At 35.2% G+C, this 1,153,433-nt stretch overlaps 1 protein-coding gene and 1 pseudogene across 4 annotated transcripts; both read right to left on the minus strand.

The window, feature by feature from the left end:
- Positions 1-571: 571 nt before the first annotated feature.
- LOC124989191 (mitochondrial fission regulator 1-like) lies at positions 572-3,801 on the minus strand (annotated as a pseudogene).
- Positions 3,802-8,002: 4,201 nt separating this feature from the next.
- On the minus strand, positions 8,003-965,497 carry Nkain2 (sodium/potassium transporting ATPase interacting 2). Of its 4 annotated transcripts, none has more exons than XM_047559155.1 (8): positions 965,294-965,497; positions 964,502-964,693; positions 530,850-530,987; positions 457,629-457,709; positions 169,283-169,483; positions 34,620-34,680; positions 13,442-13,523; positions 12,770-12,837 (listed from the first exon to the last, which is right to left on the minus strand). In XM_047559155.1, exons 2-8 carry the CDS (start codon positions 964,553-964,555, stop codon positions 12,813-12,815), a joined length of 642 nt encoding a protein of 213 aa, XP_047415111.1. In that variant the 5' UTR covers positions 964,556-964,693; positions 965,294-965,497; the 3' UTR covers positions 12,770-12,812. The 4 variants fall into 4 exon arrangements, with proteins under 4 accessions (XP_047415112.1, XP_047415111.1, XP_047415109.1 ...); XM_047559153.1 differs by lacking the exon at positions 965,294-965,497 and adding an exon at positions 964,776-965,167; XM_047559156.1 differs by lacking the exons at positions 12,770-12,837; positions 965,294-965,497 and adding an exon at positions 8,003-9,146 and having other exon boundaries at positions 964,502-965,157.
- Positions 965,498-1,153,433: the final 187,936 nt, after the last annotated feature.

Consider the following 1,153,433-nt stretch of genomic DNA (forward strand, 5'->3'; position numbering starts at 1 on the left):
TTGAAGATGACTGCAACACTGCAATGCGAATATCCACAGTCTTACAAATAGAAATTAAACCTACATAATGTAGCAGGAGACAGAAAATAATTCCATCATCATATGAAGCTTCAGATATACAAATTATTATGAGGAAGAAAACTTATTAATATTATGAAATTATTTTTCTTTTTTGTCTTTCATTAATAATTTTTAAACTTTTATATCCAAATATATGTATACAAAACATTTGTGCAGATAAATTAGTGTTGAGAATTTAAGAATGCGTAGTAAAATGCACAAATGTCCTTTCAATGTGTTGAAATCTTACAAATGTTTTCAATATTGGAAGCCTCACCATCTTGGCTATATGTGAAAAACGTGTCAGAATTCATGTTAAAGGAAGTTCTGGAACTGACCATCTCAAGCAAAACAAAGTTATGGTGCTTCTATCATTACTCAGTCCTCTAGGTTAAAAAGGAGACTACTGAATACTAAAGTCAGGTATTTACTAAATAGTGTTGATTTCTACTAGCAAAATTCAGCCCTCACAAACTAGCTGAATCAGGAGTCTTTCTCAGTTCATTGTCCATTAGGAGTTTGAAACATTTTCAGGTAGAGCCTTCATCTTTCCTATAGACTTCAACATACATGGCCCAAACAATACTGTCTCTGAGGTGGCCTCTGATTCAGATTTTGGAGCTCTCTTTTCGATTTTACCTTGGCTAGTTATTGCTTCAATATCAATAAGCACATTTCTTTTTCAGAGTTTCTGCTATGAGGGCAGCAGGGTAGGTAGCATCCACTGACTTGGGCTTTACATCTTGCTCTGACCTCTTGACTAACTGAAGTTTTACAGTGTTCATGTCTTTCAGGATCTCTAGCATATTTAGCATGTCAGGTTTCTTTGGATTGTTCTTAACCAGTCTTTCCAGCATTGGCTGTTTGCTTTCTTCGCTCCCCAAGTAGATCAATAGCGGATTTACTTTGGTGGAACCTTAGTGGAGAGGTGGATGGGGAGGTGGTGATGGTGGTGAGGGAGGAATAGATGTGGTAGAATCCAAGTCACCTACTGCAGTGAGATTCTGTTGCTCTTGGAGGGTCACCATTTTGGCAATCTGAGGTCTGAGTGTAGAAATTTCATTTTCAAGTGCATGGAACTTCTGCAGAGCGTCCTCGTTGCCCCGTGCTGCTTTCTTCAGTGGAGGCTCTTTTTGAGACAAGTTTGCTAAGGAAATATGTCTGCTTGGGGTGTCTCAAAGAAAAGAAATTCATCTTGAAGGGGCGGCTTTGACCTTACCTCTGTCTTAGTCTTGTTGAGCACTCTCCTTCTTCTGTAGCTATCCATCCAACATCAGCAAAAGAGACCATTGCGTCCTTTCCTGGATTATTGGGACTCTATTCTGTTGCATGGCTGCTAAGTTCAAATTGAACTCTTGGATATTGAATCAGAGTTAAATTAGTAACAATTTTCCTTATGATATTTTGAAATGAACCCATATGGTTTTTCAGACCTAAGTACTGATCTCATGCTTACTCCACCTTGTTTATTGGGTACTTAATCTAGCCAAGCATTTAGATGGTAAAGTTGTCCCAAATTTGCATTTCAAATACTTTAGGCATACAAAGCAGCACATGGTCCATTAAAGCACACTGACTCCCACTCCTCAGCAGTCACTTTCAGTGACTCAACAAATTATGAGAAATGTCAGAAAAAACACTAATATCCCACTGATTTTTATTTGAAATTGAATTTAAACTTAAAATCAGAGTTTTAATTAAGTTTCATTAAAATACAGATAATTAAAAATTTCAAAATAATTTAAATATTGAAAATTAAAATTTTAACTTTAATTTTAAATGATTTAATACAAAGCAGTGATAATAAAATGATTAAATTTTTATCTGAATTTTAATGACTGATATTTATGAAGAATTAAATCCTTTTAGGAGAAGTCTTCCATGAATCATCAGGGATAGATGACTAAAATTTATATTCAAAATTATTGGAATTATTTTCAAAATAATTTATCAGATATTTGTCCCAATATTGTCACAGTCTATAAAACATTTTAACAGCTCCAGTAACAGTAGTATGCACAGAAAGATACTTCTCAAAATTAAAAATAATAAAAAATCAATTGTGTTGCATTTGTCAGGAGTAGTTTAAATCAACTTCAGTTACACTGATTGAAAATTAACTGTCTAAAAGTGTACATTTTGATGACTTATTAATAAGATAAGTCAGAAAAATCTTTCAGAAAAATACATCAGAAAAATCTTATGATCAATCAAGATATTCCATTAACAAAATATTATAATTATTTTATTATATAAAATTATGATACTCAAACATGCTTTTGTATAATTTATAATTCTATGTTGTTATTCATGCATTAGCATTAGCATGATTATGCTTTATAAATAATAAAATACTGTTTAAGAAAAATGTGTTATATTTTTACTACCTTTAGCATTACTTCTTTCTTACTCCTTGAATGAGGGGACCTCACATTCTTATTTTTTACTGAGTCATGTGAACTATGTAACCATCCTTGATAGCAAGATTTAGCAATGAATTTCCTCTCTAGTTATTTTCTTCTTGAATACTATTATTTAAAGTTAATTGGTTTTTTAATTAACAAGAATTGTGTATATCTATGGTACACAGCAATATAGTTTGCTCTATGCAATGGCTAATACTACATAATTAATATATCCATCACCACACATACTTATTATATTTACGTGGTGAGAACATTTAGACTTTATTTTCTTAGCAACTTCCAAGAATAGAACACATTGTTATTAAAATCATTGGTATCATAGTTCTTACAGCTGACTGCTGTCACTATGTTGTATCATAGATCTCCTGAACATAATCCATTCTAACTGGGATTTTGAATCCGTTAACCAACATCTCTTCAATTCTCCCTACCTCCCAGCCCCTGGTAACCACCATTCCACTTTCTGCTTTTGTAAATTCTACTTTTTAAAGTTCTACATGTAAGTGAGATTATGCAATTTATCTTTTCTTTGCCTGCTTATTTCACTTAACATAATGTCCTCCAGGTTTGTCCATGTCATCACAAATGACAGAATTTCCTTTTCTTTTAAAGCTGAATATTATTCATATATATATATATATATATATATATATATCACATTTTCTTCATCCTTCCATCTGTTTGATGGACACTTGGCTTCCACATCTAGTCTATAATGTAAATATAAGTACAGTTATCTCTTCAACACATCGATTTCTTTTCCTTTGGATATGTATCCAGAAATGGGATTGCTGGATTACACAGTACTTCTATTTTTTTTTTTTTTTTTTTTTTTTTTGTGGTGCTGGGGATTGAACTCCGGGCCTTATGCTTGCAAGGCAAGCACTCTACCAACTGAGCTATCTCCCCAGCCCTCTATTTTTAATTATAAAAGTATTCCCATAATGACTGTACTCATCTACATTCCCACCAACAACATACAAAGTTTTCTTTTGTCTTTTTGATAATAGCCATTCTAACAGATGTGTGGTAGAATCCTTCATCTCTGTGAACATTCTAACGGGTGTGTGGTAGAATCCTTCATCTCCGTGAACTAAACTGACAGATGATTTGGCCCATTGCAATTAGAAACCTTTCATGTTTAAGAATATTTGTTTGTTGATATCTAACACAACACAATCAATGAATATGTTCTGTTTTACCACCAACTATTAGCATAGGTCCCAGCTTCTGAGCTGTCTCTCTGTACCTGTCTGTTTTTGGGGTTATTCATAGTGAGGTCAGTTTCACAGAGTGGAGCACGAGGTGATGACATTTTTATGAATGAAAGATTTCTTGTAGCCTTTACTCAATTTGATACTTCCCCATCAATTTACCACTTGTAAGTCAGTGTCCGTTTGTTTGACTTCATCCTGAGATTGTCTTGGTCAGCTTGAGAAAACAATAACATGAGGCTCAGGTGTTTTGGTGGCCTCTAGTTTGAAGCTTGGAAGATTTATGTCTGGACAGCTGTGTGCAAAACCTTCTGCACATGGAGATCAGCATATCCCCCAAAGATATAATGAGTAAAGCTAGAAGAGTAATGAAGAAAAATGACAGGTGCTTGAAAGGGAATAACTAGGGTATGCCTCTGGTAAATAACTCCCTGAAGGACTCTTAGAAAAGACTTACTGATTAATTGAATCAATCCATCATTCTTGGGGTGACAGCATCAATTTGCCATCTTTTTTGGTAGTTGTTTTATTCCTTTGCTGTTAGAACTTAAATTCATATGAGGGTAGAAGGCATAGTTAAAAATATAACTGTTTTATTATCAAGGTGCCACACTATTAAGGCACTCTCATAGAAAAGCTTGACATTAATTTTAGTAACAATTTAGCCTGTGCAAAAGCATCAACCTGTGGCTTGAAAAGGGATTTTTCCTCTCTGAATTTATCTTACCAATATCACATTTCATTATCCATCAAAAAACTTAAGCTCATTGCTTCTAAATTCCATAATGTTTAAATATTTTTAAAATGATCTTTTTTATCATTCTAGAGAATATAAAATATACCTGCTTTTATCCATTTTAAGACAGACTCACCTTCATTTTCTGTGTTGTCAGTGGCAACCGTAACTCATAATACTTACACAGATTTCATTTGCAAATGTAATCCTTGAAGGTATTAATCTAGTTTAAATTTTTGCTGAATGAAAAGGCATAGAATTCACAAATGTATCTGAGATTTTTCTCTCATCTTTATAAAAAAGCGATTGTTTCAATATACTAATTTGTTGTAAATTATATATAACATCCATCACTGATTTTGTTCTTTCTTTCTTTTTTTGGATGTGGGTGAAAGGCAGATGTCATAAAATGAAATGAGAATTAGACAGAGATCCTAAGCAAAGATTCACATGTGATGGAAATAATTTGAGACTTTATATTTTAAAATGTAAGAATCTTAATAAGCAAGGCTTCCTGAATATAAGTCTTGAGTGTTGAAATTTTAGTAAAGACAGATAAAATGTATGAAGGAAGAATTTTCTTGATAAGTAGAGAAAGCATTCAAGATGAGACTGTTTAAATAATTCTAACATTAGTTATTCGTAAGTATACTATAAAAGAAATAACAGAAAATTTTCTGTCCCTGTAACTGAACATAACTCAATAAGATCATATCATATTCACATATTTACATATGGGTAGGGATTGTTGGTTTTTAAAAGAATATATAATAAAATATGTTTTAATTTTTAAACTGTACTGAACATAATGCATATAATTCAAAAGTATTTTATGATTTAATAATGTCTTAAGGTCTTCCTTATTATGGTTCATTTCAATTTACAAAGTCTAAGGTCAGTTGGTAGTGTCTAGGATTTCATTTGTTCTATTCTGACCAGAGTGCACACAAGAATTTGCTGTGGAATGTGAGTTAATTTGCATTTTCAGAATACATGCTCATCTTGTGTAATTTCTTAACCTCCCTGGGCCTTAGTTTACTGTCTGTACAATGAATGGATTTTGGATCTCAAAGGTTTTGTTCTCACCGTGACCTTTTCAAAAAATGGGTTTATGTTTCTGAAAGAAAAGGGTTCGTTCATTCTATCACAGTGAAATGTTGGGCATTGGCTTCACTGTATCAGAGGATTTATTTTTTGGTCTTTTTTTTTTTTTCGTACTTACCAAATGCAGACCTTAGTTCTGCCTGCCATGTGTATCAAGCTCATGACCTATTTAACTGAGACCTGCAGAAGAAGGAATCTTTTCTTTAGGGTAAATACATATGTATATTTATGGTTGACCTATTGATTTTGTCCCTTTTTATGCAGCTGCGATGTCGTGTGCCTTTGACTGCACGGTAGTCATCCACGTCACTTCAATGAACACCGTCACAGCAGACTTTTCACACAGGGAACAAAAGTAAAATAAGTCTTGATCATTTACAAGGCTCTCCCCATGCACCTGACCATCAAGGACTGCGAGTTGGTCTTCGACTCCTTGACATGCTGCCTCAAAGCTGTCTTTGTTTTCAGCCCACTTGGGTATTTTGACTTCTGGGGGTTGCAGTGTGTCTGCATGCAGCGGGGGAAGGACACAGCCTCAGTGGCAGCCTAAGACTGAAGCAGGTCACCCAGGGGCTCTCTCTCCTTTTAGTGTCTACAGGGAAGCTTGGTTGAAATTAAGGGCTCCATTAGTATCCAGGGCTTAATCTTTTCTATTTATCTCTCCTACCCTCAAATATGGTTTTACAATTGTCTTCTGTAGAGACAGAATATCAATTTTCTAATAACAACACAATTGATTATGTCATCAAAGGGACAATACGTATTTGAAATTATTTCATTGAAAAAAAAATTCAATAAAAAAACAAAAAACCCTACCTATAATTTAACCCAAGGTTTTTAAAATACAGTGTTCTAACACCTCCATCAATTATTAGTTTGATGCTAACTCTACATCTGAAAGAAAGTTCTCCAAAAGATGGCAGGTCCTTTGCAGGCCATCTCCTGAAGTCAAGGCCTCAATGTCAGGAGGTAATGCAAGTACGTGTCACCTGTGACAGAGCTGGATGGTGCCACAACCGGGCAGTTTCTTTGCATTGCAGACACATCCAGCACTGCAGAGAGAGCAGCAGTGCCTTCATGTAAATTTGATAGGGTTTCCCTGTCAATGACATAATCAAATACACTGTGAGAAGCAGCAGGGGCTTTCAGGGATGGCTCAGAAACTTAATTGTTTTTCCATTTATTTTTAAAATGCAAATTACACTAGTAAGTCAAAAAAATCACTCTGTTAAAAATACATTCAGAATTAACAAATGCAAAAAAAAAAAAAAAAAAAAGACACATCAGGATTGTAACTCTTGCCTTCAGAATATTAGGTTTATAACAAAAGCTCAGCCTAGAAAAATAGCATTCTTCACCGGATTTTGAGGAGGATACAGCTGTACAACTTAGATGTTTTCCCAGATAGAATCACACCACTGTGCTTACTGCTCCTTAAAAAGGCCTGTCAACTGATTACTTTTTAGTAGTCAACAACTGTTTTTGAAAATTTTGGTGGAGGTGATAGTAGTGATTTGGTGGTAAGCTGGCTGTAACTTAAAATGGGAATATGAGGGCTCATTGTCTGTATCCATATACATGTACTATAAGGTGGAATCTCCTCACAGCATGAATGTGCAGTGAAACCTCATTTTAGTAGTTACATTAATAGTCACATTAGAATAGTTTCTGGCATGTATAGTATTTATATTTTAGGAGTCAAAAGACAGTACATTGGTAAATATTTTTCTCATACATTAAACATGCATGTCACTATAAAAGCATCATATGAGGTTTCACTGACATGTTTGCAATTGTATATTTTATACATGTATATATGGACAAACATATGCAAGCCACCAAGAAAATCCAAGCACATGTTCTGGAATGTATGATTGTGGTTTATGTTCCAATGATCATCTTTTGTTCCTTTATTATTTTCAAATGTATATGCCTGTGTACATTTCAAACATTCATGCAAACACAGTAATGGGACTGTTTTATGTAGATCTGAATGAGCTAAGGTCCAAAGGAGGTTTACCCAATAACTGAAACTTCATCAGAATCAAAGAAAAACGTTGCTCCATGACAATTTATAAATTTCCCGGTCTGAATTTCACTGTACTTAAAGATGGCGTTAGTTTAAAGAAAGTTGATTTTAGTGTCTCAAGTGGATCCAAGAAAAACATGACTCATCTGAGTTACTGATAAGCCTGAGCTAATTATGTTTTCCACTAATGAAAACCAAATAATGCTTGATAATATAAAACAAAATTTCCTAGGAGTTCAGAATATTCCATAAACACATTGACCTACTATTAAGTTTCCAAAGGCATCTTGTTTGCCAACTACGTAACAGCACAGTTTTTCTGCCACGATAATACAGGAGGATTGAAATACACTCTAACACACAACAGATCCCCCAAATACCACAAAGAGATCTCAAATATTTCACCAAGGTAACTATTGCTCCCCCCCACCCACCCAAAAAATAATCTTGTATGCCGAAGTTAGAAAAGAAAGTTCACCTACATTGGGTCTTCCATTTGAATTAGATATAAAAGAGTAAACATAGCTAATACATAGTCAGTTGGCCTCTGTTGATAGAAATCCACAGCTGTTTTCTGTGTTAGTAAAAGACATTTGTAGATACTTATAAAAGCACCTAGAGTGCAATAAATAAAATCAGTGAGTTAAGCCATTTCTGCTTTCTGCTTCCAGTAGATTAATGAGTTAGTAGATTAATAAATTTTACTTTGTCCTACCCCAACCCCATCAGAAGACCATACCTAAGAATTATAAAGATGACTATTATTGTTGTTGTTATTGGTACTTGTCTCTTTTTGGCCACCAGGGAGGTTCAACGTTACATAATGCACTTTGCTGACAGCTGGCAGTTTTCTTACACAGACACACTGGAGCTGCTGAGTTATTCAGTCTTGTTTCTTGACATGAAACACACAGACTCGAACTCATTCGGAATGAATAGCAGTGTGTTAGCCTAAAGGAAGTGACTCAGGGATGTCTGCACTGAGATTCTCGGGCACACAACGCAGGTGGGTTAAGGCAAGTATGTACGGTACAGCCTTTAGGGCAAACGACCTGCCATTTCAAAATTCAGTTACAAGGTCATCGTGGCATGTTTTTGTTTGTTTTTGCAATTACATTGCCTAAGTAGCTGTGGTGCTATCAAGATGTGTGGAGTGCAGAAAACGGGGCTCTCAAACTAATGTGCCCCCACGACTTCGCAGCTCATAGAGGCTGACTTGACTGGCAGGGCTGCAGAGGAGTTAATAGTGGCCAGCAGGGGGCACCAACGCGTCTCCTTTTGAACTTTAAAGGCCTGGGAGAAAGGAGCCTGCTTTCAGGAAATCCAGAATGGGCGTGTCCTGCATATTTGTCTGTTTCATTTAGAAAGAGGTCAAGTGGAATTGATTTGTGCGTGGTTTTGTGTGTGTGTGTGTGTGTGTGTGTGTGTGTGTGTGTGTATGTGTCTGTCCTGTTAATATGTATAGATATTTAATTCATCTGCTTCTTGCTCTTCATCAAATGCAGGAGGCCACTGCGAAACAAGTTCTTAGAGAGGTCCATGGGCTGATAGACTGAAGTCATCTGTATTACTTTGACCTAAGAGAGAGAAAAGATGTTTTTAATCAAATGGGAGAGTGCTGGATGCCTGTCCCTTGCCACCTTTTCTACCTCTCCAAGCACAAGTGCAAACAAAGAAAGAAAGAAAGAAAAAAGAAGCAGCCCAAATTGGGTTTTAACTAGATAAATTTCCTCTCCTTTTCTTTTTTCTTAGTGCAACTTCCTGGATAGAGAGGCCACTTGTGGTCATTCAAAATCTATTTCTGGGGAAAAATGAAATGAAGATGTATTACTACAGTTGAGCTGCCCAACATAATGCACTATTTTCACATGCTGCCTAATACTCCACAGGATTATCTCACCGGGTGGGAGCATGATCAGATCTATGCTTGCTTGGCACCCTGGATTGTGGCAGTCAATGCAATTGCATTGCTAGAAAATTAATCTGTGGACATCTGAATTCTTTGGGTTGTAACTTCATAGTATCAGTTTGTCCCAAAAAAGGTTTATCAAAGTATAATGGAAAAAGTAAAAGCCTTTCCTTATAGATGGATTATAGATAATCTGAAAAATTACAAAGCAAGAACACTTACAAAACTTAATTAAAAATAAAGAGGACTGTGTATTTATTGGCCACAGGCACTGAAACCGGGCTGTGACTTGCAGTCAGTATTGGCAGTGACTTCACAGCTTTGTCCAGGGTCCTGGCCACAGATGGTTTGCTGGTTAGAATGGAAATCCCACAGCTAAAACTTCACATTACTTTTTAGCATTTGCTTTCTTTCAAAAGAACAGTTTTTATTTCCAGTTGCTATATAATATTGTTAGGGTGCATGAACTGGCCCATGATGTTAAATTACTCTTACTTTACAAGACATATTTATGGCAAGTTGACAAGGGAAGGCACACTCCAAATGACAAAGACAGAGGAGATGCTCAGGTCTCTGCCTCTCTGCAGGGAACAAGGTTTATAGGTGAATCAGTTTTGATTTTTCACAGGATTTGAATAGGCAGTCTCTCTCAGATGATTGGTTTTGAGGGTTACAAAGTTGAAAAGGCCCTTCATTCAGTATCGCCTAGTGTAAAATCAAAAGGGAATAAATGGAATGTACAAAAAGGGGAAGGTGCAGCCTCATATGGAAATATGGCAGCTAAGTCAGTGTAAGCTACACCAATAGGAAAATAAAATCAGGAATGTAATATGAAGTTGAACTCACAGTCCACCTAAGAATTTAGAGACTACTGAACTAAGGGGTCAGGGGAAGAGGTTGATAATCCTGGCTGCATGACCAACAAGTTGTGAAGATTGTTGTTTTCCTGTCTCTTAACTCAGTTTCCTCATCTGCAAAATAAAATCTTAGTATTCTAGGATCCGAGGTTTCCTGTGGGATGTTGTATGGAAGGGGTGGTAGTAGGAGTTTGGTTTTAATGTTTTATGTACTCTAAGTTTCCTGACTTTCTAGATTTGAATTCCATTAAACTTGTAACTTATTTCCTAAGCAACAAAACCTGAAGTCTGTCATATAATTTTACCATTCATAGGTAGTAAAGAGGAAAAACAATATTTTTTTTACTTTTACTTGGCATTTAGACTATTTTACTTAACAAAATTATGAGAAGTTAAACACTGACAAAGATATTGATCTTTGTAAAGTCCCTGTTTAAAGATCAACATTAGAATCATAAATGCCTGGTCTGAAACAATATGCTTGATTATGCATAATTAGCATTATGTATAATTAGCATCCTCATGTTATTATCATAACTTATTGTTAGATGAGTGGTTACACTTAATTTATTATGGCTTGATCATTTTTATTGATCATTTATATTGACCAACAAAATAAAATTTTATACGATATTGTCAGAATCAAGGAATTGCAAGCCTTGTAAATATTTTGGTCTACTCTTTTAAGTACAATATATTGTTATTTGTTATATGAGCTGATATTATGTCATATACTATATATAGAGGAGATCTTTGGGAATGAGATTTGGTATATGTTGATTTCTGACTTGATGAAAGCTTTTTGTGATGATGTTGGTTGACATATCATTATTTCCACTGTTAAAAAATTATGTTTATTAAGTACTTACTATGTGACATGTCCTAAGTCTTGTTTGTTTTCCCTATATTATTTCACATAATTTCAGAACAATTATATGAAGTACCTGTGTTGTCATTTCTATTTTGCAGGTGAGGAAACTTAGGCTTGGTGAGATTAAAGCTAATCAAACAAAGTTATATGTTAAAGGTTATAATGAATTTAATCTCAGGCAGTGTGTCTTCAGAGTATTCATTTATCTGAACCACTACTCCTGATTGCTTTGCCTCTTAAAAATGGAACACTTTACAGAAGGTTACTCCAAAATATTGAGAATAATGGTAAAGGATTTAAAAGATGTATAATTTTGTATTTTTGTTCTGGAGATTGCATGGAGGTGTACTTTACACTGAGCAACATCCCCAGTTCAGCCTATTTTTTAAATTTTGAGACAGGGTCTCTCTGAGATTGCAGAGGCTGACCTTGAATTTGCAATACTCCTGCTTCAACCTTTCAAGTCTCTGGGATTACAGGCGTGCACCACTTCATCTGGCTTAATTTTATTTTTTGTTGTAGCTATCAGATCTTTCTGAGAGGTTAGGGAAGGTACAGTATAAGGAGTAAACAATGATAGCATATTGCAAAAAAAAAAAAAAAGAAAAAAGAGTGAAGTATTAGAAGAAAATAAGTTTAAGAAATGTCTTATATAGGAAATATATTTTAAAATAAAATTTAAAAGACAGTAAGGCTTCAAAGAGTAAAATTTGGGGAAAATATGAGCTCTAGTGTCAAAAGAATAGCTTGGAGATTTGGAAATACCTGTGCCCTTTTTGGAGAAGGCAAGAGTTGAGTTTGGCTGGGAACAAAATGACTGAGGGGAGATATTAGACTATTTATGACTTCACTGGATCAAGAGCATAGGAGGATAGTTCAGTTCTCAAATGAATTCCCATTACAATTCCCCTAGTGACTCCCAGCATCATCTGCATTTGGTTGGGACTCAAACATTAGTAGGAGTGGAAGAGAAATTATTTCAATAAAATATCGAGCCCAGGTCAGGCTAGACTTGTAGGAGTTTGGACTCTGTTCAGTAGGTAACAGGGAGCGCCTGATGGCTCTTGGGCAGGGAGGTAAAATTGTTAGAATAGTACTATGGGAAGATTAATTTGGCAGTCATGTGGAGGATGGAATGAAGGTTCTGAAATAAGAAAGAAGCTGGAGTTAGGGTAGTAGTGGTGGGTATGTAAAGAAAGGCTTACAGACGCAATGCTCTGAATGACATATAGTCTTCACTGATTTCTGAACCAATAAAGTCTCTTCTAACAGTGATGATAGCAAATGCTTTGCAGAGAGCTACCAGGACGCAAATAAAAAGGCAGGCACAATGCATGGATCATTCTCTTTTTAGAGAGAAGCTTAAAAGGATTGTCTAAAGATTACTTTAATCTCTTTGGAGGACAAATACCCCCAGATCCATTTATTATCCTAGACACTCAAGATATTAAAAGGTAAATGATTTAATGGTGGAGGACAAGGACAACAAACACATATCTTCAAAGAGAGAAGTTCACATTTTAAAACGAATTGGAATCTTACTTTCTATTTTGATCTTCGCTTGCAATTCAGCATATCACTTGATGCTGATATATAGAATTTGTTATCAGTTGTTATCCAAGGGAATTTGCCTAAACACAGATATAAAAATCAGGCTCTGATTATATGTCTGCTCTCTTGAGTGCTAGAGTTCAGGGTTTGATAAGTTTCAGTGTTACTGTCCAAGTTTCATTTGCACTTTCACATTAGAAAAATGATAGAGAAGGAGTATTGCTGTTTTCAAAAAATTTTTGAACACTATGCATAACCATGGTGAACTACCATTAATCATTTAAATGAGAACTCTTTTGAAGGTAATATGGAAAGCTGATAATTATACCAGGACAACCAGAAAATATGATTTATGTATAGTTTATATACAATTGTATATAATGTTATATCATTTTCAAAATATATACTTTGTGGTAATTCAACTCTTGGAATATAACATAGAGGCTTTTGAGCCATGTAGGTGATACTTATGTAGGACTAAATGCAGAGATGGCATTTTTGTTAAATTAAATTTTTTAAAAAATCATGAAGAAAATGTTATCAGAATTATCCCAGTCAAAACAATATTAATAGTGAAAATATATAACTGAAGGAGAGCTTCATGCCATCTGTTTTGTGCCATGATACATTTACTTGACCATCTTTTGATATCCCAGAAAAATACCTCCAAAGTAAGGTACTTACATGTACATAGGCTGCAGTTGTAAGTGAGATGTCTTCTGAGGCCCTTGGTAGCCATAAGAGTCAAAGCCACCTATGAAATCAACTGAAAAGGGACAATTTCCTTCATTAGTTAACTTCGCATAAGAACCCACTCATGGTCAAGGTCCACATAGATTAAAACATAAACCTTTTAATAATCGTTAAACTAAAAATGAATAATTGTGGAGAAAAAGTAAAAAAAAAAAATTCTTCAAGATAGTGATTTTCACTCCTTCAATGGTGAAATGCAATTATTGTCTTACAAGACTCTATTCACTTGGGAGAAGAAATGATGTACTTTTCTCCAGCAATCAAGACCTAATCAGAGTAATACAATTCAGTTGCATATTAAAAATGTTACATGACTTTTTGGCTAGTATGGAGATTTTCTGTGTCATGTTAAAAATGTTATGGCATAAAAATAATGATTGCTCAAGTGCATGTATCTATCGTCAGTTGCAGCACAAGCAATGACATGTACTTGATTGTTGAGTACAAGGTGCTGTGGTAGAGCTCAGTAAATTAACATGACAAGGATGTCCCTGCCCTGGTGTGTTTTACGATCTGAAACAATCAGAGGTAGAGATATGGAGTAAAGTATTCAAATGCCATACAGACCCAAATATCTAAGATACAATAAGATATAACAAGAGTAACTGTGGTAGATGATGTTTTACAAAATGACTGCAGTGCCCACATGTTTTCACAGCATGACCTTTAAACCCCTACCATCTAGTGGGTTGAGCCTGTGTCCTTTCCTCTTGAACATGGGCACACATTTGTGGTGGTTTGGATATAGTAGAAATGATGCTGTGTGACTTCCAGGGCCAGATCAAAAAGGTGTCATACACTTCTCTTACTCTTTTGGGCAACACAGCCACTCTCCCATGAGGAAAGCCCAACTAATCCACATGGAGAGAGCAATAGAGAACCACTGATAGAGGCTTAAGCCGACAGGATAGCTGAGGTCTCCATAGCCAGCATCCACACCCAGACATATGAGAGAAAATGCCTCTAAGTGATGCCAGACCCCAACTTTTGAGTCAGTTCTGTCTTGAAGTCTTACCAGCTCAGATTCCTGACATCAGCGAAGAGAGAAAATCCATCCCTCTCTGTTTGACTTATTAACATACAGAATCTATGAGCATAATAAATGATTGTCTTATACCCCTAAGTTCTGACAGAAACAGTAATGGAGACAGTAAATAGTAATAGTGCCATGAAAAAGTTTTTATTTTTCATCTGAATTTCTGGATATAGAGGTTGTGTGGTGGAGATAAAAGGCAAAACAACAGAAGGCTGATAAGCTAGATTATAGGAAAGAGAAACACAGGGAAACAGAGGTTGAGTTAGGATGCACTAAGACACCTTTACCTTTTCTTGTATCATATTCTATTGACTTACTTTGTCTAGTTTTTGTTCTCTTGTTAACATCCTAGGGTACTACATATGGAAACCGAAGCAAGGGCAATGTAACATGAAGTCTATGATATCTGTGCAGTGAGGAAGTCCCTCCCTATTTCAAAAAAAGGACCATAATTTTTAGAGCATTTCAGGTTCACAGCAAAATTTAGCAAAAGGTACAGAGATTCCCCAGATGGCCCCTGCTTTATACATGCATGGCCTCTGCCACTATCAACATCCCCATCAGAGAGCTACGTTAGAACAAGTGATGAGCCTACATTGACATATGATTATCACCCCAAGCCCGTAGTTTACATTGGGGTTCACTCTTGGTATTGCACATTCTATTGGTTTTGGAAAGAGTGTGGCATGTATCCAGTTTTATACTATCAAAATACTTAAAAATACTCTGTGTTCTATCTAACCATCTCTCCCTCCCCATTATCCTTTGGTAATCACTTTCTTGCACTGTCTCCATAATTTTATCTTTCACAAAGTGTCATAGAGTTTGAATCATATATATATATATGATTTATATATATATATATATATATATATATATATATATATATATATATATATAAAAATCACTTGGTAATATGTATTTAAGTTTCCTCCAAGTCTTTTATTTATTTTTATTTTTTGGTACTGGGGATTAAACCCAGGGGTGCTTTTTACCACTGAGCCATATTCCCAGGTTTTTTGCTTTTTATTTTGAGACAGAGTCTCTTTAAGTTGCTGAGGGTCTTGCTAAGTTGCTCAGACTTGCCTCAAACTTGGAATCCTCCTGCCTCAGCCTCCTGAGTTGCTGGGATTACAGGCATGAGCCACTGGGCCCAGATACTCCATGTCTTTTAATGACATGATAGCTGTTTTTTTTCTATCATGAAAAACCCTTTTTGTGAGGTAGAGTCTCTCTCCTCATCAGAAGTGGAATGGTATAGTGACTAAGGAGCACCCTAATGTTAGAAGGACTGGTGTTGAAGTACTACTAGGTCCACCTGCTGGCTGTGTTATCTTAGGCAGGCTACGAATTCTAAATTGGTGACAACTTTGAAACTCAGTCAAGTATTTTATGGAAGAAAACATAAAAAGTGAACTTCTATTGTTTTCTAAGTTGTTCCTATTTGTATCTTAGCTAATATAGATAATACCAGAAGAGCTGTATAATAATTAAATGGCAACCATATTGAAATTTTATATTTTGAGAAATTTTTCAAGACTAGTGCTTTAGTGCCTCAATTTCCATTTTTAGGGTGGGCTCTTGCCAACAATGAAACTTAATTATGAATAATTTTCTAAGAAGTATTCAAAGGGTTAGAGCTTCATGACTGAGGTTCCCTGTTACTAGGACCGTTAACTCCGTGATGCTGGAGTAGGCCAGAGTAGATGGAGGGCAGGAATAAGCAGTAAGGTGTCCAATGAAATTGAGATCCATGTTTATTGTGTTGTTGTTATTGTTATTGTTTTGAGATATTTCATTATCTTGTTTCCGGAGACTGCAGGTAAGTTAGATGATGATTATGAATCAAAGGTTTTGGAATGCACCAAGGGACCTGAAGAAAACAAGGTAAACCTTCAGTTCCAAAGATAGCATTAGGACCAAAAATGGGGCATAAAGTTGAGTGAGGTGCAAGGCAGACCTCCCTAAAACACAGGGAGAGGTCAGGAAGGACTTACAATGTGTCCTGAGCATGTGCCATGAATGCGGTTTGAGTCCTCTGGAGCTTGCTCTTGCCATGATTTGTATGTTGGGAACTGGCTTATAGCTACCCAATTGGGGAGGAGAATGCAAACTCCCAAGAAAAGAGTCTAATTTTCCTGATTATTCTGAGTCTTCAGCTAGACCAGGCCATGTCCCAACAGAGAGAGATCCATGATGAAGATGAGTAAAGAAGAGCTCTGAATATAACCAGAGTGGATTTTTACTATTTCACTCATGAGTGGACATTCAAATTTAAGCCAGTAGCACAGGGCATATTATCTATAGTTTACATGAAATACATGCCTGAGTTCACAGCATAGGAAATTGTGCATGACCAATTTCTATATCAATTTGTTCTTGGTAATTGTTTGAATGTCTTTCTAAGTGACATGAGGGAGGAATAGAAATCAGCTGTATCCAGTTGACCACCATTAAGATCAAAGTGATCAGCATAGGTAAACCTGATCTCTGACCCCTTTTACAGAGAGTCTTTGAAACCGTTATGGAATGCTTTAGGATGCCACATGGGTGGTGAGCAGAGGTGGATGAAATGGTCTTAATACTCTCAAAAAATTGAACTACTGGGGTTAGCTTATATTTTAAAGATATCTTTAATACCACTTTAGTCTGTTCTCAATTTCTTTTATATATTTCTTCAGGCTCTATAGGAACTACTGCTTACTGTAAAACTTTTCTGAGCAATAGGGATTATGAAACAGCTGACAGATCCTTCTCTAGATAATTATAATAGGAGTTACATGTTGGGTCATAGCTCACCTCGGCATTATTTTGAAAAAGAGTACCTTTTATCATTGAAGATCTCTTTAATTCCTGAAAATAAAAATAAAATAAATTCCCAACAATTGTAAAATGTTTAATAGTGCCTAAGGCTCTTTCAGGAGAAAACATTTATCTTTACAATATTACTGTCAGGTGGGTAGGAATAATTATCTTCATTTGACAAATGAATACAGGTTTATTGCTGGAGGCAGAAAACAGCAGACCATGGGACTGGAAATCAGGTATTTTCTTTCAAGTATATCTGCTTTTCACTCTTACCATTCTAGTAAATTCCTGAAAGTTTTTCAAAACTGATCAAAGGTTTCAAGTCACACTTCGGATTAAACCTAAAATGTTTAGGATTTTGTTTTCTTTCCATATTATTCATGAAAAGTTCTGAGTGCTTGCTTTGTGTTCTCTGTAGATTATAGGTGTCTTCTTTTGTTATTGATTCTCCAGCATTGCTATTTTGTCTTCCTGGAAAGTTTTGCTCTTTTTGTCTTCTTCTCATCCCCAATCTAATATTCTAGAAATATTCTGATGTGAAGAGTGACTGATGTAGTTGCCACTGGCCTGCATTCACCAATGACAGTCACTAAGGTGGTGCTGCGGTGCTCTGTAACTTGTCTCTCACGGTGATGAGGCAGGCACAACTCAAGCCTTAGTTCATTGGCTTTTGTCTGATAACTGGTGCAGGCCACCACATAAGCACTTAAGCAGTCCTTCCTTCTGAAAAGTATTCATATTATCAGCACCATCTTGCATGACTCTGATTATAGTGAGGTTTTTCCAAGTAATGGGGGATGTTTTCTTTATTTTAATGTGGCATATTGTCTATGTTACTCTAATACTTAATGGAAAATGTGAAAGGGAAATGGCTGAAGACCTGAGTTAGAATTAGGAGAATGAGAAAGAGGTCAATGAATGCAAGATAAATGGACACAAAGGTCAAACACGTGGGATATAGTGAGTGTTTGAACATGAGGAAGGGGAGGAGAAGGAAAGAGTCAAGGTTGGTTCTGGGAAGTTTATCGTTTAGGGTCATGTTGCCTCCTTCAATAGAACAAAAAAGAATGTCAGGAAGAAGCTGGTGGCTGGCTTCCTTTTGGAAATGCAGTTTTTAAGTGATAAGTGACATACCCAAGTGGCAATATCCAGGAAAAGGAAAAAATAACTGTAATTGGTCCAAGGTGAATTGGGGACTTGCTGGGATTTTAGAGATGAATTTCTGTCTCCTCACTCAGCTTTATTTTGCTTCATCACAACCCATCTCCACCTGACATATTATAAATCTATTTGTTTGTCGATTGCCTCTGCCACTATTGTGTAAGCTGCATGAGATTTACTGTTCTTTATTGTTTATGACAGTGGCCTGGGAGCTCAGAACAATATTTGGCTCATGGATGACACTCAATTCATATTTACTGAACGAACTCTGTAGACCCTTTAGGCTGCAAAAGAAAATAAGGCACTTCATCAGTGAATGGAAGATGCTAGCGAAATTTCCAGATGAAATTGGACTGAGTGCTTTTATCCTTTCCTCCACAAGGTCTTGAACAGTAATAAAAGAGAAGACCTTTTACAGAAGATCTATAGTGTTAGTTGTCACCTAGGTGCTGTGAGATAAACAAAAGAATCTTTTTGGATGCCAATGGTAAAGAAGCCACCAGTGCAACCTCTCTGATCAAGAACAGTGGAAGGAAAGAGGTTAGGATATGCTTTAGCATCAACATGGTTAGGTTGAGAAGGTCATTCATTCATGAGTGCCATGGAGCATCACAGATGTTGATCATTGGTAGGAAATATATTATTCTCTTTCTGGAGAGTTCATGGCATCCTAAGCAGAGGCTTACAACTAGGCAGAAGGTGACAAAATAATAGAGCTTGCATTTGTTGAATAATTGCCTCACTGGAAAGATTTATCTTTGGTCCTTGGAGGACAACTCAGGATTTTTTAAAAAGTAGCTTTATTGAGGTATAATTGGTACATGAAATCCAGACATACTTCATATATACAGTTTGAGGAATTTGGACATTTGCATACCTATGAAACCATCACCACAATCAAGGTACCAGACATATCAATCATCTCCAAAAGACAACTCAGGAATGTTATCATTTTCTTTTCAAGAGTTGCTGTAGTGTTTTTTTCTCAGCCTTAGTTTTCCTGTCTGCAATATGGGTATGTTTATATCTACCAACTTATGGAGGTACAGGGAAATCCAATTATTTTAAATTAGTAAAGTGCCATATTAGTTTAATAGCTATGACTTAATCACATTAATAATAGTGGAATTTGGAAATAATACAGTAAGAGAAAAATGCTTCTTGAACAAATATTCTTTGATAAAATATATTCCCTGTGGTGAATCTCTCTTTTATTTAAACTTTTAAATCATGAACACTGAGTTCAGCAAACCTAAAACTCCCTTTTTAAATGCATGTTGGCAGTGAGGTATTGTAATATAAAATTGTCCCTTGGTTATTAATGACAAAGCCAGCAGTCCACACGCTTTTGGAGACAAGGTTGAAAAAAAACCTTTAGGGGAAAATTTAAAAGGCAGTTCACAGAAAACTAAGCCAAATATTTAGAAGAACTCATTGAGAGACATTAAAACATTTGTGTGGGTCTGTGAAAATAGAGTGTCTATCCTTTCACTCTGCAGGTATGAATGTTAAGGGTACTTACTCCACTTGTACAAAAGGAATTGAAAACATAACTAACTGTAGGCAAAATGGAAAAGAATGGCCTCCCTCCCACGCAGACATGGTAGCAGCAATTCAAGCTGACTGTGTGAGCTTGGGGTTTTCAGTCTGGCCTAAAATCTCCCACTGGACAGTGAGGTTTTTGTTTTTGTTTTTGTTTTTTCCTGGATTAGGAAAACACAGTCCTTTGCAGGAGTACTTAATCTTGTCGTTGCCTGAAAGATCACTAAAGTATTAAGCTACTAAGGGTTTCTAGCAGGCAAAACACATGTTGAATGAAATGAGACTGATTAACTAAATCCTGCAGAAGCTTCGCTTCCTAATCTTGTTCATCAGATATGATTTTTCAGGATTCTATTTTCCATGTTTCCCTCTTAGTTGTCTCAGAATCAGATCTTTAATATTGTAAACCTGGTTAGATGTACACACATGTTAAAAAAACAAAGGCCAAAAGCAGTAGCTTACAAGGGTATCATAGTAAATAAAATATTTATTCAGTCAAAAGGTCTTTGAATAATCTCTTTAAGCTTTTGGTTCCAAAGACCTAGTAAAAAGGAAATATAATTTCCACCCAATAAAAAAAGATTTTGTCAGGTTGTTCTTGTCTATTTCTGCCAATTCTTAGGAAGGGCAATACCTTGGGACTGTAAGAAGTACATGAAAGTTTTTTGCTGAGGACAGGATCTTGATATCAGATTGTCTTCTAATAATCTAACATTACCACTGGTTATATCTCAGGGAAGCTGTGAGGTAACATAGAAATTGGAGGCTTTGGAGTCAGTTATCAAGAATACAAATAACAATAAATGTTGGTGAGGATGTGTGGAAAAAGGTTCACTCATACATTGCTGGTGGGACTGCAAATTGGTGCAACCACTCTGGAAAGCAGTTGGAGTTCCTCAGAAAACTTGGAATGGAAACACCATTTGATTCAGTTATCCCACTCCTTGGTATATACCCAAAGGACTTAAAAATCATCATGTACACAGCCACATCAATGTTTACAGCAGCTCAATTCACAATAGCTAAACTATGGAACCAAATTAGAAACCCTTCAACAGATGAATGGATAAAGAAAATGTGGTATATATACACAAAGGAATATTACTCAGCCATAAAGAAGATTGAAATTATGGCATTTGCTGGTAAATGGATGGAACTGGAGACTATCATGCTAAGTGAAATAAGCCAATCCCAAAAAACCAAAGGCCAAATGTTCTCTCTGATATGTGGATGCTAACACACAATAAGGGATTGAGAAGGAAGAATAGAAGTTCATAGGATTAGACAAAGGAGAATGAAGGGAAGGGAGGGTGGATGGGAATAGGAAAGAGAGTAGAATGAATTGGACATAACTTTCCTATGCTTATATATGAATACACAACCAGTGAAACTTCCACATCATGTACAACCACAAGAATGGGATCTTAAGTAGAATAAGTTATACTCCATGTATATGCAAGGTATCAAAATAGAATCTATTGTCCTGTGTATATAAAAAGAACAAATAAAAACATTATGTATAGATTTGTGGTTCCATCTTTTTTGGAAAAGGATTTATATAAGATAATTGATTGAAATTTTGATTTAAAATGTGTATTTAGGCTCTTTACTGATGTGATTAGAGTTATGCAGTCCAGGAGACTAGATGGAGAAAAACTCAAAGACAAGAACTCTGTGCTACTAGAATTTTATATGTGGTGTAAGAGTGGAAGTCATTAGCAGAAGTTGAGGAGAACCAAGGTCTATGGAGACTCTTCAGGCTCTACTTAGTTGGTTAACTGCAGTCTGACAAGCAATAGAAATAGCCTATGTGGCCTAATGTAGGGAAACAGGAAAATATTTTATACTAAAAACCCAACTACATAGAACTGAGTTTCCATATTTCAAATGTTTTTGGAAATCAACTTGCACATTATCAGAAAGAACTGAGAGAAGCAGGACCAGTCTGAGGTTTGGTCCTTGAAGCTTTAGCAAATATATAAACAAAGGAAACTATCCAAAGGAGTGGTTGAGAATAAGGACACTGAAAGCCCTGCATCCTGTTTTAGGCAGAAGGTCAAGTTCAGTGGATGGATTACTTTGCAGAGGAAAATCTTACTATTCCTCTCAGATTTGGGCACAGTTTCAAAGAGGTAAAAAAAAAAATTGTCATTGTAGAGAAGTATTGAGGTTCTGGAGGGGAAATTGAAGGAGTTTGTGTTTGATAGCAATGAATTTCTCAGATTTGAGTATTTGGTTTAAGGAGCCTGGAAAAGTTAGGAACAGGTCCCATGGAGAATGTAACACGTTGTGAGCAGAAGAGTGGAAAGCCCTGTTAGGCAGGAACAGCGTCCAGCTCGGTGAAGTGAGCACATACAGGCAGCTAAGCAGAGTGACGCTCCAGAACTGGGAAGCTACCAGGATGGGAAGTGGAGAAATGGAATCTGAGCCTCCTCAGGCACCGATATTGAATAGGCAAGCGCGGCAGTAGCGTTATGGGAGCCCCAACACTTTTGCCAATCCTGGGGACAGATGAAGAGTAGGAAGATGGGAAGCATGAGAGAGCCCTGGGTTCTAGGGCAGGGAAGCTCCCAAATAAGGGTGAAGACACCTCTTCCAGGGAGGATCAGAAGAATGAAAAGGAAGAAAAGATAGGAGTCCACAGTTGGGCATGGAATTTCAAGAACTGGTGGCCTTAGACAAGCCTCCTACCACCAAACTGAAGGTGATCCAAGTGTATCCTTCCGTGATGAAGAAAGTGAAGGGGGTGGATGAAGTGAGTGGTATGAAGCGGGTAAGAGCTGAAAAGGTGAAGAAATTATAAAGTGAGAGTTGGAAAATTGCATATCCAGATATCTTTGATACTTTCCATAAATGTGGAGAATCATGCAGAACAGGAAGAAATAACTAAGCCAGCTTCACTTTCAATATGCCTGGGTTCACTCTGTGCCACACCATTGGGATAGATTGGATTCACCAATCTCTCCATTGCTCTACCCTGGTAGAATTACTTCCAATTATATATGACACACCTTTCGGACAAAATTGGAAGGAGCAGTTATTACAGTTATAGGTGAGCTAGTTAGACAGGACTTGGCATGTCTTCTCAGCTAACATCCAGGATAAATTTAGAATGCACAGTCCATTTAAATGTAGCAGTTTTAGTTAGGATTGTGGTCACATTAACATATGTATATATTTAGGGAAATAAAAAATAAACATGCATGCTATAATCACCCATTAGAAAAATATTTCTCATCTTATAATTTTTTCTGACATCATCTTTGTATCATTTTTCAGTCTCCAGAATGGAAAAATCACAAAACTCCTGAACCTAAATCAATCATCTTATTAGAACAACAGTAAGAGTTTCAGGAAAGCAAATGCCCAGTGGTTACTCTTAGCATTCTATTGATATATGGGCAGATTGAAACTAGATTTGCTGTTTAGAGTTCATTAAAAACATTTAAAATTGTACTTGTGTGAATAATGGTGTACCTTTGATCAACATGGACCCAAACAGAGTAAAAAAGTAGTTGTCTCTTAAAAAGATGTGCATACTTTCTAAATATCTATATGTCTTTCTGACTTGTCCTTCAGTTTTATCTGAATGTCTTTCAGGAAAGAATGTCCTTTTCTTCTAAGCTACATGAGATTCTCTTGCAGTTCTCAGGGAACCTGGTATTCTTTGCACTCCCGTTTTGTTTTGTTGTTCCTCTTTCTCTTGAATCATGTGCTATGCCACAGTCACCATTAAGGTGAAGAGTGTATCTATTTGGTTCTCTGCTTCATCCCAGATGACTGCCACAGAGTGGTTGCTAAATAAATATTTGTTGAAAGAATCTATCTGGATATCCAAACAAAGTATAGAGGAAGGTCTCCTAATAATTCTGAGAGTTAAATCCTGCCACTTCTGTCTCTAACGGTTGTTTGACTTTGAGTAAGACAACTCCAGTGTCCTGTTCCTCACTTGTAAAATTATGGAACGAAAGTAAGAGATTGCCAGGATTGTTCATCGCTCTATGATTTTGCAAATTCCATATTTCTAGAATTGGTTTACATATCAATGGTAGCAATAAACTCTTTAAAATGAGCATATCTGTGAAAACATAGTGAATGGAAAAAATTCGTGCAAAGGAGTTATTTCCATCTGGCTGTTACTATCATGCATTGATTTTACTATGCAAATTTTCTGGGAGTTAAGCTGCTGAATAGAAGATATGTATACAGGCAGTTCTCCAGATCCAAGAGTTCTACATTCATGGATATTACCAATCACGAATTGAAAATTTTGGGAGAAAAAGATGTGTCCATACTGAACATGTACAGACTTGTTTTCTTGTCATTATGTACTAAACAATATAATATAGCCACTATTAACACAGCATTTACATTTTATTAGGTATTATAAGTATTCTAAAGATTATTTAAATACACTAGAGGATGTGTGTAGGTTATAGGCAAATGCTATGCCATTTTATATAAGGAACTGTACATCCATAGATTTTGGTGGCCCTGGGGGCATGGGTGTCCTGAAAGCAATCCTGCATGGATACATATGAATGAGTGCATATGGCATTTGGAACCTGAGGCATGACAATTCCCAGTGGGAAAACAGTGATTAAACAAAATGTCAGACTGGGAGAGGAGAGTAGGATTGACAGGTTTGGAGCCCTCAGAAGTACTGTCCCCCATTTGATTTAATTCAGTGATGATGGGGTGTGACTGTGGGCCTGTGTGCTTCTCTTTGCAGGTCTACTCTAGGGGATTCCTTTAACATCAACTTCATTAGTTACAAAGGCAGCAATCCATATCCAATTTTCTTCTTGTGTCAGAACTGTTCATGTATAAACTAGACTCCTTTGTTGGAAACATTTGCAATTAATCCTATAAACAAACAAATAAACAAATGCAAATTTTACACTGCCTGCCCCAGCCAACCCTCCTGGCTCTCAGGTCTGGCTACCACCTATTATATAAAAAAATGAATTGAAATTCCTACTCTGGACCTAACCTAATTTTCATGTGATAATAGGCATGGATTCCCAGAAGTGCTGTATGCCTCTTGATAGTAACATCCTAATTTCCTTTCCTGGTAAATGTTTTAAATAAGATTTTTGCACCAAAGGAAATTAACCTTTAAATTAATCGTAATTATAAAATGCCATCACTGATTTTTGTCTTCAGCCTAATTACTTTCTATTATTTAAACAAATCGCACCTCCTGTGAGCTTTAAGTTTGTTTCTCTTTCTTTCTCTGCCACAGGATGCCACCCAATCACAGCAGAGGCCTTCCTGTGTACCCTCTACTGGAGTGGCCTCATTGAAATGTCACACCGGCTTGAGAGTTTGCCCCAGCTTGCTGTTGACCAGTCTTGCTTTCAGTGTCTGCATGTAAGGCTAAGGTGTTTTTATTCTGAATACTTGGGGGCAGAATTTGGAGATTGTGTTTCTCCATCCTCCAGGTATTAAGAAGGAGATGGCTAAGCCCAGCTTTCTGTTTCTCTTAGATGACAATTTCCAAACTGAAGCAAACCTGGGTGCAATGAAGTGGGCACCAGTCACCATCATTTATCAAAAGACTGATGTCATCTTCTCAGCACCTTTCTGATCCAGAGGGCTTTTAGAGAGCATTGTGCTTCCTGGGCCACTTTTGTCTTGTTTGCATTTTTTTCTTTGGAGAGGAGACTAAGGGATCTCAGTGAATTTATTTCATGAGCATGTTTATCAACATTCTGATGCTACCAAAAAACAAAATACTATTTTTCTGTAACTTGACTACTTTCTTCCCTGTGTCATTATCTGTGTGAGTGTAGAGAGAGTTGGTGAGGTGACAAGCACAGAATAACCACCACGGGTGGGTAGTGTCTGCACAATTGTAGGAAGTGGGATGATTGAAATGGAAGATTTTTCTATCAATCATTTCTGTAAATGGCACCAATTCTTCTCTTTCCATTCATAGACTATTGAGGCTGATATTGAATATTTTTCATCTACAGGATAATTTCAGTTCACCCTGAAGGTATTTTCTGCATAAAATACACCTCTTTCATACAGCTCAGTTAAAAATCCTCCTTTGCTTATCTGATTATTGTCACCTCAGCACTGATTCTTTAGAAGCCAAACCCTAATTATTCTAAATCAACAGAGAATGAATCAGCTTCTTTTCCTTCATATTTTTGACTTGGAAATATTAGATTTATCTAAAGATTAATATGGTATGCATGTTGTATGTTTATGTGTGGGTTTGTGTGAGTGAAAGCAATATAGTATAATGGAGGAGATATTCTGAAAAAAGAGAAAACAAGAAATAGTTGTTGAAGAATCACCCTCAACTTTTAACTTGAATGAACAAATTTAGACATGGAGCGAATGCATTTTAAGGGACCACAAGAGGGAGCAATTTGATAGAAGGCTGAAAAAGAGACTAGTGCTAGTTAATTTTGGAGACAATATAAAAATGATGTTTCACTGTGAGAGAACACTGTTGTCACTAATAGGAACTTGCATGTGATTGCCAGGAGGCATATGTATATGTAGCCATCTGAAGCACATATTTTTCCCTCTTTCCTTGCATTTGTTCAGAAAATGAAAAAAAGTGCTTTATTCTAATAAGTTGTTCATTTACTTTGGAATAAGCTGATCTAAGGAGAAGTCACATTTTTTTTTTGTCAGTTTCCATACAGTCCAAGAAATGTTTGTGGAGAGTCAATTGATTAAATCACTGTGTCCTAAAAACTTACTGTGTCTTCCTCCAGGTTGGAGATGTGCCAGATACTGAGGATACAGCAGCGAACAAGACAGGTGTGGATCCTAATGCTATCCCTAATACTCATTTATCCCAAGGGAGCAGGATATCCCTAATACTCATTTATCCCAAGGGAGTACTATGGGATGTCAAAAGTTCACAAATGAGCTCAGTGACTTTGGGAAAATCATTTCATCTTTATGGATCTATAAAATTAAGACTTTGAAACAGAGTAGAAAGCCATAGTTTTCCATCATTTTAAACCCTGAAGAATTCATAGTTCAGGAGAAATCTTAGGCAGAACTAAAGAATATAAAATTAAATGCAGAACTTCAATGGAATAGGGGAATGGAAAAGAAAGATGGTGACATTTTCTTTCACTGTGACCCCACTGGGATTCTGCAGAGAGAATCTAGAGGTTAGTGGCATCCAAAGTCTGGACCACTGGGCTTTAATATTATGTGATCTTTTTCAGAGGTGAGGAAAGAAATGACAAATTTGGCTTTGATGGGAAGTTAGTGGATATGGACAAGATTAGTTCACTCAGTCACCTTCAAATTCCTAAATCAGTTGTTGTAAAGAGATATAAAACAATAATATAAAAACAATATATTACTCTTTCATTTGATTGCTTGAGCATGAGACTCAATAAGTGAAATAAACACATCATTCTTACAACTCTACCTGTTGACAGGCACATGAGAATTTGGCACCTTTTACAAGCTGCTAATTGCCACCTCTTAGGTTAAGAGGTGAAGAGTGATTTATAAATAACCAGAAAGCAAGCTCAGGTTACCAAATAGAATGCAATAGTCCTGACAACCAGATAGGAAGAATGACAGGTGATAAATAGAAAGGAAAGTAGGAAGGCAGCTAATCAAAAACAGGAGACATCAGGACTCAATGGGGTCATCTTTATTTCCCTGCACCCTTTGTTTTATCTTTGTTTTCTATATCTCTGCATTCAACCTACATTACTTTATAAGCAGGAAGAAAGAGTATTTTTACACGGAGGTACGTATCTCCTTACTCTCCTGCGCATCCTTTCCATCGGGAGTGGTTAGTGACTGTTCAAAGAATAGCATTCAAATTCAGTGATTCTAACTGGAAAAAATGATCAGATCATACAGAATGAAGTTCAATAAGTAGATGTGTTGGCCAGCAGGTTCTAGAAGAAAAATCAAACAAAAATAACTGAAAATTCTTATCCCAAGAGTAGTGAATACTTTTCTGTGGTTTTCTTTTCAAATGGAAGATTCTATAAATTGATTGTGACTTTTATCCCTAGGCCACTTGGTTTCAGATAACCCAGGACAATGCGTGGTTTGTGGTTACATGCATGTATTTAGCTCCAAGTCTAAAGATCCAGAATTCGTTTTTCTTCAATATGCTTTCAAAATAATTCCCATGGTACATATTTTTAAATGATATTTCATGTCTTTTTCCGGATGATTTCAATAATTAATAACATTTGCAAATATGCTGAATCTTTTCAGAAAAGATAGTGACTATCATCCTCTCAGTATCCGTGGAACATTGGTTCCAGGACCCTCCTGTGGATACCAAAATCCATGGATGTTCAAGTCCCTTAGATAAAATGTGAGAGTATATAACCTACACAAACTTGCTGTATACTTTGTCATTTCTAGATTACTTGTACTGTCTAATACAGTGTAAATACGACATAAAGGCTTATTATACTGTGTTGTCTGGGGAATTCAGCACAGATGGAGTTTTTTTTCCCTCAAATATTTTTGATCTGTGGTTGGTTGAAACCATGGATATGGAAGACAGACTGTACTTAGGAAACAGAATTCATTTGCAAGAGGATCAACATTTAGTTTGAGTTTATTAAGAACAAGTTTGCTAAGGAAACATAACAGTTGAGAAAGAATATGATGATGGATTTTTTTTTTCTATCATGAATTAGTGACATTTTCCATGGCTGTGTGGCTTTCTTTTAAATATTAGCAATGCTAATGAAGTGGAAAGATAAGTCCTCAGTTCTGTCACTGAAGTGGATATTCCACTGGTGCACAGAGGAGCTGAGGACTGAGACAGAAGAAGTACACATATGAGAAAAAGCATACCAGACCAGGAGTCTCTGAAAAATTCTTTTTCCAAAATACTGTAGAAGGGAACAAGTAGAGGGGAATAGAAAGGACTGGGGAACGCAAGGAAAACTCGTCATGTCCAGTGACAGATGGTGTGGTGAAGAGCTCTGCCACAAAGGCAGCAGAGCATGGTTCCTGGAGGAAGCTTTTCCTCCCAAGATGGATTGCTGCTTTATCATGAACAAATATATAAAAGAGTGTTGCAGAGTTGCCCTGCTCAAATGAGGTTCACTGGTTAAGGCACCCACTCCAGAGCAGGGGTCCTAGCTCTTTTTCTGGTGAGTAACTACTCATCTGAAGGCAAAGCACCCCACAGCTGAAGGTGTTAGCTGGGGGCTCCTGCCTGGCAGCTGTGGGCATGCAGCCGCTGAGGCAGCATTAGAGCTCTGAAGCCCTGACCCATTGGCATTTGATAGGTCAGCAAAGTGAGGCTAGCTCTACAGATATCTTCATGTGTCCAGGAACCACCTGGGGAGTGTGTGTGTGTGTGTATGTGTGTGTGTGTGTGTGTGTGTGTGTGTGTGTTTGGTGAGTGCTTGGATGTGGTGCTTTCTGGATTGCATTATGTGCCCTGCTCAGTTCATAAATTGAAGACCCAGATCCCCATATGGACTGTATTTAGAGACAGAAACTTTGGAGAGGTAATTGAAGTTAAATAAGGTCACAAGGATGGGGCTCCATTCCAGTTGGACTGGAGTCTTTACAAGACAAGGGAGAGATGCACAGAGAAAAGACCATGTGAGGACTCAGGCCGTGAGAAGGTACAGTCTGCCAGCCAAGAAAAGAGGCTCAGGAAAAGAAAACCTGCCAAGACCCTGATCTTGAATTTTGAGCTTCCAGAACTGCAAGAAAACTGAGTTGCTGTTATTCAAACCCCTCAGACTGTAGTGTGCTGTTATGGCCGCTTTACTGATAATTAGCGAGGCAGTGTGGAGGTGGTGTCCCTTTCTATTTGGAATCTCTGCTATGAGGGTGGGCGTGATATTCTGGTAGGTACAGCAGATGGCAGTGGTGTTCCGTGAGTTTGCACAGCTTGCCCGCCGTGGCTCTGGTTTAGATATCTAAAGGGTCAGAGATGGAAACATCAAGGTCTAGTCTTTCTCATAGGAAGAAAAAAATTACCTTAAAGTTGTCTACTATGATCTAAATGTTTGTGTTCCCCTAAAATTTGTATGTTGAAATCTGATTACCAATGTGATGGTGCTTTAGGAGGTGATTAGGTCAGAAGGGTTCATGAATAGGATTAGTGTCCTTAGAAAAGAGGCCCCAGAGAAGTCCCTTTCCACAGTTTGAGGACATGGCAAGAAGGTGTGATCCTGTGAGCCAGGAAACAATACCTCACAAGACACCACCAAATGTGTAGGCGCCTTGAGCTTGGACTTTTAGTCTCCAGAACTGTGAACAAAACATTTCTTTTGTTTATTAGCCACCCTGTTCATGGTATTTTATTATAACAGCTGATGTGGACTAATATAGTATCTATATAAATGGAAATTAAACTGGGCTCTAGGAAGTTAAATAAGAGACTGTTTAAGACTGTTAAGAGAAGTAAGGATTCTCAGGCATCTGTGTGACTGTGGTCTAACTCCCTCTATTCAACAGTGATTTATTGCTATTTTCAAGTCTAAACTTGAATCTTTGCTCCATGGTTCCTTCAAGTTTTCTCTTTCTCTGAGGCTTCTGGGTGCATTTGCTGCTGTAAGCCTGGATATCAGAACTAAGGACAGGACATAGCAGGTTAGCCTCAGATGGCTCCAAGGTTGTTATTCATATACTTGCCATAACTGGCCCTTATCTCTACAGCCCATTCTCAGCACAAGGTACAAAACCCAAACTACCCTCTGTTCCTCTTGAGGTGCTTAGGAATGGAAACTTAGCTCATTTGGCGAGTAGATAGCTGGCACCTACTCTTGCCACTCTACTCTATCGGGATGCCTCATTGTGAATGCATAGCATGTAAAAATAGACACATAGAATAGACCCCCCCTCACCAGCATTTACACATACACCAGACATCTCTCATACTTCAGGAATTGCTTTCTGAGAGCACAATTTTTTTGTTTACTTTCACTAACATTTTTATGGGTCAAAATAATATAACTACCAAAAGTCAGACAGAAATTTCTAACTTTTTAAGAGCATCGGAAGTCAGATGTCTAGGCAATGCCTGGAGGGGAACACGGTCTAGGGAACATGATGAGAATAATATATGGTATATGGGAAATATAACCCAGAGCATGGTACTCAACAAATACCCTGATTGTCTGTCTCTGTACAAATGACCACAAGTAAATTAACCTAATTATTAGTCACCAAAAGTTATAGGACTGTAACTGCCAGGCTGTTCACTAGTCCCATGAACTTTGAAGGTACATGTAAGTCTACTTGGATAAAAAATTTAAAAAAATTCACATCTTGCCTGCCAATCAGTAAGACTAACATTAGAAAACTTGTCTATGTGAAGTTTTCTTTTGTTTTGGATTAATAAGGACAGATAAGGGATTATTGCCAAATTATGTAAAAAGACATATACATTATTTTTTGGAATTTTTTGGAAGTTTCTTAAACACCTGTGATAGAACTGATCTTCAAAAAGATATTGATGACTTCTGATTTCCCTGGATTTACATGGTTTTTGCTAAAATTTGACCCAGGGAAGAATCCTTTAAGATGCAAACCTAGAAATTCTAATTTTGTGGATTATTTAGATTTTTAATGAAAGGGCTCTGTATTTAAATACCTGGGAGACTTGTATTCACCAGGTTTTTAATTTCTGTAAATTGAAGCTGTAACATCTAGCCAAAGATAACTGTTTCCAAGTATCCTGGCTTACTCTAAATCATCTGGAAACCTTAGACAGCTCTAAACTTTATGCTTTAATCATCACAGGGAATATGAATTTCACAGGGGCACCACTTTCAAATGCAGCTGGTGGATCCTTCATCTGCCTACCATGCTGTGCCCATCCCTTCTTGCAGGAACCATGATAAAAGTTCCACCCTCACTCTCAGAGTCAAGGCTGCTTGCTCCTTCCCCTGGGTGGCCCTGCCTGTGTTCCCTCCAGATAACTGTGGGTATAATAAAACCGTGAAACTCCTGGTTTCTCTCTTTGATCTGTGTCTGGCCTTACTCCTCTGCCTCACTTACGGTAATAATGGTTGAAAACATTGGAACTTTTTCTTTTTGGTATTGGGGATTGAACCCAGGTGTGCTTAACCACTGAGCATTATCCCATTATCCCATCCCTTTTTATTTTTGATTTTGAGACAAGGTCTTGCAAGTTACCTAGGTCCTTGCTAATTTGCTGAGGCTGGCCTTGAACTTGTGATCCTCCTGCTTCAGCCTCCTGAGTCTCTGGGATAACAGGTGTGTGCCACAATGCCTGGCTGGAACACTTCTTTAATGCACTACTTTCAAAGATGTATATATATATATAAAAGGCTTTTAAATTTTCAGTGTCAATCTTACTTGACTTTAGAATTTATTTATTTTGGGGAGTATATCTTATGCAACTGGAATTTCTGGGATCCCCTTTGAGAGGTGCTGTTCTGGAATTCTGGAGAGATGCTGTTTATCTGTGTAAGGAACATGATGAGTCAGTAATTGTTGTCTGAAGAAATGCACTAGCATCATTGTGAAGTGTAGGCAAAAATTATAGTCCAAGGAAAGCCCAACTTCCAATTGAACACTGATCTGTAGACTTTTCCTTCTCTAGGGATTTGGTAAATAGACACCGAAGAGTGATATCCGAATGAACTTACCTAGTTGTGGAGCCCATACATTTTAACATCCATGCATCTTTTAACCTTTCTAATCTTTAAATAATTTTTTAGTGCAACAGATGAATGCTCTGAGATGTCTTCTCTTAGGCACGTCAAATACAACCTGCCCACAGTGGACAAATTATCTTATCCCCACTCTGCTTTCTACAAGTGACATTTCCATCTACCCATTCATTCACACCAGATATCCATCTAGGAATTCATCAATCTCCTACTTTTTCCTTACCACGCTCCCCTACCATACCCTACCACATCACCTTAGCATGTGCCTTTTGTATTTATCATCATGTAGTTCCTCTCCATCTTCAATACTTAGTCCAGATCCTCATCATCTCACATCTCAGTCAATTTAATTATGTCTTAACTAGTTTTCATTTTCTTCATATTTCTCCCTCCCAGTCTCTTCCCTACACTGATACCAGTGCAATTTCTCTAAAGTCCATTCCTTCTTATGTTATTCTGTTCTTATGTACTACCTGCTGATAGATTTGCCATTGTACTATATGAAACAAAGTTCAAATTTCTTAATCTTTCATAATTGCTTTTCTATTTTCCCATTCATGTTTGTTTTCCAATTTTCTCTTGTGTCCACTTCTAGCACAGGATAAAATTTACTCACATTAATCTTGCTGTGATGTGCCTGAGTGCTTTTCCAACCTTTTTCCTGGGATTACTTTATTTATACATCAGCTACCCAACATGTATCTCTCTCAAGATGAAGTTCAAGAGTGTCCTCATTTATGAAAACTGTCTTGATATTTTTCCTTTCTTCCCCTACTATATGGAGTTTATTATATTTATTTGTTCACAGGTTTGCTTTTCCCTACTAAATGGTGAGATCTTCGAGGTAAAAGATTATTACTCATCTTAAAATCTCCTAAGATTGAGATAATACTTGTTACATCAAGGAGAATTTTATAAGTGCTTATTTAGTGAAAGGACCATCATTTCCTTTTGCACACAAAATAATATAAACTATGTGCTGTATAAACATCATATCTGAGAATGATTGAAAAATTGCCTCCTGTAAGTTAATCATCTCACACTCCCTCTTCCTTTTGGTATGATTGGAAAGTGAAGAAGCAATAGATTTCTCTTTGGATGTTTCCCTCAAATCATCGTCTGAGAAAGAAGTGAATTCTCATCCTCCCTGCCCCCTATGTTTCCCACTCCCAACTCTGATTTTTCCTCAGAGGGAATATGGCTGCATGGGCAGTTACCCATGATAGGACCCAGAGAGCCTAGGAATACCTTTCTCATGTCCTTCTAATTCAGATCCTCGGGGGCCCTACCACTTACCATGTTTGGAAGAGGAGAGGACAATGGAGACACACTATAAGGCTTGTGTGAGGAGACCACTACCTCAACTCTGGACCAAGCAATCAGGCTCAATGATGAGATTCTGATATAAAGTTCTAGTCATTTGTGTCAATTTGTAGAAATAAAAAGAATATATGAACTTTAGAATTCCCAGAGACAATTACCTGAATTACCTGAATTAATGTGGAGTCAATTCTTGTAAGAATTTTAGTAACTGTTGCATATTTGATTGTTGACAATTGTAGTCTTGGGTGAAACTAACAAGTTATTAATATCTAATAAGTGGTTTATTAAACAGAAGACAGTCAAATTAACCACATTAAAAGTTCACTTCCATTCCCAAGCTCCCCTCTGTACTCCCTAATAGAATTGTTATAAGAATAGATGTTTAAAATACCTTTCAATGAAAAGAAAAAAGTATGTTTGCAAAATGAGGAATTCTCCATTTGTTCAATATGCTGATTTCTTTATAAAAATCTTTTAGCCTGGTAGGCACCAAAAGCTCATTCTATTTTCTAATGGTGTGTTGAGGATATTTTCTGAAGAACAGGAAGGCTAGGTCAGAAGCAGAAAATAGGTTTTGAACTTGAAAGAAACAGAATAGAGCTTTAGTACTTACAGCTGTCTTCTTCTTCAGTTATACATTTCACAACATAGCAGGCGTAGATGAACCCTGCCAGCTGAAACAAAACAGACATGCTTTAGAAATTAGGCAACGGCATGGTTCAGGACCATAGCACTGGGGGAATCCAGCTATTTACAACCACATTCAGGGTTCTAAAATGGTTCACCAGGCTGAATCTTGACTCCAGTGTGGATTCTTGATTCCAGAGATGTCCATCTGCCGTACAAATCAATATATTGCTCTATTTTACTACTGGTGTTTAACTGTAAGATTTGTTAATTGCCAGGCAATCTAAAACAAATTGCTTCAGGTGCAAAAAAAAAAAATCACTGTTCATTAATGTACTTAATATGTACATTTGTGCTGGTCATCTTTGACTTTACTTTTCCTTGGGACAGGGCCCAAGATTCTAAACTGCTCTCTCTCTTGACCATCAGAAAAATACTTAAGGGAAAAATATTAAGGAGACTCTGTGGTATGTGCATATACTTTTCATAAGCAAGAAAAACTCTTATTTAGACCTGTAACAAGAACCAGGGCATATTGAGCATAATCAAGATGACATGTTAAAGGGAAGTAATGAGATGGACACCTGTAAGGAATGAATATTGTAGCAGCGCACTGAATTTGGGATTGCACATATGACATCATCCTTTCAAAACACACTGCAAAAAGGCCCCAGGGGTCAGAAAAACCCTTGCTCTCTGATATTGTTGCCTTGAAGGAGTGCAGCAATGTCATTTGGTATCTGACCCATCAGGTCAAGTTGTTTCATATTGTTATGATTTGGATGTGGCAACCCCCACAAGCTCACGTGTGAGACAATGCAGGAAGGTTCGGAGGAGAAATGATTGGACTACAGCCTTAATTTAATCAGTGAATTAATCCCCGATAGCATTAACTGAGTGGTAACTGGAGGCAGGTGGGGTGTGGCTGGAGGAAGTGGTTCGTTGGGGGCATGGGTATGGGGTATATATTTGTATCTGCCAAGTGGAGACCTCTCTTTTTGGTTTCTGATCATCAAGTGGTGGCACACTCTTCCGCCATGATGTTCTGCCCCACCTGGAGCCCTGAGGAATGGAGTAGCCTTCTATGGACCAAGACCTCTGAAACTGCAAGCCACAAATAAACTTTTCTTCCCTAAAATTGTTCTGGTCAGGTCCTTTAGTCACAGCAATGAGAAAAGCTGACTAAAACACATATTCTGTCATATTAGGAGTATCTTTAATCTAATTCTGAAACTCTAGTAAAAGTAAACTAATGAATATGATTTTCTAATAAGTAGAAAGGAAGAAAACATTTTTAAACAAAAGTAATTCAGTTTGGGCAAATTCTTAAAGGAATATCTTTAGTTATGATTATGTTTTAGCCAGGCATTGTCTGCTGAATACTGACCCCACATGATCATATTTAGTGTGGGGAATAGGACATTATGAAAGACTGCAGTCTTCAATCAGGGGTTCAAGCACTGGGAAAAGGAGCTGCCACCATAAGCCTAATGAAGTTGTTTCCCACTAGCTGACAGAGATGATCTGTGGGATGTGAGTGGAACATTTGAATTCAGAGGTGATCTAGTAGGTATTTAATGGCTGCAGGACTATTTGGAGCCAAAGAAGGGTCCACTTAATAACTGTGTTAGAAAAATCTTCAATTTGGATTTGAGGGAGAGAGCATGTTCTGGAAGATTTCGTCTTCCAAAGAGAACTGGCATGGGATAAAACAGTGGGGGTCATCCTGGGAGAGAAGAGGAAGCAGCTTTGACCATGCTTAGGAGAAACACCTGGGGAAGAAGGCCTACAACATGGCTTTCCTTTAGTTTTGGATTTTGGAAGAGAGGGCCTGTATATCTCCTGTCCTGATATCCCCAGTGTGATGTTAGAACCAGCACACAGAACAGAGATCTAGAGAACCACTGATGCTGTATGAGCAGAATTCATTTTCTTTTTTAAAAATACTTTAGAAAGTTCATCAGATCAGCATGTTTCTTTCTAAATTTAGAGTTGCTATTGGCAATAACATGATAAAGGAAAGAACTACTTTCTTATAAAATAGAATAATCAGAATCTACATTTTTAACAGGACACTTTTTTAGAATATAGGATACTAGTTAAAAACTAGGGTCCTCTATTTTGCTTTGACAAAGATTTTAATTGCATTAATCAGAACTGCCTGGTGATTTGAGCATTTTCATAGAGACTACACTAATATTTCTTAATATTTTATCTTAATCATTTATCTTTTATCAGGAAACACCCAAAACATTGGGTGACCAGTTACATGGGTACTTTGTCATTAGTGCTTGCATCTGGCTGGGGGTAGGTAAAGAGGATTTGGGTTTAGATGAATCCCTTGAGTAGTACTACCTGTAACTCTGCTTCTTTCTCCACATTAAATTCTTACTATATGTGGCTCAGTGTTACCAGTTAATCAATAGGTTCTCTCTTCTTTTCAGTTTTAAGTACTTGTTGGAGTATTTGTAATTTTTTCTAATCACAAATTTTTCTTTTGGCTCTTACTCATTACTTCATTACTTTGAAATGAAAATCTAGGTAACAAGTATTGATAAATTCTGAGATGCAGGGCCAATAAGTTTAAACTCCTCATTAAAGTGTCGCTAGTCTCTAGATTATTAAGTGTTCTCTCCCTGAATACAGCTAAGGAACTGCACTCTGCTTATCAGTGATCTTTTAATTGTATTCAGTTGCATTCTTTAACTACCAGGGGAGCTCCTTTGATATAAAAGTAAGTCCCGCTGCATTTCATTACAAAAGCTTGCTGATTAAGAGAACTTTAGCTTTTAAATTGGTCACCTCTAAATAGAAGTGGAAATTTGTTTTTCCCCAAATTAATCAAGATTCATAAACTCTTCTACCTTACATTTTTTCCTACACCATGCATATTTCTAATTTGGTTTCAACTTCCCAACAGTAAATTATAAAATCTACCTATACAAAGGAATTTCATTTCTAACAATTTTGAATGCTTCCTATAAGGTGCTATGCTAATTGCTAGTTGGGTGACAATGATGAACTAAACTATGATTCTAAACCTTGGCACCATTGACATTTTGGGTTGGGTCAATTCTTTGAAGAGGCTGCTGTGTTTTAGTATGTGTAGCCAATAACTCCCTATGATCAAGACAATAAATAATTGAGATGATCAAAAATATCTCCAGATATCACTATCTGTCCCTTAATGGGCAAAATTGCCCCCATGAGAGTCATTGTTTCAGATAGAGTCCTTGTCTTAAGGAATTTTCCATCTTGCAGCAGGGACACACATAATTGTAGATTTATGTAAGTTGGAGGAAGAAAGAAGATTGTATGGCTACAAGTGACAAAAGGTAAACTGGATGCATTCAGGTACTGGTTAATTAATCCCCTCACCACCCTTGGAAGAACATGATGAGTATTTTTCCAGACAAGAGGTACAATGCAACTTGCTTTTCCAGAATAAGATTATCAAGCAGGAAAACCGTGGGCTATGTTCAGGTAAGGGATAGTATTTTGATCTAATGAAAGTTTGTGAACTTCATGCTAGAAAACTGGAAATTGAACCTATGAGGGCAGATTAGGGCCATCACCAGTGAGCTTTGAGTGTGTATTGAATTGCAAATCGGAGTATAACATTTTTCTACATAATATATTTAAGGAGCACCCCCTGCAAAAGCGTATTTTTCACAGAATACAAATCCTTCCTGAAGTGATGCTCAGCTTCTTTTCTTTCCTCATTTCCCACCAATCCTTGTCAGAACTGGTGCCAGTAGTGAGTTGTTGCTAGTTTGTTGACAAATACAAAGTGGTTTCTCTCCCTTGTTCCTTCACTCATTTCCCCTTGCTGAAACAAAGGATGCTAGTATCCTGTATCTCCTCCTTCCTGGCCCTGCTCAGTCTAGTAACTCAATCTTTAATGAATTAATGAATTTGGGTATTGCTCACTCCAAGAACCAGCAATCCTTTCCCAGAGTAGATTGCAGGTTAGCACTTCTGTGACAGAATCCAAGAGACAGGAGGACTTTGTGAAGGAACAGAGAGGACAAAGGGGAGGTGGACAGGATATGTTCTAAGCAGAGTTCAGGAAAGAGCTGGACAATGTAGATTTGTTTAGGCAAGGGTTTTTAAGAAAGTAATGGGTATAAGGCAGAGAATAGCAACTATTCAGAGAATACAGTAGTATTGTCATTGGGGGTCTGAGTTCCTACAATTAAAGTGAAATGGTTAATTTTGCTCCTTCTTTAAAGATAGCTAGAAAAATTATGGAAGGTACATGGGACAAAATACTAGGCAAACAAACAATTAATCACTAAGTGAAAAAAATATTCCAGTGGTTTTAGTTCTTTGTATTTGTTATGGTTTAGATCTGACATGTCCACCAAAAGCTCATGTGTTGAAGGTTTGGTCCCCAGTACAACAATGTCCAGAGTTGAGTCTTTTGGGAAGGGATTGGGTTACAAGTGCTCTAACCTCATCAGTGGATTAATCCATTTGATGTGTTAATTCGAATGGACTACTAGGTAGTAACTGTAAGCAGACAGCAATAAAGCTGGCCAACCATGGACTGAGACTTCTAATACCATGAGCCAAAATAAATATTCCCTCCTCCAAGTGGTTTGTGTCAGATATTTTGGTCTCAGCAATGAAAAGCTGACTAACTCAGCATTTAAAGAAAAGCTAAGTCTAAATTTTTTAATTTTTATTCATCTTTTCACCTTCATACATTTAGTATGATTTGTTCACTTCTAATTCACCTGGTGGGGAATTGCATATCAATCTTGATATCATTTCTCTCTCTAACTAAATCAGATTAAAATTCTTTCTTGTGCCCACAAACCAAATTATGATTGTATGTTCTAGAAATTCACTAAGCAGTTAATAGGTAAAAGGAAATAAAAGACTTTTGGTAAGTATTTAAAAAGATCCAATAGTTATAGTTGAAGATGTAACATCATTAGTGTTTAAAATATTATATATATATATTTTTTTATTTATTTATTTTTTTTACGTTTACATAGGGTAATGATGTTTATTTTATTTTTCCCCTCCCCCCCACCCCTCCCACCCCTCCCACTCCTCCCACCCCTCTTTTCCCTCTACACAGTCCTTCTTTCCTTCATTCTTACCGCTCTCCTTAGCCTAACTCTAAACCTAACCCTAAACCTAATGCTAGCCCGTCCCACCCCCCATTATATGTCCTCATCCGCTTATCAGCGAGATCATTCGTCCTTTAGTTTTTTGAGATTGGCTTATCTCACTTAGCATGATATTCTCCAATTTCGACCATTTGCCTACAAATGCCATAATTTTATCATTCTTCATTGCGGAGTAATATTCCATTGTATAAATATGCCACAGTTTCTTTATCCATTCATCAACTGAAGGGCATCTAGGTTGGTTCCACAATCTGGCTATGGTGAATTGAGCAGCAATGAACATTGATGTGGCTGTATCTCTGTAGTATGCTGATTTTAAGTCCTTTGGGTATAGGCCAAGGAGTGGGATATATTTTGAGAAGGGAGAAGAAAAGAGTGGAGGAAGGGGATTGAGAGGGAGGGAAGAGAGGAGGGCATAGAGAAATACTAGAGAATAAAATCTACCAAATTAAGCTAGGTTTGTGTATAAATATATTACAGTGAGTCCTGTTTATTTATGTGACTATAATGTACTAAAATAATAATAATAATAACAACAATAATAATGATAATAGAAGGAAGATCAGTGGAGTATAGCAAGTGGATCAGGGAAAGAGAGAAGGCGAGGGAAAGGAAAGTATTGGGCAATGAGACTTATCACATTATGTCATGTGTATGTTCAATATGGCATAATGAATCTTACTGCTAAGTATAATTATAATGCATCATTAAAATTATGAAAATAAAACAGGAAAATTATATTTTGGACTTCTGTTACCCAGAAGTTGGTATACAGGGGGGGATTCTTTTCCCTATCTCTTTTACTTAGTACAACTCAAAAGCTTAGGCTTTATATATGTAACAAACATACAAAGACTCTGAAAAGTGGAAAGAAGGCAGAACTGCTGGGGACCTGGAGACCCAAGAAGGACATGAGAATGAATTCTGTCTCTTTTCTCCTCCTCCTTCTTCTTTTGGTGGTTTTGTATATACTAGACTTGGTGCTGAGAAACTCACAATCCAGAAATGCCAATGGGAACAACTTTTTAAAAATTCTCAACAAAAGCCTATTCTCTCTAGCCAAAGGACGAGGAAAAGGGCACTTAGAAAGACAGAAAAGTTAAAAAATCTCTTTTTTAGCCAGCACCACCTGAAAACCAAACAAAATTATAGCCCCTTTGCTTAAATATAACAAAGACTAGGGAGCTAATACTTCTTTCTTGGTCAGGCTGTGGTTTCTGCAAAGTCACACAGGAATCTGGGACTTTCATTCCAGCTAGGGAGTAGGAAGATCCCAAATTACTAATAGTCTGTTTTCCTGTTAACTGTATTGCTTGCTGTAATAAGTGAGAGGCTGTATGTGGATGACCTCATGCCCCCAGCTACTGAATCCATTTATCACATAGTCCCAATCTCTGAGGGGCGAGGGAGTCCAGACTGGCTCTGTCTGGTCCAGATGCCAAGTTGCCAGATGACCTTTAGCTTGTTATAATGGTAAATATCATGCCTCCCAATGCCATGACATATTTGACCATGCCCAAATTAAGGAAGAAAAGAGGCAGCACCCTGATCATTAGAAATCTCTTCCCCTTCTGTGAAAAGCTCTGATGACAGTATGTCTGTCTCACCCTTTTATAACTCACTCCAAGTATAAGCCTAGACCCTAGACCTGCTCAGAGAAAAGGTGTATATACAGCATGAGCTTCCCATCTCCACTCATTGTCTACTGAATCAAATTTCTTGCTTGCTCCCAGAACTGTTTGATTATTTATGAACAGTACTGAGTAGGAATAGATAATCCAAATTCAGTAATCTCCTCATCTCTGCACCCCACCACGGTCAGCAAAAACCCATAGGGGATCTAGACTTTTAGCTTCACGCAGGAGTGATGAGGCATCTCCCTCCTCCCACCCAGGTAGTGTCACTGGAGCCCAGTAAAGAATCACAACTTTTACCAATGCTCAGCAGCAGTAATGAGACCAATCTTCTGTCTTGTGGCATCAGTGGAAGCCATCAGTGAAAGCCACCTGGGAGCAGTAACAAGGCACTCTTATCCCTCCCAGCCATGGTGATATCAGTGAGGGTTAGTGGAGAGAAGGAACTTCATTTTTTCTCGGGTTTAATGAAAAGCACTTCCCACCTCAAGTCTCAATGGAGGCCAAGTGAGGGGCTTCAGCTTCTACCCCTACTCCTCAGGAAGGAGTCAATATCTCTCCTTCTCCTGCCAAAGCAGTATCATAGAAATCATCTAAAGTAGAACATTTAATTAAGATCAAAATCTCATAACATAATGCCCCAAATTTCCATGTTTCAATTAGAAAGTACTCATCAATCTAAAAATAAGAAGAATCTCAAATTGAATAAAAATATAATCAATAGAAACTAATACAGTGGTGACAGAGATATTGGAATTATATGACAAATATTTTAAATTGGCTACCATAAAAATTCTTCAACAAGTAATTTTAAAGGCACTTGAAATGAATGCAAAAGTAAGTGTCTCAGCAAATAAATAGAAAGCATAAGGAAGAACAAAAGTAAAAATTTATAACTTAAAAAATGCAATTATTAAAATTTAAAAATTCCACTGATGAATGGGAGATTGAGGAAAGAATTTGCAAATTTGAAGATAAAACAATAGAAATGACCTAACATAGACAACAGAGAATACATATAGTGCACTTAGGAAGTCAGCAGATAATAGCAGAGGATCTACCATTTGTAGCTTGAATTCCAAAAGGAAAGAAGAAAGAGAATAGCACTGAAAAAGTGCTTTATAAAATAGTGTCTAAACACTTCCTAATTTGAACAAAAGACATAAGCTCATAAATTCAAGATGCTGAGTGATTTCAAACAGGAAAAACCTAAAGAAATTTATACCAAGATATATTATATTCAAACTTTGGAAAACCAAAGACAAAACTCTTGAAAGCAGAAATGGAAACATTTTTGTATAGCCATTCTGTGAAACAGAAAGTTTCTTAAGAAACTAAACATATAATTACCACATGATCCAACCATTGCAGCCCTGGACATTCATTTCAAGGAAATGAAGACATGTGCACATAAAAAACTCGTACACTACTGTTTATAACAACTTTATTAATAATAATCAGAACTGGACATGACCCATATGTAGGTAGTTATGGTACCTCTGTTAATATGGAAGGGACTGCTGATACAGGTAAAAACTTGAATGAGTTTCCATAGAGTTGTAGTAATTGGAAAAAGTCAATCCTAAAATTTTGTATATCAATTAATTTCAATTATATGATTTTCTTGACATGATAAAATTATATTAGTGGAGTACATGATTGGTGGTTGCCAGGGACAGTGGAGGAGTGAGAGTCAGAAGGAAGAGGATGTGGCCCAAAAAAGACAAGATGCAGGACCCTTGCACTGATGGAAATTTCCCTTATCTTGACTGAGTCATATCAATATCGATAGCCCAGAAGTGATAATATACTGTTTTGCAGTATGTTACTATTTGGGAAAACCAGGTAAAGGGCACACAGGTTACCTTGTTTCATATAGTTGCATGCGATGTACAATTATCGCACAAAAAAGGGTGTAATAGAAAATACTATATTTTAGGGCAAGATTATTTATGATTTTTGGTAGCATAATTTCTAAATTACAAATATGTTTAAATAGAGTAGATATGCTTGATTTTTTTTATAAGTACAAAAGACTTATTTTAAGTTTGAACCTTTAAACCAGTGTGGAGGTCTGTAATAATTTTGATGTTGATACAGTATGGAATCAATATTCAACGTTCTTTTCTGAGTGAGGATGGAGACGGGAGTTGGCAAAACTACTTCTTTTTCTACAATTATCTCATATTCTAAATAAATAAGTTCTATGTTTCATTTAAATTAAATAATCCAGTTTTGTTCTAAATTCATAATTCATCTGCTCTGAGCCCATGGATTTTGTAGAAGGAATTTGAACAGAAGGATATTATGCACTCACAAAGTACACTTTTAAGTTGCAGATAATTTTTACTTGCTCTTTTTCATCTTACTCTGTTTACATAATTTGAGATTGCTTCAGCAAAGGGATTCTATTGTGATCATATCAGTGTTATTAATGAAGTTCCTTCATGAAATATTTATTATGAGGGCTTGTATATCATCTTGGTTATCCATAAAATGATTCTTATCCCATTCTATTCCACTAGCTGGACTACTAGGGAGCATGTTGCAAATTTTCTTTGCTACGAATAATCTAGGTGCAGCTATCAACCTACAATAACTCATGGCAGATTGCCTTTAGGGCTATTGTGAATGTTCACAGCCTACTGGGTCAGAAAAGCTTTTCAGAGGATCAGAAACATATCTTAATACCAGCCTTTAGGTATTGTGTCACATCACCAAGCATGACTGTATTCAACACCTTTTAAAAGATTGAATACAACTAGACGTACATGCAAACTTGTATTATCTTCTACTTAAGATTGGGAAATGGACTGACAAAATGCTAACACTGGTTTAACCAATCACTCCCATTTAACTTGATCTTTGGAGACTGGTATATTTCTTCAGTCCAAACTTACCAAAATTACTCAATTTCAAATGAATCTAATATATTAGAACAGTTTGGCAGAGCAGAAAATATTCAGGAAAGGTGAATGATGGCTAATAAGATTCAATTTCATCATGGCTAGCACTTCATTCAGAGTTGAAATATCAGATTAATTTAAAAAACTATTGAGCAATAGTTCAAACATTCTATACATGTGCCAATTGGTAGGTGGTCAAAGAATTGGCTCTGCCACAATATGGTAGGAGCCAAAGGGAAGTCTTGACCAAAACTATTAATTGAAAGTAATTGGGAAATATAAAAATCAACCAGGCACAACACCTACTGTTTTAATAGTAAAGCTAAGTTTTTATTTTGTTAGTAATGTGCAAGGGGCACCCTGATTTACTCCTAATGAACCATCTGAGGCAGAAAGCACAATTTCAAAATCTTCTCTTCTATAAAATGTGAAAGAATCAACACTACACTGCAGAATTCCTGGACAAAATCAGTACGTAATTCCTTTAGAAAAAAATGGTACTAGTAGCATTTTTTTCCCTCAGAGATAACAGCAAAACTACAGCAAAATTAATTGGATAAAAAGTAAGACATTTGTGAAAATATATTAGTACAGGTTGGGTATGCTTACATTAATGAAAGGCTAAAAATGATCAGAGCATTTCATTGGCATGAGTGTGCTGTTTCAGAGATGACAATTGGGGTATTAGGCCAAATTTCTCCTAAGGGATTAGGAGAGCAGAGTATTTGTATTATAATACAGGCTACAAATATAATGCTTTAAATATGTGCCTTGGAGTGGGGGAAAGATGCTAACACTATATCCACTTTACTTTTTCTTTTTTAGAGGTGCTAGATTTGGGCATAAGGAAAATATAGAATATGTAATGTATTTGGGACCTCAACATATATCACACTGGTATATTTCAAGAAACTAAATTAGATGACTTCATGAGAATATAGTGCAGAGACTACACTAAATCTATGCCTGATTAAATACATAGGCTCTGAAAAACGCCTGAAAAAAAGCATTGATGCAGAGATCAATTTTGAACTGAATGGTAGTTTCCACAGGAATCCTTGGGTGTCTCACCCTATGTCCTGTCCTTTATGACATTTCAAAATTCTTGATGATAAAATTTGATAATTGTATGGAGGATCCTAAACAAGCAATGTAGTCCTGAAAAAATAATTACTTTACCTAGAAGAAAGGAGGTGAAATGCCTCACTTTCTTCTGGTCTTGCCCGTCTAAGCCTGCAGAAATGTGCTCAATGCTGCTACTGCATTTGAAGAGACACTCAACAGAATTGTGACCACACTGTGAAAGGAGGTAGAGAGCATGCTATTATGAGTGCAGTTCCTGGCTCACAAGAGTGTTCTCAACAAACACTGGAATAATGATGATGGTGCTAGTTGTTGGTTGACGGATTCTTGGGAACAAGATTAAAAACCAGATGACCTCTTTGCTCACTTCATCTTAGTGATTCTTATAATAAGTAAAGAGTAAATTATCATTGTTGAGTAATAAAAATTTGGAAATCACAATTCTGTTCAGATGTTTTCTATGCAATAAAATGTTAAAAAATATTTTTAAAGGACAAAGTGAGCACCTCTTCGTGATAAATAAATATACTTCCATTTGTCTATATTAAAATAACTGTGATAAAATACAGTAGCTTATTTTGTATTTGGGTGATGGTAAATAGGACATTGACTTGGTCTCTAAGATTCAACACCTCTGGGGAAATTTAGAACCATCTAATATCCCTAGAATAAGACAGATGCACATATGTGTGTACAAGGCCTTTGTCTAAACATAAGTTGTTCTTCCAATTTGATCTGCGGACACCAAGGAGGCTATATATCCCTAGAAAGCTTTCTGAAATAGGTCAGTTGTCACCTTCCAGACTAGAAGTTGACTTCAGTTTAGTGTTTATTAAAAATAAACAAACACACAAAAAAACAGGAGCTAAAAAAAATTGAGCTTAAAATTAGAAATTTTATTAGGCAAACTACACAACTGACCTCATACGTTCTTGCTCACTCTATATGGTTGCTTAGGCAAGGCAGGCGGGGATGTTCCTGTGACTTAGAAGCTCATGCCAACTTCTCATAACCCAGTACTCTTGACCTAAGCTGATTGACTTTACGGTGGAATGTAAAGAAAGCATTAATGTTACCCAACTTGAGTGAAGCATCATAAGGCATTTTTCCTTTTGGCAAGAAAATGAGTGTCAGAAGAGGTGTTAAATGATATATTCACAATTATGAAAAATAATTTGTTAGATAAAATGTACATTATTTATTAATTTTATGAAAATGGTGCCAATATGAATAAAGCTCTCACTGCACAAAACACGAAGTTAAAAAGGAAATATCCAGAGATACCAGCTAGAGAGAAAAGTTGCTTCAAAATGATACAGTATTATTGGGGTTTTGAAACTATATTTAAGTAGTAACCTTACAGCAAATTGGTCCCTTTACCATGACATCTGTGGGAATAAGTTTTTTGCTCTATGAAAAGGTATTTTATGTGGCATTCAATGAAGCTTGCTTCTGAAGCAAACCACTGGCTGCAATTTGTAGCCAAGGAAGATGAATGGGAGTGAAGGTGGTAACAGAAATAAGAACTCTCAGCGGGAATAAGATGTGAATTGGGGAAGACATATATTTGAAGACCAGTGTTTTTTTTTTCCCAAAGAAATTTTAAAAGGCACAACACTGACTCGAGGGGCCACTTACACAGCCTGCCAACATTGACCATGTGTACCAGTATAATCTAGTTGTGCTGAATAACTTTGGAGTTGGAACTTGGCGATGACTGGTATTCATCACTGTCCCTTTCCCATCTAAGCTTCCTTTTTTCCCCCATATACGTCTTAGATTATTTTCTTTCTGCATAAACCATAGCCAATATGAGGGTGAAAGAAATTGGGTGAACTACCTCAGAATGAAGGGATTTCAATAATTGCTGGTGACATAAGGCATGATTAAAACCATTTAGAAAAAAATATAAACTAGGAAAATCTGCAACTTATTTGTGTGTTTTACATTTATTTATTCATCTTTTTGGTGGTGCTGGTGATTGAACCAGGATATTGAGAATGCTTGGAAAGTGCCCTACCACCATTTTTTAATGGTTGAAACCATTCAAAACCAGCTGATCATGTAGTCAATTATTCATATCCTGGTTATAGATGGGAGGTAGAAAAAGATAGGGAAATGATTACTATTAAAAATAATAGCTGTCATTATTGAAATGTTCACTATATTCTTGGAGGTGCTAGTATCTTTAAAGCTACTGGCCTATGAATTCATTCCAAAACTTAAAAAAGAGCTTTTGTCATTATTCATGATTTGTGAATAATACATCTGAGGCCCAGAAAAATTATGGGGATGTCTCAAGATAGTAAGAAGACCTGAACCCATTTCTATAGATCCAAGGCACTGTTTTTCTGCTCTTATACAGTACTGTTAACTTATCCATCAGGAGAAACCGATGGTGTACTCAAGGGAAGGAGACCTAAGATTATAAAAATCAGAATGAATTCACATTAGATTTTTTACAAACTAAAATTACATTCTCCTCGTTTTCCACCTTGGAAACTTGAATATAGAAGATAGTATTGAGCTTTGTATTAAGAGAGCTTAGAAACCAGCAAAATTTTTAGCAGGATACAAAACCAACATACAATTTTTCTATCCACTAATAGTGCCTGAGAGAAAAATCAGGAATGCAATCCCATTCACAGTAGCCACTGTAAAAATAAAATATCAAGGAACTAAACTAAGTGTGTGAGATAAACCCAACTAAGTGTGTGAAAGACTTGTGCAATGAAAATTACAAAGCACTGAAAAGAAATTGCAGAAGACTCTGAAAAAAATGGGAAGAGTGCCTGTGTTCATGGATTGTGAGAATTAAAATCTTTAAAATGGTTGTATTTCCCAAAGTGATCTAAAGATTCAATGCAGTACCCACCAAAGTACCTATGATGTTCTTCACAGAAATAGAAAGAATGATCTTGAAGTTCATATGAAAGAACAAAAGACCTGAATACCCAAAGCAATCCTGAGCAAAAAGAGCAATACTGGAAACATCATGATCCTAATTTCAAAACATACTACAGATTCATACTATCAAAAACAGCATAGTACTGGTAGAAAACAGATGTGTAGACCAATGGAACAGAATAGAAGACCCAGAAATAAGCCATGCATTCTCAGTCAACTGATTCTCAACAAAGGTGCCACAAATATACACTGGAGAAAGGACCACCTTTTCAACACGTATCCCCATGTAGAAGATAAAAACTGGACCCCTATCTCTCAATTGGTATTAAAATGGACTCAACATGGATCCAAAAAATTAAAAAGTTTCCACACAGCAAGAAAACAACAGGCAAATGGATGAAATTGAAGAATATCATACTAAGTGAGATAAGCCAATCTCAAAAAAACAAAGGACGAATGATCTTGCTGATAAGCAGATGATGATACATAATGGGGGTGGGAGGGAGGCAAGAATGGAGGAAGGAGGGACTGTATAGAGGGAAAAGAGAGGTGGGAGGGGTGGGGGGAAGGAAAAAAATAACAGAATGAATCAAACACCATTACCCTATGTAAATGTATAATTACACAAATGGTATGCCTCTACTTCATGTACAAACGGAGAAACAAGATGTATCCCATTTGTTTACAATAAAATAAATTTAAAAAAAAAGAGAAAACAACAGGGTTAAGAGACAACTTACAGAATGAAAGAAAATCTTTGCCAGTTATTCTTCTGACAGAGAATAAATATGCAGAATATGTAAATAACTCAAATTAATAAAAAATCAATCCATCAAAACTGAGCAAATGAATAGACACTTTTCAAAAGAAGAAATACCAGTCGTCAATAAATATATGAAAAAATGTTTACTGTCTTTAGCCATAAGGGAAAGGTCAATGAAAACTGCAATGAGATTCCATGTCACCCTAGTAAGAATGGCTATTTCAAAAAGAATAAAATAAATAACAAATGCTTCTGAGAATGTAGAAAAATGATGCCCTTAGAAAACTGTTGGTGGGACTGTAAATTAGAACAGCCAGTAGGAAATCATCATGGTGGTTCCTCAAAAAACTGAAACTAAAACACCACGTGATCCAGCAATGCCACTGCTGTATATGTATCTGAAGGAAATGAAGTAAGCATACAAAAGAGAAACCTGAATATAGATGTTTATTGCAGCATTGTTCACAATAGCTAAGATATGCAATCAGCCTATGTGTCCATCAACAGACAAATGGATAAAGAAAATATGGTACATATACACAATAGAGTATTGTTTGGTCATAGAGGAATATAATTCTGTTATTTGTAGGAAAATGGATAAACTGGAGGACATCATATTAAGCAAAATATACCAAATAAGGAAACATAGTAATGCATGTTTGATATGTGGAAACTAAGAAGAAAAGGATGATCCGAAAGTAGAAGAGGGACTATTAGGATATTAGTGACTGGGAAAGGGGGCTGGGAAAGGTGGGAGTGAGCAGAAGGAGGGAGATGGTAGAAGAAGGGTGAATGGACATGATCAATGCATAATGCATAACATATGCATTTATGGAAATATCATAGCAAATCCCATTAACTTTACACTTAGTATTTGTAAATAATAATACTAATAATAAAAATAAGAAAAAAAAACAGCAAGAAGTAACTTGGTCAGCAACCAGACAAACCACAGAGGAGTTTAATGCCACTTGTGGGAAACCTGGGGAGGACTAGAGTGATCTCCCACACATTTAATTACCATTTCAGACCTCTTTCAGTGTTTCTGACTCATTATGATTTTATAGTCCTCCTCTGAATTTTTACATATGCTTCTGCACACCAGAGTAGGCTTCTTACACTAGAAATATATTGGTGAGGTACAAATTACCTCCAGCTTACTGCTGGTGAGCAAAGTGAGCCTCCCCTCAGGTTGTTAGTCATATGGTGGTATGATTTGAAGAGCCTGAAAATCTTATAGATTGCTCTCTTTGGTAGTAATACAAAGAACTTATAACAAAGGACACACATAATTGGGCTCAAGACTACCCTTCCAGTCCCAACACTTGTGGTTCCCCTTTGCTTTCCATATTGAATCTTCAGCAATTTTCCCAAACAACACGCCATTTGGCTTAATACATTCATGTTTTTGAATATGGTATTTCCCTCTCCCCAAAAAGAGACATAATATCACTAGGTGAGTTCCTACATGAAATATGAGCTATTTCCAAGCTACTTCTCAAGGAGGTATCTACTAAATGCCAAAAGGTATACAGACTTGTATGTACTCCACACTCTGTGCTCACATAGTACCCTATTCTCATACAACTTAATTCATTTTATTGCAATTCATTTTTATATATCGATTCTTTAATTGGGCCGTGAGCATGCTCGAGTACCCAAAAATATATATTTTTTTAATCTCAGAAAACTCCCTCTTGACTCTCTCCTGTCACATTCCCCTAAAGCCCACACCACTCACCAGGCATCTACTTCCATTTCGATAACCACAGGATAACTTCATTGACCCTTGAATCTATACAAATAGCTCTTAAATCTATACAAATAGATGTTCTGTGTCTGGCATCTTTCATTGAGCCTGTATTTTTGAAATTAACCCATGATATTGCCTGTATCAGTAATGCATTGCTTTATTTCAACTGGCATTCCATATTATGAATATACATGTATTAATTAACAATTTCTATATACGAAATCACACCAAAACTTAGTGGTTTGAAACAACAGCCATTCATTTTTTTCTCATTGTCCTGTGGGTGAGCAATTTGGACTGAGTTCAGTTGGACAGTTCTTTCGGTAGCCTTTGTTGGTTGACAGTGAATCAGTTAGGCAGTGCTTTTTCTGGGGGGGTGGCCAATTGTTAAGTAGGGTTATGAGGCTAAGTGAACCACGACTTTGTCTTCTCAGATATTAATCCTCCATCAGCACAGTCTGGGTTTGCACACCCTGATGTGCCAGGTTCAAGGAACAGCAATCTTCTAGGCTACGCTTTTCAAGTCTCTGCATTGAGTTTGCTACCATCACAATGTCAAAATCAGTTGGGGGCCATGACAGCAAAAATCTCCCATGATGCCAGTTTATTTATTTATTTATCTCTCCTTTGTTGAAGGACATTAAGATCAGTTTGAGTTATTATGAATAAAGCAGCTGTAATGTTTGCTCTAAACATTATTTTATGAATCTTTGTGTGAAAATATATTTTCACTGCTCTTAAATACCTACGAGTGGAATTTCTGGGTTAGGTTCTCAAGGATTAAATGATTCCTTAAGTCTGGTTAGTTCCAATCATGTAACCTGGACTATCTAATTTAAATCATTATGTTTTTAGGATTTCATGATTAAATAGTGATAGAAAGACAAGTCTCATGTAGTCCCAGGGTAAAGATAAATGAAGTCATTACTATAACGGCACTTTCAGCTCCTAGGAAAAACAACCAGGTGCTCGTTCTCCTCATCTCTAAATGTTTGTCACATTCTTCCTCTGTTCAGTCCTCTCCTCAAGAAGGAAGGTGGATTTTGATTTCCTTTTGGTCCCCAGTGTGTATTGATTGACTCAAATAGTTTCTGTTGCTCTTTTCCATTAAATATAGAGAACTTGAGAAATGTTAGCTAATTTAGCAACGTTTATGAAAACATTTTTTAAAAGAGAAGTTTTAGCATTGGATTTATTTTTCTTACCCTCCCCCCCAATTTTAAGTCCTTTGAAAATATCCATTCTTTATTAGAAAATAATGTTCATATTTCTAAGTTCTCATTTTTCTTATGTTTCTGTCAAACTAATTCCATCTAGATTATCAGTTCTGTTTTTCTCCTATTTATTATGTTGCTAAGGTTTTCTCATTATATGCTTGTCAAAAAAATCTCTGGAGAGTACACATTGATTGATTCCATTAGAGAAAGAAAAGAGGAAAGCAAAAGAGAAAGAAAAGGATTTGATAATTTGTAGAGATATGAGAGACAGAGACACTGCTGAGAATGATCCCTGTGCAGGGATTTCAAAAAACAATATTTAAAAATGGCAGTCAAGATGCTGCAAGACCATGTTTTCATTATTTTTTCAAAGCAGGAGCAGTTATTTATTTATTTTTTATTTAATTATGGTACTGCTGGGAATTGAACCCAGGGCCTTGTGCATGCTAGGCAAGAGCTCTGCCAACAGATCTACATCCCCAGTCCCAGTGTAGCATATTAGTATCTACACTGACTTACAGTTTTCATGTTCCAACTGCAGGAAAGCATGTTTCAATTCCATTCCATTTCTAATTATATTTGAAAAGATACAAAGGAACAAGCTCTTTATAACCACAGGATTAGAAAACTCTCAGGGACAGAGAGCTGTCTACATTTTTTTCTTGACTTTGAAGATGTCATCATTATAGTTGTTCTCCCAGAAAAGTGAGTCTTGATGACAATCTAGCTCCTCACTTTACCCTAATGACTTCAGAACGGTTGAAACCTCATTACTGAATGTCATTGCATGGTGTGTGTGCGTGTGTGTGTGTGTGTGTGTGTGTGTGTGTGAATGAGGGTTTTAATAAAGCGAGAAATACTGAGAAAGAAAATGACATTCTGCTGATTTTCGTGGTTTTTATGAAGGATGGCTGAGCTCTTCTAAAATTAGTCCCTGTCTGATTCTGCAGATCAATTTTCTAAAATCAGACAGTTTAAGAGATATTTTTTCATATCTCACTTTTCCCCTCCACTCTAAAAGTCCACATTTAGAATTTGTTTGTGACTAAGTGTGATTCCTTCTAGATCACTTCCTTCAGAGAGCTGCTACGATTCCCAGTTACTTATAACATCACTTTTCCCAGTGTAGGCCATGTTTAGCCTTAGCAGTTTCACAAAAAGCAGGAACACTTTACTGCTCTGATGACTGTTTCCAATCTGAGAGTATTAGTGAATAATTAACATTTATGTAATACTAATTTTGTGCCAGGTACTATTCATTCATACACTCAGGTCGTCACAGTCTCCTTATGACAGGGCATTGTTATTATACCCTCCTTGTAGGTGAGAAAGTGGGGGCTTAGAGAAGTCTAAAAGCTTCTTCACAGCAAAGGAAACGATCAAAAATGTGAAGAAAGAGTCTGCAGAATGGGATAAAATTTTTGCCCCCTCACCTTAAATAGAGCATTAATCTCCAGGATATATAAAGAGCTCAAAAACTTAGCACCCAAACCCCACAAAAAACCCAATCAATAAATGGGCAAAGGAACTGAGCAGACACTTCACAGAAGAAATAAGAATGGTCAAAAAAAAAATGTTCATCTCTAGCAATTGGCAAAATGCAAATCAAAACTACACTGAAATTCCATTTTACTCCTGTCAGCATGGCAATTATCAAGAATACAAGTAACAATAAATGTTGGCAAAGAGGTTGGAAAATAGGTACACTTATACTTTGCTGGTGGGACTGAAAACTGGTACAACCACTCTGGAAAGCAGCATGATAATTTCTCAGAAAACTTGGAATGGAAACACCTTTTGATCCAGTTATCCCACTCCTCAGTATATAACCAAAGGACTTAAAATCATCTTACTACAGTGACACAGCCAGATCAATGTTTATAGCAGCTCAATTCACAATACCTCAGCTATGGAACCAAACTAGGTGCCCTTCAACAGATGGATGGATAAAGAGAAGGTTGTATGGAATATTACTCAGCATTAAAAAGAATGACTTTTGCCAGGAATTAAGTGGAGTTGGAGACTTGCATTAAGCAAAACAAGCCAATCCCTAACACCAAAGGCTGAATATTCTCTCTGATATGTGAATGCTAACCCACAATAAGGGAGGGAGGAGAAGAATAGAAGTTCAGTGGATTAGACAAAGGGGAATAAAAGGAAGGGAGAATGAACTGGAAAGACAGTGAACATCACTTGCCTGTGTTCGTATATGAATACACTACCGTGAATCTCCACATCATGTACAACCACAAGAATGGGATCCTAATTAGAATAAGTTATACTCCATGTATTTAAATTATGTTTAAATGCACTCTACTGTCATGTATATCTATAAAGAACAACAACAACAAAAGTCTTCCCCAAAGTTACTGCTAACAAGTGCTAGAGCTGGGACTCCAACCCAGGCTGGCTGGCTCCAGGACCCACGCTCTTAACCACTACACCAGGCTACAGAACAGCTTGGGCTGCAAAAGAGGGCATTCTCCCTCACACTGTGGCTGTATAGAACATTCCTCTCCTCCACTGAAACTGCAAACACAGCTGGGTAGAAAACGTACATAAATATACACAAGTGTAACTTTTCTTCTGAGACTTACCATTATTAATTTAATAAACATTAATTATAAAGAGTAAATGTCTCACATTTAAATCTTTTTTTTTCCCACACTCAAATCTTGAAAAACAAAACTAAGAAAAACCCTGAACGCATGACAATTTTCTTTATTATATTTTATTTATCAGAGGTAAAAATTTCAGGCTCATATCAACTATTTTTATTTATTGTTGACAGTTAATGGAACAACTCTGCCTTAAAATTGAAGTTTCTACACATAAAGTAAACTATAACTAAGGTAAAATATAGGCATCAGGCAGTACAAAAACTTTACTAAAGGTAAAGTAATTGAGAAAAGACTATGTGGCACCAAAGTATGTGAATAATGGCCAATCTAGAGTGCATATAATTTGAAGTTTGTACTTTTGCTATTGTTGAAGACATAAAAAGTGGAAAACACAGTTTTATCTCCTAGAAACACAATATAATAGAAATATGTAATATAATTAGCATGCATAATAACATAGTATACACTATATTAAGGTAGAAACATAGAGGAATACAAGGTTCATCAGGAACAAAATGCATCACCCTAATCCTAAAGAGGGTTAGCTATTTGGAAGGCAGGAGAACCTCTCTTTGTACCCCTAAACACACACACACATCACATACCACTTAATCAGGTAGAATAAAAACTATATTGAGTCATGAGAGGGAGAATGATAAGAGGTGAAATGATTCACTTCCTAATTCAGTTCTTCTAGCTTAGAGTTTCTGCTCTTTTTAAAATTTAAAATTCAGTTCTGAACATGGTATCATCAGCAAAAAGCTAGTGGAGGGTACAGTTAACCCAAGATGGCCCAGTGCTATAGTGTCAGGAAGTAAAGTGTAGTCCATAAAATCAGCATACTATAGTGATGCAGCCACATCAATGTTTATAGCATCTCAATTCACAATAGCTAAACTAGGAACCAACTGAGGTGCCCTTCAAAAGACATATGGATAAAGAAAATATGGTACATATACACAATGGAATATTACTCAGTCATAAAGCAGAATGAAATTATGGCATTTGCTGGTAAATGGGTGGAACTGAAGACTAACATGCTAAGTGAAATAAGCCAATCCCTCCAAATCAAAGACTGAATGTTCTCTCTGCTATGCAGATACTGACTCACAATAAGGGTTGGGGGAAAGAATAGAAGTTCATTGAATTAGATAAAGAAGAATGAAGGGAAGGGTGGGAGTTGGGAATAGGAAAGACAGTAGAATGAATTGGACTTAACTTTCCTATATTCTTATATGAATACATGACAATGTAACTCCATTGAAATGGGAAGTTATAGTCCATATATGTATGACTGTCAAAATACATTCTACTGTCATGTATAACTCAAAAGAATGAATAAAAAAATTAAAAACGAAGTAATATGAAGGGTTGGGGTTGTAGCTCAGTGATAGAGCACTTGCCTAGCCTGTATGAGGCACTGGGTTTGATTCTCAGAACCCCATATAAATAAATAAAAAAAAAAGGTCCATCAACAACTAAAAACATTTTTAAATAAGTAATGTGAAGTCCATAGTTGTTTAAAAAAATACCTATGGAGGCTTAATGAGCTATTAAGCTAAGTTAGGCTCAATCATTTTGCACAAGATGGACTGAGTATGAATAGAGGTTTTCTATTTCAAAACATAAGATCCCCCGAACCCAAAGTGCAAGTGGCTTTGGTGGCCATGAGGCTGGGTCTCTTTTCTGCTAGCAATGTCAGTCTCACTTAAAAGGAGCAGAGCGTTAATGCTGGCACAGAAGTGGGACATTTTCACATTCCTGAATCATCTTACCTTAGATCACTTCAAGCTTCTTTTTGATAAGTTTGGCCCCTATTCTTTGGATAATATCAGTATTACAACTGCTTGACTTCTCTAAAAGAACATAAATGTACAAGATATTATAAGAAAAAAGTCTTTATTTCAATTAAAACAATGTCAAGATGGTTTTGAGTTTTCCCAGTGCAATAACCCTGACTGACCAGTTTCGTTCCTTGAAGCATTATCATAGCTAATAAATTGGTAGAAATGGTCATTGATCAAATTGAATGAAAGATTGATGGGCATTTTTCCATTTAACAGATAATGTTTCCTTTTGCTTGTATGGAGTAATGATTTTTTTTCATGATAAATTGCAAAGTCTTACCTGTGTACATTCTATTCAGTGTTTTGAGGAGTAAATGATAAGGAATTAAGCAAGCAGAAATAATGGTGTGTTCTGGGGAGGGGGAGTTCTGAAAGTTTCCTAAATGACTCAGGATTTGAATATATTATTTGGAGAATATCTCAACATAAAATGTAAGATTCTTATTTTTTTTTAAAAGTGAATCCATATCAACTTCTTAGGTAAAACCATTAATCCAATGAATGAAAACAGAAGTTCCTCTGGGAAGATTAAAGGTTGTCTTCATCCCAAGACAGCTGCTAAAGAAGACTCAGAATAGCTTGGCCACATCAGCCTGCTAGGAAAGTGGCAGATGCAGAATTCACTTCTGAGTTCCATTTCTGCCTGTTGCAAAAAATTGATCAAATGTCTGCTTTTGCTTTATTTGCAGATCTGTTGACGGCTCAGTATTCCAAAGGCCTGTCTTTAGAAGAGGTGGAGTATTTTCCCCTCATGGAAGTAAACAATATTCTGGAATTATTGCATGCTGACAGTGCCCTTTCTACATACTATACCCAAATGTTATAGGAACACAAAAGGTTGAGGGGTCAAGAAATAAAACCTTTCTCTTCTGTTGTCTTTAGAATTAGAAAGTTTATTTAAAAAAAAAAAATCAGAAAACTCCTGGATGGTATCTTTGGCTCTCACACTGGTGTGTCCAACTGCCCACCTGACACGTGTCATCTCAAGTTCATGGTGTCCCAACTAAACTTGTGCTCTTCCCCTACTACCTGTCTCTACTGACTGTACCCACAAGCTTTCCTTTTCAGGTGATGATAATATTATCCTTCCAGGTTTAAAATCCCAAGCTTGCATACTCATCCTTGATTCTTCTTTTTCTCACACCATAGAACCAACCTGTGGGGAAATATCTCAGGCTTCACTTTCGAAGTACATACAGAACCTGACCAGACTTAATCTTCCCTCCTGCTGTCTCCCAGATTCAAGGTGCCATTTCTCACCTGGATGCTGCAATCCCTCTGAGTCTACTGGCAGTACATAACCAGCCTGATCATTTGAAAATGTAAGGTTCTGTCCTTCCTTTGTTCAGAACCTTGCATGGCTCCCCAGTCTAATCAGGGTTAAGGGTGACGTCATTACAATGGCTTCCAAATGTGACATAATCTGCCCTGCTATTACTTCTATGGCCTGATCCTGTCTTCTTGTTCCCCTAGCTCTCTCTTTTTCTAACTGTGAAATTCCTTGATATTCCTAGAAGATACAGTTTTTAGGTGCTGGATTTCAGTCTGTTTTCCAATGTCTCCTTCTCAGTAAGGCTTACCTTGATCGCCCTATTTTTAAATTGCACCTTTCTGGGCACTCAAATATTTCCACCCCTGCTCCATTATTTTTTTATAGTACTTTAATCAGACACATCAACCAGGCCTTTTTATTCTATTTTTAAGCTTAACTGTGTGGTTGATCTGAGTTATTTTGGCACTGATCAACTGAACAGAAATGCTAGGTCTGGTTCCTCTTCAGGAAACTGAATACAAATTGAAATTTGGTGTGGGTATTCTACTTAGAGAAATTTCCCCTAAATTTCTCACAAATTACCTCCATCCCTTTCTAGCCTAAGGGCCTGTGATCCCTTTCAAGTGGAGTCTTCACCCTCAGGGCCAGAGCTGATTTCTCTCTTTATCAATTACCTCAATTGTCATATTCTTATGGTTCTTTTCCCCTCAGGGAAAAAAACCAAATCTTGAAAAAACTTTCTCCCTCTATCTGTCTCTCTTCTCTTCCCTTCTCAAGCAGAGTCTTTTAAGGATTATTCTATACTTGCTCTTCACATTTCTTTTATTCCACAATCTAGAGCAATCAGGCTTCCACTTTTTCCTCTGTATTAAAACTGTTCTCACTAGGATGATATCCAACAACTTCCAAGATGCTAAGTCCACAAAAAGTATTCATATCTTATATCACTTGGCTGGTGCAGTTTTAATAGCTTTGAAAAAAATCCTAGCATTTTGAAATTTTCAAACACCTAAGCTTTAGTGACAACAGTCTCTTTGTTTTTTTCTCTTGCTTATAAATTTTAGTCTCTGGTCATGTTTTTCTTCTTTTAATAGAACATTAAGTAATTGTGATTCCAGTTCTCACTTCACATCTTTCTGTATTCACTCTGCAACTTGCCCTGTACACAGATTTAGTGAGAAGAGTTTCTATACAGACAAGATGGAATCCTGATTGCTCTGAGTTGTGGAACGAAAGGTACTTGAAGACCCCGTGTAGAACAGCACTTCACAAATCTAGTTGCAACTGGGAAGATGATTCTCAAATTCACATCTGCAGCTGGGATCTCCCTTCGATGCACTGGACTCTAATGTGCAGTTGTCCACTGGGTCATTACTTGGGTGAGCTGGGAGTACCTCAGACTCATCCTATTTATCACTGAGTCTTCCTTGCCCTCAGTCATGGTCCTTTCTCTGGCTCCTGTCTCAGAGAGCAGCACCATTATGTACTCCATCACATTAATTTCAATCCCAGTTGTTGACAACACCTGTACCCATACTTCTATCCTGACGGGTCCCTAATTTCTACATTCTGAGGATCTATAAACTCAGTTCTCTCTTTTTTCTTTCAACCTATTGCCCTTGTCATAGTCTGGGACTCACCATTTCTTAAAGAGGATACTGTAATAGGCTGTCATTTCATTTCCCACAGCACTGCCAGGGTGATTTTTCTCAACGTGCAATTCTATCACACCATTTCTCTTTTGAAAAAAAAAAAAAATTCTCCCTATTCCTTCAGGCCTAAAGTCAGACTCTTTTACCTGGCATATGTGGTATTTCAAAATTTGCCTCCTGCCTGTCACACCAGCTTGATTTCCATGGCATGCTGCATCCTAGCTGCACAGTACTTGTGGCTGTTCATGAGTGCCATTCTCTCTAACAACTCCTCTGACATCTACAGCCCTGGTCTGTACTGTTGCCCGAGAGGGCTCCGTGGCATTCTTCTGAAAGCTCTGCCTATTTCTGAGGAGTCCCCTGCTCTGTCTTTGTTGGGCTTCCTCACTCAAAGAGACAGGGGTTTCTTTTGAAATTTGGATTCAAGGGTCATTATTTCAAAATTAACTTATGCTCAATCTAGAAAAAGTAAAAAGATAGAAATATTCATAATTCTCACCTTTCCTGTTGATCTGTTGGTAAAATGTGAACACATTCTAGCTATAAAGACAGTTTTGTTAAAGTGTTGAATACCAAGTGCTATATAAATCCATTCTTTCCCCTCAGCAAAATACTATTGACTTTCATTGACAGTAAATAGAACACTCAGTTATTACTACATTTTGTAATGGGTACACATATTCAATTACACAGATGCAGCATTATTCATTCAATTCCATATTATTTTTAGGCAGCTTCAAAACTTTTCCTATTAAAGATTATCCTATTAAATATACAAATTATTTCAGTTATCAAATAATTTGTTTGGAGTCTATTATACAGAATGGGATTTCTGAGTCATGGATACTTTAATAAATTTCCCACAATTGCAAAATTTCATTTTATTTTCTATAAAAATATCAAGTCATATTTTAAACACAGCCTAAATTAAAAGAAACATCACAACACTTCTGGAATTATTTAAAGGTACAGTTTTTCTATATTTTCTATATTGGAGAAACTGTCTCTGACAATAAGTATTTTTATGTTAGTTCTTGTTGAAATTAGGAGCAAAGCCTTTGGAATGACCAAGATGCTCATGAGGTGACAATCTTCAGGGGAGTCTGGGAGGGTCTGAGAAATTTAAAAAGTAGAAACTCATACCTGGCATTGCCAATAGCAGTTAACTACTGCTGAGTATGGCCCTTCCTGGATTTCCTCATGTTCTTTTTTCTCCAGAATTTACTTATTTGTATTTCATATTATTTTAGTAATAGGGATGCCACAGTGCATGTTGGGAAAGAAAACTCTAATTAAGGCATCAAATAGGAAGCCAGTGAGACTCTGTGCTAATGCACAAGTGCCTATCTGTCCTCTGCAGGTTTAACAGTCTTTCAAGTACCCTCTGGTGGACTTAGAACAGTCAGATCACAGAACTAAAATAATGAATCAGAGAATGGTTAATAGGAGAAGGCAGGCTTTAGGCTGTGAAGAGAAAAGGGGAAAACTTTTTTTTTTTTAAAAGTAAAGAGAGGAAATTAAAATGTGTAAATTATACAATGAAGTCCTGAAATAGGGCATGCAGAGGCAATTTAAAAAGATATGGTCTTCCTGAAAAATAGAAGTCAACCCTCTTAATATCTCTCTCCAGGAGGTCAAATTCCGTAGGGAAATGGGAATGAGATTTAAAGGTGTTTATTGGCATATTGTTCACAGATACACAGCAAGAATTTTGCTAAGAGGTGAGTGAAGTTTTAACATCTCCTTTCTCAAAAAGACTAAAGTGAGTGTAAGGCTGTGAATGGAGACCAAAATACAGGAAACCGAAAATTCCCGAGGGAAAAACTGCGTGGCCCTGGGGAAGTGGGATCTGACAGAAGGGAAGGAGTTGTGCTGCAGGCAGTATAAATATTATGGTGCAAGATTTAGCAGTCATTTTTAAATTTAAAACTGGATGCCTTCATATTTTTAAAAGAATATATTTAGTTTGTTAATGTTTTCCTCTTCTCCTATTAAAGCAAATATGTACTCTATTTTCTCCAACTTCTATTGAATGTGACTGCTCTCATTTCAGGGAGCTATTGAAGAGCTGACAGAAGCTGTCTCTAGGGAGGGCTGCTACCTGCCTTCAACTAAGTCGAAGATAATAAAGGGAGAGGAGTTAACTCCTGAATTTCCAGAAGGTAAATTTTAGGACTATCTATATCATTCTTCCCTTTTCCCTACTCCTCCGGTTAAAGTGAGAACAACCATAGAAACGAAAAGTTGTACCCCATTTGTGTACCATGAATCAAAATGCAGTCTGTAAAAATAATAATAATAATAATAATAATAATAATAAAGAATGTCAATGTAGAGTGTGCTACAGGGATCTACAGATGGTCTTCCTAAGTCACACATCTTCATATTAGGTTTAGGATTAAGGGTTTGATTTTGAAAAGCAAGTAGATCTTAAAGTTGCCAGGCAAACCCATCCATCACTTGTAGTTAATCCAGTAAGCTCAACGGTTCTGAATGCATTTCAATTTCTTTACTGATTAATATGTCTCAATTAGGACATTTATTGAGAACGATCAGTAAAATGAATTTGCCTTTTACTTCCCTCATTTGAAACAGGGGAATCATATCATCATGTTAGGAAGACATGGAAAATTCTGAGTTGTTTTATGATCTTTCAAAGTTAATCTAGTTAATACTTCCACCCATCAGATGAAGAAAAGAATTCTCAGTAAACAGATGTTTTAAAAACTATCATCTTTCCCTCTCAGAATTCTTCATTATTAGGAGGAACTACAGAGGCAGAGAGGGAGGGCTGGAGAGACAAAAACACACACATACAGGGTGTGCGAGTTCTTTTCTGGAGAGTTTTTTCAGCACTAAGCATTCAAAACATTTTTTTTCCTGCTTTGTCTTTGGGGAATGCTGCAGAATGGTTTAATCATCTGGCTTTGGTATCCCACTGCCTAGGGCAGCTGTAGCCTTTCTTATCATTATGTCTCTCCGTGTCACCTTTACCAGACAGCTATAGGATCAGGATAAGAAAAATTGTTTCTTTATGCTGTAGATCTAACAAAACCACAGACTGCTCACAGCCCACCAAATGAATGCCTAGCATTTAAAATCGACCTGAATTAAATGAAGCAGTTGATTATAAATGCTAGACACTCAATTTAGAAACTGTGGCTTAAAGAAAGACACAACACACCACATGGATTGTTCGCTTTGCATGAGAGGAAATATGTGATATTATGACCAGAACGAAATATTTTCTGAGGGGCGAGTGCATTCCAACGATTGTGGTGATCCAAAACAACTTCAAAAGTGTGACACTATAAGATTGGTATTTAAAAGTCATTTGCATCAATAATTCCATCCCTAGATGAAGCACAACCTAGGAACAGACCAAGAATACATTTTTATTTCATCTACCATGCCAATTATTAAAAATAGCACAGGTAAGCGGAAAAGATCAAACAGAAGGTGTTATTTTCTAGTTGGGAAAATGTTGAAGCATGAGTAATTAGAAAATTCCTACATCTAGGAAATGCTTGAGAAGGTGCATTTGGTGATTGACATCTATTTAAGCTATATCAAAAGGGTTGTGCCTGAGGGTTATAATATTGCTTTTTTAGCTTAAGAAGCACTGTAGAATCAGGATGCTGTAATCTGTTATTTTCCTGATAATGAGAGTTAGGAGTTTGGGCTCTCAAACAGCAGGAAGATGTTTCACAGAATGGCCTATGAGTGCTGCTAAGATGACAGATTAGATTGATGTCTTGCTTTAGAGGAAAGAACTTAGCTGAGATGGCTGTTGAGCACTCTCAGAGGAGAAATTCATTGTATCTCCACACTGACACAAATGTTGAACTCGTACATGCTTTTCTTTGTGATAGACGGGATCCAGAAAACTAATAAAGAGTTAATTAACTCCATCCTGATATGCTGTGTCAATATTTTCAAACATTATAAAAATAGAACATCTAAAAATAATATCTTTATGTACATGGTTTTGGATCTAAAGGAGTAGCATTTTGTTTTTAAAGTCTTGGGTTATTTTCTATCTGTATAATGGGGACACAAATATTCTGTTTATTTCACTATTTTTTACTGATTTTCAAGGATTAAGGAGATTATAATTTTAATTAAAATAAAGCCATTGTGACATGGTCTTATGCAAAATATTAATAAGCAAGTGATTATCTGTTGAGAAACTACTAAGTGCTATGCAGGGCATCATGTGCTAAAATAGAACAGTGTTAGATAAGATTCTGTTCTTCTAGAGATTATACTTTGGTGAGAGAAGCCACCAAGTAAGGTACAAATGGATAATAAATGAATGGGCAAGCACAGTATTGATCAGCTAAATGAAGCAGAAAACCATGGCCTTATTGGTCTCAGGGCTCAGTGGACAGGTTCAGGAGTGTCAGAAAGGAAAGAACAACATTAAGGATACTATACTGTGCCTATAAAATTCTCACACTCACAAGTTTGGCTGACCCCAAAATTGCATCTGTGTATATGAGGCTCCAAAGTGTCCAGGGAGAAAACAATAGCTGGGATCATAAAAGAGCTGAGGAGAGATGTCAGCTGCAGGGGTAAGAAAATTTGGAGTTCAAGACCCATCAAGCCAAAGGGGCTCAATAAATACTCAAAATTTCCACATCTAGAAGCAAAGTCAATGTCCTGGACTAAGTGATTTCCTCAGGTTTAGGGGACGAACTGAAATTGCTCTCTCCCCAGCTACACAGCATAAAACCAAACCTCTACAAATAGAAGCTTATCTGACAGTTGTTTAAGACCCTGGTAGAAAAGAACTCAAGAATTTTCAGGGAAAAATAACAAAATCCTCAGATTCCACATCTTGTTTACCATGTCTAGTAAAGAGCAAAAATTACTGGGCATAGAAAGAAACAAAAAAAGGTGAGAAAGAGAAAAATAAAAATAATAAAAAAATGTTCCAGTTGTAGAATTTGTAAAATTTAAATTTATTTTTTTAAAAACATAAATATTAGTAATATGTTAAAGAATCAATAGAAAAAATTGTTATAATAGATGAAGAGATGAGAAATTTTATAGGATATTTGTGACTGGATCCAAATAAAAACCTCAGAACCAAAAAATACAATATCTGAAACCAAATATTTATATGTAACAATAGAAGAAAGGTCACTGTATTTGTAGACAAGTCAACTTACATATTATGAACATTGAAGCACAGACTGGTAAAAAAGAAAATAATTAAGAGAGACACAGCAATGTTTAGGCAAATACCAAGCTGTCTTACCTAGATGTTACTGGAGGTTTAGAAAGATGGGGGATGGATGGTGCTTCAGGATGAAAATTTGAAGAAATATTGCTTATATGTTTTGAAATTTGATTGTTACAAAATTAACTCACAAATCAAATGGGTGCAATGAATACCAAAGAAATGCAATATGAAACATAACCATAATGTAGTCCAACTGTTGAAAATTAAAGATTTAAAAGCAGGCTGGGGATAAATGATAAGAGAATCCACTGACTTTTCTCAGAAATTACAGAAGCTACAAGACAATAGCATTTTTTTTTTTTTTTTTAACAGTACTGGGGATTGAACCCAGAGCCTTGGACTTGCAAGGCAAGCACTCTACCAACTGAGCTATATCACCAGCCCAACAATAGCAATTTTTAAAGTGCTGAAGAAAATAAAACAGAATAAAATAAGCTGTCAACTGGAATTTTATATCCAGAAAAAATGTTAATTTTTTTCCCTAATAAAAAAGTGATAAGTAGAAGCTAAGTAAAATTGTTTCCAGCAAATCAGCATCATTAATAATGGTAATTGGCATTGTTTTAGTTGAAGAAAAAGAATACTAGATGGAGCTTAAATATGCATTAAAGAAGAAGGATATTCAAAATGTTATATGCATTAAAGAAGGAAGGATACTCGAAATGTTAAACAAATAAATAAATATAGAATGCTGTTTTTCTTTTTTCTTTTGTTCTTTAAAAGACAATTGTTTGTAAAATTTAAATATGATAAAAATATACTATGGAATTATAACATATAGAATAATAATACAGGGCAGTAACATGCAAAGAACAGGAATGATTTAAAGGGATTATACATATTTAAAAATTCTTATGTGTGAATTGTTAGATTAGTTAATGTTCAGCTTTGGTGAGTAGAGGATATTGTAATACTTAAAATAACTTTAAATAATACAAAATGGCATAACTTAAAAAAAGCAATATAATACAGAAAATGGAAAAGCAAAATATGTGTTAAATTCTTAAGTACTGGAATCATGTTGAATAAGTCCTCTGACTACAACATATTTGTATTAAGACTTGGTAATAAAAAAATAATTCAGAGAATCACTAAGTCTTTAAAAATGAAGTACTATCCTTCCAAATAGTCCATGGGCTAGAGAAGAAACCAGAAGGTACACTAGGATATATTGCAAAATAGATGTTTATGAAGTTGCAAAATATTAAATTTATGGAATGAAGGAAAACTTATAGTACTAGAATAAAAGAGATTTAAAATGTTACCTAGGTTTGTCACTAAAAATGTTCAAAAAGAACAAATGAAATTCGAAAAAAGTACTATAGATATTAATGATATCCAATGAAGAAGAAAACATTTTAAAATAGAGAAACTCGAGAAAGTCAAGTGTTAACTCGAAAGCTTAATGCAATGTTTATTAATAGATTTGCTGTGCCCTTAAAAAACACCTCCACAAAGACAAACTTAAAAATCCTGCCAACATTACAAATGATAGAAGAAACCACTACGTAAACACATTTTTGACAGGTTAATAAGGGAATATTATACTAATAAATTTGACAACGTAAGATAAAAGGAAAAATTCTTTCAAAAACACAATTTACCAAAATCAACATGACATTGTACTAAGTGGAAGAAGCAGATGTGAAAGTATATATTGTGTGATTCCATAAGTATCATCATCAGAAAGCTCAGGTAGACCCACAGAAGGAAGAACAGTGGTTGCTTGTGGTGGTGCAGCATCTAGTATTGACTAGAGAGGGGGCCCCAGATATGCCCATTTTATTTTATGTAAATGATACCTCAATTAAAAAAAAAACAGAATGTAGTAATAAATATTGTGAAAAATATAAAAGGTGGGTCTGGTAAATGTTGAATGATGAGAAAAATTAGATTTGGATTGAGTGTCATTAAAGATGATCCTGAAGAAGCAGCATTTGAACTAAGACTTAACTTTTGACAAGGAACCTGCAAGCATGAACATCTGGTGACAGGGGTTTCTAGATGCAGGGCCAAGTAAATGCAAAGTCCCTAAGGTAGGAAAAAGTCTGGTATTACTTGGACACCAGAGAGAAAAATCAGTGAAGTCAGCATTTCTTAAACCAGTTTGAGGATGGCAGAGCTAAGGATAAAAGACAGGGACCAGTAGGAGAATTAAAAATATATATATTTTATATATATCCATACTTTGTTCTATATCTCAAGACTTATAGAATAATATGAATTTAAAATGTTAAATTTAAAATGTTAATTTAACTCTAGAGAAGGACATCGATAATCAGTTGTAGCAATGATTGGCAATGTAATTTTTACATATCTGAGCATATACAAGTTTTCACCTAATTTATTTTTACCTAATATAATAAACTAGTAACTTACTTCCTTTGATTCTATATGGAGAAGTATTTTGTAAAGTTATTTAGTTGGTTAAAATGTACAGAAAAGATGGAGGAAGCAAAGAAGGGAGGGTATGGAACAGAAATGGGGCCTGGGCAGGACTGGGTGGGATGAGAGGCACTGAGGCACCCTGCACAAGAGGTGTGTGTGTGTGTGTGTGTGTGTGTGTGTGTGTGTGTGTGTGTGTAAGGGTGGGCAAGGGGGAACAGGAGCCTCTGAGCTCTTGACATCTTAGATATCCTTCGAAAATATTAAAAAGTAAAACAAAACAGAATATTCATGTGAAACTTGGTGTGAAAATCTCCTTAACCAGGAAAGCAGCTGTGCATTCATCTGCCTTCTTGCTACAAATTCGATTGGTGGAAAAGACCTTATGAAATTGGAAAGTAAACTCTATTTTACGCTGAGAAGTGTTTTGGAACAGCATTGTTCAAAAACAGGAAAATGATCAGTGTTGCTTCTTTTCCTTTTCCTTCTCCCTCATTAACACCTTAAGTACTACAGGAAGTTGGCATCAGGCACAGCTTGGGACATGTGAAATTAAGTGTGTCCTACATCTTAAATAAAAAAGACAGCTCAAAGAAAAATACCCAGAGATGAGCAAGGCTTCTCAATCATCTGTTTTCATATCATTTGCCTCAAACTTTTAAATCCTTCTGTGAAATCTGTTAAATGATTCCTTGGATGGAGAAGTTTTTAAAAAGAGAGCTGGTTCTGGAAAAGTGCATCATCCGGACCCGATCCTATCCTCATGATAATATTCTACCATGCCAGAAATTCTCAGCAAACACGGACTCCAGTAGCGGTGCGTTTAGGGCCACGTGTGCTTTTGCAGTCTCTCCCATCTGGGCAATGTGTTCTGAGTGTGAAATTACTTGCAGGGGACCTGGAGTGCTAGGGGTCAGAAAGTCTCTTTCTGCAGAAACCGGAAGGTATGATGCAGGCTCTCATACAACACAGGGCAACAATTTGGCTAGAGGGCAGTGGGAAGAATATGTGGGAGGAGCAAGTGGCTGAGAATGATTAGGTTTCAGAAGAGACTGGGCTGTTTGTGAGTAGGACTGAGTGCCATACCCCCAGAGTTTTTTGTTCTTGTACCCACTCTTACAAGTCAACCACAAGTCCTCTTCCTCTGATTGGGAGCTGCCAAAATGAAACTCATCCTGACAATCTCCATTATCCGAAGAGACACCTCAAACCAGTGTTTTAAAGAACACTCTATAGTCTCCCACAAAACTAGAGTTTAGGTTCACTGGATTTTTATGGAAACCTAGAACATTAGTGCCAATAAGAACTTAATTTGTTTTCTTTAAAATAAAAGCAATTATCTTATTTGTGTCAAATGAAACATTCTGACAGGAAAAGAGGAAGTTGAGGCAAAACTTTTAAGATACAAAACATAAAAACAGCAAATATCTAAACTTACAAAAATAAAAGTTTGTTTTAGATGTGTAGAAAAATAGATACAATTTTATAAAATGATATGATAGTCAATTATTGTTCCCCAAATTCCCCTAACAGGACCAATTTAAGAAACCCCCTTAGCTCCTATAATGTCTGATCTGTTGTTCAATGGACATAATGACAACAGAATCCCACATTTACTCCATGTTTTGGGTGGTGCTGTAATGTAATGTAATGACATTAGAGAGGAATATTCGGTTTTCAGAGATGCAGGAAGATGGAACACAACTGGAGGAACTTCTACAAAGAAATTTATAACTCTCGAGGGAGGTGGAGAAGACAGGCAGTAGTGCTGCTGTATGCTTATAATCTCCATGAGGTCTTCCATGCTATTTCAAAAACAACTTGAGAGGAGTATGACTTTATCTCAGTCTGAACCTCTTTGGCAGGAATAGAGGCGGGAGAAGATAATTTAATTGGCGAGACATAAGAGGATCCAGTGTGACTCTATGAAATGGTATCCAAGTCACACAGGCGTCTTTCAGGACAGAAGGGCTGTGCAGCAGCTTGATAAAACCAGGCGCTGAATTGAGCCAAGAAAGAGCAAAACACATTTCCTTCTTGATTGTTGAGGTCTGCCTGTGAATGCAGTGAAGTCACTAAGAGAGGCTTTAAATATTGTTGGAAAAATGGGTCCAGGTCTCATGTGATAAAGCCATTGGAATGTCAGCATGCTATTCATGGGTACTCTATTCTCTCTGAAAGAAAGAAGAGCAAGTCTTTCCTCTGCAACATGCTTTGATTGCATTTTCCTATAAACCGGTCCTTTGAAAAGAATGCTATATGTTTCCATGAGATCCAGATACCCAAATATTTATGAAAATAATAGTGATCTTAGTTTGTATTTACTATGGAAGTTTCTATCTGAGGGCCCCAGACATTATTTCATTACCTTTAAAAATATGATCTGGAAGTTGGTTAAGAGATAACTACATTTAAATTTTATACCTAGTGGAACTTAGTTAAAGAATGTGCCAAAAAGTTGCAAACATTTAGGCATCCTGGTGATAAATCCATTCAATATACTGAATTTCACCTTAAAGTAATAAGAGAATAAGTAAGTTTTTGCATTAACATTTAATTGATAGAATTTTCCTTAGTATGCTTTACTTCTCTCAACCTGATTTCCTCCTGCCTGCTCTGACTCCAGGGCAACCTAAATAAAAGAATCCATTTTCAGCCAACTTTCAAGTGATAAGAAGCTATCTAGGAAGGCTCAGAGGTATTGACTCAAAGAGCTATGATAAATACAGAAATAGATGGTTTAGTAGTCAAAGTAAAAACCTAAAAACAGGTTTCTTACAGCAAGGAAGAGTGATAATATAAGAAGCCCTCCCCTGCACCCACAACTACAGTAATACAGACATACCTTCTAAAGCATAGATTCTTAACCGTTTTTGTCCCATAGACTCTTTTGCCTGTGTCTTATAGCTTATGAATTGCTTCTTAGAATAATTTTTAAATACTAAACCCAAATAATTATACAGAATCATAGTAATCAAAACACTGAAAATCATAGTATATGAATAAAGATGAATTTTTATTAATAAATAAATGATAACATCCAGCATCAAGTTTTATAACTCCTGTAATTTTGATTAGTGATGAGAATAATAAACATTTAAATTTTTCTCAATAATTGTAAAGCCTTATAAAATAAGTGCCTATTTTGCTGCCAATATTCATTTTAGAAAAATATCATATTTCAGTAGAAGGAAGGAAAGAAGGAACAAAGAGTAGAACAGAAGTAAAATAAAGAATAGAAAAGCATCAGGAAAAATTAACAAAACTAAAATTTGTTTTTTGGAAAAGACAAATGTAGAATAACAAATGTTTGGTGTTGGGGGAGAGAGATAGAGGAAGGGAGAGAGTGTGTCAAGTAAAATCAGAAATAAAAGAGGAATCACAAAATTTGGTAGCACAGAAATACAAAGTATTGTGAAACACTGTTGTGAACAATACACTAACAAATTGAATAATCTAGAAGAAATAAAGGATGAATTCCTTGAAATAAGCAACCAATCAGGACTGAATGAGAAAGAAGTAGAGTGAGTAAGGAGATTGAATCAGTACTAAGAAGTCTCAAAATTCAAGAAAAGCCCAGGATGGAAGGTTTTCAATGCTGAATTCTACCAAACATTTATAAACAAACTAATACCAATCCTTCTCATATTCTTTCAAAAAATTGAAGGAATAATTGAAGGTAATACAGATCAAACTGTAATACTGTATTTGCTAATAAGGCAATTTAATATATGGAAAATCCTAAAGACAGCCACAAAAAATCCTGTTAGAGCTGATAAACAAATTCAGTATAGTTGTAGGTTACAAAATCAATATAGAAAAATCAGTAGCATTTCCATACACTAACAACTTATCTGAAAAAGAAATTAAGAAATAGTCCCATTTATAATAACATCAATAAAAAATAAAAATATGCAGAAGTAAATTTAGCCAAGAAAGTGCAAAGAGTTGTACATTGAAAATTATAACATTGATGAAAAAAAATGAAGAAGACACAAATAAATGGAAAGATACTTCATATTCCTGGATTGGAAGAATTAACATTGCTAAAACATCCATTACCATCCCAAAGCAACCAAGAAATTCAGTGAGATTCCTATCAAAATTCTAATGGCATTTTTTACAAAACAAAGAAGTAGAGTGAGTAAGGAGATTGAATCAGTACTAAGAAGTCTCAAAATTCAAGAAAAGCCCAGGATGGAAGGTTTTCAATGCTGAATTCTACCAAACATTTATAAACAAATTCATATGAAACCAGAAAAGGCCCCCATTAGGAAAAATGATCTTAAGCAAAAAGAACAAAGCTGAAGGCATCACATTACCAGGTTTCAAGAGGCATTATAAAGCTATTATAATTAAAACAGCATGTTACTGGCATATAAACAGATGCATTGACCAGAAGAGGATGCAAAGTCCAGAAATAAACCCCAGTATTTATGGTCAATTGATTTCTGACAAAGTTACCAAGAACACACTACAGGGAAAAAACAGTGTCTTCAATAAACAGTGTAAGGGAAACTGAATATCCATATTCAGGAAAATGAAACTTGAATCTTATCTCACACCATATTTGAAAACTAATTCTAAGTGGATTAGAGACTTCAGTGTAAGACCTGGAATTGTAAAGTTACTAGAAAGAAAACAGGAAAATCTCCACAACGTTGGTCTGGGCAATAATTTCTTAGATAGAACTTTGAAAGCACAGGTAACAATACCAAAAACAGACAGATGGGACTGCATCATAATAATAAGCTTCTGTTCAGCAAAGGAAAAGACAACCCAGAAGTTGAGAGAAAATATATGCAAACTGTACATCTGATAAAGACTAACATCCAATATATGTAAGGTACTTAACACAATCACAAGAAAACCAAATAAAATATATGCAAAACTTCTGAACGCACAATTCTCAAAAGAAAAGACACAATCGGTCAACAGAGGTATAAGATATGCTCAATATCTCCAATGGACCTGGTAAAAAAAATTAAAATCACAATGATATCGCTTCATATCCATTAGGATGCCTATTGTCAAATACAATTGTCATGGATGTAGAGGAAAGAGCACTTTTGTGCACCATTGGTGGGAATGTGAACTAATACAACCATTATGAAAAACAGCCGGGAATCACCACATGACCACTTCTGGGTATATATCCAAAGGAATTGAATCAATATGTTGAAGAGATATTTGTACTCTCATGCTCATTTCAGCATGGTTCACAATAGCCAAGATAAGTGTTCATCAGGGATGAATAAATAAAAGAGATGGGATGTGCATACGTACAGGAGGACTCTGCAGCCTTAAGAAACAATGAAATTCTCTAACTTTTGACAGCTAAGTGAAATAAACTAGTCACAGTAAGACAAATGCTATATAATATCACTTATATGTGGAAAGTAAAAACATCAAACTCATGGAAGAAGAGATGAGAAGAGTGGTTACTAAAGACTGAGAAAGGAGAGATAAGGATAGGGGAAGGGGAGAGTTTTATCAGAGTTTGCAAATTGTGGTTAGACTGGAGGAGTAAGTTTCAGTGGTGCATTTTGTACTGTATGGTAACTGCAATTAAAAATAAGGTCTTGTATATAATATGCTCACCCCAAAAAATGAGTTGGTGAGGTGATTACTTTTATTAATTACTTTGATTACTTTTTTATTAATTACTTTGATTTAATCTGTCTACAATGAACACATAGATGAACACTGTACCCCAGAAATGTAGATTATTATTGTATATTAATTAAAATTAATGAAAATTTAAAGAGTTAACTAAGAAAAAATATATTAAGAAAATAAATTAATTAAATGTACAAAGAACTTGTAAATTAAAGAAAACTCTTTCTTTTTAACTCCTGAGAATAAATCTAAGGACGTCTAGAGAAACAGAGACTATAGTTTCAGAAAGACTGACATAAAGGATCCAAGGGTTTTAGAGCTTGTGAAGGGTGATAGTGAGATCAAAGTAACTCTTTGGTTTGGGCACATAAGGATTAGTATACAAAGATTTTAAATGAGTTTGAAATAGGAAATGTTCATACATTTGAGAGATGTCAAATGCTTTATAATTCAGATTGTTATTAACAGTCTTCTTTATTGTCATTATTTTTAACTGATAAATTATGTTGTATGTGTTAATGGTGTGCAACTTGATGTTTTGAAATGCTTTGAGAAATGCAAACATACCCTTTGCTTCATGTACTTTATTTTGTGTGAACATTTGAAATCTTCTCTTAGCAATTATCAATACACAATACATTAACTGTACTCACCACGTTATACAGTAGATCACTTGAATTTTTTCCTTCTGCCTAACTGAAAATTTGAAATGCTTCTGCCCATCTTTCCCTCATTCCCAGCCTTGGTAACCACCATTTTACTCTCTGCATCTATAGGTTTAACTTTTTTAGATTCCACATATAAATGAGATCTGTGTCTGGCTTATTTCTGTTAACATAATGTCCTCCGGCTTTATCCATATTTCAAAAAATGAACAGTATGTGTAAAGAGTAAAACCATCAAGCACACTTTGACTTTCATCCTTTCCTCTAACTGACAGAGTAAAGTCCAAACTCCTCAACCTTACAATGAAGGCCTCACCAGCTTTTCTAGTCTTAGATCCCTCTGCCCTTCTCACCCAAGGGGCATGACTACTGCTCTTGCAAACCACCACTCTCCAGTAGTTACATTTCCAGTCAGCTCAATTCTCTGGTGTTCAGCCCTTTATTTTTCTGCTATAGGGGATGTGGGCAATTTATTCCCTTTACCTGTTCTCCAATTTCAACTGCACAAGTTCTACCCTTTGAAGTTAAATTTTACCCTCCTGTGGTCTAGCTCAGATCTTATTTCTCTCACACACTAGTAACAATCAAATATCTAAGCAACTAAAGCAAAAATGCATCGTATTTTTGATAGACTAATCTTTAGAATTCACCATTTTGTCATAAATTATGTACTTTTATTACTATATTTTTCTCTCCTGTGAGCTTTGTTACAAAATGATTTGTGTCCCTGCTCCTCAATAATTTTCATATGTTGAAACCTAAACCTCCAGTGCCTTAGGATGTGACTATTTAGGGTCAAGCCTTTAAAGAAGTGATCAAGTTGGAAGCAAGCCCACAGAGTGGGCCTTATTCAATCTGATGGGTGTCCTTATAAGAAGAAGAAATTTGGACAAAAGGACAGTAGTATGACTACCCACAGGAGAAAGAAGAAGTGAGCACTCAGAAGACAGCCACCCACAAACCAAGAAGAGACCTTGGAAGAAACACCTTAATCTTGGACTAGTGGTCTCCAGAACTTTGATAAAACGAACCCCTTTTGTTTAACCCACCCAGTTTATGTGATTTTGTTACAGCAGCTGGTAAATTAATGTTACAAACATAAGTTATTAACTATGCCGTACAGAATGTCTGATGATGCTCAGCATAAAAACAGATAGGAAGGAGAGGAAGAGAAAGGAGGGGAGGGAGGGATGGAGGGAGAAAGATGAGAAGTTGAAAGACCCTGAAGTTGAGATTAGGAGGTATATATTTGCACATTTTAGGATTCGTATTTCCCCTTTCTGTTTCTGTGTCTTCAGAATTGAAGCTGTCTTAGTCAAAGGTATTTATAATGAGAAATGTTGCAGAATTAGGTATTAATATAAGATTTTAACTGTACTTTTCCCCATTAAGATTGCTAATAGACCTTATGTGGTTGTCAAGACAATGATGAACATTGCAACCAGCCAATTTAATAAAATGTATCACATTTATAAATAAAACTGCTTCAATGAAAAGAGAAAATTGTGTTATGGGAATGTCAAAGAAAACAAAGCAAGGAAGTGATACAATGTCTGAAAAATATTCTCAGGGGGTAATCTCAGGAGGAACATCGAGGGGCTATTTGGCATAAGAGTATTGTTATTTGGCAAGATACAAGCTATGTGGTGTAGAAAAATGTAATGTTATGCAATAAGAGGAAAAAAAATCTGAGAGAGCTGCTAGGTAAAAGCCTGTTGATGAGGGTCAGAAACAGGTCATCAGAGGACAGATGAGTGGTGTCTTTCTCATAGTGGCAGAGTGCTTTTAGATAACAAGAAGTTAAGGAGAAGCTCAGGATGAAGTAATGAAATCATCTGATTATAAATGGGGTTATGCAAGGTCAGGTAGAGCCCAGCAATATGGAGACCAGCATCTAGCATGCCCAGTATTTGCAGGAGCTATCCACTTTGAATCTGCAGCAGGAAAGCCATGGAGCATTAGTTAGCATGGTAACATAATTCATATTATGATTCATAAAAAGGAGTTTTGAAAGTTGGTTATTTTAAGGTGTTTTGCCATTATTATCGAATCATTCCCATGGCTGAAATTACATAATTGGTTGAATTTTTGATAAATACTTCTTTTTGCAGGGCTGGGGATAGAACCCAGAGCCACACACATGCTAGGTAAGCTCTTTATTCTGCAATAAACTCTTGTATTGAACTATATAATTCTTGTATCTTTACTGATGATACATACATGAGAGAAATAACCACGCACAGAACACTGTAAATTGTCAATTTTTCATTAATGTGCAACAAACATTTATTGAATGTCTACTATGTGCCAGGCACCGTTCTAAGGACTTGGGTTCAATAGCAAAGAAAGAAGATAAAAATCCTTGTCTCTTTCCTGTGGCATGGTAGTAGTCCTTATTTGACTGGATGCAAACTTGTACAAACTCAAGAAGTAGATGCAGAGCTCCAGGTGGAGGCAGCAGTTTGAATAACTCATTTCTATTGCAGATGTGAACAGAGCCTCAAATGGCTTTGTAAGACAGCCCCAAGTGGTGACTTTCAATATGAACTCATTATAATACAAGACTATGTCATTCTTTACCTATCTCCAGATGCAGGGGACTCTAATGACACCCAGCTCCTGAAGAACAGAAGTTTCAGTGTGTGTCACAAGTAGTTAACAGATGTATACAATGACATCTATAGATCCAGGTGAGAAAACTTGGATTTGGGGTTTTACAGGAGACTACTCCTTTTCAATAGATCAGCAGGAATCCAGGTCAAGGGAAGCTGCTCATTTCTAGCAAGGCTATTCTCTGGCCAGGAAATTCTCACTGTTACAGAGCCACTGTCCTATTTAGTCCAGTGTATCCAGTCCAGCTTTGTCTAAACATGTCTGTCTCTGGGCTAATGAGGCATATGGGATCATACACACTGTGGAAATTCTTTGCTTGTAAGTCTTTTGTCCAACAACTACTGCTTTACTTTTACTGTAATGTACTATATGCATACATGTATGCATGGTGTTTTTTTTATTTTTTTAATTTTAAAATTTTATTTATTTTTATTTCTACAGACCACATTTTGATTCATTGTACACAAATAGGGCACAACTTTTCATTTCTATGGTTATACACACTGTAGATTCACACCATTTGTGTAATCATACATGTACATAGGGTAATGATGTATGTCTCATTTCACTATCTTTCCTTCCCTCATTCCCCTACCACATGGTGTTTACATGAAATTTCTTACATGGAATTTCTATTCTAGACAATAAAAAGATAATTAAATAAAATATTTAGAATATATCTAAGTCTATATTGTGCTGCTATAACAAAATGCCTGAGACTGAGTAAAGAACAGAACAGAAATTTACTGCTCACAGTTCTGGAAACTGGGAAGTCCAAGAACAAGGCACCAGCATTTGATGAGGACCATATTGCTGTGTCCTCCCATGGCAGAAGAACAAGAAAATGAAGTTATTTCCACAATAATATTTCCACTTTCCATAGTGGCATTAATCCACTTGTGAGGTCTTTGAATTCATTTAACTAGACCCCATCTGCCAACACTGTTGCGTTGGGAATTAAGTTTCCAACACATGAATTTTGAAAGACATATTCAGACCATAGGAATATGTTAGTTAGGTTCTTAGAGAGGTTCTAAGGAGGAAAATAAGGCAGGAAAGGGAGATAGAATATGTGTGTTAGTGTGTAATGGGGTGTTGTTATATTAAATAGGATAGATAGGACAGAACTCATTGAGAAAGTAACCTGTGGACAAAACTCTGAAGACAGAACCAAGAGGATTTCTGAAAGAAAGAAAATCATTGCAGATATAGATCATTTGAGGTATTTATTAATGCTAAATTAATATTTTATGTTATATATTTATAGACTAGATTCTTTAGTTTATATTTATTAAAATAATTTCTAAACCCTTAATAGGAATTGGTAGCTTAGGAACATTTTGTTCAAAGCAAGTTAGAATGAGATTGAAAAGTTTTTGACCTTACTTATGAAATTGCTTTGTAAAGTCAATGGCATTGTGCTTTGTACACATTGACTACTTGATCAGTCATTGTTGGATATAGGGAGAGGTGATCAGCCACCATGTGTAGGGACTGTCTGGTAGCTCAGGATTCTGAGGCTGTGCCTTGTTCTTCCAGGCAAAAGGGCAAATGCCAGGGACATAATTCAAGGTACAAGACCAGAGGCAAAAGTGAAGGGTGTTAAGGAAATGGACTATAATACACAATTAAAAATTGGAAACATTATTTTAAATAGGAGTGTTATGGTTTGGATGTGAGGTATCCCCAAAAGTTCAGGTGTTAGACAAAGCAAGAAGGTTCAGAGGAGAAATGATTAGGTTGTGAGAGTCTTAACCCAATCAGTGATTTAATCGCCTTATAGGGGTTAACTGAGTGGTACCTAAGTGGTAGGGTGTGACTGGAGGAGGTGGGAACTGGGGTGTGGCTTTGGGCATGTAATTGCATCTGGAGAGTGGAGACTCTCTCTGCTTTCTGATCACCACGTGAGCTGGTTTCCTTTGCTACACTTCCACCACGGTGTTCAACCTGGAGCCCCGAGGAATGGTGCTGGACTTCTAAGGACTGAGACCTCTGAAACTGAGTTCTCAAATAAACTTTTCCTCCTCTACAATGGTAATGGTCAGATCTTTTAGTCACAGCAGTGAAAAAACTGACTAATACAAGGAGATAATATTTAAAATCATATCGAGGGATAGGCTCCTGACCAGGAGAAAAGGAAAAAAAATCTCTGGAGGTGAGAAATACCACACAATGTGAGAAAATAGGAGATTGCAATTTTTCTGGACTATAGGGTTTGAGTCAGAGGGTAGGCAGTCATGATGCCAGAGAGATAGTTTGGAGCCTTATTGTTTACAGTTTAAATTCTGGGTTGAGTTGTTTGTAATTAATTCAAAAGACAAGGAAAAGCCATTGAATGGTTTGAAAAAGAGAAAAATACTCCAAGCATAGCTATAACTTTAAGCCAAATTGCCTGGCAGGATGGATGGTACTTGCGATAGAGATTAATCCATGAACCTCTGATGTGGCAGTGAGGCAGGAGCTGCAGCCTACCTGAGGGATGGCTTCTAGATATCATTGTTGATCTCTTAGTCCATCCAGAACAGTATTACAAAAATATCACGTACTGGGTGGCTTGAACAACGATCGCTTATTTCTGTTACAGAGGCTGAGAGCCTGAGATCAAGGTGTAGGCAGATTCTGTGTCCATGAGAACCTGCTTCTTGGTTAATGTGTGACATGGTGGAAGTGGCAAAGTAGTTTCTGAAATGTCTTCTTAAAAGGTATTGTTCCCCTTCTGAAGATCCTACTTCCTAATACCATCACACTGGATTTAGGATTTCAATATATGAGTTCTCAGAGGACACAAGCAACAGTGTGTAGTTGCTGGTAACAGCAAGTCAGTGGGGAGGCACCTGTAGAATGGAAGGAGGGGCACACGGATGGGGGTCTGCTGAGAGCATTTTGGATACTTGGTAGGTAGAAGATGAGTCTAAAGCTGAATCTTCCCTCAAAACACTAAAAAAGAGAGGCTTACATAACATACTGGTAGCACAACGGATGAAATCTTGGGATATTAGCCTAAAGTTCTTTTGCCAGTTTATAATTTACTGAACTGAACTGCCTAGGACAATAAGGAATTCAGGGACAAAAGTTATTCACAACTTGGTCCTCTTTGACATTTTTCCTTCCTCCCTTAATAAAGAGAATTTCATAGAGCAATAATAACTTGTTTGTTAAACAGTCAATAAATATGATTTTGACACTCCTTCAAGTGCAGGTTATTTTATTCTTAATCTCAATAACATTGACTTTCCTCTAACGTTTAAATTTGAGGCCTTGTTGTTCAAGACTATGTAAGTCTATTCAATTTAGCGTGCTGGCATATTTTGTATTTTGAAGATAGCAAGTCACTCCTCATTAGATGAGCTCATTTTTGGACAGTGCTACATGAGTGTGTATGCCCCAGGATGCTCCACCTCCGCAGGAACAATTGCCTTTTAATGACTACAGCCTGTCATGCTTTACTGCTTTCAAAAATGTAACATGTATCTTAGGGAAGCCAGTTTTAATTCTGCAGACATGCATCAATCCATAGGTTGGCATAAACTTAGACGAAGCATCTTATCACTGTCAAACTCGCTCTTGTCACAGATGAGCTAAGACTTTGTAAGCGGATATGTCTGGTTTGATTTCTGATTATGTTTGTTGACTAAAATAGAAATGTTATCATTGGAATCTTTGACAAAGTACACGCATTTGGGAAATTTAGGAAAAAATGTAAATAGGGATCTAGCTAATAATAATATGAATCAATATATGATAGTGACAAGAATGTTGACATGTGCAGAATAAAATAATTTCAATGCAAATGAGGTATCTCAACAACCAAGCAGATCTGTTTACCAAATGAAAAGGCAGGAAAAAAAATTGTGGAAAAAATGAAAGGAAAATGGCATCAGATTCCAGATAAATAAATGATTTCAAATACATATGAGCAAGTGATGAAATGACCCTCTACCATAAAATTTCAAGAGTTGTTCCTTGCTAATAAGCAAGGGGAAAGTGGAAGGAATAGAGAAATGGTCTGCAAATGAATATATAGAGTTCTAGCAATGTCACAAAAATTTTCTTCCTACAGGTTTTAACAAAGTATAGATGCATACTTGGAAAACCAAAAATGAAGCAAAAATTTTATTTTGGAACATCTGGAAACAGATTGAAAGCTATCTGAGTGCCATACATATTAAATACTGAAATAAAAGTAAATATTTAAGACATTTAAACATGCTTTATAGATCAAAAAATAAATAGGGTACAGGTGGGCACAATGGTGCACACCTGTAATCCCAGTGACTCAGGAGGCTGAGGCAGGAGCACTGCAAGTGTCAGCAATTTAGTGAAACCCTTAGTGAGACATTGTCTCAAAATTAAAATGAATAGGTGAATAAATAAACAAATATATTTACTAAATAAAAAATAGAGGAGGATAGCTCAGTGATAAAGCACTCCCTGGGTTCAATCCCCTATATTAAATAAACAAACAATTAAATAAATAATATCTATAAATATAACAGGAAGAAAGGCCAACAAAAAATGAAAAGAAAGGAAGTACTCTCAATAGATTGAAAATCATCAGAGCTCGTGGTTCATGTCAATGCTTTCTCTCTACTATACCATGAATTCCCTCATTCTGCTTGGTTTGCTTTACCCCAAATTGTCCTTCCCCATTTAACTATTCTTTCAGTCTCTATTCATTTGGAACCTTAGCAAAGGTGAGTCTGGTTGGTGACAGTTCAAATGGAGGGAAGATTTTATAAATACCTTAATCCTTACCTCCTCCCCAAGAAAATGCATATGTTTACTCCAGTGTCTTTGAAAAACACATTGTTGAAAACAGAGGAAAGAAGCTCTCCTCAAACTTCATTTGACTCTCACACTTAAGAATGAAGGAAGAGCCTCAGGCCACCAACCCTGGAATTTTAGACTCTTTATCCAGAAATTTCAAAATAAAACAAGATGGAGATCTTGGGTAACATACCTAATCCATTTCCCTCCCTCCCTCCCTCCCTCCCTCCCTCCCTCCCTCCCTCCCTCCCTCCCTCCCTCCCTCCCTCCCTCCCTCCCTTCCTTCCTTCCTTCCTTCCTTCCTTCCTTCCTTCCTTCCTTCCTTCCTTCCTTCCTTCCTTCCTTCCTTCCTTCCATTAGTTTGTTAATTCTAAAACACATGCTTTGCAGTGAGTACATTGAAGGAAAGGCACAAAATCAGTTTATGGAAACCAAGGTAAACTACCACATGTGGTAGGTTGGAGGGTGGATAGTCATCCTTTAACTGAGTAAATACATACGTGCCAGACACTGAGTTAGGTATCAGGACATGAAATGACAGAAAAGACACAATCTTTACCCAGAGTGCATTGCAAAGGGGATGGAAACCTATGCTTCATTTAACATTTTAACTTTTTATCCTCAGCTCTATTCCATGACCAGCAAGTAAAGGGTCAATTCAGTCAATTCAGTAAATTCAAATTTAATGAATTAAAGGATGTGAGGAGAAATCAGATGAGACAAGGAATTTAGTGTACCAATTAGTTCAGTTTGCTGGTGGCATTATTTAGAAGTGTGTTTACTATATTGAGTTTTATATTAACTGCATTTACAAGCATAGATACTGATTGTGGTTATTGCAAATGACTTCAGGTTTCCAAGTTTCTCAGGCAAAGGTCTCAATGGCTTCAGTACAGAATTGCAAACTCAGTTTATTGGAACCTGCTACTCATGCAGGTGTATCACAGAAGCAGTTGAACAAGCACTTTGAAAATTGAACCTTGAGGAACTTACTGAAATAGAGTCATGGAAATTAGAGCTGAGAAAGATCTGATTATACTATATAATTCATCCCTTGAGGACTGGTATACAATTGTCTTTTACAGCCTATTTTTTCCATATATTTTCCTACTTGAAGTTTGAATGACTCAAACAAAAGGGCTTCTAATACTTCCATTGGGACAATATTATAACAGACCTCATTATTAGGAAGTGTTTCTTGATATACATCCTGAGTTTTCTTTGCTAATTTCATCCCATTAACCCCAATTACACCTTCCTTGGGGCAACATTAAAGAATTCCAACTTCTCCTCTGAAGTTACACTCTTCAGAGAGTATCCATTCCTTTCTGGCATGACATATAGCTCAGTTGTGCACCTCAGTTCCCTTATTCTGTGTCCATGAGTCACTCATGGCCTTCTAATCATTTTTATTTCTTTCCTTTGAACATTCTTCAATCCGTAAGAATTTGATTCCTGATACAAATCATCCTCTGCTTTATGCCCATTGTGGTCCATGCATATAAATCCTGATCATATCATAAGCCATTTTTTTCTCCAGGTTGAACTGGTAATAGGAGTATAAAAAAAATCTTAGTGTAAATGGCATGCATGAAAAGCTAAACCGACAGAAATCACATTCTTGTTAGGATTTTCATCTTGCTGAATACAATTTTGTGCTAAAGAGATTATCTTAGGAGGTTTTGTCTGTGGTACTGTTATTGTACTCGTTGATTTATAATCAGAGTGTGCAGTTTAGCAAAGCTGCATCTTTCATTCAGAAAGAGATTTTGTTCTACAGACAAGGTGACATGAAACACTTGCCCTTCTAAAAGAGGATTAGAGACTTTTACATTTTAAAGCCCATTTTGGTACAATCACTAACATGAAGCCAGTTTCCAATTTCATGTAAGAAAGATCTCTAGGGAGATAGCCAGCTTAATTAACTGAGAAATGACGAGTACCACAGAATTACACTGATAAAGTGTGACTTACTGTAAAGGCCCTAACCTCACCTGACCTCTTCAGGGAAAACTGGCTTTAAAAAAAGTACTTAAAAATTAGACTTCTTACATGGGTATTAAGAGCCAAGGGGACAAGAAAGAGAGGGAAGAGTAATCCAAAATTTGGATTTTCTTGTTCATTTTGTTGATGTACACATCAACAATGAGACATTTAGAGTATCTTCAGCATATATGTCAGAATTCATTTCCCAATTATAATTTTATAAATAAATTGCATTTTATAAACAGAATTAATTCATTTAAAAGCAGAATATATTTCTACCCATAGAGGGTAGAGGTTGCATGCTTAGGTATGCATTCTTTCTTTAAGCTATCTTGAGTACAAAAATGTGTATGTGAACTCTGCTGATATAATGAGATCTCTTGCCAAGTTCCGCCATGCAGTCATTAAGTAGAAGCCAGATAATTGTGGGTTGTGGTCCTATAAAACTGGCTGGTTATTATAAACCCCCATGTCCCCCTTCCTGCCTGCCAGCAATGTGCATGCACACACACTCCAATATACCATGAGTTTATCATGTTCAGAATGTAGGAAACAATAAAGAGGGATGGGAACAAGGATGAAGAGAAAAATAAAACACAGGGAAAATAAAAGGGACACTGGGCAGAAAAGAAGCAAATGACTTTATTGCCATAACTTCCTGCTTTTTATGTAATGCCAATAATATGTCTTAGGAAAATGCAGAATCAAGAACTTTGGATAAAAGTGAAGAGTAAGTGGAAACAAACAAACAAAACCAACCTGAAATACTAGGACTTGAGAATTATTCTGGAGGATGCCTGAAGTTAATCACAATGATCTCCCATGAGCATTATCTTAACTTTTTCTTCTATATCACCCCTTTTATAACTAGAAGAATAATAAAGAAGTGAGGGCATGGACAATGTTGTGCCTTCTAATTGTTGGAAAAATGTGAATTGAAAAGTGAAGTATCCAAGAACGTGGGAGATCTTTCCATCTTCTAAGGTTTTCTTGAATTTCTTTCTTTAGTGTTCTGTAGTTCTCATTGTACAGGTCTTTCACCTCTTTTGTGAGATTGATTCCCAAGTATTTTATTTTTTTCGATGCTATTGTGAATGGGGTAGTTTTCCTAACTTCTCTTTCTGAAGATTCATCACTTATGTATAAAAATGCATTGGATTTATGAGCATTGATCTTGTAACCTGCTACTTTACTGAATTCACTTATGAGTTCTAAAAGTTTTCTGGTGGAATTTCCAGGTTCCTCTAAATATATAATCATGTCATCAGAGAACAGGGATAGTTTGAGTTCTTCTTTTCCAATTCGTATCCCTTTAATTTGTTTGGAAGGACTGTATAGAGGGAAAAGAGGGGTGGAAGGGGTGGGGGGGAAGGAAAAAAAATAACAGAATGAATCAAACAACATTACCCTATGTAAATTTATGATTACACAAATGGTATGCCTTGACTCCATGTACAAACGGAGAAACAACATGTATCCCATTTGTTTACAATAAAAAAAATAAAAAATAAACAGTCAAATGAGATGAACATGCAAAAAAAAAAAGAAAGAAAAGTGAAGCTATGCAGCATTTTCTAAACCAATAACATTTTCTGAAATACAAATACTTCCACATATGTCTATATGAAGCCAGATTTGCATAGGTTTATTTTTAAACCTGTTTCTTTTACACATAAGGATTTGGCATATACCCACTCTACCTCAGCCAAGGGCTGGCTCAGTTCAATTTGTGTGTCAATAGACCAGCTGAGCTGCTAGGTGATAAATAGATCCCATTAAGGAACTTAGTCTCCCATGCCTATCCGGTGTTTTCAAGCATTGAACATCTCTAACTCATCTCTCTTGGTTCAGAAATACAGATTTGGGTTCCTACTCACTAGTGTTGTCTACTTGGTACAATTTAGACAGGCAGTCTTCCTGACTCTAGGCTCCAGATCTCCCTTTTCTTGGAGCATTTACTTTAGAAAACTTTTATGTATTCAGTGTTTCTTTACTTCTTTGGGATGTAAATCTTTGAAAAGGCTTCTTGCCAGTTTTACATCCCAGATTGTCTTTCTTGAGGACCGGGAAGCCATCCTTTGAAATGTTTAACATTGCCCCTATCTCCCAATTTCTGTGGGCCAATGGCCAAGCTTAACTTTCTTGGAGGTTTCTTGCCCTGCTCCAGGTTGTGACATAACCTCTTGTCTTAAAGATACCCAGATTATTTTCCTTTGGGAAAGGCCAATTTACAAACACAGGTTGCTGTGACAGCAATAAGATGCTTCTTATTTGTTTAAGTTAGCTGTTGAAACTTTTCTGTGTAAGCAGTTAGCTTCATAGGGATCAGCTCTATCCAGAAACCCAACGTATTCTCCCCCAAAATTGTAGTATCCTTTTCCAGTTATTCTGTCAAACTGCATGGAACACTCACTATGCATAGAACACAGAACCTGAGCTTCCCTGGAGTGAAGGCAACAAAGAAATGAAATATAAGGACTTTCAGGAGCTGAAAATGGTGAGAGGCATAAAAATATCAACACGGACATTGCCCTTGAGTAAGAAAAAGTAGTTAAAGAGATAAAAACATAAGATATCAAAGTCAGAATGGTGTATTTACAAGGTAGGTACATTTGATTTAGAATAAGTATATATTTAATAATGTTCTATGAATTAGTTACTATGCTAGGCTCTACAGTCATTTTTGCATCCAATCATCCGTCCATCCAACCATGCAAACTTATATAAATGACTAACTTGTATCTTTTACTAAGTACTATAGATAAAATTATCAATAGGATATTCTTCATGTCAAGTTTATAATGTACTAGAGGACACAGAGAGGTACAGACATTGACAACTAAAGTGTAATCGTGCTAAATTCACAGTTATAGAAGAGCTAAGGTCAGTCTAATTATAACTGAGGGATTAGGAACAACTTGTAGAACAGGTGCTAACAGAAGTCAGAAGGAAAAATGAGGACCATTAGAACAAACATATAGTTGATATATATATTAAATGGCAGGCACTGTGTTATACATGTCTATATATTATTTCAAAGCTTCAAAACATTCCTGAAAAGTAGTTTTTAATAATCCCACTTTGCTCTTCAGGTAAGGAGGCTTTGGTAGTTTTAGATCTAGCAAGTGGCAGAGTGGCATTTAAAATGAAATAAAAGTGGCTCTAAAGTTCATGCTACTTTGATTATACCAAATATTCCTAAAAAAAAGGGACAGAGGAAGTTCCATCCAAATAGGAAGAAGACCATTTGCAAAGATAAGCACAAAACGGCACCAAATTTTAGGAGCAATTTAGTATGTTGTAGGCAATTAGTGAGAAATAATGGGAAATTGATATGCAGAATAGGGTGGGACAAAATTATGAAGAATTAGATTTGCTAGACAAAATAGAATGGATTTTTATAGTGTGAAATTTGGATCAACATTTTCAGAGGTTGAACCTTTGCTTAAGCAGAGAGTAGGGCATGAATCAACTTTGGTAGTCATCTGGAGATTGCATTCAAGAACTTTTGGGGAACAATCCAATAATCCAGGTGTATAAACATAAACACAGTGTAGATCTCACCATAAATGTTCTGACAACCTTATCCAGAGTCTTCATATATGATTAAAAGATTATCTGAATAGGAAAGTTAATACACATCTTTCAATCTTCTTTATCACAGATAACAGATTTATGAATTTTGTCCACCTCCTGTTCCCCAGAACCTGTGACCATGTCACTTTGTGTAGCTGAAGATGCTTTGCAGATGTGATCTTGAGATGGGGAGTTTAACTTCCATGATGCAGGTGGGCCCTACTTAACCACAGGACTCCTTAAAAACTGAGACTCTTTCCCAGCTAGGGTCAGAGAGAGATAAAATGAACATTCTACCAGCCATTACTGGATGTTAAGATGGAAGATGGAGCCCACAAGTCAAAGGAACTGGTAGCCAGTAGGAGATGGGCACAACCCTCACCTGACAGAAGTAAAGAGGAATCCAGTGACAAAACCTCAAAGAACTAAATTCTCCTAACAACCTGAATGATCAAAGGAACACATTCTTCTCTCAAGTTTAGAAAAAATGCAAACCATAGTTTCACCTCAGGAAGACTGTGTTAGATGTCTGACTTACCAAAGTTGTGAGATAATCAATTTTTTTATTGCTTTAAACCATTAAGTTTTTGATAATTTGTTACAGCAATAAAATAAAATTAATACATTTATATACTTTTTTTTTTTTAAATTAGAAGTTAATACCAGATCTGGGAGAAGCAACAAATGATTTTTTTTAAACAAATTTAATAAATATTTTCACAGAAACCCAGTAAATCAAATTGCAAAAATAGAGAAAAGTCAGAAATAAAGGTATAGGACCCCATTGTTTTCATGATCTCTAAACAGCAGTAAATAAAAGGTTGAGTCTATGTTTCTGAAATTTGTAATAATTTCCCCTGCGTCTGCTTATTGTGTGTTATCTTGTTTGTTTTCAAAAAGTGATTGGCACCGACACCCTTTGTGATCACCGTTGTGGGAACCTAAGGCGACTACATTCTGTTCCATATGTTGATCCACTGGGCCAAGTAATTGGCAGCAGGTACCAAGGTGAGAAAGTAGCTACCTCCTTGGATTTTGACAAAAGGAATCAGATTACCCTGAGCCACTCTAGGTGAAGGAGGAATGCCTGTAGGTGTTAGCAGGAAAGCTTAAGTTCCTGTGTGCCCCATTTAGGCACCCATTCATTCAGTAAATACTTATTGAGTACCTCCAAGTGTTAAATGTGGGCTATCCCCTTGCAGAATTCCCAGTCTCAAGGAGGTACAGAAACACTTGCAGTGTGGAAAATGCTGAGATAAGTTTTCACAGAGTAATTGTTGATACCCAGCTCTTCAAAAGTGCTTATCTATGAGTTGTGCATTATTGGTCTGCAAAAGTATATGTTCAGAGTTAAATGTTAAGAAACTATTATAGCAAATTGATGGTGATTTTGTTTGTTGAAACCAATCATTAAAAGTGAACCTAATTTTTTGTTTGTACCTCATTTTAGTTGTAATTTGGTTTTACTATGTTTTACACAAACGTGAATTGCGATATATTGGGACAAAAAGAAAACTGCCTGTCTTTTGAGAAACACTAGATTAGTATTTAAAAGAGGCACTAAGACTAGATGGGGTGGAACTAGAAGAAAGGAAAGGAAGTTAGGGGTTTCCTGCTTCAACTTTGGCTTTGGCTGGAATTCTTTGTTTTCATGAGGCCATATTATGGAAAATGTAAGGAATTTGTTTTTGAAAAAGCAAATTTTCTTCCTCTGTCTACATAAGCCCCTTTCTCCATCTTTCAGGTTGGCCCCATTCCTTAGAAAAACTTTGATATGGCAAAAAATTATGCAACTAGTCATCTCATCAATTAAAGATCTTTAAATAATTCCTGTTTAAGCAACAACCCCACACTGGCTAAGCATATTTTCCTGGAGCTTGTACTAATTTTCCTGGCACTTTTACAACTCTGACTTCTGCATAACTTCTCTCCTTCACAGTAAGCTGTTTGCTGATAAGGTGCAGCTGGGGAAATCCATTGCTCTTTGGACCAGTTAGGTTTTCACATCAGTTAAGTTAATTGACAGGAGGCTTAACATATTTCTCAATTATGACTGCAGAGTCATGACTGGAAGAATCCTTCAAATCATGGAAAAACAGTGTTTTCTGATTAATTGGTTCTGAAAATGGCATAATGAAAATGCAACACACATCTGATGGGATTCTAAGAAGGGACAAGGACACACCAGGAAAGCATCACAGAGGGAGAAAAGGCCTGCAGGAGGCCAGGGACCAGGAAAGGACTTTGCTACCAGCTCACATGGCTTGCCTCCCCTTGGTGGCCTTTGTCCTTGCAGGGCTATGATTACAGCAATGTTGAATCATAACTGGGCATGGTGGTGGATGCCTGTAATCTCAGCAGCTCTGGAGGCTGAGGGAGGAGGATCACAAGTTCAAGGTCAGTCTCAGCAACTTAGTGAGGCCCTGAGCAACTTAGCAAGATCTTGTCTCAAAATGAAAAATAAAAAAAGGGTTGGGCCCAGTCACTTAGGCAGGATGGAGAGGGAGGCTTCAAAAAGAACTGGAGAGCAAAAGATTTTCTTATAAAAAAAGAAATGGAGGAATGTAATGTATAAAGCTGCTCCCCCGCCCATCAGGTACAGCCATTTTGTCCGCCTCCCAATCACTTGTCAATCTGTGAACATCCTAGCTAGCTATTGGTTCATCAGTCAGCTTACAAGTATCCTTTTCTGATATTGGTCCCCTTCAGAATTCAACTGTTTTACTGTAGCTTCCCTGCCATCTTTTTCCATTCTTCTGTCTGTCCTACTCACTTTTCTTTATCCTCCTGACTTTCCACTCTCTCTAGCGCGTGCCCTTTCTTTTCTTTTCTATTTTCCTCTCATTTTCTCTCTTACCTCGCAGGGAGACACTGGAATTGCTTAATAAATTTCCTTATGTGAAAAAAAAAAAAGGGGGGTTGGGGATGTGGGGATGTGGCTCAGTGGTAAAGTACCCCTGGATTCAATCCCTGGTAGCAAAAAAAAAAAAAAAAAAATGCTATTACCTTTGAAATGGGATTTGAAAATTTAATATCAGAATAGATATAAGGAATTATTCATAAGAGGAAATGACTAATTAAGTTATATTTGGCTAAAAATGCCTATTAGGCCTAACTCAAATATAACTGTTTTTCACTACTAATACTTCAGTTTTTATTCTTTGGATAGTGTACTGTTAATAAACACATTACAGATTCATAGAACTAAAGAAGTGAAAGTGACCCTAGGAGGTAATCTGGTTTAATTTTCTCATTTTATGGATATAAAAGCTAAGACTCAAGGAGATTAAGTGACTTCCCCTAGGTCACTTAGCTTATTAAGGGCACAACTAAGTCTGAAGTTTTCATATTTCTTGGCCTTGAAAATGTTCTTTGTGTGATTATAAAAGTAATAAATAATCACTGTATAAAATCAAGGACAAACTAAAGTTAGTAAAAATAAATTAAAATCATGCATAATTCTGTAATACAGATAAGCATTCCCGATAATTTCCTACTGTATGTAGATACAGATAAATTTTTCCACCAAAACTGGTATCTATTCCATGGATAGTTTGCTATCCTTTTTAATTCAAGATTAATATGTCAGACTCATCTAGTCTACATTTTAAATAAATAGGTAATATTTGGTGTTGACAAGATCCAAAAAGTATAAATATCTTTGGTCAATGGTGAAAGTGAAGACAGGTGTTTGTACTTCTTTATAAACTAGTCTTTTCCTTTTTCTTTATCAAATTTCTCTATTTTTGATCATTTCATTCTTTCTTGGTGATTTACAAATGTTCCTTACATATCAAGGACACTAATTCTCTTTTCTTACACTTTCGTTAGCAGAGAATCACCATCGCTTTATTATGGGTTAAGTAACTTGTCCAGTATTACACAACTGTAAGAGACACACCTTATTTAAAAGCAGGCAGTTGTTCCAAAATCTGGCTTTTTCTTATTACATCATACAACATTTCTGTAAAACCAAGATCTTTAAATGGTTGCTAGACAAATTGTTAGTTGAAAGTTTTAGAGTTTGTCCAAAAAACTATTCTGACAAGAGATAACTATGAATCAGTATCTTATACCCTGTACTTTTCATTTTGATACTCTTTGATTCCTGGCACTGGAAACATCCCCCGGTGTTCAGTCTTGCTACTGGTATTCAGTTGTTGATTTCAGGTCTTTCTTTTTCATTTAAGTCAAAGGGTGTGTTAATATTAATTAAAAATTTAATAACATATTTATTATTATTATTGTTATTTTTGATAATTAGGCATTCATCTAGAAAAAGAATATTTACCTGGGTTGTGAACATCCTTGTTTATCAAATATTTGTTTCATCTTTGAAACACAATATGTCAAGCTAAAGAATACTCAGAAACATAAATGACAAATAAGAGTACCACTGATATCCTTTTGGACATATGAATGTTTTCTAAAATTTCATATTATCTACATAAAATTGATATTTAGATACAAATCTCAGTGAATGATTTTAAAAATTATATTTAAAGAAAGGACTGTAAAATAACTTGAACATTTGTAATATTTTCTAATTTTATTTCATTATTCTTTTTGTTTAGAAAGTAAAGACATTTAAAAACTATTACAGATTCATATTTCAAAATAGAATAATATTGCAGGAATATTGGTATACCTACCAAATTTCCACTAATGGTGAATATCCTAAATATTAAATTCATCCTTAGATGAAATTTAAGTCTCAACGATCCTGTCATGTTAGATGGTAAAATATGGATGGACATTAAAATCCCACCAGGTGATGAACAAATTAAATGCCTCTAAGTATTTGTACATCTACTCTGATATATTCATTCTTAAGCCTTTTTGTAAAGTCATCTTTAACTTTCTTTAATTTTAAATATGTGAGAATATTTGCATATTCTGTCATTCACTTTCTCTTTTTGATCTAGTTTGGATTAAATTCCTTCCTTTGGGAACTGACCATATCTTTTTGCAGTAATTGAACATTTTTACAGTATCCTGCATTAGACTGATTTATCTTCTCCAATATAGTATTAGGGTGTCTGAAGAAAATTAAATGGGAAAAAATCAGAAAAGGGTCTGAAGATCTCCCGGCAATTTGAAAGTGGCTGGCATTCAACCCAGGCATTTTATGGGCTGATGGAATCTTTGTTAATTGTGTGAGACATTTGCCCTTTACTGGAAAATGCAGTTACCATGAAGCCAAAGATGACATCTTGCTTGTCTGAACTTTACCATCCTAAGGACATTTCTTGGAAAACATTTTAGTTTTATGCTTCTAAATGGACAGCATGTATCTCTTCAGTGCTGATAGAAAAGTGCTGATAGAAAGATGTGTTGGAAAATGTAGCTGCTAAATTCTGTGTATTCCACAGTCATGACCCTTGATAACTTAGTAGGAGGGATATTCATCATCATTTAATCAATGGATGGGGTCCTCACATGACCCCAAATGCACTAAATAGATGTGATGTTGCTTGCTTTCAAAGGTATTGGGAATTAGTTTTTAAATTATAAGCTTTCTGGAAATGTTTGATGGTCATTACATTGCAGATAAAAGTAAGATCTCTCCTGACCCCCAATGTTTAAGAGAAAATAGAAAAAATAAATAGATGCAGACATACTGATTTTTATTTTTAACTGAGTAGCAGAGGATATTTGAGAAGTCACAAGTTCAATCAAAGTCATTTGGATGAAATACGAAGAAGCCATTGCTGAAATGCAAGTAACCGGAAAAGTTATATAATCAGTCACAAGTGAGTCAGATGGTCTTATTATAAAACAAGCACCAGCCTGCTCCACCTCCCACAAATACAAATCAAAGATCATAAGACAAGAATTTGTCTATTATTCTCCAGTACATAAGTCAGGTTGTTATGTGTGCTGTGGAATAAAATATGTTATTCTGATCTACCCCTAGAGTAGTAAAGGACATATAAGGCTACTCTATCTTAATGTTATCAACCATTAATCAAAATTACTATTAAGCTGATTTCCAAACCTACCCCATCCCCAAAAAACAGAGACCGGGAAAAATAATGAACCAAAATTATTCTTATTATACCTTGCTTTTTAATGTAGATTTTTCTAGGATTGAAAACATGATGATCACAATTATTTTGTCTTCTGGTAAGTTTTCATTTGATTTATTAGGAATGAAGAAGCTGGTTATTACTAACTTTTATAAATGAATAAATTACCATTTATTCTATATCAAGGTTATCTGGCTTTGGTCCATACCAATGAATTTAGTGAATCTCCTGTCCTGATTTCCTCTGGCAAACTTGAATACCTGAGAACCTGAAAACCTGAGCAGGGAAGGGTATACTGTGAAGATGGCCAGTATCTCCTTTGGGAGTTGAGAGCAATGGATTAACAATACCTCTAATCTAACTTTGTTAATTCCAACAATGCCTCTATGGTTCATGAAATTCATAGGAGGAAAACAGGAAAGAAAGTAGAAACAGCAGTCTGAACCTTTGCATATGCACCAACTTTAATGATAGAATAGAAGAAAAGTCTGGAATTGTAACCTATCACACGTCTTATTCCAAAATCTTCAATAATTCACTGTCAATATTCAAAGCACATTGAAAGCTAACTACATTCTAACCTTTCTTTGTGTAGTGGCTTATCGAATCTCACAAGATCTTCTGAGGTAGACATCATCTACCCTTACAGTGCAGGACATTGATTTATAGAGCCATTAGGTAACTTGCCGAGGTCACACAGCTAGTGAGGGGCAGAATGGTGTTGTCCCAGGGTATCTGACACCAGAGTCTGCACTTTCAACCACTATGTCTCTGTGATGCCATAGTGTCCATTTATTGGTTGCCTGCAATGTACCAGATATAAAGTCAGATACTGAGCAGAAAACCACAAATAAGACTGAAAAGATCACTGTCCTTGTGGGTCTCAGGTCAATATTTCTGAATTCTGAAGGGATTTTATTTGAGTGAATTATAATTTTAAAGTTTTGGTCATGTTATATTATAAAATAGTCATTATTTTTTATGATATTTTATTTGGATGAAAAGAGTATTTTACTTTTTATCTTTAAACATGTCTAATATGTGCATTAATTTTTTATTAGTGCTTTATAGTTACACATAATCAGAGTAGCATGGAAAATAATTTGCTCTATTTCGGTCCTCAGTATTTTCCCCTTTCCCTCTTCTCTTCCCCTCTCTGTTCCCCTTTCTCTACTGGTCTTCCTTCTATTTATCTTCTATTTTTAGTGAGTGCCTTATTGATATATATAACCGTGAAATTCACTGTGGTATATTCATATATGTACGTAGCATACTTTGGGCCATTCTATTTCATCTTTCTTCCCTTTTCTTGTCCCACCTGCCTCCTCCTCTATCCCTTCCTCTACTTCACTAATCTCCCTCCTATTTTCATGGAATTCTGCCTGCCTTTTCACCCTTGTTTTGGTCCAGCTTCTACATATGAAAGAAGAATTAGACTTGATTTTCTGAGTCTGGCTTATTTTACTTAGCATGATGTGCTCCAGTTCCATCCATTTATCAGCAAATGCCATAATTTCATTTTTCTTTATGTCTGAATAAATATATATGCTACATTTTCTTTATTCATTTATCTACTCATGGGCAGCTGGATTGGTTCCATAACTTGGCTATTATGTGTGGCACAGCTCTAAACATTGATATGACTGTTTCACTGTAGTATGCTAATTTTATTTGTTTTGAATAAATACAGAGGTGTGGGATAGATGGATCATATGGTAGTTTCATTTCTAATTTTTTGAGGAACTTCCATACTGATTTTCAGGAAATAGAATTCCAGGGCACACACAGACCCAGGGTTGGGATGGCGTCCAAGGTGAGGATGTGAGGGCAGGGAGTGAAAAGGTGCTCACCATGGATCTGCAATGTCACTTGCTAGGGAGTGGATATTTCCTGAGGCCATGGCATTTTACAGGGGTCAGGGTTAAGGCAATATATATCAATTAGTCAGGATTCTTCAGAAAAAAAAATAACCAATATTTATTATGGGAATTGGTTCACACAATTATGGAGGTCAAGAAGTCCTATCATGTGCTTGCTATCTGCAAGTTGGAGAACCAGGAAAGGAAGTGATGTCATTCATTCTGAGCCTGAGACCTCAATGTCTGGGCTGAGAGGCAGCAGGGCTGCTGGTTTGAGTCCCAAGGCTGGAATGCCTGAAAACCAGGAGTTCTGAAGAAGAAGATGGATGTCTGACTCCAGAAGAGAGAATTTGCTCTTTCTGTCTTTTTGTTCTATTTGGATCTCTAAAGGATTGACTAATGCTTGCCCTCACCAATAAGGTCTACTTTACTGATTCTGATGCTAATTTCCAGAAACACCCCTATAGACACATCCCCAAATGTTTTTATTAGCTATCTGGAAATTCCTTAATTTGATGAAACCAAAACATAAAATAAATCTTCACAGTACCTGGAATTACATGAAAAAATCACAATGGGACACTAGTGATCCAGAGAAGGTATTGCTGCATTTTACTATGATTTGGGGCATGAGAGCTGAGGATTGATAAGGGCAACATCCCAATCTTGACAATGATCCATTTAGAATATGGACACTCCATTCTTTTATTGTTGGCTTGCTGGATTACATAGGAGAATGGCTCTCCCTAGGTGTCTACTTTTCACTGATAAAGTTCAACCAGTAGCATTTTCTCATAAATACACTCAACTTGCTTTATTACAAAGTGTTCATATTTATAATTTGTATTCTAAGGAGGATCAAAGTGGCTTACATGTTAAAACACATATGAATTAAGACAATAAAAAAGAACAAAAGGCAAATAAAGAGACTAAGTGATGATGGATTATTAAAATTAATTATAAAACAGTTTGTCTTCACAAATTGCAATATGTGGGCACAACACAGAATCATCACAATAAATAATAATAGCTGCCTTCAGCTGTTTTTGCCTGAGGTTCAGGGGAAGTTCAGCTCCTCATTTTCTATTCTCACCTGACTTTGTGTTTCTAGTCAGAGATAAACACCCACTGTGTTTCTTTCTGAGGGGTTTCATATTTCGATAGTGGATTAGCCAGAGCCTTATAGTATTTTATTCACATTGGTATTATTTCCAGAATTCATCTCCAATACATATAAATCCTGTAAAATCAAGGAACAATTTCTACTAGGTTTCTATAGTCATTTTAAATGAATATTAATTGAAAAAAATGAAATATTTTCTTTTAATATTGCTGTTCAATTTCATCATTATTAGTAATATCTAAATACTGATGAATCTCAAATTTCTATCTCCAGTGCTGGTCTCCCCAAGCTCAGATTAACATTCACCTGCCTGGCTCAGCATCTCTACTTGGCTGCATAGTAGATATCCATCTTAATATGCTCAACACAGAATTATTAATATCTTGCAACTCTACTCCTTCACATTGTCCCATCTTCATAAGTAGCACCACTATTCAAATATTGTGTATTTAGGAATTATCCTTGATTTCCTATCCTTATGTGCAAATTTTGTGTAGATCCCTAAGTGTATACAGAATATGAACTTTTTTCACCATTTTCTCTGTTCTATATCTTGATGTAACATATCATTTTCTTTTTCTTTTTCTCAGCCATATTATTGTAACAGCTTCCAAACTGGTCTCTATGGAATTCCACTCCTGATTTCCTACAATTAATTCTTTGCACAGTGTTTCAAAATTCTTTAAAAAAACCTCTTCCTATTGTATAATTATATCAAATCCAATCTCCATTGTCCTACTTGATTTGGATTCTGGACTGAATTTATCCTTTGCTTTTTCTTTTCTCACTCAGTGTTATTAACAGACACTGGCTATCCTGTACTTTCTGAGAATGGCAGACTCATTGTCATCTCAGGACTTTGCACTTCTTACTCTCTTTGCTTGGAATTTTCTGTCCATCAGTGTCAGTAGGGATCACTTCACTTAGATCCCAGAACAAATACTATCTCATTACAGATGTCATCCCTGCTCCTCCAGATCTAATGAACCCCTCCCACTGTGTTCCTTCTGTTTCTGTACTTTACCCTATTTTTCTTCATAGCAGCTTTCACTATCAAATATTGTATTATACATATGCTTATTTTTTATTTCATTGGAATGTGAACCCCCATGAGGGCGTTTGCTTTGTCTTGTTCTCTGATGTGTATGCTTTTCAGACTTTAAACAATCATTGGTACTCAATATTGGTTTTCAGGAAGTATTTGTTGAAGTATAAACATATTTGTAATTCTCTGGGTGTAGACTTTGTGGGCTGTGAATTAACCCTATCTTATCTTCTGGCTTCTCACCATTATGCTTCCTTTCCTAGGAAAAGTAAAGGGCAACTGGCCTTGGTTATTTTGGATGGAAAAGTTTGAGTGAAGACTAGAATGAAAGCAACTGACTTCTGTGTAAGTTGAAACACCAGCCATTAACTCTTTCCAAGTCTTTTTGTCTCAGATTAAACAATGTTGGAGAAGTGCTCCCAAGACTACAAGGCATTTATAAGTTTGCTTTGCTCATCATCTCACCGTCTATCCCTTATCTACCTCCCTATGCCAGAACACACTGGGAGGGAGTTGCTCAGCATCATGATGACTCTTTGGGAGACCCAACCATCTGATATAAAAGCAGTGGAAATATTTTTGAACCCCGAAGTGTTTTGTATTTCTGCTGGCCTAGATCATAGGTGTTTATAATAATCATACTTTGATACCACTTATGGGTATGTTTACCACAGTGGCTGAAGATACTGTGAGCTCAATCCATCTTCAAGATGTATATGGTGCCTCTTCTTCCCTTTCAAGCTCTTAAACAAAGCACTCAGCCACATGCCTCCACACCCCAACACCTGCATAGGCATGCTCACACAGTGACAACAGCCTGGGTAGTTTTGAACTGGCTCCCACCTTTACCAGTGAAGTCTTTTGATGATCACAGTGTGGAAGGGTTGCTGGTCACAAGCTAATAATTTCAGACTCACTTGTGGGCTCCATAAGCTACCATGGTATGTCAATTCCTAGTTGAATGTGGAGGATGCCCATAGACAAATACACAGGAACTAATCCAAGTCTTTAAACTGTTTATGATTAAATTTTCTTTATTTTGACCTTGACTGCTAGTGCTTCAAAAATCAAAATCTGGAAAGATGAATATAGTTCTTTATAAATTATTCATAATTGTGTTTGGTAGTCATCTGCTATATATAAAAGTAGAAATTTAAGAGAATTTATTAAATAAACTTAAAGATGAGTCAGACTTTAAAAGTATAGCTTTGAGTTAAAACACATGGGTATCATGGGGGAAATACTCCATTATAATAGAATTACAATAATTGCTAACATATGCAATACATTGCAGGCTGTATATCATTTTCTCATGTAATATATCATTTTAGTCCTTGTAAAAATGTTGTAATATAGACTATGACTTCCATTTTGTATTGAGAAAAGAAAGATCAAAAGAGATTTAATGAATTTCCCAAAATAACTCTTAGAATCAGGACCCCAACTGAGGTCTCCTGGAAACTACTCTTCATAGATACACCATCTAGGTGAAGAGATGTTGAATGCATAGTTAAAAATTCAAGCCTCATAATTAAGAACAATATAAAAAATTGCTAAATGATATAGCAATAATTTCCATTGTTTTTTCTCCTTTAGAGAGAGAAAAAATTCACATTACAAGGCAAAGTTATAATTTTGCTTTGTGGAAAAAAAGGAAAGGAATGCATTTTTAAAAATTATGAATTATTGAGCTACTTCTTAAATATTAAAAATTATTTTATTTTAAAAATTATTTGCATTCTTTGTATTATATTTTATTATCTAAAAGAGAGAACTATGTTCATATTATCTTGGTCTATTTAATTAGGTTGCTTATGTAACATAACTTTTTAAAATTGAAGACATTTGCTAAACATAGCAAAAATATTTTAAAAATTTGGCTTGCTGTTCAAAACAGTTGGTATTCTTATTACTTTAAAATATTTAGGTTTGATGCTAATTGACTCAATGTCAATATGTAGTAGAATATGGATGAACACACACATGGACCCAGGATCACCTTCTGCAGAATCCACATTCAAGGTTAGACCATATTTGTTTAATATTCATCCTCCCTCATAGACCATCCGAACCTTAAATCTCATTTTATTATATTGTTACTATTTCCACTGAAGTATTTATTACCTCATATATATCCATTACCCAGCACTTCCTTTATGTTCATGTGTATTGTTGCTTGTTATGTTATCATAATGCCATTGGGATTTGATCTGTGGAATGGTTTAACTCAATTAAATAGGTCTGACAGACTGTGTGAAGTTCTAAGTTCCAAGGATTTATTTTTAACTATGGCACAAAGATGCATTATAATCGCTTTCTAGCTAACCTAGATTGGAAGATACTATCTGACCATGAAGCAATCATTGGCTGATGGGTGCGGATAGCTGCAACTGAGAATGGACCAAGCTGTGAGGCTCAACAATTGGTTTGCTGCTGTTACAAATGTGCGAATATAGGTGAAAATAAGAATGTTTTCCTCAGGAGGGCTCCTCTTACCTGATCTTCTTTGTACATTTTCACACGGTTCTAACAATTTTAGAATTTTTGAGAAAAGTAGTTGCAAAAGTGTTTTTATACCACTTCTAATGATTCCTACCAAGTTTAATGATGTGTTTGGCTAACTTCCACCAAGACTGGAAGGTGGCAATTTCTTAGACAACTCAGAAATTAGAAGTGTATGTTATAGAATCCTTTTATCTTTGAATGTTTTTAAGTTTGCTTTCTTCAAAGGATTTTGATCTATTTCAGTATTTCACTATACTATCTTGCAAAGTACTTTTAAGCCTAATAGGGTATTACATCGCTTCACGGTCATTGGAAAAATCATGCTAATTCTGGTCTCCTAGACCTTAGTCAACTAACGGCCACGTCCATCACATCCATGCTGTGCACTTTCTGTTCTTTGGGAGTTCATGAGGTCCTCTCTAGTCATTCTCACCTCATTCTGCCCCCTTCAATGGACCCCTGTAATTTTCTCTAACAAGCATTTGGCATGCAATTATATCTGACCTTTCAGGGTTATTTAGCTGCTTCATATCTGGATTATGCTCCTCAAGATCACGGGTCCTTCTATTTTTCACATACCCACCCATGTCATCCCTGAGTATAATGCATAGTAGTTGCTCAGCTACCTCCTGTTGTGTAAATTAAATTAAAGTGTTCACTTCTCTTTGTGTCTAAGATAGTCAAGTAACAATGGAAAAGAAAATAAGAATCTTATTCTTCTAAATAGAATGAGCTTATAATGTGGAAAAGAAACCTGCCAGAATAACATCAAGAGGGACGGAATTTTTGAAATGTTGGAATTTGGCTAAAGGAAAGGTAATCTGGGAGACCTGTATCAGCAACTCTCTTTATGATCTTGAGCAACTTTATCTGTATGTTCAACTCTGTTTTTTCCTCCAAAAAATCCAGAGGTTGGTTTAGACCCCCTTAAATTTTACCTATTAGGTTTTACCTAATATTTTAATGGTAATATTTTAATAAAAGTATCATATTGAGTATTTCTTCTATGCTGACAACTGTGGTTGATACTTTCATAGATATTATCTTAAGATCAACAAAACTCAGAAGAAAGATAATAAAGTTTAAAACCACATGGAATTACTCAGGTAACCTCAGTTTTTGACCCAGGGAAGCTTGTGTGGAAATGTTTAGGAAATAGTTAAAGAATAATACCCCAGATGGCAGGGCAGACAGGGGGGCTGTGAAATAGCAAGACAGGAAGCATTGTTCAGTCAATGACTTCTTGCACAGTTGGCTGTACTTAGCTTGGAAACTGTTCTATTCCTGCCAAAAGCCATAATAACACTCGAATCCTTCCATTCACCCTTGCAGGCAGGGCTGGCATCATGTCTATACAATATGCAATTGTGCAGGACCTCATGGTCTGAAGTACCCACGCTTGACTTAATGTGACACTGTTGTTGTTTTGAAAATCTTAAGAATTTTTTTAACAAGGACCTCTGTATTTGCATTTGGCACTGGACTCTGCAAATTAGGTAACTGGTTTCCTTTGAAGACTAGAACAAGACTGAATGGAGATGAAAGAACAAAAAAAGCAGATGCAGACAATTTGAGGAGGCTCTCCAGACTAAAAGGACGCCAGGCATTTTGCAGTGTACATTCTGCATGGACAAGCATCTGCAGAAGGCTTGACATTAATCATTGGGAAGGGATAAAGAGAATTATTGAGATACGGTTGGGGAAGAACCAACAGAGCTTCCAACTGTGAGAGATTACAGAAAGAAGGACAGAAAATGCTTGGCAATTAAAATAAGATGCCAGTTTTAAGAAAGCAATTATTTTAGTGCAGACAGTATGTACACAGATAAAATATAGTACAAGAGAGACATAAAAAGAAAGAACTAGGATGATTCTGAAAAATTTAGACAGACCAGTGTACATAGTCACTCTATTTTTCTAATAAAATGCATGAGTCAGAACTTTATGTAAGTGTATAATTGTACATTAACTCCCCTCTGGGGTATTTTCATATACTTGCTTACACATGTGTTTGTTCTCTCTCAATCTCTCTGTCTCTATTATGTGTATGTATGTATGTAGACATGTGTACAACCACATACAAACATAAAGGTACCTAAACCTTATTTCCTTCCTTCCCTCCCTCTGTGATTACAGAGTACATTCAGCCATCATGTCACTCAGGCTATGTCACTACTACTCCTGTGATTTTTAAGCCTGATTTTCCTACACCTTGGTTTCCCCATTTTTATTATATAAAAGTAAATTAGATCTCCCAGTTTCGTCATATACTTACAAGTTTTTTCTCACTTTCTGAGAAAGAAAATAGTAATCTATTAATCTAGACTCATTCAAAATGTGGACATTGTAAAACATAAGAATTTCACTACAGGGATTTCAGAAAATTGTCCTTGTGGAGTCAACCTATTTTGTTTGGTGATAAGAATATGAACTTGGCTTCTAGCATAGTGTTCCTCACAGGTGTTCATGAGCTTTCTCCTTGAATTTATGGATGGAGCCAATGATGAAAATTTGTGTGTTATAGATCTCCTTTCTGTTTTGACTTTGCTGTTCTATGATCTTCTTTAATATAATGTACTACATAACCCCCACAGTTGTTAAGATTCTATAGCAATGTATATTTTATGCTCTGTGACTACTCTCTGTACAGCACATTTGCACTTTTATAATCTTTTTGTTCACTTTTAATAACCTCTCTGCAGTTCTATCTGGAATTATGCCTTCAAAAAATATGCTCCTATTGTGCTTTAAGGGTTTTTCTTGGCCCATTACAAAGGAATCTCATGCTTAACTATCATTTTGCTTGTGAATTTGGACCATTTTCAACTTGAATGGGATATTTTTCTGTAAAGCACAATAAAATGTTTGTGTATTCTTCTTGTATGGGGGAATATAGAATATGAATCTCATGAGTCTTTTCTCTTATAAATTGCAACACCACAAAACAGTGCAGCTTTTATCTGATTTGACTCTGGGAAATTTTATTTGCATATATTTCAAAGAGTGCTATGTAGCAACTGCAATGATTACATATGGGAAAGAAGTATATTTGTGTTTTAGTCAGCTTTTTTGCTGCTATGACTAACAGATCTGACCAGAACAATTTTAGGGAAGGAAAAGTTTATTTCAGGGTTCACAGTTTCAGAGGTTTTAGTTCATAGAAGCTGATTCCATTCCCTGGGGCTCAAGGTGAGACAGAACATCAAGAAGAGTGTGGCAGAGGAAGCAGCTCACATGTTGATCAGAAGCAGAGAAACAGACTCCACTCTCCAGATACAAAATACATACCCCATGGCCACACCCCAAATTAACCACTTCCTCCAGCCATACTCTACCTGCCTCTAGTTACCACTCAGTTAATCCCATCAGGGATTACTTAACTGATTAGGTTAAGCCTCTCACAACCCAATTATTTCTCCTCCAAACTTTCCTGCATTGTCTCACACATGAGTTTTTGGGAAACACCACATATAAACCATAACAATCTGTTCTTCCTTCCTTGAAAAAATAATAAAATATCCTTCTTTTCCTTCTTCTTTATTTATATGCAAAACCCACACATACATCTGCACCCATACACATAAATATCCATATACGAACATACATATATACATGTATATACATTTATGTTTATATTCATGTACATTTATATTTATACATTTGTATTTAGGTACATATATATACATTTTATACACATGAATGCAAAGTCTGAGCCCTCTTGCTAGAGAGAAGATTGAGGGAAGTATGTGTTTCATTCCTATTATTTAACACAAAAGATGCATAGTAAGAAAAATAAATTTTTGTGAATAAATAATGATTAGCTGTGACCAACTACTTAATTTTATCTTTAAAAATCATTATATCATTTTAGCAACACTCAAAACTTGTCATTTTAAACTCATTAGGATAACCCATATTGTCATTTAAATTTTAATCTTAATAACATCAGTTTAAACTCTCACTAACATCTTCATTGCAACACATTCTTAATACCAAAATCAATAAACAGCTATGACATACTTATTAAGAATAAGGAACTATGTAAGAGTAGAAGAACAAAGTCCTTTCCTTAAAGCTCTTACAGTTTTGTATAAGGAAAGGGATTGTAATGAAAAACAAGTAGATTGTTCTGTCACATGGGCCAAGTGAATGAACTGGAGAAATAAGTGCTACATATATTTAGAGAAGAGAAGTTTGTAGCCATTGGTAAAGCTCAGTGGAGGAAGTTCAGTTCTTTCTACAAATAGGGAGGAAATATTGAGTGAATCTGCGAAATTTGTATGATGTGAACGTAAACCGCAGTCTTCATATGGAGAGTGTTTTAAAAACAGGCTATGGAATTGAAGTTTTATTCTCTAGGCAACGGGAAGGCATTAAGGCTTTTCAAACATGGTGGTAAAAATGCAATGCAAAGTTTTCATTGGAAAGAAAAATGGAATGCAGTAAGTGGTAAGACTCTTAGGAAATTGTTACAATAGTTACACATGAATATAAAGTGCACATTAAAAAGAAAGAATGATAGAACCTAATAAATGGATGAGGGCAATGCAGAACCAGGAACATGAATATTTTAGAAATGCCACCAAAGATTCTGAACTGAAAGAACTGAGTCTGAAAGAGGAAATCATTTGACTGAAAATTTGGTTTTAGTAATTTTTGATGGATTAGATTGTGTCACCCTAAAAGATATCTTAAAGTCCTTGCACTGAAGTAACTATAGATATGACCTGACTTGAATGAAATGGGGTCTTTATATATGCAATGAAGTTAAATGAGGTCATTAGGTGGATCTGAAACTAGTATATCCTTAAAAGAAGGAAACTTGGATGCAGAGATAGAAAACATGTAGCTGAAACCAAGTCATATAAGAATTGGTGGCCACCATCAGAAGTTGGGAAGAAGCAAGGAAGGATTCTTCCCTAGGAGTATCAGAGGGGGAGCTGGCCTTGCTGAAATTTTGATTTCAGACTTATAATTTCCAAAACTGCAAAGGAATCATTTTTTTTTTGTTTGTTTGTTTTGTCTTAATTCATCTTAATTTGAGGTACTTGGTTGTGGCATTCCTAAGATACAATAACTGTAATACTGAGCCTAAGACCACAGCAGGCAATTAGAGACAATAATGGATATTGACCTGGCAATTAGAAACAATAATGAAGTCAGGAGGTAGTTTTAAGGCTATGTTTGAGATATGGGATAAGCAGGAGTTTAAGTGAAATTTAAAACCATGAACAGGAGTTCCTGCAGGGAGAAAGCACACACAAACCAGATTTAAAGTTTGGTCAGTGCTGTCCCAACAAATGCTTAACAGAGTTCTTCGATAAAAATTTTTAAAAGTCCTAATTTGCAGCACTTGCCAATTTCCACACTGTAAATTCTTCCCCTACAACTTGTGACATGATGTTGATTAATTGGAAAAATTCATAAAAATTTAATCGTTGGCTCTTGTGAGCTTCTAAGAGTTGGTTCTGGCACATCACTGCTGGGGATTATTCATTTTTAGGGTACAAGCATAGGAAGTGGTACCATCAAGAAAGAAGGTAGACAGGAATTAGGAAAAACAGGGCAGTGAATTATAACGGATGAAAAATAAGGAAGATTTTTAAGAGGACAGTTTAGGCTTTTAATCATTTATGCCTAAGCTACATCAGCTATTAATAAAATAACCATACTCCCTAGAAAAACTAGTCTACTCTTTGTTTCTCCCAGCATACCATACTTTTATTTTCACTTTGTTAATATAAAGAAAGCATTGTTTTTATATAGATAATATTTCTAAAATGAATACCATGTACTAAAGAGCTTTGCTTTGTTCATTTAGTGTGAACAAACCCAGGGAGGAGCAATTATAATTATTGTCACTTTATAGCTGAGGATATTGAGGCAGGTACAAAGAATTTATATAGCATGCACAGGTCTATCTAGTATTTGACAGAGCTGAGACTCAAGGAAAAGTAATCAAATGCCAGAGAAGGAGTGGGAAGTAACTGAGTGGTTCTGGTCAGCTGGAAGTGCCTCTCTGATCTCTCTTACTATTGTACCAAGATGAAAACACTGAATTTACTGATCTTACCACTTTTCAAGAGGAGCCAGATGTTCAGATTTCAATGTGAATTCTCCATTTTATTTTTTTCAAATGTTGCCCAAACTTTGAAACACTTTGCTGACCAAAACCAATTATGAGTAAAGGCCACCAGATTAGAGTCTATATATCTAATGGTCATGCCAATAGCCTTTCTAGAGGAGTCGGCAAAACCTGAGGAATAAGGACGGCAGAAACTTGGCAGAGATTCTCAACATTTAATGTGAAGCATTTCAAAATTCTAAAAGAAAACTTCAGAGCAAAATGCGACATATGTTAAATACATTATTATTCTTTTATTTTCTATATGTGGTGCTACAAACAGTTAATGACCTTATACCCATTATGCCTTGTGGGACCAAGTTCAGTTCTGTTCAATAAGCATTTATCAAATGTTATCTGTTCACTTGCTCTGTGCCATAAACTAGGCAGTGTCTACTAATTATTTGACATTCCACTAATTTTCCTCAATTCTCTCTACTATCTACTCTTGAAACACAAGTTCAGGTCTGTTAGAAGTTATCTTCTGGATGTTGGTGTCAAGTGTTTTGTCCTGGCTTATGGGAGGTTTGGGCTTTGTGAGGAAGAAATAGTAGAAAATACTGAGAAAAGATCATTTAGGATCATATTATAAAGGGTCACACTAAGGGATCTAGGCAGAAGAATATTTCAGAATTTTAAGCAAAGGACAAACATGGTGAAAACTACATTTAAAGACTGGGTCACTTTGTAGAATAGAGGGATCTATAGTTAAGCTTGAAAGCAAAGGCCCGTCTCTGAGGCCGTGATAATTTAGGGGAGAAAATTAAAAACCTAACAGATCTAATAATAAATAGGCTGAAGATCTAAGAGATATTTTAAATAAAATTGACACGTATGTTGGATGTGGAAAATAAGATTAAATTCTGTTGCTGCTTGCTTGATTGATTGCACAAATTGTTCCCACTTCAGTCATTGGGACCTCTGTTGGTTTCTGCATTTTTTTTTTGACATCCCCCACCATTGCTTGTGAACATGGGTTTTTAATGTTTCCTCAATTTCTGGTGTTATAAGATATTCCATGTTCATCTTATATACTTCCTACTGCAGCCCTAGATTCAGCTGTTTTCCCATGATCCCTGTTTTTTTTTTTTTTTTTTATTGGTGAGTAGTATTAGAAATCAAGATCTGGGGGTTGGTTGTGCTCATTGCAACTCAGGTGTCAATGCTTTCGGCTCTCTCTGCTGACAGAGCCTGCAAATATATGCACCTATATGTATATTTATATATTTAAATGTGTATACATATTCATGTATGTATATATTTCTGTGTAAATCTATATAGTTCTATCTGTAACTGTACATATGTTGAGATAAATATGAGTTCATACCTATTCTCCAACTCTAATTCATTACCACATGGATCACTCTAGCTTTGTTCATCTGTTTCCTCCCACTATAACAGTGAGAAATCTGGTTCCCACCGTTGGGTATACACTTCCTTAATTGTTTGATTCTAGTATATGTGTAAAGTAGTATCAGAATTGCTAGCCTGTGTCCTCATGGGGGAAATCTTTATCAACTAGAGCACAATGCTTATGTGCAATTTATGTTTTCACCCTACAGACTACTCATTTCCAAAGTTGTTTAGGTCATGATCCTTTCTGTTTACCCATATCTGTGAAGTTCTTTCATACATTTATAATTCAATTGGATTGTCTTGTCACAGTCTGATTTTTTTTAATGGACACTTCCATTCTCCCAACTAATTTGCTGAAATATCTTCATATGGTAAGGCTAACTCATTATTCTTTAATATTTTATGGGTTTTGGAAAATGTATAATTTCATGTATCCACCATTACAGGATCATACAGAACAGTTAGCCATCCTAACACATTCCTTGTTCTTCACCTATTCAATCCTCCTGGCCCTGCCTCCTGATAACCATGGATAATTATACCGTTGCTATAGTTTTGCCTTTTCTAGAATGCCATATAATTGGAATCATACAGAATATAAACTTGTCTGACTGGCTTCTTTCATTTGGAGTATGCATTTGAAGTCTCTCCATTTTTCTCTGTGGTTCATTTCCTTGTATTTCCGAATACTATTTTATTGTATGAATGCAGCATAGTTTGTCCATTCACCTATTGAAGGACATATTGGCACTTTCAATTTTGGGCAGTTATGAATGAAGCATCTATAAACATTAGTGTGCAGGTTTTCATGTAGTTATAGAAGAAAGACTGCTGAGATGTTGCAAAACTCTGTATAACATTGTTAAGAAGCTGCCAACAATCTTCCAGAGTGACTGTTTTACCTGTTTGCATTCCTATAAGCAATGAATAAGTGTTCTTGTTTCTTTATATCCAAGATAGAATCAATATTATTCTTTTCTTTAGAAAACACAGCCATTCTAAGTTGTATATAATTAATTTTGAAAATAATAGCTCTGATAAATCAAAAAAGAAAACATATACATAAATCTTTCTATCCCAGTTATTCAGATATATGGTTATTTTCCAAGTTGAAAATCAGCATCAATATATTTAAATTTATAGCACTTTAAATTACATCTAACATATGACTAAACACACTTATTTAGGGGACTAGTAGTGTACACAATCCAAAAGAAGAAAATCTAAATTGTATTTGGCTTTTGAATGCATTTTAAAATTTGTTTTTCCATGGCAAATTTACTATTATATTGCCAAAACAATATGGGAAGGGGTACAATTTTTATTTGAGGGTTTTTTATTTTTGTACCAGGGATTGAACTCAGGAGCACTCAACCACTGAGCCATATCCCCAGCCCTATTTTGTATTTTTTTTTTTTTTTAGACAGGGTTTCACTCAGTTGCTTTGCACCTCACTTTAGCTGAGGCTTTGAACTTGAACTTGCTGTCCTGTCTCAGCCTTGTGAGTCACTGGAATTACAGGTGTGCAGCACTGCACCTGGCTTTTATTTGAGTTTTTAATAGATTATAGTTAGTTTATTTGATTTCTTCAATTTGTTACTACTTTTATCTTTAACTTTCTAATTTGGCATTGTGTAACTTCAAGTTCAGGCAAAATTAAAATAGTTATTTTTTACATATCAACAAACAGAATGATACAGGGTGGTGACTAAGGTGTGAGGCTGTAGGAACTACTTTGAATAAGACTTCCAAGATATTATAATGTGCAAAAGGTAAAAGTTGGTTACAAAGTATTTCTTATATAAAAAAAGCTGAAACTGAACTAGATGCTAAAGAAATCAAATTCCTGTTGTGAAAATTTATTCATGAATTTTAAGAATTTTCTCTGTTTATGATGGATGTAATTTTTAACATATTCTCAGTTCCATTTGATGATAGAAGTAGTTTGACATTAATTCATTATCGTCATGACTATATTATTAAAATTTAGGATGGTAAAAATTTAAGATTTTGTTGAATATTTTATGTATATGATATGCTTCTATGAGAATAAAATGCAAAAATTTCCTTGTCATTAAATACAAAATCCAAATAGAACAGAAAAACATTATGACAATTATTTCATTGTATTTAGCTCTAGTCATTTGAAAAAGACAACTAAATATTGATGTTAGAAGATTCCAAGATAATCTGGTGAGATTAAAATTGATTTTAACTTATTCTGTGTTGTTATTTATGGAGTTTTATTTCAACTCACTTCACTCACTCCACACAGCTTATTCTCTTCTCTCTCTTACTATATGACTGATCTTTCTGGGAAAGTATAATTTAAATAATGGCAGTTTGTTAATGATGTATGAATTGCCTGTTACTATTGCTCTAACCATGGAGTGTTGTTTTTCAGCATGCAGAAGTGAAACAACTTAAAAAATAAATGCCACACATAGTGCAATAATACACACAGAGTGAGAATCAGTCATTTGTGTGGAAACTAGGTGGCCAAAAGCTGACTTCTCATTCAAGGTGAGTTACACAATTACTGGGAGTCCAATCACAAGGCTTTTGACATTGTGGTCTGCTTCACCATGACTTTTGACTCCTTCCTATTCTCACACCATGCACTATAAACAGTCAGCAACTACTATAACCCCTGCTTCCAATATAGAAATTCCTCAAGTGTTAAAAAACAAAATGGACCTCGATGATCAACTCTTAGTCTGCATTAGAAATTCATGAGAATTTAAAGCCACATTCTGACGTGGATAGTTTTAACAATGATCTTCTGAGTCTACAGAACTCATTACACCGTTACTCCTCATTGAAAGTTTGTTCCTGAGTACATTCTTTCTGTAGGACTGCAGGAGCAATAATCATATGCCACTAGTTATCTGGTACTTACCATGCAGGGAAAAAATTGTGAGAGATCAATATGCCAGAAAACCTTTCATGATTAATGAGTAAAAAAAAATGTCATCTTGAATTCATTCCACACTTTTCCTGAGACATCAAACTCACACTATAACCGAAGAATGGATTTGGGTATCTTGTGTAAAAATATAACTGTACAGGTATTAGAATAAAACATGAATAAATTATTCTTTAACATAGTTGGAGGGAAAGGCTTCATGTACTTCAAAGTTCCAGACATAATTATAAAAAATGATTAATAACTTTGGCTAAATGAAATTTAATTTTCACCATAACTGAAAATACCATAACCAAAGGGAAAGACAATGGAAAAAAATGAATAGAAACATATTCAACAGACAAGGAGCTAATATTTAGAAAAGAAAGCATTCTTCAAAATTGAGAGCCTGCCTTTACAAAGTTTCCTCTGAAGGTGACATTGCAAAAATTTAATTTTTCAGTGATGATTCAGTTTAAAAATAATGACACAAGTATAACAGTAATGTAACACAACCAGGATATCGATTTCAATACACGTTAAGGCACTTATTCAGATTTCAGCAGTTTTATTTGTACTTATTTGTGTCATTATTTTTAAACTGAGTCACCACTGAAAAATTAAATTTTTGAATGCATCTCATCTATAAAATGGAAAATAATGATACAAATCTTGCTAGGTTCTTGTAAAGGTTAAACAAGCAATCATGTAGCATGTTAACCAGAGTTTCTTGGCACACAGTGATCATATATCCCCTGTTCCATGCATCATTGACATTCAGTTCTTATTATTTGCCTCCCAGTCTTACCTCTGTGCCTAACTTCCCATCTATTTCTCATTTCACCAAATTCAGTCCTCATCTGCCTGCAAAAGCTCATGTATCCACTCCTTATTCATATTCAATGGTATCTAATGTGCCGCAATAGTTCTTTCTTATTTGGAATAGCCAAAAATGAACTAAGATTGGTAAATGGAGAGCTGGAGAAGGTGGGTCCTCATTCTACTGACGTTGTAGTAGGGAAAGATTTTTTTTCTCATTCCTATTTTGAGGTTCTATAGAATTTCATAAGAATCGCTTTACTATAAGGAAATTAGATCACATGATACTGTGCTATCTCAATGACAATTCATTCACACGTGGGATAAATAAAGTGAACAATGTTTTGCCAGAGCATCATTTATTTTATTTATTCTAACAACAAATGTTAATTTAGTACTTACTATATACTCATTTTTATATCAAAATTGAAGCAGAACTGTGCAGGTACTATTGTGAGACACAATTCAATTATACAGATTGATATTTATTGTTATATAAAATGAGTGATTCGAGATTGCTTCTTAGGAGAAAGACAGGCAGATGATTAGTAACAGCTATCATAAAATAAGTAATAAAGAGTCTCTATTAATGTTAATGAACCTTCCATCTTAGTTTTCGTTTGGAGTGGTGTTGTGGAGATTGAACACCTGAATGCTCTTTCAGAATACAATCCTATTGTGCAATTTGGAAAATTCTTGCTTTAAAGGAAATGTAATGGACTGAATTGGGTAAAAAAGGAAAAAAAGACTAGTGATATGAAATCCAGGGGAAGGTAGGAAAAGTTAAAAATTCTTTCTTTAAAGAAAACTAGAAATAGGTTAGAACATAGAACTGTTCTGAAACAATGAAGGCAACAAGTCAAAACCCTCAAGAGCAGCATAAGACCAAAGTCCAAAACCAGTTTTCAATACCCAAACTGTAACCTAAGAGTGGGGTCGTGTGGTTGTGGGTCTAGGAGATACTGGCTAATTCAAGAAAGCTACTTAACATGAATTTCATTTGAAAAATAATGGAAAAAATCTATTTATATTGACAAATGAGTCAAAGCTAAAGAAAAAAAGAAAGGGACAAGAAAAAATTTCCTAGTCAATACAAGGCAAATTGAGTTGATTTAGTCCAAGAGATGAACAAAAAACTTTGTTGCAGTTTTATAAAAGACCCCTGACCCTGAGATAATAAAATGGTGATTCAGAGGGAGCAACAAATGAGACTGGAGGAAGTTAGGGTAGATTATCCAGAAGAACAGAAAAGCTGAAGCCAAGGTTGGTGAAATGTTCATGAACCAAAAGGGGGACTATTTCAACCCAGACAAAAATAATCTATCAAGCTGCACTTCACTCATTCATGCATTTTAGAGCTCAAGTCTTTTTTATATACAGTAAATTGTGCCTGACGATGACAGAGATGCACATTTTATAAGGAAAATATCATTCCCATTCTTAATTCTTGTATCATTAATAAACACCTACTTATATTTGTAACAGTTTTCAGTCATTCTATAAGTAAAACTCAACTGATCCTTTACTTGAGGAGACATTTTAATACACACACAGTCCTTTGTGCTATAGTAAAAAGTAGAGGAGTACCTCATCTGTGTGAGTTGTACTGCAGTGGACTGAACTAGAATAATGTGAAGAAATGATGAAGAAAAGCTGAGACACACAAAGTCAACCCAGTTGGAGAAATCACTTGGCTGTCACCTGTGGGTGAAGGACTGCACAATGTGTGTGAAATACAATGTGAAGATATGATGATAATATATAATAGATATTTTGAAATGCCTTTGAAAGCAAACTTTTCTGGACTGAATTGGCAAGTTCAGTGAAGCCACAATGAACAAGTTGGGTGCTAACCCATGCTGTGCTCTGGTTTAGCTCAGAGCTTGCTGTTGGTCAGAAAAATTATTCATCAGTTTCTGAAAGCCACATAAAGGCTTGGTATTTAAAAACTTCATAGAATGGCAGACTGTTCATCTGGAATGATATAAACTAGAACAAAAAGCAACCACTCTTCCTGGTTGCCTTGGTGTTGGCTCATTGGATTCCACGGTTCAGTGACTCATATTTGAACAGTATGAAACTTTATCACAAAGAGTTTTATTCTGCTTTAAACCTGCAGATGAAAAGTAATTTAGTTCATATGCTGCAGTGATGCAAATCGAAACCCATAACATTTTTATTAATTGCTGAAAGCAGACAGGGTTTCATAAGCACAAAAATACCAGCACAGAGCTATTGAAATATAAAATATAACAAGACAGGGATTGGAAAGATGCTCACTATTTTGGAAGAAAAGGATCTACCTATAGATGATTTTATAAATATAAATTTGCTGCTGCAAAAATCAGCAAGATGAGTTTAAATTTTTGAAAAATTCTTTGGTATAAACTAAAGTTTTTAAATTCAAATCTTGACATTAGGTACCTGTTAACTTATTTCTCACTTACAGTGAAGACTGACTTTAGACCTGTTCAGCCAATAACTCTACTCTCTGTCATTCTTGACACAATTTCATTTTGGTCCCTGAGGTCTTTTCTCACAATAAGCAAGCTCCTTCCCAAAGAGCTAAGGTCTGCTCTGTAGAAAACAAACATTGCCTAGCACAGTACCAAGTGCAAAAGACTAAAATAATCATAAAAGAACTAAAATGTCAACCCTGACTTCTGCTCAAAAGGAGGGAAATAGATAAAAATAAAAAATCTTAGCAGTCTAGCAGTGAGTCAAATATTGTATATGTGATATCCACTCCACAAATGAGCATAATGAGAGTGCTTATGGTTTCCCACCAATTCTGTGATAACACTAACATCAGCATCATGATGGAAAGTGTCACTGTGTGGCTTGAGGACTTCAGTTATATTTGTAAAATTATACGCATGTAGAGGTGATGAATTGTTAGTTGCTTCTATGTAATCCAAATGTGTATATTGAGATGAAAAGTGCAAGTTTTATGGCAAACATTCTATTCTGTAAGTTACCTGTGCTATTGGCTGGTATTTTCTTTCTTATTTTGAGGTACTTTTGCATCACGTTCATCCAATATGCATATCACAATTCAGCAAAAGAATCATCTGAGAAAATTGTTAAATATTGCTTAGGTCCACTTCATAGGGATTTTTGACTCTGGTATCTGGATGTTTAAAATGTGTTTATGAAGGAATTCAAATGTTCTACATCTGGAAAACATACTTTGAAGAACTGTCTAAAATAGTAGGTCTAAAATGAGCTGCTACTTCATACTTATCATGATGTCTACTCTATATGAAAAGAAAACAAAAAATGACAAGCATTGGCAAGGATGTGGAAAATTGGTACCTCTGTGCACTATTCGTGAGGCCAAAGAGAACAGTTATGGGAAACAATATGGTTAATTCCTTAAAAAATTGAAATATAAATTCCATGTCATCCACTTTTTAGCATATGTCCAGAAGAATTGAAAGATGGATTGTAAGGAATGTTTGTAAAACAATGTTTATATCAGCATTAATCATTACAGCAAAAAAGTGGAAGCAACTCTAGTGTCCATCAACAGATGAATGGATTAAGAAAGTGTGACCTATGAATACAATGGAATTGTTAATGGTTTAGATGTGGTGTCCCCCAAACACTCAGGTGTGAGACAATACAAGGATTGGAGGAGAAATGATTGGGTTATAGCCTTAACCTATTCAATGGATTAATCCCTGATGGATTAACTGAGTGACAACTGGAGGTAGATGGAATGTGGCTAGAGGAAGTGGTTCATTGGGGACATGGCCATGGGGTATATATTCTGTATCTGGAGCATGGAGTGTCTCTCTTTCTGCTTCCAGATCAACGTGTGAGCTGCTTCCCTCTGCCATACTCTTCCACCATGATGGAGGTGACTGTATATAGACTGAGACCTCTGAAACCTTGAGACCTTAAATAAACTTTCCTCCTTTACAATTGTTCTGGTTGGGTCCTTTTGTCACAGCAGTGAAAAAGCTTATTAAAACAGGAATATTAGTTAGCCTTAAAAATGAAGCAAATTCTGACATATGCTATAGCTTGGCAGAACCTTTGGGACATTATACTAAGGAAATAAACCAGTCACGAAAACATAAGAACAGTATGATACCACTTATATAAGGCATCTACAGTAGCCCAGATTCATACAGTTAGAAAGCAGAGTGGGGGTTGCCAGGAGTGTATGGCAGATGAGGGAACAGAGATTGTAGTTTAGTGGATACAGAGATTTATTTTTACAGGTGAAAATATTTCTGAGATTGGTTGCATAACAATGTGATTATACTAAAGGACATTGAACTGTACTCTTAGAAATAGTTAAGATGGTAAATTTTGTGTTAGGTGTATTTTGCTACAAAAAAAAACAACAAAAAAAAACAAGACAGGGATCTCAACTTTTACCACTTTTATTCAACATAGTCCTGGAATCTTTAGCCAGAGCAATTAGGCAAAAGAAAGAAATTGAACAGGTAAAGAGAGATGAATAGGAAAAGAAGAGCTAAAACTATCTCTGTTTGCCAACAACATGACCCAAAAAGTTCTACCAGAAAACTTCTAGAACTCATAAATGAATTAGGCAATATAACAGGATACAAAATTAACACTCATAAATCAATTGCATTCCTAAACTCTAAAGATGAATCAGCTGAAAGAGAAATTAGAAACACCATCCCATTCCTAATAGCCTCAAAAAACCAAAAAAGTTGGGAATCAATCTAACAAAAGAAATGAAAGACCTCTATAATGAAAACTACAGAACACTAAAGAAAGAAATTGAGGAAATGAAAAGACATCCCAGTTCTTGGGTAGACAGAATTAATATTGTTAAAATGGCCATACTACCAAAAGTGCTATACAGATTCAATGCAAATCCCATCAAAGTTCCAATGATGTTCTTCAAGGAAATAGAAAAAGCAGTCATGAAATTCATTTGGAAAAATAAGAAACCCAGACTAGCCAAAACAAGCCTTAGAGAGAAAATCAAAGGAGTCATCAAATACCAGCCCTTAAATTATACTACAGAGCTATATTAACAAAAATAGCATGGTATTAATAGAAAAGAAGACCAATGGAACAGAATAGAAGAGCCACAAAATACAGTTACCTCATATTAGGCAAAGGTGCCCAAAACATATATTTGAGAAAAGATAGCCTGTTAACAAATGGTGCTGAGAAAACTGGAAATCCATATGTAACAGAATGAAATTGAATCCTCTCCTTACCCTGCACAAAATTCAACTAAAGTGGATCAAGGACCTAGGCATTATATCAGAGACCCTGTGCCTACTAGGAGAAAATGTAGGCCCAAATCTCCAATATATCAGCTTAGGAATCAAATTCCTCAACAAGACTCCTAAAGTGCAAGAAATAAAATAAAGAATCAATAAATGGGATGGTATCAAACTAATAAGTTTCTTCATAGTGAAGAGACATGAAGAGAGATCAAGAACATGAAGAGAGAGCCTAAGGAATGGGAGAAAATCTGCCACCTGCACCTCAGGTAGAGCATCAATCTCCAGGATATATAGAGAACTCAAAAAACTTAATACCAAAACATAAATAATAAACAAACAAACAAACCCCAAGTAACCCAATCAATGAACAGGAACTTTATAGAAGAAATATGAATGGCTAACAAACATATGAAAAAAAATTCATCATCTTTAGCAATTACAGAAATGCAAATTAAAACTACACTGAGATTCCATCTCACTCTAGTCAGAATGGCAATTATTAAGGATAATTGATAACAATAAATGTGATGAGGATATAGGGAAAAGGTACTCATGCATTACTGGAGGGACTACAAATTTGTGCAACCATACAGGAAAGCAGTATGGAGATGCCTCTAACAACTAGGAATGAAACCACCATATGACCACTCCTTGGTATACATCCAAAGGATTTAAAATAAGCAGGTCGCAGTGACACACCACAACAATGTTTATAGCAGCTTAATTGACAATAGTTAAGCTATGGAACCAACCTAGGTACCCTTCACAGATGAATGGATAAAGAAAACGTGGTATATATTTCATGGAGTATTACTCAGTCATAAAGAAGATGATTTTATGACATTTTCCAGCAAATAGGTGGATCTGGAGACTATCATGCTAAGTGAAATGAGGGAGTCCCCCAAATCCAAAGATCAAATGTTCTTTCTGATACATGGAAGCTAATCTATAATAAGGCGGGTCATTGAGGGGAAGAATAGAAGTTTAGTAGATTAGACAATGGGGAATGGAGGGAAGGGAGTGGGTAGGAAAAGGAAAGACAGTGGGATGAATCTGACATAATTTTCCTATGTATGTATATGAAAACATCACAGTGAATCCCAGCATCATGTATATCCATAAGAATGGGGTCTTAAATAGAATAAGATATATTCCATGATTGCATAATTATATCAAAATGGATTCTAATATCATGTATAACTGAAAAGATTAAAAAAAACACAGCTGCTGTTTCCAATGCTATTGATGACACATATTGAAGCCTTGACACATGGACATCCAAGGCTGTGTTCCCTCAAAGATGTGGAATGTGAAGAAAAGGCAGTGGCGGGTAGCAATTTGAACAAAAATGAAAAATTTTCTTTTAGGAAATTTGAAAAAAGACTGAAAACTGAAGCAAGGAAAGGATAATTCAAGGTATTTAAAAATATATAAAATATGTGAAATATAGTTGCAATTCACAATTTAAATATGTCTGTCACCAGGCTCTCAATACTCTTGATCCTTCAGTGTACACGTTAGGTCAGAAAGAAGATGCAATGAAATATCTAAGGGACACTAACTTTATTTCTAAGACAATAGCAGTGGGGAGGTTATCATGGTCAGATGTCCTTCTTACTTACCTGATGGGATCCATGTGAGGACCGGAATCCTGAATGCTTTATTAGAAGTCACAGAAATGCCAAATGCAGAAGGAGGTTCACCCCATTGTTCTTTTACTAGGGACACTTGTTTATCAAATGAGTAAAGGACATTGATTCTATTACTGAAATGGCAACTTGTATTTCAAAACATAATCATTATGGCAATCCCCCTATGCTGCTGGGGATAAAGAATATAAATTCCAATATTGGGACCTAGATTTAGTTATATCTCTTTCAGAGCTTAGAAAGATTTTCTTAAGGAAACTTATAGATTCTGCCATTCTTTTCTTCGAATGAAACAACCTAGACCCCTGGCTTTTTGGGGCTTTGAGGGGGTGAGATCATACAGTGCTAAGGTCTATCTCCACCCCTCAATGCAGGAGTAAAACATTCATTTTGTAATCTGAATTTCTATTTTAGATAGAGAAAATCTAAGAGGGCTCTGTGCCTAGAGCACCGTTGGAACTTTGAAAGATAGATGCTATTTTAAAGTGGCACACATTTCCACTAAAAATTCCAAAACATGCTTGACACAGAGCTGAGCAGTATTTGAAAGGTAGCAATTCAGATATTTCAAGATTCTAAATAAGCTTATTTTGGCATGTGTTTAAATCATTTAAATTAGGTGAGTATCTTTTTTTCCCATTACAATTTACTCCACTTAATTTACCATAGCTTAAAATTAATTGATCTAATCCCCATACTTACAGGCAAAGAAAACAACCATCATCTAGCCTGTCAATTATCAGTTGAGGTGAGATGTCCCCAATGAGTCCAGTGAATCAAAATGAGGACTGAAATTTCCTGACAGCTATGTTGGTCTCTGCAAAAAAGTCTAAACTCCCCTCCCATTTATTACTACAGAATAATCTGACATATGGTCCTTGTGCTGCTTAATTACACATTTCTTTTCCACTCCAGTTAACATATTTCACTTATTTGTCATTTCTAATATATTAGCTAAAATTATGCCATTTTCTTCCCTTCAGTTTGACTGATAGCATGAATCTTGATTGCTAGGGGAAAAAATGATTCAATCCTCTAAAGAAAGAATGAGGATCTAATCAACAAAAAATCTTGCAAGAATCTGACATTCTCTTTAGGGGATGATTGGCTACCCACAAATGGGAGCATGTGTAGGGAAACTTCCTTAAGTCTCTGCTATTTGATTAACTTGTAAAAGCCAAGATCAACTGACAAATTCAATTATACATTCAAATTATATTTCTAAATTGGCTTAATTTTTTAAAGTGATGAATGAACCTTAGGGGAAAAATTCCATTACAAAACGAACAAGCAGAAATAAGTCGCACCGTTAGTACCATGTCCATGCACACAAACTTCCCTGTTTCCCTTGATTAACAGGACTGGTTTAATGAACAGAAATAGCTGGTTTATAGGTCAATCAGCACGTTTACTTTCTAGGAAAAAAAAGCTGTTTAAGGATAGAAGAGAAAAAGAAAGTGATGATGTCTTTGGGAAAGAAATAAAACTCCTCTGAGACTCTCTATGCTGGCAATGAATACCATAAATAGAGAAAACTGTCTATCTACAGACTGCCTCTAAAGGTACAGAATTTGCTAATGACTGCCTGGTAGGAGCAATTCAGGAAGAAGTCATTGCTGATTGCAAAAGACATTCTGAGTTACATTCTTACACAGTCACAGAGTGATAACTAATATGTTGCTAAACATTTACCCCCTCTGGAGACTTAATGTACCATAGTCAGGAAAAAGAGAGAGAGAGAGAGAAACAGAAAGAAAGACTCCGCATACATTCTCTTATTAAAGTCTGAACCATTATCAGCACTTGACTACAGTAAATTTCAATTTTATGGAATAGTTTGAAAACAAGACTACTACATAAAAATTGATTTTTACACAAAATGGAGATCAGCAATTTTTCTAAGAATGTTATTGAAAAAAGCTAGTCTATTTGACTAATGATAGATGATAAAATTCACTACTATTTCTCTTTTATTCCTTCTATATAGATAAGTTCTCGTACATAAAAGTTCAATAAAAATTACATTTGAACTCATAAGCATTAGTTAAATCTTCTTTACTTGTCAGTAGCATTCATTTGTCAAAAATGGCAGGTTAAATTGAATTCTTACTTTATTAACAAATATTATAGATTGAAGTTTATTACTTTTTATTACTCAAATTTTTACCTGTATTGTTTAGATTATTGAGATTGACTTAGAGAAGGAATACTTCCAGTCATCCCTAAGGTAGCGTGAAGACTGACACAGGAGAGAACACTTGAAATTTTTTGAGTTTCCTGCATAAACATCACCCTTGAACACTTAGGTTTGCCTGAATACATTACAAATTAGAAAACAGAGTCTCAGAGAAGTTAAACATGTGTAAAAGATCTTGCCACAAGTGTAGTAATGGTAGGGTTTCCATGTTAGACTGTGGTTGCCAAGTTTGTGGAATTTCCTTGCAGGAAATTCTATGGGGAATGGCATTCTGAGAAATATTAGAAGACAATGAGAAAAACGTTGCATCTAAATGTTCATGACTGTATTATTTGTAATAGCCAAAAAGTGGGAATCACCCACTTGTCCATCAACTGGTGAAGGGCTAAACAAAATGTGGCTCATACAATGGAAACTATATGGCAATAAAGAGAATAAAGAGAAATGACATTCTGATGCATGCTACAAATGACTGAACCTTGAAAATAGTGTGCTAAGAAGCCAGTCACAAAAGACCACATATTCTATGATGATTACACTTGTATAAAATGTCCAGAATAAGAATGTCTATAGAGATAGAAAGTAGATTTGCAGTTTTTATGGGCTGAGGGGAAGGAGAGATTCAAAGTGACTGCTAATAGGTGGGAGACTTCCTTTAGGAGTGGTAAAATATTCTGAACTCAGATTGTTTTGAAGCTTGAACAACTGTGATTATATACAAATACTGAATTGTATCTTTTTAAATGGATGAATTTTTATAATACATGAATTATTTTTTAACTAGATATTTTTAAAAGACAAGGTGAAATGGTTCAGCCATTAAATGACACAACAATTCTGTTTTTTCTTCTTTTTACTATATTAAGTAAATAGGCCCTCAGATACGAAATCATGTAATTCAGAGATCATTTGTGACTATGCCTGGGAATTGCATCTCTTCCAGAATTCTGAAAAGGGAGCATCCCTTCTCATTTGCCTTTTCTCTCTTGTTTACAAAGAGTATCCAGGAGAGCAGGCAGAGTGTCCCACCAGTGGAGTGATCAGGAGCACATAACTATGTACATGTATGATTACACGAATGGTATGAATCTACATCATGCACAACCATAGAAACGAAAAGTTGTACCCCATTTGTGTGCAGTGAATCAAAATGCAGTCTGTAAAAATAAAAATGAAAAAAGCCCTTAAGCTTATGATTCCCTTCACCATGCAAGTTCATTAACTAATCCTTTATTGGTGGAATTCTTGTCCCAGTAGTGGGAGAGGTTTGCTGTTTAATATAATGTGGCTGAACTCGTGTTATTCCTTTCAAAGTAGTTACCTAGCGGGGGTTTATACATACTCCAAGAATATGTCTAGTTATTCAAATGCTTACTATTGTTATTATTATTGCAGCTACTTTTATTGTCATTCTGGAATTATTTTTAAAAGTTTTAATACTTCCTCTTGAATAGTGGTAACGACAAATTCTTTGGGGGTGAATTTTATTTCTTAGTTGTGCCAAAAGTTATATGAACTTGCCGGGGGTGGTGGTGCATGCCTGTAATCCCAGCAGCTTGGGAGGCTGAGGCAGGAGGATCTCAAGTTCAAATCCAGCCTCAGCATCTTAACAAGACCCTCAGCAACCCAGTGAGACCTTGTCTCTAAATAAAATATAAAAAAAAAGGGCTGGGGATGTGGTTCAGTGGTTAAGCACCCCTGGTTTCAATGGTTCAGTCCCTAGTACAAAAAAAAAAGAGTTATATGAACTCAAAACAAATGAACATGACCAATAGTCACAATGAGATATGCCACTGGGGTTTAAAGATCGATATCTATCTGGCTTCTCTCAAAGACGAATTTCAAATTATTTTGAGAAATAGCTGTGCAATGCATTTAATATTTCACCTATTCTTATTGTTTTAGTCACTGGGAAACTGTATTAGTACATAAAGTGGCACCAATGAAGGGAAGAGTAAGCAACATTTCCCAGCATTACAGTTTACAAAAGAACTCTCCAAAAGTTACCTCAAAAATTCTAATGAGCACTTTGCGTGGTATTTTTGTTGTTGTTGTTGTTTAAATTTCATTTTAAATGAACATGAGGCTCACTTATACAAACAATGAGAAAGTGGTGGTTCTGGGCTTAAAGCTAGAGGTGTGCTCGGCAGGTCCAGACCTTTTGTTTTTACTTGGTACGGTTTTTGCTGTACTATAGAATACAACAACACTTGCTGAGAAATACCGACTTACAAATGATGGCACTCATCGTTCATTCATTCAACAAATGCTTTCTGAAGGACCATTATATACCAGACTCTGTTCTAGATAGGGGGGATTCAGCAGAGAACAGCTCACAGGAAGTGGATCCCCCCTGAGGAAGATGACCACCAAATTAGTGAAATGTATGACTGTCAAACAGTGTGAGTGCTGGGGAGAAAAACGAAGCCAGAGGAGACAGAAAGCCACGTGCAATATTGCAAGTGGGATCATCAGGAAGTTCTAGGCAGAGGTAGGAGCTGAGCTGGAAGACAGGAGAATCCTTGGTCTGTTCCAGAAGAGGAAAGAGGGAAGAAGGGTCAGAAGATGACAGGGATGCAGACAGTACTCTGCATCTCTCTTAACTCAGTGACATGGGGAGCCACTATAGATTTTAAAAGAGACAAGCGATATCACAACCATCTTTTAAAAGTATTACTGTGGGCTCGGTGACATGTCTGTGATCCCAGGGTCTCTGAAGGATGAAGCAGGAGGAGCATTGCACGTTCAAGGTCAGCCTGAACACCTTAGTGAGACTCAGTCTCAACATGCCCTGGATTCAATCCCTAGCACAAAACCAAAGATGAGAACAAACAAACAAACAAACAAACAAAAAAATCACTGTGGCACTGAGTTTAGCTGACACAGAACAAGGACATGCTTCCTAGTTATCTATCTTACTCCTCTATGATCTCAACTGATGTTCTCAGACCCCAACCATTCTTTGTGCTCCCCCATGTCACATCATGTCACATCTTGGATCCAGATCTCTCCCTCTTCTCTTATAAAGGTCTCCTCAGATTCCCCGAGTGCTGCTATAGAGCCTATATTAAAGATTATTCAGGAACCTAAAAGCCTAAGGTGAAACTATCCTGTAATTCCTATCTCAGGGTGCAGGAGCACATGGGTAGAACTCAGAGAAATGTCCATCATAAAACACAAGTCCTGATCCTGGAACCCTGGTCACAAAGCAAGATACAATCTTCTTAATTATATAGGTCTCCAGATTCTTTTAGCATTTATATAATCTCTCTGTTTTAATAAGTAACTTTTGTTGTCAGTAGACCTTAAATCCCTGGTTTTTGAGCCAATGGCCATGAAAAGAAGGAACGAAAAGCACATCTATCAAACTGATAGAAAAGCACAAAGGAATAGATTAAAAAAAAAAAGAAGAAGAAAAAAGACTTTTGAACATTGCTCATTCTGGGGGAGAAACGTGCAGTGCGATGATTTCAGGGCACGCCTCCTCCAACACTCACATTTCCTCAATACATGGTACTGGAACATTAGTTTGAGTCAGAATCTAGATGCTATATTTTCCCTTTGGTTTATGTACGTTGGTGGGAAAAGGAAGAGGAAGGAAAGCAAAAGAAAGAAAGATGGAGGAAACCAGGTGGTAGCTTGTGAAGTTTGACAGAAGCAGTGAAGTGCAGGGACTGACAGGTGGCCTGTGGTTTGTAGCAACCACTGGGGAACGCACTTCACAGCCCTCCTCGCGACCTGTGCTCCCCGATGGATCTTACCTGGGGATGTTGCTGGCTGCTCTGGGTGGGACTCGCCTATTGTGTCAATAGCCTGGTTTCACAGGGGGCAGAGTCAAGCCCCTAAGCCCAACCTCTTCTTGGCATTTCCTAGATCTACCTCCAGGGTGACAGCGGGGGTGTGCTGTGTTCATGGCAACAGAAGGTGATCAGAGCTCCAGGTTGATTCTCTGACCTTGGCAGTACAAGGGAGGCAGAGAAGAAGGAGAGATGGAGACAGCAGGCAGAGCCAGCCAGGTGGCCACTTTCATCTCCCACCCCATCCCTTTCCCCAAAGACACTGTCGAACATCGGGTTTGGGTTGGCAGGCCATGTTGCACCCCACACCAAGTCGCGTCACACTTTTTTTTCTGGAGCCTGGAGAGAGATTCTATAGATGCAAATTGGGGACGTAGTGAAATCTGGCTAGAAGAGAAAATGGGAAATGTCTGTCTTCTAGTGGGCTCTGGGGATGAAGTACCACAAGGGTAATGGAATGAAATTCTCCTTTCCTTAACAGGCTCAGGGAGTAGGTGGCCTTTAAAGGGTCAAATTCTAATGAATTCTGTTGCCTGGTGCTCAGCACCCTCTGAATAATTCCATCTTCTCCTGATTCCTGGGACAGTTGGCAATAGTTCTGTGACGTGAATGAATGCTGCCTCCCATCGCTGGGATCTGGCTCTCCCAGTTTAAATAAGGAGCCTCCCATTACTCGGTCAGGCATACCTGCGTCCTGCTTCAGAGCCTCCGATTCTTGGAAATAGCCTGTCAGGTCCCATCTGCTTCATGAAGCTGCCAGTCCCCTGAGAGCAGGACCTCCATGCTGATCTCCTGTCAGATGCTGGAAACCCAGAAGGGAATAACCCTTCCAATCTGCCCAAAATTGCTTTTGTGATATCAAGGGCTGCCTCAGGGAACCACGATCTACTATACTCAGATGGAAATTAGATTTGTAAGTACACCACTTTCTTCTCTAGGTAGCTTGCAAAACTTCTCTCACCTTCGTTTATTGGGAGAGCTGAAAGGGCTTTAAATTTATAGCCATTAATAAGCAGGATTCTGCTTAACACAAATATTGTTTTCCTATATCAGGCAGGTGTGGAAAAAGCCCAAGAGCAGACAAAAGGCTTTTCACCAGTGAAAAATGAAAGCTAAACTTCCATGTCAGCTCCAAGCATGACGTGGATTATAGCAGGTGCAATTAATTGCCATTACATTTATTGGAACCTTGAAAACAATTAGCAAGTGTCCTGGTTGATATGACAGATTCATTAATCATTGAATATATTCCTGCAAATTGATTTATCAATCAAATAGCTTCCTCGGTTGAACAACTCATGGCTGTGCTATGGCTCTATTCCCAACACTTGTCTGTTTTAAGAGCAAACCAAGAGGCTTTTGCCTCATTTAGACTCCTCAGTTTCAGTATTTGAATAGATTGCATCTTCCCTTCTGGAAGTTAGAGAAGAGGAGAGTTTCACAAAGAATTCATTTACAGGGCTGGGAACATGTTAGGGTCAGGTATAAATTCCACAGGGGAAGAAATTATATCAACAGAAAGGACACGCTCAGGAAAATGTCTTATGGACAATACAGCTGGGTCTCAGGAACAGCTAGACCTTGTTCAAGTCAATTTTAAAGTTGCTGGGTTGGCAAATAAGCTTCTGGAGATAAAAACCACTCAAGGTTGCTTAGCCATTCCCCTAAAGGCTCTGACCAATAACCAAAAGGCATCTATCTCCTTGAATTCTTATATTGATAGAGTAGCTGCCTGTTATATTTTGAATTTCTTGTGCTTATTGAAATTAATTCTTATTCAGAGTAAAATTTTGCCTTTTTTCTTTTACCTTCCCACTCCTTCCCACTACACAGGGCAAATCTTCCACCTGTTCTTGGGATAGCATTCCTAATATTTGAAGACAATGCTCCTGGCCTCCTGAGCTTACTATAGTCACAACTCTGACTTTTCATGCTCAATCTCTCTGTTGCCTCCATTTGTGGAACGTATTTCCATTTCCTAGAGTTTCACCACTGGAAGTAACCACAATGCTCAAAATATGAAGGAAGGTGCTTTAACTGCCTCTGTTTGAAAGTGTTAAATCTTTGAATGCAACATGTCTCTATTTGAAAACTTCAGCCTCTCGTAGACTCATTATGGGCTTTCTGTCAACTAAAAATCTCTGAGAATTTTTCTTGTGATCTCTATTAAACAGTACTATCTTTTTGGACTATTCTTACAGACTTTCTTAGGAAGGAATCAAGTACACTGCCCATTTATATGGTGACTAAAAGAAAGCATTTCCTGGATTTGAATGGTTGTACCTCTTTTCGATACCAAATACAAGGAATTAAATCTTCCTGAGTCTCAATTTTCTCATCTGTATGACAAGGCTCATAATAACACACATATCATACAAGTGCTGTGAAGATCAATGAGTTATATACATTGTTTTTTCACAGTACTTGATACATAAAAGGCACTCAAAATGTGTACACGGTTAGTATTTTAAATGTTCATTCTGTCATTCAACGTTTTTTCTTATCCATTTCTATTTTGTTGTAAGGCAAAGATAAATGTCGACTATAACTGAGACTTCCAAAAAGCACTATAATTTATGATCTAATTTTTTCTCTGTATATTGTGAAATCTGATCGCCTTTCTCATATAATTAGTGCAATGTTATTCTTCTTAAAAAGTAGAACTTCTTAAAATCAGGTGTGAAATAATGAAAAAGATCTTTAAAGTCTATTTTCTCTCTACTTTATCATTTAATTTTTTAGATGGGCACTCATTATGTACCAGGTAAACAGGGTCAAATGAAGACCTGGTGCTGCATGGTTGCAGCCATATTTTAAGCACATGACCAGTTATTCATAGGGAAGTGTATTTCCAAGTCTTTCCTGGTTCTAGCTCTCTGAGTCTGTATTATTCTGACCTTGTCAATTTATTCATTTTGTTCTGTAGATTTTCCAGATTTTCTGATAATATTACCAAGACTCTTTGCGATTCATTCTTTTGTCATAGAAATCCCATGGAGACAAGAAATTATCTTAGCTGCCATCGACTCAGGTTCCAGCCAGAATGGAATTTTGCTCATTGTCATTCAAGTTATAACAACAATGGTTAGAGTATAAGCCTTGGAATCAGACAGTCTTGGATTCGAATTAGAATTTTCCCACTTATTGGGGTGACCTTGACAAAGGACCTACCCAAGTCTCATTTCTTCATCCATAGAATAAGGGTACCAATATTAACTAGATTTTATAGGTTTGCAATGGTGACGAAGTGAAATAAAGCATGATAAGAAGTTTAGACAATTCTTGAGCAAAATTAATATTTGCTGTGATTCAATTCAATTAAAACATATTGGTATCCCCTTAGGGACGTGGGTAATGAACCACATCAATGGACAAAACAAACAAAATTTTTGCTTTCAGGAGCTTATGGGCCAGTGACCTCATTATCACCACCACCATCCTCCTCCTCCTCCTCATCTCCTCCTCCTTCTCTCCTCTTTCTCTATCTCCTCCTCCTCCTCCTCTCCTCCTTCTCTATCTCTTCTCCCTCCTCCTCCTCCATCTCCTCCTCCTTCCCTATCTCCTCCTCCTCTCCTCCTCCTCTATCTCTTCCTCCTCCTCCTCTCCTCCTCCTCTATCTCTTCCTCCTCCTCCTCTCCTCCTCCTCTATCTCTTCCTCCTCCTCCTCTCCTCCTCCTCTATCTCTTCCTCCTCCTCCTCTCCTCCTCCTCTATCTCTTCCTCCTCCTCCTCTCCTCCTTCTCTATCTCTTCCTCCTCCTTCTCCTCCATCTCCTCCTCCTCCAACTCCTCCTCCTCCTCCTCATGGTTGCCACAGTCCAACTGCCTTCTCTGTCATCAACATCATCAATCATCTCTAAAGACACAATGCTGCCAACCATATGAAAGGGGAATCGGTGGGTTCTCAGTTTAATGTCTGCATTCTAAGTTCGCCTCTGCTGCCTCACAGCTTTCAGTACCATTTCTTTGATTCTTTTCCTGTTTTATACATAGTGTATGTTTACTTCCATCAAATCTTTTTTAGCCCTTACTATTTTGAGCCTTAATGATTACCATATCCATTAGGTATTTAAAATTCTGGGCTTAATAATAGTGTGTCTTATGATTTTACTGTGATGCTATAAAAAGCATATTTGTCTTCTTTCCCTTCAGAAATCTTCCTTTTATAGTTTTTTTAAAACCAGGACACAATTTTCCCATTTCTAATCTCCCAATGTCTGCATTTTCATAGTTTTCCAAATGTTACTTATAATATCTCAGTCATCGTACTCACAAACTTTTTGAATAACCCAAGATGAGACTTCTATGAAGCAAGAGAGTTTAATTTACATAGAGGCGCTAGGTACTCTTCTCTTCTCCACTGAGGGTTTAGTTCTTTATTATCACTGCCCTCTCTCCCCATATCAGTCCATGACAAAAAAGATAACAAGAAAGCAGCTGGCGTTTTCTGCATTTTTCTGAGTCATCTGATAACATTTTGTCAACTATTTCAACAGCAGATTATTCCTCTTATTTGTAACTTGTTCTGAACATACAAAAACACTTTTATTATTCTATTTTTCACAGGACTTAAGTTGCTCTAGTTAATAGTAACTGAAGGACTTTCAATCTTTAAAATGTATTACTTTTCAATGAGAGCTCACAGAAAACTCTGTGCATATAGGTCATTTATCTACTTAGTTAACTCTTCCTAGTATTATTTATCAAATTTTTCTCTGTGTGATCATGATTTTGTTCCAGGGAAGCACCTAGTTTCTTTCTATCCTTATCCCTCCAAAGAGCTTTTAGCCACTGAATAGGCACTGGCTCATATCAATCTTTTAGTACAAACTTTTCAAAAAGTAGCAGATATTTTTGTAACTAAATGAGAATTTGTTTCCATAGCTATTATAAGCATTAAAGTAATATTATCATGGAAAGTTCCAATGTTTCTCTTTTACTGTTACTGATTCTTGGGTGGTCATAATTAAGGACAGGTAAAATCATTAGGAGGATACGGAGAAAATTTATCAGTCATGCTGGTTCTACCAATATATAAGTCATACTGCTGTCCAATGTAATGTCTATCAGCATTGATACCTTTCCTTTATTGGCATGAGGGAGAATCAGTCAGGAGAACTGTAGTTTATTTCCATCGTGGGGTCACTCCCACCATAGACACACACCCCTTTTGTTTTCTTTTTTCTTTTGAAACTGAGATATATGTTTTATTTATTTATTTACTTATTTACTTTTTATTGTAAACAAATGGGGTACAACTTGTTTCTCTGTTTTACATGACATAGAGGCATACCATTTGTGTAATCATACATTTACATAGGGTAATGGTGTTTGATTCATTCTGTTATTTTTTCCTTCCGCCCCACTCCTCCCTCCCACTCTTTTCCCTCTATACAGTCCCTCCTTCCTCCATTCTTGCCTCCCTCCCACCCCCATTATGTATCATCATCTGCTTATCAGCAAGATCATTCGTCCTTTGGATTTTTGAGATTGGCTTATCTCACTTAGCATGATATTCTCCAATTTCATCCATTTGCCTGCAAATGCCATGATTTTATTCTTCTTTATGGCTGAGTAATATTCCATTTTATACATATACTACTGTTTCTTTATCCATTCATCAATTGAAGGACATCTAGGTTGGTTCCACAATCTGGCTATTGTGAATTGAGCAGCTATGAACATTGATATGGCTGCATCACTGTAGTATGCTGATTTTAAGTCCTTTGGGTATAGACTAAGGAGTGGGATAACTGGGTCAAATGGTGGTTCCATTCCAAGTTTTCTAAGGAATCTCCACACTGCTTTCCAGAGTGGCTGCACTAATTTGCAACCCCACCAGCAATGTATGAGTGTACCTTTTTCCCTACATTCTCGCCAACACCTATTGTTGCTTATGTTCTTGATAATCGCCATTTTAATTGGGGTGAGATGGAATCTTAGGGTAGTTTTGATTTGCATTTCTCTTATTACTAGAGAAGTTGAACATTTTTCATATATCTGTTGATTGTTTGTAGATCTTCTTCTGTGAAGTGTCTGTTCATTTCCTTAGCACATTTGTTGATTGGGTTATTTGTATTCTTGGTGTAGAGTTTTTTGAGTTCTTTATATATTCTGGAAATCAGTGCTCTATCTGAAGTATGAGTGGCAAAGATTTTCTCCCACTCTGTAGGCTCTCTCTTCACATTGCTGATAGTTTCCCTCTCTGAGAGAAAGCTTTTTAGTTTGAATCTATCCCAGTTATTGATTCTTGCTTTTATTTCTTGTGCTATGGGAGTCCTGTTAAAGAAGTCTGATCCTAAGTTGACCTACTTTTTCTTCTGTAAGATGCAGGGTCTTTGGTCTGATTTCAAGGTCCTTGATCCATTTTGAGTTGAGTTTTGTGCAGGGTGAGAGATAGGGGTTTAGTTTCATTCTGCTGCACATAGATTTCCAGTTTTCCCAGCACCATTTGTTGAAGAGGCTATCTTTTCTCCATTGCATGTTTTTGGAACCTTTGTCTAATATGAGAAAACTGTATTTTTTTGGGTTTGTGTATGTATCCTCTATTCTGTACCATTGATCTACCTGTCTATTTTGGTGCCAATACCATGCCGTTTTTGTTACTATTGCTTTGTAGTAGAGTTGAAGTTCTGGTATTGTGATATCCCCTGCTTCACTCTTCCTGCTAAGGATTGCTTTAGCTATTTGGGGTTTCTTATTCTTCCAAATGAATTTCATGATTGCTTGCTCTATGTTTTCAATCAACACTGTCTATTATTCTCCCACATTGAGATTATGTTTTTGTCCTTGTAGAGGTATTTATGACTTAAACACTCTTAACCTCTCCATTTTGATTTTGGGAATAAGTTCTCTTCCTACATTAATCATAATCCATTCTGGTCAATCTTAGATACACCTATGGAGTTATATTTGTAACCCTGTATTTAAATTTCAATTTATATTTTTATTAAATTCCTACAAGTTGAAATATAGGTATTATAGTCACACCATTTATGATTAGTTCTCCTTATTTCTTTTCTACGGTATCCTGATTTTTTTCTCTTTTTCTAGAAAGTTCCTAACAGGGCTTGCAATATAGTATTGTTTCAACAAACGTTTAATGAATATAGTAATTTTTGTTCTTCAATCTCTGACTAATCTCTAATTGGTTTTACTTCAGGGAGAGTGTTTTGGCTAACATTTTGTCTCTGTGACCAAAATGCTCACCCTACCCCCCCCCCCCCCCCACCAAATAAAACAAAACCAAAACCAAAAACATCTTAGAGGAGGAAAAGTTTATTGAGGGCTCACAATTTCAGAGGTTTCAGTTCATAGACAGTTAATCCATTGCTCTGGGCCTGAAGTAGGCAGCAGAGCATGGTGGATTGCATGATAAAGGGTTGTTGCTCTTCTCATGACAGCCAGGAAGCATAGAAAGGGAGAAGGGAAGGGACCATAGGGAAGATGTACCCTTCCACAGCCTGTCCCCAGTGACCCACCTCCTCTAGTCACACCCCACCTACCTACAGTTACCACCAAGTCCATTCAAAGTAGGATGGCCACAGCTCTCATAACATAATCATTTCACCTCTGAATATTCTTGCATTAACAGGAACTTTAGGGGGACATCTCATCACCAAACAATAAAAAAGGGGATTCGTTTTTGTCCCTCAAGTCAAATTCTCTTCAGTGCTTTAGTGTCTTCTCACATACACTCTTTGTCATTGTGACATGCCCTTCAAGCTATTCTCATGGATCTACATCAATACTTTTCTAGAACTGTCATTTTGGTATCTGTAGTTCTGGTGTACCAGAAAACAAATTCTGTTCTCTAGCACCGTATATATAGTGAGGTTTTGATTTCTCCTTATTTATTTATTTATTTTTATCCAGAGACACAGATTTCAGCAGTGACAGAGGGAAAAAAAGTGTTTCTGTGTCTTTTGATATTGCATATACTAAATACACATTCCAAATCTTCTGCTCTATTTCAGATTCACCCTCAAAATAGTGCAAGCATCTGGCTATTGGTGAATTTTTCATTTCTTAGCAGGTTCCCAATTATGTCCCACATTTGTATTCTGGAGAGATAGCTTATCTCCTAACAGATATGTCAGCACAGCACAGTCACTTCCTTACTCCTCAGCTAAAGGCATTAAGCTCTCCTAACTAGTCTTGTGCTCCTGAGACTAATAACTGTTTTCCTCACATTTGTCAGAGCTGCTAGTATGTAGGTGGCATAATCTTCTAAAAATTTTTCCCTCTTGTCGAGGGTACCACAGATTAAAGTACAGTTCAGTACATAGATTTATGTGGCTACTAAAGCTTCATATGAAAACCAAGAAGTATATGTATTAGATAACTCAATATAGCAGAAATTTCTGTTATACAAAGTCATCTTAGGCATACAATTTTTCAAGTGGCCCAAGTAAGGAAAAGAGGAAAAGGAGTAATCAACATTCAGGGTTCAAAGATTATGCTGATTCTCTGAGGTCTGGATACAAGTTTCCTATGCAATAACTTTTTTACTATTATTATTATTTTAGTTATCCTCACTGTGAAGGGTGTGTTGTACCTACATCTGAAGAGTCCCATAGTAAAGCCAGTCAGAAGTGGTCTTGAAGGATCAATGGTTTGTTCCAGGTGGTAGTTTTTGTCTTTTGGTGACAGTACGTTTATGAAAGGCTTATGTCTTTCCTGATAAACACTACTGCCTGAATCTGAATTTAATATACCCCATAGGATGATGGAAACAAGTGATAATGTCCTTTTGCACACGCGACATTTACTCTACCCAGAACATGAGCTCAAGATGACTTCTAAGCCCACAGAGCTTATTTTTAATTCATTTTCAAATAAAAATGTTATCATGTGAGTAAAGCAGTGAGCCAGGTTTAACTTTATGAAACCATACATTTAAGGACTATGTTCGATTTGGAAAATTACCCCCATTGCTTTGAAATAATTTCCCTGTCTTCTCAATGCCATGTTTGCATATTTAGTGACTAAAGAGGCTCTGTCTTCAGGGCACAGAGAAATGGTGACCGATGTAAAGGCACTTGCTGTCAGTTTTGTTTTTGAAATCTTACATCCTGCAACTCCCAGAAAGTTAATAAGCATGGCTGATGTAATGGGGAAAAGACAGTACAGCATCAGGCAGGAGCATGGAGGCTATGACGAAGACAGAAGTTGGAAACAGGCATCATTTTCTCCCCCTCAGTCACATTTTCTTGGCTTCAAATTGCCTTTTCTGATGCTTTACTTAGACCCTATAATGTATCTAAAGAAGCCCCATTGTGAAAGAAAATGAAAACGATGTTGGCAAGAACTTGCTGGCCGATGACGTTAGCCAGGTATGGGATTCATGAAGGCAGTTCACAATGCTCTCTAAACATTCAAGTCAATACCAATGTCTTTTTTGTTGTTTGCCCTTACACATCGTAAGTGCAAATATGTCACACTCCAAAAAGTTCAACTTTCATATCTATGATTTATAAGGTTGATATTTTCATGAAATTCAAAACATATTTTTCCTACAGAGAATGCATATGAAATATTCAAAAAGGATTCAAATGTATTTCAGAATGCTTCCTGTGTCTGATTTTGATATTTTGTCATTTTCATCATTTATATTTGATGTATAGGCAAATATGTGCTTATAGCAGTACTTGAATTTATTTGTACCTGTCAGTTAAGTGTTACTCAAATTAGAACTCTTCTCTAAGGAGGAACGTTTTGAAAATACCAATGGTTTAAATTGTATCCGTGTGTAAGGTCTCCATATATCCCACTCTCCTATGAGAACTCCCTGTAGTTCTAGAGTGCAGCACAAACACCCGGCCCAACTAGGATGGCAGGACAAAGCTAATCCTGTTCCCCAAATATCCTAAAAATGTATGACATCTTTATTAAGACATAGTCCATTGGGCTATGTAATAATACCATAAATATAAGAACCAAGTGATTGGTTCTCATGGCAGAATTGGGAATGGGCAAAAAAAATACTTAAAAGTACCTAAACTATTAAGCGAAAAAAGAAACAGGACTAAAATTTTGGGAATGACACAAAGAAGAGCAGTATAGGTAAATGTGTCTATGATCTTACTGGTTAGAAAAAAAAAATCTTGTGTCTATCCACTCTCATGTCTCTATTTCTTCTGATTATTCCTTATTGCTTATTAAATCAATCTATGGGTAATAAAGTTCAGTTAACTAAGTACATCTACTTACTTTCTGCTTCCTTTAGCTGTTCCTTAGTTTATTTTTGTTAGGCCATGTGTTGAAGTTTCCTTTTTATAAAGCTGTATTGAATTTTTAGTTGACAGAAAAGAAATTATGAAAAATACCTTCATAATAATCTTTTCAATATTTTTCAACAATGTGTAAAAACTCAGATGCTTTAGTTGAGTAGATCAAATACAGAAAGTTACTGTCATTGAGTTGTCCTTGGTAGGCTTTATAAGATCACAGAGTTTAATGTCCTTTCTTACAGCACTACAACAGAGATCATCAAACAATGCAAAGAAAAGATTAAATAGTGTAAAAGAGAAATGAAATTTCTAAATGTAGCTTTATGTGTGTGTGTGTGTGTGTGTGTGTGTGTGTGTGTGTGTGTGTGTGTCTGGGGATTAAATTCAGGCCCTGGCACATACCAGACATGGTTCTATGTTTAGGAATTCTATGATTTGCCTGCTTTAAATGCCTTTAAGACAGCATCTAGGTAAAGGTCATTAAGTTGGTTTCAAATTATTTTGTGGGGCACATCTTTAATCTTTGGTCAATGATATCTTCTCTTGTTTATGTTAATTATTAGTGCATCATTGATGGAGACTGGTAAAAATAAAATGAGGTTATTCATTTGTAAACTGAGGCCCAAGTAAAGTACCTGACATTTGTAAAGGGCTGAACTGTGTTTTGTGTAGAAAAGCTTTCTACTCCTTGACTGTAATTAACTTCTCAGTGATGATGAACCCCTTGCTTTTGGCAAAGGGTTGTTGATGTAATTCAACACCTTGGGTTTTTATTAATGAGATTCTCAGTGAATAGATGTAATACTGATCAGTTTGGGAAAAAGTGTATTTTTAAATGACCTTTCCCACATTTTGGTGAGATATATTAAAATACTCAACACATGGGTTACTTTCTTTTGTGACTTCCATGATTTTGTTGGATTTTTCATCTAATTCCCATAATGTTCATCTGTGGAACAATGATTAGATTCACCTCAAGAGTAGAGCTAGGTTATTTTGAATATTAGTAATGAGGTGTGTTGGAAGTCATCAAAATGTGAAATTAAAAATATATCAATGAATTATCTTTACAAACACATACCATTTATTATGAGCAAATAATGCTGTTAGATTCTAAATATTGCTAAAACAGCTCAGTAGAAGAAAAAAAAAGATATATTCTCTGCATTTGTTGATAGATATAATACCAATAAAATTGGATTTCATCAATTTTTATATCTTTTTTGGCAAAAATTTTGGTTATAAGACTAAAATTTCGCATATTAAATGGAGTTACTTTTCCAGGAATATGAAGTTCAAGATAAAAATCATATGTTTTGGCCTGAGCAATGTTTTAACTTTTAAAAATAGGATTTTCTTTTCATGGCTTAAGTAAGATTTTATGCACAGTTGGACTCAAGTCATTCCAGGGAGATTCCACATGTCGTAAGCAATCTTCACAGGTAGAGGCAGTGGAGCACTGATAAAAGGATATAGGAAGCCTATCAGGATACAGCAAAGTCACTTTTTAAGAGGATAACTTTCTACAACTTATAAACTGAATAATATGAACTGAGCAAATTACTACATATTTACTCAAACCTGAAAACTCAGTATATTTTTCCTTTTCCTGGTCTATAAAAGGCAGTACAGGTTGAAAATGCTAATTTCAAAGTGTGAAAAACAATGAATAGCAGAGAGAATAAAGAGATCAGGACATAGCACAGAATATTCCAAACTCTGGAGGACAGTATTAATAGCCAGCTTGTTGAATGTTCAAGATGTGTTTTCAATATTTGTCTAGTATTACTAGCATTTATAATCCTTCCCCAAACTCTGTGAAGTAGATGCTTGAACTGTTAGCCTATTGCAGATTTTCTTTTCCAAGTAGAGTTCTAATGACCTCTCCCCTCTAACATACTTTTCTACAGTGTGATCTTACTGATCCCCCACATCAGGATACAGAGTCTAATTCTTTACCCCATGAACCTGAGACTTCCAAAGCTGGGTCATAAAGGCCTTGGAGCTTCCTCTTAGGTCACTAGTAAGACACTTTCCCGGGATGCTTGCTTCTCCAAATTGCGCTGCCATGCTATGGGAAGCCCAAAGAACACAGAGATGCCACACATAAGCACTCTGGTTCACAGCTCAGTTGAACCCTCAGCAGCAGTTAGAATCATCCTGTCCCTAACCCTGCTGAGGGAATGAGCCCTTGGATACAAAGTCCAGGTGGCTTCAGAAACTGCAGGCCCAGTCATTGTCTGACCAAGTTTCCCATCCCAGGACCACATAACTGAGCCTAAAACCAAGAGGGATGATTATAAATTATTATTTGAAGCCACTAAACTTTGGGGTGGATACACAACCACGAACAACTAGATTGCATTCCCATTTTACAGCCAGAGAATCTGAAGCACTAAAAGGTGATTACATAATTTGCCCACAGTTAGAAATACAGTTGTCAATATTGGAAAATGGATGATTTAATTTCCAACCTTTACCCTACACTATCCCCTCTGCCCTTCTAGAAAACATTCTGCATTATTCTGGCAGCACTACAGACTGCATAAATGAGTATGATGACCTTCTGTGGCAATTCTCCTGTTCCTAAATAACTTCCCCTCCTTTTTCCTATTGACAATGACATTTTTTTTTCCCTACTGGAACACTGGAGTTGGACAGGGAAATTAAAATGGCAAATCTGATACAGCTTTGAAAAATACAGTACATAAATTATGATCACATTAAGATGATTACAGTACAGGAATGACAGTCAAAGGTAATGAGAAAAGGACCTCTTTTCTAGAGAGCAAAGCAATTATCCTGCAAGAATGCAAGTTGGTTGTAAATTTAAGATTCACTGCTTGCCTATTTCTTCCGCAGAACTGGTATTGCTATGTCATTGTTATGTTATTTAATGATACCAATTATTTAAAAATTAAGCACAGGCTATTTTATGACATGGTATTTATTACATTCAAGTGGAGCTGATTTCAGCTCTCCTTCAGGGCACCACAGTCTTTCATGGCTCCTTCTCAAGCTTTTCATATTTTCCCAGGAGCTGTACTTTTTTATATGAACACTTTTAGTGGAAATTTCCAACATAAAAAATTAAAAAGGTCAATTTCATGATGGAGCACAGTAGCTTAGATATTCTAAATGGCACCCCAGACTCAAGAAGCTAATTGCTTTTTCATCGCACAACTCCCTGAAGTGCCCACACTGCAAACTGGCCTAGACAAAAACCAGCCTGTATCTTTCTCTTCTGTATCAAGGTCCACTGGGACTTTTGGAGATGAGTGATGTTAAAAAAGATAGCAATCACCTGGAGCCCGTGAAAATTATAATTGAGTGAAACTATGGTTATGGCAGTCTTAATCCATCTGTCTGTATACTGGCTCTATGTCTCGTCACCTGCTCAGTCACAGGTGTACTTTTAATCAAGTCTTTGAGAGCACAATCCCACCAAACTAAGACTTCCAAGTGTAGGCTGCACACATTTCATTGCTGGCTCATTTAGCTAGACCAGTTCCATGAGGAGGGGGCATTATGTCCATGCAGTCAGTGTGTGACGTACAGAAAGGGTTTTAAGGGCAGGAGTAAATGGAAGCCTGGGTTCTTCCTAAAAGGAAGTGCTTTAGGAAATATATACCGATCTCTAAGTACACAGTAGAAATATTACTGTTTGCTTTAGAGACTAATAAAATTTAGTGATTTGGGGAAGAAACAATATAGGTTGGAAAAGTTAGTAAATAAAAATCAAATGCCTACCAACCTACATTTATTTTGTGGGCCCGAAATTCTGCATGCTGAGTTTATAAAAGCATTCCTTATATAAAGTATGTATTGAATTGTCATAACAGTTATCACTTAGAGCATTTTGGTGTGATAAGGGCACATATAAAAGGTACTTAAAACTGCAACATAAAAAAGGTAATAAATATTTTATATGATGAAACAAATTATGAATTGCAAACTTGGTAAATACATTAAGTGTTAGATGGGTAATGGGTCAGTAGATTAAAAATCTATTTAGTAACTAATGAAAGATTCAGCCAGGAACACTATCATCTAATTAAGTCGATTGTGTTTTTCTTTGAGATAAGACATTCCTTTCCTTAGTCTTCTTCTGATTACCATATCTCTGCCACTCTTTTTGTCATATTTATTACCTTTATATTCTAAAAGTCCAGTTTATTTATCTTGCTACTTTAAGACCTTGGGATTCTGCAGAAGCTGAGGTTATATGTTTTCTTAGACCCTCAGCAATTTTACTGCATTTTAATTTAAAAAAAAGTTTTTCAAGACTTAAAGAAAATCTTGGGAGAAAACCAATTAATAATATTATTTCTAGTTTATAATGGAAGTGACAAGGTGATGTGAAAATAATTCAGTGAAGGTCATACAGTGACTCAATAGAACGAATCCATTTTTAAGTTTTATTGAGGCACTTACTAAATCTCAGGAGAGCTTGTTTGGAACCCACATCCATAAAAGGGACAACAAATAACAGTGTCCTAAATAAGTCTTGGTTCTTACTGAAAAAAATGTTCTAAACTGTTTGATATCAATGTTTCTGACCTATACTGCTTCTGCTACTTAATTTCCTTTATAAAATAGATCATTCTACCTTTTTGTTCGTGTATGTAATCAAGCACATGAAATGATGTGTCATTTGTCTATGATTCTCAAGAAGGAACTTAAAGGTGGTTAAGGTTTTAGCAATTTAGCTTGTCAAGTGGGAGAGTTAAGTATTTCTATTCTGGGGGAATAATTTATTTATTTATTTATTTATTTAGTGATGATGAAAGTCTAATGAATAATAATATCAGAAGTGATCTACCCAGAAGGCTGGAAGCACATTTTCAATCCCACAGGTCTCAGGGTATACTGCAGGTAGTTTGTAGCAGGGAGAAAACTCCAAAGCAAACTCACTCTGTACCTGCCCCCACCTCCTGTCCCTACATGAATCTAGGTGTTTGATTCCTACCACTTATAGCAGTTTGCTTTCCATCTCTTTTTCATTTAAGGTGATACTAAAATTATTATTTTTTTTATGTAACATAGTCCTCTAGAGATAAATGCCCTCTGAAGTCAAAGGCAACTTTCCCAGCATCCTCAAGGGACTCTCTTGGCTTAAATTAGACTCAGTTCAGGGTTTCTTTTTTTTTTTCTTTTTTTGCGTCCCTCTGTCAGGATGGGACCACTGCATTCTGTGAGTGCACAGAATAAGACTGAACTATCTTAGAGCTCTAGAAATCAAGTCAATAAGTGGATTTCATGGAAAGTATTTGCAAAAAACGTGATGCAATTTTTTATATTTATCTGAAATGCATTCTATTGTCCTCATAATGCTAAACCTGCCCCAAGAAACCCCTTAGTGAATTTAGAAGACTGGGATTTTGGGCTGATCTATCTTTCTGACATATATGTTTGTATTTAAATCTTCTATAGTCTAAATTATTTCTTGAAGCAAAGGCAGAGGAGGAAGTTTATTAATCCCCAATGGACCACAAAGTACTATCCATATTGAAAATCTGCTTTATTTATTTTTCCTGAGAAAACTACAGTAGCAGTAAATCCTATTAACCTGATCAAAGTCAAATGAAGACTTTAAAAGAAACATAGAATAACCCTTCTAAGCACCATTGGAAAAAACACTGCTCAATATAAAAAAAGGAGAAGTGATTAGGTTGAAAGTTATATATTACATATTACAAAAGTACTATTAAAGTTAAAATAAAAATGAACAACCCCCCCCAAAACGTGAAAATTCCCACAACAAAATCTTGTATTCACCTATTTGTATATTTTTCAGTAAAACGAAATTCAAACATTTTTGCTAAATACACTGGCACACTTAGTTGACCGTACAAATATAGTCTTCACTTCTGTCAATAAATATTTATGTTAATTTTCTGGATTAAAAAAATCAATTTCTTGCTAGCAGGAATGCAGTGGAAAGTGGCTAGATTAAACCATGGCTCCAGGTTACACATTTTCAGCACCAAAAATAACCATATGGCACTGAATGTGCACAGGTCACTCTGGAGACTTACAGTAATTGTGTCATGATGTGCTTATTGTTATGGATTCAGCAGCCTTTCTTGCCTCTCTACCTGCTTTGTTCAAGAGCAGCTGCTGGCTTCAAGCTGTTGTCTGTTTCCAGCACAGAGACTGAATGAAGAAACGCTTTCTAGGGAAGTCATGTTCCAAAGCAGGAACAGCAACAATGAACGGATTCAATGGGAGAACATAAAGTTCACTAGGCGAAAGTCTTGTAATCAGCTGGTGCTAATTTACTGCTGCCAGTTCCAATTGGTAAATAACACTGCCTATGCAATTTACGCAGAGTTGAAAAGGATGGGGGATGTATTTAATGGACGGAAGAATAGAAGTCTGCTTTGCAGCGTGCCTGATTGCACAAGTGAGCCTCAACCACTATTCCTACTCACCCTATGTGCCAGGACAGAGAATCACGGACGCCAGGGTATAGAACATTCCACTATTTTTTGTTAAAGATAATGCTCAGTAAAGATATGTAGATGTGGATGTTTAATTTCATGTCATATATTAAGTAATTATATAGGCAGACATATATACTTTTAATCAAATGCCTAAAACATTTGGCAGAACTGTGCCAAGTGGCAGAATGGTGTATACTATATGTAGATTTATGGTAGTTGCTTTGAGTTACTGGTTTTTATGGTAATGGTATATTGTTTTAAATGTGTTCGATAAATGGACATTTGTTTTTCTTACATTTTACAAACAAGTACATAGGAATAGAATAAATGCAATTTAAGGGACTTTCTCATGCCAGGTCACCTTAGGTTTTCTGGGTGTATTTTCACCATGACTCTTAGGCAGAAAGTGTGTAATTAACTGGGGATGTACGGAAAGTTGCACTAATGATACAAATCCAGCATCCTGGGCCTCACTGACTTCTGACATCATACGCCTCATGCCCTAGTCACACAAATGCGAGCCTTTCGCTGCCTGAAATGCCTGGCCTTTCCTTTTCCTTTCCCCTGCTGTCCTGGATAACTCCTTTTTCTCCTTCTGGACTCACCAAGGATTACCTCACTTGTACCCCTCCCTTCCTAAACTCCCCAAGGGCTGGCTAAATGCTCCTTGTCTAAGTTCCCAGTAGCTGTTTTTTTGTTTTTTGTTTTTTTGTTTATTTTTCCTTATAATACTACCTGTTTTGCCACCTTTTGATAGTTGGTTGACTTGTCTCTCTTCAACCAGGAATATACTCCTGAGAGCAGAGCATTTGTGTATAAAAAGACCCTGTATTTAGCACCTTTCAAGTGGATACTTTTATAAGAACATGATCATGATTTGAGATTGAAGCCCAGTGTGAAATGTGGTGCTAGACCCTGGTTTCTTTACACTTGCATTACCTTGTGGAATACTCAGCATGGTGAGTTTAAATAACACGAAATGCTGCAACAGATAGGTTGGGTATTCAGTACCATAAAAGTGTTTTCCATATTAATCAGATAGAGTATATTGTGCTAATACTGGAGTCTACAACACATACCCAACTTTTTAATAATGATAATTATATGCGAGGTCACATTAATCTATATCATAATCATAAAACCTTTCAGCTCCTATATGATGAGGAACAACTTTATTTCATGCCCACTTATCTCACATAACTTATCTACTTCTAAATTATGATAGGGATGAGGGAAGAAAATAGTTCTTTTAAGGGAATACTTCAACTCAGTGGCTAAGCATTTTATGACCTACAAACCCTAAAGTTATTTATATAAAGATCCGAGAAAAGTAGCAAAAATATTTTTTTATTACTTCCACCCTACTTTTATAACTCACAAAAATAGTTTTTATTTTATTAGTAATGGAATATTACTTCTCTGATGTACTGGTGAATTATAACTTACTAATTATAATAGAAGTTAAAATGGTATGTCAAACAAAGGAAAATGTGTTAGTAAATATGGAATACATTTTATAATAAAGATGTTTTAGGTGCCTTTAATAAAAAGATAGACAAGTGGTTTTATCCAAATATCACAATCTTGTATCTTTAAGTACCAAAACATAACTAATTGCACTTTGACCTTTTGATGATTATGGAGCAATCACAGTAAAAAAGATAGAGGGAAGAAACTGGAAAGAAGTAATTCCATGAAGACCTATATTCAAAAAATAAATTATACTATAATGTACCTTTGTTTGAATTTATTATCACATGCTTTGTTTCATGGTGCATTTTCTGTTGGGCTTGTTTGCTGTTGTAGGAGGAAGTGGCATGATTTGGGGCCTCATGTTACCTGTGAGATGATAAATCTTGGATTGGAAAAATCAAATAGGTCAAACTTTTGTATGACTTTTCCCCATCCTTGTTTGGTCAGAGCAGACTTCCTGGACAGATATAAATAGAAATCATCTCAGATAATTCAGAAGAAAAGAGGGAAATGTAAAGTTGTGAATTGCTGGGGGAACCGGTGACTATAAGACCTGAGAATACAGTACAGAGGTGGAGACAACATAAAGGTCTGCAGACCTTAATTTGCCTGAACTTCCAGCAATGACACTCATCTGAAGAGCCAGAAAATCAATTGTAAAGAATTTGAATTTTATATAGTAGTGACAGGGAGCAAATGTAGGGCTTGAGGACTGGCAGACAATATAGCTGGTTTTGGCAGCAGTACTTTGTGCTGATTGGAAAAGAGATAGACCAAGAGCAGTGAGGTTAAATGGAAATTAAGTTGAAGTGGTCCAGGAGTGTACTGATTAGAGCAGAGATCACCATCTGGTCAATAAGGATGAAGGGATAATTTTAGAAGACTTCTTCGTAGAAGTGATCAAGAAGTTTTTAGCAATCTGAAATAAGAATAAGAAAAATACAGAGACAGAGACAATTTCAATGCTATACTTGGAATGAAAGTAATGTTTCCTATAGTACAATTTGGAAAACATGGGAGGATTTAAGCAGAAGCATAAAAAGTAACAACAAAACTTAACTCTGTGTTTTTCACCCTTTGTTCCCTTTCCTTCCCTTCCTTTCTTTCATCTTAAACACCCAATCCAGGCACTGTGAAAATTTGGGAGATTAGTTGGGAATGAATGGGTAAGAGGCTTTTAAAATGATTCTGATATGATAGGCAAAGGAAAACCATGTGACAATACAAACATAGTGCTTTGGGGAAACGAGTGTGATTATAATGTACAGATCATCAGAATAGAAGGAGGAAACGGTTCAGTATGACTGAAGAGGAAGCTGTTATACCACTCAGGTGAGACGTGATGAGACAGCAGAGGGTCAAAAGGGAGAAAGAGTCGATCTGAGATACACTGTAGAGAAAGAATAGGTAGGAAGAGCCCAGCTGTAAAGAAGAAAGAACAAACAAAAAACCAATTTCTCTTAAGGTTCTAAAAGCCTGGTACAGTAAACTAGGAATGGTAGGGAATTTCTTTTTATTCTTCTTTTTTTTTTTTTGTATAGGGTTTGAACCCAAGGTTGCATTACTACTAATTACATCTCCAGCCCTTTTATATTTCTTATTTAGAGACAGGTCCTAAGTTACTTAGGGCCTTGCTAAGTTGCTGAGTCTGGACTTGAACTTGCCATCCTCCTGCCTCGGTCTCCTGAGTTGCTGGGATTGCAGGCATGTGCCTCTGCATCTGGCTAGAAGGAAATTTCTTCAACTTGATAAAGAATATATGTAAAAACCTGTAGCTAATATCATATTTAATGCTGAAAAACTAGAAGTGTTCCCACTAAACTCAAAGTTAGGATTTCCTTTCTTATCACTCCTTTTCAATATTTCACTGGAAGTCCTAGCTAACGCAATGAGACAAGAAAAAGGAAGAATAAGAAAAGGATAGTGATTCATAAAGGACAAATAAAACTTTGTTTGCAGATAACATAATTATCTGTGTAGAGAATCTGAAAGAATCAACAAAACACTCTTGAAATACATTGAAATTGTTTTGTTTTCAGATACAAGGTTAATACATATCAGCAATTAGCAAGTGAATTTTGACATTAAAACACAATGTTATTTACATTAGTACCACAATAAATAAATAAATAAAGTAAGTAGGAAGAAATCTATAAGTATGTATAAGATCTATATAAGGAAAATACAAATCTCTGCTAAACAAATCAATAAATAAATGCAGAGCTATATCATATTCATGGATGAGAAAAGTTAATATTTTCAAGATGTGTGTTCTTCCCAATATGATCTATAGAATCAATACAATTCCAATCAAGTTCCAGTAGATTATTTTGTGCATATTGAGAAACTGATTCTAATCTTTATGTAAAGAGCTAAAAGACTCAGAATAGACAAAAGAGCAAAGTCAAAGGACTTACTCTACCTGACTTCAAGATATACTATGATGTTATATTAATAAAGACATTGTGGTATTATGAAGAATAGACAAGTTCAGAAATATGCCTACATAAATATAGTCAACTGATTTTTGGGAAAAAAGCAAGGGAAATGTAGAAGAAAGCCTTTTCAACAAATGGAGCTGGAACACCTGGGCATCCACTTACAAAAAATATAAAATAAAAAAATAAACTAAAACCTAGACACAGAATTGTACCCTTCATAAAAATTAATCAAATTAACATAAAATTCTAAAAAACTGCAAAACTCCGAGAAGTTGACATGGAGAAAAAGATGACCTTGGATTTGGGGATGACTTTCTAGATAGGACAACTAAAGGAATAAGCCAGAAAAAAAAAAAAAAAAAAATTAACAGAATGTACTTTTAAAACTAAAAATTTCAGCCCTGTAAATACCATGTCACGGGATGAAAATAAACTTCAGCATGGGAGAAAAATCTGATTAAATTACTTTTTATGCAAAATATAAAAAGAACTCTTAAATCTCAACAATAAAAAAAGGAACATTCTGATAAAAACATGGATCAAAGATCTTAGCAACTCCTCGTCTTGGTAAGTTTAAGAAAGTATGCTCAACATCATATATCTTCAGAGATATACATTTTAAAACAGCAGTGAGATACCCCTACACATGAATTACAATGGCTAAATTCCAAAACAATGGCCACATCAAATAGTAACTGGCAAGGATGTGGAACAACGGGAGCTCTCATTCATTTATGATGGGAATGCAAAAATGGTACAACCACTTTGGAGGGCACTTTGGCATTCTCTTACAAAACTAAACATTGCTTTCAATTCTGTTTGGTTACAAATCTCATACTCCTACAAGATCCCCTCCATGAGAAGATAAAATGACTAGAGGATGGTTTGGACTAGAAATTGGCTTTTCCAGGTCCAAATAAGATCTATGAGGTTGACATGCAACCAATGTGAATAATGAATTCCTTTGCAGGGACTAAAAATTAAGAATCATGTACCAGTTTCTACTTTTGTTAGTCAGGAGTCTAATTCTTTTTACAAAACATATTATTTTAGTTATCAATGGACCTTAATTTTACTTATTTATATATGGTGCTGAGAATTGAAGCCAGTGCCTCACACATGCTAGGCAAGCGCTGTACCACTGAGCCACAACCCCCGCCTGAATAACTCTTAATATCATCTACATTGCAGTTTGTTCACCTTAATTTGAATATTTTTAGGGGAAGAGAAAAAGGCAGCCTTTGTTGAAGTTACCTTGTTCTGATGGACCTCAATTTCCTGAGTTTATCAGAAAAAAATTTCTAAAATTTCATGTAGAGTCCAGTGTTTTAAGTTCATATCACATCTAGGTTGATTTGCTTTGTCTACCATCTTACAAATAATGTACATAAAATGGTTGCTGATTTTTTTGTGGTTGGGTTTGAACAATGAGAAATGGATGAGAAGTCACTGCACTAAGCAATTTTCCTTTAATGAGTAACTATATTTATTATGTACCATTTTTAGTTTAAGGTAAAATTGTTCATTCTTCTACAGGGACTAAATAGGCAGAAGTTTTTATGTTGCTTAGCTCTTTATAACAGTCTTCTGCATGTTGACTTCTAAAGTCACTTCTGTGACACACAATATCTCAAATACCTGCCTACTTACTTAATTTGCCAGTCTCTGATCTTCCCAATGTAATGGATTTTAAATTTGTAAACAGATGAGTTCTACTACTATGTGGTAAGTGCAAAGAGAGTAGTATGAATGTATTTCCACTACAGAATAAGAAGAGTCCAACCTTACATGGAAAGTCAGGTAGGATTTGATCCATTTGAGCTTAATCTTAAAGGATGATTAGACTTTCTGATGGAAAAACAAAAGGGAGCTATGGATCCTTTTGTTTTATGATAAGAAAAAGCATGTTTTAATTTCAGAATTTCCAAAGAACAAGGAATGGGATGTGTGGAACTGTATGTTAGATACCTTGGGGTTGTGGTGGTTGGAGTTATTTGTCCATTCCTGTTTACTTGTTTGCTGTCAAATGGAGCAGACATTCAGTAAATATCAGTTAAGTGACTGTCTAATGATTGCACTAATGAATGAAGCACAAGACATAGATGGGAAATATATTGTGAAGAGCTTTATGTGCTGTTGAAAGAAACTTGAAACATATTTTCATCCTCTTGGTTAGAAAAAATCCATTGCAATGATTAAGCTTCTTGGATTTTCATTCCAGATTCTGTGATGGGTTGTTTATATTTTTTGTGAGGTTTCTCTTTATTCACTAATGACACCCCTGCAATGTTTCAACATAAAATATACAAGGAACCATTTACTCATATTTTGCTCCTGCTAAGAGAAAGACTGTCTGATTTTTATTTGTTTCAAAGGAGTTGTTTAAAACAATTGCTGGGCAGCATTGGAAGGTTACAGACAGGAATCTGGTGCAGGGCCTGAGAATGTGAATTTTTAACAAGATCCCAGTTATTTCTGATGCTCTGGTCCAAGGACTACCCTGTGACAATGCAGTGTTCAGGAATACCTACTACAAATCAGTAGGCTCTTAACTGTTCCTCTCTCTTTTAAAAAATGTAAAATATTTTTAAGATATTCATTCAAACAAAATTTCAAGCAGACAGGAGGTCATTTTTCTTTTTGCCTTTGAAGAGATCATATGACAAGTGAAATCAATTTTGTGGAACTGAAATATGCCTGAAACTTTATTCATATGTTAAATTACATTTTATTTCACTAAGGAAAAAATTGTTAGTTGAATCCTCAAAAGAGAACTAATATTTTCTGTTTTGTGGGGTACGGCTTTGAAACATGTTATTTTCTGATGGGGGACTTGTCTGTAATGAACTTGTTCTCCTTAAAAAAATGCAGTGAGTTTTTCATAAAAGTCAAAGTAAGATCTGTAGAGTAAATAGAGGGACCAGGGAGAGGGAGAAGAGGAAATGGGAAAATATTGGGGAATGATATTTGTCAAATTACAGTGTTATATGGTGCGCATGTATGAATATCTAACAACAAATCCCACCATTACGTAGAGTGCACCCATAAAAAATATGGAAAAAAACGCAGTTAGTTTTACTGGATTGCAGGAAGCCCCAACTTTCTACACTACTCTCCAAAATCCCACATAGGCCAGCCAGAACCACGTGGGTTCGACCAGTTGCAGCCAAGTCCCAAATATCTTTGCCTAGTGACTGTTTCCCCACTTGCTGTGAATCAGAACAGCTGCCCCCTTTTGTTCTGCTTTTGAAGCCAACGCATATGCTTGAGTGATCAGATCCAGGCTGCTGTTGGCTCTTCTTGTGCTAACGCAGGACTGGCGCCTGTGCATGTGTGCATGTGAATATGTGTGCACGCGTGAAATCTGTGCTGGCACCGGGTCAGGCCCACAAGGCTGGTTAGAAGGTGTGATGTGCTGCTCCACCCCGTCAGAATGTGCCCTCCAGATGAGGTCCTCTCTCCCTGAGTCTCTCACAAAGAATTGACTGGGTGGGTGTACTGTCAACCTCCTTTCTTCAGCACACTCCAAGCAAAGACAGCAGCTTCTCTGGGTGGAAAAGACATTGACATATGGGCAGGACAGATATAGCAAAGGGATTCAAATCTGGCCTTAAAGATTATTTAGATAAACATAGAAAATTGACAACACATGGGGGTGTTAAGAAGTCTCATTATGAAGTCCCCAGTGGGCCCACATAGGTTTATCTTGTCGCCCACAGGAACAGAAGTTTCTGTTCTCCATGGCTCTATAAAAAGGAGCAGGAATCTGTGATCCTTTTTCTGCTAATGGGATGTGACTGCAGTGGCAAATTAACACTTTCCACTTAAGGTTCATTTTGTTTTGGTGAATGGCACAGGTAATATTTCACCTGTCAGGTATTTACTTATGTTTGTTCCAAAATGTGTTTGAAGAAGAGGGTGGGTGGGAAATCAAGCTAATCTTGATCAGAGAACAGTGTGTATTCTCTTTAGTTAGAGAGTTGAAAATTTATCATGACATATGCTGGCTGCACAGTCAAAACTTATCACCGCCCACCACGTTGGAAGCACGACAGGATAGCTCTGTGGGAGCTGCTTCCTCAACAGATGAGGTTTGATATGTCAAGTGCAGGACCTGAGAAAAGCAAAAAGGTAATCCTTTCAACTGGGCTCTGCATACATGGGTGGTGGAAGAGATTTCATTAATCTCTTGTGAGTTGTTTTAAAAGACACTGTTTTACGGAGCTTATAAATTTGATCATGACTTTAAGTCAGGAGACATCAATCTTCATATTAAAGAACATTGATTAATACTGTTCAGAAAGGCAGATCAAGGGGAAAATATTCAAATCCAGCAAATTTCGTTTATATTTTAATCACAAATATTGGGGGTATTTTTCCTTACTGGACTGCAGTGACTTTAAATACTATGGTGTTTGCACAATTCTTTTTCAGACTTAACACTGAGTTGACATAATGATATCCTATGGTGGTGAGTTTTACAGAGACATTGGCCTTTGTAAGAGCTGCATGTTACATAATCTAAAAGTTAAAATTTCAGCTAATGAAAGATTTTTAATGTTTATGCCCCTAGTCAAACATTGTGACCCTTTTTATAGATCATAAATGTTTTAATGGATTAATACTGTGACCACTTTCAAGTATATAGTGTCAGCATCTCTTTCAAATAGGCTTTTGAAGTTTTCTAACTTATGACTGCAAGGTCCTTCTTCCTGCACTGGATACTAGTCATTAAAATTTGGCATTTCTCTGATCAGAGCTCTCTGGATTTTTAATGATTAGTCATTTTGTAATAATTTGTCCCCTAAATCTGTTCACCATTACATATGAGTATGTTACCAATAATTTTTATTACTAAATGAAAAGTTTGGATTAACATATGTATATAAGAGCTTTGAAACTTGAAACCCTAGCTTCTTTTAAAAATGTGCACATTATATTCTCTTCCAGTGTTTGTTCTTCTTTTTACATATTTTTGACATTTCTCTTGCCTTTTCTATGCCATGTTTCTCCCTCTGCTCTTTCACCGTGTTTCTTTTCCTGCAGGTTTGTCTGTTGCACAGGGGCTCAAGGTATCAATTCTGAATTTAAATGATCTCTGAAACACTTATTTCTATTTCTGTTTTCCCACCTGTTTATAGGTGAGGGTGCTTAGGATAGAATTACCAGAAACACAGAATCTCTTCTCACATGGGAAAGAAATCAGTGAGATTCTAAATGATATCCAATTATAGATTTCCCAAATATTCCATTTTCTCTATCTCATGTCTCAAAATCTACCATTCATTCCATTTATAGCAGCAGAGCACATAACTATTCATACATTTGGGCAATAAGCAAAAAACTAGAATGGCACAACAATAATTAAAAGTTATTGTCTCTGAAAACTATAACATTCTATAGAAAGCTTAAGTCAAACACCACAAAAACACTTATCTGAAAATAGCAATATTAATTGTACACCAACATGGTTCATCAATCTATTATTCTATAAATTGAGAAGATATGAACAGCCTAAAATCTGTTCTCATCCAGAGGATTCTTTTAAAATAAAATTTTCCCTCTAATGAAGTAGAGGACAGATGATGTGACTTATCACAAAGATGATGATATCTTAATGGGGACAGAAAGGATGAAAGGATGGTAAAACAAATTTCTGCTGTTTTGGAGTTGGCCCAGAAAATAAACAAACACATAAATAGAGGTTTAAGTTATATTTCTTATAATGTTAAAAAATAGTGTGGCTTCTAGAGTTAGTACAATGATGTGGAAGAAATATAGTATTGTAAAATAGAATTGGATTCTAACCCAGCCTCAGTCACCACATAACTGATGGGCCTGCAAAATGAGGGTTTTCTTAGGATGTAACAGGGAAATGTGCAATTTTCAGGGTTTTATTTAGATGCATAGAGTAATACTTCCCCTAACTGTGAATTGCTTCTTAACCAAGGTCATTAATTAGAATATGGTACCAAGCCAGGAAATGTGTGAGAATACTCTGAGCATCTAAAACATTTCACCAAGCCGTGCACTTTATTCATAGGCTATGTCCTCAGCCTTTTATTAAAAAATGATTTATTGTTGCTCTATTATAATTCTAGTAATCTCAGGTTTTATGTCCATTGAAAACTAGAAATGGAAAACATAGAAACTGGAGAAGAAGAAAAAATATAATTTAGGTCCAATGAGTCAGGCATAACTCAAATGATGAACAGTGACTGAAGATCAACTCACAAAACAAGAACAAACATGTAAACAGCATATATAGGAACATGAAAGTATTTAAATGTCTCTGGTTTCATAGCTTAACAAGAACATTCAAACATATTTTCAATGGGCCCTGAAAGTGCTGATGGATTTCAAAATGGTTTATTACATACCTGCTGTATTTATTGAAGTTTTATTATGTAGTATGTTACTTGAGTAATATGTTCTACTTTCAGTTTTTAGAATGATTTTAAAAATATCTTATATCTACATTATACACAGCAATTTTAAAATATTACTTAGAATATTCCTATTATAATATTAGATTTACAGATGGAGAAACTGAGAACTATGCAATTGTTTACTCAAGCAGTAACCTAATGTTTTCTAAAAAACAGCACTTTTTATATCTGGATTGAAAACAATTTTTTAAAAAATATTGGGTTATAATCATTTTATTCTGTTTAATAAATCATGAAAATATATAACCTGTTTTAGAACAATTCTCATCAAAATCATTACAGGCATTTATAAGAGGTTTCTAGTTAATATGGCGAAAGGATCATATATAGAAAGTCCCCCAGGTAAAATATAATTAAAATAAAAATGATAAATGAGTTTAAAAGAAAAGGAAATTTCAAGTACAATGAAAAAAAGTATATAGGATTTTAAAGCCAAAGCAATTAATGGAAACTAAAGTAGCAGAGACCTTTGAGGTAATGGAGATTAAATGTGTTATTTACCAGGAAGAACTGGTCTGTTTAGTAAGAGGGTTCACTATAGCGAAACTGCTAAAGACTTGCTCCTTGGCTAAAAATTAAGGATAATGAAATAAAAATAAAAATTCATTATTGGTAGACTTCACAATCAAATTGCATCAAGGGTCTGTAATTGAAACCCAGAAAGAGTATACCAAGGGTTAGAATAACCGGCTTCCCTTTTGCTGGACTGGAGTCTGAGCAAACAAGCTGGACATGGTTTAAGTCTATGACTTTCATGCTGCATCTAGCCTTCAGCCATCATGTGAGCACTGTTGTCTCCCCAGCATAGAAACAAACCATTCAGACAATTGAAGATTCCCCAACTTCAGCCCAAAGTGTGAAGGTTATATGGATAAAGAATAAACACTGAATGTGTCAAACTCTGCAGCCAGAGTTATGTTTTGTTGTGCTCAAGTGTTTACCTATATGCAATTAAATAATCAAAGGGCTGTTTAGCTGAGAGAAGACAGGTCTTCCCAAGGTCAGCAAACTGTAAGTCAGTTAGTTGAACAACTCTTCCAAAATTGTGTTTATTTTTAGACAACACTATCATTTTTAAATTGCTGATTTTACAGGTACAAGACTCCATGATCATGAAGGCCAAAACCATATCTTGGCTATAGCTAATAAAGGGAGGGCATTTATCCTGGAGAATAGCAACTTGGTAGAAAGGTAAAGAGGAAGGAGATGTAACAATACCGCTGGATGTTTTGTACCAGTCACAATTATTTCACACCCTTTACACATATTGAGTCATCAAAGCCTCCCAATAATCTCATGATGTAAATTTCACTGTTATTCTCTTTTTAATCAATGAGGATATAATTAATATAAAGGTTTTTGAAAAGACCATAAAATTTCATTCAAGGGTAGAGATAAGATTTTGAATATTATTTTTGTTGAGTAAGGTTTCTGATTGTGGGGAGAAGATAATCTGTCACAGAGAATGGATTAGAGAATGCCTCAAATACTCTCCCCTTGCCAGAAATGATACCCTCATTTTCTGCCACAACAATTCAATTTGACTATTAAAATCCATTCTTCTGAGTTCTAAAGAAGTTTGTTCATCCCAGAATCCTATATTCATTTGAAAATTATCTGCCTCTGTTAGGGTTAGTAAATAAAACCTCTCTATTGGTTAGCTTGCACTTTTAAATCTGTACTCTGTATGTTAAAACACTTATTAATAGATAGTAATCAGCTCTAAGCAGTAGGCTAGACTTGAGGGCTGTAAAATATTCTGCCCGTCATCTCATCTGGAAGGGAAAAAGTGGTACAAAGGTCACTGGGCCATTGTTGGAGGAAAAAGAAACTTGAAGGAAGAAATGTGAAACTTCTAAGAATCAACTTTGTCCACTTTCCAATTTTTCCTACAGTTAACACAGGTTTTATTGTCATTAATTTTTTTAAAGGGAAGACAAAGTTTTTCAAAAGATATTTTTTTCTTTCTATGTGATGGATAAAATAAGTTGTTGATTAAGTCAGTAACATTTGGAATTTCAAAGTAAGGACTGAGGCAAGGTGTGCAGGAGACCATGCTGTTAATTCTGACCCTAAAATGACTTTGCTGTGTACCAAGTGTTCTCATCTACAAAACAGAGAGATCACAGGAATGATCTTTATGGCTTCTTCTAGATTCTTGACTCTTGAAAATAAAATTTAGAAAGGATTAACTAGGATAATCACCCTCCTATGCTATCTAGCTATATATTTGGCTTATTCTCTATTCATATTATACTGAAAGTACAAAATGAAAGCATTTTCTAAATATATCTGTTTATTAGTTTTCTTTCTCATTTTATTTTATTAATATTAATAAATTTAGAGATCTTATCTTTTAAGGAAAGGAGCTATCACTTTAAAATTTACTTACAGTTCCGTCTTAGCATTGTATTATTACAGTTGTCAATCAATTTGTTCTATTAAAACTCTTATTTCAGGCTGGGGATATAGCTTAGTTGGTAGAGTGCTTGCTTCACATGCACAAGGCCCTGGATTCAATCCCCAGCACCACACACACACACACACACACACATACACACACACAAATACAACTCTTATTTCATATATATATATATATATTTTTTTTTTTTGGTTATTGATGGACCTTTATTTTATTCATTTATTTATATGCAGTGCTAAGGATCCAACCCAGTGTCTCACACATGCTAAGGAAGTGGTCTACCTCTGAGTCACAACCCCAGCTCCCTAAAATTCTTATTTCTTCCTGTGCAAGTGTTAAGTAAAAACAAAAATAAATATTCTAAATCTTGGACTGCTTTTTAATTCCCTTATCTACTTGTCTGTATGCATGCATTCAATAGTTGAGCTAATAAACATATTTCAATTTGTGTTTGTTCAGGGACAGCCATTATACAGCCAACTACCAATAAGAAGTAAAATCTAAGACTTTGGTAGTAACTGACATTTATGCCACTATGTTATGTGAACTCTAAAGACAAATGTAAAAAATTCATTCTGAAGTGAATATTTTGTAATGTTGAGTGATCTGTATTGAAAGGCTCTCAACAGCTTTAATAAATGAATGAGAACACATTAATTATTTGCCATTAAAACTAGATGGAAATTTCCACTCTCTGATATATACTGATTCTTTCTTTGACTCTTCTGTCAAGTGACTTTCAATTGGCATAGCTTCTGTTGCTTCTTTTACAAAGTTGAGAAAACAACACTGCTTGGGCAGTCAGCTGTAAATCTTTAAGGAGAAACACATTCTATAAATGATGAACATTATCAGTGACATCCTTTTCCAAATTTCTGCCACTATATAATCGTTAAGTTTTGGTTCTTACTTAGGTCACATTATTACTGGATTATTATGGAGAAATCTTCAGTATAGTACAAATACTTATTGTTACCTAATAGAAGATAAGGTGAGAGGATAATAAGAAATACTTGGTAACTATGGTCAATAAATAATGTCTCTTACTTCTGTATCTAAGAGCTTACAGTGATTCTATTATCTTTTTAATCATATTTAAGTATTTTACCTAAATTTCAAATTCCTCTTTCAGCTGACACTTTGAATTTCCTCTTGTGAAAATCCCAAATAGACTTTCTTCTGGTTTTTCCAAATAATCCTGTCTTCTTCCTGTCACATCACATATTAACAATAATGAATAATATTTTCTGAATACTTGTCCTATGAAATAATTTTTTTTATCTTTATTATTTTCTTCTCACACACAAAAATCCAATGAATTAGAGGGAGTAAAATAATCAAGAAGGTGGAATAGGAAGTCCCAGATCCTCATTTCCCCCATGGAGACAACATCAACAAAAATAGATAGAACAATTCCCTTTGCAAGGAATCCAGAAACCAGTTAAGAGACTTCTACAACCCAGGTGAGTACAATTCTAGCTGCATTAAAGTCAGTAGGAGAATTGCATGGCACTCATTAATCACAGTCCCTCCTCTTGGCTCAGTTTGGTGTGTAGTGTGGTGTCACTGGGGAAAACAAGTCCCAGATGCTGGCTTCTCTTTGGGGAAGGAAGGAGAAGACTCAAAAGTCAACTTTTTGGAGAGTTGCTGAAGGGACTGATTTCTGTCTTTTCTTAATCTCAGCAGGATGGTAAAGGGCACCAGGTTGAAAGTCTGAAAACAAGAGTGGTGCATTGAATTGTACACATTTATTCAATGTAGTCCTTCCATCTGGCCCAAGAAAAATGAGTCAGAGAAAACTTCCATGTCTCAAATTTCCCAGGAGAGGGAAAGAGTTGGAGTATGTGTCTAATATTCAGGATTTGGGGGAGAGCTCTGCCCAAGAGATTGGCTTCTATTTTGCCCATCTTTCAGTGCTTGTGGGACTTGGTATATTCTAGAAGTCTGCCGGAGAGAGTTGGAAAGTTTGTAGCACTGCCAGAGAACCTACATTAATGCAGACATATACAAAGGGAGCAAAAGAACATAAGTTTTTGATAAAAGCAATTGGCAAATTCCTGATTGGGAATTTATATAAGCTCACATATGGAGAAGATGCATCCACAAAGGTGGTTTGCAGAGCACACAGAATCTGTATTCAAAATGATTGCTGAAGATTTTCCCAGCACAAAACCAGTTTATGATTTTGGGAAAATTGTTATTTTTTCATATGTTTGAGTCCCAGTGAAGAGTTGCAAGGCACACAAAGAAACAAGGAACCATGATACAAAGAACAACATAAATCTCCAGAAATTGACTTAAGGAATGACAGCATATGAAATATCTGGCAATGAATTCAAAATAACTATAGTAACAATGTTCAACATTTTAGAAAAATTACATGCCAACAAAATGAGAAAATTAACAAATACATAAAAATTGTGTGAAAAAGAAACAAACAAAATTTAGAGCAAAAGAATACAATATCTGAATTGAAAAATTCACTAAACGTTTTCAACAGAAGACTTGATTAAGCAGAAGAAATCAGAAAACTAAAAGATAAGTCATTTGAAACTATCCAAAGGAACAAAAAGAATAATGAAGAAAATGAAAGAAAGTTTAAGGGACTTCAGAGAATCCCAAAGAATATTTGGTAGGTATGCTGTAAGTGCTCATTAAAGACAAAACTCACTGACTCTTGTTTTTATGGAACATATAGATAGTCTGACTAAAGGTCCTCTTTTATTCTTTGAAACTGAAGATATTTCCTTTCCTTTCTCAATGTTTCAACCACACCAAGTTAAAAACACTGTTCACAGTAAATGAGTAAAAACTTGATTGATTGATTGACAAGGATTCAGAAAGAGACATAATTATGCAAAATCCAATCTGAGAGTTTATCCTAAAAAATTCCTGCTGATATACTAGAAAGGTGATAGGAATAGAACTTCCCACATTAAGCACTCCCATAGACAACTTTGGCAGGAATGTATTTCGTGTCTGATCTTCCTAAAAATCATCACCTTGATGATGAAGGTAAAGATAATGGAGGCAATTTAGCTCCCTGGCTCACAGAATTTGATTTCCTCTATTAGTTGTAGGCATGCATCATTGCAGACTTGTAACTCTTCCATCTCACTTCTCTGAATCTCAGAGTAATATCTGTAAGTACTATGAAAGGGTGTTAATGAGGCACAAAAACATGGTCAATGTAATTTTCTCCTTCAGAATCTAGCCAGTAGTACAGGAGTTAAGGATGGCTTTCTAGTGCACTTCATAAATATGTAGAGAAATCTCCTCTCTAAAAAATGTGTTCATTGTCAAGGAAAAAAACTATTTTATAGTATTTGGTTGCCAATTTGATATTAAAGCTAACTGTCCCTCTCTGTGCTTAAATGACCTCAATTTGTAACTACCTGGATTGCCTCCAGAGTCATCTATAATTTAATTATCTGTATCCCAGCTCACCTAGAAGTGCTCAAAATGAAATGGTGACTTTGGTTTCTGAGGCTAGAATCAATAGCCATTAGGAGAATGAGGAGATTTTTAAATCTAGGAAAAAAGCAAGTACTTAAAATATCCATTGCATCAGCCGCAAAGCTTTAGGTACCCAGACAGTACAGGTATGGTGGAATTTTTATCACAATGCACTACTCTGCTTTTATACCTGGAAAGGAATAGGCTAGGGTAAGAACAGATTGTCAGTTAGAATAAGAACTAAAAGTTCAGTTTTCAGAGAATTGTGAACTTGTGTGGCACATTTACAGAGGCACACAGATCCTGAAGAACAGAAATAAATGAAGTTATAGATAAGAAGAATATCTTATGTAAGCCAATTGTATGAGTTTTCTCTAACCATGTCATTGGCATCATGTAAATGCCAGACTTCATCTTATATACAGCTTAGACGTAGCAGATGTTGGCATTTAACTATAGGTTGCTATGAGAGAAAATTGCCCTTGAATGAGAAAGGAAATTTACTGGCAGGGAAAGATGATTTTTTTCTGTTAACAGTTATAACCCCAATAATAGAATTGTTTCCAACCAGAGGTTGTGGGGTGGGAAAGGAGGAGAGATATAATGATACCTCAATTCCAATCTAAAAAAGAAAGAAAATCAGCTTCAGTTTAAATTGCAATGTGTGGGTTGTATACATAGAACCTTCTCCTCCCTCTCTTCTCAAACCTCAAGGCTTCATGTTAAATGGGACAAATCACATCCTTCGTAGTTCTGCTCTGTTTGGTACAGCTGCTTGCTGCAGGTGGTGCCCTAAAAATATATTGTTTGTTTATTTTCTAATATAACCGTCTGCAGAGTGGTACCTAAAAGTGCAACTGCTCCCTTCTCTTTCTGTCGGTGAACCGCATGATGAAAGACTAAGACCTCGCCAAACCTAGCATGAAAAGACCCAAATAAGAGGCACAGTTAGTGTTTGAGGTTCAGTTTCTGATAAGTCCCATTTTCTTTGGATTCATGAAGCAAAGCTGACAAGCAGACTGTCATCAGAGCCTCTGACTGGGTTTCAGTGAAGCAAAACCAAGTAAAAAACTGTCTTTGTTGGGAGAATAATTGTGCTACTTTGGAGATTAACATCTGTAAGCACATGGAATGTAAAAGTAAAAATTAATAATACATCACAAAAAATAAAAGCAAAGACTTACCTCAGGTATATATTTATGTAGATATATTCAAATAGAGCTTTTAATTGTTTTTAAATTTATAATTTATATGATCAAATAGTTTTTCCATCCACATTGGCAGAGTGAAGTATAATAATTTATATGTAAAACCCTTTATAAACCATGGTTAAAATAGTGATACCTACCCAAAGTTAATATTATTAATGAATATTATATTAACCTTTTCTCATTGAGTGAATCCTTGAAAAACACCTCCCACATTGGGGGGGTGCAGCTCAGTGATACAGTACTTTTGTAGTATATGCAAGACCCTGAGATCCATCCTCAGCACCACAAAACAAACAAACAAACACAAAACCTTTCCTAATATTAAAATATTTATGTGAACTAATTACTACATTATAAATAAAAACAATAATAATGAGTCATGCCCATCAATCTTTGGGAAAGTTATTGTTTTCTATAGAAATTTTATATGACATTAATGGGATGCTGATGAGTAGGCTTTATAATATAATGGTTAAATAAGTAAAATGTAAAATTATAAAAAAATTTCTAGAGATATTTTGCAAAACATTGGCTTCTAGTGAACAAGTCACTAGACAAGTCCTAAAACTTAGTGATATGCAAGTTCATTTGGATTATTAACACAGGAGGAAAGATAACACAAAAGAATAAAGCTGATGACATGATTTCAACCTTCAGAAACAGTTTTGTTTCAACTGAGAGTGATAGAAGGACAGGGAGATGAAGACTTGAGATGGAAAGTCGTGAGCTCAATGTCAGGGTTGTGAGGCAGACAGGAACAGAGAAATGGAAGAAGGCAAGGGGAATAGAAAAAGTTGAACAATTAAATCTGAGGCTAATTCAAATGTGAGAAATGGAGGGTGGAGAGGATGACTAGATTTTGAAGGAAAGTCATGAGTCATTTATAGAGAGCAGAATTTAAATAGAAAGCAGAAAGAGTGAAATAGAGTTAGGTAAGTGAACTCACTTTTGAATATGTGAGTTGTGTTTGCTGACTGCAGACTAGGTTATACCTGGTCAGAACTCCAGGTATGCCCTCAGGTAAAGGTCACAGCCCTTACCATTGCCCTACCTTTAATGCTGCATCTCCATAGGCTCAGTCCTGATTTTAGGTGAAACATCACCTTTCTAAGTGGCCTTCTTTGGCCATTCTCCAGGGGTTCTCTTTTATCTTACCTGGCTTTATTCATCAGCAGAGCAGTTACATATTGGACATACTATATATATTCTATACATAAATTAAATGTATGTACATTCATGTATGTACACACACTATGTGCATGCATCTTCTCATAATAACTTAAGTGGCATGGGAGCAGAGACTTTGACTCACCCCTGCATTTCCAATGAGCATACCAACGCATTCAGCAAATATTTATTGACTGAGTAAATGTATATAAAGCAGTTTCAAGCTCCAAGCAGTTGAAGAACATTAAGGAATCAATTTGTTAATTTTAATATTTAAATTAAGTCTATACAATTTTAACCACCATTTGAAAACTGAAAATTCTTGCCCACTGAAAGTTGTAGTATCTCATACTTAACTGAGGAACAGATTGCAATTTTTAATTGAAACATGAACTTAACTTTGTGTCATTTCAATTTGACCTCTCTCCTAGGAGCAATAAGCCTAGGAGAGCTCTTTATCCTGAAATACAGAGCCCAATACATGATAAATTGAATCCAGAAGAGGAAATCATCTTTCTCTATGAAAACGAGTCTATGTATAAATTCCATATAAGTGAAATCTGTGCAGGACTAATAAATGATTGAAACGTGTCTTCTTCACGGAGCTCAGTTACATCCATCTAGGAAAAGAATAAAATTGTAGGGTGATCAGCTGTTTGGTCTTGTTACTCAGTCTAGACACTGATGAAGCTCCTGAATGTATTAGTTGACAGCAGTTAAGATCCATTATTCCACATGCTATGTTGGTCATACATTGTCATGGGGACCTTATTGGATAGCAATGATATAGCATTACTTAGGATACAAATCCATAGCACTGTTGCAGTGGGGGGTCTTCTAACTCAGTTCCAGGATAATTATCACAGCAACTTTGGAACTTTTTATTCTACAAGTGTGAACCAAAGAAAATGTGGGCAATACATCTATGTAATTTCAATTCAGATCACAGGCTCATAATTAAAGGACAATAAGGACAACATATTTTCCCATGTAGGTTTGCCCTCTCCTTTATCAGATTTTTAACATCAAGCTTTCTTTGACAACTTGTCTTGAATCTTTTAATTATAAGCAACATAGACTTTCTAAATTTGTGAAATAAGTAATTACTGAAAATGAATACATGACCAACTTTGAATCACTAACTTGAAATTTTTCTCTACTTCACAGTATAATTTCAGTTAAAATTGGTTTTCATAGTAAATACATAGTCTATTAGGACTGAATCAATGTAAACATGGCATTTATCTAAGAGAATAACATGAAATTACAGCAAGAATGAGCTGTACTCTTTAGAAATTAAAAACAAAAAGAGAACATACCCATAATTCTATGATGAAGAAATCAATAAATTTATGGGAAAAGAAGTAGAGAAAGTGAAGATGAATGTTTGGAAGACATTTGGTAGTGAGAGAAAAAAGGAATGATCTATATAGATCATTCATAAAGTTGCTGATAAGATGCAACCCAAGCTTAAGAAGTAGAACTATTGAAAATCAATTAAAAAAAAAAGCAGAGAAACTCATATATTTTAAGATAAAAGAAGAGAGAAAGAAAGTCATAATATCCTTGGAGTTATAGCATTCTTCTCTTCAGTCTATGACTCTGGAACCATATTTGCAATTAGCATTAACAAAAATAATCATGTGGCAACTACCTCATTAAGTATAATAAAGATATCATCATGAATTAATTTACAAGTGATAAACATATGTGTGTGAAAAGTCCTGGTCTTGATTCTTGGATTCCTGATTGAGAGGGATTCAACATAATGGGCGGCAGAGAGGACAAATGGTAGAGTCAGGGAGAAGGCAGCCATGATGCTGTGAGGAGAGGGAGAGGAAGAGAGGACCCAGATTAGGAATCACAAACCATGATGTGTGGAAGGGCGTGTGGGTTGAGAATAGCAGTGTTTTAAATCCTGTTTGTAAGACTGTTTAAAGCAAAAGGTACAGAAAGAATATCACAGATGGCTCTTCTTCTACTGTGTAAACACATTTAGCCTAAGTGTGTTTGCCCATATTTTTATTCTTTTCCATTCAACTATAGCATGCTAAACAATAAATTATCCCTCATATTATAGCTGTCAGTATAAATCATGTTTATATCCTTCCTTTGAGAATGCCATGCTCTTATTTAGAAACACTAACACATCCTACTACTATTATTCTATCACTGTGTTTAATTTCCAGTGAAGAGGAAATTGCTACCGAAGATTTATTTCTTAAGAATTTTGTTATCTCAGTAATTGATCATGACTGAAAAAAATCCCCAAAGATAATGGTATTGTACATTTCAAAGGAAGATGTCAACCTTTCATTCTTAGGCCAAAAACTTGTAATATTTTTCACAAAATACTGTATTTTGGTATACTTTAATACATTTTACTTGTTTCTAAAATAATTTGTGACTCAATAAAATCTACTTAATTCTGAAATAAATTTATGATGATTGTACAGTTAAATATAGAAAATGGTATTATACATAGTTTATTGCACAATACTTTATGCACAATACTTTATTCAATTTAAATCTCCTGTTATTAAGAAAATAAAATTATTGGTGACTCATTGCAGTCTTTAATTGTCACTGCCATCTTAAATGTATTAATATTTTTATTCTGTAGTGTTTCTAAAAAACATTCCCATAGGTACAGTGAAATGCCTAGGAGGTAAGCAACTCCTTTAAACATGACATAGAACAGAGATTGCATACTGATGACAATAGTTGATAAGGGACTGTGTACATAGGCTAGTGGTACAGTACACTAAATAGTATTATATTGGTTTTAAGAATCATAGTAATATCTGGGGAGTAAGTAAACTTAGTAGGATTTAGTTCATTTTTGCACATCATTGTGAGTTATCCTGAAAGGATTATAGTATTCTCAATGAGCAAGAAAGAAACTGAGCTAAGGAGAAAATAAATAATACTACCTTTATTGTTTTTCAAGGCAATTTCTTTAATGTTATCTCATTTAGTTCATAATTACAAAATAGTTTATTATACAACTGGGTGTAATATTTAAGGATTGTTACTCCCAGACTGTGAATATTTTACCTTATATTTCTGAACTTGCATGTAGGGAATTCCAGAGAATATTAAAAAAAAAAACCTACATTTAATTTGATTTCAGATACTGTTTAATTTCTTGCTCTCTGCTTTTTCATCAATTTACAAGGGCACTTTTCAGTAATAAAACAAAATAAAATATAGGACCTGTTAACTGTTTCATGATTACTGTAACCAAAAGTTGATTGGCATCTGTAGATAAGACATTGTAGCATTATGCTTTAAAAGGATATTGTTCATGGGAATATATTGAATAAACTTATGTATTATGCTTCTAGAACTTAATAGATTCCTTTGAACAATATCAATTAAAAGAGTAATGCCCTGGTATCTTATCTATATGTCAATCAAGTTTTGGTTAAAATAATCACCAAACTGCTTATATTAATACATATTGAATAGTATTCATTCAATAACAACAGTATTTCTTACCATTTAGGGATAGATCCACTTGGGGTTTTCAAATTAGTTGTAGAACTTATTACTTATATGAGTTTTGGTACACTCAAGCATCAAGAAATGTCCTCTCTGGATTCAACTTGCCATTCTCTTATTTCAGTGAGTATTCTTGGAAAAATTTCCTATTTACACTGACATTTTGTTCTTTTTTTGAATATTTGCAGACACTATCCTGATGCGAAAGACATATCACATTCATTTTGTTTCTTGGGCCACTAACTTTTGACAAGAAGGTCTGTACTTCTGATGACCTGACTCACAGCCAGAGCAGCATGTCCAAGAATCAAGCCAAGTCTCAAGCTATGAAGCCTGCCTGGGAGCAGGGAAGAAGCCCAGATCCTCACTCCACAGACAGCAAGCAGTTTTGTCTTAAGAAGAAAAAGGTTGTATCATCTTCAACGCTGGACTAGGAATCAGAAGATTCTGTTTACAGTTCTAGAGCTACACCAACTCACTGTTTGGTGGAAATACAGAACTCATGGTGTAGAGGCACAGATTAATTATTTGATAGAAAGTTCATTATTTGAAGGACCTGACCCTGATGTCCTGGAATAGAAACAATTCTCAAGACCCAGGAAGGAGCTGATGAGGCAGCCAGAGCCCTGATGCCCTTTGGAATCAGTTACCTGCCCTGACCAGATTCCCCATGCTTCTGAGAAATTCAGGACATCAGAGGGACCAATAGTGAAGAGAAAGGGAAGGCACTAATATTTTTGGTGAAAATTTTGAAAATCACACCCACCAAAGACCTTACCTGAGGTCTAAGTAAACAGAATTTTCAGGAATTCCTGGCATGGCAATCCTTTAAATAAATCAGAAGGAAATTCCGATTCTCAGGGTTGAGAATCACTGTTTTAGAGTAGTGCTCATTTCTGCCCCTATGTATCCTGAAAAGATTTTAAAAGTTTTACCTGAAAATTATGTGCATTTGCATTGAATGCTTGATTTGTTCTTTAATTAGTTGAAATGACAGCCTTATAAAAGATCAGTTGATCATATATACGTGGATTTATTTTGGGTCTCCATTCTGTTCCTTTGGTCTATATTTGTCTTGATGCCAGTACCGGGCTGTTTTAATTACTGTGGATTTGCAATTCTTTTAAAATTGAGAAGAATGATACTTCCAACTTTGTGGTCTTTAAGACTGCTTTGGTTATTCAGAGTGTTTTGTTGTTTCATATGAGTTTTAGGACTATTTTTCTGTTTCTGCAAAAAATGACACTGAGATTTTGATAAGGAGTTCATTTAATCTATTAGTCATTCTAGGCAATATGAACTAATTTAATTGCAAAAGATCTACTTATTTTGGTACATTATAAATATTAATAGATTTTAAAGAGATCTATTCTGTTATCCATTTAAATATATCCAATTAAATTGGAATATCACTGTGATTTCAAATTCACCTGACACATGCGTACACATTCTTAAGGATTATAAATTTTATGTAGTTCATTTTCTTTTTGAATTTGTATTGCCACTACAGTACATTGCTTTTACAGAATTTTGTTCTAATTAAATATGTTTATTACTTGAAAGTTGTATTATTGGCCTGTTACTCATACTACTTTGTAACAAATTTAATGCATATATATAAATGTGTATATTTGTGTATATTCATAAGGCAGTAAGTGTTAAAAAAGGTATCCTCATTTAAGAATGTTAATAATGGTATTATTCTCATAATTATTATTTTACACATTTGATTTAAACAAACTAGTCTGACCAAACTGATCAAAGTTTTTTTGTTGTTGTTGTTTTGTTTGTTTTTTTTTGTCGGTACTGGGGATTGAACCCAGGGCCTTGGGCAAGCACTCTACCAACTGAGCTATATCTCCAGCCCCTGACCTAAGTTTTTAATGTATGAAAATAAAAGTGTATTTAAATCCATTTGTTATTTGTATTAGAATGGGACACAGTTCAGCATGATTCAATATCTAGTACTTTTTTAGGTTTAAGCACTGAAAAATATTTTTCTTAAATAGAATAGTGGATGCAGTTCTATATAATGATATCACCCAATTTCTATGACTCATTCTAAGTTGCATAGCACAATTTCCATAATTAGCTATCACAAAAATTATTTCAAATAATCTACCAAGTTACAAGTTTATTAGGGTTTCTTTCAATTTTAATAAAAACAAAGAATTGGAAATTGCTCAATTTGCAACAACAATTTCTGGGAAGTATACCAAAAACACTACCAAGACATAATAAATAGTTATTAATTATACCCCTAACTCCCTTAAAGCCACCTAACCTGACCATATATATATATATATGTGTATATATATATATATATGTAAATTTGGGAAATATTGAAATATTATTTAATTTAAATATATTTTTCTTAATAAAAAATCATGGGCTTTGAGTATATTTTTTACTTAAACTATGTAGTTGCAGATCTGGCTAATTTAGTTCATAAAATAGCAAAATCAACTTATAATTTAAATGACTAAATCATTTTTCACTGTGAAATCAACCAAAGCAAACTTCCTTTTTTTCTTAAAACTCTGTTTTAAGTTTTCAGTTCAAATAAATAGAACACAGGGTATCCCCATGGCAACCATATGGTTTCTGAATATAGCTGCAACTGAGTATCAGCTCACTCCATTTCTCCACTTCTCACTTTAGAACTTAGATGTAAAGCTTACATTGCGGATAGCAAGCAATGCCTAGGTGGCATGAAAGTCACAATCGGTTCTTTAACAATCAAATGTGTTTCTCAATTAGAGACACCAATGAGCAATCCACACAATAAGTCCACTCAAAAGCCTGTACCACACACAAAAGCAACAAAGCAAGACTCACACATCACTCAAACCAACTTGGATTAAGGGATTCAAAAGTTAGAAAATTTCTTCACCAGTGGTACTGCTTGGCAAGATAAATGACAATTATAAATTTTTAACTGGGAATAATGAGAACATCTGTGACTTCATTGATCTAAAGGCACACATTTGATTTACAGCAATTTTTAAATCCATGATCTGTTGAATAATGATTTCATGAACTTATACCAAGTTTTCTAAATAGGTACTAGATATATCTGAAGGGGGAACTTAAATACTAAATTAGATTTAGCTATAAGCTGTGCAAGAGGTATTAGAACTTTTTCTAGATGGGCATATTGTAAACCCAGCAGCTTGGGAGGCTGAAGCAGGAGGATCCCAAGTTCAAAATCAGCCTCAGCAACTCAGGGATGCCCTAAGCAACTTAGAAAGACCTGTCTCAAAATAAAAACTAAAAAGGGATGGGGGATGTGGCTCAGTGGTTAAGGCCCCCTGGGTTCAACTCCTGGTGCCAACAAACAAACAAACAAACAAAAGAAAATAAAGTTTTCTAAAGTCTTCAATAGCTTCCTTGCTAATTTGTATATGATTTCTAAGCCACATCTAATGGCTGTGGGAAGTGGTAAGCTTATTTACATTTTTATCAATATCCTCTGCTAGTGTCCAAAAAAAAAAATTAATAGTCAATCTGCCATGAATTTAGAAGTATGTCGGAAGTAAGGAATAGTAAAGGAAATAAAGAAAAACAAAACCAAGCAATTTTGATTGGAGAGGTTTGTATAAAATTTAGAAATATTGATTCTCTGGATGTGGCTAGAGAAAAGAGAGATTAAAGGCTTAATTTACTAATGAATTACTGGGAATTTTAACATATATTTTAACAAATATTTACTTCAGTTATTCCAATATATGTTTTCCCTTAAAGTATCACTTATGTATATTTGTTTGCAAAACATATTCTTTTTTCATTGTTTTGGTTACGGAAATGAAGTCTAATATGTGCATAATAAATGAGGTATATACATATCCATTTTCCTCACCAATGGCAGAAGTAGCTAATCAATCACAGCATTCACTGAGGAACTCAGTAACCCATTCAGTAATCCATTATCCATTAGCCGTTACAGCATTCAGTTTGAAGACAATCTCCCAAACTTGATACAAGAAAAATCGTGTCCACAGTCCCTCTTTACTAGCTAAACAACTTAGGAAGGGCTTCTAACCTGTTATGCTGCACTCACAGGATAGTTACATGGTCATAAGATTGAATTCATGTGAACATATTTCCTAACCTGTGCAATTCCAATTACACATTGTTTGAGAAATCCAATCAATTCTTTTGTAATGTGAACACCACCACCTCCCTAGTTGATCCCCTTGCTCTCCCCACACACATTTTATCTACTTGGTAAGTGTGGAGTTTTTAAAAAATGGTTTTATTAAAGCTGTGCACACCTGTATGCCTTATGAATGTAGTATCTGATACGAACTAGAAAAAAATGCTGCTGGAGGAGGAGAAATCTGGAAACCTTACTCCTGGCTCATCATTATGGTGCTCTGGCAGCCTTTTCTGCTTGGCTGGAGGCTGTGTGATTAATAGTCCCTCTTCTCAATTATGTGGATATTATACTCATCTTCCTTTGGCTGTAGATGGGAGATGACTATGTATGTGAGATGCAAATGTGGGTTTTGTGAATGCTAATTTCAAAATCAGCCAGAAGTTGATTGGCAGAAAACTGAACAAGGCAATGAGAGGCATTCTGGGGGTTAGATATCTGTGAAAAAAAGGCTGAGTGAGGGTAGAGAAAAAGCTGGAGAGATTTGGAGTTAATCAAGAGCAATAGCTGGAAAAGCAGTAGTTTATGAAAGCAAGTCTAAGCCAGATATCCCAGAAGGGAGACTAATGGAAACAATCAGAATGAGAGGTTAGCTGACATTACAAGAAGCAGTATGAAACTAAGAAGCTAAGAGTATGCCCCAAACTGCAAGAACTGCATCCTCTATCTACCACAGCCCTCAATGTGCCTGTTTGAACCTGGTTTGTACCCTCAGGAACCCTGCTCCCTTTTAAACTGTGACATCTTCAAAGTCAGGGATCCTGTTGTCTTTGCTTTTCTAGATATTTCAGGGACAAGCACTCAGAAGTATTCCCTGTATTGGATTGAACTGAATATTTGACTGTCAGGAGGATGATCAGAATAATACGAAAGGGGAGGAGCAGAGAGTCCAGACACTATTTCATCACTTAATCATTACAGCAGAAGTGATCAGCAAGAGTACAGGAAAATATCTTTGGAGAGCTTCCAATAAGGCATTTGCTCTGCCTGAGCAAATTGTTCAAGATAAGACCTTCAGGCTGGTTTGCATTTTAAATTCTAGTTAAGATTGGCTCAGTCTTCTGTACAGCAGGCACTTTCAGCCAGAGACTGGCTAGACAAGGAAGCCTAAAGGCAAAAAGTGTTGAAACTGCTACAGATAGTTTTTTAGGCATGCAAGTTGCTAACTTGCTCCCAGGTGTTCCGTAATCAGCATCACAAAAGAACCCTCTCAACCCCACCCCAAGAAGGAAGACCAGGTGAAGAGAAAGAAATAAAGATGCCACAATCTTTGATGGTTTGCTAAAATGAATTTTCATTCCATCAGGAGACAGTGTAAACTGAAAGGAAAGCCAGTAATCTGAATTATTGTCCAGGTTTTCTCTTAGGGACTTTCATTCACCTTTGCATTCTAGGCACCTTGACTTTACAGATTGATTTTACTTATGTAAAAATGTTTTTCTCTGTGCAGTATGACAGACTTAACATAGACTTTTACGTCCAAATGTACTTCTTTGCAAATTCCCTGGGCCAAAATTTTATGTGAATAAAGTTACATACACACACACATTCCAATAACCCTCCAGAAGTGTCATATATAACTACTTACGAGTAAACTGCATCTTTACATCATCCTTGAAATGTAGGTGAAAGTTTGCCAAAATGTTGAAGATAGAGTAAAAAAAAAAAAACGGAAGGGAGAGAGGGATAATACAAAAAAAGCTTTGTTTAAAACTCTACTCTAAAACATCCGTATTGACATTTAATTTGTCTCTAAGTCTCAGAATTATTTCACCTTTCCTATGTGAGAGTCAATGCTATTTAAATAATTTTAAAGAATTAAATAGCTACTACCATGTCACCAAATCTAACTTATCTTTATAATAAGCAAAATGAACCATTTTAGAGTTCAACATGAATACAGAAAATTTTGTTTATTTGAAGAAGTGTCTCAGGTTGGACATATTAGGGAAAGACCACTTAGTACTTTAGCCAAGAACAGAATTCAAATTTTCTGGAATTTATTCTTATTGATCTTGAAATATTTAGTGTTCTCCCTCCTTTTTGGCCATTTTGTGTTTGATGGGACTGTCTGACTATAGTGATAGACAATAAACTGTGAAGAATGAGCTTCTTCTCCCTGGCAGGGCCACACATGTACCAATGTGGAAAATCCACATCTCTCTGTGATCTTGGGCATGGCAATCCATGATAATTGGGTTGGTGGTTGCTCCACTAGCCTTGTTTCCTTAGTGACACTGATTGTAGAGCCTCCTGCTGACACGTGGAATAAACCTGTATGATATTTAAGTCATAAGGACTTAGGATGTGTTTACTAGTGCAGTGTACCTATAGTCTACCATAACATGCATATGACATATATGTTATGGTACATGGTTTCAGTTATTGAAGAATTTCATGTGAACTAATTGGTGCCTTTCTATGCAGAATTTATCTCTTGTTATTTAATTGTGAACCCATATCATCCTCAAAGAAAGAGATAAAAAGCAGATTGTACTTGCATTATTTTGGGTTAACAATTTTAAGACATGCAACTTAACCTCAGATCTACATGGAATCTAAGAAAAAATATATAGGGTTCTAGAATCTGTAATGATTAAATGAATTCATATAAAATAAAATTGCCTTAACAAGGTAAATCCCACAATATTATGCAGCTAGCCTTAGTGATAGTTCTTCTTGAGAAAGAGATGTTTTTATTTATCTTTGTTATAATACATTGTAATATGATTTATTTTATAAAACCTTATATAACCTTTTATATAACCTTATATGCTTATCATATATTGTACACATTTTTTATTTATAACTCCTACTTCCTCCTGATGCGAGGACTCTTTACTGGTAAAATCCCATGAAACATGGCAGCATGAAAGTCTAGGGTTAGAATTTAAAGAAAAGTTGACTTGTTCAGAAAGGAGGGAGAGTGAATAATAGGTGATGGACAGTTCCCCGGGAGGAAATCTAGGAAGAAGAAAGTATGGCAGAGGACAAAATGAAGAAGAGAAATCCACATGCTGGCACAATCAAAAAGAAACAATGAGGGAGAAAGTGTCTATTGAAATTTCATTTGTTTCGGTACATTGAGTGTTAGCTGTGAAAACCCTCTGATCTTTCTTTAGAATCTTTGGAAAAGTCTACGAAAGTCAGATAACCAAATATTGACTGGTTGGATTTCCTATGGAAAATGCTGATGATGTTAAAGACCATTTTGTGATTGCTGAAGAAAATCAGCATGCATTGTCCAGGGGATACCTTGGTTTAACATATTCTTAATAAAAGTGGCATTAATTAGCGGAGGTTGGGGGGGGGACCCCACACATAGATTCCATTTGCGGGCACTGAGTTTGCCCAGAAATAAAACAATTCCAGAAGCAGTAGAAGAAGTGGTTGACTGTCAACACTTACTGCGAGGATAATCTGGAGGGAACTATGAGCCACTTCTATGTACTGGTACTCCAAAAAACACCCTGAGACCGTGATGTAGCGATGGTCTTCTGGGGCCCAGTCTGGGGCAGGTGTCACTGACGTCACCATACATCCTGGTCCATTCTCCATCCACCAAGATCGGTGCATTGAAATATTAAAAGTCAGGATAAGGTCTGTTTCCTGCAAGAAGGCAATTTATAAGGATGAGAATTACTTCATAAATGTCAGCTTATTTGGGACTAATTTGTTTTCAGTTTCCTATTTGAACTATTCTGTTTTGTTTTTTTTTTTTCTCTGCCTTCCCCAACTGCATTTTATAGGCAGCAAGGAAGTATCTAAAGTAATTATATGTGTATAGATTCCACTTTTGAAAGTTTACCTGACCACAAAAACAGAGGTAAAATTATTTTATTAGAAATATTATCAATGATTTACATTAATTGTAATTCTGAAGCATCCTTACCATTTAGGACTTGTGAGTATTAAAAAGGGAATGATTTAAACTATCATTGGGTGAAAGTATTGCTATTATAAATCTGCTATATATTTCCTCTTCATCAGAATATTTATTTATTGCACATTTTAAATCTCAAAGTTGTATTTCAACTCGGCAGCATTTAATTTGCCGCTAATGTTCGTATTTATAAAATCTTTATGTAGTAAAAGAATATATTGCTTGTTTCTCCCCTTTTATTCCAGTCTTCCCTCTGTATCCATAGGGAATTGGTTTCAGGACCCTCAAGCCCTGCAGATACCAAAATCCAAGGATGCTCAAATTCCTTTATATAAAATGTAAATTTGGTTGAGTCTGGTTGCTGAATCTGTGGATATAGAAGCAGACTGTGTTTTGGCAATTCAGTGTCTCTTCAATCTCATCAACTTCTGTGAATTCAAAGTATTTTTTTATATCTTTATAATTTTTTTATATCTTTATATCTTTAGCAAATTCTTGCAGGGTAGAGATAATATTTCAACAACTCTTTAGATGAATTTCACTATGGTTGGTGATCCACAGCTATATAGAGAATAACAGATACGGTTTCTGAACTCACAGAGCTTATAATCACATACATTAAGCAACTACCAATAGAACATGGGAAAATGTCATCTTCTGGGAAGATAATGGTTAAAAGAAATGTATCACACATGTCCTATTACTATGCAAGCCATGATTTATATTCATAAATCCTAAGAGTGAGCCAGTGGTGGAACGTGAACTCTTTCTGCCTCAATGACAGTTGAGGCCACATGATAATAGGAGCCAATTACTCCCACTCAAACTGAGTGAAGTGCTAGAGTGACTAGGTAGACTCTATATAGAAAATGTCTTGAATCATGCTTAGGGACCTTGAGCCTCTTACTTACATTGAAAGTATGTTAAGGGTTGAGCTGAAAAGACCAGGGAACTTGAACACTAAAAAGAGGACTCTGTTGGAGGAGGTGCTATGAATGTCACCAACTTTACAGTGGTGACCAGGGGAAGGAGGGAATATTTTTGCTTCTTCCTGAGTCTATTGAGCAAGGCTTTAAGCCTCCCTTGGAACCTGCGAGAAACAGCAACTAGTATCTGACTCAGGTTTAATAAATCTCAAAATAAAGCCTGTGAATGGAGCTACCTGTTTAGTGGCCAAACAAAAAGTAGGTGATGTTTGGAAGGAATGAATTGCTACATCTGATGGGTCTAAGAGCAGATGTGGGCCATCAAGAGAGAGAGCTAAATGGACTTTTTCTCAGTGCTTTTCCAAGAACCATTGTTGGGAGATAATGGCTGAGTACTGGAACACATTCCCATGGTCTGAAGGAAAAAATGTAATAGAGTGAACAGAGAAGGTACACCAACTAAGTTATACCTTCAGGGAGAAATTAAGCGCAGATAAGTGTCTCTGAAAAATCCAGAAAATTACCAAGAGAGTCCAAAGTCTGTAGTACATATGTAGCTTTCCTGCCTCCTTATCTCTTCTCCCTTTTAATATTTCAGGCATGGAGGAGTCTGAAACCTCAGATAATTATCTGATAAAGAAGGGTCATATAAAAGTCAAACATTGAGCATGCAACAAAGGGAGAAGCTTAATTTTGAATAAAATTTGGATTTTTATTACAATGCCAGAAAGACATATTCCTTTCTGAACAGAAACTATTTGAGAAATGATAGTGACAACATATAACTTTTACTATTTGAGGGTAACCACAAAAATACTTGTGTTCATTATTATTTTTTATAGTGGAAGCAAAAGAACCAGGTCCCTAGGTAGATTTTTAGGGACAATTACGAGAACAGAATAATGTTTCTATTTTTTCTCACAATTTTAGCCATTTAATGTTTGGGTGCCAAAAACTGGATCAGTCACCAGGGCCCTTTAGAGTGCTTGATCTTCACACCACAGACTTCTCTTGAGTGACACAAGGTCAGGGAGGCAGGACCAGGACTACTGCTTTCAGTACTCTTCAGGGTAAGAGTGACATTCTCCTTACTTTAAAGTAAGATTTTGGTGATGATGTTATATAGGAATGCCTTTATGGAGCATCATTATCCCCCAAAATCAACTGTTCACATTAGTATTCACTCTTTGTGGTGTACATTCTGTGAGTTTTGGCAAATGTATGACATGTGCCCACATTATCCTATCATTCAGAATCATTTCACTGACTTAAAAATCCTCTGTGCTCTACCTATTCCTCCCTCTCACCCCTAAAATGCTGGCAACCATGACGTGCTGTCTCCAGTTTTGTCTTTCCCAGAATTCCATATAGTTGGGATGACATAGTATGTAGGCTGTTTAGATTGGTTTCTTGTAAGTTCCCTCATGTCTTTTCATTACTTGGTAGATTGTTTGTTTTTAGCACTAAATAATATTCCATTGCCTAGCTGAATCAGTCTTTCACCCATTCATCTAAGACAACTTGGTTGTGTCCAAGTTTGGGCAATGCCAAATAAAGTTGTTATAAACATCCATGTGCAGGTTTTGTGTGGACATAAATTTTTCATTCATTTGGGTAAATAACAAGGAACACAGTGGATGGATTTTAGGGTTAGGGTATGTATAGTTCTGTAAGAAACTGCCAAATGGTCTCCCTATTGGTTATACCATTTTGCATTTCCACCAGCAGTGAGTGAGGATTCCTGTGACTCAGCATCCTTGACAGTGTTTGGTGGTGTCACTGTTACAGATTTTGGCCATTGAAATAGGTGCACAGTGATAATTCATTGCTATTTAATTCATACTTCCTCAGTGATACTGACATTGAGCATACTTTCCCACATTTACAAGCCATCTGAGTGAGTTCTTTGGTAGGGTGTCTGTTAAGGTCTTTGGCATACTTATTATCAGGTTGTTTGCTTCTCACGATTGAGCTATAAGAGTTCTTGGTATATTATGAATAACAGTCCTTTATCAGTTAGGCCTCTCAAATATTTTCAACTAGACTATGGTTTGTCTTAAATATTTTTTAAATGCTATAGGAATTCCTGAGCATTATCTGCTCCAAACAAAATCAATAGGTTATTAAATTCCTGTATATTTTGTAATTTTTGAGCTCAAAATGATGACTTTTGATATAATGAACATGTCCAGAGAGCATAAAGTAACATAGAAACTACCAACTAAATCTTTTACATTTTTGATGGATTCATAGCACAAAAACTTAAAGAAAAATCAGCTCAGAATTTTCAGATACTAAAACTTTTATAGAACAGTATAATAATTATATGTTCAGATCCATATAGTGACAAAAAAAATCTTTGTATCAATATATTTATTCATCTCTCTTAGTAGTCTTTAAAAAGTTCAGATTAAAGGACCTCATTATTGGTCATGTCATTTTCAAAATAACAGGGTCTGATGTGTTACATGAAAGCTGTGATTATCGCTAAAAATTTGTTTCTGACAGGGCCTGTATGTATTCAGGTCAATGAAAGAAGCCTAATTGTGCAACAAAAAATAAGCACTTGATTAAAAAAAAGTTGACAAGTAAATGAGAAAATGATAGTAGTGACATTTCAAAATTTCAATAGAAAGTGAAAATTTTCTTTCTCAGTTTATGGCATTGAGGAAGAGCATACATGACTGCTATGCTAGTAAGTAACAAAGGCTATATTGCCGAGGTGAGAAAGTAGAGAGTGAGAGCGGGAAGGTTTTGACTTATAGTTTTAAAACATGAAATAACTGTCTAGTATTCCTGGAGTTTCTATTACCTTCTTTTGGAATAATATTGAAAACTTATATTTTCCCATTTCTAGGCTATTTGGTTACTATTAGAAAGGCTTGGAACTGCTTTTACTACTAAATTGCAATGCTTTATAGTTATCATTATAGTTACTAAATATAGGAATTATTCATAAACCATATGCAAAACATTCTACCAGGCCATAATGATATGAAGCTTTGCAAAAAGATGTGTCTTACAGAACTTCACATTATTAGGTTTATTGTCTCTTTTGGGAGATTAGGTATAAAGGTAAAATGTAACAATATAAGAAAACATTTGATAAATACCTAATAAGTGGTGTGGATAATCCATCCTAGGAATTCAGACTATGATGCCTGGGAACTGTAGCTGGGACCTGGAGGAATGGCAAGGCTTAGAAAGGCCCCTGGACAATTTAAGCAGAGATCAATGATTCAAAATTATTTAAGTAACATTAGGTGGCTTTATATTGTGAGATGGGAGTTGTAAGAGTAAAATAGGTTCAGAAAGATGAGATGGGCCTAGAATGGGGGAGGGGACCTACAGGCCAGATCAAAAGCTCATGAGTTTTTGAAAGATTTTTGATCAGTGACACACCATGGGTACTATCAAACATGAAACCACAGGTATTACAGTAAAAATCACAAAGTCTACTGTAGGATTGGGATGAACTCTGCAGGAGACACAGGGAGACCTGTACATATGAGAAGCATCATTTAGGTGATGACGAGGACACTGTGAATTCTGAGTGTTTGACCTCCACCAGCACAGGCTATTGTCTTGGGTTACACAAGAGTCCCAGCAAAGGATCAGGACCACGTGGCTTTTCACACTCTGAGTAAAAGTGGGACAGGTCAGCATTCTCATCTTAAGATACCATTCTGGTAATGACTTTCCAGGTGTGCCAATTATGTGCATTTAATGTATGGTAGCACATTTTAACATCAAGAAATACCCTGGGAGGTTAACATGTTTTTGTTATAAAAGTATGTACATTTAATCTTCAGAATTGTGAGAAATAGTTCAGGAAAGTCCATGATGAATACCCTTTGTCACTAGCTGAGGATGCAGAATTTGGAATAGTGACAGGCTATATTTGAAACCCAAAATCACTTTTCTCCCATAAGCTCTTAAATAAGATATTAAGAGTATCATCAGAAAGCTGTGTACTGTATCTCACAGCCAACACCTACAGGTGGATACTAATTCATAGAAAATTCTAAAAATTTTCCTTAAAATTATTATTATTCATGGATTATTTCCTACTGGTGAATTTATTTTATCTCTAAATATAGCACCTTTTTTCTAGTAATACTTATACAGATACATACAAACCTGCTTCTATATTTTAAGGCCCAATGCTAAAGTAATTTTGGTAACTAGAAAGTTAGTAGAAACAAATCACGTTGCTAAAAATGCCAGGAAGAAAAAACTGAGAGATAAGATTGAGAAGACAAATAAAATTACAAATATACTTAAATTTAACAAATTGAATGAGTTTTACCTATGAAAGAATGCAGTGCCATGCACAAAGATATGTGTGCCTACCAACTCCAAAATCCAAAGATGGAATCATTTTTCTACATGATGAACTGGAGAAGAGCTAATGGAACATCACTTATGTATTTGTTCTCCTGCTTCATTCTAGACTCTTTAAGCATGCATAACCTGAAGGTTTGTGTAATTAGGGATCATAATTCAATATGACACCATGGCTAATGCTAACTCTAGATCCTACTTCCTGTCATTGACTTATTCCAAAAAAGGATTTTAGAAAATATTTCCAAGAGTATTGAAAACATTAAAAACATTGCTCTAAAAACATATGAGGAAAGTCCAATGGTCTTTAGACTTCTAAAATCTGGAGTTTAACAAAATGTATTTCTTCTCATTGTGTGAATTTACTGAAGATTTAATATAAAATATTTAAAGATCAATGCTATTATGTTTTCATGATTTCTTGCCAGAAAACAGGTATCTTGTGTTCACGTTCCAACAAAGACAGCTATTTCTCTTTTCTAAATCATACCTCAACTTCTTTCTTAGTTCCTAAAATGTTTTATTTATTTATTTTGCTCTAATTGTTATACATGACAGTAGAATACATTTTGACACATCATACATAAATGGAGTATAACTTCTCTTTCTTCTGGTTGTATATGATGTAGAGTTACATTGGTCGTATAATCATATATGCACATAGGGTAATAGAGTCCAATTCATTCTACTATCATTCCAAACCCCATACTCCCTCCCCTTGTTTCATTCTGTTTAATCCAAAGTACCTTTATTCTTCCCTACCCCAACTCCATCACTTATTGTGAATTAGCATCGCATAACAGAGAAAACATTAGGCCTTTTGTTCTTTGGGATTGGTTTATTTTGCTTAGTAGGATATTCTTCAGTTCCATCCATTTACCAGCAGATGCCATCATTTCATTCTTTAAGGCTGAGTAATATTCCACATATGCCATAACTTCTTTATCCATTCCTCTGTTGAAGGGCACCTAGGTTGGTTCCATAGTTTAGTTATTGTGAATTGAGTTGCTATAAACATTGATGTGGCTTAGTCTCTGTCGTATGCTGGCTTTAAGTCCTTTGGGTATAAACCTAGGAGTGGGATAACTGGGTCAAATAGTGGTTCCATTCCAAGTTTTCTGAGGAATGTCCATACCACTTTCCATAGTAGCTGCATCAATTTTGTAGTCCCACCAGCAGTGTGTGAGTGGGCCTTTTTCCCCACATGTTTTATGCTATCCCACAACTGGTCTGCATCTTCTGCATCTTAAGCATTGCTGCAAAAATTGCATTTTAATGAAATTCTTCTGGATACCTCTTATTAATATCCTGTGTGGCTCTCTTCACTTGAATGAATACTTCAGGTTACCCCTTCCAAAAAACCTTTCCTGATGATACCATTCCATTTTTTCCAACCTCACCATGTTGTACCTGGCACTTTTATAAATGTCAGTAGTGATATCTTCTTGGTCCTTTACTTTTTTCTTAGGAGCAAAGGAATATGGTAAGTCTAATATGGTCACTATTCCTGCTCATGAAATACAAATTGACTCTAAGCTAGAGAAGAAAGGCAAGACAGGAAAGAAGGAAAGAAGGCAGGGAGAAAGGGGAAAAAAAAAGGGTAAGTACAAATGGGGCAAAAGAAAAGAATTCAATAAGGATGTGTCCACACCATGCTAATTTCCAATGAACCTCCAGGCTCAAAGGGCTCAATGGTTTTTTAACCTCTAAAGTTAGGACTCATCAGCTATGGATGGGATCTGAGTTTGGCAAAATGAGTCTTCCCCTTTTCCTATCCTTACTAGCAGATGCTCAAGGCAGAATTTCCTCAGCTGGTTACAAGAATGAAAGATCAACTTCTCCTTGACATTATGGTTTTTGATGTACTAAAACCCTCTTCAGGTAGTTTTTCCTGCTGTTTTCTCACATCCTTTTTGTTCCCTTCCCACAGGTATCTTTTCCCATTTTGTGAATGTTTCTTCCCTTCCTAAAGCTTTGAAAAATGATTTGAATTCACTCTAGAGGTTTGGTTATGCAAACAACAGGTTAGCTATTTCCAGAGATGTTACTGCACATATTCACCTGAAGGCTACCATTTTGTAAATTTTTAAAGCACATTTGTATGGATTTTTAGTCAGCATGGAGGCACAGAGGTGCTGATGATACTGAAGGCTTAGAGACAGTAAAGGACTACTGAGTTTCCTCCTCAATAGTTCCCCACCATTATTGCTACTCATTTCCCCCCTAAATGAACAGCCACTTCCAGTATTGTCACTGTCATTTTCCTAAAGTCTGAAACTGTGATGTCCATAGCATCTGTGCTTGACTTCAAGGCTTTTATCATCAACAGACAGGAATTAGGAGTCTGAACTCATTTTGATCCATAGTTCAAATTGTTTCCTTGTTCAACTTGTTACCAGAGATCCTAATAAAGTTTTATGTCATTTTCTTTGTTCATCTCATTCTCTGGAAGCAAACGGTTAATGGAAAAATCACCAATTAATGGTAGGAAGCTAGAGATGAACCAAGTGTTAATATTATTGATGATGAACTTCATACTCACTTTCCAGTTATTAAGAATGAAAATAATTGGAGGTGAAATGAAACATTAACACAAAATATCTCTTTATATTCTCTGAGTCTTTTAATTTTAAAGATGACAGGTGATCTCTTAGTTCTTATAAATTCTGCAACTTGTTAAATTCGAGGTAATGTGTACTGCAACCAAGAAATGAAATAAAATTTATGCATTAATCACCTTGTCTGTGCTACAACATAACTTAGAGGTGAGGATCATTGTTTTCGCTTACCAGAAGAAAATGAGGCTGAGAGTGCATATATACCTGCATCAGGTTACCTTTGTTAAAGATTGAATTAGATTGCAAACCACTTTTTGTCTTACTTCATGTCTTCCCACTATACCTTGTTGCCTCTCAAGGAAATTTTCTTGGTCACCTTACTAGTCATAGCCAAACCAGCTTCATTATCCTGCAAGTTCTTTTTGATGAGGATACATTAAAATTTTTAAAATGGTGCAAATATAGTTCACAGAAATAATTTCCAAAAATTTCCAAATGCTCTTCAGGAACCTACCCAGTACTATAAGCGACCTTGAAATGTCCTCTTAGGTAGTTGGCTAACTCTACTCTGAAATTCATCGCACCCTCCATTTATAGTAGAGTTATATTTGTCATGCATTTGGATGAAGATGCTTTTAAAGATCTTTTAGTTGTACTTTATTCTCATGAGAGAATTTTTTAAGTGGTAAGATTTGTATCTTGTCTTGTTTTATCCTGGCAAGTACATAGATCAATACTGCTTAGAATTTGTGGAGACAAATATAAATAAACCTCTAAGTCTAAATAAAACACCTTTAAGCACATGTACTTATTTCATTTGGATTACTTCCAAAGAGCTCTTTGCAGCTTTTGTACCACATAAAGCCAAGAGGCTACTGGTGGAAAGGTCACTATCCAAAAGAAAATGTTAAGAAACATTTTTTAAAAATACTAATCATCCATTTTAAGGAGCACTTAATTCCTTCACCTCCTTTAGAAAGAGAAGTGTATTCTGCCAAGAGGAGAGACGTAGAGATTGGGCACACAAATTTGGGTAATAAAACAAACAATTCAGTCATTTTTTTTTTTTTTTTGTATTAGTAGAAAGAGGATAGGGATGGAACTGATGGGCATGATAGTTCTTTCTAGGAAAAGTACTGATATCTCAGTAGCATTAGCAACATTTAATACTTCACATTTAAAAGATACACTCCCTTCCGATGCTTGCTTTCTTCATTTTTCCAAAGTGTGATGGTTTGCACCTAAAATGTTTCCCAAAGGCTATGTGCTAAAGACTTGGTTGCCAACTTGTGGTGGAACTGGGAGGTACTGGACACTAGGAGGTGGAGACTAATTCAGGGGAATGGGTCATTTAGGAGTATACCCTTGAAGGGTACGTTTTGTCCCTGGCCCCTTCTCTTTCTCCATCTTTCCGTATTTCTCTGTTGCCTGGCTGCCAGGAAGTAAGCAACCAAGGCTTTTCCTCTACCAAAGACTTGCACCATTATGTCCTGCCTCACCACAGGCCCCAAAACAATGGACCCAAATGACCATGGACTGAAAGTCTGAAACCATGAGCCAACATAAACCCTTTCTTCTTTAAGTTTATTTTTCTCAGGTATTTTTTTCAAGGTGATAGAAAGCTAACACAAAAAAGGTGTAATTATCAACATTTTTCCCTATTTTGATATTTTTTTGCTTTGACTACCAAAGGAACTTGAGAAATCTTAGGAAAAACTGGAGCTTAATAATTCCCTATCAAAATTATTGTTCACTGTTGTAAGCAAAGCAGTCATTTAAATTTACATGTTAGCATGTAAAGTATGAAATGGGAAATCACATAGAGAAAAATATACTGGTATGATTTTAAATTTATATATGAATGTATTTGTTACCTTGATGAAGGAATATGAAGTAATCACCTATTTTCCTGCAGTAGACATAAGGAATTCTCTATCTACTCATGCATATAAGGTATTTTTTTTTCTATAGTTCTCTGATCAGACTATTGGGGTTTTCATTAAAAAATATATACTGATTAAATGGTACCCTGACTCTGTATCCAGGGTCATGTGGGGGCCTAAAAATATGCTATATGAAAAACTTTGGAACAATATGGGTACAATTGTGTGGAGAATAAAGGGATAGAAGGAGTCCTCATAATGGCCTTAATGTATTTAAAGAGATATCAAAAATCAGAGGGATCAGAATATTTTTTTTTCTTTTGCAGCACTGAGGACTGAACCCAGAACCTTGCACATGCTAGGCAAGTACTCTACCTCTCTAAGCTACATCACCAACCCTTAAATTTTATTTTAAGACAAGGTCTTACTAGGTTGTCCAGGATGACCTTGGACTTTTGATGTTCCTTTCTCAGCCTTTTGAGTAACTAGGATTACAGGTGTGTACCACCACACCTAGCTACAATCACTTTTTATTGTTAACTCCAGGAAGTTAGCAAAGATTCAAGCTGATAAATATGTCTAGAAGGGAAGATAGGCCAGTCCCCAGATATTAAAGGTACTCCTGATGGAATGGGCAGTGTGCTGAGTAATTAATGCCTGTGGCCATGGTGTTCAAACAGGGGTTGCCTGGTCTGATAAGAGTGGAAGCTGCACTCAAAGACTAGCATAATCTCTTACTGCAAGATGGTTCTGTGATTACAAGAGCAGAGAGGGACTAATGATCCCGTGTAACAGTACATTATTTTCTCTTGTCTAGGTTTATTTCTTTCCATTTAGCTGGACATAGAAATATAAACCTCTGAGGATATCAGTCAATCTAGTTTGTACAATTTAATTTAGAAAAAATGTTCTATAATCTCAGATTATAAATGAGTATTCCCAGTTGTTAGTAATCTGCCTTCATTGACAACTACTCACTTTTGGATCTTAAAAACTGCACGATGCTGTATTTGACAATAATTGCATATAAATTTGGGCATTTTGAGAATATCTTTAGGAATATTACATTCACTTAAACACTCTCGTGAAAAGGAGCAGTTTTAGTAATTTTTCACCAATCAGTGATTGTTCACAGCTATAACCTAGAGAACAATTGAATTTTGCACAATGAAAAGATTCTGTTATCAGCTATCCATTATTATGTCCAAATGTCTGAGATAATTAATTTATAAAAATGAAAGGCTTATCTTGGTTTTGTAGGTTCCAGTCCAAGGAGAGGTGGACCCATTGTTTTGGTGCTGATGGCAATGGCAGGGTGTGTTTGGTGAAGGAGACAGCTTGCCTCATGGACAACAATGAGAAAAAGAGAGGATAGACCACAATCCCCCTGGAGGGCATGTCCCTAGTTACCTAAAGTCCCTGTACAATATCGCCCCTCCTAAAATTTCCACCAATAGTGTTACCAAGCTTTTAACCTGTGGGCCTTAGAGGGCCATTCAAGATCCAAATTACAGCAGATTCCTACCAACAATTCAAGCAATTTAAGAATTTAATTCAGTTAAAAAATTTAAAAGATTTCTTACTCTTATAGGATATGGCTACATGACTTTGAGTAATTTTGCTCTTTAAAAAATTCAGTCACAAAAGAACTGGAATTTATTGTAGATCCTAAGGCTAAATTCAAACCTGACATATCTTACTCCTTTTCCTCTAAAATGCAATAATTAATTTTCCCTGGTGCTACATTGTCACTTAGCATGGATGGAAGCTTTAGTTTTTTATTAACTGTATAATTTGATTTCTCCCTAGTCGAGTCTGTGTTAATCATTCTCCATAAAGAGAGATGTATGAGTCCATCTGAGATTGCTGAGAATAAGAGAAAAAAAAAGTAAAAATACTTTATGTTTGGGAAATTTTAAAAGAGCTTATGTAATTCACAGCAATCACTTTTTTCCCCTTGTCCAAATTATCCAGGTAATTATGTAATTTTTCTGCTCTGTTTGCCACTGAGAAAAGGCTGGTGAGAAAGGTAAAGAACTGTGAGCAAGAAGACTTGAGCACATGACCCTGGGCATCATTCACTATCCTGCTTTCTCATTCTATCACATAGAGGAGGTAATGACCATCTTCTTCCCAGTAATTGAGTACCAGAAAAGTTAAATGGGAATTGTTACCTTTAATAAGGATAAATTTGGTCTTTGAGGGGAAGCTCTGAAGGACCTAAAAATAATGAGATTTCTGACAATTTATAATAATTAACCATTTTCATCTGCAGACTCTCCCCCTTGACTGAGGATAAGCACTCAGCTGAGAATCCTATGGCAAGGGATAGTATTGGCACACTTGTACTAGCATTACTGCTCAGATTCTCTCTCCTGGCCACACTACTGTGTCACTTTGCACACAGTTTGCTTCTCACCCCCAAGCTTGATCTCCACCCAAATGCAAGGAGTCTGCATTTGCCTGTATTTCTAAATGTTAATATTGGCTCATCTATGCTAAGCCTTTTCTCCACTCTAACTGAACACCTCAGACTATGCATGGAAATGTGAAACCCTTTCCTATGCTAGATGTTTTTCTGAAACTTCCTGCCTTCATGGTACGTCTTTAGATCCTGAGCCCTCCGGTCCTTCTCTACCCAACTGGTTTCCATGGTCCAGAGCATACAAGTATAGAACCCAGAGTCTAAACATGTTCAATAACTAATTACTGTATAAGTATCTCCTGGATATGACAAATGTCTAGTACAGCTTCTCAACTGACATTTATTGACAAATTTTCCATGTATTTATGGTGAAAATATTGTCATATAAGTTCTATCTATTCATAACTTGGTTTAACATTTCTTTTCAACTACAATGTTCTCAATATTCAAGGATCCCAATCCACAGATTCAACAAACTGTGGATCAAAAATACTCAAAAAAAAAAAAAAAAAAAAAAGAAAATTACATCTGTACTGAAAATGTATAGATGTTTTTCCTTCTCATTATTCCCTAAACAATATAATATCATAATTATTTACATAGCATTTACATTGTATTAGCTATTATAAGTAATCTAGAGGTGATTTAAAATATTTCAGAGTATATATGTAGGTTACATGCAAATACTGCACCATTTGTATAAGGGAGTTGAGTATTAGCAGATTTTGGTATCCAGAGAGGGTTCTGAACCATTTCTCCTTGGATACTGAGGGAAGACTGTATATCTATTATTTTAACCAATATCCTCATGTTGGATAATGGTTTGGCATGTATTATATTTAAACTATAAACATAGGTGCAAACAGAATTGAATAATTAATTTGTATTTGATCAGATTGATAACCATAAATAGGTGTACTTTTATTTCTCTTAAACTCTAGGGCACTTATTTTCTTCCTTAATGTAAATGTGTGTGCAAGTAAATTCTTCCTCAGAGACCAGAAGGAATAGGGATGAGGGATATAACTGAGTATAAATTTGGGGGCTAGTGGAATCTGATATAAATAATTTCCAAGGATTCAAGAGGCAAGAGCAACTTGCTTATCAGTGTCTGGAGAAAATACCTAGAATTGCAAAAGTTAGTTTTGGGGCAGCAGTCCCCTGAAAGTGGAAGAAGATCTATTAGGGCTGAAGTTTGCTCCTCTCCCTTCTGAGGGATTATTATATGCCTGGGGCCCAATTCTCCGACTCAACAGGTTGGGAGAAAATTTTTAAAAAGTATTATTTCCCTTTCAACAGATTTTCAGAAATGAGAAAGAATTTTACTTTTTTCCTCCTCTGGAAAAACATGGGAGAAATATCCCATCACCTAGCACCACTGCCAGCAGAATGATTGACTTCTTTGATGGATAAGTTTGGCAAAGGGACTGTACATGTTCAGCTGGGTCATGCCTTTCCCCTTAGAGTCAACTGATCAGTACAACACACACGCATGCCAAGAGGGGAAAACAGAGGGACATGTTATATGTTTTTTATACTCATGTTTGTATGAATAGTTTATAAAATAACTTTTATTGCTGTCCTTTATAAGATCATGAAACTCAACTGAACTTATGTCTGGAAACTGAGTAATACTGAACTGAACATAATGCATGGAAAAGAATTTCAAGGAAAGAACTGTAGAGCTTGTGATAGTCAAAGGATCTGCCATATCTATTTGTGAAGAATGTTAAATTTGGGACCACAAATAACAGATAATCAGATTATGAATATAAACCTTACATTAGAGGAATCAATGAAATTTTTAGATGCTTTCTTTTACCCAAGGTAAACATTAAATTCAGATAAAAGAAGCTGTATAACATTAAAGTATCCAGTCTCAGAGTATTTAAGGTATTCTAAATACATCTCTATTCCTTCAAATTTGAAAGGTCTATTTCATGGAAATTAGTTACAGTTATAGTTCTTCAATATAATAAAAGCCATCATTGTGAAGGGTGAATGATAAATAAGACATGCTGACAGTTATTCCATGGCATCTATGGGAGATTGGTTCCAGGATCCCTTGTTGATATCAAAATTAAAGAATGCTCAAGTTTCTAATGTAAAATGGCATAGTATACACATACCTATGTATATCCTCCCATATACTTTAAATTATCTCTGCAATAATACCTGACGCAATATAAAGGCTAGATGAACAATTGTTGTATTGAATTGGAAACAGTGACAAGAAAAACGTTCTGTATATGTTCAGTACAGATGCAATTTTTACTTTTTTCAAGTTTTTTGATCTGTGGTTTCTTAATTCACATGTGCATCACCCACAGATATGGCAGGATGATGGTATAGCTTCCCCAAACCATACAGTCTTATGTGTAGACAGACAAAAAGAGTAATTACACCCTAAGGTAAAATGTTTCTACAATCTTAGATTTAAAAAAATTACTTTTGAAGTTAAAGTTGCACCTGATTGCATGGTCATGAAGTGCTTAATAAGAAAGTTGATATTTTAACTATATCATAAGGAATAGAAAAAAATTAAATAGGAAGAGAATTAAGAGGGAATTGTGGGTGAAAGTACAAAAATGAACAAATAAGGTTAGAAGAGAAACATTTAGGAAATGATAAGTACCTCTTTGTAGCTACAGGTTGTGTGTGTGTGTGTATGTGTGTGTGTGTGTATGCATGAGACTGTAAATGTGTATGTGAATGTGTGTAAATTGTGAGTGTGTATACAAATGCTTACTGGGATAAAGTGAAGGCAGTGAGGTTGTGAATAGGGTGTGCTGTTGGAAAGGTGAGAATCATGGGGTAGCAAAGTAGAAACAATAGTGATTACAAAGTGCCTTGGGATTGATGTGGCATCCTTAACTATGATACCCACAAGTCCAAAGAACTCTGAGTTTACACAATTTGGGAACCAGTTTGGATGGCTTGTAATTTAGATTTGTATATATAAAGATGGTGAAGGATGGAAACTTGAGATCCATTAACTTTATAGACATTGTCTCATTCCATCTTCATTACTATCCTTTGAAAAGAACATTCTTATGTAGAATGAGAGAAAAGTGAAGCTGATCAATTAAGTGGCTTGTTAAGGAACAACTAAGAACCAGATTGAAATGGAAGAAAAAGGGTCTCTACCTTCTGGAAGGGCTCTGGCCTGCCTTAGATCTGAATGAAGAAGGACTTGGTGAGTAAAACTGTATGTCAGCCCCCATTTAACCCTTTAGTATCTTGCTTTGGGGTAGAGGACAACCTGCACACATGTGTGCAGTCACCCTAAATAAGCTGTCAAATTGAAACAACAAAAAAGCCTGCTTATGTACCCCACAGACATCACCTAGCACAGTTTTGGAAATGCTCCTTTTCGCAGAATAAAAGGGGTCTATCAGCCATCTTGATATCCGTGAAATTCCCCTTTTAGACTATTGCTTGCATATGGGAAGCATTTAATGAGGCATGAGTCATTTCACAGAATAGATTTCCTGGATGTTTAATGCATCTTTAAATGTGCATTAAATAGATGGATTTATACACTTGGGTATATAAATGCTGCTACTTTGGTTTTTGAATCTGAAATGATGATAAAAGCCCAGGTATCATAGGACCTGCCCCTTGACAAGATTGTACTATATCTCTGTGATTTATTTACTCCATATTTTGTCAGAAGTTCCAGGATTTCATTAATTCAAATCTGATATCAACACTTCCATAAACTTAGGAAAGTGGCTTTTGAACGGGACATTTGGAATCTGGCCCTTCACCTTTGCTTTTACCTCATTGACTATATTCCCATTTAGTTCAGATCCTGGCAATTACTTCCTCTTTGGATATTGACACAAGAAACAAAGATTTCTTTTTCTATTTTAAGTAGGTAACACAAATAAATTACATTTGGTTGTACATGTTTTAAAAACTGCAATGTGTTACAGGAGAAAGAGTAGGGGTTTTGGAAAGAGATACCCTGTTTGAATTTGGCATTGAATGATTGCTAACTGTGTGGCCTTAGCTGAGTAAATTAACCTTATTATCTTCCTGTTTAAAATGTGGATAATACTTATACATTTTTCTATGAGACCAAAATATAGAAAGCATCTGCAACACAAAGTCAGTGCTCATGAAGATCATTTCTCCTTTCCTTTCAAAATAAATTTAAATCATAACGAGTGAAGTGAGATTAGCTATTCAAGAATTTGAAATATGATTTTGATGTACTGTGGGTTCTTATACAGCTATTTAATATTATCAAACTAAACAGATACATCCTGCTCACTAGCATTGTAAGCAATCAGTTCTCCCCAAATGAAAACAAAGCAAAGGACTATCATCTCCCATTCCTAAATTATAAGATCTAGCATTTTCTTCCTTTGGTCAGTAAGGTCACAGTCTGAATGAACAGCATTGTCTACCAAGGCCCCTGGCTGCTCTGCAGTAGAAGTGAGCAAAACTCATTTTAAGAAACACATGTAGACAAGTCTTCCATTCAGTTGCTGTCTGTGTGGTTTAAAAATTAGATTTTCAAGAGAAAATATGTCCCAGGGAAAGAAAGAAATTATGCTTGACTCTCACTTCACGATTTCCATTTAGACTCTTTGATGATTGTATTTAGAGCTTAAGAGGAGCAAAAAAAAAAAAAAATCCAAGTGTTGGACAGATGGAGGGGCAATGGATCAATATTGAGGATGCTCCAGGAGATGACTTTCCCTTTCTACTTGGTATTTTTGTTCTGTGAATAATGCTTCTTAGGAATTTAGTTCTCTTACTTTAAAACAAAAGGAACCTATATAAACTAGATTTGAGATAGAAGTCAAGATTGGAAATTTTAAAGAAATTAAACACAAACCAGCCATTGGAGTCTAAAAGAACCCATGAGAAAATACAATGATGCAGTTTATTTTTTGTTTATGTAATATAACCATTTGCTCAAGTGCTATTTTCAGACTCAAATCTCTAATTTAATAGGTGCATCCCCTGAATCAAGACAATAGACACATATCACAAATAGAGACAAACCTTGAGGACAACATGTTGCCAAAATTAAAAGTCTTATTTTAAGGAGTTATAGTTCTGTTTCCTAAATTTGGGAAGGCGCAGAAAATAAATCATATTGAGGTTGTAAATCTTAAGACTTCCTTACATTTTGGATTAAGCAAAGAAAGCAAAAGGTGTGCGGATGAGAAGATCTTCTGCTAAGCCTACATCAGTTCATTTCAAACTGTTCTACCACTTCATGATGGTGTAAGGAAATTTTATCTAAGCAGTACAAGTGAGCTTACTTTTCTTCTCTCCAATTGGTGTAATCCTAGACCTCAGAAATTAGAATATCTGCTATAACTAGCAGAACCAGATGGAGCCCCTCAGTCTCCTAAATTCATTCCAATGTTTTCTTTAACTCTTTCTTCTTCTAGAGTGGACAAATTATGTGTTCTTATCCTATGGACCTCACAGACAATCTCATCCAAGGAAAAGGTCCTGCCTCTTTTCTCTTCTTTCTTCCACATCTGGAATTTGCTTTCTATGAACATGCCCACTAATTACTTCTATTGACCACTTAGACTTCTGTCTTTACTTAATATGAGGAGCCTGGAAAGTTTTCTTTCTTCAGAGTATGTAACTGGGAACAGCTTACTATTAACTCATTGACACCGCCCCCCTCACCACCATAATAAGAATATTATTTCTGTTTTAGGATCTACCTTTTCACATGATTATCAAATTGACCAATCAAAATACATCAACCTCCTAAACAGATTTGTAAAAGGGAAAAACCCTGTGTCAATCAAAGTCCACTTCTAGAGACTTGAAACAAATCTCAGAAGAGAGAAAGTAATAGACTAAGAAAACCTGAACAAACCTAGTGTCATCTCTCCTACCACACCAGGGTCATGTCTCTAAAGAATTTTCTGATGGAAGTTCTAAAGAAATTCCAGATGGATGTATATTATTTATATCTTTAAATTGTACAGAACCTGAATTTAACAACCCCTCATTAGACTCCCAGTGTATGGACCACACTGGGTTCTCTTCATATATTGAGTTGGTTTTTGTCACTTGAATTTAAAGAGTTCAGTACAATTTTATCCTTAACTTGGAGACTCAAATTTTCTATAGCTAGTTGTATTTGGTTTACTACCCAGGCATCCTTCTCAATGACTGAAAGACCTAAGGTACTGTGCCTTTTCTCGTGTTTCATTTTCTACTCATATTTTTAAGTTCAACTATGTGTATTGTGGGGCTGGAATTGTGGCTTAGTGGTAGAGTACTTGCCTGGCTTGTGTGAGGCCTGGGTTTGACACATAGCACCACATATAAATAAAATAAAAGATCCATTGACAACTAAAAAATATATCTAAAAATTTTTAAAAATGTGTGTTGTGCTCTGAAAAGCTAATTTTATTCTTCTGCTGATAAGTCATAAAGGCTAAGGACCTTCCTGTCTTAACAGCTGAGTGTTCCCTTTCACTATAGATGAAATGTCCCTGGTAGTCCTTCCCTTACAGTCCAATCATGCGAAAAATAGTTCTAGAAGTGATTAATAGCACTTAAAATATGTTTAGAATAAAATGGCCAGAAGCTAAAAGACAATGAGCATTTTCATGGGTTTAACGGTGCCACACTGGCACCACAGACTGAATCCCAGGAACCTGTGAATGTGACTTACTTTTAAAAAAGGGTTTTGTATATTTAATTAAGTATATACAGATGATATCATCCTGGATTATTTGAGGAGACTGATTATTTAATGGTCCTTATTAACCACTGGATGAGTTGCTACTCAGATGAGTAGTACATGTGAATATAGCAGTGGAAATTGAAATCATGCCAATGTTGGAGTTAAGCCAAAAGCCAAGGGATGCCTCAGGACACCATAGCTGGAAGAGGTAAGGAAGGACTTTTCCCTAGAACACTCAGAGGAAGCATGTCCCTGCTCATATCTTGATTTTGGCCTTCATAATCATGAGAGAACAAGTTTATGTTAATGGGAACCACAAAGTTCATGGTAATTAGTTAGAGCAGCTACATGAAACTAATGCACATATTATAAAACAAAAATGTGATAATCAATTATTCACATTTAGAACCAATGAATGTTCAAGTTACTATTTCTGTTATTGAGGTTCCCAGCCTGGGACACAGCTGTGGGATGCCTGGGAGAGATCTGGCTCTCCTGCAAGAGAGGGGGAAGGGCAAATTGATACAAAACAATGAAAAAGGAAACTGTATCCAACCACGGAGTTGGGAAAGGGCTTGAAAAGCAAAGTCTTATCTAAAGGTCTTTAATTCTCAAACTCTTCATTGAGAGGCATACATTTTCTTTCAGTGAAACTAGGGATCTTTTCTTGGAGACAGAGATAGCAAAAGGTGCAAGAAACTTGTAATTAGAAAGGCTTGAGTGCAAATTATAGCTTCAGCCTTAGCTCAGGGGTCTGGAACAGTCTTTGACACAAATAGAGCTATGAGATTTCTAATCTGAGTTTGAGAGAGAAAGACTTACTCTCCTTTTAGGAATTTGAATATGAGAAGAACATCAGGTCTAGATTCTCCAATTTAGCTTCTGACTCCAGAGGAACCATTATTTATTATTTATTTGTTCATTTTGTCATGCTGGGGGTCAAACTCGGGACCTTTCACAGGCTAGGTAAGTGCTTTCCCACTGAGCTTCACCTCTAGTCTCTGATGCATAGTCTTAGATCAGAGCTCATCAGAAAAATTTAAACTGAGAGTGGGAGAAATGTGAAATATTAATTACATGGTTTAAGATTTTGAATTTAGCTGTGCTGTATATCCTGGATTTTTTTCATTTGTAAGAATTATTAAATTTCATTTTGTCCAAGGTGCTTAACCCAATGATTACTGATATGCTGTATACAGCCCATAATACAATTCCTGAAATGTAGGGTAGACTTTATAAACATTAGTTTCCTGTTAGGCTGCAATTCTATCAATGTAATGCTGAAGTAATTGCCTTAGATCAGTGGCTTTTCAACCTTGGCTGCACAGCAACAGCTTTTGATACCTTCCTCTGTCCAGTGTCTCTCCACACCAATTAAATCAGAGTCTCTGGGAGTAAGACTTCAGACATACTATGTTTTTAGAGCTCCCTTGGTTATTCCAATGTGCAGCCAAAGCTCACAAACAGGATTTGGAAAGGGAGAGAAAGAGAGACAGAGACAGAGACAGAGAGAGAGAGAGAGGCTTTTACTTTAAATAGCAACCCCAAGTATTGCTTGTTTATTGTGTAAAGATTTTGAAGTTCACTACCTCTGTAGAGGCAGCTTCTAATCTTGTTTTTGTTTCCTCTGGCAAATTGTCGCTAGTTTTCTTTAGCAGGAGTTAAGAGAATATCTTTTTATCCTCAGTAGGCTATGTTCATTTATTTTTATTCTGTGAAAACTCCTCTAAGCTTTTGAGCTTGTTATTTTATTAGGAACTAATAAATTTAACTTGACCATACACAACTGCTAAAAGACTTGGTGTTTCATATGAGGCAGGCTAAAGGCAGTAGTATTTTTAAAACCTCCAGCTTGGTTTATGAAAGGTATTAGTGTTACATTAATAGCAATCGCCAATGTGAAATTGTGTGCAAATTATGGATTTATTAGGTCCCAACTTCTGCTTCCCAGGTTCTTTGAGCATATAATAGTGATCCATAAAACTCCTAGATCACTGAGAATTTGGTGTTAATATGTGGCAGAAAAAAGAACACTGGATTTGGAGCCATAAAACAAGCATTTTTACCACCGAGGAGCTGTGTTCATCACTGTAAATTTCAGTTTCCTTTTTTCATTTGTAAATGAGAATAGTAATGTTTCACCTGTAAAACTTATAGGATAAATAAATCATTTTAGCACAGATGAGATTTATAAACTAAAAATAAAGATGAAATGTTAGAATTTTTTCAAACTGGATTATACATACATGAGTTTTGCCTGAATGATCTGAAGAAGAAAGATAATTCAACAAATCCTAAAGTAATTCTTATCCAAAAAGTATGCCTCATGTATCAGAGAAAAATTAGAAGCCTGGAGAATCATATGATCCTCCACTATTATGTAATCCTTTCCAAACAGTCACATTGGAGGAAAAGAATACCAATATTTGTAGGCATCTCTAATGAACCACACAGTTATAAATGTCATTTACTAATTTAACATTATTTGAGTACCTGATGGGAAACAGGCAATATCTTACGAAACCCCACAATAAGCCAGGAGGATTCCCAGGTCCAACAATCTTAAGAAATGTAAAGCAGTGTTGCAAATAAATGGCACAACTAGAATTTTAAATAAAGTCTACCTCTATAGTCATGTGTTCTCAATGATGTCACACTGATTCCTAGTTCTAGCAGAAAGACAATTTTTTCTTGTAAAAAAGAATATGAAACACTGAAAATCATTACACATTTTCCCTACCAATTATTTTTTATACTGTAAGTTTGAAGGTACAATTCAATGCAGGAAATGTGCTGATACAGACTCCTTGTTTCCCTAGCTAGACCATATGTCAGATTTTAGTTTGTCATCTTAGAATCTCTGATGCTCTCATAACCAGAGTAGTAGCACTTTTTGGAGAACCAGATTCAGTAAAAGGACAGGATTTGACAAACATGGATGCATCCGAGTTTCAGAATACAATTATTTCTTTTAAGAATTTTGGATTTTTCCCTCCTCAAGTGAAGTGAAATTACCATTTGGAAGAGCTGAATGATTTAATATCTATTAAATTTGTTTTAGAACACATCTGTTAAAATTATTTCACAGTTTCATGATAGCAATACTTGATGCTTAAGAATATGATATCTTTTTGCAGCAATTATTTTTCAGAATAGTTAAAACCATTTCTTTACCCACAATCTTTAAATATCACCATTTCTTTACATACAATCTAAAGAAGAAAATATATATTAGAAAACTCCCTCTTCCATTTCAATGGGCGTGGAATTATAATGCTGACATGGCTCAGGCTGAGGATCCTTGCAAAACTAAGGAATCGTGGGTGTGCACTGAGCCAAGTGTGTGTTTTCCCTTAAGTGAAAGCATGTCTCTTTGATTCTCCAATAATGAATCAAAATTGAAAATAATTTGGTTTTCATGACATGTTCTAATTATGCAATGTAATTCTCTTTCTCAAATGTGATGATTAAAATGGAAATCTTTCCAGGAATTTTAGGAGAAAAGTTTGTTTTTCTTTTTTTTTTTTTTTAATTTTGTAAAAAACTTAGATAGGATGTCTTTTTTTATATTATTAAATTCATTGAAAGGAAATCAGTATGTTATTTCAAAAACTCATTTGCATAAAAATACCTGGTCCAGAACATGATTAACATATCAACTATGTCAAAGCACACTGCTGAGAAGAAGTGGTTTATGAAGGTAACACATGAACCACTTTTATCTCTGTTGTCACATTTAGTGGAATGCTACCGTCTCAAAACAGGTTTTCCATTAATGGTTTTCTTTCTCCCACTCATCAAGGCATTAAAATAATTTACGAATTTTTTCCTGTTAGCCACCACATTTTTCCTGATGAATACATTTGTCTTTTGGAACTGTTATATATATTGTTCTTTTCAAGATTTAGATCCATTATTAAGAGAATTTCAGATTTAATGGCTTATTTCTTATTTGATGAACTACCTTATAAAGCAAAATATTTAGGCAGGAATCTCCAAGTATTTAAATATGGGTATGAAAAAGGGATTTATAGGACATACAAAAAGAAAATAATTTGTTCTTTACTTAAACAATCTAAAATAAGATATTAATGACCTTAGTACCAGAACCTTTAAATAAATATTAGTGAGGAATTAGTGATTTTAAAATTGATGCTATTGTTCATATAAACTTTCACAGAATTGTGCTCTGTTATTCACTACATTCATTACTTTTAATAAAAAAACACTTTTGTATTCAACTGTTCAACTGTGAGGAAAAAAAATATTTCACCCTCTGCCTTCTACACTATGAAGTTGTCTTTAACTGTTCTTAAGCATGCCTTAGTATCCCTTAGAATTCCACCAGTTGAATGTCTGATTCAGATCATTATTTAAATCATCCACAGATAGTTATGAATGTGCGAAAATTAATCTTTTGTCAAATCCATTTTTATTAATATGCCACTTCTATTCAATCTTCTAATTTATGATGCTTGGATTGTACAGTGCTATAGTAGTTAAGTAACCTGATTAGGTCAAACCATGCTAAAGAGATTTACAAGGAGAGAAGACCTTGGAAAGATTCAGTGTAGATATGATATTTAAGATGTCCTTGTGGGATATGTAGAAATTCATTAAGAAGAAACAAAAAAAGTAGAGACTGGTTTAAACTATGTCTTCATACTGGGCAAATGGGAGACATGTTTTTGATGAAACTGAGTAATTTGCATGGTGTGAATGAATAGGAAAAACATGAGAATAGATGAGAAATTAATTTGAAACCAGATCAAGGAAGAACTTGAATAAGGAAAGAAAAATTTTGTTTTTATGTTTTAAAATCACAACCAGTTACTGAGCACTAACTCCTTAGCAGGTACTACTGGAGAGCTACTTTGTTTGTAATTTATCTATCAATTCTCCTAATGATTCTTTGAGACATATATTATTCTCCCTATTTAATAAGTGACAAACCTAATATCCATAAACATCTTGCTGAAGACTATAAAGGTGGTCTATGACATTGCTTGAGCTCAGACTCAGATTTATCTCGCTTCCAAGACTATGTCCTCTCATGACACCACACTCTGAAACTTTATTCTTTAAGAAAGGGAGAGCTGTTGAACTCTACTGGGAAGAGCATATCTATGTAAAGCCATTCTCTTACATAGTCTTTAGGAAGTAACATAATCAGAGCTGTAGACAAATATGCCCAACTATACACAGCACTGTCAGTGCTTTGTAGGAGGAGGAGTAAGAGGCTTAAAAAAAGAGACACATGAAGCAAGAAGAGTTTTACCCAGAAAGTGACAGTACAGACTAGATTATTGAAGTAACGAGGGTGTACTCCAAACATAGGATGTCTGTATTGAATACATTCAATTAATATAAACAGGTTTCAGTTTCTTATATGATCAAGTAAGCTAGTGTCAGACCAATGCTCCTGCACATAATGACCTACCCTATATCTAAGTGAAATGCAGAGTCCAAATGCAGAGTCCAAAGGCAGGAAGTGGAGAGGAGTTGACAACTAGAGGAAGCGGCATATTGTCTGTAGTGTATGTGATTCTAATTAAACCCCACAGGGCTCTTGGTCAGAAGAACAAGAGTGCAGATTTCAGGGCAACAACAGGTATTGAGAAGTAAGCAGAAATATAACAAAGAAGATAGAGAGGAAGAAGCTCAAATTCTCTTTATACATCTTCCTAGATTTCTGGCTGTCCCCTGAATCACACACACACATGAAAGACTTCAAACAAGAATTAAAGAATCAAATGGTGATTTGGGCTGCCATTCAAGAGCAGAATTTGTTTCATAGTTTGAATCCAATCAAGTTTTCATTGCTTGCTAAAACTAACATACAAATAAATGAAAAGCAAATACTCTTCAGAGAAAGATAACAGAATCCTGTTGCCACAACATAAAAATGACAATGTTCAGGTAAAGCTCATAATAAATCCATATATGAAGAGTCAAGAAAATCTGAATATTCTGAAGTGAAAAACAATCAACCCTGTAGTAACAGATTTTGCAACTAGCATACAGGATTTTAAAGCATTTCTTATACTCATATTAAATCATGGGAATGAATATACAAGCACACGCAAACACACTCATACACTTAATGAGTGAAAAGATAAAATATCTCTACAGAGAGGTAGAAACTATAAAAAAGAACAGAATCAGAATTCTAGAACTAAAAAAAAAAATTCAATACTTGGAAAAACATTACAGGATGTACTTAACGGCAGATTGAAGGTGGCAAAGGGCAAATCAGTGCACATGGAGAAAGAGCAATAGAAAGTATTCAATCTGAAGAACCGAAAGAATTAAAATAGAAAGCAACCAGACTCTTGGGAATCAATATCAAAAGGTCTAATATTCATGTAATTACAATTTCAAAAGGAAAGGAAAGAGAGATTGAATCAGATAAAATGTTTGCAGAAATAATGGCTGAAATTTCCCCAACTCGGAGGAAAGATACAAATTTACAAATTTGAGTAGGATGAATGTGAGAAAATCAAACCTAAGAACATTATAGACAAACTACTAAAATGTTAACCTAAAAAGATTTCTCATGGCAGGCTAAATCTAAGACAGTAAACACTGGAATCATGTTGTTAAAGTGATAAGAGTGAAAAAACTGTTAATTTAGAATTTAGTATTCAGTGAAAACATCCTTCAAGAATAGAGGAGAAGTGAAGATATGCTCTAGAAAGAGCATAGAAAGTTTTTAAAGATGAAATTAAATATAGAAAAATACGGTTAAGTTCTTCAGGAAAGACTTAAGAATATTCAAATGAATGGGTAAATATAAAATACTGTATTTTCCTCGTAATTTCTTTAATTTGTTTATGACTTTAATGTCAAAATGTTATCATGTGCTTTGGAGTTTATAATGTAAGTAATTAAAATATACATGATAACTGTTTGATAAAGGATGGAGTATAGGTATTAGTTCTTCATGGTGGTGAGAAACCAACTCTTTATGTGAATCGTTACACTGCAGATTGCCAAGTACACTTACATAGACAATGAAAATTAAAAATAAAAAAATAGTGGAAAGAGGTAAAAGTAAAAATTCAATAGATAAATAAAATGGAATTCTAAAGAAAGTCCACCTGATCAGTACAATTCTTTGAAGAGAGATTGAAGATGTGTTGTTCAGCACCATGGTATACGCAAAGGAGAGTATTATACAGCCTTTGCCTTCAAGGTGCTTTAGGGAGGAGGAACCTTCAAGTTTTCTAAACTAAGTAAATAATGAAATGTTACTCTTTACCAAAGTGGGAAATGTAATAAACAGCAGGTTTTGAAGAAACAGTTATACTAACTGCTGTAGACAAGTCGTACAGGAGTTGTCTGCATGGTATCATCTCAGATTTTCAGGAAGCTAATAGAAACATAGGTCTGACTTCAGTGGGAATGAGGGACAAAGATAAACTCAGTTCTTGTATCAAAACAGTAGGTAAAGAGAGGAAGAGTGTGGTGTGAATAAGGTTGACAGTCCAGCCTGGGGAATGGCTATGTTTGAGAAACTGAAGTTTGTAGAAGAGAGAGAGAGACTAATATCCACATGCATGGAATTACATTGAGAATTTGGAAGATACTTGAGCAAATAAGCCAAAGGAGAAAGACATAAAGATGGAGAGATTTAGGGTGTAAAGATAAATATTTGAGTAACGAAGTATGTTGTGGATCAATGATAAAGGAAATGGGTAGATCACTATTTAAAAAAAAAAAACTAAAACGAAAGGAAAATTCCTCAAGTTTAAATAACCCTGATCTTTTTAATGGAATATAAATTGTGGTTACCTGCTTAAAATTACTGTAGCAATGACGAAAGTTTGAGGTAATAGTAAGTGTGAATAAGCCCATTTATTTAACATGTATTTAGTGGCATCTTTTGTTTAAGGCACTGTATTAAGCTGTGGACAAAGAGTGATGAACAAAATACAGTCTTTGTTTTTCTGAATCTTCCATGCTTGTGGGGAATGAAAAAGAACCATAAATTAAATATTCATTATTTAGTAATTCTGCTTAAAGCCCTTACACATGTTGGGTTAGTATAGCTAGAAGGATGCTCAGGGTACTTTCATATTTGGATATTCTTCTATCCCCAAATTAACTGCCTCCAATCTATATAATACAAGATTCACCCAGTTGAATTTCTTTCCGTATTCAGAAATAGGTTGAGGAATACAGAGTCATTTGAAGATAAGCCAGCTGGGTCAAGGTAAGAACCCACTAGGGAGTACCTTAACCACCTCATCCCTCTGCTTTGAAGAACAGGCATTTCTTAGAATCCTTGACTTTTCAGGTCCTGAGTGTGGTTTTATGTTAACTAAGTGGCTATGAAATCAGGGTATTTATTTATTAATTTACAATAAGAAATAATATCTTTATGGACTAGAAATGTCACAGTGGCATGATCCCTCTGATCATTTATGGGAAGCCAATTTATAATCAGAAACCCATTTTAATCTTCCACAAGAAATCGGTGTGATAGGACAGCACATATTCAAAGTGCATAGCTAAAGTCCACTTTCCCCCAGTAGGCAGACATGCATGAAATGCTAGATCATAATAAGAGAGTAGCTTGGTGAGCAGGAAGCCAGAACAAGGGGAATCAGATGAATGGAAGGTCTAATAGCGTCAGTTAAGATACTGTGATGTATTCATCTCACAATGGTCTTGTTATTGACATGGAAATACCGAAAGCACTCCGCCTCACTTCCCACTGGAGGATGCTTGCATGAGTCCTGCCATTCTGGCACTAACTCTCATTTTTCTATTCTTCTGAGATTGATGAATTCCACTACTTTTCAACACATTCATGCTTTGGATATATTGAAACAGTCAAAGAGGTACATTGTAGTCCTGCTGATGTAAGAGTCACCTGCTCTCTTTTTAGGTGTCTTTGCAGTTCTCAGCTCTTGAACGTGTCAGTTTGACAGCATAATTCCCATCAGTTATCTTATGTCCCTTACCCTCATAGTTGGAGTGCCCCAAAGTCAGATGTTCATTCAGACTCTCCCATGCAAATAATAGATAATAACCACATGGGTAATCATCATCAGAGATAACATGGTTGGAAATGATTTGAAGCTAATATGCTCTTTCAGATTTCTACTTTCTTTTGGGAGTTGTGATTATATCTTTCTTGGGTTTTTTTATTTTTAACTTTTAATCCATATATTCATAAAGCTTAAAAGTGACCTTAGCGATCATCTGACTCAATAGCTTCATTTTATATGAGAAGAAAGTGCTGCTCCAGAGATTTTCAAGTCATACAATATGTAAGTTGTACGTAGTGGAAACTAAAGTCGGGGTCCACTGACTTTCAGCCTCCCCTATTCTCTGCTGCCTTAAGGGCATGAGACTTCAAGAATTTGATCTTCACATGGATTTCTTCTGTAATTTTCAGGCTGGTAACTTCATCGTTTGAGTATTTCTGGTTTTATTACCTCTACTATTGGGCAAGCATATAAAAAGAAATACGTGGATGCTAGTCAATATGACTGTTTATGTGAATCTAATTTATCTAATCTAAATCACTGCTGTGTCACAAATACTAAAAGGAGAATCTTTCTCTTTTAATTAACATAAAGTAATCTGTGATATCTGATTCCAGATTTTTTTTCTTAGCAATCTGGACATGAAAACTATGTTTGTATAACTAAGACCTTATTCCACTCCAAAGACAGTAATTCAAATGAAACTTACCACAATTTGTATAATCAAACCCAAATATATACACAGTATGTGGAACAGTTGGATATTTCTTTAAAAGTATAAATCTTCATATGAAGTTTAAGAATGAATGGTAATTCTAAGAAGTGAGAGGAAATTGAAAAACCTGTGGAAATTCCACTATTTGTTTCTCCAGCTGCAAGTGAGATTGAAATTCAATGGATGCCTACACACACTGTAGAATTTAAAGTTGGTAAAAGAAATAATTCATCATCTAAATTGTACTGACAGCAGAGTGTTCAAAATTCTCTACATCTTGAGTCTTAGTCACATTATGAGTCTAGTTTCCTAGTTAGGAGAGAATGGCAGGTGTGGTCTCACCTGTATGCCCACCTCACTGAACGGTCACATTCAAGTAATCTGGGCAAAGGTACATATGTTATAAAAATCCAGGGAGACCAAAATGTAAATCTATATATCACCTATATGTGTCTACAATTTAAAGCAAGTATTTACCTCTTAACTTGTTTTAATCCTATTAACTTTTTAATTTTAATTTATTTTTTATTTTTATTTTTTCAGTGCTGAGGATGGAACCCAGGGCCTTGTGCATACTTCAAAAGAGCTCTACTACTGAACTACTTCCCTTTCCCCTTATTAATTTTCTTAATGTCATTCTTCTCTCAGGTAAATGATTCCCATTCCTTCAACTAATGTACTAGGCTAAATTTGCAACCTTTTAGTCCTGATGAACTAGGGTTACTAAAGAAGACCAGACTAATGAAGGCAATAAAAATCTAAGGAAAAATATTTTAGAAGAAGTAGAACTTGGGTAATATTTAAATGAGCTATTTACAATAGCAATATAATAAAACATATAATAGTAAAAGGTGTTTAGTTGAATTATTTCTTGCATGAAAAACTGCTTTCTTAATTTTCCCAAGTGAATTTTCATTTAGTGCAGATAGATCATTTTTGTTTTTTCAGATTGAAGTCAGGAATTCAATAGTGGTAAAGAAATTCTATTCCCAATTCTTATACTTATTAAAATAGGATAATGATGACATATAAGGTTGTAGAACTTGTTGTGAGTCAGCTGTTCTGAATTATAAGTATCTTTGGGTGGTCAAAAGCCTTTTTTTAAAAAAAAAGTCAGTAGAAGTGCCACTCATAATTTTATTCATTCTTTATTTCAAATTTGTGGTCAAATTTAAAGACCCCACAGAAATGTAGTAAGTTATCATCTGATCCTTCCTTGAACATAAACCCAAACAGGGCAAGGTTGTGCTTGGGATATCCAAAAACTATTATCAAACAAAAATTTTATGAGATCAGAGCAAAGTATGTGATAATGTTGTATTTAAAATTAGGAAACTCAGGGCTTACTAACAGAAGTAAAGTGAAGTGCTAACATAAAACCAGTATTTACCCAGAAGAACCTATCAATCTGGAAAAGATACTAGCTCACCTTTTACCATGACAATGTTAAAACCACAATAAGTCATTACAATGCATATTTAATTGAAATGTAAGACATGAAATAGTATGAAAGCCAAGTTCCCATGCACATCTTTGTTCATCCCACCGTTAGATTGGTGTATTTTGAGTGTTATGTGTGCAATTAGATAAGTTCTACATAACACAAGAAAAGAGTATGATCTTGTTTGAACCACAGAGTAGCCTACAGCTAAGGGGTATGTGTAAATAGATATCATAATACATTGTCTCAGGCATTTGTGAGTAAAAATTCAAACACAGAAGTTTGTTTTAAGGAACAGGTATCAAAAGATGCTATGATCTGGATCACATACTCCTAAGTTGTACACAACAATGCTTATAGCAGCTCAATTCACAATAGCTACACTATGCAACCAATCTGTATGTCCTTCAACGGATGAATGGATAAAGAAAATATTCACAATGGAAAATTACTCAGCCTTAAAGAAGAATGAAATTATGGCATTTGTTGTAAATGGATGGAACTGGAGAATATAATGCTAAGTGAAATAAGCCAATCCCAAAGAACCATAGGTCAAATGTTTTCTCTGATATGTGGATGCTAATTCACAATAAGTGGGGGTGGGCTAGGGAAGAATAAATGTACTTTGATTAGACAGAGGGGAGTGAAGGGAGGGAGGGGATATGGGAATAGAAAGGATAATAGAATGAATCAGACATTATGACCCTGTGTGCATATAGGATTACAATAGCATATAGGATTACACAATCAGTATAATCCTAAATCATCTAAAACCAGGAGAATGAGAAGTTATACTCCATTTATGTATGATGGTCAAAATGCAGTCTACTGTCATGTATAACTAATTAGAACAAATAAAAAATTGAAAAAAAAAAAGAAGATGCTATGATCCTCCTTTTTCCTAGTGCTCAGGTCTAGATTCACAGAGGAGGGATTAAAACATGAGGTATAATAAGAACAGTTAATATTACACTGTGTAAATGTATGATTAGAACTCTCTAAAGCACTGTATAACTACTAATTGTTTCAAAATTCAAATTTATCTTTAAGGTAGATTACTATTATTGTTCCTATTGCAAGATATGGAAAATGAGACCCAGGGTCTTGCAGGTAGTGAGAGATGGGAAACAGATTTGGATCAAATGAGGCGGCATGGCCTGATTGTCTAAGCTCTAGGCCACCACTCCCCCTTTCTGCCTCTATTAAGTTCCTTTTGGAGACAAAATTTCAAAGATGAATAAAAGACTTTCCAGGTTGAAAATGACCTCATACACACAAATATGAAATCTGTGAGTTCAAAAGGTGATGTGTTTATTTAAGAAGAAGAAGAAGAAGAAGAAGAAGAAGAAGAAGAAGAAGAAGAAGAAGAAGAAAAGAAAAATTAAAAAAGAATGTGAGGCTACTGAAGACAGAATGTATGTAAGTGAGAAGCACAAGAGAGGTGGTGGGCAGAGGTGAGGGACAGAGCAGGGGACATGTCATCACCTCTATGCACCCTGTCCACTCCTCCATGCTACGTTTTCTAGGGGCCTTTTAAAATTTCCCCCATATAACGATTTCTAGAGATTCTATAGCTGAATGAGTTTACAGATATTCTATTACACTTTTCTAATGTCTGGAGAAGCTATGGTTTCTCTTCCTCCCAGATTCTTTCAAACCATCCTATAAAACTATTTCAGAGTGAGTGATGAAAGAATAAAGTAAAACTGACTTTAGCCTCAAGCTTCGTAATGATCATCTCGGCTGACTTCCTTTCCTTTTCTTTTTCATTTTACTCTCCAAATATGGCCGTAAGAGGATTTTTGCTTTGGTTTAGAACTGTTAGAAGCAGTATTTATTTATTTTTCATCAGATCATTTAAACTGAGGGGAAATATTGGTTAGGTAACTAGGAACATAGTTGGCATCCCAGACAATATCTGAAATTAGAGGTGGCATTTTGGTTTCCTGCCTCACCCGTATATCTCCTACCTGAACAATTCCTATGTTCACATACATTGAGGTTTCCAAGCTCTTAAACCACTAACAAATACTCCCAACCCAGAGTTTTACCAAAAGAACCACAACGGATAAGATACAGCAGATTTCCAGCCATTATCCATATATACCACAGACTGACAAGTCTGCATGGACACATATTTTCTCACTCAAATGTCATTAATACTACCACCCAGTAGTGAGGTGACAGTGAGGCAAAGAATTAAAGCCTATAGGATCCTGCCTGTGGCCAACAGTGCTGCCTAATTAACATCTTGACCCTTGTCAGCTTTTCCATTTCTGTGAGTGAGGTCTAAAAATCTGTCAGCCCTGGGCTGAATTAAGTTGCAGGAATTTTTTTTTTTTTTTTTTTGATCAGGCACAGTGTTTTAAAACATATTTCAAATTGTTTGCCAATATTTAAAAATTGGAAGTTTCCTCATAAATATTAGTATTTCTTACTTTAGAAGTGGAAGATTTAAGGAGAAGAGCCGGTATTCCGCAGGAAATTGATGGAATAATTTGTCTGCCTTGTGGGAGGACACATTCCTCATGCTTTTACCACTGTCCCCCTTCATGACCACACTGCCTGTCTAGTTTTAGCAGACATTTGAAATATTGTCCTCAGGGGCTTTTTCTACTTCATACAGATATACCTCCCTCCTCTGCACATATATCATCACTCATCGTCTCCATGTTGATAAAGAGAATGATACGGAAGACAGTATCTTTCAATTTACCAAACAGTTATGAAGTACCATACCCAGTTCTGCCAATTACATGTTAAGTGCTGGGGGTGGAAGAAGTTACCTGGAGTAAATAGTAATCTTTACCCTTGCGTTAGGCAGTTTTTCATGGCTGTGACCAAAATACCTGACAAGGACAACTTAGAAGAGGAAACAATTATTTTGGCTCAATGTTTCAGAGTTTTCAGTCCCTGGTCATCTAATTCCATTGCTTGGAGCCTGAGGCTAGGCAGAACCTCATGGAGGAAGGGTGTAGTAGAAGCAGATGACTCAGCTCACTAAGGCTGGAAAGCAGAGAAAGAAGGGGAGGAGCCAGGGGACGGGATTTGACCCAAAGGGCATGCACCCAGTGATCTCTTTGCTCCAGTCATGCCCTACCTGCCTACAGTTTTCACCCAGTATGGTAGTCCTTTAAAATTATTAACCCATCAAGTAGATTAACTGAATCCATGGATTAGGTTACACATTTCATAACCTAATTATTTCATTTCTGAAATTTCTGTATTATCTCACACCTGAGCTGTTGGGGGGCACCTCATTTTTGAAACATAAAACCCTTAAAGACTAAAGAAGAAAAATCAGCAGCATTGAAAAGAGATCCAAAAAGCCCAAGGTTTGATTTATTTGATATGGAGAAGGAAATATCACAGCTAGCTCTTTATAGTTTATGCTTGTGAGAAAGAGATTTGTATCTATTAATATATATATATTTTTATATATACAAATAGATATAAATATATGGGCATATTTCATACACACATATGTACATTTATGTATACACACATATATGCATGTGCATGTATGTATGTATAACAAAGATTATTCTGTAATCCAGTAGGGTAATATTAAGCTAAAGATCATAAATATTTTTAAACAAGAGGCTGTGTCTTTGCTTTGAGTTTCTACATAAGAAATTATAACCTAACATCGTATGTGAACAAATTGCCACCTGACACTTAAGATTCTAACAGTCAAGTTTTAGCCAATCACAGCAGCTGGGTTTCAACCAAGCACTGGCAACTAACTCATCATACCATACCATTCCCAAATAAAGACAGATCCTAGTTGTAGCCAATTAAGTGGTTTTGCTACTTAATTTTGTTTTTAGGCTATAAAAGGTCTCTGAACCTCTTCTCATAAATGGTCCCTTGTTTTTGATTCATAAATTGTTCTTTGCTCAAATAAACTGTTAAATTTGTCTAATTTTTCAATAATATATAATTAAATCACACTGCATCAGTATTTTGAATGAGCATTAAATCTAGTGCCTTCATATAGATTAGTTGAATTATTGCCAAACCAATATAAATGATAAGTTTGATGATAAGTTGACAGGTTTGTATATCATTCCAATTTTTCTTTCTATATCCCATTTAATTTGTTTTCTAGCATCAGCTCTAAGGTCAATAAACTCCAGATTTTCCACTCCACGATGTCACTTCTCTTTGTTGCTGAGAACTCATCCTAACTCACATTTATGAATAACTTTATAATACCATTAGAACATATTAATTTCCTATTTATGTGAAACAACTACATAAATATTTAATCATTAGCCGATTGATTATGGTCTTTCCTTGAAATGCAGTAAAAAATCATGAACATGGATTCTAACCCCTTCTTTGGAAGAAGCAAGAATGGAGCTGGTGATGTGAGCAGAGTGAGCAATGACAGGTTCACTGATTAATCTTTGTGTGAACATGAATGTTACTTAGTTAAGATGAAGTCTTCAAATTATTTTTCATCTTACTTGTCCATGTTTCTAAACTCTGCGTTTTAAAGAAGAATTTTTAAAAAGTATATATGATTTCTATTATTATCATTAAGCATTATCACCTTGGTTAAATGTTAGAGATTGTGAAATTTGTCTTCTTCAGTGAAAATTTCTCGTCCCTTTGGATAGTGCTAATGAATGTACAATAAAAAGAGGTTGTTGATAAATTTTATGGAGCTAGATGTTCAATACTTCAATGAAAAACTCTAGCACAGTTTCCATTTTTAATAATACACAATGTCAGACACTATTTCACTGACATATTAGTAACTAAAGGCAAAGCACAAATAAGGGTGTGATTCTGAACTCATTCAATCTTTCACTTCTGCTCTTTTCGTCTACAAAATTCAACCCTTCTTTGGATAGATAATGTGATCTGCATGGGAGGAAAAAGAACAACTGAAGCTTCCTGGGAAAAGTTAGTAATGAGATGTTTTCTTTGCTCTGAGATCAAGGTATTTCCAAGAAGTAGAATATTTATGAATATAAAGTTTTGGGAGGTGAAAGAGGTAACGATCACTTTGTGGAGATTTAAAATAGAGGCCTAACTGAAAATTCAAATATGTCACGAAAGCTAAATGAAAAGTTGCACCTACCTAAACTTGAGATCTTACTTCAAAAATTCTTTGCTGAAATCCAAACACTAATCTTTTTTTTTTTCTTTTTGTTTTTTAAGACAGCATGAATTTAGTTTCTCGGAAATGTAGAACACATTGCATCTTTTTTTTTCTTTTCTTTTTTTTTCCACATTTTTCTGTTGGTGCATTATAGTTGTACATATAATGGGATTTGTTGTTACATATTTGTACATGCACACAATATAATAATGTAACTTGGCCCATGACTCCCCAGCTCTTTCCCCCTCCCTTCCCACCTCCCACCTTTAATCTCTGTCCTCTGCAGCTCTCCCTCAGATTTTCATGAGATCCCTCCTCCTTTCTTTTCCTTTTTCCTCTCTAGCTTCAGCATATGAGAGAAACCGTGTGACCCTTAACCTTTGAACAAACCCTAAGCTTTCAAAAGTCTTCATTTCCCAAGAGTTCCTCTTAGGAAAAGACACTGACATTACAAACTCAACACTGAAATAAAACCAGTGGAGTCACAGGTGGCCATGTGCTCTCCTCTGAAGCAACTCCATTAAAAAGATTATTCCTATTTTCTAAGATCTGTAAATTAATTATACATTATCTAATGTCTGTAGAGTGAATTCTTGTACTATATAAACATTGTCAGCAAACAAGTATTTTAAAGGAAATCATGATACACAATAGAAAATATTTTTATCTTTTTTTTTTGTTTTCCTTTAAGAAGTTGTCTGTCCTAAATTTATGAAGTAAGAGTTCTTCAAAGAAAAATTCTGAGATAAAATCATATTTTCTCATCATTTCATAAGGGAAAATTCAAGCTGAAAATCTACTGGGCATGTATCCCATGATATCACTCATAATGGAATTTGAAATCCTATGTATTCCATCTTCAATTAATTTTGGCATGCTTCATTTTGCTGGCAGCCAACATCAATCTTTTCCCCTCTGATTTCTCATTGTTTGGAATTTTAATGGAAAATGTGCTTAATTACATTCAATTTAGCACTTTGTTGTACAGAGTCTTAAATTGCTCTCTAATTGTGCTCTGAATCTTGCCTTCCATCAAGGTAGTATGCTACAGGGGAAGGAAATGCTTATGCATTTGATATCTTTTAAATTTGCTATGCCATTTTAAAATAGCACCATGTAAACAGTAAGAGTTCAATAAGTGTTTGCTAATCATGTTCCTGAGATATCCCTAGCTACACCACCTAACTTCCCACGGACTTGGGGAATAAAAGTAACAATAACTAGTAAAGAAAGTTTCCTGGCAATATTTCAAATAATTTGCTTCTACAAAACATTCTTTTCCATTTTCAAAGTCATGACACTTACAAAAATTGAACTTAGTTGTTAAATACATTGTTATAAAGCTGCACAGAACAAAGCTATTTTTCTCATTTATGCCATGAAAGGGTTTCTTCATCTGTTTGATTCACTCATGAGCTCAGTGTGACAAGAGGAAGCTCAGGTTTTTCTTTTTCCGTGTCTGTTCATTTGACAAATATTAATAGGTGTCTTCACCATATAAGATATTCTGCTCAGAGCTATTTGGGATATAGTGATGAATCAGCAGAGATCTTGCCCTCAAGTCTTATGATGCTTTGTTGTAAGAAATTCTGTCAAAGCCAGGTGGTAAGGCCACTGAGCCTAGAGCCTTGAAATCTGTAACTGACAGATTTCCTACAGCACTACATGCAAAGAATTAAGTAAGTGAGAGAGTGTGGATTTTGTATTTTCAATTCAGATAAAATGCTTGGAGGAGAACTTTTTAATTGGCAAAAGGAGTATGTATTGTCACTGTTCAATTTATTGAAAACACATTTTATATTTTTCTAGTGGAGATAATGAGGAAAAATGATCAAGCATACAAAGAAATAGCTAGTAAATCTATCTTTTCTTGAGAAAGAAAAATAAATAGAAGGGGAATAGAAGAGAAGGGAGAGGGAGAATCAAAGATGCTGGAAAAGAAATAACTTTTTAAAGCCTGAAAATGCTTTAATTTAACCTAAATTTGTAGATAAAATGCAAATTAGTAGAGAGTTTTGGCACCTGTTACAATAGCAAATGAGCCAAGGAGAGAGCTAAGAAAGTAGCATTTAGAAATCACATTACATTACATTTGTATTTATACTTAATTTAAATCAGTGACTCTCAGAATGTAGTATGTACATGAATCATTTATGGACTTGGAAAAATTTCATGTTCATGGGACTTAGCCTAGAGTTTTTCTCTCAGTGGTTATGGAGTGGACAATAGTTCTTGGCTTTGAGAATTATGGGAAGCACTGCTTACCTCTTTGCTCTGTTCTAGCCCCAGGGGGATGCTCTCATCTTGATTCTCAAAGAAAAATGTGTCCTTTCATACTTTTTTTTAAAATTTATTTTTATTGTAAACAAATGGGACACATCTTGTTTCTCTGTTCGTACATGAAGTAGAGTCATACCATTTGTGTAATCATACATTTACCTAGGGTAAAAGTGTTTGATTAATTCTGTTATTTTTTTCCTCCCCCCCCACCCCTCCCACCGCTCTTTTCCCTCTATGCAGTTCCTCCTTCCTCCATTCATGCCCCGCTCCAACCCCCCATTATGTGTCATCATCCGCTTATCAGCGAGATCATTCATCCTTTGGTTTTATCTCAAATAGCAAGATATTCTCCAATTTCATCCATTTGCCTGCAAATGCCATGATTTTATTCTTCTTTATGGCTGAGTAATATTCCATTATATATACATAGACCACAGTTTCTTTTTCTTTTAATTTACTTTTATTGTACACAAATGGGATACATACTGTTTCTCTGTTTGTACATGAAGTAAAGGCATACCATTTGTGTAATCATACATTTATATAGGATAATAATGTTTGATTCATTCTGTTATTTTTTCCTTCCCCCACTCCTCTTTTCCCTCTATACAGTCCCTCCTTCTTCCATTCTTACCTCCCTCCCACCCCCCACTATGTGTCATCATCCACTTATCGGTGAGATCATTCTTCCTTTGGTTTTTTTGAGATTGGCTTATCTCACTTAGCATGATATTCTCCAATTTCATCCATTTGCCTGCAAATGCCTTAATTTTATTCTTCTTTATGGCTGAGTAATATTGCATTGTGTGTGTGTGTGTGTGTGTGTGTGTGTGTGTGTGTGTGTATATATATATATATCCCACAGTTTCTTTATCCATTCATCAATTGAAGGGCATCTAAGTTGGTTCCACAATCTGGCTATGGTGAATTGAGCAGCTATGAACATTGATGTGGCTGTATCTCTGTAGTATGCTGATTTTAAGTCCTTTGGGTATAGGCCGAGGAGTGGGATAGCTGGGTCAAATGGTGGTTCCATTCCAAGTTTTCTAAGGAATCTCCACACTGCTTTCCAGAGTGGCTGCACTAATTTGCAACCCCACCAGCAATGTATGAGTGTACCTTTTTCCCCACATCCTCGCCAACTCCTATTGTTCCTTTGTTCTTGATAATCACCATTCTAATTGGGGTGAGATGGAATCTTAGGGTGGTTTTGATTTGCATTTCTCTTATTACTAGAGATGTTAAACATTTTTTCATATATCTGTTGATTGTTTGTAGATCTTCTTCTGTGAAGTGTCTGTTCATTTCCTTAACCCATTTGTTGATTGGGTTATTTGTATTGTTGATGTAGAGTTTTTTGAGTTCCTTATATATTCTGGAAATTAGTGCTCTATCTGAAGTATGAGTGGCAAAGATTTTCTCCCACTTCGTAGGCTCTCTTTTCACATTGCTGACAGTTTCCTTTGCTGAGAGGAAGCTTTTTAGTTTGAATCTATCCAAGGTGCCAAAAATATGCAATGGAGAAAAGATATCCTCTTCAACAAATGGTGCTGGGAAAACTGGAAATCCATATGCAACAAAATGAAACTAAATCCCTATCTCTCGCCCTGCACAAAAATCAATTCAAAATGGATCAAGGACCTTGGAATCAGACCAGAGACCCTGCATCTTATAGAAGAAAAAGTAGGTCCAAATCCTCAACATGTCGACGTAGGATCAGACTTCCTTAACAGGACTCCCATAGCACAAGAAATAAAAGCAAGAATCAATAAGTGGGATAGATTCAAACTTTCATACTTTTTATGTCTCAGAGCTGTAATAGTGACACTGCTGTTCTCCAATGGCAGCAAAACCCAAATAGCTGAGACAGTCTTGAGAAGGTACTAAGCTCCTGTGAAGTTACAGTTTTGCTACAGCTCACCTCCCAAGACCAGCATCACTGAGAACTAACTTGGATTGATCCTTTTCAGCTGAGGTTGTAGAAAACGACCACACTCATTTGTTCTAATATGACTGAAATCCAGGGTGAACATACATCTGAATTTTCCCAGAGCAGCATGGTGAGCTCTGGAGTCCTATTTTCTTGTCCCTTACACTTTCAAAGTGTATCAGTTTGGACAAAAAATTAAATGGTTACTCTATTTAAACATAACAGAGTGGAAGAGAAATGGAAAATTCTAGTTCGTAGCACAGTTTGATGAAGAATAGTAAAGTTTAATGTAGTTTAGTTATTCAAATGTTCCATCATTTTATAACTTTAATATTTTTGAGCTGCTATATAGATACAGAATATGAGTTCAAGTAACAAGGTAATTCCTTAATTTTACATACCTGAGATCCTGACAGTTGAAGCAAGTAATTATCAATTTATTTTTCTGAAGAGAATTAAAAATCTCATTAACTATATATGGTGAAAGTAGAGATGCAGGAATTTAAGGAATATTAATATTAAAGTTGACTATCAAGAACATAGCTTGAAATAACAGTAGCAATATGAGCATATTCATTTTTAATAGAAGATATTTTAATTACAAAATACATGTAATATCATTAGCCAATTTCATAATTTTTGTTTGGTAAAGAATTTATACTTTGATAAGAGCTTCATTTTGCTCTTAAGACAGACATGACTTGTCATCATATAGACTAATTTTCAGTAGCAGGAAGGAGGAAAAAATATCAATATGCATGAGGTTATTAGCTCTTATGGAATAAAAGCTATGTGGTTTGGGGTTTCTTATTTAATCTTCATTATTCTCCTTTTCTTCTGCAGTACATGGGGAAACATATCCCTTAACAAGTTCATTGTGTTGATTAAATTATGACTGTAAAATAAAGTGACAGTATTATAAACAATCTATGAATTCCAGTTGCAAAGCCTGGGCCTGTCTACTCTCCATGATCTATGGTACCTATTGTTCAGTGGTTTCTTTCTTTTTTTTTTTTTTTTTTTTTTTTTTTTTTGGTCACTAGATGAGATGCTCTAATGAAGTATAATGGCAGTTGGAGATTCTTTTTAGTTTTACTGATTTTAGATCAGGCATTAGCAGTGAAGTTATACGCGATGAGGTCAGGTAAAGTGGGGAAATATATTTTCATGGAGCTTGTAGAGAATAAAAGATCTACATGGGCTGGGGAGATAGCTCAGTTGGTAGAGTGCTTGCCTCGCAAGCACAAGGCCCTGGGTTCAATCCCCAGTACCACAAAAAAAAAAAAAAAAAAAAAAAGAAACCACCAAAAGTTCTACATGCATGGGTGAGGTAGGTAAAGAAATGCACACAAGGACATTTTTAACCTTAAACTGGTATATTAGAATAAGAAATCTGGATCAATAAAAAAAGTTTCCAAGATAGGAGGTTAAAAGCAGAATGAAGAATTGAAGAAAATAAAAGCAAAAAAGAAAAATACAAAAAAATAAAACCCCCTTTACCATTACAGAGTTATTGGCCTCTTCCTTACTCACTTTTGCCCTTTCATCCCTAATTCATATTTATTTTTATACAGAGTACTCATTTAAGTATGCTTATGTTTCAATCCTCAAAGACCTTCTAAAATAATGTGATATACAAAAATATTTCTAAGGGAACCCTGGTGTTAGCTGCTAAATAGTCATCACTTATACAGGTTGCCAATAAAAAACCAAGTAAATGGACCTGAATAAAAAGTATTTTAAAAATACTAACATGCTTTTTTTTATGTAAAGAAAGCTCCAAAATTATTTAGCCTTCACAAGATCAAATAGGATTTTTTTCTTCAAGAGCAGTTATCATGAAGCATGTACACGTATCAGCTCAGCTTACAATTATAAACAATTGAGGCCACAAACACTGTAGAGCCTCTCTACTGCATTCACTCATTTATTCTTTTTATCCATTCAGCATTCATTCAGATTCACTGAGCCCAAATCATGTGCTAAGTGCCAAGGTAGAGGACTCCAAAGGGTCATTTAAGGACAGATTTAGCCTTCAGACATATCCTGTGATGCCTACACAATGATCCTAGTACCTAAAAGTTGAGAGTTCAAATCAATACCCTGGTATACATTTTTTTTTTTTTAATTACAAAGACAGGTTAGGACCAAGTAGCTGAATCAAGTCACTGCTGCTTTCATGAGTTGGGTTCTCCAATTTGCTATGTAGCCCATAAATGCCCAACATATGACAGCTAATGACACCCTTTCCCCTCATTTGCTTTATGGGCTTGGTCCGTGATAGTTCTACAAACTAGGCATCCCTGGAATTCCTTACTTTTTCCTACCTATCTACTGTTTGTGCCTTAGTCTGTGCAGCAGCCCTCTATGTGGTCTCTTGGTTTCCTGTCTTGCCCTGCCACTCATATGTCTTAGTCAAATCACCACTATTCAGATACACTGCACTTCCTGCAATAAACTTGACCATGTCACAATAACCACCTTGTTTGGGGGCTTGGCTTTCCATTTACTTTAGCAAAACCTATGGTTGGCATTTCCGAACTATGTACTCTAATTATGGGAAATAAGCTTGATATGGAGCATTCCTAACAGTATTAAGATAAAACATTTGTCTCAGAGAAGCTGATTAATTTGAAAAAGGAGCTTACACACTAATCCTGCACTTCAGCAGCACAGAATCCTGTAAGAACTTGGCAGGGTAGTTGTCCATGGACACAGGCAACAGAGCTTGAGTTCAAAAGATCAAAATCAATAGCATTAGAGGACATTCTTTCCAAAGCATGGTAATGGTACGACGCCTATGGGCTTTAATGGAAGTCATGAAGCTGACATGCCAGGTAACCTTTTTAAAATGGAAGGATTAACATTCAACCAGAGTTGCCTCATAGCGTGTCTATTGACAGAGTATTCTGCATAGAGCTTGAATTGATCCGAGTGACTTAAATTTCTTCTCTTTCCTCTAGTGTAAACTGAGTACCTTATTATCCTTCCTACCTATATTATAATGACTTGGTCCTTCAAAATGGAACTCAGTGGGGATTTTAAAAATATCATCTGCAGCAGGAAGTTCATGCTTTCAATGTGTGATTCATATACCAGTAGTAATGCCATTTGGGATATTTTATTTAGATCATTACTTTGTCTGATGGTTCTCCTTGATTGATTCATTTAAGAAAAAAAAAAATAGAGAAGGCCTGTTAAAGTGCATTGTGCTGTTGCACACTAAATGTTTCCAGTCACAATAGAGATAATACCTCCTACTCTTCCATCCTAAGGCAATTTTAACCATGAAAACATTTGCTTTCCAAAAATGTGTAACTGAGTTATAACCTACAGGAGGATTACATGAACTTTTTTTTCTGTGATAAATAATAACAGAGTTAATCAAAATGTTCTGCAATTAAAAAATCAAATATGTGTCAGATACATTTAACCCTTTCCATTATGTTTGTTTCTATGCATAGATTCCTTAAATACTGAAATAATTTCAAAACAAAGTACATCATTTTAAAAGACAAGACATAAAAATGAGAATACGGAGATTCCTGACTATATGTGTTTTTAGTAGCATTCTGGGGGCAGCTTACTGTGGCACAATGTTTAATGTGGTATAAATTATGATCAAAAAATAAATTTTCTTTATAAAAATAAAATTTAGGTTTAATCAGGTTGACTGCTTTTATGTTACAGCACGTGGATATGCTGTTGGTTTCAGACGCTTTTAGAGCTGCTCTGGAAAATAGTTATTTTCACTTGAAAAAACTGCATATGGGGATGGCATTTAGAACCTAGTCAGATGTTTATCTCTAAATGCTTAATATATCTATGAATGTCCATGAGCAGTCACTTATTATAATACCCATAACCACAATGGCGGTGAGCAGTCATATTGCAGCTGTTGGTTTTCTGAAGTGAATATTAACAGTCTCTTCACTGTGACGTGCTTCTCACAAAGTGGTCCAGGCCTGCTTTTGCATAAGTTCCCCAAAATAATGAAGTTCATTTGGGAGCCCTGGAAGCCAGCAGAGATTGGAGAGCTAGGCTGCTAGACCCTTTGACAGGCTCTGTGATGCCCTGCCCAACTTTCGATTTAGAAAGAGCTTCTGAAACAAACAAAGCACACCTCAGATATTCCAGAACCTATTGTTATATTTCATCATTCCCCCAGGATGTCACTTATTGTCATTCTTGGTTCTGCAGGACTGAAAGAACAGGAGAGGTAGATGTGCCCTGCCATTCACAACTAGTCTTCTTTTGGGCTATAAAATAAAGTTACTTGACACATTGGGAACCGTTTCTTAGCAATTCACTGATATTCAAAGAAGAGTAAAGAGTACTTTTTATAAAAATGGTATGTCAAATACTCTATCTTACTTTTAGCTTTCACCCAAAAAAGTAGCCATCTTCTTAATATTTGTTGAGTTTTGAAAGGTAACCAGAGCCAAAGTTCATGACTGTGTCTCTACCCTCTACACACACAATTTGACAAGTACCTTCTATTTAGAGTTGCAGTGCCAAGTGCTCTTTTTCAGCAGGGGATTTCTGTGGTATCTCATAGTGGGGCTCAGGGAGGAGGCTAATGAAATGATGATGTCTTGCTCCAATTTAAAATGTTTTGCCAAAATCTACTGTCATTTCAGCTGTAAAAGATTTTTGTTTTCATAATCTCCATGGTTCAAAAATCAGTTATCATTCACATACAAACCTATTTTACTTGATTTATCCTTAATTTTGCTTATTCCTCACAACATCCTTTTCTCAAAATTTTTGCTTTTCATTACTGAAATTAAAGAAAAGTGAGATGAAATTTCCAGGACTATAGTGGTTTTGGTAAAGAGCCAAAAGACATGAAACAATCATGAGATTTTCCAAGCTGAGATCACTTGGCAAGAAGCTGTTTGCACTCCCTGTGATGAGATTTTAGGTCCTTAAAAAACTAGAGTCGGGGAACTTGAGATTATGTAGAAGGAAATGAAAGGGAGCGGGTATGAAAAATGGTGGAATGAGACCGACATCATTACCCTATGTTCATATATGATTACACAAATGGTATGAATCTACATCGTGTACAACCATAGAAATGAAATGATGTACTCCATTTGTGTACGATGAATCAAAATGCAGTCTGTAAAAAATTAAAAGATAAAAAAAAAAAAAACTAGAGCGGGATATTGGATTGTATGTAAAAACAGATTAAATGCAACTCATTTCCTTTAATGGTCTATGAATTTGAATATTAGTCCCCTTAGAATGAATCTAGATATATTTGATTCATTTTCTTCCTAAGGAAATAGACCAGGTTAGGAGGAATTCAGGAAAGGAATTTGAGAAGCTATATTGTTTAGGAACATATATGCATAGGAAATATCCATAAGAAGAGGCCTGTAATAAATAGAAATTCAGTGAACACATAATTAGGAGGCTGTGTGCTAATCATGGCTTTGTTAGAAAGCAGTGTTTCAAGTTGTTCATGTGGTTTAACCTCTTTAATGGTTAGGGCTTAAGTTTCCTTTGTTAAGTAGCATTTTTTTTTCCTTCCAAAATGTTCACTGGACTTCTCTATTGGACTCCTCCATGCAGGGTCCTTCTTAGTGCACTCTCCATGGAAGGAGTGTGCTTCCAATCCCAGTGATGCAAGAATTTCCCTTGAACTTGCTTTGGGTAATGGAATGTGATGGAAGTGATACGTGTTTCATGCAAGCCGAAACCTTAAGACCGGTTGCTTCCTTCTGCCATTACTCCTTTCCCTCTGCATCAAGAACCTTATATCCTATAAAAGGGTACTAACCAAAAAAAAGGAGAGATGCCAATCAAGCCCATTAACCCCATGCATTTTAAACTTACAGGCACTTTGGTCATTTATTAATTCAGGAAGAGAGATAATAATGGTAATGTAGAGCTAATACTTTTATGCTTCAGGATAAAACCAGAAAAGTGTATGCTCTTTATCCTTTATGAAAGAGAAAGATGATGATTATAATTTTAAACATTAAATCATTTGGGGGGACTCTAACTAATAAACAGACATTCTAAGGTGCAAGATTCACAACTAGTTTTTCTTAGAAATGTAAGCATTACAATGGTTTCAACTGTGGTTGTTCAGATATACAGTTTAAAAAGGAAATCACTCTATCTAGGTGATTTTTCATGAAATGAACATATGCTTTGAATTTTCTCAGGAAAAGGTTAGACAGCTTCAAAGTTAGATGTTTTAAGAAGGGAGAACTAATGACTGCTTGACAGGTTTAAAAAGTAGTACTTGACAGCATGGATATGGCTGTTTGATAGTAAGACTTAGATGTTCTGCCTTATTGAATGTCAGGCAGCAGAACCGAAAGATCCTCCAAATAACTTCTCTTTAAAACCAGCAATTTTTCATTTAAAAGCAGAGAGTAGTTTTAATCAAATGATGATCCCTAATATCCTTTACAGCTCTAAAACCTATGATTTTATGAGCTTGAGCCATTTGTTCAGGGTTAGAGGAAGCTGGAATTTCAGTTCTGTGATTTCACTCTGCATTATATCAAAATGCATTATAATTTTGGGGGCGGCTTAGAGGCAGAGAATTAAATAATCTTATGCTTTCATTTTAAAATATTAATACATTAACAACATTCATTATTGGTAGTTTTCCCAATGCATGTCCATTAAAACAAATTAATAGTACATTTTATTTTTCATATATATGTTGTCAAAAGAATGAAACCAACATGTCTGATTTCCTAGCTCAAATTATAACTTATTCTAGTACAGCAGAAGAGAGAAGATTTTTGAAACAAAATAGAAGATGACCATTTAGATTTGAACCTTCGAAAGTAAATAGTTTTTTATGGTATGTATATCCCAAATAACACAGAAACCCCTTAACATGCAATTTAATCACTTGTCTGTTTAAATGAGGTTTGTCATTGCCAGCTACAAAAAGTTTTAATATAATTAGGAAGATAAATTATTTTCATATTTACCTTCTCATTTTGGGATAATGTGATGGTTAATTTTATATGCCAACTTGACTGGGTCACAGAGTACCCAGATAAAACATTTCTGGATATGTTTTTGAAGGGTGTTTCCAGATGAGATTGACATTTGAATCAGAAGACTGAGTAAAGTACATTGCCCTTCCCAATGAGTGTAGGCCACATCCAACCTGTTGAAGACCTGATAGGACAAATGGCTATGTAGGGGAAAATTCACTCTCTTTGCCTAATTATCTTCAAGCTGGGACATCAGTTTTCTCCTGACTTTGGACTTGGACTTAGCAGTTACCAGAACGTCAGGTGCATTAAGACCTCAGGTTCTGTGATGCAAGCGCAATGAAGAGAGAACATCTGGATTCTGTGGACATGGCCAGAGAAGGGGTCTAGAGTCCCACTGAAGCAGTACTGAAGACAAAGCAGACCTATGCTTTGGGGATCAATCAAAGGTCAAGGCAAAGTGAAAAATCTCCCAGATCAGAATGTAGACAGGGCACCTGCACAATCATCCCAGGGTATCTGCAGTAGAAAGATTCATAAGAACCAACTTTGTTAAAGAAGCCACCACAGACTCATGGTTTCTAATCCCAATAGAGTCCTTAGGGCAGACAAACAATCTTACACAAACCTAGACAGCTCTTTTATTCTCCTTTAACTTAAAACCATTAGATTATTGCTCAGACTAACTGCACAACCACATTTCCCCTGTCTCTCAGTAGATAATTCTGACTCAAGTCAATGAGTCCTTTAGAAAAAATGACTTCAATTTTCTCCCAGCAACAATTTCATATCACTCCCTGTTCCTATCTGTTCACCTTTCCTTCTTCCTGGGGAGCAAGAGCTCACCTTCCTAATGTAACCCCTCCTTCTTTCTCTAAAGCCCACCATGCCACACCTTTGAAAGGACTTCAGAGTCAGTCACCTCTCTCTTCTCCTCTATCCCTATGCCCCCTCCATCTCCTCTCTCTTGCTCCTCTTTTGTCTCATCTATTCATAAATACACTTGAGTTCCTCTATTCATTAAAATATTACTACTATTAGTAATAGCAAAAATGAATCCACATTTTCTGCTAGGTATACTCCTCTCTCTCCTATCTCTTTCCCAACCAAACTTTGGAACAAGCGAGCTCTGTTTCTCTTTCCTTCAGACCTCAATAGCTGAATCATGTAAGAAACCATAGGACATAGAAATATTTCTGGATACATTAACCAACATCTTCTGTATGACCTAATTCTTATTACCATGCTTATTCTAATTGAACTTCTGTAGCATTTTACAGTGCTGATATTCCCCACTTTTTTCTGGTCTTTTTATATCTGTGATTTTGATCTGAATTTTGGTCTACCTGTATTTACCATTTTTTAGGATCCACTCCATGCTTTTCTCTTTCTCCTTTCTAAATGCTGATTTATTCAGGGCTTTATTCTTAACTCATCATTATTTTGCCTCAATTTACATTTAAATAGATTTGGTAACTTAAATTTATGACTTTCACTGCATTTGAGACCCTTCGATCCAGAACTCCAGGTTAAGGCATTTCGTTGCTGCTTCTGGGTGTCCAATAGGTGACCAGCACTGAGAATGCACAACAGTGGGAAGATGTTAGCAGAAGGAAGATTCTAATGGTTTGTTGATAGACTTTTAGGAAATTGAAGTTCTTTGGAGGGACTTGCATTTTGGTCTTTGATAGAGAAATACCTGGTCTAAACTTCAGAGCAAGTATGACATCAGCAGTTTCTGAGTTCTCACTAAATGACCAGAATTTGTCTAACGCTTTACATGTAATATTATGCTCCCATTTTACAGGGGAGAAAACTAAACTAGAACAACACCACCAAAATATACAGAGCTGTGATGTGGGAGCTCCAGGGGTACACTTAAGCAGGGCATCATAAGAGAACCATGTTGATGAAGGGGGGATATTGGTAGCATCATTTAGGTCCAAGTATTGATGAATTTTCTTTGCCTGTGTTGTTCTTAGCTCTGAGTGAACAGAGATAGTGAATTAGATCTCTTTCAAATTCTTCAAGTAGGGGTCCTCAAAGCTTTATAGCTCTGATGAACTCAGAAATTGAAATAATTATGCAAAACTGACTCTATTATGGTTTAAGTAGCAGTCTGTACATTTCTAGGGTTAAGAGATCCTCAATTCCTGCATTTCCCCAATGACACAAGTCATGTATTAATGAAAACCCTCACTGAAACATTTTCTTCCATGCAACAGATACTAGTAAAGAAAAATATTATGTGTATGAATACATGATCATATAAAAACAATTATCTAAAATTCTGAAAATTGGTTAGTTCCTAAAGTATTATTACTGCTATTTCTTTTGTTCTCAAGGCTAATGAATATAACCTCTATCAGATTCCAAGTTTAGTTTAACTCCATATTCAAGGACATTCTCATTAACGTGGCCTTTCTCCATTGTCATCAAAGTTGAGAAGCACAGTCTTGCTCCCTGGTCTATTTTCTATAGAATAAAGGCTGGCATGCTAAAAAGTGTATGAATTTTTGATTCATCATGGCCTAACCTTAGTTTTAATCTTTACTAACAATATGACCCCAGGCAGGTCACTAAAATTCTAAGCTGCAATTTCTCAATGATTGGAACCTTACTGGAGACCCATCCTTGCTGAATAATTGTCTCATCCTTCTATTTTGCTCCCTCAAGGACAGATTTTTTTTGAAATACCCTCCTCCTCCCAAATCCCATGCATCCTATCCTTCTCATAGGCTCTACTCTTAAGGAATTTGACCTGAGATACGTGGCCTGCTCTGCTGTGATTTGCATGGTTAGATGTGGTGATGGTGGTGGGGTTTGATGGCTTGGTTTGGTTTGGTTTTCACTAAGATCTTCCCTTTCTGTGAATGTATGACTAATCTTCCAACCCTCCCAGTGCTTTTTCTTCTAGATTTCTCTCACACCAGGAATGTACTTCAAGGATAACAACTATTGTGTGCTCATCGTGATTCTGTACATGTCTCTCCTAGATTGTAAATTCTATGAGAACACTGCAGTTCCTTTCCTTTTTTTTTGAGCCTCTGAGCTTGGCATAGTGCCTTACAGAGTATGTGAAACAGCTATGGGGTATATAAGAACAATGCGGGATGGGAAAAAGAGGGAAATATATATTACCTGTCTGGTTGTCTATGTTTTTCTTCCCTTTCTCCCTTCTTTCCTTTCATCTATAACTGTATAAAAACCCACAGGATCAAAAAAAATCCCTTATTAGTTGATTTTTTAACAGAGAAGAGGCAGACAATTATAGGGGCAATGAGCAACTGGCAGTGGCAAGGACTGACATGGAAAGGGAGCAGATAAACCAATCTCAAAGAGTAAGGCCAGGGGTGGGTAGACATGGTGTTGCCTCATGGACACACCCTGAAGAGCAGATGGGCTGCTATCAGAGATTCTCACTCTTTGCCATCTTTTCCACATTACATTTCATATGCTCAAAAAAGTTTTTTATGGGCTGGAGATGTAGCTTAGTGGTAGAGAACTTGCCTAGCATGCTCAAGGTCCTGGGTTCAATCCCCAGGATCACCTACATAAACAAAAGAAAGTTTTTAATTTTTCTCTACTCCTCACGCTCTGTCAGATGAGTTCTTTTCCTATCACGTATATATTTCTGACTTCTTCCCCTCAGAGTTCCTTATTCCAGGTCAGAAGAGTCTATTACTACAAATAATTGACTTATAAACAGACCTTTGTCTGTATCCATCGTTTTCCTTATTAATGACGGCACTGACTAATGTGGGAAACTATGGACTTTGAAAACATGGTGTGTTTGTCTCTGTTTGACTTCTTTAGAATTTTCTAGGTTTCCACAAGGGAAGTTGACCTTCAATGTCCATCATCTTCAGGCTCAGCTCTATGAAGTCCCTCAGAAAAGCAAATCAGGGTTTCTAAGCCCTACCTGTTGGTGAAAGCTAGAATTGATCTTGGTTGTTGGTAAGTTTGGTGTCTCACTCGTAGAAGGGAGAAACTCAACACTCTATACCTCTTGAGTGTCTCTATTCCCTACATCTATCCTGTGGATCCACCTAATAATCCTGGGCCCTTCGGAAGTTTCTCTTCAAGTACTCCTGGAACTCAACTGCTTTTCTGGAGTATTAAGACCCTGGCCAACTTTGTTATGGACTTTCCTTAGACTTCCATGTGTTTTTTCCTTCTTTCCTCACTGAATGAAGTCCGGAACCCATGCCAGTGTCCTCTTCTTGACTAAGAATCACTCAAGTCATGAATTTTTTTCATCTGATTTAATTTCTCACCCTTCCCTGTCCTATTAGAAGTATCACTGTTAATGTTTGCTGCAGACATGGGGCACTCACAGTGCCAGGTGCCTCAATGCCATTGGCCTTAACGGTAAGGTGAGGGTGGTGTCCATGGTACTCCCAAGGCCCTACCTATTGCTCATTTGCTCTTGTCCTGAGATCCCAGTGTGTTTCCTGATAGAGTCAATTCTGAAACAAGAGCATAGAGATATCAATATTTCATATATTTCTTTCTTGCTATAAAAATGCAGAATTGTGGAAAGTTTAGGTAGTTGTCTATATATAAAATACATTTCAAAATTCCTAATGCAGTTAACACAGCATTCACCCAAAGTGCAAGTTCCTGGCAATTCTAGTTTGTGGGAACACAGGTCCTGACACTCGACGTAAAGCAAAAGCTCTGAGCACAGAAGCAGTTGTCACAAAACTTCAGCACTGAAGTATGGCCTTGGAGCCTCAGGGAAGAATCTGACTGCTATTATTTAGCACATAATTATTGACTAGTTTGCCATTTGGGTTTCCTATCTCACAGCTAGCAGCTTAGGGCAGCAGCAAAATAGAAGGGAATAGACAGAATTTTACACTGTAGGTAATGTGGGTGAAAAGTGACAACTGAAAATCTGAAAGCAGTAAGGAGACGACCCAAAACAGAAGCAGGTTGCTGCACAGTGCAGAAAACAGCAACACGGTTTCTACATTCTCAGATGTAATTTCCTGCCCTCCTCCACCTTTAAAGTTCTGCGGTTGTGATGTACATATCTTGTCAATTAGCATATTAAAAATTGCCCTATTTGTTTTTTCTGGAAGAATCGTTTTGGTGCTTCCTAACATGAAATCTTACAGCTGAGAAAACATGGTATTAACACTGACCCGAAATGATCAAGAAAAGTTTAAATTGTGTTGGAAGTTTTTACTTAGGAAATCATACAATATTGAATACATCTTAGAATATTTCCTATGGGGGAGGGGTAAATAAGTGGTTTTGAAAAAATGCTGAAATTATAGTTCAGCTATCTGGAAAATTCACTTATTGAATTCTCAAGCAGCAGGAGAAAAATGAAATTTGATTCTGAATAAAACCTAGTGTTTCTGTGTTTGTTCTCTCTTACCAAGTGAAAAGGAAGCACTCTGTAAAATGACCTATATTGTTAATAATGCATATATGTCTTTCGCACCAATAGTTTCTGTTCCTTTCAAATTGATTTATAAAAGATTAGCATGCTATATTTAGCTACATAAATATATATTTCTCTGGCTCATCAGTTCATCTTTTGCCTTTTGGCTTTAAATGATAATATATTAGAGAGATGTATTTATTCTGTATTACAGATGAATAGATAATAACATCATTATAAAGAATATATTAAAAAGTGTAATACATTATTTGTCATAATGGGAAGATACCCAAAATAGGTCCCTGATGTAGATTCTCCCAATTGTGAACAATATTTTTGTTATTCTAAGTTAAGATAGGAAATATTTTCCAGAGGTTGCACAAACAGACTAAACCACAGAAATAACATTATTTCAGATAAATGATCAATCTCCCTATGGTCCCTGAGGCTTATTTTAAAGGAGCTTTCAGTTGGGGGTACACCAGAAACTCTGTGATGCATGTAATAGAATCAAGAGCTCCATTACAAACCCAAATTGGTAGCACCTCTGAATATCTCTGGGCTCACTTTCTGGAGAAGAATATATGGGCGTAAAGTCACGAATAACTTACCATAGCTTACCCAATTATTAGTATGTGTAATTGAAAGTGAATTTCATTTATCAACCTGATCTGTCCAATATGATCATTTATAGAACCTGACATATCATTTAAAATGGTGGCCCACGTTCAAAAATAGTGAATCTAAAGAAAACATAAATATGTTTAGTGAATAAGTATATGTAATCACTATAGAAATTATTAATACAAACCTCAGATTTTTAAATTCTTATGTTAGTTTTCCAGGTTCTAATTGTTGTTGAATGGTTTTTAAATAAGAACTTTACTTAATTGTGAAAATCTTGGAAAAGACAAATTCTTGAGAGGAGAGAGATGTGATGGCTAAGAAAACTAAATTATAGGAAATTCATACTTATAGCAGCTATATGTACACATCATCATTTTAATCAGAACTAATTTTTACTGATTATCTTTTCATGATGCTGTGTTAGGCACCATGCATCAATAATTAAACAGACTTGATCCAACTTGGCTGCTATAAAATGTGTACCTATGAAAAATTATAGGGATTTTAATGACATGTAGTCAAGTGGGTACTGCAATGGAACTTACATAATTTATTTGGAACATTTATAAGCAGTGGAGCATGCTCTATTACAGAGTTCTTGAAGGAAAAGGAGTTTTCTAAAGGTCGTTATGAGGATTAGTCATTTGCTGCAAAAATACTTTTTTTTTTTCTTTTGTAAAGGTCCTGATACTTATGCTTGTTAGGTTCCAATATACTTAACTTTTATTTTGATTGGCAATGTGAACAGAGTTTTCTTCTCATTTCTGTTTTCTGCAGGACAGATTTTTTTTTCTCAAAACCAATCCAGCCTCTTTCCCCACCTCTATGCCTCTAATAGAGGTGAAGTACGTTGTCTTACTGAAGGATGGGAGAAGATCAGGGCACTGACAGCTAGTTTCTCTTTGGGATCTACCTTCAGAAGACAAGTTTCTGATTGATCAGTTATGCTGTGACCATGCAGGGGGACCTGGCCCTGAGCATGAGGCCTGCTCTGGCTGGATACAAACTATGACTTTCATAACTTGTTCACAGATGGACATTAAATTCTCTGGTACCTGGTGTAGCAGTAAAAAAAAGAAGAATTTGGATCTTTTCCATTCCTTTTAAAAAAATGTTTTGTTCTTTCTAAAATTATTATTAAGGCATAATATTCAAGCAGCAAAATTTTTCTTTTTTAGCACAGTTCTGTAAGTTTTGACAAGTGCATGAAATACTTAGGTCAATAGACAGAAAAGTTCTATTTACTCCTAAATTCCCTTTCTCCTTCTGTAATCAGCTCTTCCTCCCAGTCTACCTCCTGGAGACCACAGATCCGTTTTCCATCTCTGTGGGTTTGCCTTTTCCAGAATTTCACAGAAGTGAGCTCATAAAAGTGGAACCATGGATGTTTAGTATGGCTTCTTTCACTAAGCATTATACATTTGAGAGTCATCCATATTGTTGTAGTTTGTCCCTTTTTATTACTGAGTTGCATTCAATTGAAAGGAAATACTACAGTTCATCCAGTCAACAGTTAAAGTAAATGTGGGTTGTTTCCAGCTTTTGGTGATTATGAATAAAGCTCCTATAAACATTTACATATAGACTTTTGTGTGACCATAAGCTTTTCATTTTACTAAAGTAAATATCTACAAGTAGAATTGCTGGGTCATATGGTGACAGTATATTAAGTTTTATAAGAAACTGCCAAATTGTTTCAAAGTGACTATACTAATTTGCAGTCTGATGTTTGAGTTTCATTTCCTCTTCGTATTTGCTGGTTCTTAGCATTGTTTATTTTTCTTTTTTAAGTATTTTAACCATGTAATAATTGTGCAGTTTTAATTCATGCTTTTAATTTTTATTTACCTAGGACTAATACTTTTAATCTTGGCATTTGTTTTATTCTTTTTGAGTTTTGAGAATTCACAATATAATCTGGATGATTTGAAAATATTTCTCATTTGTTTGCTTATCTATGTTTGGAGAAGAGCAGACATTTAAGTTTTGACAAATTCAATTTATCATGTTTTTTAAAGATATTTTTCTTTTAGTGTCTTATTAAAGAAATCTTTGCCTAAAGGTCATGAAGATTTTCTCCTACATTTTCTTCTAGCAATTTCATGATATTATGTTTTACCTTTAGGTCTATGATACATTTTGACCTATCTTTTATGTATGGTTTGAAACATGCATCTTCTTTGAAACTACAAAATTCAACAAATGCTAATTTTTAAAGATTATTAGTGATAGGCAAATATGTTCAATTTTAATGAACTTTTCATTGTCTCATTAAAATGTATTGGTCTATGTTGTACTTTACATGGATTTTTTTACCCATGCATGATTTTTTGAAATCATACATTGCTCATTTGAAAAAATACTGGTTCATTGAGCTTACAGATTTTCCAAATGTTATAAACTGCATTAAACAATATCAAAAACCATATTTTATCAGAAAAATACAACTTTATATATTTAGAGGCTGTCAAGCTTCCTGTGGTTGATATAAGTCTTCCAAAATTCTAATTTTTAGCTTGAAAGTTTAAAAGTAATTATTGGCATCAAATCTGAGTTTTTCACCTTGACATGACAGATGTTCCTGTTCATTCACACAAAAGTGCATGCCAAATATCTAAGTTCACACACCGTAGTTTATCTGTTAGTTGTTCTTTAAAGTAAATCTTATGTTCAATGGAAAAATAGCTAACTTAGTTTGCAGTTCAGTCACACAACTGCTTTTCTGTTCAGACAACTGTCACACTTAAGTATGAAGTAGAAGTGCATTGTGTGTGTTTCCCAATGGAATATTTTAAAATATGTGTCATCAGAGAGTTGCTATTCAATGAAATCAATACATTTTACAGTGTGGTTAAGGACATTCTTAAGTGCAACTGCCTCTATTTTTCTTTCCTGTGATATATGATAATAAAGAATATAAGCTCTGCTGCTATAGTTTAGTGTCTCTGTCTTGATTTGTGCTAGGGTATTTAGAGAAGTTTAGTTTTCCATTGCTTTCACATCTACACTACACATGTCAACACTATGAAAAAGACAAATAGTGTCTTAGCTTTATACAGAAAATATTTTTTTAACCTCATGGATCCCCAAAAGGGGTCTTAGAGACTGCTGGGTGCTCATGGACCACATTTTGAGAACTACTGGCTTAGGATATTCAAAAGGGGAAAAGAGTAAGAGAGAAGCCATATTCGATTTAGAAACATCAACTGAAGCATCCTTTCAGGAGTCTCCTGAAACACATATGGCTGAAGAAAGAAACTTCCTTAGAAGTCAAGTTTCACTGGCCCAAGCAATTCCCCAGCAGTGGCAGGCCTGGTGGCACAAACTGAAAATGCCTCTGTGCTTAAGAGATGGCAGAGTTGTCAGTAGACTGAGTGACACACTTAACAGAAAAGCAGAATGCTGGAAGTCATGTCTCAAAGGAAAAATGGAAAGTAGGCAGGCGTGTTAGTAAGGTTTTTGTTACTATGACCAAAATGTCTGACAAGAACAACTTAGAAGAAAGGTTTATTTTGGCTCATGTTTTCAGAGGTCTTGTCCTATAGTCAGCAGGATCCATTGCTCTAGGCTTCAGGTGAGGCAGAACATCATGGCAGAAGGGCATGGCAGAGGACAGATGCTTATCTCATGGCAGCCAGATACAGATAAAAACAGCAACAGGAAGGGGCAAGGGGCAGATATAGTCAAGGCCATTCTTCCAGGGACCTATTTCCTTCAGTCACATGCCCTGCCTTCAATTACAACTTAGTAGTACATTCATCTATCAGTGGATTAAGATAGTAAATGAATTAATCCACTGATGAAATCAGAACCCTAAATCATTGCCCAAAAGCCCCACCACTGAAGCTTGCTCCATTGAGTTCATGCTTCAACACAGGAGCTTTTGGGGGGACAATGCATATCCAAACCATAACAGCAGTTTTCAGAAGGGAAGACAGACATCTTTGAAATGACCCAATGAATAAGCTCCCATCCTTACTTATTTCTAAATGTTCCTACATACCACAATTTTGCAAATGTCACTCTAAGAAGAAAAGATACTTTTCTTGGATAAATTTATTATTTTATACAGCATGTGATGATTGTGCACATCTGAAATAGCCTACAGAATACAGAATTTTCAAACATGTAAGAAAATCTGTAGGGGAAGGAATGGGGCACAGATTCTCCCACTACTGAGGTGAGTTGTGAGCTCTCAGTCATGGAGGCCGGGACAAATTAAATGGCACTATGATCCCTGAGGCTTATGACCTTGGTTTTAAGCAAAAAAATATAATGGGAAGTTGTTTTCCTTCATTATTTTCAGAATAAAAGAACTTTTCAGTTTAATTCTAGGTGATTTAAGTGCAGAAATATTTTGGCATTTAAATCTTGTAAACTTAAAACCTATGACAGATATGTATTCACTGATATCAAAGCATCCTAATTTAATGTGGTCACAGAAGATATTCTAATCCCTTTTCCCTTGAGAGATCTTGGAAATAAATATGTGACTCTGTGCGACTTTCAGTTGTGACAGGTTGGGGAGCAGTGGACAAACTGGCATCAATTCACCACTCACTGTGTACTGGGCATTGTTGTATAGTTGTTCCCCATCCCATCCATGGGGAATATGTTCTAAGATCATTAGAGGATGCCAAAAATCACAGGTAGTACTAAACCTTTTGAAATCTCATTAAGCTTTTTTTTTAACTTTAATTTTATTTTTTCTAATTACTTTTACATGACAGTAGAATGCATTTATACACTTGATAGATCATACATAAATGGACTATAATCTCTCATTTTTCTGATTATACATATTATAGTATTACATTGGTCATGCAATCATATATGTACGTAGGTAATAATGTCTGTTTCACTCTACTATCATTCCTTCCCCCATACCCTTTCCCCTCCCTTCACTCCCCTCTACCCAATATAAAGTAACTCTATTATTCCCTATACCCCCCCATTGTGAATTAGCACCTGCATATCAGAGAAAACATTTGGTCTTTGGTTATTTTTGGCATGATATTCTCTAACTTAGCCTGGTATCCTCTAACTCTATCCATTTACCAGCAAATGCCAGAATTTCATTCTTCTTTAAAGCTGAATAATATTCCATCATATATATCTACCAGATTTTCTTTATTCATTCATCTGTTGAAGGGCATCTAGATTCATTCCATAGTTTAGCTCTTGTAAATTGAGCTGCTATAAATATTGATGTGGCTGTGTCACTGTAGTATGTTGATTTTAAGTCTTTGGAATATAAATTAAGGAGTGGGATAACCAGGGCAAATGCTGGTTCCATTCCAAGTTTTCTGAGGAATCTCCATACTGCTTTCCATAATGGTTGCACCAATTTGCATTCCCACCAGCAATGTATGAGTATACCTTTTCCCCCACATCCTTGCCAACATTTATTGTTGCTTGTATTCTTGATAATTGCCATTCTGATTGGAGTGAGATGAAATCTTAGAGTAATTTTGATTTGCATTTCTCTAATTACTAGAGATGTTGAACATTTTTTCATATATTTGTTGATCAATTGCATATCTTCTGTGAAGTGTCTGTTAAACTATTTTTTAAATTTAATTTCCAAATTAAGTATAGAACTTTCACCTTTTCACTTAAAGATCTGTTTTTTTGATTCTCATTGGTATATCCAAGTTGTCAGCATGATTACTCTCACATTCTGGGGCCATTATTAAGTAAAATAAGTGTTACTTAAAAACAAACACTATAACTATTGATCTGATACTCAGATTGCTACTATTTGAGTAGCAGGTGGATAGTGTATACAGCCTGGATACTCTGGACAAAGGGATGATTTACCACCTTGGCAGTACACAGTGGGTCTTACTGCGATTTCATCACACAACTCAGAATGGAATATGCATTCACACTTATATTTATTTCTGAAATTTTTCCATTTAATATTTTTAGATTGCATTTGACTATGGGTAAATGAAACAACTAAAGTGAAAGCATAGGTAGCAGGAGACCCCTGTACTTCAAAGAATTCACTAACTTCAATTATCCCATGAGATAAGTACTGACTTCCATAGATGAGGAAATTCAGTTGTAGAGACATTAAGTAGCTCAAGATGGTATTTGCAATTGGAGCTTGGAACCAAATCCCAGTTTGTCAGACTTGCGATCCAAAGGCCATAGATTTTTCCATTTTCATCAGTATTTTAAAACAATTTTGGTTTGTTTTAGTGATTTTTTTTCAAGAAAACTTTAAGCAGAACACTAAAATGTTGTTAAAGTTCCTCATATAGCAGCAACATCCATGAAATTCTAATCAACTATTTGAAGAACCACAAAAGCACTTCCACAGGAGTCCTTAGATAGAAAACAGCTGCCCTGCAGCTGCCTCCACCATGTGCCACCCCAGCCCAACATCTGCTACTTACTTTTTTTGCTTCTTTTCTTTCAAATTGCTCCTGATGTCTAAGACTGTTTGTGCCAATGCATGACACTTTTCCAAATCATATGCAGGCTGAAGGAACTGCTTCTGGTTATATCTATCTTTTGTAGCTTTAACTGCACACGAGTGGCAAAGCCTGCATTAGCCGAGTACATAAGCCTCCTCTCCTTTGTTATCCAAACTGGGATACACAAGTGGCTTTTCCACCCAGCCTGACTCCGAATAAAATTAGTTGCACTGTCAAAAGGATTTGAGTGGAGCATTTTACTCAGAAGGAGAATCTAACACTACGTGGCACGCTCTATATATTATCATCCATGTATGCAGCATGTGTTATACTTCATATTATGCTGAGTGCTCTTCATTTATTCCAGACTTCAGTTTCCAATCTGAAAGGGGGGTTGCACTAGTTTATTCTACCCTATAATGCATCTTAAAGTTTTTTTCTTAACCTGAATATATAAAAATATTAAAAACAGGAAGAAAAAATCTGAGCAAATTTGCATTTTACAAGGATAAATTTTCAAGAATTTCACAGTAGATGGAGCTAAGACTAGAGGTCAGAAGACTACTTCAGAACCCTAAAAAGGAGATGAAATATGAGGAATTACTTTCAACCATTCAACTAGGGTACAGAAGATGGAATAGAACAGGAGAAAGTCAGGAGAAAAAGAATAAGCAGGTCTTGGCTCATGGAAAACAAGATAAAACTGAGTAAGAATTCTTGGTCTTCAGCTCTTGATTCCACCACCCCATAGAAAATACTGAGGGGAATGTATATGCTACAGTCAGAGCATTCCAAGCAACACAAAGACAAGTAAAAGTATACACAAATACATTTCATCACTTCGTTGCATCAATTCTTTTCCGATTCTGTTCCACTGAAACAGATATGCTATCTATTCACAGTTTTAAAAGGATTTAGAATGTTTCAGAAAATTAGTACCAAATGTTATAAAATATTTTTGCATAATTAATTGATGAAATTATCTAATTGTATTTTGTAAATATTCTTAAATGAATCACCTATCCTTTTGTTCGTGGGATAAAACTTATATAGTCATAAATGATTAATTTTTAATGTAATTGAATTAAACTTGTTAGGGGTCTAGGTGCATTCCCATTACTTTAACAAAATACTTGAGGTTGGATATTTTATGAAGAAAAATGTTCATTTTGCTCACAGTACAAAAATCACTCTTAGCACAAAAGTCAGATGGAGACCAACCAAACTGCAAGGGCAGAGTGAGTAGAAGAGGAGACGAATAGGAATCAAAGTACCTTCCTTTGAAAAGTGGATTGGCAAGAAGACATTCTGAGCCAGTATCTTGTGGGAATTATGACTTTCTTCTAAATTAAGAAGAATACTTCTATATATTTTTAAACAAGTAAAAGGAGCCCAAAGTGAGAGACTGGTATAAGAAAAATGGATAGTTGCTGGGAAGCTCTGCAGAGGCAGGAAAATATTAAACATATGTGCAGAGAGAGCACACAGATGATGGAAAGATAGCAAATTATATTGTGATAGAGAAGAAGAGAAGACTTTTTTAAAAAGCTTAAAATTGAGGCAAATAGGAAAATAGAAAGTTTCTTTTGGTTGCTAGATAGGTGGAAATCTGTGAGACCTGGCATAAGAAGGCATCTATCTCAATAACTTAGGAATGAAGTCAAAGTCTAGTTTGGACTTTGGAGAATGGGATTGGGAGCTGAGGAATGCAGAGTTTAGAACAGAAGTGAATGTTACCAGGAATCAATGAAAAAAGAATTCCAAGATGAAAAAAAGCAGTAAAGAGGGCCAGCGTGAGAGTTGTTGGTGTGAATTATTTGTAGTTGCAGATATGATTTATTGATATTATTCAACACAGTTGTCACTCTGGGTAGTATGATAGAACTGGCAGTGTGATCAAATTAGTGTGAGAATCTAGACTGCAAGTGAGGGTGGGTTGACAGGACCATGTCTGGATTCCAAGGGTAGAGATGGCAGCGATGCCAAAATGGGAAATTGTGTAAATGGTAGGAAGTGGAAGATTAGCATCTCATGGTCAGAAATGAGTGCTTACTGCCCATGAACCCCTGTTTAAGTGCTTAAGGATGTAAGTATTTATTTTAGTAAGGATTTTCCAGGGCATTTCTCCTTCTTTCCCACAATACATTTCTGGCAAGAATACTAGAAAATAAAAGCTGAACAAAGATCTTTTTTTTTTCTGTTGCTGTTGACTTTATCTTTAGTAAATAGCCTACAGAATTCCTTTTTCGCCACTAGATGACCACACTGCATTTGTAATGTGCTGTATTGATTGTCTTCATAGTGGCCAGCTAGAAATAATGAAACAGACATGTAATGATACTGATAAATTCAGTATATCAGGGACTACAATAACCTGAACACAGATTTCGAAAATAGAGGTCCAACTTAATAATAATTGACCCCAGGCAAGTTACTTAACCTGTATGGGACTGAATTTTCTCATTTGTAAGTGAAAATAATATGAACTATCCTAAATGCTGTTGTAAGAAGTGGAAAAGATAATATATGTAAATATTTAGCATAGCTCCTGGAACTGAGTACACATTCTCTGTACCATGCCCATTGTTAATTTTGTAGTTACAGCACAAAATCACTTTGTACTATAAGTATTTCATAGTTATAGTACAAATACTTTCTTCATATGTTAAATATTCAAGGGCCTATTATATGTAAATTACTCTTTCAAATGCTTAATATACAATGATGTGGTAGAACAAATTATTGATTCCAATTCGTTACCATGTTCTTTATTCATACTTTTTGCTTTGTGTTTTTCTGTGCTTTCTGCCAAAGACAAAGTGAACCACCCAACACAGACTTTGGATTCAGTCAATTGATTTGCTTTGGCTAAAAATGTGGGTTAAAGTGTTTGTGATCCAGTTCTAAACCTGGACCAGAGCAACGTATGTTCTTACCTGATCTTTTCTGCTTTTAATACTGCCAAAAGATGAGCATGCTCTGAACCTCAGGATGCATATCCATGAAGCAGACCTGAGCCCCACCTGCAGTAGTCAAGTTCAATTAGACCCACTGTTTGAAGCAGAGGTGCCAGTCAAACATAGACTAGATCAGGAAATAGCAAACTATGGCCCACAAGTCAAATCTAGCCTATGGATTGTTTTTTGTATGACTCACTATCTAAGAATGGCTTTCACATTTTTAAAGAGTCATTTATAAAAAGAAGACTGTGTGATACCAACCATAGATGTCTCAAGTAGCCTCACATTTCCTCTGAGCCCTGGTCTAAATCACCAATACCCACAAATCATTAAGTGACCCCACTGAGATCAGCAGAGCTGCCCGGGCCAGCCTCTAGTTATGAGAGGAGTAAATGCCTGTTGTTGTACATCTCTACAGTTAATGGTTTTGCAGCCTTATTGTGACAAAAGCTAAGAGTCAGTCATGCTGTATGAAATCATATTTGGTCCCTACCCTGGTGGGGCTCATGTTTCTGTTGGGGAGACAGAGAGCTATTAAATTTAAATATATAAATTCAAAATTTGATAAATGTTATTAACAGAGACATGGGAGATTTGAGGTTAAAAAAGGAAATTGTTTCTTTGTTTTTTTTTTTTTTAAATAGTTACTGAAGTGAAGGGAGAGAGAAAAGATGAGAATACACAGTAGGACTGTTTGACAGCATTGAAGGCCCCAAAATTGGTGCTGGTGAATTTAGAGAGGCCCCCTACTTTCATGGCCCACTTATTCCACAGTGGTGAGCTGAGGATGAGAAGGTCAGGGGAGGGCACGTGAACGAAAGTGCATTATTGGTTTCATCCTGTGTTGTTATCACAGCAAAGGTGTGATAACAGAACCAGCAGGTATAGGAATTAAATGTATTGTCAAGAGTTACTGAAATGAGAACAGAATCTAAGCCCCAAGAGAGGCACAGAGGGGTTGGGAATATGTGAAAAGGTTATGACTTAAAAATACTAAAGAGTTTGAGCAACAGCATGAATAAGTGTGGCTCACAATGAAGCCAAAAGAATATGAGTTTGTCAGAACACATTTGCATTGATGATTTGTGGAATATACATTTTAGAGAAACTTATTCATGGACATCTCCTCTTTCTCTCTCTGTCCCTCACTCTTTTTCTCTCTTTTTCTCCTGTTTCCTCCCTCCCGTCTTCCTTCCTTTCTGAACATTACAGGATACATGTTTCTTGGAAGATCTTGACTATTGGGGGTAAAAGGCTAAATGATGGCTTTCTTTATATTCAATTTTGTCACACTAGGAGCTCATCCTAGTTTACAATGTATATTAACATATTAAAATTTTAAGTCCTGCATAAAAAGCTTTACAAAACATAATTTAACTCAGTATGACTACCAAAAATCTTTTATTGCTTAATGCCCATTAATATCCTGCAGAGGAAAACATTTTAGTAAACAATCATGTCAGCTAATAAATTGGATTAAAGTATCAGAGGAAACTGTGTCAACAGGAGGTAAAGGGGTCTCATGGAGTCGAGAGGAGGATCTCCAGAGCACTGTTCACCGATTCATGCATTCGATGTTTTTCTGAGTCCCTGCTACATGTCCTTCACTGTAGAACACAAGATGGAATACAATAGTGATTGGACCCACAAGCTTATTAAAGAGACAGAGACAGAAGTAAACAAAATAAAAAACTACCACAGAGAAAAGAGAGTACACAAAGTCCTCCGTTAGGAAGGAGAACTAAGTCTCTATCAGACTTGGTGATTAGCACAGGTTGGGACTAAATGAAATGTAAGAAAATGCTTCACAAAGGTGGGGACTAAATGAAATGTAAGAAAATGCTTCACAAAGGTGTTAACACTTAAATTGGGTTGCATACCTACAATTCAGTTTAAAATACCTGAACACAGATAGGGTAATCCAAACTTCCAACAGGTGTAAGTTTCAATTTTGAATGCAATAAGACTTGGTGAGAATCCATTGTGGAGATGGTTATTTTCTCTAAAAGACCACACTGCAGAGTTGGCTACTAAGTTTTCCATTTCCCATATTTTTATCAAGGTCCTGGGCCCTACTTCTTAGCATACCAAATATATTTTTATTACTGAATTTAGTGGTGCCTATTTATCATGAGGGATATAAGAAAGAGGCTCTCAGTGAAATTAAATCTATTCAAGGATGGCTAAAACATGTTAAAGGCATTTCCCAAATTTTTGTCAATAAGAACCAAAATTTTTGCACTTTGGAATCAAATTTCTGACACCTTCCTATAGAAATTTGTGCCTTATCTCACTCACTTCTGATTTCTTTCCTCTTAATGCCAGTCTAACTAAAATAGCCTATGCCAGGCAAATCAAGAGGGCTCAGTGTGTAACAGACTGTAAAGTTGCAGCGACATCTTTAAGAGTATTATAAATCAGCATTATAAAATCAGAGACCTCCAGGGATTCCACACAGAATGGAGGTGGAAGTGAATGAAAAGAGGAAGATATGAAGAAGAAGACATGAAGGCTCTAGTACTATCTATGTAAAATAGGGTCTTGATGACATATGGAGATATAATATCTTTTTAGAAAGACAAAAGACATATCGAGTTACATAAGTCTGATAAAACATTCATTTAGAATATCCTATGATTTCCCTTGACTTAATTATATTTTGGCTTCTCATATGAATTGTACTGAGGTGATCAAATGTCCTCAACAGTTAATTCACAGTTAAAGTCACTTTGGAGGTCATATTGCTCAATAAAATGTAATGCTCTGACATTCAGGTTTATGTCCGATCTCTTTGGGCCGGTTAGTATTAAACATTTCAATGACTCTGGTTAATTCAGCCTGCACACAAGAAAAACAGTTACGAACATGGAAAGCTGAGGGTCGGAACCTTGGTTATGTAACCTCCATTGCCCTGTGAGATTCTGCTTAGGTTCAGTGTCATCTCTCTGCCCACCCTCAACCCTTGAGACAAGAGTTGGAACAGTAGAAACCGTAGAGCTTTTACATAGACTAGGGAATTTGGTTGGTAAAATGTGAGAAGTATATGTAGTTTGTTAAACAATAAAACTCAGTCTGAGAACATTGAGGAGGAAAATATGTGAGTGAAATATTTAGTGAAAGTATTTGAGTCCTATTTTCTTTACATATATTTAAAGTGGAGAACTGGTATCTGAAAAGATTCATATTTTACTGTTTGGTAATTATTTCCTCAATTATAAATACATCAACCTTGCTTTCATTTAGTTGGGGAAGATTCCATGAACACCAAGGAATATCAGAATTATTCTAGAAAAGGACAAAGGAAGGTATGAACTAGAGAAAACAGAATCTGAGAAAAGGCTCAGAGTAACAAAAGTAAACTAAGAGGAGCCATGAACATTTATAGGCATACTGATTTCAAAAATGAATTGAAATACAATATTTCAAAGGATCTGATTAGTACTACTAGTCTTCTAGGTCTGATTTCACAATTAATTAAAATAATACTAAATGTTCACAGGTTGTCCATGAACTCAAAGTGTGAGCCAAGGTCTTTATGCAAAACTATTTTTATAATAATATTAAAATTTATGTCTCACACCTGTCCCAACTTGTGGATTGAATTTCTGAGTATTTAGAGATGAAGAAAAATACAAAACAGTACATCTAATGATCTTTCTCTCATTAAACCTTAATATTTAAATAAGGGGAAGAAAGAAGGGGAGAGAGAAGTCTCAGATAAGCAACTGAAATAAATTTCATAGAAAATGTGGGCATTTATAGAGTCTAGTTCAGAAGATACAAAGTGTGTGCCAAGGTCTCTTTATGCAGAACTATTTTCATAATAATACTAAGATATCATTTGCCATTTTTTGCTCCCTCCTGAGTATAAAGAGGAATTTTCCAGAAGCTCTATGATGCATGATATTGCAATAGAGTGAATACAGAAGCAGATATTAAAATGAGGTATCTTCTATTAAACCAGGCAGTAAAGAGATTTGCAAAAGGTAACACAAATGCCATTCTTTTCATGAATGCTTTTTGTTTTGGAAAATAGTTGTTTTTTTTTTTTTTTTTTTTCATAAAAATATGTGACCCATAGTAACCAGTAAAGTGTGTTTTTCTGTTCTTGGGTGAAGGGATAAATAGAAATTCTAAACATTTTTAGTTTTAATTTTTAATATGGTAATCAATAGGCATAACCCACATAAACCAAAACTCTTTGAGGTCTTCAGTAATTTTTTAGAATTTAATAGGTTTTGAGAACAAAGAGAATAAGAACTTCTGGCCTGGTCAAATAGAGATTTCAATATTTGACACAATTCATTTATTTTCTTCTACCTGAAATAAATTGAAAATAATAGGAAAAAAATCATTTTCACACGTGTGCCTTGGTTCTTTTAGGCCAGCAGTTGATCTAAGAGGGTCAGAAAATACTAAGGAATCTGCACTTTCATTTTATTGGAATGAGATGGTATCTCAATGACACTAGTGTGGAGGGAAAGAAATTCTTTTTTCTCTTCGTATAGTGGTAAATTTCTCTTTCTGATGACGTAGCATATCCAGCAGCCCTTCCACAGTGTTTTGTGAATTTCCAACTGCTGAAATGTGAAGGGATTTATGTTGATTGTTAAGACTCTCAGAAGTAACTTGAAAAGTCACTACACATTTACATGACTATGAACTGAGCTTTCAGAAAACTCCCTAAGGCTCCAGATCCCTGGGACTTAAATCTTAATAGTAAATTTCTCCACAATGACAGACGGTAAAACAGCACAGATATAAAATATGAGATCTGCCCAGATTGAAGTCAGTTCACCTAACGTAAGGCACAGGACTCCCTCCTCTGACTTATGCGGAGATTTCATGGCCATGCATTTGTTGAATGCCATCCAGAGAGCTGACAGCTGCGGATGGATCTTCCTGCTCTTAATAGTCCACAAGTGCAAAAAAGCTACCCAGTGTATTTTTAAAACATGGGCTATTTCATCAAAAAATAGTATAAAGTTTGTCTCCTCTTAAGATATATTTACCATTAAAATGCCACAATGGAATTACACAAAACATTGCTTCCCCCCTGCCCTAACTTTCCCCTACTATTTAAGATAAAGAAAAACGCAAAATAGTACATCTAAATGATCTTTCTTTCATTAAGTCTTAATATATAAAGAAGGAAGAGAGAGAGAGAAACCAACTAAAACAAATTTAATGTTTTAAAATATTTTTTCCCACAGACCAGATTGCAATTTACAATCTTGCCATTCCATCAAATGCTATGACACTTCACAATGCTGCCTAAATGCAAAATTGGCCAGGTTTAACATAATAGCTGGCTGCGTAAAACATGAGATTGCAAATGTCATGGGAAAGAGATGATGAATGACTGTGGGATATTTATATACTCTGTATAGATATGTTGGCTAAACCGCTTGAAGGAAAGCTGTTAAAACTGATTATTTCAGTTAACAGATTTGGATCAAAAATGACTTTTTGTAATGCAGGCATCTGGGATCCCAAGGTCTCCCGAGGTGGCATCATTTCTCCTGTGCCACATCCACCCACCCACTGCCTCTGCCCCATAATCATTCTGTTTGCATCTCTGCTGCTGTATGCCCTGAAGCCAGACCTAGACACATCAGGGCAGATGAGGGCACTGCTGAGAACTTGGCTTCTTTTTCTAGATGACCTGCTCAGAAATTCTTTCTTTCTTATCACCTCTGGGTCTAGAAGGTCGCTGGACCTGGCTAGATGCCTGACACCTTAATCATCTGCTGACCACTGAAGCATCTTCCGAGAAGCACAAACATAATCAGGATGTGAAAGTGTCAAGTGATCTTGGCGCTACATAATACACTCAATCTCTTTCATTTTTCAGTTTTTGACTTAAAGAATAATATTCAAAATAGATTATTTCAATTTTACCTCTGAGAGAGAAAGCGGTCCCTAACAAAATCACTACTTTTTACCAAACCAAGAAAGTGGGATACTTTCATACAGAATTTAATATTATGACAATAATTGTTAATTCTTATATCATGCTTACTATGTACCAGACATTGCTCCCATTTAACTATTAAATGCTCAGGATAGCCAGATCATTATAATTATTTTGAAGATCAATAAACTGAGAAACATAGAAGTTCAGTAAGTTTACGTGTGGGGATTTCAGCCATGTCCAGCGTGGATGAGGGAAGGGTTAACTGTCAGAGGATGGTGCTGGCAATAAATCAATTACTTATAAAATTATCTGGTCAATAAACACATAAGAGTCAATACTTTTTTCAAAAGGAAGGGGGTGCCGATGGATAGGGCCATACCAGATCTGGCCTCTAACAAGATGGAGGACCCCACCTTCACCTTTATTTATAGTCACATAGGCAAAAGGGCCTGGAACAGAAGGGACTTTTTCTGTGGGGAACAGGATGGGGTGGAGTTAGGGAAGCCTTTGTTTAGGGAGCTAGCATATCCCCAGACGGTAAGCCACTCCCATACAGGACCACTTACTCCTGGGCTATCTAAATCAGTCTCCCATGACCACCAGTTCCTGGGGGTCAGACCTCTGTATCCTGTGGCTTAGCCATGTCTGATTCTGCTAGGCATGGATGGCTCCCCACATTTACCAGTGCCACACAGCTAATAATTATAAGATCTAGGATTCACACTCACACTGGTACAGTGCATGCTTTTAATTATAATGCTGTACTGCCTTGCCAATAATAATACAGTAATATATGGTCACATTTGTAATACCATATAGAGCCACTACTCTCATTTTTTGAACTAAGTCCTTTGAATGAATGCTAATGTTGTGCTGAAGGACTTGAGAGTGCAAACTGAAGTGTGGGCAGATGTCACAGAATATGATAGGTATGCTGTAATAAAAAAATTCCACTATCTTGATGACTTAAAAGAAATAAAAAGGTTCATTTCATGATCTATGTCTAACAAATGCTAGCTGAGACTCTGCTCCACATTGCCATTGTCCTATACTAGAACCCAAGGTATATTAGAACTTGGCATTCACTCCATGTGGCATGATTGAAGAAAGAAAGAATTTGATAGAACACTCATGAAAGTTTCTGTGCCAAGCTAATACAAGTCATTTTCTTTCTCATTTTTCTGGCCAAAGACAATCACATTATCCCACTTACCTTTGAGGGAGCATAGCAGTGCTATCTCCTGTTAGGATCTGGGTTAACAGTCATCAGGACTATCAAAGCTGAGTCACAAGGTTGAGGAGTGGGTACTTGTGACAGTTTGGATCTAAAGTGTCTCCCAAAGGCCCATGTGTTGAGCCTGTGATGCTGTTGGCAGGTGTCAGAAACTTTAGGAGTTGGAACCTAGTTAGAGGAGCTAGGTCATTGGGGATATGCCTAGAAAGGAATATTGGACCCTGGGCTCTTGTCTCTCTCTCTCTCTCTCTCTCTCTCTCTCTCTCTCTCTCTCTCTCTCTTCTCCCCCCTCTCTCCTCTGCCCTCGCTTCCTGTTTGCCATGAAGCAAAAAAGTTTCTTCTGCCAGGTACTCCCACCATGATGTTCTGTAATGCCACAGGCCCAAAGCAATGTGGTAAAATGATGATGAATTAGAACCTTTAAAACTGTGAATAAAAATAAACATTTTCTCCTATTACATTGGTTAATCTCAGGTATCTCACAGTGGTGGAAAGTTGATGAAGAGATGGCAAATGACTATTGTTTATCAAAGTCTGCAAACATTGACATCTGAATCTTCTATCTTCAACTTCATTGGGACAATTTTTATGACCACTTGAGACTAGGCTCACAGCTCTACATTCTCATATCACATGCTTCCTCTTTCAGTTCACCAATTATATTTGTGATTATTATTTCCTTCAAAGGCTTTTATATATGTTCCATGGTGGCAGAAAATGAATTTGTATTGGCCATTGCTATATTCAAACATCCTTCACCTCACCCTGATACATCAAGATTTGAATAAGTCCAATAAATACTTATTAACCCAGTAAATACTCTGTAATCTAGAAGGAATAGAGTAACACACATTTTGAGTCATGTTTCCTGTTAATATTTTGAAGGATTAACAGACCCATCCTCTCAGTCATTCTGAAGTCTAGAATAATTTCTGAGACAAAGAGAAGGTTCCTTCTTCTTCCTGTTTATCAACTTTTAAGGCATCTTGAATAGCAGATCAAATTTATCATTCTACAAATAAATTTTAAAGGCATGCAAAGGTCTGGGAGCGCTAACTTACCCTATGAATTACAAACAAAGTAAACCTTCCCTAGACTGACAGGGCTACAGACTTTGAAAGTCAGAAGGTAGCCTTTTTAAAGGAAGAGGAGACCAATGAAAGTAAACACGGAGTACAAAATGAGGTTGGAGGTGGGATGACTAATTTGGAACCTACAAATGTTCCCAGAAGCCTTAGCTTTTATCATCCCATTCAACCACAGTTCTTCCATTATGTCTTGATTATTTATTTTATGCCCATAATATCCTTAATCCCTTCATGGGAACAATGGGCACTAAACATGTATCATGAATCAGACTTAAACCTGATACAAGGTAACAAAAGCATTATATCTGGCCTTCTTTAAATAACTTCATCATCTGTTATTCCCTCCCTACCCTGGCCCCCACCATAAAGTCCCTATCACCACCACAAACTGTAGAGAGAAAGGTTCAGATTTAGACTATGTTCTCCTGGGAGAGAAGAGATAATGGATTTTGAAGCAAAAAAGCATAATACACTGTCTATTTTGTTTGATCTAAAAAGCAATGCATTCTATAACATGGGTTACTATCTTATCTGCAAATTTAGTATAATTATTAATATTTAAAATCACATTTTTAGGATAATTTAAAATCACAGCACCTGAATTTTTCATCAGAATGAGTTACTTTAGAAATCTAATGGTACTAAGTCAAAGTTAATAAGGGGTGGGGAGAAGACTCTCTAATAAGAAAGCCTCTTCTTTAGACTGATCACACATAAAAGAATAATGTAGGAAGCTTCTAGTTTTCTTAAAAGGCATCATAAGTATCCTTCGTGTATGATCCAAAATAAAAGAGAATTATTGCAGAGGAGAAGCAAACGGAAGACTGCAAAACATTCCAAGGTGGGTGGGGGGAAATCATTGATAGTGCTGCTTAATTCCTCCTTCTTTTCCTATCATAATTGGTACTGTTTACAGAAATAGTACTAATTTGTTAAAAACTTGGTTATACTGGCTGAAAGGCTTTGTTTTATTTTTCTTAATCAGCAGAATCACTTGAACCAGGGAGCCTTCCTCCACAAACACAGGCAGAAAAGTAAGATTACCTGGAAAGAGAAGAAGTATGTCTTTTTAGCTGGGGTACAAAGCAAACCATAACTTAAGAGTTTTTTCCTAGGGAAAGAAAAGCTATGTTTAGAAAAATCTATATTTCTTTGTACCCTGAATATAAACTTTCCCAATATTAAGATTATATTTCCCCTATGTACTGTTTGATTAATCAAGGGGAAGAGTCATTTACTCACAATGGGATGTTCTCACCATTAGTTATCAGAGAAACAATATGTAATAATACAAGAGAAGTCATCAATATTTGCCACTGTTAATGTTATATGAGAATCTTCTGCATCTCATATACATGATACATGAGTGATAGTACTGTCAGAAGCAGCAGAGATAAGATCTTTGTTCTAATGTTTATAAGTGTTAAAGCATCAGCTTATAGAGCATCACATCATACAAAATGCTTTATTTGTAATTCATTTCCCAATCATAGTTTTAAATTACAAATTGGACAGCTAAGGTGTGATGATTACACAGAGATTTAATTTATTATAAAATGGAATTTTTTTGGTGGTGCTAAAAGAACACTTGATATAGTCTGAAAGTCAGATTCTTACTCCATCCTTGCCAATTACCAGATATAGAATCCTAACAAACTATAAAAATATGAATTTCAGTTTTCATCTCTAAAATATATAGTACCTAACTCAAGGAGTTTTGTGGGATTTAATTTTACTTTAATTATACCCTACCTATACCTCAAGAGTTTGCAGCGGCTAAGAGACATACATGGAATAACATTAATAGGTTTTCCAAAGAAAGATGTAAATGATTAGGAATCCCATTGGTCTTTTATTTTTTTTTAACATAGGATAATGATGTTTATTTTTCCCCTCCCCCCACCCCTCCCACCCCTCCCACCCCTCTTTTCCCTCTACACAGTCCTTCTTTCCTTCATTCTTGCCGCTCTCCTTAGCCTAACTCTAAACCTAACCCTAAACCTAATGCTAGCCCCTCCCACCCCCCATTATATGTCCTCATCCGCTTATCAGCGAGATCATTCGTCCTTTAGTTTTTTGAGATTGGCTTATCTCACTTAGCATGATATTCTCCAATTTCGACCATTTGCCTACAAATGCCATAATTTTATCATTCTTCATTGCGGAGTAATATTCCATTGTATAAATATGCCACAGTTTCTTTATCCATTCATCAACTGAAGGGCATCTAGGTTGGTTCCACAATCTGGCTATGGTGAATTGAGCAGCAATGAACATTGATGTGGCTGTATCTCTGTAGTATGCTGATTTTAAGTCCTTTGGGTATAGGCCAAGGAGTGGGATAGCTGGGTCAAATGGTGTTTCCATTCCAAGCTTTCTGAGGAATCTCCACACTGCTTTCCAGAGTGGCTGCACTAATTTGCAACCCCACCAGCAATGTATGAGTGTTCCTTTTTCACCACATCCTCGCCAACACCTATTGTTGCTTGTATTCTTGATAATCGCCATTCTAATTGGGGTGAGAAGAAATCTTAGGGTAGTTTTGATTTGCATTTCCCTTATTACTAGGGATGTTGAACATTTTTTCATATATCTGTTGATTACTTGTACATCTTCTTCTGTGAAGTGTCTGTTCATTTCCTTAGCCCATTTGTTGATTGGCTATTTGTATTCTGCGTGTAGAGTTTTTTGAGTTCTTTATAGATTCTGGAAATAAGCGCTCTATCTGAGGTATGGTTGGCAAAGATATTCTCCCACTCTGTAGGCTCTCTCTTCACATTTCTGATAGTTTCCTTTGCTGAGAGAAAGCTTTTAAGTTTGAATCTATCCCAGTTGTTGATTCTTGCTTTTATTTCTTGTGCTATGGGAGTCCTGTTAAGGAAGTCTGATCCTGAGCCAACAAGTTGAAGATTTGGACCTACTTTTTCTTCTATAAGATGCAGGGTCTCTGGTCTGATTCCAAGGTCCTTGATCCATTTTGAGTTGAGTTTTGTGTAGGGTGAGAGATAGGGGTTTAATTTCATTCTATTGCATATGGTTTTCCAGTTTTCCCAGCACCATTTGTTGAAGAGGCTATCTTTTCTCCATTGCATATTGTTGGAACCTTTGTCTAGTATGAGAAAATTGTATTTATTTGGGTTTGTGTCCATGTCCTCTATTCTGTACCATTGATCTGCCTGTCTATTTTGGTACCAATACCATGCCGTTTTTGTTACTATTGCTTAGTAATAGAGTTGAAGATCTGGTATTGCAATACCCCCTGCTTCGCTCTTGCTACTGAGGATTGCTTTAGCTATTCTAGGTTTTTTATTCTTCCAGATGAATTTCATAATTGCTTGCTCTATTTCTGCGAGGTACATCATTGGGATTTTAATTGGAATTGCATTGAATCTGTATAGAACTTTAGGTAGTATAGCCATTTTGACGATATTAATTCTGCCTATCCAGGAACATGGGAGATCTTTCCATCTTCTAAGGTTTTCTTGAATTTCTTTAGTGTTCTGTAGTTCTCATTGTAGAGGTCTTTCACCTCTTTTGTGAGATTGATTCCCAAGTATTTTTTTTTTTTCGATGCTATTGTGAATGGGGTAGTTTTCCTAATTTCTCTTTCTGAAGATTCATCACTTATGTATAAAAATGCATTGGATTTCTGAGCATTGATCTTGTAACCTGCTACTTTACTGAATTCACTTATGAGTTCTAAAAGTTTTCTGGTGGAATTTCCAGGTTCCTCTAAATATATAATCATGTCATCAGCGAACAGGGATAGTTTGAGTTCTTCTTTTCCTATTCATATCCCTTTAATTTCTTTGGTTTGTCTGATTGCTCTGGCTAGAGTCTCAAGGACAATGTTGAATAGAAGCGGTGAAAGAGGGCATCCCTGCCTTGTTCCAGTTTTTAGGGGGAACGCTTTCAGTTTTTCACCATTTAGAATGATATTAGCCATGGGCTTAGCGTAGATTGCCTTTATAATGTTTAGGAATGTTCCCACTACCCCAATTTTTTCTAGTGTTTTGAGCATGAAGGGATGCTGTATTTTATCAAATGCTTTTTCTGCATCTATTGAAATAATCATGTGATTCTTAACTTTAAGTCTGTTGATATGGTGAATGACATTTATTGATTTCCGAATGTTGAACCAACCTTGCATCCCTGGGATAAAACCCACTTGATCGTGGTGCACTATCTTTTTAATATATATTTGTATGCGATTTGCTAAAATTTTGTTGAGAATTTTTGCATCGATATTCATTAAGGATATTGGTCTGAAATTTTCTTTCCTCGATGTGTCTCTGTCTGGTTTAGGTATCAGGGTGATATTGGCTTCATAGAACGAGTTTGGTAGGGTTCCCTCCTCTTCTATTTCATGGAATAGTTTGAGAAGTATTGGAATGAGCTCTTCTTTAAAGGTTTTGTAGAACTCGGCTGAGAACCCATCTGGTCCCAGACTTTTCTTTGTTGGTAGGCTTTTGATGACCTCTTCTATTTCATTGCTTGAAATTGGTTTATTTAAGTTGTGTATGTCCTCCTCGTTCAGTTTAGGTAGTTCATATGTCTCTAGAAATTTGTTGATGTCTTCGAGGTTTTCTGTTTTGTTGGAGTATAGATTTTCGAAATAGCTTCTAATTATGTTTTGTATTTCACTCGTGTCTGTTGTGATGTTTCCTTGTTCATTCCGAATTTTAGTAATTTGAGTTTTCTCCCTCTTTCTCTTTGTTAGTGTGGCTAAGGGTTTATCAATTTTATTTATTTTTTCAAAGAACCAACTATTTATTTTGTTAATTTTTCCGATTGTTTCTTTTGTTTCAATTTCGTTGATTTCAGCTCTGATTTTAACTATTTCCTGTCTTCTACTACTTTTGGTATTGGTCTGCTCTTCTTTTTCTAGCGCTTTGAGCTGTAGTGTTATGTCGTTTATTTGTTGATTTCTACTTCTTTTTTTGAATGCACCCCATGAAATAAATCTTCCTCTAAGTACTGCTTTCATAGTGTCCCAGAGATTTTGATATGATGTGTCTTTGTTCTCGTTTACTTCTAAGAATTTTTTTATTTCCCTCCTGATGTCTTCTGTTATCCATTCATCGTATAATAGTGTATTATTTAGTCTCCAAGTATTGGAGAAGTTTCTGTTTTTTATTCTGTCATTTATTTCTAATTTCAATCCATTATGATCTGATAGAGTACAAGGTAGTATCTCTATCTTCTTGTATTTGCTAACAGTAGCTTTGTGGCATAAAATATGGTCTATTTTAGAGAAGGATCCATGTGCTGTTGAGAAGAAAGTGTATTCATTCTTTGTTGGATGGTATATTCTATATATGTCCGTTAAGTCTAAATTGCTGATTGTGTTGTTGAGATCTATAGTTTCTTTATTCAATTTTTGTTTGGACGATCTATCCAGTGGTGAGAGAGGTGTGTTAAAATCGCCTAGTATGATTGTGTTGTGGTCTATTTGATTTCTGAAATTGAGAAGGATTTGTTTGACGTACGTGGATGAGCCAATGTTCGGGGCATAGATATTTATGATTGTTATGTCTTGCTGATTTATGCTTCCCTTAAGCAGCATGTAATGTCCTTCTTTATCCCTTCTGACTAGTTTTGGTTTGAAGTCCACATTATCTGAGATGAGGATGGATACTCCAGCTTTTTTGCTGTGTCCATATGCATGGTATGTTTTTCCCCATCCTTTCACCTTTAGTCTATGGGTGTCTCTTTCTATGAGGTGAGTCTCTTGCAGGCAGCATATTGTTGGATTTTTCTTTTTAATCCAATCTGCCAGTCTGTGTCTTTTGATTGATGAATTCAGGCCATTAACATTCAGGGTTATTATTGTGATATGATTTGTATTCCCAGTCAATTGACTCATATTTGTTTTTGACATGATTTGGTTTCTCCTTTATTTGGCTATTCCTTTAGGCTAGCGCCTCCTGTTGCTGATTTGCATCGTTGTTTTTCATCTCTTCCTCATGGAATATTTTGCTGAGAATGTTCTGTAATGCTGGCTTTCTTTTTGTAAATTCCTTTAGCTTTTGTTTATCATGGAAGGATCTTATTTCATCGTCAAATTTGAAGGTAAGTTTTGCTGGGTATAAGATTCTTGGTTGGCATCCGTTTTCTTTCAGGGCTTGGTATATGTTGTTCCAGGCCCATCTAGCTTTTAGGGTCTGGATTGAAAAATCTGCTGATATTCTTATTGGTTTCCCTCTGAATGTAATTTGATTCTTTTCTCTCGCGGCCTTTAAAATTCTGTCTTTATTTTGTATGTTAGGTATTTTCATAATAATGTGCCTTGGTGTGGGTCTGTTGTAATTTTGTATGTTTGGAGTTCTATAAGCCTCTTGTACTTGGTTTTCCATTTCATTCTTCAGATTTGGGAAATTTTCTGTTATTATTTCATTGAATAGATTGTTCATTCCTTTGGTTTGTTTCTCTAAGCCTTCCTCAATCCCAATAATTCTTAAATTTGGCCTTTTCATGATATCCCATAATTCTTGTAGATTCTGTTCATGATTTCTTACCATCTTTTCTGTTTGGCCAACTTTGCTTTCAAGATTAAATAATTTGTCTTCAATATCTGAGGTTCTGTCTTCCAGGTGTTCTATCCTATTGGTTATGCTTTCTATGGAGTTTTTAACTTGGTTTATTGTTTCCTTCATTTCAAGTATTTCAGTTTGTTTTTTTTCAGTATCTCTAACTCTTTATTGAAATGATCTCTTGCTTCCCGTATTTGGTCTTTTAACTGTTGATTGGTGCGATCATTTAATGCCTGTATTTGCTCTTTCATCTCCTCCTTCAATGCCTGCATTTGCTCTTTCATCTCCTCATTAGCTTCCCTGATCGTTTTAATTACGTACATTCTGAACTCCCTTTCTGACATTTCTTCTGCTGTGCTGTCATTGGGTTTTATTGATGTAGTATCTAGGTTTGTTTGGGACATTTTCTTCCCTTGTTTTCTCATATTGGTCAGTTGTCAGTGGGACCCTGAGATATTGCAGTTTTCCGCTACTGGCTTATAGTGTCCCGGTAGATTTCCAGTGTATCACCTCCCAGCCTTCAGTAGCCTGATGTCTTGGAGGAATCTGATAAAGCAGCTCATCCGAAGAAAACTGCCCCTAGCCCCCTACTGGTTCCACGGTTTGGAACTGGCTCTGTGCGGAAATGCTCTCACTGTGGGCCTGCGCCGTGCAGCTGGCCGTGTGGGAGGAGCCCACTGCCGGAGTGTGGAAGGCTACCTTGGGAAGACTCTAGCTGCCCTGCCCGGCTCCAATAAGCCACCTCTATCTGGGCCTGCCACCCGGGCCGAGCTTTACCCAGTGGGCAGACTCACCCGTGGCTCTATTTCAGTCCGAGTCTCTCAATGCCTCCCCTTCTTAACTCCTGGGTTCTGGAGCGACTAGGGGTGCAGTCTCCCTCTAGGCCGCCATCTTGGATCGCCCCGTGAAGAGAGCCTGCAGCTGGAGTGGGCAGAGCCGTCTGAAGAGGTCTCTGGCTGCCCTGCCCTAATCCCAGAGGCTGCTTGCTGATCGCGGCTCTCCGCTCGTTCGTTGCCGGAGTACGCTGCGCTGCAGGGGCTCCGGGACTCGGAGGTTGTTCTGGTCAGAAAGGCTCTCACTAGCGGGCCAGTTCCGTTCCGAGAACCTGGAGAAGCTGGCTGTGTGGGCGGGGCCCACTGCCGGAGTGCCCCCATTGGTCTTTAAACATCCAACAAATCAGGATACATATGGCAATAGAAAGAAGAATTAACTAGCATATAGAATAATTAACCGTGTGAGGTGGAAGTAGGCTAAACATACTGATTTCTTGAAAGATATAGATGTTTTCCTATTAGAAAATTCTACATTTTCACATGGCAAACTCAATAGTACAATAAGAAAAAAAAATTAAGGCAAAGCTGAAAGAAATTTTTAGATGACTTTTCTATTGATAAAAGCCAAGGATACCATTTAAAAAACTCAGTAAAGGTCAAACTGAATGTGATTCAACTTGCTTTTGACTTAACACATTAGACACAGCATCAAGGAATGGTGATACAGACCTTCACTTGCCTTGACAGAGTCCTTATTCTACCTGGTTTTGACAGCAACTAAGTAGAGGGTCATTTTTGTTTCTTTAGTGAGAAAACATGTTGGTCTATATAATTTGGACATCAGACTAGATGTGGTTGTCTTGATAATGCAAATGTAATATTTTGTAATACCTCCAAATATATTTGTTTTTGTTGTTGTTTTTCAACTTTATTTTCCTCCTAGTTAGTAAGGATCATTTATTTACCTTTTGTAAAACAAAGGCACTTGAAGCAGAAATGCAAAGAGGAGCAAGAAGTCAGTTGTAAGATTCGTATATATGAAAGAGGAACCTTGAATCACAGAAATATGTTGTTTTAAACTACTCAATTTACACAAAGAGGACATGGTTTTCTAAACTGTTCCAGTTGTTTGTCTCCCTATTAAAAGTCAAGTAAATCATAGAGTTCTACTCTACGGCAAAGGTAGAGAGAACATCATTAAGTTTTGTCACAGAGGAAATGAGAGGGATTAATGTCCACTTATTCAGCAGTAGGGATTGTAAGATATAAGAGAGAGAGGCTATCAGTCATGTCCAAAGTCCTAGAGGAGATAGATATTTCATGGACTCAAAGGAAAACTAAGTGCCAGGGGACTTTTGCCATGTTCTGTGTTTGATCTCCAGGAACTCGCTGCCACCCTACCTAGGATAGCCCTGCACCAAGAGACTGTGAACAGGATGGGAGTCAAATGGAAATTCCTATGTAACCCAAGATGGGTCTAGAAAGAGGCTGAGATTCCAGTGGGGCTGGAAGCTGTCACTGAAGGATTCACTGTGACTGTATAAGGCACTCATCGAAGTCAGGCCCAGGGGTATCTGCAGTGCAGGCAAGGAGAGGTGATGGCCGATGTCCCTGAAGGCAGAGACTATGCTCCAAGTCCCATCAGCCCAAGGGATTGAACATATGCCAGCAGAATGCTGAGAAAGACCACACCTTCACCTTGCAAGTGAGACCAGCACAAAGACCAGCACAAAATCACAGTCCCTCCTGCCTGCCAGCTTACCAGAATACCTTGTATTTTGCCTCCCTGATACTTAAAAACCTGCTTCTGGACAGGAAAAAAGATGAAAGAGGAAAAAGGGCTGAAACTACTCTGACTTTGAACTGGCAAAAGTTGGACCAAATCTAAATTGCTTGTAACCAAAAAGAGATATATACCATTTACTGGCAATTTTAAATTAAGAATTTTCCCTTCCTGTGCAAGCAAGTGGACTCTGTGCTGGGGCTCAGGGGGAAAGCTAGCATCAGTTATGGAAAAAAGTAAATTTCAATTTTCTTACAGTGTCTGGGTTATGTGGATAATATTTTGAGTCAGAAAACCCAAGACGACTAGTAGCAGCTTCTGGATTCCAGTGACAGACAGCCCTCTTCATCCTCTCAGCCAGAGCATTTAAAGAGGTCACCTACAGGCAGCTTAGGGTTTGTCTCCAGGAGGAAGTTGAGCTCAGTTCAGGCTCTCAGATACATATTTGACTGCAGCTCTACATTCACAGCAGAGAAACCAATAGAGATGGTTTTGGCTTAAAAACACTTCACCCTGGGAGAACAGTCCCTGACATTGGCAGTAGAAATGCTGCAGCATAGTTTCTATAAATGTCTGATTTACAGCAGCATTGATTCTCCAAGGGCTTGCCAGGAACAGGTAGCTGTGAAACATTTCCCTGGGAAAGAGAATGAGTCCATTCATTTGACAGAGTTATTTGGAATGGACCAATTTCATTTGGAAGAAAGTTTAGCAAAGATAATAATCTTAGTTTTTCATCAATTAAAGTTGAGCTATTATTTCTGTCTATAGCTATACACTAAGACCAACTGCCTCTGGGGGAGGCACTTGATTTATGGCAGCATAATTTTGTCACTGGTGTAAAGGAGAACACTTTTCTTCCCATTTTTCTGTTGCAAGACACCACACTAGACTGATAAAATTCAGTGTATTAAAATATGATAAAGAGAAGATGGACTCATTTTAATTTAGTGGAATTATGTTTTAGGAAGTGTCTGTCAAGATATACTCCCTTCCTCACATCTCTCCCAAGTAAACAACATTTGCTTAGTCTAAATTCTTTCTACAATATGCAGATGGAGCTTTGGAGTTGAACAAACTGGGAATTGAATTAAGTCCTGCACATGACATTGGTCAATTTATTTCTCTGATGAAAATGCAGCTATGAAGTGGGGTTAATGGTCCAATAACATATACCTCATTGGGTTTCAGCAAAGATCAAATGAGAAAAAATATAAAATTTCTATGTGTTTGGCATGAAGTAGATGATCAATAAATGCTAGTTCTGTCTTCATTATTTACCATAATTTAGTTGGTCAAAATTCTAACAATATGTATGAAGTGTTTTGAGGTTCCGCCCATAAGGAATTCATTGCTGAAATTCAAAATATTTCTTTCAAAGAACTCAGATTTCAAAATTTCTCCTCTACATGTTATTAAACATTACTGAGTACAAAGAGGGGGAATATTGTGGAGAGAAATTTGTGTTTGTTCTTTCAATGAAGAACAGAGAAACAATTGGATTTTAAAAAAAAGTCCTGTTTACTTACTAAAGTCTAGTCTTTATTTGAGCAGCTTGGAGTAAATGACAACAAAAACTAAGAGAGTGATACATTTTCTTTCTTTTTCTATAGGCTAATGGTTCAACCCTATTACTCTGATTATCTGGGCTTCTTTCCTCCTGTTTGACAGCAGGCATCAAAAAAGTTTTTCCACTTGAATATTTAACTCACGTAACTTCACTGGCTTGGCTACACTAGCTGTTCAATATTGGCAAATTCATTTAACCTTTTTGGATCATTTTTTATTACTTTATAGAAAACAAAATGCCAGATTACATGGTCTTCAATGTCTCTCTCATCTAAAATTCTGTGAATCTCCATAAACCTGTGTATTGAAAGCAGTGGTCTGTGTTGGCAGCCAACCTAGACTGAAAAGGACATGAGTTGAAGATGACTCCAACTTGGCTACACTTTGAATATCAGAGAAGTGTTTGCCTGACTCGCTCTGATTTAAATGTGTGATATGTGTCAAACATTGGCCAATCTCTGGGAATCCAAGGCAGTCTTCACTCTCACAGGCTTTGGAGTTTAGTTGAGAGAGGCAGATATGAAACTAATAAATACCCTGAAGTATGTATGTAATTCTGTTAGAGCACTGAAAGAAATTGAGAATGATACTAGAGTTTTCACCAGGAGGTAACCGAAATTAGAGTTTCTGCATGTCAAGGAGTGTTTCTGGTAGGGAACATTCTCTTTTTAGGATTGATAATAGTGTTTTCAGGTTAGGCCCCCATCCAGTGAACAGAGGGTGGATAAATCTGAGGCTTCTGTTCAATATGCTGTTGTGTAATGGGTCACGCTCAGTTTCTAATGATCATCAACTGGAAACCAACTTCATTAACCACTGAGTAATTACTAACACTCTCATGAATAATGGTCATGGTAATTTTAGAAACAACCATTTAGCTGACACATCAAAGGTGACCAAACATGTCTCACAAAGTAATGATTCTTAACCAGTGAAAAATTAAACCACATCCCCTCATCAATTTGTTTTCAAATAAGTTAATGGAATCTTCCACAGAATAGGTTTTATTTTTACTTTTCTGGCTCCATTTATGTGACCTTTACTGGGAGAGAGGAAATATTTACAGATGAAAGATTAGCAATGATGCCATCAGTGAGTCTCAGATTTGTTATTCTAGTGACCTTGTGAAAGTTCACCATGATCTCTTGAGGTTTAGATCATACTTTCCTGGACAAGATGATGTCTGTGATTTGGAAGGTAGGAATGCAGTATCTTTTGTTTGCTTCAAAGACTTAAGAAATGATTGTGTTCACACTTGGAAAATGACCTTAAAACATTGGGATTTGGTTAAAACAAAAAAAAAGGTGAACATTTGAAGGTCATCACTTATATGAGATAGGAGACCAACTGACAAAGTCAAGGGATGGAAACTCAGAAAAGATGGTAACACTGCTGGTGTGGACTCAATTTAAAGGAAAGGAAAATGGAAGAACCCTACCCAAATTATCTACTCTTCTGAATTTTAGTTTCACTATTCTCAACTAAACTATACAAATTAATCCATTACCATGAACAAAACCCAGTTATTTTCTTATGACAATAAACAGTACTAACACCAAACTTTCCCCTTTATTTCCTTAAATTTCATGAATCAAAACCATTACAACATTACGATGTTAAAACATTGACTCAGAAATACCTGCATCTTCCTTGTTCACTTCCTTCTCAAATATAGTCACCAGCTGAAATGTGAGTTCTAGATTAGTCAAATTTATTTGTCTACTCCACAACTGTTCAAGAAAGTCAGACTGTCATGACTCAGTATCCCCAAATGGCAATCCATTTGGCATGATGCTTTGCAAATCCACTTTCATTTTCTAATATATTAGGTTTCATCTCTCCAAAATATTCTCTCTCCTCAAACTTCCATCACTCTCCTTCCCTTCACTCTTAGCTAGTGATATCAGCTAGTATACTTCCTTAACAACACAAACAAAACAAAACGGAATTGTCATTTTCTACCAAAATCAAAGTCTATTTGCATATGAATCAGGGTCCCTCTCTTTTCTCTTTTACAGTGAGTAGTGTTCCAGTTCCTATCAGAGGCCAACCCCTCTTCATGTGTTCTAGAGTCCATCACCACTTCCTTCTTGAGCACTTTGTTCTAAAAAATATTACTATTTCTGCATAAAAAATTTTCAGCCACTCTTAAATCATTACCACTAACATACACAAGTTCTTATCTTGCATCTGAAGAGCCTCTCTTGTGGCAAGAAGCAATGATATCACAATAGTAATGAACACACTTAGGACCAGATGTGAGTTCCTGCATACTGTTTTTCAATTAAAAGAACTGGGATCCCTTGGAACACAGATTGATTCCAGGGTTGGGTTAAGAAAATATATATGATGAGAACTGTATGGTGTCAGAAAGTAAGAAAATCTACCCACATACCATTATACACATGCACAGAAAAAAGAAATGAAAAATTACAAGGCCATAGGAGGCAACTGAAAGAGCTTCCAATGCAAAACTTAAAACACACTATGCAAAAGAATAAGCAATGACACTACTAGATTATAAGCAAAAGAAGACAACAGACACCCAAAAGTTCATTCTGAGAAAAATAAATAAACGAAAAATTAAAAAATATACTTTAACTAAAAAAAATGAGGGAGGAGTGATATCTTCTCTTTATGGAAGAATTGCAAATAGTAAAAGTAGAATGAATGAGGGAAATAAAAATGAACATTAGAATGCTACAGAAATATTTTTCCTAGTCAAGTTCCACTAATGAAGCTGAAACTTATGGTCAAAAGTATAAGGAGAAACAGGATTCTTACATGTCTCTAAGTATCGCCTTCAAAGCATACATTAATTAAAACGGAAACAATAGTCATTTTACAGTGGAGAATCATGACAGTAATCGTGGTCAACATCATTAATCATAGATCCCTGATATGAAGCACTGAGAAGGACTGATCATATTTACGGTACTCTTTTTGATAATACATATCCTGTGTGTAATCAAGAAAAATCATCAGACAAATCAAACCTGAGAGATACTCCACCCAATAACTGATTTGTATTCTTCAAAACAGTGAAAGTTATGAAAGATAAGGAAAGACTGAAGAACTGTCACAGGTTTGAGGCGATTAGGATTCATGACAACTAAATAAAATGTGGGATTCTAAATTGGAACCTGGAACAGAAAAAAAATTTAGTGGAAACACAAAACAAATTAGTTACTAAGTTTAAATAAGTTAGTTAGTAGTCTTGTACCAAAATCATTTTTTTAACTTTTGATAAATGTTCTATGGTTATATAAGATATTAGCATAGGGAGAATATAGGAGGAGAAATACAGAAAATCTCTAAGCTATTTTTGTAATTCTGCACATCAAAGATTATCTCAAAATGAAAAATGTTTTTAAAAAACCCACTTGAGCTCCTTTTTACTTCTAGCTATTATGTAGCAAAGCTTCTTGAGAGAGTTGTCTGTGGTTTTTCACTCTCACTCCTAACCTTCCATTTTCCTCAGCACTTCAGTCAGGCTGTGCAGTCTACTCTTTCCCTAAAACTGTCACCATCAGTTCCAACTTGGCAAAGCTGATGGTTCCTTCCTTATCCTAATCTACCTCCATTTCTCAGCTACAGTAGTTTGCAAAGTTGGTAGCTCCCTCCTCCTTGAAACATGACCTTCTCTCTGTTTCCATGCAACACACATTCCTGGTTTTGTATGTGATCTACTCTGTGCCCGCTCTCCATCTCCTCTGATATATTTTCCTCAATAAACTCTGACTTTCCAAAATCTAGTCCTTGGCTCTCTCTGTACTTGCTCCCACTGTTCACTCATCCTTTCCCAAGACTTTAAAAGCTATGTAGGTGCTTATATATCTTCAGCCCTGAGCTTTTCTCTTCATACCGGAAGGTGACAATCTTATTGTTGGGAGGATTCTGCTTTTTTTCTTCAACAGGGAGGATGGGAAAAGGACAGAGGAGGACCTGAGATTTGTGACTATATTTCTGAAATATGCACCATGTTGCCTTTTCAGTGAAGAGGAAAGGCTGACCTGATCCTCTCAGTATTTTCTAGAGTGAGTATCATGTGCCACTGGGAAATCTTAATTACAATCTCTGCCAAATCCAATAGATCTTTCACTAGATTCTATTATTGCTTCCTGTCACTTCATTATAACTCAAAGAAATACATTCTTTCTTAATATATTTAGAGTCTAAACCTACTAAAAGCCCAAGTTAGTAAAATTTCTATACAAATGAATATGTATTTTAAGGATGAGATCGTTTTTATTTTATTACTCAAGTGATCATTAATAGATATAAGACAGACTATACTGAACCCATCCCTTTAAAAAGCATCTCCGGCTTCCATGAGAAAGAAGAAATATTACATGGTTAGCATCATGGGCCATTCAGATTCCATTTTGCAATTTTATTGCAAATTTCAATAATTATATTAGTGAATTAAGAAATATTAGGTGCAGATGGATGATGATACCAAATAAAATTTATGATTTTACATTGACTTGAGTGACTATCAATTTGTTTTGTGTTGATATTGGGAGGTGGGTGAGAGGGAATGGGAAGCAATTAGTTAAGCCACTGTGCTTTTAAGTTCAGGCAATAGTGTTAGAATTAGAAAGGTAGAACTATTTAAAAAAAGGGGGGGGGAGAATAAATGTTATAGATACATTATGTTACTCTGACAACTTAAGATGAATCACCCAAGTGATTCCAATTTGAACCACATTTTAGGAGATAAAAACATAAATCAAGAAAGTTGATTAAAAAGTAGTATGCAATTGGGATTTCTTTAAGCATGGTTCTTTCACTACTGCCTCTCTGTATTACAATGTCAATTTTAGGTTCCAGGTGTTCTAAACAAGTTCTTAAACTGCTGGTTAAATAAATGTAAAAGACAATTATTTTTTAATGTTCCAGAGTTTAAAGTAATTTCTGTATGGATTTATAATTGAATGGTCAAGTCTTGATAATGTTATTACATATATAAAACGTGATAGTAAAACATAATTTAGGGACCTTGAATACTTCATATCATTCAATTAGTGTGTGGATATTATACAGCACCATCAAAAATCAATAGAATGCTCTTTTTGTATTTTGCTTGAACTATTTATAAATCAAGAATTTCAGCAAAGGCAGAATTATAGTACTCTTATTCAAACGCATTTTAGACAGTTAATTTTCTCTCATACCATTAGCAATGAGTAACTATTTTTTACTTTCACTTATTGAAAATGTAAAATAATATTGTTTGCTTGTCATAATTAGTTCTGAAAAGAATCATTTAGTCTGTGTCCAAAAAGAAATATGAAACAAAATCTTGATGTTGATGTATAATAATAGTTGGACAACTTGCCAGAGATTCATTGATATTCAGATATGCTATGTGCCCAGTTATATGACTTGTCCCTTAGGAAATGAAAGTTGGCTATGCATTCAGAAATTTTAATGTTTATCATATCGGAACCATGGTGCTAATAATATGCTTTCAGATGCTTTGAAAGGAATCTCCTCTCTGCTTGCTCGCCCCTTCAAATGAAGTGTTCTTACTCACTATTACCCACTCTGTCTCCATGCCCACTTTCACAATCAAAAGCATTACTTCTAATCTTTCCTGTTCATGGCTGACTTATTTGAGTTCTTGAACCACAGTGAGTCCTTCCCCTCTCTGATAAGACTTGATTAGGCTATAAATTCCTTGAGGGTAAAACCATATCTACCTCCCATGCATATATATAGTCTCCCAACAGGTCCACAAAGACATGTTCAGATTACATCAGGTAAGGTAAGGTGTAGCTATTATTTCATGTACCATGCTAAGAATCTCTGAGATGGGTGGGGAAAGAGACTTCTAAATCCTGGAGAGCATGAGATCCTTCTTCAGGGATATCTGAGCAGAACTTCTAGGTCTTGGCCTTATTTCAATGTAAAGAGCAGTTACTCTTTGAGTGAATATTCAGCAATTTTCTTAATTCTTGGTGGATATTGCCTGCATAGACCATATCACCAGTAACTGCTTGCCATGTTTGGGAACTAAAGAACCACACTAATGGAACTGAGAAAGCCACACCAGTGTGCTTTTCTTTTCCCTTTCTATTCACCTTGCTTCTCTTAAGTTCTGTGTTTTCTGGCTCAGTAAATTTGAAATTCGATGTGAATATGAGACTAACGGTAAGATACATTATTCTTTATGCAATTCTTTCTTTTTCTACACAACATCCAAACTTTAACCAGAAATAAGGATTAAAAAGCAATTAGGAATCAAGAAACTGGTGATTTCTGCACTGTTACTTTTTCCTGGGAGTGCTTGTTCAAAATAGAACATTAAAAAAACTTGAAGAAGAGAGAGCAGTCTCTAAATGTTGCTATTTACTTCTAATGTGTCATTAGAGTATACAGTATCTGTCACTAACGTGGAATCAAATAATCAAATTTCATGGCAGAATTCCTGAGACTAATGTTTGTGTCATTTCATTTTGTAGCTGTATTGCGGGTAAGTGAAAGCCAATTTTACCAATTATATTGCCATCATTTAGTACATTGCACATAAACAACTATATCAGTGTCATCAAGTAAAGTAGTTAGCATTTTATGGGTACATACAGACGAAGGTAGAAAATCAAATATAACAATAAAGCATTATGTATATACACACACATACATGTATACACACATATATATGTATATATATATACACACATATATATATATATACAGCATCTATAAATATGCTGTTTTTACATGATTTACTTTAAATTTGAGAAACTGAGTAAAATATGTTATATGAGGTAATGTAAGATTATATTTGTCAAAAATGAACACTTAGAAAAGACAAAATAAACCATGCTACAAATTGCCTTAGTTATCCAAAGAATCTCACAGTAAGTTTCATTAAGGTAAATCGCCAAGTTGGTGAAATGTATTTAATGCTAACCTGCCAATGATCTTATCTCTTGTCTGGATTTAATCTATTGCTTATCTTTATGGGCAAAGGACTTGTGTTTTTTTAGCAGAAGAGGATGATGTTCTGAAATTATTTTTTTCTTTGTTTCTAATGAATGAAACCTAGATTTCCTTCATTAGTGAGTTTATGTTCAAGTCCGCTTTCAGCTTTCATTTAAAGAGCAAATGCTTCAAATTTAAGCAGTTTGCAGGGCAGGCACTAGAGCAATTCTGCTTACACACAATGTGCTTTTAGTGAATTGCATTCAGTCCCAGACCACTGGAGGCAATTCAGTTGATGTAAAATTTGAATACTTTCCTTCTCCCTTTAAATGAAGTGAAACCTTATAGTTTCCTAACAGGAGGAGAGTTTTAAGTCACTGCCTGGAGAAGGAAAAGTACTGACTCCTCCAGGATTTGCTTGATTTACCATTTACAAATGTAAAGGGTTCTACTCAAGCAACTCTTTGTCATCAAATTATTTGTATCTTCATCTAGAGATACATAAAGGAAATTTGGAAGGGTACCAGGATTTAAAGTTCAATTGAAAATGGGTTCTATTGCCTCATTGTCCTTAATTTTAAAGCAATAGTGAGTTTCAGGGAGTTAGAAATCATGAGCACCTATTATTTAAAAACATAAGCATAACAATTGCCACTAGTATGTTGAATAGTATTAAATACTCACTGTATTTAATTAGATACCATCTATTCTTTCTTCTCTCGATTTTGCTTAACATTTATCAAGGTGGGAAACTATTCCCTACTCTTGCATTAGAACTCAGGCTATTCTGTGACATTTCTGTTCTCCGTTAATTACTAAAAAACTCACTCTAAATGGTAAAACACAATCTCAATTCCCCGACCAGAATGCCCAATTCCATATAATTTTCAAAACCTCACATTTATTCATAATTGCTATAGCTTCCACTTTCCAAGTGGTACCTGCCACAGGATAGAACCTGGGGCTGGTTAGGGGGAGGTGTGGGGTGGGACATTCCTTGTTTTAATGCTCCTCAGCCATCCTTCTGGGAATTCTGCTCCTCTGTTACCAGACATCTGAATGGGAGGTGGTGGAGGCTGTGGGAGAAGTAGAGAGGCTATAATCTCCCTGACTGGCTTCCTGAACTGTGGGCCAGACTGGTAATTAGAGCTGAGTAGTTTTCTGGTGGGACTCTCAATGCACATCACTTGATCAGTGCAAATGGATCCTATCCCATTGCAGGAATCTAATGATCCACTTTGGAGTTCATTTTTTATCAAGAAGTGCTAACCTCTAGGAGGTCTTATTTGGTAGGTTCTAACATGCTCTTTGGTTGACTTTCTCTGGTGGGTGACCTACATCTGCTTCTTAGGAAACAAGTATGTGTATTTTGCTTCCACACATACTGGGGAAACAAGTTGATTTCATGACAACTTTCCTCATTCCTTGGTTAGCACCCCCTGGCTTGTCAGTACCTTTCAGATTCCATGCAGGACTCAACTGGAGTCCAATGCCCACGTTGCAGAGTTCATGGCTCAAGTTCTCCAAGTGACCCAGTTGAAGGTCCTTCTTGTCTTTGGGAGTCCCAAAGACTCAAGAGAGGGGGACTTCACTCCTGACAGTAGCTCTCTACCCAAGTCCATTCTCTCAACTTGCATAATTTATGCCCTTATTATCTACTTTGGGTGGATGAGAGGCTTTACATAGTTGCTTTGTAAATTCAGCACATAATCTCCTACCATTATAGAATTTAGCAACTTTTATGTTTTGATGCATGAGGCAGCATTTCTAATTTAACATTCCATTATAACAGTATTTATTTAAATCATGTAACACTGGTCAATGGTAACATTTTCCCTAAAGAATTTTTATTAAACATCAAATTGGGTCATAGATTGTTAGAATGTGTTTTGTTTTGAAGTTATATCTAATAAAGTAAACATTAGTTTTCTTATTATAATGAAGAACTTATTAAGCCTGTAGGCAATTAATATTTAAATTAAGTGTATGATGAGTTATTTACTAATCTATATTTTATGATGTGCTTGTAAAGGTATTAATTATTTGACTAGGTAGTGAAAGGATTAGTTGTAATAACAGCATGTAGAGTTTCCCAATGAAAATTTAGCACAAATTTTGATTAAGATGACAAAACATCAATCACATTACTTAATTTTTAAATGGTTGATATTAAAAGTATATACCATTTAAATTCTAATAAATTTGTAAACATGGGGAAAATATCTAGTAAAAAGAAATATTCCTTTGACTTCACAGTGGTGCTTTGATTGTTTTTATTATTATTTAATATTCACTAAGCAATCATGCTGAGCAAAGCTCTATTTTAATGTTTATCAAGTACTGCAAAGTATTTAAAGGGACCAATCTAGTGATACTGTATTTAGAAATTCAGAATACTATTCAGAAAAATGTTTGCTGAACACTGAACTTTGTTTTTATGTTCATTTTTATTCTTTTTAAGGTTTGAAATAATATGAATATCATTCTTTTACTATTAGCTTTTTTTTTAGTTCATTGATTATTCAAGATAAGAATTTTAATTATGTTACATTAATGAGCATGAGTTTATGATGAACAATTATGAAGTCAAGAGCATCATACTGCATCTTAGGCCTGTAAAGACCTGTTCTGTGGTACTGGGGCTGAACTCAGATGCTAGCCAAGTGCTCTACCACAGAGTCATATCCAGCCCTGTAAAGACCATTTTAATATCATGCAAACTTTTCTACTACCTTTAGCACTATACATAAGCAATTCTGTTATTGTTTTGAGGACTGTAGCACAGAGAAGTGCCTTTAACTAATCTAAACTCATAGTTTATAAATTGTTTTTCATTTTATTTAGGTAGTTGTGAAGGTCTTCAAATAGTGCATACAATCAAATGACCCAGGTTTGTGTTTCCACTCTGACATTTGCAAGTTGGTTAAACACCTGAGTATCTTTTTTTGGGGGGTGGGGGTGGGGGGATGAGGCTAAAAATACCAAATGTTCAGAGAAATGAAGTGATATACAATATTGTATACCAAGCACCCACCAAACACCCACCACCATACTGTCTTTCTTGAACTTACAGAAAGGGGGGAATTGCAGAGTGAAATTGACAAAATCATGCCATATGCATGTATGACCCTATCCCAAGAACCCCACTTTATATGTCTAACTATAACATGATAAAAAAATAGAAGCAAGACTGCTGAGTAGAGGAAGAAGATTGGGAGAGGGAGAAGGAGAGGGAAAGGGGAATTACTGGGGATTGAAATGAAGTAAATTATGTTATATGCATGTATGAATACATCTAAATAAATCCCACTATTATGTGTAACTATAATGCAATAATAAAAACATTTTAAGAGATAACAAGAGAATTTAGAGCATTTGGTCTTTTTAAATCTCAGTTTTATTTCACTCAAAATGAATGTCATAACTATAACTTGCTTCATATTTAAATTATGAAAAGTAAGCTGCCCCTTAAAGACAGATAACAAAATGTTTATATCTTCTTCTCATTTTCCTTTGACCTAAAATTACATCACAGTAGTTATCTTTTATTTTTTTGAATCCATAGCCACTTTTGTTTATACCTAAAATTTAATTTTTAAATCAATTTCTTAAATCAAAAAATAAATTGCTGAATATAAATTGATAAATACATAATAGCCTCTTTTTATTCACTTCCTTTCAACATGCTCAGTCCTTATGGTTATATCATTACAAAATGGATATAGACTTCACAAAGCATTTATATATTACAAACAGACTTAAAGATAGAATGGAATGCAAATGCCATAGTGACTAGAAATGAAATGTACCAATGAACGAATCACATATTGGTCACATCCAGATGCAACTTGAAAGATGTTAACACAAGTCTCTGATGGCTGTCTCCAAGGAGACGGATACCAGTGTTAAGAAAATAACTTCAACAACTGCTAACTGGGGTCTCTCTAATTTGTGTCACAGATGGGATTGGCAGAAAATATTGGTGGGTGTTTTAAAAACATGACCCAGTCTTTCCCTAATTGAGGAGGTTTCTAATTGTGTAATAATTGGTTTTCACAGTTGAATGTCACAGCACTAAAGACATTTGCCAAAGTATTAACTCTAACACCAAGCAAAGCACACTTTTCTGAAATGCATCTTTCTGTATACATTTTTCCAAAATATGCTTTAGAATAATGGCCACCATTATAGAAGATCATATTAAGAGTATTGAATATGTTGCATGCACTGGGATGACTCCTTATATTATTTAATTCACTCAGCAACTTACACAGTTTCATTATCCTTTTCATTGTAAGAATGAATAAACTAGGGCTTAGAGAAGTTAATTACTCATGATATCCTAGATCTCATCCTGTGTATCTGGAACACTCAAGATTATAACCTCTATCATATATAAACTACCAGGTTAAAACACTGCATTGTTCTATGGAGAAGTTTTCAGAGTCAATATGATGAAAGATTTTAAATAATCATACTAAGAGTAAATATATTGTAGAAATAAAAATTGATACAATGGTGTGTGTGTGCCTGTGTGTATGTTTAAAAGAAGAAGTAATGCTGGAAAGAGCTAAGTAGCATTCGTTGAGTACTAAATAAATGCTTTACAACACATTATATCATTTCTCTCCATAACATTATGGAGTATATATTCTTAGCCTGAGTTCACAGATATGAAAACAGAGGTTTAAAGGGCAGTGTCACATGCTTTTGCATAGCTAGTACATAGTTATTCTGACATTAAATCCTGAATCTGTTTGTCTGCAATACTTCTGATCTCAACCAGCCCAGTGAACTGTATTTCCTTAAAAGGAGAACATGAATCATTACAGATGTGCAGTGGATAACAGGGAGCAAGAAAGCTTTATAGCTGCTGGCATATTTAATTCAAGGAAACTGGTTTTAAATAGAAAAAAGTAAATTACAAAATCAGCTGATTTAGGCCCATGAGACTTAATTTCTTAATTTGAATTTTTTAATTGCCTATCTGTACATCAAAATTACTGGAGCTGTGCTCTGTGAGGAAGTTGCCTTGTCATGGGGAATTTGTCTGAAATTTAATTCATAAAACTTTTAAGTATTTGCACAAATTACTTAAATTGGTTTTTTTATAGCCCACTATATCCTGCTATGCTTTCTGGCTGCATCATTAATTTGCTTAGAAATCAAATGTAAAATCCACATCCTTTCTGTTACAGAAGACAACGAGCATATTTAATGCATAAATATTTTAAAACCTTAGTGTTTAAATAACATTTTTAAGGTTGACTAGAATACAACTTGAAAAATCTATGATAGATCTTGCTATTTTCTTTCTTTAATCACTATTAAACATTTATTAAACAATTGAGTGGATTAATTAAAACATAATTAAAATTATGCTTGCTGAATTTTAACAAGATATTTATTTTAAGGTAACAACACATTATCTAGATTTAATTCAAGTTATAAATTTATTCCAGATGATTGATTTGATTAATTTGTGCACAAGCAAAGGGAAAATGGTAAAAATGAATGAGAGATGGTTGTGTTTATGAAGAAAATGAAGATTTAATGCAAAAAAGGAGCATTTTGAAGCAGAATAGAATAAAGGCAGCAAGGTAGACACTGTGTAATCTGACATCCATTGATAGTTTGGACATCCTTGTTTAACTTGATACCAATTGATACCAATTTTTCTGAGTTTCAGTTCTCTCTCATCATTGCACAAGAGTAATACAGAACTTCATAATTTCTAAACTCTGAATGAACATTTAACATCTCTAACTAAACAAAAATTGAGCAACAACATGTCCATTTACTATACATTTTTTCTGACTCTCTGCTAAGTGCCCAACATGTGCCATATAATAAAAATGTAGAAGTATAAGATATGATCCTTGTCTTACTAGTCACTCCAGAGGAAATTAATTTCCTGGGAAAGCCTGACACAGATAATGTAAAAGTATGTTTAGGAAGCTTGATGCCATAAAACAAGGAATAACTTCCTTTAAAAATGGAAATACTGTAGAAAAAAACCTAAGTGGAAATAAAACAAGAACAATTATAAAATTACACAATTAAATGTTTTGAAAGAGAAAAATATGCTCATTGAATAAAAGGGAACTAATTTTGGATTAAGTTTAGTTGAAGTGAGCTGGTGAGAAAATTAATATATTAAAACCTGGTACTGAAGAATTAATTCATAAGGCAGTGCCTAAAGATACTACCATTAACATTGCACTATAAGCAGTTAAGGGATACAGAGTTTTTTCAAAGACAAAAAAATGAGTTCCCCGTGAAGATAAGGAAGGCCATAGCAGAGAAACAATATCTGAAGAGTTGGAATTGAAAATCTTCCAAATGGGTATGAAAAGTGTCTTTTAAGCATTAGGTGGATGCTACACCTAAACATACCATAATGGTTTTTGCATTTAGACGAATAAATAAATATCATTCTAAGATGGAAAGGACAAATTGTTTGCAGAGACCACAATTAGACCGAGAGCAGACTTCTCATATGCAGCAACTGATGCTTGATTAAAACAGAAATAGCTTCGTACCATCAAATAAATATAAATGCTTTTAACCCAGATAAACTCTGATTAAGATGAAGTCAAAGACAACCTAAGAAAGGCAGTACTATCTTACAGATGCTTCCTACAAACAAAAATATTATCAAAAAGATGAATTTATCAATAAGAAAAGTAGACACAGAGGAGAAGACGGATTTTCAGACAGAAGTGGGCACATAACAACTTAATTTGCTAAATTAAATGATTGTCTGTAAAATGATGGGAAACATGACAAAATTATGATCAGATTAGTCTCACATTTGAAAGCAGAGATTGTGAATAGAAAAGTAAGTGAGAATACAAATAACCCAATCAACAAATGGGTTAAGGAAATGAACAGACACTTCACAGAAGATCTACAAGCAATCAACAGATATATCGAAAACTGTTCAACATCTCTAGTAATAAGAGAAATGCAAATCAAAACTACACTAAGATTCCATCTCACCCCAATTAGAATGGCGATTATCAAGAATACAAGAAACAACAGGTGTTGGCAAGGATGTTGGGAAAAAGGTATGCTCATACATGGATGGTGGGGTTGCAAATTAGTGCAGCCACTCTGGAAAGCAGTGTGGAGATTCCTTAGAAAACTTGGAATGGAACCACCATTTGAGCCAGCTATCCCACTCCTCGGCCTATACCCAAAGGACTTAAAATCTGCATACTACTGAGATGCAGTCACAACAATGTTCATAGCTGCTCAATTCACAATAGCCAGATTGTGGAACCAACCTAGGTGCCCTTCAATTGATGAATAGATAAAGAAACTGTGGTATATATATACAATGGAATATTACTCAGTCATAAAGAATAATAAAATTATGGCATTTGCAGGCAAATGGATGCAGTTGGAGAATATCATGCTAAGTGAGATAAGCCAATCTCAAAAAACCAAAGGACAAATGATCTTGCTGATAAGCGGATGATGACACATAATGAGGGGTGGGAGGGGGCAAGAATGGAGGAAGGAGGGACTGAATAGAGGGAAAAGGGGGGTGGGAAGGGTGGGGGGGGAAGGAAAAAATAACAGAATGAATCAAACACTATTACCTTTTATAAATGTATGAGCACACAAATGGTATGCCTCTACTTCATGTACAGAGAAACAAGATGTATCCCATTTGTTTACAATAAAAATAAATTTTAAAAAAGTAAGTGAGATATTATTCTTCATGTACTGTTTAGAAGATACATGTCTAAAAAAACAAGTTATATGAAAATATCAAAAGTGATTTAAAAGATTTACCAGGCAAATACTTAGAGTGATAATAAATGATACCACCAAGATGAAGCCATTTTATTCTCAGCTAATACAGAATTTAAGCAAAAAATCACCAATAGGGATAAAAAGACACACCATACAGGAATAAAAGGAAATATTCACTGGGCACATTAAATAAAAAAAGAGCTTGTATATAACAATACAGATTGATGAGAAAGAGAGAGGCTGAGGGTGGGAGAAAAAAAAAATAGGAAGAAACACTTCAGCAGTTTTGACAATTGACTAATTCACAATTAGAGTGTCAGAATCTGATAAATTAAGCACACACAAAAGACAATAAACATATGGATTTGCATAACGAACTTGGTTTAACACCCAGGGAGACAGACATATACACACTGTGTCTGTATTTATAAAATCACTGCACCCTGCCAAGTAAAAACGTATATTTTTATAAGTATAAATAAAACATTCACTAAGCCCAGCAACAGGTTCGTGGAGAAAAGAAAAACTTACGGGGTTTTATAACTGGTGGCACCAATAATCAGAGGAGAGGACTATGAGGAGCTTGCGGCTGTTAATTACTTAAAATCAACTTTATGACATGTACAACGAGTTAAATCCAGGGTCATCAGACACTCTCCAGTACTTAGTAGGATTTGAACAACGGGGTTTCCTCTTCCACCAGCTCTGATCTCCATTCCTCTTCCTGTGTTCCTTCTGAGACACGGTGTGTTGACAGGAAGGAAGCCCCAGTCAGCTCATTCAGGTCAGCACAGGGTTGACAAAGGTAGAAAAGTGGACACCGTGTTTGTTTCCCCCACACCCCTTTGAAGGAACTGCTTGTCCCTTCCACCTTGTCACAAGGTAGCAGCTGTGTTCATGGTCGTTGGTGCAGGGGTGGCCCTATGATTCAGCTCATCCAAGCTGCAGTCTTTCTCATAAAGTTTCAAGTCAAAAAATATCGGCACAGATTGCTGTCTGTGTAATGTGGACTTTGCTGCGAGTTGTGCTTACTTGCTTTTGTTTTTTCTTTTTGTTTGTTTCTTTGCCACATGGACCCCACTGAGGAAGACATTTCATGGAGACAGAGCGGGGTGCGGGGGGTGGGGGGGGAGGAAAACAAAGAAAGAAACCAAATATCCCAAGAAGTAGCAAAGAAGGCTGCAAGAGAGCCTGATCATCTGCAATTCCAGCCGGTGTTGGAAGCCAAGCAGCCTTCAGCCCTTGAAGTGCATGAAACAGCCCTGCATCCTTATGATGAATTCTTCTTTGGGGTTAGCTAGTTCATGTATTTTTCTGTTAGTAGCAATTGGCAGAGTCCTAACTAATTTAGACAGGTTCAAAAGGAATGGGGCCGACATGCTTGGAAAGGGTGAGAAGGTAGCCAAGGGCGAAGGCACTGGACACCTAGCACATCTCCCAGCATCCTGACAAAGCAGGGCTTGGGTATCCAGTTGGCAGCAGGAGGTCACTCAGGAAGCCTAGCATGAGCCCAGATAGGGGAGCTGGGGAGAACACTGGAGGCTCTGATTTCTACTTTAGGAATTTTGCCCAGGGCTGACCTGCTGAAGCTGCAAACAAACAAGTCACACATGATAAAGACTCAGTTGCAAAGAGTTTCAGGACAAAAAGAAGCCTCCCTAAAGAGAAAACATGCCATGTGTTTTTGCAATTCTTTCTCATTTCCCTGTTTCCTATGTGTTTCTTGAGTTCAATAGTCATTACTTGGGAGTTTGAATTTTTTATTGAGCGATTTCTAGTTCAGTGGCTCTCTTCCGCTTGTGAAGTACTGCTTTGCCCTCTGTTGCGTCTCTCCACTGAAGGGCTCTCTCCCCTGTTCTGCTCTCTGACCTGCCAGGACCAGCAACCAGTGGCCCATCAGCAGTTTCTCATCAGCATCTTATGCCTTATCAGGAAAGTAAAATAATGATTTATTTTTTTCCTTTAGCCGGAACTGTTGCTCCATGCCTGAGGGAAGCAGGCAGGAGGAAAGGAGGGAATTCACAGTGCTGTCTGCCTGAACTGCTCCCGGTTCCTATTTACTAGGCCAGAAAAAGAGAAACTTGCCGGCTGCTGTCAGTGTAGTGGGTTGAGCTCCAGGCGGCTCTCAGCAAAAATTGAACTTTCATCAGAAGCAAACTTACATGGCAATTATTTCAGGTCACTGGTGTTATCATTGTGCTCTTCAGTGTAAACAGACACATGGAAGTGACAGTCAAGCTAATGAAGTATTGGTTTTGGAGGATTTAAATGGCAAAAATCCAGTATTTCTTAAGGGCAACCTGGTGATTCATGTACTGTAATTTCAAAAGATTTCTAATTAAAGGAAGTCATTGGCTTTGTTTACTCTTTCATCCCAGTAAACGATTCTGAGACTCCATGCCGCAACTGACATTCTGTAACATAACTGTCACGTTTTAAAGGCCAGTGGTATAGTTGAAAAAGAAAACTACTGACTTGGGTACTGAACTACAAGTAAACAAAGTAAATTGAACTACAAATTTAGAGTTTCAATGTGATTTAATTAGGGAACCAACCTACCCAGTCTTTTGTCAGAGTCTCTTATAATATACCCAGCAGTATGCTAACTGCTGTCCTAGATAAAAGGTGGTCTGGATGTGATCCTTACCCTAAGACAGCTTAAAATCTACTTGGAAATAGATCATTAGTACAGGTAAAGCTTTAGAGAAAAAATAAGCCAAATCTCACAGTAACATTTTTAAGTGTGGTAAGACTGAGAGCTGAGTTTGGCAAAAAGAGAAAGTTCCATGAGGGAGGTGACCCAAAAGGAGCAATTGGAAGGAATGAGTCAAGGGGAAAAAGCAGGAGACTCTGTTGAAATAATAACATCAATGATCTCCAAGCTTGTGTCTTATGTATTCCAAAGTTTGCATCCTTGGACAAAACACTAAGGTGTCCTGAAAGCGAAACCAACTGTCATTCTCAAACACATCTATCAACGTTTGACATCCCAGACACTTAGTAAAGAGCATCGATACCCACAAATCATTGGGCTGATTTCAACTTTTCAAGGTACTAGAGAAAACAAATCCATGCCTGCACCCCAGGAGTGCTGGCAGTCATTTATGTAAGGGTAATTATAATGACTCCTGCAATGGACTGAAATGTTTGCATCTCCCCCAAATGCTTGTGTTGAAATCCTAGCCCCTGATGTGATAGTCTTAGGAAGAGGGGTCTTTGAGAGGTAATTAGGTAAGGGGGATCAAAATCTTTAAAGGAGATCCCAGACAGCTTCCTCATCCCTTTCATCACGTGAGGACACAAAAGATAGCTTTCTAAGAACCCAAAACTTCACCTGGCACTGAATCTACATGTAGTCTAATCTCAGACTTCCCAGCTTTCAGAACCATGAGAAATACAAGTTGATTATTTGAATGACCCAGTATATTGCAGTTTGTTAGGGTAGGCTGAACAGATAAGACAATCCATAAATAAATACTGGACATCTCTGTGAATGTCGGGCTACGTACTTCATATCCATTATCTATTCTTTACACTCTGAGTTAGGCATTCTTATTAGTTCGACTTACAGACAAAATTCTGAGATGCCAATTGGTATCACACAGACACTGAGAAATGGAAAAGAACATAAATCTTAGCCACCTCTCTGCCCCTGAAGGAATATCAATTAATCAGCAGGAACTTTTAAACTGACAGTTTTTGGATGACATGAGCCACATGGTAAGATAGGAAGACCTGCAAACTGCCCCTCCTCTCACAGACACCTGGAGTAAACACATGGATCAGTTCTTTTCAAGAGAAAACTGGAATTCAGTAAAAAGGCACCAACTCACCGGACAACTAAGAAAACACTCATATCAAAACATACAGGGGGAAGGCATAGTGACATACATCTGTAATCCCAGAGACTTGGGAAGCTGAGGCAGGAGGATCACAAGTTCAAAGCCAGCCTCAGCAACTTATCAAGACTCTAAGCAATTTAGCAAGACCCTGTCTCTAAATAAACTATAAAAAAGGGTGGGGATGTGACTCAGTCATTGAGTGCCCCTAGGTTCAATCCCCAATACCAAAAAAAAAAAGAGAGAAATACAGAGAAAGTGAGATAATCTCATGCACTAACCCCACTCTGAGTCCAGCAGCTTATTATCAGAAAGGAAACCCCAACTCCAGCAGCTGCAGCCCTGGGACCAGCCTCGCTTCCAACACTTTGGAAGTGGTTTGACCACCAGCTTTCCCCGTAGCTTCTTGGCTTCAGACCTCTAACAAATGAGCATCTGTGAGTCTACTTAGTAAATAAAGAATAAGCTCCTTGAAGCCTTGTGGGAAGCATTCTGCCTGCTTTCTTTCTTCTCTGGCTTGCTTGGTCCACAATTCCAGTTCCATATTTTCTCTGAGGGAAGGGATTGTAAGTCTCTGCCAGCAAGAATGGGAGGAAAGGAACTCCTCACACCTCTTCCCCATCTTAATCCAGAGATAAGTTTCTGCAGTTCCTCATTAGAGGGAGGCTGGCATCCTCTCTGTGCTCAAAGGGGAAAGTGGGCACTCCGGAACCTTCTTCTCTGGTTCGTTCCAGGTGGGACTGCAGAGCAGAAGTCTCCCTCATCAAAGAGGGTCCAAGTCTTCTGCTGGCTTGAACAGGAGAGTGGGCACTTCTGTGACTCCTTCCTACCCTGCTACAGCCATAATCCCAGCACTGTCATCTCTCTATGGAAAGAGGTTCAAAGCCTCTGCCATCAAGGTCAGAAGGGACAACACTCCCCACACCCTCTTCCACAGCTTCCCGTCATGAAGTCCTACAGTCTCTCCTTGGAAGGAAGCACCATGCCCGGAAGTGGGAGTGGACACTCCTGTGCTTTACTCCCTGGCTTGCTTCACTCATAACTCTGCTAGAAGGGTCTGAGACTTCTTGCTAAGCAGAAAACTGGATACTTGCTTCAACTTTGTCTCTGGCTTTCTCCAGCAATTGATAAACCCAGATACCCAGACCCTCCTTAGAAGTTGTTTCTGTACATATCTAGTGCCACATGTTTTGCAGATTTTCACCTTTGGAACTGGCTCCTGAATCTCCTAGTTGTGGGACTAAATCTCTAAGACTACAAAGAGCAGAAAGGTGACTTTGAAACTTGCAACCATTCAGCAGTTCTCTCCCTAGGTTCAGAGTGAGCAGTTGAACCAAGAACGCAAGCAACTTATTCAGACCTTTGCCTTCATGTACAGCAGACTATGTGAGCGATAAACTATGGCTTTCAGTTTCTCTGTAAGGAAAGAAGCTAGAATATACCCCTAACACTCCAATCTCTCCCTAAGTGAACCCCAAAGGGACAGGCCTCTATCCTTCCTCTCTCTTGGTAATAGCATGACTTGATACTGTCCACTTTTGGGGGACCACTATAAAAAAAGATGATGGAATAGAGAAGCACCAAGTTCAGCGGCTCTTAGCATCTATGACCAGACTGATTGGGGAGGAATATCTCTTACAGGAGATCAATCAAAATGGAAGAGGGAGTTCTTTCATTCAGTGCATAGAAAAAAAGAGAGAGTCAAGGGAAATGAAGAAAATGAAAAATATATTTGAAATAAGAAAATAAAATAAATCTCCAGAAACCAACCCTCATGAAAAGGAAAAAATAATTTATCTGACTTGGGGTTCAAAAAGACAGGCATAAATCTGCTCCCTGAGATAAGGGGAGTAACCCATGAGAAAAATGAGAACATCAGCAAAGAGACAGAAAATATCAATGAGTGGAGTGATCAACAACTGGACTAAAAAAATTCAATAGAAGGGTTCAGCTGGAGACTAGATCAAGCAGAAGAAAACATTAGCAAACCCCAACAGAAGAAAAGATTGGCAAACTTGAAGACAGATCATTGGAGAGGTAATTTATTTTAACTGACAAATAATAATTATGCATATTTGTGATATACTATGTGATATTTTATGTACATGATACAGAAATTCTGTCAAGCTAATGGACATGTATCACCTCACCAACTTATTTTGTGTGTTGAGAATGGTAAAAAAAAAAACAATTCTTTTAGTCATTTTGACATATTGTTACAAACTGTGGTCACCATGTAGTTCACTAGAGCACTAAAATTTATTCCTTCAGTCTGACTGAAATTTTGTCCCTTTGGATGAACATTTTCCATTTCCCCACTAATTCTTCCCCCTGTCCTCCAGTTCCTGGTTTTCATCTTTTTACTCCCTATTTCTGAGATTAACATTTATAGATCTCACATATAACTGAGTTCATACAGTATCTGTTTTTCAGTGCCTGGTTTATTTCACTTGGCATAACGTCCTCCAGTTCCATTCACGTTATCCCAAATGACACAATTTCCTTCTATTTAAGGTCATCTAGTATTTCATTGTATAAATACTATGTTTTATCTATTCATTTGTTGATGGGCATTTAGAAAACAGTTAAAGTGATAATAGTAAAATTTCACCTTCAAGGTAATTGCTTTGAATGCAAATTGATTAAAATCTCTGGTTGAAAGACATCAAGAGGCTGGTGTGCAAAATTAAACCCCAACTATATGCTGCTGTGGGCAGGCATCATCTAACTCATAGAGGGCTTGGACAGAACAAAAAGGCAGAGGAGGGGCAGCTTCACAGTCTCTTTTGGTGCCAGGACATGTATCTTCTGTCCTCAGACCTCACAGGTTCATTCTTGGAGCTTTGGGCTCTTATACCTACACCTGAAATTTCCCCTCTTTTCCCCTAAGCCTTTGGTCTTGAACTAGGAGCTAGGCTCTTGGATCCTGTGGTTTTCAGAACTTCAAACTAGGACTCAATTATACCACTGGCTTTCTTGTTTCTCCATTGTATAGATTGTGGAGCATTGACTGTGTGAGCTGACTTCTATAATAAATTTTCTATTTATCTATCTATCTATCTATCTATCTATCTATCTATCTATCTATCTATCTCTCTATCTAGACTTATAAGGGCACTAATCCCATTGATGAGGAATGATAAGCCAAATGCTTTCTTCATGATTTAAGTACCTCTAACATGTCTACCTCCAAAGATCATCACATTGGGATTAGGGTTTCAACATATGATTTTTAGGGGGATACAACACTCATTCCATTACAGTTTGATAAGAACTGGCATAAAGACTGTGTTCCTGTAATTGTAATATGAGTAGAAAATTTTTAACGTGAGTGCTAAAGGTAATAAGAAAGTAAGATGGTCACAAAATTATAGTGTAGTATAGAGAATACTACGCTTCTTGTCTATCCATCATATATTCATCCTTTGTCTGGTGAGACCACCATTGCTCTTTCTTATGAAGCACTTCCTCCTGATTGTGTTTCTGGGTTCTGACAAGGAATGTGTATGAGATCCAGACATGGCCACTCAGAGCTTTTCTTCCTCCAGTACACAGAGGTCAGTTCAGGACAGAAATGGCTTCATTATGCAGGGTGGATTGGGTAGAGCCAAAGGGAAACCAACTCTAATCATCCCAATGAGACTAAATTACAAGTACTTTCTACAACTACTGAGAAAGGCTGGGTTTTATTTGCTGGGTTCTTGAGCTGACTGACAGAAGGAAAAATTTGCCTCAGAATGGAACTGATGCAGAGATATAAAGAGAAGTGATACCTTGACAATGAGCCTAGATCAGTTTAAGTCCTATACTTTTAAGTGACAGTTGTAATCCTCCCATTCCCCTTCCCCTGGTTTTGTTTTATAGCTCATCTTACTTCGTGCTAGGTTTCTGTTACATATAAAACCGTATCAAGTGTTAAGGCAGATAATGACACTAGGCATTAAAATTTGTACCAAGAGAGAAGAGATAATGTCTTTTCCCAAAAGGATCATGCAATTGACACCTGCCATGGTAATCAATTACTTACATTGAATTAAATAAGAAAATAATTTTATAATGAAATATGTCCCAAGTTATCTTTTTGAGCATTTAGGGTATATATTTTCTGAGTTGCCTGGACCTTTAAATTCATACAAGCTCTTGCTTAATTCCTAATGAAATGTTTCCATCTGAAACCTTGATTTCAGAATCTCTTCTAGCTGTAAAATTCTAGGAATCTGTAATCTTAGTTTATTCTGTATGACATCTCTTAATTGCTTTAAAAATAATCTTTACAGGCTCTGCTGATTTTATGGCTAAGTTCTGTATAGTGAGGACCAGTTTATTGTTTTACTTGATTAAGTAGTAGGTGAAGTTGAAAGGATTTCTTTAAAAAAATGTATTGTTTCCTTTTAAGGACTTTAGTATACTTGGTTTCTTTGAAGAGAATGTTATTAATCTTCCAAAAATTACATAGTTTCATGTGACTCTAGGCACTGATTTGGGGAAAGATTTCTACATGAATGATGTGATAATACTTCTCTATATGTGGTAATCTTAGTTTTTGAAACTATTGCAGAAAAGTAGATATTTTAGAACAATAGGCTAAAATGATCCAATGACAGTCAATTTAAAGAATTGCTTTGGGTGAGAAAATACTTAACACATTTGTACACAGTTCAAACTTCTGCGAATGTTTACACAAAGAGACCAAATAATGTGTTACAATATTTGACCCATTGTTTAATAAAAGCAGAAAATATGTCTATCAGTATAAATAAGAGAACATCTGGTGAATACAGGGTGAAATAAAGTGAAATAAAATGAAAAAATGATTTCCAAGGCAGAAACAACTAGATTTCTTTTGATTCTCATTTCTTTAGAGCTTTTATCTTTCTGTCTCCATTCCATTGGTACTATCTTTGCTCAGGCTTTCAGTATCACTCTATGGGTTGCTTTAATAGCCTCTTAATGGATCCCAGTACTCCAGCCTTTATTCCCTCCAAGCGCATCTCACATTGCCGCTGATCTTCCCCAGCGTGAAGCTAATCATATTACCAAGCACCCTTCGGGTACAGTTTAAACTCCTTTGCATGAGAGGCAAGGTACTTAATAATCTATTGGCTGTGCACTCTCCAACCTCATTACTTGCCACTCTCTGCCTTATGTTCTAGGTTCCAACTATACCAGAGTAATTATGGAGTTATCCAACTACACAGAGAGTTTTCAGGCATGTTTCTCTTTCTGCCTGAAAAGTTCTTCCAACTCTTTACTTGTGCAATATAAACTCACCCTGCATGACACAGCTTAGGAGTGTATGTTATGGTTTTAATCTATAATGTCCCACAAAGTCTCTACGTGCAGACAGTAGTGATTGGATCATAAGGACTCTAACCTCATCAGTGGATTAATTCATTGACTTAATAGCTGAATGAACTACTGGTAGGTGAAACCTAGTTTGAGGAAGTAGGTCACTGGGGTATGCCCTGGAAGGGTTTACCTTCTCCAGTGCTCCTTCTTATCTTTCGCTTTAACACTGCTTCCCTACTACCAGGAGCTGAAAGCTTTCCTTTGATGTTCTGCCTCACCTCAGGCTGAAAAGAATGGCTCCATTGACCATGAATGCTCTGAAACCATGAACCAAAATAAATCTTTCCTCCTCTAATTTGTTCTTGTCAGATATTTTGGTCACAGCAGTGGAAAGTTGGTTAACACATTGTGTGTGACTTTCCATGGAAATTTCCCACTTATTCTGCTGTCTTAATCCATTTTCTGCTGCCATAATGGAATGCCTGAGATGGGGTAATCAATAAAGAGCATACACTTATTTGGCTTAGAATTATGGAGACTGGGAAATCCAAGAATATGGAGCAGCATCTGGTGAGGGGCTTCATGCTGCATCAAAACATGGCGAAGGGTACCACATGGTGAAAGTGTACATGAGAGAAAGGTGGTGATCCCCCCATTTATAACTAATCCCACAATAACAACCTGAATCCATTCATGAAAGAGGTGGCCTTGTGATGTAAAAAACTCCTAGAAGTTCCACCTCTTAGTAGCATCACAATGTCAATTACATTTCAATGTGAAATGCCCTGTTGGTTTGCTTTTTGAGTGTCCCCTTAGCTCTTTATTGACCTCAATCATAAATTTATCATGCTCTAACATATTGTTTACTTGGTTTCTCCCACCATTTGATCTCATGACTATATACTATGTATATTATATAAATTATTTTAGGTGTTAAACAAACACCTAAAGTAGCTAACCTTATGAATAAATGAATAATTGGATCTTAACAAGTTGTTCAAAGAACAAGAATGGGAACCCATCATTTTGATCCCACAATAAGAGAGTATATAATTCAAGACAAAAGTCAAGAACAAATTCTAGTATTAATGATACATCTTCAGAAATATTCACCATTTAGAGAAGGTCAGAATAAGTATACCCTGTTACTAAAAGTAGAGCTAGTGACACTTCACCAGCAGAGCAGTTGTTTTTGAAAATGGCTTAGAATAAGAACACAATAGCAAGGAGAAAAATCATATTTTTCTGACATTTTTAAATGTTATGTGGTGTTTTTGCCAGACTAAGCACAAAGGAATAATAATTGCAGCTATGTAAAAAAAAAAAAAAAAAAAAAAAATTCAAGTAAAATGCCATTGTAGCTTGTCCTTACTCCATAAGGAACCATATTGACTATGCACCCTGTGATTTTGTAAATACAAGAACTTGTATTGATTTGCTTGTTTGTTCTAATTACATTAAAGCTTAGGTTATATAATAGATAGCTCTGGTTTGGGTTCTTATTTCCAGTTTCCTAAAGGAAGGTGTGGTATGGTATTAATTTTCAGGTTTCTAAGTAACACAGTAGTTAAGAAGCTCAGTACTTAACTGAAGGAATAAAGTACACAAAACCTAATCCTACAATAATTGAGGTTAGTAGGGGCAAACAATCTAGATCAGAGGGCTGGTCCTGGAGATAAATCTTTTTGGTTATTGTATTGGTCACAAAACTCATGGATTCCTTTTATAACTGTTCTCTTTTCTTTGACTCTACTAGAGATAACCCATTATTAGGTTCTGCATCTTTCTTTCTGACATTACCTCTGAGATATATTTATTTCTATTTCTTGTGGGCTCTTTTATATACCAGTAGTGATTGTGCCAAAGGGTCACCATTTCCATGAGAAAAAAATATCTCATGTTGTCTTCAGTTTACCCAGTGCACTTTTTTTTAACCTGTAAGATATATGTACTTGTTTTGTTTAATTTGTGGTTTAATTGTTTTCAATGGGGCTTCCTCTTGCATATCATATTAATTATAATCTGTTTATCTAAGCCATGTATAGTCAACTATTATTTTCTTCACCTCCTGTTTTGCTAATAAATGCACTTGTCTTATGTGTTTCTAATCTCTTTCTCAGAACCACTTTTCCATCCCAGCTTCTCCTGTTGATTTCATTCACATTGCTTACCGTGTCCTGTCTTGGCATCTTTGCACATTTTATTAATTCTTATACCTAGAATATACTCACTACACATTCTACTTCAAATTGATAACCTTCCTCAAAACTTGAATTAAAATTTACCTGGATAAGTCTGATTCATCTCATCAAAAATCATTTTCCCCCCTGCCATATCTCTGCATGCTCTGACAACCCCAGAATTCATTTTGTGCAATGTTGATGTGCACTTGCTGATATGGAAATTGGTAAGATTTCTTAAGTCATTTCCTGTTTGTTTATCTTCCTAATATACTTTTTAAAAACAGCTCTCCAGTTTTAGAGTCATAGCTTCTAAGTCCTTAGCATCTTTAGTCCTCAGAGCACTTGTAATATTATGGTGTTTCATAAATCCTCACTTTTAGTCATTTTTCTGCATATGTAATTTAATATTATGAAATAAGTGTCAAAAACAACAAAGGTCCCTCTGACTTTTATTTCTTCTATACCTTTACATTATGGAGGAGAAGTTAAAATTAAACATAGGTTATGCATTATTATGATGAAGAATAAAATTTACCTTTTTTAAAAACTAGATAAGTAAAGAAGAATTTTTTGAGGTTTATAAGTTTCTTTTAGTTCTTGATTCTTTATCTCATTGTATTATTGTGACTCAGATGAAGCTGTAAGAGCTGGTAAACTGAAAGCTGGAGAAAGCTAATTTTACTTTTTGGCTAGATTTGAGTCTTCTTTTGCTTACTCTCTTAAGAAATAAACAAGCATTACACTCATAAAATTTTCTACCACTAATAAAAGATAAGAAATTTACCAGAAAATACTTATTTGGGATTAATTTTTATATCATATAAGAAAAAGTTTAAATCCTCACTGCCTATATGAGGTAGAGCATTATAATTAATAGAAAAATCAATTCTGACTCCCAAGAGAGACACACCTACAGTGCACAAGGTCCAGTTGTTGACCTTTCAGATATTCCCTTCCAATTCTCCTTCCTTCCTCTCTCTAAGCTATTGTCTCAGTTTCTATCAATGGTTCAGTGACTTACAAAAGATACCCACAGAGCTGCAAAGCAGCCCAGTCTTTTTCTTCAGACCAATTGTATCATTTAACTGCAGTTCCCATGTTCCAAGCCTAGAAAGCTTTCACATGTCACTCAGGAACTTCTGCTGACTGCCCTGGTATTTGTTAGCACCATCTTGCTTCCCCACAGATTTTATCTGACATCCAGATATTGAAAGCATGAGTTGGGGATAGGGATAACATCTTTGAAAGTTCCTCAGAGTTCCTTGGAACTCAGACTTACTGTCTTCACATTTTACACCTGCAGAACTCCTGTGATAATATAAAATTTTTCTAATATAAAATTTGTAATCACCATTGTAGGTAAAAATATACTTATTTCAATTAAGCATAAAAAACTATCTTGGATAGCAGGAATGTGTTAAAGCTAGTGAGTCTGACAAGCATATGCAAATTCAATAAGTTGAATCATGTGTCTACCTTTGTCACCAACTGCTCTGTCAGTCTGAGAAATTACCTTGACTTCTCATCATCCAAAGTATTTTCAGTCAAATGGCTAACAACATATGCCCTACTTGTTTTTTAAGGTGTTTTTTGGGGGGGAGTGCAAATGTAACACTGAAATTGAAATACTGGAAAAACATATTTGTAGAGATAGACATGTATGTACCCTGAGACTTACATATAAAATAATATTTATATATTGCTGTTTTTATTATCTATGTTAAAATGACAGGGTTAATTTTAATATGTTCAGCAACATTGAGGTATAGAAGATATAGAAGATGAAATATGCAAAGTTGTCTTGTAGATTCCTGAAAAATTTCTTGAAACAAATATATAATGCTGATATTGCTAAAGTTCACAATGAAAGGAATGGATTATTTGCATTTGTGAATAAACAATGATATACAGATTATAGCACTGCTTATGAAATTTTATTTATTTGCCAGTAGGATCATTTCAATTTTGTTTTAATAGCCTTATCACCAAGCAACTATAATAACAATTGATGCTGTTTCATCTGGATCAGGTGTCTACCTTTGTCACATTGTCAAGCCAACTTTCAGTTTTTCTACATACAGCAGATGAAAAAGTAGTAACTGCTGAGTGGAAAATATTACTAAGTTCTTTTAACTAAGTAGTCATTTATACAACATTCCAAGTAAAGTATCCCGTTCCCAGACATTCAATAAAGACTTCTGTTTGTTTTCCTTATCCTGGTTGAGTTGTTATTGAGCAAGAAATTAATCCACTTTCATAACCAAGTTATTACTTATGGCTTGGAATAGTACAGTTATACTAAATTAGGGTGTTTTAGACACAAATAATAAAGCAATACTCTTTCCCCCTCTTTCCTTCCTGTCCTCTGAGTCTTTACAAGTAGGCCAGATTTTGTAGAGAGTACAAAAGCCCAGTGTCTCCTTTTCACACACATCCCTGTTGTAGTCATTTTTATATATCGAAGTGACAAATTTTTATTAAGACATTTTTAATCCTATCAAGTTCAAAGTCATCATAATTATTTGCAATGATAAGGTGATAAGATTAGATCTTTAGGTGCATGATAATTATTTCTAATAATTTTCCTTTTTAAGTTTTTTTTTTTATTTTTACAGACTGCATTTTGATTCATTGTACAAAAATGGGGTACATCTTTTTGTTTCTGTGGTTGTGCATGATGTAGATAAATACCATTCGTGTAATTATACATGTACATAGGGTAATGATGTCTGTCTCATTACACCATCTTTCTTCCCCCCGCCCCCTCCTCCCTCTCATTTCCCTCTACATAATCTAAAGTTCCTCTATCCTTCTCTCATCCCCCACCCCCACCCCCATTATATATCATCATCCACTTTTTAGGGAAAACATTCAGCCTTTGGCTTTTTTTGGGATTGGCTTATTTCACTTAGCATGATATTCTCCAATTCCATCCATTTATCTGCAAATGCCATAATATTATTATTCTTTATGATTGGATAATATTCCATTGTGTACATATACCACAGTTTCTTTATTCATTCATCTGTTGAAGGGCACCTAGGTTAATTCTACAATCTAGCTATTGTGAATTGAGCAGTTATAAACATTGATGTGACTGTGTCACTGTATTATGCTGCTTTTAAGTCCTTTGGGTATAAACTGAGGAGTGGGATAACTGGGTCAAAACGTGGGTCCATTCCAAGTTTTCTGAGGATTCTCCACACTGCTTTCCAGCATGGTTGCACCGATTTGCAACTCCACCAGCAATGTAAAAGTGTGCCTTTTTCCCCACATCCACGCCAACATCTATTATTGTTTGTGTTCTCGATAATAGTCATTCTTATTGGAGTAAGATGAAATCTTAGAGTTGTTTTTTTAATTTGCATTTCTCTCATTGCTAGAGATGTTGAACACTTTTTCATGTATTTATTAATCACCTTTATATCTTCTTCTGTAAAGTATCTATCCAGTTCCTTGGCCCATTTATTGATTGGGTTCTTTGTATTTTTGGTTTGAAGTTTTTTAAGTTCTTTATAAATTTTGTAGATTAGTGCTCTATCTGAGGTATGTGTGGAAAAGATTTTCTCCCACTCTGTAGGCTCTTTTTTCACATTATTGATTGTATTCTTGGCTGAGAAAAAGCTTTTTAGTTTGGATCCATCCCATTTATTGACTCTTGCTTTGACTTCTTGTACTTTGGGATTCTTGTAAAGAAAGTCTGATCCTAAGCCAACATGATGAAGATTTGGGCCTATTTTGTCTCCTTGATCCATTTTGAGTTGAGTTTTGTGCAGGGTGAGAGATATGACTCACATTTGTTTCTTATTATTGAATCCATAGGGAGGAAGTGTGAAAATGGAATCTACCACAGAACAATCCCTGACAAGTAGACTCCCACTCAACGTGACATTCTAAAGACAACCCTTTGCTCAAAATTCAGTGCATTGCCAAAAATTCAAGCACAAAGAAATACAGCAATAATTACTCTCATGTCCCAGAAAATATGGAAAGACACATTCCATTCATTTCCATGGGGCAGTAAAACTTAGAATTCTAAATTTGTAGGACAGTCTAGAGTTGGCTATTAATAAATAAGATGATTATGGTAATAAATAGTAGGAACAAAACAATGTATGATTAAAGATAACATTTTGTTAACCTAAAAACAAATTCACAAACCTTATTATTTCCTTCCGGAACTAGTAATAGCAGTAGAGTTTTATCAATCTAGATCCTTCATCTCGATTTAAATGGAAGCATTTATTTTAAACTAACAGACTAAGGAAACTCAGCATGTGGATCAACTGTAGAGCTGCATAGAACCAGGAGATCATATTCAAGATAAAAATCTGTGGGTAGTTTGTGTCTTTCTAGGTTTCTATTTGTAGGAGCAAATAAGAGGAAACCACAGGTTGTCTGTCACTTAAGCAGGTGACACTATAAACCGACAAGAAAATCATAGTACTCAGCTGGAAAAATAAACTCAATGGCAATACTCCATTCACTGAAGCATTTTATATTTCTTTCCATGCACAGCTTCATCCAAATCCATCCTAATACCCATGAAAATAATGCTCACAATTCCACAAGATACATTTCACCATATTATTTTATAAGAATTCCTTATAATTACACTAAATATCATGTTGTATTTAACGAAGAGCAGATATCATTCAGTGGTAATTTATTCTATATTATATGAAAGAAATTTTATATTAGTATAGCATCTTTCTTGCCAAAAATAAAACATAACTTTATAAAAATATGGTAAGTTATTTTATGCACTGAACTCTGGAAAAGATAAATTTCATTTAATGGTTTATAGAAATACTACAAAACAATTCATTATTCTAGATAAAATCTACCATAACCCACTGGATTTGAAGGAAGAGGAGAAAATATAGACAGTAGAAGATCAAGAAGCAGTTTAAATACCCAGTGGGGTTAGTATTCAGAATGGTTAATGAAGTGAGATATGTTTTTATTTTCTACAAGTAATTAGAAAACTAAGCTTAAGAAAGCTCACTGAAAGAGTAAAAATGAATCTGGGGACAAGAAAACGTATGAATACACACTGAGATACATGTCTAAAAATTCATTTGTTTAAAAACAAGATACATGTCTATCTTTAAGTACTTTTTAGTGTGGCATATACACTGCGTCTGTAATTCAGCCGTTATCATTGAACATATTGAAGGAATAATTGTGCTCTTACAAAAAATATTTTACCTCCTCTTGATTTCATGGTTATAAAGATAAAATAATACAATCGTTTACTCTTGAGCATAATTCATTTTGTGTTTTTGCAACAACAAATGAAAATTGTACTTAATAGAAAAAGAAAGTAATACATGTAATCTAGGGAATTCTAACAGCAGAGTACCTAATAGCGTGAAGAGCATTCACATATTGGTTACTAAATAGGTATTTACTAATTATGTACTATAGTTCAGGCATTATGCTAAATATCAGGTTGGATGACACAGGAACATTTTGAGAGATGAATGCTAATAAATAATTAAAATATCATATGATGACTATAAAGGAAAATCATATCATTTCAAAAACTGCAGAAGAAAATATTGGAAAAATTCACATTCCTCAAAAAATAATTTTTGCAAACTAGGAATAAAAGGGAACTTCTTTAATCTAATAAATAATCTAGAAAATACCTACAGCCAACATTGTACTTAATGATAAAACACTCAATGATTTTTCTCTTAATAAGAAGAAAAGGGCAAGGATGAGAACAAGAACAATTAAAGAATGTCCACAACTTCTGTTTCAATACTGTATTAGTAGTTCTAGTTAGTGCAATAAGACAAGAAAAAGAAATAAAAAGTCACACATATTGGAAAAGAAGAAATAAAACTATTTGCAGACTCCATATGTTCATATATATTCATTATTTGGAATGTGTAATGTCCAATTCCCTTTGTTGAAATATGATTACCAAGTTATGGAAATTTGTAGAGGAAGGGATTTCCATTTTGTTAAAAATGAAAAAGAATTCAGAGGGATAACGTAATATAGCAAACCAACAAAACTGGTGCTACAGCCTAGATGAGATTTTGTTCTTTTGAGTGTCTGTCTTGAGATGTTTCTCCTGTGGTCCTTTTAATAGTGGCAAACAGGCTGACACATAAATCAAATCACAATACATTTTAGGTTTTTCTTTCCACACGTATCTTTCAAAAATAACTGTAAAAGTGATCATTTTTGTTTATAAAAGTCTTGTAGTTTTAAAATAATATCATCAGTGTTATAAATGTTAAAAAATTTAATAATTACTAAAAATAATAGTCTATTCATAGTTCTTAATTGAAAATTCTTTATGTAGTGCTTTTGGGGGCCTTAATTGAAGGAAGTTTATCTTTCACTGAACTCAAATGATATTAGAACAAATATCTTGAGTTTGATGTCAAAAAAGATCACAAGCATCCTTGGGAAAAATTAAACAAAAATAAGAAAGAGTTCTTCTTCTCTTTCAGTGTCTTTTTCTATTCCATCCTAGAAACTAAATTCCACATTTTGAGAATACCTAGGAAAGAATAGATTTCATAAGGACCTTTCTGTCTTCCTAAGATAATTAAAGGTTTGTACTCTAAAGCCAGACTGACAGGCTGGGATCTGTTACCTGACACATGAGGGCATGTTGCCCTGAGCAAACACTTGATCTTTAGCTTTCTTCTCTTTTTGCTCTCTCTCTCTCTCTCTCTCTCTCTGCATGTGTGTGTGTGTGTGTGTGTGTGTGTGTGTGTGTGTGTGTATGTGCATGTACTGGGGATAGAACCTAGGATGTTTTGGGCATGCTAGGCAAGTGTTCTACTACTGAGCTACATCACCAGCTTGCATTAGTTTTCTTATTTCTAAACCAGGTAGCAGTAGCTGCCCCAGAAAAGGTGTTGTGTAGATTAAATGAGATCATACCCATAAAGGGTCTGGTATAGTATTGGACACAAAGTAAAATCTCACAGTATTTTTCAAATTATTTCTCCTGTTTTAACAGTAAACACACAAATAGAAAGACATGAAATATTAAGATATAAATGTAGGTCTGTTCTTATATGTCTTTGTAAATAGAATTGCTGACTTTCAAATCTTTAATATAAAATTCTGAAACACTCTTATTTTTGAGTATAAGGTTCATCTTCCATATACGTATTTATTAAATTTTTCAACACTATAATCATTTTTTAATTTATTTGATGCTTACAGTAGCATTCCATTTTCAAAATCTGCAAGACGACTATGCTAGTTGGATATTTCGAGTTGTAGAGTTACAGTAACTTTGAACTGTGTGCTGCTGAAAGTAAGGTCATAATTTTCCACATCTCAAATATGAGTTTCTGATTCGTAGTTTTTATAGGTACAAAGTTCACAAATTCTAATAGTGTAAATCCTGTGTACCGTTTTCATTGCTCTGGAATCCTAATTATAATTGTTAAATTCCACAGATTTCTATCCATTCCTGGTTAGTTCCCCTGACTGCCAGTTGGTAACCACACCCTTCTGAGAGCCATTCCAGATTCCATCTGAGGATGTCTCTGGCAATGACTCCAGTTCTTTATCATACCTGCTTTTTTCTCAGGCTCTGTTCTCTCATATTCCTGTCCTGTTCACTGCTCATTTTTGCCTGTTAGGCCTATCTCTAGCTCATTTTGGAGAGAAATTGAATTAGTTTTGCGATTTTGTCTAATCTCACAAACTGATTTTCTTTCACCCAGTCTTTACTCTGTATTTTCCAACTTGATTTTCACTCAATTGTCTGTTCACATTTGTCTTGATGACCTCTTCCCCTCAGCCTTGGTTCTTGTACACCTTGGTCAAAGAAGTCACTTTCTTTACAGGATTTCTAAATGTTTAGAAAGGGTGTATTCTAAAGCATCTAAGATCAGAAAGATATACGTATCACTCTATTAAATAAGTCAAGTGATGTCTTTCAACGTCCCCTCATTCTTTTTCTCTGCCTTTGAATCAATGGATATCATTAAGATGATCAGTGGGAGAAAGAGACATATATGAATAACACTACTGGAGAAAATCATTACAACCGGCACAAAACTAAACTCAAAATGGATTAAGGACCTCAGAATCAGACCAGAGATCTTGCATCTTACAGAAGAAAAAGTAGGTCCAGATCTTCAACATGTCGGTTTAGGACCAGACTTCCTCAACAGGACTCCCATAGCACAAGAAATAAAAGCAAGAACCAATAACTGGGATAGATTCAAACTAAAAAGCTTTCTCTCAGCAAAGGAAACTATCAGCAATGCGAAGAAAGAGCCTACAGTGTGGGAGAAAATCTTTACCACTCATACTTCAGATAGAGCACTAATCTCCAGAATCTATAAAGAACTCTAAAAACTCTACACCAAGAATGCAAATAACCCAATCGACAAATGGGCTAAGGAAATCAACAGACACTTCACAGAAGAAGATAAACAGACATATGGAAAAATGTTCAACATCTCTAGTAATTGGAGAAATGCAAATCAAAACCACCCTAAGATTCCATCTCACCCCAATTAGAATGGTGATTATTGAGAATACAAGCAACAACAGGTGTTGGCAAGGATGTGGGGAGAAAGGTACACTCTTACATTGCTGGTGGGGCTGCAAATTAGTGCAGCCACTCTGGAAAGCAGTGTGGAGATTCCTTAGAAAACTTGGAATGGAACCACCATTTGACCCAGCTATCCCACTCCTTGGCCTATACCCAAAGGACTTCAAATCAGCATACTACAGAGATACAGCCACATCAATGTTCATAGCTGCTCAATTCACAATAGCCAGACTGTGGAACCAACCTCGATGCCCTTCAATTGATGAATGGATAAAGAAACCGTGGTATATATATACAATGGAATATTACTCAGCCATAAAGAATGATAAAATTATGGCATTTGCAGGCAAATGGATGAAATTGGAGAATATCATGCTAAGTGAGATAAGCCAATCTCAAAAAACCAAAGAAGAATGATCTCGCTGATAAGTAGATGATGACACATAATGGGGTGTGGGAGGGGTTAGTGTTAGGGTTAGAGTTAGGGTTAGGGAGAGGGGCAAGAATGAAGGAAGAACTGTATAGAGGGAAAAGAGGGGTGGGAGGGATGGGAAAAGGGAAAAAAATAACAGAATGAATCAAACAACATTACCCTATTTAAATTATGATTACACAAATGGTATGCCTTGACTCCATGTACAGAGAAACAACATGTATCTCATTTGTTTATTTAAAAAAAAAAAAAACTACTATGCTTTAAAAAAAAAAAACAACAGTCTGCACTAATTACTGCTGTAATGGCCTTGACTTTATGGGCTTTTATATATTGCCAATTATACAAATACGACCAACTTCACAAAACATGTAGAGAGAACTTTTGCCTGCTTTTATAGATAGTATAATAAATGTAATAGCATAATAAAATAAACAGTTTCTTTAAGAGAAACTTAACTTTCATGATGCAATGAAAATTCTTTAAAGACATAAAAATTCAGCATGTGTTTTAGATCACATTCATTGAAAACCTAAAATAAGTTTTGTCTCAGTATGGTTATCTTCATATCCCTCCATTAAAATATTTAACATGAAATTTTAACTTATTTCAAATCAAGTATTATTTGGAACTCCAAGAAAACTTTTTGTAAAAAAAAAAAGTCTTTAAAATGAAAGAGAGTATTGGCATTATCTTCCTATTGGAAACACAATAGAACCCTATGTACATGTATGATTACACGAATGGTATGAATCTACATGTGTACAACCATAGGAACTAAATTATGTACCCCATTTGTGTACAATGAATCAAAATGCAGTCTGTAAAAAATTAAAAGCTAAATAAAAATAAAAAAGAAAATAATAAAGCAGTAGTAATTTAATACTTATTTTGTATCAATGCACATTTGCTTTTTAAATTAGTCCTGTTAATAGCTTTAAATCCAGACTCAAATATAATATGATCATTTCTCTTCCATTAAAAAAAAAGTACAGTAATTTGCAGTTACGTGACCTCTTGTGGTGAATATTGCAGGACAGGTAGTGGTTGTGTAGGAGGAAAGGGAAAAGGGTGGATGAGGGAGGAGCAGAGTGGCACTGTTAATTATGTGTGCTGTGCTACCAGTCTCTACCCAGAGCTGCGTATCAAGACTGAACAGCACTGTTGAAGGAAGGCATTTTTTTGGAACTCACCATTCGGAGTACTTTGAGACTAAATCTGGAAACCAAAAATTGAGTTGGTGAGAGGAAGGAAGATCAGAGTTTTTTGTATGTGGGATTTCAAGCACATCGGTTACTGTATCAAATAACAAAGACCCACGAATTGAACTATTATTCTTCTGCTCTCAAGATGGCTTTATATTATTGTTCCCTCTTCAGTTTGGAAGGACTCCCTGAAGGACCACTTCTAATTACTGCAGACATTACAAGATTTATTTTGAATGTTATATATTCACTTGTGACCAATAATTTAGTCGCCTCACCTGTGACTTCTTTGAATTTCACTTGAACTTAAGAGCTTTAAGACATAATTACCAAGACAATCTAATGTGAAAATTTAATCACAATAAGCCTCCCAAGATACCTGACGCAGAATGTGAAAGCCAATCATTAGAGTACACAGAGAGTGACTCTAACTCAAACCCTATCCTTGGTGCCAGCAAAGTTTGATGATGTGCCCCTATTATTTCACATTCAAAGGACTGATAAATTAAGTAATTAAATGTTAAAACAGAAAACATTTTAAATTTTTTTTTTAGTACGGGGGATCAAACCCAGGACTTTACACATGCTGCAAGTGCCTACAAGTGCTCTACCACCTGAGACTCATCCCTGACCTGAAGACCAAACTTTTTTAAAATGTACAAAATATTATTTACAAAATTGGTTTGAGCCAAAGACTAAAGTCTCCATGCTACCTTGAGATTATGGTAAAAACTGCATTAACTTGAGGTAAGGTGATTTGGTTTGACCTCTTTAATGAGCAGAGGAAATGAGCACAGGGGGCATAGGGTGATTCTACTGCAGGTGTCTAATTGGTTGCAAGACAGGTCTCATTAAGATACACCATGGGCTGCAGGACTAAAACACACACAAGCACGTGCACATGCAACCTTGGGATGCTGAGCAATGTAAGTGTGTTGGTGAAAGGCAAATGTTAATGGCTACAGATATTCTACTGTACTGAAACAATGATAACTTTGTTATTTCATAATCGACCATGGAAAATGAACAAACTTGAATATCCTAAAGCAGAAATTCGTCATCAGCTAAAATTCTATAAACACAAAATAGGTTGAAAGATGAGAGTAGAACTGTCCAGTCTGATTAAGAAGCATTTTTTCCTTTATTGTTAAAGACAAAACAAAATCTTAAAAAAAAAAAAAAAAAAAGCTGGTTGCCCAATTGTTCATAAAAATGTATGGTCTAATATGGTCTTTCCACACATAACTGTACTTTCTTCAAATATTGAATCCTTTTTTCCCTTCTTCATGAGGCCTTCCCAAAACCTGGTATAAAATTCTCTCTCCTCAGCCCTCTACAATTCCCCTTCCTCTTGGTTACTTTCTCTGTGGTACTTATCATAGTCTGTAATTTCTAGCACTCGTCACTCTCATATATTATTTGTTCCTTGTTCCCTCAAAGGCAAGATTTTTTTGTACTTTGTTCCCTCAATGTACCTAGAACAGTTCAAGAAAAATAACAGGAATGCAATCAATACTTTCAAATAATTTGAAGAATTCATAACAAAACTATGAAAGTTGTCACAACTTCCAAAAGAGTTTCTTGGTGAATATTTAAAAGTGCCATAACTGAATACCAAGTACTCTATAAGAAAGATTGTGGGATGGAAAAGGTAGCCTAACTAGTGCTAAATATGGAGAAATATACAAACTTGGGGTGGAAAGTGGACACTAAGAAAGGAAGGGGAAAGTAAAAAAAAACTGAAGAATGCCTTGAAAAAAAGTAGAGCAGGTTAATTAGATACCTTGAGGTTTTGATGCTCTCGAATAAGATGGGAATAATGATCCTATATCATGACTTATGCTTTCCTTCTGAAACATCTATGCTACTCAGTTATTATAGAGTAAAACTCTTTAGGAATATCTTTCTAGACATAAAGTCTCAAAAATGCCATTAAACCCAGGAATAGAACTTGACATAGTTAAAAATTACATTTCCTTTTGTTGTCAAAAAATTGTTTCCTTTGTTATCTCCCATCAGCTGTTAGCAAGAAAAGGTTGGTGAACTACTCTCTGATGCAGTAATCTCAGACTTGACTGCAGACTGCAATGATCTGAGGAGCTTCTAAAAGTGTCTGACTAGTTAAATGAGAACTCTACAGGTGAGATACAAGCATAGGAATTTTTTTTAAAGATACCTATCTTGATTCCTATATGCAGCCAAATTTGACAACAATTGAAAAGTCCATGTTGACTGAATTTCTGCAAGGTTTGTCAGTCCTTGAAACTTTTCATTTACTGAAAAATCTTCTGAACCTGGTAGCTAATTATTATGGGCTATGAATCTGTCTACCCAAGACTGAGGTTGATGAGCAAGCACCAGAGGTGTGTCTCTAACTTTGCCATACCTTAGAATCACAGAGAGAAGGTTTTAATAGTAGACTCCTAGCCCCTTTTCTGGAAAGTCTCATTCAGTACATCTGGGATGGGGCCTGAAAATTTTTATCTAATAAACTTCTAGGTCATTCATTTGCAAACTGAAGTTTGAGTGACTGCCTTAGAAAAAGGGAATTTGGGGATAGATTGCATCAGGCTTGTTGGATTATCCCTGAAAGAAATCCCATGATCACACACTCAATTCCTTCTTGTTCTGGATCATCACTAAACCTTAACTACTGATATTTACAAAAGCAAAGGAGATCAAAACCTCCAAAGATGGGGTTGGAAAATGCTTTGACAGATTTATAGACTGGAAGAGTTCACAGTCCCTTATGTATAAACCATAGAGATATCCCCGTGGCAGTTACAGGCACCTATGTGTTGTGTCTTTGACTTTCTGTGGTACATTTGTTATTTCTTAGAGAGAAATTTAGTCCTGTTTCAATAATTTAATCAATAAATGCTTCTCGGAGATCCAAGATGGCAGACTAGAGGGTGACTGCATCTCCCATCGCTCCAGAACTCAGGATTCAAGAAGGGGAGGTATTGAGAGACTTGGACCAACATAGAGCCACATGGTGAGTCTCTCCCACTGGGTGAAGCTCAGCCTGGGTGGCAGGCCCAGACAGGGGCAGCTTCTCGAAGCAGGGCAGGGCAGCAAGAGTCTTCCCCAAGCAGCCATGCTCCCTCCGGCAGCAGGCTCGATCCACAGTCAGCTTCTAGGAGCAGGCCCACCCAGTGAGAGCCTTTCTACACAGAACCAACTCCAAGTCCCAGACCCAGCGGTGGGCCCTGGCCTGTAGGCGGCTTCTGGGACCAAGGCAGGTCAGGGAGAGGCTTTCCCCATGCAGCCTGGCTCCCTCAGGTGGGGGCAGGCCCTGTCTATAGCCAGCTTCTAGGAGCAGGACCTCCCAGTGAGAGGACTTCCACGCAGAACCAGCCCCCAGCCCTGGACCCAGTAGCTGGCTAGGGGCAGCTTTCTTCAGAAGTACTGCATTATCAAGTTCCTCCAAGACTTCAGGCTACTGAAGGCTGGGAGGTGATATACTGGAAATCTACATGGACACTATAAGCCAATAGAGGAAATCTGCAATATCTCAGAGTCCCACTGATATCTGACCAAGATGAGAAAACAAGGGAAGAAAATGTCCCAAACAAACCTAGATACTATATCAATAAAATCCAAAGACAGCATAGCAGAAGAAATGTCAGAAAGGGAGTTCAGAATGTACATAATTAAAACAATCAGGGAAGCAAATGAGGAGATGAAAGAGCAAATGCAGGTATTGAAGGAAGAGATGAAAGAGCAAATGCAGGCATTAAATGATAGCACCAGTCAACAGTTAAAAGAGCAATACGGGAAGCAAGAGATCATTTCAATAAAAAGTTAGAGATACTGAAAAAAAAAAAAACAAACAAACAGAAATCCTTGAAATGAAGGAAACAATAAGCCAAGTTAAAAACTCCATGGAAAGCATAACCAATAGGATAGAACACCTGGAAGACAGAACCTCAGACATTGAAGAAAAAATATTTAATCTTGAAAACAAAGTTGACCAAACAGAGAAGATGGTAAGAAATCATGAACAGAATCTACAAGAATTGTGGGATATCATGAAAAGGCCAAATTTAAGAATTATTGGGATTGAGGAAGGCTTAGAGAAACAAACCAAAGGAATGAACAATCAATTCAATGAAATAATATCAGAAAATTTCCCAGATATGAATAATGAAATGGAAAACAGTACAAGAGGCTTATAGGACTCCAAATATGCAAAATTACAACAGACCCACACCAAGGCACATTATTATGAAAATACCTAACATACAAAATAAAGACAGAATTTTAAAGGCTACCAGAGAAAAGAATCAAATTACATTCAGGGGGAAACTAATAAGAATATCAGCAGATTTTTCAATCCAGACCCTAAAAGCTAGAAGGGCCAGGAACAACGTTTACCAAGCCCTGTAAGAAAATGGATGCCAACCAAGAATCTTATACCCAGCAAAACTTACTTTCAGATTTGATGATGAAATAAAATCCTTCCATGATAAACAAAAGCTAAAAGAATTTACAAAAATTACAGAACATTCTCAGCAAAATATTCCATGAGGAAGAGATGAAAAACAATGATGCAAATCAGCAAAGGGAGGAACTAGCCTAAAGGAATAGCCAAATAAAGGAGAAACCAAATCATGTCAAAGAACAAAAATGAGTCAAATGACTGGGAATACAAATCATATCACAATAATAACCCTGAATGTTAATGGCCTGAACTCATCAATCAAAAGACATAGACTGGCAGATTGAATTAAAAAGAAAAATCCAACAATATGCTGCCTGCAAAAGACTCATCTCATAGAGATACCAACAGATTAAAGGTGAAAGGATGGGAAAAAACATATCATGCACATGAACACAGCAAAAATCTGGAGTATCCATCCTCATTTCAGATAAGGTGGACTTCAAGCCAAAACTAGTCAGAAGGGATAAAGAAGGACATTGCATACTGCTTGGGAAGCATCAATCAGCAAGACATAACAATCATATATATCTATGCCCCGAACATTGGCTCATCCATGTACATCAAAAAAATCCTTCTCAGTTCCAGAAATCAAATAGTCCACAACACAATAATACTAGGCAATTTTAACACACCTCTCTCACCACTGGACAGATCTTCCAAACAAAAATTGAACAAAGAAACCGTAGATCTCAATAACACAATCATCAATTTAGATTTAACAGACATATATAGAATATACCATCCAACAAAGAATGAATACACTTTCTTCTCAGCAGCACATGGATCCTTCTCTAAAATAGACCATATTTTATGCTACAAAGCTACTGTTAGCAAATACAAGAAGATAGAGATACTACCTTGTATTCTATCACATCATAATGGATTGAAATTAGAAATAAATGACAGAATAAAAAACAGAAATTCTCCAATACCTGGAGATTAAATAGTACGTTATTATATGATGAATGGATAACAGAGAAATCAGAAGGGAAATAAAAAATTCTTAGAAGTAAAGGAGAACAAAGACACATCATATCTAAATCTCTGGGACACTATGAAAGCAGTATTTAGAAGAAGATTTATTTCATGGAGCGCATTCAACAAAAGAAGTAAAAATCAACAAATAAATGACTTAACACTACAGCTCAAAGTCCTAGAAAAAGAAGAGCAGACCAACACCAAAAGTAGTAGAAGACAGGAAATAGTTAAAATCAGAGCTGAAATCAATGAAATTGAAACAAAAGAAACAATTAAAAATATTAACAAAATAAAATAAAGAGTTGGTTCTTTGAAAAAATAAACAAAATTGATAAACCCTTGGCCACACTAACAAAGAGAAGACGAGAGAAAACCCAAATCACTAAACTTCAGAATGAACAAGGAAATATCACAACAGACATGAGTGAAATACAAAACATAATTAAAAGTTATTTTGAAAATCTATACTCCAACAAAACAGAAAACCTCAAAGATATCAACAAGTCTTTAGAGACATATGAATTACCTAAACTGAACTAGGAGGACTTACACAACTTAAATAAATCAATTTCAAGCAATGAAATAGAAGAGGTCATCAAAAGCCTACCAACAAAGAAAAGTCCAGGACCAGATGAGTTCTCAGCCGAGTTCTACAAAACCTTTAAAGAAGAGCTCATTCCAATACTCCTCAAAGTATTCCATGAAATAGAAGAGGAGGGAACCCTCCCAAACTCATTCTATGAAGCCAATATCACCCTGATACCTAAACAAGAGACACATTGAGGAAAGAAAATTTCAGACCAATATCCTTAATGAACATTGATGCAAAAATTCTCAACAAAATTTTAGCAAATTTCATACAAAAATATATTAAAAAGATAGTGCACCACGATCAAGTGGGTTTTATCCAGGGATGCAAGTTTGGTTCAACATCCAGAAATCAATAAATGTTATTCACCATATCAACAGACTTAAAGTTAAGAATCACATGATTATTTCAATAGATGCAGAAAAAAGCATTTAATAAAATACAGCATCCCTTCATGCTCAAAACACTAGAAAAAATAGGGATAGTGGGAACATTCCTTAACATTGTAAAGGCCATCTATGCTAAGCCCATGGCCAATATCATTCTAAATGTTGAAAAACTGAAAGCATTCCCCCTAAAAACTGGAACAAGGCAGGGATGCCCTCTTTCATCACTTCTATTCAACATCATCCTTGAAACTCTAGCCAGAGCAATTAGACAAACCAAAGAAATTAAAGGGATACAAATAGGAAAAGAAGAACTCAAACTATCCCTGTTTGCTGATGACATGATTATATATTTAGAGGAACCCAGAAATTCCACCAGAAAACTTTTAGAACTCATAAGTGAATTCAGTAAAGTAGCAGGTTAAAAGATCAATGCTCATAAATCCAATGCATTTTTATACATAAGTGATGAATCTTGAGAAAAAGAAGTTAGGAAACTACCCCATTCACAATAGCCTCGAAAAAAATAAAATACTTGGGAATCAATCTCACAAAAGAGGTGAAAGACCTCTATAATGAGAACTACAGAACACTAAAGAGGGAAATTAAAGAAAACCTTAGAAGATGGAAAGATCTCCCATGTTCTTGGATAGGCAGAATTAATATTGTCAAAATGGCCATACCACCAAAAGTGCTATACAGATCCAATGCAATTCTAATTAAAATCCCAATGGTGTACCTTATGGAAATATAGCAAGCAATTATGAAATTCATCTGGAAGAATAAGAAACCCAGAATAGCTAAAGCAATCCTTAGCAGAAAGAGCGAAGCAGGGGGGATCGCAATACCAGAACTTCAACTCTACTACAAAGCAATAGTAACAAAAACGGCATGGGATTGGTACCAAAATAGACAGGTAGATCAATGGTACAGAATAGAGGACATGGACACAAACCAAAATAAATACAATTTTCTCATATTGACAAAGGGGCCACAAATATGCAATGGAGAAAAGATAGCCTCTTCAACAAATGGTGCTGGGAAAACTGGAAATCCATATGCAACAGAATGAAATTAAACCCCTATCTCTCACCCTGCACAAAACTCAACTCAAAATGAATCAAGGACCTCGGAATCAGACCAGAGACCCTGCAGATTATAGAAGAAAAAGTAGGTCCAAATCTTGAACATGTTGGCTTAGGATCAGAGTTCCTTAACAGGACTCCCATAGCACAAGAAATAAAAGCAAGAATCAACAACTGGGATAGATTCAAACTAAAAAGCTTTCTCTCAGCAAAGGAAACTATCAGTAATGTGAAGAGAGAGCCTAGAGTGGGAGAAAATCTTTGCCACTCATACTTCAGATAGAGTACTAATTTCCAGAATCTATAAAGAACTAAAATAACTCTATACCAAGTATACAAGTAATCCAATCAACAAATGGGCTAAGGAAATGAACAGACACTTAACAGAAGAAGATATACAAGCAATCAACAGATATATCAAAAAATGTTCAACATCTCTAGTAATTGGAGGAATGCAAATCAAAACTACACTAAGATTCCATCTCACCCCAATTAGAATGGTGATTATCAAGAACACAAGCAACAACAGGTGTTGGCGAGGATGTGGGGAAAAAGGTACACTCATACATTGCTGGTGGGGTTGCAAATTAGTGCAGTCACTCTGGAACGCAGTATGGAGATTCCTCAGAAAGCTTGGAATGGAACCACCATTTGACCCAGCTATCCCACTCCTTGGCCTATACTCAAAGGACTTCAAATCAGCATACTACAGAGATACAGTCACATCAATGTTCATAGCTGCTCAATTCACAATAGCCAGGTTGTGGAACCAACCTAGATGTCCTTCAATTGATGAATGGATAAAGAAACCATGGTATATTTATACAATGGAATATTACTCAGCCAAAAAGAATGATAAAATTATAGCATTTGCAGGCAAATGGATGAAATTGGAGAATATCATGCTAAGTGAGATAAGCCAATCTCAAAAAACCAAAGAAGAATGATCTCGCTGATAAGCGAATGATGACACATAATGGGGTGTGGGAGGGGTTAGTGTTAGGATTAGGGTTAGGGTTAGGGTTAGGGCTAGAATGGAGGAAGGATGGATTGTATAGAGGGAAAAGAGGGGTGGGAGGGATGGGGGGGAAGGGAAAAATAACAGAATGAAACAAACATCATTACCCTATGTAAATTTATAATTATACAATTGGTATGTCTTTACTCCATGTACAAACAGAGAAACAACATGTATCCCATTTGTTTACAATAAAAAAAAGTGCTTCTCGATATACTACACAAATATAGCATAGTTGGTATTTCTCCATTCTGCAAGTTTTTTTTTTTTTTTTTTTTTGTATTGGCGATTCAACTCAGGGGCACTCAACCACTGAGCCACATCCCCAGCCCTATTTTGTATTTTATTAAGAGACAGAGTTAAGATTTTGAATTGTTTGGAGCACCGCCTACATTTTCACCTTCAATGTCTTGCAGAGCAGAAAACATTCCTATAGTAAAGAGTCCAGAACTTTTCCCCATGGATTCATATTGCATTTATCTCCTGGAGAACATTTCTACATTCTTAGATGATGAACTCTGGCTGGAAAAACACCTGTCATTGAGGTAATTGTTCTCAACAAATTCAGAATGCCATAAATTTTTCTTTCTTGGCTTTCATATAATTAAAAAAAAATCAATTAAAAAATCTTGTAGATTTACAAGTGTGGAACTACCATTTCTGTGTACTTCCAACTAACTGTCTCTGCTCTTAGTAGAGTGACACAACAGACAAACTCAGCTAATTTCTTGGGGTGCCCATTAACTTGCATCTCTTAATAGGAGGACACTCTAGTGTTTTTACATTCAAAGCTATTTTAATTTTCTTCATGACTGCTTCCTTGTGACTCCATATTGGCTTTGTGTTCTTTTTGAATATTTTCAAAAATTCAGATAATTTAAGTAACTTGGGTTCATTCAATATAAATTCATATGAGTCTTGCTTTCTCATCCATGTCCATTGTTTTAGTGGAAACTAAATGACAGCCACTCTTGATTAAATTTTCTGATCTCCCAACAAGAGACAGGGATTTGAGAAACTGTGGAAAGAAGTAGAGCCTCATGCAGAGATGAAATAGGAATATCTGTATCTCATGGTATGTTTGAATGCAATTCTGATTTTTTTGTGTAGCCGCAACATGGATCTTGACTTGTGTATTTTTCAAATATATATCTTTTCCATTTTTCTCCAAAAGATGACCCTATAGATCTGTACACAAAATGCTTTTATGTACCTGTGTTGGCCAAGTGATCACTTAAGTTCACACATATTTAAAGTAGAACTTGGCATGAATCACCTCTGGAGGGAATTCAAGAATAAAATCAGTGAGGTGAGCAAAAGGAAATCATTTTTCAACTCTATGGCTTTTACCACATTTATGAGTAGTTTTAGAAATAAATCCGAAGAACAACTTCAAAAGTGCTGAGCCCTTTTGAGGGTCATCAAAGGTGCACATATTTGTCAAATGAAAAAATAAGTTGTCACCTTTCCTTTAGTTGTACTTGGTTGCTGAGTTAGGAGAGTCAGCAGCTTGAAAAGGGGGCTTGCAAGACAAGATTGGCAACTGATTCCTTGCCTTTTTTTTTTTTTTTTTTTTAACAAGCGAGTTGACCAGTGGATCTGGGAAGCAGAAGTGTGGATCAGTCCTTAATAACCCCAACTAGTCCTCCATTCTAGATTACATAGTGAGAGGGAGGAGGCGGTAGGGGTGTGAAAAATGGTGGAATGAGACAGACATCATTACCCTATGTACATGTGTGATTACATGAATGATATGAATCTACATCGTGCACAACCATTGAAACGAACAGATGTACCCCATCAGTGTACAATGAATCGAAATGCAATCTGTAAAAAATAAAATAATAATAATAAATTAAAAATTAACCCCAAATATTTCTTCTTTGGAATACTAAAGCCTGAAGTTCATCAAGACTCAGAGGGTTTACTCTTACTAAAGTACCTCCTAGAGAAATGATGACTTCTGAAGCATTTACCTATTAACTTGAATTACTTTTGTCAGATATTTTCCTAGGACAGGTTTAGGAAAATGATAACTAGGAGAAAATATGAAGACAAGATTGGGGAAGGCTTAGAAATGTGTAGGAAGGGGAATTTAAGTAAACTGAGCACAAATTGGAAAGGAGGAATATTTTTTTCTAGTTTTAATTGCCTTTGGTTCTCATGCGTGGGCAGTATGTGAAAGAAGGTAGAAAGTGACCTATGATTTTCTTTCCTATTTGAAGGAAGAGATCCTGAACTCAGGGCACAGTCAGCTCTCAGAACAGCTCTGGGGTAGAATACATCATGTTTTTACCAGGCTTAGAGTGGGAAAAAAAATGGCTTTGACTTGTTTTTCTCTTTATTTGATCTAAAATAGCATTTATAATCTTTGAACCAAGATACACAATATATGTAATAAATATAAATTTGCAGATTAAAACCAGTCTCTGGAAATAACCCATAAGTCAACTACATTTTTCTTGCTGAGGACTTTGGATATATAATTGGTCTCTGTTTCTAAGTCTTATTACTGCTGGTTATGACTCATTTGAAGCTAGTACTGTCAATTCTGTCCTTGGCTGCCGTTACCAGAATGTATGCAATTTGCTTTCAGGTCTTCCAGGAACACTTTTAGTACATACTGAACTGAAGTTATTGTTTTATCATCAAACAAAAATGTGTATTTTGAAAACACACTTGTGTAAGTTTACTGATAGGTAATGCAATAAAAAATGCAGTTAGACTTTTCCCTTAATATTCTGTGGGAAGGTATTACCCAAAATATTGTCTCTATGTGGGTAAAAATAGAAATGTTGTTTAATAAAGTGTATTTTTTGTGTAGCCAGATAAAAATAGTTATAAGACTAGCTATTAATTAAAACATCATGCATATCTTCCCCACACACACCATTTAATTCACTATTAGCTCAAAACAATTTGAAAGGATTGAGGACTCAAATGTCCACGCTTTATAAAATGTCAAGTTAAACACCTAACTGTGAACCAGATTGCTTACAACACAGGCCTTTCAACTGTAAATATCAAATGCATAAAGGACAGCATGAATCTTTTAACTTTATAAAGATGACATGCAGACTCTAACATTTTGGGAAAATTAAGTCACTTACTAGCATTTATGAGGAAGCATGTATTTAAGCACTACACTGGACACCTCTTGATCAATCACGTGGAAGTCAAAATGTCATACAGCAGATTCTACCATGATTTTAAAGGTCTTGACTCAATAAAGGAATCAAATGACTTGTTAATAGCAATTTTGAAAATTATGGAAAATAGATTCTATTTAAATTCTCACAGATAACAAGAAAAAAAAAATTCACTTTGGTGATAAATTGAAGGAACGTGGTACCATAATTTTAAAAATAAGCATGTTAGATTCAGTCATTACCAAGTTTTTATGAGATTGAGCACTCCATGTAAATCTATATTTAAATGGATATTGTCAATTATTTTACCAGAACACTAAGGATTTTTTAAAAGTTTCAAAAATCATGGAAATTATTCATCCCTAATCAGCAAAAAGCAAGAAAATGAAGAAATTAAATGAATTTTTCAAGTGTCAAAGAGGTTCTGGTTTTAATAGATTTAGAATAATGTCCCTTTGTACATGTCTAAGTGGTTAGGTAATATTTATTCTAATTGAAAAGAAGAATTTCAAATTCCAAGTCTCCATTTACTTAGGTACTCAGTTTGAAATGAACATAAAACTAGAATCTATTTTTATATAGTTATATCCACTCAATGCCTAATCTTTTATGATGCGACCTCTGTAATGCTGATTTTTTTTTTTTTTTTTTTTTAGAATCATGTTCAACCACACAAGTAAATAAACAAAATCAGTGAAGGTATACTTATAAGACAATAGTCAAACCACCTGACTCTGCAGTTTGCTCATTTTATGAATGATTGAAAAATTAGTTATTTTAATCAAGCACCATGGCTTCTTGCTCATAAATTACTGGATGAGTATGTGTGTAAATATAGTAATTTCCTGTGTGAGTGGCAGATGGTCAGACAAGTCATGGACTCAGCAAAAATTTTTGGTCAGGAATGCAGTATTGTGGTCGAACAAAATAAATATTTCTAATCAGCAAGACAAACTACAGGAAAAAATAATTAACAATAGCCTAAAAATCACTATAGTAAGGCACTCTATTAATTATGTTAGAAGAAGAAAACAACAATATTCAGCAGCTATGGGTAAGGTGTACTACTCAAATACATAGTGGGCGTTGTCCTTCTGTCTGGAATCACAAATTTGCATGGTCACTTATGAACTCTATCTTTACCCCACCATTTCTAGCTCTTGTTGATGATAGCACATTTTTCTGAATCTTAATCATCATCTATGCAAAGACCTCCAAACTGATTGACAAGTGCAAGACACTCCCTTGATTTTTATAAGCTGGTAGGATATAGAGGTTGGAGATATGTCCAACATTGTTTGGATTGTGTTACTTACCCATTCCTCTGATTGTTACAGTTGGATTGTGTCTCACAAAAGAAATATTGAAGTTCTAACCTCCAGACCACTGAATGGAACATTATTTAAAAGTAAAGTCATTTCAGTTATGATTAGGGAAGATGAGTTCATTTTGAAGGAGGATGGTCACTTAATCTAAAACGACTGACAAATTCATAAGGAGAGGGCATGGGGAGAATGCTATGGGGAGAGACAGATGCACAGAGAGAAAGAAGGTCATGTAACAGTGGAGGCAGAGACTGCAGTTATGCAGCTGTGACCAAGGGTAATCAAATATTGCCTGCAACATACAAAACCTAGGAGAGAGAACTTGGCTATTCCAGCAACCTGATTTTTAAGCTTCTAGCCTCATAATTGGGTAGAGAATAAGTTTTAGTCATTTAAATGGTACTTGGTTACAGAAACTCTAGAAAGGGATACAAACTCACTTTATTTTCCCTGACTAACTGATTACTATTAAACGCCTGGGAATGTATCGTAAATCTAACTTAAAATCTTGTGCCTTAAATATAACTTAAGTTTTCAATTATATTACAATCTAAGAGTGGAGTCCATGAATTCTATTTCTTTAATTTTTCCTGTATTCCAATAACTTTTTGCCATTTCTATGACTTCATTATCATGTCGAATGCAGAGATTTAATATATTTTGTTATCTTACTAAACCTCACATTACAGGTGTGTTTGGACAAATCAGTATATAGTATACAGACTAATGCTAGTATTTTGAGTGTTGAGATTAAGTTCCTCTTTTCTTATTACATATCTATAAAAGTGCTACCTATATAATAAAATATATACAAAATTCTAAAAGGGTTTATTTTATAGTAGAAAAATGTGATAAAAATGCTTAAACATAATTTACAATAGACAACTACTAAAAGCATATATTTAAACCTAGCTAAAAATTACCATTGTTAAAATATCCTGATGTAAGAGCAGAAAGACATACTCATGGGGACAAAGAAAATTTCAAGAGCTCTGTAATAGAAATAAAAGATAAATCTACCATATCAATTCGAAACAGAAAAGGAGATTTAGTCATGCCCTGATTCTGGGAAAACTGGTTTCTTGTTAGGAATGCTAGAGTCTTACCTCACACCACATCATGTGGATTCAGAATGCAAATTTCACAGTTTAAAACATGACAATGTCCAAAAGTGACAAGGGTACAGTGAAACAGACTTTTTAATACTTCTCTGATACAAACAAAAATTGGTAAAACCTTCCCAAAGAGAATCTGATAATTTATGGAAAGAATTTTAAAAGGTCTCTCCTTTCTTTTTTGATATTATGTCTTTGGAGCTGTTAACTTTAGCAAGTACTCTAATAGCAGGAAACTGATACTACTTAAACCAGAGCTTCATGGACTTTGACTTTGCAGGGGACATCTATGCAGCATGAGTCCTAGTTGATTCCTACGTGGCAGGATAGGAGGGCACTTCTCAAATAGCAATATATTTTAGCTCATTGCAAAAATTTCTATGAAGACCCAGGTTACATCTTCAGACATGTACCTAGGAGGTCTAGACAGCTAGTGAAAAGACATTTATTTCTAACCTTCTCCCTCTGTTTTCTTCCAACCTGGAATTCTGATATCAGTAGTTTACAAAGAAAATAGTTCCACTGAAATAGTGTCTCTTGGGCTTTAGAGTTCATTATTTCTTGCCCTGGGAAAGTTTTAACTGGTAATTACCATATAAACATTCTTAAATGTTGACCCCCATCATGGAGTTAAATTCTACAGTCTGAGAGAGAAGAAAGGTATGAAAATTGGGACCATTCTTGCAAATTTAGTAGCACGTCACTGCACTAACCGTATTGGGACAGCCAACTCCACTGTCACTCCTGTGGAGATGTGCAGATTAAGGTGTACTTGCTCAGCCTTTACTGTTCTGCCCTCTGAACAGCAAAGTTCCATAGAACACTTCCTGTGACCACTTCCAAATTTGAACTTGATAAGAATGTAGTTCAGATATAAAGCCATATGAAAAGGCAAAAGTAACTTCTGATTCTAACACTTTCCATACCAGAAAAATGAAGGTTCTAATTATTTTATACCTAAACAAACCTGTAGGAAACCACCTCAATAGTGGCTCACTGAGGCTCACATTAGAGGTGTTAAATGTCAGAGGAAGGTAGATTATCAAAAGAAGAGGCTGTTAGAAACTCTGAGGGAAGGCCACAATAGTTGGAATACCTCCAGGGGTTTGGACATGAGTTCCAGCTACTTGCACTCACCATGTTTCCTTCTCAGTTCTAAGTCACTCTTCCAAAAAACAGCAATAGAATAAAAACTGCACTTTGAACTAAAGGAGTATCCAAACATAATTATGCTTCTCCTTTGTGTATTTAGAAATATTTGACAGATTTGATAGTATGATAGAAATTAGTCACTTATAGAAACATTTTATTTACTGTTCAGAATCATGTGATGATCTTTGAAGCCACTTTCCAGCCCAGAAGAAGTTCCCAACTAAAAAAGCTGTCTCAGGATGGAATTATTTCAGCAAAATCTTCTTCCCCTGCAAAACGGAAATTTACTGAAACAATTATGACTGGCAATTTGATGGAAGAGATTCTGATGTTAAAAGACCTTTGGATGTCTTTTTCCTAGTTGGCTTTATCACATATTTTCATTTAAATACATTGAATTTGTTAAACAGGCTACACAGAGCTCTCCATAGTGAAGAGGGTCAAATGCCACTTGAACTTCAAGGATACATTAGGAAAGTGAAATAAGAGCATTCTACACTACACTCACTGAATATAAAATATAGGTAAGAATAAGCATTTGTTCTCGCTCAAACATGAGGTGAGATTTCCTCTAGCTTTTATTTCTCTAATGGATATTTCAGAACCATTTGACCTAAGTTTCACTTTCAGTTTAGATCTAATTGCCACCTTGTATGAATTTTACTTTGATATGTAATGATATAATTTAGGGATGGATTTTTAAAACCTTTCTTCCATATCTGTGACAAATGCATTATAACTCCCAGAGCTAGAAAGCAGAGTTAGTAAGCAGTCCTTCAGTGACAGGCACATCCTCTAGTAAACTGTTTAAAAGGTCTGATACACATATACTGTAGATACATGTGCTTACTGTTGCTAGGTATAATACCCACTGACACTTTCAATTCACTTCCGGTTTTTTCTATTCTAATCACGAGGCATAGTTGATTACTTGAAAATTGACTAACTTGTGCTCAAAGTAATTTAAAATACTCTTGTTTTAGAATTCAGTGTTGAGAAACAAAATGTGAATATGCTGTTGATGAGTTATTATCTTACGACTTGTATTCAAAAAGCTATGAGAGAATATTAAGGTATATTATAATCACTCTAATGCAAAAGTTTAAGTCAAGTTTCTTCAAATAAAGCATCATCACTCTCTCACAATAGTATTGGAAATTAGCCCAAGTATGAATAGGAAAAGTAAGTGGTGCTGTATTCTGGTTGTCAAAGTGTAATTTTAATAAAGTTTAAAATATCACTTCCATGCAAAAATGTAGTGAACATTCAGCAAAGATTTATTTAGTATATTAATTAAAGAAACATCAGAATGCCAAAACTGGATCAAAGGAGGATGGGAAAACCTGATAGTGGTGGTCCATACTGTTTCTGTACAAATACACATATAGATACACATGTGCATATGCACACATATACATATATGTGTACATATCTTAGTGGGAAATAATGGATACCAGGGTAAGTTTGCTAAGTTAAATGCTGAATAGTTTAACGTTCTATTGAAAAACAGCACCACACATTTCTAATATTCTATTAGAAATCATTCACGTCTTTACAGGATGAACATTACTTGTTGCTTATCAATCTTCTCAAAAAAGTATATTATTTATGTAGACTGCACCTTAATCAGTTTTAAATAGTAAGTCGAACAAAGTTATCTTCCCACTTAAGAGTGCCAAATTTCCTTCAACTGGAATGATCTGTTATGACACGAAAAAGGCATACAGAGATCTTTTGCCCAATTTCCAAAACTATTGCTCCTAAGGATATAAAATTTTCATTGGTTGAAATTGAATCAGGTTTATTTTTGTGTCTCTAGGACCTAGTACAGTGAACAATATATAAATAAACATATATTTGATGAATGTTATAGTTTAGATGTGTGGTGTCCCCCAAAAGCTCATGTGTGAGGCAATGAAAGAAGATTTAGAGGTGAAATGATTGGGCTGTGACAGCCTTAACCCAATCTGTGAATTAATACTCTGAGAGGGATTAACTGAGTGGTAACTGAAGGTGGATATGATGTGGCTGAAGGAGGTCAGTCAGTGGGGAAGTGTCTTTGGGGTATATGTTGTGTCTTTGTTGAGCAGAGCCCTCTCTCCTTTCCTATCTAACATCTTGAGTCACTTTCCTCTACCACACTCTTCTGTCATGTTATTCAGACTCATCTAGAACCCTGAGGAATGGAGTCAGCTTGTCTATGGATTAAGATCTCTGAAACCACGAATCCCCAAGTAAATTTTTCCTCCTGTAAAATTGTTCTTGTTGGGTCTTTTGGTCACAGCAGTGAAAAAACTGGCTAAAACAATGAATACCTGTTTAGTGAAGAACCACAAATTCATACAGGGAGGAAGGAAACTTCGGATTGGCATAAAACTCAACATAAAGACATTTGGAAATAGTGAACCCCTTCCTACATAATGTCATTCTTAATCTATATAGACTCACTAGCCCACTCATTACTTTGTGAAAGGTCTTGTATGACTCAGTGTTGTGTAAGTAGATAATGTTTGGGGGTATTTTTGAACTGTTTTCACCTCACTACAAGTAGGTTTTATCACTTGGCTGAGGTATCTCTGTGAACATATTTGAAAAAGTTTCTTTTCAGGGTATCTTTGTGAATCAGATCCATGCAATTGTCCTTTTAGAGTTTGTTTGACTGATTCCTTTTTTTGTGCCGGGTTAGAATTTAGTATAATATATAAGGCATAGGTAAGACTTATAACTAATTAAATGCCTCATTAAAATCAGTAACAGGACAAACTACCTAGAAATGTACAACACTATATGTAGAAAATGTTAGGACTGAAAAAAGCAACGTATTTATTTTCTAGAGTAGAAAGACCATTATGGTTTGTATCTAGAATGTCCTCCAAATGCTCATGTGTTGAACTCTTGGTCCCCAGAGATGGGAATTTTAGGAAATGATGGATCATGAGGATTCTGACCTTATCAGCAGGTTAATACATTTGATGGATTAATAATTTGAATGGACTACTGGTAGGTAGTGGAAATTATAGGAAGGGGGGGCATTATTGGAAGAAGTAGATGACTGGAAGCAAGTCCCTGAGGCCTGTATCTTATCCCCGGCCCCTTCCTCTGTCTGCTTCCTGGTTGTCACGCGCTGAGCAACTTTTCTCTGTCACGTCCTTTGGTCATAATATTTCTGCCTTGAAGCCCACAGAACATAGACTGAAACCTCTCAAACCATGAGCCAAAACAAATCCGTCCTCTATTAAGTTGTTTTTCTCAGGTATTTATAACAGTGATGAAATGATGATAAACACAAAAATTAAACATCATAAAGGTATAGGCAATCTCAAAATTAATCTGTAAATGTAATGCCATTGTAATACCACATAACTTTTCCTAATCCAAACAAGATGATTTTAAAATTCATGTAGAAAAATAAAGAAGAATTGCCAGGTAAAGTCTGTAAAAGCGTAGTAAGAAAGGATTACTATCTCTAGCTGTGTTAGTCAGCTTTTCATTCCTGTGACCAAAAGATCTGACAAGAACAATTTAGAGGAGAAAAAAATGTTTACTTGTTTATCTGGGGCTGTTTTAGAAGTTCAGTCTATGGTGGGTTGACTCCTTTGCTTTTGGTCTGAGATGAGGCTGATCATTATTGCAGAAGGATGTGGCAGAGGAACAGTTCTCAGCTCATGGAAGCAGAGAAAGAGAGAGAGAGCAAGCAAGGAACCAGGGAGGAAATGTAATCCTCAAGGGCACATCCCCAGTTACCTACTTCCTGTATCCAAACACAATCTGCTTACAGTTATCACCTAGTAATCCATTCAAAATTTTAATTCATCAGATAGACTAACCCACTGATGAGGTTATAGCTCTCTTAACATAATCATTTCACCTGTCAACACTGCTCCACTGCCAAACATGAACTTTGGGGGGTGGATATCTTATAACCAAACAATAATAGTAGCATATGTTAAAACATTTCGTAATGCACAGGCAGACTGATTAATATAACAGCAATAACGGCACAGAAAAGTCATAAGCCAAATACATACAAGACTAAAGTTTGTAATTCTAGGAGCATTTTAAGTTAGTAGCAAAATGACAGATAATTAAAAAAAGAGAAACCACTTCTGGAAACAATTTGGTAGATTGAATATCTCACATCTTTTTCCAGTATCATAACTTTAAATAAAAAAAATCCAAAATGTTCTTGCTGAAATGATAAGAATTTTTCTATAATCTTGGAATAAGTCTAAGCATGAACCACAACTCAGAAAAGGTTGGCAAATATGATTGCATAACAAGTTACACATGTCTGCATGTGGGGGATTTGCATACGCATATATTTCTCTCAAAATGCACAAAACATATCTAGAAGAATTCATAAGAAATTGATAATGAGTGACTGCAAGACACTTGAAGAGTGGCAGAGAGATTTTTCATCAGACTTTTGTTGTTGTTGTTTTTTAATAGTACTTAATTTTTAAGAATGTAACCTAAGGGATAATGCACACATAACCCCAAAATACCATGGAATAACTGCATGCTTAATCTTCAGTGTAACCAAGACAACCCATGTCTGAAAGATTAACTTCCTTCTGCTGCCACCTTTCAAGTTCCCTTTTGGCAATTTCACACATAGGACTAATGTCTCCATATCTCTAAATACATTATATTCCTTTTGCTAATACAGACAATCAAAAGAGGGAAAAACATTCCCACATTTGAACTGTTCCAAAAATGGCAGATTTTGTACTTTAAGGAGTGCTGATTGTGAGGAAAGGAGTTGTAAGAGAAAATTTTATGGAGGTGCAGATGGGTTTGCAAAGGCAGGGCTCTGTAATTTGAGCCAAGGAGTTGGACTTGATCTGTTGTAGGGAGTCAAGGAAAGGTTTTAGTGGGGAGTAAAGTACAGTCACCTGATTTGCATTTTAGAAAGAAAACCCTGGCTTCTGTATAGAAAACTGAATGAATGGAAGGGGTGAGGAGGCAGCAGCATCACAGGCTGGTAGGGGCTGCTGGATAGTGGAATGAACTACCTCCTTTACTATAATGCATTGCAGGGTCTATTTCATGACTTGAAACAGGTTTCCTTTCTTTTCTTTTCATCACAACTGATTAGAACTAACTTATTTACTGTGCACTAATTATGTATCAGGCACTATTCTAAGACAGTTTCATGTACTTCATTTAAACCTTGCAATACTTCGTGATACAGATAACATTCCTATCTTCATTTGATGAATGGAAAAAAGTGTAACAGAAGTTTTAAGAACTTGCCCAAGTTCATGCAGTATGTAACGGAGGTGGACTGTGAACCAGCACCTGGGTCCAGAAATACTACACTCCACCTCTGGGTTTAAGAGATTTTGCTTGGTTCAAGATATCTGAATGTCAGTTTGATGGCTGTCTCTGACTCCTGTGACTCCAAATTTCTACCTAATGTCCACAATCTTTCTAGAGTTACCACATAAGCATTGCTTTCATCCCCTCAACTCTCTGCTTTGTATTGTAGAGTGACTCCCTATTTGCTAGTCACTGAAATTTTCTTCTGTTAGCATTTTCATATGTTCTTACCCTTGTTTATTGTAGATCTTCAAGTCTTTTAAGTATACTCACATTCGACCTCTTCTAGAAGGTTCCCATTTTCATGAACTCATCTGTTTTATAGTCTTAAACCCTTTCCCCATATCTCGCCAACTATTGAATTCAGTACCAAACAACCCAGAATGTAATTACATATTATCTTGATTTATTTTGTGTGCATTGGTCCTATCTTCTCATTTTGGAGGAGGAGGAGGAGAAAGGAGTAGGAGGAAGGAGTGAAAGAGGAAGAAGAAGAAGAACTGTCTCTTTCTCATTTCTTAGTGTTCCCTATAGTTCTTGGTGGAGTGTGGACTCAGTAGTAAATCAGTATATGCACAGGTAATTTAAATGTTTTCTCTCATAGGCTATTGATAGACTGATTTCTCAAACTTGGTTCCCAATGTATGCCATGAAAACTGGTTCTGTTTACATTTGGAAAATATTTAACAAAATAAATTTATACAATTGTTCTCAAAATTTTAATATGCTAATAACGAAGAAGAAGATAAGAGTAAATTGGGTTTGCTTTCACCACAGGGCTCTACCATCTTGTAAACAGCAAAATAAAGGAACAGCAAAAAAAATTAGTAACACTTATTGCACAGGGACTATATTCCTGATGTGTTAAGTTCTTGCTGTGTATCATTCCATTTAGTACTATTTATATTTCTTGGATTTCTACTACTTTCTGAAAGATAGCTTGGAGAAAAGTTTATCAGATACATTCATAAAGACATCAAGGTTCTGATTTCTATGTGCATAAATTGAGATGTAATATGGAGAATCATTAATTCCACAAAGCCTTGAAAACAGAGTATATTTTTAAATGAACGACAGTATTGGTGGTTTTTGACTCAGAAAGACTTGCTTCCTTCCAAATATATAATGCCATATAAATCCTCACATAACTCTGGAGGTGATCACAAAGACTCTTAAATCTAACTGAGACCAAGGGTCTTCCTATTTTTTAACCTCTTTTATCTTGTGGGATCTTAAAGTCTTGTGAAAGAACACAGAGGTTTTCTTCGGGCTTTGGTTGAATTGTCCACCTTTCACCTATAGATACAAGTATTGGCTCTAATAGGCGTGAATCAGCAGATGTTTCTGAGTTGTTCAAAAGATAATATGGTCTTTATTCCAGTGACAAAACACAAAAGAAATCAAGTATATAAGAGAGAATAATAAGGAACAAATAATTTTGAAGATTTTGTAATTTACTAATAGGTCAATTTTTAATTTTTATTAGAAAGAAACATGTTAGAAAGATTATTTAGGAGATAGAGCTCTCTGAATGTGTGTCGTTTGCTTGTTTTTCTGTTATATCTTTGCATGGGCTACAAGACTCATTCCTAATAAGTATCAGGGGGCTACAGCTATGAGTACACAAGTTAAGTCAGAGACATATAGTAAATGTATTGATAATTAGAATTAAAAAATGTTATAAAAGAACTTATAGCAATCATCTCCATTCTTCTACTAACTTAATAGTTAGTAGAAGAAATAGATAAAAATCTTATTTTGTTCACTATTTATAAGTGCCCTTTTAATTACAATCTATTTTGGCCAGACTTTCACAAGGAAACAAATGACTTTTAGTGCTTATTAGAAACCAAACATAACCTAAATATTACCCATAGCATGCAAAATGCATGACTTTCTGACCATCAGTACCACTGACGTAGAGTGAGAAAGAAAATAATAGGAATGGATAAGATAATCTGAGACATAGAAAGCTCTTTCACCAAGAAAGAGCTTTCCCTCCATGCATTAATCTCTAGTGAGATTAAAGAAAATCTCACTAGATTTTCTTTAATTTTTATATTAATGAGAAAAATATGATGTTGGTGTTATCACAACATTAAGATGGCTATAGTCTACATTTCACAGTGTATGAATCTTTGTAGGTTCCATTATATTCTGGTAGATATAATTATTCTCCTCTCTCTGTCATTATGTTGTGATGTTATATAAATTCTACATTCAAAACCACCCCACTTCTGTGTTTGAAACTTTGTGATGTGTGAATTTAAAGGAAGTAGTACCCCAGACTTCTTCTGCTTGATTTCTTCTTTTCAAAATTTCTATCTTATTTCTTTTTAAAATTGGTTTGATTTAATGCAAACCCACTGTCACACTTACACTGGCAATGACCATAATCAAATGTGCCACAAAGTATATTATAATAAAGAATTCAAAATGCTATGTTAATAAAACAAACAAAACCTTCAGGCTGACTATTAGTTAATCATCAAATTGAGATCTGAGAACGTCAGGAACTATGACAGGCCTGCTCTGTCAGATCTCCATGTGCTTCCCCAGCGACATGGTAATAGTAAAATAAATGGACCTAGTGCCTATCCTGGAAACTCACAATATATCTGTAAGCCAAAAATGAGCATCTAGCACTCACTGAGTTCTGTGCTTCAGGTTTGTCAGTTTCAGTGGTTACTTTGCCATCTCCATGCTCACATCCACTCCATCCTTTCCTTCCAGGTCACAAACAGTCAAGGGCATTTCCTAGACCTAGCATGCAATTCAGCCTGCTTGCTGGACTCCAAGGCCCTCCATGCATGCATCCTGCCAATCTTTCCAACATGGTCACCCTAACTTACACCAGTCAACACGGTATGCACTCAGCATGGCTGGAATGAATTAAGGACTCCTTAACTTTCCCACATTTCAAACTTGATTGACTTTCTGCCTCCTTTAAACTTAAAAAAATGGGAAGACACTTTATTCATCCTGTCTTCTCAATTATATATTTTTTTCCCTGAATGGTTGATATGGGCATTTGGTGAATGTCAGGAGAAAAGGACGTAGAAATACACATTTGTAGAATTTCTTGTACGTAAATTTAGAGATGCTAACTTGCCCTCAATATGGTGGCAAAACTCCTAAAGAACAGAACACATTGACTTTGAATTCTTTTTGTCAATTCTGTTGTTCCTTACACTAGAAGCAAATCCAAAACTACAAATTAGAAAAAGAAGAAACATATTAGTGAAAATTTACCTGATAACTACTAGTTGATTAAGTTTTGGGACTTGGTGACAATAAGAAAACACAATAAATAATATGTAACTTATAAATGTGGAGAACTTCACATACACTGTATGTTATATCTAAAGAAAATTATTTTTCCACCTTTTTCAGTGTTACATTTCAAACCAAATTCCTTCCACCTTGTTTTACTGATTTCTCAGAAAAAAAAAAATGTGCCAGACATTAATATCTCAGCTGGAACAACCAAAGCTACATATTATTGAGGTTTCTTATTAAAAGTGGCATTTTCATTAAAATTCCCTTCTTTGCTGTGAAAAACCATGATGATGTATTATCTATTTCAAACGAACGTGCTGCATAAAGTGCCTAGGAGGTAATAACACAGTTTAAGAAAAAAATTAAATATGATGGCTAGCCAAATGCAATTTGCACATTTGTATTTTTTAGTGTGGCAAGTCATATATCTTATAAAAAGGATACACCTGAAGCATGACTGTAGAAAAAAGGTTTGTATATTTACAAAAATAAAAAAAATGCTTTGAAGGACTGCCTGAAATCCAGATATTTTAGTAAAAACATCCCTAAAGCAAAACTCAATGAGAGTGAAATTATCTTCATTTTTTTCAGACAAAAGCAAGTCACTTGTTGGTTTTGCTATCTTGTCCCTGGGATATGAAGTGATTCTCCCTCTGAGCACACCAGATTGCCCTGGGACTCTGTGGTGAACCTGTATGGCTGTCATCCAGGATGTCAGTATCCTTGAGAGTAGAACTGGAGCCCAGATAGTAGCTGAGCTATAATACTGAGATCTATGATCTTTGTGACCCTGATCAACCACCCCTTCTCCTCATATCTTATTTTATTCTATTGTAAAAGAAGATGCTTAGGGATGTCAATACAAGTCTAAGGCCTCATCTTTCTAGCATAACCCCTCCATATTCTAGTTCCAACTTAACCTCTTCATAATTGAAACACAACAATAGCAAGCACCACTACAAAAAGAGATACTAAATGTTCCTCCAGTAGAATCTTGTTTCTAAATTCTATGACAGGCTGCTAAAGCCCCTGTCTCTGTCCCTGTCTCTAAATTGGACTCATTATTCAAAGCCAACCTATGAAGCCATGGGGCTCTGGCACCTTCTATACCTCCCAAACACTGCTCTATGCTGGAAGTTATCCTGTGCCTTGATATATTCTCCTAGTATGCGATCTATAACTCACTGAAGCACTTACCCCTCACTACCTTACAATCCTTGGACATGTTTTTATCTCTCTACTATATTATATGTTCTCTGAGGGTGGTACTATGACTTATTAATCGTTATATCTTCCTAGGTACCCACCATAGCCTTGTCTGTAGCAGGAATTTAATTAATGTTTATTCTGTCAATGAATAAAAAAGATGGTTACACTATTTTATCAGTAAAAAGACAAGATGAAATAAGATCAGAGATATGAAATCACTTGGAAAGGCAGAAGTTTTATTGAAATGAAAGGCCTGGAGTCTGGAATACCACACAGGTACATTTGACAGGGGAGTGAAAATTCTCCAGGGTTATTCACAACTGACAGAACTCTGAAGTATGACTTGGCTACTAAGGAATTCCTAGGCTATAAGTGTAGCTTTATGAGAAATCAAGATAACATGCTCAGAGGATATTGGAAGAGAGAAAATGCCAAAAAGAACAGCTTTTTCTGAGCTGTCAAGGCATCCTAATTTGTTTCATGCAGAGAAACTTGACAAACTGCTACTATCTTACCTTCTTATAATGGTGAAGTTTCTATACATTGTACCAACTCCACTTTCTTGATAGCCAAAACAATTTTCACCAAAGTTCGATAAAGCCACTGCAGAGAGTACATGTGTTAGACTGTTATTGCTGAAGTCATCTATGGTTTGACACTATTCCTGGTGGAAATCAGATGGATTCTGAAATGCTAAAGCCGATGTTCTAGTATGAAGATTGATGCTAGGTAGCAGGTCACAATAATTCTGCAAAGTCATCATCTCTTGGAATCCTTGAGAATTTCTTTCTCTGGGAAAATTCAGTGTGAAGGCTAATTCTAGGACTACAAAGGGTGGACAGCTCAGAGCTCAGACCTTGCTTCTGCACTTGTGGTCTGCAGCCTAGCAGCCCTGGAATCACCCTACAACTACTTAGAAATGCAGGGACTCAGACCCCACTGCACCTTGCCTCAGGGAGAGTTTGCATTTTACCAATATCTTAGGTGATTCAGACATAGTTGACTTTGAGAAGCAGGGGATATTCTAACGCAGGGAATGGTCAAGGGAAAGAAACAAAACTTCTGTAACTCATTGTGATTCAAAAAGGTTTATGAAATACACAAACAAAAATCTCACATTCAACTTATTTAAATAGGATTTTTTAAATTCGAAAATACCTATTAAAACTGTAGAAATTAAAGCTGTATAATGAGATAGAAACAAAAGAGAAATAAATCCCTGTCCTAAGATATTGCTTGTGACAGTCATTGTACTTGATATCCTTCCAAAATGTTGTCATCTGGCTGCAGAATTACTGAAAATATACAAGTACTTGCTCAGAACACCCAAATTAGTCATTAGACATGCTGGTTGCCTGCTCCTTTCTAGTCAATTATAGTTAATAGGCATTTATTATAACATTATCATAAAGCATAGAATTAACCAATGACTGTAGAATATTAATTCCATTGCAATTATGGAGAAATATTTAAAATTCTATGTATAGTATTTTTCATAATATTAGTAAGAACAAAATAGCTTCAGAAAAATATTCATGAGTTCCTACTTTGTTATTTAATTAACACTAATGTATGTTTTTATTTTTTTCTGAAGAAAGTTTAAATATGGATTGAAAATTTAGGTTTTTTCTCAAAGCAACACTAATAAAAACAAATGTGCACCAATAAAATATACAAAAACCATTTAGGTGGTGATCAAATGACTTTAATATACTGACATTGTATTTGGAAAAGACTAAAGGGGTTCAATTCAAAATTAAATATATTTTGGTTTCTTCATTGTATTTTGACCTAAGTGAAACTCAGAATTGTTATTATTTATCTGTGCTTATTTGTGTTTACAAAACTTTAGATGTCATAATTTATTAAATTGCACATGTGGTATTCTATCAAGAATCATACTAAGTTTATGAGTCTTTATAAAAGTCACAGATTCAATAAAAATCACTTATTCTGATTTTAAGATATGGTTTAAAATATTTTGGGGAAACTAGAATCTTTTATATTGGAAATACTGATCCTTCTTATATTTAAAGGTTATTTGTTTTTGGTAAATATTCTTGCACATTTGGATTTGTTTATATAAAGAAAAGTATCCATTAGTGCTAATACAGAAGAGCATTTCTTGAGTTAATCATTCAAAAACCTTTGTATAGCATCTGATATGTACCAGGCACTATGCAATATTTTAGGAATCCAGACAGTAAAAGGACATCTTTTCCTTCAAGAAGTTCAGTTTCGTAGGGGAATAAGACTTAAGCCAGTGTAATACCAAGCGTTTTGCATTATAATAAAGGTAATGAATAGAGTATTCATAGCAGAGTTTGCTAGATTGGGCTAGAGAAATCTGGAATGAGTTGAAATGGTTTGGATTTCCTGGAAGATGAGTCTGAGGCATGCATTCTTGAAAATGATCCTTGAGAAATGTTCTCAGAGGCATGGTGGTATTGAAAGCAAGACAAAGAGGAAAAAGCTAAGTAGGATGTACTCTCTGCTGTAAATAAGTTTTGACCTGGTCTCAGGAAAGGCTTATGATTTGGTTCCCACGAAGAAAGGGGACATGTTAACCAGTACTCCACTGGTAGCTTTGGGGGTTGGGAACACAAGTGGTGAGCACTGGTGGTAAAGATGGCTCTAGGAGGGTGCTGGGAACTGGTAATGTTAGAATCTGCAGGGGAGTAAGAACACAAAGCTAACACAGGAGACAGTTTATAGAGAAGGGGAGCAGACCTACTTTTTCTTCTATAAGATGCAGGGTCTCTGGTCTGATTCCAAGGTCCTTGATCCATTTTTAGTTGAGTTTTGTGTAGGGTGAGAGATAGGGGTTTAATTTCAATCTGTTGCATATGGTTTTCCAGTTTTCACAGCACCATTTGTTGAAAAGGCTATCTTTTCTCCATTGTATATTTTTGGCCCCTTTGTCTAGTATGAGAAAATTGTATTTATTTGGGTCCTCTATTCTTTACCATTGATCTACCTGTCTATTTTGGTACCAATCCCATGCCGTTTTTGTTACTATTGCTTGTAATAGAGTTGAAGATCTGGTATTGTGATACCCCTTGCTTCGCTCTTTCTATTGAGGATTGTTTTAGCTATTCTGGGCTTTTTATTCTTCCAGATGAATTTCATAATTGCTTGCTCTATTTCTGTAAGGTACATCATTGGGATTTTAATTGGAATTGCATTGAATCTGTATAGCACTTTTGGTAGTATGGCCATTTTGACAATATTAATTCTGCCTATCCAAGAACATGGGAGATCTTTCCATCTTCTAAGGTTTTCTTTAATTTCTTTCTTTAGTGTTCTGAGTTCTCATTGTAGAGGTCTTTCATCTCTTTTGTGAGATTGATTCCCAAGTTTTTTTTTTTTTTTTTTTTTTTGATGCTATTGTGAATGGGGTAGTTTTCCTAATTTCTCTTTCTGAAGATTCATCACTTATATATAAATCTTCAACTTTTTGGCTTAGGATAAGACTTCCTTAACAGGACTCCCATAGCACAAGAAATAAAAGCAAGAATCAACAACTGGGATAGATTCAAACTAAAAAGCTTTCTCTCAGCAAAGGAAACTATCAGTAATGTGAAGAGAGAGCCTACGGAGTGGGAGAATATCTTTGCCACTTATACTTCAGATAGAGCGCTAATTTCCAGAATATACAAAGAACTCAAAAACTGTACACCAAGAATACAAATAATCCAATCAACAAATGGGCTAAGGAAATGAACAGACACTTCACAGAAGAAGATATACAAGCAATCAACAGATATATGAAAAAATGTTCAACATCTCTAGTAATAAGAGAAATGCAAATCAAAACTACCCTAAGATTCCATCTCACCCCAATTAGAATGGTGATTATCAAGAACACAAGCAACAACAGGTGTTGGCGAGGATGTGGGGAAAAAGGTACACTCATACATTGCTGGTGGGGTTGCAAATTAGTGCAGCCACTCTGGAAAGCAGTATGGAGATTCCTCAGAAAGCTTGGAATGGAAACACCATTTGACCTAGCTATCCCACTCCTTGGCCTATACCCAAAGGACTTCAAATCAGCATACTACAGAGATACAGTCACATCAATGTTCATTGTTGCTCAATTCACCATAGCCAGATTGTGGAACCAACCTAGACGTCCTTCAATTGATGAATGGATAAAGAAACTGTGGCATATATATACAATGGAGTATTACTCCTCCATGAAGAATGATAAAATTATGGCATTTGCAGGCAAATGGATGAAATTGGAGAATATCATGCTAAGTGAGATAAGCCAATCTCAAAACACTAAAGGACGAATGATCTCGCTGATAAGCGGATGAGGACATATAATGGGGGGTGGGAGGGGTTAGCATTAGGTTTAGGGTTAGGTTTAGGGTTAGGGTTAAGGAGGGTGGTAAGAATGGAGGAAGGAAGGACTGTATAGAGGGAAAAGAAGGGTGGGAGGGGTGGAAGGGAAAAAAATAACAGAATGAATCAAACAACATTACACTATGTAAATTTATGATTACACAAATGGTATGCCTTGACTCCATGTAGAAATAGAGAAACAACATGTATCCCATTTGTTTACAATAAAAAAAAATAGAGAAGGGGAGCAGAAATGTGAAAGCATGTTCTCTATAGGTAATGATCACAAAATTCACAAGAAGTACAAAGAAAAGATAGTTCCAACTGACAATTAGCTCTTAACTATAGAAATTAGTTCATGTAATGTTAGCAGTCTAAACCCAGAGGACACGCTTCCTGTTCATTATCAGTCAATTATATGCTAGCTCATCTAATATAGTTTGGATGTTCATGATAAAAATCAATTTTCAATTTATATTACTCTGAATTCATAGGGGTATTTCCCAAATGAGATAATGTTCAAAATGTATTTCTTATTATTGTCCTTCTTATAAAGCAGAAATAACTCTGTGGCACTTCTATAGGTTAAAGCTGTCATACTCATTAACATTGAATTTATCTGAAACGTTAATATGTTCCAAGCATTGTATCTAGGCTAATTTTTTAAAGATTTTAAAAATTTTTTGGTACTGGAGATTGAACCCAGAATCACTTAACCTATCCCCAGCCCTTCTTCTTCCTCTACTTTCCCTTCTTCCTCCTTCTTCTCTTCCTCTCCTCCTCCTTATCCTCCTCCTCTTCCTCCTTCTTTGCTTGTTCTACCCCTTCCCCTTCCTCTTCCCCTCCTCCCCCTCCTTCTCTTTCTTCTTCTCCTTCTTCTAAGTTTTAGACAGGTTCTGGCTAAGTTGCTTAGGACCTTGCTAAATTGTTGAGGTTGGTTTTGAACTTGGAATCCTCTTGCCTCAGCTTCCTGAGTTGCTGGGATTACAGGCATGTGCCACCATGCCTATCTGTTGTATGCATTTTTTATTTGTCTCATTATACCTTAATAAAGCCCTACTATAATAAAGTAATATGTGATGGATTTGATACTGGCTAAAATATTTTCAATAATAATAATAATAATAATAATAATAGCTACTATTTTACAAGAGTGCTCACTGTGTAGTAAACCCTTTACATTTGTTTTTTTTTTTTTAATTACTAGAGCAATCCTGTTAATAGGTGCTGTGTTAACTCTGATTTTGATGAAGACACAGGCTTACAGAGCCTGTCTGTTCTTGATTCACTAAGTTAGTATACAGTATGGACACAAACATGCCACTTCTGTGAGACTCAGACTATGCCTGTTGCCCACCATGATGTATTGTTCTCAAACTAGAAGGACTAAATGTCAAGAATTACCAGAGGCAAAGTTTTTGATATGCTTGTTTTCATTTGAGTTGATGATCTTGTTGGAAGTTCCAAGGTATATTTAATATATTTGTATATGTTAAAAATAATATTTCTTAAATTATTTCAACCTGACATTTTAAACATAAGGTTACTTTACATTAAGCAGCACATTGGTTCTAGGGACAAGTTGTTATAAGAATCAAAGCAATTATACACAATAAATTCAATTTAAATCTAGAATGTAAACCAAAGCATAATACCAAAACATATGAAAAAAACATTATTTATCAATTAAAATTATTTACTTGGTTCTCAAAACTGGCTTCAATTCCAATGACTCTAATGAAACTATTCTCCTAGAAACATGTACTACACAGTTAAGAGAAGCTCAAGAAAATGTATTAAAATATTTGTCACCTATAAATTCTGATAATAGGCTATTACAATAATAACTAATAAATTTTTCTTCACCTTTATTGCCTTATCTTTTTACAGATGTGAACTTCATTCTTTTCAAAATTCATCATTAATCATTGACTTCTATTGTCCACAGACACCATGGCTCTTTGTTTATATTGACTGCTATTTCTCTATTGTAAACTTATTCTAAGTTCTAAGATATTTTCTCAGATAAATGCGAGCACAACCCTATAAAGATTTTCCTCTTTTCTTTTTCTTAAATTAACATTTTAAATTTATTAGATATAATCAATGAAAATATACAACTATTTTCAGATTTCTTCTGTTGTCAGTAACCTCAATTATACACCATTTTACTTGCATGTTTTGGAATTAAGCACATTCTCTGTCACATCATATCAACTTCCCTAGCCATTTGCAAATTTTAGATTTATCCATATTGTCAAACGTTGTATTTAAAGACACTTACAATCTAAATATAAATCATTCACATCTGTTATCATTCTCATATTACTAACTCAGAAAGTACAAGGTTAAAAAGACTAAGAAAACTTAAGAAACTTGATTTATATTTTCAAATTGCTCTTAAGAAAAGTTGCATCCATCTGTAGTTTATGATAGTGACTGTCTCATAACATTCTTTATAATATTTAATATAATTTATTTTTTGAAGTGAATAAAGCCAAAATATCCATCTTATCAATGAGAGAACTGAAATTAATAAGGGTTAAATTATTGTTTGGCAAATAAATTGGAAGCAGAATCAGGAACAAAATGTAGAATTTAGAGTTCAAGTATAGTACATTACCACAGCTCAAGTTCTGGACTCAGACTTATGGGGTCAAAGCCCTTCCCCACCTTTCCCCATTACTCACTAACATATGGGCCAACATCTCTATCTGCAAATGGGCACAACAATAACTATTTGTAAGTTATTTTACAAGATGAACAGATAACATGTAGCACTTGGCAAGTGCTTAGTACACAGAATAAGACTTCACAACTTCCTAAAATATGGTATTTTTCTCTAAAGATGATTATTTGAAGGAATATTTATGTGAATATTAAAACCAGAACTTTCTAAATACAGAATATTATGTAATGCAACTCACTATATACCCAATGCAAACAATAGAAATTAATTAAGATGCCTTTGAAATAATTGAGTGCTTTCTAGAAAATATCTTCCTGCCTAGAGCATCAGCTAAATATTAAATAAGATATTCAGGACCTGGAAAACATCATCCATTTCAAATGATACAATGATTAGACAAAATGGACTCTAGCCCTCTGCCCTCATTTATAGGAAGATAAATGCAAGATCATTTTTTTCCCCCTAATGCCTTTGCACTGCATTCTCTTTTACTAAACACTGTCAATTTCCAGGCTCAGGGATTATAAAGTAGAAGATATTCTAAATGAGATTTTCAAACTAATTAGCCTCTTGCCTGATGCATTCAGTGACAAGAAAAACAAATAGTACCTCATGATTCATTTACGCTCACATAACTGAAAGAAATGGTATCTCTACTTGCCGTTTTACTACAGAGGAGAATAATGTACAAAGCAACATAACTTTGCTACTAACCACTCGATTATTTGTGTTTAAGTGATTTTATTTTCACATTTTAAACCATTAGCCATGAATGTGATAACAAGGAGACAGTGAACCATGAACAAAGATTATTAAAAAAAAAAATACATGGTTGTTCTTTGTTCTTTGAAGGAAATTCCATAATCCCTTGTCACGCACATATAACTCTATTGAGAAGTATTTACTTAGCCTCACTCTAATTGGTGACCATGACATTTTGATTCATACACTACAGGGAACTAACTTGAAATGCTCCAAGGAACTTGTCTAACTCTTAAACACACTGGCTGAATTTTCTTTATAACCAACATATTTGTATTTCAGGTTCTGCTGAACAAGTTCAGTGAAACCTGGTCTAAGCAGCAAAGTCAATATAACTTGGCCTTCAAAGCAGTATATAATAACTAACCTCCCCAAACCACACAATCCCATGCATACCTTTTCAATTATCTTTCTGGAAATGCCCAATAGTCTGCTATTTGTAGGAAATGCCCAATAGTCTGCTATTTGTAGCATAAACTCCAGTTTTTCTGTGATTAGAACACTACATATAGCTAAAGGGTGACATGCAATGACAGTGAAACACCTGACCACTTAGTAGCTCTCACTGAGAGAGAGGGTAGAGGACAAAGTACTGCAACCACAATTATGTTTCATGATAAAAAATGTGAATATGTGATGAATATGTTTGATGGCACCAGCATCCAGATTTTTAATACTTGTAGACAAATGAGTGACTTATGCTGGCAGTAGTTTTAAAGTATGAAACCAGAGCTTGAAAGTGATAAAAATTTTAGTTCCAAATGTTCTTAAAACTGAGAGTGATTGTCAAAGCTACAAATGGTGTGAGATCATGACTGTTCAATTCCCAGCACCTACTCTTTTAACACACACAAAGAAATTTTTAGGGAACTTAGGAAGGCAAATTAAAGAGCCTTTTGTAAACCAAAATATCTGGGTAAAATTTATCATCTCTTTGATTAATTTTTCATTCTTTCAATAAGTATTTATGAAGTATATATTTTGCACTGTATATGACACTAAGCAGTTAGAACAGTTTTGGAATAAATTATAGTTCCAACTTCCAGAAATTTTATTTTCTAGTGGTATGTCAGCCTGAAGCCAACAGTGGTTAAAATATCTCACATACACTATCAGACATTGTAAAATAATGAGAAAATGAGAGAAGCAAATGACTAATTTCTTTTCCCATCTATTAATAAGCACCTCCTTCTTATTATTATCATCATGCTTAGGGGAATAAGCACATACTCAGTAAAATAATTCACAAAACATAGTCCAGCATAACACAAATTTATGAAGACCATTAAAAAAGTAATAACATGAAAACCCTAACTTATTTTGTTTCATGTACAGGATTAATGGTTTTCTATATCAGAATCTGCCATTCCAGGAAATCAAACTAATGATCTCTCTACATATGGTTATCATCTTAAAATGAGATTGAAAACAGATCTGAAGTCATGGAGATATGATTTTTGGAGACAAATCCTCTCCCCCACTGTATTCCACTTTCAATTCTATCAACTAGCTAACGTAGTGTTAAATGATAACTACTTAACTCAAGGGATTTATGATAGACATACTTGGAAAATGGGCCGACAATACCAAGGAGTTTTTATTTTCTTCCTTAAAATTATACAAATAATATGATTGGTTATGCCATTTGAAATTTTTCACTATGGTTTCTGTTCTGAGTAGATATGATTATAGAAACAAAGTAGGAATACTTCATATTGCCTGGATAAGGTTATGGCTTAATTTAATTACGGCAATTTACAGCCCCATTGCACAAGGTTGTTAAAAAAATGTGCTGCTTGCAATGGGCAGTGGTTGACACAAACTAACAATGTACATTCAAACTAAACTACCTCATTAAATTTTAGGATGTCATTATTCCTTGTCTTATTATTATTCTAAATACAGTATTGTAGCCTCTATGACTCACACAGAATAGTCCACGACAGATTAATTTTGATGCCTGCCGCACTAGTCATACCTTTCTCTCAATTCCAGTGATGTGCAATGCAAGATACATGGTGGCAAAGTTCCTTGAGAGAATATTCAGTGTATTACTTGACATTGTCATTAACACCAAGAATATAAACAAACAGCCCACTAAATAATTCTTGAAAGATAGGAAAATAAAATCACTTAGGTTTTTTTATGCCATTCTTATATAATAAAACACAAAAGATGTAATAGATGTGAAGGAAAGATAACTAGGGACAGGTTATGGTTGCACACTGGCAAAGTTTTACTAACCACTGTGACCTTGGGCAACTCCCCTTTGAGACTTAATATTCTTGGAACATATTCTCTGTTCTCTCTTCTAATACTAAGCCTCAAAATTATATGAATATGTCACTCTATAAAAGCAATCTTTTGTTTGCTTCTACATATGAAATAAATATAAATATGAAAAGAGAATGACCTTTCACATACAAGGATATTGGTAATTCTGTTTTACAAAAAGGTTTATTACTGTTTATAAAAAATCACTAGCAATTGCTATTGTTAGTGTGCAATATGAGAATTTATCTGTTCAAATATGTATTCCTCAAGGACTTGCCACATGGTCTGCAATTCTCATATTAGTCACTCCTTTGAAATCCCTGGTTACTATTCTATGTCATTTGGGAAGATTAATATAATTTATAGTTCTCAGTAAATTGAACTATTGGAGTTTTAGAATGTGAATATTTGAATAGTTCAGAAGTTTTCTAAAGGGAGTCTTTTTTTGGACCACATATATCTGAATCTCCATAATCAGATAAAGGCATTGCTGAAAAGATTGAAGTCTAATCTTCTGGTATGGAAATGTTTTTCAGGCATTTAAGGGAAATTGGTAAATAATTGGACACAGATCATTGAAATATATCAGAAATCCAAGTGAGAGATTCAGACACCTCTGGGTATACTGACCAATAATACTGTTCATCAGTGGGAGCAGAAATGAAAATTTTTAAAAAATGTGCCAATGATGTATGTTATCAAATAATTTAGCATCAACTCCAAAAATTCTCAGTCTGTGAAGAGACAGTTTACTTTAAATGATGAGGCTCCATAATGGAGGTGTCCTGTAAGCCTGAGCTTACTTCGATTTTAGCTTGAGTCAACATTATGCTTAACCTACTAAAGTCTTACCACTTTGCTAAAACCACGGCCTTCCCTTAAATTAGATTATCATGGTAGTTAGAAACTAAGATTTGTGAGGGAATATATTCATGGTTTTAAAAGCAGCTGTGGAGCATGGGCAGACCTGAGGGCCATATTCAGTGAGGCAACCTGATAGGTTCTCTCTGGAACAAAGAAAGGACACGAAGGGGCTGCACACATAGGGGAATGTGTAAGATGCTAAAGCTAAGAATTACCTGTCTTTTTTTGCATATTCTGTAAAGAGTAAGCACCAAATCATCTTAAATAGAAGTTTACTGATTATGGTACTATAAAGCATTAGAGATTCTAGCATTTTAGACAACATTAAAAATGGATGATACTCAACCTCTAGATTTATAGCTCATATAATTTCATTGTGTGGCTTTTAAAGATGTTAATTTAGAATACAGCAATGAAAAGGACTAGTACAACCAACATCAAAACTTAAATACACAGAAGGAAAGCAAAACATCCAAATCAAAGCCACCCAAACTCACTTTACCTCAGTAAGACTTACCAAAAAGACTAAAGATAACAAGTGGTGGCAAGAATGTGGAAATGAGGAACACGACCTGCTATGGATAGGAATGTCAGTCAGTACAGTCATTCTAGGAAACAGTATGGAGATGCCTCAAAAATGTTAAGGTAGAAATACCATGTGATTCAGCGATCCCAATACTGGCTGTACGCCCAAAGGAAATGATATCAGTCTGTCGGAGAGATGTCTGTCCCCACCCCTGTATTCACTGCAGCACTATTCACAAAGGACAAAAGAGGAAACAACCTAAATGTCCATCAACTGATGAATGGATAAAGAAAGTGCAGTACATATACACAGAACAATAATATTCAGCCATAAAAAGGGTGTCATTTGTGACAACATTGATAGAAATTGATGTTAAGTGAAATAAATCAGTACAGAAAGATAATTACCATATGATCTCACTCATATGTGGGATCGAAAAAGTTCATCTCATAGAAGTTGAGAGTCGAATGGTGGTTTCCAGAGGTTGGCAAGTAGAGGAGTGGGAGGGATAGGGAAAGGTTAATCAGTGAGCATGAAGTTAAGTTAGAAAGGAGAAGGAAGTTCTGGTGGGTAAAATAGGGTAACTACAGATGAGGATAATGTACTTTATATTTCAAAAAGCTATAACAAAGAATTTTGAGTGTTTTACCACAAAGAAATGATAAATGTTGAAGGAGACAGATATCACTCTGATTTAGAGTATGCAATTTTTACATGTATCAAAATAACATGGTAACCTATTAATACCTATGCTTTTTATGTTTTTATAGATCAGTTAAAAATAAATTTACTCTACTGGTCTTCCTTCTATTTATGTATTTTTTAAATTAGTACTTTACAGATATACATAAAGATGAAATTCACATGTGAACACGGGATACTTTGATCAATTTAATTTCACCATTCATTCCTTTTCCCATCTCTCCTCCCTCCTCCTCCATCCCCTTCCTCTGCACCACAGATATTATTTTTATTTTAATGGGATCTCCTCTTCCCTGCTTATTTTGTCTAGCATTCATATATGAGAGAAAACATTTGACCCTTGATTTTCTGAGTCTGGTTTATTTTGCTTAGCATTATGTTCTCTAGTTCCATCCATTTTCGAGCCAATGCCATAATTTCATTCTTCTTTGTGTTTGAGTAAAACTCCACTGTGTACATATATTGCATTTTCTTTATCCATTCATCTTTTGATGGACACCTGGGCTGGTTCCATAACTTGGCTATTGTGAATTGTGCTGCCATAAACATTGATGTGGCTGTATCACTATAATATGCTGATTTTAGTTATTTTGGATAAATATATAAAAGCAAGACGAGAAGAACTCGGGGAAGGAGAGCAGAGGAGGAAGGAGGGGAGGGGAAGGGGAAGTACTGGGGACTGAAATGGAGCAAATTATATTCCATGAATTTATGATTATGTTGAAATGAACCCACTGTATACAACTATAATGTAGCAACAAGAACATAAAAAGCCCTGTATTCTTAGCAACAAACAAAAATGAAGTATAGGCTATCATTCAGAGATACTAGGTCTAGTGATTAAAACAAGAAGAATGTTTAATGTTAATTCCATAAAAACCAGGTTAAATGAAAATTATGTTTAAGTCTCCAGAGCATTTTGATGAAGCTACCTCTGCATATATTTGAATAACAAATTGAATATATACATTGTTGTGATCTGAATTGTTTACCAAAATTTCATGATTTGAATCCTAACCCCCAGTAACTCAGAATGTGACCATATTTGCAGCTGGGATCCTTAGAAAGGTAAATGAATTAAAATGAGTCTCTTAGGGCGCGTCCTAACCCAATAGGATTAAAGTGTTTGTGAGAAGATGAAAGTAAGACACAGGCACGTGCAGACACAGGGAGAAAGTGGTCAACTGCAAGCCAAAGACAACACTCAAAAGAAACCAACCCTGCGAACACTTTGATCTTGGACTTCCAGACTCCAAAATCATGAGAAAATGTTTCTGTTAAACAATTCAATAGGTGGCAGTTTGTTATGGCACTAGCAGGTCAATATATATATCAAGAGAATAAGTTTAAAAGGACTTTAAATCTCTTAATTATAATCTTCAGAAAGTGAGTATAACGTTTTAAAAAGAATAAAAATTTGAAGTACTGGGGAATGAAACGGAGCAAATCATATTCTATGCTTGTATGACTATGTCGGAATGAACATTTTATATTATAGTTATGTTATATATAACTATAACACACTAATAAAACATTTAAAATAAAAGAATAATAATTTAAAAAATACATTTAAATTTAAAAAACCCAAATTGAAACCAGCAAGTTTTAAAGCCAACTCTTATGAAAGAAGGGGAGATAGGATAAATGACTAAAGCAGATAATTTCCACTAAACTCACAGGACACTGGGCCATAGAATAGGAACTTTGGTGTCATCTGGAACATATTGTTCTACCCAAATGCCTTATTCTATATAGATGAGGACTCAAGTCATTTGACACAGAGTATCCTTATACAGAGAGGAAGAGTTTCATTAGAGGAGCACTTGGCAGAAATGAATAGAGGTCATAGGGCCAGGAGATATCTGAGGGGCCCCAGGAAAGCCTAACCAGGTATTACGTCCCTGATGTAGTCAGTAAAGGTTGCAAACTTAGCAGAAATAGCATATAATATCAGGCTAAAATTCATAGTGTATATATTATATAACAAAATAATATTTTAATTGTAACTATATTTTATTAGAATACATTAATAGTGCATGGACGTACCCACCTCTCTTGAGGATCTCATGGTAAATTCCTTTTGAGAATTATCACTTGTTGGTGTAGTGGGGAGTGGAACATGATGCAGGGCAGTAGGTTCCCAAATTTCGCCAAGCACATCAATCAGATTGCTGGGCTTCACCCAAGAGTTTCTGATTAAGTATGCCAGGGTTGGTGCCTGAGAACTGCATTTCCAACAAAGTTCCAAGTATCACCATGGCTAATCTCGGGATTGCCACTTTTTAAAGTATGGAGGGCATAGCTAGTCCCTGAGTGATGGTGATTTGATATCATGCAGAGCATTTTTGATCCTGAGCTCAATGTATAAGTAAGGGCTGAAATCCAGTCCTGCACTGCCTTCCAACCCACACATACACACATGCACACAACACACAGATATGGATATATTTGTGCAAGTGTATATATATACACATCTATGTATATTTATTCATTCATAAATATATGTACATGTATTTATGTATATATATATATATATATTTTCCTCCTAGGGTTTTTACACACAAATATATATATGCATTTATACATATGTATATCCTGTTATCTCACAAAAAACTTATCTTGGAGGTTTTGCACTCTTTAAAAAATCAAGACAATGAATGTGTAGAGCCAGAAAATAATTGTTACTGTTATGCAGCTAGTAAAGCAAACAGTGGAATTCTAACACGAGTTTCTAACTGCCACAAACTCCCTTTACTTATTACTATCTAAAGTGTTGTTACCAGCTGTTAGTAATTTTTCTTTTCTACCTTCACAAAGAGGTTAGAAACCTAGAAATTGTGACTGAGGGATAGGGACAACAATGATGTAAACACCAAAGAACCTGCCCTCTGATCATCATTAGGTCCTGAATAGTAGTTGTGGATCATTCAAGAGCAGTTACATATATATAATACCTTTCTCATTGAATCAGGTTGTTGGACTCTTCCTTGAGTAAACTTGGGCTTATCTGTATACCACAAATATAATTAAGCAAAAAAAATTCCATTTGCTTTCTGCTTCACAATGTACATTCAGATAATCTATTGTACTTAAAATGAATTTGGTTGAAAAAAACAGAATCACAAACACCATAGATGAAAGGAATAAATATTTCCAATTTTAATAATTCCTGTTCAACTTTCCTGAACCCTGAGTTTATGTAACCAGTGACTGCAGGAATTCTACACACTAAGTAGCTTCAAGAATATACACAGTGTTTCCAAAATGAAAATGTTTTGGAATATCTAGGATTTTCTGAAGAACATTTACATCAATTTAAAAATTTTCTCCCAAGTTTACTCTGATCTCAGCATTTCAGAAACATGGACATGCATACTGCCCAACACCCTTCTTTTGTTATTGGTTCTTTTTATTTACACATGACAATAGAATTCATTTTGACATAATTATAAAAGCATGGATTATAATTTGTTCTTATTCAGTCCCCAGTACTTCTCCTTTCCCTCTCCATTGCCTTCCCCTGTTCCCTTTCCTCTATTCTACTGATCTTTCTGCACTTACATATGTTTTTAAATTAGTGTCTTGTGGATATATATGATGGTGACATTTATTGTGGTATATTCATGCATATTGAAAGGAATGTTATGGCAGATTCATTCCACTGTCTTTACCTAGCTCACTCCTCTTCCCTTCCCTTCATTCCCCTTAGTCTACTCCACTGATTTTTCTTCCATTATTTTTCTAAACCTGCCACCCCATCCCCAGTTTTGTATTAGCTTCTGAATATCAGAGAAAATATTCTACCTTTGACTTTTTGAAACTGGCTTATTTCACTTAGCATGATAGTCTTCTTTTCCAGTTCCATCCATGTACTGGCAAATGCCATAAAGTTGTTCTTTACGGCTAAGTAATACTTCATTATGCATCTATACTACATTTTCTTTATCCATTTATCTGTTGAAGGACATGTAAATTGGTTTTATAGCTTGGCTACTGCAAATTGTGCTGCTATAAATATTTATGTGGCTGCTTCATTATAATATGCCATTTTTAAGTCTTGTGGATATACACCCAGGAGTGATATACTGGATCACATGGTGGTTCCATTCCTAGTTTTTAGAGGCATCTCCGTACTGCTTTCCACAGTAGTTGGACCAACTGGCAGTCCCACCAGCAATGTATGAGTGTACCTATTCCCCAAATCCTCGCCAACATTTATTGTTACTTTTACTCCTGATAATTGCCATTCTAACTGGAATGAGATAAAATCTCAGCATAGTTTTATTTTGCATTTCTCTGATTGGTAGAGATATTGAAAATTTGAAAAATTATTTGTTCTTTTTAGTTATATATGACTGTATAATGTACTTTGAATATTCTACATACATAGAGTATAGTTTCCCATTCTTGTAGTTGTACATGATGTGGAATTACACTGGTTGTGTATTCATATACAAACATAGGAAAGTTATGTCTGATTCATTCTACTGTCTTTCCAATTTCCATCCCCCCTTCCTTCCTTCATTCTTTTTGTCTAATCTAATTAATCTCTATTTCTCCCTCTCCACATATTATGTGTTAGCATTCACATATCAGAGGGAACGTTCTGACTTTGGTTTTAGGGGATTGTCTTATTTCACTTAGCATGATTATCTCCAGTTCCATTCATTTACTGGCTAATGCCATAATTTCATTCTTCTTTATGGCTGAGTAATATTCTATTGTGTATATATACCATTTTTTCTTTGCCTATTCATCTGCTGAAGGGCACCTAGGTTCATCCCATAGCTTAGCTATTGTGAATTGAGTTGCTATAAACACTGATGTGGCTGCATCACTATAGTATACTGATTTTAAGTCCTTTGGGTATATACTAAGGAGTGGGACAACTGAGTCAAATGGTGGTTCCATTTCAAGTTTTCTGAGGAACTCCAACTGCTTTCCAAAGTGGTTGCACTGTTGGCAGTCCCACCAGCAATGTATGAGTGTGCCTTTTCCCCCACATCCTCACCAACATGTTTTGTTACTCGCATTATTGATAATTGCCATTCTAACTAGAGTGATATAGAATCTCAATGTAGTTTTATTTTACATTTCTCCAATTGCCAGAGATGTTGAACAGTTTTTCATGTATTTGTTGACCTATCATATTTCTTCTATGAAGTATCTGTTCAGTGCCTTTGTCCATTCATTGATTGGGTTATTTGTTTGTTTTTTGGTGTTAGCTTCTTGAGTTCTTTGTATATCATGGGTATTATCCCATTTAAAGTGCAGGTGGCAAAGATTTTTGCCCATTCTGTTGACTCTCTTCACACTCTTGTTTTCTCTGCTGTGAAGAAGCTTTTTAATTTGATGTCATTCCATTATTGATGTTTGATTTTACTTCTTGCACTTTAAAAATCTGAGTTAACATGTTGTAGTATTGGGCCTACATTTTCTTCTTGTATATACAGGGTTTCTGGTCAAATTCCTAAATCTTTGATCTACTTTGAGTTGAATTTTGTGCAGGGTGAGAGGTAGGGTTTAAATTTCATTCTTCTTTATGTGGATATTCAATTTTCCCAGCACCATTTGTTAAAAGACTCTCTTTTATCTAATATGTGTTGATAGTACCTTTGTCTAGTATCAGATAACTGTGTGGGTTTGTCTCTGTGTCTTCTATTCTATTCATTGGTCTTCATGCCCATTTTAGTGCCAATGCCATGCTACTTTTGTTGCTATAGCTCTGTAGTATCATTCGAGGCTGCATATTGTGATGCCTCCTGCTAGCTAAGGATTGCTTTGGCTATTCTGGGCCTCTTAATTTTCAAATGAATTTTATGACTGCTTTTTCTATTTCTGTGAAAAATGTCATTGGAATTTGATAGGAATTTCATTGAATCTATATAGCACTTTTGGTAGGATGTCCATTTTGAAAATATTAATTCTGCCTATCCAAGAACATGGGAAGTCTTTTCATCTTCTAAGATCTTCATCAAGTTGTTTCTCTTGTGTTCTATAGTTTTCTTCTTTAGAAACAAGGAAATAAATCAGAAAAAGTTGCTCAGATGTTTATCAAGCATACTTATCCACTAACTCTGTCAACTCTCTGACCTAAAATTGCTATAGCTTATGTTCAGCTGTTCAGCTAATGAAGATTTCATAGGGCAATTCAACAGAATTTTCCATAGCTTTAATTATTATTATTTTCACCATGGTTTATTGGTTATAAATATTACTAGGATGATGTTTCATTACCCAATTTTAGTTAATTTGCACAAAATACCATTTATAATATTTTATGCATTATTTATTTATTTATGTTGGGGGTACCAGGGATTGAACTAAGGGGAACTCAATCACTGAGCCACATCCCCAGCCCTATTTTGTATTATATTTAAAGACACAGTCTCACTGAGTTGCTTAGTGTCTCACTTTTTACTGAGACTGACTTTGAACTCCTGATCCTCCTGCCTCAGTCTCATGAGCCACTGGGGTTACAGGCCTGTGCCACCATGCAGGGCACAATCAATTATTTTTAATTTAGGTTTATCTAAACACTTTACTACTGTATGGAATTTTAATTTTCTGAGTGCTTCTAAAGAATCAAAACTGTCTGCTGGTCTCCAGCTCTTTCCTTATACAGATTACAAAGCAGGTTTTACTGACTATAAAATGAATACAGAACCTATATTCTTATTCATAGTTTACCTTCTTACTCATGTTTATACTTATTTTCCTTATTCTACTACATGACATTTTTTTCTCTAGTCATGAACATAGACTACACTATCTCTTTTCTAGGTCTGAATGAAAAAGTTAAAAATCTGAAATATGTTTACCAGCATTTCAATGAGAAGTATAATGAAATGAAGATATAAACTGAGGGAGGGGGGCAATAATGGAGGAAGGAAGGACTGTATAGAGGGAAAAGAGGGGTGGGAGGGGTGGGAGGGAAGGGAAAAAATAACAATGAATCAAACAACATTACCCCACATAAATTTATGATTACACAAATGGTATGCCTTTACACCATGTACAAACAGAGAAACAACATGTATCCCATTTGTTTACAATAAAAATAAAAAAAAGAAAAAAAAATGATATAAACTGATGCTCAGTGTTGGAAGATGGGCTGCAATACGTTTCCACCAATTTTCAGATTTGTTTCCTCTATTATCTGTACTTACTGTTTTATGACAGAATTCCCACAATTTTTGGATATAATACCTCTTAGTGAAATGCATGATGCATAGATGCAAGACACATTTTTTTTTTACCTCTTGTTCTTTCATTTCTATGGCATATGGAATGATGTTGACAAAAAGAAAAAGTGTTAAACAGCATTAGAACATGAGAGATTTACTCTAATAGAAGCACTTTACAGTGATGCAGCAATAATTTAGGTTTTGTTAGTATGATTGGTATGATCATTTCATATTGCATTTCTTGTAGAGAACAGTCAATTGCCGTTGTTATTAACAAACCATGTAAAATAACTAGCATGAAGAAAATTATTACCAGATGACACTAATTGTGCACAGGCCATGCGTACATGCATTGAACAGAATCAAGTATTTTATCATGGGTCTGTATCTTCTTTGGTAATGATGAATGATAGAAGTTAACCTTAAAGTAAAGGAAAATTCTTAATTTCCTTGAACAAAATAAAAATTAGTTTTGAGGAGAACAACTGGTACTTTCCCCTGGGCTATGCTTATATAGAATTAAAGAAAAAGCAATGTTCTTGCAACAATTTAGCCTTTAAGTCCACGAGAACATGTGTGTACACGTACATGCCCATGCTCACTGCCCCCGCCCCACACATGGCAGAGGGAGAAGGCTTGCTCTCTGTGGCTGACGTTTTACTCAGTTCATGTTTGTGTTTTAAAAGGCAGTTGGATACATTATCATAAATCCAACATTTTAGACATCATATCTTTATTGAATTATAAGGAAATTTTATTGCATGATTCAGAAATACATAGATCAAACTGTTTTCAGAGCCAAGAGAAAATCATTTAAACTAAACTCTATTACAAGGTGCCAACCATAATCAGTTTCAATTAGGCTCACAAAGAATGTTAGAGGAGCTCAGTCTTTGCAGGAATTTCTGTAGTTAAAGATCTGCCTGCATGCTCATTATACGTCTAATTTTTGAGAGGTTTGTAACTCAACCACCCTAATTTGCCTTGGGAAGAGACTTAGCACTTTGCTTTCTAACCCAGATAAATTTTCGAGGATTTAAAAAATATATTTAAATTGCTTTGGTTTTACAGTGATTTGGATTTTTATGCTCACCTCCCCTCCCCAAAGAAACCTTGTTAGACATTCTTTTCCTAGTAGCACAGATACACAAATACATGCTTACATACCAAGACTCTTTGGAAACCTGTTATAACCATTGTAATAGGTAGTGTTTTTTTTTCCATTCCCCCTACCTTGCTGATAATAAATGAATGAATGAATGAATGAATGAATGAATGAATAACATCATTTTGACCCATTTTGGAAATAGTGTCCTTGCTGCACATGCGTGATCTACAAACTCTATAGATCTGTAGGTTTCAAAAATTCTCAATTTATTAATTTAATGAATATTTAAACAAATTTCCCAAAGTGAGAGTAAATTATACAAGAATACAAATTCAGTTATGACTTGCTTTAATATAAAACCTGGTTTTAAAAAAAATCTTAAAAATATTTCATGAAATATGATATAAGAAATATTCTATAATCTAATTTCCAATACTTTTAAGTCTGTATCAAAGGTTTATAAAATAGAATTAAGACTAATAGATACATTAGCAGTTTGACTATGATAATACAATCATTTAATGGCAGATTAAAGTGAACTGTAATTTTCTATTTGATAATGGCAGATGGTGATTTAACCATGCTTAGATGTACTTTTATATGATGATATAGAATAACTCATTAGTTATTTTGTGGAGAATATCTATGTTTATAGAGCAAAATAAATTTATAGATTGAAGAGATTTTTGTAGCCCATTCTTCTCTGATTCTTTAAAAATATAGTAGAATTTGGGACCTGATAGTCTTTTAAGTCCACTTTAAATCTGGTAATAAAATATCTTCTGAGCCCAGAGTACTTATTATAATTTTTAAGATAATTCCTTTCTTCGGGGCAGCCCTCTGAACAAAAAGTTTGATAAGTAACCTTCCAGGAAATCAATCACTAATAAATAATTTAATTAAGATGCTATTTTAAGATAGTTTCACACCCATTCCTTGCTTATGTGATCTCTCAATGTACAATGGTATGGAACTTGGTGTGAAACTCAGGGACCTGAAACTAGACTTTCAGAATGAAGATGCCCTCTTCTTACCCAGTGTTAACTCTTAATGGGAGTTTACAAAATCTGTGAGACCCCTGTGAGTTGTACAAAGGCTCTTTTGTGGAATTGATAAGTTTTATTTCAGTTGACCATTTACAAGGGAATGTAAAATTTAATTCTTATTTAAGTTCCTACAGTTACTGATTTTCATAAATTTGTTACTGAGATAATGATCACAAACACTGTAAATCAGTTTTAAATATTACAGTTTCCTATTTCTATGCCCACACCTGGTAAGTAGAAGCATGCCAAAGAAATCTTAAGCTGAAAAATACCCAAGCAGTTAATTTTTCAAGGCAAATTCAGATGAAGACATTCAAAATTCTACTTCTAGTAAAGTTACTGATAAAAACAGGTAATGATAATAATAATAGCTCAACAATTTGGAAATAAAACAAGTTTTGAATTGCATTTGCAGTTAGAAAGTTATATTAATTCTAATAAAAGACAAAGGTATAATTGTAAGAAAAGTAAAGAGTAAGTCAAAAGATCAAATGTGACATTCATCTTAACGGTATATGCTTTTTCATATCTCCATCCTCTTTTCTTTCCATACACTGTAGACTTTTCCTAATGTACTTGTAAACCTATCAACTGTGGCCTGAGGGGCTGTAAAAATAACCAGTGCATAGTTTTGGGTCCCCTGCCCCACCATCCCTCTCTTCACAGCTGATGAGTGGCAAGTTGTACCTGGCAGTTAACCACCTGCTTACTAAATATTGTAAACCTTAAATGAAATGCTTCTCAATATGTTGTACAGGTATCCCCTCCCGCCCTACAATAAACAAGAGAAGAAAGATAAAAAGAATTTTATTACCTCACTAACACTCAAATATCTTTGCACTGTAATGAACTAAAAACCAGTGACCTTGGAATTTGGGAGATGGTACCAAAATCCGAATTGCATTCAAAGAAGAGTTGTCTTTTCCTCTGCAATCTGTTTGATGCAGAGTGAATAACTGTCGTGGCATCAGAGGGCTGCGAGTCCATCTAAGGAGAGTAAGGTTTGTTCCTGTGTCTTTTGTTTCTTTGTTGTTTTGTTTCTGTTTTTTTAAAAATATTCTAATTGTCTTCAGTATCATTATCTGAATTCAATTTGCTACTGTTTATTTTTCTTTGGATGTTTGATATTCTTTTTTTTAAATAACTGCATGCATGGCTTTTTATATACCCAAATTGAGAAAATACCTTAACAATATTTATAGTTTCTTCATAAACTCAACATGTATTCTATTTTTGCCTTATAAACAAAAATAAAAAGGCAAAGTGACCATTTAAGATAACAAGTCGTGTCAAGATTTTTAAGATTTCTGACCATACATTGATTTGGGCTAATGAATTATTCAATAAAAAACTTAAAATTTTAAATCTTTACATTCTTAAACAACTCCATGCCTTAACCATTGCTGGTAGAATTCTTCCCATCACTTCACTGTGTGAAACCACACACCAGGAAAGGTCCAGAGCATGGTTCATTCCATCCCACAGATTATTTGGTTATGATTTGATTTTCTTAAAGTAAAAAATCCATGTATCTCAGTACAGAGAGTTCCCGTATACTCAAAACCAGCTCCCCTATAATTAACATCGTACATGATGGAATATTCACCATAACTAATGACATGATATTGATAAGCTATTATTAATTAAAGCCCGTATTTTATCCAGACTTACTCAGTTTTCTAATATCCTGTATGTTTTCTAGGCTCCATCTGTGATACCCCAGTATGTTTACTTATCATATCTTTGTAGCTCCTCTAGGCTGTGACAGATTTTCAGATTCTCCTTGTTTTTGATCTTTATAGTTCTGAAGAGTACTGGCCTCAATTTGCGTTTGTATGTTTTCTCCATGATTAGACATGGTCAATGTGTTTTGGGAGGAAGAGAGTGCCAGTCTCATCACATCACATCAATGGTACATGCTACCAAAAGGAGTTATCGCTCTTGATATGAAGCATGCTCACCTGGCTGAGGTGAAGTTTGTCACATTTCTCCACTGTAAAATCACTCACCTCACCATTTCCTTACTGTACTCTTTGGAAGCAAATGTGCATGGTTAGCCACACTTGGGTGGTGGATAGTGTGCCTCACCTCCTTGAGCACAGGATAGCTATGTAAATTGTTTGGAATTCTTCTGCACAGAAAATTTGTGCATTCTTATCCATCTGTTTATGGACTCAGTTATTATATCACCACAGACTTTCAGGTAATTACCATAGACTGAAGGTTAAATACAATTCTATATTATTTATATCATTGCTCACATTGTTTTAGCTTTGGCTACTTGGGTTCCTGTCCCTTTGACACACTCTACATTGTGTGTGCACATGTGTGCACACTTGCATGCAAGTTTTAGCATTTCCTTGCTCTTGGGTCCAAACAGATGCTCCAGGTTCATTTTGCTTAATTCCTGATGCAGACCTCAAATCCAGCATTTCTCCAAGGAGTTCTTGTTCCTTTTATCTAAGAACTGAGCAAACTGTTTAATTTTTACCTGATAGGTAGAGTGGTGTTTTTAAATAGCATTGTTTTCTGATTTGACAGTGCAACTAATATTAAAATAAATACATTTTCGAAGTCTTTTTCTTATACCTGTTAGAAATATGCAATGTGACTCCTAGAAACTGGACTTTAGAGAAAAAGTTCTTTGTGCTTTCTTGAAGAGAAAGACAACTACTCAGAGTTGAGCTTCAGGTTGTAAGAAGAAACATAAGTGTCTTGGTTAGGATTTCTTCCTTTTCCTTTTAGCCACCTTAGGAGATACTTGCCTTTGTGCTCATTGACTCAAAGGAGAAATGTGGTCGGGTGGAAACCCAGAATAACCCAAGATTCTCTCTGGGTTTTTGTTTCAAATTCTGAAGTTCTTTGTAAAGATTTATTTGCATTGACAGAGAGTTTTGACCAGACTGTGAGACAAAATGCTGAGATTCTCTCTCACACACCAGAAAGAGAGACTGACAGGCAGGCAGACAGACAGAAGCAGATACATTATTATTCAGGGGGAGCAGTAAACAAGATACATGCAACCTTGCTAAAGATTCTTGGTTCTCACAGATGGTATATAGTAGTAGAAAGCTAATGGGACTTGAAGAGGCCTTTGCAATCGAAGAAACAGGCTTCTTGCTGGCAATCTGTATCAGACAGTGAATAGAGCAGATGGCTCATCTCCCTCCCTTCCTCAATGGCTAGACTCTGGGCAAGACCTAGGGGTAAGCAGAAAGTGAGTGTAGGTGCACAAAGGGCCACTTAGCACTAGAAATGATTTGGAGCTATAGAGATAAAAATTATTTTTAGTTCATCTGAGTTTTTGGATTAAGACTCATACCCATAATAACTTTATATTTTTACTTTGGTTAAGGATTAGATCAAATCCATAACCCCTTGAAAAAGCTTTATACATGATGCATTTTAAGTACTTTGGGATATCTGACAGAGAAAAATAAAATTAATGCAGAATGGTACGGCACTTTCCTTTCTTCCTCCAGATCGCCTACTTGTGGTCAGAAGTCCCAGGCTTAATACTTGCAAAGCACTTTTGGTTTAGGGGGTGACTTTGAGCAAGGAAGCTGAGAGCAGTGGTTAAACAAAAGGATACCAGTCCTGTCAAGATGGTGGTGGTAAGCAAATGACTGCCTAAATTCTTATGTGGGGTCCATCACTCTCCTGAGCTGAGGGACTTGGGCTGTCTGTGCTTCTGTGCTAGATGTATGGGAGAAATAATTTATGGATACTAACGGTACCTACCTTAGCATTGGTATGAGAATGGAATTCACATATAAAAAATGTTTAGAACACAGTAGGCAAGATGTAAGTGATGGCTAAATAAAAACAAATATAATGACTTGATGCTGTTTTCCTGTATACTTTCTTTGTTATCACAACGAATTCAGCATTGCTTTAGAAAAGAAAACTCTTTTCTGGTCAAAGTCCTAACAGAGAGTACATTTTATGAGTTTCTAAACCTGATATCTGAGAATTTTGATGTTTTAAATTTGCTTCTGATTGCTTCAGCAAATGAAACTAAGACTTGCATATGCTTGCCCAACCCAACACCCCCTATGTTTTATACACACACACATGCAAACATACACACAACTGAATTCAGTAAAAGAAACAGGTTTGATTGATTTCAAGCATCCTTATGAAGTAGCAAGCCTTTTGAATGAGATTCATATGCCTTAGAATTTGACCAACAGGCAGATGCTAACCAAAGCTTAGCTCAGATTTTTTTTTTTTTTCTTAAGATGCAATCATCAAAGAGTTTATTTCTTGGTCAAAATCATTTCTGTATCATGTTAGTTAGGAGGGACTTTATTCTAAATCCAATGATGAGAAACTCTTTTCCTATGCATCTTTTACTTAACACACACACACAGACACAGACACATACGCACACTTACACACACATTCACTGCAGTTGGAAGCTATTAACAAACGTCTTCATATTTAGAAATTAGAAAAAGCTATCTTCACATCAGTGTCTGAGAAGCCCTTTAGAAATCAGTGCTTTAAGTTTCTCAAAGATTTATTTATTTATTTAGAAAAAAAGCAAGTACCTCATCAGTTCCCTCACAAAAAATCTTCAAATGCTTGTGGGAAAGAAATGAATTTTAAAGTGTGTTCAGTCATACTCTATTCAAGCAAAGCAGTGAAAAAGTCTTTGAATCAGAACTACAGCTCCCCATAATCTGGTTAAAATTATCTCCAGCACCACCTGTCATTATTAATATGCAGGAAAAGGAAAAGTACCTTCAGCTTGGTGCCAGTGCTGTGAAGGTGGCCCATCAGCACCTCATATTCTCCTATCATAGCAGTAGTTACACTTTCAATCCTTCCTGAACTTTCATGTAATCACTGAAGGTAGCTCATGGCTTAATTTAAATGTTGTCAAGAACATTTAATTAGCATTTACATCTACTCATTGGAAGAAAATCCACAGGTCTTTTACATTTTCTATCTTTAGTTTTGGTGAAATTTTCTAGCGCAAACATCTTTCTTGGCTTTAGAAAAAGTGTTACGTTGTTTCAGAAAGTGATAATATGCTGTAGCATAAGTACCAAAGTGTTAACAGTTAGATTCATTTTAGCAGAAAGTAGATAAGTGCTCTAAATGCCTGGTCCTAAAAATGATTGATAATGAGAAAAAGACAGGGAAGGTGAGGCCATCCTATGGTGCTTCACAAAGGAGAGACATGTATGCTAACTGAAATCCATCTTTTTTGTGTGTTTTTGGTCACAGGAAAATCAGTTAAGTTGCATTCTTCTTCTGGCTTAAGAAGTTTGTCCACAGGCTTTTAAAAAATTCATTGGGGATAGTTCTAGAATGTTCCATTTTTGACCAAACAGTGCCTCATGTCCAATTTATTTAAAGGAACTCTGAATCGACTCCTGTACAGGGGTAGAAAATCTTCTAGATAGGTTTAAAAGGTAAACATTACAGAAAGCTCAAAAAATGTCTTATTGGTTTTAAATTTGGAGACAGAATATTTTATGAAATTTATGTCAAAATTACTTCTACACTTAAAATTTGAAAAATAGTGAATGCTTAGTATGTGCTAGTCATGGCATTCTTTTGGCTTCTTTAAAATATTTAGTTTTTGCATTTATCTAATTAAAAGTGTGTGTGTGTATAAAGACTGTGCGTGCACACACACACACACACACACACACACACTGCCAGGACAAAAGTCCTGATACAATTATCAAAGGCAGTTTGAATGCTGGAGGTAACTCTGTTTGAAGATTTACTTTGTTCTCCCAAATGGAACAAGAAATGTGCTAATAGCTTTATGGTATGTTCATGGACACTATAGCCAAACTCCAGCAGAAGCAAGTTGAAGGTATTTTCTATGACACGGTCTGTGCTAATTTTGTCCCCTTGTTTATCTCCTTTTCCTTCTTTTTAATTTTTTATTTTTTTAGATGTTGATAGACCTTTATTTTTTGCACTTATTTATATGGGGTGCTGAGAATCAAACCCAGTGCCTCACATGTGCTAGGCAAGCATCTACCACTGAGCCACAACCCAAGTCCCTCCTTTTCCTTTTCCTTTATTTATTTATTTTTTTTTTTGTGTGTGTGTGTGTGTGTGTGATAAAGAACTGAATATTGCAAAGGGGGAAAAATCACCTATAAAATGGTATGTTGCAGATACCACCCAGAACAAGTTTTAAAAATCTCCTTAAATGAGGTTCTAAGCAAATCTTTAAAAAAATTAGCTATTTATTGGCATTCTACTTTGACTTCAACTGGTATGCAACAGTGATTTGTGTAGATGACAGTGCTGAGTTTTTGTCTGTTGATATATGTTCATATGGCTGAGAAGAGCTACTAATGGTTGGTCCCAGAAGATTGTTCTTTTACCTGTGTTTATAATTTCTCCTTTAATGCTTCTGTTTTATGTAAAGCCAAATGACACTGAATGTGCCTGATTTCATTCTGTTTGCATGCTGGGTCTTGTTGTGTGTTTTTGTTTTGTTTTGCCTTTCCCGAGGTTCGACATGTTATTAAGTAGAACTGATATGAAATTGGTACATTCAATAAGATTTCAGACAAATGATCGGATATGAGATGATGGTGGCTTGTCATCTCAGAAGTCACACGTGAGTACTACAGAGTCTTTTTCATGGACAGCCATCTAATTCCTCGGCAGTGGAGCAGACAGAAGAACATGAAATTGTCACAGGTCATTTCCAACAGCATTTTCTGTGCTTTATTTATGATAGTGCATTGTGGAGCACTTGTACGAGGGAATAAAAAAGTGCCAAAAACTAAAACAAATTAAGATTTCATCTACACAAATCTCAAAGAATAAAAACAGGCGACTACAATGAATGAAGTGAACCAAAGCCATAAAAGTTCTTAAATCAAAGAACTGCAACCTGCATGTCTAACTAAATTGTGTAATATTTCTCAAATTTTTTAAAAAAAGGTATGTTTCAGATTTAACCCTAAGAACTTTCCTTTTACCTGTAGACACTGCACTAGTGGAAGGATGACTACCACACTTCCCTCACCATATTGAACACTTCTCATCTCCTTTAATGAAACCCTAGAATTCCAAAGCACAGTCAGAACCCTGTGTTAGTGTTCTAGAAGGGAGACCTGCCAACACAATTCTGCTAGTCATTAGCAGATTAAGTCAATCAATAATCTCTTGGTCTTTTGTTACAAATTGTTTTCATTGTCTTGTGCTAATAGAAAGTAGGAATGAGACAGACATCATTACTCTATGTACGTGTATGATTACATGAATGGTATGAATCTACATCGTGCACAACCATAGAAATGAAATGATATACCCATTTGTGTACAATGAATCAAAATGCAGACTGTAAAAACTAAAAAAATAAATAATTAAATAAACTAAGAAATTAGATATTTTAAAGGTATTATATTATAGTTGGCCTTTTTAATTAGTGGACTCTAACATAGGACTTCCCGATTTCTTCAGAACCTATGTCTTATGGGTGTGTATTCACCCATGAATCTGTTCTCCAGCAAGAGGGCAACAAGAAATTAGAGGCAGAGAGTATGAATTCTGAGAGCCTAACTCTCCCAGTGTATCACACTGCCCCACTTTGAGTTTTATTTTTATTTATACATCTGGAGTGTGTGTGTGTGTGTAGTGTTATGATTTGGATCTGGCATGCCCCCCTCAAAAGTGCATATGTTAGGCAATATAGCAATGTTCAGAGGTGAAATGATTGGATTATGAGGGCTCTGAGCTTATCAGTGGCTTAATCCATTTGATGAGTTAATAAGTTGAATGGTTTAATTGGGAGGGGGTGAAAATGATTGATAGGTGGGGCATGGAATTATAGGAAGACAATCACTGAGGGCATGCCATGCACTTCCTCTCTCATGCTGCTTCTAGGCTGTCATGAAGTGAGCAGCTTTCTTCTGCCACACCCTTCTACCATGATGTCCTATCCCATTGAAGGCCCAAAGGAAAGGAATTGGTGGGTTGATTGTGGGCTGAATCCTCTGCAATTGTGAGTTAAAGTAAACTTTTCCTCATCTAAATTATTCTTGTCAGATATTTTAGTCACACTGACAATGTATATGGATATGGACAGAGGTAAATGGATATGCACATATGTGTGAGTTTATCTTCAAGACTCAATAATACAATCTAAAATTCTGAAAAATACAATATACAAAATCTAGTCTTTAAAAAATATTAAGAGGTCCTTTATAATCTGGTCTTATTAAACTGCCCATCCACTCCTCCCTTCTCCTCTTTCACAATAATTATTAAGAAAATAGATCTACATTTCTGAATCCTCTTGTGTTTGTTCAAGCCTATATCATTGATCATGCTGCTACTTGGGATTGATTCCAGTTCTTGTTGCATGGACAGCTTCCTCTGACTTTTCAAGTATCTCACTCCCTGGTGAGATGCTTCCTGTGTATGCTCCCAAAGCACTGTGTGCCACCATAAGCTCACAGCTCAGGTACAGGTGAGTTCAGAGCCTTCTTTGCACTAATGTTATTGTTACATTCATCCTACAAATGCTCCTTGAGTATCAGTTATGCACTCCATCTGCTCTGTCATGCTAGAGGGCAGGATTATACTTTGTATTTTAACATTCTGGATATCATCACTATTCAAATTATGTAACAAGCAAACCATTTGTGAATGAATAAAATCATTCAAAATTTCATTTTCCAGGAATTGATCTAATGTATCATATTAGGTTGTCTTCCTGTTTTAGAACTGAAGATTATTAGATGTCTATTATAGGTATTTTGATATGCAATTAGTAAATTATAATTTTATTTGACAAAATATAGCAATGAAAAGATAAGCAAAATTTTTAATCTAATTTCCTATTCATTCAGATGTTCAAAATGTATCAAAATGGGGAAAAGAAATTGAGGATTTTTGTCACTGCCTACATTTCACCCCATAAAATATACTTTAAGAATGATAGCTCATTAAAAAATAGAAGCTATGTAGAATTGAATAATAATAATATACATGTTCATTAAAAGTTTCAGTTATGTAAAATAATGTTTTGATTACTTACTCCCCCCTGTGTTAATTCAGTACTAACTTATAAAAATCATGACACAAAAATAGAATAAACAGAAAAACAATATGAAAGAAAACATGCATGAGTTTACCTATGTCTAAATATCTGTATTTAAATTATTCAGTAAGTTCTCATTGAGTTTCCTCCTTATCAACAGATTATGAGATTGTTTTAAAGGAGAGCGGCCTCTCAACCCATTATATCAATGCTTTCTTATTACCCTTGATGAAGCTTTTTATTATTTCAGTAAATAATTTAGACTCAGAACACACTATAGTGAATATTTTCCAAATATTTAATAAAGTAGCAGATGCATTGACATGGTATGTATTTAAGAAAAATTGAGTTATATATGTAATCATTTTGGGACCATGTGTATATTTGAATGTGCCAGAGATTTACTAATGAAGTGTATAGCAGAAAAAGAGTATCAGACAAAAACAATTTTAAGAAGTGTTACCTGTTCAATGACAGAGCCTTCTGAGGACATTCCAAGACAGTATACAGTCCTGTGGTCTACTTGGAAATCATATAGATGACATCAAAGGAGATACCCTGTTGGTTTTGACTCGATATTCATATAAACGTTTTAAAGAGATGAGTGATAGAGCTAACCCTTTTCTGTCAGTTTTGAATTTATATTGTTTCATCCCATGTACAAAACTGTTTTTTTCCTACAAATAGTTTTTTGTTTTGTTTACGTTGGGGGGTATAAAGGAAAGCAGAATGTTTTATGAGTTTTGCTTCAGTGACTTTAGGACAAATTAAAAGTCCTAAACTCTTGAAAAAAAAGAAAAAAAAGAATGTTGAACTTCAATGATGTGTATTCCAGGGCACCCCCCCAAATTATTAGATAAAAAATTATATTTATTTTAAATAAATAAGGAATTAAGGCAAGGTAAATTATGGCTATTCAAAGATATACTTTGCTATTATATATTTAGAATTTAGTGTTTTGAGGCTCTGTGAAAAGATAAAATTCCAAAAACAAAATATATAAAATTTTATTTAAAAGGAAGTCATAATTGACCTCATTGAACAACATTTAGTGAAGGGAGAACAAAGATAAAGAAAAGTCTTTCAACCTAGAAAGCAGTGAACTTTTTCTATAAAAAAAACAGGTCACAAATAATTCAGACATTGTAGGCCATCCATCTTCTGCTGCAATTATTCCATTCTGACCTTATAGCTTAAGACGCTACACACAACAGGAAAGAAATGGCTGTCTGTGTTCCAATAAAGTTTTATTTACAAAAGCAGAATGAAGACCAGATTCAATGCTTGAGCTCTATTTTACCAATCTCTATTTTAAATGAAGTTAATAAAGAAAAGAAAAATACAAGTTTTAGCTAAGTTCAACAACAGTGAGGCTAAATGGACTTAATTGAGGGATTTTTTTTTCCCAATAAATGGATTCATGGTTTTTAATTCTAGGGTTATTCCTGTTACACCAATATTACCCTAATAATTAAAAATACATGAATATTTGCCTAGCATGAATAATACCTTCACTTTCTTTTGAGTTTGGTACTCACCAACTTTCTATTCCCCTCATTACAAATACAATAATCACAAGTGTTCTATTTCTGCTTGTGTATGTATGTGTGTGTTCAATATATTGACCCGTCTTTCCTAATTATAAGAAAACCTGCAAGTTATTCTTTGCATCTGCCTCACCTGTGTTCACCTCCTTCACCTTTTGTCCAGGCTTCTGCAAAGCTCCTCACTGGAACCCACACTGCATCCTTTCTCTCTACCATAATCCCAGTGTTACCTTTCAAAAAGCAGAGGTGATCATATCATTGCCTTGCTTAAATTCTTTCCCTACGGTTAACAGGGAAAGTGAAATCTTTCGAAAGGCTTCCACAGCTCTGCCTGGCCAGGTCCTGCACTCCTCTCCTGCCTATTTCTGACCTGCATCCTGTGATGCTGAGCTGCATCCGTGCAACCTGCTCTTGGTTCCTCATGCTGTTACCTCACTGCCGTCAACCAATTTTGCACATGCAAAACTTCTTCTGGAAGTTTCTCCCTCTCCCAGTACTATCCCTCCTCCATCTGTTTAACTTCTACTCGTCCTTCACAACCTATCTCCAGTTTCACTTCCCCTGACAACTCTTCCCTGATTAGCTCGAACCCTGCCTGTGTGGCTCTATTTGCCCCATTAAATCTTGGACTAGGGTGAGGTGAGACATAAGGGGACACTTACTCTCAGAGTCCTGCAAGAGGGGTTATGATCTCCAGCAAGACAAGAAGAGGGACAGAGAGCAGAAAAACTAATCAGCATGTAATTCTAGACCTGGGCAGGGGCTACAACTGTGGGGCAGGAAGTAAATATCATTTCACTCTTTTAAATCCTGGTCTTATGTCTTCTTGTGAGTCTCTGGGATCCTTACTGTGAAAAACTGTCCCTATAAAACTGACAAAAGAAGATCTATAAGGAGGGTTCTGTCAGGAGTTTGAGAGTGTGAAATCTCCACTTTTAAATGAAAGACTATTCAATTTTAAATGCATTTATGAGTAGGTCCATAATATTATATAACTATTCTTTACATTAGCCAAAATAATAAAATGTGCAATTGATTTGTGTTATGTGAAGTTGTTATCAGGGTAACACTGGACATAAGTAGCTTGCATTAGAATCAGAGATCATTTTTTACTTCTTGAATATGTACAGATTGAATATATATGTACATATACATATATATGTATATTCTCACACATATCATATCTCATATCTTTATATTTTGGCAGCAATTGCAAAGTTCACCATCTGGTGTTGGAATAAAATACCTAAACTTATAAGGAGAAAAAAATTATTAAACCATTACTTGATTGATATTTATTTGGAGTCATTTGGAGGAGGGAATTTGATTTCTTTCTTTAAAGGGTCATATAATTATACTGACTATGGCCCACAAATATATGTATTTTACCAAGAAAATCTTGGCTATCTTGATAAAAGAACACACTGCTGAGCAGAATTATTTTTCACAGGCTAGTTGAGTTTTATGTTGTTTTATCTTTGTGCACTAAAATTTATTGCCAAAATGTTATAACTTTGTAACACCATAACATTGTACACTGCTTCATCAAAAAAAGAAAGAGAGAAATCACCTAAGGGAATACTTTGTAACCAACAGTTACTCTGAGAAATAACTAAGATCAGGAAAAAAATTCAATCAACTGTCCAGAGCACCCCAGACAAGGCAGGGCTGCTTCCTGAGCTGTTCTAGAAGCGGGATTCACATGACCTTATCTGGGAATGCTGGTGCTGGAGTCAGTGTGGGTGCCCTGAAAGGTAGAACTGGTATAAATTGGCCAGACCAATGTTGTGAAGTAGCCAGAACTTGATCTTGGGCTTTACATAATTACAAGATAAAAATGAACTATTCATGGAAAAATATACCATATTTCATAGGAATTTTACTTAAACTATCTGTTCCGATGGCTTAATGTTTTCTGGCTCCTCTTGAGTTGGGTTCAAAATGTCAGTGCATTTGTTTGCTACAGTACAATTGTACTGTGCCTCAAGATAACAGCTTCCCTCTCCAACAGCAACTTAGCCTACATACATTACAATAATAAGGGCTTCTTATTTTTTTTCCAGCATTTGTAGAATTAAATGTGGAGAGCCAATAATTAATATAGTTGTCATATTTTTAGTTTAAATTTTGAAGTCAATGGAATAAAAGTCTAAATACGTGTCCATCTTGTGAGCATATACAGAAAAAGAAGGTTGAGTAATAACTATAATAGAAATCTTATGCAATCTGAACCAAAATAAGTCATTTCTGCTTTCTCATCATATTTCATCATAAATTTAGAGATGTGTACCTGTGAAATAAAAACTTGCTAAACGTTTTCATTGAAAACATTAGTAAGGTAAATAATAATATTATGGCCCCTCAATATTGTGGGCTGGATATTTAATGTTGTGCCATTCAGTGTTGACACAGATTCATTTTTTGTCAAACTGGGTCTGTGACATAATTAGATTTTCAGTAAACATCTGTTAAATTAATAAGCATAGTAATTTTCCTGATTAGTATCTTCTAAACATCTAGACTCATTCTTCTCTGAAATAAAGGTAGGATTATTGGAAAGTGTAAATGAAATGATACATGTAAAGCACTTACCATAATCGGTGGAACAAAATATACTTACTCACTAAATTTGTTCATAGTTTTATTAGTATTTTCTAAATTCTGGAAAAATGTTCATGTTAAACTCACTCCCCCTTTGATAACACTATCATAGTTAACTCGGCTATTTGGGGAATTTTCTAAATCAAGATATCAGAATTTTTCTATTCTTATATTTCCTTTGATTGGTATTTATATTTTAATTGGCTTGGGCTCTCCAAGTATATTGCCCTGCTTAAACTAATCTTTAAAATTTATTCAGGCTTTGAAATGTATAAAATATTTATCAATATTAGAATATATAAAACATATGCATTGGAATCATAAATCTTGCTCATATTATTCCATGTAGGTGTTAGGATAATATTGAAAATATATTTAATTATATTTATTGAGCACTTATTATACACCAAACATCCATTATTAAATCTAACCAAGTGGTCTTTCTCATTTATTCTTTACAACAACCTGATGATTGGTAGGTGGTATTAACCCAACTTCCACAAGATGAAACTGAAGTTTAAGGAGGTTAAATAATTTTCCCAAGGCCAGCAGTCAATAAGTAGTAAAACTGGAATACAGATTCTGTGTTAACTCAAACTGAGCTTTGAGCAACTAAATTTCTATATTTTCACAATAAACATTTAAAATAAATAAAATGTGAAATATAATTACTCTCCTTTTGTTGTTTTATTTGTAGCAGATATTAGGAATTATGCCTGCTCCTCACAGATAATTTTATTGTTAATAATAAATCAGTATGTATGAGATTGGTTATCCTAAATATTAAAGATAAGAATTTTGCAAGGGATGATCATTAAATTTCCCTTCTGAGTATTTTTAGAAAGCATTGCATGACCTTTCCTTGCAAATGGAGCAACTTGTAGATAGACAACTGCACTGGATTTGGAGATGAGGGAATCATCCTGGGCGGCTACAGAAGCATCAAAAACACATGGAAAAGAAATGGCTGGACATGATCAATGCCTGCTGCATGCATTTATGGAAGCATCACATTGAATCCTTGAAAACATGTACAATTAATATGTGAAAAATCAAAAGTGAAAAATGAAATATTGAAAACACACACCTCTAGTGGAATCTTTTTTCATTCATAGATAGTGGTCTTTGGTGAAATTGGTATTAAACATAACAATGAATAACATATAGAATGTATTTTTGAAATTATTCAGACTATAATCTTTATAGTTCCAAATCATGTAAAAGTTTTTTAGTCTCGAATACATCAACTTATTCTTATTTCTAATATCGTTTTCTAGGGTAACTCTGGAAAAGAAGTGTGAATTTACCTGGTATTTTGTATGTATTCTTACAGGTTGCAAAATGTGAAATTGAAAAGAAACAGTGCACCTTAGTGTTTTATAAACTTTACATTGTGGTCTGGGATTATGGGAATTTTTCTCAATACACTGAACACAGTAAACAAATCTTGACTCTTAGAAAACTGCTCTTATAGCATCCTAATTTTGCATTTATTATTAAAATAGTAGCCCCACCCTGTGGCTACCTAGGAATGTCTTTTTTCAAATTAGAAGATCTTTGTAATGATCAAAGTACCTCAATATCCATACCTTTGGCTAATATCACTCCTCTTCTTTCCTTTGGAATCTAGAGAGTAAAAACTAAAAGTTTCCCTACTTTGAAAAATGAAGACATTCATGAGAGTTGGAAGAAAATAAATTTTAAAATTGTCAATTTCCATTAAAACTTTTGAGACAATTTTAGTCAATTTTTAGAAGATTTAACACCTTTTACAGATTTTGGTCTTCTTTTTTAACTCTGAGGTTAAGTGAATTCTCTTTTTGACTCCATATGCTACTTGCAGAAATATTACTGAATGCCTGCAGTGATAGGATCTTTTTTTACATGTCTTATTACATGTTGCTGTGGGTCTCCACTGAGAAGACCTATTTTAATTCTCATTTTCAGGCTCTCTCCTGAGAAGGAGAGCTGCAGTCTTCTTTCAAGGTCACAGAATTTGATGGATGAGGAGTACTAACAGAGATCCTAGTTTCATTCCAAATTGAAAGAACAACAGAAAAGATTAACCTGTCCCAATTAAGCTGAAATGAGGCCAAGGGCAGGTGACCTTTATAACAACTGAACACTATCATTCAAAAGTCGAATTACTGAATTTTTTGTATTATTTTTCTAGCTCCCCGTGACTTCACACTAAAAGCAACTTCCATTTTATATAAAATTCTTTGGTTGTCAGTACTTTGCCATTTAGAATAGCTTGTTCTGTCACTGTGCATCAAATTATGAGAGTTACCCTCTTTTAGAAAACTTTGATCAGAATTTCTCTGCCTCCCGCTATGGATCAGGGTTCCTTGGTGCCATCCAGGGATCTGTGCCTTGAAATGGATTCTTAACGCAATTTTAAATTGTGTGGTATGCACATTGTGTATACCATTGCACTGATTCCTTCAATAAAGATTTCAAACCTATGAAGGAAGGATGGCTTATGATTTAAAAAAAAGAATGCAAACACAACTTTGATAAAAGTTTGCATTTGTGAGTTTGTTTCCATAGAAATGATGAGGGTGGATGACATTTTTTATTTAGTAAATCTCCACATATTTAATATCTCATTAACTCATCAATTTTACAGAGTGCTAAAACCATGTTTATGGAATCATTTTATATAAGTGTAAAATCTTCTAATTATTGATGCAATGTATTATTGTTGTTGCACATAACCTTTTCACATGGCCATGGTACTTATGTAATAAACATAGCATCATAACAATGTGGAAATGGAGGTGATCTTTTCATTTCACAGCACAATTTTATTTAGATAAGCAAACTGAGAATCATCAATGTCAAAAGAATTTCCTGAAGATAGATGCTTTTTCAACATGAAAATTTTTCTACTAGGGAACCTGATCAAGGTGGAATGTCTAGCATGGGCATTTAACAAATCTGAAGGATAAATAATGCAATAACATGTTCATCAGTGGGAAGAGAAAAATAACAAGTCAAGGCCTTTGGTTGCATTCTCACCTTTACTAAGTAACAATTTAGGTTGGAAGAAAAAAAATCTGTAATTCATGACTATTTTTACCATGAAAGTAAAAGAACGGCAGTCATGACAACATCATCACAGACATGTAATAAAGAAGTGAGATTTTATTCTGTCAAGGGCTCTGAGACCATCAAATTACAGGTGCTGTTCAAATGATTTCCTGAATCAACCTACTATCTGTACAGGTCACAAACAGCTATACAGTCATTTCATATATTTCTAAAGATCATATCTGGATTGAAACTGATTGAGATCCAAGCACAATAAAAAGAACTACAACATTAGAACAACTTGGAGAAGTAGTAACATTTTAAATGGCAACCAAGCACAAAATAGTCTTTAATCACATTTAATCACAGCTCTCTAAATGCATGCATATACTTTTATAGTTAAATGCTACGGGAATTAGGGAAAGGAGTGTCCATTTTGGGCAGAAGAGGTCAAGTCAGACATCAGGAGTCTCTGAACATAGGGATCACATTGCAAAGCAAATAGTTTGGGAGAAATGTACAAACATATGAAGATGAAGATGGTAGAACACTTGAGGCACAGGATGGAAAGAACAGTAACTGGAGCAGGTTTCATCCAAGAGGGACTAAACAGGTGATGAGGTGGGTGTAATGTGCTAGGGCTAGATAGTAGAAGACCTTTATTGCCAGGATAGGAAGTTTAGAATTTGTCCATGAAACATTTGAGCACCCCAGGGTAACCAGGACTTCAGTTCTTACAGCAAAATGTGTGCATGCAACTGGTAGAAAGGATGTTTAATTACTGATGGTGGCAATAATTAAACATTCTTTTTATCATACTTCATTGGGCTATGTTATGTTACTTGAGAATGAATTATTCTTTAAACTTAGGTTATCATGTAAATAAATGGAACAGTCATTCACACTTAGATATTTTATTCATTTGCATCTCAGCTATATATCAAAATTCTATCTTTTGACTGGTAACTAATTCAGACCTAATGCAGTATAGATGCTTGATTCAATTTTCTTCTTTGGGAATCATCACTCTGCTGGCTGATTTTCTTTGCTGACAGGCTTCAATCATTTTATTTTCTCACATTTTTGGATCAGAGGTTTAGCGTGAAGCTGTTTTACAGATGTGTGGAATAAATGCTCAAGATTTTCTTTTTATGATTTGCTTTACTTCTATTAGGCAGGTTTCAATCATGTGTCAGAGTACTTTGTGGATTCTGCAAGTCATAATATTCATATTCTATATTTTCTCTGATGTAGCACTTAGTGGAGATATCTATCTAACTATATAGATGTTCATGTAAAAATGTCTCAGGAAATATTAAGTAAATGGAAATGATTCAAAAATCTGATGTGAAATTAGGATTATAATATTGAACTACAAGGATGCATGCTTTAGATTATTGGAGTCAGGCAACTTTAATTACACAAAAGCAGTATTATGTATAGTTTGTAGATTTAGAATCTCAAGTACACAGCTATGAATAATAATTTAAAAATTATGAATCTTATATGCATTTTGTCCTATGGAAGATGTTTATACTTGGAAAATGTTCATAATTTTATACTCTGGTATAATTTCAATTTGTTTTTGCTAAGCATTAAGTTGCAAAGAAAATGAATATTTTTATACACATGCACACATGCATCAAATTCTTACAATTGAACTCTATCAAAGAGAACATTTTATAAATGTCTGGGACTTTTGTAGGATCATCTTATAGTTCCAACACTTTCCAAGTCAGATCTATTTTCATGGATCAAGGAATTGGAAGAGCTTTTCTATTCTTCAGAAGTTTTGGACATTGTCTCAGCATAGCATGAGGTCACATCTTGTGATAATACTTTGGATACAGAATTCAACTAAATTGAGCATAATGGCAGACTGAGATTACATAAATGGTCTCTTTCCTCTTACCAGTATGTAGAAATATTGAGTAAAATATGACTTTAAAAACTTTAAACAAACATTGCTAAGAAAGAGACTCAAGAAACTACTCAGAATAAAGCAAAGAACATTTAAAAAGAGAGAAAATAAGAAAGGGTGGTTGAGTTAAACAGAACTATTAAAAATAGATCCAATTCTTCTAAGAAGAATTCCAAGAGGGAAAGAACAGAATGGAAGGGAGATAGCAATCACACAGAAAATGGTTAATCATTTTGCACAGCTGAAGAAAGACACAGATCTTCAAGTTCAAGTTGCATGCTGTCACATCCACAGTCCAGTTGAGTTAGGGCAGTGGGGTAGGTTGTAGGAAGCCAAAAAAAAAAAAAGTGCTCAGAGAGAGCATAAGAGACATGGTTTTTTGGAGAAAGCATGCAAGAGATCAGTGACTGCTCTAAAAAGAGTTCAATGGTGACAGACTGAAGAGATAGCACCTCTGACATTCAAGATGCTTAGCCAAAGAGTGCACATTCTCCCTCACAGTGTTTTATTAAGTGGCAGCCAGCTGGATGAAAGACATGTATCCTGTCTACCATGCCCTCAATTCCACCCCAGTCACATTGAGAAAGGGGTATTAAATGTTAGTCTGTGGAAACAACGATATCCTCAGCATTGGCTTGCTTAGTTTTCATGTCTGATCAGCATCCCAAGGAGTAACTCTAGCATGATCCATGCAGGAAAGTAGTTTTCTACAGGTAACACTACTGCCCTATTGCCCAGTATGCTTAAGAGAAAGTCAGGGCCTCCAAGATAACAGGTATCTGTACACCACAGCCCAGACTTTCTCTCATCGTTCCCTTAACTTGGGTAGGTTTTGTGGGAACAGAATTGGGGCCTTCAGGGACATGGTGTTTTACTGTCCCCCTTTTTGATGCACATGCCAAATTTAAAGTGGCATAAGAAGGCAAATGAGTTTTAGAGAAACCATGGTCAAACTTTAGAATAGAAAAGGAAAATGTTTAAAAACAAAAGGAAAGAAAAAATCATATAATCTCTAAACAAAAGAAGAACAGACTTACTGTAAGTATCCCATCAACAAAAATAAGAAATGAATCCAAAGAAAATATACCCTAATTATTCCAAATGAAAAAGAATTTTAATCTATCCATAGCGAGTTACATATCTTATACAACTAGCATTGAAAAGAGTGAGGGCTAAGGATATTTTCCAAGACAAAAATGTTACCACTCATAGAACTTCACTTAAGGAACTTTTAAAGAATGCACATTAATAACAAGAAAACTGAACTCAGAGCAAAGGGGTAGAACTTAAGTAGCAATTGTGAGCAATTACATAATTCAACTTATTGATTAATGTAAAATATCACAAAAAATACCACAATAACTAATATTAGAGAAGTTTTAAAAATTAAAACTAAAAAAATGAAATGATGATAACCAAAAGAATGGTGGGTTGGGTTAGGGTTAGGGAACTCTACATTTTTCACATGGTTTGGAATGTAGAGATACAGATTGGATATAGTGGATTAAATTAGTAAACATGTTTAGGGTAAACTGGAAAGGCTGCAGAGTATATAACTTCTACAACACTGAAAAAGGAAAGAAAGAATGAAGAAATTCATAAGTCCAATATACAGTACTACAGGAATAAGGAAAAAACACAGTGCATACACACACACACGCACACACACACAAGTCCACATAAATGACACACTGCTGTTATTTTTATCAGTGATGACAATAAATATAAACAGATTAATTATACCTCTTGAAAGAGTTTGATTCTTCAAAATAATGATAAAATAAAATCCAGCTAAACATAATTTATGGAAGATATACTTTGTCAAAATGACCTAAATAATTAATTTTATAAAAAAGAGATAAAAATAGTTATGTCAGCTGAAAGAAATCTGAGGAAGCAATAGTAACATCAGGGTGAATAAATTTCAAGGAACATGATATTCAACTTGAATATTCTTTTCTTACCATAATGAAAACATAGATAATAAGACAAACTTATAGAGTAATATCTGCTACAAGTAAAATTATTCAGAGGACAGAAAACAATATCATCACTTAGGTGTCAAGGTGGCTTTTTCCATCTCTTTTCTGCTGTCATTTGTGATTACTACTCAACTTATAATCATGACAGAACAAGACTTTAACATGACATTTATCCACAATTTTTTTCCAGGTAGTATGTCAAAGATTGGCAATCTTATAATCTTTACATGTCATGTCACATTCTAATGTAAATGTGCTAATGCAATTCATGTTACAGTGCATCAGCAATTTGCTCTTGTCTAGGACATAGGTAAGTTGTAGAGCCAACAACTGGCTTGTGTGTGTGTGTGTGGGTGTGTGTGTATGTGTGTGTGTGTGTGGTGTTGTGTACTTTGTTAGGCCATTGAAATTGCAAACAGGACTGCATGAACCAGTCAGTTCCTCTGTCCAGATATTGATTGACTGATTGATTGATTGTCTTAGGAAACTCCTTCTCCCTTCATTTCAGTGGCTTAGAAAGTGATAATATTTAAAATTTCTAAAATATATCAGCAAAGGAACGTAAATTTATCCACATTACATTTGCCTGTAGTGATGAAAAAGTAAAAAGTCAATCAATATTCTTTTGAGATCATTAAATTGAAGAGATCATTTATCTATTGCCTGACCCAGAACTCTGAGTAGTGATCACTAGGACCTGTGGAGGGAATTCTTTCAGTCCCTGCAATAGCTGGATCCTATGGTAGGGAGGTAAGTCTCTGCTTCGTCCCTTTTCTGCATTACATTATTTAAGATTATGCCCAGACTTCAAGTACACTCTCAGTAGGCAGTGGTGAAATTCAAGTTCATATGTGTTTCTGGCCTTCAGCTTTGAGAGTGGATTGGGTCCCATGTAAATCTGTAGTTTCACAAGATAAACTGCAATATTTGTAACATTTAGATATAGTCTTAAGAGGAGATCCTCTCAATATGTACAGTCCTAAACTTTTTCTCAAGTTGACATTACTAAAATTCAAGATTGTATTTAATTTGTTTTCTGTTTTGACTTGTTTTTTCTTTTTCCAAAGTAGGTTATTTTGAATGTAAAAAATAATTTAACTCCTTTAATAATGGGCCTGAAAGGTATGGGAGATATGAATCAAGAGGAAACGATATTCCCTCAGTGGGTCATTTTGTTTGCAATTAATGATATACAAACACTATTGCAGAGAAAAATCTACAGCCTGAAGCTATTCCTTTCATTCAATATATTGTTTCAGTTTCCTTTGACAATATATAAAACAATGGTACACTTTTCACTTCTTACATATTTTAAATATTCTGTCAGAGGGTTTTTTCATGTTAAACCTGATGCGCCAATTTATTTAATTTGCCTTGGTGATTATATATTCTACCTTAAAATAATTAAGTCACAAAATAGTTCTATATAATGGTTCTTTGATGATTTGGCTTATTTGCTTTTTTACTGGCTCCTTAATATGTCAGTGAATTGCATGCTTTGCAATAAACTTCCATAGGAATATATGCAATAAATTTTCATAAGTCATACTAAATACAGAACTCTGAAAACAGTATTCTTCTAAGCAAATATGACACAGAAGCAACTTATGTCTCAATTTAGAGGCTATCAAAAAACAAAGCATAAATACTTAACTGCAAACCAAAGGTCATTTTCTAAAAGGCAACAAACTTGATATTTTTTATCATCTTGCAATATGAAATATTCATGCACCACTCCTGTATACAGGTTGCTGAGCAACTCATTCTACAAAGTAGATTTGGTTCCAAAACTAAGAAATATATTATGCTCCTAACATGCTGCAGAGGTACCAGGGGCTCTAAAGAATCTCCAGTTCTTCCACATCTCTGAATCTTTAGCAAACCTTGCCTGGCAACTGGCAATGGAAGTAATCACACTATGGAATGACACATGGGTATGTGGGGCCTTCACAAGAGAAACAGTAGTTATTGAAAATGGATGTTAATGGTGTGTATCCTATGGAGTAACACAAAATATCAAGATCTACATATCATTGTATGGCTTAGTCTCAGAATATCCAGCATTTCTAGAACATTGGAGAATAGGAGGGCCTCAGAGATCATCAAACCATATTTTTCATAGAGTATAGTCTGTAAGATATTATTTTGCTGTGTGATGCTTTGAGAGGTGGAATATTGGATATGTTTTTAGGTAAGTTTAGAAAATATTATATTATACATGTTGATTCACAGAACATATAATCTTTCTGGGCTCTGGTAAGAAACAAAACAAAACTCTCTGTCACACACACTGCTTGTATAGCTTTCTTAAATCTAGCATTTCCCTAATGTATTTCCCTTTTTTTCTTTAAGTAAACAAATACCTTCACAACTAGTGCTTGTGAGAAAATAATTTGAGAAAAGACAAAGAGATTGGATCTTGGCTTCTCAGGCAGAAAACTGAGAGACTGAGAATGTGAAGTAACTTTAGAAGAGTGACAAATGAACTAGCTACTAGTTGAGAAAGAGCTAGAATCTAGTTCCTTACTTTCAGTCACTGTTCATTCTACTATGGAGCCCTACATACACAGCACATGGATTATAAGGAGTTACAAACTAACCTGATTCAACTGGTAAATAGTAAAAATTGTAGTAAATTCACTGTTGAGCTTCCAATCCCCATTTATGTTTCTAAATGCTTTAAATATTTTAACCCAAGTAAAGCCCTATTTTACAACTTATGCCACAATAAATCATAGTAATTAAGGATCTAAGAAGAAACAAACTAGGGAATGGTCATAAAAATACAGAATTTTTAATATAATGTTTTAAACAGAGAGGATATTACTAAACATAATTTATAATATCACAAAGTTACAGTAAAATATTGGTATTTACTCTAATTAGAATGGCTATTATCAAGAGCACAAACAATAGTAGGTGTTGGCATGGATGTGGGGAAAAAAGCACACTTGTACATTGCTGGTGGAGTTGCAAACTGGTGCAGTCACTCTGGAAAGCAGTGTGGAGAATCCTCAGAAAACTTGAAATGGGCCCACCTTTTAACTCAGTTATCTCACTCCTTGGTTTATACCCAAAGGACTTAAAATTAGCATACTACAGTAATGCAGTCACATCAATGTTTATAGCAGTTCAGTTCACAATAGCTAGATTGTGAAACCAACCTAGATGCCCTTCAACAGATGAATGGATAAAGAAACTGTGGTATATATGCACAATGGAATATTGTTCAGCCATAAAGAAGAATAATATTATGGTATTTGCAGATAAATGGATGGAATTGGAGAATATCATGCTAAGTGAAATAAGCCAATTCCAAAAAACAAAGGCTGAATGTTTTCCCTGAGACGTGGATGATGATATATAATGGGGGTGGGGTGGGGTGGAGGTGAGAGAAGAATGGAGGACCTTTAGATTATGTAGAGGGAAATGAGAGGGAGGAGGGGGGTATGAAAAATGGTGGAATGAGACAGACATCATTACCCTATGTACTTGTATTATTACATGAATAGTGTGAATCTACATCGTGTACAACCATAGAAACAAAATGATGTACCCCATTTGTGTACAATTAATCAAAAGGCAGTCTGTAAAAAGTAAAAAAATAAAAAAATAATAAATTAGAAAATAAATGAATAAAATAAAAACAACAAAAATATGAGAATTAAAGCCACCATAAACACACTAAAAATACAAGTGGCATCTACAAGAAAATGTCCACAAATCAAAGATATATATATATATATATATATAAAAGTTGGCAAATGGCCAATAACCATATGCAAAGATACTGTATTAGTCAGCTTTTCTGCTGCTGTGACTTAATGATCTGACCAGTACAAATTGTAGAAGAAGGAAAGTTTATTTGATGGCTCATGGTTTCAGAGGACTTAGCCCATAGAAGACTGGCTCTGTTCCTCAGGTTCTTGGTGAGGTTGAACATCATAGTGGAAGTGTGTGGCAGAGGGAACCAGCTCACATCATCAGGAAGCAGAGAGAGAGAGACTCCACTCTCCAGATACAAAATATGTACCCCATAGTCACACCCCAATTCCCACCTCTTCCAGCCACATCCTACTGCTTCAATTAATCCCATCAGGGATTAATCCACTGATTGGGTTAAGACTCTTACAACTCAATCATTTCTCCTCTGAACCTGCTGCATTGTCTCACATGTAAGATTTTGGGGGACACCTCACATCCAAACCATAACAGATACTGTGCCTCTGAAGTCAAACAATAATATACCACATGTTATTAGAACACACAGAATGAAAAGACTGATACACTCCAGTGTTGACAAATACATGAAGAAATGGCAATTTTCATAGCTAACAAAATTGAAATTGTGCATATTTCGTGACCGTCAAATCCCATACTAGGAATTCATTCTGCAGACATAGGAGAATGAGTAGGTAAAAAGTTATAATCCTATATTTACATGGACAGATAAACATATAGTTAGGTCTTCAGAATTTCACATTACAAAATTGTTTCTACTAAGAAAAATCCAGGAATAATGGAGCAGTCACCAAAAAGAAGAAGTAAAAAATATAATTTGGTACATTAGGGCAAATGATATACTACATGCTATACGTGAGAAAGATAGATAAAGGGATTTCTCTGTATTGATATTAAAACTGTTTAAACTGTATTAAGAAAAATAGGCCAGAAGCAGAAATAGACAGGTGCTGTTATTTAAGGATAGTTTTTAAGAGTGTGTGTGTGTGTGTGTGTGTGTGTGTGTGTGTGTGTTTGGGTACGAGTACTTGTATGGATACATCTGAAAGTAAGAAATTGTCACTCAAAATGATGGCTGCTGCTTGTGACACTGTCTCCATCCCAACCCCCAGTCTGTGGTATACTAGCTTTAAAGCAGCAGTAGTGACCCTCCAGAGGAGTCGGTCTGGTCTGCACTGTTGGAGATGGGCCCTTACATAATTCCACTTTTCTATTATCAAGGCCAAGCTCAGAAGTCTACTGGCCATGGGCCCAATCAGGTGGAAGGAACTTCTACTAAATTATTTGGTTATATTTCTGTGTTTGCATACATTTACATAGGCATATGAAAATGTCCAAAGGATTACACAGAAAATTGTTTATTGATTTTAAGGGTTGGGATACGTAGGTAACAAGGGGGACTACTTACCATGTTTTTTTTTTTTTTTGATTTTATAGCAAACATTACTTTGGTAATTTAAAAATACGAATAATTTCTAAAAGAAATAAAATTTAAAGATAAAAATAAGAAACTGGTGTTTTTCTTTAATATAATCACAGTCATTTTTCACTAATGTGTTTTCTTTTACTTCTTTTGGTGGGGGGCTACCAGGAATTGAACTCAGAGGCACTCAACCACTGAGTCACATTCCCAGCCCTATTTTGTATTTTATTTAGAGACAGGGTCTCACTGAGTTCCTTAGCTCCTCACTTTTGCTGATCTGGCTTTGAACTTGCAATCCTCCTGCCTCAGCCTCCTGAGTCACTGGGATTACAGGCCTGCACCACCATGTCCGTCTGGATGTGTTTTCTTGATGAACACTGTTTACAATTTTCAGGGCTTCTTTGGTGCATGAACTATTCATTTTGCACTTATTTATTTTCTCTAAGTGCTCATAGCATTTCAAAAACCAGAATAACAGTATTTGTATTTCCTAAATGTGTTTACACTTCAGCTGGCAGTGCCTTTGTTTTGGATGTTTCCTCTCAAAGTCTTTTAATTAATAAATGTCTGTAACCATGTGAGTGTTGAGCATCTTGGTTTGAAGGTGAAGCCCATTTGAGGGCACATCAACATCATTACAATGACTATTTCTAGATAATGAGGACATTAATGTTCGTTAAAAATTAAACACTAGTATTTTGGGAATGATCTCTAACATAATTATCATATGCACATGTTTCAGGCACAAATGAGTAACCTGGTGAGCTAAAGTTCAAAACTTTACACACCTCATTTCAACATACCCAATAGTGCTGATTGTGAATGCTTTAATTACAGGTATTTAAATTAATATGCAGACAAAATTTGATTACTTATGTTTCATTCTTTTCTTCTGGTAAACATGAGTTGCTTAAACACTGCCTTTAATTTTAACATTGTCAAGGATGGGTGCTCTTTACTGAAATTCTTCAATGCAGTATCCAGTAACTAAAGAAAACATCATTTTTTTTTTTTTTTACAGACTGCGTTTTGATTCATCGTATACAAATGGGGTACATCTTTTCATTTGTGTGGTTGTGCATGATGTAGATTCATATCATTTGTGTAATCATACATAGGGTAATGATGTATGTCTCATTCCACTATTTTTCATACCCCCCTCCTCCCTCTCATTTTCCTCTACATAATCTAAAGTTCCTCCATTCTTCTCTCACCTCCACCCCACCCCACCCCCATTATATATCATCATCCATGTGTCAGGGAAAATAATTGGTCTTTGGTTTTATGGGATTGGTTTATTTCACTTAGCATGATATTCTCCAATTCCATCCATTTATCTGCAAATGCCATAATGTTATTCTTCTTTACGGCTGAATAATATTCCATTGTGTATATATACCACAGTTTCTTTATCCATTCATCTATTTAAGGGCATCTAGGTTGGTTTCACAATCTAGCTATTGTGAATTGAACTGCTATAAACATTGATGTGGCTGTGGTACTGTAGTAGGCAAATTTTAAGTCCTTTGGGTATAAACTGAGGAGTGGGATAACTGGGTCAAAATGTGGAGAAAGTCAATCCTATTATACAGACTTGAACGGAGATGCTTGGTAATACAATTTTGATTCCTTCATATACATTGTGATGTATCATCTGATACACTTATCTGATGATAAGACACCACCTTCCCAATTCCACACGTGTGCTCACAAATCCTACCAGAAGAACACTCATTAGCAATAACTCAATCATTATCCAAGCACACTTTCTGAAAATAAAATCCTCACTACCCTGATTTTTATTAAAAAGAAAAATTGGGGGCTGGGGAAATAGCTCAGTTGGTAGAGTGCTTGCCTCACAAGCACAAGGCACTGAGTTCGATCCCCAGTACTGCAAAAAAAAAAAAAAAAAGAAAAAGAAAAATTTATCACCATTCATAAGACTTTCAGTTTTTAAAAAGGGACCATCCATTTTAGTGAAGTTCATTTAGTCCATGGATTCACAGCTTTGAAACTATAGCAGAAATCAGGGCTTATATCTTGTCATTCACCTCAAGATATATAAAAAAATCACTTATAAATTAAATCAAATTTATTATAGGTTTACATTTTAGAGCAAAAGCATAGGAAAGCCAGATGCTGGCAATAACATCTCTGTGTAATATATTGTATCATACACTTTTCACTCTATGATTTTATTTATATTACTGTCAAAGAATTTAAGACCAAAGTAAGGTCTCAAATGAATAAAAATTACTTTTATGATGAAAAATATTAGAAGAAAATTCCTTTAATATAATCACCATCCATGGTAAACACAGGTGTCAATGTAGTCTAGTTTTATGCCACAGTATAGTGTAACACAGAAATATTTCAAAATGATGTATTTCAAAGTAATGTGCTGGTGCTCTTCTTGCATTTTTAGGAAGAAACTTTTCCATAGCCACTAGGTAGCATATTTAGTGGATAACATTGATCCAGGTTTTCTAGTTTGAAATTATTTTGTCTTTTTCCCTCCAGTTCATTCCCAATAAATTTTCTTTTATATACTTGGTGGTGGTATTTTGTCTTATGTAAGCCTGAAAGGAAATCAACAGTTCCTTAACTATGATGGAGTTATATCTGCTAATCAATGGGTGACTTTAAGCTTTCTGGCTCTTCGTGTGGATGAGGAAAATCCATAACACTCATCCAATAATTTGCTTTATTTTTTCTGCTTGATTTTAAGTAGTCTAGAAACATTTGTGATCACAAAGATGACAGTTTCAGGATCATTTGCACTATAGTTCACAAGACTCCCAACAACTCTGACAATAGTTCTTAATATTATGAACTAAAAATGATTGTTTTCCTCTATTAATAACCTCCAGATGAAGAATGGTGACTGTGGAAAAGGATATTTTGAAATATTTAGGTAGAAATTATTTCCTTACTTTTTTTATCCTCATCACAAAAAATGTTGATATTCCAGTATAAAAGCAAGAGGGACATTTTGTCATGTAAATTATTTATTATGCTGGTTATAGTACTATTCCTCCTTGTATATTCATTGCTTGATTGGAATCTCCTGACTGACATCACAAACTAGGTGTGTGAGAGAGACTGAAAGGCTGGGAGAGAGGAATAGAGAAGAAGAAAATACTCCTGGAGAAGGGTAAGAGCAGGAAGCTGGGGTAAGAAAATAAAGATCAGTAAATCAGTCTCAGAAAGAGAAAATAAAGTGTGGCACTGTTAGATATGGGTGCCCTCTGTTTGAGTACTGTAGAGTGAAATTAGGCCACATCCATCAGAGAACCTGGCAGGAAATGACCTAAAACTGTCCTCTTGGGGTACTGAGATGAGAATCGCTGTCCATTCTTTCTCCATTCTTGGCATCTACTGAACAGAGACTAAGATAGGCAATTAAGTGTAATTGTGATAAATTATGTGCTTCATATTCATTCTAATGGAGAACTACTGCTTAGCAGGTAATAACCCCAAATCACTAAACTAATTGTGGTTAAAACCTTGGGTTAGATGTATAATGACCTTAGGTGTGAGAGGGTAGGGTTTCATCTATGATGCCACTATTACTGTATCCCAATTTACATACACAATTAATTTTGTGATGATGTATGGAATTATTAACATTAATATGGCTAACAAGTCCTGTTTTTTCGGTATGCTCTCAATTTTTATTCCCAGCATAGGCTTATTGGCTTGAACTTCCAAAACATAAAAATTTAAACGTTAAGTCTTGAGTTGTATTCTCTCAAAGGTATAAAATATTCCAGTGCAGTTATTGTAAACTAACTTTCCTCCACTCAAAATCCTTATTTTATCAGTCCCAATTTTTTTCATTTCATATGCCTATCAATAAAATGTTTTATTGTTTATTTTTTATATTTATTAATTTTATATAATTGTTCATAAATCATAATTATATATAACCAAACTAACATATTCATCATCAAAATGTATGAAAATAGAAAAGCAGATAAAATAACCTCAGTATATGCTCTAATGCTTTCTTACACAATCTCAATGGATTTTCTTTCATACCCCATGGGGTAAAGTCCACCTCATGTTAATTACATTGTAGAACAATGGTCCAGTTAAAGCCAGGCTGGCAAAAGGAACCATTCAGAACACAATCCTTTTACTTTAGTAAAATTCCAGATATATAAAATTAAGAACTAGAAGAAGCTGGGCACAGTGGAGCATGCCTGTAATCCCAGTGACATGTGAGGCTGAGGCAGGAGGATCACAAGTTCAAAGCCAGCCTCAGCAAAAGGGAAGCACTGAGCAATTCAGTGAGACCCTGTATCTAAATAAAATACAAAATAGGACTGGGGATGTGGCTCAGTGGTCGAGTGCTCCAGAGTTCAATCCCCAGTATCCTTCCCAAACAATTAATTAATAAATTAAAATATTAAATAGTAGAAAATATTTTAAGATTTTATCTCGGAAATTCCCTTAATTGTATCCATGAAAGATGAAAATTCAGGATAAGAATCCATACCTTCCCATGAAGCACTCTTTTTATTGGACATGACTGTAGAAAGACAATTATTATATGGATCCATGTTCATTTGGTGACTTAAGGTTTCGGCCATCTGTAAAGTAACAAATCTGTTCTCTCTTCTCCATGGTACTCTCTCAGATATTTGAAGAAATCCAAGTCTCCCTTTGCTGACATTACTTGCAAGTTGCACATATTCACTCTCTTTATAGTCCTCTCAGTTATGTTTTTCTGTACCATAATTCTTCCCCCACTCCCTCATTCTATTAGCACCATGAGCTCATGAATATCAGTCTGAAAATGGGAATCAAGACATGCAAGCTACACTCCAGATAGGGCCTGACCAATCTTCTGAAATTAGAGACATAGACCTTCCATTAATCAATCACCCACTTTATAGACCTAAATGAATTAAATGGTTCTTTTTGGGGAATACAATTTTTGTCTTCATGAGTTTTAAAAGCAAATGGTGAATTCATTATATCATAAAGTTGAATTTTAAACATCTGTTGTGGTATGATGTTAAAAAGACCACTGCAGGGAACAAAAATCAATGGGCCTAAAATAAAATGGAAAAATAAATATGAATCCACCAGAGCCCTACATATAATGCATTTGGCTTTTCTTTCAATGAATATAGATAAGTGATTTCATGTGGAGGAACCTAGAATAATCATGATAAAATTACTATACAGCAAGTGTTCCTGAGCTAAAAAGGTTCCATTATTTTAACTGGTTCTTTCCATTTCTGGTTTCATTGATGCATTTTAGTTATTTTTTAAATGTATTCCTGAATAGCTGGACTAAGTAGTTTTTATGCATTAACACTGACTTTTACATCATCTTCCTAAGTAGCAGGTTTACAGACCTTAAGCAATTTGAATTATATATATGTTTTAATTTCTAAACTATATAAAGGAAACTAAATGGTGGAAGTTGAACAAGTAAACAAAATTAAAAACCAGTTATTTGAGTAGAAATATGAAGTTATTTGGGTCAAAATTAACTTAAATTAAAATTTACTTAGCAAAAACATATTCCATTATCTACCAACCTTAGGTGAAGAGAAAACTAATAACTTGACATTACTACTGCTTTTAAATGTTTATCCAACCTCAGAATCAATTAATATTCTTATCAACATATGCAGTCTATTAAATGGAAAATCCCATCTTTTGCTTTAAATTGTGAGACTTTATTTTTTATTGGTACAAAACCAGTAATCATTCTTATAAAATTGAGTTAAAATTATAACTGCTTACTTATATTCTTCATAAAAATGTCTCGTCCGATGGCAGTGTTGATGTGGATTACTAGCGTTCATAATAATACTTTTGGTTATCTTTTATTCTACATCATGCAAGAGGGAAGTTTCATATTAAAAAGGGAACATTTTAGGAATTGAAAATGTCCTCCTTTTAACACTTAGAAATATATATATATTCACACACATATAATCCAAGGCTTTTCATATGATATAGGATGAAATAGAAAAGAAAATTGGGAGAGAAATTAATTCCATTAATACTTGCTAGTCTTCCAACTAGTTTGTTCTGTGGGTCATAAAAACTATGTCATATTTTGAGAGATATGATAATGAATATAAATATAAAAGGAAGAAAATAATTAAAATTGATTATGCAATTGATATTTGCAATATCTTAGTTTCTTCCATTTGAAGATGCAAATGTTCCCTTCAGTTACAATAAGAAAATCCAAAATTAGCAATGCAAGCTAAAGATTCATTCTGGAGAATACCATTTACTGACTGAATTCATTTAAAGCTAAATTTATTCAATTTAAATTACTTTAATCTGACCATATTGGATAACAAATAATCAAATAAAAAATTCTAACCAAAAGTAATAGCCACATCATCAATCTGACCCTTATGGATAATTTACATTTCAAATCTAGCCAGCACTACTTGAAATGATCTACAGTTTACATATTTGGTCACATAAGTATTCTAAACTATCATGACTATGCCAATAGCTATTAGAGTTACATTATATTGAATAACCTCAATAAAACTTCCTAATGATTTACAAGTGTGAAATTCAATGTGTAAGTTTGTATGTGTATGAATGTTTATGTAGGTGTGCATGTGTGTAATTTTTTTTTCAACTTGAGGGATAAATTGCACATAAATCTAAATATAGATAAAATCGTCCTAGCAATACAACACTTGAGTTTCTTCAGAGTTAATTTTTGTGCATCCTTTCCCTGACTTGAAAGATGATCTTTTGACTTTTCAATCTATGTTCTTGTCACTTCTCTATTTTTGGTCACATGTAAGAATGGGTCACAGAGCTCTATTGCTTCCACTTACAAAGTATTTACTAGATACAGGTGAAAGGTGTCCTGGGCTCAGGATGGTGTGCATTGTGCACACCTAAGGATGCCTGCTGCTTCCTGCTTAGAAATTGCTTTATGTCTCAAATAGTTCTTTCTCAAAATGCAGTCATTACAAAAACATAAAAATAGTGAAGTCAGATTAAATCATTTTTTTATGAAAAAAATATTGAAAGCACATCTTAGGCAGACAACTGCTTCAGAAAAGAAAGCAGTATTTAAAATACTCACTTTTCATATTAAAACTAGGTCTTGGATGATATTTTTATTGTGGGCTCAACCTAAATATAAAAAATACTCATTAGAAAATTCCTTAAACATTTACATTGTTGCCTTTGAAAATGACAGAGCATATTCATTAAAACATATCTATTTTTCACTTAATGTGTCATTTAACTAATAATTCACTGTGCCTCAAAAGTAGTAGTTATATAATGGGGAGCTTTGACCAGGTATGAATCTAGGCATAAATCATCAATCTTTATAAAGGCCAAATGTCTTTTTGTTTGTACAAGTCATCAAAGAAGGTAAGAAAAGGGATTGATGTTTTAAATTCAGACCATAAATTCTACTCAATATACCAAGGACAATTAGAAGGCATTCGCTTTTTAAAAATTTTAACCTGAGGTTAGATTCTATGCCTAAGAACTTAGATTCTATGGCTAGTTCTTGCTCCTGCTGTTTCCCTAAGTCAAGAGAGTCAGTAGAGACTGAAATGTTCTTGTTGCATTAAAAACATCTCAACAAAGAAAATGTGTAGCTTCTGTGCTATTTCCTGACCCTGTGCTGTGGAGGCATAGCCAAAGTTCATAATCTGCTAATTGGGCCCACTTATTAGACAGCGAGGTGAGCGGCAGCAGTGTCTCCTGGTGGGTTACTCAGACTCCCTAGATGTGGACTCCAGAGTCCAGATAAAGGATAGGAAGGAGGAAGCTCCTTCCACAAAACGAAAGGTATATTTGGTTGGTCATTAAAGACAATCAACAAATCTTCCTTGGTGTGTTGGTCACTGTTTGAGCACAGCTTCATCTGGAAGGACATTGAATTAGCCTTGTTCTTAGCAAGGTCTGGTGATGAGTTCCTGACAAATCATGTAGGATTAAGGTCATGCCATGACCAAACCCTAATGTATACACGCAAGATGTGAGCAGAGATTTCCTTTATGAACACTAATCCTAGAATTAAAGGAGGCTAGTCCTGTAACTTAATCATGTATTTCGATGCTTCATTTCACAGATAAAGAAACTGAAGCCCAGGGTAGTTAGTGATATGTGAGTGCCATACTGTTGACAAGCAGCAGAGAGCGTGAACTCAGACTGGCTGTCTGACAAATTTAGCGTACACAGCATCGCAATGGAAATGGAAAACAGATTCGCGACCTAGAGAAACTGGAGAGACCATGCCTAATGCATTATATCAGTTCACACATCATATGACTGGATTTACTCTAGTGTAAAGGGCACCCTAACCACTTGAAGGGGTGATGGCACTTCACAGGGCCAGGTGGAAATAGAGGGCTCGAGTGTTAATATGTGCTATGGGGGTGAGGAATGGAGTGAATGAGTTTCAGCTACACCTCCACAAACTCACTGGCATTTAAAAACTTTTACTCCTGGAGGAGCTTGCGGAGTTGCTGTACCCTGCAGAGATGGAAGGCAATTAAGGAGAAGTCAGGCTGAAATGACTATAGGATGGCAGAATGTTTGAAAGAGTTGAAGGCAATTAAGATTCTATGACCTGTTCTTGTATCATCTCTGTGCCACCAAAGCACAATTCAATCACTGTATTTTACATCTTCTGCATAATGAAAACACCTGCAACTGCATAGGTTCTGATTTAACTCACGAGCAAAGTATTTCTTTGTTGCGATTGGAATTTTATTTTCTTTAATAGGCAATTTCTTCTCACTTTCATAATAGCCAATCACCTGGATCCATAGCAAGAATAATTGGTTGTAGGCATTTTCACCTTCTTCTAGGAAAACATGAAACAAAATTCATGTTTGAGGAGAGAGAGATGTTTCACCTGATTTAAGCATTTACAGACGGTACATATACACACACATACACACACACATCACATGGTATCCCTTTGATACAGTTTTTATGTTTTTAATATATCAGTTAAAATAAATTATTAATAACTTTAAAAATTCAAATATATTTTCACATTTAATAATTTATTCAGTTAGCATTCCACAAATAATTATTCAGTATATTGAGTAACTTCCACCTACCAGGAACTAGGGTTTCAGCAACCCTGAAAGAACTCAAGGTTGAATGGTTAAGATAGATAGATGAATTTTTTTCTAGTAAATATTACAACATCAAAATGGAGACATTTGCAGCAGATTTTTGTGTAAGTACTGATGAGGAGGCACTCGGAAAGAAATATTTTAAAACAGGAGTGACTATATGGTCAAAGGAGAAGGACACTGTAGGAAGGAAACTGTAGCACCAGTGGTGAATGATTTAGCAAGGAGCAAGCGCTGGGTGAGGCTTGATAACTAGTGGGAGGTCAAAGTATCCACACCTCTTGACCTTGGCCCTACTGACATGTTGAACCTGATTATTCTTTGTTGGGGTGTCCTGTGAATTGTAGGACTTCTAGCCACACCCTTAGGGTGATAGGGATACCAGTAGCACACATCCCCTACCACCATAGTTGTGATAATAAATACATCTCAAGACTTTGCCAAACATTCCCCAGTGTGCAGGATCATCTTCTGGCTGAAAACCAATGGGAAATTATTGAATGCTAGATCATCAATAGTTAGTTAAACATGCCAGGAAAAGCATACGTATATTACTGCCTACATAATAAATATCAGAGAGACCCATTTCCTTAAGAGTAGAAGTATAGATACCTCCTGCCATTTCATAAAATTTAGTAAAACTGGCTTATTTTAAAATTAGGCAACTTTGGGTAGAGGTTTGAGTTTTGCCCATTTAAAGGGGATGCAAATTTCAAAAGTAATATGATGTGCTAGAAACAGTTCTCATGGTTGATTATTTCTCAGGTCTGTAGCCCTCTTTTAGAGGCAATATGGAGAAACAAAAGAAATAATAATGTTCAAGTTCAAGACAATGGGAGTAAAGCAATAAACAAGATGTGGGTCCAGCTATGCCTTAGAAAGCAGCATCACTGGCAGAGCATGCTGTTCAGCACACCAATACTGCAGAGTTGTTCTGCAATTAAGCAAGCAATCACATTGTGCAGGGGTTTCCATCTTTATTTTGAATATGCATAAAACTGAAGCAAAATGACACTTTAGTGTTGATACTTATGAACTTTTATAAGCAAAAATAAATGGACTAGAATAGACTGATTAGACCAATAACTGACCCACTGGCAATGTTGTATATGTTTTTGCAAAGGCAGGCAAGAAGACATATAGTACCCTCTGGTGAAATGCCAAACCTGGGCACACAGGTTTTGTGTGTGTGTGTGTGTGTGTGTTTGTGTGTGTGTGTGTGTGTGTGTGTGTTGTTTTGTTTTAATGTTTTAAAAATTTTGCTTCTTTTTTTTTAAATGTCCCAACTCTGGGCAATAAAATTTGGTTTTCAGTCAGTGCTTTCTTCAGCACTTATTATACCATGTTACTATGGCGAAAAATGATGAGGTATTAATCACAGACAGGGTTTTTACAAGAATCTCTGAAATCTGATCCAACAGTAGTATGCTAATTGTGAGAGAAAAACTGGTTGCATTTTCAATATTGAATTAATCATGACACCTTATTGATTCCTTTGAAAAGTTATTCTTCCAGAGGAAACCAGATATTGAATGAAGTAAGAAATAAAGCATAAAATAAAAGCAATTTTAGACACTACTCAGGAGCCCCATCCCTTATTAAAAGGTTTATTTCCTGAGGCAATAGAAAAATAAAAATCGTTTTAAAATTATTTTATGATAAAAGTGGTAAAACATACAATATAAAAGTTCAAGTAGCAAAACAAAAAATGAATTGCATCCTTTTTCACCAGATCCTAATACATTTTCACAGGAAATATTAAGAAAATTTTTGCATATCATTCTGGAAGATTGTATGCATACAGAAGGGACAATTCTAGATAGGACTGCTCTATGTCTTGCTTCTTTTACTTGAAGACATATAATGCAGCATTTTCCATGCTGGAGCTCATTTATCTACTTTTTCCAGTTGGTTTTGTTGTTTTCATTTTGTTGTATATATTCTATTACAGGCATGTATTACTTGTTTTTAAATATCCCTTTTAATGAAAAGTTATAGTATTTTTATTTCTTTGCTTACACATAACTATACTTTAAATTGTATATATAGATGTATATGTAGTTCTATAAAATATTTATAGGATTCATTTCTTAAATTCAATTTATTTAATTTCCCAAAAAAATTGAATCAGACATTTCTCTAAAAGAGAAATTATGACTTTTGGCTAATTTGGAATTTGGAATTATATTGGGATGCAAAAATGATGAGGAGACAAATTTACATTTCTTACATTTAAAATGCCCTAAAATATTAAGTAATACAAATATACCTTATATGGATAGACTGAAGGTTTAATTTATGAATATAATATTTAAGTTGTGTGTGTGCATGTAATTCTACTGACTCAGGAAACTGAAATAGGAGGATTACAAATTCCAGGCCAGCCTCAGCAACTTAGTAAGGCCTTAAGCAACTTAGTGAGACCCTATCTCAAAATAAAAACCAAAAGGGCTAGGAGTGTGGCTCAGTGGTAAAGTGCCTCTGGGTTCAATTCCCAGAACCAAAAAAAGAAAGAAAAAGAAAAAGAATATAATATTTAATATAAGAGTAGTATTATATTTTAGTTATGAGGATATAAAACTGAACAGAAGTAAATACATTGATCTGATGCATGATTTAACAGTATATATTACACGGTTACTCCAATTTCTCTAAAATGTTCATGTATTTGCATCTTATGGTTAAATGTATTGTGAACGAATCAAACAATACAGAACAACTAACTATACAGGATGGGTATTTCAAGTGGTTCTGAGCTATTCAAGCTAGCTAAACATAACCCTGGCAAAAATATGTGGGACATTTCAAATCTGTATAACACTCATTCAGTCAGTCAAAATAGCCAAACAATTCATACCATGTCCTGGGACTAATTAGGTTAGCTTTGTTTTTAGTTTTCAGGGTCCTCAATCTATTTTTGTAAGGTGGAATTTGGGGTTTCTTATCAATTTTCTAATAAAATTCAAGTACATCTCATAATTTACTAATGTACTCCTTCTATATAAACTGACTATATAAAATTAGTAAACATCTGCTCCATGCTAGATACTATGGTAGATTCTGTGAATGCAAGCATTCTCCCTGCATTTTATGCATTTGTGACTTAGTCAGGAAAATAAATACTGTTAAATAATCTTGTAAATGATTATAAAACTGCAACTCTGCTATGTACTGAAAGGAGAGTTACAGGTCATATAAGAGCTTATGATGTGAGAATTTACATAGTCATAAATGTTTCTCTGAACTGAGATTTAAAGGATAGATTAAAGTTAAAGATGAAAAGAAGAAAATAAATAGCATTCTTAGAGAAGAAACAGCATCTATGAACACCTGGTGAGGAGAGGATTCATAGTGAACATTTACCCAATTCTCACTTGCATAATTGGAATGAATGTTTATAGATGGCAAGGTCTTAATATGCTTGTGTGAGTTAAGAACTACCATGTGTGAGTTAAGAACTATTATGTCGAGGAAGTTAAAATGGAAGAAAATTAAAACACTTTCACACCCTGAAGGGAATGGCACAAAGTTGCCTTCTGATGGTCTCAATTACCTGCAATTGATTCATAACTTTGGACTATGTCAAAATCTGATGAATGTTGAAGAAAAATCATAAACTAATGAAAACTCAAGTGGTAGCTAGTCCCAATTGTGGACACCATACCGGGTATGGTGTCTTTGCTCAAACAAATAAGCACTGCCTCTGGAATTTTGCATGCATTCATTTGTTTATGTTCCAGTAAGAAATGAGAATAAAATAGCATATATACATGACATTGCTCCAGTACTATGTGAATTTTTTCTTCTTCCATCAAAATAAAGTCTGAAAGGAACTGGACTGGCTAGACATTTCACAGAATATCATAGTAGTTCACTAAATTGATGGAATCATATTAATAGAATGTTAATGGAAACAGATTAGTCAACAAAGCAAATATATTGGAAGCTTGGGGAGACACATGAGAGGGTAGGAGAAAACACTTAACAATATTGAAGAGCCCAACACACAATTGAAATTTGTAGGGATATAATGGTCTCTGACATAAAGGATATTCTCTTAATGGAAAGGGCAAATAATTATATCTTGCAAATGTCAATATCTCTAGGAAGGGAGAATGAAAGCTTACAACTTTAACATCTTCTGGAAGTAGCATATTCCATATTTGGAAATCAATTCCATTTACCACAAGGCATAAAGGGTTGCCATCTTTGAGTGAGGCCTATAACAGAATTAGGCAGTGGTTTTAGTGGCTCTTTCCCTTGGGTTATTTGAACCCAGAAAGTTTTATGTTATTAGAAATATCTGTAGTGAGCAAGTCCAGTTGTGATTTATGAAAAACTTCAAAAGAATCAAAACATCAGTACTTGCAGCCTGTGGGAGAAAATCTTTATCATCTGCAAAACCAGGCCAAAATAGAGCCCCTGGCATGCTGTTGGGGCATACTGTTGAGAAACACTGCCTAAACACAGGACAAAAGTTACCTATGCAATCAAAACTACCCATCAAAATCTGGTGTCTGCCAGAACTTCTAAGTCATACATTCAGGTGAACCCAGTAACAACCAGTGTAAGATGGAAATGTCGTTTCAGAGATTGGCCATAAGCAAGACCAAATGTTGAAATTAAGATACAGAACCAGGAGTCCTAGACCCTAGCCATCCACCAACATTGCAGCAGTGCCTCTCAGTTCATATGGCTATAGGAGAGTGACATCCTTATGATCAAGATGAGTCAAGGTAAAGATTAGATCATGAACCATTTAGCTCAGTACATGGATGCAAAACAAAACTAGGCATCAACTACATTAAAATTTCACTCAGTGGTGATTAGATAATAATGTGATGAGGGAAATTTTTTTCAATGGTTAAAATTCCTGAAATATAACTGATTGTCCACTTGGGAATAAATGTGGCCTGAGGAGAGACAATGTATTGGTTTACGTGCAGTTAGGTTTCAAGAGTTATTTAAAGAATGGTCTGAAAGTTTAAGAGTTAGATAATAAGGGATAATGAATTTTGGGATAAAAAATGTGGGTGAATATACAGAATCAGGCACAATGTGCAAAGATGTTCATGGTGATAAGAACACCCACCATGGAGTATCTGCCAAGAAGACAGAATAACTGAGCATCAACCCAAGTGGTGACCTTATGTGTGTATAAATGGAGTGGTCATGATGGCAGGAATTGAGGCTGATTGACAAATAGTCACCAATCTACTCCACCATCAACTATTAATCCTGCAGAAAACAGAAAATTCTTAGCCTCTAACATAGCATGAATCCCTTGAAAAGACCATAATCTGAGGATTCAGTGTTTGATTCATTATCATAGGATCATGGTAAAGTCAGATTGGACAAGTGGATCCATATTGGAAAACTAGAGAGGTTAGAGTAGCAATGGACAATGAGGCCCACTGGCTACACCAAACAGAAGCTTCCACAGAGTGAAATTGTGGTTTTGAAAGTGATACCATAAAAGATGACAAATCAATGACTGGTATATGGCACCATGTGTCATTAAGTAGAAAAAAAATTGTTCAGAAACTAAAGAGTTGAATTTGGAATGGATCTATTTAGGAGATACCACTTCCAGGGAACTATTTAGGAGAATTTTTACTTCTTATTTTAATAATTCTGGACTATGGATTTCCAGGTCTTAATTCTGAGAGATGGAATATTTCTACTAAGAGAAAAGTGAAATGAAATAAAATTATAAAATGACATTAAATTATGACACCTAGGTGTCGCTCAGTCATTTAGGACTCCTATTCTAAAATTATAGCAAGCCAAGAGATAAGTCTTCATTTCAGAAGAGCTAAATGACATGTCATTATCCAAAGGTCAAATTGATGTTACACAATGGATAAGGAATAATACGTTTGTCAAACAGGTGATCCACTTGGACATTTCTTGGTACTTATGTGCCCAATTTTGATGGTAAATGGAAGAGTGCAGAAGCCATATCCCTAGACAAAGAATGTAGGCCAGAGGTTTAAATTTTTCAGGGATAAGAATCTGACCCACCTCATCTGTCAACCTACCTAGGCTTTACAAAGCATTATGTTATTATTACATTATAACATAATGCTTCGTAAAGCATTAATAATTATTATATTATACAAGCAATAATGTAACAAGCACTGTGTTTAAGTTTAATTAGCAATGGTTTTTCTTTTGAAGTAGTTTATAAATAAATAATGTCTTATAACAAAAACATGGCTTTGATTTTTTATTTGAAAAACCAAAAAATAAAACAAGTAGAAAGAACTTAGAATTCGGACTCACTGGGTTTAAAGGAACTCTAAATGGCTTTATCTAGATCCCTAAGAAGAGTGGGAAGGTATTTCAGAAAAAAAGTCTGGATTTATAAGATGTACTTCTGAAAAGTTCATTGAGTCTTTTGTACATGTACTCATTATGTATAATAAAGGTATTCAGAAACAAGAAATTGGAGTTGGAATGAATAAATTATAAGCAAACGATGGTAAGGGATATGAGCTTATAAGCAGGTCTTGTGCAATAGTTCATGGAAAAACATATGAGTGTCTTACTGGAGATAAAGACAAGTGGACAGATTGATAGATTTGAGGTTTATATAGCAGGTAAAATCTGCAGAACTTAGATTTAGAATAGATATGAAGAGAAAGCAGTAACTCTAGTTCTTTGATCAAGAACCAGATATTGTTCATGAGCTGGGGAACACAGAATGAAAATTTCCATTAAGTTTCTTTAGAGGGAAATGCATATGTGAAAATAAAAAACTGTTTAATGCTTTTACTTTGGAGATTCCATTAGACATTTGAGAAAAGATTTCCAACAAGATATCACATATATAAATCTGGGGTTCAGAGAAGTTTGCGCTTAATAGAGTTTTGGGAATCATCTGAGTAGATTATTAAATGGTAATTCGAGCTCCACATATGGATGAGATCACATAGAACAGCATGAAAAAGAAGGCAGCCCAGGAACAAGATTTTACTAACTCCAGAATTTAGCAGCTGGGTAATAAAAATACATTTATAAAAAGAGACATTGGAGAAGTAGGCACAGAGGAAAAACAGATGGCTGCTGTGCCCCAGAAGACGAGGAAAGGAAATGTTTGAAGAAGGAGGGTGTGGGAATTTGTGGTGAGCAGTGCTGACATAACTAGTGAGATGGGGACTAAAAGGGCTGTCATTTAGTTAGTGGCAGCGAAGCCATTGGTGATGTCATCAAGAACTGTGTGGAGGCATGGAAGAGCTGGATGACGCATGAGAGCAGACCAAGAGGCCAGAAAATGTGAGGAAGGGCCACCAGTTCAGCTGGGAAAGGCCGTGAAGGGAGGATGATCAGGGGAAAGGCTCATAGCCCTGAATTTTAGTTTTATTTATCAGGATTCCTTTTCTTTCTTTTCTTTCTACCTCTCTGTCAGTTAGCTTTCTCTCACTGTGAAAAAATAGAGTAAATAGAGGAAGAAAGATTTGTTTTGAGTTACAGTTTCAGAGGTTTTCATGCATGGAGTGCTGGCTCCAGCACTGTGGACCTGTGGCCAGGCAGAACGCAGTGGAAGGGTGTGATAGGACAAAGCCGCTCACCCCGTGACAGCCAGCAAGTGTGGGATAGAGAGGAAGGGAGTCAGGGGCAAATTGTTCCTTTCACAGGCAAATCCCCAGTGGCCCAACTCAGTTAACTAGGCCTCACCTTCTAAAGTTTCCACCACCTCCCAACAGAGCCACGAGAAGGGACCAAGCCTTCCACACACGAACCTTTGGTATATACTCCAGAATCAAATCACGGCTCTGTCTCTGTCTCTCTATCTCTCCTTTTCTCAAGAGAACTAAGCACATTTAAAAGGCAATAAGCAAAACTAAGTTTAGAGCTAGATGAATAAACAAAAGAGAAAAGGAATAATATGGAACCTGAATTAGCTGGTGTGACTTTTCTTTTTAATTTTGATACATTTTCACAAATGGGGTACGACTTTCATTTCTCTGGTTGTACATGAAGTAGAGTCACACCATTTGTGTAATCATACATGTACAGAGGATAATGATGTTTGTCTCATTCTATTATCTTTCCTTCATTCCACCTTCATCCCACCCCTCATTTTCCTCTACAAAATCCATCCTTCCTCCATTCTTGCCTTACCTGTAATGTCCACCCCCTGGTTATGTATCATCATTCACTAATCAGAGAAATCTTTCCACCTTTGGTTTTTTGGGATTGGCTTATTTCACTTAGCATGATATTCTCCCATTTCATCCAAGTGCCTGCAAATGCCATAATTTTATTATTCTTTATGACTGAGTAATATTCCATTGTATGTATATGCTACATTTTATTTGTCCATTCATCTATTGAAGGGCATCTAGGTTGGTTTCACAATCTAGCTACTGTGAATTGAGATGCTATAAACATTGATGTGGCTGTGTCACTGTAGTATGCTGCTTTTAAGTCCTTTGGGTATAGGCCAAGGAGTGAGATAGCTGGGTCAAATGGTGGTTCCCTTCCAAGTTTTCTAAGGAATCTCCATACTGCTTTCCAGAGTGGTTGCACTAACTTGCATTCCCACCAGCAATGTATGATTGTATCTTTTTCCCCACATCCATGCCAACCTGGTATGACTTTTGATCTTCTACATGATAGAAAATAGCAATGGTACAAGTAATCTGTTCTAAAATTGAGTGGATATGGTACTTTAAGTTGAAGTATTTGGAAGAAATTTAAAAACCCCACAGAAGCAGAATTTAAAAATTAAATTCTGGTGATTTCCAGAAAATTATAGCATTTCAATGTTAATCATTGAGTTCAATTTTTTGTTTTTTTCCCAAGTATTTAAATTTTGTCACTTTTTACAAAAATGATGTAAACAATGACACGTTATATGTACAGTTATTGATTGAAAATCTTCACTTATTGGATAATCATATCTGAAGCCTAGGCATATATGAACTCATTGTATATGGTGCCAATGGAGCATTCTTACCGTATCTATACAATCTGGGATTTCCATTTCTAAGGAGCTGTCAGCTAAAATTACATAAATAATTACTGAGAAAATCAGAAATTTCCTTAAAACCATTACTTATGGTTAAAAAAGAAAACCTACAGGTAATCAAGCAATGCTTACAATTTCAGCCACCTTACCCTGTCCATAGGGGAAATTTTTATTCATATTTCCTCATCATCAACTTTATGTATGACATATATACCTCTCCCACAGTACTAAACTCAATGTGCAGAAATTTTTATTTTAAGTTTCCAGGATGAAACTCTGAGTGCTATGAGGAAAACAACTTCTTATTCATATTTACATATTTATAGCACCCAATCCTGTGCTCCATATTATTGAAAGAGATAGAAAGATAGGAAGAGACAGAATAAAGAGGAGCAGGGGAGGAAAGAAGGAAGAAGGAAGATAAGAAAGTTGAGGAAGGTAGGAAGGTGAAAGGAATGAACGAAGGGTGGAAAGGGACAAGAATTGGAAGAAAGGATAAAATTATAGTATTATGAAACAGAATGGTTTGTGATCAAAAAACTGACAAAAATAAAATTTGTAATCATATCCCAGATAGAACTGACAAATATTTTATCTAAATTAAAAGTTTTACATTAAGAATCAAAGATTTGTTCATTTGACAAAAATTCACTGAAACCCTGTACCTGTATTCCGTACTAGGAATAGGACCATGGGAGGGTATATTATTATTAGAAAAATACTTCCCTTCCTTTTGAGATTTCAGCCTAGGGTAAATACCCTTAACACATTATATCAGTTTCCTTTTATCTTGGTTTTACTTTCTGCTGTTTTAATTACCCACAGTCAACCATGATCTGAAAATATTAAGTAGAAAATTCCAGAAATAAATGGATAGCTCAAGTTCACATCAATTTTATTATGACATATTGTTTTAATTGTTCTATTTTATTATTAGTTATTATTTTTAACCTCTTACTGAGCCTACTGATTTATAAACTCAACTTTATCATTCGTGCATATGTACAGGAAAACCATGGTATGTATAGGGTGCTGTAGTATCTATCTGTGGTTTCAGTCATCTACTAGGGGTCTCAGAAAATAAGAGGGGACTACTGTGCTTACATAATATGATATAATGTGCTACATATGATGGGGAAGTAGAGCATTAAAAGTGGGAATGTAAGAGTGAGGACCTATAATTTGAAAATGTATGGTTAAGGTAAGATTCCCAGAAAGGCATTTGGCTTGGGGAGTCATACATACACCCTTGAGGAAATACATTTCAAGAGATAGGAACAGTCACGGAATGACCCTGCGACAGCATACACCTGCAGTGTTGGAAGCCAGTGAGTCTAAAAGAAGAGTAAAAAAGGTGAGAACAGGGAAGTGGAGCTGAGATGACTTGGGAGAGCCTTAGAGCCACTGTAGAATTTAGTCTTTGGGAGAGGAAAAACCTTTGGGGATGTTCAGATGGTAAGTGACAAGCTGGGCACTCTGGTTGCTGTGTTGGGAATGGAAGCAGGACCCAGTGGATGCCAGGGTGGAGACAATGGTAGCCTGGAGCAGCAGTGGAGGTGAGAGTGCAGGTGGGATTCTGGATATGCCCTGAGGGCAAAGGTCAGGGGATTTACTCTAGGACTGGTGTGGGGTTGAGGGCAATTTTATTCCTAGTAGATTTCAATTCTGGGGAGGAAAGTTTTATTCAGCTATGTTTCTGTGTTCTCAAAGCATGTATATGCTTATAAGAATAGACACAGACTTGAAGTCCTGTTTTATTCTTAGCTATTGATTATTATGAATTAGATCAGCACCAAATTTTATGACTAAAAAAAATGGTGTTTTGGGATAGTCTCATGATAGAGAAATAGACATTTATGAATTTTGAAGCTCTCATTTGGGATTTAGAGGAATTGACTGAGAGGGATTAATTATGAAAAAAGATGAATTTGTGAGAAAAAAAACGCTGATTTATTATGTGTGTGCTGGAAGTAGAACCCAGGGCCTAACACATGCTGAGGAGGAGCTCTATCTAGGCTAGTTTTAAGGAATGAAATTTTGTCATGAAGGCATATTGATTATAAATCCAAACAATATTCTATCATTTCATCACTCTACCAAAGGAAAGCATTTAAGGCACAAAATATTTAGTTGTTAAAGCAGAAATGCAGAAGTACATGCGTTAACAATGAAAGTCTGTTGGTTTAGTGCCTATTACTTAAGACTCGATATTATGGTTAATTAAATTTTTAAAAAGACATAAAATTTAGTATTTCTTCCACAGAGCATTTTACATGGGGGATTTTGAATTTAAAATTATGAAAATATTAGTTATATTTAATATAGTATTTCTATTTTGGAATTTGTATATCTGAAAACTGGGTTTCCAGTAACCAAATCATGCTAGATCTCTCTGGACTAGAGAATGTTAGGCTTTGAGATTTTTTTAATATAAAGAATTAGATAAGTAAGAAGCATTTGAGAAAAATATTATACTTTTCTGTTATTTGATGTCCATTGCATAGGTTGTACACTCATATAAAGCTCAGAAAAAATATCCAGAAAACCTTTCTTCTAAGCCTGTTTCCACTGTGACAAGTCTTGCCATATGGACTCAGGCTCTGGAGGCAAGCCACCTAAGTTCTAACCCTGGCTCCAACACTTTCTGACTGAGAGACTATGGAAAGTACATTTAAATTCTGTCATTACGTTTCTGTTTAATAGAGTTATTAATAAAAATACATCCTAGAATTGTCATGAGGATCAAAAGACAATATACATAAAGCACTTAGAACCATGTTTGGTACATAATAAACACTCACTTAACATTAGACAAGATGGTTGTTGAGAATACCATCAAAAGCACATTCTCTTGACTCTTTCTATACATTTTAAGAGAATCTGACTTTCTGGATTCAGAAGGGGAACTGTGAGGGCTTGTGTTTTAGACAACCTTAATGACTTACCGAGACCTCTATGGTCTGGCCTCTGCCTCTCTTCTGATTTCCTAGACATGCTAATCATTTCTCCTCCTAGGGATGCTTCACTGGGAGTACTCTTCCTTGAGATGTTTGTTGCTATACTCGGTCTAGTCATTCAAATTTCAGTTGAAAATTCAACTTCAAAATTAGTCAATGACCAGTCACTTTCTTTTATCTCACTCTATTGAGTTCTCTAAAATATTTGTGACTTTCTGAAACTTTTCATGATACTTTATTCTCCTGATTAGTTTATAAGTTATTCTGTTCAGAGTAGCAAGAACAGTATCTACACATAAATTTTTGCAAAGATATTTGTTGAATGAGTGGGTAATCAATTAAAACTCAAAAATGTTATGGTCTTAGCTTCAATTTCTCTACCTTTCTATTGTATACTTAATTCTACTGGCACAGTCAGGACTCAACATTGTTCATGTGATGACATGGTTCAGGCAACCTCAAACCTATACTGCTAACAGATTAAAGAACTCACAGTGCCAAAACCACTGATGGTCAATCACTGCCATCATATTTATATATAAGGAACATATTTTTGTTCCATACCCCATTAGACTGAATGTTTAGACAATTCCTTAGGAGAAATTAAAGTTTCATTATTCAATGAACCAATCTGCCTATGTAGTTCCAGTAAAAAAGTAAACAAAATACCCAACAACTCAAAAATGTCTTCCTTTTTACATGCCCTAAATTTTCCACATGTCCATAGAACACCTATTATTACCTTTTGGAACTCATTTACCAAGGATTACAGTTTGGGGAAAGAATTAAATAGATAAGATGTATTTGAATCATCTACAGATGATTTCGAATACAGAATAAATACTAAACTTCTCACCAGATATTTAGACAAACATTTCCCTGGTTCCAAAGAGCAAATGTTAAATGTGATTTCATTTAAAAAAAAATAATCCAATTCATATGAAAGGTATTGATGTGTGACCCCCAAAGTCCCTTTCCAAGGGAAACAAGTGTCTCAAGGAAAAGAAGCATATCATATTTCATAATTTCTAAGCTCTATTTTTCTATTTCAAAGAAAATCAACAAGAGTGATTTTTAGGCTTCATCTGAGTCTACCCCCACCTCTTCACCTTTTGTTTTCCTGGAGAACACAGCAAATGCAATAGATCAAAGTCTGTTTTCTCCGAGCACATAGGGGGTTGGAAGGCTGTATGCTCACTGCCACTGTGTCAGATGGATAACGACAGATGTAATGTATAGAGCACCTCAGTCGATGAGGGACTTTTTACTTCATCCTTTGAGGATGGAAGACAATGAATTAGTATACTGCATGCCCAGATTGCCAAGAGGAACACGCCACCAGCTGGAGCAGCAGAAACAAAAAATCCCAGATGCCTCTGTGGTTTACAAGTGGTCATTTTTCAAAGAGATGCACATGGATAGAGTGAAGAGGCTCCTAGCAAATGGAAGAAAAGTAATGCTATGTTTCACAAGCATTTCTGGGAAGATGCTTCCATCAAATATTCATGGTAGCCTCTTGTCTATATGAGCCTGGTTGATAGAATAATAGTGCCGATTCACCTGGCACCAAATCTGCACCCCCCCCCCCACTTCCCAGTTAGTAAATCTTGTCTGTCAGTGATGGGAGCTGATGGGAAATGATAGCCTTATTGAGCTGCCTCATGAACTGTAACTCATTTGTTCTCAAGACCCAGACTGACAGCCCTTGCATTTCTCCCTTCCAGCAAAATTGAGCATAAATCACTTTATCATTTTTCCACATGACAGTTTATCAGAATTCTGGAATTCTATATGAAGTCATAGGGGCTGGTGATAGAAAATGAAACAAGTTCTGTCCTGTAGCTGAGGAAGACTGCCCCTCGAAAGCATTAATGTGACCATAAAAATACCAGTGGGATTAAACTAAATACAAATTTTATCTTCTTTGAAAGATAACCCATTGGCTTTCTATTCTTTAGAGTTTTCTACAGGCAAAAAGAAAGAGTGTAGTTATGGAATATAATAAGTTTTTTTGTAACAAGTCAAGGAAAAGTTGTCTGGTCTCATTTAATAGTTGTTTCCTAAGTTCAATGATGCTGTCTTCTAAGTAAGAATGGTCAGTGTCAGGGACAGACATTGGGGTCAGACCAGGTTAGTATTAGAGGAAGTCTGTTCAACCAATTTAGACTCACCTGCCAGCTTACCTTCCTGTCTTCAAAATTATTTTACAAATTTACATATTCTGCTGCCAACTATGGACGCAAAGACAATTGAAATGCACTGTTAAAGGGCTCACAATTTCACAGTGTGTTGGGAGGGACCAGAAAATCAAAACTACACAGAAGATGATATCTACATTAGCTGCATGCACACGGAAAATCAGCACATTCGAGACAGATCTGGGAGTGGTGATTTGTTTGTTTGAGGGAGGAGGCATTCCAGAAAAGACCTCCCAGAGGGATGATTGCGAAGACAAATCTGAGAAGACAATTCAGTGTTTCCAACAAGTGGACCAGTGACGCTGCTGGTGTGGTCATAGAGGTTGGCAGCACAGTCAATTTATTTCACATCCATCTTAATCTGCACATAAGTCCATAGAGCACAAATCACTTTATCATTTTTCCACATGACAGAATTCTTGAATTCTATATTCTGGAATTCAATATTCTGAAATTCTCAGTGGTTCATTCAAACTTTACAATAATAAATAGAGCTCTGTAAAAACATTCAGCATCAACTAAGATTTAACATGCTCACATGTATATCCTGGGATCTATAATACCATACATCTGAACACCCTGATTATGGGACAGAAAACACTGCTGGACTGTGAATTGACAATTGCATGCCAGCACCCATGTCCCTGCTTGAGAGGGAAAGCCTAGATTAAACTCTCCTCCAACGTTCATGGTACAGTAGTGAACTTTCCCACTTTGAAATTCCCTGATCTTCTGACCTAGGATGCAGATCCACATGAGTACAGCATGGTTGGTTCTGAAACATAGCAATAAATTAACTGTTTCAATATTCAAGACATACAAAATTGTGGTACCTACTAGCTAGGTCTCCTTTTTGAAAATTTACTCTTCTCAAAGTTGGCTATTCAGATTAAGAAAGGAGTTTAATACAGGTGGCCTATTTCTGAACACCACACCATGGTTTTTATTTTTCATATTACTCTATTTCAAAGAGTAAAGCACATGAAATAACTCCTTGTTGCCCTTGTTTTCTTTGTTTTGTCATAAGAACATCTGTCTCTTCCTGAAAGTTTCTATGGAGTCCCCTAGGTGTTACATGTAGACATTTAAGTATATGAACACAATTATGTAAATGCTACAAATAATTTGAAAGCATCAAAATATAAATGTGTATTTCTTAAATGACAGTGGTATTTCTGATTTGCTGTTTAAATTTATCAAATCATTGGAATAAACATCTTTTATAGGGCATTCCACTTTCTACAGAGGTGGTGTCACCCCCAAGGAAGAAATATTGGTTTTTGACAGGGTGAAACAAGATCTCACTCTTTTTATAAAACAGAGATATACATAGAGCTTATAAGCAGATACACAGGATTCCTCTGGTATTAAACACAGATACAGATGGGAGGTAGAATCCTCAGGGGACAATAGCTGAAAGTGAATGGTCAAGAGCACTGGCAGAGGGCATCTATAGTGGTATCAATGAATAGCAATTATTTTTAAAAGTGTTTTTTAAATAAAGTAATCCTGGTGACTGCTTTGGCTTTCACAGTTTTATTTTGATTTGCAGTGGAGAGATAGCAACTTCAGTCATTTTTGTGAAGAGAGTGGAAAATAAGGCATAAATAGAAATTCTACATGTGGGAATCTGGCCAGAGATATTGCAGCAAGTAAATAGAGAACAGGGACCAGGAAAAATCAGTTATCCCGTCAAACAAGCCCCTGGATGCAAAAACAGTTGGCAGCTTCTGTTTCCTAAGCAACCTTTGCCTGTGATAGAGTGTCAGAATGAGCAGCTCAATCCCACTGCAATCACAGGCACTTTATGAAATCTCTCTAGGAATTAGTCTCTCTAAAAATAGGCAATGAAGAAGTTATTATCTCATTCTAATTTATTGCTATTTCACTCGATAAAGTTCCATTTTAAACATCTATGGAGGTCATGCATATTAGCAAGACATGAGCAGTTCTCAAAGCATTTCTGAATCATGTTGAAAATTCATGACACCCAAGTAATTGAAAGCTTGTAAGGAACAGGTTTTGTGTGTGTTCAAGTATGTGTTTTAATCTGTACTTGAAGATGTTTATGGTGGTTTATAAGGTCCATCCATCAAGATGTGGAGTCCATATCACCTCCACTTGAACCTGAGAGAGCCTTCGTGATTACCTCACTAAGCAGATGTGGTAGATCTAACATTTCATCACTCCTGAAGTCTTAAAGGGAATTCATTTCCAGCTCCTTTGGGATATACAACTTTGGAGCTCTGAGCTGCTATGTAAGAACACCACCTGAAGCCACCACACTGGAAGAACCACAGGAAAACACTATAAAGAATGGAAGAGATATCAGGTTATTCCAGTCCCTGCTCTTTGTGTCTTATCAGACAGGTGTCACAAATGAAAGTGGGTGTGTCTTAGAAGATTGCAGGCCCAGTGACCCCTTGATGGTAGTCACATAAAAGACCCAAATGAGAACCACCCATTTGAACACAGTCAACCTCTAAAATGGATAATAGTAAAATGATTTTTGTGAACCACTAAATTTTGGAATTTATGCATGGTTCATTATAAGGCAATATATAATGGGAATATGGATCATATATTATATATGGATTGTACACAATTGTATATGGATACTATATTGTATGGATATTATATTGTGTGTGATCCATACACACTAATTGAGAATGATCCCATGATGACCAAATATTTCGTGAGAAACTTTTCATTTCAAAATGCCCTGGGCTATTTTTTGAATATTTTAGTATGAAAGAAGTCTTTTCTTAGAAATGGAATGAACCAATGCTCTATATTTTAAATTACAGCCATTATTCTAATAGTTTATTTTCCTTAAAAATAATTTCCTTTGTAAATTCAACTGTAAACTTTATCATAGAATTGTCTTAATAGTTTTGTTTACTTAGAAATAATTAAATTTGTTAGCTTACATTATTTGTTTTCACACTTGGGTTTTCCAAAATTTTGAAATACTTGTCTTTATTTCAGTCTTTTGCATTGAAATCTTTCTTACTTTTTTTTTCTCTTGAATTTTCCATCACCTCATTTCATCTACCTGAATGTAAACACCTCTTTGACCATCTTATTTCAATTATATTACTTCAGCTCAATCCCTGCTGCTGATTCTTTCTAATATTGTGCACTTGATTTTAGCACATTCAAATGATTACACAGTCAGACTCCTGAGTAATTCAGGTTTGACCCTGGTACATATGGAGACCTGGCAACAAGGGCAGTAGTGGCTTCCAGAGACCAGCAACTGCAAACCCATGTCTGTGTCACCAGTGCCAGGATCAGCTCATTAAACCTCTGAAGTACTGCACTTGTTTTCTACCTCTTGAGGTCCCAGGGTGGTTCCTTTATCACATATTTATTGAGTCATTCAGTTTATAACTCTATGAAGAATACCAACTACAATGCCAACTACTGTCTTATTATCAGTATACAAAGAGAAATAAAACGTGAGCTCTGTCTTTGAAAGCTTCCATTTGGAAAGACCCATTCCCAGTCCTTTTGATGACTGGTAACAACAGAAGTACACATAAGGTGCTGCTGGAACCCAGAGGAGGGAGTTCTCATGTTAGCCTGGGGAGACTGGAGAAGAAATCTCAGACAGTGCAACCTTGCAATGATAATTAAATGAAGAGTGAAATTCAAAAGGAAAGAAATATGACTTCACGTGCATAAGAACAAGATATGTATTAGGGTTTATATTCCAGAAATAGAAAGTCACTGGTTCTGCTGTCACCTGAGGAGTATAGGGTATGGGAAGATGGAGCTGTGTCCTATGTGAACAGGTGAGTAAGAGTAATGGATGGTGAAAGTCCTGCATTCTATGCACATTCTGGACCCCTCTTAAATACTACATACGGTTCCTCAGCATGTGGGCGCACACATGCACACTCACAGATGCACATACCTTTAGGCTTTGAATGTCATTTGGTATTAAAAGTAATTTGGTAAAGCCAGAGATTCCAGTTATAAAATCTTGCATCTAATCCTAGAAAAGATGCATCTCCTTCCTATCTCACTCAAAGAAAAGATATTATTCTTAGTCTTAAATATTTCTTCAGGTTCCCTGAGAATATTTTCTGAATGATTAACTCACCCTACACTTATGAAGGATTTGCTAATATTTTGCCTCCTTTTCTCCCTGCTGCTGCTTTTACTTAGGCTGCCCTCACTGATAAATGAGAATCATCGACTCGTAACTTATTTATAACATCCTTTTATATATTTGCAGAAGAGCTCAGGGAGCAATTCAAACAGAAATGCAGCTGCTTTCAGTTCCACTAAATAAAAAACCAAGCATACTTAGTTTGGTCTCACAGATATGGCATTTCAGTCCAGTGATATTGTTAATAAAGAGCTGTATATACTGTGGGCAAATCCCAGTTATTACCAGCAATCTGGGGTTGGAGTGAAACATATCTCTAGCTATTCAATGTATTTTCTGTTTTGTATCAAGCACTCATTCCACGAAAATTGATGTTGCAAACTTAGTTTATGGCACTTAAGAGATGGCAGGAATGGAAGGAATTCCAGAATGAAAGATTTATAAAAACAAAAAATGTCTGAGTAACAACTAGCAATTGAAAAACTGTTGGATCTGTTATTTGCAAAGATATTGATGAAGTATTCTGTTCAGCCTGAGAGCTCTATAGTGGTATAGAACTTAGAAAGTAAATGAGAAAACATGGAAAATGTCTTTAGAACAGTGAGAAAAATCTGTGTCAGGCATTCTATTCTCTTTTGGTAAAACCTAAAATAATGCAATTCTATAAATTCTTCATTTATAAGCATTTAGTTATGCTGAATACAAATATTTATAACCTTAGATTGGATCCTTTCCCATTGTTCCTTGGGATTGAAATAAAGTATACACTCTCATTATATCAGAGATAGATGTGGTCATGAGTCCAAGGTGAAACACCTCCTCTTCCTAGACATTGAGCCTATTTTGGCATCAGCTGCTGCCAGTATTCTGATCCTCCCACACCATTTTACAATGCAGATCTCAGTCCGCAAACACCGTAGCCAGCCATTGGTCTGCTCCTCAGCCTGTGAACATTCTCAGAAGTTATTGGTCCAGATTGTCAGCCTGAGAACATTCTTGTGAGTCATTGATCCATTGTTATTAGGCCGCAAAAATCAACTATTTAAGGATAGCTCCACCATCATATCATTCTCTCCCTCTCTCTCTCTCTCTCTCTCTCTCTCTCTCTCTCTCTCTCTCCTCTCTCTCCAGACACTCTGCCTGTCTGCTTAATAAAATCTCTTGTGTGAGTTCCCGCAACCGGAGTGGTTTCTGGGTGCTTTCAGAACCCATCTGATAAATAATTATTATACTATAGTCATCTGAAGAAGTTTACAGAGATCAACTCACTTAATACTAAAACACAATGACAACACCAACTAGCTGTGTAGTTGACATGAAAATCATCCAGATTAACAGGCAAGGAAATACAGAGATTAAATAACTAACCAAAAATTCACATTTGGTGGTATGTCAGAATGTGAATGCCCTAGAATTATTTTTTTAAAAACAGATTTTTTAAAGTATGCTTATACAATACTATTCATATTTAAATCAAAAAATTTAAGTTTGGAATGTGTGCACAAGTATGAAGTCATCACCATAATCAAGATGGGGGTGGTGATTGACAATTGTTGATATTTGGGATTTATCTGTGATTTGGGATTTATCTATGCTGTGTATATTAGTAATTTATTCCTTTTATTGCTGAATAGTATTCAATCTTATGGCTGTATCACAACTGGTATAATCATCTGTTGATGTACATTTTCATCATTTTCCACATTTGGCTATTACAAATAAAAGACTTTGAGCATCCACATCTAATACCCTGTATTGATATACACATTTCTCTCTTGAACAAATGTTTATTAGTACAGGTGTAATATAACATAGGTGTGTATTTAACTTTTTATAGAGAAAATAGTTTTTGAAGTGTTTGTAAGAGTTTATAGATTCATCACAGTGCATGATAATTCTAGCTCCTCTATATCCTTACCAGTACTTATTGTGGTTATTTTTGTTCATTTCTTTAGATATTTTTGTTCATTCCTTTTAGTCATGTTATTGGTATCTCACTTTGTTTTTAATTGCATTTCCTAATGATTAATTTAGGTATGAATTTTCCATCTATATCTTCTTTGGCAATCTATTGAAAACTCTTGTATCTATTTTTATTTTCTTTAATTCTTGAGTTTTAAGCATCCTTATTTATTCTGAATACAATTCATTTATCACATATGTGAATAGCAAATGTTCTCTCCCAGTCTGTAAACTACATTTCCATTTACTTAACACTACCTTTCAAAGAACAGAAGTTTCAATGTCAGTAAAGTCATATATAGCAATTATATGTGTATGGGCATCACATTTTCAGTATCTTTTCAAAAATATTTCCCTAGTTTACCATCACAAATATTTTTCATGTTTCCTTCTAGAAATTTTATAGTTTCAGGTTTTATATTTAGATCTGGGATCCATTTTGAAATTAATATTATTATTATTATCATTGATATTTACACTTAGCATGAGATACAAATTGAAGCTATTTGCTGCTGCAATGATTTCCCAGATATTCAGTTGTTCCAGTACCATTTGTTAAAAAGACGATCCCTTTCCCACTGAATTTTCCATATGTGCTTTTTAAAAACTCTATTGATCTGATATGTTTCAGTTTATTCCAGACTCTGTTCTTCTCTAATGATCTCTGTTTCTACTTTTATATCAATACCACATTCTCCTGATTATTATAGCTTCATAATGACACTCAAAGTCTGATAATATTTAATGTTAATCTGTTTCTCAAAATTGTTTTGTTTATTCTAGGTCTTTGCATTTTCATATATATTTTAGAAGTTGTTTCTCAATTTCATTAAAATCCTACTAAAATTTGTGTTGGAATTGTGTTGGACATAAAGGTAAATTAATAGAGAATCAGCATTTTTAACAATATTAAGTCTTCTGAATCATGAACATAATATCTCTCTCCACCTAGTAGGTTTCCTTTAATTTCTCTTAGCAATATACTTTACTTTTCAGTTGCAGTTTTTCAACATAATTTGTGAGATCATTCCATGTCTTTTGTATGTTTGAGTTATTTACAATATTACGTTTAAATTTCATTTCACAATGTTGCTAGTACATAGGAAGCAATTGCTTGTACACATCGTTCTTATGTCCTGCATCCTTGATAAACATGTGTCTTAGTGGTAGCAGCTTAAGACTGGACATCTATGCTCTTGCTATTCATCTTACTGATAAATCAAATTATCTTGAAAAATAAGTATAAGCTATTTTTTTTGTAAAACTAAAAACTTTTTTTTCTTTTTCATAAATGAATTCATTTATTTATAAAATTTGCTGTTTCAGTTTTAAGTGGTTGAGGTTCTTCTAAATGCTTTTCTGACATTTATATCTAACTTAATTATACATAGTATTCTTGGGAAAGGATCCTGAATATATTAATTATACAGAGATTTGGGTTCATTGTGTCATATTCATATGTACGTATAACACATTTTAATGTATTTTTATTTTTTTCTTATTTGTAAATTTGTTCTTTTTAGTTATACATGAAAGTAGAATGTATTTTAACATATCATACATACATGGAGTATAACTCCATTCTTTTGGTTGTACATGATGTGGAGTTACACTGGTCATGTATTCATATATGAACATGGGAAAGTTATGTCTGATTCATTCTACTATCTTTCCCAATCCTATCCCCCTACCCCCATTTCCCCTCTCCCAATCTAGTGAACCTCAACTCTCCCACACTCCCACCTATTGTGGGTCAGCATCCACATAGCAGAGCGAACATTGGCCTTTGGTTTTGGGGGATTGGTTTGTTTCACTTAGCCTCTAGTTCCATCCATTTGCCAGCAGGCCAGAATTTCATTCTTCTTTAAAACTGAGTAATATTCTATTGTATATATGTACCACGTTTTCTTTATCCAGTCAGCTACTGAAGGGCACCTATGTTGGTTCCATAGCTTAGTTATTGTGAATTGAACTGCTATGAACATTGATGTGGTTGCATCACTAAAGTATGCTGATTTTAGGTCCTTTACATATATGCTGAGGAGTTGGATAACTGGGTCAAATGGTGGTTCCATTCTAAGAATCTCCATACTGCTTTCCAGAGTGGTTGCACCAATTTGCAGTCCCACCAGCAATGTATGAATGAACCTTTCTCTCCATGTCCTCATCAACTTATATTGTTACTTGTATTCTTGAAAACTGCCGTTCTGACTAAAGTGAGATGAAATCTCAGTGTAGTTTTAACTTGCATTTCTCTAATTGCTAGTGATGTTGAACATTTTTTCATATATTTCTTGACTATTCTTATTTCTTCTTCTGTGAAGTGACTGTTCAGTTCCTTTGCCCATTATTGATTGGGTTATTCTTGTTTTGTTTTGTTTTGTTTTGGTTTTGGGGGTTTTATTTTTTGTTGCTGTTCAGTGTTTTAAGTTTTTATATATCCTGTAGATTAATGCTCTATCTGAGGTGCAGGTGGCAAAGATTTTCTCCTATTCTATTGGCATTCTGTTTATATTCTTGATTGTTTCCTTTGCTGCAAAGAAGCTTTTCAGTTTGATACCATCTGATTAATTGATTCTTGATTTTACTTCTTGCACTTTAGGAGTCTTATTGAGGAAGTCAGTTCCTAAGCTGACATGATAATGATTTGGGTCAACATTTTCTCCGAGTAGGTACAGGGTCTCTGGTCTAATGCCTAGGTCCTTGATAACACATTCTGACCTTTCTACTCCCCTATTACCCACCTTTACCCTCATCTCCCCTCTCTACCTGATCCCTTCCTTTAAACAGTAGTCTTCCTTCTATATTAATGTCATCCCCACCCCCCACCCCCAGCTTCCATGTGTGATAGAAAATATGAGATATTTGTCTTTCTGAGTCTGGCTTATTTCACTTACCATGATGATCTCTATTTCCATCCATTTTTCAGAAAATGACCTTTCGTACACAGGATTCACAGGATTATTTTTAGGGCTAAATAATATTCCGTTATTGTATGTGTATGCTTTATATATCCATTCATTTTGTTATGGGAAGCTAGACTGATTCTATAAATTGGCTAGTGAGAACTGTACTGTAATAAACATGGTTATACAGGTATTTTCATAGTATACTTTTATTTTTTCAGATGTGTATTGAGGAGTGGTGTAGCTAGGACATGTGGGGTTCTGTTTTTAGTTTTTTGAGGAAACTCTATACTGATTTCCATAGTGACTGTACATTTACACCAACAGTGTGTAACAATTACTTTTTCCCTGCCGTCTCACCAGCATTTATTTTAATTTGTATTTTTGCTGATTGCTATTCTAACTCAGGTGAGCTGGAATCTCAATGTAGTTTCTATTTGCATTTCCCTGAATGCTAAAGATATTGAAAGCTTTTTCATACAATTATTATTCTTCTTTTAAGAAGTGCTAAGTATAAAACCTGAAACATTGAAACTGCCAGAAGAAAACACAGGGAAACACTTTCTATAAGTATAGAAACACTTTCCATGAGTTTAGGCAATGATTTCCCAAATAGGATTCCATAGTTCATACAATAATAGTAAAAAATGACAATGGATGTCATCAAATTAAAAAGCTTCTGCACAGCAAAAGAAACAGTCAAAAGACTGAAGAGAATAGCCTATGGAATGGGAGAAAATCTTTGTCAGCTACTCTACTGGCAGAGAAGTAATATTTGGAATATATAAAGAACTCAAAAGAACTTACACACATACACACACACACAAAAAAAAAAACCAACCAATAAATAGAAAAATAATTTTAATAAAACTGAGTAATATTGCATCAAATATATATGTGTATACACACATACATATATATGTCTGTGTATATATATATATATATATATATATATATATATATATATCACATTTTCTTTATCCATTCATCTGTTGAAGGACACCTAGGTGGATTCCATAGTTTAGTGATTGTGAGTTGAGTTGCTATAAACATTGATGTGGCTGCATCACTGTAGTGTGCTGAGTTTATTCTACTGTCATGTATAACTAATTAAACAAATAAAATTAATAATAATAATAATAATCCTACCAAGTATAGCTTACTGCATTCTTGTCAGTGGGTTGCACAGTGCAGGCCTGTGCTCTCTTTCTTGTGTGATACCTATATGCCTCATTATTTTATATATTTCAACAAATGTAGGATTTAGTATAAATGAATCTATAAATAAATAAATGGAAAAGTATACTAAAATACTTTTAAATGTAGTGAGATTTTAATGGTATATAAATAATCTTTCTTGTTAAACATTCCATGTGTACCTAGAAATGATATGTATCTTGTTATTACTGGTTTGTATATTACATAAATATCAGTGAGGTAAAGCATTTGATAGGCAAATCTTCACCCACTGTTAAAGGTTTATCTATTATTAAGAAAGCAATGGTGAAATCTTGGATATTTGTGAATACGTACTATTTTCCTTAAAGTTCTATTAGTTTTTGCTTTTTGGAAGTTTTACCATTGTCAGTGTATAAACATTCTGATATTTATATCCTTTTTTATGAACTGACACTCTTCATCCCTCGTAATGTTTTACTTTGGCTCTGAAATATACTTTGGCAGATATTGGTATAGCCTCTCCAGATTTCTTCAGAGCTTATAATATGCACATTTAACTTAACGTATTCTATCTTAAGGTGCCATGGTACAACTTCACATATGCTGTACAAACTACCTGTACTGTAAGTACAACATTTTACTATGGTAACTTCTGGAATTTGTAATAATTACCAAACTTTGTATTTCTCATATGTTTATACCCCATAATATATTGTTGAACTTATGCTTTAAATAGTCAATTACCTTTGAAAAGGTTTTGAAAAATGAGAAAAAACATTTTAATCCCCTAGGTAGCTACCCTCACTGATGTTCTTCAGTCCTTCATCTAGATTCAGATATTCATCTGTTAAATTATAGTTTATCCTGAAGAGGTGTTTTTAACACTTCTTGAAGGGAAGGCCTAAGTAATTCTTCTAACCTTCTTCTTTTTTGTAAATTGTAATACAAGACCTCGATAAGTTGCTGAGGCTGGTTTTGAACTTGCAATCCTCCTGCCTCAGCCTCCAAAGCCACAGGAAAGCCCTCTTATTTCTTAAAGTCTTTATTTGCCTTCAGTTTTGAAAGGCATTTTCACTGGGTGAAGAATCTGATGGGTTATTTTATTTCAGTTCCTTAAAGATGTTGCTTCATCACCTTCTCATTTTCGTTTTTTCCAAAGAGAAATCTGCCATCATATTTAATTCTTTTCTTTATGTAGTATACTTTGTCCACGATCACTTTTAAGATCTTTTTACCATCACTGATTTTATCCAATTTTATTATGATGTACTTTTCCAATTTTTATTCATGTTTCTTATGTTTCCTGTTATTAAACTTCATGCATTTTTTTCTATTTCCTCATCTCCCTTTTAGGGAATATACTTCCACAGATCATAGGCTGCTTGAACTTTCTTTTTCTACAGCTTGTTGATGTTCTGATCTTTATATCCAGGCTTTTTTTTCTTTTTTTTTTTTTTTTTTTTTTTTTTTGTATTTTAACTACACGTCAGTTTTACTTCTTTGGTTTTTCCTTTAGTATTTTTTTCTTTTTCAAGTCTAATCGTTTTCTGTTTTATTGTTTATTTCTTTTTCATCATGGGCCATATTTTCCCACAGATTTTAATGCCTCATAGTTTTATATTGGATGCAAAATTGTGAATGTTAATTTTGAGGTTCTGTCTATTTTGTATCTTGATACATATAGTTGAATTTTATTTTGGGATGCCATAAATTTGTTTAGAATCAATTTGATGATTTTGATTCTTTCTTTTTAGTTTTATTAGGCAGATAAAGTTGGTCTTTAGCCTAGAAGTATTTTTTCCCCCACTACTGAGGTAGAAATCTTTTTGAGTACCCTACCTGTTGTCCTGGGATTTATGAGATTTTCCTGCTATCATAGGGAACAAAACTATTGTGAACTGTATGAGCTCCAGACTTTGGTGCCTCTCTTCCTTTCAGGTATTTCTTTCTGTAGTTCTAATTAATTTCCTCAGACACATGCACTAATCAGTACTCTGATGAACATTTAAGGGTAACCTCCTCCAGGTCTCTAGAGTACCCCTTAAATACCTAAACCATGTGAACCTGCTGTCCTGCCTTTATTGACTTCCAGCTCCAACTCCTCAATTCAGCAAGATCCCAGAACTTCATCTGGCTGTCCTCCTGCAGCTTAAAAAATAGAAAGACAGGACAATGCAGGAATTCTTCATTTTTATTTCCTTTTTTTCTAAGGATTACCTTCCTTTGTTGCCTGATGTCTGATATCTTGAAAACAATTGCCTGATGGGTTTTGTCTAGATTTTTAATTGTCATTGTAATGTGGGTAAATTCAGTTCCCCTTACTCCCTTTTGGCCAGAAACAAAAGTCTACTATGGTATTTTTAATCACTGTTGTCTATAAAGATCTGGTGCTTAGGGGAAATGTGTCTGGGTATATCTATATCTGTACGTACATCTACTAACATCAATAAAATTTAGCTAATATCATAGTCATGACAGCAAAAGAAATCTCTGTGGAAGAATATGTAGAAAACAAATTGATTAAAGCTATGAACAAAACCCTAATGCAAGTCACTATTTAAATGGCAGCAGGAAGAAATGGAGCCCATGATGGTGTTGGAGAATGAATGCCAGAGACACAGGGGAGACCAAGGGCTTGATAACAAATGGTCTCTTCTGTTATTCTTCTTCCAAGAAACCACACCAAATTTAGTGGCTTAAAGGAGAAATACTTATTTCACTATCTCTTATAGTTTCTGTGGTTTGGATATCAAATAAAGGATTAGTCATGAGGTTCTAGAGTGGTTGATGTCACAGTATGGCTGGAGCTAGAACAGGTAGAGTTGAGGTAGCTGGGGGTGGCTGTATGTCTTTTCAATAAATGTCAGGTTCTCCCCACAAAGTTTTTCCATGTGGGCTATTTGGAACTTTTGTATAGGCTGGCAGTATTAGGTAAATCTGATGACATATAACATGACTGATAGCTTTAAGGTCATGTATTCCATAGAGTAAGGAAGAAACTCTATCATACTTTGTGACTAAGCCTTGGAAATCATATAACATATCTGTTGTAGTTTATTAATTCATATGATCACAATAACTCTCCATATGTCAAGATTCTGCACATAGAAAACACCTTTCCTTTGAATAAATATAAAGTTACACTATAAAAAAAAGACATATTGAAGGGAACACCTGTTGTAACAATTCTTGGAGAATAAAATCTGCCATGAAGTCCAAGGGAAGAAGTGTTTTAAGAAGATAAAAAAAGATCATCCTGCTAACTACTACAGAGAGCCTAGGTTAAATGAGCATTGAAGAAATGACCATTGCATTTCACCATTTAGAATTCCTTGGTAGTTTTTGACTTAAGCAGTTCTACTTTACTTTACAAATGCTTGGGCTGGGGAGATAGCTCAGTCAGTGGAGTGCTTGCCTTGCAAGCACAAGGCCTTGGGTTTGATCTCCAGCACTGCAAAAAAAAACAAAATACAAATACTTCTCCCAGTCTATAGTTTGCCCTTTTGTTTTGTTGATTTTGTCCTTTGCTGGGCAGAAACTTTGACTTTGATGTAGTCTCACTTGCTTGTTTTTGCATTTGTAGCCTCTGCTTTTGGTGTTAAATTAAAAAAAAAAAAAAAAACTATTGCCAAATCAAATATCAAGGAAATATGGAAATATTTCCTTTTGCTTTCTTCCAGGAGTTTTGAAGTATCTGTTCTTATGTTTAAGTCTTTAATTCATTTTGGGTTGATTATTGTGCACAGTATAAGGATCCAGTTTTGTTCTTTTCCATGTTGATAACAAGTTTTCAAACACCATTTATTGAAGAGACTGTCTAGTCTTGATGTTCGTGTTGAAAATTGGTTGATTATATATGAATGGATTTATTTCTGGGCTCTCTGGAAATATAAATTGGTATAGCTATTTTAAAAAACAGTGTGGAGGTTCCTCAAAAAATTGAAAATTGAACAGAAAACAATTAGACAATTCCAGCAATTCCTCTTCTGGGTATACTTGAAAACAACAGCAGTAGCAGCAACAACAACAAAATAAAAAGCACAAATAAAACAACAATGACAACAAAAGAAAGGAAAAAACCAATCAAACAAACAAATTTTCAAAGAGATATCTATACTCCCACAATTATTTCAACATTAACCACAATTGCCAAGATGTAAAAACCATCTAAATATTAAAGGACAAATGAATAAGGAAGCCGGGAAGTCAAAGACACAGATTTGGTATCTGGCAAAGGCTGCACTCTGCTTCTAAGACAGAGCCTATGGCTGCTTCCTACAGAGCAGATGAAGGCTCTCCCCTCAAACAGCAGAAGGGAACAAACCCACTATTATCCAGCCCTTTATCAAGGACCCTGATCTCATACAGGAGGGTGCTATGTTTATAGAATAATCCTTTCTAACATCCATATCTGATAACTACCATACTGGTGATTAAGTTTCAACATATGAATTTTAGGAGACATTAAAACCATAGCACAGCATTTAATTTTCTTGTGTTCACTGTAGTACCAAAAAAAATACTACCTTTTTTTTAAATTATTTTTTTTTTATTTCTACAGGCTGCATTTTGATTCATTGTACACAAACGGGGTACATCTTTTCATTTCTATGATTGTGTGTGCAAATACTATCTTTTGAGTCCCTAATTTGTGCTAATGTTATGGTTTGAATATGAAATGTTCCCCAAAGACTCATGTTTTCAGGGCTTGGTCCCCAGTGTAGCAAAGTTCAAAGGTAGGGCTTTTAGGAAGTGATTGAATCATGAGGGCTCTGATCTCACTGGTGAATTCATCCATTGAAAGCTGAATGAACAGACAGGTGGAGTGTGGTTGGAGGAAGTAGATCACTGGGGACGTGTCCTTGGGGACTATAAATTTTCCCTGGTCCCTTCTCTTTTGCTGATTCCTGGCCACTAGGAGTTGACCAACCTTCCTCTGCAGCATTTTCTTCCTCATCTCAGGCTCAAAGCAAGGGAGCCAACTGACCGTGGACTGAAACTTCTGAACTGTGAGCCAAACTAAACTTTTTCTCCTTTTATTGTTTATGTTAGGTATTTTTGTCATAGAGATAAAAAGTTGACTAACATTTCTAGATATTTAAATATATGCTTCTTTGAAAACCTCACATAGGCATCAACATGTACATTTTATATATGGGGAACCTATATAGGTTACATGTATTTAACAAACTCACACATCTAATAACTGAGTTCATTTTAGAATCTGGTTGTCTGATGCCAAAACCCTGCTTTTTCTGTTATGCCTGACTGGTTATAAGACCAATGCTTCTGTATTTTCTTCTTTATTACTTGTAATTAATATAAATAGTACTATTACATTCAATTTCCATCACTGCTTTATAATTTTGAGTGCTTACAGAAAAGAGCATAAGCGTGCTTTTGTACTTGATAATCAGTATTTGCAACAGACATGTTTAAATTATTTAGATTTGAAAAAGACACATTTAAATCCAACTATTTTTTCTTCACTAGTTTGCAAAAATGTGTGTGTTCTCATTTATACCTTGGGGATTATTTATTATTTTGAAAATGATTTTCTTTTGTATGTCATAAAGTTGAACATTTGGGAATTTACTCAACCATTTATAATAGGATCCTAAGGAACTCATAGCAAATACTGAAACATCCCCCAAACACACACTATCTGTAGGAAAGGTCAGAACCTCACAGTGATTTTCATTGAACCTTAAAAGACAAACAACTTCAACACGGCACTGCTACATCTTGGCTCAATGCAATTCCAACCCTGCTGAGAATAGTAAAATGAAAAGGATATTTGATTCAGGATGCACTGAGCTATTTTAAAAATTTTTTTGTCATTTTTGTTTTGGTTTTTGGTCTTTGCAGGCAGAAGACAAAATCTAATCTTAAGCATAAAAAAATCTATTAAAAATCAAATGTGAGTATGGTAATCTTGCTTATAAATTAAAGTCAATAGAAAATAAAAGTATTAGTCTTTCTGAGATTGCACATGATAATAATTTGAACAATAGTAATAGGACTAATATGTGTACAAGTTAACCTTGGTTAGGCTATGCTGAGAATGATATATGAAGGTATAAAAATGTTTTTAAAACCTCAGAAAACTTTCTTTAGAAATGCAATACAAATTTTCATAGTACTTCTGTCTTGGCTCCTAAAAGTATAGAGAGCATTTGCTTTTGTCTTTTCAATTGGCTGAAACATTTTAAGAAATCCCATAAAATAAGTAATCATCAGAATGTGCTTTTCAGCTGCCATTATATAAAATTACAATTTAAATGACTCCTGGACCAAATCACAGAATTGCAGTGAACTAAATTAATAATAATTCACACTAATATTATTTAATATTTGATAATATGAACTACTAAATAATACACATCAAATTATGGTTTTGTTTTTCCTTCATTCTACAAACATTTTATTTGAATCTTGATTCAATATCACCTATTATTCACTCATTCATTTTAAATAATTTACTATTATAGGGGATAAGAACATGCTACTTGAAAATATGCCACGTTGGCATCTTAATTTTTTGGACTAGAAACCATTTGTAAAACAACAGATGCAGGAAAGACTCGTCCACCTCTACCTGCTTTCCTAAAAACAACCAGGACATAAATTTCACTGCACCAGGAAGAGAATATGCCTATCTCTTTAGATGGAAAATTAATATAGAGATGAATCTGTACAAGTAAATCTTACTACAACAACCTCTATTTTCCATTAATTACCTATGTATACACACCCATATCTACACCTCCTTACTTTCACACAATTTGCTACCTCTCAATCAGCACCCTTTTTCCTTTCTTTCTTTTTTTTTTTTTTGGTCACATTTCCACAATTTATTGCCCTTTGTTATTATGGAACGTAAAGTATGGACCGGGATCTAGTTTTTCTCTGGGTATTCATTTCTTTTCAATGAAAAGTCCCTCCGAGCACATAAAAAATTAAAATATTAGCTTAAAATAAAATTTATATTCTTTTCTCTTATTAGTCTTTGTCCATTCAATTCACAGACCCTAACCACAGAACCCAAGAAGGTAAAGGGGAAAGTCTCTCTTCCCTTGCACTATTACTCACCAAACACTGAGATAATTGGAGTTCATAATTCCCACTGTGTAATGAACAGTCCTGTGTGACTATCGCTAGCTTATTATCTTTTATTCTATCAATTCCAGCTCTGTGAATAGGGAGAGGTCTTCTGAGTTGCATGGGCTAGGCATCAGGCATTGATGAGTATATGTGATAAAAGATCATAACTATGTCTTTGTATGAAAGAATGAAAGAGTTCTATGTGAAGGATGGCAAATGACAATCTGTGTAATATGAACTCACGCTGCATTTCTACAGATTCTCTTTAAGCCTGGCATGCAGTCCAACATAGAATCAGAAGTGATTGTCCCTAGTAGTGTATCACAATGAACAGAAGGCACTAGCAACCCACTTACTGCAGCATCCATTAACATTATTCAGTTAAGTCCTTATTGGAGTTACTGTGGTAAACAAAATTACAAATTAGATTCAACACAAAGAATTTTAGTTGAATACTTCTGGTTTGCACAGATGGAATCCAAAAAAATGTCACAGCAGAAGTGCTTTCATATGGATACACTTTAGGAACCTCTTAGTAGTCATGTTGTATGTACACACTAATAAGACCTTATTTGAAACTTAATACATGCCACTTCTTTATAGAAGTAAGAATTATCTCCTTGTCCCAAATGTTTTAAGGCAAAGTGAATATAGTATCATGTAGGTATGTGGTGAAAAGTTTCTTATAGAAATCTAGTTTATTTTTTTCTATTTGGAAATCCTAACCAACAGAATTGGTAGCTATAGTTTAATCTTCAGTGTTTTATTACTAATTCTATTTTATTGAAAAGAAGATAAAGCTACATGAAAGACAAATGCAGGCAAAACCACATAAGATAATCCACATATAAACAGAACTTCACATTTGGCCAGACTCTTTGGTGTCTTTGTTGGGACCTCACAAAGTAATTGGATTAACAATGTGGTTGACCAATCTGGGGCAATGTTGGAACGTTCACAGAGAAAATGCTTGGCACACAGTCAATTGTTAATTGTTTTACTTCGCTGATAATGAAATTCTGCATATGGTTCCTTAACTACAGAAAATACACACACACACACACACACACACACACACACATATAACAGAGAAGCCTATCTACTATCTATGTATATAAATATATATATAAGCTACAGAGAAGCCTATATTGTTGTTGCTGTTCACTTAAAAAGAAATTATCCCACCATTTTATTATTTTCTTTGTAATTGTACTCAATTCTTCTATACTTTTAATCAGGTATTGTGAGGAATTTTAGAATCTACCTACACATAAACAATTCACTTTGTTTAATCTACCCTCACTCTACTCCTTTCTTATAATCTCAATCTGAAAACAAAAATGTGTTACCTTAACTGCACTTTGATGGGCAAATGCCTCTAAGAGACTGGGTTTCTAGGCAACCACACAGAAACTAAGGCCAAGACAAAAGATATGGTCCCCTACTTCAACTGTCAGAACAAAGGGGATTCCTTTATAATGCATTAATACCCAGAGAAGTGGCTGACCATTTGATTTAATTTTTAATAAGCTATCATCAAAACCTGTCTTTTCAAATAACTATTTTTCTGAAGTTATTGTTTGATTTTTTTCTTTTCCATTTTTAAACAGTATATCCCAAGTTTAATGATCTTTAATTCTCCCTGGCTTAATAAATAATACAGCTTTTCTAGTTCTACTCCATATTCCTCTCTATATGAACAGTCTGTTCAAATAATAATCAGGAAAAAAAAGGGGAGAAATCTTGCTGACAAGACAGTGTGCAACATTTTCACACTATCAGCAATGCCTCAGAACCCTGTATTTGTAGTTACAGGTATTACAAATACAGAGAGATCACATTTAAGGTCAATTTTTGCTCCTCCCCTTGGTGAGATAATGGGGACTTCTAAAAACTCATTTGTGCCATAGAAAGGCAACAGTAATCCCAGACCTGAAAAGTAATTTAGGAAGGAACAAACAGGAAATGTAGATTTCTATTTGTAATAAGCTATTATCTTATGTCTTTCAATAAATGAAAGACATTTCTCAATAAATGGCTGATTTCTGTACTATGAACTTTCTGCTTTTTGAGTAATAATTTGAATTGGTCTGAATCATAGAAAGAATTTGGAATCTTGTTATTCAGAGGATATGTGCACTTTTGGACGTGAATTTTAGAATTCAGTACCTTCTGTTCACAATGTTCAATGTACGTTTCACTGAACCAAAACAGTGTTCTCTCTTTCTTGCAGCCTTCAGAGCACCTTGGTTTAGACAGTCCTATGGAACTGTTAAATCCTTTGGCTACTGAGTTTCATTTCTCCCTGGAATTTGAGGGAGCTTGTCCTGAAGGCTCTGGTATTAAAGAAGTATAATTCTACAGGAAGTTATCAGATGTGACTTCAGTCATGTTTGTATACCAGCGTAAAATTAGTCTCCAGACCGTGAAATTAATAAGGGTAGCTTTACAAATAATATGGAACTGTGAAATTTGGGGTTTGCAGAGTCAAAGAAGAATAGATAATAAAGTAGCTGAATAGGGAATGGCTAAGAAGAAAAGGAAAGTGAGCAAGGATTGGTTGTATTCCCTCCAAAGGCCTAGTTGCTTCCAGGGGTGATCAGATTCCATTTACTTTGACCCTATTTGTCTGAGAAAAACAATGGAATGGGCAGAGTGAATGCTGGTCACCAAATTGGGAACAGTCAGTCCCATAATGGATTCTCATTTCAAAGAGAATTGTTCCCTGCTTAAAACAAAAATAGTTAGGCAGAAGTTTGTGAAACATATAAGAAGAATGTAAAGTCCCCTCAGAAGTCACTTGATATTGACCAGTAAAAGTCATTTACATGCACTAAAGATTGAGCACTAATCAAAGAGTCAAATCAAATAATCCATCATTTCAGCCCAGGATGAAATGGGATAAAAGTTCTAAATCTACATCAATGATAAGTACTGGAATAACACACTGTTAGGGTGAGTTCAAGAAACACAACATTATCTTGGATACAAGGTATAAGAAATTTCTTTCAGTTTTGGAATGAAGAGAAAGCACAAGTTAATATTCGAAAACACTACATAGTGTATCCATTGTGTTGTGTATGATTTGACCAAGTTAACCAAAGAGTAATGTACATCTTTCCCTTTCCAGTGCATGGGTTCTGTTATTCTAACAAATGTTAGTGTTCTCAGATACTCCCAGGGTATTGGAGTAAAAACCTGGTCTTTGAAGACACAACCTGTCTTTAAGTTATTGTTTTGTGATCAAAGAAGATGACTAGTCAAATAATTTTCTAATAGCACTTTATCTTATTCTGACTTAAAATAGTCCTTCTACGAGATATTCCAGCCCTTTAAGCACTCTGAATTACACGGAATTCTCACACACACACACACACACACACACACACACACCACACACATATACATATATATTTCAGTTCCATTTTCTGTTTACTTGAAAAATATTTATGACCTATTCCTTCATGTAATATGGTGTGTGTGTGGTTGTGTGTGTGTGTGTGTGTGTGTGTGTGTGTGTGCATGTGTATTTTTTTTTTCACATATGTGAAGATTGGGTAATAAAGAAGCAATTAAATACCATGTCCAAGGCCACACAGTTAGGAACTGGGACAAGAGAAATTTAAACCCTGTCTGTTTGAAATGAAATCTACTTCCCTTTAACTAAAACTTTTATTTCCTCTGAAAACAATTGAAATAATGGAAGTGAAATATGGCTGCTGTTCACCTGGTTGTCCACCTTGCTTCCCCTCAGACAACCACCTAGTACATTAGAAGAAGGAGTGAAATAGAAAATGTGGAAGAGGATTTGGCACTGGACTATTCCAGGGCTAAAGGAAATCCAAGACAGAGGAACTGACTTTGTCTACCCTAGTCCTCTTCAAGCTCAGCATGTGCCTGTGGGTTCTACAGTGTCCTAAGCCCAGAGCCAGAGAACATGGACTGGGGAGCCTGCAATACAGAGTTTAAAATCTGTACATGGTCTTAATGTGGTATTAGGAGATCTGTCTATAGTACCTTAAGTATTTTAAGGGGTAAAGAGTACTTAGAGCCAAAGGAATAATACTAAAATGTTTTAATGCTAAGAAATAAATGTGTAAGAAAGATTGGGAGAAAACAGGCATGTGTGTAAATAATTTTTCATATCAGATACAGTTGGATTTCTGTTGCTTATCTTCAAGTTCACTGATTCTTTTTTAATACTATTATTTTTAGATATACGTGACAGTGGAATATATTTTGACATGCTTTTACAAACATGGAGTATATCTTATTCTAATTAAGATCTAATTAAGTCTTGTGGTTGTACATGAAGAGAGTCATTATGGTATATTCATACATGCACATAGGAAAGTTGTTTTAGATTCCTTCCACTGTCTTTCCTATTGCAACTCCCTTCCTTCCCTTCATTTCTCTTTGTCTAATTCACTGAATTTCTATTTTCTACCCACCCCCATGTTGTATGTTAGCTTCCACATATCAAAGAGAATGTTTGAATTTTGGTTTTTGGGGATCGACTTATTTCACTTAATATGATAGCCTCCACATCCATTCATTTGCTGGCAAATGTCATAAAGTCACTCTTTTTTATAGCTGAGTAATATTCCATTGTGTGTATGTAAACACATTCTTTATCCATTCATCTATGGAAGGGCACAAAGCTTAGCTGTTGTGAATCCAGTTGCTATAAACATTGATGTGGCTGCATCACTATAGTATGCTGATTTTAAGTCCTTTGGGTATATACCAAGGAGTGGGATAACTGGTCAAATGGTGGTTCCATTACAAGTTTTCTGAAGAACTCCAACTGTTTTCCAGAGTGGTTGCATCAATTTGTAATCCTACCAGCAATGTATGAGTGTATCCTTTTCCCCACATCCTCACCAACATGTATTGTTACTTGTATTCTTGATAATTGCTATTTTGATAGAGTGAGATGGAATCTTAGTGTAGTTTTAATTTGCATTTCTCTAATTGCTAGAGGTTGAACATTTTTTCACACATTCATATTTCTTCTCCTATGAAGTGTCTGTTCAGTTTCTTTATCCATTTTTTAATGGGTTATTTGATTCTTTGGTGTTAAGGTTTTGAGTTCTTTACATATCTTGGAGGTTAATGCTCTATCTGAGGAGCAAGTAGCAAAGATTTTTCTCCCATTCTGTAGCTTTCTGTTTACATTCTTGCTTGTTTCCTTTGCTGTGAAGAAGCTTTTCAGTTTGATACTACCCCATTTACTGGTTCTTTATTTTATGTCTTGCCCTTTAGGCATCTTGTTGAGGAATTCAGTTTCTAAGCTGACTTGATGAAGTGTTTGGCCTCCATTTTCTTCTAGTTGGTGCAGGGTTTCTGGTCTAATGCCTAACTGTTTGGTCCACTTTGTGTTGAGTTCTGTGCAGGGTGAGATACTGGAGTTAAATTTTATTCTGCTACGTATGCATTTCCAATTTTCCCAGCACCATTTGTTGAAGAGGCTATCTTTTCTCCAATGTATGTTTTTGGCACCTTATTCTAGTATCAGATTATGTCCAGTATCACTATTTTTGTGGGTTTGTCTCTGTGTCTTCTATTTTGTTCCACTGGTCTTCATGTCTGTTTTTGAGATAATATCATGCTGTTTTTGTTACTATAGCTCTACAGTATAATTTAAGGTCTGGTATTGTGATGCTTCCTGCTTTGCTTTTCTCATTAAGGTTTGCTTTGGCTATTCTGAGTCTCTTATTTTTCTAAATGAATTTCATGACTGCTTTTTCTATTTCTCTATGAATGTCATTGGAATTTTAATAGGAATTTTTCTTCTGCTTTCTCTATCTTTTGAGCCCATGCATTGAGTTTTTAAATGCATTAATTTTAATCCCCAAATTTCCATTTTGTTCTCTTTCCTATCTTCTGTATCTTTGCTGAGACATTCACATTTTGCTGATACTTTTGCTTCTTCATTCATTTCACATGTTCATAATGCTTCTCAAAGCTCTTTGTGATGGTTGCTCTAAAATCTGTTAGAAAACCCTAACGGCTGCTCATTTCACTGTTGTCATCTGCTTATTGTCTTTTCTCATCCAGTGTGATGCCTTCCTGATTCTTAACATGACAAGTGACTTGGACACTGCATATCATTTAATCCTGTGTTTCAATACACCTCCTCCAACACTGCTCCATTGAGTGAAGCATGGCACCATCTCATCACAGTTGGGTGGTAATAAAAATACCTTCCCTCTTAGCCCTAATACCACCTTGGCTGGGGTGGCAGGGAATGTCTTATACTCTCCTGATATCTCCTGCTGACCCAGAGTGGGTACAGGGGTACTGCCTCTTGACTGCTGAGTGGTGATGGAAGTTATAACTCACAACCACACCTCTTAGACTCCACTTTACTAAGTTACTACTGATTTACAAATCTCATTCCAAAAAAATTGCATGCACAATTTAGGTAATAGGTTTCCTTCTCTTTCTTTGGTCCAGATAAGTGCTTATGGTCACATGGCTTGGGATATATTAGACAAGAAAACTCTGGACACTTGTTGCATAATAGCTGTGATGTTCTTCGGGGATAGAGGTAGTCTGCCTCTTCTCTTCACCTTTCAGGGTATTTTTATGCTTGTTTATATTATGTTTAGGGTTTTTACTTGCTCATAGTAAGAGAAATAGGGGAGAACAAGCTCCGAGTCCCGGAACCAGTGCAGCTCAGCGTACTCTGGCACGCAAGCAGATTCAGGGTCCAGACAGGGCAGCCAGAGACTTCCCCAAGTAGTCTGGACCCCTGCGGTGAGAGGTGCCATTCAAGGCTAGCCTCTCGGAGCTGACCGCCCAGTGAGAGACTTTCTACATAGAACCAGCCACAAGCCCCCGAACCAACGGAGAGCCTCGATCCGCAAACAGCCTCTGGGATCAGGGCAGGGCAGCCAGACACCTCTTCAGGCGGCTCTGCCCACTCCGGCTGCAGGCTCTCTTCTCGGGGCGATCCAAGATGGCGGCCTAGAGGGAGACTGCACCCCCGTCGCTCCAGAACCCAGGAGTTAAGAAGGGGAGGCATTGAGAGACTGGGACTGAAATAGAGCCACGGGTGAGTCTGCCCACTGGGTAAAGCTCGGCCCGGGGGGCAGGCCCAGATAGAGGTGGCTTATCGGAGCCGGGCAGGGCAGCTAGAGTCATCCACAGGCAGCCCTGCGCACTCCGGCGGTGGGCCCCGCCCACACAGCCAGCTTCTCCAGGTTCTTGGAACGGAACTGGCCCGCTGGTGAGAGCCTTTCTGACCAGAACAAGCTCCGAGTCCCGGAGCCAGTGCAGCTCAGCGTACTCTGGCACACAAGCAGATTCAGGGTCCAGACAGGGCAGCCAGAGACTTCCCCAAGTAGTCTGGACCCCTGCGGTGGGAGGTGCCGTTCAAGGCTAGCCTCTCGGAGCTGACCGCCCAGTGAGAGACTTTCTACATAGAACCAGCCACAAGCCCCCGAACCAATGGAGAGCCTCGATCCGCAAACAGCCTCTGGGATCAGGGCAGGGCAGCCAGACACCTCTTCAGGCGGCTCTGCCCACTCCGGCTGCAGGCTCTCTTCTCGGGGCGATCCAAGATGGCAGCCTAGAGGGACACTACACCCCTAGTCGCTCCAGAACCCAGGAGTTAAGAAGGGGAGGCATTGAGAGACTCGGACTGAAATAGAGCCACGGGTGAGTCTGCCCACTGGGTAAAGCTCGACCCGGGTGGCAGGCCCAGATAGAGGTGGCTTATTGGAGCCGGGCAGGGCAGCTAGAGTCTTCCCAAGGTAGCCTTCCACATTCCGGCAGTGAGCTCCTCCCACACGGCCAGCTGCACGGCGCAGGCCCACAGTGAGAGCATTTCCGCACAGAGCCAGTTCCAAACCGTGGAACCAGTAGGGGGCTAGGGGCAGTTTTCTTCGGATACGCTGCTTTATCAGATTCCTCCAAGACATCAGGCTACTGAAGGCTGGGAGGTGATACACTGGAAATCTACCGGGACACTATAAGCCAATAGCGGAAAACTGCAATATCTCAGGGTCCCACTGACAACTGACCAATATGAGAAAACAAGGGAAGAAAATGTCCCAAACAAACCTAGATACTACATCAATAAAACCCAATGACAGCACAGCAGAAGAAATGTCAGAAAGGGAGTTCAGAATGTACGTAATTAAAACGATCAGGGAAGCTAATGAGGAGATGAAAGAGCAAATGCAGGCATTGAAGGAGGAGATGAAAGAGCAAATGCAGGCATTAAATGATCGCACCAATCAACAGTTAAAAGACCAAATACGGGAAGCAAGAGATCATTTCAATAAAGAGTTAGAGATACTGAAAAAAAACCAAACTGAAATACTTGAAATGAAGGAAACAATAAACCAAGTTAAAAACTCCATAGAAAGCATAACCAATAGAATGGAGCACCTGGAAGACAGAACCTCAGACATTGAAGAAAATTATTTAATCTTGAAAGCAAAGTTGGCCAAACAGAAAAGATGGTAAGAAATCATGAACAGAATCTACAAGAATTATGGGATATCATGAAAAGGCCAAATTTAAGAATTATTGGGATTGAGGAAGGCTTAGAGAAACAAACCAAAGGAATGAACAACCTATTCAATGAAATAATATCAGAAAATTTCCCAAATCTGAAGAATGAAATGGAAAACCAAATACAAGAGGCTTATAGAACTCCAAACATACAAAATTACAACAGACCCACACCAAGGCACATTATTATGAAAATACCTAACATACAAAATAAAGACAGAATATTAAAGGCCGCGAGAGAAAAGAATCAAATTACATTCAGAGGGAAACCAATAAGAATATCAGCAGATTTTTCAATCCAGACCCTAAAAGCCAGAAGGGCCTGGAACAACATTTACCAAGCCCTGAAAGAAAACGGATGCCAACCAAGAATCTTATACCCAGCAAAACTTACCTTCAAATTTGACGATGAAATAAGATCCTTCCATGATAAACAAAAGCTAAAGGAATTTACAAAAAGAAAGCCAGCATTACAGAACATTCTCAGCAAAATATTCCATGAGGAAGAGATGAAAAACAACGATGCAAATCAGCAACAGGAGGCGCTAGCCTAAAGGAATAGCCAAATAAAGGAGAAACCAAATCATGCCAAAAACAAATATGACTCAATTGACTGGGAATACAAATCATATCACAATAATAACCCTGAATGTTAATGGCCTGAATTCATCAATCAAAAGACACAGACTGGCAGATTGGATTAAAAAGAAAAATCCAACAATATGCTGCCTGCAAGAGACTCACCTCATAGAAAGAGACACCCATAGACTAAAGATGAAAGGATGGGGAAAAACATACCATGCACACGGACACAGCAAAAAAGCTGGAGTATCCATCCTCATCTCAGATAATGTGGACTTCAAACCAAAACTAGTCAGAAGGGATAAAGAAGGACATTACATGCTGCTTCAGGGAAGCATAAATCAGCAAGACATAACAATCATAAATATCTATGCCCCGAACATTGGCTCATCCACGTACGTCAAACAAATCCTTCTCAATTACAGAAATCAAATAGACCACAACACAATCATACTAGGCGATTTTAACACACCTCTCTCACCACTGGATAGATCGTCCAAACAAAAATTGAATAAAGAAACTATAGATCTCAACAACACAATCAGCAATTTAGACTTAACGGACATATATAGAATATACCATCCAACAAAGAACGAATACACTTTCTTCTCAACAGCACATGGATCCTTCTCTTAAATAGACCATATTTTATGCCACAAAGCTACTGTTAGCAAATACAAGAAGATAGAGATACTACCTTGTACTCTATCAGATCATAATGGATTGAAATTAGAAATAAATGACAGAATAAAAAACAGAAACTTCTCCAATACTTGGAGACTAAATAATACACTATTATACGATGAATGGATAACAGAAGACATCAGGAGGGAAATAAAAAAATTCTTAGAAGTAAACGAGAACAAAGACACATCATATCAAAATCTCTGGGACACTATGAAAGCAGTACTTAGAGGAAGATTTATTTCATGGGGTGCATTCAAAAAAAGAAGTAGAAATCAACAAATAAATGACTTAACACTACAGCTCAAAGCGCTAGAAAAAGAAGAGCAGACCAATACCAAAAGTAGTAGAAGACAGGAAATAGTTAAAATCAGAGCCGAAATCAACGAAATCGAAAAAAAGAAACAATTGGAAAAATTAACAAAATAAATAGTTGGTTCTTTGAAAAAATAAATAAAATTGATAAACCCTTAGCCACACTAAGAGAAAGAGGGAGAAAACTCAAATTACTAAAATTCGGAACGAACAAGGAAACATCACAACAGACACGAGTGAAATACAAAACATAATTAGAAGCTATTTCGAAAATCTATACTCCAACAAAACAGAAAACCTCGAAGACATCAACAAATTTGTAGAGACATATGAATTACCTAAACTGAACGAGGAGGACATACACAACCTAAATAAACCAATTTCAAGCAATGAAATAGAAGAGGTCATCAAAAGCCTACCAACAAAGAAAAGTCCAGGACCACATGGGTTCTCAGCCAAGTTCTACAAAACCTTTAAAGAAGAGCTCATTCCAATACTCCTCAAACTATTCCATGAAATAGAAGAGGAGGGAACCCTACCAAACTCGTTCTATGAAGCCAATATCACCCTGATACCTAAACCAGACAGAGACACATCGAGGAAGGAAAATTTCAGACCAATATCCTTAATGAACATCGATGCAAAAATTCTCAACAAAATTTTAGCAAATCGCATACAAATATATATTAAAAAGATAGTGCACCACGATCAAGTGGGTTTTATCCCAGGGATGCAAGGTTGGTTCAACATTCGGAAATCAATAAATGTCATTCACCATATCAACAGACTTAAAGTTAAGAATCACATGATTATTTCAATAGATGCAGAAAAAGCATTTGATAAAATACAGCATCCCTTCATGCTCAAAACACGAGAAAAATTGGGGTAGTGGGAACATTCCTAAACATTATAAAGGCAATCTACGCTAAGCCCATGGCTAATATCATTCTAAATGGTGAAAAACTGAAAGCGTTCCCCCTAAAAACTGGAACAAGGCAGGGATGCCCTCTTTCACCGCTTCTATTCAACATCATCCTTGAGACTCTAGCCAGAGCAATCAGACAAACCAAAGAAATTAAAGGGATACGAATAGGAAAAGAAGAACTCAAATTATCCCTGTTTGCTGATGACATGATTATATATTTAGAGGAACCTGGAAATTCCACCAGAAAACTTTTAGAACTCATAAGTGAATTCAGTAAAGTAGCAGGTTACAAGATCAATGCTCATAAATCCAAAGCATTTTTATACATAAGTGATGAATCTTCAGAAAGAGAAATTAGGAAAACTACCCCATTCACAATAGCATCGAAAAAAATAAAATACTTGGGAATCAATCTCACAAAAGAGGTGAAAGACCTCTACAATGAGAACTACAGAACACTAAAGAAAGAAATTAAAGAAAACCTTAGAAGATGGAAAGATCTCCCATGTTCCTGGATAGGCAGAATTAATATTGTCAAAATGGCTATACTACCTAAAGTGCTATACAGATTCAATGCAATTCCAATTAAAATCCCAATGATGTACCTTGCAGAAATAGAGCAAGCAATTATGAAATTCATCTGGAAGAATAAAAAACCTAGAATAGCTAAAGCAATCCTCAGTAACAAGAGTGAAGCAGGGGGTATTGCAATACCAGATCTTCAACTCTACTACAAAGCAATGGTAACAAAAACGGCATGGTATTGGTACCAAAATAGACAGGTAGATCAATGGTACAGAATAGAGGACATGGACACAAACCCAAATAAATACAATTTTCTCATACTAGACAAAGGTTCCAACAATATGCAATGGAGAAAAGATAGCCTCTTCAACAAATGGTGCTGGGAAAACTGGAAAACCATATGCAATAGAATGAAATTAAACCCCTATCTCTCACCCTACACAAAACTCAACTCAAAATGGATCAAGGACCTCGGAATCAGACCAGAGACCCTGCATCTTATAGAAGAAAAAGTAGGTCCAAATCTTCAACTTGTTGGCTTAGGATCAGACTTCCTTAACAGGACTCCCATAGCACAAGAAATAAAAGCAAGAATCAACAACTGGGATAGATTCAAACTAAAAAGCTTTCTCTCAGCAAAGGAAACTATCAGAAATGTGAAGAGAGAGCCTACAGAGTGGGAGAATATTTTTGCCAACCATACCTCAGATAGAGCGCTAATTTCCAGAATCTATAAAGAACTCAAAAAACTCTACACGAAGAATACAAATAATCCAATCAACAAATGGGCTAAGGAAATGAACAGACACTTCACAGAAGAAGATGTACAAGTAATCAACAGATACATGAAAAAATGTTCAACATCCCTAGTAATAAGAGAAATGCAAATCAAAACTACCCTAAGATTTCATCTCACCCCAATTAGAATGGCGATTATCAAGAACACAAGCAACAATAGGTGTTGGCGAGGATGTGGTGAAAAAGGAACACTCATACATTGCTGGTGGGGTTGCAAATTAGTGCAGCCACTCTGGAAAGCAGTGTGGAGATTCCTCAGAAAGCTTGGAATGGAAACACCATTTGACCCAGCTATCCCACTCCTTGGTCTATACCCAAAGGACTTAAAATCAGCATACTACAGAGATACAGCCACATCAATGTTCATTGCTGCTCAATTCACCATAGCCAGATTGTGGAACCAACCTAGATGCCCTTCAGTTGATGAATGGATAAAGAAACTGTGGCATGTATATACAATGGAATATTACTCCGCAATGAAGAATGATAAAATTATGGCATTTGTAGGCAAATGGTCGAAATTGGAGAATATCATGCTAAGTGAGATAAGCCAATCTCAAAAAACTAAAGGACGAATGATCTCACTGATAAGCGGATGAGGACATATAATGGGGGTGGGAGGGGTTAGCATTAGGTTTAGGGTTAGGTTTAGAGTTAGGCTAAGGAGAGCGGTAAGAATGAAGGAAAGAAGGACTGTATAAAGGGAAAAGGGTGGGAGGGGTGGGGGGGAAGGGAAAAAAAGAAACATCATTACCCTATGTAAACGTAAAAAAAAAAAAAAAAAAAGAGAAATAGGGAAAAGTGTTTCTGCCTCAAAGTTGAAATCCTATGCAGATAAAAAAAAATGAACTGCACCTTAGGGACATATGGTTCTATAATAAAAGGTCTATTTTGTGACTTTGGAATATTTAAAAGAGAGAATAAAAATCTACCTTCTATCATAAGTCATTAAACAAGAATAAATTAAACATAATGAAAACAGAGAAAAATCAATGAAACACAGACCTGATTCTTTCTTTTTAAAATATGTTCTTTGAGAAAATCAGTAATATTAGTAAAGATTTAGCCAGACTAATCATGAGCCATAATTTGAAAGACACAATTAGCAACTGAAGAAATGAGAGAGGCATCAGCATTACAGATCTGCAACTATGGAAATGAGGAGAGACTCTTACAAGCAGCTGTATACCAGTATACCCAGACACTAAGACAAAAATCACCTGTTTCTTGAAAGATAAAAACAGTCAGAACTCATTTGAGAAGGAATACAAAACTGAATCACCTTACATTTATTAAGAAGTTTAAATTACACTTTAAAATATTTTCGAGTCTCCAAGCCCATATGGCTTCAATGGTGATTTATACTAAATATTTAATTTATTATATGCTAGTGCACAGTAGACTACAAATAAAGATATATCATTATATAGTTGAAAAATCCAGAAGAGAAAATTTTGAATGTTTTCAGTGATAAATGTTTTAGAAGACAGATGTTTATTGTGATTTATACATTATACAATGTATACATGTATTGAATGTACTCATAAAAATATACATTTTTAAAGTTTATATCTTTTAGATAAATGCATTTAATATTTTAAAACTTTCAAAAATACCAATCTTTAAAAGAAAGAACTCCCAGAAAATTTAAGTGGCAGGAATATTTCCCCATTTATTTGCCAGCCTGGCCCTGATGTCAGAACTGGGAAAAGGAAATAGAAGAAAAAAAGCTATAAATCATTATGCATCATAAACATAGATATCACAATTTAAAAAAGAATTTTTAGCAAATAGAATCCAACATCATATAAAATGGTCACTCTCCCAGGAATGCAGCATTTGTTTAAAATTTTAAAATCTCATAGTATTCCAACTGAATTTAAAATGAAGAGTCATATGATCATCTGAGTAGACGAAGAAAAGAATTTGGCAAAATCTGTACATACATTCCTGATAAGAACTCTCAGAAAAAAGCAAGAGGTTTCTTCAATCTGACAAAGACCATCTACCAAAATTGTATAGCCAACATCATACTTATTCCAAAGGACTGAATACTCTTCTCTAAGATCAGGAATAAGAGAAAGTTAGGTACTCTACCAACATGCCCTGCTTATTCCTGCCAGTGCAATGCAATAAAACAAAGAAATAACAAGAAAAATGTAAACAAATTCCAGAAAAGAAATAAAACTGTCTTTTTTTACATGAACAATGCCCTTTGTGGAAAATCTCACAGAATCTGCAAGAAAATGTGACTCAATCTTGGGAGTGTGTGTGACAGGAATGAATATTAAAAAAATAATGGAATTTATATATATATATGTATGTATATATTTATGCAATAAAGAGACATTGAAGCTAAAGTAACATTTACATACAGTATGATCAAAAATATGAACTACTTAGGGGTAAATCTGACAAATAATGTGAAAGATTTGAGATAAAAAACATTGACATGAAAAAGTAAAGATGACTATAAAAATGGATAAAATGACATTTTTATGGTTTATAAAAATCTTATGAGAGTGAAAATTTCCCTTTAGAGAATGCAAATCTAGCATTAGTGTAGTCCCTATCCCAATTCCAGCCAGATGTAATCAAGACTAGGTTCTTAAATTCATGCAAAAATACAGAATATTTAAAATTGCAAAATATTTTGAAAAAAAATAAAAAGAACAAAGTTGGTAGACAAATAGGATCTGATTTTAATAATAAGGTACAGAAATAAGAATAGTGTCATATAAAGATACAGCAATGTAAGTGGCTAGAGAGTACAGAAAGGGAAGTATACATTTATGGACACTTATGGACTTTAGATAAAGGTAGAACTCAACGAAGAGAGAATAATTTTTTAGCACATGGTGCTAGTTCTACTGGATATCTACATGCAGAAAAAAATGAATTTCAACACTTTATCACAATATACATAAAAAGTTAACTCAAAACAATCCATAAAGTTGCTGAGCATGGGAGAGGGGAACACCTATAATCCCAGCTCTTGAGAGGCCAAGGCAAAAGAATCACAAGTCTGAGACCAGACTGGGAGGCTTAGCAAGAACTTGTTTCAAAATAAAAAATAAAAAAGGGCTGAAGGCATAGCTCAGTGGTAGATTGTTTGCCTAGTAATTGCTAGACCTGGAATCAATTCCTAGGACTTAAATAAATAAATAAATAAATTTAATTTAATTTTTTAAAAAAACATAAATCCTAAAACTAAAAAACTTAGAGGGCAAGTTTTGTGATTTATCATCTTGATTTCATCACTAAAATACTGTTTGTAGTATGCAAAGTTAAGACAGACAGGGAAAAATATTTGTAAAATAAATATGTGATATTTAATAGTATTTGTATATAATATAAATAGAAACTATAACAATAGTTAGAAAGAAAAGAAGTTAAGCATTGGGCAAATAATAACAGAAATGTCATGAGAGAAGACATACAGTGGCAAACTGTATAATTGGTCAACATCAGTAGATAATAGGAAAATGCATATTAAGACCACAGTGATGTGGCATGCCATACCTATTCAGAGAGTTGAGTAAATTCAATTCTCATACTTTGCTGGTGAAAATTTAAAATGGTACAACCATTTTGCAAAACCATTTTGCAGTTTCACTAAATATTAAACATATGACAGTTCAGATGACCCAAGCATTCCACTTCTAGCACTGACCCAAGAGACGTGAAAGCACATATCCATACAAAGACTTGTGGACAAGTGTACCATCTGAGAGAGCCTGGGTTTGATCCCTAGAACTGCCACAAAAATAAATTCTGTCTCCCCAAAGGTGTGCTCATTATTTGCCTGCTTTGTATATAAATCTTTGTATAAATATATACTTTCAAATTAGAAAGTACCCAAATGTACAACAATAGGTGAATAGATAACAAATTACCCTATATCCATATGGTAGAATTCTAGTCAGAAATAGAAAGAAATTGCCTATTGATATATGCTGCAAAATGGATAAATCTCAGAATAAATAGGTTGAATCAATAAAGCCAGGGGAAAAAGTGTATATACTATATGATCAATTTGCATAACATTATGAAAAATGCAAACTAATTTATAGTGACAAAAGATCAATGCTGTATTAAGACAGGTAATGTGGAGAGGGTTGGGAGTAAAGGATTACAATAGAGAACCATGATAATTTTCAGTGTTGATTGATATATATTATATTGATTGTGGCAATGTTTTTTCAAGTCTATACCTAGGTCAAAATTTAATAAATTGTACATTTTAACTATGATTTATTGCATGTTAACTATACCACAATAAAACGTGAAAAAAATCCTATTTTATAAAATTATAGATATGTATTATACACCTTGGTAATAATGAAAAATAAGGCGAAGAATATAGGTTTGCCCTGACTCCTACTAGTTTGAAGCTGCCCTACTTTAAACTTAATTTAATAAAAAATTCAATAAATTTAGACAGCTAGAATTTCTTTCTAAATCCTAATAATAAAGTAGTGTTACTGGGTTCTTTTTTTCTGCTTTATTTTACTTTATTTCAGATTTCTCAGTCATGATACTGCAGAATATATTAATCATTATGTTATTTGGATTTATAACAATAATTCAGGGAGATTCCATTATAATTCACTGGTAGGATAATTAATCTGGGTTTTCTAATATTTTAGGATAACAGAAAACTTTCTATATCCATTTTGATAATGTGAATTCATAAGACTTTCTAAATATCACCAACAAAAACAACTTTCTTTTGAGACTGTAAAAATAAATGTTCTTTCCTACAAATCTAGATGAAGAAAAGAATCTTGATTTCTAAGATCTGAAAATTGTTCTACAAAAACTATATGCCAGTTAGTTCCCTATATTCCATGGACTCATTACAGGCATCTATAAATTACCTGGGAACACTTTTATTATTTTTGATTAACAATCCAAATATCATTTAGATTATCTGTGGTTCTTATTACACTTTGCAAAACTTAGGCTAAAATATATATTTGCATAAATTTAAAACCCAATAAATCATGAAAAATGGCCTTATATACAACTGTGTTTATAATTTATGCTAGAAAAAGTTTTAAGTATGATCATATACCATTTTTATTGACCATGCAACCTGTCAAAACTACTGCAGTGGGCATGATTATAGAAGCAAATAATTTGAACACAGCATTCATTAATTCAACAAATTTTCATATGATTGTTCATCGCAGGCCAAACACTTTTAAATTCCATAACTTTTTGGTCTTTTGCATGAAAAAAATCCTAAAAATTTCTCTTCTAGTAACAGAGAATCAGGTAATTCTAGCCAGTTCTCCAATGAAAAGCAGAACAAATTATAAAAGTGTCTGAAGCCCCTGGCAATATGACAAGGTAGGAAAGGATTGCTGGCTTATGATTTGGAAAAGGAAAGAAACTTAGGGAGAGGGTGCCACCATTTTTGTGGGTGGTTTCTACTGATTCCTGACAAAGTTGCTGAGAGAAAATTTTGGCTGTTTCTCCTGGTTAAGCACAGTGAGTGCTATCCAGAGATCAGCAAGAAACATGCCCTGTTGAATCCTCTGTCCTTTGGATTAGGATCTCAAGGGCTCTCCACCTGCTTTAGGAATAAAAGCTAACCAGAAGTAGAGACATTGTTCCAGGACAACTAGTTACCTTCCAAACATTTAAACAAATACAGATAATCAATGCATTTATATAAAAATGAGAGTATCTTGTGGAAATTTAACAAGTTGATTCTATAACTTATATAGAAATCCAAGGCCAAAGAACAGTCAAGACACCCTAAAAGAGTAAGAATATATTGAGGGTAAATTCTTTATTTATATGGAACTTTATATAAAGTTATATGAATAAACTTAAAGAGAGGGTATTTATATGAAGTTATATTTATATAATTTATATAATCTTATATAAATACCCTACCCTTAAAGTGACACAAGAATGGACAGACAGACCAATGGAATAGCACGGAAAGCCCAGAGAACTTTGAAGACCTAGACACTTGACTTATCAAATATAGATGTGATGAGAAAGGACAGATGTTTTAATAAATGGCACTGGGACCATGTGCATATGGAGAAAAGTACTTAAGCTCTACTTTATCCGACTCATAAAATCAACGTCCTATTTGATTCTAGATGTAAAAGGTAAGTCAATAAATCTCTTAGGACTGAGTTTCTCAACAATAGCATTGCTGACATACTGAGTCAGTTTGGGGGTGTCCTGTGAATTTCAAGATGTGCAGCACAATGCCCAACCCCTGCACACTGGAAGTTTGTAGTAAACCTTCAGCGTGACCCCCAAAATAGGACACCAGACCTTGACAAATGTCGCCATGGAAACATGTAAAAGAATATTTATTACTCAGTAGTATAAGAGAATATATTTATTTTTAGCATAAAGAATGATTTTTTAAAAACAAGGCATGAAATGCTCTAACTGAAAATAAACTCTGCTAAATCTGACTATCTTAAAATTTGAGAAATTTTGTTCATCAAGACATCATTAGGAGAGTGAAGAGCTAAGCCATTGAATAGGAAAAAGTCATAGCTGTATAACCAGCAAGGGGCTCAAAAACAGATTTTATAAATAACTCAATAATGAAAACACAAAAATCCAATAGAAAAACAATCAAGAAACTTCACAAAATGAAGATGTACAAATAGCCAAGAAACATTAAAAGATTTTTGAGTACCGCTAGCAATCGGTATAATGCAAATAAGCCACAAGGAAGGTCTACAACCTATTCACCAGAAAATACAAAATGATGAAGCAGAATGACACCAAGAGGAAGCTAAGATGTAGAGGAGGGGATGGCAAAACTTTTCTATAAAGGGCTGGATAGTAAGTGTTTTAGCTATTGCAAGATGTATGGGTTCTGTCTCAAGTACTCAGTTCTACTGCGCCCCACCAAAGCAGCCACAGACAAGGGCTAAACAACTGGGAATGGCTGTGTTCAAAAAGATAAGAAAGGAAAAGAAAAGAAAAGGAAGGAAGGAAAAATGAAAGACAGACAGACAGACTTATTTTTAAATATCAGTTCATAATAAGGGGGATAGAGAAGAATAGTTACTTTATATTAGGTAGAGGGGAGTGAAGGGAGGGGAAGGGGTATGGGGTAGGAAGGATAAGTAGTGTAAAACAGGCATTATTATCTCATGTACATATATGACTGCATGACCAATGTGATCCTGCAATATGTATAATCAGAGAAATGAGAGATTACACTATATTTATGTATGATCAATCAAAATGTATAAATGCATTCTATTGTCATGTACAACTAATTAGAACAAATAAAATTTAAAAATATCAGTAGCAAGTTGAACTTGGCTAGTGAACCATAGTTTGCAGACTTCTGGGGCAGAGCAGCAGGAATGGCTTCCTCTTAGGAGTGTAACTTGATAATGAATTAGGAAAAAAATGTGTCATCGTCTTCTAAATTAGAATTATCCATATCTTCTCAGCAATTTTACTCAGATTATACCCTTTAGAAATGCATATGGAGAGAGGGATACAATAACTTATAGGCACCATTTTTGTTTAAAAAATACAATTATCTCATACATATTAAAAGGCATATATTACAATGTATTAAATATTTGAGAGCAATGAAAAGATGAGTTGCCTGAAGCATAATGCTATTTGAAACAGGAAAGAGTATATAAAATTCCACTTGCACAATTTTTAAATTAAAATTTTTATCAAAATTATAATGTCTAACGATGTTTGTTTAGTTTATATACAATACAAATAAAAGAAAAGAAGTACTACCCTAAGAATCAGGATATTGGCAATAGGATTGGAGAAGACACATGAAGTATTCTGAGATGCCATCTCTATTGTGTTTCTTGACCTGGATCATGTTTACACAAGAATTTGCTTTGTTTCATGCACATATTCACATTTTTGTTGGAATACTATACTATATGTTAAAATAAAAGATTTAAAAATTCTTTACAAGAATTTCTGGATTTCTTTTCTTACAGAGAAAGAGAAAACACTATGACTACCATGTAAAGCAGGCTTGGAGTGTAACAGACATCCAAATTAGGAAATTTGCTCCCCTAGGAGGATATTGAGTGATACAGCTGAGGACAAATTCACAGCATGCCAGATAATTCTCTTGTGCTGTGACTGTATCAAGCAAAGTAACAAAACCTCATAAATAAAAAGAAAAGTCCTGTTTCTTTCACCAATTTCTCCACCCTTACGATACATTTTGCTCATCAGTTGGAGGAGTTACTGGTCCTGTGAAAATCATTTTATATCAGTGAGCACTGGAACTCTGGCCTTTATCTATCTCAGTAGTTTTCAACCATGGCTGTATATTAACATCAGTTGGTACCTTAATGAAAAAATTCATTGTCTAAGTCTAGTTCCAACTAATTAAATCAGGTTCTCTTGGGGTGTGGCCGAGGCATTTTTAAAGCCTACAGGAGGTAATAATGTGTGCCAGATAGGAGAACTACTGACCTGTCTGCGGCCTGCCCACAGTAGTACGCCTAATTAAGCTAGAAATACTCAACTTGCCTCGGTGTAGTCAATTGGGAAAAGGATTGACCTTGATAACTCCCCTTTATCTCACATAGATTCTAGTCACTCTTCATCAAATATGATAAGGCATTCTGTTTATCCAAGCTCACAAATTTTAAAAATCTTTATTTTTCTCCTTTCTGAATATTTAGCATTCATAAAAAGAGTAAAATGAAAAAGAGAGATCATTGATCTTCATGCCAGCAATGTCTTATAACTATGTCCCCATGATACTGTTTGTCTTCCTAATGATTGCTTATCCATCTGAATTTGTAGGAACAGTTGTTATTGTTGTTGTTTCCAAGAGGGACCCATTGTCTACCAATGTCTACCATTCTTTCAATTCAGTCCTCTGTTTTACCAAAGAATCCCTCTATGTTGTTTGCACTTAATCAGATACTGAGAGGAATCCCTCCACAAGATTTTCAGTGTATTACAGGAATGCTGTGCTTGCCTGACCCCTTTCCCCCACCACAAAACTTATTCAATTCCCCTGATAGTTCTCACCAACCAGAAAGTTTAATTTCAAAAACTGAACGTGTTGTTCTAACTTTCTCTGCAAGTTCTACATCCCCCTAGCTCTTAATGCATCCTGTAGATTTTGTGGGGTTACCTGGCCATAGGAAAAGGTAATTCAATAATGAGGACCCAAAATTCAAATAATCAACCCTCAAGTCTTACAGAGATTCTCAAACTACTAAGTGAACCCCAATTCATCCCTGTGTAATAAACCTATCAGTCCTTGCCAACATCAACTTAAAAATAAGTACGACCAAAAATGATAGATTTTCTAATGAAGTGAAAAGAAAGAGCTATTGCTGATATTTTTCAGAAATTTGGAACAATATGTGGATAATGTTCAAATACCTTCCTTCTGGAGCATTCACTAGTTATATATGCTTAAAAGTTCACTGTATTTGTTTTTCCACACTTTCTGATTTCTCCATTAGTAGGTTTGAATAGGTCTTTTCTATTCTGTCCTTACCATTTGCAACACCATAATTCAGGTTCAAAGCATCTCCTTTAAATCTGCACCAATCAAGCTGCCTGTATAAAAGTCTTTCTTCACACCACTGCTTGTTTTGATCATTGTATGGCTCTCTCATGCTCAAAGTCCTTTAAGTCCTTCCCCAACATGAAATAAAAACTTTTGCAATATGTATGTGAGCTTGCAGTTTGGATCTTCAAGACTTGATTTTGGTTATTCTCACCATACGTTTTATTCCTGCCTCTGGAAGACCACTGCCCCAACAACCTTTCTGATTTCTTCTCCCCATTCTAGTTTTATCACTTTGGAGATTTCAGTAAAATGGAACCCTCCCTTCCTTTCAGCTCACATAACTTCTAATGCAGAAGTGGTGTTTCGTCAAAAGGTAAAAGAGACTCATCTTCAACAAAATCACATGGGACTGGGGATTCTGGGATTTGGCTCAGGTATCTTCACCTTAAATTCCCAAATAATTTTTAAACACAATAGATTCTGATAGCCTGGCTTTAGGTACCCTTTGGGTCTTTCTTTTTTCATTAAAGTTAATATAATGTAAAAATTTAAAAAACCAAAAAACATTTATATTCTGACTCAGTCACTTAAAAATAGTTTTGACTTTGACAATTTATTAATCTCCCTGTGCCAAGTCTTCTGGTTTGAAAGGGCAATACTAACACCTGCCTACTTTATATACTTGTTACATGAATCAGTGAAAAAAAAGTCATAATATAAAACAATCTAAAATGTATTCAAGTTTTTATTCATTTTTCTCCTATTTTAATACATGGTCTTGTATTTCATAATGTGTATGTTCAAATCCATGGGTTCAAATCTGGTTCTAATGCAAATATAGTCACAATAAATACCCTGTCTATGCCTCAAGCTCTAAAGCCATATAATAAGGAAAATAAACAGGTCTATCATTAAATGAGATAAAGCACTTATATCAATGGCAGGTTTATAGTAAATGCTCAATAATTATTCATTGCTCATTATTTGAAGTCATGGTATCATTCTTGCTCTTAAAAAGCACTAGTAGGCACACAGAGTATTTTTTGAACTGAATTCTACCATGAAATGTTTTAGAAAGCAGTAAATAATTATCACTAGTTACTGAAAAATCATAATTAATACCTTATTTATACATATTATTTAAATTACATAGTGGTTCATCTAAACTGTAGGTTAATTCACTTGAGCAAGTTTCAGAGGAGTAACACCATAACGTAAGATGTTAAAATCATCATCCCAATTACTTTTATTGTGAATATTTAGAATTTTATGAAGGGATAAGTTTTATAATCACCCCAGAGACATGAATAAAAAGCTAAGGCCCATATTTATTTAACAGAATGCCCTGAGGTATCAACCAATATTATTAATAATATGGTCACCTATTCCTATTCCAGATAAGGGAGTGAAATTTTTCTATCATGCATTTTATTATTTTCACCACAACTTTTTCATAAAAGCCATAAAATTCTAATGTTCTGATGATAACTAACACTCCTCCAAAGGAAAACTTAATAAAGCTTGACTTTCTCCAAGTTAAAAACAAATATTTTAAAATTGATTGCATCCCTTTCCTATGCAAATTTCCATCATTTTTGGAGAAACCACAATCAGGTCCCCAATGGGAGCATCTTTCTGGGTTATTTTTGATTCCTCATTTTCCTCCCACTCACAATTCTAATTCAACAACATCTCTAATAGTGTTCCTTCCTTTCCATCTCTACAAATTCTTCATGATCTCTGGCTTGAATCACTGAAACATATTCTCTATCAGCAGTTCTGCTTGTAGATCTTCTCCCCTTAAATTACGGCCAAATGAAATGACTGAAGTCACATTTCTGTTTCACCATTATATTTCATTAAAACTATTCCTCTTAAATTTCTCCATTAGTCAGCCAACACCCTTCATCACATGCAGATAACAAACATTTTCCAAAACTCATTATACTTCATTGTATCATTTTCTTCCTTTTTTTTTTTTTTTCACTTTTTAAGAAATTTTGACTCATTGAACACAAATGGGGTGCAACTTTTGTTTCTGGTTCTTTTCCTATTCCTAGACCCTCTCTGCTCCAAAAAATATTCTTCATATATTGGTATTATCTTTTACACATTCCATCCTAATATTCACAATTTGTTAGTGCACTTGGCATACTATGTGCTGCCTCATGAGATATATATTGCCTCATTTAGAATGAGAAAGTACTTCTAACTTCATATGTTTAGTAAGAGTTCTAGAGAGCAAATTACTAGAGCCTTCTCTCTGGACTGGGAGCATGTGGTGACATATGCAAATGCAAAGTACCAGGAAGTTACACTAAAATATAAGCTCTTGAGAGTAGGAGTTTTATCTGGTTTGTTCACCGTAATAGGCCCAGAGGCTTAGCAGAGAGTAGTCACTGGATAAATATTTGTGAATACACTGAATGAATAAATGAATGTATTCCCATAAGACTAAATACTTATTGTAGAGACTCTGTATAAAACATGACAATATTCTCAGCATAAAATGTAACTATGTCTATTTTTTTCTATTTGGTTCATTTTTTTTTTTTTTAATGTGGTGCCACAGATAGAACCTAGTACCTTACACATGCTAGGCAAGCTCTCTACAACTGAGCTACAGCCCTGGTCCAAACTGTCTGTTTTTCCTGTGTTGCAATTCAACAACTATTTATCCAAATATTTCTGCATTCCACATGTATATTTCCATTTTATATATGAAAATAATCAAGGGAATAGTCAGATGAAAGAAGCCCAAAACAAACAAACAAAAACAAAACAAAGCAAAATAAAAGGTAAATCTTGTTTTACCTAAAAGTGGAATGGGGGTAATTATCTGAAGGATTTGAGAGAGGAATTAAATTCTATATTTCTAAGTCACATGCCACATATCAGTTGTAGCAAAGATGCTTATTTTTTTAAGTCAGCTGGTATTAGAAACAGCTATGGGCATCATGATTTTATTAATCTATTTTCTTTTTTTTATTTTTATTTTTTGAAAATTAGCACACTAGGTATTTACTGCTGCTTGGTGCAAATTTGTCAGTTTTAATGTATTAGTAACTTACTAGAAGTAAAAAATTTCATTTTCTAGCCATAAATAAAGCATACCTATTTGTTAAATAAAAGAAAGGAATATTTTTTTTAAAAATGGTAAAATTCAGAATGCAACAAATAGCAGACAGAGTATTTAACACAAGATTTCTAACTTGAATCCCTTGTAACTTGGATTGGATCTAAATGTTCCCTCTATGGGACAGGACAGAGTTGCCAAGCACCTTGTGAGTATCAGTCACTGTGTGTTCTCCAAATTTGAAATATTGAGATAATCTTCATGAGAATGTCAGATGTCTTTCAATTGCTTTGTATCTTTTGATAGTTTAATATTGTTTTTATTTGTAGCTACATATCAAGGAGGTATTATAAACCATCTTTAATGTTAACTTACCGAATATCTAATTTTAGATATCTGCAGAGAGATTTAGAAAAGTTAACTAATGTTCCTCAAACCCAGCTCATATTATTATTCTCCATCCTTAGGTCTTCAGAGCAAGCCAGAGAGAATCTTTCTGAGCAGTGAAGCACTGTACTATGGAATGTGATGATTATATGTATATTTGTCTGTATGTCTATCTATTTGTCTTTCATTCTTTCCATTTTTCAGTGAAACCATGACTAACCCAGAGGGAATTCGTCATTTGGAGGTCATGATTTACCTTTTGCTTTTTGATCTTATAATACAATGCTGTTAAGGAAACCAAGAAAAATAGTGAGAAATTGTACAGAAAGTATCTTACAAAACTCCCTTAACAGGATTATAGAACTATAAAAGCTGGGGAAGACATAATAACCAAGTCATTTTATAGTTGACCTCATGGAGTCCAATCTCTTTGTATGAGTTGACCAAAGTTACTTGTGCAGAGTTATCAATCATTATTAAAAAAAAAAAAAAAAAGAAACAGGAAATCTATGCATTAAATATATGGCCTTGAAATATTAGACAATGTAACTGTTATGCCCAGAACATAATATCTAGGTCTCTGTGGACACTTTCAGGTGTTTAGGCACTGAAATAAAAAGTAGCTGTATCTACCAGGTAGCATCATAGACTTTAAACTCAATAACTCTGGACTTCAAATCTTTCTCTGCTGCTTAGAAATTGTTTAACCTCAGTCAACTGAATCAATTTCTTTTGATCTTGATATCCTCATTTATAAGATGGGAAAATATATTTACTTTTGAGATGTACAGTGAGGATTAAATGAAATGATACAGGAATCTTCTCACTGAGTGGCATGTAATGAACATATAAAGCATGATTCCTGTTGTTATGCAACTATATTTGCACAAGCATTATGTAAAGTCAGGTTCTAAGGTGAAACTGATGGTAGCTGCCTGCTGGGTGCAGGGTGTTTGGTGGGGTAAGGTTGGAGACTTGACTTCTCACTAGTTTGTTCCAGCACCTGACATTTCACTGTGATCCATTTTCTAATTCCTTATAGTAACAGAATGGTTTCCGATTATTACTCAATATTACAGCGATGCTCTGAGTATTACTTTTGTCTGAATTTTATAAAATTGTAACTTCACAGAAGAAATGATTTGGATGCATTATAAAACTAGCAAATAGAATAGCTAGGATTGGAAACTAGGTCTTCTGTTTCTGATTCTTTCTGCTACCTATCTTCCTATTGTCCAGTCTTATAAATATATAAATATCTCATAAAAAGCATTGCATGAGACAATTTTCATAAGAAATAGAATGTATTTTATAAGGGACATGAAGAATTATTCTCATCAATTTGTAGTTACATGTCATGCATTGAACCATTGTGTACAGTGTTGTGAATGAATATCTGTGTAGTGTTTTATATTTAAAAGTTAATTTCACATACTTTAACTTATTTTTATCATTCCTGTTGCTCAAGTGAGTCAAACTAAACCTGTTATTCATTGCTTTTTGCCCCAAAGACATTCCACTAAGTCACAGTCATTCCAACTTCTTGGTTTTATTTATCTATTGACGACCTGATTAGATCCAAGGAAAAGAGACACAGACCAGACTTTAGAGACAATGAGGAAATACAAAAGTCTAGGGGCACAGTGTCCTAACTAGATGACTACTGATAGGCCAGAGAACCTATTTTGCATGAGAAAAGGCCTCCAGCCTTTCATTGAATAATTTATAAAATTGCTCTATGTTTCTGACATTTTTGTCAAATGCAGCAACTTTTAAACTGTTCTACTTCAAAAATCAATAGAAGGAAGAATTGTATTCACTGCTATTCATAAATACACTTCTATGTAATTGGAACAAAGCCATAAAATTCCCAACTTTCTGCAGTTTTTCCAATGGTAATGGTTATAGTCAAGCAGAATCCTAAACACTTCTTCAGCTCAGGGCAAAAGAAATATTTCTCATGTTGGCACTTGATGGAAAAGTCCTCATCTGATCTTCTAGCACTGAAAAAATTAATCTCTGTTTGCTTATGATTTAAAAACTTTAATGGTTTTTAAGCTTTATTCCTCTGTGTCTACTGCTAAGAAGTAATAGAGGAAATGAAAAGCATCACAAAAGTAATTTATTTGTTGATTCAGGAAACACCTAATGAGTATCTAGGTGCTGGATACTATGGTAAAACCAATAGAATAGGGGCTTGAAAAGCTTACAGATCCTGTAAAGCACCATTTTAAGGGCACAGTTGCCTTCAATAAGATCTAATTATTTAAAAAACATTAGAAAGAAAAAGAATAACAAAGTATATTTGCCGGTTTTTAAACTACTTTCAGGGAAAAAATAACGACGATGTTAAAATAGGAGACATTTGTATAGACCATTCATATAGATAGTCATGGGCTGCATAATGACAGACATTTCAGTCCATGACAGACCACACACACTACAAGGGCCCCATAAAGTTATATCGCCTACTGATGTCATAGTTCCAGTATTCCTAAGTAAACTCTATAATGTTTGACAATGATGACATTAACCAATGACATGTTTTTCAGAATGTACATCACTGTTAGGCAATGCTTGATTATATGCTGTCCTGAGTTGTGTCTATATAAAGAAGCACAGATATTCAATGAATTTGTCCTATCAGGTGAATTTGTTGTTTGCCATCAAGGATTCCAATTTCATAGAAACAATAGGAAGTGCTAGATTGCTAAACAGAGATTAGTAACCAGAGTCTCTCTGACTTAGAAAGAGAGTAGGGTTGGAGTTGAAGAGTTCACATGATCACAAATTCAAGCTTCGAGCATGCTCTAGCCAGCACCAAATGTAATCTATACATGAACTTAGTCTTGTCACTTTTCTTTTTTTAAAGCCTGGTCTTTGAACATCCTCTGGGAATACTGAGTTAAACCAAGTACTCTGAATCCTAGAAGATATCCTCAAAAATTTGTATTTGACCTTAGATTTTGTAGTCACTGGGGGTTTTATTTCCCCTGATAGAGAGATTATTCTGTATGTTTTGACTCTTTTGCATTTGAAAAGGGAAGAAAGAAGAAAAGATTTCAGAATTGGTTTAGAGTATTGTTCTGCAGAGATACATTCTCCCAAATGCTAGAGTGCTCCTCATTCACCGAACAAATATTTATTGAGTAGCTACTCTGTGTCAGGCCCTGGTGAACAAGACAGGTAGAGTTCTGGACTTTAAAAGGTCACATCATACCAAATTGCCACTGACAGATTAAGAAAACAAAAGGCCAGAAGGACAGAATGATTACAGATACCTGCTAACCCCTTTGGCCCACATAGATAAACAACCCATCATCAGGTGACAGGCAAGTTTGTGACAAGAATAATTTTCAGCACATCAACCCTCACAGTAGTCTGCTGCTGACTTAGAGCCCTAACTGATACTACTCGGTGAGCATTCATGTTTATATTGTTTCATCCTGGATAGAAATTACTCAATATGTGTTTGCTGATCATCCATGCCTGTGCATAGAACATCCCCCTGCCGGGATATTGGAATACAATCGTTTATCTCATGGACCAGAGCCAGAAAGTGAAAATTACTTTCCAACATATTCTATCATTTAAGAAGAATCTTCCATGAAAAATGCCCAAAACACCTCAAAAGTGTGGTCTTTCAACATTTGTTTTTTTTCAGATGCTGCTTTCTTCCTTTTTAATTAGTTCCTTGTAGAACTTTCACTATAGCCCTGGGCCATGTCCCCTGGCTTCTTGCAGTCTAGTGATTCAGAACCGAACTATTCCCTTTCTTGCCCTATAGGCCTAAATCATGGATGTTCAGTTCTCACGCTTTCCTTCACTCCCTCAGTTCCATTGAGGTGACTCTTTCCACAAGTGCACAGATGGGTACTGAGGTCCACAGACTAGCATGGAATCTTTACTGATCCATTCTGCAGTCAGCATTCTTAGAGTGTGGTTCAGGTATAGCTCATCTTGGGATTGGGATAGAAAATATGAAGCAGGTTTCTGTCTGTATCAGTAATATTTGTCTGCAGATAACATTAAAATTAGTGTTCTGATTCAGTGACCTTATTACATAACAATCTTTAGCTTGTTTACTTTTAGCCTGGTTGTTAGAATATTGAAATTCTTCCAAAATGGTTTGGAAACAAGTTTGTCCACTCACCCATCTCTATGTTTTCATTATAGAGTTTTGGGGGAAAAGGACTCAGGAAAAATACTGCACTGGTAACAAATAGGAAATTATACTACACATTTTAAGAGTTCTAGATTAACTACTAGCTCTACTATAGCTGACCTTAAATTCATACTGTCAACTTAACCCAAGCCTTCAAATATCATTAGGCTATCCATGGCACAGGGAATATTCAATACCATGACTTCTTTTGGAAGCAAAATCAAAATTTTCAACTCTGGGGCCACAGAAGAGGTCATAGGCAGAGACTGGAAGTGGATGCATTGTTCAGCATCTAGTATCCCATGCATTTTCCCTCTTTTCTGACATGCCAATGAATGATCTTCTAATTTTTCTTTTTATGTTCAGTAGCTCACAAATATTAAATTTGTTAAAATATGCTAATTGGTTCAAATTCTCTCTCCCTCTCTCCCTCTTGATATACATATCTAGATATACACATATCTATCTCATCATCCTCCCTCCTCTCTAGACATATGTATATAACTAGATATGGAGAGAGAGAAAGAGATAGAGAGAGGGTTGACTATTTGACAAAAGAAAAATCATTTTGTAACTTACTCTTTATTAATGTAGACTTGTGAGGTGACCTGTTTCCTCAGGGTTTTATTAGGTTCCAAAGAATAAGCAAACTAAGCCATTCTAACATTGCAATGTCTCTCCACAGTGATAACATATTTGCATTTGAATTAATTTATTCAATAATATTTAGTAAACACTCATTAAGTATCCAGCACTATGTGTAACAGAGGAGAAACCAAATGAATACAAACTATCAACCCAGCCCAGAGGCCATTACAAAATAGCAGGAGCACTGTTGAGGGAGATTCTCATTTGCCTCAGTGTCTTACAAACAGCAGGTACTGTGGGAACACAAGACCAAGAAAGGAAGCTGTGTGTGGACAAGGGAAGCTGGAAAAGCAGCAGAAAAGTTAGGTGAGAAAGGTGGGTGAGAGCCAATTTTTGGATTCTCATTACTTGCAGGAGACAAGTTCTATAAAGTCCCTGCAAATGTGGAATTAGTGATTGTTGAAATGGTGCTTCCAGGGAAAAGAAAGCATTTCCTCAGAGTCTCTGGTCACAACATTTTTTGTCAACTCATCAATATATATAATCTTTCTTGGTGAATTCTGTTTAAAGACACCTTTTTTTGTAATGTATATTGTTTATTCATTAACACTGAATTCACAACCAAGAACACTTTAATTCCTACCTCAATGAAGCTTCTTTAACACATGCATTTTATCCTAAAAGCAAATCAGTCTTGTGCTGCAGGACCCTAGTAAGCACTTTAGCACTAGGCTTGGGGTAGAATATTAATTAGCAAAATCAACACCAAAACATAAAAATGCAAAAACATGGCAGTAAATAGACTGGAGAAAGGGTACTTGTTTTCAGTATGACAGTTAAAACACAAGGGCGTTTCAACCTTTACAACCTCAGGTAAGAAAATATGCATTAGGTGATTCAAAGCTTTCATTACAATGCACATGCAACTCATGAAATCACCATGAGTACTGATTTTGAGATTATAAAGAAGTTTTAGTAAGTAATTAATTTGAAAATATAGAACCCACAAATAATGGAAATGGACTATATTTATAAAGGGAAGTAGAAAGTCTTCATTACAAACAGCCTTGAAGATGGGGAGGAACATGGTAATTTAGGAAGATCTATAAAGATGTGGATCATGTTACTATAGATGTATACCTGCACCAGCAGCTTTAAAAGAAGACTGGTTGGAAATGTAAATTCTTGGGCCCTACTCCAGACCTGCTAAATAAGACTCTAGAGAAGGGCTACAGAGATCTGTGTTCTAACAAGCCCTCCAGATCAGTGTGATGCAAACAACCACACAGTAGAGGGGTTTAGCTTAAGCATAATAATAGGAAATACGGTTGTCCCTTTTCAAACTTCAGTGTCTTCATGAATAAATAGATGAAATTGTTCTTCATTCAATAATAATCAGAGCAGTTCTTGTTTTGTTTTTTTGTATTTTTTTCAGGATAAAATTTGTAAAATCAACGATTAAGTTCAAAAAATTTGCAAATAGTTCAGATGTAGAAAAGACCTTATAAGGATGTCGCAGCCTTGGCACTGCTTCCAGTCTTCTGATGGATAAGTTTGTGTTTCTGTTCTTCAGGCAAGTTTAGCAATACTCTAGACCTTTACTGCTGGAGGGTAGCAGTCTCTTCCTGGCCAAAAAGTGTCTCCAGATATTAGCAAATGTCCTCTGGGAAGAAAAACTACGACTAGTTGAGAACCACAGGCATTAGGCACTGCTGGATTTTTTGTTTATTTATTCTTTCAGCTTAATTCAGCTAGTATTTAATATTGACCAACAGTTAGATCTCAAACTGGGTTTGGGGTAGAAATGCAGAGATATACAAAATAGATTATGTTGATTTTTCTGAGAGGTCACAGCTTTTAGAAAACAATTAATCCATCTTTAAAAGATGAGAAGTAGATATTCCTATTCTGATATGTATAGATTAAGCTGTCAACCTATAGATTTAGTTGGTGACACTCTGGATATGAGAAAGGTCTAATTTTAAAACCACAGAGCTGTCCACAAACAATAGATTGAATTTGTTTCTTGTGTGCTTTGGTTATCCTGTGGTTCATTTTGCTCTTTCAAGCTGCACCTAATGCTTGTCTTTGCTAGACACAAAGCAGGATGAAGAGGAAGAGAGGTATCAGTCAGATACTGCCAGGCTATCCCTTTCCCTTTGAGTCTAGATGCTTTGTTTAAATGACTGGGTGGGGGTGCTCAGCATTCTGAAGTAATTCAGTTGTGCATTCAGTTTCATGCCACGAGGCAATGAAAGGAGGTCCTTTAATATACTCTGCAAGAATGGTAATGATTGAAAACACTTTGGGCCAAAATCTCATTTTATAACACAGTAGACAGAGAACCCAAGTTTCACTAACTGCTTATCATTTCCCTACTGTGAGATCTAAGTATAAAAATGTATATATGTATACATGTGAGGGTACATGTTTATATTTTATATATATGTTTCAACAGAAGTTTTAGCAAGAGCATATATGGAAGAAACAGCAGAAGAGAGGGCTTTAACCATGGCTACTCAACATGGCTACTATGTCACCTCTAGATAAGGCAACATAGAATTCATCATCTAAAAGTGGACATTTTTAAGAGTAAATTATAATGGAACAATGAGAAAAGAACCAGAACAAACTGGGTAAACAAAGATTTGTAATCAATCTTATTACAGAAAATTAAAAATTTAGATTCTCAGTTTAGAAAATATGAATTCAGTGAGTCTGCTCTGGACCTTGGGAATCTATATATTTAAAAAAGATCTTGGTGTGGTGTCATTGTGCATTCCTGAGGCTGAGCCTAGCTACATTAGCAGAGAGTGAAATGAAAAGAAGCAGCCTCCCAAGAGGTCAAGAAGTCATCTTCAGGAGCTGTGAGGGGTGGTCTTTGACTGAGGGCCCTCTGTTTCTCCTTTCACAGCTTCCGAAAGCCCCTCCTGCATTGATCTTCCTGACTCACTCAGTCCTACAGATGGCACCACCCTATAATTGGCAATTTAATTATCCACCAGAACCTTTTCCATCTTACATAAGAAAATGTACATAGATGTTAATCCATTCCTTTTGGTGATACATGACTTGCTTGGTGAGATTTTGGCACCATGATGTTCTTTTCTGCATCAATTTTCTCATTTTGGACTCTGTTCTTGCAATTTCAGGGATATTATTTTAAATGGTCAGCAAAAGTAAAATTAATGAGCCTTGGCAAGTCAGTAACACCAATAGTTTATATTTAGATATCAAGATAAAGGGAATTGGCTATGTTCATTTAAAAAGTGAATGAAAGAGTTAAACCATCAGAAGCAATTGCATATCACAAGTAAATAGAACCCCACATATTTGTCCTTGTTCATCTCAATTTTTGTGATTAGTACAAACTATCCATTTTACCTTATGAAAAGGCACATGATTTGATTACTAAATGACTTCAAATTATCAATAGAACCTTATAAAGCCTTATTTTATTCTATCTATTTTTGGTAAAGATGATAAAGACCCACCTTGTTTAATATTTGAAGTCTTTAATCCTACCTGAATGTTTCTTGAACCTTGCTCATGTAAATTTTTTAAGGTTAATGCCATATTCTGCTTATGTCAATTATTCATAAATTCAAATAACATATTGATTTCCCATGGTTTGCTGGGACCTAAGGATATAATAGTGAACAAGATTACCAAATTCACTATTATGAATTTCTCTTTTCAGGTTTAGGGAGACAGATCGTTAACAAATGCAAACAAGATAATTTCAGAGAGTGATATGAAGACAACTCACTGGGATAAAGATATTTCTATGAGGTTCTTAGAGAATAGCTAATACTGATGACTTGGGTTTAATGAACATTTAAACTATATGAGCCTATAGCTAATAATAATGTTACTCCCATGATCTCAGTTCATATCTACATTAATTCTCTGATGTAGGTCTAATTCATATTCCTATTTTTTTCTAATTAGGAGACCAAGCATGTATTGAAAACAGAGAAATGAAACAAAAGGATTGAGAGTTAAGAAGTGGAAAGGGTGGAAACTTGGGAGGAAAGGATTAGAGAAGTTTTGCTGGTGATTGGCATTGGAGTTGAAAGTTTGGCTAAACAAAGTTTAGCATGAGAAGGAGGCAGGGACCCTGCAGACAGAAGAAACAGCTTGTGCGTGGTAGCAAGAGCACACCCATCAGATCCAATGTGACAGGAGTTTGGGGATGAAGAGCAGCAGGAGGTGGGGGAAGATAAAGATGTTTAGGCAGAGGTCAATTGTGGAGGGCAGTATACCATGCTGGAGTATTTGGTTTCGTTCTGTAACTAACAGGGAGCCACTGAAGTGTTTCCAAGCAGGTAAATGACCTTATACGATTTGCCCTTTCAGAAAAGATCACCCTATTGCCAGAGTGGAAAATGGATAGAAGACAGTCAACAAGCAGCCAGGAAAACAGTTTGGAAAATTTATCTGTGAATCAGTCAAGAGTTGATGACATGTCAGCCAGCAACTGTGCAAATGGCTATAGTCTCTAGTAATGAAATGACCAATGTTAAATGAATATGACTTGGTGATTAGGGAGGAAAAGGCAGCTTAAGGGGGAAGTCATACTGGATACCCCAGTTCCTGGAGTGAGCAACTGGGTGAAGGGTGACACTGGTAGAGGAAGAATAGAACTGGGTGAAAGATTTCACAAAATGCTAACCACTTAGCAATAGTTTTCTTATTGGCAAATGAGGAGGAAATTAGTATTTACCTTATCATCTGTTCTGAGGACTAATGAATTGCAAAATGTCAGCCACCTCACAGTGTTGCAGGTACAAACCAGAAAAACATCAATGGTCATACTGTCCTGCATAAAAGATCTTTCTGTCTCTGTTTCACATGGTTAGGAATAACATTTGTACTCAAACTATTTCCCCTAATAAACTGAAGTTGGCTATATGCATTAAAACAAAGAAAACTGAAATTTGTAACAAAAAATGTTAGTGCTCATCTTGGGAGATCGCATTATATAGCACAATTTATTTCCTTTAATAGATGGTAGGGCATTGTTTCCTTATTCTTAGGATGTTTTTGAAGATAGAGAAATCCCATAGCCCCATCAAACTTCCCTTCTTTTACTATGGGGCTGGGCCTGACAAAACAGAGTTTAGTTCACGTTTATTTCAATTTGGCCCAGTATCTGTCTTCTGATGATTTCAGATATGACTGATAGAAGAAGAAAAGTTGAAAAATGAATAAAATACAGATTGCCCATAAATTAATTTTTTCCTTTTGTTTCCTCTCAGAGGGAAAGCATGCATCAAATATAAACAATATAAATAGCACTTTTCTCTTCCCAGTCAGTAGTCTTTTAAATAATATATTGATTGGGTATAGGATTATAGTAAAGCATTTGTCTTACACTTTTTATATGAATGCAAAAAGGAATTAGGTAGCCGCATTACACCAATCATAAATCTGACAAAGAGAGAAAGAGAAATACTGTCATTAAAAACCATTTGCAGTCCAAGATACCTCTAAATTCAAATACATTCTTCTGGTTGCACTGTTTACTATTATAAAGTGATAAATTAGTTTGTTGTGAGTGAAAACAAAGCGAAGACATCATCTTCAATGCCTTACAGTTAGGCGATAAGCGCAAAACGTGTGCCTTAGCACTAAACACTGAGATGCTCAGAATCAAATAATGCAAATGTTAACATATGCAAATATTCATGTCTGGCTTACAAGTAACATTTGCAGATGATGATTTCTGACCAGTGTTTAGAAGAAATTAAATTATTTTTTGTCTCTAAAGAATACAAGCAAGTAGCATTTTTAGAAGTTCTCAAAACCTTTGTTATTTGGCTGATCTTTATTATTTAGTCACCACCCACTTACTCTCCCTTATGGTGGATGTGAAGATACCCAAGTCCATCAATCAGGTGGACAAAAAAGTTCCACTGAATGTCTGATATCTCCCTCTTGGGAGGACAAAGAGATCCCCAGTGTTTGCATTAGTTCAAATATAGTTAAATGTAATAGATGCCAAAGTACAAAGTGCCTTAAATTCAATATTTTTTTTCTTTTCCTTGTGTGATAACAGGTCCTGATGAGCAGATGGCTTTGTTCCACACAGTATGAACATTTTTAATGACAAGACATATAAACACTTTAAAAAATTTTTCAAGGACCCTAAAGAGCTTTCAATTTTGGTTATATCTATCAATACTTATGAATTTAAAAATTAAAACTAAAGAAATGAAAAATCTACTAATTTATGTTTTAAAGTAATGATAAGTCCACTGCATGGTTACAAAAACATTATATATTGGTTTTATATATATATATAACATATATATATATATATGTTTTTTTTCCTCAAGTAAATATTTTGGTGAGAAAAGTGACTGACATTTACATTTTTTGTGACTCTATAATGTCTTAATAGATGACATATGAATTTTATCTCTCATTCTTCATTTAATCTCTTGTCACACTTTGTGCAAGTTGAACATCCCTAATGTGAAAATCTGAGATCCAGAATGTTCCAAAATTTAAAACATTCTGAGCACCAACATGATGCCACAAACAGAAAAGTTCACACCTGACATTATGTGCTACGTGGGTGGCGGTCACAATGCAAGCTCTAAAAACTAAAAATGTGTTGAATGATCTTCAGCCTATGTATATAAGGTGCATATAAAAAAGAAATGAATGCTGTGCTCAGACATGAGTCCCAAACCCAAGATATTTCACTGTGTATATGCAAACATTCCCAAATCCAAAACACTGCTGGCCCCAGCATTTCTGATAAAGGACACTCAAGCTGTAGTGTGTGTGTGTGTGCTTACATTTAATCTTACAATAAAATATACTAAACAAAGGGAAGAATAATTCCATGGTCCTTTCAGATATTTATGACTACTTCACATAATTTCCAATAATCCTACATCCAAATTCAAGTAGTAGCTCTTTAAAGGTTGGTTGCAATGTAGAATATGGACCATATAACTGAACTGTACATGTTCTTTTATATTAAAATTCATCTGTGTATCCTACATTTCAAATGGCTCTTTCACCCCTGGATCATTTGTAGCATCACATGTTGATCATGTGGGCAATATTCATTTGCTGAATTATACAGATCTCCCAAAACCTAACATTTCATTGTACAATATCACTGTGGTATTTACTAATATCAATGGTGACTTTCTTAGTGTTATTATGAAGATACTTTTGATTTCACAGACCTCCTCAAAGGGTCTCATGGACCCCCCAGAGTTCCCAGGTAAAGCTTACTTCACTGTTGTTCCATTCAGTGATCCAAAGACCCCAGTTCTTATAGCCCTGACTGGTGCTTAACTATCCTTCTGAGGATCTCATCCCAGTGACTAGATCCAACCAGCTGAAAGAGAAAATGTGGACAGCACCCCTGAATCTTAAAATTCATTTTCCCCAAATGATACCTATTATTTCTGCTTGTATTACAATATTAAAAACTCTTAAAATGGTCACATCTACCTGTGAGGGAGGGGAAAGGGAGTAGAAAAAGTTGTCCCTGGGAATTACCTTATTGTCTTGTTGCTAAAATGCTCTAGTATTGTAGCTGTATATGTGCAGGGTTGTAGGAGGAATTCTCTCAACCTCAGTTGCTTGACAATGTCAGGAACTTTTTAAGAAAGTGCTAAATTTGGATGAATGCAGAAGAGAGGGCCTCAGAAATGAGAGTCATAATTCTGTTCTATCACTGAATAAATGCGACACAAAAAAGCCACAGTAGCTGCTCCTGGCTTCTTTTAGGTCCTTATGCTAATCATCCAACAATGGAGCAGATTTCTTCCTTGCAACTTTACTAGAAAATCAACAAGTACATGCAAAAAAAACATGTAAAAATATATTTGAAGGACATACAAAATAAAAACAAAATGTCTCCCTCTCCTCTTCCTCTTAACAAACTCCATGAAAATTCTGGTATGTTTCCAGAATTTTTATTTCCTTAAAAATAAAATTACTCTGGTAAGCAACTATGAGATTTTTTTGGAATAATGGACTGTAATAATATTTCCCAATGGCTGACCAAATTCCTTTCATAATGTCTTTCCTGATGTGCAAATGACATCATAGTTCTAACACTGGAATTTTTGATGGATTTTTCAAAAATGCAGTCAGACCTACTTATTTTTTATAATGTTTTCATTATAGACATTAACAACTAGATAGAGTACTGTCTTTGCAATCAGTTAAGCTGCTATATTCCTAGAGTTTTTCCAAGTCTCTTTTCTACATAGCACTGGTGGGACATTTTCTCACTGTGTTTAAAAAATGTTGAGCGAGGGCCCAAAGGGAATATCAGAAAGTATTTAGGATATTATGAACTGAATCTATTATATAAATGATGAAAGAAATGAGAAGCTGCATGAGGGATGTTGAGAAAAACAGAGACAAGCAACAGCATGAGCAAGCTACTCCAGTCCTAGGCTGGAGGCCTCTGTTAGAGTCTGGAACCACAGCGCTCCTGTCCAGCAGGACACATGAGGGGCTGTAGTCATGGTTGGTGTCTCTGTCACATAGGGAGAAGGGAAGAAATATCTAGATTTTTCTTTCTTTCTGCCAGTTTCTACCAGCTTTGGCTAAACCTATGACAGAAGGCAGATGATATGGAGACTGAAAGGGTCAGCTCTTCTTGAGATGTAGAGCATTAAAATCCCAGGGTCCTATTCTTAGCTCCCAGAGATTCTATAGCAGAACTGTCAGGGTAACAACCGAGCATGAGCTTAGTCGATGTCCAGTGGTTGGAAGAGAGAGCACGGGGCCATCAGAATAAAAAGTCCTGTGAGGCTGAGGAGAAAAAACATAGAGTGAAATAGAAATGAAGGGAGTAGAATGAGTAGTACAGGTAACTAGAATCTAGTCCCTTTAAGTCCTACCTCCACTAGCAAAAATAAAAAGTTTGAGAAATCATCATTGGGCATAACTGAGATATTGCTTTTCCTAGAGTGTTATGGGCCAGACTATATGGGTAATAACCAAACAGACTACATTTTACCCTAAGACTCCATGTCATGTAGGAAATGCTTCTCCCATGAGAAAACTCGCCTCTATACCCGTCAACAGTTGCCTAGCATAGCATATCTGGCAACACAAAATGGCAAATCTTATATAATTGTTCTCCCTCTGGGTTCCATTTCCCCTGGGCAGTGTACCCTAACATTTGTTTAACTGTTAGTAACCATTCTCTGATTGTCACAGCAATAGCCACTTATGATTAATGTACGGACATGCTTTACATATGATATAAAAAGTGTACTCTAACCCTTGGAGGGTGTTGAAGGGGCAGACTTGCAGCCTGCCCCTCCAGACCGCCAGTTGGTAAATAAAGATGGTTCTCGGGGATTTATTGAGATTTCTCCATAACAAGAGAGTCAGTTTGTCCACTCCATCTATGCTCGTAGCCAGAAAAGAAACCTTCCCTTTCTGCTCCATAATTGGCCTTGTGGAGCAACCTCACCAGACTGGATAACACATTTCTTCCCTGTAGCCTGTGCTATATCGCAATGTCTTGGTTACAGTCAGGGAAAGACTCAGAATCCTCTCACCTCATGGGGAGGGGCTCAGTTCCACACAGCCTGCACCCCTGGCTGAAAAGGCCCATCTTAGCCTTGTTCTTCCACTGAACAGAATTTCAACACCAACCAGCTCTGTGGTACCACAATCCAAATTACAGTTGCCTTACCTTTCTGATCCCCACCATTCAGGATCTAGATGGTGCTGGTGGAAGAAGCTGAGTGATGAAATAAAGAGAAAAGAACGTGAAAGTCCTGGTTAGTGTGGTTGGGTTCTGCAGAACAGTTCTTTCGGTAGCCTTGGAATGATCCAGTTCTCCCGATTTCTTGCTGCTAGTTTTTAATGAAAAGTTTAGAATGTGCTGGGAATGTGATATCCCGAGGTAAAGAGGAACTGGCTGGAGCATCCAAGGCTCTGTTCCAGATCCTGCTTAGAAAAGGATGCCCTTTAATGCTGTATCTCATATGACATGTATCCCTGGGGTTCAAATCCAGGGCAGGTTGCCTTCTGGAGTGTCTCAGCAGTGATGTAAATGGGACACACGCAGATTACTCCATGTGATCTGGCCAGCTTCCCTGAGCCTCAGGGCACTAGCTCATCATGAATCCTAGACTTTCTCCTGTCCCATGCTGTTTATCTATAAGTAATAAACACACTTAATATAACTTGTGTATGTGAATGTTCTGTTTTGTTGGGCTCAGAGAATAGGAAAAGTGCAGTACAAGATGCAGAGGGTTGCGGTGATTGCCAGCGCACCTTGAAAGTGCTTCAGGAGCTCCTTTTGGTAAGTGTGACCACTCTTGGAACAAGAAGTTGCATTGACATGCATAGCATCCAAAGGGACTGGAATGATTCGGATGACACCAACCCAACCAGCACAGTTGACAGAATGTGGCAGGATTCAAGTGAGCTGATTCTTTCTCTTGAGATTCCAGAAGGCAATGGAAACCTTACTTACGTAAGAGAGGATGATGGAGTCTCATAGGATGAGAAAATGGAGATCTGGACCCTCTCTGTGTCTGGTAGGCAATACTGAGAACTACTGAAACATGTTGTGTTCTGTGAAGGGGGTCACTGGGGTTATTTCCTAAAATGTAGACAGTATTGTATAACTCCACTGCCCCAAATTCTTCCATTCACTTCTCAGTCTACACATAGTAAAGTCTTCACTACCGATTTGACAAAGCTTTTAAGTATATGACTACTACCTAATCCTCCAGCCTCCTCACTTACCATTCTCTTCCACTTTCTCTTGCTCCTATAGCCACTCAAGATTTGACTTTCTATCAGGATGCCTTGCTTCTTCCCCAGCCTTTCCCTGGTGAACCCCAGTCCTTTAGGGTTCACCTGAAATATTAATTCTTAGAGTCTTCCCTTCAACCTCAGTTAGATCCTGATGCTATTTTTCTCTCTGCAAGCTCCATTTTCACACTTGTCACATGTCACCACAGTTATGCTTGAACTACCTCCTGTTAGACTTTAGAAAATATAAGCAGAAGACCCCAGTTTAGCTTGCTCGTTGTTATGGTCACTGGATCCCGAGCATATAACTGTTGCTCAAAAATATTTGTTGAAAGAAAGGAAGAAAGAACAAAGAAAAGAGAGACAGAAATGATAGAAGTATTGGCATGTAATAAGATCTGAAAATATGTGGAATATTGCTTCAAAGTAGCCAGTGTCAAATAGTGCACTGACATTGAACAACACCAATTTTGAGTGATACTATAATATTTCCTCCATCTAGATTACATGGTATTAAATTCCTTGCTAAAGCAACATTTTTCTGGCTCCACAGATCAGGAAACTTTATTTGTAATTCAAAATCCACATTAAATGGATGATACAATATAATGTTGTTTACCAAGTATCCATCAATATCGCTGACAATACCAAATTTCCTTCACTGAGAATAATTTGTTGATTAAGAAGTAAGTTTGTAAGGAAGTATAACCAAAATGTAACCAATAGATCCATTTTAAAGGAAACATGTCTGGTTTTATAAATTAGGACACCTCTAAGTAAAAGCAAACATCATTAATAGCATGGATTTTATGTCATTTTCTCATGAAAGACTAAAAATAAAAGCAAGATAAATTACATTTGCAAGTAGTAGGAAAACAATTTTATAAAACATGGTTTTAAAATGCATCTTATTGTTCTGTTTTGTATTGTATAGGGAAGACTGGGGCAATATCTGAGGTGGGCATTTAACTATGATATGAACGTAAACCAAGCTGATACAAGAAAGTTTATTTTTGTCACTTGTTCTGTGATTTCACAAAGAGAGAAACTTTTAAATTTGGGAATATGACTCAAATTAAATTTGCTTTGGGGAAATGTACAGTACACCTATTCAGAGCTAATTCTCCTTGTAGGAGATTTTTGATGCAGTTTTTAATGCACATATGTATTTTACACTATGGGTTTCAGTCTGCTTAGCATTTGCCTGTCTTTTAATATGAAAGCATTTTGCATTATTCAGACTGAAAAATAAATGATAAATCAAAAACAACTTGTATTCTGTACCATAAAAATTATTGATTCAAGTGCATTACAATAATCTTACCAAATAACCATTTTGCAAACCTCATTTAAACACTTGGACAAAAAGAGATCATTTTGTGTATCTGCATGTGTGCACATGGCTAAAAAGAAACTGGATATGGTATGTGATTTAGCTGGGCCATTTTTATTCAGAGTTGTGGGTTTTACCATTTTTTTAAGGCACATTATATCTCTAATTAACAGTTTTGCAATTTCAGTTTCTTTGCAGTTTTCTCCCTACACAAACACCTCAAATCTAAACTGTTCATTGCTCCTGTGGCCTTTCCTGCTACCCACAGTTAGACTATTCCTTTACTTTCTGCATATGCTCCAGCATAAATTCCACATGGATAGACATCATCTCTCTCAGAGGGTCTATATCTAAAACCCAGAGATTAAGCTCTAAACTGAAGGAAGCATTGGGTGAAAGAGTTTTAGCCATTACAATACTGATGGAAGTCTGAGAGTGATACTCTAAATAGAGGTGTTTATTCTGACTTGAACCCTTTTCTGATTCTTCACTTAACAAAATGTTCTTCTCTCTCTTTCTAAATCCTGTATCCCTTTAACTTCCTGGTGAAGATGATGGTTTCAGGAACATCCTCTCTTGAATGGACATTTGGAACCATAAAAAGAAAAAAAATATTATATTGGCTGGATGAAGAGTAACTTTTCTAGCTTCTGTTTTCTACCTCAATTTTTTATTTCGTTTTTTTTTTTTTTTTTTTGGTTTGGTTCTTCATCTGTCATACAGAATCACTATGATTACTTTGAGCTAGGTCACTGATGTTCAAATGAAATGAGATCTCTCTGGGTAAGCATTTACGACCTCAAAGCACGGCTGCATCGTTACAGAGTTTATTAAAATGTTATTGTAGGTGGAGGATCCCTTTTCCAAATATTTGGGACTAGAAGTGTTTCGGAGTTTGAGTTTTCTGATTTCAGAATATTTGCATAGACATAATGAGATACATTATGGTAGATACAGATCTACACATGAAATTCATTTATATTTTACATATGCCTTATATATGTAGCCTGAAGGTAATTTTATATATTTTTCATAATTTTTCACATAGAACAAATTCATGTGACATCATGTCAGTACTCAAAAAGTTATGGATTTCAGAGTGTTTTAGGTTTTGGAATGTGGGTAAGGGGTGTTCATCCTGAGTTTCAATTCATCATCAATTCACTGAATTTTTTAGGTACCAACTAGAGAGAGCGCTTTTGATGATATTGTTCTTGGTGCACAGATGAGAAAGCAAAGACACCATTTTCACAGGAGAAGTAGGAGTTACACAAGACAACGACTCAGTGTAAAAGTAATGTCGGACTATAGTGAGTGTCATAATTAGGAGTAGAGACAGGGAATAGGAGTAGGAACCAGAGCAACTGGAATATTCTAAGAAAAACTTTTTGGAGGGATGACACCAGACAGAGGCCTACACAAAGAGGAATTGTGGGTCATGACATCTGAAGAGCATGACTCTGGACAGAAGGAATAACACATGAAATGGAACTGAGAGGAGAACCTACTTGGAGGGTTTGAGGGACAGCAGAAGGCAGTGCACCACAGAGCAACGCCAAGTGAAGGGGGCAGAAATCACAGATGTGCCTTGAATGTCATGTGGTAAATGCTCTCCTACGGAATCAACTCCATTGTTAAAATCTTAGAATTATTTTTCTGATTTCTAAAAGGGTCATCAAATAAACTACATACAGAAATATCACAAGCTATTTAACTATTTTACACTATTGGATAGTTAGTGTATTAAAATATATTTTTCCCCAATATAAATAATGTTTTAACATCTTTGCACGTGCACTTTGTCCCACTTTGCGATCACATCTATGAAAAGACACTTTAAAATTGCCTAACTACTACTAACATTTGAAAACAAAAGGAAGTTAAAACCTCGTGTGTAAGAAACCAGATAGAAAATCACTCCTAAATGAGCTTCTTCACTAGTCAGTTCTCAGCCTAATTTGCTTCTTTGGTTCACAAGTGTGGGATGTGAATGTGGGAATAGTCTCAGGTGAGTGGCTGTGTTGGTTTACACCATTGCTGCTCTACCTACCGGCCTCCATGTGTTTCATGGGTTGTAAGAAACACTAGGCAACCATGCTAATGCCTCAGCTCATCAATGTCACTATTATTAGAAAATCAGTGCTGACTACATTCTCCAGGTTCACTCATTCATGCACACTTTTCCCTGTTTTCTCAAAACTCTAACTCCTTTCCCCTTTTAAATGCAAATTGATGGCCCCTGGTCCTTGTTTTACTGCAGCATGCTTAGGCATTTAAAAGTGAGTACCCTATCCCCATTGCCTCACCAGGAAATCCACCATCTGAGTGTACCTACCCACACTGACTCTACCAATTCTCCTTGTGATAGATGTACTGTCCCCATTCCTCCTAGGGGCCAAACCCTCAGTGTTAGTTTTCGTCCTCTCTCAGCTGCTCAAGAACTTTGCTCCAATAGCATCATTTTCTCTCTTATTTGGTTGTTTCATCAGTATACAAACATGTCTCAATATTAGTATTTAACCAAACAAATAAGAATGTTAGTTGATTCCAGGCCCTCTGTTTACCCAAATCCATGGTCTCAAGTTCTCTATCTAAAATGTGTAATATTTGCATATAACCTATACACATCCTTTTGCATTCTTTAAATGATCTCTACATTATTTGAAATACCTCACACAATGTAAATATTATGCAAGTTGTTGTTAGACCAGATGAAAAAAGTCTGTAGGTATTCAGTGTAGACATATTTTTGAAAGTATTTTTTAAATTTTTTAAAATATTTTTTTAGTTGTCAGTGGACCTTTATTTTATTTATTTATTTATATGTGGTGCTGAGGATAGAACCCAGGGCCTTACAAATGCCAGGCAAGTGCTCTACCACTGAGCCCCAGCCCCAGCCCCTGCAAGTATTTTTGATCCGTGGTTTGTTGAATCTGCAGATGTGGAACACTCCCTCAACTCCCCTGAGTCTCTTTTCCTGCAGACCTATTTCAGCTACTCACAGGAACACCCCATGAAAAAGCTGACTTTACTCATTGTCTCCATTTCTCACCCCAACTCATTCAATGCCTTTGCTGTGATTTCTTCAACAAACCTTCCTTTACCGAAGTGGGCAATAACCTCTGCTTTGCCTATTGAATAGTCACTTATCAATTTTCACTCTAGTCACAATTTATCATTCTTTCATCTTAAGGTTTTTAAGCAATCGCCACAAACTCCTAGAACATGCATCTCTTAGCTGCTTTCTTAACTCATGTAACATTCTTCCTTGGTGTCCATTTCTGGATCCTCTTCAGACCAGAGAAGTTGGAGAGCTTCAAAGCATAGTCCTTATTCTACTTTTCTCTGTGCATCTTCCCTAAGGGATCCTATTCTTTAATGAACCTTTAAACTCCATTTAAATACTAAAGGCTCAAATTCATATCTACTGTTAAAAATCTCTTAAATTGAAGAGTCACATGTCCTATAGTCTACTTGGCAATACTGCTTGGTATATCTGATGGACAACATGGATATAATGGTGACAAAATAGAGCAACTGATTCCACACATGCTCATCATTTCCAAATTTGCTCCCTGTCTTCCCCATCTCAATAAATGGAAATGCCAAATTGTAATGTTTCATAGTACAAATCTAGAAATAGACCTTGATCATTCTCTTCCTACACTCTGCATCCAAGATGTTAGCAAATTCTGTTAAACTCACTTATATCAAGAACACAACTGGATGTGATCTTATATCCACACACACACTTTTGACTACCTGTTCTGCTATATCCCCAATCAAGCCAAAGCTATCTCATTTAGATATAAAACCAAATTGCTTTTCCTCTTGTGATTCTTGCTCCCACCATAGAATATTTCCATAACGATCATAGTAACATTTTATAAGCATAAATTGGATCATATCATTCTTATTCTATTCAGTGTTTTACTGCACTTAGAATAGTGTCCAGGGCTGGAATGTGGCTTACTGGTAGAGTGCCTGCCTGGCATGCACTAGAACCTGGGGGATCATTCCCCAGCACCAAAAAAAAAAAAAAAAAAAAAAAAAAAAAAAAAAAAAAAACCACACACAGAGAGAGAGAGAGAAAAGAAAGAAAAGAAAGGAAAACAGAAAATTGTACATATTCCATACATTTTGAGAAAGCTCAGCAAAAATTAAAGTACTTTTTACATATTTTGATTCAAATGTCATGACCTATAATCTTCAAACTTCTTTTAAAAATAAAGCTCTATTTTTCAGTTTTTTAATGAAACATATTAATAATGTATAGACATTTTTAAAAACTGGAGCAAGAACTAGATGCTGATGAAGAAGAGTACTTGTCAATAATTTAGATTTACATAACTTTGGCACATAAACTAAAGTTACCCTCTGAATATGCAGGAAAATTAATGCAAATACACTGCAACTAGCAATTTTTTTAAGTTCAGGTTAAAATTTTTTCTTAACATTTTTGAAAATGTGTAAGTATGTTTTCCTAAAGAGAAAAATCTCAGCAAGAAGTAATTTGAGTTTCTTCTCTTTTAAGGTTGTTTATCAATTAAGACAAACAAAAATCATTTTAAAAAAATCCTGAGGACAGTAATCCTAGTGAATTTGAAAGGCTGGCCTTCCACTCTCTGGGAAGGGCAACCTTTTCAAGTGAGTGGACAGCTTCAGGAAAAATAAATGCCGATCAAACAGACCCTGGAGATCTGAGGGTGATAGATGTCACAGACAGAGAGCTTGCACATCTGTTCAAAATATTGCCTCTTCGTGTTGTTATTTTGCTTTTAACCCATCCTGGGAAAATGTTAGTTGAAATTTGGCCAAAAATATGGTCAAATCACCATTCAGATTATAAAAAACACTTCTAAGTATATGAAATGGAAGCCAAATTTCTTCCATTAATAAGAACTTATGTAATCACTTACATTATTTTGTCATAAGAGTTTTTTGTAAGAACAGTAAATTAATCATCAAAACCATTCCAACTTCTCCTTATTTCTGAATATGCAATTATTTTCTTCCTCTCCTTTTCAATCTTCATGTACGTTCAGATTTAGTTTTCAATCATTTTCAGGCAAAATACTAGAGTTTGTTCCATTTGTATTTTACCCTTATAGTTTGATAACATTTTCCAAATGGGATCATGTTCCCTATGCCTCTATAGAGAGATTTTGATATTATACAATACTGAGTAGAATGAAATCATTCAGAAAATAAAATGCTCACAATCAGAAAAGTGATCTAAACCTGGAAAATATTACAACCTTTATACATCCCATCTAGAACGCTTGTATACTTTTCTCACCTATATGAGAGCAAATGGCAGAGTTGATAGAACTTACAATTTTAATAAAAAGAGAAACTAGTCACAAACTAAGAGAACCCATCTTTCTAGGGTTAGAAAACGACAGTGCCATATTCTTCACATTATTTCACAAGGAATTAATAGTTCATGTCTTCTTACACTGTGCATTTTACATCCATTATTTCTATTAGTTATTATTCTGCTTCCTTTGTTTGCAAAATGATGCTTCTGGTTTTACATGCCTTAAGGGATAACTTAAAGAGAAAAAAATATTCAACAGCACTAATTATTGGCTATTTGGCAATATTAAACTCAGTTATCTTTTTTTTTTTATTAAGAAGAGGGAAACAGGAAACAGAAAGACAAGAAGAATTGAACTCATTATACTTCACACTATGATGCCGCAGTTAACATACTATATAAATGCGTTAAAAAGTAAGTAGTGGGGGATCTGGGTGTAAAAAATGCTTAATGGATTAATTGTACTCATAAAATCAGAGTGCAGAAGCTCAAGTCCGTCCATTCTGCAGCAGCCTGATGAATCTAGCATGCCGGGGGTGCCCCCAGGAGGGTCACAACCCTTCAGAGTGACTATATAGCTGCAGATCTCTTCAGGAGCAATTGCAGAGTGTGCCAAATTGTGTGATATTGGTTCCCCACTCGGGACTAATTGAGAGCACCAAACTCATTCTCACTTGTGATTCAAATAAAAGATTTGAAGACCTGTCACTAGAGATTTTTCCATCAGAGTAGGAAAGGAACAGTGTGTCCCTATGGTATCAATGCAGTTACTTTGCTACAAAATGTCTAGTTTTTACACTATGAGAAAGATGACATTTCTTGAAATACCCCCTAATTACTTCAGTTTTATATATTACACCTCTGAGTGTGAAAACCCTGGAGTCCTGCAATTACCATTAGACTCATTCCTCTGGCAGGTTACGTGTGCTAATGAAAGAAAAAAAGAAAAACTAATTATATTCCACAAATGGCTGTTTATTAGTGAGTCATTCTCCTCTTTTTGCCCTTCTAAGCTGCTTCTCTGATTGCAACAGGCTGTATATGCATTTTCCCTTATTAAAATTTAAAAAATATAATCTTTAAAGAAGAAGGGAAGTAACACTTTAAGTGCTATCTTGAAACTTAAATATTTCAAAATTTCTTCATGCAATTCTCAATCAGGAGAGTTAAATAGTCTCATTTTCTTTGCATTGCTTTGTGTCTAATAACATACTATTTTCTGAACATTGCTCCCTAGTTACCTATAGTGTACTCAGCTACTATTCCAAAGGTTCAACTGCATTTTCAATGTAAAGTTTAAATACAGAGCAGAATAGAGTAGGCTTGTTAACATATGAAAGGCATAGGAAATAGTTACTTATTTGCTCTTTCTTTGTCAAATAACTCCACATGCTAGAAGGAGAAAAAATGATTTATTTCACTATTTAATATCACTTGAGTTGAAGTTTTATATAATATCTCCCACTTCATCAAAGTATCAACTGTCCTGAAGTGAATCTGCAGGCAAAGACATCCATAGTCTGTCCTCTAAAGCTTATTTGACAACTGCCGAACCCAATTAGGTTTGCACAGGAGTTGCAAGGGTCATGTTTGGGGGTGATTTTGATAAGGTCATCGGAAACCTTGTCAAAGACCGAGAGCACAATAGGGACTGGTATTGGACCACATTCAGTTGAACATAAATTTTAAGGTAAATTCTGAAACTATTTCAGGATCTAAGAGCCCATTTAACAGGTAATTCAAATGTAAACTAGATAATCCAAGGTTTTACAAAAATCTCAGAGGTTTTCAATAGTTTCTAAATTTTATGTTGAATATTTCTAAACTTAAACCATGGCACTCTTCATGCAAATATATCTGGTATTTAAGATTGCTCTGTATATGTACAATAAATCCATAAAAGCATAGCTTTTAAAAACTGGGCACAGAATAAAATATACTGTTCTAGAATAATCTTCATAGAGTAGGCTTTGAAGACAAACAAGGATGTCAATTACTCAGGCCATTTATCATTTTCCTTTTGAGCAGGGAATATCATGGGATATTAGTTTCTGAACTTTTATTTTTTCATACTTTTTTCAGACTTTTCCTTGCGAGTTAATAACATCCTCATTGCTTCATAGAGAACTAGTGTTGTTTTAGTGGGAACACAGAAAAGAAATAGTTTGTACTTGATTTTTTTTTTTTTAATTTCCAAAAGAGTTTCTCAAAGTCCATTTCAGAAAAAAACTAGCTTTGAAGTCAAATTTTTTGACTTATAAAACAAAAAGTTACTGAGAAAGAAAGGCTGTGTAGGAAAACCTGCACACAGTTTACTTTTTAATAACAGATTGGAAACGATAGATGAAACCATTCAAGGACATTTCTAGAGAAAACAGAGCAGGAGGATGGACAGTAGTCAGGTAGGGCATGCCTTTGAATTGGCAGCAGGTCAGCATGTGATAGCTGAGTCAACATTCTCAGGCTGTCACAGTGACTTTTGCCAGCAGCATGAAGACTCCTGGGAGGCAAATTTGGAGACCATTCTGTTACTCTATCAAGTGGCTCAGATTGTCCATTCCTTATATGGAAGGTCCTACTTTCAATAATGAAGATGATTCCTAAGCTCCACCAGAGAGAGACTAGGAATCTTGACATAGAGGCATTTAGATGGGGTATTAACAACAGGGAGCGTTATCAAATAAAGAAAGTAGAAGTTAAAGCAGTTACTAGAACAATAGAACTTGTAGATACCATCTATATTTTGGTGGGGACAGCGGAATTGTGACATGGTTTACACTGTTTTTTTTTTTTATTGTAAACAAATGGGATACATGTTGTTTCTCTGTACATGGAGTAAAGGCATACCATTTGTGTAATCATAAATTTACATAGGGTAATGTTGTTTGATTCATTCTGTTATTTTTTCCCTTCCCCCCACCCCTCCCACCCCTCTGTACAGTCCTTCCTTCCTCCATTCTTGCCCCCCTCCTTAACCCTAACCCTAAACCTAACCCTAACCCTAACGTTAACCCCTCTCACCCCCCATTATATGTCATCATCCGCTTATCAGCGAGATCATTTGTCCTTTGGTTTTTTGAGATTGGCTTATCTCACTTAGCCTGATATTCTCCAATTTCATCCATTTGCCTGCAAATGCCATAATTTTAATAAGAGTAAGGAAGGCTGATATCAAAGTGAGAATTTTTCAACAGAATTGCAGTTTTCAACCAAAGTGGTACCAAGCATCCAATAGATTCATTACCCTGAGAATGGGGTTCCTCAGCTTCTGGGGATTCAATTATAATAATAAAAAATAATAATAATAAATTTGCGTGGCAAACTCCATTTTGGAGTCAGATCCACCTTAAAGGGAATGTCTGTGGATATTTCTGAAAGGGATTTTGCTGCACAAAGGAAGAATACACATGATGTGGGTTTTAAAGAATGAATTTAAGCACGAATTCTCCTCAGAACTTTGGCTTATCTATTTGGTTGCTTTGCTTGATATCTTGGTTGGAGTTAGTACTAAGTGATAAATGAAGTGATAAATCTGTTCATGCACATATACCAAGTTCTAGTTAGGATACCTGCTTCAAAAGATGGTCAGAAATCAAGAACTCTCCTTGGGCCTGTGAGAAGGCTCCCTGTAATCTAATCCTTGAACTCACAGTGTGTTCTATGCATAAATGAGAATGTCAATAGGTAGAATTTTTTGTTATGGATGAAAGGCCTGGGCCTCCAATGAGGACTGTTAACATGCCTAGCATTTCTCCAAAGGAATCAGAACCCATATTTTAAAAATATCTCCAGGTGATTCATGTGATCAGGTTTAGAAAGCACTATTCTAGGGAGCCTGCTGTTTGATTAACTTCCCTGTGCTTGATATCAACACAGGATGATGGACCAATCCTGCAAGCCACACATCCCATTCCACTCTCCATGTAATGGTGGAGTGGAAATGAAGGACCCCCAGCAGTTGTATTTGTGGATCTGGACAATTACTGAAATCCACTTTATTGCTATTTGGTTTCGTTCCAGTGACCATTGTTAACATGCCTGGCATTTCTCTCAGTCTCAGGAATGAATAAAACATAAACCCTATATTGAAGAAGGGACAGTTGAGCAAATACATAATTAGAATATATTGATAAGTGGAACTTGTTTCCTTTGTTTCATGTTGTATTAAGTTGGTTTATTTATAAATGACTATAACTTCTTAATTGATTCTGTAGTTCCTTTCTACTATGTGGTGGCCCAGGGGCAGACATTTTCCTCAACAGTGATAATAACACAAGAACCCTTTAGGAAGTGGAAGGTTAGAAGGAAATAAGAAATGTAATATATATTATAATACAGTGAAAATAATACCATGTAATTATTTGTAAAGATTTCGGGAGACGTTACGCATTTGTATTTATTGTTATTTATGTAACAAAGTAAAAAATATAACACAATTTTTATAAAGTGTTAGGAAGGTTTTTAGTATTTCTTCTCATACAGACTTTCTGATAATTAGTTGTCTTAGTTCTTGGTGTCTGAAAATGATTTTATTTTACCTTACTTATTCTATTTTTCAGGGTATAAAATTGTAGCTTGGCCTTTCTGAAGTGCTTTTAGGTGTCATTCATTTGTCTTCTAGATTCATCATTTCTGTTGAAGAGCCAATTCTTGTTCCTGTTTCTCTGAAGGCAATGTGTCTCCTGTTTTCAGTGTTTTTAAGATTTTTATCTTTGTTCTGAAACAGTCCTACTCATGTCTACCTGTATGTACTTTTCTTGATACTTATTCCACTTGACATATGGCAGCAATCTTAACTTTTTGGAATGATGTATTTACACAGTTTTGGAAAATTATCTGTCATTTTCACTCTAGATATTGCTTCAGTCCAATTATATCTTTTCTCTCCTTTTGGGAATTCAATTATTTGTACGTTGAAACTTTCACTAAGCCCTGTATGTTTCTGACATCCTTTACTATTTTTTGAATTCTTTTTGTTATGTTCTTTAATCTCTCCCTGTACTTCAATTTGGATATTTTCTATCAGCTCATTTTCATACTGACCAATCTTATCTTTTACATTCTTGGATCTACTATTAAATTCACCTAGTGAGTTCTTATTTTTAAGTATATTTTTTAGTTCTCCCTGTACTTCAACTTGGATATTTTCTATCAGCTTATCTTCACACTGACCAATCTTATCTTTTACATTCTTGGATCTACTATTAAATTCACCTAGTGAGTTCTTATTTTTAAGTATATTTTTTAGTTTTTGAGTTTCCATTTGACTCTTCATATAGATCTCAACTCTTAGAGGATAAATCTTCATCTTTCAATATATTCTCTAGTTTTTACTTTGATTCTCTTCAATATGTTGTATTTTCTGAAGTCCTTATCAGATAATTAAAATATCTAAATTATTTGTTGGTTCATTTCAATTGTTCATTATTTTCCTCTACTTTCAATTATGAGTTCTTTTAGCATGTGTAGCTATTTTCGATTGTCTGATATGCACATAAATAAACCATAAAGGCCTGAGATATGCTGTCTTTCTCCTGAGATGTCTGTCCTTTCCTCAACTAGACAGATAAAGTGATGGATAATCAACTTACTTCAATCAAGGACAAAACTTGAGTTGAATCTGGACCTCAGCCTGGTAATGTTTGATCTGTTTTTAGTTTTTCCCTGGCTCCCTCTCCAGGTATTTGCAATGGCAAATCTAATTTATCCTATATGGTTCCTCTCCTATCTTCAATCTTATTTTACCAGACCAATAAAAATTTTTCACTATATTTCTTCAGAATCTTTTCATTTATATTTTTAGCTTTGTACAGAATTCACCGAATGCCCTAAAAGAAAAATTGTCCATATGTTTGAGTCTGCTTCCCTCAAAGCTGTGCCAATTTATAAATTCCCCAGAAATAGTCCTCTATGGGTTCAAAGCCTGAATTCCAAGCCTTTGACCTCTCCTAAAATCAGCACATGCCTCAAGGGAACAGCATCTTAAAAGGTCAGCTCATCCCTTTGGAGCACACCTTTCCAGAGTAGCCATTCCTTCAACAGATCCCTGCTGTGTTCTGCTTGTTGGTGTCTGAAGTTTACAATACAACATATACACATACACATGCATGCTCACCCACACAAACAACATCTTATATGATACAAATATATATTTCTTGCTTCATCACGTGGTCAGTTCAAAGATATTTTTAAACACTTTTCCCTTTTAAATTCATTTTTCAGTGAATTTTGCTCTTTTTCTTTTTTTAGTATGAAGTGAATTTATAAAGTTGGATTCCTTGGAGAGGATGATAAATCCTTTTAGACATGTTGAATTTAAGGTGACAATGGAACTGACATGACACCAGCAGGAAGCTGGAGGTGTGGGACTTGAACATAGCAACAAGGTCAGGGCCGAAGATACAAATCTGGTAGACATGGGTGTAAAGATGATAGTTTAGATTATGACAGTTGGTGTCATTTTCAGGTAAAAGAACGCAACCAGAGAGGTAAAAAGTTTCAAGGACCCTATTTCTCACATAGAAGGAGAAAATAAAAACAAAGAAGAGAGATTTTAAACACTAAAAAAAAATAAAAATAAAAAAATAAGCACTACCTTTCAATGAATCATCAAGAAAAAGTAAAAGAGGTTATGTTTGAATAAATGACAATAGGAAGTTTCATTTATAGATTTAGGAAAAAATCATATTTAACTCTATACACTAAATGAAAAACTACTTGAATAGTTGGAAATTAAAAATTTCAAAATTATCCTAAATATGTTAGTAATAGTTAACTGAAGTATTCTTAAACTATGTACACTTTACAGTAAGGAAAACAAAGTACGAACATATAAATCCAATGTATTATCTTCTTGAGACTTGTTGAATTTACTCTTAGTTATCATGGGTCTTCTTTAATAGTAATTGAATAGATTTTTTTAATTATTGAAAAATAGTATTGATTCAAATAAAACATGATTATAACAGATTTCTCTCCATACCACCATATTTCATATAGGGTTATAAAAGCATTTTTTGATATAAGCCTAGCTTTCATTGAGCAGAAAAATATCCAAATATAGGATACCTCTCTAAGTGAATAATTCATTTTGTTACAGGAGAAATAAAGCTGAGATTGTTGTAATACAACATTATTCCACATCCTGCTCTAGCTGGTTTTAAGAATTTGTTCCCTATAGTTTACAGGGTATGACAGGTTTTATCCTTCCCCTGTCTCTTACAGTCTCAAGGGAACAGTTTCATTCCCCAAAGCTTTAACAGGCCACATTCTTTTGCCTTTTAAATAGCAAAGTTTAAAAGTAATTTACATCGAGATATCTGAAGCAACCATCAAAATTATGAAAATAGGTCAGCTTTCTAGAAGTTGCTTTCAAATGTTTCATCTTGAAGTGTACATACTACTGGATGTAAATACTTTTGGCTCTCCTTGATGAGGTAAGTTTCTCAGGTATAATGAAACCTGATATGTACCTATGTCCTACTCTACAAACTAAACTAAAAACAAATTTAGCTCTTTGAAGTGTAAACTAATTCTTTGAGGTTAGAAGTTTATTGTTTTATTTCTCAAAATGATACATTATTCACTAAAGGTAATCCATACTTCATAAAAATAGAAACTGAGATCTCAAAAGAGTCATTTGAAGAAAAGTGTTAGAAAATAATTTCAACCTGAAAAATTTACAGCTTTATTAAATCTAATAAAATAATATTTTTTGTAAATAATCAGAAAGTCACTAAGATTTTTGCTTATGTATTACTATTGAAAAAGTTATTTCATTTTCCCAGGCAGTTAATCTAATAGATAAATTACCATATTATATGTGTTTTCCCCTAATTACTATGTATTTTGAAGTTAAACATTACTACACAGCAAATGGTATACCTTTCCTCTTTTCAAAGTTATTGAATGTGGTTAATGGCTGGGATTAATTTCCATTTTTCTCTACTGAATACGTGAACAAGAGAATCAAAACTGCCCACAATAATTGAACAAAGCAATATTATTTATGTGAGGAATTCTCAAAACTATTAATACAATAGCCCATACGACATTTAGTGTTAAAAGGCAATTGTAAGCCTGGAATGGTGGCATATGCCTATAATGCCAGCAACCCTAGAGATTGAGGCAGGAGGAACACAAGTTCAAAGCCAGTCTCAGCAACTCAGAGAGGCCCTAAGCAATTTAGCAAGACTCTTTCTCAAAATAAAACATAAAAAGGGCTGGGGATGTGGCTCAGTGGTTAAGTGCCTCTGGGTTAAATCTCTGGTACCCACCACCCCAAAAAGGCTTTCGTTAACAAATTAGCAGACAGTTTGAGATAAAGACAAATTTGATCTTGGTTTCCTTAACAGGCCATCCATTAAAATACCAACCCAGGAGGTAACACATTGAGGGATGCTTTGGCATGTTTTTGATGCTAATATCTACACTAATAAAAATAATGTGTAAATAATTAATATGCAATGTGTATTTTTTGTTGCCCTCATGTATCATGTTATATTCCCATTATTTTGTTAATTTCACTGAGATAAAACTACTTGCAAAGCAGTTTCTCTGGTGAAGAAAAACAATATGAATTTTATTTTTAAAAAAAATTCATTTTATTTTTTTCCTTAGAGCTTTAGATCGGAAAGACATAAAAAATAAAATACATTAATTAAAATTTTATAATAAGGTTGGATTTCCATAGGGTTTTCAGTGAAGAAGATATACTAAAAATAGAGTCAATATGCAAAAAGAATACTGAAAACCAAACAGGTTAGTCCTGTGTATCAGAACATATGTGTATCAAAATCATTTCATTATAATACATAGTTTATTTAGAAAATGCAGAAATGGTACTGTGGAAAATGGCAACACAAAGTTCTAAACTCTAAATAGGTAGCTAGAAGTTGCCTAATGTTTTGTTACATTTTATCACTTCTTGCCAATATTTGTTATGAAGCAGTTACCTATTTACAAAATATGAAAATCAATGCACTTCTCTCACATTTATAAGGGTGGTGGAATTTCCTCTCTGAGTCTATTTGTCATATTTATCCCTAAGCCTCAAACTAGCTGACCCTTTCAAACGGTAGAAACACTATTTTATTTTCCTGGTGGGTTGAAGTAAACAATCATTTGTATTCCATAATCTAAGTATTAGAAGTTTCCGGAGTGCCGTTTTGGAGTTTTCATATATCTGTATATTTTTCAATCACCATTGCTTCCCTCTGGCATTATAATACTTGAAAAATGTGGGGAAGTTGCAACTAAAGAATTAAATGGTATAAATACACTTTTCTCAGACCCTTTGAGGAGCAAAGGGAAGAAAAACGCAGCACAGATAACTGTATGACTTTGCCCTTTATGGTTTTACTTTAGATTATTTGTTAAAAGAAAATTATTAAATTTTCATGTGCTCTGCAGAGCCTAGCCTTGGTGTATAAGATGAAAAGAAAAGGAAATATTATTAACTCCTTCACTGCCAAGGAATAGATGTCATCTGCCTGCCAGCACTGGGAGAAGTCATGGTCCTTTGGACTGCACCTCTCTGGAACCCTAATGTTGTAGGACGTGTCCTCACTGTGATTCCAGTGCTCCTGTTGGAAGTTAGGAGATCCCAAGCTGCCTTCTGTTCCTGCAGTCATCACGTGGCACAGGGAGCACAATTACAGAACATTTGTGCAACCAGTTTGACTCAAATCTCTATTTTTTATATTAAATAAACTCTCTGATCTGCTGCATTGTTTTACTCAGCCAGTATGCCTAAATACCTTCTTACAATTTTATAAATAGGAAATATCATTAAAAGTCTTTGCAGTGTGAAATTTCTTTGAAGCATGCAGATTACGGAGCAGCAAAGACATGTATATTGGGTGAGGAATTCGAGTCCTCAAGGAGACCTGTCTCTTTTTCTGCACAGAGGCAAACATGATGGTAAGCAGCCCTTTATCTGTGCTCAATTGCTTTCTACTCTGGCTCTCCACCTTCCTGGAAGGACTGCCTGCCACCAGGAGTGTGGAGGAACATGTCCTATCAGAATGACAGAAATGCCATCCATCAGGTCAAATTTTATAGGCCATGGGGAGGACTCATCCAAAATCTGATCCTAAAACTTCATGTTTCTGAAGCCTTGGTTCTCTCTCATACCATAATGTCACTATTTTATCACATTCTTTGGTTCTTTGTCAGTGAGTCAAAATAAATCAAGACTATTTATACTTGATTTAAAATCACATATCACAGTTGAATAATAAATGAAAATCACCAAAAAATGCTGAGTGCTTTCTTAAACTCTGGAATGCTAGGTTGTAAATGTGTATTTCCCTTTGTCATTCCCCCTTCTTTACCCTGCCAGAGTATGTGGTCCTGCAGAGGTAGTTTGTAGCAACTTTTCTTTTCTTTTCTTCTTTCTTTTCTTTTCCTTCCCTCTCTTCCTTCCTTCATCCCTCCCTTCTTTCCTTCCTTAAATCTTTTAGCCTTCTAAAGCATGTGCTCATCTCTGAGTTTTAAAATGGTCAGCATCTTTGTAGGGGTCTTCCACTTTAATAAGGAGTAAGTAAAAGAACATTTTACAATTTCTGTCATTCAAAGTTGATAAGAAGTACAAGTTTGAAACTCTCTCAAGAATCAAGATCTACTACAACCTAGAAGAGATGACCTCAGTTAACTTATCTGCCACCAACTGTATTGCAAAAGAAGGATAGTGATTCTGAAATCTGAAAACTACATTATCTTAGTAGTAAATACATTCTTGTTAAATAGAAATACAAATTTAAAATGCAACTTTAAGTCTATTTAAGAATTAAGTCTTTATTTTACTCATTTTGTAATAAATTATAGCCCTCTGGTAAAATCTTTACTCAATTAAATCCCCTTAATTGTTTGAGTTACTACATTACAATCTGGGCTCAATCAGGAAAATGTTTAGCATAATAATAAGAAAACTGATTCCAAAAATCATCAACTTTTGACTCTGAAAAAAATCCTACTTAGCTTCAAAAATCTCTCACCAGTAAATGTTTATAAAAGCACACTGCATGATCACTATAATAATCAATATTCCACACTAGTTTTCCTTAAAAACACCAAAGCACAGTTTTGTAATACACCAAACATATATCTGATAATGGAAATGCAGAGATATAAATCAGTACACCTTCATTACCTTCCTGACAGGTGGATCTAGGTAACAAGAGCAGGGTGAGACTGCCCCCATTAGGAAGAGACTTGTTATCACACTACTGATGATGGGTAAATCCGGTGGTGCATTACCTTTGAAAGGTCCCCAGCCTCCAGATAGAAGCAGATAACAAACACGTTCCAGGTAACCCAGAGGACTAGCCAGACAGCATACTGTAGAAAACCAAGACAGAAGTAACATGAAATTAGTTTGGAATCTGCTGCGTAAGATTTACAAAGAATTTGAAATTCTGTACTCCCAATTCAAAGATTCAGTGGAAATATTAGATATTGCTTCTTTCCAAGGAACAGAATTAGATATACTTTTTTTCTCTCTGTTGATTTCCTTTCACTGTTATGGAATCTTATAAATTATAGCTCAAAGTTGCTGAAGGACAATTTTTAGGTTTTAAGACAAAAGAATTAGCCCACATTTCTGGTTTAAAGGTGAATGATATCAGTTTCTAGATACATAAAATAATGACTGCTCCAAAAGACCCATTGAATACATTAAAAATAAAACCCTCATATTTTCATCCAATAAAATTGTCCTCATAGAGGATAATGTAGGACCTTTCTCTTTTTCTAGGGTTCCCTTCAAATAAGTCCTGAATCTAATCAGCTTTATATCCTTGGTATCTCCTTTTCACTTCTCTATTCACATTCTCACTTTATTCTCTCATAATCTTCCACAACAGGGGTCATCTGTCAACCATGTCCTCCTTTCTTTTGCTGTCTAGTTAGTGTAACTTCTTTAGGGATGACACATCTTCTTGCCAAGTCATAGTTTGGATGATTCATTCATTCAACTAATCAGTATGAAGAACCTAGAGGACAACATACTTCCAAAACCCTGAAAATAAAAGTCCAAGTCAAGGGATAGGTTAAAAAATATGGTAATCATACAGGAATTATAAAGAGGCATTTAGTCAGAGAAGAGGAAGGAAGATGGGAAGAGTGCATAGACTATCCTGGAAAAAAATCACGTGCATTTAACAGAAGGGATAAAACACCTCAAAGAAACGAATCAAGCTAAATTCAGATTTAACCAAATGAAGTGGAGGTTAGGTTGGTGGTGGGAGGTTCCTGTCAAGAAAGGAAATAGCAGGTATGATTTTCTAAAAAACATGAAACAAGATAGTATCATGTCACTTCCTGCTAAATAAATGCCCATGATTTCCATTCTTTCCATGGTGAGTTTAAAATCTTTATTTTATGGTTTAAGAACCGTGATCTTGTACCATGTTATCTTTTGAACCACGTTTCTGTTAATGTGTTGAGTAATCCTGGATTCCAGACACATTGATTACTTCCTATCCATGTACTTAGAGAGCAATTTCCCAGCCCTTTGCTTTTTTTGTATATTATTCCTTTATCCTTGACTAATTTTTCTTTCCTTTAGATAGTCTTCTTACCACCTATCAATATTTTATTTTTCCTCAAAGATCATTTCAAGTATCAACTCCTGATTTGCACTCAGTCAGAAATGATTGGACCCCATGTAGTTTGTGAATAGACTTTGCTTGCCCTAATTTTATTGCAAATGTCTTATATACAATTATTTGCATGTATTCTCCAATTTACAATGATAATCTCCTTGAGAAAAAAAAGAACTTTTTAAAAAAAACTGTGTTCATATCCCTAAGTTTCCCAATTAGTACACTGGGCAAAATATATACTCAGGAAACAGTTTTTTAATCCAATGAATCAGTGAATAGCAACCTGGAAAGGTAGTGTCAGGAATAAGAGCTCTATGATGTGATTATGTAATAATAAATTGCGACTTAGCTGTTTTTCAAAGGTGATGGGTTTATCAAAATGCTGAATAGGTGCACTGCTTTGTAGAGCATGATGTGAAAGCCAAACTAAGTGGTCCAAGACAACAGAAGGGATCAGAGAGGCTGTTTGAGGTGAGGACTGGGAACTGGAGACAGGCTCAGGAAACTGAGCAGATTGCAGCAAAAGAGGAACTTCAGTTAGAGAGCAAAGATCAGATGAGACATTTAGGTTAGCTCAATATTGTAAAGAATATTCATCTCACTATAATTAAAAAATTTAAAAACCACATTTTGCTGTTTCCAAATTTAGATTTCGGTTTTAAAACTATAGTAATGGTTCTTGCTTTAAACGTTAACAGGGTGAGGTTTCAGTCATTAAATTTCAGAGAGAGAGAGAGAGAGAAAGAGAGAGATGGTGGTAGAGAAGGTAGAGAATCAAGCAAACAGGCAGATTGTAACGTTTTATAATGTCCTTTGTTCATAAGGACACATGTTCCCTACCTTATTTTCAATGGAGAGCTAAAGAACACTGTGTACTAAAAAATGATGCAACAGGACAGTAAAATATTTGGTAGGAACTGAAGAAAATCTCTAATACACATATCAAATATTCCTGAAATTTTGTTATTGGCAGGCATGCTTCCTAATGTAGCAGTAAAGAATGTCAATGCTGCAGCCTTTCTATTTCACAACTGGAATTGTGTAGTAAGCTCATTAAATGTTAAACTGATATCTGCTTCCATGTAGTATGCATGGTATACTAACTATCTCAATGATATGTATTAAATAATGAAATAAGAACACAGAATCTTCATTCAGATTAATTTAGGCATCCTTTATACTTAGTTAATAACATTTATGTATAAATGTTGATGTAAATTATACTTGGTATGTTTACAAATCAAGCTAAAATGTAATGTTTTAGTAAAATTAATAACTTTGTGGAATGATAAGTAAGGTAATGGGTCACCTACAAATAAAAAGCATAAAAAGATTAAGAATTTGGACTCTAATGTCTGGTTTTGTCAGTTAGGAATTCTGTAGCTCTATTCAAGTCAAGGGGTCACATTATACTTCAGTTTCCTCAAAGATAAAACAGTTTACTAATAGTAACCTCACATGACTTAAAAAGGAGAATAAAGATGAGATGTGTGAGAATGTTCAGTACTTGAGTTCTCAATATATGTTGCCCTTTTATTACAATGATTATATTATCATCTGTCCTTGTTAGAATAGGATAGTAATAATCCTATAAATTTTATTCCCTAGTACACTAAAATATATATTTCCTATATAAACTTATATAATACATTGTTTCAAGTAATTGAACTTGGGACCTAGGCTTATTCCTTAATGCAACCAACTCTCTTCTTGAACTACAGCTTTTTAAATATATATTAATGCCATTATTGATAGCCATATGGAACTTGTGAAACAAACTTCTTTTTCATTTAATGTCATTAAAACAATACTTTGCTATTTCTGCTTTAGCATACCACGTATTAGAAAGCATTTTTCTATCTTCTTTTCTGAGTTGCCTTTTTCACAGTATTTATTGGTCATGATTTTGCACTCCTGTTTTATCCTTTTTTGCCCCAGAAGCAAATGCAGAGAAGGAGCAGAGTAAAAGTTTCTTCACTGTCTTTGCATTTACTTGCACTTTTTTATTTTCCTTTTATATTTTATTACAAACCAGTTAGCCCCACCTTTTACTACACATCAACATAGCCTTGTAAAAGGAGAATCATCACATTTAATAGTATGGTTCCCTTAGTAAAAATGGAAAGCCGCACTAATGCTGTGGAGGGCTATTATGGACTTACAATTTTCTCAAAGGCAACTTTTTATCTATTTTAACTTTATCTCATTTAACTTATTAACTGTCTCGCTTAATTTTCTTTGACATCCTTTCTTCTTCCTCCAAATGTAATTGTATTATTCTTTCTTGTACTTGCTTTTCTGTTTTCACTGGCTAGTATTTATCTGAACCAATATCTTCCAAATGGATTTTTCTTAGTTGCCTAAATATTGATAAAGATTTTGCAATCCCTTGTAATTTGACCTATGAGTTGTCTATAAACCATACTCTTCTTAAAAATCATACTCTTCACACTCTTCTTAAAAATAGTCATCATAATTATTTTGAGCATAAAGATCTGTACTACCTTCTTTCCAGTTGCTCCAGTTAGTAGAAGTGAAATAATTGACAGTTGTTCAGTTTGAGTATAATTGGAAAGGAAGGTCTGCCCAGGAGAGGTAGCCTAACGGGATAACAAAGTATCTCACTTGCTATCTATCATCTAACTTGTAGTTTTCTGCTAAAAACTAAACTTGCTGGAACCTTATTTTTTTTCTTGTGGAAAAAAATCTTATGTTCTATGTTTCAGATAGAAACTTTCAGATATTATCTGCAGTGAGAGACAAATTTCATTGTATGATGAAATTCACGTTGAGGCACCAACTAAACTATTTGAGAAACTGATTCAAAATGAACTTCGAGCTACATATTTTAAACTATCATTTGAAAAAGGTAATAGAATCATCATGGTTTCCCTGTTGTATATTTTAAAAGCTAAAATTTGTATGTTTTAAGAATTATATAGTAGTTTTACTGTTGTATATTTGTATGTGTAGCAAGCCTATAAGATATATGTGCATATTATGATAATGAGTGATAAGAAAAGATTCTCCTTTTAACTGCTGAAAGGGTAAATTTGCTCCATTGTCATATGTTTATCACTAGTTGTGATTAGAAATGGAATAAAAAATAGTGCTATTTTTAGCCAGTCAGAAAATAATTTAAAATTCATACTTACTGATCTTTTTGGTTTTTGAAATCCTAGTTTAAAAATTCTAATAAAAGTATTTTTTCTAAATTTTAACAAAAGTTTTTTTCCTATGTTGAAGTTATTTAAGTAGCTCAGTAACACAAATAAAATTGCCTCCAATACTGGTTATGTAAGTATTTCAGGATCATATGTAACATGTATTATAATGCATTAAAAACTGAGATTCATAGGGGCTGGGGAGATAGCTCAGTTGGTAGAGTGTTTGCCTTGCAAGCACAAGGCCCTGGGTTTGATCCCACGCACCACAAAAAAGAAAAAAAAAAAAAAAAAAAAAAAAAAGGAAAAAAAAAACTGAGATTCTTCAGTTTGAGGCTTTTTGTATAATACAATTAACACTGATTTTTTTTTTTATTCTATTGCTTTATTGCTCTTCTTTCCACCCCCACAACTGCACAATGTTAGGCTAAAAAATGGTGCTCCCAAAGGTATTAGCATCTAAATCCCTGGAACCTGTGACTCTTATCACATATATAGCAAAACTAAAAATAAAAAAGTCTTTGCAGATGTGATTAAGAAAGATTTTGAGGTAGGAAGATTATGCTGGATTATCTGAGTGGACTCAAAGTAATCAGATGTACCCTTGTAAGAGGGGAACAGATGGATCTTTTATAAACAAAGAAAGAGATGATGTGAACAGGGTAGTGAGATATTTGACGATGATGAGCTTAAATACTGGACTGATATGACCACAGACCAGGGAATTCTACTGTTACCAAAATCTGTTAAGATGCAAAGATCAGATCTTCCCCTAGAAACTCTGAAGATAGTGCAAACCTAAATTTATCTCATTGATACTGATTTCAGACTTCAGGAATCCAGAAGAATCAATTTTTGTTGTTTTAGGTCAGGAACTCTGTGATAACTTGTTACTAAAGCCACAAGAAACTAATACATCCACCCAAATTTTCCCTTCCCCTAAACCTCTCTGTCACTGAAGAGTGACTCTGGAGGGTAAAATACCTATTTACTGTGAACAATAGTAATTAATTTCAAAATTGATATCCACTCCTTCCTGGCAATTATGTATTGCTTCACAGTTGGTCTGTTGCTTATATTGAATGGTTCAGAAACAAAAACACCTGTTTTAACTTTTTTGCCCAGTGTAATCACTGTGAAGGTCTTGGATAGGAAATGAGGTACTCTTTTTTTAATAAGAATCTCAATAAATTCTTAGTGTATGTCCAATATTCTTGTAATATAAGACTGTTTTATTGTTTCCAGAAGTTATTGCATAGAGTTCTAGGATGCAGAAATCAATAAATTCCAACTTCTGAATATATCTACTGTCTAAAATATTGTCAGAATGAGTTAAGAACATAGAGATACAATTTTGAGTAATGTTTGTTGTAACTAACTTTGAAAACAAGTAAGGGAGAAAGCAAGTGATAATCATCAATATGATGGGATAATGCTTTTCAGTTGGAATGCTGAATTACAGGATATAATTAAAAATATTAAAAATTTTAATATCCAGATAGCAGTCATAAACTTATCAGCCATCACTTTTACCTTAAAAATTGGGAGTGATTAAATTACTAATTATTTAATATCTGTTAATTCACTATTTATACCAAATATTCTTCATTATTACTTTTTAATTAATATTTAATATTAGGAGTGAATATTGCCATATCTAGATCAGGAGAGTGAATGAAGGGCATCATTTCAACTCTATGGATACATTTATGTTATCATTTTGACCCTTTGAGGTGTATGTGTGTTTCTAGTTAATTGATGTATCCTAGGATACCTAAAAGTGTTAGGAGTACTTCCTCCCTATTAGAAATAATTATTTTTAAATAGATGACTATCCATATATTGAATTGCAGCTTTTCAACTGGACTTCATGGAAAAATTCATGACACACATAGACAATGATATTATTTGTAAGGCACACAAATATAAACAAAGGAGATGATTTGCAGCAGATGAAAGTAGCAACCCCTGATTTTTCCCAAGGAGTTCAACCTTCCAGTGTGCCTATAAACTATTAGCTGCAATACCGTTGGACAGTTCTTTTCAGAAAAACATGCACAATGCAGTTTAAAGACATTTTTCAAAACAATAGTCTTGATAATGTATCAAAAATAAAATCTCTCAATAGGTAACTAGTTCCCTATGGGTCTGTATCCATGGTAGAGTCGCCTAAAGGAAAATTCTAAATATCACATAGTTGATCCATTAATATAGTTCAACTTGAAGCTAATGTGGACAAATTAAGGAGGAAAAAGTAACACCAACCCACTTGTAGATCACATCTCTCCTATAGATTTTTGCTTGTTTTTTTTTTTTTTTTTTTTTAATTTGGTACTGAGAATTGAACCTAGGGGTGCTTAACCACTGAACCACATCCACAGCCTTTTTCATTTTTTGCTTTGAGGCAGTAAGCTGCTCAGGGCCTTGCTAAATTGCTGAGGCTGGTTTTGAACTTGTGATCCTCCTGTTTCAGCCTCCCAAGACACTGGGATTACAGTTGTGCACAGTTGTGCCTGCTTCAGAATTTTAAACTATGTGTTCAGGTACTTTATATAGGTAAAAGTTCATGTGGAGAGAGCAGTTCTAAATTTACATAAACTTATATGTATAGATGGTTAATAATGAATTAAAGCTGCACATTATCTCTTCCATCTCAGAAGTGGTCCCTCCATCTTTCTAGCTCTCTTTCTCTCATTTGAATGTATGAAACAGCTCTCCTTTTACTACTTCAAAAGCAGGATTCTAATCTACTAGATTCATAATTAGTTTGGTAAGATAAACAAAAATAAAAGAAAAATTTAAAAAATACCCAACTATTTCAGTTAGGAATGCTTTTGAATACATATAACATGATATTGGACTATAGATTGTTTAAATACTAAGTTTGAAAGAATTTTTTTTTTCTTTGTGTGTGATGTCTGAAAATGGGATGTAATTGGCCCAATGGCCCAGTGCTGTCATGGTTCTCAATCTACATATAGCTAGGCTTTTCCTTCAAATCATCACACAGTCAGATACATTGCAGATAGAAAGATGCTGGACACACAGAATAGCTAAAGCAATCCTTAGCAGGAAGACTGAAGCAGCGGGTATCGCAATACCAGAACTTCAACTATACTACAAAGCAATAGTAACAAAAATGGCATGGTATTGGCACCAAAATAGACAGGTAGATCAATAGAGGACATGGACACTAACTCAAAAAAATACAGTTTTCTCATACTACACAAAGGTGCCAAAAACATGCAATGGAGAAAAGATAGCCTCTTCAACAAATGGTGCTGGGAAAACTGGAAATCCATATACAGCAGAATGAAACTAAACCCCTATCTCTCACCCTGCACAAAACTCAACTCAAAATGGATCAAGGGCCTCAGAATCAGACCAGAGACCCTCATCTTAAAGAAGAAAAAGTAAGTCCAAATCTTCAACATGTCGGCTTAGGATCAGACTTCCTTAACATGACTCCCATAGTACAAGAAATAAAAGCAAGAATCAATAACTGGGATAGATTCAAACTAAAAAGTTTTCTCTCAGCAAAGGAAACTATCAACAATGTGAAGAAAGAGGCTAGAGAATGGGAGAAAATCTTTGCCACTCATACTTCAGATAGAGCGCTAATTTCCAGAATATATAAAGAACTCAAAAAACTCTACTCCAAGAATACAAATAACTCAATCAACAAATGGGCTAAGGAAATGAACAGACACTTCACAGAAGAAGATGTACAAGAAATCAACAGACATATGGAAAAATGTTCAACATCTCTAGTAATAAGAGAAATGCAAATCAAAACTACCCTACCATCTCATCCCAATTAAAATGGTGATTATCAAGAATACAAGCAACAATAAGTGTTGACGAGGATGTGGGGGAAAAGGTACACTCATACATTGATGGTGGGGTTGCAAATTAGTGTAGTCACTCTGGGAAGCAGTGTGGAGGGAGATTCCTTAGAAAACTTGGAATGGAACCACCATTTGACTCAGCTATCCCACTCCTTGACCTATACCCAAAGGACTTAAAATCAGCATACTACAGTGATGCAGCCACATCAATGTTCATAGCTGTTCAATTCACAATAGCCAGACTGTGGAACAAACCTATATGCCCCTTTAATGGATGAATGGATAAAGAAACTGTGATATATATATATATATATATATATATATATATATATATATAGTAATATTACTCAACCATAAAGAAGAATAAAATTATGGCATTTTCAGGCAAATGAATGAAATTGGAGAATATCATGCTAAGTGAGATAAGCCAATCTCTTAAAACCAAAGGACGAATGATCTCGCTGATAAGCGAATTATGATACATAATGGGGGGTGGGAGGGAGGCAAGAACGGAGGAAGAAGGGACTGTATAGAGTGAAAAGAGGGGTGAGAGGGGTGGGGGGAAGGGAAAAATAACAGAATGAATCAAACACCATTATCCTATGTAAATGCATGGTTACACAAATGGTATGCCTCTGCTTCATGTACAGAGAAACAAGTCATACCCCATTTGTTTACAATAAAAAAAAGAACACGAATAATCACATAATTGCTTTAATATATTTTTGGATTTCTTATTTTTTTAATGAAGGAAAAACTTTGCCCATCTTTTCTTTAAAAAAAAAAAAAAAGGAAAGACACTGGACAGAAAAAGTTCCTTCTTTCAGCAACACTCTATTTTTTCAGGAAAGAAAAATTTTCCTAGAGGCACCCAGCAGACATCTTTAGATATCATTACCTAAAAATTTGTCACAAGAATACCCCAAATCTAATTATTGAGAAAAAAACTGAAATTACAAGAGTGGTTTTGATCAATTGCGGTACATCCTTTGGACTCAAAGGAAGATTAGACCTCCTTGAGATCTGTGTTCTAAGTCCAAAGACCTGGGCAAAATTGAGATGCTCTTAACAAAGAACAGGGACAGTGGTGTCTACCACTAAAAGTAAATAATAGATATTTTATACTTCTTTTTTTATCCTAGAGAAATACCCAATCCTTTGCTTCAGTAAGTCTAAACTTATTCAACTAAGTAGCAAAGTAATTTACTGATCATACCCAGAGTAAACATAACTTGACCATCTATGGAGAAAGAACATGAAAAAATAGATAAAAACAAACAAGCAAGTAAAAATATATATATACAGTATATTCCACATTGCCCAGATTGAACTTAATGAGCAAGCAGAAAGGGAAAATACACAGTGTTAGATGTCTCACTGGAGATGTTAAATATCTATCATTTGATAAAGCAGAAAAAATGTATAGATAATATTAAGAATATTAGGATAATGAAAACAGAGATCTTAGAAGAGTAAAAAGTAGAAAGTAAATGACATTTTCAAAATGTATAGTTATGGGTTTAGTAAGAACTGGTAGATGTGTGGTGGTTTTTCATTTCAATTGAATAAGCATAGTCTACAATTGTTTTTTTTTTTTCTTTTGTAATTGGAAAAATAACTGGTCACCTTCAACTGGAAAAGTTTAATTTTACTTTACTTGTACCATGTCTATCCTTCATCTCAAATTCAAAGAAATTCTATTAGTTATGTAAATAGCCTTCTAAAATAGGTAAATTATCATAATTGGGGAATATGATGTATCTATCAATATGACCTTTAATGATGTGTAATTGCTATACTTTACTTAAAATTATCCAAACACAGATACAGGTTAAATTAAAAAAAAAAATCTTTTGTAAGCTCACACATTGAGGAATGCTCTTTCTTCTTGGGTTGTTTGTATGACATTAGATTTTATATGTAGGTTGAGTTTAAAAATTCTCTCAAAGATTTTAAACTCTAAAATGCAATTTCCCAACTTAATTTTGTATAGAAACATTTCTATCCAAATTTTTACTGTTCTATTTTTTTCTGCCTAAGAGACATAATGACATTTACCAATATTTCATGTGATATCCATCTGTCTTCTGAATATCTCTCTTGGTTGGATATTGTCCAGACTGAAAGCTAAGTCATAACAAATCTGATGAATATAGTTTGCTATTGTATTAGTCAGCTTTTTTTTTTTTGCCAATGTGACTGAAAGGACCCAACCAGAATAATTGTAGGGGAGGAAAAGTTTATTAAAGGCTCATGGTTTCAGAGTTTTTAGTCTGTAGAAGTCTATAGAAGTAATTCCTCGGGGCTTGAGGTGAGAGTGTGGCACATGGAAGTAGCTCACATGATGATCTGGAAGCAGAGAGAGAGAGAGACGCCACTCTTCAGATACAAAATATATACCCCATTGCCATGACCCCAATCAACCACTTCCTCCAGCCACACGCCACCTGCCTCCAGTTACCACTCAGTTAATCAGGGATTAATTCACTGATTAGGTTAAGGCTATAACCCAATCATTTCTCCTCCAAATCTTCTTCTGTCTCACATGTGAACTTTTGGGGGATGCCACATCTAAACCATAACAGGTATATTGGTATTTTGACTCACTGGTTCCAGTGTCCTAAGAAGTCTAAAGAAGTGAAACCTCTAATGAGACAGTCATGTGTTCAAGTTTAAATATTAATTCCATGTTTAGAAGGAACTTAAAAATTCACAGATTCTTAATTAAATACCTCTATTTGAATGCATGCTGCATGAGACATATTTTTTAAAATTATTTATTTATTTTTATTTTTTACAGACTGCAGTTTGATTCATTGCACACAAATGGGGCACATCATTTCATTTCTATGGTTATACATGATGTAGATTCATACCATTTGTGTAATCATACATGTACATAGGTCAATGATATCTCTCTCATTCCACCATTTTTATGGTATCCTCAGAAGAGCTAAAACAAATCATCATGGAACATGCAAATTTTTTATTAATTATCTTTGTACTGGGGATTAAACCAGAGGAGTTCAACCACTGGGCTTCATCCCCAGACCTTTTATGTATTTTTTATTTTGAGACAGGGCTTTGCTAAGTTGCTGAGGCTAACTTTGAACTGGGACACTGGGATTGCAGGTGTGCACCACTATGTCCCAAACTTTATTTTTAAATCAGTTCTTTTAAAAGGATAACTGTCAGTTATTTCAAATGTGTAAGTTTGTGGTATTTTTTTGTGTGTGTGTGTGCATGTGTGTGTGTACAATAGGAAACTAATATACTAATACTTAAGTTTTCAATTTAAAAAAAGGTTTTATAAGTGCCAAGAAATTTACCATGCAGTATAACTGTTATAAAGACATTACATATTGAGTTAACTGGATTTAATAGAATGCTGCAAACTGAGTTTTGTTTCTATTTTGAAGTTGACAGATGAAATTGTATGTCTTTATCAGGTAAAACAAGTTGTTCTGAGGCACATTGTGGGATGGTTAAATCCAACTCATTAACAATTCGTTACTTCAGAAGGTTGTCAAGTTTGTAGTAAGAATGTGTAAGAGCCACTCTCTTTGGGTTTGTCAAGAATACAATATAGTCAGTGGTGAAGATAGTGGAATAGAGAAGGTTGCTTTCCAAGCTGCTCTGTGGTGTGAAACCAAGCAAGTAGATAAACAGCTTCTCAGTGAGGTGAGTGAAAAGGAGAATTTTATTGGTATTTAATACTGGACTCTCAGAACACTGTAGGGACTCAGAAGGTTGGATTTAATAAAAGAAGAATAACCGTCACTGGCATCAGTCACTGGAGTGGAGTCACTGTGAGCACACTGGAGAGCTGGAGAGGGGAACTAAGAAAACCTGCATTTCAGGTGGCATCGTAGCATGTCTTGATATGGAGAAATCAGAGATCAAGAACACTGTGGGACTGATCCAGTGGGTGAGCTACACTGTATCCTCCTGTGGGAAAAAATGCTCTGCATCTCTCAGCTGTCCATGGAGATCTGAAGCAGAGGTCACTTTTCCCACTATCCTATGGTGACTGGCAGCTGTAGAAACAAGTCAAGGTGCCCAGACCTGTAATCTGAACTAGGTCCATAAACCAGACCAGGCAGAGGCCTGACACATGACTCAGAGTATGACTAGAAAACCAGGAGAAATTCAAATGCAGATAGTGTTTTACCCAGAGGAATAAGGGAAATTCAGCCCAGAGAGATCCTGGGTCCCTCTTACCCTTTGAGTCTGGCATTCTCCCAGCTGGGGTGGGCTGGGAATTTAATCAGGCATGTGGGAGTGAGTGTGCCCTTGGGGAGGGACTAAGCCCAGGAAGCTGGGAAAGATGGAAACAATGGGTAGCTGAGGGGTGAAGGATTGGTTCCTTTACTACATTAGTGAACCCAGGGGAGACTCCTGTTATAGTCCCAGCACATATTAGAAGCTGCCAGGCTCTGAAAGAGTGCTTATTTAAAACCTTCAGACCAGTCACCATTTAGAAAAGCACTGGGGAACTAAATCCTAAACTAAACCCTGCCTTCAGGAGCTCCACCTTTGGAAACTGCTCTCACAGAACTCTACAGTGACCCCACCTTGAGAGTGGAGCAGACAACACTCTCCAACGTGCCCCACCTCATACTGCAAGAAGAAAAGTCAAGAATTTTTGAACTCCAACTGGCAACTTGACAAAAAATACAAAAAGAAGAAGGTCTTCACTGCCAGTGGCTACTACTCTTGTATACAATATATACCTCAAGAAAAAAGGCAAAGAAAGACACTTGGGAAGAGACAGTCAACATATATTGCTATTGACAATTTTTGATCACTATGACAGAAACAATTCCTTAATTTTTCATCAAGAACCCTTTTCTCTTTTTCTACTCTTCTTTCTTGTTCTCGCTTTCTCTTTCTCTCGGTTGTGTTCTCAATGGTTAATGGACATTTATACACATATATAGTTGTCTCATTTTCTCCTTTCTAGAATTTTTTGAAAGTAGTTATTTTTCAAGACTCTGTCTTTTGAGGTCTAGGGTGTTTAGTATATTTTGGGTTTTTCTATATTGTTTTCCACTTATCTATTTCTCTAGATGCTCTTTCTCAGTTTTCTTTTGCTAACAGCCAAATTCTATTATTCTCTCTTTCACGCTTCTTTTAATTTTTTACTTCTACTTTCTCTTCTCCTCACATCCTACATCTCTTCTGTATGTTCTCTGTTCACCTTTTTTTAAAATAGCAAATCCTCTTGTAAGCTTACCGTTTTTACTGTTGGCAATTGATTATGATACTGTTTCTGTTTATTGTTCCAATTACCATGATAGATGTCTTAATAGGAACTAATTATTTAGTTTAATGCTGTATATTGGTTGCATTGGTGGTTGTTATTATTTGTCACCCCCTAAGCCTTGGGGTACCACAAATCTTCAGGAATACTGGAAGTTCATAGAATAGAAGCTCTGCAGCCTTAGATTCATAATGATAAATGGGTAGACACACAATGAGATAAAAAGTGAAGAATCAAACCATCTTAAACAAACCAAAATTCCTCAAAAACAGAACCCATTGACACCACAATGGATAAAAATGTCAAAGAAGAAATGTAGAGATTTTATAGTTAAACTGATCTGCAAGATAAAAGACCATGTAAGAAGAAAAACAGAGAAAATACAAGAGGTGAAAGATCATTTCAATAAATAGAGATAGATTATGAAAAAGAACCACATGAAAATCCATGAAATGAAGGAATCAGTAAACCAATTAAAAATTTAACAGAAAGCATCACCAACAGGGTAGGCCACTTGGAAGACTGAGTTTCAGGAAATAAAGATTAAATATATAATCTTGAAAATAAAGTTGACCACAGAGAAAAGATGTTAAGAGACCATGAACAGAACTTTCAAGAAATATGGGATAAGATGAAAAGACCAAATTTAAGGTTTATCATGTTAGATGAAGACTCTGAAATATAAACTAAAGGAATGCACAATCATTTTAATGATATAATATCAGAAAAAATATTAGTCTTAAAAATAAAGTGTAAAATCGAGTACAGGAGGAATACAGAACTTCAAACATACAAAATAAGAATAGAATTTCAAAGACTGCTATGGAAAAAGGGCAGGTCATGTTTAGAGGGAAACCAATCCAAATTGCAGTTGATTTCTCAGTCAGATTCTAAAACCTAATAGATGTAGGAATAATATACACCAAACTCTGAGATAAATGAATGCCAGCCAAGAGTACTATACCCAGCAAGATTAAGCTTCATATTTAAAGATGAAATAAAAAGCTTCCATGAAAAAGAAAAGTTAAAAGAATTCCCAACCTAAAAGTCTGCACTACAAAACATACTCAGTAAAATATTTCATGAAGAAGAAATGAAAAATAAATATGGAAACCAGCAGAGAGAAGAATGACACCAGAAGAACAGTCAATCAATGGAGAAACTAATACAAATTAAAAACTAGAAATAAATCAAAATGATGGGTAATAGAAATGATTTCTCAATCATGACAATGAATGTAAAAGGCCGAAATTGACCATTCAAAAGACATAGACTGACAGATTATATTAAAAAATAAGGCCTGACAGTATGCTGTCTCCAAGAGCCTCAACTTAGAGACAAAAACATCCACAGACTAAAGGTGAAAGGATGGGGAAAAACATGTCATTCACATGGATCTCATAAACAAGCAGGGGTTTCTATCCTCGTATTAGATAAATTGGATTTCAAGTCAAAGCTAATCAGAAGAGATAAAGAAGATCATTTCATATTGCTTAAGGGAATTATCCAACATAAGAAGTAACAATTATAAATATTTACGTCTCAAACCATAGAACATCTATGTACATCAAACAACACTTTTCAATATTAAGAATTAAATAGACCACAACAGAATAATACTGAGTGAATTTAACATGTCTCTCTCATCATGAAATAGGTCTTCCAAGCAAAAACTAGATAAAGAATCTACAAAATTAAAAAATGCAATTAATTACTTAGACCTAATAGACATATTTCATTCAACAATGTATGAATGTACTTTCTTCTCAGCTACACATAGATCATTTTCTGAAATGGACCCTATCTTAGAACACAAGGCAACTTTTAAAAAATAAAATAAATAGAGATAATATCTTTCATTCTATCAGATTATAATGGAATGAAATTATAATCAACAATAAGATAAAAAATAGAAGCTACTCTAATCTTGGAGACTAAATAACATGAAAGTGAATGATGAATGGGTAACAGAAGAAAATCAGGGGTGAAATAAAGAAATACTTAGACATAAATGAGAATAGTGAAACAACATATCAAAATCTCTGGGACACTATAAAGGTGGTTCCAAAAGGAAAGTTCACAGCATTGAACTCATTTTTTAAGAGAATAGAAACTCACCAAATACACTAACATTACATTACAATGCCCTAGAAAAAGATGAACATATCAACACCAAAATTATTAGAAGACAGGAAATAGTAAAAATCAGACCCAAAATCAATGAAATTGAAACAAAATGAAAAAATTTTTCAAAAAAAATCAATGAAACAATATTTGGGTTCTTTACAAAAATAAATAAAATTGATAATTCTTCACTAAGCAAACTGAAAGAAAGAGAGAACAAACTCAAATTACTAAAAATTTTGATGAAAAAAAGAGTATCACCATGAACACTACTGAAATACAGAGGATAATCAGAAACTATTTTGAAAATTTATACTCCAATGAAATAAAAAATCTTAAAGACATCCAGAAATTTCTAGAGACATATGATCTACCTAAATTGAACGAGGATGGCATAGAAAATTTAGACCCATCAATTTCAACTCAGGAAATTGAAGATGCCATCAAGCATATACAAACAAAGAAAAGCCTAGGGACAAATGGATTCTCAGTCAAGTTCTATTAGACCTTTAAAGAAGAATTAACACCAGGCCTCCTTAAATTATTCCATGAAACAGAAACAGAAGGAACTCTTCCAAACTCTTTCTATGAAGCTAGTATCACCCTGATACCAAAATCAGACAATGATACATCAAGGAAAGAAATCTTCAGACCAATATCCCTGATGAAGATATATGTAAAAATTCTTAAAATACTGGCAAATTGCAGACAAAATCACATTGCAAAGATAGCACACTATGATCAAGTGGGTTTCACTCCAGCAATGGTTCAACATACAGAAATCAATAATAGACTTAAAGAACCACATGATTATCTCAATTGATGTAGAAAAATCATTTGACAAAATTCAATATCCATTTATACTCAAAACACTAGAAAAACTAGGAATAGTAGAAACATACTTCAACTTTGTAAAAATAATAAACATCAAACCAAGGCCAACATCATTCTAAACAGAGAAAAATTGAAAGCATACCCTCAAAAACTGGAACAAGACATGGATGCCCTTTTTTCATCACTTCTATTCAACATAGTCTTTAAAACTTAAGCCAGAGCAAAAGGCAAAAGAAAGAAAGTAAAGGGATACAAAAAGGAAAAGAAGAACTCAAACTATCTCTGTTTGCCCATGACATGATCTTATATTTTGAAGATCCAAAAATCTCTACCAGGAAACTTCTAGAACTCATAAATGAATTCAGCAAAGTAATAGGATATAAAATTAACATTCACAAATCAATTGTGTTCCTATATGTCAATGATGAATCAGCCAAGAAAGAAATTTTAAAAACTATCCCATTCATAATAGCCTCAAACAAACAAACAAAGAAAAAAATAAACCTTGGGAATCAATCTAATAAAAGATGTGAAAGACCTCTACAATGATAACTATGGAACACTAAAAAAAGAAATTGTAGAAGACCTTAGAAGATGGAATGATTGCCCATGTTCTTGGATAGGACAGAATTAATATTGTCAAAAGGGCCATACCACCAAAAGCACTACACAAATTTAATGCAATTCATACTAAAATTCCAATTATGTTCTTCATATAAATAGAAAAGGCAGTCATGAAATTCATTTGGAAAAATAAGTGAACCAGAATAGTCAAAGAAATCTTTAGTGAGAAAAATGAAGCTGGAGGCATCATAGTAACAGAACTTATATTATACTACATACCTATAGTAATAAAACAGTATGGTATTGGCACCAAAAAAGACATGAATACCAAAGGAACAGAATAGAAGACATGGAGACTTAATCCACATAAATACAGTTGTCTCATACTAGACAAAGGTGCCATAAACTTATATTGGAGAAAAATAACCTCTTAAGCAAGTAGTGCTGGGAAAACTAGAAATCCATTATGTAGCAAAATGAAATCAAAGCCCTATCTCTCACCCTGGACAAAACTCAACTCAAAGTGGACTAAGAACATAGGTATTAGACCAGAATACTGCACATACCAGAAAAAACATATAGATCCAACACTCCAACATACCCTTTAAAAGTTGAATGGATAAAGATAACATAGTCTATATACATATTGGAATATTACTCAGCCATAAAGAATGACTTCATTACATTTGGCAGTAAATGGAAGGATCCAGATGCTATCACGCTAAGTGAAATAAGCCAATTCCCCAAAACCAAAGTTTGAATTGTTTTTTTTTTTTCTGATGGCATCCACATGGACACTCTCACACAACAAGGTAGAGGGAGAGGAAGAATAGAAGGTCAGTGGATTAGACAAAGGGGAATGAAGGGAAGGGAGGGGATGTAGAAATAGAAAAGACAGTGGAATGAATCTCATGCAACTTTTCAATGTAAATATGTGAATATACCACAGTGAATCTCAACATTGTGTAAATCCACAAGACTGAGATCCTAATTAGAATAAGATATACTCCATGTCTGTATAAATATGTCAAAATACTCTATTGTCATGTATAACTAAAAAGAGCAAATAAAATTATAAAAATAATAATAGAATATAGCTGGGCACAATGGTGCATACTTGTATTTCTAGCAACTAAGGAACCTCAGGCAGGATGATTGCAAGTTCAAAGCCAGCCTCAGTAACTTAGCAAGGCCCTGACCAACTTAGTGAGACCCTGTCTCAAAATTAAAAATAAAACGTTCTAGGGATGTGGTTCAGTGGTTCAGTGCCTCTGGGTTCAATTCCCCATACCAAAAACAAAAAGAAACTACAAAAAAGAATACAATATATTTCCATTGACCAGAGTTGTCATGCTATACAATAGATAGCACTCAGCCCTCCAATCTAAATGTAATTAAGCAGAATTTGGCCATCATTTCCCCAATTCCCCATCCATTCCCATCATTCCATCCTCTGGAAACCACCATTCTGCTTTCTACTTCGGAAATCAACTGTTTTTAGATCCTACATTTGAGTGAGATCATGAGGAATTTCTTTCTGTTGCCTGGCTTACTTCACTTAGAAATATTTCCATGTTCCTGCAAATAACAAGATTTCTTTTTATGGCTGCATATATTCCCACTGTGACTATATACTAAATTTTCTCTATCCATTCATTAATTCATGGACACAATTTAATTCCACATCTTGGCTAATGTGAATGGTTCTGCAATAAACATGGGAGTAGATATGTCTTTGATAAATGGATTTCATTTCCTTTAGATATCTAGTTGTATGGTAGCTCTATTTAAAAAAAATTTAGAGCCCTTCATACTGTTTTTCATAAGTGCTGTACAACATTTCCCTTATTTGTGGTTTTTATTTTCATGGTTTCAGTTACCCATAGTCAATCACAGGTCAAAAATATTAGATGGAAAATTCCAGAAATAAACAATTCATGAATTTTAAATTGCACACCATTCTGAGTAGGGTAATGAAATCTTGTGCTGTCTTCCTCTGTCCCATCCCAGATGTGAATTGCCCTTGTCCAGCATGTCCATGCTGTAGATGCTGCCAGTCTGTTAGTACTGTAGTCACTATCTTGGCTATGAGATTGACAGTCATAGTACTGTAGTGCTTCTGTTCAATTAACTTAATAATGGTCCCAAAGCACAAGAAAAATGATGTGGGCAATTTTTATAGTATGTGGTTATAATTGTTCATTTTATTAGGAGCTAGCGTTGTCCATCCTTTACTGTGCTTAACTTATAAATTAAAGTTTTACAGTTATGTATGTGTAAGAAAAGCTGTATTCAGAGCCCTCTGTATTTTCTGTAGTTTCAGGTATCCATTGGGTGTTTCAGGACATAGTCCCTACATATATAGGGGACTACTGCATTAATTTATAGTCCTACCTCTAGTATGTAAGGGTTCCATGCATTCTTGCCCAAATGATCTTTTGTCTTTTGATAATAACCAATTTAACAGAGTTAAGGTGATATCTCATTGTGGTTTTGGTTTACATTTTCCTGATGATTAGGCATCATGAGCATTTTGTCTGATATCCATATGATAATTGTATGTCTTCTTTTGAGAAATATCTATTTAGCTCATTTTTCTCTTTATAAACTTGGTTGTTAGCTTGCTATTATGTTGTTAACTTCCTTATATATTTTCTGTATTAATGCCTTATCGGATGTGTAGTTTGCAAGTGTTTTCTCCCATTCTGTAGGTTGTCTCTTCATTGTGTTGTTTCCATTGCCATGCAGAAGGTTTTGAGTTTGGTGTCATCCATGGGTTTATTCATTTATTCTGTTGTCTGTGATTGTCAGGTAATAGCAAAAACACCCATGTCATGGAATGTTTCCCCATGTTTTCTTCCAGTAGTTTCAGGGTTTCAAATATTCAGACTGAATTTTATTGTATAATTTTCCTTTTGAATTAGAATCCATTTTGATAATAGTATAATAATTTGCCTAAGAAGATTTCTACAATTAGAATTGTTAAGATTATTTGTTTTAAATTAGTTAATAGAATTACATATCTAGAAGGTAGGCGACCTGGGTTTAAATATTAACTCTATAATGAATTTATCTTGATAATCTAGTAAAATATTGATATTTACAGTTCAATCTATTTTTGAAATTAACATTTCTAGATGATCACAAAAGGATCTTATTGTTATTTTTTTTCAGATTGGTGTCCTTTCTCTCATATAACAAGCCTCAGTTAGAGTGCCTGTGAGCTAGTCCAACCACAGTGATAGCAACAAACTCAATGTTTTATTCCTATGTCAGTCACTTAGTCAATCATTTTTATTGGAAATAATGATTGTGGAATGATATCAACCAAAAGCACAAATATTGGGAATTACTTTTGGTATCATTATACAAGAATGTTTTAAAAAGAATATATTTACAATATCTTAAAGAAAATGTTTCGAGAAAAAAACATCTTAATGACTATCAAATAACATGGTTTTAAGACTGATAGTGTATGACCAAATACGTTGGTGTCAGAAGGTAAGGACTTGGAGAATATGCTAAAATAATGGCAAAATGTACACATTTTAATATGTACTTAGTACTAAAATTCCCTTTGGATGAGAGCTTAGTGTATGTTAACCTTTCCAAAAGATAAGGCTACACAAAAGTGATCTGCAAGTACCAGTAGTAGATAATTAAGTTTCACTATGTAAACTGGTTTCTTCAAATCATCAATTTTTAAAAAAATCATCAGAGTGGTATAATTACTACACTGCAGACTAAACATATGATTTAAAGATAAAATATTTTTTAAAAACATCTTTTTCTTAAAAATGTTTTCTCCTGTTCAAGGGTAAAATTGAGTTTTGTCCAAATCAGCATAAAAAATCATGTTTCACAATTTAGTTTTGTTACAGAAATGATTATTGTTTTTCATCAAATTATTTTCACCAAATTATTTAGCCCAGGTGCTTAGAGTTATCTGTCGATCGGGCTATGACCTTGATTCAGTCCTCATACAGTAGGCTCCCTCAGGGTGTTCCTGCTCTTTGTCTACACATAAATCTTACCAGAGACACATGTCTTACAAATATAGGCCATAAAATGTTATAATGTAATGTGGATAATGGAGACTATCCATCCCATACAACTTGTAAAATTATGTGCCTTAATTATTGTTGGTATGTTAGCAGTGTCATCTTCAAATGAAAATGATATTATTAAGTAATAGATTTGACTTATAAACTGAAAACAATCCAATTATTTCAGTACAAATTTATTTATATATAAAACTTCAGGGTAAAAACAGGTATTTGAAAGATACAGCATTCAATTAGGGCAGTTCAGATCTCAGACTCAGTGGATGCTGTAGGGCACTGCCCAAGTGACCCTTTAAGTGTGAAGTAGTAAATATTCCTGCAGGTGCCAGAGATAGTGCATATCTATAGCTCACAACCACATGCTTTCTCAGGAATTTTCCCTAGCCAAAGTGATGTGTCTCATGACAAACCGATACTGAGAGACAAAGTTCCAAGGTTTTTCTCTCAATTCTGGACCTTCAGAAAAGACCACCTACCTCCTAGCTTTCTTCAGGATTAGCTATAGGAAAAGTACTGATGCATCTGTTGCTAAGAATTGCAGTTCATGTTCTCCTTCTCATGGGTCCTGCTTCTCTCAGTCCATTGGATGTTATTCCCGGAAACATTCTCCAATAAATCATCTGCATCCAAGTCTGTATCTCAGTCTACTACCAAGGGAGCCCTCTAAATCAGGTGTGGTCATGAAAAGTAGGTATCAAAGGGGAACTTTGGGCCTAGACCATGAGATGACTGGCAATAAGAACCTTATTGCTTGAAATACGTGGTGCAATGATCGTGCTTGGCAGGCATTTGCAATGAAACTCAACATTATTACTGGTATAAAACTAGACTTATTTAGTCACAGTTGAATGACCAACCTGTTGGCAAAAGAGTAGTGTTGAACCTCTAACAGGGAGAGACTCCTTGAGAGAACAAACAGCCAGTACATAACAAATAATTATGTTAGACCATGTGTGCTCTAAAAGTGGGAATGATTCATCTGGGCAGAATTTGAAACAGTCTGACTATGGATGACCTTTTTTGCTTCAGGCTTTGGGAAAACCACTCACTGAGGACTTATAGAATATTTGCTCTAACAACATGAGATCTCATAAAATGTTTCATTGGAGCAAGGAATCTACATTATAGTTAAGGAAGGGGGCAGTCGGCATGTGCCTATAGAATCTATTGGTTCCACTGCACCTAGAAACTCCTAGCTTGACAGATCCATCCAGCGTTTGAAGATGCACATGATGTGATAACTTGCAGATGCTATACAAGGCTAGGCATCTTTCTCTAGGATGTATAACTGTGCAGATAATGGGTTAACTTGGAGATGATACTGTACAAAGCTAAGCATTGTTCTTTGGGATGTATAGTCCTGCATAAATGACTATTACATTGTGTTGTGTTCCCAGAAGGTAGAACATGTAGATTCAGGAATAGAGAGGCAGAAGCAGAGCTGTCTTTCCAATGGAATTGGGGAATTTGTGCTTCCTGTTCCCACAAGTTATTCTCTGTGAACCTGGAGATCTTAGGCTCCTGAGAAGAATGCTTCCACTAGGGAAAAATGCAAGAATTCAAGTAAATGTACTCCTTGGCCATCACCTAGTCACTTTAGTCTCCTTAATCCAAGATAACAGCAGTGAAGAAAAGGAGTCTTTTCTTGGAAAGTGTAACAGATTGTGATCATCGGTGGGTCCAGGAAAGAAAGGTGAAACTGTGGGGCATCTCAAAAATCTCCATGCAGTTTTGGTGGCATTTCCTCAAAGCAGGTATAGCCACAGCCTGAGAGGCATGTTGAACAGTGGCTTAGATTCCCCAGGATAGAGGCTCTGGATCATCTAAAAGATAAATCATCTAAACCGATAAAGAAGCTACCTGAAATAGAATGTTCTGATAGAATAGATAGTAAAGAATGGAAACAATATGTATCAATTGTTGTCCTGAGATCATCTGCAGCCATGGGACTGCAGTTCATCTCACTAATCTTGTAAATGCATCTTAGAAAAGAAACCAAAGACTAATGCAGTTGTTTCTAGGGCTGATATTATTAACTCAGGCAAGTGGATCTGTAGAGTACAAGGTCTCAACCAAAGAGAATTCTGGGGTGTGATGCCCAAATTTCCCTATCTGGGGTTAAGCACTTACTTTTCCAGTGTGGTTTATACTCCAGTCCCTCTCAAGGAATCGCACACACTCCTGGAGCCAAAGGGAATTGCTTTACTCAAGATCATATCCCCTCCCATGCAGGTAGTCTACATTCAATGACAAGTTCACAGGGCATTACAAGGGCCTACACACTAGTCCCCCAATCCTTACATCTATGAAAAACTATCATGGCTTTAGAGAGCCCCATCTCATCAAATGGTGCCTGTTTTGTAGATCCCGTTTTGTATCTGCTCAGTCCTGTTTTTGGTCTTAGACAGAAAACTCCAATAATTTTGCTTCATGTAAATCTTTGTCTTAGAGTCTATATCCCAGGAAAGCTGAGCTATATGTGGAAATCACTCCAAGTTGTAGCAAAGAGAAAATTTCTTGAATTTCTACAACAAAAGAAAGAGAGTGGGATTTCCTCAATCACTTTGGTGTGATTACTGTAAACATAAACAGAAATACTGATAGCACCATAAGAAATAAGCCAAAACAGAGTTTTATACATGTGAACATTTATATACCAGGATTCATACCTGAAAAACTCAATTATTTTAAAAATACATTGCAAATTTTAAAGAAAATCACACAGGTTGTGACTATTTCAAAGACCCAGAATATCCAGTAATACATCACTGATATCTGTACATAATCACACTAATCCTAGGCCCTGGAGTGTAGTATACGTAGACTCCTAAACAATATATTCATGCATTTAATTCTGCATTTTTCATCTGAGTTTCTTTCCATTTACATTGTTTTTCCCTTTCCTGTGCTTTTATCTGCTATACACACCTACAAAAATCATACGCTTTTCCACATTAGAAGAAAGTTATGACATCCTGTGCTTTACAGATTACTTATTATTTTAAATGTGTGTGAATAGCTTTTTTATTATGAAAAAGAATGACATACAAAACCAGGATTCCTTCAAGAAATTGCTGCATATCCATTTTTATTCCAAACATATTCTTTTTCTCAATGCAAAGCAGCCTGAAGTTATATGGTTATTTGTGAGTGCATCCAAATACATATTTTAATTATCATTTCACAAGCTCTTTAATTTATTCCTGCCACTTTATAGCTCTATGAGTATAACCTGGAATGATTTTATGGGCATTTGAAAATAATGGCTATCATTTATTATTAGTTCAATATGAACTAAATATTGCTTTAATAATTTTCCATGATTGCCTCATTTAATCCTCAAACAACCATGTTAAGTGGGTACTATTATTGAAGGAAATGAGAGGGAGGGAGTATGAAAAATGGTGGAATGAGACAGACATCATTACCCTATGTACATGTATGATTATAAGAATGATATGAATCTACATCGTTTACAACTATAGAAATGAAATGATGTACCCCATTTGTGTACAGTGAATCAAAATGCAGTCTATAAAAAATTTAAAAATAAATAAATAATTTTTTAAAAACTGAGTAGTAAATAGACACAAGAATAGACTGTTCGATATCACCTCTTCTGTTATAAATTGTACTAGATGTCCTAGGTTTCAGAGGGAAAATATGAAAAATATTAGAAGTTGGGAAGGAAGAAATTAAGATTTCATTATTCATAGATGATATGTTTTTACAAGAGAACTGGCAAACAAATGATTAAAACTAATAAGAGTCAAGAATGAAGCATGATCAATATATAAAGTCAATTGCATTCCTATACACAAGGAAAAATAGAAAAATATAATTTTAAAAGCTGTAGATTCTGGGAACTGTGGCTCATACTTGAGATATAGCCAGATAAAAATCCCTTTAGAAAGCAAATATATCAATTAAAGAAAGGAAAAAAATCATAAGCTCCTTCATCAGAACTTGTTGACTGGGAATCACCATATATAAATACCAGATAATGGGCAGAGGTGGACAAACCCACTAACAGGGCTCAGCAGGGGAGCAACAAGAAATGAGGAATTTCCAATGAGTTCCAAGAGCCACATCAAATCATACATAAAATTAATTCCCAGCTCAAATCATACATAAAATTAATTCCCAGAAGGTAAAGACTACTCATTGGTCAGAATGCTAGATCTCAAAAGTTAGGAAGCTAAGGTCACTAAAAGAGGTACAGGTAGAAATGGGATTGAGGGCATGACTATGCTCACATATGTATTCCTGGAAGCACTGCAGTATTCAGCAAACAGAAATATCATATGGGGCATATTTGCATTCAAAAAATTATACCAGATAGCTTTATTTTGTCTGGCAACTCTAGTTCCATTATCACGGAACTATCTAGAAATATACAGCTCTACCCTGAAGGAACACTGCTGGGAGTCAGAGAAAAAAAATGTGCAAATCAAGAGTGCTAGAGGTAAGAAAGATCTGAGAGTTTCATAACTGCATCCAGAGCAGCAAATCTGAGTCCTGTAACTGCAAAATACACCGTTTGAAGAGAAGAAAACCATCTTGAAATCCAAGATGTGAGGTGACAACCATCCGGAATGAGTCTTAGCTCTACACAAACATGGCTATGCAGAAATACCAAAAAGACTATGATCTGAGTCTTTCATGGCAACAAGAGGTAACACCTTGGAGTAGTGAAACTATGGAAGGCATTTCAGTCTATCTCTGCATCATTCTCTAGAGGAACCTCTTTCTAAAAGTCCTGAAAGTTGGGTGTTTTGTTTGTTTGTTTGTTTGCTTCTTTTGTTCTGTTCTTTTTAAACTAGGGGGAAAAAGTTGAAAATAAAATCCCAGTCAAAAACTGTAGCTATAAAAGATAAAAACCAAAACCTAACATTTCAAAATGAGTTAAAACAAATGAAGGAAATGGAGTTGTAAAAGAACAGAAAAAAATTAGCAAAGCTCAGAAATTACACAGTTAGAAGAAAAATACTTTTAAGTGGTGATGAACTGAAAAGGTGAATAGCTAAAGAAACACAATAAAGTAAATAAATAAAAATAAGGAAAGAGGCAAAGAAAATTGAAGAAAGTCTGATATATGCATGGGCAAGCTAACAAACAAAACAGAAACCCAGAAATAAATCTATATTTCCATCTCCAACTGATTCTCAACAGAGGCACCAAAAGCATACACTGGAAAAAGAACAGCCTCTTCAATAAATGATGCTGGGAAAACTAGATATTTGCATACAGAAATTCAAAACTTTACTTCTATTTCTCACCCAATTCAAAGCACAACGTAAAATGAAACACTTAAATGTGAGACGTGAAACCATGAAACTATTAAAATAAAATATACAGGAAACACTTCAAGAAATGATTATACGTAATGATTTTTTGGATAAACCCCCAAAGGACAGGCAACAAATGGGAATGTGACAAAATGAAAACATTCTGTTCACCAAACGAAACGATTGACAGAATAAAAAACAACCTACAGTATTCAAGAAAACACTTACAAACTACACATCTAATTAGGGGTTAATGCCTGGAGTACACAAAGAACTCAAAAAACTCAACAAGAAAAAATCAAATAATTCAATTTAAAAATAAGTAAAAGATCTGAAAAGACAGTTCTCCAAAGAATGTCAAGTAGTCAACCAATTTCTGAAAAAATACTCACAATCATTTGCAAAGAAATGTAAATCCAAACCACAATGAGATATTATTTCACCCATGTTAGAATGGTAATTCAAAAAGACAAAAATAACAAATGCTGGCAATGAAGTGGAGAAAATAACTCTCATATACTGTTGGTAAGAACATGAATTAAGAGAGCCATTATGGAGAACAGTATGGAGGTTCTTCAGAAAACTGAAAGGAGTTCTACTGTACTATCCAGCTGTCCCACTGCTGGGTATATATTCAAAGGAACTACAATCACAATATGAAAGCAATACCTGTATACCCATGTTTATTGCAGCACTATTCACAATAACTAAGATATAAAGTCACATAGAGGCCATAACGCATAAATAGACCAACAAAATGTGGTCTCAGAATATTATTCAGGCATTAAAAATGACCAAAATCCTATCATTTGCAGCAAAATAAGTGGAATTAGAAGATGTTATGGTAAGTGAAATAATACACCAAAAGACAAAAATTGTGTGCTTATTCTCATATATAGATGGCAAAAATGTTGAATTAAATACAGAATCATGAATATTAGACTCTGGAAAGTGTGGGAGGGAGGTTGGATAATGGATACAGATATGGTTGGAAAGAATTAATAAATTTAAGTATCTATATCATAGGTCAAATTAACCTACTGTATATTTTATAATTTACTTGGAGGGAAGAGCTTGAAGTCTCCACATAAAAAGGAATGATAAGGAGATGGAAACACTAATTACCCTCACTTGATCAGTACATATTATATGTACTTATGCAATATCACACTGTACCCATACATATGTACACTTAAAACATGATAATCAAACATTATTTAAGACAAATTTAAGGAATTAGAAATGCTAACTACCCTTATTTAATCACTACATGTTGTATACATGTATAGAATTATTATACTTTACTTCACAAATATATATGTATATATGTAGATATACACATGTATATATAAACTGAAAGTACTAATAATAGAATGAATATATTTCTTAGAAGTGAATGTCATTTGGGGTAAAAATTTAAATAAAATCTTGATAGGGTAAGAGACAACTAAATATGAGAACAAAGAGCTGATACTTTAAATAAAATGGGAATGTATCCAAATGTCAAGACAGTATTGATGATTTTAGCAATTAAAAGAGCAGTAGCCTACCACATATTTCACAAAAGAGCAAGTTCAGCTTTGCCTCAATTAACCCAGATTTCAACTCAAGGGCAAAAGGATCATGAGTCAAATGGATCCTCCACAAATGCCAGAGAGTATAACATATTAGATCTGGTCACTGTTCAACATATTTTTGGAAGTTGAATTTAAAATGGTGTATTAATTTATAGCTGCTAATTTCTCCACCTGATTATCTGCATGTTGCTAATTAAGCATGTAAAGCTAAATGTGAAAAACAGAATTAACAATCCACAAAAAAAAATAAAAGGTAAAAAGAGTTGACGTTGGTTTTTCAAAAGAACAAAGGGCAGAGTGAAAATTAATTTGTTCTGCCCTTCCACCCAGATGCATAATAGGAGACTCAGGGGACAAATTCAGTGAAATTCAAGGGCAGGATATTTAAAATAATGGGCATATTTATTTGTCCAGTCTGTGTAAATTTTAGCACCCAGTTATTAGAGGTCACGAAAACAAGATATCTGAAATTCAAAAGAGCAAAATAATTTCTTAAGTCATAAAAACATTTGTAGCAAAGATAATGGTATAAATAAAATTATATTGCCATACTTCAGAAAGCATAAATAAATCATTTGATAAAAATCACCTATCATTTGATAAAAATCACCTATCACCCATGATATGTGATAGGGTTAAACTACATGTTTTTTGCAGTATTCAGAGTTCCTATTGCTGAATATAGAGGTAAGTAGACCGCTCTTATTTGTTAGCTAATGAAACATGTCCTATATCCTCAGGGGCAAAACAGATATGGAACCAGCATTTGCATTCCTCTAAATTTGAATGTCACAGTGGAAGACGTCAATATATTGGGTTACGACTAGAAATTGAAGTGGACTTGAGCTGATATTCTTCCTATGTACAGTTTTTATAATTCAGCAAGGCACATATTCTCTTGGTAATAGTTTTCCTATGTGTACAATGAGTGTACTCAAGCTTATCACTTATTTCTGGGGACTGTGTAGGCTGACTGTGGTTGTGTCTTCTCATGCCATCTCAGTAGGGCACATACATGTAAAAAGGACCTGTAGACCCCAAATGGCCTGCCTATTTCACTATCACTCAGAGTAAAGAAGCAAGCACCTCTGCTTACAGAAATAATTACATCAAAACAGAATAAACATGAAGATGGAAATGTTCACTTGTGCTTCTTGGGTAAGTATAATCCTTGGAGTTGTTTACTGTGTCAATCTTAGAATCTCTGTTCCTTGGGCCTAAGAATGAGAGGGAAGGAATGGCCTTCTGATCTGGTGGTGGACCTTTGATCACAGGTGGATGGAGAGACTCCCTGCTCTTTTGAATGTCAACACTCTTTGGTTCCATATCTAGTGCTAAGGCTCTTGTTGTTTTGATTTCAGCACAATTCCTCATCAGGTGCAGATGGATTAACCAGATTCTCAGTTAAGCTGGGGAGTTTTAGTCCAAAGAGAAATAAGCTGAAGGAAAGAAAACAAAGTAAAAGTGTAGTAGACAGGGAAATTTTAAAAAGAAAAATCAATGGCAGAAGAATTGTAAAAAATAACAATAGTCTTTGAATGTAAGCAACAACCAAAAGTTTGCCACAAAGCTGTCCTTCCTTTAAGAATTACCAGGAATAATTTATTTATAGATGAGGAAAATGTTGCTAAAGTGAAAATCCATAATGTGCTTCACTTTTTCCAAAAATGATTTGGAATAAATGTCACAAACAGACATAAAATGCAGCAAACAAGATAAATTATTTCAATTGCTGAGGAAAAAGTGAGAAAAAGTCTGGAAAATTTTCAAAATTAAGGGGCCTTAACCCATCATAAGAAAAACACAGCAAAACATCAATAATAATTAGTACTACATTCATAATCTCTTTAGGTCTTGGATAGCATTTTCTTAGAGAAGTAATGTAGCGTTGCTCACATTTATTATTCAATCTATGAAAAACTTCACAAATGCCAAAACTATTTCATGAGGCTTTAGCAAAGAACATGGTATTGAAATTCTGAATAGGAATGATTTGTACTTAGCATTTCTCTGGCATTAGAGAAATGATTGGAAATTTTTCTTTTAATTAAAACTGTCAGCATGGAAGGATTTAAGGATGATCAGAACAAATCCAACCAGCAAACTTCATTAGCCAAGAAAGTTACAGAAAAAGTAAAAAGCACTATTTACTAGTATTAAAAGAAATAGGTCTACATATTAAGCATATTTGGTGGGTTATCACAAATATATTGGATCCAACTAAAAGAGGAATGAAAACTCTTCAACTAAAGTTTCACAAGTTGTGAATAACCTAGTAGTTTGAGGACTGAATAACTACATGAATGTTTTGCTCTAGTATTTCTCTTAGCATGAAGAAATACATTCATTTTAAAGGCCTGTAAATTAAGAAAATTAGTGAGTTGTTTTTCTTCCCTCCTTTGCAGTTTACATTAAAATAGTTTCTTACAAGATGATAAAGAATGATTTTTATTTTAACTTCTCTTAGTTACCTCAGTTAAAAGACAGGAGTGCAATGGTTATGACACAGGCTATCTCGTGTGTTCAAAACAAGACCAGTCAAACTCTCACAGTGAAGGACATTTCTCATGCTCTTTCGATCATTTCATCTAAGTAGTAGAAATGCAAGTTCTTTAGAAACTTGAATCAGTATCAAGTACCTGAACTTCTTGTTCTGAATGTTTTTAAAAAAGCAAAGGATGAAGACTTCAGTGTAAAACTTGCATATGGTAGAAACTCTTGGAGTACTTGATTCTCAGGGCCTAAGCCTGGGAAGCCTGAGAAGGCTAGGTTGGTGACAGCAGAGTGCGTGAAGGGTTGGCTCCTGTAGGGCAGTGCTCTAACAAGCTTTTGAAAAATGTGGCTGCAGGGACCACTCCTGAAATACATCATCACCGTGTATTAAACTCCCTTCTTTTGGAGTTCCACTGCTATGGAAGTTGAGGACATTTTACTTTTCATAGAAAAAGATAAACAAACTTAACATATACTAAATATATTTAACATATATTGCTGCTTTCCCAGCCTGCCTGGGTCTTTAAATTCTGGAAGCTATCTAGGGTTGATTACGTCACCTTATTGCTTTTTCCCTGGTCCTCTGTAAAAGCACATCTGCTACCAACTTTTGAAACTCTTCTAAAACAATCATCTTTACACAAGAAGTTTTACCTGAAAATTATTTTTTAGAACTTTCTTAATATCCCTCTTTTCAACTATCATTTACTTTTACAGAATTCATTAAAGTATAAGTAATTATAAATTACTTCTCTAACCTTATGACTTTCATACATTCAGTACTTGAAATGTGACTATGTAAATTATCGTGTATATTAATGAGACAGATGTGGCTATGTCATAAGGTCTGCTTAATTTACACTGATTACACTGACTCTATCTATCCATCGACCCATCAATCATTTCTTTTTGTGCTGATATTCATTCCTGTCTCACAATGACATATGTATAGTTATGAGAGTGAATAAGAAATTTAATGATTATTTGATTACATTGCACTATGTTGATACTTAGCCTCCTAGTTGCAATGTTCTAGGAAAAAATTCACCCATCTTCTGACAGAAATATTTCAAGTTGGCCCACCAATTCTCTGAGATTTTAATAGCAGTTCTTAATTTAAAAGAAAAATGAGATTAGGTTTGAATAAGAAGAGATACAGACAATGAGAGTTAAGGGTAATATTTCATGCACATTCTTCCATTTCTTACTATAATATAAAAAGAACTGGACATTGCTCTAAAGGTGTATTTTTGGAAGCAAAGTCAGGACATACAAGAGGATAGTGTCTTTTCTCCACTGTATTCAGTGAACAAAGAACCAGTGCAGTATAATTCATATTTGGAGATTCAACACTTTGGAACATTAATCCTCTGCCAGTTCTATTCATATGCTAAGTCCTCACAATTGAAGTCATGTCTTTAATATGTTGATTCTCTAGACACCAGAAAAGATTTTAGGCTCTTAGCAACTTTTGATCCATGAATAATTTTACACATGTCAATTACTTTCAAAATTGTAAGTTTCTTCAGTTTTATGAGGTTTTCCTTTTGTGCTCCTATCCTGAGTAAAATAATTTTCTAATGCTTCTCCCCTTTTCTGACATTGTAACTGTTTCTTTCTATAAATAATACCTGTTCATTTGCTTTTGATATACCTATTGAAAAAGATCCATAGATTTATCTTTATGAAGTGATTCCTGTCACTTCGTAACCCTATGTATGGGAAGTATGGATGACTTTATTGATTAGTTCCCAAGCACCAGACCACCAAACATGTTGGTTGGGAGACCTTACAGATCTTATGAATATAGGTACATCTACCTTTTAATGTAGTTGCCAAAACACAGTTCTTCCTGAAATACATATTATTATTAATAATAATATAGTGAAAACAATATGCCATGTACACTTATTTGTGGCCAATAGTAATTATGTATTATGTTAAGAACTTGTATAATTATTATATCAAATATTCCACATTAGACATTTTATTTTAATCTTAGGGAAACTGATTAAAGGCCTCTATGTTTAATTGGAAATATTCATACTGTGTACCAGGTACTCATGAGATAGGATTCCTGGTGAATGCATCTTGAAACAGAAGCAACTTAGTCTAGTAGAACATTCCAATGAATTCACACATGAATCCTGTAATGGATATTGCACTGGTACTTTTGAACAGTTTCTCTTTGGCTGGAGGCACCCATTCGAGTTGCTAGGAATGTTGGTTGTTGAGGCCTCACATTGAGTCCCCCACAAAGGGACTGCTTTGGTCAAGATTGCACCCACTTCCAAAGTCAGTTGATAGCTATTGGATGGCTGATACAGTGTTGATAGAAAGGTCTCAATGGCATAACTCTGATGGCTGTGCCTGCTCCAGAGCCACTCACGGGATGAACTGAGGCTTCATGTGCAATAGCATCTACTTGGACTTGGATCCTCTCTGTCTCTCTTCCTTGCAAGTGTGTCTCCCACAGCATCTCAGAAGATGTTTCTAAGAAACACAATCCAAGAAAACTTTGCACACTCCATCAGAGCAATTTTTAATGGAAATTAATTTAAAAAGAGCATAAAACACCAAGTGCTAAACATGAAGTTCTGAATATATTTTTCTATTAATAATTTGTTATAATTTAAAAGATAATGCAAATCTCTGAGACTTTTAAAAAGTTTTTGAATATGTAATGGATCTTGAGGAATAATTTTCTATAAGCTGAATTAAACTTCTAAGAAACAAAGACAGGCAGAAAGTACTTCATGCTTTCAAGAGTAAAAGCAACAGGCTTATATGTTCCTGACAACCAATCTACCTATGCTCCTTCAGTCTTCTCCCACTCCAAGAGAATCTCTTATAGAGACTGGGGATAATCATCAGGAAGAGAGACTGGCATCTCATTCAATAGGAAATTTTCTGCAACAGACTTGCTGATGGGCACTCAGTACCTTAAAGTTTGTGGAGGAGGGGAGAAGTTAAAAAGATTGAGCCACAGTGGATTTCCTGCACTGAAATCTGATTTTGCCATGATGAAAGTGCTGAAGGATCCTTAAGGAAACAACATATACTATCTCCCAAAGAACCACCACAGGATACTACGGAGAGTGGTGACAAAGGATGGGAGAGGTAGTGACTGATATGGGGGGTCTCTGATGACCTCATGGCTGTGGCATGCCTGGTGCCTGGGAATATTCTTGTGCCTTTGCTGTGTGGTAATGCCCTGCATGAGGAGGCTCTGTGTAAGAGTCCTGTGGGCCCTGACCTTGATCTCAGGCACATTCCTCCTGGGTGTAGAGAAATTCTTATGCTAGACAACCAAAATGTTTCACCACCTCCATTACTCCTGAGCTACTTTGCAGTAACTTTAAACAATGGACTTTCTTGAGAGCTACACAAAGCTGCTACCATTGCACTTCACAATTGTGCATTGTAACTGCAGAAAAGCTACATAGATGTCTAGTTTTTGTAACTTTCCTAAATACAAAGAATAATGCTTGCTTGATTTTTAACCTGATCATGAGACATATATATATAAAGATTGCTGGCATAAGTCTTTAGATCTGCTCCATTAGAGAGTAGCACTCCACCTGATCCCCACTGTTTATCTTCAAAATCTGTTTGTGTGTCTTTATTTTTCTAAGGTCTCATTGCCCTCCCTGGAACCTGCAAGTTTGGCCATGCTGGATATGGCAGAATACAGCTTCAAAAGTTTCAATAATCAATAGCAAGAGAACCACAATACCACCAATTAAACTAAATGAACACTTCTCAAAAGAAGAAATAAAAATGACCAACAAATACATGAAAAAATATTCAACATCATTAACAATTAGAGGAATGGAAATCAAAACTATACAGATTTCATCTCACTACAGTCAGAATGGCAGTCATCAAGAATAAAATTATTAATGCTGGAGTTAAAGTGGAGAAAAAGAAACATTTTTTACACTGTTGATGGGATTGTAATTTAGTACACTATGGAAATCAGTATGGAGGTTCCTCAAAAGACTAGGCATGCAACCACTGTATGACCCAGCTATACCACTCCTCAAGTATTTATCCTAAAGCATTAAGGTCATCATACAATAGTGATACATGCATACCCATGTTTATAGCAACACAATTCACAATAGCCAAACTATGAAGCCAAACTATGTGTCTGTCAATGAATAAATGGATAAAGAAAATGTTGTACATATGTATACAATAAGTTTTATTCAGTCATAAAGAAGAATGAAAGTATGTTATTTGCAGGAAAATGGATGGAATTTGAGAATTTTAAGTTAAGTGAAATAAGTCAAACAGAGCTCGGCCCAGTGGGCCATGCCTGTAATCCCAACAGCTCAGGAGGCTGAAGCAGGAGGATTGCAAGCCTCAGCAACAGTGAGGCCATAAGCAACTGAGTGAGACCTGTCTCTAAATAAAATACAAGAAAGGGTGGGGGATGTGGTTAAGTGCCCCTGAGTTCAATCCCTGGTATCAAAAAAAAAAAAAAAAAAAAAAAAAAAAAAAAAAAAAGTCAAACTCAGAGAGTCTATGGCCATATTTTTTTTTTTTTCATATGTGGAGGCTAGAGTGCAAGGAGGAAGAGTACTGGGGGAATTCATGAAAATCAAGTGGAGATCAGTAGAGTAAAGGAACTAGGGGGAAGGAAGAGAGGTGGGAAAGAGGAAATACTGCAGAATGATATTGATCAAATTATATTATTATATTGTACATGTATGAACATGTACCAACAAATCCTACCATGATATACAACTGTAATATACCAATAAGAAATGGGAAAATATAAAGGGTGTTTAACTCTTTTTCCTATCCCTCTTCAGATCACCAATATACTGGAAAAGAAAGACCACCACACGAAGAAGGGAGAAAGAAGTACCATGATAAAAACAAAAGAGAGCAGATCATGGTTCTTCCCAGTACAGGAACCTGACCTGGGGAGGGAAGTAGAACAGAATGATAAATGACAACCTGGATAAGTGACTGAAGTTTTAAACTGGACTAACTGGAATATTAAATTCTGAAAGTGCTTAAGTATCTGGGAGACTTGGCTGAGATGTTTTTAAGGGATAGGAAATGGGTCAGGCTCAGTTCAAATCAATAACTGGAGAAAAATCATGTTTCCACCCACCAGGTTAAGTGTTCAAGAATTGGTTACGTTTCCCTTTTGTAAATGTTTGATCAATGTTAGCCAACTTCACTGGAGATGAATGATTAAATTACAAATACTCACTGTCCTGTTCAATAAGACATACTAATTAAAGGAAAAATTTTCTGTTTACTAAATAATTTAGTCAGCTAAATAGCTTTATTTTCCTAGGAAAATATTCACTTATATGGACATAGAAAGAAGCACAGCCACAGTACAGTACTGAGTAAAAAAGAGAAAGCCACAAAGAATCCCATTTATGCAAATAAAAAGTGCATGCTTATGTGTTTTGTAGCTTTTCCATGTTTGTATATCTCTTTCACTCCAAAGCTTAAAACTAGAGGTTAACAAGGGCTAAAAAGATTACTTGGGAGTGAAGACACTAAATTTTTTCTGGGTCTATCAGTTTTATAATATATACATTTAACCTTTACAAATTAAATACATGTATATTTTTAAAAACAGGAAAATAAAGCTAAAGGGATAAATTCATCAGACAAGAAATAGTTTTTTCTGCATCCAGTTCTCTCCTGACATGAGGAGACATGTCTTGACCTTACAATCACTAGAGATACCAATTAAGCATGGGCTCTGCTGAGCATATGAATGCAAATACAATAAGAAAACATGCTTGACATTTTATTAACTATATCATGGTCATGTCCCTTCCTATTTGCTTTTTGTTTTCCGCTTCCCTTTGTTTTCACATAAGTTAGTATATTAGATGTGGTATTTGTTAATTGGCTAATCTGAGATTTCCTTTCTTTAAAACATGAAAAGCAAATCTGTGGTTTTCCAAGGTGTCAGTGGATATATATGATTTTTTGCAGCCTAGAGTGTGTCCACATTGGAAGAATATAAATATGGTAACAGCAAGGTGCTTGTATAAACAGGGAATCTTTTCACTGACCAATAATCCTATTAACATGAATTTCAAGAAGAAGTTTGTAGAATTTTCTTCAGTATATATGTTCTTTTCATACAGGATACAGTTTTACCTGCCTATAAATGTTAGAATGAGATCTTCTCCAAAATTAGCATTTCTCAGTATTATCAGACTCTTCAGATGATTTACTGTAGAGAGCGGTGATAGAGGATGGGAGAGCAGTGACTGAGATTAGGGGTCTCTGATGACCTCATGGCTGTGGCATGCCTGGTGCCTGGGAATATTCTTGTGCCTTTGCTGTGTGGTAATGCCCTGCATGAGGAGGCTCTGTGCAAGGGTCCTATGAGCCCTGACCTTGATCTCAGGCACATTCCTCCTGGGTGTAGAGAAATTCTTATGCTAGACAACCAAAATGTTTCACCACCTCCATTACTCCTGAGCTACTTTACAGTAACTTTAAACAATGGACTTTCTTGAGAGCTACACAAAGCTCCTAACATTGCACTTCCCAACTGTGAATTGTAACTGTGGAAAAGTTATATAGATGTTCTAGTTTCTGTAACTTTTCTGAATACAAAGAATAGTGCTTACATAGTCTTTAACCTGATAATGAGATATATATATAAATAAAGATTGCTGGCATAACTCTTTAGATCTGCTTCTCCATCAGAGGGTAGTGTGACGGGCTGACATATTTGACTCCATGGAAATGTTATAGGCCAGGCTATATGGGCAATGACTAAATAGACTCCATTTTACCCTGAGACTCCATGTTATGTAGGAAATACTTCTCCCATGGGAACACCCCGCCTCTGTACCCATCAACAGTTGCTTAGCATGACATGTTCGGCAACACAAAATGGCAATTCTTGGATAATAAAAAATTATTCTCTTTTTGATCCCTATTTTCCTAAACAATGTATCATGTCAACAGTGAAGTCAACAGTGATTGTCTAAATGTTAGTAACCATTCTTTAATTTGTACCTAAGTAAGGTCATTTTGACTCACTTCCCCCTTCTACTAATTATTTTAGATCTCATGATATTAGTTTATAATTTTAAATCACAGCAACAGACACTTATGATTTTTATGGTATAAAACCCCCTATAACCCTATGGTCAGGGCTGTTCTCCCAATAGCCATTTTTGGGGCATTGTGTGAGATAGTCAGCTGACTGGCTAATAAAGACTCTCAAATTTGGACTTCTCAGTGGTAATCGGTCTGTTCTTAAGTTGTGCCCCACAACAAGTAGCACTCCACCTGAACCCAGCTTTGTCTTCAAAATCTATGATTGTGAGACTTTATTTTTCTAATGCCCCATTGCCTCTCACTGGAACTGCAAGTTTGGTCATGCATGTTCCAAAATAAATAATAGCTACTGGCTAATGTGTGGTAGAGGGCAGAGTGAGATAGCGGGCACTGTCCCTCCCAGTGTGCTCTATCATCCAATACCTTCTTTTTCTTTTTTTTTTTTATGCCTTAGATTGAAATATTTTTGAACAACTCAATGAAATTGGGATTCAACTGTTCAAAGTTTTTGAAAAGCATGGTTTTAAATGAATTTTAATTATAGGAAAAAATCTGAAAGTCTTATTACTAAACAACTTTAAGAATGAGAAAATAAAATTAGTTCCATTTGTTTGATTGTCATTGGGTGATCTGTTCAAAGATTTCAGTCCCCACATTGTGAGAACAACCCCCAAAGCAAAGTTTGGACTCCCAAGTAAATGTGCATCTACCTTACCATCTGCTTCCCTTCTGCTGTTAACTGCATTGTTGGTATCATTTCTAGAATCTAGCTCCTGGGATTCTGAATATGTCTGGTCAAACTAATTGAAAGTGTTTTGCCCTCAAAAATCTAGGAATCAACCAGAGTCATTATTAATATCATCTCTGACTTCAGTGAAGCTTTTGGTTATATTTTGTAGAATAATTACTTTCAGTTCTCAATTTCCTAATGAATCTACTCATTCTATGAGAATTATACAGCCATGATCTAGTTTCATTGTAGGTTCATAATGCCTCCTAAGACACAATACTATTTTGTAGTCAATCCTAACAAATCATAACTTGGGGAGACATATTGTGGGATTTTGTGAGCTGTAAATAAATAAAAGTAAATCTATAACCCACATTCTCTTTGTTCAAACATCTAATGCATTTCAAATATTAATTTTCTAGTCACTATTTAAGAGTTTAGGATATTTACCATATGTAATTTAGAAGTCTTATTGAGTATGATACCATTAAGGAAAGGGATACCAAATCAAGAAAATTCCAATGCATCTGCAAAAATAATATAATTAAAACCACACACAAAAAAATCTACTTATATGCAAGTTAACTGTGTAAATCACCTTCTACTCCCATGTTAACACTATTGAAACAGACATGTGCTTCTGAATGCCTCTTTCTTCCTTTAGTTCAGTGGTTTGGTTTCATTTTAGTATTGACTCAAATGCATGCTTTTATAATGAACACATTGAGAACACCTAATTCTACCAAGATCTACCTAAAAAAACCTATGAAGCATAGGAATTTTAAGTCTGACACAAGTATAAAAATAAATGTAACAAAGTAATTTGACCACTTTTAATATTGTTGGGATTAAAAATCTCAAGAGTGAGAAAGAAGGTGAGATGACAGACCAAAGGCAAAAAGTAGAGAAGAAAGGGGAAGAAGAGAAAAAACAAGAGAGAATGGTAGAAAGAAGGCATAACATTTGATCAACATTCTGGGATAAAATGAACATTTAAGGATGAGTAAAGTTCTTGCATATCATTCAAAGGGTTCAATAAAAATGTCAAAAAAGATGGAATTTTATGTCTGGAATGAATCCACAGGATCACACTGATAACGCAATCAATACCAAATTGAAACAACAAAGGCCCTGAGAAGAGATCTGATATTTGAGGTTATACCGTATGGAGGTCTTGAATGAAAATCAAGAAAAATAGAGAATCAATGCAAATAAGTATGAATTATTTAAATAAATATGTTAAATTAGCTGTCAATATAATATAATTCTTAAATAAAAATAATTAGATTTTAGCTCTTGAACACCATCATACAATGAAGGAAATCTCTACAAGATAGTCATAATTTCATTACTCAGAATGCTAACTTGGCCTCAGATAGAGACATCTTATTAATTCAGATTAATAAATTGACCAAAACATGTTTTTACTTTAAAAAATGCTCTTGGTGTGAGTTATTTCAAATAGCATGGTGTGACTGATAAAACACCAGAGAACTGATTCTGAGCTTGGATCTCTCACACCAATTTTATAGTTTTGAGGAAATGATTTACCCTTTTCAGCCTTCAGTAACTCATCTAAAATTGGTGGTTTGGGTCTGAGGACTCATACATTCCCTGCCTACTTATTTCCTATAAATTAAACTAGTATGTGAGTACGCTTCAGGTTCTTTCAGATCTAATACATTTCTCCTTTCCTGAACAAAAATTAAATTCCAATGCTAAAACATAACACAAAGGATACCTTTTCTCTGTTTCTATAATTACCATATCAACAAGTATGTGATACTTACGTCCTTCTGTTGAGAGTCCCAAATCAAAGAGTGTTGGGATAATGAGTTCAACTTGTGCAGTTGGGGCTCAGAAACCATTAACATACAGTGAAAGTCTTAAAAGCAGCATCAAATGCAAAGTACCTTTTGACCTCTGCCCCACCTGTTTCTCACCCCACATTTTTCCCCACTCTGCAGCAAGCTGTATAAATGAGAATTCCTCTTTTCCAAGATGGGTCAGAAACCAGGACCCCTTTTCCGCAAAATTAATCATAAAACCTAAAGCTGTTTTTCTCACCATTCTGTGTAAGAATTGGTTATAAAAAATTAAGACCCTCATTCCAAAAGGATCTTGCCTAATATACAGAAGGAAGAAGTTAAACATCTGAGGAGTCAAAAAAGAATCTGAAGTTACAGGGCTTACTGGGTTTCCCCACTTACTCTACTATTATTAGATTATACCACTTGTTCAATAATATTTCTGCACAGCTACCCATGCTTCACTTAAACTAAATATAGACAGTTCACCCTGGGTCACTAGGTCTTCTATCTGAACGCTCCCTTGTCACATTTACCCTTTATCAAATAACCATGCTAGCTTTTCTCTTGTTAATCTGTCTTTTGTTATGGGGGTAGACCCTTCTTTCTAGCCCCTACAATCCCATCTTTAAGTCCTTTTTGTTTTTACTAGAAAACTCAAATGTAACCATTTCCATGTTAGAAGATTTGGGTTCTTAATTCATTTTTTCCACCCATTTCAACTAAAAATGGCTTTAAGTGTATGGAAATGAAATGGGTACCAGGTCATTCTAGCACACAGCTATCACACACACACACACACACACACACACACAAAATGGAATGAATACACTTGAGTAGGTAGATATATTTTACTGATGGAGGCAAGAAAGTGCTAAGATTGAAGAATTGTATCTGCACTCCTTTCTACAGCAAAATAACACTTCATCTTTTATTCCAGAATTTACTGTTTTGTGTGTGTGTGTGTTTTTTAGGGGGGTGACCTGTAAGGGCAATACTATTCAGGAAATATTTCTGCTTTAGATTTTTTATATGTCTTTATTAAATTTTAAATTTAATTGCATTTAGATTTCATGTAAACCTGACCTTAGCAGATAAAAAAAATAATACTGCTCTTTAAGCATGGCAGAGTTAACTCATGGTTATGGGGTTTGGTTAATACTCTACCAAGAATACAGTAGTGTTTAGTGAATGCTATGATGAACTACTTGCTTTTGGTTTTCATTTAGAGTTAAACATAAATTTTTCTACCATGCATCACATTTATTTGTAGAAATGATTAATTCCAGCAATTATTATATGTAGAAAGAATATATTTTTATCTATATTTAGTTCCAACACAATTTGTTAAAGACTAGTACAACATTTCTGAGAAATGCTCATTTTGAAATAGATGGTTATCTGATTCATTCATTTTTAGAAGTACAACAAAACTAGAATATTTTAATAAGTAATTCCAAGATATAGTAATTTACATTGCTTTAAGAGGATATTTTCCTATGGATTATGGTAATAAAGAACAAGAAATTCAATTGTAATTGTCAGCCTTTATGTATATTAAAAGCTTTCCACTTCCATCAGTGACAACCACAGGATACAGTTGGCTATTGATTGTAAGCTATTTGTACAGGATGGATTAATGGCTTCTGCTCCCGTAAATATAAATATTTCAACCTGAGCTCATCAAGCCTTCAAATTGTTAAACAACCATAAGCAGCACCAATCCCATTCAACTACCTACTGCACTTCCCCAGAGGTTTCTTGAGATAGTGCCTGGTGGAATAGTAAACTGATAAACTATAGTTTATATGAGCATATTAATTACTTTTCATATCCTGACACAACCATGCTATTTAGGACATTACATTTTCACTATATTTAGCCAGAACATTTTACAGCTTACTTTTTTTTAGAGAATTGTTAAAATATCTGTTGGCTGTCTTAAAATAAGCATGTGCCAAATGAACTCATTTGCCTTTCCTCCTATCTCATATATAATGTACTAAGAGGGAACTGATCTCATTCATATTAGCTATGATATATACTAAATTTATGTCAGCAAAACAATTTTCATATAGAGGCCCTTCATATTAGAGCCTGAGAAATGCTCATGTTGAAATAGATGATTATCTGATGCATTCAGTTTTAGACATACAGCAAGACTTCTAAAGGGGGCATCTGTTTCCACATTGTAATAACAGAATAACAGAATTCACTTGGTATATCATAAGCCTCAGGATGGTCTGTGTAAAACTCCTGGCCCTTGTTAGGCATTGAACAAATGAGGGTTGTTGTGGATTCACCTTTCAATTTAAATGTATTTCCTCAGTGAAAGATTAAAAATAATTTCTGATTGTGTTGTGCTTTAACATTGTTTAGCTTACTTCTTTAGAAAGATAAGTTTTCTTCCTCACAAGCAGAATTGTTTTAGAGTCTTCTGAGTAGTGGCTGTTAAGATCAACTTGTCAAAAACTGAAGCGGTGAAAAAAAAAAAAAAAAGATCAACTTGTCTCCTGATCCACAAACTCCAGCAGCAACAAGCAGGGCAAGCTTGCCCAGAATGTTTGGTTCTATACTTAAAATAGTTTTTCATCATGCTGTTTGAAAGGAGGGAAAATTAAATATGTGTCATAGTTGGGTATTAGAGTGCTCTAGTGTCTATTTCATTTGTACATTTAAACTTTCAGCATATAAATTTCAAAGGCAGCTTGCTATATTGATCAGTAAATGTGCTTACTCATGGAAGATTTGGTTTTCTATAATCATCAGTTGTTTGGATTGAAATAATACTTATGAACATTTAAATTCCTGAAACATCTAGTTTATGCATGAGGAGGTAAGACCCATGCTTTGGTTTTAGATGGTAAAATATTTTACATTCATTTTTACAATACTTTTCTCAAATACATCAAATATACATCTTCACATAGGATGTGTACATGACATTCTATACCTTTCTATCCACAGCAAACAAGGCCATTAAAATTTTACCTATTCATGTAGTCTTCCTTGGGCCTGTATAAAGTCAAAGTTGGAAGCCACTCCAAGCAAATATTTCTCCAAAGTTCCTCCTCCCTAAATTTCTTACCTATCAGTTCTTTCAGTTATAAGGAACAATTTACCATATTAGAAGACCAAAATGAATCCAAACCCCCAAACATGACAATCTTGTTCAAAATACTTTTCTTGACAAGTTCTTCTAGATTTTGATAATGAATACCAAATAAATGAATCTGGAGTTAGTTGGAGGGTGGTGGGATTGGGGGCGGTGGTAGAAATATCTACTGGTAACCTGAAGAGTGAGGGCAATTGGGAGAAATTAAATGTAAAACTTAAATTAAATGTTAAATTAAATATAAAGTTGTACAAAGTCAAAAGGATGGAAAGAAGTAATTAAAAAATTAAGAAAGGAGGGAGGGAGGGACAAAGGAAATAAAATAGAACTTCTTTTGTACAGAACATAGGGTCACAATGGCAGGGGCAGGAGGCTGCTAAAATAGCAATGTGTACTTTTAAAATTAAAACCAGGGAGACAAGAAGTACATGCCTAACAGCAAGAAAATGTCTAAGGATTAGGAAAGCTATGAACATAGGACAGCAAAGGAGCGTCAACACACTCCCTCTGCCCACTACTGTGGCTTAAAGTGTAACCTCGATTGTAACCCAGATTTTATCTCCAGCACTCTGATCACTGGTCTTATATTCTTAATATGTGAATAGCTCTACACGTGTGTCTTAAGTGAAAGAATTTATTTGTTTTCCTGTTACAGTTCCCTTCTGAGGAAGGCAAACATATATTTATTTGAGGCACTATGGTTTACCACCAAACTCTGAATCATCAGTAGCATATCCACTTTTCAAATGCTCTAAATCCAGGAATTCACCAAGTCCTTCCAAAGAACATTCTAAATATTGCTTCAATATGTCTTCTCTGCATTCTCAACAGTACTACCTATAATATAAAGCTTCTCCCCGCCCTTTATGCTACAGCCATTTCTCCGCTTCCCATCTTACAACCTAGCTTGTCAGTCTGAGAACATCCTAGCTAGCTATTGGTTCATCAGTCAGCCTGCAAGTCTCCTTCTCAGTTATTGGTCCCTTGTTAGCCCATGGAATTCCAATATTTAGGAGAAGCTCCTGCGCCATTCTCTCTCTTTTCTTTCTTTCCCAGCCCCGAGCAGACACTCTAGTTGTCCACCTAATAAAATCTCTGGTGTGAGTTCCTGTGTGGTGAGTGGCTTTCTGGGTGCTGCTGCTGGACTGCGACTTAGACCGGGCACCCCAGAGTGCCTGCTCCCCTTGATTTAAGGGTCTGAGCTGCCTTGGGACCCAAGCTGAGCTGCATTTTTCTTACAATACCTAGTATAATTCCTTCCTGGCCCTTGTCTGAATTCCTCCTAAATGGCTTCATCACATTAAAATCTATGTGAACACAATCTACACTGTTTTATCAGTAGTCTTAAAGCTCCACTTCAATTATTCCACTTGTAAATATATTTCCATTTATTGGTCTACTTTGCCAAATATTTAAACAAATGAATTTTTTCATCTTAAAAAAGGAAAGCTCTTCTTTAAAGCATTCCTGCCACACCTTCTAGCTAACACCTCCCTTTTCCCATTTTTTCCTAAGCTATCTTTAGAAAATTGTATGAAAATCCTTCCCTGCCTTGGTTTCCCTTTTACTGGTTAGCTTACAGCAATCTTGCCTCTCTTGGCACAGCTTCTGGCATTTGATTAAGGTTTTCCACTAGATCTTATTTTGAAGACTATTAGAGAAACATTTAAAGCCAAGAAAGTGGTTCTAAGTAGTTGCTCTCATTGACCCCTCCCTTCTTCCTGAAAAACATGATTCCTCAATTTTCATGACATCACTCTTGTAATTCTTTTTTGACTTCACTGGCTATACTGGCTATATTCTTCTCACCTTTCCCCCACTTTTTAAATTTGTTTTTTCACTTGGCCTCTACACAAGTCCTTTTGACTATACTCTTGTACTCTATAGCCTTGCCTTCAACTAAATCAAGCATAACTTAACTCAGATGCCTAATCCTAATGATTAAAAATGGCTTAACATATGTAAATCAGCATTAAGAATCAGGAAGAAAAAGTTCCAAAGTCAATAAATGAAGTTTACCACAGGCATGGATGAAAAAGGATTATTCCTAAGTGTTAAAGTATTTACTGTCCTTGACTCTGACCTAAATATTGATGGCTTAACAAATCGATAGCTCTGTCCAATTCCACTCTCCTTAGTTCCAGATTTCTGTGTATTCTTTTGATTGACAATTTCATGTGGTTATCAATGGGCACCTTCTATTAAGCAATTCCTAAACTAAGGGCATTTTCTCCATGCCAAAACTTGCTTTGCCTTCATCACCCACCAAAGTAAATGGCTTTTTCATCCATCTGGTTACCCAAGCTCAAAACTCGAGACCTACCTGATATTTTCGCCTTATAATGTTGAACAACTCATTCAGATTCAATTGCCTTCAGATCTCTTCAGTCCACACTCTTGATTCCTATCTAATCACTGCCCCACCAATTCAAGTCCTCTTCAGTTTTCAACTGTAATAGTGCAGGTCAAGTCCTCTTCAGTTTTCAACTGTAATAGTGCAGGTCTCACAATTTCTCTTTCTGACTCCAGCACTTCTCCCTCTTTTGTAATATTCCCCCTTGTCTTCAGAGAATTGAAGCATTAAAATCTGATCATATAACTTCTCTATTGTTTTAAAAAAAATCGGTTGCCTCCATAAGTCATATTTCATATTTTGTGCATCTGAGTTCTCTCATAGAGTGAAAAACTAATGGATCCTCTCCCCAAATTTGTACCCCATCTTAAATTTAAATAAAGCACAATTCATGGAGTAAAATCAAAGATGGTTGGTTTACAGAATAAATCTGCATTAAAGTTGCAAACTTCTGCTAATCTCACTTATAATTCCTGTGGTGAAAGCTTTGTGGTCTTTGAATGTGATAAGTTCCTTCTTGTTTCTGTGTTTCTGCATATTCTGACATTTCCGAGATTCATTTCTGCCTGTCTACATCCCCTGCATTCTTACAGTTTCAGCCTCGATGTTACCTTCTTTACAGATTCATTAATTTCCTCAGATAGATATGGTGTCTCTCATTCTTATAATTTTTATAATAATGTACATAACATTACTGCATATTTGCTGTGTGAATACCTTAAAGTTGAAGATGACATTTTAGGTATGCTATTCCGTTTTTTCACAGTAAAGTGCCTTGAATATGGCAGACAATTTTATTGTCGTTACTTCGATTTTCACCAGATAATAACCATAGAAACTTGATGTGCAAAAGTGACAGAATTTCTTAGTTTGAAATTAAATGACTATTATAGATAAGACACATTTTTAAAACATCACCCATATTGATATATCAATATACTAAAATTTGTAAAAACTGTATTATCAATGAAAAAAGAGTAACAGACCCATCTTCCCTAAGATATGCAGTCACAGTGGTTCAGTGCTTGCCTAACGTGTGAAGCTTTGGATTGAATTTCTGGTACTGGGGTGTATGGGATACATATGGCCTATGTCTTGGGAGAAAACTTTCAGTTTTTATTAAAAATCATATAAAGTGGAGAAATCTAAGAATAAGAGGATTCAGGCATTGCAATGAGTTTTAAATATCATCTCTCCTAGCCATTCTGTAGGTATGCAAGTGTTCTATCCTCTATGCCTATCAAGTGGGTATCCAGGTAGCTCTGGGCAACCCAGTTTTTTTAGTCAGCTTTGCATAGCTTGTGACCAAAATAATCAAAAACAACAAATCAGAAAAGGTAAAGTTTAGTTGGTACCCATAGTTTAAGCTCTCAGTCCATAGATGACTGAATCCATTGCTCTGGGCCTGCAGTACATCAGTACATCAAGAGGGAAGAGTCCAGGGGAAGAAAGTTACTCAGCTCATGGCCAGGTTGGGAAGCAGAGGTGGAAGAAGGAGCCACAAGAAAGATAATGTTTCTAGGTAAGTTCCCAGTGACCCCATGCTCCAGTCATGCTCCACCTTTCTATATTTACCACCCAGTCAGTCATTTAAACCAGGATGGACAAATTAGGTGGCAGCTCTCATAATATAATCATTTTACTTCTGAATATTCCTGTGTTTACAAGAGCTTTTGGGAAACACCTCAGATCCAAAACTTAACACCAGCTATCTATAAGGCTGATCTGAGAAATGTCACGGAGAAGCAGAACTAGTTTCAAATTCCCCTTATATCACACATACTGTGAAAGAAATGTGGAACAAATTATTTAACAAAGCACAACACCCTTAATTAGTGAATTATACATTTAAATTAAATGATTTCTATACAGTATAATAAATAACCTTAAGAAAAGTGTTCTGTGAATAATTAAACTGATTCCATGAATCTTAGTACTTATTCAGAAAAAAATATGAAATAATGAAAAAGAGAAGCAGAACTGGAATTGGGGGAAAAGTTGAAGAAGGGTCTGCAATTTCACATATATGCTCATGGTATCTATGACAATCTTACTTTTAAGACACAGGAACATTATTTGAAACACATTTTCTTATTCCCATGATTGCCAAAATGACACTTTAAATCATGAATGACCACTGGAAATTGCACATCTAGTGAAATCATTGTTTAAAAAATGTTATTTTTATTTTCAGAAAAATGATAAGGTTTGGAGAAAATATAAGAGAAATTAACCTCTATGGAAAATATTACTATAGAATCTAGTAAGAGCCTAAAAGATCTGTTTTTATCATCTTTCATATCAAATTATAGGCATTTTCTAGAATCTATGTGATTCCCAAAGAAAATTTTAGAAATTATATTTATTGTTATTTTATTTCCCTACTTTCCTCATTTATGTCTTCTAGGGACTGATATCTAAGCTCTCTTATGCTGCTACTAATTTCTTCTCCTCTTCCTCTTGCTCCTCCTCCTCTTCCCACTCAAAAGCCCTTCACAAAGGAGCACTGTACTCTTCCAGAAGTGTTGGACTCTCTATAGGCCTTTTCCAAACATAGCAGAGCACCAGTGGCTCTGTGTGCCTGGCAGGGCAATGGAATCCCAGACCTTCAGAATCAATTAGCTATACAAACATTTAGGTAAATTATGGTACTTATTCATTGAATTTAGCAACTAAGATTATTATTATTATTATTATTATTATTATTACTGATGACAAGGCCCATTCACAGCTACCATGCATGATTGACTGATTGTTAGCTCTGGGCATACTAAAACCGTGCTGCTCTCAGGACTTCACAGAAACCCTGTTGTTGTAGGCAGTACCATAGCACTATCAGGTGCTGTGCTGTTCTAAGGTGGTTTCACAGTAGCATCCCTACTGATAACAGAGGCACTGTAGCCTGGCCCTCTGTCCTTCTAAGCATTTCCAATTCTGGCATTATCTGCTGAGTTTGCAGAAGAGAAGCACTTTTGTGGAATCTTTATCATTTTATATTTAAGATTACATATTATTTATAGTTCTGTTTTTTCCATATTGATATGTGTGCCCTTTTAACCTAAGCCTGGATATAGACAATAACCCATAAAAACAATCCCCAAATAAATAGAACTGTTGACAGGTAAATTATGAAAATAGTGAGCAATGGACATTTTGGCACATCTTTAATGCAGAAGTTTACAGCCAGGAATATTATTTATCTTGCTTTTCAGTGTTAGATTTAAAATGTTTCATTTTTGGACATAGTAACTGTGACATCTAGTAAGGTTTGAAAAAGTAGTGGTCCTTTTCTGCTGAGCCCTAAAAGTTAGAAAGCACAAAGAAAATCTTAAAAATGAACACAGATCAAGAGAGCAAAGAAGACAGGTCCATTGCTATTCAAACTTTTGTTACAGAAGGTTGGGGGTTGTAGCACAGTGGAAGAGCACTTGCCTAGCATGTGTGAGGCACTGAGTTCAATCCTTAGCACCACATAAAAACAAATGAATAAAATAAAGGAACTGTGTCAATCTACAGCAAAAAAGTATTTTATAGCAGCTCAATTCACAATAGCTAGATTGTGGACCCAACCTAGATCCCTTTAATAGATGAATGGATAAAGAAACTGTGGTATATATACACAATGGAATATTATTCAGCCATAAAGAAGAATAAAATTATGGTATTTGCAGGTAAATGAGTGGAATTGGAGACTATCATGCTAAGTAAAATAAGCCAGTCCTAAAAACCCAAAGGCCAGAATGTTTTATCTGATAAGTGGATGATGATACATAATGGGGGTAGGGAGGTTGGGGGGTAAGAGAAGAATAGAAGAACTTTGGATTAAATAGAGGGAAATGAGAGGGGGAGGGGATATGAAATATGGTGGAATGAGATTGACATCATTACTGTAAGTACATGTATGATTACACAAATGGTGTAAATCTACATCATGTACAATGAAATGAAAAGTTGCACCCCATTTGTGTACAATGAATCGAAATGCAATCTGTAAAAATAAAAAATAAATTAATAAAATAGAAATTTTGTTGCAGAGATTTATGACACAGAATTTCCCACCATTGTTTATATGCAAAGATGGGGTCCTAATTGGAATGAGATATAATCCATGCTTGTATAATTTTATCACAATGGATTCTACTGTTATTTAGAACTAAAGAGAATCAATAAAAAACTAAAAGATTAAAAAGAGATTTGTGACAAAGAAATAAGTAAAAAAACCTTTTAAAATAAAGTTGTAGTAGAAGAGTATTGGAAGCCTACTCAGAAGAGGATTGAAATAATTTTGATTATCTCCTAGTTCCAAAATTTCTTGACTCCTAAATGATATGTTATTGCACTGTCTAAATCTCAGTGAAGCATGGTTAATGATCTTATTGAAAAAGACAAGTGAAAATTTTTTTCTTTATTGTTTTTGATACAAGGGATTGAATCCAGAGATGCTTTACTATTGAGCCACATCCCGGCTCTTTTTGTTTCTTTTTTTATTTTGAGACAGGGTCTATCTATGTTACTGAGGGTCTCACTAAATTTTTGCAATTGGTTCTTCACTTGCAATCCTCCTGCCTCAGCCTCCTGAGTTGCAGGGATTACAGGCATGCACCATCATGCTTGGCATAAAGTAAAACTTTTTAACCTAATAGATTAAACTTGAGAATCTAATTGTGCAAGACCCATACTCAATATTTTGCATTTATCTTTCTATACTCACAATCACTAATAACTGATAAGAGAAGAAACTAAAGCTACAATAGTTCATTTGACTTGATTAAAAATGTATGAGCCAAGTCATTTCAGAAGTGATAGGGCCAAAATGTAGTGTATATACACGATGGAGTTTTATTTAGCCATAAAGAAAAATGAAATTGTCATTTGCAAGAAAATGGATGGAAATTGAGACAATTTTGTTAAATAAAATAATCCAAAGTCAGAAAGTCAAGGGTTCTATGTTTTCTCTCATATATGGAAGCTAGAAAGGAAAAAGGAAAAGAAAGGTGGGAGTGATCACATAAAAAGCAAAGGGAGATGAGTAGAATAGAGAAAGGGAACCAGGGGATAGGAGGGGGTGAGAGAGGGGGTGAGAGAGGGGGAAGTGCTGGAGGGACACTGACTAAATCCTATTGTTGTATAATGTGCACATAAAAACGTGTAGCAACAAGTCCCACCATTACACACCATTATAATGCACAAATAAAAAATAAGTAAATAAAATTAAATTAAGAAAAGAAATGATAGAGGTTCTTCATCTCTAATTAGTGGATCTCTAAAAGTCTTCCAATTTTTAGAGGAGAAATGATTTCAAGTTCTGAGCAGTTTTGTCCTATAGATCAATGGGGAGAAAGTCATGGCTTAAAAATTATGGGTATGGGGTATTATAGGTATGGGGCTAGTGTTCAGATGTCTGTGGGATCTCTTCTCTGCTTAGACTGCCTGGGGGCAGCAGTGAAACTGTTTAAGAATGAAAACAATTGTAGGGAGCGGAGGGAACAGCGACAGTTGGAAGGGGGGCGGGCAAGGCAATTTATGTCGTCCAGGATATCCTGGGCATGGCAGTGCTGGAGGGGCTTTTTGGGGTGTGTTGAGTTTAGCAAACCAGTTATCACAGACCTATGCTAGGGACTGTGGAAGCTTGGCATAATGCTGGGGCAGCAACTACTCGGGGTACTAACCTCTGGCCCCTCACAGGTCTGGGAGCATTAAAGATAGAAAAGGACTGACTAACTGGACTATTTGGGTATAGTTACTATGAGCAGTAGATGGTGTCATTTGCTGGAGGAACCAGTCTTCTTGGTAGATATTATATAGTCTTTTGGCTACAAGGAGATGTGGTTGGTAAGATGAAAATCATCAAGACTCAGGACTTGGACACGAATGAGCACCCTGGACATGCTGGGACATAACATGTCAGAGGGTGGTGGACTGGGAAAAGTTGTGCTTTATTCACACTCTGGACAAGTGTGAATTTAGGTCTTTATACTTTGGATAAAAACATTTGATTTCATTCTGTCACAAGTCAATGAGATCTAGGGAAATCAAGGTTCTTACTAACTTAAAGTTAGTAAGTGCAGATCTGTGACAATCCAGCTCATTGTCAAGTAGGATAAACATTCCATATTTAAGGATTTAAAGGATCATGACTTAATGCATTTTTTAACTAACAATTTTTGGTTCAGTCTAATTCAGTATATCCTCTGCAACCTAGAACAAGTTTATATACATGACCAAAAGTATTGCAAATTTTTATGTAAATTTTGGAACAGATTATCTTTTTTGATATGTTAATATATCATTAAATCATTCATCTAGAATGCAAGTTACAAATTACAGTCCCTGTGCCAAATTAGAGCAGTCATGGAAACATGCCTTGCAATAGGAGAGTGACTTAGTAAACTATTTTTCAGAATATTCACTTTATAATTCAAATTACCAATCTAAGTGACAAAAGAGTAAATCAAAATATCAAAAGGAGTTCACTTAAATAATGAAACAAACATCACTCTATTGCTCTGAGAGTATCAATAGTCCCAATACTTCAATTTTGTACATCCATGTTCACTAAAACAGAAAATAGATTGTGGAGAGAGAGAGGATTTACTGCAGTTAGATAATAGTGTGTTGATCTTATAAAAAGAAGAAGAAGAAGAAGAAGAAGAAGAAGAAGAAGAAGAAGAAGAAGAAGAAGAAGAAGAAGAAGAAGAAGAAGAAAGCAAAATAATAAAGTCAGGGTAACCATGATAAATTGAAGTCTATTAAACTGTAACTGAAATCCAAAATGCAAGAGCAGTCCCCTAGTAGAACACACATCTTATATGGCTAAAAGAAGACCAAGCCACTGTAACAGGCTGGGTAAATGCAAACCAATTCTGTTGAATGACTTCCACTGAATGACTTTCCCTTTTTTCTGGTACTTCAAAATTACCAAGATATGTCTTAGTTTTTACATAACTTGCACATTGCCAGAACTGGACATTTTGTAGGATGAAACCAAGTATTTAAAGAGTGAAATTAAATAAAATCCAAATTCACTGTTGTTTTGGTACAAACTCCTCCTAAGGCTATGACCATAAAAGGATGTTCCAACAACAGCCAGAGTGCAACAGCCACCTTTTCATCCTGTTGAGGAAAGCTAGGATAATATTCAGTAACTCATCTTTAATAAAGCAAACAAGAGACTCACTTTTGACCAGTACAACTAAAAGAGAATAACTGTCAACAAAGATAACCAAAGGATTCACCCATTTGTGGATGGAAAAAAAAAATCTCTTTGTAAGTCATCTTCCCCAAAAGATTTTATGTCTGTAGAGTTGAGGAGAACTCCTTTTGTGCTACTAGAAAGTTCCTGGCTATTGTGCTTTAATGCATCAGACTCCCATTAAGGGATTGTTACAAAGCCAATTGGGTTGCTTTGAGAACCACCACTTTTGGAGTCTTAGAGCCTTTATCTGAGAGATGATAATTATGTCTAGTAACTTTCAGAGTTAGGACAATCTAAGCTAGAAAAACACTTACATTCTAAACCTCTGTGTTAGTGAATGACCTAGACCCAGCCACTTAAAAAATCTCAGACTTTCATGGACCAGATATGCCACACAAACAGTAAGTGAATTGAAAAGATTAGTTTGTAAAAATCCTCTTAAATTGATTTTGGAACAGAGAAAGTATATAAATAAGTGAAGTATACATACATAAATACCAAAACCAATGATGGAATTAGAAGAAATTAGTGCAAAAGTATCTGAAGAAAAATGAACCTACAAACAGAAAAAATGGATTGATATGAATAATCTTGCTTAGGAAGGAACTTAACTTTTTCTTATGTTAAATTTTTTTTCTTTTCCTTTTTTCTCTATTCATATTTTGAATCACAAGCTTGACATTCTGCCACTTTACAGAAACATACAGACCTATAATTTCCAAAGCCAAAGAAGAAAGCAGGTACAAGTATTCAGAACAATAGGAATATTGTCAACTACTCTGAACTTACAGTATTGTTGTTATAATGTGTCCACTGGATCAAGGTAATGAAGGTGATGATTACAGAAAGATTTGATAGTTAACTTCAGAAAGAAAAGGGAGCAAAAATAGGAAGACCAAGAGCTTTATTGTTATGGTGTTAAATTGGCAGACTATTCCTTCAAAAAGATGTAAACTTTAGGTTTTAGCTCTTTCTGATACTATATGATTGAATTAAAATAAAAGTTCATATTCACTATGTATGTGTGTATGTGTAAATATGAAACAGGTAGTAGATGAAAATTTAAGTCTAACAGCAGAAAGGCAAGGATATTCATTGACTCTATATTATTTTTAAAGATAAAATAATATGAGACTTTAATGCTTCTTTCAGTTACCACCTCATAATTAAATGTCACACCATGAAAAATATTCTAAATATTAACAGTGGTGTTCATGTAAAACTTTTTAAAAATTGATACTTTATTATATTAATATATAAATAACTTGAGCAAAACTGTTATATATTATATGATGCATATAATATATATTATTAAATATATAAAATGCAAATGAAATTTTTTGATTTTTCTACTTCTAAAATGATTAAGAATATTTATTGTTGCTTAGTTCCAGCAAATCTACATTGATTTCACTCGGTTTATGGAAAATCTGTTGCCACTCCATGACCCCATATCAAGACAAATCATGGAAAATTCAGCCAGTTAATACTTTTTTAGAAAAGACACAAATCCATCGATAGAAGATTCATGTACATAAATCTTTAACAAATTTAGTACCAATATAATTATTTCACAAATTCTCTAATGTATTTGATGAATGCCATCATTATATTCCTATATACTGTCACAAAACTGCTTGGAAGATGTGCTTTTTAAAATAATTATTTTCCATGTAAGACCATAATTACTTAAATCCTAAAACTTTCCAACTATTAACAGTAGACTGCAAGAGTACTGAAAGTAAATAGTGAAATCAAATATATTAATGCAATATAAATGAGGAACAGCATTAAAAGAAAAGCAGGCTATTCACAGAATAGAAGCATAATGGATAAATTGTATGTGAGCATTATAACATCATCTTCACTTAAGTCTTTTATGTTTTTAATAGACCTTGCAGTCCTTGAACTTTAATATGATTGGAGCAGTTTTATGATGTTCACATACTACGATGAAGTGGTTAAAGTGCAGGAAACAATTCTATGAGTAAAAGAGTAAAGAAAAAATTACTTGCTACATGGAAATAACACTAGGGAAAATAATGTCATAACTAGCTTTTAAATTACATTTGAGTATCAAAATGAAACAATGGTTAGAAGTTAAATTTTTAGTCTTTTGGCTAGTCTTTCAGCAGTATTTTTCAAATTTTTATTCTAGGAAATTGTTTGCTCAAACACCTGTTTGCTCAAACATCATGCAGAAAAACAAAATTTCCTTAGTAAGTATTGCATTTATAGTTCATATTGGTATGAGCTTCCTGGTTGTGTCATTCATAAATCTTTTTTTCTGCCTTCTTTTAATAGATAAAGCATTAGCATGTCCATTACAGATTAGGAAAACCAATGCCACAGTGCAGTCGACACACCATTGGACAAGAGCCAGTAAGAATCCAGAAGGAGGCAAATGTTCTATCCACAGTTGGGGATGCTTAGAGGCATTTAGCAATGGAATGCACAAAATATCCTGAAAGTAAAAGGATTTGAAGTGATGGGGCCATCCTCAGCAGGCGGTTTTTTCTTCCTAACAACAGAGCTAGCAAAACTTCTCAAATCTCCCACTCGGTGATTTAGCAAAAGCTGCATTCTGTGCTAGGTATGAGCTGAGTTTGTTTCTACTGGAGGAGGGTGATAACAGCAATGTCACAAAACTATGAAGTTCATGGGGGAATGGGAGCAATAATAGCAATATAAAGTTAAAGATCCTGTCTCAATGACTTTTTGCTAGAGTTTAAGGAACTGAAAATGTAAATGCTAGAAGTTCTTCCCTTGTACTTTCAGCTCTGAAATCAGAAGTAGCTCTGAACTAAGCAGCATGTGAAAAGAAGCAGAGTGCAGAAACATGGCTAGGTCCAAAAACAGAAGAGAGAATTTAGTCAGATACCACTTGTGGTTCAAGGTTTCAGGGACATGCTAGGTTCTAAGAATTTGCAGTTAACTGCAGAACCACATTAATGACTTGAGTTTGTGTGTGTGTGTGTGTTTGTGAAACTATATATAAATCTTTGTGATGGGCTCCCTCATTCCTTGGAGAATCTATGTAGTTTAGAAGGAAGGCAAGAACTTTGTAGAGCTTCTAGGTAATAGCAACACGATAAGTTGAGAATATTATCAAATTTCACTAAATATCAGTTATGTTCTGTGAAATTGAAAAACCTAACATGAGTAGCCGGGCATGGTGGCCTATGTCTATAATCCCAGTGGCTCAGGAGGCTGAGGCAGGAGGATTGCAAGTTCCAAACCAGCCTCAGCAAAAGTGAGGTGCTAAGCAACTCAGTGAGACCCTGGCTCTAAATAAAATATAAAAAAAGGACTGGGGATGTGGCTCAGTGTGTAAGCACCGCTGGGTTCTATCCCCAGTACCAAAAATAAATAGATAGATAAAAGAAAAATCTAACAAGAATGACCATGTTGAAGATGAAGATTTATATATATGCAAGTTCCTGTAACATTATCATATATTTGGCATTATGACAATTTTTATTAACATCATCATTTTTTGTTATAATCATTGTCCAGTAAACTCATTGAGTATGCTTACAAAAGAGAGAATCTGTTTTACATGTCATTTTGTCTTTGGAGAACACTGCCAATATTTTATACACTCTTCTCCAACTTTTAGGTAACCTAATTTCCAATGTCATTTTTAATTACATAGTTATTGCATCACTCATTTTATTAATTCCCTGCATGCTTCACGAGTACATCTGATTTCTTAAACATTCCTATCAAATTCTGATATAAATTCTGCTTTTAGGCATTTATTTGTATATACCTAGCTGCATATTATTTATCAAATAAGATGAAGATGTTCCAAAAGAAAGGTAATATAAGGATGTGTTCTTCCAGTAACACTATTTACAACATCTTTTATTGTTTATAAATCACAAATTTACACTTTTATGGTATTCACATTTTGAAAACAGGCATTAAAAATTGAGTCCATTAAGCTCTGATAAACAAAGATAAGTGAAAGCTGAGTGCAGGCCTACATATGAACAACATTGAATCACAGGTGATCAATGTGGAAAAGAAAATACAATTTTGAGGGAATACATATAATCTAAATAAAACAGAAGGGCTAATTTTTTTTAATTTTTAAGGTTATGTAATTGTTTTGCATATAAGCAGAGATGTTAGGCATCAAAAATGTGTGATAGAGAGTCTTTTACCATAATGAAGGACTTAGTACTGGTGGCTATAAGGGAGAAGGCATCACCAGATTATCAAAGTGACAAGTGTTCTCTAGGGTCTCACTTAGTTTTAGGATTTTATAAATAACAGTGAAAGTAGGTTCAATCTAGGTAATTGCCTTTGATAGAAAAGAGGCAAATTTTCTGAAAACATTTTCAAGTTCATTTTTCTTTTAGCTCAGAAACCCCTTGATTATGTTGTGCCCTTAGAATAAGGGTTAGTATCAGATATCTAAAAGCCAGTTCTATCTCACTATTGTTCACTTTCAACCTTTGTGCCTCAATAGTACAGAGCACACATGGCAGAGACTGCAAATGACACTAATTTCTTCCTGAGTAAAACTGTAGTAAGCCTGTTAAAATTGGCTGATTAAAAAAAACCAAAAAAACAAAAAAAACTTTCTTTTATTAGTGAGTCTCATTATCCCAGTGGCCAGTGTTAGCACTCACTCCAAACTGATGTACATGAGCAACACCCAAAAGCAGATCCACTTGTTATTCTAACCAGAAATGCAGATCAGGACTGAGTTTTCTTACTATCTTATCAGATGAGCAGCACCATGCTACAGGCCTCTCAAAATCACCACTTAGCTTCCCATGACTGATCAATTTCCTGCATTAAAACAATAATAATAGTAATAAAAAACACAACAAGAAGAGAACACAAAGAAGGAAGAAAAAACAAAGGCTTTAAATGTCGTTTAGATGAAACAACAACTATGCCAAGTTATAATTTCATCTTATTATAAATTTTTAGACACTAACAACTCTAAAAAAATAATTTTAAATATAAATGTAAGCATAGAAACCCTACATCAAGCACTGACCTTTCAAAACAATGGTGAGTTAAAATAAGATGTCTCATACTTTCAAATAAATTTATTTATAAAACAGTAGTTTCCCTTCCCAAGGAATAGCTTCTTGCATACTAGTACCAATTTTTAACTGTAAGCCACCTCCATTAAAATAAACACAAGACAAAATAAGTTAAGATACATGCAGTAAAACATTTCCTTCATAAAATATTGTAAACTCAAGTGGTACCTTTAAAAGAAAAAAAAAAAAAAGTAGAATGAGAGAAAATTGATTCAATTGTGTTCCAGAAAATGACAGGCTTAGGTAAACAGTGCTTTAACTGTGGAGTGTAGATAACATGTTCTAGTGCATAGAGTTCCCAGATGAGTCAATGTTTCCAAAAACCACTGACAAGATGTCTACAAATGCAACACAGGGATGGCCAGAAAAATGACAACTATTTCATCAAGGAGACAGGTGGGCAATAAAAAAAAAAATACCCTGCAACTAAAACAATTCTTAAGACCTCCGAAAGGTCAACTTCACAGCATTTTGTGATATGGTTTAATAGAAAGATATATTTTGAAATAAATAGTACAGAGATTATTACACAAAAGAGGTTTTGTAGTAATTCTAGTCCCAAAGACTTTCTTCATTTAGTGTCAATTTGGCTGGCATAGTAGAACAAATGTCATTAATGAATTTCAAAATTACATAACTTGAAACTGAAATCATTTATGCACACAAAACCTTTTAAAATAATCTTTTATAATTATTGTTTGACACACAGGATTTTCTAAGAAAATCCAAATCAACAAAAGTTACAAATTTATGTTCCCAATTTGTTTCACACATTGCCATAAAAATTAGCAAATGTCTGGGAAAGACTGTCCATGCCATAAAAGAGCCTCCCTCTTCCTGTTGCCTTGGAATGAGGAGAAAAAAATCAGGAAGAAAATGTCTCTGATCTTATCTCTTGTCACTCTTCTCTTGATTTACAGATAATAATATATGGAATGAAATACCCAGAGATACAGAAGAATCCTAAAAAGAGAGGGAAGTAAATATGACATGGAACTATATGGTAATAACATGAAGAGAAAGCTCCAGAAAATAACTTGCCAAACTTTATATCACCAAAATCATGCAAAAAAAAAATGAAAATTTTGAAAAACTACCAAGTCCTGCAGAAAAGGTTGGAAAGATGATTCAGTAGCTATCATTCATTAAAATATCAGAACTCATAGACAAATTCTAGGAAACATTGGTAACTCCAATCCTATTTGAACTATTTTAGATCACAGGAAAAAATCACCATTTTTTTCTGCAGAATTCATAATTGGCAAAATATTAGAAGTAAAACAGTTATGAAACAATCTAATTTATATAGAAAGATGCAAAAAATAGAAATAAGAATATTCAAGTAGATTACAGCAATTGAAAAGAAAAATAATATATTACAATTAAGTCAAAGACTAGAAATTGAAGATTGGATCAATATCAGAACATTTTCTAACTTCATTCAATATACTCAAATTTTTAAAAATCATTTTATTATATGGATTTAAAGACATTTAATAAAATACACTAGCCATTCTTAATAAATGAAGGAAACTACTTAAATATTTACCAATACCAATATTTGCTGAATACCAATAGCAATATTACATAAATAATGAAGTACTAAAGTTTTTATATTAAAATTCAGGAACTTGAATGAAAATCTTGTTCCTAAGCCTTTTCTTGGAGAGCCTTGTAAATGTTATATAAATATAAAACAAATACTACTAATATTAAACATGAATGAAGTTTCTCTTTAAATAAATGACCTATAAAAACCAAAAAATGCTAAAAAACTTTTGCTATATTAATATGAAAATCCAGACATCATAAATATGACAAATGAAGACATTTTCTCTATTTTAAAGATAAACAGAGAAAACATTCTGTTTATAATTATTTTAAAAACTATTGTCTAAGAATAATTCTAATGATAAAGCATAAAATTGATATAAAGTATAAAAAGATTTATTGAATATTAAAACAAGGATAGAATGGATGGCATAACATATTCTTGAGTGGAGAGTCAATAACACTTCACAGAATATTCCTTTCTTCAAATTCCTTTTTTAAAAAAAGAAAAGCCAATTATCACAAATACTTTGTTTTGTTTAATTTAATACAATGATTTAAAATTGATGTTAAAAATTAAATGCTGGAGAATACCCAAGGAATATATGAAAGATTAAAACACTAAGTAGATTTATTTTATCATTTGTTAGAATATACTATTAAAGCACTGTCATCAAAATTATGTAGTGATATAAGCAAAGCAATGGAGCAAAACAGAATTTAGAATAGTGCTAGCATATATCATAATTTGATATAAACAAAAAAGACATTCCAAATAATAAATGGTGGCATCACTGGGTATTCATAGTAAAGAACATAGTTTGGTGCCATATGTAATATGAAATACAAAAATGCATTCCAGATGAACTAAAAATTTACCATTAAATATTCAACGATACCTTATATGAAAATGTAAGAGATTACATGTAGAATTTAGGCCCTATGAGTATATCTTCTTTAGCAAACAGAAAAATCAACCTATACATATTTTAATGGAGAAAAATTAAGCAACAATTATTTTGACCAAAGTGACAAAAGTAAGACACATAAGAGAGATTTGGAGAAATTTTTAAAACAAAATGAAGGGTAAGAAGTTAATTGCTGTCATATCAAAACAGGTTATGTGTGAAAACAAATTGACAAGAAAAAGTCAGAAAAGCAAAACAATGGACAAAGATTTGGACGTTTCACAGATTTAAATTGATTTAAAATACTGAATGAGTTATCTGGCAATATAAAATTAAATCCAGATTCATGATATTTTAATAAATAAAAAGCAGATACCAAAATAGCATGCATAATATGAACCCAGTTTTTAAAAATAAAATATGTATGTGCATTGAAAAAATATGGATACCTTCAAAATGGTAATAGGAATAACTGATTACTAGGGGTTTTATACCTTTATTAAATTCCTCTCTGAATCCAATCTTTCCCAGTTTAGGTGCTAGGATTTTCATTCTATTTGTCAATATTATTCAAGCATAAAGGTGAAATAATAGTTTAACACAGAGACCCTACTCTATGTAATATCTATATATAAAGGTAAATATACATCCATATTTCATATGGTTCCATCACTATCTGATGATGATTGAGGATGATGATGAGTGACTAATTTATTGCCATGTGTTGTCTGTTTTGCCCTCCAAGCTGGGGCTATGTTTGTTTGTTTGTTTGTTTTTCAGTTTTTTTTTTTAGATCTCTTATTATTTATTTATTTTTATTTTTACTGACTGCATTTTGATTCATTGTACACAAATGGGGTACAACTTTTAATGGTTGAGCACAATGTAGATTCATACCAATCATGTAATCATACATGTACATAGGATGATGATGTCTGTCTCAATCCACCATTTTTCATTCCCCCGCCTCCTCCTCCCTCTCATTTCCCTGTACATAATCTAAAATTCTTCCATTCTTCTCTCACACCCCCCCACCCCGCAACCCCCATTATATATCATCATCCACTTATCAGGGAAAACATTTGGCCTTTGGTTTATTTCCCTTAGCATGATATTCTCCAATTCCATTTTATCAAAAAAAAAAAAACTGTAAAGTTTTTCCTTTGCCTTTTGAAAAACCTGGACAAGTCCCAAATTAGATCTTAAAACTGTAGTAGTCCTTCCTCATCTGTGGTGTTGCCTTCATTGGTTTCAGTTAACCTGCGATCAATAGCACTCTAAGAATATTAAATGGAAAATTCCAGAAATAAACAATTCATGAATTTTAAATTGCATACTGTTCTGAGTAACATGAAATCTCATGCCATCCCTTTCCACCTTTCCTGGGATATGAATCATCCCTTTGCTTAGCTATACATGCTACAGGTTTGTTAGTAACTGAGAGCTATTTGGGTTATCACATCAAATGGTATTAGTGCTTCTGTTCAACTCACCCTGATTTTACTTCTAGAATGGCCCCTAAAGAGCGTAATGCTGGGAAAATGGATAGCCCCCCCCCAAAAAAAAAGCTGTAAAATCCTTCTCTAAAGGAAAAGGTGATTATTCTTGACTCAATAAAGAAAGGAAAAAAAAAAGTATGCTAAGAGTGTTAGAAGTTTGGAACTATCTGCAGATTTAGACATCCACTGTGGATCCTTGCCTGTATACCTCATGGAAAAGGAAAGACTTCTGTACTGGCAACAAATTAGTAAATGCATTTATACCTTAAGGTAAATCAACCCAATGCACAAGATATTACTTAAGGAAAATCTACTTAATGAGGTAGATTTTTCTTTTATATCTGCTTGAATCAACACTTCCAACAAAATCTCCATAATCAATAAATGGATTTCATAGTTCTGTTGCTTACAAAATCACTCCATGTGTGTCATGACATACTTCCAAGATGCATTTTAGGAGTAAAAATCACCCTAGAAGCATTGACTTTACACAGCACAAATATGATAGTTTATTCAGAATTGGTTATAGAGAGTCTAGCAGAATATATGAGCACTTCTCCTTTCAGTACTTCTACATGAATATTATCTTTCTTAACTGCACTTTTGGTAAGTATTTTAGTAACTATAATTTTAAGGCGCTATTGAAAAGTGCTAAGAATTCATATGGTCTATACTACTGGTTAACTGGAGGTCCATGGGTTTTAATGGACAAGAGGTGGCAGTTGAAATGATACCAGGAAATAAGGTTTTTGACCAAACTTGTGCCTAACCCCAAACCAACCAAACAAACTATGCACTGTGCGTGCACACACACACACACACACACAAAAAAAAAAAAAAAAAAAAAAAAAAAAACAACTCCACACACGGATAGGGCAATGAAGTACAATGGAAGGATCATGTTTCTGTTTTAGAATAAATATTGAATTTGCTCTCGTCCACTAAGACCAATCTATATTCTAAACAAAGAAGATTTGCTGCAATAGACTTAAAAACAATTGGATTATTTTGGGTGAACGTACCCAGACTCCTTTAGCCATAAATTGCCATCATGATCTGGCATGATCTGGTTGAAGAATGTACATCTAAGAAATCATAGTAGAAAACTGTTTAGGGTAACTAGATATAAACTAGTAAAATTATCTGGAGGGTTCTCCCTCAAATATTGACTCTCATTATAAAAGAATATATTATTATTATTTTTAATAATAATGTCTTAACATACCAGGTGTCTCTTAAAGATCTCAGTAATGACATTCTTAGTTTATGTGACAAAATCATGTCATACACATATTAAATAATATTTGCTGGGTTTTAATCTAAAAGTTATCAAGTGATTGGGAAACAATTGATAAATGGTATGGGACACCTCCCTATTTGGTCTCACCTGTATTACTAGTAAGATATTAACAAGTACAAAATTGAACTCTTGAACATTTCTCTCCTTTTGTCTTAACAGTTGCCATGGTGAGATGGTTCCACCATTGTCTAGTCTCTTCTTCAAAGTATCTATAAAACTGTCTTTTCACGTCTTCTTTCCTTCATGTTTCCAGCAACACAGAATTAATCCTTATGTAAGACCCTTCAATTATCTAAAAAGTGGTCCACATAAACAATTTACCACTGGTCAATTATATTTTTTTTCCCATAATGGTCCCTGTCTATATATTCATTGTTCTCTTCCAATTAGCTCCTGTGGACCAACCATGACAATCTAATGTTAACAAAGATACAACTATATTTTTTAAAACACCTCAGTCCTCATTGCTTTTGTTAGATTTGTACCTGGAATTATCCCTCTTCCTATGTTCCCAGTGATTGCTATTCATACTCTAAATCTCAGCCCATGTGTTCCATCTCTATGAAATACCTCTCGAATCTTCTCAGGCCCAGGTTGACTTGCCCAACCCATTCTGGGTCAATTATGATATCCTGTATGTCCTTATACCATAGTCTTTATGAAAAGTGTTTCCTTTACTTGGTTACATATTTGTTTCTCCCTCTGTTAAAATGTAAATATCTGGAGACTATGTTATAATAATATACCCTGTGCATAACATATACTATTATAACATCAGCATACCCACACTATAGTGTATAGAAGTAACTTTTTAAAGCAATTACATAAACATACCTTTCTATAACAATGTAATCCTCTCAGCTCTCATTCTTTAATAAAGGAAATAATCCCAAGTAAAACATGTTTAATGCAATTTAATAGTTCCTGTTACATTTAAGTTTCAAGAAAACAAACAGCCTGCAACATGTACAGTCCCAAAACTATTATCTGTAAAACATAAGCAGCAGAGAGATCTCAGGCAATTGCTAGAAGAGGATAATTAGACAGGTATATACTACTTAATATACAGAATGGAACAACAGTCAGTCTAGACTGTGTGGGGATACAGAGGAAACTGAACCTCTAGGCAGAATTCTGTACCATGGAATTTGAGGTAAGGAACAGGTGACCAAAGGCGAATGTTAAAAGTGGCTGGAGAACAGACTAACCTTCTACCACTTTTACACCAGCCATGTATTCATCTCTCTGAGGAAAACCAGGAGTTCGAGTAAATAAATAAAAAATAATAATATATAATAACTGTTAAATAAAATTATCTCAGAAAAACAAAGGCTAATATTTCAAAGCACAGAGAACTATCGTTTAGTACATGCAGTTCTGAAGCTGAAGGAATCTGTTATGATTTGGATCTTAAATGTCTCCCTAAACTCATGTGCTGAAGGTGGGGTCCCCCTTGAAGCAGTGTTCAGAGATGGTGCCTTGGGGGATTATGGGATTATGAGGGCTCTTTCTCACACTGGATTAATTCATTTGTGAATTGATTCATAGCTTCCCGGGCTTTTGGAGGCAGTGGAAACTTTTAAGGACATGGGACCAACAGATAGAGGGAATAGATCTTTGTAGGTAATGCCCCTGAAATGCATATTTTGACTCCGACTCCTTCTCTCTCACTCTCTCTTTCTGCTTCCTGGCTGCCATGGGGTGAACAGCTTTTTCTACCGTGTACTCCCCACCATGGAGCCTGGCTTCACCTCAGGCCTAAAGTGATGTGACCTGTGACCACGGACAGAAACCTCTGAAACTCTGAGCCAAATTAAACCTTTTCTTGTGTAAGCTGATTTTCTCAGGTACTTTTTGACACAGAGAGAAATATGATTATCTATATGTTTTCAAATCGAAAGGGCTATATAATTTTAAAATAGGTCCACAGTTAGATACCTTATTTTGAAAGGTTCATATAATAAGGATAAAATGAATATTTTAAGGAATTAATTTAAAGTTATTTACAAATGACTATATAAGCCTTTCCATCAGTAACACGGCTTTCTAGAATGAAATTAAACAATTATTTCCATGTTCTAAGGAAAACTGCTTTTAATCCATGAATTTTCAACTAGCTAAATTAATACACAAATATAATGGCATCATTTTTTGATATAGGAACTCAGAAAGTTTACCACTCAAACATATTTTTTCAGGAAGTTATTTGAAGAACATCAGAAAGAAAATACATGGACTCTAAGAAAGCATGAATCTAATTCAGGATAGCAAAGCAGAAAAGATGGATGTATAAAAGGCTAGAGAGCAACCAATTTAGATAGGAGCAAGAGGACAGAGTGCTAGGAGAGAAATCTCTAGGGAAGACGAATATACTATTAAAAACAAAAGGCTACAGATAAAATCAGAGGCAAATATAAAGGAAATGGTCTAAATTCAAACAGGAGAGCAATGGATTTAAAAAATAAAAACAATGAATATCAAGCAATAGGCACAATGGATAAAAATTGGAAGCATATTTAGGATACACTTTAAAATAAAGGCTCTTTTTTCCTCTCACAAGAAAAAAAAAAAAAAAGAAGCAATCAGAAATTCTGGGGTAAAAAAAATCCCTATAAAAGCAAAGTGTTATCACAAAAAAAAAAAATGGAACTAAAGAGATTTTGAACAGGTGTTTTTTAGTATCTCTCTTTCTCTCTCACACACACATACACAAACTTCCAAAGTAACCGCAGAAGAAATATAAAGAGATTAGAAAAAGTTGAAGTGGGGTATGAAAAGGGACTTTTATTATAAACCCAATTTTACTTTTATAATTTAAAATATGCCTACATGAATTATTTCATTCTGTTTTAGAAAAGAAACTAATACCTTTACATATATATATATATAGACATATATATAATATATATCTCACAACATGTCTGTTTTCAAAAGTCATTTCTAAAAATTATTAGATGATTTACAAACATGAATTTGTATTGTCACAAGGTAGTTATTTATAGATTACCACATTATATAAATCTTTAGTCACAGCCTCACACTAAAATGAGAGCACAAAGTATCTTCTTGTAGAATAAATGACTCATATTTCCTCAAGGGTACACATTCTTTTGAGAATAAATTGCATTCGCAATGTAGCATTATTACATTTATTTTAGGACTACAGGCTAAATCCATTAAACTTGTAATGATGGTGTTTTTCCCCTTCTAGGCTTATGGGAAAATGCTTATTTTCACAACTACTCTAAGTCATTAGAAGTAGTGTTAATTTACTACTATATCAAGTCTCTTCATCTCTAATCTACATTGATTTTCTGTCCTAAACACAGAAAGCATGCATTTTTAATGCTTTAGTTGCAGTAAGTTTTCTGTTGTATATTTTTTTTCTCCTAAGAAAACTGAATGAAAGGAGCAAAACATACTTGAACATAGATTAATGACTTCCTAAAAATGTCTTGGAGGAGTGAAAATATTTTTAGGGAGGCGACACTATTAGAGTCAGAAAAGCACGTGACCTGAAAACTAGGCATAAGAAGTGCTTCCCATTTAAAGTGGTTAGTTGGATTCTTCATGTAGATGAGAGTTCCATGAACAATTAAAAATAAAATCATGTCTCATTATCTACAAATACTAAATTCCAGAAATTTAAGGAATTTTTCCCTCCCCTCCGCATACTAATTATGCGTAAAACATCACTTTTACAGACTCACTAAGGTGTCTGTAAATTTTCCAAATTGCCATATGAAACTGTTTTTAGAAAATGGGTTTTGGCTTTGTCATTTGGTGTACAGTCACCATGTGGTCCCATGTCTGGCTCAAGATAGCAGGGGGCTCCTTTTCTTTAGTATGTTGGCTCTAGAAGAACAAAGTGAAGGAAGTCAAACAGGTGACACCACGTCTGGAACTGACCTTGCCTCACTCAGGTTAAGGAGGATATTCGTAAAATGATAAATCAACACTCAATGGTAAACACATGCCACACATTAAAAAGAAATCTAGTAGTTAAAAAAAAGTTAAGTGGCACAAATTGAATAACAGATGTTTAGTGTTCGGCAATAATAGGAAATTACTATTTAAAGCTTTAATAAGTTGACTAATGGAGTATTCAATTCTTTTGTTATTTTTGAAGGAGCAAGTAGAGATCTTATGATGTAGTCATAGTTGATTATTCTCATAACACAAAGAATGAAGATTCATGAATATTGGTCTCTCTTTCTAACCATAGCAGCCCTGCTTTTATCAAATCAACTTTAACCACATTATTTTAAACTCATGATTTTTTTAGTAACACAAGTGGAAACTAACCCCAATGTTCCCAGTTTATCTCACACTAGAATCAGTTATCATAGTCTAAATTGATGTCAGGGAAAGAGTCTTCATTAGCTAAGATAATATAAAATACACACACTCACATACACAAACACACATATGTATTTCTTAGGTCTTTTGTATTACTATATGTTCAAATTTTTTGATTACATAAAATTCTCCCATTGATTACTTGAAACTCTTACAAATAAGATATTTGGGATGAGGGATTCCAAATTAATGGATATTTAGTAATGTATACATTAATGTAAAATTATAATACACATATCAAATACTAAATTAAGTTATTTGATATCATAACTTTTTGATGAATTATCAAAATGCTGAATGCTATAAGTGAAGGAAAAATACTACTCTAATTCTCTATTATTGGAGGTCTTGTGATATTGATCTCCACAAGAAAAATATATGTTACTTGGGTTTTCTATTCTTAAGTCTTGATATCATTTCCAATTAAATACAGAGACAAAATTATATGTTTGCTTTTAGAATGGCAGACCACAACTTGAAATCTAAAACCTCTCTAAACTGCAAATGCCATGCTGAATTTTAAAGTTAACCACAACTAAAGTTGTTTGTTTGTTTTAGTTTTCAGCTAAACTGAGGCTCTCTGAATTGTACCCCAAGAATCAGTTCAGTTTGACAGTTACAAGCCTATTTGGCAGTTAGGAAGACTTGGACCAGCAGCCTACCTACCTGTTTCTTAGTATGAATTTGGACAAATTTGTACAAGGGTAACATGAGGTTTACAGGATTTGTAGAGGAAGATATACAAGAGAACTGATAATGGAATTGAAAAAGAAAAAACATGATTCTCATAAATGTTAAGGTGATTTTACTATACTATATTCTTCATTTTTATGAAATTTGAATAATGGACCTTTAGTTATTTTTTAATTCATTTCCAGTTTTGGGACTAAGATTATCTAGAAGGAAAGAGGGAAGGAATCTTTTGAGTGCTACAACAACATTCCCCTTGGCATTATTACCAATGAGTTGTTGTCCCTTCAGTAGAGAAACCTACATATTCCTCAGGTTATTTTTGACAACTTAAAACAGTACGACTCATTAACATCTTTTGTCATTTATAATAAACACTGGATATAACAAATCACATTCTGCTTGCTAGTGTCTTTAGCTCAATAAAGATGCATTAGAAATTTACATTTACAACACAAAATAATGCTTTCAACAAAGTCAATTAATACACATGTGTATATACACATAAATATATATATGTGTGTGTATGAACAGATATATGTGATTGTGTGTGTGTGTGTGTGTGAATTACTCTACCCAAGTTAATCTCTCCTTGACTTTGGGACTTGATATTGTCAAGAGTTAGTGACTACAGACTCTTTCTGTGGACCCAAGATTCAGATTTCCACTGCTAGAACTGAAATCACCTATTTAATTTCCCTCAAACTATTTTACTTCTCAATGTAACAGAGGCCCTCAAAGGATACTGAATTATTGTAACAACGAGCTGCTTTTAAACTTTTCTTCTTTGCTTCTATCAAAAGAAAAATTAGTGTAGGAAACAGGGCATTACCAATACTGTTTATTTGTTACCACTGTACTCGGTATTTCAGAGAATATCCACATGTATTTTGGTGGGGTGGGGGGCAGTTTACAAAACAGAATAAAAAGTTCCACCAGTAATTTGAACACAAAGAGAAAATTTGAAAGAATTACTTTGTTCTTAGATTTTTTTTTCTGGACATCTATCTATTGTTGTAGTAAAACAAAAGATATTGAAGGCTGCATTTTACAAAATGGTATTTGATTTCTATCATCTTCAAAAGTAACAGAAAATAGCCATGCACGGTGGCACGTGCCTGTAATCCCAGCAGTCCAGGAGGCTGAGGCAGGAGGATCTCGAGTTTGAAGTCAGCCTCAGCAACAGCGAGGTGCTAAGCAATTCAGCGAGATCTGGTCTCTAAATAAAATGTACAAATGGGCTGGGGATGTGGCTCAGTGGTTGAGTACCCCTGAGTTCAATCTCCAGTAACCACTTCCCGTCACCAAAAAAAGAATAGTAACAGAAAATATAATGAAGGGAAAGGAATTTAATTTTAATAAGATGAAAATAAATATCAAAAAAATCGTATAATATTTAAAGGGATAATACCATTTTATGTTATGTATGTAATATATACAATATGTTACATATTATATGTAGTTATATACATATGCACATAAATCATTAAGAAATACAGTGAGAGTACAGGGGAAGAAAGAAGTATATCCAATATAATTTCTGCAAAAATAAATTAAAATAGCATTAAATATATGAAAAAGTCCAATGTTCTAAAGATAAGAAATACAACTCAAAACAAAAGCAGTAGTCTTTCCTTTATCAAATATGAGAACAGATAATATTCTGGGTTATCAAGAATGCAGTGTATTCATGGGAGAATATTTCAGTACAATAATTTTGAATAGGTGATTGTCAGTTATATAATAAGAACATAAATTGTTCATATTATTTTTATACCTACATACTTCTCCTATAGGAAAACTCACTAATGAAGAAGACAGCATTTTTATGATTATAGAAAATTACTTATACAAGAAAAAATTGAAATAACATAATGTACATCATTAAAATACAAGGTTAAACAAAAATTGGAATAGTCATATTCATTTCAAAATTGTGTTATATGATGTTAAGCTAAAATGATGATTCATATCAGAATATTTACCATTATCACATTGTTTCATTTGTATGTACTTGAAGGAAATATGCAAAATGTTAATAACTTTCAGTCATGAATTCTGAAAAAATATAAAATGTCAAATATAGAAATAATAAAAACCTATATTTCAGAGGACAGTGAAATATATTTCATTGTTACTAAGTCTCCAATGCATAGAAAGCCTGCAGAAATTTCTTGACTGCAGCAATACATTATCTTCAGTAACCACATGCCCCAATCACAGATTTTTCTTCTACAACCAGATCCTTCATCGGGTAGAATATCTATCATTTATGATTCCATTTAATATTCTTTTAACTGTAAGTCCTTTTGTCATCTCTAGACAAACTGAAATTTTTAACTCCATTTTTTATGACAAATTTATTATTTTCCCAAATTCACTTTTGGCCTTCAATCATGACAATTACATAGAAATAGATAACTAGAATAGAAATCATTAAAGAAACTGAGTGCTATCATAATACAAACCCAACAGACAAAGTATTAGTTTTGAGAAAAGCTGTCAGGTAGAGGCCAAATGTTAGTGGAGATAGAAAGAATAGTAAGGAGATGATTTTCAAGTGCTGGAGAGTAGAAGACTCATGTTAATTAGAACAATTGTCTTGGCTATAGCCTGAAATAATTGGGAAGACAGATACTATACCTATGAACTTATTGATGTGGTTAAGAGAATTTCTAAGCAAACAATTGACACTGTTACTTGTCAACTTTTAGTCAATTATAATATTGTAAGAGAGAGATAAGGTATAGAAAGAATGGATTTTCAAGAAAAATTTAGAGGTTATATTTCTAACTTGCTTAATTGGAATACAGAAGTTTTGCATTTACAGCATCTCCAGCTGGCAAAAAGTAAGACACTGTCTCAAAGAAAAAAAAAAAAATTAAGCTTGGAGTGCTGTCCATAAGCAAAGATCAAATCATGGGTGTAGCCTGAAGATACATCCTTACTATAGAACTCCAGTAGAATTTCAAATTGTGTCTAATAAACACAGCTAGAACAAAGTTTATCTTTTATCTAAAGCAAGGAGAGTATACTTTGAAACATAAAAATCCTACAATTTTTAAAGTTGTATATTCTAGTAATAAAAGGACAGAAAAATTCAATCCATATCGAAAGACTTTGATCTGTTTTAAATTTCCTTCTAGCCTATTGCTGTGTTATATATTTTAGTATTATTTTCAAATAGTAATAAGAAAAATATTATACCTAATATTTATCAAATGCCTTTTTAGAGCATTGCATAAAACATTCCACTTATTCCTCAAAACTAACCCCTGAATTTTTAAACTGTTAAAACATTTTGACCCACATCTAGAATTTTATCCCAAACACTTCATCTGAAATGAATATGGTGATACTAAGAACAACATTATTTATAAGAATAACTTCATGAAGGAGTCACAAAGTCTGATAAAAGAGGAAAGGTAGCTTAAAGAATTTTTCTTCAATGGCTACTAATATATCGACAAATTAAAGCACTATGAGCTGTTATAATTATTACTTTAATTTCAAAGATCAGAAAATTGTAGACCGATGAAATAAAATTGTTAAAAGTCACACAGAATTTGGTAGATCTAAGATTTCAACCATTGTATTATGACTTCAAATGATCCACCCCCTACCACTGTGCTGTCCTTCCTAACTTGGATCAAACTGCAATTCATAAAAGAAAATGGGCTAGGTGTGGTGGCACACACCTTTAATCCCAGGAGCTTGGGAGGTTAAGGCAGGAGGATCTTGAGTTCAAAGCCAGACTCAGCAACTTAGTGAGGCCCTAAGCAACTCAGCAAGACCCTGTCTCTAAATAAAATTTTAAAAAGGACTGGGGATGTGACTCAGTGGTTAAGTGCCCTGGGTTCAATCCCCATTACCAAGAAAAAAGAAAAGAAAAAAGAAATGGACAAGACTATCACAGTTTATACACTGAAAGACTTTACCAGGCGATAGGACTTATTCACTTTCAACAAGATTTAGATGGCAACCTAGCCTCCCAGGTGACGTGCCCTGGTCTCTAGGCATGCACCTACGAGGAAGACTATGGACATCTCATTCCTCTTTAGTTGCACAGTGACCCCTTGGTTCTACTGTTTGTCTCAGTACCAGTGAGCTTCATCTGCATTCTGTATGACAGTGAAAACAGTTTATAGGAGGGCAAGTTTTATGAGAAACAGGCTTCATGAAACCTGAGAAAGCCTGCTGGTTTGTGTTGAATAAGTCAGAACTTTAGATGTACTAACATATGTATGCTTTTACCACAGACTTGCTGTATAATTCAAAATAAATACCCATAGAATTTTCCTTTGTCGAAAACAGAAGAAATTTAAAAATGATGAAATTTACAAAAAAGAAATCCTACATTAATGAAGAGCAATAGCTGAGATCTGAGTCACATACAAAAAAATTAGAAAACAACAAAGTTATAGTTCCCATGGCAATTGCAAACCAGTTGAATTTCACTTTTACGTTAAGTAAGTTTAACTTGAGTGGAAATGTAAAATACTTCTGCTGAACCAAAAAGAGAACTATGGAGAACACAGAGACAATGGACCAGAATATTCTGGCTTTCAAGTATTTCAAACATTAACTGTAATGTATATTAATGTTTTCACATCAATAGTGTAATTTAGTTTGTGTTAATTTTAAACTATCTTAATTCAATTTATAGAATGGGATTATTTTAAGTAAGAAAAAAATGACCATTCAAATCTGTAAATTCAGAGGGCATGACTTTATAATTCAGAAATAAAGGGTCACAGTTCTGATTGCAAATATAGGAGAATCTTTGTTGAAAGAAGAATTTATGAAAATGCAATCTGCTTACGTTCACTACTGAGTGCTTTAAACTAGCATTTTCAATTACTGTTGATGCAATCTGAGACTATGTGAAGAAACACACAATGCTTAAGACAGGGTATACATATTATTAAAAGAAGGTATGCACATCATTTTTTAGGACATTTGTAGTTTTCACATCTTTCTCTGTTTCAATATGTTGTAAGAAGGCAGGAAGGGTACTTACTCCTGTTATGTAGCGAGGTCTATATTGAATAGTTCCAAATAAACCAAGGATGACGATAATAATATGTACAAAATTTGCCAGGATAGGTGCCCACTGATATCCAAGAAAGTCAAATATTTGTCTCTCCAGCACACAAACCTAGAATAGCAAAGCAGGACAGACAGATCAGCATACGGACAAACATCACAGGGGTGAGAGAAAACAGGATCCACTGTTGTTATAATTAGCAATTATAATTCTATTATGCTATCTGTCATTTGTCTTTAACAGTTAGAATGACATTTTCAGGTATACTTCAAAGGAAGACTGTGTCAGTGTTGATCCACAGACAGCCACAATCCTTTCAGGGATGATTCTGTGGCGGCATCAAGCAGTATTCACAAGATGTCATCTGGCAGTCACAGGATAAATTACATTGTCAGGTGCACTGTCAAACACTTGAAGTCATCAACCAGCAAGTTAGGGAAGTCCATGCGAAGGGCATGCTGTTAGAATCTGCTCAAATGTCACTATGTAAGTTGGGAACAGAACAAGGGTATTTGATATAGAGAAAAAGGAACTCTCTAACGAAGACACCTGTGTTCTGTATGTAGACCTGCTAGTAGGCAGATAACAGTGGCCTGTATGAGTCATTTCCCTTCTCTTGGTATCTATTCATCATTTGCAAAGTGTAGAACTTCAAGTAGGGTCTTCTAGCCCCAGTAGTGTTGGATTATAAATCAAACGTGACTTTTTTGACACACCCAGTTGCCTAGGGCAAGAGGAAATTAGAACGATGGAAAACAAAATACAAAAGTGCTATTTTTCACTGTTATAAAAATCAGACTCTTGCTCCAAATTATGCTACTTTTATCTATGCTCCCACTTTATAATTAAAACCTACGTAAAAAAAATTCAGTCAGTGAGAAGAGGAAAACGACACCTTCCATGTAACCAAACAAAAACAGCAAACTGAGATAGGTCAGCCATCCAGAAATATCATTCATTATATATTGGAAAGTGAATCTGGATAGTCGGCAGGTTTCTCATCAGATCTCACAAAGCAGCCTATGGGCTTTTTTCTTCTTGCCTGCCCTCAGGTAGAATGATAATAAGCTTTCTATTCAGAGAAAACCATTGTAAAAGGTCTTGATGTTCCAGACCAAGATTCAGCAAAAATTTTCAGCCAAGTTCTAAAGAAAAATGATGCTTTTAAAATCCCTAAATTTCTAACATGACTATGCTTTAATGATATTTTTTGTCCGAAGGAAATATTAACTTTCCAAACAGTCTGTGTGCTTTTAAATTAAATACCTGTAGCTCAGTTTGAAGACTTCCTGAATGATCATTATTCCCACTGCTGTTCTTTAGTTGAGTAGCACATTTCCTCACCAGGCATTGAAGAGAAAATAAATTCATGACCACTGTTTGCATAACACCTGTTTCCTAAGGCACACTGCGTACCAAGTAATGGCTGTGACAGTCACAGTCCAACCTGGTCAAATCTTCGTTTTCACTGCATCATTTCAAGTGATTTAAAAAAGAAGAATCTTTATCCATTCTACCAAGCATGTGCCAAATTCATGATTGTCAGCAGCTTCCCCATAATGGAATGCAATATTCTTACTGGTTAGTAGCCATGACTGTCATAGAACTTAAAAATAACCCTCATAAACCTTGAACTGTCTTAAAGGAAGCTGAAAAGCCCCCTTAACTAGTTCATATAGTCAACACTTGGCTTAAGTGAGACTTATTTGTGGCATTAGGCAGTATGGCACGTGTCAATGGAATTTATAAATGGGATCTAAAACTAAGTTGTTGTTCTGAGAGCACTTTTGCTAACCATTTATATAAAAACTCATTAAAACATACAACCTTCTTTTCCTTATTCTATAATAAACAGTAAATAGCAACATAAAACAACAGCAAGAAAAATCTAAACCTTATAAATTCAGCATCATAACTGTGGGGACACAGCAGGGAAAAAGTACAGGGGATGAAGCACATCAGTCAAACAGTGGGAAATTTCTCAATAAATGCACCAATTATGGAAGAAATAGCAGTACCATCCTTAATTATAAAAAATACATAGATGATAATGTACTTTGCTAAGTTTGCAAGGCTAAAATAAAATTCTATCAACGTTTATCAGGTTCTTTTTATGAAAGAACTAATGGTTTCTTACTTATGAGATTATGCAGACATTGAATACGCTAATGTATAATTCTTCACATATAACTTTTCTGCTTTTCTTCTCTTTTTTTATTGTTCCTATTGTCTATCATAAGTAGCTTTATCACAGGTTCTGCCGTTTAAAGCTAGGACTGAAGAATGGAAGATATTCTGAAAAATTCAGTGAGTCTAAAGAAAACAATTTACAGGAGTAATTCAGTCTTTCCTAAGATTTTCTTCCAATGGGAAGAATATTAACTATGTGGGAGATTTTTCGGTGTTAAAAATCCTACTCTGTGCTGGGCATTTATATGCTCTTCCTCAGCCACGTAAAAACTCAGGGAGGTAAACATGATTGTCCTATTTTTCAGATTAAGAAATCCACAATGTACTGTGGTTAAATGATTAGCTCAAGGATGAAAAATTGGTAAGCGGTAGAAGACTTCTATGTTTGCCCTTTATGATATTTCCCTCCTTTTTCTACTTCACATCTGATCCAAAACAAGATTTCATAGGTTATGTTGGACACTATGCTTGTGACAAAATATATGCTATTTTATTACATTATTTATTTATTTTGGAATAGGGTAGACATCTTTGATCATGTTAGTTCAATATCTCATTATTTCATCTTTGATCAAGGCCAAGTTCATGTTTTTGTTTTATTTTATTGCATTTCATTTGTCCTTCAACTAATGGCCTCAGTGTTACTCTGGTTTTGCCTGTGGGACTCTCTAACATATTTACCTGATATGCTTCAAGACACCTGATATATAAATGTAGGTATATGGTCTTGAAAAAGTAAATTGCTGGTGTTTATGTCTCTGTTATTTTTATGTAAAAAGTCTTATACTATAAATCTTTATCACTATTATTTATGTCATTATCTATAAATTTTTTCTTTGTGCCTTCCACAGAGTAACCCATTATAACAGTATAATTTATTACTTTCAATTCTTTGCTACCACAAAGAATTCTGTACCCTTCTATTACTACTCTTACAAAGATTTTATTCTTAACATAAGTAGGGTCTAATCTTTATCAATCACTATTTCTACATTTATTGATATAATCACATCATTCTTTCCTTTTTGATCATGAAGTGACTAATTATATTGACAGTTTTGATCAATTTCCTTTTGTCACTATTCTCTTATACCTGGTAAAAATCTGTACTTGGAACAGTAATACTGTTAGCACATTTTTATTTGTGCTAAATCTTACTTATAAAATTTAAGCAAAACAAAATTTTCTTTGGGTTTTTTGCATCTATTAACGGACCTATAATTCAATTTGTATATCTCTCTGTCTTTAACACTATTGCATTAGTTGTACTGGCTTTGAACTATGAATATGGCAATAATTTTATTTAAATACTTTAATAAACTCTGAAGAGGTCAACAATTCTCATTCTTTTTCCCCAAAAGCAACTTGTACTAACATGTAGTTTTTCAGTAGGATATTTTATATACATGTCAGGATATAGATGTATAATTATCATACATGCAGAAAAGCATTGATATCACTTTTATTTCGATAAATTAGATGGCAATGTAAATCTAACTTTCACCTTGTATTTCTCATTTAATGATGTGTCATTAGGATTTTCCACATTACTATATCCTGCATTCATAGATATACATCTTTACATGCTGATTAAAGCATTCAATTTTAGTTTAAGCATTAAATATTAAATTCGTTTCTAAGTTTTGGCTATTAATAGCCATGAGTGGCCTTAAATAACCTTATAGGAATATATCTACAGGTTGAATTTCCCAAAGCGAAAATGCTGGAACAATTCTGTCTTCAAAAACCTAAATGTTATCACAGGTGTTATTAAGTCTTCATATATATATATATATATATATATATATATATATATATACACACACATACACACACATATACACACACATATATGTATATATCTTAATGTATATTATATATATATATATGAATAAACTGGAAAACATAAAAATTACCCTTTATTTTGCACTATAATAAATGTGAATTTTAATAGTGATTTTTAATATAGTAGAAAAAGCTTGAGCTGAAAAAAAATTTGAAAAGCTTTATTAAAAGTACTCTTAGTTTCAGTGACAATAATTGCTTATCAGAAGTAAGTGTGCAATGTTGCCTAAATAAATAAATTTGTTGATTTTCAAGCATGAAGAGACATTATACTCCTCAATTTACTTGTGAAAAAACAAGGCCCAACTAAGTAAATAATTTGTTAAACTAAGTTTGTCCTCTTAGGAGAGTATTTAGTGTAAAACAAGTTTGCTTCAAATATTTGCACAGTAAATGAGAAACCTTTGCATTGCCTAGGTTTATACTGTCATTCAACTTCAATATCTGTATATTAGTATCTTTTTTTAAAGGCCAAAATGTTTACAGGTAATTTTTTTCTACTGATAGGACCCTGAATTCATCTTTTTGACACATCAGGATTTGCTAATAACTAAAATCTGTACATTACTTTTCCTCTCAAATTTTACTATAATTTTATGTTCTTAAATTTTAACATGATTAAGACAAATAATATGAAATAACACTTTAAACATAGCTTTTGTGAGAAAACAAGTAGGCTTCTGATTCTCAAGTGATAGAATGTAATTTCCTTGCTTTAAAAAAATATATGCTATTCTTTTATTGAGTGAGCTCAATGCAATGAACTTTCCTCTTAGTACTGCTTTCATAGTGTCCCAGAGATTTTGATATGTTGTATAAATGTTCTAATTTACCTGTAAGAATTTTTCTATCTCCTCCCTGATATCTTCTGCTATTCATGCATCATTAAATAGTATATTATTTAGTCTCCAGGTGTTGGAGTAGTTCCTAAAAGTCAACAAATAAATGGCCTAACATTATATCTCAAAGACCTAGAAAAAGAACATATCAACACTAAAAGTAGGAAATAATTAAAATCAGAGCTGAAATCAAAGAAATTTAAACAAAATAAACAATTGAAAAAATTGACAAAATAAAAAGTTGATTCTTTGAAAAAATAAACAAAATTGACAAGCCTTTAGCCACATTAAGGAAGAGAAGAGAGAAAACTTAAATTATGAAAATTTGTGATGAAAAAGGAAATATCACAATGGACACTATTGAAATACAAAACATAATTAGAAACCATTTTGAAAATATATACTCCAACAAAATAGAAAATCTTGAATGCATGAACAAATTTCCTGACACATATGATCAACCCAAACTGAATCAGGAGGACATACACAATTTAAACAGATCAATTTCAAGCAATGAAATAGAAGATACCATCAAAAGCCTACCAACCAAGAAAAGCCCCAATTCTCAGCTGAGTTCTACAAGACCATCAAAGAAGAACTAATATCAATACTCCTTAAAATATTCCATGGAATAGAAAAGGAGGAAACCCTTCCAAATCATTCTTTGAAGCTAGTATCACCCTGATACCAAAATCAGACAAAGACACATCAAGGAAAGAAAACTTCAGACCAATATCTCTGATGAATATATATGCAAAAATCCTTAACAAAATTCTGGCAAATCACATACAAAAAACATATTAAAAAGATAGTGCACCATGATCAAGTGGGTTTCATCCCATGGATGCAAGATTGGTTCAACATTCAGAAATCAATAAATGCAATTCACCACATCAGTAGACTAAAAGTTAAGAATCATATGATCATTTCAATAGATGCAGAAAAAGTATTTGATAAAATGCAATACCCCTTCATTTTCAAAACACTAGAAAAAATAGGGATAATAGGACCATACCTCAAAATTATAAAGGTTATCTGTGCTAAGCCCAAGGCTAATATCATTCCAGTGGAGAAAAATTTAAAGCATTCCCTTTAAAAACTGGAACAAGACAGGGATGCCCTCTTTCACCACTTCTATCCAACATTGTCCTTGAATGTCTAGTCAATTAGACAGACCAAAGAAATTAAAGGGGTATGAATAGGAAAAGAAGACTTAAATTATCCCTATTTGCCAATGGCATGATTCTATATTTAGAGAATCCAAAGAATTCCACAAGAAAGCTTCTAGAACTAATAAATGAATTCAGAAAAGTAGCAGGAAATAAATCAACACTCATAAATCCAGTGCATTTCTATTCATAATTGACGATTCCTCTGAAAAAGAAATTAAGAAAACTACCCCATTCACAATAGCATAAAAAAATTTTTTAAAAAATTGGGAATCAATCTAACAAAGAGGTGAAAGACCTCTATAATGAAAACTACAGAACAATAAAGAAAGAAATTGAAGAAGATCTTAGAAGATGGAAAGATCTCTCATGCTCTTGGGCAGGCAGAATTACCATTTTCAAAATGGCCATACTACCAAAAGTGCTATATGGATTCAATGCAATTCCAATTAAAATCTCGATGATGTACCTCACAGAAATAGAAAAAGCAATAACAAAATTTATTTTAAAAAATAAAAGACCCAGAATAGTCCAAGCAATCCTTAGGAGTAAGAATAAGCAGGAGGATTTCTTTTTTTCTTTTTTTTTTTTTTTTAGAAACAAAATAATGTACCCTATTTCTGTATAATGAATCAAAATGCAGTCTGTAAAAAATTTAAAAAATTAAAAAATAAAAAGATTAAAAATTAAAAAAAAAAAAGAAGAAGCAGGAGATACACAATACGAGACCTTAAACTATATTACAGAGTAATAGTAACAAAAGCAGCAGGGTACTGGCACCAAAATATTCAGGTAGACCAATGTATAGACTAGAAGACACAGAGACAAATCCACATAAAAACAGTTATCTCATACTAGACAAAGTTGTCAAAACCATACAATGGAGAAAAGATAACTTCTTCAACAAATGGTAATGGGAAAACTGGAAATGCATATGCAGCAAAATGAAAATAAACCTCTATCTCTCACATTTCACAAAACTCAACTCAAAATGGATCAAGGACCTAGGAATTAGACAAGAGACCCTATACCAAATAGAAGAAAAAGTAGGCCCAAATTTTCATCATGACGGCTTAGGACCAGACATTCTTAATAAGACTTCCAAAACTCAAGAAATAAAAGCAAGAATCAATAAATGGGATAAGTTCAAACTAAAAAGATTTTTTTCTCAGTAAAAGAAAGAATCAACAACATGAAGAGAGAGCTACAGAGTGGGAGAAAATCTTTATCACACACACTTCAGATAGAGCACTAATATCCAGAATTTATAAAGAACTCTTAAAACCTTAACACCAAAAATACAAATAAGCCAATTAATAAATGGGCTAAGGAACTAAGCAGATACTTCACAGAAGATTTATAAGCAATCAACAGATACATGAAAAAATGTTCAACATCTTTAGTAATAGAGAAATGCAAATCAAAACTACCCTAAGATTTCATCTCACCCCAATTAGAATGTCTATTATCAAGAATACAAGGAACAATAAGTGTTGGCAAGGATGTGGGGAAAAGGTACACTCATACATTGCTGGTAGGACTGCAAATTGGTGCAGTCACTATGGAAAGCAGTATTCCTTAGAAAGGAATTCCTTAGAAAACTTGGGAGATTCCTTTGAAAACTTGGAACAGAATCACCATTTAACCCAGTTATCCCACTCCTTGGCCTATATTCAAAGGACTTAAAATCAGCATTCTACAGTGATGTAGCCACATCAATATTTAGAGCAGTTCAATTCACAATAGCTAGATTGTGGAACCAACCTAGATGCCCTTCAATAGATGAATGGATAAAGAAACTTTGGTATATATACACAATGGAACATTACTCAACCATAAAGAAGAATAAAATTATGGCATTTGTAGGCAAATGGAGGATATCATGCTAGTTGAGATAAGCCAAACCCAAAAAACCAAAGGTCAAATGTTTTTTCTGCTAAATGGATGTTGATACAAAATGGAAGGTTCGGGGGGTAAGGAAAGAACGGAGGAACTTTGGATTGTGCACAGGGAAATGAGGAGAGTGGAGGCAACGAGGGGTAAGAAAGATGGTGGAATGAGACTGACTTAGAGGAATGATGTGTCTACATCGTGTACAACCAGAGAAATGAAAAGTTGTACTCCATTTGTGAACAATGATTCAAAATGCATTCTGCTGTCATGTCTCACTAAATAGAACAAACAATAAAAATAATATTTTATATTCTTTTATAATAATAATAATGAAATGAAGTTTTTTGTGTTAAATTATAAATTGAAATTAAACTTATCTATGGGCACCCCAGTTCTCCTGTCTGAACCTATTCACCTTCCAAGTATCCCTAGTCCCTTTCTGGAATCTGAGCTTTCAGATGATGTTTTCAGCTGAGACAGACAAGACAGACTCAGATTCCAGTGCCAGGCAAGTAGAGAGCTCCATCCAAGGTCCACTGAAATCACTAACTGGTTTCAGGGAAATAACAAAACTTGTCCAAAGTTGATGAATTATAAACTGTAGAATTCCAGGAATCAAATGATTTTCATTTTAGTTGTTTGCAAGGGAAGATAATTAAGAAATAAAATTAGCCTTGTTAGAGCACAGAAAATACAAAATACTAGAGAAATCCAAGATGGAAACTGAAAAGGGAATAATAGTTACCAGGATGTGACTGAAATTCTTACTTTATTCATAGATACCATGAAAACTTAGATAAGTATCCTGCTTGACCTACAGAATGGCCATCTGTTTATCAGAATTGTGTCAATAGAAATGGATATTAGTCATTCTTTCCTATGTCCCAGTCAAGTATGGTCAACTTCTTGTACTCAGTTGTATTCGCTCATTATTTCCTGCCTGAAAGAGGCCTTCAAAAATCCCTGCATGAGATATGTAGGCAGTTCTCTTACTGTTACCTTGATCAAAATAGAAGTTTGCTCTCAGCTGCTATACCTGCCCTGGGATTCTTTTCCCGTGGATTCAAGTTTCTCCCATGCTTAACTCCCTAGTATTACATTTCTGTTTCCTTGACTGCTCACTTCAATAAAGATGCTAGTTCTGTTTGACAATGATCTCTGGGTTTATTCTGCCTCTTTTTTCCAGCCCTTGCCAGGATAATTTTCATTGTTTTTGTGACCTAACCTCATCTATAGTCTCCTATAAATTTAGTCCTCAGAATACTGTGGACTTGTCTGCTCCAGAGTAAAATAAAAGATATCCCATGTTAATTTCTTATATTTTTAAGTCAATTCACAATAAAGCTGAAAAACTCTTATAGAGGCATTCTGAGTCTTTACAATACTGCTGACATTCTGAGGTCTTTACAATATGGCCTAAAATGTCACAGTATCATACAGCAAAATATTATACAACTGATAATTTTCCCTCCTTAATATTTTCTGTATTGCTCACAGTGTGCAACATAAATGAGAACATGTATGGGAGTTTTTAGACATTATATGCAAGAGAGATACTAGAGACAAATTTCTTTGATCTAAGAAACCTGATTCACATACAAAAGGAAGAGGATTAAACTTGAAATAAAGTCTGCAATAATTATACATGTAAATAATAGGAAAAGATAATGGACAAACCATAGAACTTTACTTAGAGAAGAGTTTTAGTTACATGGAGTTAAATGGAGTTAGTTGAATGTGTGCTGAAACACGTGTGTATTTATTTACAGAGTGTACTGAGGGGAGCAAGAAATTATAAGGTATTTGGCAAAAATGGGTCTCAAACTACAATTCATCCCAATTAGATAGAATCGAGGATTTTCTGTATCCTTCTACATAACTGCTATCTTTAAAAATAAATACATACATACATACAAACCAAGATTATGATCAAAGGCAGCAGCAGCACCAGCACTAGCACCACCACCACCAAAAAGAGATCTGGCTCTGATATAATAAAAGTCAATATATAAGGAAATAGAGGGGTGGGAGGGGCGGGGAGAAAGGAAAATAATAGAATGAAAAGGAAAAAGCCAATTTATGAAAGAGGTTCAGATCTCAAATTCTAGGATTAGAAAATCACATTGGAATTCTTACTCTGTGATCTCAGGTCTTACTCTAGTCTACATGAATCTTAGTTTCTTCATCTACAAAATGATGTATTGTAACACCTAGCTCCTGCTGTTTTAGTGAAGAGTAATAAGGTGAACAGAGTGTGTATTAAAATGTCTGGATTGTATCTTAAGATGGCTGCTATTGTTGATGCATATTTCAACACACACCAATTTCGATATGATGATTTGGGTTCAAATGTTATTCTAGTTTTATAATCTTGTCAGCACATGTTAGTTGGAAATGATCATTTATCTTATTCTAATGGTTGCAAATACAAACTATGTCATGGCAGATATCCCTGACAAATCTTAATTATTTGGTGGGATACACACCACATACACACACATGCTATATATGCATTATTAATGCATTATAGTTATACATAATAGTGGTGTTCATTTTGACATAAGCATACATGCATGGAATATAATTTATTCCATTTCAGTCCCAAGTACTTCCTTTCTCTCTCCCTTCTTTCCTATTCTTTCTCACCTTACTCTGCTCCACTGCTCTTACTTTCATTTATTTGCTTTGTGATTAGTGTTTTATAGATATCCATAAAGATTGAGTTCAATGTGGTATATTCATATATATACATACATATATATGTGTGTGTGTGTATATGTATGCATATAGGTTTGTATATATATATGTAGATAATTTGGCAGTTCCTCCCTTTTCCTCTTTCTATTCCCCCTGTCTCAATTTTCTTCCTTTACTCCACTGATCTCCCTTTTATTTTCATGGGATTTTCCACCCTGATTTTGGTCTAGCTAGTACACATCAAAGAAAACATTTGATCCTTGACTTTCTAAGTCTGGCTTAGCATGATATTCTTCAGTTCCATCCAGTTTATCAGTAGATGCCCTAATTTCATTCTTCTTTATGGCTGAGTAGAACTTCATTGTGTATATAGACCACATTATCTTTATCTATTCATCTGTTGACAGGTACCTGGGCTGGTTCCATAACTTGGCTACTGTCAATTATGCTTCTTCAAATACTGATGTGTTTATAGTGTGCTGATTTTAGTTCTTGCAGATAAATACCAAGGAGTCTGATACCTGAGTCATATGCTGGTTCTATTCCTAGTGTTCAGGGAAATCTCCACACTGCTTTTCAAAGTGATTGTGTACTAATTTGCATGGAGGGGGAACTTGTTTGTTGAATGTGTACTTGTCTGATTTAACACATTATGTATGAAGTCTACTGTAGTACCATGGCAAAAGAACAGGCATCAACCATCCCTGTTTCCTGTTTCCATCTTTTCTCTATATACCAAATGTGATAAAAATCTACATTTATTTTTTCAAAGTCTGCCATCAAATAGTTAAGCACAATGAAGATTTTCAGGAAAACACTAGTGATTTTTTGCATAAATTCAAAGGAATCAAATATTTAAGTTTATTACATAAATGCATTTTCTTAAAACTTTATTGTTGTTACATTGTACCTGGTGTTTGGATTGATATAGTCACATTTTTCTGACATTGAATTAATAGGTCTATTTAAAGATACAATATGTCAAATAGTTAATTTTAGACTTTTCCCCACTTTTTTGCTACTAATTTCATTTTTATGTAATTCTAAATATGTCACTAATATCCTAGCTGTTTTGATAACAAAATCATTTATTATTTCTCACAGCTGTTCATTCTGCATAGCAATTTATAACAATTTCATAGTCAACACTCATGCTATAAAAAGACAAGCTGATGACTAGCATATTATACTAGTTTAAAAAAATAGAAAAGTCTTCTAAAAAGTAACACAATAAGTTTACACAAGGGCATTGTTCGCTGTTGAACTTACCAAGTAATGAAACTTCTTCACCCTTGATCTGCATGTTCACAGGCCAGATTTTATAAATACATGTGTGTATACAATCAGTGAATGTTACTTGACTTTTAGAAGTGTTTTTTAAAATGTTTATATTTTTTCTCTTAGTAACTCTTTATCCCATAATACAAATCTGTGCCCTCTTACTGAATAAAGAGTGTGTCTGGGAACTGATATGACAATTATTAAAATTTGTTGAGTACTTATGAGACATAAGTATTTTACTATGCTAAGTTAATTCTTATTTTTAAATAAAGTATTATACAAGGGTTATTTACCATTGTATTTATTTTTACCAATGAGTTAAATTGATGTTCACCGAGACTAATGTGCATGAGATCATGATTGCAGAACTGAGATCAAACCCTGGGCATTCTTATTTTCAGCCATAATCCATTAACAGCTGAACGTGGAAGAATTCTATTGGCATTGATTCCACAATTTTTAAGACTCTTTATTACCAAAGACCTTCCTAATTCATTAAGCAAGTAAATATAAAAGATTCTTTGTTCTTAGATAATATAAAAGATCAGAAATATATACTGATATCTACTTTTATGTATAACTATGATTTTCACATTCATAGAAACATGATGAACCTTATGAAATAAGCATAATTATTACTATTGCTCCATTACTACAAATTTTGCAATTCACAGTACAGATGAGTTCAAAGAACATTTTTAAAAAAACATGAACTGAAAGTTTCTGCTATCAATGTGGTTAATAGAATAATATTCCTGGGAAGTCACAACAAAATGACATTTATCAGGAGTTGTGCTGAAAAGCAGTTTCAAACCTTCATAGTCTACGTCTCATTTATTAAGTTCAAAGTCTTCATATACTTATATGAAATGAGCTAAAAAGATCACAGTGCAGGTCCTTTTGGAAGATGGATCACTGTTTTGATTTCTCCACAGAGTCTATAATTTTACTCAGTGGAAATCTAACTCCCCTGAAGAACCAGAGCACATCAAAATGACAGCTGCTCTAGGTAGTTTTCATGGCTCACTCAAAGCACATGACAGGTAGGAGTTAGGAAGGGTAATGCATCTACTTGACCTTGAGTTTCTAGTATCTTCATATAAAGTCTTAATTGAATCAAGATAGAGCTAAGGTATAAATGATTTAAATATTCAAAACAAAGAAGAAAATATCTAATATCCAGAAAACTGTATCTATGGACTTTTACCTCATATATTCTAGAAGCATTTATGGAGTACTGCAAGTATTGAACGCTGTAAAATGTAATCCTAGGCCTTAGTGAGGAACAGGAAATGGAATGGGCGATGAAGTGATCAGATAATCATCATGACACCTGAAAGAATTCTTTACTATAAGATAAACTAATATCTGAAATTATTCTTTGTTCATTTAGTTACTTTTTAAAATTTATTCCTTATGTGGTTAATGTTACCAAGACACAGAAAAGCAGATAAGGGAAGGGTTGGCTCTATTTTAATAGTGTCCTTTAGAAATTGGTAGAATAAGTTCATCAACAGCATCAACTACTTGTTCATTACTGATTTTGTATTCATGGAGAGCTCAGTAAAAGCCAAATAGCAAAAATAGCTTGCAGTGTTCTTATTTTCATGTATCATATGGTATTGCTTTCTCATAGCAAATGGCTTTCTCTAGAGAAAACGCTATTGCTATTTTTTAACAGCACAATCATATTAAACATATTAAAGCTGCCATCTGGAGAATTTGAATCTTGTCAACTAGGTAAAAATGCAGATCTTTTTTCTGAAAAGCTTATAAGGAGTCCAAAAGTATTCCTTGTGTATCATTATCAGAGAAGCAATGTACAGCCAGCTTTCAGGTTTTGTCTTAATAAATATGTGTGTGCCTTTGTATAAATTGATTTCATGAATTCAAACAAGGCAAAATGTCACTCCAATACTCCTATTCTCCTCCCATTAGCTGCCCTCTCCTTATCTGAGGCAGTGAATTAATAATATCATTACCATCAACAGACATACTGGTGTCTGTCCTGTTTAGCAGACATTTAGCAGGCTTGTAGGGGGAACAGACGGGAACATCATAGTGACCCGCATGCTGGTGTCTTCTCCATCTCCTGTCCCTCCCATCTGCTCTTTCCCTCCTCAAACCATAATACCAACAGAGGCTTCAGGCCACTGTTTCTTTGACTAGAGCAAGGCAGCTATATGGAAGATGTCAATCAAACCTCTCAAACTCTACATGATGTCTCTTTCATAAAATTCAATTTCATATGGATGGAAGATGAAATGACAGCCTCACTTACTCTGACTGCTAAAGGCCAATCAAGAGTTGAAATGAAAGCAGAAATGTTATCAAGATCACTACCATGTACTGACAGTCACTGTGGCAGTGACATATCAGAAATTGCAACTAGGAATACAAGAAAATACCATTTCAGATGGCTGCAGACATATTTTAGAATTTGTCATGAAGTTTCCAATTTCTGGCATGGTAAATACCATGTCTTCTGTGTCCTTTATAGTAACCATATTATTGAATTAAACATAGATATGGAAATGCTATTCTGAAAAAGGGTATTCATAATATTTGTTTTGCTGTTGACAGAAGGTATCTGGGGCTGTCCATGGGTGAATGCAATAAGATATGATATTCTCTATCAACTTTAGGAGTTCTACCATAGACTCCATTAATGCGGTAGAGATAACTGGTACAGGTTCAAAATGATAAATTCTGTCAAACTATAAAACACATTTCATACTTTAAACTTGAAAATCCAAAGCATTGCAAATGCTGCTAAATTTTATACATGGTTTCTCTATCTATGTGCACACATAATTGCATGCAGTACTATTACTACTTATAGGATTATCCCAGAAATTTTGAAAACATGAGATTATTTAATGAGGGTAGGCAATATAATGAGTTGGGAAATATTATCTCCATTTTAAAAATGTGAAAAGTGAGGCAGAGAGAGATTAACCTGACCAAGGTTATATGGCTGTTAATTGATCAAGATGATTTGTCTAGAGTCCAAGGCTTGGACCACTATGACATTACTTCCAAGGTGATATTGAAATATATTTGTGTGTGCATGTGTACATGTTTTGAATGTACACAAATGTATATATGTACTTCATTACAATTTCAAGTGTGATTTGTTTTAATTTCATGAACTCATCATGAACTTTCTTTTCAATGGGCTCTTTATAAGTTGAAAAAACAACAAGAAATACCAGCTAAAAAGATTTTTAGGCAAAAAGGTTTTTGCTACTTTATGTAGTCCTCAGCATTACACTGTGTAGTTGCAAGACTGCCAGTCTTTATCGCCCATGCACACTGTTTCACTCCATTGGCAATTAGATGATACTTTCAAAGTGACTGATAACTACTCTTGTAAGAAAAGTTCAGGGTGCTAAGTTTATTTAAGTGTTCCAATTGATATATGAGATTTCCAAAGCATAGAACTACTTACAAATATAAATATTCTATTGATTTCCTGGGCTCAAAATTATTTCATAGAAGCTCTGTAAATGTCACAAAAATAGTTGTCTTGACTGACTCCAACCTTGAACTTCTGCTCTGGCTAGATGAATTTCACACCAACCTAAGGGCATTTGTGCCTGTGTCTATACTCATCCCTGGTATTGTATGTTTACCTAGTGCCTGTTGTAAACACAAACTCAAGCCTACTTAGGTAAGTTGGGTTATCATTACATGGTTTAATTATTTCATGTGCAATGGATCTATCAATGTAACAATACGGTTTTTTGAAACACTAAATTTAAACATATTGAGATGCCTATCTAAAATCATAATGTTTCTATAGTTGAAAACACAATAAAAATCTAAAAGAATTCTATTCCTAGATTTTACAAGTCTCTATATTCTTACTGCACTGCATTATAAAGAAACACTTAAAAGTAAATAAAGAATTTTTAAGGCAAAAGTACAACCAGTAGTCATACACACAGAGTACTTACTCCTGAAACAACAGAAGTCTTTTATAGATTGAGTTAAAATAAAATGTATCACACACACACACACACACACACACACACACACACATCCCTTTTCTAATCTGCTGCCTTAAAGATATTTTGGATTAACTGACCAGCTACTAGTTTCCATATCTAAAAAGAGTATATTATTGTATCAAATTGTGGTACCAAGCACATTTCTTTTAATGCTTTGCACAAAATAATAAAGCCATTGGATTGTTTCATAATTTAAAGCAGTGGAATAATTCTGTGGAACCTACTTCATGATGTTGTTTGAAGAATACACATTTTCATACCTTGGAGCAAATACAAGCCAGATTGGTAGTAGGTCACGTTCTTGACTTCATTCATAAGAATGACTTTAACTTTTTATCAATGATTTTTTAAATCAATATGCAAATAATCATTTGTTCTGTGCTTGACAATCTCAGTAGGAATAATCATCAGGTTCTGAAGCTATGATTTTTTAAAGAGTTCTAAACAAAGGTTCTGACCTTTTCAAAACATATCCTGAAGATGAGTTTATTTGGAAAAATTCCTGAGCTTGAATATATTTTTTTTGCCAGAACTGGAAATTTCAAAACATACAAACAAACAAAATAACAAAGCTAAAATGTTCTTGCTATCTTTGTATAATTCCCTTATGTTTAGGTTGGAATTTCTTAATTCTTTGAGTATGCTAAAAATACAAGAGAAAGATAAGGCCAGAAAATATGGTTAAGAAGTCCTATCCTTTATATTTTAAAGATATTCTCATTAAGTACAAGACTTTTGTGTATGTGTGCATCTATATACACATATAAGACCCTTATCCAAATCTAGATCTAGACCTGATGGCTGATACCTATACTTTCTTCTTTGTGTCCAATCACCACATTGTGCTGAACCGTGTTAAAGTAACAGGTCTATATGAAAGTCTTTGATACCTTGAAGGTAGGTGTCTTTATCTCTGTTTTAATTGGTTACATGTCTTAGCAAGACTGACTAAATAGTAAAATATTCTTAGAAATAGTTTTAATTAGATTTGTCCTATGTTTTAAACTCTTGAACAGTCTAAAACTATCAGTCTAATTACAAATAGTTTAGAGAAAATATCAAAGTAAAAAAAAGTGTGTGTATTCACATGTATGCAATACACACATACACACACAAGTCATAAATATATAAACAAATAAATAATTTAATAAAAATGAGAAATCAACTATACCCAGGAATATGTGTAGAGTTTAACATAATAGATAGCTCATACTAAAAAAGGCAGTCGAAATTTATAAGGAATTATTTGTCAGTGAACATCTTCAAACTGTTTCTTTATATAAAGCATCATTATTATAATATGGACTACAGGTTATGACTAGTTTCTTAAAAAATAATATTACATTAAATTATATTATGGTATGCTTCATATGTATACCATCAAGTAGGAAAAATAATAGTTGAAATCAATTCTCAAAAAATAATGGGATTTCCAGCTACTTTGCCTTTTTAATCTCAGGAATTATTTTAGTTGTTGTTTGCTTGCTTATTTTCAAATTCTCTCTGATTGGTTTTATTTGCTTCTCTGATAGTCACATTTCACATAGCACCTTAAAGGAAACAATGTTGGTCCCAGACTCACCTAGGGCTCCAGTTAAGCTCTGCCAAATCCATCATTCCTCACAAGGCTTGGCAGGGCCCATATCACACAGGGTTTGTGCTCTCCTCCCACTTTCCCATCCCCACTTGCTTCAAGGGGGCTGATTACTTTGCTAACTCAGCAAAGTCTAAATCCTCTGATGCAATTACAGTCCTGCAAATTCACAAAGAAGTGAGCAGCCTCATGGTGGGAATTAGAATGCAGGTTGGTCAGTAAAGCACCATCTATTAATTACTTGCACTGATGGCTTTTCTGCAAGAAAAGAATCATGGGTCTTTTGATAACAGGCAAATAAAATTGGCTGAACTCCTGTCTGTTATCTTTTTACAAAATAACTTGACAATTTTAGGCTGTTTCTATGTATCCATTCTGAGAGTTCTAAGTTTGAATTATACTTTTAAATTCACTCGATTTTATAACAATGATATGTGTTAGAAGTCTTGCACTGTACTCATTTAATATAATGTTATAAAAGAGTATTGGAAATAAGGTGCAAGAAAATAATATATTTATATTCTAATATTAAGATTATGATAATTGTAAAATGTTCATGTGTTTCAAAGGTTATTTACAATATTGGAAATAATCATGGATCAACATATTTCTTGAGAATTCACAAAAATGAATGCAATATATAGACACAATGAAGAGCTTAACGACATAATGAAAACATACATCTTTCTATTAGTTTTACTAGAAAATAACCAAACACAACAGTTTTCAGTGAATTCTGTAAATTTATAATATGTATATTTAGATCTATTTTTGTTTCTATATCTACTGATCTGTATGTAGGTAGTGTATATGCAGTTTATGAATATTTATTTTGGATGTGTACCTGACTGCATAATAATAATATGTAATAGCAATGACTTCTACCAGCAAATACATTAGGCAAGTTATCACATATAAATTGTGACATGATTTGTACCTAGATTCTAGATATATTAGATGTTGGAATGGTTCTTTATTCACCATTTTTACATGGCTGACACACATAAGCTCAAACACTATTGTTATTAAATATTAGCAAATATTAGAGTGGATATAAATATTAAACACCAAGTAGAAATTAAAAATTATATTTCAATGCTGACCTATTTAAGAACTTACCAACAATCTCAAAACTACAAAAAAAAAATGGGACTAGCCAACCTGCTGTTCAGTATCCTTTCTCATGATTCAATCTCATTCTGAGTTCCTGAGTATGTCAATTTCCACATTCCACCATGTAATTGAGATTTAGTGATATAGGAGGTTTTATATCTATTTTATAGAGCAATTTCATCAGAAGTAAATGGCTGGTTGTAATAATGAACTATAGATTTTTTTCCTATATTAGATTTATTTTTAATTAGAAAAGTAACTTACTATTTCCCTTACAAGTAAAATCAGGTTTTGGAACCGTATATGGAAAAAAGTTAATAATCTTTAATCAACAGCCAATGTTTGATGTGTATTGTCAACAATGGCTTCTCATTGTACACAGTGGTCAGGTAAAATTTTAGAGCTTGACTTGGGTAGATGTTCAGGATGGTGCAATGGCATGTGAGTGTATACAGAAGGGCTGCTGAGGAGGGGCAGCTATTTTGTCAAAACTATGTAATTTAGGATTCAAAAAGGAAATTAAAATACATTGCTATTAAGTAAGAGTAGAATGTGAATTTTTTACATAATTCACCAATTTTGAATAGCTTCTCATCTTGTTTTACCTACTGTACACATACACTGATATTCTGAAAATTAAAATCAACTTTTATTCTGTGAAACTGTGATTCTCAAACCAATATGCACTGGGGAAGTCTAACACTTTAAACCTTTCATTTTAAAGGCTAGGAGAAATATTAAGGGACAGATCCTACCCACAGGTGATGTTTACTTCATCCTGTACAACAAGGTAGATTTTTCATCAGTTCTTTCTCAACATTCCTGACAATTTTTCTGATAGCTGCTTCCAAATTGCCATTTTCCACAGTTTTCACATCAGAAATAATAACCTTCCCCCACTATGAATCATTTGAAAAAACATAGATGGTTTCCAAATTTGAATTTCACTATTGACCAAATGATAATTATGCACACGTGAGGAGGAATATGACAAAGAACTATATGTCTTGAAAGCACCATGGGACACTGACAACATTTGATAAGCTGGCAGATGGTATCACCTACTATTATTAAAAAAGGAACAAACAACAGACCTACTGAAGTAGAGATGATAAGATCTAAAACAAGTTCTAATGCTTGTCTTTTCTGGGCTGTAGGCAGTTCAGAAGATGAGGATCTTCTTTGGTCACATGATGATATTTTCCCCATAGACCAGATACATATGTAACTTTGTGAAATATATTGACACTACCACATTGTAAAATCAAGAATCTAGGTTTTAGTCAGCTATTTCCCTGCTGTGACTAAATGACCCAACCAGTACAACTGTAAAGGAGGAAAGGTTTATTTGAGGGCTCACAGTATCAGAGGTCATATTCCATAAAGGTTGGCTCCATTCTTTGGGGCTCAAGGTGAGGCTGAACATCATGGCAGGAGAGGGTGGTGGAGGGAAGCAGCTTACGTCACAGTGGTCAAGAAACAAAGAAAGACGCCACTGGCCTGGTACAAATATATACCCCAAAGCCACACCCCAATTCCCACCTCCTCCAGCTACATCTCACCTGCCTCCAGTTACCACTCAATTAATCCCATCAGGGATTAATTCACTGATTAGGTTAGGACTCTCAAAATAATTGTTTCTCCTCTGAACCTTCTTACATTGTCTCACATGTGAGCTTTAGGGGACACCTCACATCCAAACCATGCACTCTAGAATGTCTCTTTGAATGATAGGAGAAATATAGGCACTGGGTCAGGAAGATAAGGGTTGTCTCAGTAACTAGACCAATGATAAATGCTTCTATTTATATACTTGTGTATGATTCTATTTATTTCCATATATGCTATGTGGGTGCTTCAATTTTATCCTAATCTTCTGATTTCATAGCAAACTCTAAAGAAAACTGGAACTTCTGATTGCATGATTTTAATAAGTCCAGAAAATTCAAACTTGAACAATAGATGCTAATAAATAATAAATTCTATTTCAACCATTGCCTTGTGACCAGCTCTATGTACATTTAATATGTAAATATATAAAATGAAGATTTAGCCATCATGGTCACTTAAATCCTAGAAGCCTTAATATTTTATCTATAAAATGGGTGTAAAAACTGCATCTTTCATAGGATTTTTGCAATGTTTGAATGAGATACAAATTATACTGAACATTGTTACTGTCATGTACTTTATATATTCAATCAATGCTTATGAAACTCCTTTGTTTAATTTTATGCCTTTTATAAATAGAGAAACTAAAGGATCAGGTAGTTAAGTAATTTGCATAAGGTCATGGAGATCAGAAGTGAAACTAGGCACCTTGAACCCAGTCAGACAGTTCCAGTCACAGTCCTACAGTTTTTGATGTCCCAGGGTAGCTTGTCATTATCTTAAATGGTCTCAGAGTCTTTGGTCTTTTCTTTCCCAATATATCCTCATATGACACAAATGACTTTTTTTTCCAGCCCATCAATTCTTTATAACTTTCAATTTGTTTTCACTAAGTTCAGACATTCAAATTCATTGTCATATCTGATAACACCCTTCAGCTTTTGCCTAAAGTTCTCATTCCACTCACCTGATATGCTTGAAACCACAGCCTAAGTAATTATGGAATGACAACACCTTTCTTCTCATTCCTCTCCACCTTTTGATATCCAGTGTCCATGTCCTGAAATGAACTGCCTATTCTACCACACAAACTAATACCCACTCCTCATGTTCCTTATCAGACTTTGTCACGGTTTCAAGAGAGCTAAGTGACCCTCTTGTGTGATACTCACTGCTCAGATTGAACTTGCTATAGTCACATCCCCTCTGTGTCCTAATTATGAGTTCTCTTTCCTCACTGGGTTCTGATGCCCTCTAGAATGGCAATGGGGTTTGATGCATTCTTTGGGGATAAGTGCATAACATCTGCAATTATCTCCCACTTGCAAGCACTTATTCAATATCTTTTTGATTTCCATATGAAAATATCTAAAGTACTGTATTAGCAAGTAGTTCAACAATAATGGAATAAAGATTTATGGCACAATTGATGTCTTGTCAAGGCACTGTGACAGGTATGAATAGGAATGAATAACATCTGGCTTTACCCTCTCTGAGAAGCAAATGACACAGGCACATTCAGTTTATTTTGATACGTTCTACTAATAGAGTTATACACTGGGTCCTAGACTAGTGTACAGGAAGAATCTTTACCCAGAATGAGCAGGGGGAAAAAGAAGCAAAGATTTTAAGGTTGTTAATCCCCAAAATACTATTTAAGTTTTAATTACTAATGGGGTAAAGTGCTCTCCATTTCATACTGCAGTTGAAACACATCTTGATAACGTAGTCATTAAGATTGTTATTAAGGAGATTCCATTGTTGTCCAAGGAATCCAAAGATGTGTAAGTAGTCCCACTGAGGTATGGATTCCTTGATAATACCAAATGGAAAATAAGTAATCAGATGGAAATGTATCAGTTTGGCAAACTCATCAATTAAAGCCACCAAGACAAGCCAGCATGCTTAGATTACCTTCATAATAAAAGTAAGAAAGAGAGAGAAGAAAAAAGAAAGGAAAATAGCTAGAGTGGGCCACAGCTTTGATTACTTCTGTCTGAAATATTTTTATGACATTTTTGAGCTCAGAGATTGTGTCCAAGTCCTGAACAACCACTGTAGCCAACATTTTATAATTTCCTGTTCTATGAATGATCTAGATGCCTACATATTTACAAATAAACATGTTTCTGAAACGTGAATTTCTTGAGTGTAATCCTTTCTGGGTCATCAGGGTATTTCTCACAGTGTCAATAACTTCAACTCACATATATTACCCAACATCACAATTATAGAGTGTTAAGTGGATTTAAGTTCAAATGTCTGAGTTAGAATATCACTTCTCAAAATTCTTAGGCGGCAGCACAATGAAAGGAGAATTTATAGAATTAGAATTCAATGGGTCTCAATTACATTAGCATCTTTTTCATAATAGCTCATACATTAGAGAGCCTCTAATGTCCTTGTTCCCTTGCAGCCTGTTTTCAAGACCACAGCCATAGTGATCCTCTTCAAATATAATCAGATCATGTCACCCTCTGCAAACAACTCTCCAATGACCTCATCTCAGAGCAAATGGGGATCCCTGGAATAGCCTGTGTCTCCCATCAGATGCCTTACCAAACCCTCTTACCTTGGACCTCATCTCCTGTGTTTCTCCTGTAACTTACTCTACTGCAGGCAGACAGGTCTCCTTCCTGATTCTTTTTTCCCCTTTTCTGATTCTTTAACACAGCAAGCATAGTCATGCCTCAGTACTTTCACAGTTTCTGTCTTCTCTGCCTAGAAAACTTTTTTTCCAGATACCTGTGTGGCTTACTCCTTCACTTGAGCTGCTTATTAAAATGTCATCTCATTTTCTCATGATCTATCTTCCTTCTTTGCTTCCTTTCCTTCTTTCTTTCCAGATTATTGAACCCTGAGTTTCACATATGTTCTACAAAAGAGTTAGTGATACCCCACCTCATGGAGTGAATTCTTTCAGATCACTCTATCAAGGTTACAATCTCACATATACCCTGTGTTCTGGACCTCCCCTTTCTGGTTTACTGTTTATTCTTAGCATTTATCAAACTCTATCAAAATGTGCATTTAACCTTTTAAACTTGTTGATTTGTTGTTTTCCCCACTAGAATATAAGCTCTATAAGAACTGGGATTTTTCTCTTTGGCTTACTAACATATACCCTAGGACAATGCTTGATATATATCATAGTTGCTCAATATGTATTGATGAAGCACTAAATAAATCTCAATTATATTTTTTAAAATAATGAAAGTGTCAAAGATAAGAAAAGGAACTTGTCTGGTACTCTAGTAATTTATAGATGCTACTAAAACTCTAACTGGCTATATAATTATTACTAATCACTTGGTTCATTATCTTCAACAAAATCATAATCAATGAGAGTCAATGAAGAACATTAATCATTAATCTGGTCTATCTTATGCTTTTCCAGAAGGTAAAAATCTCTTATTCATATGACGGCACCACAATGGTTTGTTTTGTGTATTTGCTTTAGCAATGATGAAGGGGCAGAAGACAGAGTGCCCAGAGGCATGGGTAGAGCCCACCAGGACAGTGTCCTGCAGAGATTTAAGATGGACCCACTCAGTCACAGACTCAAATTTAAGGGTACAAGTACTTCTTTCCTCTGGTCTGTGATGGTTCTGCCTTGCTTTTCCAGAAGGTAAAAATCTCTTATTCATATGACGGCACCACAATGGTTTGTTTTGTGTATTTGCTTTAGCAATGATGAAGGGGCAGAAGACAGAGTGCCCAGAGGCATGGGTAGAGCCCACCAGGACAGTGTCCTGCAGAGATTTAAGATGGACCCACTCAGTCACAGACTCAAATTTAAGGGTACAAGTACTTCTTTCCTCTGGTCTGTGATGGTTCTGCCTTCTTCATGCTCTTTAGCTCTTACCAATAACAATGGTGACAGTAAGAGTAGCAGCAACTGCAGCACGCATGTGTTGAGCACTGATCACTCTTGGCCAAGCCCTTGAGTAATACTGGTTGGTAACATATTTTAAACTTTCGTCTTTGCCTCAAGGAGGTGTATGGAAGTGGTGGATTTAGAAATAGCTAGTGAGAACTTGACAATGTATATTCAAAAGGTTAGTTCTTATAAGACTTGAGGGTTGGGTTCTGCTTGTCCTTGCCCACAAAAACACACACTGCATCACAACCAAAGAGAGGAAAGTTGTCACCCGGAATGCAGGGAGGTCCCAGATGAGGTAGGGCTCTATGGGTCCCCAGAATACAGGTGAACTCGCTGCTTCTACAGTGGTTATAAGCGAGAAGCAGGAGACAAGATGTCCAAGGAGAGTTTCTAAGTGGATGGTGCCACAATCTGTCACAGAATTAGGAGAAAGCAAGTGGATGGAAATGACAGATGTTTCTGGGCCTCACTGGGTGAACAGATGGCTTAATGACTAGAGGTGACTCCCCTCCCTGCCATGGTGGTGGCATTATAACAACATCTGTCTCAATGGGCTCCATAGCCCTAACCTGGACGGGAGGCAGGGCTCTACATGTACACTATTTAGTTTCCTTTTTGAAATGATCCTGTTATCTTCCCCATTTTATAGTTGAGAAAATTGGTGCCTAAGGTCTGGCTGGTTCCAAAGTTATGTTCCTAATCATGCAGCTTCAAGTTAGTTGAATTAGTCTCCTCAGTTTTATACTGTTAGTTTCAAGTTATAGTTTTGCTTTCCACAGTTCCCTGGATGTCGTGAGACCAGGAGCTAAGAAAAACAAATTATTTTACAAAATCATGACTTTAGTTTTTGTATTATTTTTACATTTATCATATACTTGAACAATAACAAAAAAAGAATGAGTGAATGAATGAGTGAGTGAGTGAAGCTTCCTTCATAATATAAGTTCTAGACTTTCATTTCCTTTTGAGGAAGGGCATAATTAAACAACTAAATAATGAAAATACATAAATTCATAGAGTTGTGAGGGCGCTTTGCACTCTGCTGCCTGGATTCCAGCCCCAGTTTCACTGCTTAGCCACCTGTATGACTCTGCCCAATCTAATTCCTGTCTCCACTTCAGTTTATTTTGTATTTAAAATGAGTATCACTATAGTGCCCATTTTATATGATTAAAAATTAATTAATATATGCCTGGTGTATAGAAGAGGACTGGCATCTAGTAAATGTTTTAAAACTTTATCTTAGGTTTGAAAGCATAAATGTAAATCTATCTCTTTTTCACACTTATTTTCTCATATTCTGGAAATGTCAATAGCCTATTCCAGGTCTTATGTAAATCTCATGTTGTTATATTGTATTTCAAATGGGCTTCCATAAATGGTTCAGGAAAATGAAAATTTTCATTTATATTAATAATTCCTGATTTTATATTCAAGAACACTTCAATTAAGTATGGTATATGTCAAGAGAAAACACTCTGTTCAGAGAATGCTGGCTGAATAAATTATCCCAGTCGATGCAAGGGGTGAATCCCATACTTGAGCCCATAAGAATGAAAAGAAGTTTGGGCAGTCTGATCTCTGAAGCAAATCCTAAACCATAGACCTGGAACTTGGTTTAATCAGTTAGGAGTTTGTGTCAATGGAGCGTTTTCAAAAGATCATGCAAGAGCAACCAAGGCTTGAGGGTAAAGATTTGCTGAGAGTGTTTTACCCTTTGGTTTGTTAACCATGGCAAACTAGGGAAATAAAAAAAATATATTAGCTCAATATTTGTTGGCCATCTGCTTTCATCCATCTTGAAAATGAACTGGATTCTTTTGGATGACCAGTCTGATCAAGGATGTGGAAATTGGTCCTCTAGAAAAGGAACCCATTCAGTGACATAGCCTAAGAGAAAAACATTGGTGATCTCAAGCACAGAATTTTGTTTTTCATTTCCAAAAGAATTTGCAGCTTTTATATGTCGCTTGTGTATTGTTTCCCACCTAACATTTTACCAAGGAAAGAATTGTAATTTTGATAATGTTTACCCCAGGAAAAAGAACATTAGAGAAGAAAATGTGAGGGATGAATTCTACTCTCTTGACACTTCTGCACATAAATCTCATTGGCTAATGTTTATTAATGCTTACAATGTACAAGATACCTGGAATATCTTTCCTGGACTCCTCAATGATTCTATGATGTAGGCTATTAAGTGGTACAGAGGAAGAAACTGAAGCACAGCTGTTTCAGATATACTAAGATCAAACATTAGGAGAGAGCTTTGAAACTGAGATTTGCTAAATACCCTCCACAAAAAAAAAAAAAAAAAAAAAAAAAAACTATCTAATTCCTGGGTTACCTCTCTATGGGCTCTAGATGGCAAAAGTGGTCGCTTACATTTAAATTAATCATATGGTGCCTAACATTCTTCAAAAAGGCTATGAAATATATATACATATGCAGGTAAGGGTCCCTGAACTACCTAATTTTTCACAGAAATATGTAAGACAAAAATTATCCTCCATCAGAAACTAATGCAGTTTTTCTAAGATAAATTTGTGACCTATGTCAGTGGGTGATGACCTGGTGGATGTTTTTCAGCAGCAACATTTTGCTACCTTCAAAGAATTTTCCCAAATGATAATCTCGGACCCCAAGGGTTAACATTTTCTTTTTGCCAACTGACTTGAAGAGAACAGGCTAGCATGTTAATGCTGCAAGGGGCAGTTTCCCTTGTAAGAGAGTGATTTAATTGGACACCTAAAATCAACTTTCTATTCCATATGCATTTGTTCAATGGAGAGAAGTTTCCAAACTAAGAAGATGATTTTCCATTACAATTGAAAAGGCTTTGAGAACCAGCAGACTGAGTAAGGAAACAATGCTTGTGATATACCAGCACCACACATTATCTATAACTTGAGTAGATAAAAGGAAAACCACAGAGACTACATGAATTCCTAAACCACAGAAGTAAGAGCAAGCATAACTGGTTATGGCTAAGGTAATGGCTTCAATTATGGTTTGAGCAATAGAGATTCCTATGGTTTGTGCATCAGTGAGCAACACAAAGGACTTTGAACATTCTGTTCAGATTGTGATAGACTTCCTCTCATTTTGTAGTCAAAGATGAGACTCTTGTTTTCTTATTTTCTGTTTGTAACAAATAGACAAAATGGAAGCTTTCCTTCTGTAGCTTCTATGAATGGTTGCATGCAAAGGCAGTGTCCTTTGTGAGAGCAAAGGATCATCTGATTATTCGGCAGCTGTGCCTCATTGGGAACACCAGCCTGAATTAACATGCATATTATCTTTATAGAGTGAGGATGTAGTCAACCCCTTTGCCTCCCCCGCCCCAGGTTGACACCATTGAAACAAATGCTTGAAATTAGAGAAGTGTTCTTCGTTCTTAGCAGAATATGGAAAATTCGCAAACCCTCATCTATGAATACACAGACATTTCACCAGTTCCCAAATATACAAGCGTGAAATGGCTGTCATAAATACAAATGCTCTTAGTTGTACACAAGATGGGGCCAACAACATTACAGCAGCATGCCTTCTTGCATTTTATCACAGCACTAAAATATGCAATTCCTTCCCTTGAAAAAGCACTGTTATGGGCATTATAAAGAAATGAGCCACAATGAGGTCTGAGCAATTATCACCCTGGAGGGAAACACACTGATGCAATTGAGCAGGAATAGCTGTTTAGACAACCAGACTCTACTAGTTCACCATCCGAGCCAACGGGTCTAATTCATCACCTGGCTTCAATTTTAGGAGAACTCTATTCAGTGCAAGGACTAAAACGGTCAGGGGACTTAACGAGAAAGCCTATTAAGCACAATAAAAAGCTGACTATAAATAGAGGTGACTACATTAGAGTAATAATTAGATGCTCATGGGGAGATGAGGCATATGTTAGGTTATTCTATTGTTTATAATGCTTTTTTGTTGTTGCTGTTGTAGTCAGTAAAGCACTTCACTATTTTTGATCAAATATTTCAGTATTAGATTTCTGAGTATTTCAATATTTAAGTTTAAGGATGGGGAAGCATTGCTTAGAGGAAACTGCCATCAAATTTTAGTGTCCTTTTAATGATGAAGTAATGAGAGTTCTAAGTTCTTCATGCAGGACTTCTTCATGTTCAAAATAATTATCTTGGGCTGCACCATAGCTGTAATGGTCACATCCTCTCAGTTTTGGAAAGCTCTCATTATTTTGGCTTCTACAATGAAACAATGAAATAAAACCTACCCCAGGAGAAAAAGAAGAAATACAAATCAATATCTGCAATGCTGCTATGCTTTCCAGGCCTTTAAAAAAAGGAAAAAGAAAAAAGCAATTCACCATTTCCTAAAAGCAGTCTCTTTACAAAACAAAGTACAATATCTGGCAGATGTTTGTCTCACGGGAATGCCCTGCACCATCAACTATATTTAACAAAACAAGAGTGAAAATTCGCTAAATTGGGAAAATTACTTCAACTGAAAGTAGAACACTTAATAAAATAACCACTGCACATGAACAATCAGTATAGGTAAGATGATACAGAAAGAAAGGACAATTTCAGAGTCACACAGTGAATAATCAACATGTGCTAGGATGTTGTTACACTCTTTCAAGAAGCATCCACAAGCCATCATGCAAATTTTATAATGAATGCTATTAGAGAGTAGGGAAGGTTTGCTTCTGATCCTCAAGGTAAATAGCAATGATTTGGAGACACACACACACACACACACACACACACACACACACGCCTCACAACAAGACATAGAATATTACTGAATCAGGGATGAGTTAAAAACAAAAACAAACAAAAAAGCCTCTAGACTAACAAAATGCTCCTGATGTACAGATATTCTATCAGGAACTCCTCCAAAAATATAACTCTATTCCCATCTTATTTTTTAATCTCTTTACTTGCAGAAAATTAATATCATTTCTATTTGCAAAAAAAAGTCACAACAACTATCAGAATCAGGAAGTAAGATTAGCAAATTTGCTGCATACAAAAGCAAAGGATATTCAGTCATCAATATTTCAAATGACATTTTGATAAAAAAATATATTTCCATAGCACTGTCTTTATCAATACCAAGAAATAAATTTCATGAGACATGTGCAAGCCTTCCATAGTAAAATTCATGAGCATTATTGAGATAAATGACCAATCTAAATAAATACAGGGATAGACTACATTCATGAACTACAAACTCAGTATTGTAAAAATATGAATTATTTACAACTTGAACTGTAATTCACTGTAAAACCAATAAAAATATTGTTTTCCTTTTTTATTCTATACAATCTGAGAAATTAAAAATTGCAAGAAGGAAAGCAAATAGATTTACTTTCACAAATTTTATTCAACTAACATAAAATGGTGTGTCAAGCATTGTTGTAAGTGCTTAGGAAAAATGAATTCATCTAATCCTTATAACAAACTTACAGAAGACATTACTGCTACCCTTAATTAGAGATAAAGATACAGAAGTACAAAGAATCTAAATAACTTATCTAAAGTCCCACTGAGGACTAATCTGAAACCAGAGACTGAGATTCTGCTTTTAACCATTATACTGCTGTGAAAAATAAAGAGAAACATTAAGTAAATCTGGAAAGTACTACATGTCTTACATTTTTTAGTACATATTTAATTGTGAATTAGATATAAGGGCTTACTGATGCATGCACATAAATTCTATATATGTGCAAATATATACATATATTTTAAGAATAAAAGCATCTGTCAAGAATAAGGAATATAATATAATCAGTAAGTCAGAAACTTCCATATGTGCATCCTCCATTTCAATTTTATTATCTTCATCCTTCAAGAAATAATTATCCTGTAATTTGTGTTAATGATTCCTTTTCCTGTCTTCATAGATTCACCACTTATTTTGTCCATTATTGTACTCTTCCCCATTCATAATTAAGGATTGTTAATTTGTATACATGCAATATTTGCTGAGATTTACTTCAGTATGTACCTATATCTTGATTCCCATTACCTTTGTAAGTCTCCTACAACTATCATATTCTTTTTGTTTGAAACATTTCCTTTAGATCATCCTTTGTTGTGTGTATGTTACTGATAAATTATCTCACATCCTGGTTGTTTAAAAGAACTTCATTTTGACTTAATGTTAGCAAGATGGTTTTCCTGCATATGGGGTTCTAAATTCATGATTATTATCTCTCAGTAAAAAGAAGGAACTATTTCGTCATCTTCTTCTCATTGTTTTTGCTATCAGGAAGTATGTTGTCAACTTAATTGTTCATACTTTTACGTATGATTTGATATATATTTTTCTCTGATTTTAATATCTTCTTTTTGTATTTGAAATCTATAGTTTTCCTATGATACATATAATTATTTAAATTGTATTTATGCTCCTTTGAATTCAGTGAGATAATGTGATTTGAAGTTTGTGCTCTTTGAAAAATCCTGTTAAATGTTTATCCATTTTTCTTAGACATCTCAGAATGCTGTAACAAACTATCATAGACTAGATGGCTTATAAATGACAGAAAGTTATTCATTTAAATCATGCTAGAGGCTGAAAAGTTCAAGATTAAAACTCCAGTATATTTGGTGTCTAGTGAGGATCAAAGATGGCCATTTCCCAGCTAAAATGTCACGTGGTGGAAAGGGTGAGGATCTCTCTGGGGTTTCTATTTTAAGGGCACTAATCCCATTCATAAGTGCTCTGGCCCCATGACCTAATCACCTCCCAAGTCCACTTCAAAATGTCCTCACATTGAGGGACAGGCTTCCACATATGAATTTAAACAGACACATATTTAGTCCATAGCACACACACACACACACACACACATTTTTCCCCCTTCCATCTACTCAACAAGAGATGATGCAGCAAGGACGTATCACCAGATGTGGCCCTTGATCTAGGACTTTCCAGCCTCCAAAACTATGAGCCAAATAAATTCCTGTTCATTATATACTACCCAGTCTCTGACATTCAACTATAGCACAAAATGAACTAAGACATAACTTTTTCTTCTTACTCCATTCTATCTTTTAATATATTTTTCTTTCCCATTTTTTTTATCTTTTTTTTTTCTTTTGGTCTCTGGATGTCATTCTTAATTATTACTTTGAATCTGTCTCCTGGATATTATTTTTATTTTTATCTTTGTCTAACCTGCTTAATTCATTACTGTGTTTTTAACTTTCATTATTTTATTTGAATTTTCCTTTGATTCTTTTTCAGTTTGGCTATTCTTCAGTCTCTCATCCCCTGTTAAAGTAAATATTCATGTTTCCTATTTTGTTATTTCTAATATTTAAAGTCTGTGTTGGTTTGCTTTTCTTGTTTACTGTTTCTGCAGGCTCTGTCAAGTTGTCTTATTTGGTGTTCTCAGTAAGCTGCTCTTGGTACTCTGAAGTGGATCTGTGGAAATTAGGTGATAGGTGGATAAAGTTAAGATCTTATCAAAGATTTGTTTGTTTTTCTTTTCTTTGTCCTCTGGGAAACAACCTTAGGATCACTTTAAATTCTCCCCTGCAATCATGCCTCTGCCCACCTCTAATATGTAATCTTACTTGCATTGCAAATTGACACACATCTTTATATGATTATGAATTCCCAAAATACACCTGTTCTTCTTTTCAGCACAAAGACTGAGACAGCAAAGTTGTTTCCTTGTTCTCTCCTATGTGACAGAGTCTTTTTTCATTCACTGCTATACAAGGATACAGCACCTAACTTTTTGTAAGATCTCCTATTAGATTCTCTACATTTGGCTGGATTTTAAATTTTATTCTCTGTGCTGAGGTCACCTTTAATGTAGAAATTTCAGGTCATGAGACTTCAGCATATACTCTCAGGATGAGACCTAGTTTGGGGGCTCACTCTACTTCTATAGTTCTAACTTCCATTTTGCTGCGGCAATCTTCGGATCCCTGTGTATGTGGTGTGTGTGTGTGTGTGTGTGTGTGTGTGTGCATGAATATAAGTGCACACACATATGTGCTGGAACAATATTGCATTCAAATATACTTTTAGTAATATGTTTTATCAAGCACCTTGTTTCAATAAGAAGAGTTGTTCAGGATAAATAATCTACCAGGTTAGTAAAAAATGGTGGACTTCTTTTATCTTCTTGGTGATAAAACCTGGAACATGGACAGATATGCATAAATATGATCCAAGATTTAATGAGCCAATACAGTAGGATTCATATAACTAAACCCTCATACCTCAACCCCAAATGAATCTTATTCCACCTTAGCTTCTTCTATCCTGAGTATCAAGGACATCCTTTGATTCTTTGTAATGACTAATGTTTTGCAGAATCCATTTACTTTGAAAGAGGAAAAAGCAGGAGCTTTGATGTGTGGTATCCTCATACTACCATTTGGCATCTGAAATACACTTATTTTCAGGTTAGACTGATCCATTTGTAGAGGTGTTGTGGGTACATAGTAGATGCTCAAAATTTGTAGCTAATTGTGTAGCAGTGGGTTCTTCCTTTGTCATTATGCTTCAAAATACTTGTATAAGGATTAGAACATCCCCCATTTATTGGAATTTAGTTTCTGAGTTTGTACTTCTTCAAGTCTTCTGTACATTTCATCTGCTTGCATCTTCATCTCACTTTATTTTCCAACATCTGCATATAGAATATGACAATTTGCAGGAATAGTTATGCTTTGAGGTTAGATAATCTGTACCACAGGAGAAAGTGTGCCACGATTCTTCTCTTTCCTTATGTTGTGTTAGCATGTTGATATCTATAAATAGATTCACTTCATCAATCCATCCATGGATGCAGATTACAACCCCTAGGACAAGAAACATGCCTTGTACAGCAAAGTAGCTCATTGTGAGTCAGGATTTAGGATGTACTTCTTAGATATCCAGTGACAATACACTGGGGTATATAAAAATATGGTTTTATGCCTTAATCTACTGGGGCAAATCATATTTAAAGATTTAAAATTATAGATATACACATAAAATTATAAACTACTGAGGTAGTTTGAATTTGTTTAATAATAAATATACAGCACAAACTAAGGAATTTGTGATGATGTTTGAAACACAAAGACAAGCCTTAAAAAGGATTTAAGAAAATGTCTTCTATATTAATGAAAATAATTATTCAACTCACTTTTTAACTATAATACATGAGAAAGTACTTATTAGAGAAAAGGGGTGAAAAAGAAGAAATAACACAAATGCAAATGCACTAATTATCAAATAGCAGAAGGTATTCATGTACAACTTCTATAAGTCACTCTCAACCAAGTACCACAATATCACATGTAAATGGGAAGCAATTTAAAAACTAATTTCTGATCACTCCATTCTAAACATGAAGAAAATTAAACCAAAAGAAGATAAATAGAAAAATGATATTACCAAAACCCTAATCAAACATTTGATCACCAAAATTGTAAGAAAATATCTTATTAGTATTGATAAATGATCAACATATTAAAATGTAATCTGAAGTTCATTTTATCTTTTTTTCCCTTATGTATAGTCACAGGAAATTCTTCATCCCTCTAAAGGAGAAAAGGCTACAGTTTTAGAAGGAGTGATATTATAAAAGAATCATTTTTCATTAAAGTGTTCTATGCATTGACTATTTCAATAATACCTTATACTCCCTCAATTCGCCTTAGAAGTCTTTCTAATTAATTCAACAAAATTAATACTATAGTAAGTCCTTAATTTAAGCATGCCTGCATTAAAAAATGGAAAACTGAAATGATAAAATTCAGTCCCCTGAATGCATATAAAATATATTTAAGCAAGTTTTCCATTAATATTTATTTTAATCCACAAGGGAAGGGGAATAGACATTGCATTAGCCAATTGTAAAGTTTAGATTTAACCTCTAGGCAACTCTGTTGTTAAATATAGAATAAATAGGAAATACTTCAGAACATGTGGGTCCTCAATTTGTTCTTGCTGCTTGCACACAAAGACCAGCCATTATCCTGTTGCTCACTGCACATCCCTGGAGAATCTGCTCTTGACATCATGAGTACATCCTCAAGTGTTTTCACATTATGATATGTCCATTCCATAGAACTCTGAGGACTTGCTCATTCGAATTATTCTGTTAATGGAACAATCTAAACTCTCGTATTTATGAAGCTGAATAGAAGTTATATATGAGTAAAGAATTATAATAGCTTTTCAGCTTCAATATCTTTTCTTGGTGTTAGTTTGTATCTTTAGGTTTACTCTCAAGAGCAAAAGCAATTTTTAAAAATGCTTAAGATGAAACACACACAGTTCTGAACTTTCATCTGTATCAAAAGAAAAAAAAAGAACAGTTAAAGGGTGTCAAGAAACACCCTACATTTGGGGAAATGAACAAATATTACTCTTAAACTGGATTCCAAAGCTATTCACGTCCCAATTATTGGAACCTTAGAATATGCTACCTTACATTACAAAAGGAATTTTGCAGATATAATCAGTATTAAGGACTTCCAGATGGGACGATTATCAGGATTCTGGGAGGGCCCAATATCATCAAGCAAAGTTCTTAAAAGTGGAGAACCTCTCCCAGATGTGGTCAAAGTTGGCAGAATGAGAAAGAAATAGCACCCCATTTTTTGCTAGTTGTGAAATATAGGGGCTATTTATAAGAACCTGCAAGAGATTTCTACTAACTGAAAACTGTAAAGAAACGGGTCATTTCTTTAAGCCCTAGAAAGGAAGATAGCCTCGAAAATATCCTGGTTTTAGCTCACTTGCTTCTCCATTCATAAAAGTGAAAGATAAAAAATTTGTTGAGTTAAACTTTACATTTGTGGTGAATTGTTATAGCAGTAATAGGAAATTAGTATAGTTCTTGACTCCAAACAACATTGTATGGGGCAAAAATAGCTGGTTCCTCTCTTTTACATTTGAGAGAACTAGTCAACAAATCATTAACAGAATTATCCAAAAGTCCATGTGCTAAGAGGTGGCAGTTTTGGGATGAGAAGTGTCGTGTCCTAAATCCACAGCTCCTGCCATGCTGACTTGTTTAGATGACTCCCAAAACATCAGCTGACAAAACGAGGAAGGCTATGAGGCTATGAAACAGAGATATGGAAATAAGTGAGTTATGAGTTGCAGAGGGAGGCTGGACTTGGTCTCGGAGGAATGAAAAATCACCTTGTTTGGTAGAAATGCCCAGAGATGTAGTGTTACTGAATCTTGAAAATTAAGGCTGGAGAGGCTCCTGATACTAATGAAAATCAGGGAGGTGCCTTGGTAAATGACTTCAAGAAACAATGGAGAGACAGCAGTGCCTTTTGAACCAGAATGTTGCTTAAAATAATCAACCCAGTGGCACTACAAAGAAAGAACTCCAGTAGGAACACACTGAGAAAACTAATGCTACTTAAACATTAATGTATTAATTGCAGTGAAATGCAATGAAAATTGAAACTATGACTAAAAGGAGAAAAAGGGAGCACTTGGGAAAAGAGTACTAAATGCAGGATATGGTGAAGACATAACATTTAATCATCTTAGACTTCTCTCAACTATCATTTTATGAGCATCTACCAGGTACTCTGTAAAGCATCTTCTGTACATTCCACTAGTAGTTAACGCTCATTAAGTACTTTGCTTTGGGCTCTGATTTAAGCAATTTTATTAGTATTACACATACTTGCCATACAATAAATTTATTAAATAGCAACCCTTAATATTTCCCTTTAACAGATTTGAAACTTATGGTGCAGAAGGAACACCATGCCTGCTAATGAACAAAAAATTAGCAAATAACAAAATCTGGATTCAAACTCAGAGTTCTCTGAGGTAAATTCTCAAACTTTATAGTGTGTTTGTCCAACTCCTGACAACGTGTTCCTCTTTGGTAACAGCTTTGGATTTCAGAGGAATTTAATTTTATTTTCTGAGTACTAGTTTCCTGAAGCATTGAAGATATTTTTCACTCTGGTTAATCTGCCAACTGTGGGCAAATACAAGTTTAAGCTGGAGAATAATAAGAGCCTCTTTTTTCTCAGCAAATGAAAATAGTCCAGTATCTTATAGTAGCTAAACTGCAAGATCTGAAGCTAATGAAACCATAAATACAGATATACCACTCCTGTGGATTCTAAATTCTGTGCTAAATTAAGCCAAAATGCTAAAATTATAGAATTGGCATAAATTGCCAAATTTTATTTCTCCCAGAGTAAGAGTCTTTAAATACTCGCTAAGCTGCTTAGTGTCTTTTGAATCAAAGAACTTTTATAATACACTGAAGTGATAAAATGTGATGTGTAAGAGCTAAAGTAATAAACCACATGGATTAAATGTCTCTCAAAATACTATCGGGTTTAAAAAGCTAAGAGAATACACTTAGGTGAAAAAAGTAACATAAGAAAATGTCACAAGGATTGACCGGGAGCAAACATCTGAGAAATAGCTTAAGACATGTTCCCAAACTAAAAATGTACCAGCTTATCTCCCTCTAATTAATGCACCAAAGTAGAACTTTAATTAAAATACAATTTGAGAATGAAACCAACATGCAATATGATGCATATGGAGTGGCTATGTTTGGATTAAAAAATACTGAGCAAAATGTCTAATCAAATAAAATATCTTCATGATATCTATTAAAAGCTTAGAAACGAACAGAAATCACCTTCCACTAGTGAAAATATAGGTTCCTGTTTCTTCTTTCTCCACCAAGCTTCATGTGTTGTCATCAATTCAATAAGTATTTCTTTGAGAAATATATATATATATATATATGTATACATATTTTATTTTACTTTTTTTGCATTTGTGGAGTGCCTTTATTTATTGTCAGAACTCTCCTGATTCATTTTAGGGAAGGGTAGTGGTGGTGAATATCTGTGTGCATTGGTGAAACAGACTACTATCTGCTGTCTATGCATATTATGCTACCTGAACTTCTACATGATAACAGCAACAGTGATAGAGTAGGTCTGCTGAGTCAAACTATTTGGTAAGCTATTCAATTACACCTGCCGAGAAGATGTCTTTTACAGGAGAAAATAGCATGTAATGATGTGATGGTTATGCAGTTGATTTTTCCCAAACAAAATCATCCAAAGTCCTCCATAGACACCAAAATAATAAAAAACCCAATAAAGGACTAAAATTATTTTCAAATGACTTTCATTGTAAATAACAAGATATGTTGATTCTCACAAGAGAATACTAACATAAATACTAAATAATATTTGAAAAATTGATAACATTTTGGGATCAACAGCTGGCAGTGTCATCTTATTATTCCCTGTATATAACTTGATTACTCTGTGAACAATGTCTACTATAAGCTATGAAAAGCAGTAACAGGCAAATTATAATTGCTGAAACTTCCATTGTATCCAATAATCTAGGATTTTGGCCATCAGTAGCAGAGGAACTGCAGAACAAGCTAAAACAATTCACAGTGAGAGGTTGGAGGATTCTTACAATGCTCCACACACAATTATGAAAAAGTGGCAACACTCAGGAAGAACATGGGTATCAGGAATCTTAGCAATTTCAAATCCATGTGGATGATGTTCCCAATATTCTAGAAAATTTCTCAAGTTTATCACGTTTTCTCCATCTTTATCTCCTATTTCAGAACAGGTCATTGAGTTTTTTTTTGTTGTTGTTGTTTTTTCAAGTGGACTGTTTCAATTTCTGTCCTCAAATAGTTCTTCTCAAATCTCTTCTGGAAAATATGCTCTTTTCTCCTGTTTTTTTTTTTTTTTTTTTTCCTATTTCTCCCCTTGGCTTTGCTCTCATGTTACCTACACATGAGAAAAGCTTTCCTTTAAAGAAATTAGTGTAAACTCCTCCATTATAATAGGCTTTCCTTTGTAAAATCTATTAAATAGCACAGTTAAAGACTACTGTCATAAAAAGTAAAAATACATACGACATATGAAGAAATGTAGCACTTAGTGATGATAGGTAAGTGTTAGAATGATAGAATTGTTGGAGATATTGTTTGTTGTTTTGTTTTGCTTTTTTACTCTCAAACCTATCTTAGCTTATTTCTGTGGTTTGAATGTGGTTGTGATTTTAGTGTGTTTCCCAAAGGCTCATGAGATTGAGGGTTTGGTCCTCAGTGTGAGAGTGTAGAGATGATATGATCTCCAAGAGTGGGATCCTGTGGGAGGTCACTGTGGGCACTGCCCCTATAAGCAATAAGGTAGTGCCTGTGGGCCCCGAGTTAGTTCTTGTGAGAGGGATGTTATAAAACAAAGTCAGCCTCTTCTCTTCCTTTCTTCTGGTTTTCTTTTGGGGTCTGGGGCAAAATGTTATAATGTAGATATCTTCTGGTTTTCTTCTGTCTCACATATGCTCTCACCATGGTAGGGCCATGCACCATGAGGTGATCCAGTCAAGGGGACCCTTGCTAGAGCTTGTGCTAAAGCTATTTGAACTTTCAACCTCCAAAACTATTGGCTAAACGAACCTCTTTTCTTTATAAGGATCCAGCCTCAAGTAGTTTACTATAGTAATGTACACACACACACACACACACACACACACACACATATACACACACATATATTTTTTAAAGCCAACTTTTATGATGTAACCTCAGAGAATGTGGCCCCTTTTCCTGCTATTATTAACCAAAATTTCAAATGTAGTCTATACTCACTGAATCTGAATCCAACATTCACTGTCAACTTATTATAGTTTTCTTTCTACTGAAGATAAATAGGTCTTATGAAGATAGCCAAGAAAAATTAAAACCATGAGATTATATATATTTAAATTTTTCATGATTTCTTCTTTTTTACTATGGCTGTTCCTTCTCAGTTTTTCCCTGGCTAACTCTCATCCATGTACCCCTCCAATGTCAGAAATACTTTTTCTGTACTCTGTCATTTGTTTTATCTTATTCTACAGTTTCATCTTCTTTGCAAATGACTATTTACTAAATCTCTTCAGCACATTAGTTCCCTTGAGATATACATTTAATTATTTGCTGAGCATATACAGGATGCCTTCATATACCTCAAAATCCCCACCACCCAATACAAACAGATCATATGTACCCTCAATGCAATCCCTCCTCCATGCTCCATAGGATAGAATTACAATCCACTTTGTTATAAAGCTCAGAGCTTCTAAGAATATTCTTTTGGCTTCTGCATGCAAGATATCACTATACCATCAATCAAACCTCATAATGTTGAAAACATTTTAGCTACACTATCCCAGTATTCTTATTTCTTCTTTTCACGCATTGCTGTTTCCGAGGAAGATGTATCCTTACCATGTGGCTCTTCTTGGGTGATGAGTTATACTTTCTCTGACTTGCATTTTATAATTTCTTGCCCTACAATTCTTTTCTACAAATTAATACAAAAGAGAAATGCCTTCTACACCTCTTCCTCTGCTTGCTAATGAGTTACTTATTTTACAACCAATTGCAATTTGCTCTGTTCCAGACTGTCAAATGAAAATTGTCATTTCTACAACAGTTTCCAACTTCTAGCACAGCACATGTAATTTTCCAGGTCTCACCTTCCTCATTCATTCTGCAGTATCCATATTGCCAATTATATCAAGTTTCCTAAATTCCATGTACTTCCTCCATGACATGCATTTCCCTATTGGTTACACAAAGTTTATATTTGCTTCTTCAATGACTACTCTTTCCTGCTTCTGTGTAGATAATGCAAGTTATGGTTTAGATATGGGGTGTCCCCCAAAAGCTCATGTGTGAGACAATGAAAGAATTACAGAGGTGAAATGATTGGGTTATGAGAGGTGTAACCTAATCAGTGGATTAATCCACTGATGGGGATTAACTGGGCATTAACTGCAGATAGGTACGGTGTGGCTGGAGGAAGTAGGAAAATGAGGATATATTGTTGTGGTATATATTTGGTACTTGGTGAGTGGAGATTTCTCTGCTTCCTGGTTGCCATATTCTGACATACTTTTCTCCTTCCTGCTCTTTGGTCATGATGTTCTGCTCACTTGGGCCCATGGATATGCAGTTGGCCCACCATGACCTGAACCTCTGAAACTGTGAGCCCAAATAAACTTCTTTTTCTAAATTATTCTCATCAGTTATTTTGGTCACACCAAGGAAAAGTCTATTAAAACAAAATTTGTTACCCAGAAGTGGGATCAGTAATGTGACTAACTTGACTGTGGTTCCAAAGACTTTGGAGTTGGCTTGTGAGGGGAATGAGAGAATTATGAAAAGTTTAGAGGTGCAAGTTGGAAAAAACTTTTAGAATGTTGTAAACAGAGCTTAATAAGTGATTCTGATAGAAATCTAGAAGATCAGAATGCTGATAGGACTGTGGACATAAAGAATGGGTCCATGAGATTTCAGTGTGGGAGGACTCTTGGATATTAGACTAGAGGCTGATCACGGTTATGTTCTGGCAAAGAAATTATCTACATTTTCCCAGTTCCTGAGACTTTGTGTGAGGTTGAATTTAAAAGTGATGTAGTAATTATATGGTGTAGGGAATTTCAAGGTTGTATAGTATTCAGATGGTAGAATGGATATTGCTGGTGGCTTTTAGCCAAGTTTACTATGATAATCAAGAGCAGAAAGCAAAGCAAAAAAATCTGAAAAATGTGTAGCATGGCAAGAAAACTGCTAGTAAAACTGGGGCTAAGGAATTTGTGGTTAATAAAGACATTATAGCAACTAAAAATATGCTAAGTACTTTACCCACAGATAATAGGAGAGATGGCTTGATGGCATCTCAGGAATTGGCAAGACAACACCCCTCTCATGCTCAAGGGTGTAAAAGTAAATGTCCTCTGGGATGAGACCATGGGGCACCCTGCTTACATAAGGGGACCCTGAAAGTTCTTTCACCATGCTCAGCCATGCTGACCCTCGAAGGATGTGGCAGCCATGGTACCTTGAGTCTTAGCTATTTCTCAAGATGGTAGCACACCTTGGTGTCAATCATGTGCCAGTTCTACAAGATCTCAGGATGCTTTGGTAGAGGGTCATGAAGGTTTCTACCAAGATTTCAAAGGAAGGCCTGGGAAGTCAGGCAAAGTATAGCAGGGTAAGTCCCTGAGGTTTGCCCCTAAAATGGTGATATATGAAGATGTGAGAAGTAAGTCAAAGTTGCTGTGGAGAACCACAAAGATTAAGAGATGCGAGTAACATGGGACATTTGGCAAGGAAAGTTTCAGGAATTGAGCAGAAAAAAGCCAACAGAAATGTCATGTGGGATGCAACTATCAAATCCATATGGGTATAGTTATATAAGCCCATTAGAGAAAATCACAATGCCGTATGCCCTAGGTAATTATGTGGAGTTACAGGATTTGATTACCCAAGTGGATTTTGGTCTTACTTTGGTCCCATTCTTTCTTTCTATGTCCCTATTTCTACTATGTGAAATGAAAATGTTTACCCTGTGTCATTATATAGTAGATATATTTATATATATGCTTTTGATCTTTACAAGAGAAAATACCCATTAGTTTTCCTTTAGTCTCTGACGAGATTTTGGACTTGGAATTTTGGGAAATGCTGGACTGTTAACAACATGGGGACTCTTAGAAATGGACTATATAAATTTTGTATTATGAGAAGGAAATGAGCTTTTGGGGGCCAGGGGAAAATATGGTTTAAATATGAGATATCCCCCAGTAGTTCATGTGTAAGACAATAAATTTTCAGATGATTAATCAGATTATGAAAGGTACAACTTAATCAATGGATTGATCACTGATATTAAGTAAGCAGTAACTGTATGCATGTTGGGTGTAGTTGGAAAAAGTAGGTCACTGGAGGTGTGTCTTTGGGATTTATATTTTGTCCTTGGTGAGTAGAACTCTGTTTCCTTGTTACCATATCCTGAGTTGTTTTCCTCCACCATGCCCTTCTGCCATGATGTTATGCCTCATCTTGGGCCCATAACTTTGAAGGTGGCCAACTACAAACTAAAACATTGTCAAAAATCATAGTTTGAATTTTTTATTTTATAGTATCAGAGATGATCCATTTCCATGGTTTAATATAGAATATCTATGTGACCTATTCAAAATCTTCAGTTTTGAATTTCAGAATTTTGTTTACAAGTACCTAAAAGACACCTCTGTATAAGTAGCTTTTCAGAAACTTAAATTTAACATATACGAAACCAATGTTATATTCTAGGTCAACCAAGTATCAACTGATTATCTATTTCTATCCATTCACAACAAGCTTTAAGAATACAACCTAATATTTATTTAATATGTCACTTTTCTCCATTGTATTTGTGGTGTCATAAACTGTCTTTCTCCATACCAGAGGAATTTTCCAAATGCACTCTTCTGTTACTATATATCATTTGTCTTTTCCAAAACCTTTTCTCATCCCTTACCAAACTAAACATAATTTTTTTTCATTCTCTCCTAGTATTCAAGATGCATTAAAATCTTTGACATGGATCTTTATTTACCATCATCTGGGTGATCTTTTAAACAAACTCCACCCAATCCAGAATTTTGGAGTCAGAACTGCCTTTAACAAACCCAAGAGATCCGTACATTTAATAAGTACATGATCATTCTGAGTATGCAGGTTTGGGAACCACTGGAACATAGTTTAACTCCAACTTATCATTCCTACTTTATTTGAATTATTTCCTTATTCATGTTTCTCATTCTAGAAATAATTAGATATCAACTTAGATATCAACTGATCATTGGGAGGTTCAGTGTTATCTGTACTCTTATGTTTTACTCATACTCTTCCCATACTGGGTTCATCCTTTGCCCTTTCTGCAGCTATCATGCTTCCATTGATATTCAAATTCCTTCTTCAAGTATCCACTTCATGATCTCCTACCTACAAGTAATCTGTTTGTTTTGAAATGGCAGCATGCATGTACCTCTTTCGGTACATTTTTTTTCTCATTTTGAACACAGCAAAATATACATTTTAATTCTTTCATGCAACATTGTAAGCCCCTCAAAGACCATGGGACAGATAACTTTGCACATTATATAGCACACAGTACAGTGCCTTGTACAAATCAAGGTTTTAATCATTGTTGAAGAAAAATGGAATTACTAGAGTTAACCCATTCACTCAGATAAAGACACATATAATTAAACATGTTAAAATACACTGTACTTGTTTCCATCTAGGAATAATATTTGAACACAGAGTAAAAGGAAAAGGAGGGCAATTTTCCTAGAAAAAAAAATTATGACCACATATTTTCTGACTTTTTTTGTGTGATTTTCAAACTTTGCTGCATTTGAGTGACATAAAACAGGTTATATAAAAATCAACCATAGAAAATCATTAGGAAAAAAGTCTAAAACCTTAGTTCAAAACTCACTATTTTCAACCAAGATATGTAATAATCTTCCATAGATGAAAAATTGAAAACTGGCAGCCCTTCATCTGTCATAGTTATACTCAAAATTAGTATTGTAATATTGCTTCCATAATGAGCACCATCTAATTTTAAATCTTACACTACTAGTAATTATAATGAAAAGGAATTTTCTTTTGAGCATTTAGCAATTTGATGAGTATAATGTATATCAATATTTTTATATATATTACTCTTTTGGTTATGTGAATTCTATTTTTTTTCATAAAGTAGTTAGAAAGTCAAATATTTTTCATAGATAAAAGGCAAAATCCTAAACCAGAATTCAGCTTTTCATAAGGAATAAGCCTGTATGCTTCCTTAAAAAAGTTGAAGAAAGATGAAGCACCTGGTTTTGACCTTCAAGATTTTTAAGCCCCCTGTAAGCTGAAGTATTTTTTTAATGGTGTAGCGAGGGGAAAAAAGTAAAGAGTATAGAACAAAACACATTCTGCCCTTTAAGCCTTGGATAGGAAGTAGGAGACAGATGGAAAACTCCATTGTGTGCTTTCTCTGCCACCTGTCACCATCTGAATGGTAGCCAGTATTACTACCATACCTTATTAAGTTGCTTGATAGAAATATTGGCACTAGTAGGGGAACTACTTTTCTTGAAGTTCATGAAACTTGCAGCTTATATAAGGATAAAAATACAGACTGAACTTGTAAGAAAAATCTGGTAATCTAACACTATTAATTTAATCAGTAAAATATAAAGTGTTTATAATTTTTGTTAGTATTGGAATGTGATTTAGAATTTATATGAGGAAATAACTGAGCTAATTATACAGTTAGTAAGTGGGCCAACCATACATAAACCTTTATTTCTGGAAGACAGCCCTGACGGATAATGAAGAAAATCATTTAAAATATTGGACATGAAGAATGTAAATGGTTAGTGTATTTATCAATACATACAGAAACACATAAAATTCAATACAGTGTAGTGGTTATAAGGCTTGGAACATGATGGGCAATTGGTTAAACAGGAAGAGATAAAGGAGAATACAGTACTTATGTTTCTAAGAAATGTACAGTATATACAGTAGAATTTAGCACTTGATAATGTACCTATAATTGACTCCCTAATTGGATCACTTGAAATTATTCTGTTCTCCCTACTAGATACCATCATTAAAGGCTTACAAATTACTTTAAAGTACAGCTAGCCTTACTGCTGAATTGAAAATAGATGATTAATAAAGTTCATGTTTAATTGAGCTCTTATTTGCCTGGAAAATGATGCCAAAAGACATAGCATTTCATGGAAGATTGCAGGATGGGAGAGAGCAATGGAATTTGAGGAACTATAGCATTGAAGTGTCATGTTCAGATTATAAAATGCTTTAAAGACAGAAAGAGTTACACAGATTTGATACTGAAAAGTAAATCTGTGAAGACCCCAAGAACAAAGAACCACACAAAAGGAAATGTTTGAGAAAGTGTAAGAGTTAAGTTGGTCTGATGAAGATCAGGGTTATATCAAATATGATCTAAATTCCAGAATAACTGTGAGGAACGGAATGACCTTCAAAGACTATGACACAGAGGAGAAGGAAAACAATATTGAAAATTAACCACTGAAAAGCCAAGTTTATGCTGATTAATAATGGAGGAGAGAGAAAGAGAGAGAGAGAGAAATAAATGCTGGGATTGAGCCCAGAGCCTCATGCATGCAAGGCAAGCACTCTATCACTGAGCTACATCCTCAGCCCCAGGAAAACATTTTAAAACACAGATAAGTGATAATGTTATTGTATGATTTTTGGAACATCCATAACATATAATGAGCAAGCATACATTTGTATATTGATAGGTAGGCTTTAGAAAATTTTATTCACATTTGTTCATAATTTTTATAGATTCCTATACTTTCCCTTGAAAACTTAGAAGAAAAATCATATTTGAAAAAATGATGCTCTAAGTTACAAAGGTTATTGGGGCCTTGGGTCATTGGGGCATAGAAAATAAAGTCTATATAGTATCACAAATATGTATATTAAAATTTTTTAAAAAGTAAGGTGACTTGTTTGGGTCCATTTCACTACGCTTACTTCCACATAAATGTGAATTCTAAGGAAAGAGAGACAAGAGAAAGGAGACAAGCATAGTCCTAGCTTATTTCCAAAACCTTGAATGGGAAGATGAGCTGCAGATAAGATTTCACTCATTCTGCTTTGGCAGGAACACAGTCACCATCAGGGCTCACTGTGGGGAACAAAAATGCTGTGTTGGGACACCTGGATACACAGGTGGAAGAGAGCAGACCTCATAATCTTGCTAAAGGGGCTATGGCTCTAGCTGATTGTTTCAATGCTAATGCAGAAGATGTTATGATGGGATAGGATTGAAACTGAGATACAGATAGTACATCTGTTTTTCTTTCAAAAAAGGCACCTCTGTCCTCTAAAATTAACTCAGAAAGATAATTTAGATGATTGGTATTAAAGCCTATTAGGTAATGTATATGACAAAAAAATTATGTCAACACATCTGCCATTACTGTGGTAGATCATAGGTTTTCCAACTGTTAAGCAAAAGAGTTCTTTCTCAGACCCTGTTGGCTCCAAGTATGCCCCATAACTTGGAATTTTCCTATGACCTTCTTAAAGATACCACCAAGTGTATCTCTTATGATTTCTTGCCCCAAAGAATCAATATGGAAGGACTGCAGCCTCCCCATTTCTACCAAAAAACATAAGCTTTCAGCATAGTGTACAAGGTGGAGGGTCTGTATGGCCTCTTAAGTTTGTTCAGCAAAAAGACTAAGAGAAGCACTGTGAGCAATAGAAAACACTGGAAGATAGTAGCAGTATGTGTAGTTCCTTCAAACTAGGAATATTTTTCCTCAAAAATCATTTCACTTGCCCAATTGTAGGCAGATTACCAGTTGTACTGGGGCATATTTTGCCTAAGGTAATTTGATAAAAAATTAATAGATTCAGACTTGGATTAAGGACCAGTTCTCCATTCTTCTCTCTAATTTGTCTTACAGTGTGTTCTAAATATCAGCTCACTTCTTTAGTTACAATCAGCATATTTTATATTCATTGAATCTTTTTTTTTTTTAACCTCAAAGATCTGGATTATTTATTGTTTTGTCTTCTGCAACATGTAGCTTGTCACAATCCTTCGTGGCTTGTGCTCTACGATGCTGCCTCTATGTTTCTTCCAACTTCAGTTCCCGCTAATAACTTTCATTCTTTCACTTGGCATTTTCTGATTTATTCAGCACACCTTTTCAGATCAGCGCATTTCACAGGTTGCTGATCAACTCACTGATTAAATATCCTTGAGCTATTTGTCCACTGAAGTCTAGCCAGTCATCCCAGGGGAAGAGCTGGGTCCTGAGACTGCTTAGGAAAGGCTGGAAAATTGGAAGCACCCATGGTTGGCAGGTTGAGTACTAAGCTGAGAAATCAATCAGGGGATGGGAAAAGGATATTTGAATGCTGACAGATTTTAAATAAGTTTGAGAGATGTTGTCTAAATCATATGGGCCTACAGGAATGGCGTTGAAGAGTTTTAATAACCACATCAACAAAGTGTGGTCCTCCTGAGGGACTTCTTTGTTACCCACTGATAATTTCTTGTTGTATTCTCATATGAAAGCAAAAGAACCAACTCATGATATGGACTTTTGTTATAAGGGCACCAGTCCTATTTATGAGAACTCCATTCTCATGACCTAATTCCTTCCCAAATACCCACTTCTAAATCCCATCACATTGGAGTTTAGATTTCAATGTATGAATTTGGGGGACACATTCAACCCATTATAGACAGCAAACAGATCAAGAGGTGGAGTTCCCATGATGAAATTAATGCCTTTTTAAGAACAAACATGGGAGAGATCTCTTACTTCATCATACAAAGACACAGCAAGAAAGCAGTGGTTTATAAGCTAGAGTCTTCACTAGAATCTGACCATACTGACTCTCTGATCTTAAACTCTTCTGTCTCTAGAATGGGGAGAAGTAAGTGTCTCTTGTTGGAGCCACTGAGACTATGGCATTTTGTGATAGCAGTGTGAGTTGACTAAGACAAGGGTTAGATTTGTCTTCCTTTACCACAGGATTACTTGTGTATTCTCTGTTGGCTGGGAAGCCCACTTTCCCTCAATTTTGAGGCATTGCCTTCTGTGATCTAAGGGGTCATACCTGGGCCTAGGTTGATCAACAGAGAGCTGGATTAGGGAAAGGGCTGGATTAGGGAAGGTGCATAGAAAACTGAATCTATCCAAAACAGGCAGTCCTTACCAAAAATCAGCTACAAATGAAATCTATGGTATATCTGGAAAATTAGATTATTATGACTACTGGAGGTAAAAAATGCTTTTCAAATCTAAAGTTGTAGCATTAATATTAATACCACTGCTTTAATTTAAGAATGTTTGGATCTGCAAATATCCTAAATGTTCTACAATAAAAAACAGATTAAAAGATAAAGTACTCACAAAGCTTACAGAAACTCACAGGCAATGAAATCCCTAGAGAAATGTGTGTAAGTGTAAATGCCAACTTCAATATTAGAACAGTTTTGGAAACCAGCAATGTTATAATTCTGCTTCCTTTTAAATGGAACACATGAGCCAGCTCATAGAAGAAGTCTCAGCTACACAGGATCCCAAAGGAAGGGAAATCAACATGAAAGGGAAACAAATAGAAAGATGATCAAGTCCCTCTAAGTGGCACAAATAACAAAAAGGTTTGCATTCGGGCTACTAGATTCATAGTATTATTAACCTATTTTTTTTCTGTTGTTGTTGTTACTCTTTCTTTCCTTTTTTTTTTTTTTCCATTTTGGTCTTCAGGAAATTAGCGATGGTGACTCTTGAAGAAATGAAGAGACATTTCTCTCAAAGAGCATAACACAGAAGAATATAAATGTGTTATTTCAGCAGCTTCACCTGTGAAATGGAGGTTATAAATACTCTATTCCCATTTCTTACAGGGTCACTGGGAGAACTCAAAAAAATTTGTAAAGTACTTCTTACAAAAGGACTTTTGTGTGGAAGTGCTAAATTCATTATAGGTATAATAACACAATAAATAAAATTGAACCACTTCCTCTATACCTCCTAAAGTCTTATCTGGCAGGTTTATTAGTGTTACTGAAAACAATTCTGATTTGTTAAAAGAAGATACCACACATTCTCACAGGCCATAAAGTAAGAAAAGGGCCCTGTTTTAGTCAGCCTTTTTACCATTGTGACCAAAAGACCTGACAAAAACAATTAAAGGAGGAAAAGTTTATTTAGGGCTCATATTTTGAAAGGCTGACTCCATTGTTTTGGGCTGCAGGTGTGGTAGCAAGCAGTTCATGGCAAAAGAGTATGGCAGAGGAAAGCAGTTCAGAAAATGGCACCAGGAAGCAGAGAGAGAGAGCACCTCTCAATAAAGAAAAAATATACACCCCACAGGCACATCCTCAGGGTTACTACTTTTTCCAGCCACACCCTACCTGCCTATAATTACCACCCAGTTAATTCATTCAACTGAATTAATGTACTGATTATATAAAGGCACTCATAACCCAGTTATTTTACCTTTAAACTTTCTTGCATTTTCTAACACAAAACTTTTGTGTGACACCTCATTTATAAACTATAACAGGTCCTTTGCTTTTCCAAAATCAAGACTTTAACATAAACTTTTGCCAAATAAGAAGATGCAGGGACACATCTAACTCAAAAATAATAAAATAAAATTAGGATAAAAGAGGGAAGGAGAAGAAGAAACAATAATCAGAAGCTCTAAACACCATGACCAGGAACTAGATCCTAGTGTTTGGGGAAGACTATGCCTTTGGCAGTAGAGTTGACACATTATCTGCTATTATTTATTCAGCAGAAATGTTATAGGCCTTAACAATCCGAAAGAAGAAATGCTCAACAGTGTAAAATCAGAGCAAAATTAATGTAGGGGAAATGTTTGAACAAAAGTATGCTTTTTGCAAATGTGTACTTTATTGATAAACTTTACGTACAAAAATAAGATTTCAACAACAGAGGATGTATAATTTCACTGTTGTCATATCCAAAGGCATCTTAGTTTTGGGATTCTTTGACAACCGATAATATATCCGACCACACTTAATCAACCCCTAGAAGACTACCAACTGACCAAGCTCACACAAAAGAAAAAAAACAGCTTTACAATACAGTTACTGATCTAATCGTTTGCCTAGAAAAATATAAATTGAAGGTTATTCCAAAGCTTTCCTCAGCAAAATATTCTGCCCCTACTGGAACTGAGAATACCCATTCTCTCTTGTTACACTTGACCTATTCTTTGATGCCTTCAATTACTTTAGTTGTGCTTTTCAAGTCTTCCAACATTTTAGAGTAAACAGAAGGCACAAAATATAACTGATGTTTCCCCATCTGTTTTCTTAATAAATGGCCTTTGCTAGAATGACCAGTGTACAAACAGCAAAGGAAAACTACTCATCACAGCACATACCTCCTGCCACCAGAGCAAAGAGCTTTGCTTTGATCAGGATTTTCTGGATGGTGTGATATAATTCTTCCTCTCTCAGAGGTATTTGGGCATCTGGACAAGAAATTCTTCAACCAAAATAAAAGAAAGTTCTCTACAAACTTGTAAATGCTGAGAGTTTATAGTTATGTTATACATACTTGAAAATGATCAATAAATAAAACAATGTTGTTCATATATAATTTTATTTTAAATGTATTGCTTTGTCTCTTGACCACAGCCCATGCTTCGCATTGTCACAAAGTTTCCAAATTACAAGTTACAAAATGAATTAATTTACTTTCTGATCCTTAAGTCAAATTTAAGTACAATTCTAAAATGCTTGATTTGAATGGTAAAGATCTCTTAGGAAAAGAATGAAATTCAAAGTGGGTTATTTTAAAAAATGGAGAGTCATAATCAAAGAGAAATATTCTCAGAATAGTCAAGTAGAATAACTTAATAAGAAACTTTCATAAGGACCTGATATCATAAATGACTAGGAAATAAAAACATTCATAACTATGAAAAATATATAGATATGGAAAAATTGTGCTGCTGCTTGATACTATTCAAAAGACATGAAGTGGCCAGTAGGGTATGCACATCGATTTTTTTCTTGGATAAATTAAAAATTGTTAAACCTTATGAGAATTAAGAATTAAATTTATAACAATATAGAAATTTTTTAGTTCAATATCTTATTTCGTCTCCACATATATATTTTTTGTGTATATGAACAGAGATCACAACTTTTGGGGTGATCTATATGGAATGACCAATAATCAAGTATAAAGTGAAAGAAATAACAATTAGAAAAATGTAACTACAAGACATCCATCCTTAATTCAGAGGGTAAGTTTGCATTTTTTTTATTTACCTCTGAGCCTACTGTAGTACTTGACTGTAGTATTTCACTGAGTATAATAAGAATAGCTTATTCTCCCAAGTCAGCCTTTATTCCTGCTGAAGGAATGACCACATCCTAAATTACTACACCCAGTGGTCATAAACACTAAAAAGGAATGGTTTAAACTTAAATATCCAGACAGAAAGTGTATAGAATTTCAGAAAAGTAGGATGTATATCACTTTCATTAATGCCAACAATCCATGTATTAGGAAAACAGTTTTTATGAAATGTGAAAAGACTAAGATTGCTTAAGTTCTTCAGAGGAAACAGAAATTAAATAATCATCCTCTAGTTATATTTTTTCAGAACTGAAAGAGAGGCATCTAGAAGACTGCTTGATATGCTTGTCATAAGTCATAATTGCAATGATTTTTTTCCAGTGCAGCATGTTATAAGTAGATTATCTAGGCTCTTTTGGGGGAGCTAAAGATGGCTTACTACTGCTAGACACAATACAAGAATGGAAAACATGTAATTATTAGAGGATTTTATTGTCTTAGGTTATCTAATGTGGTGTCTCAAAAAGACACGAAAGCAGGTTTTGTTAATCAATATATGTTTAAATAACTTGTCTCATGTACTTTATCATAATCATTCTCAGAACATCTGTAAGTCAAAGAAATAATTTCAAGTATGACTATATTTTGGCACAACTTTGGTATATCAGTTCATTTATGGAAGTGAGTTATTAAAGGACATTAGTTAATTCAAATGAAAATAATCAGAAGTTGTTCACACAAAAAATTAAATTCTAATGTATGCATAAATGTTAAAAATATATGTGAATGCTTCCAAATATGCATGTTTTATAAATATATGTACTCAGGAATATGTAGGTATATTTATTTGTACATACACAGGCACACACATGCACAGAATTCTTATTCCTCCAAAAGTCTTATTCTTGACTCTGAGAGATATATAAATTTAAAACATAATCCACAATCCCACACTCCGGAAATGATGTTTTCATAACCCAAATTAGACCAATATATCTATTTCCACTCTATGTAAAAGTTCATTTTAAACATTTCCTCTATGCATTTTTTTTCTGGGTATGTCCATACATGGGTAATAACTATTCTAATTTTGTATATTTACAAAGTTCAATTTACTGTCTTTGTCATTTACTAATAGGTAGTAACTATGAAAAGTGGAATATTCATTGGAAACAAATGTTCTAATTAATCCTCAATAGGGAAAATATCTAAATGGGATATACACAAAGACATCAGTGCTGAGTTTAATTCTTCCAAATCAAGTTGCCGAAGAACCCAAGAAAATGACGTTCATCTTACATGTCTTACAAGATCTTCAAATTGACATAAAAGATTTGTTTAAGTTACTTTATCAGTGACTATCAATGCTCTAAATCAAATTAAATAGCGGAATAATACTAGTTGAAATTCTTGTACATGCCTCAACATAGTAGAGAGTCCAGGAAGGATGGGGAAAAAATATGCAATGGGTAGAGAGATTTCATTACCCAGATTGTACTTCCTAGCACTTACTCTGGGACTTGGCTTTAGAAATTCTCTGCTCACCCCTCAACTCACCTGCAATATCAATCAGTTTCCTCTTTTCTGGCTTTTTCCCATTAGCATACATCATGCCCTTATTTATCCTCCAAGGAACAAAAACAAGTAAGTAAAAATAAATAAATAAATTTAAAAACCCCAAAACAAAATCCTCACCCTTTCTCCATTTCCTCCTCCAGCTCTAACATCATTAGTCCCTTCCTCTTTAGAGGGAAATTTCTCAAAACTGTCCTATTCCTTGAATTTTCACTCCCACCGTGGAACAAGTGTTCTTGTCATTGTCCCAGTCAAGGTCACAGAGCAAAATGGGCTTGTGGTCTCACTGTTTCCTTTGCCTGGGCACACATTTCTCTCTGGTGTTCACTTGTCTCACTCTCTTTCCTCTTTCAGGTCTTCACAAATACCCCCTCCTCATTCTGGCATTTCCATACTACTCTTTAAAATTGTATCCGTCCTCAGCAATGCTCTCAACCCTGTACCCTGTTTTACTTTTCCCTGTAGCATTCATTACCATCTGGCACACTTCCTATTATTATTTATCTATTTATGTATTTATTTCACATGTCAATTATTGAGCTAATGATTTGGTTCATTTTCAGTTAATTTACTGCCTATTTTCCATAAACTACAGTGTGATCTTCATAAAGGCAATAATTGCACACTTATCCCATCCTGGGCACTACCAAAGCCTTATCTTTGTTCCATTCAACATGGAAAACCACTGAATTTAACAAAAGAAGGATATAAAACCAGAACACCAGTGACTTATTCCATGGCAGCATATTTGTCTTTTCCTTATGAGAAAAAGAGCTCCTTCACTATCAGGGAGAAGAATTTCTGAACTTACAAGTTTTTTGTAATATTTCATAAGGGTAGAATATCTTGATTTGATTAAAAAATATTGCTGATACTTGACATTGACAGGATGGACAATGGCCTTTTTGTCTACATTAGTATCAGCTTCCTGATAGGAATTGAACCTTTTATAAGCAGTTGCCTTTACTTGTTCCTGTTATAACAGATTTTCTAACAGGCTTATTATCATCACCAGCTACTTATTCATCTAAGTCCTTGGTAGAAATGAGTCATTTTGAAGAAAATAAATAATGTTTAATGAGGAAATGTAGTCTGAACTTCTTTCCAGAATTATCATAGTGAAAAAGAAAAAAAAATGGCTCAAGGAGACACAAATTCCTCACTAAGAAGCTACAAAAATGGTATCTCAATGACTCATATTCAAAATTTTTGCAACAAAGAATATTGTGATACAAAAGAATTTTGAAAAATATGGTGTAATCTCAACTGACCTGTTCAAACTAGAACTAATACTCTCCTCAACTCTGAAAACCTATTTAATTCTAACCCGGATTATTGGCATTTTTAAAACATGTGTCTTCTTCAAAATGAATTCTTCCTCTTGTGTGCTTTAACAGAAGAGAACAAAGACCACAGTTCAGATGGCTACAGCCTCCACATGATGGAATTGATGGGCCATACATGGTCCTTTATACTCTACAGTTTTATATGATGTTATGTCAGTTTTGCTAGGTAACAACTCCTATTGGTAATATTTTACCTTCATTAAATATCCTTATGTTTCAAAGCTACTTATCTCCCCAGGAACAGTTTCTGGTCTCAAGACTGTTGGATTCAGAGCCAGGTACATTTTCTTGAAGAAAATGTGCATCATTTATTTTTACTTCCTACAAAGAAAGATTGTTTTACGTGGGGTCATCAGATTTTGAATATAAATATGTGAATAGTTTGGTCTGAAATTTGCTTTGAAAAGTCCATTCATTCAATCACATAAGTTTTTTCTCCATATGTTTATTGGTGCATTAAAATTATACATAATGGTGGAATTCATTGTTACTTATGCACATGATCTAACAATACAAATTGGTCAATTGTACAAGTTTTAATGGAGCTAATGATAGGACTGTTCAAATAAAACCAAAACTTCTCACCATTATGTGAATTATATTCTAGTGGGAGAGATGGACAATCAACAAATACATATATTAATAGAAGTCATTTTTATATAAATTAGAACAAATTTATTAGAGGGAATTAATCAGTACATTTGAAGAGGTTTAAATATGCCTATATTCATCAGTTATGTAATTAAAATTTTGTGAGTTTATTCAATGAAAAAATTAAAAATGTTCACAAAAATATTTATTATACATGTACTTATTCATCACAACCCTATATGAAAAAACTTTTGTAAATAGCTTAAACAATCAATCAAAAGAAATGGCAACATAAATGAGAACATATAAAAAATGTTATAGTAGGAATCCACTAAAACTCATACTGTATACTCCAGGTCATGGAAAGATGCTTTCTCATGACACAATGCTAAATAAGGATAACAAATACTATATTTTGGAATTATTTCATCTTTCCTACATATCATTTCTTCTGTGTTTCTTCTTATTTTATCATGTTCTATAATTTGTTCATTTATCTCTTATCTGTCAATTTAGGTTGTATGTAGGGTATAGGAACACACAAGAATATCCTGTCCCTCAATAATTTTACTGATATTGTTCCTTTAAATCTCTCCCCTATTGAGAACGCAACTTTAGGATTCAAGACTCACCTCCTTTCTATATATGCCCATAATATTCCATCATAGCAACTTTAACAGGACATGTGTCTCATGACTTTCTTTATTTACCTCTTCTATAACTAGCAGAACTTTGAATCAGCACAGATTCAATGTAGGTTAATATAAAAGTTGGTCTAATATAAGTTTTAAAAATCTGAAGTATATTCTAGAAAAGGATCAGTTGGCATACTCGATTTACAGCCATCACCTTGTACAAAAGGGGGGTTCAGACTAGATGACTTTTTTATAGATCTTAGTATTTCAATCATTTTGCTACATAATAAAATTTATCAGAACTTATGTCAAAAGAAGTCAACTCCCTAACTATCAGTAAACCTGCTGAAAACCTAAATATCATCTACTGTGATTTCTTTTATACTACTGTTTAACTTTTAGTGGCTGTTTGTTTGAATTTTCCCTTATTTCATGAGTTACTTCATTGACTGACTGCTGTATCCCTGGACATCACATGGAAATGAATGTGTATGAAAAAGATATTCTATTAAGATCAAGAAATGTTTCTCATTCTTTATTTGCAAAATGGGATATTGAAAAGTGTTATTTATTCGAGCATAAATTCATGGTAGAATTCATTTGCTTCATCATCTTTATTATATGAGAATAAATCCAAACTAAACAAAAATAACATCAAGGGTTTTAATTTAGAGATTATTTTTATTTTTCATTTAAAAAATTCTCCACGCACAGGGAAACAAGTTCCATGTTCTATGCCATTTATCTTTTAAGCCCTAATTATATTTAAATTACTCTTCAACTTGTACTACATTAACATAATTGTGTGTCAACTAGCAAGATGTACTTATTGAATGAGATATTTTTAGAACATTCTGCAAGTCAATAAAGGCTTTCCATTTTTTTACATACACTTTACCATATTATTTTTTGCTAAAAGAACACCTTGTTTTTTACTTCACTAGAAGAGTTTCTTTTTTATTTTTTGTTTCTTTGAAAATGCAATTTTCAGGGGTTTCAATCAAGTTTTTTCCTATTATTCAAAGGGCAGAAATAGTGTTGCTGCTATTATGTGGAGTTCAGTTGGTTTAGTTTTATGTATATTTTAGAAACTATTGGCAAGAACATCTTAGTGCAAATTTGAGCTTTGTATATATGTCTGCCAGCAGAGCTGTGCCAACATACCACATTGCTTTGCCATACATGACACCATGGAGGACTAAATCCAGGACAATCTGCTATTAAGGTAAATTAGAATTGTGAGCCAAGAAAGTGATCTGACTTCCTGTGCTTTTACAGTTGCAAATGTCTAAAATAACTTTAGGTAAACAAAAAACAAAATGAATATTTTTTAAAACACTCAAAATATGTAATTTGTATTAACATTGAATCTCCAATAAAATAAAAATGCAAGCATGTTTCATCTTATAGGCACCTTTCAATCTAACTTGTAGATCTTAATAAAAACAGCTTGAAAGAATTTTCTTCACCATTAATTTTTTAAAAATTACATTAACTTAAAATGTATTTGACCATATAGTTGTGCTTTAAATTTTAGTTCTATCGAAACCAACTTTATTTTTATTTTAAAATTGACTTCTCTCTGATACATATTTAATCCTGTAAAGCCACATGTAATGTCAATTTATATTAAGAACAATATTTGCCTACCTTAATTTTCCCATCTCCCAAAGTGTTTCCACAAGCCATGATTTTCAAGCATTTAGTTGGTTTCTCAATAATTACTTCATAATTATAAAGCACTTTTGCACTAGAATTGCTCAAAATTAACTTTAGGCATAGTGTACTTCCTATTTTGTCTCCCACTTTTTCAATATGGGTATATGATAAATTTTGGTTACATTAATATTTAAATTCTAAATTGTGTATTTATAATGTTAGAATATTAGCCATCAGGAAAAATAGTGTTACTATTTAGTCAATTCTTGTTGTTTATGGTAGTTAGACCTTATAAAGTGACTACAAACATTGAATTAACAAATAATAAGCAATTGCTTCCAGGTACAATCCAGGGTCAGGTTCCTACAAGCCTCAGGCACAATATATTTGTAAATTGATCAATACATAGCCTCACTTTGTGCATGTTTCTGTTTAAAGATATACTATTTAATATATGTTGAATTGTTACTATATCAGTCATGGTCAACATCACAACTTGTGCCTAAATAAAGCTTCTCTAACCCCCACTTTTTCTCCACAAGACACAGCACAATCTGCTTGCACTAAGAAACAGTGGAGAACAGCTGAGCAGTATGTATAGAGGCCATTTAAAACAGTGAAATTATAAACAAAGTGTACATATTTTCACAAAAAATGTGAAAAACATGGACACTAAATAGCAAAAGGGATCCTCAGATAAGAGTATAGGAACAGGGAGGTAGAACATTGTGCTTTACCTTAGTTGAATGTGTGCGTGTTGAGTGACTCACATTTTTTGCTCCTTTTCAGCTGAGTGTGAATGATCGCAAAAGTGCCAGGTGTACTGATTATGAAGTTACAATTAAATTTTACTGAGTAAACAAATTCACAAATATGAATTTAAAGAATAATAAGAATTGATGTTGATTTGACAGTAGTTATATTTCTTTTGGAGAAACTTTTCCCCCGGGGGTTAATTGCATTCTCTCCTTGGTTTTCAATCTGTAATTCTTTTTACTGAAACATCTCTCTGAACACCCATGAACATACTCATGGTTTCATCTAGGCTGAGTATAACAGGTGAGATTCAGGGACTATCTTTCATCCTATGGGAATAATCCTTACTTCCTTGGTCTCATATCTTCTTGAATGATTTCATTCAGGAGATCCTCCCATGACTAAGAAATAATGCTTTGCAGGTAAGAATTTCAGACCTTAAATTTGTGAGAAAGTCTCTTATTACACTCTCATTAATGATAGTTAAGTTGGGTATAAAGTTCTGGATTGAAAATAATTTATCTTTCAAATTAAAAAAAAAATGGTTTTGTGGACTTCTAGCATTTGGTTGAAAAACAAATGCTATTCTCATTCTAATCACACCTGCTTTTATTGTTGTTTTTCCCTGTGGATAACTTTTAAGATTCAGTAGTTCTGAAGTTTCAGAATCATGAGTCATGGATAAATGTTTTCAAATTTTAATATGTCACATATGACAGAACTCATCATATTGGAGAACTTATTTTTGTAACACTGAATAGTATTTGCAATTCTTTTATGCATTGTTTACATGAAAATTGCTTCTCTTTCCTTCTTTTTGAACTTCATAAAATTTCTATAAGTTAGATTTTTGGTTTCCTGATCAATATTTTAATTTAAAAATTCTTATCTCTTATTTTTCATTTGTTTTATTTAAATTTTCTGAGAGCTATATTTTAGTTGATTTTTAAAATGTTCTACTCAGCATCATAAAGCAAGTAACCATAATATTTGAATTCTAGAATTTTTTTCTAAATTCTAAGTAATTAAAAATGATGGGTCTTTGTGTTTTTATTATTGTTTAGTAACATCATTCTCCTTTGTTATGCTCTTTTATCATGAAAATACTTACTCATATCTCTTCAGTTCTAACTTCTTCCTCTTACCTGTGCATTGTTTCTCATTTGTTGGTTAGTTGGTAGTTTTGTATCTGTTTCATACTCCAGAAGTGGCCTGCTTTTGTTTGAATCTTCATACTTAAAACTCCAGAAGACCAAATGGAATTTCTGCACATAGATAATGCCTTCTCTTTCATGAAGGGAGGGATAAGTGCCTGATTACTCAGAGGGGAGTAAGAACTAATTTTGAAAAGATGTTCAATTTGCCTGTTTTCCTTCCTACTCTCAAGTTCATTTTCTGTGGGTTAAATATTTTCAAGTTTTGATTCAATTGATAAATATTCAGGAATTTTACAAGTCTACTGTTAATCACAGATATTATTAAAATACAATTATATAATCTTATAATTAAATAAATCAAGTTTTAATTTAAAATATGGATTTTAAAGAATATACCGGAATTTAGATATGGAGAGACAAGAATCTTAGGCAGAAGGCATTATTGCTTAAAGAGGACTAAGTAAAGGTATAGAAATATGCAAGTGTACATTAATTGTGACTTAGATGTTGAGTAATTTACAAGTTACCTAGAGAAGAGTTATTAGTGGATTTTTCTTCTTGACTTTCTTAATCATATGTTAATGCAATATTCCTCAGGTCTTTACTATAGTAAGGAAAAAGGAAAGTCTTAATATTTTGAGACTAATTAGTATATAAAATGATACCTAGTAAAATAATGAATCAGAAAAATGACGATAACTTTAAGCAATGTGAGGGCAATTTTAATTTATGGACCAATGAATCTCATTATATGAAAAAGAAGAAATTTGACAGAGCAACTATTGCCAAAGTTGAAAGTGACATTAAAACTAGATCATTTTAAAATATATATTTGAATTCTGGACTTTAATAATGTATTAAGATAAATTTTCTGAATTAGAATTGTGGAAATCTAAAACAATGACTGAAAATATACAAACAGCTTGTTCTGGGTGCCAATTGTTTAATTGATACTGAACAGGTCTGCACAGGGTCTCCTGGGATGCTGTCCTCTCAGTTGCAAGAGGACCAACTCCTAGAAGAGGATATCATAAATCAAATTCTCTAAGGCTCTAGTAACTAACATAATTGTGATGTGATACAATACTGTCCAAATAATGCTGGGTATTGTCTATTATTATATGACCATTATTTACCAAATCATATAATATTTATATAATCATGAAAAAGTATATATTTATAATATCAAATCATAGTCATATAGTATTCTGAGTAATATCTATTAGTGTATGACTGTTATTTACCAATAATATACAACATGTATATTATTTACATTATATGAGTATCATTTACCAAGACTTTGGCATTATTACACCTTAAAGGCATCCCCCCACTTATTTAAAGATTTCAGTTGAAAGCATTAGAAATAATTTAAGAGAAAATCCCTTACTTCTTTCTAAATGTTAGAGAGCATTAACATAAAATTATGCTTAAAATAAAACCACAAATAATGACGAAGTGGTCAGAATTATATTTTAGGCAAGTCATTGCAAATTTAGAAAATAGCACTAGGTTTAAGAAGTCATTTTATTTTATATTTACTTCTTAAAAGAAATATGTTCCTATGTATATTTTTCAATGCTTATTAAAAACCAATGGTCATATTCAACAAACTAAATCACACAAAACAGGATCAAACTAATATAAGATATTTCAATAGAAGAAAGTCCATTAGTGCTAGTTTTATGCATAATTAACATTATGTTTCCAGAATATCAATCATCTAAAGAAAAGTAAATATGCCAAATTGATATTTGGAAATGGTGCAACACTTGTATTCTTGGCACTATTTAAGTGGGGCCCACAATTTTTTTCCATTCAAATATTTGAATGGAAATATTTGTCATCACTGTAAAGACAAATATCTAATAATTAATCATAGTTTTAAATATTAATAGCTATCCCTTATTTTCACCGATTGGAAGTATCAGATTATGTGTCTACAGTACAATTTTAAACTTTTTGCTGGTGAATTCTCCTCCTGCCACAAGGCTGTTGTACATAACAAATACCCTGAAGAAGCCTGCAGTCATGAGAGCAGGTAGCACAGACCTAGACATTTCCAAGATCGAACAGGTAAACCTACCAAAATTTGACAAATTAATTTAAAATAAACAGTTATCCTACCTACTGTTGAACTCAATGATGTGACATTACCTACCAAGTATCAAGTACTCTGAAATGTCAACTATTACTATTATCCCAAAATAGAACTGTTTAGGGTTAAGAAAACAGCATTTTGTTAGGTGATATTTTAATGAGCGGAAAGATCAAATCTATTTTAGTTCTATAATATTTTTGACATACCTACTATGTTTAAAGCTCCTTTTAAACATATCATCTAGAAGGGAGAAAATTATCCTGGAAAAACTTGGCCATTTTACTTGCAGAATTTTAGCAATATTATTTTAGTGGTTGTGTATAATAGGAAGGAAAATTCAATAAATATTGGTCAGTCAGCCTACAATATTCCATTGTTCCAGTCATATTTACCAAAGTGTCACTTTATAATCAGGTCTTTGGTCTCAGTGATGAAAAAAACTCACTAAAACATTGGGATTGTTCAAATTAATTATCCATTAATTGAAATTGTATCAAATTGTATATCAAACTTTTCATATATGTAATACATATACACATCACAAAGTCATAGGAAATTTAAGTAAACATGTCAATAAATATAAAAGAAAGTGTAAGAATAATTTTTTTTTCCACACTAAGTTATTGTTTAGGTCTGATAGCATCAATGGGCATCATATGGAAATCTAAATTTCTACTGAAGAATGTTAGGTATATGTATTTGCTAATAATACACTAAAAATACCACCACCAGATACTGAGCTACTTTCTGAGATACATTGACTGCTTAATACAAGCCAAGGACTGTACTAAATTTTGGACCTATTCAACAATTTCAAGAAGTACTTACTATGAATATTCATATTTTATAGACATATATACTTAGCTGATATGCTAAGTATTTTAACTCAAGATAACTCCAAGATTACAGCAGCCTGAAATAGTCAGAATTTAAATCTAGTCTACTACATCTTGAGTTCTCCTTCCCACATTGTACCCCAGAATTAACACAGGAACTGCCATTAAGGCAAAACTATCAAAAAGGGTCTTTTTTTTTTTTTTTGGTATTATAAACATAATTTTTGTAAATTATCCAAAAGCAAGCTGACAGACAAATGTAATATGCCCTAACCAGTGGGAACACTGTGTGGAAAACAAACAGTATAGAATTCTAATGCACAATACATAATTGATATGTTATCTATAATAATTAATGTTTAATTACTTACATCTAAAATTGGTCAACTAATCTGTGAATTATTTGCACTGTATTATGTTGTTCATACTATTGTCAGGGCATCAGATAAATATTTATTGACTATGGATATCAAAAGAAAAAAGGGTTTTTATTTAGTGTAAAATAAATACTCTTTTAAAAAATACTTTTTAGATGTTGATAGACCTTTATTCATTTATTTATGTGTGGTACTAAGAATCAAACCCAGTGCCTCACACATGCCCGGCAAGTGCTCTAACACTGAGCCCAATAGATACTCTTTTCAAAACCAGAAAGGCGACATATTGTGCAGTTAGGAGAATAATTTTTTTTAATTCATTCACTCATATGTTCTTCAAACATTTGTTAAGCACAGTTATGTGTCAAGCACTATATAGAGCAGGTAAATAAAATTTAAATTAAAAGGCAACTGTGTCCAAGGATTACTATTCAGAAAGTAAACAGAACAATGAAATAAATCTTGTAATAAAACTACAACAAAAATTCTATGGCAATATAGAGAAACTAAATACATTCAGAGAAACTGTTTAGAAACATGAATTCACTTATTCCCCCAAAGATTTATCAGTTTCCAAGGGACAAGTAACATTTAGGCAGCATCTCTAAACTTCAGAAGAGATTAACATGGTAACTCCTTAACTGATTGTGTTTTATGGAACTGTAATAAGGTTCTTTAGTATTTTGAAGCAATATTTGTCTTTTCATTCAGAGAGCATTTGTTGGGCTCTGATATGAATCACATGACATGTGTTATCAATGTATTTAGCTTACTTGCAAATAAGTTCCCTGACCACACGTATTTGACCAACTCACTAAGAAACAGTCCAAAATTCACTATTTTTTAAATGAAGATCATGAATGCTACATGTTAATCCCATAAATTTGAGCCTGAGGTAATATTGCCACCATATCATTCAGTGATTAAAATTTTTGAGGCCTGAAAAAAAAAACTGGTCAATTACTTTTTAGTCACAGTGCAAACTCATTTTTGTGGATTATTTTTATTTCCCCATCAGGTAAACCACACCATTTAAATTCATCTTTAAAGGGTGTGACAGAAAAGAACTGAATAAAAATGTCATGAAAATAAGAAACATAAAATTATGAGAAGTACCAATATGACTTGAAGGAGAAAAATGTGATATGAATCCATGTAAATAATATTTTCTGATATTATAGATGATGATTTAAGTTTAAGGAAAGAAAGAATACAACAACTTTAAAAAGAAACATGATACAATACCCAAAAGTGTTCAAATGTGTTTTCAAGACCACTGGAACCTACCACATTACAATCCTATAGGTGGGTCAGAGTGATTATATTATAGAACAATCTCTTAATTTCACATTCTTGAGAACTGATTCATCCCCAAATCTGAGAAAGTTTCTGGTTTATAGAAGTACCTGTATTCCCTAAGTTAGTAAAAAAAATACTCTCAAGTTTGTTTCATGTTCTAAATCTGTATTTTGTATTTTGTTATTCACAATGATAAAAATCTAATTTTACTAAAAAAGAAACAAACATACAGAGCATGTGGTCAATTCTGGGAGTTGCGTTTCAATATGGGGGAGCTACAGAAGACTATACTTGATGGCTGTGGCTGACTCTCAGGGCAGACGTACTAGAGGTTCCCAGACACACACAGGAATGCCCTATCAATTATGCTTGCTGGAAAAGAATGGTAGATTCTCTTGTTCATGCCTGTTGTGTGTGTGGGTTGCAAGGGGTTTCTAAACTATAACCACTGGTGATCATTTATGAAAAGAAAACTAGAGTTAGGGAATATGTAAATATTTTGTTGTAGCACAAATATTTGTGATTCTTTTTAGAATGATTTTCCATGCATACTGGAGCACATTAAATAAAATCAGAGAAGTTATTTATAATTATGAAATCCATAGAGCAAACTTAGATACATGTATACATGAAGGAAGGATTTTTCTGAAGTAATTATCAGAGATGCCAGCCCTAAGATATTTTTATAATAGCTTTCCCACTTTTCCTTCCATGGTGGGAATCCATGCCCTTGAGTTAAGTATGATGTCACAAAGAATCATCTTTAAATTTTAAATCTTTAGAAGCATAATGTTAACCCAGTGTCCAGTAAATATGAAACAGAATATCAGTTTGATTTAAATACAGACTCTAAAATTGAAAGGAAGAGTTTACTTAGATGATTAAAAGTATTTGAATGAATTAGTGAAAAAAATTACTGTTAAGACACTCGTGGAAGAGATAAACATAAGTTGGGTAGTCTGATAGTCCAGAAGAGTAAGAACATTCAGAAATGTAGACACATAAGGAATAAACTTTTGAAATTTGACAAGGAGATGCCAATTAAGGACATTAATCATACAGGAAAGTTGCAATGTAATACAGAATATTCTACAATTGTTGTCAAACATTTTAAAAATTGGCAAATATAATTTTTAAAATTTCTATAAAACTATATCATTGAAGATAGTGAAATATACTGTGATCTTCCTCATGAAATAATTCAAGTAGGCTTATCATCTACATGAATACCTTTATCTAGGATGATAACTGGTTTATGTACTATTCTCCATAAATCATTAGGATTGCAATGAGCAACTGTGATGATACAGTTACTTGGGATGTTTCTTTTCTTGTCTTTTTTTTTTCTATCTTAGAAGCAATTAGGGTCAAATTAATAATGATAAAGCTTGAAATTTGACATATAGACAGTTTTCAATTTAAGGTACAGAGGAAAAGTGGCTGATGTGATTGATATTGGTCAACATAATACCATTAAAATCTCTTTCATACTATTTTTCTACGGTTATTTAGCAGACTGACTATATCATAGTGTTAATAATAATGAAATCAACTCTCTGTAAGATTAAGAAACACAGCATTAGTTATAGTTGGTAAGTACTGGATATAACTTGGATTTGAAGTTCAAAATTTTCAGATCATTCATATCCAAGAGAAATTTCCTTTTGATAACTGGAATATCTTAGCAATCTGATCATGTCACCATCACATTAGATACCTGATCTTAGAATACACTGCTTGATTAGTAGTACTGCTTTGAAAGTTTCATTGTATCCTATTATTAACACACTTGTCTCATTTCTTATACAACCACTTAATAGTCCAAATGAAGCAAAAATAATGGAAAGGATCAGTTCTGCTTTTTATGTAAACATATGTATAAGTAACATTTATCATTATTGACCATTTGTATTCAATATAAATAATGTGCTGTTCCAAAGAAGCAATAATCTCTTCCTTATTATGATCTAAAATAGAAATTCATGATTTTTTTCATCTTTTGTTAGTAATACTTTAAATTGAATAATGAAAAGTGTCCTTCTCACCTAAAACCTAAAATATCTGCCCTATTCCTGGCTCCATATGTAAATGGTTATGTCTTAGTATGAAGCTACTTTTATTTACCTTTATCGGGCGCTAAATTTCAATAATTTCTTAAAGTTAACTTTACAACAGGTAAAATGTTCCTTACGTTGGGAGCTTGTGTTTTAGTCTCATGTTCTCATTTATCTTGAGAAGAATATAAATAATCTGTGCATCAGCAACTGTTTTCTGGCATTCACAAGTAGAATTGTTAGGTCTATAGTTTAGGTGCAAAAAGAGCAGCAGGCTAAGAATGCCAAGCCAAAAAGTTAAATGCATGGTTTGCACTGGATTTATCTCTGTATTGGAGCAGAAGTTACAATAGTATCCACACCACAAAATAGTATTGATTCGCTGAATGCTTGCTTATGAGTTTATGATTCACTCAGAAGTCAAGCAATCCTTCTTCAAAATCATTCTGCAGTTTTACACATCTATTAAATTATCTTATTACCATCTTAAAAGTGAGTTCAACTTATTACTTTTTGGATTTCTCATCTTTCACGCACGGTGCTCAAACCTACCATGTTAGTACTTTTTAAAAACTATAAAGTTGTAGGTGGTTATAATTTTTCCAGATTTTATATAGTGTCCTCACTCTAATTCTCACTATGGCCTTTCAGGTATGTGCTCCACTGTTGTGAGAGGAACAACTTGGAGATGCTGTGTACCCAGAAGTTTCCAGATGGGAATCGAACTTTTCATTGGACCCCTCCACATGATGCCCACACTCTAATGCCTTGCCATTTCAGCATTCTTACTTGGACTTACCTATCAGATTAGGATGGCTAGGATTTGCCTTAAAATTCTCTGAAGAATAAATAAGAAAATTAGGATATTTTCATAATGAATATTTTGAATTACCCTTAAGAGTTAGCCACCAGAGAACACTACCACAGGGGATATTTTGGAGCTTGTGATGGTCTCTTCAATACCCTCATAAAATAGCAAACAAGCATAGTTCTATCCTGGCTCTCTCAATGAAAATAGCCTATTAAAGCAACAGAATTTTTTCCTCTTCTGTTATTTACTTTTCCAAAATCAGACATTGGATGTCACTGATAATCTCATTGGTGGAAGACTGGAAGAACAAATAGTGTTCCTATATCATGTGACCTTTTCACCTACTAGATTAACAACCTATCCAATTCTATGCATCATATAATAGTCACAATCCATGAGGGAAATAATTACATAACTCTTAAAAGACAGGTCAAGCTTTAGGAAAATATTATATTAAACCTAAAACTGTAACCAAATATTCTGCTTTTAACATTTTAATAGATGTAACCCATTATACAACAGAGCTTTATTTCATCATAATAGCTTATCTAAAACTTAAATCAATACATGTATATCATATGCTTATAATATTGTTCTCAAAGAGAGATTCCATTATTTTTATGTGTTTTATAGGTGTTACAATCACTACCACCTTTTATGTATTCCTTTTCTTTTTTTCCACAACTTTAGGCAAGAAAATCTATCTACATTTCTATAAGAGTATATGTAACTATCTTGTATGAAGAAGAGCTATTTATCTTTGAATATATATTATGTGTGAAGCGGCATCATCAGATGTTTTAGGAACAACTCAATAATTATGCAAGTCCCCATAATTGACCCCATTCTTTAGAATGAAAAAAATGATATTCAGAGGTGTTGAATTACTTGTTTTATTAACCAATAAGTGACAGAATGGGGATTATAACACAGATCTCTCCAATTCCAAAGTCTGGACATTTTCCCCTCAGGTTATAGCATTTTATTCAAAACTTACTTTAAATTTAATTCCCTAGTGGATTTGCTCTATGGAGTGACAGTTTAACAGTTAATGGATATATGTTCCTTTATTCACCTGTTCAACAATATTATTTGTACTTATTACTTTATTCTTTCTATTAGAGTCAATGCACACAAAAGATAAATGGACCTGTCCCTGCTCTCTAAGCCAATTGCTGTGGGATAACTGAGAGGAATGTCAGTTGGTGTTGGAAAAAGGAAAAATTTCAGAGAAGAGCTGATATCTCAAAGTGGGTCATATGGAATAAAGTATGTATTAATGGGTGCTATTGGCTTTAAGGCTTAATATGTAATCTTGGAGAATATCATATCTTTTTTTCAGATCAAGAAAAAAATAACCCTAGCAGTTAAAAGGGCATATTTTCTCAGGCATACACATTTTTTAATGTTCCTCTATGTCATACCATTGACATTCTGCCCATGCACAAAAATATGAATATTTTTACAGGTAGCCTGAAAAAATTACCACTAATCATATTTGTTGATAAAATACAACCAAACATGAAACATATTTTTGAAACTTCAAATGTTAGTGGGAATCTGTGGGGAAAAAATCATTATGTAATAAATATTTTGTTTGAAGTAATTCTCTCACTTTCTTAAAGAATAAAGCAATATGCTTTTAGCTTCATGTTGAGAACATTTGGTTAAATCATCTAAGAATATAGACCAACTACTTAGTTATCACTGGATAATTATTCTTTTTATATCCTCACCTTTGTAGCACATGCATGAAAGGATGTGAAAACCCAAGACTGTATAACTACATGTGCCTATACCAGCAAAGTACCTTCCCAAGATTTCAAGAATGACAGTAATTATGCTGATATAATTTGAAAAATATTGTGTTATTACAATTATTTTTATTGGCAGAGTAGAGCACAAGTTATAGATAAATACACATCCATATTTGCTGATGGTCCCTTACCAAACACTACTAAATTTTAAAATTAGTACCCACAACAATAGGTAATTAACCTTCCCAAATAATTCCTGTGCTAGCAGTCCTATTAACTGGAATTGTCAGAACTGACTTGAATTTTAACACTAAACTGTATCTAACACTAAAATACATTAAAATACATCTTAAAATATTTAAATTGTTTTCTTAAACATACCAAAAATGTAATTCGTGGGTCAACATATTTAAAAGAAATTGTTAATGTAATTCCATTTCAATTATGTTTCAATTATTAGTGTCAAACATTAACACCCCCCGACCATCCCCTCCCATATACACTTTGCATACCTCCTCCCAGGGGAGGTACAAGTATGGTACATAAGTCTTAGAATAAATGAGATGGGAACAAAAAAGTATCCAAAACAATTATGGACTAACATATGAAAAAACTAGTTTTTTATTTTATCTTGTGCTTGTGACTTTATTAGGTAGATATATAAATTAGATATGGAAGTACAAGTCTATGTTTTAATTTAAAATCCCTTGTACTTGTTAAAGCTCACTCTAAGAACCATCGCTGACAGCCAACTTTGACCCTGTCCTTGTGATCTTGGCAACATAATTTGCACCCTGTAGAAATGAAGATAACTTTTTCCTATGACAAGACTGTGTTCGACACTGGTTAATTAGCACACAGATGGCAGGGAAGCTGCCCATTTTACCCCCTACTATACAAACCGCACATTTATATGCAGCACATATTGCAAAGTGGAATATTTGCACCAGTCATATGGTAGTAATCAGGTCTTCACTTTTGAAAGTTAGAATAAAAGAGAAGGTAATGATTATGAACTTCAAAGTACAGTGCACTCAAATAATTGGACAAGCTTCATTGAGAAAACATGAGACAAAATTTATTGTGCTCTTCTTATAATTTAATTCTTAATTCTTGTAAAAGGAAATGTATATGTGAAATTTATCTAAGATATTCATGAATTGGTGCCAACTTAAATATCAAAATGATTTAAAGGAAAAGTGGAGAAATACCATATGTAATTGAGTAAGAATGCATTTTGAGGGTTTTGTTTGAATTACAAATGTATGATGATAAACTCATAGCACTTCAAAATCCAGAGGTTTCACTTGAACAACCAACACTGAACAAATCAGCTAGAATCCCTTGCCAGAGAAGTACATTCCCTGTTCCTTACTCCATCCAAAACTTAGACAGGATTACCTCTCAAACTGATGAACAGCTATGAAATGTTTAAATATTTATGCTTTCATAACAAATATTCCTGAGTTTAAGAAAATGACTATACATATGTCTTCAGAAGGGTTCTCCTGAGCTATAGGCTGCCTTAAGCAAGGGAAAGTAAATAAGATAGTAGTGAGTATTTATTGACAATTTTTTTATAACTTACTTTATTTCATCTTATGTAATCTGGCTGTGGCAAAACTTGACCAAACTTATGTAAAACACAGAACATTCAAATCTGGGTTCTTGGTGAACCAGGTTCTTCCTTGTTTTTAGCTAACATTATTATTATTAGCTAATTATTTTTAGTTAATATTCTTCTATCTTCACATTTTTAAAATTACTGAAAAAAAATTCCAGAATGCCCAACAACAACATTTGTATACTTTTTTACAAGGTTAATAGCTTAAGATTCTATTTATTCTTGAAGACATTATTTGTTTAACCAAGTTCATATAGAATCCTTCCTAGTATTGTGGAATATATTTTGGTGCAATGTGCTAACATAAGACCTCTGCAATTTAGTCTAATTGAACTCTTGTTTCTTGATTATAACAAAGGACCAAGTTAATTTTCATGTTACCTACTTCCAAGTTACTTCATTCAAATTGCTGAACCCAAATAGTGGTACTCCATACTCTAAAAGTTCAAAAATCTGATCTTTACACAATTAAGAAATTCATATTCCTGATGTAGAAATGCATATTAATAACCCCCAAGTAGACATATTTTGCTTTGAAAAGACCTTTCTGTAAATTTTCCAAGACGGCCTTTTGGGGCTGCCTGTATCTTCATGCTTCCCTGGCAATGACAATTTTCACTTTGAAGATGTCAAACAAGGAAAGGAAGCATCACATGATTTAAGAGTGAGAACGAGCCCTGATCACTGGTCACCCTTGAAGCAGAAAACTTAATGTGCATTCTTGACAAGAAATCTACTGCAGAGGACAAGGACATGGGACTGCAGCCAGGTCTTACATTCACCTTCCACGATTTTTTAAAAGATTACACTGTACTGAACCATTTGGAAGAAAATATAACATTAATGGAATGGATTTTCTTTTCCCTCCTATTCCTAAGTTTTAAAGATCATAATGACTACATCCAGACATTTTTTTGAGAAGAGATATTGTCACTACCACTAATTGTGCAGAACATAAGCCCATCATCTAAATAAATCTTTAATGGGAGATGCTGAAAAGTAAATCTAAATGTAGGATATTGATGAAATAAATTATGGGACACCCTAATTCAATATTATAAAGGAATGTTGTTTAACATATATTTCTAAGTTAAAAAAATTAGATTATAAAATAACAAAGAATTTAGAAAGAGAATCTACTTCCACTTAAGGTGTAGAAAGCTGCAAAAGTGTCCTTCCCACCAAAAAATGAAAATAAGTCAGTGAATCTATAAAATGACAGCTTCTCTCAAACTCTTTGGATAGGTTTAGTCATAATGCAGCCAAACAAGCTGAATTACAAAGAGAGGCAAACCCCTGCAAAGGGATACCAATCACACAAACTGTTCTGACTTTTTAACCACCAAATTTACATGGTCCTACATAAAATGCCCCAGATAGAGCAAGCAGGCTGGATGGGACAGGCAGCTGTGGAGCACAGGCACAAAACGTGAAGCTTTTTGGACTCTTTCAATGTACATTAACTGCTGTTGCATTATAATTAACATTTTGCTGACTTACTATAAAACGCCATCAAGTACAGTATTATCAGTTGCACTTATTTGGACACAATGTGATTTTGGTTGTTCAAGATAGACTTTTGTTATCATAATCATTGGTGAATGAGAATGAGAAAGTAGTTCAAATATTAAGGTGGAAATCTCAAATCAGGGAATCAGATGTAATCAACCAGTTTGCTGGAAAGTACTATCTTTTTTAGATTTTGTGATTATTTTTAGTGAGAAACACATAGGTCATCATTAAAGACTGAAAAATTTTAATGCAAAGAAAAATGAAATTATATCATGGAGAAAACAAAGAATGTTGATATTTCCTAAGCAAATCAGGAAACTGAATTAAAAGGAGGAAAAAGGAGAGTAGGCCCTTGGGGCAGCATTTAGATGGCAGCAAGAAATAGTGATTCAGAATAAGGAGAAAGGGAGATGAACAATTTTAAAACACACACACACACACACAAACACACACACACACAATAACAACAAAATACTAGCAGTGTAGAGTTATTTTTAAAAGGAGCAATTAACTTGTACAAATCAGCTCATAGATCTATCATGGCTTCTTGAGAACACATGAAAAGAAACTTTCCATTAAGAAATACAATTAAAAAGAGAGAAAAAAAAAGTGGAAAGACCTAGTTGAATCCACCTCACCTGTGTCAGTGACTTCAATAGCTTTAGACAAATCTCTCAACTCTTTAAGATTCAGTTTGCTCACATGCAAATGAGTTTCCAGCATTCTTTTCAGTGAACATATATTTGCATGTGGAGCTCTTGAATGAAATGCCAAAAAAGTTAAGTGTGTGCATGAACATTTGTTATCTTTTTGGCAAGAGACTGAACAGTAGGGGAAATTTACCACTGAATTTATTTCTTCTTGCAGATATCCAAATTTTTATCTATTTCATTGAGTTAGTTGGGTTTAAGAAAATAAGTTGTTATATTTTAGTTTGACAAAGTCATCGTTAGAATGGGTGTAGTCTGTGACAGAAGCTGATGTAGTTTTAATGAGAGCTCACAAAATTGCCACACTACTGAACAGAGTTGATTTGCTATAAGGTCTTTGAAATAAAGAACCTGCTATTTGTAGAGACTGATTTATATCTAAAAATGTTCTTAATGAAAGGTGAAAAGGTTATTTAAAGAATGTAATAAAAATTATTTATTATTATCTAATAATTATAAATTAATTTACATTCAATATTTGTTTGACAAAAACCATGGAAAAATTTTGAAATTATATTCCTGTATGTTTTACACATAAGAGTTTAAAATGCAAAAATTCAAAAATATCGTAAGACCAATAATGTGAAACTTTCACCTCAAATTTTATAGCCTTGCTCAATGGACATCTCTTACCAAATTCATTTCAATATTTCATAAGTATCTCAAATTAAATATGTAGGAAATTAAATGCAAGAATTCTTCCTTCTTATACACCAGTTTGGTTCCATTTCAGGATGTAGCATGAGAGCTTACTAAAAATTTTAGTTTTTAATGCTTTTCCTTTCCATTAGATGTAGTAAATGGTAAGTTTATTAGTTATACCTTGTAAGTTGTTCTAGTAATAGTGCATGTAGTAATAAAAGCCGATAATATGTTAAGAAAATCTCAATTAACATCTAAGACATTTATGACTATAACATATAGAACACAAAATGAAATATGAATATTTGTTAATCCAAAAGAAATCAGGAGACAAGATAATTTTTAAAAATCAGAGGGTGCTATACAATCATATACTAATAAATACAATATTTATTTAAACACATCAATTAAAGGTAAATGTCACAATACTCTAATTAAAAGGCAGATATTATCAGAGTACATAAAAAAGCAAGATACAACTGGTTGCTGCCAATACAAGAAGTTCATTAAATATAAAGAAACAGATATGTAGACAGGAAAAGAGAAAAAGATCCCATATGAAAATCATAAACTTAAAATCCAGATGAAATATTATGAGAGAATAATGGATAATGAAAATAAGGAAAATTAACTGGAAAGATATAATAATCAGACCCAATAACAGAACTTCAAAATGCATAAGCAAAACTGTCAGAAGTGATGAGAGAAAGAAAGAAAATTGGGAGTACTAAAATCCCTCTTTCAGCAAGTTAACATGTATATTTTTAAAATATCAATATGAATATACTAGATATAAGTGACATTACCATCTTGACCTAATTAACTTATTGAACACTAAAGTAAACAATAGGATACACATTCTTCTCAAGTATAGAGGAATGTTCACTAAAATAGACCACGTGCCTGGCCATAAAATAATTAGCAATAAGTATCCAAATACTGACATATTCCAGAATGTGTTTATTAATCAAAATAGTACGTAAGTAGAAATCACTAACAATAAGGTATCCATAAACCATCATAATAAGTAGCAAACTGCTAAATAATCTTTAAAGAAGTAATCACAAGGAAACATTTTAAAATATTTTAAATTGAATACTCTTAAAAATTAACCATATCAATTATTATAGAATGCTATGAAGGAAATGCTTAAAAAGAATTTTATGATTTTAAGTGCCTATATTAGAAAAGGAGAAAAAAATTAAAGACAATGACCAATTTTATACTTCAAGAGTAAAGAAAAAGTGCTGAGTAACCCAAAGTAAGTAGAGAAAAAGAAATAATTACAAATAGAAATAATGAAATATAATACAAATGATAGAGAAAACTAACAGCAAAAACTGATTTGGAAACATAAACAAATTTGATAAACTCTTTCAAAAACTAAGAACAAAGTAAAAGCAAGAAATATGAATCAACATAAAGGTAGGGATACTATTTTAGATCTTACAGATAATCTAAAGGACAATAAAAAGATAGTACCAAAGAGTTTAGGTCAGTGAATTTGAAAACCTAGATAAAATGGATGATTACCTGGGTTAAACAAACACACACACACACACACACACACACACACACACACAGACACACAAATTACCAAAACTGAGACAACAACAGAAAATCTCACTATCCCTTTATCTATTATAGAAATGATTTATAACCAAATACCTTTACATCAAGTAAACTCAGGCATAGATTCTTCTTCTTGCAAGTTCTATGGAATATGAAGGCGCAAAATACCATTTTTAAACATATTCTTTCAGAAACCAGAATAGGTGGTCTGCCAATTGACCCTGATACCATAATTCATTAAAACAATACAAAAACACTACAGACAAATGTCTCTTAAGAACACAGGCACACAAACATACTCCACAGAATACTGTCAAGTAGAATCCAGCAATATTCTAAAAAGTCAATACATTAAAGTCAATTATCTTATGAATACAAATTTGATATAAAACTCAAAAGATTGTAATATGTCAAAAGACCAAAGGAAGCATAAGAATGATATAATCATCTTTCTACATGCAGAAAAAGCATGTAACACAACTCAAACTCAGTGCCAAAAATTCCCAGCAAACTAAAAATGAAGATATGTGACATACTTCATTATAAAGACATCTGGAAGGGGAATAGCTAACTTCATACCTAATGGAGAAAGACTGAACGCATTTCTTGACTGAATCAAGATAGGGAAGATTGCTCTCATGATATCCATTCAATAGGTAATGGAGGACTTAGCCATAATAGTAAGTAAAGGGTTAAAAAGTATAAAGAGTGGAAAGGAATACATAAAACTCACTATTACAAGATGGCTTTATCATCTCTGTAAGGAAATCTAAATGCTAAAAAGATAATAATTACAATTAATAAGTAAAATGACAAGGTTTCAGAATATAAGGCTGATATAAAATGATATTTCTATAAACTAGCAACATATGCTTTTAAATGATAAATAATAAGATATTTAATATTAATACTATTCAATATTAAATAATATTTGATAATAGCTTCAAAATCTTAGTATACATACAAATATAAATCATCAAAAGACAGGCAAGACCTGAAGGCAGAAAACTATGAAACTTACTGGTGGAAAGTTTAAAAGACCTAAATGTTCATGGACAGAAAAATTAATTTTGATGTGTATAATATATGCAATACAAATGTGAAACTCATACCTTTTATAAATAAGAAAACTGATTCTAAAATTCATATTAAAAATCAAAGTGTCTTAAGTAGTCAAAATAATTTTGAAGGTGATAAAAAGTAGATTCATATCCTTCTTGATTTTAGGACATTAATACATTATGAATATAATACTAATATGAAACACTGGCACAAGCATCAACAGAAGATCGGTGCAGAATAACACATGGTCCAGACATACTCCTATACATATACGGTTACATGAACAAAAATCTCAAGATATTTCAATGAGAATAGTTTTTTTCCCAATGAATTATGTTGAAACAAATAAATACCCATATGGAAAAAAGAAAATACTCAACCTCTAAATTTACAGTTGAAATCTATAACATACCTAGAATAAAAACACAAGAGGAAATGTTTAGGTCCTAGAGATAGGCAAAGATTTTTAGAAATGACACTAAAAACACTGATTATAAAAGAAATAAAATGATAAATTAGACTAGATGAAACCCTGTAGGTGAAAACTACAAAATATATGTGACATAACATAATCATCCAAATGCCACGTGTGCCCACACATGCACACACACACACACACTCAAGAAAACAATGTTACCATTTTATACATTTTACTGGGAATGTCTGAGGAAATGCATTATAGTTTCTGTTCTTTCAGAATTTATGAAATCATTGATTTATATAATTATTTTATTAAATCAACAACTTTCAAATGCTTTTTGCTTTGAATTAATTTGAGGAAATTTTATATATACTTCATAAATGAACACAAAAAAAAATGACAAGAGTCAGTGAGGTTATGGAACAACAGGAACTTGTTGCTGAAGGGAATGCAAAATGTTACAGCCACATTGGAGGAGAGCTTGGCAGTTTCTCATAAAAACTAAACATGTTTTTATCATATAATCCAGGAATCATGCTATTTACCCCAAAGAGCTGAAAATCTATATCCACACAACCTGCACACATGCTTATGGCAGGTTTAGTCACAAATTCCAGAACACAGAAGCAACCTACACATTTGTCAATAAGTAGATGGCCCCATAAATAGGTGTACTTTCGGAAAATGGAATATTATTTGGTGCTTATAAAGAAAGGAGCTATGAAGCTATAGAGAGATCTCATGTGGCTTTTGCTAAGTGAAGGAAGTCAATCTGAAAAACCTAGATAATTCCAACTACAGCTAGCATATGGTATTTTGGAAAAGGTAAAACTTTGGAAAGAATTCAAATATCAATGGTTGCCAGTGTTCAGGGAGAAAAGAAAGAACAGGCAGAACTCAAGGAATTTTTATGGCAGTGAAACAATTTTGTGTGAATATTACAGAATGGTGGATAAATGTTATACAGTTGTCAAAAGCCATAGAATGTACAACACCCAATGGGAGCCCTAATGTAAATTAGGGACTTCTGCCTCATCCCTTGTAGCAGATATACCATTTTGTTGGAGGATGATAACGGTGGGATCCTATTCATGTGGAGGGCAAGAGTGTATGGGAACTCTCTGTACTCTCTGCTCAGCTTTTGTCTTGGTTCTTTTTAGTTATACATGACAGTAGAGTCCATTCTGATATAATTATGCAAGCATGGAACAGATCTTATTCTAATTAAGCCCCCAGTCTTGTGGATGTGCATGATGGGGAGATTCACTGTGGTGTGTTCATTTATGTTTTGCTGTGAATGTAGCAATACTCTAAAAGTTACAATTTACTTTTAAAAAGACTAGAAATACAGACTACATATTATCTAACAAAGGGTGGAGTGAATTGGCATGGAAGGAGGTGGCAGAAATGAACTTTTCATTAATATCTTAGTTTTACACATGATTTTCCCTGTCTGACTCCCTGTCATCTTAGAAGATAGATATTTTCTGGCTGAATTTTACACTGAATCACTTACCACTGTATATGCCTATTAACAGTCTGGGTATATGCTTATTAACAATTTGCAACTCCCACAAAATATTGCTATACTAATCATATTCAAAGCAAGAGGACATTTTAAAATGTCAATTATTGAGCCACTGTTAAAAGAACTTATTCTTCCAGCAAATGTCTTTAGAAAACAATCTGCTCAGCTAGTTATTATGTGACAAAAAATTTGAGCATGTTGAAAACAGCTCTACATGGTGCTAAGATTCCAAAAGAATGAGCACTTGAGTTATGGGCTGTCTACCTGATGCCAAACATCCCCTTTGGAGTCTGAAGTCCTCAGTTTTTATCTGAAGGTTAAAACCATTTAACGTACTTGCTAATATTTGCTTTCTACTTTAAAATATACAAAGTGCTTTAGATATCTCATCTCATTTGAACCACAAGATAACCCTGTAATATCTAATAATTAAGTCTATTTCCCAAGAAAAGAATTAAGTTTTTGAAAGAATAGGTGGGTCTGGTAATTCAAAATTACTAATCAGAGAAGAGCTCGGTGAAGAAAAGGCCACCCACAGGGCAAGCCACCAAGAGCCCACAGGTCAAGATCTCAGTTGTTTACCATGTCCACAAAAGACCTATTTTATGTGTTTGTGTGCTTCTGCAAGCAGTTTTAGAACAAGGAGACAATAGTTAATACACTTCACATAATTATTGCTTTTAGAAAACCTGCCCTCTCATCCTCATTGTTTTTAGTAAAAGGAATGCTCTCTAAAAGATAATATAGCCATCCAAGTACCAGTGTCTATAACATGAAGGCTCATTGTGTCCCTGACATTCTGCTTCAATACATCAGAGTTTGGAGAACAATGATGTAAAGCTTTCTTCCCTGTGTGCAATATTCAAAAGGGCAGTAATTACCACAAAAAAGGACCAACATACTTGTTTCTGTCATTTTGCCATTATTAATTTGTCCCAGGAAAGTTCTGCATCAAATGTTTTACATTTTTAACATGAACAAACACTTGGCACAGTTAGCAATTGGTTTTGCAATATTAGGAAGTTATAAGAATCTTGGTCCAATATGGGATTCTATTTTCCTGAATTTCTACTTATTTAAATCAGTAAGGGACATAGCGCGTTCAGAGAACAAATCTTGTAAAGTTCATTCTTTTTTCCCTACTCAAAAATCATATTACATGTATTAGTTAGTTATTATATTCTTCTAAATAATTTCCTGGTTTGTTACTTCTGTGCTTTCTGATACCATGCAGCATATTATTGTTGTTTTATTCTTAATTTGAGCACTTTAATGCAAATTTTAAAATTATAGGGGTGTATGCTCTAAAATATTGTTGGGACTGATATTTAGATCAATGATGTATTGGAAATTTGGTGTTTACTTGAAATGCTTTCCAAATTATTGTAAATCCTTCAGGAATAAAACTTTTTCAAATTTGTTTGGAACTCTTTTTAAGTAGGCATGTTTCCCCTAATCAAGCTGGTATGGGAGGAATCAAGACAAAGCTTAAGAGATTTTCTAAAACTGTTAAATATTTAATTACATTGAACATGGTATTTACGTATGGATTTTGATGACTTTGAGAAAGCCATTAAAAGACTGGAAACACAGCTATAAATTCTATCAAATTATTGACCAATAGGCACAATAGCATATAAGAGATTCACAGAATTCTCTGGGGGAACAGTTTCCAGAAAAACAGTAAACTCTAGCAGGTATCTCAAATGCATAAAAATTGCTACTTAGGAAATAATTTACTACAAGCACCAATGCAAAAATCAGTATGCAAATAAATAAAAATTCACATGAAATAAGTTCCTCTTGATAATCTTCTTAATGCTCTAACTTGACAACGGCTATAGCCCTTAGTTATTCAATCAAACATTAATCTAAGTGCTGCCATGAGGGTATTTTGCAGCTGTGAATTAAGTCCATAATCAATTAACATTGAATAAAAGAGGTTATTCTAGATAATCTGGGTGTACCTAATTCCATCAACTGAAAGGCAGGGCTGAAGCCTCTCTAGAAATGAAGAAATTCTTATTATGAATAACAGCTTCTCCAGTGTCTGAAATTTCTAGTCTGCCTTTTCTGTATACTACCCTACACATTTCTGACCTGCCTTGTCAGTCTCCAAAATCAGATGATACGATTCTTTGAAATAAATCTCCGAATATCTCTCTCTGGCTGATAATGCTTCTCTGGTTTAACCTTGATACAAAGCTACAGGATCAAATTCAGGTAAAGTATAAATTCAACACATTTTAACAGGTTTTTTTGTTTTGTTTTGTTTTTAAACTCTAAGCTCTGGGATGGTGGGTGCATTTTTATCTTCTGCAATGGTTGTATATTATTTGTATGTAATTTGAAGGATGGTGAAAAATAAAGTCAATTCTATGGTGTGGAGACAAGGAAGCCATAGATAGGTACTGGTTTAATGACATTGGGACAGGCAAGAATATGCAACTTCATTCTAAGAGTGTTTCAGACCAGAGGATATTCTTATTAAATAACAACTCCATTAAGGAAAGGAAATGGCTGAAGAGACTTAGTCAAGGATATGTGGATAGTCCTTGACAGAGCAAGAATTCAAAATGACTTTGATAAAATTCTTAGGCCAAAAGGAGAAAGATGGTTTGGGCAGAGAAAAACTGAACTCAATAGCTAGAGTTGTATGGGGCATAAGTGACTTCTGGTGGCAAATTGGAACAACGAATAATGAGGTAGTCAAAGGGATGGCTGATAGAAAATGGAACTAAGTGCTTTGGAATGAAAAAGTCTTCAAACTTCAGGTGGAAAGGGTGTTAAAAATGCAGTTTCCTGGGCTGGGGAGATAGCTCAGTCGGTAGAGTACTTGCCTCTCAAGCACAAGGCCCTGAGTTCGATCCCCAGCACCGCAAAAAAAAAAAAAAAAAAAAAAAAAAAAAAATGCAGTTTCCTGTGCTCTGCCTTTAAAAATTCTGATTCATATTCCTGGAGTAGGGCCCAGAAATCCTCAGATTTTAAGCAAATGCCATTGATGATTGTGGTGCAAGTTACTCAATGAAAAATCATAGCTTGATAGTCTATGCTTTTCTTTCTGACTAGAAATCTCAGGGAAAACATGATGAATTTTATCAAAGCCATTTTGAATTCTTGCTCTGTCATGGTACTTCTCTTGATTTTTGAAATGTTCACCCTTGATCATTATTTTCACATTCCTTCATTTTCCTAAAAACATTTTTTTGGTCTCCCATACACTTCTCTCTCTACCCATTTGGACTATGGGATTTGCAACAAACAGAGAGCTATGGAATGGAGAAAACTCTTAATGAAGTGACACAGTGGTTTTACCTTCCCATAAATTTAAGACAGCTCAACATTAGAAATCAGAATACAGGGGACACATTCACAAATCATGTTGGTTTCTGAATCATCTTTGAATGATGAGTAGGTATAAAAACATATAAGGTAGGTTAGAAAGTCATCCTTGTTGGATTTGCAAGCATTATCGGTAACATTAGCTAAAGCTAAAGATATTGTAAAGATTATATAAAGAATCCATGAAAAAAGGAAAAATGAAAGGAAAACAATTCTGAAAGTTATTATAGTCATCCAGGTTCTAACAAAACTACATGGAAAGACAGAATAAATTCCACGAACAGTTCCACAATAGCATTATATCAACTATATCAACTATAAAACTTCAGAGTTCAGTTTAAGTAATAACATAACAGCAATTAAAACACAAACAAGAAACTTAGTACTTTTCTTATTGGTTAAGTACTTTTCCCCCTTTACATATCCTACAAGGATTATAAAAATCAGGATCCATAAAATTTAACAGAATAATTCAGATATTCATAGCCTCTGTCTGTTGGTACTAATACTTACATATTTCATACTGTTTCCACAGAGAGGCAAACATTTCTTTTTATAAAGTCTCCTTATACTTTCCACCTGCCTATTTAAGAATATAATGGACAGAAATTCTCCACAAGAGGGATATTAATTTAACATTACAAAAATCATTTGTTGTTGTGTTGTTGTTGTTTTGCATAGAAAATTCAGTAAAATAATACAGTTCAGGATAGAAAACACATGAATTTTTATCTGATATATTTTCTAAATATAGGTCCATAATTTCATAGGTCCATAATGCTAAATTTGACAAGGATTCTCATAGGCCTTAATAATTATATCATATTTTTCTATAGGTCTGTATTTACTTAACAGTTAAAATGCAAGATAATTATATCAAAATATCATTTTACATCCTCTCCCGATTTTCACGTGCAAGTATTAGTCCTTCCTAAGTTCCAGCTTAGTTCCCTCGCCCTGCTCCATTGTGTCCCTGACATTACCTCACAGGCATTCTGGCGTCATACAGTCCCAATTTTCTTTTCTGATCTTCTACTCTTTTGGATGACTACAAATGCTTTATATAATAATGTAGTAAGTTTTCTTTGCCTTTCAACAGAAAATTCTAATTCAAAAGAAACAGTAACCATTTGCACTTTCATAGGTTGTATTTGTTTCTATATAATACCTAAAACTATCATATGAAGAACTCCTCCTATAATTTAATTCCAAACAGATGGAACCTCAATAAACAGGTACTTTTAATTATAAAAAGCAGCAGCTTATTACTGGACAATCATTGAGAGCTTTTATGTATTATGAAAAAATTGCAAGTATATTTGTATGTATAAAATACTTAATTTTTAATATATAAGGAATAAACAGTCCATTTCTGAATTTTCCACAATAACTTCCAAGGCACAATTTTTTTTGAATAATCATACAGATTAGTATTTCAGCTTTCATAGAATAGCAATTAGTATGGAAAATGTAAAACAGATACTAGACATAATCTCCTATTGTTTATTATGTAGAGTTCATTTTTCTTTGTAGAGGATATTCTCTATTATCACTTATTTGTATAGTCCAATGAGAGATGGTTTTTCTGATAAGGTCCCTAAGGCTTCTTATGTGACACATAGTATTTCTATGACTTCTATAATTTTGAAGAATTCCCAAAAATCAGAGTTCATCATTTTAAACAGCATTCTGTAAAAATGAAGAGTTTTCTTTTAGATGCAGTACTAATGAAATGAATAATTAACTTGCACAAAATTGTTTTGAGGTAATGATATTTCTGAGACTTCTCTAGAGTGAAAGACTTAAGTTGAAGACATTAAATGCAGTGGCAATGCCATGAATTTCATTGTCTGAAGTCAAATGGTCCCAGAATAAACCAAACACAGATATATTTTACATTTTAATCATTATATTGGAAACGAATAAACATATAGAGTAAATGATGTATTTCAAGATAGGGGAATTAGTGTTTCATAAATTTTAATATGAAGAAAATGTTTCCATTTGTTCTTCCAACCAATGATAGGAATAGAGGTACATTGTACAATAATTAATTCAATTTTCTACTAATTAATTCCCTTGTTCCCAGTCTACTGCTCCATCCATTAAACTCCACGGTTAACAGTTCTTGAAATATGTAAGATAATTATACGAGTCTGTATTTGACAATATTTTCTTTAGGTTTGTCCTCATTTAACTTGAGAGATTAACCAATCTCCCAAGATTTTTTTTTTTTTTTTAAATCTTAGATGGTTTCCAAAAATAAAAGAGCATCTCTTTGGACTCAGCTATTAAAAAAAGATCATATTTGTTGTTTTTCTCACCAGAATTAAATCAATCAACAATGAAGTTAGGTATTGTTGTGGTGATTTGAACACTGTGGGTAGACAACCAGAGGCCACAGATAGTGAGGGACACTCAGTTCTGTACTTAAGTGTTAGCTGTGGAAGATCAAGGGAACAAACATAGCTGACCTTGAGGCCACAAATAACATAAAAACAATATAAGCCTGATAGACAAAAGCATAGGAAGGGTCTAGAAATCATGAATTTGGTTAGAAGATTTCCTAGACTGGGAGAAAAATTAGATGTAGGGAAATGGTTGCAAAAAAGAATATGGGATCGCCAAGGTTCCCAGGTATGGATATAACATCTAGTTTGTTGAAGGGCTAGCAGATAATAAAGAGGAGAAAAATAAACAGGAAAACTGAAGGGAAGTAAACATTTTGAGACCAGGATGTTTGGCATATCCCTGAAATAGCAGTGAAGTTTGAGGAGTTATGTTCCTTTTAAAATTCATAATAAAAAGTGTCTTTTTTGCATAATTTTAACATTAAAAGATAAGAGACAATGACTTTTCATTATTCTGTGAGCATCTGGCCATTTCCTACAGTCTGATGAGCTCTTCCTTTTCTTGTTTTGATGATCTGTCAGGATATGCATTAGGCCAAAGTACAAATAAAGTCATTATCAATCTGTATGTGTGGTGGCAGATGTCTCTATTCATCACTATTTCTACAGTTTTAAATGACAATCAAACATGCATTTTTTAAAAACATCTTCTGTACTGAAGGTGACAGTGTAAAATTTCAATCTCAAAAAAGTAACAGGATTTCCTAATGAGATACATGAATCTGCAAATGAAATAACCTACCACATTCTGATATTTTATAGTTATATGCAAAAGGTTGTAGGATATGAGACTTCCTAGATGAAACTCAGCATCTCAGTTAATTAGGAAGAATACAAAATAAAGTCTTGAAAACTTTTGAAAGGTATTACATCATAATAGTTGTTGAAGGAAAAAGAAGCAATGGTTAAGAAAAGGTTTAGCAGAAAATCCAGTAAAATCAACATGAAAAGTAATGAAGATTTATCAATTACTAAACATAAACTTACATCTGAAAAAAATGGTGAGACTTTTGAATGAATATAACAGTTAATTCTGTCACACAAGAAACAACGATTAAGTTTTCAAATATAATTAACATGCTCAATACAGAGACTAGTCTCAGTTTCACAATTAAATTATACACTGATATTTCTGAAGCTCATTCAACATAAATGGTGCCAATCTATTGCTATATTTTTATTTGGAACAAACTAAATATATTATAAAATATAAAAGCACTAAATCAGTAATAAAATGTATTTGTGCATGTATGTGTGCGCATTTGACCCAATCATGGGATTATAATCTCTATTTCTAAACTCATGCTTTGCTTATAATTCCAAGTCTTATATCTTTATTTCCTCTTTTCACTACTACACCAACATTCAGCTTTTATGTTAAAACCTGCAAAAAATGAGATCTCTGATTGTTTAACTCTAATGTGAGAAGCTCATCTGAATATATATGCCTTGACCCTGCTCTGGGGTAGACACTCAGAACTCTCACACTATATTTACTAAAGTCAGACAAAGGTCATAAATAAGTAGACTGGTGCTAAGATAAAATAATAATTATTAATTATTCATAATGACCCAACATTTAAAAAATTATCTGCAATTATTAAGTGAGTCCTTATTATGCTTCATTGGATAATCAGATCCATATCTTAAATCTATCTAACATTCACAGAGACATACACATATTGTGAATATCTACCAATCATTTATTTATCTATGAAAGAAGAAAAATCCACCTGGAAAAAATCATCACAGAGAAGTGGGAAATTTATTCAGAATTTGTGGTTCTCAGCACTGTACAATATTTAAACCTCTTGTTCTTCTAAATCAAGTAGTGTGTCAAGCTCTGAGGAAAAAATAAAAGTTCAGTCACTGCCAAAATTAGACATAGTTAATTATTAAGAATGACAACCAACGTCTTCAAGTGTCATCCATTATTTAAGAAGGTTTCCAAATGAGGAGCACTTTGATTCTAATAGAAAACTTCTTTGATGTTTGCACACTGCTTCACAGAAAAGCAGCAATATAACAATTGCAGTAACAATTCCCCTTGGAAAACAAATCCATGGATAAAAGACCCAATATCCAGGGTCTGACCATGGTAATAGCTGGAGTGGAGAAAAAAATCTCTTGTGTACTATTCCGCTGCCTTAAGGTCCCTCTGCTGTCTATTTACTGTCTTTCTAAGTCTTTATTTCCTCGCCCTTTCTCCTCAATAGTAATCCTGTAACTTCCCCATTCTTGATTTAAATTTTAATTACCAAAGTCATTAAAAATGCATAGACCTTTACATTTCTGTCAATTGTTTTTGCCTTTGTAATTTGATTCTACATCTTAGAACAGGTGCTATATAACACATTAAGACTTTAACTGACTTGTTCAATGTCATTATATTTGAGATCACTTCTTTCTGACTCCAAATCCCTCAGTGCTCCCACATGGATTGCTGAACAAAATGTTCAGTTTCAAGTGAAACAATAAAAATCTGTCTAGCTTTTGCTGACAAACTTCTCCCCAACCAGCTCCTGATACATATAGGTTTGCAACTAATTGATCTTTACTGAGTTAGGCAAACAGATAATGAAAGTTGTGCTTAGATCGAATAATTTTGTAGGAATCTTACATATGTTTAGTACCTTGATTCCTCTTTTTAGCTTTGAATTCCTGGATCATCTTCATATTAGCAAGTCAATAATATTATGGTCTGCTAATTTTAATCATATTATAGTACCTGTGGTGTATACCAAATACATTGGGAAAATGGTTAACAAATGCACTGTTTCATGATCAATATCTGAAGTAAATGCACATTCTCTCATCAAGGGAGATACCACATTGAGTACAGGTTATTCAGAGATTTTGGTTTTATACTATATTTGAAAACCTGAATTGACATTTTCTAATTCTAGTCAGGATTGGAACTCTTCTTTTCTAAGCACATTGTACTCAAAATATATCCTGAATCAAAACTGTCAAGTTATATGGAGAGAAAGGAGTTCAGAGTCAGACTACCCCAGTCTGAATGCTATTTCCGTAGTAGCCTAGCTTCATAATGGTGGAGAAGCTATACAATCTCACTGTTCCTCATTTTCTCATTCATTGCAGGGGGTCCTTAGTAGTAGCTGCTCAATAAGACTGATATGATGATTAAAAATTAATGTATGTCTTGGTCTAGTATAACAAAACAGCTGGCTGCTTTTATAAACAACAGTAATTTTTATGTCCCAGTTCTAGAGGTGAAAAGTCCAAGTCAAAAATGCTGGCAAATTTGAAGTTAGGTGAAGGCCCTCTTACTGTTTCCTAGATGGAACTTTCTCATTGCATCCTCATGTGATGAAAGAGATGAACATGAGCTCCTTGGAGCCTCTACTAAAAAGGCACTAATTCCATTGTATGGGTTCCTCATTCCATTCTATGACTGCTCAAAAGGGCCCATTTTCTTGAAAGTTAGGGCTTTAGCATATTTTGAGGTTATGAAACATTCAAACATAGCAATATATGTAAAATATTTAAGATCATTTCTGTGATGTGAAGATCTCTAAATAAGAATCAATTTTCATTTTATCCCCATTTTCTGTTAAGCTGAAATAATGCATGATACAGCTGTGAAGTATGTTACCTGATCATAACAGGCTGATGCCATACCTCTTTGTTATAATGAGAGGATCTCAAAATAAGTATCTGAGAAGCAAAAAAATAATTGCCAATGGTAGTCATTTCCATGACTATTTCTGGAATATACCAGAAAGGTCAGTTTTGAGCAAGTCAGAATGAGTCAGAGACTGCCATCCTCAAAAGTCACAAATGTTCAGTTTATGCTCTGCAGTTTTCTACTTTTCTCCAATACAGACATATCTGAAACTTACATGTGAACATTTCTAATTTGGGGGGTTACGTCTATCTAAGCTATCTGAATTCATTTATCTCTAGATATCAGAAAGTTTTGTATATTTTTAATATAACTTCTAATGTGTAATTTGCAATTGGTTTAAAAGGCTTCACATTTGGACTTAAAAAGATTTTAAAATTTTTCAAAAATAATTTGGAGATCAATTAATATTGCTCACTTTTTATTTGATCAGGATTAGAGAGATATGAAGCTTGAAGCAATAAAATAATTTAAAAATTTATGTAACAGTTTTGAAACTATAAGGAAAAGCATTTTTTGAAAAATCTGAAGTATCAATCTAGAAAACATTCTCATAAGATATAATGTAGGCAAAGGTTAACAGTTTGAAATAAAAGCTTGCATACACATGAAAAAGATATACAAAAATTAAAAATAAGCTAATTAAAGGATAAGAAGTTAACCAAAGAATATATATGAGAAGCATGAATATATTCAACCTTACTAATAATAAAATACATTTCAGATAAATTAATAATAATGCAATACCATTTTTCTTCTATCATACCTCACAACCTAAATACACTATTTTTAAAATACAGTTGCATGGCAGAAATCTTCATGCTTATCTTCATCTTATGCAAAACCTGCATTATTTGTTTTTGTAAATTTTGAACAAGAAAGGGAAAGGTTTCAATCAAGAATAATATTTAAAACCTTTACATGTTTTTACTCTGAGATCTGGAACAGGTTAGAATGTCTCCTTTCACCACTTCCATTCAACACTGTACTGAAGTTCTAGCCAAAGCAATTGGGTAAGAAAAAGTACAAAAGGCATTCCATTTGGAAAGGAAAAAGTAAAGTTATCTCTTTTCTTAGAAGACAGGGTCTTATATATAAAAAAATCCACAAAAAATTAGTAGAGTTGGTTTTTAGAGACTGTTTCAATCCTGAAACTAAACTACAAATAGCATTTTTGGTGAGAAAGGAACTGGAGGAAATAGTATATAAATATTTAAAATAAATTTTGAAAGGGAGACTATGGTGGTGCTATGGATGTGGTTGAGTTGCCTAGAATGTTTGAAGCCCTGGATTCAATCCCCAGCACCACACACACACACACACACACACACACACACACACACTCACACACAAATAATAGTAAAGGCAGATTTTGATGGCATATATTTACATGTGGTAAAATGACAGGGAGAAGGATCAGGAAAGAGGATGAAGAGTGAAAGGAAGAGATATATTTAGATAGCTATAGAATAATTGCACACACTTTAGAGAAAACAGTTTTTATACAGCAGATCATTTACTGGAAAATGATGTTGAAAATCTAGTGAGGCCAGACTGAAAGAAAAAAAAAAAAAACTAAACTGGTAAAGAATTTAGAGAAAGGAAGGAACAGAAAGAAAATTGAAAAAAATTAGGGATATGGGGGAAATTCTATCAGCAACTTCCATTGTGTAAAGGTAATTATATAAAAACAATACATGCACCTGCTAAGTGGGTGGTCACTGAGCTAATCAGATCCCAACATATCCCAACATATCTAATCCTATTAGATTCGCCCAGTCAGTATTAGGTGGAACCCATATGTTTAAAGCGCTTGTTTTAACTTTTGAATAATTTTAGAAAGTTTGGCTATTGAAGTCATTCAAAGTGAATTAGGCAAATTTTTTTTCTGGAATATTATCTCAACTGTGTTAATATTGACTTCAACTATTTGATATCTGTGGCCTGAGGTGCAATATTGTCATTTTATTTTTACAAATGATGAAGTCTTTTTATAGACGTGTGGTCCAGTATGTGGTATAAGCAAGGGTGTAACTGTCACCCTGAGTGAACTGCATGCTTATACAAACATTTCACAGTTATCTGCGAGATGAGAATCACATGGTACCTGCTTCTTAATAGAATTCAAAGTGCAAAGAAAATCAATTGTGTTAATAACATTCAGCAGTTGCATTTTAATAACCCAAGTCACAATGACACTTAAAAAATCACTTTCTATTTATTGCTTTAACTGAAAATGGTCTTATTTTAATAAGCTAGATAGAGGTATTCATAAAATAAGAAAAGAATTATTCTACTAATTGGAATTCTTATTAAAATCCTCAGGTAATTGCAAACTCCCACACACATTGCCCTTATTTAAGTGGTGACATTTAAGTGGTCAAAAGGAGTAGGAAGGATAATCTTCCCCAGATATTAATAATCTGCCAAGATCTTATAGGAAAGGATGACCAATTTGTCACCAAACTCACTCTTCCCCCGGCACCCAGGTTCTCCTACATTTCTGGGCTTTCCTTGTTGACTGATGTGGTCTTGTGGCCAATCACTCATAAGCAGAAATGGAACTTCCAGGCCTGATCCTTAAAGTCTCCAGTAGCAGACTTCCCCTCATTCTTTTGCCCATTCCCTAGTTAAATAGATGAGACTCCTAGAGATTGGATAAAGAGACTTTATCCCAGGAAGCTTTATACAGTAGAGTATTACCCCTGAACCAATGTCACAAAAACCAAACTTTTTAAGTTGATAAAATCATGAGGTTGTTTTGTGCAATATTTAAGCTGCCTAACTTTGTTTTCCCTGAATCAGGAAGTATACCTTTTATTTAAGGAGGCACTTGATGAAGTCTGCCTTAGCATAATGAGTAACTTATTGATTTGAAATCTGCTTTTATGTGAAATTTGGATGAACTCAGAGTTCCTGTGTTTCTTTCCAAAGCCAAGATTCTGTAACATCCCATAAATTTAGGATTCTAATTAGAACTTTTTTGATGGAATTATTTTATGGAACCTTTATTTTTTTTTATTTTTATTTTTTTGGAACTGGGGGGTGAACCCAGGGCTTTGTGAATGTGAGGCAAGCACTTTGCCACTGAGCTACATCTCAGATCTTATGGAAGCTTTTTTAAGTAAACTTTATTTAGTCTAAGTGTCACCTTGTACATATTTAATGTTCCTTTACGTTTCCCTCTATTTAATATAGAATATTGATTAAAGAATACTGGAATGTAGAAATAGCAAAAGGATATTTCATCATAATACCCCTACTTGCCTTAAAATGGCCAGTATATAAAACATCTATTCCCATGAGAGAAATAATTATAAACAGAATAATATCCTTCAGTAGGAAAGTTTTAATCCTTTATTTTCAAAAACTATCCCATAGAAATTAATGATCAATTATAAAACACAACTCTCAGGTGAAATTTAAATAAATGTGGAATAGGAATCACCCATTAAGTAAAATGCTAATATTTCTCTGCTCTATTGCATTGACCAAGAAAAACAAAATAATAATAGTTATTATCAAATAAGGAAAATGAATATTTGAATTATTCCAATTTCCCTTTACTTCTAGAGGAAATAAGATAAAACAACATGACATGATATCATAAAGTCAATATCTATTTAAATTCAAGTTTAAAGTATAATTTAAGAAATAATTGGATTTGTAACAGTGTTAACAAAATATATCCCCCAACTGTTTTGTTCTCTCAGCTTCCTAATTAAAATTTCTCCAAAGGCACTATGAAATATTTTACTGAAAATCAACTTGATGTCTTGTATACATAACAGGTTTTGTTTCTTTTTTATTTTGCTTGTTTGTGTGGTTACTAGGGAATGAACCCATATGCACTTTCCCACTGAGCCACATTCCTGCCCCTTTTTATTTTCATTCTTATTTTTGAAACAAGATCTAGCTAAGTTGCTTAGGGCCTCACTAAGTTGCTGAGGCTGGCCTTGAACTTGAGATCCTCTTGCCTCAGCCTCCCAAGCCACTGGGAGTACAGTGGTGTGCAACCATGCCCCGCTTGTTCGTTTTTGTTAAGGTTCAATCTTTCATGAAATTAAGTCATTCTGCTGGGAAATTCTGGAGGTAGGGTTAAGTTATCTTACTTAATGACCACAATTAGAACATTGGCTTAACAGTGCTAGAGAATACAGGATAAAAACATTTGCAATAAAAATCTCAGTCATTAATGAAAAGGTAATATACGTTAATGTCAATGCGTGGAACAAATTCATCTTTAAGAAATGTTAAGCATCAACCTAATCATACTGAATTTATATTTAAAGGTTATTCATGTCGATTGTTGTTTTAGTCAGGTTTTTGTTGCTCTGACCAAAAGATCTAATAGGAACAATTTTAGGAGAAAGAAGTTCATTTGGGGCTCATGGTTTCAGAGGTCTCAGTGGGTAGATGGCAGCCTCCATTCCCTGGGATTTGAGGGTAGGCAAATATCCTGGTGGAAGAGTGTGGTAGAGGAAAGTGGCCCAGGACATCATATCAGGAAGCAGATATAAAATATATACCCCAAACGCATGCGCCCAATACCCACCTCCTCCAGCCATGCTCTACCTGCCTTCAGTTATCACTCAGTGAATCCCCATGAGGGGATTAATTCACTGATTGGGTTAAGGCTCATATAACTCCAATCATTTCAACTCTAAATATTCTTGCATTGTTTCACACATGAGCTTTTGGGAGACACCTAATATCTAAACCATAACAATTGAATAAGAACAAAGAGATCCTAAAAGATTTTTCATTATTCCTATTACAAATGTACATGATTTTATATCATACAATTAAATAATTTGAAATATTTTATTATTTGGGAATAGATTAGCATCCAATTCAGAGTCTTGAAGTCCTTATCATGTCCCACGTTAGTTATAAAATCAGTTGATGGTTTGAGCTAATCCAATTATCACTAAAAAACTGAAATGGAAAGTTTTGAGACGCTATTCCAAAAATCATGTATAGAAGAAACAATCTTGTTCAGATGGTACCATGTTGTATAACACAAGAAATTAAAGGTCTAGAGAAACTCAGATTTGCAAATTAGTCCCACACTTAACATTAAATGACAAAACTGATTTCTGGATAATAAAATCAAAATTATTTTTATTTAATTTTCTTTTTTTCTTTTTGTTTTTATTTTTTATTTATTTATTGACATTTTTATTAAAATCTCTTTTTTTATTTTTACAGACTGCATTTTGATTCATTGTACACAAATGGGGTACAACTTTTCATTTCTATAGTTGTACACAATGTAGATTCACACCATTTATGTAATCATACATATACATAGAGTAATACTGTTTCATTCTACTAGCTTTTGTCCTCCACCCCCTCCCACCCATTTTCCTCTACACCATCCAAAGTTCCTTCATTCTTCTCTTCACCCTGCCACACTGCCTCTTGTTATATATTGTCATGCACTTATCAGAGAAAACATTTGGTCTTTGGTTTTTTGGGCTTGGCATATTTCACTTAGCATGATATTCTCCAACTTCATCCATTTACTAGCAAATGCCATAATTTTACTCTTATTTATGGCTGAGTAACATTCCATTGTGTATATATACCACAGTTTCTTTATCCATTCATCAGATTATTTTTATAATTGACTTGAACTCTAGCAAATACATAAAAACAGTATGTTGTAGACATATGTATTTCAAATCTCAAAGTAAAAATTTATACTAAATCTAAGGTGAATCCTTCTGGTGTACCAAAAGTAAGACAGGTAATGATTCCACAAGCTTCTACAATATCACAGGCTTCTGAACTATTTTACTTCATCTCACAAGAAGAAATAATGTTTTTATTGCAACCGGACATTCTGTTTAATCTTTTCTGCTGTTCTATTCTATTCTATTTCTTTCCATTCCATTTTATCAAAAAAATGCTGATTTTAAACATTATAGTTATTTGAAAGTCCAGTAATGGATTATATAAAATCATTTTTAAAACTTAGGAAAAAATATTCAAAGAATTCAAAAGCTAAAATATTCAAGTCTGTCTCCATAACCAAAAAGTTACCAAGTTTCTCTATTTTCAATAAAAATTGGTCCTATTTAAAAGAATAAAACAAACTAACATTGTTCTATTAGTAGGTTTTTGGCAAAATCTTAGTTTCATACTTGCCCGAAAAATCCATTAAGAAAAAAATCTTTCTAGAAAAGTACTTAATAAGCCACAGAAATAAATTTTATTATTCATATGTTTTATTCTTGTGTCAAACCTTACTGTTTCACTCCAAATCACTATGCCCAAACTGAAAAGATGACAATTTCTAGGTACTAAAATTGTAATATTAGAATGATAAGCTAGAGAGCAAATCCAGGAAAAAAAAATCTCAATGGATTTCTGCCAACAGAAATTGCGCAAAATTTTTAAAAAAATGAAGTTTCTTGATATGTCTGCAAAAAGGCCTAATATGTAATGACATGAATGAACCTGTAGTAACTAAGATGTAATTTATGTTAATGGCAAAATGTGAGCTGAGGGGTAATCACTATTCTACTTTTTACCTTTAGTGCACATATCTCATATAAACTTTTCTTTTAAAAAGTTCTACAATCATAAAGATGTGTTTTGCTAAGATGGTGACAAAGTTTCTGAAGAAATTTTAACAAATTTCCTTCAGCTTTGAGTATTTCATCACAGGGATGAAGTCTGCCTCAAATAAGAAAAAGAAATTATGAAGGATTTTTGACTTATTGTTAATTGTCAATCTTACCAATTCACTGAAAAATATAAAAGGTGTGACTGGATTGTTTAGTCGGCATAAGTAGATACAGATACCTTATCTACCATCAAATGCACACATTTAGAGCATCCATGGAAATAAAACATATAGTGCCTTCTTTTCAATTTCTATTTTTTTGGCCTAAATGCATACATTGCTTACAAAATATAACTTCTTCAAAGCCAAGTTCACTGTTCACTGCATTTATAGAAAATGTCAACGGACTTCATAGAATCCAAGAAACAACAGATTTCCTTATTTAAGAAAAGATTGGCTCGCTATGAGGAGGATGTGGTACAGAGAAATGTTTTTTAATGAGTTACTCCACACCTTCTTATTCCAAATCCAGTTACTAAATTTAATGATTTCTCTCTGTGACACCAATGCCACACACCTGAGATTCTTTACCTCCATACTTCTACTTATTGGAGATAAATTCAGTATTTAAGCCTAGTATTAAGAACCACATAGGTCAATGACATAGTGTCCTCTTTTATTTATTCACTCAACAAATATTTTTGAAATGCCTATGGTATTCTATGCACTGTTTCATACGCATGGAAGTAGACAAAGTTCCTGTACCCCTGGAGATGATGAAGAACAAGTCCAGAGGAAACACACAAAGGGACATTTAGAGAATCTAACAGGCGATGCTGTGAGTGAGCAAAGAGCAGTGGAGAGGAGGGACTGCAGGCAGGGGACTGACTTGAAGATGATAAAGCAGGGCACTGTGATATCTGAGGTGAGACCTGAAGGAAATGAGGAAGCAAACCAGATAAGTATTTGCAGGAACAGGGATTCATCAAGAGAAAAGAAAGAAGCCTTGGCTCAGAAGCTAATTGGGTTGAGTTCTCATTCTTCTACAAAGGCCTTCCACCATTAAATGTCTAAGTGATTTAGCTACTGAAGGTCAGGGTACACTATTACAAAACACAAAGTGCCTGAATTTTCCAGTTAGAGTGCTCATCCTCCCAGACCAAGCTGACACTTTTAAGGTTCAACATTTGACTCAAGAGGGACTGAGAATGCTATGTACATATATGAATAAACCACAGTGAATCCCAACTTTATGTACATTTATAATGCACCAATCAAAAACAATAAAAAAAAGAAGGAAGATAAGTAGAATAGAGGAAGAAAAAGAGGAGGGAAGAGGAGAGGGAAATTGGAAATACTGGGGACTGAAAATGGTGCAAATTATGTTGTACACTGATATGGAGATGTCAAAAAGAACCCCACTATTGTGTATAACTAAAATGCACTCAAAAGAACTTTAAAATAAATAAAAGAGAGATCAAGGGGGCTCTTTCTCTGGGATTTTTAAATGTGTGAGTTTGAGGTCACTTCACATCCTCAGGATGCAGGATGTAATATGATTCAATGCATTATTACCAGAAAAATTAACATTCAATTTTGCAAAAAAGATGATAAGCCAGCCAAATACTAATCAGGTTCTGCTTCAAACTCTTTGCCTGTGTTTCAAATGTAATGAGAAGTCATTTGGCATAGAGGCAGAATAAGCGCTTAGTTTTTCTGTGGACACCATATGAGTTGGGGATTCTCAAAAAAGAAGGAAATGATTGGACTACATCTCTATGGTCACATGTACTTTAAATAACATTGCAATGTTTCAAGAGATCAATTTCAGAGTTCAACTACTTAAATAAGAATCAATGAATCTATAATGCACCATTGAAGTTAAAACACATGAGCGAAACATGTAGAGTTGGAGCCTACATTTTAACTAACACTTCATTTTCCAACAACCTAGCATATTGGGAAGCTGTAACAACAGGGTAAACTGAGCAAGCTACAAAATTATATCCATTCATATTTTCTCAACACTCAACACTGAAAGTTTTAATTCAGGCTGAATGTTCATGCCTATTACCATTTTATTAATCCTATAATTAGTGATCCCAGTATTTTTTCCAAGGGACATACACTTCTAATTAGCAAGAAAATTACCAAAAAAAGAATGAAAAAAAGGTTCTTCACTCTATTTCAAAACTTATTTATATATTTCAAAATTTTTAAACTTTTGAAAAGGTTCCAATAAATGCTTTTCACTAACACCAAAAAGGTAAAAACCAAAACCAGAATATCACTAACATATTCTTTCTGACATATGGAATTTTTGAACTGAAGGAAACAAAGAAATCTATACTTTACAATACATTAGTGAAAATAAGGACCATCTCCAAAAACCTACAGAATTGTCTGGAAAAAGCATCTTCTAATCATGGAAATGTTTAAAGTAAAAATTAAGTTACTGCCCTAAATCTTTCCTTCACTAATTGACAAAGATAAGATTCAACCCATACTTTTTCCTTTTGTTAACATAGGCATATTGCTAACCCTTTTATGGAAAGCAACATAATTAACATTTGGTCCACATTTTACATGTATGAAACACTTGCACGTGTTAGTGCTTTCAAACCCTTAAAAGTCTAGGGTTTTTTCATCTTCAAATGGTTTATCACTTATCTAAACTTTGGAAAGTGTAATTGGTTACATCAAATACTACTTAATGTAACGATCCTATGCAAAGATTTTTTAAAATTTATTTCTAAGAATAAATTTTATTATGTATATTTGAGGTCTGAAAAAATAAGAGTATGAAATACACATCAGTGCTTTATAATCAAGAAAATTAAAAACATTAGAGACTCTCAAATGCTTGGGTTCACAGTGATCTTTCTGTCTTTAATTTTTCACAGGACCCCATAAATAATTTTTTTAAATGTCACTGTTCAGGTTAATATTAAGCCCAAACAACTCAGCAAATACTTAACGGTCTAAATTCAAATAGCTATTTGAAAAGAATAAGGTATGTAAGTTGAAAGAAATAAAAAGCATGTTTTATTTTATTTTTAAATAACCACCTAGCTAATAGTATACACATATCTGTTTGGGCAATGTGCAGCTTCTTAATCATTAGACTCATATTAGATAGCACCCCCCTTGCAACTAACTCCACATTGATTTTCCCATGGTACTTGCATTTCATCACAGGAATCACTGAAAATTCAGCTTCTCAAAGATGTGACACCCTCAAAAGCTATTACTGTGTTCTAATATTAAATTGTGAACTACCTGGAGGTAGTAGTTTGTTTGCTAACAGATGTTGCATATTATTATTTCCTTGAAAATTTAAAATACCCTGTGGTGCCTTTTAAATTCCCTACAATAGCCTGGGGAGTCTCAACACACAGTTAGGGAACAATGAGTATATACTACTTTACTTCTGGGTTTCTGTTTTTCATGCACAATATGAAAGTAGACCAAGAAGAGCACACTTGAAGGGTTCATTTGAAGCACTGAAGTAAGTACACCAAAATATCTGTTAAATATTTTCTACCATCTGTCTCCCAGTGTTGAAGAGTGAAGAGTTTTCAAAAAAACTTGTTCATAGTTCAAAATATGATTTACATACATTATTTATTACATGTTGATAGAAACAATAAAACAAGCAAATCAAATACCACCTAATGATGACTGACCAGTCAAGATGACTAAGCATCATGTTCATTCCAAATAACCTCAAGGTTTGTTTCTAGCACATCTTACTTCAATTTCCAGTTCATTTTATCTTAACTCATCATTTGCATCAGTGGAAACTGTCCTTTCCCTTAATGTAAAGGTTTTCCTATAAAGGAATATCATTTTTACCTCTTAATACAAATGAAATAATCATATTCCCCTTTAATCTTACAGGTTCTACATTTTATTCTTTAATTCTGTTTCTCCCTTGGGATTCTAAATTTCTTCAAAATACTAGATCCTCAAAGAAATACATGAGATAAAATAGTAAAATTATAGAGCACAGGTTTATAAGAAGAAATGAGAATGTGTATATGAAAGACATTTGTAAGCCAATGAAATATATTAGAATTTACATGGATTGCAAATCTGAACAATTCTTACTATGGTATATTTTGCTGTTCAGAACATGCCATTGGGAAAAATGGTGGAGATCATAGATTACAAGTACAGTTGTGAAACTCTTGCATTCTTTATCAATAATAAAATATGGTATATGAAAGAAATTATCAGTGAAACACTGTTGTTATTCTTTTGCAAAACTGATCTTATTTTAATAGAATATCTTATGGGCATACTGTAAACTCACAAAGTACAAAGAGGCACCACAAACAAAATATCAAGTTCCTTATACTTCAAGCATGTTAATCAATAACTCTTATTTAGTTTGTTTTCTAACTATAATATATACATTTCCTGTACATTTAGGAGTCAAATTTCTAAACTCTAATTTATGCACATTAATAAGAAATTTGTATTAACAAGTATGTGATGTTGAAACAAATCTAGTGTTTCCACATTAGTAGTTCAAACATGAAAGATCATAATTGTTAAATTTTTTTAAAAATTGTATTTGTTCTAATTAGTTGTAAGTGACAGTAGAATGTATTTATACAATTTGATAGATCATACATAAATAGAATGTAATCTCTCATTTTTCTGATTATACATATTGCAGGATCACATCAGTTGTGTAGTATATATCGTAAGTTTTAATAGATAAATGTGACTGATCAATTTTTCAGGAAGCAGCAGGGTAATAAGGGCATAACTGTGAAACCAGGATACCATAAGTTAAACGATATTCAACTGCCATGACTAGTCAGGTACTAAATTTATTTTTACTGATTAAGAATAGTACTTTTAATTCTATCAAAATGGATTCTACTGTCATGTATAACTAAAAAAAAATAAATAAATAAACTTTAAAAAGAAAAAGAAAAAAGTGCCAGAACAAAAATAAAACTTTTATTTTTATATATATATTTTTAAAATCTGTATGTATTAGAACTTTCCTTAAGAGAACTTCATATTGGAGAAAGTATTAATATATTATCTGTTTAAACACAAACAATACTTAAAATAGCGTTTAGGGATATTAGTAATGTGGTACTAATCCTATAAGGTATACACTAATACCACTATTTTGCCAACAAGGACATTGATATTGAAATCAAGTAAGTGATACACCAGATTTAATATCAGATCTCTCTGACCTCCCCCAAATTAAATATATTTAAATATAACTTAATTTTGTAATACTATACCAACAAACCTTGGCTTCCTTTTAAAATACAAATAATTTAAAAATCTAAAACAGTCATATATTGAAAGCTAGTACCTATATAATAGGTCTTATGCGTTCTTACTTTTCAACATTTCAATTAACCAAACTTTAGGTTTCAACTTATGGAAGGAGAACCGTGGTATTACTGTTATTCCAAGGACATGAGACTTGTCACTAAGAAGCATTGTTGTATTAATATGATAATTTATAACAATAATGTAAGGACAACTTTCAAAAATACTAAATATTATTTAGTTTAAAAGATTAAATATAAATGGTTTAATTAATAACAAATACACTGAAATTTTATATATAAGAAAGCATTACTGAATAAATTTTACCAGAGAACAATGGATTCTTAAAATTTAGAACAAAGAAATTTCTATCTCTTCATGTGAAACTCCTATGAAAAACAAACACCTTACAGATAAAACTAAAATTTCATTGTAGTAATTATAAATTTGGGATGTCACATATTCAAAAATAATTCATAAAAAATCAGTACTATAGTAATTATAAATTTGGGATGTCACATATTCAAAAATAATTCATAAAAAATCAGTACATGCCTATATATAGCTACATAAAGCATCCTTTTGAATATGAAATTCCTGGATTTGATAGTTTAGAATAAATATAACTCAAATGTTGATCTTCTGACAGATTATACAATGTATCAATATTGATTATATTAACCACTTCTGAAAAAATATTGATTTAATTAAATTTGGGCCTTTTATGTAAATAGGATGTATTCAAAACATTTGTTTTAGACACACATTAAAATTAGAAATGTATTCAAAGGTCCAGTTTAACACATACAGTATATGATGTACAATTATACATATATTTAATGTAGGAAATAAAATTTTCTTCCAATATAGCTGTTTCAAAAGAAAACCTGAATGTGTTTTTACTGGAAGAATTACTCTTGTAGCCACTGGAGAGCTCACAATAGAACAAGGGCACTTGGGAGCCACTGGGGCTTGGCTTGACCATGAGAGTGGCCTTGAGAATATATTGCTGCTGTTAGCACTTAGTGTGAAAAAGAAGAGACTGCCTTGTAGATAAAGTGAGGGATAATTTTTCATACCCTACAGCTCTGCCCCTTATTCAGTACAGATCACCTCACCCAACTGAATAGATTTCCCACTAGGTCTATTATCTTGAAGGAAGACTCTTTCTCTGATCACACTCTGATGGGATATGCAAGCTAATCTTTATCTCCCCTCTCCCTGCTAAATAAGCTTCCTTTCTCAAGTCAGAATGAGCATCCTTGACAACTCCAACTCCCATGATGGCTTCAGAAAGGCGTAGCAAAAGAAAAGGGGGAGTGCAGACACTGGCTGGCTATGGAACACTGAAGACTTTTCTCCCACCGCCAAGGCCTTGGTTTACTATCTGTAAACCATCTCAGCAGATGGCCAGCCGTATCGCAAGGTCAGACTTGTTGACATTTTTCTAACCTAGGTACAATTTGGTATTGGAATGTCCAAATTGGATATACCAAATTTCTATGTAACTAAAATTTGACATGTAAAAATAGTCCTTCTCTTGGATTTAAGGCCATTTCAAATCTTATGTTTATTATTTCTTCTGTTTCAATGATTATGCTGAGACCAACAGCTGAGTTCAAAATTCATGCTGGACCTGATGCAATTTCTTTCATAGGTGTAATTTCCTGTGGGCAGTCACTTCTAAAAACAATTGGCAAAAACAATGCACATTATAGCCTCCACTATAAATATCTGTTAATTTGGGTTTGAAATTCCCCAAGTGGTTTTACCATAGTCTATAATGATCAAGAACATTTTTTTCAGAATTATAATAAATGAGTAATATATAAGGATGTGTTAATCCATCAGTGTGTACATATGCCAGAATTAGAAAAAACTTTAAAAATTAAGATTTTGAAGGCCTCTAGTATACTGAACTCTAGTACATCTCCTAAAAAATATGAGACCCTTTCACATTATTATGAGGTTGGTAGAGAAGCAATATGGAAACATGTACACAGGAAATATGATTAAAAGATGCTAATGGAGTAAAAGTTAGTAGCATACCACATTTTTGTATTCTAATTGTCCTAAGACCTATGGAGCATGCATACATGTTGGGATTTCTTCCATGTCAACTGAAGTAATCCAGAACAAAATCCAACAAGGGTTTCACAGAGAAGCAAACTGAAGTCTACTATCAAGTGAGTGACACAGGTGTGATTCAAACACAGATCTCTCTGACCTACAAGGCAAATGCTTCTTTCAAAAACAGGCCATGTGGTGGTTACTTGTTATAAGAATAGCTATTAAAATTGTATCTGATGGACTAGTTTCATGAAATGTGAAAACTTAGCTAGGAGGAAAGGATTTGAGACCATGATTGCAGAGTGAAACTGAATTTTGTTTTTGTCTAATGGGATGTCTTTTATCACTCTCCTCTCATGGCCTTCATTAGTCAAGGAGATTTAAATGAGATAGTCATGGAGCTAAATTCAAAAAAGTGTTCTGCATGCTTGAAAGGCTCTGGAGATAAAGAGTGCATGTTAGCAGTTAAACCTGAGTGCCTAACTTTACTCTACTCATTGAAGTACTTTGGAAATTTCAATAATGTGGATAGGGAAAATAGCATTCTGAGACCAATCACTAGACTTTGATTCAACAAAATCTTTTTTGTACACAGTCACATTCACAATTTGCTTCATTCCATTTTTCAGTCGTGTTGTGGCCTAAATTGTATCCACTCAAAAATCAGAAGTTGAAGTCCTAAACCCCAGGATCTCTGAATGTGACTATACTTGGAACTAGAGCTTTAAAGAGGTGACCAAGTTAATATGCAGATATTGTGGTAGGCCCTAGTCTAGTAAGAACAGGAGATTAAGACACAGGAGAGGCAAGGGGTATGAATACAAGTGAAAGAGCCACAAGAAGAAGGTGCCTGTCTTTTGGTCAAGGAGAGAGGTCACAGAGAAGGTCAATCCTGCCAGTATATCTTGATCTTGGACTTCTAGCTTCCAGAACCGTGAGAAAATACTATGTTGTTTAAGCCACCTAGTCTACTGTGTTTTGTTATTATAGCCCTCTACAACTACAAGTAGAAAAATATCAAAATAGATTTTTCATTTTGACTTCTATGTAAGAAATTCAACAAACTGACATTTGTTCAAATTATACATGCAAACAGATTGAATAAATGTGGACACAAATGGATCACCTTCATCTTTTTTGATTATTTTTCAGTGCTTAGTCTCACTTTAACAAACATGACGTGTATATTAACATAAAAAGTAGATATAAATAGAAATTAAACTTCAAAATATATGAAGCAATCCCTCACCATCTAACTTTCATTTACATTAATAAAGTCACCACAAACAACTAGAAAGAGAGACAACTGTCCTAGCTAGATTGTTAAAAATATTTTTATGTTAAAAAAAATTACACAGGATGCTGAGTATCAGAGCTACTCAAAAGTTCAAAAAACAAACATACAGCATACAGTACATGAGAAAGAATGGAGTAAAGACGATATTAAAGAAGGCCAATTTGCAAACTCATTCAATCATGTGTTTGTGATCCTTTCCCTTCACAGGAAGAGACTGAGGTTTTAATTTGGAAATTGGTACCCCAGGTCAATGTGAAAACAAATTTGCCAATCTCTCAAAAGGAAAACTTTAGTTCTCTCTCTTAGAGGATCACCTCATTAATACATGAATAGGGTCACACAAGTTTTATTATGCATACAAAAAAAAAAGAAGTCAAACTAGTTGGTTAACTCTCTTAAGAGAACTAAAAAAATTCCTTATCAATATAGTTAAGGTAGAAATATATAAATAATTGTGATTAATACAAAGAACATACATGCTGGATACACATACACACACACACACATACACACACACACACACTCATTAACTCACTCATACACATAAGTATATGTTTACTCTTACTGGACACAGCTCTACCCTACCCCAGAGGACAATTCAATTCCTGGTGATTTATTCTCACCTGAGTATTCTCCCAAGAATATTTCAATGTCCTCTGTCATTGCATTAGTCAGGCCAACATTTCTTCTCGTGTGTACTACTTTGGTTGCCTAAAATCCTACTTCCAGTTCTGCTTTCCCACAATCCATTGCCTACAAACAGGTCAGATGGGTCATTACCAATTTAAACTGAGATTTCTTTTTCATTTTCTTGCTTAGTATGTTCCACTACTCTTCTCTTTATAGCAGAATTCCATCTCTTTTCAGTGACCTGCAATGCCGTGGGATCTGTTGGTTGGTATTCTTGTTCACATGTACAAACTCGTACTATGCTATGATCCTCTATCCTATGCTTCCTCAAACACGCTGATCTTCTTTCTGTTCCTAATCAATGCCTCAGCTCACTTGAACTTGCTGTTTCCTTGAACACACTCTTCCACCAAATCACCCCATGGTGGACGCACTTTCAAAAATGACTCCCTTGAGCATCCTAGAAAGTAGTTTTCAACTGTGAGTTTCAGTTACCAATTTGTTGATTTGTCAATAGCATTTTTCATTCTCTAAAATTATCTTGCTCATTTATTATATGGATGTTTTATTTTTTTCACTGTACTCTAGAATGAGAAATTTGTCTTCACTGATGAAATGCTGGTATTTAGGCCAGTTTCTAATAAAGATAAGGTGTTCAGTAAATACTTTTGGGTCCATGATTCAAACTAAAAATTGACTACTGCTGATACAAATGCATAATGAGAAAGAAATATGAAGCACCTCCCTTTATTACTTTCCCATTACCTTAATTATTCATAGTATCCCATAATCTAGTTCCTCTTCTTTATTCTGTACCCTGATGCCTCTACTTTTCTAAAACCTAATATGTCTCCCAAGGAGAAGGTATCCCACCTCAAAACATGCATCTCATCAGGAACAGGCCTTACTCCTATTCAAAAGCAACCCTACCTTCCTTAACTCCGTCTTTTCAATTCATATGATGTAAGGTTTAGGAAATAATGGGGCTTGGTATTCTTTTTTATTCCTTTTCCTATCTTTCCATTATTTGTATTACTGGGCTTCTATTAATATGGCCCTGTCTGAAGAACCTTTATGTACAATTTAAAACCAAAGGCATTTCAGAGAAGAAATATAGATGATACCATTTTACCTTTTCATTTATGACCATTTCCATGTGCTCTAAAATATTAGCTTCATTCTTCATCAATTCACTATGCATCGATTATATGTGTCCCTGTTATCATCATGTGTCAGTTTCCCCAAACACCGAGTTCTGTGGCATGATATGGTTTATTTTCCTACAAGTTGCCTTTTCAATTCATTCCCATATTGTGGAATTGTTAAATGTTATCAAAATTTTCTCTCTGGCATACATAGCAGAACAAGAAAACGGCATATATTAAATGTATATGTTTTCATTATCTGTCTTTAGGCTTTCATTATTACCCTTTTTCAATTTCTAATTGTAAAATCCTCATTAATTGACCTGTCCATTCTGAACCTATTCAAGATTTCTTGGGCAATCCTCCGACACCATGATAGATGTCGGGTACTTGAAATTAGTAGAAGAATCAAAAAACAACAGCAACAACAAAAACCTCTAAAAACTATGTCACATACTAGTTGCTTGCATGCAAATGGCTTCCTACCCAGAACAATCAGCAATTCTGAAATATCAGAACTCATAACTCATCATGCAGTTTTACTTTTTATGACTGAACAATTTCTTTCCTGTCATGAGACAAGGTATTATGTATCAATTATTTACATCTCTGATTAAAAACCACCTTTCCATAAATCTCTCACAATTAATGCATTTTTACAACCACCACACTGTCACAAATCATTTGGAATATTCACTTTTGTGTGTATTCATAACAGAATGTTTCTGTTTTGTACATTACTATCTGACCTAGCTGATAATCTGTCACATCAACTTTCTGATTACAAACGTGAGTTTCAGGTGGCTCTAGAATCTAGGTCTTCATGCTTTTCAAAAGAATAGAATCCCATTGTATTTTGTGTATTCGTGGGCTAATACTCATTTAAAATGAACATAAGAATCACCTATTAATGTATATGTATAATTTGGAGTTTTAAAAAGTTACATAAAAATGGCAGTGTAATTTTATTAGGAAAGTGAACATAGAGGAATCTGTGTGGAAATATCAAGAAGCCATGTTATCTAAACAAAAAATATAGGGTTGCTTTTCTTCAAGTTTGTAGTAGTAATTTATAAAGTATCTTAAATATGGGTTCAGAAGGAAAAAATAGAATCACATTCGTGATAGGAGAAAGTAAGTATGGTATGAACCAAATGCAACGACAAGGAAATTTTGCATTCTCATGATTTGAGGGGCATTTCTTAAATAATGTCCACTGATACAATTCAAATGAGTCATTAATTTATTACAAAAGCAAATATTTTATATTTCATAGAACTTAACTAGAAAAGGATCATATATCATGGGCAAGAAATGCTTATTTCTCAGCAAATTTTGCTTAAAATTTGAAAATAAGTAAATATAATTTATCACATCCATAAAAATTCATATGATCATATCAATTGGTGGAGAAAAAAAGACATATGATAGAATTTAGCACCCAATCGTCTTAAAAGCACTAATAATAATATAAATTTATGGGGAATTTCTTCAGTCTGATAAGAGATAGTAACAGATCACACACACACACACACACACACACACACACACACACAACCTGCACTTATTGGGGAAACACTGCATCCTACTGAGGTTGGAAATAAAACAAAAACATTCACTATCACAATATTTATTTACTGTTATGCTGCATGTTCTAGGCAGTGCAATATCTTAGGGGAAATGAATATAATTTGTAATGATCTGAGAAAAAGGCAAAAAACTAAATGTATTTGTCAAATAATATATAAAATTATAATAAAGTAAATTTAACAAGGCTACAGGAAACAAGGTCAATATACAAAACCAAATACATAACCATGTTCTAGAAGTAAATTATTAGGAATGTAAAGTAAATATAAAAATAAAGATGTAAAAACTTCACTACTCAGGAATGTATAAATGATATATGCAGGATTGTAACACTGAAAATTACCAATTTTTTACTGAAAGAATGAAGGAAGAATTTTAATAAGGGAATAGATTATCCTCATGGAGTGGAACATTCGATAATGATAAAAATCACCACTTGATTGATTTATAAATTCACTGCTACCCCAATCAAGATATCAATTTTTGTTATGGAAATCAAAAATTATGGAAATCAAAATTCTAATTCTAAATTTCATGTGCAAATTCAAAGGGTCTAGAATATCCACAGCCATGTTTGAAAAGAAAACAGCTATGGGACATATATGACCAGGCTAAAAGACTTATTATAAAGAAGCCATATGCATATTTCATATTTGACGTTGGTACAAAGTTTAACCACTGCACCAAAGGAACAGAAGAGAGAAACTAGAAGCTGACTAACACCTGTAATTGTGGCAATGACGTTAAAGAAATCGAGTGAAACAAGGGTGTTTTCAATATAAGGCTTGGATTATTTGAATATCTGTATGGGCAAAACAATAACCCTGCATCCCATATCAATCTTTCTCTACCACCCCCCAACACACACAGATTTGAAATATATTATAAATCTACATCAGAAAGGTAAAATAATAAAATTTCTAGAATAAATTATACAGAAATATTTTCCTTAGATATCTAAGTCAGGATAACTAAATTGAAAAAATAAGTTACTAACAATAAATAGATGATAAAGTATACTTCATTGAAACTAAAAATGTCTTCCAAGGAAAAATCATGTATAAAAGCAGGCAGTATAGAAAAATATATAAAGGACTCATATCTAGTATATACAAATGTATTTAAAAATTCCTACAATCAATATATACACAGTCAATCCTATCTTGAAAAGTTAGCAAATCTTGAACAAGTACTTTATGAAAGATAATATCCAGATGCCTAATAAGCATATGAAAAAGTGCTTATACCATAAGTCATCTGAGAAATGCAAATTAAAACTGCAATGTTATACTGGGACACATGATTTAGAAATTCTATAAATGGAAAAGCATAGACACTATCAAATATGGGCAGTGCAACTGAAATCTCATACATTTCTGGTTGGTCTACTTTCAGAAGCTAACATGTGTATCCCCTATTGAACTAGAAATTATACTGCAGTACTCCTGTGATCCCAGCAGCTCAGGGCATTGAGGCAAGAGGATCACAATTCCAAGCCAGCCTCAGCAATTTAGGGAGGCCCCACGCAACTGAGCAAGATTCTGTCTCAAAATAAATATTTAAAAAATAGTGTGGACTGGGGCTGTAGCTCAGTAGTTACATGGCACTGGGTTCAATCCCTGGTAACAAAACAAAAATGAAACAAAAAATAAACAAAACAGAAAAGTAATTATGATACACAGATACACATCACAAAGTAGTTCACAAAATAGTTCATTTCATACCAAAAGACAAGTATGTAAGTGTTTGTAGGCAATTTTCCCTCATTTTCACCCCAGTCTGTGATCCATCTAAACGTCTACCAAATGTCCATGTACTCAAGAGTGGGAAAAATGAATCTGACAAAAAATGAATATTGATAGGGAAAGTTGTGACTTACATTTACATTTGTAAACTGATTACTAGAGCAGAAGCTAGAGCAGGCAGACAGGATGGGACCTCAATTGCAACAATTCCATGTACAAAGTATCTGATGCGCCAGACTGAGGTCGAGCAAGTCATCAGGCACAAGAAAGGTACATGATCAAAGTCCTGATTGGAAGCGAGTGGAGGGCATGATCATGGAGTTTCTCACTCTGATTGGATGAAGAGACTCCCCTCCCTAAAAGTCATTAGCCATAGATCGAAAGCTCACCTCCAGCAATACCATATAAACTACTAGCAGAAGCAACTCAGTGCTACCCATTTGGGATCCCTCTCTTGTGGGAACTGCACTTCCTCTCTGTTTAGAGAAAGAAATTCTGTCACTTCATCCTCCATTGTCTGTGGGCTTATAAGACAAAGAACCTATACACCTCCTTGCTGTGCAACCAAATAAGTTACATCCTTCTCATTTGTGTTCATTCCCACTGTGTATTTTATTTAGAGATAAAGTCTCACCGAATTGCTTAGTGCCTCACTTTTGCTGAGGCTGACTTTGAACTTGGTGATCCTCTTGCCTCAGCCTCCCCCAGTCTCTAGGATTATAGGCATGTGCCACCAAACTGGGATGTAAGTTATATCTTAATGAAATTTTAAATCAGTTTAAAATAATTCACATTAATATTGAAATAATATATGGGTTTTATAACTTTATTTTTGTTACAGCAGAATTTTTCCCTCCTCCCTTCCCAACCACAGCCAAACTATCTAGGTACTGATTTTCTATGAGGAGTGTTGTGAAGACCCAGTTAGAGGAATTGCATTTATTATTAATTCCATTTTCACTGGTCTCAATTTATATTTCTCTACTTAAATTATCTTAATAGCAATATATTCTTTGTTTATTCCATAATAGAAAAGAACATGAGAAAATTATAAATGAATGTTACCCCCCCCAAAAATTGAGATACATCTCTTGTAAACATGAATTCATTTCAAAACATGATGCTTATTTTTCAAACTAAAAAGTAATGGTAGCAATGCTTATGAACATAAATGCCAGCATACATATTGTTATGAAATTAAGTATCTACTGAAGAGTTAGATATTGAGATTTCCTTTGCAGAATATGTAGGTTAAAATTCAGGATGCTCATTTCTAACATAGGGAAGGATTTACTTGACTGAGTTGTTCTGAGGAGTAATTAGTAATCACTTTTTACAAAGCCAAAGAAACATATGACCAAGGGTTAATTTCAAGAATATGCAGAAGCGGTTTCAATTCAGTAGTGCCAATAATCCAATAGAAATAAGCACAGAGGACAAGAATGGAATTTCACACATACACACACACACACACCACACACACACAAATTAATAATGACACAAACATTTAAAATGCTCAGTTTCCATTAACTATTAAATATATATCCAGATAATGATGATTTTCCCCATCGGTTCATAAATATTAACAGAAAGTACACAGAACCAATAGAAAGTGAAAAACCTTGGCTGCTTGTAAATTCTTAAAAGCTTGCTGTATTGTAACTTGTCTGTATATCTAAAAAAAAATGTAAAATACCTGCATGTTTGATGCAGCAATTTAATTTTGAAGGTATGATCATAAATGTTTGTACAAATAAACAAATACATGCACAAAACGCACCCATTAGAGAATTGTGTGTTATAGTAAGCAGCCATAATTAATATGTTCATCATTGGAACTGCTTAAATAAATTATGATTCATCATTATATTAATATTAAGATAGATTGTGTTGAGGCGGTTGCATAAGTACCAGAAGATGTTGTTAATTCATAAAGAACAATACAGAAAAATATATACAATAAAATGCGTATAAAATCATATGTAGAAATGTAACTGGAAACTATAAAAATGATGTTTATATAAAAAGGACCCAGAACTGTCAAAACTATTTCAACAAATCAGAGTTTATACATTTCTAATTCCAAATTATAAAAAAAGCTACAATAGTCAAGATTATGTAGTTATGGAATAAGGTTGATAAAGTGATGAAATAAAATGTAGAGTTCAGAAATAAACTCTTACATTCATGGTTAAGTTAGTTTGATAAGGGTGCTAAGACAATTCAATGGAGAGAGAACAGTCTTTTTGGGGAACGATACAAGAACAACTGGATATCCACACACAAAAGAATGAAGTTAAACTACTACCTTGTCATACATAAAACAATAACTCAAAATGGATCAGAGACATAAATGTGAGAACTGAAACTATAATATCTTGCTCAGAAGCAAATCTTTGTGACCTCAGGTTAGGCAATGGTTTCTTAGGTATAACACCACAAGTACAAATGACAAAAAGAAAAAAAATGAATAAAACTGTTTGTGCCACAATTAATGCCATCAAAAAGGTGAAAAGATTACCCACAGGGTGAAAGAAATATTTGCAAACTTTGTATTTGATAAAAGGCTCACATCCTAAATATATACATATAAAACCCTCCAACTCAATAATAACAAATAACCCATTTTTAAAATGGGCAAAGGATCTAAATACACTTTCTACAAGGAAGATGTACCAATGGTCTATAAAAATGTAAAAAGATGCTCCATATCTTTACTCAGGGAAATGTGAATCAAAACAAGGAGATGTCATTTGAACCCCCTGTGTTGACGATAATGAAAATACACATAATAACAGTGCTGGTGCGGATGTAGAGAAATTGCAACCCTTGCACTTAAGGTTGATAATGGGAACATAATATGGTGTGGTTATTGGCAAAACATTTTAGCAGTTTCTCAAATTTTTAAGTGCAGAATTACTATAGCAAACCATTCTAGTTATATTTCCAAAAGAAGTTAAAATAAATGCACAAAAAAGTTTGGCTTCAATAGTCAGAGAAGCACTAATGACAACAGCCAAAAATAGGTAATATCCCAAATGCTCATCAACTACTGAATGGATAAACCAAATGTGGCACATTCATAAAATGGAAATTATTCTCTTATAAAAAGGAATGAAGTACTGAAGCAAGCAATTAATATTTATGAATCTTAAAATCCTTATGCTAAATGAAAACATCAGTCCAAAATACCATGTATTCTGTTTTGTGTTTATATGAGATATCAAGTATAGGTAAAGCTCTGGAGACAGAAATGTGGATCAGTAGTTGCCATGGGTTGAGAAGGAGAAATGGGCATGAAAGCTAAAGAATGTGGAGTTTCTTTCTGGCATGAGGAAAATGTTCTAAATCTTTCTGAGGATCATTGTAAACCTCTGTAAATATACTAAAAAGACCACTGTATTGTACAAATTTAAAAGCATATTTTTTGGGTTATGTGACATTCCATCTCATAAAGTTGTTTAAATTGGAACTACATAACAAAAATTAATTTTCTAATGCTACATCTCATAATTCCTAGCAGAAAGCTGACATCAATAGCAGTTTATTGAATGCTTAGTTAGGGGAGAAGAAATTAAAAACAGAGAGTAAATGATTATAGAATAACAGGTATCAAATGTTGTAACCTTAAATGGAGAGTTTCAGTAGAAACTACAAGAGGAGATAAGCCATGACCAGGGTAGGTAATTTAACGTTATGTGTTTATATTCTAAGGACTTTTTACATATGTAAATATCCATGAGCCTTTTTATGAAAAAAGCCACAGCTGAGATTTAAGTATTCCATTACTTCAAAATATCTTCCCACTGATAGCTTTACTAGTGCAAGTAATGGCCAATTAAACAGAAGGATTAAAAGAAATAGCTTAGGATGCAAATGAACAAGTTTCAACAACAAACATGCACTAGCTGAAGACGTTTCAAAACTACTGGAGTTAATAAAAAATAAAATCACTAAGGAAGCATCTTTCTTTGAGGAGCTCAGTTTCTTTTTTAGACATTACCTAATTAAATCTCAACATACATAAGGTTGTGTAATCAATTCTCCAGTTTCTTCTGAGAATTAGATTAGAAAAATAAATCTTTCATCTGAGCATTATTTCAGTCTTTTTATCTTCTTTGTTCTAGGCAAGAAAAAATGGACCTATTACTCTAAGGATTTTTTAAAATTCCACTTCCATATTTGCAACTTGTTCATGTCTGGTATAGATTGTTCTCTAGAAGTGACCCTTAACAACCACGGGTCAAGAGTGAAACTGGAGCCACCCATATGTGCGATCACTGTTGTTGTTTACGGTCCTCAGGTTAGTGAGGATGACCTGAACACTCATAATGATGGATGTGAATGTCACAATTTCCAGAGTGTCCTGAATGAATATACAATGTGTTAGAAAAGCTTAGAGAGTTGTCTTTGAAAATTCCCCATAATGACTCTGTGCTGATACATGTCTAACACATAACGAAGCGGGGGAAGGAGTGCAGAGTAAACTCACTGACATCTGTGAACACAGTATTGCCAGGGAGGACACATAACCAGTTGACCATGATACTTTTTATGTGAAATACCTTCTTCATACACAGAAACAGATATAACATATATTTGGAGGTTACAGGGTAATGATTAATAGCCACATGACCATCATCCACAAAAGAGAGGGAGCATTAACAACACCTTTGAACCCTCCTTGCCTCCTACCTAATCATGTTTCTTTTTTGTCTCCAGGGTGTATTTTCAAATTTTATAATTAAACTCCCTTGGTTTCTCCAATACTTTTCTTTTCACTTATGCATATATGCCTAAACAATACACATCCAGTTGGTCAGCTTTGATATCTTTGTAAAGAGAATCATAGTGTAATTTTTGTGATTTCTGTTTTGGGCCAATATTTGGCATCTGCAATTCATCCACCTAAATGTATGTATGATTTTTTACTGTGTGTGAATATAATGGTTTATTAATTCTAATGTTAAATGTTTCTGTTTGCTATCCTAAATGATGTTCTATAAACATCTGCATACATGTATTCTTGTATGCAAAAGCAGAAGTTACTCCAAAGTATATTACATGGAGTTAAACTGCTGTCTTACAGTACGTGCATAGTTGTTTTCTAAAGTGATTGTACCAATTTGCACTGTTTGAATAGTACATGAATTTCAATTCTAATTCTCATCAACCCTGCAGATTCACAGATCTCTTTTAATGTTTATCAGCCCTTAAAGTACAAAATGACAATGTCATTTTTATTTGAATTTTGTTAGACTTAGAAAATTAGTATTTTTGTTTTTATGGATTCCTTTTCTATTTATATCTCCCCCTTCTAAAAAAAAGTTTGTAGTTTATATTGTATACTACTGCATTATTTTCTCATTGATTTGAAATACTTCTTTACATAGTGTAGATGTTCATTCTTTGATGAATGTCTTGCAATTGCACCCTATCAATACCTATATAAATTAACATTTTTGAGGTAATATTAATAAGTGGTTGTAAGAAATACAGAAAAATCCATGTAACCTTTATCATCTAAAGATAACATTTTACAAAGCTGCAGGATAATATCACAAGCAGGATACTAAAATTGATAAAATTTTCTAATTTCATTAATTTCCACTTTTACTTGGATTCATTCATATGTGTGAACTTTATACAGTTTTATCACATGTAAGTACCATATAGTCACACCTACAGTCAAGACTCTGAACAGTTCTATTACCCAAAGGATCTTCCACATTGTCTTTATAAGCATATCCTCTTCCTTTCCAAAACCTCCAGCCCAATCCTAACTCCTGTCTGGGTTAATCCGTTTTCCATTTCTACTAGTATGTCATTTTTAAAATGTTATATAAAATGAAACCATGTCATAAGTTACATTTGGTATTGGCATTTTTCCCCATTCAGTATGATTCTCTATAGATTCATCTATAATATACATGTATAAATATGTATAAATATTTTGTTCATGTTTCATATACAAATATTTTGGTCCTTTAATTGCTGAATAATATTGTTTAAACATTCATCTGTTAATTCACATTTTACCTTATTCCTGTCTATAAGGAATTGTCAACATGATTTGCATGGGGCCTGTAATACTTTATATTCTCACTAGCAATTTTCCACCATCACCAGAATTTTGTATTATCATGGTTTTATTTTGGCTATTGTTATGGTTTGGATGTGATGTGTCCCCCAAAACCTCATGTGAGACAATGAAAGAAGGTTCAGAGGAGACATGATTGGATTGTAAGAGTTTTAATCCAATCAATGATTTAATCACCTGATAAGAGATTAATTCAGTGATAATTGAAGTGGTAGGGTGTGGCTGGAGGAGGTGGGAATTGGGGTGTGGCTTTGGGTATATGTTTATATCTGTCTCTGCTTTCTGATGATGCAAGCTGCTTCTGTCTGTCACACTCTTCCGCCATGATATTCTGCCTCACCTCGAGCCCTGAGGCATGGAGCCAGCCTTCTATGGACTAAGACCTTTGAAACCATGAGCACTAAAAAAAACTTTTCCTCCTGTATAATTGTGTTGGCCAGATCATTTAGTCACAGCAGCAAAAAAAGCTGACTAAAACAGAAATTGTTAATGAGAAGTGGGGTCATTGCTGTAACTATCCTGACCATGTGTTTCATAAGATTTTGAAGCTTTTTGGAATTGGTGGGAGGAATTTTGATATGAATAGCAGTGCCATCTGAAAATGCTTTAGATTATTGTAAACAGAGATTAATGACCTACTCTGGTGGGAGCTATTATGACTGATGTATAGTAATATTTGGTTAGAGTATTAATTTGCATCTCTCTCATAGTTAAGAAAGTTTAACATCTTTTCCTGTACTTACCTAACATCTGTTTGCCCTCTTTGGTGAAATGTATGTCCATGTCTTTAGCCCTTTTTCTATCTGGATTGCAAGTTATCGCTATTGTTTTGTACTGAGCTTGGAAATCCTTTATATTTTCTAGATACTATTTCTTTGTCGGACAGATAAGCTACAATTATATTCTTCCAGTTTGTAGCCTATTTTTAAATCATTTTCACAATAATTTGGGGGGAAAAAACATTTGAATGAGGTAAATTTATTCACTTTTCTTTTATAGGCTATGTTTTGGTACCAAGTTTAAGACTCTTTGCTTAACCCTATGTCCTGGAGACTTTCTCTTAAGCTTACAATAAGGGGATGCACAGTTTTACATTTACTTTTAGAGTTCATTATCCATTTTGCTTAACTTCTATAAAAAAGTGTAGGACTAAGATGAGATTTTTATCACTGGAGATGTCTAGCACCATTTGTTGTAAAGGGTTAGCCTTCCTCAATCCTTCTTGTCACAGTCCCAGTTAAGATAATTATTGATTCTGTGTCTTGGATCTATTCTGGTCTATTGATTATGTGTCTGCTTCTGGCCAATACTATCATCAGTGTCTTTTAAAGACAAGAATTCTCAATTTTAACATTGACCAGTTAAACAACAACAACAACAAAAAAAAAACATTTCAAGAACATAAAGATATAGTTCTATATGTTTTCGTCTTTTATATTTAAGTCTTTAATCCACCTGAAGGTTGATTTACATGCATGATCTGAAATGAGGATCTAATTCCAGCATATATTGATTGTTTAGATTTTTCTTCTGTAAGTATAGTCAGGTGTTCCTGAGATCATGTACTGAAGAACCCTGACATTTCTCTCCATATGCAATATCACCTTTTTCATGTGCCTGTTACCACGTGGCCTGGGTTGGGCTCGGGTCTATAGTCTTGTTTCTTTATTCGGCAACTATATACATTGCACACTATCTGGCCAATCCTTCATCTTGTGTTCTTCTGTGGTGTTGTCTTAAATATTTGGGACATTTCCTTTTCCAGAAAAATTGATAGAATTATCAAAATCATAAAAATTTTAAGAATCTGAACAGAATGATAGTGAATCTGATGCTCAATTTGAGGAGAATTAAAATATGTACAGTACTAAATATTTTCATGCAAAGAGCACATACCTGCATTTATAAAATATGTTTAAATTCATTTCAATAAAGATTCATAATATTCAATATGTACCTTATACAGTATGTGTAAATATTACCCTAAGCACTACATATTGGTGAAGATATTTTAATTTTACATTTCTAATTTTAGCTCTAATAATATCATACAAACAAAAGCCTTGGTATGGAGTAGGATAATGAGAAAAATAATTAAAGTTTGTATATTTAGCTTGTATCATGAAACTTGCTTAGTTATCTGATATATTCTACTAGCAGATCTATAGATTTTATGAGTATTTTATGGTAATAATCCTATTAAATGTAAATAATCTCAATTTTATTTCCTATTTTCCAATCTACAAATAGTTTGTTAAATTATTCTGTATTATTGCACTGAGTAAAATTGGTAAATGTTATAAATAATGTCATACAGTGGATATCATTATCTTGTTCCTCATTCATCATGTTAATATAACGCAAAAAAGTCTGATACTTTAACTGCAAATTTTAGGTAGACACTGTCAAGGTTAAGAAATTTGTATTCTATTCCTTTTTCACTTATAATTTATTTTAATCATGAGTGTTTGTCATTGCTATGTTTTTTAACTTTAAGAACACTGCATTATGGAATCAAAAATGAATTTGCATTTACATATGTGGCTTAGAGTAAGTGGAGTTTTTAAAGATGTAAGCTATCTCTGCTCCTAAGATACATGGAGAACTTGTAATGAGATGAGATTATGTAGGTTGAGCCATTCTCTTAGAAATTCAGCATAACTGTTGACAGGTTTTGGAGTCAAGATACCTGGGTTTGGAACCCCATTTACCTATTGTTTATCATATTCAACTCCTTTACCTGTTTTTCTTAAATTTTTTAAATTTACAAAATGCAAAAGAAAAATATTTTACTACTTTATATGATTGTGATAATGCAACTGAAATACAAAAATAATTGGACTAAATGAACAAATACAATAAATGATAAGATTTGTTAGAATTAGAATATAGGCATCCCCAAATTATGACCTAATTATTTTTCTTACTTCCTTAAGCGTAATATAAGAAATTAGGTTTTTGTTCATGAAAATAAGGACCATAAAACTAATTTTTTATGAAAATAAATGAAATTAAGCCACAAGATATTACTTCAAAATGTTATTGAATACCTAAATTTAACTGTAGCAACATCATAGTTTGATAATCCAACTGTAGTTTTTCTGGTTAGTTTTTTCCTTTCTCTCATCTTCTGTCAATAAATATACTATATTCAGGAAAAGATGATACTCATCATTGGTATTTTTTCACTCTTTTAAGTGATTTGGGAAAGTAGTAGAAGCAATGAGCCTACTTAGTGTTATGAATTTCAGTTATAAGAACTTGAAAGGGGAAAAAAGTTTTGCTTTATTCTGAATCCTATAATACTTAAAATATAGTAATCACATTGAAACAAAAATTCACAGTAGAAAAGGATTCAGATTATATAGAACTGATTTCTCAGAAGAAGAAGATAAGAATTTTGCCAGGGAATAGGAAAGTCAGAATAAAAGGGAAAGTTTATAGGACATAGAGACTCCTGCAGTTGGTTCTGGGAACTTTCTCACCGTAAAATCCCAATGTGGAAATGTGGTCTAAGTACTGAAACTCGAGGACACATATCAATAAGTTTTGGGATCATTTTAGAGTAGAAGAGTTGCCTAAGATGCAGACTGAGAAATTGTAAGTCAAGTCATACAGAGATTTACAACTAATATGGCAATTATTGATAATAAATTCAAATTATCCTCTGAGGAAAGTACCTAAAAAGGATCTGAAAAAAGTTTCAAAATACCTTGGACAAATCAATGTAATATATGGAGAAAAGATGAGAGTTTTGAAATGGTGGAGATTTGTAACTCATTGTGAGACCAACCAAAGAGGCACTCAAGTTGGGTTCAAGAAAAGTCAAGATGTGGGGCTGGGGTTGTGGCTATAGTGGTAGAATGCTTCCCTAGCATGTATGAGGCACTGAGATTGATTCTTAGCACCACATAAAATAATTAATTAATTAATTAAATAAAGGTCCATCAACAACCAAAAAATATATTAAGAAAAAAAGAAGTCAAGATGTATATGGACCCAAGAATTAGAGGTCATAGTGGGACTTGTACTTTAGCAGTAGATATATCAGGATTTGAGGGAACCATTCTTGATCTGATAGGAGTCACACCTCAGCATAAACCAGTAATGAAAGATACACAAGAGTTAACTGCAAACTCAGGTCCCACATCTAAAACTGTTTATTGAGTGAAATGCTCTTGAACCCAGAAGTGCTAAAGAGGGGGAGACAAACAATATAAACTGACTGTGTTAGCCCTCAACTGATTGAAATTTAGCCAGAAGCAACTAAGTTATCAGTGGCAAGATTAAGCTTTTCTCCCACAGAGCAGAAATGCAAAGCTACTCTGAGTTGCCTGCCGACAGTTAACATTTTATTCTTTTTCCATACTTAAATTTTTATGACAGTGTAAGTCTCAACTAGAGTACTTAAATGAAATTAAATTTTATGAAGATTGTTTGTTGTTTTGTGTGGGCTAGGCTGGCTAAAAGGCTTTAAGTTAGCAGTTCAAGTTTACAGCAAAAAAGAATTTTTCTCTGTGTATCCCCCTGTAATAAGCATAGGCAATTCTCACTGTTCCCAAGTAACTAAGGTCATATATCTTGATTATTGTTTTCCACTTCAGATTCAATAAAGTCAATTGCTTCCCCTATCTTTGAATGATAATAATTGGGAAAGGACAGTTCCCTAGTGACCTAATTCAATGATGCCTTGCTCAATCAACTGAGTCCAACCTTGGCAGTAATCTCATACAGCAGTGGTCAGTACAAGTTTGTCTTAACTGGAGAAATATTATTCTCCATATGATTCTCAAAGCTGAAGGTCTCAGGTTAAACTGCCACAGTTTTGTCCTCCACGATATTGAAAATATTAGCAGCTAGAGATGAGTGACTGGTTTGCACAAATGAATTCATTATGGGAATGCTTGATGATGAGGGTCAAGCTAGAAGGTAATGATAGAATCAAAACATTTCATATTGCAGAATGGAATGAAAGATCTCCTGCCCTTTATAAATTTTTGTTTTTAGTAATTTAGTTTTTTACAGGGAAAGTACATTATTTAGTTAATAAAATATTGAAATAAACATTTTTTTTTTTAAGAGCTGGATAGGAATTTAGAGTCAGCTGGTTCAAATGCCTCATTTTCTAGGTCAGTGAATTAAGGTCTAGAGAGTGCCTTGGGCCTAGGTCACTGTGAGTCAGTGGCAGGGAAGGAATTCATCCTGAATGTTCTTTCCATTAACCCATTCTGTAGAGGAAGTATGGAATGTAAACCATAGTACACTGGATCATTCTTAGGAAGGCAATGCTCCCATAAGTGAGCTCATAAATTCACTGCACAGTGATTGTAACTTCTAATGTTTTGACCTGCAGTTGATCATGGACAGCAAATTTTCTCATACCAAGAGAGTTGTCAACACTTTTCAAATGAATAATAAATATGATGCATATGGTGAATTCGTGCTTTTCAGTCATGCAGAGGATTGTTATTAAATTTGAAACCTACATATTATGTATTTTGTGTAAGTCTTGATGCCAAAATAAGAATATTACATTGGAAACCATAGCAATGTTTTTATATTATGCAAAAGGAAAGATCTCAGGAGTAAAGATTGATGGCTAAATATAATTTGTGGTATGTTGGTGTGCTACATCATTTTAACATGCCATTAAAACTACTTGCAGTTTAAAATATTTCAGTACTATCAGCTCCCTCTGAAGTATGAACTTATTTCAAAGACATTTACTTGTAATGGCTGGAGTTCATAGTCAACATTCTCCTGGATTCAGTTTCCCAGAGTACAAAACAAAATCTGAGGGGATGTTAACTTCTGAATCTGTATCAATTTATGAGCCACAGATATTAGTATTAAACACATATTTTGCTCATTTGTTTTATTTTAGTAAATTTTGAAGTCCCAACTTTTATTTTCCAAAAGGAGGAAAGTGAACAGAACTGCTTGTCTTCCCCCAAATACTTCTGTGTTCTCCACTATTCCTTACATTCTATTTATGGAGAAAGAAAAGACAATTAAGGTAAAATTTAGGTAAAACATTGCAAGACCCTTAATAAATGATGAAAAACAAAGGTTTTTTTAAAAAATATTTTAGTAATTTAGTGTATTAATTTAAAATTTTTATCAACTGTGATGGACAAATTTGATTTCCGTATTAAGACCTATAGTAGTTTATCAGTGAAATTTCTGTATAAAAATTAATTTCTACATCTGATTTGCCCAGTGCATCCTTTCACAAAGGATACAAAGCAACATAATTATCTATTGGGTAGATATTTTTCTCAAATAGCTCCTACTTTTACCAGAAATTTGGTGGAAGAGTCCATCTGAAAATCTAGCTTAGGTAAGGGTTTCTTAACTTAGGGTAAAGCTAATATATTTCAGATTCATAATTTTAAGATATTCCAAAAGTCACGTAAAGTGATAATTAGCAGTTTTTAGTGTGTTTTTGTCAGATTGATTGTCTCAAGCAAAATTGTATAGGCCCTGGACAGGCACTGGGTCAAGGCAGGACCCTCCTCAGTGCTAGAGTGATATGGCCCTAGAGGCGAACTGAACACGCAGCCGGTTTTAGTGGTTTGGTTTCATGGAAATTTTCCTAACCAACATCCACATAGGATAACCTACATCATTTTCTATTCTGATCAACTAAACCATATAAATCAAGCTATTTTCTGTTCTTTGGTAATCTTTTTATGCATTTTTATATAAATGTAATCACATTCTTTTTAAAAAAATTCACTGTAAAATATAAACAGTTATTGTCCCAAAATAGTAATTCAAAGAAAGTAAAAATGAGCAAGAAGATTTATCTTAAGTGTTATATTTATATACTGAAATTCAAACTTTATACAAAAACGGAAAGAAAAAGGAGATCAAGCATTTAATTTAATTACCACATGTATATAATGTTTAATTCTCTAAAACAATTCCTATCTACAAACACATGGGAATAGAGTAGGAAAACAGAGCAAATATATGATCATAAAATATTTTTATATCTGGTATAGATTAGAGATATTTTATTCTATTTATTTATTTGTTTTTGGTGTTGGGAATTGAACTCAGGGGTACTTGAACACTGAGCCACATCCCAGTTTCTGTTTTGAATTTTATTTAGAGACAGGGTCTCATTGAGTTGCTTAGTACCTTGCTTTTACTGAGGCTGGCTTTGAACTCATGATCCTCTCCTGCCTCAGCCTCCCAAGCCACTGAGATTGTAGGCATGTGCCACCATGCCTGGTTTAGATTAGAGATATTTAATAGGCTGTCACAGTATTTAATGGAATGAGAAACATTAATTTGGGACCATTTGTGGATGAAGTTTTGAGATAAACCATAAATGATAGACAGGTTTAACCAATGCAATAAGTTATGACCACTGTTTTTAGGTGGAAAATATAACATTATCAGAGTCACAGTACAAACATGGTTTGGTGGGTATCCTTTAGAGTAAATTCTGGTACTTTTGCTTGTGCACAGTCCCACTTCTTTCAGACAGGGAAATGTATCCTAACTTTCCTTTAGATAATCAATTTTCTCACACTGTCTAGAGATTACTCCCTTCCCCTAGGCCCAACCATACTAGGAAGGTCAGTATGTGACTAAAGTTGAACAAATGGAATTCAAATTAATCATGACATTTTGCTAGGCATATTGGAAAAATCTCACTGAGATTGCAGGGACCAAAAATCAATGTAGGACTAAAGCTGACAAAAACCACCATCACCACATGTGAAAATAGCCTGTATGAAAAAAAAAAAAAAAATCTCTGCAGAAGGAAAATAACAAGAATTGAGGAGCAACCAATCCTTCCCTGATGCCATTTTTTTTTCTTGTTCTGACATGTAAATAGCAAACTCAAAAGTCTTTGAATAATTGGGAGGTGACACAAATGTATAAACCTTTACCTATGAAACCAAATGGACTGGTGGGACCTGAAGGAAAATGTGACACATCTCAAGTATGACCACAAGATTTCCATTTGTTTCAAATACTACTATGAACACAATAGCTTTGAGATCAGGTAGAACACCTGTGCATGGAGTGTAGCCTTTGATATGATCTACATGCAACCTTTTAGCTAACTAAGCCAAATCTTTTTTCTTCTTTATTTTTCTGGCTTTCTTCCCTTCCTTTTCTCTCCCTCCTTCCTACATTTTGTTCTTCTTTCCTTTCCTTCTTTTTTTTTTTTTTAAACAAATTGAACTCAGGGAAACTGGACCACTGAGCCATACCCCCGGCACTTTCTTGTTTTTATTTAAAGACAGGATCTCAATGAGTTGCTTAGCACCTCACTTTTGCTATGGCTGGCTTTGAACTCGTGATCCTCCTGCCTCAGCCTCCCGATCCACTGGGATTGCAGGCTTGCACCACCAAGTCCAGACCTTCCTTCTTTACTTTATAATTTAAGTTGAATTTTCAGCTCTTGACAAAAAGATAATTTACTAATTATATAAAATATAAGGCTGAAAATAATGATGAAAGATTATACCTTACACTGAACAATTGTACAAGTATTAATAAATACTTTATAAAATCAATCAGCCTGGCAGCAAACTTATAAGGTACTTTATGTCAGAGGGGTCACAAAGTGTAGTCCCTCAACCAACAAAGAGTATCAGCTAATTCTCAGGCTCTACTTTGAATCTCCTAGATCATAAACAGCCACCTAAGTTCCATGCACCTGTGCTCCTGGAATACTCTATGGTTTTCAGAAACATTTGTTCTGAGGCATAGAATGATGATCAGGAAGCTTTATAGGCATTCACACATTGAATAATGATGTGATAATTTTGGCATAGGGGTAGGAGAGAGGAAGCTAACACACCAGAAGTAAAGACTGAGGTGTTTTATGGATAAATTAGCATTACAACAGGAAAGAATGAAATATAAAGAAAGAAAAAAAAAGAAAGAAAGAAAGAAAAGAAAGAAAATAAAAGAATGAGATTAATTAAGTGCTCAAACATGAGAAGACATGGTTGTTTAAACTCTGTGGATATACTTCCTTGGCTTAAATCCCCACCTTGCTGTTTTCCCCCTATGCTAACCCTCTTACTCTCATTTCTACAATAGGGGAACTATTGACATGCCCATTGTTATGGTTTGGATGTGAGCTGTCCTGCAAAAACTCACATGTGAAACAATGCAAGAAAGGTCAGAGGAGAAATGATTGTGCTGTAAGAGTCTTAATCCAATCAGTGAATTGATTCCCTGACTGGGATTAACTGAGTGGTAATGGAAGTGGTAGGGTGAGGCTTAAGGAGGCGGGAATTAGAGTATGACCTTGGGTTATATATTTGTATCTGACAAGTGGAGATTTCTCTATCTGATCATCATGTGAGTTGGTTCTCTGTCATTTTTTTCTGTCATGGTGTTCTGCCTCACCTTGAGGTCCCAAGGAATGGAGCCAGTCTTCTATGAACTAAAACCTCTGAAACCTTGAGCCCTCAAATATACATTTTCCTCCTCTACAGTTGTTCTGATTTGGTCTTTAAGTCATAAATGCAATAAAGTTGACTAAAACAGAAATTGATACTGAGAAGTGGGATCCTTGCTGTGACTAACCTGACCATGTGGTTCAGAAGCTTTTGAGCTTTTTGGAATTGGTAGGAGGCATTTTAAGATATTTAGCAGTGCAAACTTGAAATGCTTTAGATTGTTGTAAGTAGAGCTTAAAGGCCAATTGTAGCGGGAGCTCAGAAGACTAGAATGCCTAGAGGACCATGAACAGTGAAGACAGGGCTCAAGAGGGTTCAGAGGAGGACTCTATTGGAATTTGGAATAGAGGCCATTCATGTTATGTTCTGGCTAAGAAATTACTGCATTTTGCCCATCTCCTGAGACTTTCTTTGAGGCTGAATTAAAAATAATGAACTTCTTAATCTGAAAGAAGAAATTTCTAGGCAGCATAGCATTTAGGAAGTCGTATGGGTACTTCTGGCGGTTTTTAGCCAAATTTATTGTGATAATGGGGAGTAGAAAGCATAGCAGAAAGATTTGGAAAATGTGGACTTGAAAAGTGGTAGTAAAACTGGGACTAAGGAAGTTGTAGCTGTTAAAGACATAACTGCTGCTAAAGAAATGCTAAAGATTTTGCCTAGAGACAATAAGAAGATAGTTTGAGGGCATCTCAGGAGCTGGTGAGACCATACCCATCTCAGGCTCAAGGAAGTAAAAGTGAAATTCTCTTGAGACCAGTGGGGAATGAGACCCATGGGGAATCCTTCTTGCACAAGGGGGCCTATGAAGTTTTTTCAACATGCTCAGCCACCCAGATATTCAGAGGCTGCTGTAGTCAGGGTCCCTGGTGGCTTGGCTCCTGATCAAGATGGAGGCAGATCATGGCATCAACCATGTGGTGCTGGTTCTGCAGGATGCTGGAGTTAGGAGGGTCATGGAGGCTTCCACCAGGATTTCAAAGGAAGGCCTTGGAAGCCAGGCAAAATGCAGCAGGGTCAGAGTCCCAGTGGGTATTCCCTGAGAAGTCAAAGTGTGGAGATTTGAGGAAGAAGTCAAAGTTGCAGTGGAGACCCCTAGATTAAGAAATGCAAGTAACATGGGACATCATCCTCAGAAAGCTACAGGAATTAAGCAGAGAGAAGCCAATAGAAAGGCCACTTGAAGTACAACCAACAAGGGCACAGGGGTGGAGTTACACAAGCCCTTTGCAGAGGTTACCATGCCATGTGCCCCAGATGCTGAACATGGAAATATAGGACTTGTTTGCCCAGCTGGATTTTGGTCTTATTTTGGTCTCATCCCCCTTTTCTATGCCCCTATTTTTGTGAATGGAAACAGTTACTTTGTACCTTTATATGTTGGATACTTGTAAATTGCTTTTAGTTTTATTGGAATTCACAATGTGAGACTGCTGTGAGACTTAAAGAAGACTTTGGACTTAAATTTTAACAATCTTGGAACTGTTGAGACTATGGGGATTGTTGGAATTGGACAAATGGATTTTGCATTGTGAGATGGTTGTGAGTGTTGAGGGGCCAGGGGCAGAATGTTGTGGTATGAATGTGAGGTGTTCCCCAAAAGCTCACATGTGAAACAATGGAAGAAGGTTCAGAGGAGAAATGATTGTGTTGTAAGAGTCTTAACCCAATCAGTGAATTAATCCCCTCATTGGGATTAACTGAGTGGTAACTGAAGTGGTAGGGTGTGGCTTAAGGAGGTGGGAATTAGAGTGTGGCCTTGGGTTATATATTTGTATAAGTAGAGATTTCTCTCTCTATCTGAACCTGATCATCATGTGAGCTGGTTCCCCGTCACACTCCTCTGCCATGGTGTTATGCCTCACCTTGAGCTCCAAGGAATGGAGCCAATCTTCTATGGACTAAGACCTCTGAAACCTTGAGCCCTCAAATAAAGTTTTTATCCTCTACGATTGTTCTGGCTGGGTCTTTTAGTCACAGCCATGAAAAAGCTGACTAAAACACCTACTCATTCTTATGAGGATTAAATGAGTTAGGACATATAAAGTTCTTAGCTTAGGCAAGACTCATGATGCATCCTCGATAAATATTAGCTAGCAGCCAATTCTGTGGTTGCCCTATTAAATTCAATAACGAAGAGTTACATGACTATATTCAAATGAAATGAAGAATACAACTCAGCTACATTAGTTGTATTTCAAGTATTCAATAGTCATCTACATTAAAGAACACTTCCGTTTTCAGACAAAGACTGATGGAATAGCAATGATCCAGATTGTGAGAGTCAGAGAAAGTAAGGAGAGGACCTAGTATGTTAAATGAGAGATGATGGCCAGTTCTCACTGCCACCATCACATTCAATGGCACCCATCAACCTCTTCATTTGAAAGTACTAGTCCCTTTTGATGGCACCTGCTTGCCCTTCCAAAGACCCTGAAGCCTGGGTCATGTAAACTCAAGGTGAGCTATGATCCTGTCAACTTTGACAGTCTGTTTTCCTGACAGGTTATTCCTCATGCATCTCACTTAATATGTAAAGATGACTTTGAACATGCCTATGCTTCCCCACTTCATTCAACAAACCATCTACCTCAATATCACTAATGTGTCTTTCTCCCCGATCCTGAAATATATCTTATGAACCCAATTTTGAAGATACATAGCAGAAAGCTCAATGAGGCATGAATCTAAGGGTATTCTATTATACCACCTTAGCTCAAAAAACACAAAATTAGTCGATGTTTCCATGTGGATATACTCTTATCATCTCTTAATTCAGGCTGGAATGCAAGACATGCATGATGCTTTAAAAACATCAAATAAAGCACCTGCCTTTCAGTAAATGTTGTAGAACTTGAAACATCTCTGGACTTGTTAGTGCCTGCTGCAACATAGTATAGATAATAAGTGACATGGAAATCAGAGGGGTAAATATCTCTATTAGGAAATTAAGAAATTTTAAGAACGCTGGTTTTTATTTATATAAGAACTAGCTATTTAGAAGGATAGTTCTGAAGAGGAACAATTGGTTCCCTATGTAATTTTTATCAGTCCATACTTCTTTTCATCCTCCTATTAGTCATCCTGACTTCACTGTATTTGTCTTCTTAAAATAGAGGGGATAAAAACTGATGGCTTAAAAATACATATTAAATGCAACTGGAGATTTATAGGAGAGAATAAAGAGGCATGGAGAAGTAGACACTGCAGGAAATAACATTCCCACACAGGTAAAATGAAATAATCCACCCACAGTGTGAATTCATGCAGGAGAATATGTGCACACACATGGGGTAAGAAGAGTCACAGGAAGTTGTTATAGTCAGATATACTTTTATATATATTTGTCAATTCATGGAAAAGACTTTTACTATAATATAGCATTAATATTTAAAACTTTTTACAATTAATAATCAATCAGGTAATAAAACACGATCACAATTAGAAGACAAAATGATTTATCTCCAGGTGATGTTCAAATATTTCCTCTTATTCTCAAAGATCATTTTAAATGAAAAAATTACATTCTCCAAAACAATGGAGTACATGTAAGAGTGCTTATAACCTGTTATTTGAATGAATGCAGAAATGTACCCCATTATCTTTGCAGTAGTTATGATGGAAGTACAGAGAGGAAGAGGAGATAGTGGTAACACTGAAAAGAAGAGCAAAGTACAGATAGATGAAAGCTCAGACTCATCAACCACCACCTTCATAATACTCCCAAAGCAAGTATCACTGACTGTCTCCATTCAGAAAAGCACTGACACATAAGGGAACTGAAGGAGAAAAACAACTGAAGCAAAGAGAGACACCAAACCCAACATTATTTATTTCACTTCTCTTTTCCGTTATGGTTCACAAGGTAAGAAATGAGTCTGCATGTAGAAAGGAGCAGAAGGCATATTTGTAAATTGATGTTCTTACCTTGGTTAACATTGTCTCTTCTTTTACTCAATCACTAACATTTTGTTATAAAAATTGCTATATTTAACAGCAGGATTATTTTTAATAAATAATAGAGCTGCCATTTTGAAATCCTAGATTCTTTAAATGATTTACATTTCCATTAGCAATTTCCCATTAATGCTCTGATGTAAATGGAAAGGCAATAACATACATTCCTCATAAATGACATTAAAATAGGCGATTTATTGAGGTAACTACAAGAAATAAGACAATGAAGCTACATATACTGATAGGAAAGAGGAAATTCTATAATTTTTTTCTGCAAAAGTACAAATATAAATTTTCCTTATATATTTCAACTAAACCTATTCCTTTTGAATAAGAACTTAATAGGTACCATTGTTTTTTAAAAATTAATAAAGACCAAGCAAATATGATTGCATCTTAGCTGCATCTTCGAATGTGAAAAACTGTAATAAAACTTTGTGTACAGAGGGCTATAACACACCATCTTAAGTGTTCAGTGATATTGATGAATCAGGGTTCTGTATCATGAGAACAACTGCACAAACCAACAAATGAAATCTGAGTCTTAGATTCCTCTCTCTCAATGTCTCAACGCTGATTAGGCAAGCAACTGTGTCTTAAAGGCAATGGCAATGGTATCCCCTTGCAGTTTTGAGTGTTTTGACTTATGTGACTTATATAGGAAACACTGAAACAGGCTAAAGAGCCCAGTTCCTGTTACATATACATATATATATCTCATATATATATATCAGAAAAAAAACAGTACGTAAAAAATACTATCTCTGGGCAAAAGAAGAATCAACTAATCTTTACATACTAGAATTATTTTCTTTTTGTGTTTTTAGTTTCACTGGCCTTTTTCAGCTGCCTTCTCTCTCACTAACATAAACATGTTTCCCTAAGCGCCCCTTCTGTCTTTACCTTCCAGTTGTTCTACATTTTCACAACCCTCTTTGTGGAGACCCTCTGAACACCCTTCCCACAGGTAGTCAGGCACCTATTCACTGAGCAACCTATTATTAGCCTAATACCATGTACTTGTAAGGTGACCTTTAGCATGTTAACCCAATGGTTGAAGATGGTAGATTTTCAGGCTTCCTGGAAAGTTCTGGGACAAAACTTTACATTTATTCTAGCTGTAATTCTAAATAGTCACACTCAAAAAAAAAGAAAGAAGGAAAGAAAGAAAACTTATTTTGAAATAAGGTACCTGAAAATTATCAAAATAGGGTTTAAAATCTTGGGGCAAATGATAGGCACTATTAATTATTATAATTAAATCATTTTCAACTCTGTGCAATTCTTCTTTTTTTTTTCTTTTTAAGCCTATATGTAAACATCAAATAATTTGGGGGAAGAAAGTAAAAAATTGTGATGCTATATAAACTTATCCAAACAGATTTGTGACTTGAGTTTTATCAATTTTAAATCTCATTGATCTTAAGGATACAGACTATCTAGAAAAAAATAAGTCTAAAGAGATTTCAGAAAGTTATTTGAAATTTAGGGAATGATTTTTTTTAGGAATACTATAGAATTGGGGGATTTGTTATAAATTGTACTTTATACAATGTCATTTGTTCAAAGTTGCAAAAATCTAGAATCACCTGTGATATTACAACATAAAATAAAAGACAGGCTAGCAATAAGATAATTAGATATGTTTTCCTCTTACTCAGGTTTTTATGACAATACATATTACTTAGGGCTATTGGTTATAAAATTCTCTCTGAAATCATCCTAAAAACATGGATGATTATGAGTCTAAGTTGTAGGAAACAAGAAATTACATCACTGAACATAGATGTGCTTCCTTATTTCTCTAGTCTATATACCTTGTTTTAAAAATATGTCCATAATGACAATTTAAATGGGAAAGAATTAACACTATACTACATGATCTCAATTTATATGAAATAAATGTAAAATATGTAAATTAAAAAAGACTAAGCATATCTCAAATTAGGTAGTGATAGGTAGATGTGCAATAAAGGATAACTTTAAATCATCTTTTTTATATCATCTTTTTCCAAGTTGTCTTTAATTACCATGCATGATTTTCAATGTTATTTCAGGGAAATATTTTTTTTCTGGAAAAAAATGGAGTAGTCTCAATGACATATGAACATTTAGGCATGGTTGTGAATTCTTCAAATAGACATCACCATGCAGACACATATGGACAATATTTCTGTGAAAAATCTCACAGTTAAGATATAATGAGACAGTATAATAAGATATAATATGAGACAATATGATAAGAGATACCTAACAATGACTATCCATTTCAGTACAGTATCAACAAATAAGACATGATTAAAGGGTGAACCATTTAAAGGCAATCCCAACTAATTCAACAAGACTTTGAATTTGACCCTCATAATTAAATAAATTTCATAGCATGCTATAATCACAATTCACTTTCCAGGTCCACCCTTCACCTTGACACCTAGAATCAAATTAAACTTCCCTTTGTCTTTCATTCTACCAAATCCCACTTCTGATTAGTCAGTGGGCCTTCACTTCTCTCCAAGCAGATTCAACCAGAAGATACACTTGAATTCTTATAGTTTATAAAGTTTAAACATATATATTGCAAAAGTTGGCAGATTTAATATGCTTGGATTACATCAGTTGTGTATATTTTAATTAATAATATCTTGGTAGCAAGAAACTACAACATGTGTATATATGACAATGTCTTCTTCTAACTTATTGACCATCATTTTCCTTTGCTTAGTATCTTCCCAACTGTCTCATATTTTTCCCCTAATTTTTTTTAAAAAGTTTGTATCTCTAGGGGCAAAACCATACACAAGACTCCAATACAAGTAGAGAAGGATGTGGGTGCAGAGGGAGTTTAGGCATATCTATTTCTCTAAACCCTGTTAAATTTCTATCACCTTGAAGGGAATGTTTAAGGAACATTAAATTATGTGTAGCTTTTATTGATCTTCAATTGCTTTTAATCGGGAGCATTTGGGGGCTAATCAGTACCTTCAGGGACTGACATAAGGAAGCTGTGCCTTAATGGGTCCATGGGTATCACTGTCCTTAGAAACACCCTCATCAAACTATGTAACATTCAAAATTTTAAAGTAACAATGGTTCAGGGCCTCTTTAATATTTTCACAATTTTGTGAATCTACTGCATTAACCAGACATATGTCTGGCAGACAGGAAATTAAAAATAACAATGTCTTCTACTTTAAGGTTTTATACTTACAAGTTAGAGTGATTTTTAGTACACAGTTCATGTTTGTACTGAATTACTTCCCTAAAGAAACATTTTTCCACGTTCAAACTAATTTAGATGTATGTGGGACAGATGTCTTTCAACTTTAACTGCATTAACTCAAGAGAGCTGGGTCCAGAGGCTAAGAGTAAGGACTAAGAATCTCAGTTGTCACATTTGTTGGATGTGTGACCTTCAGCAAATTATTTAGCCTCACTATATCTCATTCTTATTCTTTTAGAATAGGTATAAAACAACCCACTTCAATTTTTCTGAGGATTAAATGGGATAATCCAAGTGCTGCTGCATATAGGTATTCAACAAATCTTAGCCACGCTCTTCATACTATTATAATTCAGCAATGTTGTAAAGTAGGTACGTTCATCTGAAAATTACAAGTTCTCTGGGGAGACCTGGAAGGGCAACGGCAGTGTTTCCCAAAGGGTGGTCAATGAAGACAATATGGTCAATAGCTAAGTGACCATGACTGCCACTAAAGATGGTTGTATTTTAAATGTGTTTTTTAAAGTAAGTTTGAGAATTCTGAGCAGTATATTCTTACTTTAGAGACTGAAATTATAGGTGGGTATGTTAAAGGAAAATGACCTCTGGCTTTTTGCTTGCTTGTTTTGACATTCCTATGCTTGATTAATCAGAGTTTTTTCTTCACAGAACTCCTATAAACTGCATGCTTTTCATATTCTTTAAGATGTTACTTCTGGTATCCTAACAAGAGTCACACAGGTAATATTAAAAAAAATGAAGTGGATCAGGTATAGAAAAGAAAAAGGAAAGCTATAGACATGGGACCAGGAAGGATTTCTATTTCTTCTGGACACTGTAAAGGGAAAGAAGTGGGGAAGCTGGACTGTGAGTGACAGCAGAGCCCAGCTGGTGACTGGGTATGCTGGAGGTCATATGCCATGTGGTCCATTATTTCCATTCAATCCTATAGTCCTAAGGCAACCAGACACTCTTTTCTTTTTCTCTAAAATCCTTTTTTTATTTTCATGTAAAGCCTCCAATTTTTTTTTTCATATTTGCATACAAGATGCCTACACAGTTTATGCTTTGCAGGACAAAACCAAACACTTCTGTGGATTGGATATAATCGCTAGGCATAATTTGAGAGTTCTGGCATATTCTCCAGCACCCAAATTACTATCCAATGGCATATCTGAATCATTCAGCAAGTGGCCAAGCATTATGGCTCACAGTGACCATGTGAGGAAGAAATGAATTATTATGCCCACTTTCCTGGATAAGGATCTTAAGTTAGAGCTAGGAAGGTAATTGACTCACGTTCATAGATGAAGCGAGTGAGAGATTCCTCTCAGGTGCCATGATTTTTTTTAAAATTCTTTCTATGACCTATATATGAACATACATTTGCTCTGCAGTAAGATGAAGAAATTAGAGGTGGAGGATGCTGACCCTAATTGATTATATTTTTATATTTGCTCAACCTTCTTTACTCAAAGGTGAAGTAGCTCTACTAATTATATGCTTTTAAATAAAGATGTTAACCACTTAGATATTAGGTGTCCCCCAAAAGTCCAAACAGTGAATTAATTCAATGACAAGGATCAACTGAATGGTAACTTCAGGCTGATTTGGTATTACTGGGTCATTTGGGAGGGTATGCCTTTGGGGTGTATATTTGGTGAGCTGAGCTTAGTCTCTCTCTGCTTCCTGGGGGGATGTCTTAATCTGCTTTCATCCACCACACTTTTCTGCCATGATGTTCATCCTCACCTCAATGATGCAGTCTGTCTATGAACTGAGGTCTCTGAAACTGTGAGTCCTAAAATAAACTTTTCCCCCTTTAATTGCTCTTGTCAGGTCTCTTGGTCACAGCAGTAAAAAAGGTGACTAAAACAACCCCCTTCTGGCTGGTGGACTGTGTCATATATTATCCTAATATGGCAATAGAGTTTTGCTCTTTCAGCTTCTCAGCTTGAAAGATATACTTTTATTGCTAATCTTTGCTCTCAAATGTTTATCAATATTTTGGTTCTGAGGAGTTACAGGCACAGAAGAATCTTTGAAGTTAATAAAGTCATATTTCTTTAGATCATTAGTTGGGAAACTGTAGCCCATAAATCAAATCCGTCTCATCACCCAATTTCTAATGTAAAGCTTTATTGCTAACAGTGACACTCAACCATGTACAGTTTATCTACAACTGTTTCCATGCTACAGAGTCAGAACTGAGTGACTGTGATAGAGATCATATGACCAGTAAAACCAAAAATATCTACTCAGACCCAAAAAGGACAAGTTTTGTCAATTTCTGCTCTAGGTATTCTAATTTTTTTATCCTAGGAAAAAGATCTGATGATCATAAACTTATGTCATTAGAGGTCACTGTTTTCAGACTTTCAGAAAAGTGCTTTCTACTGTTTTCCATATTGCTGTCACCCACAGGCCCACACTAAATGTATGTAACAAGAAAAATACCCACAAAATTTGTATCATATCCCTTGGAGAGGTATTGTTAAGGATGTTGTTAACCTCATCAAACTGCTTCCTGTGAGAACAACGTATCTTGAGTTGGGATACATAACATTGGTTTTTCCTCCCAAGCAATTAGTTAGCATTAACAGCATGACCACTTCAAATTTTATCATATTTGACTTTTCTTTTCTTAGAAGCCAGAAAACTTAAAGATAACACTTATAAACATCCAACACTTACTTTACAGAACACTTTTTTATTTGATAAATTTGTGCTTGGCTTCACTTTAGTTTCCCAGTGTGTTTCCTTTTTTTGATGTTTAGATTCACTTTATGTTATTGCAATGTGTGCATGTTTTAGCCACACTTCATCATTTTTTAATTAAGACTGGATATAAATAAATGAGAGTATCAGTTCTATAGAAACTGTTCTGAAACAAAATACTCTTGAACCTTCTGTCCCTGTCACAGGAATCTCTTCCTATGATTGCATCTTATCTTCTCCCCAGGGATCAGTTTAAACCCCCAGAAAATAAGAAGGGAAAGAAAATACTCTGACCCTACAAAGACCTCAGCTGAAAAAAAATCTGCAGCTACCTACAGAGCTATATCTTGTGGAGAAAGAGACACACATTCCTTTAGTGTCTTTAGAACACCTAAGGCATGGCCATCTCATTCTGATAGTTTTAAGGATTCTCATATGGAGGCCAAATGAGATTTAGGACAGTGTATATTCCACAATAGCAGCTTTATATGGCAAGGCAACATGAACTGGAAGGGGGCTGATGCCAACACAGAATTATACTGATGCTACTAAAATAAGGACAGAGCAGAACATAGGCAGATGTTCAGGTCAACTTTCTATCTCACTGCCAAATAAAATACGTGGGTCTGTGCTGACCACTCTGCCCTGCTGCTTGCTTTCCAGAGAGTCCAAAGCATTGAAATGATACTTTCCAAAGTCTCCCATACATCACCTAGAAGGGACTGCTTTCTCTTTTGCTTAGACATTAGTAACCCAGCGCTGCTGAACTTCATTCAGTGATCCTAATAAGGTATGTAAACACACTATTAGTTCTCTTACTGCATCTGCCTAATGAATTTTTCTATGAAGTAATTTTTTCTCCCTTAATCAAATGTGAATTCACTTCCACCCTGTTATTTCAATAGATTCAACCAAACCCCATCTTCGCCCCTCTCTTTATCATGGTATGGAGGCAAAGAATTAGAAAGAGAAATAATTCAAAATAAAAAAGCATTTCATACCTAATCACTCTAAGAAATAAACAGTTTTGCGCTCCCCCGAATTTCTCCTATAAATAATTACAAACTTAACATTAAAATGCTTTCAAAATTATCTATGGAAACGTGAATCTTGAGTCCTAGCTGGTGCTTTTTAAAATTTTCCTTTATACTTTATTCATAACAAACAGTACTAATTAAATAAGGTGAAATAATACCTGGACCTTTACCAGTTTCCTTTAGTCCGGTTATATAACTGCCATGGTTACAAGTAGCTGATATTTAGCAATTAGAAAGTTATCAAGCTTATAAGATATCATGACTTGATGTTAAGAAAAGCAGTTCACAGCTGCTTCCTAAAGAGCTACTTCTTTATTCTCCACAGATTTCATTTAAGGTTCAAGGTCAGCTTTCACTGTATAATCGTACAAAAACAATGTTCACTCAGCAGTATTTTCACAACCAAATATTTAGGATCCTTCATAAGAAAACTTGAATTAAAATCAAAACATCCGGAATTCAAGCTATTTTTAAATGATAATCGCATAAACTATAACACAATGTTACATTAATCAACATTACACAAACTTCATAAAGGAGTGCTGTTCCTGTGACAGTCTAATATGATCTCAGGTAAGATCTCTTTGTGCAGAAAAAAGCCATCCATAAACCAGAAGCTACAAGAAGTGCATGGATACTTTATAACACAGCCAGAGGGACTTAATGTAACTGTTATAGGTGCCCCGATGGAATACCAGTGTTGTGTGTGTTATATGATATTTCCAGAATTTTCTTTATATAGTCTCTATTTTGTTACTAATAGTCAAAAGAAATGGCCTTCAGTTCAACAAATGAAGTCTTAACATTTTGCCTGAAAAATTGTTATCAGTCCAGTAACAATTGGGTTATTGATCTCAAAGAGTTAAACATGCTTTGAAAAGTTATTTGGGAAAATACATAGCTATCCTTCAAAATGTAATAAAAATGTGATATTTTTATAAAAAATTGATCCTTAGTAAAAAGAATGTTTCCAAAATTATATTTTTATGTAGACTGAAGATATCTGAAAGATACATGATCCACAAAGATACCAAAATTATTAAAAACAAGTTGAGGATCTCACTTTTAATTATAATATATCATCAATATAAGCCCAAAATCAATTGTATACTTTAACATTTCTAAATCAGGGTGGATATTAGAAGTAAAAGCACGTCACAGTTATAATTGTAGCCTGCTACTAAAACAATGACATCTTATATTCAATGGTATCTTAGAATCCATAAAATATGATTAATTTTCATCATAAAGTTAACTCTAGTTCTATACATTTTCAAAAACTTTCACAGATTGCATTGCTATGGCACTACTCTTGATTATTAAAATATAAAAATTTTTATGGCTGCCAAGAATGAGTATCTCTACATTTTCTTGTCACCACCATTCAAGGAAAAATATTAAGTACCATTCATTTGTTTTTCCTTAATTTCTTTCTTTTTTCTTAAGAGAAATAAATGAAAATGTCTGTTTGGCAACACTATGAACATGTGGTATGGTTTGAAATTGTCTCATAACTCTGTCCTCTCTTCCTTTGATACACTTTCTTTATGAAATATGTAAAGGAACATGATAGTTAAGATGTAGTTTAACCATGCTAGTAAAAAGAAACAGTCCTCCTTATTTTACCTGCTTTAAAACAACACAGAGTAATTATTTTAAATTCTTTTTGAGAAACTTTATCAGAAATTAATATTGAGAATTTAAAGGACAAACCTTAACTAAGTTGTCAAATAAACCCACTAAATTTTATATATGTAAGCTTAATATAGAACTTTTCTTCTTAAAAGACATGTTGACAGACTTAGCCTATTGGTTCAGCTTATAACTCACACACACACACACACACACACACACACACATATACACACACACCTGTATGTGTGCATATAATCATATGTGTATATGTATATTTAATTTTTTAAACCTTTTCCCAACTGTGTATGATTTTTTCCAGCACATTGACATTTCTGTCTCTGGATTTCCTTTCTTTCTTTATTGTATATCTCCTGTATCCCAATACAGTCACAGTCTCAATGATCCTACTCCAGATCTTCACATTACTAGTAACTAAATTGCATAAAATTATAGTTTCAAGAATTCCAGTCTCTGCACCCCAAAGGTCTATTTTATCTTAGCTGCAATAATCACCCCTTTGGCAACATTGGGCATAGACCATCAATTCCTCACTATTCAGTTCTCCTTTCTTGGATTCATGCTCCCATATGCTTCCTTCCATCCCTCTGGTAGCTTCATCTCAAAGTCTTTTTCTGGTTTTGTTTAATGGATCCAGCTATGGAGCACTGTAGGCTTAGTATTTGGGAACTACCTGCACTTATCCCCTTATCAATCTCACCAAAATTGCTTGAATTTGATATGATCTATATGATGGTAATGTTCAAGCATATGTCCTCTGAACTTAAACTTATAGCTTATAGCATCTCCATTTCAACATTATGTATTTGGCCATATCACTTAACATATCTTGCCCTGGATTTCTTATATTCCTTCTCCTGTTCCTGCCTCATATTTCAGTCACCCTCATATCAGTTAATGGATAACATGATTTTTTAGTTGGTAAGGCCAAAAACTTTAGAATATTTTTTTTACTATATTTTTTCACTTATAACAACATCTAACCACCAAGAAATCTTATTCAATTTCCATTAAAATGTATCTTGAAAATGCTAATTAAAGCTCCAACGAAATATTACTCTAGATACACAGCAATTACTAAAATTAAAAAGATTGATAACAATATGTTAGCAATAAAACAAAACATTGGAAATCTTATACATTCCTGGTGAGAGTATAAATTTGCAAACATTTTAAAAAACTGAAATCTCCATAAAATGCTAAATATGTACCTAAAACTTATGCCAGTAATTATATTCTTAGTATTTACATAAGAAATAGAAATAAACATATGCCTATAAAAGTCATCATATGAGAATGTTTTAGCAGAGAGATATCAGCAAGGGGGCAGAGTAGGATACCCTTGATAACAATTCAACCAACAATTCATAAAAGAATTTCCTTTATGAGACATCAGAAACTAATTAAAAGTTTCCAGTATTCTGGAAGTACCCCAAACTGGACTCTCCACAAGGGTAAAGAGATTTGATAAACCCTTTCATCAGAAACTCTTGCTATTTCATCAGGATTGGTTTCTGAAGATTTATCTTGTTTGGAGCATCTTTGCCTGATTGTTCATTTCCCCTGACTCTCATTTTTGCTGAATTGGTGCATTTGTAGGGAAAAGGAGGTCAAGAGCTTCCAATTCTGCCAACCAAGAAAACTCTACCTGACAATATATTTTCTTTAAAAATAAAAGGGAAATAAAGATTTTCCCAAACAAAGTAAAGCTGAGGGAATTCATCAACCAGTGGACCTGCCTTATAAGATTTGCTGAAGGGTGTGTTTCAAGTTGAAATGAAAGAACACTAAAACAAACATGCCAGCATAAGAAAGCATGGAACTTGTCAATGAATGTACATATATATGCAATTAAAGAAAACTGTGTGATCATATTGGTGGTGGGCAAATCACTCTTAATTTCATTACAAAAGCTAAACAATATCTTTTATTTCACTACTGTGGCTATAGCCATGAGTACACTCATCCTCCACTGTGGCAGAAAGCAGATCTGGGTGGACCTCAGTGAGATCAACAAAACTGCCAATACCAACTACCACTGGCAGATCTAGAAGTTCATCAACCATCTTAGTACATCTGTGTTTACTGCAGCACCCCTCATGGTAGCTAAGATGTGGAAATAACCTAGATGCCCATTGACAGATGAATGAGGAAAATATGCTATACACTGGAGGACAGTGTGCTCTGTGAATAACCCAGCCACAGAATGACAAATACTACAGGATTTTGCTCCCATGAGGTATCTAAAAGGTAATCGAATTCATAAAATAAGAGTAGAATGATATTTGCCAGGGGATGGATAGAGAAAAACATGCATTAAGATTCAGTCAAGTGAGATGAACACATTCTAGAGCTCTGCTGTACATCTGACCCATAGTCTACAGTAATACTGTATACTTAAAAATCTGTAAAGAGGGTAACATGATGTTAAATATTACTGTAATGATAAAGAAAAGTTCCTAGGGAAATATCTCATTATTGATGGGAGAGTTTGCAGAACTTCTATGCTAATAGTTGTCTGCCTTCTTTCTAAACATAGGCAAAAAAGTTCTCTTCAAATGTACAATGGAGTAAAATAGAAATAATGCTATACATTTACATAAGTCTCTCATCTATATCATTTATATTAGCAAGGATCAAAGTAAACCTGCAAATAAAAATAATTACTCATATATTAAAAGCAATTCTATATCAATTAAGAGTGTTTTTAGCAGCTTTATTCATAATGAATACCATCTATGAACAAGCTAAATATCCATAAGCAGGAGAAGGTGTAAAGAAATTTATTCAGTTGAATTCTACTCCAAAGTAGAAAGATAGAACCTCTAGTGCCCAATATAAAATATATGCCTTTCTTTTTTTATTTGTTCTTTTTAGTTATACATTACAGTAGAATGTATTTTGGCTAATTATACACACACAGAGTATTACTTATTCTATTTAGGATCCCACTCTTGTGGGTTGTACATGATGTGGACTTACCCTGGTCATGTATTCAAATACAAACCTAGGAAAGTTATATCCCATTAATTCTATTGTCTTTCCTAGTCCCCTCCCCCTCCCTTCCCCTCTTTTCCCTTTGTCTAATCCAGCGAATTTCTATTATTTCCCTCCCCAACCTCCCTTGTTTGGGGTTAGTATCCACGAATCAGAGAGAACATTCAGCCTTTGGATTTTTGAGATTGGCTTATTTCACTTAGCATGTTATTCTCCAGTTTCATCCAAACTTTTACCAGCAAATCCCATTATTTCATTCTTCTTTCTGGCTGAATAATATTTTGTATATATGATTTTCTTTATCCATTCATCTGTTGAAGGACACCTGGGTTGTTTCCACAGCTTGGCTACTATGAATTGAGCTCCTATAAACATTGATGTGTCTGCATCACTGCAGTATGCTGTTTTAAAGTCCTTTGGGTATATATCAAGCAGTGGGATAACTGGGTAAAAGGGTGGTTCCATTCCACCTTTTCTGAGGAATCTCTATACTGCTTTCCAAAGTGGTTGCACCAATTTGTAGTCCCAACAAAAATGTATGAGAGTACCTTTCTTCCCACATCCTTACCAACATTTATTGTTACTTGTATTCTTGATAATTGCCATTCTGACTGGAGTGAGATGGAATCTCAGTGTAGTTTTAATTGGCATTTCTCTAATTGCTGGAGACATTGAACATTTTTTCATATATTTTTTGGCCATTTTTATTTCTTCCTCTGTGAAGTGTTTGTTCAGTTCCTTTGCCCATTTACTGATTGGGTTATTTGTTTTTCAGGTGTTAATTTTTTGTTGTTGTTGTTCTTTGTATATCCTGGAAATTAATGCCTTATCTGAGGTACTGGTGGTGGAAATTTTCTCCCAATCTGTAGGATCCTCTGTTCATATTCTTAATTGTTTCCTTTGCTGTGAAGAAGTTTTTCAATTTGATTCCATCCCATTTATTGATACTTAATTTTACTTATTGTGCTTTAGGAGTCTTATTGAGGAAGTTGGTTCCTAAGCTGACACATTGGAGGGTTGGACTTACTTTTTCTTTTAGGAAGTACAGGGTCTATGGCCATTAGGCCTATGTCCCTGATCCACTTAGGGCTGAGTTTTGTTCAGGGTGAGAGGGATTAAATTTCATTCTATTTCTTATGGATTTCCAGTTTTCTCAGCACCATTTGTTGAAGAGGCTATCTTTTCTCCAACGTATGTTTATGGTGCCTTTGTCTGAGATGAGATAACTGAATTTATGTGGGTAATACATGCCTTTCAAACACATGATGCTGAGAGACAGAAGTCAGGCATGAGAAGTATGAATTGATAGGAAAGGGGAATGAGAAAAACTTTGCAAGCAAGGTTGTCATATCATCTGTATCTTGACTGCATAGCTGTTTGCCTGAATGTATACACTTGTACAATTAAGCAATTGTAATTCCCAAGTTGTACAATTAAGAGTTGTGCATTTCACTGTATGTAAATTTCACATTAATGATAAGCATACTTTCAGAATTCTAGCATTATTACTGCTACCATTACCTCTTGACTGCATTATTGTAGTTGCTCTCCCTGCTCCCAAAATACATTACCCCTGCAGTCTGTTTTCTACTTACCAGCTAGAATCATACCCTCTAATAAATGAGTCAAGTCATGCAACATCCCTCCTCCGTGCATTCAGAAGTAAAGGCAACGAGTCCATGTGATTTTCAGGTCTGGGCAAAATCCAGTCCCATTCCCTACCTCTCTCGGTCACATATCTCACTATTTGTTCATTTAGTTAGCTCTGAGGTGATGCTTCTTGCCTCATGGCCTTGCACTTGTTCACTTTGCTCTTCACCCATATATCTGAATAAAATCCTCCCTTACTTGTGAGGTCCTTGTCACATGCCAACCACTTACTATCTTTAAAATGTTAAACCCTTAGCACTTTCTATCCCACTTCCTTCATTTTTTCATGGTATTTATCACAAATGAAGTCTATACAGGTTCTATGTGTATATACTTCTCTTCCTACATTTTAATGTAAATATCAATGTAGGTAATGATTTTTTAAAGTCCTGCTCTCTGCTGTATTATATGGCCTAAAATATTGACTCAGTGTATATATACTTGTATATATATATATATATATATATATATATATATATATATATATATATTTCTGAGTAAGGCAATGAATGCATGGATCTACAAATCTGATGAATTTCTCATCAATATCCTCATTATATTATTCATTAAAATGTTGAGGCAGAGAGAGACAAGGATGATCTAAGAGCATATCACCAGAGAAGTTCCTCCAGCTTCATCTAGATGGAATAACCAACACCTGTCTTGGATGTATTATAAGTCTAAATAATACTGCCATTCCAGAATATCAAAATCAGCTGTATAAGTATTTATCAAAATATGACTGTTAGTAGAAAGTCAAAACATTTATCAGTTGCTGTAGTGACATCATTCGTGTCAATATAGTAACAGATAAAAAACTGTATCTTATTTGGTCTTTAATTACAAAATACTGCAATGATAAATAATCTAACCCACAAACAACAAAAATAATGATCCTTTCAAAGCACAAAAATTTCCTCAGCGTTTTCAACCCTTCCACTCATTCCAGGTTATCATGTCCCAGTCTACTGCTAACAGAAACCACCAGCGACACAATCATGTTAATTAGTGTCACTCTAGCTCTCTTACCAACATTATACTGCAAGGAAATTCAAATATAATCTTGATTTAAATAAACTGCTTTCATGTGGTCAAGGAGGGCATTTTTTTAATAAAACTCAAAGGAATTTTCCATTGTTCGATGTATAACATGTCCTAGCATGGCATATTTCTCCTAGTAGTGGACATAATGCTGTGCCTAAGCACATGCTGTTTGGGTACCACTTGGTCAATGTGGGTTTGGGGGCAAGTTACTAACTTCTACTGCCTTAGCTTCCTTATTTATAAATTTCTTTAAAAACTCCTTTATCACAAGGCTGCTGAGAGGATAAAGTGAGATAACAAAAGTAAAGGGGGTAAAATAAGTGTTGGCTATAGTAACTTAAATGTAATTGTAATAGAAGTAGCATGATTACATTTCCTGTCCTTATGAATTCCCCCATGTAACCTGATGGTCTGGCTTTAAGAAATGTCAAAATAAGGGTTGGGAATATATAGCTTAGTGCTGGGGTGCTTGCCTAGCATTTGTGAGGCCCTGGGTTTTCACTTTCAGCAGTGGAAAAAAGAAATGCCAGAATGATAAAATATTGATAAATCACAGTGCAATGCTGAGCATGTGTAAGTTAAGTAACTCTTGGTGTGATTGGGTTTATTCTTTTATTATATATTTGATCATTGTTTACAACACTGGAGAGGTTTGACTGTGAGCACCTGAAATCCCTCTTTTCATAAAGCATCAGTCTACAATGGAATGCAGAAGATTCATGCCTCTCCAGGGATTAGAGATGCAACTCTCTTATATATGTCCCTTGGCCCATTACTGTGGGCATACTACAGACGTGACAATCATTCTCAGCCAGCCTCAATGACAAAGAACTACTGTGCACATGCTCCTGGTGGACTGCCATCACCATTAGTATACAAATTCTTATACTTCCACTCTCCTTTTCTAACCCAGCTCAGACTCTACCACCGGCCCATGGAGATCTATTTCAAACCCTGGAAACCCTGAAGGGTAGATCACTGCAAATATGGTCAAATACTGTTGTCAACCCAGCATGTGCCATAGAGCTCCTCTGAAAGGAGAACAGCACTGTGTATAATTAAGCAGGATTATACTTGAACCCACACTTGGAAAATGTGTGATTCTTTTTCTTGCTCAAACATACCTTGTCTGGGTCACAGTACCTATTGCCCCACACAGCTACACCATCTTGCTGAGTACATGAGACTCCATATTTTATGGTATAATTATGCCATCTGTAATCTTGCTTTTGTTCACAGTCTCTCATAACCACAGTCCACTGGATATGTTTGTAGATATTCAGACCCCAACTGTGAACAGAAGTCATGTCTCCTCCACTGCCAGAGTGATGCCTCGGTGTCCATGAAAATTAGTGCATCCTTCCTCAAAAAAGGAGTGTTATCTAACGTCACATGTCATGGTGTAGGTCCAGTGGGACACCTTTTCCATAGACAACAAGGTCATGTTAATTAACTTCCCTGGTTATTATATAGATCAATGCTGTGCAATAATTATAAAACTGAGTAGGCACAAGAAGAAATATCTCATTCTTAATTGGATGAAAAATTTCAAAAACAAAAACATGTCATTCTCTATGGGAAAGAAATTCAAATAGGTACTTCATTTTAACTTTTATACCTATAAAACATCATCATTATCACTAACAACCTCAGTTTTGAAAAGATAGCATTTCTCTGTGGATCTTAAACCACGTGAATGATCAAATCAGTTAATTCAAAAGTTGTTTTTTAATGAAGATCCTGAAACTAAATCTTAGTCGAGAAAACCATGGATATAAATTAAGATGAAAAGCACTTCTTTTACTGCCTCATATTGCTACATCAGAAGAAAAGAGTTGAGTAAAAGGAAGAACAGGTAAGCTACTGAATTCAGAATTTTTTAAAAATTATACTATTAAAAAAGGAGAAAATGGTTTAGGTTATTTCCACTTTAATATTATATCATTCATCATTTTAAAAGTAAGAGAATGTTTTTATTCTATTCAATGAATACTTGCATTAAAATGTAATATAATAATTTCTCCAATTCAAGCATTATTACATTTAATAACTGCTATTCATATAAATTTGAAGGCATTATTAGAAAAATAATTCCATGAATTACAGGGTCAGGCATTCTTTACCTCATAATAACACTCCCATGATAGTTCTAATTAGCTTATAATACTAATGATACTGATAGTAAAATGCTGTGAAGTATTAAATTAATAGACTATTGTAGAAGACACAGATGTAATTTCTAAATGCACAGGACTTGTTTTTAAGCTAACTGTTTCATTGGTTTTCTATGAAAGTAAATGTGAACATGTATAAACTCATTAAAATAAATCTCTACTTGTTAATATTAAGGAAAATACTCAGTTTTGATTCAAAATATATTTTTCATGTAATCAATTTGTTGTATATAATCTATTATACAACATTACTCAAGTGGATTTAGAAGCAAGATTCAGTTTCCTTTCATTTCAGTCTGATACCTGAAGAAGTTTCCTTCCAAACACAATTTGGGCCACAAAGTCTTTATGGAGTTTTTAGTTTATAAATACATAAGCAAATAATCATCACTGTTCTACTCACACAAAAATTCATACAGAATAACGATTAGAAGCCTATGGATTTCCACTCTACTGTTTTCTTATATCACAGTGTTTCCAGGTAATGATAGGAATTCTGACTGATGCAGATAACTGGTGGATCAAAAAACAAGGATATTTTGATCACATGGCTAGACATTAGGTATCTCATAAGAAAAACAAATGTAACAGGGTAGCCATCCCTACCAATGTTTTTAAAATGTTTTTAAAAAAACACTCAAATTACATATTTGACAGAAACTATCAAACAATGATTATTAAAATATTCAATTGTCCAGCTGCATTACAGGCTTTTTTTTTTTTTAAGGAAGCAATCGATGTGATGGGGAAGAACTATAAAAGGCTCTTTGAAGTGGTATGATACATCAACAAAAGAGGACATGCTTCAGGGAATTGTCCTGAGCACAGGTCACATGCTTCATTTGAGCCTCACTACAGATCAATACAGATTAATCTAAAACAGAAACATAAGCCCACCAACAAACACAACAGGCCTTGTGTTGTAATGACAACCTTCCCTCTTGGGGCATCATACTACCACTCAGAGTGACAACACCTCCAGGCTCTGTCCTTCTTGGTACCTGATGTTAGTTCACTCTTGGGATTAGACTCTTCCCAAGAAAGGCTAACATCTCCAAAAAGCCCTTGTATCCAAAGTCCTGCCCTTCACTTCTGTTGGGAGCTGGAGCCTGCAATGAAGTCAGAGCTCCAGATGAAACATGAGGTGCTCTGCCGTAAGGTGAGGCCCAGGCCTCTTCATGGCCTCTTTTCAACCCCAGGAACTGAGGCTAATGACTCAGATGGCCTGCCCCACTACAGCGGCAGCGGTCCCCACACCACATTGTTTTGTCCGGAGCTCAAACAGCTCCATCTCCTAGGTTCTGAAAGCTACTTTCTTCTCCACTCCAGACACTACTTCCTCTTAGGTGAGCATCTCCCTCATCTGTCAGGACCTTTAAGGTTACTTCCCATACCAAAACTGTCAAGTCTCTGAAAGAGTCTTGCCTTCTGTCTGAATGTGGAATACTGAGCTATCATTTGGATAGTCTTCTGCCTACTCCAGTATCTCAGTATTGAGAGTTTCTAGAAATAATCCTCAGAACCTACAGAACCTTTCCCAAGACTGCCTGGTAACTGACTCTGTGGTCTCATCATCTTCCTTCAGTCTTCTCCTTACCTTAGTGACCAGATCTCTGTGAGCGACTGAGGGTTCATATTGCTTTACACTGAGGTCTGCTTGACTCACCTGTCAGTCACATGCTTTTTTTATTTGAGCCCATCACTGCATCACTCTGGAAGTTATTGCCCACAAACACAAAATTGTGGTTTGGTTTACACCCCTTCCCATGCACTCTCATCTCAGGATGCTCAAACACATTTTAGGCATATCACAGTAAACTGAAAGCATGTTGGTTTCTAGTCCCACTGGAATGATGTAGATAAGAAAAAACAAACCAAACTGCTTTGTCAAGAAGCACCAATGAATTAGTAGGAATGATGGTTCCTGACATTTTATACCCAGCAATAATCCAGCTAATTTAGATATCTGTGATTCCCAGGAGGATTAACTCCTGGAGCCATTCTCCCTGATCAACAGCTTTTCCTCCCACCAGCCTGCTTCTCACAGTGGAACAAGGGCCAGTGTATTCTGGTGAGGTCTAATCTTGAGGCCAGAGTCTCTCATCACTTCTCCTCAGGGGCCTGGCAGATCTTCAGGGACAATCATCATTTTCTTTTTAGATTTCCAGATGGCTGTATAATGTGATATCTAGGTGGTCACCTAATGGGGCCTAAAATGCCAATCCTAAAATCTACCAGATTGGTTCTCTCACACCTTCATACAGTCAACTGGGTGCTTTTTGAAATACATATATATGGCTTTGTTATGTATTTGGGGGTACATCTTAATAACTGTATGACATGCAGGGTGTGTTTTTGGTCAGTGGGGAAAAAATCTACAAACTAATAAAAAAAATTTGGGCAAATCTGCTGTACCTGTAAATTATATCAGCTGTGGCAAGGTAATTCATTCAGATATATAATGGTCTTCCTGTGTTTTGTCCTCATCCTAAATTCCAAGATGGCAGTCAGACTCTGTGCTCATTTGCCTCAGGGAAGGTTTGTGATGCTGGGCAGAAAGGAGGAGTGGCAATCAATATGGGAGAGAATAATGGAGTGGGATTGGTGGGTTGCAGTGTTACAGCAGTTGGAGAGAGGGAATGTTTTGTAAGACAAGGTAGAGGCCAGAAGTGCAGGGTCCCAGAACTATCAGAAGCCTGCCCCTGAATTTACTGGTTTCTTCTAACCAAATAGAACTAATTAAATTGTCATTTTGTGGCATCAATATCTATAGAGTACCAAGAGATTTTAACTTTTAAAATACATTATACATGATATAAATTGTGATAGAAAACCTTCTTTTATACAAATATTGATATAATTACATCTTTAAAAGAATTATGTCTCTACTTACAGATGTATATTAACATTCACATAATCAATTCTACTTGCTGCAGAATATGACAAATGTGTCTGTTGACTGCTTGTAAACACTGGGCACTAAATAAGTGTTTGTTAAATTTGATATATTAACATGATAAGAACTATATATATTTGGAAAGCAAAAGTAAATTGTATATATCTGTATTTACTTTTCAGAGATGATGAAACCAATTTTTCTAAAGAATAGTATCTTCTAAACCATTTTCCTTCTACATAAACTTCATTAATAGAGTTCTTTTTAGATTTAAATTACTTTCTAACTTCATTACTTGTCCTGCACACACTCATAAAAATCTTCTAATTCAAAGGAAGCACTCAAGCATCCCTTTGTGTCTCAAGGATCAGGAAATCTTACGAGAAACAATAAGTGGCTTTGTCAGGTAGAGAATGAGGGAGACATTTCTGCCTTAAGGAATAAACCATGTTCAATTTTAACATGTAAAGCATTTCTTTAACTTGCACATGATTTAAAATCCAATTGTAAGTGTAAAGGTCTTTGAAAAATAAGATGTCTTTTCCAGAAGACAATTGGTATCCTAGAAGACCATAAGACTGGTAGCAATTGATATTTCAACTCAACAAAAATTCAAACCAAAACAAACAAGACAAAAAAAAAAAAAAAAAAAAAGCCTCTCCTTATTTTTGTGTAGGATGCATACAAAGACATCAACCCTGCTTTTCAACCTCAGTACCTCTGACACTTTGGGTAGGTTACTTGTCGTGGGCTGTGCTGTGTGTTGTGGGATGTTTAGTACCTCCCTGAGCTCTAACCTGTAGGTGCCAGGAGAACATCTTCCTCCTCATCTCACCTGCCCATAAACATTGTGACAGTCAGTAATGTTTCCAGACCTTGTCAAAGTCCCCTGGGACCTGCCCACTACCAAGCACCACAGAGTCCACCTTATTCCCTTCTAGCTAGCTTACCAATGGCCTTCCCTTCATACAGTCATTTTGTGAGCAAGAAAAAACTGGACCCTTTTTTTTTCTTTCTTGGTACTGGGGATTGAACTCAGGGTTCTTTGATTGCTGAGCTACATTTTCCAGCCCTCTTTATTTTGCGACAGGGCCTCCCTAAGTTGCTAAATTGCCCAGGCTGGCCCTGAACTTCCTGCCTTAGCTTCCTAACATGCTGGGATTACAGGTGTGAGCCACTGCACTTGGCAGAATTGAACTTTTACAGCTCATAAAATAAGAAGATGCGAAGATTGAACAATGTCTGTAAATCAGTATCTACAGCTAAGGAATGTGACAAATCCAGTACCACAGATGTTATTGTGGTTTCTTCCTATCTAGATAGAAGGTAATTTGATGATTAATGGATGTCTGTGACTTGGGGGTCAGACAACCTAAATTTAAATTTTATTTTTAACATTTAGAAGCCGTGTAATCATGATTAAGTTCCTTAAAAACCTGACACTTCTATTCTTCATATTAAAAAGGCAGATAACAATAACATTTCTACCTCATATTACTGTAGGAATTAAATGTAATGTAATAACATCCCTAAAGGGCATGCCTCATATTAGATAATCTATTATCTTACACTTATAACCATAAAACTATAACATATCATCTATTATGTGTATTTTTTATCTTCAAATAACACATTTTTTTCTTCTAGCTTTTTCAATAATTAAACTAGGACTACATCATTTGGAATATCCTCTAGTTATCTAAGAAATCAAATTTAAATGGTGAACATACATTTATCAGTCATTGCATCTTCCATTGTTTCAGTCGGTTTTTTGGTCAGTGCTGTGACCAAAAGACCTGACGACAACAATTTTAAAGAAGAAAACTTTATTCGTAGGTCCCAGTCCATAGAGTGGCAGACTCCATTGCTCCAGGCCTGAGGGGAGGTGGAACATTATGGCAGAAGAGTATGGTGGAGGAGAGCAGATGGGAACATCGCACCAAAAAGTAGGGAGAGACTAAGCTCAGCTCGCAAAAATGTATCCCAAAGGTATACCACCAAAGACCCACCTCCTCCAGCCACATCCCACCTGCCTCAGTCACCACTCAGTTAATCCCTTTCAGGGGATTAACACACTGATTAGGTTAAGATTCTTGTAACCCAATCATTTTACCTCCAAACTTTCTTGCATTGTCTCACACATGAGATTTGGGAGACACTTGATATTTAAACCATAACACTCATCAATAAGAATCTGGCTATAAAAAATATGAAATGGAGAAAAGATAGCCTCTTCAACAAATGGTGCTGGGAGAATTGGAAATCCATATGCAACAGAATGAAACTAAACCCATATCTCTCACCGTGCATGAAACTAAACTCAAAATGGATTAAGGACCTCGGAATCAGACCAGAGACCCTGCAGATTATAGAAGAAAAAGTAGGTCCAGATCTTCAACATGTCAGTTTAGGACCAGATTTCCTCAACAGGACTCCCATAGCACAAGAAATAAAAGCAAGAATCAATAACTGGGATAGATTCAAACTAAAAAGCTTTCTCTCAGCAAAGGAAACTATCAGCAATGCAAAGAAAGAGCCTACAGAGTGAGAGAAAATCTTTGCCAATCATACTTCAGATAGAGCACTAATCTCCAGAATCTATAAAGAACTCAAAAAACTCTACACCAAGAATGCAAATAACCCAATCGACAAATGGGCTAAGGAAATCAACAGACACTTCACAGAAGATCTACAAGCAATCAACAAACATATGGAAAAATGTTCAATGTCTCTAGTAATAAGAGAAATGCAAATCAAAACCATCCTAAGATTCTATCTCACCTCAATTAGAATGGTGATTATCAAGAATACAGGAGCAACAGGTGTTGGCGAGGATGTGGGGAGAAAGGTACACTCATACATTGCTGGTGGGTCTGCAAATTAGTGCAGCCACTCTGGAAAGCAGTGTGGAGATTCCTCAGAAAACTTGGAATGGAACCACCACTTGACCCGCTATCCTACTCCTTGGCCTATACCCAAAGGACTTAAAATCAGCATACTACACAGATACAGCCACATCTATGTTCATAGCTGCTCAATTCACAATAGCCAGATCGTGGAACCAACCTAGATGCCCTTCAGCTGATGAATGGATAAAGAAACTGTGGTATATATATATACAATGGAATATTACTCAGCCATAAAGAATGATAAAATTATGGCATTTGCAGGCAAACGGATGAAATTTGAGAATATCATGCTAAGTGAGATAAGCCAATCTCAAAAACCCAAAGGACGAATGATCTCGCTGATAAGTGGATGATGACACATAATGGGGGGTGAGAGGGGTTAGTGTTAGGGTTAGTTAGGGTTAGGGAGGTGGGCAAGAATGGAGGAAGGACTTTATAGAGGGAAAAGAGGGGTGGGAGGGGTGGGGGAAGGGAAAAAATAACAGAATGAATCAAACAACATTACCCTATGTAAATTTATGATTACACAAATGGTATGCCTTTACTCCATGTACAAACAGAGAAACAGCATGTATCCCATTTATTTACAATAAAAAAAGAAGAAGAAGAAAAAAAGAATCTGGCTATATACATTCCAAATAAAATGATCAAAGAGGGAAATATATTTTCATTTCTTTTTCTGTTGACACAAATTCTTTAACTTTTATAAAGAACTGGACAACCCCTTCTTTCAAAATCATACTTAAAACCATTTCTTCTAAGCTGTTGTATGAAACCAAGGAAATGAATATTATTGAGATTAACTAGATACAGGAATTTGATTACTAAGTATTATACTTCAATAGGAATAACACAAAACACATTTTTGTATACGTTGCATTTGAAATGGAGTCATTGAGGCATGCCTCACATGGGAGAAATTCAAATAATGCATGATGCCTGCCCAAGGAGCTTCTACTTGTATTTTAAGTAATACAAAATTAGGAAAATTAGGCTTTGCAATTGTTAATTTGCTTTAGGATAATGAAAAACTAATAAAGAAGATACATATTTTTTGTCAGAAAATAATTAACCAATGGCAGAATGACAGGGACCACCTATCATCTTTTCTTTAGGATGCCTGATCCTGCTTCTTTGCTGAATCATTATCCCCTTCTTTCCATCAGCTAACATAAGTTAACATGCTCCAGAATCCCCTTTATCTCATCTTCCCTAGTGACTCATGTACCCAATCAGTCATTCCTCGTTTCCAGATGACTAATGCAGAAAGAAAATGAGAGTATAGTTCATTCCTCATCAGATTTGTACATTGCTAAGTAATATCAAAAATACCAGATCTCAGTTTAAATGATAGCTCTCTAGGGAGCATCCCTAAACTTGTTAACCAAACTAGATTAGGTCCTTTTGCAGGAAACTTCTTTTTACTTTGTGGAAATTTCCATTTCTTGTGGAAATATATACACTTTTCACAAATGAAATATAAATCTGAATTTTAGAAAAGCCATCTGTGCTTAATTTATGGGTCAGCATTCCTAGATACAGGATTATTAGCTACTCATTTGCTCTGACATTTAATCAAACTGTTTATCTCATTTAAAACTACTTGCTACAATCCTACTTTAAGGAGATACACTTGCAAACTGCAACTAACAAATAACAAACTTTAGGTCACTAACAAATAAACCTAAACAATAGCAAAGAGCAAAAACAATAGGCTGATCTGTATGTATTAGGCCTATCTGATTTGGAAATCTCTCCATTGTGCTATCTAAAAATGAAATTTACATTTATTTCAGCTTGCATTTAAGCTAAATTGTTACTTAAATTTCAGAAGAAAAACAAAATGTTTTTCTCCCTGTGTTTCTTTTGATCTTGAAGGCTTCTATAACCTGAAGCATAATTAGTTATCATTAACAAAACAAAACATGCTTTCTTATTTAATTGTCTTGTCAAGGACTTCATCTACTCTTCTAAATCATTTTCATTTCCGCAAACATTTCTCAAGAATCTAAACTGCCTTCAGTGCTGGGGGTAAGGAGTCTAGTAAAGAAAATAAACACATAACAGGTGATTTCAATAATACAAGCACATATGTGCAGTTTTGAGTTCAATGAAGATGAACGTGAAGCAATCCTCAAAAGAGGACCAAGACTGTCAGGAGAAGGTTAAGAAGCATTTTCAGAAATGGAATTATCAACATTGTAGCACTATAGAGTGTATGACCTAACTAAAAGCAATCGAGAATCAGGAGAATTTAAGTGTGAGGAGTGAGGATCTCAGAATCAAAGGATCTATAAAGCCACACATGGAACTGATCATTGAAGTAGCAAAGCATCATGTTTTCCAGTTATACGATAACTTTTTTGATTAGGCTGTGGATTAGCCAGACAAATATCAAAAGGGAAACAAATGAAATGGTCACTCTTTGACAATTCCATTTGGTTGATAACCTTAGACAGTTCTGTGTCATACTTTAGAAAATATCACATTATATGAAATATGATGAAAAACTGTAATATTTATCTAGGTTCTTCCAAACAAGAAGAACAGCAAGTAGAGGTTGCAATTACTAATTCATATGAAAACTATTATTTACTTCATTAAATCAATGCTTTTCTTGTTTCAAGGTTTCCTACAGTTTTGCTTTGCAGACTTTGCTTATTTTTCACAGAGGAATAATTTGCCTGATCTTTCTAGGTTAATAAGATATTTTCCCAAATTACACAAAGCAAAGAGATCTCTGTTCCTGGGAATACACACATACACAATACTTCATGCATTCATGAATACAAAGCTACTACAATTTTAGATTTTGACTTCTTAACCATTAGCCCAGCTGTTACAACAGTATATTTAACAGTACCCAGGGGAATGGGTAAGCTTGATGTTTAATGCAAACCAGCTTGTAGAAAAATATGATCACTTTCTCTTATATTACAAAGCAATAAAATGTAAAAGGACTCCTCAGGGAGATATTTAATGTATATTGATAGAGTTGATCTCATAGAGGGTTGTATACTCACTAACATAATAGAGCATTATAAAAATTCTAAGCCTGGTATCTACATCAAAATTATGCAGAATGTGAAATATACATTTGAATATATCTTAAGTACATATCATATTAAAATTAGGCTGCAAAGAAGGGTGAAGTCCACATTGTGCTTAAAGGACTCTATACATTTACAATTTTGAAAGGTTGCACATATAGGTTTTTATAGGAATTGTCCTAACATTTAATTAATAACAAATTAATATAAGTAATGAACAAAATTTTAAGGGACACAAGACTAATGTGGATTCAGAAAACATCACAAGATTGTATTTCAGAGCTCAGGCTCAAGGGTATCCAGCTCAGTTCATAAGTATATGCTTGAAATTGGAACCCTCTAATATTTATGGAATGATTATATTAGTGCAATATGTTGGTCTGAACGTTAAAATGTTCAGACTTATCTAGCTGATACATTTTGTTACTCTTCCATAACTCAATTTTTTATGAAGATGTTGTGTTGACATGCCATCATATAGTTCAGCAGTTTTCCAATCATACTTATCACCAGGGACTAAAGAAGAACCAGTAAGTTCTTTAGCACACTTTTAAAATAAATTCCATGAACAGAATTTTTAATGTCTCAATTTTAAAGAAAATAAACTAAAATTTAAAGAAGTTAAATATCTTGTTTTAGTTACATATGTGGTAGAGATAAGTCTGAAACTAAATTTAATATATATGTATATAGACAGATATAGATATATAAATATATAACTCGAGAAATCTCAGATTTTCCTACAAAAAAGATATGTATGAAGATGTGTAAGATATGGCTGGCTCATCATTTTGTAACAGTTATAGAAAAGTTTATCATATAATGGAGAAATAAGCCAGTTCCTCTAATGAAGGGTATAATAAGATACAAGAATTTAAACAGATTGAATCCAGAAATTAAGCTTTTAAATGCTTCACTATGTAAAAATTGTTGAGGTATACTGGGTTGGTGGACATCAGCATCCTGTGAAACATGTTACCTAAAGAACTGAATGAAAAAACAATGAAAAACACAACCCAGTGAACTATGTGGAAACTAGCTCCAAATGGTCGTGCTAATTGAAGCTAGAGTGAATAAAGCATTTGGACATTATCTGTGACCTTCTTTGCCTCTTGTCTCCATTCTTAATCTTTATAAAGAACAAAAAAAGGGGGTGGGGTTGTGGCTTAGTGGTAGAGTGCTTGCCTAGCATGTGTGAGGCACTGGGTTTGATCCTCAGCACCACATATAAATAAATAAATAAATAAATAAATAAATAAATAAATAAATAAAATAAAGGTCCATCAACAAATATTTTTTTTCAAAAAAGAACATAAAAAAGCATCTAACCAATATATTCCTGAAGATTTTTATTCCTTAATTGCTGTAGGAACCAATTCAAAGGCATAATTTCTGAAGAATAAGAAACTATGGAAAACAATTAAGTCAATTTTAAATGAACAGTTAAATAAAGATAATTCTAAATTGGAAGAAATAAAAAATGTTTATAGGAGACCTAAGATAAGACTCTGATATTCAAATATTTTTAATCTACATGAGAGAATGGATCATGAGTATATAAAACAACTAGAGAATAAATCACTAGTTTTCTGAGAGCATTAGGTGGTAGATCATTTGTAGAGAGAAAAAAATGATATAAATAGTCACCAGGGGTAAGATAATTTTTCCTTAATCATTATTGATATTGGGAACCACATGGCAGACTAGTTTGGCTTCCATGTGCTAAGTGGTGTGCTAAGATCATCCACGGCTTTGTCCAGAGTAAGCAGGAGAAAGACAAAACCCAGTTAGTTCTGCGTGTCAAATGTCTTCCCTGCCAGTTAAAACCAAGCCCTTAAAAGCACATAAACATTGATTTCTGTGCTAGTTAGCTGTGTCAGTGTGGCCAACACACACCTGACAAGAACAACTTAGAAGAGGAAAAGTTCATTCAGGGCTGACAGTTCCAGTCGCAGTCCATGGTGGGCAGACTCCACTGCTCTGGCCTCAAGGTGATTTAGATAATCACAGGGAAGCAAATGTGGAGGAGGAAATAATGCTCAGCACACTGCAGTCAGGAATGGGAGGGGAAAAGGGAGAAATGGGGGAGAGAGATGAATGAGGTGGGGAAGGAAGGAAAGAAGGAGGGAAGGAAGAGAGGGAGGAGAGGAGGGAGAGAGAGAGAGAGAGAAAGAGAGAGAGAGACAGACAGAGAGGGGGATCGGAGGAAGAGTATGAAGAGCTGCAACAGCATCTAGGCATAAAATATAATCCTCAGTTCCTCTAACCACATCCCACCTGTATCGCGTTCCCTCTGCCCGCAGAGAGAGACACGACAAACGTCTGAAGCTTTGGAAATTTATTGCGTACAGTCTTCCTTTCTTTCCTTCTTATCTATCCCTTTCTCTCGTTCTCTTTCCCTCTCCTGCACTTCACTCTTCTCCCGCTCGGCTTTCGCCTGCTCCGGCCGCTTCGTTTCTCCCGCTCGGCTCACGCCCGCTTGCACACCTCTACTCCCAGCTTCTACTCCTACTCTCAGTTCCTTCTCTCTTTTCTTTCTCTTGCTCTCTTTCCCTCCGCTTAACTCTCGCCTGCGCCGGTCGTTCCGCTTCTCCGCTTCTACCCCTACTCTCAGCCTCTTTCTCTCTCAGCTTCTTTTCTCAGCTTCTGCTCTCAGCTTCTGCTCCTACTCCCAGCTTCTTCTCTCAGCTTCTGCTCCTACTCCCAGCTTCTTACCTCAGCTTCTGCCCTCAGCTTCTGCCCTCAGCTCCTGCTCTCAGCTTCTGCTCCTACTCCCAGCTTCTTCCGCTACTCCCCCGCCCATCAAGCTTATATACACTTCAATCAATCAGGGGAGAGCACACGAGGTAAACGCGCGGACAGCTGCAGGTATAGAATAGGTAAACGAGGGGGGCATGCTCTAATTACATCGTTAACTAGCCAATCATTGGAATTCGCTGATTGTTTACTGTATAGCTGACCGCTTTTGGCTCAGCGCCAGGCGCCATCTTGACCGTGCTCAAGGCTGGGGGTCCCGGAAACCCCGACACACCTGCCTGCAGTTACCACTCAGTAGTGCTTTCGATTAATCCATCAAATGGATTAGTCCACTAATATAGTTATAGCTCTCAACAATACCTAGAAATCCCATCTTTGAATCATGATGTATTGAGGACCACACTTTCAACCCATGAGATTTTGGGGACATTACAGTTTCAAACCATAATAATTTCTGTATGTCAATTCCTTTCTATTACATGAAACTTTCAAGAAAATAGATGAGGTTAACAATAATTATTTCTTCTTAATGCTTTTCCACTTTTAATGCATAAGGCACCTTATGCAATGTAATAGGAATACAAGTATTCTCATCTTAATTTCTACAGTGGTCTTTCTTACACAGATTTACATATCCTCATTCTTTCTCATTTTTTATTTGCTCCTTTTAGTTATACATGGCAGTAGGATTTTTTGATCTATTTATACAAGACTGGAATATATTCTATTCTAATTAGGATCTCAGTCTTGTGGATATACAGAATGGTGCAATTCACTGTAGTGTATTCATATATGAACATAGGAATGTTATGTCAGATTCATTCCACTGTCTTTCCTATTCCCATCTCCCCTTCTCTTCATTCCTCTTGTCTAATCCACTGAACTTCTATTGCCCCTCCTTATTTTGGGTTAGCATCCACATATCAGAGAAAAACATTTGACCTCTGATTTTGGGGGGATTCTTTAGGGTACTTATAGACTAAGGGGAAGAATACAATCTTTATTAATGTCCAAACTTTGCAAAAATCATGGATTTTATGTTAAACTCTACTTATTTAAGCACATATATTAGTATATCACACTATACAAATTTCTGACTCTTGGTGAAGTCAAAAGGCTGTTTTCCTCATACTCTCTACTTATTAAATTATTCCGAAAATGTTTTGCATGACAATAATTAAAATAACAATTAATATTTGTTGGAAGTTAAACTTTAGTTGCCTTACATATATCACCTTATTTATTGCTCATAAAAACCCTGAGACAGAAATTGAGGATCTTGTTTAAGTTCACACAGAGAAAAAGTGGATCTTGGACAAGAACTTATATTTACAGCTGATACTCTTCACTATTATACTACTACGCTTGTTTCAATTATCCTGGCAGCATGATTACAACAATTAGCTGATCATCTGTAACTGCACAGGAGTGAAATTTCTCTTCATCTGAAACTATATTTTTCTATTCTTACATCTATCCATGCCTTTCCCATAGACATATATAACAAATCAAACTTGAATTTGTAGATTTGTTGGGACAGAGGTTCAATGATTTTACATAATTTTTTTAAATGCCCAGGAGAAATCATGCAGCTAAGATCTGTATGACATTTATAACATCTAAGCAGATGAGAATTAGGAACTATAAGACCTTAAAATTCATACTGGCAAGAAGCCTCAAGCAGGGATGATAAAAGAAAGGAAAATGATGCAAATTTAAGTGGATTAAATAGAGAGAAAAATCAAAGGTGGGGAGAGTCTTTAATCAAGCCAAAATGTTGAAGATGAGAGGTTGATAATGTAGAAATGGTTAATAGTTTTATATCTATTGAGTTCATGTCTATTCAGGTGACATTTTCCCCACTTCTTCTGGTTCTTGATAACTAACTGGGAAGTCAAGAATAGGTAGACTTGTAAGACTGAAAGTCTACATGCAGACTTGTCTACATGTAAGACTGCATGAAGTCTACATGCAGAAAGAATTTGATTTAAGTATGCTCAAAATTTGAAAGTTAGAAAGGAATTTAGATATCATCCAACCCCATAAAAAATGAAACCAAAAGAGGTTAATTAAACTTACTTCAGGTCACTCTACAGTTGATTAACATGAGCTTAAACCAGCTTTGTTGTGGCAGAATATATATAGTGAAATACAAAACTTTAACTTGCAGTATCCCACAAAGGAAAGGACTGCAGAAAAAATCTTTTTCATTGTTTCCTTAAGTGCTTTCTAAAATCAGCAGAAAAAAACATTATAAAAGATGGTAAATTATGTTGATCACTAGGATTCTTTTAGAGAAAATTGTCACTTATATGTTTCCTAAACCACTGATGATCTCCGCATGTCCTCATTAGATTTGGAGATAAAGGAAACCATGAAGACAGTCTTAACTTCCTACACCCTGGGCAAGATATAAAAATATGGGCAATTAGAATTTTAAGTTTTTAATTGCTATTTTGACACATAACAAAAACACAAATATATTCTCAGACTTTTTTTCTGAAGATAAATTAAATGTGCTTGGTGCTGTGTACTGTGGGTATTAAGGGCATATGGCATACAAAACAATGAAGACTAAACTGTGTAAAAAACAAAAGATAACAAAATTCAAATTTAGTAGGGCACACAAGTGCTGGAAACATTAAAATGCAAACACGTGAACAAAGTTAAGTGAAAGGAAATATGACACCCTGCATGAGTTTGAATTCAGGATTGCTGACTGAAGACAAAATCCGAAGTGAGTAAGGTGTGGAAAATCTGACTCATCTGGGAAAGAAAGAGTAACAGGATGAAAGTGCAAAAGGCTTTGCAGACCAGGTAGAGAAGATGAACTTCAATGCACATGATAAAGGAAACCACCAAAGGCAAACAACATGATATGAGTTACTCGTGACAGGTAGCAACTTGATATAACAACACCGATTACTGAAGTGAAGCTGAAGTGGGGGAGCCTTAGCATGTGGGGAAGCAATGCTTCACCTGCGTGCTCCTCAATAAGACACAAGGGGACTGGTTTGCAGGAGGTGATTTAGAATTTGGTAACAGTATTCTATTCCAAACACTCAGCTCATTTGCAGAAAAAAAAATATTATTTTCAGTTTCCCCACCAGGTCTGATGAAAAAGCCAATGTTTAGAGACTATCTACCTGAAACCCTATTTTCCTACTATAGAGTTAGTTTTACTAATAATTACTTTTTTCTCAAATCTCAACTTTTTTACTTAATATTCACATCCTTTGGTACAAACATATAAGGGTAGACCAGAATTGATCTAAAGAAGACTGCTTCCACCATATCTCAGTTTCCAGTTAGTACTTTTTGCCACATGTTTATGTGACTGCTTTAGTAACAGCCTATTCCTAATTTATAGCTGCAGGCTATCCTTTGGTCTGCTGAATTACAATGTGGTCATGATACTTTACATAATATATAACTTCCTTAGATCTCACAACTTTTTGCTTAGGCTTCACTTAAAATCAATTTATGTTATTTCACATTCAATTTGTTATCCTTTTATTTTGGAAGTTGATCACGTGGACCATATCATCCATTGTAGTAATATGCAATACTAATTTTCAATTCAAAAAATATACTTAAAACATCATAGGTTATTATATTATGACTTAGACTTTTTAAAGTGTACAATGGGAAGAATTTATGGACATGTATCAGAAAATTAAATGGTTTATGGCTACCATTTATTTAAAACTTGCTATGTGCCTGGCATAGTAATTTATTATCTCATTTAGTTCTTTAAATAACTTCATGAGATAAATACTGTACTTCAAAAACTTTTATAGGTAAATACACTGAATGTTTATAATAGTGTAGTGTGTAATATGTGCAGGTAATATGCTGAACAACTTAAGAGTGTCCTGTGACCTAATCTTCCCAAAAGATCTGAAGCAGATTGTATCTTTATCCTGGTTCAATCAATTGGGGAGAAGTTAAGAAGTTTGCATCATTAATACATGGCAGGTCATGGCTCAGAAAAGTTAAGTGACTTTCTGAATATACAACAGGGCTAGATTTTAAAAGATGTCTGCTTACTTGTAAGCTCTCTTGTTAACCGCTATAACAATACCCCAATCTGACTCCTATTTCTAGAATTATAATTTTATAACTAACTGTAACAGTATAAATCTTCATTACTAATTTAGATAAGAGGTATTATAACTTCCTATAACTATTATTTAATTTTATCCAAATGATTGCAGTCAAAAACTTAAGCCCCACATGAACAAACATGTAAATTTTTTGCAGTGAGGGTTCAGTATTCTGAAACAGTGTTATTTCACATCAAAGATCTTTCACTTCTTTCTCTGTCCTCTTACCAAACTTTGAATTCAGGTTATTTCTTTTAGAAGAGTTGAAGCAAAAGTCTACATTTTATAAATGTTTCAAAACAAGATTAATAGAACATTCTTCTAAGACATGGCAGCACTTTGTCCATTTAACAAACATTCTACAAGTATTTAAAAAGCATCTATTAGATGATAATATTCTGAACATCAGTATTGTACTTAGAGTATCTGAACTTGTGAAAATCGGTCCTGTGATAAATGAAAGGCAGATGCACTGGCATATACATATACAACTATTCACATAATATAGCATATTGATGTATTATAAGCTGGTTAAGCGAGGGGAATCTAGAAACAAATCCTTGGTTTCAATGATCACATCAGCACTTTACTAGCTTCGTAAGACTAAACAATTTACATAAATTATGTACTTCAAATTTATTATCCATAAAATGAGGATAAAAGTGTCACTGAATAAGGTAATGCTGAGAATTAGCCAAGATCATGCTAGTGCCTGATGAGTAGTAACTAGCAGATGTGTCTTGTTATAATGAAGTGTGTGCTACATGTATATGAATAAAGTCCGATGGAAACCCAGGCAAATACTCAATCTGTCCTTGCTTGGGGGCAAAAGAAGAAAGTTAGTATTATGGAGCATTTATAGAGTTCAATCTTATGCCTTTATTGGTTATACATGGAAGGAAACAGGAATGTGGTTTAGGGAGTCAGATACTCCGCTACTCAGAGGCTGAGGAAGGTAGATCAATTAAGCCCAGGAGTTCAAGACCAGTCTGGGCAACACAGAAAGACCTCAACTAAAAAAAAGAAAAAGAAAGAAAGGCAGGCATTCTAGGGAGAGGGAATCATGTATGCAAGGGCACAGAGAACTGAAAATACATGATATGTTGGTGAAGTGGGGATGCTCCAACAGAGTGAAAACTAGGTAAAATGGCAGTGGTAAATAAAAGCAGTGGTAAGGAACAGATTATAAAGACATGGAACCAACTAAAAGAAAGAAGAGAACAATGTCTGCTAGCAGGAATACTCAGGTGTCAACTGAGCTGCTATAAAATGCTAACAACTTGAGGGGAGAGAGCAAGATCAGGTCCACTACATGGTACTCACACTAACTTGGGAGTTAGAATTGTGGTTTGTTCAAATTAAAGGCTCAGTAAGTCCTCACTGAATAGAATTATGAAACAAATCAAAATGAAACACAAACCATCTCATTTGTTTATTATATATTTTTTGCTGAATATACTCTAAGCAATACTCTATCATGTCTTTTTAAAGCAATTTTGACACTGACTTTATAAATCTATAATAAGTATACAAATTAACACTTTCAATAAATCAAGATAGAGTAAGCCATGAATTTTTTTTTCAAAATACTATCTTTTTGAGATGGGAGAGAGTTCATAAATATGAAAACTTATAGATCATTTATTTCAAATTAACCACCAAAATAATTAAACAACCTGTTTCTGTTACAATTATTCATGAAAAAACCATCACTTATTTCAAGATAAAAACAACATAAATTACCAAAATCAACTCTATGCTCTGTATTATTTTTGTATTATATTGGTTCTTTTCAGTTATATATAAGAATATAATTCATTTTGATATAATTATACAAGCATGGGATATATCTTATTCTAATTAGGACCCCATTCTTATGGAGATACACTAAAGTGAGATTCATTTTGGTGTATTCATTTATGTACTTAAGAAAATTATGTCAGATTCATTCCACTGTCATTCCTTTTCTTATCCCCCCTCCTTCCATTCATTCCCTTTTGTCTAATCTACTGAATATCTATTCTTCCCCTACTTCATTATTGTGGGTTAGCCTCCACATATCCATGAAAACATTCACCCTTTGGCTTTTGGGACTGGCTTATTTCACTTAGCATGATAGTCTACAGGTCCATCCACTTATTTGTACCCTCTGTATTATTATTGATCAATGCTGAAAAAGGTAATTCATATAAATATGCAAAAATAGGCTAAAGTACATACCACTTCAAACTTAATTAAGAATGGTACGCATTATCATTTAAAATAACTACACCGAATGACCAATTTCAAAAGAAATTAGTCATGAAAAATATATTTTCAAATGAAGTCAATGGTCAGTGGTGATTAATTTTGTTTTACATCTAATTAAAATTATTATATCTTAGTAAACCTAACAATTTTCACCATGTTTTATACAACATTTTTGTCAAATTAGACAATATTTTTTGAAAAATCACGGTATCTGCAACATTTCCCACTATTATGTGAAAATAAAGTCATATAAATGGTCTTTTCCCTCTCCATGTAAACAGAATGATTTTGTTGATACCTACAAAATAACTTGCTGGGATTTTTCACAGGGATTGCACCAAATTTATAGAACAAATTAGGAAGAACTCACATTTGAGAGTGTTAAATCTTCCTATCCATGAACATGAAATACATCCCCATTTATTTAGCTCGTCTTTGCTTTCATCAGGTTTGTCCATTTCCTTTTATAGATTTTGTACATATTTTATTATATTTTAAACTAAAATTCATTCCTTGAGCAATAGCATAAATAGCATTGTGCTCTTAAATAGCACTTATTTATTGTAAGAAAGTGACTTCCATGTATAATTCTTATGCCCTGTAGTATTACTATGATCACTATTATATTCAGGAGATTTTTGGCTGATTCTTTCAGATTTTCTATATAGGTAAACATGTCATGTTAGCAGTACATGTTTTTGTAGTTCTTTATCAAATGGAGGAAGTTACTCTCTAACCCAAATTTACTGAGATCATAATTACTTTTTTCAAATATGTTTTCAAATATTTTTCACGTATTAATTATATAATCAGGTGACTTTTTCCTTTAATCTACTGATGTGAAGGATTAGGTCAATTGATTTATGCGTGTTGAAACAGGCTTTCATACAAAACCAAATTAATTGAGTCCTACATTCGAGTAGAAAAATAAGTCATTGTATTCTCCCTTCTTGTTAATCTGTTTTTATATTCAATGATATGTCAGGGTCCTTGCATCTTAAATGCAAATAACTTTCACAATCCTCTAAAATTCAGAAAAATCCCACTTTGTCATGGCATATGATTGTTTTTACACATTGTTGGATTTTAATTTGCTATTATTTTGGTGAAGGTTTCTGCATCTGTATTCAAAGAGATATTAATCTAGAGTTTTCTGGTATATTTTTGGTTTTAAAACAATGCTGTCCTCATAGAATGAGTTAGGAAGTATTTCTTCTGTGTCTATTTTTAGAAAAGATTGTGGAGATTTAGTATAGTTTTTTTTTTTTTTAATGTATGGCAGAATTAAACAGTGAAGTCATCTAGGTCTAGTACTTTCTGTTTTGGAAAGTTATCAATTATTGATTAAATTTCTTTTATAGAAATAAGCTTATTCAGCTCGTCTATTTCTTCTTGTGCAAGTCTTGGCAGATTGTGTCCATTAGGGATATAATGCATTTAGTCTATATCAAAACACTTGCGAATACGGAGTTGTGAATACTATTTTAAAAATACTTTGTGTCCATGAGATCTGCAGTGTGCAATTGTCTTTTAACTATACTCCTTAAATTCATTTTGAAGGATCTAAACTGTGTTACACATACTTTGTTATAGTTATTGTCTATAAAAATAAACAAGAGAAATACCTTCAACACTCCCCTGAAGCAAAATAAAATAGCAAACAAGTATCAATACCAAAAGCACAGTGCTTGTATGATATTTTAAAGTTTCTGATTTCTCACCAGCAATTGACTATTATGTCTACTATCATTGGTTTCTGCAGGAAATCAGGGATCCAGTGCATGAATTCAGATCCACAAAATGTCACTAAAACTTTTACTGAAATTTACAGTTTGTATTGTCAAATGATTCTATCATATATAAAAAAGTCATATTTTATATATGAAAACTAATCATCATGATAATCAAGTTATTGTAAGACTTCTATTAATTTTATGCCAGAGAGGGATACGGCAACACTTGGAGCAAATGTGAAATATCTATGACAATGAATATAGATATTGAACCTTCTGAGAATTAAATATTTCTTTAAATCTGAAGTAGTGATTTGAAAAATATAACAACAATGACCTATAAAAATGAAAATTGTTCTATAGTAAATGGTGAGAACAGAAAGTTGCTTTAAATTTAAGATACAAGGATACGGATACTATTGAGTATGAAAACAGATTACCAAGAGTGGAAAATTCACTACTTGTTCTAGTTGTTCACTACTTGTACTAGTTTTGTACATCCATATAGGAGACAATTAATTAAATTGAAAGATATATGAGATGGATGAGACTTTTTAAAAAATGACTGTTTCCCTTCATACAAGTAAAAGTAAATTTCCTAAGCTCTTATAGCCTCTTACACACAATTAAAATTTATTAAGCGTTCATACCAGATACTTCACAGAGTACTTGACACAGAAAAATCTCAAGAAGGGAAGGTGTCTTGTTTATTCCCTTAAGTGTGAGAAGCATTTAAAATAGTGCCTGGCACAGAATTGTGTGTATGTGTGTGTGTGTGTGTGTGTGTGTGTGTGTATACATTTACATACATACATATATCTATACACACACAGGGGGATGATGCATTTATATCATAAGACATGTGAGTACAGAGTTATGAATAGTATTTCTTTAATATGCTTTTAGTGTCCATGAAATCTGTAGTGTGCAATTGTCTTTTAACTAACACACATACACATATAAACCTACACCCTTAGTCCTCAAAAAACCATATAAAGTATTACTATCATCAGAATACACATGAAGAAATAAATGAAGACCAAGAAAAGTAATCCACATACCAACAAAGCTTAGACCAAGCATCTCCAGATCAGGGTTTTGAGCCTAAGTCTATGTCTACCAATGGAAAAGGTCATCCTTTATCTTTTTTTCAAATTTGCCTACTGCCCCAGATAGCTCTAATAGAGATATACACAGATACTCTGAAAGTGTATTTGTGTGACATGTATAGTGTAAAACACTTGATACAGTGGTTCTTAACTTGAGCCATTCAATTTTTTTTTTTTTGTTAAATTACAAATTTAGAGTTAGTTAACTGCTCTTTAGCAAAAATTACAGTTCTCAAAGTTTTTTTCAGGGATAAACCATTAGGAAATTTATGAATTTTCAATTCAATAGTTACACTAAAAAATTCCCATTACCACATAAATGTGAATTCCAACTGATGAGCATAAAATAATTTGCTGAAATGTAATCATAATCTATTTTAAAAAGACAAAACATTTCCCTGAGTTTGCATTCACACCACTGAGGATGACATTGTGACATTATTTCCTACAAAATACACTATTTGCAGCATTCATAATTCACTCATAAAATGCATGCAGAAAATTGACATGTAAGAACCTGGTGTGAGCCTCCTTTTAAAAATTTTTAAATTCTTTGAGCAAATATCATTATAGCATTACCCTGCTGGTTACTACTTTTTGGTAGAAAATGCACTTTCAGTTTCTCAGCAAAATTAACAAATTTTTAAACATGCAATTTTTAAAAATTTTATTTTCCTGTGTGGACAGAAGATCTTTGTAAATACTGGCAACTTCCCTTCAAGCAAGCTTTCTTTTTGGACTCCAAAAGATTCTTGTGTGATGACAGCACAATGATCTTGACTTCAGTTATACACTTGACAATTGTTATGCATTTGATCTCCTCACCTTGATTTCTACAAGTGGATGAGAGTCTCCCTTTGTTCCGATAAGTTTTCATAGATGAGATGAGGTAGTATGTATGAAAATACCTTAGAAAATGTCATACTCCATAGAAATACAAGATTAACATGACCCACAAAAACTGTATAAGGGGATAAACTGTTTTCATCTAAGATATGAGATATATAAAATGTCCAAAATTGAGAGAAATCATTTCTTTAACCCACTTCAATCTACTCCTTATCCTTTTTCCTTTCTTATAAAGTAATCACTCACCAAGTTGCTGACATCCAAATCTGAGATCTTCTAAGAACCCCTACCTCCATTTCAGCCCACATATACCCATCTACGCCAGAAGCGAGTATCTGTGATAAAGTATAGACTTTATCAGTACCTGTTGCTCTGAAGATCAAAAGCCCTTCTGTAATACAGTTATGGAATTGAGTTTAAATAATTTTTTTTTTATCTGACACCTCTCCAGTTCTCTTTTTTTCATTGTAGCATTTAGCCACCTTAGAATCTTAATTTCATGAAAACACTAGGTTCCCTAAAACATTGATGCCTTTTTTCACAATGTTTTTATTAGTGCCTTATAGTTATTCATATCAGGGTTCATTTTGACACAATTATTCATCCATGCATGGAATATAGTTTGTTCCACCTCAGTCCCCAGTACTTCCTCCTCCACACCTCCCTCCCCTAGCACCTCTTCCTCTATAACATGGGTACCTTTTTAAATGCCATTACACAAGTCATTTGTAAGGATTTAAGACTGCCACAGTCCAGCTTAGACTGAGGCACCATTAGCACAGGTGAGAAAGCATGTGTCTTTTCTGGGTGTAGTCTAACTCTAGAGAACCAGATAATTAGGAACTAGTTCTAACCTGAATTTGAGGTGGAATAGGAAGTCAAACCTCAATAAACATTAATACATTGATTTAAAATATAAGCATATGAATATCAATTCAAAATTTTATAAAGAGGGCTGGGGTTGTAGCTCAATGAGAGAGCACTTGCCTAGCATGTGTGAAGCAGGGGGTTCGATTCTCAGTACTATATACAAACAAATGAAAAATAAAGGTCCATCAACAACTAAAAAGAATTTTTAAAAAATATAAAGAAATACAAAAGGAGGGTAAATTTTATATATAATAAAAATTTAGGGAAATCTAAAACAAAAAGATAAAACAGCTATTATTCTTCATCAAAAGAAAAATATTTATATGCATAGTATTTATTGATACTATTTTTATGCTTAAAACATAAAAAATTGGTAGAGATCAGCTAGTATTAATTAAGCACTATTGAGCACCAATACTCTACTGGATGTTTTACATTGATTAATGATTCTTGAAACAGCACTATAAAAAATTTCCATAAATATCCCACATTACAGATTAATATAATAACGTTCATAGATGTTTATCCAGAGTTGCATAGCTGGCAATAAAACTATAAATTCAATTTAAATAATTTGAAAATTATATGTGTATACAAGCACTAACTTCCTTTTTGGACATTAGATAGATCTCATTAAAAGCTACAAGTTCTAGTATAAGTTAAAGAGGAAGCACTGTAAGAACTCTTCTACTCTTCTTCTATTTATATATTTTTGTACTTAGAAGTTTTTTTTTTCTATGAGATAAGGTAGATGATAAATATGAAAGGCATAATGATCACATATTAAAATAATTCATGCTAACCAGTGACCCTAAATAATATCACTTACCTAAATGTTTACTATGCTACTTTTTAGTGTATACCAAATAAACTGTATATTTGGTGTGTGTGTGTGTGTAAATTCTCAATTCCTGACAAGATCAGATTGGTTTCTATTTTGTAGAAACCTATAAAGATAAAAATATCATACAAAAAGTCTAATAAAGAGGCTCACTTATAAGAATTCATTTGAAATTTAGATACTAAATACATGGCATTCTGTCTCCTTGGGGGAAAATATCTAATGAAGAGCTTATTTTTAACACTGGTCATTTGCTAAAAGCAAATATTTGAAGCAGGTATATAATTGATATTTTTTCAAAATGTTTTAAGTTCCAACAAAATAATTGTATCCAAATGTCTATTTTGTGATGATTGAATAGTAAATGGACTCCATAACAGAAAACAAAATAAAAAAACCCATGGGTTCATCAATTTAATTTGCTGACCAGTATACAGTAGGAACCAATTATCAGAGGCTTAAATTTTTCATTTGCAATAGGAAGTACCTACATTTAAATGTCTCTGAAATTGATGGAAATTGTATAGATTCAATAGCTTCTAATGCTAAGTAACTGGGGAATAAAGGATCTAGTAAATGTCACATATGATAATAACACTTTGATTATCATTGCTGTTTATTTAGCACAGGGATATAGTAGAAAGAATATTAATGTCAGAGTCAGGGGACTAATACTAATTTCAGTCCTTGCCAGGAATTCAGAGCCCCAGTTCAGCTCAGGTTTCAAGTCCTCTTACTACTCACAACATGGTTTTTGCCAGGCCAGGCTTAAGTCAGTATATAAAGTTGGGTTCTTCACCTTTTTCTCTAAGCCTCCCAAATACCATTAGTCATATTTTGTCTTTCTCTCTTTTGCTCACTTAAAAACAGGGCCTGGAATGTATTTACTTCTGTGCTCTGTGTGCTTAACTACAATCTTAATACTGTTAGCTGATATACTACAGAGGTTTTTTTTTTTTAATTTTATGGTAATTGTTCATAATCTTTCATATAGTAAGTAATCATTTCACCCAGCTACCAATTCATTCAAATGTTTACACTTCATTTTCTTCACTTGGCAACAGGACATATTTGGACTCAACTGTTTAATATAAATTCTGGTCCTAAAAGTCTATCATTTCACATTGCAAATTGGTCTTAAAAAGTAAGAAATTTGATTCTCATAATTTTTAATAGCCATCATAGTAAATTTAAAAGTGTATACTATGATACTTCTAAGAGATTCAACACAAGTTCACAAAATTATAGCATTATTTTCCTAAAAGTAACTAGCAAACACTTTTCTCTTTCAAATTCCTTTTGCAAAATATATCTGGAAAAGAAAACAATTTGTGAGTAATTACCAAGTTCTATACATAAGGCCTATATTTAGACCCTCTAAAGATAACACCATTCAATTCTAGTAAAAAGCAGAAACAGAATATGTTATTATAAAACAAAAACACATTTTATGGAAAACCTAAGTGAATGAAATGTAAAAATTTTGGTAAACTAGAAATGCAACCTTATTTCAAACTGTCTTGTCTGATTCCAAAAATCACACATAAAATTGATCTCATTACCATACAGAAACACAATACTTAAAAGTTTCAACAGTTCTGTTTTAACTAAAATAAGGTTCTTGGTCTTCAGGGGTCCCTGTAGCAGACAAAAGCCTTTCAAACAAAAAGGACAAGTAAAAACAGCATGTAGAAAGGAAATATGGAATACTAATATTTTAGTGTCAGACCACTGGTTTCTTTTTTTAAGAAAGGAAATTTTATTCTAGGTTGCCTATACCATTATATGCTAGTGAATGAATGAATCTTTGAGAATGATCGGCCTGAGATTCAGTTTTATGGCTCTGGTGTTATTTATACCTATTCAGGCAAGTTAGTTTATCACTAAAAATTTAGTCTACAAGGCCACCTGATTTCCTTGAAGTTTCTGGTAATGTGATATGGTATTTGATAAGTGTTCAGAATTCATATTCCCAAATGTTTACTTCAAAAATATTTTTCTCATAGATAGAAATATGAGAAAGAAACAGGGGCTAGGGTGTAGCTCAGTGGTAGATCCTACACTCAGCATGTATGAGACTCTGGGTTTAGTAATCAGCAACAACAACAACAACAAAAATATATATGTATACACACAAACACACGCACACACAGAGACACACCACATCGAGAAGGGAAAAAATAAAAGGTTTCCTATAAGGAATAGGAAAAAAATTATTTTGCTAGTGGTTATGTGTGTGTATTGCAGAACTAGTTTCAATTAAGGAGGGTAATTAAATTAAAGTGCTAATTATCCTCAGTTTATTTTTTTGCTTTTGCTACTTTTTATTGAGGAATTTTAGTTGTTACGCTTTTTGGTCTAATGTAAACTCAAGAAAAATAATTTAATAGCTGTTGAGATATTACATAAAACAGCAACAGTTCATTTGCATATTATGTACAAATGGGAAAGGCCTAAAATTTTTAAGACACACAGGAAAATGAAACAAATGTAAAGAGTGAGTGAACTTATAGTTCTCAAAATTTTTTAAATGCCACTGACCATCAGAAATACTTAAGTAAGAAAATAAGGAAAAAAGTGTAACCCACATGAATTCTGACTGATAGATCTGGAAGAAATCGCCAGGGACCAACTTATCAAGTTCTACCTTTCTGGGAAGAAGACAGGATTTCATGTGAGATCTTGAAGTATTTAGCAAATACCTCTGGCAAATCTGACAATCTACTTCAATTTACAGAAGTAGAACCCTGAGGAGAGATGGGAGATGTCTTGGCCTAGACAAGATACACAGTGGAGGTCTGGCACTCAAAGACTTCAGAGCAAGGCCTCTTATCCAGTCTTTTCCCACATTCCCCAGGGGCATTACTCTGTTTCACAGCCTTAATCCTTTGATGCCCAACTTCCTTTCCCCTCTGGTACCGTAATCCCATTTCTCTCATCATTTGTCTCTGAGGAATACGTATTTTCATTTTTTATTTTTGCCCAAACATCACTTCTTCTTTTTTTTTTTCCCCTGCCCAGTAACTTAAGTTTGCCTTAAGAATTTTCTTCTCTCCTCAGTGACATAAGAAAGGCAACTTTGCCGAGTCTGGAGACTGTCATTGTAGGGCAAATTATGCTTGTACTAATGCTTCCCAAGGCTGTTGACCTAGCAAAATAAATGGCATGCCCAGGACAAGAAGGTCTAAACGGACTCAGCCTAGCATGTGTCTGCATGCCAACCAAGTGGAAGGAGAGGGTGTGCAAGTCAGTACACCAAACCTTGCTGCACCTACAGGAATAACTAGAATATCATTAATGTCAAGTGATCATTAGTACTAAGGTAGGTACTTACAAATTTAAATTTATTAACATTTCTCTCTATACCTATATAGATACGCACAGAAGAGGAAGAAAATGAATTTTATATGGAGGACAAAAGTGATCTCAAAGAACAAAATTTTCTTTTGCTAATGATTTTAATTATTTTAACCACACACAGAAGAATCCTTCATGAATTCTACTATGTTTTGTCTAAATTGCCTAATTTGAAGTTTGATCACTTCCTTTACCACAGTTAATAATGTCTGGTAAAGACAAGGGCAGGTAATGAGGAAATAATGACACAACGAGAGGAAGAAGAAAGATAATCTAGGATATATATTTGTTAAAATTGCAAACACAAATAACTTTAACATTTCCATTACTTTAGAAAATGGTGAAAGAATGTTACTAGGAATGCAGTATTTAAACCTGCCTCTACTATTTAAAAATAAATAAAGTATCTGTTTTACAGGGCTTCTAACTGCCCATGCATACCCACATTCAATGACACACAGTCACCTTTGTTCACTTCTGTGACTTAAATACATATTCTATTTTCAAAAATGATTTAGATATTTAATACCATGGGAATTTAAAAAAATAAAGCGGAGTCTTAAACCCAAGATCACAATGTATGGAAGCTCACAGGTCTTCAATTTGTTATTCCATGAAGATATTTCTCAGGTGTGATTAAGTACATGGACTACTCTGTTAAACTGCATGTATTCAAATCCAGTTCTGCCATTTATTGGCTGTGCAACCTTGGCCAAATTACCTAGCCTTTCTCTGCTATTTCCTTATCTGTAAAGTGGATATAACAATGGTATTCAGCTTAACAGCCTCTGATAAGATTCAGTGGCATTATATTTGTAAAGCATTAAGAGCAGCGATAGGTACATAGTTGGCATTTTAATAAGTACTTGATTTTTAAATGAATTTGACTTTTGTTATTGTACAAGAATCCTCAAGTGATTATTTTCAGCTCAGCCAAATCTTGACCAAGGCAATAAGTGTAAGAGTCTAAATATAGAGACTGACCTATTCAAGCAAGAAAACTGCATTACAAATGGTCAGCACTCTATAGGGTACTTGATTAATTCATACCTTCAAGATTTGCTTCCAGGTGATGCTTAAAAAGATGCCACTCCCCAAACTTGACAAATGAACTATAATCCAATCTCATAATATATCTCCCAAAGGAAATATAGTTAAGAGGACTGGGACAAAAAAATATAATTTGTGGTCAAATGAAGTAAAATACAAAATAGAAATTAACTTCAATGCTAAAATATTTTTCCTAAATTATTAACCATTTTTCATAATGAATATAACAGAATTTTTAAATGTGATATGAAATTCATTGCATTACCAATGGAAACCAAGCTTTTAAATTTTATTTCATTGCTATAGCATTGATTTTTTTTCCAAACTCCCTGATTAGTCATTTTAATAGGCCACAGAAAACCATCAGGTTTCATGGACCATATACAACTCCTCGTCCTCTTCAAGTAAAATTGCTCATTGTGAGCTTATCCATATCTCTGTCAAGTTCTCTTAAATGGTTTCAGAGCCAAAAGCAGTGTTGACACAGCAAATTAGGGGAGTAGAAAAGAGACTGATACAAAATCATTGATAAAGAGAAAATGAATGAATGAAAGAATAATCACAGACAGATTTAAAAAGCCACTGGGTACATATGGGCAGGTGTGCATGCACATGTTTGTACACAAGTTGTCCTAATGTATTCCAATCAAATGGGAACCTCCTCAGAGTGTTTCAGCACAAAACAGTAACAAATACTCAGATGGCCTCGAATTATCAAGAAAACAGTCAAGATATCTCCGGTATGTTTCATTTAACAAGATAGATGACAACCACTGGGATTTAGAATTTACTAAGTACCTTAGGTGGTAAAAGCTTTATATACCTTATTTAATAAGTAACGATAAGGTGCTTATGAAACACTCCATTTAATCATTGCATGCAATATCTAAAATGGAATTCAGTCTCCCACTTATAATAAAGAAGACCATGGGTGAGGAAGGCTAAGTGTATGGGAGATTCCAAGGCCCATAGCCCGTTGAGGCAAAGGGTGACTCCAGATCTAAGTCCTACAGATTTGTGCTCTTTCATTTATAAAGATCAACAAGGATTAAATCTAAACACAGAAAGCTGAATTTTCTTGACTACTAACACATGTCAACCATCTTGCATACAAGAACAACTCCACATAAGTGAGGACTTTTTGTGCTTAAGACATTTTTGTAAAGAAAAAATCCTGCTATTTCTGTATTATAAATTCTAACTCCAGTCAACAATCCATTTTTCATCTTCAGAAAGCAGGAAGACTACATTAACTTCTACCTCCTCTTGACTTTCCCTTGCCCTTGTTTAGTAATCTGCTCATAGATAGTCTAGCAAGACAGAGACCTTCAATCCAGTAATTTTTGATGCCACCAGAGGAAGATTTAAAGCAAACAAAAATTAAGAGACCCTTGGGAAATACTGATCACCTCAACACCTCTTCATTCCTATCAAGCCAAGCATCTTGATACCCCTGAAAGTAAAAATCTGTTTCCAGCTCAAACAGTTGACATCCTTCCTCTCCTTTTTAATACTCTTTCTCCTGAGAATCTTCCTTCTCCCACCATCTCTTCAGTTATAGACTATTTCAGAATGGATGAATTTTTACAAAAAACCATGAGCACTAAATTAAGAAATATTTGTTGATAGCCAACGCTGGGATTTAAATGGAAACCACCCACCTGCAACCTCATCGGGCAGTTTAGATGAAAATCTCATGCAGAGCCTTCCTGTGGTTATGCAATAATTTTTTTTCTCTTTCTACTTCTGTCTTTTGCATGTATTGGTGAATATAAAAACATACAAGTGTATATAACTATTCCACATGACAAGAGTGGAAGTTTTCAAGTGCTATATTTCCTAAAGTTTCACAGGAGTGCATGACATATCATGGAGCCAGAGGATTCTCAGTAGGATATGGAAATGCATCCTGAAATTGTGACAACAATGTTAATAATGCCTATCTCAATAACAAGTTTCAGTGCTTTCTGAAAATTTAATAAAATTAATTTAACTCTGATTAGTGTCAATGAAGATATTATGCTTATATGTAGAGCTATGAAGAGTAATATTGACCAATGTTACAAAAAATAAAAAGAGAGAAACAAGAAGTTGCCTTTATGTGGCATAAAGAGTTACATGAAAATCTACCCAAGCTTTCAAAAGCAAGTATACATGGGTTATAAAACTCCCCATGTTACTTAGTTTTTATTTATTTTGTTAGTGATTATTTTAGCACTAAGAAAGAATACCCAAAGGTTTTCTAATAGGTATTCAGTCTTGAGGAAATAAGATCAGGCTTTTTTTTCAGTACAACTATACTACCAATACTGATAGTTAATTTCAAATTTTAAATTTTTATATCTCAAAATTTAAACAAAAATAGTTTAATTAGTCTCTATTGGAGATCTATCTGCAGTGCTATGGTGACCCTGGTCAATAACGTACATTTTCCTTCAACATTCAACAAATATGAATATAATGTTCAGGCAAAATACCAGCCACAGGAATAAAAATGTGAAGAATTAACAGACTTTGCTCTTAAGCAGCTCAGATGTCTTGGGGTATACAAGGAAGTTTTACTTATCATAACAATATGGAGAGTGCTATGATAAGGAATATATTGTTCATGGTGATTCACAGAGTACAAAATAAATCAGCAATGTCAAGTCCATGCACTTCGAGAGGATGTGACTTCTGAGCTGCAAACTAATCAAAGAATAAGAGTGGTGGAGAAAGGAGCAAGTGTCAGGATGATGACCAGCCCATGCAAAGGGAAGTAAGTCAGGTACTCCAAGTGTTAGTTTGGCTGAAACCAGGGAAGTATTGATGACTGAAGCTAAGTGTTAGAGATCCTGAGGCTATGTCTTTTAATCAACATTATGTTAGAGGCCTTGAGAATAATTACAAGTAAAGAGACTTATAAATATAAGTGGTTTAGGTAATATTAATGGCTTTAACTTACAAAATATAGGCACTTAAATACTTATTGTGGAAAAACTAAAGCCTAAAAGATGACTTAGTATGATTCTCAGTTGGGGAAGGAAATCTGGGACTCTCTGTAGAACCCTCATCTAGAGTCATTCTAAGAAATAAAGTCACAGCTCAGCAAATTTGTCCTAGCACTAATTAGGCACATTAATAGTTCTGCAGTATTTTAGATATTTAAGCATACTTTATTAGAAGTTATGAAATTTATGAATCATTTTAAATACAGCCTAGCGAACAAATACTGAACCTGAGCCATGTGTAAGAGTGTATGTAAGTTTAGTTAAGGCTGTAAGCGTGCTCTTCCAGCTCCCTCCCAACTCTAGGTCTGAAACACCTTCCCCAGCTGTGGGGAACAATCAATGACTGCTGTTAGTTAAAAGTTGACTGCTTCTTGGGAGCTGTCTGGGCCAAAGGAAGATGTTTTCCCTAAGGTTGTGGCTCCTTCCTTGGTGCCTGCTGGACTCAATGACTAGTCAGTTCAGGGACAGAGAAGCTTAGCTCCATCGCCTCATTTGGGGAACATGAAGTGACATTCAAGCACCAGAGCTCCCTGTGAGATTAGCTAAACCTCTTCTGCAAGTTCATCACTATTACACTTCTCCTTCTGCCCAGTCCTGCTTTCCTCACTCCCTCACAACTGCTTTCAAGAAGACTAGTCAATAATCCACCTGTGAGCAAATCTCCAATTCAGAGTCTATTTCCTGGAGAAAATGACCTAAGAGGGTCAGTACAAGTGGACCAAAAATGATGTAGACATTTTCTTATTCCTTAAGGATACTTCAATGCAATTGGGGATCAAGGTAAAGCAAGAACACATGTTCCATGAAAGCAGGGATCAATGAAAAAATAAGTGAATACAAGATATGAGGTCTATTATGGTGAATGTAGCAACAGGGGTGCACAGGAGGAAGAAATAAATTGGTTGGGCGAATAAAAAGATGTTTCATAGAAAAAGTGAGTTTTGAAATATTTCTTTGAAATCTAGAAATTATTGACATTTTGTAGAGCAAGTCTCTGTCATTCAGGCAGGAAGAACAATGGGACAAAGTAAATGACCTAGAGGTCTGGAATATGGAGCAGAAAGAGGGACAAAATGGTCTACATGGCTGAGAATGAAGGTCATGGACAAACGTGAATTCTTATGTATGCTAGGGGAAGGAGATAGTTCTAGTGGGCAATACAAGTCACTCATAGGTGTTTGAATATAAGTATGATAGTTTCAGATGAGGCTAGAAATGATTGAAGCTGAAATCCAAACCCTAGCAATATGGCTCCAGATTCTTCTCCAATCCTAATACACTTTAGGACTGTCTCTTATGATGGGAAGTCAAAAACTAAATATCAAGGGATCTTAGTAGGGCCAAGGCCAGGATAGGGTAAGGCATGGGGAGTAAAACTCAATCCACAATAGTTTACAACATTCCTATCAATGTATACCCAGATCCAGAATGAAGAAGAATACATAGACTTTAAGAATGAAAAGCAAGAGTGAGAATAAGTGCAAGGAGCTCAGGGAAAGTTGGAAGTCCATGTATCATATAAAGGGATTATACACAGCCTATGCCTCATGGTCAAAGGCTGAGCACAGTCAGAATTGAAGTGATAGCTGAGCAAGTTTGAAACAGATGAGGGCCGAAAAGTCATGCTCTGAACAAACACAGGTTCATTGGTTATCTAAAATGTGTATAAGGTCTACAGAATAAAAGCTCACAAGTGGCTAACTGAAAGAAAGCAGAGTATTGTGGCTACTACAGGTGAGAAGATATAAATGAGATGAAGGCTTTGAGCCACAAAAGAAAGACATGTACTGACATTGAGGCTGAAGGTAAAATGAAAGCCAATTTGTTAGATTAAAATAATGAACTGATGATAGATGACCTGGTTCCTAAACCAAGACTCAGTGCCACTCTGTACCAAGAAATTGACGACCTTCGGTGTGCAGAAAATGTCATAAATGACAAGCACAATCATGACTGGTCACAGCTTACCTTGGCATGGAAACTGAGGTCGGTATTTATAAGAGACCATCTGGAATTTGGTGTGATTTCCAGACGGGGAAGAATGCCTCTGGGTTTGGCTGCTGAGTTCCAGCAGCCATCAGTGATGGCCTGGGTTGAGGCAGGTGGCACATGCTAGCAGGACTCTGAGAATAAAAATAGCAGCATCACCTCTGTGCATGGCCCTCATTCATTCATCTATGCTTGAGCCACATCTCCACAGGAAAGCTGAGACCGAATGAGCCATAAACCCAACCTGGGATGTGCTTCAGGTCAGCTGGCTAATTAGACACCAGGAGCTGCTTCTGGGTTCCAGTCTGTCTTCCCTCTATGTTCTTCTGGATTACACGATTGAAAATTCACCCTCAATTATAAAAAGGAATGAGGTTGCTTTCCCAAATGACTTGAATCCAGGTCCATTGTGCATACTCTTCATCAGAGTGACTGCAGCAGCCATACTAACTGGCCAGTTGCTTTAAGTAGATGACCCCTGTAGTTGAAGTGGCCAATGTGCTTAATATTCTCCTGAATGCAGGGACTTCTGACAATTCTAATGAAGACATGTTCACATGTGAAAATTCTGCTAAGCCACTGCTCCATGGAATTAATCTGATTGTGAGCAATTTCTGAGAAAATGTGTTTCAAAGAGGTAACAAAATAGGCCCCGAGCAGTTACACTGAAATGCCACATGCAGTAGAAGAGAGACTCCTGATGTGTTGGTCAATTGTATTTGCAGAACTAAGATTACTCAGAAATTCTTTAAACGAGAGTACAAGATAACTGAGGATATTTTTGCAATATAGTGCTTCCTGTATACAACAGAAATTTAAAAGGAAACAGAAAAAAGAAAGTTGAGAACTCTGTTGAGAGTAGCTAAAATAATTTTGAGAAGTGACTGTGAGAACAAAGCGTAGGTCACTTACGAGTGATACTTGTCTAATATATCTCAAGTCCAATGGGACCAGATGACCCGGGTTTGAAAGTCCACCATTCACTTTTCATTCATCACAGATGAAGGACCCTTTGTAGAAAAAGACTTCTCTTTTTCACCCTCTGGAATCCCAGGCATGATGCCCCTCAGGAAATAATGGCTTGATTATGGTGACTTGCTTGCTCAGATTTTTATAATTAAACCAAATTATCTTCCAAAATAACTTCAGAAGCTCAGTGGGCAAGAAAATTCCTTTTTTTTTTTTTTCAGACTGAAACTATTATACAGCAATGCCCACATCCACCAATTAATTGCCTTGTTGGACACAGTTGGCTCTCTTATGGCTCCTCCCTAAACCAGCACAGAAGAAATATACGCATGCCTGGAGTACATCAGTGAAATATGCAGAGCCAACACCCATCAGATGAAAAGAACGAAATCACAAGCTCATCAAAGAATCTTCTACAATCATTAACTGAGAGAGTTGCCTAAATTTTAGATATTTCATTGACATGTGAAATGTTGCATGCAATCTGAAACTCAAGCAACCAAACACCAGGAAATGAGACTAACATAGACTGAATGCCTAATGTGTACCTTGGACATTATGAGTCATCTTCCCTATCTCAAGTATTGCCATAATGAACCTCATTTTTTACCTTCTAATTTTCTCATAGGGCAATGATATTTATAGAATAGATCCAGACTGCTTAGGTTTGTATTCTAATCTTCCATTTACCAACTACATAACTGTTTATGTGACTAAATTCTATGATTTTCAGTTTTCCCACATATAAATTGGGGAAAATAGTGCCTATTTCATTGGGTTGTACTATTGAATACAAGAGTAAGGACATGTACAGGTATTAGAATAGTTCAGGGTACACACTACTACTAGTCTCTCTTAATATGTTTATTTCCTCAACCAGAGTTCCTTCTGTTCCTCTTGGTTGCCTCCAGCATTTGTATGCAGACCACAAAATGGGTGTCCAATAAATATTTGCTAACTGGATGGATTTCATTTAATATATATGTCTGAGCCCCCACAGTAGATATCATTATTATTGGGTTGTAACTGGGGAACATATATCTTCAAGAAGGAATGCAGCTAGTGAGTTGCAGATTGGAGATCTGGAAACTGAGAGTAGAGGGTGATCACATGGTTGCCTTCCACTGTCCCACATGGTGATTGAGCCTAACGTAAAGCTTTCCTATTCAAAAGACAACAATATGAAAGCTTTGCTGTGGAAAATGCTCAGCAAAGACAGTCCAGCACAACGTGTTTTTATGTTCTGTTTCATCTGAGAGATTCTCATTGTAATTCGGTAATTAGGTATCATCCTCAGCCTTCTATTTCTGACATTTGTTCTGTCGCCATAATGAGTACATCCAAGTGAAATGCAGTGAGAGAATAAGGGTTTCTCATAATGGAGTGTGGTCAGAGGGAAAAAAAAAAAGACTGTGGAATAAAAAGGAAGGGCAGGAACAAAAGGAGAAATAAATATAGACAGACTTGGGAGGATGGTCTCCTCAAAGTGAAGAGATGCAATGCTACCCTCATCGATGTTTTTCATAGAGAGGGCTCAGTATGAGAGAGAGAGAGAGTTGTGATTCAAAAATAATGCTATCCATGCTGGGCCTGTTCTAGGAAGAATGCCCAACTGTCACACTAATGTCCCACCTGCTCTGTGGGCCTGCCTCAGACTCCAGAGAGAAGAACTTGGAAGAGGCTAAAAGGAGCTGAGTAGCTGACAAGAAAGCAGATTAAAAATATAAGAAAAAACCTGCCATGTGATATTCATGGAAAAAGCCATTACAAGATACCTTTGTCATATTTCACACATCAGCCAAAGAGAAACTATTCTCCCCTGGCCTGAGAAAGCCAGCTTAGATTGACAAAATAAAGGCATATTGCATTTAAGTTAGTCTCAAGCAGGGAGTTTGAGTATTTGCTGCTTTTAATGCACACACACAAAAAAATGTGGTGCAGTTGAAATATACTTTCAAGTTGTATCAATGTGTTTTGAGATAGCATCCTTAGAATACACTCTGCACTAAAAGGATTATATGCTCTCCTGCCTATTAAAGTGGTTACAGAATAAAAGAAAGTCTATTCTAAATAACAAGCATTTTACATATAAACACATATGGCTAAATCATGTATTATAATTTTATTTTTACAATTAAGTCCTGCTGTTTCTAGTTCTCAAATTTATAATGGTCTCAGGACCTGTTTATTGCTGAGAGATCATTAGCATACTATTTATAAAGACTCAATTTAATTCTAATGTGCATATGCATATATGAGCTATGAATCAAGATCCATAACTCTTTCCTAATAATTCTATAGTGCCTGCTGGAAGTGCACTCTAGGTAAGTACACTTTACTGCTCTGCCGAAGCAATTAATTAGCTAAAGCTGTGCATATTCCTGCCAGTGCAATTAGGAGCCACAGCCAGACAAAGAGGGGAGACACAGAAATAGCAAAGAACAAAAAGGGTGCCTCAATTCACAACAAGGTTCAGAGAACAGAAAGATACACCTACTTGTCTATAGGCTCAAAACATATCTTTATCATTAAAATATTCTAACAAGGTGATAGGGATAACCAAGAGGTCACACTTGAGCACACCTCTCAACAGGGCAAATATATTCTATCCCTGGGTACTGGAACCTGGAGATGTCGCTCAAAAAGTTGAGATCATACAAAGGTGCTGGTCATACAAAGCTGAGCCATCTGAAGTTTGAGTTATTCTTTCCACTTCCTAGGTTCTATTCCTTTCATCTAGATGTTCATATACACTTGAGAAACACAGTCATATACATATATACAGATATACAGGTATTGATATTACATATAGACATTTATTATATTAACACCAAATATGAAACTTTTTTTAAATATGTATTTTGAATTTTGCTTTATTCACCTTTTTTTTTCTTTTTGCTACTATACCAAAGAATTTGAAAAGAATGATTTTAGAGGAGGAAAAGTTTATCCGGTGCTCCCAGTTTTAGAGGTCTCAGTTCATAGACAGGTTGCTCTGTTGCTCTGCCTGAGGTGAGGCAGAACATCACAGCAGACGGGTGTAGCAGAGGAAAACAATGCAGGATATGGCACCAAGAAGCACAGAGAAAGACACTGAAGTCGAGGGACAAAATATATATACTCCAAAGGCAAGCCCCAATGACCCACTTCCTCTAGCCACACCCTACTGACCTACAGTTACCGACCAATTAATTCCTTTTGGGGATTAAATCACTGATTAGGTTAAAGCCCTCATAACCCAATAATTTCACCTCTAAACTTTCTTTGTCTAACACATGACTTTTAGGGTTCACCTCATATCTAAACCATAACAGTATTCAAGAACTTAAAAGTTTAAGATTCATTTCTAATTAATAAATATGTTACAATGTCTAACATGACACCTGATTAAGACTGGATCTTCAATAAAAGAGACAGGTGTCTTAGACCACTTGGACATGCTGGTAATTTATAAACATAAATTTATTCCTTATAGTTCTGTTGGCTGAGAAGTTCAAGACCAAGGTACCTGCATTTGGTTTCTGGGGACAGCCTTCTTTCTGCATCCTCATATGTTGGAAGGGGAAAATAAAAAGGGATGAATGCTCTGTCCTCAGTGGTAAAAGAGTAGAAGGGGGAAACAGCTCCCTCTTCATCAGGAGTGCTCTGGCTTCATAAGTTGATTAACTCCTAAGGGCTCCACTGTAATACTATCACATTGTTAATTATGTTCCAATATATGCATTTGGAGGACACATTCAGACCACAGCATAGGCTTAGCAACTATTAGGTCTGGGAAGGGAGCTGATAGACATGCATGCTGCAGGTGGGAAGGCAGACGGTGAGCTCAGATTCTAAGTAAATCAGTATGATGTCACTGGAGCCTCTCAGTTTGTTGAAGGTGGATGTGTTTATGTGACTACCTGATAAGAATGAAGATAAAAGGTAAAAAAGAAAATACTGGGGTAACAGATTTGAAAGTTAAAGAAATATCATGAGTATCTTTACTTTTGCAGAAATAAAGAAAAGGCAGTAGTTTATATAAGATTGCAAGAAAAGTAATCATGGGGTGACAGAAAATAAGAACACATAGTAAGTCTATAGTATGTTCATGGTGTACATTCTCATTCATTGGGAAAGACCTAAATCAGGGCCAGGAACTACTATGCACTGAGAAGTTGAATAAATCTCCATCTTAAAGCCTGGAGATAGGTAAATGGTCAAAGGCAGACAGATAGGAACCAACAAAGGCACAAATGCAATGTCCATGAATACCATTCCATAAAAACAGAAAGAGGGGGCTGGGGAAGGGACATCAGTAAACTAGAGAAACAGAAGAAAGTTATGTGTTTCTTCCTAAGTTGTTCACAAAGGAAGCTATTTTAAGTCCTTAGTGATTAACAGTTATAAGGAACTAATGGTAAACATTTATTTAGTGATTACTATGTGAATGACACTCTTCTAAACACTCCTAAATATAGTACTCATTGAAGTTCATCTTCATAACAACCTCATAAAATAGGTGTCATTATAATTGCCATTTTACTGGTGAGCAAAATGAAGCATGCAGAGGTTATGTGAGATGTATGCTAAAATGTACTTTCATTGCCAGGGATGAGAGTCCCCCAAAAGTCTGCTCTATTCCATTCCAGAAAGTACACTTAATTGTAGAATAGTTTATCTTATTTTCAGGAGCAATTTTATACCCAACCAATTTACTGAATTAGGACTAATTTCCTTTACAATGAGAAAAAGTGTGGTCTATAATAACAACAAAAATACCTAAACACACACATTCTCATTCTTTTTCTTTCTCTCTCTGTGTATTCTCTATCTCATATCATACCATATATATTCTTGATATCATCATATCAGCAATCAAAATAATGATATTTAAACAACATTAAGCTATGACTTGCCCATTAACTTTGCAAAAGCAAAATCTATCTTGTCTAATAGTAAGGAAGACACAGAAACTGGTACTCTCATTACTGCTTATTAATTGTGTGTCCCTGGGCAAGTTACTTCTTGTCTCAAGGGTTCAATTTCTTCAAATTCAATTCTTCCATTTCTTTTTCTGTAATGAGAACAATAATACCAGATATCTTACAGATTGTTGTGAGAATTAAATGCGCTAACTCATAAAAGTTCAATCTATAAGGATGCTTGGCACATAAGAAGAACCCAATAATTGCTTACCATTGTGCATTATTGATGATTAAGATTTTGGAGTTATGCATCAAAAGTCACAGAGAAGTCACTAGCATTCATGTATTTCAGGAACTCTATCCTAAAAAGAAGTACTCAATATTTTGGGGAAATACACAAATGCACAGACATAGAGCTAATCACTGTCACAATATTTACAACAGAATTTAAAAGTTCTATAGGAGGGGGATTGCATAACTGTGAATGCTATTTTCCTCAACAGGTATGCTAAAACTAATCTTGATCGTAAAGTCTTGATATTGAAGACTACATTAAATAGACAGAGCAATTTAGGTCATAATCTTGAGAAAAAATAGGTTGGCAAATTGTACATGTTTATGTACCTCTGTGAGGAACAGTCTACTTGGATAACAGATTGGTAACTGCTTTAAAGTTATAATGGTGGTTTTATTTGTTTGGTAGACATGTGCTTGTTTTCATGCCCAAACTGTCCAGTTTCTGCACTAGACTGATGTTGAAACAGAGTGATTGTTTCTCTGTTTTCTCCATCCTCTTGTCCTTAGCCTCACATCACTTATCTTACAATGAAAACCAATGAAGAACATTTTCTTGAAAGGGTTGGGGGTAACTATGAACATCATTTCTAAATTTTATTAATGGATATTATTTGTAAAAGCTCTGGAGATTACTTTTTAAATCTGTATTTGTGGAATCACTTCTGATATTTTTATAATAAATCTCTGTTTCAGTGATAGCTCTTGCTGTCTTAGATCACTATACACTATGAGAAATATTGATAGTTTGTAGGTACTGCTTGGGGGCATTATATCCCCTAATAGTAAAATCACCTTAATAACAACCACTAAAATGTGAAAGGATCAAAAAAGAAGTTAGGAAAGAGATATTTGTGCAGTTCTCCACCATTTTCTTTGAATACCAGGTCTGTCTGCGTTCTAACAAAAGATGCGGTAAGGTAAAAAGAATTTCAATATTTAAATTGCATCTCAATTAATGGAATCCCTACTGAAGTATCTCACATGCATTATCTAATAGTTGATAAAAAGAGAGAAAGAATGATTGATGAGTTTTTGAGAAAGTATCGAAAAGATAACCTTCCCACAAAAGATCCATGCAGGTTAATGAAAAAGATTATGTAATAGCATTCTCAACTGTTTAGGAGTCAATCATAAATACCTCAGAGAATGTGAGAATGTCAATTACCATTAAGAATGTTTTCTGCTATCTCTAGTATGTATTTGGTATTTTCTTCCTACTTATCTTTAAGATGCATGTTTTATTCAGATTTGCTTTTCAATACATAAAATGTGCAGCAATTTGTGAGCAATCTTAGCCAATCAGAGAAATAAATATTTAAAGCAATTCCCTAAATACTGTATTATTTACTATCTCTCAAAGATTGGAGCTCTTTGATCAAATCACACGAATGCTTATTTTCAACATGTTATACATGCTGAAAGCTTTCTCCTAAAATGCATGTACTTACAATAAAAAGCCACATTTTCATTAACCATTATAGCAATGCACTTTTTTCCCACCATTTTTCTCGGTATTGTATTTTCCCACTGCTGGATGACATTTTATTTTTAGTGGATGAAAATTTTCATGCCAAAGCACTTGACAACAAAATCCTAGAGAGAACCCCGTATTACACATTTTGTAATTCCTCTATTGTTAGGTTTCATATTTTTTAAAACACTTCCTTGAGAAGTTTTATAATCAAACATTGAAGATGAAATTAATTTTAAGTTTTACCTACATAGTCTGCTAAACTTTACTTGATGAATATTTAATTGAGAAAATGAGAAGGTTATCCTTTTGTTCCATAAACATTTTATTCATTGTATATTGCTCTAAGTACCGTATCTGTAACAAATAATATGTTAAACAAGACAGATACATGTCTTTTGTAACTTCCATCCTGGTGAGTAATATGTCAGTTATTATGATGATTTTGGAAGCCCTGAAGGCAGTTGAACTAAATGGCATATAGGTTTTCTCCTTGCCTCTACTAGGGTTATGGTAGATTTCACTATTCCAACCTGTACTATTTTCTGCCTTTCCCATATTTTCTATGTAGCTCCAATCCTGGCAGGTGGAGGAGGTCTGTATAAGAGAATCTGTCCTTTTCTCAAGCTCTGCAGTCAATTTCTAACAACTGCATAGAGACTCATATAATGTAGGATGGCTTCTACATGCTATGAGAATACAAATCAATCAACAGCCTCACAAAAATCCAAAAAACATAAAACCTGTGACTGGCAAAGTTGATGGGGTATTTGGATCAAAGAGTGTTTTTGAAGGTCAAATGATCTTAATAATCAGTTATGCTATGCTTACTTACTCTGTTAGCCAAGGCTAATGGAGAGTTAATCATACTCTCCATTCAGCTATATCCCTGAGTATGTGTCTTTGCCCAATTCAGTATTGTGCTGGGCACTAAGAATACTGCCAAAAATGCACAGCCTCTGTCCACAAGTAGTTCACATCCTAACCATGGAGATTCTTGCAGACAAAACATTGAAAATGATGTGGGATAAGTCAAAAAGAAACTATTTTGCAAGGTGTTCTTCTCTGTATTCTCTGAGGAATCTCAATGCCGAGGACCATGATGGGAAAGAGTTGCTCAGATGCTACACAAATAAACACAAGTTGCATAACCAACATATGAAAATGGGGGGTACAGAGCAATCCAAGGAATTCTGTATCCAGAGAACCTATCTAGAGCAAAGACTAGAATGGGTGTTTCCTGTCAAAGATCTTTGGGAAGCATAGGAGGAGAGTAGTGGGTAGAACCAGTAAGCACGCTCAACACAAAAGGCATGGCCGAAATCAACAGGCAGAAGGAGGCCTCCTGTGCTGAGTGTCCACATGTGCTAGAACTGTGGGAGGCACTGCGATTATAAAAGCAAAGAGGACAGGAAAAATTCCTCCCATTGTGGAGCTCAGATTCTAGATTTCTAAGGAGATAATAATGGAATCAAGGATGATGCTAAGTTCAAGAGTTGGGCAGGGTGAAGGGTCAGACTTGTAAGTCTGAGAAAGAGTATTACAGGCAGAGAGCATTGTGAGAGACCTAACATAGTACCAGCTTGATATCTTCCTAGAAACAAAAAGTGGGTGTGACCGAAGCACAATGAACAGAGGTGGGAGCTGTTAGAAAAGGTGCCCACAGAAAGGTAGAAACCAGATGACATAGTGGCTTACATAGAACACCTGGAACAGTTGACAAATATAACACAAGGAAGGAAAAGGTAAGAGTCATACATTGATAAATTATCCTACTTGAATCGTTGCACAAATGCTTCCTCTTTACATCACTTTTTTTCACCATCCACAATTCTAATGTTTATTTCCTCTTCTACATAAAATAGTGAGGATAACTTAATTTACTAGCTGATCCAAGATATCCTCAGGTTATATCTGTTGTCCTAACTTATTAACAGTATCCGCATTCACCCTCAAATGTGTCCTGGTTTAGACAAGCAATTGTCAAACTTCTTACATTAAATATTAGAGAGCCAATATTTTTATGCTTTGGAGAAGAGACAGCAAATACACTCCATCACTGTAACAAGACAGCAATCATGGGCAATATGTAAATGAAAAAGCATGGTTGTGTTCCAATAAAACTCATTAATGAATACTGACAATGAACTTTGCATAATTTTCATGTCACAAAACATTATTTTTCTTTTGATTTTTGTCTATTCGTTTAAAATATATCAACCATTCTTAGATCACAGGCCATAGGAAGACAGGTGATTAAATTTGGCTCCTCTGTTGTAGTTTTCTGATCTCCCTTATACAGGATAAATTAGGTGGTGGCTCATCATAACAAACATCTTTTAAGAGCTTACTATGGGCTGGTCATCCTTACAAAAGCCTATGACATGCATACTGGTAGGTAGGAGACATGTTTTTCAATGAAGAAACACAAACCTAAAGAGCTTAAGGGATTCCCCACCATCTCCAATCTAATAAATGGCAGACACAAGGTTTTAGAATCTGCATTGTGGACCTCACTGCCAAATGTTGTCACAATCTATTTTCATTTTCACCCTCCTCACTGCCATTTTTCTTTTGCATGCTTTTTTTCTACTTCTTGTATATTTTTAGTCTCCCTTTCTTTCCTCACTATACCTTCTTGCTTTTTTTTTTCAATGCCATCTTTTTTCCATCTTCTATAAAAATTGTAATTATACCAAGTTATATGCCTAGAACCAGAGGGAAGGGGGACAAAAACTAAAAATTAAATGTCAACAGAATAAAGAACCTACGATTTCAACTTCTAGCATCGTTAATAATTTCTACAAGTTTTCTTTAGTATTCTTAACCGTAACAATTCCCTGTATGCTCCTTGAATGAAAGCTGTTTTCTCTCAAAGCACCTGCTTTCTAGGTAGAAATGTACCTATTACCTAATTTCATTGTGTTTTTCCTTAAACAATCAGTATTATAACATTTTCTTTAGTAATTGTCTTGTGAGCAAATATCTTATTTTTTCACTTACCTTGTTTGCACAACAAATGGTGTCAAGAACTGGGTAAGCTGATTACATGACTCCACATTCTTAAATCTGGGAGGCTCTGTAGTCCTAACACATTAAACTGGGAATTTAAACCACCATTTATGAGGACTATAGGTTCTGTATTTCAAACAACTCTTTACAAATGAAGTCTTGGAACACAGGTTGTTTTTAAATCTGGAGTTTTCAGCATACTCTGCCACAATCCTTCATGGTTTTAAAGCACTTGACAAGTGTTTATTTAACAGTGCCTGTCTATTTTGATAGTACAGATGAATAAAAAAGAGGAGGGCACTTAATTCCAGGACCACTGCCACTGTTGAAGCTTCTTGCCAGCAAGAAGGAAGCAGTAAAGCTTAAATAGCTTACAAATGTCAGCAAAATTCTATGAATAAATCACTTCCCAAGACTTTTTTTTTTTTTAAGTCTCTTTTATTTGGGGGGGAAAAACATGTTTTTAATGGAGTAGGATAAAATGATACCATTTGATAGTTGCTATACACTACCATTTTCCATTCAATTGCTGTTAACAAGTTTAAAAATATCACATTGAGGGCGTTGATTTAAGTTCCTCATTCCATACTAATTTCTGAAAATGTTAGGATGGCATTAAAATCAAAAGATGAATTTAAGGAGAAACACACATTTAGTTTGGAGGAATAAATGAGAACAACCTGTTTGGTTCATATTAAGCTTGCAGATTTATCAATACTGGGCATGCAAGGGAAAGACAGAGCAAGAGTTTATGAGCTCTCTGAAAGGATTGATTTTTACAAGCCCCTGATTTAGCTAGAAGGGGTCCTATATATTTAGTGAGCAAAAGGGTTAATGGATTCAACCTTTTGAAAAATGTACTTCTTTACATGAATATAACGTGATGAATAGTTAACTGAATACGCATGGGTAAACATAGGTGAAAACAAATTAATTGGAAGGTATAGGGTTTATTGTTTATTTTATTTTATTTTTTGATAGATGGATCTCATTATTTTCCTTGGGCAGACAAAGCCTTAACAGTTTCCAGAGAAAGGAGAAGTGACAGCTCCAGGAAACTGCTTACAGATGGACAGCCAGCAGGCTAAAAATATTATTTGTGTCCACCTCATCAATAAGCTGGCTCCATGAAGAATGGCAATTATTCTTCTCCTGCTTCTGCTGCCATTTGAGAGGCATGAAGATGATTATTGATAACTGGGTATGTAGAACAGAATATATACAGTAACACAATCTCATTTACCATGGCAAATCCATATCGGAGTGCACCACTGCCTTTCATGCCATTATTTAAAGTGGCAACGTGTACTCATCAATGTCTTAGAGCATTATGCTGATACTGTGTTTTGTTATAATCCTATTAATTTTTAATGATATGCATTTATTATTCACCTATATTTAGAGAGTGTGTATCATGCACTGCAAAGAGGGAAATAGCATCATTGAGCTGAGGAGGTAGGTTCTCAATCTCACGTGCACAAAAATGTCACAAGAATTGGCCTCTCTCTCTCTCTCTCTCCCCCCCTCGGTTGTACCAAAAATCTAAGTTTTCTGTGACAATAATACCAAACTTTTTTAAAAAATTATATAAATCAAAAATTACCAATGTTTGACAAGAGTCAAGAAGTAAGGACACACAGCTTATTTTATTTTAATATGAGAAAAATTTGTAGTACCAATTACTGAGAACAATTAAAAAACAAACTCTCAATTAAAGGCACTACTAAATAAATGACAGTTTCCAGGCATCAGCACAAAGCTAAAGGGATTTCAATGGCCTCATTACTTTTATTGCCCTGCACTGCTCAGCCAAATCTACTGCAAGGTTGTGTTGAGGCGCAGGATTCACCCTGGTACTTGCAGAAATGTGGGCGATGGATGAGCTCACCTTGAATTAGGAGAGCAGTCATGCAGGGTCAGACCAAGTCAAGTGCCACACTTAGGCAGCTATCTTGCTTTATGGAGGTAGGTGAAAGGTACTCACCAGAAACAGAGTTAATACAAAATGAAAGACAAATTCATCCATTTTAAGTCAAATCTTGGTTCATTAGGTCATGTAGCTTAAGAGACGTAAGGCTGAATCCATCCCCTTTCCTTTGTAAATACCCTATTTCCTGGCATTTATATTCTAACATCTATGAAAAGAATATGTATTTTGTTAATTTCAAAAAAAGACAAACCAGCAAATGTGATTTTTACAAAGTCAGTCTAAACAGGAGAACATGCTCCACATTTTCTCCTGGGCTTGAAAGTCATAGTGATTAACTGTGACTGTTATTTTAGAGCTTCACCATTATCCAGTCATTAAGAATTCCACCCAGAGCTACAAGGTTTCACTAAGGGGACTCTTGTTCCCAGTTTTCCTAAATGTCTAGTCTCATGTGGACAAAAGAGAGGAGTTCATCTAGAGGTGAGCTGACTTGCTGAGTTTAAAAAAGCATCACATAGTTAGAAGGCAGGTCAGGGGGACCAGGAGCTAAATATTCTCCATTTAATTCTCAAATCACCTGACCATTTTAAAATTTCTAGCTCATAAAACTTACAGATTTTTCAGTCTATGATAAAATCAGTATTTTCTCTATTTAAAAGATTCCCAAGGCACTATTTTCTAAAAGAAAATATAATTCTTTCAATAGTGTCATATTGTTACCATATTTTAAATTACACATTCTTTTTATATTTCCTTTTGTAATATAATGTGAAAGTAAAAAAAAAAATGTAATGGCATTTATTTTGGAGGAAAGGGGCAAGAAAAATCTTTATAGAATTCAGAACACAAATTGTTTCTCCAACTTTCCTATGATAAAAGAAAATCACAATTCTCTTTGGGATGCAACATTTTTTACACGAGAAATATATAATACAATCTAGGTGAAATAGTATTTGAAATACATTTCCCCTGAATTTAAGTCAGATTTGTAAATTAATAGTTCTAGTGGAAAACACATTCAATGGCAAAGAAATAAAGATTATTCACACGTAGATTAAACTAAAATATTCTCTCCAGAAAATCTGTAGTCATTACATCAATCAGGGCAATTTTACTCATAAGTGACAGAAACTCACAGACATAAAGGTTTGGAAGCTGTTGATTCTTCTAAGGAAGTCACAGAAAGGATAGTAACAGGGCCAAACCACTGGAACCTGAGGCCAAAATGCAGGAAGTACCCTCCCACTCCTTTCCCTCCCTGCCTCTGGCAGCCTCAGAGGAAAACTGGGTATGTATGTTTTCAAGAGTTGCCCACTGTGGATACAAGGCCCATTCCTTCACAGATCTCTGTGACCAAGCCAACCAGAGAAATGCTGTGAAACAAAATCTCTCATTACAATCCTGTGTTTCAAGTGATAGGGAAAGGAAGAATTTGGTCAACACTGAGTGTGAAGTTCTCCGTCTTGATCACTTCTGCCAATAACTTATGAACACAATCAGAAGGTCCCAATAGGTTCACCGATTTCTAATTCAGACTGTTGGAATAAAATTTATAAAAATAAAATATCTTTGATTGACCACGTGCCTCTTCTACTATAAAGTCCCTGCTGCGTCCTGATGTCTGCTGCTATGACAGCCTTTCACACAAATCCTACCTTTTCCATCTTTTATTTTCATGCAGCTCTGTTCCATTTTACACCTCCAGGCATTCCTTACCCATGGTTCAGTGCAGTGATGTAGCAGAAAGTCCTTACTTGGTCTCCCACCTTTGTTCTTTCAGTAACTTTCTGTGTTGGTCAGCATTCTGTCACTTGTGACAAAACACCTGACAGAAACCAACTCAAAAGAGGAAAGATTTATTTTGACTATTTCAGAGTTTTCAGTCCATGGTCATTTGGTCCCATCACTTTGTACCTTTGGCAAGGCAGAACATTATGGGGTAGGATGTATGTGGTGGAGCAGAGTTGCTCACCTCATGGCTGCTGGGAAGCAAAGGTGATGGGGGAAGGGGTTAGGGACAAGATAGAACCCTTAAGGACATGCCCCCGTGACCTACATCTTCCAGAGAGGTAGAAACCAAGGTTTCTACCTCCTCCCACGAATGTCACCATTAGGGATGAAGCTTCAATGTTTGGGCCTTTGGAAACATTCCAGATCCAAACTATAATGTTTCTATCAGAGGCAATGCAAAGTGAAAGGAAAAACAAAGTTTTGAACTGGGTCTGGAGCCTATTTGCCCACCTATACCTGATGTGGTATTATACCAACTCCTGTGACTTTCTCAGCTTGACTTCTCTCTGGAAGTTTACGATACTATTTTTTTCCCCTTCTTTATAATCAAAGACTGTTCCATCTTCTAACATTGTAAATTGTGAAGCATCAATCTTACTATTTTTCTCTCCAAACTAAGGGACTTTGGAAACTGGATGGGTAACAATCCTAACACAATAAACTCATAATGACCAGATTAATCTAGATTTAAAATTTCATGATCACTGGATATTCTTTTCTTCAAGTCCTTCTGAAATCTCTAATATGCTTATCCCTGCATACATTTCACACTGCACCACACAGAAAGGAGGCCATTTCTAGAAGGAAAATTGATCTAATAATTCAGTGAACCAAACCCACTGCTGAAGACACTGGTCTTTATTGTGCATTAGGAACACAGGAAGGATTAAGCCATGAATATGGCTTAAATAAGATAACAACACTCTCTCCTTGGGCGACTGCCAAATCATAAACTGTCTCTGTCAAGGACTGTAGGAAGTTAATAAAGCAATGATTCTGCCTACACCTGTAAAAGTGCAGTACACGGCCTCTTCCAAGGTCTAGGACAGGTGGTGGTGGCTGCCCAACAAAACGATGACATAGACTTAGAAGAAGTACGATTAAGAATGTTTTCAGGATTTTGCTGTCAACCTTTTTTCTACGTTACATTTTGAGATATGAGCTTTCTCCTGTCATTCAGCGTTTTCATCTGCTTATTTTATATCATACACATGCTGGTCTGTGCCTTGGATGTTAAATTTAAGAAGTTAATGGTTTTTGCTCCTTCCTTGATCTCATCCATTTAACTTCTCCTTCCTTCCCTCTCCTGACTCACCTGCCCTTTTGCCTCCCTCCCTTGCTAGAGCTCTTCTATTCTAAGTCTTCACTTGTCTTCCTTTCTCTGTTGCCTACATTCAGACCACTGGAGTTGAGGGAACCAGAAGAGTCAAACCTGGGTACACCAAGTCCTATCCTACACACACCTTCTAGTATAACAGTATTGCTATTTTTTTCTGATTTTATCCATTGTCATGTTAACTGAAAATGGTCTTTATCATTCTTTGAACACGAGGTACATTTTTGGTAACATAATTTAGGGCATTTACCATGTTCTGCCATCTGTTATAGTTCCTGGTACAAAGCCTTTATCATTTTGTACGGCTTATTTTGTAAAACATATTTTCAGGCAAAAATGTTTTATTAATTTTTGTGTCTTAACCATGTTTATGTGTTATCAATTTTTATAGCTTTTGCATTTGGCAGTCCTTTATCAAAAACTGTAATTTCTTTTGGTTCATCTGTTAACAAAAATACCATATCAATTTGCTCCTGCTTTGGGGAATTTTGCATTAAAAGAGACATTCAAGCAAAATGACTAGAAATAGATATATGTGTGTGTGTATTTAAAATCTCTGCTCCTTGCCATTGTTTTCATCACAGGGCAGGCTTTTTCACACTTGTGAAATACAAGGTCATGGATCTGTGTCACTTGACCTTGGGCAGCATGAATAAAGTGTGCTTTGGGGGGATTAAGCACAAAGTGTTGGTATGGATTCCGAGTTCTCCTACTCTGAGATCAATATACCCATGGCATGGGACATTTTGGTTAAGAACTGTTGTTTTAAAAGGTGATGATGAAAATAATTATCTGAGCTCTTTTTAGTATGGGTACATAGACTCAGACTTATAGTTTCTGAATGAAATTTCTATTTTAAGCTTTGATTTTGTCCCACAAATTGAGTGCAAAGGACTGCATTAATTCAATGAAATATAACCCTTAGTTATACAATATTTTCCTGCATTGAAGACTTGTTTTACTCATCCTCAATTCTATTATTCATAGTTACTTTATATATTTAATGGGCATCCTCAAATCATTATCTTTTTGTACTTACATGTATTTATAAAAAATAAACATTATTGTTTTGTGTATGTGCTTTTTGTGTACGCATGATTTATGTATGCCTTTGAAACGATAGATTTTAGTAGTGTATATGGTTCTTATTTTGCTCTTTTTACTAAAAATGACATATATAACCATGCATGCTCATAAAATAGGGATACCATTAATCCTTTTTTTCCTGCATCTTGTTTTACCATGTTTGATGAGTCCATTCATCCATTAATGGACATGGAGGGTAGACAATGCATAGCTACCAAAAATGCTGAAGTACAAAAATCAGGACATACAATTTCATGTATATTTTTTCTTTATGAAATTTTATTTAGTTTTCCCTTTGGAACAGTATTTTATCTGTAAGGGTCATTTTTCTTACAACAGTGTATGATCAGAAAAAAGTATAGAATATTCAAATAAACTAAACTGTGAACTTATTTTATCTATATAAACATAATATCTGACTTTTAAAAGGATTTAGCATTTGAAAATACATGAGAAGAATTAAAAATACATTTTTATCATTGAGAAGGTATTATAAACCTGATAGTTACCTCAAAGAGAACCTACTTGCACCTTCTACTTACATAAGGCATATAAATCTGATAGGGCAAATGTAATTATACTTCTCATAAAAGTATCTTCAAAACAACCTAACACAATTAATTATACATTTTCTCCCCTTGTGAGTGAGCTGCAGAATACAGCTATGGAGTGCTACCAAATCAGTATGTCTCAAACATAATGAAACATGCTTGGAAAGTAAGATATTCCTGTAGAAAGGTTTGGTTGATACTATCAAGAAGAAGTTAGTAAAACTTAACAAAAAAAAAAAGTCACAAACAGATCTCAGGATCTACTTCATAGTTCTACAGACCACAATACTGCTTGCTGTAGCTTACCAAATGGGGAGCTATCATCCTGTAAGTACTATACACACTCAACTTTAATTACAAAAGTTGGGTTCCAACATCATGCCTGTGTCGCTCACAATTTGTATATTTTAGGAAGATCAATAAATCATTTGAACCATAGATTCTTCAACATTAAGAGAAGCACAATAGTGCCTGCCTCACAAATTTATGAGGGTTAATTAATAATAATATTTAAATAATTCTGTAAAATTCACATGAATACTTTATTAGTTGTTATTACCACATTTTCAATATACCTGAGAGACAGACAGATATCACCTACCACCTGCCTCCCTGCTCTTTGAGGTAGTCAGTAAGGGGGTAATGATGAATGGTCATGTATAATTTTTGACTGTATTGAGTTTCTTCCTTCGGTGACATCACTCCTACCTATCCACACCCCATAAACCTCTAAGGAACTAAATTCTGTAACCTTCATTTGCGTTGATCTTTTTCTGGTTATCACTAGTCCCAATGCTTCCAGGGAGGTCAAGGCTAAGCCATTTCATGTCCCTTAAATGAATTTAATCAATTCAATCAAATCATTCTGGTTCCTTTCATTGCTTCCCATTCTTAATCTTGGTCCCATAAACTCTTAGTTTCATCCCAAAGATATCTAATAGAGAAAGAAAAGAGGTGATTGACTTGTTAACAGGATAAATGACCATTTGTAATACCATATATGTTAATTTTCAATGGCATTCATGAGTCATGATTAATAAAAAAAACTGGAACTAAAAAAAAGTTGGAACTCTTACACAGCTGTCTTTGAAGTCAGCAATAATTATTTTAATACAATACTTCATTCCTTTTCTCCAAAAAGCTCTAAGCACCTGGGAGATATTATCTAATTAACGGAATGAACGCAGAGAGGCTCTGAGGGGGTGTTTAGGAAGACGAAAATGTCCATAAAGTTCACCATGACTATCATTAAAATATTATCTGATCACATGCATCTATGGAAAACAAGTCTTTTGCCACAGGAATTCACTGATATAAATTTAAATAGCCTGTAAAATAAAATGGACTTCGCAACAATTATATGCTATAAATTAAACCTGCTACAACAGAAAACTCCAGAGGCATATCCTTGATATTTAAGTTATTTTGATTTATATTTCTTTTTTTGCTTTATAAGACAAAAGAAAAAAATTCCTACAACTGCTCATTGATACAATATATGCCCTCAATTCTACAATCTTGGTCAAATATTAGAGGTTGTGTTGTATGAAACACTCAAGTCTTTGAAAAGCAAGAAAAAATAAAATAATTTTGACTGAATTATATTTAACAAATATTGCATTTGAGTGAACAGTTCTACATAAATTAATAAATAGAAATGATTATAAAAAAGATAAATACATTTAGCTTGTTTTTCTTTGTGCTGAAGACAGTGGAACAAACTGACCATATGTTAGTCTTGTTAACTGAAAAGACTGGGAAAATTCAGACTATAGAATACCAAATAAATTTCACTTGTCAATCTCTTTGTACTATTGAGTTTTCCAAGGAAACCCACTGAACCCCGATCTATTTTTCTCAGTACTCTAGTAAAAATATTAAGACTTGGGAAGAGCAATGCAGACACTGACTCTGTATTATGCAACTGGAGGATGTGACCCAGGTCTCCTCTTCAGTCTCACTGAATGCAGATTGTGTAGTTCAACTCTTATGTAAAAAGCTCACCCAGTACCCTGAACATTCAGAGTAAATGATGTGTCCTTGGTGTGTGTTCCATTAGCAAAATATTACCATTCATTTTTTGCTTTGGCAAGACTCATCACTTATGAGACTGATGACCCTATCCCACTGTCTGAGTGACCCACAAAAAAACAAACTGCACATGGTCAAGGATAGCATTTTACTTTCCAGTCCCAACTGTTTGACATAGTTTTGAATTCATCCTGACTGAGGGATGGACATGACTGTGATGGAAAGAAAGATGAAGCAGCTCCATTTGTTGACTTTACCTTCTGATTCTCTTCACAAACCCAAATGTCTCTAAATGTCTGTAGAGAGCTGGCCAATCAGGGTTGGGGAGTGGGAGTGTTTATAGGAGTTCCATAGTCTCCACTGTATCACAGAATATATATTTGGGGACATTTCCTTACACCACTGCATTCAAATAAGAATACAAAAGTCATACTTTTCATAATCATTCAGTATTTATTTTTAATTCCTTACTATATGCTAGATTACATGCAAACAAGCACATCAGTCCAAAATGAGTATAAAAGACCTGTCTTATAATTTTTAAGTATTGAAATTTTACAATTAGGAAATTATAAAATCAAAATTTTCCAAGAAGAAAGCAAATCAGTAGTAGATATAATAAAGCAAATTTTAAAAACGTGCTTTTATAAATAATAGAACTCTCCAGGTGTGTTGGCACACATCTGTAATCCCTGTGACTCTGTAGGCTGAAGCAGGAGGCTCACAAGTTCGAGGCCAGCAATAGCAACCAAGCAAAGCTCTAAACAACTTAGCAAGATCCTGATTCAAAACAGAAAATAGAAAGGGCTTGGGATGTGGCTCAAAGCACCTCTGAGTTCAATTCCCCAATACCTAAATAATAAATAGATAATGGAACTAGAGTCTAAACAATAAGCACAATAAAATATACATATTTTCAAAAAGTTCCAACTCCCTTTAAGAACATTTGATAAATTCGTATCATAAGCCATGTTCAATTTATTAAATGTTTCAGCCTTTAACGATCAAGAGCTCAGAATATAGATCTAATATGATTGAGATTTGCACTTAAGAAAATTACTGTAACAGCACTAAGCAGTTTTGCTGTGTCTCAAAAAATATTGCTTTTTTCTTTGGTTTACTTTTCTGTTGACAACTGAACTTTATAATAATTCTTTATTTCAAAATGAAAATTCTTTTCAATCAATTGATAAGCATCACAGAAACACAACATCATTCCCAGGAATTTGGAGCCCAGAAGGCACTTTAATTCTTGTACATTTTTAAAGTAAATGTCAGTCTTGTGTAGAGGCTAGTATATTCTCTACTAGCAGAAGGGCGGACTCATCAGTCAGAAAGAAATATTTACCCATACTGCCTTAATGATAAGTCAGTATTGAAAATTTTTCCTGAAATAGTTGTCTTTCTCATTCTCTTTATAGATCATATAGAAGCCTGCTTAGTGGTGCACACAAAGGTGATCTCCAGGCCTTTGTCTTGCCTCTCTTCTCACTTAGTACATTCACGGAACCATCTCATAGGTTCTCCTACCATTTATAATGGTTACTCTGAATGCCATGATTAACAGAGATATTTTTCCCCTTCCCTACATTATTCTATTGGAGTAATTTTCCCCAAAATAAATCTCCCATGTTTTCCCCATTCGAAATCCTTCACTTGCTTCCCACTGAATACTGAATTAAGTCCAAGCTCCATTTTATATAACACAGTGGCCTTTGCAGTCTGAGCTCATAACCATTGTGCCCACTTCTTTTCTGACACAACCATGGTACCTACTTTACATTCCCAACTACAGTTATTTTAACTGCTTCAGTTCTTGTAAATCTCAGGCTGCTTTTGTCTCTGTGCTTTTCTCATGTTGTTTTCCCTGACTGTAATGTCCTCTCTCACCCCATCCAACGGGTAACCACACACTCAGCTTGAACAGTTGCTTGCTCTTCTAAGGAGGCTCGGCTTCCTATAGCCACATCAAGATAGAATCAGTAACTTGAATAGTCAATTTTTCTTTTCTATTTCTTTATCAAGACACCAGCATACACCTCTGACAGAAGCATTTTCATTCATCACATATCCTGCCTCAGGCTCTCCTTCCCCTCACTTTCACTGCATCTGAGAACAGACACATCCTCCACTCCACGATACTATTTTCTCTCTTCTCTTTTATATCTTTTTCACATCCTTTCCACATTCCTCAATGAATCTTAAAGTGCCAAGAATGAAAGGCCTTGAAGACAAAGTTGCAATGGAAGTGGGCCTATTATGATTCAAAATATGTCAGGGATGATGACAGGATCATTCCATTTCTCACCACAACTAGAGTCCTCAGTCAGACCATAGATCATTTTCTCTTTCTACAATATTTTGAATGACCATTCAAGCATATTTTCTTGGATTTAGAAATCTCATTCAGGCATAAATAGATTAATAGTCCTACTTCTTTGTGATTTGCATTCTTCATCATCAGAAGGGCCTAGGGGTCTAATTGGGATTATTTCTCATGACTTTTCTAATTCTTCAAATGATTTCCTGTTTTAGATGCTCAACAGTCTTTGTGTTTCCACTACTACCTACATACCACATATTCTCCTTCTACTTGTTCTTCATAGTCTATTTATTTAATATTGTTTGTTTTAAAGTGATTTATTACTTTTTTGAGGATTTAAGTTATTAGCAAATCTGTATTCAATTGTGTGTGTGTGTGTGTGTGTATTTAGCTGTATGCGTATATATATATATATATATATATATATATATATATATATACATACTTAGTTGTTTCCTTTCTTTTCTATAAGGTGACACTAAGTTATTTATTTACCAAGATTATAGACTCTACCTTTTGGGAGGGGTCTGTATCAATCAGAACAAAGAACTGTTTTATAAAGTTTCCATGAAATATCTTCAATATTTTCTCAATACTTAAACATTTCTCAAAACCCTATTTTACTCAAAATGTATTCATTTTTAAAGAAAATAACTTATATTGTTATTACTACTGAATCTGAAATATTTAGAACCCAAGCAATCATTCAAACTGTAGAGAGCTATAAAATGACTTGAAAATTAATGAGCATTACAGATTTTGCCAGGTCTCTAATCTTATGTGGCCATAATGTTTACTTATCAAATGTACTATTTAATATTTTTATATAACTTACATACATGGATAAGCTAGTAGTTTAAGAACAAATAAATTAAAAACATAAATATTAGTATATTAGTAAGCATAATCTGATCTTCCTTTGATGATTTTCCAGGTTCTTTACCATTACATGGCATCTCAGAGACATCAACAGGAGCATCAGTTAAAGCTGAAATAGGTCAACTATTAACCAGGATTTGTATTTGTATGTGTGTATGCATTGTTGGGGATCAAACTTTGGATACTGTACATGCTACACATGCTCTCTACTACTCAGTTACACCCACAGCCCACCAAGACTTTTGGATAAATACAAAAGCACACAGTGCATAATGTTAAGCAAAATGGGTAGAATAATAATTCAATATCCAACATGCAATGTGTATGTATATGAAAAAGATAAGAAAATGAGTCCAAATTATAGTTATTATGGTTTGGATAAATGCCTCATCAAACGTCTATGTGCAAAGGGATTGGTGTCCAAGGACAGTATGGGAAGGTGGTGGAGCCTTTAGGATGTCTAGTGGAAGCTCCTTAGGTCACTGGAGACATGCCCTCAAAGTGGGGGAGGGGGGCTGGGAGATAACAGTCTGTTAATAATTCTGTAATTTTGATTCTTGGTCTAATTGAGTGGTATTATTCTGCCATATGCTCCTGCCATGATGTGCTGCCTTAACACAGGCCCTAAACAATGGGACCAATTAGTTATGGACTGAAACCTCCAAAACTGTGCCAAAATCAACCTTTTCTCTTTATAAGTTAATTATCTTAGATATTTCATTGTGACAATGCAAAGTGATCAACACAACAGTTGTTTGGGGGTAATGGAAGTATAGTCTAAGAAAGAAAATCACTACAAAAGAAGTGATTCAAACATCATTTTTGTTTATGAAAAATTTAAAAATACAAAAATTTTGTAGTCCACAAAAATAGTTTTGCTCTTGCAATTAGAGCATAGCTTAAAACTTCCTGTGTTACCTTGGTAAATATCCTTAATCAAGAGGAAGAAGAGGATCGGAGGGAAGTTAAGAAAGTGCTTCATTAACTTAGGAGTGTCATAAGAGGCACTGGACACTAAGTTGATAAGTGTGTCAAAAAGTCTACTCAGTCCTACAAAGGTATCAAAAATTTCAAGTGAGCAAGGTGGCATACAATTACTTAGCATGCAAGTAATCCCAACTACTTGGAGGCTGAGACAGAAGCATCTCAAGTTTGAGGCAAGTCTCAGCAACAAAGTGAGATCCTGACTCAAAATTTAAAAACAAAATATTTAAAAAGGGCTCTGACCTATCTCAGTGGCGGAGGGCTTGCCTAGTAGGTGCAAGGCCCTGGGTTCAATTCCCAGCATCACACAAAAATAAAAGAAAAATGACCAAGACAGAAGAAATATGATCAACAACTGATAGCCATAGGCATATCCATGTGAAAGTGGTCGAGCATATCTGAAGCACAAAGTCCAGTTGAACCTAGTTGGGATTTGATTCATATGTCTAAGATTCTGAGAAATGTGGAAGGTTTTTTCAAGTCTGCCAAAATGAGAAATAACACACCTTTCCAGGCAAGTCACTTTTTTGATTATTTATATAGCAATAAGATGAATACTGCTGGACAACAAGAGACAGACTGATCAAAGGTCTTTACCCTCACTTTATCACTGTTAAATCCAGTGCCAAGAATTAAGCTGGTATTACACATACCGCTCTTGCCCTCTGCCTAAAGAAGCAATTAGTCACTATCCAAAATATCTTGGGCGCCAGAGCTGGTGTTGTTCATTGGGTCATTGAAGGTAGATGACAAATGAGAGACCTGGATTTACAGCCTCTGAAAAAGCACAGCCTAAAAACCAAGGGAGAAGTGCCCCTCCAGTATTGTTATCCTTGGTGTAACACTGGGGGTCCACAGCAACAGTCTTACATCCATAAGATCATGCTTTTTGCTCTTTTAATTGAAGGTTTATAGAATAAATATTCCCCACCTATTTATTATAGTCCATATTTTCTTTCACTACATTTTACAGAAGTATGAAAAGTAAAGTTATATTGACTTTGGGTCTGATACATGAGATTTGCAATAATATTCACATCCAGTTGTTGCAAAATTCGCCTTTATTTTAAGAAAGGACCAAGATTTGAGGGGCTCTGGACTGAGTAGTGCGATTTCTTTCCATGAAAGTTGTGATTCTTGTGAGAAGAAAAATGTGTCATGTGGCAAATCCAAAGACCTACAACTCCACTAATTGGACTTTTCTGAGGATTTCCCAGGACAGAAAAGTAACCATATTCTAGAGAGTTAAGAAGAAAGTACATCAATGAGGAAGTGGCAGCAGTTCAGGATGAGGTATTGAACTTTTGTTTCAAACCGAAGACTAGACATATGAGCTCTGGTCTGACATGGAGAACGGGCTTTTCACAAAGCAGGCGTGGCATTTTTCATAGCTTGACATACCTTCTGTCATCATTACCAACACCTCAGAACTCCCACTCTACCCCTTGACAGTTTTGCAACAAGCACTTCGGAGATCAGGTTTCAGAGCCCACTCCTTCCATGGAAAAGACCTGGGAGCTCAGAGTCCACACTACCTTGCTCAGGTGGCAGAATTTTCTCTTTTATGGTATACCTATAGAACAGTCATTTCTAACATTGAGCATCTGTGAGAAGAATGTGGACAATTTATTAAAACTCAGCTTGCAGCCAACAGTCACTAAAATTTCTGATACAGGAGATCTGGTAGTTTTGCCTTTTTAACAAGATGCTAGGTGATTCAGGGATCACTTTTTGAGAAGCATTGCCACAGACAGGGCTTTGAAATTTACACTTTGGTTCAGTGACTAACCTACCCACTAACTTTTCCTTCGCTTCTCCCTCCCTCCTTTTCTTTTTCTTCTTCTCTCTTGCCACACAATATGTTTTAATTGGAAACTGTATTCATGAGACAAGTGTTAGAGACTCAGACTTCATAGCTGAGCAAGCCCTCCCCTTATATTTGAAGAACTCTTTTCTCTACCCAATGGACAGGGAAAAAGAAAAAAAAAAAAAGAAAAAACCTAAGGCAATATAGAAGATCGACTCTATCATTTAATTCAACCTCTGCACTTCTGAAACCTACCACATTAAGACATGTTAAAAGGATTTATACAGAATTAAAATGAGTCAAGAGGTCAAAAGAATTTAGGAAATAAGTTAAACAAAGTTTATTTTTTGAAAAACTTATTAGAGTATTAAATGAGCTAATGTGCCCTGTGAAACTCCAAAGTAGTAATGGTACTTAGCATTTATATAGCACGTTTCATTATGGGATCCTTTCTTTTGTGGAACACAGTGTCTGGGAATATAACATGTGAAATAATATCATTTTCCCTAAAGACTTAAAAAAAGATCCAATTAAATTTTGTATGAATTTACTTTTCATTTAAATCACTTCAGTAAGAAAGGTATTCTTTGTATATTAGGATATTGCATAGATAGATATGTAGATAGATAGTTTTGAAGATAACAACTTCACTCCAATAGGTTTAAGCCCACAACTAAAGTTGAATTTCATTAAACCCATTATCAAACCAAAACTCCTGAAAACCTGCAGGAAAAAAGTGAAATACATTGTTCTTTTCTCTCTTTTGAACTGGATAGTTATTATTAGAATGCCTGCTAATTAGTTAATTTATTCTGTACTTGAAGGCTAAGCCAGAGGCTCACAAAAGACTTACAAGTTTCAATTTCTAGACAGATCCAATTCTTAAATCAAGTTTGTGAATTTCATAATTATTTCAATTTAAACTCACACATGTCCCTCTAGTAATATATCAAAAGAATATTAAGCTATTAAGTTAAACATTGGATATTTACTGAAAGGGTCAGAGATTGATAAGACCTACTGTTAGTAACCTTTTAAAACCATTATATATCAATTTCAAATTACAGAACATGGTTTAAATGTCATTTATACATTAGAATAAGCTGAAACACATAATCACCATCTCCATGAATCACCACTTAGCCTCATTTTCAATCCTCCAATGCATACAAAGGTTACTAGGCTACAGACCTTGTTTTCTATTTGATGAGCATTAAGTGCTTAATTTTGAGGATTTAACTGATCTCTTAGGCAAGGGCAGACAGAATTGTTTTCTAAACAAGAGGGTAAAAACTGTATTTATAACCACATCTATAAAGACTTCCCCTCTCTGGAAATGTGTTTAACATTAATCGGACGTGTGAAACAGAGCAGTTTTTACTGTATGGCATTATATAAATTCCATAAAAACCTTGTCATTGTTCCATGGCAAGGGGTCCTGTTGTCTTTCATTCATTCAAGCAGTGTTTGCTCAGGTACAATGATATGAAAGAGCACAGTGGTCCAGAAAACAACAAAAACAACAAAATCATACATACATTAGAATGTATACACCTAATATCATATTATATATATATATATATTTATATAGTCTAGCAGGATGGTTTTGACATATAAAGAAATAACTCTAAAGGTGAATGGTGACATAAAACACAGCTTTGTTAAGGAAAGCAAAGCTTTGTGATGAGCTCCCCGAATTATCTCAGTTGGATAATCCCAAGCACAAAAGCAAAGCTTCCACTCTTTCAGAGGAACAGAAACCTCGGTTTAGGGTGCCTGTGGGCATCAAGGGTGTGGTGAATGGTGAAAGACTTCATTCTTTTCTCTATAGTCATACATACTCAACTTCAGCTATACTGCTTAAAGGGAAGTTTTCTTCTGATTTCATTTCTCTACTGTGAATAAGAAGATTCCACCTTTAACATTCTTAAATGATAATCTGAAGATGTTGCAGAAAACAAATAACTGATCAGCACTCAGAAGAAAGGTTAGTGTTCTGCCAAAACAATTGACCCACAAAGTAGAAGGTCAAAAATACCAATTAAATTCTATCCAGGTGAATGGCCTTGCTTAATGCACAGGGAGTGCTGAAAAAGCATGAAAGAGCTCTACAGGGATCCTGGGGTCCTACATAGTGTGCTGAATCACAGCAGATTGTGATCCACACAAAAAACTATAAGACAAATGGGTACAATCTTCAGAAGGAACTTCTAGGCTTTGGGACTACTTACTTGTCCTAAAGAAAAAAAAAAAAGTCTATACTAGAGAAACAGAAGTTATTGAAGGGAGAGGGAGAGTGTTTGAAAATTGCTATTTCTGCTTTGGTTGCAATTAATTGCAGCATTAATAATGACCATGTAAAATATTTGGGCCTTTCATCACCTTTATTTAACTGGAAGTCTTTGCAAAAGTAGGCAAGAGAAAGAAAAAAAAAAAGCCATCTAAATTGGAGAGAATGGATTAAATTATCTGTGTTTGTAGATTGATTCTACACATAGAAAAACCAAATTATGTCATTAAAAATTGTTAGAACTTATAAGCAAGTTCAGTAAAATAGCAAGATTAAAAAAAAGATCAACATACAAATAAGAGTAATATTCAGCACACAAATAATGAACTTGTGGAAAAAAAGAAATTAAGATAGCAATCCCATTCACAATAGTTTTAAGAAAAATACATGAATGCTTAAGAATAAATCAAGGAAGTAAAAGATCTCTAGAATGAAAATATAAAACATTGATCTAAAAATTACAGAGGACATGAAAAAAAAATAGAAAGATATCTCTTGCTCACAGATCTGAAGAATCAACTTTGTTAAAATGATCATACTATGCAAAGCTGTGTATAGATTCAATACAATTTCCATGACGATACTAATGACTTTCTTCACAGATGTACAACACATAATCCTAAAATTCCTACGCCAACATAAAAATCCCAGAAGAGTCAAAGCAAACTGGAGAGTGGTGGGTTGGGCTGTAGGCATTACAATACCTGACTTAAAAACATACTACAAAGCTGTAGTTGCTAAAACAGCATGGTACTGGAATAAAAGAGACACACAGAGCAATGGAAGAGAATAGAGAACCCAGAAATTGATCCATGCTCATACATCCAAATAATTTTCAAAAAGCTGCCAGGAACATATAGTGGAGGAAAGACAATCTCTTCAATAAATGGTGCTGGCAAAATTCAATATGCTTATGTAAAGGAAAACAAGGTAACTTCGTCTCACTGTACACAAAAAATCAATTCAAAATAGATCCTAAATGACCTAAATGTTAAACCTGATACTATGAAATTCCAAAAAGAAAACAGGAGAATCACTTCAAGACATCAGTATACACAATTCTTTTAAGACAGGACCTTAAAATACAAGACACAAAAGTGAAAATAGAATGAATGGGATTATATCAAATTAAGAACCATCTATACAGAAAAGGAAACAAAAATAAGGATTAAAAGATAACGTGCAGAATGTGAGAAAATATTAGCAAGTGGTACATCGGACAAGGGATTGATGTCCAAAATGTATACATGGAATTCAAACAGCTGAACCTCAAAAAGCAAAACAAAACCAACATTCCAATTAAAAATGGGCTAAAGAACTGAACAGACACTTCTCAAAAACACACAAACTGTCAAAAAATATGTAAAAACTCCTCAATTTCACTAATTATCAGAGAAAAACAAATCAAAACTACAACAAGGTATCATCTCATCCCAGTTAGAATGACCATGACCAAACCAAGAAGAAATAAATGATGATGAGGATGGAGAGAGAAGGGAACTCATATAGGATGCTGGTGGGAATGTAAATTGGTACATTCATTAAAGGAAACAGTATGGGGATTCCTCAAAACACCAAAAATAGAATGATCCTGCAATTCCACTATGGGGTATAAACTCAAAGACATTGAAATAGCTGTACCAAAGATATATCTGCACTCCTATGTTTATCACAGCACTAGTCATAGTAGACAAAATACAGAATCTACCTTAATGCCCTTCAGTGGACAAATGAAGAAAATGCCTTAATTTACACTTTTCATTCAGGCATAAAAAGGACTAAAATTGTGTCATTTGTATCAATGTAGATGGAACTGGAGATCATTATGTTGAATGAAACAAGCCAGACACAGAAAGACAAATCTATGTTCTTACTCATTTATGGACACCAATAAGTTAGAAGTACAACATGGAATCATGGAGACAGGGAAATGGGGGGAAGGATAGAAAGAAATTAAGAATTGGGGATTTTAGGACTTGGAAGGGTGCTGGGGAAGGGCTGAGGTAGGAGGAGGGTGGGTTAAGGGTAAAAGGGTGGATGGACATATGGAAGTATCAAAGGGAATTCCATTAACAGGTACAATTATACATGTTAATAATAAAATATATGCAATATCTTGAAAAAACCCCTTGTGTTATGAGACATTGTAACCCCGATGGTAAATGTAATAATAAAAAAAAAAGAAAACAAAACAATAACTATAAAAAGAGAAGCCAAACAGTTTGAAAGATGCCCAGAAACCATAGCCTCTTCTGGTGCAATGTAAGCTATTTAGTGTGAAGTATTAAGCAATTTGCTAAAAGTTACAAGTAGCTAGTTTAGGATTGGAAGCAGGGTCTTGACTGTCTACCCAACTATCCTGTCACCATATCATGCTGATTCACCTAAGTAAAAGTTCTGTGTCTAGAATTGTTGTCTAGATAATAATGAACAAAGAACTAGTTTGTATTTCCAAACTTTGAAGTATGTCACAGGATATCTTGCTTTGCATTCACTAGGGGAGTAAGTGTCTAACAATGTGTTGGATCCACAGTTGTGCAACGTCCACATACAAAGGATCTTCAAGAGGAGAACACCTCCTTCTTAGGCCTCACTGCCTGATTCTGTGCCTTGCACACACTTGACAATATAGATCTGATTGACTACACACACACACACACACACAAACAAAACCTGTTAGTACTCATAAATCTATAAAGTTGCAGGTTATAAAAATGAACACATAAAAATAAGTGCTTTTATCCATCAATAATGACCTAGCTAAAAAAGAAATAAAGAAAGCCATCTCATTTACAATAGTATAAAAATAAAGTATGTAGGAGTAAATATAACTAAGGAGATGAAAGATTTGTACACTGAAAACCATAAAAAAATCCGATGGAAGCAACTGAAGAAGACACCCATAAAAACAAAACATTAGGACTGAGATTGTGGTGCAGTGGTGGAGCACTTGCCTAGTACATGTGAGGCACTGGGTTTGATCCTCAGCACCACATTAAAAATAAATAAATAAATAAATAAAGTTTTGTCCATCTACAACTAAAAATATATTTTAAAAAAAATAAAACATTATCCATATTCAAAGACTAAATGTTTAATATTGTTAATGTCTATATTTCCCAAAGAAATATATAGATCAAGTGCAATTCTTAATAAAATTCAAATGAATGTAAAAGGATAGTACTAACATTCATAAGGAATAAAAGAAATAAAAAAGAAACACCTGAATAATCAAAATAATCCCAAGAAAGGAAAACACACTTGGAAGCATAATACTTGCTGATTTAACATTAGGCAACAGAGCTACAGTAAACAAGACATATGGTACTGACATAAAAATAGAAACATAGACTAATGAAACCGATTAGAGTAGAAAGAAGTCTAATGTATATGGTCAACTCCTCCTCAATAAGAGCAGTAAGAGGGCACAAGGAATAATGAACAGTCTCTTCAATAAATTCTTCACTTCTGGGAAAATTGTATGTCCACATGCAAAAGAATGAAATCGAACCCTTGTTTTACACTATACACATTTAGGATAAAATACCTAAAGGTAAAGATTGAAACTAGAAAACTCCTAGAAGAGGACATAGGAGAAGAGTTCACTGACTTTGACCTTGGTAATGATTTTTCATATCACTAAAAATCTTAGACTATAACAGTATAAATAAATAAATTAGACTACATTGAATTAAAAAGCTTCTGCACTGAAAACAGTCACCAAAATACAACTGCAATCTCCAAACTGTGGAAAATATTTGCAAATCACATATCTGATAAGGAGTTAATATCCAAAATTTATAAAGAACCCTTATGACTCAGTAGAAGGAAAACACATAACCTAATTTAAAAAATGGACAAAGGATCTGACATTTTTCCAATAATAACATAAAAATGGCCAAAAGATATATTAAAATGTGCCCAGAATTACTCACCATCAGGAAAATGCAAATAAAAATTTCTATGAGCTATCACCTCACCATCATTAGGACAACTAGGATTTTTTAAAAAGGTGGGGATAAATTTTGACAAGGGTGCAACTAAAGGGGAACTCTAGCACATTGTTGGTGGGAATGAAGATTGTTGCATGCATTATGTAAAATGTAATAATTCTTTAGGAGATTCCTAAAGAAATTAAAAATAGAATTACCTTTCCACTCAGCAGTCTTTCATCTGAGTACACTGTCTGCCCAGAGGAGAGGGAATCGGCCTCATGTAAAGACAGCAGCATACCCTGTTCTCTGCATCCTTATACAGAGAAATAGCCAAAATGTGGAAATATCTTAAGTATCCACTGGTGGAACAGTAGACAAATAAAATGTTGTATATACACAATGGATTACTCATTAGCCTTAAAATGAAAGATGGAGATCCTGCCATTGACCCACGACATGGATGGAACTGGAGAACTTTATGCTAAGTGAATTAAGTCAGACACAGAGAGAAAAAAAAAAAAAAAACTGCTCAAAGATTCAGAGATAGAGATAAACAGTGGTTAGTTGGGTGAAAAAAAAGGAAGAAATGGGAGATGTAGTTCACAGGATTCAAAGTAGTATATACATAGGATGAAGAAGTCTAGAGATCTAATGCACAGCATGAGGACTGTTGTGACTAAACTGCAATGTATAAAAGACATTGTTAAATAAGTAGACTGCAGATAATCTTTTAAGAAAACAGTAACAATGGGACATGATAGACATTAATTTCATTCACTATAGTAACCATTTAACTATTTGTGAACTATAAATCATGTTCTAAATCTCAAATATGTACAATAAAATTTACCTAAAAACAATAAACTAAATCAGAAGGAAAAAATAAATTTGTCTGAAAGCTTAGCATTCTAGAAATATAAAACAAGCTGCCAAAAATCCTCTTCAAACTTCATAATCCTCAAAAGTGATAATTCTGAAGAAATATGATCTTAGCTACCATCTGGTTATTTGGTCAGACAAGTATATTAGCAAGTTTTATGTTAAGAGGTATTATTTTTAACATCCTTAAAATGGAGCTGGACTAACAAAAGGCTATAGGACTCCCTGTTTGTGTATGTTTATAAGCAATGGTGCACTTTTACATTTATAAAGAAGCTTTGATGTCCTGTAGTAGATACAAAATTTTTTTAAAAGTATTAGTTGTCATATAAGGTAGTAAACAGGTAGGAAGGTTTTAGAACCCTTCAAATAAATATCCTTTAGGTGTTTGCCTAATATTTATTTAGTAGGAAAAGGAGGAAACATTCTATTAAAAATTAATTCTCCATTTTATTAAGGGAGTATTGTATGTGCTAAATATACCAAGGCAAGATAGTCCATTTGGAATCAACTTCACTTACATTATGCATTCATCCAAACAGAACATGAGAAATACCTTTCAAGAGAAGCTAATGTGCCTGAATTTGAATATGAAATCTCTTTCAAACTATATTTTTTTCTTGATTTCACTTGGATATCTAAGCATTACCATTCACTTTTGAAATGTATTCAGGCTGAATGTGGTAACACATGCCTAAAGATTTCAAGGACTCAAGAGGCTGAGGTGGGAGGATGACAAGTTTGAGAGCAGCTTCAGCAACATAGGGAGACCCTATCCCAAAATTTAAAAAAATCTAAAATGAAGTAGGAATATAGTTCGTGGTAAGCACCCCTGGGTTCAATCCTTAGTACTAAATAAATAAATAGTTAATTAATTTTAATTTATTCTGAGTTTCAAAGTAGTTCCTTCAAAGTTAAATATATTAGAAATTAAATATTCTGTTCATTTCTGTTAACTAGCTCCATACTGTATATTCATTTGCTTTCAAGATTTCTGTGGGTTAATACTGTGAAGCCCAGTCTGTGAACCTTCTGGTCTCAGAGTTGGTGCAAGGCCTGGAGATGCACCACAAAATTTGTAGGTATGGGAGGGAGGTAGTATACTCCTCAGAGATTGCCTGAGGATTCTTTTATTTACATCAGCAAAGTGAATATTGAAACCAACATGTATTGCCCAAGTTATGTAAGTAAAATGAAGAAATCTGAGACTAGCCTTGCGCTTTCTAATTATTGCAGTAAGGTTTGGAGGTTTTGACAGCTGTAGATTGGGCCACCCATTTCTGTGGTCTTAGAGCCACATGCTCTAGAGCTTTAGGAACCATATGTGAAGTCAAGAGAGCTATCCATACCACTGCCAGGTGCCACACTTGTTTCTCTGACCATGCATCTTTCTGTTCTGGCTTCAAAACTCTTGGCAACCACCAAATGAACAAGGCTCACTGTCTAAAAGACACATAAGCAATGACACAAAGATACAGTGAGGGACAGGTGAAGTTCTATTCCTATACATTTAAGGAAAATGCTTGCCTCCTATCATTAATTGAACCATGATTTTAACTTCTGTTCAGTGGCAAGACCAAATTAATCAAAACTAGTCACTTCCATATCACTGTGGCATCTCCCGAACATTCAGATGGTGAAACAAAGGAATCCTTTCATTTTATTTAGAATTTCACTTTATTTAGAATCCTTCCACTTTATTTAGAATTCATAAGTAGCAAGAATATATTTTTTTCAGTTTATGCAAGTGACAAAAGCCATAGACACCTTATGGTTCCTTGCAGTGATCTAGTCAACTAAAATGCCAATTGTTAGAAAACAAGTTACTAGAGGAAACTTTTGACATAGATGAATGCCTACTAATTAGATAAAAAAAATCAAAATATTCTTATCAAGTAACTTTAAAAAGCATTAAACTTCAAAGATTTCATCTTTTACCCAATTAGACATAATGTGCAACTGAATGAACATATTCATAAACCCTTCTTTTCCTTTTCTTACTTTCTGCACTGACCAGCCTTTCTACATTATTAATAGCAACAAAATTTATTTTATATTGTCCAGTGTAAATATTTTATAGCAAAACATTAGTAAAATGAACAACTCAAGCCACAAATATAGGAATTTTCAACCTCTGGATTGTAATAAAATCTTAATTTCTTTTAGCTGATATGAGACTAATCTATTTGAAATAATGTTTGCATTTCAAAGCAGGAAAGCAGTACTAAAAAGCTGAATAACAAATTTAAAAGAATGTCAATAGGATAAAATTAACAAAATGTAAATATTTGCATATAGCTTCAACAAACTCAATTTGGCTTTATACTTTCAGGATTTCTGCTTATCCAACACAGTTTTGAAAGGCAGAAGTCTCCTTTATTGTGTCAACTTCTACAGCCATAAGACAGTGATGTCCTCACAACTGTATGAAATGATAACCAGATAATCATTGTTAAAAGCATAAAGACATGTAGTTGAAGACATTCACTGGGGGTATGCTTACGCTTATGAATCAAGTTAAAGAAGTTCAGTAGATAATGTAGTAACAATAAAGTAGACATAAAGAGAAAGCCACCCTCTCTCATAACAATGGTTCAATCAAAAGTGTATACACATGACTTCCTAAAATGTTTTGTTGATGCACATTTACAAATTCCCCTTTCAAATTTTGAACTATCCCAAATGAATAAAAGTATACAAATTAGTAGTCTGTGAATGGAGTCCAACAGCAGTAGCACAATATGACCTTCACCACCAGAATCAGGCTCTGTTCCTCTCTGCCAATCATTAATTCTAAGAACTTGAACAAACATTTAATCTCAATGATGCTAATACCAATTCTTTCTATGTTAATTACTTATATAATACCATTTAATTTTTTATCATTAAAATAAGTACCACTTGTTATAATCCTCTTTCTATGGATAAAAAGACTGAGATCAAAATCAAAGTTGCTAGCAACTTGATGACAGTACAGTTTAAAAGAGTTGAACCCAGAAAGTTTCAGCCTACATAGAACCAAAAGCTTAAACATAAATGCCATATAAGGAGTCCCCCAGACCTCACTTGAAAATATCTGTATTATAATTTTCTAGTGAGCATTAAATGATACCATCAACAAAAATCTTAGCATGGAATGTGGTCCTTGGTAAATACTTAGTGCATGCTGATAATAACAACAACCATGACAACAGTAATGGTAAAAAAAAAATCAGGAACCATCGAAAACAACAACAAAAATCAAAAGGGCTGCAAAAGAAAAACTATCATGGAGATAATTCTGGCAAAGAGGAGAACAGCAACAATATAAAATCTTCTAATAAATGACTGAAGCAGCATACAGAGGGAAATTCATGTTCATCCAAATTTACTAAACAGGAAAGAATGAAAATAACTTCTAAACTTCAAAAACTTTTAAAGAACCACAAAATGAAGCAAATAAAAGCATAAGGAATATGAAATAACAGGAAAGGCAGAGAGTAAAGGAATTAGAGAATTATAAAGAAATCACCCTTAGTACCTTAGTATCATAAGGCTTACATCAAAACCAAAGTCAAAAAACTGAAAGCATTTCCTTTAAAATCAGGAAGAAGGCAAGGTCATTCACTCTCTCCATTCCTATTCAATACAGTGCTTGAAATTTTAGCAGCAATTAGGCAAGAGAATAAAAGGAATACAATTAGGAAGGAAAAAAATTCAAATTATACTGTTTACAGATGATATGATCCCATACTTAGGAGATTCTGCAATTTCCACCAGAAGACATCTATAGCTGATAAATTTAGCAAAGTATCAGAATACAAGCTCAACATACTAAAATCAATAACTTTTCTATACACCAGTAATGAATCCATTGAGAAAGAAATCAGGAAAACAACTTCATTTACAATAGCCGAAAAAAAGAAAAAAGAAATAAATCTGACCAAAGAGGTAAAAGATCTCTACAACGAAAATTACAGAACACTGAAAAATAAAGAGAAGGTGCTAAAATATGGAAAATATGGAAAGACATTCCATGTTCATGGATAGGCAGATTTAATATTGTTAACCATAATATGGCCATAATACTAAGAGCAATCTACAGATTCAAGGCAATCCCCATCAAAATACCAGTAACATTATTCACAGATCTAGCAAAAAAAAAAAAAAAAAGTTCTAAAATTCACATGGAAGAATAAAAGACCCAGAACCTGAATAGCCAAAGTAATTTGGAATAAAAAGAGCAACACTGGAGACATCATAATATCCCATTTCAAATTATTCTACAGAGCTATACTAACTAAAATAGGATAACACCAGCATAAAAACAGAACCCTAGACCACAGGAGTAGAAGACGCAGATAAACCCACACAGACACAGTTTTCTGATCCCTGAAAAAGGTACCAGAACCATTTGTTGGAGAAAATACAGCCTCTCTACCAAATGATGCTGGAAAAACTGATTATCTTTATGTAGAAGAACTGGACTAGATTCTCAGCTCTTACCTGCACAAAGTTAACTCCTTGAATCAAAGACCTAGGTATTAGATCAGAAACTTCACAATTGCTAAAAGAAAACATAAGGAACACACCCTTACATATAATTATAGGAAATGACTTTCTCAAAGACTCCTGAAGCTCAGGAAATATTACCAATGGAAACTATTAGTAGTATGATGAGAGAGCCTACAAAATGGGAGAAAATCTTTGCCAACTACTCTTCTGATAGAGAATATTTAGAATGTATCAAGAACCCAAAAACCTCACACCAAAAAAAAAAAAAAAAAAAAAAGGGGGCAAATGAACTAATTAGATACTCCTCAAAAGAAAAAAAAAATTGTTCAACATCTTCAGCAAACAGGGAAATTCAAATCAAAATTGCACTGAAGTTTCATCTCACTCTAGTGAGAATGACAATCATCAAGAATACAAACAATAATAAATGCTCACAAGGATGCAGGGGAAAGGAACACTTAAGCACTATAGTGGAATTGCAAATTAGGACAATCACTATGTGAATTAGTATGGATGTTCCCCAAAGACTAAGGATGGATCAACCATATGACCTTGCTATATGACTCCTCAATATTTAGGCAAAAAAATTTTATGTCTGCATACCACAGTAATGCACTCATACCATGTTTATAATAGCATGATTCAGAAAAGTCAAGTTATGAAAGCAGCCCAGGTTCCCATTAACAGATGAATGAATAAAGAAAATGTGCATAAATACACAATGGAGTTCTATTTAGTCAGAACAATGAAATTCTCTGCAGGAAAATGGATGGAACTGGAAAGTATCATGTTAAGTGAAATAAGTTGGATTCAGAAAGTCTAGGGTCACATGTTTTCTCTCACGTTGGAAGCTGGAGAGAAAAAAGAGAAAGGGGGGAAATAATGAAAACAGAAGGGAGATCAGAAATGTAGAGGAAGATCAGGAGTGGAAGGAGGTACTGGGAGCTGAAATTGCTCAAATTATATTATGTGCATTATGAATGTGTCACAATAAATCTCACTAATGTGGATAATTACTATCCATCAATAAAAATGTTTTAAAAAGAAATCATAGGAATATTAATGAAATTTATAAAAAAACTAACAATAAGACACTATGTTAAAATAAAATGTGTTATAAAAAATGGTGGAATGAGACAGACATTATTAATCTATGTACATGTATGATTAGAGACAGACATCATTAATCTATGTACATATATGATTACATGAATGGTATGAATCTACATTGTGTACAACCATAGAAACAAAATGATGTACCCCATTTGTATACAATGAATCAAAATGCAGTCTGTAAAAAGTTAAAAGCTAAATAAAATAAAATAAAATAAAATGGGATAAAGTGAGGTTTAGTTTAAAAATTTTAGGATGGGTTTCCACTAGGAAATCTACTACTAAATGATATGTAATAATATCTGAGTTTTCAGCAGGTTCTTAGAGCCAAAAAAACCCAAAGTTTTTAAAATATAGGAACAAATGGATATTGATCTGTATATCATAAGCACACACTTGTGCTATTTGTGTCTATGTTTTGGCAGGGCGGGTATGGAAAAAGTATAAAAATGGGATGTATAAAAGTGTATCTCAAAACAAAATCCAGAGTCATGCCTTGTGTACAAGAAGAAACTTTATTACAATAATTAGGTTGGGTCTAATTAGAATTATTTTGGAATGATTAGTTATTGAAATTAGAAAATAGAATTATAAGATATAGGTAATGGAATAACATATAGTAAAATGAGAGTTTTTTTTTAACAAAAAAGTATTTCTTGATAAAAATCTTTTAGTAGAATAAAAATCTATTTTTAAAATTATGTAATGTATATAGAACAAAAATATATTTTAAAAATTGTTATGTATATGGATCACTGCAGATATGTCTTTGGGGTTTATATTTTGTCCCTAGTGAGCAGAGCTCTCTCTCTCTCTCTGCTTCCTGATTGCATGTCCTGGGCTGTTTCTTCTTCCACACCCTTCCGCAGTGGAGTTATACCTCAACTTGGACCCAGAACTATGGCGTTACCTGATCATGAACTGAATCTCTGATGCCATGAGCTAAAATAAACTACGATGCTCTTGTCAGGTCTTTTGGTCCCAGTAATGAGAAAGCTAACTAAAATAAGTATTGAGGGTCCTTTTTTCTTTATTAATTTATATTATAAAGTCAGGTAATTAAAACAATATCATCCTGAACTGCAATGGACCTATTTATTGTCTGACTTATAGAGATAGTTACAGGCTCTGGTATTTTAGATTATTGTTTTTATTAGTAATATTTAGCAACCTGTTTTTAAAATAAGTATGCATCAATTAAGTAAATGTCTTTGTAAATAGATGTTGAAAAATTCCATGAAAGACTATCATTTTTATATCAGAAACACAATATATGTATGAGAATTAAAACTATTATCCATGACCATGAAAACTTGTCTGGAAGTTAACTTTCATTTAAAATTGTCAGAGTTGTTAGAGATCTCCTGAGAGAATATGCTGCTGCTTTGCTGCTTAAACACCCTTGACTCTAAATAGAGGAATTATAAAATATTGAACTCTTCTGTCAATTAGTTTTTGAGGAAATCTGAAAGTATAAACGTGTACACAGTCTTAACAAAGGGCCAGGATCTTATCTATTAAAATGAAACATCTTGCTGGGCAAAGCAGTGCATACCCTGTTATTCCAGCAGTTTGCGAGGCTGAGGCAGGAGGATTATGAATTCAAAGTCAGTCTCAGCAAAAGCAACACACTAAACAACTCAGTGAGACCGTGTCTCTAATAAAGTACAAAATAGGGCTGAGGACGTGGCTCAGTGGCTGAGAGTCCCTGAGTTCAATTCCCAGTACCAAAAAAAAAAGAAAAAAGAAAAAGGAAAAGAAGTTTCTTGGGTGCATTTCATTAAAGTCATATATCACAGAAATTGCCTTAGAATTTATTCTTGTCTGAGCCAGTCATGGTATAGAAATTATAAACTAAACTTGTACTTGAATGGGTGTATATATATATATATATATATATATATATATATATATATACCCAAATATATATATATATATTTGAAGGAAAAGAGGGCAGAGTAGTAGGGTGGAAGAAAGAAGAAGAGATGCAATCCTTAACCTTATTGTATTGGAAATCAGGATTCTGTATCCTTCAATGATTTCTTAATTTTTTTCCTCAAATCTTCTATAAAATACAGAGAAAAGATAATTAAATGTGTCAACACTCAGCTACTTCTTGGGTCTCCTATTTCCATTTGAGAGTGTGGGGTTTAAATGTCCTGGTCAGTTTCAGGTAGAAATAGTTAACAACCAAATGAAAATGAAAGTTTTATATCAGCTGACTTAAGGGCCATTTCACTAAAATTCTTACTATATTTTCACCTCAACTAAAATCGCCTGAAATTTGTTATCAGTTTGGTTGATTTCAAGATATAATGACAAGTATGTCTTAAACTCACTTTAACTGTCCTCAATTCACACAAGCACAAGGCTCTACAGAGGAACTGCCCAGCTTAGACACAGGACAGACTCCAGACAACTTAAGCAAATAATATGAGCCTGGTTTTAAAAAGTAGCTCTACTCAGAAGTTTATTTATTTGATATGCTGTCTTTCTAAAGGACATTTAGAGCCATCCTTATTGAATACATTCAAGGTTTATGCCCAGCACTTCCACTTCTTGTACTATTATCCCATTTTTAGTTCATTAAAGCTGACTCTTGCTCCTATTACTCTAAACAAACTTGTTTTATCATAATCCCAGAAAACTGCGGATTTCTAAATGGTAATCAGTTTTTCTAGTCTTTGGATAAATGTTAATACAACATGGCACCCAAGGATCAACAAAACCTCCAACTAAGATTTTGCCTCTGCCTCAAGATGCTGTTTGGTGCATTTGGGAGATAAGATTGGTTTAATATGATTTAATTATATTATTAAATTTAATTTGTTATAATTTTTTTAACTGAAACAACTTGTAGGGACTCTTCAAATTACATGTTTTTAGGAGTCAATTACTATGGAGATTAAGAGAGGAAAATGACATTTGGGAAATATTAGGAAAGTAAATTTCACTGGTACTGATTTATGATATTCAAAAAGGGAAAGATTATTAATATAAAATCATCACTGGAATAATTATTTCCCAAATCTATTCATGTTAGAAATTGTTAAAGGAACCAAAAAATAAAGTATCTTATCTGTAGGTAATAAAATCATACAGGAAAAAAAAAAAGCTTTCAACATTGAATTTTTGTGAATCTACTTATCTACTTATCATGTAGCGCTTCCTGCTGGAAATTTCTGTGTGACTCTCTCCCATTGTGTTAAGGACTGAGCTGTTCCTTGGCTTTCTGGAAGCACACACTGCCTCCCCAAGCATCACACTGGGGGCTCTCACCTCCCTGCAGGGCAGCAGGAAAGAGCTGCACAGCACAGGTAGGCAGGCCTGCTGTAGGCAAAGGAGTACATTCTCGTTTGAAAGGAGACACAGGCTTGTCAATTCTAACCTGACTAGCCTTCTCTCAGGAATACCGAGCTGCAAGATAAGAATGAAGCTTTGATAATCCAAATGCACTTTGATAGAACATCAACTGAATTTAGTAGTGAAGAGCAACATTTTTAAGGTTCTAAATTTTAGCTGGAGGCAGAGGGAATACCAGAAGGAAAATAAATGAAAGCTGCTCACCACTTCAAAAGCTAATCTTTGTAATGCTTTCATTAGCAGTTTAAAAAAACCACATACACACTTTTGAAGTAGAAAAGAAATGATTTTGACGACTGATTGCTATGGGGTGTAGTTTAACTTCCTACTCTTTGGAAAATAGACAAGGTCAGGGATTTCTTTTACTGCTCTTGGGTTTGTGAAATATTTTGTTTGTAAAGGAACCAAAGTAGATATACATGAGAGAGATTAGCTGATGAACTCTACATTTAGTTCTCTCAATAAAAGATAAGTATCTGTTATATTCAGAGTAAAAAAAGATGAAAGGTTCTTCTTTCTAAAGGAACTATTCCCTTAGGCTGGCTGTAAAGGCGCCATTTTCAGTTTTAAACAAACACAGTATAAAAATATTTGGACTAGACTATAGAAAAGTTTCAATGGCGAGGGCAACCAGGAGAATTTACACTTCAGCAAATAGGTGAGGGGATGAAAACAAGTAAAATATTGCCAGCTGTGTCTGTCAAAGGGCCTGGGTCAGGGGGTGGGGGTGTTGTGCTTCAAACCCAAACACAACTCAAATGCCACACAAGTCTGTAAACAGTACAAGAGGTAAAAGGCGGTTTCACAGCCCCAACAACCTTGCTCTAAAAGATTTTCTACTTGAAAATGTGGCCTTGAGAAAAGACCTGCCTGCCAAATACAATGTGGGCTTTGTGGCTATCAAATCAATGACATTATGGATAGAACATGTGGCCTGAGGTATAATAGAGAATTCCTAATTACACTGCATCCACACCATATCAATCTTAAGGAAGAGACAATATCCATTATTAATTTGTTTCATACCAAGCTATTCCGAATGGTTTCTATATTATCAGAATGGCCTGCCTTTCAAAGGAGATTTCTAACGTCATCCTTGTTACTTTGCCTCCAGTGCTCCTGGTTGACAAGTCTCACTGGGACTCATGCTTGCCCTTTCTGTTATCACAAGGGAATGCCACATATTCTTCCCAACTCACAAGCAGAGGTAAAACACAGTGACAGGGTCTTGGATTTCTTGCACACAAATGATGTTGAAGAAAAATCATTTAATATGACTTAAAATCATGGCAGTTTGAATGGTGGTCAGAGGAATCTGGGACACTGCAAGCAGAAGCAGCATAAATAAATCTCATAGTTGGGAATGGTGATTTTAAAAAATGACTAGTAGTAATTAGGCACTTTTGTAATATTAACCACTATTATTTATACCAAGTCATAGATAAGGAGATGTAGAAATGACATAATTTACATAGAACACATAGCAAGTTGGATAGTTGGAAAAGAGGGTAGAGTATCAGAGTAAATAAGCTCCTGGACCCTGAAGGAGAAGAGCTGAGAATGAATTTTTAGGGGCACTGATACAGACAGGGTCTTAAATGCCAAGATAAGGGAATAATACTTCTGTAAGTATTAAAAAGACATGATAGATTTGCTTAAGCAGATGGAGAAAAAAGGTATTCCTTAAGAAAAATTTTCCATATCCATAAGCCATTCTAAAATGTCAAGTCTTTCTTAACATATGTGTGATGCTAATAGAATCATAACTTAAACATATAACTACTTATGGTCATATTATTGGTTTTATTTGGCAAAAGTCAAATTTGAATTTATAAACAACCATTTTGCATCTACAGTTCAGATTTTCTTAGCATCTCTTGGAGAAAAGGACCAATTTCTTTATTTTATTGCATTTCTGTGGATTTTAGTTATACAAATATTTGTGATCAGAATATCATTAGATGTTGTCTTCTTGCATTTGTGGTTATTTGGGGGAGTGTTAATCATCTACCAGAAAGTCTTTCTTGGTGACAAAACACTGGAAATAGAACAGGGGTCTTTCTAAACAGCAGTGATTTGAAAAAGGAGTCATAAGAATATAAAGGAGGCTGACTTTAACATTAATCCTTGGACTGGGAACTTAGCTCAAGGGTAAGACACTTGCTTTGCCTCACATCCATGAGGCCCTGGATTTGATTTCCAGCAACACAAAATAATGATAACAATAGTTAACCCTTAAAAAATGTCACTTTATTTTTACAGAAAAGTAAATCAGTATGTAGTAATGGGTCAGTAACACCATTATAAATAACACCCACCATACACAAATTTCAAACTTCAGTTGTACAAGGCATTTTCTTTTCAGATTATAAACATAATACTCTATACATAGAGAAAATATTTTTATTACTACTGTACCAACAGAGAGGTATGTGTAATTAAACTAGAATATATGTTCTTCTCAATTAAAGTTACTATTAGAAATTCCAGATCAGCTATTAGAAAATCAAAAGTAGCAATGCTAGACCCATTTCATAAGATAAGGATGCATTCAATTGTATTGTTTCTGTTTCCCTGACAACCTGCCAGCATTCATGATCCAACCAAATTCCCAACAGTGTTGCAGAAAAGGCTTTAATAATGCACAGGCCTTTCTTTCTTTTGGTGGGTTGATGTACTCTTAGTGAGAATGGAATCACCCATCAACAATCTGTTCATCAATTTTCCTTTCAATATCCCAACTGTGATTTAACCTTTGTTAACCAATTCTCAGATTATTTTCCACTGGATGCTACTTTAAGTAGCACATTTATAACTGTGAGATACAATTGATGTCCAAGGGCTCTGAATAACAGCCACTTAAAACATAATAGTTAGGCTCTCTTCCCCTACTCATATATCATTAATTTACTTTAAATAATGTATCTTAAGTATTATAACTGGTAAGAGGAGAGCAAAATGATCTTTCCTGAGATACTTTCAAACAGGTTTAAAACTGGTTTTAATATAATCATCCAAGTTATTTTAAGGCATTAATGCAACACATTTAACACTACATAATAGAACACTAATTTCTCCCCTTTTTTAAGTCCCTGAAAAGCAGACAATATGATGCTCCTGTATACATATAAATGACTAATTCGTTGAGTGATTTTTAATGTTTTTTTAACTTTTTATATTGTGAATCATTTGCCTCTCTATTGTCTACATTTTTCTAAAAGAGAAACCGCTTGCTTTCCTCCGGTTCCGCATTTTGTACTAAAAAGCGTCTATCATACCAGCAAAAGGCAAAGTGGTTCAGTTTACTAAAATATGTAGGCTGGGTGCTGTTAATCAATGGCACTTTATTGATTTTTTTCTTCTAGAGAACAAACTCACAAATAAAGCATTATATACAAAAATAGGGCACTCAGCAAACAAACATTACCTGAAAGGAAATATAGTACCATTGCTATGTAATTTTCATTGGTTTGAAGCAATGATAATACAGTGAGGAAACAGCTATATTTAAGAAAAACTTCCCTTTTTATATTCTATTTTAAAAATGTGCATCATTCTTTTAGTTAGGAAAAATCTAATTATGTTAAAAAAAAAAATGCTATTCCATCACTCTACTAAAATGGCAACCCTAACCATTTTTACATTGCTCCATTGTCCTGGCCTTGGAAAAGTGCCTTTCCCCCAGGTTTTGAATGAATGTCCCAATATGAATTAATTATCTACCTACCTACTTACTTTTACCAAATAATGGTAAGAATGACAAATAACAGCAATCGGAAAGGTACATAGAAATACACTGCTTTCACCACATGAAGCTCTAAAACTCGGGAGGCCTGAGAAGGCCCTTGAAAAGATGGGCTCAACACTTCACTGAAGATCACGGTGGGATGAAGACCTCCTGCCACCTCTTGTCAAACTAAGACATACATGCCAACGTAGTGAGAGTGTTCATTTAGAATCCTAAATATTTCACATTACATTTGTGTTCCATCTGCATTTAAAAAAAAAATTCAACCTACATTCCTAAATACATTTCAAAATCACCTTTCATCTGCTTTGCTTTCCTCCAGAAAATGATTTTAAAAGGGCCACACTGCATCTCATGCTGATTCTTCTCCAGCTGTCTCCTCGCACACCAGAAAAAGTGGTTGGTTCCTCTAGAGGAATAAAAACTATCACGAGAGTCAACGTGTGGTTAACAATTAAAGGGAACAGGTGGTTTCTCTCCAGTTTTTATACTAGTAGTGTTAATCCCCTGTTCATTTCAATCCAACAATGATTTATTGATAGCTTAGTTCATTCCAGGTACTAAGCTGGAATCCCGGCCTACGGAAAAATGTAAGAACTATTTGTGCACTCCAAGAGTGCCCTACGTAATTGTGAAGTTGTCAGTGAAGTTTTCTTTGACAGACAGCAGAGATTTACATTTTAATTAGAATCTTAGCTTTATTTTCTCATATTTTCTCTTCCTTTTTTTTTTTTTTTTTTTTTTTTTGTGTGTGGTTCTAGGGCTGGAAACCAAGGTTTCATGCATCTAGGCAAGTACCTTCCCATCAAGATATACCCTCAGACTGGCTTCTCATCTTAAGGAAGTTCGGTCTCTAACATAAGCACATTTGGAACAGAAAGACAAAGTTATTCTTGTAAATATTTTAAATCATCCATGAAATCCAGTACACTATCACTGGCTACTAACTTGGCATTCCACATTGTGAGAACTGAGGAGAAAGACTAAAGGAAGAATCAAAAGCAAAATTTTGTGAAAATAACTGGAGAGGCAATATTTTCTATTTGTAATTATTAAATTATTAGTAAATTGGGAGATAATGGAGCATGATTTTAAGAGAACCAGCTTGCCTTCAAGTTTATTCAGACTTTGGTGTTAAATCCAATATTTATAAACTAAGCAAAGATTTGTTCATTAAGTTTAAAAATAACAAATTTAAGGTCTGGCACATAGTAAATGTCATTAAATGTTTGCTGGAAATGATATAAATCTCAGATCCACCACTTTGAAAAGGATATAAAAGAACTGGGTCATTTGTTTCCTGGTCCTTTCAAACTAATGCCATTTTCTCTGACCCTATTAATAGCCACCATGGTCAGGTTCTTGAACATTGGATATGATAAGTCAAATCCTGTTTGACTACTCATTGGGAGATACAGCCTAAAATCAGCAGCTTAAATTAAATGTGAATATGATGAAGCCCACTACAGGTCAAAAGAAAAACAATGCTATTGGGGTTTAGAGAAAGGGATTTTGAGCTATATTGAGACTTCAGTGATGGCTTACAAAAGTAGATTAAGCCTATGTAGAGTGTTAAAGTTGTGTAAGAAAAGAAATGATATTCTAGATGGTTCTAAGGGTAAAGATACCAAGTTATGAAACACTACAATTTGTGCAGAGAACATATCTTTTAGTATCATTAACAGTTTATGATTCATAGATACGATTAGGTAAGATTTGGATAATGAAGAGCTATCTATTTTTGCTATGGAGACTGGCCTTCATTCCATGTGTATTAGGCATTTAAATATTTTGATAAGGTGAATGGCATAGTTGGTTTTTTATTTAAAATACATTTATTTTTCTTCACACTGCAAAGAATGGATGTATACAGACAAGGGAATAAGTTAAGAGACTAGTTAGGAGGTTAAAACCCTTGAGCTAAGGTAGCAGTGACAAGAAATGGAAAGGAAGGGCAGAATCCAGAACTATTTGGTGTTAATTTGGAACTTGACAGTTGAGGTCAACGAGGAATGTCAGAGAGTGATGGACAATGCCTGTATCCAGCCAATCAGGCTTGACTGGCTGATTAAGGAATCCTTGTGAGAGGGAGACTACAGAAAATAAAAATGATGAATAAAAGTTTCCTTGGGGGTACTGAGAAGATATGACCTCCAGGATTTGGGATATATAATACTAAATAAATATCAACGGAGAAGCTTAGGCAGGTGATCTAAATTTGAGCATCTTTAAACTGTGAATGATAATTAAAATCCTGTGAGTAACAGAAACTAACAAAGGACATCCCAGGGAAAACAAGTGTTATGGAGTGGGCAGCTCATGTGCTGTCAGAAGACAGGCAAGAAGAGAAATAGAGGCGCTCGTAGGACACAGCCCAGGGCAAACAAAATAGAGGCAAGTGGTAGCGTCTGGGTGGGAAAGCAGGGCAGGCTGGGGATTACCTGTGCCCTGCAGTAGACACAGGCCAGACCACAATAGGCTGGGCACTGGATGTGAATGAAGGAAGTGGAACAGCTAGTGCAGACACTCTTACAAGAAACTTAGCAAAGGAAAGATTAAGGGCAATGACTAAAGTGCAACTCGGAATTAGGGTTTGGTTTTGTTTCAAGAAAAGGAATTTAATACGTGTTTTAGTTTTGCACTAACACTAATTGATCAGTAGTAGCTATTTGAACACAAGCTCAAGAGCATCATAATGCCTGTATAATTCAGTGGAGAAAAAAAGCAAAAATTGATAAGCATCTGCTAACAAGTGATAGAGAGGAATGGTGGCAAGACTGTCCTCGATTTGCCATTTCTTGTGGGGTTATTCCAAATGTCTAGGGTTATTAATAGATGAGAAATAGTAGTAAATGTTATAGCTTTATTATAAAATGAAAGGACAATTGAAGAACAAGGCAATTTTCATCGAGTTACTGTAAAAATATCAACAAAGTCATTACAGAAATAGATTTCCCTAATGTCTCCGTTGGTTATGAGAATATTGGTGAAACAAAATTATGAATGCTGAGGCATTATTTTCCTAACTTTTTACAATGTATATATTTTTTGATATATGCATACACTGGGAAATAATTAAATCAAGCTAATTAACGTATCCATCACCTTACATAGTTCTTTGTGTGTGTGGTAAAAACATGTAAGATCGATTCTTTAAGAAATTTTCAAGTATACAATACATCATTATTAACTACAGTCACCATGATGCATAATTAATCTCCTGGACTTGCTCATCTTGCAAAGGTGAAACGCTGTACCCTTGGGCCAACTGGCAGTGTGTTTGAAGGTCTAATCAAGGAAGCAGGAGTACTACTGCTCCTTTAGGACATTCCTTTCTGGCAGTTTTAAACTTATTTTATTTTTATTCATTGTTTCTTATCTAGACTTTGTTGTCAAGAAACTGGGAGAGAGAATCTTTATATTATGTCACTAGTAACTATTGTTTTAGAGTTGGAACAAGAAGAAATCCTCTCTATCATGGATCTAAGACTCCTATTACATGTCCTGGGATCCATGAGTTCAGTACTAGGAAAAAGAAAGAATAGTTACCTCTAATGTTTATTTTCAACAACAAAGAAACAGAGAGAAAAGAGGAATGTGTCGGTGAGTTATGCAAAATAACCCTATTAAAAAACTGGCCTTAGATTGGTTAAAACTAAAGGTATCTCCATGTACTCTAGATCTTCTATCTACATAGTTATAAGACAGCTTATCCTAGTAAAGAATAATCACAAAACATACTGGGATAATTCATTTAGAAAATTTACTCTATTGAAGTGGTGAAGTTTCAAATTTTCTTACTTATATTTTTCCATCTTCATTACTATTGTCTGAAAATCATGTATAACATAAAAAATAATATTAAAGTCTGCTATATGTAAAATTGGTAATTTAAATACAAAAAAGTAGATGAGCATAAGTATATATTAAATGGATACAGATGTTATTCCATACATATGTCCTTGCATTAATTTAATAAATATCCAATTTGTTAATTTTCCTCTATTTTTTAAGATTACATTCTCCAGTATGGGGGGACTCTTTTGACTTAATTTAGCAATGGAAAATGCCCATGTTCAGCAGGTATGTTAACCTATAATTCATTATTTAGACATTCTAATCCACTTCAAATCCTTCTTAAAGTCACTCAATAATGCTAAATATAAGTGACTAGATGTATAAAATATTAAACCCAGTAACCTTTCTGAGGGCTCACCTGATTGGCCTTTTGGTATTAGGCTATATAGGTTGACATAACATACATATTAAATGATGTTTATCACTTCCCAAATCAGTGAAATAAAATCTACTGATTGAAACAAATGACATACCAAGACTAAAAATTAGCAAATTTGAAACCCTTTCATGTCCACATGATTTTTGGTATGTACAATGAATGCAGGGTTTAGTTTTTCCATCAACAAATGATCAGTCTTCCTTTTTCTTCCCAACTAATTGCATCCCTAAGTCCATTTTTACTTTATAATCTAAATTATATTTAAATTGTTGTACAGTTCTTAAGGAGGTTATGCCTCTCTCTGATGCATCCCTAAATGTTAACCTCAGATGTGTTTTCTGTACCAACTCTTTCCTTTCCTGACCCAATCTGGTACACTATTTGTAGATGTAGTTTCCAAGCTCAAGAGGTCACACTTGTTAATTTTCTTCATACTAACATCAAATTTCTCGATTATTTGGTTTTATATCCTGCAACTTTTCAATTTCAAAAATGTAACATGCATATATAAGTAGCTTTATTGAGCAACACAGTACTTAAAAAACTCTATCTGTATTTTAACATAGGTACAGAAAAATCAGTGTATCTATCCTGCAATAATAAGAAATTCTCTAAAATCTCACAGATTATTTCAACTAACCGTGATATTTTTAAAATAATATAAGAAGGATGCTAATTTGCATCAATGATTAACATTTTAGGCCATATTTGTTGACATAAAAAAATTAAAAAGGTAAACTTTCTAAAAAAATTTAAGGCATAAAGTTGGAGGATTAAATATTTGAAAGACAGAAGGGGATTGCTAAAAGATAAGGGGCAAAATGCCTTAAAATATAAAGGAAAATAGGCAGCATGAAAAGAGACTGGAGAAAATTACAAACAGCAGCAATGTTAGGAAAAGGTGAGCCAGAAATGTGAGAAAACTACAAAGTGAGGAATCTGCGTATCATTTGGAGTAGGGTGAATATGTGTATATATATATACATACACACACACATATGCAAACATATATATGCAGAGACACAGTTCTCCATATGCATGCACACATTACTAGAAGTATTTACAACTTCAAGAGACTTGGCTGTACTGGTGTCCACACATGCTGCTGGCAGGCAGAGTCAAGAAGAGTTGCAGCAAGTATCATAAATTAGACTTTTGTTCTCCCAACCTCCCCTCTGCTCCCAGGAATTCATGCAAGGCACTCACACTCTGAAGCCTGTGGGAGGGCAAGGGAAAGAAAGGATGGGCAAATTAGCTATAATTGGATCTTATTAACTTAGTCATTATAATCACTAATCTGTTTCCAAGTAGGCTCATTTGTAGATATCTCATCTTTGACTGAATTTGGCTTTTCTAACCTTTGCTTGTAATTAGAAGAGAATTTAAGAAGTTATTATTTATTTCCTTTCATTTCATCTAAAAAATAAATGGTCAAAAATGTCTAGACAGTAGAATTGAAACTCCATTTTATATCCTTCTACTCAAATAATATGATCAACAAATGACTAGATTTTACATCAGTTCAAGTAACTTCCAAAGAAATAGCAAGTCCATAGTAATAACACAATTAAAGGCAGTAAAATGGGGGATATTACTGAATAAATTGCTCAAAGGAATATGATGTATACGTGTGTGTGTGTGTGTGTGTGTGTGTTTAGAGAGAGAGAGATTTATAAGCCTAAAAAGTAAATATTTTAAAATGTTATTTTCTTTTTAAACCTTCATATGATTCAAAGTTCTATAAAAGCCTAGGGTTAAAATATAAAATTTGATTTCTCTATAGGTTACTTTTAGAAGAAAAAATTCTGATGATTGGAGAAAACAGCATTCACAATAATAGTGAAACATTGAGATAAATGGAATGTGTAACAGATATACATGGCAATATAGATAACAATAATTGCTAGATTTTAAGCCTATTTGAGAAAAGGTTTTTGTCTTAGTTGCTTTTTAGCTTTATATTTTAAATATTGATTACCCTACTTTAAGGACTTAGACCTGTATCTAGGATATAGCAGATGCTCAAGAAGTACTTGCTGAATGAATAGTCTTGATTTATTAATTAACATAGTTGTCAATACAAGACAAATGCATTTATGTTACTTTTTAATCCTCCTTCATAGGGAGAAAAATTGTTATTATATGAAAAATTAAAAATATGACAGATTTATACATAAATGTGCTAGAAACATGCATATAAACATACAAACTAATCAAAAATGTTAATGTATACATGTTTAGTTATGGTATAATGCTTCCCTCTATTAGAAAATCCTTTAGCATATGAATTTAGATGATTCTATAAAAGTGAACACTTACTTGTTCTTTAAATTAGTTTTACTTATAGTAAACAGGGTTCAGTATTTATGAGAACCAAAATTTAACAAAGAGTGATGGTTATATGTTCCATGGCCATGCTTCCCATTCACTTAAAAAAATTTCCATTCAAACTAAAAAGATAGAATAATAACTCAGAAAAATTATTTCAAGTTCTTCAGTTATAATAAATCTAGATATCTTGGATCCAAAGGTGTAGCTTAATGATAAGGTGCTTGCCCAGCATGCATAATGTCTTAAATTTGATCATGCCCCAAAATAATAATAGACGTTTTGATCATTTATTAGCTTCTAAGTTTTAGGGATTTTTTATATATATTTCCTTCAATTTTATATAAGTTTTAATGATGCAAATGGTTTAATTTATCAACACAACCTTAAAAAGAACTAAATTCACTGCCTTAGTTTCCTATTTAGTACCTGAGTATTCTAAGAAAGGTACAATAGAAATCCAAAATTATAAAACAAAAGTAGACCTTCAGACACAGATTTCTTCACTTCTGTTTTTCTTTTTAATATATTTCAGCATCCACTGCATTCTGCTTTATGAAATTTAGTCTAGTTTAAATCTGTATTTTACCTTTTAAAATTGATTTTCTTTTTTATTGGTTACAGTAACAAAATTTTTCCTGAAATATGTATAAGTTGGGCAAGGAAACTCAGATATTATCACATCTATTATAGTCTAAAAATATGATAAAAGTACAAACACAAAAGTTAGAACACCAAGCAGGGTTGTCCTTGATCTCCACTTTTGAGTAACTATCATGGGAAAAGATGATGTAAAGGGAACAGGTCCAGTGGGAGTGGGGTGGAGTCTCAAACTTTGCTATCATATTAATATGAAAAGGCTGTTGATCAAAGGTGGTACTGATTTGATATCCATTAATTTTGGCAAGAATATTACCTCTTTACCGATAAGACAATCACCCGCTGGCTTCTGGGATAAGCAGAGACAGCATAGGTACAGAGGTGTACACTTCAAAGAATCTTGGTGAGAAAAGATGTCTCTGCTTTCCTCCGCTTCTCTGTTAGAACGTTATCAAGAAGGAAAGACAGATCGCTCAAAGTAATAGTACATTAGGCTGAAGTGTGAATAAGATAGAGGATGCCTATCTGCTATAACACCTAGATAGTTAAGTTTATTAACAAGAATAACCACTAATCAATTACATGGTAATGGCTTCCACTGAACACTTTTTCATCAGTGTGAGTTTCTAGATATGTTTTTCATGTTAAAAGAAGTCTGGTTATAATGGTAAAGAGTGCTTTTTCCCTATGAGGTAGGGAGGGGGGAGTTGATCTATCAACGTAATCATGCCAATAATGTGTTTAAGTTTCAGAAAATATTAATGCACATTTATGTCAATGCAGATGATAAAGTAACTAAATTTACATAACTGAGATGCACATTTCTCCCTATATAGACATCCTCAATTGAAGTTGATCTCTAATATTTATCCTCTCTAGGTGATGCATGATATTTAAAAAGCTTTTACTGAGCTATTTCTTTTTTCCTACAAATGGTTGACATTAGAAACAACTGGTCAAGAAGAGTTTATTACTTCAGACAAAGGACTCGTAATTGTTTAGAACAAAAATGCTGTTTTAAAACCTGACTTAATTTATATTAAATATAAGATCAGATCCCCTTAAAACAAGAAAATTTCAGGGATTTCTAATTCAAATGCCAAAAAGAAGTTAATATGTTTTACACCCCCACAATGAGAGAGGCAGGAAATTTCGTTTTAAAATAATAAACTGAGGTCACATTTTAAATTAGTATATTTTAAGAGCTGCACATGAAGGTATGAATATTAAGGGAAAAAAAGAAAAACCTCATCACTATTCTATTTTATGGAAATTGTACCCACAGCAGGCATGGAGTAGGTATGTTTTGATTTGCATGAGGTAAAAGGCTTTTGAAGTTCTGGGGGTGTCAATGAAATCTAACATCGGGCATTGGGCATTCACAGCAGTAAAGATCTGGGTTCATATACTGGCTCCATCACATATCTTAGGTTGTCAAATAGGTTTACCATAGAGCAAAATCCACAGAGTTTAACTAGTTATTGGATTTTTTTTTTAATTTGTAGAGTAGAAATAATATAGGGAATATAAGAGAAAACCTGTGTGATACATGTAAGGTTTTACCTGGAACAAAATTGACACTCAACAAGTTATGTCTATGTTAATGGTGGTTGTTTCTCATTATTATCGAGGTGGCTAGTTTGTGTATATAGGAAAGACCTATGGTCCAGGGAAGTAGGCTCAGAGAAAATGAAATTACTTGAAGGACAAAAAGCTGAACGAAGAAATTTTATTTAAAAACCTAGTTAAAAATATTTGAACTTCTATTTTTCAAAAATGATCAGCACTGTGGACAATGGCATGGACCCTTATAGTAGTTCAATCTATTTTGAACAAAAACTGATCACTGCTTTTGGGGAAAGCATATACTAAACTTCCAAGTTAATCAAGGTACATCAAGCATTGCATACAAATGCATTTAAAAAAATACAAGTGGAAATTTAGATTATTATATTTAAAATTAACCAGCTTTTGACAGAATAATTACCTGGGGCTTTAAGGAATTTCTTCAAGATTTTCTAGTTTGAAAATTTAAAAACAAAACCTAACTATGGTTTTTTAGCCTTTTATTAATTAAAGTATATTTGATGTTATAGTTTGAATCTGACTGTCCCACAAAGGCCCATAGGTTAAAGTCATGGACCCCAACGCCATGCTGGTGGTGGAAGCTTTGAGAGCTGGGACCCAGTGGGAGGTAGAGGCATTGCTGAGTGCATCCCTTCCAAGGAGAGTATGAGAACCCCAAGTACTTCCTTTCTCTGTCTCTCACTCCCCCTTATTGGCCATGAGGTGAATGATTGTGTTCATATATTCCTACCATTGCCTTCATCACCAGAAATAAAAGCAATGGGTCTGCCTGATTACGTACTAAAACCTCCAAAATTGTGAGCCAGAATACAACTTTTATTCTTTATAAGCATATTTATCTCACATATTGATAACAGTAACAGAAAGCTAAAATTTGATTTCCTTTATACATATCACTTTTGCCAAGAAAGGTCTGATATTAGCAGTTTTTACTCTTTATTAAATAGAAGTAATATTCCCTGCATCTGCTGCCTTATAAAGTTTAAGTAGTATAACAAATGAACAAAATCTAAATACTTTTCATGCAGATTATTTTTGAAATTTGCATCTTGTTCTATAAATGGGTCCCTGAATCCCTTAATTAGATGGAAAGAAAAAAATCTTAGGTTTGTAAATAGGTGTGAGGGGAAATTGAAAGGCAATGTGAACCAAAGGAACTTCAGCAATGTAGCTTCTTCCTGTGGGAGAAGGGCCCCAAGGCATATTTCAGGAGATAATTCAGTAATCACACCAATGAACAGTGCTGGTCATTACAGACGGTAGAATACTCTGAGTTTTCTTAGGGAGATGATTAAGTACTTCCAAATATTTAAGTACTTTCTCAAGAGAAGAGAACAAAACCACTTACTGTAACAGCTCACAAATACACTGACTCTTATATGAGAGGCATAGAATACAACTAACTAAACTTCTGCGAACTGATGTACATACGTTTCAAAGGAGATGTTATCATTACTAATGACCCAGTCACAGTTACTGGTTTTATGGCTAACCAGAGACTTGGGTAGTTATGCTAAACTTACAGAACAGCTTTGCAGCACCTCATGGTGTTTTTATTCTCAGCTGAACTATTTAAAATGTGCTTCTTTTAATGAACTATGAAATGATCCAATAAAATACTCTCAAGCATGAGGCATGGGTGTGTGACTTCATGGAGATGGGATTTAAGAAGCCAGGACCTAATTTGAAAACTTAAATGAATGAAGAATTAAAACTCAAAAGCCCTATAAGAACTATCAGAAATACGGATGAATGTAATTTGGCAGAAGGAAACAGGACTATAATACATCTCTTTTTAAGAGCAAAGAAACCTTTTTCAAGATTTTTGCCAGTCCTGGTTAATGGTCCTATCTCTAAAACATTCACTGACAAAGGAATGTGATTAACCATAGCTGATTTTATCAGAATTTACACCCAGGGAAGGGGAAGCATCTTTTCCTTGAAATATGGAAACCTGAATATAGTATGCTTTCCATAGGTAGAGAAAATAGTCCAAAGACAAGCAACATCTGCCCCTCGTACTCTGTTAGTAATAATCAGAATGAAAATTTTCTTCAAGACAATTTGGTAATATGAATCCAAGTCCTTCAAATTATATATACTTTTGAAATAGTAAATGACTTCAAAAGCTTTATTAGAAATAATGAGCTAAAATGTAGAATAGTATACATATAAGACCTATCATTTCAGGAATCTTAATATAAATAGGAGAAAAATATCTATTAGAGGATACATTGAACAAATAATGGAATAATAATATGGAGCCTTTCAAACAATAACTTGCAGGAATATTGAAGATGCACTTGTTAAACAAGCAGACCAAAACTTCTTCTTTAGGTAAATATGTGCATGAAAACAACAGTCCAAGATGTTTGATATCAAAATGTTAGCAGAGGCAATTGTTATTTTCTTATTTACACATATCTTTATTTTCAAGAATATTTTAATAAATACATATTTTTAATTAGGTAAAGGAAAAGACATCCTATGTCTAAGAAGGAAGGAAGTATGGAAGAAACAGGAAAAAACACTTCTGAATTTTAAAGACAGTACAAGTATACATTTTAAAAGAGTCAAATATACTGGGAACATCAATATATTTAAAATAATGTTCAACTGTTCAACATTAGATGTCTTTTTGAGAAAACTTGTACAAATTTATATGAGAGAAAAAAATCAGTAATTGGTAAAATTGCCCTGTAGAAATAAGGATTTTAAACAATCAAGATGACCGCAATATAAAGAGTCAAAGAACAAGTTATTATATTAAACACACACTATAGTGCCATTAAAAAATAAAAGTGGCCAGAAGTGGTGGCACATGCCTGTAATCCCCCACACTCGGGAGGCTGAGGCAGGAGGATCACAAGTTCCAGTCTGGCATCAGTAAATGAGCAAAGTCCTAGCAACTTAGTAAGGCCCTGTCTCAAAATAAATAAATCTCTGGGGATGTAGCTTAGTAGTAAAGCTCCCCTGGGTTCAATCTCTAGTACAAAAACAAACAAAAAAACAACAAAAACTAAAACAAGTATATGTTTGTGGGTATACATACTCTCTAACATTAAGATACCTATGGGATCTGTTTTATTGTTTAAGTTTTATTCTTCTCTCAATTTGGTACAATGGCTATTCACTTTTAAGTTTTCTTTTATTCACTGGGAAAACAAAACTTGCTGAAAGAAACGATGGGGTATTTCCTTTAAAAGAAGAAGAAACAATTAAATGGAAAGACATCCAAATTAGTTTTGAATCAATACAAAACCAAATTGTCATAAACTTAGTGTCTTTACAAATCTAAGTTTATGAACTTATAGTTTTCAGGTTAGAAGACAGATAAGTATCCTGTGGACTAAACTCTAGATGTATGTAGGGCTGAGCTCCTTACTGGAGATTACAGGGGACTATCTGTTTCATTTCCTTTTCCAGCTCCTAAAACTCACCCACATCCATTGTCTTTTGACTCTCCTTCCATCTTCAAAACTATCAAGGTCATATCCCTGTAACCCTTTTGATGTGATTCCAAGTGTCTCTGACCTTAGCCTGAAAAGGTTCTCAGTTCTTGAGGACTCAGGTGATCATAAGGGGTCCACATAAATAAAATTCCCATCTCAAGTTCCAGAACCTTAATGACCTCTCTGAAGTCTTTTTGCCATTTAATGTGACACATACACAAGTCCCAGGATTAGAGCACTGACATCTTTTGGGATAATTATTCTGCATGCCACACAAATTGTGATGGATGCCTAATTTAAAAATGGCCATTACTACTGAAACAAATTTATAGAGTAAACAACTCATTCACTAATTACTTGCACTGCATCACCTTAGATTTCTCAGATCTTAATGATGAGTTATGTGTACTAATTGAAACATAGGATAAATTATTTGTGACCCTGAGTTAACCCAACATTCCCTGAATAGAACTAAAATGCAGTCTAGAAAAGATAAATTATACTTCATCAGATTAAATATCTCTGCTTTTTATAAATGCTATTCAAACAATGACCAAGCAGATGTAGAGATAATATTTGTGAATATATTTGATAATCATATCCAGCATAAAAATACTCAGAATCCTAGAATAAAAATTTTTAATATCCAGTTTAAATGGTCAAATTATTTGACTAAACTATGCACCAGAAAAAGAATGTAGAAAATAACACATACGTTCAACATCATTAGTCATTAGATAAGTATGAATTAAACCATAAGACAAAATTACAGACATATCTAAATTGCTAAAATTAAGAAGAGTGACCATATCAAGTGTTGAACTAGAGGCAAGGTAAATGAAACTTCCTTATATTACTGCTGAGAATGTAAAAAACTACAACTGTTTTGTAAACAGTTTTGTAGCAGTTGCTTAAGAAGTAAAGCATATTTCTACCATTTGATCCTGTCTTCTACTCCTAGGTATTCACTCAAGAGAAAGGAAAGCAACATGCATAAGAGTTTCATACAACTATATATAATAGATTATTTTATAAAAATAAAATCCCAAACTGAAAATAACCCAAATGTCTTACTAGTAAAAGGAAAGACAGATTATGGAATAGTATTCAGCAATAAAAAGGAACACTTAAATGTGTAATAAAAATGGCTCTCACAATCATGCTGAGTGAAAGAGGCCAGATTCTCCCCATTCAAGATGAATGCATACTATATTATTCCATTCATGTATAATTTTAGAAAATGGAAGCTCATATACAGGGGTAGAAAGTGAGTCATTTTCTTCCCTTGAGGAAAGGACAGATGAAAGGATAGAAAAACAAAGAGGCACAAAGAAACTTTGGGGGTGTCCATGTCCCTTATCTTGACTGCTGTGTTGTTTTCATGCTGTATATATATTGTGTAAACTTATCAAATGGTGTATTACACGTATTTTATTCATGTCAGTTATGCTGCAATGAACATAAAATTTCTTTTTTCTATGAATGGCAAAAAACAAACAAACAAAAAAAGACAGGTGATGAAGCTAAACAGGTAAGTGCGATTTTAAACTGTCTTAGAACCTGTCACAGGTTTAAATCCTGTCCTGTGTATCATGGGAAGCCAAATGAGACTACGGAATATACCTGGAAGCAGGAAACATGGATTATGAACTCAGATGGCAAGAGTCTGATGACAGGAAACATTCTAGTCAGAGGAATGCTGTGGATCTTTAAGTTTTGATTAAGTATTAAGCAAGGAAGACCAATTTTAGAAAGAGATGAGAAAGCCAGATGTCATAAAATATGGCTGTAATCCCAGTGATTTAGGAGACCAAGTCAGGAGTATCATAAGTTAGAGGCCAGCCTCAGCATCATAGTGAGACCCTGTCTCAAATAAATAAAAATTTAAAAACTACTAAATTACTTCTAAAAGGGCTAAGGATGTATCTCAGAGGTAGAATGTTCCTGGGTTCAATCCCAGTACTTTAATTAAATTTTAAAATACATTGAAAGATAGAAGGAGCCTGATTTGAAATATAACCATAAAATATAAAGTCATTATATAATAAAGGGTGAATTTTTAAATGTGAAGGCATTTGGAGAATGTTGGACAAGATGAATCAAGTTTGGGATCCTAAATACATGGTGATATCATTAAGGCTAAAACATAAAAGAAGAAGTCTAAAAGAAAATATTTAGGGAAGAAAACAGTGATTGAGTTTTGGACATGTTGACCATGAGGAGCATAACTGATATTCAGATGGAGACTGACAGGCAACTGAAAACACAAGTCTAGAGCTAAAAACTAGGGGTTGGGCCAGGATGTGCAGAACAGAAAATGAACACTTTAATACTTCAGAATGAAAGGATGATTCTATTGCCCAGGCAGAGTGTGAGATGGAAATAACGTGACTTCTTTTGATCCTCTAGAAAACATCAAGGATTGGGGGTAGGAAGCAAGTAGAGGAAAATAATTCACCCAACACTAAGGAAGAAAACTTAAGAGAGAGAAAGAGAAGATCCAAAGAAGAAAGAGATTAGTAATAATGGCCAGAGGGAAGCTCAGTGGTTGTGAAACAAAGTCAAAATAGTTTATGGAGTCAGCAAACATGAGAATATTAAAAACTTCAGGGACAGAAGTTGATATAGAACCTCATAAACTAAATCTGGTCAAAAAATTAAACTATAAATTACAGTTAAGGAAAAAAGTAGAGATGATCAATTAGGAACTATTCCTTTAAAATGAATCAGTAGCAGGATACATAAAAATTATAAGATGGTAAAGAAAAAAGTATAATATGTGTCATCCAGAAAATTGAGAAAAAAACCCGAGAGACAGAAAGTAGAAAAAATATTGTATCCCATCTGATCTTAAAAAACTTTCTAAGAACAGTTAGAACCCTAAGATAATGTTATCACTATATTAATACCTATACTGGCTAACTTTACTAAGTAATTTTTTTATGTTCCAGTCACCATTCTAATTAAATCTTCAAAAAGTTCACACTGTGTGCACATGGTTATTATTCCTATATTGTAGGTTAGAGTACTGAAGTAAACAAAGGTCAAATACTTACACGTGATGAGTAAATGATGGAGATAGTCCCTACCCAAGTCAAACATTTAGCTATGACTCTGAGGTACTACTATGACTGTACAGGAATTTAGGATCAGATCCACAACTTTGTCACTAATTTGTCTCTGGAATTCTCTTTTAAATTTGCAGTGAAAGCATTAAAAAAATTATTAAATTACTTATAATATTAAACTAGCCACGAAAAGAAAAAGGTAAAATTTCACTAAGGCCAGAGTTATGAACTACTGGTAAAATGATTTTGTAGCTCTTATCACATACTTTCCTTTTACTTTAACTGGACATGAGTATCAGAAGGGTAGACCCTTGTCAGTTAACACATGCCCAGGGGCCACTTTGATCTGTGCTCAAGGGAGAATAAGGTCATATTACAAAGTCCCTTTGATTCCTTACATTCTCAGACAGCAACATCTCAATTAGAAACTGCAGTGGGTCTACCCCAATTCAGAGGGAAATGTCTCTCATGAAAGAAATTGCTCTTCCTTGAGACTTCAAGATAGCACATTTTGTACTGTGGGTCCCATAAGAGGCTACATCAAAATTTGGCATACTCATTTCAAAGCAAGATCATGGTCTTTTAATAATACCTATATTGTCCCTCTGATGCGCAGGGGAAGCAGAATAAGGGGATGAGCTCTAATTTGTATGATGACAGAATTGTTTTGAAGAGATTCCTGCATAGTCAGACAATGGCAAAGATGTTACTTTTGATATAGATTACCTTACTTTGTATATAACTGTAAAATCAACTTAATTTCTGAGCTGATTGTATAATCTCCAGACTAATCTGTAATAATTCTACATGCTCTTACAAAAAAAACCCAATTACTTCAGAATAGACATATATAAGACCAGATATTCTTAGTGCCATTAGACTACAAGGAATTACTGAGGATCCAAAAAAATTTAAAGATCAATTTATTGATAATCACCATATCATAAATTAGGATATTTTAAATGTGTGTTTATTTTTAAATAACAATAAACCCATTAGACATTAATATACAGATATAAAAATAACAATTTTCCCAAATTAAAAAACATAAGACAAGTATCATTATTTTACATTGTTTGAAATTTTAAATAACAGACTTTAATGAAATAAACTTCAGCTGTTGAAGAATAGTAGGTCCTTCATACATAAAAGTTCTCCTATCATGAGTTCAATCAACCACAAAATGAAAATATTTTTAAAAGGTTTCTGTATTGAACGTGTACAGATTTTTTTCTTGTCATTATTCCCTAAATAATTATTTGCATTGTATATATATATATATATATATATATATATATATATATATATTGTATTAAATATTATAAGTAATCTAATGTTATGGTTTAGATATTAGGTGTCCCCCAAAAGCTTTTGGGTGAGACAACGTAAGAAAATCTGGAGGAGAATATTGTATTGTGAATTGTGTGCATGAATGAATATGTGAAAACAAATCCCTTCAGTATGTACAACTATAACACACCAATAAAAATGTGGGGGAAAAGAAAGTTTTAGGGTAAAATGATTAGGTTATGAGAGTCTTAATCTAATCAATGAGTTAATTGGGTAATTGGACTTGCCTTTGGTGTATGACTTTTGTCCTTGGAGAGAGAAAAACTCTCTCTGCTTCCTGGTACCATGTTCCTACCTGCTTTCCTCTGCCATACCTTTCTACCATGATGTTCTGCCTCACGTCCACCCAAAGCAACCAAGTAAGCTATTCATGAACTGAGAACTCTGAGGCTGTGAGCCCCAAAATAAACTTCTGCTCCTCTAATTATTCTTGTCAGTCTTTTGGTCACAGCAGTGAAAAAGCTGACTAAAACATCTAGGGACTATTTGAAGCATAAAAGAGGATGTGCATAGAAAATACACAGTAGTGTCACTTTATACATGGGACTTGATCATCTGTGGATTTTTGTTTCCACAGGGAGTCCCAGAACTAACCCCCCTGCAAACACTTACAGATGACTATATATGTAGTAAATCTAGTTTTACACAATTATACAGCTGGAAAAATCAGTATTTTAACAGATTTTTAATATACTTTCATATCTTGATACTACACCAAAGTTGAAAATGACATTTTCTTTAAGTTACATTGAAATGAAGGATCTGGAACTATACCAGAAAAAATTTCATGTTTTCCAACAGTAAAATTAACTGATATATCTTGAACTTTGGCTACTTTGCCTTTGAATAAGTTCATCACATCCTGCATTGTTAATTTAAAAATAATGATTTGATTAATACAGATATTCCAAATGTTGGCCTGCTTCACTAAACAACATTCAAAAGTCACATTCATTAATACTATCATCAATTACATCAGTAAACCTCTTTTAGTATTGGGTAGCTATAAAACTCACAATAGCAGATGTGAGTTTTCCAAAACAAAGAGGAAAAACTCAAATTTCATCATTGACATCAAATATCATTAGTTATCTTCCTTGAAGTGGTAGACCCAGTTTGTTCAGTTCAAGAAAATTTCTAACAACATTCAAGTCTAAATAGTCATAGTTTGTCTGAAAATTGTTTTCCCAAGTAAAAATGATATGTTAAAAAAAACTGTCTGGGCCAGGTCACAACTCAAATGCATGAGCCCTTTTCTTTAAGACAACCTTCAGTGCACAGCAAAGGTGCCGTATGAACACTTCCCATTTCAATCACACAGAAGAATAAAACAGATGCCTACTCAAGGGTTAGGATTTAAGCACATTAATAATTTTTACTGCCTCATCAAGAATTTTAAGGGAAACCTCCTTTGTTTTCTTTTTGCTTTCCATACACTGTAAGCCCATGGTGCTACTGACTTAATTAATGCTAAAGTGAAAGTCCCATCACTACTTTTTTTTTGCACCCTCAGTGCAAATGTCAACGAGGTGAATAAGGTAAATAATGTCTTAGTATTATTAGGAAAATAGTTTTGACCTTCCAAACTCTGAAAGATCCACAAATCATACTTTGAGAACTGTCATTAGACAATAATGTCAGGCAAGTGAGTATACAGTTATATAGTACTAGAAATAATCTGATTCTGACCTTGAAACCTTATATACTGACAAGGGACATAAAAGGCACAACCTCTCTTTTCTTTAAATCATATGTGCCTGTTTATTAAGACATTAACAAACAGTGAAAGATTTACGGACAAAGGTTCCGTGTGTGTGTGAGTGCACACGCCTGTGAATAAAAGACACTTTCTAAAAACCCCTGGGAAAAGTTGCTAAAGCCTAGTCAGTACCACATGCTGCTCAGATTCATTGAAAATATTCCTAATATTTCTTCTATAAAGAACAAAAAAATTAAGTTTAGAATTAGACAAGTCTGCACATAAAGTGACTAGAGTCAACAAGAAAATATTTTTTGTCTTCAGCAGTATGAAGGCAAGTGTGCAAGTGTAAACAGTGCAAGTCAGAAGTACCCATGACCAGTCTGCAGGTCTGGAGTCTGGGGAGAGGGTTAGGACATCGCAGGGTGTGCAGTGCCAAGAGCAGATGGTCCTCTTAAACTTCCACCCCCCATTACTCCCCTGCATTTTTGAGGGGAATGCCAAGAACATGGTAGGGCAAGGAGTGAAGCAGACAACTCAAGATTTAGAATCTTCTTTAGAATACAAATATCAGCTCTGATGACTGCTTACCATTTGTGTTTACAAAACATAAGCTTCTAATAGCAAGTGAAAATATGAGAAAGCTACATAGTTAAGTACCTGTATTGGCAGTCTTCCTCTTCAGAGAGAAGAGTGAAAGACACACACACACACACACACACACACACACACACACACACATTGGGGTGGAGGAGAACCAGAGACAGATATAGATGTACAAAGAGGGATAGACAGGGAAGGCACAGAAAAAAGAGGGAGACAGACAGAAAGAGAGAAATGGATGAGAGAGGGCAAAGAGAGAACTCTTAATGAAAGTTCAGTATGAGGAACAAGTTCTTTAAATCAATCCAAGAAGGGAAAGAACAAAGGTTTCTATTTCAGGATTACAGTGTTCAGTGTAAGTTTGTACAAATCAATACTAATTTGTATATCCAATAGAGTCCAGGCATCTACTTCATTTCTAATTTTAATATAAAATTTACTATCCTATACAGAAACATGGAAAACCATCTTAAACTACATTCCTGCATCTCAAGAGAAATCTATTGTCTTAACTCCAAGAACAGCCATAGCCATTGGCAATGAGAAATTAACCCCATTTATTAGCAGTTACATATATTGGGTTCTGACCTCAAAGGGTTCGATAAAGGAACAACTGTCTATTGTCCACTTGGCCTGCACTAACAAGTTTAGCTGATATGGCTGGTCCAGTGTCAGTTATCGTGTTGTCTGTTGCCAAGATGGTCATTTATCAGGGTCATTTCTCAGGCAAACGTGAGCTTTAAAGCTTGACCCATTTTCTAGTTATTGAATGTCTCTTTTAGAAGCAAGGAGATTGGTATGAGTTTTCATCAACATGCATCCAAGCACACATGTTGCCACAGTCCCTGCTAGTTCTAAATTACTGAGTTAAAGCTGGTCTTCTCTGAGGCCTCATAATGGGATTTGTTATGATTCTTGGGAGCTGCTTTACACATGCCATTTCCTCTCCTACTTCAGACCAACCTCTTTAAGAGAATAAACGATGCCTTTCACATTCACCCACTTACTGAATTAATGATCCTTAAGTATTCTACCTAGAGCTGCACATGACATAGAGCTCTGTTCTTACAAAACCATGACCCACAAGTATTGGATTCCCTTTGGAAAAAAAAATGTTTACATTTTGTTTGGTTTGTTAAACAGTTCTACCTTCAGTTGTTTGGGGAGGAAAAAAGAAACTGGCTGTCACTTGTAAACACAGTCTTGCCTGCAGGCAGTGGGAATGCAGAGTAAAAGAAAGACAGAACACCTGAGATGAAAGATCACATTCCCTTTTTGACACCACTGAAAGCATTTGACCACAGCAGAGCTATTCGAGAACTCAAGTTTAAACAAACAACAAAACCCAGTAGTCTTTATTCTGGCCATGCACTCTGCCCTGGACTGACTCATGGGTCATTGCCATGTCAGTATGGCCAGCAGGAGATGGTGGAAAGGGGCTTTACACAGACATGGCACTATGCTGTCGCCTACTTGTTCTTTGCAGAATCATCAGCTGCACAACTCACTTTTTATCTTTTATCCCCTTGCTCATTTCTTTGCCTTTTTAACTTTAATCCCAAACTCAAAGCCCCACGGAGCCATGAGGATGTGAAGCTGGCAGGGTAGAGAAAAGTTCAGTGGAAGGGAGACATTCCAGAACAGGAATGAGCCCTGGTACAATGAACTAAGAACTTCAAATGTCATTATCCAAGTCTTCACCATACTAACAGTATCCAGTCTCTAAGGGACACACATATACCCATTGGTGAAATAAGTGGTGTTTAAAGTTATTAGTTAGAATGAGCTGGATCATTCCAAGATTGTTACATTACTCCAAGGTTGAGGTCCAGAGTCACACTGTTTCTACCTCCTTCTATTTCACCAATGACTTTCTCACCTGACGCATCCAAAAGTTTGATTAATCCTGCTTTAAGACCACTACATCTGTCTTGGAGAAAACCATCAACAAAAAACTCTAGCCTAGAGAGAGAACAGCTGTCCTTGAACTATGAGAAAAGCCTGTGTGAAAATTTTTAAATTTTGTGATGGTTTGACAACAGATATCTGTACTTCGGCAGATTCTAAAATGAGTGCTATTTTCAATGTAAATACTCATTGGTAGCAACCTTAAGGTTATGAAGTGGGGGCATACCTTACTTCATTCTAACCTACAGAGGCTAAGAAACCTGAAATGATTTGTTTCAAAGCTCAAACCGCTTTCCAATAGTAGATTTTTTTTCTTCTTTTTACCCCTTTGGGAAGACCAGTGCTCTTCTCCTCTTATTCCATTTGACATAGATGTCCATGATCCCGTAATGGTATGGAGACTGGGCAGCACACAGGTACTGGAGAACTACATTTTAACAGGACCCATTAGCATCAATTCCAGGATTTTCGCTGGAACAATTAGAAAATGGCATGATATCTGCAAACACTAACGACATAACTCTCCTGGGTCACAGAAAAGAGGAGTCAAGAAAAAAGAGAAATCGAAAGTGATATCTAATGTTCTCATGTAGCCATTTTGACTCAACATGACCTAATACCAGTGATTCTCTTAATCACTTCTATGAGTTATAAAACCTAGATATGAGCTGTGTCTCTATTACTGAAAACTCAGAGTACTAACTAGTGCATCCCCTCCTTAACCTCCCCTCTTAGGCTTATAAAATGAAACTTCAATTTGGCAAAACAGCTCTTTCCAGGTACACTATAAACTGGAGTCATGCAACAACTTTATCTCCGACAAATGCTGAAAAAGCCATGAGTGTTCAAACCTTGCTCATAATATTGCTCTTCCCTGCAAAATGGCTATGTAAATTCTACTGATTCTAAAGAAAGACACTCCAGAAAGTGCATATACCTCTTTTTTTAAGACAAAATTTATTTGATTGTTTTTATTTTATTGGTTCTTCTCAGTTATACATGACAGTAGAATCCATTTTGATAAAATTATATAAGCATGGAATATATCTTATTCTGATTAGGACCCCAGGACCTTTCCTTCCCCTTCCCTCTTCCCACCCCCTACTTCCTTCCCTCTATTGATCTTTCTGCCATTTCCCATAATTATTTCTTAAAATCGCTTCAATCACCTTTCCTCTCCTAAGAACTTCAGTTTCCTTTTCAAACACTGTGAGCCTTTAGAGTACACAGACAGAAGTGTTATTTAAAGTAAATTTTATACAAATAATATAACAGCAGCATTTGTTGTAGTGTAAAGATAGATGAGCAGAGGAAGAAAAAGAGGCAGGAAATGTGTTAGGACTCTGTTACAGGAATCCCACAGAGAGATGACAAGTGTCTGTCTTAAAGAGTGACAGCAGGCATGAAGAGAAGGAACTGATATAAAAGGCAGAGGAGATTAACAAGATCGGTAACAGATTGTCCGAACGGTTGAGATGGCTATATACAGTACCAAAATCTAGGTCTCCAGAATTTTGTCCCACAGTCACTCTGGCCTGCCAATACCATATGTGAGAAATAAAATTATTTTTATATATGGATGAACACTAAATTATGAATTTTCTTCAAGGAAACAAATGGTTGGAATTGGCAGTAGAAATACATAGGAATTTGATTTTTACTATGTAAATAACTTTGCTATTACTAAACAGGTAATATTTTGCAAGGATTATTGCAAAAATAATAGATGAGAAAGGCAATGATATTTGAAACAAAAACATGGATAGTAATTATTTCAAACCTACCACACATATATTAAATATGACACACTATATGTTTATATGTATGTATGAATATATATGTATACATAGACTTAAGCGTATACATATATAAGACACTATGATATACATAATTAAAGAAATGTGTTAACTGGTTCTAAGAAGAATTAATTTATAGTAGTATGTTTTGGGTATTTGCAAATATGTGCAAGAGAGCTTAACATATTTTTTCAAAGCTATTTTAAAAATTATTTAGGGAGGAATGCATTTGTCTAAATTAGATAACAAGTACAAATAGTTAAGAGCTTCCTTTTTGACTTCCTGAAATTTTCAATCTTTATATTCACATTTTAAACAAAGCATTTGATAAATTTCAGTTATTTCATTTCTTTTTTGTCTTTGTTTTTGTTTTGTGGTGCTGAGATCCAACTCAGGGCCTCTTGCATGCTAGGCAAGGGTTGTGTCACTAGAATCTTTTTTTATTTTTGGGCTGAGGCTCTATGGTAGATTGACCAGGGCACTTAACGACTGAGCCACAATCCTAACCGTTTTTTTTTTTTTTTTTTTGAGACTGGGTCTCACTGGGTTGCTTAGTGCCTTGCTGAGTTGCTAAGGCTGGCTTTGATCTCTTGATCCTCCTGTCTCAGCCTCTCCAGTCACTGGGATTATAGGCCTGCATCACTGCACCTGGTCAATTATTTCATTCTTCTCTCCATTTTCATTCTCCTTTTCTATTCCTTCCCCTCCCACCATTTTCTTCAGAATCCCCTTCCTTGCATCATTTCATTGCTAGCAAGTAGTTACTTAGGAAAGTTCCATTCTTTTTCATGAATGTGTATCTGAGTAATTTGGGGCCACATTCTTCTTCACTAAAGATCAATCCTGTAACCAGATCTTTTGGAATAAAAGGATCTGATTCTGAGTAGACCTTCATTGAACTAAACAGTACCACAGCTGTATTATCTTGGTGGCTACGATAAACTCTAAAAATAATTTACCCAATGTTAGTGACTAAGAAAAGAACTAGTAGATGGTATTTCTTGCTTTGGAATTAGCTTAGATTTGTAGTCCAAATTATGGACATGATCAGAAAAAAAGATCACACACTTACTTTGTATACTTTTACCTTTAGTCACTATTATAATTTCCCATCTCAATTTCTAGCCTCATCTCAGTATTCTGTCTCTGAAGCCTGAAGGTCTGGCCAGAGCACTGTGATGATCCTCTGCCTCACTGATATCTAAGCAGGTACTCAGTACTTCCGATGGCTGACACATGCTGGGATACCCCCTTAGCTGTGCTACTGGTCTGAGAATATTCAGCCCTTAGTTCTGTCTTAGTCCCTAGATGTGATATCAACAGGCATCAGCTACAAATAGCAGTGTTCCCCCTGTACCTAACTCCCTGAGACCAACAAGGTATATTTTGGGTCATTCCTATATACCTTGCCACATCTGCCCAGCATTTATGTCTACAAAATTACATGTCTTGTCAATATCCCTGTAAATGGAGCATCCAGTTAGCAAATAATACCAGATTAAATACTCCATAAAAGGATTTGGTGAACAACTGCATTCCATTAGAAATTCTGAACAAGTTTGACATTACCAAAGATGAGACCATCAACTCTTAGGATGATGGTGTTAGCAAAAGTGAAATTTGGGTTCTTTAATGTTCAGTACATACTACCATCATCAATGTGGATATATAGCCATATATATATATATATATATATTCATATATATAGTGCCATATATAGCCATATATATATATATAGCCATATATATACATATATATAGCCATATATATATATATGGCCATATATATATAGCCATATATATAACCATATATATATAGCCATATATATACATATATATAGCCATATGTATATATATATAGCCATATATATACATATATATAGTCATATATATACATATATATAGCCATATATATATATATATATATATATAGCAAGAGAATGATTTCTAACTGAGATAATGCAGCATATTCCTATATTAACATGAATACTTTTTTTAGGAAAACACTACACATGTTAAGCATCTAAATTTATGTCATCAAAAGTTTGTGATTCTGGATTTCTATATCCCTGATGTACCACTTTAAATCACTGACAGTTAAATGTATCCCTGTTACTTCATTTTGTTATTTGAAATAATAAAATATCATTTCCATAAAGAAGAACAGTAGCATTTGTCTGCTTTGGGTCAAGAAGACCAGATACCAAATTGTTCTCTAAGTATTGAAATGGATGTGGGTAGGAGGGAATCTAAACATGAACGTATTTTACCTGCTTGGCTAGCACAATGCTCCAAATGGAGCTGCTCATCCTTGTTATTATAATGCACATTAGAACTTAAGTTGGTTCAGCATGACAGCAGAGTTTTGCTCAAAACTCAGAACAGTGTGGGCAGTTCAAAGCTTGCCATAGTCTATTTATAAAACATACAAAGCACATTCTCATCCTTGGTGTTTGTGAATTCAAGTACAGTATAGGACTGCAAGGGCTGTCAACTCTTACTAATTATTTTTCAAGATTACTGTTCTATTTTTTTTTTGCAATAAGTAGAAATGAAATTTAGCACTTTCTTCAGGATGTGCAATGTTAAATGAGAATGAGTACCACAACCAGGCAAAGTTCTGAGCTACATTAAATGCCAAAGTAAAGCAGATGGAGTTAATACTCTGTGGCCAAAGCAGTCTATGAACAACTTGTTTGGTAATACACAGGAGGAACTACTGAACAAGACAATATTCAAGGAGAATAATTTGAGAAGAAAATAAAAGAAAACCTGAATAGATGTTTACTAATGGACAAGAAAAGGAACATATAGGAGACAAATTTCAAAAACAAGAGGAGGATTTGGTTCTTTGCTTCTTCAGTGTCCAGAAATCAGCAAGGTTTCCTTCTCCAGCTCTCATTTATCCATGGATGTGATTCCTAATATTGTTATTACCGTATTTTAGTGTTTGCCCTCTATATCAAAACATGTTACTATTCTTATAATATTCAATGATATCCAAGGATTAGACATAACAACTGGAGCATTCAGTGTACTCAGATGATGCCCCCAAACGTGTTTGTTGTTATTGAAGGTGGAATTTAGCAGAAATATCAACAGAATTGTTTTTATTGTTGTAGTACTAACATTTACTGAAAGTCAAATATGAAGTCATATTCACCTTCAACTAAAATCTCTTTCAGAATACAACTGGTCTCCAATGTTATGTAGCACTCTGATGCATGCCTGGTGTTCCACAAATGTTGGCTGAATGAATAAATTCTATATAATTATATTGAAATTAACAATTATTATGATTGTAAAAATACCCACATGACCATAATCAGTACATGACAAATACTGCTCTTTTCTTTGAATATCTAACTCTTACTTGTGATGAACACTTAGTCCACATATGTATTATAATCAAAACTAAGAGAACATCACATACTTATATTAGAAAGTGATATAAATACTGCATAATAACTTACTCCTTTTGGAATCTACTTGATTTTTATGTGTATGACTTATTATTCAACTTAATAAACAAATTCTTTTTAAAAATCTGTTGATTTGGCACCCAAATAAATTCTCATTCACTTCTTAAGAATAGTTTCTCTTCTTCATATGTCCACATATATTTATTGAGCAGGAAAATTAATAGAATATTTTAGAAAATACATTGATTTATTGTGATTTTTAAGTTAAAATTCCTACATAAATAAAAAGTTGTGCCACATAAATAGATGTCAACATCTGAAGCAACAGTATGTTACTTTTCCCTCTTTGCTATATCAGAAGTATTCACATGAAAATGAAAAGTAAATCAATTATCTTTACAGTTCTGGACAATAGAAACTCTAGATAATTGTTCCTCCAGTCCACATGCACAACAAAATTGTTCTTTTTTTTTTTCACAGTTTTATTAATCATGACAGTTTTCAAGTTCTTTAAATAGTCCAATTTCTAATCTAAAAAACTCTTAAACATTGTTGGTTATAACATATTTGTACAGCTACTATGGAGAACAGTATGGTACTTCATCAAAAACCTAAAATCTTCATTGCCATCTGATCCAGCTATCTCACTCCTTGGTATATATCCAAAGGAAATGAAATCAGCATATAGAAGAGATACCTACCTATGTACCCATTTTTATTGCAGTACTAATCCCAATAGGCAAGATATGGAGTCAGGCTAGGTGCCCGTCACAGATGAATGGGTAAAGAAAACGTGATATTAATGTACAATAGAGTAATATTCAGCCATAAGGAAACATGAAATCCTGTCACATCCAGGAAAATGAATAGAGTCTGAGAACATAATGTGAAATGAAATAAACCAAGAGACCTAAAGACAAGTACATGTTCTCTCTCACATGGAGAAACTTAAAAGAAAACTCTACCTGAAAGTAGAATAGTGATCTCTGGAGACAGAGAAGGGTGCTAGGAGTGAGGGTAAAGAAGAGTGACTGAATATAAACAGTGACCACAGTACACATATATGGAAATGAAACATTGAGTTTCATTAATACACTCAATCTGTGTTAAAAAAATTACCCTAAAATGAAAAAAATATTTACAAACCAAATTTATCCCCAAATCAAGGAGAATCAAATTTATCCCCAAATCAAGGAAATCAGATTTTGGGAGGTGTCTCAGCAAGAGATGGAATCCCAAATTTGGTCGGGTCTATGTCATTTTGAAGAGATGTTTTATCACATGCCAATTCTACTGAAATCAACCCTAGTGATATTTTAATATTTTAATGATTTACTTGGTGTGATGTGCTGGTGATTTAGTATTTACTTCAGTGGTGAACAAGCAGTCACCCTTACTACTTATGCAGAATGGTATAACAGAAAGAACCATGAACCACACTCCAATAGGAGAAGGGACACCATATGCCAATGACAACCAACAAAAAGGTACACTTTGTTGGTGTCATTTCAAACACCCTTCCTAATGAACAGTAGCAAATAACATAATTTAGTTTAGCAATGTGAAGGAGATCTGGTAGCAATTTAAGGATGTTTGGGTTAAAAAATAACACCTAGTAAGGGACAAAAAAAAGAGAGATCATTATCTACCTTTACATTTAGAGGCAATAAATCCCATAGAGTAGAATTAAACAGTTTACTGAAATAACACAGTTGAAATAAATGGCGGTAGAGATGGTAAGGCGGTCTTCTTTCAAATGACTTCAAGGAATTTATACTGTTCCCCACACACAGAATCTAAAGTGCTTTTGGAATATATTCATTGCTTCAAATTCCTGGAATAATTCTTTCTTTATATTGTCACTCCTGAGAATTCTGTTATAGATGAGCAAAGGCTCATGAATTCCAGGGTAAACACAAGAAAAATATTCCATCTTGACACCTCAGCTGATTATTCTCACTTTGTTTCATCTAAATTTATTAAAATTCAAGTTCTGGGCACTACATTTTTGTCTGTGGACTTTGCATTTTAATTAACAAAATGTAGGTATGGATGGCAAGGACCAAAATTCTGAGCCTCTCAAGAATACAGGAGTTACTCTTTGTCATACCCTTGCAGAGCCATCAACTGTCACTTTAATATTTTTAAGAAGATGTCTTTTCAGGGGGGTTGTTGTTTTGTCTAAAACACAGGGTTTTAGAAATACATCTCATTTCTAGAAACAGTTCTAGAAACCTATTTATTAAATCCGGCACCTAATAAGAATGCCTGCACTGATCCTTTTACTTTAAATCAATTAGTAACTTAAGAAATACTGCATTAATAAAATACGAGCAGGTGAAACACTGCTGAACTGTTCTTAAGTCTCTTTGTATCATACTAAAAGTCAATGGCATCAGTTAAATGCAGGAAGGCCTAGATACAGAGGCAGAAATCTCACGCACCTTACCATGTTAGGTCTAATATTCTGACATCCCTCTCTCTAATGTACTAATGGGACAGATACAGTCTCTGACCTCCCATTTCCCATAGGATATGTCTGTGTCTACCCAAAACAGGCCTCTGGAAATAGTGTTTAAGCTTTACTTCCACACTAGCAGCGCTCTTGATAAAATAAAAGCAGTATGGTATTTCAACGACTGAAAGGTAGGTTTCCCTTTTTCACATTTTAACATCATCGAAATGAGGCTAAAATTTTAGTACACAAAAAGTCATGCATTAATTGAGAGTACTTTCCCTTTCTTAGTGGTACAATAAATCTAATGCATCTTTCAACTGATGCACCTTGAGGATGAAATATGATTGCTTTCAACTTGTAAGTATTCAGTTACACTGGCAATAAACATTAGAAATACAGTAGGCCAAGGAAAACCCTGCAGATTTCCTCTAAATAAAGATACAGCAGAATTGTTTTTCTTCCCACATGGCAGGTTGACCCCGGACACACTGACCTTTATAGTGCACCTGCACAAATAGGTAGTTCTATCTCTTATAACATCACCTTAGAAAATAAATGCCAGGATCTCAGATTCATGAATAATGCAGGGACTAGGGCTATTTTACCTTGATTGCTTATTCTCCATTCTCAAAAGCTTATAGCTTATACTCAAATGATGTAACCTTACCATTTGCATTAATTTGTGGATTTGAAATGGACCCTCTAGAAGTTCCCTGGGGTAGTTTAGTTTCATTTGTATGCATGTAAATAGCACAAAGACTAGCATAAAAATTAATGAACTATTTACATTAGTAGCCAATGCCTTGCTCCTAAAAGCAAGCAAATGCTTATATAATTAAGGTAATTAATATAAAATTAAAGCTATAAAATCTTGAACAATGAAACCAGTGTCAAACAATAGGTGATATTTAATTTTGAAAAAGGTAAATAAAAAGAAAACATAAAATAACTGTATAGCATTTACTTCTCCTTTTTGATACCAATATCCCCTATAAGCCCCCCAAAGTGCAGTCCGAATTGGTACCAAGTAAACAACCTAATGTCAGCTCAAATAAACCAGGAACACTACCAGTGCAAAAGATCTAGAGTTCAGGTCAGGTCAGGGATGACCAAACATTTTTAAATTGCCTTTAATTAGTAATAATCCATTTTCATTTTTATATTTTTTGAAATATTTTTATAGGGGAATTATAATTATACATAACAGTAGGCTTCACTGTGACGGTGTCAACATCTGCACATAGCATACTTTCTTATAACCCTGATTATAAACTGTCTAGTAGTAACATATTTTCACATTTTACATATATCAACCATAAGTTCTTCAAATAGGAGAACTACCTAATATGACCCTGTCCTTCTAATGCTTGAACCTCAATGTGTGTGACAGTCAACACACAGGAAAAATTGGCCCTAGACAAGCCATTCTTACCTGCGATAATTCTCAGAGTCTCCTCCACTGTTCTCTTACTACCTTTAATTTTCATTTATCCTTATTTTGTTGGATACCAATCTTATCAAATGTCTTGATTTTTAGGACCAAGACTATCTCATAATTTTGAAGTTCATGAAGTTTCTATTTTTCTGGTTTTCTTTTGAGAGTATACAAGTCAGCATAGCTTTCTACACTTTAAGTTGTTTAAGGAAATAAATTGGCAAGAGCTAAGCTTTTCCACCACAAAAAGAATATATATCTCCATTGTTTAATTTGACATTTCCTGTATATGTTTATTAATATAGTACGAAAAGGTCTTAAATGAAGAGTATAGTTTAAAATGAATGATATATTATTAAATACCTATACATCCCTTGAAAGTATCTTTTAACAAAAAAAAAAATAAAACTGACAAATTCAGTATAAAATATCTCCTTTTGTGCCAATGAGCTGGCTGAATTATATTTTTGGCAAACTGCTTTTTATCTCCTGCTTTTGTTCTATCAAAGACCAAAGTCAAATCAACACAAGTTATTTAAGGAATGAAACCCATGATTTCAATTAACATAAAATGCACTGGACCAAAAAAATAAAAAATAAAAATGACCTGGGTGAAGAGGATAGAGGGAACTGAGATAAAGGATTAAGAGAAGTTCACACAACTGTTCCCATCGTTCCATTTGAAAACACCCACAGAGGCCAAAAAGCAAACATCCTTTCAACAAAAAGCAACAGGCTCCAGCTAGTGACCCATTCTTGTTCACAGAGAAAAAAAAAAAAAAAAAAAAAAAACTTAAAAATGCCCACATGTGATTGTTCACTGCCTCAGTGAGTTGCAAAGTATTGCTGGTTGATAGGACCATTGTGAATTGGCACTGAGCCAGGACAGTTGGCTATGCCTATCACCTGGAGGCCACTTGAGTGTTACAAGAACAGCAGACCTGATGCTTCTGGATTCCTACCGCATGGTGTGGTCATAAATGGGTAGCAATGAATTAGATGAAACATGTTTTATAGGCTAGCTCCATTTGGCCATGTTTGTAGAGAATAGCCACAGGAATACTGAATGAGAAAATGCCTACCACAGACTGTACTCACTGCATGACGTCTATGAAGTCAGAGTTATTAAAAATATATTGGCTTTAAATAATTTTTAAGTGTCTTAATAGTTTAATCATCTGATCACATTGTGTAAGATTTATTGACACAGTTCACAGAAGAATTGCTGTGTGCTGAAAGTTACTACAAATCTCATATACATAGCTTGATTATATCAAATTGCCAATAGTCTTTTAAGGACAAAACCTATAATTCAGAACAATATACAAGTTTGTACCTCTAATTGACTCTTTCATATGATGCATCAAAATGCATTCACAACTAAAATGTTCTGTTCCTATTCAAAAAGAGGTTCAACTGTATTTTACCATCTTAGTGAGATAAAACAATCTGTCAAACTAAGTAGACATATACTGAATCAAAGTTCAAAAGGTCTCCTAGAGAAAATTTTCTTCTTTTAAGAAGAGAGTTTCAAAGATTTGACAAGACATATATTCTAAGAAGTATTTCTCATGTGTTAATTTGATAAACAATTGGGGAATTTATACTTAAACAGAAACAATCTATGATCTATGTTGATAAAAGCAAAACATTTTCAGATGTCCCAAATAAAAATAAGTCTGAGGCATTTATTATTGAAATATGATAAAATTACCTTTTCAAGACTTTGTTTACTATGTGATAATTTGAAATTAATAATTACTATGTGATAATATGAAATTCTTAAGGAAAAAGACTAACTTTCAAACTTTAAGCATTAAATTTGGAATATAAAATTTGTTATCACGCACATGATCCTTTTGCCGTTTTTAACACTACTATAAAATATTATAAGCTTGTAATAACTTGCAATTTCCAACTATCAAACAAAGCATTTCTTAATTGAAAAACACCTGATTATTAACAAATACAAGGGCATAATACTTACTTGAATTTTTGGATAATTGGCTGCAGTTAATAATAATGAGCAAATCCTGAGGGCCTTGGTAGGAAATTTTTTAAATGCTTTATTTATGCTTATTAATAGAGTTGAGATTTACTTTATCCTTCAGTAAAAGGCACACGAGTCCATGTAGGAAAGAAAGGAAAAACAAAGGAATGGTCAAAAGTACCCACACAATTCATGAAATGCATCTATCAACATTATGGTTTTTCTTTTTGAAACAATCTTTCTTTGCTCAAGTATTGTCTGTATGCAAGCTTTTAGAGTTTATATCTAGATATCACTGACTGATGAAGATTGTAATCAAAAGTGAAAGCTTCACATCCATCAAAATCCCAAAATGATTTGTTGAAAGAAATCAAAATAAGTTCATTTGAGTATGTTTGGCACTTGATTCCAACAATTAGTTTTATTAATGCTTTAAAATAATAACAAAGACAATAATAATAATGAATGACAGAGCTAGAATATATACTCAGTCAGCTGGGTGTCTGGTGGGCTTTCAGTTTTTCTTTTATAATAAGCTTGTGGAGTATTTAGTTACTACTCAAGCATCTAGCCAAAAAGTCATCAAAAAGATATTGATAGATACATTGTTTTGTAATTCACAAAAAGTAAACAAATGTTTCAATGGTTTTACTTGTTAGCAAAGGAAGTCATTCAGGACTTTTGATTTACTCAATGCCATTAGAGAAAAAAGGCCAACTCAGCTAACTACTCTCATTTCTGATAACATTTAAATTGCATCATCTTAAAAAGACTGTATTCTCTATTAATGGGCAAGTCTAAGAGGATGAAAGGAAATTTACCTTTTTGAGAACTTCACATAACCTGGCCTGGTGCTTTACTTAAATTATTCTACATATCACTCCAGAAACCCCTCAGGGAGATAAGAATCATTAATTCTATGTTCACTTATTGGGAACTTCAGTTCATAGTTGGGTGATGGGACAGGAGTCTATTTGTCTTTCCACACCAAGTTCTTTGTTACTTTCTCTCATTTCCACCTTCTGTTGCTTGGATGACTCCTTTTTACCCTTGATGTCAATATTTCTGTCACATGATTTACCAAAAAATATTTAGCTCATTGCACTTAGAACACTGAGAGGTCCTGAGGACAGGACTGTTTCCATTCCCTCCTTTGGATATCTTACCAACAGCCCAGTACATGGTAAATATTCACCAAATGTCAACAGACTAACCAAATCCTCTTCCTCCACTTTGTCTTTCCGTTAGCAAGCTAAGAACCAGAATTGGATCTGACTTGACCACATTAGTCTTTCATCACATTTAGTTTTCACCTCAAAAATTGGACATGACTTTAGCTCTCATGTAAATAGGCCAAAATATAAAATAATGGCAAAATGTGGGTGAAGTTCCATTATGATGCCAAAGAGGACTAATGTAGTGCACTCACTTTAAACTATTTCTACTATAAGGACTAACAGCAATGCCCACGAGCATTGAGATTTTTAAAGACATGGGTCATAAACACAGAAGACTGCATTTAACAGTAAATCAAGCATTAATGCTTTTTAAAAACTGCTTTTTATTTAAGTAACAGAAAATATGCAAAGGGGAAAGACACCTGGGCTTAGTTGGGAGAGACATAATACTGGAGGTAGTGGAGACAGATGTGAGAGGGCAGCGGTAACTGGTGATGCTTTTCTCCCTGGTATAAGGGAATATTTCCGACTCTGGAGAAAATGCCCTGAGAGTCCCGCTATTTGCTTACAGAGCAGCTGCAAGTGCCCTACAATAAAGTGGTAAATTCTGTCTAGATCAGACATTCTAATCCCGCAATCCCTTATGGGCTGGGGAGAGAGCACAGAAATGTTTCTTCCCCAAGGCAAGTGAGAGGAAAAAAATTCCTTCCTTCTACCCAAGGTAGTAAATATTTGAGGAAGTTTAGCAGCAAATTGATTTTTTAAACAAACAAAAACAAACAGCCTTTCTATGTACTGCTCAGGGTCCCCTGAGGTACATGAGCAGGTTGGTGGATGCTATCTCAGACTATGGAAAAAACAATAAAACCTCAGTTTCTCTGTCTCACTCCCTCCTCCAAACTGAGATTTGTTTCAGGGGACCCTGTGGACAAAACTGTCAAATTCAGAGCCACCACTGCCCAAGGACAAGCATATTCTAGTCTCAGTAGAAAATTTCCCAATACTCTGGAGAAGCAGCTGTAATGACTGGGAGCAATCTGATTCTACACCAGAAATTTTCACTTGCTCATGACAATGTGAGCTTTATTAGCCATTCCAATAGCATGAGAGGGCATCCAAATCATGGTTTTTGCTACAATTAGCTTATTGTATGGCCATAACATATTTTAGTTGCAGCACATCATATTGGAATAGGAATGACATTTTTTTATCATTCAGAAATATCATAAAAACTACTTTTAATATGATTCTTAACACAAAATGGACCATTATCAGTATAACTGAGGACATAGACATAAAGGGTGTCCTTTGAAAAATACTAGATATAAAACTTTATATGAACCATTCATAACATTTATATGTATTGCAACTCTGGGTCAAATGCACAATGGATATGGATCACCCTAGAAATACTGATTGTCAAAATAAATATTTGCCTATTATTTAGTCTGTGGTACTGATAAGGTCCACACAAAGAGTCAACCTTTAAATGTTTTATTTCAAGGACAGTAAGTAAGCACATGGGACGACAATGAAAGGTGCGTTTCATGGTCTATACTCATCCATATCTTCAGGCCTGAACAGAAAGTGTGCTGAGTCAGGGATACCAAGGCCTTCCTATAGTCCCAATGATTCTGGAAGCTGAAGCAGGAGGATCGCTTCAGCCAGGAATTTAGGCAGCATGGTGGGTTCCCATTTCACAAAGGAGAAAAACAAACCAAACCAAAACACCATAAAACAAAAAAGTCAACTGTTTTAATGTGTTTCATAAAATTTTAGAATTTATAAACCACTATTGAACAGCATCCGTAGATGCTGGACTGAATAGCTGTGACCATTCTGATTCCATTTTTAAGCATCAAAATGAGATTTTCACACACCAGCTACATCCCCACTTATTCATTTTAATAAAATGAATTCAGTTAATTAGCACAGTATAACAATGACAGAAAAAGATGAGGACAGAAAGAAGTGAAATCCCTAGTGAATTAAGAATTCTATTAGGAAAGTTAATAGCAATACATGGCACAACTACTGAGCAGGTTTTTAGATACTAAACTTGCTGTACAGTATATTCTATTTAATCCTTCCAATACCTATGAGATGGATGTATTGGTATCTTTGTTTTACCATTAGGCAGAGATATTTGTCCATGCTCTCAGAGCTTATAAGGAGTAGACTAGGGTATCAACTCCTATTAATAGGACAGATGATGGGCTCTTCCTTATTTGGCTACATAACTTATTTTACAAGTAGAAAAAAGTGATCTTTATTAGGTTCCACAAGGGAGCAACACAGAAAGAAGGGACAGGGGGTGTATCTGGAAGAAAGCCCCACCCACACAGGTCATCATCTTCTGTCATTTGAATTATTCCTTGCATATCACCCAGTTTTGGTTCTTCTAGCCCCAGCTTTGCCAACCCTTAAAGAGTTCACAGTCAATCAGCTTTGAGTGATTTCTGTTCATAGAATCAATTGATTTGATTCCTGTTATGTACTCTTTGATAGGTTTATATCTTATCCCTTCAAACTCACTACAATCAATAACGTCTGAAACTCAACTGTGTGTTCTTCTGACCTCGGTGGATGTTAGTATGTGCCTTTAGGTTAGCTTACTTTCTCCTTCAAGTGTTTTAATTTGGCTTGATATTTTATGTTTTCATCCATTCAGTCCAACGATCTTGTTGTATTTCCTGCAATTCATTCTCCAGCTCTGCACAGTAATCCCATCCCTCCCTTAATTTAGGGCAGAAATATCTACTTACTTAGAAAACAATGCTAACTTCAATATCACAGTACCACCAACACCTTTATTCGTTCCTTCCTCCAGTTATTACATGGAAGTTTTGCACTTTGTCTATGGAAGATGCATTTTCCCTTCTCTTTCATGTATATCATTCTCTCTTGGGAGAAGAAAAGGAAATCAAATGATGTAAGGTCATTAGGGAAGAGCTCATCCTCCTCTCTAGACCTCTTCCTTCCACACTTACACCTCCACCACCACCTCCCACTTCCAGCCCAGAGATGCTGCTTGTAGCAGACGTCATTCAAACAAATTCTTTTATTCTGTTGCTTTCTTCCTAGAAGTAGGACATAACAAGGCAAAACTGACACAAAAGATCACCCCAGACTTTTTTTAAAATTCTATTCAACCTATAGAAAATGAGTGGTTTTTATCCCCTTTGACTTTTTTGGATGTCTCTGGAAATATTTTAAGTTTAAAAAATTCCAGTAGAAATTTTTGAGTCAACATTTTACTTCATTGCTAAGTCTTCCATGTTACAGTTTCTTCCATTGCTTTTCCATAATTTTCATTATGCTCCAGGATTTCATCTCTAATTGTCCTTCTCATATCCTTCTAAGCTTCTCTTCCCCTCCTTGGCTTCTATTTCTCAGAGGGCCTTAATTCTACTCTTCCAGAGCAATCTCTGCCTACCCTATCTCATTCCTACCTGTGGCTCTAAATGCCATCTCTGTATCATTGACTTCATTTGGCAGGACCAGATGTCAAGTGCAGAACTCTTCAGGAACTGTAAGAACCAAGTATGTAGGTATTCATTAAGTACCTGCTATGGAAATTGTACAATTTTAAATTATAAAACAAATGAATATTCCTCTCATAAAAATTGACTCAAATTATTTTTTATAGTGGTACTGGGGATTGAATCCAGGTCCATGCACATACCATATAAACGCTCTTCACACTAAGGTACATCCCCACCCTTTTTCGTTCTTATTTTTTAAGCAGTCTTGCTGACTTTCCCAGGCTGTCCTTAAGCTTGTGATCTTCCTGCCTCAATCCCCCAAGCAATTGGGATTGCAGGTGTGAGTCACCACACCCAACAGTCTCATTTCTTTAAAAGCAATAATGAAACTTTTTTTATTACTATAAATGGTCAGATCTATTTGAACTTTGTAATTAAAGTATACAATGTGTATGCACATGAAAACATTTTAAAGATCTTTTAAGCTTATGATTTTGGAAGATGCTACATTTACAATTAACAAAGTGTTATTTTACTATGTGACGTTCATCTGGTCACCTTAAAACCAACCTTAATGTTCTATTGATGATATATAACAAGCCTGCCCAAATTATAGCCAATATCCATCAACATGACCAAAAGGCACAGTAGCACACACCTGTAATCACAGCTACTCAGGATAATGATACAGAATGGCAAATTTGAGGTCAGCCTGGGTGACTTAGACCATCTCAAAATAAGACAAAAATGGCTGGGATGTAATACAGTAGTAACACTCAAAACAAAAACAAAAAACAAAAGAAAAAAAAGTAAAAGAAAGGACAAATGCAGTTGATGACTTTTGCAAAGCCAGTGCTCATTTGCCATTTCAAAAACTTCTACAACCCCTTAAAAGTTGTATTAAATCTAAGCCAACTACCTACAAATGGAACAAAGCCTGGATGACAGCACATCTTTTTACAACATGGTTTACTGAATATTTTAAGCCCACTGTTGAGAATTATTGCTCAGAAAAAAAAGAATTCCTTTCAAAATATTAGTACTCACTCACCTGGTCAAGTAAGACCACACATAGAGATGTTACAATGAGATTAATGTTATTTTCATGCCTGCTAACAAACTATCCAATTTTCAGTCCATGGATCAAGTAGTAATTTCAACTTTCGATTTTTATTATTTAAGAAACATTTCATAAGGCTGTATGCTGACACAGACAGTTATTTCTCTGATGAATCTGGGCAAAATAAATTAAGAAACTTCTGGAAAGGATTTGCCATTCCAGATGCCATTAAGAACATTTGTGATTCATGAAAGAGGTAACAAGATCAACCTTTACATGGATTTGGAAAGTGTTGACTAAAACCCTCATGGATGACTTTGAAGGATTCAAGACTCCAAGGGAGAAATAACTACAGATTTGGTTACAACAGCAGAGAATAGAATTTCAAGTGGGGCCTGAAGATGTGAAGGAATTGTTGTAATCTTAAGAAAAAAAACTTACAACAGATGAAGAATTACTTCTTACAAGTGAGCAAGGGGAGCAGTCTCTTGAGAGGAAATCTACTTCTGGTGATGATGCCTTAAACATTGTTGGAAGAACTACAAAGGATTTAGAAGATGACAATCTTACTTGATAAGACAGAGGCAGAATTTGAGAAAACTGACTTCAATTCTGAAAGACGTCCCACTAGTAAAATTCTCTCCAACGACACTGAATGCTACAGGGACATCTTTTTTGAAAGGAAGAGTCAATCAGCACCACAAACTTCATTGTTGTCTCATTTTAAGAAGTTGCCACAGACACCCTTCAGCAATCATTCCTGTCAGTCAGCGGCTGTCAACAATCCAGGCAAGACTCTCCACCAGTAAAAAGGCTATTACTCACTGAAAGCTCATGTGATCCTAATCATTCAGCAATAAAGTACTTTAAATGAAGGAATGCACACTATTTTCAGACATAGTACTGTTGCACACTAAATATTTACTACAGATTTATGTACTCATACTTTTTATATGCATGGGGAAACCAAAAACTTCATGTGACAAGCTTTTTGCTTCACTGTGGTATTCTACAGTAACAAACATTCTTAGGAACCTGCAGTATCTCTAAGTTGTGAATCTAGTTAGAATGGTTGTGGTTCAGCCTCCGAATCAATAGGTGACACACAAAAAAAGTATCAAACATTGGGATGATTATGGGCCCACAGAATTCAAAGGAAAGTGAGCTACCATCAATATCAGAGTCAACACCTTGTTCTCCACACCAAACACTTATGGCGCACAGAAAAAAAAAAAAATCAACATAGGCATGGAGAGTCCTTTCCACAACAGCACTCATCTTCAAAATTTAATGATACCACCTAATTTTATTTAAAAAAATGGAAATTTTATAAAAAAGATGGACTCCCCAAACATTTTTAAGTTGGTGTTTAATTCTTTTCATGATAAGTTTAAATAGCAATGAATATAAGTTGTAGCATGCTAAAAATCTACTGTTTTGGAATAAAGTTGTTAATTAATTCTTTTAATGAATCCAGAGTTATCTAAATTCTAGAGAAAACTATACAAACAAGAACAGGTAGAAATTTTACTTTAGTCCTATTTCTTTTTGATCTTGTTTCCATTTCCACTGAACTTTATCCTAATATAATAAATTTTATTCTTAAACCTTTTCAAGTACCATATTCCTTTGCAACAAAGCTGTACCTAAAATGAGTTTTTAAAAATTTCCTATGACCATACAACTCTTATGTGGCAAAAAAGTTTTTCCTAGGTTGAGCTCTAGTTATTATTATTAGAGGAACATAATTATCAAAGAACACATTTTAAACTGAAAAACTGTTAAAAAGAGATTTCAATTACTAGAAATTAATCTCCTAATGAAATAGATGAAATGAACTTTTTCCAACTTATTTTACATGTTCTAAGATGACTATTATTTATTACTAAAAGGAGACAGGCCCCAGCATCAATTGTTTTTCATTACTAAAATTATAAAGACACTTTGTTCACATAAAGAAATAGATGAAAATGGAAGACACTCCTTCCATTACAGCAATGTAAGTCAAGTCCTTCAACTTCTCAGTTATGTCCAAAGTCAATGATCTTTCATAAAAACTATTTTGGTCATATATTGACTGACAACTCAGTTAGAACACTCTGCAATTTTACTTACAGAGTTGTAAACTATTTGACTTGAAAATGGATTTGACACTCAGGCATCAGAGTCATTCCATTTGTCAATGCTACAACCAAACATTTCCTTTCTATCTCCCTCTGTATTCTCAAAGCTATCAGAGTCCATATTACAGTCGAAAATTTTCATGTAACTCCAGGGATATACATACAGCAGTTTAAAATCTACTACACAAAACCACAACAGTTACTTCATATTACATTCACATGTATTTAGTTTTCCCAAAAATTTTCCTAGTATTTTAAAAGAGTATATAGTAGATCTAAATTAAATAACACCTTTAAATGAAAAATCTTCTCCCAAGGATCTACCTATTAGCAGCAAATACACATACACACAACCACACTTAAGTTTCAAGTATCTATAGCAATTTAGTGTTTTAATACAAACTATATGTAAGGACCTTCCAAAGAATGCCATGATTTATTTTTTCAGCCAAAACCGTATTATACAAACAAGACAAGGCGTTATTAGCCCTGCCCTTTAGTCCATTCATTTATAATTTTCAAAAAGCAAGTAGACTGATTTCCTTAATAAGGTTCTAGGTTCTAAGAAATAGAAAATTGGCCCAAACATAAGCAACTCTCCTGACTATAAACATTGACACATCCTAAAGTGTTACCAGGAATTCTTAAACAGTTGAGCACCAGAAGTACTTGCTAGGCAGTTTTACAGCTTTAGGAGTCTGAAGCTAAGGCTCTTCTGGTCTTGGTAAATCCCTGTAGCTGGAGACACAGATACAGTCACTAACAACAAAGTCTGAGAGTACCAATGAGCTGCTATCTGCATCTTACATTCAACAACAGCTTCCTCCCATGTTCCAAAAAAACATTAACTTGGTGCCAAATTTTATTTGTGGAACATAGCTTCTTATGATGGCTTATTTTTGGTTTGTGTTTTTAGCATATATTTGACATAAGACTAAATTGATAAATTTTAATTATTTAGAATGAAAAAGGAAGAAGATATAAAAGCATTCATAGTCTTTCCCGATTGCTAAAATACAAAAGAAATGAACATTTTTAATTTATGAGTTGATATCTTTCTATTTTTTCCTATAAGAAATAAATCAAGGCTGATTCTTCATCTTCAATCAATAACTTTACCCACTATACTAAATGCAATGATTTTCTTTTTTTTAAACACTTAAAATCACCTTAACATGTGACACCAATTCATTCACCCTTCTGACATCCTGGGATAGGCAGAATTCTAGGATAATCCTTAGTGACCCACACCTTTATATAATCATCTCCACCTTTGGTGTGAGCAACACCTGTGAATATAGTGAGCCAGCCCTCTCATGAGTTGGTTACATGCTACAGCTGGCTCTATGTGGGCCTTCTGCAATCACAGGAAGGAGAAGGAGGGAGGAGATTGATTCAACCAGAGGAAAATTGTCAGTGGCTATGAAGATGGAGAGAGCCACAAGAAAAGGAATGCAGTTGTTTCCAAAAGCTGAACTAATAGCCCCAACTAATAGCCAGAAAAAAACTAACACCTTAGCCCTGTAACCGCAAAGAACTGAACTGTCACGGTCACAGCAGCTTGGAAGAGGACCCTGAGTTCCAGATGATAATACATCCAGAAGATGCCTTGATTTAGCCTTAGAAGGCTCTGAGCAGAGAAAATGCCCTCTATCAGATAAGACCTCTTATTGAAGAACAGATGGTGTAAGATACCAAGTTTGGAATAACTTGTCATGTATCAAGAGAAAATATACATGCATCCTATAACCTAATCACTAGGCAAATTCCAACACCTGCAAAATGTTTAAAATGCCACTCTCCTTCTAATCTATCTGATTTAGTCAGGGTCCTTAGGGAAACAGGACAAATAAATGTCCACATAATCCTAAGTGGAGACTTATTAAGTTGGCTTACATGATCTGAGGCTGGATAGTCCCACTGTGGCCATCCATTGCTAGGAGATCTGGAGAAACCAGGAGCTGCTTGGTCCATGAATCTGGAGTCTGAGAATAAGACAGATGAATAACAGCCCCAGCACAAGGCCAAAGACCTAGAATCTCCCTGGAGAGTCACTGGTGTGAGCCTGCATTCAAAGACTGAAGAATGTGAGTCCCACGTCCACAGACCAGGGCAGCAGCAAAAAACACACCACTCAAGGAGAACCGAGTTACATGCGCGCTTCCCCTTCCACTTTTTTATCACCTGGAACTCCAGCCTATTGGAGGATGCCACCCACATTCAGCATGGGTCTTACAGACCCGTGGGTTTGCTAGGCCGCATGCCCATTGTCTCCAGAAACACCCTCAAAAACACAGCCAGAAGTGTTTCACCAATTTTCTAGGTGTCTCTCAGTCTAGTCAAGTTGCAACCAAGATTAACTATCACACTATCCAAAACAAAATGTACTTTTTATCTATTATTTTGGGCTCTATACTGCTAACAAAAGCTCATTGAAAGAAAAATAACTTGGTGGAAAATAAGAACTAAAGCTATAATACATTTGACAAACAATGAAACTGGCCCTCCACCTCTCTATTTCTTATTTTTTGAGACTTTGAATCATGAGTGAACTGTATACTAAGCACTTTGCTTATATAAACACCACTTCATTTAACTGACATATCATGATGGATTAATTACATCCTCATTTCACAGATGAAAAAACTAAGTCATGGATTTAAGCTTACCTTTGATATATTTAATATCTTAATTTATATCCCTCCTATAAGTAGAAAAACTATTAAAGATATCATTTTCACTCAGTACCTAACACTCTTTAAATGGTCATACCCTAGACAACCTCACCAAAAGAGCAGTCAATGATGAGACCTCTCATTCTTAGTCCTTGACTCAGTTAGTTGGAGTTACCCATTTGAGTGAAGTTGCCCTTGAGTTTTTTTTCCCCATCCAGGCAACTTAGTTTACAAATTGAAAATGTGAAACCTAGGCTAAAATGCCTACAGCACTGATGTTTTCAGTCTCAGTTGCACATGGGGGATCACCTGGGACCACTAAAACATTTAATGCCTAGGTCCTTTTGCCAAAAATAATTATCTAATTGGCTTGAGGTGGGGCCTAAGCATCATTTTTTTTTTTTCTCTCTCCAGGTAATTCTAACACAGAGTCAAAGTAGACAGCTATTAATCCAAAGTTAGCTCTTACCTTTGGAAAGAATTACAGGAATTATTAACTGTACTGTATGCAAGAAGAACAGGAAACAACTGAGGACTTGTTTTATGCCCAAGATTACTACCTTGACAGGGAAGGCCAAAGAGAAGTAACTGAAAAGAAGATCAGCTGAATGTTTTATAGCAGTGGAAGTACAAATATTGCTGTGGATTCTTCTAGACTAGGATTTTCATTTTAAAATATTTGCACTATTGCTTTATCTAATGTTTCTTATATAATCTATTTAAAAGGAGTGCCTTCATTTCCTAAAAGCATTGTTTTTGTAAATGTCTTTAAGTTTAGCTTTATATATGTATCACACACACACACACACACACACACACACACACACATTTTTTTTTTGAGATGAGTCTTAGTATGTTGCCCAGGCTGGCCTCAAACTTACCAATCTCCTGCCTTGGCTCCCCAAGTTACTGGAATTATAGGCATGTGGCACTGTGCCTTATAAAAAAGTATAATTTCAACTGTGACATATTTTACCAGATTTTTCTCCAGAAATTTATTTTTCCAATTCATACTTCCATTATTAGTGTGTTATTTTGTTCTTTTTCTTTTGTTTATCAAATATTAATTCTTATATTTTTTATTATAAAAATCCATCTATATTTATCTTAATCAATACATGTATCAACTGCTATGAATCATTTGCTAAAGACTAAAGGATTCATATCACAAAATTATGGGAATTGAATAATGCAAAATAGTTCCCTAGATGAAAAGTTTTTTAACTCCTAACTCACGTATCTAATTGATGGAAGATAAATCAATACCAACAGCTTTTCCAAGGAATTACATGACTTAACCTTAACGTATTACAGTACAAAACCTCACAGGATCTAATATCAGTTTTTCTGTGTAAGAGGCAAGCAGTTTCAGAAAAACATGTATAAAAGAAGAAGATAGCCCCAATATCATTTTTTCTTCTTGATATTACAGAATAGATCAATGTTACATTTTAGAATCACAGTAAGGTGAATTTACAGCTATCTGAAGTTATTAAGAGTATACCACATCACACAATTTCCAAAGCCTTGAATGTCTCTAGAAGTATGAGCACTACTAGAAAAAGCAGGAACTAAAGGATTAATAGAAATAACAATAACAATAGCAGTAATAACACAACCTGTGCCTTCACTGACACAGTAAAGAATGGAAAGTCTCTGATAAAATACTAGTTCACCCTTACTTCTTATTATTCTTTTTCACAATATTATATAAATTTATTGGTGGTGATAAGGACTGCTATTACTTCCCATTTTTTTCTTGTTTTTTGATTGATTTTTAATGATTGTACAAACTTATGGGGTAAAATATAATATTGGATACATGTATACATTGTGTAATGATCAAATGAGTTAATTAGCATACCATTACCTTAAACATTTATTGTTTCTATGTGATGAAACATTCAAATTTTCTCTTCTAGCTATTTTGAAATAGATAATACATCATTATTGGCTATAGTTACCCTACTTGCAACAGAACCCCCAAATTTAATCCTCCTCTCTAGTTGCAACTTTGTACCCATCGACTAACCTCTTCCAACCTATTACTGGCAAATTTATAAAAATTTTAAAAAACAGGGACAGTTGTTGCATAACATTTCCAGAATTTAATTTATTAAGACTATCTGGACACTTACTACTATGGTTAAAAAACATATCCTCACCTATTTGCCCTAACTTGCTTGAGGATAGGAATTACCCAATGATATTCAGGTTGATGTCAAGACTATGAATATTTAATAAATAGACAAGAGGTGGATGAATAGTGGGGAACTAGGAAATATTAGGAAATATTTCGTAGTCTGGACAGCACTCACTTGAGAAGTTAAGATTTCAAGACAGATGATATGGGAAAACATCAACAGATGTAATAAGGCTTAAAATATGAGATGTGGTCACAGACAGAAGAAGTCAAGATCCTGCTCTCTCACTCTCATGCACACCCATCCACAGACAGAGAATTATACAACTGGAAGGACCTTGAATCCTGTTTGGTTCGAGTTAGATAATAGTTCCTCAACAGAGTTTCAACTAGCTCTGCTGCTCTGCTGACCCAAGGTCATCTGACTGGGTCATGTCCACTAGTGATGGGAGTTCACTGCTCCCCAGGCAGCAGGTTCCTTCCAGACATGGCCCTAGGAATGTCAGAGAGCCCTTCTGGCTCCTTGCTGGACATCTCAATATAAAACTCCCACAAGCATTTCCAAATCAATCTATCCAAATTCAAAGTCATTTTATTCCTTGCTGCAAAATCGCTTCTTTTCCTAAAATGTCCCTGTCATAGTTAATAGACCTACAACTGAGCCAAGCTAGATTTTCTGGCATTATCTTTTATCCACTCTCCTCCCCACTCCCACAGCCTGGCACATAACGAGCACTGAATAACAACATGCAATGGAAAATAAGAGAAAAGGAAAGAACAGAGGGAAACAAGGAGAGAAGGGACAGGGGAGGAGTGAGAAGGAGAGGATGGGATTGAGGGAATTTCTTTCAATTGTGTGACTAAATTGAGGCCCAAGTTCATATTTTCTTATGCATTTTGATAGTGTTAACCCTTGGTCAGGCATTTCTATTTTTTAATTATATTATTTCAACAGTCATCTGAAGTATCCTGCCTCTGCTCCACAGTTCCTTCTCTCTCAAAAGTATTATCATGCTGTCAAACTTAACTTCTTAAAAAAGCATCTCTTTTTTTTTTCAGTTATGGTCAACTCTTCTTTAAAAATAAATGTAATGGATTGTAGTAGTTATAAATAATACTCAAACTTCTTAGTTTGAGCTCTTGAAATTCTGTTGATGTTTTTTAGGTTTCTATTTTCTGAGCTCCAAACTCAATAACCAAATTCTTTTTCTATTTCCATATTCACTAAAGTCACAGAGAGGTGCAAGTAAAATGGAATAGGCATCCTTGCCACCTTTCTTTATGTTGAGTTTCCAAACTGAAATATAATAATCCAATTAAATTTCATCTAAATCTTAGACATTTAAATCACCCTTAATACCCAACTTAGAAATCACCTTTTCCATATATCCAGCCCTCTTTGACACTTTCTAAATCAAGAAATTCCCCCTCTTTGTGTATGTCTACAGAATTTTCTTAAGTCTATTACAGTATTAATTTTAATCTGAAAATGATAAATACAATATTAACATAAGCACATAATTTTAGATCTCTAGGGTATTAGCTTCTGAAGATTGACTAGGGTCTGCCTGTCTGTGTCTTTGAATGTCCTGTACCCAGATCAGAATCAACAATTCTACAAATGTCAGTCTGCTTTATGGACAGTAACCTGGATATTTGTTCTAAAACAAACAAACAAAAAAAAATAGAACATTAATTTTGCTAGATTTAACCTAAAAAAATTCACTCAAAATGTTATCAGCTTATAGAACGGTTATATCATTTTAACTTGTCCCTGAATACAATATTGCAGAGTATTTTTAATCAGCACTCCCGAATCACTTTGATACTGACCAACTTCAATAAATACTGTGTTATAGATACTGATCTGGATTCCCTAGAACTTGCTTTCTCCTGCTCCCTCTGCCTGTCTCCATCTCCTTTCCCATTCTCACCTCTGGAAAATCATGACATTTTAACTCTCATCATTTAGTTCACTACTCTCAAGATTCAGGGCTCTCTTATCAATAAAACAAACTTGGATACTATTTCACCCTCCTGTGATTTTACTTGACTTACCATTGAAGATGCATGGATCAAATGCAGCAAGACGTGCATGTGAGCTGACTGCACAGGGTACTGTGGAGTGGCTTCCTTTACCTTCTTTTGCTCATGACGACAATAAACTTGGCCTCCATATGTGATGGACCCAAAGTGACCTTAACAAAAGAGGGCCTATAGGTCCTGCAACCACCAAGGACCTACACTCGTTCAGAAGTCAGCTTATTGGGCATGCAGATGTGCAAGAGCCCCTGGAAAATATTCTGCTTTTCAAGGTAGAATGGTTCTCTTAATTATCAGAACTATTCTCATCCAAATATAATGCCCGCTACTAGAAGGCACTATTCCTTTAGCACTGGCTAAATTAAAACATTTGCATACACATCATCAGATTCTTATGGTAAAGTGTTCTTCACCTTTAAAAACAGAGTCCCCTTCACATAACATGTACAACTTGTACAGAAAGAAATGAGGAGAAGCACACACACACACACACACACACACACACACACACACCAGAAAAGATAACTGAAACACATGTGAAACACCTCTCTCTTCGTTCTTCTTGAATCCCAGCTCTGCAATGTGAAAGTCAGTTAAGGGATCAGAATTTCTACAGAAAATCGGTATCCATGAAGTATCATTTAAATAATTAAACAGATCTGACATTACCATTCAAAAGCCTTTACTCCTCAAAGATAAGACAATCGTTTTAGTATTCAAATCACATTTGGAAGTTAACTCCACTACCCAAACGTCAGAATGCCTTCTATTTTGTAATTCTAACATTGCATTACTCTTGGGCATTAGTGACATGGTATAAACTGCTGGCATTTACAGAGTACTTAGCAGTGAAACCAGTAAATCAAGACGACGTTTCAGCCACGCTTAGGTTTTAAACCTCTACCTCGCTAACCCTGTGTCCTAGCCATTAGTAATGTATAATTGAAATCTTAATTCTCACTGACTTGGGCAGAGTTAAGCCACTTCAGGAAACAGTAATGCTATCTGACATGCATGACCTTTTTGATTAAAATAACTTGTCACTTTACAAAATGCCCCTTCCATATCTCATTAGCAGCTTCAGAGACTCCGATCTTCAAAAAGGACATTTATTTCAGGAGATGCCTGGAAAGTCTTCTTTACTCTCAGAGGTGTTACTAGAACAAGGAAATATTTATCTGAATGTCATTATTAACAAGAATGCTAGCTTCTACAATGAAACATACTGGAAACTTAACAGCAATTATAAAAGCAAACCCAAGGCTACAAAAAGTCTATATGAAGATCAAATTCAAATATATTTCCAATTTATTAAAAGCTCTCTGGCTAGGCAAATGTTCACAAACTAATTAGACCAATCACTGTCTAAAACCTATATCATAATGTAGACTAACCACCTATTCTGTAGATACTTGTGGAAGATAATTGGATGACATTTAAGTCCACAGAGAGAAAAAGGGAGAGACAAAACAATAACAGATACAAACAGGAGTTATTTTCTCTGCTCAGGTTTCATTATCTTGTTCTCATTTCCTATTCAAACCAGAGTGGGGCTCAGAAGGGTTTTAAGTAGACGCAGAGAACTGAAACATTCTGTAAAGCATCTCTTGGAATTAACTGAGATTTCTGAAAGGAATGGGGCAAGTAGAACCCAAACTGACTCACAGTACAGATGAAGAACAAAGCAAAGAGATGCAATGCAATTCTACTTTTCAATGATATGCATACGGCCCTAGTCCATTGCTGACTTTCTTAACTGGACACCAAGGAAATGACCAGAGGGATAATTCTCTCCAATGCTAGATGTCATAAACAGAGGATTTGAACATTGGCATTATTAGTGTCAGAGAAGTGTAGAGAAGTGTAGAGAAGTGAAGATTTTCAAATTGCTTAGAATACTGATGACGCCCAGGATGTTCTGTGGACCAGTCCCGTGGTGTGGAAGACAAACAGGCCTGAAATACAGAATGTCTGTGCGCACACACACACACACACACACACACACACACACAACCTACACCCCAGCTGCCCGGAGTGATCAGAGCACAGTCATTTAATAACAAGTGCCAACACTTTGCCAGCAACTATAAAACAAAATATAAAATGATTGTTTTCTAAATATAAGGAATTGGTATTAAAAATCTTTTTTAAAAAATTACATAAACTTATTTGAAAGTAAGGTGTTGCCCAGATCAAATCAGAATTGATTTCTAATTCCCCTTAGGAAAAATAATTTGAAAGAATATGAAGAATAGGAAAGAACTTCCTATGCTTTACTATTAGGCAACAGTAGCAAACATGCCTGCTCAGAATTTATGTTTGAAAGTGATAATTACCTTTGTTTCATTACAGTTATCTCCTTAAGAAAGTGCAGGGTTCAGATCTTACTGAAACCCTTGCTTAAATGAAATGATTCTTCAAACCTTTAGGATGAAGCCCTAATCAGTTGTACACAATCACAATTTTTTAAAAATAAAAATGCCATCTTTGATCCAGAAGACTGTCTGTTCCTAACTATTTAGCCATGAAGCTAACTGGCCTGATAAATATTGAAACCTTGAATTTATTGACAATATATTCTGCCCTGTAGAAGCAAGTCAACCAGTTGGAAACAAGCTTTAATAATGCCTATGTGGCTGTGGAAAATGTGTTTGTATGTCTACTCATCCAAGCATGAACACATGCATATAATTATGAACCTTAAAAATTAAAAACAAAACAAAACAAAACACTCAGTGCTACTTTTCTGTTTTCTTTTTAATTAAGTTGCTCAATAAGCAATTTGTTTTCTGGGACACTATGATAAAGAGAAGTTGCATATTTGACACTAGATATCACACAGGTGGTTACAATGAGTATTCATTATTTTGATGCATAAATTGACATTGATATCAAATTAATAATTCTTAGCACACTATACTGTATTTATATTCTTCCCTAAAGTAATAAGTTTCATTGTAGCTATAAGGTGACTTAAAATTGCAAAATATCATGCTTTTATAGGCTCATAGTTCAAGAGGGGGAGTGGTACACATACTACTAATAAGTTTAAATTATACTTTTACTGCCTTTGAAAGACAAATTCTTCTGAGTTCAGCATATCTCTGGTTCTTTCACTGCACTGGTCTCTATATAACTTGAGAAAACAAAGAGTGTAATTGCAATGAAAAAGTAAATTCATGTTCTTAGTTGGTAAGCATCTAATAAAAACAACCAAAAAACCCATAATTTCTAAAAAGCCAAACTTTTAAAATAAAAGTATACTAGATCCTTTGCCCATTTATTGATTGGTTTCTTTGTTTGTTTGTTTGTTTGTTTTTGTGTGTGTTAAGTTTTCTGAGTTCTTTGTATATCCTAGATATTAATGCTCTGTCTGAGGTGCAGTTGGCAAAGATTTTCTCCTATTCCGTAGGCTCACACATATGTCACAGAAGAAATGTGAATGGTCAAAAAATATATGAAAAAAGATTCAACGTCTCTAGCAATTAAAGAAATGTAAATTAAAACTACACTGTGATTCCATCTCAGTTCAGTCAGAATAGCAATTATCAAGAATATAAGTAACAATAAATGTTGGCGAGGATGTGAGGAAAAAAGTTCACTCATACATTGCTGGTGGGACTACAAATTGGTGCAACCACTCTGAAGATTCCTTAGAAAATATGGAATGGAACCACCATTTGACCCAGTTATCCCACTCATCAGCTTCTACCTAAAGGACTTAAAATCAGCATACTATAGTGATATAGCCACATCAATGTTTTTAGAAGCTCAATTCGTAATAGCTAAGTTATGGAACCAACCTACGTGCCCTTCAACTGATGAATGGATAAAGAAAATGTGGTATATATAAACAATGGAATATTATTCAGTCATAAATAAGAATAAATTATGGCATTTACCAATAAATGCATGGATCTGGAGACTATCATGCTAAGTGAAATAAGCCAATCCCAAAAAATCAAAGGTTGAATATTCTCTCTGATATGTGGATGCTAACACATAATAAGGGAGGGGGAGGGAAGAAGAGAAGTTCTGTAGATTAGACAAAAGGGAATGAAGGGAATGAAGAGGGGTGGGAATAGGAAAGATAGTAGAATGAAGCAGACGGAACTTGCCTGTGATCATATATGAATAAACAATCAGCAAAACTCCCTATCATGCAAGAATGGGATCCCAATTAGAATAAGTTATACTCTATGTATGTATAATATGTCAAAATACATTCTACTGTCATGTATCTCTAAAAAGAATAAAAAAAAAATTTTAAATAAAATTTCAAGAAGTATACTAAAAAATCTAAGTAAAAGGAAGGGTAGCTTCCTGAAGGGCAGAAAAACTAAGCATTAGGCAAAAGCAGAATTTTAACTATTTAATAACCTAATACACAAATTTTTGCATTTGCCCATCATGCTCATCTAGTGTGATGTAGTCCACTTCAAGAGGACACCAGCTACACTCTTCAAAAGTTCCCTCCAATGTGTTCTAAATTTGTGCTCTTTGGTACTTTGTTCAAATAAATTGAAATATAGATAATGTTTTCAATCATGGGAGTTACGACAATCAGAGGACAAATGAATTCAGTGTTTGACGGAGAAATATGAGAGATCTAATCATGTCTGTCGGGGTTCCCGGGACCCCCAGCCTTTAGCACGGTCAAGATGGCGCCTGGCGCTGAGCCAAAAGCGGCCAGCTATACAGTAAACAACCAGCGAATTCCAATGATTGGCTAGTTAACGATGTGATTAGAGCATGCCCCCCTCGTGTACCTATTCTATGCTTGCAGCTGTCCGCGCGTTTACCTCGTGTGCTCTCCCCTGATTGGTTGAAGTGTATATAAGCTTGGTGGGTGGGGGAGCAAGCGGCGGCTAAAGCTGAAGCTGAAGCTGGGAGTAAGAAGAAGCTGAGAGAAGAAGAAGCTGAGAGTAGGAGGGGAAGCGAGGAGGAAGAGGACGTGAGCCGAGCGGGAGAAGCAGAGCGGCCGAAGCAGGTGTGAGCCGAGCGGGAGGAGCGGAGCGACCGGAGCAGGCGAGAGTTAAGCAGAGGGAAAGAGAGCGAAAGAAAGAAAAAAGAGAAAGGGATTAGAAAAGAGGGAAAGAAAGGAAGACTGTGCACAATAAACTTCCAAAGCTTCAGACGTTTGTCGTGTCTCTCTCTGCGGCCAGAGGGAACGCGATACATGTCCTGTGCAAAGACGGACATTCTGAATTAGGAAAGAACACTTGCACCACCCTGTCCTTCCTGCTCCCACTGCCCCAGGAGGTTTGAAGTGCAAATGTGACCAGGACTACAGAAGCATGGGTCTCTGGTGCTCATTAAATTAACTGCTGGAGAAAGAGCTCTGGAGGAGACACAGGTAATTAATTAGCAAGGAAATTAGCCATCCTTGTGAGTTAGCATATTTCTCCTAAATGAGATATATCTCACAACTGTACTACTGAGTTCAGCCTTCCTCTCCATCAAGAGAATCTTTGGATTAAAATGTAACCCTTATGTATTCAGTTCCCATAAGCCTGAAAGTTTTATTTCTTTTCAATTTTTAAATCACTAATAGAGATCTGAGTGTACTGATTTAAAGTCAATATTAATTTAATGTCAATTACATTCATAAGTGGAATATTAATATACCAGGGCCACATTTCTTTTAATTGCTCTCAAGTAGAGAAAGTGAGCTCAAGATGGTAAATAGAGGACAGTGAATATCATGATTGTCCTGACTATCTTCTTATGTATTCCTCTAAATCCTCAGAGAAAGAAATAGTATAGTACTAGCTATAACACTAGAACGATGTGCGGGAAGGTCTCGCAATGTTTTAGACTTTAATTTTTAATTCCTTCTTATGAGAACACATTTGCCTCCAATACAGCTGCATGTCAAAATAGTATATCCTTGGTCATTTTTTAATATATAATGTCTGTGGTCAATTTTATGTGTCAACTTGGAGGGTGTTTCTGGGAGAGATTTACATATGAATGGGTAAACTCTCAGTAAATTAGAATGTCCTTCATGAGGTGGGTGGGCCTTGTCCAAATAGTTGAAGGCATGAATAGAACAAATAAAGACTGGCCACCCAGATCAAGAGGAAGTTCTTCAGCAGACAACCTTTTGATTGGAACTGAAATAATGACTCTCCTGCACCTCCAGTATGATAGCCCTCATAATTTAAAATTTTGTTTGTATATATAAATACTACTGCTTCTTACTGTGGTCTGAATGTTTGTGCCCCCTTAAAATACATATCTTGAAATCGAATCCCTGTTATGATATTAGAAAGTGAGGCCTTTGGAGATAATTAGGTCATGAAGATGGAACCCCCCTAAATTGGATTAGTGCCTCCATTAAGGGCTGAATCGAATTCTTTTCTTCACAGTAAGAAGAAACCAGACACTCAATCTGCTGGCACCTTGAACTTGGACTTCCCAGACCTCAGAACTGTGGGAAACAAGAGGCTGTATTATGGCATTTTTACAGAAGTTCAAACAATCTAAGATAGTTCATTTTCTCTGTAGAACTCTAATATATGTTTAAGTACATGAGTAAAGTTCCTAATAGAATTCTCTGCAAAATATTTTTTTTAAACAATCTATACATTATAGTGCTTCAAAAAGTTCTCCATGTACATGAGAATCTCTTTTATTTTTGGTATGACTCATTTGTGCAGTTTCTTAACTGTCTGAAAAATTCTGTATATTTTTTTTATCATACTCAGGTGAAAAAATAGGAAACAAATTGTGTAGTGGATTTCCTGAGCATTTCTACTCCCTATAAAAGTGTTTGGGGTGGGCTGGAGTTTTGGCTCAGTGGTAGAGTGTTTGCCAGGCATGTGTGAGGCCTTGGGTTCAATCCTCAGTACCACATAAAAATAAAATAAAATTTGAAAAGATCCATTGACAACTAAAAAATATTTTTTTAAAAGTGCATGGGTTCTTCAAAATCCAATTTATTCACCACTTGTTACCTCCTACTAGTATGGGTTATTTTATTTTAGCTGCAAAAAACTTATAGAAAGACTAGATAAGGGGCAATTCAATGTTTTCCCTATTACTAGAAATGAGTTGGTGGCAAGACGGGTTAAAAATTTGATTCTCTCCTTCCTTTTTAAACATTTTTTGCTCCCTTTCTCTTAGTTGCCAAACTTACATCAAAACAAGGAAATAAATGGATTCAGGCCCAGAAAAGTAATTATTTAATGCTGGGTATCAACAGAGGTCAAGCACACAAACATCATTATTTAAGCAGGACAAGAGCTTTATCTTCTCTTACCTTCTGCACTGCACACTCTCCGTGGAGAAAATGCTAGTTGAGAAATGCACAGTCTTGTCTGAGTTCCACTTGAATTTTGTTAGGACTTTGGATGAGAATGTCTGTCATAGTATCAATTCCCTTTGAGGGTCCCCACTGACAGACACACTGGCCCTCAGTGGCACTGTCTTATCACTGTGTTAGCTGACCTTCTCCTGGTAAGAACTTATTCTTTTATTTTTATTTTTTTTATTTTTTACAGACTGCATTTTGATTCACTGTACACAAATGGGGTACATCATTTCATTTCTGTGTTGTGCATGATGTAGATTCATACCATTCATGTAATCATACACATACATAGGGTAATAATGTCTGTCTCACTCCACCATTTTTCATACCCCCCTCTGTCTCATTTCCCTCTACATAATTTAAAGTTCCTCCATTCTTCTCTCACCCCCCACCCCCCTCCCCCATTATATAATCTTAAAAGCACAATCCTGGCCAGTCTTTGGACCACACAAGCAGGAAACTCTGAAACAATTGTGCCACCACAGGAAGTTTCCAGTTTGATATTGGGATTTTTCCTTTTGTTGTACGCAGAATCGGATACTCATATGGACTGACACTGAAACTTCTATTGACAACATTATGTCCTCTATCAAAACCACCAGAAGAGGATGCTCAGAAGAAACAGGCTTTTTTTTTTTTTTTTTAAGAACACAGTCATTTCTCCTTGAAAATGCATAGTTTTAATCCAAAGGGGGTGGGAAAAAAAAAAAAAACAGCAGGAACCAACAAAGCCTGCTGCTATCCTTACTTCAAAGTTTCATCAAAAAAGACCTTATTTCTTGACTTTTTCTCATCTTTAAGGGAACATGTCCTTCCTAGAAGCATTACAATTTCACTAATTTGGGAAGATATAATGGCATACACTTCAGGCAGCTGTAGAAGACTCAAACCATTTTTTGTGCATCCTGTAACGCTTCATAACCTACCTATTCAATTCCCTTCTTTATTAGAATATTATCCTTCTGATCTAATAACATTCTGTATAGATGAATGAATAGGTATTACAGATTCATTTTCATCATTTATATGAAAGTACTTTTACTTTCATTTTTCTTCCTAAAATCTAAGTTTCATGTCTTTTAGCCATAATTTCAAAAAACCCCAAGGGTTTTTTTTTTTCCCCTTTCCTAAGATGGTTATTAGAAAAGTTCTCCATATAATAACCTTTTTGGATGTTTGTTGATATTTTTGTTTAGGGAACTCTCCATTTGAAATAGTTTTTCTTTATATTTTTTCAGGGCATGAATTTATTACAACACTGAATTATTTGAGGAAAGTTCTATTTTTTTAATCACTTCTTCCAATCATTTCTGGCCCTAAATCAAACATGTCAACTAGATTCATAAATACGGAGAAACAACAAATAATATTCTGTGAATGGGAACTTGGAATGTGTAGTTATGAATAGATAGGAACCCCGAAAGTTTGCTACAGTGATGAACTTTGATTTTCACTTTCAAATGTGAAGTCAAAAAATCTCCAACTTAAATCATTCATTAGTAATTGGACAGTGGTTTCTTATCTATGGAGGCAGATCAGGGTCAGATAAGTAAAATGTAGACTCTACAAGGCTCATGCCTGGCCTTCTGCATTTTCAGCTTCTCTTATCTCTTCCAGTATCTTCTCTCATTTCTTTCCCTACCCCAAGTTTGCTTCACATCTCCAAATTGAAGCCCATCTCTCATTCTTTTAGAAATAATTTATTTAACTTGCCATTTCTAACTACCAACAATAAACTGTTGGCTTTCAGGAGTATAGAGAGTTAAACTATCTGCATGCTGAGACAGAAGAAACAAATAAGTTCTATTGATGAAGAAGGACTTACAGGATTCCCAGCAGGTATTACATATTTCGAAAAAAATCAGCATCTTGGTACCATAGCACCAAAAACCTGCTCAAAGATGAAGTTGCCACTCGCTAGATCAAATATTTAAAGGTTGGGTTTTACAAACAGCATTTGTTCTGATATCTGGGGAACAAAGTAAATCTGACGGCAAACATAAAAGTTACCAAATATATTGCTTTCTAATTTCATTAGTCTTAAGTCTTTAGTTTATTTGATAATATTAATTTCATAGATACTGTGTGCCTGCCATATCAGGCACTATTCTGAGCACTGTATTTGATCATCTGTGTAGATCTCACAACAACTTGGTGTCTACCTATGACAAGCCAAAATCTACAATCATCTGATCTCCAGAGCAGGGAAGGTTCAGAACCTCTACCTAGAAGTCGAAGAGTAATACTCTAAGCTTATTTGTGTAATACTCTAAGCTAAGAATATTTGTGGGTTTTGACATCAATGGATATTTTCTAGGTGGAAACAAATCTGCACCAACATTACTGAGGCCAGGGAGACTCACTCTGTCTAACATCATGCTCTTTAATCTCGTGGGCTCTTTCTGCAATATCCAATGAGGACCACAGTGCAATTATGTATTTTTTTTTCCTTTCAATCATCCAATCAAACCAGATGCTGAATTAAGTGGCAGTATTTTCAGTTACTCTGATGCTAAACCATAGTTCCTAACACCAGTTTTCACAGTAAATTAAGACCTTTTCATTTTGCAATTAACCTTCTGCTATGTTATTTGTCACAAGAACTCCTTGCATTCTGTGATGACCTAAAATCAAAGACATACTCAAAATTCATGTGGGTCAAATCTGGATAATAATATATCTTAGTTGTCCAGACTCATTCGGAATAATATTAACTTTTAAGACTTTTAAAAAACATTCTTAAAACCTTTTTAGGAATATATCAATTTTTAACCATATTAATCTTTAAATGCAAGAGCTAAACTTTCAAATGGAAAATAGATACACAGCCTGTCTGGTGCTCATTAGATTTCACTCATGCAGGAGGCAGGAAACAACTGATAAGAAAATCCCCCAAGTCTCCCTACATTATGCCAATGCTCTATATCCACAGCTGCTTAGCACAGAAGTGATGGCGCGACCGTCTTCCTAAACTGTACTTACGCTATAGTTCTTCCAGGAAAATCAGCCCTGAACATTAAATGTGTAGGAATCATGTAACAGGTTTCCATCCAAACTGACACACGTTGATTAGAAAGCAAAGGTTGTATCCATCTTGATTGGACAAGAGTGCTTCAAAGCAAAGCAGTGTGTGCACAATATGAAAGAAAGAGGAAAAGAAAAGGGCCCATATAATCCATATTAAAGTACAGGGGTGTTATGGTGACTATACTAATAAATACTATGTATTTCATATGACATATACTCAAGACTATTTCCCCAAAATGTTTTCCATTAAACATATTTTACTTTGGTATATTTTCTATTCTAAATGGTGCCTCGTCATAAAAACCTTATCTGAAATAGCAGTAGCTCTACTGTTACCTCAGCACTTTCCAGGCCTGATACATTCCACTTTATGAGCTTATCCCCACTAATACCATGTATGTTCTTATCTGTCTCCGCCAACTAGAATATCACCTTCACAGAAACAAAGACCTCAGCTTCTTTTAACCCCTGTTCCCAATGCTAAAACAGCTTCTGGCGTACAATAGGTTTCCAGTAAATACAAATAGAATGAATACATTTGATACATTATGAAACAATTCCCACTGATTATTAGTCAAGGAGCAAAGATTTTTAAAATCATATCTTTTTACAAAATGACCAATATTCCTGAAAGATCAGCATGGCTAAACAACGGAGGAAAAAAATAAAAATCACACAAAAAAATCATAAGCTAGCAAAAGTGAAAATGAGGTTCAGAATTGGTAAGTTCAGTAAGTCTGTCAAAGGCTGATTCTGGGTCTTCCTCCTCATCTGGTATTATTTCCCAAGGTAAATAATGCCTCTGGTCCCTAGGCTTGTGTAGCAATTATATCCCATATGAGTTTTCATTTTCTGCTTCTTTGAATTTATTTTCAGTGATATCACTAAATTTAAACTCTTATTTTCTTCTGTTCTTTCCCTAAAAGTACACAAAAAATAGAATCACGGCACACTTAAACTCCTGTATATAATCCAGCCATACATTTGGTCGTTGATAAAAGTGAAACTCCACAAAGTCGAAGACACTTTTGTTCTTTTTTCCAGCTCCTTTACCCACTTTCTTCCCAAGGAAAGCGACTGCCAGACTAAATTTAGTGGGTAGCTTCCAGTCTGTTTTTATACTTTTATACCTGAACATATGCACTTTTAAAAGAGCTGTATCTTATGTGTTTCTAATGAGAAGGGTAGTATTAATAGGGTACATACTTGCTTTCTTATCACTTTACATTGTTTTTGATATTATATATGATACATAGCTATTTCCTTTACACATCTATATGAATAAATATTATTTCATCCTATGGTAGAATTATTCATTTTTCTCATATATTCTTCTACAAGTGAATGTCTTCTATTTTTTTTTTTTTTTTTTTTTTTTGCGGTGCTGGGGATCGAACCCAGGGCCTTGTGCATGCAAGGCAAGCACTCTACCGACTGAGCTATCTCCCCAGCCCTTCTTTCAACTTATTACCTTCCATCAATTCACTTCATCTACCTATCTTTTCCATGGCAGACAGTGCTGGTTGTGTAGCCAAAAGCCCATTCCAAATCCATCTTTCTCTTTCTCCCTGCATTAGAGAGACCCAGAAAGCATCCCCCCGCCACACACACACTCACCTACCTTTCTTTATCCTCTCCCCTGTAAAAGAGGCCATTTGATGTTAATCAGCAATCTAGATATTGGCAGCTACATGGACAGTGGATTCTGGCAAAGTTTTTGTTTTCCTGACGAAGAGGTTAAAGTTCTTTGTGTAACTCCCCTCTGTTCCTTTCTAATATGTGCAGACTATTCAGAGCTGTGGCAGGCATCTTAACCCATAAGGGAAAACCCAAATGACTACACAGATGCTGGCCTTGACATTATTGAGCTGGTGCAACAACGCCATCATTTATGTCTGCATAAATGTATGTCAGTCTCTGGTTGAGGAAAAACCATCATGTGCCATTAGTAGGATTCTATTTATTTGCACCTGGATTCATTGTTAGCCTACACCCTTTTCTTTAGAATCCTATTTACTTCCATTCCCTTTTTCTTTCATTTCTATAAATCTCTCTTTTTAGCTTCATCCTCCTTATGAAAATATATGTTTTATTTCACATCATATTATACCATCATATGCAAAATTCTTACAGCAGATAAACATTTAAGGCAAGGGAGAAGCAGGGGATGTTACCGTTTTTCATGCAGTAGTAGTCATGGTAATTCTCACTGTGAAGTAAACAATCTGAAGACAAGTGACATGTTTGAAAGGCATGTCTTATTTTTTCAGAAGATACTGAGCATGTTGGTTTGCACTGAAGTTTATGCCTCCAGGTGAGGGTCATGCAATCTTTATTCAAATCACATTTATTTAGAGACTTAAGTGGGAGACTATGAGCTGGGAGGCAAGCAGAAACTTACAGCAGTGTAGAAATGGAACTCTCCTCAGGAGTTCAAGGTCCAGGGTCCAGTAGAGGCAGTGCACTGGCCAAGGTGTGAGACACCCTAACAGATAGATGTGAAAGGTCCTTTGACTGCAGGAGAGTGAAAGTTTAGATCTGCCTGGGAAGATCACTGGTTCACTGCAAACTTTGAGCTGTCAGTAAATGATGAGCAGAAATTTACATTGGGGACAAGGTCACTTAAGACAAAAAGAAGGGCATGAACAGACAAGAACACCCAGGCAATCACAGCAATACTCCTAGTTTGTTATAAATAGATCTTCAGTGTGAACCACAATGTAGCAGAAGACGCAGATAGCACTGGTTAACAAGGGCACAGGTTAGGAAAAGTTAGGATCCAATGCTGTAGGCACACATTAGCGAAGAATCTTAAGCATTAAGAAAAATCATCAAAGGGTCCAGGAAAGTGTTTTTGAACTGTGTTCAGATGATGCAAAAACAAAAAATGTATATATTTAATCTCTTCAGATACCAATCAGCATGTATAATTTTAATGAACTCAATGCATACTCCAGGTTTTACAGTTTCATTCAGTTTTTAAATTGCCCTGCTCAGTCCCAAGATGGAATCATATGGACTACTCTAGGTTATAGTGCCTCTGGCTCCTATTTTTGGACATGTGCTTAATTGAAGAACGTAAGCCAAAAAATCCCCCGGTTCACCCCCTTTCACTTGCTGTTACAGTACAAGTGCTCCATTTCCTGTTTACAATCCTCAGCTGCTTTTCTTTTCCCGCTCTCCACACAGTGATTATGGTGAGAACACATTTGAAAACAAAAGGCTGAGCAGAATTCCAACAGGTGTAATTAATGTCAAGTGCTCCTGCAAGTGGCTCTGCTTTCCCGCTGCCTTCTCCACCTGCTGCCTTTCGTGGCGGCCTTCTTCAGGCCGTGTCCATCTGTTGGAAATGTGCATCCAGAATGCATCATTTTACATCCTGAGAGGCACCTGAACTCTCTTCTCCTCTTAAGTGAGCCCTTGGAGCATCCCTTTATAGGCACAATTAGTTAAGTGTCGAGATGCCATGGGGAGCAAGCGTGCCACTTCCTCATGCATCTACAATAGCTCAAGGTAGATTGTTCATACTCAGAGATAGACTGACAAAGGGGGAAAGAATCTCACCCTATCCCTAGGATTACGCGGAAAGCACAGGAACTCATACTTCCTTTACACACACACACACACTGAGAGCTTTTTTAAATGTGTCATATTTAATACTGGGTTAATGGCTCAGCTGCTTGAATTTATATGCTCCTCATAGACCCTCAGTTGAGGTGAAAATCCACAGAACAATTCTCCCAGCCCTAATTCTGTGTGTCAGATACCAATGACAAACTGAAAAGCTGAAATTACTGATAGGACAAGGTTATAAAAAAGGGAGAGAAAGAGAGAGAGAGGGAGAAAGGGAGAGAAAGAGAGAGAGGGGGAGAAAGAGAAAGAGCAGCACATTCAAAAAGATGGTACCTTTTAACTTTTTAAGAGATATTAGCTTTTTTCAGTACAGGCATGGTGTTTAGCCATGCACATTACTCGCTGGATACCCAGTGATCTCAGCTAGGTGCCATGAAGGAAAGCATCAGAGAAACTAATTATATTCATGACTGATAATAATTGGATGTGTTTTATCCCCTGAAGAGTATTTGCAATTTCAAAGAAAACTCTCGTAGTTGCAGTGGCTTAAAAAACACACATGCACACACTCACTCATGCAAATGTATTTCTGGTGGTGAAATGTGAGCTAATCAGGCAGGAAGGCAAGGCAGATACCGAGGGAAATTATGAGGAAGGTGCCCAGTGTCTGACACACATGGCAAAAGCATTGCCTATTCCAGTTACACTTAAAGAGCAGTCCTGGCTTTAGTTTTCTTCAGGGTTTAGTGAAAGGGATTCAAGAATAGGTGTTCCTATACTGATCATTTCTGAAACCTCCAAGAATTTTTCTAATTGTTAGCATTTGGAGGGATTTTATAATGTTCATGTAAACTATATACTGTCATAGTTAAAACATAAAAGAGCTGGACCTGGTGGTGCACATCTATAATTTCAGCCACAGGAGAGTCTGAGGCAGGAGGATCACAAGTTTGAGGCCAGACTTGGAAACTTGAGACCCTGTCTCAAAATAAAAATTATAAAGGGGCTGGGGATGTAGCTCAGAGGTAGATCGCCCCTGGGTTTTAGTCAGTATCCTGCAAAAAAAAAAAAAAAAAAAAAAAAAAAAAATATATATATATATATATATATATATACCCTGTATAAAATAAGAATCCTGTTTTAGGATGAAATGCCATGAGTGCGTCTGTGGTTTTCAATGGAGTATTCCCAACAGCAAGCACATGGCACAAGACGGGTCATCAGTAACTATCTGTTGAGCGAAAAATCTATTCAGGCAATATGTATATTAATATCAGCATTTTAAAGATGATGAGCTCAGTTATGAGTTGCTCAAATCTATTAGGATTTTTGCCACACCAGCAAATGAACCGTGATGTGGGTTTCTTGGATATCTCTACCCTTTTCTATATTTCTTCCAAAGAAAATCTACCAAATGTGACCTCTTAGCCCATAAAACTCAGTCTCAGCTTCATTAAAATAAAAAGAGAATACTATTGAAAATGACGCATCATCCCTACATTGTGCTCCTCACCAATGGATGGCAGAGACAATCCCCAGTTCTGCTGAAGTCTGCACTGTACATATAGAAAGTACTATAAACAGCTAACTTGGTAGTAAAACAAATGAGGATGTTAATCCATTGACAAGTGATTCCTACATGCTGCTTAGAATTCTTTCTCAAACTAGTGGGAGAAGAATGTGGCTAGAAAGTTCTCTTGGGAGGACTGAGTAAATGTGGACAGGAAGACCAGCATCAGGTTACAGGCAACTGAGTTTAGGAACTGAGAAAGCAGAGGAGTGTCCCTGCACTCCCAATCTCTGCCAGGTCAGAGTTCTCTGGATGGGGCTGAAAAAAGAACATTCACCAAAGAAAAGATTCCTGAAATGGCCACCCATTGTCTCCGATTTCAGTCAACCACAGGACATAAAACCATCCCCACTGGTATTTAAAACTTCATGGATTCTGACCAGGAGGATCCAACTACAGCCAAGATCTGGATGGGTTGGTTTGAGCAATAAGCTCCTCTTTGGGAATCACAGGCCAGTCAGCTACACAGACTTGCTGACAGTTATTTTATTGGGGGAGGGAATGTTGTTCAGTGGTTAGCACTTGCTTAGCAATCATGATGCCCTGGGTTCAGTCCCCAGGATTAAAAAAAAAAAATCACTTATTTTATTAGCCTTTCAGTAATATGTAGTAAATTTTAAGCATTTAAGAATGTTTTGAGCCCCTCTAATTAATTTGACTGGGTTTTATTGTGTACCAATACTCCAAGACAGAATTCATGAATAGATTCACTAAGAGATGCCAAAACAAATTACTTTGTGAATTCAGAGGAGGAAGAGATCACATCTCATTGGATAAAAGAGGAAATGAATCATGGACAAAGCAATGTTTGAAATCTGTCTCAAAAGCTAGATAGTATTCTGATAGGCATGAGGGGATAATTCCAAATACGGGCAATGGAATGAACGAAAGCACCAAGGCAACTATTATGAGGAATTTTGGAAATAAACTGGATGACTAGTTTGGTTAGATCACAGGATATGAGTAGGGGAATGAAGTATGTGGGAATGTAAAGAAATGAATCTAGATCAGAGAGTTTTCAAGATTCTGATAAGGACCATGAATATAATTTTGTTACCTCTGGCAGGCAACAGAAATTTTTAACCACGGAGCAAGTATTAATATGGTAGGATAACTATGATGATTGCAGAGCCTCAATTTCTAGTTCTAGTTGCTTCTTCAAATTACTTATCCAAATTCTGTAATAACATTTATAATCTTGCATTTCACTGTTAAGTTAAAATTTATTGATTACTGGCAAATCATTGTCTCTTCACCTTAATAAGCAAGTCTAAGTCATCTGAGTCTGGCTGTGATTTTTGGCATCTTTGATTATCTGGATTCCAAAACTACATATACGTAACTCACTAGGATGAGACTGAGATCTCTTATCAGAGGTTCCAGTCACAGGGTGAACAGTGCAGTGAAAAAAAAAAAAAAAAAAAAGTCCAAGGTGCTATGAAGACATTCCAAACATTCAGTGAAGTAGAAGCTAGAGACAAATAGATATTTTGCATAAAAGGAAGAGTGAGAACAGAAAACAGGAATCCAAAAAATAAACATTGAAATCCAGGAAAATGGTTACCTTTGTGACAATGAATTTAAGCAAGGGGTCAAATTTAGACAAAAAAGGACAGAGGTATAAGGTGAGAAAATGAGCAGAAGGAATAAAAAAAAAAAAATGACCCTGTTAATGGGTCTAGGAAACACATTGAGCTTGGATCTGTTAGGTAAGAAATAGATTCAGGGCTCATTTAGTTTTCAAAGTGGGCTGGCCAGGTTCCAGGAACGGGAGTGGAGCTGTGCTTCCAGATGGGTAAGGAGAACTGGATGGATACTGGATGAATGTGGGTGCAGGGAAATGGCTGGGCAACACTCCAAAAGCATTTGACATTTTCTCTTAAGAATTACTTTTCAAACCTTTAATCATTTTTGGAACTCTTACATATGCCCTTTCTCTCCCCATGTGCTTTATGTAATGAAATGAGGAAATGGAGATATGATATAGAGATGAGAGCAACTCATGTCTGTATAGTGAAGAGCACTTTCAACAAAGTTTTTATACTTCAGAGCAGGAAGACCAGGATTTACTTTAAAGCCATCCGAGGGCATTCATATAGCCTTATAAAGCAATCTAACACTGCTGATGCTGCGAATTGATACTAATTAAATCTAATGAAATGAGAGGAAGTTCAGACAAAGGCAACAAAAAAATCCAGGGATGAGTGGACAGCTGTGTCAGAACAAGGAAAAGCTGACTTATTTACTAAATTCTAAACTATTAGAGCAAAGGAGGTAAAGGTTGAAGGCAGGGGTGGGTTTGAAATAAATAAAAGGAAACAAAATTGATGTAGGTAATTTTTGCTTTATACTACAAAGCATTTCTGAAAATCACACCATAAAACAGCTTGTGTTTTCCCCTAGGAGTAATTTTGTAATTGAATGTTGTGTTCCTGAACAAGGATTCATTTTTCTAATAAATCATAGATATGATCAACAATATGCTATAAAGGCGAAGACAGGACAGTGTTAGGCCTCCATAATAATTTAAAATATCATCATTATATTCCTAGTCCTATAAAATGGGCATAAAGCATGATACGTGTTGATTATACAAGGGGCCCAGATGCACTATAAATTGTGCACACCAAACAACATTACGACTTTACTGCCTCATAAATTTGACCTATCTAAAAGTAAATATACTAGCTATAATAAACATTATTTAAATATTTAATCAAGAAACATTGCACACCTTCTTAACATTCATAGATTGTTCTGGAAAGACAAAATTTGGAACTTGAAAATTTGACATGCTAGAAGTCTCCTTGAATATCTCCTTTATTTCTTACTTTTTGTTCATGCCTATATGTACAATGTAATGCTTATTTTTTTAATAGGTATTTAATACCCACAATAATGCTATAATCCTGGTGAAATTATTATCCTCATTATATAACTGAGAAAAGTGAGGCACTTGTCTAAGGTCACAGAGCTAACGGACAGAACCAGGACTTGAAACCAGAATTCAAACTACTACACTCTGCTACTTCTGTGGACAATGGCTCTTTTTTTTTCCCCCTCAAAACTTCCCTGTGATAAAGAGAAGCATTCCAATGACATTTGAGCCATGTTCAAAGGTGAGATGGTTTATTTCAAAAGGCCATTTCAACTTTTCTTCTGAACCTTTGAAGGGAAGAATTTTACCTTTGCTTCACTAGTTCACCTTTTCCCCTTTTATTTCCTGACGCTGAAACATTTAAAAGTTACCTGGAAGATAATAGGGAGTCACACAAAGGCAGTCAAAGGAACAGATCTAGCAAGCAGCTGCATGGGCTGCACAAATCCTCAGCCTTTGCCTGCAACAAGCTCAGGAGCTTCAGTGCTGCCACTTCAAGCCAAACCACTGCTTTTCACCCTCTTGTACATCTTCCTGAATGAAGGCCACCCACCACCGTAAGCATCAGAGACCAAGAATAAAATCACCCTGAACTGACGAAAGTGAAGAAGTGAAATGTCATGATCCATGAGCCAGCAATGGAAGGGCGCGAAGACATGAGAAATGGTAAAAGCAGAATCTTCAATGTCATATACAAAGTTTTGGAGCAAACTTGCAATTCTAAGAGGCAAAAGAAACTGAAAATATAAATAGGAATATAAAGAATTAAGAAAAAAGATTATCGATCTAAACAGCTCTATAAGGAGAGAGAAGGAAGTGGAAACATCTGACTGAAATGATGTCAGATGTGCCCTTCCCATCAGTTCCTCTCTCCAAGACTTTCCTCGGCCACAGATGCTAGACTCAGGAGTACTCTTGGAACTCCGTGTGAAATACAGTTAGACCCATATGTGTTTCAAAGAGTCCAAACAAAAAGCCAAATATTCTTCCACAATAAATGGGATTTGAAAATAAGCCAAGTTTTGGATGGGTACAATACTGTTACAGGTTTCCATCCAGAGAACTAAATAATATACTTGTTTTCCAGTATTTTAAAATTAATTTTTAAAAAGTTCAATTGCATAGAAAATCATGTTACCCTTTTGTCTTTCTTAATATCCATTCTAAAAAGGGATAAAATAACAATATGAACATCTAGGTCATTTGTTGAAGAGATGAAAGTTATTTTCTGTTTTGATTATCTTTACTTATCCCTTTGAAGTTCAATAAAGCTCCTACTAGCATATTTCCAACTATATTCTAAAATTATACTCTAATCTCTGATCATATGTTCCTAAAATAATATCCAAATCTCTCACCACCCACAGGTTTTAAGTAATGATTCTCAAATAAGGATGTCTTTAAATCATTTATGCATATGATATTCACATATACATATCATGTGTATACACATGCATATTTGGAATAATAAAGCTTTGTGACCAAATGCTGTACAATTATGTTAGTATAAATAAAATTTAATACTCCATATTACCTCACTTCCGACAAACATGTAAATTTCTAACAAGGAAAAAGAGTTACACTGGATCTGTTAATTTCACTTACATACAAATAAACACATGCATGATAAGTATATATAAGCCTCTTATTTTTTGTAGAGAAAATACCTAAACCTCCCAATTTAATATAAAAGTAACTGTTTTCAATACACAATTTCTCTAAAGATGAAAAGGTATATCCTGAGATACCGAAATGTTCATTTTCTTTTCCATTTGTTTGTTGACTATGTAAAAACTCATTGTCCAAAAATTTTGTCCCGGAAATGTATTGAAACTATAAGGAATATGAATCTTTTAATGTTTCCTTTCATTTTCTTCGATGTAACTTTAAACAGATCTTAAATCTAATTATCCTTTCATCAGGTCCCTTACATTATTTTTCATATTCACTACTTATTTAAAATTACATAACATTCCATCATATCTTTTCTTCCTTTGTGTTTTGTTATAGAATACATATTACTCTTTCCATTTAACAGACTTCTTGTGACCTTCAGAACTTTACATGTTAGCATGTTGTTCCAACAGTGTTGAAGTGTTTTTTAGGAGAAATAAAATGGGATCCCTAACTGAGTGCAGGGGATCAAGAGCCAATTTCCTCTTGAACAATTGATCTTTTAAAAATTTTATTTCAGAATTGCTTTGATAGCAATCTATGACGTGTGTGTGTGTGTGTGTGTGTGTGTGTGTGTGTAGGGAGAAAATGGATAAAGAAGTGCAGTGGGACAGGATATGACAGGATAAAGTAGAATACTATATGATAAGAGTGGGCAAGAGAATGGTTTGCAATCCCAGTCATGTTGACTGATGTTTGGGTTGGTGCAAAACTAATGGTTACGAAGTATTATTTCATTCCTTAATTATACATGTTCAATACCAACACTAACCAACATTAAAACAATAAGAAGTTAAAGAAAGAGGAAAGAATTTATTCCCAGATATACAAAATGTGCCCTCCTCTATTAACAAATATAAAAAATAAGATTATATCCCTCCATAAATGCTAAGTAGCAGTGGTCGTTTCTTGGTTCAAGCTATCATCTCCTCAGGACAAACTCAGTCGCAAAAATAAAATATTTTTCACAAAGACCTAACACTATGAATATTCTGGCAAGTAAACATAGCCCAAGTACTGACATAATAAGAACTCTATTAGGATCTGAATTTGCATACGCTTACAGACATAAAATGCTCAGAAAGGGGAGTAGACTAGAACAGAAATTGCATTATGCTGAAAAATACCAATAATAACATGCTGGCAATTGTGCTTTGATTGTTCGCATTTCTTCTAAACCGTTTTTTCTAGCCCACGAACACGTGAGCTTTAAACAAATTTGATCGTAACCACAAAAGTCTTTAATGAATCAGGAATAATAGTAGTATATGGCAGGCAAGGCTTTATGTACAGTTTTAAGACTTATTTTTTGTTGTTGTCATAGAAAATAGGACACAGGAGAGAAATCAATGCATTTATGGGACTCCTTTTTTGTTTTTTTCTGTTTTATCCTCTCTACTAGAATGTCAGTCTCAGATTTACAGTTGCCAACATGCATTTCCGATCCCTGAAAGCAACAGCTACACTTGTAGGCTCCAGAACTGAACAAAGAGAAAGACACACATGAATCTCCTGCTTTGCATCTGTACAAGTACAAGTTTTAATATCAGTGAAGTATTTGGAAAAGATCGCTTAGTTTTGTTTCAGAAATATGACCTAGAGACACACATCTCTCCGCTTTTACTCCAAATGACCTCAATATTATTATCAAAACTGGACACCCTCAAAAATTCTATCATCCCAGAAAATAATATAAATATAATGCCCCTCCCTCCTTATCAAAGAGGTCCATCATTAGGGTTCTCATTCAACAAGGAAGTGTATAAAGTCTGTTCACACAGAAAGAGGGTCTGGCACCTAGTGTGGGCCCCTGGTCATAGGTGCACTTCCATCCTGCAAGGCTCAGGTCTTGCTTCCACCGAAAACAAATGTTTAAGTGTCCATGACCCAAGCACAGAGGCCCACGGAGGACACAAGGGGTCAGGGTGAGGAGGAGAAGAGCTACTAAAAGGCCCAAGAACTGAAGTAGTATGAAGAGCTCACCTCAAGAACAGCTCAAGTAGGTAGACACCGGAGGCAGGGCCTCCATTTGTGCTCTCCAGATCCAGCTAAGCACTTTGGAGAAGAAACTCTCTCCATAGAAAGTCAGAATTTTCTGGAAAAACCTTCCTGGTGATGTACATCTTGCTTGAGTGCTTCAGGGAGAAGGAATCGAAAATCTAGGTGAGAAGAAGTCCCTCCACAAGGAATTTGATCAAAACAGGGTTTGGTAGGGCACATGTTCAGTGGTCATTATGTGTATAGGGCCTCAAAATGTGGAGGTAGAGGCCCATTAGAATTCAATCAGAAATTTCAAAATGGTGACAATAAGCCAGTCACAGCTCATGGGTGCATTTAATTTGAACAGCATGCTACATAGTGTCAGACTGCAAATCTTTTCTTTAAAAAGTAGGATTGGATTCCTATATTAAAATATGTGATTTTAATATAATATTTCTAGATTTGTTGTAAAAAATATACAGTTTAACCTCATAGCAAACACACATGACAATGGCCATCAGGGGCTTGCAATGCTTGCCTCTTTAGAAAGCAAGTCTCGGTCTCTGAATGCCAACAGCTCCTGAATGTGAATTATGTTTTATCCACGACCATAAAATAAAAAAGTAAGGAGAAAGAGATAAGAGAAACATGTCTTTGGGGGAAATAATTCTCATTTCTCTTGCCACTCTGGTCATCTGAAACCTGAGTTAGACTTTGAGATGGGAAGTATTTTCATAATTCAATTAACATATTTATGCTCCAGGAATGATGCTAACAGGTTTTAAGAAAAACAAAAACCAATTTGAGCTTGAGAATCCCTTTGTTCATTTGAAAGGAGTATGAATATACCCCTTTGACAGTCACAATAGGAACTAAAGAAATATCATGTTCAAGGACATATACAAATTGTTTTGACAACAACCACTTCCCAAAATAAGCACTGTAAAGTGAGTACAATAGTTGCCAGTGTTAACTCTTTCTCACTTTCCCTTTCTCTCCAGTCACCTGAAGGCCTGTTGGCAGAGCAGGCTGGCCATAATGAAGGAAGTCATAGGCCACTGACTCACTGTCTTCTGAATGCACTGTGTCCTTCAGGGCAAACAGCCCCACAGTGCTGCCTTATTAGTCAGGCAGACTAATAATTCTGTTCAAGAAGAACAGAATCAACAGGAAGTATGATTTTAAAAAGGGGATTTATTAGATTGGCTTACAGGACCAGAAGCTGGATAGTCCACAATGGCGGTCTGCAGCTGGAGAGCTGGAAGAACCAGCAGCTGTGCGGTCCAAGATGCAGAAGCCCCAGAACAAGAAAGATGAACAGTGCTACCCTAGTCTAAGACCAAGGCTTCTGGAAACTACCTGGAGAATCACTGGCAGAGTCTGCTTTGGAAGCATGAAGAAGCGAGAGTCCAGTCAAGAACCCGTTCAAGAGGAGCCGAGCTTGTGTCTGCATCTGCTTCCTTGTTCTTCCAACTTCTATTCTATCCTATTGGGCAGTGCTGCCCACACTTAGGGAGGGTCACCACTTGAGTTTACTATCCCACATTCCAATCATTCCTAGACACGCCCTCATTGACACACCCAGAAGCCTCTTAATCATCAGCATCTCTTAAACCAATCAAGTTGACAATTCAAATTAACCATTACAGCCCCCATAATATTAAACTGTGGACACAGAGTTACTATGAGGCCAGACCAGTTTTTTCAATGTATTGAATGGTCCCAAAAGGAGAGTGCCATCCTCCACTTCTTCTGCCAAGTAGATAACTTGCCAAAACTTGGCTTTTACTCTGGACCCATCCACCCTACTGTATACACAAACTCCTGCTTACAACTCGTGCTTTCCTCAATTGTTTCCTCCCAGTCACCAGTCCACAAACATCACACAGACAACTTGAATAAACCTTTCAACTACCTAGGAGTGATGGCTATGCTGGGGTTGATATCGGAGAAAATGTCTCAGTAATTTAAGCTGTATATTCAAGAACAATGGCCTGTAATTGCCAAGGAAACTGCTGTCTGTTTGGAATTTGTTTTCTCCTTTGTAAGAGTTTCTTCTCTTCTGGGTTTATAAAGAATAATCATTCATTCATTCAACAAATAATTATAGGTCACTATTTATCATAGTAAGCTCTGAGAATGAGATAAATAATCCAGCCAACACCCAATTTCCAAGAGGCTTGCGCAATAGCCAAGGAAAGAGATGTCAGTCAGTGTAAGTGCCTGCTGAGGTCTGAATGTCTGTGTCCCTCCAAAATTCATATGTTGAAACCCAATTCCCAAAGTGCTGGTATTAAGAGATGGGGGATTGGGAGGTGAGGAGGTCATGTGGGTGGTGACCTCATGAATGGGGTCAGTGCCCTTATAAAAGGGGCCTGAGGACAATTGTCTGATCCTCTGCCCTTCTGCCATGTGAAACCACAGATGAATCACAAATTCAGGGATACCCAACCATTACTACACAGGGTGGCCAAGGAGCAACACATACCCCAGTGTGCACACAGGGGAATGGAGCAGACACTGCTGTCTCCAGGTGTCTCAGCTCACGGGAGCTGCCCCAGACGGATTCCCCAGGGACAATAACACATGTCAGTACATAATTTCAGATTTGATAACCTACTTCTCTTTCTGATAACTTATGATGACATACAAATTATTATTTCCCTATAGCAACTCTCTTTAAGTTCTAAGGTCATAAGTACAGCAGAAAAAGGGCAAGGTATGCTGTTTCTTAGCTACTGGAAGGCTGAGACCTCAAAATTCTCTTCATTCTGCCTTTCCAGGGTCAGAATTTGAATGGATAGCAGGTATGACAAAGAGAAGGCACACTCAGCACATATCCCCTCTCTCCTAAAAATTATTAACAGTATCACAACACATTGTGTTTTGTAAATATGACTTGTATATGATTCTTCTATAAAATATAATCTGCTAAATCAGAAGAGTAGGCATGTCCCCATTGGATATTTTAAATGACTGTGATTTCAGCAAAATGAATCATGTAATAGACACCAAAGTTGAATGCAAAAAGAAATTTAATTTCTTAAATTATATTTTAACTTTTTTAATTCACTTACTACTTTAGAAAAGTGTATTTTTCTGAGGAATATATTAAAGAGGAGCCTATTAAAGATAGAATTCCTCTAAAAATAAAGTGTAACAGAAAATGGATCACCCCTCTTGTATAAAGCAAGGCCATACTACATGGTCATACTTGAAAACATCTAAATTGAAAATGAAAATTGTGTTATAAAAATAAGAGCTGCCGTTAGGGTTGAAGAAGCTTAAAAATAATTAGATATATAATCATTCCACACAATTAAAGATTTTTTTCAAAATTAATTTGATTTAGGTCTGTTAAATATAACAGTAATTAAAAATATCGTTCTTATTGAAAAAACATAGACATATATACCATTTAATTACACTCATGTGTCCAATGTGTTTTTATTGAATTCCTATGAAGTAAGCAGCCCAGTGTCTGGTGCTGATAGAAGAACTAAGACTCAAACACCCATTAAAGAAGTAACTTTCATATCAGACTTTCTAAAAGGTAAAGGAGCACAGTGAGTTCATTAAAGTGATGACTCACTTATCTTTCAGTTGAATATCAGTGAGGTTTTTAAGATAATATTGCTTTTCAATGGGTTGAAAATACTTCTGTACAGTACACTGTGCTCTCACAGCCCAATATGATCCCAAGTTTTACATGTAAAAAATAACTGATCTTAAGGAGACATGTGGCAATGGAATCATAGATGACTTTAGCCAGTCATTTTTTATACTTTCAAACTGACGAGAGGGTAGCTTGATCTCTTGAGTGGAACACTAATAAATGCCATCTCTGCCCTGAAATGTAAGCCTTTCTTTCTCCTGATTCCACTTGTAATTTGGATGGAAATTCTGAGAATCGGATGAATCAGAACTGAAATGGAGAGACAGCAAGGGAGGAGATATTCCTGTGTTTAACCAATTTTATTTGTCTATTTAGACTGTCATAACAAAATACCACACACTGGTTGGCTGAAAACATATTTATTTTCTCACAATTCTGGAGCCCAAAAGTCCAAAGTCAAGGTGCCAGAAGTTTTGGTTTCTGGTGACACCATTTCCCTGAGTTTGCAGATGGTACCCTCTTGCTTTGTTCTTACATGGTTCACATGACCTTTTCTCTACACATACACAGAGAGAGAGAGAGAGAGAGCTCTCAGGTGTCCCTCATCCTTCCCCACTCCACAGACTGGGTCTTCCTATGTTGCCCAGGTCAACCTCCAACTCCTGGGTTCAAGCAATCCTTTTGCCTCAGTCTCCCAAATAGCTGGGACTACAGGCATGTACCACCACACTCAAGATTTCTTTTAAGGACTCCAATCCCATCAGATTAGGGATCCACCCTTATAATCTCATTTAACCTGATTACCTCTTTAAAGGTTCTATCTTCAAACACAATCAAACTGAATATTAGGGCTTCAACATATGAAATGAGGTGATACAATGATATCTGTAACAGAGATCTTCCAGAACAGAGGTTATCATTCACAAAATAAGGATAATGGTTTCCCTTTTCTCCTTCCATTCTTCTCTATCCCTCCTTTCTTCTAAGACAAGCATTCAAGTATATTTAAAATAAACTATCCAGCATTTTACATTTATAATAAAATTTATGAATGAAATATTGCTTTTAAATATAAATGCTTATATTTATCCCCCCAGTAAATTTTAAGTAAAAACATAATTACATATTTGATCTTATGTACGTTTCTACAGTACTCTTTATCTAATTGTTTCAGTGATGAAGAATTCAAAAGAATAAATAGTGTCACATGCAAACTGCCATAAATATTTAATTTAGGAGCAATCAGGCATGAAAGATGGAAACTAGATTAGTATATATTAACAGAGTCTAACGTAAAAATCAAATAAAATGCATTTGTGATATCCAGGATCATTAGCCTGTGGCATGACAATTAGCCACAATCTATAAACAGTTCTCATTGATTACTGTAATCAGTTCTTGTATATTATTGAGATATGAGGTGTCCCCCCAAAGTTCCTGTATTAACACTGGAAGTGAGAAGATTAGATTATGAGAGTTACAGCCTAATCAGTGGAATAAGCCATTCCATGGATAAACAATTTGAATGGTTTATGGGGTGGTAACTGTAGGCAGGTAGGCCATGGCTGGAAGAAGTGGGTCACTGGGGGGATGTCTTAGGGATCGTATTTTTTATTCCTGGCACCTCATTTTCCCCTCTGCTTCCAGACTTCCAGAATCCGAGCAGCTTCCCTAGGTCACACCCTTCCACCATGTTGTTATGTGTATCCTGAATTACTTTCTTCTCACTGCTTCCAGCTACCTTCACTGGAAAAGTTTCTTAAGACACTTTCTTGCTCCCTGTCCCCTAGTTAGAAAGTTCTGTGCACCAAACAATCTAACTGTTAAGGCTGAATGCCAGAAAATGAACTGGGCAGTGTGATAGCCAACTATGAATGCAAGTCAGAGAGAAGGACCAAGTACCTGCACTCAGCATCTCAGAGGTTCTGGGGCTGAAGTACCCGTGAGGGACAGGATGGGAATGGGTACAAGTAGATGAAGGTTGCTCTTAAAGTCTTAAAAGCTCATATCCATAGTTCTGGAGCTAACAAAAGTAGACATTCCAGACACGTGCTCTTAAGTCCTTAAGAGACCCTACATCAAAGATCTGTAAAACCCAGAATCTAAATATTCTGGTAGTGTATAGTATTAAAGGGGAGGAAAAAAAAAACAGCATGAAAGAGGATTTTGAGAGGAATAGAGACAAGTTAATTTTACACAGATATAATATTTGAAACCCAGTTATCTCTCTTTCCAAGTTATCTTCACATAACTTGGCTTTTCATATAAGAACACGGACACAATGGTCAGTTAAAACTGGATGGGGTCATAGTAAGATCAAGGAAAATCTAAGTGTAAACCTTTATGTATATTAGCAAAAACATGCTACCTAGATCACAGTCCTGACCTCGAAGATGAAGGACAAAAGTTGCCAAATTATGCAGACATTTCTACTTTTTCACATCAGTTGGGTCACAGATCCCTAAAAGCACTGTGGTCCATGTGATAGTGATTCCTATTCTATTCTTGAATGTAGGAAGAGAAGCTTAGAGCAATCAGATGCTTGGAAAAGGCTCTAGCAGGACAGGTCTTCCTCTCTGTGAATGTCATCATCTGGAACCTTCAAAGTTAGGGCTTCAGAGATTGCTTCTTGGAGGGGTGGGGCTGCCAATCAAAGGTACTAATGCTACTAGCTGACATCTGTTCATGGGATGACACTCCATCTTTACCACCAACCCCAGTGTGGCAGAAAACTCTCCAATGGACACAGAAAAAGTGCAACTGCCTTAAATGTTAACACTTTCATCAAAGAAGAAAGAAAAAGAAATGGATATCAACATAGAGGTTTCTTAGGAATATCAATAATTTGGCTTACAGAATTTACAGGTGTGTTTTTTTGTTTTGTTTTGTTTGTACCAGGGATTGAACCCAGGGGTGCTTAACTACAAGCCACATCCCCAACCTATTTTGTGTTTTATTTTGAGACAGGTTCTCACTAAGTTATTTAAGTTCTCTCTAAGTTGCTGAGGCTAACTTTGAACTTGAGATCCTCCTGCCACAGCCTCCCAAGTTGCAGGGATTACAGGCAAACACCACCACCCCATCTAGCACAGGTTTTACTCTAATCAGTGTACTCTATCAGAGTTTTACATTATCAGAGCTTATTCTGTAGTGCTAGTAGCAATTCAGTAGATCTGACCCCCAATTCCAATTGTTTTTCCTTTGTAAAATATAATCAATGGCATTATCATCAGACATAATCTGACAGATGACTTTTTTCTTAATAAATCATCTGAAAATGGTAAAAAGACAAGTGTCTTAAGGGAAATATATTGTACAATTTCTACAGTGATAATTTCATTAACACAGTCAGGTTTTGAAGCTCCACGTAAAATTAATTTAAAAACTAACCTATACATATCATTTAGAGCACATCTACCTTATCATTCATACTGGAGCATACTACTTTTAAGAATATATTTTAATAATATTTAGTACAGTCAACATTTAAGGGAATATAGAGAAAACAAGTACAATTTCAGACAAATTAGTGATATATACCACCTAAATAAAAGTTCATCTTAAAATTATTCCTTAAATGTAAAGTTGTTTTTAATTCCAAAAGATATGCTTTACTTTGCTCACCAACTAAATTCCTCACTAGCCTATCAAAATACAACAGCATTGTTGTGCAGTTGATAACCCTCCCTTTTATTATGCAAATAAGACTATAGGTGGTTACCGATTTTTAAAACAACTCTTACTAATTATACATTATTCTCCAAAGTCATAATAAAAATTGAATGAACTTGAATTGACAGAAGGAAAACATGCAGTTTAAGGAAATGATATGGTATCAGAAACAGATGTTGCCATAAATTACAGTCTAATAACTTAAGGGTGAAATCATGTTGAAGGTTCAGTCATCCATACTGAATTTCTTCCTGACTTACCCTACAGGAATCAGAGCGAAGCATTCTAAATATGGTTTAATCTCACTTGAAAGATACTTGATTACAAGTTTCAATTTGACACAATTGATGAATTATCTCAGAAATTCTATGGTTGTGTAGAAATACTACACTTGCACAGACAGGTTCATGGCATCTCAAGTCGTGAGAGTTAACTTGCTGAAACACAGGGAGGGGAAGGAGGAAAGGGTGTCAGACACAAATACTGAAAGAGGATTTGTTGAATGATGGTGGGGAGGTACAGCTGCCAATCAAGCTTCCAGTTAAAGCTTCATCTAGAGAACAACTGCAGGGACGCAAGGTCACATGTTCATAGTCACGCAGTCATTGTGAGTGAAGTTGGGGTCTCAGTCCTAACACAGATGGGTCATGTCGGGCAATTTATTCAGAGTTTCAACTTTGCAAAAGTCCTCTGATTTAGACTTTGAGGTTACCTGTATTTGAGTTTGACCTCAGTAGTCACAGATATACTGGAAAGATTGAAAGAAGGAGGTGTTCACATTTATATTTTCAATTATAACATAATTATAAAAATATTAGACATTTTTTTCATCTTCTGATACAACGGAAGCCTCAACAATGGAGGTGGCTGGGCTAGTCTTGACCTCTGAGAGATTCCAGTAAACCCATAAAATGGGAATTTTAGATTTTAATGATAACAGTCTACATTTTGCTATGTTTAAATTAGTGTCCCAAATACAATTATTAATGAATAAAGAAGATAAATTAGGGTTCAGTATGAATGCTTTATCACCTTAAGCATTTACAACAGCTCTAACCCATGAACTACCACTATCATTTGCTGTCTTTGTAAACTTTTTGCAAATATCAAAAATATGGTTTCACAACTCCCAAAGTGTCCACATACAAAATCTGCATATACATGTATGTGCTTATATGTGTGTGCATGTGTGCATCATTTGATAGCTTCTAAAATACTCTGATATTGATTTTATCTCTTAGATTAGATTAAAAAAAAACAGAGCAAATAAAATGTTATCCAAGTTGAGAGTAATAACCTTAATTTAAGGAGTTCAATGAAAGATTTTTTTAAGATAATAAGGTTGTGGTAATAATCCTGCCAAGTTTCTACTTTCTGAGCTATGCCAGAATAAACAAGTCCAGGTGAATGCTTCATAGTTTTTTACTCAATAGTAAACTCTCCTATTAAACAAGAGACTAATATTTTTTAAATAAAAGATGAATTTCAGATTTTATGTTTTTGTTTATCAAAGAGTAGCTGACTGGGGGAAGGGAGATGTTTCTTTCTTAGGTATCAGGAACAGCAGGTCACAGAATAAGGAAAAAATTTATGGGTATGACATTAATTCAAGAAAGTTGGTCAATTATGCTTTGATAACAACAGGACATAATTTCAGGCAACTTCTTGAGCTAGTTGAGGGATCAAGGACAAGGTACAAGGTCATACAGGGTGGGGACAGGGTACCAAAAACAGAGGTGGGGTTCAAAAGTGAAGGTGATTTAGGAGGCAGGGGACAAGATCTAAAATTGAATACCAGTTCAAGTGGGAGCCTCACCGACTTCACAGTTTCAGGCACAGGACCTACCATCTGGAGAAGTGGTTTAATTCCAAATCCTCCAACAGGGTTCTTTAGAAGGAAGGCGACTCCCTGCTTTCAGCAGAGACTTGGAAAGGCACACAAGAAGTTAAAAATAGGCACCCCAGAAAGGCAAAAGTAAGGGAAAAGAAGAAAATGCTTGTATTTGTTTGTTTTTTCAGGTTCAGAAATTTTTTTTAGGAAACTAGAGTTATCCCATAGGACTGCGGAGCAGACATCAAAAAATCCCTTTGGAATCAATTAGTGCCTACAAATAATTACCTATGAAGACACTCAAAGATATTCAATAGTTAAATACGTAAATTCAATGAGAATCAATAACATAACCCTGTGAACAGTAGGTTGGTTTGTGTTTGTTTTGAGTTTTCTAAAGCTGTTATAATATCAGTAAGCATCTGATAAATAAATGAAAAGGGTACTATCAAGCTAAAGTATTTTGATCCCCATAAAGCATCTTCGATTTTATTTTCCAGCAGTTCGACTGAATAAGTAGAATGATTGGATAACCAAACAGACTAAATGTACATTTAAGTGTAATTTTCACTGAAGCATAGATAACTATTAAGATCATACTGACTCTTAATGGGAAAAGACTAATGGTTATAGTATACCTACTGTGAGTCAGACAGCTCGTATATTCTCTCCTAAAATCTTACCATAGAAGTATGTGAGTATTATTTCTATTTTAGAAACAGGAACACTCACTGAGGCTGTTTAAGAAACAGAGTCAAGAACAGAGCCCAAGGTTGTCTACTACAATGCATGTCCCTCTCCCCGGAAAGTCGAAGTAAGAGTCACCTCCACAAGAACACCAGGATTCCTAAAGATGACTTTATTACACATTTGCATGGACATTTTTTCTGAAGGACTCAAATACTAAGGCAAGCCATGAGAAAGGAAAAAAAAAAAAAAACTTTTAAAGCATTAATTTACTATTTAGGACGAAAACAAGTTGTTATGGTTTAGATGTGAGGTGTACCCCAAAAGCTCCTGAATGAGACAATGCAAGAGGGTTCAGAGGAGAAACGATTGGGTTGTGAAAGTCTTAACCTAATCAGTGAATTAATCCCTGATGGGATTAACTGAGTGGTGACTGGAGGCAGGTGGAGTACGGTGGGAGGGAGTGGTTCATTAGGGGCGTGGCTATGGGGCTATTTGTATCTGGAGAGTAGAGTCTCTCTCTGCTTCCTGATGATGTGAGGTTCTCCCCTCCACCACCGTCTCCTGCCATGATGTTTAGTCTTACCTTGAGGCCCAAGGAATGGGGCCAGCCCTCTATGGACTGAGACCTCTGAAACTGTGAGCCCTCAAATAAACTTTTCCTTCTCTACAATTGTTCTGGTCGGATCTTATAGTCACAGCAGCGATAAAAGTTGACTAACACACAAGTGAACGAGCTATATGTCTGTCCCAATATGTAAGTATTTGAGTAAAGAATAGCAGCCATATTTAATAGTAGATAAACACCGTGGAAAGATCTGGATGTATTGTACACACTTGCTAATTACAGCTTAGAAATAACCATAGCTTCTTTTATAAACCCATTCTCTTATGAACCTATTATAATAGACTGCCAACTGCATTCCTTTCCTACTACTCTTGATGGAAATGTGTAATTATTAAGACTATCAAAGTAAATAAATGCATTTGAATGAAAGAAAACCACACTGTAAAATTGATGACTATAAGTTTTGTAACGCACATGAATTGAGTAGTATATTATAAATTGCCTGCTTTGGGAGAGAAAAAATTAGCTTATAAGATAGCAGCTAAAATATAACAATGGTTTAGTACAAGTATTTGACTCAATTATTACATAAGTAAGCACTCCTACAGGGATGAACTGAGTGGTGGTTACAACAAAGTCTTAAATAAAAAGTGGCCTTTAAAATAGATACCAACACTCTAAAGCTACCCAGAATGTGTGTTAATTTAAATCCTGGCTCACAGGATTACATCTAAGAAGGCAGTCTTCCAGAATGACAAATCACACCTCAAAATCGCCTGCATAGTCATGCAACCCTAGAGCTATGCAAGACCCTGAGTTGTCCTTCAGCTTCGGCCAACAAAAATATCAGCAATAAGTACTGCTCACATTCCACCTGCAGCATAGTCTGAATGAAGGTAAATAAGGCATTCATGCAAGAAATTAACACGTGGCAGAAAATAATACGAAGCTCCAGGGTAAAATTCAGTCTTGTGTCAAAGTAAAAAATCAATGAATATAACTTAGAATATAAAATCCCCAACAGGATCTCATTACTATAATTCAGAACATTACCCCAGGGACAATCTTTTAAAAAATATTTATATTTTAATCGTATTTGAATTCTATCATGCTTTTAAACAAATTCTTTACTGTCTAGAACTATTTGCAGGAAAACTCTTATCACTGGTTTTTATTTAATCATTAAATCTCATTAATATTATGTCTTTTTCTATTAACATTAGTCATTATTTTGATTATTCCTATCCCTCTGATTCTGAATGTAAATGAACATTCTGTTTCAATATGCTCAGTTTTCATTCCATTTTATAAATGGAAAATAATTTCTCATGTGCTCATCAGTAACAAATTTCAGATTATGAAACCACTGAGACAACTGTTCTAGAGATTCATCAGCAATACATAAAAAATAAAGTGATCTAATTTTATAAGACTCATAAAACGATGATGTTAGCAAAAGTCAACTAGCCCTTCTATAGTGCTACAACTTGTTCTAATGCTTTGGGGTTGGTGTGCAGAATCACAGAATAAAGTAAAGCTAAAGTGAAGCTAAAGCCCAAGAGTAGAGAAGAGCTTGGAGAAAGAAGAGGTGGGACACAGCAATTTTTTATACAACAGGAGAGGAATTAACTAGTACCACACATACAAAAGACAATTGCGAGGGAATTTATCATACTTTTTTTTATCCAGGATTTTTTCTGAACTCAAGCAGAGCGACAAATGCCTAGAGATGCTTCCAGAAATTTGCAGGACACAGCTTATGTTAATGTCTCTTGTGCTTTAAGTGTTTTTGTATGATTTTTAACCAATGACAGCTAGCTCAGCAGACTAAAGTAGAACTCTGGCTCCTGAGTACCAGACTCATAACATTCTCAGATCAGAGTGCTCCACAACTTTATCCTGCGTTGTTTTTTTTTTTTTTTTTTTTTTCTCCTGTGTGTTTTTATCTTGCTGTTAGGTTTTGTTCTACCACTAATTTTGTTTTCTGATAAACAGTTTGGCCCATAACAACTGACAAATATAGTCAAGACCTGCTACCAGGAAACAAAGATAACTCACAGCACTGGATGTCAGCATACCTGCATTAATATGGCTCCAGGTTTCTACCAGGAAATAGTTAAACAGATGTTAGGTAAAGATCTTCAAGAAGCTCAGGACAGGTGGAAGCTTTAAGAACTACGAAGGGCACCAGTGACTTCATCGGTGTTTGAAAGACTGAGGCGGAAAAATACTTGTATAAATGATAATCAGAAGAAATTTTAGCTGGTGGAATCATTACTAGACAAATTGAAGAAAACCCCAAGAATGAACACATCTCCTTGTACGAAATATGCCAGACTTTTCAAAATGAATGCACTGACCCATTAGCAGGTGATGAAATAAATTTTGTGACTCAAGGACATTTTTCATGAAATAATAGGATAAAATTGAATAGAAAGTATTACAGATAATCATTTACAGTAAACTATTGGCCATATTATTTTTGCTTCAATTATGTCTCAATGTGTCATATAATGTCAACCCACAGGATATATTTTAAAATGAATGGAGGCCACTAGCCTAAGCAGAAACTTCCATAAGTAGTACTGAATTACACTTTCCATGATTTGGAATGTATTCCCCAGAGTAAATGGATTGTAAGGATATGGAAATGGGTCTGCTGGTGGTAAAAGTCTCACCTTGAGGTCTATACAGGATAAAGAATTCATTTACACTTGTTTATCAATGCTGGGTAGGCCTTATGGAACATGGGACACCTGTGTGCTTAGTGCCAACACCACTGAGTTATCCCTATCTTTGGGCTCTGATTCTGCTTTCTGTTTGGCACTCTGTGACTTCATTAGAAATGGAGGCTTACCCAGAACCAAAACTTTTTAAATGGAACCTTTACATTGTGCCCAGATCCTTTCAGATTCTTGCTTCCATTGCCTTGATCCATTTTCTCATACTTCCAAAGTCTAAGTGGTGAACTGCTCTGAAAGGGAACTATGGGTGTAATACCTACCTAACATCATGGAACCACAGCCTGATTCTTGTAATCCCCTTTTGCCTTATCCTAGCCAAAAAATTTTATTTTCTCCAAAGCTTGGACATCCTTATCTTCTTTGAATATTCTAAGCAAGATTAATGACCATTTCTCTAAGAACTAATCCTCCATGGTTTGAACATTTCTGCAGAGCAATGCCCACTCTTTCTTCATAAACTTATACTGCTTAAGTCTTAAATGTCTGGAAAGCCTGAGTTAAGATATCTTCCTGACTTATCTTTATGATTCCATAGACAGACTGTACAATCAGTAGATTCTTCTCCTTCTGAGTTTGCATTATAAAAGAAACATTTGTCTTTTTTTAAAGAGCTGTCCTTGTACATGAGTTCAGGTTTCCATACAACTGCATGTTGCTCTATCTCTGGCCACTTGGCCAAGGAATTGTAAAGGCAATCACAGTAAAGTACAAAGTACTAAAATAAACATCTATGAAACCAAAATAACTTTTGGAGTTGTTTTCCTAGGTTTTACACTTTCCTTTTCTCCTTCTTTATTACTTTTAACTGATACATAAAAATTGTACACATTTATGGGGTACCATGTTACCTTTTCCCTTTTTTAATCTCTCCCATTAGTAGCAGGAATGAACTTATTCAACTGCAAGTCATGTAAATTTAGCTAGGGTTGCTTTATGCTGAAAGCAACAGAAAACCCAGTGAAAAGTAACTTAAACCAGGGGTTTGTTGTTTCTTCTTACCATAGATGATCAGATGAATTGAATGGAAGAAGATGGGTTGCTATTACTGGTTTAGCAACTGAAACATTTCAGGGCTGAGATTTCTGGGTTTCTCTTGACCCTTACTTATGTATATTCCTCATGAAGCCGAGTACAACAGATTCATGCTAATGGCATAAGATGGGGCAAGGATGCTGGAAGCACAGTGCTAGTCATATCTGATGCCTTTCACCAGAGAAACAGACTCTTAAAATCACGGGAGGAGTCAGACTGATCACATGGTCCTATGAAGCTATAAAGAAAGCTGTTAAATTGAGGGAAAGGAGTGTCAAGATTAACAGAGACAGAGCCAATTCATTGCTTGTGCTAGGCACACTGACACCCAGAACAAATCAAGTCTTATCAAGAAAGAGTGCAGGGCAAAAGAGTACCTACTAAAGGATTAACAGAGTTTACCACTTCATGTCACTTTCAGCTAGGAAACCAAGGGATTACAGAAATGCAAATACTGAGTCCTTGTTTATCATAAATAGTTCACACTTTAATGTGAAATTTAAGATACCACTATTTCTTGATCCTTAGGTGATTTGGCAATTTTTAAGAAATATCACCCTTGTTTTAACATGCAGTGGTGCACTCTCCTTCTTATTACATAAACTGGAACAAATAAATCACCCATGCAAGGTCTGAATCTCAGTTTTAAAATAAAGCATTCAAATTTAATTAGAATATTAAATGAAATATTACTGTACTTGGCACTGGGACACCTGAATTCCACTTCTAATTTTGTCTCTTACAAACAGCAAAATCCTGGGAGACAAAACCTTTTGAAGAAATCAAAGCAGTTCCAAAGTGAGTTAAGTTAGATTTAGTGATGATTCCCCCCCCAACTCCAAGTATATGACATAGTTTGGATCTGGAATGTTCCCCAAAGGCTCATATGTTGAAGGTTTGATTCCCAGCTGGTGGAGCTACTAGAAACTTTAAGAGTTAAGGCTGAATTGGAAAAGGTGGGTCTTTGGGGTGTGTCTTGAAAGGGAATATATTGTCCCAAGCCCCTGGCTCACTCTTTCTCTCTGCTTCACAGCTGCCCTGAAGTAAGCAGCTCTGTTATGTCACATGCTCCCCCATCATGATATTCTGTCTTGCTACAGGCCTACGGCAATGGAAACAAGCAACCATGAACTGAAACCTCTGAAATCATGAGACAAAATAAATCCTTCCTCTTTGAAGTTGATTTTCTCAGGTATTTTGTCACAGTGATGGAAAGTCAACTGTCCCAGAATGGTTTCAACTATTGAGAGAAGATTAAGAAGTGACCTGGAGTATAAGGTAGAAACTAGATTTGGGCTTATCAATCCATTATGTTAAAATGTCCTTAATAGCACACATTTTCCAAGTCCTAGTTACAGAGGAGCAGAGTGTTTTATGGTGGAGATGGTAGTGTACTGCCACTTGACATCTGGATCTGATTGCATTTTTAGAGTGGCAGTATTATACAGCAGTGACAGGCGTAATCGTGTTTCCTCTAGAAATTAACTGGGAACCAGTTTCAGTTTTTAATCTATCTTCAGATTTGACTAATGATTAATTAATATTCATTTTTATTGAAGAGATTTACATTTTAGAAAACCTGGGAGATAAGTTCAAAGACACAAGTTATTTTCACTAGAATAACAGGATTAACTGTTACTCTAAATAACTGTATCATTCATAGCTTCTTAAATTGCAGGTAGAATTTACAGAGGTAAATCCTAAAACTTAGTGGCATACAAATAATAATACTCTAACATAATCAGTCCTAACACGGAAGTTTTGTTCAATTCCTGCCAATTAATCAATATATTCCACTGTAAATTACATGTGCATTTAAACATTTAATATGCCATCTTTAAATTATTTCTTCCCTTTGTTTTGTATCTTCCTTAAGTGATAGCACACTGTGGATATAAAACTTAGATTTTACCCATGTCAGCATTATTATTTTTGGACTCTTTTCTTCACGTGGCATTTTTTTCATCACCACTGCAGATATTTCTATGTGGAAATTTTATCTTTCTTTAGCTTTCTGTTTAAAATGTTTTATGCATTTATTTTGTTCTGCATGTCAATATATAAAAGCAATAATAGGAGTAATTAATGTTTTGCTATTTTGCTTCTAGTTTATGCAGAATAGTCATTTGATTATCAAATCCATCCAGGATCTGCAATTAGACCCCGTTCTGCAGCTGCTCTCTTCTCTTTTCCTATAATGCATGTTCCTTTCTTTGGAACTGTTGTTTTCCAATGTGTGTGATGTACAATGTTCAGAATGCATCTTCAAAAAAAAAATGTGGTTTCTCTTTCTATCTTCAAGGCTAAAATGAAGAGACACTGTATTGAGCTTTTCAGAATTAAAGTGGTGCTTTTTGTGCCCATATATTTTTGTGATAGTGAATGCAGTCAGCAGCTTTGTCAATTTGGTTGTCACTGTCACACTAGGCTTTCCAGATGTTCAAATGCAGAAATGTCATAAAATGCCATGACAAGGATGTAATTTTTTTATTCTTTTTTTTCTGTTCTATTTTTCACATTAAAGAAAAAGATGAACAAAAGAATAGCCATAGCAAATACAACCATACACGTATGCATCTCCCTACATGGCCTAAGTAAAAACACAAGCATATCCAGAATACTTCTGGTGAGTATAATGCAGCATGATATACATGGTTGGACAATTAAAATTTAATATTTGAATTATAAGAGGATCCTGTTTAATTATGTGAGAACTCAGACATACTTTACCTGTCTCATTAAATGACATCATATAACTGGTAAGTGAAGTTACAACTTATTTTTCTATCTTAGGTATAGTATAAGAATATAATTTTCTTTTCTAAAATAATTAAAAAAACCTTTTGTTTAATGACATGTCACAAGATTTTTATTAGTACTAGGCTTAACAAATCCTATTCCCACACTTAACACATTCACAGTCACAAAACAACATTTGAAGCTCAAAGGGGGCTCAGAAATTACCTATATATACTGACAATTACCTATATGTACTGACAGTTTATCAACACATATAATGATTTTCATTATCATAAGAATATCACATGGGCACACATGTAGGGGGAAGGAATATACTATATTGTTCAATGTTGCTTTATAAAATAATGACTTTGCAGGAATTATATAAATTATAAGCAAAACATGGATAGTCTCCTAATTCCACTTTCCCTAGGAAAAGCATCACTGCATGAAGGTCCTCTCTAGTAGCATTTATTTTAATAATAATAATGATGATGATAATTATAATAAAACACATAAAAGATTAAACTATTTCAATTACATGTGTTTGTTTCTGGCTCCAAATCAAGTTTTCACATATAAGCCTAACAAAGTAACCTTTTTAATTCCTCAAATAGAGCTTCTTAATTTTGTTTGAAAATTCTGTCTTTTAGGAAAACTACTCAAATGTCACTTGGAGGGGAAAACCCACTGCAGAAAATCAATTTAACAACTCTTGTAGAGACTTCTGACAGCACAACTAAGGCATCACATTTCAGAGGAGTTTCAATGACTTTATTTAAATTTCAGAAATAAATTGATTTTAAAGCACTGTCATGGTGACTGACAAAAATAAATTCTGAATGGAAATTCCTTTCTAAAAAGTACTATGGTTCAATCAAATTAAGAAATAGAAGCCAGCTTATTTATTAGAGTTGTTTTCTTTAAGATTGCCTAGCAACAATCATAATTCTTGGACCTTCACATGGCCATTTTAAACCTCAAGAAGACCAGGTGCTCAAGAAACATTGAATCTAGTGAGGAAGAAGGAACACGCACATAAAATAAGTAGTAATGGCACACTGCAGAATATTGCACATAAAATAAATGGCCTAGAACATAAGTCCTATAAAAACTGAGGGAAAGAAGGGTTTACCCTTGGTTGGAGTAGTGGGGAACAGTTTTATGTTGGACCTGGGCTTTGATGTGTGTGTGAGAGAAAGAAAAGTATGATTCACGTAAGTACTAAGGAGAGAATGATTATTAAGATTGGGGACAATGATGTGAACAAACATGAAATACAACCAGAGGCATTAAATAGTCCTACTTAGCCACAAATAACCAGTGGTATGATAAAACTGAGTAGTTAAAGAATTGATTTTAAAGATCTTCCAATGCTAGTGTAAGGGATTATGGATTTTTACATAAGTTCACAAAATTACTTGTGAAGTTACTGTAGTCATTGTTGATTTCAGATACACACATCTAGGTCCCATCCTCAAGATTCTGATTCCGGAGGCTGTTTTTAAAAGGATCCACAGTTAGAATTGATCAGGGGCCTCATGGATAAGTGGGCTGTGTAGTCCCACAAGGTTCCATGCTTAGTTTACTATCTGATTATAACCATCATGAAATTCCTGATAGTTTTATCGGACATATTTTGTCTGCTGCCATTACTTATCATTCCATTCATATATCCTAACTTGGTCTATGAGCATGGAATTTCAGTGGACCCAAACTGTATGAGAGTTTGGCAAATCTGCAAATGAGTAGAAGGCAAGTGCCATGCTTATGACTGAGGAAATGTGGGTGCTGATGGTCCTGAGAGGCCACACTTTCTCCTTCAACCAGAATTTGTTGCAGAAATTTGAAGGCAGAAAGAAAGCAAAGGCATTCTAAGAAATAGAAGTGACCAAGTGTGTACCATATCCTTCCTTGCTCCTACTGCTTCTCCAGTTCACCATCTACACTGAAAACAACCTAGAAGGAAAGAGAAAGAGAACCCACAGTTCATCTACCTTTAAGACTTTGTTATTCATCTGTAAGCTGAATAAAAGTGTCAGTGAAATAGAATGTATCAAAAAGTTGAACAAAAGTAGGTGAGAAACTTTTGTGCAGCATTCATACTAATCTGTTAAGAAATGAATATATATGTGCATATATAAGTTACAGAATACATATTGTTTAACATTGATGTCTCTGCATGTGTTAAAAGATCTTATATTTGCATTTAGAATGATCATTGCACACTAAAATTCATGGTTAACAATTTAAAATTTAAAATTTTTCTTAGCACAATATTAAGTAGAAAAAATGACAAGTTGAGTAAAATCTATGACAGATCTGAAAATTCTTAATATTCTAGTTTCTTTAGTGGCAGTTTTATCTGCTTTTGAACAAGGTACCCTGTGTTTTCATTTTGTACTTGGCTCAACAAATTATGTAGAAGACTCTGCACAGACAATTGGGATCATCAAGGCTGGAAGCTACTGGTATAGGGATAGCAAAGTATTTGTGAAGGGAGGTATTTCATGAGGTTTATTCCATAGAGACATGGTTGAAGTAAGTAAGAAAAATATAGGGAAACCTGTTGAATGTGTTCATTAGAGATTGGTGAAAAACAAAGACTTTCACTAGGTCACTGTGAAGAGAAAAGAGGAGAAAGGAAATAAAAGGGGAATCTAAAGAAGCACTGCTGACTCAAAATGGAAAGAGAAGGAAAGGGAGAAATTGAAAAATGATCCCCAACACTGAAACCTCAGTGACTGGATAACAACAATGCTAGCAAAATAAATAGAAAATGCAAAGTCTCATCTTTATATGGAAGATTTTTAAATGGAGGAGAGACAATGAAGAGCATTTCTCCACAATGGACAGTGCAGCAAAACTGAAGAGAAATCTGGCTACCATCATGAATACAGAGGTTCTCTATGGAATTAAATAAAATCTTAAGGGAGGAGAGTTGGGAGAGAAGGAAATACCTATGCCTTGGTCACTTAGCATAGCTTAGGAAGCCGGAGCAAAAAGAGCAGACAGGGCTCCTGATGGAAACTGGAGATGGTTATCCAGAGGCCTAAGGAGAGCTAACATGGCAATCCTCTTAGGAAAGGAAGATGGAATTTGATGTATTTCAGAATAACTGGGTAGAGCAATGTTGCATGCCACAGAGTAAAAGAAGTTAGAAAAGATAACAGTGTTTTGAATTTTTAAGTATATATTCATAAGTGACCATAGAAGAAGCAATTTTCAGAGAGCTGCCTTTCAGAAATTGTCAGGCTAGAGAGTTTCAAGATGAGTGGGCAGCTGCCATTGTACGGTTCACTTCTGAGTTGTGTGTTGTTAAGCTGAAGAGAGGTGAGCAGCATTTGAAGAGCAAATGAAAATTTTCTTTCAAGATGAATGATTAATATCTGTATTGATATTTTAATTATTATTTTTATGTTTTACACTATTTTTTATAGAGTACCTCTACCTCAAATTAATCAAGCAGCAGAAGGATCGATGGCTGGAAGGATAAAAGAAAAATTATGAAGCTTGAAGAATCATATAGTCTTTTCTTTATTCCATAATACATAACTGCTGTGTACAAACTGCTATTAAGGAAAACAATGAAAATAAATGTGCTGCCCTCAGTGAGCTTATGGTAAGGGGAATATTTTAAATTCCACTGACAATTAAACAACAAGCAGAATCTAGTAAAGAGCGTAATAAAGTGAACACATATATAAGTAGACTTCTCATCTTTATTTTTAATGTTCTGAAATATCAGTTAAATATTTCAGTGGCGAATCAGGAATGGATACACTGGAAAGGTCACTCAGGGATAGTGTCAGAAAGGGAAGCAGAAGGACAAAGAATTAAAATACCGATACCTGTTCTTCAAAGAGCAGCAGGAAAGAGCAAAGAACGTGTGGAGTACAGAGCCATGTAAATGAGACAAGGATCCTCTGTATTGAACTGTTTCAGATAAAGGAACTTGGAGCAGAAAGCTTTGATGGTCTCAGTGAGTTAGAGGTAACCTCCACAAAGAAGGAAGACAAGAACATCTGCAACAGACGCGCAAAGGAACGATCAGTAGGACTTCTGACCTTTTGCCTGGAACGCCCTCCTTCTCTGGCAAAAGACAAAAAATGCCACAATCCTTTTTTTTTTTTTTTAAGTTCTATGAGATGTAATTTAAGCATGTAGTTACTCTTAAGAGCTCGTTTTTCTCTTGAAATCACCTATGAGTGGGCACAATAATCATCCTCCTTCCTTAATTTCCATTATTCTTACAACATGCTCTACATAGTTCTACCTCCTCTTCTGCTCATTCCTCTACTTGTTTCAATCCTGAGTCTTACCGCTGTCTGACTAGAAGCTCTTCAAGGACAGAGAAGCACATCTCATGCTTAATCTGTGTCTCTCCAAGTATCTGCAGAGGAGCTTATCAATAAATATTCCCTGATCAGCTGACAGGAGAGGAAGTAGTATTGTAAACACATATAAAAGAAAGATTCCTCTCTTGTCCATCATGCTAGGGTGTTTATTTTACTAAATTGTTTACTGAATATATTGCAGTACTTGCAAAATAAGTGTCACAGCAATCATGTTTGTAGGATTCAACGTGCATACTTCATAGTTGAAAGTGACTTTTCACACCACCAGTTTTCAATATTTAAAACAAATTCCTATAAGATACATCTTAAACTATATAGACAAAGTCAAGCCCATTTACTCAGTAGCTAGTATAATCAAGAAAAGCAGGATTATTACATGTTCTACTCCCAATTCTACCATTAGTTCTACAAAGGACAACACAAAATTAAGAAAATCAGGTTAAATAACTGTCATCTGGATAATTCAGATTAAAATGCATTCTGGCTAAATCTACATTTAAAACTGTTGTGAACAAAATAATACATACAAATAATTCTGACAAAACTGCTTCTTGTAAAATAACCAATAATTATCAGTAAGATTATCTTAATTTGCATTTGATTTGAAAGTATTAGCTTTACACTTGGGAAAGATTTAACAGTGTTGATTATTCAAAGAACAGTTACTTCAAATTAATTTGAATTTTGAAGAGTTGTACATCCATCTTGGTCTTCATGCTGGAGGAACTGTATTGAGGTCGTTGATTTCTTTTTCACTATTAAATGCCAAACAATTACTAGCAGATAAGTGATAAGGATCTACACCAGATATGTGCAGCATGCTATAGTGAGGAACATGCACATCTTTTTACTATGTCAACAAGGAAATTTATTTGATCCTCATTATAATTGTTAATAGCAGGGTATATAGTTTATAATAGATTTATCATTTAGGTTGCCTATCATCAAAGTGTCTCAGCACTTGGATTTAAGCATCATAAATACACAAAAAGTTGAAATTTTTCCCTTTCTTTTGACCGAGCTAATGTGTAAGGCAGTCTTGAAAAAGACATGAAGCAGAGTCCTTCCATCTCTTATTTCTGCATAGAATCCCAGTGGTAAACACAGACCAGTCTTCCCCCTACTCTGGCAAGAGGTGGTAAAGAAGCGCAGGCTAAAAGGTACACAGGTATTATCTCAGGACAACCATCCAAAAAGACATGCCAACAAATTATAACTCACATGCTCTAGATTCTTTTTCATTTTAGCATATCAATCATTCGGTCATTCATTCTTAAATATTTTTTTGCTGAACTGTAAAATACACAGTTCAATGATTTACTACTATGTGAACATGCAACCAATAAAAAGACCAAGAACATCACAGTACACCAGAATGGCATCTTCATGTTGCTCCCAGGTCCTCCCTTCTCCTTCACCTCCCAAAAAACTTTGTCCTTATTCTGTAACTTTGCATAAGTAAGACCATATAGGGTGGGGTTTCTTAATGTTTCTCTCTCTCTTTTTTTTTTTTTTTTGAAGAGGGAGATTTTTCCAAGTTATTACCTGTAGCTACATTTTGTTTATTTTTTACTGTAGAAAATTCTGTTGTATTAATAGAGCACAATTTCATTATCAATTATAATATTGATAGAAATGTGGGTATTTTTCCTAATTCTTTACCTATTATGAACAAAGTCACCATGAACATCTTTGTCCATATCTCTGGGCATTTCTGTTGGACCAGAAATAAAATCACCAAGTCATACAGTAGATTATGATCTACTTTAGTAAACACTGCCAGACTGCTTTAAAGTGCTTATTACCATCATTAAGAGTCTATTTTTTGATAAGGAAGCATTGATTGTATGCCTATTATATTCCAAAAAAAGTGTTAATTTCTGATACCCCAAAATGACTAAGGAACAGAATCTCCCCATGAGGACTTTTTGGTGATGTAGAGGTAACAGACATAGAAACAAAGAAGTACACAGAGGAATCCAGTATTTGTATGAATAAGATATAATATAAAGATACCTCACCTTGAGGCTGAGGATGTAGCTCTGGTAGAGTACTTGCTAGGCATGCTTGAGGTTCTGGGTTCAACCCTCACACAGAAAACAAAACACCAATTTAAAAAGTGAGTCTTCATTTTATTTCTGCCTTCATGGAATTCATGTGATAAATATGCTCATCCTGGTTGTGAATGACTATCTTCAGAAGGGACAATGTGGGCATTATGATTGAGTAGCTAAATCTAGATGAATATAGAAGTCAGGAGTCTTCCTAAAAGTGACGATGCTGAGATTGGTTTTGAAAGATGATTTTTAACCTGGGATACCAAGAAGGAGGGAGCTTTCAGGGAGAAAAATATTTGAGCACAAAGTTACCGACGTTATTTATCAGCGTGCCATAGTTAGAAAACTGAAACAGAATGTTCTTCAGTGATGACTGCAGCACATGGGTGAGCAGCATGTGGGCAACAGAAGCAGCTTGTAAACTGGGAAAGTCAGCTTTGACCCTTGGTCAAGCTCCATTCTGAGCATCTCAGGTAGTAAAAGGAAGAGAAGGCTGAGATCCATTCTTTAAAAATCAGGTGGCAGAACACCTGCAGGAGGACATGCTTAAGCAGAGGAGCAAGCTGCAGAAGTCAGTGGCAAAGGAGAACCAGGCCCTAGTCCCAGGAGACATGTGATTTACAGGGCCACTAGCTCTCCAGCACATTTAGTCATTACCAACCCCATTATTTGACCATTTTCTTCACCCTGAAAAATTGTACAATCATTAATTGAAGCATGTAGAGTAGACAGTAGATACATGTGATTCCTTGAGCTAAAAAGGGTGCCACAGGGAAACTCTAACCACAGCAGCCATATCCCTACATGGCCATCTCCTCCAGTGGCAAGTATTTTGATTTGGGCAATCACAGCAAGTTTATTCTCATTTGGGAGGCCCAGAGTTGCAGGTACCGGTACACCTTCATGGAACACCAGGATTTCTGGGTTGGCATTCTACAGGCATCCACCAGTTCAGCACCACATCCTCCAACAGCTCTGGGAAGGTACAGAATATGAGTAGTTGAGAACTCTCATGGAGAGATACTTTTCAGATACCAGAATACTTTGACTGCACTGGATGCCCTGAGTTGGAAGTGAAAGATGAGAGTTGGGGGCTAGGATGGGATTGTGCATGTCTGGAAGGCTCCCACTTATCTTCTATGGCCACCAGGAGTTCACTAACTGCATCAGTCCCAGCAACAAGGAGTGACAGTGTTTGGCACAGAAGATGGTTCTGTAGACTTATGGGGCCTCTCCAAAAAGCAGCCATTTAACCTGAAGTGTGAAGTTCCTGGGCTTCAGAGTGAGTCAGGAATGGAGCAGCCCTCATGGACCTTGTGGCCACAGGTTCCCTCAGCTTCTTCATGCTGCTCTAGCAGGTTGGGGAGAGCTTGCTGCAGCAGCTTGACCTGCCCTGTGATGCCTGCCCACCTCAGTCAGTGGGTTTTATCAACAGCCTGAAGTTCTCTAATACTGGGGAATTTCCTGGTGGCTGGGGTGGGGCATGAGTACAGGCTCGACTGATGGTGGCAGATCTAAGAGGCTCCTTAACTATCTGCATCCTCCCACCTCACAGGGACTCAAGGCTCCCCATTGCTAGCTCCTGACACTTTAATTCTTCTTTAAGTCCCTCCAAGGTCATGCCTCTCTTTGTATTAATAGCTTCCCCTTAAAAAAAGCAAGCAAGCAAGAAAACTAGGACAGCAGAGCTAAGATGTAGATTAGTGATAAGGATGAAAATATTCCAAAATAAAGGTCGAAACCATGGAAGACTCTACTAAGGATTTTGGGCTAAATTTCATAGATAATGAAGAACCATCAAAAGGCTCTTAGTGGAGAAGTAAAAGATGAATGGAATTAGCACCATATACCAGAGGCCCCAGAGAGTCACCTGGTACTTTCCACCATATGAGGACAATGAGAAGGTACATCTACACACCAGAAAGTGGGCCTTCATGAAACACCAAAGATGTTAGCACCTTGATTGTGAACTTCTCAGCCTGCAGAACTGACAGAAATAAATTTCTATTGTAAAAGCCATCTAGTTTGTGGGATTTTGTTACAGCAGCCTGGCAGCATAAGTCAGATGACTGGTATGTGAAATGCCAGTGCTTGGAAGAGAGATGAAAGAAGGATGAGTGGGGGAAAAATCAGATAGGGACCTTTGAAGAGAACACAGAAATGTTATAAGCAGAAAGAAGTTCACCCCAAAATTGTCTCCTGCACCCTCAATAATGCAGTCTGAGTACTGATTTCATGGCTATTTCATATACAAACCTAACCAAAGCACAAATACTAGTTTTCATTTTGTCTTATGACTTTTTTTTTAATTTATAGAGGACAACATGCCATGTAATATATAACAACACAGGAAAGTGGTATGGCTTGTACAAGAATGCTTCACATAGCTACGAAACAAAACCAAACCCCCTTTACAAATCAGTCAGAGTCTATTCATAAGCAGGTTTGAACAGATGCCCAGGAGGCAAGTGCAAATTGAAAACAGTTCTAGTCAAATCCACTTTGTTTTATAGCTCTTGGACATTTCTAAAATATTGCTAGTGTTTCTGGATCCAGTGCCTTTTTATTTGGGGTTTGATCCTAAGATCCTTTTGTTGAATACAAATTCTTTAAATACAATGTTTTATTTTCAAACTTTGCACTGAGAATATAAAGGGCATAAGTTAATTGACTTCTGCAGTCAAATAATGCACTCAGTTAACAATCATATATTATACTTATGAAGAAAACTAGTATGTTAAAGAAGCACACCCATTATGGAAACCATAATAAAAGAGACGGCCAGTTGAACAAATAATTAAGGAATCCAAGGAAATTAAGTGGGCAAAACTCAGTAAGTTTTTTTCTCAAAGTAATAATGGTAGCTAAAATTAACATGTTTATTCCTATGTATTTTTTAGTTAATTCTTTCAATAGCTCTATGAAGTAGTTACTCTTCTAGACCACATTTGTAGAAAAGAAAAATGAAATGCAGACATTAAGGAACGTGACTGATATCATCCAACAAGGAAGACTCCTAAGTATTCCTATTCCTGAAACTAAAAATATAGCCATAAGATTATATTTCTTCTCTAGTTAAGATGCTAGCTACCAAAAGAAGCAAAACATGCTCTAGGAATAAAACAAATATGATAAATAAATTAATTTTACATATTACAGTGAACTGAATTCTAATTATAAACTAAAAAAAAAAAAAAAAACTGTGCTTTACCTATCAACAAAGTAAGGAGATGCCAATTCAGTGAAATTTTAGTTTTCTAATTACTTCCTAACTACCTCTTCTACCCAATGCACATTATCAGGACAAGGGAATAAATAAAAAATACTGCAGAGAAAACAACATTGATACTGAACTCCTCTGTACTACCTACCACATTCCATATGCACTAAGAGAGGTGAACCCTTTCAACCCTACAGAACTATTGGGACTGTAACACATTGTTTTAAAATTTGCATTGTTTGTCCCTGATCCCAAACTGAACAAAAGATATATGTAGAGATATGCTAGAACTGGGCAAACAGGGGAAGATGGAAACAATTATACAGAGTTTAAAACATCAATATGGGAGTTTATTATTTATGGGACTTTCAGGTCTGGGCAGAGTTCTACAGAAATCAATAGTCACCAAGAAGTTGTTAAAACCCAACAGAATTTTCCTATGTAAAGCAATTTAGTCCCTAACAATTCATAACACATATAGCTGAGACTTAATCCAGAGAAGGATTTATTTTCATAGCTTGTCTACAAGCTCTCCAATTCTCATTTCCATATATATTTTGTTCTTAGAATCTACATAGCATGAATTTAAAATAAAATGAATTTAAAATAAAATATTGCTCAATAGCTGAGGAATTTAAAAACTTGCTTAACTATTTAAATAAGTTGCCTATCAAACAGGAATATTTAAATTTTTAAAACAGGCACTCTCTTGAGAAATAGAAGAAAATTAAGTTGCCAGACAAGTTCATTCTGATTATTTAAAAAAGGAAATATTTAGACAGATATCACTCTAATGAAGATGAAACATCAGAAACCTTAAAATAAATTAATGGCCACCAGCATAATAGTCACAAACCATGAAACAAAAGCATTGAAAAATTTACCAGTACAGTTGTTCCCTCGTATCCATGTGGGATTCGCCCCAGGACACACCTGCAGATGCTCAAGTCCTTCGTATAAATGGAGTGGAATTTGCATATACTTACACACATCCTCCCATATGCTTTACATCATCTCTAGGTTACTTATAATACCTAATACAATTTAAATTCTATGAAAATAGTTGTTACAGTATATTGTTTAGGGAGTAATGACAAGAAAAAGTCTACCTATCAATACAGACACGTTTTGTTCAAGTATTTCTGAATTGCAGTTCGTTAAATCCACATATGAAGAATCCACAAATAGAGAGGACTGATGGCACTAAAAATCAACATGAGATAAATCTTAAAAACAAAATGATGGAATAATGGCCACAAAGTGATAAGGCCAAAATTGAGTTTCTCGTACATGATGCACACACTCTGTGACTGCTGGTATTTAAGATACACCACGGATAATGAAATAGTAATTTTCCCTCTTTTGTAAGATATGTCCAGTGGTGATCTTTCCAGGTGACAACTGAATACAAGCAAAGGAGAGAAATAACACCAGAATAGTGAATTACATAGACACAGAATATCTGAAAAATGAATGGTCAAACAAATAAGTTTGGTGCTACTAGTCATCAAAAAATTTGCAGGACTTTCACACAGAGAAGTAGCTAGACATAATCAGCACCTGGCATAATGCCTAGCACATCATAGGTACTCATTAACTATTTACCTACGATGAGGGAAAGACTCTATTAATATACAAATCATTTGCTGATATATCCAGAGCCAGAAAATTATTCCAGAATCACAGAAATAAGTGCGAATTATAGCAAGACAGAATTTTGCTTTAATGTATGAAAAATTTACAAATTACAGCTATGCAACAGCAGAAATCGGCCGTCTCTAAAGGTAAAGAGTGACTGGAAGATATGCCAATTCCACTGCCTGTCTCTGAAGGGACTGCTCTTCAGGTAAGCATTTAAAACTCCCTGTAATGCTGTGCTTGCCTTTCTTCCTTGAGATTCTCCACTACACACTCTCTTTTCGCCATGTAAGACAGTAATTTCTTACTGTGCCCGGAAATTCCATTCCTTTTTCCAATCCTTATCTGTGAGCAAATACTATTACAACAAAATAAATCTGCCGCTGCTCATTTAATCTTACCACTCTACTCCAAAATCATATTCTAATTCCTGATGAATGGAAGAGGAAAAGAAACAAAATGCTCTTAAAACACCATCTATACATGCGTATGTACAGGAGAGTGTATAGGTAAATACATATCTAGGTACATATTCTTTTTTCATATGTTTTGGTAGGATACTAGCACTTTTAATCACTTCTAAAGATGAATTATCTGAGTGACTAAATTTTTGCTTTTTCTCCTTATAGTCACTGTGATAGAGGCAGTCAATGAAGCTGAAATTTTAGGCCCTGAACTTGGTACAATTAAAAGAGATACAGCCAAAATGTGGTTGTAGGTATTGCATGGAGACTTAAAGAATTTCAAGCATTCTCCTTATCCTTGATGGGGACTTACTGGAGAAAACAAGAATGACTAGGTGTTTGGGGGTGAGAATTAGAAGTAAACCTTAGCCTCAGGCCTGACACTCCCATCATTCTATGCCAGATTCCTCACATGTAAAACAGAGAACATAGCAGCTATTTATCCTCACCTGTTTCCTAGGATTTTGTGCATCTTAAATTGAAATAACAACAATGGAAATATTTTGTTCATAGAGTTATATACAAAGACCAATCAGCGCTGAATCTGGATGTGGGTTTATGATCCATGCATACTTAAAGGAGTGTACACTGAAAATCAGCCAATTTAAAACCTGTCAATGCTATGAAGTACCAATTAGAAAACAAGACTGTTACCACCATTCCTGAATTTAAGTACTTATTCGGCCAGCATTGTTATTGCCACTGACTTTATGTACTTCAACCACTTTGTAAAGACAAATCTACATACTTTGGAAAGGTGTAAAATCTGTATCACACTGAAGAACAGCCTTTATGTAAATTTTATTTCCTATTGATTTTGTCTTTCCATCATATTCATTGCAAAGTCAAGTCACGCAAAGAAAATCAATAACTGAACATTAAGGAAGCACTGTTCATACAAAGAGCTGACTACTGTTTTGCATATCTATTCTTTTTATTTTATTTTCCACATTCGGTGATGCTGCAAGTTGAAAAAAATGCATAACTGAATAAATTAAAGTTAATATTCTCCTGCCTTTTGAAAGAGCAAAAACATATTAAGTTCAGGCAGGATGTTTCTTTCTTTCTCTTTTTCCTGATGCTTGCCAGGTCCTTTATCAATATCAATGGCTTAAGACCATATTATCCATGGCTGACATTGAAATGAATGGTACTACAGCATCCTGTTATGAAAGGGCATTTGATGATTTGGCAGGTGAGAGATTATTAAATCTTGAATTTGAAATGCTGGGGCATTATGAAACCACATACTTCAAATAACTGTGGAATCCACTCAAACTATATCTTCCTTCAGGAGATAAAGTACCATGTAGGTTTCAATGTTCAAGTGTTTTCAGAGGCTTTGAGAACTGAACACCTGGCAGTTATTCACACATGAATCTTGCCTTTTCAGTAAAATATCCCAATAGCATTCTTTGTCAACATATTGTATTTATTAAATCATAGTCAATTATTTTTGGAGTTCTGCATTAAAATATACACAGCAGTTAATTTTAGTTGTTCCACATTCAGAAAATAAAAATTTCACTGTTTTTGAATTAATGCTAACAAAATAGGTAAGGACATTCTTTCTCCATATTAAGTATGTTTGCTTAACATTTGGAGAAATAGGACAATTAAGCGGTTCCAAACATTTAACCTATCTCACACACCCACAATCGCAAAGAATTCATGCAGGGACATACCTATTGTATTCTTCCCTGAGAGGAAATATGTATGCATATGTGTGTGTGTGTGTATATAGAGAGAGAGAGATGATAAATATTACTGATATGAAGAATGTGCAGCACACAACTCGAAATTATAAAATGATACTATGTATTGCAAATTCCATATAGGCAATTGATTTGCACACAATGTTGTCTTTGATTTTTTTCCAAACTCTTGTATTTGTAGCTAGGTTAGGATTCTCCAGAGAAACAGAACCAAAAGGATATGGACACAGCTCTTGCACTCATACCTACCTCTCTCTCTCTCTCTCTGCCACCATATATGTATACATAATTTATCGTGTTTATATTTTATATTTAATAATTATCAGCTTACAAACATTCATAAAAACGTCAAAAATCAGCTCTTGTGAGTTAGTCCTGCAGGCTCCAGCAAACTACTGCAGTCTCACTTTTCCTAAAAGTGGATGAAACTACAAAGATGCCTTAATTCACTTGGAATTAGGGATTAACATTAATAAAACACAATGAATTCCTCCCGTAATGGGGAGCCTTATCAGTTAATACTTATCAGTTATTAATACTTGTGAACTCTATCAGCTCCTTTCCTGTGGGCAGACTTTGGTGAACAGAGACACCAGGGGGCTATGAGGGAATGTGGGAAAGGAATGCAAATGGGGCAAAAATAGGCCCAAGAGCAGATTCTCACAAAAGTAAAATGTGATCAAATCAAAGTGTGGGTTTGCATGGGTCCTGCATATGTTGTCATGGCATAGTGGCAAACATTGAGAAATTTCATTTGCTTGGTTTTCCTACAAACTTTCAGATAGACTGCAAATTTATTTAGTTGAGTTTTTACCTACAAGATCCATTCTATGGAAGGCTTGCGATCTCAAGCTAAAATTAGAGGAAGTGTTCTCAGGATGCACACTTCATATATACTTCAAAAAAGTACCTTTGCCTTCAGATGATGCAAGCAGTATACTCACAACCTAAGGCACATATTAATTTTTCTAGTACATTATATCTATGCTAATGGAAAAATGAAAAAGCCATGAAGTATGAGTTTTCCGCACTTGCTTTCAATTTATTAAAGAGTTTGTCTCTTAAAAAAACTTAACAGAGTTGCAAAGACTGTCTTCAGAGAAAGGTTCTAAGAAGACTAATAAAAATGACAGACTTGAAAGTAAAAGTAAAAATAAAAGCTCCACATGTTCTAATTTATGGCAGGGGTTCAGTCCTCACACACAGCAGGATATCAAGCCTTCTCTTGTTCAGCAACTTTACAAATTTAAAAAGTTTTATAGAGGACTGACCTATGTCACCTATATCATGTCTCAAGTTCAGAGCCCTTAGATGATCAGGGTTAGTAATTTAAAGTTCTCTTTAGGTAGACACATTCATACATAGATACAGAAATAAAAGAAAGAGGATAGACAGACACAGACAGACAGAGATGTATACACAGGTATTTATCTAAATTTCAATGCTCATCCTTCCTGACAAGGTTAGCATCTAAATATGTTGTGAAGGACATAAACTCTTCTTCGGAATCTCCAGTCTTTGTATTCATATTTTCTTTTATTATCTTCTCCATTCTGCAACCTACACTCTCGTTCCCCCTCAAGTTTACTAATGTTAATTCAGAACACCCAGTGGTACCCACTTCTAATTCTTCCATGGTACCATTCCCATGTCAAAACACAAGTGCCCAAGGCATGTTCTCCTTGTTTGGCATTTATCTTTTCAATTCTCAGTAGCAAAATTTTCTAGAGGTGCATACATATGATCCACACCCCTGTGCCATGTCGTTCCTTGTATTAAAAGATCTTTGGGAAATTAAATCTCAATCAATGAATAAATACATACTAGTGCAGTAGAGTCCTAAAATGTTCTCAGAAAACAGAAGGTCATCAAAACATCAATACTACTATGCAGAAAATATGGGTTGAAGATCAGTAGGTTGGAGATTAGTAGGTTAAACTACATCAAAGTAGTTTTTGTCTTTCTAGAATTTTTACTATGCTAAATGTGTACTGTTAATCTCCAAGATAAGAGATCAAATTGAAATGGTTCCCAATCAAAACTAATTGTGGAATTTGGCTTAGAGTATACCTTGGAATAAGTGCTTTATGCAGTGTATGAGCTCCTGGGTAATGCTGGAGAAATGAGACTTTCAAACCATGTTGAGTCAGGTCAGCCTGTCATAGCCCCTCAAATCAAGCCATGTGAACTTCTCCCCACGCTCCAGGTCATAAGAAACAGCAAGGTTATAAAGAAGAGGAAAAGAGTCAGTCCTGTGTGAAGCAGTACGTGGCATCAGGCATTCAGGAATAGGCAAGATGCAGGCATTGTGTGGTCAAGTGAGTGTGTTTGCAGGGAACTGAGTGGGTGTTGCAGGGCAGTAGGAAGACAAAAGGCACATTAAAATGGCATCCAGGAAATGGAGCAAGACATGGGGTTTGAAAAATAACTAAGGCAAACTAGTCAAGAGACATGAGAACAAATGTTGGCACATTACCTACAAGAGGAATGCATTTTCCTGGGAGAGCTGCTGCCAAAGAGCTTGGTGTATGTCAACTTTTTTGCATTAAAGGCAAGTTTCTGCATTTTGCAAGAGTTTAAACCTTACCCATTGCCTCATCCAGATATGAGTCACCTTCAAATATATGTCTTCTAACCTGAACTGGATGCTTTTTTGAGAAGCAGTGATTCTCATACCTTAGAATACATATGAATCACTTGGAGAACTACTTAAAATGCAGTCACAGGCTGCCACATCACCACAGCTTTTGATTTTGTAAGTTTGCTGTGGGGGGGTTGCGGTTTGGGAATCTTACAGAGGTACCACTGCTTAAAACTAACCAACAGAGACAGAACACAGAAAAATTAGAAAGGATAATCAATTTCCTCCTAGATTAGAGCAATTTCATGAGCTCTACAGCTGAGTTTTTAAGGAAGAAATCTGACTTTTCCAAGACCCTATTCTCATCTCTTATTCATATCACAAGGTGTCTCTGCTCTTTCTACCTCTGCCCTGGGATCTTAAGCTAGTGCAGACAACAAAGCTGTAGCTTAGGGCATGAAAGTTTGTGACAGAGGAAGCCTACCTTTGTATCACCACACTAACACTTACTAGTGTGAAACACCTGCCAAATTACAAAACCCTCAATCGTTGCTTCTGTAAATTGGGTATGACTCTGACAGAATTTAACCTGGGGGGCTGAATATCTATCTCCCATAAAGTCACATGTTTGAGTTACCTTCAGTGTGGTCATTTTTAGAGATGTGGCTTCTAAAAGAAGTAAGCAAGGTTAAAATGAGGTCATAAAGGTTTGGCCCTGACCCTTTAGGAACGCTGTCCCATATAGGCAGAAACACTGGAAAGCTTGTTATAATCATTGGCACAAAGAGGAAAGCCTGTAAGCACACCACAGGAAGGCAGCCATCTGAAGCAGGAGGGCCCTTGTCACAGCTCACTTGCCGGCAAACTAATCTTGAACTTCCAACCTGCTGAACGCTGAGAAAAAGACTTTACAGTGGTTGAAGTGACTCCGTCGGTGGCATTTTGCTATGGCAGCCTGAGCAACCTCACACAGAGGATTACTGTAGGATGAAACAAGGTAACATATGTAGAGCCATTTATTAAGGCTCAAGGCCCACGGTAAATATTAAGTATTGACAAATACTGTATGTCTTACAAAGTCTTTACTTTGGAGCTGGAAAAACATGATATTAATTGTATTTACTGAAGATTAATCTATGATTATGCAAAAATTCAATTATAGAAGTGAAATAACACTACACTTTTTTTTTTTTTCGGTAGCACTAAACACTTGTGAAAGAACAGAGCATTCCTTGAATTATTTCCAATATAGCCAGTAGAAATATTAGAATCTAGTTAGGCAAAACTTTGAAGCAAATCTTAGGCTACAAATAACATTTGTATGAGAAAGGTGAAACAAGTTCTTAAGAGATCATATTTAATCAGACGATATATTTAATTAACATATTCTTAATGGATGACTCCACACTTTCAAAATGAATACCAAAGAGTAGTAACCTACACAAGCCATCTATATAATGAAGACTACAGTGTTTTTGCTAGTAGGAGGTGTCTAATTACTTTTAAATACCATAAAGCATTTTGTAACCATCGTTTATATCATAATAGACCAGAGAATGGGAGTATACTAACAACAGGAGAGGTGAGTCATGACCTAATGTAATCTCTGAGTAGAGCTCTCCAGAGGAAAACGAGCGCATCTAGCTTCCTTTGAGTTTATTTTCTAATATCTACAGAACTTGTGCTCTCTGATCATTTCTAATTTAATGGCTGGTTTTAAGATCTATTAACATTCACATTTTCTTGGTTTTAATCAATCCCTACAATGTATCCCATTGTCGATTCCCTTTGGCATATTAGTAAGTTATGTTAGATGACATTGTGAGTATTTTAACTTGACTGGACACACGAGGCTCTCTCAAATGCAACCTTTGCAACATCATTTTCATCAAATTAACCATCATAACTGAAAATGGACCCAGGCATATTAGGTGGGATGATACTGAATTGGTAACATCAGAAGCCTTATCTAGGTTTGACATGTCTTGGCATGTCTAGGAACCTCAGATGTACTACCAATAAGACTGGCATCACTATAATAATTAGAATTACACAAAAGTATGGTATTTAATGAATTCTTTAATAGATTTTACTAGACAGAACATGCAAAAGTCAAAACAATATTAATTAAAAGAGATCAATTTGAATGTAATACCTTGACAAAAACAAGAATACAACCTATTTAAAGTAAAACAAATAAATAAACATTTTAAACATAAAACATGGCTTAGAAATCTGCTAATAACTCAAACTGAAATGTTCAGGATTGAACAGTATAATTTACTAATGTGTCTTAAACTATATTACTGCATACATCCAAATTATAAAATACACAAAACACAAATTATTACACATTATGAAACACATAAATGGCAGCACCAGACTTTTGATACATGGTAATATTATATATTAAAGATTAATTTATGTTGTCAGTCTTTATTTCTTTCAAGAATATCTTTCAAACTGGAAAAAGATTAGTCACTTCAGTAACAAAATGTCTTTTAATTATTTTAATTATAATTATTAGAGGTAAACCATGGGAGTTTTTTACTGAGCATTAAAAGCATCTCCCTGACCTTTGGTGAAAGATTTCATGAGCTCTAATGATTCTAGACCATCCAGAAGATAAAGAATAAGGGTAATCTTAAGCATTTAATTTATTATTACATAACTTGGATTATAGACTTTTACCCTAAACACAGGGCGAATTCAGTGAAAAATGTCTGCAAAATATCTGTTTGATAACCCATTAGGAAAAATGTGTCTTTTTCAGGGCAAAAGGGGTAGATATTTCTATCTGGCTCTTATACAGCATTACAGATATAACATAGAACTTATAACTGTAAACTATAATCACATATTCCAAATAGGGGCTTGACCTTTGCATTTCAAAAGCTTCACCTCTAAATTTGTATATCTTTAAAAATGGCACACCATGGACAGAATCCGAAGGGCTTGAAAGAGTTTATGGTTTTAAAAGCATATACCACATACCTTGTTATAAGTTAGATGTTCTGAAAATACATACATAATTGAACATACATCTGAAAAATGAGAATATTGCAACCTACACAGCCTGATAAATATTTGAGCTGAATATGAACATTATTAAAATGGTCAGTTCACTGAATTTGTCCTCTGTCATCTACTGATACAACTACTCTTTTGTTGTAAGAAAGAGCTGAAAAGTACAAGTAAGAATTTTATTCTTATTCTTATGCTTTATTCTGAGGTAGAAAAAAAGCCTCATACTAGAAGCTAATTTATATTCATTATGAACTTTTTTTTAGGCAAGTTGAAACTTTAAGTATTGCCCTCAATATAAATAATTGTTAATGAAGTAAATAAATGTGCTATCCTAAAATACATAAAAATTTAGACTATTAAAGGTAAAGTCAGTTTTAATTAGTGGAAAGGAATAAAAATATAATATTTTTTAAAATTTATAAATCATTCTCAAGTGTATTATAAAATCAAATCAGTGACTAAAAGTAGCTGCTTGACACACTCAAGTAATTAAACCTTACAAACACTGCTTTATGGTTTACACTCCACCCCCACTTACCTGCTTTCTCTTTGCAACAAGCAAATATCTAGAGTAATATTTAGAGTAAGCAGAATAGGAAACAGATTCAATAAGATAATTAATTGCTCAGCTTCACAGGGTTAGGAAGCAGCAGTGCCCAACCAAACATATAAGGTATCTGACTCATAAATGATAAGATAGATTTTTAATTAAAAGCATTTCCAAGCCACATATTATTAAACTCCTCAAAGGCTATTTAAAAATTAAGAATTACTATAGTCACTTTATTCTTCATGGTAAACTTTTCTTTACTTCATCTCAGCCTAGATTTGGTCTAACCCATTCCATTGTGGCAAATATTAATTTTTTAAACAAGTAACCATCAAATACTTATTCTATACCAGTTGATGTGCAAATGGCTAGATATACTGTAGTAAGTAGACAGAAAGAATCTCAAACCTTATGAAGCTCATTGTGGTCTAAAACATACTCTGCTTGAATTAATAAAGGATGACTCAAATTTCCTCTAGAACACATAAAAAGGCCCTAGATTAGGCCTGGGTGGTCAAAGATGGCCATGTTTGAGGTGACAATTATGTGTGAAATGAAGGAGAAGCCAAGAAGCTAGGCAGGGTGAAAAGAACACCCTAGGCAGGAGAAACAATTGCATGTTCAAAGGCCCTGAAGAGGAGAAAGCGGGGGGTCTATCTTCAAAGAACCAAATGCAGGACAATGTAGTCAATGGGCAGAGACTCAGCACAGTTTAGACTCAGAGGGTGAAAGGACTGATCATGTACAGCCTTGTAACCTATCTTAAGGACATTAGTCTTTTCCTGTGGAGTAGTCTCAGATCCATTTCAAGTAGGTGGGTGTGGGAAGTTCTGAACTGCTCCTCATAAGACATTCCTGGTTCCAGGAGGAGAAGAGAGACAGCAAGTCATAAGCTAAACCCAAGGAGGGATGATATTAACATTGTCAAGGATAGCAATGGTGGAGATAGAGAACAGATTCAAAACAGGTTTAGGAAGTCAATCAAGAAGACTTAGTGATAGGTTACACATAGTGGGTGAGGAAAGAGTCAGGATAGTGAGATTTTACTTAATTAGTAAAGAAAAAAAAAAAAAAACACCAACTAGAATGTATTCATAGGACATCTGTATTCACAAAAGTTAATTGATGATTCAGGTTAATTACTTTTCTCCACACGTTGAATTTCTGACATAGTTTCCATAAGCATAATTCCACAACACAACAATGGCAGAGGCTGTCATACCAAAATGAATTGCTAACATATGCAATTAAAATAAATGTCTATGAGATGTAACTGTCAAAATAGTAATTACGACTTAGTGAGCTAGAAGCAGTTTGAAAACTTCTTTGAAATTAAATTCCTGTCCTCTCTATAGACTCAGCACATTCCAAACCAAGGTATTATTTTTTTCCTTAAGAGTGGGGGAAAAAAAGGCTAAACAAATTTCTTTTTACTGCATATTCAACATGATTCAGATAAACAGTATATAACTGGGGACTTCTTTGAGTAGTTGAATGATTTACACATCATGCTCATTTCAATTTTGAAAAATAATGAAGAATAAACCACTTCCAATTTTTAAAATTACAATCCTATATTACATTCATTACATGTAAACACATTTTGTAAGGTAAGAGCACCTCACCAAACCCCAAGCTAGAATTTGGAATATGTGTATTAAACAGAATCCAGTAAGCAACCTATGATGTGGCAAAGTATAGAAATAGAATAGGATAACACAACGCAATCAAGAGTCCCAGGTGTATTTCTCTGTTTGGATGTGTTAGCAAGAGATAAAGTGCCTTCTTAGGTAAATAATCAGAGTATTCTGTAAAAATACTACTCGAGAAGAAATATTTTCTGTATGATTCTGGCAAACTTAAGGAGCAATCATATTTCACCAATTCTGAGACCCAGATTTCATTAGTAATAGTCATAGTCATAGCATTTTATATTTTAACATCTTTGAAATCCTGATGCCTCTGCAATAGATACTATCTCACAAAGTATGGGAAAACAAAGGAGTTGACACAAAGTTGCTGTACCTGCTCTTGATCATAGTTAATCAAACTGTCTTCCTCCTGGCTATGCCAGGAGCATTGTTGGTACAACCTGTGCTGAGTTTACTGGCTGTTTAAAATTTATTCTCATCACTGAAATAAAAACTATTGCTTAAACCCAAAGGTCTGGTAAAAAAGGATAGGACCTAAGTTTGGTCTTGGTAAAATCATCTTCATTGGAGAAATCATCACCACTAGTAATATTTATGAAACAAACAGGTGGAATCCATGATTACATGAAGTTGTTATATTTTGTTACTGATAAAAAGAATTGACTGCCATGACATTCATTGTAAATGAAGGAAGGAAAAACTTGCCTAATCCTTCAGAATGGCTGAAAAAAAAATGTTTCAAAGCAATAAGGGAGATGGACAGATGTGATGGTTCATGCATTGGGTGGTGACCCTGTTAGTAATGAAACGGTCATAATTTGAAGATTTTTTTCTTTCTTAGTGATATGTAAAATAATGGTATATCTTAAAATTAATGTTACATTAGATCTAGGGTAATAAGGTTATGCAAGAGCCATGAAATGACAGATGGAATATGAAGGTTCTATTCCCTGATCTTTAAATAATAATCTCGGAAACCATGAGTCAGTCTGTTAACCTATTTGGATTCCGATTTCGTCATTTGTAAAATGGAAATGGTGTGCTAGATTATTACTAAGGAACTAGTTCTATGATATTATGATAGACTGATTATTGCTATGGAAGATTAGCTTGAACAGAGCTATATTAAATTGATAGATTATATATTTTCTTAATTTTAAATACTTGCAATAAATTTATCTTAAAGTATACAAAGAAGAAATCTTGGTTCATTACGTTTGAATTCATTCCAAACCCCAATAACCATAAAAGTAATTACAAATTTTTCTATAAATTTTGTATTTAAGATTTTAGAAGCAAGACAGGAAAAAAACTGTACTAATAGTGGAAAGGAGCAAGTAGTAAGTGAAATCTAGGTAAATGCAGATTTGCTCAAATATTTTACACCCTTTAAGCTATTTAGAAACCACCATTTTTTTAATTGGTTCATTTTATTTATATATGACAGAAGTCATATTTTATATAATTTTACAAGTATGGAATATATATTGTATTCTAGTTAGGATCCATTCTTATGGATGTACATGATGGTGGAAGTCATTATGGTGTATTCATATAAGTACATAGGAAAATTCTTTCAGATTCATTCCATAGCCTTTCCTTTTCCTATCACCCTCCCTTCCTTTTATTCCTCTTTATCTAATCTACTAAGTATACATTCTTCCCTTCTCTCCCCTTATTGTGGGTTAGCTTCCACATGTCAGCAAAAATATTTGACCTTTGAGTTTTGGTAACTAGCTTATTTCACTTAGATGACAATTTCCAGTTCCATCCATTTGCTTGCAAAGGTCATAAAGTCATTCTTCTTTATGGCTGAGTAATACTCCATTGTGTATATATACCACAATTTCTTTATCCATTTATCTGTTGAAAGGCATCTAGGTTGGTTCCATAGCTTAGCTACTGTGAATTGAGCTGCTATGAACATTGATGTGGGCGCATCAAGGTAGTATGCTAATTTTGGATAAAAAAGTGAGATAGCTGGGTCAAATGGGTGGTTCCATTCCTAATTTTTTGAGGAACCTCCATACTGCTTTCCAGAATGATTGCACCAATTTGCAGTCCCACCAGCAATGTACGAGTATACCTTTTTCCACACATTCTTGCCAACATTTATTGCTACTAGTATTCTTGATAATTGCCATTTTGACTGGAGTGAGATGAAATCTCAGTGTAGTTTAATTTGCATTTCTCCTAATTGCTAGAGATGCTGATCCTTTTTTCATATATTTGTTGACTGTATTTCTTCTTCTGAGAAATGTCTGTTCAGTACCTTTGCCCATTTACTGACTGGGTTATTTGATGTTTTGGTGTTATGTTTTTTTGAGTCCTTTATACATTCTGGAAATTAATGCTCTGAGATGCAGGTGGTAAAGATTTTGTCCTATTCTGTACTCTCTTCACATTCTTGACTGCTTCCTTTGCTGTGAAGAAACCTTTCAGTTTGATGCCATACAATTTATTGATTATTGATTTTACCTCTTGTGCTTTAGGCCCAGAATAATCAAAGAAATCCTTAGTAAGAGAAGCCAAGGAGGAAGTTTCATAATTCCAGACCTTAAATTATACTACAAGAGCTATAGTAACAAAAACAGCATGGTATTAGCACCAAAACAGGCAAAAAAGTCCAATGGAAGACATAAAGACAAACCCACAAAAATATAGTTACCTCATATTTGATAAAAGTGCCAAAAAACATACATTGGAAAAAAAGATAGCTTCTTCAACAAATGGTGCTGAGAAAACCTGGAAATTCATATGCAGTAAAACAAAATTTAACCCCTATCTCTCACCCTGCACAAAACTCAACTCAGAGTGGATCAAAGACCTAGAAGTTAGACCAGAAACCCTGTGTCTGCTAGAAGAAAATGTAGGCCCAACACTCCAATTGCCTGTGCCCAAGGCGAGGCAGGACATCAGAGGGGGCAGAGGGTGGCAGAGGGAAGTTATTCCCCTCATGGCAACAAGGAAACACAGCAAGAGAGCAGAAGGAGCTGCAGAAAAGATGACCCCTTCCAAGGAGAGCCCCCAGTGACCCAAATCCTCGAACCACACCCCACCTGCCTACAGTTACCCAGTCTGTCCATTCAAAGTAGGATGGACCAATAAGTTTACAGCTCTCACAATCCAATCATTTCACCCCTGAATATTACTGCATTAACACAGGCGATTTAGGGAACATCTCATATCCAAACCATAAAAACAACCAAGAGAAATTCTTCAGACTGTCATTTCTGAAATGTTAAAACAAGTATCTGTCAGATTGGTGGACATGTCACTAAATAATAAATAAGTCTATTTACTGAAGTACAGATCTCCCCAACTGCATACATCATATATAAACCATTTGAACCAAAGTATCCTATATTACATTTAAGATGTACCTGTGCATTGTGAGAAACCTTTAAGGCAAGCCTGAACATTGCAAGAGTATGAGCAGGTAACCAACAGGTAAGTCTACAGGTACTATGCTTATGATAATAGATGAGTGCTGTGCTTGAAACAGGCAGATAATAGACATGTGATCAGTTTAAAGATGAAGAGAGTGTATAGATAACAGGGCACTGAACCTTGATAACCTGTTGATATTCTTATAAACTTCCATTATGGACCAAATCTGTTAGGAAAAAGAAAAAGGTGTCAACATTCAGTTTCTTCATCAGACACATTTAGTTAATTGTTGTTTTTTCTTATTTATGTTTTATTTTTCTTGGTACCAGGGATTGAACTCAGGGGTGCTTAACCAACTAGTCACATCCCCAGACCTTTTTATTTTTTATTTTGAAACAGGGATCTTTGTTTTGGTTTGGGTCTTGCTCAATTGCTACACCTAGCTTTCAACTTGTGACTCTCCTGCCTCAGCCTCCTGAGCCGCTGGGATTACAGGTATGCAAAACCATGACCAGCTTCTTATTTTCTTTACACAAAATTATACATAATGGATTGGAGTATATTCACACAATATAATGGTAAAAACCATCAGCTGACAATTTTCAATGCAAGGGATTTAATCTCATTGAAAGATGTTAATAGGGTTTATTAACCAAGTTTGAAGCTAACTATGTAAATTAATTACTAAACTTTATCATATCCTCTGAGTATTCCCAATATCCAATATATCAAGATGATTAGAACTGGGTGCAGTGGCACACGCCTTAATCCTAGTGGCTCAGGAGGCTGAGGTAGGGGAATCATGAGTTTAAGCCAGTATCAGCAAAAGCAAGGTGCTAGCCAACTTAGTGAGACCCTGTTTCTAAATAAAATACAAAATAGGGCTGGGGATGTGGCTCAGGGGTCGAGTGCCCCTGAGTTCAATCCTGGGTACACCCCCCACAAAAAATGGTAAGGTATTCCTTATGAATTCTGTCTTGAAACCTAACTGTAATCCTGATATTTTGTGGTAAGCAGGACAAAATTCAAGAGAACTGTAGGCAATTCCATGGAGGGGTGGTTAGTTTGAAAGAAAATAAATAAATGATAATGACAGTTGCCAGAGTCAACCTTCTTTCTTTTCATCTGGTGCAGAGTAAAACCACGGACCATTCTTAAGGACTTCTGTATAAAAAAGGCCATGCTAACCTTTGATGCTGAATATTGTAACAGAATATCAAACAGAAACCTTGATACTCTTCATCATTTAATATTTAGTATTTCTTCAGGTAACTAAATAAAATCTATTCCCTCTTGTTTTGGCAGGCATTTAAAACTGAAAAGAACTTTCTACATCAGCAATAAAACAAGTTTAGATTCATAGCTCCTCCATCTATGTTACATGGTCTGCTGCAAAGAATACGGGCAACAATCAGGAAATAGGGAATGTGGCAGGCATTTTGTGACAAATATCAGTTGCATGGTTTCACATTAGCTGTTCAAACAGACATCAGAGGATAATGACTTTCAGTCACTATCAATCAATAAATTATTCAGCTGTAATTTCCCATAATTCATTGCTATTACTACCAGTAATCAAGTTGCCTCCTTTGTTCCTTGAAATTAAGCTTGAACTAAGCAATATGACTAATTACCAGTTAGTCTTCAATAGTTCCACCAATAATTTGCAACGTTGGACATTAACTATGTTAGTAATAGATGAAGGCACTATATTTTTAAAGTCATGGTGAATTGCTAAGTAATTGCACTCATATTATTCACCCTACTATCAGTAAAAAGCATTATGCTGCCTAGATGAATCTAGATTAAAATCAATTAAAAATATGAGCTGGTTTTGTTTATCATGTATTTTTATAATTTATCTGACAGCTGTTTCCTCAGTACTACTGAAGAAAGCATATGAAGCAGATATAACCCCTTTGAAAAAACTGATGCTTCTTAAATCTCTTTTTGGAATATATTATCTCCAAACAGTGTTTTTACATTAATTCTGCAGTCTTAGGATTCAAGATGGCAGGAAAAACTTTCTGATCTTCCAGATTTTGTACTAATGCTTAATTGGGATTAATTGCTTGACTAGAAATCAGTGTTTCAATATCAATACAATATTAGGGATATCAATACATACAATATCAATACATACTTTATAGGATCATATTTAATATGACAACAGTCAAGAAACTTATTAATGTCAACAATGTATACAATGAAGTCACTGAAGGACCAAACATATCAGATATAAGAATTCCTGATGGAAGAAAAAAAAAAAAATGAAACATTCTTGGTAGTCTTATTTACTTTTCTTTTTTGGAGGAGGAGGGAAGTAGTACCAAATTCTGAGGCAGAGGCAGTATTAGTACAAAAACCTTCAAAACTGCAGGCCACTCACTTCCATATTATCAAATTCACCTAGTCCCAAGTAAGGTTGCTTTATATACTTATCAACTCCCAAATGTGTGCTGTGGAGGGAGTTCGCTAATTGGCTTACTTCCTTTTCCAATAGCCACTTTTTATAAGACCATTTTGAATCTTACTTATCAATTGAGAAATTATGTCCTTTGATATTTAAATTAGTTTTCACCCTTCCACATTACCAGATATTAATGTGAGGCTGCTTCTACAGAGACACAGAAATTATTATCTAGTTTTATTTTCCTAAAATTTGTCTAACAACTCATTACCAAAAAGTTTATTTAACATAACCAAGAACCATATTAAGAAAATTAGTTTGTCACTTAAGGTCTTCAAATTTCAAGGTTAAAAAACATTTACACCTAAAAAAGATTAATATCTCTCTTTCTCCAAATTTCTAAAATTATCAATTAATTATATCTTAGAAAGTCTTGCTTTAGAACTCCTACAATAATAGGCCATTGTTCATACTTTGAAAATGAATAAAAGTCTCCACTGAAAGCAATGAAAGATGCCCAGTGCACAGAAAGAGAACTGTGTAATGTTTCAACGTTTCCCACTTCCACTTTCTTTGCAAAAAAAAGAGGCAGCAGCAGGAAGAGAAATGTCTATTATAGACTTACCTGTGACCATAAAGAAACAATGTTTCATTTTGTGGCAATAACAGGAATCTTAGATTTATAAGATCATTCCCTAATGAAACTGTGGGGTGGAGACTGAAAGAAATACTAGTTATAATGTGTCATATTTTAGAAGTTATGAAACATTTCAAAAAACTTCAAGAAATATTATATTGGATCCTGTTAATGAATATAAAGGGTTTCTGCAACTTCCAATGTAGATATTTCATTGAAAAAAATCCTAAGAAGAATATAATGAAATCACAAAAAACTGAAACTATTTCACTGGCTATTTTCTAACAAACTCACCACAAAAATATGGCCAAAAAAGAAAGTAGTTTTGCAATACAAAAAATAAAAGTTAGAAACTAGTGATCACTCAAGAGAGACTGCAGTTCAAATTTAACTGAAATTTATTTAAAAATACTAGGAAAATGATATTAAAACTAAAGTCATGACTTTTAAAAGAAGATAACCACCAAAAAAGCAATAGGTCCCCTGTAAGGATGAGATGATTTAATGTTAATTCTCGCTAGATCAAAAGTTTAATCTCTCAGCTACTTTTTTGTTTCGTCTTAAAGAAAATCTCACTTTAAATCAAACATAAAAGTAAAAATTATAAATATACCTTTTAATTAAGAGGGTTATCTTAAATATTACCAGTTTTATTTTCTTTAATTGTTCCTAGACAGTCTGAGGTATTCTTCTGCTTATAAATGAAGATTTGATTTAGGTGTGTACAGAAAACTGCTAAAGGAATGGTCGCCTTCTCTCATGGAACTGTATCAGTCTTCAAGTCATGAAAGCAGGGCAAATCTATAGAGAAAGCAGTTTTCAAATTTCTGCATCCCCTTTAGCATGTCAAAAGCCAAACTTAAGGAATTGAGCTCAAGGGTTAACCAGGCTGAAGAGTGCTTTCTCTTGCCTGTCACTAGTGCTTGGTTAGAGTCAAAGAAAAAGAGACTGGCTGATCTGAAGAAAGGAAGAACATCCATCCTTTACCCATTGGGCAAGATTTCTTGGAAGGCCTATGAAGAAACTGGAGAGAACAAATGTTCTGATTTCCAATTTGGGGACTCTGGTCTGTGAGGGGGCAACCCAGGACAGGGACTTCTTTGCTAGATGTCAACCTAGTACTGTACAAGGAATCACTGTCCTGAGGGCTCCATGCCAACAGGAAGACCAGCCTAGATAAGCCAGTAGAGGAGAAGGGTGGAAGAGAAACATATTCCTGACATTGAGTCCTGTTCAATTCTAGTGGGTCCTGAATTCCAATTGTCATACAAGGACTCCAGTAGAACCATAAGGTGACCCCAGAGAGGGCAGGGCTGGTCCCTTGTTATGTTGAGTGTGGCAGGCCTATGCTAAACAAGAATCTGCCTAAGACCAGCAGACCATCTGTGTTCCCCAGAGCTGTAAAGGCCCATGAGGCATACTTCCCTGTGTTCTACAGACCAGGAAGCCTTAAGGAATGCAAGCAAGCACAGGGAGAGCTAGCTGAGAGGCTGTCGTTCACATCATGGGAAAACCTGAACTTTGGATCTGACTTCATCTGAAAGCAGCTTTCCCCTTTACCAGTGGATGAGGTTTGTGAAGATCTTATGTGCTGCAGATAAAATAAGAGACTAGGTTTTCAAGTAAAGTCAAAATGGTTTGTAAGGTCAATTATAAATCCTGGGGTAAAACAACATACCATAATACTGAGTAGATCACATTGTGATTATGAGTACCATAAAGAAAATGGAGAAAAGGTGATGAGAGGAGGGAAGAAGACAAAGGGATAAAGGAAGTGAGGGGCTGTTGAAAAAAGAAAGAAAAGAGGAAGATGCAAGAAAGGAAGGAAATAAGAAAATGTGTGCTTACCAGGTAACAGGATTGGGATCCATTAAATCAAGGGCTTTCATGTATGCCTCTGAAACAAAAACCTGGACTCAAATTTTAGCCACAACTCACTAATCAGTATCTTGGGAAAAGTCAACTGATCTACCTAAACTTCAGTTTAGCAATACACAACATACCTATCTTATAGATTTTTCTCACAAATTTAATGAATTAATATATATGTAACAGAGGTATTTATAAAGCTAACTCCTCCATAGAGGGTGCTAACTGGCATAGTCTTTGGTCGGTAAAACTTTGGAGTATCTGGCACTACAAATTCTGAGTGGTAATTGTGTGAGGGGAATTTCTAAGCAGGGAGGAAGAAGAATTTGACACTGCAAAATTATGAGAAATCAGGCAAGGATGCAAGTGGCAGGCGCAAGGACAATAGAATGAGCCAAAAAGGAGCAGAAGGCTGCAGGGTGAGGGATCTGACCCATCTCTGCAAACATAGATCTTTTATAGCACCGAAAGACCCCTCCAGAGGCTTACTTTGAATGGGCCTCTTATGGAATCAGGAAAGGTTTCCAAGTTTATGAAGGGAGCTGAAAGGAGAAAAAGTAAGCCCTCGGGGATGCAGGATGAAGCCCAGAGAACTTGCACCTTCCGAGCTATGGAATTAGAGGCTACCCTAATTCAAAAGTCACTCTGGGATGCAGGACTGGGGCCTGGCTGACACCTACAACTGGGGTTTACTTGTGTAAAACTGATTTCAACAATGAGTGATGAGGACAATTTTATAATAAGGGCCAGATTGATGGATTAGGTAAACTAGGAAAACTTTGTGCTCCTTAATGTCAGCAAGCTCTTAAAGTTTCTAATTATATCTTGAGAAGAACTGTGAGCAAGAAGGAAACATGACCAAAAGAACACAATAGAAAGATCACTCCAATGGCACTGAGAAAGACTAATAAGTCTATGGTAACTGTTCAGAATTGACCTAAATCAAGGAAGGTAAGATAGGAAAAGGAAGGATGAGATGTGTGTCAAGGACAGCAGAAGGTGATCAGTCTATGTTTACTGACCCAAGTAGGATGGCACGGGTTTACTGGTAGGCACCCTGGAACTAGTCATTGAATCGAACAGTGCAGGATGGGAGGAGACCTTAGGGACTATTGAAAACAACCAACTGCATAATTTGATTTTCAGTGTTATATGAGATATGAAGAGGTAACTAAGGAAGAGAAGCAGAATGCAAAGTTATAACGTTTCAGACTTATTACATTGGAAACAACCCTGAAGAAGTATATTGAAGAAGAAGAAAAACAGGGCTAAGGTCAAAACTGAAACTTATGAAAACTGGCATTTAAGTAGTGGACTCAACAAGAGAAGCCTGCAGCTTCCAGACTGAAGCTACAGCTTTCGAAGTGTATAGCCTCAGGCAAGACATTCTACCTCAGTGAATTTCAATTTTTCTCAACTTGTAACTTGAGGATGATAATGCATAGTTCACAGGGCAGTTAGCCATCTTGCATGGCAATGTGGACACTCAGGTCTGACTAAATATAGTAACTCTTAAATCCTGACTTGAAAGTTTCTTTTAATAAAAAGTAAATACATTTGTGATGAAAGGTGCAAGTTCCACAGTAAGATGCATTTGTATTCATTATTTGACTTTGGTCAGTTTATTTAACCTACCAGAACACATCTCAGCTGTAAAATGGGTGTAAATATCCCTGTCTCTTAGGATTCTATTGCTTAAAAGCAATTGCATTAGTAGGGCACATCTCTCCCCACATCTGCAATACAGCAGGTACTTAGTAAGTCTTAGTTCCTTCTCCATAGCATGTCTTTATTTCTCAAGTATACTGTACCAGGCATAATACAACATTTCCTTAATGACTCAGGGTTATCATTATGAACATCAGTTAATGTTACGTGTCTGAGATGCAGACACAGCTGCAAATAAATGTAATACAACATCAGGTGAAATGAACCACTCATGTAACACACAGTTGACTTGCCTAATTTTGTCATGTGGAATCTGCAGCAGCTTGAGATGATCTGCCAAGGCACACAAAAAAAATGTGAACAGCTGCCTTTCTAAGATTTGATATCATATAAGGGAGACAGACAAATGTTATAGTGATTCATCAACCGCTCAAGTCCGACGTTTGTTTGTTCTCTTGCAGCTAACATAACTTCCTTATGTGTCTGCCCTTGTCTTTTATAAATGAAGTTGGGAATCTGCATTGTACCACACAGTATTCTACAACACAGCCCTGTGCTACTGCATTTCCATCTGTTATCTTGCAATACTTTGAGCTTAAACATCACTAGAGGCTTACTCCAGCTAATTCTTCAACCTAACCACAGTCTCCTCTGCTTAAATATCCACTTTTCATACCGTTATGACCCTACCATGGTCATGCCCCTAGGTAAATGGCCGAAGAATCAGCACCAGATGGATGGACAGCTGATTCATAGCACATGACATAGCCTGTGGGGTGGTCTGAAAGGGAGAGCTAAGTCTGTGTGATTCTTTGTTTTCAAAATGTATAAAGGGACAAAAAATAAGAAATTGTGTCAGTCAGTAGTGAACGAATGGTGAAATATACCACATGCAAACCAATGTTTGGAAGGACTAGAAAGATATGGAGAGAAGAATGGAGGCAGCTGGTGATGAACAGATAATAAATTTGATGTACAGAGAAGGAGAGAAGAGTTGCTACTGAGTGATAGAGAGAGAAAGGAAGAGAGATGAGGAACAAAGAGAGAAGGAAGGGATGACACAGGAAGCAGCAGAACAAGAGAGGGAGGGAGAGGAGAGGGACTGAGGGAGAAGAAACACATCGATCCCTAAAAATGCCCTGAGGCCCAAGGGCTAAATAGATCCACTTCTGGTCTACATATTACTTTAAAATGTATTGCTGTTTTTCCTGAGCTAACTGAGAGGATCTTTTCTTTCAGTCAATGTAGCCTGATAGATACATTAAAAGGGCATCAAAACACCTCTGTATATGCTGCCTCGGTGGGGCTCACCCTGTGTGATATGCTGAATTGCGACAGTTGCCAGGGCTCTTGATGACCCTGAAGACAGTTTGGGTGAATCACCTCCTCATTCTCCACCTCTTCCTCCATCCAGGTATCACCTTTTAAAGACCTGAGTTTCCTTTATGGAATCATGAATTATGCAGTTAACTTCCCAGGGTTCTTGGCTTTATCTTCTCAGAAAGCCCACCATTAGCAAAAGTCCCTCTTGCCAATTCTTTCTCCATTGTTGCTGCCCCTCCCTGCCAAGTCTCTTTTTTCTTCTTCTTTTCTTTGATAGCTTCTGCCTTCACACCTTCCTTGGAGACTTCTCAATTTCACAAGTCATATAAAAATATCCAGATCCGGGCTAGGGATATAGCTCAGTTGGTAGAGTGCTTGCCTTGCAAGCACAAGGCCCTGAGTTCAATCCCCAGCACCGCAAAAAAAAAGAAAAAAAAAAAAAAATCCAGATCCTATCCAGGCACCATCGAGAGCACCTTCTCCAATCTTCACAACCTATGTTCTTCTTTGCCATTTCTGTTTCTTATGTTTCTCTGAAAAAGTAATGGCTTCTAGAATTTCTTAACTTATTCTTGTGTTCTGAGAGATTCTGAAAGCTTGTTATGATTCAGAAGGCTAGGATGTAAATAGAAAGTCCACCAGTGACAACTAGCTATCAGGTTGCTTGCATGTGCTAGGGAGCAGCATGTGCCTGGCTATGTGGCCATGTGGTTAGCAGCTGTGGACAGGGATGCTCAGGGCTCACTAGAGACCCCAGCAGTGTCCATTTTTTGAGATACCTGGAACATAAAACACTGGAGGAAAACAACAAACCAAAAACAGAAGGATAAAAATTGAGGTGAATTTTATGCTTATATTTAACATATTAGCAATTTTAACCTAAAAACATTAGGCAATGTACTCATACTACCCAGACAACACTGCAAAATTTGTTAAAAAAAAAAAAAAAGAGGTTAAATTTTAAGAGTACTTGACTGTATTCTTCTCTCAATACCACCAATCTATCTCTGGCACTAAGGGACCTCAGAAAAAGGGAAGGTCAGAAACCTAAATTTAAAAATCTGGGCTTTTTGGGAGTTGAGGCCACCATGGTAAAATGTGCCTCCCCTCTTTGGGATAATCATTGTCAGAATTTTACAAAGATGATAATGGAATGAGAACCAAGGATTGGGTATAATCTTATCACATTATAGCTCTCTGTTTCTAAGGTTTCACTGGAACATTTTTTATTTGAATGTTTGAACAAATTCTAACTAAAAGGGTAAGTTCTGGACTTTGCCCTACCACCTGAGACTGAAAGATCATTTACAAGCTGTAGGAATCATTATCTAATTCTTTTATATGAGTAGACCAACCTGACCAGATATGTTATCTGTTAGAGCTTCAGATTCTATAATATTATATATTTCCTTTGTTTTCAGTACAATAAGAAAAAGGTCTGGGCTCAAAGAACCTTCCAGGGGGCATTATTCTTTTACTAAAGGCCTTCAGTGAAATAACTATAAACGTTAGAAAATTTAAATACATATTATTTGAAAACAGAAGCAAGCAAAGGTGTCCTATATTCAACATAAAGGTCAAAATTCATGTTGTTATTTTCTATGCGACATCATAGAATTATAATTTATTTTGCCTTCTGCTTGTTGACCACCTTTATTTCATAAGTAATACCAAAAGACTGAGCTCAGCCAATGGTTAGTAGTTAAACCTGAGGCAAAGGGCATCTGAAACCTTAGCCCTCAGGTGATACTATGGGGATAAAGATGGAGGCAGAAGAGCACACTGGTCAGACAGACTTAAGCAGCCTGCATATGCGGTTCTGTACAATTCTCATCCCCACTCCCCACAAGATAACAGGCTTAGATGAAAATTAAAACTGATTCCCTGCCCCCCACCCCCACACCACATTCTGTGAGGGTAATAAGGAGCAAGGAATAGTGCCACACTGGACTAGGGAAAGCCAGATAGTAATTATATCGTATTTAGTTAGTATTAAAGGTCATTGCTCATGTGTGGCCGATGCAAGGTATACAATGCTTGACCTATGTTCAGTCTTTATCGGCCCCTCATTACTTGTATTCCTCTTTTAAGAACACCTGGGGAAGGATCTCCCCTTTCTTAAAGAAAAGGAGTACCATTCTCTCTTTCTTCTATGTTCTTTGAGACTAGATGGGTAAATCCAGTTAAGCCTATCCTGAAAAGCTGGGCTTATCCAAAGATAAGTTCCAAAGGAACCAAAAGGTCAACTGGGTTTTGGGAGGAAGGTGTACTCACTCTTTTATATAATTTAACAGGGTCCTGCTTCATGGAGGTGAATGCTTGATAACCAAAAATTAGACTGTTATTTTCATCTTATTTTTATGTCTGTTTTATTTCATTCAAATGGTAAACAAAGAAATAGAGACTTGGCATTTTCCTCTACATTCCAGTCTCTAATTAGTTGGAATGCTGACTGAAACATTTGAAAATTAATACTAAGACCAGAAACACATGGAAACATGTACCACTAAGACCAGAAACACATGGAAACATGTACCTCGTTCCACCTTATGTTCACTACTGAAGCTTATGGTTACATTTCACAACTGAAGTTGTGGTTACATTTGTTTTACAGAAATGGCTACTGTTTGCCACTTTATTAGAAATTTACAAAGCTAAAGAGACCAATCTCCTATAAGAAATAAGCAACAGTATTTGGGCACTGGTCTTTGGAAGTTAGAACAAAGTATTGCATTAAACCAGTACTCCAATTGTGCTGCTTCTTTACCTTGTTCAGGGAATACAGAGAAAGAGTGAAGAAACCAATTTCTTGGTTCTCATCACTTATTGAAATGATCAATGCATAGTCTCAGGTTGGATTTATATTGCTTTCATGCCATGATTTTAATGCAGGCATGCCTTCCAATTCATATTGAAACTTGATCCACAGTGCAATGATATTTAGAGGTGGGGGCATTTAAGAGACAATTAGATCATAAGGCTCAACCTTGTGGGTAGGAGTAATTCCCATATAGATGGACTCAAGGAAAGCAGGTAGACCCTTTTGCTTTTCTGTCCCCTTCCCACACCAGGTGAGGACATCTACGTAAAAATGGTACCATCCCTGAGGAATAGACCTTCATTAAGTCACTGAATCTGCCAGTGCCTTACTCTTGAATTTCCCAGACTTCAGAACCATCAGAAATAAATTTTAAGTCTCAGGTATTTTGTTGTAGCAGCACAAATGAACTAAGACAGTGATAAAAATTTATGTATACACCTACGAACAGAATTGCTGAATGATACAGTAACTCCATATAACTGTGAAGCTGTTTTTCATAGTGGCTATAACATTTAATCTTCCATCAGCAAGCATAAAGATTCCAATGTGTACCACATCCTCAACCACACTTTTACTTTGTTTTACTTTATTTGTTTTCTTTTAACAGCAGTCATCCTAATGATTATGAGTTGAGTATATTATATTTTAATTAAGGCCTTTAAAAAAAATGGACACTGATGATTGTATATTGCTATGGTCTGGAAAAGTGTCTACAAAGGCTCATGTGTTAAGGCCTGGTCTCCAGAATGGAAATACTGGGAGATGATAGAACCTTTGAGAGGTGATGCCTAATGGGAGATATTCTGGTCATTGTAAGTACGTCTGTGAAGAGGTTAGTGGGACCTCAGCCTCCTTCCCATACTTTCTTTCATATCCCAGGTGTGAGGTGAACAGGTTTTGCCTCCCACTACCACAGTAAACAAAGGCCCAAAAGCAGCAGGGGCAACCAATCATGGACTGAAACCTCTAAAACTATGAGCCAAAACAAACCTTTCTCCTTATAAGCTGATTATCTCAGGTAAATGTTACAGTACATAAAAGTTGACTAGCATATTTAGCCAACATGCATTTCTTCTTTCCTCCTTTATAAAGAATTCCATTTAGTTATCAACCACATTCACCCTCCACCCCCATAATAAATGGTGGATATGCTGTTCCAATTTTTGCTGCAGCTATCTCATAAGAGCATGAGGAAGCAGCCTGAGGACAACATTGAAACTCCAATGACAACTGAGCAGAAAAATGGAAAATATCCTAACCCTTTATCATATAATCAAACTAAAATCACTTAAATCTATATTTGAATAACTAATCCAGACAAAACCTAGACATCTACTCTATCTGTGGATGTCATTTTCTATGAGGTCATAAATTGTTCTATTTTTCAAGCCTGTGTCAGAGAGGGTTACTGATATCTGAGGCCAGAAGCATCCAAGTTGAACTTCAGTGATCATAGCAGGGAACTTCAAATATGAAGCAGGAAATAAGCTGAATCATAGAGCACTGGTGTATTTTTACAATGAACAGCTACAGATGAATGGCAGACCTTATATGTAGAGTATGTCATCTTGCTGGCTTACAAGTAAGTGGAGAAAAAAGAGGAAACCACGCCAAAATTAAAGGAAAGTAAAATACCTGAAACACTGAATTTGTTTAAAGATTCAGGAATGAACCAGAATCCATTTTAAAACATGTGAAAACATGGAGATGAGCAGGCATGAATCATATGCCCCCAATCTCTAATGTATCCCCAAATTTGAGTCAATTTAATCATTTTAAAACTTGGTGACTCAATCGGTGCTTTATTTAACCATGTTCTCCCTTCTACAAACTATTATTTCAAAGAAAAGCCTTAAATAAGCCTTTCCTTTGAGTCCTTTTTATGTGAGATAAACTGGACATTTGTTGAAGAGATAGGGATAATATTCCTCACTATCCCCAAATTCTTTTCTTCCTCTTCTGCCTTGCATTCACTCATTTTTTATTCATACAGAGACAGCATGCACATGTCACTATTGGCAAATTAAATGCAGAGTTCATTCTTTTTTTTCCCCTCTAATCCTTGGAACAAATGCCAAGAAACCTAAATTTGGGCAAAGCAAGATGTTTACTCTCAGCAGAATGAATCTAGTTATCTTCCATTTCAGGTCATTTTGGGGTGGACAAAGGCAATATATAATGGCCTCCCTGAAGTCAATGTTAGTGACTTAAGCAAGACACCTCACTTAGAATATGCCACTCAGATCAATTCACTCCACGTGTCAACTCCCAGTGCCCCCCAGGAAGCACTTAGTCTAATGACATGATGAAATGCACTGTCATGGGATGCAATGGAAGCATGAAAAGCTGAGGTACAAATGAGTCTTCTAAAATGTTCTGGCTTGGATTTATGATACACAGGTCAAGCATCACTTTCAAGGCACTCAGAAAGCATTAAAATAGAGAACATAGTATCTCTTCTGGGTCTGATCCTTTCAATGCCATTCAGCAGATTGTTCTTTAAGGCCTGCTCTACACTTGAAAGTGCATGATCCAGCTCACCCTTCTGTAGCTGCTGTTTCACTCTCCACTCTGTTTTAAAGCAGCCAGAGCTGAAAATAGCTCAAGAATGTGAAGGCTGCATGACAGTGCAGTTGCCATTTCAAACATGCACAGAAAATGTTAAGCCAGAGTCTATTTTACTGAAGTGTGAACAGTCCCTAAGTGAAATGGTTAAAACTACCCCATAAAATATTCTCTGCCAAAAGTGGTCATCAAAATTGAAGGGATACAAATTGATGGGATCACTTGACCTTCACTTAGGTAGAAACACAGTCTTAAAACTAAATTAAACAAAAATCAGTTGTTGCTTAAATTTGAAAAAAATAAAAACTTAGGTGAAATTATGTTATCCTATAAGAACTACAATTTGATTTGATATTGTTCATAGGACATGCCAATAATATTGCTTAGAGACGGCTGTGGAGGATGACAAAAGAATGAAAATACAAATATTACAAAGAATAAAATTTAATCATTGTTGAATTTTAAACACTGCTCAGCATTCTCCCCCCATGTTCCTTCTGTATACTCTCTAAGACTTAAAAGTTTCATCTTTGTTAATAAAGTGCATTTAAGAATTATCAATTCAGGCTGGGATCAGATGGTGGGTCAGTGGTATAGTGCTGTGAAGTGGTATAGCTCAGTGGTAGCACGTGTGAAGCACCGGGCTCGATCCTCAGCACCATATAAAAAATAAATAAATAAATAAATAAATAAAAGTATAAAAATAAAAGTATTGTATCCACCTACAACTAAAAAATTTTTAAAAAATATCAAGTCAAGGAAGGTCCAATTTTAAAGTATTTAACCAATAAATAATACAGGATGCCTTTTACCATGCCTGGACTGAATATACTGAAGACATCACTCATGACCTCTGTTAATCTTTGGAACTCCTGTGATATGGTGCCAAGTTCTTTTTCTTGAATTAGTATTATAAAAGCCAACACTGAAAACAATATTAAAAATGACAGACACACACACACTTATGGGATAATGTGTCCTCTTTGTCTAGATTGCTTTACCTCTTAATATTTATATTAAGAAACATTTATAGAGCATTTAATTTACTTCAGGCACTACTTCATATGCTGTAAAAATATTATTAGCTCACTGACTATGCATAATTACCCTCAGGAAATGGGTAGTAATCCATGTACGTATAAGGAAACCTGTGGACAGCTAGGTTAAGTAATTTGCCCAAAATTGCAGAGTTACTAAGAAACAGGACCAAAATATCAACCATGAAAGTCTGGCACCTGAGCCCACGGTTTTCATCACCATGCTCTTGAGGCACTTAATAATCAGCCTCAAATGCAGAAGGAAGTGATGGGTAATAAAGCAAGAGAACAAAAGTCTAATTCTAATTTTGTCACTAAATACATCTGATGTTAGGCAATTTCCATAAACCTCTGGACTTCTGATTCATTAGAAAAATAGAAAGTCTTCATTAAGATTTCTGTCTTCCTCTAAAATTCTATAATTCAGAGCTTTTGACTTCATATATATTTATAATGGTTAAGAGCATGAGCAACAGAGGACCCAACCCTGGGCCTGCAGAGACTGAAGGTACCAAAGGAACTTCAATGTGGACACAACATGACCCGTTTTACAATCGGTGCCCTTTCAACTGTTGCAGTTTTCACCAATTATTCCTGATTTTCCCATCCAGTTTTAAAGTTTAAAATGACTGCTCAATATGAAAATAAGTGTCCTAAGACAGTGTTAGTGTGCAGAAAGTATGTGAATAAACCACATGCTAAAGTGACAGCAGACAGAGAGAGCTTCTTCATAACCATGGGGACTAAGCATTTCATATCTCAGCATAGAACTTGAAAATGGATAAAGTTAATTCCACCAGATGCCACAAATACAGAACCATCATTACAAGCAGCTTAGAGACAAAGTACCAAACTGCCCATTTTTCTTCTAAGTGCCCACTAGGGATAGAAAGTAGTTAAAGTAATTAGTTAATGAATGCCTGTGTAATGCTAGAAAAGAAATATAGAGATGATTCAATAACTAAAAAGTAGTCTAACCAGCTTAGTTGTTCATTAAAACTATATCAAACAATCTTGCATTCTGACTTTTATAATATACAGATTTTCATATATAAATCACCAAAGGGAACACCAATTTCATAGATATTTGCAGTAAATCAATATGATCTGTATCAAAATATATTATTTCAATGAAGCAAAAGGATTCATTTTAATGATATCCCACTGTGCCCTATTATTTGCACTGACTAAGTATTTTTCAACAACACTTTTTTCACCAAAAACATGTCTTCACAACTACCAAGCAGCTGGTCGATACAGTCAATTGAGGAGTCATTTTAGTTTAGGCACCTGACAAAATGTTTTACTGTTCTGAAAGAAGTGACCAACAAATTGATTTTTCTTTTTACTAAATTGATTGGCTGTATTTGTGGATAATTCCATCAAAATTAACTTTATGTACTTTCTCCTTTCCATTCAACATGTTCTAGATAGATAAATAGCTATTTACTTCCTTAAGCTTCATGTTTGCTTTTCTGTTTATGAGGAATTTTCATGACTCTCTACAATTAACATACTTGTAGGAAATTCATAACCCCTGACAACAACACAGGCGATGTTTATTTTATCTCCACACTTTTCACATGTAACTATGTTTTTATACACTTCAGACACTAAGTTATGTGTATTTCAAGTCCTTGTTTTTCATCAAAAATTATGTACTATGTTTCTGTTCTTCAGTGTTCTTCCAAAACATGATTTTAGTGGCTGCAAAGTATGCCATTATGTGGAAGTAATATAATACTTCATGACACATTTATAAACAAATCATCATATATATTTTTACTTTTATTGAGAAAAAACTCTTAAAACTAAAATACCTTCATTCAAAAGCATGAACATTTAATGTGTATGCTAACTTCTGCCGCACTGTCAGCTGGAGAGAACATGTGGACACTTACTTTCATTAGCTCCTCTGCATGTTCCTCATTATCCCTGAGGAGTATGTTTTTGTCCTGGCCAATTTGATGGGTAAAAAGGATATGATCTGCCTATCTTATTGTGGCTCAGTTTAACTTTTTCATTTGTTTATTAACCATTTGTACTGCCTGTTTTTCAGCTTTACCTTTTCTACTGAGAGTCTTCTTGTATTTATTTTTCTTTTGATCACTGGTCTCTCTTAAGTAAATTTTTAACTGTACATTGCTTGATGCTACTGAGGCACCATAAATTAAAAGTCAAGGAAAGAGTACTCTCCCTTTCCTACTACACCATTTCTTGCTGCCCTCCTATCTTTGTGTGCAAAATGTGATATTCACACCAAGAGACAATGAACTGAAAATGAAATCGGATTGGCAGGCTACATTAGTCTACAAAACTAATGAAAGCACAGTAGTATATATTTCAACAGTCCAAAAATCTCTTTCTTGTGCTTCCCTAGCATGGCTGTATCACAGAAACAGATTGCTCTCAAATACAGAATTTATAGATTCATTGTAACTGCTCTTTACACTTGGTATACAGATCATTTTCCTATCACATTAATTATTTAGATCTGAATATTTCCAAGCTAAATATTAATTATTTCCAAGCTAAAACTTTCTGAGAAAACTAGAACATACAAAATCTGAATGAGGGCAAAACTCCATTCCAATCATCTTTTTCCTTTTCTATAATGATACATCAGAAACTACTAAAAATTAGTAACTGCAGAGGAAATATAAGAATAACTGATATGAGATAAAGACCAAAGCTATAGGAGACCAAAATTTTGTAGCTATTGATCAGAAGCAAATTTTATACAAAGCTATCCTGTATTCCTATCAGGGGTCAACTGTTCTTGCATGCAGCCTGATTAAAAAGTGAGATCACAACTGAATCTTTTGACATTGTTCAGACAGACAGACCTCCAGAGTACAGAGCTTGGGGATAAATACACACACACAAAAGCTAATACATTGTTATATGAGTAAATCTATTAAAAGGCACAAAATCAACAAATATATTTTTAAATCTATTTTTTTAGTACATTATCACTTTCTTTTGTCACATACAACTGGATCAAACCTTATGAATTTAGGTAGTTAAAACTGTTTCCTATTTGTATTACTAAGCTTTTTCACCACTGTAACCTAAAGACATGAGAAGAACAATTTTAGAGGAGGAACAGTTTATTTGTCACTCATGGTTTTTGAGGTCTCAGTCCATAGATGGCTGGCTCCATTGTTCTGTGCCTGAGGTAAGGTAGAATGTCATGGCAGAAGGGTAAGGCTGGAGAAATCAGCTCAGAACATGACCACCAGGAAGCAGAGAGAGACTCTGCTGACCAGGGACAAAATATAAACCCCAAAGACATGCCCTCAGTGACTCACCACCCAGTTAATGCTTATCAGTGAATTAATGCACTGATTAAGTTAAGGTAATTATAATTCAATAATTTCACCTCTAAACCTTCTCATACACAAGAACACCTCATATCTAAACAAACCATTCTCATATCTAAACATTCCACTCCTTTCCCTTAAAACCCCAAGCCCATCTCACAATGCAAAAAACATTTAGTCCATTTCCAAAAGTCTCCATAGTCTTAACAGTTTTAGCACTGCCCCAAAAGTCCAAGTCCAAAGCCCCCTCTGAGACTCAAGGCAAACTCTCAGCATGAGCCTCTATAAAACTCAAAAGCAAATTACATATATCCAATATGTAAAAGCACAGAGTAAACATTTCCATTCCACAAGGGAGACAAAGGGGCAGAGGAAGAAGGCATGGGACCAAAGCAAGACCAAATTCCAGCTGGGCAAATAAGTTCTATAGCTCCATGTCCAGTATCTGTGGGACATGGCATTGTGGTGTTTCTTCAAAAGCCTTGTGTATCTCCACCCCTATGGCTTTGCTGGTTGCCACCCACATGGCCTCTCTCTTGGCTCATTTCTGCTTGATTCTTGCAATTTTCCTTGGCAAAAAAACTCCATGGTAATGGCATCTCTTAATCTCGGGGGTCTCCAGTGCTGCTTCAGCTTCCCTCTGAGGGGTTGCGTATGGGACTTGGGCCATGCTGTACTTTGCCTGGCTACCCAGGCCTTCCTTTGAAATCAAAGAGGAAGCCTCCATGACCCCAGCATCTCACATTCGTGCAGAACCAGCATCACATGATTGACACCAAAGTTTGCTGCCAGCCTCCCAGGACCCTGGCTGTAGCAGCTTCTGAATGCTTGGGTGTCTGAGCATGATGAAACAACTTCCTCAGAGGCCCTGTGCTTGCAGGGTTCCATCGGTCTCTTCTCAAGGGGATTTTTACTTTGACACCTTTGAGCCTGAGATGGGTATGTTCTTGCTAATTCCTGAGATTCCTTCAAGCCATCTTTGCTATTGTCGTGGCTGAAGTATTTAACTTCTGTTCAGTGACTGTAAAGTGTTAACAACCACAATTTCCTTAGCCCCCATTTTACTCACTTTTCTGGCCAAACCCTAAATTTTTCAAATCTTTGTGACCTGCTTTCTGATCCTGATTATCACAGTAAACTTAGATAAAAGTTGCCAGCAAAATAAATGCCACTGCCTGAATGTCATGCTGTCTAGGAATTTCTTCCACCAGATTAATTAGTCCATCACCTTTAAATTCAGTCTCACAGAAAGTCTCAGGACATGGGCAAACTATAGGCAACTTTTTAGTCAGACTGTAACATGAATGGCTTGAGTTCCAATTTCCCATAGAGTCTTCCTTTTCCTTTGAAACATCTTGAGCTCAGTCTTTATTGTTCACAGTCCTAAAAGCATACTGGTTTTCTCGGCTTCCACCAAAATTGCCCATTAAACTTCACTTACGACAATCTAAAACTTTCCTAGTTTGCATCTCTAAACTTTCAAAATTCCTCCCACAAATTCCAAAAAGCTCCAAAAACTTCTGAATCCCATGGTCAAGTTAGGTACAGCAATAATCCCACTTCTTGGTACCAATATATGTTTTAGTTACCTTTTGTGCTGCTGTGATCAAAAAGACCTAAGAAGAACAACTTGAGAGGAGGAAAAGTTTATTTGTCATCACAGTTTCAGAGGTCTCAGTCCACAGATAGCTGACTCCATTGCTCTGTGTCGAAGTGAGGCAGAACATCATGGCAGAAGGGTATCACAGAAGAAAAAAGCTCAGGAAATGACCACCAGAAGCAGAGAGAGACAATGGTCATGCCATCAGCCAGTTAATCCTTATCACTGATTTAATGCACTAATTAGGTTAACTCTCATAAGACAATCATTTCACCTTTAAATTTTCTTGCAATATCTCACACATGCACTTTTGGGGGACCCCTCATATCTAAACCATAACGCTATCTGCACGTGAGATAATGAGAAATCCAACAAGCACATTAAACATGAATAGTCAACATAATGAAATGTATCTATAATCAATTATCTAGAAATAAAAAGATTGTTAAAATAACAGAAAAGTAGGATATAATCAAGATGCTGTCTGTTGCTCAGTTGAAATAATAATCTAAGGCAGGGTAGAGTACCATTTTTATTTTAAAACTGACTTAGCCCCAGTCTTTTATAGTGTGTTGAATGAATGTATTATCTAATACTCTGACTAGTGGACATGAATTGTTTGCACTGAATTGCTTTTATTATCTCTTAACTGTAACTAAAAAAATTATCTGAACAGGTTATAAGAATTACAGAAATACAGAAATAGCTGATCTTTTATAACTACCTTTTTATTGCTAAATTTTTCTTACTCAAGCCTAATGATTAGAATGTGAGCTAAATTACAGTCAAAAAATTACAACACAAAAAAATATAGAGTACAATTACATCCACATATTTTGTTTTGTTGTTTCTCATCTTAAACAATTGGTCTTGTCATTTAACTTTTACAAAGTTTTGAAGTGTTCATTAAGTAGACTTAAACAGATGATCATGGTTAGTGAATGATAAATTTATACTATAACTTTCTAATTACTGAAACTTTATACCATGAATAACATCATAGGAAACTGATAACTTCTTTAGTGAAAGAAATTTTGTATTTTTTTTTACATAATAGGAGTTTTAAGATGTCCATGAAATATACAGACATATGTAAACTCACTGAATTTACTTAAGACTAATGTTTCATTTTGATGTTCATGTAAGCCTACATAATGAATAAAATATAAATTTCATTTACATAATGCATTATTATCAAAGTCAGTTCGCAACAGTACACAAAGCATTTTACAATCAAATTTTTTAACAGCATGTATACTTATGTTACTTGTTTTTCATAAAAAATTACAGATAATTCTTGAAATCAAAAAAGAAAAAATTTTCCCTATTTTAAAATACTTGCAAGGACATTAGTGATACATTAAATCTCATAATTCTTTTTTTTCTTAAATGGGAAGGGACACTCGCATTCTCTCTTTTAATCTTGTACCCAGAGCAATAATTTTTTTCATAATAAATGGTCCAAGTCCCAGAATACCTGGTACCTGAGTGAGCCCACCATGACAATATACTGTCTATATATATTATATATATATATATAATATATATATAGTCTTATTTTTAAAATATGTGATTGATATATTTTACTATGCAAAAAATTAAGAATTGATACTGAGTTATATGAAGGGATTCATTTTTATAGATGGTGGAAATTAGTGATTATGAATGCTAGTGATATGAAAACATTTTAAAATCTCTTTAATTTCTGAAAAATATTGCATATTTAGTTTATTTACTCTTTTTGATTTTGAAAATAATCCATAAAACACAAGTTAACCCAAATTTAAGAGTGCCTTCTATTTTAGTATTATGATATACTGATTTTTTAAATATTATGAATAATAACAGTAATATTGAATTTTAATGATAGAACTTTATTAAAAATCTAAAGAATATGTCTAAATTATCTGGCTACTCCCAGCTCCCTCAGGTATGACAGGTCTACAATCTAACATGTTTATGTACTTGTTATATACAGGACAAAACATCAGCATCAAGTTTCTTTCATATTAGTCACTAGAGAACTATCCTAATATGATTTCGTGCTTTGAACTACAATCCTTTTTATTACCACAGTGAAGCTTTATATATAAAATGCACAAAAACAGACTCTAGAAACAATTCTATATGAAAGAAAGATTGAGCATTTTCTATGCAAACAATTGGCTAATATCTCTTCACACAGGTAAAGCCAAACTAGCTCCCTAGTGAGCAATCCAAATTACAACACCAGACACACTACATCAGTCCTCACTGTAAACTGCCTCATTTCATTTAACATACGATGTTCCTTCTCCAGAAGGAGTTCTCATTCAGTGGTCAGAAGACATGAAATCATTCTTGATATCCACAAACTGTTTCTGTTTTTTCTGTCTCCATCTTCGGAATGAACTCCCCAGTCACATCTTATTCAGCAAAATATTGGTGGTCTCTGTTAGGTTTTTTACTTGCTCACCCTTTCTACTCTTTAATGTGACTTTAATGGAAATCTGTATAATAATATCTGGTATTCTTTTCATTCACAATAAATTTCACTAAAGAATCTCTGCAAATGAGAATTTTTTAGGGGAATATTTATCATTCTGTCCAAGATAATTTTTCATGTTAATATAGGGAGTGAAGATGAAAAGTGAGGTAAAAAAAATTTTTAAAGTAAATACCTGTGTTTCCCAGGGTTATACTTTCTGAAAACTAGTACTTCATCCTGTGATCATACCCAAAAGATTCAACAAAAGCTTATCAACACACATCACATAAGCAATACTTTTATTCCTGCAAATCCTATTAGTTCTGAAATAGAAGCAAGGGTACTTTCTGTACTGATGTCTCTCTAGAGTTCTTTTTAACACATAGTCCCAAATTGTCCTTTTCAAATATGCATTCTTTGAGTAGAGATACAAAATGGCTGCTGATCACGCATCATTAAGTGCCATTCTCCCCTATACCCAGTGGTGTTACATCCACCCAGCTATATTTTAAACTCTTCAGTGTAGATGTTGCCATTACAAAAGTCTCCCAGGACGAATGCACACCAAAGGGGAGTGTGCTAATTCTGTGCCTGAAATGCCTCTCTATTCTTTTGTTCCCCTCTACACCATCAAGAACACTGAAGTGCTCATGTCCTGGGTATAATCATGCCATTAGGTGATGGTGGAAAGACCAGGTAGAAGAAACTGAGTTATTGAATGACCATTAGGATCACAGCTGTGCCAACAACCTGAACCACTCACCTTAGGAATATTACATGAGCAAAGAATTGATGTTTTTAAAGTTATCGTATTTTAGCAACTTGTCCTTCTTTGTAATACAAGATATGGTGAGATACAGCATAAAGGATAAAATAAGAAATTCTGCATTATGAATCTACTATACCCCTTGGTTTTTGTATTTGTGAAAAGATAACCATGTTTCACAAATAGGCAACAAAAACAGTTAAATAATAGATGTAAAATATTCATAAAAAGCATCTGGAATATTTATATTGAGTTTCATTTGATCTTTAAGGACTCAGCTGTGATGACTTCCCAGCACCCATTCAGCTTCCAAGAGATAACCAATGTCTAGAAAAGGAAGATATTTAATAAAAATTCTCAATAAAGTCACTTACATGTAATAGTGTACTCTATTGCTTTTCTAAGCTTTAGAGGTTAAAAGATGAAAAAAGGTCTCCTAAAGATAAAAAAAAGCCAATCAAATGACAATTTCAGGAGTGAAATAGAGAAAAAGAAAAAAAGAGATAATGCGAAAATGTAGGAGGAAGCATTATCACTACTAAAGAGGTCAAGAAAATCTGCCATGGGAAAGCTATTTTAGAGTGAAGTTCTAAGGAGGGGTTTGGCAGGTAGTAGAGATATCTGTGTGTGGAGGCAGTGGAGAGAGGAGGGGAGGTGGAGGGACAGACATTAGAGGTCCAGCCATACTGAAAAACAGCACAGGAGGAGGGAGATGGTTAGAGACAGGCAGCATTCAGAGCACAAGGAGTAGGTGGGACTATGATGCAGAACTTGAGTTTACCCCAAAATAACAACAAGGAATTGAGATCTCAGAATAAACAAACTACTATTGTTTGGATCTCAAATGTCCCCCAAAGTTTCATATTCAGAAATGAGGATCTGGGAACCGACTGGATCAAAAAAGCTCTGATTTCATCAGCGGATTAATCCACCGATGACTGAATGGAAGAATGGGAAGAGAAGGAAGTGGAACCCAGTTGGAGGAAGTAAAGGACTGGGCACATGCCCTGGAAAGGTTGATCTTCTCCTTGGTGTGCACCCCTGTTTCTTTTCTCCCTCCCTCTCCCTCCACCACCAGCACCCCTCCTTCCTCCTCCCTCCTCCCTCCTCCTCCTCCTCCTCTCTCTCTCCCCCTCCCTCCCTCCCTCCCCCCCCCCCCTCTCTCTCTCTCCTCTCTCTCTCTCCTTCCCTGCTGTCATGAGCTGAGCAGCTTTCCTCCAGCTCTCCCTTCCTCCTCACCACAAGCCCAAAGAAATAGAGCCAGCTGACTATTGTCTCAAATTTCTGAAACCACGAGTCAAAATAAATATTTCCTTCTCTAAGTGTTCTTGTTAGGTTTTGGTCACAGCAACAAAAGCAAACTCATATATTATCATGTTTGGGGTTTGAAAAATTCCACTAAATAAGATACGGAGTCTGGCATGGAGGAAAAGGGACTTTAAACATTCTGGAAGTCCAGCTCTTCTCCTACCCCTAAACAAAGATGCAAGACTGAACAAAATCAATGTCAAAATATAGAAGTTGGCAGAGAATGGAAAGGTCTGATGTTGCAATAACAGGTCTTGACATCTGATTAAATAAAAGTTCTGAAATCTTTTTAAAATAACAATAGAACAGTAGAACCTATTGAAAGAGAAAAAATGACTAATTCAGTGACAAACAGAAGTGAATATGTGAAAGTTATCTTAAAGTTATGAGAAAAGTTACTTCAAGAAATTGTGTTATTATGTTAGAAAATCTAGAAAATTGCCAAATACTGAGTGAGCCAAAATTAAGCAACAAATTGAATAAAGAATGTATACTTCAATGATTATCAATAATTACTTTAAAAATTATCCAGGAAAATAAAGATCAAGCTACATAATTTAATTCAGTGTACAAAACCTTACCTAACTAGTCTTATGAAGCATAACTCCATCCCCCAAACCAAAATTTGCTCAAAAAAGCATTAAAAAGAAGAGGGGATAAATGGGAGGAGGGGAAAATGAAGGATAAAGAATGAGTAAAAACAGATTACAGGGTATTCTACTTTCAGGTGCTCTGCCACCACTTACCATTTTCTGTCATTACCACAGAGTACATGGGACCAAACCTACAACCTCATAATTGTCTCATTGATATTTATTGCCACTAAATATACAATATAGACTGTCGTTGACCTAAAAATCAATTTCCCATGCATTCTATACACCCACCTAAATTCTAATTACCGATAAATATGTGTCATATTTATATATTTTCAATAATATAATAAAAAAAGCAATGGCTATCATGACCTGGAAGAAATATATACCAGTAATACAAGGATAGTTTAATATTCGGAAATCTACTCTTCCCATATTTCACAGTAACAGATGAAAGAATGAGTAAGAAATTCAATAAAAACCAAAATGGCATTAATAAGTTTTAATATGTAATTTGCTTTCTGCTTGTCTGAGCTGGAGCATCAATCTTCTCCTTCCCTCAAGGCTTATTCATTGCTCCTAGACATTCAGACTTCTATTGGAATCTTCACCCTCAGTTCACTAGTTCCCAGACTTCCAAAATACAGCACCAGCTTTCCTGGATCTCTACTTTGCAAACATTAAATTATGGAACTTTCAGCTTCTACCACCATGTGAGTCAATTCTTTCAATGAACAACGTTTCACTGAATGTTTCTACATGTCTATATTAATAAAAATAAATATGTATACATATACTTATATGCAAAGCCTGTTTAAAGGATAAATCAAATAAGTTCTAATTTAAATAACTACCAAATTGTAAAACACCTAAAATTTTCTAACAAAATCAGTGAGATCCATACACAAATAAAGTATGATAATTTTATACAGGAACTTAAAATTCATTTGGAAAGAATGTAGAACTATCTTATTTTTGTGACAATCATAGACTTCCTTATAATTATATTTCATTTATATATGCTTATTATGTTTACATTTTTATATTCATATATTTATTGATATATTTTATTTATATATTTTATTCTGGGAATAAAGTGTAATTTTTATATAATGTGAAATTCCAATGAAAAAAACAAATAGTCTCAGAATTATTTATTTGGTAGACTAAAGTATCAAAGAATAGCTAAGCATGCCAGAAAAATGAGTAGCATATAAAAATATGCAAAGTGAAACAGTTATAACAATGTGGTCATATAACAGAAGAGCAAAAAGTAAAGAGATTGTCTGAAAATTCCCAGGCTGTATATGAACTTGTTCTGTAATAATACATTAAAATAATATTACAACTAATAATTTTAATAATAATGTATAATAATCATAATAACTATCAAAATAATAATAATAGTAACTTTGAAAACTATTTTGCAAAGGAAATTCCAGGAAGGATCATTTGTCATTCAACAAATGATGCTAAGAATTTTTGCCAATTGAAGTATATTTTAGAGTCTCCAAAATTAGAAATCTAATAAATAATAAATGGATTAAAATTTTAAATAAGACTAGAGAAGACAAGTAAAAACTCCCCACAACTCAAGATGTCCTAAGCTTAAGAATTTGGGATAAAATTACAAGGGAAAAGCAAATAGGATATGAATCTGAAAATCTTGATATGCCACCAATGTTTTGTGAAAAAAAAAGCAAAATCCGATTGGAAAACATTTAGAACAAATAAGAGAAAAGTATACTTACAGACCAACAATTAAAGATTACTATCACAACAAAACATTAGTAAGAAACATGGGTGAAAAACACAGTCAATTCATAGAAGAAACACAAATGGCAAATAAACATGAGTAAATGTTTAATTTTACTAATAATCAGAATAAGGCAAACTGAAACAAGCAAATTACATTTAAAAAATCAAATTGATAAAAGGTAACAAAAAAATCACATTTTTACGTATTTAAGAACTTAATTGATAATATGCAAAAATAACATTTACATGTTCATACATTTTGAATAATTCCATTTTAGGAATTAATGTTAAGGAAATAACCAGAAAAGCTGTTAAGTATGAATTTATAAAATGACTAATTTCAGCATCACATTATTGTAGAATAACTGGAGTTTCTAAAAGTTAGCAGCAACAGCCTCAAATCCTTGAATAGAGGAAAAGAAACATATATTATGGTATATAACTTACAAATGCAGTCATTAAATTTTCCATTGTACCTGTAATTATATGTAAAATGGAATACAAAATAGCATAAATAGTATGACATCAAATTATTAAATTATTTAGCCATAAATATTTATTGCTTATATATTTTGTATAGATGTATAAACATACACACACACACACACACACACACACACACACACATATATGTGTAGAGAGAAAAGACCAAACAATTATCCCATCACATCTGTCCTTCCTTGGTTGGATTACAAGTTGTTTTTCTTTTCTTCCTTACAACCTTATGAATTTTTACTATTTTCTAGAGTCAAATTTTTTTATTGTCCGAAGAAATATTAAAACATTTTATAAGCCCATTCAACTTTCATGATCCTTTTTTCAGCTTAAAATTTTTGTGTCTCATTGTAATAAGAATCAATATTCTGGAAAAATACATTTCTAGAACAGTGAGTTATATTTTAAAATTGCATTAGTAATTTTGTTTCTAAGAAATTATTTCACTTAGAGACTAAATAAGCCCCTCCAGGCTGTGTATTAACTACACTGATTCATGGAGCCACTGAAATGTATTCAGTCATGATGGTGTATGATCTCCAGTTCCCCTAACCAGGCCTTTGCCTAGTTAGTAGCATAATAAACAGATGGGCACACTCCTGAGATAAGCATCTAGCATTCAAAGATAAAAGATTACTTAGATCAACAAGACAATCTGGAATGTTTCTCATGTGATTTTTAAATCAGAAATAGTTTATAATCTACAGATTTGCAGACACAATAATATACAACAAAGTCACAAAACAGAATTCAGAAATTCAGGCCAGAACTCAGCAGAAGAGGAAAAGAAAACACCTCTTTTCACGAAGCCCAGCAATATAGTAGCTCTAAATGTTTGTTTCGGTAGAAAAGGAGGTATCCAGCAACCCAGTGCTGATGGCCAGTGTTAAAACCTGGGGTGCAACCAACAATCTCTTAGACTGTGAAATTGGCATCCAGGAGACGACACATTCCCTTGGAGGATTTTCATGGAAGAAATTGAAAAGAAGCAGATGGCATAATATGAGCAAATTTTTTCTTACTCCTCTGTCAAAAATTTATTTTAACCAAACGAAATTTGAAAACAGGAAAAAGGCAAAAATGATCAGCCATAAGACACAAAGAGGATCTATGTAAATAGTGTGCATCACAAATAGTAAGCTCTAGACAGGCTGAAGAGTACCACAGTACTGCTTATAAACACCTGGACATAATTACAGGCAGAAGGAAAGACAAAAAATGGCCCTACCCTCACACAGGAGTCACTGAGTTCACCTGTCTCCCACCACTGATCTATTCCCCATCAATAGAACCTGTCAACTCTACCCTCAAATAATTTCTGAATCTACCTATTTCTTTCCAACTCCAATACCTTTTCAGTGTAGACTAAAGAAATGTCATCCTAGACGATCTTCCTCTTTCTACACCTGCCCACATTTTCCATAAAATTTTCAAAGGAAATCTTCAAAAAATATAAAGCAGATCATGTCAATGCCCTGCTTAAACTTCTCCTGTGGCTTCCTGTGACTCTTAAAGTGAAAATTGCAAAATCTTCTCTCATGGCCTACAAGGTCCTTCAGTATTTGACCCTGCATAACTCTGAATTTCATCTTTTGTTCAAACACTTCAAACACAATGCCTGCTTTCCAATCTTCTAACACATATCAGCCTCATGCTGCCCTTTGCACCTGAGTTCCCTCTTCTTGGAGTACATTTTCCCAGATTCCCTTTGCTTGGCTTTCTTATCATCCGTGGCTCAGGGAGGTCTTCAAGTAGAAGTAACTCTAGTGCTCTAGATCACTCCATTCCATTTTCTTCAGTATTTACTGTATGACGTTTCCTGGTTTACTCATTAGAGGTAGACATTATCTTACCCGCCAGAAGGTATGCTCAATCATACCAGAGAACTTGTCTGTTTTGTTCAAAGATTTAACTTTAGCACCAAAAATAGTACCTAGCACAAATTCAATCCTTCAAAAATAGCCATTGAAAGAATTAAGACAATGTTAAGGAAAATGATTTGTAATATCAGAATGCTTGAAAATCCAGTAATAATTTTAGATGTTAAAACAAGGATCCACTTCTTGGAGAAGTAAAAATAGTATAGAGCCCCATAATTAATTACACTTACCTTTTAGAGAATGTCAATAATGATACAACTTATGATCATCTTTTCGTTTTATTGCTCCATAATTGAAAATTTAAAGATTATGAGTGCATAAGATGGAAGCAATCTTGTTTTAAGCATGTGTAATGATTATCATCTTTGTGTTAGCTCTACTGGGTTCATGGCAACTATGCATGCTGTCATAGCTAATTTTTACAAAATGATGAAGCGGGTCAACAGTGGTCTACTCATGTCCCTAATATTCTTTGACTATTACTGTGAATATGTCCAAACATCAGCTCACATGGCTTTTCACAGGAGAGTTGCCACAAGTTACTAGATCCCACCTTTCCTCAGTCCTCTGATAGCCTGGGAAGTTATGCCCTCCTGGGACCATCCTTATGCAAGAACCAAAGACCACAAAAGTTTAAGCAATCTGGCTTAACAGCTAGTGACAGAGAAACACTAACGTGTGCCCTGCTTGTGTCTAAACTTTCCTAGTGGCACTATATGTGATAGGACTCCCTTGTTTGTCCTTCTTCCTTGCTAGGTCCACTTCTTCTCTTTTCTATCATTTTTTTCTGGGACTACATCCTAATAAGTTGCACTCACATGAATCCTCATCTAAGGATCTGCAAAATGAAATATGAAAAATAGTATTAAAATAGCTATAATTGTTAGAGATGCTGCCTAAACTGTATAATACTGTGGGTACTCAGGGAGTAATAATGTGAACAACTTAAAAAGATGCCAAAATGGAAATAGACACCCCAATGATGGAAGACTGAAGTGAAAAAAAATCTCCACTTCTAAGAAAAGCAAATATAAATTATAGAACAAATATTATGAGCATGTTTCATATGAGACTATGACAAGAAATTCAATCAGCACTCATATTCCAAGAAAAAACTTGGCATTATAACAAAAATACCAGCAAATGAATGGTCATTTATATATTTTTTAATTAAGTGAAATGTTTAATTAGAAAATAATAATGGCATTGGACATTTGAACTGCAACATTAGAAGCTAAAGACTAGAAATGAAATAGACTTGAAATTCTGAGGGGAAATTACCTCCATACTAGAATACTATATCCAGGCAACTATTAATTGTAGCAAGAGACATTTCATTCATGAAAAGTGCCAAGATACATGTCTTTTCTCAGAAAGTTCAGAGATCTGTATCCCATTGAGACAAGAGGACAAATAAAGCCAGAAGAAGAAATGAAGTATCAAAAACAGGATCCAAGTGGAGATAGAAGGTAAGGATGGTCTCCAGGAAATAATGATTATAGAGTTTGACTCTGAAGCTGACCTGCAAAGAAGCCAACTCAGACTATGGTCAATGGAATGTTTCAACAAAGTATCTCCAAGAAGAAGCCACTGAAGACACTCATAGTGGAAAGAGATATCAACTTTTGAAAAAGAATTTGGGGATGAAGTGGTGAACCATAGAAATGAATCATTCACAAAAGGAAGCAACAGCACTGAAAGAAAAATCTACACAGTGCATCTGTGACTAGTTTATGGTCACAAAAACAGGACAGCTCAATACTGATCTAACCAAAGGTATAATTGGTAAGATGGAATATTGAAAAGTTGACAGAAATGATAGCAAAAGTGGAGATAATTTCTCATTCTTTATAGTGAGAAATCAAGAGATGATGTTTAAAACAAAGTTCAAGTAGCATCAATGGAAACATACTACTGAAAACATAAAGCAAACATTAATAAAAATGGTGGAAAGGGTTTAAGTAATTTCTTCTGAGAATTGGAAACAAACACATACAGATTGGGTAGTAAAAAGTGCTTGTTTCATGTACATATAACTGGTAATTTGGCACATTAAAAAAGAAAAAAAAGAGCTTTGGGCAATTTCTCTCTGATCTAATATATGAGTACTTAGCATGTATTTTCATCACTGGAAAGAGTGATTCATTATAGCTGATTAATTCAAACAAATACGTATAGGGCACCAATCAAGGGTGAAGTCTTTGAATAAATGATCTGAAACAAAAAACTCTAGATTCCCAAATAACAATACACTGACATTTATCCAGTGTTTATTATGTATATGTAATACAATGTTATGCATACATTACTTAATTCTCAATACTACTTGGAATTACTATAATTGTCCCCATATTATAGGGAATAAAACTAAAGTTTATATAATATCAATCTTTGCTGAAACTCTCACACCCAGAAAATGATAGTACCAGGATTTTTCTCCCAGAAATCCACAAGGCTCATTAGTCTGTAACCTTCACATCTCTATAGAAATCTCCCCATCTAATGACAATTCCATGGCCACTCTGTTGAGATGGAAACAAACTTCCATCTCCCACCCTGGCTCCCAACCCACCCAAAATACAAGCTTCCCCTAACCTTAGGGCTGCTTATTTTCTCTATAGCACTTCACCAACTGAAATACCATATGGTTTCTTTATATTGTCTATTATCTGCCTCATCGCTTACATGGAAGTTCCTGAAGAGTAAGGATTTGGGGCTCTTTTCTTACCTGTTTTATCACCAGTGTTCAGATGAGCATCTGGCATAGAACAGAGTCAAAAATAATTGTTGAATTTAGTGAAAATTCCTGACTCTGCAATCTGAGGTCTTTACCAACATGCTACATTGGCAACTCTACTTTCACTGTAAAATGTTGTAGAGATTATCATATTTTAACAAAATACTTGCATTTCTCACAAAAAGTCAATGTGGAAGAAATACTTCCATGGAAAATCAGAAAATACTATGAGTCCATAAAGGCAATCACCTTTTCCTGTGTATAAGAATGGCTTTTAGGACAATCTCTTCACAGTTGGTGGATTTATTTTGGTTTTCACCTTAACTATTCAACACTATTGACTCTTCCTGAAAACTAGTCATAAGCAAATGCCTTATTGTAGTAAGTGGGTGCCATGAGTAGACAAGTCCCTTGTGAGGGAGTTTGTAGTAAGTAAGCTAGGTAGAAAGACGTATGTTCCCTCGAAGTCCTTCCATTAGAAAACACAAAGCACAGTCAAGAAATGGATATGAATCCAATCAAATAACTTAAAATGCATCTCTATAAATACAGAACTATGCGATTTATTCAGCTCAAATTCAATGTTGGGGTGTCACTATGATCTTCCTATTCTTTCTCTGTATACAAGGTGTAATGCAGAACGGATGTAATAGTAATGAGATAATAATTAAGCTTTCAGGTTCATTCACAAGTTACACAATCTCAGAGTTCTCAAAGGGGGTTTAAAGGTTGCAGAAGGGAATTCACTCATTTGTAGCTAGTCTCAAAGATGAAAAGTGTATAAGCCTCTCCAGTTTTATAGCTATAAAGAGCTAATGAACAATGCAATAATGTCAGCAGAATTAGATTACCTTTGCATCTCGAACACACTGAACACTTGTTGATAAGAGGTCAATTAAGGTCAAGGAAAGAACACGTGTGGACCTATTTAATGGATACAGTCACTGGCTTTAATGACAAATAAAGACACTGAAAGCAAATTTCGTTTTCTAAAGTGTGTCTTTTCCATTTTGTTAAAAGCCTATCTTCCTGTTTCTCAATTTGCATTTAAAGAGCTTTATATTAGAATTAAATAAACTAACTCCTTAGGGTCTTCTAATTCTTTGTATTTTTTAGAATTTAAAGATGATGAATCAATAACAGTTTATTCATGTCATGAAAATTCCTTTTGACAAATTGTTAAACCTGAATAGGTTGTTTTCTTTCTTTTCCGTTTATCCTTTTTCTTATTTTAAAACTACTTAAAATCTCCAAAATAAAAATAAGAGCTGATCAAATGTTTTCCATCACTATCTTATCATTATTACTATTTTCTAATATTTTTTAAATTTTTTTTAGTTGTAGATGGACACAATACCTTTATTTTATTTGCTAATTTTTATGTGGTGCTGAGGATTGAACCCAGTGCCTCACACATGCTAGGTAAGTGCTCTACCACTACACTACAGCCCCGCCCCACTATTTTCTAATATTACTCAAAGTTCTGACTATACGTTATAGTAGCATGTGGTGAAGTAACCATGTATACATAAAATGGGAAATATCTTAAACGTAAGGTAATTTGGTTTGCTATCAGCTTTTCTCTGTTTATATTAGTAATACAAAGTAAAAGACTTGCAAATAATTTTGAAATCTGAATAACCTCTAAGCATCCTATTTGACTGTTCACATTTATCAAATTAGTGATATTACTAACAAACTCTATGCATGTTTTACTGAAAAAAAAAAAAACACAAACTCGCCTGGGAACTACATTTTGTTTGTAATAAGCTTATGATACAATACCATAGCAGTTTCATAATAAAAATGAATAAGTATTAAAATACTTCTAATGGCAAAACAATGTGGGAAAGATACTCCTATTAAAGCAGACTTTGTGCATACATATATTCCAAACTTTCATTAATTTATCTCATCCATCAGACTTTTTTTTTAATCTTAATTGAGAATCTACTTAGTCCAGCAGGCACTGAGCAATGTTGGTGGGTTAGAGATTTATGCAACAGAACTTTGCCCCCAAGGTAACAAGAGTAAGTCAACCATTAGTATTCAGTGTAACTGTGAATAAGAGAAGGATGCTCAAATACTGCAAAAGCTCTCATTTCAACTACATGTAGGGCTGGAGAAAGCAGCTGGGATGGAGTGTGCTTAGAGAAAACTTCAACGAAGAGGAAATGCTTGAGCTATATCTTAAATGATAAAGTGAAGGTCAAAAAGTGTATTCTTCTGTGGGAAACGGTTTACACAAAGACACATTTTCAATAGTGTAAAAAATCTGGAAACCATATAATTACTAATATAAAACATTTTTGAGTACCCATTTATATACCAGACATACTGAAACCCATTCATTTAATACAACAATATTGTAAGTAAATGCTTTTTTCTCATTCTTTTTAGAAAGAAAGTCTTAGGCTATATAACATGTGCAAGTCCCTAGAATTTAGTATTGAACTCAAAGGAGATCTGATTTCACAACCTTGGCTCTTTGCCAGTCAACCAATATTAGCCCTTCTTAAGCCCATAAAAGCAAAGTGGCAAGCCAGACATAGTGGTGCACATGTCCCAAGTACTCAAGAAACTAAGGTAGGAGGATCACTTGAGCCCATGAGCTCAAGACCAGCCTGGGCAACACACAGAGACTCTGTCTTGAAAAATAAAAATGTAAAATGTCAAAATAATGATATAGTACACACTGTCAAGGAACAGGGACTTGTTCCTAATAAGTAACCACTAACAAACTTTAAGACAAGGAACTATATATATGTAACAGAAAAGATGCTACAAAATTCCAAGGGATAGTAGATAAAACCAAGGGTGAAATGAAGGATGAAAGATACCTCACATCAAGAGATTTTCCAGGACCTAAAGTCAAGAAAACTCAGTAGCTGGTTAGACACGAATGGTTGGAAAGACAACTGAGGTGTCTCCCTGACTTTGCTTGGGGACAGACCAATGACACTTTGGAGGAAGAAGGAAAACCTAGATAGGAATAGGAAGTCATTTAGGCACACAGCATTTAAAAAGCCACAGTTATAAACTAACTCAGCATGGAAGAGTATGAAAATTTTAGAAATAAGAAAGAGGAATGGCAAAAGTAGAACCCTAAATGGGGTTGCTGAAAGAAGAAATATTAATTTAAAAAAAGAAAAATGTAAAATGAAGCAACCCAGAGAGGGTAAAGCAAATGAGAGGAAGTAATGCTATCTTAACTCTGGGTAAAGAGAAACTATTAATATGAGGCCATTAAATATTGTTCAGAAAATAAATGAGGCAAGTAAGTTTGTGTATCATATTTGCTAATTGAGATCCCATTTTGTTTCCTTAAAGCCATTCAAATATTTGAGAAGGAGATTATAATAAGTTGAAGAAGGAATGAGACTTGATGCACTAAAAATAACTGCAATTGTTCTTTTTAAGAATCTTATATGCCATGCTAAAAGAAAGAGGGTAAAAGTCAGCTGAGGATGGAGATTAAGGGAAGAGGAAAAAAGAGTCAGTGTGAAGGAGAAATTAAAGGTTCAAGAGAGAAAAGAAATTAAATGAGTGAAGGCCTTGAGTGAAATTAATGAGGGAAATTTTCCTCTAGCTACTTCTTCCACAGGGAAAAGTCAGCTCTACCCAAGCAATAAATCATATTATTGGTTTGCACTAAAGAGATAAGACTTCAAAACCACCTGAAGTACCCTTCTTAGGCATGCTTGGCAATGACTCATGCTCTACAATTTCACAGAGTAAGATTATTATATAATAAAACATAAAAGAGAAAACATTTTGGTACATTGTTAATTTAAAATTTTAGAATAATTGCCTTATGTACTTATGATTTTCCAGTGAACTAAATATTTGCCATCACTTCCATCACTAAAACTTATTCATGCACTTCTGTTTTCTCTATATTTAACAGCTTTTCTTCTCTTTGATTGTCCCAATCACTATTGATGTTGGCACAATGGCAGTGGATTGACACAAAATCATGGAACTACATGATTCCTGAAAGGTGACCTAATATATTAAGCCAACTCAAACTCTGAAGTTTATTCCCAGTTATTTTTAAAAGCAAGTGGTAGAATTGTTAATGTTAATATTATACATTTTATTAGCCAGGTCCAGTGGCACATGCCTACAATCCCAGTGCCTCCGGAGGCTGAGGCAGGAGAATAGTTAGTTTAAAGCCAGACTCAGCAACTTATTGAGGCCCTAAACAACTCAGTGAGACCCTGTCTCTAAATAAAATAATTTTTAAAAAGGGCTGAGGATGTAGCTCAGTGGTATAAGCATCCCTGGGTTCCATCCCTGGTACCAAAAAAAAAAAAAAAAAAAGAAAAGAAAAAAAAAAGGATTATACATTTTATCTTCTGTGTAGGATAATATATATAACAAAATAAGTGAAATATATCTCTAATTTCTTGTTCTGACTAAATCATAAAAATTAAGAGATGTAAGAGATGTAAGAAACAGCTGAAAAATACAGAGATCTCTGTATAATTTAATAGGGAGTATAAAATATTTCTCTCTGGAATACATGCCATTCAAGGGTTCTTTCCATCAAGATTCTTCCAGAATGAATTGAAATTAAAAATAATTTATGCTGATATAGTATCAGATATAGCTTTTTATTAACATTCAATGACTTCCTGCAAACTTCTGCAAAATTTATTGCTTTGAAAAAAATTCAAGGACTAGGATAAAATTGCCAAAATCTCCAAGTTACTGAGTTCATAAATGATACAATAGACATTTTCTATATTAGTTTCAAAACAGTCATGCAGTGCTCACCTTGGAAAAAGCTATTAGACTTACTGACAATTTTAAGGGATTTTTAAAATATTTTTCTTTTTGTGTTTTCTTTCTTTTCCTTTTTTTTTTTTTTTTTTTTTTTTGTAATTTCCAAAAAATGTCCTAATGAATGTTTGGTCTTTTCCGAGAACAGTTCATTTAACTTAATTAAGAAAGAACAGAGAAAAATGTGAAAGTATTCTTGAAGCACAGATGACTGTAAAAATGCTATAAAGTCTCAACTAAAGAAAAGATAATTAACCAGGATATTGCTCTGTAAAAGCTTAATTATTAAAGGTTGATATAATGTTCTATATAACCAATTAATTTTAAGGAGGTTAACTGAGATTCAGTTAGCCCACCTTTTAGTTTCAGAGGCAAACATGGAATACCTGAATGATGAATATGCTGTTTACCTAATTTTATTCTTATTGTATTTTAAAAGCTTTACCTAATCCAAGCTTTACCTTGGGAAGTTGGAATTTACTGTTCCCAGAGTGTTCCTTGTCCAGATAGCCAGAGTCCCCTTCCACACTAATTCAGGATTCACTCAAATGTGACCTCAAAAGAAACACTTGCCTTGAACACTCTAAATGAAATTGCACTTCTTGTCTCCAATTCTCTTTTTGTCCTCCTGACATTTTAAATATCAGTTTATAGTGTCTCTTCCTCAAAGGAATGTTAGGGACTCAGTTTTTTTCACTACCTACCTGTGGCTCCTGTTACAGTTCTTGGCAGGTAGAAGATACACAATAAATGTCTGTTGAATGAGTGAATCTTAAATTTTAAGAATCCAGAAAGGACAAAGATACTGTGTTTGAGGTATTAGATCACTGATTTTATTTTTTAAGGTGTCCAGGTCCTGCCTATTTATGTGCAGTATAATTTCACACCACTGGAACCAATCACAGTGTCACTATTTCTTATAATATTTAAAACAAAGAGTGGAAATCAAAGACATTCTCTGATGGGTCCCAACATTTTATTTCTTGCCTTTCTAATAATTTCTACAACAGCAACTGTTATGGTTTGGATGTGAGGTGTCCCCCAAAAGCTCACATGTAAGACATTGCAGGACGTTCAGAGGAGAAATGATTGGGATTTAAGAGTCTTGATCCAATCAGTGAATTAATCCCTGATGGGATTAATTGAAGTGGTAGGGTGTGGCTGGAGGACACTGGACCTGGGGTGTGGCTTTGGGGTATATATTTTGTATCTGAAGAGTGGAGACTCTCTCGCTTCCTGATCACTGTGATGTGAGCTGCTTCCCTCTGCCACTCTCTCCTGCCATGATGTTTCAGCCTTACCTTGAGTCCAGAGGAATGGAGCCGGCTTTTTATGAACTAAGACTTCTGAAACCCAGAGCCCTCAAATAAACATTTCATCCTCTACAATTGTGCTGGTCAGATCCTTTTAGTCACAGCAGTGAAAAAACTGACTAAAACAGTAACAAAATAAAAATAAACACCACCACCAACAAAGAAAACAGTTTCAACTTGAAGTAGGTAATATCTGTCTTTAAAAGATCACCATGTGTTCTGTGATATTGTACTCTCTGTAGATGATAGAAGAAAAAATGTGTATAAAATGTAATATATGAACTATTGCTTAGTCATTAAGTGTACCTTTTATGACATATGCTTAGATGATGTGTGTTTATTATAATGGCAAAAAAAAAAATAGTCATGATAAATTAAACTTGTTCTCCCTAGCTGCAACAGAAAGGATCAATGTGGTCAGTAGAGAAAGAGGCCAAAATTCATCAGATTGAAGAAAAAAAATTTATAACTGAAGGCTTGTCCTTTGAGTAGTATATGGGCATAGCCTCAGGCGTTCTAAGTCCAGGAGGAATATCAAGCAAGGAAAAAATAGAGGACTGGGCCAATTCTGCTCCAAGGGGTGCCTGCAAGCCAAGAGGGCCTGAGTATACTGAGTATAGTAGCTGTGCTGCCAGTTACTGCTGGAGCCATGGACAACCTCCCAGGAGAGATATCATTGAAATGATCACAACCTCATCTAACCATACAGTGGAAATCCAGAGAGAATTTTTGTCCCTTTACACTTTCATTATCCAATTTGCTGGTATTAATAGAAGACTCACAGGTATTGCTTATAAAAATTAATGTGGTAAATGAAACTTTACTTGGAAGTAAAAAAGAGAAGTGAGGGAGGATATGTAAATAAAACTGGAATCCACACTGTTATTAACTGTTACAATTATCTGCAAACCTAACTAAAGAAAACATGGATTGCCTCATTGTCTGAACTATTACAATCCAATTGGAAAACCAAAATCTATGCTGTCCAATTTTAATATACATTCCCAGACTAGAAGCTCGTTCAGTATAACTGTTTCCTCCTGTTTTCCTCAGAACTCTGGCTGCATCTGTGTTTCTGAGGCTTCCTCCAGAAGGAGCTTGCAATAACCATCTTTTAAAAAATAACCATCTTTAAAGCTTTTACTCTGAATATGATGATCTTACACCTACAGAATTCTTCAGAACTAATAAAGTGCTGAAGCTATTCAATAAAACGATTATTCATTGACCACCGCCCCGCTATGTATGCTGCACTGGATGGTAAATAGGATTCAATCTCTACCCAACCAAGAGTCTACAGTATAGTAGGAAGAAAGAGGACAGATATATGCTATAAGCAAAGGGAAGTCAAAGACTGTGAGAATTCAAAATAAAACAATGTTGCATGCATCTGTGGGATCAGTTATAAGAAATGGACAGTTAACAATGGACACTGTGGGCAGAAAGACCCACATGAGCAAAAGTGAAGAGTAAGAGTAAGTAAGAATAGAAGATAGGTCAGTTAATGAAACAACAAGGTAAATGCAGTTGAACAGTAGCAAAGAGACTGGGAGGTCATATTGCAGAGGGCCATGGATGTTAGGATGTGACATTTGACTCAAGATGCAAAACAGAGTATTAGAACAGGAACAAAGTAAGGGTGTTACTGTGTTTAACCTTTGGGATGGTGGAAGTGAGGAGACAGGGTAGCTCATTAGAATGCAGTCACTATAGTTCAGGTGGGCTGTGATACAGATCTGAAATAAGGTACTGCGGTAGAATTAAGACAGTAGAAAACTGAATGTATAAAGGACTGGTTGGAGATAATGAGCATTTAAATGACACCTCAAGGGTATTGAGCTTCAGTGACACTAGGAGGTAGCAGACATTCTCCTATGCACTTTATGTATTGTATGTCATTCACTCCTACTATGAAAATGAATAAACAATTCTCTTGAATTACTTATGAGGAAACTGAGGCTTAAAGAACATGGTCAACTTGAACTGCAGTGACATAATCTGGATTGAAACATTCTTGGTTATATGACATAGCCTCTAGGAAGACAAGATTAGTCATAATAACAGAAAACTTTTCTTTCCAAAGTTATTCCTAGATAATACTGACATCAAATTGTCATATGCATGCATTTTATCTACTAAATCTACTATTTATTTTCCTCATTTGTGTAACACAATTAATTTGAAATGTTTTATAATATAAATAAAATTTTGACACACATCAGGTAATAAAGCGAATCAAAGGGAAATTAAACCAGAAGAAAAATTTAACCAAAAATGTGAAAAATAACTATACTCAAGTTCCTGATTGTTAAAAGTCCAGAACAATTTGAGAAAAAAAGAAGAGGCTGTGTTTCACAATCTAGTTTTCTACACAGAAGACAATGAAAAGCATTACATAACCATGTGATTATTTGGCACATTTCTTAGATATTTCCCTAAGATGACAGAGCTAGAGAGACAATTACTTCTTAGAATGTCACCTAGGTATAGATTCTCAGTAAAATTCAGCATGACTGTTAGGTTTCTCTTTCTTTAAGGAAATGATGAAATCTGCCCTCCTCACTTTCGAATGTCTTCCTGTTGGGGGCTGTGCCATGGCGAAGGCGCCGGGATGGCGCCTGGCGGCCAGCCAGAGGTTGCTTTGATCACATCAGCGGTGAGGAGGTTGATTAACATAAGCACACCCAGGTGATTTATCATTGACTGGATCCAATTAAGTCCACGCACACAACGCCTGCACAGGTGTTCCCGAGTGCTCCTGATCGTGCCTGCTCATTTTGACCTTTACCATGATTGGGCAGTTGGCTCCTCGCCTAATCTTCGCATAATTGTCATCAGCCCTACCCTTCACCTCCTGGAGGGGATATAAGCCGGCTCTCCTCCAGCACCAGGGTTGGAAGTTCGAGGTTGGAGGTTCCAGGTTGGAGGTTCCAGTTCCCGGGTTTCCTGATTCATCAATAAACCGTTCCGAATTCAAGAGCCTCGCTACTCTTTTGTCCCCTGCGCCAAATTGACTCCGCTGGACGGCGTCATCTTCCGACTTTGCATCATCAGGGCTGTAAACTTGTGGAACGTCATCACATTACAGCACATCAAAAATTTTTACCAGAACATATAAATACATTTTACATCACTGACCTTTATAAACTGAATTAATTTTGGACACACGTATGATATAATTAATATTGAACCTTCAACAGATATTTCAAAAGCTGTGCTCACGACCTCTAGGAAATGCTGCTGAAATGAAATAGACTCCCTCTTATTTGTTTCTGACTTCAGGTTACAGTTGCTTTGCTTCTTGGGGTTATGATTTATTCAAAGTATTTATTAAAAGTAGACAGGAGGCTTACAGGCTTTGCTAGTAATTGTGAACTGAGCACGTATATGGAAATCATCATCTGTCCCAAGTAATTTAATAGGCACAAGAGGTGACAGGATGTGGAAAGGACACAGATTTGGGAGTTTGTCAGTATGGTTCCATAGTACCTCCTCTAAGCCTGCTTTCCCTGCACTGGATGTCTATGAAGATTCCTGCATGGTAGTGAGGAGTAAGGAGAGGCACTGGGCACACTGCAGGCCCTGCAAAAATGGCAGCTATGACTCCTGTCAGACTTCTTGAGGCCAACACTGGGTTGGATCAAACTAGAGGAAAAGAAGCATTACAGAGAAAGTGCCAGAGAGCAGAGAGTGGGTGGGAGAGGGCCAGGAAAGAGATGCTTTTTCATGTGTAGAAAATTCTGGAAGTTTATTAGAAATAAATAGGAACATGAAAAACTTTTGGAACACAATGGTGCAGTTGGCGTTCCATCAAATCCATACCCTCTGCCCTATAATTACTCTTTCGAAGACTATTCATTTCTTAGATACTTCTTAGCATTTTTTTCTATTCTTTTTTGTGAAAAATTTGCAGGAGGAAGATGCAAACATCTTTTTGTCCATATGTCTTTCTCTCCAGACTCAAGAGGCGGGTGTAGAAATACTCTGTTGATGTTTGGTGAAATTCTCCCTAACAGACACCATCTCCTAATCACCTTATACTCGTAGGATGTTCAGTGCATCACGAAGGATGAGTCAGACACACTGTGCTAACTAACTGAAAAAAGGGTAGTTCTGAAAGTAAACTTGCTTCTCAAAAGCAAACAGACAAGTGCCTGGATGATCACTGTTCTCCAAGAAGGATGGACATGAGAGTGTTTCATATGAAATGGGGAGCAGACAACAAAACCAGTAGACGATCTAATTGCTAAAATATTCCATTTGACACACTCTAGAAGATGCTGCTGGACAACAGTTGGAGAAATCTGTCAAGTCTTGTACTGGTTGTCTCTTTAAAATAAAGAATTGCAACTTACAAGTCTCCAAAATTCATGCCTGGTGTATCTATAACACAAGTACAATGGGTCCACTGGAGTATTTCTGTTATTATGCAAGGACCAGCCCCGCTTCATCATTCAACTTATCACTTACTCACCCTTTTGGTTATGATTTTATTTCCCATGCAGATCACTCTATATGGAAAGGACATACTGGTCAAGTGATGCTTATGCTTCTGTTCACAGCACCAGTAGATTCTAACAGTGATTCCAAAGAGTAACTTCCCTTTGTGATAGAATTTCTTATAATTTCTCTTTTTCACTGAATTTCTTATAACTTTTGTGATAACATTTCTTGTGACTCAACAAGAAGGAACTAATTTTTACTAAGCAATTTATACATGCCCTATTGGTCATTGTTCATTTAACAACAAATTGACATTCTAGTAACTTAAATACACATACATACACATAATCATGAAACATATATATGTTTATATGTGATTATAGATATATATAAATAAAAGCCTTATCCTCCAGGTAAGAAAATCTCAAATAAATAAAGAGTTCACCTTTCTGAGCATTTGGAGTCCTCAGAGTTGTTCCTATTACCACAGTTGCTAATATTAAAAATGTCTTCTAGAACAACAAACACTTCTTCCTAGAATTTTGGGTACTGACCTCAGCTGCCTCCAGGAATATGACCCTTTAATAGTGTGCTGAACAAATGCCATGCTCACCATTTTCTGATACTGCCCATTATGTCTCTGATTTTGATCCACACAGTTGGACTTGAAGACCATCAGTCTAGATTCTCATCCATGTTTTGCTACCAAGAAAACTCTCTGGATTGTTTCAAATGTAATAACTTCATGCATTAATGACAGTCTACATTCCTCTATAACTCCATGTTATCCTGTACCATAATATTAAACACACACCCACATTTTTGGGCAAATTAATTTCCCCTTCTATATTCTTGCCCTCAATTGCCTCATCTATTAAATAGTTTCAGAAAATGAAAAAGATGATATTTAAAAAGATAGTTCAATACCTGGGAAGAAATTTTCTTCCTCTTCTAGGAATATTTATTTTCCTCCCAGGAGAGGATAGTTTTCTTTCATCAGTTTCATATCTCCCTAATACACTCTCTAAATTGCAGATGAAACAACATGTTTGCACTATCTTTCTAAGTCATCAGAGAAATCTGGCATGTCTTTGTTTAGCAGGTTAGCCTTCTCAGACAATAATCTGCGTCATTCTCACTCTTTAAATATAATTGTACTGACATGGGGCAGCTGACTACCTTTTGGAGAGGTTAAGTGAAATTATGAAAGCAGAAGCTTTGATCTTCTAGCCGGGAGTGAACCTGATGAATATAACTGATAGCCCTGTGCTTCAGTCCTGTGCTTTCTTCCTAAGAAAACAGTTACTCAAGAGTCTTTATTAAGCATGTAGAACCTACGGAAATTCTATATAAAAACTATGTGTTTGTCCTGTGTTAAATTAATGTCTGAAACATAAAAAAATGAAGGTCTTATGAGGTAGAAAAATGTGCTCTAATTTCATACACTTTTTTCTGTGTTTAGTCTTCTGAAAACTTTCAAATTTTGAAATGAGCACAGCCTAATGAGTAAATGTAACCTTAAAAATACATACTTATACACATGTATATATATTATAAACCATATATATATTATAAACCACTGGAAGAACTTTATGGATTATTTTTAATTCCACAACTACAACTTTACTTGCTTACAGCTCCTTCAGAACCATTACAGACTAACATGTAAATAATACACACATTGAAAGTCTCCTGGTTGAACCGTAAGAAAAATAAATAATCCTCTAAATCACAGGCTTATTTTATATGATGAGCTGCTACTACAATAGGATTTCTTATTTTAGGAAACTTGGCGAGATCTAGTTATCCACAAACCTCTGACACTATATGCAAAAATATGATGGACATTTTTCAGAACAGAGGTTCCACAGTTTCCTTCATTAAATATTTCATTATACTCTCCATCAAAAAAATAAGTGGAAGATTGAGTATTCTACCTCACCTAGGAGAAATGAAAATATTAAGAAGATAAATAATTAAGTCTATATCTGATTCTTATGGTCAGAAAAGAAAACTTAGAAGCCCCACTGTGTTTTGTTTTTCTTTTTTTGTGAATTTGCATGCTTATTTTATGTACCAGAAATCACAAAGCTATTTTTATCACCTATGTGTCAAAACTTACTGGATTAGAGGAGAAAGGTATTGAAAGACATCAGCAGTTCTCAAAGTGAGTGGACTTAATCACCTGAGGACTTGTTAAAACAAGTCCTGAATGCCCTCACATCCCTGAATTTTCATAGGACTGCAGTGGAGCCTGGAATCTGCACTCTTGATGAGCACATGGGGTGGGGTGTTCCAGATAGAGATAGCCAGCAGAACACCTGGCAAGAAACACTGCATTCCCTCCAGTTCATTAACAATTTCTCCTCAAATGGTTTGTGCTGTGCTGTAATTTGTAAGCCAGGCACCTGGATGCAAGAGTCTGTTTATCAGCATTTTTTTTTCCCAAAAAGCAACTACAAATTTTATTGATTGTAAGATATAGAGTAAATCTAAGAAGGAAAAAAAAAAAAAAACTACTTTATGTGCCAATGGCTACTTGAAAATTTTCAGAATGTCAAACGATAATCTCAAGGCCATCTTATTAAATACCATTTACTAGAACATTTATAAATGAAAACCAGACAATTATAAATCCAGATTATAGATACTATAAGATTGAGTGTTAAACATAAATAAAATTTAATTTATATTCTAGGGCTGTGCCTCATTTAACAAAGACATTTTTAACATACCTATAATGTTAGGGTGATAGGATCATAAAGTTTTCAGGGAAATTATGAGACTTCCAGTTAATTCACAAACATTCATTATTCCTGCATGTCTGGGGAAAAAAATGAAGACAGTTTTATTAAAAGGTCTAAAATAAACAGGTCATATAAATTTTACTACTCATTATGAAAAGTTAAAAAGAAATTAGGGATATAGACAACATTTGAATAATTGCCCTCAATTTTGTATCTTTAAATAACAGGTCACTTGAAAAAAAAATCTTGAAATATATTGTGGGAGAGAACAATGCCCTTCATTGCAGAACTTCAAAATAGTAAAACCCTGATAATTGCTAAAAACACATTTACACCCTGCAGGGTATAAGTAATAAGGCCAAACTACGGTTCCTCAAAACATAGCCATCATTTTAATAGTTCCACCATAAGTCTTAGCAATGCAATTAATTCTCTGGAATTTATGCAAGTTTTCTATGGTGAATCCATGTGAACTCAGACATCATCAGGCAATATTTATGTGGAGTACACAAATAGCCTTGTCACTCAGGAAATGTCTCCTTAATGCAAAAACACCAGCATATCTGTCTCATTACCATTATCCTCAGACAGGGTATGTGCAGCACATGAGGGCAGCTGACAAGAGATTTCAGCAACCATGGCTGGTCTATAATAGTCTGGTAACAAGGATTCGTGGCAGATATGGTGTTCGACATATATGGATATGCCAAACCAACAAGAATCAGTGCTCGATACTAGGATTTTTCACATAATTTCTGGATCAATTTGGAATAATCAAAGCCCTTTTAAAATGATATTCATATAAAAATAAAACTTTGCAGAACCAGTAGAAAATATGTCACCTTGGTAGTATTTTTTTAATGTGCTACCCAGTCTCTAAATGTCAGGCTTAAAACATCTGAGAATATTTTTCAACGTTTGCTTCAGCCATATGTATTGTGATAGAAGGGCAATAATATTTGTTCCCAAGATTTTAATTTATAAAAATCAGAGATAAGATCCTACTAGGGAAATTCACAACTGCAGTAAGTTGAAAACCCATGGCAATAAAGCAATTAAAAAGGATTCCGGACTTAATGCAGATTTTGCATAAGATATTAAATTTGCTTATATAAATGAATACATTTATACTATTTCTTGTGCAATATTTTATCACTTTCCAAACTCATCTCTACCAACTGACTTTCATATTAGACTATACCTTAGGCCCCAGTTAGTAGTTTCCATTACCAGTGGCCAACTGTGGTCTAAAAGAAGAGCGAGTACAATAAAAGACTTTGACAGAGACAACATTGGCACAATTTTTATTACAGTATACTATTAAAAAGTCCTATTTTTATTGGTAGTTTTCACTGTTAGTCTCTTACTGTGTCTAATAAAATAAATTTTATCATCGGTATGCATGAATATAAAAATAAACAATATACATGGGACTTGGTGTATCTGTGGCTTCAGGAATCCACTCTGGGTCTCAGATCATATGTTTCACAGATGAGAAAAGACTATGATGACATTCTGGACAAATCAGAGATAAAAATGCTGCTCTAAGACAGTAGAAGTGAATGTTTCCATTTTTCTGACAGAATTAAACAGGAATAGTCACTGGAGTTCTGCTCCAAACCAGGAAAGATCCAGAAGACCAAAGGTACTTTAAGTCCACCTCAGTATTCAGCATCCCTCTAGAAAAGATCTGAAGATATAATTAAGTTGATGAACTTATAATCCTATCCTGGAAACCTTCAGGAAAGTCAGACCCCCATCTCCAAACCCTGGAGCTTCTCTGAGGGGCCAATACCTTCAGCAATCCTTAGTTGTGATCACTGGGTTTTACATAGGTTACTGAAGCCTGAAAGCTTCATCTTCCTCACTGTAATGTGCAGATAATATTTTATAAGGCTGGTTATTTTTTTTGGGGGGGAGGGGCGGGTTTGGGAGTGAATGAACTCAGGGTCACTTCACCACTGAGCCACATCCCCAGCCCTATTTTGTATTTATTTAGAGACAGGGTCTCACTGAGTTGCTTAGTGCCTCACTTTTGCTGAGTCTGGCTTTGAACTCTTTATCCTCCTGTCTCAGCCTCCTGAACTACTGGGATTACAGGCATGTGCCCCTGCACCCAGCTATAAGGCTGTTTAAACATAAAATGTGATCATGTATAAAGCATACAGCACAGTGCCTGGCATATAAAAATAACTTGAGTATAGCAATTTTTATTAATCAACAATAAATATTATTAATATTTTTATATCCATAATAAGTTTGATCCACAGAAAAATTTGCATTTGCAGCAAACAATCAAGCATTGCTGTGGTGACAGTTTTCCTCTACATAGAAGATAAAGCCAGTCATCTTGGCATGCAGCATATGTTCTAAAATTGTATAAGTTACCAAAGGCAATGGAAAAGCAGATGAGAGCATTTTAAAAATTAAAATGTCTTTTGATTGCTCTGCGTTATGTCCTGTGTTGCACAGAGGCACTGTCAGAATGAGTATCTTTATAAATGATGGATTTTTTACAGCATAAAAAGGCATGGCAAAGTATATTTCAAATTTTGTTTTCAAAGCATTGATTCCCATACATCTCTGAAATTAAATTTCCCTCATGACTCACCTTCACAATCCCTGCCTTGCTCTAAGAGGAAAATAAGGAAAGGAAATTTCTCCTTTACAATTCTATCCAAATGTAAACTGCAGATAAACTTAAAAATCATATGGATGAATTATTTTACAAGTCTGATTTTTCTCTACTGAATACTCTCCCTTTCGTCCTTATTCCAAGTACCTGAGTATCACTTGCATTTCTTTTTCCTCTTATGTTTTCAAAAATACAATGAGAAGACTAGTGTTTCTAACACAGTGCTTTGATTCTGCTTATCTGATAATGCAATAACCAAGATATCATTATAGCACATAAATGTGTGTGGAACAAATGAATGAAATATCAGGTCTATTTCTCAGCTTCCCTTTTTATTAATATTAAATTTCCCATAGGTTTTATCTTCTTTGTGACCACTTCACTTGAGAAATATTGGCCAATTTTTACTCAGAATATTTTTATTATAAATACTCCTCATAAACTGAAGATACCACTTAATTTCTCTGCCATAGATTTGTAAATTATGCATAAAAAGAGCATTCATGCTATTGAACTTTAGCATCTATTTATATTTAGTAAAATGGAGGTAAAGAAAGATTTTTTTTAAAGGCCTAATTACTAAACTCCCCTGTCAAATGGTAGTGTTATTCCCCAAGGTAAATCTAATCAGTTATATAGTAAACTGATGAGAAGAGAATGTTTGCCCTTCACATTAAAATACATAACTTCATTATGCTCTGTGGTGCACAATATAAAGACATGTAGGCTATGAATTAATCATGGTGCTTATGTAGGATATATCAATGATGAGACTCAAAAGGATGACAAAGATATCAGTCTCCAGAATGCCTGGAAATATTACAGGTCTCTCAAAGATGGTGAAACAGTTTTTTAAAAGTTTGATAATGCAAAACAGTAAAAATTAGGCTTGTTCCTCTCTTGATTTCCAAGAATTACAAGGAGTCCCACGTCTACTCCACACACTAAAATTCCTTAAGGTAATTTCCATGACAATGTGCATGGACAGTAAAGTCATGAAGGGGACAAAGAAAAGTTTCAATGGCATATATAAGTGAGATCAGGTAATAGGTCTTTCTGTGCCTGGCTTATTTCATTTAACATAATATTTTCCAGATTTAACCATACTGTTGCAAATGTCAGAATCTCCTTTATAGGGCTGAATAGTATTCCACTATGGGTATATATAACATCTTTTAATCCATTCATGTGTTGATCACCATTTAGGGTGATTCCAAATCCTGGCTATGGACAATATTGTAATGAACATGGAAGTGCAGAGATTTTTTTTATACATGAATTTAATTTCATATATATATAAATATATATATATTCCCAGTAGTGAGACTCCATAGATCATATGTATTCTTAGTTTCTTGAGGAAACATCACACTGCTTTTCATAATGGCTGTACTAATTTGAATTCCCCCCAAAGTGTGCAAAGACTCAATTTTCTACTCAGTTTTTCAACACTCACTATCTTTCATCATTTTGAAAATTGCCATTCTAAAAGAGATGACAGAATATTTCATTGTGGTTTTGCATTTTCCTGATGATTAAATGACGTTCAGCATTTTTCCATATACCCATTGAACACCTGTATGCTTTCTTTTGAGAAATATCTATTCATGTCCTTTGCCTATTTTCTCATCGTATTATGCTTAAATTCCTGTTGTTGATTAGTTTGAGTTCCTCATTTATTTTGGGTCTTCACCCCTTATCAGATGTATGGTTTCCAAATATTTTCTCCCACACATAGGCTGTCTCTCCACTCTGTTCATTGTTTACTCTTTAGAATTTTCTTGGCTAGATGTAATCCTTTTTGCCTATTTTCACTTTTGTCATCTGTGTTTTTTGGGTCATATCTAAAAGTTATTGCCCATTCCAAAGTCACACCGTTTTTCCTCTGTTTTCTTCTAGTGGTTTTACAGTTTCAGGTCTGAAATTTAAATCCTTATTCCATTTTTAGTTAATTTCGGTATATGGTATGATGGGAGTCTTCTGCATGTGGGTGATAAAGTGTCCCAACACCACATCACAACATGATGTTTTTATTTATGTATACACTGAAAAAAGTCCATATCAAGCTAATTAACATATGCATTCCCTCAGATAGCTTTTTTGGTAATAAGAACACAAAATCTATTCTCAGGAATTATAAATACTACATGGTCTCACTCATGTCAAACCTAAAAAAATTGAATTCACAGAAGCAGAGAGCAGAATGGAGGTTACTAGAGCTGTGAGTGAATCTTCGTTAACATTCAAATTTTTCAATTAAGAGGAGTAAGTTCAAGAAATCTGTACAACCCGAAGACTATAATTAATAACAACATATTATAATTCACAAGAATTTCTCAGAAAAATTTTAAGTTTTTCTCACCTCAAAAAATAGTATGTGAAGAAGTAATGAGTATGTTACTTAGCTCTATTTAGCCATATCACAGTGTGTACATATTTCAAAATAACATTTTGTATATGATAAATATACATACATTTGTCAACTTTAAAAGGTTAAAAGCAAAGAAAACCATCATATTTTACTCTATAAATATATACAATTTTTGTCTATTAAAAAATGAAGTAAGCATACAAAATGAAAAAAAAAAAAAGAAGAGCTTGAAGTGAACTCTTGGAAAGAGAAATTCCTACTGTAATACAATGGGAGTATTTCATGCAAGGAAGAATTAGAACAACTAAGCACTAAAAGGGTTATTCCCACTAGGAGCATGGGTATGATGTCCTTCACTCACTCACTGTCTCGATTCAAAATGCTGTCTCTGTGGGTAACATTAAATTGTCGACCCACCATCGGCTCTAAGCAGAAAAAAAATCGTTTTGGCAACTTGCAAGTGCTGTTATCAGCAGCTGTCTTATGGTCCTTCCCAGTTATGAGGGGGAACGTGATTTGGTCCTTTTACCTTGAGGTATCTTAAGTCAGCTCACCATGTAACAGCTAATTTGGGCTTCTCCGACTGTTGCTCTCTGAGCCCATGAGGGTATTCTGTAATGAACACCAGGAGGGAGCTCTGATCATAACCACAGCATTGCCTGCACACAGTCTGCAGCTTAATGTTCAGCCCCAGCACAGATATAAAGCATTTAAAAAAAAAAGTAAAGAAGAAAAATAAAACACTGACTCATCCATCTAATCTCTGGATTAATATTTATGATGGCACTATTTTTACTGTTGTTAGATAAGGTACTGTAAGACGTGAGGATGGAAAAATGAGATAATATATTTGCTTCCAAGGAGTTTCCAATCCAAGAAGTAATTGAGCACAGAGGACAAAAAGAACACGACATCGCTGCCCACATTCTCTTGGAACTCTTTACCAGCCTCCTGCATACCAGCTCCAAGTACAGCCCCACTCCCAACACCTGGATCTGCAGCTCCTTGTTCAGAGGGTGCCCTCCCTCAGACTGTCAGAAGTGCTTTGCCTACACCCACAGAGAGTGACAAGTTCAGGGAGTTTATGCAAACTTTCCACTCTCAGTCTTTATCCAATGACTACACAGTGTGGGGATATATATCTATACATCAGTCCCTTGCCTCCTAGTTGGACAGCTTCAGTGCTGACCTCTGATTGTCTTCAGAGCTACCCTGCAAGACTGCCATGATATACTGGTGGGAATTGCCTGGGTCTTACTCTTGCTTATCTTCTTGCCATTCCACATCTACTTCCCCATCTAAACTGGTTCCTCTGAAATAGTTCCTAGTCCCTCACATTCATATGAGTTCTGTCTCAGGGTCAGCTTCTAAAGACACATAGTATTATGGTTTGGATATGATAGTTCCCAAAGTCTCCTATGTTGACCACTAGATTCAGAGGCAGGGCTTTTGGTAAGTGACTGAATGATGAGGGCTCTGACCTCATCAGTGGATTAATCCACTGACAGCTGACTGAAGAACAGGGAGGCAGTGTAGGCCGTGGGAGGTGAGGCCTAGATGAAGGAGTCTGTCCTTGAGAGCATTCCCTTAGGGACAAAGTCTTCTCTCTGGACTCTTCTCCTCATCTGCATGTGTGCATGTGTCTCTCTGTGTCTCTCTCTCTTTTTCCCCACTAGCTGTGTGTGTTCCACCCCTTACTAGCTGCCATGAGCTAAGTAGAATTTCTCCACACACACATCCTCTGGCCATGATGTTCTGCCTCATCTGAGGCCCAAAGCAAGGAGTCAGTCAACCATGGACTGAAACCACTAAAACTATGAAAATAAAACTTTGTTCCTTTAAGTTTTTCATGTCAGGTATTTTGGTTACAGTGAAAAAAGCTGACTAACATGGGTAGCTATTATTAGTATAATTTCTATCATAACTAAGAGTGATTGAAAATAATACAAAGATGATTGAGATAATTTTCCAAAAAGTTTTACCAAAGGGAGTTCAAAAGAGCAACCACCAGTATCTGGATCAGTGTAAGATCCAGTCAGTAATCGTAGCAAAGTAAAGGGAAATCAGGTTGCCCAAATCTCACAAGTATCAAGAAAATGGACTTGTAACCATACTGGATAGAAAACGAGGCATTGCTAGAAGGATTTAAGTACCCAGGGTCATGCCATATGATTTAAAAGTCTTAGCTTAAATAATTCAGCAAAAATATCATGAAGTCCTAGAGCTTTAGTGTCCTTTATGGATACAGAAATAGGACCTTTTCAAATGTGGCAAAAGTGCTGTGTTTCACAGCCCTCTCTCTCCACATGTGGATGCTGGTATGAAGAATACTAAAGAAAAATGAACAACTGCAAGTACCCAGAGTGAAGGCTATTCTTAAATGTGCATGTGCATAGACTCGTGAGTATATACCTCTGGACGCAGGTCTTAAATGCACTGCTTTTGTTGTTGTTTTGCCATACTGGGCACTGAACCTAGGGACACCACTGAGATAGATTCCCAGTCCTTTTTATTTTTTATTTTTGAGACAGGGTTCTGCTAAGTTGCCCAGGCTGGCCTCAAACTTTAGATCCTCCTACCTGGGCCTTCCGAGCACCCAGCTCGGAACTACCGCACCCAGCTACACATTCACTTTAGACTCATACAGTGTTGGCATTAGTCTGCAGATTCCTCATCTCTACCTTGGTATCCCATTGCTGGTTGTGGTTCTTTATTGATTTATGATGTATGCCAGTACAGGTTTCTAAATAACATCACATTTTTTAACAAAAAAAATAGAAACAAGTTTTCAAGCACTGATGAAAACAGTTTCACAACCAGAACTTCAACATTTCCACCTTCATCTAGCAGCGTTCACCATTTTGATGACTTTCTGATGAAGAATATTTGCTATTTATTTCTTGGCTATAGATAGTATTAATTGCTCTAGGAGCTGGAAAGATTCTGCCTAACCACTTACAAAGGACCATGTATTTTAAGGACTTGACAATTAAAGGAGCAATTCTCTCACCCTACTACACAGTGGATTATGGTGGGAGCATTAAGAACAGGGCTTTCCACTCCATCCCATAACCATCACCTATACAGTGATATTTTAAAACTTTTTTATAGCTGTACATAATACTGGGGCTCATTTTGAAGTAATTATAACCATGAACTTGTTCCAATTCAGTTCCCAATACTATTTTTTAAGTCTCTTTAGTCAGTGTAAAGAACCATGTCTTTAGGCTGATGAATCTGACTCTGAGATACATCAATTTTAATATGAACACTGAGAGCTTTGGGTTAGAGATGGCCCAAAAGTTTCAAAAAATTATACATTTGTATAATTCTTGTCAGTATATAAATTACTCTCACGTATTAATTGTGTGTGCGTGTGTGTTTGTGTGTGTGTGTGGTAAGAGTGTTTATTTTTTGTTTTTTTTAGGTATGTTTTTTGGGTATGTTTCACAAATTAATCTTTATGAGAAAGTGATAGTAGTTATTTAATTTATCCTAATCATTTTCAATAAGAAGAAAGAAACTCTTAGGAAGGTATGATATATTCAATGTCATTCAATAGTAACCAGGACACTGGTCTTCTAATCTCAGGTACAAAATTCTATTTATCAGGATACATGCCACTTGATTTGATGCATCGAAACATAACATCCTTCAGGTCCCTTTGCTGAACACTACAACTATTTATACAATTTTTTTTCTAAATTTTTTTTCTATTTTGCTGAAAGGTTTTAATATGAGGTAAGAAAAACGAGGTCATTACTGCCGTAAGATCTAATCCCTTTTCAACATGTTTCAGCAAATTTGCATTGCATAAATTGAGAATTCCCCCAAGTCAGTTTGTAATAAAATGCCTTCAAAGACCATAGAATATTTCCTTTTGTACGTGTTCATTAGGAGGTGTTTTAGTCAGCTTTTTGTCGCTGTGACCGAAAGATCTGAGACAACAACAACTTAGAAGAGGGAAAGTTTATTTTGGTTCATGGTTTCAGAGGTTCAGTCCATATTCTGCTGACTCTTGCTCTGGGCCCAAGATGAAACACATTATGGCAGAAGGGTTTGGAGTAGGAAAGCAGCTCAGGACAAGACTGCCAGGAAGCAGAGAGAGAACTCCACTCATCAGGGACAAAATATAAACCCCAAATTTACACCCCCATTACCTATTTCCTCCAGTCACACCCTACCTGTCTATAACTACTACTCAGTTAATCTCTATCAGTGGATTAACCCACTGATTAGGTTACAGTTCTCAAAGTCTAATCATTTCACCTCAACATTCTTACATGTCTCACACATGAGTTTTGGAGGGACACCTCATATCTAAACCATATCAGGAGGATACACTTTTTCACTCTGTAGACACATATGCATTTCTAATGGTGACCCTGGCTGTTTCTGAAAGAAGTGCAAGCACATTAGGAGTTATTAGTATTTTAACCAATGTATAGAACTGTGAAGTCAAGAATTTGTGTCTAGTCCACAATTTCTTTCTGTTATTAATCATCCTACACAGTACTATAAAGAATGTGCCATGAGTCACAATCATCCTCCTAAACCTATCTCCGGCACAGTGCCTTAGAACACAGCTGGGCACTACTGAATATGTGAATAAAAGAATAAATAATAGGCAAAGGGGGCTGGGGAGATAGCTCAGTTGGTAGAGTGCTTGCCTCATAAGCACAAGGTCATGGGTTTGATCCCCAGCACCCAAAAAAAAAAAAAAAAAAAAAAAATTAGGCAAAGGAGTGTGTGTGTGTGTGTGTGTGTGTGTGTGTGTGTGTGCTCACACTTTCATAGGATGGGAATAGCAATAGAAAAGACATTTCCAGCAACATTCTTCACTAGCATCCTTAACCAGAAGACTGGGTTTAAAGAATATTAAAATGACAAGGAGTCCATGTGCAAACACTGCTTGCTACTTTTTTCTTTTGAGAATTTTACTGCTCGCACATCTTCTATCAACCTAATTTTCCTTGATGCAATGTTGCTATAAAAATCATTTTTATTCTTATTAACATCCCACTTACTTCATCACACGAGATAATATCACCTCTAAATGCAAAACATAAGTCACAAAGGACTAGAGTCTGTGCAACAGATGTCTACAAGTCAGGCTAAAGAGTTTTAAAAAAGCCCAAAGGGTAGAGATTTCAAATAAAACAGCCCATAACACTCTCTCTCTCTCTCTCTCTCTATATATATATATATATATATATAGAGAGAGAGAGAGAGAGAGAGAGAGCGAGCGATCCCTTACTCAGCAACATGATCTGATAAGAATAAAAGCAAGTATTGGGCTCACTTTGTAAGCAGTGAGGCAAAGCACTATCCTATCTGGGGTGACAGGTTGGGGAAAATATCCTTAACTTATAAGGAATTAACTAAAACAAACCATTCATTCATGCTTGCTGTCCATTCTTTCCTATCACATTCAGGTTTACATATACCTAGAAATGGCAGAATGAAGAACCTAATTCCAATTCAGTATGTACATACTGTATGCTGCTCCAAGTTAATTATCTTCATAGAATTAAAAACAGATAGTTCTTACATGATTAGAAAAATCAGATGCATATAAAATGCTCACATAAAAAGGTAAGCTTTCCAAAGCATGCTTACAAAATTAGAGTGGGCAGAATTCAAGGAGAAAGAGGAACATGAGTCAGAACAACTTGGTCAGGTTTACATGGAAGAAGAATGTAGAGTGTTCAGAAAGGCTTGGAAAAAAAAAAAAAAAAAAAAAAACTATATGTAAGTTGAAAAATAGAAACACATATTTCATATAACTTTGCCCCTGCGGTTTTTACTTGGAACTTTTTATCTTTACTGATAATGACCTCTTCTGTATTACTAATCAGAAGTACAAGGTATATCATTAAAATGGGGACAACAAAATAAATACAAATTATGCAGTTCACTTGAGATAAACAGTAAAGTATTTGGCAAAAATATAGAAAGGTAATATAGTGCATAAAGCAAAAAATTTTAAATCTCTAGTTCTTGTGTCATTTTTGTATTATTCTTTTTGATGACTACATGTCTACTTATGAAATGTTTGAAAGTTATTATATTTTATTTCTGTCAAAAGACTTTTAAGCTATTTGAATTCAAGGCTTTTTTTAAAGTATCACAGATGACTGACTTCTTTATATTATTGAATTGTGCTATGTCACAGAAGATATCATATTTGATAGCATTTGTATTCAGACCTAATTCAGAAATGTAGCAAGTTACCAGGTAAAGAAAAAAAGGTACATATATTGATTTACTCCAAGTATAAACCTATCGTCAGAATATCCCACTTCACCATCTATTTATCTCAAAAGCCTAAAATGTTCCCTCAAAAACTCCAAAGATTCCTATTCAATTGGTATGTAAAGCTGTTTCCCAAATAACATCTTAAAGCAAATTCTCTTTCTTTGAAACAGTTGAACCCTTTTGTTTGATATTCTCTCTGTCGCTCAAACTAAGTAATCTAGTTCAGCTTACTTGAGATTTAGCCACAGGCCTGTGACTCATCCCGTCAATCATTCCAAGTTGGAAATAATGTCTTCATGAAGAGTATACCTCTGTATAAATTCCACTTAAATAGACACTGACCACTGATGTGGTAGCTCTATGGTGACAGACCACAAAACTGTACCTGAAGAATTGTCTCATTAGACTTACACAGCAAGGCTCAGAGCAGATGGACTCCTACTCCTTTCCAATATTAAGATTCTGTGATGCTGGTGTGTTATGAATAAATATGGTAGACTTTGCCATCAAACCTGGTTAGACTGCTTCCTTTGGATGATAACACTGATGAATGAGCACATGCGTGTCCACGTGCCATGCTTAAGCCTGACCACTCTTCCTCACATATACGTCCTGATAATATAAGCCTAGAATGGCCTGAAAATTACTTCATCTGGTCAGAAAATGCATAGAGATGTTAGTTGCCTGGGACTCACAGAGGTGAAATGAGTTACAGAGATTTGGTAAAAACCAGCAGTTAAAAGGAGGTTTGGGTAGGAGGTACAAGGAGTGAAGAGAAATAATCCTACAAAAATGGAAATTCAAAATAAAAATTTCAGCACCTGAAAAATGTTAATAAAGATAGGTGGAAATAATTCCTCACTCATAATCCATACTTTAATTAGACAATTAGTTTTTCAACATACCCTGAACATGGGGTTCTACTGGCCAGAATCACTCTTCTCCCACCTCTTTATCTAACTCCTATTTATCTTCAGGACACAAAATAAGTATCCATGTCTCCAGGAATCTGTTCAACCACCCAAGTCAAGTCTGGTCATCTTACCATTTTATCATATTATCCTGTAAACCCCTTTTCATTTTAGCATTTACCATGATATGTTGAAACTATTTATTTAGGTCCATTCCACCTCAGAGAATAACCAGAAAAACAAATTAGCTAACGGGCTATCACATCAGGCCAATAAAACATTAGTGTCACATCCAGAAAGAATTCTTGAGGATGGAACCTGAATTTCTCATTTATAACTGTGGTTCTTAACTCTAGCACAACAACTGGCCAATGGAAGAACAATAAGCGCTTGATATCTTAATGAAGAAATAAGAGAGATTCTAGGCAAGATTGTAGCATGAGGTAGACATGACCTAGTTCCTGGTCTGGGATTAAAGGACTGGGTCAGTTTAAGAGGAAGAAGGCTTATTCCTAAACCCAAGTGAAAATTTAGAGCAAACACTCCAAACATACGGACATCAGGTTTCACTGAACTCTTAGCTTAAGGACCCTTGGACGTCCCTAGTTTCTGAACAAGAATGATCCTCTTGCATGGGTACAACTAATTTTCTAAGGAGGCCTGGGGACTAAGCTTAGATAACAACCTTAGAAGATATTAAAGTCGTCATTATTGCCAAGGATGTCCAGGTGTTGAGTGATGTCCAGAAGAATATATTAATCTTATCATTTACTTACTGCATGTACTGAATGTTTATGTTTCCCCAAAATTCAAATATTAAAGCCCTGAGCGTGACCATATTTAGAGACGGAGCCTGTCAGGAGGTGGTACAGGTCAAATGAGGTCCTAAGGATGGGGCACCAATTTGTTAGGACCAATCCTCTTCTTTCTTTTTTATTGTTTGAATTTTCTTTTTTATTTGTTCTTTTTAGATATACATGACAGAAGGATATATTTTAACATATGTCACACATGGAATATAAATTCTAATTAGAATCCCATTCTTGTGGTTATACATAATGTGGAGTTACACTGGTCATGTATTCATATACAACATAGGAAAATGATCCCATTGGGTATAAATACCCAAAGGACTAAAAATCAGCCTACTACAGTGATGCAGTCACATCAATGTTTATAGCAGCTCAATTCACAAAAGCTAAGCTATGAATCAACCTAGGTGCCCTTCAGCAGATGAACTGGTAAAGAAAGTGTGGTATATACACAATGGAATATTACTGAGTCATAAAGAAGAATGAAATTGTGGCATTTATCAGTAAATGGATGGAACTGGAGGATATCGTACTAAGTAAAATAAGTCAGTCCCCAAAAACCAAAGGCCAAAAGTTCTCCGATATATGGATGCTAACCCACAACAAGGGAAAGTGGGAGGGGGAAGAATAGAAGTTCACTGGATTAGACAGAGGGGAATGAAGGGAAGGGTGTGGGTATGGGAGTAGGAAAGACAGTAGAATGAACTGGACAAAACTTTTCTATGTTCTTATAGGACAAATCCTCTTCTGAGAGAGGAAGAAACACCAGAACTCATGCTTTCTTTGCACCATGTGAAGGCAGTGAAAAGCTGGCCACCTACAAAGCAGAAACAATTCTCATCAAGAAATGAATTGGCCAGCTCATTCACCTGGGATATACTAGCCTACACAACTGTGAAAAATAAATATCTGCTCTTTAAATAATTCAGTCAGTGGCATTTTATTACAACAGCAGAGGTAGGCTTATGCCTATAACAAATTCATTTTTGTGTATAACTTCTCAAAATAAAGTTATTTATCTGTCAGCAGTTGTGGCCACTTTGGAGATATGGGAAAAGAACCAAACCAGATGGCTACTGATGTCCATAGACAGAAACTCCTAAAGTTGCACTGGGTTATTTAACACTTCTACTTCACTACTATATTTGCTCATTTCTTACTAACAGTATCCAACAGTTTAGAAGCCAACAAATGGAGTTCTCAATACTACTTTCTAAACCCATCCTCCATCTATCATTCTGTAAGTCATGCTATAGCTGTTTTCAAAAATGCATGACTGACAAGGTTACATGACAAGTGATCCAAGAAAACTCCAGCCAAGGTCTCAACGATGATGGAGGATCCCTTGGCTATTACGACTGTGAGCTTTGCTACTTTCCGTTTTTCTGATGAAAATGATTGAAATGTTCTAAATATCTTCGGTGGTTTGGGTGTCGAGGATATTTAACAGCTGAACTGAAGTGGTTCATCTGACTCTTTTATGACATTATTGTCTTCTGGAGATGGGAAGCCCTACCCAGAATGTTGTTTCTGGGAATCTTCCCCAGACTATGTACAGCTTTCCTGTTGATGATGGATGGGTGGGTGTCATAAAAGAAAGTTATTGAGGTGTGACTTACCATCACAACTGAATGCTTCCCTGAAGTGAAATGGCAGAGGCCTGCTCTGTTTAAAAAAGAAAAATGCAATATATATAGTTGGAAAGCAGGTCACTACCTTTAGTCTTACTTGTCTATGCTTAATTAGTATGCTTTAAATAAGTATGTACTACACAGTACTGTGAAATCTCTGACTGCAGGGTAGATTTTGGTAATAGGCCAGTTTATTCTGGATTCTATCCAAGAATATCTAATTAAGAATATCTAAAGTATCTTGTTATGAAATAATCTTACCTATAAACTGGTCTCAATGAGAGTGTTATGTCAAAGTTCCCAAAGATAAGTGCCCCCCACCAAAAGAGCAGCAGCAGATTTATTCTTCTCTTTTTCTTCTTTTTCCCCCCTTTTCAGAATTGTCAACTTTTTTAGTGAAGTTGCAAAAGGACAGTTACGCTATGGCTCTGGAGTGCCCAAGTTTGGGAATTTTTATTCGACTTATCATTGCATGCACACACACACACACACACAAATCCTGATTGTCTGCAACCTAAAGAAATTACAAAATGGAAAGAACAATAATTCTAATGGTCTCAGAGAAAAAAAATTAATTTAGTTGCAATTCATTCATTTAGAAATAATTCATAAAGCTATAAGATCTTATCTAGATTATACTTAGAATATTTTTCTAATAATCCTACAGGAAACAATAATGAGTACATTAATTAAAGGTACATAAATTGTCAAATGTAATTAATGCCCAGGCATGGCGCATACACTTGCAGTGCCAGTAACTCTGGAGTCTGAGGCAGCAGGATCGCAAATTCAAGGCTAGCCTCATCAACTTGGCAAGACTCTGCTCTGTCTCAAAAATAAAAAAATAAAAAATAAAGGACTGATAATGTAGCTCACCTCTGGGATCAAATCACCATACCATAAATAAATACAGGTCCTACCTACCACATGGATCCCAGGATGATGTGTAGTCTTATTGAACCACTTTCCCTCTTTTTTGTACCCAAAAGTCAGAGCACATTTTTTATATTTCAATTACAAAACTATATAATGTAGTCACATTTTTCTAAGCACTATAAAATTCTAAAAATATACATTTCAAAACAGGAAAATTAAACAGATTTTTAGATGTTTTATATTCATGACTACTTCATCTTAAAGAATGCTAATACCTGTTTTAAATTATTTAAAATTATAAAAACATAACCAAGTTATTGACAAATTTCAATAGACACATATCACCTCCCCAAATTGAACCATGAGGATACAGAAAACCTATACCTAAACAGACCAACATCAAGTAGCATTCGAAGCAACTATTAAAGGCCTTCCACCAAATGGATTCTCAGCCAAGTTCTACCAAACCTTTAAGAAGAAATAATTCCACTCCTTCTCCAATTATTCCACAAAAAAGAAAAGGAGGGAAAACTGCCAAATTCATTCTATGAAGCCAGTATCATACTGATACCAAAACAAGACAAAGACACATAAAGGAGACTAAACTTCAGACCAATATCCCTGATGACTACAGATATAAAACTTCTCAATAAAATATTGGAAAACAGCACCCAAAAGCATTAAGATAGTACACCATGATCAAGTGGGTTTCATATCAGGGGTGAAAGGTTGGTTCAACACACAGAAATCAATAAATGTAACCCACCACATAAACAGACTTAAGGAAAAGAATTACATAATTATCTCAATAGATGAAGAGAAAAGCATTTGACAAAATGCAGCACCCATTCATGCTTAAAACACTAGAAAAATTAGGGATAGAAGGAAGTTACCTCAACATTGTAAAGGCTATGTATGACAAACTCAAAGTCAACATCATATTGAACAGAGAAAAACTGAAAGCATTTCCTCTAAAAATAGGAACAAGACAAGGATGTTCACTCTTATCACTCCTATTCAACATGGTCTTGAAACTCTTGCCAGTGCAATAAGGCAAGAGAAGAAAATTAAAGGGACACAACTTGAAAAAGAAGTCAAATTATCTCTCTTTGCTGATGACATGATCCTATATTAAGACCCAAAAAAAAACTCCACCAGAAGATTTTTAGAGCTGATAACCAAATTCAGCAAAGTAGCAGCATACAAAATCAACATACATAAATCACTGTCTTATATTCCAATAATGAAAATGATCCCATTCACAATAACCTCAAAAATAAAATAAAATATCATACTTAGGAATAAATCTAGCCAAGGAGTTTAAAGACCTCTACAATGAAAACTACAGAACACTGAGGAAAGAAATTGAAGAACTTAGAAGATGAAAAGACCTCCCATGTTCTGGGATAAGCTGAATTAATATTATCAAAATGGCTATCTTTAAAAAAGTGTTATACATCTCCAATTCAATCCTCAACAAAATACAAAGACATTCTTCACAGTACTATAAAAAAGAGTACCAAAATTAATTTGGAAAAAATACAAGACCAGAATAACCAAAGGAATACTGAGCAAGAAGAGTGATGCTGGAGGCATCACAATCCTTGCTTTCAAATCTACACTACAGAGTTATAGTAACAAAAACACCAAGTTACTGGCACCAAAACATACATGAAGACCAATGGAACAGAACAGAAAACACAGACACAAACCCACATTAGATTCAGTCACCTGATACTCAACGAAGGTGCCAAAAACATATGTTGGAGAAAAAGACAGCCTTTTTAGCAAATGATGCTGGGAAAACTGTGTGTGTATGTGTGTGTGTGTGTGTGTGTGTGTGTGTGTGTAGAAGAATGAATATATATATGTAGAAGAATGAAACTTGATCCCTATCTTTCAGCCTGCACAAAAGTCAAATCAAAGTGAATCGAAGACCTAGAACTTAGACCAGAAACTCTACAACTGCTAAAAGAAAATGTAAGTTCAACACTCCAACATATTAGTACAGGAACAAACTTCCTCAACAAGATTCCTAAAGCACAAGAAATAAAACTAAGAATCAATAAGTGTGACAGCATCAAATTAATAAGCTTCCGAACAGTAAAGGAATCAAGAACATGAAGAGAGAGCCTATAGAGATCTTTTACCACCTGCTCCTCAGATAGCAGATGAATACCCAGAATACGTAAAGAACTTGAAAAACTTAACACCAAAAAAACAGATAACCCAATTAATAAATGGGCAAAAGAACTAAAGTGAAACTTTGCAAAAGAAATACAAATGGCCAATAAATATATGAAAACATGTTCAACATCTAGCAATCAGGGAAATGTAAATCAAAACTCCATTGAGATTTCATCTCACTTCAGTCAGAATGGCAATCAAGAATACAAATCATAATAAATGTTGGTGAAAATGTTCTCATATGTTGTTGGTGGAACTGCAAATTAGTATAATCACCCTGGAAAGCAGTATGGATATTCCTCAAAAAACTAGGAATGGAACCAAAATATGATCCAGCTACCCCACTCCTCAGTATATATCCAAAAGATCTAAAATCAGCATACTCTAGGGATGCAGCTGCATCAATATTTATAACAGTGCAATTCACAATATCCAAACTATGGAACAAGCCTAGATGGCTGCCAACAGACAAATGGATAAAGAAAATGTGACACATTTACAAACGGAGTTTTACTCAGCCACAAAGAAGAATGAAACTATGGCATTTGCTGGTAATGGATGGAACTGGAGAAATCATGCTAACTGAAATAAGCCAGATTCAGAAAGTCAAGGATCAAATGTTGCTCTCCATGTAGAAGCTAGACCAAACTAAGACAAAAGAAGAAGAGAGGAGAGGGGAGGAATTCACAAAAATAAAAGGGAGATCAGTGCAGTAGAGAAAGGGGATGGAAGAGGAGGTGAAGGGACAGGAAAAGGGAAGAACAGTGAAATGAATCCAATCATACTTTCCTATGGACACATATGAATATACCACAGTGAATTTCAACCTTTATGTATTTCCAAAGGCACTAATATAAAAAACTATAAATAAATAGAAGAAAGATCAGTAAAGGAAATGGATCAGGAGGAGGGAAGCATGGAAGGAAAGGGAAAGTACTGGAGCAAATTATATTTCAAGTTTATAAATTTATGTCAAAATGAACTCCCAAATTACACATATCTACAATGAACTAATAAAAAACATGGCAAAAAAGTTATGTTTGCCTTCAATCTAACATCTCTTTTGATATAACTATGGAGTGTTTTACTTTCAATTTGGCAAGCTTAACAATACATCTATGATTGAAAGGTAAAAACCTGTGTTTCTTTTTTTTCCTACATGTTGTATAATTTTTTGGCACAAGAGATATAATTTATATGTAAATTTTCTGAATATAACTTTCAGAGTTTAAAAAGTAAATATTTTTAGATCATTATAAAATCATACACAAAGAATACAGTGTTTGCCTAAGTACTCTTTGTATAATACTAGTAATTAAAGACAATCAAACATATTTGGAAGTGAACATACACACAAAGCATTTGTCAATTATAAGTTCCTGCCATATTTATTGAATTGCACAGGTTATAAAGAAACTATGGAAGAAAAACTTCAAGAGGGGATTATTATTTTACCCAAATTATTGCATCAAAAAAAAAAAACCTATGCAGTTGAAAATATGGAAAAAAATGTTTCAAGCAAATTTGTTTTAAATCATATTCAGATGTAGTCAAAGTTTTTGAATAGTATGTTTTTATTTTTAAGGGAATTATTCTGATATTTTTTGACATCTGAAGCATTTGTTTCGTTAAGTTTTCTTACATCCTTTAAGAGGCTTTGGATGTTATAAAGTGACGTTTTGAATATATGAACATTTTCTGTCATACTCATTTCTACATTCCTTCATTAATAATCTCTCCATAAATACTTTGTGAGTCAAAAAGGAGACTGGCACAACCAGAAGAATGAGAAGTTATACTCCATTTATGTATGATGTGTCAAAATGCATTCTACTGTCATGTATAACTAACAAGAACAAACAAAAACTTTTTTTAAAAAAATTTAACCATTCAGTTACTAAAACTACAGTTACTGGCTAATAGCATGCTACAAGCAGACCAAAATTTGACTGAAGCACTAAAAATAAAGTATATGGGGGGAGGATTAGTGAACAGTGAAAGTGAAAACAAATCCTTAAAGTAAGAAAACAATTGATCTATTAAGGGAAATATAAACTAAGATTCTTTTTTAAAAAATTAAACAAAACAAACAGGTAAATGCTTTCTTAAAAATTTTAAATTGCTATGTGTAACCCAACAGAGAACATAGGGTTGGAGTATATATTCTTACTATACACATTTAACAATTGCCTATCATTTGCCTGCTGTCCATAAATCAATTTAAATTCAAAGGACTTTTACACATGAGGTGTGTATAAATCATTTTAAATAATACTAGAGAATTTTCTTAAATTACTGAAAAAAATCATATTAATTGAAAATTTTATGAGTTGTAAAAGTTCTTCTGAAAGGTACTCTTTGATATCTTTAATTTTTTTCATATTTTGAGTATTTAGATTTTGTGTGTGCGTGTGTGTGCGCGCGCGCGCATGTGTGTGTTACTAGTGATGGAACCCATAGCCTCAAGCATTCTAGGCAAATGTTCTGCCGCTAAAGTACAACCCCAGTCCAAATATTCAGACTGTGAAGTACCTTATGATCTCTAAGACTGTTTCTTTTGCAATATATTAGGTGGGAGCCTGTGCTCTGTACTGCCAGTGGACAGCTGAGCTGACCAAACAGGACACAGAAGCCCTAACCCACTCAGCTCCCTGGACTTTAGGAGGAGCAGGATTAGTGATGGTGCAGATGGAGCAGGAAGCCAGGGATGACTAGCAAATCTGCAGGTTAACTTGTGACAGAGAGTCTCTAGCCATATCCTGGACATTGCTAGCAACATTGATGGAAAGGATGAAAGAACAGATTCTGGAATCTAACCTTGGAAGGTAAAGGGTTTTTTCATACACATAGGATAAAAATTACACGCTCTTTTGAAAGACACGCTTGATTTCAAATGTATATGCAGAAGGCAATTACTCCTTTAAAAATGATTCCCATATCCCTCAACCCCCTTGAGTAGAAATGCAATGAAAAAACACTTCTTTAACATAATGATCCCTCCATGCACTGTGTTTGCTTTCTGTGTGTCGCTTGATAGACTGTTTTGCCTGAGGCACATTTATTTTGACTCCATATGGAAAATGAAATAAATACATTAGCTATTTCTTATCAAACAGCATTTTACAGCATCATTTTTTCCAAATATAAAATCAAAAACCTTAGTAAGAGCAGACATTTGACACAACTCGAATAAAAACTACTTCACTAAAACAGCAGCACAATGAGTAAGATTATAACTTTTATATCAAAAAAGTTATATTGGTGCCTTGATAACAGCGGAAGGACAATGAAATCTCAGATTATATAAATCATCCCTCAGAATTTATGAGGTAATAAATGCAGAAAAATATAGGTCCACATGGGAGAGTTTATGAAGTAGCATCAAAACCATTTCAGATAATTTCTCATGTATTTAAGAAACAAAAAGTTTGAATTCAGGACATGGCATCTAATGCATTTATTAAAGTATTGTATTTACCTTACTTCAGTTTTTTTTTATCTAAAAGATAAAAGCAAAAATTAAGTCACTACTACATTCATGAAACAAACTTTTGGCATCTGATTTCTAAGAAATATTGCATTAGGCACTCTGCCATTCTCTTCTGGAAATTCAGGTGAACTTTTCCTCGCATTTGTGACACTGCTTGGAAGTCTCCTTTTCTTCTCCAGATTCTACTGAACAAGTAAAGTTGCCCTGAGTTTCTTTCACACATTTGTCCCTCTCCTCAAAACAAAGACAAGTTCATTCTACAAAACTTCCCACAATCAGTGCCACTAATTCTGTGTACAAGGACCTCTTGGAATATGATGAAAAGCAATGTTCCTATCATTTTCCACCTTGCACAGAACGTTCCACAGTGACCCAGAAATGAAAACTACCTCAGATTCCCTTTACCTAAGAAATAGCTCAACACTAAACTGAAGAAAAAAAACAGGGAAAATTTCAAGAAGACTGTGAGAGCATATTAAGGATTTGGTTTTGATCAGGGAAGCCAATGAAGGATTTTGAGTTAACATCTAAATCAAGATATATCTGTCTAAACCAAGAAACTAATATTGGTACAATATTGTTGTTAAGTTACTTCTCAATTCAGACTTCACCAGGCTTTCACTAATGTCCTTTTTCTGACCCAGGACTGAAGGCAGGATGCCATACTGCATCTTATCATCCTGTCTCCATCTCATTCCACATGTCGGTGGTATCCATATTACCTTATCTTTCATGACCATGGCAGTTCTGAAGACTATTGGTCAGGTATTTTGTAATCCCTCAGTTTGGTTTTGTCTGATGTTCTCTTCTTGATGAGATTGAGGTTATAGGGTTAGGGGCAGAACACCACAGACCTGCAGTGCCCTGATGGCACCACATCAGGTCACTAGTGGCCACTGCTTAAGGTTTCTTACTGCCAGCTTTCTCTGCCATGCGTTCAATAGTTTTTACTTCCAGTACTTAATCTTTTACCATTTCCTACCTATACTGAAGGGTAGGGAATTAAGATTCACCTGCCAAAGCCGGTATTATCTATTATTTGACACTTTTTTTCTGTAGAATTGTGTCATCTGAACTACATTAGTCAGCTTTTCATCACTGTGACCAAAAGACCTGACAAGAACAACTTAGAGGAGGAAAAGTTTAATTTTGGCTCATGGTCTCAGATGCTCAATCCATGATGAGCTAATTTGGTCAGCTGGGCCTGGGGCAATGTAGGACATCATGGCAGAAAGGCATAAGGGAGAAAAGCTGATCAGTTCACAGCTTGGAGGCAGAGAGAGTGAGGGAGGAGAGAGAGGGCAAGATTTAATACACAAGGGAAAGCTCCCAGCAATCCCCCTCCTCCAGCCACACCCAACTGCCCTTGGTTATGACCAAGCACAGTACTCCTTTCAATGTACTAATCCATCAAATAGATCAATCCACTGATTAGGATATGGTTCTCATAATCTAGTCATTTCACCTCTGCATTAACACAAGAGCTTTTAGGCAACACCTCATATCCAAACCATAACAACCCCATTTATTTCCTTATTTTATCATTTATTAATATTAATATAAACTCATGGATATTTATTCTTTATGTCATAGTGTATTTTTTGTTTTTCATTCTTTCAATAATATCACAAAGTAGGGAGGATGCATAGTTTTATCAATATGTTGCAGGTGAGTGTGTGAGTCAACACTTATAACTACTATAAAACTTACAACAGAGATTCAGGTGAGGAGCAACCATGGCATACCCAATTATAAACCTCAGAGGGAGCCAGAGAAAGGAAACTTAAGTTGCAAAGGGGGAAATGTAAATAATTAAAGTGAAATAACATTCCAAGAGAGATTTCTGTAGAATTCTAGAAAATAGCAGAAGGCAACCCAACCATCTAGGGAATAAGTGACTTCACTGCATTTAAGTCAAGCACGAAAAATGGCTATAGGATCTGAACCACAAAACAAAGAAAACACCACTTTATGCAGTGTGATGTATTTCTGTGCCTCACATAGAAAACCTCTTCCAAAACTGAAGAGTAAAAACCTCATATATTTCACAATAATGTACTAGAGAAAATATATTCAAAAATGAGGGGAAAAAACCAATCACTCTTTTGCTGTGAGAGAAAAGCATATCCATGAATGAAAGTACCAACTTTTCTCAAAGGATGTATAGATCGGTAGATTGTAGATAAATTAATCTCATTTTCTATTTATTAGTAGATAATAGCTATGAGTAGGATGCCTAAGAATCTAAACATGAACAAATTGATCTGTTTGCTTAATAAACCATTGGAAGGTGGAATTTCAAATACATTTCTATTTTTATTCTATGATTTAATAATAATAGCATCTGATTGAAATTTGATACAGGAAAGTCAGTGAAATGAGATAATGAATTTAACCTGAATTTTTTTCATTTCTCCAGTTCAAATGAGGCCACATATAATCTATGCCTTAGATAAAGAAACAGGTTTGGTCTCAGTTTACTTTGAGTAAAGTTAGTGAGAAGGTTTCCTAGCATTACAGAGATACTAAACAACCTTAGGTCATTGAGAACGGAAAGCAACACCACTCCAGGCTCTTAGTTCAGAACACAGAGAATCAGATGCAAAAGGAAGTACCCTGATTATATTTCCACATATCATAGAATTCCCTTTAAAGAAAGGTCTTCATATTGTGAAAACAAAGAATACATTTGATAAGTGCTGTAGTTCATTCTGAATCCATGGCCAAATTGCTGAAAAGAAAGTTTAAAAATATTAAAAACTAAAAAGGTTATCCATGCTTTCTTGTTACAACAGTGTTTCTTGTCAGAGGCAAAAGATAAAAGCATAAAGTCAATCACTTTCCACATGACTTTTTAAAACTTTTGTGTATCAAAAGGATAACTAATGGAAGATGCAAGAGTTATGACTAGAGAAAAACAATATATTCCGAACTTCCAATTAATTAAATGCTCTAAAAAGGGTTTTGTTTTGTTTTGTTTTTTGGGGGTCCACAGAGCAACATAGAAATGTGAGCTAAAATCCAAGATATTGGAAATGGACTTTACGAAGATCTCAGAGCCAAACATTTGAACAGGAGACTTCAGAAGAAAATTTAACAACTGTTATTACCACACTCAAAACACAGTGTAGCTATAACAGAAGAAAAATCTAATGCCATTCACCTAAGCTTCCACCTTAGAAAACTATAAAAAGAAGAGAAAACTGAAAAATGAAGTAAAAGAAGCAACAAGAATGAGAGCAGAAATCAATGATACTGAAAAAAATAAATGAAAACAAAAACTGGTTCCTTGGAAAGATCAATAAAAATGCTATATATAGCAAAGGTTAAGGAAAAGGATAAACACAAATTACTAATATCACAAATGAAAGAAGGGACATCACTATAGATCCTATAGATATTAAAGAAATAATAAAAGAATACTAGGAAGAACTTTAAGCCCACAAATTTGATAACTGAGATGAAATGGACCAATTCTTCAAAAGAAAATTTACAAAACTCACACAAAAACAGACAACATGAGTAAGTGTATATATACATCTATGTATATATACATATATAGATATTACATGAAATGATATCAATAATTAATAATCTTCCAAAGCAGAAAGAAACTGGCCCAAATTTGTTCATTGGTGAATTTTACCAAACATTAAAGAAAAATATTAAACAAATTATCTACTATCTCTTTCAGAAAATGGAAGCAGAGGGCTATTCATTTTGTGAGGCCAGCAATACCCTAATGCTGAAATTAGACAAATACATGAAAATAAAACTGAAAAACAGTATTTCTCATGAATAGAGACAAAATTTTTCAACAAAATAATAGCAAATTGAATCCAAATACATAAAAATTATACAACATGACCAAGATCATAGATATGCAAGTCCAGCTCAGCATTCAAATATAATGAATATAATCCATCACATCAACAAGCTAAAAAATAAAAATCACAAGGTCACATCAATAGTGCCAAGAAAAGTACTTGATAAAATCCAACATCTATTGATGCTAAAAACTCAATAAACTAGGAACTGTGGGTAACTTCAACTTGATAATGAATATCTACAAAAACCTAAAGCTGTTATCATACTTAATGTTAAGGAAGTGAAAGCTTTCCTACTAAGATCAGGAAGAAGATGAAATGTCCACCCTGACTACCCTTTTTTCAACTTCATACTTGAAGTATTAGTTAATTCAATAAGTTAAGAAAATGCTATCGTCTTAACACATGTTGTGCTGCTGTGACATAATGTCTGAGACTAGGTAAATTATAAAGAACAGAAAATTGTGTTCTCACAGTTCTGGAGGCTGGGGAATCCAAGATCAAGACAGTGGCATCTGGTGACTATGTTCTTGCTGTGTCATCATGTGGCTAATGACAGGGTAAAGAGGCAAAGGGACACTCAAGTGGTTTTTTATGATAATATTAAACCCACCAAGGGAATTAATCACACCACTAATTACCTCAAAATGCGCTCCTAACACTGCCACAATGGCAACCAAATTTCTACATGAGTTTTGGAGGAAGCATTCCACCCACAGAAAATATAAAAGTTATACAGAATGGGAAGGAAGAAATAAAAATTTCTTTGTTTATAGATGGTTTGACAGTCTATGTAGAAAATATAAAACTATGAAAAGAATCAGGAAAAAAAACTGGACCATGAATATTGCATGTTGTAGCATGTAAGGTTAACATACAAAAGTCAGTGCTTTGTGGTTTAGTTCAGTGTTACAACACTTGCTTAACCTGGCTGAAACCTGGACTCAATCCCCAGCACTGCAAAATAAGGAAAAAAGAAAAGAAAAGAAAAAAAGAAAAAGAGTCAATCTCTTTGTTATACACCAACAATCCAATAATGAACAAATGGAATTAGAAATTAAAAACACAATACCATTTACATAAGCACCTCAGAAATTACACACTCAGGAATTATGTGCTTTATAGTTTTCCTCATGTAGATCTTCTATGATCTTTCCATATGAGGAAAAACACAAACCTCTAATGAATAAAATAAAGAAAAACTACATAGACTGAGGGATATTCCAGGTTCATGGATAGTAAGATTCAATATTTTCAAGATCTCAGTTGTTTCCAATTTGATCTAGAACTAACTGAATTTTAATAAAAATCCTAACAAGTTATTTTGAGCACATCAACAATTTATTCTAAAGGTTTTATGAAAAGGCAAAATATTTATACTAGTCAACACAATATTGAAGGCAAAAAATAAAATTGGGGTACTAACCCTATCCAATTCAAGACTTAGTATGCAGCTACAATAATGAAGACTGGGTAGAACTGGCAAAAGAATGTATAAATCAAAGGAATAGAATAGACAGCCCAGAAGTAGACCTACATAAATGTAGTCATTCATTGCAGGTAGGAATGCAAAAGGGTAGACACTTTGTAAGAGAGTTTTGTGGTTTCTTATCAAACTAAACATACTCTTAACATACAAGTCAGTAATCATGCTCACTTCTCAGTATTTACCTGAAGAAGGAGAAAACATCCACACAACAAACTGCTTGCAGATGTTTAAGCAGTTTAATTTTAATTACCAAAATGAGAGGGAATCCAAGATGTCGTTCAGCAGGTGAATGGATAAATAAACTGTGGTAGTCAGACAATGTCCTCTGTTCCTAAAAATGTATTCAGTACTAAAAATAAATAAACTATTAAACTATGAAAAGACATGGAGAAACCTTAAATGCATATTACCAATTGAAAAAAATCAATTCATAAGGACCACATACTGTATGATCACAACTGTATGACATTCTGAAAATAAGTATAATCATAGAAAGAGTAGATAGTTGCAGGGATTGGGCAAAGGAGACAGAGAAACAGAGTTCAGAGGATTTTTAGGGCATTGAGAAATTGTATATTTCATTACACATTTTTCCAAATCCCTAGAGGGTACATCAAGAGTGAACTCTAATATAAACTCAGGACTTCTAATAAATATGATGTGTCAATGTAGATTCATGGGTGGTAACAAATGTACCACTCTGACAAGGAACAATAGTAATGGAGGAGGCTATGTATTTGCAGGGGTGAAGGAATGTGGAAAATTCTCTACCTTCCTCTTAGTTTCACTGTAACCTAAAACTGCTCTGAAAAGTAAAGTTTTTTTTTTTTTTTTTTTTTTTTGCAGTACTGGGGATTGAACTCAGGGCCTTGTGCTTGCGAGGCGAGCACTCTACCAGCTGAGCTGTCTCCCCAGCCCAAAAGTAAAGTTTTCAAATTTAGAAAAATCAAATTGCCAGAGGATGGCAACCTTACTGAAAAAAAAAAGCAAAACTAAGTGTTCAGACACTTGGAAAACTTTTACCAGAAATTAAAAATAAATTAAATGCTATTACCAAGAAAAGTTTTATCTATAAAATACTTCAATATTACACAGTAGACATATATAAACTATTTTAGCAAAATATATTTTGCTAAATATATTTGCTAAATATATATGTAACTACAGATTTAGGTAATATCATTGCCAGTATATTATTTCAGAATAAATGCAATACTCTAGAAAGACACTATCTATATAATACCCTGTGATAATAGCAACACATGCTGCTAAGAAACCCAGTAAGAAGAAAAAACAAAAGAGTTTCAACCGTGTAAAGACCTGATATAAAATCTCTTAAGTAGAACAAAGTCGGTTTCTGGTCTTCATGCCTTGACCTTTGCAAGACTTAAACTGCTCCATATAATAACCTTAAATATGTATACTGAAACAAGCAGCTACAAATACATCAGGATGGTCCAATTTTTTTAAAACTACTATCTCTAAATGCCTACAGAAATATTGGGTATTTCTTCCCTAGTTGCTGACACCACATGGTATACAAAATAGTTTATTCATTTGTCATTCACTGATTCATTCATTCAACAATTCAACAAAGAATTGTTAACACTGGTCATTTGTCAACCACTGTGATACAGACATTTAAGAGACAAAATTGAACAAAAAGACAGTGTGCAAACATTTATCCAATACACACACAAAATGCAGAAATCTGATTATCATAAATGTTTTAAGAGAAATACTGGTTGCTTTAAGATTTTTAAATGGGTTAAGTGGACCTGATTAAGGAGGTCAAGTAAAACTTTCCTGAGGAAGTGACACACAGTGTACATTGATGGTAAAGGTGTGTGAGTGTAAACCAGGTGAGAACAGGAAAAAAGAACTTTGTAGTGGGTATAGCATGGAGAACACCCAAGGCAGGTTGGAAACAGGTGGAAAAGGTACAAAGGAGTGAGAAAAGGTAGGGGCCAGCTATGTCTGTCCTTGTAAATTTGGTGGTTTTGCCTTTATGCCAAAAGCAACAGGATGGCTTTGAAGTGTTAACAGCAGGGGAATAATGCTATTTGATCTGCCTTTTAAACATTCACCTTGGCTGCTGTGTAAGACAAGAGGGGAACTAGAGGTCATGGGGAAGAGAAGTTAGGCTATTAACTGGTCCAGGGGAGGAGTGTGGCGGTGTTAAGTAAGACAGGAGAGAGATGAGCCTGAGTCAAACTGTTTAGGAGGCATTAAAATCTGGTCATTAAAGTCACAGATCACAGATTTCTCTGATCACAGATCTAACAGGAAGAAGATGTCAATAACGATCCTTCTGTCCCAGTTTATGCAGAAACATGGCGCTATCTGAAATAAGGAACAAGTGAAAGAGGGCCAAGGTTTGACTATGTTTGATTTTTTAATTGGTGAGTAACATTGGTCACTTTGAAAACTTAACTGAATTTTGGTCATATTGAATGTGTCAGAGATGAATGTCAGACAAGATCGTGTGCAGGACCTTCCACAGTGGCCAGTTATGTGGGAATCAGCAGCACTATTGGGACTGCACAGACCAGTGGACCAACTTAAACTGGCTCTACTGATGCTTTCTCAACTTCACCCCAATGTGAGAATGACACACATTTAGTGGAAAAGCTACTTTTAATTTTGAATTTTGATCTTCTCTTGGGCTAGCAATAAGCAGTATGATACTCTTCTGACACTGGCAGTGGTGGTGAGCTGATGTTCCCAGGCAGCCATGCCATCAATAAGGTAAACAACTGCCACTCTACAGCACCCAGTGTTGCTAAGCTATGGTGTCCAGCGAACATCTGTATATGCCAACCCTCCCCACCTTTCTGCATTTAATGAGGGCCATGTGGTTGTTTCTCACTACTGGATTATGGACAAGAGTACCCTGTGTTGTATCTGAGCCATGAAGATGAAAAAGCAGTGTGTTTTCCTACCCTCTCATCTCCCACCCTCTGGTCTCATGCAGCATTCTATAAACCTTAAAAGAGAGTTAACCAATCAGACAGAGGGATCAGCTTCCCTATATCACCATGTAAAAGGCTACTTGCTGACATGAAACCCTGAATTGGACTGTTACGGTATGCCAATGGAATTCGGGGCAGAGTCTGTTACCATTGCTAGCAGTGTCCTGACTAACACAATGGAGTTGGATGTGCCTTTGAGACACCCATGGGAATGTGTTAGGTATACAATTAGACAAATGGATCTAGAGTTCATGGGAGAATTTTGTACTAAATATATCAATCTGAAAGTCTTCTGGGTAATGGCGATTTTAAAAGTTGGTATGGATGAGATTGCTTAAGGAGGAAACAGAAGGGAGAGAACCTTAGCTCAATGTCAGTAACATTTCACTTATGCAGGGACAGAAATAGAAAGTTATTGTGTTCTTACAGATGTAAAGCATAACAGATACACGAGTATCCCAAGTTTAATCTATTCAGTAATATCAAGCAGACCCTATACATTTCTGGTTTTACTACTTGAATATTTATTGAGCACCTGCTTAATACCAGGCACACACTGGAACACATGGATGGAATCCATGTTTATCAAGTTCTAAGAAAGATTGTTATAGTAGCTTATAATGGAATGTCAGCTGGTCTGAAGGTCAGGGAGAGCTTATGAGAGGTTGAATGAGGCTGGGGTAAGAGTAGGTGGGTAGTTCATCCCTGGGTGGCATTGTTTCACGAAGCTCTTAAGATAGAGCAGCTTGAGACCCTTGAGGAAGTGAAAGATGACAGTGTGGTAAAGGGGAGAGGAGGTCCAAAATGATGTAGGAATGAGGTCATATGTGCTCTGTATTAAGGACTGTGGACTTTATCCTAAGCAATAAGAAACAGCTTGATGGTTTTATGCTGGGGAATGACTCAGAATGGCAGCATCATATCTAGAGTTCACATCTGTGATATTAAGTAGGATTTAAGGAGTTGCTTAACAGTCTAGCAACCATTTATGACATTATCTCAAAGGAAAAACTACCAAAGTCTTTCTCTCTTATGGATAGGAAACACCGTCTTATGAGCTATGGTTAACTCAGTTTCTTTGTTATCTGAGCATTATCCTACAGATAAGTTATTAATACAAGTACCTCTTATTCAGAAACAGCATCACTATAAGTCTACAGAACTTCACCAACACAATTTTGGAGTCCTCTTTACACTCCTTCATTAAATTTAACCAGCAATTCAAATATCGTGAATTATCAACTCACATCTACTATTAATTACTAATCCATTTAACAAACATTAACTGGTACCTGGTAATACAGAGGCAAACAAGACCTGGTGTTGGCCCTTAAGAACTTCACTGTCAAGAGGTAAGAAGAGAAAAATCATAACAAGCCAGTTTAAGAAACTCTCAAGTACAATGTGAGAGCAAAGGAAGACTGGAAGACCTGGGAAAGTCTCCACAGCAGAGCTGATGTGTGGTCAGCCCCACAATGATAAAAAAAATGTGTGACAGACGGTGAAGCAGAGGGTGACCTTCCAAAGAAAAGGAAAAGCAGAGGTAAGTAAGAAATCAAATTTCCTAATAGACATAAAGTAATAAACACTGAATTGGGAGTTGATTCTAGAAAGGTCTTTTACATCAGGCATAGTGACTACCCCTCTAAAGTGGTACATTACTTTGATGTTTTTTCTAACACACACACATCAATTTTTAATATACACATGTCCCATTATACATATGTATCATATATAATTTTTGCATTTCCCAATGAGAATGTAAGTTCCCTCACAGTAATTTTGGTCTGTTTTCTCCACTAAAGGAACTAAAACACCTATCTCACGTAGCAAAAACTCAATAAATGTATTTAGTGTATAAATAAATCTCATCCTGTGAGTCAGCTGTCATCAAAATGGTTTTTATCACTCATAAGTTAAAAATACTTGAATGGATATCACATAATATAAAATGGTTTATATATCTAATTCTTTATGCTAACATATATTTACAAAATGAATGTCTCCCAAAACAGAGATTTCCTTTAAAAAGAGATAAAAATTACATACAGAGATTATAACCATTTTCCCCCAGGCTCTATCCATATGTCATGTTCATCTAGGCACATGAGTGTTTTTGTCATCTGATCCCCTCACAGGCCATTGGCTAGAACCTCTGTAAGACTTCTCACCCAAAAAAGAGTGTAGGAAAGGATTGTTAGTGTTCCCAGGCTGCCAGTGCAAACCCACTGCATGTGTAGCATCCATCCAGACCAGTGGAATCATCCCTCCCCTCATCTGCCCTGGACTTAAGCACAGAGGAAACAAATTCACAATTTGAAGCTCATGCTGCTTGTGCTACTACGAATAATGAAGTCTTTTGTCTCTGACTCAGAACTCTCATGTCTTCTAATAGCATCCATGAAAGAGTAATAGCTAACTTATTAGCTTGAAAAGAGGATACAATCAAATCCTAGAACCTACTGGATATTGGTATCATCTGCTCCTTCTGAAATTGTTAAGGGAAATGACTCATAATACTGTCTTTTCCCAGTGAATTTCTAATTCTACATGTCAGTAATGAGCCTGGTTTTTCAGCGTAACTTCAGGAAAACATGCATAAAATTGTGCAAATACAAATGCATCTTAAAAATTCTTCTGTTGTTGAATTAAAATCAAAAGCATTAAGCAACTTTATTATACAGAAGTTAATACTTTAAAGATTCATTTCATTACTCAGGAGAATAGTGGTATTTCTCAATGAAGGAGAAACGGGCTACTCAGAAACAATGAGGCAATACATGGAGAAACTTATGATTAAACCTCTTTCCCTGAGAATTTAGTAGGAGAGCAAGTGAGAGATGAAGAGAATAGAATTGGATATAAAATATTGAGGAAGGTCACTTTAAAGAAGAAATTGTTTAAAGAATTTACTAAATAATTCAAGCATATTTACATAACTGCTAAAATACACACATTATAGTGGATTGAGATGGCTGCAAATTTTTACTAGTAAAAACTTTCAGGGAGAAGAAACTGTTAACAATTGTCTGGCTTAAGAGTTCCATGGCCAAGTTCAAAGAGCAGATTTAAGAAACAAAGGATGTTTTGTTTCCCACATTTAAATCTCTTGAGTGCAATTGTTTTTAAGGGCTTGAGGACTTTTCCTCTAAACTTCAGAAGGCCAGGAAAACAGGATATTTATGGGCCATTAGTTACCTTTGCTTTCCAGATAACCTTTCAGTATCACAGGTTAGGAGAAAAACTACACAATGGTTACTTAAGACAGGAAGGTTGGAGCTGCATAAGGTTTACCTGAACTACATATTTTTCCCCTTGCAAAACAATCAGAGAAAGCTACCCTAAATAAAGAATAAGGAAAGAGAGGTTGCACGACTGTGTGGTACAGGATTATAACTCACAACAGCGTATAGCAATTACCTCCCCATCCTCTAGTGCCTCATCTGGCCTGTGTGGCATTCTCAGTTCAACAGACTCTTGATTTTTTTTAAGTCTTTACTTTTATGCCACAAAAGAAGAGACAACAGCAGATTGTTTCTTCACAGAATGCTGAGCTTCTGTAACTAATTTAAAAACAAGTTGAGGAAAAAGTGAGAACTTTTTTGTGAAACTACTTAGTCTCCTGTCCATTAAGAGGACATTTGGGTGTGACAGTTTCAATGGTCACTCTCACACACATTTTTTTGGACATTTCTAGAGAAAATATCCTCAATGACATCTCTATTAAGACACAGAGCACATGTGTACCACATGTTGACTAGATCATTTTGACTGTGATGGTATTACTTAACTGATTCGAATGCAATTAATTTTATTTACAAATTTATCTCAAAGGGGAAAATTAAGGTTTAAGTTCCAACAAAGTAATTAGAACTTTATATGTTCTTGGAATTGTAACTTCTTAATTCCAACAGCATTAGTAAAATGACACTTTAAAGGGTTTCCATAAAATGTTCAAAGGAAAACGTAAGATCCAGAAATGAAAATTCAATATTGTAGCTTTGAAAATGGAGATTAGTTCTTAATCACTTCCAAATTCAAAGTTCTGCTCTAGGAGTAAGAGGCTGGGCCATCAACATGACAGGTGAAGGAAGAGTCCCTCTTCATGTCCAGGGAGCATCGGGGCCCTGATCTGTAAGTCACCCTGTACCTCATGATACTATAGCAAGATGCCCTGGAGAGCTGCTTCAGGAAAATACTTCTCTTCAGTTTTTTAATTTTTGTGATATTATCCCATCATCTTTAGAATCCATCTCAGTAAGATATACTTGGCTGATAAATAAGAAAATAAGGAGACAAGAAGTGCACTCTGGTGAAGTCTCTTCACCCCTCCACACCTTTGCAACCTCCGCTATGAATGAAAGGGTTAGTGTTAATGGTCTTCCAAGCATAATCAGGGTCCAACGTCATGTTAATTAGCACATGTGAAAGTGAGTTACTTTTTAAATAGATTTTTCTTAAAGAATTAAAGAATGGACTCAAGAATTTTCAAGTCATTGAACTATTATTAACTACCCCACACACTTGTCAGAAAGTTTGGATTAGTTTCAATTGGGGCACGCTAGACACACAGGGGGCACATAGTGGATCTCAGTTCCCTTTCTTTCCCTAGCCTTTTACAGACATATGTGTAAACTAAATACTACAGAATTAGGTGAATAATTAAGTTTACCAGGGATATCACTTTGGCTTAGATTACTCTGTACCTTGCAAATTGCCAAGCACACAGCTGTAGGGTCAATACATGTTCAGTATGTAAAGTCCATGTGAAAGACTTAGCATCCTGGCTGCTCAGCACCACGAATTTTTGATGGAACACGTTCAACTCATCCTACTTCACCAGTTCTGTGCCCCACAATACCTCTTTCACTTCCTTCCTAGAAAGAAAATAGACTTAGAGAGTGGAATAGACTATCACTGTCTCTTGTACAATCACAACTAACAGGAGCTGTCGGGTGTCCACCAGCAGCTGGGGAGGGCAAGCCCAGGGATGCACTTACCAGAAATTTCCCTTAAGTTTACAAAAACATACATAGGAGCCAGGTGAGGTGGCACACACCTGTAATCCCAGCACCTGGAAAGGTTGAGACAGGAGGATCATGAGCTCAAAGACAACCTCAGCAAAAGCAAGGCACTAAGCAACTCCGTGAGACCCTGTCTCTAAATAAAATACAAAATAGGGTTGGGGATGTGGCTCAGTGGTGGAGTGCCCCTAAGTTCAATCTCTGGTACCCAAAACAAACAAACAAAAAACCATACAGGGAATTAATTAGGCCCTAGTGTGTTACACATTAATATTTTTAAATGTAAGAAAATCTTTATTCAGTGACTTTTCTTTTTGCTTTTTACTTCAGCTTCATAAGCAGCACTATAAAATAATTTAAAAATTATATAATATGAAATATATAAATTGTTTATAAAGTAATATAAATTGTTTAGAATTCTCTAAACAATGCCAATGTGATTCTTCAATTTACAAAGTATGGACCTACTATCCTGTGATGTTTCAAAATCTTAATACTACTGTGCAAAAAAATTTTGATAGACTAATGATAGTTTTTCTCTCTTTCTTTATCCCTACCTTCTTCTTTGGTTCTATCCTTTACCCATTTTAAATTTCAAAGACCTTGGAAAATATATTTAAATATTTCTGGGTTTTACAATTTTAATCATAACATCATCTTATTTAAAGAGTGCTCAAGTTCAAATGATACGTTCATTAAAATTTACATATCTAATATTTTCACATACTCTTTTTCTTCTAAAGCTCATGTATTAAAGAGATTGATGTAAAGTAAAACACACACTTATCTACTGGCTAACTGATATTGCTTAATGGATAATGCTGACTAATAAAAATAAGATCTATCAAGCATTTGAATTCTATTGTTATTTTTTTAAATCTGGTATGTGTATAAGCAATAAATGTTCCAGAAAAAAAAGCCTAATTTAAGCAAATGAATAAAAGCTGCAGTTATTCCAGAGTTGTTTTGGGGACAAAGTAGCAGGGTCTCTACATATCAAGACACTGGGGCAGGAAATCCATTTGTTCAATTTGCCTGGTCTCTTGCCAAGATTATTAATGCTCTTTAATACCATACATCTGTTTAATACCATACTTCTGTTCAAAACAATGTTTTGGTGAACAAAAACAATAACAAAACCAACCCAATTCAAAAATAGGCAAAGGATGGGAATCAACACTTCTCCAGAAAAGATACACAGAGGATGATAAGCACATGAAAAGATGTTCAATATCACTAATCACTAGGGAAATGGAAATCAGAACCACAATGAGATGCCACTTCACTCCCACTAGAATGGCTATTATCAAAAAACAAAACAAAAGAAAACAAAAAAATAACAAGTGTTGGCCAGGATATACAGAAATTGAACCCTTGCGCATGGCTGATTAGGGAAATGGTGCAGTCACAGTGGAAAATGGAAAGGCAGCTCCTCTTTAATAAATGAAAATGGAACTAACATATGATCCAGCAATTCCACTTCTACATATATTCCCTAAAGATGTTAAAGCAGGAACTAGAGCAAGCATACCCATGTTCATAGCAGCATTATTTACAATAGCAAAAGATGGAAGCAACCCAGGTTCTATGACAGATGCATGAACAAACAAAACGTAGAATATACATACAATGGACTATCATTCAGTGTTAAAAAAGGAGGGGAATCCTCACACAGGCTACAACATGCATGAACCCTGAAGACATTATGCTAAGTGAAATAAACCAGTCACAAAAAGACATGTCCTATGAGATTCCACTTTGATGAGATATTTAAGAGCAGTTAAAATCAAGGAGACAGAAAGTAGACAGCAGATTCCAAATAACAATCTATTGTAAAGTAGAAACACTGCAACTCTTTCCCTGATAGAAGATTATTTCTTTTAAAATTGGTTTTATTTAGCCTTAATGACTGTGCTCTAGTCTGAAAGTTTTGTCCCCTACAATTTACATTTGAAAATGTAACTCAAAAGTGATGGTACTAGGAGATGGGGTCTTTGGGAGGTGAAAAGGTCATGAGGACAGAGACTTCAGGAAGGGGATTGGTGCCCTTAGAAAAAATAACCCAAGGGAGTTCATTCACTCCTCCCAACCATGGAACACACTGCTAGGATGCCAAAGACTGGGAAAGGGGAAAATGAAGAGTTACTTCATGAACACAGAATTTCAGTCTGGGAAAACGAAATAAGATTTGGAGGTGGATAGTGGCAATCACTGCACAACAATGTGAAGGTACTGAATGACTGAACTTTACACATAACATGCTTACAATAAGAATTTTGTTATGTACATTTTGCAATAATTTAAAGGAAATACTGAATCATCATATTTTGTCCTAATAAAGCAAAACATGAAAAAAAATGACATTTGGGGAATTCTTCGACTATTTTTCTTCTCCAGATTTCTCAGTCACTCTGGAGGCGAAAGCCCAGACAGACATCTCTCCTTTCCCTGGAGAGGAACTTGTCCTGCATCTGTTAATGGTGGTGCTGAAAGAGTAGCCTGGCTTGGATGTCTATCAGCAGTGTTCTCATTCTTTTCAGATCAAACAATGCTGCGTAATGGGATCACCCCACTAAATCCATGCATTTCAGTGGATGCTAAACGATCTCCTAAAACACTAAAAGCAGTCATGTATTTTTAAATGCAGAAATTAATGTAATTCAAAATAGGAGCTATTGGCAAACCACAGCAGTTCTTAATCACTTTTAATCTAAGTCTTCCAGCAAAGTGCTTTGACTGATTTGAGTTACCATTTTAATGATACTTATTCCATCTCTTCAAATGAGATGGGCTACTGTTTGAAAACACATTTCATCCTGAATGCTGCACAAGGGTTTTTATCATTGTTTTGAAAGCAAAGGAAATCTTTAAACACACACAGTGAGGGATTTTAATAGATGGCAAGATAAGGTGTTTTGACATGTCCACAGTTACCAAATTATGCAGCTGAGTCAGTTTCAGTGATTCTCAAAACAAAGCTCAGCTTGAAATTGTGCTTGGGACAGTTGAATATGCCCATTTTAACCCATCCTGTGTACTCTAATGATTCCTTTTATGGCATCTCAGAAACACTAAATTATCCATTTTGAACATTATGAGAATGGTATACAATAGTCAGCAGATGTGGGGCTGGTAAGAGCAGTTTTTCAGGATTAGGATACCTCACTGGTGCATGTCTTTGTGTTCCACATAGGCGCCAGTATATTGGTGTACTTTGAAAATAGACTGTTACAGAGAAATCTTATCAATTAACTAGTATCATAATTTATTCTAAGATCATTAGAACACAACTTCTATTTCCCTGATGGAAGATTATGTCTTTAAAAATCTGTTTTATTTAGCCTTAATGACTATGCTATGGTATGAAAGCTTTGTCCCCTAAAATTTATATGTGAAAATTTAACTCAAAAGTGATGGTACTAGGCAATGGGGCCTTTGGGAGGTGATAAGGTCATGAGGGCAGAGCCTTCATGCAGGGGATTGGTGCTCTCAGGAAAAAAAGACCCAAGGGAGTTCATTCACCCTTCCCAACTATGGAACACACACAGCTAGAAGGCACCATCTATGAACCAAAAAGCAGACTTACACAAGGCAACCAATCTCTTAGCACCTCAATCTTGAACTTCCTAGCTTTCAGAACTGTGAGAAACAAATTTTGGGGTTTATAAGACAACCAGTTTGTTTTAGCAGCCAGAGTGGATTAAGACCAACAGGTAATCTTTCAACAACTATATCATGCACATCCCTGCAGTCTGCAGACGGGCCCTGAACTCAACCTTTCTTCAGGTAGAAAAGAGAAATGAGGCTGGCACCCTTGGTTCAAACCAGGATACCTAGTCCTGAACCTTGTAACCTGCTTAAAGTTCCTATAATAATGTTCCCAAAAGCAAGTCAGAGGCTTTGAAGCTGCTGGTATTATTCCTATACCCTCTAAAATATCCTCAAACTGCTACACTTTCATTCATGTGTTTCTAGAAATACCGTCTTTCCTTCAGTTTCTGGTATGTCATGTAATGTTCATTGTCATCAATGAAGTTGCCACAAAGATCTTTCTTCACCTTGTCCCTTCAGACAGTCTGCATTGCCTTACAATGAATGCATGCCTATCGATATTAGTTTCAATCTGAGAACAAGGCGGTTCCAGTGAAGACATGTGGTTCTTGCTTATTGGTAAGGATCGTACACATATTTATGTATAGACTTTATAAGAACTGTCTGCCTCAATGCTCTAGGGCCTCTTTCATTTCTTCTTAGGATACCAATGGTGTGTGATATCTCTACAGACATTAAGATGGTCAAAAAGATCAAAAGTGTTCCTGAATGACAAACAAGTCCTATTAGTTATGTGCAGGCAGATTCTGTTAGTTACAGACATACTGTTACAGGTCAGGCGGGTAACTATAGATCTAAATCTAAATCTCAAGGATCATTTTTTTAACTTCTTAAAGAATATTTTATGTGTTTTGCCTCCTTTTCTAACTGCTTACTACCTACCTAATCTGAATGGATTTCTCCTATTCTACTAAAACTACTTTACAAAAACTCCCAGAGTCTTGAATCAAAGTGCTTCCCCAACCCTCCTCCTCCCTGATGTTTCCGTTAGTGCTTCACCCTTCTGACTGCTCCTTTGTCCTCTCTTTTCTAATCTCTTGATGACATACTATCTGGTACTTGTCCAGATACTCCAAGTACTTATTTTCTCTTCAATAATTCCTTCTCTTCAAATCCCATGAGTGGCACTTGGGAAAACATGGCCCTGAGCCTTCTTCTTTTTTCCCATTAGTCCAATAAGACCCAAGTCTGAGTTGCTAAGTTCGACCTCTAAACAAATTCGGCAACTGCCTTGGGGACATTTCTCTCACCCTTACTACTGTCACTTCAAGTGACAAAACAAGCTTCTAGTCACTTTCACTTAATTGGTTTCCCTCTACCAACTGGATGGCCTCCCAACAATAATGTCACTCCTCTCAGTCTCTCTTGCTGAGCACTTTGACCTACTGTCCTCTCCACCACTCTATTGACTATTTCATCTTTCATTATACTTCAACAATTACTCTTCTAAAGCTCTTCTGATATCAAAATTTCAACCTTCTATCTTCACTCTTACTACATGATGGAAGCTAGTTCCAAGGGCCACATTTCTTCATAAGTGAATTGGGGATACTGTATCAGTGGAAATACTGTAATTTCAAATTGCTTTGTAAAGAAAACTCAAGTTTATGTTTTTATTAATCACTATTTTTGTTGTAGCTATGATCCAGGCCCTCATTATCTTCATATTGTACTGGATGGGTTACTACCTTCAACCTCTCTCCATATGAATTGGTCCTGTTTTCCACCTACTTTTCTTAAATGTTGCTTTGAACATATCACTATAAAATAAATTATCATAGCTGTACGGTGCATATCATAAAATTTAAATTCTGCAAATTTTAAAACTCTTCATATGACAAAAGTAGTTTTTATTAAGTAAGTAGGTACCAGTGAATATACTAAGCAAATTAGATGGATGGATAACTATTTTATTTCCTCCAATTGCTGTGTAAGGCAAATAGCATTATCATCCTCATTTTCTAGAGTAAGAAAGCAAAGCCCAGAAAAGTCAAGTAATATGCACCAGGTGGCATACAATGTCAAGTCAGGATTGGAGAATCTGATTCCAGCAACTAAGTTCTTCAAAACTGCATTACAGTTTAAGATCCATAATCTTACCTCACTCTGACTATCCATTCATAATCCCCACTACACCACCACAGATACATTAGTCTAAAAGGGGTGATAATGTCTCAGATCAACGCAGCCTTAAGATCTCTGTTTTAACTCTGGTGTTAAATCGACTACATTTTATCTATTGTTCAAAATCAAATAGACCGACCCTATCATTAGACCTTCCTGAAACACTAATCATTCTACTGTTGCTGACCAGGTAGAAAGTTCCATACCATATTATCTGTCCTAAGATTCACAACACCAAGCTGTGCACAGGTCTCATTGTTTATATTGTTTATTGATCATGTTTACCAATCAACTGGTTTATCTAATTGCACAACTTAAAAGAAGAATAGTAAAATGAGAATTAAGCCTTCAGAAATGCCCACAGTTAGGAAGCAAGAAGACAATAGCATGAAAAAAAGAAACAAAAATGAATTTTCAGAGCTTGATGCAATTTTTTTTCACAGTCATCCAATTGTAAAGAATTATAGCATTTGTGTAAATTGCTTGCCTAAATATGGTAAATGACCTCAATGAATATGATAACAGGGTGCAAACTAATGTTTTCCATGTAATACTTAATTCCACATAGGTTTTGGAAGAGTTAATTCATCTTAAGTGGTGATTTGATTTCAATCATTAATGTCATTCTAAAAAGAAAAATCATCAATATGAGAAAATGGTAGCTGAAACAAATTACTCAAATTCAATTAATTCTTATGCTTACTAACTGACTTGTGTTTTATCTGTTTTATTAGTTCATTCCATTTACCCTTACCAGTTTTAAGGAAAATCTTCAAAATCTTATAAGCTGCTAAAGTCACTTTATTCATACCCATGATATTCAACCAGGAAGAAATCTTAAAAAGTTTATAGTGTTTTTGAAGTTCAAGTTTTGCTCATCTTCCCATAGCCCCATCCCTTGCTCCAGACATCTACTCTCCTCCCCCAAACCCTTCTAAACACCCACAGTGGAGTCAAACTACAGGATTAGTGTACAGGATAAATTTTTTTTAAAACTAACTTTTGTTACACAACAGGATTCTTCCATTTACAAAGACAGCTAATAGTCAGTCCTGGGTTTGGAGGTAATGTTACAGGGTCTATTACAGGGTCTATACTCTGCAGCTGCACAGCTTTGTGATTTCCAACTCTCTGAGAATAATACAAAGTCAAATGCCACATCAAAAAATAAATTTTAGAGCCAGCATGATCAAATCAAGGGACAACGATTCCCTCTGCACTATCCATTTGAACAGAGTCTTACATCAACATTATTCCTATCAGCACCTGGCCTGACACCAGCTGCTCTCATCCTCCAAACTAAAAATAAGATGCCTGATCTAAAATAGTGAGGGTCAACATGAAGGAGCTAAGTTTCATTAGAGTTATTTCTCAATGGCAAGAAAAATGGACAATATACGTATGTGAAAGTCCATCGGTTATGTAAGTGCCTCAATACTACCACTTTACCCTTTCAGATCAGTATTCCTTCTTTTATAAACTGGCAATTTATATAATGATCTGGTGATATGTGATAAACTGGCATACAATATTACTCATTGAAAAGCAGTAGCAATGGCCCAAATGAATCCTGAGCAATGTCATTGGTATAAACCATCAGCTGCTTTGTTTCTGAGGCCAAATCATTGAAAAACAGCTAAAAGGTTTCTCCTCCTATGGTTTATGATATATTCCCTCTGATTGCTTCTGGTACAAGTGCTAAAACTGCAATTATAATTTGATATGTATTATTTTTGAATTCATATGGAGGAATGAGTAGAACCAATAGTTTAACTTTCAAATATTAAGTTAAGTAACATCATTGCATAGGCTTTAAACAAGATAAAAATAGTTGAAGGGCACTGCTAATTGCAAAGGGTTGGCACAAATATCCTAATTAATTTCAAAGCCAGGATCAAATTTTTTAAAATTCAATTCAGAATGAATAAAAACACTCTAGTAAACCCATGATCTATACTTTTGATCTCCAAATAGTCATCATGGAGAGATTTTGGACTGGGGCAGTCACCCAGTTCCTGTGAAATTTATTCAGCTGTGAAGCCTCTAGATGGTCAGAGTGAAAAGGCAAAGAGAACATACTTCTCCCACCAAGCAGTAATCTGTTGCTTCCACATAAACAGGAAATCCATCTACAAATATGTGTCCACAGAACTATTCAGGACCACTTATGAAAGACATCTTGTTTCAAATTTTCATAAGAAATCTTAAAAAGTCCCCTTCTGTTCTTTTCATTCCACTTTTCTTCTTTGTGCCAATATAATGTTTTCTAGTGCCTATATGCAAATACTGAGTTCATTTTAATGACTTACGTTGGAGAACTAGAAATGGTGATTAATTATTAAACTGTCAGATATTTACTAACAATATATCTGTTACATTGGGCACACAATTTTGGTCTCTCTTTTAATACTTTCTCCTTAGTCCATAAAGTGGCACATGAAAGATGGTAAATGGAACATTATGAGAGTTTTTTTTTTTTTTTTTAATACTGCACCATTTTAGGCATGGTACGATTAAAAAGATGCAGATGACAGCTAAACTCCAGGCTATTACAGCTCAGTTCCAAGACCTAACCTTGAGAAAATACACAACACTTCATTTACTTTTTCCTTTGGAGAAAAGACTTTTTAAGTGCTGGGTAATCACCTAAAATCTTATCAGACTGTTCTTTCTCTTTCTGCTATTTTGACAAAGTATTATTTAAGCTGAAAAATAAGGTATAGCATCTGAGGCAACGAGCAAACGGTTTACTTTAAATTGGTACTGCTGGTCACGCTTTCCAGCTTTCCATTCTAGTCTAAGAGGCAATTTGGGGACTGGCACAGATTTCTACTTTTAAGAGCTAACTCACTGGTGTCCCTTTAATGTCTCCTTATTGAAAGTGCATCCTAAATAATTACCGGGCTGGCATGGGGCATCTCTGAAGGTTTGTCTAGAACCTAACTTTTCATTGTGTTGCTTTTAGTCCTGTTTTTATTCTTTCCACTTTCTTTAAATAAGCGAGTAAGACTGGGAATCCTCCAGACTCAGCTCAGACCGTATTTTCTAATTAGATGATTGGAAAACTGTAATTAATAAGATGACCCCAGCATAAAAATCAGGTCATATTGTTAAGCACTTATAACTTACAAATTTTAGCAAGCACCAACTTTTGCAAGTCAGCCAACTTTGTTAGTTCTCAACAATTCTTTAATTAGGCTAGACAGAAAGGAACATGCACTAATGTGTGCCCTGGCTAAATTCCAGCAGGGGATAATTGCAATGTGGCCTATGCAAACTTCCACTGGTTTTAAATGAATACAGTAGGCTTCTCCAATCCCCATCTCTGTTTCATTCTGGACTGATGTTTTCTGGAAGGCATACAGATGGAAGACTCCTGATTTTCACCCTGAACACTTTGGATTACCTTTTAACAAGACCTGCTGAAATCCTACCACATTCAAAAGAATGATGTACTAAGAAATGGAGAGTGTATTCTAGGTAAAATCAATTCTCTTCCCACATATATATAGGACACCTGACTAAGTTATCTCCTATGAAGAGCATAATTTTTATTCTACCTCACTCTCCTGTCCTATACCCAGTAAACACACACACACACACACACACATACACACACAAACACACAAAACTTTCCATTCACCTGGACATTCAGAGGACCCAGGTACATCTTTGGAGGATAGCACACAACTGCAAAAAAGACAAGGTTCACCTCCACCCGGTTCTAAATTTAAGGGTAGGTTTGTTTGTGTTCTATGCTTGCTATTCTGTCCAATATATTTTAGAGAAAAAATACATCAGATGATATATTAATTTCCATCCATACCAATATGAAGTTGGAAAAGCATCTTCTGGCCTGGTTCTTCTAGAGAAAGGTAATTTTAAAATGCAAGATTTAATCATAAACCATCAAACTAAAAGGACTTTCAAGAAGTCATGTAATTTACTCCTCTTCCTCCCGGCATGCAAATTAGAGTCCACCAAAAAGCTGTTACCCAAAGAAATCAAGTTGGATCAAGAGAAATTATGCAGCCGATAGGATAATTTAAAAGATAAATCTCTGCTGTTTTACTACACTTCTTTAGCAATAACTGGGCCTTCTGGTGAATCAGGATATCAAATATTAAAATGCTTGTTGAATATTCTGGGGTTTGAGAGATCACCTAAGGAATATTAATAGCTTAAGTAGTTTTCAATTGTTAAATTGAAGGGCAGTGGCTGTGTGTGTGTGTGTGTGTGTGTATGTTTGCAGGAGCAAGTAAAATTTTCTAAATTCTTTAGAGTCTGGAAACATGATTGCTTTCTTCATTGATAATCATATTATTCTTATCTAAATATTTTATTGAATTAAAAACTCACAATTTGACTAAAACTTTTTACATTCAGGAAAAAGTGTTTGTCTTTCATGTAAATAATTATATGTCTGTCTCATAGTTAGCACACATACCTAATCTGAAATCTTTCTAAATTAATACCTTTCATGAAGAAACATATACTATAGGCACATTGTAGCAAATATCACATTCGAGAGAAGATACATTAAAAGTGTCAAAAATCCATCAGCAGCCTTTACAGGCATTAAAAGAAAGGTGACATTCACTGAGTCTTAGATAAAATCCACCTGGCTCAAACTGAACTGAAAAAAAAAAAAAAAAAACCAGCAAGGAATGCTAAAGGCTTTGTTGAGCACATAATTGACCATAAAAAGTAGCTTTCAAATAAATTTAGATTCAACATTGCCTTCCAGTCAATATTCCTACAAATGCTTTCTCAGCACCCCTCTTTCCTAATATATGTCTCAACTTACCTCCCCATCTCCTTTTCCTTCCATCCTGCTTCACAGCTGCTATTCCACTTGCGTGTTCACCTCAATTACTACTGACGTAGACACAAACCAAAATAATCTATAGTTTTCTAAATGTCTCCATAGCTAGGGTTGCCTACCAGAGGTCAAGGTGTGGGGGCACGATATTGGTACTGACCCTGTAAAAAGCTCCAGATGAATCTGACACGGGGCCATGGTGCACAGGGCATAACTCTCCTGGGTCTGCAGTACCCTCACAAACTTCTCCACTGTCAAAATCTGTTATAAAGAATGTATTTATTGTTATTTCAAAGTGATTTTCCAGCCTTTTGCTTTAGGTCTGAGGATCTCAACAAGGGGGCTATTTTGCAAAGTGGTAATGTCTAGAAATATTTTTGGTTTTTGCAACTGGGTATTCATTATTGGCATCTAGTGTGTAGCATCTAGGGATGCTGCAAAACTTCTTGTAATGCATACAACAGCTCTGCACAACATAGTCCAAAATACAAATGCTGTCCATGCTAGGAAAAATGCTCTGTCTGAAGCCTACCTTTCAATTTCCATAATTTATTCTTTATATAATCATTAAACATGTCCATTCCTTCCAAATCATTCCCCCACAACCCAGCTGCCTGTAGACTCTCCCTAACCATTTTTTCCCAGCTGCAATCGCCTGTTTAAATCAAACTTTCCCCAAATCCTCACCACTATGTACAATCTATAGGACAACCCTGCTTTCCCTTCACTGTGTTCCTCTTCAGTCTCTTATTTCCAAACATCTTTAGTAAAGCCAAAAACACACAGTGGTGCTTCTCGTAACAGTGGCCCTCACTGCCTCCCATGCTTCTCAACAACTAATCACTCCATTTAATTTGGTAGGCAATTAAAGATATCTCCACCACACAGGAAGTGCTCTGCATCACATAGGAAGTGCTCCTGTCCCAAGATCTGGACTTCTATACTCACTGGATCTCACCACAAGTTCCTCATTGACCTCCTGCCTCTTGCCTCACTTCTGCCATACCCACCTTCTTATTCTTGGGTATTTGCACTGGCGTTCCAATAACCTAACTCCCCATTCCCCTTCTGTCATCAGTTTCCCAGCCACACCTAACTTTATTCTCAGATACCTTAGAGCTCTCACAAACCCTCAGTTTTGTTAAATCTATAAACAGAGAAACTCAACTTTCTGCTTTTTCATTCCAGCTCTTAGAAAGTTAGGAATAGATGGGAGAGTAATTTGTACTCTTGCAAATACATGCCACCTAACTACACTAAGGCCTTTCAAGGAATTTGGCCACCCTATAATTTACTGTTGCTTTGCCTGCACATCCCCCACAAGTCTTGCTCCAAAGCTCAGGCCCTCATTCTCACACCATGATGTTTCTCTTGCCACTGTAGGGCCTTGGGTCATTAGCTCCGATAAAGTCTACAGAGATACATGTCCTATCCTGCAAGGTTCAAACCCTTTTAAGGACCTAAGGTCCATCTCCTTCTACTCTCCACTTGACCTTTCAGGTCTTCCTCATTTGCTAGTCTGATTTTTCATTGTTCCATACTCAGATTCACTCATTCTCACCTTTTTACCAGTACCATTTCTTCTATCTGGAATATTATTTTCTCCAATCTCTAACTATAGAAATTCTACCTATCATGTAACCGTCCTTCATATGCTGAGATCAATTTATGAGACTATAACTGATCCTTCTCATGACTCTATTTGTTCTGTATGTGTTTTGGTGGTGCTGGAGATTGAATCCAGGGTCACATGCTAGGTAAGTGCTCTAACACTGAGATGCTCCCCAGACCCTTTTATTTTTTAACTTTATTGAGAGAGGGCCTTACTAAGTTGTCCAGAATCTTGCTAAGCGAACTCAAACTTGCAACCCTTCCAGTAGCTGGGATTACAGTACTTTACTCTAATTTCTCTTACAGGTATAATCACTGTACACACTGTACACATCCAAACATGCCACTTAATCTTCTTGACAGAGATCTGGTTTGTTTCCACTACCTGAGCCTTAAATATTTCCTGAGTTCAAAATAATTAAATTAAAATTGGTGATGAACAGAAACTTTTGATGAAATGGCAGATCAAAGAAAAATTAGATAATAGGTGTTTAACCTAAGTTTAATAGATCGGGATCAGAAGTTTGAGTCCTCTGAAGTTATCTGAGTATTCTTCTGCTGAGTCAGTAATTTCATGGGTTCTTAAAAGAGCCCAAGACATACAAGTTAAAAATTACTGCATTAGAGTTATGAAATAGGAAGACAGAATTCACTTTATTATTTCCATTCTGATCAAATATTTAATTTTTGAATATCTAAATAACGTTGTAGTAGTGAATTAAATAACACTAGATAATGTTAAATTGATTTTATATGAATTAACATTTTTAAAATGGACCAGAAAAAAATGCTGGAGCAGAATGGCACAGCTTACAATATTTAAGTCTCACCAATGCTTACCTTATTTACAGTAAGTTTAAATCTAACTTCATGGCACATACTGAACAGAGTACAGGAGAACATTTCAAGCTTTTATCACATTGAATAAGTAGTATGACTTAGTAAATAAACAGTAAGGATTGGACTGCAATTTAAACTAATCTTGAATTATTAGTACCACTAGATATTAGATTTATGATGGAAACATGGCTTGACATTCCTTTCAGTTAAATCATATTCTAATTGCCAAAAGGATAGAAACATATACTCAATTTATTCAGCACATGTTCACTATGCTATTCATGAGTGGACATTTCATAAATCCTACTTGATGAAGCTACTTTAGTAATTACTTAATTTCCTCCCACTATTCATTCATTAATTCATCCACTTTAAAATTATCCTGTCACACAGCACTGCTGTCACACACAGACTGCAGGTAAAAATTTTACAGGGTCTTCCCCATCTCCCAACACTCACAGCAGGGCCCTATGTACAGCTGGCACTCTGTCCATAGTAACACTTTTAGTCACATTATGAAAGATGAAATTAAAAGATGGGCCTAGTAGCAGCAAATATGCAGTAAAACTAGGTCACATGTAAATTCTGCAACAAATCACTTAATAAATCTCAAAAAATTCACTGGGGTTTATTTCTCCTAATTTAACTGGAAAATAAGATATTATATTATGATATTTAACAAAACATGAGTCAAAGCAGGTGTAGTAACAAGTGAAAATAACCACCATATTCTAATGAAAACAACAGAGCAATCAACAGGTCTCCAATGAAGAGCAAAATAAAAGGCAAATGATTAAAAGTCACCAAACACTGTTGTTACAGAATTCACACTTACTAAATGTAAATTGACTGATGCCATTTGCTTGATTTTAGGGAAACATTCCTAAATGAAAATATATCTATTTTAGAACAATTTCTATGAAATTGTACCAAAGAAAGCACTGTCCCATACCTCTGAGAGACTGTGGAACTTTCCAGGGAAGTTTTCATAAAACCAGACATGCATTCTTGAGAAAATTCATTAACGAATCCCAGGGAACTTCAAAATAAAACTTAAAATTTATGATTTTAAGTAGAGTAGTGCCTACTTGCATTTGAGCTATGGGACATTCAGGAGCCTCGCCACTCCTCCACCCTCCCCTCATCCTTAGAAGAAAGAAGGAAGCCTTTAATACCAACCAACAGAAAAGCAAAGCTCAAGTTAATAAATGCTATGGAACAGTCACAATTGAACTAATGTCTTTTTATGGATGAAATGGAACTTTTATAAAAGATGGACAGATATGAAAGTCTATTCATTCCTGTCAATAAGGGTAAGTAATACATAATTCTATACACAGCTCTAATATTTTAGAAAATCACAAGTTAGAAGTTCACTATCATCGAATTTGTGCTCGTTTTATTAAAAGAAAAGAGAGACAGAGCCCTTTATGTGCCATCTGTGTATTATCAAATTCACAACAGCTTCTAAAGCCTTCAAATATGTGGCTTTCTCACTGTTCCCAGTAACTAGAGTTAAACACACCCACAGACCCTAATATCAGCCCTGCACTTCAGAGCACTCAAATGGAGGAAACAGGTAGCACCTGAATACACCATCTGGTTTGAGGTGCATCATTTCTACCTTGTAGATTAAGAAAGTGGGGTCAGAATCACTGTGTATGCAGCAGTGAATTATGATCCCTGGAACAAGCTGCCTCCCACCACTGCTGCAGGAGCTATAATGAAAGAGAAACTGAGCACAGCCCTTCCCCAGGGGCCATGACCGCAGAAGGCAGCACATCACCAGCATATAATTTTCTCTTCTCATGGGCACCTGCTGAAAGTATTCCCACTTTTGTTTCCCAGTGGTGTCAGAAACTGTCCTTTCTAAAAATAATACTCTGGAGATCCACCTTGTGGATCTCCTTGGCTAGAACCCCTCTAATTAGGATCACATGAATTCCCTGTCATTGAAGAGTTCAGACATAACTCTGACCCCTCCATCATTTGACACACAGCTGTCAGTTAAAGATTTTGAAATATCTTCTTATTGTATTGTGTAACTAACATAATACAGATGCACACAAAGACTTCTGTGAACAAGAATAGGGTGTACTGATTTGATTCCCCCATTCCAAACTAAGACCCATTTGTTTCCAAAGAATGAAGCATTGTCAGAGGTTTTAAATGTGTTACTGTTTCAGAGTGTATGTATTTATTAGAAAACAAAAGTCTGTATGAGGACTCTTCACCACCTGCCCTACAAAGGCATCCACATAGGGAGTGATGCTGGAGGAGCAGTCAGATGTAGGAGACAGATGCTGCTCCTCATCCACCACTTTCAAAGGAAAGTGCTTCTACAGACATTCTCTCCACCATGTTCCAAAGTCCCAAATAACCTTCCACAATCACTGCAACACCTCACCCACTTTGTAACATCAACTGAACTTGACTAATTCAAGATAAAATTTCAAGTCAGTGGCAGAAACAGACTTTCAAGAAACTCAAATAAACATAGAAAAATGGAGAACCAAGCATCTGAAAACAAGGTTCAATTCCTTTATTTCAATAGTGTGATATTTGATGTCCATAAATACCTTTATGAATTATTATTTGTTAGAATTATGTTCAATGGGTTGTTTCCATACCGAATTTACATTTTTAAGTATTATTTAGATAATCATATAATAGTAGCCATTAGACTGCATCATTAGCCCTGAGTAATATTTCAATGAAAATACTAGCTCCATGGAAGATTAATAGGGGATATCAGAGAAAGAACTTTCTTTAATCATTGCAAGTACTTTGTAAATATTAGCTGAGTTAAATGGAATTAAGCAGGGATTTCTTTAGTGCAGGAATTCCTTTAGCTCTCAGTATACCAATATGTACTGTGACCCCTGGGGGCAGGGGCAGTGAGTAATAAGAGCTCTGGGTTAGTAGAATAGTTTTCAGTGACATAAAACAGTTTTAGAAATGCTGGTCTGAAGGAGTACCCTGAGAAGTTTGTGAAAACCATGTTCAAATCTTAATGAATAAATCAAATACACATATCAGACACATAACCAATTTGTTTTATCTATTTCAAAGAACTTGCCTCAAATACTATAGTGCTTTATAGGATCCCCCCCACCCCCGCTGAAGTACAGGTGGATGAAGAAAAAAAAAGTTTCTTCAAAAAAACTGTTGCAACTAGGGCTACTGTTCAAGTGCCATGTAAGCATACCTATAACTCCTTCTAAGTTCAATGGATGATTAAACCATTAGTAATCACAATGATTTTAACTTGAGCACACTTCCTCCCCAAAATACCCTGAAGTATCCCATAGGATAAATGGGTCAGAAATTATTTGCCCCATTTTTCAAGTGAAGAAACTGCACTCGAGACTATAAATGGTTTGAGCAATACAGAAGCACTAGACAGAGTAGAGAAAAATCTGGCTTCTAACTTAGTCCAGTGCTTTTTCAGCATATTCCCTCCGCTCTCTCCCAGGGCTGTGCTTCACACAGTGAGAAGCTATTCCACAAATTTAGGCTGGGGGCTAGTCTAGGAAAGAAAGGCATTTGAAGAATCTAATTCCATTCCAGCATCACCAGGCATAAGGGTGCTTTCAGATTCTTGCACATCTCTATTCATTGCAAGGGCACAAATACTGTGAAAAGACCTTCCATTTCTCTTACTTAAACTTCTGAATAGGACTATGTTAGAAGACAGAAATAGGCATACTTGGTCCAGAAGAAAAGTGTTCTTTCATCTTAGTAATAGGCCAAAGTAAGAAATTAGTTCATTTTCTAACAGGGGTGGAAATTTTCAAAACCAGGGACATGTACTCACATAACACCATTAACACTCATGCCATATTCCAGGCCAGTAGTTCTCAAAGGATTGGTTCAGGACAGGCATTATCAGTGTCATCTACTTAGAAATGCAAATTCTCTGGCCCTACCCCAGACCTAAGAAGTCAGAAAATCTGGGTGGAGGCCCAGAGATCTGTGTTAAAATGCCCTGCAAATGCTTGGGATGGACATTCAAGTTCAAGAAGTGAACTCTAGCATATTAGCATATTTTAAATAATCTATTTACTCTAAGTTGATCAACAATAATTTTGGCAAATATTCTCAGTCAATAGTGGTCAGGATGGATTTAGGATTTGAGGAATGTAAATAACACCACTATGAGGAAGAATTAACATGGTCTAATCATCCATCGAGGATTGGTTTCAAAAAGAAAAATGAATACATTTCTTCTTCCCACAGAGTCTATTTGAAGCATACATACTAACCTTCCAAGACCCTATTGAATGGTTATCTGTTAAAAATTGGACAAAAATGTACAACAGCTGTAACTTTTATTCCCACCCCTTAAATCATCACAGAAACACAACCAGGGTTTATTTCTCTTGGGTACAGCTATAAGTGTTTCACACTGCTTGGGCACACTTGAACTGCAGTGGGAACAGCAGGGACAGCTATTGCATGAGTACGTGAATCCTCTGCAGAGGCAGCCTGTTCTTTGACCCTTCCATTTTCTAGGGCACACGCAAGCAGCTCCTATTTGGGACATCCTCAGATTACATAGGCCAGGCAGTTTGGGACAGCAGCTTGACATCAGCTTTGCTTCTCTAAGCCTCAGTGGTCCTGTATTGATTATTGTGGCAACAAGGAATAAGCAGGTAGATATTTACTTTGTTAATAAAACCAATTTAAGACCCTGATAAACTTTCCTGCTACATGGAAGGATGCAAGGAGGCACAGGGACAACAGGCTCAGTGGCAGCTTCAGAGCTCCACAGAGCTGGGTTTGAATCCAAGCTCTACCACTTACTAAGAGGGTGACTTGAGAAAGTTGTTTAATCTTTTAAGTCTTCCATTACCTCTTCCATAAAATGGGGCTATTAATATCTATTACCTTCCTTAGAGAATTAATAGAGAGGATTCAGTAACAAATTTAGCGTGATACAGCATGATGATACAGTATGTGTCCTCAAACATGTGTTCAAAATATAAATCTTCATTGTTCTTTAAGTATTTTTACAGAGCTAGATTTTAAAGGCATACCAGATTATAAAAACCACACAAGATAAAACTAATTTATTTCAAAATGCACATACAATTCACCTTTTCAAAGACCTTTAACAGAGATAAAAGTTAGCATGTGATCCTTCAGTAGTTGAAAAGGTAAAATTATTAGCATCTGAAGTCACCCTATTCCTGGTCCACAATGGAAAAACAAAGATTACAGCTTCCATAATATTAAATTTTAGGATGCTGCTATCAGTTAAACTCAATGCCTGTTTTAGAATTCAAGGAAAGAAGAAGGAAAACAGGGGTTTAGGAAGACAAAGCAAAAAATTTCTTCATAGATTAAGAACTTTCATATCTGAACATACCTGAAATATTAAAGAAGAGGAAACTGGTTTGTAAATTTCATTTCCCTCCTTCATCTGATGAAGGAAAATGATACAATTTTATCTTGTTCCTTCATAATTTTTAAATGTCCTTCAATTTCTTGAGAATGGTAGGAAAAATGCTTCCTAAAATTCTGTTTCCATCCTAGAGAAATTAGGTATGAATACATTACTTATTTCTATCATTATTATGGCAGGGGTCAAAACAAGGAACCCTACATTTACTGCCTATGTGCAGTTATACACTCTCTAACAATGTCTCTGTCAGTGACAAATTCGTAAGAGATGATAGCTATGATATATAGCCTAGTGTACATCAAGACTGCATAAGAACACTAGGTTTGTGTTTAAGTGTATGCTATGATGTTCACATAATGATGACAAAGCTTAATGATGCCTTTCTGGGAATGTTTTCCCATCATTAAACAACACATGACTTTAGTATATTGAAAATATAAAACTATCAAGTTTCCACTGGGAAGGGGAACCAAAACTGGAAGTTAATTATATAGGTGAGAAAAAAAAAGCATACAAATATTTTTACCATGTGTGTTTGATTTCTGACATTTGTGTGTTATAAGGCATGAAAATAGGATAATTTCCATTATTAACAATATTAGTTTCAAAATTACTTACAAAAAATGACATAGCACTGTTTGAAATTCTACCAAAAAAGCATAACTGAAATTCATTTTTTAAATGTTAGGCATCAGTAGTATATACAAATATTTAAAGTAATTAATGCCATAATTTAAATACTTTCATCTCCATTATAAACACAGAAGTGTAAAAATGTGTTTCAATCTCTCAGATTGTATTTCTGTTAAACACATATATATACAAAAATGGAACAGATCAAAAAATAATGACTTCCCATTTTAAAACATCCCTGACTTCCATTCTGAAATTCTTGACTGGGCGAGTAGAAACTTTATTCCCAAAGTAAAGCAACATGATAGGGGAAGGGGAAAGAAATTCCCATTTCAATTTCTGGGCCCTTACCCACACAAGGGCCCCATGACAGAAAGGGCTCCCATTTTGCAGTGGATGCTACCCAATCAAGACTTTATTTGAGAAAGCAGGGGAACAGCTCTCTATGCATTGACTGAAACCTTAGGTATAACAGTGTAAGAAGTTGCCACTTGGTTTGTGAACCAAGAAATACAGCTGGATTCTGGAAGACATTTCTAAAGCTTTCTTTGGTAGTAATGTTGAATTAGAATGAAAGAGTAAACTGAAACAAAAACGTGCCCCAAAATGGTTTTTGTACAAGAATAGAAAACAAAAGAAGGAAGTTATTGTACAGCTAAGTAAACTCATAGCATATTTCTGCTTCCTAAGTTTCTAAAGTATTGTATGGCAATTTTCAGTCCTGTCCATCGATCATCAGATCAATTAACAACCTCAAGATTTTCTCAATGGCATTTGAATCTGAGATTTAAATTTTTCTGAGCAGGAGAGCTTGCGAGATAGGAAAAGCTCTAACTAGAACTACCCAACTTATCGGAAGTATCCTAGAAAAATCATAAGATTCTACCAGCACTTTTCAAGTCATTTCATGTCAATGCTTTAATTTCTAAAACATAATCAAATAGCATGTAATTATGAACATTGCATCAAATCACAATCTCTGCAATACTCCATAATTATAATAAAATGCCTTTTATTTAAGTCTATCTCTACACTCATGACCTTTTTAAAATAAATCTGTACATCTGAAAATGTTTAGTAATTGTGCAGTAAAGAGCAAATGATCATTCTTAATTGAGTTTCAAATGTGCTGCTTCACACAGCTGCACACACATGTGTATTAACCTAATTGTTAGTTGCACCTGTTCCAAGTTACCAGTATTTCATAAAGCACATGGCAAGAATGGCATTTTCAAGTGTTAATCTGTTGAATGTAAATCTAGACTTCCTTTCAATAGTTCATAACACATACGCTTTGTTCCACATAGGAGTCTGATGTACAAAAATGTGGGCGATTTTGAGCTTCCTTACTTAAAAACAAAGCTGTCTTTTCAATCTAAAATAAGTTATGTTCTTCCATATTATAATTGAGTGATTTTTTTCACTGAGAACTAGCAGAGTAATTTTTCAACATTTATATAAAGTACTGTTTGAGTCAACCAAACATTGGAAAAAGAAAAAAAAAAAAGCTAAACTCTTTCACAAGCTGCAGAAAGTTGTAAATAAGAAGTTAAACTGTTCTTGTCCTATACTTTTAAATCCATTGCTGCAAATGCAGTGATGATTTTTGTTACTATCAGAAATCTTCAGTTTCTGAGCATTAAGGACAGCAATGATAAAAAGAAAATTACCTTCTTGAGATTATGAGCTTAAACTCTGGATTCTGCACATGGAGCAAGTCTGTTTCCAGAGATCACACCCCTTTTTGTAGAAATCACCCTAAAATCTGAAGCTGGCACAACTATACAGCCCAAGAATTTTAATTTTTGATATACAGGCACAGTTTTTCATTAAAATGTAAGTTTATTTTTAATTTTTATGGTATGGGATTCTAATTTATCTTATTAACTGATTTTCTGATTTAAAAAAAAATGTTTATACTTGTAGTGTGCCAAACATTAAATATAATGCACATTTTAATAAAATTAAAAGCAAAGACAAAATATCTTGAGTGATGAATTTCTGTGGAGCATTTATTTATCTCTGTACTTCACTGGTTAAATAGCCAAAATTCTTGGACTGCATTAAAATAATCTGATGAATGAGGCCCCTATCTCCACAATGCAAAAGTTGCATCTTCCTTTCCTAAGATTACTTGCAAAATTGATGTGCATATAAATATTAAATTGATAGTACACATAAATATTTATTTAAGTTTAATTAAAACACAAATACTCTGCTTCCAGGACTGGAGGTCAGTGTTTTCAAAACCTTAAAAAATTACTAAAGATTGTATCTGAGACTATTTCTTACTTCAGATAATTTTTTTAAACCAGGTTTTTTTCTGTACAGCTACCAAACAGAGATGCCCAAATTTTACAAGAACACACACTAGACACTTCAGAAGTAAACAAAACTGAGTGAACTTTTGTGTCAGTCAATGGAACACTAGTCATAAGTCAGTGGGCAAAACTGGTTATTTGTAGGAATGGTTTTTACTCATAATAGCTTAAAGATGCACAAGGTATACATTAATCTATAAAAAGCAAAAAATATGTACTTCCACCTATTTATTTCAGTGTTTCTCAACAAGTAATTTTCAAAAGAACTATTTCACTCAAAATTCAATGATATATTTTTAAGAAGCAGTGATTACCAAGGACTCTGAGGTCCTTCAAGGTTTGATCACTTCACCCTATCATAACAATTGGATTTTCTTTGTCCTTTGTTTTTTGTTCTGCATCTGCATTAACATGGCTGCTAATTATATTAGCCTGGTGGCACCTAAAGTGTGAATGGGAAAAATCACATGATTCTTATAAAGCATAAAATACTCCTTAGGATTCAAATATACACTTGCTTAGATTGAGAACACCTGTACTAGAGCTGCCTCTATTCTGTTAGCAAACTTAGCTATGGTTCAGAATTTTTTATAAGCGATTTTGCACTTATCCAGTACACCACAGCATGTGTCCAAGTACACAGGCACACATATATACACACATGCACAAAGAAACCTTTACCTTTATCATGCTGCTTTGTGTATTTAGCTTCCCCATGAGTATATTTATGGTTTTTCCTAAAATTGTTTAAGTTCTTGAGTAGTTTGTGTTCATCATGCAAAATGTCATTTGATCTACATACATACACTTACCTACTACAGTCATAAAGCCCCACAACATTAAATGCTTGAAAGTTAAATCACATTTTTAAATGGAAAATAAAAGAGCATAAACTGCTCTACACACTCATTCTTAGTTTTATGCTTTTATGATATAAATCAGTAAAATCTTATCTGAATCACATATAAAAATAAGAATGCTTTGAAAATGTTTATACAATCTGGAATATTTGGTCTGTATGAGTGGTTGAGCAAAGTAAACTTCTTTGTACTGATAGACATTCATTAAGAGCAGAATTTCATAATTACAAAACTAATATGAATCTGTGGTAGAGAAAAATAAATTGGTTTAAACGTTATTGAGAAAATATAACATTCTTAAAATTGTCTTTATAGTTCTATTTTCTTTTCCTACAACCAAGAAGATAATTCACAGGTCAAAGTAGACATCATCAGCTAACTTTCATGGGGAAAAAAAAGAGCTTGATACAATACATGACAAAAGTACTGTTTCAGCTAAACATTAACAGAACAATAACAAACACTCAGGAGTTTCACAATAAATGACAAACATTGAAAAAAAAAAAACTTCAAGAATTCTTCTATCAATTTCAACTGCAAATTCCCGATCTTTCAAACACTTTACTGATTGGAGTTGGAAAAATCACCTGTCTTGTGGTTTTTTCAGCCTTTATGAAACAACTGTTGGAAATGTGGGTGACTATTCACATTAATTTATACTTTCTAAGGAAAGCTATTTGATGACGCATGAGCAAGTACCTCCTACTTCAAATTAACCACTTAAAGGTGGTATAATTTTCACCTCTACACTGTCTCCTCAGCCCCTCCTTCCATTACCCTTAGGAATTGAAATTCAGAGACATGACGTTTTCCATTATTGGCTCCTTGCCTCTGTAACTGTATGACATTCCTCAAAAAGTACATTATAATTCTCCATCCTATGGGATCAGACAACAGTAGCTATTTCAGGAGCAATATCATACATAATGTAAGACAGAATATTTTTTCTTGGAATTGTTTGTAATAATTGTGATTTAAAGGTTACTGGTTCAGTCTATGGCAATGGTGTTGCTGAGTTCATCAAAGTCGTTCTCTTCAATCTACATACTTTTAAAACTCAATGTGGCTTCTAGATCAAACTGCTGTAAGAATACCGTTTAGCCTAAATAGTGGGCTTTCAGAGCATTGTGATTATAAGACAACATATTCCTAGAAAAAATAACACACATCAATGAAGAAACAAAGACATTGCAAAATTAGTATATAGAGGAAAAGTCAGAAATTCTCTTTTTCTCTATTTAACACCTGTATAGTGAAATGTATGTGATAATCACGTTTTTACAGTAATAGGAATGCAAAGCATAAAAGAACAAGAGATACATCTTGCTTTCCTTAAAGAAATTAAAGACAACAAGTTTAACCCGCACCTGCCAAACTGTCTTTGGAGGGACAGAAATAGGTGGGGGCGGAAAGGCTCACCTCTCCTGTACCCCACAGTGCATCTCCCTGAAATCAATTTAAATATAAGCAATATATCTGTCACCTTCTCTCTTTAAATTTTTCTTCCACTCTAATCAATAGCAGACCCTTTACTGCACTCCCCTGCCCACTATCTCAAAGGCACATTACAGAATAAGAGGACCCAAGTGTCACTTACCAGTTGCATGCCACAGATAAAGATAAGCGTGCACCTGCCACTGCAATAACCCATGGTTTCCGAGACCCCTGCCACAGCCAGACTGTCCCACGTCGGCCACCGTCGAGCCCCCACTTTATCCAATCAGATCGCGGGGAAGGACAGGCAAACCTGCCGAGGGCTCGGGGGCTCCGGGCTGCCACTGCCAACGTCCTGGGAAGTGACAGGCATTAGGACCTGCTGGCGCGGCGGCGGCGGCGGCGGCAACAGCTCCAGCCGCGCCCGCCACACATACCTTCACTCGCTGGGTGCACACGCCGCGCCGCGGGCAGCACCGCCTGCGGAGACGCGCCCTGGGCCCGCAGGGGCAGCAGCGGCAGCCTGGCAGCGCCGCCGCGCCCTCGGGCATCTGGCCCCCGAAGTTTCGCCCCCGCCGCTCGCCTTGCCGGCTCGCCCCACGCCCCCCAGCGCGGCCGCCGCCCGACGCGCGCTCGCCCCACACTCTCGGCGCGCCGGCTCCGGGGGCGGCTGAAGCGCGCGCGGGGCGCTGCCCGCCTCCCTGCGCCGCCCGCGGCTCCTGTGCGCCCGGCGTTGCGGGGCCCGGCGGGCGGGGGTGGGGCGCGGTCTCCGGCGGCAACAACCGCGGTGATGCTGAGCTCAGTGATGCCGGGTTCGCGCCGCGTCCCTGCAGCGGAGCTGCCCCTCCCCTCGCCCAGATGTGTTAATCCTCCTCCTCCAACAAATCCTTCAACCTGCTTCCCGCCGCCCCCTCCCAAGGCGTTAACTTCTCCGAGGTCCGCTGGGGTTGCAGACCAGGCGGCTGCTGGCGTGGTGTCTAGGCGGGAAGGCGCAGCGGCTGCGGCGGTGGTAGCGGTGGGCACCGCGGGGGCTCGGCACGAGGAGTCCAGGTGGCATGACCGTGTCTTGCTCGGTTGGTGTCGGTCTCGCTCCCACAACCAAACCCGAAGCACTACGCGCGAGAGATCTGCGTGAGCTTGTGTGTGCGCGCCTGGGGGAGAAGGGACGAAAAGAAGGGTTAGGGAAGGGGGTGGGGTGATGAAACAAGGGTGCAGCCGAGGCATTCTGACCGGCGGGAAAGCCCAAGTGGTGGAGAGGGCTGTAGGAAGCGAGGAGAAGGGGCGCGGCCGCGGCCAGCCCACTGGCCGGTGCCCGACACCCGGCTCCCCAAGATCTGAAGGTCGGGAGCGTGGAGTTACGGAGCGGACGCTACTTGGGAAAAGGGAGCGAGTTGCTACTGGAGTTGGGAAATTTGGGGAACCGGAGAGATTACAGGCGCAATAAGTTGCTGTGTCTCCTTCAAACTGTTTTCACTCAAAAATGTAAAGGACCAGAGACCATCTTATTAGCACCTATTACTGAAGCCTCAAGGACCGTCCCGGCCTGTTGTGCATCTATTCGTGATACTCCAGCTCTGCTCGCGAGCGCGGGCCGGAAGCTGGTGCCGCCGCGGCCCTTACCTGCAGACGCGGTTCGGAGCCCGCTGCTGCCACCTGCCGGCGGAAAACTGAAGAGCGAAATAGGCTGGCCCGGGTGACCGCCCCTGGGGCCTAGATGTTTAGCATACTAGCTTCAAGTTTCTTTTATTGCGACAGGCACCTACTGAAAGCATTCCTAATTTTGCTAGGAAATGAAGACACGGTCTCGAGATCCCCTGGGTCACTCAGGCGTTGGAATGAAGTGCAGTGAGTCAGGAGAACAGACCTTTTAGGAAGCTCAATAGAAAGCATCCCCAATACCCTTCTTAGGAGATTAAGACTGATGAAACTACCTCAAGCAAGGAGCTTTCCATAAAATGTGATTGTCCCTAATGAAAGAAAAAAAAATAGCATTTGCATAGGATATATTTATGCTGGGAACCACAATGAGAATCCCAAATGATTGCGTCCCTTGAATAAATATTATGAACTTATCAGAATGACTAAATAGCAAGATATTGAATAGGGACTGTATTTTCCAGAAGTCTGGGCTGAATTTTTCAGAAATGATTTATCTATCCTGGAAAGCCAAAAAGGGGTTTGATATGTTAAATTTATGAATGCAGATATTTTATCACTGTAATGAGAGTGTCTCTTTTTGAATTGCCCATTTGTAAATGGGCTTTTATGAAAAGTGCATTCAATGTTTAATGACGTTCCAAGAGCCCACTGTGTGCTGTTACCCACAGCGGGGTCTGTTAGGTAATTGGTATTCCACAACCTTCAGTGAAACTGAAGCCAAAGGAATCTTGTAGCAAATGTTGTTATTATACTGTCTTTAGCTATTAGCTTCCCAAGAGCTGCTGAGTTGCAGGTATTTTGCATCACCAAACAAGAAACCTGTAAGCAACTGCTGAATATTGAAGAAGCTGCTGCCATATTGTCAAAAGTATTCTATTGCCTTTTTAAATTTATCACAACAACCGTGCATTTGTGTGGATCCACCCATAATCCCACAATGGTTTCCCTGCATCCAGCAACAGCCAGAGTTATGTTTAAGGTTGTACAAGTAAAAGAAAAGCATAATGCTAATTGTATCTGACTCTGTCAGTTTTCCATCTGTAGTCCCTGGGCTGTAACCTTTCACTACATGCCATCCTTCTCTTTGTAAGCAGGTTTGTTTTGTAGGCACAGGAGGTACTTGTCTGGGAAGTGAAAACCAATCTTCAAGCAGTAATGGATAAGTGTTGATGAATAAAGACCTCTGCTTCTTCAACCCATAGATTGGGAACCCCAAGACTAATGGTCTATATACCATTAACATCCCCTTAGGATTGACTCCTGCTTGTCTTGCACTCTGAATTGTCTTCCTTCCCTTCCTTGCCTCATTCCCCTATTCCTTTACCAGTGCTCCCTGGGCACTGTATTCAAAATAATCCATTGCAATCAAATCCTTGTATCAGGTCGCTACCTCTTGAGAAATCCAACCTAAGGCCATCTCCAAGGGATTTTATTCCTGATCTCTCGTAGTCATAGTATTCTCAGAAGAGTGAAACACAAATTGGATCAAAATGTTGAGTATTTACTGTGCATTGACTATCACTACTAAAACTACATCATCTCTTTCTTCTCAGATACAATGCCCATTTTAAAGACACAGAAACTAAGAGAAACCAAGTATCTTGATTAGAAGTACACATATTCTAAGTGGCAAAATATTGAGTTTGAAGGCACATCTGTAGGACACCAAATTTTGCTTTCCAAACCACTGGGTTATCCGTCCTTACAGTATTCTATACTAATTATCATTCTTTTGGAATTCCATCAAGAGGTATTAAAATAGAGGAATGATCACATATTTTATTATCTCTAAATTCATATCACATCATTTACAGTATGGATAATGCCTGACTTAATGGAAAGGTGTCCTAGTTAGGGATGCAGGGCCATTCCTTAAGGTGACTGTGCCCTTCTTGTTCCATTTCCTGTTGTCCCTGGAACTGAGTGCCTTAATGGAAGAAACATTAATCATGACTGAGAGAATCGCAATTGTTCCATAGAAGTGCATGGAGGGGAGAGATGTCTCAAATTGGAATGTCGATTGCCTTTTCATTTAGAAAGAAGGGCATAAACTATTTAGCTATAAGGTGCTAAAGGCTTTCCTTGACTAGTCTGGTGACATAACTATTGTTAATTACCTTGTTTCTGTAGGGAAAATGTGTTACATATCCCATATCTCCATCTGGCTCACCTTGGCGCCCTGCTTTAAAGTACTTTCAAGGTTGTTTCACACCTATTATCTCATTTATCTTTCAGGACAACTCATGGACTGCAGTAGGTACACAGCAAGAGTGCTCAACACCCTGTTTAGCTAGAGCAAAAGCTCAAGCCTTTCTCTGCAAAAACTCCACTGAGCAATTACTCTCTTTTGAGTTTTACTCAGTCTCCATCCATCATTGTTTAAAAACATAACTGCAACAATTATGCTTATAACAAAAACCCACAAATTTAATTCATTTAATATTTTGTATAACCTTGAATGTTTTTTCTTGTTTGAATAATAATAGCTATTATGAAAATAAGAGTGTTTTTAAAAATATTGGTAGCAAATTAGAAGAAAATAATCATTCAATCCTTCTGCCCAGAGATAATTTCCATCTTCTTTTTACAAAAATAGAATTATAATGTCCCCAATATATTTTATTCTGCCTTTTTTTTTATACAATGGATCAAGAACAGATATACATGTCATTAAGCATTAAGTTCATGGAATCTGCAGCTGGACTATTTGGTTTCATAATCCAAGTTTGGCCATTTGTCAACAGTTTCTTCCAATGTTTTGATATTATGAATTTTACAATAAATAAATTTACAGTTATGTTTTTGCCTGTGTTATGTTTATTTCCTTATGACAAATTTCTAGAAGAGGATTTGTGAGTCAAAGAAAAGAGCAAAATTATAAGGCTGTTGGTCAGTAAGTAGTACCCAATTTCCTCTGAGGGGTTTCTATCAATTTGTACCTGTAGGGAATGTACTTGCTCTTTTACCTAAACTATTACCAATAATAAATATTATCATTTAAAAAAAAAACATTTTCTGTCTTAATTTTCATTTCGTGTATACAATAACTATGTATTAGAAACTTGGTAAATGTACTCAAGTAGACTGTGTCTGCTAAATTTATCATATTGGCTTACCTCTCTGATGATTTCTCTTGAAAGTTCATTTCTGAATAAAATTATGCAATGACAGGTTCTATAGTATTGAACCATAGCAATAAAAATCCATTTATCTATTTGACCAAATTACCAGCCTTCAGAGAAAACTCTGAAGAGATGTTAAGCCAAGATGACAGATTATGACATGAATAGAACCAGGGCTGTAGTTAGGATCATTGCCTGACCAGATTTTTTTTTTTTTTTATGAAAAAACATTTGGATTTTATTCTTCTAAATTAATGACTTTAACTTGTAATTTACATACATTTTATTTATAATATTAAATTGAGTGCATAAATGTACAAGTTGAGCATCTCTTCTGAAATCTGAAATGTTCCAAAATCCAAAACTTTTCTATTACTGGATGATGCCACAAATGGAAAATTTCACACCATGAAACTGTTTCATGCACTAAATTTTTAAAAATATGTTTATAAGGTGTATATGAAACAAATGAATTTGTGTTTAGATTTCAGTCCAATTCCCAAGATATCTCATTATGTATATGCAAATATTCAAAAATCTGAAAAAAAAAATCCAGAACACTTCTGGTCCCAAGTATTTTGGAGAAAGGATAGTCAATCTGTCCTGGGATCTTAGTCCCTATTTTCTGACAATTGTTTTCATACATTACATTGGATATTTTAAACATTTCAATCATATTTAATAGGGATTATTGTAAACATGCCAATACAATAATTTTATGAATATATGAACCTTAGTTAACTTTAGTAAATTGTCTCAGAAAGCCTGCCATTTTACAAGTGAAAACATGTCAACAGAAAGGCATATATTCATTTTTCCCATTTCCTCTACTTGTGCTGATTTTTGTTAAACATGAAGAATTGAGAAAAAAGTGTAATGATAAACTTAGTGTTCCAATTACTATTGCTATATAGCAGCCCTCTCCAAACAATGCTGTTAAATGATATATGATTCAATGGTAAGGAATTCTGCTCTAAGATGCTTGGGGATTTACCTGGGAAGACTCCAAGCTTGGAGGTAACTCCATAGGTAGAACAGGGATCATCTGAAGTTTCATTCACTCACAAGTCTGGCACATGGGTAGGAAGGACTTGAAGATCAGCTCTGCTGCCAAACAGCACCAACAAAGTGAATCATGCTTGAAGCTAGGCTTCCTTCTAGCATGCTGAGTCCACATCAGTGTAGTCAGACTTCCTACATGGCCCCTGAGAGCTCTAAGCACAGCATGAGGTGTCAAAAGATAAGACAGAAGCTGCAATGCTTTTTTTTTTTTAAGCATTTTATTTATACATAGTCTACATAGTGACTGGGTTCATTCTGACAAAAATCACACATGCATACAATTTGATTTATTCCATTCCTGTTCCCCTTTTTCACCTTCCCTTCTCCCTCCCCTATTCTCCTTCCTTTACCAATCTTCCTTTTGCTGATGTTTGTTTATTTTTGATTGGTGCTTTCTACATATACATAGGAGGAATTTCTTGTGGTATATTTATATATGCATATAGCATTTTTCCCCTTTCCCATCACTTCTCCCTCCCACTCCATCTCCTTCTATTCCACTGGTCTTCTCTATTTCTTTATGATATCTTACACCCCTCACCTTCCCTTTTATTTAGCTTCCACATGTGAGAGAAAACATTTGATTCTTAATTTTCTGAGTTTGGTTTATTTTACTTAGCATGATATTCTTTACGTCCATCCATTTACCAACAAATGCTATAATTTCACAATTTATGACTGAGTAAACTCCATTGTGTATGAATACCACATTTTCTTAATCTATTCATCTATTGACAGACATCTGGGATCATTCCATAATTTGGCTATTGTGAATTGTGCTGCTACAAACATTGTTGTGACTTTATCATTATAGGATGTTGATTTTAGTTCTTTTGAATAAATGTCAAGGAGTGGATGGAATAGCTGGGTCATATGGTGGTTCCATTCCTAGTTTTTTGAGGAATCTCCACAATACTTTCCAAATGCTTGTACTAATTTGCAGTCCCCTCAACAATGTATCAATGCGTACCTTTTCCCTATATCCTTGCTGGCATTTACTATTATTTGAATTCTTGTTAATTGCTACTCTGACAAGAGTGACATGAACTTTTAATGATGTTGAATATTTTTTTCATATATTTGTTGGCCATTTGTGTTTCTTCTCTTGAGAAATATCTGTTCAGTTCATTTGCCCATTTATTCATCTGATACTTAACAGAGGTGATTACATATGTATCTATACACACGGAAAGGTAGCTTTTTTTTAACAAATGGGGTGCTGGGAAAAGGATAGGTATATGTAATAGAATGAAACTGGATTCCCATCTCTCACCCTGCAAAAATGACAAATCAAAGTAAATCAAAGACTTAGGAGTTAGACTAGAAACTTTGCAACTGCTAGAAGAAAACATAGGGCCAACTCTACTGTATTTATGCATCATGAACATTCTTAACAAGATCCCTACATTCAGGAAATACAACCAAGAATCAATAAGTGGAATGGCACCGAATGAAAGAGCTTCTGAGGACTGGGGAGATAGCTCAGTTGGTAGAGTGCTTGCCTTGCAAGTACAAGGCCCTGGGTTCAATCCCCAGCACCCCCCCCCCCAAAAAAAAGAGCTTCTGAGCAGCAAAGGAAATGATGAAGAGCAAGAAGAGAGAGCCTACCGAATGAGGGAAAATCTATGCCAACTACTGCCCTGACGGGATTAATAGTCAGAATATATAAAGAACTCAAACCTTAACACACACACACACACAAAAACCCCAATCAATAAATATGCAATGCTTTTTATCGCCCAGCCTCAAACTCACACAGGTCTACCTCCAACATGTTCTTTACCAGTTAGAAGGAAATAGTAAGCCCACATGTTCGAAGGGAAAAGACCTGGAGCCCTGGGAGACATTAGTAGAAAGAATGTCAAAGAGCTTGAAGGCTGTGTTGTAAAATCTCTGAGTCTTTGAAATGTGGTTAAAAGGAATTTATAGTCTTAAAAATTAAAATAAGTAAAAATTAAAATGTAAACAATAATGCACTATGTTAAGATTTGAAATCTATCTTTAGACCAATATTTCAGAGAAACCAGTTAATTGACCATAAAAGCAATAGTTGCTCTGAGTTGTTATCAGAATAAAAGTTAAAAATAAAATTAATAATTTAAGTTTTATATGCTGTGGACAAAGGAAAGTAAAGAGTACATACTCTCTCTATTCAAATGACTTCACATACTTAGGACAGAGTTAAAAATTGGGATTCATTTCCTACAATTATGAGATGAGGAATAGAGTATTTAAACCATTCAATAGAATGAGACTAAACAAATGATTAGTTTTTGGTGAGGCAGTAGGAATATGTAATCTACATTTTTTTCTGTGTAATTAAGATTTATTACACAGCTTGAAAGTATCTTTCCAGATAATGTAGTTACTGTAAAATTTCTTTATTTGCTGTGCTTTGCACAGTTTATCCTTCTGCTACCCTAATAAACACCAATTTAATAGAATATTAGAAAGTGACAAAGAGAAATGTTAGGAAGGTAACTGTAGTATACTTACTTATAATAGGATTAATTCAAAATCCTCACACAGTAGTATGTTTTGATCTTCTGAAGGGAAGAAAAATAAATCCCAAACACATTGTGTCTTCTTTAGAGTGAAGATGTTCAGTAATATAGATATAACATTCTAATCAAACTTTCATTTCCCTTTTGGAGGGAAAGGAGTACATTCTTTAGTGTGATACTGAATTTGAATTGTCCCTTTAAAATCTGGAGGTAGGGGGTGGGGATACAACTCAGTTGGTAAAGTGCTTGCCTAGCCTACACAAGGCCCTGGGTTCAATCCCCAGCACCAACCAAAACAAACAAACAAAAATCTAGAGGTAGATAAGGCAGGTATGCCTTTTGGGTAAGCCTTCTGTTGCTATGAGCTGGGTAGTTCTGCAATGTTTCTCTTGTGGGTCTGCTCAGGCTACAATCCTCATCCTGGGTCTGATCAGGAAAGATATGGTGATTCAGAGATGTTTCTCATAGCTTTGTCCTGGCATGTTGTGGTAAAAACTGGTGCGTCCTTGATACCTCTTTATAGAGGTCTTGGGGCAGGGAATGGCCAGTCACATCCCCTTCCTAAAGTACCTTTTCCTTCACATGTGCTTTTTTGCCAAATCCACATAAGCACTAGCTTTAAGTCACAAAAATTCTCAGTAGTTATATTACCATTCAGTCTAACAGCCACACCTATGGGCGTTACATTAACATGTGAGTGTTATGGTTTGTATATGAGCCAGTGGAGGTAGCAGACCATGGACTTAATGGAACTTCTGAAACCTAAAGCCAAAATAAATTTTTCCTCCTCTAAGTTGATATTCTTGTTTATTTTTCACATAATGAAAAAGCTGGCACGCAGGAAGTCTCTAGCCAGCACTGTGGGCTTAATAAGGATTCCTCCATGAGGACAGAGGAAACTTCTAGATACTGTCCACATGTGACTCAGGAGTCCAGAAGACACTGGAGAACTCCACCCAGGCTTTCACTGTGTCTGGGCACATGTCACCTTGCCAAATTTACTCTGATGCCCCTGCCCCTTGTTAAGACTGTAAGGATGAAAAATGTGGCAAAAACCATTTTCCTTTAGTCTTTGTCCTCAATCTACACCTACCATACCAAGATTACATCTTCAACCAGACCTGGGAGGAAGAGACCATGAGGCACCTTCTCACTTGTGTGCTACTCCTACGTCTGCCACATAAATACTTTCCACCATCCCTCTATTGGCTAAAAGAGGTGAGGTTCCCTCTCTTCTCCCTGCCTAGTCAAGAAACTTCTTGAACAATATCCTCATTCTTTTTTTTAATAGTTTGTTTTAGTTATATATATGACAGCAGAATCATTTTGATGTAATTATACAAGCATGGAATACATCTTATTCTAGTTGGAGTCCCATTTTTATGGATGTACATAGTGGTGGGATTCACTGTGTTACCTTCATATATGTACATGGGAAAATTATGTCAGATTCTTTCCACTGTCTTTCCTTTGCTATACCCCCTCCCTTCCCTCCATTTCACTTTATTTAATCTACTGAACTTCTATTCTTCCCCTTCCCTACCTCCCTTTTCGCGGGTTAGCTTCCACCTATCAGAGAAAATATTTGACCTTTGGTTTTGGGGGACTGGCTTACTTCATTTAGCATGATAATCTCCAGATCATTCATTTTCTGGCACATGTCATAAAGTTATTCTTCTTTATAACTGAATAATACTCCATTGTGTAATATACCACATTTTTAATCCATTCATCTCTTGAAGGGCGTCTAGGTTGTTTCCATAGTTTAGCTATTATGAATTGAGCTACTATGAACATTGATGTGACTGTGTCACTGTACAATGTTCATTTTAACTCCTTTGCATATATACCAAGGAGTGGGATAACTGTATCAACTGGTGGTTGCATTCTGTGTTTTTGAGGAATATCCATACTGCTTTCCAGTGTGTGCATTAGAGAAATGTAAATTAAAACTACCCTAAGATTCCATCTCACTCCAGTCAGAATGGCTATTCTCAAGAATACAAGTAACAATAAACGTTAGTGAGGATGGAAATATATATACCACCTTCAATGACTAAACATTCAAAAGGTGGGAAGAGAAAAGATTTAAAAAATTACCATAACTAAAGAAAAAAATATTTTTCTTTCTTTTTTTTTTTTTTTTTTGTACAGGGATTGAATCTAGGAATGCTTAACCACTAAACCACATCTCCAACACATTTTTTTTTTTTTTTTTTAGACAGGGTGTCACTAAGTTGCTTAGGGCCTCACTAAGTTGCTGAGGCTGGCTTTGAACTGGCTCCTCCTGCCTCAGCCTCTTGAGCTGCTGGGATTACAGACATGCACCACTACATGCTGCTGAAGGAAAAAATTCTTAAAAGCCATAAATGATTAGAGTTGAGGACAAATCTGAGAAGGGGACATTATTATTATGTGATGAATCAGGACAGAATATTTAAGCTGGATCGTGTGAAAAGTGGAAAACATCACCAGTCCAGACTCAGTATGGAAATCAGTTTAAATGCAACACAGGAGTCTGGAGAATAGAGGGCAATACTATGAAATGGAATGTCTGAATGTCAATCTGAAGCATTTGGACTCTTTCCTTAGGCAATAAGGAGCCCCTTAGAGTTCTTGAGCTGAGTAGTGACAACAGCTACATGCCAAAACGACTCGTCTAGTGGCTGTACACAAAACATATTAGAAAGAAGGGACTGGACATATGATGAACCACCACAAACTAAAGCAAGAAATATTAACCCATGTTTTCCTACTAGAGCCAAGAAACCAGAAGAATATTTTTAATCTAACAGATTCATTTTTCCCGATCTTTTATGAATGCAAATGTATACAATGAATTTGATGTTCTACTGATCTTTTGATGAGTATTTAAATCTTTGAATTCTAAAAATAAAAGATATACTGTTTTTATCAATTGTTATAGTGACATACATGTCATCATACTCAGATCCACTTTTATCATCACCTTCGTTTTTAAATAACACATGGTACATATTTTTTGTCTCTTGATAATTTTATTATATCTTTGTTTTGGATGTATTAAGACATGTAAATATAGTGGTAACTTATTTGAGTGTTATTATATCACCATTGAAATGTCTATTTAGATGAAAAAGGATTAAAATGTATTTATTCAAATGGCACTATGTAATTAGAGAATGCCATTTTTAAATGACGCACTAGAGAATGTATTTATAACAGGGTAAAAGAGCAAAGCTGCAGAAATATTTGTATAATTAATTCAAAACATCAAAAACATTATTGAAAGTACAGTGTCAATAATAACTACACTTTATACACTATACTCTAAATAACTGTATACTCCAAAGAACTAGAGTTACTTGTAGTCATTCTAGCAAGACTGTAGTAATGCCAAATTGTTACAGACATTTTATACTTCCTATGAAGATGGAATGCCAAGTGCTTTTTTTCCTTTTCTCCTACAGGATTTCATGATTTGATTGCCCAAGTGACATTTATATTGTCACATACTTTCGTAGAATGCCTTCTGTTAATTACAGTTTTCACATTTTGCATGGTGACAAAATTGTCATATTGTCTTATGCTTGAGATCTTCTTAACTAAAGAGTGGTTTCTGTAAAGAGATCTTAAAAGTGGGTATCTCTGCTGTCAAACTTTATTTCAACTAAAAATGATTTTTTTGGAAAAGTTTAATTTTTTTCTTTGCTAAAAGGGGAAGTAGAATAAGCTATAAAATGTCTTAGGCATTCAAGAGCAAGAGGAAAAATAGTACATTATAGATAAAAGCTTAATGAAGCAGAATGGTGGTCTTAGTCAGTAAAATTGGGTAACAGTACTAATTAACTAATATATAGTCCTTAACAGTTCACAAAGTGTTTTCAAGGCCATCTATATAAAAATATTCACTTTCAAATGTTTCATAATTAGTTTAAATGCAAAATTCAAATACTAAAAACAAATATTTTGACATAAATATCATTGATTAAAAGATATTTTGTAATTATGAGCATCTGAATCTTATTATCTCTGCACAGCCTTGTCTGAGCACCATGTCTTACTCCATCTTTTACTGCTCAGTGTCGTCTTATAGAGTCAAAGGCCAAGTAACACCAAAACAATAAAAAACAGAAGAAACCAGATTCAGAGATTAGTAGCTTCTAATTTACTGTATGAAGTGGTTAAATAATAATATTCCATATTAAGTAAAATATAATATTGAAAATAATTATAGCATTCTGAAAAAAAAGTCATGAGGGGCTGGGGAGATAGCTCAGTCAGTAGAGTGCTTGCCTTGCAAGCACAAGGCCCTGAGTTCGATCCCCAGCACCCCAAAAAAAAAAAAAAAAAAAAAAGTCATGAAAATTCAGATTTTTCAGACAAAGTTTGGTAGTTTAGGAAAATATTGCAAAGGAGTTCCTATAAATGAGTTCCTTATATTCAGTATCAATCTCGCATTTCTTTTTCTCCTTCTTTCTTCCATTCACTATTTTTTGAGTACTTAGCATGTTCCAAGCCCTGTACTCACATTTTCACACATTTCTCACAATGACATCTGAAAGAGATATTATGTAACCATTTTACAGGTAAGGAAACTAGGGCTTAGATTAAGCAATTTGCAGAAGGTCAAGATGTTAGGAGAATCACAGCAAGGTCCTGTTCTGCAATTCCTTCATAGCCCTAGTAGAAAATAATGCAAATGCCAGACTAAGGCAGTATGGAGCATGGGCTTTGGAGCTGGCCAGGGCAGCATTCAATATCCTCTTTTTTTATTTCCTAGTCATACAATTTTAGACATCTCACTTCATTTTTCCATTCCTGTGGGACTTCATTTACACAATGAGAACATTAACATGAAAGATAGTAAAGTGAAACAGACATTATTGCCTCATGTACATATATGACTGCATGACTGATGTGATCCTACAACATGTACAATCAGAAAAATGAGAAATTATACTCCATTTTTGTATGCTTTATCAAAATGCATAAATTCATTCTACTCATATATAACTAATTATAACAAATTAAAAATTAATAAAAAAGTAAGTAAATAGAAAAAAAACATGATTGCTGGAAAAATCGAATGACATAAAAAGTTATAAGACATTTACATTGTGTCACTGAGTACTCCAGAATTAATTATAGAATAATTATATTATAATTAAAGAATAATTACATGTATTCCCTTTTAAATTTGTAAGTCTTCACTTTCTTGCCCTCTTATTCCTTGCATTGCAATCCCAAGCCTATAACTAACTGTCACCAGTAGTTGATAGAGGCTTCAATTCACCTGAATTCACATGAAAGTTTCTGTCTGAGATGTCAGAAGCCAGAGGCCATTTTTTTTAACCCTCTCAAGCTTGCAATGAACACTGTGCCTCGGAGTACATCAACTGACTCTTACCTGCTACTTCTAAGCATGATGACCTTACCACATCACACCACAGTATTCATCATGGACTAATAAAAATAGCCACATATCCTGCAAAGATTGCTCCAATGTCACTTGCAGCCCATGGAGGAAATCAGATTCAAATCAGCCCCCATCACAGACTATGGACTAACTAAACAAACACTGATGATAATTTTCTGAACCCCCATATGCACACAGGATCCTTTGTGCTAGACTTTGTCCTGCCAGAATGTGCTCATCTTATGTCCATGGTTCTTAATCTCCGTAGCAGTTGCTGTACCACTTATTCTTTTGTTACTTTGATGCCCAAACCCAGATTCAAAACAATGGACTGTTTGTATTAAAGGATACCACAAATCACCTAGTATTTTTACTCCAACTCCTGGGATTTTTTTCCTTAGGGAGTTGATAATAGACAGTTTTGTTAATTAAATGATGACATTAATCCACTTAACTTTATTTTTTTTTAATTTTTTTATTGTAAACAAATGGGATACATGTTGTTTCTCTGTTTGTACATGGAGTAAAGGCATACCATTTGTGTAATCATAAATTTACATAGGGTAATGCTGTTTGATTCATTCTGCTACTTTTTCCCTTCCCCCCCACCCCTCCCACCCCTCCTTTCCCTCTATACAGTCCTTCCTTCCTCCAATCTTGTCCCCCTCCCTAACCCTAACTCTAACCCTAACACTAACCCCTCCCACCCCCCATTATGTGTCATCATCCACTTATTAGCGATATCATTCTTCCTTTGGTTTTTTGAGATTGGCTTATCTCACTTAGCATGATATTCTCCAGTTTCATCCATTTGCCTGCAAATGCCATAATTTTATCATTCTTCATGGCGGAGTAATATTCCATTATATATATATATATATATATATATATATATATATATATATACCACTGTTTCTTTATCCATTCATCAATTGAAGGACATCTAGGTTGGTTCCACAATCTGGCTATTGTGAACTGAGCAGCTATGAACATTGATGTGGCTGTATCTCTGTAATATGCTGATTTTAACTCCTTTGGGTATAGGCCAAGGAGTGGGATAGCTGGGTCAAATAGTGGTTGCATTCCAAGTTTTCTAAGGAGTCTCCACACTGCTTTCCAGAGTGGCTGCACTACTTTTCAGCCCCACCAGCAATGTATGAGTGTACCTTTCTCCCCACATCCTCACCAACAACTGATGTTGCTTGTATTCTTGATAATCGCCATTCTAATTGGGGTGAGATGGAATCTTAGGGTGGTTTTGATTTGCATTTCTCTTATTACTAGAGACGTTGAACATTTTTCCATATGTTTGTTGATTGCTTGTAGATCTTCTTCTATGAAGTGTCTATTCATTTCCTTAGCCCATTTGTCGATTGGATTATTTGCATTCTTGGTGTAGAGTTTTTTGAGTTCTTTATAGATTCTGGAGATTAGTGCTCTATCTGAAGTATGATTGGCAAAGATTTTTTCCCACTCTGTAGGCTCTTTGTTTACATTGCTGATAGTTTCCTTTGCTGAGAGAAAGCTTTTTAGTTTGAATCTATCCTAGTTATTGATTCTTGCTTTTATTTCTTGTGCTATGGGAGTCCTGTTGAGGAAGTCTGGTCCTAAGCCAACATGTTGAAGCTCTGGACCTACTTTTTCTTCTATAAGATGCAAGGTCTCTGGTCTGATTCCGAGGTCCTTAATCCATTTTGAGTTTAGTTTCGTGCATGGTGAGAGATATGGGTTTAGTTTCATTCTGTTGCATATGGATTTCCAATTCTCCCAGCACCATTTGTTGAAGAGGCTATCTTTTCTCCATTGCATATTTTTGGCCCCTTTGTCTAGTATGAGAAAATTGCATTTATTTGGGTTTGTGTCCGTGTCCTCTATTCTGTAACATTGATCCACCTTTCTATTTTGGTACCAATACCATGCCGTTTTTGTTATTATTGCTTTGTAGTAGAGTTGAAGATCTGGTATTGCAATACCCCCTGCTTCACTCTTTCTGCCAAGGATTGCTTTAGCTATTCTGGGTTTTTTATTCTTCCAGATGAACTTCATAATTGCTTGCTCTATTTCTGTAAGGTACATCATTGGAATTTTAATTGGAATTGCATTGAATCTGTTTAGCACTTTTGGTAGTATGGCCATTTTGACAATATTAATTCTTCCTATCCAAGAACATGGGAGATCTTTCCATCTTCTAAGGTTTTCTTTAATTTCTTTCTTTAGTGTTCTGTAGTTCTCACTGTAGAGGTCTTTCATCTCTTTTGTGAGGTTGATTCCCAAGTATTTTATTTTTTTCCATGCTATTGTGAATGGGGTAGTTTTCCTAATTTCTCTTTCTGAAGATTCATCACTATGTATAAAAATGCCTTAGATTTATGTGCATTGATCTTATATCCCGCTACTTTACTGAATTCACTTATGAGATCTAAAAGTTTTCTGGTGGAATTTCCTGGTTCCTCTAAGTATATAATCATATCATCAGCAAATAGGGATAGTTTGAGTTCTTCTTTTCCTATTCGTATCCCTTTAATTTCTTTGGTCTGTCTAATTGCTCTGGCTAGAGTTTCAAGGATGATATTGAAAAGAAGTGGTGAAAGAGGGCATCCCTGCCTTGTTCCAGTTTTTAGGGGGAATGCTTTCAGTTTTTCACCATTTAGAATGATATTAGCCATGGGTTTAGCATAGATGACCTTTACAATGTTAAGGAATGTTCCCACTATCCCTATTTTTTCTAGTGTTTTGAGCATGAAGGGGTGCTGTATTTTATCAAATGCTTTTTCTGCATCTATTGAAATAATCATGTGATTCTTGACTTTAAGTCTGTTGATATGGTGAATTACATTTATTGATTTCCTGATGTTGAACCAACCTTGCATCCCTGGGATGAAACCCACTTGATCATGGTGCACTATCTTTTTAATATGTTTTTGTATGCAATTTGCTAAAATTTTGTTGAGAATTTTTGCGTCGATGTTCATTAAGGATATTGGTCTGAAATTTTCTTTCCTCGATGTGTCTCTGTCTGGTTTAGGTATCAGGGTAATATTGGCTTCATAGAATGAGTTTGGGAGGGTTCCCTCCTCTTCTATTTTATGGAATACTTTGAGAAGTATTGGAATGAGCTCTTCTTTAAAGGTTTTGTAGAACTCAGCTGAGAACCCATCTGGTCCTGGACTTTTCTTTGTTGGTAGGCTTTTGATGACTTCTTCTATTTCATTACTTGAAATTGGTCTATTTAAATTGTGTATGTCCTCCTCATTCAGTTTAGGCAATTCATATGTCTCTAGAAACCTGTTGATGTCTTCGAAATTTTCTGTTTTGTTGGAGTATAGATTTTCAAAATAGCTTCTAATTATGTTTTGTATTTCAGTCGTGTCTGTTGTGATATTTCCTTGTTCATTCTGAATTTTAGTGATTTGGGTTTTCTCTGGTCTTCTCTTGTTAGTGTGGCTAAAAGTTTATCAATTTTGTTTATTTTTTCGAAGAACCAACTATTTATTTTGTCAATTTTATGTATTGTTTCTTTTGTTTCAGTTTCGTTGATTTCAGCTCTGTGTTTAACTATTTCCTGTCTTCTACTACTTTTGGTGTTGGTCTGTTCTTCTTTTTCTAGGGCTTTGAGCTGTAGTGTTAGGTCGTTTATTTGTTGAGTTTTACTTCTTTTATTAAATGCGCTCCATGAAATAAATCTTCCTCTAAGTACTGCTTTCATAATGTCCCAGAGATTTTGATATGATGTTTCTTTGTTCTCATTGACCTCTAAGAATTTTTTAATTTCCTTCCTAATATCTTCTGTTATCCATTCATCATATAATAGCATATTGTTTAATCTCCAGGTGTTGGAGTAGTTTCTGTTTTTTACTCTTTCATTTATTTCTAACATCAATCCATTATGATCTGATAGAATACAAGGTAGTGTCTCTATCTTCTTGTATTTGCTAACATTAGATTTGTGGCATAATATATTGTCTATTTTAGAGAAGGATCCATGTGCTGCTGAGAAGAAAGTGTATTCGCTCTTGGTTGGATGGTATATTCTATAAATGTCTGTTAAGTCTAAATTATTGATTGTGTTATTGAGATCTATGGTTTCTTTGTTCAATTTTTGTTTGGAAGATCTGCCCAGTGGTGAGAGAGGCATGTTAAAATCACCTAGTATTATTGTGTTATGGTCTATTTGGTTTCTAAAATTGAGAAGGATTTGTTTGACATACATGGATGAGCCACTGTTTGAGGCATAGATGTTTATGATTGTTATATCTTGCTGATTTATGCTTCCCTTAAGCATTATGAAATGTCCTTCTTTATCCCTTCTGACTACATTGGCTTGAAGTCCACATTATCTGAAATGAGGATGCATACTCCAGCTTTTTTGCTGAGTCCATGTGCATGGTATGTTTTTCCCCATCCATTCACCTTTAGTCTATGGGTATTTCTTTCTATGATGTGAGTCTCTTGCAGGCAACATATTGTTGGATCTTTCTTTTTAATCCAATCTGCCAGTCTATGTCTTTTGATTGATGAATTCAGGCTGTTAACATTCAGGGTTATTATTGAGATATGATTTGTATTCCCGGTCATTTGGTTCATTTTTAAAATTTTATTTATTTATTTATTAATTTTATACACAACTTGGTTGCTCCTTTATTTGACAGTTCCTTTAGGATAATTCCTCCCTTTGCTGATTTGCTTCTTTGTTTTTTATCTCTTCCTCATGGAATATTTTGCTGAGAATGTTCTGTAATGCTGGCTTTCTTTTTGTAAATTCTTTTAGCTTTTCTTTATCATGGAAGGATTTTATTTCATCGTCAAATTTGAAGGTAAGTTTTGCTGGGTATAAGATTCTTGGTTGGCATCCATTTTCTTTCAGAGCTTGAAAAATGTTGTTCCAGGCCCTTCTAGCTTTTAGGGTCTGGATTGAAAAATCTGCTGATATCCGTATTGGTTTCCCCCTGAATGTAATTTGGTTCTTTTCTCTCACAGCCTTTAAAATTCTGTCTTTATTTTGTATGTTAGGTATTTTCATTATAATGTGCCTTGGTGTGGGTCTGTTGTAATTTTGTGTATTTGGAGTCCTATAAGCCTCTTGAACTTGATTTTCCATTTCATTCTTCAGATTTGGGAAATTTTCTGATATTATTTCATTGAATAGATTGTTCATTCCTCTGGTTTGTTTCTCTAAGCCTTCCTCAATCCCACTAATTCTCAAATTTGGCCTTTTCATGATATCCCATAGTTCTTGGAGATTCTGTTCATGATTTCTTACCATCTTCTCTGTTTGTTCAACTTTGTTTTCAAGGTTAAATATTTTGTCTTCAATATCTGAGGTTCTGTCTTCCAAGTGTTCTATCCTATTGGTTGTGCTTTCTATGGAGTTCTTAATTTGGTTTATTGTTTCCTTCATTTCAAGGATTTTTGTTTGGTTTTTTTTCAATATCTCTAACTCTTTATTGAAATGGTCTTTTGCTTCCTGTATTTGCTCTTTTAACTGTCAATTGGTGCTATCATTCAATGCCTGCATTTGCTCTTTCATCTCATCATTCAATGCCTGCATTTGCTCTTTCATCTCATTGTTTGCTTCTCTGATCATTTTAATTATGTACATTCTGAACTCCCTTTCTGTCATTTCTTCTGCCATGCTGTCGTTGGATTCTATTGATGTAACATCTAGATTTGTTTGGGGCATTTTCTTCCCTTGCTTTCTCATATTGTTCAGGAATCAGTGGGTCATTAAGATATTGCAGATTTCCTCTATTGACTTATAATGTCCCTTAAGATTGCTAGTATATCCCCTCCTATCCTTCAGTAGCCTGCAGTCTTGGAGGAAGTTGATAATGCGGTGCTCCACAAGGAAGCTGCCTCTCTAGGGTTGGTGACCCTCAGGTGGGGTATATTCCCTGACAGTTGGCAGAGGAGCCTCCACTTGTTGACCAGTGGTCATCCAAAGGGGAACTAGGCTGCGGGCTGAGGCAAGGCCTGTTTAAGCCTGTTTCTCTGGTTTTATTGTCCTTGTGGGAAAACCTCACCCGGCAGGGAAGACTCACCCGGTGGGGAGGTCTTGCTGGTCATTTCCCCTCCTAGAGATTCCCCTCAATCTACAACTACCGCCTGGGCTGGGCTGTCTTCCTCTGCAACGTTCCCAGGGGCCCGGACCTACCTCCTGGGCCTGGGAGCCTCACCCTTCACAGGCGAGTCTCCTTAGGCTGCCTCTCCTCAGAGAATCTGACCGCAGTCCTGGAAAAGTCGCTCCGCCCCTAGGCGTGTCTCTGTTCGGCTCTTCCACCAAGAATTCGCCTAGGTCCTGGGACCCTGCTCTGCACCTAATCACCTGACTATGCAGCCCCTCCTCTGAGCCGCCACCTGGAGCCCCGTACGATAGCTCCGAGACCCAGACACCTCTTCCTCTGGACAGCCGCCTGGTTTCCGACGCGGTCACTAGGAGTCCAAGCAACTCACTTCGTGTCTCCTCCTCCCGCCAACCACCCGTAGCCCTAGGCAGTCACTCCGAGTCCAAGTGACCCGCCCTGTTCCTCCTCCTCCTCGGGAGGTACCCCCCGGGTGTTCAGGAGCGGTCCCTCGGAGACCAAGCGACCCACCCCGCTCCTCCTCCAGGCAGGCCACTGGTGTTCAGGAGCAGTCACTTTCAGTCCAAACAACTCACCACTCGCCTCCTCCTCTGGCAACCGCCTGTGGCTCTGATGCAGTCACTCCTAGACCAAGCGACCAGCCGCGCTTCTCCTCTTCCTCCGGGCAACCCCCCGATGTTCAGAAGTGATCGCTCTGAGTCCAAACAGCTCCCCACGCAGCTCCTCCTCAGGCAGCCGCCCGGAGCCCCAGTGGTTGCTCCAAGTCCAAGTGCTGTGCTGAGCCGCCTCCTCTACGATGATCCCAGTTGTCCGTGTTTACCACTCCAGTGGGGGGGGGGGCGTCTCGCCGAGCAACTCTACTTCACAAAGTTCCCTGCCTTCCGGGGCTACCGCCCCATCTGTGTCGCCTCCCCAATGGGAGAGACTCACCCGGGGGCTTTGAGTTGGTCCCAAGTCTCTCCCTATCTCCTCTTTTGAATCCTGCGTCCTGGAGCAACATGAAATGCAGCCGCCCTCTAGTCCGCCATCTTGAAAACCTCCACTTAACTTTAAACAATGTGTTTGTCCCTAGAGCTGAGCACACCAAGAATTAGATTCATTGTGCTCTTAAACAAGTAATTCTTCCTAGAATTACTTTTCATAATCTGGTGACAATCTTCTAATTTATTAGAATGACCAGTACCTCAGTGGAATTCTGCAAAAGTTCCAGGGTCTTCAATCTAGTATTTAATTGTTCATGAATGATGGGCAGATCTGTTGTTTCACAGTATCTTCTCATTAGATATCAGATTAGGATAAGCAGAAATGTTATTCATACCCACAGTGAGATAATGCATCATCCTGTAATAACAGCACAGCAAGGCAGGCAAGCTCAAAGAGGATTATTTGAAATCTGCTTGCTCCTGATGAACCTAATGGGAATTACAGAAGTCATTGGTGGGTCTCTCACTTGGTCTTGAACACAGGGCTAGAAAGAGAAAGAGGTTTGGTACCATGGGAATATTTATTTAGTACAAACCATCTGACAAAGAAATAAAGTCAAAGAGAAATTGGTGAACTATATATAACTACAGAAAGTGGTTAGAAAGACGGGGTTCCAATTTGAGGGTACCAATCCTTTTCAGGGATAAATTGAGGTAGTGTGTCACAACCACATCCTAGCAATGCCCTACTTCCTAAAACTTAGGCTGTCCTGATTTCTTAACTAGTCATCCATTATGGTATTTTATGTAAGTGATCATCTCAATCATAGATGCTAAAAATTTTTGAAAATTAAAGATATTCAATTCTGAAAACATTATAGAACCACTTTGTTTTCAACTTGAAAAACTAGTACTATTAACATAAGTCACACTAAGCTCAAACACTCCCACATGTTCAATATAATCTATTAAGAAGAGATAAAATTGAAGCTAAGACCTTCTTTCAGTAATGAACATTTTAATGTCTATTTATCACACTAAGTAAATAATGCAATGCTCCCAAATTTAGTCATTATAAGCAATCATTTTTCAATGAAAATGGGTAATTTCTCCATTTCAGCTTCCATCTAAGTGTCTACTGAATTAAAATGTTGACTTAAAATACATTTCAAATGTTAGCCCTATTATGATAATTGCCAATGATCATATCTTAGAAAGCTACTTTTAAAAATCACTAAATTTCTTAAAGTTATGGCCATTTCATTTTGGTCTGGAATGTTAAATACAAAGGAATATATTCTTTGCTTTCATGATTCAGGAATAATTTTTAAGTTCAAAATGAGAAAAAATCTCATATGAGCATTAATCTAAGAAAAACATATACATTATGAAAAAATTACAATCATAGACTGGTGGTACCCTCTTACTAATCCTGAAGCTTCTGTTCAGTGTGATTTCTGTATGTCATTGCTGCTTTGCTCTCTCACTCAAGTCTCTGCAGGGGAGAAAGGGAGGTTTAATCTGAGTAGTACATGCATAAGGAAACCCTGGAAAACATGCAGGGGCCACAGGTGCTCTCCTGGGTCAAGCTGGGTTTTTATGACTGTGGCCCCTGTTCCAGTGTGGTGTATTCTTTGTGGGATTCCAGGGATGGGGAGAAGCAGTGGTTTCTGACTCCTGGTAGGAATGTAAATTAGTAGAGCTACTGTAGAGAATAGCATGGTAATCCTTCAAAAAAAAAAAAAAAAAACTAAAAATAAATCTACCATATAATTCTACAGTCCCACTTCTGAGTATATGCCCAAAGGAAATGACATCAGCATTTCAAAGAGACACCTAAATATTAATGTTTGTTGCTACACCGTTCACCATAGATAACACATGGAATCAAGCTGGATGCTGATCAGTGGATGAATAAATAGAGAACATGTAGTGTATATACACAATGAAGTAGTATTCATTCATAAAAAGAATGACATGCTAACATTTCAGAAAACTGATGTAATTAGAGGACATGTAAGGCTATGATTATTACCCATGCCTGAGGATTGCGCATTGTCTAATTCAGTATTAAGAATCTCATTTTTCTGGAAATATATTCCTAATATCAATCTTATCCATAAAAAATTATTATACTGGTTTTGTTCTTTGTTTCTTTAGTTATTGTATTATTTCTCATTTGTATTATTTATTAGGCTTGCATCAACACAAAGTAATGTTGATTCAGTTGCTTATTCCTTCAGTATAATATTTTGGTTCATAAAATTGAAGGAGAAGTCTTGTGTTTTACTCTCCATATTGTTATGTAGGCTTGGTAAATGCATGTATATGAAGAAAATCAGCAAAGCTTCAGAAACAAAATAGACATCAAAAAGTTATGTATTCAGGAACCGTATTTTGAGCCTCTACCACAAGTCACGAACATTTTGGATACTGAGAATATAAACCTGGAAAAGACAAAGTCCCTGCCTTTATGAAACGTATTGAGAATATAAACCTGGAAAAGACAAAGTCCCTGCCTTTATGAAACGTATTTTCTACTGTGGAAAAACAAACAATAAACCAAGCATAAAAATACATACAACATGCACATTCAGATTAGTAGCTAGTAATCAGAAAATACATAATGAATATGTTTTACAAAGGAAGGAGTAATCCTTCATCATGAAGGATGGTTAGGGAATGCACCTCAAGAAAAAAAAATCGGTTAATCTGAGACACAAAAATATGAAGATAGTTTTCTTGAGAGTATTTAAAATGAAAAAAATTCAGGCCTAGGAGATCAAAAATTCAAAGGTCCTAAGAAGAAACATGCTTATCAAATCTAAAGCACAGAAACAGTGTCCAGAATGCAATAGGAACTTCAAAGCCGAGAGAGGTAAGCCGGACCTATAAGACAACCTTGTAGGTCATGGTTTATTTAAAAAATATATTCAAAATGAAGTAAGAATGGACAAATGCATTAGAAGGTTTAAAGTTGGTTGTGAGTAATCTGAATTGAATTTTTAAAATTTCAGATTGACTGTTCTGATTGTAAGGATTGCAGAGAGAGCAGATAAGGCCCAATTGCCATGGTTCTAGCATTAAACTGTTGTTTAGATGGTTCTTATAGTAGAATAGGATTAGAGAAAGCCTGGAGCTGAAGTCAATAGTTACTTATTTACAAATGGCATATGGGATAGAAGTGGGGCTGCAAACTTACAGGTTAAGAATAACCCCTGGGTTTTTATCCTGAGCACCTGGGTAAACAGAGTTACAATTTCCAGAAATGGAAATGACTTTCAGAGGCCCAAGTTGTGCTTTAAATAATTCTGTTTGTTTCTAAAAGTTTGTAGCATCTGTTAGACACCAAGTTTAGATATCTATCTATATATCAAAATTATATTAATATCAAAACTATCTTCATATCTAATATATGAAGATATCTTCATATCCATATATACATATGAATCTCAAGGGAAAAGTCAGAGCTAGAAATGTTTTATCTTTTCCTGCCATCAGTTAGGGAATGGCTGAAAACTAATGAGATTAGTAATAAAGTACACTGACTATACATGGTCATATATTATTTGAGCAGCATTATGCCAAGCACTATACATCTGTCATCTAATTTATTCCTCACAACAGCACCATGCTATACCTGGAGAACCTAATGTTTGAAGACAGTAATACTATGCCCAAAGGCACACAGATAATAAGTGGTAATTAGATTCGCAATTCTTGCCTGTCTGACTCCAAGTTTCATGCTCATTGGGCTAACCTCAAGATACAGGAGAAACTTGAATATTCAGTCTCTTAGGTCAAGAGCCTGAACTTCTTTTGTTACCTTAATTAGCTGTGTGACTTGCCCTAAAGTATCAACAGAGAAACCCCTTGAATGCCCTGACTTGAAAGTCATAATGATGTAAGACAGAAGAGCATGGACATCCAAAGAATTTTCAGGAAGCAGGTTTATTGAGTATAGAGTCCAGAGGGGCTATTGCTCAAATCATTCTCTGGAGTGAGTCTAGAAATTCTTTGGACTTTTTATATCTTGGGGGTGGTGGATGGAGGTTTACATTTTTTCAGAAGTCTACATAAGAGTAATGTTTTTTCTTTGAATTCTCAGAAAGTGCTTTTTGATTCATTTTTTTAGAACAGTCAGAGGTTTTACACGTTTTACCACAAAAGCAGGAGTAACATCAGCATGTCCAGGGTTAAACTTAGATTTGCAAGACAGTGCAATAGGAATAGGAAGTTCTAACCACACTGAGCTCTTTTGCAGAAATCTTTGCTGATATTCTGTTAATAATAACAGTTATGGTGAGAGTCTTCTGGGTGAGGAGGGTCTCTGGCCTGCTTCAATCCCTCCTATGATGATCATCGATTTAATTGTTTAAATCGATGATCATCAGTATCCTCTTAAGCTTTATATAATGCCATAATCTTAGTTGTTTTCTTTCTTTTAACAACTGTTTCTATACTAGACCCAATAGTTTTAATGTAAAGGGGATCCAAGCCTGGGAGCAATAAATAGGTTAGCAGCATAATACCTACTACACCAATTAAGCTTTTGAATCAACCAAGAGTAGAGAGCCACAGGAAGTCAAAGGCTGTAGCAGTTTGATTAGTAATAATTTTCAGTACAGTTCACAAGTGAATAATCCAGTTTAGCATATAAACTAGAGCTCTATAGCCTACAGCCCAATTGTCATCCTGTGCCCAGGTAGCAGGACTTTAAGTGGTAGTAATCTTCTGAGGTGGCTAGTGATCTTTACCCCAAGTTTGTTGACCTTCCAGATTAAGTTTTTAATGGACCCTTGTTTCTTGGCCCTAGATCTTCATACAAGGGGATCCTTTCCAGAAACAAATTAGTCATCTAATTCTAGCATCTCTCTGTGGGGCAGGTTTTATATATATATATATAAATATATTATCCCTTAATTGTAGTAGATTGACTTGACACATGGTTCACGTGATTTTCACCATTGGATCAGGAGTTGGGTAGAGTCCCCTTAAGATGATCAAAGGAAACCAAACTAAATGATAGGTTAACATTTTGATTAGCATAGGTTAAACAGTGTTAACAAAGTCAAACTAATAATACCAAACAAAACCTAGAAAACCTGTATAAACAAGATAAAAAAGTATAAGTGAAACTTTGTTACCAAAAGTCCAGTCAGTAGGATTTACTGTTATCAAACCTTTAGCAAAAACCAAGCAGAGAACTGTATTTATGGCTATAAGTAAGGGGTGGTAATGCATTACAGTATAAGAACTATCTTAGAGGATGAAAGAGTACATTTGTCCTTGGTGATAAGTTTATCTTCTGCTGTGCGTTGATCAGTCAGCCTCCAAGCAGCTGAAGCAGGGCTGTTGTTTCCTCAAACTTCAGTGGTATGCAATCTAATCAGCTTCTGGAGTAACTAGAGCAGGGCTGTTGTCCTTCTGATCCTCAAGCTTCTCTGGATCTCCTTTCTCTGGATGGTCAGCTTACAGGGTGCAACAGGGTCTGCGGTGCATTCCCAGTACACATTTTGGGATTGAGCCTGGTGTAATGAATCCAGGGATCTATCTCTGTAACTTTTACCGCAGTTGCGATGGATTAAAAAACAGTGAAAGGACCTTTCCAGAGAGGTTTCAGGGGCTAAATATTCCATTCTTTGACCAAGAGTGAATCTCCAGGCTTGAAGGAGTGTGCATCTGTGGTCAAACTTACTGGTAACTTTTCTCTAACCCATTAGTTGAGAGTCTGTAAGGTTTTCCCTAAAGTCTAAAGCTGTTATAACAATGTTAATTCTTCTATTTCTTTTAAATCTCCCTGTCATCCCTGATTAGTGGGGGAGGCCTCCCATATGTCATAAGGAGAGAATATAGTCCACCTAGTGGGTTTGGATCTAATCCTTAACAGTGCAATCCCCATGCAGGTGAGTCTCCTGACATAGTTCATACACTTGAGTCTTCAAAGTTCTATTCATCCTTTCGACTTTACCAGGACTCTGTGGCTTATAGGCAGTAAGTAATTTCCATCTGATATTTAAATTATTGGCCAATAATTCTATCATCTCTGCCACAAAAGCTGGCCCATTGTTTGAGACAATAGTTATTGGGATACCAAATCTGAGAATAATTTCCTGGAAGGAGTATCCTGGCTACCTCTCTAGCTTTCTCAGTTCAGGTTGGAAATGTTTCCTTTCAGCCAGAGTAAGAACACACAAAAACCAAAAGATATTTATAGGCCCATGAGTGTGGTAGTTCAGTAAAGTTTACTTCCAAGCCTCAAAAGATCTTCCTTCCACAGTTTGGATTCCTGGTGGAAGTCTTAGCCCCTAGAATGGGTTGTAGGCACAAGTTTTGCACTGTTCACAAATCATCCAGGAAATGCTTGTGAGCCAGGGAAGTAGAAATGCTGACTCGGAACAGTCTCAAGTGCCCTTTGGCCCATGTGTGCTCCCCTGGGGAACTGTCTGACTCTGAGGGCTAGAGTCTCAGGGATGGGTATTTGACCATCAGAACATTTCTGTCTGCTTTTTTTTTTTTTTTTTTAAACTTCAAATTTTGCTTCAGTTGCTCTGAGCAACTATAGTGTTCCACTTCTGGTGGCCCCAGCAACACATAACCAACATTTTTCTGAGTGCCCATACTGCATCTAGAAGATTAAGAATTTCCTGTTCATATTTTATGCCTTTTCTTCCTGAGCTGATTAGCCCCCTTTTCTCATATTAGTTCTCATGAACACGAAGAGTGGTGAAGGCATATTTTCGAGTCTGTGTAAATGTTGACACAGATTTCTGTTGCCCATTGGAATGCTCGAGTCAGAGTGGTAAGTTCTGCCTTTTGTGCTGAAGTTCCCTGAGGCAAAGGCTTTGTCTCAATGGTGGAGTCCAAAGTGACCACTGTATACCCAGCAATATGTATTCTGTCATCCATGAAACTGTTTTTATCTGTAAAGTACTCCACACCAGAGTCCTTGAGGAGCTGGTCTGTCAGGTCTAGTCTACTGGAGAACACCTTTTGACCTAAATGTGGTTGTGATCATGTTGCACAGTCCCAGTGGGCAAGAGTGTTACTGGGTTTAGAGTCTGGATGACTTCAATGTGGATGAGTGGATTTTCACATAACATGCCCTGGCATCTGCTCATCCTCTCATTAGTCAACCAATATTGTCCTTTGTACTCTAACAATGCCAAAATTGAATGAAGAACTCTGAAAAACAATTCTTGTCCCATAGCCAATTTATCAGCTTCCAAAACCAGAGGGGCCATGGCTGCAAGGGCTGTAGACAGGGTGACCAGTCTTGGGCTATGGAGTCCAGCTGTTTACACAGAGAGGCCAGTGATGGTGCCATGTCTCCAGCATTTGAGTCAGGACTCCTACAGCTATTCCAGACCATTCATGGTTGTACATAAAGAAAGGCTTCATGAGGTCAGGGAGTCCTAGTCTAGGTGCACTGGTGAGTGCTTGTTTAATGCCCTCAAAGGCCTTTAGTTGTACTGGTCCCCATGTCAGAGGATCCCATTCTCCCTCCTTTGTAACTTCATAGAGAGATTTTGCCATAACTGAAAAGTTGGGGATCAATATATGGCAGAATCCAACAGCACCCAAGAACTCTCTGATATAATGGTGGGTTGAAAGGACAGAAATTGAGTGGATTGCCTGTTTCCTCTCAGGACCTGGTTGCTGTGTTCCTTGAGTCAGATAGAAACCAAGGTACTTGACTTTTTCTTGACAGATATGGGCTTTTTTCCTTAGAGACTTTGTTGTCAGTTTTACATAGGAGAGTGAGAATTGTTGTGGCCCCTTCATACAGTTTTCTCAGGTTGCTCCGGGCAGCAACAGATCATCTACACATTGGAGCAATGTGCATCTACTTCAGAGGCCAGCATGCATGTTGTTTGGCAGGAAAAACTCTAAAATCAGGAACCAGTGTTGTCCTGAAGATGACTGGTGAGATTTTTGAAGCCCTGTGGCAGCCTGGTTCATGTCAACTGGCCTTGAGTTGGGGGCATTCTTTCTTCCCGGATCCCTCTAGATGGCAATAGGCACAACATCTTAGTCTCAGCCTTGTCCTTGGATAAGGTGGTCCTTCCATTCAGACCTTCCTTCAGCCCTGCATCTGGCCCTGATTTTGATATTTGTTTTGACTTTGTCCTGGTGGGACCTCTGGGTTTTCAGTGAGGGTAGCCAAAAGGAAACCCATCTTTTTCTTCATCTTTTGGTCTGCCTCTTGTTGAGCCTCTTGGTCTCAGTTGATGGAATCCGTGGTGGTCTCTTTAATCAGTTCATTGGATTTCTTAGCAAAATCCAGCAAAGTCTTTGGAGTTTTTTGGCAAATGTCTCTCTGGGCCTCTTTTACCTGCTGGTTGTCTGGTGTCTCAGGATGAAAGAAAGTCTCACACAGTCATTCATAGAACTGGCTGCAACTTTCATCAGACTTTTGGAATACTTCTGATATCTTGTTCATGGTTAGGGGTCTTCTTCCCCTTTCTTTTAGGCTGCCTATGAGGGACTCTTGATATCTCTTTATTTTTAGGAAGTCTTCCTCTTTGTTGGGGTCCCAGTCTGGGTCTGTGTTGTGGAAATGGGCCTGAGCATAGGCTTGGATATTGCCTTATGTGTCCAGAACATGTTCCTCTAGTCACTTTAAAGTTACTCAGGTCACCCTGTCCATGCCTCTATCAACCCAGGTGGGCTTGTGGGTCTGAATAATGGACTGCATCAGCTTAATCATGGCCCATGGATTCTCCATGTAGTGGGGAGTATGATTTTTCCACTTCAAGAGATCAGTGATGGTGAAAGACTGGCACACAAAAATGCATTGTCCCCTTTGGGCTTTTACCTCCTGGTCAACATAGTCAGGTCCTCTAGTCTCTTGTGGGGGCATTTGGAGGGCTCTCATCTGGGTTATGACTATGGTCTTGGGACAAGTTTCCTGCCATGGTCTCAGGGAGTGGAGGAGTCTGGCTCTGGGGAAATCTCTGGCACTGAGGACATCAAGGAGGAAGGAGTAGCTGGTGTTGAGGGGCCATGTCTGCTGCCTCTAGGGACAAGGGGGCTGAGGGGATAGCTTTCTGTCTCAGTGGTCCTGGCAAAATCATGTAGAGTGGCACATAAGGTGGTGAGTTCTCTTCTGTTTCCTGGGGAAAAACTGGTTTTCCTTCTGTCTTTTCTTTGTCAGGTTTTTCTCTGTTTAGTTTCCTTTAGCTGGTTCTTAGAGGGCTACTATAGCCTGAGCTAACATCAATTTGAATTGACCTTCCAGACAGTCTCTCAACCATAAGGACTGTTTCTGTCCTATCTCTTGCCAGCAATCAATATAAGGGAATTGGTCTGGGTGTCCAGGGCTTCTAACTATTAAATGAACCTCACCTATGTCACTTTTGTCTAAACATCTTTCTGGTGGCTACCCCATGTCAAAGGTTGGCCATTCTAATTCACAAACTATAGAACCATTGTGAGATGCATTTCATCCCACAGTTACAATTAAAACCTCTCTTAAAGTTTTCTAATATACATTTCAAAAGACTTGGTTTACTTTGTGTGCCTCCCATGTTCCACCCTGCATTGGTATTGCACACTAGGATAAGACTCGCTTTGTCATTCCCGGCCATTCCCCTCTCAGGGACTTTAGGGTCCTCTTAGCTTCGTGGATTGGTATCTACTGCTGACCTGGAGCTTCCATCTAGACGTTGGTTGATGAAATTCCATCTCAGACTATATGAGGTACGATGGAAGTGCAGATCAGGACTCTGCATTTGCTTCAGCCCTTGGGTCAGGGTCGAACCCTTTTGCTGTGGGTCTCATTCATACACTTTAACACACACATGGTCAGAACAAAATTTCTATAGTGCCCCAATTCCACAAATTTCAAAACCAAAGTAGTGACAGTTTCCCCTTTGACCACTGATCCCAAACAGAGAGAGACTACTCTGGGCAACCCCCATGTGCTTTTTCATTCCAGCTCCTTAGAAGGTAACTCAGGGACCCTCAAAGGTTGATCAAGCCTCTCTTTGATCTGTGTAGGCCTCTATGGGGAAGTCAGGTGGGATACCACAAATGGCCCTGGGGTTTACCTGTTTAGTTGGGTGGTGCTCTAAGTTTCCTATCCCTGGTTCTGTTCCTCATGGTTTCGGTTATGCTTCAGGTGGCTGCTCCAGGGTGCCAAGGTGAGTTGCCTCCCCTAAAGGCAAAGAGTTGCCTATGCTGGCTGCACCAAGGAGAAACATTGTCCTCTAATTGTCCAGGAGCAGCTGGACTAGGGAGATAAGAGAGGCAGAAGAGCCATCTTCACCTCTACTATCCCATCTGGGTCATCAAATGATATAGGATAGAAGAGGCTGAACACCTGAGTATTCTTCATGAAGCAAGTTTATCTACTGCAGGATGTAAAGGGCTATCACCCAAATCATTTTCTGGACCAAGAGTCTAAAAATTCTTTGGACTTTCTATCCAGTATTTATATCCTGTGGGAGAGGAGAGGTTTGGAGGTTTACATTTTTGCAGGAGTCTACATAAAAGTAATTATTTTTTCTTTAAGTTCTTAGAAAGTGCTTTCTGTTTCTTTCTTTCTTTCTTTCTTTTTATTTTTTTTTTGTTCCCCCTCCCCTTCGGAACAGTCAGAGCTTTTACATTTTACCACAAAATAAGGAGTAACATCAGCAAGCCCACAGTTAAACTTAGCTTTTGTAAGACAGAGCAACAGGAAATAGGAAGTTCTAACCACACTGAGCTCTTTTGAAGAAATCTTTGCTGATATTCTGTTAACAAGAACAATTATGGTGAGGGTCTTCTGGCTGGGGGTCACTAGCCTGCTCAGGAAATAAGAAGTTCTAACCACACTGAGCTCTTTTGCAGAAATCTTTGCTGATATTCTGTTAACAAGACAATTATGCTGAGGGTCATCTGGCTGGGGGTCTCTAGCCTGTTCAATAAGAAATAGTCATTTGTAATTTAAAAGTTCAGTTTGGGGAGAGAAAGGTCGTTCAAACAATGGGGGTGGATGTTGTCAAAAAACTTTTAACCTCATGTCCAGAGATTTTATCAGATTGCCTAAGGAGGTTGGTCATAAATTTCAGTGTGTCTAAAGCAAACCTAATTTATGCCTGCTTCCCCAGGATAATTATTAACAATTCCCTCCTTTAATTCTCAAAGGTATTCCATTTTTGACAAATTATATGGTTACTCAAATGGAGTACAAATTCTGCCCACAAATTCTACACTCTTCCTCTTCTACATAGGAGAGGCCAAGGTCACCGAGGTGGCAGAGCACGGCTCCCTCCCAGGGCCCGTGATACTCATTCTCCATTTCTACCTGTCAAGGTCTAATCCATGCTCCAGGGTTCAGTTTTGAGTTCTGCCATTCATTTATTCTTTGTTTCCCCACATTTGTGTATTTATGCCACCAGAAATTATTTTGTGTAAAGTGTAAAGGATTTTTTTTTCTTATTTCATTGCAAGCCTTATTTATCTTGGAATTTCTCAGTATTATCATCTTAGGTGTTCAATAAATATTTTTTGACTTGATATTGACAAAATTAAAGTATTAGGCAGGGATAATGGGAGGCATATTTGGTAGTTATTGTCTTTCAAAGAACTTAGATTGGATTGTAGTTAAGATCTCCTGTTTATCTATGTCTTCCAAAGCACAAAGAGCACATCTCTGCATATGAACAAAGAGAAACTTTTATAATAATTTCAAGATGTACACAACTGCCATCATATTAAATTGGTGAAGGACTATGGAGATATTTTGGTGCAAATTCCAGAAACCTAATTGTAATTTTAAAAGATAAGGGCTATATTACAGAATATAATATTGTGATTTACTAGCTTTAGTTTGTTATTTTGAGAACTGAATATGTGTTTATTTGAATAGCACATTTTGTGAATTGTCTCCTATGAACTCAAGCATATTAAATTGATACAGTACAAAATATTTGTTGTACATTGCAAAACTATAATACAGTTGGGGTAAAATATTTTTGTAGTAGATTCTAAACCAAAGAATAATATTACTTTGTATATATGCATATATATATATATATTCTTCTTATATTTCTTATAGCACTGTATTTTAGAACAACCAAGACTATATAAAGAATAAAAGAAATATTTAGATTCAAATTTTTTTAGATAAGTATCTATTCTAGTTGAATAGATAGTGGTTGGGTCTAAAGAATTAAAGATTACAAAATATTCTTGCCTGCCTGCCTGCCAGTGTCACTAGTTGTTTTAATATTAAACACTTGATATTGGAAAACACATTGATGCTATACTATGTTGTGAGAATTATGTAGAGATAGCAGTGCAGCATGTATTTGGGTTATGACCTACTATGCTAAAGTTAAATATGCATTTATTAGTCAGTGTTTAGTAAGTGATGTGTTAATAAATGACTTGAAATTTTCAGTAGCTAGCAAATAAAGTTATTTCTTATTCAGTAACATCTCACAATCACATCTGATGAGTTTTTGCCAGGATGCACCAACATTATTTCCAAAGAAAGTCACATGGCTAACCTAATATCAATAGGGTGTGGAAGTATAATCTCATACAGAGAAGACAACATATAACTGGGAATAATATTAGAATTTACCACAGTGCATATAATGGATCTCACAGCAACCAGAGCATATGCATTTTTATTATGCATAAAAATAGAAATTAGGCAACACTGATCTAGAAATCATAAAGAGAGAAAATAACTCTATTGAAGTAGCCTTTGCTTATTTCTTTTACATGCAATTAACAAACATTTGTATGTATTTAAAGACACTGGTAAATCCAGACCTACTTCCACCCCCCAACCCCCACAGCAGTGTTAATAATCAAATATCTCTTAAGACTAAGTTTTTTGCCTCTCAGTGTCTTTAACTGGATGCTAACTAGTTTAGCAATAATTTCTCAGATTAATGGAAAGAAAGGCACCATGAAGGACAGCTGTTATCTGTAATGTCAGGTCCTATGTTCTAATTTATGACACTGGTTTGAAAAGTGAAAAATGTTCCTCTTTGGAAGGAAGTATATTTATTATCAAACTGGAAAAGAATACGTTGTTTTCAAAATCAAAAAAGATTTATTATGTTATTGCTTACTCTATATTCAGGAATATTCTAGGTATTATAAAGGACTCCAAATAGTAGTTGATGATGATGTCCTTACAATTTTTAACTTTGACATGTCAATCAATCTCTCAAGTATTTACACAAATAGTCAAATGCCCTGAAATATGACTTTACCGTATGTTTCATTAGATGGAAGTTTAATGCTTAGAACTTATAAGTAGAAATAAACTTGAAACTTATGGAATATAGCATGTGATAAGGATCTCAACATTTCATAATTCCCACAAACAAAAAATGAAGTGGAAAAGTTAGTGACTTAAATAAGCCTTGGAATTAACCAGCCAGAATGAACTCATTAGGTTAAAAACCTTAGCAAAAGGTGAAGTTAGTATATTTTTCTCATTAGTTATCTCTAGTCCCATAAAAGAGAAAATCAAGAAGACATAATCCTAGTTTAATAAGGGCTTGCCAAATATAGCTCTTCAAAATTAATTAGCCTAATCATAAAAATAGAAATGAATAGGTGGGTAGACTTTATAACATAGAAAATATCCTGAAGAAGCACTAGATCATTTTATTCTATTTAAAATGGCTATCAATTTTATCTCACATGATACTAATATTAAAACACTGAATGATACTTTTATTAGTAAACAATTTTATGTTTTCTTCATACAATCTAGTCTTCACGAAGGACCCATTTTTCAGGTTTCTAGTCAATCAAGTTGGTAAATTTGTCTTTAAGAAAGAAGTCCAAAAAATTATCAGATGTCAAATATTCATTAGAAATATTTTATAAAAATATAAGCATTTTAGTAAGACCATCACAATATTTATCCTGTTCTCATTAATGTTTGAAAGGGGGTATATGAAAAAAAGGATACTATTTCTCAGTTGAACTTTAGAAAGCAACTGAGAAAATAGAGCTGGGAAAGGATGCTGGAAAATTTGGCCAGGTGTGTGAAATAGTGACCAAGTGTGGGAAGAAAGTCAATAACCTTTTCCTAAGAATTTCAATATTTTATGAGGTAAGATAGCATATTTTATGTCATTTACCAAAGATCTTCAAAAAAGTATTGACACAGAGAAAAGCATAAGGGATTTTTTTCCACATATACTATAATTTTGTTTCATAGGTTTTCTCTTATAGTCTTACTGTGTCTGTGACCTAATGTAACCCCACCATAAATAACTCATTTGGGAGTGGCAAAACTGTGATGCATAAGCATACCACACACTAATTCAGTCAAGAAATATCTATTATGTTTGTACTATTTGCCAAGAATACACTAGGTATTGAGGTTCAACATCTGTATGACACCCGCATGGAAGTTTAGGTAGGCTAGTTTGACACTGAAGAGATATAAATTAGGTGGACATAAGTGTATTGATAGTATTTTTAAAAGGAAGATAAATAAAATAAGTTTGAGAAATGAGATGAGGATTCAATGGAGACATAAGGATACCAATATTTAGGGGTTGGGTATCCCAGAGAGAGGAACAGCTAGTAAAGTAGTAAATAATAACTGTCTATAGAAAGCTGTACAAGAGAAAAAATTAGAAAGATAGTGGTAAATTCTGTCTAACATTATTGAGAGATCCAGTAACAAATAATAATCAGTGTCCATTGGATTTGTTATGGAGGTAGTTGGTTACCTTGACAAAAATTAGTTTTGGTGGCCTTCATGGGAGCACTGGCAAGAACACAATCAATCTCCCTCTCTCTCTTTTTCTCTCATACACACATACACACACACACACACAATCATACACACACAATTATAATATACAATGGTCTGTATACAGTATATTCAGGACAGTTCCCTTGTTTGGAAAACCTGATATAACTACTGTGACCAGTGTTTAACTCATAACTCTGAAGTTCCTTAATTCAAATTGGACTTTTTGAATGTGAGGAAGTAGTGACTTATGTCAACAACTATAATATTTCTACAATCAGTATTTTGGCCCCCTTAGATTTTAAATAAGCAAACTAAAAAATAAGTTATTTTTTTTTTATTTTGCTAAAGATATTTTACAATAATGGACTGACTATAAGAATAGGAAACTGGCCCAGGATGGTGGTACATACCCGTAATCCCAGTAATTTGGGAGACTCAAGTAGGAGGAGTTTTAGGCCAGTTACAGCAACTGAGGCCCCAAATATGTCCCTGTCTTAAAATAAAAAATGAAAAAGGAATTGGGAATGTAATGCAATGGTGAGGCACCCCTGAATTCAATCATCAGTAACAAAAAAAAAAAAAAAAAAAAAAAAAAAAAAACTAGGAAATTCACCATATTCATTAAAAAACACCAGTGAAGATTGAATGATTGAAAGTCTTATGTGCAGATAATTTCCAAATTATTTTAAGGACAGAGTTAGTGTTTGTGTACATTAATGAATCAATTTTTCCTTAATAAAACTACCCTAAAAATTAAAATTCTGAATTTATTGAAAGTAATGAATGATTTTGCCATAAAATAAATACTCAATTTTTTAACAAGTATATCTGAGTTAAATGAATTCCTAAAATATGTGTCGTAAAATACCCTGTCACCACCCTTCCACATATATTATTTATTCAAGTCATAGATTTTAAGATCATTCAACCAGGAAAATCAAGATTTATACAGTAGTTATAATTCATGTATGAACAACAGTGACCTCATGTGGCTAATGCTTTATGCCTGAAACTATTAGATTAATAACAACAACAAAAAATAGTCTCTGCTATACATCAAGACTTAAGTCATAGTGAAGGATTAGACCTGCCCATGTCTTACAAAATGATTTCTAAGATTTCTGATCACAAAGCAAAGCAAACTCTTTGAAGGACCCATATGGAATCACTCTGTACCTGTTTGTAAGTTTAGGTGGTTCCAAAATTAATATTCTAAGATAAGGTGTGTTAATTCCTGGGATCAAATCTTGCTTCTTTGTGTTCCCCAAAGCACTCAGAGCCACTATGCACATTGAAAAAACTCCCCAAATATGTACTGAGTTGATCTCATCTTGATTGTGCTGGGTATACCAATGTTAAAAATAAATTCCTAAATGGAATTCTTTAACAAAGTACATTAGAACTTTATTACCCAGATATTTCTAAATTGGGGGAATTGTTGTATTTCTCTGAAGAATTTTCTTAACCAAAGTTATAATACTCAGGGCTTTCATGCAAGTGCTTGTTCAAAAATATTCTACTACTTTATTAGCCAGAATAATAGTAATTGCAAACATATTATATTGCATTGAAAAATAAAGTAACTTTCAGTTCTCTTTCCTTTATAATCAAGGGTAATATCTTATCACTGATTCAATGCAATGTTATAGTTAAATGATAGGTACATATCTAACAGCACTAGTAAGATCTTAGCTAGACAATGCTCAATTGAGGCAGATATGTTACTTTAGATTTCTGTAGTAACATGATATGTTACATGATATGTCAATAGGTGATGCACTGTTGCTTCCAACATTGCTCATAATTATGCCCTAATCTCCCAAAATAGAGTTAAAGTACATGATACTAGATCAGAAAATGTGGTTGGTAATGTTGACTCCAACGTATTTTGGGCATTGCTCTAGTCGCTATCTTCTCTCAAACTTAAGAGCATTCATCTTTGAAATGTGAAAGGATAACAGAATCTGGCTCATGGAGAAATCGTGAGGATTATGTTCAAAAACATGTATGCCATTTTACAGGATTATGACACATAGTAAATGCTTAATATTTCAAGCTATGACTCTGAAGTAAATATTTGTGTTTTCATAACTAGTCTAAAACAGTCCTAAAATTCATCTGGAAGAATAAAATGACCCAGAATAACCAAAGCCAAGAAAGTAATGTTGGAGTCATCACAATATCTGACTTCAAATTATACTACAGAGTTATAGTAACAAAAACTGTGTGATACTGGCATAAAAACAGATATATAGACCAATAGAATAAATAGGAGACACAGACCCCTATCTTTCACCATGCACAAAAATCTTGAAATGGACGAAAGACCTAGGGATTAGTCAAGAAACTAGGCAACTCCTAGAAAAAAACATAGTGTCAACACTTCAACATACTGGCAGAGGCAACAACTTCTTCAATAGAACCCCTGAAGCTCATCAAATATTACCAAGAGTTAATTGATGAGATGACATCGAATTAAAAAGGTTTTGCACAGCAAAGGAAATGATTAAGAATGAGAAGAGAGAGCCTATAGAATGGGAGCAAATCTTTGTTAGCTACATTTTGACAGAAGATTAATATCTAGAATATATAAAGACCTCAAAAAACACCAAAACCACAAGTAACCCAATTAAATGGGCAAATGAGCTAAAGGAATACTTCCCAAAAGAAAAAATTTAAATGACAAACCAATATATGAAAAAATGTTCAATGTCATTAGAAATTAGGGAAATGCAAATGAAAACTATCCTGAGACTTCATTTCAATTGAGCCAGAATGGCACCAGTCAAGAATACAAACAATAATAAATGCTGGAGAGGGTGTGAAGGAAAAGGAACATGTTTATACTGTTGGTGGGATTGTAAATTAGTACCATCACTATGGAAATTAGTATGAAGTTTCCTCAAAAGACTAGGAATGGAAGCATTATATGACCTAGGTATACCACTTCTCTGTATTTATCCTGAGAAATTAAAGTCAGCATACTACAGTGATACATGCTTACCCTTAGCAGTACAATACACAATAGCCAAAGTATGGAACCCATTTAGGTGTCTGTCAATAAATGAATGGATAAAGGAAATGTGGCATATAGGTAACAGAGTTTTATTCAACCATAAAGAAAAATGAAATCATGTTATTAATGGGAGAATGGATGAAATTTGAAACCATTATGTTAAGTAAGATAAACTGAACTCAGAAGGTCAAGGGTCATATGTTTTCTTTCATATGAGGAAGCTAGAGAAGAAAAAGGAAAAGAAGTTCTTATGAAAATCAAAAGGAGATCAGTAAAGTACAAGAAAGGGATGAGGAGGAAGCAAGAGAGGAGGAAATGATGAAATACTAGGGAATAATATTGGGCAAATTATATTGATATATTGTGTACATGTACAAATATTTAACAAGAAATCTCACCATTATGTACAGCTATAATGTACCAATAAAAATATGGAAAAACTATGTGTTCTTATTATTTTTATTTCTAGTTTGTATTTCTGTGAATTAGGACATAGTATAAAAAGAACAAGAACTTGATATTCCTGGAACATACAGAATGAGTTGTACCTTCTTGCTAAAAATGTTTATCTAGTAAAGTTTCTATGTGCAGCAGAAGAAAAAAGACATAATGTGCAGTTATTTTTCTCCTCTTTTCTGCCATTTTTAAACTTGAATCAATGTTACACTTTTTCCCTTTATCTTCTTCCTAATCCAAAGATTCACCAGTTAAGTAGCATAGGTAACTCTTGCTAATATGTTGTGCTTACCTCGTTGTTCCTTGGGAAGTTAGTGTTATGATAATATCAGCAACCCCAAAATCCAAAATCTCAGTTATCCAGAAAAGCTTCTTATGATAATTAGACATGTTTGATAATCACATTTACTATATATATTTAGGATTCTATAGCAAAAAACAAACCAACAAAACTACCTGTTCAGCATCATATTTAATGCCTTCATATATCTTGGTGCTTAAAAATATATGAAACAATAAAATAAGATTATATGAAATACCTTAAAACAAAAACACACATCAAAATACAATACAAATATACCTACATAAGTTTTGCACATTTTATTTCCATGCCTAAGAGGAAGTTTATGTTTAGTTCACTATATTAAGAATTATAGACTTGACTCCCATTTAAATTTAGTCAACAAATATATGTTAAGAATCTACTATGTGCCAGGTACTGTGTGATTAAATATGTTAGAGGATGTTGTTAGGTGGGACTGACCAATATGGAGTCCCCCGGTTTCTAGGTGATGATGATAAGGACAAAAGGTAGAGATAATCAATGAGGAAAACATAGAAAGCATATGGACTCAGGAGAAAGATCAGGGGAGTAGCACATTGGATAAGTTTTGGAGAATCAAGTAGTCCAGGAGATTCTGAGATACCACTTTCAAAATAAAGAACAAACTAAGGCATCTTGTAACTCTCATCCATAAAAAAGGGGACACAAAACTTAATGGGCCTCTCTGTGTCCTGAAGTCAGCATTTGGGCATTCCTCCCCAGCCCTATTACCAAGTAATATGAAAGACTTCAGCCTGGAGTGGGGCCCAGACCAGGAAAAGTATCTGTAGGAGATCCAGGCGAGAATGTAAGTGGTCCTACCTTTTGGGCCACATGGCACAGTGGCATTTGTGATTTTAGGGGTGTCTGTGATGGGAAAGCAGTCATATAGAGGTAATAGAAAGTCCCAGTATAAGAATCACCTAGTATGTTTTCAGAACTTATCTTTTCTGAAAGGAAGACTGTGTTATCTAAAGAAAAGAATTACATCTGATCATGCACCATCAAATTTCCAGGCAGCCAGAACTACCCATCATGAGCTGTATATTGTCAGGTACATCAACTCATAAGATTAGGCAAGCCAGAAACAATTCACTGTACAAACAGAAAAAGATCAGGCGTGAGCAGGTGCAAGTGAGTTGTACAGCAGGTGGCCTGTGTCACCCACAATTGTCACACCGACACCTATCCCTTGACTAACTTCTATGGGCACATGTCAGTGTGTGTGGGGGGGTGATTCTATCAAAATCAAATATAGGAAGAAAATGCCTGGGATTTTTAAAGAATAGTTTCATGTAGTATATATACCTGCTGCTAAAAATGAATAGCAGCTACAGAATAGCTCTCCTCAGGGGAGGATGAGAAAGACAGCAGTGAAATTAAGTCTTCTCAAATATGGTAGCCTTCCTTTGCAAGGAAAAGAGCTGATTGAGTTTAGAAATTATGGGTGACTGACCATTTGAGGATAGCTTATCTGAAATGAGAAATATTTGGAGATCAGGCACAAAGAATTCTTAGAATAGGGACATGTGAATGGGCCTCTGAAGAATTTTGTATCACTTATCAAAACCCTCTAGAGAGCACTGACACTAGAATAGGCATTAAGTAACTAATGTAACAAAATAATTCAGCTAATTGACACTTACTAGCCTCTGTCATTAACCACCGTAGAATAGGCACAATTGTGTAATGTAAGTGCAGTGACTGGAACATAACCTATCAATGGCCTTAGCAGCCTGGCTTCCTCTCCCTAACACTGATTTGTCAGGAACAGAAACCAATGTTAAGTCTTCAATGAGGCATCATCCTTTTAGGAAATCAACAAACTAGAGACTTGGAGGCTAGTTGATTACTTTGTATCATTTTCAGGATGTAGCATCTCAGCCAGCACAATCCCAGGTTTAGAGAGTATTTGATCTCAAATTCACTCCTGTATACAAGCATATCAGAATAAAGAACACACTTCAGTGTGAAAGGGATAAGGTTGTGGGCATGTGATCATGGGACCCACTGACTATCACATGCTGTGCCTCATGTGAATTTCCAGCTTGACAGAGTGATGGAAAGGTCTCTAAAAGCATCTGAGGCACCAGCTTGAAGATTATTCCCTGCAGAATCATCCTCCAAGGTAAAGAGTACATGCTAAAACAACCACCATTATATGAAGTATACACACTAAACAAACACCATTAGGGGTCCTTAATAAACTGAACAGCGGAGCCAGGCTGGGGACCCAGGAGTTGGAGTATGATGGTCCTGCTTATCATCACCTCTAGTGAGGCACTTGGTGAATGTGCACTTCTCTCTGCTGCAACTCTAGGCTCTGGTTCTATCAGGAAATATAGCACATATCCCATTATAGCTGTGGTTACAACTGGTCACTTTTGGCTCCCTGTACAGATTACCAGGAAACAAGGCATCAAGTTACGGTTTTCACAGGTGTAATTAATGTCACTCATGCAGGAGTAGGATCCTGTTACACAATAGAGGTAGAGAAGAAAACATTTAGTATTCAGGTGACTGACTTGCCTCTTGGACCTTTTCAGCCCAATTGTGATAGAACATGGACAGTTACAACCTCCTAAGGAAATGGTTATGAGGAGTTAAAATGCCTCAGGAAGTTCTGGGTTGCCCTACTAGAAAAGTCACATAAACCAGCAGAGTTACCAGGTGGAGGAAATACAGAATGGTTAGTAGAGGTAGTTGTGTTAAGACCAGCTGTAGCACTAAGAACTTTAATTGATGCGTTTTATCCTTTTGCAAATTCTCCAGAAAAAGAGACAAACCAGAGAACTGAAGAACTCAATATAAATTTATACAAAGTAATCAAGTAGATCCAAGCAGTTCAAGGATTTCTACAGTGTGCCGGTTAGATCTCCCTTCAGGACCAAGATGGCACCCAACTACCAGGACTGTTGCCTGCTGACAGGCACAGCACAATTCACAGCTGAGTTCCTCCCTCCAAATTACTCAGACAAAAGGAGCTGCCTTAGCCTAGTTTATGTGCCCCTTTACAAGTTAAGTCTCATCTAAGGACTGGATCATTTGGAAGGAGATAAGACTTGAATCTTGCTTCAACTTAAGAGGATTTGGGACAACTCTGGAGGTATATTCTAGATCTAGGACTTCCTCTGCAATTGACTGAGACCTTTGTTGCACCCTTATCTTAGTCAAATTCTCCATCTGCCCAATCCTCCTTTACAGGTATTTTTAAGATGCACCCTCCCTGATAAACCCCTGTACAATAATCTAAAACTCAGGATCTGTTTCCTGGGGAACACACCTTGAGACAGTAATCTCACAATTGTTTGACTTTACAATATAAAATGAGTTAATGGTATTTTCGAAGAAGTGGATTTCAAACACAAGTATTGATGATCTGACTACATTAATTACCAAAGGAATTTAATCAGACACAACAGATTTTACTACATTTATTACCTTTGGTTTGGTTTCTATTCTGCAACCAGAGCCACAAGGAAGCTCTCATTCCCACCAGTCAGTCTCCTCTTCACAAAGTTAAGACTTAGTTCTTTTGAGTCTTCTTTTTTCTAATTTAGATCTTTTCCCAAATGCTAGCTATATAAAAAGGTATTAAGACAATAGAAGTAAGGAGAAAAAAAACAAAACAAAATAAACTTTTGTTTATTTCTAAATACCCTATAGGAAGTTGTAAAAAGATTCATGCATAACAACAGAATGTAAATTTAGGTAATGATTTGGATCTTCTCCAATTGCAGCCTCAGCCTTGAAAACAACAGATTTCCTCAGAAATTCATTGTAGCTCAAACATAAAATCCTTGTTACACCATTGCTAATTGACACTGCACAAGCATATATAATGAGTTTTTCAATAAAGAAATAAATACCTTTTGTGTAGAGGGAGAAAAAAGGCCAATATTGGAGAATATTTTAGTAAATGAATCAAGATAGGGATTTGGATGTTTTAAGTCTTTTGTTTATATTTGCATTTATATCACTGATCCGTGAAATTTCCAAATGAAAAAGTGGCAGCATTCTGTGACAGAGGCATACTAGAGTAATTATGGGGGAAAAAAATTCCAAAACCCTGAGGTCCTCATGTTTAATTAGTACAAAAGCATTAGCCTTGCAAATTTATACACTTTCTTTTCTTCTTCTTCTTCATCATCATCATCTGCTTCTTCTTCTTCTTCTTCTTTTTTTTTTTTTGGATCCAGAGATATGGGGAAAATAATAATTAAAATATAGAGGTGGGATGAGTTTAAATCCATTGTGTTTATATCCTACGCAGTTCCGTCAATTTACTACTTTTAAAACATTTCTTGAAAACCTGCTAATTTCTAGAAAAGGTTAAATCTTAAAGATGGTTTAAAAAACTAAACCAAGAAAAATAAGAGTAGGCAAGAGTTAGTAAATCTTAAAAGAGAGAAAGAGAGAGATTATGGAGGATTTAAACTGAGGTCAGTTATTAGATTAACAAGCAACAAAATACTAATATTGATCAGTCACCCCCCCCCTTTTTTTTTTTTTTTTTGGTACTAGGGATTGAACTCAGAGGCACTTAATCACTGAGACACATCCCCAGACCGATTTTGTATTTTATTTACAGACAGGGTGTCACTGAGTTACTTAGGGCCTCACCATTGCTGAGGCTGACTTTGGACTCTCAATCCTCCTGTTTTAGCCTTTGGAGCTTCTGGGATTATGGGTCAGCACCACCTGGGCCTGGCTGAGCAATACATATAACAGAGGACTACAAATGTGTTCTGAACTTTCTAGCAGCCAACAAAAACAAAGAATGATGATAGGAATTTGATCAATAATCTCTACATATAGAGAGAACCCAGTAAATGAAAATAAATACAATTCTCATGGCTGAAATCTGAGAAATGTTTCTCCTGAGTCCTCCCAAGTATGATACTATATTGCTTAAAAAAATCTTCAATTACATTTTATATAAAAATTTTTGAAGAAGCACAGTTTTCCAAAGTTATTTCCATAATGTTCTTGAATTTAAGCCAGTGACATAATGCTGAAAAACAAGATGGCCAAAGAAATTTAAATAAAATTTATCCAAAGATATACTGTACACATGTGCTAACTTTGAAGACGATCAACTTCTATTCAAAACGAGTTTATTGAATACTTATAGTCAAGGTTTGTAGAGCTTCATTTAACTTAATACTAATAGGTAGTAGATAAACATGAGAGGTAGGAACATGAGGTTGAGGGATAATGCTATAGACTGGGCTTACTGTGCTGATCCCACATGCTTTCTTTTAAAAAGAAGTTTATCTCAGACCCTGTCCTGGCTTAAGTCTATAGGATATACTACATTCTCAGCAAACAGGCTGTTATCTGGAAGGGAATGCAGGCCTAGAGACTCCTTCCTGCCAAGATTAGGTAGTTAGTAGTTAGTAATGAGCAATGGAATGTAAACCATAGCAGGTCTGCGGTATTTCTTTAAATCACATTTAATGAACAATCAAGTAACTTGTAGAACAACAGGAGTACTCATCCTAACAATAAACACAATGGTACTAATTCGTAACAGTGCCCACTGAGGTCATTGTCAAGTTAGGATTTATGACCATAGGTTTCTCAATGTATTTCACAAGGGACAGTTCACTAATAGTGCAGCCTCACTAGGATGATATTGCCCAATCTATTCCATTAACATGGAACTGAACTGTAGATGAAGGCTCCTGAATGGGATAGATACCATGACATTTTTGGAGAGGACCATCTGGGGTAAGGAACTCCCCTATTTGTCATGAAGGAGGAGTTAACAATCTGATTGGAGAAGAATGGAGAAGATGGAACCCAATTCTCCTGGTAAACATCAACAATAATGAAATTGAAAGGAATATTAAGTTTCCTTTGTTCTTCTATTCTCTGAGAAGACCCATTCTCTCTTGACAGTGTTCTTTGCTTGAGCCTTACTTTACTTTCACTTAAAATAAAGTTCTCTTGCTTGACCTTTTATGTCTGAATACATTTTCTTTCATTAGGACACAAGAACTGAGGTTTGAATTTTAGCTCCACACTCGCCTGTGACACCAATAAAATGAAAACAAGTTACCCTGAAATGGGGGACTTTTATGACCTTGTGGACCAGATTCCAAGATTCAAAAAGAAAGGATTTCTTGGGTGGGTTTGAGCTGCTTTCTAATTTCTGAAGACTTCCTTATCACATCAAAAGGCAGCAAGACTTCCTGGGGCCAACAACTAAATCTTCCTGATTTCAGAGAGGGAAGTGTTTCCAAATTCAGCTACTTTCAATCCCCTTCAAAATCCTGATTCTGTGAAAAACACGTCGTCCTCTCCAGAGACACCCCAGGTCTTAGTGTACATGTATCTCTCTTATTTTATTTTCCCAAATAATCTCATGCTTGTTATTCTCTGCAACTCATTCAAAACCCTTCCTGTAAGTTTGCAAAGAACTGGCACTTTCTAGGACTCCATGCCATCTTTGAGTCAATGGATCTTGGAGCTGCAGCTCTATGGGTGGGAGGGTGGGTACAGTGCTACAAAAAGACTGTGTGATGAAGCAAATATCTTAGTAGCTTGATTTGAGAATAAGGGAACACAGTGAGAAATAACTGTTTCCTAGTTTTCACATTTCTATGCCAAGGAGCTTCCATTAATGCAATGAGCCTTCAATGTTTTACCTCAAGACATCTTTGTAGCTTTAAATATTACTTAGGACAACAAAGTTATTCTTTATATAAGTTATACCTGCTATAATAATAAATCAAGAGATATAAATAATATTTATCTCTAAATTCATTTAAAGTAAAACATAATAAAATAATTACATGTTAACATAAGTAACATAGCTTTATAAAATAATTATGATACCGCCATTTACGGGTGACGAGTTCTGCTCCTTCTAATGTTGAAGATTGAACACTAGAGAAGCACGCCAAGGCAAGCATATTAAGCAGGTTTATTTAAAGGGAATAATACAGACTTCTCCTGGCAGGGAGAAGGGGGCCATGGCTGATGTTCTAAAAGTCCCAAGAAGTGAGCGCACCCTACATCTTTTATAGGCTAAAGTCTCTTTTGTTCTCCAGTTTTCTCCCCCCTTATCTCTCTCTCCTTCCTGCCTACCTGACTAGGCCTGGTTTTGCATAAGTGAGAAGCCATGGGCAGGGGGAGGGCCAAGGTGATTCAGGCAGGCAAGGGCTCAGGGGGCATTAATTAGCATCTCCTTGCTTGCAGTCCTTGATAAAGGCAGGTAAATTTGGTAATCAATGGGCTCTGGAGATCCTTGACATTCCATTCTTCCAGGGGCAGTCTCCAACTTCCAAAGGCAGATGGCTTCATGGCTTCATTTCCTCGAATTGACCCGATTCCCTATTTCTACACTAACTACCTGTCCTTAATTCTGGCTTCAATTACATTTTTTAAATAAAAATATTAATAAGATGAGAATTATCATAATACATTTTTGTAAATCTCTTATGTCTGACCTAATAGAAGACAACTGGATGTTAAATCTGCTTCTCATACATAGATGTAATACATTATTTTGGTTGAAGACACAAAAAATATCCAACCTCATACAGATATATTGTGGACATGGAGAACTTTGCAGACTCCTAAAATGTTCTGGGGGAGGCCCTAGGAACCCTCTGGCCTCACTTGAAGAACTACTCCTTTAAACTTACCCACCCCCCCAGTCTCTGTGTCCCCATCCATTTCCCTCAGGGGAGGAGTCATGGATTCCTAACAGATAACTGGAAGAAGGAAATGGGCTTTTCTCTATGAAATAAATTTTATATGGCAGAAACCCCCCAGGGGTGGTTTGTGATCATGCAATACAGCTTCTGACAGGGTGGGTTTGTTTACCTAATTCTGTTGAAACACAGTGCATTTAGCATAGAGCTGAAGACACATTTTTTTTTTTTTCCCTGATGAGAATTTGTCAGAAGAAAAAAAGTGAAAATATTTATCTTCATCTGTCCAACTGCTATGCCCATCTCACAACTGACTTTGAACATGAGAGAAGACATGAGTGTTATTTATTGACCTTGTTAAATGCTAGCAAATGGAAGGCCATATGTTGGGCCATCCAAAGCCATACTGCTTTGAAAATATAATGACAGATCTGACAAGGGAAAAAATTTAAGATGTAGATGTTAAGTAACATTTTAATTTTAAGTGATATGTATAATTATGTTTATCAATTATGTAGAGTAAAGCTAAATAAAAATTAAACTGGAAAGAAGGCATATGCCCAAGCTAACTACTTTGAATGGTTTGGATTTATAAACTAATAGAATAATTAGTGAAAGGAACACCTGTTCTCTAGGTATAAACCTCTCTCTATACCGATCTTGCACCCAGGTAGAGGAAGAGCTCAGAATGGAAACCACAAAAGATCATGTTCATTGATTTGCAAAACACCTGCTAAATACCAAGCATTATTTTAGTGAAACACTTACTATAGAGAAACAAAATGAAAATAATCCTTTGAAGGTACTGTTGAAAGGTCTCCAGCAAAAATGTTTGGAATTTTGAGACTTCATGGTATGAAAAATAAAGTGCTTCAGAAAAAAAAAAAAAAGTATCAGTACAATTACTGTGTTTTTGTGAGCTGATGAAAATAAAGAATTTAATTCTGCCACAGGATGCAATTTTGTTGACATAGCTCAAAATTAGTAATAAAGTGATTTTGAAATATAGTCTCCCTTTCAAACTTAGTCTAAGTGCTAATTAATTTATATGAAAAGTCAGCCCTATTTTTCACATAAGATTGTGTTATAACTTGAGGTTTCTCAGCTCATCTATGATTTCTTACCTAAGAAGTATGGAAACAAAATGCATTCAATTAGACTACAGGACCTTTTAGCAAAGGAGTTGTGTCATATAAGTAAATGTAGGGATTTTCACATTCAAGTTAGTGTTTTGAATATTTAAAATGATTTCTGATTGAATGAATAAGTGAATGTTCTCTTATTATGTGCTTTCTTCTTAGCTACATCATCAGTATTTAAGGCTCTTTCCTAAGGACTCTGAACCTGACATACTTCCTGAATTGTTATGAATAGTTATAATTCCATTATATCCACTGTTAATCATAACAATCAACCTGCTGTCCTTGGTTTTCCATTAGGAACAGCATTGAAGTGAGGTGAGGAGGAAACTCAATTCAGAGACAAAATTTAAGGAGTTGCTGATAAACTTAGCAATGTATATAAATAACATTTTAGTGAAATATTTCTAAAATATGCACGATGAACAAAATGTAAAAAAAATTAAATAAGGATGGACTGTCATTTGTTTTATCTCCTTACCTTATTTTGTAACAAAATTGAAATTCTTCTAAACAACCAGCGGTTCTCAGGTTCCGCAGTGAGATGGCTTTATGAAGGCAACACAGAGTCTTAGATGTAGTCATTATTTTTATTACAAAACTGCTTTTAACCTTTAATACTTGGTTCAAAATATGGGAGGATATTTTAATAAATGCATTAGGGGGTGCACATTTTTGTTCTTGCCTCAGTCCAATATGGCACCAAAAGCTATCATAACTAAATGTAATCTTTTCACCTTTATCTCTTGAAAACAAATGCAAATTGTCTCCCTCCTCTCTCCTCTTTTCAGCCTAACTTATTCAAAATGTTTTACTTTATCTTTGCTTTTCCTCAACTCAAACTTATTCCTTGACTCATTCTTTACTTTCATGCCCCTTATTCTATGGGAAAACTACTTGCTAATGCCCTTAGAATGATTCATATTGTTAAATCCAATGAGCATCTTTCAGACTTCGGTTTACTTCACTGCTCAGCATTACTCACTACTATGGATTACTTTGTCCTTCCAGAAACAATCTTTAGGTTAATTACCATAATGTCATATGCTGTTTGTTTTCCTTCTACCTTTCCGGCTACGTCTTGTGTCCAGTACAGGTTCTTCCTCTTCTACTTACCATTAAATACTGGCATTTCTGATGTCATATGTCTGCTGACATTTTCAGTCTATATTCACTATTTGATAATCTTATCTACATCTGTAAATTCACAGTCACCTATGTACTCAAAACATCTCATATGCATAGCTCTCAGACTCAGATGATATATTCCTCTTCTGTAATTCATTTGCATCTCTAAAAATCATTTTATTCTCAATTTGTCTAAGACAAAACTCAAACTTCTCCCCCATCTTTGATCCTTTCTATCAATAAAATCAAACTAGACACCAAGGAGTCATTTTTCACACATCTCTTACTGCGTCATCTAGAACTGTCTCTTCCAAATCCATCTACATTTGTGTACTTCTACTGCTTCCTCTATAATCTAATCACTCCTGAATCATTGAGTCACTTCTTGACTACTGCAATAATACCAACTGGTCTCCTTGGTTCACTCTTGTCCCTCTCTTTTATCATCCACACTGAAGCTGCCATTCTTTGAAGAAAAATATTGTCTTTGTTTTGAAAGAACTATTCTGGGTGACATGTCCAAGATGAACTTAAAGAAGACAGTATTGAAGGTAAGAAGACCAGTTAAGAGGATTCTGCAATGGTTCAAGCAAGATATGATAAAGGACAAGAAAGGCTTATAAATTAAAGATCCAAGTTTTTTTTTAAGAAACAGAAGTGATTGTTATGGGTACTGACTGGATAAAGAAATACTGACCTGTAGAATTTAAGCATCTTGAACTTGATCACAGAATTTGGAAGTGATGAGTAATGATCTGAACTCCAATATGCCAGATTCTATAACAGAGTGTTTTTAACATTTCTTGCCTTTTAGCACATAGGTGTGTAGAAATTTTCTCCATTAAAGTATCTACATTTCTACACCCTCCTTCTGCTTTGGGCTATGTCTTAAGTCAAAATACTTCTTTTTCCTAAGATCTCTTGAATCTTCTTTCATTTCTCTCTCCCAGTTTCAATGTTAATTCAATTGCTCATTATTTTTTATGTATATAAAGATTGTCTACATCAATTTATTTTCCATATTGCAGTCAGAACCTATTTGCTATTAACACCACTATATGAAATATTTTAATGGTTAAAGCCAGTGGCACTTTAAATTTCCATAATAGGATATGTAAAACCTAGGATATATAATGATGTAATCATCTTTACCACTCCTGCTCTCCTACCTAAGAATTTTCTATTCCCTGAATGTTTCTCCCTCTTAGATTCATAGCTTTGGAATAGATATTTTTCTCCCCTTGCCTAAAATATCTTTCTCACCTGTCCTTCTTATGGTGCATGTCCACTAACTGTTCAAATTTTAGTTCTTATTCTTCTTCCTCCTTCAGGAAGAGAGAGACTCTGATAAGTCCTTCTCTGAGTTAGATACTCTTTTCAAAAGCTGAGATTGCACTCTCTGGAACACATTTTTAATAATAAATTATCATTTTTTATTTGTTTGTCTTCTCCATTAATATGAGCACCTTGAGAGCAGGAGCTAATATTATATAGCAGGGAAATGCAGCCTTGTGGTGTATAGGTTGGATTCTGTATTCAGATAACCTGCATTTAAATCCCCACTCTGCAGTTTTTTAGCTGTGTATTCAATTTGTTGTTTGAAAAAAGTGATAATAGTAGTATGTACTTCAAAAACACTTTGCTGAGATTAAAATAGGTGAAATATATAAAATTAGCTTAGCATTGAGTATATACTTAGTGTTCAATAAATACTTGTAGGATAAATTAACTTATACTTGCTCTGTATGGTCAAGTTACTGTATGCCTTCATAAACATTATAAAGAACAAGTACAGAAGTACATAATATGATAAATTTTATGATATATTTTTGATCATATCTGTTATATTTTTAGTTAATGTTAAGCCTTGAATAAGAACATTCCTAGGTGAAAAGTTGATCTATTGCAGGAAATCATTTCCTTAACATATTAGGAAGCAAAGTTACTATCTCTAACATGATGTCCTAATTCTAAATATGTCCATTCATCATCATCCTAAATTTGTTATACTTTTTCTTTTGATTTCATTATTGGTTCCTTCAGTTCTTTGAATAATTTTGTCTAGGATGCCAGGGTTTTGTTGTTTTAGCAACCATTTTTTTTTTTTACTCTCATACTTGTTCTCAATTCTATATAAGTGGTATGGTATTTGTAAAAGTCACTTGAAATGCACACACCTCCTTCATAAAAGTGTTATGGTGACGAGTTGTGCTGTGAAGGTTAATTTCAGCAGGTCTGAAATTATTTTGAACTGGCTTATTGAAGTCAGATAAACCAAACTGATATTGACTCCTGGCAGAGAAGAATGTATTGATTTATAGTGTTGCTTTGTAACCATGGATCCTTTAAAGCAAGTTACACTCCAGCCCTACAGGCATTATCTGTCCCTTAAGCTCAATAAGTTCAAAACTATCTCACTTTTGGCATTTCAGAATCCTTTGTAGGAGTTCACCTAGGTAGCTACACGCACATCCTAATTATTATCTATCTCATTGTCCTACTGTTTGTCTGTACAGTACTTGCTGTATCTGAATGATATTAGTATGTGTGTGTATGCTTATTCTCTATATTCCCCACTAGAAATGTAAACTCCTCACTGCCAAGTCTTAAAATACACATGAGCTTCCCCTTCTGTCTTTAGGTGTCTGTGTGGGAACAAATGATAACAAGTCAAAGTAGCTCTGACATAGCTGAACTCTGTGGGTAAGAGAGTTGATAATGTGAGAAAGAGAGCAGAGCTTAGCAAAGTTTTTTATTGACTATTCCAGCAACAAAATCACACATGCATGTGCACATGCACACACACACACACACAAAAAAAAAGGCAGAAAGAAAGAATAATATGAAGACAGATAAAAAGATTTTGAAAAAATATGAAAGGGGCAAAAACAAGTAAGAAGATAGTTCAGAGGGAATTGTTCTCATATATGATTGACCTTATAGTTCATAGTACTGTAATCTTGGTACATGGAAGCTGAGCTGTTTTTCTGGAGTTATAAAAATGCTTGTATCCCACACTTTAGTAGATCTGAGACTTCTCTTACCTACTAGAAAGACATCAGGAAGTTTGGCCAACAGAAATTCCTTTCTCCACTATGTTCAGTATCAACAGGAACCAGTGCAATTTCCAGTGCCATTTGATTAACAAGCAAATCAAATCAAACTGTCAAGTCTTTGCATTGTAAATGCAGCCCACAAAAGTAGACCTGGGCCTGCATGCTAAGCCTATATAAGCGTAACAAGTCCCTTGTACAAAAAAAAAAATCTCTGTCTGGGGCAAACCATAATAGTTGTAACCACAGGGCAGGCTACACATGTTAGATGAATTAAAACAATCTCCTGGTGTGCAACCCAGGTGTATGAATGTGTGTGTGTGTTCGATATCTATATCTCTATCTTTATAACACATACCTATAATATAAAGTTTTTTTATACCATACATAGTTTTTACAGGTCATGAAGTGACTATATAGTGCTGCCAAATTTGAACACCATTGCTTTAAAACAGGGACTTGCAAATTACAAATCAAAGGGCCAGAACATTTTGGCCTTCCATTTTTGTAAAGTTTTACTGGAATACGTCCATACCAGTTTGCTCATGCACTGTCTATGGCAATTTTCTAACTACAAAGGCAGAATTGAGCTTTGCCCACAAAGATAAAGAACCTATTATCTGACTCTTTACATGAAAAGTTTGGTGACGTTGGTCTGAATAATATGGTGACTAGCTAGGTCTCTAACTTATTTGAGCAAATGTTTCTTCACAGGCAACTGTATTAACTGCTATATTAAAAATAAAATGGAATAAAATCTCTCAAAATACTTGCTCTGCTTTATTTTTATTATATCTGAAATTATATTATATTATCATTAAATTTGTTTTTGTGTATGTCTTCCCTTCAAATGTAAAGTTTATGAGGGTGGAATTTTGTTATATCCATTGCTGTCTCTAGTTTTAGAAAAATAACTAGCACATTTTAGATGTTCTATAGATAAATATTGTACAAATGAATGTACATCTTCTGGCACATATTCTTCTCCCTGCATTGACATAAATTCCTTTCCTTATTGCTTTGGTGAACATCTACCATCCTTTAGTAATCTGCTGAGGCAGGGCAGCACCAGGGCCCTTTCTCTGACTCACTCTCCTAATACTTCATCTCTGTTCCTATCTCATATGTGTCCATGAACCCATTTTTCCTACCAGATCTACTAGTTATTTCACCTTGGGAATCAATTAACGCAATACACTTAAATGTTTAAGGGTTTAGTATACATTTTTCCTCCTATTACTTCTGTTTGTATTCCATTCCTTTATTCTAGTAACTAGCAATTTTTTGTCCCTACTGAAAAGTTTGATAGATAAATGGATAAAATTATAGCTATGTTACACTCACATGTTTTATAAAGATGTTTATTTTTTTCATCATAATTGAGGACTATAAGTGTTTTCTTACTGTTCTATCCATCTTGGCAAGATGTAGGCTTCCTCTCTGTATCTTTAGATTTAAATATGCTCCTTCTGTTACACCAGTTGATCAAGAATATGATTTAAAAGAATCAGGCTAAGGTAGTTTAAGAAAGTGGACTGTAAATCCACTTTGATTTTTATCTCTGTCATTTATTGTCTGACCTTAACCAAGTAACAATTTCTCTGAGTCTCAATTTCTTCATCAATAAAACAATATTTATCTCACAAGTTTGCCATAAGGATCAAACATGATTATATCTGGCAGATAGTATCTCTTCAATAAATGTCAAACATAATTGTTATTATTTGTAGTTAATGTACAACTATATCTGAGTAAGAGATAATTCTACACAGGTCTTAGTTTTTATATTTCTCTTTGCCAGTGGTAAGAAAGGGATACAATTTAAGACTTCAAACTTTATTTGTACTATAAATTAAAAAAAATAAAACAAGCATTTCAATGTTTTATGAATCTGTTTTTTTCTTCAAAAGATTTAAATGCAAAACTGCATTCTGGTAGATTTTGCTGTTATACACATCATGGCATTGATCTTTCTGGTTCTTTCATCTTTTTAAAACTCATTTTTATTACTTTTTCAGCTTATAAATTTCTTATCATCTCATAAAATTTTCTATTTCAAAACAGTACTTCTTTTCCCCCTAATGTTTCTCTGTGATTTTTGAGCTAGGCTTCAAAATGCAAGGAAACTTCCAGTTAATCTTACTGTTTATGGAGAATTATTACTTCTGATAGAATATAGTGGTTAACTAAGTTTCAGATTCTATGCTCTGTGTATCACAAAGAAAATATTTTCTATCTCTTCCTGCATCTCAACAACTAGTCTTGACAAATTTTCTATAATTTCCTGGAAAAAAATGCACCTAAACTTTTTAGTGGTCAATGTCACTCCTAAGATCACAAAAGTTATACTGTTGTTATCCTAAGCCAGTTCCTGTGATAAATAGTAAAATTTCTTCAGAAGTTTTTGCACATATTTATCTGGTGTTGCAATGGGGTCATTAAGAATCTCTGAAAACCACACCGATTATTGAGAACAACTTAAATATTTTAACATCTGACCTATAGAGTATGCTATCTAGTTTATTTTGTAATTATTTGCCATTCAACTTTTCTGCTTCAGTTTTTTCTCCATCAGATAGCCATGGATATTATTTTACTTATTTTTACTTTATGTCTCTTCCCATTAGGAATGTAAGTACCAAAAAGGTAGGTATTTTTTTTTTTTTTTACTTTTTTAAATTGAAGTTTATGTAAGGTTTAGATAAGTTCCTAGTACATAATAGGCACTTTATATATTCTTGTACATTGAGTGAATAAATTTGATATTACTATAAGTATTATAAACTTTAGTAACATTTTTATCTTTAACAACTAACTTAGAGAACTCTTCAATGAAAAAAAAAATGTCCTTTGTCCTCCTGCTAATAATACATTTTGCCAATAGAATTTTGTATGTTCAAAAAGCAATAAAAATATATGCATACATTTGTGTATATGTGTATGTGTATATATTTATATTAAATCTCTTGACCTACTGAATCCCATGTGAATGTTAAGGATAATTAACATAGTACTTATAATACCAAAAATATAGCTATTTAAAATTTTATAGTAATGAGATTCATTTCCCAACTCAAATATCTATTATCCATGAAAATTATATTATTATTCCTGTTTTAATTACCAATATTAAAAATGAAGGCAAGTAGAAAATATTACTAAAAGTAACCATGAATAGAAAGGACACTTTTTAACCTTTCACGGAACCAAAAAAAGAAAAAGAACAACAACAAACCTAAACCTGCATATATGTTAGTCATCTGTTTCACAGCCAAGAAGAACTTGAGTTGAAAATAGTTCAAAGAAGGCAATGACAGATGATGCTGACTCTCATGAAGGTTTACAAGAAAAAAAGCAAAATTCTTCCTATTTGTATATCAATATTTAGTATAATTTAGTGTGACACAAATACAGATCTTCATATTTCCCTTCTCTCAAAAGCCTCTATATTGTTTAAATATCATGTTGAATTAGACTGTAGCACTCTCTAAATTGGATAAGTGGTTCTACAATAGTGCAACTGAATCTGGGCTGCCAGGCAAGTGCCAACTCAGCATGATTTCTGAATAGTTGGTAAATGAAGCTTCAACACTCTGGTGTTTAAAATGAAAGCACTTTCTTAAGAAAAATTATCTCAGAATTATATGTCTGTTACAATTAATTTCACATAAAATACTTTGACATTTGAACCAGAAAGGGCAAACATTAATTAGTTGATGAAAAGGCAATTATTGAATGTTTTCAGTTAATTTAAGATTACACTACCTGATATGGTAAACAGAGGAGAAAAATATGCTAAATGGGTGTTATAGTTTAGTTTTTGGTTTCCCAAAAGCTCATTTGTGAAATAATACAAGAATGTTTAGAAGGGAAATGATTGGTTTATGACAGTCTTAACCTAATTAGTGTCTTAATGCCCTGATAGGAATTAACTGGGTAGTAACTACAGACAGGTAGGTTGTGACTGGAGGAGGTGGGTCCCTGGTGGCACACCTTTGGGGTATATATTTTGTCCTTGTTGAACTGAGCTTCCTCTCTGCTTCCAGGCTGTTAGGAACTGAGCAGTCTTCCCCCATGATGTTCTGCCTCATCTTTGGACCAGAGCTATGGAGCCAGCCAGCCATGGACTGAGACCTCTGAAACTGTGAGCCCCAAGTAAACTTTTTCTCCTAAAATTGTTTTTGTCAGGTCTTTTGGTCACAGAAGTGAAAAAGCTGACTAAAACAATGAGGAACACACAAAATATCTTTTATTAATGGTGTTTTAAAAAGAAGCATGCAGAAGGTTCAAGATGGCGGACTAGAGGGCGACTGCATTTCATGTTGCTCCAGGACTCAAGATTCAAAAGAGGAGATAGTGACTTGGGACCAACTCAAAGCCGCCGGGTGAGTTTCTCCCATAGGGGAGGCGTCCCGGATGGGGCAGTAGCCCCGGAATGCAGAGAACTTTGTGAAGTAGAGTGACTCGGCGGGACGCCCCTCCCCCGCCGGAGCGGTAAACATGGACAGCGAAGCGGAGCGAAAAATGGCGGATTGAAGTTTCCAGGACCGCGGGCAGATTTTCTAACCTAAGGAGACTCGTCTGCGAAGGGTGAGGTTCCCAAGCCCAGGAGGGAGGTCCGGGCCCCTGGGAACGTTGCCTGGGAAGGCTGCCCTGCCCAGGCGGCAAGACACACCTCCCCCGCTGGAGCAGTGAACTCAGAAAGTGGGTAACTTTGCAAAGGAGGTTGTGCGACGCACCGCTTGGTTTTGAAGCGATCTGCCAGGGCTTCAGCGGCTGCCAGAGAAAGAGTGGGGCGGCGAGTTGTTTGGATCCAGCAACCGCCTGAGCAACGGGGAGGGGATTGCCCAGAGGAGGTGGAGGTACGCAGTGAGTGGCTTGATCTCCAAGCGCCCACACAGAGCACTGGGTGGCTGTCTGGAGTAAGAGACGAGCGACGGGTCACTGGGGCTTGGAACATATGTACGAGGCTCCAAGTGACTGGTCAGAGGGCAGGTCGCATAGCCAGGCGATTAGGTGCATAGGAAGGTCCGGTCCAGGGACCTAGGCACCTTTTCTTGAATGAACTACACAGAGACAAGCTGAGGGGCAAAGTGAAGGTTCCAGGACTTCGGGCAGCTTCTCTAAGAAGGGACAACCTAAGGAGACTCGTCTACGAAGAGTGAGGCTCCCAGGCCCAGGAGAGCTACACAGAGACCAGCTGAGGGGTGGAGCAAAGGTTCCAGGACTTCGGGCAGCTTCTCTGAGGAGGGGCCACCTAAGGAGACTCGTCTGCAAAGGGCAGGGATCCCAAGCCCAGGAGGTAGGTCCAGGCCCCTGGAAACGTTGCTTGGGAAGGCTGCCCTGCCCAGGCAGTAGTTGTGGACTGAGGGGAACCTCTAGGAGGGGAACGGACTAGCAAGACCTCCCCACCGGGTGGGTCTTCCCCGCCGAGTGAGGTTTTCCCACAAAGACGGTAAAACCAGAGACACAGGCCCAAACAGGCATTGCCTCAGCCCGCAGTCTAGTTCCCCTTTGGATGACCATTGGTCAACAAGTAGAGGCACCTCTGCCCTCTAGCAGGGAATATACCCCACCTGAAGACCACCACCCCTAGAGAGGCAGCTACCTAGGGGAACACCAAAGTATCAACTTCCTCTAAGACTTCAGGCTACTGAAGGATAAGAGGGGATACACTAGCAATCTTCAGGGACATTATAAGTCAATAGAGGAAATCTGCAACATCTCTGCAGTCCACTGATACCTGAACAATATGAGAAAACAAGGGAAGAAAATGCCTCAAACAAATCTGGATGTTATATCAATAAAATCCAATGACAGCATGGCAGAAGAAATGTCAGAAAGGGAGTTCAGAATGTACATAATCAACATGATAAGGGAAGCAAACGATGAAATGAAAGAGCAAATGCAGGCATTGAATGAACGCACCAATAGACAGTTAAAAGAGCAAATACAGGAAGCAAAAGACCATTTCAATAAAGAGTTAGAGATATTGAAAAAAAACCAAACAGAAATCCTTGAAATGAAGGAAACAATAAACCAAATTAAGAACTCCATAGAAAGCACAACCAATAGGATAGAACACCTGGAAGACAGAACCTCAGATATTGAAGACAAAATATTTAACCTCGAAAACAAAGTCGAACAAACAGAGAAGATGGTAAGAAATCATGAACAGAATCTCCAAGAACTATGGGATATCATGAAAAGGCCAAATTTGAGAATTACTGGGATTGAGGAAGGCTTAGAGACACAAACCAAAGGAATGAACAACCTATTCAATGAGATAATTTCAGAAAATTTCCCAAATCTGAAGAACGAAATGGAAAATCAAGTTCAAGAGGCTTACAGGACTCCAAATACACAAAATTACAACAGACCCACACCAAGGCACATTATAATGAAAATACCTAACATACAAAATAAAGACAGAATCTTAAAGGCTGTGAGAGAAAAGAACCAAATTACATTCAGGGGGAAGCCAATACGGATATCAGCAGATTTTTCAATCCAGACCCTAAAAGCTAGAAGGGCCTGGAATAACATTTTTCAAGCCCTAAAAGAAAATGGATGCCAACCAAGAATCTTATACCCAGCAAAACTTACCTTCAGATTTGACGACGAAATAAAATCCTTCCATGATAAAGAAAAGCTAAAAGAATATACAAAAAGAAAGCCAGCACTACAGAACATTCTCAGCAAAATATTCCATGAAGAAGAAATGAAAAACAAAGAAGCAAATCAGCAAAGGGAGGAGATATCCTAAAGGAACTCTCAAATAAAGAGGAACCAAGTTGTGTCAAAAATAAGCAAATAAATGAATAAAATGAGTCAAATGACCGGGAATACAAATCATATCTCAATAATAACCCTGAATATTAATGGCCTGAATTCATCAATCAAAAGACATAGACTGGCAGATTGGATAAAAAAGAAAGATCCAACAATATGTTGCCTGCAAGAGACTCATCTCTTAGAAAGAGATACCCATAGACTAAAGGTGAAAGGATGGGAAAAAACTTACCATGCACATGGACCCAGCAAAAAAGCTGGGGTATCCATCCTCATTTCAGATAAAGTGGACTTCAAGCCAAAGTTAATCAGAAGGGATAAAGAAGGACATTTCATAATGCTTAAGGGAACCATAAATCAGCAAGACATAACAATCATAAATATCTATGCCCCAAACAGTGGCTCACCCATGTATGTCAAATAAATCCTTCTCAATCTCAGAAACCAAATAGACCACAATACAATAATACTAGGTGATTTTAACACGCCTCTCTCACCACTGGACAGATCTTCCAAACAAAAATTGAACAAAGAAACCATAGATCTCAATAACACAATCAATAATTTAGACTTAACAGACATTTATAGAATATACCATGCAACGAAGAGTGAATACACTTTCTTCTCAGCAGCACATGGATCCTTCTCTAAAATAGACCATATATTATGCCACAAATCTAATGTTAGCAAATACAAGAAGATAGAGACACTTCCTTGTATTTTATCAGACCATAATGGATTGAAACTAGAAATAAATGAAAGAGCAAAAAACAGAAATTACTCCAACACCTGGAGATTAAACAATATGCTATTATATGAGGAATGGATAACAGAAGATATTAGGAAGGAAATTAAAAAATTCTTAGAGGTAAACGAGATCAAAGAAACATCGTATCAAAATCTCTGGGACACTATGAAAGCAGTACTTAGAGGAAGATTTATTTCAAGGAGCGCATTTAATAAAAGAAGTAAAACTCAAAAAATAAATGACCTAACACTACAGCTCAAAGCCCTAGAAAAAGAAGAACAGACCAACACCAAAAGTAGTAGAAGACAGGAAATAGTTAAACTCAGAGCTGAAATCAACGAAATTGAAACGAAAGAAATAATACAAAAAATTGACAAAATAAATAGCTGGTTCTTCGAAAAAATAAACAAAATTGATAAACCTTTAGCCACACTAACAAAGAGAAGACGAGAGAAAACCCAAATCACCAAAATTCGGAATGAACAAGGAAATATCACAACAGACACGACTGAAATACAAAACATAATTAGAAGCTATTTTGAAAATCTATATTCCAACAAAATAGAAAATTTCGAAGATATCAACAAGTTTCTAGAGACCTATGAATTGCCTAAACTAAACGAGGAGGACATACACAATTTAAATAGACCAATTTCAAGTAATGAAATAGAAGAAGTCATCAAAAGCCTACCAACAAAGAAAAGTCCAGGACCTGATGGTTTCTCAGCCGAGTTCTACAAAACCTTTAAAGAAGAGCTCATTTCAATACTTTTCAAAGTATTCCATGAAATAGAAGAGGAGGGAACCCTCCCAAACTCATTCTACGAAGCCAATATCACCCTGATACCTAAACCAGACAGAGACACATCGAGGAAAGAAAATTTCAGACCAATGTCCTTCACGAACATCGACGCAAAAATTCTCAACAAAATTTTAGCAAATCGCATACAAAAATGTATTAAAAAGATAGTGCATCATGATCAAGTGGGTTTCATCCCAGGGATGCAAGGTTGGTTCAACATCAGGAAATCAATAAATGTAATTCACCATATCAACAGACTTAAAGTCAAGAATCACATGATTATTTCAATAGATACAGAAAAAGCATTTGATAAAATACAGCACCCCTTCATGCTCAAAACACTAGAAAAAATAGGGATAGTGGGAACGTTCCTTAACATTGTAAAGGCCATCTATGCTAAGCCCATGGCTAATATTATTCTTAATGGTGAAAAACTGAAAGCATTCCCCCTAAAATCTGGAACAAGGCAGGGATGCCCTCTCTCATCACTCCTATTCAATATCGTCCTTGAAACTCTAGCCAGAGCAATAAGACAGACCAAAGAAATTAAAGGGATACGAATTGGAAAAGAAGAATTCAAACTATCCCTATTTGCTGATGATATGATTATATACTTAGAGGAACCAGGAAATTCCACCAGAAAACTCTCAGAACTCATAAGTGAATTCAGTAAAGTAGCAGGATACAAGATCAATGCTCATAAATCCAATGCATTTTTATACATAAGTGATGAATCTTCAGAAAGAGAAGTTAGGAAAACTACTCCATTCACAATAGCCTCGAAAAAAATAAAATACTTGGGAATCAATCTCACAAAAGAGGTGAAAGACCTCTACAATGAGAACTACAGAACACTAAAGAAAGAAATTAAGGAACACCTTAGAAGATGGAAAGATCTCCCATGTTCCTGGATAGGCAGAATTAATATTGTCAAAATGGCCATACTACCAAAAGTGCTATACAGATTCAATGCAATTCCAATTAAAATCCCAACGATGTACCTTACAGAAGTAGAACAAGCAATCATGAAATTCATCTGGAAGAATAAGAAACCCAGAATTGCTAAAGCAATCCTTCGCAGGAAAAATGAAGCAGGGGGTATTGCAATACCTGAACTTCAACTGTACTACAAAGCAATAGTAACAAAAACGGCATGGTATTGGTACCAAAATAGACAGGTAGATCAATGGTACAGAATAGAGGACACGGACACAAACCCAAATAAATAAAATTTCCTCATACTAGACAAAGGGGCCAAAAATATGCAATGGAGAAAAGATAGCCTCTTCAATAAATGGTGCTGGGAAAATTGGAAATCCATATGCAACAGAATGAAAATAAACCCATATCTCTCACCGTGCACAAAACTAAACTCAAAATGGATTAAAGACCTCGGAATCAGACCAGAGACCCTGCATCTTATAGAAGAAAAAGTAGGTCCAGATCTTCAATATGTCGGCTTAGGACCAGACTTTCTCAACAGGACTCCCATAGCACAAGAAATAAAAGCAAGAATCAACAACTGGGATAGATTCAAACTAAAAAGCTTTCTCTCAGCAAAGGAAACTATCAGCAATGTGAAGAAAGAGCCTATAGAGTGGGAGAAAATCTTTGCCAGTCATACTTCAGATAGAGCACTAATCTCCAGAATCTATAAAGAACTCAAAAAACTCAACACCAAGACTACAAATAATCCAATCGACAAATGGTCTAAGGAAATGAACAGACACTTCACAGAAGAAGACCTACAAACAATCAACAAACATATGGAAAAATGTTCAACATCTCTAGTAATAAAAGAAATGCAAATCAAAACCACCCTAAGATTCCATCTCACCCCAATCAGAATGGCGATTATCAAGAACACAAGCAACAACAGGTGTTGGCGAGGATGTGGGGAAAAAGGTACACTCATACATTGCTGGTGGGGTTGCAAATTAGTGCAACCACTCTGGAAGGCAGTATGGAGATTCCTTAAAAAACTTGGAATGGAACTACCATTTGACCCAGCTATCCCACTCCTTGGCCTATACCCAAAGGACTTAAAATCAGCATACTACAGAGATACAGCCACATCAATGTTCATTGCTGCTCAATTCACCATAGCCAGATTGTGGAACCAACCTAGATGCCCTTCAGTTGATGAATGGATAAAGAAACTGTGGCATATATATACAATGGAATATTACTCAGCCATAAAGAATGATAAAATTATGGCATTTGCAAGCAAATGGACGAAATTGGAGAATATCATGCTAAGTGAGATAAGCCAATCTCAAAAAACCAAAGGAAGAATGATCTCGCTGATAAGTGGATGATGATACATAATGGGGCGTGGGAGGGGTTAGTTTTAGGGTTAGAGTGAGGGTTAGGGAGGGGGGCAAGAATGGGGGAAGGAAGGATTGTATAGAGGGAAAAGAGGGATGGGAGGGGTGGGGGGAAGGGGAAACAATAACAGAATGAATCAACCAACATCACCCTATGTAAACGTATGATTACACAAATGGTATGCCTTTACTCTATGTACAAACAGAGAAAGAACATGTATCCCATTTGTTCACAATAAAAAAAAAAAAAAAAGAAGCATGCATGGAGACATGGAATGGCCTTGACTGGAAAGACAAGGCTGAGGGGCATCATTTGCCTTCACCTGGGGCCATTCAGGAAGTTCTTCTCTCAGAAAATTCTAAGATTTCTCCTATCTAGGAAAAACTGATTTTATTTAGTCATTCATAGAATGAATTTCTCTCTGGCAAGGAGTTTTATTTTTTAAAACTAGGAAATATCATTAAGTCATGATAATGAATTGCTAGTGCTAAAGATCGTGGTGTCAAATACTCGGTACAGCAGAGGGTGTGTCTGATCTACGTGCTTCAGTAAATCAGAACCATCATTCTTTTCCAGCAATCATCTGCTAGCTGTGCAGGGGATGGATATTGATGGGAGAGAAACAAAATACTTCCTGCTATCGCAACTTAATGTTTATAGAAGTTGATTGATAAATCCACAGTGAATGGTGACATATGCCACAGTATTGTTTTTTGTGAAAATGTAGACAAGAATTTCTTTAATCTAGAGAAAAAGTAGAAAGCAAAAATGAAATGACAGCATATTATGAAGGAATTCTTCTGCCATCACATCGATAGATACATTTTCAGTCACAGCACCTCCCTCCTTGTGTGCTCTCTGAGTATATCTATGCAATGTGTCCAAAATGTGTGATAAATTGTAATGTACTGCAATGCTTCTCTTTGTACTTCAAATTCACCAAAGAAACCTGATTATGTGCCTTTTTAGTGCAAATAGGGAAGATCAGTTAGGAATATCCAACACTCTATGTCCAGTAAAGCTCCTTGAGAATAAATTAATTCAATAGATAATTACAGCTGCCCGCCTGTTCCCCAAGCCAAGGTAGGACGCCATCGCGAAGCTAGCTGGCCCATGTGTGAACCCCACATTGAGGTCAGACACCATCACTGAGCCTGCCTGCCTGCCCCACTACTGTGGAGGGACACTGCACTTGCCTCAGTGCTCTCTCAGCGCACTCTAGCTGGGGCCCCCAGCTTCTTTGGAGGCTGGTGCGGGCATTTTGAATTATTCCTGAGGGCGTGGCCATCATCATTGGAAGGGCGGCTCCTTTCCTGAGACACCTATAGGAGACTGGAGGCTCTTTGATAGGACTCAGGAATCCAGAAGAAGAGGTATTGAGAGACTCGGGACTAACGCAGAGCAGCCGGGTGAGTGTCTCCCACTGGGCTAGGCTCCTTGGATGGGTTAGTATTCCCACAATGCACTGAACTTTGTGAAGTAGAGTTGCCCAGTGAGACTCCTCCACTGGAGCCATGAATGGAGACAACCGGGAGCATTGTAGAGGAGGGCCACCCAGAGAGAGGCTTTGGCACAGAGCAAGGGTCCCAGGTCTGGGCAGTAGGTCCAGTCTCCAGGGAACATCATAGAGGAGGGCTGCTCAGAGAGAGAGTCCCTCGCAGGGCCAGGACCCCAGACGAGGTGTTAGTTCTATGCCCCAGGGAACATTGTAGAAGAAGGCTGTCCATTGAGAGTCTCAGTGGACAGCCTTACTCTCAGGCCAAGGCTCCCTGGCCCAGGAGGTAAGTCCAGACCCCCGGGAACATCACAGAGGAGGGCTGCCCAGCCCAGGTGGTAGTTATGGACTGAAGGGAACTTCTCAGAGGAGAGCTGCCCAGCGAGACGTCCCCACCAGGTGAATCTTCCCCGCTGGGCAAGGCTTTCCCACCAGGGTGGTAGAACCAGAGACACAGGCCCAGACCAGCCTACAGTTTAGTCCCCCTTTTGGCTGACCATCAGTCAACAAGTAGAAGTGCCTCTTCCCACCAGCAGGAAATATACCCCATCTGAAGGCCAACACCCCTAGAGGGGCAGTTTCCTTGTGTATTACTGCATTATCAAGTTCCTCCAAGACTTCAGGCTAATGAAGGCTAGCAGGCAGGTTATTGGAAATCTATAGGGACACTATAAGTCAATAGAATTTCACTACTAGAGGGGTGGATATCTGACCAATATGAGAAAATGAGGGAAGAAAATGTCCCAAACAAACCTAGATGCTACATCAATAAAATCCAATGACAGCATGGCAGAAGAAATGTCAGAAAGGGAGTTCAGAAAGTACATAATTAAAATGATCAGTGAAGCAAACGATGACATGAAAGAGCAAATGCAGGCTTTGAATGATTGCACACTCAACAGTTAAAAGAGCTAGTGCAGGAAGCAAAAGATCATTTCAATAAAGAGTTAGAGATACTGAAAAAAACAAAAAACAGACAGAAATCCTTGAAATGAAGGAAACAATAAACCAAATTAAAAACTCCATAGAAATCATAACCAATAGAATAGAACACCTGGAAGACAGAACTTCAGATATTGAAGACAAAATATTTAACCTTGAAAACAAAGTTGACCAAACAGAGAAGATGGTAAGAAATCATAAACGGAATCTACATGAATTATGGGATATCATGAAAAGGCCAAATTTAAGAATTATTGGGATTGAGGAAGGCTTAGAGAAACAAATCAAAGGAATGAATAATCTATTCAATGAAATAATATCAGAAAATTTCCCAGATCTGAAGAATGAGATGGAAAATCAAGTACAAGAGGTTTATAGGACTCCAAATATACAAAATTACAATAGACCCACACCAAGTCACATTATAATGAAAATACCTAACATACAAAATAAAGACAGAATTTTAAAGGCCGTGAGAGAAAAGAACCAAATTACATTCAGGGGGAAACCAATACAGATATCAGCAGACCTTTCAACCCAGACCCTAAAAGCTACAAAGACTGGAACAACATTTTTCAAGCTCTGAAAGAAAATGGATCCTGACCAAGAATCTTATACCCAGCAAAACTTACCTTCAGATTTAACGACAAAATTAAATCTTTCCATGATAAACAAAAGCTAAAAGAATTTACAAATAGAAAGTCGTCACTACAGAACATTCTCAGCAAAATATTCCATGAGGAAGAGATGAAATACAATGATGTAAATCAGCAAAGGGAGGAACTACCCTAAAGGAATAGCCAAATAAAGGAGAAACCAAGTCGTGTCAAAAAACAAAAATGAGCCAAATGCCCGGGAATACAAATCATATCTCAATAATAACCCTGAATGTTAATGGCCTGAACTCATCAATCAAAAGACATTGACTGGCAGATTGAATTAAAAAGAAAAATCCAACAATATGCTGCCTACAAGAGACTCATCTCATAGAAAGAGATACCCACAGACTAAAGGTGAAAAGATGGGAAAAAACATACCATGCACACGGACACAGCAAAAAAGCCAGAGTATCCATCCTCATATCTGATATTGTGGACTTCAAGCCAAAGTTAGTCAGAAGGGATAAAGAAGGACATTTCACACTGCTTAAGGGAAGCATAAATCAGCAAGACATAAAAATCATAAATATCTATGCCCCAAACAGTGGCTCATCCATGTATGTCAAGTGTAGATGTTCAGAGACGGTTAGCTGAGGGTGAGGACGGACAATGCCTACCCTACTTAGCCTTACCCAGCGTGCTTACCCAGGCATTGGAGATTGAGCTCTGAAGGCACAAATCTAATTTTATTTAGGGTTGCACAGGACATATATAGACACATTATCCAATCAGGTTAACATGCTTTTTAAGTATAACAGAGTCAGCTCTAGGTGAAGTATACGTCGAGGGTCCAGGTAATGTAAACAAACCAAGAATGCCTAAGCAATTCTGCCCAGCAACAGGTTTGAGACAAAGGACTGGGGAAATGGCAAGCTCCTGCACACAGCATGAGGCAAGGCAGTGTGGGTGAGCTCACATCACAGCTTTCTGTGATGCATGTCAGAACGAGGCCTCCCCTCAGTTCAAACTCAGCCTCAACAGCTACAAAGACCTTCATTCCATGGTGAGTCTTTACCATTACCTCAGTTTCTCTGTTCAGACTGTTTGACTTTCTTAGACCATGGTGTCAGTGACTGCTGTCAGATAAGCTTGCGGAATGTTCCCTACAGTCAAGCAAATCCTTCTCAATTTCAGAAATCAAATAGACCACAACACAATAATACTAGGTGATTTTAACACACCTCTCTCACCACTGGACAGATCAAACAAAAATTGAACAAAGAAACCATAGATCTTAATGACACAATCAATAATTTAGACTTAATGGACATATATAGAATATACCATCCAACAAAGAGCAGATACACTTTCTTCTCAGCAGCACATGGATCCTTCTCTAAAATAGACCATATTCTATGCCACTATGCTAATGTTAGCAAATATAAGAAGATAGAGATACTACCTTGTATTCTATCAGATCATAATGGATTGAAATTAGAAATAAATAACAGAATAAAAAACAGAAAATACTCCAACACCTGGAGAGTAAATAAAACGCTATTGTATGATGAATGGATAACAGAAGACATCAGGAGGGAAATAAAAAAATTCTTAGGGGTACATGAGAACAAAGAAACATCATATCAAAATCTCTGGGACACTGTGAAAGCAGTACTTAGAGGAAGATTTATTTCATGGAGCGCATTCAATAAAAGAAGAAAAAATTAACAAGTAAATGACCTAACACTATAGCTCAAAGCCCTAGAAAAAGAAGAACAGAGTAACACCAAAAGTAGTAGAAGACAGGAAATAGTTAAAATCAGAGCTGAAATCAATGAAATTGAAAGAAAAGAAACAATCAAACAAATTGACAAAATAAATAGTTGGTTCTTTGAAAAAATAAACAAAATTGATAAACCCTTAGCCACACGAACAAAGACAAAGAGAGAGAAAACTCAAATTACTAAAACTCGGAATGAACAAGGAAATATCACGACAGACATGAGTGAAATACAAAACATAATTAGAAGCTATTTTGAAAATCTATACTCCAACAAAACAAAAAGTTAGGAAAACCACCCCATTCACAATAGCTTCGAAAAAAATAAAATACTTGGGAATCAATCTACAAAAGAGGTGAAAGACCTCTACAATGAGAACTACAGAACACTAAAGAAAGAAATTAAAGAAAACCTTAGAAGATGAAAAGATCTCCCATGTCCTTGGATAGGCAGAATTAATATTGTCAAAATGGCCATACTACCTAAAGTGCTATACAGATTCAATGCAATTCCAATTAAAATACCAATGATGTACTTCACAGAAATAGAGCAAGCAATCATGAAATTCATCTGGAAGAATAAGAAATCCAGAATAGCTAAAGCAGTTCTTAGCATGAAGAGTGAAGGAGGGGGTATTGCAATACCAGAACTTCAACTATACTACAAAGCAATAGTAACAAAAATGGCATGGTATTGGCACCAAAATAGAAAGGTAGATCAATGGTTCAGAATAGAGGACACAGACACAAACCCAAATAAATACAATTTTCTCATACTAGACAATGGTGCCAAAAATATGCAATGGAGAAAAGATAGCTTCTTCAACAAATGGTGCTAGGAAAACTGGAAATCCATATGCAACAGAATGAAACTAAACCCCTATCTCTCTCCCTGCACAAAACAACTCAAAATGGATCAAGGATCTTGGAATCAGACCAGAGACCCTGCATCTTACAGAAGAAAAAGTAGGTCCAAGTCTTCAACATGTTGGCTTAAGATCAGACTTCCTTAACTGGACTCCCATAGCACAAGAAATAAAATAAGAATCAATAACTGGGACAGATTCAAACTAAAAGACTTTCTCTCAGCAAAGGAAACTATCGGCAATGTGAAGAGAGAGCTTACAGAGTGGGAGAAAATCTTTGCCAGTCATACTTCAGATAGAGCGCTTATTTCCAGAATATATAAAGAACTCAAAAAACTCTACACCAAGAATCCAAATAATCCAATCAACAAATGGGCTAAGGAAATGAACAGACGCTTCACAGAAGAAGATCTACAAGCAATCAACAGATATATAAAAAAATGTTCAACATCTCTAGTAATAAGAGAAATGCAAGTCAAAACTACCCTAAGATTCCATCTCACCCCAATTAGAATGGCGATTATCAAGAATACAAACAACAATAGGTATTGGCGAGGATGTGGGGAGAAAGGTACACTCATCACTCATACATTGCTGGTGGGACTGCAAATTAGTGCAGCCACTCTGGAAAGCAGTGTGGAGATTCCTCAGAAAACTTGGAATGGACCCACCATTTGACCCAGCTATCCCACTCCTTGGCCTATACCCAAAGGACTTAAAATCAGCATACTACAGAGATACAGCCACATCAATGTTCATAGCTGCTCAATTCACAATAGCCAGACTTTGGAACCAACCTAGATGCCCTTCAATTGATGAATGGATAAAGAAACTGTGGTATATTTATACAATGGAATATTACTCAGCCATAAAGAATAATAAAATTATGTCATCTGCAGGTAAATGCATGAAATTGGAGAATATCATGCTAAGTAAGATAAGCCAATCCCAAAAATGAAAGGACAAATGATCTCACTGATATTCAGATGATGTTACATAATGGGGGTTGGAAGGGGGCAAGAATGGAGGAAGGAGGTACTGTACAGAGGGATAAGAGGGGTGGGAGGGGTGGGGGAAAGGAAAAATAACAGAATGTGTCAAAAACTATTACCCTATGTAAATGTATGATTACACAAATGATATGCCTCTACTTCATGTACAGAGAAACAAGATGTATCCCATTTGTTTATAAGAAAAAAACTATATATATATTTATATATATATCTGTGTAACATTTTCTTTAAAAAAATAGACAATTACATAGTTCAGTCAATGGGCTAGAAAATGCAAAGATGAACATGACAAGATTACTGTGTTGTTTGACATTCTCAAATTTTTGCTGAAGATAAACACAATAAAAATTATGAAACAAACACTGAGAAATGTTTAATAAACATATACTCAAAATAGAAGAAATGAGTAATTTGTTTAGCAAAGTCAGAAAAACTTAACAGAAGAGGTGGTTTTTACTACTCTTATTGTAAGAAAATTTTAACTATTTAATATGTACTGCATTTTCCAGTAAGTTGACTCTTGCTTATTTTCAGTGTTTTATGAAAGTCTTCTTTCTTCCAAATAAATTACTGATGCCCAGAAAGGATATAATTTTTTTTTGAAAGTGTCTTAATTACTAACATACTTGGCATTTGCCAGATTCACACTTAGAGTTATTGTTCCTGTGACTCATAAGTCTATGATATGTATTGTCTTGTGATTTTGATCAGTCACAAACTTGAATCACAGCTTCATTTGTGGGTATGAGTCATATAGCTGATGTGTGAGTCTGTCCATCTCCCACTATCCACAGCTTCACATAGTTTTGTTGTACTTTATTATTTGCTACATCACCAACACCTATGCTATGTAAAAAAATTTACAACTTCATCTAGACATACTAATGCTATAAGGATGTATATGATAAAGCATATTTTATTTTAGTAGTGAAATTAATTTTAATAACATCAAAACTACTTTTTTTCTGTATTCATTGAATCATTTACATATTGGAAGTCATTTCTTAATATGCTTAGTTGTATTTTACTGTTTTATAGGAAAGATTATATATTAAAATATCATCAGAAAATTTTAAAAGTCCCAATAGCCCATTATTATTGCCTCAATATCAAGTGTATTGGTACTTCCCAAATCACAAGGACTCAATGTCTCTTTGTTAAATTTCCAAGATCAAAGCAAAACCATTTTCATGTTAATTATTCCTTTTTAAAGTATTTTTGTCATTTAAATAATTGTAATGACCAATAGGGATTGTATGGGTCTAAATAACTAAATATTTTGAAAAACAAGGTAAGTGATAAACTTGTTGTTAATGAAAATTGCTCATTTGAAGGTTTTCATCCTCATTTACCAGTAAGGACTAATTTGTAAAAGGACTTCTTTGATTGACACTTAGTAACTGGCTAGTCTATTGTTTCACTAATGACAAAACAATTACAGAACTCTCAAAGGTGAAACATTTATAACGAAGCATTGAAAAGAGTTCCCATTTGCAATTATTCCACTGTGAAGATTAAGGATTTTGAAGAATTGTACTTAATTTGATATGTAATAATTCACTACTATTATGCATGTTGTTATAATTTAACTTTATAAAAATGTTTATTATCAGTAAAAAGACATTAATTATATTTTATTTTAATATACTAATATTTTCCTCAAATATGGCCAAACTAATAACACTGCCTGGTTATATGCAAATAGCACCACAAGCATAGAATAAACACATACCATTAAATGAATGCTGAGTAAATCTTCTCTCATAAAACTCATAAAGCACTTGTAAGGGAAGCTATTTTAATAGCTTTAAAATTCTGTTTTCTTAAAGTCAAGAAATATATTGCAACCTTAAAAAAATTCACACTCTTGATTGGTTCTTTTGCTGTGAAGAAGCTTTTTGGTTTGATACTATCCTATATATTGATTGTTGAATTGACTTCTTGTGCTTTAAGAGTCTTGTTGAGGAAGTCAGTTCCTAAGTTGGCATGATGGAGTGTTGGGCCTATGTCTTCCAGTAGGTTCAGGGTTTCTGGTCAATCAACAAATGCCTACCAAGAAAGAAAAGCCCAGGACTGGATGGATTCTCAGTCAAGTTCTACCAGACCTTCAAAGAAGAACTAACACCAATTCTCCTCAAATTACTACATGAAATAGAAAAGAGGGAACCCTTCCAAACTCATTTTCTGAAGCCAGTTAGTATTACCCTGATTCCAAATCCAAAGACATATCAAGGAAAGAAAATCTCAGGCCAATATCCCTGATGAACATAGATACATAAATTAATTAATGAAAATAATGACAAATTGCATACAAAAACACATTAAAAAGACAGTGCACCATGATCAAGTAGGTTTCATTTCAGGAATTCAAGGTTGGTTCAACATAAAGAAATCAATAAATGTAATTCACCACATCAATAGACAAAGATACAAGAATCACAAGATTATCTCAATAGATGCAGGAAAGGTATTTGACAAAATACAGCATCTGTTCATGTTCAAAACACTAGAAAAACAAGGTATAGTAGGAACATACCTCAATATTGTAAAATCTATATACACTAAACCCAAGGCCAACATAATTTTAAATGGAGAAAAACTGAAAGCATTCCCTCCAAAAACTGGAACCAGACAGGAATTCCCTCTTGCACCACTTCTATTGAACAAAGTTCTTGAAACTCTAGCCAGAGCAATTAGGCAAAAGAAAGAAATTAAAGGGATATGAATAGGACAAGAAGAGCTCAAATTATCCCTATTTGCTGATGACATGATCCTATATTTAGGAGACCCAAAAAACTCCACCAGAAAATTTCTTTGAACTCATAAACAAATTCATCAAAGTAACAGGATATAAAATTAACACCCATAAATCAATTGTATTCCTTTACACCAAAGTAGAATCAGCTGAAAGAGAAATTAGGAAAATGATCCCATTCATAATAACCTCTAAAAAAAATAACTAGAAATCAATCTAATAAAAAAGTTGAAAGACCTCGACAATGAAATCTATGGAACTCCAGAGAAAGAAATGAAGAAGACCTTAGAAGATGGAAAGATCTCCCATGTTCTTGGATAGGCAGAATTAATATTATCAAAATGGCCATACTACCAAAAGTGCTATCCACATTTAATGTAACTCCTATTAACATTTCAATGATGTTATTCATAAAAATAGAAAAAGCATCATGAAATTCATTTGGAAAAGTAAGAGACTCAGATTAGCCAAAGCAATTCTTAGCAAGAAAAGTGAAGCAGGAAACATCACCATACCAGACCTTAAATTATACTACAGAGCTATAGTAACAAAAACAACATGGTATTGGAAACAAAACAGACATGAAGACCAACGGTATAGGATAGAAGACACAGACATGAACCCATATAAATACAGTTATCTCATACTGGACAAAGGTGTAATAAACATGTATTGGAGAAATGATAGTCTCTTCAAGAAAGAATGCTGGGAAAAATGGAAAAAACATTCATAACAGAATGAAATTTAGCCCTATGTCTTACTCTGCACAATACTCAAAGTGAATCAAAGATGGTTGAAATTGATCTGTTTGAATTTCCTATGTCCTTTCTCCTGGTTCAATTTGGGTAGGTCACATCTCCAGGAATTTGTTGATGTCTTCAAGATTTTCGATTTTATTGGAATACAAGCTTTCATTATCCTTTCTTTCAGTGGTATTTGTGGTGATATTTCTTTTTTCATTATGAATTTTAGAAATTTGAGTGTTTTCCATTTTTCTCTTGGTTAGCATGACTAAGGGTTTATCAATTTTACTGATTTTTTTTCAAAGAATCTACATTTTGTTTCACTTATTTTTTGAATATTTTTATTTCAATTTTATTGATTTTGGTTCTGATTTTAATTATTTCCTATCTTCTGCTTTTAGTGTTGATTTGTTCTTCTTTTTCTAGGGCCTTGAGACATAATGTTAGATTGTTTGATGACTTTGTATTCTTTTAACTAACGAGCTCAGTGCTATGAACTTTCCTCTTAGAACCACCTTCATAGTGTCCCAGAGATTTTAATATGTTGTGTCTTTTTACTTATTTCCCTTTAAGTTTTTTTTTTAATTTCATCTCTGATTTTTTCTGCTATCCATTGATCATTCAGTAGTATATTATTTAGTCTCCAGATGTTAGTGCAGCTTCTATTTTTTATTGTGTCATTGATTCCTAATTTCACCATTATGATCTGATAGAACATAAGGTATTATCTCTAATTTTTTGATTTTGCTAAGCATTGTTTGTAGCCGAAGATATGGTCTACTTTAGAAAATGATCCATGTACAGCTGAGAAGAAAGTATATTCAGTCATTGATGGATGAAATATTCATTGATGGATGAAATATTCTATATATGTCTGATAAACATATAAAGTATTAATTAATTATTAATTATTAAGTATTAATTAATTAAGTATTAAGTATTAATTAAGTATTAATTATAGTTTTTAGTTCTATAGCTTCTTTGTTTAGCTTTTGTTTGGACACTCTATCCAGTTATGAGAAAGGCATGTTAATGTTACCCAGGATTATTGTGTTGTGTTCTATTTGACTCTTGAAATTGAGAAGTGTTTGTTTGGTGGATGTTTGGGGCATAAATTTTTATGATTGTTATATCTTGTTGATGTATAATTCCCTTAAACAGTGTGAAATGACCTTGACTTCATGAAACCTTCTGATTAACTTTGAGGATAGAAACCCTACTTGTTTACAAGATCCATGTGAATAATATGTTTTTTCCCATCCTTTTTCCTTCAGTCTGTGGATGGCTTTGCCTATGAGGTGAACCTCTTGCAGACAACATATTGTTGGGTCTTGTTTTTTAATACAATCTGCCAGTGTATATCTTTTTATTGGTGAGTTTAGGCTATTTACATTCAATGGTATTATTGAGAAATAATTATTACATGTCTTTTTAATTTATTTCTGGTTTTAAATTTGAATTATTTTCTCTTTTGATTGACTATCTAGTGTAGTTCCTCCCTTTGCTGTTTTTCAATTTTAATGTTAATTTCTTCTTCATGAAATATCATATTGAATATGTTTTGTAGTGCAGGCTTTTGAGTTGTGAATTCTTTTAACTTTTGTTTATTGTGGAAGGTTTTTATTTTGTCATCAAACATGAGGCTTAATTTCACTGGATATAGTGTTCTTGGTTGATATCCATTTTCTTTTTGGGCCTGGTATATATTATTCCAAGATTCCTTGCTTTTAGGGTCTGAGTTGAGAAATCAGCTGCAATCTGGATTGGTTTCCCACTAAATGTGACCTGTCATTTTTATGTAGCAGGTTTAAAAATTTTTTACCTCAAAAATTCCCTATTCTGTATTTTGGACATTTTTGAAATGATGTACCTTGGTGTAGGTCTGTTGTAATTTTGTATATTTGGAGTCCTGTAAACATCCTATATTTGATTTTCCATTTTATTCTTAAGGCTTGGGAAATTTTAGAAAATAATCCATGTGCTTTTGAGAAGAAAGTGTATTCAGTCATTGAAAACATTGTACATTTCTTTGGTTTGGATCTCTAAGCCTTCATCTACCCCAATAAGGACTTTTAATGTTATCCCATATTTTTTAAAATTTCTGTTCATGGTCTTTTAATATCTTTTCTCCATGATCAACTTTATTTTCCAGATGATATATTTTGTCTTCATTGCCTGAAAATCCACCTTCCAAGTGGTCTAGTCTGCTAGTGATTCTTTCCATTAAGTGTTTAATTTGGTTTATTGATTCCTTCATTTTGAGTATTTCTGATGGATTCTTCTTCAGGATTTCTATCTCCTTATTGAAGTGGTATTTCACTTATTGAATTTTCTCTCTGAATTCACTCCTTATACTGTCCTTAACCTCACAGTTCAGTTTAACTATGAACTTTCTACATTCCTGATATTTACTCCACTGTGATATCATTGGATCCCATTAATGAGGTATTTTGTTTTGTTTGGATTGGTTTCTTCCCTTACTTTTAATGTTGTTTATATATTTACTGATTTGGCAGTAAGAATTTGAGGTGGCAGATCTTCTACCCTATGAATTTATAGTGTTACTAAAGATTTCTAGTACCTCACAATTTAGAAGAAGATGAATAATAACAACAACAAATGCCATCAATATTCAGCATTAAACTAAATACTTTGTTCCTATTTTGGCATCTACAATGTTAATTGGCACTATAAACAAAAATGGTATGCCTGGCAACTGCCAAAATTAGAAATATTATGTTTACAAAAGGGTTTGCTATTTCAAAAAGGTGAAAAGGGAGAATGCAGAAAAAGAATGTAATAATTGAGAGGGAGGATGAGAGAGAGTGGTAGTAAAGACTTAAAGGAAGAGTAAAGGAGAGAACATAGAATTTGGTTGTTTGTGATATAAAAGAAAGGAAGAGAAACAAAGGATATAAGAGGAAAATAATATAAGACAATAAGAACAACAACAACAAAAACAATATAAAGTGCAACCAAGGTATGGTAATCAAAAACTCTATTCCTCAAAAGATAGTCAAGAAAATAATTACCTTTAAGAAATGCTAGAAGTGAGATATGTGAGACAAGTATGTGTATGTGTAAATATCCATGGATCATTCAGCACACAAATATTAGAGAAAGAAAGAGTTTCTTGATGGAACTTAAGGAATTATTTCTATTGCAAAGTTCAAACAATTATCTATAATATTACATGCTGGTTGTCAGTTTCCAATTGTCTTTCCATTTTTTCTTGAGGTATGTATTGCATACAACATTAGTAGCCCAGGGCTGTTGATTCCTTCTTTTTGTTGAGCTAGTCAAGTTATTATTTCTCAGTTTCCTTTCTTGACAGTATGAGATGGGGTAGGGTCCAGGATGTTGTCTATTCCAAACTCACAACGAGGGGTGAGGGGTCACTGTAGAGTTCTGTGAAAGGTGTTTCCACAGACAGAGCTCCTAGAGGCAGGGTCTGGATCTAGTTAGACGCAGGTGCTTTGTGAAGTGACGTTTGGTGAAGCAGCTGTGTCAGCACACCTTCAGAGTCCCACAGCTTCTGTCTGTGCTGGGTGTCTGCATCACTAATTTTCCCATGGGTCCCGCTGAGCAGTGGAGGAACCAGTCCTTCACCCACCTCAGCCTCCTGCTGCTCCCATATCACAGCCACCTGGGCTCAGTACCAAAGCACACAGTCACCCCTGCCACCACCTGATCAAGTCTCTGGTTGTCTCAGAGTGAAAAACACCCAGAATCTTTTGGGTCTGAGTGTCTTGAATTCCCCTGGGTGCAACAATTTCCACGCCTTAATTTCACTTGGTTTTCTAGTCGCACTCTGGGTCACGTGGGAGGCCTGTGCCAGGACAGGATTTGAGGACCCAGCCCTAAAGTTCTGGGCACCTGGATTTGGACCTACCCCAGCAGGTCAAGGTAGGACAGTGGGAAAAACTGGCAGCTGACCCTGCTCTCCCTCTCTGCAAGCCACTGGAGACACATAGCTTCCTTCTCACATGAAAACAAAGTGCAGCTCACCCACTGGTTCAGCTATCAAGTCCCTCATCACCGTCCTCCTTGCTTCAAGACATGCCTTGGTGCCACCTGAAATGCAAGCTCTCAGTTTCCCACTCCAACCTGCTTGCGGTGGATCTGCACGGGTGTCTTCTGGTGCTGATGGTGGGCTTCTTTCTTTTATTATTTTTATTTTATTCTGTCTAAACTTCTGAGTCCCAAGGCCATTCCAAGTAGGATTTCTTTCCCTCCCTCCCTCTCTCCCTCCCTCTCTTTCCTTCCTTCCTTCCTTCCTTCCTTCCTTCCTTCCTTCCTTCCTTCCTTCCTTCCTTCTCTCTTTCTCTCTCTCCCTCCCTCCCTCCTCCCTCCCCCCACTTCTCTCTCTCTCTCTCTCTCTTTCTTTCTTTTGTTTTTCCTTTCTTTCCCAAACTCAAAGAGAAGCTGTTTCTTCGCTTTCCTGGTCTGCTGTAGAGAACTTTGGAAGGTGACCTTCTCTACTCCACCCACCACCTTGACCCCCTGGAAGGTAACTTAGGTTAGGTATATTAGAGATCAAGTTTAGGTATTGTAAATTCTTCCTTCCTCCCTCCATCTTCTACTAATTGCATTAAAAGTTCATTTCCCAGTCCACTGAGGCTCTGCAAGGCTATACCTAACTTTTGCCTGTGATTTTAAAAGGACTATTTTAATCAGACTAGAAATTCCTTTAAACATATAAAGACTGACTGCTCAACTCACAATAGCTAAATCATATAATCACCTTGGGTGCCCTTCAACAAATAAATGGATAAGAAAATGTCTTATATGTATATATATATATATATATATATATATATATACACACACACACATATATATATATATATATAATATATGTAATAGAATATTACTCAGCTTTAAAGAAGAATGAAACTATGGCATTTGCTGGTAAATGAATGGAGTTGGAGAATATCTAAGGGAAATAAGCCAAACCCCAAAACCGAAGGTTGAATGTTTTCTCTGATATGTGGATGCTAATTCACGATAAGGGAGGAGGTATATTAGGTAGAGGGGAGTGAAGGGAGGGGATGGGGTATGGGGGTAGAAAGGATAGTAGAGTGAAACACATTATTACCTTATGAACATATATGACTGTATAACCAATGTGATCCTACAATATGTACAATCAGAAAAATGAGAAATTATACTCCATTTATGTATGATTTATCAAACTGTATAAATGCATTCTACTGTCATGTACAACTAATTAGAACAAATAAAAAAATTTTAAAAAAAGATTGACCACATAGAACTTCTCAGTAATGAAAAGACTAATGAAATGTGTATTTGCTACTGTCTCTGAGACGAAAATGAAAATAATAAATATATACCATATTTTATATATGCTAACATCTATTTAATATATGAAAAGGGTAGAGGTAATATAGATAAGAAATAGGGAAGTTCATTCTGAAGACTATACTTGTAACAAGTAGTTTGAAATAATAATCACTTTATTTCCCAATTGATCAGGTAGAAAAGGACACTAATTTTACTTTGAAGTAGAAGACTGAGTTGTAATACAGCACCTCTAGGATCACAGTAAGAGCATAAAGTTGAGTTTTGCTATTAATGGTTGTGCAACACTGACTTTGCTTGACTTCTTTGACCTTCCGTTTTTGGTCATTTAAATTGAGGATGAATGACTTCAGATCAACTCTGTAGCACTGTGTTTAAGAGCCTGCACATCCGAGCTCAACTTCTGGTGCCATCTACACTGTGATGTTAGGCAAATTACTTCATTTTTCTATGCATTAGTTTCATTTCCTATAAAAAGAAAAATAGTAATAACCTACTTCTTATTAATGTGAGGATGTGTGACATAGTAGATCCTTGATTAATGTTATTATTTTATTTTTATAGTGTTATATTCCACAAAGTAGTACACCACAAAGAAATGTTCACATAGTTGTTCTATTATTAAGAACCCATGACAGGGTTTCTTTGTATAATTTCAATATCACACAGTAATCCCTTAGCAACTTGATACTTTGCACAGTTAATTTTTGCCTAGCCCCAAGGAGTTAAAGATATTCAAGTCAGTAACTTTCTGATTTTGGCACAATTTATCAAAACTTATTATTAATTCACAAAAGTTGGCATTAGACCATGAACTTCTTCAGAAATAATTACAAAGAAAGAGCATTCAGCTGCTTCAAAATAAATTTATCTTTCTTCCTAAAGGGGGAGGATTTTAGAATAAAATGCATTCCTTTTATCTTTAAATTGATTTAGAGACATTATAAATTCTGTATTTTAAGAATCAATCAAACATAATCTCAATTAACTATACACAGAAATTCCAATAAATAAGAATAAGCTTTTAAAAATTACCATGTTGGTCACCACAAAAAAAGAATATTCACAGAATTAGATATGTCTCTGCACAATATTATAGGTTTAAATATACAACTCAGATTCCAGAGCTATTATTATGGTCTCAAAGTCTGAGACTGAAACTGAAAGATGCACTTCAGCTGCAAATATGTAGCAATTATCATGAAATGAACTTTATTCCACATTTTTCTAATCACCATGGTAACCTGCATTCAATGGATTCTTTCTGGGAAATATTCCAGACTTCATCAGACATTTTTAGTTTAGTTCAGAAGTTTAGAATATTTTCACTTACTTGGTTGCTTATATTGTTGTTTTTAGCAATATATAATGGCATTATAAATGAATATTCTATAATATTGAACCAGTTTGAAAATTCTAACCAAGTAGCACGTTCCTAGGTTCAAAATACAAGAAGGATAATTATGTATATACTTTTGATATATACTAATAATATATTTTATAAATATGTTAATAAATCAGTGAGTTTATAGTTTTAAACAATTTAAATGATACATATTCAACACTTAGTTTTTAAATTTTTTTTTCTTTAGTTGTAGATGGACACAATACCTTTATTTTATTTATTTATGTGGTGCCGAGGATTGAACTCAGTGCCTCATATATTTGGCGGTAAAAGCTCTACCACTGAGCTATAACCCCAGCCCTCCACACTTACTTTGACCATTGATAACTTACATAGTTTTACTCATACATTTTCAAAGTTAAATATTATAATGTTGGTTATAATATTGTGACCTATCTTTTTCTATTTTTGTTTTTGTACAAGGGATTGAACCCAAGGGCACTTTACCAGTGAGCCAACCACATCCCCAGCCCCTTTTAAAAAATATGTTATTTAGAGACAGGATCTTGCTGAATTGCTTAGGGCCTTACTAAGTTGCTAAGACTGGCTTTGAACTCAAGATCCTCTTGCATCTGCCTCAAGAGGGATTACAGGTATATGCCACCATACCTGACTCTACTTCTTCGTCTTCTCCTCTTTCTCTTCTCCTCCTCTTCCTCCTCCTTCTCCTTCTTCTCAAGTGAGAAGGAATTTTATTACGAAGGAAAGTGAGAGAAAGATTCATAATTCCCATTGCTGAGTGCCTGGAAGAGGCAAGAGTGCCATTTAAGTCTTATAGTTATCCTCCTTTTAAAGGCTTTTAAGAAAAAGTTGATAAGTTGGTTTTTGGTATTTCAGTTATCCCACAATGGATGTGGGCCAGATCATGGGTTATGCAGTCACTTTATTCAAGATGGAGAAATAAGAATTTTATTTATAATATGTTGGGACACGTTAAAGTGACTGTACTCATGTGCTTGACCTCTTGTTGACCTTCACTGTACCTTTCCTACTCTTCACTGCCTATCCTGTTCTTAGTCTCCACTCTGATAAAGAAATCATTATTGCTGTAAGGGAAATTGAATAATGACTGACCTAGCTGTTTCAAGCTGAGAGGGGGATTTCAGGGATAAGCAGTTTGGGTTTCTCTTTCAGTGACAATGTGCTATTAAGAAGTTTATGGTAGAAGTCATCTGGACTGAATACTCAGTAACTGTATCCTGCTATTAAGAGATGTTGAGAAGCAGTAGTGAGGACTCCCTTGGTGGCCAGTCCAGGGATCCCTGATATATGTCCATGTGATGTTCCTTTGTATCTGTAAGGAAGAGATTTTGTTTTTGGTAAGAGACAGAAGTTTGTTTAGTGACCATAGCCTTGATTAATCTCTGAATGAGACCTCATATGCAGGGGATGATGTAGCACCCTAATGCAGTTTATACCTTAAGCACTATGATTAGAAAGTTACCACAGCATATCCAACTTTGCATTCCCTTATTCTATAAAAGAACTTCCACTATATACATGCTAAAATCTGGATTGGACAGGAAAAATCTTTGGAGGTCTCGTAGGCTGTGTAATCTGTCTAAACCTTTTTGAAAATCATGTTCAGGGTTTCCTTCTAATGATTCAGAAGAAATGTGGCTGATTTTAAATTTGAGCAAGGTCTGCTACTTTATTATTTTATTTTTAAATATTTTATTTAGATGTTGATAGACCTTTATTTTACGGATTTATTTATATGCAGTGCTGAGAATTGAACCCAGTGCTTCACACATGCTAAGCAAAATGCTCTACCACTGAGCTACAACCCCAGCCCAGACCTGCTATTTTAGAAGATGACTATCTGAGAGTCATAATCCCTCTTTAGCATTCAGAATTTCTGAAAGGTCATGGAATTTATATAGTAAGATCTCTTCCTAGGGTCATCTTAATTTCCTCAAGGACCAGCAAGGTTACTGTAGCCACCACTCATAGTCAATGGGGCCATCCTTGAGATAGCATATCAAACTTGAGTTGGTTATCCCCATGACTCTTCTGGCCTGCAGACTCCTTCAGGCAGTTATAATCCTATACATTGAACCTATGGTTGGCATAGTTAGGCTTTCTTTTTTTGCGAATTTATGCTTGCCATCAGATAATTTAGGAGCTCTGTAGTGACCATTTGACATTTCTCTTGGGTAGATGCACATAGGAGGATGTGACCCACATATTGGAGGACAGTTACAGATGGTCTGTCCTTTAATTCTGCTAGGTCCTTGGTAAGGACCTGCCCAAACAACTGGTGACTGTCTGAATCCTTGGGGTAACGCTCTCCAGGTTAATTGAGATCCACTATTTGACTCCTCAAAAGCAAACATATTGTGACTGATTATCTATGGTAATAGAGAAAAAGGTATTCTTTAAATCTAATACAGTTAACCAAATAGTGGCATCTGGAATCTCAGATAATAAGTGTAAGGGTTGGGCACCACAGGTTGAAGGAGAATGACTACTTCATTGATTATCCTAAGGTCTTGTACCATTTCCAATTTGGTTTCTGGATTGATAAAGTAGGTATATTGCAGGGACCATTGCAATGCACTAAGAGTCCCTGCTTTTTAAGGTTTTGAATGATCCTCAATAAACCTCTTTATGTCTCAGAGTACAAGGGTACTGTCTTTGGTGTAGGAAGATGAAGTGGTTCTTCAAATTTGTTTTAACTGGAACCACACTCTTTGCTCACCTGATTTTGCTCTCAGTGGCCCATATATCAGAGTTTATATCATGTTATAATAGTGGTAGACATAATAGATCCTGGGGTCCCAAATCATGGTGATGGAAGCCTGAAGTTTTGAGAGTATCTCTGGGACTATCAGGAATGCATGTGAAATCATCACTCCATTTACAGCTTAAGAGGGGAGTAAAATATCTAGTGATAGGCAACCTAGAAACCACTCCCATTGTCATAGTATCATAGGAGACAGGTCCAGGGTAAGAGACAAGTATGGGGAAGCTGGCATCAGTGTGCAGAAGGAAACTGACCTTTTGGTTCCCTACTGATACTGAGAAACATACCTGGGGTTAATGCATGGTAATGAGAGTCACAGGAGCCATTAAGGTTGACCTGGGCCCCTTCCAGACTGGTTGGGGGGAATCTGGTCCATGAACCTGTGCCTCTAGGGGAACATTCATTTCTCCAGTGATTGCCTTGACAGATAGAATAAGGCCTAGGTGGTGGTTACCTAACCTGTTGACATTCCCATTGGTAATGTCCCTCCTTTCTACAGCAGAAATAAGTTCCTTTCGTGACCTGGGGTCCATTACATTTATCTCCTTTAACATCTCAAGCCCCCTGCAAGGTGATGACTAGTTCTTCGGCTTTCCTTCCATCTCTATGTTCCCTTCTTTCCTTGCCTGATCTGTTATAAAAGCCAGATGTTGTGAGTCAGCATATATCATCTAAGGACTGATCAGGGCCATACACCAATTTTTTTTAACTTCCTCCTAATATCTGGGGATGACTGAATAATAAATTTCTTTTAAAATTATGTGAACTTCTATGGATTCAGGATCCATGGTGGTGTGCTTTCACCATGCCTCCCTGGGTTTATCCAGAAGGTTGCAGGGTTCTCCTTAGAGCCTTGATGAACTTCAGATATCTTGGAGTAATGGACAGGCTTTTGTCTTGACCTTCTGAGAACTTCAAGAATCAGAGCCTGAAAATGTCTCAAGTCCCACCATCCTGCTCATTGTTTGGATGCCTTTCAGGATTGTTCTGAGGAAGTGACTGTGACCCAGATGGACAATTAGATTTACTTGTAGTCTGTGTTGCAGGGGCATGGCTAAGATGCAGATCATTTCCAAAATGCTCAGGTTTCCTTAAGACAGTCTCCTTTTCATTAGAGGTCAAAGTTTGGTTAAGCAATAACATAATGTTCTTCCAGGTAGGACTGAACACCTAACATAAGTTTTGGAACACCTCAATGTATTTATCTGGATCCTCTGAGAACTTACCTAAATCCATCTTTAGTTGCCTCAGGTCTTGAAGGGAAAAAAGAAGCATGGCTCTTGAATTCTGCCTTCTTCTGAAGTGAGAAATATGTTTTGTCCTCCTTTACAGGTAGATAATGTGTGTCCTAGGTAGGGAGAACATGAGGGCTATTGGCAGGGGTTTATAGGAGTTGGGAATCCTTGGGATTTTTCTGACTTTTCTACCATGGTAGCTGTCTCCATAGATTTCTCTTCTATTGTGGCAGCAATCATAGTTTGGTGTAGCTTACACTGCTGACATAATTTGGGGAACTCCATCAGAGCAAAACATGCCTGAGCATAGGGAACTTCAGACCACTTTCCTTCCTTCTTACAAAACAAACTAAGCTGCAAGATAATATTAAAGTTTATACTTCTCTCTGGTGGCCATGATTCTCCATCAGAGAGTTTGTATTGAGGCCACACCTAATAGCAGAAGAAAATCAGGTGCTTTTTCCTGAGTGTTTGTGGATCAAATTTGTCCCAATTTTTCAGTAGTAGGCTAGCACTACCTTTGAGGTTGAAGCGCCCATCTGGATAAGAGAAAATTGAACTTAGGCACTGCACCAGCAGAACTGCTCACTCTTATAGGAACTTTTCCTGAATAAGCTTATTGGTACTTGGCAATTTCACCCCTCTAACCATTCATAGGTCTTTGGTTTCCACATGACAAAGACTCAGGGGAAGACAGACTTTGTGGACCTTGATGGTCACCCCTGCCCACTGCTGGACTTCCGGATACCATGACAGATAATTAAATGTTGACCAATAGAGGGATATATTCCTTTGCTTCCTATGGCAATGAAATTGGTGAGCCTAGTGAATATGAACTCTCCTTCTTTTGGTCCATGGAGACTATGTAAGGCCAGGGTTATCATGGACAAAAGATCCTTTTAAAGGGGTTTTTCATCTACAGTCTGGATTCCAGGGATCTTGGAATGACAAAGAGGACAGGTTGTCTCAGAAGATCTCTTCTTCCTGGAGAAATTTGAGAATAAATTTAACAGGTTGTGAGCCCAGTGGACTTGAAGATAACCAGAGGGATAGAATTCAACTTCCTTTGAGGATGCATGAGAATGTGTCTCTGAACACCCCTAAAGAACAAAAAGGGATGGATGCCTCCCCTTCCCTTAAAGGCAAAGGAATTGGAGAGTCACATGGGGGCACAGAAAGAACAGGGGGTATCTGTGCAAGTGTGTAGTCCTTCAATATGTGAGAAGAGGGTGTGCAAACCTCACCCTAAAATCACTAACCATTCTGCATTGTGTGTACCTCTTTCTGTAGATAGACTTTTAGCTATGAGGGAAGCATTTGGGAGGATGGAGTGTGAGTGAGTAGGCATGGGTGGCTCATACAAGGTACCAGCATAGCAGAACATTCACTCAGTGCCATGATCAACCAACCTCAAAGGATATCCAAGGAGCTATCAGGAAATGGCATCAGAAGAGGGGTCCTTGAGAGTCACTGAACAATAGTCTCAGTCAAAATCCAGCAGTTCCCTCCCAACTTCACCCAAATCCTTGCATCCAAAGGCAGGCCAGGATCAGGGACCACTGTCTACTTGCTCTGGGAACACAGCCAGTACAGAAAGGTAAGAAATGGCTCCATAGAGCCCAATGTGCCTGACCCACAGGGCAGGGAATTGGGAACTACAGAAACAGAGAAATCTATCACCTGGGACTTGAGATTTGAGATTGGCAGCCTTGATAATTGCTTTTAAGTAGCTGACCGGTGCCCAGTTTTCCTCCAAAGGATAGCTAAGACAAAGAATGTCAGGTGCAGATGATTTACCTCAGTGGTGGCTGAGGATTCTGGAGGAACCCCCAAGATGTTACTGGTAGGAGTTGGGATCAGGTTCCTATTTCATGGAGTCAAAGAATGAACACCATGAACATTACTGAAGCAAGCAAGGGAATAGAAAAGTTTATCAAAAAGGAAAGTGAGAGAAAGATTCAAAACTCCTGGCCCAGTTTGTCTGGAAGGGGCAAAAGTGGCTTCCATTTCTTTAAGTAGATTACTATGTTGGTAAAATTTAATTTGGAGTAGCAATTAAGTGATAATCTTTAAAAGAAACACCATATATGCTGGGTTACCTAAAGAGTGAACTCATTGAAATTTATTGTATAAATTACATATTTTACTTTTGAATTTGGGCAATAGATATTTTCAAATGTAATTCTTATTTTTATAATACTGTTATACAGGTTGATATCAAATCTGTTTGATGTTTACACTGTTGACTTTTATGGATTTGACTTTCTCTTTTTATTTGACTTCAAATTAAATTGTATATAAAGAATTCTTAACCTCTTATTGATGCAAGCACATCATAACAGTATTTTAACATGTCAAATTTTCTGTAGAATACTATCTTTCCTAAAAAATAAGTGAGAGTTAATCAATGGGGTAATGAGGTTTAAAATCCATTTTAAAAGTTTAAGTCTAAAAATTGAAGAAGCAATGATATCTTGTTTGGATAAAAATCTTGATTTGTTGGTCAATACATAAATTTAAACTCCTTATTAATTTTTCTACCAGCTCTCTTTGTTCCTGCATAGGATCTTTAATATTTTAGGAGTGTTATTAATGAAGTAGTATTTTAAATACACTCTTGTGCCTTGCTGGCATTTACTTTATGCCCTTTGCATTTACTGATGCTAAAGTATTTTTGTAGACAATTCAGCAATCACAAATCCTCAAAGGTCAGAGGAAGTCCAAAGAATATTTTAGTGCATTGTACCCTTGCATAATATGAGGGACATTTGGATTATGAAATTTTGAATCTTAATCTTAATGATTATTATATTGATGCTATATGAGATTTGAGGTATATATATGTGTGTGTGTGTGTGTGTATATATATATATATATATGCACACACACCTGTATATGTTTGTGTGTATGTGCATGTGTAACTATACCTCAAGTAGACATTTTAAGAAACATCTTCATAAATGAAGTAGTGAAGATAAACATATTTATTGAAAGTGCTTATTTCTTTATTATTTTTGTTCTATATTTTATTGACTCTTAGGGATAAAATAGCTAAAAAAATTAACCAGGTAGGATTTAATGTTGGAAACCAAAACCACTTTAGATATTTAGGCACGAGATTGTTCAATATAGGAATTTAAGTGTTTTGCAAAATTATTGGATGAGTTAAAACAGCAGTTTTCAGGCTGGAGCTCTTGAAATGACTCTAAGAACAATTCAGAACTGACCCACTGGGGAAGCCACCATATATGATGTCAACACTGAAGTTGTGCCAGTTTAGGTCTGAAGTTGTGGTCACAGCTAATAGAGTCTCTGTACACCAGGGAAGAAGCAAATGGGTCACTGATGCTGGGAACCAAGCAGGTCAGTTCAGTTACTGCTGCTGCTTTTTCTTCTTGAAAATGAACAGTGGCATCTGCTCCAGGGAAACCATCACTAATTGGTGGTGACAGCCAGAAATACAGAAGGGTAATTGTGTCTCACTGGTCCTTTCCAGTTTTAGGGGAATGATATGGTTTGAATACAATGTGTTCCCAACAAAACCTTCTGTGTTAGTGTAAGCATATTCAGGAGTGAAATGATTGATTAGGAGGACTTAACCTAATCAGTGAACCAATCCATTTGTTGGGTAAATAATTTGAATGGACTGAGTGGTAAATGTAGGAAGGTTGGGTGTGGCTGGAGGTGGTGGGTCACTGGGGGCATGGCTTGAGGATTATATATTTTGTCCCTGGATTCTTATGTTCTTTCTACTTTCCTGCTGCTGTGACCTGGACCTCTTCCCTCTGCCAAGACTTTTTCCATGATGTTTTGCCTCACCCAGGCCCAGAGAAATGGAATCAGCTGACCATGGACTCTACCTTCAAAACTGTGACTGCCCCCTGACAATATACTTTTCTTCCTCTAAGTTGTTCTTGTCAGGTCTCTGGGTCACAGTGATGAAGTGCTTGTCGCGCTCCCTGCCCGCAGAGAGACGAGACGCAAACCTGGTTCTTAAGAGCTCTTTATTTTGCGCGCTTACTTTTTCCTAGTCCTTTCTTTGTTCCCCCTGTGAGGAACTTACACTACTATCTCTCTAGTACAGTAACCAATCAGCATTTACGCACGAGGGGGGAGCATAACAGATACAGGCAGCAAGGGCAGGCATACAGTGGACCTGTACTGTCCATCAGGGAGCTTAGCCAATCCCTGGAACTTCCTCAAAAATGTGTCGGTTGTTTGTGCAAAAGTTAATTGCTCTGGCTCACTGCCAGGCGCCATCTTAGCCTTGCCACACCTAGGGCCAGGGGTCCGGCCGAAACCCCGACAAGTGCTGACTAATACAGGGAACTTTATCTAATTAATAGAACTTGAACTCCTTAAAAGTTCAAGAAATGTAACTTGTAGCTTTCCAACTCCTTCAATTAAAAGGTCAGTAAAATAAAGACTCAGAAAGTCAATCTAAGGTATCCACCACCACAGGTAAAAGACATATTTTATAACACATTTCCAAGAACATCAAAGTAAATTCTCAAAATTACTTTAAATTAAGGATCAAGAAAAAAACTTACAGAATTTAGTCCTGACACAGTGACTGGCATGTAGTAGGAGGTCAATATATATACTGGAGTATTTATTTAGTTTATAAATTATTAGATGAGGAGTAAAATGTCATAGATGAATGTCTAGCTCACTTTGGCATCTATTATAATTTTGTTGATGTTAGAAAAGTCTTTATTGATGTATATACTAGTAAGAAGTATTTTAAAAGATTTTAATGAGTATAATGTTAAAAATATTTGATTTGGAAATACAGAAGTTATTAAAATGGCATCACAAAATAAAAGCGGAATTTTTGGTTAAATGCACACATAGTAAATGACAGAATGGATGAAAACAAAATTGAGAAAAATCTAAGGGTATGTAAATGTGAAAATTAAACTCTGATAACTTTCCCCCCATCTTGGTATATTTCCTCACAATTTTTAATCTATTGCAGAAGCATATTTTTAAATTTGAAATATCCCATATTATAGTTTTATATCCTGAAAGTTTCACATAGCAAAATATTTAAGCATTTTCCATAGCATTAAAATTATACAAAATTAGCAATTTAATAGATATACAATAATTTTATTATATAAAACCATAAATTCACTTTGCCATTACTCTTTTGTCACCTCTTGAGATTTGTTGAAGTTTTACTATTATAAAACTATGTCCTCTCATGATATTTTATTTTTTCTAAATACTTGAATGAAATTACTACAAATTAAAAAAAAATTCTTTCCCAATATTTCTCCCTTTCTAAAAGTATAAGGCAGTATGGTTTTTTAAACATTAAAACTTCACATGTGCTTACCAAATAATTTCTCATCCCACATCATTGAAAATTACTCACTTAAATTAGTTATAAGAAAGGAAATATTCCAGAGACAAGTTAGCCCAAGCTCCAAAACAAACAAAGAAGCAAAGAAGTTGGGGATTTATATTTGGGAATCTGAATATAAAAGATGCTGGTCTGAGGAATTATTGAACTTTTTATGAAAATGAGGATATATTTTCTGAGAAATAAAATTGATATAGGGTCATTGATAGCTAATTCAGAACATTGTTCTTATAGACAAAAACTAAGTCCAGACTTTTACTTTGGTTTATTTCAGAAAACAAAATTACATTAGGTAATGACCTCAAACTTTCAAATAATAAACTTATTCTCTTGTTTTTATCTTTGTATGAAAGTATAAAAGTCATTGTCTTTTATAATATTATCTTTTGCATCTATCTTGAAAATATGCAAAAGAAGAAGAGTTACTAATTATGAGTGGGGTGTTTTATCAACATTTCTATCTGCTCAGTTATTTTAAGATTGAACATGATTTTATATAGTTTTTTGTTATTTACTTAAATACTAACTGCATAATCATAACCCTTGGATAATAATTTATGATTGAGGATTTACAAACAGCTTTACAACCATTAGTCTTAATCTTTACAACTTGCTTTGAGGGCTTAATGTGGTAACTCATAGCATTTCTGATTTATAGATGGAGAAAATGAAATAGGCAGGTGAGATTATTTATTTGTAATAGATATTGACTGAGCTGGGAATGAAGCCAGAACTCTGGAGTCTTGTTCATTCTCTTGTTCTATTTCTTGGTTATGGGATCTAATGATTCACTCTTTTAATTGAGTTACAATAACATAGCAAATTATCTGACACCTGACATCCTGTCAAGTGGAAGTACACATTTACAGTTTTATAATCAATGAAGTTAACAATGGCATCTCTAACATATTTTAGATAAGAGTTTTCTGAATCTAACTCTATTCAACTAAAACACTAAATGGTAATGATGAAATATGTCTATTTTACTTCATTATAATATTTGGAAAATTTATCACTTTATATAAGGATATCTTATATAAGACTGTCAATCAAATAGGCCTTTTGTGCTATAGAATATTGTGTTTCATAAATTAAACAAATCCATGTTGAAGAATAGCTAACTGGTTGTACTTGCATTTTGTTCAACCCACAACTAATTAATTGTGATATAATATAAGAACTAAGTCGTAGAAACCAGTTAGTGTGGGTCAATCAGAGAATGCTGGACCTATTGGTATTCATTAAGATATAGCATGGAACTAATATTGGGTTGTAACTAAGAAGTAACTCTTGTGTGGAAGAAGCACATATGAGACCTGTAGTATGGAGTAAAACAAAATGGATTCAAAATAGAGGTTGCACTCAGTTTTGCAGCCACAGACAGAATTAGATCTAAGTATTAAAAGGAGAAATACCAGACATGGTGTTCTGGATTTTGTGTGGAAATGATATGCATACTTTGGCATGAATACTCATCCAAAACCAAATATTAGCTTCTTTTTGCTGTTATCTGACCTTATTGATGATCGACAGATAAGCATTTACTGGTAAGTTCTACTGGTTCTCAGGGCATTGGATTAAGGGGGAAAAAAAGGCTATTACAATGGTAGGAGATTCCACATCAAATGTTATCTGTATAAAAAATTCAAGTTCTGTATCAGTCAGGTTTCTCCAAAGAAACCGACCAGTTGTATAAAACCAGTAGAAACAGAATCAACATACACCTAGAGATTTATTTCAAGCAGTTGGTCCATGGTTGTAGGGAATGGAAGGTTGCAGATCTGTAGGGCTGACTGAAAGGCTGAAAACTCTCCTGCAGGAAACTGGAGACAGAATTTCTTTTTCCTCAAAGAACTCTCAATTTTTCTTAAGCACTTTCAACTGATTGGATCATGACCAACCAGATTATTGTAGATTGTTTCTTTCAAGTTAATTAATAGCAAATTTTTATTGATTTACAAAATATCTTGAGAGCAACACCTCTTTCAGATTTGACTGAATAACTGAGTACTTTCACAAAAACTTAATCACAACATCCTAATGCAAAATTCATGGTTCAAAAAAACTAGAAAATGTGTTTTCTACATATTCATTAGAGTATGTTTCTTAAAGATGTGTGGGAAAGAATGACTGTCTCTTTTTATAAGGAATATACATGTGAGAACAGAACCTTGAATGAGATTTAATCCAGAGGCATTAATCCAGTAACCCACAGAAGTTGCAATGATCTTGCAATGAATAGTGACTGGAGACCATAAGAGATTGCTCCAATAAAATCCTTCAGAAGCATTCTGATGAATAAATTATTGATACTGTGAAAGTATCTATGTTGTTTTCAAAGTAGTTTGGTTCTGTTTGCAGTTCATTTATTTCTTCAATATTTTTTGTACATATTTGTAGTATATCTGTCTAGTGACACTGGCTCTAATCTGTATAGAGCAAACTCATGGAAAATTGTCAAGCAGAAGAAATATGCTATCTATCAGCCTGTATTTGCACTACTCCTTCTGTTCCCTATGCAGTCAGGTTTCTATTGTAGTAAAAAGTTTCCCAAGATTTTTTGGTCTTGTTCCCTAGAAACTTGGGGATTCTTACTCATGTGTTTATTGTAGGAATGCTCCCATGGAGAGTGAAGGAATTTGAATGCAGGAAAAGAATTGGTTTTGGGTATGTCTAATATGACCCACCATGGTGAAGTTTGAGGGGAAAATATGCCATATATTTTGTTCAACCAGAAGGATGTATACTATTCAATTCTGTCTTTGGTGAAGATCTATGCTAGGGGAATGGATGGGTGTATGTGTAGCTGCTCAGTCAAACTGGCATTCATTGGCTGAGGGAAATTCTCTGTATAGGGGAGCAAGTAGGAACTGTTTCTCTCACCCAACACTTATAACAGCTAGGAAAATAGGTGCTCTTCACTTTAAGAAGTACTTGGGCAGGGCACTAACCACTCTACTACTATACATTATGCTCCTCACCCTGTGCTTCAGGTCCACTTGCTGATACCATTAAGTTCTCTACATCCAAGTACAACTTCTTCAGGATTCTGATTTGTCAAAATTCCTGAGAGGAAAAGAAAATTAAGAGAAACATTAAACTACAGTTGCTATTGATTTATTTGATTCCAAGATCATAATTAATACTTACCATATTTATTGCATCAGATTTTCCTTCACTTTGACTAGTATTTATATTGGTTCTCTTATATTTCCTTATAGGTTGACTAAGACCCTTATCCATAAGTCATTTGATTCCTGATTATTATTTCTTTATAAAACCTCAATAACTATGCTCATTATAGTTATAATTATTCATGTTGAGTATCAAGAGCCATCCAATTATGTACTAAATATATTTCCTTTTGCCCCTATTTTGTAGCAACAGCCCTAACTCCTAAGGAAAACCATGATCAACTACCACTGCAAGTATGGGAACTTCATATTCCAAATACATGAGGAGCACAAAGTGACCATATAGCAGCCATATTTCCAAATTTAAAGAGACCATGACTATCCTGGCATAGAGATATACCCTCTGGAAAACATGAATTCTAGACTAATAAAACCTAAGCCTATAGGAACAGGAAGCACAAATTTCCCCAAATGAGTCTACAGGAGGAAATGATGATGAATGGGACCACTCTGACATTCCTGTTGGTCCCTAAACCCAAATTCTTTACTTACTCTGGGTCATCAGTATCATATAATGGCCATGAATATAAGTATGTACCTCATCTAGAAGGCCAGCATCCTATGCTTATAATGCATCATGTCCCAGCTGGTCCTTCATCTGTGTCTATAGGAGGCTATTTCATTGCTCTCTGAAGCTGACAGTTTTTGAAGAAGAATTGGTACTATGGTCACAATTTCCCATTTTTGAATAGTAGATTCCTTGGTCTGAAGTGATATTATATAGGACACTATATTAGTAGATCAAATATTCTGTAAAACCTGGATAGCAGTGCTACAAACGTGAACACGTATCCCGAAGGTCTATCAGTTTTGATCACAATGTCCTTTTCGTGATGGAAGAAGTTTAACACCATCACTTTTCCACCAAGTAGCTGATTAATATCCTTGTGGTATGATACCATATTGGGGACTCAGTATTGGTCTCTGTTTCTGAAAGTTTGAAAATGTAGCAGGGGCTAAAGATAGAGTGAACCTAGTGAGAGGGAGCTCTCTGCCAGCATGGTAATTCTGTTCATAATTCAAAGTCCAAAACCTTAAGGTGGCCACCAAAGCTAGTTATTTAGTTTCCTTTTATAGTTGCTTCTCTTTGGTGTGTATTAAATATGATATAGAAAGATATATTGCATCCATTCCTACAGGTCTATTGACATACCTCTTATCCAGAACTCCTTAGCTTGATTTGTGTTCTAGATTCATGGCCATCTTAGATTGAAGGATACAAACTACCAATCACCACTCAAATACAAATTATAACCCAAACTAGGTTATAGTTATTAAACAAATAAAAATTTAAGTTGAAAAACCTCCTCAAAGAAATCTCCAGGTCCAGATGGCTTTCTTTGTGAATTATGCCAAATGTTTAAGGAAGAAATAATACCCATCTTATAAAAGCACTTCCAGAAAATTGAAGAGAGAGAAATACTTTCCAACACATTTTATGAAGCCAAAATTTTACTGAGACTAAAACAAGACAAAAATATTACAAGAAAGGAAAATTTCAGACTAACATCATTTGGGGACACATATGCAAATATTCATAACAAAATTTTAGCAAATTTAATCCAACTATGTATGAAATAATAAGAGTTTATGATCAAGCATGATTTATCATAGGACTACAAGGTTGGATTAATGTTAAAAATCAATAGATGTACTTTACCACATTTAGAAACTAAAACAAAACAAAAGCCCAATGAATACAGACAATGCATTTGGTAAAATCTAACATCCATTTCTGAATAAAAAAGAACCATTAGTAAACTGGGTATAGGAGAGAAATTACTCAATCTCAAGAGACATTTACAAAAATCCTACAACAAACACAGCATGCTTAATAGTGAAAAACTGAATACATAGCCCTAAAATCAGGAACAAGACATGGAGATTCACTCTCAACATGTATGGGAGGTAATATCCAGTGGTATCAGATGTGAAAAAAAGAGAAAAAAAGTATCTAGATTGGACAAAAATCTAGAGACATCTTTATAAGCACATGATATTAATGTTTCTGTGGAAATCTAATCTATTAAAATGCTATTAGAATTAATAATTGGTTTTAGCAACATTGTACAATATAAGATCCACATGTAAATGTCAAGTGTATTTCTATAAACTAGCAATGAAAAATTGACAATAAAAAATTTTAACACAACATCTTTTCTAATAACATGAAAGATAGAAAATTCTGGGGGATATAAAAGAAATTTGAAAGATCTCATTTATTGAAAACTAGAAAACATTCTTGAGAGAAAATAAAGAAAACCTAAATATAAAGCCATACAATACTCATGGATTGGAAGGTTCAATTTTATCAATATGTTAATTCCATCCAATTTGAAACATAGGTTCAACACAATCTTTAAATCTTCAAGGAGCCTTTTCCAGAAAAGAAATTAAGAAACTGATTCTAAGATTCAGATAAAAATGCAAAGGACCTTCAAGAGACAAAACAAGTTTGAAAGTAATAAAATGTTAGAGAAACATATCATCTGACTTCAGGTCTTATGCTATGGTTTAAATTTTTTTTCCACTCCAAAAATCATGTTTTTATTGGGGATTAAATTTCCATGAATGTGACAATATTGGGAGGTGTTTAGGTCCAGAGAATTCTGCCACCATGAATGGATTGTGACCACCACATAAAAGTCTTCTGGGTGTGGGTTATCCCTCTCCTGCATTTCTGCCATGAGAGGATATGAAGACCCTTTTTTCTAGAAGATGCAGCAATGTGGCTCCATTTTGTTCTTGTGATCTTCTGATCTTTGTGGCAACATTTTGATCTTGGGCTTCTCAGCCTCCAAAACTATGAGGAAATTTTTTCTGTTCTTTACAAATTAGTAAAGTATCCTGTTATAGCAGAACAAAACAGACTAAGAGAACCAGTATGACACTATAGGATCGAGAAAATGTGATATTTGTGTAAAGATAAATGGATCAATGAACTGTCTAGAAAGCCTCAAAGTAGGCCCACATATCCATGGTCAGTTGATAATTTGGCAAAAGTGCAAAGGCAATTCTGTGAAGAAAGAAACAGCTTTTCAACAAACAATGCTACAACAACTAGATATCTGTATGCAAGAAATTGAATACCAATTCAAATCTTGCATATGTAAATAAAAATTAATCCATATATGTTGCAGAACTAAATGTAAAATATAATGACATGAAACTTCTAGAAGAAAGCATAGTAGTAAATCTTTGTGGCCTTGAGTTTGTCAAATATTTCCTAAATATAATATCAAAAGCAAGAGCCATGCAAAACAAATTACAAGTTGGATTTCATCAAAGTTAAGAAAATCTGATATTTATAAATGCTTTATTTTTGTTTTTTTGGAGTGCAGAGTCTCAAACTCAGGGACCCATGCATGCTAAGCATGGAGCCATATTCCTAGTCCCAAGAATATCTGATCTTTACAGACACTTTTAAAGATTTTTAAGAGAATAAAAAGATAAAACTAAAGACTGGGATAAAATTTTGGCAGATCAAACATTTGATAAAACACTTGTATTCAGAATATATAAAGAATTCTCTAAACTCAATAAAAAAGGACTTATTGTCTAACTGCAATTTTCCAGGCAACTACCCTCCATAAGTTAATAATTTTCAGGAAGAGTAATAATTAGCTACCCTCGGACTTGCATCAGTTTTTCTTTTTTTCATATTACTTACGAATAATTTTATGTCTTACAAAAACTTCTGCAATATTTTATATGAATACAAACCTGTGATTGTCCCCATAATCACCATGATGTGAAACATCAATGGGGAGTTGGAATTACCATTATAAAATATGTTAATTATGATCTTATTTCTATTTGATTATCCTTTACTTGTTTTCCATCATCAAAATTGCTTTAAAACTCTTTATATCTTGGTGGGACCTCCAAATATGATACTGCCAGTTACTGGTGACGAGTTCTGCTTCCTCAAATGTTTAAGTTTGAACTTTGGGAAGCACGCCGAGGCAAGCATACAAAGAAGGTTTTATTTAAAGATAGTAACACAGACTTCTCCTGGGAGGGATCAGGGGTCATGGCTGGTAGGTATTATGGTATCCCAAGAAGTGAAAGAATGCTGCATCTTTTATAGACTAAAGTTTCCTTTGTTCTCCTGTTCTCTCCCCCTTTATCTCTCTCCTTTCTGCCTATAGGCTCAAGAGATGCTGGTGGGATAGCCAAAAGGTGGGAAACAGGTGAACATGGGGAAGGGCCAAATGGAGTGATTCAGGCTGGTAGCAGCCCAGAGTACATTAATTAGCAATTCCCTGTCTGCAGCCTTGTGAGAGGGGTAGTATAGGCAGGTAAACTTGGTGATCAAGGGTCTCTGGAAATAATGATATTCCAATATCCCAGGGGCAGTCTCCAACTTCCCAGATCCAAACTGGCCTCCATTTCCTCAATTGACCCAATAACCTATAATTCTGGCTTCATTTCCCCCTCTAATTTTGACTCCATACTGCTGTAAGGAAATGGGATGATGACCACTCTGGCTGCTTACAACTGGAAGAGGGCAGCGTGGGACAAGCAGTATCAAAAGCATGTTTTAAACATAGTTACTTGTTTTCCAAGAAGTCATTTATCTTAGAAAATTTATCAATTGCAGGCTTCATATCAATGTTCCAGAATATTTTTTATCAAGTATTGTCTATACAAGTTTGATTTTTGTTTACTTACATCAGTGAAAATAAGACTACCTGAATCTGCCAAAGGGATTTGGATAATGTTTGACTTATTATGACATTGTTGTGGAATAAAACTTCTAGATTCCCTAGGGACAACACAGTGTAGACATTTCATTTGTCCCACCTTGTTGCCAGTGACTCACTCTTAACCAATGGTATGTGGTAGATATAACACCAGGACTTCTAAGGCTAGATTATAAGAAGCTTTGCAGATTTCACATGAAATGCTCACTCTGGAGAAAGTCAGACTCATGTATAAAGTTTGTTTTAAGATTACCATGCTATGAGAAAGCCCAACTTACCCTATGGAGATGTCTGATGGAGAGGTTCCACTAGAGAGCTAAAAACTACTCTATACATCCCAGTGGAGGTACCTTCCATGAAAAAGTTATCTTAAACACTGAATTTTCAAAAGATACCACCTTCAATTACCTGCTGATTCCAACCACCTAAGAGACCCCACAACAGAACTTCCCAGCTAAACTCTTTCAGCTTACAGAACACCTGGAGATAATAATAAATTGTTGTTTAAGTCACTATGTTTTGGGGTGATTTGTTATATAGTAATAGATATCCAAAATAACTGAAATCCTGGGACAGAGGGTAAGTTCTCACAGTGAAGGGTGTGGTGTTTTAGAAGCTTAGTGAGAATTTTAGTCCACTCATGAATCACTTCATTTTTTCCCCAGATATACTGTTTCCCTTCCTGAAATACAGAATCCATTTCAATTAGTCACTTTTGTTCATCATAATTTTGACACTTCAGAAAGCATCTGTAAGTGGTGATCTCTTTGTATTACTCTCATGTCATCTCTACTGACTGATCTGGCCACCATATATATTGTTGCTCTTAGGCATTTGTTGCATGAGCACAGCTGGGTTCATCATATATACCCTGATTATTGAGTATTTCATTGCACTGTCCAATGGACACACTGTTGTGTGACTATATTATTCTTGTTTCTTGCTCCCCATCTAGGATATCTTGGTTCTATTTCTATTTTCCTTAAAATTATTCAATCTATACTTACCCTTGAAATAGTTGAAAAGAAAAGCAAGCTCTGGTATGCTAGGCAGGCAACAGCAATCTGCTTCTCATCATTCTCAGGCAAATACTTTGGCAGTGTGCTGCCATATTGATTAACTGACACACGGTGTGCAGATGCTAAACTGTTCATCAACGCATGCTTTGTGCAACCCAAAGGTAATTTCTCTCTCTGGATATCTGCAAAAGAACCAAGTAGTAAATACCATTTGTAAATAGTGAGCCAAATGGTAGCTACAATTGGCAGTTCTAATTGGCTATTGGTCAATTGAGTCACCAGGGGGCACTGTATTGCATCTTTTCCCAGATTTTCCAGGTGGAGTTTTCAGGCAAAGCCTGTAAATAAGCATAAATTTAGTTTTTCTTCGTTGGAGGAACAAAAAACAAACAAACAAACAAACAAAAAAATCAGATGATTTCTCCTAGCATTGGTCATTCATCATGATATAATCTGACAGAAATATCTGAGAGTATTATTCCCTTGCTCTGAGTTGGTCTGGTGGGAATAATATTATCACATCCTTTCTTGGAGTTCTAAACCATTTGTGCTCCCTTTCTACTTGCCATAATCTTTATGGCCTCTCTTTATTACCTGTTTTAACCTATACCCTTCTTCCCGGGTGGGATAATTTGATTCAATAATGCCCACTTACCCAAAAAGCATTTCACAACATAGGACATGCCACGTTCTCTCTGTGGCACAGAAAAGAGCTGTTGTTCAAATTGTATGTGATCCTCTCCTGATGATGACAAGTCCTTGAGAACCTCAGTGGTCTCATCTATCCTAATACTTTAGAGTCTTCTGGATCTGTTGACCAAAGGCAAGGCTGCTTGTAGTGCAGCCTGGACTTTCTGTGAGAACCTTTACTGCTTTAAGCTCCATTCAGAGCTAACATACTTTTGTATCACTGCGATATGTGATGGGCAGTGTTTCCAGTTTACCTTCAGAATCCAATAAAACCTTTTCTATGAAAACAGATAGTGAGACAGATTTGACTGAGGGTCATAGTTTGCTAACACCAATTTAGGTCCTCAAATTTGGTACTGTTTTTCGCTATGTACTCAGGGTATAATGAAATCTTTATTTCTCTTGCCTTGTGAGGCTGCTTTAGTCATTTATTTGGTCCTTTTCATGTGAAAGCATCAGGGTAAGGACCATATGTTAAATCGGGTACATAACCAAATATCTATCTAAATTATATCTTCAGTGACTTGGGAAATGACTAGTGAATGAGTTTGTGGGCATAATGGACCTACATGGGACCTGGACTTTTTGAATAGTGGCTTCCAGATCTGAAAACTTGATCAAGTCCAGGGACCATGACATTTGATTGGGCACCCTCAGCCTTCTGATGTTTCATTCCTGGTTCATTCTGATGGGACAATTTTGAATAGCTTTTAGTTGCCCATCTTTTTGCCCTAGAAAGATCATGTCCTGTTAATTATCTCCAGGACATTTCTCCTTGCTGCTATTCCAACCTAACCTCGTTGTGATAATCAAAACTGCCTGTCATCTGTGGTTTTAGTTTCCTACCACTGCCTTTGTTAATAGAGAGTCTAGTTTTATAGTACCTCCAGTTGTTAGCTATAGAGGAAAATGACAAAGGGGAGCCCACACTGAACTAGTTAGTGTTGCTAGTGCTCCTCTCATCCAGATATTATTAAAATCTTGGTGAATGATAGATCCTTTGGCTTTTCAGTGGAACATAATTACTTAAGGAATTTTTCAGCTTAACACAGAACATCCACTCCAGCAGTTCCCCTTCTCTGTGCCTTTGAATTCCTTCCTACAAAACTCCCCCTAACTTCCTGCACTTCAACTCTTTTAACAAAATGCACCAATTAAGTATGTACAACTACAACAAAACACTTAAGGTAGGCTACTAATGAAGAAAATAGGCTTTTTTAGCTCGTGGTTTTAGAGGTTCAAGATCACAATGCCTACATTGACTCAGTTCTAGTGAGAACTCTCTTGACTATACTGCATCATGGCAAGATATCAATGCAGGAGCACATGTGAATAAGTGACCACATCTTTTTTTGGGGGGGCACTGGGGATAGAACTCAGGGGTACACAACCACTGAGCCACATCCCCAACCTTTTTTGGATTTTATTTAGAGACAGGGTCTCACTGAGTTGCTTAGTGCATCGCTGTTGCTAAGACTGGCTTTGAACTGTCAATGCTCCTTCCTCAGCCTCTGGAGCTGCTGGGATTACAGGCTTGCACCACCATGCCCAGCAAGTGACCACATCTTGACATAGGAAATCAGGTAGCTGTGTGGAACCAGGCTCAGACTTTATAACAACCCTCTTGTGATAACTGTCAAGGGATCCCATGGGAACTACATAGCTACCTCAATCCCTTCCAAGACCAAGGCCTCCAGTGACCCAAGGACTTGTCATTAAGATCCACCACTTAAAGTTTCCGTCATCTCCCAATAATGCCCTCTAGGGACAAAGCCAACAACACATAGACCCTTGAGAACAAAACAATACAAAATGTAGTACAAGGGCTCTCTCTTTTTTGTAACAATAGGAATCATTCTAATAAGAAGTTTGCACAATCTCCTGGGAATACCTGCCAAGAAATTGAATTCTGTATTTCAGGAGAACACATCCAAATCAACATCCTTTTCTTATTCAATCCTGTTTTTCAGCTTCATTTATCAGACACCTTCAGAATCTACCTCCATGTATACTGCCCTGGCTTCTACTAGTAAATGCTGAGGCACATTTTCTACCAGAGTTAAACTTTGACTTAACGACTTTCTGTCATTGTGCTGTTTGTTTTAGGCCTAATCTTTAGGAGTACAGACAAGAATAAGAACTAAAAGTGGTATAGGTTAAAGAGAGGAAGAGCTAGCTCTAAACAGGGAGCCATGGACCACTTCTGAAGGCTAAGGGAATCTAGGAACCAGGGGGTCTGGTCCTCAATTTTGTCTTCTTTCCTCCTGGTTTCTATGCTATCAGGATCACCCTGGGCTTTCACATTTTTTTTTTTTTTTATTATACTAGTGAAATTCCTTCTCAAGTATACAATTCTGATTAACCACAGATGTAAATTTTATTATTTAGATTGTCATTAGTCTATTAATCTATTGTCTACCTAAGATTAGTGATGAGTTCCTTACTAATAACCAGACTATGTTTGATGATAAATCCTGCTCCCAAGTACTACTTCTGGTGCCATCCTAGATAAAATTCCCTAGAGAGCGGGTTCTGAATGGAATTTACCATTTCTATTTATTAGGAGGTGTCTTTGGGGTCAATACCTGTGGAAAGGAGGGAAAGAAAGCAGGATTGGGCAGAGAGCAAGGTCAAGCTTGACACAAGCCAACAGTACTGTTGGCCTACCTACAGTGACTTCTTGAGCTAAAATAGACTGTTGGAGTCCTCCTTCTTTGGCCCCAAATTGCAGGTCATTCATATGCTTCCCTTGTCACTCATTTTGTATGGGCCTCCCTGGGAAGTGTGTTCCTTTCAATGAAGCTGCTTTTCATCCCTGAGGTAATTTCTGGGTACAACACTTTAATACTTAACATGAATTTATAGATGCCTGGGATTACCAATAAGGGTTTGATATAATCCACTTACCAGCTTTGGTTAGACCTTTGTCCTCAAGGATTTCTTCATGAAGTTCTTTTTGAATTATTTATTTCCTTTTGATATCAAGTACTGTCCCTTGCCACATGGGTGATTTTAACAGTTGCAAAGGGATTATGTCATCATTTGGCACATCTTTGCCTTACATGGTTAAACTCATACATTTTTATTTTATGAAACATGAAAATATAGATTTTAATCTGGGAAATCTCATCAATGAATTGAGCAGTCTCTTTTACTTTGTTTGTGAGAGTCATGGATTTCAGATCATGAAGGGTAGGAGTAACTGGCTCTTCAGTGAGCTCTGCCATTGCACCAAAGTAACCTGTTTATTCATATCTATGTGATAAACACCAACTGAAAATTTTCCTTTTTGCATGTTCTTAAACATACTATTTATTTGTGTATTTATTTAATCAATGTTCTCTGTTTTTCTCTGTGTCTCTTTACTGTTTCTCTAATGTTATCCAAGACTTCATAAGTAGTTTTAATCTCAGTATTGCCTGATATTATTTTACAGTGTGAACCATCTTAGCAACACCCAGTAGCAAAGCTTATTATGTTCTTTTATAAGAACCATATAAATACCTTAATCAGGTTGCTTTTGAATCTCAAACTTCAGCAATTTCAATGTAGAGCAGTATTCAATTTCTGCCATATGCTCCAAATTACATGTGATCTATTTGCAGATACTTTTAAAATCAAGTGAGCATTTGTGTCTAAAGGTTTAAGAGAAATGCCCAGGACACAAATATTTGAAAATCCTTTGAAATTTCCCCCCTCAGGGTAAATGTTTTCATTTAATTCTTGCTAGTCTATTGTCAGAACTTGTGTTGGTCACATGAACAGACTGTCTTGTTTATAGGTAGGATGACACTGTTTAGATAAGAAGTTAATGGAAATCAGCACACAGTTTCAACCATTTCCTTTTTCAAAGGAATGGTCTCTTGCTGCTTTCCTGGAGTTCTACATTGCTTGATATTTATTACCAGGTAGGATTCCAGCGATACCAAGATTACGCATTTAGCATGTTCAATTAATACATGGTAAACGGCAGAGTTTGCTATAAATTTTTGACAACAGAATGGGCAGATATGAATTTGTCTAAGCCACAGATGTTTGGAGTGAAGCTAGCAGGAACTTTTTCAAGGTGCAAGAGTCAAGGCTAGCTTTAAAGATGCTCTCTGAGTTCCCAAAGATCAGTAATGTGTTATGAGTGCTCTAGTAAGGATTCTTTCAATTTACATTTTTTCCCACTCTTCAGCAGCATTCTTAAAAGTTCACCCTGTTAAACTTGTTAATGACCTCTTTTCCCCTTTTCGTTTTCTCTTCCATACAATACAGTCTTTCCTTTGGAAAGCACGATTCGTCCCCTTATTTACTCTTAGGAGTTACAACTGGTATACTGAATCAGGTTATTCACCTGAAAAATTCCTTGGTCTCCAACACCATTGGTTTGTAAAATATTTGAGATTGAAGACCTTAACTTTTGCAGCTCTTTCATTGGTCACTTACCAGCATTTAATTATCATTTCTTTTTGGTGTGTTGTGGGTACTAGGGATTGAACTCAGCCACATCCACACTGAGCCACATCCCCAGCCCTATTGTGTATTTTATTTAGAGACAGGTTCTCACTGAGTTGCTTAGTGCCTTGTTTTTGCCGAGGCTGACTTTGAACTCATGATCCTCCTGTCTCAGCTGTACGAGCCACTAGGATTTCAGGTGTGTGCCACCACGCTCAGCTTAATTGTCTTTCTGATCATCATAAAGTCAATCTGAGAATGCCTGTGATTGCATGTTCCTAATATTTCAGAAGGAGTAGTCCATGTCTTAATAAGGCAAGGAGTGTCTCAATATGAGGTTGTGCTCTCAGGATAACTCTGCCAAACTCACGTTTACCTACTGCACCAAATTAGTTGTCATACTATCTTCATGACACTCTTCATAGGTGTTACATACAGTTGCACATCTCTAGTCCACTCAAATAATTCTCTCCATCCAGCAAGGTAAAGAATTAGTAATGGGATCCCCTGGTCATTTATTCAGAGAATTCATGTAGCAGGAACTCTTCAGTGTTCTGGGGATTTTTGCATAACATGCAGCAGCTGGTTCAACTGACAGCCTATGCTCTGGATGTCTTGGACATCTGGTTGTGACCCTTGACTCCCTCTATAATCTTTTCAGTGATCAATGGTCATCAGCAAGTTACTTTGTGAATGATTTCATATGGCCATAGTAGCATGAAAATCTTTCTGGTAATTGGAAAAAAAAGGGGGGATGTTTATTTCTTTTTTTTTTAATTTTTAATTTTTTTAAAATTGTAGATAGATAAAATACCTTTATTTTATTCACTTATTTTTATGTGGTGCTGAGGATTGAACCCAGTATCTCACACATGCTAAGCAAGTGCTCTACCACTGAGCCATAACCCCAGCCCACAGGTTTGTCATTCTTTACATTCCAACGTTTTACTTGACCCTTTAGAGTTTGAGGTTTCATTAATGACACCAGCAGCAGCTTGGTGTTCTCTCTACAATTAGCTAATTTCCCTTGGTCTAAGTTTATTTTTTCCAAAGTCAATTTGTAAGACTTGTCCTCAGAATCTTCTACAATGTTTTTACCACTTGTTATCAAAGAAGTGTAGAAAATAATCTTGGTCTCAAAGTCTCAAGTTTTTCTTTCCCTGTCTCTTTCTTAACAAAAATTTCCTTGATTTGGAAATAATTTTGCCACTGCTACCAATATGTGTGATGAACATTGAATTGTCAAAGTAGGCTCGTATGAATCCAAAACCTTTCCCAGCACAAAACTTTTTTTTTTAACATTTAGCCAATTATATAGTCAAGCTTCAAGAGCAATATGCAGAAACTGAATTGCATTCTTGCAGTCCTTTTCTTCTACCAGGGTTTTGCTCTCTTCCACCCTAATTAATCCCATTGACTCCTCTTAAGATCCTCACCAGGGACAAACTTTGCCTTTCCCAAAGCCCTGTACTGGCAGCTGCCCTTCAGCTCTCCTCAGTTGTCTTCAATACTCCATTTGTATCTCATAGGGCTTGGCTCTTTTCCCATTAAGTGGCACATATAAATTCTCGTACATATAAATACAGCAACTTTTCCATTTAGCATCTCAGCATCTATTTTCCTTTTCCCTTGGTAGTTCTTTAGTATTTCCAATTCCTGGGAATTGTTTTGATTTTGTTTGTCAGGATTCATGGTAGAGGATAGAAATCACTCAATGTTTTCAAGCATAAACATGCTTACAAAATTGTGTTGGAGAATTTAGGGGCCAAGAAATGTTATTGCCACCCAGTAGTCAGGAAAGAGCTGTTGAGATAGCACCACCAGCTCACAGTTATGACTCACCCAGTTGATTTCATTGGTGCAGGGTAACAAGCTGACTGTAGCAGATGGGCCATCTACTGGGTCCTGCTTATCTGCTTGATCCCCTAAAATAGCAGAGTGGCCCCTACTCCTTCCATTTTCCAAACATAAGGTAAAAAAGTATATTTCAGTGGCAGAAGCTAATCTCCTCCAGACTTGTTGCAAAGGTATTTGGGAAATGTAGTTTTAGCCATATTGCCCCTGTGATACAGGGGCTGGGATCATAAAATAGGAAAGGAATTGAACATTCCATTGAGTGCCAGATAACAATTTCTAACAAATTTATTTGTTAGCTTTCCCAAAAAAGTTCATCTTACAATGCCAATGTTCTGTATCGCCCCTGCTTCTGCCTTCTCTCTGCATCTCCCTGTCACACCTTTTCAATAATTTAATCTTTATGAAGTGGCAGCTAGCTATTTATAATTTTAAAAATTAATGACAACAGATTCACATTTTCACTATTGGTGATATATTTGCATTATTATGGTCTTCTGGAATCATTAACTTTATTCTCATAATGACTTTATTGGAAATTTCAGGTCTTATGACAGCTAACATGGGAAATATGTTGCTTAGCAAGATTTTAGAGTCTTTCGGTATAGGCCAACTCATAAAATTGGCCCTCATCACCTCTGTCCCTAAAGCTGCACTTGGTCCATTATGGTGTAGTATCAACCTGTTTCTTAAAGAAAAATTTCATTGCCCAAATAATACACTTTCTTTCAGTAAAATTAAGCACTGCTAGAAAGCTGATATTTTTGATGAGTATAGAGCTTTTACTGTAATTGTACAGAATACCATGATAGGAACATTATTCAAAGCCAAATATTCAAGATATTGTGACAGAACAAAAGAAGAGAATGAAGAAAAGAATATAATGTTTTTCTGCCTCTGGGGTATGAAAGTCTGGAGTTACTGATGGCACTGATTTTTCATGAGGCATATTATTCACTATTTTTTAACAAATTCTGCATGTTAATGAACATCAGACAGTATAAACCACAGAGGCTAAGTTTTAATCTGCCACAGGCACCAAATAAAAACATTCCAAGTTTGTATAGAAAGTGTCAGAAAGGTGCATAACTCTTTGCTAGATACCCAAAATGTGAGTAATACCTAGATGCAAATTTAAGACAACAAAAGACAATATGATTGAAAACTGTGCTACTTACTAAATGACAAATACTATATTAAAATTATTGCAATAATCTTTTTTTTTTGTAATTTCCCATGGGGAAAAGGGAGATAACATTTCGATACGAATATGTCTAAATGTTCAATGACATCTTAATATTTTGTTAAGTGGTAAGGGCTGTTGTGTAAAGAATGAATCACATATAAAAAGGTTTTTTTTATAGCCAGAGGTGAGAAGAGGGACAAAAAAGCATAGCATTTCAATTCCAAATGTCTTAAAGACAACTCCATCTTATTCATGCCCATACTTAGTGGTGTGCATGACACAAATTGGTCCTCAATTATTATATGTTAAATAAATTACCAATGCTTCAGTAACAATGTGAAATAAAATGTTCATTGTCTAGCTAACCGTGGGGTAAGATTTAGGTACAGATTCAATATTTATTCTGACTTATTTTGTGCCAAGCTCTGCATTCATCTCTTTTACATGTGTCTCACTTCTTTCAACAATCCCAGTGGGTGTACACTGGGATGAGGAAACAATTTTAGTTCATTCCAAAGTCATTTTATGGCATGGAGATTCAAATGAGAAAAGAAGTAATCAGAAACATGTTATGAAAGTAATACTCATTATCACACCAAAAACTCTTTTGTTGTATTACTTAGCAATAAGCAGTAAGTTCTGACTCAAGAGGTACTGTGCCTCTAGAAGGTGTCACTATGGCTGGGCTCCCAATGGCCTTGCATAACTTTCCTTTGAACTTTAACCCACGACATACTCATTCACCCTGACTTCTTTCCTTTCCTCTCTCACTCAAGTCAAATTTGAATTGGGATCTGATGCTTTTGTCAGTTTCCTGGGGATGTCCCCATTTTCTTTCACAGCTTGCTTGCTGTTTGGAGGACCTGGATGAGCACAGATGCTTACTAGGTAAACCCTGCCCAGTTTTTTAGTTGGGCAGACTTTTTGCTTGTCTTGTTTAGTGAGTCATCAGAAAAACAATCATCTTACAAGACTGATAATCCTTGTACCTCCTAGAAATCGATAAAATTTTCAAGCCTGTTGAAGAGAAATTTCTAGCTTTCATTGCTCCTACAGGTAACTATGTTATGTTTTCACTCATTTCTTTGGTCATTCAGTTCAACGTATTTTGTGGAGAAAGAGGTAGGCAAGAACATTTGAGGAGGAAAAAAAGAGGTATTAAGTAGTTTGTTGAATTTGAACAACACTACTTAAAGGTCCTAATATTAGTTCTAGTAATAAGTCAAAAACTCTGCTCAGTTTGTTTCTCTTAACACAGACACTTTTATAAACATCTAATTTTTTTCTTTTATTTCTATTACCTCACATATGTCCATTAGCCTCACTCAGCACTATTCCTCCCTCAATTTAGATTTTTCTCCCTCTTTCAAATGTTGACACTTTTTGTTTGCTCCCTATATCCACCCTCTGGCTTGAAAGTATGTGTCCCTCTTAAATTAATGTTGGTACTTAAATCCCAGTGTCATAGTATCAGAAAGTGGGGTCTTCAGGAGGTAAGTCACAAGGACAGAACCCTCATGAATGAGGTTACTGACTTTATAGAAAGGCTAGAAAGAACTCTCTGGAGGACAAAGCAACAAGGCACCATCTTGAAAACAGAGAAATGGGGCTTCTTGACTGGCCCAAAGACTGGGGACCTTGATTTTGGATTTCTATCCTTAGGAACTGTGAAAAATAAATTTCTGTGGTTTATAAATTACACAGCCTCAGGTGCTTTATTATAGAAGCACAAACTGATAAGACAATTAGTTATTCATTTAACCACATTTATTGAAGTTCAACCTGATACCAGGCAAGGAATAATAAGTATAAAGAAGTTCTGTAACATGGATTTATCCTCTGGAAACTAACATTGTACTAAATTTGAAACATTTTATAGCTCTTTCAATAGGTAGGACATACTTAAGGAAAATAGACCAATCCATTTTTTCACATGACTATTATATTGCCTTTTGTGATCCATGTCGTGGGTTACCCAGGTCATGTGAATATTTGGAGAAGGAACTACAAGTACAGAAAACTAAAAACTGTGTGAAAGAAAGATGAAAACTGAAGGACAATTTATGTAACTGCTACACAGAGGTTGCTATAGTAAGCATATTTTCCCAATCATATTCATAGCTTTTTTTTTTTGTAATCATGAAAAACTGCTTATTGTGAGCACTTATTACTCAATTGAAATGATTTCTTTTAAAGATAGAGTATGATTGAGTGTTATCCAATTGGAAGCTTATCATGAAGCATGATTGCCTGTCTTAATGCATTACATACAATCAGAGAATATATGTTAATTAGGTAAATTCTCTGCAAGTATGTTTATGAAATGCTGGGTTTAGAAGACCTTGCATTCAAATTGACAAATGACATGCTCACAGGACATATCTGTCTTAGTCCATTTTCTGTTACTCCAATTGAATACCCATATGCTAGAGAATTTGTAAAGAAAAGAGATTTATTTTTCTTAATTTTGGAGACTGGGAAGTTCAACATCAAGTTACAGGCATCTGGTAAAGGCCTTCTTGTCAGAACATAGCAGAGGGCATGACATGGCCAGAGAGCAAGGGAAACACAGGATCCCATAGCACAAATCTCTTCCTCTTCAGAAGCCACTAATTTCATCATGGGGTCTCATGACAACATCTAATACTAATTACCTCCCCAAGACCCCATTTTCAAATGTCATCAAGAATTTGGAGATTAAGTTTCTAACACTTGAATCCAGGGATATATTCATACTATAGTACATTCTAATGCCAAGAACAGAAATAAAAAATAAAGGAACAACAGTAATCCATGTCCTTGAATGCCATGAATGCTACTGTGGGCTCCTCCTGCTCTGATTTGTTTTAAATTTAGATTTTATTTTGGACTCTGATGTTCACATTCATATAACTCTTCTTTGGACAACTTAGTATCCGACTTAGGGTTAACTATTATATTTAATTAAGCTACATTTTATTATACCTCTCCTTAGATCACAACCTTGATAAGACTGGTCCTTTTTCTCCAAGTTTATTTTTTTTTTTTTGAAATTTTTAAACAATAAAATTCTACCAATAAGATTCTAAGTTAATATTTACTATACTGTATTAACCATGTACATGATCCTCTATCCATCCAATAATATATCTTAATTTTGGATGCATTTAAAAGTTGCAGATATAACACTTTAGCATACATACTGCTAACTAAAATTCACCATTCTTCATTGTTCTATTTGCTTCCCTTGAGATAAAATTTACATGCAAGGAAATGCTTAGGTAAGATGTTCCAATTCAGGAGATTTTGGACTGGTGCTTAATCCACGTCACAAAATTCCTGTGGACATATTTTTTTTCTTTGTTAAACTTATAGCACCTAACATCTCTTGACTCACAGACATATTGACATCTGACTGAATTTAGCTGGGGCCAGAAAATACTTAATGGGAAACAAACTTATTTATTTATTTATAATCAGAATCACCTTATGGTATCTTGATAGGTGGGACTAACTGTGTATTACTATATAATATTGTAATTTGCTTTTTGACTTTCATAATATTAATTGTACCAAGATTTATTGGTATAAGTAAGATAATCTACAGAATGCAAACCTAGAAAAGCCAAGAATGATCCTGACAGAGAATAACCAGAGAAGGAAAAATGGATATTAGTATAAAAAATTGCCATAAATGACAAGAAAGTAAAGATTTCAAGTATAGATAGTCAGAAGTCTCAAGAGATTACAGGGTGAAGTAAAAGACAGATTTAAAATAGTCCAAGGATTTCTTAAACCCAGACAACAAAGGAAACAGAGAACAAAACCCAAGATAGAGTTTTATGTAGGTAGTGAATACTCATCCAATGCCATGATATCTCAAGCAAAAAGATTACAGTTGTGTATAGTAATGGTATCCAAGAGATAGCATCAATTTTTATCTCTTGTCTTTTTTAGCTTGATGAAAAATTTTGTCAAAATTGGAAAAAGCACAATTGCATAAATATCTAAAATTATAGGACTAATTTGATATACCATTGTCTTTTTTCCCCTTGGGAACAGGGGTTGAACACAATGTTGCTTAACCACTGAACCACATCCTCAGTCCTTTTTATTTTATCTTATTTTTAAATTTTGAGACAGGTTCTTGCTAAGTTGCTTAGGGCCTTGCTGAGTTGCTAAGGTTGGCCTCAAACCTTTGAACCTCCTGCCTCCACCTCTTGAGTCACTGGGATTATAGACACCAAAATGCCTGGCTACCATTGTCTTTTTTTCAGTTTTTAATTTTTATTTTTACAGACTACATTTTGATTCATTGTACACAAATGGGGTACAATTTTTCATTTCTATACCATTATCTTTTTACATTTTAAACTATTCCAAATTCTTTCTTTCCAGAATATCAGACTGTAATATTAGATGTTAGATAAAAGGAAAAATTTATATTTTAACCTAAAAGCAAAAGGGAGTCCAGGCATGTGTGCCATTGTTTGTGTTTCATAATGTGATTAATTTATAATAAAAATTAATTCTGGGAGAATCATCTCAAACTGAGGTATTCAGAAAAGTTGATTTTTCAGTGTTGAGGAGTCCATGTTGTCTTGTGTCCTCTTACATCAATGAGTTTAAGATTAGCCTATCTTTTTATGTGAGACAAAATTATTTTATTTATCTGGATTTACAGCTCCTTCTAATTGCATTTTTTTTAAAGAGTGAGGTTTTTTATATCTCAGTTCTTCAGGTGTGGATCTTCAGTATTATTTATACTTTATCCATCAATTTATATTTAATAATTTCAACCAGTTTTGACATATCCCTATTGTTGAAACAAAGAATATCCCTAATATTCATGCAGTGCCCTTTCTGCATGCTCAACCAGAAGTCTCCAATCGCTTTTTACTCTGGCAATGCAAACCTTTCCATTCATCTCCTTTTGTTTGGTTTAAACTCTTCTCTTTGTGACTACTTCTGATTATGCTTAATGTAAACCTTCTATGACCTGTCTTGAGGTCCCTCAGGCTAACGTCTGTTGGCAGTGATTTTTATGTACCCTTTATTGTGCTCCTGACATTGGTTTCATTTGTTCTTATCTGCTCAGTTCTTCAAGATTTATCATTTCAAAGTATTCATCTCTCTCCCTATTACTTTTCCTTTCATTCTTTGCATAGTCATTCATAAGCATTTCTACTGCTCCTCTGATTTTGCTCTTTCTTTCTCTGAGTCTTAGTCAGGAAAGAGGAATGAACTCTTAGGTATCCATTATTTCTGGAGTGGGAAGCATTGATTGTTCCTTTTACTTTGCCTGTTTGCAACCCATCTCAAGTTCTCTATCTTCAGTTCCACTTAAACTCTCATATTATTTTGTAGCAGATCTGGAGGAAGGAGAGTTCATTGTTATTGATTCCTTTCTTTCTTTTCCTTTAAAATAAAGTAATAAAATAAATATATGTATTTATTTATTTCTTCTTTTCTTTAAAGTCTTTTCTCCCTCCATGATTTTAGGTCTCAGAGGTGTCTACTTCCTTGTGTTTGCCCTTGAGTTACCTTCCACTGCTCTCAACCACTCCTTCACTTAGGAACTTAGAGTAAAATACCAATTCCTTGTTCTATGTTTAAACAAACAAATCTAAGTCAAATCTAAGGGATGGATTTACAAACTTCTTAGGTGATTCATACAGCCAGGAATGAGGCCCTGACCTACTTATGCTCATCTGTTGTCTTCTCTTACCTTCCTAATTAAATTGGGGAAACTCTCTGGGAATATTATGGCAGTTTTTCTTAATTTTGTGGGTGCAAAATCACATTTGAAAACAGTATTATCTCCACCCAAATACATCTGATATTGATTACAGCCTATTTTTAATCACTTTGTGAACTCTAGGTAAGGTGTGAACAATGGAGGAGAAAATAAGGCAAAGAAGATTAATAGTTGGTGTGAGGAGCAGGTCAAAAAACAGACAGGGAAATTAAGAACAGAGGAGAAAAGTATTCCTCAAAGTGATAACATCACTTAGGGATGTTGGTTGCTTGTGCAGATTCATGTCTTGGATCAAGGATTCTGTGGGGGGCCTAGACATCTCTGATGATTTTTCAGATGACCATATGTATCATGAAGCTTGAGTATTGGCCAAAAAATAATTGACAAATGCCAGTATAATTGACAAATCCCAATTCTTCTTTTAAAACACGAATATTTTTAAATTTATAACACTGTAAGAGTGAACATGAATTGAAGGATGGACTCCAATAAAGTATAAATGATACATGTATAGGTGTTGGGGTGGGTAAATGCTTGTGTTTGTAGTTATGCATAGTAACATATTCAATAGTATGCCCCAAATTTGTAAACTTGCAGAACTACCTGGCTCATTTGTTTAAGATTTAGATTTCTAAGCTCCTCCATGAGCTCAAATTAAGACTGTGATTGAGAAGGTTTGGAGTGGGCTCCAGCAACGTGTGTGTCTCTCTGTATGTATGTGTGTCCTTATCAGTTGCAGTTATTAAAACATGAAATTTATGGAAGACCATTGTTTTGGACTGAGCTTCTATACTATGTCCAACAGACCAGACCTAAACCAGAATAGAGTCACTTGTGTTAGGTGCCACATAATCAAACAGAACTTTATAATGGGCCAGTTTTCCAATAAATAAACAAACAAACAAATAAGTTGTTTTGCAGCAACCAATCAGAACCTTCATCAGTAAGGAAGTCCCTTCTGTTTTAACTGTGAAATCATCAATCTGGTTTTGTTCCCTGTTCATGCCTTCTTCACCATTTTCTGCCCATTAACCCCACCTCTTTTGCTCATCTCTTTGAAAGATCCATCCTATTTTACACAATGAAATGTTGACATATTCCAGTATCTAATTGAATTAGATCTTTAAACTAAAAATGTTGTATTTTTGTCTTTTGACACTATAACAAATTTTAGAAAACACTAATATTATGCAATTTCAGAGAAAATGAGAGATCTCTTTGAACACTAAATAAATCTGTTTTCTAATGCCAGATACTATTTTTAAATAAAGAATCATTTGTTCACTAATTAAATAGTATAAATAATGGGTTTCATATTATTTTCTAAATGATTTAAGTTTAAGCAAACTAAAATAATAAGACATACAAAGACATGGTTTACTTTCTTTCAACTTCTGCTTTGGTGAAATGTAGCTTATGTAGACAAAATGATTTTCTTCATGAAGTGAAGAACTGAGCTCTGTGTGGTTGCAGGGAGAATATTTATAGTCCAGCTTCACTTTTAGCAGGCTGTGTCTGGAGCAAGGAGGAAAACTGACTCTCTCCCATTCCTTCTGCTTAATGTATTTCCCTCTTTTGGGTCTAATTCTGCCAAGTTCTCCTCTACTTCTCTCCTGTCCCTCTGTATTATCTAAGAAGCCATGCCCAGACTGGTGCTTCATTTGCCTCATAATTTGGTCTGATTTTTATCCTGGGAATGAATGCAATTCCTAATAGTAGTGTGCCATGTGTTAGGAAAGAGCAAGACCATGCTTGACCTACTAGTATTGCAGTTGGCAATGCAGTTTACTAAATGCCCCTATGGTTGTGCTTGTAAACCAATTCCATGTCCACTTGTACATTTATAATCATCAGATCATTGGAACTGTTCTTAATCTGAATCTAAATTTTTTCTCCAGGGTATGTTTTTAAGATTATGAGTTCCTCTATTCATATAAAACCAATGTTATCTGTTTTCTATTTTCTAAGAGTTTCTCCCAATTTCTTGAATGTTGAGTCACAACCTTTATTAGTTTTAATACTTTCTATAATTTTAAGGAATTTGAATGACAGGTAGGGTAGAAAAAATGAAATTGAACTTGATAATACTATGCTAGTGAGTAAACAGAAATATACAAACAAGGACTATCTCTGATTAATATAAGTTGAAGTGGAATCTGTTTGAAGCTATTAGAAAGCTCTAAGAATTGCCTCAAATCCTGCAGAATTAGTATTAGAAATCTCCAATGTACCTGTGCTCTGGAATCAGGAGAGGCTTAGGAAGTGAAAGGTTGATGTTTTGAGCTTTGATTATGGCAGGGAGGCAGTCAAGCTTTCTCTAAACTCAGTCACCTCTGATTTCACACTCTTCTTTGCCAACTTGACCCCACTTTCTGGTGATGTATTCCTTACTACTACTTCTAAAAACCTTGTATTTTTAACCTTGCTTGGTGTCAACTTGCCAATCTTTTACACTGTATAACTCTACCATCTGTTTTTAAGGTCTTATTACCAGGTTGCGGAACTTGATGGATAAACGTTCAAAATTGTGCTGACTGAAAACTCATGCTAACTTAATTTTGAATCATTTATTTGCCCATTTTTTTTTCTTGATTTTTCTTCCTTTTTCTCTTCATCCTTTGTCTCAGATCAGCTGTAGGATAAATCAAGGTGTAGGAGACTTAAGAGTCAGAAAATCTGATTTTAACTCTTGCTTCTGCTACTTGTTAGTTGTGCAATTTAGAAAGAGATTTTCATTTCACTCTGCTCCAGTTTTGATTGCAACATGGGGCTAATATTTAAATTAAAATATATTTTTGATGATTGAGAGCTGTATATGAATTTAACTTCTATATTATGTCCACATATGGTAGCTATATTTTACTTTATGTGAATATTTCCATGCTGATTTTTTTTTTCTGCAGAATTTCATTTCCAGCTCTTTCTGGATGTACAACCTAAAATCTCTAAGGACATCTCACACTAAAAATGTTAACAGAAATCCTTATTTTCTACCAAATCTGCCCTCTTCTCACTCTCCCTCTCTGTGACATAGGGCATTCTGAATAATTAAGAGGGAGACTTTAGTATTAGATGTCCTTGTTTGTTTTATCCTCCTCACACTTGAATCATTACAGTATAAAACAGATTTGCTTCCTTTACACTTTGACCTAGAGCATGATATTCTGTTCTGACAGTTTGGTGCTATAAACCAGAAGCTAGAAACCTTGTTTCATGCACTAATTTACTACCCAACCTATGATAAAAGTCCCTGGAATAAGAAGAAAAGTCCAAGCAATCCAGACTACCTATTCACATTATTTATTTTTTTAAATTCCAATAAATTCTGCCATCCAACTCACAAGCCCATTAAATATTGTATTTGCATAACAAATACTATACTTCCATCTGGAAGCAGATCATTTATCATTTTACTTGCGCTTTCTTCATATAGTTATTGGGTTATCCATCTTGCATTGCTTTATTCTAATAACTGTACCTCCAATTATGGAATCATTATTATTGAAGTCCCCTCTGCTCTCTGGAGCAGAGAACAGTGTTTATTTGCAGACTTCATTCTATGTCTCTTGGTATTCTGGCTTTCTTATGCTAAATTGCACAAATGTCTTATCCTTCCTTCCTAAAGTCCTTTCATTCAAATCAGAAAGAATGATGCTTTATAAGTCAACTACAGAAGCAGGATTTGGTTTTCTAGTGTTCACAATTGAGAGGTAAAAATCTGCTGCGATGTAATGTTTAGAGTTTTCTCTTGTGAGAGTGCAGATGGAAGATACAGCTGCTTTCCTGCAAATCAACTTTCTCCCACTGGTCTTCTGTAATCCTTTTTCCCAGAGAAATTTCTCATTTTCTAACAGCGTGCCCCTCCCCATCTAAATTATTTTTATACAGTAAATTGTTGAGTTTTAATTTAACACTTCAATGACATTCAAACTTCGCTTACTTTCCTTTGAAATGATTAACTATATTCTTTAACTTGAAAGCAGTGGGTCTGTGATTTCCTGCCTGTTCAGTGCAGTGATTTTGTAATAATAAGGACTTGGAGTATAATTAGTAACTTATACAACTAATAGGTCCATGTGTCAGATTGAGTTGCACAAATTCTAAATTCAGGATGCAAGTACTTTGTGGGTTAGGAAGACTGCTTTGAAATGCCAACTTATTACAAATAGTTTTACAAAACAGGACTGAGAGTTTGTCTCTGAATAGGATTTGCTTAGTAATATGCACTAGTACATGACAGTATGTGGTATAAGTTTAAGTAAAAATTGTGTATTCAATTTTATAATTTGAATATATATGTAAATACACACATATCTGAATTGTTTGTCAATTTTAAGAGAAAGAGAGGTATTTATGTGGGTGTGTGTAAAACTAGAATAATATTTCCTTTTTTTGCTTGGAGTTGCTTGAGTGGGTATAGCAAGCTGATGTGGTGTTTATTGATATGGAGGTGGTAAAAATATTTTAGAGAAACGTAGTTACCACATAAATAATTCTTTCTTATAAAGTCTGAAAATAGGTTTGACATACAGGTATATTTCAGTGGATGTTTCATGCGTCTGACAGAATACTTAATTTAATCTAAAGTTAGAGTTAACTCAGTAGATCAGGGAGAGAATCATTGAGATCCATCTGGTTTGTGTAACAGACCTGTGTAAAACTTTTAAGATAATATATAACATTTGCACTTCTGTCATTTCAAGCTACCCAACATATATTTAAAAAGTAATTATTAGACATTTATATGCAAGGGCAGAAGTGGTAAAGCCCAGAAGAAGCCTGGCCTTCAACGATGGAACAGTGCTAATGCTGAGCTGTGGTCAGTCCCAGGCACCTGGGGCTTGATGGTGGGATAGTCCGGCTACACAGCATTGTCTCCAGGTGTTGGGGATACAGATGTAAAGCAGAGTGAGCCCTTTTGCTACATAGTATTAGCTGAACTAGTTGAAAGAAGTAGATAGTGAAACTGGAAACAACTAAGATGATTTCAGGAACTGAGAGGTATTATGAAGAAGATAAATAATAACAGGGAATGACACTTTAGGGAGGATGTTCCCTTAAGGTTTATTTCTACTAAGACCTGAATAATGGCACTGAGGAAATTGTGTGAAGATTCTGGAGGGAGTTCTAAGGAAGAACAGTTAAGAACAAAAGACCCCATCCTGGTCACAGCATTGTACAGTAGATTTTTATTCTAAGAGCAAAGACAGACCACTGGAGTTAGAAAAGGGTGGTGAAGTGATACAATTTGTATTTTGGAAAAATCGTTCAGACTGCTGTGTGGCAATACAATCCGATGGCAAGAATAGTCAGGAAGATCAGTTCGATGGTGCTACTGAAATCCACAAAAGTGATGGAGAACTGGACCCAAGATACATTAAGGAAGACAGTGAGAAGCTGCATATTTGGAAGATATTTGAAGGAAGAACTGACGGAACATACTGATGGGTAGAAAACAGACTTCAAGAACTGAGGCATGACCATTCACCTCATTCTTTTCTCACACTTTCCCCCAGAAATAGTGTTTTGTTGTAAATCCAGAGAAACCACTTTTGTTTCCCTCCTCCCTGCTTTTCGATTGTCGTCAACTGGTCCCCTTTGGTTTTTGACATAATAAAAATAATAACTCAAAACTTAAAACTGAATGAATAAAAATATAATTTCCATACTGTCATGACAAATGAAACGTTGACATTTTTTTTCTCTGAAAGTCTCTTGTTTCTCCTTTTCCCCAATGAACAATGACACTTGAGGACAGAACCATTGCACACTTACTTAGGGTCCCCCATCTACATCCATGTTTCTAATATAAAGAATGAAAATAGAATTTTCAATTCTTAGTTCAAGTGAAAACTAATTGCTGGCTTGAGGCTAAGAAATCTACAAGAGAAATAAATAACAGCAATTATATTTCAGCCCTTGCTTTGCCAGGCATGTTTCTTCATGCTTTATGTATGAATGAATTGAACCCCCAACAATCTTATAATGTATTTTGGCAGTGAGAAACTGAGGCACTGAGGGGTGGAACACTACCCAAGATCACAGAGTTACCAGAGGGCTGGTTGCAGTTCCAGGCTCAGTGCTTTACCACTAAGTACTGATATTCCCTTCATCTTCCGGTGGTTTTATAATCAGTGTGAGAATACCTATTTCTGCCATTCTGTCTGATTATGAGAAGAGAAGCAAAACAAACTCTTGACCTCAGACAAAAGAACCCAAGGGGTCATTGTCCTCTGATGTGGTAATACAGGAAAACAACCATCCTGGCATTCCTGGTGTTTTTAAACATGGATTAACTCTAACTCCACAACATGAAAACTTCCACAAGTACTTTAAAAGCAAAAACATAAATTCTAATTATAGGAAAGTGCATTATCTGGTGTATTTTATATGCGGTCAACCTGAAATTTCATGAATCTCATAATCAGCATCATTACCTTGGTGTTGTGAGTGGGATTCAAACACTTACTAATCAGTTCAGGATGACACAATGAACTTCAGGGTTAAAATGATCACTTTTGTTTTACATCTAAAACCTCATGAACTTTCTAAAACAACATCCTAAGATATTAGTGAATTAGAGGAGCCAATAACCCTTAATCAACTTTGGAAAGCAATGCTTAACTGATGTAAACCAAACTGTGACAAATCTTTATAGTCAATAGAACTTTGGTAGCAAAAACAACCATGACAGTAGGTTTATTCCTTTGTTTTGTTTCCCCATTTATATTAACCTTTGTAATAAGAAACTTGAATGGTTCTTTCAAAACAAAACCACAATAGCATAAAATGAAATAAAAGTATGAGGTTATTGTTGTGAAGAGAGAAAACCACAGAAGCAACATATGTTTTAACTTCCCTCATGGTCTGTTAATCAAGAGTTCTATTTATTTTTCACCCTTCACCCACCAAGATGCCTGTGTTCCTTTCCAGATGACTTACACTTTTCTGTATTTCATCCCATCATTTCACTCTCTGGAACTCTCTTGGTGACTTTCTTTGTGAATTCATGTTTATGTGCATTTGTTACAAAGATGGAACCCTGCCATAGTAGTAAAATGAGAAACTATTTTTTTCATATGCCAGGAAATTTCTTATGTATATTTTAACAATTTACTGAATTCTGCCAAATTGTCTTTCAGATTTATATTCTGGTTTAGACCCATGGGCAGTTTTAATTATTCAATTTTCTATTTTTAAATTTTATTTTTAACTGAATTTAAACACATAAAAATTGTACATGTTAATGGGGTCTTACTTAATATTCAATACATGCATACTATACATTGGTTAATGTTGAAATCAGGTCAAACATATTTATATCCTCCTTATTTTATATAAATAAAATATTTGTCATCTCTTTATGACACTTTCCAAATCCTTCTTTCTTCTAGCTTTTGGAAATGTGCTATGAATTCTTGCTACCTGTAGACACCCTTCTGTTCAATAGCACACCAGAACTTCTTGCTCCTGCCTATAATTTAGTACCCAGTGATCAGCTTCTCCCCATTTCTCCCTACTCTCTGTTCTCTTCATCTCTGACAACAACAATTCTACTCTCAACTTCTGTGAGATCAGCTTTTTAAGAGTCTTATATGAATGAGATTGTATGGTTCTTGTCTATGTAGCCTGGCTTATTCCACTTGATGTAACAATCTCTGGTTCTATTCATGTTGTTGCAAATGAGAAGAGTTCAAGCTTTTTATGGTTAAATATACTCCATTGTGTATATGTACTACATTTTCCTTATCTGTTCATCTGTTAATGGCTGCTGAGATTGTATTCATTGTGATAGTGCTGCAGTGAACATGGAAGTGCAGATGTCTCTTCCACATACCAGTTTCATTTCCTTTGGATATATATCTTTTATTGGGGTTCTCAATTATATGGTAGTTTTATATTTGATTTTTTGAGGTACCTCCATATTGGTTTCAGTAATGGCTATACTAATTTACATTCTCAACAAAAGTTTATAAGAATTTCCTCTTCTCCTTGCCAACACTTGTTATCTTTTGTCTGTTTGATGATAGCCATTCTAACAGAAGTGAGGTGATAGTTCACTGTGGTTTTGCTTTGCATTTTCCTGATGATTAGTGATTTTGAAATGTATTTCATGTACATGTTGGCCATGTATATATCTTCTTTTGAGAAATGTCTATTTAGATATATTGCCAATTTAATCAAATCATGTTATTAGGTTTTTTGTTGTTGAGTTTTTGGAGTTCCTTATATATTCTGGGTATCAATCTCTTGTCCGAGTATGGTTTGCAAATATTTTCTCCCATTCTGTAGGTTGTCTGTACTCTCTGTTGATTGTTCCTTTTGCTTTGTAGAAGTTCTTAAATTTGATGTAGTCCTATTTGCCTATTTTCACTTTTGTTTTCTGTGTTTTAGGGGTCTTGTCCAAAAAATCTTTGCTCATTCCAATGTCCTATAGCTTTTCCTCCATGTTCTCTTCTAGGAGTCAAAAAGTTTCAGTACTAACATATAAATCTCTAATCCATTTGGATTCGATATTTGCAACTGATGAGAAATTGAGATCTAGTTATATTTTTGCACTTTTGCTTTTGCATATTCAATTTTCCCAGTACCATTTAATGAAGAGACTGTCCTTTCTCTAATGTGTGTTCTCAGCACTGTCGTTGAAGATCTGTTGGCTGTAGGTAAGTGGGTGTATTTCTGGGGTCTCTATTCTGCTGCATTGGTCTCCGTGTGTTTTAATGCCAATACTATGCTTTTTCGATGACTACCACTTGTAGTTTACAAGTCATGTCGTGTAATGTCTCTTACTTTGTTCTTTTATTCAAAATAGTTTTGGCTATTTGGGATTTGTGTCTGTGCATGTTTTCACAGAAATTTTAGAAATGTTTTTTCAAGTTCTATGAAGAATGTCAATTTTACAAACAGTATTGCCTTGAATCTGTAAATCACTTCAGTTAGTAAGGACATTTTAACAGTACTGATTCTTACAATCCATGAATGTGGCATGTCTTTCCACTTTTTTGTGTCTTGTTCAATTTCTTTCATCGATGTTTTATAATTTTCATTATAGAGATCTTTAATCTCTTTGGTTAAGTTTATTTCTAAGTATACATTATAGTTATAAATAGGATTGCTGTCTTGATTTATATTTCACATAATTCACTATTGGCTTATAGCAATGTTACTGATTTGTATATACTGATTTTGTATCTGCAACTTCACTGAATTCATTTAATAATTCTAATATTTTTGGCAGAATTTGCTTTTGCGTTTTACAAATGTAAGTTCAAATTATCAGAAAAAAGTGATAATTTTACTTATTATTTTCTAATTTGGATGCCCTTTATTTCTTTCTCTTGTCTGATTGCTCTTGGTAGGACTTCCCAAAAAAATGTTGAATAAAAATGGTGATAAACCTATTTAATTCTTCTCTTGTTGTAAACCTAATTTAATTTTAGCAAAAAGGGAATATTCCAAATACTTAGACAAAAAATATTACAAAGGAATGCGTTACCTCTGTTGCTGAAGTGGTAGAAAAATTATTTAGTGGTAAAATGTGATGTAAAATATAACTAGGTAGAAGTAAATCTATGTGAGACAGAAATCTGCTAGATGTGTTGCCTCCCTGGTCTGACCATTTAGCCTATTAGGTTCTTGATTTCAGTTGACCAGTTGAATAAGTTCACTTGGTTCAAAGCTATGTTCAAATCAGTATTTTATAAAAATAGGAGTAATAACAATTAGAAATAAACTATGCAACATTATGTATAATTTGTTTAAAATATTAATTCCATATATAACCTCTGTTTAAGTTTGGAATACTATTAAGCCATAAAGAGTAATAATATTATAGCATTTGCAAATAAATGGATGGAAGTGGAGAATATCATGCTAAGTGAAATAAGCCAAGCCCAAAAAACCAAAGGCCAAATGTTTCCCTGATAAGTGGAGAATAATATATAATGGGGGTGGGGGATGGGATTTGAGAGAAGAATGGGGGAACTTTAGATTATGTAGAAGGAAATGAGAGGGAGAGGGGTATGAAGAATGGTGGAATGAGACAGACAGCATTACCATATGTACATGTGTGATTACACGAATGGTATGGATCTATATCATGTACAACCATAGGAACAAAACGATGTACCCCATTTGTGTACAATGAATCAAAATGCAGCTTGTAAAAAATTAAAAGGTAAATAAAATAAAAAAAGAAAAAGAAAAGTTTGGAATGCTCCTAGCTTTTTCCAATTTGGTTCTAATGAACAAGAATTCAAAATTCAAACTTTTTCTTCCTCTACCCTGATATGTGCCCAAATATTCCTCTTTCATGGAATTCACTATTGATATATATAGCAACACTACTGGTTTCTATAGTTATCTCAACTTGGTTCATCTATTTGTTAGTTCTAGCGCTTTTTAACATCACCATCATGAGCTATGACAATGTGATGACGTCTGGAGGTAGCCCAACAATTTGATGTTTTGGACCCAGAGACTAAATCGGGAGGTTATTTACTTATACAATGGCAGGATGAAGCTTTGAGTCTCAGGTAATACATGTTTTCACACAAATGATAAGTACCTGACCAGACCAGTTCTTTCTGTGTTTTAGGATTTATGTGGGTTATTTGGGCACACACAGGTCCTGGGCATTTGTACATGGACTCCTCACAGAGTTCTTCTGATCAATGGACTCTGGCATTTTTTGGGCCATAGACTGAACTCAGAATGGCCTTCAAGGATAGGGCTGAAATATCATAAATCTACAATATTTTTCTCCTATCTTCCATCTGGATCTCTTTTGGATTGCTACTTAATTATTTTTCTGGTACTCTCACAACAAATTGCCTCCAGCCTTGTCTACAGAAATGGAGGTTTAGTGCATCTTCAAAGAGCCACATTAAATCACATAATTCTCTACTCTTCGGCTTCAACCATCCAGCCCCTAACCAATCACTAAAATCCAGTTTTATGTCTTGAAGAAGAAAGACAAAAGCCTCCATCAGGCTTTCTGCTTTATATATATGAACTACACATTTTAGTAGTTTTAGTCGTAATTTCTAACTCACAAACAGAAGGAGATAATAAAACATGGGCCAACTTTTCCCACAGATGTTTTTCTAAATATTACGAATTTATGGAGGCAGAATTGAAATACTATTAAATTTCATATAATTAAGGTACAGAGTTTGATGAGATTTGACATATATATGCATGCATTCATTATCACAATTGATAAAGGAATATTTTTAATGTCCTACCACACTTTCCTCTACTTTCATTGCCTGAACAACCACTGATTTGACTTTTGTCATTATAGTTTGCATTTTCTACATTTTACTTTGTGTTTGTGTGTGTGTGTGTGTGTGTATGTGTGTGTGGTGCTGGGAATTGAACCCTGGGCTTTATGCATGCTAGGCAAGCACTCTACCACTGAGCCATATTCCCAGCCCAATACTTTGGTGATTCATCCACATTGTTGCATGTTTCAACAGTTCTTTTTATTTTAGACTAGTTTTATATGGAATGGATACATCGCATTTTGTCCATTTACCTACTGATGAACATTTGAGTCATTTCCAGTTTGAAAATGTTTCAAATAAATATGAAATGGACATTGAGGCAGAAGTCTTTGTACAACATTTATATAGTATGGTTATATAGTAGGTTTATTTTTAAACTTTATACTAAACTAAAAGGATGTTTTCCAAAGTGACTGAACAATTATTCATTCTTCCCAGCAGTGCATGAGAGTTCCAGTTGCTTCATCTTCTGGCCAACGCTTGCTTGGTATGGTCAGTTCTTTCACTTGGGGTCATTCTCACAGTAATGTGATATTTCATGGTGGTTTTCATTTGAATTTCTATGAAGACTAAACATTTTGAAGATGATTTTATGTGTTTATTGGATATTTTCTGTTGTAAATTATGGCCTCAAATCTTTTGCTCATTGTTTAATTTAACTATTTATCCTATATTTGAGTTCTAAAAATGTTTAATTTTTCTGTACTCAGATAATTTGTATAATCTACATTGTGAATACTTTCTCTCATTGTGCTTTATTGTTGTTTTCTTAATGGCATCCTTTGAGTAGAAAAATTTGCAATTTTTCTTTAAAGGCTCATAGTTTTTTTTTTGGTCCTCAGGAATCTTTTCCTGTACCAAAGTCACAATGATTTTCCCTTGTGTTTTCTTGCAGAAACATATTTTATTTATTTTTTAAGTCTAAGTATGGTGCCAGTTGGATTGATGCTCTTTAGAAAAATAATTAGGACATATAATTGATATGGTGTCTTTGATTAAATAGACCAAAACACAATAATAGCGGGTGACTTTAAAACACTGCTGTCACCACCGGATAGATCCTCAAAACAAAAACTGAACAAAGAAACTATAGAACTAAATAATACAATGATATAGACTTAACGAACATGTATAGAGTATTTCATCCATCATCAAGCGAATACACTTTCTTCTCAGCAGCTCATGGACCCTTCTCCAAAATGGACCATATTCTATGCCACAAAGAAGCCATTACTAAATACAAACAAATAGAGATACTACCTTGTATTCTATGAGACCATAATGGAATGAAATTAGAAATCAATGATAAAAAACAAAAACCACTCCTACACATGGAGACTAAATAATATGCTATTGAATGATGCAATGATAACAGAGGACATCAGGGAGGAAATAAAAATAATTCTTAGAGGTAAATGAGAACAACGACACAACATATCAAAATCTCCGGGACACTGAAAGCAGTACTAAGAGGAAAGTTCATTGCATTGAACTCATACACTAAAAAAATAAAAAGTCAACAACTAAATGACCTAACATTACATCTTAAAGCCCTAGAAAAAGAACAGATCAATACTAAAAATAGTAGAAGACAGGAAATAATTAAAATCAGAGGTGAAATCAATGAAATTGAAACAAGAGAAACAATTTAAAAAATTGACAAAACAAAAAGTTGGTTCTTTGAAAATGTGAACAAAATTGATAAACCCTTAGCCACGCTAATGAAGAGGAGAGAGAAAACTCAAATTACTAGAATTCATGATAAAAATTAAATATCACGACAGACACCATTGAAATACATAACATAATTAGAAGCTATTTTGAAAATCTATACTCCAACAAAATAGAAAATCTTGAAGACATCGACAAATTTCTGGAGATATATGATCCTCCCAAACTGAATCAAGAAGAAGTACATAATTTAAACAGATCAATTTCAATCACTGAAATAGAAGAGACCATCGAAAGCCTACCAACAAAGAAAAGCCCAGGACCAGGTGGATTCTCAGCTGAATTCTACAAGACCTTTAAAGAAGTACTAATACTAATACTCCTCAAAGTATTCCGTGAAATAGAGAAGGATGGAACTGTTCCAAACTCATTCTATGAAGCTAATATCACTCTGATACCAAAACCAGAAAAAGACACATCGAGGAAAGAAAATTTTAGACCAATATCCCTGATGAACATAAATGCAAAAATCCTTAACAAAATTCTGGAAAATCACATTCAAAAACATATTAAAAAGATAATGCACCATGATCAAGTGGTGTTTATCCCAGAGATGCAAGGTTGTTTCAACATCTGGAAATAAGTGTAATTCATCACATCAATAGGCTTAAAGTTAAGACTCACATGATTATTTCAATAGATACTGAGAAATAGTTTGATAAAATACAGCACCCCTTCATGTTTAAAACACTAGAAAATATAAGAATAGTAGGAATATACCTCAACATTGTAAAGGCTATCTATGCTAAGCCCAAGGACAGCATCATTCTAAATGGATAAAAACTGAAACATTCCCTCTAAAAACTGGAGCAAGACAGGGATGCCCTCTTTCACCACTTCTATTCAACATCACACTTGAATACTAGCTAGAGCAATTAGACAGACCAAAGAAATTAAAGGAATACGTATACGAAAAGAACTAAAGCTGTCTGTATTTGCTGATGACATGATCCTATATTTAGAAGATCCAAAAACCCCACTCAAAACTTCTAGAACTAGTAAATGAATTCAGCAAAATAGCAGGATATAAAATCAATACACATAAATCTAATGCATTTCTATTCATAAGTGATGAATACTCTGAAAGAGAAATTAGGAAAGCCACTCCATTCACAATAGCCTAAAAAAAAATACTTGGGAATCAATCTAATAAAAGAGGTGAAAGACCTCTACAATGAGAACTACAGAACACTAAAGAAAGAAATTAAAGAAAACCTTAGAAGATGGAAAGATCTCCCATGTTCTGAATAGGCAGAATTAATATTGTCAAAATGGTCATTCTACCAAAAGTGCTATACACATTCAATGCAATTGAAATTAAAATCCCAATGACATTCCTCATAGAAATAGAGAAAGCAATCATGAACTTCATCTGAAAGAATAAGAGACCTCGAGTAGCCAAAACAATCCTTAGCAGGAAAAGTGAAGCAGGAGATATCACAATACCAGACGTTAAACTATACTACAGAGCAATAGTAACAAAAACAGCATGATTTTGGCACCAAAATAGAAAGGCAGACCAATGGTACAGAACAGAAGACACAGAGACAAACTCGCAAAAATATGTTTACCTCATACTAGACAAAGGAGCCAAAAACATACAATGGACAAAACATAGCCTGTTCCACAAATGGCACTGGGAAAACTGGAAATCCCTATGCAGCTGAATGAAACTAAACCTCTATCTCTTACCCTGCACAAAACTCAACTGAAAATGGATTGAGGACATAGGAATTAGACCAGAGACTGCACCAAATAGAAGACAAAGTAGGCCTGAATCTTCATCATGTTGGCTTAGTATCCTTAACAAGACTCCTAAAGCACAAGAAATCAAAGCAAGAATCAATAAAAGGGATGAATTCAAACTAAAAAGGTTTTTCTCAGCAAAGGATACAATCGATAATGTGAAAAGAGAGCCTACAGAGTGGAAGAAAATCTTTTCCACAGGCACTTCGGATAGAGCAGTATAAAAAACTTATAAACCTTTACACCAAAAATACAAAAATACAAAGAACCCAATCAGTAAATGGTCCAAGGAACTGGATAGACACTTTAGAGATGAAGACATACAGGCAATTAATAAATATATGAAAAAGTGTTCATTGTCTCTATTAATTAAAGAAATGCAAATTAAAACAACTCTTAGATTTCATCTTACTCCGATTTGAATGGCTAATATCAAGAACACAAACAATAATAGATGTGGCATGGATGTGGGTAAAAAGGCACACTTTTACATTGCTGGTAGAGTTTCAAATTGGTGCAGTCATCCAGAAAGCAGTGTGGAGAATCCTCAGAAAACTTGGAATGGACCCACCTTTTGACCCAGTTATCCCACTCCTTGGTTTATACCCAAAGGACTTAAATTAGCATACTACAGTAATGCAGCCATGTCAATGTTTATAGCAGCCCAATTCACAATAGTTAGATTGTGGATCCAACCTAGATGCCCTTCAACAGTTGAATGGATAAAGAAACTGTGGTATATATACATAATGGAATATTATTCAGCCATAAAGAATAATAATATTATGGCATTGGCAGATAAATGGATGGAATTGGAGAATATCATTCTGAGTGAAACAAGTCAATCTCAAAAAACCAAAGGACGAATGTTTTCCTTGATAAGTGGATGATGATATATAATGGGGGTGAGGGGGTGAATGTGAGAGAAGAATGGAGGAACTTTAGATTACATAGAGGGAAATGAGAGTGAGGAGGAGGTGGGGGGTGGAATGAGACAGACATCATTACTCTATATACATGTATAATTACACAAATTGTATGAATCTACGTCATGCACAACCATAGAAACGAAAAGAAGTTCCCCATTTGTGTACAATGAATCAAAATGCAGTCTGTAAAAATAAAAAAAATTAAAAAATACATTCTTTCCCTATTGAATTGCTTAACACGTTATAATATAATTGATGACATATGTATAGGTCTTTTTCTGACTCTGTTCTGTTTCTTCATCAATGAAACTACCTTTTATCAATAGAAAATTGTTGTGCTTACTGTAATTTTACATTAAGTATGACATGGAGAATAGTTAAATCCTTCGAGTTTATTTTCCATTGGGCATACTCTTTTATACTAATCCTTCATGTGCTTTATGTCCATGTCAATGCTCTCCTTAATAGAAGACAATGTGCCAAAGAGTGTCCATCATTTATAAATGTATAACTCAAAATATTTTGAATTGTGTATCTTAGGAGATTTTTCTCTTCTATAACATGATCTTCACTTTAATAAGGAAATATTTTCTTTCTTCCTATGGTATTCTTAAACTGAGCATTTGCATAAGAGTTCTTTGTAATCCTTTCAATTTTTGAAAACATGCTTAAAGCTCTTTTGGTTAAGAGTAGTGAGCATAATACATGGGAAGAGGCTTCTTAAGAATTAGAACTCCTTGAGATCATTTTGGATTCTGTGCTATTAGAATGCCTAAGAGATTTTGGAGAAGACCAAGATCAACTACGAGGTGTAAAATTGGTATTGATCTGAAAGCCAAGAATGGGAGTTAAGTATGGTATCAAAAAAGAGGAAAGTGGGATAAAGGATCTAAGATCCAAGAAGAAAGATGAGCAAGGAACCATAGAGAGAGATAAATACAGAACCATCCCATCAAATACCTGGAGTGTTAGTCATGTGACTCATTTTGTGTGTTCATTTTTAGGGTAGTTCATGGAAGAACCTTACATTTGATGTAGTCACATAGATGCTGTAGCTTATATAGACAGTCCCCAACTTAAAGATGGCTCAGCTTAGATTATAATTTTTTTCACTTTCTGATGATGCAAAAACAACATGAATTCAGTAGAAATCATACTTTGAATCTTGAATTTGATCTTCTCCTGGGTTACTGATATGCAATATGATAGTTTTTTTTTTCACAATTCTGGGCCTAGCTCCCAATTAACCTCTTAACTACAAGGAGATCCTCTATAGCATACAGTGTTGTTAGGATATGATGCTCGATAGCTTAGTTGTATTAAATGCATTTTCAACTTAAGATATTTTCAATTTATTAAGGACTTTTCAGAACATAAGCCCTTTGTAAGTTATGGCACATCTGTAATTACTGTGTGTTTATGCATATCTTAGGTACTACTCTACTCAACTTACATGTATTAAGTGATTTAATCCTTAGAACAACCCAAAGAAGCCAAATTATTATGATCTCTATTTTAGATATAAGAAAACCAAGTTACAAAAAGATGTCAAATAACTCCATCAATTCACACAACTAGTAAGAAATGAGGAGTGTTGAATGCAGTAGAGCCCATCAGGTGGTCTGGCTTTGAAGCCCCATGTAATTATTTACCTTCCTAAGTAACCTCTTCCATATTGGAAGGAAACAAACATTATGCTGAGTTTTTCTTAAGATATACTCATGGTTCTTTCATTAACCAATATTCTAACAATTTTGTGATATGGTCTGTGTGTTTGAAAATTTCATCTTTTTTGAGAAATAAAATTAGTTTGTATAGAGAAACAAATCAAATAAAATGTATAGCTTTGACCCATTTTAACCAGTATGTTTGAAGGTAAGTTTGAGGTTGTTTGTTAAAAGTATCAAAAACTTTCTGAAAACCTCTTTACTTTATGAATCTCACTCTTTCAAGTAGATCTCTAATTTTATAAACATATATTTAAGTTTAGTCCTTTTGACAATATTGAATCTTAGAAATGCTAAATTATTTAAGGGGTTTAAGTGGGTCAGGTGTTTTCATTATATAATAGTCAGATACATTCTCAAATTTATGTGCATCCTTCCCAAGAGGGAGACATACTAAATGTTAATATTTTCATAATTTAAAATATATTTTATGCCAATTTTCTAAGCAAGCTTATTTGGAGTTGAAGTTATTTTTCTTAATGGAAAATGCTAAAGAAGTATCCTGAATCTCATTGAAATTTATGAATATATGGAGATTCGAGTAAACCTCCTTAGTGGCAGTGCAGTATTTGACTTTTCACTAAGCAGCTCTATAGTTACATTCACCTTGGTCGTGAACTGGGAATACAGATTGGTATTCTCTACATTCTCTAGGGTCTAGCTCTTCTCTGAAGCTATTTGCTCATTGACAATGGAGAGTGCTAAAATAACTATATGTTGCTCAACGTTTTAGATACTTTCAGAAGATCTACTTCAACTCTGAATTTGAAGACAGTATTGTATAGTGGTCAAGAACAAGGCCTTTGCAGTTAGTCAAATTTTAGATGGAATCTACTTTTAATTATTCTCTATATAGACTTATATTCACATTTCATAATTACCCATTTATAAGTAAGATGATGATAAGACTATTAATAATTGCCATGATGATGAAATTTACTTATTACTTACTCAATAAGTATTTTATTTTAAAATATTAATATAGCATATTTTTCTAGTTGTGAAATTAAGGAAATTAGCTTAAAAAGGAAAAGAAAAGAAAGAAAGAAACTGTCCCTATGCGATATAGTCCATGGATTGAAGCTAGTTTTGGAACAAGGCTAGTTTTGGAACAAGACTTTATATTGTTTACATAGCATCTTTTTTTTTGTTGAATAGTATAAAGATGTACAATAAGTACCAGAAGTATATTTTTTATTTTTACAAATATTTTTAGTTGACAATGGATCTTTTATTTTATTTATTTATGCAGTGCTGAGGATTGAATTCAGGGCCTCACACATACCCAGCAAGTGCTCTACCACTGAGCCACAATTCTAGCCCCCAGAAATAGATTTTCTAAGACACTAATATAAAAGCCTAAGTTTCAGGACCTTCAGCTGCATGGACAGCTTTCAATGCTCTGCACCTAAAAAGAGGTATTTTTATTTGTATTTATATTTTTGTATTCTTTTTCTTATAAAGAGCACCACAAATCATGTGAGATTTAGAATTCCCCAAACCTGGATCTGCCTCAAACAGGCAGTCGATAACATGTTATCTTATTATTGTAAGCACCCACTTATTACTGTTAATTATAATATTCATGGAGTTTGTGCTGAATTTGCAGCTTCTCAGCTACCCATCTCATCTTTGCTTCCTGTTTGCCACCTCTTTGTGTCTTTAGTTAACTCTGTTTATACACTTTGTAGCACTAGCCTAGTTATATACCAACTTATGCAAAGATATCTATAGAAAAGCCATTATCAAACGTGATTCTATCAATCTATTTAACTATCTATAAATTTTTATCACCACATGCTTTTAAGAAGCGAGAAGGAATTATGGAGAGACAGGTTGTCTAGTTACATTACCATTTCTCCCCTTGCTCTGTCTATAGGCTACCATTTGTGACACTAAATAAACTGCTATGTGTTCCATGAACTTAGCATAAATTTGAAATCTAAATAAGGGCATTGGTAAATGTATTGAAAGTTATTATCATCGTGTTAACAATTATAACAGAAATGGATTATTGGTGCAGTCATAATCTAAATAAGTAACCTACATTATGTCATTTAATAATTATAAATTTTTGGAGACTGAAATTTTTTATCCCTAATTTACAGATATGGAAAGAAGGTCTTGGGAAGATTAAATGACTTGTGCAAGGTCATGTGATAGGTGGGAGGGTCAAGAGTGGAGCTCAGACTTATGACCCTAAAGCTCTCCACTCTCTAGCCTCCCCATACCCAGCACTGCTCAGACCACTGCTATTTAACTACATTAAGTATAGGTATAAATAGTAAATTGATTCAAGGATGAGAAAACCTCGAAAAACTAAACTCTTTATGCCTGAGGTGCTCAGACAAATCATGTAGTTAATTATATATTCTAAAATTATGCAAATGATCTTTTTAGTTGTGAATTAATCAATGTTAATCACTTGAAAAATAGCTTTTTAAGTTCTTTTTTTTTTTTCTTAGAGATGTCAGAGTAGTTGAAATTCTCCTACTAATCTTCCTTTTTAAGAATTCCATTTTTTTTTCCCCTGGCAGATGAAGACTACTTGTGTTATTTTGGTGTTGAGCAACAGTCACAGTAGGTGATTAAATTAGAAGCAGGTGTAAAACCCCTAAGAGTCACCAGGGCTCTGGTATTTGAAGATTAGGGGTCAGGAGTAAATTTCTGACACTCACATGCCCTTGCTTTGTGTGTGGGAAAGAGATATGATCTGACCTGCTATTTGGAAAGAAGAGTCAATAAAGGGATAGAATGAATATTGGATGAGGACTATATGGTTCATCTGCTTATTTGAATTCGGAAGCAACACTTTCTCAGCTGTGGGTATTTCAAGAGCACAGTGAAGAAAAATGCAAATAGAACAAATGGAATGACAGTCCTCTTTTCATATCAACAAACAGTAAGCCTTGTAACTCTCATTCATTTTCAAGAAACCATAATCTGGGGATGCTAAGCAAAGTTTCTGAAGGTCTTCTCGTGAATGAACTCTTTCCAGCTTCTTATTTATCTTCACAACAAAATTGTAGAAATACCATTTTAACATGGAGAGATACTCCAAATCCATTAGGAAAGGCGGTGTTGATTCCTAAGTTTTTGGGCATCTCAAGTTGATAGTATTTACTTACTTTCAGCTATGGTTAGAAATGTATTTTGAATATGCATTTTGTACTAAGAAAAAATGTATACATATTCCTTCAAAATAGTATAAACAAAGTAAGTCAGGCACAGACAGACAAATATCATGTTCTTACTCAAATTTGAAAGCTGAAAAGTTGATGTCACAGAAGTAGAGTTGAATAATAGAAATGAAGCAGTTTTCAAAAAATTACTATATATTCTATAAATAACTAGAAGAGAGAATTTTGAAGTTTTCCAAAAATAAGAAAGTTAAATGTTTGAAGAGATGGAAATATGAATTACCCTGATTAGATCATTGCCCGTTATATATATCTATTAAATTATCATGTTGTACTGCATAAATATGTACAATTTTTTGCTAATTAAAATTTTTAGAAAAGTACCTGAGAGATTTGGGCATTGAAAAGTTTTTTTTTTTTTTTTTTTTTTTTTAACATGATTATTCCTAATGTTTATTGCTCTCAGGCATCTGATGGTTTTAGCATGTCTAAGATTTTTCTTCTCTACTTCAAAATAATGCACTTTTTCTTTTTGTAAACAATGTAATTAGAAGTAAATATTTGATTCATTTGATGGTTCTTACCTTTTATGATTCTTAAGCTCAGCAACTTTCATGGTTTGAAAGTCACTTTTTTTTTTTTTTTTAACCAGGTACCTCTAGACCAGTGTTTTAAGGTATGATTCACCTTTAGTCTGACTGAATTGTGCTGATGAACCTACAAGGTAGGTTTCATATCAGAACCTTGTAACTTAACAATATAATAGAATCTTCCCTTGCCAGAATGGTCAAAGACTAAAGGTTTTAGTTCCCAAATTTAACTACTCTAGGAAAGGCTCTGCAAATGCATTTCTCCTGGATAATATTTATGTGAATCTTTTCAACAGTTTTTTGGTATGACAATACTGCAGAATGTCACAGTGATGTGTGTCTAAAACACCCAGTGCTTTCAAGGTCACAGTTATTTATGTTATAAAATGGAATTCAAGATTTAAAGGTTAAAAACTAAGGAAAATATGTAGATATTAGAAATACATTTTCTAGTACTCAGTACACATTTTCTAATACTTAAAATAATAGCTTCAAATTCTGCTTACAAACTTGAAATGTTGACACTGTCTTGCATGGCAATCTGTTGAATATCTTTAGAGAAGAGAATTACATTTAGCATCCAATGTTATCAAAGCATATTTTAAAATGACATTTTAAAAATATGTGGGTTTGCTCTTATTTATTTATTTGGTAGTGGGGGATTGACAGAGTCTGTATGTTGGTACATGACCTTTACCCATCTCCCTAGGCACAGAACTGCTTCATCACCTAACCACACCCTCCAGTTCTTTTTATTTTATTTATTGAGATAGAGTCTCTCTACAACTTTGAATTTGCAATCTTCCTGCGTCAACCTCCCCAGGCACTGGGATTACAGGCATGTACCACCATGCCTAGTTTGGGTCGGTGTATTTTTATTTAAAAAGACATGTACAGCGCACAAATTGCATATGGATTCTCAGTGAATCCTTACTGATTGGTGTTGATGACATTCAGTAACCCAGGAAATCAAAATTCATCATTTTGAGGGCACAGAGAAGAAACATTCCAACGAATAGGGAGATAAGTATTACCTTTCCCCAAATCTAGCTGGACTAACAGATTACAGATCATTTAAACTGTTACAGATGCCTCAAAAAGTTATTCTGAAACAAAGGAGAATTTAACAGTTCGAGTCTTACTTCACTCCTCATTTACAGTCAACATTTCATTTTGTTAATTTTATGTAGATTTACTTCTTATTTTTAATTTTGTTTTTGGTACAAGGGACAGAACCCAGGGGTACTTAGTCACTGAACCACATCCCCAGCCTTTTTTATTTTTTATTTTGTGACAGCATCTGACTAGGTTGCTTACAGCCTTGCTAAATTGCTAAGGCTAGCTTCAAACCTGCGATCCTCCTGCCACAGTCTCTGAGCTACTGGGATTACAGGTATGCACCAGCACACTGTTCTAGATATACTTCTTATTTTGTTGACAACTTATTATGAAAATAAATGGACTATAAGACATTGCAAGGTTAAAGACTGATAAAGAATGGGTTGTGATTGCTCTGAAACCACTCAAATATTTGACAATATTTTTATTTTAGAAATAAAGTAGAAACAAAAATAAACTCTAAAGGAAATAACTTTCAGTGAAGTTCTTTCTTTTCTTTCATTTTCAGTGCTAAAAATTGACCAGAGGGTCTTCTGCAAGCTAGACAAGTGGTCTATCACTGAGTTACCTACAGCATTTATTGAGAATTCCGTGACCTCCGGAGGCTGAGATTTATGCTTTACAGCCGCTCCATTAGAAAACCACTTTGACTCCATACGTAGGCCTAAAAAAGACACCCAGATTCATTTTCTTCGGCCCAAGACACCAAAACTGCATTGTCTTTTGTTTCCACTAGTAATCTAATCACATCAAAGAAGACAATGTAAACAAAGGTCTCAACTGCACCTATGTTTTCTTGGAGTTCAATTTAAGGTGACAAATTCATTCTGATTTGCCCAAAACTATCACAGCTTTAAAATTGAAAATCCCAGTTCCTCAGGTAAAATCAGAATGTTTGTTGTCTCTAGAATTTCTCATTTCCCGACTCTGATTTTGGAATAAAGGAAAGAGATTGCCATTGTGATGCATTTCACAGTAGATTTTCAGTCCCAAGTGGACCTTTAGCATAGTAACAGGGACTGTAGTTTGGCACCTGACCTTTACCTATTTCCCTGGACACAGAAGTAGGATATATACTTTCCAGTCTCTCTTGCAGTTATGTGTAGTCATGTGACTGAATGCCAGTCGATAGAATATGAATGAAAGTGATGTCACTTCTGTTGATTCATAAAATCCTGCCACGTTCCTTCCATTTTCAGGTTTGATGTGGTGAACAGAACCACATGGAAATCCACTGGCTAAAGACTGCAGAACCACAAGATAGAAGGAGCATGGGTCTCTAAACAAGTGCTTTAAGGAAAGCTGCTTAAAATAGGAAAACCCGTATTTAATTTTATGAGTGAAAAATAAATTTCTGTTACATCAAGCTACTGAACTTCTTGCATTTTGTCTATATAGCACCTAGTGATTTCCTAAATGTACACATAGTGGTTAAAGGAAAATTCTAGATCCAAGGTACCAGAACTCAAGTCAAGGTGGTCTGCTTGCTGCCTGTTTCTTCTTGGCAAATATCTTAATCTTTCTGGTCCTTAATTCTTTTATCATTAAAGTGGAAGTAATGATAGTACCTACCTCATAGCAAAACTGTAAATATTAAATAATGTATTGCATATAAAGCACTTAAAGCAGAGTCCAATACGTAATAAGTCCTGTATAAGAGTTTATTATTATGATGTAATGAATTTTTATAGCAACTTTTAATAATTTCTTTTATAGCAATTTTTCATTTTCTCATTAGTCTTAATTTTTTAATATTACATTCAATCTTCTTTGAGTCATTTGTATACATAGATTAAGGCTTGTGTATCCACATACACATACACATACAACTGCCAAATCCTCTCAATGTCTAGTAATTGTCACTTTTTCTGCACTTTTTGAAACAAGTTTATTGAGATACAACTCTCACATGCTGTACAATTCAATTATTTAAAATGAATAATTCAATGGCTTTTAGTACACTTACAGATTTGCCAATTGACAATCATAATTACTTTGTTTCTTCATTTCTGAGAGCTATCTTACAATATTTTAGGAGGTTTTTTTTAATTAGAACTCTAATTTTTATATCCTCAAATCTCTAGGATTGCATTTCCTACTAGGATTCTGATAAGATTTTAGCTCTGAGAAATGAATCCAACAGTCAGCTGCACTGAAGTCAACTGCAAGTCTCAAGGGACCATTGTTTTATCAGGTGAAGTGAGACAGGGATCTTAATCAGTCCAAAATTATCTGCCATGATGAGCTATTTTCCTTTTCCAGGAAAGACTCTATTTTCCCTTTCAGGAAAAGACTAATTTCATAGAGAAGTTTATGTCAGTGAAGGATGGATTGAAATCCATCTTCCAGCCAGAAATTTTAAATTCATTTGTTCACTCCAGTAAGTCCTACAATAAAGTTGCTTACTTCTCTGACTCAATCTAAAATAGTTCATCCCCTGACAAAGGCTGTAATTTTACTCTCAAAGTAGTTTCAATAACTTTCCTGCCTACCAAGTGGTAATCCGAGAAATATTCACTTAACAATATTTATATACTCTTGATATAGTTCTAAGGTGGTGATTTTAATGCCTAACTTTGGTAGTTTGCACAAATATCCTAGATGAGAGACCAAATGTAAGTCAGAAGTAGAAGGGGTCCTTCTTTTATATGGTTTATACAGAACTGAGTCAGGATATATGATGTTTTGCTAAATTCAGCCTTCCCTCATCTTAAGACTGAATGCCATTTTATGGAACACAATTTATACAGGATATATAGTGGCTTTCTAAAAATCCCCCAATTTCATCCTATATTCTTAGCTTCTCAGTTGTTTCTATCACTGGATTCAAATAGACTAAACCTTTCTCTTATTGACCTAGTTAGACACTGTCCCAAACACATTGTGATTTTTGAGGTTTTGTTAAATATTTGCAAGAACTGGTAGCAGGTGGAACAATTTAAAATGTGAACTGATCCACTCCTCAGGCTTACTCCAAATTCACTTCCTCTCTTTGTTGAGTCATAGTCCATAACCATTTAACCCCACCGCCACATACCAAGAAACATGTCTCCTTGCTATATAATACTAGGATTTGTGTCAAGGTTGGATACTGCAATTAATTGCCTCTCAAGACAACCTTGCAGCCACAGAGACATTTCAAATGTCTATGTTTTCCACCCATCTCTAGGAAATAAACTCTTCTTGATCTCTTATGAAACAAATAATCACCAAACATCTATCTGATGAAGGTTCAGAAAGTTTTAAAATTTTTTGAATAACTTTATATATTGTCAATATCCAGTGAAAAAGAAATATTGAACTAGAGACCCACAATTTAGGATGATTTAAAAACTTAATAGGTCTTTTGATTTATGTGAAAATATATTGCATATCAAAAGGCCAGTTTTTGGATTGTGTTACTTTTATCATGATGAAAAATGTCATTAGATATGTCATTGAAAATTAAGTAATGAAATGATTTGACATATAAAAGAAAATATTAAAACAGTAGTTTTTCTTCCAGTTGTCACAACTCATTTAGATAGCAATTGTCTGTGGCTGCACATCTCTTTTTTTTTTTTTTTCTTTGCGGTGCTGGGGATTGAACCCAGGGCCTTGTGCTTGCGAGGCGGGCACTCTACCAACTGAGCTATCTCCCCAGCCCTGCACATCTCTTAATTGAAATGTCAGCAAATGGCTGTCTGTAGTGGGAAAAATGTATCCAAGGTGAATATGAATATCACTTGCCAAAGCTATAGCAAGAAAAAGACTTACAATTGTTTTGCTTTTTCTTAGGATTAAAAGTGCACATAGGCATTGGAGAATTTGGCAGAAATGAAGACCCAAATCCAAAGCATTCTCCTCAAATTGTAAGTCTGATGTCATTTTGAAAATTTGTTCCCTGGTCAAAGTATTATGTCTTACCCACACCATAAATCTTCCCACATACTTATTGAGATACTTGCATATTTTTCTGGAAGAGGGAAAAGAGAGGAAAACCCACTTTTTAAAGAGCTCTGTCTTTGACAGTCTGTAGTAGTCGTATATTTCAGACATAGGCCATTGTGTTCTCATGAAGGTAATTTTTTTGTTTTGTATAGTATTTGTAGGAGAATACTACTGAAATATTTGAGAATGATTCTGACAAATGTTAGCTCTTTTGTAACTTGGGGATTACAGAGATACTCACTGAGTAGACCTTTGAGAATGAGGTGTTATTTATTGTGTTAAAAAAAAAAAAAAACTAGAGCTCTATTAGTAAAATAAGGATATAGAGACTTACATACAAATGTATGCCAAAAAGATAAATATTCATTCATATACTATTTTTAAAATAATATAAATGAGATTGCACAAATAGGCTAATCCAGTTTTAAATCTTTTGAATTTTACAATATAAAAATAGTTGAATAGACAAAAATAATTTGCTGTTACTTTCATTCTTAAAAATACATTTTTGCAGTGATCAAATTTGTTTTTACTGTAAAGTGAATAATTAATGCATGTAAAATAATATAGGGCTAGATTTCCCCAGCATTCCTTTAATTTTAATGTCAGAAGATTACAATTTCCAGAATTGGTTGTTGATGATGTAATTGAAAATACTTCTTTTTCAGAAATACAATTTTGCACATACATGAGAAATAAATGATAGCATTCTATATTAATAATAAGACCTCCTTCACCTCTACCCTGAGTAACACTTAAAAGGAGAAAGTTTTATTAACTACCAATATTTGAAAACAAAAAAATAAAACAAATCTCTCTCTCTTTCCCCAACCCCTCTCTCTCTCTGGGGTTTTATGCCAATGCCACTTATGACCCTTGGAGAATTTTTGCTGAATTATTTCTTCTTCTACATGGAGAATAATTTGGTTTTGCATATACTGGAAGGCTCTTTGGGGTACTATTGTAGGGAATTGAAACATGGCCCTCACATACATTGGATTCTCTTTCCTGAAATGCTATACGGTAGTTTTTTGCAGGTGTGATTAAGAGTTTGGAGATGGGATTGGTGTGATTATCTAGGTGGACCTCCCTGCATTTCATTACAGAAGGGAGGCATGGGAAGACCTGAGGCGCACAGAGTGGAAGGCCATGTGAAAATGGAGGCAGAGAAAGGAGTGATGCAACCATACACTGAGGGATCTGGGCTCCCCCAGAAGCTGGAGGAGACAAGGAACAGACATGTCCCCAGAGCCTCCCAAGGGAGGGAGTGTGGCCTTGCTGACACCAGCTCTATGTCCAATGAAACAAATCTTGAGCTGTATCTTACATAACTGTGAGAGAGTAATTTCTGTTGTTTTATTCCACCCAATTTGAGCTAATTTTTTATTGTAGCCTTAGGAAACTAATACACTTGTCATCAACCAAATACGATATAATAAACATATAATTACCTAATATATTTACTACTCACATTTTTGAAGACACTTTGTTATTCAAATTCTTTTTTTTTGATACCCATTTTGCCAGTCAGACAGAGAAACGAGCAAGAAAATAGAGTAGGACATGATTAACATGAAGCAAACTATGGTTCTTGTAGAAAGTTTAATTAGCAATACAGGAGAGCCACCTCAAAACAAACAAGGCAGGCCACTGTGTTTTTCTACTATAAAATTATGTAAATATTATCCAGGTCAATTTAACTTATCATTCATCATAAATTCATAGTCTATACAGAAAAAAATCACACCTTACCTGCTTTCAAATAAACTATCTATTCAATATATATTTCAAATAAAATATATATTTGTTAATAATTCATTAAGCAACAATGAGAAATGAATCCAACATATATTCAATGGTGTCAGTGAGTCTTTAACATGAAGATTTCTACCCTTCCAATCAACTCTCCCCTCACTCAGGAATATCATGAGGTAATCGAGCATGCATAAAATTAATATTTGTGCAATAATTCATTAAGGAGATGATCAGTGATTTATGAAATATGTCTGGGAATGCTTAAAAGTTCAGGAAAGGGATAATATGTGTGAATGATATTGTGTGTAAAAGACCTTATAGAACCTCTAAGGATGTGAACAAGCTAAGTTACATAGCACATAGTGATCTTTTGGACTTTTGGATACAGGTGTTAAATAAATAACTGCTCTAAGTATATAAATATTTTCATTACTTTGATATCTTCAAAGTAGACATGACAACCTAGAAAGTTCCTTGGTATTAAAATAGTTCATAATTTGGATTACTTGCATACCTAAAACTATGATTATAAAGTGACTATATCAATCACTACTTTACTAAAATATTATTAAATAAAATGCAAGAAAAAATCATATGTAAATAACCTCAACTAAATTACAAATATGGTTATATCAGGACTAAAAGAAAAATTTAACAAAAAGTTCTCTGAAGAATAAGATTATCAATAATTTATTTTGCTTCTTTCTCATGTATAATTATTTCCCAAGTTATCTAAAATTAGCATGTATGCTATAGTTAGAAATTATGAGTTGGTAAGGCATTTAATAATTCAGTATAATTATGTAGCACATTTATTTACTTTATAATTAATATCTATATTGAGAGAGATGATAATTAGAATTTATTTTATGAAGCAATTTCTAGGCAATCAATTTGATAACTACAAACAATGAGTATTTTAATAGTCTATGTCTACTGAAGTTGATGACTGAGTCATCAGAAAACAAAGCATACAAATAGGGCAAATGGCATACACATGCAATCCCAGGTATTCTGGAGGTTGAGGTGAGAGCATGACAATTTCAAGGCCAGACTGTGTAAATTATTTCTCAAAATAGAAAATTAAACAGAGGCTGGGGATGTAGCGCTGAGGTACAATGTTTTCTTGCCTAGTATGTTTGAGGCCTTGGGTACTGTATTGAAAAAGAAAAGAAAACAAAGCAATTTGGCTTTTTTTGGGGGGGGCACCAGGGATTGAACTCAGGGGCACTGGGCCACCAACCTACATCCCAGCCCTGTTTTGTATTTTATTTAGAGATAGGGTCTCACTGAGTTGCTTAGTGCCTCATTTTTGCTGAGGCTGGCTTTGAACTTGAGATCCTCCTGCCTCAGCTTCCTGAGCTGCTGGGATTACAGGCATGCCCCACCATGCCCAGAAAAACAAAATGATTTTAATAAGTAAAGTGTACTAAATTCCTATGTGCCAAATGCTAGTTTGTACATTTTGTATAGTAACTTGTTTAATCTTCAGGATAATCTTGTGACTATCTTTACTTTCATTTAGCAGATGAGGAAAGTGAAAGAGAAATTAGGTAGTTCATGGAAAGCTAATGCAGTTAATAAATGATCAGGATTAGAACTCACAATGTTTTCAGAGCTCCAATGGAATCACAATTATTAATACTAAAATTCTTGCAAGTAAAATTTTAGCATAAAAAATTTGGAAAAGACATTTTATTTTCTTCAATTATGAAACTTTGTGCTGGGTATTAATTTTTGGTTCTTTTGTTTGTATATAAGATATGTAAGTATTATATAATAGTTTCCCTTATTCTTGTTGATAATGTTATGTATTTCTATAGCATATGTTATACACACATATGTTATATAAATATATATATATATATATAGGCACATATTATACATTTGTTGTGTCTGCTTTTGCCTACTGGTCAACATGTCATAGCATATGGTCATGGTCATTTTGCATGACTGCAAGTGCCACTTGTTTTGTTGAAAATCTACTTTTGCACCTGACTATGTCCCTGGGGAGTCCTTTCTCATGCTGTGCAAGTCAGTTTCTTAATTCAGATTTGGGGATGGGTATAGTTAAAACTTTTTAAACTAGGAACAAGTTGTCCATTTTGGAGCAACTGTGCTTAGAGAAACAGATTACTGTCACACTGCTGACAGAAGAGTGAAGAAGGTGGTTGCACAGAGAGAACCCATGAGCCAAGGCTTATGGGAAGCACATGGGTTGTAGGTTTCAACCTGCCACCCCATTAGACTGGCCTCTCTTCTTTCTGCTCCAGACTTTCAAAAGTGAATTGGAATTCTACAGATAAATATTGCCCTTTCAAGCTATGTGGTATTCTTGTTTGAGTCTAAATGATACTACGTGGAATAATTACATTGTGGAGAAATGTTTGTTTTAAAGAACAATTAAAAAAAATTTATGAAAGAATTCCTCTTGCTATTAATTTTAAGACATTCCAAATTACTTAAAACTATTTTAACAAAAGTTAAATAATATGCCTAAATATATATTGGGCATTTACCTATTCACTAATTAATTAAAGAAAGTAGCAGATATATTTCACTTTTAAAATATTTTATCATTTATAACAAAATAATAAATAAAATCTCATCATTTGGGGGTGGATTTTGGAGAATATAATTAATATTATTTTTAAGTATAATAAATCTTGTGTCACAAGGAAATTCCAGTATGATTAAAAAAAGCACTCTACTACTGAGCTAGATCCCCAAAGTCAGTTCTTTTATCTTCATATCAGCAACATATGTCCATTACAAAAAATTTAGGAAAATATATTAAAATACTAAAGTAAGTGGAAGTCATCTGCATACCTTTCACAGAGAGAATTTTTAATCATTTAATGCGTTTTCCATGAGCCTTTGTTATTTCTATTTAATAAATATTGGTGGTGTCAAAATAATTTTAATCATTTTCATTAATATGTTTACAAATATTATTCTTATATTTTTTTTCAAAATCATACACATTTTAAAGATTCTATTCTACAAATGCCCACAGTATTGGATAATGATCTGGCCTTTAGTATCAAAGTTGCAGTAAACATGGATGTACATGAAAAACCACCAGCATAAGATGTTTTGCTTTTAACTAATTTCATGTAGTTTTGTTCTGGTAAGTTTTTGTTTTGCTATAAATTGAAAATATGTGCATCAAAGTTCTTTGTCTTATATCATTGAATATTATATATAATTTATATCTTCCTTAGATAACTTTTATGTTTAACATTGTCTTGCAAGTCACACCTTACTGACATTAGCAGAATTTGACATGAATTTTCACTCATTTTTATATTTTAAAATATGTTTATTACTTCACAGATAAATATCGAATGCTACATAGGCTGCAATTTCTAGGTAGCCTTTAAGGTCCTATGGAAAGAAGGGAAGGAAGATGGATTAGAGGAAAGAATCACCTCATAGCAGTTCCTCAGCATTGGACTCACAAAGCAAGAAGACAGCTTCCTAGAGGGGTGGGTGGAAAAGAGAACTCCCTGGAACTTAGTACTGCACTGTTAAAAGAAATAAAATCGTAGAGGCTCACGAAGTCAGAAACTTGAATGTAAGAAATACTAAGAGAAGCACCGGCCTGGATGCCAGGGAAGAGGGTGAAGGGGAGGGACAGCACAGCACAAAGGAGACAGCATTCAGCATGGTCAGTGGATAAAGAAAACAAAAACAGACAAACAAACAATAACAACAACAAACCAGGAAGAAAAAAAATTGTATTGGGAAAACCTGGTTGTTACAGAGGAAGGTGATTTCAATGGACACAGAAGGTAGGAGAAGTGGCTTCTTGTAAGGAAATTCACAATTAGTTCCCTCAGATCAAGAAATGCTCCAGGTGTGGAAATTGCACCTTGGTGGGGAAGAAGGATGCATTGTTCCCAGACCATGGTATGAAAGGCCACTGTGGCTGCAGCCAGGCTCTCTCTGCTAGCCAGCTGAGGAAAGCACCCTCTGCAGTAACCATGCTCTGCGAACCTCCCCGCCCACTCAGCCACCACCATCACCGCCATCACTGTGGTCTGTGCACACCTGAGAGGAAAGGTCATTGGAGCCATGAACCTTGTGCTTGGCCAAGCAGGAAAAGTTCCCACTACATGGCTGGAAAAGTCACAGCCACCATGGTCTGTGTGAATGTCAGATGAGAAAAATCTCTTTGGTATCCTTACAGTGTGCACGTGTGCATGTGTGCCACAATCTCGAGTAGTTAGAGGAACCTGGGAATGCCGGTAGCCTATTTCAAAAACAAAACAAAGCAAAACAAAAAACAAAGAAATAAACAAAATCCAAACTCCTAGAAGACACTGGAACCAGAGAAGCCAAAATAGACACATAGAAACTTATACCTGGACCCTCAGGCTCTGGATCCCAAGGGACTTTAAGCTATCTTCCTTGCTGGTACTGTTTGTTGCAGACACACAGGGGCATCTGCAGTCTAGGGCAAACACCCAGTATTTCATAAGTATTAGCAGTGAGGGTGAAGCTTGAGGAGGTTTTATCTCTGTGTCCTAAAAGTGGAGTTTACCAGAGACCCTAGAACTACAGACATCCTGCAGCAACTGGTGTCTCCCCAGTAATAGGGAGTATGAATCAGTTCTCAAAATTCCACCCACAGAGTTCCAAAGTTCAGTTGAGACTAAACCCCAGTTACCAGAATCTCCAGTTTAGAACATTTCACCATGCCATCACAGAAAGCAACCATATGTCAGCACCTAGATTGTGATACTGCACCGGATACTGGGAAACTGGAAGTAGATATCCAATACAACAAGCTGTGTCTCCTAACCAAAAGGCAGGCAGCAACCCTCTACTCAAAGACTACAAAGTCAAAAACAACTCTGAAAATTGAAATGCCATCCCTGCCAACAGTTTTGATCACCTCCGAGAAACAATCTCCTTATTTCTCAGCAAGATTTTCTTCTTTTTAAATGTACTTTATTTTTTCTGTTTTGTCACTTGTTTTTTTCCTCTTATCCAAATACTCCCATTTTATTCTATTTTTAATTATTTTTTTAAATTTAAAAAAAATTAAATTATTTTGCTATCAGCATTTCCTCATATTGTATGAATTTAGCTCTGTTCTCTTATGCCTGATTTTGTATGTGGGTATGTGTGTGTGTGTGTGTGTGTGTGTGTATGTGTGTGTATACTCAGTGCTTGGATATGTTTGAAAAAACATATGTATATTCTTATAATCTTACCTTCACATTAATTGCATCATTCTGCACTTTGTTTACTATTTAGGCTTTATTTGTCTTAGGTTGGATGCAAGAATATGTGGGTTTGAGTTGATTAGATTTCACAGTTGCCACTTTGCTCAGCCTTGTTTGCAGTCCCTCTTCTCTCCCCTTCTTCATTTTCTTCCTCTACTAATAGTCAAATTTTCCAATTCCCACTTCTCTTTCTTTATTTTGTCACTTTATCTTTTATTCCTTCTTTACTGTTGACATTTACTACCTACCTTCTGCCTTTTCTCTGATTGTTTTTTAAAATATAGTTCAAATTTTCTCCCACTGTTCCACTCTAGTTTCTCTTTACTTAAGAAAGTGTAATCCCACTGAATAATAGAAATATGTACTTTATGTAATCCATACCCCATTAATATTGAGGTGATTATTAATACAGTGGACAGCACAATAGATACTTACTGTTGAATCTAGTTCACAGTTTTGTATTGCTGGTACTGATGTTAATTATTGGCCCCATCATTCCTATATAGGTGGCAATTAATGTTATAGATGTAAAAGTAGTCTCTGGACATTTATTTTTATATATCTGTTACTGACATTAGTGCTACTTCTGACACCCCCTTCCCTCTAAGAGGGACTGGAAAGTAACTGGGACTCTTCAAAATTACAGAGTAGAGAACCTACTACAAACAAATTCTTTTGATATGTAGCCAAACAACAGTGAATCTCAACCCCACACAAGATTTAACCCCGCCTTGGCTTAAACTAAGAGAAGTGGGGAGAGAAAATACCCCAAACAAAAATTAGGCACCAAGGAGGAGCAACCAGAGGGGAACTTCAAATTTCTCTCCTCCCTTGACATATACAGATATATAAAGAACAGAGAGAAATCCTAGGCAGGGAAAAATAGTTACACATGTAATGACATGTGTATAAAATAGGAAGGGGAATCCACTTCAATTGATGCACACTAGTACAGGATATCATGAGGAAACAGGTAAACAAATCTCTCTCCAAAACTCAGAACTCTCCAATGAAGAATACCACAGATACAGAAGTGTATGAAATTCCAGAGAAAGATTATTTAAAAACTGATTATTAAAATGTTCATTGAATGAAAAAATATCTAAGGAATGAAAAAAGAGATAAAATAAGGGAAGTGAAAGACCACTTTAATAAAAAAAGAAACATTGGAAAGAAATGGATCAGAACTCCTGAAATGAAAGACACAATGAATCAAATTAAACATTCATTCAAATGCATCACAAACAGATTAGATTGTGAAGAATATAGAACTTCAACTCTTGTGGACAGAATATCAGGTCTTGAAGACAGGAAACATGAATTTGCAAACACAGAATCCAATAAAGGTAAAACAATAATAGAACATGATAAGAATATACAAAACATCTGGAACAACATCAATACTAAACCTGAGAATCACTGAGATAGAAGAGAAAAAGGAGATATAAGCCAAAGGCACTAAGTGATAGTCATTGGAAAGTTTTTTCCATTTCAGAAATGAGATAGATATACATATACAAGGCACATATAGGACCCCAAATAGACCTCATCAAAAGAGAAGTTCTCCAAGACACCATAATTTAAATGCTAAAAAACTATTAAAAGAAAGAATATTAAAGCTGCACAAAAGAAATATCAGGTCACATTTACAGGCAAACCAATAAGGTTGACTTCTCTCACTGCAGTCATGAAAATCAAGGGAGGTCTGGAATGAGATATTCCTAGCTCTAAAAGAAAACAATTGCCAACCAAGATTGCTATATTCAGCAAAAATCTCTTTCATATTTGATGGGGAAATAAAAACTTTCCTGGATAAAGAGAAACTAAAAGAATACATGTCAACCAAGCCAGCATTAAAAGAATCCTTGAAGATAAATTTCATAAAGAGGTGTCCAAAGCCCAAATCCCAAACTTTTAAGTGAAGATCAATAGAGTATTATTTGGGTAAATGAGAATCACGACAGAATTAAATGTACCAGAAAATCAAAATGGAGCATACCACAAACATATATCTTAAATAAACTGAATATAAATGGCCTCAGCTCCCAAATTAAAAGACAGACTATCAGAATGATTAAAAAAACAAGATCAAACTATATGCTGTTTGCAAGAGACTCATCTCATAGGCAAAGACATTCACATGCTGAAGATAAAAGGATGGAAAAATACAGTTCAAAATCAAGCCAGAATAGCTCTCCTCATATCTGAAAATGATGATTTCAAGCAAAAACTAATCATAAAAAACAAAGAAGGCCATTACATCTTAGTAAAGACAATAATTCAACAGGAAGATATAGCAATAGTAAATATATATATCCCAAAGTTACATTAAAAAAGTACTCCTTGAACATTAAGTCCCAGATAGACCCCAACACAATAATACTGGGTGATTTCAATACTCCCTTATCACCAATAGAAAGTTCATCAAAGTATACAATCAATAAAGATATATCCAACCTAATTAATACTACAAATTAAATGGACCTAACAAACATCCACAGAACTTTTCATCCCAAACAACTGAATTCATTTTCTTCTTGCTAGTTCATGGAACCCTTTCCAAAATAGACTAGATCCTAGGTCACAATATAAGTCAAGAAAATACAAAAATATCAATTTAATTCCATCAATTCTATTGGAACATAATGGATTGAAACTAGAAATCAGCATCAAGAAAAATAATGGAAACCATATAAACACATGGAAATTAAACACTATTCTTTTAAATGAATGAATTAAACAAGAAATGAGAGAAAAAACAAATTCTTAGAAACAAATGAAAACAAAGACACAACATCTCAAAATTTTTGGAACAGCATGAAAGCAGTACTAAGAAAAAATGTATTGCATTGATTGCCTACATTAATGAAAAGGAGAGATTACAAATAAACATGCTCTGTCTGAAAGTCTTAGAAAAAGAAGAACAAAATTACTCTAAGATTTCATCTTACTCCAATTAGAATGGCTTTTATCAAGAACACAAACAATAATAAATGTTGGCATGGATGTTGGGAAGAAAGCACACTTTTACATGACTGGAGGAGTTGCAAATTGGTGCAACCACTCTGGAAAACAGTATGGAGAATCCTAAGAAAACTTGGAATGGATCCACCTTTTGACCCAGTTATCCCACTTCTTGGTTTATACCCAAAGGACCTAAAATCAGCAAACTACAGTAACACAGGCACATCAATGTTTATAGCAGCTCAGTTCACAATAGCTAGATTGTGGAACCAACCTAGATGCCCTTCAACAGATGAATGGATAAAGAAATTCTGGTATATATACACAATGGAATACTATTCAACCATAAAGAAGAATAATATTGTGGCATTTGCAAATAAATGGATGGAATTGGAGACTATCATGCTAAGTGAAATAAGCCAAGCCCAAAAAACCAAAGGCCAAATGTTTTCCCTGATAAGTGGAGAATGATATATAATGGGAGTGGGGGATGGGAATGAGAGAGTAATGGGGGAACTTTAGAATATGTAGAAGGAAATGAGAGGGAGGGGTATGAAAAATGGTGAAATGAGACAGACATCATTACCCTATGTACATGTATGATTACACAAAAGGTATGAATCTACATTGTGTACAACCATAGAAATGAAATGATGTACCCCATTTGTGTATAATGAATCAAAATGCAGTCTGTAAAATATTAAAAGCTAAATTAAAAAAAAGTCAGTAGAAGATAAGAATAATCAGAACTGAAATTAATGAAGTTGAGAATAAAAATAACAATACATAGGATCAATAAAATGAAGAGTTATTTCCTCAAAAAGGTAAGATTGATAAACCCTTAGCCAAACTAACCAAAAGGAGAGAAGACCCAAATCGACACAATTAGAGATGAAAAAGGAAATATTAACACAGACATTTCTATAATCCTGATGATCATTGGAAACTATTTTGAAAATTTATACTCCAATAAACTGCAAAATCCAGAACAAATGATCAGATTTCTAGACTTATATAACTTGCCCTAACTGAACAAGGAAGATATAGAAAACCTAAACAGACCAATACTAAGTAATGAAACCAAAATAGCAATTAAAAGCCTACCAACAAAGAAAAACTGAGGACCAGATAGATCCTCAATAGAGTTCTACCAGACCTGTAAGAAGAAATAATTCTCGTATTTCTCAAAATATTCCATGAAATTGAAAGAGAAGGGACGCTACCAAACACATTCTATGAAGCCAGTATAATCCTGATACCAAAACCAGACAAAGACTTATCGAGGAAAGAAAACTTCAATATCCCTGAAGAACATAGATGTAAAAGTCCTTAATTAAATGTTAGCAAACTGCATTCAAAACATATTAAAAAGATAATACAACATGCTCAAGTGGGCTTCATCCCATGAATGCAAGGCTATTTCAACATACTCTAATCAATAAATATGATTTGCCACTTAAAGAGAATTAAAAACAAGAATCATATGATCACCTCAATAGATGCAAAACAGGACTTTTATAGCATGCATCAATGATTCATGCTAAAAACACTGGAAAAACTGGGATTAGAAGGAATTTATCTCAACATTATAAAGACTATATATGACAAATCTATAGCCAACATCATACTGAAGGTAAAAAACTTGAAAGCTTTTCTCTAAAATAAGGAGCAAGACAAGGATGTCCACTCTTATTACTTCTATTCAATATAGTTCTTAAAAGTGTTTTAGGGAAATCAGGCAAAAAAGAAAATTAAAGCAATACAAATTGGAAAAGAAGTTAAACTATCACTGTTTGCTGATGATATGATCCTATATCTAGAAGACACCAAAAATTCCACCGGAAGACTTCTAGAGTTGACAAATGTATTTATCAAAGTAGCAAGATATAAGATCAACACTCATAAATCAATAGATTTTCTATCCTTCAACAGTGATTCAGTTGAGAAAGAAATCAGGAAAAACATAGCCTTCACAATAACCTCAAACAAGCAAACAAACAAAAACAAACTAACCAACATGGGAATTTATCTAACCAAGGAGTTGAATAATCTGTACTATGAAAAAAGAAATTGAAAAGGACCTCAGAAGTTGGAAAGACCTCTGTGTTCTCGAATAGGCAAAATTATTATTGTCAAAATGGCCATACTACCAAAATGCATTCAATGCAATGCCCATAAAAACGCCAATGATATTCTTCACAAAACTAGAAAAAAAAAAAAGGCCTACATTCATCTGGAAGAATAAGAGACCCAGAATAGCCAAAGTAATTCTGGAGGCATCACATTACCTGATCTCAAATTATATGACAGAGTTAGGGTAGCAAAAACAGCATGGTACTGGCATTGAAATAGACATGAAGATCAACAGAATAGAATAGAAGACACAGAAACAAACTCAAATTTTTATACTCATCTGATACTTGACAAAGATGCCGAAGTATATGTTGGAGAAAAGACAGCATTCTAAATAAATGGTGCTACTAAAAATAGATCTCCATAAGTAGAAGAATGTACTTAAATCCCTATCTTTCACCCTGCACAAAAGTCAAATCAAAATAGATAAAAAGCACAAATTACACCAGAAACTTGCAACTGCTTAGAGGAAAACAGGGTCAACAACCTTCATATTGGTGCAGGCACAGACTTCCTCAACAAGACCCCTAAATCTCAACAAATAAAACCAAATACCAATAAGCTATATGTCATCAAATTAAAAAGTTACTGTATGACAAAGGAAATAAGAGAGTGAAGAGAGAGTCTATCACATGGGAGAAAAATCTTTGTCAGCTACTCATCTGACAGGGATTAACATTCAGCATATATAAGAAATTAAAAAACATCAATGACAAAAATCCCTCAAAACAACAAATAGCCAATCAATAAATGGGCAAAATAACTAAACAAATTTTTTTTTCAAAAGAAGAAACACAATAGGCCAAGAAATATATGAAAAATTTTCAGCATCTCTAGAAATTAGGGAAATGCAAATCAAAATTACACTAAGATTTCATCTGATTCCAGTCAGAATGGTAATTATCAAGAACATGAGCAATAATAAATGCTGGAGAGGATGTGGAGGAAAAAGTACACTCTTACATTGTTGGTGGGATTGCAAATCAGTGTAACAATTTGGAAAGTATTGTGGAGTCTCAAAACAAAAACAAAAACAAAAACAAAAAAAACTAGGAATGGGACTACCATATGACCCAGCTATCCTGCTCCTTGAATTTTGTCTCAAAGATCTCAAAGCATATTGTAGTGATACAGTCACCTCAACTTTTATAGTAGCACTTCACAATAGCCAAATTATGGAATCGACTTAATTGCCCATCCATAGTTGAATGACTTAAGAAAATGTGGTGTATATGCACAATGGAGTTTTACTCAGTCATAAAAAGAAGAATGACATAATGGCACTTGCTGGCAGATAGATGGAAATGGAGAAAATCATGCTAAATGAAATATGCCAGTTTCAGAAGATGAAGAGTCAAATATTTTCTTTTACATGTGGAAGTTACAGAAAAACAAAGAAAAGAAGGGAGTTGGGGGAGATTGCATATCACGAAGATATAGAGATTAGTGGAGTAGAAGAAGGAGAGTGAGGGAGGGAGGAAGGGGAAGGGGAAGGAAATGGAATGAATTTAACAAAATCTTGTTACATTACTTATAAAAAGGGAATTTCACCTTTATATGTAGAAAGGAAGTTTAGAAGAGTAAAGGAGGGAGACTAGGGGAAGAGAGGAGGGGAGGAAAAGCGGGGGAAGGGGAATGGGGATTGAAATTAAATTCCTGTATGTATGATTTTGTCAAAATGAACTCTAAAAATCATATGGAATAGATACCCTAAGGTTTACAAAGTAAAAAGTATAAATTGAACCAGGCAACCATTCACTGTAATTGAAGAGAATCTTTGCCCATATAAGATTCCAAAAAAATAGTTTCAAACATATGGGTATCAGACTACATCTGATACAGCCAATTACATTTTCCACATGAAACTATATATGTGTGATATTGTGATTTAGAATAAGAAACAGATTTGGCCTACATTTTTTTGTTTTGGCACAGGTCTTTTAAATCCCTTGGAATTTCCTAAGTAATAAGATCTACAAAAGTAAAGGGAGAGTCTTTTGTTTTTCATAACACACCCCTTTTAGGGACACCTGAGTTCATGTTATCAAGGATAATTTTGGAAGTCCTCTAAGTCTGAAGGGGCCTGGTTGCTGGGGTAATTAGAGGGCTGGGATTTTGGAGGATAGGCAAACCAGTCTTTTAGAAAGGGAAGAGGGTCTGAAGATTGAGTTAATCTCCAGTGGCCATTGATTTTATCCCTCAGGCTTACATAATGAAGCCTCCATTAAAACCCATAAGGAAAGAAAGGGTTTGGAGGTGTCCCAGGTAGGTTAGCAAAGCATCCTTGTGCTGGAGAGTGGTGTCCCTGAGCGCTGTGGGGCTGCACCTTGGCTCTTACATCTCTTCACCCGGCTGTTTGTTCGTATCCTTTTAAATACCCTTTGCCATAAATCAGCAGTAGAAGCCAAACAGTTTTTCTGAGTTCTGTGAGCTATTCTAGCAAATTATTAATGATGAGAAAGCGGTGTGGGAACCTTAGGTTTGTAGTCACCTTGGACAGAAGTTGTGGCTAACCTGGGGATCACTACTTGTGTTTGACCTCTCCAAAGGAAGGCAGTCCTGTGTTCCCCACTGAGCTCTTAAGTTGTGAGCTTGGGGGCTGTTTTTAGGTAGTGCCAGAACTGAGTTCTAAGAATTGGAGAATTGCTTGTTGTAGAAAAAATTCTCACATTTTGGTGACCAGAAGTGAGTGTGAGAATATTGATAGTGGTGTGGATAGAGGAAGGAAAAATGTTTGTTTTGCTCTGATTCGATAGGATAATAAAGTAAAATGTCAGGTGGGAAATAAAATTGCCATTAGATTCAGAGTGGTTAAATAAGCCATATTATTCTTGTAATTTCTTAGGAAAAATATCATAAAATCAAATACATTTTATGATGTTCTTACAAACTGTCTTAAATTGTTAATTTGGCAGGCTTATTGACTGTCAAAAGGAATATTGCATGATAAAAATTGGAAAGAACCTGATAAATGCCTATGTTTACATTTTAAATAATTTAAGTAGTATTTTATAATAGACTATTTGTGGGACATTCATTTCCGGAAAAGGATTTAGCCAATATTACTGGTGAATACAGGAACCAGGAACAAATTGATGGCATTATTTGTCAGAAGTACTATGACAGTGAAAAATGGTTAATTCACTTTTAAACTTGTGCTATGAGTTGAATGTTTTCCCTTAGAGTTCACATATTGGAAACTTAATCCCCAAAGTCATATGTTAATTGTATTTGGAGGTGGAACTTTTGTGGGATGTTTGGGTCATAATGACTCTGTCATTTATGAATTTATGGATTATAATCTATTTATGTCTTTCTTATAAAATCAAGCTTTTTCCAGCAGCTTGTTCTAAATGATCTTCCAATGCCTCATGTTTGTATCTGGATTCTGCAGCATCCTCTCCCAGCAAGAAAGTACTCACCGGTTGCTGCCTCTTGACCTTGGACTTTCCAGCCTGCAGAACTGTAAGGGATAAATTTCCTATCTTACAAATTCTAAAGTCTCAGGTATTCTTTTAAAGCAACAGAAACAGACCAAGGCAATTTAGAACTAAAGTAGAAGTGAATATTCCACAGAAAAATAATTTGAAATTATCCATTCATACTACCCCATGTTGAATTATTATTCCTTAGGATAGAGAGAAATAGTTGTGGCATTACACAAACTGTTCTGGTAAGAAATAAAGCAAGTGCCGAGCAATTCATGAGAGGCTAGAAAACAGCAAAACTTTCCATGCATTTTGGTTCATAAAGATCCGTGAAATAAACTCAATGAAAGACTGAACTTAGCAACTGGGCTCACAATAGCTGATATCCAATTATGAAACAGAAGAGGAAAGCAATGCTAGGGATACTTTGCAAACGAGCACCAAAATTAGGGCAAAGAACAGTGACAAAGAGTTTATATTGAACTAGAAGAGAGAACTCTGATCCTCTCCGCATAAGGACTACCATTCAGTTAATGGTGAAGAACAAGAAAGGTTTATAGCAGAGCTCCATTAAAGACTATCGACACCAAATTATAGTATTTATAGAGTCTTAAAGATGAATAGTTTTATAAAATATTTATGAACAGAATTACATCTACATATGTGTAATTGAACACACAGTGCTCCATAATTTCTTTTGCTTAAGAAATAAAATGTATAAAGCCAGAGTATTATTTTATTCATTCTCAATACATTATTTTGCTATCTTCATAAGAAGTCTAAGTTAATTAAATACATCATGGTTCATTGTATTTAAAAATTAAACTGCTTAGGACCCAGTTTAATAAGAAAATCAAGATTCTAACAGCCACAAGGAGAAAAAGTCTGTAAGCTGCACTGTGTTAAGAATGTTGTGTTATGGCTATTTACTCCTTAATCAGAAATCCAAGTTCCATAAGGATGGTAGTCATTTCATTGTTTTTGGTCAATGGTGGCTGTTACCCTTCTTTCAGTAGCAGCATCTCCACTTCATTATGGGAACTTTATCTCACTGTGTGAAGTCTGGGTCATGTTCTCTGATGGACAGCTAATCAAAACCTGAACTAGCAGGGTACAGTGGTCCACACCTGTAATTATAGTGACTTTGGAGGTTGATGCAGGAGGATTGCAAGTTCAAGGTCAACATTAGCAACTTAGCCAGGGCTTAAACAATGTGGTAAGACCCTGTCTCAAAATAAAAAGGGGTGGAAATGCAGCTCAGTGGTCATGTGCTTCTGGGTTCAATCCCTATTACCCAAACAAAACAAAACAAATAATCATTTGGAGACACTTAATTGTCTGAAAAGGGGGTTGGGACCTAATGGTTCTAAATAGAGTTCAGTAATGTGTGAGGCCTAGATCTGGAGAGCTGTTCTGGTTCTTGCATTTTAACATGCCTCTTCCTTAGCTAATTTTATACCATTAGACGAGCAAACTTAGAGAGTAGATTTCTTTTCTGCTCAATTTAGCCAAGTTTAGTTTCAATTGCTTGCAATCAAATACCTCAAATTATACATTGAATAAACTACTTATTTTTCATAATGTGTTTGTTTGACACTGAAGATTCTAAACATATTTGCAACACTTGTTTCATCAACAAAACAAAAGGCATTTTCCCCCACCATCACAATGCTTTGAAAGCCTGAAAGCCAACATGATCAGATTCCTGGGTGCTCAATCTTGGAATAAATACTCTTACTGTCTTCCAATTTTTGCAATCTGCTTTCAATAGCACTGACATAAAAATGTTAGGGAGTAATTGTCAGAATTAATAGGCTTTGTATCACTCTAATGCTAAACATGTACTTACTGCCTGACCATTAATTAGATGACCTTCAGGAAAATGAATGGTTTGAAGAAGAAAAAAGTAACATTGCAGGAAAATGGAGAGATAATGAACAATTCCCAAATTTTAGGGCATTTAAAAATGTTAAATGTTACCTGCTAATTGACATTTTAGCTCAAGAACACTGGAAGAATGATTATGCAAACAGATGTTCTCAGGTGGTAACTTCTTATAAAGTTACTATGTAAGAGGAGGAAGTCTTTCAAACTCAAATTACTTGCTAATGATAAATTCAAAAAAATTTACTACTTTTATAGTTTCAAGTATGCCCTTTTATAAAAGAATTTCCCCAGTATCTATTATGTTAACTTTCTATTTGTGGTAATATTAAAAATTTGAAAAGAAATTGTTTTTCTTGCCTATTCTCATTCACAAGTTGTTACAGCCAATTCTCTGTAAAAGAGACCTAAAATAATACTTACCTAGTATTATTATTTGAAGTTTTGATGGCCGTCAGGGATGTGGGAGGGAAGGAAAATTTGCCAACTGGTTACTTGGTTTCTGCAGCACTGACTTCATTTACACTATCTTTTTGGCATCTGATCTATGAAACTAAAGGTGTCCCACATTTAGAATATCAAATTCAAAATCAACCTTGCCGACTTCAGCCTTGTGACACTCCAGCATACTGTTTCATTTAATTCTAGCAGTAGGTTTTTCAACTTCATCATGACCTTCCTTTATATGATCATTTATTCTATCACAAATATCTGTTGAATGCCTACTCTGCCCCAGGTTCAAGGCACTGAGAATAGATGCTAAATAAAACATGCAGGTCATTTCCTTAAGGACATTAAAAGTTAGAAAAGGAGGCAGATTTAAGAAGTATGTATTGAGGAGTCAAGATGGCAGACTAAAGGGATACTGCATTCCTTAACTCGGGTTTTGAGCAGAGGAAAATCTGTTTCTCTGTGAGGCAGTCTTTGCTGTTCATTGATACCCTGCTGTTTACCCCATTTGTCCACTGAGATCACCTGCTGTCTGGCAACATATCGCCTACTTTTTGAGTGCAGATCACTCACTGCTGCCTATCATCTGGCATTTGCCCATTTGCCTGCCTCTTACCTGCCCATCATCTACCCATCACCCACCACCCAAGGTTCATCTGCCGATCATTTGCCAGTAGCCTGCAGACTGCCCCCTGCAAACCACCAGCAGATTGCCAGCTGCCTGCTGTTGCCTGGAAGTCCATTGTCACAGTACCCGCAGGTTTGGTTACACCTGCCAACATTTTGGGACAATAACCAGGAACTTTAGGACCCCCAGCCCAACTGACTGCACCCCTCATGAGCTTGGCGCCCACACCCAATGCTGCAGCTCCCCACTTGCCAACACATTTGGAAGCCAGTGCAACCATCTTGGATTATCCTGGAATCGGAAGCTACCATCTTTAAGTGGGGACAATCCCATCCTGAGATGCCTGCTGGAGACTGGAACTCACTGTCGGGTACCTCTCATGCATTAGGCTACTGAAGACTGGGAGGTTTGAATAGTATATGACTGCTATAGTGTAGATTTTTTTCTCCTTTTTGAAAACTTTAAAGTTTTTATTTCTTTATTTTTCTCGCTCTATTTTCATTTTGTGTTTCTGTTTCCTCAGAGTCTCTCTGTACCTTTTCTCATGCTAACAATCAACTTCTTTTGATTCCACTTTTACTCTTCCTACAATCTAGTACTTCTATATACTCATTTTTTATTCCATTAACAGTTAGATCCTATACTACTCCCCATCCTCTTTGTCCACCATTAGAAACTGTAGACCTCACTGCAAATCTATTTGTTATACTGTAGATAATAAATGAACTCATCCTCTCTGATTATTATGACAATACTGTTAATGTGTTCATAGGGGCTATTTGGTTTAGAGCTGCATATTGTCTGTACTGGGTGCTGCTAATATTGATCTCCCCCTTAAAGAAGAGGTTTTAGAAACCTGCAGGGCCACTATAAGCAATACCCCAGGCCTGCACTGCTAGAGGGAAAGATACGTGAACAACATGAAAAAAAAGGGAAGAAAGTATTCCAAACAAACCAAGATTATATGTTAATAGAATCCAAGGACAACATGGTAAAAGAAATGTCAGAAAGGGAGTTCAGAATATACATAATTAAAATGATTCATGAAGCAAAGGATAAGATAAGAGAGTAAATGTAGGCAATGAATGATGACTCCAATAAACAGTTGAAAGAGCAACTGCAGGAAGCAAAAGATCATTTCAACAAAGAGAGATTTGGAAAAAACAAAACAAAACAAGCATAAATGATTGAAATGAAAGAAACAATAAACCAAATAAAAAACTCAGTGGAAAGCATCACAATAGACTAGATCACTTGGAAGACAGAACTTAAGACAATGAAGACAAAATATTTAACCTTGAAAATAAAGTTCACCAAACAGAGAGGATGGTAAGAAATCATGAATGGAACCTCCAAGAATTATGGGATATCATGAAAAGACCACATTTAAGAATTATTGGAATTGAGGAAGGCACAGAGATACAAACCAAAGGAATGAACAAACTATTCAATGAAATAAAATCAGAAAATTTCTCAAAACTGAAGAATGAAATGGGAAATCAACTACAAGAGGCTTACAGAACACCAAATGTACAAAATTACAACAGGTCCACGCCAAGACACATTATAATGAAAATGCCTCACATCCAAACTAAAGATAGAATTTTAAAGACTGTGAGAGAAAAGCATCAGATTACATACAGGGGGAAACCAATATGGATATCATCAAATTTCTCAGCCCAGACCCTGTAAGCTGGAAGGTCCTGGAACAACATATTTCAAGCACTGAAAGAACATGGTTGCCAACCAAGAATCATACCCAGCAAAACTAACCTTCGGATTTGAAGATGAAATAAAATCATTCCATTATAAACGAAAGTTAAAAGAATTTACAAATAGAAAGTCTTCACTACAGAACATTCTCAGCAAAATATTCCATGAGGAGGAAATGAAAAACAACAATATAGACAAGCAAAGGGAGGAACTACCTTAAAGAAAAAGCCAATCAAAAGAGAAAGCAAGTCAAGTTAAAAATCAAAAATAAACCAAAATGACTAGGAATACAAATCATATCTTAATAATAATCCTGAATATTAATTGCCTAAGCTCATTGATCAAAATACATAGAATGGCAGATTGGATTAAAAAGGAAGACCCAGCAATATATGTCTTCAAGAAAAAGACATCCACAGACTAAAGATGAAAGAATGGGAAGAAACATACCATGCATATGAACTCAGTAAAAAAGCAGGGGTTTCCATACTTATATCAGATAAAGTGAACTTCAAGTCAAAGATAGTCAGAAGGGATAAAGAAGGACATTTCATACTGCTTAAGGGAGCCGAAAATCAGGAAGACATAACAATCATAAATATTTATGCCCCAAACAACAGCTCATCCATGTATGTCAAACAAATCCTTTTCAATTCCACGAATCAGATGGACCACAACACAATAATTGTGGGTGACTTTAACACACCACTCTCACCACTGGATAGATCTTCCAAACAAAAACTAAACAATGAAATCATAGAACTCAATAACACAATCAATAACTTAGACTTAACAGACATATATAGAATATTCTATCCATCACCAGTGAATACACTTTCTTCTCAGCAGGACATGGATACTTCTCTAAAATAGACCATATGTTATGCCAAAAAACATCCCTTAGTAAATACAAAAAAATAAAGATACTACCTTGTATTCTATCAGATCATAATGAAATGAAATTAGAAATCAATGATAAAATAAAAAACAGAAACTACTCCAACTCCCAGAGACTAAATAATATGCTATTGAATGAAGTATGGATAACAGAAAACATAGGGAGGAGATAAAAAATTTTTAGAGGTAAATGAGAACAATGTACAACATATCAAAATCTCTGGGACACTGTGAAAGCAGTACTAAGAGGAAGATTCATTGCATGGAGTGCATTCAATAAAAGAACAAAAAGTCAACAACTAAATGACCTAACATTATATCTCAAAGTCCTAGAAAATGAAGACAGAACAACACCAGAGTAGTAGAAAACAGGAAATCATTAAAATCAGAGTTGAAATCAATGAAATTGAAACAAAAGAAACAGTTCAAAAAATTGACAATACAAAAAGTTGGTTCTTTTTGAAAAAGTAAACAAAATTGATAAACCCTTAGCCACACTAACAAGAGAAGGAGAGAGAAAACTCAAATTACTAAAATTTGTGATGAAAAAGGAAATATCATGACAAAAATTATTGAAACATATAACATAATTAGAAGCTACTTTGAAAATCTATATTCCAACAAAATAGAGAAACTTGAAGACATCAACAAATTTCTAGAGACATATGATCCTCCCAAACTGAACCAGGAGGACATATACAATGTAAATGGATCAATTTCAAGCAATGAAATAGAAGAAGCCATCAAAAGTCTACCAACAAAGAAGAGCTGGGGACCAGACAGATTCTCAACTGAGTTCTACAAGACCTTCAAAGAAGAACTTATACCAATACTTCTCTAAGTATTCCATGAAATAGAAAAGAAGGGAACCCTTCAAATTCATTCTATGAAGGTAGTATCACTCTGATACCAAAGCCAGACGAAGATGCATCAAGGAAAGAAAACTTAAATAGACCAATATCTCTGATGAACATAGATGCAAAAATACTTAACAAAATTCTGGTAAATTGCATACAAAAACATATTAAGAAGATAGTGCAACACGATCAGGTGGGGTTCATCCTAGGGATGCAAGTTTGGTTCAACGTCTGGAAAGCATAAATGTAATTCATCACATCAATAAACTTAGGTTAAGAATAATATGATTACTTCAATAGATGTAGAGAAAGTGTTTGGCAGAATACAACCCACTTTATGCTCAAAACACTAGAAATAAATACGGACAGTAGGAACTTACCTTAACATTGTGAAGGCTATCTATGTTAAGCCCATGACCAACATCATTCTTAATGGATAAAAACCAAAAGTATACCCTTTAAAAATAGCAAGACAGGGATGCCCTCTTTCACAACTTCTGTTTAACATTGCGGTTGACATACTAGCCAGAGCAATTAGACAGACCAAGGGATACCAATAGGAAAAAGAAGAACTCAATCACTATTTGCCCACAACATGATTCTATATTTAGAGGATCCAAAAAACTCCACCAGAAAATTTCTAGAACTAATAAATGAATTCAGCAAAATAGCAGGATGTAAAATCAACACAAATAAATCTAATACATTTCTATTCATAAGTGATGAATCCTCTGAAAGATAAATTAAGGAAACTACTCCATTAAAAATAGCCTAAAAAATACAACAAAACTTGGGAATCAATCTAACAAAAGAGGTGAAAGACCTGTTTGATGAAAACTACAGAACACCAAAGAAAGAAATTAAAGAAAACCTCCAAAGATGGAAAGATCTCCCATCTTCTTGGATATGCAGAATTAATATTATCAAAATGATCATGCTTCCAAAGGCACTATACAGATTTAACACAATTCTAATTAAAATCCCAGTGACATTTCTCATAGAAATAGAGAAAGCAATCATGAAGTTCATCTGGAAGAACAAAAGACCCAGAATAAACAAAGCAATTCTGGGAAGGAAGAGTGAAGCAGGAGGTATCACAATACCAGACCTTAAACTCTACTATAGACCAATAGTAATAAAAACAGCATGGTATTGGCACCAAAATAGACAGGTAGACCAATGGTACAGAATAGAAGACACAGAGACAAATCCACATAAGTACAGTTATCACATACTAGACAAATGAGCCAAAAATCATACAATGGAGAAAAGACAGCCTCTTCAACAAATGGTGCTGGCAAAACTGGAAAGCCATATGCAGTAAAATGAAATTAAAATCCCATCTCTCACCCTGTACAAAACTCAACTCAAAATGATTCAAGGAATTAGACCTGAGACCCTTCAGCAAGTAGAAAAAAAAGTAGACCCAAATCTTCATCATGTTGGCAGAGGACCAGACATCCTTAATAAGATTCCCAGAGTGCAAGAAATAAAAACAAGAATCAATAAATGGGAAGGATTCAGACTAAAAAGCTTTTTTTCAACAAAGGAAACAGTCAATAATGTGAAAAGAGAATCTAGAAAATGGGAAAAAATCTTTTCCACACACACTTCAGACAGAGCACTATTCTCCAAAATTTATCAAGAAAATAAAGAACTTAACCAGAAAAATACAAAGAACCCAATCTAAAGTGGGCTAAGGAACTGGGCAGACACGTCACAGAAGATATACAGGTGATCAACAAATATATGAAAAAGTGCTCATCATCTCCAGTAATTAGTGAAATGCAAATTAAAACCACCCTAAGATTTCATCTAACTCCAATTAGAATGACTATTATCATCCTCCACTTATGAGGGAAAATATTCAGCCTTTGGTGTTCTGGGATTGACTTATTTCACTTAGCATGATATCCTCCAATTCCATCCATTTATTTGCAAATGACACAATATGTTTCTTCTTTATGGCTGAATAATATTCCATTGTGTACATACACCACAGTTTCTTTATCCTTTCATCTGTTGAAGGGCATCTAGGTTGTTTCCACAACCTAGCTATTGTGAATTGAGCTGCTATAAACATTGATGTGGCTGCATTACTGTAGTATGCTAATTTTAAGTCCTAAGGAGTGGGATAACTGGGTCAAAATGTGGGTCCATTCCAAGTTTTCTGAGCATTCTCCACACAGCTTCCCAGAGTGGCTGCACCATTGGGGATGGGGGGTAGGGAATGAGAGAAGAATGGAGGAACTTTAGATTATGTAGAAGGAAATGAGAGGGAGGGAGGGTATGAAAAATGGTGGAATGAGACAGACATCATTACCCTATGTACATGTATGATTACATGAATGGTATGAATCTACGTCATGAACAACTATAGAAATGAAATGATGTACCCCATTTGTGTACAATGAATCAAAATATAGTCTGTAAAATATAAAAAAAAATAATTTAAAAATGAATGGCTATTTTCAAGAACACAAGCAATAATAAGTGTTGCCATGGATGTGGGGGAAAAGGCACTCTCATACATTGCTGGTGGAGTTGCAAATGGTGCAGCCACTCTGGAAAGCAGTATGGAGATTCCTCAGAAAACTTGGAATGGACCCACCATTTGACCCAACTCTCCCACTCCATGGTTTATATGCAAAGGACTTAAAATCAGCATACTACAGTAACACAGCCACATCAATGTTGATAACTGCTCAATTCACAATAGCTAGATTGTTGAACCAAACTAGATGCCCTTCAATACATGAATGGATAGAGAAACTGTGGCATATCTACACAATGGAGTACTACTCAGTCATAAAAAGAATAAAATTATGGTATTTGCCTGTAAATGAATAGAGTTGGAGAATATCATACTAAGTGAAATAAGCATCCCAAAAAACCAAAGGGCAAATATTTTCTCTGATAAGTGGATGATGATACATAAAGAGGTGGGGTGTGGTGGGGGGAGCAAGAGAAGAATGGAGAAACTTTGGATTGGGTAGAAGAAAATGGGCAGGACAGGGTGGGTGAAGGAAAGATAGCAGACTGAGACAAACATTATTACCCTATGTACATGTATAATTACAAGAATGGTGTGAATCCACATCATGTACAACCACAGAAACGAAAATTTGTACCCCATTTGTGTACAATGAATCAAAATGCAGTCTGTAAAAATAAAAAAGATTATATCAGTAACAAAAAAAGAAGTATGTATTGTAAATTTTGAATAGAAATAAATAATATAAACAGAAAAAGATATAGAAAAGTGATGGAATGTGTGTGTCTTTTAAATAGGGTATAATAATTAGCTCTCAGCACAATATTTCTGCAAACTAAAGTAACTTCAAAATTTCAGTGTCTTGCAACACAAGCGTCCTGAGACTGGTTGGAGTTCAGTGGCTTCCTCTGGCCTTGGCTTAACTTGGCTCCTGCGACAGGTGGGATCCTAGTCTTCAAATGTCTTTTAGTTCCCTTCAATCATACATGCTCCTTTTCTTGCAAAAGATAGGAACAGAAGAGAAAGACTAATTGGGCAACCACAGTTTGAGTCTTTGTTTACTGTTCTATTGGTCATGGGTCACATAGCTAGACCCCAAATCAAGGGGCAAAGAAGTGTTCTGTGTTTACTATAAGGCCATGCAAAGTTGGAAACATAAAATACAGAGGAATGAAGAGTAAGTATCCACTTACTCAAGCTACTGCTTTGAGTTAAACAGTGAAATCTTATTAAAATTCTATTCAAAATGTACATTAGACCAATGAATAAGTGATATTAATAACTGAAAGCAGAACTTACCAGGAAGTGGAAACAGCAAGCGTAAAGACTTACACAGGGACAAATTAGAGAAACAGTGGTTTGAATGGTGTGCTAGAAAAGGGGTGAAGGAAAAGAATAGTAGTAGAAGATGAAGTCAACAGGCATTTAATGACAAAAGCATTGTAGACCTTAAAGGCCCTGGGGGATTTTTTTTTCTTTCTTTCTTTTTTTTTTTTAATGAGTACATTGGGAAACTTCTGAAAAGTTCTGAGCAGAAAATATGTTTACCAAATTTCCCTATCTAAAGGTTCGTGTGTAGCTATGTCAAGAATTGACTGTATAGGGTAAAAATGAAAAGACAACAATTAAGAGTTTTTGCAGAAATTTTAAGAAGAGAAGATAATGAGTCACACTAGGTGTAGACGTGAAGTTAATTAGAATTCTGAGAACCTGTTACTGGTAGAACTGACCTTATGTGATGATATTTAGAACCTAAAATGTGAGAGATAGAGAGAAATCAAAGATAACTGCTAAGTTTTTAGTCTGAGTAACTTGAAAATTGTTGTGCCATTTATTAAGTGGAATTGGTGGTAAAGATGGAGAATTTATTTTACATAAGCTAAGTTTGAGATATTTGGGGGACGTTAAAATGGAGAGAGTAAGTGTAAGAAGAGTAGGAATGGAAGAAATTCATATTGAAGATATACATTCTGTAGTTATCAAAAAATAAATGGGATTAAAAACCTTGTGACTGGATATGATCATCAAGGGGATAAGAAAGAAGAAGTTCAATGATTCAACTCTGGGCAACTCTCCGTGTTACCAAAATTCAGAGAGAAAAGTTAGAGAAGAAAGGGAAGCTGAGGAGATGCTATAGGAGTGGATCCACAGACCTGTGGCCTAGAACTCCGGTAAAAAATAAATTTTAGAAAAGAAAGCATGATCCATTGTGTCAGATGCTGCTGAAAGATCAGGGGAGATGAGGACTGAGAATTATTCATTTACATCATTTATACTTGTCCAAAATAAAATGATGAGTGTCTTTCATGGGAACAAAATTCTATGGAGTGTTGGGGATGAAACCTCATTGCAATAGTTAAAAACAGGGAACAAGAGGTAAAATAAACCAGAATATTCAGTTCTGTGGAGTTCTGCCAGTCTCCTATCTTTGCCACTGCTACCTTTATTTCCTGTTCATATTGGATTGTATGATTACAGTTTCTAATCAATTTAATTCACTTGCTGGTTTGTTTTTTTTACTCGAATACACATCAAAACTCCAAATCTTTTTTTGTTTGTTTTGTCTGGGGGGGCTGGGGATTGAATCCAGAGTCTGTGCATGCTAAGCATGTATTCTATCACTGAGCTACTCTCCCAGCATCAAAACCCCAAATCTTAAGTCATATAACTACCATCTTTATATTTCTGTATTTGAACATTTGAGCACTTAGAACAAAATAAATCACAGACTTACATAGACCAGTATCTTGAAAAATTAATATTGCCAATACCCATCTGTCATTCTTCCTGTGTTCCCCTGGTTATTTGTCTCTCCTATTCTACACATCTATAATTTACTTGGTCGAAATATATTCTTTCTTTTACAGTCTTCTCATGAATTAGAAGTGCCCTTTTATAACTTATCTCAGACTTAGTCATTTTCCCTTAGTAGTCTTGCTTCATCAGCATGTCCCATTTTTCTATATCTTCAAGACCATGAGCATTTCGTATCTGCAGTTACTTCCCATCGTAAGCTGAACATTTCCTCATCTCTGTACTTCAGTCATCACTCTTGTGCTTGTGGACAAATTTCTTTAAAGGACTATCCCAGCTCATCATGGTCGTGCTTTGTCTCTCATCTACTATTCAGAGTTATGTACTCCAGAGTCCATTTTCATCTTTATGCCTCCTCTTCAATTTTTTTTGTGATTCTTAACGAGCAAATTTGCTAAATCTCACACGAACTTTTGATTTTTTTTCCCCTATAACTTGACATTGCTGCACAATTGTTCTTACAAAATTTTTTGTTGTTGTTACCAGGAATTGAACCTAGGAATTTAAACATTGAGCCACAGCCACAGCCTTTTTTTAAATTTTATTTTAAGACAGGGTCTTGTTAAGTTGTGTAGGACCTTGCTAAGTTGCTGAGGCTGGCTTTGAACTTCTGATCCTTCTGCCTCTCCCTCCAAAGTTGCTGGGATTATAGATGTGAACCACTGTGCCTGGAAGAAATGTTCTATTTTGTGAAATTGAACCTCTATCTCTCATCCTGCACAAAACTCAACTTAAAATGGATCAAGGACCTAGGAATTAGTCCAGAGACCCTGCACCTAATAGAAGAAAAGTAGGTCCAAATCTTCATCATGTTGGTTTAGGATCAGACTTCCTTAACAAGACTCCTGAAGCATAAGAAATAAAATCAAGAATCAATAAATGGGATGGATACAAGCTAAAATTTTTTTCTCAGCAAAGGAAACAATCAATAACATGAAGAGAGAGCCTACAGAGTGGGAGAAAATCTTTACCACACACAGTTCATATAGAGCACATATCTCCACAATTTATGAAGAACTCAAAAAACTTAAAAATTCAAATAATCCAATCAATAAGTTGGCTAAGGAATTGAACAGGTACTTCATAGAAGATATGTAGTTGATCAAAAAACATGAAAAAATGTTCAAAATCTCTAGTAATTAGAGAAATGTGAATCAAAACTATTCTAAGATTTCATCTCACTCTAGTTAGAATGACAATTATCAAGAATACAAGCAATAATAAGTGTTGGCGAGGATGTGGGGAAAAAGGTACACCCATACATTGCTTGTGGGACTGCGAATTGCTGCAACCACTCTGGAAAGCAGTATAGAGATTCCTTAGAAAAATTGTAATAGAATCACCATTTGACCCTGCTGTCTCACTCCTTGGTCTATTCCCAAAGGACTTAGAATCATCATACTATACTAATGGAACCACATCAATATCTACAGCAGCTCAATTCACAATAACTAAATTGTGGAACCATCTAAATCCCTTCAGTTGATGAGTAGACAAAGAAACTGTGGTATATATACACAATGGAATATTACTCATCCTTAAAGAAGAATCAAATTATGACATTTGTAAGAAAATGGATGGAGTTGGAGAATATCATGCTAAGTGAGATAAGCAATCCCCCCAAATCAAAGGCTGAATATTTTCTCTGATGAATGGATGCTGACACATAATGGGGCATGGAGATGGTGAGGGAAGAATGGAGGAACTTTGGATTGTGCAGAGGGAAATGAGGGGAGAAGAAAAGAGAGGGGTGGGAAAGATGGTGGAATGAGACAGACGTTACCCTATATACATGTATGCATGAATGATGTGACCCTACATCGTGGGCAATAAGAGAAATGAATAGTTGTACTCCATTTGTGTACAATGAATCAAAATGCATTCTGCTATCATGTATAACTAAATAGAACAAATAACAATAAAAACATTAAAAAAGAAATGTTCTATTTTGAAATGAAATCAGTATATCAAAGAGATACCTACACTACCATGTTTATTGCATTTGAGCATAATGATAGGGAAGATATGGAATCAAGTGAGGTATCCATCAGTGGATAAATAGGTAAAGAAAACTTGGTGTATGTACACAATGTAATAACTCACCATAAAGAAGAACATCTGCTATTTGTGGCAATGTGGATGAGACTGGAGGATACTATGTTTACTGAAATAAGCCAGCTATAGAAAGACCAATATCACGTATACTTTACTTAGCTATGGAAATTTAAATAAATTGATCTCACAACTATCATTAAGGACTAAGAATCATTGGGATAGGAAAGAAGTAGAAGGAGTTTGGATACTGGGTACCTAAATCATGTTAGATAGGGATAATTAGTTCCTGTGCTCTCGAACAGGATGTCTGTAGTTCACAACAGTATATTATGTATTTTATAAATAACTAGAAGAGAGAACTTTGAAAGTTTCCAAAGAAATGATAAATATATAAGGAGATAGAGATACCAACTACCTTGATTTGATCATTACCCATATCTAATATCTAATAATTATATCTAATTATTATTCAACCCATAAATATGTACAATTATTATGTGTCAAACAATAGTAAAAGTACAAATAGTAAATATTCCTCTTTTGTTGGCTCTGATTAGTTTCATATTTGGTTTGTTTTCCTCCTTTCTGGCTACTCAAAATAAATGTCACCCCTGGCTTCATTTCCTTTTAATGTGTTACTTGCTGGTGTTTCACAGGAGTCCATCTGAGGTTTTACTCTTTTTCCTTTGTATACTATTTCTACATGATTATATTCACTCCCATGCACTTATTTATAACCTACATTCTGTTGACTCAGAAATATGTCTACTTTTAGGCACACACATCTAACACCTCCCTGGATCCTTGTACTTGGTGTTCTTCTGACAACTTATGTTCAACTACAGCATCACCTTTTCTACCAAAACCTGACTCTTCTCCAAGATCTTTCTTGACCGGTGACGGGAGCCACCATGCACCTAATAATAAGGAAAATTAGATAAAAATTATACTCTTGCTTCTGCCATGATGTTTTACCTCATCTCAGTCCCAGAGCAATAGAATTGGTCATTTATGTCCTGAGACCTCTGAAATCACAACATATGACAGAGAAGACTTCTACAGCCCATTCAACAACCCCAGTGTCAGAGGCCCCAGGAGAGTTATCAAATGGAACACATGATATGTTAACTGTAGCTTTTGCCTTGATTCTTCCTGTTGCCTACAATGGAAAAAATTTCACTCCAAACAATTACCTATTAAGTCATTATCTCCAGACTAAACCCTGACAAATAATAATTGAAGAAAAAAATGGCAAGAGATCATGTCCTCAGACCAGGTGTAATTACTTAGATTTTAAAGACTGAGATACCAATTTGGAGGGGTGGGGAGTGGAGTAGAAAATGGACCCAATTTTATTATGGACAGATATTTTATGCCTACTGATACAAAGACTTAGAATATTACCATGTGCACTGTTTCCCATTCTTTTTTGCTGCATTTTCTTCACCTGTAGTCAAACTTGGCTCTAAATTAACTTCACAAATTGAAATACATATGTATTTTTTCAACTGCTAATCAAGACTTGGAGGCTCGACCATGTCAACATTGGAGACATCACTTGCCAGTGTACATACTTGTTATATGCAGACATGTATTTCTTACACATGCTAGGCTGTGCAATTGTAAACAAAAATTGCAATATAGATGTTCCTTTGTATTATATAATTTTTATGCTCTTAAAATAATTATACATTTTCACATAATTCACTGGTCCTATTAATTGTATAGCACCTTTAAATTTTTTATCAAATTCCATCTTTCCCTACTCAAGTTTATTAACATTTTCATCTCCTTGATTCCTTTAACAATTCTCTCAATTCCCCTTTTTCACTCTGAACCCTCTCATTTATCTATAATATAAAAATAATACCATTACTTCCTATTTTACTTTAAGTCTTTGAACTTTTTTGTTTTTTGGTTGATTGCAGATGTATCTGGGCTTTGTTCATATAAAGTCTTTTTTGAATCATTCTTCTCCATTCATTTCATTCCACAATCTAGCTATAGCCTACTAATCCTGGAGATTTTACTATTTCCTAAATATTTCTCACTTTCCAAATTCTTATTCCTTCTATAGCATATATTGTATTGAACTGCATAATTTTCATATAAATAGTGTCTTTAGTCTTTTATATACAATTATCTTCATATCGACATTTCCTGTTTCTGTGACCACTTGTACCCATAGAAACTCTAGTATCCCTTCTCCCATAAATATTTTCAATAATCCTTGAAATGAGCCAGAGAATTTTTTGTCAAATACTGTTCTGGGGAGGCTTATTATGATGCCAGATATTAGGAATTGAGAAACAGAAAAGAGGAAATACCTACAGGATTATGTGCCCTTCAAAAAACATAAACACATGCATAATTTAAGGTACAGATCAGTGCTAAAAGCTAACAAGCAAGAAAATCTGGCAGATTAACCAGACAAGAAGTTGAGAGGGTTAAGGAGAGGGCATCAAGTTAGTTTAGGGAATGACAACTTGAACTAAATGTTGAAGAGAAGGCAGACACACAATCATCTGGAGAAGAGAATTCCAAGCCAAAAAAAAAAAAAAAGTCTAACATCTTAATATAAGATCAAACTTGGCACTTTCAAAGATAGACATGAAGGTCTTCTGCTAGCAGCAGTAGTTGGAGGGATGAAAATAGATTAGAGAGGTGTCAGAGGTGTCATGGAAGGATTTTATTTGGGGTTGTGGTGGGAAATTGAAGGGTTTGAGCAGCATTGTGATCTTGATCTTTGTTCCTTTAGTTTTTGTTAGGTGAGGAGACATACATGGTCAACAGATTAACTACCGCGTATGGTCAACTGTGCCTAAGGCTCTATGTCTTGTAGAGTCTTTTAGTGTTTCACTTTTTAAGACTGACTCTGAGATGTTATTATGTTAACAGGCTCCCTGCCTTCCAGAGGCAAAAACCCAGTAAGGACCCTGAGAAACTCTCTGTTTCCAGCAATGTAGTCTAGAGCTCTGTCACCAGCTATCATTTCTTCAGAACTGAAATTGGAACTTCACTGTTCCATGCCTGACCTACCTCAGTGCCTAAATAGGACTCAATTTCTGTTTGCTGGGGGAAGGCCAAATGTATGGAAGCAGAATAGAGAACTTCAACATCCTCTCCTTGTGATAATTGGAATGAAGAGAGATCTTCATAAGGTCTACTGGAGGCCCCAGTGGCCATCATTCATTTCCTGAAAGAGTGACTCACTGAAGTCTCCCAACAGTCAGTGAATGTGAATTTTTATTCCTTGAACTAGATAGGAACTCTTGATTTCTTGCATTTTCTTGGTTCCTCAGTGAAACAAACAAAATCAACAAAAGCCCTATTAAAAGTGAACTGGGAGAATTGGGTTGAAAAAAAAAATTTTTTTTTTTCATTTGAACTTACAAATTCAAACAATAGGAAGTAGAGTTCTAGGATAAGATGGTGATTGACAGTAATGAGTAACAATTCGGAAAAGAGAAATATGTTGCTAGAGTCTCAAATCCTCTAATGCCCCAAACGTTTTCCCTCTTTTAAAAATTGGCCCTTTCTGCCTTATCTTCTTTTTGTCAGAAAACTTGTAGCTGCCATTCTTAGCTCAGTTTCTTTTGCATTCATGCTCATGAAAAACAAAACTGCCAAACACAAGAACTCTGCATTTTTATGTTCAGATGAAAGGCTGAAATCCCCAACACAGAAAGATATTGACAGTTCTGACAGATCCATCTCTGACTTTAATAGTCAAAGATGGTTGCATGGAAACATTGTAAAAATAACTCCTTTTGTTACAAAAAAATATAATGAGAAGGAGATAAATTGAAAGACTTTGGGATCCAACTGAGTATCACAAAGATTATTCTAAAGTTTTGGACCTCACATTTTGCCTATTAATTCTCATTCTCAAAATCTTTAAATGAGCTTTGAAGAAATTTGCTACAGAGGTTGATGATGTAAGCTTAGAATAGAAAGCTGTGACTTTCTCGCAATGGCACTTAAAAACATTTCCTTCCAGTCTTTCCTACTGTGACTGATATTCTGAGCCTTCACTCTGTCACTGCTTCCCTTGATGCAGTACTTAGAGCCCCATTTCAGCTTTCGAGTTTCACTTTCTCAACTCCATCTCCACCATTGTCATGTATGGACCATTCCCAGAATAGAACTCTCATTTTTTTCCCAGTGATATTCTACACCAGAGTTTGATAAAAACAGAAAGTAAGAGGGCTAAGAACTTAGAGGCGATTTTTAAGATCCAGGAAATAGACTGAGTTATAGTTCTGTGACACCATCAAAGTGGCTATTTAGGAAAGATTTTCAGAGTGGTTGTTCGATGGGATTTTTCATGTTCTAGTGTGATATATTGGCATCTGATACCAAGGCTTATTTCTTTAAAAAGTTTGACTTGTTTTAAAAAAAAATGGACCTTGTAATAGTTTAAGAAGGATTGAAATTCAGCACAACTCATTTTCCCATATCTATAAGTAACTGTTTATTGAAATTTACCCTCTCACAAATTCCATTTCCTTTCTTCCCACAAAGCTCTGCTTGAAAAGTGCCCATCTCTCATTAATATTCATTGGAATTATTTAGAACCCTAATTTTTTCTCCCCTGTTTCTCTGTTCTCCAAACATAGCATTGCACCTTGGGGGAACTAAGAGCCATTAATTTTTGAACCACCTTTGAAGTTTAAGCTGCTCTGTGCATTTTTAACAAAATGATTCTCTGACTTGCCTATTTCCAGCCCAGACTGAACTTGCTTTAACGGAAGACAACAGATTAGTGATGTTGATCCGTTTATAAGTTGGTATTTTAGAAGGTAAATAGAAGTGAGACCTGATATTCCCTTTTTATTCTTACCAAAAAGCCATCATTTTTCATAGTTTACTAAACTGCTTTTAAAATATAACAAAGTACTGTGGTGTATATAATTTTCGAATTAATAAATATAAATCTGCATTCTTCTCTCAACCCTATTTATCATGATCTGCATGACGTTTACTCAGTGTCCCCGAACTAGGGTGGTGAGTCAGATTAGAAATATTAAAGGTAAGAGAAATTTAAGAAATAAGGACAAGACATGGAAATAAGTAAAACGTGGGAGGCCTGGTGGGATGATCCAGCTCTGATGGAGACTAGATCTAACAACAAAATGGAGCCTGTGAGCTTTATTTAAATGGGTAGGAACACCAGTGGAATTCAGTGTGAAGATCTTCCTGGGGAAAACAGGATGAAGATGGCAGAAACAACTTGGTTGGGGCTTTAGCAGGTTATGCCCACCTCCTACTTCCGGGCTGCTGTGTTTGAACCTAGGGCTGTCTGAGCCAGTGGGCAGGGTATCAGCATGAACTGAGCAGTCTCCAATCCGTGAGACTTCACTGAGAATTCTCAGAAGGGCAACACCCTGCCTTGAGGGGACTCAGACAAACTCATAATTCCTTCACAGCTCCTGACTCCTATTTATCGAATGCTAACTTTATAACCCATGCAGGAGTCCAGGAGTAGCATGAACCTGGGCAGTGAGAAGGAGTTCTTTCACTCAGGATTTGAGGGGATTTTCATGGCTGCTCCTTGTATTGCACACCAGAGGAGCCAGACTTAGAAAGGTGAGACTTTGTGAAGAGTTCCCTAATATCCTTCTTTCCATTTTCTCTCCCCTCCTAACATAATATTCCTTACTCTGATGTGCAGGGCATAGCTCAGTGGAAAGAATGAAAGTAATATCAAAGGAGAACACTGAATCTCAATCTGACTGTATTGGCTACTATTGCTACTGGGAGGTGGAGTGTTGTTTCTAAGAACATGCCCTCTGCGGTCAGTGTTCTGGGTCTGAATTTAGTAAGCATTGCCATAGACAACTTGGGTGACCTTAGGATAATGACAATTTATTTTTTTCACGCCCTATTTCCTTATGAATAAAGTGGCGCATAATTATAGAAACTACCTCTAAGGTCTAGGACCATGCTGCTCTGAACATCCCCTGCTAAGCAAGGACTGGGCCTGCCTAGTACTTGGATGGGAGAAACTACCTCATAGGGTCTTTATGAAGATTAATCAAATCGTACCTGTAAAAGCACTCTACATGATGCCTGTTGCACACCTATTATGTCTTCCTAATGTTAGTGATTATGCTCCTTTTGATATTTAGTTTATTATACTTTTTAAAAACATTCCATTAATGTATTATTTATATCGATGACCAGGTTTTTTGGCTCTCCTTCAAGTTTTGCATCTGAGTTGGGTGTCTCTCTTGTTTCATTCCAATCCTAGCCCATCCATAAATCATCATTATTTTTTCTTGATGAAACTGGGTAAATTAAAAAAAAAAAAAACTTCTTTTGTTTTAATCATTTCAATTGTGAAATATGTAGTACGTATAGAAAACATGTTTGCAAAAGACGTCTACCTTGAGGTTTTACTACAAAACAAATAAACGTTCTGTAACCACAACCCATATTAAGAAATGGAACACAATGCATCCCCTGTCCCCTCCGGGGAACAATTCTTTCTCCTTCAAGGTTGACTCCTTCCTTGAATTCATGTTAATTGCTTCCATAATTTACTTGATTATTGCCCATCAAATCACACACTCTCAAATATTATAATTTCATCTGTCCTGTTTTAGTCAGCTTTTCACTACTGTGACCAACAGACCTGACAAGAACAGTTTTAGAGGAGGAAAAGTTTATTTGGGGCTTACGGTTTCAGAGGTCTGGCTCCATTCCTCAATGCCTGGGTAAAGCAGGATATCATGGTGGAAGAATGTGGTAGAGAAAAGAAGCTCAGTACATGTCACCATGAAGAAGGTAAAATGTAAACCCCAAGGGCAAGCCCCCCGCAACCCATCTCCTCCAACCACACCTTACCTGCCTACAGTTATTACCCTATTAATCCTTTGCAGTGGATTAATACACTAATAATGTTAAGGTTCTCATAACAAAATCATTTCATATCTAAAATTTGTTGCATTGTTTCAGACATGAGCTTTTGGGGGACTCCTAATATCTTATCCCTAAGATTATCTATTTTTAAAAAATATACAAATAGAATGCTGTCTGCATGATGCGTACTCTTTTGTGTCAGGTTTCATTTACTCAGCGTTAGGCTTGTCAGATTTACCCATGTTGTTGTACACAGTGGTAGTTCATTCAATTTCCTTACTAAATAGTAGTCCAGTGTATTACTATACCAGAATTTATCCATTTTTCCACTCTTCATGAATATGTTTTATCTTTTGTTTCTAGATCCAGTCTTAGTCTTAACATAAATCTCATGGTACACCTATGGCACATGTGATTGTATTTATATTAGTTATACCCTTGAGAGTGGAATTACTATCAATGCTAGTTTTCTACAGTGCTCTTACCAGTTTTTAACCTGTTAATCTGATTTGCTCATTTTAGAAGTTTATTTAAATAATATTTTCTATTTCCTATGTGCATAATTGTGTTAACTATGGCTAATAATATTTGGATCCCTTACTTTCATATTTTTCAACATTTTATTATTTATTTACTTATTGCAATAAGACCATCATCTCCAGTAGAGTGTTGATAGATACTAGTTTCAGAAGGAAAACTGCCAAAATTTCATAATTAGACGAGTTGTTTGCTAAAAGTTATGCAGAAGGGCCATGTGTCAGCTTAAGAAAATCCTTAATATCTTCAGATATAAATATATGCATTGCATAATATTTTATTATATCAAGTAAAGTTTTACATCTATTCAGATTATTTTCTCCCTTACTTGATTAATGTGATGGATTATATTAATGATTTTCTAATGTTAAACTGAACTTACCTTCCTGGACACTGGATGATACAACAAGGTAAAAGATTGTCTTTCCTTATAATGTTAGGGTGCTTTAGATTTCCGAAGCAGGCATCAGAAAGCAAAGACCCTCTCTCTAACCTTCTGACCTCCTTTCTCCTGCTCCTTTTTCTCCCCAAGGCAAGCCATAGAAACTACAGACATTTAACTCAGTCTGGTAGCATCAGATCACACTGTTTCTTTGTACATCGTTATCCACGCTTCAACCAAGCCTTCACAATGAAGTCTCCATAAAAAACAAAATGTACATGGTTTGGAAAGCTTCTGAACAGTTCAATATATGGAAGCTTACAGGAAAGTGAATAAGTCTCCCACATGCTGGGAAGGCAGAACAACCCAACTCCAAGGGGACAGAAGCTCCTACATTTGAGGTGCTTCTGGACCTTTCCCTATGTCCCTTCATCTGGGTGTTTATTTGTACCTTTATTCTTTATAATAAACCAGTGAATGCATTTATCTAAGTACTGTGAACAATCCTAGCAAATTAACCAAGCCTATGGACAGGCTGTAGGAAGTCAGTCAGGAGTTTCAGAGTTTGGAACTTGAGACTGGCATCTGAGGTGGGGCAGTCTGGTGGGACTAAGTCCTCATCTGTGACATCTGACATTACATCCATGTAGTCAGGGTCAGAAATGAATGCAATTAGAGAACACACAGTTGGTGTTTGCTACAGAATTGGTTTCTTTCTGATGGGAAAAATCATCACACATTTTTGGATCATAAAGGTGTGATCTGTGTTACAAGTTTTGAGTAGGAGAAACTAAGTTTATGTTTCTCCTCTATCTTCAGGCTAGATATCTTAGAGAAAGAATTTTTCAAAATTATCTTAATACAATTTCAAGATTAAATAAGACTGAGGTACAGTTCTTGTGAGGGCCTACTGTGTTTTCTTTTTATTTTCTTTTATGTATTTTAGGTATACAGTGGGACGTTTTGATATATTTACTTTGATATATACACACACATATATGTATATACATATGCACATATATTATGATTACCATTGTCAAATAAATTAACATACTCACCATCTCATGTATGACAATTTGACAAAAGACGATATTGTTAGGTACAGTACTCATGTTGTACTTTAGAACTTGAGACTTATTAATCCTACGCAATTAAATTTTATAGTCTTAGATCTACATATTCTCAGTCCTCTTTCTTCATTTTGTAACCACTGGTTTAATCTGTTTCTACATATTTGATTTTTTTCCTCATTTTTAGATTCTACACAGAAGTGAGATCATGCATTATTTTATTTCTGCATCTGACTTATTTTACTTAATGTCTTTTAGGTTCATCCAGGTTGCAAATGACAGGATTGCCTTCTCTATTAAGACTGAGTAATACTCCATTGTATAAATAAAAATATACCACATTTTCTTTATCTATTCATCCATCAATGGACATTTCAATTGTTACCATATTGTGAGGGCCAGTCTATTTTGGAGGCCCCCTTCAATGCCAGGGTGTAGTGTTTCAGTGAGGGGTGTTCAGAAGGTATATTTTCCTTGGCAAGGATATATGCAGTATTCCAAATCACCATTATAGTGCGTGAAGGTTGTCAGAAGTATAGCTCAGGCTTTCAATTACCAGTTGTCTCTTCTGATATCAAATAACTAGAACAGTTATGAACCTGGGTCTCCATCCTCCCAGGACCATGGCCTATTAACTTCATTGTTTTATTAGTTCTAAAATATAGGCCTTTAGCTGGGTGTGGTGGCACATGTCTGTAATCCCAGCAGCTCAGGTAGCTGAGACAAGAGGATCAGGAGTTCAAAGTCAGCTTCAGCAATGGTGAGGTTCTAAGCAACTGTCTCTAAATAAAACATAAAATAGGGTTGGGGATTGACTCAGAGGTTGAGTGCCCCCGACATCAATCCCTAGTACCATAAACAAAATAAAAGGCCTTAAAAATGTTTCGTCTTTGTTGTCCAAGTTTTTCTAGTCTTTGGTGGAAGAATTTATACAAATTACCTCATCTGACATTACTAGATGTGGAATTACTTTTTCCATATAAACTCATTATACTAGATAAAAAAAATCCACATAGTTTTAAACTACTAAAATAAAATTCAATTTCTTGAGCCCTATTTGTTTAACAGAAAAATTCTAACTTAATGAGGAAAACCTTTTTACAAAAGTAAAATCCATTCAAAACTATCTGGTCTTAAGTGTTCAGACAAATATTGGGAAAGAAGTCATTTAAAGTTTTTTTAAAATCAAAGTTCACTTTCAGCCCTATTTCAATATGTCCATTATTACTATTATAACTTATTTCAGGGGTCTGGTGCAGTATTACTATATGGGCAAGAGAGACAAAGATTTTGCTCTAAGGAACTTGAGAACTGAGGAAGACACTTAGGATTAAATGAGGTAATCAGTGAAGTTTCCTAATGCAGTTCCTGGCATGTGGTCCGTGCTCAGTTTCTATTAATGTGCATGGTTGTTGTCTAAACACTTCACAACTCTTCAGACCCCCTGTGTCTCCTACTTGGTAGGTTTATAGAGGTGGACCCTGGTATGCAAACAGGTTAGGCAATGGGAGATTCCACATATGGTCACATATTTTGATTGTAGAAATTTAACTTTTTCTACTTGGTTCAGATTACATGCTGTGGTCTGAATGTTTGTGTCTCTTCAAAATTCATGTTGAAATCTAAAACAGTAAGGTGATGGATGGGCCTTTTGGGATGAGATAAGGTCATAATAAGGCAGAACCTGTATAAATGGGATTGGTGCCTTATAAAAGAGGCCCCAGAACACTCTCTTGACCTTTCCACCATGTAGAGATTAGTGAGAAAGTGTTACCCATGAATTAGGTTCTCACTGGACAGTAATCTGTTGACTCCTAGGTCTTGGACTCCCCAGTCCCCAGAACTGAGATAAAGAAATTTCTGTTGTTTTATAAGTCACCTACTCTATGGCATTTTGTTTTGATAAGCCTAAATATTTTGATAAGTGTGTAGAGGGGCACAGATTTTTCTTTTACCTGAGTTTCCAATATGACTGTACACAGCACTTACATGTATCTTTGACAGAAACAGAAAATGAAGACAACATTGATCTGCTCACTAAAATTTCCAACAAAATATGGCAATGAAAAGAAAGGGTGTAGAAAATGAATATGTTGAGAAGGGAGGAAGAATCTTTTGGAAAAGATAATGAAAAGTGAGGACACTGAAAATACCATTAGGTTCTGAGGTATAAGAGAATGTATTCCTGGCCTGATCATGTGGTAGGAGAAAAGGTGTCCACAAAGAATGCTCAATCCTCAGGAAAAGTACAGAAATGGTGAGGATTTTGCTAAAAAGAGACTATAATTTCAAGATGGTACTGTGGCACCTTTCAAATATAATTTTGGAGGAAATGGACAACAAACCATTTTAAGCTATACATGATATTCTGCACCAGGGACAACTATGTGTTACTTCTGTTTCTTCATTTAAAAAGGTATGATTCTCTCTTTCTCTCTCTATGTATTGAGAAGAGATTGTTTAAATGTACTATTTAACTCTAGATTAAGGATTATTTTTAAAATGAAAAATGGTGGAATGAGACAGATATCATTGCCCTATGTACACATATGATTACACAAATAGTATGAATCTACATTGTGTACAACCATAGAAACAAAATTATGTTACCCCATTTGTGTACAATGAATCAAAATGCAGTCTGTAAAAAATTAAAAGCTAAATAAAAATAATAATAAGAAGAAAAAAACACCTAGGTCGGATATGGAGAGATGCCTCAAACTGACTTTAATTCTGTTTTTTAGGTCATCTGGGGAGGAGGTATGTTGGTCCCACTTGTATGTGGGACCATTATGTTGGTAGGACAGGATACCATACATGCCTGGGAAGAAAGATGGACAGTGGCATTTGTGTGTATACATTCTTGAATATGCCACCGAGGGGGGCTGCCTGTTTTATTGGTCTAATACTTCTTTTCAGGATCTTCTGGCAATAACATTCTTCTCTTTGTGCAACTGTACTTTACCCCCACCTCAATCCTTGGTGCTTCTAGTTAAGCTGTTAATCATTGTTCTGAACCCCTCGGGCCATGAGATTTGGGCTTGGACAAATCAGTGTCCCGTTCTCCTGGTTAAGAGATTAATTGGATTATGTACATATAATCTAATTCAGATAAATAAGAGTCTATTTCTATATTTTTAGATTCAGACATTGGGGTCATAATCTTGATTGATCTAAATGAACATGGGTCTCTCCATAACCAGGTCCATAATTTGTCCTACCACATGGAGAATATCTTTGTAAAGTGGAAAAGAATGAAAGCAAATGTATAGATTGGAACAAAGTTAAATAATGGAGAAAGAATTGGTAATAATCATGTTCCTGGTTTCAAAAATACATAAGACCACCCACCTCTTTTTTAGGATTCAGAATAGACAGAAGAGGTTTGGGATTTATGTTAAATGAGGTTCTTCCACAAATTCAGAAAATTGGATAAGAGGGAAGAAAAACTAACAGGGAGTAATGTCAAGAGCACTGGGCTGAGATCCTAGTTCCAGCTGTTCAATAATTTCTGTAAAGATGGGCAAGTTACTTAGCCTTTCCAAGTCTTAGTTCTCTCCTCTGTAAAACAATGTATCAGCTTCAGCCAGTTTCACTATCCATAACACTGTAAATGTACTTGACTTAGATACCTCTAACCTAATTGCATTTTAAAATAAGTGCCTGACCTGTGAATACATAGAATATTTTTTTGATGATAGCATTTTCTTTTTTCTTTTCCTTTCCTTTGCTTATAAGCTTTCTGCTTAAAAAAAAAAAGTATGATGCTGCTAGATTAATCCAGTGGAATGTAAATGTAATCAGTGACTAAATCAAACGTGCCTGTAGTCCACAACATTGCTAAAGCAAAAACAAAATTATGGATCCTTCTAATTTGAACCAGCTGAAGCAACTGCTGATTTTTATAATTCCAATGAAATAGTGAATTGTCAGAATTGATTGTCTTGGCAGATTATAATGCTGAGCACTTTTGCACGTGAAGACACAGCAGCCCCTACCCCAATTTAGAGGTTCATGAAGTTTGGCATTGGTGATGCCCTTGTTTTGTCCTTTCAAAAGGTCTGGACCTTCTCAATCAGTTGCTATAATCCGTTTTCAGATTAGGGCAATCAGTTTTATCAAAAGGCCAAATCAAATGGTATACACTGTAATGCCTACATGGACTGTGTTTTGGGGGAGGGTTTCAACACTAGGTCCAGGATAATGAGAAATGCTGCTGCTCCAGCAGTGTCTACACAAGCCTGGAATAGGTGGCTTCTGTGATGGGGTATGCGGTCCAATCGCTAACTTAATCTCCTATTCAAATGTTATTTGCCTTTGAACAGAAAGCTTTCTGTTCAGTTTTTAGATTATGGGACTGGACCTTTGATTTGTGTATAAAGTGCTTCCCTACCAGGAGATGCCTTTAGGATGAGGGTTGTTTCTCCAATATCCTCCATATCCAACTATCTACTCTCCTTGCTGACCAAGCCAAGACAGCATGGATTTATACCCCTGGTGTCTTTCACAACTTCAATTTGTTCCCAGCATGAAATACCACTTACATTAGTTTGAAATTCTATTCTAAACTTAGAGCCCACGATTTCTGTGTGGGATGTAAAGTTGACAAAACACATCCTTTATTCCTAATGCAAATCCTACATGCATTGACTTGCAGGTAGTCAGGCTGACACTGTCGGGGGCGTACAGGACAGAAAATAACTCCTGCTAAATAAATGGGTATGGAATGAGGAAAGAGGAGTGAATTTATTTTGTTAAGTGGAATTTTTAGAAACATAGAACAAATGGTCTTGTTTTGTTTCTTTTTGAGGGAGATTAAAAATATTTAACATGAGATCGAATCTATATTAGGAGGTCAAGGAAAGCTGACAAGCTACCAGGTGTGACAACATTTAATACTATTCAAATTAATTATAATTTTGAAAATGGAAAATTCTGACTTCAAATGAATAATGAATAGCAAAACCAGACTTGGCTCTGAGGTGAAATGTGATTTTCATGAGGATGGGAACATTTAACATTTATACCGCAGTTCATATTCTGAAAGTCAGGTATCGGTGACAACCATAAAATACATCTTTAATTTGAATTGATGAAAACATTCTTCAGGGGTACATTCAGTTAGTAGCATACCCCCCAAATGAAAAGGGAGAAAGAAAGAAGAGATTTTAAGGAAGAAATTCTTAAAAACTGTTTGTAAAAGTGGAAGTCAATGCCCAGACATGCAATCATAAGAAATGATTTTCATCTTGGTAGCTATGCCTTTGTTCTTTATTCACATCAATATTCAAAGGAGGTTGTACCTCTTCAGGTGTTTAGTAGTTAAAGGTTATCCATGTTCTGAATGCAAAAAATCCATTTATAAATATTTACTGTAAACCTTAGGCACCACCTCAAATGGAAGCCCCTTAGATCATGTATTTTCTCTGAAGCTCTCAAATCTGAATTCTCATTCCTATTTTTGCCTCAATTCAGCTTTACCTAACACTTTCCTTGAAGCCTACACTTACCTCAGTATTTCGGTGGAGCCATTTACTTCTCTGCTCATATGTTTAACCCATTAACAGAGCAAGAAAGAACAGAGTCCTGTGGTGGAGGCTTCAGTCCTAGTGAGAGGGTTTTTGTAGGATGTCACTGCCATTTCACAAGTCTGTCCCTTGCATTCAGGTATGATCTTGGAATCCAAATCTCAACCTGGAGCAGCAGAAATCCATACCACCTCTGGGCTTGATGCATAGATCCTTGCAAAGCTTTCCACCTTCTGCTGACTAGAGTGGTAAAGACAAGAAAAATTCTAGAAGCCAGATAAAAATTATAGAATTGTCATTATCCTAAGTCTTTAAATGTTCCTATGGAGAATAGATGCACACTAAACTGAGATATCTCCTGAACTGTTGATGTGAAAGGAAAAAAAAAAAAAAAAAAAAAAAAGAGGCTATTTTGTTCCAGAAGTATATTTGTAGGACTTTTTGGTTTTAGCTTTTTTATTATCCTAATTAGTATGTCTGGATTTGTTACTACACATTTATGGTCTGTTGGATTTTCACTAGCCGTCTGCAATCCTTGGAAATTGAACTCTTGCATTACCTCTGCAGCTTTCTGAAACCCTTAAAATTCCCTGCAAGATGTCATTCCCACCTTAACACTTTCTCTCAGCAGATGCCATTGACTCATAGAGACAGTGATACCATTAGGCATGAATTCCTTGGATAGGCAGAATTAATATCGTCAAAATGGCTATACTACCTAAAGTGCTATACAGATTCAATGCAATTCCAATTAAAATCCCAATGATGTACCTTGCAGAAATAGAGCAAGCAATTATGAAATTCATCTGGAAGAATAAAAAACCTAGAATAGCTAAAGCAATCCTCAGTAGCAAGAGCGAAGCAGGGGGTATTGCAATACCAGATCTTCAACTCTACTACAAAGCAATAGTAACAAAAACGGCATGGTTTTGGTACCAAAATAGACAGGTAGATCAATGGTACAGAATAGAGGACATGGACACAAACCCAAATAAATACAATTTTCTCATACTAGACAAAGGTTCCAACAATATGCAATGGAGAAAAGATAGCCTCTTCAACAAATGGTGCTGGGAAAACTGGAAAACCATATGCAATAGAATGAAATTAAATCCCTATCTCTCACCCTACACAAAACTCAACTCAAAATGGATCAAGGACCTCAGAATCAGACCAGAGACCCTGCATCTTATAGAAGAAAAAGTAGGTCCAAATCTTCAACTTGTTGGCTCAGGATAAGATTTCCTTAACAGGACTCCCATAGCACAAGAAATAAAAGCAAGAATCAACAACTGGGATAGATTCAAACTTAAAAGCTTTCTCTCAGCAAAGGAAACTATCAGAAATGTGAAGAGAGAGCCTACAGAGTGGGAGAATATCTTTGCCAACCATACCTCAGATAGAGCGCTAATTTCCAGAATCTATAAAGAACTCAAAAAACTCTACACGAAGAATACAAATAATCCAATCAACAAATGGGCTAAGGAAATGAACAGACACTTCACAGAAGAAGATGTACAAGTAATCAACAGATATATGAAAAAAATGTTCAACATCCCTAGTAATAAGGGAAATGCAAATCAAAACTACCCTAAGATTTCATCTCACCCCAATTAGAATGGCGATTATCAAGAATACAAGCAACAACAGGTGTTGGCGAGGATGTGGTGAAAAAGGAACACTCATACATTGCTGGTGGGGTTGCAAATTAGTGCATCCACTCTGGAAAGCAGTGTGGAGATTCCTCAGAAAGCTTGGAATGGAAACACCATTTGACCCAGCTATCCCACTCCTTGGCCTGTACCCAAAGGACTTAAAATCAGCATACTACAGAGATACAGCCACATCAATGTTCATTGCTGCTCAATTCACCATAGCCAGATTGTGGAACCAACCTAGATGCCCTTCAGTTGATGAATGGATAAAGAAACTGTGGCATATTTATACAATGGAATATTACTCCGCATGAAGAATGATAAAATTATGGCATTTGTAGGCAAATGGTCGAAATTGGAGAATATCATGCTAAGTGAGATAAGCCAATCTCAAAAAACTAAAGGACGAATGATCTCGCTGATAAGCGGATGAGGACATATAATGGGAGGTGGGAGGGGCTAGCATTAGGTTTAGGGTTAGGTTTAGAGTTAGGCTAAGGAGAGCGGCAAGAATGAAGGAAAGAAGGACTGTGTAGAGGGAAAAGAGGGGTGGGAGGGGTGGGAGGGGTGGGAGGAGGGGAAAAATAAAATAAACATCATTACCCTATGTAAATGTAAAAAAAAAAAAATTTCCCCCTTCACAACTAAAATATTCATATTTGTGCTCAGTCTTTTAACTTTATTAATAATTTTCTTTATCTTTACAAGTATTCTCTATATGAACTCTGAGTTTACCCTTCCATCTACTTCAAGCTATTTCTTGCATTTCCTCTCTTAGATATCATTAATTTCTCTTCCTTCATTCCTTTGTTCCTCCCCTCAAAGAATAAATATGATGAAAATTCTGCGATTTTTTAAAAGAAAAATCAATACCCTCATTTAATGTGTATCCTCTTTTTTTTTCATTTCAAATTCTGACATTTTATTTAGAAAAATTATACTCTTCCTTTATTATTTCAGTAAACATAATGAGGGCATTGCTAACTACACCTCAGAGTAGTTTATTTTCTCCATTTTTTTTAGTGATATGGGTCTGCTTGTAATTAAAGGCGTGCTGCATTAATGATGCTGAAAGTTTTCAAGGGAAACATTTAATGTCCACCTCATAATATTATGCTAAAATTACATGCACAGAATACTTTTTAATAATCTTGGTTTACTAATTTATTTTTAAATTTTTTTCATTGTAAACAAATGGGGTACATCTTGTTTCTCTGTTTCTACATGAAATAGAGGCATACCATTTTTGTAATGATACATTTACATAGGGTAATGGTGTGTGATTCATTCTGTATGTTTTTCCTTCCCCCCTCCTCTCCCACCCCTCTTTTCCCTCTGTACAGTACCTCCTTCCTCCATTCTTGCCTCCCTCCCACCCCCCATTATGTATAATCTTCTGCTTATCAGCGAGATCATTCGTCCTTTGGTTTTTTGAGATTGGCTTATCTCACTTAGCATGATATTCTCCAGTTTCATCCATTTGCCTGCAAATGCCATAACTTTATTCTTCTTTATGGCTGAGTAATATTCCATTGTATATATATACCACAGTTTCTTTATTCATTCATCAATTGAAGGACATCTAGGTTGGTTCCACAATCTGACTATTGTGAATCAAGTAGCTATGAACATTGATGTGGCTGCATAACTGTAGTATGCTGATTTTAAGTCCTTTGGGTATAGACCAAGAAAAGTAGGTCCAAATCTTCAACATGTCGACTTAGGATTAGACTTCCTTAACCTGACTCTCATAGCACAAGAAATAAAAGCAAGAATCAACAACTGGAATATATTCAAACTAAAAAGCTTTCTCTCAGCAAAGGAAACTACCAGCAATGTGAACAGAGAGCCTACAGAGTGGGAGAAAATCCTTGCCACTCATACTTCAGAGAGAGCACTAATTTCCAGAATATATAAAGGACTCAAAAAACTCTACACCAAGAATACAAATAACCCAATCAACAAATGGGCTAAGGAAATGAACAGACACTTCACAGAAGAAGACCTACAAGCAATCAACAGATATATGAAAAAATGTTCAACATCTCTAGTAATAAGAGAAATGCAAATTAAAACTACCCTAAGATTCCATCTCATCCCAATTAGAATGATGATTATCAAGAATATAAGCAACAATAGGTGTTGGGGAGGATGTGGGGAAAAAGGTACACTCATACATTGCTGGTGGGGCTGCAAATTAGTGCAGCCACTCTGGAAAGCAGTGTGGAGATTCCTTAGAAAACTTGGAATGGAACTACATTTGACCCAGCTATCCCACTCCTTGGCCTATACCCAAAGGACTTAATGTGTATCCTATTCTAACTCTTAATCCTTCTTATTGCTTTTTTTTTTTCAAAATAATTTCCTTAAAGTATATTTTAGGTTTACTCTTCATTACATAATTCTCCAATTGTTCCATGATCTGTAATCTGGGTTCTAAGACTCCATTGAAATTATCTTATGAAATTGAGTAGATTAGACAAAGAGGAACTAAGGGAAAGGGAAGGCGGATAGGAAAAGGAAAGACAGTGGAATGAATCTGACATAACTTTCCTATGCACATATGTGAATATACCACAGTGAATCCCACCATCGTGTACATCCACAGGAATGTGGTCCTAACTAGAATAAGATATAGTACATGCTTGTATAATTATATGAAAATGGACTCTACTGTCACATATAACTAAAAATAACCAATATAACACTCTAATGAGAGTTTGTTGTTGTATCTAGTTGCTTTAGTCAACTGTGACCAAAAGATCCGACAAGAACAATTTTAGAGGATGAAAAATTTATTTGGTGCTCACAGTTTCAGTGGTCTCAGTCCATTTACAGCCAACTCCAATTCTCAGGGCCCATAGTGAGTCAGGACATCATGGCTGAAGAGTGTGGTGGAGGAACAAGGCTTAGAACATGATACTCTGAAGTACAGAGAGACTTCCCTCACCATGAACAAAACATGTATTCCACAGGCACATCCCAAGGGACCTACCTTCCCCAGCCACGCCCTACCTGTCTGCAGTTACCATCCAGTTAATCCCTATCAGAGGATTGATGTACTGATTATGTTATGGCTCTCATAACCCAATCATTTCACCTCTAATCTTTCTTTCATTGTCTTACACATAAGCTTTTGGGGGACATCTTACATGTAAACCATAACACTAATATTTTTAAAAGATAAATTTGGTCATTTCACATTCTTGCTTAAAACCCTTCAATGTTATTCTAAATTAGGGTTAAGTCCAAACACCTTAGTATGATCAAGCCCATTTTTATCTGTCCTGTTTTATTTTCTTGTTTCTATTTCTTAAGCTTCCTTATAAGTACCCTGTGACCAACTTACTGAACTACTTAAAGTTCATGATGTTGAGGGCTATATAATTCCTCTGGAATTGTTTCCTCTACTTAGAAAATATGTATTCAATCAACTCTTTCTATAATCAATTTTTTAAAACCAGACAGAACTTCAGTATTTCCTTTCTTTGTAAGTCTTTTCTGTTCTGTCAAACCTCCTTTGCTGAATGCATTAGTATTTCTTATACCCTTATATGATAATGCTTATTCTCCCTCTTTGACTCTTTTACTAGACTTAGCTCCTTGCACACAAAAGTCTGGCATTTTTTATCTTTGTATCACCAGAACCTTTCCTACTGCCCAGAACAAAGACCTAATATATATTTCTTGAACAATGGGATTAATAAATTACTTCCTTATTGATAAAAAAAATCACAGAAATGATTAATCCAGTTGTTATTCAGTAATGATAAACCAGATAGAACAGATTGCACAGATGATGATGTAAAACATCAAAAATATAAAGAGCAAGCTGACATTGTAAATTTTTTCAAAACTAGCAAGTAAAATTATCCATTTAAATCATAACAAAAAAATAAATTTTTATCTAAGAGTTTACCAGCAGATATTTTATCTTTATAAGACATCTAAGGAAATTAAGAAAGTATACGTTATTAATTACTCTTAAATAGCTACCAGAAATGCACAATGAAGGTCAAAATGTGACAGATTGCAGAACAGAAAGCAATAATCTGAATTATTATGGGTTGCGCAGGGACCACCTACTGCAGGATACTGCAGATCCCAATAAAGAGGACAGTGGTAGTGGACAGATGCCGGCTCTTCAGAGAATGGAATCTCTAAGAAGTTTGGGACAACCACATTGCCTTTGTTAACTCAAGACTCAATTGACGTAAGCAAATTTCTAAGAGAATGTTGACAATGTCTGATGTGTGTGCGGAATGAAGCCTGATATTGGAGACTAAGCTATTCATGAGTCAGAGTTAAAGAGAGGAAAGTTTTTAATTGCCCTAGAATGCTTTCTGAAATTTGAAACTATCTGGATTACACTGTTTCTAAATAATCAGATGGTAAGCCAAACCAATGGAATGCCTTCCAACTTTTGATTAAAGAAATGAGCACAGACCATTTAGAGAAAGTAATAAGGGCAGAATGAGGTTTGCCATGACATAAATGGAACACAAAACAACTTAAAATGAAGTGAATAGAACTATTGAGGTAAAGTAAGATTAATGAACTAATAGTTCAACTGACATTTTTTTTTCCTGTGGTTCTGAAGGTGAAGTTTATCAAGAGCAAGATTCAGAGGAATTTCTAGGTCCTATGATAGGATTTCAGGGTCAAATGAAAGCAGATATAATCAAGTGGTCCCATGTGTACTTCCAGTGTTCCAGTGTTCCTATTTTCTTCTATGTTTTTCTTCATTCTAAGGTTTAAAAACCCAACATTTATTCTTTCCAAACCTAGATTTGCTTCACCTACAAAGCTACAAGTAAGACTCTTTTGTATATTTCCCCTGGTAAACTACTTCAACTGAAGCACTAAAATAGTAGCTTGCATTTTGTTTGCTTTTAACTGTGAAGGTTTCTTATATCCTGCCACTCTGACTCCCCAAACTTTTCTCAAATCATTTTGGTTGGGTATTCATCTTTGTATCCTATTAAATTGAACCTGAAAACTTAAGTTCATATAGAAGTTATACCAACTATTAGATTAAGAGCTAAATAAATGTCACTTTCTATTCCAATTTGATATCCTACAAATGTACTGTTTAAAAGTACTCTATTGAAAAGAGATTATTACATTATTTCCATTTATCATCAATGTACGTATATAAAACATTTGTGTTTGTGAACTCAGAAACAGAATACTTTGAGGAGTAGCCTTAAAACCCCACTTTCTTTCAAATATCCCCAGTCCTTGAGAAATTTTGTGACTGGCAGCAAATAACTATTTACACACAATTTTATCTCTTCTCACCTCTCCATAGACAAAATAAATTGGGACTGAGTCAGATAATTCAGTATGGTCTTAAAAATGGCTTTTAAATTTAATTTAATTTTTTGCAAACCAAAATTAAACAAAACTTCTCTGGTTGCCTTCTGATTCTTTTTTAAACGTTGAAATTGAGTATGAATGAGAAAAATCTTATAGCTAAATATAGTATAATTCTTATTGATTATTAGTTCATGATAATAATAGGAAAAGCAGCCAAG

This window comes from Sciurus carolinensis, chromosome 7, assembly GCF_902686445.1.
Source record: "Sciurus carolinensis chromosome 7, mSciCar1.2, whole genome shotgun sequence".
Classification (NCBI taxonomy): domain Eukaryota; kingdom Metazoa; phylum Chordata; class Mammalia; order Rodentia; family Sciuridae; genus Sciurus; species Sciurus carolinensis.

Coding starts and splice junctions, on each gene's coding strand:
- Nkain2 (XM_047559155.1), bottom strand. CDS start 964,555: ATGGGTTATTGCAGTGGCAGGTGCACGCTTATCTTTATCTGTGGCATG. Junction 530,988..964,501: donor TTATCTGTGGCATGCAACTG/GTAAGTGACACT, acceptor TTGCTATTCTAG/GTTTGTGTGCTGGAGAGACA. Junction 457,710..530,849: donor GACCTCGCTACATAACAGGA/GTAAGTACCCTT, acceptor GGTTTTCTACAG/TATGCTGTCTGGCTAGTCCT.